The sequence below is a fragment of the Coregonus clupeaformis genome, chromosome 37 (genome assembly GCF_020615455.1).
Source record: "Coregonus clupeaformis isolate EN_2021a chromosome 37, ASM2061545v1, whole genome shotgun sequence".
NCBI classification, from domain to species: Eukaryota; Metazoa; Chordata; class Actinopteri; order Salmoniformes; family Salmonidae; genus Coregonus; species Coregonus clupeaformis.
The window spans coordinates 2,819,075-3,901,848 of record NC_059228.1 but is presented as its reverse complement, the minus strand read 5'-3'; the positions used below and the strand labels follow the sequence as shown (position 1 = coordinate 3,901,848).

The following is a 1,082,774-nucleotide window of genomic DNA, read 5'->3' as shown; positions in this document are numbered from 1 at the left end:
AGACTAAAGCCATTAGTGGGTAGGGTTAGGTAACCGTTAGGGGCATGGTTAATGGGTTAGTTATGGATGGGTGGAGTACTGTAATTTGATGGATGATGAGAAGGCTAGCAACATAATCTCAGGAAAGCAGCTCTATCAGAGCAATAAGAAGACTACACTTAGAAATGACAGAAGAAAAACAAGATTGATGTTTGATTGTGATGGAGGCTTTCATTGCCGGGAGAAGTGTGTTGCAGGCCAGTGTTGCTGTGAAGCCAAACGATTCCTTAACCTTAAAGCGCACAGTAAACGTGGTAAAGTTCTCTGTACACTTTGTAAAACGGTCAAAGCCTCTTGAGTCTGAAGTGATTTTTATGGCTGTTTTACAAAATATTCCTATTTAAATAATTGTAATTTTAACATGATGCAGGTGTAGCCTGTGATATTGGCTAATAAACAGCAATACTTTCAGTTGGTCTAAAACACAATGTTATAACAGGCTGTTTATAATTGTCTCATAACACTCTAGAAACCTTTGTGCAAATGTTTAGTTTGTAAAAGGGGAACCTTTGTAAATGGGGAACAGGTTGCAGGGGGTGTGAGGCTTAGGCAGAAGTAAGAAATTTCCTCTCATGTATGGTTGCTAAGAAATCATTGATTTGAACCTCCTGGAGTCTGTGTGTGTCATTTAGTGGAAGTGGTGATGCTGCTTCATTGCATCAATGTTTTCAGAGATTGGCTTCTACACACTGTCCAGTGACACACACAGTGTTAATTTCATATAAAATTATGTTATGATTCAGGAAAGGATCCTAGGATAAGAGCGCTAACCCAAATGCTGACCTCAAAATACAAAGGATATTTAATTAACAAATGTATTTTTGTCTTAATTTCACCACAGGTAAATTGAGAACACATTGTTATTGATAGGAGCCATCACCATTGCTTTCACCAGTCAGTCTATTAACATCAAGACAATATGGTTGATTTGTAATAGTGTATTTACTGTGCAATAACTTTAACATTATGGCAATACACACATTTAAAAAAAGAATGGGGTTGAAAATACAACCAGTGAGCATTCAGACAGAGTATATACTGTATTAGGTTTTCTACTTCCATTCATGTTGTTATAGTCCCATCTCCTGTTTGCTTCTCTACTGATGGATGGATGGATGGATGTGTGTAATGAGTATCTTAGTGTCCTCCTGTAGTTTTTATATCCAGGTCTCTCAGTTGTTTCAGGAAGCCTCGATTGACAAGAACTTAATGTTGTGTCATACATGCTCCCAATAGCGTGCAACCAGAGTACCCTCATGATCATGTACCCAGGACTAGCGTCACTGACCCATCACACAGTGCACCAAGAACTTGTCTGATACACACACAGAATCGGTAGTGCTCTCACAGGGGCACGCACCTCAGTGAGTCAGAACTTTGTGGACTGTACCGCTTCCCCTTAAAACAACCACCTCTCTCGTTACGTAGCCTCACTGATTCCATCTCTCTACTCCCCAACTGGTGATTTTGTTGGCCCCCCAAGTTTTCTGGACACATAAAAGTTCTGTAAAAACAATCAAAACAATCAGCTCCAAGTCATTTTAATTTCATAGAAATCTGTTCCAAAGTATTGGGACAAATTCACACGTGTATTAGTAGTAAAAAGGTAAGTATTTGTAGAATAAGAATCAAATGTTTCTAAACACTTCTACATTTGAATGTGGATGCTTACTATGTTTATAGATCATCCTGAATGAATTATGAATAATGATGACTGACAAAGTTACATTCGCACAAATGCTAACATCCCTATGTTGTAATGGTGAGAGGTTACATGTCTTGGGGGTATGATATTTGTGGCACTTGTAACTTTCTCACTCATTATCCACGATTCATTCTGGTTCATCCATAATCATGGTAACATCCATTAATGTAGAATTGTTTAGAAACATATATTCTTATTTACAATGAGACTCCAAAATGACAATAACATTATTTACCATTTCTATTGGGCACAAAATAATCTGAAAACAAACAAAACAAACGGCAAATGCATTCAACAAATGTGTAAAGTCACAAGGTTGATGTAGTCATTGCGTGCTATGAATATGGGACCAAATACTTAACCTTTTACTACTTTAATACACAGAAGTGAATTTGTCCCAATACTTTTGGTCCCTAAAATGAGTGGTCTATGTACAGAAAGTGCTGTAATCTCAGAACGGTGCAACCTATTCGCATCATCGGGGACTAGCATTCCTAGGCATTAGCCACTTTTTTTAGCATGGTGGTGGGAAATGGTGTTTCATAAAGAAAGTACAAATCTTCCCCGTTATTTTCCCGCTTTCTCGCCATTAAATCCAGTTAAGGAGGAAATCGAAGCCTTTGCAGCCTGAAGGGAGAAGGTTTTAGATACAAACCATTCCACGGGGGATTCGAGTATATTGCCAGCTGCATACAATGGGTTTGGACGGAAACAACTCAATATCGCCATCTGCCCCGGCCTTTGGGCTATGGGACAGAGTGCTTTGCCCTGCAAACAAAATCCAGATTGAATGAAATTATTTTGAGAACATTTCTCATTAGCTGGCTATACAGATCACCATTTCAGGATATTTAAACTGAGCGGTTCTTCATAATTGACCCATTCCTGAATTAACAAGTTAGTTTAACTTTGATTGTTCGTCTAAACTGACGAGATCGCCTGCTAGCTATATCGGTAGTGTCCAACGTTAGCTAGCTTGGCTAGTGGGTTGATGTCAAAAGCACACACTCGGCGTTGCATGCCCCAATGATCAAATTTGACATGTATATGAAAGTCATTTGTTGAACATTTTAACATAATTTGTTAAATAAACGTTATACTCACATTGCTAGAAAGTCTTCTACCAGGAAATGGCCAAATGAGAATGCCATGATGTCACGTGACAGGTTATCCCGATGAATGGAAATAGCTGACTCATCTTTGAAGCCACGTTTGTGGATTGTACAATCGACAGGCGGAAAAAATTCTAAACACAGAATAGATCCACAAGCACTTTTTGAATGCGCATTCCACAGTTGTAAATGTTAGGGATTTCTGAACATTTGTTCAAATTGTAGTTTTATTTGTGAGCAGTTTAATATATTTTCAGATCATGGTTTGTGATTTCTGATCAGATTTATGGTGAATATTTGTGAAATATTTTTTACATATTCACGGATTATGGTTTAATTTGCGAATTTTTTTTGTGGTTTTATTTACAAAATATTTTAATATAGTCAGATAGTTTTACTTGTGAGTTATGTTGAATATACGCACGGATAGTGGTAGACACATTTAAAGAATAATAGTAGCCGGCTGCGACCCGGAGACTCATGGGCGGCGCACAATTGTCCCAGCGTCGTCCAGGGTAGGGGAGGGAATGGCCGGCAGGGATGTAGCTCAGTTGGTAGAGCATGGCGTTTGCAACGCCAGGGTTGTGGGTTCGATACCCACGGGGGGCCAGTATGAAAAAAATAATGTATGCACTCACTAACTGTAAGTCGCTCTGAAAAAGAGCGTCTGCTAAATGACTAAAAATGTAAATAAAGAAACAAATCTCACTTCATATGCGGCTCCCCTTGCAGATCTCGAACCCAGGTCTCAGCTCGTAGACAAACTCCAGTAGGGTTCAATCATAACGAGCCTACCTAGGCAAGGGTGGTTACACTAGAACAAAAATAGGCTATGTTTTACACGTCCTGACTACTATTACTATTATTTCAGATGCTGACTACTAGAGACATGAACATAGTGTACTATAGAAGCTGACGATATTCCCACTTTCAACCTCTCTCCCTACTTCTACCCTGCTGCTCACGTCATCCACCAAGCACTCAGTGACACACACAGTACGTACAGTGCCTTCAGAAAATATTCACACACCTTTAATTTTTCCACATTTTGTTGTTTTACAGCCTGAATTAAAAATTGATTAAATTGAGATTGTGTCACTGGCCTACACACAATACCTCATAATGTCAAGGTGGAATTATGTTTACAAACTCATAAAAAATGAAAAGCTGAAATGTCTTGAGTCAATAAGTATTCAACCCCTTTGTTAGGCCAAGCCTAAATAAGTTCAGGAGTAAAAATGTGCTTAAGTCACATAAATTGCATGGAATCACTCAGTGTGCAATAATAGTGTTTAACAAGATTTTTTAATGACTACCTCATCTCTGTAAGGTCCCTCAGTCGAGCAGTGAATTTCAAACACAGATTCAACCAAAGACCAGGGAGGTTTTACAATGCCTCGCAAAGAAGGGCACCTATTGGTAGATTAAAAATATCCCTTTTAGCATGGTGAAGGTACTAATTACACGTTGGATGGTGTATCAATACACCCAGTTACTACAAAGATACAGGCGTCCTTCCTAACTCAGTTGCCGGAGAGGAAGGAAACCTGGATTTCACCAGGAGGCCAATGGTGACGTTAAAACAGTTACAGAGTTTAATGGCTGTGATGGGAAAAAGCTGAGGATGGATCAACATCATTGTAGTTACTCCACAATACTAACCTAATGGACAGAGTGAAAAGAAAGAAGCCTGTACAGAATAAAAATATTCCAAAACATGCATTCTATTCACAAGGCACTAAAGTAATATTGCAAAAAATGTGGCAAAGCAATTCACTTTTTGTCCTGAATAGAAAATGTGTTATGTTTGGGGCAAATCCAATACAACACATTACTGAGTACCACTCTTCATATTTTCAAGCATAGTGGGGCTGCATCATGTTATGGGTATGCTTGTAATCGTTAAGGACTTGGGAGTTTTCAGGATAAAAAACCCGGAATGGAGCTAAGTACAGGCAAAATCCTAGAGGAAACCCTGGTTCAGTCTGCTTTCCATCAGACACTGGAAGATTAATTCACCTTTCAGCAGGACAGTAACCTAAAACACAAGGCCAAAACTGCACTGGAGTTGCTTACCAAGAAGACAGTGAATGTTCCTGAGTGGCGAGTTACAGTTTTGACTTAAATCTGCTTGAATATCTATGGGCAAGACTTGAAAATGGTTGTCTAACAATGATCAACAACCAATTTGACAGAGTTTGAAAATAATAAATGGGCAAATATTGTCCAATCCAGGTATGCAAAGCTCTTAGAGACTTACCCAGAAAGACTCACTGCTGTAATCGCTGCCAACGATGATTCTAACATGTACAGTGGGAAAAGTATTTAGTCAGCCACCAATTGTGCAAGTTCTCCCACTTAAAAAGATGAGAGAAGCCTGTAATTTTCATCATAGGTACCACGTCAACTATGACAGACAAATTGAGAAAAAAATCCAGAAAATCACATTGTAGGATTTTTAATGAATTTATTTGCAAATTATGGTGGAAAATAAGTATTTGGTCACCTACAAACAAGCAAGATTTCTGGCTCTCACAGACCTGTAACTTCTTCTTTAAGAGGCTCCTCTGTCCTCCACTTGTTACCTGTATTAATGGCACCTGTTTGAACTTGTTATCAGTATAAAAGACACCTGTCCACAACCTCAAACAGTCACACTCCAAACTCCACTATGGCCAAGACCAAAGAGCTGTCAAAGGACACCAGAAACAAAATTGTAGACCTGCACCAGGCTGGGAAGACTGAATCTGCAATAGGTAAGCAGCTTGGTTTGAATAAATCAACTGTGGGAGCAATTATCAGGAAATGGAAGACATACAAGACCACTGATAATCTCCCTCGATCTGGGGCTCCACGCAAGATCTCACCCCGTGGGAATCAAAATGATCACAAGAACGGTGAGCAAAAATCCCAGAACCACACGGGGGGACCTAGTGAATGACCTGCGAGAGCTGGGACCAAAGTAACAAAGCCTACCATCAGTAACACACTACGCCGCCAGGGACTCAAATCCTGCAGTGCCCAGACGTGTCCCCCTGCTTAAGCCAGTACATGTCCAGGCCCGTCTGAAGTTTGCTAGAGTGCATTTGGATGATCCAGAAAAGGATTGGGAGAATGTCATATGGTCAGATGAAACCAAAATATAACTTTTTGGTAAAAACTCAACTCGTCGTGTTTGGAGGACAAAGAATGCTGAGTTGCATCCAAAGAACACCATACCTACTGTGAAGCATGGGAGTGGAAACATCATGCTTTGGGGCTGTTTTTCTGCAAAGGGACCAGGACGACTGATCCGTGTAAAGGAAATAATGAATGGGGCCATGTATCGTGAGATTTTGAGTGAAAACCTCCTTCCATCAGCAAGGGCATTGAAGATGAAACGTGGCTGGGTCTTTCAGCATGACAATGATCCCAAACACACCGCCCGGGCAACGAAGGAGTGGCTTCGTAGAAGCATTTCAAGGTCCTGGAGTGGCCTAGCCAGTCTCCAGATCTCAACCCCCATAGAAAATCTTTGGAGGGGAGTTGAAAGTCCGTGTTGCCCAGCGACAGCCCCAAAACATCACTGCTCTAGAGGAGATCTGCATGGAGGAATGGGCCAAAATACCAGCAACAGTGTGTGAAAACCTTGTGAAGACTTACAGAAAACGTTTGACCTGTGTCATTGCCAACAAAGGGTATATAACAAAGTATTGAGAAACTTTTGTTATTGACCAAATACTTATTTTCCACCATAATTTGCAAATAAATTCATTAAAAAATCCTACAATGTGATTTTCTGGATTTTTTTCCTCATTTTGTCTGTCATAGTTGACGTGTACCTATGATGAAAATTACAGGCCTCTCTCATCTTTTTAAGTGGGAGAACTTGCACAATTGGTGGCTGACTAAATACTTTTTTCCCCCACTGTATTGACTCAGGGGTGTAAATACTTATGTAAATGACATATTTCTGTATTCAAGGATTTCTAAAAACATGTTTTCACTTTGTCATTATGAGGTATTGTGTGTAGATGGGTGAGAAAAAAAATCTGTAGGGTCAGTACAAGGCAGAGTCAGTGCAGATAGTTTGGGTACCATTAATTGCCTATCTAGCAGTCTTTTTGCTTGGGGTAGAAGCTGTCTCGGATCCTGTTGGTCTGAGAGCCGATGCTTCGGTACTGTTTGCTGGACGGTAGCAGAGTGAACAGTTTATGCTTTGGGTGGCTGGAGTCTTTGGCAATTTTTTGGACGTTCGTCTGACACCGCCTGATATAGAGGTCCTGGTTGGCAGGGAGATCGGCCCCAGTGATGTACTGGGATGTCAGCACCACCCTCTGTAGCGCTTTGCGGTCAAGGGCGATGCATTTGCCATACCAAGCGGTGATGCAGCCAGTCAAGATGCTCTTGATGGTGCTGCTGTATAACTTTTTGAGGATCCGAGGGCCCATGCCAAATCTTTTCAGCCTCCTGAGGGGGAAGAGGCGCTGCCGTGCCCTCTTCACGACTGTGCGGGTGTGTGTGGACCATGTTAAGTCCTTAGTGATGTGGACGCCAAGGAACTTGAAGCTCTCGAACCGCTCCACAACAGCCATGTCGATGGTGGCGTGCCCTCCCCTCTTTCTCCTATAGTCCAGGATCAGCTCCTTGGTCTTACTGACGTTGAGGGAGAGTTTGTTGTCCTGGCACCACACTGCTAAGTCTCTGACCTCCTCCCTGTAGGCTATGTCATCGCTGTCGGTGATCAGGCCTACCACCGTCGTGTCGTCAGCAAACTTGATGATGGTGTTGGAGTCGTTCGTGGCCATGCAGTAGTGGGCGAACAGGGCCTTCTTAGTCAGATCTAATGCCTTCGACAATGGAGTATCAAGACAGACTGCAGTTCTGGTGACTTCTGGGGTCTAGAGAGAGGGAAACAACACAAACACGGTCACATGGAGTGAATATTTTAGTACAAGCATAGTGCCAACACTGGGGATAAGCTTGTTGTTGCGTATGAGGGGAGTCTGGGAGAGAGGACAGGATATAAATTAAGGATATAAATAACAAAAAGGGTCTTATAGCACATATCTTCCTACGTTGCAGATACTTTCTAAAGCACTGAAGAAGCATTTCCTTGTTGAGAAATGCAGAAACACGCTACTATAATTTAAACCAAAAAGGTCCCTAACCTGCTCTCCAGGAAGATTTTGCAGTGACATAGTCTCCCCATGAGTGACAGAACACTGAGCCAATCACAGCGCAACTAGAGAACATTACCAACCCCTATGCTCTGTATTTTCCACTGGCTGCACCACCACCACAGAAAGCACTGAGCTAGGAAACACCTCCGTTTTGGAGCTGCCTTACTGAAGAAATCAAAAAAGAGACCATGTTTGTATGCAGATTTATTAACTCAATTATTGTTTTGTTTTTTACAATTATTATTTTTTTTTTTACATTGTTTGCAAACTGATATATGACACGTATTATTGCCAAAAAAACATGCAAAAAATGTGACAACCTTTTAATAGTCTAACTTGACCTTGTATGCAGGGATGTGTGTCACATAACAAGGTGTGGTCTAGTAGATTTCCAGACACTTCAGAGGCCTCTTCAGCTCCTGGACAGGGTAGAAGCTGCTCTTGCAGGGCTCAACGTTAAAAAAGAGATCAAGAGAGCACATTAGTCAGTCATAAAAAAACACAACAAAGCGCCTACTGTATGCAAAGCCCTCACTCAGAAACGTATTCCAGTGTCTGCCTGGTAATAGTTCTGTTCAGAACAAAACGATTGGAAAATTATTTTGGTTCCAACCCCTTGTGCAACCGATTAAGACACCTTCAGCCAGAGTTGAAAGTTGAGTGTTTCAAGCCTCCAACAGACAGTCAATAGGTTGTTATCAATAAAACATCACAATATGGTGCAGAGCGTTCGACTTTCCTGCTGGGGGCAAGGAGACCACCAACTCTAAAACCAATGACAACTGCGTGCCATTTTCAAGGAATTGTTAAATAAATGCTAACTATTTGGTTGTAATATCATCACATCTTGAAGAGCATAGAATATACAAATGTACGATTATTCCATGTAAAAGAATTGTGCAAATTTAGCTCTATCATCAGACTTATACAGCAAGTAACTGCATTATTTTCATGATCAGTAAACAGCAATTGATCATGTAATTTCATATACGTGAGGGAAACCTCATGATATCTAAATATTGGCCACCATTAATTGGATATTTGAGTGATATAAAATAAAAGGGAACACTATACCTGACAAGTACACTATATATAGAAAAGTACGTGGACACCGCTTCAAATTAGTGCATTCGGCTATTTCAGCCACACCTGTTGCTGACAGGTGTATAAAATAGAGCACACAGCCATGCAATCTCCATAGTGAACATTAGCAGGAGAATCGCCTTACTGAAGAGCTCAGTGACTTTCAACGTGGCACCATCATAGGATGCCACCTTTCCAACAAGTCAGTATGCAAATGACTGCCCTGCTAGAGCTGCCCCGGTCAACTGTAAGTGCTGTAATTGTTTTGTACTAGTATTTTTATTGGAATTTCACAATTTTCTCCCATATTAAGCGATACAGTAACAAAGATCAAATAAGAATAACAAAGAAAACAATTGTTTAACGAACATACAGACAGAAATTAAACACAAAAGCTCAGTTTAAAAAAGGAATTAGGCCCAACACATGGAACATACAGTGTAATCCTGAGACTAGTAAACAACCCTCTTTCTATGAAAATCCTTGCAGCATAATAGCTGATAAATCAGGTTCTAGGTCATTTAAATAAGGTTCCCACACTTTGTAGAGCTGATCTGTTTTAGAATGTAATGTACATGTCAGACATTCCAATGGCACCCATTCAAATAGTATCTTATGCTAATCCTTAATAGAAGGGGCCTTGTCATTAATCCACTGTAAGAGGATGTTTTTCCTCTCTGTGAAGGTAAGGATGTTGCAAAGCCTCTTCTTAACCACAGAAGTAACATGCCTACTAGGGAGACTAACAGCAAAGAAACTAGATCCAATCCTAGGTCGACCCTTAGGATTATTTCAATTTCTTGAAGAACATTAGACCAGTATCTTTGTAATTTGGAACATGACCATAAACAATGTGTTAGGGTGTCTGTTTCAGTTTTACATTTAAGACACTGAGGAGAGGAGGGGCTATTTGGGGATATATGCAATCGGTGTATTATTCTTAATTGGATTGCTCTAGTACGATTACAGATAGATAATGTTTTTGCATATCTCCAAATGTCCTCCCACATCTCCTCGTCAATAGTAACAGACAATTCTTTCTCCCACACTCGCTTGACCCCCTGTGTGTCAACAGTAGAAAAGGACCTTAAAGCATCATAAAATAAACTTAGACATTTTCCTTTGTGAGAAAAAAAACATTATTTCAATGACAGACACATCAGGGTTGCCAATCAAGGTGGTGCTCTTCAAAATATGTCTTACTTGTAGAAAGCGGAAAATGTCCTGCTTTGGGAATCGATATTTCTCAACCATCTGCTAAAATGACAATAAAATCTTATCAGCGAATAAATCATTTAGTCTGCCTTTATTAAGCCAAATGTTAAAGCCAGCGTCCAGCAATGCTGAGAATCGGGGTAAGAGCAGAGGTTAGTTTGGACCTTCCCCAAAAAAGTTGAACTGACCTCCATGCTTTGAGTGTGTTAAGTGTAATGGGATTATTGCAGTAATCTTTTACAGACTTGAAGCTTCTGAAAAATAAACAATCCTGCAAGGGATATTTTGAAAAGGAAGTCTAACCAAATAGAGGAGTCATCATTTGTGATCTAGTCAGAAATATAACATAAGTGGACACACCACTGATAAAACCTAATATTGGGCAGATCCAAGCCCCCCATAGAACCTGGCAGCTGCAATATTGCCATCTTAAGTCTTGGCTTGCGTTTACTCCATATCAAGGAACTTAACCAGCCATTTAAATATTTTATTACCTCATTGGAAAGTAAGACTGGGATCATTTGGATTGGGTAAAGTAGTCTAGGTAAAATATTCATTTTCAAGAGGGATATTCTACCCAACCATGAAATCGGAAGAGAGTTCCAGCGCTCCAGATCCTGTCTTATTGTATCAAATAAGGTAACAAAATTGGCTTTGTACATTTGCTGGAATTTAGGAGTTATGAATATACCCAGATACGTAAAACCTGAGGGAGACCATTTAAAAGGAAAGGGGGCGCCGGAGGGGATGGCTGCCGTTTTATGGGCTCTTAACCAACCGTGCTATTCAGTTGTTGTTTTTTTCGCATTGTTTGTAACTTATTTTGTACGTAATGTTGCTGCTACCGTCTCTTATGACCGAAAAGAGCTTCTGGACATCAGAACAGCGATTACTCACCTTGAACTGGACTAATAATTTTTCTTTAATGAGTCGGACGAGAGGTATTCACCCGACAGGGCCCTCAACCCCGTCATTCGCAGGAGAAAGAGACAGAGATATCGCGGATTGAGATCAGGGTGCCTGATAAGGAGCCGGCGACGAGTGGCTAATCTGCCTTTGCCATTGGTACTATTGGCCAACGTACAATTGCTGGATAATAAAGTGGACGAACTAAAAGCGCGTATATCCTACCAACGGGACATTAAAAACTGTTTTGCTCGCCTGAGGTAGAGTGTCTCATGATAAGCTGTAGACCACACTATCTACCAAGAGAGTTTTCATCTATATTCTTCGTGGCTGTCTATTTACCACCACAAACCGATGCTGGCACTAAGACCGCACTCAATGAGCTGTATACGGCCATAATAATAATAATAATAATAATATGCCATTTAGCAGACGCTTTTATCCAAAGCGACTTACAGTCGTGCGTGCATACATTTTTGTGTATGGGTGGTCCCGGGGATCGAACCCACTACCTTGGCGTTACAAGCGCCGTGCTCTACCAGCTGAGCTACAGAGGACCACATAAGCAAACAGGAAAACGCTCATCCACAGGCGGCGCTCCTAGTGGCCGGGGACTTTGATGCAGGGAAACTTAAATCCGTTTGACCTAATTTCTACCAGCATGTTAAATGTGCAACCAGAGGGAAAAAAACTCTAAATCACCTTTACTCCACACACAGAAACGTGTACAAAGCTCTCCCTCGCCCTCCATTTGATAAATCTGACCATAATTATATCCTCCTGATTCCTGCTTACAAGCAAAAACTAAAGCAGGAAGCACCAGTGACTCGGTCAATAAAAAAGTGGTCAGATTACGTAGATGCTAAGCTACAGGACTGGAATAGCTACAGGACTGTTTTGCTAGCACAGACTGGAATATGCTCCGGGATTCTTCCGATGGCATTGAGGAGTACACCACATCAGTCACTGGCTTCATCAATAAGTGCATCGATGAAGTCGTCCCCCACACAGTGACTGTACGTACATACCCCAACCAGAAGCCATGGATTACAGGCAACATCCGCACTGAGCTAAAGGGTAGAGCTGCCGCTTTCAAGGAGCGGGACTCTAACCCAGACGCTTATAAGAAATCCCGCTATGCCCACAATCAAACAGGCAAAGAGTCAATACAGGACTAAGATTGAATCGTAATACACCATCTCTGACGCTTGTCGGATGTGGCAGGGCTTGAAAACTATTACAGACTACAAAGGGAAGCACACCCGCGCTGCCCAGTGATACGAACCTACCAAATGCCTTATGCTCGCTTCGAGGAAAGCAACACTGAAGCATGCATGAGAGCACCAGCTATTCCAGACGACTGTGTCGTAGCCGATGTGAGCAAGACCTTTAAACAGGTCAACATTCAAGTTGTGGAACTTTAGTTTGCAGCAGCTAGCGACTGGAACGAACTGCAAAAAACACTCAAACTGGACATTTTTATCTCCACCTCTTCATTCAAAGACTCAATCATGGACATTCTTACTGACACTTGTGGCTGCTTCACGTGATGTATTGTTGTCTCTACATTCTTGCCCTTTGTGCTGTTATCTGTGCCCAATAATGTTTGTACAATTTTTGTGCTGCTACCATGTTGTGCTGCTGCCATGTTGTGTTGCTACCGTGTTGTTGTCATGTGTTGCTACCATGCGGTGTTGTCATGTGTTGCTGCCATGATGCGTTGTCATCTTCGGTCTCTCTTTATGTAGTGTTGTGGTGTCTCGTCATGATGTGTGTTTTGTCCTATATATTTTTTTTTAATCCCAGCCCCCGTCCCCGCAGGAGGCCTTTTTCCTTTTGGTAGGCTGTCATTGTAAATAAGAATTTGTTCTTAACTGACTTGCCTAGTTAAATAAAGGTTAAATAAAAATAAAAAATACAGAGATAACCACTGGGGGGCCTCCCGAGAGGCATAGCGGTCTAAGGCACTGATCAGTGCTAGAGGCGTCACTACAGATCCGGGTTCGATCCCGGGCTGTGTCGCAGCCGGCCGCGACCGGGAGACCAATGAGGCGGCGCACAATTGGACCAGCGTCGTCCGGGTTAGGGGAGGGTTTGGCCGGGATGTCCTTGTCACATCGCGCTCTAGTGACTCCTTGTGGCGGGCCGGGCCCCTGCAAGCTGACTCCGGTCGCCAGTTGTACGGTGTTTCCTCCGACACATTGGTGCGGCTGGCTTCCGGGTTAAGCGAGCAGTGTGTCAAGAAGCAGTGCGGCTTGGCGGGGTCGTGTTTCGGAGGATGCATGGCTCTCGACCTTCGCCTCTTCCGAGTCCGCATGGAAGTTGCAGCGATGGGACAAGACTGTAACTACAAATTGGATATCACGAAATTGGGGACAAAAAGGGGTAAAATGTAAAACTCAAAAAAAGATATATATTTTTAACAAATGGTCGTGGGCGCTGGTTGGGACCGGGTATCGATGTTTGAGAGCGATGGGCTCTATCCAGCTTCACACGTCCAGCCTTTGTATCCATATGTAGGTAGCCAGGAATGCATTCCTTGAAGAATTTAACTGAACGTGTCCCTTCAGTATTTTCCGGGAGACCCACCACACGGATATTGCATCTGCGTCCTCAATTATCCGAGTCATTAATGTGCTCCACCATTTCGCGCACCGGTCTCCCAAGTGCCTTTATCTTAGTGTCCATTCATGTCGTTGACGTTTCCACAGTAGCATTTCTTCCTTCCGCCTCTTCAACACGCTTGACAACCTTCTGTAGTTCGGGTGAATGGCCTGTTATTGCTTCCGAGACCGTTCCTATCTTAATATCGAGTTCCCGACTTGCAATTCTGAGTTGCATGACCGTTTAAAACGTATTTTCCTAGTCAGAGCTAGTTTTTTTCAGAGTTCCCAGTTCTGATTTTCCAGTTGTTTTGAGCACGGCAGAAGTCATGCTGGATTGACACCATGGCCAATGTTGAATGTTTAACCTTTTAAGCTTGGAAAACAGAACGTTAAACCAATAATTGGGACCACACACACACTCCACTGAATAGCAGGCTAGTGATTGCTTTGCAATGCTTACAGTTAACCACTGATTCCTTCCAAACCACTCATTGCTGAATTTGTGATTTCCAACTTCTTGAGTAATGTTTATGTCCAATGGCCGATGAGCACCGATACGTTTTATCTATATTTTTACATTTACATTTTAGTCATTTAGCAGACGCTCTTATCCAGAGCGACTTACAGGAGCAATTAGGGTTAAGTGCCTTGCTCAAGGGCACATTTACGTCATTTAGCAGACGCTCTTATCCAGAGTGACTACAAATTGGTGCATTCACCCTATAGCCAGTGGGATAACCACTTTACAATTATAGTTTTTTTTTTAAAAAGGGGTAGAAGGATTACTTTATCCTATCCCAGGTGTTCCTTAAAGAGGTGGGGTTTCAAATGTCTCCGGAAGGTGGTGAGTGACTCCGCTGTCCTGGCGTCGTGAGGGAGCTTGTTCCACCATTGGGGTGCCAGAGCAGCGAACAGTTTTGACTGGGCTGAGCGGGAACTATGCTTCCGCAGAGGAAGGGGAGCCAGCAGGCCAATTTCTCTTCATTATTTCTCTTCATATTACAAGGATTAAAAAGGATTTGCCAGTAGATTGCCGACTTGATTCATGATGATGACTGCTAGCTAGGATTTTGAAAGTATGACGTTGACAGGATCAGTCCAATCAAAGCTGCTGTAGATATAACGTGATTCGACGTCATTTTATCTGTGGCCAATGACCTTGAGCCTTCTTGGATGGGCACTACTAATGTAACTCTTTTATTTTTATTTATTTAACAGTAACATGTAAAACACAAAAAACAGAACAGCCAGAGGGATTACACAAAGAAATAAGGAAGAGAGAATAAAAAATAATAATACAAATCCACATTATATCAAATCAAATACAGACATGTAACGAATACATTCTTTTGACATTTTGTTTTGTATACATTTTAATGATGCTAAATAGTTTTCCAAATCTGATTTAAAAAAATTAAAAAGGAGCTTTTTCTTCATACATTTTTATTTGTGTATGAAACATTTTCCTAATAAAATAAAGAGATTTATGACATACTGACGTTCAATTGTGGAATCAGTGTAGTAAAATAATATGTCAAACTTAGATATTTCAATGGTTGTATGCATTTTGTTGCCAAGATATAGTTGTACATCAGTCCAGAACACCTCACTATGTACACAATTACAAAATAAGTGTTCAATAGATTCAGCTTCTAGTTCACAAAAACTGCATTCACTAGTAACATCAGGTATATATTTAGAAATCAGGCTATTACAAGGGTAGAATCTATGGATAATCTTTACTTTATTGGTCACCATAAATGTGTGTGGAGTGAGCCAAGCACGGCGCCAGTTTACATCAAACGATGAAGCCCAATAAAATATAGCAGAAGGAATAGAATTCCTGTACAAAATGGCTTAAGGACAACAAAGTCAAGGTATTGGAGTGGCCATCACAAAGCCCTGACCTCAATCCTATAGAACATTTGTGGGCAGAACTGAAAAAGCGTGAGCAAGCAAGGAGGCCTACAAACCTGACTCAGTTACACCAGCTCTGTCAGGAGGAATGGGCCAAATTCACCCAACTTATTGTGGGAAGCTTGTGGAAGGCTACCCGAAATGTTTGACCCAAGTTAAACAATTTAAAGGCAATGCTACCAAATACTAATTGAGTGTATGTAAACTTCTGACCTACTGGGAATGTGATGAAATAAATAGAAGCTTAAATAAATCATTCTCTCTACTATTATACGACTCCTGAGTGGCGCAGTGGTCTAAGGCACTGCATCGCAGTGCTAGCTGTGCCACTAGAGATCCTGGTTCGAATCCAGGCTCTGTCGTAGCCGGCCGCGACCGGGAGACCCATGGGGCGGCGCACAATTGGCCCAGCGTCGTCCAGGGTAGGGGAGGGAATGGCCGGCAGGGATGTAGCTCAGTTGGTAGAGCATGGCATTTGCAACGCCAGGGTTGTGGGTTCGATTCCCACGGGGGGTATAAAAAAATAATGTATGCACTCACTAACTGTAAGTCGCTCTGGATAAGAGCGTCTGCTAAATGACGTAAAATGTAAAAAAAAATTATTCTGACATTTCACATTCTTAAAATAAAGTGGTTGTCACGCTCGTCTAGAACAGACGAGGACCAAGGCGCAGCGTTGCAGGCAAACATACTCTTTATTAAGAGACACGATCAAAACAACAAACGATACGTGACAGTTCACGGTCTACCATAAACAGACTAGAAACAAAATCCCACAACCACGAATGAAAATCATACAGTTTAAATATGGCTCCCAATCAGAGACAACCAACGACAGCTGACACTCGTTGCCTCTGATTGGGAGTCACTCAGGCAAACATAGAAACAGACGAACTAGAACCCCCAACATAGAAATATAACACATAGATCTACACACCCTGGCTCAACATAACAGTGTCCCCAGAGCCAGGGCGTGACAGTGGTGATCCTAACTGACATAAGACAGGGCATTTTTACTAGGATTAAATGTCAGGAATTGTGAAAAACTGAGTTTAAATGTATTTGGCTAAGGTGTATGTAAACTTCCGACTTCAACTTTATATACAAAATAGAAAGGAAAATCCTATGAAATCTCAACTCTACCCTCTCTATAAAAGGTGCTTCATATATGTATTAACATAAGTCTTAACTTGTAAACCATATCACCGGATTTCAAAACTAGAACGCTCAGTTTGCTGTGGGGAATGGGCTACCTTGTAAGCCTACTGGCGGAGCAAATCAACCCGGTCATATTTATTTTATGTCGGTGAAAAAGGCTCTGATTTCCCTGTAGTATGCACCCCTTCCTTGATTTCGGGCCTGTTGGACGAGAGGCCACAACTTTGCCTTTGCTGCCTTGTCTGCTGCAGTCAGGTCCTCACAGAATCTACATTTTCTCTCTTTCAGAAAGGCGCTTTCCTTTGCTTTCTTCCAAACTGCATCTCTCGCTGTGCGGAAAGCGAACTGGATGATGATCGAACGGCTGCCGATGGCATCTTGCTTCTTCCCAATACGATGAGCGACATCCACAGCCATGTCCATATATCCTTCGGGGAAGTCCGGAGCCACACGGTTACAGATGTCACTTACTATGCCCTTCCCATTCTCACCCTGGTCCTCCGGGACACCGTAAAGCCGTAGCCCCCACCTTCTCCGGTATCGCTTCCGACAAGCGCTCTTGCATGTCAGCGATGGTCTTCTCCTGTGCAGTGCATTTATCAGAGGTTGCAGTGTTTGCAGGTTTAAGCTCTTCTATACTCTCCTATCCATGATTCAGAGAGGTCTCGAGGTCAACGATTTTTTTATGTGTTTTCGCGTATCATTTTCTCCAGACTATCGGCTCTTTCGTTTATCTTTGCAGTGACAGCATTGATTATGTTGACCTGGAGTTCGCGCAAAGACAATTATTTCTGTGTCTTTTTGGGTGCAGGACTATTGGCTGGAGTTTCTGAATCAACCGAATGTCCAGATTCCTCAATTTCTTCTCCTGAGGAGTCAGGTGGCGGTTTCTCTCCAGTGTATGAGTGATCAGCTTTACTCCGACCAAAACATTTTCAGAACTAGGCTTGGATTTACTAGATTCCACTACCACTTTACTTCTCTTATTAACTTTTGCATTTGCCAATTCTTCTCAACTCGACACGCCATCTGATTAAAACATAACATCCACTTCTGCCATTTTCACGGGAGGAGTTCTCCCCCTCCTCGACCTCTCCATCTTTGGAGGATGCAGCTTTCAAAGATTTGGCCTTTATTGGTTGACCTTTCACCTGTCATGATATATTGCTTGTTTGTTTTTTGCTCTTGAAGCGCTTTCAGATACTATGAAACGCGCAATAGAAATGTAATAAATTATTATTATTATATTTACTGATCACGAAAAGCATGCAGTTACTCTCCTTGCCTCCCAGCCAAATCAAATGCTCCATCATATTGTGACTTTTTATTGATAACGACCACATGGCTTGAGCAGATGCTGTGCTCAAAACAACTGAGAACTTGGAAATCTCAGACTTGCGACTTCAGTGTATTGAAGACAAATGGGACCTGGAAAAAATATATACTTGACATTACTTAATGTACTGTAAAGCCAAACCCATTCCCCCGGAGAGATGGCGGAAGAGGATGCTGAGTTCGAATCAAGCAGCGCATTGAGCAAAGTTGGCGAAGATGAATGTCCTGAATGGACAACAGCAGTGTCAAAAACTGGAACAAAAAGGAAATGGTCTAAAATTGGAGTGGAGGATACGTGTATGAATGATAATGAATCGTTTCTTGTTGGGATGCGGTTGTTGAGTAAGGATGCATATGTGGGAGACCCGTTTGAGATGTTGAAAATGGTGAAGTGTGCGCTGGGAAAAGTGGAGTCTATCAGAGTGGTCTTATTTTGATGAATTGTATTGCTGAAGAACAGAGGAAGATTGCAATGGGCCTCAAAATAATCCGGACAACAGAAGTATTGTGCTTTGAACTTCGGTGCAGAGCACCCATGAAAGGAGTTATTTCAGGGGTGACGATGGATGTTCAGGTTGAATACCTGAAGAGAATTCCTGGTGTGGTTGGTGCCTGGCATCTGACCCGCTAGGTGAATGGAGAAAAATAAGAAAGTCTGTCGGTCCTGTTGTTTTTTGATAAATAGCATCTACCTACGCATGTGAAGATTGGTTATGTAAGATACGCCGTAAGAGTTTAGTCCCCAAACCACTGCAGTGTAAACATTTTAAAGGATTTGGCCATGTTTCAAGTGTTTGCAGACGGACAGAGTATACTGAAGAATGAGGTATAGAAGGTCGACAGTGTTGCAATTGTGGTAGGGATCATGATCCCGAGTTCCTGGAGTGCCCTATAAGGGTGAAGGATATTGAGGTGGCAAAAGTTAGAGCGGTCAATCGAATCTCCTATGCGGAGGCTATTAAAAGAGTTGAGAAAACAAGTGACGCTAGTGAAGATATGGTAGTGGACGCACCACAGCCTAAAGTAAACATTTGCTGCCAGTCAAAAGATACTGTGTGTTTAAAAGGTGTATTTTGCGGCGTTCATTTCCACAGTTAAAAACTGTACGACTCAAGTCTCAAATAAGTCAAATAAACTGGACATTATTGAGACTGTGGCAGAAAAGTTTTGGGGACTTAAGGATTTTACATCTGAAGACTTGCAAGGGGGACTGGTGCCGGAAGACGGCCTGCCCTCCCAGGCTCCCATTGAGCCTGTGTAGGGATCAGATCTGTTTTATTTTTAACAGAAAAGTTGTTTGATTTAGTTTATTTGATTTTTAGTAGTTTAGCAGTTTTTGGTAGTTTGTTCAATTTTGGGGGGAATCCTGTTTCCATCCCGCACAGTAGGTGGCGGGATGCACACTAAAATCAAAGATCTTTATAACTATCTGTGCGGTGTGAGCATGTGAGAGCCTCGTAAATGGCATCCCTTGAGAAAGCAAGAAACAGATGTATGTCAGGAGAAGTGCAGTATTATCATAAGGAGACGTATACTTGGATGACGGAGGAGGAATGGAGGGAAAAAGAGAGGCAGAGGAGGTCTAAGAGAGAGAGGGAGGAAGACTGGGAGCTTGAGTCAGTAAATAATGGTGGGAAAAAGGGAGAAGGTTTGTTAAAGAAGAATGGTAGACAATGTAAGCAAAGTAAGCTGAAGACAGGAGGAGAAATGGAAGTGAATGAGGGTGAAGTATCGGAGGTGGTAGGTGTGGTGAGGTACTCGGAGCCAGAGGCTTGCACAGAGGGTCAGGATAAAGATGAGTCTGTCACAGTAGGAGTGACGTTTTTGTAAAAAGTGGACCCTTGCCTTTTGGTTAATCCATTTGTGGTTTCAGGATGGGTGAAAAAAGCATTGGGTATAGTGGAATCGGTGAGGGTAACCAGAAGTGGTCTAGTGATAATTGTTTGTGTTTCTGTTGGTCAGAGGGAGAAGGCGCTCAGAGTTAAAACAAATGGTTTCGCTCTCAAGAAAAGGGCACCATTGAAAGGAGTGATTACTGGGGTAGCAGTAAATGTAAAAGTTGACCAACTGAAGGGGAAGATTCCCGGTGTTTGTGATGCTTGTCGTTTAGCGCGACGCAAACAGGGTGGCAAGAGTGGGGAAACAGAAGAGTCATTGTCTGTCCTTTTGAGTTTTGAAGTTGAGTCTTTGCCTGACAAAGTGAAGTTAGGATATACAAGTTATCCTGTACGAGCTTATGTGCCGAATACATTTCGATGTTACAGGTGTCAAACTTATGGGCACGTGGCAGCAGTGTGTAGGAGGGAGGTTCCAAGGTGTGAGAAGTGTGCAGAAGGGCATGAGACAAATTAATGTGTAGTATTGGGGAAAGTAGGGGTATGTGCTAATTGTAGGGGTGCCCATGGGGCTGGGGATCAGAAATGTCCCAAGCGAGAGAGACAGGTTGAGGTTTCCAGGGTAAGAGTAGTGAAGAAGTTGTCATATGCTGAGGTAGTGAAGAAAGTAGAGGAAGATGGATCAAGGGGGAGGAGTGGTGAGAGTAGTAGATATGTACCAGTACAGAGGGATAGGCCAACAAGTGATGTTTCAGTAAGATTGGATTTTTAGCATTTATAGCAATGGTTATTAATTGTAGTGCAGGGATGGAACGTAAGTCGAAGAAAATTGAGGTGGTGGTGGTGGCTGCAGAGAGGTATTTGGGTGTTCGAGACTTGACATCAGAAGAGTTACAGGGAGTGTTAAGTGGTGATGTCCCATCATTTCAGGTTGAGGGCATGAGGTAGGAATGAATATATTTAAATAGTGGAGTAGGGTGGTGTTAATTATTAATAATATTTTTGAATTTGTGAGTGTAGTGTTAAATGGTAGGGTATTTCTTTATTTTATTTTTCAAGCAAAATATAAGGGAGTTGTACTCCAGTCCTCTGTAGCTCAACTGGTAGAGCATGGCGCTTGTAACGCCATGGTAGTGGGTTCGATCCCCGGGACCACCCATACGTAAAAATGTATGCACACATGACTGTAAGTCAAAGCGTCTGCTAAATAGCATATTATTATTATTATTAGTGGGTGGCGGTAATGCAACAAATTGGAAGCCAACCGCCGTTAAACCTCATCGAAGAAGAATAACTATCTGCGGCTAAAGCGTGCAAACGCCAATATACCGAAGAAGAAGAAGCCTCCTGTAGCTCAGTTGGTAGAGCATGGCGCTTGCAACGCCAGGGTTGTGGGTTCGATTCCCACGGGGAGCCAGTATGAAAAATGTATGCACTCACAAAAAATTGTAAGTCGCTCTGGATAAGAGCGTCTGCTAAATGACTAAAATGTAAATGTAAAAGAAGAAGAAGAATCCATGCCCCGCCCAGCAAACTGGTGAATACAAAATATGACGTCATTTTAACTCCACGCAAAGCCTTCTGGGAGCATAGGCTTTCCAGAGGACATTTTGAATTTAAAGGGTCCAGCTGTTAGTCTCAGCTCTCGGTGAGTCCAAGTTCGATATTTATTTTATTTTACCTCAAGTCAACGTGTGACTGCCATAAACGTATATTACTAGAAGATGTCATGTAACTATTATTGTGTTTTGCTGATTTACAGTTTATTCTCAATAAATAGATGTGGGGGAGAAACCATTGGCTAGCTAGATAACAATGCTAGTGAAGCAGTTCGCAGTGTTTTTGTAGCAACCAATTTTCACTCATTCTTAGGTATGTAGATAGTTATCTTCATGGAAGAAAGTAGGCTGCTAAGGGGTATAACTACTACAGCTACGATTGGAAGTGACTTTTTCGGAGCAGGTAAGGAGAATTTACGCAGCAGGTTAAGATAATTAACGTAGCTAACTAGGTGAATTAGGTTAAGGTTAGCGAAAATTCTCTCCTAACCTGCTACGAAAAGTAACTCCCAGCCGTAGCTGTACTCCATCAATGCCGCGGGGGAACGAGCTCCTTCTGGGAAAAATCGATTTGAACGGTTATCGAACTCGGACCTCTTTCTAGAGCTCGACATGAAGATAACTGACGTCATGATTTGACCTTGTATTTTTCCGAGTTCACAGTTGTTTTGAACGCGGCACTAGTCAACCACTAAATAGCTATCTATAAATATTTTTCCTCGTTATGTCATCAGAGTTTCTAAACACCCAGAGACGCAACATCACACTACTTCCAGGAGTGCTTGTGATTCAGACTAAAGCCATGTTAACTTTGGCAGTTTGAAGTGACCCAAATCCTATGTATTTGCATATCCGATTCGAATCTCTTCATTTTCATGCAGTCTGAACATCCAAAAAGAACATGGAATCGTATATTTCAAGCCACATTTCAAACTACCTTCATAAGAAATCTAGCCTCAGATACAAATCTGATTCCTGGCCGTGTGACTTGTCTGGACGGTCAAATCTGATTTATTTGCCCTCAAGTGTTTTTTAGACTGTTATTTGGCATATTTTGTTGCTTGCTAGCTACTTAAATTAAATTGTATGTGTCACATGCGCCGATTACAACAGGTGTAGTTAGACCTTACCATGAAATGCTTACTTACAAGCCCTTAACCAACAATGCATTTTTAAGAAAATAGTTAAGAAAATATTTACTAAATAACCAAAAGTTAAAAAATAAAAAAGGTAACACAATAACAATAATGAGGCTATATACAGGGGGTACCGGTACTGAGTCAATGCCATTTGATTAATGGTTCAGCAGTCTTATGGCTTGGGGGTAGAAGCTGTTAAGGAGCCTTTTGGATCTAGACTTTGCGCTCCGGTAGCAGAGAGAAGTCTATGACTTGGGTGACTGGAGTCGGTGACACATTTTTTGGGCCTTCCTCTGACACCGCCTAGTATATAGGTCCTGGATGGCAGGAAGCTTGGCCCCAGTGATGTACTGGGCCGTACGCACTACCCTCTGTAGCCCCTTACGGTCGGATGCCGAGCAGTTGCCATACCAGGCGGTGATGCAACTGGTCAGGATGCTCTCGATTGTGCAGCTGTATAACTTTTTGAGGAACTGGGGACCCATGCCAAATCTTTTCAGTCTCCTGAGGGGGAAAAGGTGTTGTCGTGCCCTCTTCACGACTTTCTTGGTGTGTTTGGACCATTATAGTTTGTAGGAGTACGGAGGGGACAATGTTGAGGATCAGCGTGGCAGATGTGTTGTTGCTAAGGCTGAACGATTTTGGAAAATAATCTAATTGCGATTTTTTGCCCCCAATATTGCGATTGCGATTTAATATGCGATTTAATTTATTTATCCTTTTTCCCCTACAAAACATAATGAATGATTTAAATATGACCAACACAATAGTATATACATTTAGTGTGAAATGTTCTTTCCCAAGGCTGGGTCTATTTGTTAGAATTAAATTCAAACATGTATGACTTGAAATAAATGACATTTTTATTGAACTGCTCATTACAGAAACATCTGTGGCTTTGCCACTGTGCATTTAAATAATTTAAACAAAGGCATGAACTTTGTAAACACTGTGTGCAAAAGGTACAGTCTTAAGAAAAAAAATAATTTTAAATTGTATGTATCTTACTGCTCCCCAAGTCAGTAACATTTCACACAACTGAAACAAGGAATTTGCTTTGAAAATATTTTGTAAATCAAAGTAAATAAAGTTATAAATAAAAAAATGAAATGCACTTTTAATTTAGACAAACTATTTTTATAAGCGATTTGAATATTATAATATAAAATAGAGATGAGCCTCACTTATCTCAAGTACACAACAATAACACACCACACAGACTAAAGTTCACTACGAGTATGGCACTGGCAGCCATACTTATCCAACAGTTCTGTTCTCAGTGGCTCACAGGTTTTTTGCTAAGAAAACCAGAATATTGACTTTTTCTGGCTTCAAGGATGAGCGAGTGCAAGTCACAATATTCCCTCCTGTGCTAAAAAAGACGCTCTGAGGGGAGCGCTTGTAGCAGGTACACAAAGATACTTGCGTGCCATGGTGCACAACTGTGGGTAGCTGATCTTGTGCACCCTCCACCAAGCCAATGGATCATCTTCTCCATCAATGGTAGGAGTCATCAGGTAATTGTTTATCTCTGCCTCTGCGACATCTTCAAGATTTACAGGCAAAGAAGGAGAGGCTGAACTGGTCTTGAAAACTGCCAAGAGACCTCTTCGTCTTTTCCCCCAAGGACTGTGCACTTTGAGGCATCTGAACAGTTTCAGTACGAGACCTCTTCTCTATTAGATGAAAACAACAGCCATTAGTTTTCCAGTTAGATTTTACAGAAAATTTTTGTTTTTGTGAAATACATAATTATTTACCCAATGATATGTACGTTGTGCCAAGTCTACTATCTCTGTCTTCAGACGAGTCTTGATAGCAGGGATGTTGTCTGTACTGATGTACTGTATTTTGAACCTAGGGTCCAGGAAACAGGCAACATCCAAAAGCTCCTGGATGTTTGGGTCTCCATATTTGTTATTGAGGTATGCTAGGACTTTGGTTTTTATTGATTTAGTCAGGTCAGTGTCCTCAGCATCTTCAGCCAGGACTGATGTGGCAAAAGGTGGAGAACTGGCTTGAGGTAGGAGATGCTTACATACTCCTCTCCAGAAAGAGCATCAGTAAACTCCAGTAGAGGATGCAGTGCCTTGTGAATCGACTCCAACACGTCAATATCCCTGCCAGGTTGGGATAAGGGAGCGTGCATATCGATCTCCAGACAATACCTGAGAAATGGCTTTGGCCTGTTCAAGCACTCTGGCAATCATCATTTCTTTAGAACCCCATCTTGTTGGGCACTCCGTTATGAGGTTGTGCTCAGGGAGTTTGAGCTCTCTCTGTGCCTCCGTCAGGCTGCTTTCTTCTTCCAACTGTGGGAAAAGTGCCCCACCAGCTTCCTGCACAGTGCTGTTGCCCTTGACACTCTGTCATCTTTGAGTGCATTTTCTAAAAGAAATAAAAAGTAGTGTATTACACACAATTTGAGTTTTGATACAAGGCTCTCACTATTACACACTCAAATTAGCTGTAATTCTGAAATACACACATCCACAACACATCCTCTCTCTCTCTCTCAATTCAAAGGGTCTTTATTTGCATGTCAATTCTCTCTCTCTTTCTCTCTCTCTCTCTCTCATAAACACTAAAAAAACATGTAAAAAACAAAAACAAGAAAAGAAAAAAAATGCAGGTGGGCATTCCACCACAGACAGACATATGATATAAGCAAGTAAAATGAATTTACATATTAGAAAAAGAGTGGAAGTATGAATTTATTTAATCCCATCCGATTTATATAATATCATTTATATATATTTGTATATTCAGCTTTACTAATCGTAACGATCTCTCTCTCTCGCATTTCGCAGTACACACACACACACACACACACAAACACACACACACACACACACACACACACACACACACACACACACACACACGATAACTTACCAATGGCAAGATGTAATCTGTGGCCAAAACATTGGAGCCTCGTCCATTCATTAAGCCGCGCAGCAAGCACCATATTCGACGCGTTGTCCGTCGTGATGCAGACGTGATTCTCCTCGTGGAGATCCCAGCTGACAAGCCCTTCTCTCAGGCGGCTGCAATATTTTCCCCCTGTGTGATCGTCTGGGAAGTAGGTAGTTTGTAGGCAGCGAGCTCGGAGGTTGAAATCTTCATCAATAAAATGGACTGTAAGACTCTGGTACGGCTCAGCTGTGCGACTTGACCACATATCAGTAGTGCTAGCAAAAACTCCACCGTTTTAAGTTCGCGGCGACTTTCTCTTTGCACTTTTTGTACAGCTCCGGTATGGCAGTCTGACTGAAGTATGTGCGGGAGGGTATACTGTAACGTTTATCAAGCGTATGTATTAATGCCATGAACCCAGGCTTGGTCACCGTGCTGAGAGGCATCATATCTTTGGCTATGAACTCGGTTATTGTCCGAGTGATTTCTCCGTGCGTTTTGAATTACGTTCATACGGAGTGACACTTTCGAACATTTCTGTCAGTGATCCCTGTCTTGAGGTATTTGGCTTGTCTCGCGCACTGATGCTCGGCATTTTGGTCATACAACTGTCATGCATTGATTTGTGGTATTTTTTAAGTGCTGAAACAGGTTTGTAGTGTTACCCGTGAAGTAGCAATCGGAGCACGGCATGCTCTGCACAACACCTGATGCTGCTCAGCATCTTCTTTTTTAAAACCAAAATAGTTCCACACCACCGACGTGCTGTTCCTCTTCGATATTAAAGTATCAGCTGTGTCAGTTTCTGACTGTTCCGTCGAGCAAGAGGCCATTGCGCTGGACAGCATGAAAAGTCGCGTCACGTGACCACCTCAAATCGCGCACGTTGCGATTAGAAAATCGCGTTCAGTCAAATCGCGATATTATCGCGAATGCAATTAATCGTTCAGCCCTAGTTGTTGCCTACCCGTACCACCTGGGGGTGGCCCATCAGGAATTCCAGGATCCAGTTGCAGAGGGAGGTGTTTAGTCCCAGGGTCCTTAGCTTAGTGATGAGCTTTGTGGGCACTATGGTGTTGAACGCTGAGCTGTAGTCAATGAACAGCATTCTCACATAGGTGTTCCTTTTGTCATGGTGGGAAAGGGGCAGTGTGGAGTGCGATTGAGATTGCATCATCTGTGGATCTACAACATATGTGAATATGAAAAAAGTATACGCATTTTTAAATAATTGACGTTAAAAAATGACTTTGTATGAACTAGTTTGAAAACCCTGTTTAAGTTTTTTTTTAATGATATCGATCTCAACCATTTTATATTTTCCATTGAGGAAGACATGGATGTCTCATGGTATGGTGGGGTATGCAAAATGGGTCAACTTTGAGCACCTTTTATATTTTGAATGTTTCGGCATTCAGGTCCAAAATTCCCTTTCTGAGCCCTTCTACAATGGGCAAATATTTATGGAAGGTTTCACTCAAATCAAAAGGGGTGCTGTCAAAAAGTAATTTAATTCAACTGGATTTACCCATTACCAGTGGCGTGTGTTCATGGATGCCAAGTGAAGCCAGGCTTCCCCAAAAAATGGACCAAAAAAAAAGATGTAATAATTTATTTTGTCTCTGTGTTTCATAATTGTCCTTCAATTCACAAGAGGCTGAATGTATCTCACAGGAGAAAGCATGTGAGCGGAACAGTGCCTCTGTCTCTCTACTTATAGGCCATCTATCTGATGCTGTCTGGTCCAAACGAGTATGACGTTGTTGCTTCCCTTAGCATTGAAGGCAAGGGAAGCCAGCATCAGATAGATGTACACGTGTACAGAGAGCCACAGCATATTTGTTGGCTATCAAATTTGCTGCACCTCTGGCTCGCTTTAGCGATACACTAACCTCTTTTGATATTTTATCTGCGAGGCCACTGTGTACTACAGACTACAGTGAGAGCGCAATGACAACGGCAGCCTAGGCTATAATGATAGTCCTCTTGTCTCTAACCTCTACCAGCCTACCTCACCAAACAGACCCATTCAAACCTGCCATATGTGGAAAAAGCCTCCCTAAAGCGGGCTGGCAGGGGCTCATGATTTGATGAATTGGAACTGTGTCATGGGCACTTCCCTCTCAGCTGTCCCATGTCCTGCCACACCCTCCCAGTTGGCTGACGTTTCTTTGTGTCTGGTACCGCTGGGGAGGAGGGGAGGAGGGGATGTGCGTATGTGCGGTAAACAGGATGATTAAATTATCTAGTGGTGTTCAGCAGCCAGAGCAAGGGGACAGGAAATGCATCTCTGGGGAGATGGCACAGAGGTCTTGGTTTCAGTCAAACTGGCTTGTATTTGCAGTGCTAGTGATCTGTTTATTTATTTTTTCCTGTCCTCCCTATTTAAATGTTTTAAATAGTTTTTTTAGGGGGTAGATTAGCTTTAATATTGAAGATATATTGTAACTTCCATCAATGTAATTGTCTGCATCACTTCCAATCCCCCATATAAATAACATTCTATTGGTAGCAAGAATTTTGTATAATAATTCACATAGAAAAATTAAAAGTTTTGAATCCGGCGTCGTTTTGCGTATCAGTTCATAAACCATTTGCCATGGAATCAGTAAGTCAATCTCTTCCCAACTATTTTGCAATATAAATGGGACGGCTGTCAATCATTTGGTCCTTAAATAAAACTGATATACTTTTTTATTTATCACAATTTTCTTTAACCAATTATGGTCTTTAATGCAGGGCCGACAGACAAGTTCCTTACTTTTCCCCCTTCCACTTTCCTCTTCCGTTTTTGCGGTAATGCTGCAATTATTTGGTTGTAATCTTGGGTAGAGCAGCCATTTCCATATGTTTTTGTTAACTGCATGTGCGACATAACTCCACCAGTCCTACCTATGGTATAATTTACGAAGATTATACCTTTTTAAAAACATTTTTTCAAAAAACATTTTTTTAAATCGATTAGTATATTTGAGTTTAACCACAATATTTGTTGCATTATTTGTTCTGTTGTTTCTGGGGGATTAAATTGAAATTACAACCAACTTTCTATGGCTTGTTTTAGAAATAATGATATTTGGGAGATTTCCTTTTCAAATAACTGAAAGTGAGAGGTTGTAATCTGAATATAGGGGAAAAGGCCATTCTTGAACATGGGGTGAGACAATTTTACTAATTTGCTAGAGAACCTGTTTGGATTTAAGTATAACTTTTGTATGACTGAAGCTTTTAATGATAGGTTTAATGCTTTAATATTTCATTTCTGACCTCCGAATTAATATTCAGTATATAAATAGGCCCGTTAAATGTTGTCTGGCTTGCCGTTCCAAATAAAATGGAATATGTTTCTCATTGTCATGAGAATTTCTATCTCTAATTAAACTTAATGCTTTGAATAATTCCCAGAGGGTGTAAGGCTCTGGTTTTAATCATGAATTAAACAAAGGTTCACAACCAGCAAGAATGATCTGTATTATTTAATCATGGAGAGCTCTGCCGCCAAAACACATATACAGCTTTTATATATCACTTCACACAAAGGCACTTTGCTCCACAGCAGTGTTTTTTTAATACTTTTCCTCGTTAAATAAGATTTGGATCAGTGATCACCTAATCAGTACCTAATTCAGTAGAATGAGGTGTGCCTGTGTTGGAATTCCACAGACACTGGAATGGAATGGCTGTCATACATGTAGAGATGCTGATTTAAGACATTTGCAGTGGTCTCTTAATTTTTTCCACAGCTGTATATACCTTGCAATCTCCGCAGTGGAGCTTTGCAGCTCCTTCAGGGTTATCTTTGGTCTCATTGTTGCCTCTCTGATTAATGCCCTCCTTGCTTGGTCTGTGAGTTTTGGTGGCCGGCCCTCTCTTGGCAGGTTTGTTGTGGTGCCATATTCTTTCCATTTTTTTAAATAATGGATTAAATGGTGCTCCGTGGGATGTTCAAAGTTTCTGATATTTTGTTATAACCCAACCCTGATCTGTACTTATCCACAACTTTGTCCCTGATCTCCTTGGTCTTCATGGTGCCGCTTGCTTAGTGATGTTGCAGACTCTGGGGCCTTTCAGAACAGGTGTGACAGATCATGTGACACTTAGATTGCACACAGGTGGACTTTATTTAACAAATTATGTGACTTCTGAAAGTATTTGGTTGCACCAGATCTTATTTAGGGGCTTCATAGCAAAGGGGGTGAATACATATGCACGCACCACTTTTCCTTTTTTTTTTTTTTTTTTAAAACAAGTAATTTTTTTCACTTCACCAATTTGGGCTATTTTGTGTATGTCCATTTACATGAAATCCAAAATAACAATCCATTTAAATTACAGGTTGTAATGCAACAAAATAGGAAAAACGCCAAGGGGGATGACTACTTTTGCAAGGCACTCATATATATATATATATATATATATATATATATATATATATATATATATATATATATATATATGGTGTGAAAGTATGCTGCTTTAATCAGCACAACAGTTTTCAGCTGTGCTAACATAATTGCAAAAGGGTTTTCTGATGATCAATTAGCCCTTTAAAATGATCAACTTGGATTAGCAAACACAACGTGCCATTGGAACACAGGACTGATGGTTTCTGATAATGGGCCTCCGTACGCCTATGTAGATATTCCATTAAAAATCTGCCGTTTCCAGCTGCAATAGCCATTTACAACGTCTACACTGTATTTCTGATCAATTTGATGTTATTTTAATGGACTTTTTTTGTGTGTTTTTCTTTCGAAAACAAGGACATTTCTAAGTGACCCCAAACTTTTGACCGGGTATGTGTGTGTATGTCCTGAGTGGCGCAGTGGTCTAAGGCACTGCATCGCAGTGCTAACTGTGTCACTAGAGATCCTGGTTCGAATCCAGGCTCTGTCGCAGCCGGCCGCGACCGGGAGACTCATGGGCGGCGCACAATTGGCCCAGCGTCGTCCAGGGTAGGGGAGGGAATGGCCGGCCGGGATGTAGCTCAGTTGATAGAGCATGGCGTTTGCAATGCCAGGGTTGTGGGTTCGATTCCCACGGGGGGCCAGTATAAAAAAAATATGTACTAACTGTAAGTCGCTCTGGATAAGAGCGTCTGCTAAATGACTTAAATGTAAATGTAATGTAATGTAAATGTAATGTAATGTAATGTATGTATATATATATATATCATAAAAAATTTTTTTTATAAACCATTCAAAAAATAGATTTGGTTTTGGTGCCCATCCCTGCCCTGGGGCTTTGTATGAACAACAGAGCATAGCTTAGTACATTTTGTGTGGATGAGATCTTCACATGTGCTCTGTATTATTTAGAAGGGTGTCAGTGATGATCCATCCTTCCTGTCTTATCATTGAGCTTAGGCTCATGAATGCTAACCTGGAATTCTCACAGCATGTTGACCTGTTAGTTAGATTAAAACAGTGTTTTAGAGGCTATAGTCACTAAGTAGTTAGCAACTGTAGCCTAGGATATGTGTTTGTGTATTCTTTGTGGCCTAAATGTCTGTTTTTGGGAAATAGCCTGTGTTATGTCTGCATGACCTTACTCCACCTGGATAATGGTATGTGAACTGGCAAACGTGCCCAAACCTGTGTGCGTGCGGAGTCCCAATATTGCTAGTGTTTTGTGCATGGGGGTGGCTGCAGAGCAGAGGCAGTGTCTGCTCTCTTGATCAGGACAGCTCCCTCTCCCCTCCCCCTACCCAACCTGCTCCTCTGTGAGGGTGGGGCTCCACACCCTGATGCCTGCTCCGTCACCACCGTGCTGAGGCTGGCTGTTCTCAGAGCAGTGGGAAGGTCACAGTCCTGCAGGCACAGAGCTCTCCCATCCTCTCCACCACAGACACACACTCTGTCCTTTCTATCCCAACACTGCCCTGCCTAGCTGTTTCCATCCATTCAGAGATTCCCTTCCCTCATCCCAAGGAGCCTCACTCAGTCTCTTTCTGTTTGGATTAGCCTTCGTCTTTCTGTGATGCTGTTGCTACGGTGACTGTGCTCGGGGTGTATTGCTGGTGACGGAGTTATTATTTCATCAGCCTCTCCCTTTGCCAAGCGATGAGGATCTGATCTGATCAGCTGTTGCCAAAACTGAGGTTGGTTTTCTGGTCAACTGAGATGGCTTTATTTCAACATCGGTACAGGTTAACGGTGCAGGGACTTAATAGATTGTGTTTAGTGGCAGTGTTTAGGAATCACTCTCAGACCAGGACGTTTTGGTATGAGGTTTCTTATTCAACAAATGTTCTCCGCTTTTTAAATGATTTTTGTGCGTGTGGTTATTTTTCTGCTGGAATGTTGGTTTGTATAGATGTGGGTCTTTCTACATAGTCCATGTCAAGTTGACTTAAAACACTGGGGAGATAGGCTATTTGCAGCAAAAAATTTTTTAGATGTTTTGATACCTGTATGTCTGGTTAGTGTCATATGTCTATTAAAATACTGTCATTTAGCCTAGTATTTTGCCTGAAGAATGTTTTGATGGAAATTAGACTCAAAATGATTTTCTTCTCTGTGTGGTTAGATTAGACCTAGGTTATATATCGGTAAGGTTTGTTCCTAGGTTAGCGGTAAGCATCAGGATAATTACATAGGACTTGATTAATCTATCCCTTCCTCTAAAATGTCGCTACTTTGCTTGAACTGCTTGGATATTATCATCATTAGCACATGGGCCACCTCATCTCCCACTTTTCTTATAACCACCTCTGCTTATGAACAGAACTAGTAAATCTTTAGCCTACATATGGGCAGGAGTAGGCTATCATGCAGTGTCCTGCACACAATGTGATGTAACTAACGGGCATTGCTTTCGCATTAGGAATGGAGCGTGATAGCCTGTTTTTGCTTATAGGTGTTAGCATGTCTAAGCATATCCTCAGACTATTGTACTAGCTACTGTACTGTGCAAACCTCATTGCCTCAGATAAACCTACAATGGAAATCCTTGGCACACTGATAGGGAATTACTGATGGCCTCAGCAGACCTGCTCTGACTTGAGGCTGCTGGGACTTTTTGAGGCTGCTGTCATTTTACATATCGATGGCTAACTGTGCACATGGACTAACATCTTCCACAGTTAACACCTTACAAAGCAACTGTTTTGATTATGCAGAGGTTGTTGATTCTGCTCTTCAGAAGTATTTAGTGTCACCCTGGGTGATGGAGACAGTAGAACAGGGCTCTCCAACCCTGTTCCTGGAGAGCTATCCTCCTGTATGTGTTCGATCCAACCCTAATCTAGCGCATCCGATTCTAATAATTAGCTGGTTGATAGGCTGAATTAGGTTAATTACAATTGGGGTTGAAACAAAAACCTACAAGAGGGTAGATCTCCAGGAACAGGGTTGGAGAGCCCTGCACTAGAGCCTACTTTACCATAATCACTGGAGACCCTCTGGTGCTGGTATGGAAAAAGGCCATGAACACTACTTGCTTGCATCCATTACACCGCCTAGTACCTATAGTACCTGGTAATCAATGGTAATGGCTAGGTCACTTTGTAAACCCCTAGAAATTGATTCTGGTACTTCCTACTACACCATCCACTTACCCCCCTCCCAAACGCAGGTTGGCATTTACTGTACTGGGGGCAGCACTGCAGAGTGGTCAATAGTTGGTACAGCCACAAAGTCATAACATCTGATTTTAAACCTAACCTTAACCACAGTGCTAACACGAATGCCTAACCTTAACCTTAAATTAAGACCAAAAAGCTCATTTTTGTTTTCATGAATTTTTATAGTATAGCCAATTTTGACTTTGCAGCTGGCCCATCTAACAGAAACGGCTCAGTTTTGCCTCCAGGGAAATACTCATGACAAACTTCACTTGCCTCGTAATCTCAGGTCGCTCTACATTTTCCAATTTTTTTATTTTGGGTTATTTGGCATTTTAAATGGTTGGATTCTAGAGGAGTCCTAAAACACCAGTAAGAATTATGTTTGAACTTTCACTGCTCTTGATGATATGATACCCATTTACTGGATTAGCTAGAAGTCCTTGATACAGCAATCATACCTCAAGGGGTTTTGTTCTTGCACTGTTGCACAGTGATACCTTACCGCTTGAGGAGCTTGAAACAATAGCTCACACCTTTTTGTTGTTGTCTGAGACCCTGGTTAGCCTGTCACTGCTGTGAGCCTCTGAGACTTGTATCCTTTCATCCATAGCAGTGGCACTCCACTGAGTCTCACAGTGAGACAGTTAGGCCTAATAAACTGTCTGATTTGTGAATGTGTTTCATCGTTCAACGAGCTCAAATAGCATAGAAATATTAGCTTGGGCAAGTAGAAGCTTTGAGCACCACATCAACCAGAATCATAGCCTAAGCTTCTGTGGCACTGCTGTTTCGTGTTTGTGTGTGATTTCAGTGCAACCTTGGTGAGAGGCTTGTAATATTCTCCCACTTTATCCAGGGTTTCTCTAAATCCCCTTTCTTCTCCGTTCACTGGATTAAAGTGTGTGTTTGCACGTGTGTGTGTTAACAGTTGATTTCAAAATCCACCTTATTCGTTTGGCTCCTCCTGGCTTAGTTTGACTGTAATTTCCTGTTCAGTTAGAAATGGTCATATAGCCTAGGCCTAAGCAAGGGGAATTATACAGTCATTGTGTTTGTAAAGCAAGATAAGGCCTATAGACTACTAGCCTATGCAAATCCTTCTCTGCCACTGACGCTTTAACCTTGCATAAGAAGTTAAACTACTGGAGTCCAGCCCACCCACTGGGGAGTCAGGCCCACCCAATCACATTGTGCAAATTTAAAAAAAAAATGTTATGCTCTACTTGTCAGTGTTCCAAACGGGACATTATTTATTTTTACCTGAACATTCAAACACCATCGGATAGAATTCATAGCAAGCAGTGCACTGAAATTACATTCAGGATGAACTTGAATGACATTCACTCATGGGATGGGTGGCCAGAAATAACTAACTGAAAGCCACACCCCCCAATAAGTCACGAATATGACTGCTTTGAGGCATATGTTACTGTGCTTCTATGGCTATATGCACCATGCCACTGCCTACTTCATTTGTTCATTTAGCACACATGACAGCTACTAACCCAGTGCCTTTATCACAGTCAACATACCTATATTTGAACTTTAATTCGCTTTAAAACGGCAACATTTTCTCTGTTTCATGGCAAAGTGTGTAGAATAGCAGGAAGTCAGCATTTCTGGCTACGCTACTGCTGGAGTCACCTGGTATTTGAATAGCTACAAGATTAGCCTGTAGTTGCACAGAAGCAGGTTTTGCAGGTTTGTCATCTTAATTTGAAAAGTAAACACACCTTGATGTAAGCCACCATGCTTTTTCTGTACATTTTGTGGGCAATTCCAGCACTCCTAAAAACATGTTTCTTCTTGTCTGCTGACTGGCTTCATTGTGAGACTTTTTAATGTTTCCTGTTCATTCATTCAACAAGTGCTCAGCATATACATTTTTACATTTACATTTTCGTAATTTAGCAGACGCTCTTATCCAGAGCGACTTACAGGAGCAATTAGGGTTAAGTGCCTTGCTCAAGGGCACATCGACAGATTTTTCACCTAGTCGGCTCGGGGATTAGAACCAGCGACCTTTCGGTTACTGGCACAACGCTCTAAACCACTAAGCTACCTGCCGCCCCTGTGTGTGAACTGTTGGAAAAGCATTCCAGGTGAAGCTGGTTGAGAGAATGCCAAGAGTGTGCAAAGCTGTCATCATGGCAAAGGGTGGCTATTTGAAGAATCTCAAATATAAAATATTTTGATTTGTTTAACACTGTTTTTGGTTACTATATGATTCCATATGTGTTATTTCATAGTTTTGATGTCTTCACTATTATTCTATAATGTAGAAAATAGTAAAAAATAAAGAAAAACCCTTGAATGAGTAGGTGTTCTAAAACTTTTGACCGGTAGTGTAGATGGCAGAAATCAGGCTACAGCCGTCACAAAACAATGGCTTTGCTGTTAGTAGCCTATTTTCTCATATTAGATTATGACAGTTCTCCTTTGAAGGGTAAAGTGCATTAGACTCTTGAGGTTTTTCATGTAGCCTGTGGGAGAAAATCCCCTGTTCTGTATAATATTGGCCTATTACGAATCCCCTAATTTGTATAATATCATAATAGGCCTATGTTATATGTCACATGTGCCGAATACAACAGGTGTAGACCTTACAGTGAAATGCTTACTTACAAACCCTTAACCAACAATGCAGTTTTATGAAAAATAAGTGTTTAGTAAAAAAGCAGAACTGATCCTAAATCAGCACTCGTAGTTTGAGATGCTTGATAGAAATTGCCTGTGTTCTCATTCCTTTCTTTCCCCTCAGGCTTTCTCCATCTCCACTCAACAAACAACTTATCGTCCTCTGCTCCATATGTTACCTGACACTCCTATGGATCAATTTTACTCCCATTGCCTATTCCAGCGCTCCGTAATTTACAGAAAGTATAGGCTAGCCTAGGCTATACGACATTATATGTCCTCCTGAATCCTGATTTAGATTCAGCCCATTTACATACATTGAATGAGCTGTATGTTTTCATTAGTTTGACTGCTGTAGCTCTCTCCATGCGCATGCCCAGAGCCGTCCTTAAATCAGTCATCATCAATCACACTTCTCTTGCCTCCTGGAGCCTGTGATCACATGGTATCTACTGCACAATGGGAGACCGTGACACTGCGTTAGGGTTGAATGACGGGTACCATGATTTACCGCCCAAAACCACTCCCTTTTCCCGGGATAAATAACTGAGAAACTGGTAAATTATAATAAATTATTCATATGAACAGCATGGCGTGAAATGGAACTGTTTTAAATTATATGCGATGTTTAAATCTGGCTTCTCTACGGCCTCTGCATGATGAATCATCAACGCTCAGGGTGGGGACAGACAGCCCATCTCAGTGTGGAGTGCAGTTCACAATTACATTTACATTTTAGTCATTTAGCAGACGCTCTTATCCAGAGTGATTTACAGTTAGTGAGTGCATACATTTTCATACTGGCCCCCTGTGGGAAACGAACCCACAACCCTGGCGTTGCAAGCGCCATGCTCTACCAACTGAGCTACAGGGGACTACAATGCATGTAGACCGATCATCTCATCATGGTAACTTTTTTTCTTGTGACAGGTAGGCCTACATTTGCTGCAGCACAGGTAGGCCTACATTTGCTACAGTAATATAAAGACCGTCTGGCTTTCGGTGTCACCATATTTTTTTATTGTAAAGATTTATTTTTTAAATTGCCGTTGCAGAGTTTTAAAACAGCCTATCACTCGAATATCGTTGCTTTAAATCAGTGCACACGTGAACACTCGCAGTCTTTCTCTATCTCCATCAACTCAATTCAAATTCCATCAAATAGATAATCCTGTTCTAGATTGATATATATATCCCTATATATTTATAGCGATATATAGGTGTGTGTAGAGAGAGAGAGAGCCACCACCGTTCAAACGTTTGGGGTCATTTAGAAATGTCCAATAAAAGAACATCAAATTGATCAGAAATACATTGTTAATGTTGTAAATGGCTATTGCAGCTGGAAACGGCAGATTTTTTATGGAATATCTACATAGGCGTACGGCGGCCCACTATCAGCAACCCTCAGTCCTGTGTTCCAATGGCATGTTGTGTTTGCTAAGTTTATCATTTTAAAAGGCTAATTGATAATTAGAAAACCCTTTTGCAATTATGTTAGCACAGCTGAAAAGTGTTGTGCTGATTTTAAAGAAGCAATAAAACTGGCCTACTTGAGACTAGTTGAGTAACTGGAGCATCAGCAATTGTGGGTTCGATTACATGTACATTTTTTATTTTTTTTGTCATTTAGCAGACGCTCTTATCCAGAGCGACTTACAGGAGCAATTAGGGTTAAGTGCCTTGCTCAAGGGCACATCTACAGATTTTTCACCTAGTCGGCTCGGGGATTAGAACCAGTGACCTTTCGGTTACTGGCACAACGCTCTTAACCACTAAGCTACCTGCCGCCCCGAGCAGGCTCAAAATTGCCAGAAACAAAGAACTTTCTTCTGAAACTGGTCAGTCTATTCTTGTTCTGAGAAATGAAGGCTATTCCATGCGAGAAATTGCCAAGAAACTGAAGATCTCGTACAACGCTGTGTGCTACTCCCTTCACAGAACAGCGCACACTGGCTCTAACCAGAATAGAAAGAGGAGTGGGAGGCCCCGGTGCACAACTGAGCAAGAGGACAAATATATTAGAGTGTCTAGTTTGAGAAACAGACGCCTCACAGGTCCTCAACTGGCAGCTTCATTAAATAGTACCCGCAAAACACCAGTCTCAACGTCAACAGTGAAGAGGCGACACCGGAATGCTGACCTTCTAGGCAGAGTTGCAAAGAAAAAGCCATATTTCGGACTGGCCAATAAAAATAAAAAATTAAGATGGGCAAAAGAACACAGACACTAGATATAGGAAGATTGGAAAAAAGTGTTATGGACAGACTAATCGAAGTTTGAGGTGTTCGGATCACAAAGAAAAACATTTGTGAGACGCAGACCAAATGAAAATATGCTGGAGGAGTGCTTGATGCCATCTGTCAAGCATGGTGGAGGCAATGTGATGGTCTGGGGATGCTTTGGTGGTGGTAAAATGGGAGATTTGTACAGGGTCAAATGGATCTTGAAGAAGGAAGGCTATCACTCCATTTTGCCATGCCATCACTCCATTTTGCCATGCCATACCCTGTGGACGGTGGTTGATTGGAGCCAATTTCCTCCTACAACAGGACAATGACCCAAAGCACAGCTCCAAACTATGCAATAACTATTTAGGGAAGAAGCAGTCAGCTGGTATTCTTTCTATAATGGAGTGACCAGCACAGTCACCGGATCTCAACCCTATTGAGCTGTTGTGGGAGCAGCTTGACCGTATGGTACGTAAAAAGTGCCCATCAAGCCAATCCAACTTGTGGGAGGTGGTTCAGGAAGCATGGGGTGAAATCTCTTCAAATTACCTCAACAAATTGACAACTAGAATGCCAAAGGTCTGCAAGGCTGTAATTGCTGCAAATTGAGGATTCTTTGACGAAAGCAAAGTTTGAAGGACACAATTATTATTACTATAAAAAAAATCATTATTTCTAACCTTGTCAATGACTACATTTCCTATTTATTTTGCTATATTTCCTATTCAAACTCATTTCATGTATGTTTTCATGGAAAACAAGGACATTTCTAAGCGACTTAGAAATGTCCTTGTTTTCGAATGAAAAGCAATTTTTTGGTCCATTTAAAGTAACATCAAATTGATCAGAAATACAGTGTAGACATTGTTAATGTTGTAAATGGCTATTGTAGCTGGAAACAGCTGATTTCTTTTAATGGAATATCTACATAGGCGTACGGAGGCCCATTATCAGCAACCATCAGTCCTGTGTTCCAATGGCATGTTGTGTTTGCTAATCCAAGTTGATCATTTTAAAAGGCTAATTGATCATTAGAAAACCCTTTTGCAATTATGTTAGCACAGCTGGAAACTGTTGTGCTGATTTAAAGAAGCAATAAAACTGGCTTTCTTGAGTCTACTCACAGGCCCTCAACTGCCCTCCGGCCCTCCGGGATGCTTCTTTAATCAGCACAACAGTTTTCAGCTGTGCTAACATAATTGCAAAATAGTTTTCTAATGATCAATAAGCCTTTTAAAATGATAAACTTGGATTAGCAAACACAACGTGCCATTGGAACACAGGACTGATGGTTGCTGATAATGGGCCTATGTAGATATTCCATAAAAAACCAGCCGTTTCCAGCTACAATAGCCATTTACAACATTAACAATGTCTACACTGTATTTCTGATCAATTTGATGTTATTTTAATGGACAAGAAAATTGCTTTTCTTTTCGAAAACAAGGACATTTCTAAGTGACCCCAGACTTTTGAACGGTAGTGTCTATATGTGTGTGTGTGTATATATAGATAGATAGATATATCTCTATGGATGGATGTATAGGTGTGTGTGTCTGTGTGTATATATATATGTGTGTATATGTGTATATATATATATATGTATATAAATAAATATATCTCCTAGCCTACCTCTTTCAGGTAACACATTCAATGCAGTATTAGCCTTATATTTAGCTAATTAATGATGGGTTATGCATAATAAGATTCTAACTTATAGCCTCTGTCTCTTGCGCAATATGCACACACCTGTGTGCCGCTGGCCTCTCTCTCCTAAAAAAACGCTCCTTAGCTCTTGGAGTCCCATGCAGGAAAAGCTAGACTAGAATAGCTGGCTGGATATTCTTTTTTAAATTTGTAAATTTCTTATTTACATTTTAGTCATTTAGCAGACGCTATTCGAAAAGGGACGCAAGCTCTTGTTTGCTGAATGTTAAATACAGCAGCCAATAGAACTCACGGGTAGTTTGAAAGAAGAGCGAACGCGCAATGGTGGTTGGCTATAGCAGTTATTTATTCAGACCCTTAACCATTCAATCATCATAAAGGGAAGTGAAAGCCTTCTGCATCTAATTCTAGTCCTGTATTATTCAAGGATGTCATTAGAATGATGAAGAGAAGGACAACGAAGTGTATTTAATTTAACTGTTTAAAGCGAGGAAGGAATTAAGCAACAATCGAGAAAGAGGAGGTAGGCTAATAACATTAGGGGAAATGTTATGAAAGGTATATGCGTCAAATAGGCCCTATTATATTTCAAAATTTAAATAAAATTCGCTAGCCTATACTTGTAACTTTGTAGGCCACATGTGCTGCACCAGAATCGTATGTTCTCTCCATGCTTTATCATGGTTTGAATGATGTGCGTTATTCCAGTCCATATAATACAGTATAATACAATACAGTACAGTAATACAGTTCACACTCAAAAAGATTAGCTTACTGGAGCTTGTTTCATTTATTTACCCAAGAGAACATCTAGATAGCTACATCTATGGGCTTTTCTGTTTTTCTGTTGTGCGTAATGTGTAGTAGCCTATATCATATTTATGTATTGGATAACGGCACAATCATTTGGCCTTTTTTGGTCTTGGGCTCATTTAATGTATGGCTCATCAGGCTCAGGTAGCATCAGGCATGAATTTTTGATCAACGCTTTAATCAAATCCAGACATAGGCCTATTTATATGCTTTTGAATGACACTTCTGGTTTTGGCGGGAGAAAAGTGATTTATTCTCAGGATGGAACATTTGTAAAATACCAGGAAAACATTAAATCCTGCACTGCATACTCTAAACAGACAGCCTACACACAGGGTTGGGTAGGTTACTTTCTGAACGTAATCATTAGTTACTAGTCACCTGTCAAATTGTAATCAGTAAAGTAAATTTAGGATTACCCAAACACATTAACGTAATCTGATTACTTTTACTTTTGGACTAAGAGGCATTACAAGAAGACTAAAAGGATCCATCAAACGCATTTGGCGTGTCATCATAGTGGTCCCTGACTTATGGTCAGACTTCCTCAGGTGGAACAAATGTATCTTGCACCTTTTTTCAATGCTGAATTGAATGTCATTGAGAAAACAAAGGGGTAAAGGTCATCCAATAAGTAATCATCTAGTTTTTCAAAAGTATCTGTAATCTGATTATAATATCTTTGCTGGTAACGTAACTGATTAGTAAAAAAACATTTAATCAGATTACATGTAGGTCCTGGTGCTTATGGGTGAGCTCGCTTCCATGCCCACCTGGGCGTCAGGCTTGGTCCTTCACACTCTTGGGAAATCCCTTGGGGGCGGGGGCTTCGCCATGCCGGCGTGTGGGTGGGGCGAGCTTACCCACTGACCAGAGCATCCACTAATGGGAGCGGCCATTCCTATTATCTTTATTGGGTTTTTAATTTAAAGAAATAAACATGGCTTTTAAACCTACATTTCCTAGGCACTTTCTACATAGAATAGCTCTGAAGTGCTTTTCTCAAGGACACACACCACACAGCAGTATATTACTGTCATTTTAAGTGACCTCACCAGCCGTCCTTCCAACTGCTCATGATTTATGCCATCCACCCTGTGTCCGCTGTCCATGACCGAGCCTGACACAGTCAGCCAGTCATTCAGTCAAGCAGGCGCAAGAACGCCTGTCACTGAAGTCCACAGCCAGGCACTAGACCGACACCCTCCATAAGGATGCATCTGTGTGCCCTCAGTCCCACAGCTGCAGCCCTGACCTGCTCTGAACCTGGTGTTATTGGGATTGGCCCAAAGCGTTCCCGCCTGTCCACTAGAATTCTCCTATCCCATTCTCCCCTACAGCTGTTCATCATGCAAAGCAGGTCTATGGACAAATTCACCTTACACATACTGTAGTGTAAGTCTATACAAATTATAGGAATAAGAGCAGCTGAGAAGTAAACAAGGCCAGTGTTACAGCCTACAGGCCTATAGTTTAAACAAGGCCAGTGTTACAGCCTACAGGCCTATAGTTTAAACAAGGCCAGTGTTACAGCCTACAGGCCTATAGTTTAAACAAGGCCAGTGTTACAGCCTACAGGCCTATAGTTTAAACAAGGCCAGTGTTACAGCCTACAGGCCTATAGTTTAAACAAGGCCAGTGTTACAGCCTACAGGCCTATAGTTTAAACAAGGCCAGTGTAGTTATCTATGATAAGGTTGGGACTAACATTCTTCTATCAAGGCCACACAGAACAGTGAGTAATGTCTAGCGTAGGCTACTCGTTAAAAACTGCAGTGGTGACTCACTTTGGGCAGTTGATGTACTAGGATTAGGCTAGGCTACTATTAGTCATGGCATAATTCTGACAGCCCCATGCAAGTAATGACCCATCTCACTGATGAAGTCTCAATCCTTTTGTCTCTTCTTGCATGTCCAGAAAATCTCTATTAATATGTCCTACTTAAGGTTGTCAGTCTCAAGCTTACTGTGTCATCATGACTGGAGCAGAGAGATGACATCGTCATTGCCTGTCACTGTCAAGGGCGGGTTCACTGAACCACTGAGATGTGGACGGATGTAGTTTTTTTGTGTTAATATTTTTTGATCATGCATTGAACAAAAATATAAACCCCAACATACAACAATTTCAAAGATTTTACTGAGTTACAGTTCATATAAGGAAATCAGTCAATTGAAATAAATAAATTAGGCCTTAATCTATGGATTTCACATGACTGGGAATACAGATATGCATCTGTTGGTCACAGATACCTTAAAAAAAAGGTAGGGTGTGGATCAGAAAGCAGTCAGTATCTGGTGACCACCCTTTGCAGCGCGGCACATCTCCTTCGCATAGAGTTGATCAGGCTGTTGATTGTGGCCTGTGTAATGTTCTCCCACTCTTCAATGGCTGTGTGAAGTTGCTGGACATTGGCGGGAACTGGAACATGCTGTCGTACGCGTCAATCCAGAGTATCCCAAACATGCTCAATGGGTGACATGTCTGGTGAGTATGCAGGCCATGGAAGAACTGGGACATTTTCAGCTTCCAGGAATTATGTACAGATCCTTGCGACATGGGGCCATGCATTATCATGCTGAAACATGAGGTGATGGCGGCAGATGAATGGCACGACAATGGGCATCAGGATCTTGTCACGGTATCTCTAGTGCATTCAAATTGCCATCGATTTAAAATGCAGTTTTGTTCATTGTACATAGCTTATGCGTGCCCATACCATAACCCCACCGCCACCATGGGGCACTCTGTTCACAACGTTGACATCAGCAAACTGCTCGCCCCCACACAACGCCATACACGCCATCTGCCCGGTACAGTTGAAACCGGGATTCATCCATGAAGAGCACACTTCTCCAGCATGCCATTTGCCCATTGAAGACGGTTACAATGCCGAACTGCAGTCAGGTCAAGACCCTGGTGAGGACGACGAGCATGCAGATGAGCTTCTTTGAGACTGTTTCTGACAGTTTGTACAGAAATTATTTGGTTGCGCAAACCCACAGTTTCATCAGCTGTCCGGGTGGCTGGACGCGACTTATGGTACAACGTTGGACGCGGCTTATGGTAGAGAAATTAACATTCAATTTTCTGGCAACAGCTCTGGACAGTCCTGCAGTCAGCGCGCCAATTACATGCTCCCTCAACTTGAGACATCTGCACATTTTAGTGGCCTTTTATTGTCCCCAGTACAAGGTGCACCTGTGTAATCATCATGCTGTTTGATTCTTCATATGCCACACTTGTCAGGTAGAGCACGGCGCTTGTAACGCCAGAGTAGTGGGTTCGATCCCCGGGACCACCCATACACAAAAATGTATGCACGCATGACTGTAAGTCGCTTTGGATAAAAGCGTCTGCTAAATGGCATATTATTATTATTATTATTATTATTAGATGGATTCTCTTGGCAAAGGAGAAATGCTCACTAACAGGGATGCAAAGAAGTTGAGAGAAATAAGCTTTTTGTGCGTATGGAACATTTCTGGGATCTTTTATTTCAGCTCATGAAACATGGGAACAACACTTAATATGTTGCGTTTATATTTTTGTTCAGTATAGATTTGACAGTACCCAGCTCCACTCCTGTCACCCTGACTGACACTGACTGCTGAGACAGTAAGCACTGAGCCCTGCAATAATTGCCCCACTGGGATGCATAGAGTTGATTTAATTGACATTTCCTTTCACGTGACATTGAGTGGGCCCCTCTACCTAGGGTTACAAACTTCAGATTCCAGGGAATCTTCCAACCGGGTTTTCTTTACATCCTGGGAATTTGGGAAAAGTTATGGGAAGTTTGCAACCCTATATATTACCTCTATCTTCCAAGACATTAACCCACCCTTGTCCTCCTCTGTTTCCCCCCCTTCCTCTCCCCCCAGGTCCCCCTACGGTAGACTAGACGATGTCCACGATGGTGTACCCAAGGGAAGAGAAGCTGTCGAAGCTGTCCCAGGAGGAGATAATCTCCAACACCAAGCTGGTGATCCAGGGCCTGGAGGCACTGAAGAATGAGCACAACTCTATCCTGCACAGCCTGCTGGAGACCATCAAGTGCCTGAAGAAAGATGAGGAAGCCAACCTGGTGCACGAGAAGTCCAGCCTTCTGCGCAAGTCTGTGGAGATGATCGAGCTGGGCCTGGGAGAAGCACAGGTATGTAAGCCTGAGGGAGGAGCTGAGTAGTTTGGTCCCAGATCTGTTTAATGCTGTCTTGCTAAATTTGTTTGGTGTTAAAATGACCATTGGCTAGACGGTATAACAGATCTGGGACCAGATTCTCTGCAAATGACTCAAGTTGGTTGCTAATATGCTTCTTCAACTTCTGACGGTATTTGTATTTCACAGCAACTTAATCTACAGTATTTTAGACCAAGCTTAGGAAAACAATCATCATAATTCACCCTAACCACAGCTAGTTGTGTCTGTTAGGGTCTCTCTGTCTTCGACAAGGCTCTCGCTCTCTCTCCACCACCTACCTCTCTGCCATTGCCCTGTTCTCTTACTCTAATGCTGTTTCTCCATCTGAGGAACCAGGGAGAACTAAGATGAAATCGGACTGAAGAGAACCATGGACAGCTACTGATGTGCAGTGGTCTGATAAAATCTTCTCCTCAGGTGATGATGGCCCTGTCCAACCACCTGAACGCGGTGGAGTCTGAGAAGCAGAAGCTGCGAGCCCAGGTGCGTCGGCTGTGCCAGGAGAACCAGTGGCTGAGGGACGAGCTGGCCAACACCCAGCAGAAGCTGCAGAAGAGCGAGCAGAGCGTGGCCCAGCTGGAGGAGGAGAAGAAGCACCTGGAGTTCATGAACCAGCTCAAGAAGTACGACGAGGACGTCTCACCCACTGTGAGTTTCTAAGAAATGTGTGGATTCACGTACGCACTTATACACATGTATTCAGACCCACACCCACACGTTATGGTGTTAGCATTTCTGTTCTTTAATCCCAAAAATCTGTTTATTAATCTATTCTTCATGAAGATTGGGTATTTTATTTCAGCAAGCATGCACTGCATAGTGCATTATTTTGTGCTTCGATTGCAGATATCCTACAGTATCCTTTAAAGTATTTGTTGATCATTGTTCTCAATGCTTTAGGGTATAATGGGTCATTACACTTCATTGATTTGGGCTCTGAATTTTCTTTAGCTAGCTTTGGTGTTGAAAGAATAACTCGTGAAAGGTAAAATGCTCACAATGTAGTCAGATCAGATAATATAATGCAATTCCTAAGGGTATTAAAACATTCCATTTCAATGATAATGATGTATAGAACACACAACGTATTTATCTGATTTTGTATGTAATCTCTTCTCTCTGAAGAGAAGCAAACCAACGAGAGAGGAAATCTGAAATTGGAATGAGATTAATGCAGCTGTCACGTCTTTACCGGGAAGGGGAAATGACCTGCATGGTCTTCCTGGAAAGTGATTGGTCAGTGCCTCAATGATCCAGTGGTTGGAATGAATCCCCCTGGGTCATGTTCACTAGGGCATGCAACATTTTGTAAATGTTTTGCAATGAAAAATAGATGTTTCTTATTGGACAAGTGTAGGTTGTCGCTCCCTTTTTCAGTCCTTTTTTTCACTTCTGTTTAATGCATAGTGAAAATGACCCTGGCCGTATTTGTGGGTCTGTTTAGAAGGGTGCAATGTTACAAAACATTCAGATAGAAATGCATTTTGTAGAACAGATAGGATTTTCTGTCATATAGGATTGTCCATAATGTCAGGTTGATTCGTTAAATTGATATCTGCAACGTTCTGAACGTCATTGAATGCACCCAACTTTCTCCTCAATCATTCACTGAAGCTGTAATGACCCACGCAATGACTGCTGCTTAACTCGGCAGGACCCGTTCCAGATTAACAACCTCTGGGACCACAACCCTCACCCTGCTATCAGTTTATTTTATTTTAAGGTCTTTGAAGAGGTTGCCTGGCTAAGAAAATGTTTAAATGCATATGGATGTGCAATTTCCCCCAAGGGTTCTTGAAGGACGCTGACTAAATGTAGAATTTAAAATCTCTTCTGGGTCGTGTCATTAGTTCATAAAACGTAACTGAATTTTGAAAAGGAACCAAACTGTTCTGTTTTTTTTCCCCCCCCCACTGGTCTTGAGACGATTATGAATTAAAAAATATCTGGTTTTCAGAATATCTGCTGCATTCACTCTGTAATGTTATCAGTACATATTGAAGAGTTATTAATTCTCAAGCGTTTAATTTTCCAACATGGTTCTGTGTGGATTTTGGGGTGCTTCAAGGTTGTGCACCCTGGGAGGGGAGAGATGTCCCTGCTCTGGTCCACTAGTTCCCCCATCTCTTGCCGCTGTAGTTTTGTAAGCTGGGTGTTGATGGCAACCTCCTTTTCAAGCCGCTTCTGTGCGGACAGGGGACACATTTGCACTGGCGCCCTGGCTGCTGAACTTTGTAGTTCACTGGACACCTTCTCCAGGATCTCGTATGGCCCCTTCCAGGTGGCCAGGAACTTATTATCTGTTGTGGGCACCAGTACCAGAACTCTCTCCCCATTCTGGAATTCTCTGGGTTGAGCTCCCTGATTGTAGACCCTCCTCTGTGCTTCTTGGGCTTGGGCCATATGCTCTCTTACCATTGGCCACAACTTCTGCATCCGATCACCCATTTCAGCCACATGCTCGATGAGAATGATGCGGGCTTGGCGCAGTCTCCCAGGTCTCCTATGCAATGTCCAGGAGGCCCCGGGGTTGTCGTCCATAGAGGAGCTCGAAAGGGAAGAATCCTTTATGGAAAATAGCAAATATGGCAACAACGGATCCCAGTTCCTTCCATCCTGGTCTACTACCTTACGGAGCATGCTCTTTAAGGTTTTATTAAACCTTTCAACATGCCCATCTGTCTGAGGGTGGTACATAGAAGTGCGGATTTGTTTTACCTTCAGGAGCTTGCACAAGTCCCGCATGATCAGGGACATGAAGAGGGTCCCCTGGTCGGTGAGGATTTCCTTGTCTATTCCCACTCGGCTGAAGAACATCACCAGTTCCTTGGAAATCCCTTTCGAGGTCATAGTGCTTAGGGGAATGGCTTCTGGTTAGCGGGTGGCATAGTCTAGAATCACCAGGATGTATTGGTGTCCTTTGGAGGACTTCACTAGGGGCCCCACCAGGTCCATTGTGATTCTCTCAAAGGGGACATAGGATTAGAGGATTTTTAAAGTGAGGTTTAGGTGCACTGAGTTGGCATTCGGGACACGGCCGGCAATAATCCTCCATGGCTCTTACCACTCCCGGCCAGTAGAAGCGCCCGAGGATCCTGTCCTTTTGTCTTCTGGACCTCCAGGTGGCCTCCAAGGACATGTGAGTGGGCTAACTGCAATATGGTGGGGACATACCGCTTTAGGACCAATAACAGTTTCACTTTAGAATTGACTTCTTTAGCATAATACAACAGCTGCCTCTTAATCACAAATCAAGGATATCTTAATTCACTCACCCCAGGGATCCTCTTTCCATCTACTTCGGTGACCTGTCTCCTCGCTTGGGTGAGGTTGGGGTCCTCCAGCTGGGCCGTTCCAAACTGGCCTTTGCAGTTGAGACCGAGGGGCCCCTCCCCGAGATCTTCCTCTGACAGCTTCCAGTCTGGGAATGGATCGAAGGGTCCTGCTGACTCTTCCTCTGATCCCGGCTCCGTGTAGGCCCCATCCGGGTTCGACTGGGCCGCGCAAATAGGGATTTTCGTAGACTGTTGGAGGGTTTCTTGGGCTATGGCCTGGTTGGTTTTCCTCCTAGCCCCAGGTGGGGTTTTTTTTCTTGATGGTTGAACCAGGCCTTCTGCTTCCCAACAGTTTAGAAAGGAGGACAATCATGACCCACCAGAAGAGGTACTGGGAGGTTGGGCACTACGCCTACTTGAAGTTGATAGTTCCCTTGAGGTTGAGGGGTTGTAAGCTTCACCACTGCTGTGGGATACTCCTTGGTGTCCCCGTGAATGCAGGACACTGCCACGGGATTCTCTGGGGTACGATTGTGCTCACCTACTAGCTGTGGCTGCATCAACGACACCATACTGCCGGAGTCCAACAGGGCTTCCGCATCTCTTCCATCTACTTTGGTTGGAAATGTGGGGGCTGGTGACTCCTTATGGTCCCAACAGGAGGTCATTTAAGTGACAGGGCCTCCCCCCAACTGGGTCTTTGGAGTGTGCAGTGGGCATGGGTTCATTTCCACACTCATAACACCTTTGGTCTGGGCTTAGCTCGAACCTACGTCGTCGGGGCGGCTTCACAGACTGTGAATTGCCCTGGCTGGCCACCATCTTGGCATCATAGGGAATGGCCCGTAGGAAGTGGTCCATTGCACTTTCTCCACCACACTGAACCCTGAGGGGTCACTCTACAACCAGGCCTTCGTCAGACGGATAAGGTAGTGCATCTGGGCCCTAACTGACTGGGCGGGGACAAAGGTCCATTCATGGAACTTCAAGGCCCGGGTCATCAACGTGTAGCCATACCGGGCCAGAATCACTGCCTTAACCACCTTGTAGTCTTTAGCTTGATCATCTGATAGGTCATAGTAGGACCGTTGTGCATCTCCAGCCAGGAAGGGTCCACGCAGCCCAGCTCAGGTGCTCTCTGGCCAACCCTCCTGTGTTGCGGTTCTGAGGTTGAGGTAGGCTTCCGCGTCATCCACCTCTGTCATTTTCAACAGGAACCTTCCCGGGTTGGGTCCACTGGTTTGGGTCGCCTGTGAAGCACCAGCGGTGATGGTCTGTAGGTGGACCAGGAACCTAGAATTTTGCTCTGTAATGAACTCCCTGTGCATGTCATACTGGGCCTGGCTGTCATGAGCCAGCTGCTTGATGAGGTTCTCCATGATCTGGTATTACTTCAGTCTCTTGTCACTTAACCCTCCAAGCCCCGAGGTATAATGCCCGCATTCTCCACTAGTGTAGCAGTCAGTGGGGCTGGGCCGGCACACAAGTGACGAGAATGTGAAGTAACACAAGCTTAGACCAAGGTGGACCTTTTCTCCAGAGAAACTACTCAGGACTTTTATTCAGTAAAAGAAACCACAGAATGCGCCACAGTGCTGGGTAACAATAAAACCAAACCAAAAACCTAGCTCCTCTTTGAGCCTTTCTACATGGTTCTTCCGGTCCCTGTCTGCTACTGGACAGCTAAGCTGTTTACCGGCGTATCAAACAAAATAAACAGAAATCTAACAGGCTTGTCCTTACTGGGGTCAGGCCTACGGCCAAGTAACGTCCGGTAGGTTCTTGTCCCGTTGGGTCTGATATCCCTCTTAGCGGTGGAGGGCTCAGCATTTCAGCTCTTGCTGCTCCAGGAACACAAGCAGATCTGGCCAAAGCCAGGTTAAAAACAGCCACCACCCAACCTCCAAGCTAATTATATTCAGGTGTGTGTAATTAGGCTCTTACCATTCCCGGCCACCCTCTCTCCTGGCCAGTAGATGTAGCCAACGAGCAGGAATATACCGGCCATCACACACCCACCCTCTCACTCAATCATAATATAATATTCCGATTTTTCATTGCTCTCACTCATCACAATATAATATTCCGATTTTACATGGCTGTCTCATGCTGTGTATTGTTCATGGTAGGGAAGCGCTTGTGTTAATTGGGCTAATGACGGGTGACGTGTCTCTCAGCAGGAGGAGAAGGACGGCGAGCCCCCCAAGGACTCTCTGGATGATCTCTTCCCCAACGATGAAGAGGAGCAAGGCCAAGGCAGTAAGAACCACTGACATTATTACTAGCCATCCCTGACATCTCTGTACTTTTTAGGATGCATCCCAAATGTAATAAGAGATGTTAATCTCAATGTGACCTCTGTGGTTAAATAAAGGAGAACAATAATGTCAGCCTACCCTCTACCCTATCAAGTGCAGTACTCTTGACAAGGGCCCCATAGGGTGCCATTTGGGACATAGTCTTAGATATAATTGTAGAACCATGGCTTGTAATGTATTATTGGAGTTCTGCTACTCAAATGCAATTACAAAATTCACTGTTGTAGAAAAGGTTACTCCCTCACACATGAAATTACCTCTGCACATTGTTTGTTGTGGCAACATTTCAGTCTTTCACTGCACTGTTTGTTACCTATAACAAGGTCAACCAGTGTCCTTCGTCTTCCTGTTGACATGACCTTTGCTCTGTGTCCCCTCCCTCCTTCACCCCCACAGTGCAGCACCAGCACAACAGTGCTGCGGTGGCTGCAGCCCAACAGGGAGGCTATGAGATCCCAGCCCGCCTGAGGACCCTCCACAATCTGGTGATCCAGTATGCCTCCCAGGGGCGCTACGAGGTGGCCGTGCCCCTCTGCAAACAGGCCCTGGAGGACCTGGAGAAGACCTCTGGACACGACCACCCTGATGTGGCCACCATGCTCAATATACTGGCCCTGGTCTACAGGTGAGGCCTGGCACCCTCCTTAATCTATACCAGGGTCGTGTTCATTAGGGCACCCAGCAGACAACGTTTTAAAGGCCCAATACAGAAGTTCTTTTTTTTCTATATCAAATAATTTCTGGGTAACAACCTTACTGTAATAGATTTCCATTAAAATGGGCGAAAATAGCTTTTTAGGATAAAACTTTTCTCAAGTAAGAATTTAGCTAGGACTGTCTGTGAGTGGTCTGAGTTGGGAGGGGAAAACTAAAAACTAGATGTTATTGGCAGAGGTTTGGAACTCTTTGTTATTGGTCTATTAACCAATTTACCGCATGGTAATGTCACCATGGAAAGCCGAAACTCCAGCCCATGCAAACCTGCTGTGTAGATTGTATTTTCAACTGGCAACTATCAGGAAATAACACTGATCAAATGCTTTCACACTTTTAGTGTTAGTTTCATCAGCAGTTGTACAATATGATACAAAACACAGGAAATACTGAATTCTGACTGCACTGGGCCTTTTCAGTCAGTTGTCTTCAGTTTTGTTTGTGCATAGTGAACAAGACCCATAATCTTACACTACCTGGCTTACATAGGGACAATGCTGCATGGTTTGCCTGTTATTTTGTTCAGATTGCCTGGCTAGGTTTTCCTATTTGCCATCTTTGTAGGATTTGTAGTATTAATCCTTCAGTGCATATATACTATCCTTAATTTCTGCATTTCTATGCATGCAGTGAAGACAGCACATTATGACTTGGCAGTGTGCATGTATGCTGAGATCATATCGGATCTCTCTCTCTCTCTCCAGGGATCAGAACAAATACAAAGAGGCTGCACATCTGCTCAACGATGCTCTGTCCATCCGGGAGAAGACTCTCGGCAAAGACCACCCTGCTGTAAGCAGGGACCCTCGTCATGACAACCACACTATGTGGACAGACAAACAGACCCATATGTAGAATAAAAAGATTTGTCATCAGGTGTTAGTTCATAATAGTGTTAGTTCATAATAGCCAAAATGGCTTTGTGGGCTCTTGTCACTGGGGAGCCAATAATGTACATCCCACACTACATCTCTATATGGATTTCATGCTTTATCCAGATCAATTCCTTGTATGGATTTCTGTTGCTGTTCTCTTACCTGAAAGTCATCAATCACAACTGTTCAATACCCTTTCACCTAAACCCGAAGCAAATGCATTTCCAAAACAACTTCACACACAGGGAAAAGGTCCTTAGATGTTGATGACCACTTCATCAACATCCATGGGAATGGATCGATAACAAAAGCCTGTGTCCCAAATGGCACCCTATTCTCTATTTAGTGCACTACTTTTGACCAGGGCCATTAGAGTGCTTTATGTAGGGAATAGGGTGCTATTTTGGACATGGACTCGTACGCTGCTGGTGTAGTCAAGGGAAGTCAACTCCCCCTCCCTCTGTCTCTCCCTGGTCCTCTAGACAAACTAATGGAAAAAAAACACTGTCGGCTATAGGAATCTCACTTATACCAGACCCAAGTGACCGATGGCTAAAACATGTTAGATTGGGCAATATCCATGTTGTGGTCTTGATACATCACCTGATGACATAGATAGAAATACTGATATTATATAAAAATGGTTGCTGATTAGTGACAATAACTCCAAGTAGTCAATGTGTTGTGTGTTGGGTTTGTGCCTGTCATCCAGGTTGCCGCCACACTCAACAACCTGGCCGTGCTCTACGGAAAGAGGGGCAAGTACAAGGAGGCCGAGCCACTGTGCAAGAGAGCCCTGGAGATAAGAGAAAAGGTAGGCCATATCCCTGGACCTCTTATCTATTGCAACCCTGACATAATATTGCTCAGATCACCTGAAAACACACACTTATCTAGGCCTCAGTTCTGATAGAAACTCTCGCAGAATGAAATTCCTGTGAAGTGATGATTATAATTACCGGGGAGGGGGAGAGGGAGGGGGAGAGAGAGGTTTGGAGGAATAGAGAGAAAGAACAGTGCAGACAGAATATAGCAGATACGTTCTGTGCCTCAGAGCCCCGAACAGATCGCGCCGTATTGATCTGGATTTTATTAGATTTGCTTCGCTTGGAGTGGAGAAACCTTATACTGACACAGTGGGTGGATATATTGACTGCTGAAAGAGACTTGGGGAAATTAAGCAGATTAGAACACATAATCAAAGGTTGAGACGTACTAAAATGGTCATTCAATGGTAGACAACAAAACAGTTAAGCTCTCTTCCTGTAGCACTAAGATACTTGTATAATATGCTTAGAAAATGCTACTGATTGTGTTAACGTTGTGGCAGTTTTTATTTGACCGTTTTATTACGGTTTTGGTTGAATTTCTGTTATTTTGCCGTTTTAATGATGCGATTCGTTCATACAACCATATAGATAATTACACGGATACTGTATTGACCTTCATGTTTGCCAAACAACATACAAATACATGTACAACTTATGTTTTTGTCACTCAGGTACTGGGCAAGGACCACCCAGATGTGGCCAAGCAGCTGAACAACCTGGCCCTGCTGTGTCAGAACCAGGGCAAGTACGAGGAGGTGGAGTATTACTACTGCCGTGCCCTGGAGATATACGAGTGCAGACTGGGTCTGGACGATCCGAATGTGGCCAAAACCAAGAACAACCTGGTGAGTACTATAATAATAATATGCCATTTAGCAGACGCTTTTATCCAAAGCGACTTACAGTCATGCGTGCATACATTTTTGTGTATGGGTGGTCCCAGGGATCGAACCCACTACCTTGGCGTTACAAGCGCCGTGCTCTACCAGCTGAGCCACAGAGGACCACTACTACTTGGCAACACTTGGGTGGTGTTCATTAGGCACCAAACTGAAGAAAACTGACAAACAGGGAGGGACTACCTGGACTTGTCCAATTAGGAAAAACTAATGTTAATGTGCATAGTCATTCACCTATAGAAACACACCCAATATAAGCCATGTGTGGATTAGTTTGAACTTGTATGTTTGGTGAGAGTCAGGGTTTCTGTGTCCCTAGATTAGTTATGTTCCTGTGGGAGTGGTTTGTAATTACAGTTGAAGATGCTGAAGATGCGTGCCTAGGGTTTTGATTGATTTTAAAGAAAAACATCACTTCACATTCAGCTGTGGAGTTTCAAAGAATTAGATTCAGTCAGGATGAACCATCTATATTGGTATTCAGAGAAAAGAAACCAAGGTGATTTTCCACATTCACAGCATGATTGACAGACAGCGGCACCTTTGCTTTGTAGTTAATTGGACTCGTCTCTCTACAAACGGGAAAAACGGTCTCAATTAGTGTGTAAAAGCAAACTGCTGCACTGCACAAGGCCACTGGGGCTTTGTGTATTTCTCTTCTCTGTCTGCTTTCAGAGTCCTGTAGTTCGTCTCGTCCGCCCACTCATATCTTGTCTGCTTTATGATTCATTGAGGTGTTGTATTGAGACCCAGAGGCAGGCGCGGTAGTGCTATATAATTGTTCATGAGCCCCTGAACTACACTGGGGATATATATGGATGGATGGATTGGCCATGTTCTTTCAGGGAACACAGTGTGATTCAATACCCTTGTTTTGATACAACATTGATAAGCACTTTTTTTTTCTCTCCTCTCTTTTCTCTCCAGGCATCCTGCTTTCTCAAAGAGGGGAAATACAAGGAGGCTGAGATTCTGTACAAAGAGATTCTGACCCGTGCCCATGAGAAAGAGTTTGGATCTGTCGATGGTAAGAAGAACTGAGTTCTACAGTATGATCCAACGCATCAAATTGCATTTCCTTGACTGTACAGTGCAACATCAAAGCTCTTACCTCAGAAGGGGAATATACAACTGCCAAAATAAAGGAAACACCAACAAAGTGTCTTAATAGGGCGTTAGGCCACCATGAGCCAACTTAAATGCACCTTGGCATAGATTTATACAAGTGTCTGGAACTCTACTGGAGGGATGCAACACTATTTTTCCACGAGAAATTCTATCATTTGGTGTTTTGTTGATTGTGGTGGAAAGCACTTTCAATATACTTTGTATTCCTCATTTACTCAAGCGTTTCCATTATTTTGGCAGTTACAGTGGGGAAAAAAAGTATTTAGTCAGCCACCAATTGTGCAAGTTCTCCCACTTAAAAAGATGAGAGAGGCCTGTAATTTTCATCATAGGTACACGTCAACTATGACAGACAAAATGAGAAAAAATAATCCAGAAAATCACATTGCAGGATTTTTAATGAATTTATTGGCAAATGATGGTGGAAAATAAGTATTTGGTCAATAACAAAAGTTTCTCAATACTTTGTTATTTACCCTTTGTTGGCAATGACACAGGTCAAACGTTTTCTGTAAGTCTTCACAAGGTTTTCACACACTGTTTCTGGTATTTTGGCCCATTCCTCCATGCAGATCTCCTCTAGAGCAGTGATGTTTTGAGGCTGTCGCTGGGCAACACGGACTTTCAACTCCCTCCAAAGATTTTCTATGGGGTTGAGATCTGGAGACTGGCTAGGCCACTCCAGGACCTTGAAATGCTTCTTACGAAGCCACTCCTTCGTTGCCCGGGCGGTGTGTTTGGGATCATTGTCATGCTGAAAGACTCAGCCACGTTTCATCTTCAATGCCCTTGCTGATGGAAGGAGGTTTTCACTCAAAATCTCACGATACATGGCCCTATTCATTCTTTCCTTTACACGGATCAGTCGTCCTGGTCCCTTTGCAGAAAAACAGCCCCAAAGCATGATGTTTCCACCCCCATACTTCACAGTAGGTATGGTGTTCTTTGGATGCAACTCAGCATTCTTTGTCCTCCAAACATGACGAGTTTAGTTTTTACCAAAAAGTTATATTTTGGTTTCATCTGACCATATGACATTCTCCCAATCCTCTTCTGGATCATCCAAATGCACTTCAGACGGGCCTGGACATGTACTGGCTTAAGCAGGGGGACACGTCTTGCACTGCAGGATTTGAGTCCCTGGCGGCGTAGTGTGTTACTGATGGTAGGCTTTGTTACTTTGGTCCCAGCTCTCTGCAGGTCATTCACTAGGTCCCCCCGTGTGGTTCTGGGATTTTTGCTCACCGTTCTTGTGATCATTTTGACCCCACAGGGTGAGATCTTGCGTGGAGCCCCAGATCGAGGGAGATTATCAGTGGTCTTGTATGTCTTCCATTTCCTAATAATTGCTCCCACAGTTGATTTCTTCAAACCAAGCTGCTTACCTATTGCAGATTCAGTCTTCCCAGCCTGGTGCAGGTCTACAATTTTGTTTCTGGTGTCCTTTGACAGCTCTTTGGTCTTGGCCATAGTGGAGTTTGGAGTGTGACTGTTTGAGGTTGTGGACAGGTGTATTTTATACTGATAACAAGTTCAAACAGGTGCCATTAATACAGGTAACGAGTGGAGGACAGAGGAGCCTCTTAAAGAAGAAGTTACAGGTCTGTGAGAGCCAGAAATCTTGCTTGTTTGTAGGTGACCAAATACTTATTTTCCACCATAATTTGCAAATAAATTCATTAAAAATCCTACGATGTGATTTTCTGGATTTTTTTTCCTCAATTTGTCTGTCATAGTTGACGTGTACCTATGATGAAAATTACAGGCATCTCTCATCTTTTTAAGTGGGAGAACTTGCACAATTGGTGGCTGACTAAATACTTTTTTTCCCCACTGTACCTGTAGTTTTCTATAATGAAGATATGAGCAGAACTGGTGGAGGTGGTAGGCCAGGGCTCCCTTAGAAAGGAGATGTCATGTGTTTCCTCTTGTCTTACCGTTCATCTTACCCCAGCGAGCAGGGCCACTGACGGACACAGGGTTAAAAAAACGGACAGTGCTCTAAACAGAGTGCCGTTGGTTTGTCAAGGCGAGGCTTGATTACCAGTCAGAGGATGATAGGATTTTTCAAGAGACAATTCTGAAGAAAATAAAGAGGTTTTAACAGATGAACTTTCCTTGCTCTTATTCCTTTAGGATGAACTCGGTTAAACTCCGCTATTTAATGGTCTGCCTCAAGCGATTTGATATCCTACTTTAGAATGTCGCATTGGTACAAAAATAGAAAGAAAGCTTGCGACTTGGCACAAGGGAACATTAAAGCTGACAGAGCAAAACTAAAAGATTGCCTCAAAGCATGTTCATGAATTGGGGGACAAGGCAACTCTTTTTTTCTGTTGGTCTCCTGAAGTTTAGACCAAGTAGGTGCAGTATAACAATTTCACAATGTATAATATATTATCTTTGTCTTTTTGTTCTTAAAATGGAGTATATTTGTGACTTCTGTCTCAACACATGCAGTAAACAAAGATGTTGTCATGGGTTAATGAGTTTTATTTGTGATAACAAAAAAACTAGGTTTATTGATTTAAACCTTTTTGATTTTATAGATTAATTGATCTCGCCTCAGTTGATTTGGTATTAGGGAGTAGTTTTCATAGCGTTTTCAAAGCAATCTTTTGAAACACTGTTCTTGCTAAATATTTTTAAAGGAGCAGGTGAGCTTTTGTGTTGTATTATGCACAATTAACATACTGCGTGGGTTTAAGTCAAATGCATGCATGTTTAATGAATACATATTTATTAATGGATTTTTAATTACCATGTCTGTGTTCACTTGTCCCCAATACAAATTTATCCATCAGGATTCATTGTTTTTTATTTTTGGGGAATACTTTTTTTGTATTCAAATGTGCACAGTATCATTAACACAGTACCACTCAATTTAAGAGTACTGTCAATCACACAGTACATTGACTTTCTCCGACCAGTTTCAATACTCCAAAGCACATATTTGAAGTGTATTTTAATCCTTAGACTCTTGGCATATGGGTAAAACAATTTACTTGATTGGTCTAGTTTCAATGAGAGAAACTGTATTTAGCAAGTCACATTTCATCTCTAGGAGAAATGTTATTAATGGAACAGTCAATTTCTTGTGAAAAGTCCCAAGTCTTGATCATTAATAGTTCAGAATACCTATTGGTTTGAAACAATGACACTTTAAAATGACAACTTTTATCCCGTCTGAAGAATGCTACGTCACACACTTTTAAAGAATAGAAATGAGAGGTGCACTGCCCGGTCCTCAGATCATATACAGTGCATTCGGAATACTTTTTCCACATTTTGTTACGTTACAGCCTTATTCTAAAATTGATTAAATAGGTTTTTTTCCTCATCAATCTACACACACTACCCCATAATGACAAAGCAAAAACAGGTTAAAAAACCCAGGAAATATCACATTTACAGTATTCAGACCCTTTACTCAGTACTTTGTTGAAGCATCTTTGGCAGCGATTACAGCCTCGAGTCTTCTTGGGTATGATGCTGCAAGCTTGGCACACCTGTATTTGGGGAGTTTCTCACATTCTTCTCTGCAGATCCTCTCAAGCTCTGTCAGGTTGGATGGGGAGCGTCATTGAACAGCTATTTTCAGGTCTCTCCAGAGATGGTCAATCAGGTTCAAGTCCGTGCTCTGGCTAGGACACTCAAGGACATTCAGAGACTTGTCCTGAAGCCACTCCTGCGTTGTCTTGGCTGTGTGCTTAGGGTTGTTGTCCTGTTGGAAGGTGAACCTTCGCCCCAGTCTGAGGTCCTGAGCGCTCTGGAGCAGGTGTTTGTCAAGGAGTTCTCTGTACTTTGCTCCGTTCATCTTTGCCTCGATCCTGACTAGTCTCCCAGTCCCTGCCGCTGAAAAACATCCCCACAGCACGATGCTGCCACTACCATGCTCCACCGTAGGAGTGGTGCCAGGTTTCCTCCAGACGTGACGCTTGACATTCAGGCCAAAGAATTCAATCTTGGTTTCATCAGACCAGAGAATCTTGTTTCTCATAGTCAGAGTCATTAGGTGCCTTTTGGCAAAGTCCAAGTGGGCTGTCATGTGGCTTTTAGTGAGGAGTGGCTTCCGTCTGGCCTCTACCATAAAGGCCTGATTGGTGGAGTGCTGCAGAGATGGTTGTCCTTCTGGAAGGTTCTCCCATCTCCACAGAGGAACTCTAGAGCTCTGTCAGAGTGACCATCGGGTTCTTGGTCACCTCCCTGACCAAGGTCCTTCTCCCCCGATTGCTCAGTTTGGCCGGGCGGCCAGCTCTAGGAAGAGTCTTGGTGGTTCTAAACTTCTTCCATTTAAGAATGATGGAAGCCACTGTGTTCTTGGGGACCTGCAGAAATGTTTTGGTACCCTTCCCCAGATCTGTGCCTCGACACAATCCTGTCTCGGAGTTCTACGGACAATTTCTTCAACCTCATGGCTTGGTTTTTGCTCTGACATGGACTGTCAACTGTGAGATCTTTATATAGACAGGTGTGTGCCTTTCCAAATCATGTCCAATCAATTGAATTTACCAAAGGTGGACTCCAAGTTGTAGAAAGATCTCAAGGTTGATCAATAGAAACAGGATGAACCTGAGCTGAATTTTGAGTCTCATAGCAAAGGGTCTGAATATTTATGTAAATAAGGTATTTTTATTTATTTTTAATACATTTGCAAAAAATTCTAGACCTGTTTTTGCTTTGTCATTATGGGCTATTGTGTGTAGATTGAGGGAGAAGATTTATTTATTTATTTAATCCATTTTAGGGTAAGGCTGTAATGAAAGAAAATGTTGAAAAGGTCAAGTGGTCTGAATACTTTTCGAAGGCACTGTATGTATATGTCTGTTTGTGGTCAGCCTGACAGCTTTGTACAGAACACCTCTCCTGTCTCTTTATCTGCAGCTGAGAACAAACCCATCTGGATGCACGCGGAAGAGAGGGAGGAGATGAGTAAGGTGGGTTTTGTGTATTTACCCATGTTGATCTCACATGTGTGCTAAGGCCATACTAGGTGGAGCTCTATAACATTTACCTGTATAACAGCATGAATGTAATAGTTACTGTCTGAAGTTCCACTCTCATCTCTCAACACTCCCATTTCTCTCCTTCTCTCTTTAATGACTTCTCTCTTTAATTACTGCACTGTTGGAGCCAGAAACATAAGCATTTAGCTGCACCTGTGATACCATCTGAAAATCTGTGTATGCGACTAATAAACTTTCATTTGATTCCAGGGCAAGCACAGAGACAACATCCCGTACGGCGAGTATGGAGGATGGTACAAGGCCTGCAAAGTGAACAGGTGAGTCAAGAGCCAGGAATTGTGATGACCTTGCTGAGACAACACGTTAAGTCATTAGTCTCTGGCCCCTATTCAAACAGACATTGGGACATTGCAATTATGTTTTTCAAAGGCTTCAATATAACAGGGTAATGTAGTTTTGTCAATTGTGCATAGCGTTATTAAGAGATTAATCTCAAGTTCTTTCCCAAAATATTTAACCATGAAATTTCATAGAATTTAACTGGTTGTCTACAATATGACATGACCTCTGTTACGACCATTTGTGACTGCTGTGTAGTGTTCACTAGGATAATCAACTTTTTGAAACGATGAAAGTGCGAGGTAGAACCTGAACTTCCAATAGGAACACAGATTTTAGTTTTTGTTGCAAAACTTTGGCTACGGTGTACCCTACTGAACACAAACCTGTCGTCATTATATCACTCAGTGACCACTGATATATCTGTCGGCCCTCTAGCCCGACAGTGAACACCACCTTGAGAAACCTGGGAGCTCTTTACCGCCGACAGGGCAAGCTAGAGGCCGCTGAGACCCTGGAGGAGTGTGCCATGAGGTCCCGCAAGCAGGTCAGGATAATACTATAGATATACACTACCAGTCAAAAGTTTGGACACACCTACTCATTCAAGGGTTTTTCTTTATTTTTACTATTTTCTACATTGTAGTATAATAGTGAAGACATCAACACTATGAAATAACACATATGGAATCATGTAGTAGCCAAGAAAGTGTTAAACAAATCAAAATATATTTCATATTTTAGATTCTTCAAAGGTGCCACCCTTTGCCTTGATGACAGCTTTGCACACTCTTGGCATTCTCTCAACCAGCTTCATGAGGAATGCTTTTCCATCAGTCTTGAAGGAGTTCCCACATATGCTGAGCACTTGTTGGCTGCTTTTCCTTCACTCTGCGGTCCAACTCATCCCAAACTATCTCAATTGGGTTGAGGTTGGGTGATTGTGGAGGCCAGGTCATCTGATGCAGCACTCCATCACTCTCCTTCTTGGTCAAATATCCCTTACACAGCCTCAAGGTGTGTTTTGGGTCATTGTCCTGTTGAAAAACAAATGATAGTCCCACTAAGCGCAAACCAGATGGGATGGCGTATCGTTGCAGAATGCTGTGGTAGCCATGCTGGTTAAGTGTGCCTTGAATTCTAAATAAATCACTGACAGTGTCACCAGCAAAGCACCATCACAATCACCTCCTCCATGCTTCACGGTGGGAACCACACATGCGGACATCATCCGTTCACCTACTCTGCATCTCACAAAGACAAGGCGGTTGGAACCAAAAATCTCAAATTTGGACTCATCAGCCCAAAGGACAGATTTCCACCGGTCTAATGTCCATTGCTCATGTTTCTTGGCCCAAGCATTGGTCTCCTTTTAGTAGTGGTTTCTTTGCAGCAATTCGACCATGAAGGCCTGATTCACGTAGTCTCCTCTGAACAGTTGATGTTGAGATGTGTCTGTTACTTGAACTCTGTGTAGGATTTATTTGGGCTCCAATTTCTGAGGTGCAGTTAACTCTAATGAACTTATCCTCTGCAGCAGAGGTAAGTCTGGGTCTTCCTTTCCTGTGGCGTTCCTCATGAGAGCCAGTTTCATCATAGTGCTTGATGGTTTTTGCGACTGCGCTTGAAGAATCTTTCAAAGTTCTTGAAATGTTCCGTATTGACTGACCTTCATGTCTTAAAGTAATGATGGACTGTCATTTGTTTTTGCTTATTTGAGCTGTTCTTGCCATAATATGGACTTGGTATTTTACCAAATAGGGCTATCTTCTGTATACCCCCCCTACCTTGTCACAACACAACTGATTGGCTCAAACGCATTAAGAAGGAAAGAAATTCCACAAATTAATTTTTTTAAGAAGGCACACCTGTTAATTTAAATGCATTCCAGGTGACTACATGATTCCATATGTGTTATTTCATAGTTTTGATGTCCTCACTATTATTCTACAATATAGAAAATAGTCAAAATAAAGAAAAACCCTTGAATGAGTAGGTGTGTCCAAACTTTTGACTGGTACTGTAAATACTCAAACGGTGTATAATGTACCCTTGGACTTCTTCACATTTTATTGTATTACAAAGTGGGATTAAAATGTTTGTAATTGTATTTATTTTGTCAACGATCTACACAAAATACACTAATTTCAAAGTGGATGAAAATGTTTAATATTTCTTAAAGATTAATGAAAAATAAAACAATATGCCTTGATTAGATAAGTATTCACCCCCCTGAGTCAATGCATGTTAGGAACACCTTTGGCAGCGATTACAGCTGTAAGTCTTCTTGTGTATGTCTTATAAGAGCTTTGCACACCTGTATTGTGCAATATTTGCCCATTTTATTCTTTTCAAAATTCTTTAAGTTCTGTCAAGGTGTTGGGGATCATGGCTAGACTGCAATTTTCCATACAGTTTCAAGCAGATTTAAGTGAAAACTGTAACTTGGCCAATCAGGAATATTCACTGTCTTTTTGTAAAAAAAAACTCGTGTAGATTTGGCTTTGTTGTAGGTTATTGTCCTGCTGAAAGGTGAGTTCCTCTCCCAGTGTCTGGTGTAAAGCAGACTGAAGCAGGTTTTCCTCCAGGAGTTTGCCTGTGCTTGGCTCCATCCTGTTTCTTTTTATCCTGAAAAACTCCCCAGTCTTTGCTGATGTCAAACATACCCATACCATGATGAAGCCACCACCATGCTTGAAAATACTATAAATAGGCAGTTACTCAGTGATGTGTTGTGTTGGATTTACCCCAAACATAAGGCTTTGCATTTAGGCCCAAAAGTTTATTCCTTTGCTGTGTTTTTTTGAAGTATTACTTTAGTGCCTTGTTGAATACCTATGCATGTTTTGGGATATTTTTATTCTGTATATTTTTTATTATTATTTTCACTGTGTCATTTAGGTAATTATTGTGGAGTCACTACAATGTGTTGTTGATCCATCTTGAGTTTTCTCCCATCACAGCCATTGAACTCTGTAGCTGTTTTAAAATCACCAATGGTCTCATGGTGACATCCCTGATGTGTCTGGGTGGTTTAATACATCATCCACAGCATAATTATTAACTTGACCATGCTAAAAGAGATATTCAATGTCTGATTTATTGTTACCCATCTACCAATCACTGCCCTTCTGAGGTTTCGAAAAGCTCCCTGGTCTTTGTAGTTGAATATGTGCTTGAAATTCAAGGGACCTTACAGATGTTGTATGTATGGGGGACAGAGGAAGGGTTAGTCATTCAACAATTATATCAATCTCTATTTCACACAGTCAGTACATATAACTTGTGATTTGTTCAAGGGAAATTAAACAAAATATCAACTTCATTTTCATCTCCAGCACCACACCAACATCAACATATGTGAAACATTTTGTGAGCCACATTTGACTGCTGAACTAATTTAGGCTTGTCTAAACAAAGGAGGTGAATACTTATGCAACTAATTCCTTAGTTAAGAAAAAATAAATAGACTTTTCACTTTGACATTATGGAGTATTTTGTGTAGATCAATGACAAAAATGTACAATTAAATCGATCTCAATCCCAAAATGTGAAAAAAGTTCAAGGGGCAGTAGACTTTCTATAGTCACTGTATATGCCAATGCTTAAAGCTACAATGCTTTTGTGATACTTGAATACTTGTATGATTTGAATAAATAATTCCTCATAAACCAATAAACTTAGTGCACCCCTATTGCATAAGTGTGTACAGTATGCATTACCTGCTCATAGGACGGGTCAGGGCAATGAATCTCATGCTATGTTTTCCTCTCTCTACCATGCTTTGGATGCAGATCAACACAGTAAGTGGTTTAATTATAACTGGAACTCTCAATAGTCTCCATGTATCCCTCCTAACATCACTCTCATGTAACTGTCATGGTCGTGTCCATGTCTCTGTAGTGCCTCTGTTGCCTCCATGCACCAGCAGAATGTCTCGGCAGTGGAACAAATATCACATAACACCCCTGTAATTCCACAGCCCATCTGTACTAGAATGCACTAGCTAGCCATTTAATTGTTCAAGGTTAGGGATGTCTTTAAAGTGTGTGTCTGTGTGTGTGTGTCTCTGTGTGTGTGTGTCTGGGGCGCCTGTCTGTTTTGTCCCTCCCCCAGGGCATAGACCCTATCCACCAGACCCGTGTGGTGGAGATCTTAAAGGATGGCGAAGGGGACAGGGAGAAGCGGAGGAGCCGGGACAGCCTGTCCAGCGTCAAGTACGAGAGCGGCTCTGAGACCGGCGAGGAAGTGAGTATGGACGTGGAGTGGAACGGGGTGAGTACAAATCCACTGAAACGTATTCAGTCCCCAAAATTCCAGTGGCCTTAATGATGGACAGAGCAATTATAAACAGTACACTGCTGAGCTGACGGGCTGGTACAGGTAACACACCCGCAGGCCTAATCTCAGGCACTCCACACAGTGGTTGTGTACCAATTCTACACACTTTTCCCCGAAGTGTGTACTTGCACACTACCTATCATGGGATTTAAAAGCATTGGATTGGTGTGTAAGCATTTGCTGGAGGGAGTTGTCACCATTTCTTAAATCCATGAGAGGGAGTGTACCGCCATCTGAAGCGCACATTTGGGGTGAAGCATGAACAATCTGGGAGGCTGACAGTGTCATCAGTAGTAAAGTATGTGTGCATTCAAGGCTGTTCACTCCTGGTCCTGGAGATGCATCTGATTCCAGATATCTATACTGTATCAGTCAGCCAGCTCTCTGTGTTATTACCCTGTCCTCACTAAAGCGTCACCTGGAAATCCTTTTTGGAAAGGCACAAAGCTGATTGATTGTGCTGGCATAACCTGTTGTGTAACTCCTGTTCATTTAACTTCTGGCTTTGTATGTGTTAAATTTTTTGAGTGGTGCTTGTTGGAAGTATTTAATTTCTCGTTTTAATATCCAATAGTTTGTGTTAAATGTCACCGATGTTGCTTGTTAAACAGGAGAGAAGGAAATGGCACAGGTTCACTCTGGGGCTTCTTGGGAAGGCAGAATCCCTTTTTACAGAATTCACCAGGCTATACTGTTTGGCCTACCTTATTGACACGTAGCTAATGTGTCAATCTGATAGGTCACAGCTTCATTAGGATAGGGGCGGCAGGTAGCCTGGCGGGTAGGAGCGTTGGGCCAGTAACCGAAAATTGAATTTTATTGGTCACGTACACATATTTAGCAGATGTTATTGCAGGTGTAGCGAAATGCTTGTGTTCCTAGCTCCAACAGTGCAGTAGTATCTAACAATTCACAACAATACACAAATCTAAAAGTAAAAGAATGGAATTAAAAAATATATAAATATTAGGACAAGCAATGTCGGAGTGGCATTGACAAAAATACAGTAGAATAGAATACAGTGTATATACATATGAGATGAGTAAAGCGGTATGTAAACATTATTTAAGTAATAATGGAACACTAGTCAAAGTGGCCAGTCATTCCATGTACAGTGGGGGAAAAAAGTATTTAGTCAGCCACCAATTGTGCAAGTTCTCCCACTTAAAAAGATGAGAGGCCTGTAATTTTCATCATAGGTACACGTCAACTATGACAGACAAATTGAGAAAAAAATATCCAGAAAATCACATTGTAGGATTTTTAATGAATTTATTTGCAAATTATGGTGGAAAATAAGTATTTGGTCACCTACAAACAAGCAAGATTTCTGGCTCTCACAGACCTGTAACTTCTTCTTTAAGAGGCTCCTCTGTCCTCCACTCGTTACCTGTATTAATGGCACCTGTTTGAACTTGTTATCAGTATAAAAGACGCCTGTCCACAACCTCAAACAGTCACGCTACAAACTCCACTATGGCCATGACCAAAGAGCTGTCAAAGGACACCAGAAACAAAATTGTAGACCTGCACCAGGCTGGGAAGACTGAATCTGCAATAGGTAAGCAGCTTGGTTTGAATAAATCAACTGTGGGAGCAATTATTAGGAAATGGAAGACATACAAGACCACTGATAATCTCCCTCGATCTGGGATGCCACGCAAGATCTCACCCCGTGGGGTCAAAATGATCACAAGAACGGGTGAGCAAAAATCCCAGAACCACACGGGGGGACCTAGTGAATGACCTGCAGAGAGCTGGGACCAAAGTAACAAAGCCTACCATTAGTAACACACTACGCCGCCAGGGACTCAAATCCTGCAGTGCAGACGTGTCCCCCTGCTTAAGCCAGTACATGTCCAGGCCCGTCTGAAGTTTGCTAGAGTGCATTTGGATGATCCAGAAGAGGATTGGGAGAATGTCATATGGTCAGATGAAACCAAAATAGAACTTTTTGGTAAAAACTCAACTCTTCGTGTTTGGAGGACAAAGAATGCTGAGTTGCATCCAAAGAACACCATACCTACTGTGATGCATGGGGGTGGAAACATCATGCTTTGGGGCTGTTTTTCTGCAAAGGGACCAGGACGACTGATCCGTGTAAATGAAAGAATGAATGGGGCCATGTATCGTGAGATTTTGAGTGAAAACCTCCTTCCATCAGCAAGGGCATTGAAGATGAAACGTGGCTGGGTCTTTCAGCATGACAATGATCCCAAACACACCGCCCAGGCAACGAATGAGTGGCTTCGTAAGAAGCATTTCAAGGTCCTGGAGTGGCCTAGCCAGTCTCCAGATCTCAACCCCATAGAAAATATTTGGAGGGAGTTGAAAGTCTGTGTTGCCCAGCGACAGCCCCAAAACATCACTGCTCTAGAGGAGATCTGCATGGAGGAATGGGCCAAAATACCAGCAACAGTGTGTGAAAACCTTGTGAAGACTTACAGAAAACGTTTGACCTGTGTCATTGCCAACAAAGGGTATATAACAAAGTATTGAGAAACTTTTGTTATTGACCAAATACTTATTTTCCACCATAATTTGCAAATAAATTCATAAAAAATCCTACAATGTGATTTTCTGGATTTTTTTTTCTCATTTTGTCTGTCATAGTTGACGTGTACCTATGAGGAAAATTACAGGCCTCTCTCATCTTTTTAAGTGGGAGAACTTGCACAATTGGTGGCTGACTAAATACTTTTTTTCCCCCACTGTATATAGGGCAGCAGCCTCTAAGGTGCAGGGTTGAGGTGGTAGCTGGCTAGTGATGGCTATTTAACAGTCTGATGGCCTTGAGATAAAGGTTTTTCAGTCTCTCGGTCCCAGCTTTGATGCACCTGTACTGACCTCACATTCTGGATGATAGCGGGGTGAACAGGCTGTGGCTCGGGTGGTTGTTGTCCTTTGATCTTTTTGGCCTTCCTGTGACATCGGGTGCTGTAGGTGTCCTGGAGGGCAGGCAGTGTGCCCCCGGTGATGCGTTGGGGAGACCGCACCACCCTCTGGAGAGCCCTGCGGTTGCGGGCGGTGCAGTTGCCGTACCAGGCGGTGATACAGCCCGACAGGATGCTCTCAATTGTGCATCTGTAAAAGTTTCTTAGGGGCCAAGCTGAATTTCTTCCGCCTCCTGAGATAGAAGAGGCGATATTGTCAGTGATGTGTACGCTGAGGAACTTGAAGCTTTCCATGGAAGACCCAGAGTTACCTCTGCTGCAGAGGATACGTTCATTAGAGTTATCAGCCTCAGAAATTGCAGCTCAAATAAATGCTTCACAGAGTTCAAGTAACAGACACATCTCAACATCAACTGTTCAGAGGAGACTGTTGGAATCAGGCCTTCATGGTTGAATTGCTGCAAAGAAACCACTACTAAAGGACACCAATAATAAGAAGAGACTTGCTTGGGCCAAGAAACACGAGCAATGGACATTAGATCGGTGGAAATGTGCATTTGGTCTGGAGTCCAAATTTGAGATTTTTGGGATGAGATGGTTTGGGATGAGTTGGACCGAGTGAAGGAAAAGCAGCCAACAAGTGCTCAGCATATGTGGGAACTCCTTCAAGACTGTTAGAAAAGCATTCCAGGTGAAGCTGGTTGAGAGAATGCCAAGAGTGTGCAAAGCTGTCATCAAGGCAAAGGGTGGCTATTTGAAAAATCTCAAATCTCAAATATATTTTGATATGTTTAACACTTTCTTGGTTACTACATGATTCCATATGTGTTATTTCAGAGTTTTGATGTCTTCACTATTATTCTACAATGTAAAAAACCCTTGAATGAGTAGGTGTCCAAACGTTTGATTGGCAGTATGTATGTGTGTGTATATATGTATGTATGTATGATATATATATATATATATATATATATATATATATATATATATATATATATATATATATATATATACACATACATACATACTGCCAGTCAAAAGTATGATCTACTCTTGATTTAAATTAGAATCCATCTTTATTTGCATGGTATATACACTACCAGTCAAAAGTTTGGACACACCTACTCATTCAAGGGTTTTTCTTTATTTTTACTATTTTTTACATTGTAGAATAATAGTGAAGACATCAGAACTCTGAAATAACACATATGGAATCATGTAGTGACCAAGAAAGTGTTAAACATATCAAAATATATTTTGTATATACAGCTGCGGAAAAAATTAAGAGACCACTGCAAAATTATCCGTTTCTCTGGTTTTACTATTTATAGGTATGTGTTTGGGTAAAAATAACATTTTTGTTTTATTCTATAAACTACTGACAACATTTCTCCCAAATTAATTTAGAGCATTTATTTGCAGAAAATGACAACTGGTCAAAATAACAAAAAAATGCAGTGTTGTCAGACCTCGAATAATGCAAAGAAAATAAGTTAATGTTAATTTTTAAACAACACAATACTAATATTTTAACTTAGGAAGAGTTCAGAAATCAATATTTGGTGGAATAACCCTGATTTTCAATCACAGCTTTCATGCGTCTTGTCATGCTCTCCACCAGTCTTTCACATTGATGTTGGGTGACTTTATGCCACTCCTGGCACAAATATTCAAGCAGCTCGGCTTTGTTTAATGGCTTGTGACCATCCATCTTCCACTTGATCACATTCCAGAAGTTTTCAATGGGGTTCAGGTCTGGAGATTGGGCTGGCCATGACAGGGTCTTGATCTGGTGGTCCTCCATCCACATCTTGATTGACCTGGCTGTGTGGCATGGCGCATTGTCCTGCTGGAACAACCAATCCTCAGAGTTGGGGAACAATGTCAGAGCAAAAGGAAGCAAGTTTTCTTCCAGGACAACCTTGTACGTGGCTTGATTCATGCGTCCTTCACAAAGACAAATCTGCCCGATTCCAGCCTTGCTGAAGCACCCCCAGAGCACCATCACCGATCCTCCACCAAATTTCACAGTGGGTGCGAGCCACTGTGGCTTGTAGGCCTCTTCAGGTCTCCGTCTAACCATTAGACGACCAGGTGTTGTGCAAAGCTGAAAATTCAGTAGAATGAGGTGTGCCTGTGTTGGAATTCAACAGACAATGGAATAGAATGGCTGTCATACATGTAGAGATGCTGATTTAAGAAGAATTTGCAGTGGTCTCTTAATTTTTTCCACAGCTGTGTGTGTGTGTGTGTGTGTGTGTGTGTATGTATATATAGTGTGTGTGTGTGTGTGTGTGTGTGTGTGTGTGTGTGTGTGTATATATACAGTTGAAGTCGGAAGTTTACATACACTTAGGTTGGAGTCATTAAAACTCATTTTTCAACCACTCCACAAATGTCTTGTCAAACTATAGTTTTGGAAAGTCGGTTAGGACATCTACAAGTAATTTTTCCAACAATTGTTTACAGACAGATTATTTCACTTATAATTCGCAGTATCACAATTCCAGTGGGTCAGAGGTTTACATACACTAAGTTGACTGTGCCTTAAAACAGCTTGGAAAATTCCAGAAAATTATGTAATGGCTTTAGAAGCTTCTGATCGGCTAATTGACATAATTTGAGTCAATTGGAGGTGTACCTGTGGATGTATTTCAAGGCCTACCTTCAAACTCAGTGCCTCTTTGCTTGACATCATGGGAAAATCAAAAGAAATCAGCCAAGACCTCAGAAAAACAATTGTAGACCTCCACAAGTCTGGTTCATCCTTGGGAGCAATTTCCAAATGCCTGAAGGTACCACGTTCATCTGTACAAACAATAGTACGCAAGTATAAACACCATGGGACCATGCAGCCATCATACCGCTCAGGAAGGAGATGCGTTCTGTCTCCTAGAGATGAACATATTTTGGTGCGAAAAGTGCAAATCAATCCCAGAACAACAGCAAAGGACCTTGTGAAGATGCTGGAGGAAACAGGTACAAAAGTATCTATATCCACAGTAAAACAAGTCCTATATCGACATAACCTGAAAGGCCGCTCAGCAAGGAAGAAGCCACTGCTCCAAAACCGCCATAAAATAGCCAGACTACGGTTTGCAACTGCACATGGGGACAAAGATCATACTTTTTGGAGAAAGGTCTTCTGGTCTGATGAAACAAAAATACAACTGTTTGGCCATAATGACAATCGTTATGTTTGGAGGAAAAGGGGGATGCTTGCAAGCCGAAGAACACCATCCCAACCATGAAGCACGGAGGTGGCAGCATCATGCTGTGGGGGTGCTTTGCTGCAGGAGGGACAGGTGCACTTCACAAATTAGATGGCATCATGTAGAAGGAAAATTTGGATATATTGAAGCAACATCAAGACATCAGTCAGGAAGTTAAAGGTTGGTCGCAAATGGGTCTTCCAAATGGACAATGACCCCAAGCATACTTCCAAAGTTGTGGCAAAATGGCTTAAGGGCAACAAAGTCAAGGTATTGGAGTGGCCATCACAAAGCCCTGACCTCAATCCTATAGAAAATTTGTGGGCAGAACTGAAAAAGCGTGTGCGAGCAAGGAGGCCTACAAACCTGACTCCGTTACACCAGCTCTGTCAGTAGTAATGGGCCAAAATTCACCCAACTTATTGTGGGAAGCTTGTGAAAGGCTACCCGAAACGTTTGACCCAAGTTAAACAATTATAAGGCAATGCTACCAAATACTAATTGAGTGTATGTAAACTTCTGACCCACTGGGAATGTGATGAAATAAATCAAAGCTGAAATAAATCATTCTCAACTATTATTCTGACATTTCACATTCTTAAAATAAAGTGGTGATCCTAGCTGACCTAAGACAGGGAATTTTTACTAGGATTAAATGTCAGGAATTGTGAAAAACTGAGTTTAAATGCATTTGGCTAAGGTGTATTTAAACTTCCGACTTCAACTGTATATATATATGTGTGTATATTTTTTTGGGAGTGGCGGCAACGATTTAGCAGCGTTGGCCCGCCGCTGCTTAATTAATACAGGGGAAACACTGTAGGGTGCCATTTGGGACACCCTTTTCTGGTACTGCCCAGAGATCCCCAGTCTGAGTCTGTGCCTCCTTCTCTCACTAGCACTCCCAGCCACCCCTCACTGCACCCTTCCCACTCCAAACGCGCATGTTCCACAACTGCCAGCAATGTTTAACGTGTTGTGTTCCATTGGTTTGAACTGCACTACATTACCCATTAACCACCTGCTGTGCTATGGCTGATTCATGTGTCCTCATAATCCTTGCCGTTATTTTCTGCATGTTCATATAAATATTTTCTGATCTGGAGTTGATCTTTTAAAGAAGGGTAGAGTGTACATTTGTTGAATCGTGTATGATGGCTGAAGAAATATGATGCTTGCTATAAAGTCTGAACTCAATTATTCTGATATGCAGAGGGTTTAAAAATATATATTTCCATTAGCCAAAATTCAGTCTCCTACTAGTCTCCTATAGGAATTTTGCGGACCTAGTACCATATCATCAGACCTTTCACATAGGCGTAATTAATGATATTGTAAGCAGATAACAAAGATCACTCATCCACTTGAGTTCTGCCAATGAGATTACTACAAATTTGGTTTCGATAGATCACACTCTGTTAAATGGTCCAATGAGGTTCACAGCAGCCCATACAGTTACTGAGGTTTGTGCCTGTGTCTCCTCAAGGTACATCTTGTTTGGCGAATACTCGCTTTTATCATCCTAGTGATGGCTGTGGCAGTTGAAATAATATCATGGCAATCAAAGGAGGAAATCTGTTCAGATTGAAGAACATGTTTCTCTGTCTATCCATCCATTGCAATGAAAGAATGAATATAGAATCAATCAATATTTCATACATGTACCAACATGTCAAATTGTAGAATAAAAAGTTTCATCTAAGCATAATTATGCTGTTTTCATAACTAATTGTGAGTATGGGATGCTCATCAGTTCCCATGTATAATTCTGGTGTAGTATTACTACCAGTTCATCACCTACATTGATTTATAAGCTGATGTGTTTTTTCATTAGAAATACATTTCTAACTGGACTCCTCTTGGGTCAATAGATCAAAGATGTGTTTCACTTTGAATCGGTCGAGGTGCAATACAGTTGGTTTGTTGAAACTTGAACTTTTCTTCTGGATTTTGACTCCTTTGTGCAGTTTAAAGGCTAGTGTGTGTCTCACTGAGTATACAAAACATGAAGGACACCTTCTCGTTCCATGACGTAGACTGGCCAGGTGTAAACTATAATCCCTTATTGATGTTACTTGTTAAATCCACTTCAGTCAGTGTAGATGAAGGGGAGGAGACAGGTTAAAGAAGGACTTTTAAGCCTTGAGTCAATTGAGACATGGATTGTGTATGTATGCCATTCAGAGGATGAATGGGCAGGATAAAATGCCTTTTGAATGGGGTATGGTAGTAGGTGCCAGGCGCACCGGTTTGTGTCAAGAACTGCAACGCTGCTGGGTTTTTCACGCTCAACAGTTTCACTTGTATCGAGACTGGTCCACCACCCAAAGGACATCCAGCCAACTTGACACAACTGTGGGAAGCATTGTATTCAACATGGGCCAGCATCCCTGTGGAACGCTTTCGACACCTTGTAGAGTCCATGCCCCGACGAATTGAGGCTGTTCTGAGAGCATTAGAGGGGGGTGCAACTCGATATTAGGAAGGTGTTCCTAATGGTTGGTATACTCAGTGTATATCGAATAGCTTATTTACTGCATTATCAGTTCTGGAAATGTACAAGTCTAGTGAAAACAGCATTGTTGGCACAAGGTCCCTTCCCTCTTGCATCCTTACTCCTTTCTCACTGTGTTGAACAAGTGATGGAGAGCGGTACACGGAGGGTGGTGGTGATTTTCTGTGTAGCATGGAAGCAGGTGTTGTTGTGGTCGTATCCTGTGGTTATGTAGACCGTGTCTCAGTCTGTGTGCCTGTGAATGCGCGAATGTACTGTGCTTGTGATTTAGGTGCGTTTTTGCCTTGTCCAATGGAATGCATCGTTTATGCACGTCATCCTCTTTTCTTTCTGTTTGTGCAACTACTAACCTGCCCTTTTGATGGTTAACCTTGCCATGTCAACCAATCAGCCTGTCCATCAAATGTTCCTCCTTCATTCAGTGGATTGTACTCTTCCTCTTGATTGGACCAAAGCTGGGGGGTTGGGGCGGGGTTATTATGGTCAGAAAACAGACTAGAGAATCCGAGCTTGTATAACTCACCTATTATAATGTAGCCTAGTAGGGGGTGGGGGTTAGAATTTGGACTGTTATCACTTAATATAGACTACCATATGTTAATCTAAAATATCTATAACCAAAATGTTTATTCATTACAAGTTTTTAAGATATGTTCATAACAATTAGCTGTCCTGCATTGATATGATCTATACATATTCCTCTCTTGTGCCACTGACAGTTTCTTCACAGCGGTATAACATTTGTATAGAGAGATGGATAGATTTTCAGGTATTATATCCATCATCAGTCACTACAGACACCTCTCTCTGCCAAGCCTCCCGATTTGTTCGTTCGATGACTGTGGTGCTGCAGTGCTGACGTTTGCTTCAGTCTGCAGTGCACAGTCACTGGCTGGGCTCGGTGTGCCAAGTCCACCCTTGCCTGTCTGCCCAACAGCAGAGCCCACAGAGACAGTACAGCAAACAGCTGAGTCACAGTGACTGACTGCACCCAGACATAATAGTAACATCACTGACTAGCACTGGAGGTGGAGGGAGGCTGTAGCACCATCTGAAAAATGGCCGCCGTGGTGCTGCAGGCCATTTAGGTCAATGGATGAATTTCATGTGTTAGGAAAGGAAAGGCTGCTTGAATTTATTCAATCGCCAGTCATTAATTTGCTATTTTATGGTGAAGCTCAAATTGTAAATCGATAAACGCATAGGCCTACACATTATTTCTGAGCTTCGACTAGGAAGGCAGAGCCATGTCATAAGTCTCAACATAAGCATGCTTCCTTTCTATTTAAATATACAGTACCAGTCAAAAGTTTGGACACCTACTCATTCAAGGGTTTTTCTTTTCTTTTTACTATTTTCTACATTGTAGAATAATAGTGAAGACATCAAAACTATGAAATAACACCATATGGAATCATGTAGTAACCAAAAAAGTGTTAAACAAATCAAAATATATTTTATATTTGAGATTCTTCAAATAGCCACCCTTTGCCTTGATGACAGCTTTGCACACTCTTGGCATTGTCTCAACCAGCTTCACCTGGAATGCTTTTCCAACAGTCTTGAAGGAGTTCCCACATATGCTGAGCACTTGTTGGCAGTTGTGTAAAGTAACAAAATAGAAATACTTAATTAGTTTTTTGGGGTATCTGTACTTTACTATTGATATTTCTGTCGACTTTTACTTCACTACATATATATATTTTTTTTGAAGTATACTTTTACTCCAATACATTTCCCCTGACACCTTCGTTACTCGCTATCAAATCAATCTGAAGCTAGAAGAAAAAAACGAATCATGTTAGAAAAAAGATGCAAGCAACATCGGCGAGTCGGCACTCAAGGGTGAACTTGTTTTGCAATGCCGACTGACATGCAGAGTTGAGCCAATCCTCATCAGTTTGGGCAAATCCAAGGGTCCTAAAGTGCAAACCCCAACCACCGGGAGCCTGACACTTGCAAAACAGTCATCCACTCAGTAGCACTTTGAACCAATCATGTCCGACATCGCTCTACCACCACCTACTGATGAGGACGAACACACTTGGATGTATCTAAAAGAAATGTCTCTGGTTTGCGCTTAGTGGGACTATCATTTGTTTTTCAACAGGACAATGACCCAACACACCTCCAGGCTGTGTAAGGGATATTTGACCAAGAAGGAGAGTGATGGAGTGCTGCATCAGATGACCTGGCCTCCGCAATCATCCGACCTCAACCCAATTGAGATGGTTTGGGATGAGTTGGACCGCAGAGTGAAGGAAAATCAGCCAACAAGTGCTCAGCATATGTGGGAACTCCTTGAAGACTGTTGGAAAAGCATTCCTGGTGACTACCTCATGAAGCTGGTTGAGAGAATGCCAAACGTGTGCAAGCTGTCATCAAGGCGAAGTGTGGCTACTTTAAAGAATCTAAAATCTAAAATATTTTGATTTGTTCAACACTTTTTTGGTTACTACATGATTCCATATGTGTTATTTCATAGTTTTGATGTCTTCACTATTATTCTACAATGTAAAAAATAGTAAAAATAAAGAAAAACCCTTAAATGAGTAGGTGTGTCCAAACTTTTGACTGGTAGTGTATATACCATGCAAATAAAGATGGATTCTATTTTAAATCAAGAGTAGATCATACTGCAGTGCAGATTTGGCCAAGAGCACATCTCTTCTCGCTAGGATAACCTGAATAGGTTAAAGAATGGGTTTAGTTAGAAGATGCCTCACCCCAGAGCTTTAAATCAAATGTTTTTTGTTTGTGTGTTTTTCTCTCTCTCTTTCCATCAGGCCTAAGCCACATCAAGATTATTCCTCCATCCTTCTCTCCTCTTCCCCAACCAAAATAGCAAAGGATGTCTTTGTCGATTCCCTTTGGCCTTCTCTTCTCTCCTACCACCAAATGAAAAGCTCCTCCTCTACCATTCCTGGTGTCCTCGGCGAGACTGCTCCTTGTTGTCACCTCTGTCCCTCTACTGACAACCGTTGGGATGTTTGGTTTCCTCTTCCCTCTGATCCCTCTCTCTCTCTCTTTTTCACCCTTTTCATTCACTAACCCTGTCTTGCTCCTTTGTCAAAATGTTCAGAATTTTCCCATAACATGATGTCATGTCTATCACATTCTCCTCTGAAACTCACCTCTTTCTTCTTCTAACATGAATCTGTAATATTCAGCTGTATTCTACTGTATTTAATAATGACATGATAGAAGGGGTCAGTGTTTGGAAATACGGTGGCCCGTGGGGAACACACAGAGCAAAGCAGAAAAGACAGAATGATTTTGGACAATGGGGAATCTGACCTGTGACCTGCAACTGCTCCCACAGCCCTTAACATCTGCCCAAAACACCATGACAACACCTGTCCTTTTGCCTTCACAACATAGCTGTGGTTTGACTGTCTGCATCTCACATCTCCCTTCAGGACTTCAATGTTGCTTTGCATTGGCCTCGGTCTGTATTTGTGTTGGAGTGGCTTTGCCTTCTAGCGAGCGCGCGCACACACACACACACGCGCGCACATTCCCAGGACTGTAAGCAGCTGGCTGGTGAAAATAGTCTGTGATCAAATACAAAATGGCTTGGGGTCTGCAGTTGACAAACTTGGTGCCTGTATTTGTGCCATTGTAGTATCTTATTGAAAAAGTCATTTTAATTTGCTTAATTAAGTTAATTTCATCATTTTGAAATGTAGCCATATGCCTGAGCAGTTTTAAAGAGGTACTGTATTGTAATAAATGCTTATGACTTTGGTATATTACATTAGCTGGCTAACTCTGACAAAAGTGGGGATGTTGGGGTTTCAAACTTGTCCTCTTTTTATATATTTTTTACCTATTCATTTTTTTTCTTTCTTATTATTTACTAAACTTTTATTATGCTTGCTGTGTATTGACTGCTGAAGAAGGCAGTGGTATTTCAACCTACTATACTACTACCATACTACCAATATGTGGTGTTATAGTAACCGCTAGCTGTTTTGTCTTGATGGACGAAAACACACTGCAGCATTTTCAGCTTGTGAGTAATATAGCAGCTTTATAAGCAAAAGTCATTGTCACCTTCCCAATTCCCCTAGAGCTTGAGTTCTTCTTGGCTAGACTGCTCTCCCTTCTTCGATGCATAGCGTTTTACATACTGTAGGCCTGTTGTTTACCGTGCACAGATTACGTTTAAAAAGGGAATAGTGCCGCATTATCAATGGTTATAGGCTACTGCAACAAAACCAACATGGAACGTTACCAAAACATCCCTGTCGAAGCAACAGCACATCTGTTGTCTTCAAATTTGATTTTCTATCCTCTGAGACCAAGGGGGAGTTAGTGACCACATATGGGCTTTTCATTGCCTGCTTTATATTGCCTTTGAATGTGTTGAGATTATAGGACAAATTAGTGTTGCCATTGGAGAAAACGTATGAATCGTAGCATGTGTGTTTTAATGGCTCAAGGTCAATAGATTGGTTAGACTTCTTTTGAACACTTTAATGGAATATGTTGCCTTCCCTACCCCTTACATCACACAGTTCATTACAGGTGGACATTGTCCATTTTGACTAGATATCTTTTTGGACTACAAAACCCATAGTAAGTGCTTGCTCAAGATCATTAATTTAAGTGTTTAACTAACTGAATGTAATAGAATTTCCATATTGTACTAAAGTGTAGTAAGTGATATTTATGGATTTGATCAGGCACTCATCACATAGGCTTTTGAAATGTCCTTTGCCATTCCTAACCATAAAGCATACTTTTAAGAATGCAAGCAACACTGAAAAAGAGAGAAACGGCAATGTTTATCATGTAATTCTGACAATATTGTTGTGTTATAGTGGAATGCTGATTATTTATTAAACTTGTCTGTAATTGATATTAGATAGTGTGAACTTCTGTTTCGTAGGGCAGAAGTCAACTCAATGGCGAACTCTATAAGCACCATCTTAGAACGTAGGACTTCATAATATTTACAATTTCTTCTTGCATTGTGATGATTGTTGCTTTAACACTAGTTGGTATTCTCAAATAAAGTTTTTCATTTGTGAAGTGTCATTTCTCTCTGCACATCTTCCAGATAATCAAATCACATTTTATTTGTCACATACACGTGTTTAGAAGATGTTATTGCGGGTGTAGCGAAATGCTTGTGCTTCTAGCTCCGACAGTGCAGAAATATCTAACAAGTAATATCTAACAATTTCACAACATATACCCAATACACACACATCTAAGGAATGGAATGGAATTTAAGAATATATACATATATGGACAAGCAATGACAGAGCGGCATGGACTAAGATATTATAGAATACAGTATATACATATGAGATGAGTAGCGCAAGATATGTAAACATTATTAAAGTGACTAGTGTTCCATTTCTTAAAGTGGCCAGTGATTTCAATAGGCAGCAGCCCATCACTAGATGGCTATTTAACAGTCTGATGGCCTTGCGATAGAAGCTGTTTTTCATTCTCGGGCCCAGCATTGATGCATCTGATCATGAAAAGCTTCCTCAGCTGCACATTGTGAAAGTGTTCAAAAAAGGGAAACACTCTTTTCACGAAGTGACTTTTCGTAGCAGGCTAGAATTTATGCAGCAGGTTAGTAGAGTTAACGTAGCAGGTTAGGAGACTGAGGTTAAGGTTAGGAAAAGGGTTAGGGTTAGCAAAAATGCAACGAAAATCACTTTGTATCGAAGTGCCGTGAGGAGTGTCCAGTTCAAAAGATGCTATAAAGTCTTATTGTGCCCTCTGCTGACCAATTTGATATACTGCTGTCTCTGTGGAACATGGTCCTCTGTAGCTCAGCTGGTAGAGCACGGCGCTTGTAACGCCAAGGTAGTGGGTTCGATCCCCGGGACCACCCATACACAAAAAATGTATGCACGCATGACTGTAAGTCGCTTTGGATAAAAGCGTCTGCTAAATGGCATATTATATTATTATGCAGAAACATACGTTTTGAGTGTGGATGGCCACATTTGATTTCAAGACATGAGAAGATACATTTAATTTAACGTCATGTGTAACGGCATGACTTGTGTTCACATGAATGTCTGGTTTGGAGCCAGAGGGACCTATTATGTAGTACAGACTCGTCTGGATGAAAGTGATGCGTGGATTGACAGGTGGAGCCCCCTGTAGACCACTACTATAGTATAATTCCAAACACTCATACACCTCTTCCACTTGCGTACCTTTTACATTTTAGTCATTTAGCAGACGCTCTTATCCAGAGCGACTTACAGTTAGTGAGTGCATACATTTTTTCATTCTGGTCCCCCATGGGAAACGAACCCACAACCCTGGCGTTGCAAGCGCCATGCTCTACCAACTGAGCTACACAGGACTTTTACATCTATTCCATCAAGATGACCACATAAAAAAAAGGATCCCCTGGGTACAGGAAATACTAATTGGCATCTGCCTATGCCACAAGCATATTCATGTCAATCTGAATTTGAAATGAACACACAATAACTAATAACCCAGTAATGCCACATCTATTTAATCAATGTGGAGAGTGTGGATTGGTCTGCAGTCACTTTTATTATTAAAGTGCCTGCTAGCTTACTGAGCTGTGGTTTTCTGCAGGTCTACTGATTTGGTCTGATTGTGTGATTTCAATATGTGTGTAAGGTCCCTGATGTGTGGTTGTCTTCGTGCTTACTGTTTTGGTTTGATTGTATACGTGTACAGTATGTGTAGGGTCACTGATGTGTGGGTGTATCTGCAGGATGGTAGTGGGGTGCTACAGCGCAGTGGTTCCCTAGGGAAGCTAAGGGATGTCCTGCGTAGAAGCAGCGAGCTACTAGTGAAGAAACTACAGGGCAATGGACCTCCAGAACCAACCAGAACCAGCACCAAGTAAGATCAACACCATCACTGTCCAGATTAATCTAATCAAGAACTGAGTCATGTTCATTAGGGCACACATTTTGCAATGGACATAGTCCAACTTCATTCATTTGGTGCCTAATGAACAGAACTCTGAATGAAAGTCGTGGGAAAAAACAGTGTCAAGATGCTGCTTGGAAAAGCTGAAATTTACTTTTCACATTAACATGAAAGAATCAGCCAACGCTGGGTTAGATTGATCATAATGTTATGTCTAAAAGACCAGCAGGCACCTGCTTAGCTCACATACAACCTCATGTCCTTCAGATCTGTGTTCAAATACTATTTATTGTATTTAAATTACTTTCACATTTTGATATTCATACTTTTAAAAAATAGTTGAACATTTGAATGTATTTGGAAAAACACAAATATTCCATGCATTTGAACCCAGGTTTTTTTCGTCCTAGGGGTATTTGAAATAATGTATTTGGAAACTAGTATTTGAAAGTAATTTCAAATAGTAGGCTATTTATGGGAACTTATTAGAAAATACTTTCAAAAACTTCAAATATAAGTAGTTGATTCAGCCACATTATTTGAAAATACAAAAATACACAAGAGAATAAGTATTTAAAATACAAATACTTAAACATGCATATATTTGAACCCAGGTATGGTGTCCTTAAAGGCCCAGTGCAGTCAAAAACATGATTTTCCTGTGTTGGAATAATACTGTGACAATGATAATGCCCTTTTAGTGTAAGCGCTGTTTGAAAAGACCACCTGAATTTTCTGCCTGTTTTGGTGGCGAGGAGTTTTGGTCTGCCTGGCGACATCACCAGGCGGTATAAGTTAATAGACCAATAACAAAGAGTTTCAATCCTCTGCCAATAACCGCTAGTTTTCAGGTTACATATCCCTCCCATTAGGCTTGCCCATCACTCCCAGAGTCCTAGCAATAGTCTTGCTTGAGAAAATGCTCTTTGCAAAGAAGCCATTTTTGCTTATTTTTTACTATTTTAATTGAGAACAATCACAGTAAGGTACGTAATTGTTACCCAGAAATGATTTGATATTGTGATAAAAACGGCTGCATTGGACCTTGACATTTTTTGGGGGGGGGGTTCCAACAGCATGAAGAGAGCTGCCTCCCTGAACTACTTGAACAAGGCCAGCGACCTAGATGGCTTCCAGGTAAGAGACCCTGTCTAGTCTCTGTGGGTTGTAGAAATGAGGGAGCCATATGACTGCTACAGTAATATGCATATATTAAGGAATGAAGGCAGTGAGGCTGAGATGTTAGTAATAAAAGTGATTCTTTGTATACTTTGCCGTCCTGCAAACGGTACCGGAGCATCGGCTCTCGGACCAACAGGCTCCGAGACAGCTTCTACCCTCAAGCCATAAGACCGCTAAATAGCTAGACTGCTAAATAGTCAACCAATGGTACCCAAACTATCTGCACTGACTCTATGCACACTCACTAGACTTTATATTCACACACACACACACACACTACACTGTCACTCCCACACAAATACTCTTATTATTATCTATCCAGATGTCTAGTCACTTTACCCTGCTTTCATGTCCATACAGTATCTACCTCAATTACCTCGTAGCTCTGCACATTGATCTGGTGCTGGTACTCTCTGTATATAGCTCCATTCTTGTGTATTTTATTTTATTACTCTTATGTTAGTTACTATTTTATTTTTGTATCATTATTTTTTCAACTCTGCATTGTTGGGAAAGGTTCGTAAGCAAGCATTTCACTGTCAAATCTACACCAGTTGTATTCGGCGCATGTGATAAATAAAATTGTATTTTATTTGTGTGGTAGCTTCTTTCCTTTAATTATAATGCATATATTGATGCTCCCCCCCCTCTACCTCCTCTCTCTCTCTTTCTTTCTCTTTCTCAGGGTCCAGGGATCAGCAGGCTAAAGGAGAGCCGGGGCCTGAGCTCCAGCACTGTAGATCTGTACAGCGGAAACTGAGAAATGAGCAACATACTAACACATGTTACTCCAGTCTCAGCCCACCATAATAACCACTGCCCCAAAGAAACACCTACCTACTACACCGAGTCAGCTCCCAGAGCCAGAAGGCCAGAGATACAGCGACACCTCCATCTCGGCTGTTGCTCTAAAGTCTTCAGAGCCTTGAACCCAAAGATGCGGTTGCCTGTTTCTTTCAGAGATTCTGGTCCCAAAGACATGCCCACTTCTCCCTCTAAGTAATCAGGACCTCCTCCCAAAGATCCCCCTACCCCTGCCACACCCTCCACCAGTGAGATAATGTTTTCTGGGCTGGAGGTATCAATTTTGTCATTGATAACAGCTATAAGGCTTCTCTCCTGTGTGTGTTCTCTGGTGTGTTTTCAGGCTTCCAGATGTAACAAAACTATGGCTATGGGACACATTAAAAACAGGGCATTTCCTGAAACAGGCATGTGTCCCTATAGGCTATTGGGATCAGACTGGGAAACTACCCAGCAGGAAACACACCTCTTGTGAAACGTTTCCTGTATACCGTTAGTAAAATAACTCTAGGTTTGTGTGTGTGTATACAGTTTAGTTACATCTGGAATCTCTGTTGCCATTGCCGTGCTTTTCTGTAATTACGATCTGTTATACATCCATTTGTTTAATTGTGCTGAATCCTACCATTTTGATTTAGTCTTCCTGTGCCATCTATTCCTTGTTTTAACATTGCAATTTGTTTTGCATTTTTACCTTCTTGTAAAACAAAAAAAACTTTAAAATGTTTCCCCAGATAGAGCTCGCTACATGTTGGTAGGAAACTGGTTTGTTGTCATTTTGTCTTTCTTTTTTGCTGGATTTACATAACCTTAACATTTATTAACCCTTTGTAAAATAGTGTTGCCTCTTGAGATTGCTAGGGAGACAGGGTGTTGGTAGAAAGCTTTGGATAATAGGGCGAATAAAATGAAATACTGTGTGACTATTATAGGGTACATTCTAAATGGCACCCTATTCCCTACATAGTGCACTACTTTTGACCAGGGCCCTCCTATGGGCCTTGGTCAAAAGTAGTGCACTAAATAGAGAATAGGGTGCCATTTGGGACGCAACCATAGATAAAAGGGGTGATTGAGCACATTGCTGCTACCCGCTGGTGCCATGGGTGTCCTGCTGAAGTATGATGCTTGAAAGGTCATTGAGTTCACAGGATGGCTCCACCCAGAATGAGGTCATTGAATTTACTGTCTGAAGTTATGATCACCACCAGCAGGCACTCTCTTAATATTCTGGTTTAAAGTGGAGTTACTTTGTATGATACATTTCTAAATGTATTTATGGTTGTTTTTTGGAATGATCATTTTGCACAACTCTTGGATGGGTCTCTTTGATTTACATTTTAGTCATTTAGCAGACGCTCTTATCCAGAGCGACATATAGAGTAGTGAGTGCATACATATTCATATTTTGTTTGTACTGGTCCCCCATGGGAATCGAACCCACAACCCTGGTGTAGCAAGTGCCATGCTCTACCAACTGAGCCACATGGGACCAATTGATCAACTGTAATGTAAAGAAGATCAACATTGAGCATAAATGGCATGTTATGTGATTGTAAAGGACTTGCTTGTTGTGTGTTTGGTCATATTCACTAGGCACAAAATGAAAGAAAACAGTCAAAAACGGGGAGGTACTATCTGAAAATGTACAAAAGGAAACACTTTTTCGTTTGACGTTGCACAAAGTCTTGAAACGTTTTGAAACAGTGTGCCCTAATGAATAGGACCTTGTTCAACACTTGATGTTTTTGTTTAATGCTGGTACATATTGGGGATCTGCATAGTAGTTTGACAGATATCTGTCCACACTTTTCATAATCAGGGTTTGTGAGATGTAAAGTGATAAGGCTTCTATCTACTCTCCTTATTTAAACGATTCATCTTTTGTACTTAAAAGCCATTCAGGTCCAGCTAAACAATATGCTGCAATGCATCTGCTCTAGTAAGGTTCTGTCTGTCTGGTATCTATTTTGGTTCTTACAGGTTATACTGGATATGTCATCTGTACATCTTTTCCACTGTCAGCTCTGCTTTTCTGTTTACCAATAAAAATGTGTTCCCATGCCCATTGTGCCTAACTCTCTTGCTCTCTGTTGTATTCCATTTTAGAAAGTGACGTGTATTCGACTGGCAGACACCTGAGGGGTTGTACTATGAAGCTGGATAGAGGACTTAGTGAGCTAACTTTGGTTCATTCTATGTTCAACTGACACAATGGTGGCTCACCTGGTACCCTGTGTATCTACAATGTAATATAACAGCAAGAGCATGTCATTGTTACTCATTGTGTATTTATTCCTCAAGTTATTATTTTCTATTATTTCTCTATTTTCCTTCTCTCTGCATTGTTGGGAAGGGCCCGTAAGGAAGCATTTCACTGTTAGTCTACACCTGTTGTTTTACGAAGCATGTGACAAAGAACATTTGATTTGATCTGATGGGATTGAACTATATAATTTTTTTCACACCCAGCAGATCATATCTAAAATCATTAGATAATATCAAATCACTGTCTGTCTGCTACATACTTTTGTAATTGGCTAGGTTTACAATTCACCCTTGGAGTCAGTAGGTGTAGGCCTACTGGGTTACAAAGATGCCTAGAATATTAGTTTTTTTAATCACTTTGGTACATTTTCCAGATGCAAGTGGTACTGTATATTTTCAAAACTGTTAGTTCAAAACTGATAACACTTGCAATGTCTTATGTTCGGATCCTTTGATTGAAATAGACAAATATGCACATCCAACGTATCAGGTGCATGACAGAAGAACGTATCAAAGAAAAAATTAATGTTGGCAATTCTGATTTAATCAGACGCACAAAAAGACAACGTTTCGATCCAAATTGGATCTTTGCAGGTCAATCCTCGGGTCCTGAGCTTAGTGATGAGTTTGGAGGGCACTATGGTGTTGAACACTGAGCTGTAGTCAATGAACAGCATTCTCACGTAGGTGTCCCTTTTGTCCAGGTGGGAAAGAGCAGTGTGGAGTGCAATATAGATTGCATCATCTGTGGACCTGTTGGGGCGTGTGCGAATTGGAGTGGGTCCAGCTGGTGCTCTCATGCATAGTTCAGTGTTGCATAGAAGGCATTTAGCTCGTCTGGTAGGCTTGGGTTTCCCTTTGTAACCTGTGATGGTTTGCAAGCCCTGCCACATCCGACGAGCGTCAGAGCCGGTGTAGTAGGATTCGATCTTAGTCCTCTGTTGACGTTTTGCCTGTTTGATGGTTTGTTGGAGGGCATAGCAGGATTTCTTATAAGTGTTTGGATTAGTGTCCTGCTCCTTGAAAGCAGCAGCTTTAGCCTTTAGCTCAGTGCGGCTGTTGCCTGTAATCCATGGCTTCTGGTTGGGATATGTACATACGGTCACTGTGGGGACAATGTTGTCAATGCACTTATTAATGAAGCCGGTGATTGATGTGGTAAACTCCTCAATGCCATCGGATGAATCCCGGAACATATTCCAGTCTAGTGAAAAAGTATTGTAGTTTCGTATCTGTTTCATTGGACCACTTCCTTATTGAGCGCATCACTGGTACTTCCTGTTTGAGTTTTTGCTTGTAAGCAGGAATCAGGAGGATAGAGTTATGGTCAGATTTGCCAAATGGAGGGCGAGGGAGAGCTTTGTATGCGTCTCTGTGTGTGGAGTAAAGGTGGTCTAGAGTTTTCTTCGCCTCTAGTTGCACAGGTGACATGCTGGGAAAAAGTACATACGACGGATTTCAGTTTTCCTGCATTAAAACACCCGCCACTAGGAGCACCGCCTCTGGGTAAGCATTTTCTTGTTTGCTTATGGCCCCATACAGCTCATTGAGTGCGGTCTTAGTGCCAGCATCAGTTTGTGGCGGTAAATAGACAGATACGAAAAATATAGATGAAAACTATTTTTGTCAATAGTATGGTCTACAGCAGGGTTGTCAAACTCATTCCACGGAGGGCCGAGTGTCTGCAGGTTTTTGTTTTTTCCTTTCAATTAAGCTTAGACAACCAGGTGAGGGGAGTTCCTTACTAATTAGTGACCTTAATTCATCAAATACAAGGGTGTAGCGAAAACCCGCAGATACCCAGCCCTCCGTGGAATGAGTTTGACACGTGGTCTACAGCTTATCATGAGATATTCTAACTCAGGGAGCAGAACCTTGAGACTTCCTTAATATTAGAGATCGCGCACCAGCTGTTTTTAACAAAGAGACACACCACCCGCCTTGTTTACCCGACGCTGCTTATATATTCCATGTCCTTGTTCAGCCACGACTCTATGAAATATTGCAGTTATTGAGATCACATTGATAGGATAGTCTCGAACGGAGCTCCTCCAGTTTATTCTCCAGTGATTGAACATTGCCATTACCATGCCAGCCTCTATAACGGCACCTCTTCCTTTTTCGAGTGTCTGGGATTTGGGCCTGGTCCGGGATGAGCAGCATTTCCTTCACCGCCGACTCATTGTAGAAATCCTCATCCAAATCAAGGTTAGTGACCGCTGTTCTGATGTCCAGAAGCTCTTTTCGGTCGTAGGAAAAAGATGGCGGAAACATTATGTAAAAAAAAAGATCAGTGCTAAAAACACACACAAAATGGCACAATTGGTCAGGAGCCTGCTATTCCCTCCAGCACCATTCAAATATACCCTAGGCGCTATACAATTTTGGTTCAGTAGTTATCAGTTTTAAGCTGTTTCGTTAACCTCTTATTAACCTGTTTAGGGGACCTGCGTGGTTCTGGTACCGGGTCCGACCGACATTTTCGCTTATAAGTCGATCTGTGGACACCTTAGATCGAAATGGCTTTGATTGAGCGGTAGGCAAAGTTTCATTTCGTAGGATACCCTGAGGCAAAGTCATTAATATCCGTCGGGTGATTGGTTGAGGATTCTTGGGATCATGACTTCACTCTGAGCACTTACCAAAACACAAAACATGGCTAACAATTTGTCTCGCATCGGATCTGAAACCAGTAGTAACCACCAACTTCAGTGACAGTTAACATAACATTTAAATACAAATCTGACATTCCCGCATCCCAATAACATTGTCCCTGAGTAGGGCTTACAATCAGTTGGCAAGTTGGAAATTTCAGAGTTTCCTAGTTCCAACTAGCACGTGAATGCGGCAATAGCACATGCCTGTAATCCTTACATCGTAGCGAAGCAGGAGAGAGTGGTTTCGTCACGCTAGCACATTCAGAGATTGATTTATAGCCAACTTTATCAAAGTAATCTAAAATAATTAATATATTTAAACAAAAAACACTTTCTGTTTGTCATAGACAGACAGAAGCTAGAGCTCTGTATGACGTTCTCAGCGGTGGGGGCAGACGTTTTGATCGAAAGATACCTTTAGAGAATATGCACACTAAACATACAAATATGTATTTTACAGTTATAAGGAAGGTGAAATCTTATAGTTAGCCATTTCAAACCTTATTTATACAGTTTTGTTGAATGGAAAAACATCATATAAAATATTTCATATTTTCATATTTGTAATGTGTACTTGAGCTTGTGTCCTTAAAAATTTACTACACCTCAGCAATTTATAATACATTTTACCAGAAAGGTGAGATTTTAACCTTTCTTGGAGTATGCAGCATTACTATTTATTGTTTATGGCCCCCTCATGATAAATAATTAATTTGGGGGATTACGAAGATTACATTTTATATTACATTTAGTTACATTTAACAGGTTTTAAGTGATAGTTAAATGTATTGTTAACAAATGACAAGAAGATATTATCAAAAGTAAGGTGAATATTGCATTGTGAAAAGCAGATACTGTCCTTACAATGAGTGTACAAAACATTAGGAAAACACCTGCTCTTTCCATGACATAGACTGACTAGCTGAATCCAGGTGAAAGATATGATCCCTTATTCATGGCACTTGTTAAATCCACTTAAATCAGTGTAGATGAAGGGGAGGAGACAGGTTAAAGAAAGATGTTTAAGCCTTGAGTCAATTGAATGGGCAAGACAAAAAATGTAAGAGCCTTTGAACGGGGTATGGTATTATGTGCCAGGTGCACCGGTTTGAGTGTGTCAAGAACTGCAACGTTGCTGGGTTTTTCACGTTTAACAGTTTCCCGTGTGTATCAAGAATGGTCCACCACCCAAAGGACATCCAGCCAACTTGACACAACTGTGGGAAGCATTGGAGTCAACATGGGCCAGCATCCCTGTGGAACGCTTTCGACACCTTGTAGAGTCCATGCCCCGACGAATCGAGGCTGTTCTGAGGGCAAAAGGGTGTGCAGCGCAATATTAGTAAGGTGTTCCTAATGTTTTGTAAACTCAATGTATATTGAATATGTACAGTGACTTGCGAAAGTATTCACCACCCTTGGCATTTTTCCTATTTTGTTGCCTTACAACCTGGAATTAAAATGGATTTTTTGGGGGTTTGTATCATTTGATTTACACAACATGCCTACCACTTTGAAGATGCACTTTTTTTTGTGTGAAACAAACAAGAAATAAGACAAAAAACTGAAAACTTGAGCGTGCATAACTATTCACCCCCTCAAAGTCAATACTTTGTAGACACACCTTTTGCAGCAATTACAGCTGCAAGTCTCTTGGGGTTTGTCTCTATCAGCTTGGCACATCTAGCCACTGGGATTTTTTGCCCATTCTTCAAGGCAAAACTGCTCCAGCTCCTTCAAGTTGGATGGGTTCTGCTGGTGTACAGCCAGCAATCTTTAAGTCATACCACAGATACTCAATTGGATTGAGGTCTGGGCTTTGACTAGGCCATTCCAAGACATTTAAATGTTTCCCCTTAAACCACTCGAGGGTTGCTTTAGCAGTATGCTTAGGGTTATTGTCCTGCTTGAAGGTGAACCTCTCAAATCTCTGGAAGACTGAAACAGGTTTCCCTCAAGAATTTCCCTGTATTTAGCGGCATCCATCATTCCTTCAATTCTGACCAGTTTCCCAGTCCCTGCCGATGAAAAACATCCCCACAGCATGATGCTGGTGTTCTCGGGGTGATGAGAGGTGTTGGGTTTGCGCCAGACATAGTGTTTTCCTTGATGGCCAAAAAGCTCAATTTTAGTCTCATCTGACCAGAGTACCTTCTTCCATATGTTTGGGGAGTCTCCCACATGCCTTTTGGCGAACACCAAACATGTTTGCTTATTTTTTCTTTAGCAATGGCTTTTTTCTGTCCACTCTTCCGTAAAGCCCAGCACTGTGGAGTGTACGGCTTAAAGTGGTCCTATGGACAGATACTCCAATCTCCGCTGCGGAGCTTTGCAGCTCCTTCAGGGTTATCTTTGGTCTCTTTGTTGCCTCTCTGATTAATGCCCTCCTTGCCTGGTCCGTGAGTTTTGGTGGGCGGCCCTCTCTTGGCAGGTTTGTTGTGGTGCCATATTCTTTCCATTTTTTAAAATAATGGATTTAATGGTGCTCCGTGGGATGTTCAAAGTTTCTGATATATTTTTATAACCCAACCCTGTACTTCACAACTTTGTCCCTGACCTGTTTGGAGAGCTCCTTGGTCTTCATGGTGCCGCTTGCTAGGTGGTGCCCCTTGCTTAGTGGTGTTGCAGACTCTGGGGCCTTTCAGAACAGGGAACATATACTGAGATCATGTGACAGATCATGTGACAGATCATGTGACACTTAGATTGCACACAAGTGGGACTTAATTTAACTAATCATGTGACTTTTGAAGGTAATTGTTTGCACCAGATCTTATTTAGGGGCTTCATAGCAAAGGGGGTGAATTCATTTGCACGCACCACTTTTCCGTTATTTTTTTTATTTTTTCACTTCACAAATTTGGACTATTTTGTGTATGTCCATTACATTAAATCCAAATAAAAATTCATTTAAATTACAGGTTGTAATGCAACAAAATAGGAAAAACGCCAAGGGGGATGAATACTTTTGCAAGGCACTGTGAAAATGTACCACGTATAGAGCTGGGCGATATGGAGAAAAATACATATTGTAATAAATTGCATGAATTGATGCGATAACGATAAATAGAACAATAGGTTTATAACATTAATGTGCAGCACCGTTTTTTAAAAATGTTCGTTTAAACTACTACTACTAGTTTGATGGTTGTAGCCATCAATTGTCCCATTAACAATCACCCGTATTAACACATTTATTTCATTTAAAACTTCACATTTCTCTAGTATAGGCCTCTTATCGGAATTAACGATATAAGCAAAATGCCTGTGATAAGTGATCGGTATGGTTGGTGTCGATAATTTTCAGTTTATGGTCCTAGCTCTAACCACATACTTGTGAAATTTGCACCAAAGTGATTGGAAAAAAACTATGTCTAGAGATTGTATACATCTTTAGAGACCCCTGATATAGGGCAGTTTCCCAGCCCTGTGGAGGTAGAGGAGAGGCTGCTCACTGAGGGAGAGACAAACATTCGTGGCAAGATTTCACCTTAAGGTATAACAACTGCCCATGGGAGGTAGCTCACCATCATAGACACCTGATCATCTAAATGATCTTGAAGGCCCTCATCTTCGTGTTATTTGTCACCTCTCTGTCTCCCTCTCCCCTTCCCCCTACTCAGGCTGTTTCAGAGCCTTAAGAACTGAGAGGCAGAAGAACAATATAATTGAAAATATGACTTATAATGTGCCTTATAATCAGTGACAACAGCGGAGTGGTTAGAAGAGTTCACATATTCACTGGATTCAGTTTGGACAACTGAGCTTTAATGTCTGGGACTCTGGGCTTTTATGTGGGATAGAACCAGAGAGAGAGAGAGAAGCAATGCAAAAGGGTTAGAGTATGTTCAAGTAATTTGATATGTTCGGAGCCTCTACCTATAGATAGCATTAGTAATGATGTATTTTTGTAAGCACTAAGGGGCCGATTCAGACCCGAGTTCTGCGTGCGTAAATGGAACTGAATTCCCTTTTTATGCACTTTTGAGGTAACGCATGTTTCAGCCAGCTATTCTTTCGGGGTGGAGATCACAGAAATGGATGTGGCAGAGGTGTGTATACAGATAAGTTATATTCTGACCTTGACTTTATTCCCTCATAATTCCACCACCTTTATGCGCGTTGAAACGATGAATAAGGTCGAGCAACCTGTCGGTTCCAAGTGGAACAACTATTCTCAATGCACTGTAATTTACAAATTGATAAGAGCTATTGATAAGATCTAGGTAAATCAGTAAGCCGTTTGGATAAGGGGGTTGTAAATATAAATTACAACTGCTTTAGATCTATTTTACCTTATGATCGCTAGAGCCATTTTTTAAACTAGTCATATGGCAGCAAACTGAAGCATATCAACACATCAACTTTTCCACAGTGAAGTTGATGAAATGATGGCCTTATAACTTGCAGGGAGTAAATCTGGAGACCCAAGCTATAGGCTTCTGTAGCCATACGCAAATGACAGTATAGCGCCTAACCTACCGAGTTAATTTGGGACATGTAGCCTATTTGAATCATTATGGAACGCAGACCATATGTAGCAGTTTGGTTCACAACGACTAGACTGTTGTCATCACAGTTCCATGATTAGTGAGGATTATTAGGGTTTATAGGACTATTTTTCTCACCTTCTAATATTTAATGGATTGAACTATTGAATATGGCAAAAACTGGTTGAATCAACATTGTTTTCACATAATTTCAGGTGATGACATTGAATCAATATGGAAAACTGATTGGATTTGCAAAAGTTAATCAACATAAGGGCATTTTGTCTTTTTTTCACACAACTTTTAGACTACAGTAAATCCAATGACATGGGGAAAAGTTTAGTTGATTTCACGTTAGTTGACAACTCAACCAACTGTAAATCAAAACTAGACATTGAACTGACCTCTGTGCCCAGTGGGAAACCATTGAATTTTTGATTCATCAATATATTTAGAGCGTAAGGCTCTCCAAATCAGTTTTTTTGTTATTCATAACCCTAAATACAGAGTACGAATTACACCATGACATTCGGGGTGGTCTCAATTTTTTTATGGTCCTAATAATAAAGACATAATTTAAACAGTTAAAATGACTTACCTTTGTCAAACAAATCACTTCAAAAAGTACGCTACCTCTGCATGTTTGCCTACTCCAAAATACACTACATGACCAAAAGTATGTGGACACCTGTTTATCGAACATCTCAGTCCAAAATCATGGTCATTAATATGGAGTTGGTCCCTCCTTTGCTGCTATAACAGCCTCCACTCTTCTGGGAAGGCTTTCTACTAGATGTTGGAACATTGCTGCAGTGACTTGTTTCCATTCAGCCACAAAAGCATTAGTGAGGTCGGGATTGAGGTCAGGGCAATGTGCAGGCCAGTCAAGTTCTTCCACACCGAACTCGACAAACCATTTCTGTATGGACCTCATTTTGTGGACAGGGGCATTGTCATGCTAAAACAGGAAAAGTCCTTCCCCAAACTGTTGCCACAAAGTTGGAAGCACAGAATAGTCTAGAATGCCATTGAATGCTGTAGATTTCCCTTCACTGGAACTAAGTGCCCGAACCATGAAAAACAGCCCCAGACCATTATTGCTCAACCACCAAACTTTACAGTTGGCACTATACATTGGGGCAGGTAGCGTTCTCCTGGCATCCGACAAACCCAGATTCGTCCGTCGGACTGCCAGATGGTGAAACGTGATTCATCACTCAGAGAACGCGTTTCCACTGCTACAGAGCCCAATGGCGGCGAGCTTTACACCACTCCAGCCAACGCTTGCTAGATGGGCAAAATTGGCTATATTGTAAAAATTCATGAAAACAAAAGATGGTGCTCTTAATTTAAGGCTAGGTTTAGCATTGTGGTTAAGGTTAGGGTTAGGTTTCAAATCAGATTTTATGACTGTGGCTGTGCCAACTAGTGACCACTCTGCAGAGCTGCCTCCAGAAAAATATTCATGACGAAAAATGCTAACCTGCCATCGATCAGAAAAGGGTATCTGATATGCAAATGTTTAGGATGGTAATGACTGGACCCACATCCTTTCTTCAATATGACCAAAGAGGACATACCCCTTGTGAATTACCATGAATACAGTATACGGCAGTGGATCTGACAGCAAGAGTCAAATACATTCACAGTCAAGAAGGACATAGACATTGGTGAGGCACCCAGGTTGAGGTTAACAGTGCAGGAACCAATGTACCGCCGTCCACCGCCATTCATTTTCTGCTAGTTGAATATACACTGTCTTCATTTTAATACGTGAACTGCATACAGTAGGCTAGCCTGCAGAAGACTCAAGACCCTCATTGTCTCTGCAAAAGATGTTGAACTTTTTCATGATTTTCTGTCAATCATTGCAGGCAGTCAACTGATCCAAATACAGCATTGTTGGACTAGCCAAATGTGACACCTGACTGGAGAAGGAAGATATTGTATCTGCAATGGAGGACAGGCAGTTGTGGAAGTCCCATTTTTCATCCCATCGTCTCTACATGATGATGATATTTGTGCTCAGTTTCATATCTTCAACAGTCAGTCACATCTGTGTATCAGCAGATTACCCTATGCCTGTAGTTACAGTGAGCTCCAAAAGTATTTGGACAGTGACACGTTTTGTTGTTTGACTCTGTACTCCAGCACTTTGGATTTGAAATGATACATTGACTATGAGGTTAAAGTGCAGACTGTCAGCTTTAATTTGAGGGTATTTTCATCCATGTCGGGTCAACCGTTTAGAAATGTAGGGGACCAAAAGTACTGGGACAAATTAACTTATATGTGTATTAAAGTAGTCCAAAGTTTTGTATTTGGTCCCATATTTCTAGCACGCAATGATTACATCAAGCTCGTGACTCTACAAACTTGTTGGATGCATTTACTGTTTGTTTTGGTTGTGTTTCAGATAATTTTATGCCCAATAGAAATGAATGGTAAATAATGTATTGAGTCATTTTGGAGTCACTTTTATTGTAAATAAGAATGACATGCTAACCTCTCACCATTACAATAACAGGGGAGGTTAGCACTTTTTGGGGGGTATGATATTTGGGTGTCTGTAACTTTCTCACTCATCATTATTCACGATTCATTCAGGACTATCCGCAATCATGGTAGCATCCACATTAATGTAGTATTTAGAAACATATTATATTCTTATTTACAATAAAAGTGACACAATACATTATTTACCATTCATTTCTATTGGGCACAAAATAATCTGAAACACAACCAAAACAAACAGCAAATGCATCCAACAAGTTTGTAGAGTCACAAGCTTGATGTAAGCGTGCTAGGAATATGGGACCAAATAAAAAACTTTGGACTATTTTAATACACATACAAGTGAATTTGTCCCAATACTTTTGGCCCCCTAAAATGGGGGGGACTAAGTACAAAAAGGGCTGTAATAGATTATATGGATGAAAGTATCTTCAAAGTAAAGCTGACACTCTGCACTTTAACGTCATAGTAATTGTATCCAAAGTGCTGGAGTAAAGCCAAAACAACTAAATCATTGTCACTCTCCCAATACCTTTGGAGCTCACTGTATGTCATTATATCATCCGATTCTACCTTGAGAATTGGATAAGGGACCTGGTTTCTACAACCAACTTTAGTGTGTGACTTACATTTCCTCTGGCTATTAGTAAAAAAAAAAAAACAAGAGACAACTAGGGAAGAATCAAAAACCGTGATCCAAAACCGATCTGTGTGTTGGCGTGCCCCCTCTGTTCCTTCCTCCAGCGAGAAGTCAGAATGAAGAAGTTATCCTCCTCTCTGTGAGTCTCAAAGTCTGTCAGTACCATACGTTGTACTAGTAGCAGCCCTGGTTAAGACAGGCTACATAGAGCCTAGTTTCTTTGATTCTTTCTCACATGATGGCTCACTCACACAGAGAACTGTCAAAGTCATTTCCCAAGCTTCATTTGGACGTTGTGTCGGAATCAAGCGTCATTCTTGAGCAGATTAGTTCATTAGCATATAGGATGCGACAGCATGCTGTTAGAGACTTCAGAGGAATAAAATGTGAGATGTTTAGTTCATGACTCTCTAATGAAGTTTCTTTACTGTTTCTCAGTTTGCTTGCAGAAATATTGTTATTCACTCATTAACTTCTATGGAAATCCATGGAGTGATAGTATGATATTATTTGGGTCTCACAGGTTCGGCTTCAAATGCCTGACATGGGATCAATAAATAATATTTTGGTTACATATAATGTTACAAATCGTACTGATCTAAGTCCATGCAGTATTTTCTTATGTTTGAAAAGCAATTGGACAAATAATCATTTTATGAATCTGAGCATTATTGTCCCATTATCCAGCATTATAAAATAGGTGTGCTGTCTGCGCCTCTATCATAATTGGCATCTTTAGTCATTTGCATTTTTGATCCGTCTCAGATTGTCCTTACTAGATTGAAGCAGTAGCTTTTCTGATCCCCATCCCTTTCCCACAGAGCACAGTGGTGCTCCTACCACTGTGAGGGCACCTGGCTGTCAAAATTAACCTGTATAACAGATGTGTTGTCTCTCTGACCAGACAGCTAAGAATAAACACCAATACCCTTTGCACACTGTTGTGCCAACCTGAATTGTGCTGTGCCAGCTTGGATATTTTCTTTTCATGTCTTATTTTCTAGCATGGTTCCAGTAATTCCAGTGGATGCATAACCTGGCAAGTACAGTACAGCTCAGCTCGACCTCAGCTTGGGCTAGTAATGAAAAGGTTATGGGACCTGACTAGTCTCTTGTGACAGTCTAGCTGATTTAGTTATTGGTGCCGAGATCAGGACCTGACTGACAATGTACTGGAGCAGCTAGGCTGAGTGAATGGCCCAGAGCTGCTCCCAGTTCCAGCTGGACCAGGCAACGTGGCGCCAACACCATGCCGTTTCCTTTCAGTGATGCCAGCCTTGCCAGGCCACCCCTGCAGCAAACAAGGATGTGTTTGTCTGGTTAGGTCTAAGATCAACATCAATATCACTCCAGTATCAACTCAATTAGCAGGTTAATCATAGGAGAAAAGGACGTAAGTGATGGTGCAGTCCTGTCATTTGGCAGGTCTTAGATCAATTAGATAGGCCAGAAAAGAGCTGAGTGACATTTTATTTTATTTTATTTATTTCACCTTTATTTAACCAGGTAAACCAGTTGAGAACAAGTTCTCATTTACAACTGCGACCTGGCCAAGATAAAGCAAAGCAGTGCGATAAAAACAACAACACCGAGTTACATATGGGGTAAAACAAAAAGTCAAAAATACAACAGAAATATATATATATACAGTGTGTGCAAATGTAGCAAGTTATGGAGGTAAGGCAATAAATAGGCTATAGTGCAAAATAATTACAATTAGTATTAACAATGGAATGATAGATGTGCAAGAGATGATGTGCAAATAGAGATACTGGGGTACAAATGAGCAAAATAAATAACAATATAGGGATGAGGTAGTTGGGCGGGCTAATTTCAGATGGGCTGTGTACAGGTGCAGTGATCGGTAAGGTGCTCTGACAACTGATGCTTAAAGTTAGTGAGGGAGATAAGTGTCTCCAGCTTCAGAGATTTTTGCAATTTGTTCCAGTCATTGGCAGCAGAGAACTGGAAGGAATGGCGGCCAAAGGAGGTGTTGGCTTTGGGGATGACCAGTGAGATATACCTGCTGGAGCGCAGACTACGGGTGGGTGTTGCTATGGTGACCAATGAGCTAAGATAAGGCGGGGATTTGCCTAGCAGTGATTTATAGATGGCCTGGAGCCAGTGGGTTTGGCGACGAATATGTAGTGAGGACCAGCCAACAAGAGCGTACAGGTCACAGTGGTGGGTAGTATATGGGTCTTTGGAGACAAAACGGATGGCACTGTGATAGACTACATCCAATTTGCTGAGTAGAGTGTTGGAGGCTATTTTGTAAATGACATCGCCGAAGTCAAGGATCGGTAGGATAGTCAGTTTTACGAGGGCATGTTTGGCAGCATGAGTGAAGGAGGCTTTGTTGCGAAATAGGAAACCGATTCTAGATTTAACTTTGGATTGGAGATTCTTAATGTGAGTCTGGAAGGAGAGTTTACAGTCTAACCAGACACCTAGATATTTGTAGTTGTCCACATACTCTAGGTCAGACCCGTCGAGAGTAGTGATTCTAGTGGGGTGGGCGGGTGCAAGCAGCGTTCGGTTGAAGAGCATGCATTTAGTTTTACTAGTGTTTAAGAGCAGTTGGAGGCTACGGAAGGAGTGTTGTATGGCATTGAAGCTCGTTTGGAGGTTTGTTAACACAGTGTCCAATGAAGGGCCAGATGTATACAAAATGGTGTCGTCTGCATAGAGGTGGATCTGAGAGTCACCAGCAGCAAGAGCGACGTCATTGATATACACAGAGAAGAGAGTCGGCCCAAGAATTGAACCCTATGGCACCCCCATAGAGACTGCCATAGGTCCAGACAACAGGCCCTCCGATTTGACACATTGAACTCTATCTGAGAAGTAGTTGGTGAACCAGGCGAGGCAGTCATTTGAGAAACCAAGGCTATTTAGTCTGCCAATAAGAATGCGGTGGTTGACAGAGTCGAAAGCCTTGGCCAGGTCAATGTAAACGGCTGCACAGTACTGTCTATTATCGATCGCGGTTATAATATCGTTTAGGACCTTGAGCGTGGCTGAAGTGCACCCATGACCAGCTCGGAAACCGGATTGCATAGCGGAGAAGGTACGGTGGGATTCGAAATGGTCGGTGATCTGTTTGTTGACTTGGCTTTCAAAACTTTTTGAAAGGCGGGGCAGGATGGATATGGGTCTGTAACAGTTTGGATCTAGAGTGTCACCCCCCTTTGAAGAGGGGGATGACTGCGGCAGCTTTCAATCTCTGGGGATCTCAGACGTTACGAAAGAGAGGTTGATCAGGCTAGTAATAGGGGTTGCGACAATTTCGGCGGCTAGTTTTAGAAAGAAAGGGTCCAGATTGTCTAGCCCAGATGATTTGTAGGGGTCCAGATTTTGCAGCTCTTTCAGAACATCAGCTGTCTGGATTTGTGTGAAGGAGAAGCGGGGGGGGGCATGGGCAAGTTGCAGCGGAGGGTGCAGAGCTGGTGGCCGGGGTAGTGGTAGCCAGGTGGAAAGCATGGCCAGCCGTAGCAAAATGTTTGTTGACATTCTCGATTATTGTAGATTTATCGGTGGTGATAGTGTTTCCTAGCCTCAGTGCAGTGGGCAGCTGGGAGGAAGTGCTCTTATTGTCCATGGACTTTACAGTGTCCCAAAACTTTTTGGAGTTAGTGCTACAGGATGCAAATTTCTGTTTGAAAAAGTTAGCCTTTGCTTTCCTAACTGCTTGTGTATATTGGTTCCTAACTTCCCTGAAAAGTTGCATATCGCGGGGGCTATTTGATGCTAATGCAGTACGCCACAGGATGTTTTTGTGCTGGTCAAGGGCAGTCAAGTCTGAGGAGAACCAGGGGCTATATCTGTTCTTAGTTCTGTATTTTTTGAATGGGGCATGTTTATTTAAGATTGAGAGGAAATTACTTTTAAAGAACAACCAGGCATCCTCTACTGACGGAATGAGATCTATATCCATCCAGGATACCTGGGCCAGGTCAATTAGGAAGGCCTGCTCGCTGAAGTGTTTTTGGGAGCGTTTGACAGTGATGAGGGGTGGTCGTTTGACCGCGGACCCGTTATGGACGCAGGCAATAAGGCAGTGATCGCTGAGATCCTGGTTGAAGACAGCGGAGGTGTATTTAGAGGGTAAGTTAGTCAGGATGATATCTATGAGGGTACCCATGTTTACGGATTTAGGGTTGTACCTGGTAGGTTCGTTGATAATTTGTGTGAGATTGAGGGCATCTAGTTTAGATTGTAGGATGGCCGGGGTGTTAAGCATATCCCAATTTAGGTCACCAAGCAGTACGAACTCTGAGGATAGATGGGGGGCAATCAATTCACATATGGTGTCCAGAGCACAGCTGGGGGCTGAGGGGGGTCTGTTGCAAGCGGCAACAGTGAGATATTTATTTCTGGAAAGGTGGATTTTTAGAAGTAGAAGCTCAAACTGTTTGGGCACAGACCTGGATAGTGTGATAGAGCTCTGCAGGCTATCTCTACAGTAGATTGCAACTCCACCCCCTTTGGCAGTTCTATCTAGACGGAAAATGTTATAGTTGGGGATGGAAATTTCAGAATTTTTGGTGGCCTTCCTAAGCCAGGATTCAGACACTGCTAGAACATCAGGGTTGGCGGAGTGTGCTAACGCAGTGAATAACTCAAACTTAGGAAGGAGGCTTCTGATATTTACGTGCAGAAAACCAATACTTTTACGGTTACAGAAGTCAACAAATGATAGCTCCTGGGGAGTAGGAGTGATACTGGGGGCTGCAGGGCCTGGGTTAGCCTCTACATCACCAGAGGAACAGAGGAGGACTAGAATAAGGATACGACTAAAGGCTTTAAGAACTGGTCTTCTAGTGCGTTGGGTACATAGAATAAAGGGGGCAGTTCTCCGGGCGTTGTAGAAAAGATTCAGGGCATTATGTACAGAAAAGGATATGGAAGGATATGAGTACAGTTCAGGTAACCCTAAGCGTTGGGTAACAATGAAAGAGATAGCATCACTGGAGGCACCCGATTGAGCCGGTCTCGGCGTGTATGGGGGGGTGGAACAAAGGAACTATTTGAGGCAGTTTGAGAGGGACTAGGGGTTCTACAGTGAAATTGTATAATAAGAACTAACCCAAACAGCAATAGGCAAGGCATAATTGACATGGGAGAGAGGCATAAAGCAGTCACAGGTGTTATTAGAGAGAGCTAAGACAACAACTGGTAATAGCGATAACGTTTGGGCTAAGGCTAAACAGAATAAACAGGACAGGGTACCGTGTAAAGGAACAGTCCAGCAGGCATCAGCTGTGCAGCTGAGTGATCATAAGGTCCAGTGAACAGCAATATGTGAGTCCGAGAGCAGTTCAAATTGGTGCTTCAGCACAGCTAGCAGGGAGCACAGTTGTAGTTTGCGTGTGCTAGCGGGCCGGGGCTGGCAGATGGATCTTCGTGGTCGCCGCAACGGGAAGCCTGTTGAAACCACATCAGACGATTTCGTCGGCAAACCAGTCGTGTTGGATCGGGCGGGGCTCAGTGTCAACACTAGGAGGTCCCCGTCCGGTTGACAGAGAGGTAGATAGCCGGGAGATGGGCCTGAGGCTAGCTCAAGGCTAACTGGTGCTTGCTATAGGGCAATGGTAATTAGCCAACAACAGGTTGCAGCTAGCTAGCTGGTTGCGATGATCCGGCGCTAGGGTCCAGTGATTCCGGCAGAAAGTCCAATAAGCTCTGGGTCGATAGCACGCTGTGCAGACTGGCCGACGAATTGTCCAGGCTAGAGCTAGAGCTGGCTGGTGGATAGTGTAGGCCACGGACAATGGTGAAGACGCTAACGGTGACTAATAGCAAGTAGCCATTCAGTTGAAGCTACACTAGTTTCAGCTTAAGGTTCTTGATGAAAGTTATAAAGAAATAATAGAATCCTTTCCACGTTGGGTGAGGCGGGTTGCAGGAAAGTATATTTAGTTAAAGAATGAAAAGTAAAAATTGAGAAATATATACAAAATAGACAAAAAATACAAGAAACGGGATATTTACAAGGACAATGAATAAAAGCGACCGCACTGCTACGCCATCAGAATCTGTCATGGTTTAATTAGGCAAATTGACAATTTCTCATGGCTGCTGTACCATAATTAACTATTTATATAGAGAGGATTCTTTGTATTCATTGGACATGGTTGTCTTTAAAAGCAGGTTTTGTTGGCTGGGCAAGGTATCCCAAAGCGGTGGCTCCCTCTGCTGGACGTGCCAGGTCTCGACGGGTCCTCCGGCCAGGACTAATTGGGGCTGATTGAAGTTGGTGAGTAATCAAGGGTCTGATTGCTCACCATCCGTACAGGGCCCATAAAGCTGCCAGGAGGGCAGCACACGGGAGGGTTGGAGGTTGCTGCCGGACAGATGTCCTCACAATCTGATAGAACCGAGGGGCTCGTTGTTCTACCCCAGAGGAGACCGCATTCCCCGGAGCCCAGAAGGCGGTAACCTGGAAGAGGTCTCCTGGAGGAGACCTGTTTTCTTTCCTTTTTCCTTTATTGTTGTAAATAAACACCCTTGAAACTGAGGTATCACACTTGTCTCCGTGTCTGATCTGTGTAAATGTATTGATCAAACCCCCTGGTCTGCCACAACACACTACAGCTGTGGAAAAAAATTAAGAGACCACTGCAAAATTATCAGTTTCTCTGGTTTTACTATTTATAGGTATGTGTTTGGGTAAAAATAACATTTTTGTTTTATTCTATAAACTGACAACATTTCTCCCAAATTCCAAATAAAAATATTGTCATTTAGAGCATTTATTTGCAGAAAATGACAACTGGTCAAAATAACAAAAAAGATGCAGTGTTGTCAGACCTCGAATAATGCGAAGAAAATAAGTTCATGTTCATTTTTAAACAACATAATAGTAATGTTTTAACTTAGGAAGAGTTCAGAAATCAATATTTGGTGGAATAACCCTGATTTTTCAATCACAGCTTTCATGCGTCTTGGCATGCTCTCCACCAGTCTTTCACATTGATGTTGGGTGACTTTATGCCACTCCTGGCGCAAAAATTCAAGCAGCTCGGCTTTGTTTGATGGCTTGTGACCACCCATCTTCCTCTTGATCACAGTCCAGAAGTTTTTAATGGGGTTCAGGTCTGGAGATTGGGCTGGCCATGACAGGGTCTTGATCTGGTGGTCCTCCATCCACACCTTGATTGACCTGGCTGTGTGGCATGGTGTATTGTCCTGCTGGAAAAACCAATCCTCAGAGTTGGGGAACAATGTCAGAGCAAAAGGAAGCAAGTTTTCTTCCAGGACAACCTTGTTCGTGGCTTGATTCATGCGTCCTTCACAAAGACAAATCTGCCCGATTCCAGCCTTGCTGAAGCACCCCCAGATCATCACCGATCCTCCACCAAATTTCACAGTGGGTGCGAGACACTGTGGCTTGTAGGCCTCTCCAGGTCTCCGTCTAACCATTAGACGACCAGGTGTTGGGCAAAGCTGAAAATTGGACTCATCAGAGAAGATGACTTTACTCCAGTCCACTACGGTCCAATCCTTATGGACTTTTTCTAACCTCAGCCAGGGTCTTCTTTGCTTGTCATTGATGAAGGGCTTTTTTCTAGCTTTGTACAACTTCAGCCCTGTCCCTAGGAGCCTGTTTCGAACCGTCCTCGTCGTGCACTTCACCCCAGCTGCCGTTTGCCATTATTTTTGTAGGTCACTTGATGTCATCCTACGGTTGTTGAGTGACATTCGAATGAGTTGGCGGTCATCCCAGTCAGTAGAGAGTCGTTTTCGCCCTCTGCCGGTCGGTAGCTTTGTTGTCCCCAATGTCTGCTGCTTGACCTTGTTCTTATGAACCGCCGTCTTTGAAATTTTAAGGATGGAAGCAACCTGACGCACACTGTATCCCTCTGCCAGTAAAGCCAGAATTGAACCCTTCTTTTCCTCACTCAAAACTTTCCTTTTCAACTCTTTTGGCATGGTCAATAGTTATTTTTTGATTAATATTACTTTTGAGGTACTATTAGCACTGTTTTTGCCATCCAGCTGGTCCTATTGCAAGAGGATAGTGATGACCACCGCAGTGGTTTTTATACTTTTCCTCGTTAAATAAGATTTGGTTCAGGTGATCACCTAATCAGTACCTAATTCAGTAGAATGAGGTGTGCCTGTGTTGGAATTCAACAGACACTGGAATGGAATGGCTGTCATACATGTAGAGATGCTGATTTAAGATACATTTGCAGTACTCTCTTAATTTTTTCCACAGCTGTATATACATATATATATATATATATATATAGTTTCTTCAAATAGCCACCCACAAATGCTGAGTACTTGTTGGCTGCTTTTCCTTCACTCTGCCGTCCGACTCATCCCAAACCATCTCAATTTGGTTGAGGTCGGGGGATTGTGGAGGCCAGGTCATCTGATGCAGCACTCCATCACTCTCCTTCTTGGTAAAATAGCCCTTACACAGCCTGGAGGTGTGTTGGGTCATTGTCCTGTTGAAAACAAATGATAGTCCCACTAAGCCCAAACCAAATGGGATGGCGTTTTGCTGCAGAATGCTGTGGTAGCCATGCTGGTTAAGTGTGCCTTGAAATCTAAATAAATCTCAAACAGTGTCACCAGCAAAGCACCCCCACACCATAACACCTCCTAATCCATACGGTGGGAACTACACATTCGGAGATCATCCGTTCACCCACACCGCGTCTCACAAAGACACCAAAAATCTCATATTTGGACTCCAGACCAAAGGACAAATTTCCATCGGTCTAATGTCCATTGCTCGTGTTATTTGGCCCAAGCAGGTCTCTTCTTCTTATTTGTGTCCTTTAGTAGTGGTTTCTTTGCAGCAATTCGACCATGAAGGCCTGATTCACACAGTCTCCTCTGAACAGTTGATGTTGAGATGTGTCTGTGACTTGAACTCTGTGAAGCATTTATTTGGGCTGCAATTTCTGAGGCTGGTAACTCTAATGAACTTATCCTCTGCAGCAGAGGTAACTCTGGGTCTTCCATTCCTGTGGCGGTCCTCATGAGAGGCAGTTTCATCATAGCGCTTGATGGTTTTTGTGACTGCACTTGAAGAAACTTTCAAAGTTCTTGAAATGTTCCGTATTGACTGACCTTCATGTCTTAAAGTAATGATGAATTGTCGTTTCTCTTTGCTTATTTGAGCTGTTCTTGCCATAATATGGACTTGGTATTTTACCAAATAGGGCTATCTTCTGTATACCAACCCTACCTTGTCACAACACAACTGATTGGCTCAAACGCATTAAGAAGGAAATAAATTCAACAAATTAACTTTTAACAAGGCACACCTGTTAATTGAAATGCATTCCAGGTGACTACATCATGAAACAGGTTGAGAGAATGCCAAGAGTGTGCAAAGATGTCATCAAGGCAAAGGGTGGCTATTTGAAGAATCTCAAATCTAAAATATGTTTTGATTTGTTTAACACTTTTTTGGTTACTGTATGATTCCTTGTGTTATTTCATAGTTTTGATGTGTTCACTGTTATTCTACAATGTAGAAAATAGTAAAAATAAAGAAAACTCTTGAATAGGTAGGTGTGTCCAAACTTTTGACTGGCAGTGTATATATGTACAGTACCAGTCAAAAGTTTGGACACACCTACTCATCCAAGGGTTTTTCTTTATTTTTTACTATTTTCTACATTGTAGAATAATAGTGAAGACATCAAAACTATGAAATAACACATATGGAATCATGTAGTAACCAAAAAAGTGTTAAACAAATCAAAATATATTTTATATTTGAGATTCTTCAATGTAGCCACCCTTTGCCTTGATGACAGCTTTGCACACGCTTGGCATTCTCTCAACTAGCTTCATGAGGTAGTCACCTGGAATGCGTTTCAATTAACAGGTGTGCCTTGTTAAAAGTTAATTTGTGGAATTTCTTTCCTTCTTAATGCGTTTGAGCCAATCAGTTGTGTGTGACAAGGTAGGGTTGGTATACAGAAGATAGCCCTATTTGGTAAAATACCAAGTCCATATTATGGCAAGAACAGCTCAAATAAGCAAAGAGAAATGACAGTCCATCATTACTTTAAGACATGAAGGTCAGCCAATCCGGAAAATGTCAAGAACTTTGAAAGTTTCTTCAAGTGCAGTCGCAAAAACCATCAAGCGCTATGATGAAACTGGCTCTCATGAGGACCGCCACAGGAAAGGAAGACCCAGAGTTACCTCTGCTGCAGAGCATAAGTTCATTAGAGTTACCAGCCTCAAAAAATCAGCAATTAACTGCACCTCAGATTGCAGCCCAAATAAATGCTTCACAGAGTTCAAGTAACAGACACATCTCAACATCAACTGTTCAGAGGAGACCGCGTGAATCAGGCCTTTATGGTCAAATTGCTGCAAAGAAACCACTACTATAGGACACCAATAAGAAGAAGAGACTTGCTTGGGCCAAGAAAAATTAGCAATGGACATCAGACCGGTGGAAATCTGTCCTTTGGTCTGATGAGTCCAAAAGTTAGATTTTTGGTTCCAACCGCCGTGTCTTTGTGAGACGCAGAGTAGGTGAACGGATGATCTCTGCATGTGTGGTTCCCACCGTGAAGCATGTAGGAGGAGGTGTGATGGTGTGGGTTGCTTTGCTGGTGACACTCTCAGTGATTTATTTAGAATTTAAGGCACACTTAACCAGCATGGCTACCACGGCATTCTGCAGCGACACGCCATCCCATCTGGTTTGCGCTTAGTGGGACTATCATTTGTTTGTCAACTGGACAATGACCCAAAACACACCTACAGGCTGTGTAAAGTATATTTGACCATGAAGGAGAGTGATGGAGTTTTGCATCTGATGACCTGGCCTCCACAATCCCCTTACCTCAACCCAATTGAGATGGTTTGGGATGAGTTGGACGGCAGAATGAAGGAAAAGCAGCCAACAAGTGTTCAGCATATGTGGGATCTCCTTGAAGATTGTCGGAAAAGCATTCCAGGTGACTACCTCATGAAGCTGGTTGAGAGAATGCCAAAAGTGTGCAAAGCTGTCATCAAGGCTATTTGAAGAATCTAAAATCTAAAATATGTTTTTATTTGTTTATCACTTTTTTTGGTTACTACATGATTCTATATGTGTTATTTCATAGTTTTGATGTCTTCACTATTATTCTACAAGTAAAAAATAGTAAAAATAAAGAAAAACTATTGAATGAGTAGGTGTGTCCAAACTTTTGACTGGTAGTGTATATTAATATTCCCCGCGCTGACATTGCTTGTTCTGATATTTCTTAATTTCTATTTGGGGATTTGTGTGTATTGTTAGGTATACTTCACTGTTTGAGATAGAAACATAAGCATTTCGCTGCACCTGCGATTACATCCGCAAAATATGTGTACACGACCAATACAATTTGATTTGAGATGTTATAGCGGGTGCAGCGAAATGCTTATTTTATTAGCTCCTAACAATGCAGGAAAATGTTATGTACACAAAAAAGAAAAAGAAAAGAAAAGAAAGAACAACAAGAAATCGAGAAATGTCGGAACGAATCCAATAGCAACCCAAATAGCACTGTAACAGTAATCCGAATGCAATCCATACGTATCTACACCGGATGAATTTATATGTAAAGCAGTAGATATATTAGAGTGAGCTATGTCAAGAATCCAGTATATAAATAAATATGCAGTGAGTATAAACAGTGTAACTAAAATTCAAATGTACAGTAGTAGAAATATTAGAATGAGCTATGTCAAGAATACATTATATAAATACACAGTACAAAACCCATAGCAAAATGTATAGAATTGCAGGAAATTTGCTTCCAGGATATAAATAATATATATGTATGTGAATGGTGTGTATAGACAGTATGGCCAGTATTTGAATAGAAAAGGTGCGTATAGCAGTAGTTTTAGGATGAGCCATGACCAGAATACAGTATATACTGTACATACTGTATAAAGTGGGTAAATAGTGTGTAAACATTATGAAAGTGACCAATGTTGACTATATGTATATAGGACAGTGGTCTCTAAGGTGCAGGGTAGAGTACTGGGTGGTAGCCGGCTAGTGACAGTGTCTGAGGTTCAGGGCAGGGTACTGGGCGGAGACCGGCTAGTGGTGACTGTTTAACATTCTGATGGCCTGGGGATAGAAGCTGTTTATCAGTCTCTCAGTCCCAGCTTTGATGCACCTGTACTGTCTACGCCTCCTAGATGGTAGCGGGGTGAACAGGCCGTGGCTCAGGTGGCTGGGGTCCTTGATTATGTTATTGGCGTTCCTGTGACACCAGGTGCAGTCGATGTCCTGGAGGGCAGGCAGTGTACCCCCGATGATGCGATGGGCTGACCTCACCACCCTCTGGAGAGTCCTGCGGTTTCGTTGCAGTTGCCGTAGCAGACGGTGATACAGCCCGACAGGATGCTCTCAATGGTGCTTCTGTAGAAATTCGAGAGGGTCTTAGGGTCCAAGACACATTTCTTCAGCCTCCTGAGGTTGAAGAGGCGCTGTTGTGCTTTCTTCACCGCACTGTCTGTGTGAAGGGACCATTTCAAGTCGTCAGTGATGTACGCACAGAGAAACTTGAGACTTTTGACCCTCTCCACAGTGGCCATGTCTATGTGGATGGGTGTGTGCTGTCTCTTTTGTCTCCTGTAGTCCACGATCAGCTCTGTTTTGTTGACGTTGAGGGAGAGGTTATTTTCCTGGCACCACTCCGTCAAGGCATTCACCTCCTCCCTGTTAGGCTGTCTCGTTGTTGTTGGTAATCAGGCCTACCACTGTTGTGTCGTCAGCAAACGTGATGATTGAGTTGGAGACGTGCATGGCCACGCAGTCATGGGTGAACAGGGAGTACAGGAGGGGTCTGAGCACGCACCCCTGTGGGGCCCCTGTGTTGAGGATCAGTGTGGTGGAGGAGTTATTGCCTACCTTCACCACTTGGGGCCGGCCTGTCAGGAAGTCCAGGACCCAGTTGAACAGGGAGGGTTTAGACCTTAACTAGCCTCTCAGAGCACTTCATGATTACAGAAGTAAATGCTACGGGGGAATAGTCATTTAGTTCAGTTACCTTCGCTTTCTTGGGTACAGGAACGTGGACATCTTGAAGCAAGTGGGGACAACAGACTGGGATAGAGAGAGAAGTCTGTAAACATTCCAGCCAGCTGGTCTGCGCATGCTCTGCATGCTCTTAGGATGCCACTTGGGATGCTGGCTGGGCCGGCAGCCTTGCAAGGGTTAACCTGCATAAACGTCTTATTCACATTGGCCACAGAGGTCGGGAGCACACAGTCGTCGTGGGTGGCGGGGACCCACGTCGGCAGCTCATGTTGTTATCCTCAAAGCGGCTGAGAAACCTAAATAATTTATGCTAGGCTATACAAACTGTACATTTAGGAAATGACCCATTATCTTAGGTTATTTTGAATAATTTGTAGAGGAGTTATAGGGTTTCCATACAAATTCAGTTGTGAAATACACGTTGAACAAATCTCTCCTGACTACTTTCAACCAGAGGGAAGCAGCATTGTATTCTTTATCCCTAGCATGCGATTACCAGCCGAGATACCGGAAGCGACAGCAATGGGAGTGAGAAAGAGAGCGCGTTGTTGGAGAAAAAAACGAGTTCCAGGCACTGGTGATCGAGACTCATGTGGGTTCAGGACTGAACAGGTCTTTTGATCGGGTTTCTAGGGGGACGGCTCATAAGGGAGAGGAGGAGTAATAAGTCAACGGAAATATTGGGAATATTAGTCTAGTATTTGCACAATCTACATTTATATTACAGACTACAAGAAGAACATGGAATTTATGGAAAACTTGTTTTCCTAATTTTTCTAACTATTCAGTCATATCTAAACAGTGCCCTTTTACGTGGTTGTCTTCCCTCTTCGTATTCCTATAGAGGTGGTTGAAGTAGGTTGTCATACCTTCCATACCTTCTGCTCGACCTGCATAGTTTGTGCTCTTTTTGCGCAGACGTTGACGTGCGGAGTTCCCTATTTTCCTTTTGTCGCTAGTCACCCACTGCTGGCTCGACACCGGGGAGAGATACTACCAAGTAGCTTACAATCATGGAACTATCTACGAATAATGTCCGACAACGGCGAGAAGGCAATACAAACTCTACGGTTACCAACACCAGAAAGCCACCGGTGGCTACCTTCCTCTCAATTGGCATTATTTGCATGAAAGGTAAGCTATAAACTCGCATGGTATTCACTCTAGTTTGCACACGAGCAGCCTATTAGCTTAGAAAGTATTGTCCGAGCTAAGGAAATCAAGCGCTGGGTATCTATACACAATTTGCCACTCTAGATCAAGTTTGACATTAGCTTCTTCATGGGGTTTTCAGTAGTTAACTTTGCTCACGGTTGGCTGCCTGTGAACTACAATACCGACGCTGTGTTTTAAGGTTTAGAAATGTCAATAGTCATCGTTTACGAAACGGTTTTCGAAACATGCTGATATGCCCCTTATCTCTCAGCCAGAAATACAGCACCCCCTAATATATATATATATATATATATATATATATATATATATATATATATATTTGACAAAAATAGTGCACCGGTCCTTTACTAGTATTAGGGACAGATATAGACATCTGTAGGGCGGCAATTTTTTCCCCCAGCAGCTCTGCTTTGGCAAAAAAGGTAGTTGTATAATTATGTGATAATGCCGGAGAAGCCGGTATTTGGAGGATATATTGGCACTGGTGTTGTTCATCTCCGCCCGGCAAACCGTACCAATATATCCTCCAATCACCAGCTTCGAGGGCACCAACATATTCAAATAATGATTTACATATTTTCATTAAAAACGTTATTTTGATGAATTTATTCATACTATTTCAACCTTCCACAAGATATAGTGACAGAAATCTAGGGTTGCTACCCAAGCCGGCTGGTCATTGGTTCTGTTGGTTCGGTTGCCAGGGACGCGACCCAGTCATTCAGGCTTTTTGTTCTGTATCTATGGACTCGACCCAGTCGTTCGTTCTAAATGTACCATTACCATACTGTCTGGCAACGTTCTTATCCCTTGCTTGCTAGCTAGGCAACTACAGCTAACTTACAGTCATGTCAAACTGTTAAGCCAGAATAACAGCAAAGTAGCTGCATTTGCGTTTGTTTAAGCTGTTTTCTAGTTACATTTATTTTGATACATCCATAACAATGAGCTAATGATGCCCAATTTCGGTCAGGACACTGTTGTTCAGAGGAACTAGCCAACAACACAGCTAACACAATAACTTCAAACTGAAGCTGGAAAGACAGCAAACTAGCTGCATTTTGTTTCGTTTGACCTGTTTTCTATTCACATTTCTTTGTATATATCCATAAAAATGATGCCAGCTGATTCATGATTTTGACAGGCTGAGAAAAGCTTCCTGCCTGCCTGTCTGTCTCGTCCCGACTCCCGACACGTTTATTACTGTGGCACAGCTGGAGATCGAATTTTAATATTGAAACAATGTTGCAAATGTCGGAGAGACAGACAGCAAGGTTTATACAAATCTCCGCTGTTGAAAATCAAATGCTAGTCTAAAAGAAATGGAAAATAATGTCTAGATGCTTTTTATAGTGGAGATCAAGTTTATAAATTGCCTGGCTGGGCTGATGAGACAGTGGATGGCACAGTGAGATGGAACAGAGTAAATAGGCATTTCAACGTCATAGCTTTAGCCGGTGGTTAACTTATGGAATAGACGCCGGCTGGAATGCGGTTTTAACCAATCAATATCCAGGATTAGACTCACCCGTAGTATAATTAAGAACAGTGTCTTGCAGGATTCAATAGTTGGAATTGTAAGAGTTGTTGCCCTGTCCCTTTCTTTGCAATTTTCATTCTAATATAATCCAGAAAGAACAAAACCCTGTGCTCAGACATTTACATCAAAAAGTACAAAGTTATGGGCAAAAACATCCACATTAAATTAAATATTTTCTTGATCAAATAACATGGAAAACAACCACTGTTTCTGCAGTATTAATTTACCATCCTTACAAACCACTTAATGTAAATTACTGTATTGTACATAGGCTGGTCATCTAGGTTTGTACCTGTAGACTTCCCATCACCATGAAGAAAAACAATGCACAATACAGTAATTAAGTACATTAAAACATCAAGTGGTTTGTGATGATGTAGCTCAGTTGGTACCGCATGGCGCTTGCAATGCTAGGGTTGTGGGTTCGATTCCAACGGGGGACAAGTATGAAAATGTATGCACTCACTACTGTAAGTTGCTCTGGAAAGGAACGTCTACTAACATGGAAAAGGAATTAATAGATCATTTCAGCTTTCACATAGAAATAAGTTGCATTTGCAAAGTATTTCAAGAAACTGGAAAACATACACTACCGGTCAAAAGTTTCTCTCAACCAGCTTCACCTGGAATGCTTTTCCAACAGTCTTGAAGGAGTTCCCACAAATGCTGAGCACTTGTTGGCTGCTTTTCCTTCACTCTGCGGTCCGACTCATCCCAAACCATCTCAATTTGGTTGAGGTCGGGGGATTGTGGAGGCCAGGTCATCTGATGCAGCACTCCATCACTCTCCTTCTTGGTAAAATAGCCTTACACAGCCTGGAGGTGTGTTGGGTCATTGTCCTGTTGAAAAACAAATGATAGTTCCACTAAGCTCAAACCAGATGGGATGGCATATCGCTGCAGAATGCTGTGGTAGCCATGCTGGTTAAGTGAATTCTAAATAAATCACAGACAGTGTCACCAGCAAAGCACCCCCACACCATAACACCTCCTCCTCCATGCTTTACGGTGGGAAATACACATGCGGAGATCATCCGAAGCTGGTTGAGAGAATACCAAAAGTGTGCAAAGCTGTCATCAAGGCAAAGGGTGGGTACTTTGAAGAATCTCAAATATAAAATATATTTTTATTTGTTTAACACTTTTTTTGGTTACTACATGATTCCATATGTGTTATTTCATAGTTTTGATGTCTTCACTATTATTCTACAATGTAGAAAATAGTACAAATAAAGAAAAACCCTTGAATGAGTAGGTGTTCTAAAACTTTTGACCGGTAGTGTATATCAATCAAGTATTTTTATATTCTACAAGTATTATCAGATTAACTGTTTTGTAGACTCAAGTTACAAATGCTGGTAAACACTCAAATACATTTAGTTGAAATGTTTTCACAAAAGTAGTGCACTGGGTCTTTACTTGTTCTGTATTAGCAGACCAATATTGATGTCTTCAGTGTGGGCAATTTTCTTGCTTCTGCATCCCCCCACGTAAGCCAAGAAATCGCATCACCCCCACCCCCAAATTTCTTCCCGCGGTTATGGTAGCAGATTTGCACAGATCCATATGCTGTGTGTGCCTTCAGTTGACGAACTACACTTCCTCCCCAGTTACGCTTACACATAGGTGTTTGGAGCACGCTCAATAGATAATTAGCACAGGTGGTCACTTCTGTCTTCCATCTGTTTTCCGTAAACAAGGGCTGTAACATGGAGATATGACGGTGTGGGAACCCTATAAAAGTGTGTAGTAATTTAACATTTTGTTCAAAAAAAAAAAATTCTCACTGATATGAAAGATACATTTCTTATGTTTCCAAAACCGTACTGCAAGCGATGTGTTAACGTTTAGAGCAAATGTTTAGACCTAACTCAAACCCTTAACAAAAGTACCCCGGGAAGAAGATACCTTCAACAGTAGGCGCTAAAGGTAGTTAGCATCTATAAATGGGTTAGTTCGACATATGCATAATAATACACTTCTGGTTCCATACATTGTGCTCCATGATCAAGGCATGACAGTCAACCGATATTTGTTCTGAAATTTGTCATAATTTCGATGCGGAACGCTACACATTTCTTTACATTTACCTACATCTGCCTGTCATGTTGCAGTCTGTAAAAGTACGGTACCATTTCTATCTGAAGAAAATTAAGTTGAAATGTTGAGGTTCACACTGGGCATATGCAACATTGTAACACAGCCTACCTAAAGATTGAAAGTAGTTTACCTGGTGAGAAGACGGTCGCGCGCAACAATGTAGCATTGCTTTATTTGCAACACATATCTCATCTAATACTAATGTCATTGCACATAAACGCTTATTACTCTGTTATTTATCTACACCCTTTATGATATTTTTTTATATATTTTTTAACCTTTATTTAACTAGGCAAGTCAATTAAGAACAAATTCTTATTTACAATGACGGCCAACACCGGCCAAACCCGGACGACGCTGGGCCAATTGTGCGCTGCCCTATGGGACTCCCAATCACGGCCGGTTGTGATACAGCCTGGAATCGAACCAGGGGGTCTGTAGTAACGCCTCAAGCACTGAGATGCAGTGCCTTAGACCGCTGCGCCACTCGGGAGACCTAACAGCTAGACTTGTTTACAATGTACCACATCTCTGGTGAGCACAAGGGAGAGATGTAATATTGTTTAGAAAAGAGATGCGTGTCAGCTAAACTAACAGCAGCTAAATTCTTTATGATGGCAGCCATGTTTGTTTATGTTTGCCTAATCCCAGAATACCATTCACTATAAGACGCAAATAAACAAAGTCAAAGTCAAAGATGGCTGCGGCCATTGTCTGAAAAATATGAACTTAGCTTAGCCACTTTTCAGCATATTACAAATCTTCGATGTAATTGTTACAGTGTATACAAGAACCGCCCTATGGGACTCCCAATCACGGCCGGTTGTGATACAGCCTGGAATCGAACCAAGGGGTCTGTAGTAACGCCTCAAGCACTGAGATGCAGTGCATTAGACCACTGCGCCACTCGGGAGCCTAACCTTATTGTAAATGGAAAAGATGGGTTTACAAAATGATATTGTGTTTGTATCCCACACTGGAAAAGACAGTTGTTCTCCTCCATTTCATTATGCATGCACTGTGCATGATGCACATCTTTCTACTATATTCCTGAAATACACAGACAAGATAGGCTTTCGTTTTGGCTTATTAGCATATTCATTCAGACAATTGCTACCGTTGCATTTTTGCAGGTCTGTCTTCTTGGCCAACTTGCCATTCTTTTCTTAGCTCCAGCCATGTGTATGCATTTTTTTTTTACAATCAAAACAAGAGGGATAGAAAATGATCAGAATCCTTCCAACCAGTTGATAAAGACTTGAAAGTTCATAACCTCTGCAGGGTGTTACAAAGCCAAGAAAAAGCCATTGATCCTTCCTAGTTTTGTGAAAGGAATGTTCTTATCCTGCCCCTTAACTCTCATGTCATATCTAGGGTATGTTTTGATCTCTGCCTATCAAATGAGCTGACATGAAATGTAGTTGGCTGCGTCATGTGTATTCCTTCCAGGTGTATGTGTTGCTTTAGAAAAATTCTCTCTGCTGAAGTTGAGAGCACGAGCACCCCCCTCTCTCCACTCCCCTCTCTGCACTAGGCCTCTGAAGGGAATGACTGTCTGTTCTGTTAGGGAGACGAATAGACCAGAGCCAGGTACTCTCAAGACCAGATCACATTCTAACACGCTTCAGTAATGCCCCTCATGCACATCATCAAGGGATCAAGGAGGTCCCATGCCACACATGCGTGCGCACACACACACACTAGAAGAAGGGGAAAATAGTGCCCTATAAAATATGTTTTATTTTTTGCCTGATTCTCGTTTTTTTTTCTCCAAATTCCATTTTTTCTCTGTTTAGTTTTTCCAGGTTTCCATTTCCCCCTGTTTTTTTCAGGTTTTCACTCTCAAAATCACACATTTGTAATAGAAAAACAATTAAAGTGGATGTTCTAAGTCCACAACAATGCATAAACCACATCAGGAGACCACTTTTGAGGTCTGGGCAAATTGTGATTTTTGGATGTAGTTACCCTTTAATTCCAGTGCACACCTAGCAGGAGGCTGTTGTTTAGTGGTGTTTCTGTACATTTTACATTTTAGTCATTTAGCAGACGCTCTTATCCAGAGCGAATTACAGTTAGTGAGTGCATACATTTTTTCATACTGGCCCCCGTGAGAATCGAACCCACAACCCGGGCATTGCAAACGCCATGCTCTACCAACTGAGCTACACGGGCAACCTTAGAAAACAAATACCGACTGGATTGATGCAAATAGTCATGATATCATTCTGCCAGGTAAGCATAGGCTACTTTGTTGTTAACATTTAATTGAGAAGGTTTTTGGGAAAGCCTTTCCCTCTACCAGAAAATTTTTCATTAGGGACAGTTCGAAATTTACTGGGTGGGGGGGCTGGTCCAAAATAGGGGAGGGTTGTAAAAAAAATTTTTGTTGCTTTGCAGAGGGTTGTGTGATTTATTTTTATTTTTATTGGCATATGCGAGGGTAGTGCATTTTTTCCCTGGTTTACAGTCCCACATTTCCTCATCTGCTTGCATGCGCCTCTCCTATCATGGTGTTTTGGTACTTCCCTTATGCACTACACTTTTATTTTTCGCTTACTATACAGTCAACTCTATCCTGCCCTCTATCCATAGTGACAATAGTGGTAGGTAGATCATTTGTCTAGATCTTAACTAACAATCATGCCACACATAAAATCATTCAAATCTGCACATATTTTCTATATAAATCCACAAGAACATAGAGGAATAGCGGAAAGGCAGTGGAGAGGCCAGGTGCGTCATTGCACATGAAAGTCAAGACATGAGACACGCAGCTCAAAAAGCTCTCCTATTGATCTTGTTTAGGCCATGAAAATGTCATATACTGTATAACGGATTCCCTTCTTCACATTTCTCAAAATAGTAAAAAATGCAATAAAATAGTGATTCCCAGTGTTACCCCAGATCAAGTATGAAGACATTACACATCTCTAGTAAAAAATGGCCTTGGACAAAGTTTTTCCCCTGGGACATTTTCTGGATGGCGCCCGCATTGTCTTCATTGTTGTTTTCCTTACAAATTGGACTTTGGACATGTGTGCGTTCCTATCAAAGTAAGTGGCTTATTTTCTGTATATCGTGTTGTCGTATGTATGTATGGATCATAATGCATTTACTGTTTTATTCACATGTTTTCAAGTACTGGTGATAAATCATGCATTCCGATTCTTGCGTAGATTGTAATGGACACATATGATGTGTGTAAAATACTTTTTTGAAGGTTGTACTGATTATGATGAGCTAATGCTAAGCTATTTACCGGCTATGTGTGGCGCCATGTTTGTTGACATCATACAATGCATTCTGGTTGTCACGTAAGCGTCTGTCAGACCAAAGATGTTATAACAAGGGATAGTTCACGCGACTGACTTATGGTGCTTTCAAGACAACTGGGAACTCAGAAAAATACTAGGTCAAATCATGACGTCAGTGATCTTCAGGTTGGAAACTCTGAGCTCTAGAAAGAGGCCCAAGTTCCCGAGTTGGAATTCCGAGTTGGATGACCGTTCAAAACTATTTTCCCAGTCGGAGCTTGTTTTTTCCGAGTTCCCAGTTGTCTTGAACGCACTGAAGTCGGAAGTCAGAGATTTCCGAGTTCCCAGTTCTTTTGAACGCGGCATAAAATTGTAACTTTGGTACCTCAGGGTTGCCAGCGCTGACTGCCAGCTCAGACTGTCAGCGCAACCTGTTATTTAGACTGGTTTATGGAATGAGTTTAGCTGTGGATGTGTTCCGTGTGATGTTTGGATGATGAAGTTCGCATTTAACTTTTACAATAAAATATGAAATTGAGGAACAAAGTTGTGAAGACCTTTATTTCCCATCAGTACAAAACATTGTTTGTATGCTTTTTCAGACAACAATGCTGTTTAGACGCGTTTGTTGCATCATACGTTCAGTTGCTACTGTTCCAATCACGCATTTGTGATCGTACGCTGCAGGGACCACTAAAAAATGATCACAAATATGTGTTCGTACATGTCAAAGGGTTAAATTGCGGTGAATCGAATCATGGGAATCAAAATAATCATTTGTGAATCGCAAACAGTAAAAGGAAACATTTAGCTGTAGCCTTCCTTTTGAATTGTGTCGCTGCAAAACTCATTTTGTAGATACTTTAAGTTGATTTTGATATTCAGTTTATGGGACATTGCAACTCAATAGATGCTAGCAGTCAGCCTGAAGTAAACACTTCTAAAGGTAAGATATATAGCCTATCGGCTCTATAAAATCCGCAATGCATGCTAAACAGTCATTTTCAACGCTTTTCCCCAAAAACCTTCCCAGCTAAATGCTGACTGCAAAGTAGGCCTACCTGGCAGAATGATATCATGATGATTTGTATCAATCGGGTGCATACTCTGCCATCACGTGCAGTACAGAAACCTGACAGAAACACTGCTAGCCTAACACATGTACTGTGACTAAAACTCGGCTGGGACATGCTTTCAATGGTGCTCTCCAACACCTGACACCAATATAGTGGATTAGGGGGGTACCCTGACTGGGACTCAAACCCTGGTCCCTATGGTTGGGCGGTATCCAGAATTGAATACCATCATACTGTTTCTTTACCATACCGGGCTATACTTTATTAAGTGCACACAAGGGGCGCTATTTAACCTTTTCACACGTACCAACAAACGGGTGTGATCATTCTATGGTGGTTTCTGCAGCGTACGCTCAAACCGGTGTGATTAGAATGCTTATTTAGAACGTCCAGTTTCGATTGACAGCATTTGAGCTAGCCACACTTGTTTTTTCACAGAAACATTTTGCACAAACACAGTACTTATAAAGTTATGTCCTGAATGTGACCAGTTTCTTTTTGGATGCAATGTTCAGACATTCACAGAAGTAGCGACCAGCATACACAATCATCCAAATCTGAAAATGTAGGCTTCATTAGTCTTAATGCTAACTGAGGAAACATTTACGTAACACAAGCGGTCATATTTAGAGAAGTCGCGGCTGACAGAAACCACAATATGAATTAGCTAATAGCAATTACTATTTATAATTCATCACATCACGGGTGAACTCAACATTGATCTAAATAATTGAGTAAAACACATTATAGAAATCGATAGTAATTCGACGATGGGTAGTTTGTGCGCGCCACCATGTTTTTTTTTCGCGTCAACCAAAGATAATATGAGGAGACAAGATGAGTTTGGTCTGTTTGCAGTATGTATGTTGAAGGGGGTTTGTCGTCTACCATCATTCACTTCCCTTCATTCACTTCCGGAAGTTTACTCGAAAGATGAGTGAACCATCCCTTCACCTCATTATAACATCTTTGGTCTGACAGACGTTTATGTGACACCCAGAATGCATTGTATGATGTCAACAAACATGGCGCCACACATAGCTGGTAAATATTTTAGCATTAGCTCAGTATAATCAGTACAACCTCCAAAATATTTTACACACATAATAGGTGTCCATTACAATCCATGCAATAATCGGAATGCATTATTTGGCACCAGTATTTGAAAACCGTGGATAAATCTGTAAATACAGTTGAAGTCGGAAGTTTACATACACTTAGGTTGGAGTCATTAAAACTCGTTTACTACTACTTATCTACTTTGTGCATGACACAAGTAATTTTTCCAACAATTGTTTACAGACAGATTATTTCACTTATAATTCACTGTATCACAATTCCAGTGGGTCAGAAGTTTACATACACTAAGTTGACTGTGCCTTTAAACAGCTTGGAAAATTCCAGAAAATGATGTCATGGCTTTAGAAGCTTCTGATAGGCTAATTGACATAATTTGAGTAAATTGGAGGTGTACCTGTGGATGTATTTCAAAGTCTACCTTCAAACTCAGTGCCTCTTTGCTTGACATCATGGGAAGATCAAAAGACCCCAGAAAGCCAAGACCTCATTAAAAAAATTGAGACCTCCACAAGTCTGGTTCATCTTTGGGAGCAATTTCCAAACGCCTGAAGGTACCACGTTCATCTGTACAAACAATAGTATGCAAGTATAAACACCATGGGACCACGCAGCCGTCATACCGCTCAGGAAGGAGACGCGTTCTGTCTCCTAGAGATTAATGTACTTTGGTGCAAAAAGTGCAAATCAATCCCAGAACAACATCAAAGGACCTTGTGAAGGTGCTGGAGGAAACCGGTACAAAAGTATATATATCCACAGTAAAACGAGTCCTACATCGACATAACCTGAAAGGCCGCTCAGCAAGGAATAAGCCACTGCTCCAAAACCGCCATAAAAAAGCCAGAATACAGTTTGCAACTGCACATGGGGACAAAGATCGATACTTTTTGGAGAAATGTCCGCTGGTCTGATGAAACAAAAATATAACTGTTTGGCCATAATGACCATCGTTATGTTTGGAGGAAAAAGGGGGTCCCTTGCAAGTCGAAAAACACCATCCCAACCGTGAAGCACGGGGGTGGCAGCATCATGCTGTGGGGGGTGCATTGCTGCAGGAGGGACTGTTGCACTTCACAAAATAGATGGCATCATGACGAAAATAAATTATGTGGATATATTGAAGCAACATCTCAAGACATCAGTCAGGAAGTTAAAGCTTGGTCGCAAATGGGTCTTCCAAATGGACAATGACCCCAAGCATACTTCCAAAGTTGTGGCAAAATGGCTTAAGGACGACAAAGTCAAGGTATTGGAGTGGCCATCACAAAGCCCTGACCTCAATCCTATAGAACATTTGTGGGCAGAACTGAAAAAGCGTGTGCGAGCAAGGAGGCCTACAAACCTGACTCAGTTACACCAGCTCTGTCAGGAGGAATGGGCCAAAATTCACCCAACTTATTGTGGGAAGCTTGTGGAAGGCTACCCAAAACGTTTGACCCAAGTTAAACAATTTAAAGGCAATTCTACCAAATACTAATTGAGTGTATGTATACTTCTGACCCCACTGTGAATGTGATGAAAGAAATAAAAGCTTAAATAAATCATTCTCTCTACTATTATTCTGACATTTCACATTCTTAAAATAAAGTGGTGATCCTAACTGACCTAAAACAGGGAATATTTACTAGGATTAAATGTCAGGAATTGTGAAAAACTGAGTTTAAATGTATTTGGCTAAGGTGTATGTAAACTTCCGACTTCAACTGTACATTATGCTTCCCCAAACTTGAAACTCACACGCTGCCTATTTTGTCTTTATAAAATAATTGCCTCCACCTTTCTTTCAATCACATTAATCTCTCTGCTCAGCCTGTCTGCCTCACTTTCTATCTGTCTTGACTTGAGCTATTGCTAGTGAAGTGCAACATTGTATCAAATCAATCAAATGGATCCAGCATGAAGCTGTCTCTAGTGAACTTGCAACATTGTATCAACTAGCCTATTCAGGGCCCTCAGAGTTTCCAGTGCCAGTGAGCTCGGGACAGGATATATGTTATATTTAGCTCTTTCACACCAAGGCTTGGTGATTATCGTGGGGAGATTGTTGGAAAGATCTTTCAAATAGGCCTAATGTGAGGAACTATTAGGCTATCATTCACAATGGATGTAAAAAAAACAGACTTTGTTGACTTACTGTGTGAGGTGAATATAAAATGACTGAGAAGCTCAGTTTATTGGTCGTGGATGTGGTGACTAATACAATCAGAAATGGGCACTTTCCTACATTTGCGCACAGAAGGCCAGGTTGGACTTCTATGCGTGCTCAGGCATGTGCGCTCCCTCAACTTTAAGACAGACAGACAAACCAGACCCATGCTCATAGCTCACATGGAGCCCTCCAACCAAAAACAATGAAAAAATGGACAACTCGTAAATGATGTTTATTAAATAAACCAAAACGTGTTTCACACAAGTGTAGCTGGCTGTGAACTCTGCAAACAATGTTTCCACTCAAGGAATGAGAACGGTAAATGACTGTAGGCCTAATTAGTAATACAATGCATTATCAGAAATTAATGTAACCAAATGACAGGGATTAACGGTACATTTACTACTGGTGACATATGTAATGGGGAATTTATAAAATAAACAATCAAAGGGCAAACATTTCACATGGAACAATGAATGCGGAAGAATTGGCGAGAGACAGCTGAGTGGATTCTGGAGAACTGAGTGCATGCATTCTCGAGAGAGACGCGCCTATACTATATTCGCCACACACCCCTCCCCTTCTTCTTGTCTCAATATTTTTAATTATACTCAAGACACATTATCTTCACACATATTTTAGATGCTTTTCACTGATAGCCGCAACTCAGTATTCAGCTAGGCCTTTTGCCACGCAGGCTGCCTATGAAAGACTTCCTCGTGCCATTTTTCTGCTGTTCTATTGGCTTTCATATCAACTTTATTTCGTTGTCCAGAAGCCAAATGCACAATCCTAGTCATATTAGCAACCCGTCCTAGTTGTTGTATCTTTAGATTCACCCTCTTTCTAAGTTCTAAAGGAGATTTTCATCTCTGTCATACAGTGCATTCGGAAAGTATTCAGAACCCTTCTTCTTCCACATTTTGTTACGTTACAGCCTTATTCTAAAATTGATTAAATAGTTTTTTCCCTTCATCAATCTACACACAATGCCCCATAATGACAAAGCAAAAACAGGTTTTTAGACATTTCTGCAAATGTATTACAAATAAAAAACGGAAATATCACATTTACATAAGTATTCAGACCCTTTACTCAGTACTTTGTTGAAGCACCTTTGGCAGCGATTACAGCCTCGAGTCTTCTTGGGTATGATGCTACAAGCTTGGCACACCTGTATTTGGGGAGTTTCTCCCATTCTTCTCTGCAGATCCTCTCAAGCTCTGTCAGGTTGGATGAGGAGTGTCGCTGCACAGCTATTTTCAGGTCTCTCCAGAGATGTTCGATCGGGTTCAAGTCCGGGCTCTGGCTGGGCCACTCAAGGAGATTCAGAGACTTGTCCTGAAGTCACTCCTGCGTTGTCTTCGCTGTGTGCTTAGGGTCGTTGTCCTGTTAGAAGGTGAACCTTCACCCCAGTCTGAGGTTGTGAGCGCTCTGGAGCAGGTTTTCATCAAGGATCTCTCTGTACTTTGCTCCGTTCATCTTTCCCTCGATCCTGACTAGTCTCTCAGTCCCTGCCGCTGAAAAACATCCCTACAGCATGATGCTGACACCAACATGCTTCACCGTAGGGATGGTGCCAGGTTTCTTCCATACGTGACGTGACGCTTGGCATTCAGGCCAAAGAGTTCAATCTTGGTTTCATCAGACCAGAGAATCTTGTTTCTCATGGTCTGAGAGTCCTTTAGGTGCCTTTTGGCAAACTCCAAGCAGGCTGTCGTCCTTTTACTGAGGAGTGGCTTCCTTCTGGCCACTCTACCATAAAGGCCTGAATGGTGGAGTGCTGCAGAGATCGTTGTCCTTCTGGAAGGTTCTCCCATCTCCACAGAGGAACTCTGGAGCTCTGTTAGAGTCACCATCCGGTTCTTGGTCACCTCCCTGACCAAGGCCCTTCTCCCCCGATTGGTCCATCTGGCCCGGCGGCCAGCTCTAGGAAGAGTCTTGGTGGTTCCAAACATCTTCCATTTAAGAATGATGGAGGCCAATGTGTTCTTGGGAACCTTCAATGCTGCAGAAATGTTTTGGTACTGTTACCTAGATCTGTGCCTCGACACAATCCTGTCTCGGAGCTCTATGGACAATTCCTTTGACCTCCATGGCTTGGTTTTTGCTCTGACATGCACTGTCAACTGTGGGACCTTATATAGACAGGTGTGTGCCTTTCCAAATCATGTCCAATCAATTGAAATTACCACAGGTGGACTCAATCAAGTTCTAGAAACCTCTCAAGGATGATCAACGGAAACAGGATGCACCTGAGCTCAATTTCGAGTCTCATATCAAAGGGTCTGAATACTTATGTAAATAAGGTATTTCAGGTAACCCTAATGGGTTACACACCCAATGCATATGTGTCCGGTACATTTCTCAAATGGCCGGTAAATTAAAATCTTCCCGGTCACGTTGTCCGGCGACATGTTTTCCTGACTGAAACCGTGGTCTGGCTGTATTTCTACTTCTGATGCTGATGCCCTGTCTGTTGCCGATCTGTGGCTACATAGGCCTATGCTCCCAGCAGGCCCAGTTATTCAGGAAAGCTTAACGCTTGTTCTGCCTCCTTTCTGTTCCGAGTGGCTACTCCTCCACCTCGAACATAACGCTTCAATATAGCCTAAATATTTGTCATTTAATTTTAAAAATGTATGATATTTTTTGTGTGGCATGAACACAACCAGTCATAATGTTTTAATCTGATTTGGCTACTTCAAAAGTATCTTGTAGGCTACCTGTGCACGTTCATCAACTAAAATTCCAGCATCCAAGCGGCACACCGGCCATTTGATGAATGGAGAGAGACATCTGTTACAAAACACAAAAAAAGCTGAATGACAGATTGTCAAGCCAAGCCTTCGATACTGAGTAGGGAGAGAAGTATGTTCTGTTTGTCGAGATAACAAACCGTGATGAAGCGCTCAAAGTCGGTAATCGGTATGCAGTTATGCATTGCTTATTGGTTTTTCCATATGCACAAAAAGCTTATTTCTCTAAAATGTTAAGAAACACATTTGTTTACATCCCTGTTAGTGAACATTTCTCCTTTGCCAAGATAATCCAGCCACCTGACAGGTGTGGCATATCAAGGAGCTGACTAAACAGCATGATCATTACACAGGTGAACCTTGTGCTGGGAACAATAAAAGACAGCTCTAAAAGCTGCAGTTTTGTCACACAACACAATGCCAAAGATGTCTTACGTTTTGAGGGAGCATGCAATTGGCATGCTGACTGCAGGAATGTTAATTTCTCTACCATAAGCCACCTCTGTTCGTTTAGAGAATTTGGCAGTATGTCCAACCGGCCTCACAACCACAGACCATGTGTAACCACAATAAAGCCCTTTTGTGGGGAAAAACTCATTCTGATTGGCTGGGCCTGGCTCCCCAGTGGGTGGGCCTATGCCCTCCCAGGGCATTTCACTAGACTGGGCAGGAGCGCAGCCATGGGTGGGCCTGGGAGGTTATAGGCCCACCCACTTGGGAGCCAGGCCCACCCATGGCTGCGCTCCTGCCCAGTCATGTGAAATCCATAGATTAGGGCCTAATGAATGAATTTATTTAAATTAACTGATTTCCTTATATGAACTGTAACTCATTCAAATCATTGAAATTGTTGCATGTAATCTTATTTCCCCTAGCCCAGGGTTTCCCAAACTGGTTCAAACTTGTGTGCACAATTAGTTTTTTGCTCTAGCACTACACAGCTGATTCCAATAATCAAAGCTTGATGATGAGTTGGTTATTTCAATTAGCTGTGTAGTGCTAGGGCCCTGCGTGGCATTGACTGTGCCACGAAACCATGCTGAAGTGGTCAAGTCGATATCCATGTTTATAAACACAGGGTTGTTACAGTTATTGTAATTTGTGGTGGTAATCACTATTTCTGAGTACATTTTATGAGGGGGGAGGCTGTGCAATTGTTTGTACAGCAAAAGGGGAGAGTCGTGAAAAAATGTTTTACGTTGGGGATGGGAGTACATTTTTTGGGGGGACATCTCGAGTTGGACCAGGCCCAAGTTTATCATAAGACATGAACAGAATGCGTTAGTGATTCGTATTTCCTGCTACTTTCTGAAGAGGCAATGAGACACCCCGTGCAGTGCGCCGCTTCAGAAAGTTGCAGGAAATACATCACTGATGCATTCTGTTCATGTCTTATGATAAACTTTGTCAAATTAATAAATGTTCTATACATTTAGTTGATTCCCTACTAAGTTGATTCCATTTTATTATCTGTATTCCTTCATTCCGTCCGCATTCTGTCACACCCTGGCTCAGGGACTCATTATGTTGAGCCAGGGTGTGTTCATTTCTATGTGTGTATTTCTATGTTGGTGTTCATTCTAGTTTGTTGTATTCTATGTTTGCCTGAGTGACTCCCAATCAGAGGCAACGAGTGTCAGCTGTTGGCTGGTTGTCTCTGATTGGGAGCCATATTTAAACTGTATGTTTTCCCTTTGTGGTTGTGGGTTTTTGTTCTGTGTTCGGTCATTGATACCGTGGACGTCACGAGTCGTGTTTTGTTTTGTATTTTGACGCTTTAACTAATTAAAGTCATGTTTGTTCATCATGCTGCGCCTTGGTCTACTCCTTACCTCGACCTTGACACATTCTCCGTATCGTGGATTTTATAGGGCCTTAAGAAAACAACTCTACTCATCATGGATGTTGATAATGGATGCTACGCTAGCTCTGTTTCTCAGGGGTTCACCCGTGTTTATCGTAACGTTTTGTCTCTATGAAATGTAAGTTTTTGCCCTATAAACGCAGATGGCCTATTTGCAAAGCCTGTCCCTGGCTTTCATTTTGGATTCTTTATCTCTATCTTGTTTCCATTTGAAGCTGAAAAGTGAAGTGAATTCTCAGCTTAGATAAAAGCCACTTATAAAGTTAAACATCCATAATGTGAATGTAGCGTACTAGCGTGTATGGGGTGCCCCACAGCCCCATGTTATCCCCACTTGTTTTCGTCCCTGGGTTTTTACATTCCCAGAAAAAGATGACTACATCATCAAAGCATATTCTTTGCAAATCTGTAATATTAAAGGCCCAATGCAGCTGTTTTTATCTCAATATCACATCATTTCTGGGTAACAATTAAGTACCTTACTGTGATTGTTTCCAATTAAAATGGTCAAAAAGAAACAAAAATAGCTTCTTAGCAAAGAGCAATTTCTCAAGCAAGAGTTTTGCTAGGACTATCTGGGAGTGGTCTGAGTAGGGAAGGAAAAACTGAAAATTAGCTGTTGTTGGCAGAGAGGTTTGGAACTCTCTTTCTTATTGGTCTATTAACTAATTGACTGCCTGGTGTTGTCACCAGGCAGGCCAAAACTCCATCCCACCAAAACAGGCTGAAATTTCAGGCGGTCTTTTCAAACAGCTCTTACACTAAAAGGGCATTATCATCACAATTTCACAGTATTATTCCAACCTCCTAGTGTGGAAATATAAAACACAGGGAAATCATGTTTTTGACTGCACTGGGCCTTTCATTTCACAAGATGACTGGAGTAGGAGCTGGGTGGAGATAGAGAGAGATGGACTTGAAGTGTTTAGTTACCATCCTCATGCAGTGCAAGCTATTCCTCCCAGGCCTGTCTTTGATCTAATGCAAATGGTGTGACTGGAGAGGATCTGTGGTTCATACCAATCCTTATACAGTTTCTCCTCATTTTTGAAGAGGCTGCATAGCCTACTTACAGCAGTACCGGATGGTTTAACCCATGTGTGTACACTACCGGTCAAAAGTTTTAGAACACCTACTCATTCAAGGGTTTTTCTTTATTTTTACTATTTTCTACCTTGTAGAATAATAGTGAAGACATCAAAACTATGAAATAACACATATGGAATCATGTAGTGTTAAAGAAATCAAAATATATTTGAGATTCTTCAAATAGCCACCCTTTGCCTTGATGACAGCTTTGCACACTCTTGGCATTCTCTCAACCAGCTTCACCTGGAATACTTTTCCAACAGTCTTGAAGGAGTTCCTACATGTGCTGAGCACTTGTTGGCTGCTTTTCCATCACTCTCCTTCTTGGTAAAATAGCCCTTGCACAGCCTGGAGGTGTCAATGTCCTGTTGAAAAACAAATGATAGTCCCACTAAGCCCAAACCAAATGGGATGGCGTATCGCTTCAGAATGCTGTGGTAGACATGCAGGGTAAGTGTGCCTAAATAAATCACAGACAGTGTCACCAGCAAAGCACCCCCACACCATAACACACCCTCTTCTATGCTTTACGGTGGGAAATACACATGCGGAGATCATCCGTTCACCCACACCGCGTCTCACAAAGACGTCTCACGTCTCACGTCTCTCCAATTTGGACTCCAGACCAAAGGACAGATTTACACCGGTCTAATGTCCATTGCTCGTGTTTCTTGGCCCAAGCAAGTCTCGTCTTCTTATTGGTGTCCTTTAGTAGTGGTTTATTTGTGGCAATTTGACCATGAAGGCCTGATTCACACAGTCTCCTCTGAACAGTTGATGTTGAGATGTGTCTGTTACTTGAACTCTGTGAAGCATTTATTTGGGCTGCAATTTCTGAGGCCGGTAACTCTAATGAACTTATCCTCTGCCGCTGGGTCTTCCATTCCTGTGGCGGTCCTCATGAGAGCCAGTTTCATCATAGCGCTTGATGGTTTTTGTGACTGCACTTGAAGAAACTTTCAAAGTTCTTGACATTTTCCGTATTGACTGACCTTCATGTCTTAAAGTAATGATGGGCTGTCGTTTCTCTTTGCTTATTTGAGCTGTTCTTGCCATAATATGGACTTGGTCTTTTATCAAATCTTCTGTGTTCCCCCTACCTTGTCACAACCTTGTCACAACACAACTGATTGGCTCAAATGAAATTCCACAAATTAACTTTTAAGAAGGCACACGTGTTAATTTAAATGCATTCCAGGTGACTACCTCATGAAGCTGGTTGAGAGAATGCCAAGAGTGTGTAAAGCTGTCATCAAGGCAAAGGGTGGCTATTTGAAGAATCTCAAATATAAAATATATTTTGATTTGTTTAACGCTTTTTTGTTACTAAAATATTCCATATGTGTTATTTCGTAGTTTTGATGTCTTCACTATTATTCTACAATGTATATACAAATAAAGAAAAACCTTTGAATGAGTAGGTGTTCTAAAACATGTTGATAAACCCCCCCCCCAAAAATGTAGTGCACCAGTATAACAAGTAACAGTGGATTTCCACAGTATACTGTACAGTTGTTTAGATGTCCTATTCAACAAAGGGAGCTCTGCCTCAGGGTTGTATACAGGAACCAGACATGGTCTGTGCAGCAGAGAGGAGTCATGAGAACCATATTTGGTTTAGGGTTTCCACTGAGGTGGTTCCGCTGCCATGATTAGAGGATCTATGTGGTAACCTAGAGCATTTTTACTGGATCAGGTTCTAGGTCTGGAGGCTGGAGACTGGGTTGGAGCGGATGGTAGGAGAGAGGGTTAGGGGGGGATCTGGTGTCTCGACTACATAGTATTGCTTTATTGTATACAGCTTAAAGCTCTTAAATGCCTAGCGGTTAACAGCGTTGGGCCAGTAACTGAAAGGTTGCTGGTTGGAATCCCCGAGCTGGCAAGGTGGGAAAATCTTCTGTTCTGCCCTTGAGCAAGGCAGTTAACCCCACAACACAACATGAGGTTGACTAAGACAGCCCCCAGCACCTCTCTTATTCAGAGGGGTTGGGTTAAATGCGGAAGACACATTTTGGCTGAATGCATTGTTGTGCAACTGACTAGGTATCCCCTTTCCCTATAAACTATTTGTTTGTCCACAATCTACCCATGATCCTTTAAAAGGGGCTAAGCCGGGTGAGACAGTCTTTCAAGGGAGACAATGACATACACAGACACACACACACACACACACACACACACACACACACACAAGCACAAACGCACATATGCACACAGACACACACACATACGCACACACACGTTTTGTTCTTCTATCGTGGGGCCCTAAAATAAATTTCCATTCATAATCCTATTTACCCTAATCTTAACCCTAACCCAACCTTAACCCTAAACCTAACTCCTAACCCTAAACCTAACCACTAACCCCTTAACGTAATCCTAATTGTAACTATAACCCTAAACCTAACCCCTAAACTTAAAATAGCCTTTGTCTTCATGGGGATGTGGGAAATGGCCCCACGAGGGAGAATTCTCCTTGTTTTACTATCCTTGTGGGGATTTTAGGTCCCCACAAGGATATTAGAGCCAACCCCCCCATACACATACACCACTTCCGTAATCCTGGGGGCGTCATCAATTGTAATACAGAGAGAGTCTGGATTAGTATCTGTTTGGTAGTCTCGAAATGGATTACAGACCATGGGGCCGCATGGCAAAGAAACCCTTATCCAGAACTGGTGTAGGCACTAAAGGCTCATGCAATAAGGCACACTGCACACATACACGCACATTCACACAAACATTGACTGGCATTATTGGAGTGGGTATTATGATCCCACCATAAGCTATCTTTTCCAGTAGTAACAATTTTGTTTGATATTGTAGTGAGAGGTTAGCATGGCGGCAAACACAATCGTGTATGCTGCTTTTGACGGAGAAAATGGAACTAGGCTACATAATGCTCATGTTATTACACACTGAGGTCTGTGGCCTCAAGGGTTCCATTGTTTTGGCCTTATTGAATGATGTGTGGTGGTATAGACAGGGTATAAGGGGAATGTCATTGTTTACCTCTGAATATCAAAGGTTAGGCTCCTACCTGCTTTGTGTGTGTGTGCTTGTGCTTGTGCTTGAACATGTGCGTGTGTGGAGGTCAGGGGTCTCAAACACTGAGGTGGTCCTGCAGTCTCCAGTCAATAAACCGGCCAAAGACAGAGGCCCCTGCAAACACTCTTTACCCTTTTACCAACATGACACTTATGACCAGAGTGGCCTGTGTAGGAAGACCATTACATTCCCCATGTAGTGCCAGACCTGACCAAGCACATCCAACCAGTTCCAATGGCAAACGTTTCCTCTACATCATTTCAGTTTGCTTCAGCAATAAACTATATCCAACCTGGTCTCACAGTATTTCGTATTATTCTGTACGTAAATCCTAGATACACATTTAGTATGATATGTTACGTTTCGTATGGTATGTATTCATTTGTGGATATCCATCACCCATTTCGTATGATATGTTACGAAACACAATTCGTTTTATACGTTTTTTGCAAACGTACAATATGTTACGATTTTGCAAAAAGTACAATATGTTTTGATTTTGCTAAACGTATGATATGTTACTACTTCTAGCTAGGTGGCTAACGTTAGCTAACTTGCTAACGTTAGCTAGGCTATGGGTTAGGGTTAAGTTTAGGAGTTAGGTTAAAGGGGAAGGGTTAAGGTTAGGGTTAGGTAAAGGGTTAGCTAAAAGGGTTAAGGTTAGGGTTTGGGGAAGGGTTAGCTGACATGCTAAGTGTAGTAGCAAAGTATCTAAAAATTAGTGCGTAATTGAAAAGTTGATAATTAGCTAAAATGCTAATGTTGTCCACGATGAGATTCGAACTCACAACCTTTGATGAGATTCGAACTTGCAACCCATCGACCCTGACCCAACCACCCTCCTTTCGTTTTTGCCTTAAGTAACCATCTGTCTTATGTAACCATACCAAACGTAACATATCATACTAAATGGAGTGCTCGGATTTACGTAATGCTCTGAGACCAGGTTGCTATATCCTCGCCTAGAGCAAAAATTCTTCCTCAATACTTTTTCTTTATTGAAAATAACTTTCATAACTTTGATATGACATGAAAGGTTGATAAACTGCATCAAAGCATACACTTAGTATTCTTCCTGTTCCAACCTTTCATCAGTCCACAAGGAACTTCTCAACACACTCCAGTCTCCTCTGTCTGTTTGCCAAGTTTCAGCCTTTTCTGGTCATTCATCTGAAAATGTTTACGTAATTAATTTACAGCTTTTGGGACTGTAATCTGACTTGTTCACAGATGGTATGTGCAGATTTCACACTCTCTTCATCATAGGGCTGGGCAACATGGCCTAAAAATCATATCTTGTTTTTTTTCAAGCTTATGGGCGATTCATGATAAACAGTGCATTCATAATGACAAAGCAAAAACAGGTTTTTAGAAATGTTAGCAAATTTATAACTGTAATATCACATTTACATAAGAATTCAGACCCTTTGCTATGAGACTCGAAATTGAACTCAGGTGCATCCTGTTTCCATTGATCATCCTTGAGATGTTTCTACAACTTGATTGGAGTCCACCTATGGTACATTCAATTGATTGGACATGATTTGGAAAGGCACACACCTGTCTATATAAGGTCTCACAGTTGACAGTGCATGTCAGAGCAAAAACCAAGCCATGAGGTCAAAGGAATTGTCCATAGTGCTCCGAGACAGGATTGTGTCGAGGCACAGATCTGGGGAACGGTACAAAAAATGTCTGCAGCATTGAAGATCCCCAAGAACACAATGGCATCCATCATTCTTAAATGGAAGAAGTTTGGAACCACCAAGACTGCCTAAAGCTGGCCGCCCGGCCAAACTGAGCAATTGGGGGAGAAGGGCCTTGGTCAGGGAGTTGACGAAGAACCCGATGGTCACTCTGACAGAGCTCCAGAGTTTGTCTGTGGAGATGGGAGAACCTTCCAGAAGGACAACGATCTCTGCAGCACTCCCCCAATCAGGCCTTTATGGTAGAGTGGCCAGACGGAAGCCACTCCTCAGTAAAAGGCACATGACAGCACGCTTGAAAAAGGCACCTAAGGACTCTCAGACCATGAGAAACAAGATTCTCTGGTCTGATGAAACCAAGATTGAACTCTTTGGCCTGAATGCCAAGAGCCATGTCTGGAGGAAACCTGCCACCATCCCTACGGGGAAGCATGGTGGTGGCAGCATCATGCTGTGGGGATGTTTTTCAGCGGCAGGGACTGGGAGACTAGTCAGGATCAAGGGAAAGATGAACGGAGCAAAGTACAGAGAGATCCTTGATGAAAACCTACTCCAGAGCACTCAGGACCTCAGACTGTGGTGAAGGTTCAACTTCCAACAAGACAACAACCCTAAGCACACAGCCAAGACAACGCAGGAGTGGCATCGGGACAAGTTTCTGAATGTCCTTGAGTGGCCCAGCCAGAGCACGGACTTGAACCCGATCGAACATCTCTGGAGAGACCTGAAAATAGCTATGCAGCGACGCTCCCCATCCAACCTGACAGAGCTTGAGAGGATCTGCAGAGAAGAATGTGAGAAACTCCCCAAATACAGGTGTGCCAAAATTGTAGCATCATACCCAAGAAGACTCAAGGCTGTAATTGCTGCCAAAGGTGCTTCAACAAAGTACTGAGTAAAGGGTCTGAATACTTATGTAAATGTGGTATTTCAGTGTTTTATTTTTAATACATTTGCAAACATTTCTCAAAACCTGTTTTTGCTTTGTCATTATGGAGTATTGTGTGTAGTTTGATGAGGGGGAAAAAATGATTTATTCCATTTTAGAGTAAGGCTGTAACGTAACAAAGTGGAAAAAGCACTTTCCGAATGCACTGTATATCTACATTTTTTAAAATGTTTTTTTTCTCTAAATAAGCTTTGTTGTACAATTAAAGGTAAAATAAACTGCATTTCAAACAGTCAGCAATAATCTAATTTCAGGGCTTGTGAAATTATACCTAGGCTAAATATAAGCCTTCCACAATCATAAGACCCACTAATAATTACATTATTTTATCAAAATAGTTCAAGCTGATATGGCTTTCAAGTCTGTCTATGAAAATGCCCCTTTTGTTAAAAATTTAACCAGAACCATGCACATTCACTTATAATGACTTCTTGTAGCAGACATTGAAAATTAACACAGCTAGGTCTCATAAACAATCTCTCAAGCACAAGCCCACGTGCTAGTGAGTAGCCAGCTAATCTTTACATTTGAAGTCTAGCCAACTTTGGTGTATTTGATAGCTAACAAGGTATAACAGTTGAATTATGAACATACCCTTCTGTCTGTCTCCAACTGTTTGATCAGCATGCTAGCCTGTCCACTTTGTTCAGATGTTGAAATCAAGTGGCCTACCTTATTTCTCAGAATGAGAACGAGTTGCCAATTCCTTATATAATAGTTTTTATGCTCATTGCACATGTATAAAACACAGACTAGACAGCTAGTATATCTTTTTTTTTTACCTACACAAGTCTGGTTCAACCTTGGGAGCAATTTCTAAATGCCAAAAGGTACCACGTTCATCTGTACAAACAATAGTACGCAAGTATAAACACCATGGGACCACGCAGCCATCATGAACGTACTTTGGTGCGAAAAGTGCAAATCAATCCCAGAACAACAGCAAAGGACCTTTGTGAAGATGCTGGAGGAAACAGGTACAAAAGTATCTATATTCACAGTAAAAGGAGTCCTATATTGACATAACCTGAAAGGCCGCTCAGCAAGGAAGAAGCCACTGCTCCAAAACCGCCATAAAAAAGACTGACTACGGTTTGTAAATGCACATGGGGACAAAGATCGTACTTTTTGGAGAAATGTCCTCTGGTCTGATGAAACAAAAATAGAACTGTTTGGCCATAATGACCATCGTTATGTTTGGAGGAAAAAGGGGATAGCTTGCAAGCCGAAGAACACCATCCCAACCGTGAAGCCCGGGGGTGGCAGCATCATGCTGTGGGGGTGCTTTGCTGCAGGAGGGACTGGTGCACTTCACAAAATAGATGGCATCATGAGGAAGGAAAATTATATGGATATATTTACATTTACATTTACATTTTAGTCATTTAGCAGACACTCTTATCCAGAGCGACTTACATATTGAAGCAGCATCTCAAGACATCAGTCAGGAAGTTAAAGCTTGGTCACAAATGGGTCTCCAAATGGACAATGACCCCAAGCATACTTCCAAAGTTGTGGCAAAATGGCTTAAGGACAACAAAGTCAAGGTATTGGAGTGGCCATCACAAAGCCCTGACCTCAATCCTTTATAAAATGTGTGGGCATAACTGAGAAAGCGTGTGCGAGCAAGGAGGCCTACAAACCTGACTCAGTTACACCAGCTCTGTCAGGAGGAGTGGGCCAAAATTCACCCAACTTATTGTGGGAAGCTTGTGGAAGGCTACCAGACACTGGGATTGTGATGAAAGAAATAAAAGCTGAAATAAATCATTCTCTCTACTATTATTCTGACATTTCACATTCTTAAAATAAAGTGGTGATCCTAACTGACCTAAAACAGGGAATTTTTACTAGGATTAAATGTCAGGAATTGTGAAAAACTGAGTTTAAATGTATTTGGCTAAGGTGTATGTAAACCTCAGACTTCAACTGTAAACGAATATCGTGAATATCGTGCTAAAATATACATTCAATTAATTTAATTAATTTGATATATCGCCCAGCCCTACTTCATCAGTGAGAGAGTCCAGAAGACCAAATGTACCACTAGGATTGTTCTCTGGGGTGTTCTCACGCTCTGATGTCAGGGTAGTAGTACAGTAATGTACTGGCATAGCATTCTAGGACCAGAGATTTGGCTAGTCTCTACCTCCACCTCCTCCTTCACACTTGGATACAATGGAAACACCAAGTGGAGCAATCAAGAAAGGGAGAGTGAACTACAACCCTATCAAGTTCCACTTTGGCTGATGTATTTACGTATTTATAGGATCTGTTGATTGAAGTCATTTTGAAGTCGCAGATCAGAAGCTTGCCAAAAAGAACTTGGACTGTTTGTCAGCCTTAAGGAGTGAGATCAGAGAGAGAGAGTGAGATCAGAGAGCAAAGGAAATGGAGGGTGATTGTGGCATCATTAAACACATTAGCTGAAATTTCTCCTGGCTGCACATGGATGTGAGGACAGGGCAGTGCATAGCACAGTGTTGAGCTACTGCTGTTTGGATGCTACTAATGCACTGCTAACTAGCTAGCAATTCCACATTGCTAGCGATTACAGATTTTACATTAGCGTGTTGCTAGTAAGACAGGGGAATGTCTCTGCTTCTGTATGTGCTTAATGGCCATATTGATGTGTGCAGGAAGGCGAAATACAGCATGCATTCAGGGCTCCAGACTAACCTTTTCCCCTGGTGTCACTGGTGCCACTAACATTTTCAGTTGGTGGCACCAGCCCAGGATTTGGTCATACCTAAATGTTGTTGTGGCGTCACACAATAAAAAATAAAAATAAACATATTATTAAGTCATTCACAGTACTACTGAGATAGTATGATTCAAGAAATAAGTTTTTTCATCTAGCATGGCCAAGCAGGAATGCCTGATCAAGATATTTTGATGTGGAACCTAAACGAATGTCAAGAATTTTGGGTTGACAATTAGGCTATTGTTGCTATATATATTTTACGGTTAAATACTTCGGTTAAAAACGGTGCTAAAACAGTCAACATAGAGAGTTGAGAAAGCTGAGAGCCTCCTCTCTCCAACAGTCACATCAGTAGTTGCCCGCAATTTCATTTTGAAATGTTGCACTTGTCCAATCCGAACACATTTTTCTCTCCCTCCTTTTCTCTCCCTGTACTCGGAGCGCACAGGGAGAAACAGGCACAGGGGCAGGGCAGACACTTTCATGCAGGAATCAGGATATTAATGCACTTTAGGGTACTGTTTAACCAAATCATGGTTTTAGGCACCCCAAAAAGAGAACGTTTTGTTTTGAGTGAAGTGACCAGCTAAAATTTGCGACTCGCACTGATGTGACCAATAAACAATTGAACTCGCTCAGCCAAGTCAAAGGGTCGCAAAATGCTACCACATAGTAGCACTCTGGAACCCTGTGCATCCCTTTCCTCTTTTCCTGAAAAATAACCATGCGTAATGACCACACTGCATGTTCTGTGCGATCAATAAAGTCTGATCAGCAAGGGACTCTGCAAAGGCAATGCTGCTTGCTTTAAATGGTGATTGGTCTACCTAATGGCCATATACATTGGCTTACGAAAGTATTCACCCCCCTTGGCATTTTCCCTATTTTGTTGCCTTACAACCTGGAATTTAAATGGATTTTTGGGGGGTTTGTATCATTTGATTTACACAACACGTGTACCACTTTGAAGATGGAAAATATTTTTTTATGCGAATCAAACAAGAAATAAGACAAAAAAACAACTTGAGCGTGCATAACTATTCACCACCCCCAAAGTCAATACTTTGTAGAGCCACCTTTTGCAGCAATTACAGCTGCAAGTCTCTTGGGGTATGTCTCTATAAGCTTTGCACATCTAGCCACTGGGATTTTTGCCCATTCTTCAAGGCAAACTGCTCCAGCTCCTTCAAGTTGGATGGGTTCCGCTGGTGTACAGCAATCTTTAAGTCATACCACAGATTCTCAATTGGATTGAGGTCTGGGCTTTGACTAGGCCATTCCAAGACATTTAATGTTTCCCCTTAAACCACTCGAGTGTTGCTTTAGCAGTATGCTTAGGGTCATTGTCCTGCTGGAAAGTGAACCTCCGTCCCAGTGTCAAATCTCTGGAAGACTGAAACAGGTTTCCCTCAAGAATTTCCCTGTATTTAGTGCCATCCATCATTCCTTCAATTCTGACCAGTTTCCCAGTCCCTGCCAATGAAAAACATCCCCACAGCATGATGCTGCCACCACCATGCTTCACTGTGGGGATGGTGTTCTCGGGGTGATGAGAGGTGTTGGGTCTGCGCCAGACATAGCGTTTTCCTTGATGGCCAAAAAGCTCAATTTTAGTCTCATCTGACCAGAGTACCTTCTTCCATATGTTTGGGGAGTCTTCCACATGCCTTTTGGCGAACACCAAACATGTTTGCTTATTTTTTTCTTTAAGCAATGTCTTTTTTCTGGCCATTCTTCCGTAAAGCCCAGCTCTGTGGAGTGTACGGCTTAAAGTGGTCCTATGGACAGATACTCCAATCTCTGCTGTGGAGCTTTGCAGCTCCTTCAGGGTTATCTTTGGTCTCTTTGTTGCCTCTTTGATTAATGCCCTCCTTGCCTGGTCCGTGAGTTTTGGTGGGCGGCCCTCTCTTGGCAGGTTTGTTGTGGTGCCATATTCTTTCAATTTTTTAAATAATGGATTTAATGGTGCTCCGTGGGATGTTCAAAGTTTCTGATATTTTTTTATAACCCAACCCTGATCTGTATGGAGAGCTCCTTGGTCTTCAAGGTGCCGCGATTATTAGTGGTGTTGCAGACTCTGGGGCCTTTCAGAACAGGTGTATATATACTGAGATCATGTGACAGATCATGTGACACTTAGATTGCACACAGGTGGACTTTATTTAACTAATTATGTGACTTCTGAAGGTAATTGGTTGCACCAGATCTTATTTAGGGGCTTCATAGCAAAGGGGGTGAATATATATGCACGCACCACTTTTCTGTATTTATTCTTTTAGATATATTTTTTAACAAGTTATTTTTTAAATTCCACTTCACCAATTTGGACTATTTTGTGTATGTCCATTACATGAAATGCAAATAAAAATCAATTTCAATTACAGGTTGTAATGCAACAAAATAGGAAAAAAGGCACTGTACAGTACCTTGAAAATATTAGGTTGTCTGTGTGTGTGCATGCGTGTGTGCACACTCCTGTGTGTGTGCTGGAAGAGTTGGCTGTGGAGAGGGTTGATGTTGGAGTGGTTGGCTGATAACCCTGATTGTCTGGCAGGGGCTCAGGCCTGTCCCCCTGGCTTGGTGCAGACGCCTAACAGATTCATTCCCCAGGGCCCCTGCCTGGGTCGCTGCCAGCCCTATCTTACGTCTGGGCTGGGAGAGTAGATAATCAGACCCCCATCCCAACATCCACTCCCACCACCACCACCTCATAGCAGACACTCCATTGGGCTCTGTCTGTTTCAAGGGTAAAATGTTCTATCGTAAACCTCACTTGACTTTGAGAATTTATTTCATAATTTTTAACGTAGACTTCACACCTCAATACTTAATTTTAATAGTACAGACGCAGCCGTCTGAATTCCAGATGTCCCATTCAGGGCGGGTTTCAGTGACTTAAGTGCAGATGAGCGTTGAATGCCTTCCCTTGATCTCAAAGTGACGATGATGCAGAATCAAACAATGTGTGTTTTTATTCTCATATTCAGAGACATTATAAATCTATCTAGATTCACATTTTCCCTCTGTGTTCACTCTACACATCACATGGGATTCAGGATCCCTATCTACAAAATGTGGTTTGATCCAATATAGCTAGTATTGTTTTCATTTGGGCTTTTTGTAATGGAACAATTTTGTAAATTGTGTATTTCCTTTAATGCCACATAAACACATAAACCCCCTGTAAATCAATCACATTATATTTTTTTCCCTACAGCCCAGGTGTTAGGCCAGGAAGTGCACTGCAGAGAGAGTTTGGCTCGGCTCTGGAATTAAATAAAATCAAAATGTTGTTCCCACGTCTGTGCCAAAGCATGTATAGTGCCATTACTGCTGCATTCAAAAGCAGTTGATTAAAATGCGCGGAATGCCTAATTTTGGCCTCACCCCGTGTGAAGGGAGGAAAGGAGGAGGGTACAAATAAAAGTGTTGCATAATCTCAGCCATTAACCCCCTCCCTCCTTCATTTCCTCCCTCCCTCCTAGGGAGAATGAACTAATCGTAGCAACAGCTCAGTTGCCCCTCTGCTCCTCCACTCTAAACCTGTTGTATTTAATGCGGGCATTGGAGAATCCCACGCTATAGTATTCACTGTAGTGTTTTTGCAGACTTTACTGTTGTATACTGTAGTATTTAAAGTTAACTATAGTATAAATACTGTAATAAAATAACTTTAGTATATACTATAGTAATTCATGTAGTGTTTCTGCGTATTGTAGTATACTGTAGTATTTACTGTGGTGTTTTTGCAGACTGTACTATACTGTAGTATTTACTGTAGTGTTTTTACGAGCTGTAGTATAATGTAGTATTTACTGTAGTTTTTGCGGACATCCCTACAGCTCTGTGCGTTTGCACGAACTACAACTGTGTCTAAAGAATTCTGCCATAGCAGAACCCATAGTCCATGGAGGGCTTGAGTTGACCCTATGGCAGCCTGCAGTGCTGTGCCCTAACCCTCAACTAGGCTTGGGCGGTTTACCATATATACCGTATACCGGGGTATTTGGAAATAGCCACAGGATGATTTTTCAATACCAACAATACCGTTTAAACAATTTCTTTGAAGTTTTTAATAAATGTTTATATTTGTAGGTACAGTTGAAGTCGGAAGTTTACATACACCTTAGCCAAATACATTTAAACTCAGTTTTTCACAATTCCTGACATTTAATCCTAGTAAAAATTCCCTGTCTTAGGTCAGTTAGGATCACCACTTTATTTTAATGTCAGAATAATAGTAGAGAGAATGATTCATTTCAGCTTTTATTTCTTTCATCACATTCCCAGTGGGTCAGAAGTTTACATACACTTAATTAGTATTTGGTAACATTGCCTTTAAAGTGTTTAACTTGGGTCAAACGTTTTGGATAGCCTTCCACAAGCTTCCCACAATAAGTTGGGTGAATTTTGGCCCATTCCTCCTGACAGAGCTGGTGTAACTGAGTCAGGTTTGTAGGCCTCCTAGCTCGCACACGCTTTTTCAGTTCTGCCCACAAATGTTCTATAGGATTGAAGTCAGGGCTTTGTGATGGCCACTCCAATACCTTGACTTTGTTGTCCTTAAGCCATTTTGCCACAACTTTGGAAGTATGCTTGGGGTCATTGTCCATTTGGAAGACCCATTTGCGACCAAGCTTTAACTTCCTTACTGATGTCTTGAGATGTTGCTTCAATATATCCACATAATTTTCCTTCCACATGATGCCATCTATTTTGTGAAGTGCTCCAGTCCCTCCTGCAGCAAAGCACCCCCACAGCATGATGCTGTCCCCCTTCACGGTTGTGATGGGGTTCTTCGGCTTGCAAGCTTTCCCCTTTTTCCTCCAAACATAACGATGGTCATTATGGCCAAACAGTTATATTTATGTTTCATCAGACCAGAGGACATTTCTCCAAAAAGTACGATCTTTGTCCCCATGTGCAGTTGCAAACTGTAGTCTGTAGTTTTTACGGCGGTTTTGGAGCAGTGGCTTCTTCCTTGCTGAGCGGCCTTTCAGGTTATGTCGATATAGGACTTGTTTTACTGTGGATATAGATACTTTTGTACCTGTTTCCTCCAGCATCCTCACAAGGTCATTTGCTGTTGTTCTGGGATTGATTTGCAGTTTTCACACCAAAGTACATTAATCTCTAGGAGACAGAATGTGTCTCCTTCCTGAGCGGTATGACGGCTGCGTGGTCCCATGGTGTTTATACTTGCATACTATTGTTTGTACAGATGAACGTGGTACCTTCAGGCGTTTGGAAATTGCTCCCAAGGGTGAACCAGACTTGTGGAGGTCTACAATTGTTTTTCTGAGGTCTTGGCTGATTTATTTTGATTTTCCCATGATGTGAAGCAAAGAGGCACTGAGTTTGAAGGTAGGCCTTAAAATACATCCACAGGTACACCTCAAATAGCCTATCAGAAGCTTCTACATTTACATAAAGCCAAGACATCATTTTCTGGAATTTTCCAAGCTATTTAAAGTCACAGTCAACTTAGTGTATGTAAACCCACTGGAATTGTAGTGACGACGCTGGGCCAATTGTGTGCCGCCCTATGGGACTCCCAATCACGGCCGGTTGTGATACAGCCTGGAATCGAACCAGGGGGCCTGTAGTGACGCCTCAAGCACTGAGATGCAGTGCCTTAGACCACTGCGCCACTCGGGAGCCCAGGTGATCTAGTTACAGTATGGAATTCACAACTAACTGCCAGCTAGATGTCTTATAACTACACATGTAAAGTATTGGTCCCATGTTTCATGAGCTGAAATAAAAGATCCCACAAATGTTCCATAAGCACAAAAAGCTTATTTCTCTAAAATGTTGTGCACAAATGTGTTTACATCCTTGTTAGTGAGCATTTCTCATTTGCCAAGCTAATAATCCACCTGACAGATGTGGCATATCAAGAAGCTGATTAAACAACATTATCATTACACAGGTGCACCTTGTGCTGGGGACAATAAAAGGCCACTCTAAATGCCACAGATGTCTCAAGTTTTGAGGGAGCTTGCAATTGGCATGCTGACTGCAGGAATGTCCACTAGAGCTGTTGCCAGGGAATTTAATATTCATTTCTCTACCATAAGCCACCTCCAACGTCGTTTTAGAGAATTAGGCAGTACGTCCAACCAGTTCACAACCGCAGACCACGTGTAACCACGCCAGCCCAGGACCTCCACATTCGGCTTCTTCACCTGCGGGATCGTCTGAGACCAGCCACCCAGACAACTGATGAAACTGAGGAGTATTTCTTTCTGTAATAAATCCCCATTGTTGGGGAAAACTCATTCTGATTGGCTGGGCCTGGCTCCCCAGTGGTTGGGCCTGGCTCCTAAGTAGGAGGGCCTATGCCCTCCCAGGCCCACCCATGGCTGCACCCCTGCCCAGTCATGTGAAATCCATAGATTAGGGCCTAAATTTATTTAAATTGACTGATTTCCTTATATGAACTGTAACTCAGTAAAATAGTTGAAATTGTTGCGTTTATATTTTTGTTCAGTATAGTTATCTAGCTAACTGGTTAGCTTCTTGCAAAATCAAGCTTCTCTTAGTAACAGCAGTGAATCCTCTCTTGCATCAAGAGCCTTGCTGTCTAATATTTGTTTTGTGCGTGCAGCAAACTATGAGTAGCATTTTTGAATTACTTGTATAACTTTATGAGCTGGGATGTCTGTCCTGCAAAAAATTGTTTCGTTCTGAACAGAACCATTATATTTGAGTTCTGTTCCATTGTTCCGACCTGCAAAATAATGTTCTGAACTGGTTCAAACCCCCCAAAAAGTACCGGTTTATATCATTCCTTTCTGTTCCTTTTGAAACCTCTGAAATTAAAATGTTTTTGTACGTTTATCTCGACATTAAATTACTTCACCGATCAGTGTGGATAGAGCAGCTTGCTATGGAGCGGGCAAGCTATAGAGTATATTTGTTTACAAGCGCGATGGACAGACAAGTGTAGGGAGAGCAAGAGAGGGTGGAGGAGGATGCTTGGATTGAAGCGCTGGGCATCTTGTTATGATATGCATTATCTGAATTAGGCCCACAGAATTATACCTACATAGGAGCGGCTTCTATGGAGGAACTTCCGAGAGTTGGCTTAAAGTTGGACCAGAGCTAGCTAGCTAGCTAACAAGCTTGTGTGTGCAGAGCGGCACCAGAAATAAAAACACGTCTTACCTTTTTGTAGTTAATAAATCCAATGTGGAACATGATAAATATAGTATCCTAAACTAGCATTCAAAAAGTTAATCCATTCTACTGTAATTAAAATCTTTCCCTAATTTCTGAATCATGCTTGTAATGTCGGTAGGCTACAGTAGCCTATGCTTCGGCGGGGGAGAGGCAGGTAGCCTACACACGCACACACACTGGCAAAGATTTTTAGCTGGCAGGCAGACACTGGAATACGTTTCTGAGTGACAGAGTGAGGGCTTTGTTGCATTTTTTTGCGGGACAGAAAAAATTGCCCGGAATGTAAAAAAAACCGTTATTAACTTTCATTCCAGGTTGTGATTCTGTTCCTCGAAACATGTCTTTCTTTTTCGGTTTACGGTTCTGGTCCCTGAACCGGTTCCATCCCCTGCCTGCAAATAGTTTGTTTGCGATGCATTTGTTAGCATTTAGCTAGCATTCGCTATGGGATTTGACATGTGCTTGTTAGCATTGCTAACCTTCGGATTACAGAGGCTCAGTGAAAATAGCGCCCCTTGTGTTCAGTGCCGGAATGACCGAATATCCCAGGATGGCACAAGGTCGGTATGAAGGTATGACAATCTGGATACCGCCCAAGCCTACCCTCTACCCTCACAGGCTCGCCCCCAGCCCCCCACTGTAAAGCTGTGGAGCTGGGGATTACTATAGGATAGAGTGTAAAGGATGACTCCGTGCCAGGGGCTCTGCACTGTTGGCACAGAGTTCATGTGAATGTTTAGAGGTCCCTGATGTGTGTCCTAAAAGGTGCCCTATTCCCTATATAGTGCACTACTTTTGACCAGAGCCCTGGTCAAAAAGTAGTGCACTAAATGGGAAATAGGGTGCCATTTGGGACACACCCCGGGTGCTCTTGAAGCTACTCTCCTCATACATATTGGACCAGAACCAAAAGCCACAGTAACTCCAGTGTTCTTACAGACTGTGGAAAAGCACGGTTGCAGCTTTTGAGCAGCAACTCCTTGCAAAGAGGAATTTAAAAAAAATATATACATTTCTTCTAGAAGTTAAAAGTTTGCAGTTCCCAGAGTTTCAAAAGGGGGCTTTTGTGTGTGTGCATCTTTGGCACTGGGAAACCATGAGTCAGTGTACATAAAATTGTGGATTCTGGAGAAGCCCTACTGTAGTTTTTTTCTCCTGTTCTCACTGTTTTCGTTTCTTTATGTGAGAGAAGTTTGGGGAGTTAAACCATCTGACTGTATGTGTTTTTAGTATGTCAGGTGATCCTTTAACAATGTTGACTTTTCCTCTGAGTGACAAGCAGACGTGGGAAACAAAGCCAGTTGTTGGCAGAAATTGTCTGGCTAAATCTTATTGTTGTACTGTTCTTCTGAAGGTGGGATAAATGAAATGGAATGAAACATGCAGAGAGAGGAGTCAGTGCCTGGGGAATGTGAGGTTTATCAGCTAGCGAAAATACCAGCCGCTCCATCTCACTGTCAGCCTGCTGGCTTCAAACACACCTGGGCCTACCTTTGACACTTTTCTGTTTTTCACAACTCTCTCTTTCGATCTCTCTCTGTCTCTCTCTCTCTCTCTGCCTAAAGAAAGAGGTGTTAAAATGTCAGTCAGAAGTTGTCGAGCTGTTTCTGAAATGAACAACTGAATCCACCGTCAGTCTCGCTCTCTATCACCTTTTCTATTTTTGTCTCTCTCTTTCGCTCTCTCTCTCTCTGCACACATTTGAAATTTTTTACATTTTTTGTCATTTAGCAGACGCTCTTATCCAGAGCGACTTACAGTTAGTGAGTGCATACATTTTCACACACTGGAGAGGCTGCCTGCTTGCTACCCTGCTTTGTAATGGTCTTCTAACAGGCATCCTGATTGGTGTATGGATTTATTTATTAGCCTATGGGAAGAAAGTCCAATGCTACTGTAGCTCTGTTGACCTGTGGTCTGTGATTTCACTGTGGCCTCACAGGCCTGGTGCTGGCAGTGTTTAACGATTAGATGTCCCCATCCAGTGGTGTAGTGGAAGGTATACGCATGTATACGCATGTATACGCCGTATACCCACTTTTTTTTTCAGTGAGCATTACTTCTTAATCCCCACTGATGCATATCAAGGTAGTGTATTGGAGGTATACGGCTTATCAATTCTGTAGTTCAGTAGAGAAATCATGCACAAAGTAGCCTACACAATCGCAAAGCTAGTTTCAGATAAATATCAGGCAGCATTCGCAGCGAGAGCGTGCAGCTGGTTGTCGCATGGAGCCGGTAGGTAGGAAAGACCTTTCAACTAATGATATCTACCAGTAAATGTTAAGGCAACATTGGGTATGCAAACCAGTTATTGAAAAAGTTTGACCGGTCTTTGTTGGATCTTTTTGATGCGCAATTTAATCATCATCCGCTGTTTGAATGAACATTTCTAAAGGCTTTCCCAAAAAACCTTCCCAATTAATTGTTGACTGCAAAGGAGGCCTACCTGGCAAAATGTTTAATGATTATTTGTATCAATTGGGATGGCATTTGTTTAGCAAACTGCCATTACCTGTAGCCTGCATTGTAGTACAGTACAGAAACACAGCTAGCCAAACCGTCTCTTGCTAGGTGCACAATTGAATTAAAGGGCAACTACAGCCTCCCCCTATTTGTATTTTTTCCAGACCAAAAAAAATGTCTCCTGATGTGGGTATAACATTTTATTCAAAATGTGATTTTGAGAGTGAAAACTTGAAAAAACTATAGGAAAACAGACACTTTTTCACACAGTGCGCCTTTCCTTCACCAGACGGGCCGTTTGGGATTTTTTAAAGCAAAATTAGAGTATTGTCTAGTTCTACGCAATACTTCATTAGCCAGCAGCATTAGCGGCATTAGCCCATAATGTACAGCATTGTCCTGTTTCAGTGGGCAGTAATTACACAAGCAGAGCGAGGAGCTCGATAACAGGCAGCGAATCATTCTCCCCGCCGCTTCAACTATGTTAATTAAACAAACCAACCTTCTGGTCTGATCTCGGCCTTTTCCATCCCTGCGCTGCTACATACTCTCCCTCTCTCTTTTTTTATTTTTCCCTCATTTCTGATTTAACTTTCCCTTCCTTCCCATTATGACTTCCTTTGCTGGACCAATTTTGGCTTTGTGTTAACTGTATCTCTCTCTCCATCTATCCCTCCCTTTCTCATTCCCTCTCGCTCTCCTCTATTCCTTCCTCTTACGACTCCATTTGCTGGATCGTTTCTGGCTATGTCTACTGTATCTCCCTCTCTTTTACCCCTCTCTCTTTCTCTCTCCCTCTGTGCTTTGTCTTCATCCCTTTGGCGGTGTCCAACTTGATTTGTTCCCACAGAGGAATCGTGCAGCAGAGGTTGAATAATTCAAATGTTCTGCGTGAGGAGTTACTTCTTTTTTTTTTTTTACACGACACCATCAACTCATTGCTTAGTGTTTGGAGGTGGTTATTTTCTCCTTCTGATGTGATGTGTGCTGAAATGACCCTGTGTTCTGTTCTGTTATTAAAGTCAGCAGGATCCCATCTGGGCTGCTTTTGTAAAGTTGCCTCTCTCCAAAAACATCAACCGTCTCTCCCCAGTCTTTAATGACACTATGGAGCCTCTTGTTTTGCTCCGCTGTGCTCTGTGAGAGCTATGGTCTGGCTTCTCTGGCTAGCTCTGAAAGGGCCCGGTCCAACAACCACAGCTTCTGACTGCAGGCCCCACTGCAGGAGATGAAACCAGCCAGCCAAAGCCTGCTCTTACACAAACCCTCCTCTGTGATTGGCTCTCCACAGCATGGCTGAGAGGTCAAAGGCTGGCCCATGTAGTGACATCATGTTTTTTAGGCACCAAATGGATGAAAACTGACTGAAAACAGGAAGGGAACCTGGGCTTGTCCAATAAGAAATGCACATACATGTTTCTGTTGCAAAACATTTTTAAATGTTTTCCTAATTAACATGACCCTGCCATGTCAACCTGTTTCCTGTTTGTCCTATACGATACCTCCTCTCCTTACATCCCAGTTGTCACGTCTCCTCCCGTAGCTCCCCCCCTGCGCTCTGATTCGCCGGTCTACTGAGCCACCGGTCTGAATGCACCACCTCGGCAACACCGGAATGGAAACCCAAAGCACCCTAATCACCTCCAGCGCACCTGCACCTCATCATCTCATCACCACCCCTATATAGCCCTGGACTGTTCAGTGTTGTGTTGTGTGTGATTGTTCGTGTACTCGCTCTTTGTTGTTCTCTTGCTCAGTGTTAAGGAAACCTTTACATTGTTGATTCCTGCGTCTGCGTCCTGCCTCTTCGTATCCTCAGTACTCGTCACACCAGTGCTGCTGTTCATTGGTTGCGCCTGGGCCTGCATCCCAGAGGGCAGCAGACAAACAATGGTCCATTCCATGCAGGCTAACACAGCCTTGCTGATCAGGAAACACATCCAGGCCTTGTTTCCTCTCCTTATCTACCATGGTGATGACATATATAGAAAGGCCAATGTCAGTGTTGTGTCTGACAGACAATGGGCTCCGCTCCGCCTCATGTGCCAGGCCAGCAGAGGAAATTGATGTTTTTGTTGGTTTTCCTGTTGATGTTGCATCAGTGGGCACATAGCTGTGCGGCCTGCCAACCCTCCACGTGCTGACTTTCACCACTTTTCCCCCGACAGGAACAGAAAACGGAACCAAGGTCACGTTACATTATCTTCCAGTGATTCAGCGGTTCCTGACCTGTGGTTCCTGTGTGGTCGGGTGGTCAGGGACCCAGGCTAGGCTGTGTGTGTGTGGTCAGGAGGACCGCACGGCTGTGGTTGCTCCCCTAAGGCTATGGAAGGCAGCTGGTGGTAGTGGGACGCCTGCAGCTGTTTTGTCGTTGACTTCCTGTGTTGCAGATGGAGCGCCACACACTCTCCATACGCCATGACTTCCTTAGGGGTTTCACTGCAGGACACAAACAGATACAGACACACACATAGTCACACACACACACACAAATATATACACACACTGTGATGTCACAGGAAAGAATGTCTCTGCTTACGTTTGTGTTAACGCTTGTGTGTGTTTCTCTGCATTTGTATTCATGGATTTTTTTTATTTTATCTTTAACTCTGCATTGTTGGAAATGGACCTGTAAGTAAGTATTTCACTGTTGCCTACGAAGCATGTGACAAATAAGATTTGATTTGAAAAAAATAAAAAAAAAATAAAAAAAAATTGATGGGTATTGTCTGTCTCTTTGTCTCAGTGTGTGTGTTGTGTTTGTCCTGGAGTGCGTCTGCTCTGACATTGTTGGTGTTGGGGTAGACCGTAATGCAGCCATGGCTCCCTGTGTTTGCATTAGAAGTGAGTCAGGATGGTACCCTGGAGTATACACTAGTACATACAGTATGTACGATCTCCCTCTCACACACATTTACTCTCCTTTTTTTATTCATCCCCTCTTCCTTCCCTCCTATTTCCAGACCTCTTACCGTTCACGAATGGTTGGGGATGCCAACTTGTTGTATAACTCTGTGAGTGTATTCAGTGTTCAGAGCTCCATGGTCAAATGCAGAGCCTCAGACTCAGCCTTTGCTTAGAGGCACAGCAGTTGGCTAGGCAAGCCATCCGAGTGATTTTAACGGGCTTTCTCGATTCTGGTTTTATACTCAACCAAACTAGGACAAAACTGACAGTGAAGTAGTCCAATTTATATAACTTTTTATTTATTTTAGCACTGTATTAAAATATCGTTAAATACGCAATTGTAAAGATGGATGTGGATCCATACTGGTATACCGGTATTCACAATATATCTCCCAGCTCTAACACACACACACACACACCCTGTCTTTAGATGTCAAGCTGTGAGGAATACAACATGCCATTTTTCAGTAATGGAGGAGCTCTGTATTCCTGAATGTTGCGTTTTTGTCGAGTGACTTCACCACAATGCTTTCATCTCTGCGGATGGTTTCCAGGAAGACATCTCACTCTGATTTGTGTGGGCCCTTTTTTTTCTATCGTTTTGAGGAAGAAAAAAAAAAGGAGAACGAAAGAGTACACCCCTGCCTTCTCCACAACCCGGCGTGTCCGTCTTAAAATGAGGTCAGGTGACACATGAGCCCTGGGTGTATCTCTCTCTCTCTGTTCAGAGGACGAGCCGCTTCCTGTCATCTATCTGCTCGCTCTCTCTCTCGCTCCCTCTTTCGCTATCCCTCTCTCTCTGTCTCTCTCTCTCTCTTTGTCGTCTCCTCGTGCTCTTTGAACATGGAGAGGCAGGAACCAAAGGACACTCACTGACTCAGGAACTGCCTTTTCCTTTGATGTTCTACTGAGGAGATGGAAGGAGAGCCACTGCTACTATATCTCTGTTGGAGGATGTACTGTCGAGATTCGACGTGTCTTGAGTGACAATTACATCGTGTTTTATCCCGTAATTTCCTCCGTAAAAAAACATTTAGTGATAAGTTGAAGAAAACGGATGTAAAATAGCCATAATTATGCTTAATTGTATCATTTAAGCAATAAGGCCCAAGGAGGTGTGGTATATGGCTAATATACCATGGCTAAGAGCTGTTCTTACGCACGATGCAACGTGGAGTGCCTGGATACAGCCCTCAGCCATGGTACACTACATGACCAAAAGTATGTGGACACCTGCTCGTCGAACATCTCATTCCAAAATCATGGGCATTAATATGGAGTTGGTCCCCCCTTTGCTGCTATAACAGCCTCCACTCTTCTGGGAAGGCTTTCCACTAGATGTTGGAACATTGCTGCGGGGACTTGCTTCCATGCAGCCACGAGCATTAGTGAGGTTGGGCACTGATGTTGGGCGATTAGGCCGGGCTCGCAGTCGGCGTTCCAATTCATCCCAAAGGTGTTTAATGGGGTTGATGTCAGGGCTCTGTGCAGGCCAGTCAAGTTCTTCCACACCGACCTCGGTGGAAAGGGCCTTCCCCAAACGTTTCCCAAAAGTTGGAAGCACAGAATGGTCTAGAATGTCATTGTATGCTGTAGCGTTAAGATTTCCTTTCACTGGAACTAAGGGGCATAGCCCGAACCATGAAAAACAGCCCCAGACCATTATTCCTCTTCCACCAAACTTTATATTTGGCACTATGCATTCGGCAGTTAGCGTTCTCCTGGCATCCACCAAACCCAGATTTGTCCGTTGGACTGCCAGATGGTGAAACGTGATTCATCACTCCAGAGAACGCGTTTCTACTGCTCCAGAGTCCAATGGCTGCGAGCTTTATACCACTCCAGCCGATGCTTGGCATTGCGCATGGTGATCTTAGGCTTGTGGGTTGCTGCTCGGCCATGGAAACCCATTTCATGAAGCTCCAGACAAACAGTTATTGTGCTGACGTTGCTTCCAGAGGCAGTTTAGAACTCGTTAGTGAGTGTTGCAACCGAGGACAGATGATTTTTACTCGCTACGCGCTTCAGCACTCGGCGGTCCCATTCTGTGAGCTTGTGTGGCCTACCACTTCGCGGCTGAGCCGTTGTTGCTCCTAGACGTTTCCACTTCACAATAACAGCACTTACAGTTGACCGGGGCAGCTCTACCGGCGCAGAAATATGACAAACTGGCTTGTTGGAAAGGTGTCATCCTATGACGGTGCCATGTTTAAAGTCACCGAGCTCTTCAGTAAGGTCATTCTACTGCCAATGTTTGTCTATGGAGATTGTATGGCTGTGTGCTCGATTTTATACACCTGTCATCAACGGGTTTGGCTGAAATACCTTTTTATTTATAGTGTATATTGGCCATATACCACAAACCCCAGTGGGGGGTGTGATATATTTTACATTTACATTTTAGTCATTTAGCAGACGCTCTTATCCAGAGCGACTTACAGTTAGTGAGTGCATACATTTTTATTTTTGTTTAAAAAAATCATACTGGCCCCCCGTGGGAATCAAACTCACAACCCTGGCGTTGCAAACGCCATACTCTACCAACTGAGCTACATCCCTGCCGGCCATTCCCTATATGGCCAATATACCACGGCTAAGGGCTGTTCTTAAGCACGACGCAATGTGGAGTGCCTGGATACCACAAACCCCTGAGGTGCCTTATTGCTATTATAAACTGGGTACCAACGTAATTAGAGCAGTAAAAATAAATGTTTTGTCTTACCTGTGGTATACGGTCTGATATACCACGGCTGTCAGCCAATCAGCATTCAGGGTTTTAACCACCCAGTTTATAATGTCTGATATACCACGACTTTCAGCCAATCAGCATTCAGGGCTTGAACCACCTGGTTTATAATTACCGGACTACTGCTTTTGGTTCATTCTTGTGTCTTGTTTGAATTTGACATTTTCTGTGGAGTGCCTTCTCCTGGGCCATTAAGGACCGATTAAAAGAGTGGTTAACTTTTTAAGCAAATCTCAATTTTTTTATGTAAATGGAATGTTATAGAAGTGTCCAGACACTTTTTTTAGCAATTTCTCTTGGTTTTGAGAAACTTACTGCACCAGCAATAGACTTCCTCATTGCTCGTTCTGCAGTATGGGGGCCACGGCAGATGAGGCTGGTGGGAGGATCTATAGGAGGACAGGCTCATTGTAATGGCTGGAATGGATTCAATGGAGTGGTATCAAACAAAAGGAAAACACATGTTTGACTCCATTCTATAAATTCCATTCCAGCCATTACAATGAGCCCATCCTCCTATAGCCCCTCCCACCAGCCTCCACTGGGCCATGGATAAACATGAACAAAGGCTCCAAAAACACCCAAATACGTCCTTTTAGAAACGGCAAAGCTCTCAGTATAGTGATACAGGTCTTACGATGTTGTACTCATGAAATTGTGTAATTACGAACTTTAACATTTAGCGTTACAGTTCTGTGTGCAAGCATGCACGTGCTTTCTCGTTTCTCGTATTACCACAATGGAAATGAGAAAGCACGCGCATGCTCGCATACAGCGATACATTTCTATGTGCGAGCGTATGTGTGCTTTCTCGTTTCTCGTATAACCACAATGGGATGAGAAAGCACGTGCATGCTTGCACACGGAAAATTATTGCTTGAGTCCAAAAAATGGAATATAACGTTACGGATTAAGTTCGGAATTACATAATTTTATATGTACATCATCTAAGACCTGTATCACTATACTGAGAGTTTCTAAAAGGACGTATTTGGGTGTTTTTGGAGCCTTTGTTCATGTTTATCCATGGCCCCCATACTGCAGAACGAGCAATGAGGAAGTCTATGGCTGGTGTGGTAAATCGCAAAAAAAGATTTGGTTAAAAAAAGTGAACTACTCCTTTAAAGGTCTAATGCAGCCGTTTTTATCTCGATATCAAATAATTTCTGGGTAACAATTAAGTACCTTACTGTGATTGTTTTCAATTAAAATGTTCAAAAAGAACATAGCAAAGAAGCCTAATGGGAGGGATGTGTAACCTGAACTAATTTCAGGCGGTCTTTTCACTAACTCTTTCATTAGCTCTTTCACGAAAAGTGCATTATCATAATTTTCACAATTTCACAGTATTATTCCAACCTCAAAGTGTGGAAATATATATAAAACACAGGAAAATCACGTTTTTGACTGCACTGCCCCTTTAAGTGCAAAACAGCTTGAGTGGAAATTGCAGCATTTCTTCCATTTAAGTGGATTAATTTGCTAAGCTATTTTCATTTTGATTTAATTAAATTGAGCTTAATATTTTATTCATGAAAGCAGAGGTGCTCCTACATCTTGGTCACAGATAAGTACAGATATAACAGCTGGTTAGACTTTGATGACGCCTTGTCAGGAATTAAACAAATGGTGCTAGTCATAGACACTTTGAACAAATGTTTGTCGTTTTTTACATGAGAAATGGTCTCTGTCCTGTAAGTTTTTTCTACTTTCTTTGATCTTTTTTCGAGGTGTAACTCTTAGAACGTCTGCAGAGCGGTTCAAAAGGCATTAAACATGAGTGTTTTCCCTAATGGAAGGAAATGCTGAGAAATGTTCACTGAATATGCTGAACCCGGCAATACGCGTCAAGCCACAGAATGGTTTGTAGTTTTCCACAAGCTATTAGGCCATAGTTATAACTGTCTGCTTCCCTCTGTAAACACACAGCAATTTACTTCAATAAACCGAGTTCAAAGCAATGCCTTCATCGATTTAACATTTGGTGTTATTTTTCATCTCAAGAACAAAAATAAGTGTTTCAACTTATAACATTTATATAACTTATATAAGATTTTCTCAGACACCCTTATTACGCTTATATAAAGGGTAATACGATGGATGTGTAGGAGTTTACTTACCTGAATTAGGCTTACTTACCTTAACGGTACTTCAGCAATCAGCTATGACAGGAAGAATATCATGTCCCCTTTCCCAGACATGTTCTGTGGTACTAAACTCAGGGAGTCTTGTGTCATCTAATGTTACATGGAGCTCTTGGTTAGTTTGGTTAAGAGGAAGACATAGGCTCACAAAGCAAGCAGAACTCTTGGCAAGGCTCCACCATCAACTATCACTGCGGTCTGTAGTCATTCCTGATCAAACCATCACTCAACAAGCACCTCATGCTATCCTAGTGCTGTCATACACTCTTAAATGATGACAGGGGGAGACAACCATGTAAGCCCCTCTTTTGATCTGACCTCAGAAATGTTACTTAAAAAGTAAAGAAACCCAAACCACAACTTAGAGAAGGTTATGAGGCCCTCTGGAACCACCAAACAGCCCCCAAAATGAGGGTAGTCTCAAGTACGTCTTCTGTGAAACCCACAATTCACTAGTTACAGATTTGTTGGAATCTTGGATTTATGACTCGATGTCAAGACATTAACCTCTTCATCTTGTTCATGTTCCAGCTGGTTAATCAAGGAGGTTTGGGCCGGAGAGAGTATTTCAAAGTAACTTTTACTACCGCTGGCTTCCTGTTGCATAGTTTGTCCAACAAACTCAGGGTCTTTGGACTGGAGAGAGTTATTGCTTGCAGTTGAAAGGCTTAATATGACATGGATTGTGGTTTTGTGTATTCTGGTGAACACTTTGTGAGACTTGAGCCTAGAGTTGGGCTGCCCTTAGCCAGCACGAGATTTGGTTCTGGATAGCTAGCCAGCTATGAATGTCTGTCACGAGAGGCTGCCCTCTGTGGTAATCCATTCAATTGGTCAGCAGGAAATAAGACCATTAGGGAGGGAGGTGAGTAACAGAGGCCTTGGGTCAGCCCTGAAGGAGTCAGAGACACTCATGTTTCACACCAGATGGTCTGTTATAAGCATTGAGTCTTGATACATGGTGGGAAAGGGAGATGTTTGATGCCACTACAAGTGTGAGCTCCCAAGCGGAACTATGGCAAGGTTTAAAAGCTAGATGAAGAATTATGGGTAACAAAAGATCCATTTGGGCTTTTCACAACCTCTTTCTACCAGAAGTGGTAGCTGAAAAGGTTATCTGTTTAAGGAATTGGTACCTAGATGGATTTTTTAGGGAGATGCTTCATGGTGGTGGTACCACAACTACCTAATTGATCAATTTCATCACACAACTTTTGTATTGATGTGGACAATTCTTTAGAATATACTGTAAAGTCCCAGTCAGTATTAAATAGAATGTTGAGGCCCCACCCGCCTTGGGGGAAAACAACCCATGGTCAACTTAGTTACCCCATTGACTCACAGCAAAAACTTGACCTTTTTCAAACACTATTTTCTTGTTGTCTACTTGTTTAAGTCAATTACATAACTACATTTAAGAAAATTACAACATGTCTAAACATTACTTTTCAACATCGCCTGCTCCCAAGCATTCTCACTACTTAGAAAAACGTAATATTGTAGGGCTTCCCTCATGCCCCTTTTCATGACGGTGCTAGCAGCCACATGAGTGAGTGCTAGCTAGCTAGCTACCGACCAGAACATTAAGCTAGCCAAGACCAACAACACAAACAAACAGACTATACAGATGCAAATAGTGAGTGGAGTTACAAACAAACTATACTAAACAAGTTAAATGTCTTACCTGTGATTTAAATGTTTTCCACACACTTAGCTACGTGTAGCCTACTTAGACACCGGGTCTCCTCAATTTCCCACTCTCCCACGCCAAATAGCCTGAAGGCACAGGGCTCTTCTCGCAGGCTCTATTTCCCTAAGTGGGAGCACTGCGAACCGTAAGTCAGGATTTTTGACCTAGTTACATGTACATTGAACAACACAGCAGCTTTTTGGCATGTTTTGTTCTTTAAAATCGATGACGAAGTTGGTCCTTTTACACTGGGGGTCAATGGAAAGGATTTTTTTTCTCCCAATTTGTGGCCTTGGTCGAGGGAAATTCTTTATTATTACGTGAATATCGACTCGGAGGATTTGTGAAGTAGATTAATGTAGAGTAGAATCTTCATTCCATTCTTGCCTCAGATCTGTCATCTCTATCTGGCTTCAGCGTGCTGTGCAGAGATCCTCTGATCATAATCTGATTTTCTGTGTGGATCAGGTGATGTGAGAGACCCGGGGCCTGTGTCTGACAGAGCTCAGAGATGAGTGTGTTTGTACAGAGCTTTCCCACCACAGCTCTTTCCTACCATATGGCAGCACTTTGATCCTACTTCTGACACCAACAACTCACCTTATGGGAAGAGGTGCGTAATGGGTATTTTGATCAGGATTTCAACTTCCACAAAACTTTCAGGCAACTTGTTATATTGCCTTGCTCTGGTTTTTGGTTGAGCTGTCCTTTTTGCAGTCCACCTATTTTAAAGATGTATCATTCCTTCTTATTCTTACATTTATCTCACTGGTATGAAACTCCTGGAAACAAGTCCTGAGACGAAACTCACCTCTTTCAAAGAAATAGCCTAGCGTGCAGAGGTCTGTTAATGCACTTTGCCCTAAGAAGGGATTCCGCTAAGAATCTGTGATTTCTCTGCGGGAATTGTCAGTCCTCCAATGTAATGCGCGAAGAGGCTTTATAGATTGGATTAACGTAACAGTATATTTGGGGTAAAGCTAAATACATTTTTGCGTTAAGTCATCCTGTCATTCAAATGACCCAATGGGATTAGTTCTGCTTGATGATCTCTGTATTGCGGCTTTATACACATCTTGTTGTTCAAAGTATTTATTTGCCGGCATCTCATGTAATTTGTTTCGCATTTGTTGGTGTAGTTTAATATTGTGTTATGTGGATTCCAGCAGGTTACTCATCCCAAGGTGAATCCCTATTTCTAAAAAGCTTCTGCTTTATGACTTAGCTCATGGGCTTTCCATCCCTCTCAAGCGCTGCAAAGAGATACTCCTTAAAGCTTTTGTTGTGTGTCTGATGTTCTTTCGGGGTCTCTTTTATGAGCCCGGGCTGCTCTTTGGTGGCGAGTTCCTGAGGTCATTTAATTCTTAGCTGTGCGGTGAGATGATTCGTTGCTTTCCTGGAAGAATGTCAGCGGAGAACAAGTGGTTGTTGTTAGCAATGAATGTAGGAAAAGAGACTGTAATTAAATGATAGACCATATGCTTTTCATTTGGTGCAAATCTTTTTTTATCTTAGCTAATTTTGGCATTGCCAAAGCACTCTTTTAAGTCATAAAGAACAGGCTAGGTCCCAAAGTTTTTTTTTGAATATTAGGAAAATACGTAAAAGAAATCATAACTGACTCGAATGTAAATGTTCCAATAGCGTTTCAGTTTTCAAAGAAAAAGCTTAATTAGTGAAGTTTCCCTCAGACCTCAAACTGCAGAAACACCCATAAAACATTGCCCTACTGTATATATGATGATGGGGGCTTGATAAAGTGTCATCGTTGATAAAGTACCATCTTAATTATGTTCATATGGTGATCTACGATTCTACGTGGTCTGATCAGGACACTTTTGTATATCATTAACATCTAACCTCGTTATCCTCCTCCCAAAACACAAAACCATCATTCAGTGGTATCCCGAGTGCCCCTTAGTGCTCTAATGGCAGTCAATCAAGCAGTCGTAATGTTGTTTCCTAGAACTTTCTAAGTCAAGACGAGAGCAGGTGGTTTGGTTGAAATGGGATCTGTAGCGATTGGAAGTTATGTTGACAAAAGTTCAAGTGTGCTGTTACGCTTGGCCGCACACCAGCGAAACACTGAACGGTGCTAATCCAAATGAGGCAAGGCCCCTTCGGTCTGAAAACGTTTGTTTCTCTTCCACTTTAGGCCAGCCTGCAGATTTTTCCTCTCTGCTTGTTTGTCTTAACATGTAAGTTGTTGGTTGATTGAAACACTTCGATCTTTCAAGAGGTGTACCTTTCATACACCTCCGAAAGAGGTGGAGGGAGAGAGAGATCGAGTGAGAGAACTAGAGAGAAAGAGAAAGAAAGAAAGCAAGATAGAAATGCAGTCTGGGAACGACTGAGTCAGATGGAGAGAAAGCTGCTCAGAGACAGCAGGGAATATGGATTGTAGAAGAAGCTCAGGAAAGGCATGCTCCTTTGTTGAGCCTCAGTGGTCTACTCTGTAAGGGGTAGAACTGTGGATCATTGAAATGACAGCATGCACATTGACACAGGCACAACACATAAGACACTCCTAACTCCAATATCTCCGAAGACTCCTGCTGGCTGTCTCTAGCTACAGTTTGTGGACCCTCAGGTTCTGGGCTTGGATCAGATCAGTGTGTCTTTGTTGCCCTAGATTAGGGAAAGTGTTTCCTGGCCATGCTCAGAAAGGGCTACAAGTCAATGTCTGAGTAGCTAAATGGACCCCAAGTGCTAAAAATGTCAGTCAGAGTTAGAGGTCTAACATTTAGGGTCACCGACTCAGGGCATTTTGTTTCAACCTTTGACCCAGAAACACTGGGTTTTGCGTTTAATGGAATTTGTTCTCATCTCAGGACAAGCATAATCGTCTTGTTACAAAGTCATTATCTGCTTATCCCCACTATATCAATTCACACAGGAAACTCCATCCCAACAGCCTTCAACAATGTTGTATTTATGTTGTATATTCAACTGGAGATGAAACCCTAACAAAATGTAACTTTTTCCAAACAGTTGGCGTGGTTTTCTTCCTGCTATTGTCTTCACTGTTGCAATCCAGTGGTTTGTTTATATGCTTTGAGGTATAAATTCATGATTTTTTTTTATTTTTGGTGACAGACTTTCGAAAGGCTATCTCAGCTGTAAAATACATTTAGTTTCATAACCCAACTCTGTTGATATGATGGTCATCCTTGGCTTCTCTCTCTCTCTCTCACACACTCACTCACTCACTCACTCACTCACTCATGCACTCCCTCTGTCTGTTTGTTCAACCTCGTCATGCATACCTTCCCTTCAACCCGTCCATTGATTTTCCACAAAAAACCACAGCCGGGGCCTCCCACTCCTCTTTCTATTCTGGTTAGAGCCAGTTTGCGCTGTTCTGTGAAGGGAGTAGTACACAGCGTTGTACGAGATCTTCCGTTTCTTGGCAATTTCTCGCATGGAATAGCCTTCATTTCTCAGAACAAGAATAGACTGACGAGTTTCACAAGAAAGTTCTTTGTTTCTGGCCATTTTGATCCTGTAATCGAACCCACAATTGCTGATGCTCCAGATATTCAACTAGTCTCAAGAAAGCTAGTTTTATTGCTTCTTTAATCAGCACAACAGTTTTCAGCTGTGCTAGCAAACACAACATGCCATTGGAACACAGGACTGATGGTTGCTGATAATGGGCCTCTGTACGCCTGTGTAGATATTCCATAAAAAATCTGCCGTTTCCAGCTACAATAGCCATTTACCACATTAACAATGTCTACAATGTATTTCTGATCAATTTGATGTTATTTTACTGGACAAAACAATTGCTTTTCTTTCGAAAACAAGGACATTTCTAAGTGACCCCAAACTTTTGAATGGTAGTGTATGTATTTCTAATAGGGCTGACCCCATTTAGTCGATTGGTCGATAGGCTGTTGGGCGACCGAGATTTATTTTAGTCGAGCAGTAGCAAAAAAAATATATATATATCATGGTGTACAAGACACCTGTGTGATTGGCACCTGTCTGAGTGGACTGATACATTGTGGAGGCTGTGGGGATGGCACAGTCCATCTGGCTAAGATGTGCTACTGAAATTGTATTTGAATATATTACATAAGAACTGGTGCAACACTAATAAAAATAATATTATTTTATAGCAAATCCGCTTTTCCCCGTGTTGGATAGTGGTCACTGTCTGTGGTTCTGAAACACATCAGTGCGCTGTTGAATTGGCGCCTTTTCCTAGACCATGTTGCTATGTGCATAATAGCAAAGTTAACCAGCATATTGGTGTTGAGAACAATGCGGCTGAGGCAGCGGCATGAATGAGGAGATGAGATAACATTCCTTGCCTTATTGTTTAAGAAAAGTGAGGAGAGAGGAACCCAACTTAATTAGGACTATAATCAATAGCTTAACTGTTAAATGTGCCTGGCTTTATAACTCATCAATATATCAACAGAAATAAGACAGATCCTGCTTCTGTTGCCTGTTTGAATGTTTGTTTAATAGCCTACTGATTCCAAGCCTCACTCAACGACATGTCAAGTGAACAATTTCACAAATTCGGCTGTTTTTAATCTTTGCTTTGCTGTAATAAAGGCTTTACACTTTTTTTTCCCGTTCGAACAGCCTCTCTGGTATTAATTCTAATTTATTTAGTGTTGTTTACACTGTTCCAAATAGTCTGAAAAATTATATAGATAATAATAATAATAATAACACTCCATTTTCTTGATCTTATTTTTAGTATTACTATTTTTATTATGATCATCATTATAATAAGTAATGTCTTTATCATTAGTAGGTTTAGTATAGCAGCCTTGTATAACCACCATTAGAGCTATAGGCCTAAGCGCTTATATTTCAAAACTTATATGGGCTACTGTATCTATCACTCAATCATTCATTAGTTCATCTCATTACACAGCATACGAGTCATTCATGATTTCAAATGCAATCAAACATTTTAGTTTTAAAATAAAATAAAGTGAGCCTTGAATAATTAACTTAAACAGTAAATAAACCGTTCCATTTCGTAAATTGCATTCACGAATGAATGCGACTGTTTTTAGTCTTTGCTGTAATAAAGGCTTAACAAAAAACATTACAACAGACTCTCTGGTACGCTAATTATTTATTTAGTGTTGTTACATTGTTTCAAACGGTCAGAAAAATTATACTGTAATCTATACAGTACCTGTTTGCTCCTTACCTTATTTTTCTTGATCTCCAATATTTTTCACGACTAGTCATCGGTCTTCCCCTTTACCTCCTGAGCAACCAGTAAACATTCCCCCGTTTCGAGTTTATTTGTCACGTCCTCTGCATCTAATTTGCTGTCACACGTGTTACGGTGTTCAGAGTTTGTTAAAACCAATGTATTGATGTGATTATAATATACTATAGGTCAGGCCCTATTGTGCACTATTCGGATGGGATTAGTTTTACTGGGGGAGGTCGGGTAATGTAATTATGTGCACAAGCACAAAACACCACATCTGTAATTTTAGTCCCGTCCGAATCTGCCATGTCAGTAATTGTTACATGGCAGGAGAGTAACAATTCCAGACAAAATACCCTACTGTTTTTTGGCGAACTACAAGGTCCTCTGATAATACTAGTCCTGTGCGAATTGACATCCCTGTGTTTTGAGAGAAATGTCTGAGTTTGAGAGGTGTTGCTCGCGGTTTGCGCAAGAAAGCAATAACTGATTCGATAAATTGAACTAAGTGCTGCGCATAAGCTAAATATGAATGGCCTACATGTAGTCTATCAACTTTCACAGTGAATGCTTTTGTTTATATGTTTTGTGCATAAGAATTGAATATTGGCAAATGCATCAGTAAAAAATATTGAGCCTATTTAATGCAACCCTTGCTGTTAATAGATCGTAAAGCAGCATACAACTGACCTAAACGTTTGGAAATGATAAGTTTAACTTTCTCATCCATAAAAACGCATCTCAAGTGCAATTGCTCAAATCTGAAGGCTGGGGGCCATTTAGGACGTACTGCGGATCGCTAAAATATCCTAATGATTATGATCACACTTCCTCAATTCAAAAATGATGGCGACACAATACCAAAGATGGTTTGGTATGGTTTAGAAACTTTGGAACCAAGCTTGAGTTATCAGTGTGGCCCTATCACCGGAACATGTTGAAATACTGTATCTTCACACCTAGAAGAAAAACCTCCAAGCTTCCGTCATAACTGTCAATTTATTGAAGAAAAAAAAAGAATTAGAGGGGGCAGTTTAGAAAAAACGAATCCTGTCCGAATCGTCCTCTGGAATAACGGGCATTCTAGAGTGATAATTACATAACCAACATTCTTTAGTAATACTAGTCCCGTGAGAATGGGTCTTTGGTCACGTGCATGCAATGCATACGTGTCACGTAAAGAGAGCAAGGGTTGAGGGAATAGGGAATGTTTTTCCTAAACAAATGAGGGATTTCGGTAACAGAACTTTTCAGTCGGAAATGGCTGTAATTATATTTACATTTTAGTCATTTAGCAGACGCTCTTATCCAGAGCGACTTACAGGAGCAATTAGGGTTAAGTGCCTTGCTCAAGGGCACATCGACAGATTTTTCACCTAGTCGGCTCAGGGATTAGAACCAGCGACCTTTCGGTTACTTTCGGTTACTGCCACAACGCTCTTAACCACTAAGCTACCTGCCGCCCATGCAGCTTCAGCAACACAGACAGCATGATAAACACTGTTGATGTTCTGTGGTGGTCGCTGCAGCAGGGAGGAGAGAGAGACAACGGGTGCTTTTTAACACAGCGCAGCAAGTCTGAGCCGGGCCCGGCACAATCAAATCAATTGCTGGTCGGACTCCCTCTAGTCATTTCTGTGTCTTAATTATTTAATCAAAGAGTGTGCTTAAAGCATCAGACAAGCTCAGTGAATATAGTTGATTTGATTAAAACACATACGATGTGTCAATATATGGAAAAATTCACATTTTTAAATGTCGACCAATCGATTGGTCGAAAGAACCGACCACTCTTGGTCGACTAAGATTTTTTTTTTGTCGAGGACAGCCCTAATTTCTAATACCTTCTAATACTTTTTCTGCTAGATGTTTTTTAAGACCCCTTTTCCATTTGTTTCACCAGAAATCAAAGCCTTTGCTTAAAACATTTAATAAATGGTTGAAAAATATGCCTTCATTTCTCAAAAATATAGACTCCCATTTTGATCTACTCCTATGAACTTCAAATGTAGGTGCTCATGGGTCCTTTTACATGGAAATGACCATATTCCATACAGTCCAGGATGTGAACTCACAACCCACTGCACTGGGACACAATCTGAGATGTACCATCAATACCACAGACCCAGAAAAAACAAGGAATTTTCTAGGTCCAAGGAGACAGTACTTCTAGGGCTCAGGAAAGCAGTAACGATGCTTACACATACACACATACTGGACAAGCTCTCTATGTGCTGCTATGGTCTGTGAGTGTGCTTTTGTTTAGGCTTTTGTGTCTGAATCAATCTCATCAAGCCATGTTTCTGAAATGCACCCTGAATTGCTTTGTCTGGAACCGTCATGAATCAGAGGATATCTCGACCCCATTAGGACATTTCCAACCTCATTCTCCAAACTGTGACCCAGCTAAGACCCAACGAAGCATGCCTTAGTGATGTAGGTGTTCACCCCCTGCACAGTGGTTTAACACACACACACACACACACACCTACACAGCTATGTCTTACTATACTTGTGAGGACGTTTTGGGGACTAACAATTGATTCCCATTCAAAATCCGATATTCCCTAACCCCTTAACCTAAACCTAACCCTAACCTTAACCCTAAACCTAACCCTAAAACCTGACCCTAAATCCTAACCCTAAACCTAACCACTAACCCCTAATAGGCTTGGGCAGTATCCAGATTGTCATACCTTCATACTGACCTTGTGCCATACCAGGATATTCGGTAATACCGGCACTGAACACAAGGGGCACTGTTTTCAAACCCCAATGATACGCTGTAATCCGAAGGTTAGCAATGCTAACAAGTACATGTAAAATCCCATAGAGAATGCTAACTAAATGCTAACTAGCGCATTGCAAAAATGTTATACAGTGTCTGACCTAAACTATACAAGTATACAAGTAAACAAACACCATGTGACTGGTAAGCTTCATAATGAAAAATTATGTGATCGGTGAAATTAAGAACGTAATCTTCTTTATATCCTAACGTATTGCACAAGTTAACTGCATGTATTTACTTAAAAAGTAGCTACAAATATTCAAATGTATAAAAAAAACATAAGAAATAGTTTCGACGGTATTGACGGTATTGAAAAACCATCCCGTGCCTTTTTCCAAATACCACGGTATACAGTGCCTTGCAAAAGTATTCATCCCCCTTGCCGTTTTTCCTATTTTGTTGCATTACAACCTGTAATTTAAATTGATTTTTATTTGGATTTCATGTAATAGACATACACAAAATAGTCCAAACGCGACCCCAAGTTTTGCCTTGAAGAATGGGCAAAAATCCCAGTGGCTAGATTTGCCAAGCTTATAGAGACATACCCCAAGAGACTTGCAGCTGTAATTGCTGCAAAAGGCGGCTCTACAATGTATTGACTTTGGGGGGTGAATAGTTATGCAAGCTCAAGTTGTCTGTTTTTTTGTCTTATTTCTTGTTTGTTTCACACAAAAATATATTTTGCATCTTCAAAGTGGTAGGCATGTTGTGTAAATCAAATGATACAAATCCCCACAAAATCCATTTTAATTCCAGGTTATAAGGCAACAAAATAGGAAAAATGCCAAGGGGGGTTAATATTTTTGCAAGCCACTGTAAGGTATATGCCGTATACCGCCCAAGCCTAACCACTAACACACACACAAACACACACAAACATACACACACACACACACACACACACACACACACACACAAAGGGTCCAGCCATGGCCATTTGAAGGGTTCAGTTAAACAGCCGCACTAGACAGAGCTCTCAATGTTCTCTATACAGAGACCATTAGACTAGCAGAGATTAAAACTGTCCTTAGGACACTTACATCTAATGATGTGATCTAAATGAACCAAAAGCACTGATATGATATTACATGATTGATTGTGAGACTATGTGACTGTACATATAAAACGCTGGCTTAGTTAATTAAAAGGTTTAAAGGAACATTTCTGTAGAATATTTCTGTAGAGTAGACTAGCTTGAGTTACATGACTGGGGATTATGTGATTGGGGGATCCCATCTGAAGACATTGCCATTAGATTAATTCCCCTTATAGAGAGTACGACTAGTAATGATGACAGAGCAGGTGAGTCATGGACCAATGGGATCCGATCTCCAGGGGGATGGCTTTCCCACTGATGGTTTCAGTGGATGAAGAAGATGAAAACCACTTCATCCCTTAGAACTAGGGTTTGGCGGTATCCAGATTTTCATAACATCATACCGTCCTTCTGTCATCCCGGGATTTACGGTATTACCAGTTTAGTACACAAGGGGGCACCAAAAAAAACATTGGCCGTCTATTTCCAGAATGCTAACAAAATTAGCACAAGTAATAGTGAATTTCCATGGAGGCTGCTAACTAAATATGCTAACGAGCACAAACGAAAATAAACTAATTACAAAGACAGGCAATCCAGTTCATAAAGTTATACATATATAGGTAGGAGCTACCAAATGTCATTTTTGGTGAGTTTGGACATTTACAAGCAAATGTGAACGAGAGACATTGTGCAAATGAACAAAGTTTTGACCCATGCTTGACTGAAGGAAGAACAGTACTGGCTCTGGAGCAGCATGTGTACACACTGTCTGTGTGTAGTCTGGAGTCGCTAGGGCAACGGGCCTGCCTGCTCTGCTCAGAGAAGAGGGGGGAGGAGCAGACAGGCCGAGAACGTAGAAGAGAAAAAACGCAAGGAAATCAAGATAGCAGTGGCAGCTGTACAGATAACTCATCCAAAGGGCTTTGCCTTCTCAAACACGGCAGAAAGCTAACTACATGGTGCTCCGTCTCCTTATTAATTCAGCCACTTACTTAGATAACTAGCAAGTTAAACTTAGGGATCGTGTTAATGCAGAATTATGCGTTTTTCACGCAGAAAAAAAAGATAAAACGCATAAGAAATATCTTGCTGCGTTTTGTAAACGCAGATCTAAAATGCTTCCTATTGTAATTTCTGCTGGGCATCAGACTAATTTTGTGCTTCAGTTGCACTTCTCCGCTCGGATGAGAATTCACAAACAACCATTCTATCAGCAGACAGAGCTCTGACTGATGTGTAGCTACTTTCCTCAGGTACTTTTTTCGGTGTAGCCTACTTTTTCCAGTACTTTTCTCGGTGTAGCCTACTTTTCTCTGGTAAAATGCAAGATGAACTTTCAGCAAAACATTAGGAAATGTAGCTGGCTACATTCTTTCTATGATAAACATTAGAAATAGACCTTGCTTTTTCATTGTTAGCTCATTTACTTGTGTGGCTACCAGCCAAATAGCATTACACTTCTGTTGTCATCTGATGGAAATGAAGCAATTTTTGCCGAATGTGTTGCACTAATGTATATTCTGTGAAGGAAAACTATAGTTGTACGCCCCTGATCACTCTATTGATGAAAAAAAAAACACTGTTGACTTCCAATATAAAACGCGACCCCTGTCAATACACAGCTGGATTCACCTCCTCCTGCTTTGTCCCGTTGTGCTATTTATAAACAAACACAGTGACTGGCTCAACTGTTCTGGGGAACTACGGTAAGCTTGATAATGTAAAATTATGTGACGGGTGAAATGGAGAACGCTTTATCTCCTAACATATTGTACAAGTTGACTGCAGGGATTTACTTAAAAAGTAGCTACAAATATTCACATTTATTGAAAAACTTCAAATAAATGGTTTCAACGGTATTGACGGCATTGAAAAACCATCCCGTGGCTATTTCTAAAAGCATTGACTCTTCTTATCTCATGACTAATATTAGCAGGCCAGTGTCATGTTCATTAGGCACCAAACGGAATGAAACAGGGAGGGACTACCTGGATTTGTCCAGTTTCATTTTACGTTTCAAAACATTTCAAAACATTTTTCGTCGCACGACTCAGGAAACCACACTCCCACAGGTAGCAAGTCCTCTGACTCTCCTTGGGTCTGCCACAACATCAGCTGCAGCCGCAGAGTAACAGCGTCAGTGTGTATGTGTAACCCCCTCTACATGTGAGTGTGCGTGCATGTGTGCACATTGGTGTGTTTGTAGCCCACTTCTCTAAAGGGCCTTTTCTTGATGCTAATGCGAGCCGGGCTATTTGCAGAGCTGCATTGGATGGAGAGCTCATTGAATGACTAGTGGAGGGGGGCTGGGCTGTCACCCTCTCATTGAGCAGGCAGGGGAGCACGCCCCAACACATCTTATTTCAATACAAAGGGAGGCTGTGATGCACATACAAATGAGCCAATAATAGGTGGTTTTGTCACTCAATTCCCTCCAAGTTTAATCTCACGAACAAACTCCCTCTGTGTGCTTGGTGAGTGTGTGTGTGTGTTGGGGGGGAGGGGGTGTATTTCAATGTGTGTGTGTTTCAGTGTGTGTGTGTGAGTGGATTTGTGTGTGGGCAGAAACTCCTCCTTCACCCTTATCCCCTCCCCCCAAAGCTAATGCATGGGAATGTAACAGAAAGGCACTTATTCCCAGTGTGCATGAAATTATGTGTGCAACAGGAAACAATTAGAGCTAATAATTCCTCTCTAATCACAGAAACTCTGTGTGTGTGTTTCTGTGTGTGTATATGAAGGTTATTATAGTTTAGTGATTTTCTATTTGTTTCAGACTTGATTTACTCATTTTTATTCTGTTTCAGTTTCATAAAAACATTTATTTCATTTTTATATTATTTAGTTTTAGTGTTAGGGACAGAAAGTAGCCTTATGTGGGCTAGGAGCCATTTATGTGTTCTAGGCCTATAGCAGGGGTACTCAAGTAATATTTGAGATGGTCCAGTCACACACATTTCCTAGGTGGCAAAGGTTCGGATGGATATTGTAATTTATCAGCGTAGTAACATACACTCCACTCGTAACCCATGCGACCACAAACTCTTGCTCATTTTCGGCAATTCTACACATTATGCCATCGAGCAAAGAAAATGTTTTGCAGTTTTAACGCTCATTTCCTGTAATTGTGTGTGTGTGTGTGTGTGTACACACGCATGTGTAGACCTTTCTTTATTGCTTTAGATATTAAACACAGAAGGGGCTTTGTTAATTACACAGAGACTGACAGGTAAAGCATGGGGACGTGATGCCCTTGGTTAGTAACCAACCACTCAATGAATGCAATAATATTGGATTTGTGACACAGTTCAAGAGAAGTGGTTAGCATATTATGCTAACCACTTCTCTTGAACTGAGCACGGCGCTTGTAACGCCAAGGTAGTGGGTTCGATCCCCGGGACCACCCATACACAAAAAAAATGTATGCACGCATGACTGTAAGTCGCTTTGGATAAAAGCGTCTGCTAAATGGCATATTATTATTATTATAACTGCGTCACAAATCCAAAATAATTCCCCCACAGTATCAGAAATTCAACACTGTCAAACACACTCAACATTCATGAGAGTTTCTGTCCAATCACATGCAGGTATTTAGGTTAGCCAGAGCATGGTAGAAAGCTATAATGAAATTGCATACCCCTCCATGCAAAATGGCTGTTATAAGATTGGCAGTGTAGCTTTGACACAGTGTTCAGAAGCTTGAGTTTCACCAAAAAGCTTCACAACTAGAGGGTAAACACTTCTGTTGACCTTGGTGTGCTCTGGTTGCTCATCGGGGCCATATATTTGTGGGTGCTTTTTAACACAGTGTTTGGATTCTGTCGCAGTTTGTGGTGCTTTGCTCTCTGTGTACTCTTTGGTTCGTTTAATGGTAATGTGTCCTTTAGACATCGCCGACGTTCTGTTTCGCCTCAAAGGTTAGCAAATGTCCTCCAAGGATATGACCTCTTTGACCCCAGCTTTGTCTGTCTTTACCTTTTACATTCTCCTCCTACCTCCCTACCAGATGGAGCCAGGGCTGCATTATGGAGCTCCAGGAGTCTGTAGTAGTGGCCTCTCATCTTCATTAGCTCTGTTTTATAGCCTGATCAACAGATGGCCCGGCATCCCATCATTCCTATAGGGCCATCCCCATAGCAGCCAGCCAACCACCCCTCTAGCACCCAGCCCAGCAAGCCCCCCTAGCAGCAACCTCCACTGGGCTGTGATGAGAATGTAGAGAGGCTCTGATTGCTGGGCGTGGTCCTCACTGGGATGCCTGTAGCGCTCCCTAGGGAGCTCACTCACTAATCAATGCTACTTATATAAAGGAGTGGTGCAATGCTTTGAAAAAACACCGCTTTTCCCCCCTTTACTAACCAGTGGTAGAGCAGAGGAATATATCTGTATAGATTGTGATACACGGCATGCTGGTTTACTCTAAATGCATCTAACTTGTGACAAGGGAATGTGGTCCTCACGGTGTAGCTCGCTCGTACAATGCTAGGTATCTGGCCTCTAATTGCCAGGGGAAATAGGACAGCCGTGGTTGGTGGTTTCCTTTTCTTGTCAAGGCAATTAACGCTCCTTTTTTCATTGTGGCGTCGCCTTTGAAAAGAGACATTGTGTTTGGCAGCTTGGCGAACACAAGGATGGGGCTAGAGCTGTTAGCGACAACCAGCGCTCCACCAGAGGGGAGGAGGAAGGGCAAGGCGGGAAAGGGGTGTATAATGTTGTGGGGACGCCGTGACAGAGGCACTGTTACTGGTTGCCTAACCGTGTCGCATACCCAGCGCTGAAGGAGACCGGCAGGTCCCCAAAGCTGTCAGGACCAATAAGCTTTGTGTGGTCTTGTCTCTTGGCATGGAGGGGAAACGGTTCAGGCTATAGGAACGTACCAGTGGTGTTTGGCCTTGCTGCAACACTCAAACTGTTTCTGAACTAAATCCTCAGTCAGTCTCTCTCTCTCTCTCTCTCTCTCTCTCCCCCCTCTCTCTCTCTCTCTCTCTCTCTCTCAGGCCATACTCAACAGGTGTTATCGTTTAGCCTCAACTCAGTTTAATTGCCTCATTTGAGCAATGAGCTGCTTGATCCCATGCCTGACTTTTTATTTTTCTGTAAAAAGACTAGAGGCCCTATTAAAGCCTGCTGGAGTCAGGCCTACAGGACCTTGGGTAAGAAACACAGGACCAGGTCCTCAATCTCTCTGCTTCTCCTTCTCTCAGGAGGTAGAGTATAGAAAACCACAGCAGGCTAGATTGGTAATGGGGGGTCATGCCAAGGGCATAGTGTCTTGCCAGGGGCTTAGAAGCCTTCCTGGCTTCTGGGTTAGAACCAGCTTGGGGGAGCTGTGGGGGGTCAGGAGCTCTGAGTTGGTAGGGGTAACATTAGCGGGGGGTTGGAAGAGACGAAACTCCAGCCTGGGAAGTTCTACAGCGGAGCATGTGTGCAAGCCCACTACTCTGCATGTCTGGCTGCTAGTGGAGTGGAAAGGGGCCGGGCTAGGCCAGGCTGGGCTGTGCCAGGGTGGTGGAGAGGTGAGCAGGGGGATTCAGTTGGAAATGGAGGGTAGTAGGGGGATGTGGAGGGGTTAGTGGGGGGGCTCACATCCCCCCCAACCGGCACGCTGTGAAAGAGGAACTGACACAGACAAAATTACTTCAGCATGTGAATGAACCATCACTTCATTTGGCAGAACTAATCCCTGGACCCCCCTTCCCTCCATCGCTCCCTCTATTCCAACTCTGTCCATCCAGGCTCAGGCTCAGGCTCCTCACTGTCATCACACTCGTAGGCCCTGGGATTGTTGAAAAAGCTGAAAGGAATTCCTCATCCATGCTGTGGGCTCAGCCTTCTTCAGGCTTCCTCCCCTCCCATCTACATTTAATTAAAACATCAAAGAGGACAAACCGTAGTATCAAGGAGTATTAGGCAGTATGTTCAACAGATAAGTTGTTAGAGGAACATTTGGGGAGTGTTGGCATACTGTAGTACTCCTCCTGTAGTTTCCTGACCCAGTTATTCATACCCCAGTCTCCCCTTTGGGGAATCTACTTCATCTCCACTTTGGAAGGGAGCAGTTCACAGATTTTAAGCTGTTACTGCATTTAAAATTTTAATGGGGAAATGTTGGGTCTCATCATGGGAAAATAATTGTCTTTGTACTTGCAGTACTGGAATTTGAATGGGCAAAGAAGACGCCTGTACTGAAACTAGGAATTGTTGTAATATAATGCTTCATGCTACACTTTTATTTTAACAGACAATTTGCAATAAATCACCTGCCCACTGTCTTTTGCACAGCTGTCAAGAGTTATTCCCATTCACACACAGTTAACACACTTGACTGCATCGTGCATCCCTTCCGTGCTGGAGAAAAAATGGGGAAAGCACGCAATTTCATCATGAGAGAATGACAACGGTGTCTGTTGAGCTTTTCAGTGGTGAAATGCCAGGTTTGTGATTTCTGGGGAGGATGTATGTTAGCCCTGCATGTTGTTAGCTCTGGTCCATCCACCCCCCTGAAGGCAATTCACGACCTCTTTCCCCACCCACTCAGTTGAAGTAGGGTTGACGGTTCAGTAGCTCTCCCTGTGAATGCCTACCTTTGTCCCCCTGTCTGTCTGCCGGAACACTAGCTGGCCTGGGAATCCTGGCAGGGTGTCACGTTGTATAATGATTTAAAGACAGGCGCAGGAATGCTTATTAGGGGTTTTATTTACTCCTCCCAACACAAGGTACGTCATGGAAAACGACAGGGGCGAAGCCCAAAACCAACACATGTGTATATATATATAACAAAGGGACGTAACCCAAACAAAAGAGCGAGGTGTAACCTCTACACAATACACGGTACTCACGAGACCAACGGACATGGGACAATAATCAACAAGAACAATGGGGAACAGAGGGCACATATATACATATACTAATCAGGAGGAATGGGATCCATGTGTGCGTAATGAGACAAGACAGTCCGGGGTTGGTGGTAATGAACCAGGTCAGTGACGCCTAGAAGGCCGGTGACTTAGACCTCCGGAGCTGGTGAACGAAATGACGTGTCCTCTCGGGAGGACTGCGTCAGACAACAGGTCAATGGCACAGTCCCAGGGGCGATGAGGAGGCAGGCGTGTAGCCTGGGTCTTAGAGAAAACCCGTTCCAGATCCTGGTATTCCTCCGGTAAATCCACTTGAGTGGCGTGGTCCGGACTTTCCACCATAGTGGTGTTGACAGACACCGCGAGATACCTCCCCTGACACTCCTGCGACCAACCCAGATTCCTCCTACGCTCTGCCTCGGACAAACGTGCAGAGCCCACCTCCATCGGCTCTGGCCACGGAGCAGGTGTAGCCATGTGCTTCGGATTCCGCGCAGGTCTTCGTCGGGATAGCAGCAGGTTGTCCAACCGGATCGCCATGCTGATGAGCTGGTCGAGTGACAGGTTGTCATCACGACATGCTAACTCCATCTGTACCTCCTCCTGCAGTCCGCTGCAGAAAATGGTGACCAGAGCCGACTCGTTCCATCCGGTGGAGGCCGCGATGTTCCGGAACTCCATGGTGAACTCCGAGGCGGTCCTAGATCCCTGGCGTAGTCGGAGTAGACGATCACCCTCCTCTCAGCCCTCCACAGGATGATCAAACACCGAGCGGAAGAGGGTGAAGTGCTCGTAGGACTCGACCTCGGGTTGGCCCGTTTCCCTGACCGTGGCACCCCAGTCCAGGGCCCTTCCGGTCAGTGCCGAGATGACTGTGGCAACCCTGTCTCTCCCAGAGACAGCCTCGGCGTAGCGAGTGAGATACAGGTTGCATTGCAGAAGGAGTCCCTTGCATCTTGCTGGCGTGCCGTCAAAGCGCTCCGAGAGGGACAGGGGTATTCCGCAGACCAGCTCAGATGGGCTGGTGCCAGAACCGGTACTGGAGACTGGAGGGACTGCACTTTTCCCTCCAACCGCAGGATGGTTGCCAGCATGCTGTCAATGGCGCTGCCGAGTCTGGAGAGACAGTCCTCGTGATGCTGGACTGTCTCTACGATGGTCGTCAGCTCGGCCTTTTTTATGGGTAAATTATTCTGTCATGTTGTATAATAATTTGAAGACAGGCGCAGGAATACTTATTAGGGGTTTTATTTACTCCTCACAACACAAGGTACGTCATGGAAAACGATGGGGACGAAGCCCAAAACAAACACGTGTATATATATAACAAAGGGACATAACCTAAACAAAAGAGCGAGGTGTAACCTCTACACAATATACGGGACGAGACCCGTAAACAACAAGAGCACAATACACGGTACTCATGAGACCAACGGACATGGGACAATAATCGACAATGACAATGGGGAACAGAGGGCACATACAGTGGCTTGCAAAAGTACTCACCCCCCTTGGCATTTTTCCTATTTTGTTGCCTTACAACCTTGAATTAAAATGGAAACAAGAAATAAGACAAAAAAAACAGAAAACTTGAGCGTGCATAGCTATTCACTGGGATTTTTGCAAATTTTTCAAGGCAAAACTGCTCCAGCTCCTTCAAGTTGGATGGGTTCTGCTGGTGTACAGCAATCTTTAAGTCATACCACATATTCTCAATTGGATTGAGGTCTGGGCTTTGACTAGGCCATTCTAAGAATAAATAAATGTTTCCCCTTAAACCACTCAAGTGTTGCTTTAGCAGTATGCTTAGGGTCATTGTCCTGCTGGAAGGTGAACCTCCGTCCCAGTCTCAAATCTCTGGAAGACTAAAACAGGTTTCCCTCAAGAATTTCACTTTATTTAGCGCCATCCATCATTCCTTCAATTCTGACCAGTTTCCCAGTCCCTGCCGATGAAAAACATCCCCACAGCATGATGCTGCCACCACCATGCTTCACTGTGGGGATGGTGTTCTTGGGGTGATGAGAGGTGTTGGGTATGCGCCAGACATAGCGTTTTCCTTGATGGCCAAAAAGCTCTCATCTGACCAGAGTACCTTCTTCCATATGTTTGGGGAGTCTCCCATATGCCTTTTGGTGAACACCAAACGTGTTTGCTTATTTTTTTCTTTAAGCAATGGATGTTTTCTGGCCACTCTTCCGTAAAGCCCAGCTCTGTGGAGTGTACGACTGTGGTGGGCGGCCCTCTCTTGGCAGGTTTGTTGTGGTGCCATATTCTTTAAATTTTTTAATAATGGATGTAATGGTGCTCTGTGGGATGTTCAACGTTTCTGATATTTCTTTTATAACCAATCCCTGATTTGTACTTCTCCACAACTTTGTCCCTGACCTGTTTGGAGAGCTCCTTTTGTCTTCATGGTGCCGCTTGCTTAGTGGTGTTGCAGACTCTGGGTCCTTTCAGAACAGGTGTATATATACTGAGATCATGTGACAGATCATGTGACACTTAGATTGCACACAGGTGGACTTTATTTAACTAATTATGTGACTGAAGGTAATTGGTTGCCCCAGATCTTATTTAGGGGCTTCATAGCAAAGGGGGTGAATACATATGCACGCACCACTTTTCCGTTATTTATTTTGTATACTTTTTTTAAACAAGTTATGTTTTTCATTTCACTTCACCAATTTGGACTATTTTGTGTATGTCCATTACATGAAATCCAAATAAAAATCAATTTAAATTACAGGCTGTAATGCAACAAAATAGGAAAAACACCAAGGGGGATGAATACTTTTGCAAGGCGCTGTATATACACACACTAATCAGGGGGAATAGGAACCAGGTGTGCGTAATGAGACAAGACAGTCCGGGGTTGGTGGTAATGAACCAGGTCAGTGACGCCTAGATGGCCGGTGATGTAGACCTCCGGAGCTGGTGAACGGAATGAGCAGCAGTACGGGGGAGATCCGTGACACCGGGGTTCAGAAACTATTTAGGCCAGAGATTAGCAGAGCATGGCAGCCTCTGTGATAACTGACACCCCCATGCAGGGAGGCATCTGAGCCCATCTCGCCCTGGATGGGCTCACACACACACACACAGAATACTCCGATACCATCTAAATAACTCCCCCAGTAAATGTCACAGCCTGAATAAACCGTAAAGTATCTCCTGATGCGGGTGTATTGTACTCAATGCACTGTGTGTAGATAAATATTAAAGGTTGTTTTGCCGAAGGGAGGGAGGGGGCCTTGTAGCCGTCCAGGAAGGGAAATTAGCAATGGTCGAGCAGGCGATGTGTTGATAAAACTTTGGTAGCGTTTCCCTCAGATTTGCTTTATTAAAGTCCCCAGCTACAATAAATCCTGCCTCAGGATATGCGGTTTCCAGTTCCAGTGTAGTTCCTTTAGAGCCATCTTGATATCGGCTTGAGTGGGAATAAACACAGCTGTGACGATGACCAAAGATAATTCTCTCGGGAGGTAATGCGGTCGGCATTTGATTGTGAGGTATTCCATGTCGGGTGCACAAAAGGACTTGAGTTCATGTACATTACCACAATCATGCCATGAGTAGTTAATCATGAAACATACACCTCCGCCTTTCTTTTTCCCGGAGAGTTCTTTATTCCTGTCTGCGCGATGTACTGAGAACCCAGCTGGCAGCATGGATGGGGACAGTATATTCAGAGAGAGCCATGATTCCGTGAAACAGAGTATGTTACAGTCCCTGATGTCTCTCTGGAAGGAGATCCTCGCCCTGACCTCATCTACTTTATTTTCCAGGGAAATGCTGGTGAGTTATCACCGCTCTAATATCCAGAGGGATTGGCTGAATTGCCTGGAGGTTTAGGTCACTTTAGTGGCTTTTTTAAAGGCATCTTTAAGATTAATCTGACATGTTACTGTCTCACTTTTGGCCCCTCGCTGACTCCATAGCCTCAATCCCATAGCCTATTAGAACAGTGTTTTGGCTTTGGGGGGTTTACACTTTAAAGCCAAATGCCCGATATTGCTTTTGAGTTCCCACAAGTGAAAGTACTCTCAAGTCAAAAAGACCGCCTGCTTCCCAAATGGCACCCTTTTCCCTACTACTTTTGACCAGGGGTCATAAGGCTCTGGTCAAAAGTAGTGCACCATACAGGGAATAGGGTGCCATTTGGGATGTATCCTCTGTCCTGACTCTCCAGTCTTATCCAGGTCAGACAGACACCATTAGATCGACGTTACTGTTTTGTTGTCAAGGAAGAGTAATGGTTCAGTGATGGATTTGTGAAGATTGAGGGCAAACAGCATGGGGTTGACTGATCTTTTTCTAGGGATATAGGGCTCTGTGGTTGAAGATGTCTTTTGTGCCTATGTGCGTGCGTACATGCTTGCGTGCCTGCCTGTGCGCGTGTGTTTGAGAAAGAGCTGCTGAGTGTGAATTCGAAGAAATCGAAGCAGGTTCAGAAAGGATATAGCACCAATTGAATTCACACTGTACTTACATGCGGTCTATTTAAGTTGACCAGTTCTACACATGCTTCCTCAATGCCGGATGTCGCACGCATGCACTGGTGTCTCTTGCAGGTGTCTCTTTCTTCCATTGCCATTGCTCCTGTAACTAGCTGTTACTCGCTATGCTTGCTGTTTTCTGATATCCCACCACCACCCCAGCCTCCACCTGTCTGGGTTCTGTGTTTCTTCCTTCAGGGGATTTGGTATAGCATATTGTATGTACAGTCATGGCCAAAATTGTTGGCACCCCTGAAATTTTTCCAGAAAATGAAGTATTTCTCACAGAAAAGTATTGAAATTACACATGTTTTGCTATGCACATGTTTATTTCCTTTGTGTGTATTGGAATAACACAAAAAAAAACAGGAAAAAAGCAAATTTGACATAATTTCACACAAAACTAAAAAAATGGGCCGGACAAAGTTATTGGCACCCTTTCAAAATTGTGGATAAATAAGTTTGTTCCAAGCATGTGATGCTCCTTTAAACTCACCTGGGGCAAGTAACAGGTGTGGGCAATCTAAAAATCACACCTGAAAGCAGATAAAAAGGAGAGAAGTTGACTCAGTCTTTGCATTGTGTTTCTGTGTGTGCCACACTAAGCATGGAGAACAGAAAGAGGAAAAGAGAACTGTCTGAGGACTTGAGAACCAAAATTGTGGAAAAATATCAACAATCTCAAGGTTACAAGTCCATCTCCAGAGATCTAGATGTTCCTTTGTCCACAGTGCGCAACATGATCAAGAAGTTTGCAACCCATGGCACTGTAGCTAATCTCCCTGGACGTGGACGGAAGAGAAAAATTGATGAAAGGTTGCAACGCAGGATAGTCCGGATGGTGGATAAGCAGCCCCAAACAAGTTCCAAAGAAATTCAAGCTGTCCTGCAGGCTCAGGGTGCATCAGTGTCAGCGCGAACTATACGTCGAAATTTGAATGAAATGAAACGCTATGGCAGGAGACCCAGGAGGACCCCACTGCTGACACAGAGACATAAAAAAGCAAGACTACAGTTTGCCAAAATGTACATGAGTAAGCCAAATTCCTTCTGGGAGAACGTCTTATGGACAGATGAGACCAAGATAGAGCTTTTTGGTAAAGCACATCGTTCTACTGTTTACCGAAAATGTAATGAAGCCTTCAAAGAAAAGAACACAGTACCTACAGTCAAATATGGTGGAGGTTCAAAGATGTTTTGGGGTTGTTTTGCTGCCTCTGGCACTGGGTGCCTTGACTGTGTGCAAGGCATCATGAAATCTGAGGATTACCAAAGGATTTTGGGTCGCAATGTAGGGCCCAGTGTCAGAAAGCTGGGTTTGCGTCCGAGATCATGGGTCTTCCAGCAGGACAATGACCCCAAACATACTTCAAAAAGCACCCAGAAATGGATGGCAACAAAGCGCTGGAGAGTTCTGAAGTGGCCAGCAATGAGTCCAGATCTTAATCCCATTGAACACCTGTGGAGAGATCTTAAAATTGCTGTTGGGAAAAGGCACCCATCCAATATGAGAGACCTGGAGCAGTTTGCAAAAGAAGAGTGGTCCAAAATTCCGGGTGAGAGGTGTAAGAAGCTTATTGATGGTTATAGGAAGCGACTGATTTCAGTTATTTTTTCCAAAGGGTGTGCAACTAAATATTAAGTTAAGGGTGCCAATCATTTTGTCCGGCCCATTTTTTGAGTTTTGTGTGAAATTATGTCAAATTGGCTTTTTTCCTGTTTTTTTTGTGTTATTCCAATACACACAAAGGAAATAAACATGTGCATAGCAAAACATGTGTAATTTCAATACTTTTCTGTGAGAAATACTTCATTTTCTGGAAAAATTTCAGGGGTGCCAACAATTTTGGCCATGACTGTATGTATGCACACATGACTGTAAGTCGCTTTGGATAAAAGCGTCTGCTAAATGGCATATTATTATTATTATATTATTATTATATTGTAGTTATTTTCTCTTCTTTATATGATGCTTCGCTCTGGCAGTGAGCTACCCTGAAGGAGCCTAACACCAAGACTATGCATTGTAATATTTTCTAATAAATGGTTAAACATACACATAAGTGGTGTTTCCTTTCTGAAATGAGAATCAAGGGAGGACCTTTTTGCACATGTGAAATTAGATGATCTTAGCGCATAACTGTAAACGCTTGTAAAATGAATGAATGACAATCAGTAACCACTGACAATCAGTAACCACTGCCTGAACAGTAACCCTCTCCCTGTGAAGAGTATCATATTGGAGAAAGGTTGAAACCCATCCTCCCTGGTTGCTTTGGGAACCATTACATTTGAGTCATTTAGCAGACACTCTTATCCAGAGCGACTTACAGTTAGTGAGTGCATACATACATTTTTCATACTGTTTCAACCATGTTGCTACAAGATGTAGTCAGGACGAGAGCCAGATGGAGACAGAGAAGGGATGGATGAGCTGGGTATCTCCCTGTGCCCTACCCTCAATCCATCTCTCCTCCTCTTTCTCTCTGACTCTCAGACATCCACACATACATACTGCACATGCTGCTCTCCAAGGTAGGCTTGTGCAATTGCACACAATTTCTCTATTGTAAAATGTAGTCATTAGTACTTTCTGTATCTTTCGCTTTGCATATTTTCTTCTGATCCCAGAACCTATTCCCTTCATACCCAATTAAAAGATGGAAGAAGGCCCCTTCCCCCATAAACCCACATTTTATTTTGCCATTTCTGACCTGTAGGCCAGGTTTTTCTCGCGACTAGCTCTTAGGAAACTTTGCACAAGCATTTCTCTACACCCGCAATAACATCTGCTAAACACGTGTATGTGACAAATCAAATGTAATAAAGCTCCTGTGTGTTCTCTCTCTCCCTGCCTGCCTTTGTAAGGTTGTATCAGTCTGTTTAAGGGAGATTTCTGGGTATCCCTCATTTCAAGTGTAAAACAAGGCCCTAGGAGCTGCCTAGGAAAATGGATCAATACCCACTGATTAAAAAGATGATGGAAACAAACAGGGCAAAGCGTTCTGGACATGAAGCAGCCTCACTGCCTGTCTATACTTTCAGACCTAGATGAGGCAAATATACCCCCACATTACATTTTAATCATTTAGCAGACGCTGTTATCCAGAGCAACTTACAGTAGTGAATGCATACATTTTTGTCATACTTTTTTGTACTGGTCCCCCATGGGCATTGAACCCACAACCCTGGCATTGCAAGCGCCATGCTCTACTAACTGAGCCACACGGGACACACAATATTTGCATGCATGCACACACACACACAGCTGGCCCTAAGGGTCTGGGTTTGGCCAGATGGAGAGAGAGATGAGACTGCACTATAAACGAGAGAGGAGGGCCAGGGGGCTGCAAATTAGACATGTTGTGGATCAGGATGCTATCTTTTTTCTCAGCACTACAATCTGCCATATCTACTTTATCCTTTGCCAATATAACCTTGGAGGTGTGGTTTGGGAGAGGTATTTTTAGTTTAACTTGAACCTTTATTCTACCATAAGGTAAACCATCCCTGGCTTATAAGATTTAGGCAAAGACAACTGTTTTCCAACCTCCTGTCTACTCTAAAGCATGTGAAAATCATTAAATCATTGTCTATCTAAGGAAGCGGGCAGGTCTTTCCATTGATGTGGTAAAGGAGAGCTTATCTTTGTGCTACTGATACAGGGTGGGGGTTCTGGGGGAGAGGGGACTGGAGAAAATGCTACTGTGGGGTATTCCTTTACACTTAAAGTACCTCCAGCCATGCAAGATTTATTGGCCATCTTCATTTTTATGATCTTCAAAGATAAATGCAGGATGTGGGACCCAAATGTATTTTCTCTCCATCAATGTTAGGTTAGGAAGTCGGATTTAATCAACAAATACAATAGTCAGTTGAAAAAATGTTAAAGGTACAAGACTGTGTACATATATCTGGCTGTATTGGCAAAATCCCTACATATCCCATTGAGCCAAGCGGGGAGAGTCTGCCCATTGTCACTATTCCAAGACCAGTCAGAAACGTCCAGCTAACCCTACGCCAATGACGCCGGTGGATCTCAAAACTGAACTTGGATCCGCGTTAAGTAGCAATGATATCCTTCGCCACCGTCGTCTTACGACATATATCTCAAATAGTCATGACTATTCATGACTATTCAATAAAACAATACAGAATGTAAGTTTATGTCCAGCGAATTTCTTAGTTATATGATTGTATAACTAGCAAAGGAGTTTGAAGTTGAGGGTGCAGTATTTATTACGTTTGGCAATGAGGATGAAAACTAGCATACTTCAGCTAGCCACCTAGTTTAACCAGGGAAAACTAGCATACTTCAGCTAGCCAGCTAGTTTAACCAGGGAAAACTAGCATACTTCAGCTAGTTTAACCAGGGAAAACTAGCATACTTCAGCTAGCCAGCTAGTTTAACCAGGGAAAACTAGGGAAAATGAGCTCGGGCCTAGTGCGCATGTGCACTTAGCTTGGCCTACATGTGCACTAGGGTAATTCAGGAGAGCGATTGTAGTTTTTATGCCCTGATATCAGGAGCTGGCGGCGTAAAGTTTGATGAAACAATTCAGAGACTGAAACAAATAAATCAGATGACTTATATTTAAGGAGAGCAAATCGATATACAATCCCGAAATCAGCTGTAACTGTCAATAGTAAAACAAAGCTTCAAATGATGTTTGAGTGAACCCTCAATACAGAAAATGTATGGTGAATTCGCTTCCGGACACAGTAGACTCCTCTTCCTCAATAGTCTATTAGGCCAGATTCAGCTGTTTTCCTTTACCATTCCTGCTCAGTAGGAGTCTGAATAGGACGGTTGGTCTGGTTTTGTGTGTGTGTGTGTGTGTGTGTGTGGATGGATGGATGGGTGGGAGTGTGGGTGTCAGTTGTGTGTGTGTGTGTGTGAGTGTGTACCTTCCTTTGAAGTTGCCTACTTTAGCCATTTGATCCCTGATTCATTGAATGAGGAAATTATTTTATAAAGACATTTGTTGTTTGTAATTGTAATGTTGCAATCATTTATAGGCTATAAACGGTCAGGCAACCTTCCTCCAGGACCCCCTAGAGTCGATGTTTGCGCCCCCACGGAAATCTAATTAGCATAATAAAAGAATCCCCATAAAAATCTGTCAGTTTAAGCTAGAGATACTGTATGATGTTTTTTTTATTGGATGCGTCTCAATCCATCGCATCTGCCGATGTAGCACTTCCGCATCTGCAGTGAAAGGTGACAGAGCTAGAGGGGTGTTTGTCAGACTATGGGACATCCCGAAAATCGTTCTTCTCACAAAATCGTCTGTAGCGTCCGAACGGTTTGTCATACAAACTATTATGACCCCTCTGTGGAAAGATGAGACTCTCACAAACACGATGTGTGTGTGTGTACCTTGGTTTGAAGTTGCCTACTTTAGCCATTTGGTCCCTGATTCATTGAATGAGGAAATTATTTTATAAAGACATAAAGTTTTTGGTTAAAATTGTAATGTTGCAATCATTTATAGGCCATAAAGGGCAACCTTCCTCCAGGAGAGCCTTAAAGGGGCAGTGTTGTATTTTAAGACAGGCTTGAATATGCAAAGAAGCCAATAGGCAGAGGGTAGCCTACATTTTTGTCTGATTCTCTGTATGGTAGTAGGCCTAATAATGATAATAATGAATTTTATTTTGTAAAGTGGTTCCTTGCATCATACAACCCAATTTACCTTTTTAGCCAACTGTCTACAGACCAATTTTTGGGTGACTTTAGCTTTCAAAAAAAAATCTGTCCAATTTTTCCCGAAGGACAAGTGGCGGAAAAAGTTACTATTAAGCCCTGTTTGCGTGAGTTAATATTAAGCCCTGTTTGTCTGTCTGAGTGTGTACTGTATGTGTCTGTAGGTGGACTTATCTTCTCAATCCCACTTGAAAGAGGCTCCTCCTCCCTGCCCTGTCGCACCTGGCAGCCATATTGGACTTATCTTACTTGCTTTTCCATTTGCGCCATCAGAAAGTGCTCAGATGAGCAGAAACGCTGGCCCATGGCCCCAAAACACACACAGACAAGCTGGTTTAGGTTGGCTCTTCCTTATCATGGCAGGCTACATATACACTGAATGTACAAAACATTAGGAACACCTTCCTAATATTGAGTTGCACCCCTTTTCCCTCAGAACAGCCTCAATTAATCGGGGCATGGACTCTACAAGGTGTCGAAAGCATCCACATGGATGCTGGCCCATGTTGACTCCAATGCTTCCCACAGTTTTGGCAGGATGTCCTTTGGGTGGTGGACCGTTCTTGATACACACGGGAAACGGTTTAGCGTGAAAAACCCAGCAGCGTTGCAGTTCTTGACACACTCCTGGCACCTACTACCACTTAAATATTTTGTCTTGCCCATTCACCCTCTGAATAGCACACATACACAATGTTTCAATTGTCTCAAGCCTTAAAAATCCTTCTTTAACCCGTCTCCTCCCCTTCATCTACACTGATTGAAGTGGATTTAAGAAGTGACATAAATAAGGGATTATAGCTTTCACCTGGTCAGTCTATGTCATGCAAAGAGCAGGTATTCCTAATGTTTTGTACACTCATTGTATGTGTTGTATTGTACCACTAATGGTTCCTCCCCCTGAGGCTAAGAGTTCTGGCAGAGACGGAGCTCTCTCCCGCCATCTTTCTTTCTCCCCTTAATCCTTTTATAAATAGGCCACTGTGTCTATTTTACAGCCAATAGAGCAATGTGTTCTGAGCATGTGAGTGAGGTATGGGTGGCGGGCTCTTGCAATGGCAAAGGTCGGCTCTCTCGGTGGAGCAAGATGGATTCCTACCTCTTTCCATTTTCAATGTACCATTTGTTTATTTTTTTCCTCCTCATCTCTCCTGTGTCGTACACACTGAGCCAAGAAGGCCCAACACAGTGGGAAGATGGTTGGAGAGAGAGCAAGGGAGAAAAAAAAAAGATATATTGGTCTGCTCAGGGGCCTTTTAGAGAATGTGGTTCGTTCACCTTTTCATGGTTCTTTCCCTTGAGAGAGAGAGAGAGAGAGAGATGATGTCCGCATTGACCTTAGATGCTCTGTGCTGGATGAAAGCACTACCCAGAAACCTATTTTTTGACTTCATGCCCATGTGATTTTATGAGTGATGAAAAGAAAGAATCATGTTTACATCTGTATTGATTTATGTCTCCTTCTCAGATGTGTGGGGTTTCTGCACCAGTATATATATCTCACTGTTATCAATGTGATGTATTGTGTGTGAGATGTGAGACACAACATGAAATAAAAACATCTGAAATAGAAATGTCTCATGTTGCCCCAAGGTTACACTCAAGCTGATGTATTGCTGGCTGGAGTACCCCCCTCTCTGTTGTGTAGTCAATGTGTAAAATGAGTTTATGGTGAGCCTGTGGCTAATGTTCTCTTTTCTTTTCATTCTCCCTATGTCATCCCTACTGATGCTGCTGTCCCCATCAAAGGTGAGTTTACATACTGTATCTCCATGGTCTCCAAGCCTAACAGATTTACTTTCTGTATCCAAAATGGCACCCTATTCCCTATATAGTGCACTACTTTTGGGCTGAACCTTTGAAATGGCACCCTTTACCCTATTATCCCCCCATAAGGCTCTGGCCAAACAAAGTCCACTATATAGGGAATTTGGTGCCATTTAGGATACAGCAAAATAAATAAGGTGTCATTTTGGTGCCCTTAATTAAAGTCAATGTGCCGGGGATCATTATAGTAGTTGTTATTGGGGCTGGTGGTCCAATGACCTGGGGCTGGTGACCCAATGATGGTCTCCTAGGGAGACGAGGGTAGATGGGGTTCTCAGACAGCAAGCAATATTGTCCATTCCCGTTTTAAAGAGGTCATGGCTAGAAGGGATCGAGCTTTTGTCAAATTAACATCAGATTTGACTTTTCATAGCAGGTTAGGAGAACTTACGCAGCAGAATGGGAGAATTAACGTAGCAGGTTAGGAGAATTAGGTTAAGGTTAGGAAAATGGTTAGGGTTAGCTATTATATTTTTATCAAAATCAACTTTCGATGTTAATTTGACAAAGGCTGGATCCCTTCTAAAAGAGGAGAGGGGTTCTGGGAAATAGGCCCAGGTTCAGACACAGTTAATTGGTTGTCAGCATAGAGAAGGCACAGCATGAGACCTTTCTCTCTCTTCTTTCTCTCTTCTTCCTCTCTTTACCTTAGAGTGGATGCCCAACAGAACAGCTGCTGCCATGTCCTCCTCAGTATTCACCCCCAACCAACTGGTGGCAATTAGCGGCCTTAGCGCGTATAATAGGGACTCTGTGTGTGTGTCTGTCTTTCTGCGTCTGTGTTTCACTGTGGGTGTGACCCTGTGTGTGTCACTGTGTGGGAAGGTGTCATTACGTTAGCTCTTATGGGGTCCGGCGACCTCATGCTGTGAGGTGTCTCCCCCTGTGTCTGAGTGGCACTGGGCTTTCAGGGGGGACCTTTGTGTCCGTCAGGCCTCAGTGGTTAGCAATGCAATTTACATTGAGAGGAAAGGAAATCATTACTGGGGTTTTGTATGGTGACCAAGTCTGATTTAACGACTGAGGAAAACAGTCAATCCTAGTATATACTGTAGCTATAGGAAGGGATTAAGGAATTTGAAATTGAAATTACCCAGACGAGCACAGTGCAGAATATTGTAGTGATTTGAAATGTTTTCTTTTTTTATCGGCACTCTTGTCCTTTAAGGGCTAAATCAGGGTCACACAGAGTGCTTCTTGGTAGTCTTAAACAAATCTACTTTTAAACAAAAGTTTAACACCTCACACACATAAAAAAAAAGATGAGACATTTACCATCCATGTCAGATATGAAGTCAAATTTTAAATTGTATTTGTCACATGCGCCGAATACAACAGGTGTAGACCTTACAGTGAAATGCTTACTTACACGCCCTAAACCAACCATGCAGTTCAAGAAATATAGTTAAGAAAATATTTACTAAATAAACTAAAGTAAAACATTTAATAAAAGATAACACAATAAAATAACAATAACGAGGCTATATACAGGGGGTACCAGTACCGAGTCAATGTGCGGGGGTGCAGGTTAGTCAAGGTAATTTGTACATGTAGGTAGGAGTAAAGTGACTATGCATAGATAATAAACAGAGAGTAGCAGCAGTGTAAAAACAAAAGGGGGGGGGGGGGACCTATATACACCGCCTTGTATATAGGTCCTGGATGGCAGGAAGCTTGGCCCCGGTGATGTACTGGGCCGTACGCACTACCCTCTGTAGCGCCTTACGGTCGGATGCCGAGCAGTTGCCATACCAGGCAGTGATGCAACCGGTCAGGATGCTCTCGATGGTGCAGCTATATAACTTTTTGAGGATCTGGGGACCCATGCCAAAGGTGTTGTCGTGCACTCTTCACGATTGTCTTGGTGTGTTTGGACCATTATAGTTTGTTGCTGATGTGGACACCAAGGAACTTGAAACTCTCGACCCGCTCCACTACAGCCCCGTCGATGTGAATGGGGGCGTGTTCGGCCCTCCTTCAGTCCATGATCAGCTCCTTTGTCTTGCTCACGTTGAGGGAGAGGTTGCCACACTGCCAGGTCTCCGACCTCCTCCCTATAGGCTGTCTCAACATTGTCGGTGATCAGGCCTACACTGTTGTGTCGTCAGCAAACTTAATGATAGTGTTGGAGTCGTGCTTGGCCACGCAGTCGTGGGTGAAAAGGGAGTACAGGAGGGGACTAAGCACGCACCCCTGAGGGGCCCCCGTGTTGAGGATCAGCGTGGCAGATGTGTTGTTGCCTACCCTTACCACCTGGGGGCGGCCCGTCAGGAAGTCCAGGATCCAGTGGCAGAGGGAGGTGTTTAGTCCCAGGGTCCTTAGCTTAGTGATGAGCTTTGTGGGCACTATGGTGTTGAATGCTGAGCTGTAGTCAATGAACATTTCCCTTTGTAGTCCATAATAGTTTGCAAGCCCTGCCACATCTGACGAGCGTCAGAGCCGGTGTAGTAGGATTCAGTCTTAGTCCTGTATTGATGCTTTGCCTGTTTGATGGTTCGTCTGAGGGCATAGCGGGATTTCTTATAAGGGTCCGGATTAGTGTCCCACTCCTTGAAAGCAGAAGCTCTAGCCTTTAGCTCGGTGCGGATGTTGCCTGTAATCCATGGCTTCTGGTTGGGATATGTACGGTCACTGTGGGGACGACGTCGTCGATGCACTTATTGATGAAGCCGGTGAATGAGGTGGTATACTCCTCGATGCCATTGGATGAATCCCGGAACATATTCCAGTCTCTGCTAGCAAAACAGTCCTGTAGCGTAGCATCCGCGTCATCTGACCACTTCCGTATTGAGCGAGTCACTGGTACTTCCTGCTTTAGTTTTTGCTTGTAAGCAGGAATCAGGAGGATAGAATTATGGTCAGAGTTGCCAAATGGAGGGCGAGGGAGAGCTTTGTATGCGTCTCTGTGTGTGTAGTAAAGGTGGTCTATAGTTTTTTCCCGCTGGTTGCACATGTGACATGCTGGTACAAATTAGGTACAACGGATTTAAGTTTTCCTGCATTAAAGTATCCGGGCACCGGGTGCGCCGCTTCTGGATGAGCATTTTCTTGTTTACTTATGGCTCGTTGAGTGCAGTCTTCGTGCCAGCATCGGTTTGTGGTGGTAAATAGACGGCTACGAAAAATATAGATGAAAACTCTCTAGGTAGATAGTGTGGTCTACAGCTTATCATGAGGTACTCTACCTCAGGTGAGCAATACCTCGAGACACCAGCTGTTATTGACAAATAGACACACACCACCACCTTTCGTCTTACCGGACGTAGCTGAGTTGAAATGTATTCGATTTTGAGTTTGCATCCCAATATTACACTTTATATATATCACAGAAGACTGAAAAAAAACAAAACTGTTTGGAATAGAAACACCAGATTTTCATCTGTTTTTTTAAATGGTCTTTATTAATGATTCAATTATGAAAAATATTAATAACATTCCACTAATGATGCAAAGGGGCCGTTTTTGTTAATGACTACAGGAAAGGGCTACATGACTTGGCATCGTTTGCCACTCGAGCAATTGCACTCTTCTCCTCAGTCTACGGGAAGCAGGAAGTCATTGTCAGAGGGGTAGTTCCTTCCTTCCTGTCTCTAAGTGGGGAAGCATCGCTCTCTTTCATTATGTGCTCAGATGGAAGACTTGAGACTTCACTCTCTCCTGGAGAGGAGTCCTTGGCTTTTATGAACCATACTGGATACTTCTCCCTTGTGTCCTGCCCTCTGTGGCCCTCCAGGGGAGTGAGGTAGTGGGGGAGTCGGGGAGCTAACTTCAGTAAACTGGGCTGGCTGTCTCTCCACCACCACCACCACACTACCCCAGTCAGAATCTGAGAATCCCTCCAGAGCCTTCCTCATTATCCCAGACTGAGTCATCAGGAGACGCAGACCTCCAGATGGGTCCAGACTAGGGCTGTGGCGGTCATGAAATTTCGTCAGCCGGTGATTGTCAAGCAAATAACTGTCGGTCTCACGGTAATTGACCGTTCATTAACATAAACACATTTAGCATCTCCTGGCTTCCACACATAGCCTACAAGCCATTTAAAAAAGTATAATAAATCCATGTAATATGGCCTACACCTTCACAATAAATCCATTATTTATTTTAGACAGGTCTAAAGAAGCATGATATGAAGAAAATGTAGTCTATTTCAGAAGAAAATAATAGCATACTCTGAGTTGTCCTTATGTTAGGTCATGATGTGGCTATGCCAAATGGCTATGGGCTACACAAGTTAATTTAGCAGACAAGATTTGCTTCTAATTCCTTGGCATTATTTTATTTTATTTTATGAAGAATACAATTGAACAAAGCTGAATAAAATATACATATTTTCTCCAAATGATTTGAGGGTGTGTGCACATGCGGCTATTCTGTGTTGAGCGGTTAACAAAGAAATAGGTACTCCTACACTACCAGTCAAAAGTTTGGACACACCTACTCATTCAAGGGTTTTTCGTTATAAAAACAACAACATACATTGTAGAATAATAGTGAAGACATCAAAACTATTAAATAACACATACGGAATCATGTAGTAACCAAAAAAGTGTTAAACAAATCAAAATATATTTTATATTTGAGATTCTTCAAATAGCCACCCTTTGCCTTGATGACAGCTTCACACACGCTTGGCATTCTCTCAACCAGCTTCATGAGGTAGTCACCTGGAATGCATTTAAATTAACAGGTGTGCCTTGTTAAAAGTTAATTTGTGGAATGTCTTTCCTTCTTAATGCGTTTGAGCCAATTAGTTGTGTGGTGACAAGGTAGGGGTGGTATACAGAAGGAGAGCCCTATTTGGTAAATAAACGAAGTCCATATTATGTCAAGAACAGCTCAAATAAGCAAAGAGAAACGACAGTCCATCATTACTTTAAGACATGAAGGTCAGTCAATACGGAACATTTCAAGAACTTTGAAATGAGGACCACCACAGGAATGGAAGACCCAGAGTTACCTCTGCTGCAGAGGTTTAGTTCATTAGAGTTACCAGCCTCAGAAATTGCAGCCCAAATAAATGCTTCACAGAGTTCAAGTCACAGACACATCTCAACATCAACTGTTCAGAGGAGGCTGTGTGAATCAGGCCTTCATGGTCAAATTGCTGCAAAGAAACCACTACTAAAGGACACCAATAATAAGAAGAGACCTGCTTGGGCCAAGAAACACGAGCAATGGACGTTAGACATGTGGAAATTTGTCCTTTGGTCTGGAGTCCAAATTTGAGATTTTTGGTTCCAACCGCAGTGTCTTTGTGAGACGCGGTGTGGGTGAACGGATGATCTCCGCATGTTTATTTCCCACCGAAAAGCATGGAGGAGGAGGTGTTATGCTTCTGGGGTGCTTTGCTGGTGACACTGTCTGTGATTTATTTAGAATTCAAGGCACACTTAACCAGCATGGCTACCACAGCATTCTGCAACGATACACCATCCCATCTGGTTTGGGCTTAGTGGGACTATCATTTGTTTTTCAACAGGACAATGACCCAACACACCTCCAGGCTGTGTAAGGGCTATTTGACCAAGAAGGAGAGGGATGGAGTGCTGCATCAGATGACCTGGCCTCCACAATCCCCTGACCTCAACCCAGTTGACATGGTTTGGGATGAGTCGGACGGCAGAGTGAAGGAAAATCAGCCAACAAGTGCTCAGCATATGTGGGAACTCCTTCAAGACTGTTGGAAAAGCATTCCAGGTGAAGCTGGTTGAGAGAATGCCAAGAGTGTGCAAAGCTGTCATCAAGGCAAAGGGTGGCTATTTGAAGAATCTCAAATATAAAATATATTTTGATTTGTTAACACTTTTTTGGTTACTACGTGATTCCATATGTGTTATTTCATAGTTTTGATGTCTTCACTATTATTCTACCATGTAGAAAATAGTAGAACTAAAGAAAAACCCTTGAATGAGTATGTGTGTCCAAACTTTTGACTGGTACTGTATGTGCTTAAGTTATTAATATAACTTTAGTTGTTCTACAAACGTTGGGCTATATGTTTTGATTTTTAATACATTGTAAGGCTGCAAGATGAGACTCTAATGATGATTTGTAAAAAGTAACTTGAAAGGCATGAGCTCTGCTTAGTTTTTTGCTCAGGCTGTACACACTCCAATAGTCTCTCATTCACAATTTGACAAGCACTTGATAATGCCTCGAATTTCACGCCGGCATCCCCTTTGTGCCCGTAATGCACCCTTAAACAATCCATGCCTTTTGCGGCCCGGAGTGCTGAGTTGTGCCCTTCTCCCTGAGTGTGCTGCGCAATCCGAAGCCTCTCTCACTCACACGGCTCTCCGTCACGTGATTGGGTCTTTCTCACAGACTACAAGTTAAGACAGACACATCGGGGACGCAACCGCGCGTCCTTATCCAATTCCGAGGTGCATATTGACGATATTGGAAGAACTGTCCACATTTACTTTTCGTCAGCCAACAAGATGAGTAGGCCTAATGAACAGCAAAAGCACTAGCCTATGTCAATCTACTATCCCCCATAGTACAAAAGTTGACCTATTCTATTCTGTGTGAGAAATAAATATTCCAAACATAGTCTGGGACAGTTGTGGGATGCGATAGATCCCAAATTAATACAACCACTAGTATCATAAAACCGTTTTAATGTGTCTGATGCAACAGATGAGAATGTTTAGCTTAAAATGGTGATAAACTATTAGGCTATTTCTTCACATTATAAGTGCAGCAATGCGCACATGGTAGAAGGCTATAAGCGCAAATGTTCCATTAGCGGAAAACACCATTATCAAAAGTGACCGCAAATGCAATTATGCATGTAATGCTTTTATTATAAAGGTGCATTTTTATGGTGATAATTATCTTCCCCAACTTGAAACTCATGCTTATATTTGCCAGATAGGCTGTACACCCCTTGTAAAGTGGATTAATGTGCTTAATTTTAAGAATTATTTGGCCACTTTAGTTGTGATACAAACCTTATCAAAACATATAGGCCTACGGGCTAGGCTACATGAGGTGTGCGACTATGATTTGACAAGTCGCAAAAAAAATACATTGTTTCTTATGCTGGGCATAATTCACAAGTGATAGGCTAATATTGTCACCCATCAGACTATTGTTGATTTAATCTTGTCTTTACATATACTAAATAATATATGTGTGACATTTGTTTTGATTTAGAATGGACGTTTTCATGCACCTGTATTGAAACAGGGGCAGCGGGGAAAAAAACATGTAATCTATGGTTTATTTTCATGCCAGTTGTAATTGTAAGCAATGTGCTTAATATTAGGAAAGTTGAGAAATAAATATAGTAGGCCTAGCCTATAGAAAGCTGATGGGATCCTCCTCTTCTTATTAGCGCCCATCACTCTGTTTTCTCCCACAATTCCATAGTCTATAGAAATGTTTGCGCAACATGAGCTCATGGGCTCTCATTTCATTAGATTTTTGAACACATTTGCATTGTTGTCAGAGTGACTAGAGGGACAATAGAGTGCTGATTACCAGGCGGTTAACAAGTTTGGTAGGCTACTAATGACCAGCAGCAGCATCAGAGCTGGGAGAAGCCTAATTACCGTGACTAAACGGTAATGTGGAATTTGACTGCCTTCATGACTCGTGACCGCCGGTGTGGCGGTAATATGGTCACCGCAACAGCCCTAGTCCAGACTCACTATTTAATACCCACGAAACATCCCCAAACAGAACCATCCAATTGGCCCGTTGTCTCCAAACAATGGTGATGAAAAAGGGAGCGTGGAGGTGAAGGGCACACTAGTAGCCTTGTACGCACGCAAGCACATATACATGCAATCACACACACACAAAGAAAGAAAGAAAGAAAGAAAGAAAGAAAGAAAGAAAGAAAGAAAGAAAGAAAGAAAGAAAGAAAGAAAGAAAGAAAGAAAGGTGCTCATTATGGTGGGGTTTGGGGCCAGGCAGTGTGTTGACCAGATGTAGAGATGGATGATGAAGGATGATGAGTGGAATAACCACAGGGACCTATACATTCCTGCCAATACTCCATACAGTCAAGGATAACTGCTTGGAAAGACATTAGGGGAGAAAGTTCATCTTGGAGGCTAATCAACATGCTTTTCCACCAGTCTTCCTCATCATAATTCATCATAATTCTACAGGGAGATTTGTTTTATAGTGGTCCAACATTTATAAGAAACCTGCATTGTGTGTTACCTTATCTGAACCGGTAACTGTGATTAGGTTGGTTGACTTTGCAGACCTGGTATGTGAAAAGTTGTCAAAAACGTGTGTTCCTTCTGTTTTGAAGGTTGATGGTGACTACCTTTTGTTACTAGAATAGCTTCAGTACCGGAGAATTCACAGTGTGGGTTTTGAGAGTGGGTTTGTTTGGTCTTGCTACAGTCAAAAATGTAGCCCCTCACGATGAGCAGGATTTTTGTGGCCCCCAGTCCCATTAAAGTTGCCCATCCCTGGATTAGAACAAAGTTACAAGTGGATGAAAAGGAGAAGGTGAAAACCTGTTGAACATTGATAGAATGGAGCCTTTGTCTTGTTTGATGATAGAGGTCATGCATTGGTCTAATCACACTAACCACACACACCACACCACCCCATTGTGCTCTGTGATTCGTTATCCGTCCCACTTGGCCCACAGGAAGTCTGACATCTCTCATCCTGTCCTATCACTGATCTCCATGCTGTCTGTGTTAGCTTATAGATCAGTATCAGGCGCAATAATACCTGTACAAACACTCGGGCTGTCGACACTGTAGTGAGACCAAACATTTCATTTGAGACGTAATCTGGTCTCTGCTAAAACAACCAACACTGCTGCCGGGGCTGGTCTAGCCAGCAGACACAGACCAGGGACAAAGCTCTTTTCTTACACAGGCCAGATCCTAGACCTAGAGACTAGGGCTATGTGCCTTCTGGAGTGCTTATGATTAAGGCATCTTGACCATGTTCAGCTGCACCCATAGAAAGAGAATAACTGGAACATTCAAAGCCCCTCAGACCATGGGGCATTTCCATCGAAAAGGACCCATAAGCACCAACATGTAAAGTTAATAGGAGCATATCAAATTGGGCGTCAAATGAAGGCTAAGAGTCTATGTTTTGGGGTAATGAAGGCATAGATACATTTTTCAACCATTTTCCATCTTACAAATTAGGCATAAGTAAAGGCTTTGATTTCTGGATAAACAGATGGAAAATGGGTCTTAGAAAACATCTACAAGTCTTAAAAGGTATCAGAAATACATCAAAACACAGTAAAGACCCCTGCCAACTAATATCAACACTTATATTTTGTTTTGGAGAAATTGTTTACCTTCTGTAATTTTCAGAAATATTGCCTTGTGCCTTGTAATTCCGTTATCAAAAACCCACATATCTTTAAGATATTTTCTAATTTCTCTCCCTCATAAGGGGGTAGGATAATGAAAGTTCACAGAAGTAACAAGTAATGATAGACCTACCAATCAGTTATAGTGATTTTACAATATCAATTTTGTTTATGAATTATTACATGATTAAACTCGTAATTCCATTACCAAATTGGTAGCGGAATTACCAAAAGATCTTTAACGGAATTACTGCAACTGAATTGGCTACAATGGGAAATCATAATAGTCACAAACCACAGTTGGGTCACCTGCTACTGTCCTCCCTTCCACTGGCATACTGTTATATTCACCTCATAATTCTTTTCTTTCTCTGTCTGTCGTCTGGTGGTCAAACCAAGAGTGTTAAAACAGTCTGAATCTGGACAACCTCTCTCTCTCTCTATCTCTCTCTCATCTCTCTCTCTCTCTCTCTCTCTCTCTCTCTATCTCTCTCTCCATCTCTCTCTCCATCTCTCTCTCTCACTCTCCAGTTAACATCACCTCTCCCAGCTCTTATTGACACCTACCCATGAGCCCCCTCTCTTTCCATTTACTTTAACCAGCATCCTCACCCACTGAGCACCGGACATCAATGGACGTTGAAAAGTAGTTGAAATTTGGTCAGTCCACCACCCTGGCCTTGATGTCAATGTCCACAGACGGACCTGACTGGACCAAATCTGAACTTCTCATAGACATATGTTTCACATGTTTAAGTGCAGTACAGTACTGCAGGGGTTCCCAAACTGTTTCACTCAGGCCCCCCTTCCAGCATTGGGGAACATCCCGCGCCCCGCCTGCACGCACGTCTATTTCTCTGTTCACACCCCTCTTGTTGGTGCAGAGAACATTTTGCAGGTTTAATGCTAATTTTCTCTATACATTTTGCCATGTCTAATGTGTATTCATGAGATATTTGAGTGACTTAAACATTACAACAAAATCTATGGGCTAAAAAACCTAGCTAAAAAACATTAGCTGACATGGGCTAGTTGATCTGGACATTTCTGTTATACAGTTATAAATAGCTCTCTAAGGTATGCAATGACTGACATGACAAGAGGATAACTGATGATGCACTGAACCACTGAAGTACAGTACAGTGAGTAGAGCACAGTAGAGTACAATACAATACAGTACAGTACCAGGGCCAGCGCCAGAACAAATCAGTTGGAGAGGCATTTGATTTCTATAGGCGGGCCTGTTTTTTTCACGGGACCTCCTGTGTGCACGCGCTTGTTAATGGGTGTTATAATAGTAAAGACCACAGGCAGATCATGAGTTTGAAGTTTGGGGAAGCTTACAATTCATCCAACCATTTCTACCTACGGTATCTGTGTGCCAGTTATGATTATTTTTATATGCGCATTTTCGTGGAACAGTTTAGTTTCAATAATAACGTTTTCGTTTCTCAAAATTATTGTCACGTAGTTCATCATAAAAATCTGAATAAAAATTATAAAAATCTAAAAGGTAAAATTCAACTAACACGACAGCACCAGCCTCTGCCATATGGACACATTGATAAACCGTGATCCATTGGCGGCTAAAGAAATGAGCGCATGGAACTTAGAGATAGCCTATAGGCCAATGCAGCAGTAGGTCGATAACATCCATTTTTAACTAAGTAAAATACATAGGCCTAAAGCTGGCAAATAAAAACAGTAGAAATCCTGATATCCTGATGAAAATTAAAGTTATTTCATTCACATTCATCTCTCTACTCAGCCTGTCTGCCTCCCTTTCTATCTGTCTTGACTTGAGCTATTGCTAGTGAAGTGCAACATTGTATCAACTCAGGAGGTTGGCGGGCTCAGGTGCGCACGCTCCCTCAATGTTATCAGGACAGAGAAACCACACACATGCTCATTGCTCACACGGAGCACTCCAAACTAAAGACAATGAAAACATTTACCAAACTCCTAAATGTTGGTGATGAAATAAACCCAAAACTTGTTTTTCACAAGTGTAGCAGGTTGTGAACTCTGCAAACAATGTTTCCACTCTGAGAATGAGAACGGTAAAGGACTGTAATGCATGAATTAACATAAATTAATGTAACCAAATGACAGGGACTAACGGTACATTAACTAGACCCATTGGTTACAAATCTAATGGGGAATTGATCAAAAATAAACAAAGGGGAAATAATTCACACAATTTAACAATGAATGTGCAATGATTGGCGGGAGACAGCAGTGCACATTCTGGAGAGCTGAGAGCGTGCATTCTGTAGAGACGCCTATATCTTCGCTTCCCTTTCTGCTGTTCTTGTTCATTAATGTTCTGCATTATGTCATGTTTTATGTTTTGTGTGGACCCCAGGAAGTAGCTGCTGCTTTTGCAACAGCGAATGGGGATCCTAATAGAACACCAAATACCCTTCTTCTTGTCTCAACATTTAAAATGATACTCAAGACACATTATCTTCACACATTTTTAGATGCTTTTCATTAACAAGTATTTTGAATGATTTTATTTAGATAGGCGTAATCATATCATTTTGGCAAAACAACAATTTAATTCAGGAGAAGTCAGCATCCGAACAGTGCACTGTGCACCCGCCAACATTCTTTCTAATTCACAAGTGGCTGAAACCAGAGATCTGTATATAATGACGAGATGCTCATGTCTCCGCCCTAACAATGAGAGTCGTTGTCCCAAAGGCGTGAATTCAGGCAACAAGCTTAGGTCAGCATATTATGCCCATAGAAACGCATTGGGCTTATTTAAAGAGAGTGAGCCCTCTCGCTTCGCCTCTTCCTCTCTGCTGAAACTAGCGAGCGAAACAGCACTCCTCTGTCTTACTATATGTAGCCCATGTATCTTATGCCATACTCCTTTTGACCAGACAGCATCAGATACATGGACTACCCATACGGAGACAGAGGGGAGCTGTTTCGCTCGCTAGGGTGCTTTATCTTAGATTGTTGCGTCTTTGTGTCGGTGTGCGTCTTGGTCAAATAAATGATCACAATTTCAATATGTTATTTGGACGGGTAAGGAGGTACGGTAGGGCGGGCCAGGCCACCTAAGGCCCACCCATAACACTGGCCCTGTACAGTACAATACATACAGTACAGCACAATACATACAGTACAGTACAATACATACAGTAAAATACATACAGTACAGTACAATACATACAGTACAGTACAGTACATACAGTACAATACATACAGTACAGTACAATACATACAGTACAGTACAGTACATACAGTACAGTGAGTAGAGTACAAAAGAGTACAGTCCAATGCAATCAGGGGTTGGAACCGGTTCAGGGAACAGAATTGAAAACCGGAAAAGGGGGGGGGGGGAACATAACAAGTGATTAGACATGACATATGCCTTGAGTAATGGCACATTAATGATTTGACAGGTGGAACAGAAGGTGTACTTTTTTTTCAGATAAAGATGCAAGTGCTTGACTTTGAGTTAACCCTGTTGTTTATCAGTAGTCCTGATCTACAACTTTTTCCTACTATTTTCTTATCAGTATGAGTACACTCAGTGGGATACGTGCATCTCGGATTTAACCTCCCTCTGCTCTCTGTTCTAGGGAGCACCCACTTGCTTGGAGATGAATATTGAATGACGAATAAATGTCACAGCGATTATAAAAGGGAGAGTATATCAAATATTCATTAGAGATGCCTGGTAGGGATAAAGAGGGTCATTAGGGTCTGACTGATGTTTCTCTCTCTCTGTCTCTCTCTCTCTGTCTCTCTCTCTCTGTCTCTTTGTCTCTGTCTCTCGCTCTCTGTCTCTCTGTCTCTGTCTCTCTCTCTGTCTCTCTGTCTCTCTCTCTCTGTCTCTCTCTCTGTTTCTGTCTCTCTCTCTCTCTCGCTCTCTCTGTCTCTCTCTCTCTCTCTCTGTCTGTCTCTCTCTCTCTCTCTCTCTCTCTCTCTCTCTCTCTCTCTCTCTCTCTGTCCGTCATTCATCAAGTTTAAAAGCAAATTCTAGATCCTCTTTATACTAATCAAAGCAATGCCATCACACAGAGTGGTCCTCTGTAGCTCAACTGGTAGAGCACGGCGCTTGAAACGCCAAGGTAGTGGGTTCGAGCCCCGGGACCACCCATACACAAAAATGTATGCATGCATGACTGTAAGTCGCTTTGGATAAAAGCGTCTGCTAAATGGCATATTATATTATTATTATATTATTATTCAGTCTGCCTATGGCCATAGACCTGATTTTACCTCTGGTATTCAAATGATTTGATAACCTGGAAATGTCACATGCCTCTCATGGCCCTACTCTCATTTGTTTGTTGGTGAGAGTCGCACGCTGTATTGCCCTTTTGGAATAGTGTATGTGGAGTTGGAAAAATGAGATATGGAAAAGCCAAACGCAATTGAAAGCTGATAGTCGATGCATGATAAATCAGTACTTTAATTACCAAAATTATATGCATCTCATCTTAAAGTGCTGTTCCCAAGAATAAACCAGGATTTATTTCGTCTATTAGATGTCTTCAAATTAGTTGGAGAACAGCGAAGAAGCACAACTGTTGCTACCATGTATTCTGTTTTTGCAAAAGAGGGATTCCTCTCTTCTAGACTCTGACGATACTGTAGGAAAGAGATTGCCAGATGCTCTCAAACACACACACACAGCTTTCATTTAGATGATATGCTTTCTCTTAAATTGCGCAATTAGTTCCTTGTGTTTCCCATGCGTTAGTCCCTTTTGGATCTTTTCATGGGAGGTTGCTTGACAATGTGTATGCTGTGAATCAGGGAGTCTGTTACTGTCACACTCTGGCTCCAGGACTGTGTGTTAGAGCCAGGGTGTATTTCATTTGGTGGTGTTGGGGTTGGGTGAGTTTCATTTTGTTTGTGTTTAGTGGTGATTGGTCAATGACTCCCAATCGGAGGTAACGAGTGTCAGCTGTCGGCTCGTTATCTCTGATTGGGAGCCATATATATTCTGTGTGTTTTCTCCTTTGTTTTGTGGGTTATTGTTCCAGTGTTCCAAGTTCTGTCAGTGTTACAGAGGACTTCACTATCGTCATTTGTTGTTTTTTGTGGTTGCTTTATTTAATAAAGTCATCATGTTCACTCCACGCGCTGCGTATTGGTCCGCTTCCTCAGACGATCGTGACAGAATAACCCACCACAAAAGGACCAAGCAGCGCGTCCAGGAGCAAAGGGTCTGGACATGGGAGGAACTGTTGGACGGTAAAGGGTCCTGGACGTGGGAAGAAATCCTGGACGGCATGGATCGCCGTCCATGGAGCGAAACAGAGGAGAGGCGACGGAGAGAGGAGCAACGGCGTCGGCAGAGCCAACGTCGGAAGGACGAGAGGCAACCCCAAGAAATTTTTTGGGGGGCACATGGCTTAGGCGGCTGGGCAGCAGGAGGCTGCCACAGGGAGACGTGGAGAGAAGGCTATCGGATTACGGGAGCCATTGGCGAGTAGAGGAAGGGAAGTTGTTGCGGCACGGCGTGAGAGACTGATGTGTGTTACCAGTCCGGTCCGGCCCGTTCCTGATCCCCAGTTAAAGCCAGTGGTGTGTGTTCCCAGTACGGACCGGCCTGTTCCTACTCCACGCATCAAGCCCACGGTGTGCGTCGCCAGCCCAGCCCGGCCTGTTCCTGCTCCACGCACAGAACCTACGGTGTGCGTCGCCAGCCCAGCCCGGCCTGTTCCTGCTCCACGCACCAAGGATACGGTGTGCGTCGACAGCCCTGCCCGGCCTGTTCCTGCTCCACGCACCAAGGATACGGTGTGCGTCGACAGCCCTGCCCGGCCTGTTCCTGCTCCACGCACCAAGCCCACGGTGTGCGTCGCCAGCCCAGCCCGGCCTGTTCCTGCTCCACGCACCAAGGATACGGTGTGCGTCGACAGCCCTGCCCGGCCTGTTCCTGCTCCACGCACCAAGGATACGGTGTGCGTCGACAGCCCAGCCCGGCCTGTTCCTGCTCCACGCACCAAGGATACGGTGTGCGTCGACAGCCCTGCCCGGCCTGTTCCTGCTCCACGCACAGAACCTACGGGGTGCGTCGCCAGCCCAGTCCGGCCTGTTCCTTCTCCCCGCACTAGCCCTGAGATGCGTGTCCTCAGCCCGGTACCTCCAGTTCCGGCACTACGCGCCAGGCCTAAGGTGCGCCTCAGACGGCCAGAGTCTGCCGTCTGCCCAACGGGCGCTTGAACTGCCCGTCTGCCCTATGGCGTCTGAACTGCCCGTCTGCCCAACGGCGCCTGAACTGCCCGTCTGCCCAACGGCACCTGGACTGCCCGTCTGCCCAACGGGCGCCTGAACTGCCCGTCTGCCCAACGGCGCTTGAACTGCCCGTCTGCCCAACGGCGCTAAAGCCGCCCGTCTGTACTGAACCTGCAAAGCCGCCCGTCTGCCATGAGCCTTCAGAGCCGTCCGCCAGACCGGAGCCGCTAGAGCCGTCCGCCAGACAGGAGCCGCTAGAGCCTTCCGCCAGACAGGATCAGCCAGAGCCTTCCGCCAGACAGGATCAGCCAGAGCCTTCCGCCAGACAGGATCAGCCAGAGCCTTCCGCCAGACAGGATCAGGAGCCTTCCCCAGACAGGATCAGCCAGAGCCTTCCGCCAGACAGGATCAGCCAGATCCGTCAGCCAGCCATGAGCAGCCAGATCCGTCAGCCAGCCCTGAGCAGCCAGGTCCGTCAGCCAGCCCTGAGCAGCCAGATCCGTCAGCCAGCCATGAGCAGCCAGATCCGTCAGCCAGCCATGAGCCGTCCAGCCAGGATCCGCCAGGGCCGTCCAGCCAGGATCCGCCAGAGCCGTCCAGCAAGGATCCGCCAGAGCCGTCCAGCCAGGATCCGCCAGAGCCAGCCAGCCAGGATCCGCCATTTAGTCCGGTGCTGCCCCTGAGTCCGGTACTGCCCCTTAGTCCGGTACTGCCCCTTAGTCCGGTACTGCCCCTTAGTCCGGTACTGCCCCGTAGTCCGGTGCTGCCCCTTAGTCCGGTGCTGCCCCTTAGCCCGGTGCTGCCCCTTGTCCCGGTGCTGCCCCTTATCCCGGTGCTGCCCCTTAGGCCGATGCTGCCCCTTAGTCCGGTGTTGCCCCTTAGTCCAGGTGGGGTTAGTTGGAGGGTGGTCATTGGGAGGAGGCTACCGAAGCAGGTGGTGACTAAGGTGGGATGGGGACCACGACCAGGGGCAGAACCGCCACCGTGGACAGACGCCCACCCAGACCCTCCCCTAGACTGTATGCTGGTGCGCCCGGAGTTCGCACCTTTAGGGGGGGGTACTGTCACACTCTGGCTCCAGGACTGTGTGTTAGAGCCAGGGTGTATTTCATTTGGTGGTGTTGGGGTTGGGTGAGTTTCATTTTGTTTGTGTTTAGTGGTGATTGGTCAATGACTCCCAATCGGAGGTAACGAGTGTCAGCTGTCGGCTCGTTATCTCTGATTGGGAGCCATATATATTCTGTGTGTTTTCTCCTTTGTTTTGTGGGTTATTGTTCCAGTGTTCCAAGTTCTGTCAGTGTTACAGAGGACTTCACTATCGTCATTTGTTGTTTTTTGTGGTTGCTTTATTTAATAAAGTCATCATGTTCACTCCACGCGCTGCGTATTGGTCCGCTTCCTCAGACGATCGTGACAGTTACACTGGGACACCGGAGGCCTGGCCACATTCATTATGTCGCAGTCTGGCCCCGGCACCTATCTTTTTATTCTCCATAGGTTTCTCACAGATGTTATTATAGCACTTGCTGAAATGCGTTTACTGAGTTTACCTAATAATCTCTGAAGGGCCTCCATCACAATATTTGTAACCAATTAGCACTATCAAGTTACTTACAAAAAAAGCCTTTTACAGAATTGCTTAGTTCACCGCTTACACTACATGTATAAAGATGCATGCACACACTATCAAAGCGTGAAGTGCTATGTTGAGGAATCCTTAACTGTTCACTAGTTGATAGTTGATCATAAGAAGAAGAAGATGGATAGAAGATGTGTTTGTACACGGATGTCCAACGGAGAGGTTGGAGCAGAGGACATCTTGTGGACTTCTCAGTCCACTTAATATACTGTCACCTTAACAGCCCTACAGTACTATTGGCCCTGTTGCCAAAAAATTCATCCTCTCATTGGACAGGAAGTCATTATCATGCCTGTAGAGCCCCACTCAGGTTTAGAGAGCAGGGGGTTCTGGGTAATTAAGCTTTTATGACTGCACAGTGCTGCTTACTCACCGGATCCAGCCAGGCTCTTCTAGGAAGAGAGCCCGCATTGTATGACCGCAGAGCTGCCTGGAAAACATCTGACCTCTAGGTTTGTTTGATTTGGTCCAGCCTGAGGCAGCATCTATGTGTGTGTTTGTGTGTGTATTTGTGTGTGTGTGTGTGTGGGTGTAGGTGTGGGTGTGGGTGTGACAGAGACATCAGCCTTAAATCTCCACAGACCCACACTCATCAGAGGCTACCCATGTTTTCCTCCTGGGTTGTGTTCATTAGGGCATGCAACGTGAAAAAGTGCAAAATGAGCGTTTCATATTGGACAAGTCTGTCCCTGTTGTAGTCGGTTTTCTTCCGTTTGGTGGAATGAACACGGCCCTGGATTCCTCATAGAAAATGAGTGCCTTCCCTTTCTTTCCCACCCCCCCCGGGTCTGTATATTGAATGCCATGTCTTGTTTATTTATTGAACCCCACGAGGGCCATGCTCCCCTAACAGGCCCACTCAAATAAAATAACATTTTATTTGTCACATGCTTCGTAAACAACATGTGTGGACTTACTTACAGGCCCTTCCCAACAATGCAGATAAATAAAATAGAGAAATAATAGAAAAGTAAAATACGTAATAATAGATACACAATGAGTAATGATAAATTGGCTATATACAAAGGGCACCAGTACCGAGTGGAGGAGCAGGGGTAATAGGTAATTGAGGTAGATATGTACTGTACATATAACTAGGAATAAAGTGACAGATTGTAAACAGTAGCAACAGCGTATGTGATGAGTCAAAAAAAGGGTCAATACAGATAGTCCGGGTAGCTATTTGGTTAACTATTTAACTAGCTATTTAGCAGTCTTATGACTTGGGAGTAGAAGCTGTTCAGGGTTTTGTTGGTTCCAGACTTGGTGCGTCGGTAATGCTTGCCGTGCGGTAGCAGAGAGAACAGTCTATGACTTGGGTGGCTGGAGTCTTTGACAATTTTCAGGGCCTTCCTCTGACACCGCCTGGTATAGAGGTCCTGGGTGGCAGGAAGCTCGGCCCTAGTGGTGTACTGGGCGGTACGCAGGGATGCCTGGAGTGAGCGTTCATTCTTAGAAAAAAACGAATATTGCCTTCTGATCGCTTCAATAATTCCATTGGATGTTGAAGATTGCTTATGCCACAGGGGTTAGAGAGGGTTTTTAAGAAAACGCTCTAGCCTGATATCGAGGAGGAAGGGAGTGGGGCTGTTTTTCTGCCGGATTGTTACCATAGTGATGTGTAAGGCGTAGTTGAAAGGGGGAGGTGTGTTGGTGTCGTTTGTATGGGAGCAGTGTCTGTGCAGGTTACAGTATGAGGCTCTTATGCATTAGTGGAATGGAGGAACATATTTCACCATGGAGGCCCCTGCAGCTTGAGTGGAGGAATATCTGGCTCAGAGCCAAGTGTGAGTGTGCGCGTGCGCGCGTGTGTGTTTGCACGCCCTACAGTTCATCTCTCCAAAGAGCTCCATCTCCCTGACACTCCCCATGTCCATTCATCCATCATTTCACTCCCAACCTGTCTCTGGCACTAGATCAGTGAGCTAATATCGGTGCGCTCACAGGAATTTAAGTCATTATCCCACTGTTTTTTAATTATGCAACTGAAGACCGATTAGTTGTTTGATGTGTATGGCAGTAGTTTGACTTTGGATTGACTTAAAATATGGATGTGCTGGAATAAACAGGTAGGTCTCCCGCCTGTTTTTATCCTCCCAAGCGCCCCCCGACCTACCCAGCCTCCTCTATCCTTTAAGTAAGTGCTAGGGTAATGGGTAAAACAGACACCCCGCCCTCCCCCTCTTCCCAAAAAAGCCCAAATGACTCTCTGAGGCAAAATATTCGCTGTCAGCAGAATGAAGGAAATGAGGAATTCAGACTCCTCTCTTCCCCCGTTACATACCTCTAGTCCTCTCCTCTTCCTCCCCTTCCGACCTTCTGTCAATTTGCTTCGCTATTCTCTACATTTCTCCTCTTCTTTCTCCTTCTTTCTTTCTCTCCGCTTTGCTATTCTCTATATTCTTCCTCCTCTCTTCTTCCTTCCTATCTTTCTTTCCTTCCTTCCTTCTTTCTATCGGCTTCACACATCTCGCTGTTGGCACACGGATCTGTCTGGAGCCGAGGTGCACACATGAGCCATGTCAGCCTGCAGAGAGAGAGGGAGGGAGAGGGACAGACCGAGAGAGATGATAGAAAGAATGAATTTGAGGCCAGGACCAGGACAGGCAGCCAAGGATATTCATAGTCCATCTGCTGCCAACCAACAGCACTGAGGGAAGCATCAGTTATCACCACCACTGATGCGAATAGCATCTTCTGCCTTTCTGAAGACGTATTGTTCTAGTGCCTGATCTCCGCAGCCCGTAGGGTCTCTGACTGTCCCTAGCTGACGGTTTGTTTTGTAGAGCTGACCACAGGTCACGAACACTGTCTGTCTCTGCTTCTTGATGCTAACTGTGTCTTTTCTCTCATCTTCATTCACTCTCTGTTTCAACCATTGACAGTAACAGCACTACTCCTCGCAGATCATATTTCAGAGTAGAGCTTGTACGATAAACCGAAAATTATTGACACTGACAAAACCAAACCACTTACAGTATTGTGGACATTTTGCTGTTATCGTTCATTACGATAAATAACCTATAGGGCCTTACTAAAAATAATTGAAGTTTAAAATGAAATAGGTTTGCTAATATGTGCGATTGTTAATGTGACAATTGATAGCTACAACATTCAAATTAGTAGTCGTAGTTTCAATGGTAATATAAAACAAATAATGCACATTCATGTTATAAACTTCTCATTCAATTTATCGTTATTGTGATCATTCAATTTATCGTGATATGGATTTTTTTCCATATTGCCCAACTCTATTTCAGAGGCAGTAGATGTGAAGGCATCCTCCCCATACTATCTAACCCCTTCCTCCCTCTCCTTCCCTCTCCCTACCCCCTATCCTCTCTCTTACTCTGCTTCATCTCAGAGCTGTCATATTACTCATTAAAGTCTACAGTATCTCTGTAGGGGAAGATTTTAGCACCACACCAGGTTCTGGAGAAACTATCAGCGGTCATATTGATCATTCAAGGCTATCTCTGTATTGGAAGGATTTTTGCATTGCACTAGTTTGAGTTCTGGTCCTTTCCCCGTCCACTGGGACAATTCGGCCTGGATAATCTATCAGCAGTCATATTGATCTTATCTCCGTAGGCGAAGGATTTTAGCGTGGCACCAGTTTGGATTCTCTCCCTTAGCACTGAGCCACTTGGTCTGCAGAAATGATCAGTGCAATGGGCACTGTTTGCATGGTCACGGAATGCTGAGCTCTTCTGTTGTACAGTCTCCTAATCTTCCATCTCTGGCTCCCGATTCTGGAAAAATATTGGAATATTGGTTATTGTGCCTTTATTTTCAGTCCGATTATGAAATCTGTGAAGTTATGTAGCCTTCGCTTTAGTCTGAGCTGTTAACACCTTATCATGTAAACACCTTGTAGTAGATTTTGGCATTTAAAAAAATTAAACAGGTAGTCCCTCCCTGTTGTAGTCTGTTGTCTTCCATTTGGAGCCTAATGAACATGACCCAAATAGTAAAGTGAACGCAACAGTCCTGTAGGCCATGTTTTCCTCCATCAGTGAGGTTGTTATTGGGTTTGTGCCCAACAACAGAGACGGATGGCAACGACAAACCAGCTCTACTGTGCCTGAGTGAATCCTAATCCAGCCTAATCTGCTAATTGGCTCTATATTCACTATATATACAGGACCAGTGAAGACACACCTACTCATTCAAGGGTTTTTCTTTATTTTTTTTTACTATTTTCTACATTGTAGAATAATAGTGAAGACATCAAAACTATGAAATAACACATATGGAATCATGTAGTAACCAAAAAAGTGTTAAACAAATCAAAATATATGTTATATTTGAGATTCTTCAAAGTAGCCACCCTTTGCCTTGATGACAGCTTTGCACATTCTTGGCATTCTCTCAACCAGCTTCATGAGGTAGTCACCTGGAATGCTTTTCCAACAGTCTTGTAAGAGATCCCACATATGCTGAGCACTTGTTGGCTGCTTTTCCTTCACTCTGCGGTCCAACTCATCCCAAACCATCTCAATTGGGTTGAGGTCGGGTGATTGTGGAGGCCAGGTCATCTGATGCAGCACTCCATAACTCCTTCTTGGTCACATAGCCCTTACACAGCCTGGAGGTGTGTTTTGGGTCATTGTCCTGTTGAAAAACAAATGATAGTCCCACTAAGCGCAAACCAGATGGGATGGCGTATCGCTACAGAATGCTGTGGTAGCCATGCTGGTTAAGTGTGCCTTGAATTCTAAATAAATCACGACAGTGTCACCAGCAAAGCACCCCCACACCATCACACCTCCTCCTTCATGCTTCACGGTCGGAACCACACATGCGGAGATCATCCGTTCACCTAACCTGTGCCCCCGCACATTGACTCTGTACCAGTACCCCCTGTATATAGCCACCCTACTGTTATTTTATTTTACTGCTGCTCTATAATTATTTTTTACTTATCTAGTTTTTTACTTAACACTTATTTTTCTTAAAACTGCATTGTTGGTTAAGGGCTTGCAAGTAAGAATTTCACTGTAAGGTCTACACCTGTTGTATTCGGGGGAAGTGGCAAATACAATTTGATTTGATTTGATTACTCTGCGTCTCACAAAGACTTGGCTGTTGCAACCAAAAATCTCAAATTTGGATTCATCAGACCAAAGGACAGATTTTCACCGGTCCATTGCTCGTGTTTCTTGGCCCAAGCAAGTCTCTTCTTCTTATTGGTGTCATTTAGTAGTGGTTTCTTTGCAGCAATTCGACCATGAAGGCCTGATTCACGCAGTCTCCTCTGAACAGTTGATGTTGAGATGTGTCTGTTACTTGAACTCTGTGAAGCATTTATTTGGGCTGCAATCTGAGGAGCAGTTAATTGGCGATTTCTGAGGCTGGTAACTCTAATGAACTTATCCTCTGCAGCAGAGGTAACTCTGGGTCTTCCTTTCCTGTGGCGGTCCTCATGAGAGCCAGTTTCATCATAGCGCTTGATGGTTTTTGCGACTGCACTTGAAGAAACTTGTTCTTGAAATTTTCCGGATTGACTGACCTTCATGTCTTAAAGTAATGATGGACTGTCGTTTCTCTTTGCTTATTTGAGCTGTTCTTGCCATAATATGGACTTGGTCTTTTACCAAATATGGCTATCTTCTGTATACCACCCCTACCGTTTCACAACACAACATGATTGGCTCAAATGCATTAAGAAGGAAAGAAATTCCACAGATTAACATTTAAGAAGGCACACCAGTTAATTGAAATGCATTCCAGGTGACTACCTCATGAAGCTGGTTGAGAGAATGCCAAGAGTGTGCAAAGCTGTCATCAAGGCAAAGGGTGGCGACTTTGAAGAATCTCAAATATAAAATATATTTTGATTTGTTTAACACTTTTTTGGTTACTACATGATTCCATATGTGGTATTTCATCGTTTTTATGTCTTCACTATTATTCTACAATGTAGAAAATAGTGAAAATAAAGAAAAACCCTTGAATTAGTAGGTGTTTCCAAACTTTAGACTGGCACTGTATATACACACAGATAGACAGGAGGTAACGAGTTATTTAATAACACTGTGCAGACACACACACACACTCACACATACACTGACTGTCACGCACCATGTGTAATAACACCAAAGCCCTCTCATGGCCAGGATCAGATACTGTCTGTGAATGGAGCATGTTTTTCTCCTCTACCTCGGTTCCTGGCGCTCCATACTGGGTTGTATAACCTCCTGTCCCTGAATTTCCCTCCTGGACAGCTCGTGTTCTGTTTTCCAGGACTACTGACTGTGTTGCGTGGAACTCTAGTGGGATGCATTAGGGCTGCCGTTGTTCCAACACTCAGCCTTTATGAGTGGGTGTTGAAAACCGTTGAGAGCTCGCTTTGCACCGACATCCCTGTTTTGGATAGGCTGTGACAGTGTTATGAGGGGATGTGGAGAGGGATAGAGAGAGTGAGGGAGGACGATGAACGACGACGCCCCTCATGTCTCTCCTATATCTCTCATACTGCATGGTACCCTTGGCTGGTCAGTCACTTGCAACAGGAAAATCGCAAATGCCACTCAGTTCTCCAGAATAGCGCTCTCCATGGCTCTCCAGAGGGTGGTGTGGGCAGTGTCAAAGGAAGGCCAAGAAGATCATTAACCCTGAAAAGTCTAAGCCTTTGGGAGGTGGTTCTGCTAAACTAATATATGGAATTGTTTTAATATGTTCATACCATGGATCATTTAGCTAGGTTAGGACCTCTGTTCGTATAAAAATGAAAAAATCATAAAATATTGAATTTGTCCTTTACTACTATAGCCCATAGAAACACATTGAATAACACATTCTTAAATGGGAACTCATAATGAATAATGTTTTGAAGTGTCTGTCCTATATCTAAGCGATACAGTGCATTCGGAAAGTATTCAGACCCCTTGACTTTTTCCACATTTTGTTACGTTACAGCCTTATTCTAAAATGGATTACATTTTCCCTCATCAATTTACACACAATACTCGATAATGACAAAGCAAAAACAGGTTTTTATAAATGTTAGCTAATTTATTAAAAATAAAAAACGGATCACATTTACATAAGAATTCAGACCCTTTACTCAGTACCTTGTTGAAGCACCTTTGGCAGCGATTACAGCCTCGAGTCTTCTTGGGTGTGACGCTATAAGCTTGGCACACCTGTATTTGGGGAGTTTCTCCCATTCTTCTCTGCAGATCCTCTCAAGCTCTGTCAGGTTGGATGGGGAGCGTCGCTGCACAGCTATTTTCAGGTATCTCCAGAGATGTTTGATTGTGTTCAAGTCTGGGCTCTGGCTGGGCCACTCAAGGACATTGAGACTTGCCCCGAAGCCACTCCTGCGTTGTCTTGGCTGTGTGCTTAGGGTTGTTGTCCTGTTGGAAGGTGAACCTTCGCCCCAGTCTGAGGTCCTGAGCACTCTGGAACAGATTTTCATCAAGGATTTCTCAGTACTTTGCTCTTTTCATGTTTTCATCTTTCCCTCAATCCTGATTAGTCTCCCAGTCCCTGACGCTGAAAGACATCCCAACAACATGATTCTGCCACCACCATGCTTCACCGTAGGGATAATATTGGCCAGGTGAAGAGCCGTGCCTGGTTTCCTCCAGACGTGACGCTTGGCATTCAGGCCAAAGAGTTCAATCTTGGTTTCATCAAAACAAAGAATCTTGTTTCGCATGGTCTGAGAACCCTTTAGGTGCCTTTTAGCAAACTCCAAGCAGGCTTTCATGTGCCTTTTACTGAGGAGTGGCTCCCATCTGGCCACTCTGCAATGAAGGCCTGATTGGTGGAGTGCTGCAGAGATGGTTGTCCTTCTGGAAGGTTCTCCCATCTCCACAGAGGAACTCTGGAGCTCTGTCGGAGTGACCATTGGGTTCTTGTTCACCTCCCTGACCAAGGCCCTTCTCCCACGATTGCTCAGTTTGGCCGGGCGGCCAGATCTTGGTGGTTCCAAACTTCTCTCATTTAAGAATGATGGAAGCCACTGTGTTTTTTGGGACCTTCAGTGCTGCAGAAATGTTTTGGTACCTTCCCCAGAACAGTGCCTCAACACAATCCTGTCTCAGAGCTCTACGGACAAATCCTTTGACCTCATGGCTTGGTTTTTGCTCTGACATGCACTGTCAACTGTGGGACCTTATATAGACAGGTGTGTGCCTTCCCAAATTGTCACGATCGTCTTGACGAGAAGGAGTAGACCAAGGCGCAGCGTGTGAAACGAACATGACTTTAATTAGTAAAGCACAAGTACAAAACAAAACACGATCGTGAAGTCCACAGTAACACTGACTGAACACGGAACAAAAACCCACAACCCCAAGGTGAAAACAGAACAGTATAAATATGGCTCCCAATCAGAGACAACGAGCCAACAGCTGACACTCGTTACCTCTGATTGGGAGTCACTCATTCAAACAAAGAAATACAACCACATAGAACAACCCAACCAAACAGAACACCACGAAAGCGAACACACCCTGGCTCAACATACAAAGTCCCGGAGCCAGAGCGTGACAGTACCCCCCTAAAGGCGCGGACTGCGACGCGCCTCAAAACCCCAAACAGGGGAGGGCTGGGTGGGCATTTCTCCTCGGAGGCGGCTCCGGCTCGGGCTTGACCACCACCCTTCCACAATCCCCCGTGGCGCCCCGGTCCGGTCTGACCCGCTGGCTGGATCTGGACCGGACATAGACGGAGCGGATTGCTCAAACTCCGTAGTGGAGTAGCTGACCTGATCAGGCACCGGACTGACGATACGCACCCTTGGCTTGGTGCGTGGAGCCGGAACGGACCTCACCAGGCTGACGACTCGCATCCTTCGCTTGGTGCGAGTAGCAGGAACGAGCTGGACCAGGCTGACGACTCGCACCCCAGGCTTGGTGCGAGTGGCAGGAACAGGCCGGGTCGGGCTGGCGACGCGCACCGTAGGTTTGGTGCGAGTGGCAGGAACAGGCCGGATCGGGCTGGCAACGCACACCGTGGGCTTGGTGCGTGGAGCAGGGACAGGCCGGGCTGGGCTGGCGACGCACCCCGTAGGCTTGGTGCGTGGAGCAGGGACAGGCCGTGCTGGGCTGGCGACGCACCCCGTAGGCTTGGTGCGTAGAGCAGGGACAGGCCGGGCTGGCGACGCGCACCATTAACTTAGTGCGGGGAGCAGGAACGGGCCGGACCGGACTGGTGACGCACACCACTTGCTTGGTGTGAGGAGCGGGACTGGGTTTCTTCATAACCCTCCGCTCCCTCAGCTGCCTACACAGTTCCTCTCGCCGTGCCTCTACTCTCACCCTCTCCCTTATCGCCTCCAGTACCCACGTCGTCCATGCCCTGTGCCCCCCCCTAAAAATTTCTTGGGGTTGCCTCTCGACCGTCCGACTTTGACCCGTTTGCCGCCGCTGCTCTCTCTACGGGCGCGCCTCCCATGTCCAGGCTGCCTGCTCCTGGACACGCTGCTTGGTCCTTTTATGGTGGGTTTTTCTGTCACGATCGTCTTGACGAGAAGGAGTAGACCAAGGCGCAGCGTGTGAAACGAACATGACTTTAATTAGTAAAGCACAAGTACAAAACAAAACACGATCGTGAAGTCCACAGTAACACTGACTGAACACGGAACAAAAACCCACAACCCCAAGGTGAAAACAGACAGTATAAATATGGCTCCCAATCAGAGACAATGAGCCAACAGCTGACACTCGTTACCTCTGATTGGGAGTCACTCATTCAAACAAAGAAATACAACCACATAGAACAACCCAACCAAACAGAACACCACGAAACGAACACACCCTGGCTCAACATACAAAGTCCCGGAGCCAAAGCGTGACACAAATCTTGTCCAATCAATTGAATTTACCACAGGTGGACTCCAATCAAGTTGTAGAAACATCTCAAGGATGATCAATGGAAACAGGATGCACCTGAGCTCAATTTCGAGTCTCTTAGCAAATGGTCTGAATACTTATGTAAATAAGTTATTTCTGTTTTTATTTGTTTATACATTTACTAAAATGTCTAAAAACCTGTTTTCGCTTTGTCATTATGGGGTACTGTGTGTAGGCCGCTGAGGAAAATAATACATTTTAGAATAAGGCTGTAACGTAACAAAATATGTAAAAATTCAAGGGGTCTGAACACTTTCCGAATGCACTGTATCTACTGCTGTACATATTATTCTTAGTTGATCTTGTGTAAATTCTCCCAGGGTATATACGTATAGATTGCATTTGATTACTGCAATTTGAGATTCGTCCATTCTTGATTTCATGTATTTTTTTGTGTATTTTTTTTAGTTTTCCTTACATTTGAATTGTTTTACATTTTACTGCATTGTTAGGAGCTAGTAACATAAGCAGTTTGCTGCACCCCCTATAACACCTGCTATACTGTGAATGCGACCAATAAACTTTTCTTTGATTTGCTAGGTACAGTATGGAGGTTGAATGCATTCTATATTTGTATGGCTGCAGTGCAGGCTAACGTGTTTGGAACAGAATCTCATGTCTTCTCTTCTCATTTGTGTCAGCTTGCCTGAAGCAAAAGTCCTATTTTGTGCTGCATCAAACATCACATATACATACACAGCGATAATGTGTGAGGCACCTTCTGAGTGCTCAGTCTATGAATGATGCCATGCTTCCCTTCCTCTTGGCCCTGTTGATTAGTCCTGGGGCCCAGGCTGGGAGGGAGGTCCTGTCCCTGGAGTCCCCAGGTCAGAGCAGTCCCACGCTGGGAGGGAGCTCCTGAGTCCCGTCCCTGGTGTGGTTCTTGTAATGGGGCTAGTCTGGGTGGCCTATTAAAGCTCACTCAGAGGAGCACACATAAACACAGACACACACACACACTGTAGCATTAGTGTTATTGTTTTATTGTCATGAAGACCATGGCATGTCGGTGTGAGATGATCTATGGAATAGGGCTTTGATATTTTTAACAGACTGTAAAGGATCTGCTTAAGTTTTGGTTTGGTTTGAAAAGCAACATTTTCATTTTTTAATTATGCATCTGTTACTGTATGATTGAGTGGAATGGAACAGAATAGAATGCTCTGTGATCCACAGGTCTCATTGAGAACGGAAAAGAGAGGGGACGATGGTCCACGGATTAACAGAAAAAGAGAATGAAGGATGTGGTTGCCATGCCAATGTTGCCTAGCGATACCACCGGGGGTCTTGGTTAGTGTTTGTCTTAGTGCTTGCTCCCTGCTGTCAGTGGAACAATGAGAAATGGCAGCAAATTGATAGTGATCTCAATTGGTGGTACATTGTAATGAGCCTGGCCTAGCCTCAACACTGGAGCTGCGGCGATGCCTTTCAGAGTGCAGCCCCTCAATGTAGCAATTACTTGCTCAATAAGAGCAATGATTGAATTAGACTGGAGGGGTTTGCATAGCAGTATTTCAACCAGCGCTCATTTCAACCAGCAGACCAGGTTTGGTTCTCCTTCTTTGGAGCATAATTTTCAATTTGAGACATTTAAATGAACATGTCGGGGGAATATGTGGGCTTATAATGTGGTATGCCTTACAGAAATGAAAAATAAATGAAAGAACCTGGTGTTGGATTTTCAGGATCGGAAGAAAATGATTGGTTTTATCTTCTTGACTGAGGCCATTGAAACTTCTTCAAGTAGTGATATTTTTAAGTGTCTAAACATCCTATAGTGGCTGTAAGTCAACTCCTACAAGGTGTCAGGTACAATTCTAAGATGAATTGTGACCGGTGACTCAAGAGGCAGACGTGTGTGGCTCTGATAGCCTCTAAATCAGGGATGGACAACTGGTGGCCTTGTAGGCCCGCGGCTATTTTTTAAAAAGAACTCAGTCGTGGTCTCAGCTTACTGTTGAGAGTTAGAATAGTAGAATTTGCCCATCCCTGCTCTAAATGGATAGTCTCTCCTAAGCGAGAATATATTTTTTTTAATCCTCAGCGAGACTATCCATTTTGCACTGCGGCATCTCATGATGAGTTCAGATTTTGTGTGGCCACCACCCCCATCAAAGTTGCCCATCCCTGCTCTAAATGGATAGTTTCTCCTCAGTGAGGAGATACTGGGCTGTATCTGAAAACGTTACTAGCCGCCAAATCCTTGCTTCCTCTGTCCTTGTTTCCTCCAATTACTTACCTCCCTCTCCTATTGAAGGAGAGGATCCAAGGTCCCTCCTCCAGACCTCCTCCTCCAATTAGCTTTTAGAGGGAGTTAAGGAATTAGAGGAAACAAGGATAGAAGAGGCTTTGACGGCAAGTCACTTTTTCAGATACAGCCCTAGTCGGGAGGAAGCTTGCAAATCGAGGCAAGTGACTGTGAGCGCCAGTCCTCCGCTCTTATGCTCTAGCTTTTCTCCTGGGCTGGTTTGGTCTGGCTTGAGGTTGATAGCAGTCTGTGGTTGAACAGACCATACTGTGTAGACTGTGGTGGACTATACTCTGTCAAGATGACTGAGTAGAGAATGGAATCTGGAGTTGACTGTAGACCTTAATGACAACGTTGGTCTGTATCCACTCTGTTGAACTTTCATCCTCAACGCTCAAACGAGAGCTTATGCTGTGTAAGCTCTATATTTTGTTGATTTTGGAGGAGATGCAGAACAGGACAGCATGGAATTTCCCATGTGATATCACTCAAACACATACACTCTCTTGCTAAAAATACTCTGAAATGTTTGGTGAAGCATAAAATGCATGTGTTAAGCCAAATAACTTCCTTGTAGAGATGACGTAAGCATCTGTGATGACTTCTCAAACTTGGCTGACTTATACTTTTGATTGGTGAAGTTTCTCGTCTGGGTCATATCTCAACAATGCAAATTTGCATTTTAACTGGTGCTTTTAAGGGTTTGTCCAATGTTGTGACAAAGTCACTTACAGGGTTGTCAAAGTGTTGTTAGAAAGTAGTAATAGCGCGCTGAGGCCCACAACTTTGAGTCAACGTTGAGACAACGTTGCTTTTGCACTATAAATCATATTCACAACAGAGCTTGCGTCTGAGTTTTCGAGATCTCTGTTGGCCATGGAATATTTTCCAGGTTGTGACCGTGTTGTAATGCTTTACTAAACACTATAACTTTTGTAGAGGAATCCCTGCCAATCCCATTTGGAACGCTGGGATATCAGTTCTGCCAGTGGAAAAGTACAGCATTGCGATCCATATCTTCCCAAAGTCTGTTTGTTATGGCGTGAATGGATGGATAGGCCTTTAGCTTAGGAATTTGTGTCCTCTTTCTCTGTTATTCAGTTGTTACCACCTTGCTTGATAAAGGGAAGCCGCACACACTTACGCAAGCAGCACACACGAATGCAGACACGCACACACACACACACACACACACACACACACACACACACACACACACACACACACACACACACTCCCACCACTCACACACAGAAGGTGATGACAAACCACTAGAGAGCCTGTCAGTGGATGGACTGTGTTGCGTTTTCTTCTCTGGCGGAGGTTTTCTTTTCATTCTTGCCTCATTTCCATTTATTTCCTTGACATCTCAGTCTACAAACAGAACCAGTGATGAAGACGTCATGCTTGGAAACAGAGTGTGGGGGATTTTAGTTGTCTTTAGTTTGTAGTGTGTTCAATCTTTCTTATTGAGTACAAATTGGGATATTTCCAGCCATGCCATTAGTCAGAGACAAAAAGAGCTAGTCGTTGCGTATTGGCACACATTGCCAATACATTACAGTATATTACAGTTATCTTATCAATATTATTAGGTCAATATTTCATATCATTTCTTCTAACAAATCTAATTTTGTCATGTCAAAATCTTCTTGAGACTTGCTCTCAGAAAGCTAAAGGCATCTGACTGATGTTTACTCATTGGTGAAAGCTATTCCACAGTACCATTCGTTTTACCTTTCCACTATCATTCCCTCCACCCACAGCCACATAATGAACTCTTACCTCCCATTCCTTCCTCCACCTGCTTAGTTGGAATGCTAATCTCATTAGCCAGGCACTCCAGAGCACGCGGGCAGGAATTTGTGGTGATTGCTAAATTGCTCAGGACATAAAATGTTTAAATGCGTTGTGACTGCTGCTGCCGCCCTGTGCCACTGGGTTAATGGGCCACTTAGACTAGACTGGCTGGGGATGACATCACAGCATGCGTCATACACTCCCCTCTCAAGTGACTGCTAAATCAGGATTATATAGAGGTAAATCTACAGACATGCAAGGGGTTTGACTTATGGAATTCTATATGTCAGCTAGGTGCCTTGATAAGGTTTACTTGAAAATGGGTGCAGTATATGTTAGATTTACAGAAACAGATACAGATAAGTGGGTTTTCCATTAGGAAGCTGGTACAGGTACGCATATTTTTTCATTGGCCTCTGAGATCGGTTTGGTTCCCATTTAAAAGTGAACCTGTACAATACAGTACGGTTCAGTACCCATATGGAAAATAAATAGATGAATACATGCCATATGACCTTAACACAAATTGACGTTTACAAAATTGCTGTTTGATTATCACCCCCGCCCCCCAAAAAAATACCCATGCTCCCTTTCTGTTTTGAAGTGATGCCTGCCAATCAGGATAGAGCTTGTGATGAGTGTGATTAGAAGGAGTCAGGCGCAGGAGGGTAAATCACTGAATACAGAGTTTATTCCGTCGTACACAGTTGCGCTGGATAGCGTCCCACGTCTCCTCCGCGTGCCGAAATCAGTCATTCACCGCAGGAGCCTCGGTCTGGCTCTGGTGCCACGGTGCCAGAACCGGTTGGTAACCTAAAACACATTGGAATGGCGTTAGGTTAGTAGAGGAGTGGCGGAGAGAGTTCTGGGCATATTCTGCCCATGGCAAGAACACCGACCACTCCCCCGGCCGGTCCTGGCAGTAGGACCGCAGGAACCTACCCACATCCTGATTTACCCGTTCCACCTGCCCATTAGACTCGGGGTGGAACCCAGAGGTCAGGCTGACCGAGACCCCCAGAAGTTCCATGAACGCCTTCCAGACCTTGGATGTGAACTTGGGACCTCGGTCAGACACTATATCCTCTGGTACCCCGTAGTGCCGGAAGACGTCTGTAAACAGGGCCTCCGCAGTTTGCAGAGCCGCGGGGAGACCGGGCAGAGCCTTGGAAAAGCGGTCCACAACGACCAGGATGGTGGTGTTAGCTTGGGAGAGGGGAATATCAGTCAGGAAATCAACACTTAGGTGAGACCATGGTCGTTGTGGAACTGGTAAAGGTTGTAACTTACCCGCTGGGAGGTGCCTAGGTGCCTTACTCTGGGCGCACACCGAGCAGGAGGAGACATACACCCTCACGTCCTTAGCCAAGGTAAGCCACCAGTACTTTCCGGTCAGGCAGCGCACTGTACGACCGATACCTGGGTGACCAGAGGAGAGTGACATGTGTGCCCAGTAGATCAGACGATCACGGATAAGAGCAGGCACGTACCGTAGCCCAGCTGGACACTGAGGTGGAGATGGATCTGTGCGTAATTCCTGCTCTATATCCATCGCCCATACTACCGGCACCACAATGCAGGAGGCCGGGAGTATGGGGGTGTTGTCTCTGGGCCTCTCCTCTGTGTCATACAGTCGTGACAATGCGTCTGCCTTCATTTCTTCGTACCCGTGATGTATGACAGTGTAAAATCGAACCGGGTGAAGAATAGGGCCCACCTGGCCTGGCGAGGATTCAGCCTCCTCGCTGCCCGGATGTACTCCAGGTTACGGTGGTCCGTCCAGACGAGGAAAGGGTGTTTCGCCCCTTTGAGCCAATGCCTCCACACGGTCAAGGCTCGGACAACAGCCAACAGCTCCCGATCACCAACGTCGTAATTCTGCTCCGCCGGGCTGAGCTTCTTAGAGAAGAAGGCACAGGGGCGGAGCTTGGTTGGCGTGCCCGAGCGTTGAGGCAGGACAGCGCCTCGGACGCATCCACCTCCACTACGAACGGTAGTGATGGATCGGGGTGGGCCGGTACCGGGACGGAGGTGAACAGACCTCGCAGTTTGCTGAAGGTCAGCCTCAGCAGACCAGCGGAGCCGGGACGGCCCACCCTTCAACAGGAATGTAATGGGAGCTGCGACCTTGCCAAATCCCCGGATAAACCTCCGATAGTAGTTGGCGAAGCCAAGGAAGCGCTGCACCTCCTTAACCGTGGTTGGAGTCGGCCAATTACGCACGGCTGAAATGTGATCTTCCTCCATCTCCACACCTAAGGTGGTAATGCGGTATCCGAGGAAGGAGACAGAAAAATTGGCTGACTCCAATCACGGTTAAGGAGGTGCAGCGCATTGACTCGATCACTGACGGAATGAAGGGGAGAGGATAACTAAATGTGATCGTCTCCTTGTTCCGTGGTCAATAATCAATGAACGGGCGCAGACCGCCGTCTTTCTTCTTCACAAAGAAGAAACTCGAGGAGGCGGGTGAAGTGGAGGGACGTATATACCCCTGGCGCAGGGACTTGGTGACGTATGTTTCCATAGCCGCCGTTTCAGCCTGCGACAAGGGGGTACACATGACTCCTGGGAGGTACAGCGTCTACCCGGAGGTTTATCGCGCAATCCCCCGCCCGATGAGGTGGTAACTTAGTAGCCTGCGTTTTTGAAAACGCGTGCGCCAAATCGAGGTATTCGGGGGGAATGCGCATGGTTGAGGTACTGTCTGGACTTTCCACCACCCCGCGAGAACCCTCTGCGGCCATGAGAAGGTGGGGTTGTGGAGTGCTAACCAAGGGATACCTAATACCACAGGGAAAGCAGGGGACGGCGGCTCCACCCAGCTCTCTTGGACGGTGGCTCCACCCAGGTCCATCAGCTCGTGATCCGAGTCGGCCGAGGTGGGAACGGACAGAACCCTTCCAGGATGCCCTCTGGCTGCCAGCAGTTTGTCCTAACGGATGGCCATGTCAACCAGTTGTGTGAAGGACAACATTTTACATTACATTTTAGTTATTTAGCAGACACTCTTATCCAGAGCGACTTACAGGAGCAATTAGGGTTAAAGGCCTTGCTCAAGGGCACATCGACAGATTTTTCACCTAGTCGGCTCAGGGATTAGAACCAGCGACCTTTCGGTTACTGGCACAACGCTCTTAACCACTAAGCTACCTGCCGCCCCCGCAACATGTTGTCCCGTCAGGCTAGCTCCCGTCGGACTTCCTCCCGCAGATGGCACCGGAAATGGTCGATCAGTGCCCGCTCGTTCCACCCGGACCCCGCTGCAAGAGTCTGAAACTCCAAAGCGAAGTCCTGCGCTGTCCTCGTCCCCTGCTTCAGGTGGACCAGCCGCTCGCCCGCCTCTCGACCTTCGGGCGGGTGATCGAAGACACCCCGAAAGAGGCGAGCGAAGTCCCCGTAGTTCTCCAACGCGGCTCCTCCTTCGTTCCAAACCGCGTTGGCCCACTCCAGGGCTTTCCCCGAGAGGCAGGAAATGAGGACGGACACCTTCTCCCGCTCCGATGGGGCCGGCCTGATGCTGGAGAAGTAGAGCTCCAGTTGGAGGAGGAATCCTTGGCAGAGCGCCGCCGTCCCGTCGAACTCCTGTGGTCGGGATATCTGGATCCCTCCGGGTGCTGGGGTGTGGGTGGCTGGATCCGGTTGGCCAGCTGGTCTCGAGAGATCGGGTCCTCTCCTCTCCAGGCGTTGGACGACCTGAAGAACCCGATCCATCGCTTCCCCCAAGCTGGCCAGCATCGTGGAATGCTCCTGGACCCATGCCACGACTCCAGGCATGCACTCCTCTCCCGCTGACTCCATAGCGGGTGGGTGATTCAGTGATGAGTGTGATTAGAAGGAGTCAGGCGCAGGAGGGTAAATCACCAAATATAGAGTTTATTCCGTCGTACACAGTTGCGCTGGATAGCGACAACAAAATACAGGCACAGATTAATAATCTACCCCGGCAATACAAGGTACGAGTAGTTCCACCGAGCTACACTCAACTCACATAAAACAATCACCCAAGGACAAGGGGGCAGAGGGAACACTTATACACGGACTAATGAGGGGATATGAACCAGGTGTGTGTAATTAACACGACAAGACAAATGGAATGATGATATATGGAGCAGTAGTGGCTAGTAAGCCGGTGACGACGAACGCCGAAGCCTGCCCGAACAAGGAGGGGAGGCAGCCTCGGCAGAAGTCGTGACAGAACTATTAATAATTTGAAGTTGTACTCTGTTTGTAGTCTGTGATTCAGTGTAGTTTAGTGCCTTGATGTTATCTGGAGTCTTGCTGTTTCACTCTAATTGGGTTATGTGGAGTTGGAGGCTGGGCTGACAGATTGTATAGAAGAGATTGACTGAGAGTGAATGATAAGTCACACCTTCAGTCACAGTTGGATGTTTCAGATAGACTTGTGTCTGTTTCTCAGCTCTTGGACATGCATCATGTATGATGTCCCTCTGTCTAAACAAGTGCTTCATGTTTGGACACACCAGTGTGTCACTGTACAGTACAGTACTGGGTGGTGGTGTGTACAGTATGTGTGTGTACGTGTACTTGAGTGTGTTTGTGTATACGTGAGTGTGTGTGTGTGTGCATGCATGCGTGTGTGTTTGCGCCTGTCCGATGTTATTCCAAAACTCCTTATCTCCTGTCTATCTCTTTCACAGTAGCCGTCTTATTTAGATGTAGTTCATTGAGAGGGTGCTAAATCACAATCATACTGTTGCTAGGTGTGTGTGTGTATACATGTGTGTGTGTGTTTGTGTGTGCGCGCGCATGTGTGTGTGTGTGTGAAGTTCTATCAGCAGCCTCAGACGTGGTCCTGTTCTCTGACTGTCCTCACCCTTCCCTGAAATAACTATTTTGGGAAAAGTTTCAGATACCATCTCTCCTGTCTTTTACCTGGCTCTCTGAGTGAATGGCATGGAGGAGAGAGGAGGAGGTGGTGATGGGAGGGGAGGAGAAGATAAGAGAGGAGAGGAGGAGGAGGCAGGAGAAAGTGCCACAGAACAGTCTGTTGAGACTCATCCATATGGCTGTCATGCCTTTTCAGATTTCATGAAATTGAACATAGGACAGCACAGCCTTCACCTGTTACCTCCCCTCTATAGAATACATCAGACACTACACGTCTTTGACCTTTCACCTCTATTGAGAATGGTCAACCAAGACAAAATCCGACTAAGAGGGAGGCTGTCTAAAAGCTAGAACTCATGATTACAGACTGCCATTCCAGTCTGCCCTGTCCAGTCAGCCACTGGCTGCCAACCACAGCCCAAAACAACATGGCGGAACTAATGACTGGCTGCCCCAGTGCTGCTATGCATTGTGTGTATGCCAGGATCTCTGTGTGCATGATGTTTTCCTTTTAAAGATCAAACAGCCGCTCACTTATCTGATTATTTCTCCTTTTCCTGCCACTTTCAAGTAGATGGTTGGAGTACTCCAAGTAGGAGGACTGTGCACAGCTACTGTACATGTCACCTACGTTTGGGGTTCCCTTTCATCTCTGTACTCTTACAATATGGCAGTTTTGTGAATAGGGAATGTGATTAAATTCACCCGTTTCTCTGTGGAACAGTTGGGCTGAGAGAGGAAATAAGGCAGGTTGATGTCCACATATCTCTGGTTCTGCCTGTCATGATTCCGACACTCCAACACTAGACTCAGTATTACCTGACAGCTAGTTGGAAAGAGATGGGAACATAGTGGGGGCATGGCTGAGTTTAATAGGTCCCTACTGCAGGGATGTTCAGGAGGAGAATTCCCTCTGCAGGATCTATTTTTCAGCAGTTTTTTCTCTTTCTTTCTCTCTCTTTCTCTCTCTCTCTCTCTCGATCTCTGTCGCTCTCTCTCTCCCACTTTCTGCCTCTTCCTTATTTTTAGGGAGTAATTGAAATACATAGGGAATATGAGCGTATTTAAATGAAATCTGTTAATATTGCATGACTTTTCATTTCATTGTGTGCATTAGTGTATTCTCATATGCTTCTCCTAGCATTTCTAAGCTTCTTTGAATTGACTTGTATCAGAGATTTATCACCAGATCACCAGATTAGCCTCTGTCTGTCACATCTGTGAATAGGCTCCATTGCCTTATACCATAGGCATGATTTTTGCGTTTGTTGAGTCTGGTGAAGTTGTATTAATGGGCAAATTAATCTTAATTTTTTAATCAAAAGCACATCTTTGAATGAAGGGTATTTTGTCAACAGGAATGTATGGAAACGTACATACAGTGAAATGTTTCTAATATTTAGTTGAGGGCTACAATATGGTATTCATCAGATGGTTTAACATTCTCTATCCCCTCCGTCCCCCATCCTCCCTCTATCTCCTTTTATCTCTCTGTCGCTCTCACCAGCTCTCTCTCTCTTTCTCTTTGAAGGGCCCAGTCAAGGGGTGTAAATAGCTTTTTGTTATCTCAGGGAGAAGTCACATTGAGTGGAAACAGAGACATCTCCCTCCTCCATTCTTTAGATAATGACACATGGAAAATTCTGGGCTTAAACAAAGGGTATTTATTTGGTCTGTTGTGTGAAAATGATTGATCAAATCTACAGTGGGGTCTGAAATTATTGTCACCCTTGATAAAGATGAGCAAAAATTACTGTATAAAATAAATAATTCAAATACTTGTATGCAAAAATGTTTTGGGAAATTATATTATTTTATAATACTAATAATCTCGAAAGAGATTTTGTTTAACAAGTAATATATATTTTTCTCTCAAAAAGGTAGGGGTCAAAATTATTAACACCCCTGTTTTCAATACCTTTTAATACCTCACCTTGCAAGGATAACGGCACAGAGCCTGAGTTGGAGAACACACTGGGAGGGATCTTAGACCGTTCATCCATACAGAATCCTTCCAGATCCTTGATATCCTTCGTCTACGCTTATGGACTGCCTTCTTCAATTCAAACCACAGGTTTTCAATAGGTTTCACATCCGGAGACTGAGATGGCCATTGCAAAATGTTGATTTTGTGGCCAATTAGCAATTTCTTTGTAGATTTTGACGTGTGCTCTGGGTTATTGTCTTGCTGAAAGATCCACTTGCAGCCAAGTTTCATCCTCCTGGCAGAGGCAACCAGGTTTTGGCTAAAATGTCCTGGTACTGGGTAAAGTTCATGATGCCGTTGACCTTAACAAATCAAATCAAATCAAATTGTATTGGTCACATGCGCCGAATACAACAGGTGCAGACATTACAGTGAAATGCTTACTTACAGCCCTTAACCAACAGTGCATTTATTTTTAACAAAAAAAGTAAAAATAAAACAACAACAAAAAAAGTGTTGAGAAAAAAAAGAGCAGAAGTCAAATAAAATAACAGTAGGGAGGCTATATATACAGGGGGGTACAGGTGCAGAGTCAATGTGCGGGGGCACCGGCTAGTAGAGCCCCAGCACCAGTGGAAGCAAAATAGCCCATAACATCAAAGATCCACCACCATATTTTACAGTAGGTATGGGGTTCTTTTCTGCTCATGCATTCTCATTTCGACGCCAAACCCACCATTGGTGTGCATGGCCAAAGAACTCTATTTTCATGTCATCCAACAAATGTAAACGCCTGCTAAATGGCATTGGCACTTGGATTGGAACCCATGCTTTGGTCAGATGACATGAAAATGAAGCTCTTTGGCCACTCACACCAGTGTTGTACCCCTTTTCTTATCTAACACCATTGCTCAGCAGCTTGGAAATTACTTGTGTTATTTACATTTGTTGGACATTGTTTTTTTCACCCCTTTTCCAATAAACATTCAGAAAGTATTCACACCCCTTTACTTTTTCCACATTTTGGTATGTAACAGCCTGAATTTAAAATGGATTAAATTCATGTTATTGGTTTGCTGGATAGCCAGAGCCCAATGAGCCCTGGTCAAAAGTAGTGCACTATATAGGGAATAGGGTGCCATTTGGGACGCACCCCTGGTGTTGTGTGGTAAGGAGCAGGTACTGTAATTTATTTTACATTTACGTTTTAGTCATTTAGCAGATGCTCATAGTGGCAACAGTTGTTGAATGCAGCTGGAGCAGTGGCCTGCAGACGGTGCCAACCTCCCTCCCTCCATCCCATCCACCCCTCCATCCCTTATTTCTCGCTTTGTCCTATAGCTAAATTTAGTCTATCACATGTTGATATAGGTCAACTGTGGACAAGCCTGTATTTATTCCCATCCTTCTCACTGCTCCTCAAATCAAGGAGACATTAGTAAATAGGGCAGAAAATATGTCTCTATAGTGCTGACTGCCGAGCAGCACTCCAGTGCTGAGAGTTAAGTGTGTGTGTGCTTGTTAATGTGTGTGTGTGCGCGTGTGCGAGCCATCATGTCTCAGTTTGTGAGAGCTGCATGTCTGTGAGCTGATGGAGCATGACCGTGAGGAAGGAGAAGATGTGTGTGTGTCAGAAGTCTCTCTTTCCTTCTCCCTCTGTTCTAATGAAACACAGCTCATTCAGGAGACAAGCCTGTACTGCAGAAAGAAATGAATTCATTTCTCCAATACATTCAGAAGATAGAATGAGAAACAACTTTTCTTGGCTGTCATTATCCTTACAACATTTTGGCAATACATTTCAGTGTTCTATTCAGCTGTAGCCTACATGTCCGTTTCCTGACCTACTATTAAACAACGTTTAAATGTTGTTGTGGTACAATGGTGACTAATGGAAACTGCAATACAAATGTTAGTATTGTGGTCAGTGGTAACCTAATTTCAACATTCTCTCTCTCTCCCTCCCCACATTGTCCCTCCCCTCCCCCTCTCGCCTCTATCTCTCTCAGTTCTTTGCATCCAGGCAGCATCCATCCAGTTCACCAAGGAGCCCAAATCCCAGGATGCATTGCATGGCCGCAGTGCCATGCTCCGCTGTGAGGTCAGCGACCCGGCAGACATTCAGTATGGCTGGCTACACAACGGTCAACCCCTGAACAACACCGAGAGGCGCTTCCGTGAGGTCAGCAACCTCAAGTTCACGGCGGTGGACCGGAGAGTGGACGCTGGGAACTTTGAGTGCGTGGCCTCCAACACGGTCACGGGAGAGGAGGCCCACTCCACTAACGCCTCTTTCAACATCAAGTGTGAGTGTTAATACATGTCCCATACACTTGGGGTTGTGTTCCTTGAGGTGCAACGTTCAGAATAGATGTTAAATGCAGATCAAAATTGAATGAATAGAGTTGACATGATGCCCAGTTCATCATGACAGAAAATAATATCTGTTACATAAAAGGCATTTTTTAACCTTAACCATTTTGAATATGTGCAAGATTTTCCTCATGGTGCCGTACCAAGGCCCTACAACCCACAAGTTTCAGACATGCAACACAGGTGGATCGTTGTGTCTCAGAGCAATCTACCTAAATTAAAAAGCCACATAAAAGCCTCAGTATAGAATATCAGGTAAGGATGTACGAGATTAGATTTTTTTTCGATACCTTGTAGGCACCTTGTTCTTTGTTGCTACCCTCCCATTCAAAAGGAAACTTGATATGTGCGCCACCAAGCATGTGTTTCTTGTTTCTTTTCTCCGTTGTGTAACACTCACTTTTCCCACATCCCCTCAAAAGGCTTTTGCGTGTCGAAATGACTAAAGAGTTAAACTCCCCTTACAGCCATATCATTATTTACGTTCTAGATTAAGTGTCTTGTTTCGAGATCTTATTCATTCATGATGTTTTTCTCAACCGCCCCCAAAACCCAAATCCTTTGCCGTTGAAGGCCTCTTAGTACTCAGAGATCTCTTACTAAATCAAATCAAAGTTTATTGGTCGTGGACACAGATTTGCAGATATTATCACAGGTACAGCGGAATGCTTGTGTTTCTAGCTCCAACAGTGCAGTAATAATATCTAGCAATACAAAACAATACACACATAATCCAAAAAGTAAAGAGAAAGAAATGAAGAAATATCAGAACGAGCAATATACTGTGCATTTCCACATTTTGTTACATTTCAGCCTTATAAAAAAAAAAATACATTAATTATTTTCATCATCAATCTACACACAATACCCAATAATGACAAAGCAACAACAGGTTTTTAGAAATGTTTGCAAATGTATTAAAAATAAAAAACAGATACCTTATTTACATAAGTATTCAGACCCTTTTCTATGAGACTCAAAATTGAGCTCAGGTCCATCCTGTTTCCATTGATCATCCTTGAGATGTTTCTAAAATTTGATTGGAGTCCACCTGTGGTAAATTCAATTGATTGGATATGATTTGGAAAGGCACACACCTGTCTATATAAGGTCACAAGATTGACAGTGCATGTCAGAGCAAAAACCAAGCCATAAGGTCGAAGGAATTGTCTGTAGAGCTCCGAGACAGGATTGTGTCGAGGCACATATCTGGGGAAGGGTATGAGGGAAAGATGAATGGAGCACACAGGACCTCAGACTGGGGGCGAAGGTTCACCTTCCAACAGGACAAAGACCCTAAGCACACAACCCAGGAGTGGCTTCAGGACAAGTCTCGGAATGTCCTTGAGTGGCCCATTCTTCTCTGCAGATCCTCAAGCTCTGTCAGGTTGGATGGGGAGCGTCGTTGCACAGCTATTTCCAGGTCTCTCCGGAGATGTTCGATTGGGTTCAAGTCCGGGCTCTGGCTGGGCCACTCAAGGACATTCAGAGACGTGTCCTGAAGCTACTCCTGCGTTGTCTTGGCTGTGTGCTTAGGGTCAATGTCCTGTTGGAAGGTGAACCTTCGCCCCAGTCTGAGGTCCTGAGCGCTCTGGAGCAGGTTTTCATCAAGGATATCTCTGTACTTTGCTCCGTTCATCTTTCCCTCGATCCTGACTATTATCCCAGTCCCTGCCGCTGAAAAACATCCCCACAGCATGATGCTGCCACTACCATGATTCACCGTAGGGATGGTTCCAGGTTTCCTCCAGACGTGATGCTTGGCATTCAGGCCAAAGAGTTCAATCTTGATTTCATCAGACCAGATAATCTTGTTTCTCATGGTCTGAGAGTCCTTTAGGTGCCTTTTGGCAAACTCCAAGCGGGCTGTCATGTTCCTTTTACTGAGGAGTGGCTTCTGTCTGGCCACTGTACCATAAAGGCCTGATTGGTGGAGTGCTGCAGAGATGGTTGTCCTTCTGGAAGGTTCTCCCATCTCCACAGAGGAACTCTTGAGCTCTGTCAGAGTGACCATTGGGTTCTTGGTCACCTCCCTGACCAAGGCCCTTCTCCCCCGATTGCTCAGTTTAGCCTGGCGGCCAGCTCTAGGAAGAGTCTTGGTGATTCCAAACTTCTTCCATTTAAGAATGATGGAGGCCACTGTGTTCTTGGGGACCTTCAATGTCTGCAGACAATTTTTGGTACCCTTCCCCAGATCTGTGCCTCGACACAATCCTGTCTCGGAGCTCTACAGACAATTCCTTCGACCTCATGGCTTCGTTTTTGTTCTGACATGCACTGTCAACTGTGGGACCTTATGTAGATAGGTGTGTGCCTTTCCAAATCATGTCCAATCAATTGAATTTGCCACAGGTGGACTCCAATCAAGTTGTAAAAACATCTCAAGGATGATCAATGGAAACAGGATGCACCTGAGCTCAATTTCGAGTCTCATAGCAAAGGGTCTGAATACTTAAGTAAATGAGGTATTTCTATTTAATTATTTTAATAAATGTGCAAAAATTTATAAAAACCAGTTTTCACTTCGTCATTATGGAGTGTTGTGTGTAGATTGATGAGGAAATACATTAATTTAATCAATTTTAGAATAAGGCTGTAATGTAACAAAATGTGGAAAAAGTCAAGGGGTCTGAATACTTTCCGAATGCACTGATATATATATATATATATATATATATATATATACATATACACACACACACATACACTATCAGTCAAAAGTTTGGACACTCATTCCAGGGTTTTTCTTTATTTTTTTATTATTTTCTACATTGTAGAATAATAGTGAAGACATCAAAACTATGAAACGACATAGTGGTTAGTACTTGATTCCATATGTGTTATTTCATAGTTTTGATGTCTTCACTATTATTCTACAATGTAGAAAATAATAAAAAAATTAAGAAAAATCCTGGAATGAGTAGGTGTGTCCAAACTTTTGACTGGTACTGTACATATTACCTCAATTACCTGGACTAACCTGTGCCCCCGCACATTGACTCTGTACCGGTACCCCCTGTATATGTATGTGTGTGTGTGTATATATATATATATATATATAAAATGGCACCCCAATGGTGGAACAAGCTCCGCCAGGACAGCGGAGTCACTGACCACCTTCCAGAGACACTTGAAACCCTACCTCTTTAAAGAATACCTGGAATAGTATAAAGTAATCCTTCTACCCCCCTCCCCCACCCCCCCATAAAAATTAAATAAAAAAATAAAGAAGAAAAAAAGTGGTTGTCCCACTGGCTATCATAAATTGAATGCACAAATTTGTAAGTCGCTCTGGATAAGAGCGTCTGCTAAATGATGTAAATGTAAATATATATATATATATATATATATATATACATACAGTGAGGGAAAAAAGTATTTGATCCCCTGCTGATTTTGTACGTTTGCCCACTGACAAAGAAATTATCAGTCTATAATTTTAATGGTAGGTTTATTTGAACAGTGAGAGACAGAATAACAACAAAACAATCCAGAAAAACGCATGTCAAAAATGTTATAAATTGATTTGCATTTTAATGAGGGAAATAAGTATTTGACCCCCTCTCAATCAGAAAGATTTCTGCCTCCCAGGTGTCTTTTATACAGGTAACGAGCTGAGATTAGGAGCACACTCTTAAAGGGAGTGCTCCTAATCTCAGCTTGTTACCTGTATAAAAGACACCTGTCCACAGAAGCAATCAGTCAGATTCCAAACTCTCCACCATGGCCAAGACCAAAGAGCTCTCCAAGGATGTCAAGGACAAGATTGTAGACCTACACAAGGCTGGAATGGGCTACAAGACCATCGCCAAGCAGCTTGGTGAGAAGGTGACAACAGTTGGTGCGATTATTCGCAAATGGAAGAAACACAAAATAACTGTCAATCTCCCTCGGCCTGGGGCTCCATGCAAGATCTCACCTCGTGGAGTTGCAATGATCATGAGAATGGTGAGGAATCAGCCCAGAACTACACGGGAGGCTCTTGTCAATGATCTCAAGGCAGCTGGGACCATAGTCACCAAGAAAACAATTGGTAACACACTACGCCGTGAAGGACTGAAATCCTGCAGTGCCCGCAAGGTCCCCCTGCTCAAGAAAGCACATATACATGCCTGTCTGAAGTTTGCCAATGAACATCTGAATGATTCAGAGGAGAACTGGGTGAAAGTGTTGTGGTCAGATGAGACCAAAATGGAGCTCTTTGGCATCAACTCAACTCGCCGTGTTTGGAGGAGGAGGAATGCTGCCTATGACCCCAAGAACACCATCCCCACCGTCAAACATGGAGCTGGAAACATTATGCTTTGGGGGTGTTTTTCTGCTAAGGGGACAGGACAACTTCACCGCATCAAAGGGACGATGGACGGGGCCATGTACCGTCAAATCTTGGGTGAGAACCTCCTTCCCTCAGCCAGGGCATTGAAAATTAGTCGTGGATGGGTATTCCAGCATGACAATGACCCAAAACACACGGCCAAGGCAACAAAGGAGTGGCTCAAGAAGAAGCACATTAAGGTCCTGGAGTGGCCTAGCCAGTCTCCAGACCTTAATCCCATAGAAAATCTGTGGAGGGAGCTGAAGTTTCAAGTTGCCAAACGTCAGCCTCAAAACTTTAATGACTTGGAGAAGATCTGCATAGAGGTGTGGGACAAAATCCCTCCTGAGATGTGTGTAAACCTGGTGGCCAACTACAAGAAACGTCTGACCTCTGTGATTGCCAACAAGGGTTTTGCCACCAAGTACTAAGTCATGTTTTGCAGAGGGGTCAAATACTTATTACCCTCATTAAAATGTTAATCAATTTATAACATTTTTGACATGGGTTTTTCTGGATTTTTTTGTTGTTATTCTGTCTCTCACTGTTCAAATAAACCTACCATTAAAATTATAGACTAATCATTTCTTTGTCAGTGGGCAAACGTACAAAATCAGCAGCGGATCAAATACTTTTTTCCCTCACTGTATATATATATATATATATATATATGTATATGTATATGTATGTATATATATATATATATATATGTATATATATATATATATATATATCGCTACTGTTCTTTTACTGTTACTCTTTAATTGTTATTATTTAAAAAAAAATTACTTATCTATTTTTTACTCTACATTTATTTTTCTTAAAACTGCATTGTTGGTTAAGTGCTTGTAAGTAATTATTTCACTGTTGTATTCGGTGCATGTGACAAATCAAATTTGATTTGATTTGAACTATGTCCCTTTCCCCATATTATGGCCTATAAAAACAACTGTTGGCTTTTTAGAAAGCAGCTGGATAAGGCAATGCCCAGATGAATCCACTGTTTCCCTTCAACGTGTTATGAGTCTTCAGAAAGCCAGGCTGGGTGTTTTTGACTGTGTGGTGAGGGCTAGGTCTGTTCTCTAGATCCTGAGCACAGAAGCACAGAAGAAGCAGATGAGCATTAGAGTGCAGAGTAATGGAGCAAAACACACAACACATGGAGATGCACACACCCACCCACGCACACACACACACACACACACACACACACACACACACACACAAACACACACCTGAGGTTAAAACCACCAGGCCAATGAGGCTTTGGCGTTTGCTGCCTTGCCTCAACTCCTATTAATGAAGGACAGCCTGTTATCCCAAAGAAACATATTATTTTTGAGGCCCTCGTCTCACCTGAAGGAAAATATTTTAATGTCCTGTAATTAAAAATGATTTATCACTGCAATAAAAGCATAGACTGACTCACTGACAGCGATAAAAACAAGTTAAACATGAACTACCGGTTGTCACAACCCAGAATAAACTAGATGATCTTTCAGGTCACGATTGTCAATTCAAAGAACTCAAGAATGCTTTTATGTGTTAATCATTATGAAATATAGTGAAAGTTTTCTTTTAATTAAAAATGGTCTTCTATGTTTACCTGACCTGAAGTTCTATACTGGTGTATGTGCAAGTGAGAGAGACAGGAGAATTCAGAAGTGAGAGAGATTTGTATTTCTAAACTTTTATAAGAGCTCATGCATGTACAGTATGTGCATACACTCTGAGTGTTAGTTGTATATAGTGCATTTTTCCTTGACACAGGGGTGTGTGACAGGGTGTGAGAGGGTGCTTATAGGTCACACTATATCAAACAGGTTATTCGGTAGTTGAGGCCAAAAGTTGTACAAGACAGGATTGTGTCGAGGCACAATCTACACATAACACCCCATAATGATAAAGCGAAAACAGGTTTTTAGATTTTTTTCTCCAAATCTATAACAAATAAAAAACAGAAAAACCTTGTTTGCATAAGTATTCAGACTTGCTACGAGACTCGAAATAGAGCTCAGGTGCATCCTGTTTCCATTGATCATCCTTGAGATGTTTCTACAACTTGATTGGAATCCACCTGTGGTAAATTCAGTTGATTGGACATGATTTGGAAAGGCACACACCTGTCTATATAAGGTCCCACAGTTGACAGTGCATGTCAGGGCAATAACTAAGCCATGAGGTCGAAGGATTTGTCCGTAGAGCTCCAAGACAGGATTGTGTCGAGGCACAGATGTAGGGAAGGTTACCAAAAAATGTCTGCAGCATTGAAGGTCCCCAAAAACACAGTGGCCTCCATCATTCTTAAATGGAAGAAGTTTGGAACCACCAAGACTCTTACTAGAGCTGGCCGCCCGGCCAATCTGAGCAATCGGGGGTCAAGGGCCTTGGTCAGGGAGGTGACCAAGAACCTGATGGTCATTCTGACAGAGCTCTAGAGTTCCTCTGGGGAGATGGGAGAACCTTCCAGTAGGACAACTATCTCTGCAGCGCTCCACCAATCAGCCCTTTATGGTAGAGTGGACAGACGGAAGCCACTTCTCAGTAAAAGGCACATGACAGCCCGCTTGGAGTTTTCCAAAAGGCACCTAAAGACTCTCAGACCAGATCTGATGAAATCAAGATTGAAATCTTTGGCCTGAATGCCAAGCGTCACGTCTGGAGGAAACCTGGCACCATCCCTACGGTGAAGCATGGTGGTGGCAGCATCATGCTGTGGGGATGTTTTTGAGCGGCAGGGACTGGGAGACTAGTCAGGATCAAGGGAAAGATGAACGGAGCAAAGTACAGAGAGATCCTTGATGAAAACCTGCTCTAGAGCGCTCAGGACCTCAGACTGGGGTGAAGGTTCATCTTCCAACAGGACAACGACCCTAAGCACACAGCCAAGACAATGCAGGAATCTCTGAATGTCCTTGAGTGGCCCAGCCAGAGTCCGGACTTGAACCCGATCGAACATCTCTGGAAAGCCCTGGTCAAAAGTAGGGCACTATATAGCGAATAGGGTGCCATTTGGGATGCTGCCTAGCACTAATGTATTGACTCAATGGAGGCTCCTCTAATCCCTTCAGTTCAGAGCAGTCATTTAGAGTAATTAAGCCCTGGGTTTTCTAATGGAGGCTTAGCCTAGTCCTCTCTGCTAGCTCTTTGTTTCAAGTTTTAATGTCACGTGCACAAGTTCAGTGAAATGCCTTTCTTGCAAGCTCCAAACCCAACAATTAAGTAATCAATATCAATTTAGCACTAAAAATATCATAAGGTAGAACAAAAACAAACAATAAATAAAAAAAGATCAGGATATATGATAAACAGAGTAGCAGCAGCGTAAATTATTTGTATGTGAGTGTGTGTGCGTGTGTTTAGAGTCAGTACATCTAAAGCCTTTCCTTTTGGGGTGTTGCTATAGGCCACCAAGTGCTAACAGTCAGTATATAAATAATATGTGGGAAATGCTTGATCGTGTATGTGATGTAAACAGAGGTTTTCTTTCTTGGGAACCTGAATATTGACTGGTTTTCATCAAGCTGTCCACTCAAGAGGAAGCTTCTCACTGTAACCAGTGCTTGTAATCTGGTTCAGGTTATTAATCAACCTACCAGGGTGTTTACAAACACTACAGGAACAAGATCATCCACATGTATCGATCACATTTTTACTAATACTGTAGAACTTTGTTCTAAAGCTGTACCTGTACCCATTGGATGCAGAGATCACAACATAGTGGCTATATCCAGGAAAGCCAAAGTTCCAAAAGCTGGGCCTAAAATAGTCTATAAGAGATCATATAAAAGATTTAGCTGTGACTCTTATGTGGATGATGTTAAAAATATTTGTTGGTCTGATGTGATTAATAAGGAGCATCCAGATGCTGCACTTGATGCGTTTATGAAATTGCTTCTTCCAATTATTGATAAACATGCACCTGTTAAGAAACTGACTGTTAGAACTGTTAAGGCGCCATGGATTGATGAGGAATTGAAAAATTGTATGGTTGAAAGAGATGGGGCAAAAGGAGTGGCTAATAAGTCTGGCTGCACATCTGACTTACTGCAAATTGAGAAATTATGTGACTAAACTCAACAAAAAGAAGAAGAAACTGTATTATGAAGCCAAGATCAATGATATAATGAATGGAAAAAAAACTTTGGAGTACTTTAAATGAAATTATGGGCAGAAAGACAAATTCAACTCCATCTTTCATCTAACAGCAGACCTATAAGCTTGCTGCCAGCTCTTAGCAAACTGTTGGAAAAAATTGTGTTTGACCAAATACAATGCTATTTCTCTGTAAACAAATTAACAACAGACTTTCAGCATGCTTATAGAGAAGGGCACTCAACATGTACTACACTGACACAAATTACTGATGATTGGTTGAAAGAAATTGATAATAAGAAGATTGTGGGAGCTGTACTGTTAGGTTTCAGTGCAGCCTTCGATATTATTGACCATAACCTGTTGTTGAAAAAACGTATGTGTTATGGCTTTTGAACCTCTGCCATATCGTGGATTCAGAGCTATCTATCTTATAGAACTCAAACGGTTTTCGTTAATGGAAGCTTCTCTAATGTCAAACATTTAAAGTGTGGTGTACCGCAGGGCAGCTCTCTAGGCCCTCTTTTCTATTTTTACCAATGACCTGCCACTGGCATTAAACAAAGCATGTGTGTCCATGTATGCTGATGATTCAACCATATACGCATCAGCAACCACAGCTAATTAAGTCACTGAAACCCTTAACAAAGAGTTGCAGTCTGTTTTGGAATGGGTGGCCAGTAATAAACTGGTCCTGAACATCTCTAAAACTAAGAGCATTGTATTTGGTACAAATCATCCCTAAGTTCTAGACCTCAGCTGAATCTGGTAATGAATGGTGTGGCTGTTGAAGTTGAGGAGACTAAATTACTTGGCGTTACATTAGATTGTAAACTGTCATGGTCAAAACATATAGATTCAATGGTTGTAATGATGGGGAAAGGTCTGTCCGTAATAAAGAGATTATCACCACATTCCAAAAAGCAAGTTTTGCAGGCTCTAGTTTTGTCTTATCTTGATTATTGTCCAGCCGTGTGATCAAGTGCTGCAAGGAAAGACCTAGTTAAGCTGCAGCTGGCCCAGAACAGAGCGCCACGTCTTGCTCTTCATTGTAATCAGAGGGCTGATAGAAATACTTTGCATGCCAGTCTCTCTTGGCTAAGAGTTGAGGAGAGACTGACTGCATCACTTCTTCTTTTTATAAGAAACATTAGTGTGTTGAAAATCCCAAATTGTTTGCATAGTCAACTTACACACAGCTCTGACACACACACACACTTACCCCACCAGACATGCCACCAGGGGTCTTTTCACAGTCCCCAAATCCAGAACAAATTCAAGAAAGCATACATTATTATATAGAGCCATTATTGCATGGAACTCCGTTCCATCTCATATTGCTCAAATAAACAGCAAACCTGGTTTCAAAAAACAAATAAAGCAACACCTCACGGCACAACGTCTCTCCCCTATTTGACTTAGATAGTTTGTGTGTATGTATTGATATGTAGGCTATGTGTGCCCCCCCAAAAAATTATGTAGTTATGTCCTTGAGCTCTTCTTGTCTATTAATGTTTCATGTTTTGTGTGGACCCCAGGAAGTAGCTGCTGCTTTTGCAACAGCTAATGGGGATCCTAATAAAATATTTAAAAAATACCCAATACCATACCAAGCAGTGATGCAGCCAGTCAAGATGCTCTCAATAGTGCAGCTGTATAACTTTTTGAGGATTTGAAGGCCCATGCCAAACCTTTTCACTTCCTGAAGGGGAAGAGGCGCTATCGTGCCTTCTTCACGACTGTGCGCTTCTCAGTGGACCATTTAAAATCACGGTTGGGATGGTGTTCTTCGGCTTGCAAGCATCCCCCTTTTTCCTCCAAACATAACGATGGTCATTATGACCAAACAGTTCTATGTTTGTTTCGTCAGACCAGAGGACATTTCTCCAAAAAGTACAATCTTTGTCCCCATGTGCAGTTGCAAACCGTAGTCTGGGTTTTTTATGGCGGTTTTGGAGCAGTGGATTCTTCCTTGCTGAGCGGCCTTTCAGGTTATGTCGATATAGGACTTGTTTTACTGTGGATATAGATACTTTTGTACCTGTTTCCTCCAGAATCTTCACAAGGTCCTTTGCTGTTGTCCTGGGATTGATTTGCACTTTCCGCAACAAAGTACGTTCATCTCTAGGAGACAGAACGCGTCTCCTTCCTGAGCGGTATGACGGCTGCGTGGTCCCATGGTGTTTATACTTGCATACTATTGTTTGTACAGATGAACGTGGTACCTTCAGGCGTTTGGACATTTCTCCCAAGGATGAACCAGACTTGTGGAGGTCTACAATTGTTTTTCTGAGGTCTTGGCTGATTTATTTTTATTTTCCCATGATGTCAAGCAAAGAGGCACTGAGTTTGAAGGTAGGCCTTGAAATAAAGCCACAGGTACACCTGCAATTGACTCAAATTATGTCAATTAGCCTATCAGAAGCTTCTAAAGCCATGACATCACATTCTGGAATTTCCCAAGCTGTTTAAAGGCACAGTCAACTTAGTGTATGTAAACTTCTGACCCACTGGAATTGTGATACAGTGAATTATAAGTGAAATAATCTGTCTGTAAACAATTGTTGGAAAAATTACTTGTGTCATGCACAAAGTAGATGTCCTAACCGACTTGCCAAAACTATAGTTTGTTAACAAGAAATTTGTGGAGTGGTTGAAAAACGAGTTTTAATGACTCCAACCTAAGTGTATGTAAACTTCCGACTTCAACTGTACATATTACCTCATTTTTTTCTTATTTGCAAATGTATTTTATTTTTTATTTTTACTCTGCATTGTTAGGAAGGGCTCGTAAGTAAGCATTTCACGGTAAAGTCTACACCTGTTGTATTCAGCGCATGTGACAAATGCAATTTTATTTTATTTGTTTACTGAAGTCCACGATCAGCTCCTTGGTCTTACTGACATTGAGGGGGAGGTTGTTGTCCCGGCACCACCCTGCCAGGTCACTGACCTGTAGGCTGTCTAATCGTCGCCGGTGATCAGGCCTACCACCGTCATGTCATCAGTAAACTTGATGATGGTGTTGGAGTCGTGCATGGCCACGCAGTCGTGGGTGAACAGGGAGTACAGGAGGGGACTAAGCACACACCCCTGTCGGGTCCCCGTGTTGAGGGTCAGCGTGGCGGAGGGGATGTTACCTACACTCACCACCTAGGGTCCGCCCATCAGGAAGTCCAGGATCCAGTTGCAGAGGGAGGTGTTCAGTCCCAGGGTCCTAAGATTGGTGAGGAGCTTGGCGGTGACAATGGTGTTGAACGCTGAGCTGTAGTCAATGTACAGTGTTCTCACATTGGTATTCCTCTTATCTAGGTGGGTGAGGGCAGTGTGGAGTGCAATTGAGATTGCGTCGTCTATGGATCTGTTGGGGCGGTATGCAAATATGAGTGGGTCTAGGGTGTCTGGGATAATGGAGTTGATGTGTGCCATAACCAGCCTTTCAAAGCACTTCATGATTACAGATGTGAGTGCTACAGGGTGGAAATAATTGTTGCATGAAGCCTTAGAGTTCTTGGGAACAGGAATGATGGTAGTCATCTCAAGACGTGGGGTTTACAGACTGGGACAAAGAAAGGTTGAAAATTACAGTGAAAATGCCTGCCAGGTGCTCTGAAAACACGCCCTGGAACAGGCCTTTGTGTCCTAGCCGGCCAACACTTGATCTCACTGGTAAAGAGTGGAGGCGACAGGAAGCCTATTGTCAGCTTGCTTGTTGGTCCTACAGGCTGTAGGGTTTAACTCGCTTGATTACAGTACCGAGATGTGGAATGACAGTGGGATGTGGAACTAGTGGGAAAGATGGGTAATCTGCTAATTAAGATTTTAAACACTCATTCCACACAGCACCTTCGGTGTGTGTGCATGCATCCGTACACACACACACACACACACACACACACACACACACACACACACACCATCACATTCAGACTCTCTCCCTAATAGGACTCCATGTTTTCTCTCCCCCACAATGCACCACAGCATCTCAGAGCTACCTGAGAGAGCACCATCTGTGGTGTTTGATATCAGAATTACGGAGTCTCCCAGGACCCCCTACACCTCAAGCTTTATCATTTCCTGTGGTTGGCTGTCAAAATAAGTCCCCCCATGTGTATAGGTGTAATGATCCAGACAGCGCCTGCCTCTATGTGATATGGCCCAGGGACCTCATTTATAACCGTTGCGTGAATTTCACTCTAAATATCTGCTTGTGCCATTTCTGAAAAGACTGCGCACGTACAAAAATATTGAGATTTATAAACTTGGTGCACTCCATACATACGCATGTTTCCCGTTATAAATCACACCCGTCCTGAAACTGTGCGCGCGTGAACGAGCATTAAATCTCCACCTGAAAAACATCCATCATTCACCTTTTATGGTGACAATAGTGCCCCTATTCGCTGTATACTTTGGAAGTATTCGAATTAGGCAGAGGCAGTTTTCTAAAGGAAATGGTGAACTTGATCAAATGTCTTTGGAGGTGATGGCAGAATGGTAAACTTTTGCAGTGATATTAGCTGTAGGCTAAGCTGCCTAAATGTTGGCTGTTGTCTTCACGGTCGAGTGGTCTAGTAGCGGTTCCCCTTCATCCAGTCACTTCTCCATGATGTTTACAAGTGATCTTCTGTTCACCTTACTCAACAGAATTTGGACATACACTACATGACCAAGAGTATGTGGACACCTGCTAGTCGAACATCTCATTCCAAAATCATGGGCATTAATATGGAGTTGGTCCCCCCTTTGCTGCTATAACAGCTTCCATGTGGAACATTGCTGCGGGGACTTGCTTCCATTCAGCCACGAGCATTAGTGAGGTCGGGCACTGATGTTGGGCGATTAGGCCTGGTTCGGAGTCAGCGTTCCAATTCATCCCAAAGGTGTTCGATGGGGTTGAGGTCAGGGCTCTGTGCAGGCCAGTGAAGTTCTTCCACACCGATCTCGACAAACCATTTCTGTATGGACCTCGCTTTGTGCACAGGGGCATTGTCATGCTGAAACAGGAAAAGGCCTTCCCCAAACTGTTGCCACAAATTTGGAAGCACAGAATTGTCTAGAATGTAATTGTATGCTGTAGCGTTAAGACCTATTCCGAACCATGAAGAACAGCCCTAGACCATTATTCCTCCTCCACCAAACTTTACAGTTGGCACTATGCATTGGGGCAGATAGCGTTCTCCTGGCATCCCCTAAACCCAGATTCGTCCCTCGGACTGCCAGATGGTGAAGCGTGATTCTGTTACATGAAGGGGTCGCAGTTCCGGAGCGACCCACCAGGTGTCATCCTCCGACAACCTTAGGCACCTCCTCACTTACAGTCTGGACTAATCATCATCTTATTGGTGTCACCTGTGTCTACCTGTTCACCTGTGTATTTATGCCCTCACGTCCCTGTGTTCCCTTGCTCAGTTTTCTCTGCTAGTTTCTCTATGCTCAGCAGTACTAATCAGTGTCTGATCTGAGAAGTATGTACAGGTATTGGAACTCGGTAGTGATTGTTGCAACCGAAGACAGACGATTTTTACGTACTTTAGCACTCGTGGTCCCGTTCTGTGAGCTTGTGTGGCCTACCACGTTGCTCCTAGACATTTCTACTTCACAATAACAGCAGTTACAGTTGACCGAGGCAGCTCTAGCAGGGCAGAAATTTGACAAACTGACTTGTTGGAAAGGTGGCATCATATGACGGTGCCACGTTGAAAGTCACTGAGCTCTTCAGTAAGGCCATTCTACTGCCAATGTTTGTCTATGGAGATTGCATGGCTGTGTGCTCGATTTTATACACCTGTCAGCAACAGGTGTGGCTGAAATAGCCGAATCCACTAATTTGAAGGGGTGTCCACATACTTTTGTATATATAGTGTACATTCTGTTCCCCTTTTCTCTCACAGTAACTTTCCATACACAAAGTTCCTCTTCACCATTCATTGACACATAACATATACATTCATTATGCAGATAACATAATAAGGTCCAATATAGTAACAGGAGTAAGTATATTTCAAGTTAGAACCCAACAGTTGGCTACTTCGGGAATATGAACCCATCATGGCCAGAAAAGGTGAAGAATTTATTCTGCTGCAATGGTTCTGAAAATATGAATTATGTGTATGTGTATAAATGCTATATTGTCTACTCGAGAAATTTGAAGTTACAGTATTCAGACGTAATAAGCTACAGAAGTAGCCTACAACCCGTCAGTTCCACGTTAATAAACTACGCCTCGGATGACATAGAGCAAAATATTTCAACTATCTTATCTATTTACTACTGTGAAGTGCGTCCAATTAAACGAGAGATGGGACGAACGGTATCCTTGTTTTAGTTCTATAGGCTACCTCATGAGTATGAAACCATCACAGAAAAGGTGAGGAATTTATTATGCAAGGATCATGGAAATGAAATAAACGATAACCTAGGAAATACGTTAAATGTTTGAAATGCAAAGATAAACTAAATAGATTTTCTCTCTTCTCACTAATGGCAACTGATTGCATCTTGTTATTAACCTACTTATTGTTATGAATAAGTGTGTCCATCATATCATATCCCCCATTTGCACAAAATACTCATCTGATTGCCTGCTTGCAATGCAATACTTCAAGCACTAGAAACTGTGCGTATGCATGGTGTCTCCTGAGTGGCGCAGTGGTCTAAGGCACTGCATCGCAGTGCTAGCTGTGCCACTAGAGATCCTGGTTCGAATCCAGGCTCTGTCGTAGCCGGCCGTGACCGGGAGACCCATGGGGCGGCGCACAATTGGCCCAGCGTTGTCCAGGGTAGGGGAGGGAATGGCCGGCAGGGATGTAGCTCAGTTGATAGAGCATGGCGTTTGCAATGCCAGGGTTGTGGGTTCGATTCCCACAGGGGGTATGAAAAAAAATAATGTAAGTCGCTCTGGAGCGTCTGCTAAATGACGTAAATGTCTAATATTTGCGGGAAAGTGAGCACATTTTCACATCAAGTTCAGTTTTTTATAAATGGCAACTTTTGCGTGGAAACTGGCGCACGCATGTTTTGGGGTATATTTTGTACGTAAGCACGGTTTATAAATGAGGCCCCCATAGAGCAGCTCAGTCAGTGTGAGCCCTTCCATCTCCAGTCTCCAGTGTCTGTCAGCCCCACACTGCTGGACTGACACTGAGCAGACAGACAGCATTAATGGGTGGGTGTGTGCGTGCATGTGTGACAGACAGCTTCACTCTGGGTTGTTTTTATCTGGCCACTGATTCACTTCTCTGCCTTCTGTCACTCACATCAGATGAGTATGGACACCTCCCCCAACAGAGAGCACTGGCAACAATAGAAGATTAGAGATGGCTAAAGCACATAGTATAGTATGGATACATAGCCTACAGTACGTTTTAAGACATAAGATTTAGTGAATTTCACATCTCATGTTTAGAAAGCTGCATGTTCATCATTATTTTTTTAACCATTATTTTACCAGGTAAGTTGATTTAGAAGTACATATGAAGAGTTTATTTCCAAAACACCATATCCACACATTTTTCACATTTGTGTTTTTTGATTGCTTATGGGTACCTTCATGTGTGTGTGTAAAATATTACTGTTCTTAGATTTGTAATTGTTTAGCTGGAATGGAATGTTCGTATACTGTATATGTTACTGTGATATGTGGTTGTCTCACCTAGCTATCTTAAGATGAACACACTAACTTTAAGTCACACTGGATAAGAGCATCTGCTAAATGACTAAATGTCAAATGTAAATTTTTTACATACATATCTTATATTACTAGTTTGATTCATTTTTTAAAAACAAATCTTTTATGTTTATGTCACAAATGTATCGCTTATACAGTTCTTTATGTAGTTATTTGTTGCATTTGACTGTGTAAAACCTAACAGTACTACTTATTTATCTGAGAGTGAGGCGGATATATAGCGTTTAGCAATGATTATTTGTCTCTCTGAAATTAAACCATCAAGTGATAGATTTCAAACAAATACATGTCGGTCATTGAACAACCCCATGCGATGATTAGATGGTGAAAAAACACACCACCCACTGGGCACAGACGTCAGTTAAACGTCTATTCCACGTTGGTTCAACATAATTTCATTGAAATGACGTGGAAACAACGTTGATTCAACCAGTGTGAGCCCAGTGGGCAATCTCTTCCATAAGTTCTTTAAACAATAAAAGCTAATTTACCAACATTTCTGAAAAGGGATATATAGCATTTTGGAAATAAACTGTTCATATTATCTTTTGCAGCAACGATCTGGGGAATAGTTGCAGGAGAGTCTGTATTCATCATGTCCATACCCATCCAAAATGTTTTTCATTTTACAATAATACAGTAGCCACTCACGTCTGTTTTTCTCCTGGGTGACCAAATCCACCCGTAACTCTGGTTGCTGTGGTTTGACTGCATCAGGGAAACCGTTCACCATGGCAACAAATCAGCTTGTTGAGTGTAACACATACAGTTGAAGTTGGAAGTTTACATACACTTAGGTTGGAGTCATTAAAACTCGTTTTTCAACCACTCCACACATTTCTTTTTAACAAACTATAGTTTTGGCAAGTCGGTTAGGACATCTACTTTGTGCATGACACAAGTAATTTTTCCAACAATTGTTTACAGATTATTTCACTTATAATTCACTGTATCACAATTCCAGTGGGTCAGAAGTTTACATACACTAAGTTGACTGTGCCTTTAAACAGCTTGGAAAATTCCAGAAAATGATGTCATGGCTTTAGAAGCTTCTGAATTTCCAAACGCCTGAAGGTACCACGTTCATCTGTACACACAAAAGTTCGCAAGTATAAACACCATGGGACTACGCAGCCGTCATACCGCTCAGGAAGGAGACGCGTTCTGTCTCCTAGATATGAACGTACTTTGGTGCGAAAAGTGCAAATCAATCCCAGAACAACAGCAAAGGTATAAATGTATCAATATCCACAGTAAAACGAGTCCTATATTGACATAACCTGAAAGGCCACTCAGCAAGGAAGAAGCCACTGCTCCAAAACAACCATAAAAAAGCCAGACTACGGTTTGCAACTGCACATGGGGACAAAGATCGTACTTTTTGGAGAAATGTCATCTGGTCTGATGAAACAAAAATAGAACTGTTTGGCCATAATGACCATCGTTATGTTTGGAGGAAAAAGGGGGTTGCTTGCAAGCCGAAGAACACCATCCCAACCGTGAAGCACGGGGGTGGCAGCATCATGCTTTGGGGATGCTTTGCTGCAGGAGGGACTGGTGCACTTCAGGAAATAGATGGCATCATGAGGAAGGAATATTATGTGGATATATTGAAGCAACATCTCAAGACATCATTCAGGAAGTTAAAGCTTGGTCGCAAATGGGTCTTCCAAATGGACAATGACCCCAAGCATAGTTCCAAAGTTGTGGCAAAATTGCTTAAGGACAACAAAGTCAAGGTATTGGAGTGGCCATCACAAAGCCCTGACCTCAATCCTATAGAAAATGTGTGGACAGAACTGAAAAAGCGTGTTCGAGCAAGGAGGCCTACAAACCGGATTCAGTTACACCAGCTCTGTCAGAAGGAATGGGCCAAAATTCACCCACCTTATTGTGGGAAGCTTGTGGAAGGCTACTCGACACGTTTGACCCAAGTTAAACAATTTAAAGGCAATGCTACCAAATACTAATTGAGTGTATGTAAACTTCCGACCCACTGGGAATGTGATGAAAGAAATAAAAGCTGAAATAAATCATTCTCTCTACTATTATGGGAATACTGATAACCAGGTGGCGAATGTGGCGAATCGCATCTCTGCATGTCTGGCAGACATATCAGTATGGATGACGGATCACCACCTCAAGCTGAACCCTGGCAAGACGGAGCTGCTCTTCCTCCCGGGGAAGGACTGCCCGTTCCATGATCTCGCCATCACGGTTGACAACTCCGCTGTGTCCTCCTCCCAGAGTGCGAAGAGCCTAGGCGTGACCCTGGACAACACCCTGTCGTTCTCCGCCAACATCAAGGCGGTGACCCGCTCCTGCAGGTTCATGCTCTACAACATTCGGAGAGTACGACCCTGCCTTACACAGGAAGCGTCACAGGTCCTAATCCAGGCACTTGTCATCTCCCGTCTGGACTACTGCAACTCGCTGTTGGCTGGCCTCCCTGCCTGTGCCATTAAACCCCTACAACTCATCCAGAATGCCGCAGCCCGTCTGGTGTTCAACCTTCCCAAGTTCTCTCACGTCACCCCCTCCTCCGCACACTCCACTGGCTTCCAGTTGAAGCTCGCATCCGCTACAAGACCATGGTGCTTGCCTATGGAGCAGTGAGGGGAACGGCACCTCTGTACCTTCGGGCTCTGATCAGTCCCTACACCCAAACGAGGGCATTGCGTTCATCCACCTCTGGCCTGCTGGCTCCCCTTCCTCTGCGGAAGCATAGTTCCCGCTCAGCCCAGTCAAAACTGTTCGCTGCTCTGGCACCCCAATGGTGGAACAAGCTCCCTCACGACGCCAGGACAGCGGAGTCACTCACCACCTTCCGGAGGCATTTGAAACCCCACCTCTTTAAGGAATACCTGGGATAGGATAAATTAATCCTTCTACCCCCCCCCCCCCCCCCCAAAAAAATTGTAAAGTGGTTATCCCACTGGCTATAGGGTGAACGCACCAATTGGTGAGTCGCTCTGGATAAGAGCGTCTGCTAAATGACGTAAATGTGCCCTTGAGCAAGGCACCTAACCCTAATTGCTCCTGTAAGTCGCTCTGGATAAGAGCGTCTGCTAAATGACTAAAATGTAAATGTAAATGTAATTATTGTGACATTTCACATTCTTAAAATAAAGTGGTGATCCTAACTGACCTAAGACAGGGAATATTTACTAGGATTAAATGTCAGGAATTGTGAAAAACTGAGTTTAAATGTATTTGGCTAAGGTGTATGTAAACTTCTGACTTCAACTGTACATACACACACAAATTGGTCCCTTGGTGCACCGAGGCGTGAATAGCCCTAAGCCTCTGTCCTAACAATGTCCTAGCATTCATCTCTGTTATTAACACTAGCGATGCAGACCTGGCGCTCTGCCTGCCTCCTAGCTTTAATAAAGCCTTGTTGCTCCTAATGGGTTGTGGTTGCCAGGTTTCTCCTCTTTTCCCCCCTTTTCAATGCTCTGGTTCCTGTCTTGGTTGAGCATTATTTGTCAATAGAGGTTAAAAGTCAGATAATATCTGTCTGTAGTAACTGATGTATTTTATAGAGGGAAAGTGACAGGTGGAGGGTGTGCTGTCATATTACCATTCAAACTGACAAGGCATGACAGCCATATGGATAAGTCTTTATGGACTGTGTGGTGTTGTGTTACTTTGTCCTCTCTCCCTTTGTGACTCACTGTTTCCTCTTGGTTGGAAGGTTTTCCTCAGCCCTCCTTCTCAGCACCACTAATGACAGGTCTGTCTGTGTCCGGCCCCAGGTCATAGTGAGAGCGCCATCATCACCCACTCATAACAATAGAGGACTTGACTGAAAGCCGTAGCCAATCAGCATCCCTAAGTCCATCATCAGACATACTGCAAACACACACAGACACACTAGGGCATGCTCTGTCACGGTTAGCTAATTAAATCAAATGCAAAAACAACAGGTGTAGACTAACAGTGAAATGCTTACTTACGGTCCCTTCCCAACAATGCAGAGAGAAAGAAAATAGAGATATAATAGAAAAATAATGACACGTAATAATACAATTTATAATAAATACACATTGAGTAACGATAACTTGGCTATATACATGGGGTACCAGTTCCAAATCGATATGCAGAGGTACGAGGTAATTGAGGTAAACATGTACATATAACTAGGAATAAAGTGACTCGACAACAGGATAGATAATAAACAGTAGCAGCGTATGTGATGAGTCAAAAAAGTTAATGCAAAAAGGGTCAATGCTGATAGTGTCAAGGCGTCAGTGTAATGCGGTAGGGCGAAGTCAGGCGCAGGACACAGAGCTAATCAAAAAACGTACTTTACCCGTAGGTATCTTAATGAACATACCTCCACGCAGGGAGGAACAAACCCGCTCACAATACAACAACCAAAACATGAACAAACACGCACAACACACAGTGTGAGCCAGAGGGTTAAATAGGGAAGACATAATTACATGATGGGAAACAGGTGAGACCAATACAGACAAAACAAGTAGAACCTAGAAACATGGATCGGTAGCAGCTAGTACTCCGGTGACGACGAACGCCGAAGCATGCCCGAGCAAGGAGGAGGGGCAGCCTTGGCTGAATTCGTGACAGATAGTCCGGATAGCTTTTTGGTTAACTATTTAAATAACTATTTAGCAGTCTTATGGTTTGGGGGTGGATGCTGTTCATGGTCCTGTTGGTTCCAGACTTGGTGCATCGGCACCGCTTGCCGTGCGGTAGCAGAGAGAACAGTCTATGACTTGGGTGGCTGGAGTCTTTAACAATTTTTAGGGCCTTCCTCTGACACCGCCAGGTATAGAGGTCCTGGATGGCAGGGAGCTCAGCCCCAGTGATGTACTCGGCCGTACGCACTACCCTCTGTAGCGCCAAACAGTTGCCATACCAAGCAGTGATGCAGCCAGTCAAGATACTCTCAATGGTGCAGCTGTATAACTTTTTGAGGATCTGAGGGCCCATGCCAAATCTTTTCAGCCTCCTGAGGGGGAAGAAGCATTGTTGTTTCCCTCTTCACGAAAGTTTTAGTGTGTGTGGACCATGATAGATCCTTAGTGATGTGGACACAGAGGAACTTGAAGCTCTCGACCCGCTCCACTACAGAATCGTCAATGTGAATGGTGGCGTGCTCGGCCCTCCGTTTCCTGCCGTTCACGATCAGCTCTTTTGTCTTGCTGACGTTGAGGGAGAGGTTGTCCTGGCACCACATTGCCAGATCTCTGACCTCCTCCCTACAGGCTATCTCATCGTCACCTACCACCATCATGTTGTCAGCAATCTTAATGATAGTGTTGGAGTCGTGCGTAGCCACGCAGTGGTGGGTGAACTGGAAGTGCAGGCACGCACGCACCCCTGTGTTGAGGGGCAGCGTGGCGCATGTGTTGTTGCCTACCCTCACCACCTGGGGGCAGCCCGTCAGGAAGTCCAGCATCTAATTGCAGAGGGAGGTGTTCAGTCCCAGGGTCCTTAGCTTAGTGATGAACTTGGAGGGCACTATGGTGTTGAACGCTGCTGAGCTGCATTCTCACATAGGTGTTCCTCTTGCCCAGGTGGGAGAGGGCAGTGTGGAGTGCAATAGAGATTGTGTCATCTGTGGATCTGTTGGGATGGTATGCAAATTGGAATAGGTCCAGGGTGTCTGGGATGTTGGTGTTGATGTGAGCCATGACCAGCCTTTCAAAGCATTTCATGGCAACAGATGTGAGTGCTACGGGGCAATAGTCATTTAGACAGTTGGTATTACAGACTGGGTCAGGGAAAGGTTGAAAATGTCAGTAAAGACACTTGCGAGCTGGTCAGTGCATGCTCTGAGTACGTGTCCTGGTAATCCGTCTGGCCCTGTGGCCTTGTGAATGTTAACCTGTTTAAAGGTATTTTTCACATCGGCTACGGAGAGCGTGATCAGCTGGTGCTCTCATGCATGGTTCAGTGTTGCTTGCGTTGAAAACGAGCATAGAAGGCATTTAGCTCGTTTGGTATGCTCGCGTCACTGGACAGCTCGCAGCTGGGTTTTCCTTTGTAATCCATGATAGTTTGCAAGCCCTGCCACATCCAATGAGTGTCAGAGCCGGCATAGTAGAATTTACATCTTAGTCCTGTATTGACGCTTTGCCTGTTTGATGGCTCGTCGGAGGTCGTAGCGGGATTTCTTATAAGCGTCCGGATGAATGTCCTGCTCCTTGAAAGTGGCAGCTCTAGACTTTAGCGCAGTGTGGATGCCTGTAATCCATGGCTTCTGGTTGTGATATGTACGTACGGTCACTGTGGAGATGACGTCGTCAATGCACTTATAAATGAAGCTGGTGAATGATGTGGTAAACTCCTCAATGCCATTGGATGAATCCCGGAACATATTCCAGTCTGTGGTAACGAAACAGTCATGTAGTTTAGCATCCACTTCATCTGGCTACGTCTGTATTGAGCTGGTACTTCCAGTTTGAGTTTTTGCTTGTTAACAGGAATTAGGAGGATAAAGTTATGGTTAGATTTGCCAAATGGAGGGTGAGAGAGAGCTTTGTATGTTTTTCTGTGTGTGGAGTAAAGGTGATATAGAGTTTTGTCATCTCTAGTTTCACAGGTGAAATGCTGGTAGAAATTAAGTAAGATTGCATTAAAATCACCGGCCACTAGGAGCGCTGTCTCTGCGTGAGCATTTTCTTGGTTGCTTATGGCCCTGAACAGCTCTTTGAGTGCGGTCCTAGTGTCAGCATCAGTTTGTGGTGGTAAATAGACAGCTATTTTGGTAAATAGTTTGGTCTACAGCTTATCATGAGGTATTCTAACTCAGGCAAGCAGAACCTCAAGACTTCCTTAATATTAGAGATTGCGCACCAGCTGTTGTTAACAAAGAGACACACACTTCCCCCTTGAGCTTACCAGAGGCTGCAGTTTGGTCCTGCCGATGCATAGAAAAACCAGGTAGATCTATATTATCCATGTCCTTGTTCAGCCACAACTCAGAGAAACATAGGATATTACAGTTCTTCAGGTCCCATTGATAGGATAGTCTCGAACAGAGTTCGTCCAGTTTGTTCTCCAGTGATTGTACATTTGCCAATGGGTAGAGGCGGTTTATTTACTCACCGACGTAGTTTCGTCAGGGTGCCTGCACGTCGGCCTCTCTTACGCCGTTTCTTCCTTTTCTGAGTCTTGGGGATTAGGGCCTGGTCTGGGATGAGCAGTATGTCCTGCGCCACCGACTCGTTGAAGTAGAAATCTTCATCCAAATCGAGGTTAGTGATCGTTGTTCTGATGTCCAGAAGCTCTTTTCGGTCATAGGAAATGATGGCGGAAACATTATGTACAAAAACAGTTAAGATCAGCGCAAAAAAACCAAACACAAAATAGCAGAATTTGTCAGGAGCCCGTAAAACGGCAGCTACAGTGAGGGAAGAAAGTATTTGATCCCCTGCTAATTTTGTACGTTTGCCCACTGACAAAGAAATGATCAGTCTATAATTTTAATGGTAGGTTTATTTGAACAGTGAGAGACAGAATAACAACAAAACAATCCAGAAAAACACATGTCAAAAATGTTATAAATTGATTTGCATTTTAATGAGGGAAATAAGTATTTGACCCCCTCTCAATCAAAAAGATTTCTGGCTCCCAGGTGTCTTTTATACAGGTAACGAGCTGAGATTAGGAGCACACTCTTAAAGGGAGTCAGCTTGTTACCTGTATAAAAGACACCTGTCCACAGAAGCAATCAATCAATCAAATTCCAAACTCTCCACCATGGCCAAGTCCAAAGAGCTCTCCAAGGATGTCAGGGACAAGATTGTAGACCTACACAAGGCTGGAATGGGCTACAAGACCATCGCCAAGCAGCTTGGTGAGAAGGTGACAACAGTTGGTGCGATTATTCGCAAATGGAAGAAACACAAAATAACTGTCAATCTCCCTCGGCCTGGGGCTCCATGCAAGATCTCACCTCGTGGAGTTGCAATGATCATGAGAACGGTGAGGAATCAGCCCAGAACTACACGGGAGGATCTTGTCAATGATCTCAAGGCAGCTGGGACCATAGTCACCAAGAAAACAATTGGTAACACACTACGCCGTGAAAGACTGAAATCCTGCAGCGCCCGCAAGGTCCCCCTGCTCAAGAAAGCACATATACAGGGCCGTCTGAAGTTTGCCAATGAACATCTGAATGATTCAGAGGAGAACTGGGTGAAAGTGTTGTGGTCAGATGAGACCAAAATGGAGCTCTTTGGCATCAACTCAACTCACCGTGTTTGGAGGAGGAGGAATGCTGCCTATGACCCCAAGAACACCATCCCCACCGTCAAACATGGAGGTGGAAACATTATGCTTTGGGGGTGTTTTTCTGCTAAGGGGACAGGATAACTTCACCGCATAAAAGGGACGATGGACGGGGCCATGTACCGTCAAATCTTGGGTGAGAACCTCCTTCCCTCAGCCAGGGCATTGAAAATGGGTCGTGGTTGGGTATTCCAGCATGACAATGACCCAAAACACACGGCCAAGGCAACAAAGGAGTGGCTCAAGAAGAAGCACATTAAGGTCCTGGAGTGGCCTAGCCAGTCTCCAGACCTTAATCCCATAGAAAATCTGTGGAGGGAGCTGAAGGTTCGAGTTGCCAAACGTCAGCCTCGAAACCTTAATTACTTGGAGAAGATCTGCAAAGAGGAGTGGGACAAAATCCCTCCTGAGATGTGTGCAAACCTGGTGGCCAACTACAAGAAACATCTGACCTCTGTGATTGCCAACAAGGGTTTTGCCACCAAGTACTAAGTCATGTTTTGCAGAGGGGTCAAATACTTATTTCCCTAATTAAAATGCAAATCAATTTATAACATTTTTAACATGTGTTTTTTCTGAATTGTTTTGTTGTTATTCTGTCTCTCACTGTTCAAATAAACCTACCATTAAAATTATAGACTGATCATGTCTTTGTCAGTGGGAAAACTTACAAAATCAGCAGGGGATCAAATACTTTTTTCTCTCACTGTACATATTTGATAGACGATAAAAACATCAGCAGAGAAACAGATTTACTATTCAGCCATGGGCCATATAAGCGGATCCCCTCATGTAAGAATTACTGGCACACTAACACTAGCAACAATAGTCAAATGAATAAAAGGTCAAAAATACAGTTCTAATAAATGTAACAGCTGCATAATGGAATAAGATTCTCAACTGTTTTTTAATAGAAAAAAATGCATCAAATATTTTCTGTATCATAGCACATAAACAATTGTATAATGAGAGACAGAAAATCTAGGGAATCTAGACATTTTGGTGGGACTTCAGGAATTCAATTGAATGTCAAATATTAAAAAAAATCTTCTTTCAAATGATACATGCCAACGTTTTAAGCCACATATGGCCCTTTTATTTGTTTTGTTATTATATTGCTAGAATAATAACATTTGAAAATAACTAATTTGCATATACATATAGGCAAAATATTATAAATTAGCATGAAATTGATCTTTATCCATTCAGCTCTTTCTAAGCTACCGCCCCAATGAGAATGTTTTACTGTCTCCTCACAATCTCCCGTTAACTTTCACCATAGTTTCTCCCAAAGACGTGCAACATCACTTATTCATGATTGATGTCATCTCAAATATTAAACACAAGGCGGAAATGTTTTGTACCAAAATATTATCCACCTGTTGTCAACATCAACATATAACGTTCTTCTTTTTAAATTTGACAATTCATTTGACAATATGCTAAAGATAAGAAAATGCGCGATTGATTTACATGCATATTTTTCGTGTCGGCTTACTTTTCTGAGTGGTGACTTTGTTTACAATTTGGCCCGAAGGTGGGTTTTTTTGGCCCCCAAGTTTTCTGAGCAAAAAAATATAAATTATATATATATTTTGCATTTTCATTGTTGGACATAAAATACTTTAAAAACACCAGCTCCAGGTGATTTTAATTTTGGAAATCTGTTGATGATCCCTAGTTTACAATAACATCTAATCAAGGGAAGCAGACTGTCACACAACACAGCAGGGTAGAATCAAAGACTAATAAGCGCTATCATAATGAAAATCAATTGGTTACACTTCAGTGGGAATGGATCCGTGAGGGAGTTCCTCACTGCTTCATGCTGTCAATCTCTACTGACTCCCCTGGTTAGATGAAGGTTAAATAAAAAATAGCTGTGAGGGAAGTTTACTAGAATCTGCCGGTCTCATTTCATCATACATCATAGATACATGCTAGTATGGCGGATTCATCTGATATAATGACAGGTATGTGCTATTTTTGTAGAATTTTCCTTATACATTGGAATAGGGTCAAAACTGCGTAAGGACTTTGCTCCGTGTGGCTGCTACCATTGCGGCTCTTTTTAAGACAGTTTCTCCTCTGGACATTACATTCCCCTGACACACAGAGAAACTACTGGAGAGTCCAGATAGCCCTCATTTCCTTTTCCCTCTTTTATGGGCTCCTCTGACAGCCTGAGTAGCCCTTTTAACTCTGTCTCCATAAAGGACGCACACAAACACACACGCACATGCACATGCACACACAATGAATACAAGACGGTATAGCTCTGATGAAGGCAGGGCTCTAGCCAGATAGATGTTGATGTTGTGGTTGATTTCTGGGTTTCCCTCTGCCCGTGTCTCTGTGTTGTCACAGCGAAATTGCCTGGCCTTGTCTGATGCCTGATAGATCCATTTACATCACAGTTAACCTGGATACTGTGTTGCAGTGTGTTTCATGAGAAGAGACACAGCATAGGAATACCACTTAACTACATTTTCCTCCTGTCCCTCTCATCCTGTCTCCCTCTTCTCTCTCTGCTCTTTCCCCCTCATTATTGCTCCCTCTTTTCTGCTCTCTCCTCTCTCTCTCTCTTGCTCTCTCGCTCAATTCAATTCAGTTTAAGGGCCTTATTGGCATGGGAAACATATGTTTTTTTACGTTGCTAAAGCAAGTGAAAAAGTTAATAAACAAATGTGAAATTAACAATATGAAATTAACAGTAAACATATAGGTTGTATTTACAATGGTGTTTGTTCTTCACTGGTTGCCCTTTTCTTGTGGCATAAGGTCACAAATCTTGCTGCTGTGATTGCACACTGTGGTATTTCACCCAATAGATATCAGAGTTTATCCAAATTTGATTTGTTTTCGAATTATGTGGGTCTGTGTAATCTGAGGGAAGTATGTGTCTCTAATGTGGTTCATACATTTAGCAGGAAGTTAGGATGTGCAGCTCAGTTTCCATCTCATTTTGTGGGCAGTGTGCACATAACCTGTATTCTCTTGAAAGCCAGGTCTACCTACGGCGGCCTTTCTCAATAGCAAGGCTATGCTCACTGAGTCTGTACATAGTCAAAGATTTCCGTAATTTTGGATCAGTCACAGTGGTCAGGTATTCTGCCACTGTGTACTCTCTGTTTAGGGCCAAATTCCATTCTAGTTTGCACAGTTTTTTTGTAAATTTCCAATGTGTCTAGTAATTATCTTTTTGTTTTCTCATGATTTGGTTGGGTCTAATTGTGTTCCGGTCCTGGGGGTCTGTGGGGTCTGTTTGTGTTTGTGAACAGAGCCCCAGAACCAGCTTGCTTAGGGGACTCTTCTCCAGGTCCATCTCTCTGTAGGTGATGGCTTTGTTACGGAAGGTTTGGGAATCACTTCCTTTTTAGGTGGTTGTAGAATTTAACGGCTCTTTTCTGGATTTTGATAATTAGCGGGTATCTGTCTAATTCTGCTCTGCATGCATTATTTGGTGTTTTACGTTGTACACTGAGGATATATTTGCAGAATTCTGCATGCAGAGTCCAATTTTGTGTTTGTCCCATTTTGTGAATTATTGGTTGGTGAGCGGACCCCAGACCTCACAACCTTAAAGGGCAATGGGTTCTATAACTGATTCAAGTATTTTTTTGCCAGATCCTAATTGGTATGTCAAATTTTTTGTTCCTTTTGATGGCATTGAAGGCCCTTCTTGCCTTGTCTCTCAGATCGTTCACAGCCGGAGGGGATGGCTGCCGTTTTATGGACTCTTAACCAACCGTACTGTTTTGTGTTTTTTCGCATTGTTTGTAACTTATTAGGACATAATGTTGCTGCTGGACATCAGAACAGCGATTACTCACCTTGAACTGGACAAATCATTTTTCTTTAATGAGTCGGACGAGAGGAATTTCCTCCAGACACCCGATAGGGCCTTATCCCTGTCAAGCCTCCTGTAGCTCAGTTGGTAGAGCATGGCGCTTGCAACCCCAGGGTTGTGGGATTGATTCCCATGGGGGGCCAGTATGAAAAATTTATGCACTCACTAACTGTAAGTCGCTCTGGATAAGAGCGTCTGCGAAATCACTTAAATGTAAAATTCACAGTAGAAAGAAAAGGAGATATCGCAGAAGGAGATCGGGGTGCCTGGTAAGGAGCTGGCGACGAGTGGCTAATCTGCCTTTGCCATCGATACTACTGGCCAACTTACAATCGCTTGATAATAAAGTGGACGAACTACAAGCACGTATATCCTACCAACGGGACATTAAAAACTGTAATATCTTATGTTTCACTGAATCGTGGCTAAACGAAGGCATGAATAACATACAGCTGGCGGATTATACACTGTATCTGCAGGATAGAACAGCAGCCTCTGGTAATACAAGGGGTGGCGGTCTATGTATATTTGTAAACAACAGCTGGTGCACGATATCTAAAGAAGTCTCAAGGTTTTGCTCGCCTGGGGTAGACTACCTCATGATAAGCTGTAGACCACACTATCTACCAAGAGAGTTTTCATCTATATTCTTCGTAGCTGTCTATTTACCACCACAAACCGATGCTGGCACTAAGACCGCACTCAATGAACTGTATACGGCCATAAGCAAATAGGAAAACGCTCATCCAGAGGCGGCACTCCTAGTGGCCGGGTACTTTAATGCAGGGAAACTTAAATCCGTTTTACTTAATTTCTACCAGCATGTTAAATGTGCAACCAGAGGGAAAAAAACTCTAGACCACCTTTACTCCACACACAGAGACGCGTACAAAGCTCTCTCTCTCCCTCCATTTGGCAAATCTGACCATAATTCTATCCTCCTGATTCCTGATTACAAGCAAAAACTAAAGCAGGAAGCACCAGTTACTCAGTCAATAAAAAAGTGGTCAGATGAAACAGATGCTAAGCTACAGGACTGTTTTGCTAGCACAGACTGGAATATGTTCCGGGATTCTTCCGATGGCATTGAGGAGTACATATTCGTTGCCAAACCCACTGGCTCCAGGCCATCTATAAATAACTTCTAGGCAAATCCCCGCCTTATCTTAGCTCATTGGTCACTATAGCAACACCCACCCGTAGTATGCGCTCCAGCAGGTATATCTCACTGGTCATCCCCAAAGCCAACACCTCCTTTGGCCGCCATTCCTTCCAGTTCTCTGCTGCCAATGACTGGAACGAACTGCAAAAATCTCTGAAGCTGGAGACTCTTATCTCCCTCACTAACTTTAAGCATCAGTTGTCAGAGCAGCTTACCGATCACTGCACCTGTACACAGCCCATCTGAAATTAGCCCACCCAACTACATCATCCCCATATTGTTATTTATTTTGCTCATTTGCACCCCAGTATCTCTATTTGCACATCATCTCTTGCACATCTATCATTCCAGTGTTAATACTAATTGTAATTATTTTGCACTATGGCCTATTTATTGCCTTACCTCCATAACTTGCAACATTTGCACACACTGTATATATATTTTCTGTTGTATTTTTGACTTTATGTTTTGTTTACCCCATATGTAACTCTGTCTTGTTGTTTTTATCGCACTGCTTTGCTTTATCTTGGCCAGGTCGCAGTTGTAAATGAGAACTTGTTCTCAACTGGCTTACCTAGTTAAATAAAGGTAAAAAAAAAAATATATATATATATATATAGCCTCGCTATTGTTATTTTTACTTCTGCTCTTTAATTATTTTATTTCATATTATTTTATATTGTATTTTTTTGTGTGCTTTTCTTTGGTATTCTTTCTGAAAACTGCATTGTTGGTTAAGGGCTTGTAAGTAAGCATTTCACTGTAAGGTTTACACCTGTTGTATTCGGCACATGTGACAAATAAAATGTGATTTGATTTGAATTTACTTGTGGCGCTGATGTATAGGCTGAGGTATGTGTCGTTTTTTGTGTGCTCAAGGGCAACGTTGTCTAGATGGAATTTTTTTATTTTTGGAACACCATTATTTTTGTCTTACTGAGATATACTGTCAGGGCCCAGGTCTGACAGAATCTGTGCAGAAGATCTAGGTGCTGCTGTAGGCCGTCCTTGGTTGGGGACAGAAGCACCAGATCATCAGCAAACAGTAGACATTTTTTACTTCAGATAGTAGGGTGAGGCCAGGTGCTGCAGTCTGTTCTAGTGCCCTCGCCAATTCGTTGATATATATGTTGCATCACTGTCTAACCCCACGGCCCTGTGGAAAGAAATGTGTGTGTTTTTTGCCAATTTTAACCGCACACTTGTTGTTTGTGGACATGGATTTTATAATGTCATATGTTTTCCCCCAACACCACTTTCCATCAATTTGTATAGCAGACTCTCATGCCAAATTGAGTCAAAAGCTTTTTTGAAATCAACAAAGCATGAGAAGACTTTGCCTTTGTTTTAATTTGTTTGTTTGTCAATTAGGGTGTGCAGGGTGAATACGTGGTCTGTCGTATGGTAATTTGGTAAAAAGCCAATTTGACATTTGCTCAGTACATTGTTTTCACTGAGGAAATGTACGAGTCTGCTGTTAATTATAATGCAGAGGATTTTCCCAAGGTTGCTGTTGACGCATATCCCACAGTAGTTATTGGGGTCAAATTTGTCTCCACGTTTGTGGATTGGGGTGATCAGTCCTTGGTTCCAAATATTGGGGAAGATGCCAGAGCGAAGGATGATGTTAAAGAGTTTAAGTATAGCCAATTGGAATTTGTGGTCTGTATATTTTATCATTTCATTGAGGATACCATCAACACCACAGGCATTTTTGGGTTGGAGGGTTTGTATTTTGTCCTGTAGTTAATTCGATGTAATTGGAGAATCCAGTGGGTTCTGGTAGTCTTTAATAGTTGATTCTAATATTTTTTATTTGATCATGTATATGTTTTTGCTGTTTGTTCTTTGTTATAGGGCCAAAAAGATTGGAGAAGTGGTTTACCCATACATCTCCGTTTTGGATAGATAACTCTTCGTGTTGTTATTTGTTTAGTTCTTTCAAATTTTCCCAGAAGTGGTTAGAGTCTATGGATTCTTCAATTACATATCTCTCTCTCTCTCTCTGTCTCCTTTAACAGGGTTGGAAAGTGGGGGTGTGACCCTGAAGGAGCCAGCTACGGAGGCGGAGATCGAGAGCTCTGCACCAGTGACATTGCGATGCCACATTGACGGACACCCACGGTGAGCCCCCCCTCCTCTCTTCCTTTACCTTAAGTTCAGAGTTCAAGGGGTGCCTGTGCCTCATGTACAGTGCCTTCGGAAAGTATTCAGACCCCTTGACTTTTTCCACATTTTGTTACTTTACAGCCTTATTCAAAAAATGATTAAATATAAATGTTCCTCAGCCATCTACAAATAATACCCATTAATGACAAAGCGAAAACATGTTTTTAGAAATGTTATCTTATCTTTGCTATGAGACTCGAAATTGAGCTCATGTGCATCCTGTTTCCATTAAGCATCCTTGAGATGTTTCTACAACTTCATTGGAGTCTACCTTTGGTAAATTCAATTGGACATTATTTGTAAAGGCACACACCTGTCTATGTAAGGTCCCACAGGGGACCAAAACATTTCTGCAGCGTTGAAGGTCCCCAAGAACACAGTGGCCTCCATCATTCTTAAATGGAAGAAGTTTGGAACCACCAAGATTCTTCCTAGAGCTGGCCAAACTGAGCAATCGGGGGAGAAGGGCCTTGATCAGGGAGGTGACCAAGAACCCGATGGTCACTCTGACAGAGCTCTAGAGTTCCTCTGTGGAGATGGGAGAACCTTCCAGAAGGGCAATCATCTCTGCAGCACTCCACCAATCAGGCCTTTATGGTAGAGTGGCCAGACGGAAACCACTCCTCAGTAAAAGGCACATGACAGCCCGCTTGGAGTTTGCCAAAAGGCACCTAAAGACTCTCCGACCATGAGAAACAAGATTATCTGGTCTGAAGAAACCAAGATTGAACTCTTTGGCCTGAATGCCAAGTCTGGAGGAAACCTGTCACCATCCCTACGGTGAAACATGGTGGTGGCAGCATCATGCTGTGGGGATGTTTTTCAGCGGCAGGGACTGGGAGACTAGTCAGGATCAATGCAAAGATGAACTGAGCAAAGTATAGAGAGATCCTTGATGATTACCTGCTCCAGAGTGCTCAGGATCTCATACTGGGGTGAAGATTCACCTTCTAACAGGGCAACGACCCTAAGCACACAGCCAAGACAACGCAGGAGTGACTTCGGGACAAGCCTCTGAATATCCTTGAGTGGCCCAGCCAGAGCCCGGACTTGAACCCGATCAAACATCTCTGGAGAGACCTGAAAATAGCTGTGCAGCAACGCTCCCCATCCAACCTGACAGAGCTTGAGAGGATCTGCAGAGAAGAATGGGAGAAACTCCCCAAATACAGGTGTGCCAAGCTTGTAGTGTCATACCCAAGAAGACTCAAGGCTGTAATCGCTGCCAAAGGTGCTTCAACAAAGTACTGAGTAAAGGGTCTGAATACTTACGTAAATGTGTTTTTTCAATTATTTATTTTTAATAATTTTGCTAACATTTCTAAAAACCGCATGAACTGCCGACATTATTACGCATATTAAATGATAATGCTGGAAAATAATATATGCAAGATATTTGAATAGATATATATTTTTAAATAGCTATATATATATTGAGGTGAGAGCATTGGAAATGCTTTTGGCGGTTGACCTGCTTCTGGTTTGTGGGTGGCACTGTGTGCTGTTTTCGATGGATGGGTCCTGGCCTCTCGGGGCCCTAGGCATCCAGAGGGAAGGGGGTGGTATGCCGATCACTGGGATGACGGCCCAACTTGGGACGGGGAGGGGCTTTAGCGGGGGAATTAGTGGAGAACAGTTGGAGGGTTACTTAGTAGCAATGCAAATATCATGGTACAGCTATATGGACACTCAATCACTATGGTATTTTTTATGGGTACATTTACAAACATATATAATGAGAAATAGATTTGAAACTTGTATCTCATTATGGTATATGGTGAAATATGTATAGCCAGTTATAATTGTAATGGCTTAGCAGATAATAACAAAAGAAGAACAATATTTACATGGCTCAAAGAGAAGGAATATAATATATATTGTTTACAGGAAACTCATTCAACAATTCTAGATGAAGTTGCGAGATATACTTCTCCCATGGGCAAAGAAACTCAAAAGGGGTGATGATATTAATTAATCTGCAAATTGTCCAAACAGATACGCAAGATAGATGGATTATTTTAAATATGTTATTGGACCATAAACAGATATGGCTCATTAACCTTTACGGACCACATAATGATGATCCACACTTCTTTGACAATATATATAATAAATTATCAACCCTGCAAGCAATTCAAGACTCTATTATTATGGTGGGAGATTATAATACCGTTTTAAATAGCTCAATGGACCGTAAAGGAAATCACACTACAAAAAATCACCCTCATGCTCTTAAGGAAATCATGAATGTCATGAATACATTAGAACTAGTAGATATATGGAGGCTTAAATATCCTGAACTAGTGAGATATACATGGCGGTGACTCAATCAAGCTAGTCGTCTTGACTTCTTTCTTATGTCATTCTCGTTGGCACCAAAAGTTTAAAAAGTGTTGATAGGGGACAGAATGCGGCCAGACCATCATATAATTGGCATATACAGTGGGGAGAACAATTTGATACACTGCCGATTTTGCAGGTTTTCCTACTTACAAAGCATGTAGAGGTCTGTAATTTTTATCATAGGTACACTTCAACTGTGAGAGACGGAATCTAAAACAAAAATCCAGAAAATCACATTTTATGATTTTTAAGTAATTAATTTGCATTTTATTGCATGACATAAGTATTTGATACATCAGAAAAGCAGAACTTAATATTTGGTACAGAAACCTTTGTTTGCAATTACAGAGATCATACGTTTCCTGTAGGTCTTGACCAGGTTTGCACACACTGCAGCAGGGATTTTGGCCCACTCCTCCATATAGACCTTCTCCAGATCCTTCAGGTTTCGGGTCTGTCGCTGGGCAATACGGACTTTCAGCTCCCTCCAAAGATTTTCTATTGGGTTCAGGTCTGGAGACTGGCTAGGCCACTCCAGGACCTTGAGATGCCTCTTACGGAGCCACTCCTTAGTTGCCCTGGCTGTGTGTTTCGGGTCGTTGTCATGCTGGAAGACCCAGCCACGACCCATCTTCAATGCTCTTACTGAGGGAAGGAGGTTGTTGGCTAAGATCTCGCGATACATGGCCCCATCCATCCTCCCCTCAATACGGTGCAGTCGTCCTGTCCCCTTTGCAGAAAAGCATCCCCAAAGAATGATGTTTCCACCTCCATGCTTCACGGTTGGGATGGTGTTCTTGGGGTTGTACTCATCCTTCTTCTTCCTCCAAACACGGTGAGTGGAGTTTAGACCAAAAAGCTCTATTTTTGTCTCATCAGACCACATGACCTTCTCCCATTCGTCCTCTGGATCATCCAGATGGTCATTGGCAAACTTCAGACGGGCCTGGACATGCGCTGGCTTGAGCAGGGGGACCTTGCGTGCGCTGCAGGATTTTAATCCATGACGGCGTAGTGTGTTACTAATGGTTTTCTTTGAGACTGTGGTCCCAGCTCTCTTCAGGTCATTGACCAGGTCCTGCCATGTAGTTCTGGGCTGATCCCTCACCTTCCTCATGATCATTGATGCCCCACGAGGTGAGATCTTGCATGGAGCCCCAGACCGAGGGCGATTGACTGTCATCTTGAACTTCTTCCATTTTCTAATAATTGCGCCAACAGTTGTTGCCTTCTCACCAAGCTGCTTGCCTATTGTCCTGTAGCCCATCCCAGCCTTGTGCAGGTCTACAATTTTATCCCTGATGTCCTTACACAGCACTCTGGTCTTGGCCATTGTGGAGAGGTTGGAGTCTGTTTGATTGAGTGTGTGGACAGGTGTCTTTTATACAGGTAAAGAGTTCAAACAGGTGCAGTTAATACAGGTAATGAGTGGAGAACAGGAGGGCTTCTTAAAGAAAAACTAACAGGTCTGTGAGAGCCGGAATTCTTACTGGTTGGTAGGTGATCAAATACTTATGTCATGCAATAAAATACAAATTAATTACTTAAAAATCATACAATGTGATTTTCTGGATTTTTGTTTTAGATTCCGTCTCTCACAGTTGAAGTGTACCTATGATAAAAATTACAGACCTCTACATACTTTGTAAGTAAAATCGGCAGTGTATCAAATACTTGTTCTCCCCACTGTACATTACTCTTACTGAATTTCCATGTGGGCGAGGATATTGGAAATTTAATCAAAGCCTATTGGATGATAACTTGTTTTTTAACTAGGACAGAGGAATTCATAACTGTTTTTTTCCGACATAACATAGGTACAGCAAATCCCCTTATTGTATGGGACACCTTTAAATGTGCCTTTGGAGACCATGCAATTCAGTACTCATCTCGAAAACAAAAGCAATTTAGGTCAAAAGAGTCCATACTAACATAGGAAATAGAAGGTCTAACAGAACAGATAGATAGCAATAAAAACTGTAACATAGAGGCTCAGAATAAATTAGAGGAAAAACTAAAAGAAATGGAGAAACTTATTCAAGAAAGATCAAGGGTAATATATTATAAAAATAAAGCAAACTGGATGAAATATGGGGAAAAATGCACAACATTTTTTTTTAGTCTTCAGCATAGGAATGCTACCAAAAAGAATTTACTGAAACTGATTACAAATGACGGAGTCACCCATGATTCACCAAATGATATTTTGAAGGAGGAAACAAAGTACTTTAAGCATATGTTTTCGTTTCAGTCGCCTCCATCTCCTCTAACTAATTGTAGAGATTTTTTTTTTCATTGATAATGTAAATGTAACAGCCATACAGAAAGACTCATGTGAAGGTGAAATTACAGAGGAGGAACTTCTGGATGCAATTAAAGACTTTAAGTCCGGGAAAACTCCAGGGTTGGATGGCATACCAGTCGAGGTATACAAAACCTTTTTAGATATACTCAGAGGACCATTATTAGCATGTTTTAACCACTCCTATGTAAATGGTAGATTATCAGACACTCAAGAAGAAGGTCTGATTTCATTATTACTGAAACCGGATACAAGTGGAAAATACAAAGATCCAGTCCATTAAAAAAATTGGAGGCCCCTTACACTTCAGTGTTGTGATGCAAAAATTCTAGCTAAATGTATAGCTCATAGAATTAAAAAGGTATTGTCGGACATTATTCATTCTAATCAGACATATTTTTTACATGGAAGATACATTGGAGATAATATAAGGCAAGTACTGGAAACAATAGAACACTATGAAACATCTGGGAAACCAGGCCTGCTATTTATAGCAGACTTCAAAAAGGCATTTGATAAAGTACGACTGGGGTTTATATATAACTGCCTGGAGCATTTCAGTTTTGGAGAATCTCTTATAAAATGGGTTAAAATCATGTATAGTAACCCTAGGTGTAAAATAGTAAATAATGGCTATTTCTCAGAAAGTTTTAAACCGTCAAGAGGAGTGAAACAAGGTTGTCTACTATCGGCATATCTATTTATTATGCCCATCGAGATGTTAGCTATTAAAATCAGATCCAATAATAATATCAAAAGATTAGAAATCCAGGGCTTAAAAACAAAAGTGTCATTGTACGCTGATGATTCATGTTTTCTTTTAAATCCACAACTTGAATCCCTCCACAGCCTCATAGTGGATCTAGATACATTTTCTAACCTCTCTGGATTACAACCTAATTATGATAAATGTACTATATTACGTATTGGATCACTAAAAAAATAAAGATTTTACATTACCATGTAGTTTTCCAATAAAATGGGCTGATGGTGATGTGGATATACTCAGAATACATATCCCAAATGAAATAAATGATCTCACTCCAATACATTTTAATAGAAAGTTAGCAAAAATAGATAAGCTCTTGCTACCATGGAAAGGTAAATACCTGTCAATTTGTGGAAAAATCACCTTGATTAACTCTTTAGTATTATCCCAGTTTACAGTGAGGGAAAAAAGTATTTGATCCCCTGCTGATTTTGTATGTTTGCCCACTGACAAAGAAATTATCAGTCTATCATTTTAATGGTAGGTTTATTTGAACAGTGAGAGACAGAATAATTACAAAAAAATCCAGAAAAACGCATGTCACAAATGTTATAAATTGATTTGCATTTTAATGAGGGAAATAAGTATTTGGCCCCCTCTCAATCAGAAAGATTTCTGGCTCCCAGGTGTCTTTTATACAGGTAACGAGCTGAGATTAGGAGCACACTCTTAAAGGGAGTGCTCCTAATCTCAGTTTGTTACCTGTATAAAAGACACCTGTCCACAGAAGCAATCAATCAATCAGATTCAAAACTCTCCACCATGGCCAAGACCAAAGAGCTCTCCAAGGATGTCAGGAACAAGATTGTAGACCTACACAAGGCTGGAATGGGCTACAAGACCATCGCCAAACAGCTTGGTGAGAAGGTGACAACAGTTGGTGCGATTATTCGCAAATGGAAGAAACACAAATGAACTGTCAATCTCCCTCAGCCTGGGGCTCCATGCAAGATCTCACCTCGTGGAGTTGCAATGATCATGAAAACGGTGAGGAATCAGCCCAGAACTACACGGGAGGATCTTGTCAATGATCTCAAGGCAGCTGGGACCATAGTCACCAAGAAAACAATTGGTAACACACTACGCCGTGAAGGACTGAAATCCTGCAGTGCCCGCAAGGTCCCCCTGCTCAAGAAAGCACATATACAGGGCCGTCTGAAGTTTGCCAATGAACATCTGAATGATTCAGAGGAGAACTGGGTGAAAGTGTTGTGGTCAGATGAGACCAAAATGGAGCTCTTTGGCATCAACTCCACTCGCCGTGTTTGGAGGAGGAGGAATGCTGCCTATGACCCCAAGAACACCATCTCCACCATCAAACATGGAGGTGGAAACATTATGCTTTGGGGGTGTTTTTCTGCTAAGGGGACAGGACAACTTCACCGCATAAAAGGGACGATGGACGGGGCCATGTACCGTCAAATCTTGGGTGAGAACCTCCTTCCCTCAGCCAGGGCATTGAAAATGGGTCGTGGTTGGGTATTCCAGCATGACAATGACCCAAAACACACGGCCAAGGCAACAAAGGAGTGGCTCAAGAAGAAGCACATTAAGGTCCTGGAGTGGCCTAGCCAGTCTCCAGACCTTAATCCCATAGAAAATCTGTGGAGGGAGCTGAAGGTTCGAGTTGCCAAACGTCAGCCTCGAAACCTTAATTACTTGGAGAAGATCTGCAAAGAGGAGTGGGACAAAATCCCTGCTGAGATGTGTGCAAACCTGGTGGCCAACTACAAGAAATGTCTGACCTCTGTGATTGCCACAAGGGTTTTGCCACCAAGTACTAAGTCATGTTTTGCAGAGGGGTCAAATACTTATTTCCCTAATTAAAATGCAAATCAATTTATAACATTTTTGACATGCATTTTTTCTGGATTTTTTTGTTGTTATTCTGTCTCTCACTGTTCAAATAAACCTACCATTAAAATTATAGACTGATCATGTCTTTGTCAGTGGGCAAACGTACAAAATCAGGGGATCAAATACTTTTTTCCCTCTGTACCTATTTGCTTATGGTCTTGCCTACGCCTAGCGAACAGTTTTTGAAAATATATGAGAAAAAAATATTCACTTTTATATGGAACGGCAAGCCAGACAAAATTAAATGGGCCTATTTATATAATGAATATGAATTCGGAGGACAGAAATGATTGAATATTAAAGCATTAGACCTATCACTAAAAGCTTCAGTCATACAAAAGTTAAACTTAAATCCGAACTGGTTCTCTACCTTTATTCAGATTACAACCTCACACTTTCAGTTATTTGAAAAGGAAATAATCTCCCAAATATCACTATTTCTAAAACAAGCCATAGAAAGTTGGTTGCAATTTCAATTTAATCCTCCAGAAACGACAGAACAAATAATGCAACAAATATTGTGGTTAAACTCAAATATAATAATTGATAAAACAACTTTTTATTTTTACAAAATGTTGAAAAAAGGTATAATCTTCGTAAATTATATCATCGGTTGGACTGGTGGAGTTATGTCACACATGCAGCTAACAAAAACATATGGAAATGTCTGCTCTAGCCAAAATTACAACCAAAAAATTGCAGCATTACCACAAAAATGTAAGAGGAAAGTGGAAGGGGGAAAATGTAAGGAACTTGTCTGACGGCCTTGCATTAAAAAACATAATTGGTTAAAGAAAACTGTGATAAATAACAAAGTATACCAGTTTCATTTAAGGACCAAAGGATTGACAGCAATCCCATATAGATTGCAAAATAGTTGGGAAGAGATTTTTGACGTACCGATCCCATGGCATAGTGTTTATGAACTGATACACAAAACAACACCGGATTCAAAACTTAGAATTTTTCTATTTAAATTATTATATAAAATTCTTGCTATCAATAGAATGTTATTTATATGGGGGATACAATCTTCCCAGCTCTGCAGATTTTGCTGCGAAGAGACAGAATCATTAGATCATTTGTTTTGGTACTGTCCATTTGTAGGTTGTTTTTGGACACAGGTCCAGGAATGGCTAAAGGATTGCAATATTTACCTGGAGCTAACCCTGCAGATAGCACTACTGGGTGATCTGAAAAGTAATAGACAATCGATCAATAATATAATAATACTTTTAGCAAAAATGTTTATTTTCAATTTACAATCTGTAGAAACAATGAGAATAGAAAGGTTCAGAACTTTTGTAAAACATCACAGTACAGTTGAAAAATATATGTCAAATAGAAATCCAATATGGATGGTGTTAAGAGATAGATGGGTGGTGTTGAATAGAGTTGAAGGATGGGACTAATAACAACTAACAACAACTAATAACAACAAGATAACTAATAATGTAAGCATACTATGTCCATAATAAGTACAGTGGGGGAAAAAAAGTATTTAGTCAGCCACCAATTGTGCAAGTTCTCCCACTTAAAAAGATGAGAGAGGCCTGTAATTTTCATCATAGGTACATGTCAACTATGACAGACAAAATGAGACAAAAAAATCCAGAAAATCACATTGTAGGATTTTTTATGAATTTATTTGCAAATTATGGTGGAAAAGAAGTATTTGGTCAATAACAAAAGTTTCTCAATACTTTGTTATATACCCCTTGTTGGCAATGACACAGGTCAAACGTTTTCTGTAAGTCTTCACAAGGTTTTCACACACTGTTGCTGGTATTTTGGCCCATTCCTCCATGCAGATCTCCTCTAGAGCAGTGATGTTTTGGGGCTGTCGCTGGGCAACACGGACTTTCAACTCCCTCCAAAGATTTTCTATGGGGTTGAGTACTGGAGACTGGCTAGGCCACTCCAGGACCTTGAAATGCTTCTTACAAAGCCACTCCTTCGTTGCCCGGGAGGTGTGTTTGGGATCATTGTCATGCTAAAAGACCCAGCCACGTTTCATCTTCAATGCCCTTGCTGATGGAAGGAGGTTTTCACTCAAAATCTCACGATACATGGCCCCATTCATTCTTTCCTTTACACGGATCAGTCGTCCTGGTCCCTTTGCAGAAAAACAGCCCCAAAGCATGATGTTTCCACCCCCATGCTTCACAGTAGGTATGGTGTTCTTTGGATGCAACTCAGCATTCTTTGTCCTCCAAACACGATGAGTTGAGTTTTTACCAAAAAGTTATATTTTGGTTTCATCTGACCATATGACATTCTCCCAATCCTCTTCTGGATCATCCAAATGCACTCTAGCAAACTTCAGACGGGCCTGGACATGTACTGGCTTAAGCAGGGGGACACGTCTGGCAATGCAGGATTTGAGTCCCTGGCGGAGTAGTGTGTTACTGATGGTAGGCTTTGTTACTTTGGTCCCAGCTCTCTGCAGGTCATTCACTAGGTCCCCCCGTGTGGTTCTGGGATTTTTGCTCACCGTTCTTGTGATCATTTTGACCCCACGGGGTGAGATCTTGCGTGGAGCCCCAGATCGAGGGAGATTATCAGTGGTCTTGTATGTCTTCCATTTCCTAATAATTGCTCCCACAGTTGATTTCTTCAAACCAAGCTGCTTACCTATTGCAGATTAAGTCTTCCCAGCCTGGTGCAGGTCTACAATTTTGTTTCTGGTGTCCTTTGACAGCTCTTTGGTCTTGACCATAGTGGAGTTTGGAGTGTGACTGTTTGAGGTTGTGGACAGGTGTCTTTTATACTGATAACAAGTTCAAACAGGTGCCATTAATACAGGTAACGAGTGGAGGACAGAGGAGCCTCTTAAAGAAGAAGTTACAGGTCTGTGAGAGCCAGAAATCTTGCTTGTTTGTAGGTGACCAAATACTTATTTTCCACCATACTTTGCAAATAAATTCATGAATAATCCTACAATGTGATTTTCTGGATTTTTTTTTCTCAATTTGTCTGTCATAGTTGACGTGTACCTATGATGAAAATGACAGGCCTCTCTCATCTTTTTAAGTGGGAGAACTTGCACAATTGGTGGCTGACTAAATACTTTTTTCCCCCACTGTATATAGGTTATAGGTTGAGAGCTGTTGTGAAAGAGCACAGTTAGAAAGATATGGCAAACCGGATGGACATCATGAAAATGATCGGAGAGGTTGAGGGTAGAGGAAATTCAGGAGTAAAAACAAACAAAATAGAATCATTGTAAAATTGACTGTGTCCATAAAATGTATATAGTATGTATAAGCTGGAAGTAGAGGCCTAAGCATTGTTGTTCACTAGTTTACTCCAATTAGGGAAGGGGTGGTGGGGTTGGAAAGTAATAAAGTGAAATATATATTTTTTAAAGGAAATGTATATGTATGTGTATATATGTATGTATATGTGTATGTATGTGAGTATATGTGTATATATATATTTGCGAGAAAAATAAAAATAAACATATGGGGGATTGGAAGTGATGCAGACAATTTCATTGATGGAAGTTACAATCTATCTGCAATAAACTTATTTACCCCCTAAAAAAAATTTAAAAAATGAATAACATTTCTAAAAACAAGTTTTTGCTTTGTCATTATGGGGTATTGTGTGTAGATTGTTCAGGGAAAAAAACAATTGAATCAATTTTAGAATAAGGCTGTAACGTAACAAAATGTGGAAAAAGTCAATGGGTCTGTATAGTTCCAGAATGCGCTGTACATACAACAACTGTGCTGACAATCTGCTCTGGCCCCCATACTGAAAAGACAAAAGGTCAAAGGTCTCCCTCGTGACCTTTCTCATGCCCTCCTCTCCCATCTTTAGAAGTAAAGGATTAACACGCACATAACCATGCTTTTCTCGCTTGATGCAGGGAATTACAGACCCCAAATTTACATTGTAGAAAAATAAATAATTTATCGTAAAAGTTTTGGTCAGATACATTCTCATGCCCTCCTCAGCCTCTTTAACGGAAAACGGATAACTGAAAACTGTAATTTATACTGTAATTTGGGGAATTGTCAACAGTAAAATACTCTGAAACTTTTTACTGCAGCATACTGTAAATGATGGTGCATTGTGGGAAAATGTTGTGGGCGGGGAAAGAATTGCTGTATTTCGAATGGTACTGTAATTCCACCCCACAGAATACAGTGACGTACCGTATCTTTAGAGCACCAAAAACTTTTTGGACCGCTAGTGGGTTCATGGTATTGTTGTTTCTGGCTCATTAACATATGTTGAGGCGTGCCTTGTAACATTTAAGAGGCTATATTTGTTGCAGCTGTGAGTAAGAATGCTGTACCAATTTAACTCCTATGTGGAGTGGCAGTGAGTTTTAAACCTTAAATGATTGAGCATTTTTGCCATGTCCTTTTGGTCAGTTTTGCTCTGTAGTTGCTGCCAGTTTGGAAGTCTTTGTTAAGGCCTCTAGCAGTGCAAGTGATATAAAACACCAAATATTCATTCATATACTGTAATCTGTATGCATTTTACCAAGCAGCCAACCTGTTTGCACCAATCCCTTGTAATTACAGTAAAATACTGTGAAATACAAACCCCTCCCCTCAATAAATGTAATGCATTCATTCATTCATTCCTTCCAATTACGGTAGCATTAACTTTTTTTACAGTATAATACAGTACATTTTACGGTATTGTACTATGTGTCATTACACAGTACTTGCTTTAATACCGTATTTATATTACAGTAGGTGTATTGTAATATGAAATACGGAATTTTACTTGCCACTGAGCTGCCTGTCAAATTCACGGCAACCCCTTTACAGTGTTCTCTCTCGCCTCCTCTACTCTCCTCCCCCCTCAGGCCTACGTGCCAGTGGTTCCGGGACAGGGTGAGGCTGACAGAGAAGACCCATCAAATCAACAACAAAGAGCGAACTCTCACCTTCAAGAGCGCCAGCCCCGACGACAACGGCCTGTACTACTGCTGTGCCAAGAATGCAGCCGGCCATGTGTGCAGCAACGCCAACTTCACCCTCAACATCATAGGTGTGTGTGGGTGGGTGGGGGAGTGGAATGTGTGTGTGTGTGTGTGTGTGCGTGCGTCTTTTTTGTCTGTGCACGTTTATCCTGTGTGTGTGTGTGTGTGTGTGTGTGTGTGGGCTCCGCTTCTCAGTAAAGGCTGCTTCATAATCCTGTTCCCTTTGTTGACATCGCACACACTTTGGTCCCGCTGGCAATTTGGCCCCATTACTACTGAGTTGCATTTTATCATTCCTACCTTTGCAGCATGGTCTTCAAAAGAATCACACAAACACACACACACACACATAATGTGTCGCTGCTGCTCTGTTGAGCAAGGCAACAGTGTGAGTTAATAAAACAAAAGAAAGGTTATGGCTTGTTAGCATATTTTCCACTTTTCATAAATATTTTCACACCTGTCATGGTGTGTTTAGTCACCTGATAGGCCTGTTAGAGGCTAGGCCTGGCAGCACTATGAGATTTGTTCTGTAGTGAATGTGGACCATTAGTGTGGAGAGAAAGCCTATAATGTGATTACTGCAGGGCCTACCGGTATGTAAGTATCCACAGCCACAGCCACTCACTCACACGCACTCTAAATCACACAAATCCACTTATTGTAAAGGTACTGTTTATTCCCAGAAATTCCATTTAACTGTTTTGCTCCATTTGTGTCGATTCTGTATGTTGTATTTCAATAAGCGCAATTTCACAGTATAAGTCCATGTATTTTTGTCCTGGTTTCTGTATACATTTTTGCTTATTACACAGTATGTGTGTGTGGAAATGTCACCCCGTGTGCCCCTGAACACATCACCACACAAAATAGAGTACCAATTAGCCACCTGTGCTGCTTACACACACACACACACACACACACACACACACACACACACACACACACACACACACACACACACACACACACATAGACACACCACAAACACGCACACACACACACACACACACACACACACACACACACACACACACACACACACACACACACATAGACACACCACAAACACGCACACGCACACACACACACACACACACACACACACACACATAGACACACCACACACACACACACACACATAGACACACCACACACACACACACACACACACACGCACACACACACACACACACACCGGATTAGCACTTGGATGGAGAGACTAAATATCTACATAAAAATATAATTGTTGAGTTTCCACCCGCTTTACAGTGCACTCCCATAGTCCTTCAGTGTGAGTGAATAGTTGTGGGGTGGCACAGGTGTAAACCTGGGTTCAAATAATGTTTGAAATCATTTCAAATGCTTGATTGAGTTTGCTTGTTGCAATGGAACCAATAGAAAAGTCCCAAAAGCGCAAACCCCGTCCACCTGGCACTCTAGGCAGGCTTAAGCAAGCGTTCAAAGTATTTATAACATTTCAAATAGTATTTTAATCCAGGTCTGCCCAGGTGTGTGCTGCTCTGCCCAGTTAGCGTTCCGCTTTGCTCTGTTTAGAACATCCTAATGCGGTTTCTGGCACCTACATCTCTTACGGCTGTGAAATCTGAAGAGTCTTATCCATAGACCTGGATTAGAGGCATTAAACACGCATTACAATGTCCAAAATCATATTTTAAAGCGCTGTAGTCATATCTTTCTGACCTACGCTGTAGCTGGGTATTAAGGGGTATTTAGAGGTGTAAAAATGTCCTAACTCTCAGTGATAAACTTTGTGGTGATTACTCCTCTCCTCTGATCCCTGTGACTCTGACACCTCTCTGGGCACGCCAAGCCAGCTGCAGCCCAAAACAGGGCCTGGAGAGTGGGTGTGTTTGACTGGCAGACAGGTTCTGGTGGTGGAGGTTGGGAGAGAGGGGAGAGAGGATGCCCTGTTAGGCCCCATTGTCTTGCTACACGATCCGCAGTCCCTAAATGAATGTCGTGCTAACTGACGTAAGACCATTAGGGCCTGATGGTAAACGCAGGGTTTAGAATCTGGGCCTGCCTGTAATTACAATATGTCCATCAACTAATCAAAGAAGACCATCTGGAATCTTTCTAACAATTACAAGATTAATTTAATTCATCAAAGGGCGTATTGGTATAGGGGAGAGAGGATGCCCTGTCAGGGTTTTGATGGTCTGTGAGCCTGGTGATGGAAAGTGCTTACTGACCTCATTACGTCTCGCTGGGGCCGAGAGGTGTTGACATCCTGAACCTCCTGAAGGCCCCCTTTGCCTACCTTACACTGCTGTTAGCAACGTTTAATAAAACCTGGTATGAAATGTGTGTATGTGAGTGTGGGTGTTTTACATGTGTCTGTGATGCGTGTGCATCCGTGCACATGCCCGTGCGTGTGTTGTATGTGTTGTGTTTTAATGGCATAATGCCCACAGATGTAGTGATGTCTCTCTCTCTCTCTCTCTCTCTCTCTCTCTCTCTCTCTCTCTCTCTCTCTCTCTCTCTCTCTCTCTCTCTCTCTCTCGCTCTCGCTCTCGCTCTCGCTCTCGCTCTCTCTCAGATAAGAGTTTCCCCCGGCCAGTAGTGACCCCAAGGGACCAGGTTGTCCTGAAGAATGAGGAGGCTGTCTTCCACTGTCAGTTCACTGCTGTCCCAGAGCCCACTGTGGAGTGGTACTATGACAATGAACTTCTCACCAACAAGTCCCGGTAGGCACCAGTCCTCTACCCTCCTTTTCACCTTGTTTAAGCTTTCTCCCTCTCCTCTCCTCTACCTCCTCCTCCATATTTTCTTCCTCCTCCACCTCTCCCTCTCCCCTCCTCCACAACCTCCATCTTCCTCCACCTCCTCTTCAAATAGCCCGTTGTCCAAGGCTATCTCTCTTCCTCTGTCTGTCTGTCTGTGTGGCGTATGTGTAACTGGAGTTCTTTGAGGCCCAGTGAGGTGGAACCCCTGCGTTGGCGTCTATAGCTCTTTGTTTGTTATCACAGCTCAGGCCTTAATGAATTGGAAGGGTAATGTTGCGCGCTAAGTAATGTTATTTCTGGAGCAGTGCAGTGTAATGCGATTTTTACAGTGGCTGCGTCCCAAATAGCACCCTAATGCTTCTATGTCCTACTTTTGATCAGGGGGTGCTGTGAGAGTTATTTAAGATACTCTTCAAAGAGGTAAGGTTTCAGACGTTTTCGAAAGATGGGCAGGGACTCCGCTGTCCTGACTTTCGGGCGAAGCTTGTTCCACCATTGGGGTGCCAGGACAGAGAAGAGCGTTGAATGGAGGGCCAAGAGGTCCAAGATGTTGTAGAGCACGAACCTACAGGAGCGAGTCACTGCTTTGATGTTTGCAGAGAATGACAGGGTGTTGTCCAGGGTCATGCCAAGGTTCTGGGAGGGGGACACCGTGGAGTTGTCAACCGTGATGGAGAGGTCTTGGAGCGGGCAGGCCTTTTCCGGGAGGAAGAGCAGCTTCGTTCTGTCGAGGTTGAGCTTGAGGTGGGGGGCCGACATCCAAGCGGTGATGTCTTCCAGGCACACAGAGATGCGTGTCGCCACCTGGGTGTCAGCATGGGGGAAGTAGAAGAGTAGTTGAGTGTCATCCGCATAGCAATGATAGGAGAGACCATGTGAGGATATGACAGAACCGAGTGTCTTGGTGTAAAGAGAAAAGAGTAGAGGGCCTAGAACCGAGCCCTGGGGTACACCAGTAGTGAGCACACGTGGTGCAGACACATATCCTCTCCACGCCACCTGGTAGGAGTGACCTGCCAGGTAGGATGCAATCCAGGAGTGTGCAGAGCCTGATCCGCCCAACCCTGAGGGGGTGGAGAGGAGGATCTGATGGTTCACAGTGTCGAAGGCAGGGGATAGATCTAGGAGGATGAGAACAGAGGACAGAATCAGCTTATGCAGAGCGGAGAGCCTCTGTGACACAGTGGAGAGCGGTCTCAGTTGAGTGAGCCGCCTTGAAGCCTGACTGGTTAGAGTCAAGAAAATCCTGCTGAGAGCGATAACGGGTTAGTTGGTCAGAGACCAAGTGTTTGGGAAAGAAAAGAAAGAAGGGATACCAGTCCGTCGTTTTTTACATGTTAGGGATGTAATTTATTAGGGATGTAATGATTTATTAGGAATGATTCACCGATACACGTCAATACATCGTGTATTCCATGTTGGCTCAACCTAATTTCATTTAAATTACATGGAAACAATGTTGATTCAACCAGTGTGTGCCCAATGGGCTACCTCTCCTCATAGCTGTGGGAAGTAGGGGTGCTGAGGGTAATGCAGCTCCCCCTGAAAAAATAAATAATAATAATAATAATAATAATAATACAACTAAAAAATATAATCACAAAAGTAGTAGTGCACCCAACAATGGAAAGAAGTGGAGGGCGCTCAACCAACGTGAGTCAAGGTGCAATCAAAACATCTGATCATCATTGAAAAGGAAAACGCACAATGTGTGAATAGGCTACCATGGTGAGCGAGCGTTGCACCTTTTAATTTTCAATAAATATTGATTACCCATTTATTTGTCTCTGCCTGCAAATTGTCCTCCTAAAAGGTAGGCTATACACTGAGTGCACAAAACATTAGGAACACCTTCCTAATATTGGTTTGCACCCCCTTTTGCCCTCAGAACAGCCTCAATTCATCGGTGCGTGGACTCTACAAGGTGTCGAAAGTGTTCCACAGGGGTGTTGACTCCAATGCTTCCCACAGTTGTGTCAAGTTGTGTTACGAGAATTTCTATCTCTAATTCAACCTAAGCTTGAATCATTACCAGAGGTTGTAAGGCTCTGGTTTTAATCATAAATGATTCAAGGTCCACAACCAGCAAGAATGATCTGTATTTTTATTCATGGAGAGCTCTGGCGCCAAAACCCATACCCTCCTGTTTTATACCTCTTGACACACAAAGGCACTTTGCTCCGCCCACCTTTAGGAGGCTTTCTTAAACAGTTTCCACCTTTCTACTTACCCTGGAATGTTTAGTCCTGCCCCCCCCCTCTGTTAGTGGGTTGATAATTGTAACACAGTTTACACATTTATACTGTATTTGGGGTGAAATCCTTTAGTCATTATTCTTAAAATACAAATTAATCTAACAAGTTGGCTTGATATCCTTTGGGTGGTGGACCATTCTTGATACACACAGGAAACTGTTGAGCGTGAAAAGCCCAGCAGCGTTGCAGTTCTTGACACAAACCAGTGTGCCTGGCACCTACTACCATACCCAGTTCAAAGGCACTTAAATATTTTGTCTTACCCTTTTACCCTCTGAATGGCACACACAATCCATGTCTCAATTATTTCAAGGCTTAAAAATCCTTCTTTAACCTGTCTCCTCCCCTTCATCTACACTAAATGAAATGGATTTAACAAGAGACATCAATAAGGGATCATAGCTTTCACCTGGATTCACCTGGTCAGTCTATGTCATGGAATTCTCACGTGGCCCATTATATTATGTATTACTGGGCTATATCAGCCAATAGGGTAGAAGTAGTTTGGAGAGAGCAGAGTTGGAGAGACTTGCACTTTCTCTTGAGCTACGTTTAATAGCCTACCTTTAGGAGTGGGACGATTTCCATAACAACCAGATGTTATGGAACTTCTCCACTGTTTTGGTCCGGTAGCTACCACGTTGTAGCAGCGTGAAGTGCACCCGTTCACAGTGCACATGTGCAGATACTCTGTGTGTCTGTGAGAGAGAAAGGTAGTGTGATCAAAGGGCCATGAAGTTTTGACTGCAGTAGACTGCAAGTTTCTGCAGTTGCTCTTCACCAACTTCATCTTGCAGCCATCACCTGCATTGTGGGAGGTTCTATTGTCAACCAATCATTAGGGTGTTTTTGTTTGACCCACGCAAATGTGACCAAAGACATGACTAAAACAGGAACCAATTTACCACAATTTATGTGTATAGTGGATATATACAAATAAATGTGATATTTGAGGCTCTCTCTCACTTATTGATTGTACAATGTACACACATAATATTGTATTATGATTTCAGTTTGTGAGTGTGTGAAATCGGGGTTAGATACATGTTTATTTCTGCATTATAATGAAAACCTTTTTATAAACAATGGCAACACTGCCATGTTGATCTTGGTCTTGCTTTTGGAAAACCACATTCGTTTCCGACCTTCCGCTGTCGCAGATGCACCTCCCTCGATTTCACTCCTTGACTTTCGCCTACAGTCGGTTGCTTTAGCCTTACCATTCAAACACGCCCAATATCTGCGGTGCTGATTTGATTTTGAGTCTACCTTTAAATTATAAAGTCAATCTAAATGTGACCCGCCTGATTCAGAAGCTTGAAAACCCCATTAGGAAAAAAATCTTAAAAACCACATTCGATATTTGCTCCCCCCCTGAACTGAACATAATTCAGGATGGTTTTTATTTTATTTCAGCTCGTTTTGGAGTCAAAGATAATAGTTGCAGTATACATTTACATTTTAATCACATATCAGGCGCTCTTATCCAGAGCGACTTACAGTTAGTGCATTCATCTTAAGATAGCTAGGTGGGACAACCACATATTTCAGCCATAGTAAGTACATTATTCCTCAGTGAAGTAGCTATCAGCAGTCAGAGCTAGAAAGGGGGGAAAAAAAGTCAAGTGCGAGTGTTAGTTCACAAAAGGCTTTTTCTTTCGTGGGGGTGAGAAGGGGGTGCGAGGGGGGGTGCTGTGGGATTATTTAAAATACTCTTTGAAAAGGTGTGGTTTCAGATGTTTTCGGAAGATGGGGCAGGGACTCTGCTGTCCTAGTTTCAGGAGGAAGCTGGTTCCACCATTGGGGGTGCCAGGACAGAGAAGAGCTTTGACTGGTCTGAATGGGATCTGCCCTACAGTAGGGGTGGGAGGGCCAAGAGACCAGAGGTGGCAGAACGGTCTCTTGGTATAAATTATTTTATTTGAGTTTGCTAAATAGTTGTCTTTTTTATTTATACATTTTTTCTCCCCAATTTTCGTGATATACAATTGGTAGTTACAGTCTTGTCCCATTGCTGCAACTCCTGTACGGACTCGGGAGAGGCGAAGGTCGAGAGCCATGTGTCCTCCGAAACACGACCCTGCCAAGCCGCACTGCTTCTTGACACACTGCTCGCTTAACCCGTAACCTGACGTCCCCGTAGAATTTAGTACAGCCATGGGGTTATGGAGCTGTCTCAGAAGAGCTGTCTATCTATAAAGAGTTTGTCCACAATGCTTACCGCTCTCCCTCTGTTGCCTCTGTACAGGATACAGCCTCTTGCGACGTTTGTTTATCTCCGCAGGAAATTGGTCATTGAGACCGAATATGGTCCCTTTAAGCTCCTTTCCCCTGCTTGTGATCAACTCCTTTTGTTGGTAGTGTTCACATTTTGCGATGATAGGCCGGGGACCCTTGGTCTTGTCGCTCCGAGCTCCAAGTCTGTGCACTCGGTGGAAAGCCACCTTGTTTACAGTCTCTAGAGGAAGTTTCAAGGCAGATTGCATGAACTCTCTGATCGCCCCCTCTGGATTATTGGATGCGTCCTCAGGAATCCCAGAAAATGTGAGATTTTCCCGCATGCTACAGGTTTGTATGTCTAGTAGTGACTCCCTCATCACCCTGTTTTCCCTGAGTAGACAATCCATGTTGGAATCGAGGGTTTTTACCTTGGCTGTGAGTGCCTTGTTCTCTCCTTGGAGTGTGAGAATTTCACTGTGGCTAAACTCCAAACTCCCCCTCAGCCCTGCTACCTCCTCACACAACTTTTGAAGTGTTGCATGAATTCCGGCAAGAGCACTAGCCTCTACCTCAACGGTAAGTAAGTCGTGCGTGTCTGTAGATGAATCTGTGAGTGTTTTTGTGAGGTAGCCGGATCTTTCCACGATGCAGTATGATGCTCCTCCATAACATAAAACTGTTGGTACTCGTCGATTTCCCTCAGGATCTCCTTAGTATCCAGGTTGGCTCTGAACTGCAACCAGTTGTTTACAAGTGTTTTTAACAATGCGTCTTTCCCACGACGACCGAAGATGTAATCATGAGTTGGAAAATGCGCGATCCCACTTCAATACAAAGTTGCTTTCACTGTTTTGTTTGTAATTAACAGGCTGCTCCGTGAAGTCTTTGCTGCTTCCCCCAACCTTGTCACAACATGGCTGCTCCATACAGCATTTTGAATCTCAACACTGAGGAATGCAATGTTGCCTTTCTTGCAATATTCAATTAGTCGTGACAGCATTACCTTTCTTTTGAGGCGTACCTTTTCGGAGAAGTCTTCATTGATGAAGATTTTGGTTCCCTTCAGGCACTTGGCTCTCCTGAGAATCTCCTCCTTGTCTTTGAACCTGAGCAGTTTCACCACTATACATCTGGGCTGTCCTTCAGAGAAGAAATTGCCAATCCTATGTGCCCTCTCCATCTCAATGAGTAGGGTCCAGTTTTTGTTGATCTGCCAGGAGTTTCTTGGTCTTGACTTCTCTCATGCAAAGTTTCAGTCTTTACGTCCTCAGTTCCATCGATTAAAATGTTATTGCGCCTCGATTGGTTTTCGAGGTAGTTTCCTTTGGAAGAGTGCTTGTCAAGTGTTGTTTGGAAAATTGTGAAATCCTCCGACTAACATGACTCAGGATATGACCCAGATGCAGACACAGGAGACGGAAGGTTCAATATACAGAGTAATTGATTAAAACCACAGAAGGCAGGCAAAGGGCAGGTCGAGGACAGGCAGAGGTTCGTAACCAGATCAGAGTCTGATAGGTACAGGACGGCAGGCTCGGGGTCACGGCAGGCAGAATAGGTCGGAAACAGGAATACGGGAAAAAACACACTGGTAGGCATGACGAAACAAGGCGAACTGGCAACAGACAAACAGAAAACACAGGTATAAATGCACAGGGGATAATGGGGAAAATTGGCAACACCTGGTGGGGGGTGGAGACAAGCACAAGACAGGTGAAACAGATCAGGGTGTGACACAGACATATGTTCTGCAGAGTGACAATGATTCAGCAAAGCTCAGAGATAACAGGGCTTGGCGATATGGACAATATCATTCATATCGCAATATTTGTTTACATTTTTGATGGTATTTTACTTATGTTTTTGAATAATAGTTCTAAATATGCTTTACGAGTAGTTCATGACCCTAGAGTGGCAACACAAATTACAAGTCATTTCAATGGGGCGTTCTCTCAATTGGTAGAGCATGGCGCTTGTAACGCCAGGGTAGTGGGTTCGATCCCCGGGACCACCCATACGTAAAAATGTATGCGCACATGACTGTAAGTCGCTTTGGATAAAAGCGTCTGCTAAATGGCATATTATTATTATTATTATTATTATTATTTTGAATGCAGTCTGGCTGGTGACATTCGCGCCCATTCGCTCCTCCACCTCCGACTGCATAAATTCCAAGTGTTTAAATTCCATTACATCCTTAAACAGATCATCAACTCTTTTGTTTGTAGGATACATAAAGAGTTGCAGGAAGGACTTAAAGTTATTAGATTATTATAGAACTTGTTTTGTTGATCGAGTAGTGGAATGTAGTGCTTGATACATATTCCTCTTCCATATTGAGCTTTGCAGCATTTTTCTGTCTAGTGTTAGCCATGCTACAAGCTTGTGGTGAGCTAAAATGAGTTCGCAAACACAACCCATACCCCGCCTCCCGAAATCAAGCTCCGCCAGTGAAATGGCAAACACACACAAGCAACACACACTTGATCACACATGCACCAGTACGATAAACAGAGAGAAGGCGGAGAACTTGCTCTATGTATGGATCCTGGCTGCACTTTACTAAACGAGCGGGAGATTACCAACTCTAAAGTTAGTGCTGTGGATACAAGCAGTATGCGGGGCAGTAAGCCAAACACCGGTCAAAGATGCTTGGGAGAGACAGTGGTAGAAGCATTCGCTTACCCACGGAACAAGCAGCGTGAACGAGCAGCGTAAGCAATGTCAGAGTCCTTCCGGGTTGGAGTTAAGATCAGAATGAATGGTGGATTGCCATGAATGGTGAATAACCGTGCGTGCACATCCCTATCAGAGAGAACCTGGAGGGTCTGTGTCTCATTATGCTTGCCCATTCTTTAAGTTTTTGTCTCCTTGGAGCTACAGCGGCTCATTTCCCAAAGCTCATTTCCCAAAGCTCATTTCCCAAAGCTCATTTCCCAAAGCTCATTTCCCACCTACCAGTGAATAAAGCCTGAATATAATGTAGAAATATCACTGTTCCCCAGAGAAGCCACAAGGCAGTCATGCAGACAGGTAGATTGGGAGCTGGGTGATGACTTTTTTTAGGTGACAAACAGTGTTGAAAATAGTCCCCACTTTTGTATCATTGCTGATGCTTGTGGTGATAAATCATTTCCCCAAGTTTGTATCAATAAAGGAATACTCTAATGTACTCTAAACAAACAAAAACAGATATAATATAAAGGCTTAATATAGGCAATTCATAAAGCATGCATAAGCACAACATAAATGCTTCATAAAGCATTTATAAGCAAGTCATACTACATACATGTAGTATGTGGGAGCTAAAATTGCATCTATGTGTATTACATGGCACTAGCCTTGGCAATATAATTTTTCTGACTGCACATTTCACTTCTTTTAAAGCTACAGTCTGGTATTTAAAAAACATAATCTTCAAGAATCAATGGCTATATATCATTAATTTAAAAGTTCAAAAACAGATATACAAATCTTAGACTGTAGCTGTCCGTCTTGTAGCTAGCCAGTGAAACCATATTGCTATGAGGGAATAATAGATAATAATGTGACCTGCCAGTGGTGTGCCAGTCTGTCTTGCTCTCTGTGTTGTTATTGGATGTGAAGCTCCTTAGCTGTCAGACTTTGAGCTGACTAAAGGTCAGACAGTAATGAGTCTTTATCCTCTCCATCACACACACTGAAACTCCTCTTTCCCTACTAGGGGCCAGAAAAAGGGCATGGCATATACTGGGGCCAGAAAAAGGGCATGGCATATACTGGGCCAGATAGAATAGACACATACCCTTTTCACACTGAGCCGAGCCAAGCTGTTCTGAGCTGGCCTGGTTACGAATCCACCACAGCTGGAACCCTGCTGGAAAGGATAATTTGAAAAGAAAAGATCTGAGCCAGCAGAGTATGGTTCGGGTCGGCACGATAGTGTGAAAAGGGTGTTAAGTGCGTACTGTAAAATCACCTATTCAAAATGTAATGTCTTTGCATAGCTAAACCTACTCTATTAAAGGAAAACTCCACCCAAAAACGACATTAGTCCATTGTTGACATAGTCCCAAAATGTTTTGCTTGTCAGCACTCAAGTTTTCAAGGAATGTATCCTTGTATGATGCATTTTGGGACTGTTTTTGGGTGGAATTTTCCTTTAATGTAAGTGCCTTCTTCAGTTTCTGCATTCGTACTATGTTTTGGTTGACAGTATCAGCAAGTGAATGGCATTATTGATGTTCATCTGAGTACTACCTGTGTCCCCTCTCCTCTCCTCTCTCAATAGAGTGATCCTGTACACCAACGGTACCCTGCTAATCACCCAGGTGAAGCCCAGAAACATTGGCTCCTACAGGTGTGTGGGTAGAGGGCCCCGGGGCCCCGACATCACGCTGGAGGCCTCCCTCCTCATAGCAGGTACTACACTAACATACACACACACGCAGACACACACACACACACCTGATTGAATGGGTGGAATGGAGGATTTATGGCAGTGTCGAAGCAGCAGCTATTCTTTCTGGGATCCACACAAAAACATAAAACACAACAAGTATCAAAACACTGATAGAATCAAATCAAATGTTTTATTTGGCACATGCTTCGGAAACAACAGGTGTAGACTAACAGTGAAATGCTTACTTACGGGTCCTTTTCCAACAATGCAGATTTAAAGATAATTTTTTGTTTTGTTATAATGACACGAGGAAAAATATGCAGTTAATAATGAATAACAAAAAATGTGTAAAAATGACATGGCTACAGTGCCTTTTCAGAAAGTATTCATACCCCTTGACTTATTCCACATTTTGTTGTGTTACAGCCTGAATAAAAAAAATACAAAAAAATTAAACTGCTCACCCATCTACACACAATAACCCATAATGACAAAGTGAAAACATGTTTTTAGAAATGTTTGCAAATGTATTGAAAATGAAATACAGAAATATTTCATTTACATAAGTTTTCACACCCCTTTGTAGAAGCACCTTTGGCAGCGATTACAGCTGTGAGTCTTTCTGGGTAAGTCTCTAAGAGCTTTCCACACCTGGATTGTGCAACATTTGCCCATTTTACTTTTCAAAGTTCTTCAAGCTCTGTCAAATTTGTTGTTGATCATTGCTAGACAAACATTGTCAGGTCTTGCCATAGATTTTCAAGTATATTTAAGTCAAAACTGTAACTCGGCCACTCAGGAACATTCACTGTCGTCTTGGTAAGCAACTCCAGTATAGATTTGGCCTTGTGTTTTAGGTTATTGTCCTGCTGAAAGGTGAATTCATCTCCCAGTGTCTGGTGGAAAGCAGACTGAACCAGGTTTTCCTCTAGGATTTTGCCTGTGCTTAGCTCCATTCCGTTTCTTTTTTATCCTGAAAACCTCCCCAGTCCTTAATGATTACAAGCATACCCATAACATGATGCAGCAACCACTATACTTGAAAATATGGAGAGTGGGACTCAGTAATGTGTTGTATTGGATTTGCCCCAAACATAACACTTTGTATTCACGCCAAAAAAGGAATTGCTTTGCCACATTTTTTGCAGTATTACTTTAGTGCCTTGTTGCAAATAGGATGTATGTTTTGGGATATTTGTATTCTGTACAGGCTTCCTTCTTTTCACTCTGTCAATTAGGTAAGTGTTGTGGAGTAACTACAATGTTGTTGATCCATCCACAGTTTTCTCAAATCACAGCCATTAAACTCTGTAACTGTTTTGACTGTTTTCCTTCCTCTCCGGCAACAAAGTTAAGAAGAATGCCAGTATCTTTGTAGTGACCAGGGGTGTAGTGCTGCCGGAGCACAAAGGAGCAGTGCTCCCTCACCTTTTTCAATTTGAGAATACATGGTGCTGGTAAAACTATTTCAGGAAAATAAATTCGGATAAATTCTAAAATAATTATATTTAATTACCACGTTCATAAACTCCACGGACCCTCTCTTGCGCAGTGGAACTCAGAACGATATGTGACCACTTGGTTACGGCGACACCGTTCTGCCGAGGACACCCAAACCAGAGTGGCCACCACCTCTTTTACATAATTGCGTGATCTTGGTGCTGTCCATTCAGAACCACGAAGAGTGCTCCAATCGTTTAAAATAACACTCATCATGATCTGTTGCCTACGCCTAATAGTCCTACTCATCACTTATTATTAGTATTATTACAAATAGAAGATTATCACTTCTCACAATGGTGTTCGTTTAGTAAAGTTAGATCAAAGCAGAATCAATGTCTCGCAAGATCACATAACGATTCATTGATATTTTATATAACAGAACCAAATATAATAGCATAGCATAGGAGGCCTATAACATTACTTTTACACCAAAAACACCTCCTCTTTTCTAATGAGATTTTAGGATGGTTAGCTGAAGCTGAATAGTCCCCAGAAAATTATAATGCGCCAAAACTCAACAGAGCCCGCCACTATTCAGGATATATGCTTTGATTGAAACAAAATATAAGAAAGGCTAATCGTTTTTTAACATCTGCTCTAATACGTTCACGAAACAGTTATTCGATAAGATGGAAATGCATCGGCTATTCCCATGAAACTGGTTGAGATCAATCAAATGATTGGCATGCAGGTGCAGTTTCACCAGTAAAGCTTGAATCATTATCATTCACGAGTGACAGTGATGATGGCCTATTTTGAAATGAGGTATGCCTAACTTGGCGTTTGAGGGTATCATTGTTGAGTGGTCCCTGCAGCGTACCATTGCAAATATGTGATTGGAACAGTAGCAATTAAACGTATGATGCAACAAACGCGTTTAAACAGCATTGTTGTCTGAAAAGCATCTAAACAATGTGTTGTACTGATGGGAAATAAAGGTCTTCCAACTTTATTCCTCAATTTCACCTTTTATTGTAAAAGATAAATGCGAACTTCATCATTCAAGCATAACATGGAACACATCCACAGCCAAACTCATTCCATAAACCAGTCTAAATAACAGGTTGCGCTGACAAAAAACTAAACATAAGTTAGCGACCTAACAGCTACACTTGTTTACAATGTACCACATCTCTGGTGAGCACAAGGGAGAAATGTAATATTGTTTAGGAAAGAGATGCGTGTAAGCTAAGCTAATAGCAGCTAAATTCTTTATGATGGCAGCCATGTTTTGTTTGTTTGACAAGCGAAAACTCCCTAATCCCAGAATGCCATTCACTATGAGACGCAAATAAACAAAGTCAAAGTCAAAGATGGCTATGCCCACTGCCCGAAAAATATTAACTTAGTTTGGCCACTTTTCAACATATTACAAATCTTTGATGTACTTGTTACAGTGTATACAAGAACCGGAGCACATGACTTGACAAGTCGTTTACAGTTTTTGACAAATAAGATACAATTTGATCCCCTCACAGATCATCACCTCAAATACAAGCCTACTGCTTAGCCTAACTGTAGCGTGAAAGCTAAACAGGGTTGCCAGATTTGGGTGAAACCATTTTAGGGGGGTTTGTGGGTGGGTTCATTTCATTTGTGGGGGATTTCAAGTCCATGGGGGGTAGAAATGGGGGACGGTATCGTGGGGGGATATGATGCAGGAAATATTACTATGATGGGGGACGTATCAATAAATGGGGGGAAAACACAGAAGAAGTTTATACGCTAAACAATAGTTACAATCTAAGTCAGTCGAGTGAACCGTCCCTTCACCTCGTTTTGTTATAACATCTTTGGTCTCACAGACGTTTACATGAAAACCAGAATGCATTGGATGATGTCAACAAACATGGCGCCACACATACAGTAGCTGTCATTTCGCTTAGCATTAGCTCATCATAATCAGTACAACCTTCCAAAAAGTATTTTACACACATCATATGTGTCCATTTCAATCATGATTTGTCACCAGTACTTGAAAACATGTGAATAAAACAGTAAATACATTATGCTCCATACATGCATACTGTACATACATACACTACCGTTCAAATGTTTGGGGTCACTTAGAAATGTCCTTGTTTTCGAAAGAAAAGCAAATTTTTTGTTCATTAAAATAACATCAAATTGATCAGAAATAGTGTAGACATTGTTAATGTTGTAAATGGCTATTGTAGCTGGAAACGGCTGATTTTTAATGGAATGTCTACATAGGCGTACAGAGGCCTATTATCAGCAACCATCAGTCCTGTGTTCCATGAGGTAATTTACAGTTATTTTTTGCGCTCTCTTACCTAAAGAAATAGCACTACGCCACTGGTAGTGACTGGGTACAGTGGGGGAAAAAAGTATTTAGTCAGCCACCAATTGTGCAAGTTCTCCCACTTAAAAAGATGAGAGAGGCCTGTAATTTTCATCATAGGTACACGTCAACTATGACAGACAAAATGAGAAAAAATAATCCAGAAAATCACATTGTAGGATTTTCTATGAATTTTTTTGCAAATTATGGTGGAAAATAAGTATTTGGTCAATAACAAAAGTTACTCAATACTTTGTTATATACCCTTTGTTTGCAATGACACAGGTCAAACGTTTTCTGTAAGTCTTCACAAGGTTTTCACACACTGTTGCTGGTATTTTGGCCCATTCCTCCATGCAGATCTTCTCTAGAGCAGTGATGTTTTGGGGCTGTCGCTGGGCAACACGGACTTTCAACTCCCTCCAAAGATTTTCTATGGGGTTGAGATCTGGAGACTGGCTAGGCCACTCCAGGACCTTGAAATGCTTCTTACGAAGCCACTCCTTCGTTGCCCGGGCGGTGTGTTTGGGATCATTGTTATGCTGAAAGACCCAGCCACGTTTCATCTTCAATGCCCTTGCTGATGGAAGGAGGTTTTCACTCAAAATCTCACGATACATGGCCCCATTCATTCTTTCCTTTACACGGATCAGTCGTCCTGGTCCCTTTGCAGAAAAAACAGCCCCAAAGCATGATGTTTCCACCCCCATGCTTCACAGTAGGTATGGTGTTCTTTGGATGCAACTCAGCATTCTTTGTCCTCCAAACACGACGAGTTGAGTTTTTACCAAAAAGTTCTATTTTGGTTTCATCTGACCATATGACATTCTCCCAATCCTCTTCTGGATCATCCAAATGCACTCTAGCAAACTTCAGACGGGCCTGGACATGTACTGGCTTAAGCAGGGGGACACATCTGGCACTGCAGGATTTGAGTCCCTGGCGGCGTAGTGTGTTACTGATGGTAGGCTTTGTTACTTTGGTCCCAGCTCTCTGCAGGTCATTCACTAGGTCCCCCCGTGTGGTTCTGGGATTTTTGCTCACCGTTCTTGTGATCATTTTGACCCCACGGGGTGAGATCTTGCGTGGAGCCCCAGATCGAGGGAGAATATCAGTGGTCTTGTATGTCTTCCATTTCCTAATAATTGCTCCCACAGTTGATTTCTTCAAACCAAGCTGCTTACCTATTGCAGATTCAGTCTTCCCAGCCTGGTGCAGGTCTACAATTTTGTTTCTGGTGTCCTTTGACAGCTCTTTGGTCTTGGCCATAGTGGAGTTTGGAGTGTCACTGTTTGAGGTTGTGGACAGGTGTCTTTTATACTGATAACAAGTTCAAACAGGTGCCATTAATACAGGTAACGAGTGGAGGACAGAGGAGCCTCCTAAAGAAGAAGTTACAGGTCTGTGAGAGCCAGAAATCTTGCTTGTTTGTAGGTGACCAAATACTTATTTTCCACCATAATTTGCAAATAAATTCATAAAAAATCCTACAATGTGATTTTCTGGATTTTTTTTCCTCAATTTGTCTGTCATAGTTGCCGTGTACCTATGATGAAAATTACAGGCCTCTCTCATCTTTTTAAGTGGGAGAACTTGCACAATTGGTGGCTGACTAAATACTTTTTTCCCCCACTGTATATTGATACACCATCCAAAGTGTAATTAATGACTTCACCATGTTCAAAGGGATATTCAATGTCTACTTTTATTTTATGTCTTTTTACCAATAGGTGCCATTCTTTGCGAGGCATTGGAAAACCTCCCTGTTCTTTGTGGTTGAATCTATGTTTGAAATTCACTGCTCTACTGAGGGGCCTTACAGATAATTGTATGTGTGGGGTACAGAGATGAGGTAGTCATTAAAAAAAATCATGTTAAACACTATTATTGCACACAGAGTGAGTGCATGCAACTTATTATGTGACTTGTTAAGCACATTTGTACTCCTGAATTTATTTGGACTTGCCATATCAAAGGGGTTAAATACTTATTGACTCAAGACATCCCCCCTCCCCATTTGAATGAGTGAATGATTTTTTATATTTTTGTTTATTTTTTACCATAATTTTACCCGTCACTCAGCAACTTCACTCCCACTCATCTCCAGTTCCACATTCCAACACTCCCTCAGCCCATCCCACCTATCTCTGCTGGCCACCCTCTTCGGATTTCTACGCACCATATATCTTTCAACCATGATGTAATGTTTAATATACAATTTGAATCTATCTAATCGAATAGAATCCACCAACTGCGAGTTGAAGATAAATACTTTTGCTAAGAGTATTAATATATTATCGATTGACTGACCAGGTCTCTCCAAATCTCCCAACAATGCTATTTCTAGGGTTAATTTTAGATACATTTTATGCATTTTCAGCCATTCCTGAACCTGAGACCAGAAGCAGGCTACCTGAGGGTAATACCAAAACAAATGGTCTATTCTGTATCCTCGAATCAAAATCTCCAGAGCTGTGATTGTTGTATGCCCCAAATATTCAACATTTTGTTTGTGGCTGTACAATAATTTCTGCTGAAAAGCATGAAGTGTTGAATCTTGCATCATTTTATACATCAGCTCATACACCCTATGCCATGTAAAAAATCTCTTCCCAGCTATTTTGCAATCTGTATGGCGCAGCTGTCAACATCCTGGTCCTCAAATGAAACTGGTATACTTTCCTATTTATGCTACTTTTATTTCTCCACCAGGTTTTATCCTTTATATAGGGCAGACAGACCAGTTCCCTGCCTCCTCCTACTGCCACTTGCCACCTCCATTTTCGGGGTAGTGCTATAATCAATTAGTTGTAATCTTGGATTGAGCAGACCTTTCCATACATTTCCGATAGCTCCATGTAAGACATAACTGTACCATTCCAATTTACAATATCATTTAAAAACAAAATACCCTTCTCAAACATATTTTCCATAAATACAGGTATTTTATCAACCAGTACATTTAAGTTCAACCATCATATTTGTTCTGTCTTTTCCGGGGGATGAAATTGAAATTATAACCAGCTCTGTATCGCCTGTTTGAGAAAGAGCGATACTTTGAACAAGGTTTCATTTTCAATTAACAGTAATTGTCGTCTGATACTGACTTCAACTCCTCATTTAGAATTTCAGTTAGCTCACTGGCTTTCGGTGCTGACATGCAGAGTGTGGAATCATCTGCATACATTCTAGCTTTGTGTAAGACCAGTGGCAAATAATTTGTAAAAATAGAGAACATTTACGGCCAAAGGCAACTACCCTGAGGGACAGGGCATGTTAGAGAAGCTTCCATTGAGTTCTATGTACTTCCTCTCAGTACCTCCTCTGGGTTATATTGGATGAATAATTATCCAACCATGTGCTGGCAGGTGATATAAAGCCATATCAAGGGAGTTTTTTCATATAACAATTTATGATCAATAACATCAAAGGTTGCACTGAAATCTAACAATACGGCTCCAACTATCATCTTATGATCCATTTCTTTTAACCAATCATCCATCATCTGAGCCAGTGCAGTTGAGTCTTTATATGCATGCTGAAAGTCCGTTGTTAGCTTGTTCTCTGAAAAATAGCATTGTATTTTGTCAAACACAATTCTCTTAATCAGTTTACTAAGAACTGGCAGCAAACTGATTGGGCGGCTGTTAGAGCCAGCAAAGGGTGCTTTACTATTTTTAGGCAGTGGACTTACTTTAGCTTCCTTCCACGCCTGTGGACACACACTCCTTTAGACTTGGTTAAAATATACAGTATATCAAATAGGGGTGGCAATACAGTCTGCTACCGTTCTCAATAGTTTCCCATCAAGGTTGTCTATACCTGGTGGCTTATCATTGTTGATGGGTAACAATAGTTTTTCCATCTCTCTCACACTAACTTGACCAAATTCAAAACAGCAATCCGTCTCTTTCATTATTAGATGTTTTATACAAGAATATGATGGTTCACTGTTCAGTGTTGTCATTTCACATCGGAGTTTTTCCACTTTACTAGTGAAATAGTCATTGAAATTATTTGCAATATAGAAAGGTTTGGTTATAAATTACCCATCAACTTCAATGAACGATGGCTATGAATTGGGTTTTCTGACCATGATATCATTTAAGGTACTCCAAAGTCTTTTCCCATTGTGTTTTATGTCATTTATCTTGGTTTGGTACACATTTTTTTCTATTTTTATTTTATTTTAGTCACAACATTTCTCAACTCACAGTATGTCAACCAATCAGCTGAGCAGCCTGACTTGTTTGCCAACTCTGCATAATTTTTTTAACCATAAAATTGTTCAATTCATCATCAATCCAGGGGGGTCTAACAGTACCTCACAGTTAGTTTCTTAACAGGTGCATGTTGTCAACATTTGGCATTAATCATTTTACAAATACTTCCAGTGCTGCATCTGGATTCACGTCCTCATACACATCAGTCCAACATAAATGTTTTACATCTTCAACAAAAGAGTCCTGAGAAAACATTTTGTAGGATTTTTTTTATAAATTACTTTAGGGACAACCTTTCCTTGTTATTGCCACAATGTTATGGTCACTACAGCCAATGGGAACTGATATTGCTTTGGAGAAAAGCTCTGCAGCATTAGTGAAGGTATGATCAATACAAGTGGATGTCACAGATCCAACACTATTGGTATGCACTCTAGTTGGTTGAGTGATAACCTGGGTCATATTACAGGCATTAGTCACAGTTAGAAGCTTCCTCTTGAGAGGACAGCTTGTTCCTAACCAGTCAATGCTCAGGTCATCCAGAAAATAAACCTCTCTGTTAACATCACACACATTATGAAGCATTGCACACATATTATCAAAATACTGACTGCTAGCACTTGGTGGCCTATAGCAGCACCCCAAAAGAAGAGGCTTTAGATGATGCAGGTGACCTTGCAATCACAACACTTCAACAACATTTGACATGAGATCCTCTCTAAGCTTTACAGGAATATGGCTCTGAACATATACAGCAACACCTCCCCCATAGGCATTCCTGTCTTTTCTGTAGATTTGAGGGCCTTGTATTGCTACTGCTGTAACATCAAATTATCTTAGTGAGTTTCAGAGATGGCCAGTATATGAATGTTATTGGTTTCATGAACCTTATGTCTAAGGCTACATATATTCATATGGGCTACCTTTCCTGTGTAGCTTATCGTAGATAGACATAATATGGAGAAGAACATAAAAGAAAAATACAAACATTGTTTGGCTAATAGAGTCGGTCAATCAGGCACTTGTGAGTGTCAGTTGGTGTTTGTGTTTGTGTGTGCTTGTGATGTTGGGCTGAAGCTACTGACCCGAAAGCTTGGCTCTCTCACTCCTCCCAGGCTTTTGGGAGGGAGGGTAGACAATGAGCTTGTCATAGCGGATGTAAGCATGTCCCCACGCTCTTTGGCAGCTTTCATATGGATTTTAGTAATTGTGTGTAAACATACATTTCACTGGAGATACATCTATTAAGCAAGTAATGTGGGTTGTGTTCATTAGGGCACACAATGGAAAAAGGTTTTAAACACAACGGAAAATGAAAATTTCTGATTGGACAAGTCCAGGTAGTAGTACCTCCCTGTTTCAGGCCCTTTTCTTCCGTTTTGTGCCTAATGAACATGACCCAGGTAATGTTTGTTTTCTGACGATGGATCAAGTGTCACACCCCTCCCAATCCCTAGTGTACCTCGGTTACTGTAGCCCCCAGGACTTGGCCTGGGTCCTAATTGGGTCCCATACAGGGGCCTCTGCAGTCTTCACCCAGTGAACCACAGCTCCATTTACATACCTTAATCCACCTAATCTGGTGCTGATCCCTTAAGGCATTAAACTGGAATTGTGTCACACCGACCCGGGTTCAGCGTTTTTGGGACAAGTTTAAACAGTCACTCTGTTTAAACACACACACACACACAGGCATGGACAGACACACACAGGCACATGCACGCACACACACACACACACACACACACAAACACACACACACACACACACACTCCCTTTCATCTGCTGAAGAATGTGGTGCGTTTTTTCCATTTTATATAGTCCCCCCTTCCTTTCTTTCTTTCTTTCTTTCTTTCTTTCTTTCTTTCTTTCTTTCTTTCTTTCTTTCTTTCTTTCTTTCTTTCTTTCTTTCTTTCTTTCTTTCTTTCTTTCTTTCTTTCTTTCTTTCTTTCTTTCTTTCTTTCTTTCTTTCTTTCTTTCTTTCTTTCTCTCTGTGTCTCTCTCTTTCTCTGTGTGTCTCTATCTCTCTCTGTCTCTCTCTCTCTGTGTCTCTCTCTGTGTCTCTCTCTCTCTGTGTCTCTCTCTGTCTCTCTCTCTCTCTCTCTCTCTCTCTCTCTCTCTCTCTCTCTCTCTCTCTCCCTCTCTCTCCCCATCTCTCTCACTTCTTCACTTATTCACTTAGGGGCAGATATCTCCTGTGATAATCTCATTCCCTTATTGACATACGCCCCACAGAGACCAGGCGGTGTGCTGCTTCCTGCTCTCCTCTTCTCATCTCCTCTCCTCCCTCAAAAGCTTTTTCCTCCCCTGCTTCCTTCCTCCCTCCCGCCTTCCAGCTGTTTCAGACTCGGCCATACACACACACACATTTACATTTACATCATTTAGCAGACGCTCTTATCCAGAGCGACTTACACCCACACACATACATACACACTGACACTGTCATGTATGGCTTTGTTAGAAAAGAGAATGTGGGCTGATTTGAATAGAGTAGTTAGTGGGAGACATGGGGTGGCATGTGGCAAGTCGACAGCTGGTGAGGAATGACCTAAATTGCCTCAATGAATATCAAATGGATTTGAGTAATTGTGTGTAAAAATACATGTCACTGGAGATGAAACATTTAAAAAATGCAACGGAAAAACAAACATTTAAGGTTCTGATTGGAACAGTCCAGTTAGTAGTACCTCCCTGTTTCAGTCCATTTTCTGTACCTCTGTTACTGTAGCCCCCAGGACTTGGCCTGGGCCCTAACTGGGCCCCATACAGGGGTCTCTGCAGTCTTAACCCAGTGAACCACAGCCCCATTTAAATACCTTAATTCACCTAATCTGGTGCTGATCCCTTAAAGCAGTTGTTCCCAAACTGTGGGGCAGGCAGGGAGGGGCTCAGTCCGGCTTTCAATTTACTCTTGAAAAATGTAATAGTAGAATGCACAAGGTGCAATTTTGAAATTGGGTAGTGCATCATCAGTTTTCCTCTTGTCATGTCAGTCATTGCATACCTTAGAGAGCTATTTATAACTTGTCAGAAATGTCCAGATCAGCCCATGTCAGCTAGTTTTTTTTGCCCATAGATTTTGTTGTAATGTTTGATACACATTAGACATGGCAAAATGTATATAATTGCAAGAAAATGAGCTTTAAAACTGCATAGAAATAGATGTTCCCCAATGCCTGAGTGAAAAGGTTTGGGAACCCCTGCCTTAAGGCATTCAACTGGAATTGTGTCACACCGACCCGGGTTCAGCGTTTTTGGGACAAGTTTAACCCTTTACACTCGTACGCGTATACCGGTTGAAAATGGCCGATTTGGGCACTAATAAGCTCCTAAATTGGAACGCAGTGGCTGTACAGTAACATGCTATACATAAAGTCAGAGTTCAGGCTCTGTGCTTCACAGCCGTTCTGAACTTGAGCACCGCATGAAGTTGCCCCCATCCCTCCCGGTAACTGTGCATCTTTTGCAAATGTTTTGTTGTCTGAGTGAGGGAAATGCTGTAAATTAGGAGGACTTGATGTATTTTGAAATATGAGACGTTGAGGATTATAATAAATACCGCTTTGATGTCGTACAAGCAAGCCAAACACCCATGAGTCCAAATGTGCAGTTCACGTTTTTCAAATCATAAAACTCATGTCATATACAGTGTCAATGTTTATGTTTGATGTACAGTTACAAGATGACATGGTGTCTTACCCTGGGTTGTTCTGAACAGAATGAGCTTATGTTTGTTTGTTGTGAAGACAATTATCAGTTTCTCTGAATTGCCTTGTGAAAGCCTAACACTGTAAGATCGTATTTTATAACTTAGCTGGTCTTGTTGGCAAAAGAACAAGCTTTGAAGTCATGCCCACCTGACCCAGATTGTGATTTATAATGGACTGTTTTTGGATTGTGTAAAGAACAACAGTAATTGTGTGATGGTGGGGACGCAGGGTTGTGTTCCAAATAAAACAACTACAAGTGTGTTTGCTCTAGTTCCTCAACGGCACAGCTAGGAGAGCTAAAGAAAAGTTCCTTATAGTTGAAGACTCTTCTTTGAGTCATAAAAGTGCATTGAAATTACTTAGGAACTGTGGACACTCTGGAGAGGTGTGTGGCCACTTGGAGACACCAGTTAGTCCTCTCACTCAAACCCTTGTAATTTTGTTGTCTTATGTTGCACCTACCCCACATTTTCCAGGAATAGTCTTATCATGTTACTACTGAATGTATTTTCAGATTTTGTTATAAACAAATGTGGCGAAAAGTACAGTCAATGTAAAATGCACATAAAATCAACAGTGTAATGTTTGGACTAATAATTTCCCCAATTATCTCATAACTGTTCCCATCTCAATTGCTACCATGGTTATGCATATGCTTTTCATATTTCTTCTGTAAGAAACATTTCAATTGAGCCCTATCCATAGAGGCCAATTCCAACAAGTGTAAAAGGTTAAATAGTCACTCTGCGTCAGCCCCACACACACACACACACACACACACACACACACGGACAGACACACAGAGGCACGCACGCACACACACAGCTCCCTTTCATCTGCTGAAGAATGTGGTGTGTTTTTCCCTCTTAACTCTAATGACTTTATTTCAAATGGCACCCTATTACCTATATAGTGCACTACCTTTGACAAGGGCCCATAGGGCTCTGGTCAAAAGTAATGCACTAGGTAGGGAATAGTGTGTAATTTGGGACTCTACTTATGTTAACCTGGTAAGGATCAGGATCAAACTGTTGACCTGCTTTGAGAGGCATGTTGGGCAATACGCTGTAGTAGCTCACAGTAGTAGTGAAAGAAAGAAAGGCAGTCTTATGAGTCTTAACTGTAGAGCTCCTGATCAAATTCCACTTACTGTATACAGACCTGCCTGCCAGTTTCTATATAACTCACCCACCCCACAGAAGCCTGGGCTAAGATCCCATTCCCATGGCCTTAAAGTAAAAGAGCAAACTATACAGTCAGACATACACAGACCTGGGATCAAATACTATTCTAAATCATTTCAAATCCTTTAGCTGGGCTTGATTGAGCTTGCCTGGTGCAATGCAACCAATAGGATAGTAGGAAAAAATGCAGACCACACCCATCTGGCAGTCCAGGCAGTCTAAAGCAAACGCTCAAAGTATATGAACGATTTCAAGTAGTATTTGAATACAATTCAGGATTTGTCCTCTAATTGCTGTTCCCTTGCTATACAGTGCGCTCGGAAAATATTCAGACCATTTGACTTTTTCCACATTTTGTTACATTACAGCCTTATTCTAAAATGGATTAAATCTGTTTTTTTTTCTCGCAAATCTACACACACTACCCCATAATGACAAAGCAAAAACCGTTTTTTATGAATTTGTGCTAATTTATAAAAATAAAAAACAGAAATATAACATTTACGTAAATATTCAGACACTATACTCAGTACTTTGTTGAAGCACCTTTGGCAGCGATTACAGTCTTCTTGGGTATGACGCTACAAGCTTGGCACACCTGTATTTGGGGAGTTTCTCACATTCTTCTCTGCAGATCCTCTCAAGCTCTGTCAGGTTGGATGGGGAGCGTCGCTGCACAGCTATTTTCAGGTCTCTCCAGAGATGTTCGATCGGGTTCAAGTCCGGGCTCTGGCTGGGCCACTCAAGGACATTCAGAGACTTGTCCTGAAGCCACTCCTGCATTGTCTTGACTGTGTGCATAGGGTGGTTGTCCTGTTGGAAGGTGAACCTTCAACCCAGTCTGAGGTCCTGAGCGCTCTAGAGCAGGTTTTCATCAAGGATCTCTCTGTACTTTGCTCTGTTAATCTTTCCCTCGATCCTGACTAGTCACCCAGTCCCTGCCACTGAAAAACATCCCCACAGCATGATGCTGCCACCACCATGCTTCACCGTAGGGATGGTGCCAGGTTTCCTCCAGACGTGACGCTTGGCATTCAGGCCAAAGAGTTCAATCTTGGTTTCATCAGACCAGAGAATCTTGTTTCTCATGGTCTTAGAGTCATTTAGGTGCCTTTTGGCAAACTCAGAGCGGGCTGTCATGTGCCTTTTACTGAGGAGTGGCTTCCTTTTGGCCACTCTACCATAAAGGCCTGATTGGTGGAGTGCTGCAGAGATGGTTGTCCTTCTGGAACGTTCTCCCATCTCCACAGAGGAACTCTAGAGCTCTGTCAGAGTGACCATCGGGTTCTTGGTCACCTCCCTGACCAAGGCCTTTCTCCTCCGATTGTCAGGCGGCCAGCTCTAGGAAGAGTCGTGGTGGTTCCAAACTTCTTCCATTTAAGAATGATGGAGGCCACTGTATTCTTGGGGACCTTCAATGCTGCAGAAATGTTTGGGTACTCTTCCCAAGATCTGTGCCTCGACACAATCCTGTCTCAGATCTCTACGGACAATTCCTTCGACCTCATGGCTTGGTTTTTGCTTTGACATGCACTGTCAACTGTGGGACCTTATATAGACAGGTGTGTACCTTTCCAAATCATGTCCAATCAATTGAAATTACCACAGGTGGACTCCAATCAAGTTGTAGAAACATCTCAAGGATGATAAATGGAAACAGGATGCACCTGATCTCAATTTCGAGTCTCATAGCAAAGGGTCTCAATACTTATGTAAATAAGTTATTCAGTTTTTTATTTTTAATACATTTGCAAAAATTTCTAAAAACCTGTTTTCACTTTGTCATTATGGGTATTGTGTGTAGATTGATGAGGGAAAAAAATGATGTAATCCATTTTAGAATAATGCTGTAAAGTCATGGGGTCTGAATAGCATGCTAATGCCTTTGAAATTCAAATTAGAAAAATGCTTCATTGGCATGAAACAAATTTGGATTATTATCTCCTGAGACTAGTTTAAATGGAAATCAATTTGAGCATTAAAATAATGCCTCACACTCTCTCTCTCTCTCTCTCTCTCTCTCTCTCTCTCTCTCTCTCTCGCTGTCTCTCTCTCTCTGTCTCTCTCTCTCTCTCTCTCTCTCTCTCTCTCTCTCTCTCTCTCTCTCTGTCTCTCTCTCTCTCTCTCTCTCTCTCTCTCTCTCTCTTTCTCTCTCTCTCTCTCTCTCTCTCTCTCTCTCTCTCTCTCTCTCTCTCTCTCTCTCTCTCTCTCTCTCTCTCTCTCTCTCTCTCTCTCTCTCTCTCTCTCTCTCTCTCTCTCTCTCTCTCTCTCTCTCTCTCTCTCTCTCTCTCTCTCTCTCTCTCTCTCTCTCTCTTTCCCTCTCTCCCTATTACAGAGATTGAGGATATGTCCCCCAGTCAGTCCCGGGTCTTCACAGCAGACACCATGCAGCGTGTGTCCTGTCGGGCCCCGCATGGAAAGCCCCTGCCTGAGGTGTGGTGGGAGCGGGAAGGGGTGCGTGTCCCCACGGAGGGCCGGGTGTACCAGGAGGGCAGTGAGCTGGTTTTCAGCCCCACCGAGCAGGGCGACTCAGGCTCCTACACCTGCGTGGCCCAAAACAAGGCAGGCCGCAAGACCCAGGAGCTGACCTTCACAGTGGCCAGTGAGTCAGGCCACCGTCTTCTGACCTATTACATCATGGCTAGGGCAGGAGTGTGTCCTGACCATGCAAAACTCTGGTCCCTATTATAGGGTTGTACTTTAGTCATGACTGGTCCATTCTGTTCCAAAGCAAGGGGTCAATTTGGGATTCAGCATGATTGACACTGGCTTCTACTACACTAATCATTCTTCATTTGTGTATGTGATTCAGCTGCCCCAGTGTGGGTAACCAAGCCCCAGGACAGCTACCTGGAGGAGGGACGACCAGGCTACCTCCACTGCCACGCTCAGGCTACCCCTGAGCCTGAGGTCACCTGGCTCCGAAACAACATTATGGTCATGCCTGAGGTCAGTATCGCTCTGTCTCTCTCTCTCTTTCTCTTTCTATCACACACAGATGCACGCACATGCACACCCACGCATGCAGGCGTGCACACACACACATACAAACACTGTATCTAGGCCATTCCTCTCTATTCTCTTACCCTTCTCCCTCTCTTCTCTATCAGGACTCACGCTTTACAGTGTTCCCCAACGGTACTCTGCGCATCAATAATGTGGAGGTGTATGATGGTCAGATGTATGCCTGTGAGAGCAGGACAGAGGGAGGCAGGCTGTCTGGACACGCCAGAGTCTATGTACTGGGTGAGCTGAAACTACATGGTGTGTGTGTGAGTGTGTGTGTGTGTGTGTGTGTGTGTGTGTGCGTACGCGTGCGCACGCGTGCGCATGGGAGACAGCGTGTGTGTGATGTGATCAGCCAGTTTAAGTTTAACCTTAGATTTCCCTCTGGTGCTGCAGTTCTAGAGTTGTTAACATGGATTATCTAATTCCTGACTTGCTTTGTCTACCTTGTCTTTGTTTTGGTGATGTAAGATCCTGATACCCTTGTGATTCTTAATTCAGCCATGTGAATGTTTGTGCTTGCATCTGCATGTTCTTAAACGTGTCTGAACATGCTGTAAATAGCTTTGTATAGTGTACCATGGGGTGACCAGGCTACTCTCTCTTAGCTGTGTGTGTAATGGTGTGTTTGACCTTTGACCTGTGTTCCAGAGAAACTGAAGTTCACCCCTACGCCCCAGCCGACCCAGTGCCTGGAACTGGACAAGGAGGTCAACATCCAGTGCTCTGCCACAGGCAGAGAGACCCCCACCATCAAATGGACCAAAGCAGGTGAGTGCAGGGTGGTCCTACTCAGTGCTAGAGCACAATATCCTAGATGCCATTTCCTGCCTTTGTGCCCTTGAGCAAGGCACTTAACCCTTAAACTGCTCCAGGGGCGCAGCACTGAGACTGGCCCTGTGTTCCAACCTCTCTGTGGGTGTGTATAGGTGTGTTTAGAGGGGTTGGGATAAAGCCATTGTCACAGGTCACAGAAATAAAAAAGACAAGTCTCTGTCCTGTGACAATAGACAATAAAATCTTCTTATAACATCAGGTTATGGATTATGTTAGAAAACATAATCATTACAGAAGGAATGCATTGTAGATAGAATCTGATGAATGAAATGTGAAGACAAGATTACATATGATAATTTCCCCTCATTTGCAATTGCCTATGTTAGAGGAGATTACTTCATCCATTTAAGGTTGGGCAATGTCAACCTTTGTCCTATTGTGATTATGTACCCATAAAACATTGTGATATACGTACGATGCTATCGCCCCTATTGGTTATAGGCCTACATTATGGGCTGCATAGAAGCAGTCTACCGTCTTTAGAACCTGATAATAATTGCTTTATTTGCCTCATAAAATAATAGAAAAATAAATAATATTGTTTGTTCTATCTCTCGTAAAGCTGTGATTGAGAATAGCCTATGCCAAGGCTTAGGCTATAGACATTCATTCGTATTATTGTTGAAAGCCACAACAACTTCATAGGCTAGAATATTTGGGAAATAAGATACTGCCCTACAAAGGCAAAACGGAGTAACTACGAATTTGGTCAAAAATCTTTGATCTGTTGGAATGGCCAGGTATATTATCTGATGAATGTGGTATTTAGTTTCCTGACACAAGAACAAGCCAGTTGATCAGAATATATCATGGAGTATCAGAAATTGCTGTCTGTCTAGACAGAAAAATACTTTGAAAGTCAGATTTTGCAGTAAAACACGTTATGTAATTTGACTTTAACTTGTATGATAGGCCTAGAAGAAGCATAGGTTATAGGCCATTTGGTTTTCTACCTGTCATGTGAGGATTTTCCCTCTCTCTCATTAGTAGTCATCTGGCTACCTTTTTAGGCTTTCAAATCACTTTTTGAGATGGAACTCCGTTACATTCATTGTTTGATTGGGATGCGTAAAACGATGAAGCGTAGCCTTCAGTCATATTCATAGCCTATCGAATGGAGAGAGAAAGGAATATTGGCTATGTTTTTTAAAACAGATAGACAGAAGTGAAGGAGTGTCGATTATTTAAAAAATATATACGTTTATGCTATAGCCTAATGCCCATGAATCCGACAGAGAGAGAGAAATAATATTTTATGACTGGACATTTTTGCGCTGCTTTGGTGGAATTCTCCGCTCTGTCTGGCCTACATTACCCTCTGGCGTTCTGTAGGCTATGTAACATATCTATTGAAATAGGCTATAGCAAATAGGAATAGGGAAATTTGTTGGAATGTCACTTGTGTACTGCCTTGCTGTACGCTGCGAGTCTCCGTATTTTACTGTGCAGCTCCAGTATAGTTCAAATAGGCTAAACCATCGTCTTTCACATCAATTAGTCGTCACCATCGACGATGGCTGTCAATCATTGTCGATAGACGATGCTATCGTAATATCGCCCAACCCCTACATCCATTACACTCATAACCTTTTCACACTACTGAGCCGAGCTGTACTGCGCTGACCTGGTTACACATCCACCACAGTTGCACTGGAAAGGACCATGTGAAAGGAACATATCCGAGCCAGCCAAGTACGGTTTGGGACAGCACCATAGTGGGAAAAGGGTATCACAGTACTGTAGTTTCTCAGCCCCTGTTGAGCTCCTCTCTGACACTGTCGCCCCGTACAGACGGTGGAGAGCTGCTTCCTCATGTAGAGATAAGGAATAGCCAGCTCCACTTCACCAAAGTGACGCGCAGTGACGCAGGAAACTACACCTGTATCGCCTCCAACAGCCTACAGGGGGAGATCAGAGCCATGGTCAGCCTCACTGTGGCAGGTAGGTGTGTGTGTGTGTGGGGTTTTTTGTGCGTGTGTGTACTTTTGTGTGTGTGCGTTTGAGTATGTGTGCATTTGAGTGTGTGTGCGCATGCGTGTGTGTGTTTGATGAACTGTAGTTCACTTTGTATTTTCCTTTGCAAAAGCGAAAGAAACTGTGCACAGAAGTGTGTCTAGAGGAGATCCAGGTGCTGGTTTTGGCTGGAGCAACTAGTTGATGACTGACCTTGGCTTCAATCAATTTTATTTATTTATAAAAGTCATACACCTTGCAATGAAAAATGTAAAAAGTCACGGACATTCGTCTACTGGTGTGCGTTTTTTTACACTAGTTTTAGGTTTGTATAATCGTTACCGTCCTAATCATAATGGCAATCCTTTGAGAGTACTGTTTGTTTCTTGTCTTAGTTGATGCACTGTTTATAATCAGCTTTCCAATGACCAATTATCCATGTGGTTGTGTAGTCTATTTCATTAATTCATGCATTAGAAGGCCATCTGGCTGCCATGTAATGAACTCCATTAGGTGTTGAAGACACTTGTGGTTGACACAAAGAAAGCCCACCACAATGTAGAGCTAGCTGTATGATATGGACAAAAATCCATGTTGCGATAAATTGCCTGAATTGATGCGATAATGATAAATAGAACGATAAGTTTATAACATTAATGTGCACCACAGTTTTCTTTGAAATTATCCTTTAAACAACTACTACTACCAATTTGATGGTTGTAGACATCAATTGTCCCATTAATAATCACCCACATTAGCAAAAGTATTTCATTTTCAAACTTAACATTTCTCTAGAATAGGCTACTTATCGTAATGAACAATATCAGCAAAATGACTGTGATAAGTGATCGGTATGGTCGGTGTCGATCATTTTCGGTTTATCGTCCCAGCTCTACCACAATGTCACCACAGTGAATCTGTAGGAAATCAGTTTCCTGAACTATGTTTGGCGATGGAGTGTGGTATATTAACTGTGGTGTGTGTGTGTAGTGTATATCCGCTTTAAGCTGGAGCCAGAGTACACCACAGTCTACCAGGGCCACACAGCCGTCCTACACTGCCAGGCCACAGCAGACCCTGAGCCACACATCCAGTGGATGGTCAAGGATAAGGTGCTGGACACCAGCAGGAGAAGGTAAGGCTTTACACACAGAGACAATAATAACACACACACAACAACGTTGTCTTTGTTAGTGGTGCTGGGAATAAAAAAGCACTGGATTGTATTGACACCAGTTGTAACATAACGTATCTTTGTGTATGTTTTGGGAAATCAATAAAAAAGTGTAATGAAAAAAAATTAGATAGTCTTTAACTTGTTGACTGAAACATCAACAAATAAAGATGCAGAGCTGAAAATCAAATCAAATCAAATTGTATTTGCCACATGCGCCGAATACAACAGGTGTAGACCTTACAGTGAAATGCTTACTTACAAGCCCTTAACCAACAGTGCAGTTTTAAGAAAAAAAAGTGTAACAGTAGGGAGGCTATATATACAGGGTACCGGTACAGAGTCAATGTGCGGGGGCACCGGTTAGTCGAGGTAATTGAGGTAATATGTACATGTGGGTAGAGTTAAAGTGACTATGCATAGATAATAAACAGAGTAGCAGCAGCGTAAAAGAGGGGGTGGGGTGGGGTGGGGGGATACAATGCAAATAGTCCGGGTAGCCATGATTAGCTGTTCAGAAGTCTTATGGCTTGGGGGTAGAAGTTGTTAAGAAGCCTTTTGGACCGCTTTCCATGCAGTAGCAGAGAGAACAGTCTATGACTAGGGTGGCTGGAGTGTTTTACCATTTTTAGGGCCTTCCTCTGACACCGCCTGGTATAGAGGTCCTGGATGGCAGGAAGCTTGGTCGAGCAGTTGCCATACCAGGCGGTGATGCAACCAGTCAGGATGCGCTCAATGATGCAGCTGTATAACTTTTTGAGGTTCTGAGGACCCATGCCAAATCTTTTCAGTCTCCTGAGGGGGAATAGGCTTTGTCGTGCCCTCTGTTCACGACTGTCTTGGTGTGTTTGGACCATGATAGTTTGTTGGGGATGTGGACACCAAGGAACTTGAAGCTCTAAACCTGTTCCACTACAGCCCCGTCGATGAGAATGGGGGCGTGCTCAGTCCACAATCATCTCCTTTGTCTTGATCACGTTGAGGGAGAGGTTGTTATCCTGGCACCACACGGCCAGGTCTCTGACCTCCTCCCTATATGCTGTCTCATTGTTGTTGGTGATCAGGCCTACCACTGTTGTGTCGTCTGCAAACTTAATGATGGTGTTTGAGTCGTGCCTGGCCATGCAGTCATGGGTGAACAGGAGGGGACTGAGCACGCACCCCTGAGGGGCCCCCGTGTTGAGGATCAGCGTGGCAGATGTGTTGTTACCTATCCTTACCACCTGGGGGCAGCCCACCAGGAAGTCCAGGATCCAGTTGCAGATGGATGTGTTTAGTCCCAGGGTCCTTAGCTTAGTGATGAGCTTTGATGGCACTATGGTGTTGAACGCTGAGCTGTAGTCAATGAATATCATTCTCACGTAGGTGTTCCTCTTGTCCAGGTGGGAAAGGGCAGTGTGGAGTGCAATAGAGATTGCATAATCTGTGGATCTGTTGGGGCAGTATGCAAATTTGAGTGGGTCTAGGGTTTCTGGGATAATGGTGTTGATGTGAGCCATGACCAGCCTTTCAAAGCACTTCATGGCTACTGGGCCAGACTGATTACATCCTGGTAATCCGTCTGGCCCTGCAGCATTGTGAATGTTGACCTGCTTAAAAGTCTTACTCACATTGGCTACGGAGAGCGTGATCACATAGTCATCCGGAACAGCTGATGCTCTCATGCGTGCTTCAGTGTTGCTTGCCTCGAAGCAAGCATAGAAGTGATTTAGCTCGTCTGGTAGGCTCGTGTCACTGGGCAGCTTGCGGCTGTGCTTTCCTTTGTAGTCTGTAATAGTTTGCAAGCCCTGCCACAATGTGAAATGATAGACAGTGCACACAGAGGCGACTCTTGGATACTATTTACAGTACAGACAGTCTGCAGGGTGTCATGTAAAAATCTTCCCAGTGTGAAATAGTTCCCAATCGTTCTGATTGTGTTTTGATTGTGACGTCATGCTGTAAAATTTCTCCCAGCGTGAAAATGTACCCAGTTCAATAGTGCACGTGGATCTCTTTATGTGGATGGCTGAGCTTGTGCAGTTGTGTCTCTCACACCCTCCCTTGACCTCGAAAAACTGTTCTGTGGGCACGCGCATTTGCTTCACAGACCTGCCAATCAATGGTGGCCAGGAGTATTCACACTGACCAATCAGAAGCTTGTTGAGGCATGTTGAGGTCAGCAAATAAACACCCGGACTCACGCTGGGAAGATTTTTACATGACACAGGGAACTGGACAATCATTTTCCATGATAGCTTTCAGGAATCAATCAGTAACAGACATTGAAGGAGTCACTTGATGTCAAATAAATAATCAAATTAAATTGTATTAGTCACATGCTTCATAAACAACAGGTGTAGACTAACAGTGAAATGCTTACTTACGGGTCTTTTTCTAACAATGCAGAGTTACAGATAAAACTATAAATAAATACACAGTGAATAATGAATAACAATAACAAGTAAAAAATAACATGGCTATATACAGGGAGTACCAGTACCGAGTCGATGTGCAGGGGTACGAAGTAATTGAGGTAGCTATGTACATATAGGTAGGGGTAAAGTGACTAGGCAGGATAGATAATAGACAGTAGTAGCAGCGTATGTGATGAGTGTGAAAGTGTGTGTGAATGTGTGTGTGGCGTCAGTATGCACATGTTATGTGTGTGTGGGCGTATGTAGTGTGTGTGTGTGTGTGTGTGTGTGTGTGTGTGTGTGTTGGGGTGTGTGTGTGTGTGTGTTGGGGTGTCAGTGTAAGTACAGTTAAAGTCGGAAGTTTACATACACCTTAGCCAAATACATTTAAACTCAGTTTTTCACAATTCCTGACATTTAATCCTAGTAAAAAATCCATGTCTTAAGTCAGTTAGGATCACCACTTTATTTTAAGAATGTGAAATGTCAGAATAATAGTAGAAAGAATGATTTATTTCAGCTTTTATTTCTTTAATCACATTCCCAGTGGGTCAGAAGTTTACATACACTCAATTAGTATTTGGTAGCATTGCCTTTAAATTGTTTAACTTGGGTCAAACGTGTCGGTAGCCTTCCACAAGCTTCCCACAATAAGTTGGGTGAATTTTGGCCCATTCCTTCTGACAGAGTCAGGTTTGTAGGCCTCCTTGCTCGCACACGCTTCTTCAGTTCTGCCCACAAATGTTCTATAGGGTTGAGGTCAGGACTTTGTGATGGCCACTCCAATATCTTGACTTTATTGTCCTTAAGCCATTTTGCCACAACTTTGGAAGTATGCTTGGGGTCATTGTCCATTTGGAAGACCCATTTGCGACCAAGCTTTTAACTTCCTGACTGATGTCTTGAGATGTTGCTTCAATATATCCACATCATTTTCCTTCCTCGTGATGCCATCTATTTTGTGAAGTGCACCAGTCCCTCCTGCAGCAAAGCATCCCCACAGCATGATGCTGCCACCCCCGTGCTTCACGGTTGGGATGGTGTTCTTCGGCTTGCAAGCAACCCCCTTTTTCCTCCAAACATAACGATGGTCATTATGGCCAAACAGTTCGATTTTTGTTTCATCAGACCAGAGGACATTTCTCTAAAAAGTACGATCTTTGTCCCCATGTGCAGTGGCAAACCGTAGTCTGGCTTTTTTATGGCGGTTTTGGAGCAGTGGCTTCTTCCTTGCTGAGCGGCCTTTCAGGTTATGTCGATATAGGACTTGTTTTACTGTGGATATAGATACTTTTGTACCTGTTTCCTCCAGCATCTTCACAAGGTCCTTTGCTGTTGTTCTGGGATTGATTTTCACTTTTCGCACCAAAGTACGTTCATCTCTAGGAGACAGAACGCGTCTCCTTCCTGAGCGGTATGACGGCTGCGTGGTCCCATGGTGTTTATACTTGCGTACTATTGTTTGTACAGATGAACGTGGTACCTTCAGGCGTTTGGAAATTGCTCCCAAGGATGAACCAGACTTGTGGAGGTCTACAATTTTTGTTCTGAGGTCTTGGCTGATATATTTTGACTTTCCCATGATGTCAAGCAAAGAGCAAAGTGGAATTTTCCAATCTGTTTAAAGGCACAGTCAACTTAGTGTATGTAAACTTCTGATCCACTGGAATTGTGATACAGTGAATTATAAGTGAAATAATCTGTCTGCAAGCAATAGTTGGAAAAATTACTTGTGTCATGCACAAAGTAGCTGTCCTAACCGACTTGCCAAAACTATAGTTTGTTAACAAGAAATGTGTGGAGTGGTTGAAAAACGAGTTTTAATGACTCCAACCTAAGTGTATGTAAACTTCTGACTTCAACTGTATGTGTCAGTGTGTGGGTAGAGTCCAGTGTGTGTGCATAGAGTCAGTGGAAGAGAGTTAATGCAAAAAAGGGTAAATGCAGGTAGTCCGGGTAGCCATTTGATTAGCTATTTAGTAGTCTTGTTTAGCAGTCTTATGGCTTGGGGGTAGAAGCTGTTCAGGGTCCTGTTGGTTCAAGACTTGGTGCACTGCTACCGCTTGCCGTGCGGTAGCAGAGAGAACAGTCTATGGCTCGGGTGGCTGGGGTTTTAAATTTATTTGGGGATTTCATCTGACACTGCTTGGTATCAGAGTATGTGAGCGGAGTTGAGCGGTCGGAAATCCCGCTCACCGCTCCCGTGCTCCACGTCATTTCCAACCGCTCCACTAAAAAACGCTCCTCACTCACAGAAAAAAAAACTGCCGCTCCAAATTCGCTCCATTCATTAAAATCACAATTTAACCAACACCCATGTATTTTTGTGACTACCTGGACCTACCATTTGGTTTTGAAGTATTGAAACCAAACCATATGATTAGAATGAAAAGTAGATTAATAAACAACTGTGACGAGTCCTGAGGATACGAAGAGGCAGGACACAGACGCAGGAATCAACAATGTAAAGGTTTACTTAACACTGAGCAAGAGAACAACAAAGAGCGAGTACACGAACAATCACACACAACACAACACTGAACAGTCCAGGGCTATATAGGGGTGGTGATGAGATGATGAGGTGCAGGTGCGCTGGAGGTGATTAGGGTGCGTTGGGTTTCCATTCCGGTGATGCCGAGGTGGTGCGCTCAGACCGGTGGCTCAGTAGACCGGCGAATCAGAGCGCAGGGGGGGAGCTACGGGAGGAGACGTGACAACAACATGAAAAGGTGACTGTAAGAAGCGCTCCTCATTTCAAATAGGCTACATAAATATAATAATATAATATGCCATTTAGCAGACGCTTTTATCCAAAGCGACTTACAGTCATGCGTGCATACATTTTTGTGTATGGGTGGTCCCGGGGATCGAACCCACTACCTTGGCGTTACAAGCGCCGTGCTCTACCAGCTGAGCTACAGAGGACCACACTACATGTAGTATTAAACAGCATATAAACACTCTGAATAGGTCAGGAGCCAGACAAGAAGTAACGGAAATTAATTATTTAGGCTATATTATTTCAAGGCTATAGCCTACAAATAAATAAATTGTAAAGCATTTGCGAGTGCGACACACTAGGATGGACATTAAGTGCTCAGCATTTAAACAACATTTAAATTGTATTAAATCATTATAGTCTATACATTGCGCATATAGGCTGTGACTTAGAATTAAATACAAATTATACAACAAATGCCTTATTAGGCTCAGTGCCTTTTGAATTCATTAAAAAAAAACACGAATTTGGCCAGAGTCTGTAGCTTCAGGCTCATGCGATGGTGCATGGAAAGCAGGCCAGCAGCGGAGAATACCCTCTCCGTGCTTGCAGAGCGACTGAACACCCTTCGGGCCACTCTTGCAAGGCTGGGCAGGGATGCAGAGTTGTTTTAGTTTTGTTCTATATGTAGCCCTAAAGGTTTTTAGGCAAAATAACCTTATCAAAACGGAAAGCTCCTTGAAAGAGGTAATATTTCTGGCCTATTGGGCCAAAATCAATGATAGTCTATTGTATAGATAATAGAACGAAAATGATTTTCTGTTTATAAGTACTTTGCTACAATGACACACTTACTTAGCTACCCACCTCGTTCCTTTCTGTTAGCATGTGCACATAGTAAGTACACCATCATGCTTTCAGGATACGTGTCTTTTCAGATTCCACAATGATTCTTTACGACACTCCCTCTCTTGCTCTTGGTCCCCCTTATCTTTATAAGTCATCTTGATTTTGCACCTGTGTGTTTTATCAGTTTCTTTATAAAAAATATTTAGCAAACTCCATGACAGTAGCTAAAGCAAGGGGCTATAGCAGCACAAAAGTAGACTACCAATGCATGCTGGGCCGGGCATGCCCTGAGCTCCTGAAGTGAGAACTACATGGAGCGCTACTGGAGCGGGCGAGAAGGCCGATGCTCCAGCCTTTGGGAAACTCGCACTACGCTCCAGTCAAATTGGGCACGCTCCACTCCAGCTCCGCTCCGCTCACATACTCTGCTTGGTATAGAGGTCCTGGATGGCAGGGAGCTCGGCCCCAGGGATGTACTGGGCCGTACTCACCAACCTCTGTAGCGCCTTGCGGTCGGGTGCCTTGCAGTTGCCATACCAAGCGGTGATGCACCCAGTTAAGATGCTCTCAATGCTGCAGCTGTATAATGCTTTGGGGATCTGATAGCCCATGCCAAATCTTTTCAGCCTCCTGAGGGGGAAGAGGTGATGCCGTGCCCTCTTCACAACTGTGTGGGTGGGTGTGGACCATGTCAAGTCCATAGTGATGTGGACACTGAGGAACTTGAAGCTCTCGACCTGCTCCACTACAGCCCCATTGACGTGGAAGGGGGCGAGCTCGCCCCTCCATTTCCTGTAGTCCACGATCAGCTCCTTTGTCTTGCTGATGTTAAGGGAGTTTCCAGGTATCTGACCTCCTCCCTAAACTCGTAGAAAAAAAGATGCTATCTAGAACGAAAACGGGTTATTTGGCTGTCCCCATGGGAGAACCCTTTGAAGAACCCCTTTTAGTTTCAGATAGAACCATTTTGCTTCCAGGTAGAACCATTTTGGGTTCACAGAGGGTTCTAAATGGAACCCAAAATAGTTTTACCTGGAACGGAAAAGGGTTATCCTATGGGGACAGCCGCAGAACCCTTTTGGGACCCTTTTTCTAAGAGTGTTTAGGCTGCCTCATCGTCGTCGGTGATCAGTCCTACCACCGTTGCCAGCAAACTTGATGATGGTGTTGGAGTCATGTGCGGCCACACAGTCGTGGGTGAACAGGGGACTAAGCACACACCCTTGAGGGGCCCCCGTGTTGATAGTAAGTGTGGCGGATGTGTTGTTGCCTACTCTCAACGCCTGGGGGCGGCCCATCAGGATGTCCAGGATCCAGTTACAGAGGGAGGTGTTCAGTCCCAGGGTCCTTAGCTTGGTGATGAGCTTGGAGGGGACTACGGTGTTGAATGCTGAGCTGTAGTCAATGAACAGCATTGTGGACACCTGCTCGTCGAACATCTCATTCCAAAATCATGGGCATTGGTATGGAGTTGGTCCCCCCTTTTCTTCTATAACAGCATCCACTCTTCTGGGAAGGCTTTCCACTAGATGTTGGAAGATTGCTGCGGGGACTTGCTTCTGTTCAGCCACAAGAGCATTAGTGAGGTCGGGCACTGATGTTGGGCGATTAGGCCTGGCTCGCAGTCAGTGTTTCAATTCATCCCAAAGGTGTTCGATGGGGTTGAGGTCAGGGCTCTGTGCAGTCCAGTCAGGTTGTTCCACACCGATCTCGACAAATCATTTCTGTATGAACCTCGCTTTGAGCACGGGGGCATTGTCATGCTGAAACAGGAAAGGGCCTTCCCCAAACTGTTGCCACGAAGTTGAAAGCACAGAATCGTCTAGAATGTCATTGTATGCTGTAGCGTTAAGATTTCCCTTTACTGGAGCTAAGGGGCCTAGCCCAAACCATGAAAAACAGCCCCAGACCATTATTCCTCCTCCAAAAAACTTTACAGTTGGCACTATGCATTCGGGCAGGTAGCGTTCTCCTGGCGTCCACCAAACCCAGATTCGTCTGTCAGACTACCAGATGATGAAGCGTGACTCATCACTCCAGAGAATGCGTTTCCACTGCTCCAGTCAAATGGCGGTGAGCTTTACAACACTCCAGCCGGCGCTTGGCATTGTGCATGGTGTTCTTAGGCTTGTGTACGGCTGCTCGGCCATGGAAACGCATTTCATGAAGCTTCTGACGAACTGTTCTTGTGCTGATGTTGCTTCCAGAGGCAGTTTGGAACTCGGTAGTGTGTGTTGCAACCAAGGACAGACGATTTTTACGCACTTCAGCACTCAGCGCTCCGTTTCTGTGAGCTTGTGTGGCCTACCGATACGCGGCTGAGCTGTTGTTGCTCCTAGACGTTTCCACTTCATAATAATAGCACTTACAGTTGACCGGGGCAGCTCTAGCAGGGCAGGAATTTGACGAACTGACTTGTTGGAAAGGTGGCATCCTATGACGGTGCCACGTTGAAAGTCACTGAGCTCTTCAGTAAGGCCATTCTACTGCCAATGTTTGTCTATGGAGATTGCAAATATAGTTTATATTTTGAAGGCCATTCTTGTGTTTCGAAAGGAGGGAATCAATAGAACAAAGTTTATCTTTATTTCACGCTCTTTCTTTCTTTCTGTCTTTCATTCTCTCACTTTCCCTTTATTCTCTTTTGATTTCTCTCTCTTTCTCTCTCTCCTTCTCACTCTATCACTCTTTTTCTATTTCACTCTCTCTCTCTTTCTATCCCTCACCCCCACCCCTTCTCTCTCTTTCTCTCTCAGGTTCCAGTTAATGCTAAATGGCTCTCTGGTGATAACTGACGTCACCACGGACGACACGGGCAAATACACCTGCATTGCCGGAAACAGCTGCAGCATCAGTGACCGTGTGGCACAGCTCTACGTAGTGGGTGAGTCTCTCTCTCTCTCTCTCTCTCTCTCTCTCTCTCTCTCTCATACAGATGCACGCACATATACACACACGGCTGAAACAGGATGCCACCGTCACCATATTACTGTGTGTGTGTGTGTATGTTTGTGTGCGTGAGTAGCAATCACGAGGACTGGATGGGGACTGTAATTAACCACTCAGTCATCTGACCATTCTAATAACCTGTGATGCCAGGGTCATCAGTGAGGTGACAAGGACAGACCTTAGATTGAATCAACCCTCTTTCACGCACACTGTGGCTCCTTGTGCTTGGCTTGTAGTTTGAAATAGGATGATCAGGGTTTCGTATTATTCAAACCTCTCCCTGTGAGGGGTTAAGGGAGGCAGACGGTTTAGTTAGCAGAAGTAGTTAATTGTAGGACAGAGGAATTCATTCAGCGGTTTCAAATCAAAATCAAATCAAATGTTATTTGTCACATGCGCCGAATACAACCGGTGTAGACCTTACAGTGAAATGCTTACTTACAAGCCCTTAACCAACAATGCAGTTTTAAGAAAGAATACCCCCCCAAAAAAAAAAAAAAGTAACAAACAATTAAAGAGCAGCAGTAACATAACAATAGTACAATAATAATAGCGAGGCTATATACAGGGGGTACCGGCACAGAGTCAATGTGCGGGGGCACCGGTTAGTCGAGGTAATATGTACATGTACAGTGCCTTGCAAAAGTATTCATCCCCCTTGGCGTTTTTCCTATTTTGTTACATTACAACCTGTCATTTAAATGGATTTTTTTTGGATTTCATGTAATGGACATACACAAAATAGCCCAAATTGGTGAAGTGAAATGAAAAAAATAACTTGTTTCAAAAAATTCGACTAAATAAATAACGGAAAGGTGGTGCGTGCATATGTATTCACCCTCTTTGCTATGAGGCCCTTAAAAAAGATCTGGTGCAACCAATTACCTTCACATAATTAGTTAGATTGCACACAGGTGGACTTTATTTAAGTGTCACATGATCTATCGATCTCAGTATATATATACACCTGTTCTGAAAGGCCCCAGAGTCTGCAACACCACTAAGCAAGGGGCACCACCAAGCGGCACCATGAAGACCAAGGAGCTCTGCAAAAAGTTGTGGAGAAGTACAGATCAGGGTTGGGTTATAAAAAAATATCAGAAACTTTGAACATCCCACGGAGCACCATTTAAATCCATTATTAAAAAATTGAAAGAATATGTCACCACAACAAACCTGCCAAGAGAGGGCAACCCACCAAAACTCACGGACCAGGCAAGGAGGGCATTAATCAGAGCGGCAACAAAGAGACCAAAGATAACCCTGAAGGAGGTTCAAGTGTTCTGTTTTTTTTGTCTTATTTCTTGTTTGTTTCACAATAAAAAATATTTTGCATCTTCAAAGTGGTAGGTAAATCAAATGATACAAACCCCCCAAAAATCAATTTTAATTCCAGGCTACAAAATAGGAAAAATGCCAAGGGGTGTGAATACTTTCGCAAGCCACTGTAGGAAGAGTTATTAAGGGGGGGGGGGGTGCTCTTGATGGTGCAGCTTTAGAACCTTTTGAGGATCTGAGGACCCATGCCAAATCTTTTCAGTCTCCTGAGGGGGAATAGGTTTTGTCGTGCCGTCTTCACGACTGTCTTGGGGTGCTTGGACAATCTTAGTTTGTTGGTGATGTAGACACCAAGGAACTTGAAGCTCTCAACCTGCTCCACTACAGCCCGTGTGGGGGCGTGCTCGGTCCTCTTCTTTTTCATATAGTCCACAATCACCTCCTTTGTCTTGATCACGTTGAGGGAGTGGTTGTTGTCCTGGCACCACACGGCCAGGTCTCTGACCTCCTCCCTATAGGCTGTCTCGTCGTTGTCGGTGATCAGGCCTACCACTGTTGTGTCATCGGCAAACTTAATGATGGTGTTGGAGTCATGCCTGGCCATACAGTCATGAATGAACAGGGAGTAAAGGAGGGGACTGAGCACGCACCCCTGAGGGGCGGATGTGTTGTTACCTACCCTTACCACCGGGGGGCGGCCCGTCAGGAAGTCCAGGATTCAGTTTCAGAGGGAGGTGTTTAGTCCCAGGGTCCTTAGCTTGGTGATGAGCTTTGAGGGCACTATGGTGTTGAACGCTGAGCTGTAGTCAATGAATAGCATTCTCACATAGGTGTTCGTTTTGTCCAGGTGTGAAAGGGCAGTGTGGAGTGCAGTAGAGATTGCATAATCTGTGGCTCTGTTGGAGCGGTATGCAAATTGGAGTGGGTCTAGGGTTTCTGGGATAATGGTGTTGATGTGAGCCATGACCAGCCTTTCAAAGCATTTCATGGCTACAGACGTGATTGTTACGGGTCAGTAGTCATTTAGGCAGGTTACCTTAGTGTTCTTGGGCACAGGGACTATGGTGGTCTGCTTGAAACATGTTGGTATTACAGACTCAGACAGGGAGAGGTTGAAAATGTCAGTGAAAACACTTGCCAGTTGGTCAGCTCATGCTTGGAGTACACGTCCTGGTAATCCGTCTGGCCCTGCGGCCTTGTGAATGTTGACCTGTTTAAAGGTCTTACTCACATCAGCTACGGAGAGCGTGATCACACAGTCGTCCGGAACAGCTGATGCGCTCATGCATGTTTCAGTGTTACTTGCCTAGAAGCGCGCATAGAAGTAATTTAACTCGTCTGGTAGGCTCGTGTCACTGGGCAGCTCGTGGCTGTGCTTCCCTTTGTAGTCTGTAATAGTTTGCAAGCCCTGCCACATCCGACGAGCATCGGAGCCGGTGTAGTACGATTCAATCTTAGTCCTGTATTGACGCATTGCCTGTTTGATGGTTCGTCAGAGGGCATAGCAGGATTTCTTATAAGCTTCAGGGTTAATGTCCCGCTCCTTGAAAGTGGCAGCTCTACCCTTTAGCTCAGTGCGGATGTTGCCTGTAATCCATGGCTTCTGGTTGGGTATGTACGTACAGTCACTGTGGGGAGGACGTCATCGATGCATTTATTGATGAAGCCAGTGACTGATGTGGTGTACTCCTCAATGCCATCGGAAGAATCCCGGAACATATTCCAGTCTGTGCTAGCAAAACAGTCCTGTAGCTTAGCATCTGCTTCATCTGACCACTTTTTTATTGACCGAGTCACTGGTGCTTTCTGCTTTAGTTTTTGCTTGTAAGCAGGAATCAGGAGGATATAATTATGGTCAGATTTGCCAAATGGAGGGCGAGGGAGAGCGTTGTACGCATCTCTGTGTGTGGAGTAAAGGTGGTCTAGAGTTTTTTCCCTCTGGTTGCACATTTAACATGCTGGTAGAAATTAGGTAAAACTGATTTAAGTTTCCCTGCATTAAGTCCCCGGCCACTAGGAACGCCGCCTCTGGATTAGTGTTTTCCTGTTTGCTTACGGCCGAATACAGCTCATTGAGTGCGGTCTTAGTGCCAGCATCGGTTTGTGGTGGTAAATAGACAGCTACGAAGAATATAGATGAAAACTCTCTTGGTAGATAGTGTGGTCTACAGCTTATCATGAGATACTCTACCTCAGGCGAGCAAAACCTTGAGACTTCCTTAGATATCGTGCACCAGCTGTTGTTTACAAATATACATAAGCCACCACCCCTTGTCTTACCAGAGGCTGCTGTTCTATCCTGCAGATACAGTGTATAATCCGCCAGCTGTATGTTATTCATGCCTTCGTTCAGCCACGATTGGTGAAACATAAGATATTACAGTTTTTAATGTCCCGTTGGTAGGATATACGTGCTTTTAGTTCGTCCACTTTATTATCCAGCAATTGTACATTGGCCAATAGTACCGATGGCAAAGGCAGATTAGCCACTCCTCGCCGGCTCCTTATCAGGCACCCTGATCTCCTTCCGCGATATCTCCATCTCTTTCTCCTGCAAATGACATGGATGAGGGCTCTGTCGGGTGTCTGGAGCAAATCTCTCTCGTCCGACTCATTAATTATAAATTATTTGTCCAGTTCAAGGTGAGTAATCGCTGTTCTGATGTCCAGAAGCTATTTTCGGTCAGAAGAGACGGTAGCAGCAATATTATGTACAAAATAAGTTACAAACAATGCGAAAAAATTCACAAAATAGAACGGTTGGTTAAGAGTCCATAAACTGCAGCCATCCCCTCCTGCACCATTACTATGACTCAAGTTTGTAAGGCTCTGGTTAGAAATGGATGATGTGAGTGTGAAATCTTTTGATGTTTTTTTCTGGGCCAGTTTGCCCAACAAAGACATTAAAGAAAAGGACTTTCGGAACTGATTTGGGCACTGTTAAGCACCTAAATTGGAATGCAGTGGCTGTACAGTAACATGCTATACATAACGTCAGAGCTCAGGCTCTGCGCTTTACAGCGCTGTAGGGGTTTTGATTGACAGCCGTTCTGAACTTGAGCACCGCAAGCGACAAGAAGTTGCCTCCATCCCTCCCACAAACTGGGCAACTTTTAAATATATATTTTTGTCTGAATGAGGGAAATGCTGTAAATTATTATAATTGTTATTTATTCGCCTCAGAATGCACCGATCACTTCTTTCAATGCACACTAAAATTACGATATGTTTCTCTGAATTGCCTTGTGAAAGCCTAACACTGTAAGATCGTATTTTATAACTTAGCTGGTCTTGTTGGCAATAGAACAAGCTTTCAAATGATGCCCACCTGACCCAGAATGCGATTTATAATGATCCATTTTTGGATTGCGTAAACAACAACAGTAATTGTGTGATGGTGGGGACGCAGGGTTGTGTTCCAAAAAAAACAACTACAAGTGTGTTTGCTCTAGTTCCTCAACGGCACAGCTAGGAGAGCTAAAGAAAAGTTCCTTATAGTTGAAGACTCTTCTTTGAGTCATAAAAGTGCATTGAAATTACTTAGGAACTGTGCACACTTTGGAGAGGTGTGTGGCCACTTGGAGACACCAGTTAGTCCTCTCACTCAAACCCTTGTCATTTTGTTGTCTTATGTTGCACCTACCCCACATTTTCTAGGAATATTCTTATCATGTTACTGAATGTATCCACATTATTTTCAGATTTCGTTATCAACAAAAAAAAGTACAGTAAATGTAAAATGCTCATAAAATCAACAGTGTAATGTTTGGATTCAGTCTTGTGTCAGGTGAACTGTTGTGTCCTTAAATGTGGTCTAATACATTTCCCAGAATCTCCAAACTGTTCCCTTTCAGTTGCTACAATGCTTATGCATTTCATATTTCTTCTGTAAGAAACATTTTAATTGAACCCTGTTCAAATAGGCCAATTCCCACAAGTGCAAAGAGTTAATGAACCACATGATGTGTATTCAATATTACTTGGATGGACACACAACACTATTTTCTCAAGCAGTGGGTACCAGATTGAAGAACATACTAAGCTGAGATATGTCCACCCATGTCCCATACCATCTGTTGTGTATATGACGTCTCAATCCCAAATTAACTATCCCTTTAAATTGAACTACCACAACTCACTCCTCTGTTACAGTAAACCAGGCTGTTATTGTTAAAGGGAAATATATTCTCAATAACCTACATGGATAAATAAAAGTACCATCTGATGAACTATCACTTCAACTTTAACTAACACAGCTCATTCTGTTTAACAAAGAGAATGTGCTCTCATCAACCTACCTGGATAAAGAAAATAAATAACCATAATGTCCTTTCTCCTCTGTCTTTGGCAGAGAAACCGGTGCAGACATTGGTGGACCATGAGGAGAAGGCACCCTATAAGATGATCCAGACTATAGGTCTGTCTGTGGGGGCGGCAGTGGCCTACATCATCGTGGTGCTGGGCCTCATGTTCTACTGCAAGAAGAGACGCAACGCCAAGAGACTGCAGAAGGGCCAGGAGGGAGAGGAGCCTGAGATGGAGTGTCTTAACAGTGAGTTGGGGGGTTAGGGGTGTGTGTGGGGGGGGTGGTTTGGTGGGTGCGTGGGTGGGTGGGTTTCGCAAGTGACTAGTTTGCATCAACTACCTTAACTAAAACCACTGCAAAGGTTTTGCTTGCAAACTTTAGTTTTGAATCGTGACGTTCTGGCATGATTTGTTGCGATAGTCCCCAATTTCTTTCCCTTCCCTTATCAACGTAGGCAGTGACGTAGTTCCTCTATGCCAAAAGAGTCCATCATTAAACCAGACCCTATTCACTGTGTTGCCTAGGGTCTGGTTTTCGAGACTAAGTGTCAATTGCAGGTGGGTTTCTGAGTAAATTCACTGTTTACTATAATCTTGTGTAGGCTACGTGTCTGGCAAGTAATTGTGTCTTTGTGAGTCACAGAAGAAACATTTATTTATGAGTCTGTGTGTCTGAAGGCTCTTACCTACTCCATGCTCTGCCCGTACATGTTGAACATTTTGTGTTCACTCATATCCAGTTGACTTGCTACCACCTTGTGGCTGCCAAGAGCATTGCAAGGAAAGTGCAATAGTCACCATCTTCAAATACCTGGGTTTTGAGTGTTACCTTGTCTTATGTAAGATTAAATAAGCAAAACTGGGGTGCTCTCCTTACAAACTAAAGACTTATCTTTTTGAAGTTAATCCACATATAATGGCTCCACTTGTTCCCTCTCATCTGTACAACCGGACACTAATCTCAGTTTTGGCCATGAAGTGCTCAGCGCTCAAAGTATGGGGTTATAGGCCTATGGGGTTATAGGCCTACACACTCTACAAACTTTTCTTTCTGATTTCAAAATATTAGCATTATTATGAAATGGTTATGAAATATTTCTAATCATCAAACTGGAGTATGTTTGAATAGTGTTGGGCAATATCTGCCCACATTACTGTCTCCACATTTCCTGGTGGATTTCACATCACATGACACATTCGGTGTGTTTCAGGGGATTATTTTGACCAAGGCGAGGTGCAGAATCGCTTATCTTGACCACATAATGAGTAGTTATTTGGGATGCAAGGTGATTTGTACATCAGTGATTCTGTGCAGTCAATCTCAAACATGCACATTGTGTAATGTGGTTGCTGTCCACCAGGAGGGGCTGTACAGCAGAATGGCCACACCACAGCTGAAATCCAGGAAGAGGTGGTCTTGACCAGCGTGGGCACCACAGCAGCAGCAGAGAAACGCCATAGCAGTGCCAACGAAAAGCTTCATTTCCCCCGGGCAGACCTACACACCATCACTACACTGGGTAAGATGGTCACACCGGTTTGAGGAGTGAGTCTAATTGAGAACGTGCCATACAGCTGTGCACTGTACAGCAATAGCTGGAGTAAACGCTTGGAACACATTTTCATTCACTTACTTAATTTCACCTCTATTTACCAGGTTTGTCTTTAATCCTAACCCTGGAAGAGAATGTTGGCATATCAGAGTGACCCTCTAATCTCTGACCTTTGTGTGTGTGTGTGTGTGCCTGCGTGCGTGCGTGCCTACCTGTCTGTCCGTCTGTCTTCCTGCCTGCGCCTGTCTGGGTGTAGGGAAGGGGGAGTTTGGCGAGGTGCTGCTGGCCAAGGCGAAGGGCATCGAGGAGGGCGAGGAGGAGACGGTGGTGCTGGTGAAGAGCCTGCAGAGCAGAGACGAGCAGCTACAGCTGGATTTCCGCCGTGAGGCCGAAATGTTCTCCAAGCTGAGCCACGGCAACGTGGTGCGACTGCTGGGACTGTGTAGGGAGGCTGAGCCCCACTATATGATCCTGGAGTATTACGACCTGGTAAACACACACATACATGTGCGCACAAAGACGCACACACACATAGATGCACACATGAGCGAGCGCACACACATACATACAAGCGAATTAACACACACACACTACATGATAGATGCTGAACAATTACATACCCATATAGCATAGTGTAACATACTCTTATCCATGCTTTATATTCATATAGACTATAGCAATTGTCTATGCAAGGTTTATGAAGTTATGCAGTTTAAATTTGAGTACTCTAATAGATCACGCAACTAACCTTGGTACATGCCTCCATGTGTGTTCTTTTTATCGTTATACTTCCTACATTTACAAAGTGAACATGTTTTTGACCTTTGATTCTTTATTTATATCTCTTTCTGTTTCCTTGGAAATAGGGAGATCTGAAACAGTTCTTGAGAATCTCCAAAAGCAAAGATGAGAAAAGCAAGTCCCAACCTATCGCCACCAAGACCAAAGTAAGTAGCGTTCACTACATGTTGGATGTCATTTGCTCATTTCATTTGAAAAACAAGCACACGACACATGCCATTATGCCCCCTTTAATGGAAACGTTATGATCCTGCTAGATGGCACACAGGTGTCTGCATTTTGATGCAAACTAGTCCTTTTTTCACATTTTTTTTGACAACTTTATAAAACCCTACTATGTTAAACCTGCTTGATTCATGCTATCCCGTGTTAAGCAGCTTTGTATTACAGTTGAAGTCGGAAGTTTACATACACTTAGGTTAGAGTCATTAAAACTCGTTTTTCAACCACTCCACACATTTCTTGTTAACAAACTATAGTTTTGGCAACTCGGTTAGGACATCTACTTTGTGCATGACACAAGTAATTTTTCCAACAATTGTTTACAGACAGATTATTTAACTTATAATTCACTGTATCGCAATTCCAGTGGGTCAGAAGTTTACATACACTAAGTTGACTGTACCTTTAAACAGCTTGGAAAATTCCAGAAAATTATGTCTTGGCTTTAGAAGCTTCTGATAGGCTAATTGAAATCATTTGAGTCAATTGGAGGTGTACCTGAGGATGTATTTAAAGGCCTACCTACAACCTCAGTGCCTCTTTGCTTGACATCATGGGAAAATCAGCCAAGACCTCAGAAAATATTTTGTAGACCTCCACAAGTCTGGTTCATCATTGGGAGCAATTTCCAATCACCTGAAGGTACCACGTTCATCTGTACAAACAATAGTACGCAAGTATAAACACCATGGGACCACGCAGCCGTCATACCGCTCAGGAAGGAGACGCGTTCTGTCTCCTAGAGATGAACGTACTTTGGTGCGAAAAGTGCAAATCAATCCCAGAACAACAGCAAAGGACCTTGTGAAGATGCTGGAGGAAACAGGTACAAAAGTATCTATATCCACAGTAAAACAAGTCCTATATCGACATAACCTGAAAGGCCGCTCAGCAAGGAAGAAGCCACTGCTCCAAAACCGCCATAAAATGCCAGACTACGGTTTGCAACTGCACATTGGGACAAAGATCGTACTTTTTGGAGAAATGTCCTCTGGTCTGATGAAACAAAAATAGAACTGTTTGGCCATAATGACCATCGTTATGTTTGGAGGAAAAAGGGGGATGCTTGCAAGCCGAAGAACACCATCCCAACCGTGAAGCACGGGGGTGGGAGCATCATGCTGTGGGGGTGCTTTGCTGCAGAAGGGACTGGTGCACTTCACAAAATAGATGGCATCATGAGGAAGGAAAATTATGTGGATATATTGAAGCAAGACATCAGTCAGGAAGTTAAAGGTTGGTCGCAAATGGGTCTTCCAAATGGACAATGACCCCAAGCATACATCCAAAGTTGTGGCAAAATGGCTTAAGGACAACAAAGTCAAGGTATTGGAGTTGCCATCACAAAGCCCTGACCTCAATCCTATTGAAAAGTTGTGGGCAGAACTGAAAAAGCGTGTGCGAGCAAGGAGGCCTACAAACTTGACTCAGTTACACCAGGTCTGTCAGGAGGAATGGGCCAAAATTCACCCAACTTATTGTGGGAAGCTTGTGGAAGGCTACCCGACACGTTTGACCCAAGTTAAACAATTTAAAGGCTATGCTACCAAATACTATGCTACCAAACTTCTGACCTACTGGGATTGTGATGAAAGAAATAAAAGCTGAAATAAATCATTCTCTCTACTATTATTCTGACATGTCACATTCTTAAAATAAAGTGGTGATCCTAACTGACCTAAGACAGGGAATTTTTACTAGGATTAAATGTCAGGAATTGTGAAGAACTGAGTTTAAATGTATTTGGCTAAGGTGTATGTAAACTTCCGACTTCAACTGTATATGCTAATGTCCTCTCTCTCTCTCTCTCTCTCTCCCTCTTCATCTACCCAGATATCCATCTGTGCCCAGGTGGCTCATGGGATGGAGCACATGTCCAATCACCGCTTTGTCCACAAGGACCTGGCCGCCCGTAACTGCCTGATCAGTGGCCAACGCAGCGTCAAAATCTCAGCTCCCAGCCTCAGCAAGGATGTTTACAACAGGTAAGAGATGGGGCCTGCCATGTGTAGTTACGGTCTATCATGTGAGAAGAAAGTATAGCAAAAGTGTACTAGGATGATCTATGCAGCCATTGTTAAGTGTAAAGTCAAGACAAAAATAGTAACACGTTATCATGCACATAATTAAGCTATCTTGACATTTGTCTGTCTCTCTCTCTCTCTCTCTCTCTCTCTCTGTCTGTCTGCAGTGAGTACTACCACTACCGGCAGGTGTGGATCCCCCTGCGTTGGCTCCCGGCTGAGTCTGTGTTTGAGGATGACTTCTCCACCAAGTCAGATGTCTGGGCCTTCGGGGTGCTCATGTGGGAGGTGTTCAGCCACGGGGAACTGCCATACACCAAACTCAGTGATGACGAGGTGCTGGAAGGTCAGTATAAATCAATAGAAATGTAGAACAATAGAAATGTACTTGGTGCCCACCAATCTGTGTGCTCCAATGGTTGAGCAATCACTGTTCAGATATCAGTCCTGCAAAGAGTACTGGGCCTGTCCGAGTACCCATACTTGCGTTTTAAATAGTAGGCTGATTGGGTATGAGAAAATATAATGTTTTATAGTATGTGAAAATTTAAAAAATGTAGTATGCTTTAAATGCCAGGATGTCATACTCATTTGGGCTTTTCATCTATCATGAATCCGCTGCACACTATTGAGGAAGAGAATTGTCTTTCCAGACCCACATGTGTTTGACAACAGCCTATAATCAGATAAGGTGATGCGCTGTACCAAAATGGACAAATGGAGGGAAACAACACAATTGTGCATTAGATGATGCATTCTCAGTATGGACATGCCTAGTATGTTGATATTTTTTTATTACATACGTTTTTACTAAACAGTACATTCTAAATAGTATGCAGTTTTAGGTAGTAGCAGGCAAGATAGATTTCGGACACGGCCACTCTGTCCTATTCTTGGAGTAGCTTCAAGCTATTCTCAAGTGGCTATTCTCAGTCTCAGAACTGTGATGAATCATGGTTCTGTTAGGGGAACAACTTGTATTTGGTTGACATTGTATTGAGATACACTGTACTGTAGGTCACCTTGACAAAGAAAGTGGCACATACAGTATCATCATGTTATTATCAAGCTGAGGGCAGGCAATCTACCCAATCATTTTTATGAATCCCCTATCAGAAACAACTTCACACCATTCTTATGATGATTTCACTCATTGTTCCATAAGAATGGAGTGAATGAGTCAAATCACCTTGACCTGTATGTTCTCTCTCCCAAGTCTAACCTCCCCTGTTTCTCTGCTCCACTCTTCTCTCCCCAGGTCTGCAGGCAGGCAAGATGAAGCTGCCTGTGCCCGACGGCTGCCCCTCCAAAGTCTACAAGCTCATGTGCCGCTGCTGGGCCCCCAGTCTCAAAGAGCGTCCCTCCTTCAGCGAGGTTGTCAATGCCCTGGGGGATCTGTCCTCTGACAGCAATGTCTGAGAGGAGGACAACTGAACCCACCCCACCCCAAGGGGTGACATCTCCCCCCGCACCCCCCAAAAAATAAACACAGAAATTCTGGATTCTGAGTCGCACACATTTCAGGGACCAGGGAGGGACCAGGAGTTTGGACAAGAAGAAGAAGAGAACACTTTTGTTATACCAATGGATTGGATACATACCGTTGTGTAGATGGTTTCATGTGTGGAGGACACGAGTGCCAGGAGTTTACGTTTGCCTTAATCGCAGCATGGAAGGCATACCAGCTGACGCTGTCCCTCTTGGCCCATGTGGTTCCAGTGGGCCCATGCCTGGCATGGGTCTCTCAGGGCTGGTTTGTCCCAGAGACGCTCTCCCTCTCTTTTTTTACCCTGCAGCACAGGAACCATAAAAACTAAAATGCCTCTCCTTGCCTACCTGAACCTCAATCTACCAACTCTAAAGTCCCCCCCAACCAATCCAGGAGGAGAACCTAAGATATTTTTATCAATCAGGGGGAACTTTGTGTATGTGCTGGACTGGACTCACCACCTGAAAGCTGTATCTAGTGTGTTTCAGACTTGGAATTTGCAGCCTCTAATGTGTGCCACTGATGCTGTTGGCTGAGCTGTTGTTCTGATATCTATTGGAGGTAAGATCTGAGTATAAGCACCAATGGACAAGGTTTCGCATGAGGTTTTTACTATAAAGTTTAAACTTGAAAGTCTGTTACTCATTGTGTCTGGGGAACTCAGTGGATTGACTTGTCTGTGTGAATTATTAACTTTACAGGAACAAATGTACTATCAAATTTATAGCCATGGAATATCTCGAGTGAGTGAGTTTTTTTTTTTTTTGCACTTTTTAATCTCTTATGAGTGTGTTACGAGTATCATTTGAACTCTAAGGTGCTCGATGGTGACCATCATTGATGGGATTACCATATAATAGACCACATATTAGATGTATAACCATGTTATCACTTTTGCAGTCTGTCATTATTAAATGGCCTGCGATGCTGTCTTTTCAGAGGTCCAATCACAATTCCCCTTTCTTTCTAGCTGGTCCAATGATTTTGTGCAATGTTGTAATGTGGACCATCCCACAAGACAATGTGTACATAATGTAGAAACCATGCACTAACTTCACTTAAAAATATCCCTTTTTATTACTATTATATTGTAAAAGGATGTACCTACGGGAACCTGTTTATTTATTATGAAGGTCCCGTCTTTTTTACCTTTTTTTTTTTTCTTCATAAAAAGGTACTTTAATCACTTAATGCAGTTGCATATGTATTCAGTCTCTTATGATACATCTCAGTAATGCAGTCAGTTTGGTAATACATTTGTTATTACCAAGAGCAAAGATGGATGAGAGAGAGAGTCACCAATGCTCTTCAAGGGACTCTGAAGTGCCTGGTAAATGAAGGATTATTAGCTGTTTTTCCACTTTCCTTTTTCACAATATCTAATCAAAATGCAATGGCATTTTTTGTTTTTTATATATTGTTTTTAGTGCGAAACTGTTTTTTGTGTTATTGAATGCTAGGCGCTCACACCTAGGCCTCTTTTTTAATCAGCTTCAGCTAATGGTCACAGTAACCTCAATGTATACAAGCTGCTCTCAATAAAGGATCACATTTTTTAAAACTAAGGTGTCTCGTCTGTCTAATTGCTGTTAAAAAAATTTACATTTACGTCATTTAGCAGACGCTCTTATCTAGAGCGACTTACAAATTGGTGCATTCACCTTATAGACAGTGGGATAACCAATTTACAATATTTATTTTTGTTTGTTTGTTTTGTTTTTTGTTTGTTTTTCTTTCTTTGGGGTGGGGTAAGGGGGGGTAGAAGGATTACTTTATCCTATCCCAGGTATTCCTTAAAGAGGTGGGGTTTCAAGTGTCTCCGGAAGGTGGTGAGTGACTCCGCTGTCCTGGCGTCGTGAGGGAGCTTGTTCCACCATTGGGGTGCCAGAGCAGCGAACAGTTTTGACTGCTGTGTTACATAGAACTCACACTGATTGGCTCCGTACACACTCAAGTTGTACAACTGATGTACGACACATTTTGCATGTACGTGATACAACAGAGTTCTTCTGCACAAACACTATTACACAAGCGTTGTGGAGACGCCACACAATGGTTGTGTAAAACATTTTGTGCAGACAAACTCTTCACTGTGTCGCAAAAATATCAATTGTGCCACAACTGTTGTGGGTGTACATTTTTATAAAGTCTTTGATGTAGCTGAGTTTAATTTTCAGCTGAAGAGTAGACCATTTTCAAATGACATCTAGGCTTACCCACATCCACTCACAAAGTAATCTTAAAGCTTCCCCCCGTGAATCATCTCATCATTGTGCTGATAGAGACCATTGTGTGGATAGAGAGGAGAGGGTGTGGGCGTTTTCACATGCAAATGTGGCCTTTCCGTTACCGCTCTCTTCTACCTCTCTTGGTTCATTTTCTCTTTCACAGAGGGATCTTCACTATGTGACTCATCATCATGTAGCCCTGTGTGGCATGAGACTCTGGGACTGTTCACATAGACCTACTGCTTATCATAAATTATGATATTGACCCTTGATTGGCCTGATAACACAATCTCAATTGCACTTCACACTGCTCTCTCCCACCTGGACAAGAGGAATACCTATGTGAGAATGCTGTTCATTGACTACAGCTCAGCGTTTAACACCATAATCCCCTCCAAACTCGTCACCAAGCACAGGACTGTCCAAGCTCGGGACTGTTCTATCCACTACAGTCTGGCAAATGGTACCGGAGCATCAGGTTCCGGGCCAACAGGCTCAGAGACAGCTTCTATCTACAAGCAATAAGACTGTTGAACAGCTAACTGCTCACCCCCATCTATCCTCTATCCAAACACTCACACATACATTTTACATTTTAGTAGACGCTCTTATCCAGAGCGACTTACAGTTAGTGAGTGCATACATTATTTTTTTATTTTTCATACAACCCTGGCGTTGCAAACGCCATGCTCTACCAACTGAGCTACATCCCTGCCGGCCATTCCCTCCCCTACCCTGGGCCAATTTTGCGCCGCCCCATGGGTCTCCCGGTCACGGCCGGCTACGACAGAGCCTGGATTTGAACCAGGATCTCTAGTGGCACAGCTAGCACTGCGATGCATTGCCTTAGACCACTGCGCCACTCGGGAGACAACACATACTTACACTAACACTCTCTCTCACACACACACACACACACACACACACACACATACACACACATAATGCACACATACCGACTCAACACACAACTACACACACTATCACACACACTTTCACCATATATGATGCTGGTACTTTTTATTATTATTTATCCTGTTGCCTAGTCAATTCTAGTCATTTTTATCCCTACCTACATGTATATATTACCTCAACTTCCCTGCACAAATATCTCATTAACATAAGTATTCACACCCCTTAGTCAATACTTTGTAGAAGCACTTTTGGCAGCAATTACCGCTGTGAGTGTTTCTGGGTAAATTTCTAAGAGCTTTCCACATCTGGATTGTGCAACATTTTCCCATTTATATTTTCAAAATACTTCAAGCTCTGTCAAATTGATTGCTGATCATTGCTAGACAACCATTTTCAGGTCTTGCCATAGATTTTCAAGTAGATTTAAGTTAAAACTGTAGCTTGGCCACTCAGGAACATTCACTGTCGTCTTGGTAAGCAACTCCAGTGTAGATTTGGCCTTGTGTTTTAGGTTATCGTCCTGCTGAAAGGTGAATTCATCTCCCAGTGTCTGTTGGAAAACAGACTGAACCAGGTTTTCCTCTAGGATTTTGCCTGTGCTTAACTCCATTCCGTTTCTTTTTTATCCTGAAAACTCCCCAGTCCTTAACGATTACGAGCATATCCATAACATGATGCAGCAACCACTATACTTGAAAATATGGAGAGTAATGTGGTACTCAGTAATGTGTTCTATTGGATTTGCCCCAAACATAACACTTTGTATTCAGGACAAAAAGTGAATTGCTTTGCCACATTTTTTGCAGTATTACTTTAGTGCCTGTTTTGGAATATTTGTATTATGTACAGGCTTCATTCTTTTCACTCTGTCAATTAGGTATGTATTGTGGAGTAACTTCAATGTTGTTGATCCATCCTCAGTTTTCTCCAATACAGCCATTAAACTCTGTAACTGTTTTAAAGTCACAATTTGCCTCATGGTGAAATCTCTGAGTGGTTTCCTTCCTCTCTGGCAACTGAGTTCGGAAGGACGTCTGTATCTTTGTAGTGACTGGGTGTATTGAAAAGTGTCATTAATAACTTCACCCTGCTCAACTACCAATATGTGCCCTTCTTTGAGAGGCACTGGAAAACCTCCCTGGTCTTTGTGGTTGAATCTGTGTTTGAAATTCACTGCTCGACTGAGGGACCGTACAGATAATTGTACACTCTTAGAAAAAAGGGTTCTAAAAGGGTTCTTCGGCAGTTCCCATAGGATAACCTTTTTTGGTTCCAGGTAGAACTCTTTTGGATTCCATGTAGAACCCTCTTGGGAAAGGGTTCTACATGGAACCCAATAGGGTTCTAACTGGAACCAAAAGGGTTTTACCTGGAACCAAAAAGTGTTATTTAAAGGGTTATCCTATGGGAACAGCCGAAGAACCCTTTTAGGTTCTAGATAGCACCTTTTTTTCTAAGAGTGTATGTCTGGGGTACAGAGATGAGGCAGTCATTCAAAAATCATGTTAAACACTTTTACTGCACACAGAGTCCACGCAACTTATTATGTGACTTGTTAAGCAAATGTTTACTCCTGAACTTATTTAGGCTTGCCAAAACAAAGGGGTTGAATACTTATTGACTCAAGACATTTCAGCTTTTTATTTTTTGATATACAAAAAACATAATTCCACTTCGACATTATGGGGTATTGTGTCTAGGCCAGTGCCAAAAAAATCTCAATTTAATAAATTTTTTATTCAGGCTGTAACACACCAAATGTGGAAAAAGTCAAGGGGTGTGAATACTTTTTGAAGGCATAGCTTACATTTGGTGTGTTTTATTTCTCAAGTTTTTTTAAAATCTTTATCTGACCTAGTGTGGTCCTCTGTAGCTCAGCTGGTAGAGCACGGCGCTTGTAACGCCAAGGTAGTGGGTTCGATCCCCGGGACCACCCATACACAAAAATGTATGCACGCACGACTGTAAGTCGCTTTGGATAAAAGCGTCTGCTAAATGGCATATTATTATTATATTATAGTGTTGTTTCTGTGCCTTTTTAAAGATCCTTTTCTATTTCGTACTTCTGATATTGAACTCTGCATTGTTGAGAAAGAGCTTGTTAGCATTTCACTGTATGGTTTACACCCGTTGTATTCTGTCATGTGACAAAAAACGTTGATTTGATTTGGTATAGTCTACAATAAACAACTGAGGGCTTGTAGTCCATGGCCCTTGATGGAAAGTGATTTATGTAAGGAGATGTGTTAATTACCTCTGATATAACGTTATAACCTTTTATTACTAAGTGTTTAACATTGGACTGTCAAACGATTAAAAAAAGTATTGAGTTCATCGCATAGTTTTCTGTGCGATTAACTCGATTAATCTCATTTTTAGAAACTGTTCAAATTTGACCCTAATTAAAGCGGCAATCAGCAGTTGAAACAATAACAAAGCGTCCTACCCGCCCCTGTTTCGGTAAAAAGCTGAGGGATGGGGCAGAGAAACTGTAACCACTCTCAAATAAATAGACAGAGGTGCAATGACTGATGTTAACCATGTTTTGAGGCTCTACAGTGTTTGTTTACATTTACTTTGTTTACACACACTGGGATAAATCAAGCTTATATTTTGGGTTCTGATGGGGTACGACAGTTGAACTAAGTACTTGAACTAACAACAGATCAGCCAGGCCTGAGTTTATGTAAAATATCATACAGCTACAACAAAAACAGTAGCTAAATGTAATGGATTCCCTGTTCGGATTAAAATCATTGTGGGAAATTAGATTTGAATCAAGAGGTATTCAGCCATGGCATTGTAAACATTCTTGTTTGGTTAGCTAGCTAGCTAACATTAGCATAACCATAGATACTTCAAGTTTCAAGGTCATGTGCACAGGTACAGTGAAATGCCTTTCTTGCAAGCTCTACACCCAACAATGCCGTAATCAATATCAATGTACACTGAACAAAAATATAAATGCAACATTTTTACAGATTTGACTGAGTTACAGTTCATATAAGGAAATATGTCAATTGAAATGAATTCATTAGGCCCTAATCTATGGATTTCACATGACTGGGAATACAGATATGCATCTGTTGGTCACAGATACCTTTTTTTTAAAGATAGGGGCGTGGATCAGAAAACCAGTCAGTACCTGGTGTGACCACCATTTGCCTCATGCAGCATGACACATCTCCTTCGCATAGAGTTGTGGCCTGTGGAATGATGTCCCACTCCTCTTCAATGGCTGTGCAAATTTGCTGGATATATGCGGGAACTGGAACACGCTGTCGGACACGTCAATGCAGAGCATCCCAAACATGCTCAATGGGTGACATGTCTGGTGAGCAGGGGCGGTGTGTTCATTAGGGCGATATGGGCGACGCACTGCCAAACGGGAAAAGGAAGGGATTTTTTAAATAATCAATTATATCACGGCAACAGTAGTTATCAGTGTTCTAATCTAGACGTCTGATCTGCCACTAAATGTCCAATCAGGCTAAAGTCGTGCTTCAAATGGCCCCGCCCCGTTTGGGGCGATTTCAGTCAGGTTGAAAATCGCCCAGGAGTCTCTCATAGACTCTCATGTAAAATCTTTTTTTTTTCAAATATCAGAGCTTTCAATACAATCTCTATGGGAGGGCTTGCACTTACGCGCTTTCGTCATACGTAACATAAGTAACCATGAACATAACTAAGAAAAGAGCGGGTAGCAGCGTCAATCAATTCACGTACTACTGTCAAGATGGCTAGCTTTGCGAGGCAAAGATGAAACTGAGGGCTCCACCAACCCTGGTATTTTTCTTGGACTTGTCAACTTTGTGGCACAATTAGATGAGGTGTTTGATGACCATCTTAAAATGCTAAAGTTTTCAAGGGCACATCAAAGACCATTCAAAACGAGCTACTGGAGTGTATGCTAGCGGTCATGAGGGAACATATTGTGGAGGAGGTGAAGTCGGCGAACTTCGTAGCTATCCAAGCTGACGAGACCACGGACGTTTCTACACAGACACAGCTGGTGCTTGTGCTGAGGTACATAGATAGCAACCACAAAGTGCAGGAGCGCTTTTTTGAGTTCCTTCCCATCTCGGAATCAACCTCAGTCTCAATCGCCAGTGTGCTTTTGGAGAGACTGAACGGTCTTTTTGCCGACTGACGAGAAAGTCAAACTCATTGCGCAAGCTTACGATGGAGCCAGTGTGATGAGGGGAGAGAAGGCTGGTGTGCAGCAAAGGTGCGTGAGCATTTCAAGAATGCCCATTACGTGCATTGCTATGCGCATCAGCTGAATTTGATCATGCAGCAAGCTAGAACAGTTTCAGTACAAGTCATGTAGCCTCTCTCTCTCTTTGTCCCTCCCTGTCTGTCTCTTTAACACACACACGCCCAAATCAGTTCACAGTTGATGTTGTTTAAAATAGTTATTTTTCATTTTTTTTAAAGTAAAAAAAAAAAAAATCTGTTCATGTTCATTTTTACAAATCTATACAATTGGCCAGAATATGGTTGTTCATATTTACAAATCTATACAATTGGCCAGAATATGGTTGTTCATTTTTACAAAGCCAGATAGCTGTGTTTACCTTTTCTAGAAATTATTTTCAAATTCTGTTTTCAGGCAAAATGTCTATCACTGTTAATTTTCACAAATCTATACAAGAGGGCAGAATATGGAAGTCTATAAAAATTTCTTATTACCAATAACTTGCATCAATGTTTTCAGTAGCCTCTATCAAAAGCTCCTGCTTGCTTGTTGTGAATTATGCTCAGGTGCACATATTTCCAATTCAACCATGAGGCCTTTTTGAAGCAAGTAATGTGTATATCAGTATTGACTTATATGCTGCCCCTGTCTTCATGTTGTTGCTGGACATATCTTTTTTTAAATGTGTGTAGGTCACCTAAATCATCAGAAAAATTGCCCCCCCTGAGAATTTTTTCAGGAGCCGCCACTGCTGGTGAGTATGCAGGCCATGAAAAAACTTGGACATTTTCAGCTTCCAGGAATTGTGTACAGATCCTTGCGACATGGGACTGTGCATTAACATGCTGAAACACACTGGTGATGGCGGCGGATGAATGGCATGACAATGGGCCTCAGGATCTCGTCACGATATTTCTGTGCATTCAAATTGCCATCGATAAAATGCAATTATGTTCGTTGTCCTTAGCTTATGCCTGCCCATACCATAACCCCACCACCATGGGGCACTCTGTTCACAACGTTGACGTCAGCAAACCGCTCGCCCACACGACGTCTGCCATCTGCCCGGTACAGTTGACATCGGGATTCATCCGTGAAGAGCACACTTTTCCAGCGTGCCAGTGGCCATCGAAGGTGAGCATTTGCCCACTGAAGTCGGTTCCGACGCCAAACTGCAGTCAGGTCAAGACCCTGGTGAGGACAACGAGCACGCAAATGAGCTACCCTGAGACGGCTCTTGACAGTTTGTGCAGAGATTCTTCAGTTGTACAAACCCACAGTTTCATCAGCTGTCCAGATGGCTGGTCTCAAATGAGCCCACAGGTGAAGAAGCCAGATGTGGAGGTCCTGGGCTGGCATGGTTACACGTGGTCTGTGTTTGTGAGCCATTTTGTTTGCTATTTAGCAGTCTTATGGCTTGGGGATCTAAGCTATTCAAGAGCCTGTCAGTCTTGACTTCTGTGCAAATTAAGCTTTTGCTGTCATCTAAAGAAATGCCTAGGAATGTGTTTATGGTTGAATTTCCGGTAGGTATTTCTTCCAAATTGTTGCTCAAAGCTGCTCACACTGTGGATTTTTAAGCACCACAAGAGAGACAGACAGTTCTACAGCAGCTGCTAGCTGTTGAGACCCAGAGCACACAGCCAAAGATTATGAAGATAGGCAGAAACTGCTTCTCCAATATAAATCCCCTGTCGTCTCGCGCTGAACTGCGCATGTGTGCAGGCCATCAAATCTAAGGCAGTCCTTCAATATAAAGATTTTGATTTTATTTTTTATGTTGCTTTTCATAAAAATGAAAAAGGTATCAGTCGGTCACTTTGACGAGGTTGGCGTAACAACATGTTCAACTACTTAAGACATTGGCTCATATCTAGGTTGTGCCTTTAGATTTCGAGAAAATTTACAACTACGAATTTCATTTATCTCATTGCCTTCTCAAACCCCAAACCCAAGCCTGGCATGCTTCGCAAGCGTTCCCGGAAGTCTCGCGATGTTGCGCCTCTGGATTTAAAAACTGTGGAACAGCGGAGCGCGTTGTGTGTTGCAATCTAAAGGGTCCGTGCGGAAACACAGCTAAGGCGCGGCGACGCAACAACCAATGGTTGCGTGCAACGTCATCGACTGTGGCATCGACTGACAATAACATATAATGTGGTTTGCTGATACTTAAAATACATATCCAGGCATTGTAAGATCTGTCAGGCGTCAGCAACGTCTATTGGTGCTGTCAAGACAACTGGGAACTAGGAAAAACACCAGGTCAAATCATGACGTCAGTGATCTTCGGAGCTCTAGAAAGGTTCCCGAGTTTCTAACTGGGAATTTCGAGTTGGATGACAGTTGAAAACTATTTTTCCCAGTCGGAGATCGTTTTTTCCCCGAGTTCCCAGTTGTCTTGAATGCTCGGAAGTCGGAAATGTCTGTGTTCCGACTTGAACGCGGCATAGGAAGGAGCCCAAAATCTCCTTGCCTGTGTACAGCAACCATTTTGGTATTTATTCTAACGCCCATGCCATATTGACCAATGGTAGCTCTACCTAGATCCCAATCGGCCAATCCGTAGACGACGCTGTGACTCACCAAATAAGGAGAGACAACTCCATAAAAGGAAACATTGTATCTCTTTATAAGGAGGAAAGTAGATCTTGGTTTGTAATATTAGTCCGCTCTCGAATACATTATTTCAAAATACATCATATTTGTGTGCAAATGCACGACTGCAAGACTGATATTGCGTGATATTGGATGAAATATCTGCAGCGTTTGTGAATTGAAGGCGGTTACCGAATATATTTTAGGCGATTATAGTGTGAACTACATGACATGGCGGAGTAATAACGAATGCTCTCTTCGACACTTTTTTGAGAAAGTGCTCTGAGTTTTTGGAAATAGAAGAGGTTGAGCCAAACTGAACCGGGCTGAAGAGTCCCAGGGGCAGCATCACTGAAACTGAAAGTTTGCTTTAGTGGTTTCAAACAGATGCCAATTTTGCTATGTCCGAAATTTCGTTGTTTGTTTACCTTTTTGGTGGTTGGGTTGTATGAACTGTGCTGTAATCTCTACTAACACGCGCTCCAGAAGTCGGCTGACGATTTCAGGGACCGGGTCCTCTAACTAGAATGTTACCAAGCCAGGCTGGATCAGCACAATCTGGAAACGGGTCAGCGTCTGTCAGGGGTAACACAGGTCACGGTTCTGGGGTCATTGGGAGTGGGATTCGCCCCATGTTGGTCAGAGCAGGGCAATCGATAACTGGGGTCAGCGACAGCACCGGTGCGGTTGGGATGTTGGGGAGCAACAGTCCAGGAGTGGGTGCAAGAGGTGGGGCGAGACCAGGGAACGGGACGGGACTGACGACTACACAGACCGCCGGCCAGGGAGGCATCGGAGGTCTGATCATGGGAGTTGGGGTTCACGGAGGCAGCCGGTACGACCCGGACAAAGAGTGTGCGCCAATGGGGTGCAGTGGGTCGGACGCTGATTCGGACTCGGGGGATGATGAAGATCCGATGTGTTCAATCGGGGACAACAGAAGAGGAGTAAAGCGGGAGAGACTAGAGATGGAGGCTGCGGTGACAGGGCAGGAGGCGGGGGTACCACCGGGGGGTTATGGCGTGGTCCCTCGAGGTGTTGCTGGCGCAAAGCCAGGGAAGAAGACACGTGGACGCGTGAAGATAAAAATGGAATTTATCGACAACAAGTTGAGGCGATACACAACTTTTAGCAAGAGGAAGACTGGTATAATGAAGAAGGTGAGTGATCACAGTGACACTCAGGTGTGATGGGACACTCCGTAGTGTCCACTCCAAAGTGTGTCACTTGGTCATACATGATGTTGAATTGATTGATGTGTATGGGGCACCTATAGGCTACACCAACACTGACCGAGAATGTAATCATTAGGTAGAGGTCTCAACTTTCCTGTACAATAACCTTCCCTTGTGTCACGGACTTATTTTTTTTAACCCGTGGAAGGCCCATTCAACCCAAAATAACACATAGAATTTGTCATAACCTGATGTAATAAGACTCCCAGACATAATGTGTAAAGAACCAAGTGGGACATGTCATCTCTGCCCTGGCCCTGAGTGACTGGAGGCCACAGCAGTCATGACTGTCTCTGTCCTTTAAATAGACTAGAGCAGTGTTCCCAAACTTTTTATAGTCCCGTACATTTACATTTTAGTCATTTAGCGGACGCTCTTATCCAGCATACATTTTTTTCATACTCCATACCACTTCAAACATTCAACCTCCAGCTGCGTACCTCTACCTAGCACCAGGGTCAACGCACTCTCAAATGTTGTTTTTTTGCCATCATTGTAAGCCTGCCACACACACACTATACGATACATTTATTAAACATAAGAATGAGTGTGAGTTTTTGTCACAACCCGGCTTGTGGGAAGTGACAAATAGCTCTTTTAGGACCAGGGCCCAAATAATAATATAATCATAATAAATAATTTTGCTCTTTATTTAGCCATCTTACATATAAAACCTTATTTGTTCGTCAAAAATTGTGAATAACCCACCACAGGTTAATGAGAAGGGTGTGCTTGAAAGGATGCACATAACTCTGCAATGTTGGGTTGTATTGGAGAGAGTCTCAGTCTTAAATCATTTTCCACAGACAGTCTGTGCCTGTATTTAGTTTTCATGCTAGTGAGGGCCGAAAATCCACTCTCACATAGGTACGTGGTTGCAAAGGGCATCAGTGTCTTAACAGCGCGATTTGCCAAGGCAGGATACTCTGAGCGCAGCCCTATCCAGAAATCTGGCAGTGGCTTCTGATTTAAATTCAATTTTCACAGAACCGCTTGTTACAATTTCGATGAGGCTCTCTTGTTCAGATATCGGTAAGTGGACTGGAGGCAGGGCAGGAAAGGGATAACGAATCCAATTGTTTGTGTCATCCGTTTCGGGTAAGTACCTGCGTAATTGCGCACCCAGCTCACACAGGTGCTTCGAAATATCACATTTGACATTGTCTGTAAGCTTGAGTTCATTATCACACAAAAAATCATACAATGATGGAAAGACCTGTGTCGTGTCCTTGTTAATGCAGACAGAGAAGAGCTCCAACTTCTTAATCATAGCCTCAGTTTTGTCCCGCACATTGAATATAGTTGCGAAGAGTCCCTGTAATCCTAGATTCAGATCATTCAGGCGAGAAAAAACATCACCCAGATAGGCCAGTCGTGTGAGAAACTCGTCATCATGCAAGCGGTCAGACAAGTCCAAATTATGGTCAGTAAAGAAACATTTAAGCTTGTCTCTGAATTAAAACAAAACGTGTCAATACTTTGCCCCTTGATAACCATACGCACCAGTCGTTTGTTGTAAAAGCGTTACATGGTCGCTGCCCATATCATTGCATAATGCAGAAAATACACGAGACATCAGGGGCCTTGCTTTAACAAAGTTAACCATTTTCACTGTAGTGTCCAAAATGTATTTCAAGCTGTCAGGCATTCCCTTGGCAGCAAGAGCCTCTCGGTAGATGCTGCAGTGTGACCCAAGTGGCGTCGGGAGCAACTGCTTGCACGCGCGTTACCACTCCACTATGTCTCCCTGTCATGGCTTTTGCGCAATCAGTACAAATACCAACACATCTTGACCACCAAAGTCCATCTGATGTCACAAAGCTGTCCAGTACTTTAAAAATATCCTCTCATGTTGTCCTGGTTTCCAGTGGTTTGCAGAAGAGGATGTCTTCCTTAATTGACCCCCCATAAACGTAACGGACATATACCAGGAGCTGTGCCAGGCCCGCCACGTCTGTTGGCTCATCCAGCTGTAACGCATAGAATTCACTGGCTTGTATGCGAAGCAGTAATAGTTTCAAAACATCTCCTGCCATGTCACTGATGCGTCATGAAACAATGTTGTTTGATGAAGGCATTGTCTGTATAGTTTTTTTTGGCCTTTTCCCCCAGCGTTGTCCCAGCCATATCCGCGACAGCAGGAAGAATTAAGTCCTCCACAATAGTATGGGGCTTGCCTGTCCTGGCCAAGCATAACAACTTCTGTCGTCGACAGGTGCAGGTGTAGTACTGCTAGTAGTAGCAATACTACCATTAGAGCTGGTATGTGTCTCTATGGACACGGGCATTACTTTTTTTTAAACTATTTATCCATTTTCGAGCAAACGGAATGAGCAGCAGCTACGTTTGGCTACATACGGACCGTTAGTGGAATTCCCGCGAGAGAGGAACGGTTAATGTGATTGGATGTTAAGTATTTGACTAGGCTACCTGTATTTGACGTTGTGTTGTTATTTCGCTGAACACTAGATGGTTAAATTTTATTTTTGGCAGTGAAACGAGGCTACTCAGGCGAGAAAAAAACATCACCCAAATATATAGCCCCGTTGGAAAATCTAAATGGACTGTTTGAAAATGTGAATCACATTTTTATTTGGCGTACCCCTGGTGGGAGTACACGTACCCCAGTTTGGGAATAGCCGGACTAGAGCAACTGACATTCCGATTTCTGACCATGACCCCCTACACACACACCTCTGTGTCATGTAGGCCTAGTGCAGTAACACACTTGCAATCTAAATGGAGAAATATTATAATTTTTAGCAAACTATTTTAAATTTATATTAATTTAATCATATTTTCAAAGAGCAATTTGTGCTCAGTACATTGAACGTTTCTCATTCAGCTTTTAAAGTGACTGTAGTACCTAATCAAGTAAAATAAGGTAAGATGTGTTCGGTAGGAGTACTGCAAACTAAGGTTGGCAAATTAATAAACACTGACTCACTCACCGCAGCCTTTGGTCAGCAGCAGCAGTTCAGATCACAGACCCCCTGACCTAAAGTGTGTCAGGCAGAGCCAACAGCTGACCAAACCCCAGGGACAGAGATCAGAGGTCAGTCAAAGAGTGCTAGGCAGACCAAACAGGCCACTGTGCACCGCTGTAAGGAACACATGATGCCTTCATCATACCCTAGCTCTCTGTCATACGGTATGTCATCAGAGGGCTCAGATGAGGTCTGAAAGTGAAAACCCCATGGCTGCATCTGAAGTTGTATTTCGGACCAGGGTTAGGTGACTCTGATTCAGTTCAGCATTTACTGCAATAACAACCCAACGTTTATCTCCCAGGACAAATTAGCTTGCAACAGCTAGCTAGCTACGTTTCCATGAATGTTTCATGTGTGGTTCAACCTGACCCCAAATTAATAAAGTTGGTTCACAGTTGGTTCTGATATTTTAACCTGCGTATCATGATTGCGTCTGGTGTGGATGGACAAAATCAACATACGCACGTGCGGCCGGTGTAGTCAGCATGTGATGCTGTCTGGCCAGAAAAAGTATGATGTCTTTCTTTTTGGCCAGACAGCATCAGATACAGTGCAGTCGGAAAGTATTCAGACATATTCCCTTTTCCTACAGCCTTATTCTAAAATTGATTAAATATGAATCAGTCTACACACACTACCCCATAATGACATAGCGAAAACAGGTTTTATACATTTTTCCAATTGATTAAAAATAGAAAACAGATACCTTATTTACATAAGTATTCAGACCCTTTGCTATGAGACTCCTGTTTCCATTGATCATCCTTGAGATGTTTCTACAACTTGATTGGAGTCCACCTGTGGTAAATGCAATTGATTGGACATGATTTGGAAAGGCACACACCTGTCTATATAAAGTCCCACAGTTGACAGTGAGGTCCAAGCCATGAGGTCGAAGGATTTGTCCGGAGAGCTCCGAGACAGGATTGTGTCAAGGCATAGATCTGGGGAAGGGTACCAACAAATTTCTGCAGCATTGAAGGTCCCTAAGAACACAGTGGCCTTCATTCTTAAATGGAAGAAGTTTGGAACCACCAAGACTCTACCTAGAGCTGGCCGCCTGGCCAAACTGAGCATTCGGGGGAGAAGGGCCTTGGTCAGGGAGGTGACCAAGAACCCGATGGTCACTCTGATAGAGCTCCAGAGTTCCTCTGTGGAGATTGGAAACCTTCCAGAAGGACAACCATCTCTGCAGCACTCCACCAATCAGGCCTATATGGTAGAGTGGCCAGACGGAAGCCATTCCTCAGTAAAAGGCACATGACAGCCCACTTGGAGTTTGACAAAAGGCACCTAAAGGACTCTCAGAATGAGAAACAAGATTCTCTGGTCTGATGAAACCAAGATTGAACTCTTTGGCCTGAATGCCAAGCGTCACGTCTGAAGGAAACCTGACACCATCCCTACGGTGAAGCATGGTGGTGGCAGCGTCATGCTGTGGGGATGTTTTTCAGCAGCAGGGACTGGGAGACTAGTCAGGATTGAGGGAAAGATGAACGGAACAAAGTACAGAGAGATCCTTGATGAAAACCTGCTCCAGAGCGCTCAGGACCTCAGACTGGGGCGAAGGTTCACCTTCCAACAGGACAAGCACACAGCCAAGACAATGCAGGAGTGGCTTCAGGACAAGTCTCTAAATATCCTTGAGTGGCCCAGCCAGAGCCCGGACTTGAACCCAATTGAACATCTATGAAGAGACCTGAAAATAGCTGTGCAGCGACGCTCCCCATCCAACCTGACAGAGCTTTAAAGGATCTGCAGAGAAGAATGGGAGAAACTCCCAAAATACAGGTGTGCCACGCTTGTAGTGTCATACCCAAGAAGACACAAGGCTGTAATCGCTGCCAAAGGTGCTTCAACAAAGTACTGAGCAAAGGGTCTGAACACTAATGTAAATGTTATATTTCTGTTTTTTATTTTTAATATATTTGCAAACATTTCTAAAAACCTGTTTTTGCTTTGTCATTATGGCGTATTGTGTGTAGATTGATGAGGAAAATAAACAATTTAATCCATTTTATAATAGGGCTGTATCGTAACAGAATGTGGAAAAAGTCAAGGGGTCTGAATAATTTCAGAATGTGCTGTAGCTAGCTACATCTACGGGCTTTTATGTTTTTTCTGTCGTGCATAGTGTGCAGTAGCCTATATCATAAGCTATATGTATTGGATAACGGCACAATCATTTGGGCCTTTTTGGGCTTGGGATCATTAAATATCTTTAAAACAGTGCTCATAAAATGTATTTAATGTATGGCTCATCAGGCTCAGGTAGCATCAGGCATGAATGTTCAATCAAACCTCTAATCTAATCCAGACATAGGCCTATTTATATGCTTTATAATGCTTTTGAATGAAACTTCCGGTTTTGGCGGGAAATACCGGGTTAACCGGGAGAAAAGTGATTTATTCTCGGAATGAAACTTTTTGTAAAATACCGGGAAAATATTCAACCCTAGTCTGTGCCCCACCTTGGCAATCCCAATCAAAATGTTCTGGACAAGCCACTGATTCAGTGGATTCATAATGGGTCATCAGTTATACTACATACCATGAAGGCTCTAGTATCCAAGCGTGCACATGGAATATAGGCTACTCACTATTACATTTACATTTACATTTGAGTCATTTAGCAAACGCTCTTATCCAGAGCGACTTACCATTGTATCCAAGATCACTCATTATGTTTCAATGCAGACATTACCACACGTCTGAAGCAGATCAGCACTTTGTCGAGCAAAGAGGCATCTGCTATCTCTCTCACAAGATACATTGGAGAACTGCTGCAGTGCAGACAAACATAGTCTTTTTGGATTGTTTCACCAAAATAATTACAATGCCACTCTTTGCATTGTTTGATCATTGTAAAAAGGTTGAGTTCTGACTGATGAGCAAGTCCTTGCTTTACTTTCTTCCCTTTGGCATCCTCCACTGTTGTCGTGGAAACGGAGGTTTCTGTATTGTACAGTGGGCAGCATGATTGTTCTGTGCCTTGAGTTGGGCTATGACAAAGTATGACAGAATTTACAGTGCCTTCAGAAATTATTCATACTCCTTGACTTCTTCCACATTTTGTTGTTACAGCCTGATTTCAAAATTGATTAAAATAAATGTTCTCTCACCCATCTACACACAATACCCCGTAATGACAAAGTGAAAACATGTTTTTAGAAAATGTTGCACATTTATTGAAAATGAAATAAAAAAAATTCTCATTTACACCCTTGAGTCAATACTTTGTAGAAGCACCTTTGGTGGCCATTACAGCTTTGAGTGATCTTGGGTATGTCTGTATCAGCTTTGCACATCTGGATTTGGGGATTTTCTCCCATTCTATCTTGCAGATTTTCTCAAGCTCTGTTAAGTTAGATGGGGAGCGGCGGTGAACAGCAATCTTCAAGTCTTTCCACAGATTTAATGATATTGACATCTGGGCTTTCTCTGGGCCACTCAAGGACTTTCACATTCTTGTTCTGAAACCATTTAAGTGTTGCTTTGGCTGTATGCTTGGGGTCATTGTCCTGTTGGAACGTAAATCTTCGCTCCAGTCTAAGGTCTAAGGAGCAGGTTCTTGTCAAGGATTTGCCTGTATTTGGTTCCATTCATTGTTCCATCTATCCTTACCAGTCTCCCAGTCCCTGCCGCTGAAAGCATCCCCATAGCATGATGCTGCCACCACCATGATAGGGATGGTGTTAGACGGGTGATGAGCTGTGCCTGGTTTTCTCCAGACATAGCGTTTTGCATTTAGGCCAAATGGTTCAATTTGTGTCTCATCAGACCACAGAATATTTTGCCTTATGATCAGTCTTTATTAAAATAAAAAACAGAAATATCACATTTACATAAGTATTCAGACCCTTTACTTAGTACTTTGTTGAAGCACCTTTGGCAGCGATTACAGCCTCTGGTATGACGCTACAAGCTTGGCACACCTGTATTTGGCGAGTTTCTCCCATTCTTCTCTGCAGATCCTCTCAAGCTCTGTCAGGTTGGATGGGGAGCGTCACTGCACAGCTATTTTCAGGTCTCTCCAGAGATGTTCGATCGGGTTCAAGTCCGGGCTCTGGCTGGGCCACTCAAGGACATTCAGAGACTTGTCCCGAAGCCACTCCTGTGTTGACTTGGCTGTGTGCTTAGGGTCGTTGTCTTGTTGGAAGGTGAACCTTCGCCCCAGTCTGAGGTCCTGAGCACTCTGGAGCAGGTTTTCATCAAGGATCTCTCTGTACTTTGTTCCGTTCATCTTTCCCTCAATCCTGACTAGTCACCCAGTCCCTGCCGCTGAAAAACAACCCCACAGCATGATGCTGCCACCACCATGCTTCACCGTAGGGATGATGCCAGGTTTCCTCCAGACGTGATGCTTGGCGTTCAGGCCAAATAGTTCAATCTTAGTTTCATCAGACCAGATAATCTTGTTTCTCATGGTCTGTCCTTTAGGTGCCTTTTGGCAAATTCCAAGCGGGTTGTCATGTGCCTTTTACTGAGGAATGGCTTCCGTCTGACCACTCCACCATAAAGGCGTGATTGGTGGAGTGCTGCAGAGATGGTTGTCCTTCTGGAAGGTTCTCCCATCTCCACAGAGGAACTCTTGGAGCTCTGTCAGTGACCGTCGGGTTCTTGGTCATATCCCTGACCAAGGCCCTTCTCCCCCGATTGCTCAGTTTGGCTGGACAGCCAGCTCTAGGAAGAGTCTTGTTGGTTCCAAACTTGTTCCATTTAAGAATGATGGAGGCCACTGTGTTCTTGGGGACCTTCAATGCTGCAGACATTTTTTGGTACCCTTCCCCAGATCTGTGCCTCGACATAATCCTGTCCCAGAGCTCTACAGACAATTCCTTCGACCCCATGGCTTGGTTTTTGCTTTGACATACACTGTCAACTGTGGGACCTTGTATAGACAGGTATGTGCCTTTCCAAATCATGTCCAATCAATTGAATTTACCACAGGTGGACTCCAATGAAGTTGTAGAAACATCTCAAGGTTGTTAAATGGAAACAGGATGCACCTGAGCTACATTTCAAGTCTTATAGCAAAGGGTCTGAATACTTAAGAACTACTAGAAGGATGACTTTATCCTATCCCAGGTATTCCTTAAAGAGGTGGGGTTTCAAATGTCTCCGGAATACCACATCAGTCACCGGCTTCATCAATAAGTGCATCGATGACGTTGTCCCAACAGTGACCGTATGTACATACCCCAGCCAGAAGCCATGGATTACAGGCAACATCTGCACTGAGCTAAAGGGTAGAACTGCCGCTTTCAAGGAGCGGGACTCTAACCCGTACGCTTATAAGAAATCCTGCAGTGCCCTCAGAAGAAACATCAAACAGGCAAAAAGTAAATACAGGACTAAGATTGAATCCTACTACACCGGCTCCGACGCTCGTCGGATGTGGCAGGGCTTGCAAACTATTACGGACTACAAAAAGAAAGCCCAGCCGCGAGCTTCCCAGTGACACAAGCCTACCAGACGAGCTAAACAACATTTTTGCGCGCTCCGTAGCCAATGTGAGTAAGACCTTTTAAACAGGTCAACATTCACAAGGCCGCAGGGCCAGACGGATTACCAGGAAGTGTACTCCGAGCATGCGCTGACCAACTGGCAAGTGTCTTCACTGACATTTTCAACCTGTCCCTGGCCGAGTCTGTAATACCTACATGTTTCAAGCAGACCACCATAGTCCCTGTGCCCAAGCACACCAAGGTTACCTGCCTAAATGACTACCGACACCTAGCACACATGTCTGTAGCCATGAAGTGCTTTGAAAGGCTGGTCATGGCTCACATCAACACCAATCGCACTCCACACTGCCCCTTTCCCACCTGGACAAAAGGAACACCTATGTGAGAATGCTGTTCATTGACTACAGCTCAGCGTTCAACACTATAGTGCCCACAAAGCTCATCACTAAGCTATGGACCCTGAGACTAAACACCTCCCTCTGCAATTGGATCCTGGACTTCCTAACGGGGTAAGGGTAGCAACAACACATCTGCCTTGCTGATTCTAAACATGGGGGTGAGTGCTTAGGCCCCTCCTGTACTCCCTGTTCATCCATGACTGCGTGGCCAAGCACGACTCCAACACCATCATTAAGTTTGCTGATGACACAACGGTGGTAGGCCTGATCACCGACAATGATGAGACAGTCTATAGGGAGGAGGTCAGAGACCTGGCAGTGTGGTGCCAGGACAACAACCTCTCCCTCAACATGAGTAAGACAAAGGAGATGATCGTGGACTACAGGAAAAGGAGGGCCTAACACGCCCCCATTCACATCGACTGGGCTCTAGTGGAGCTGGTCGAGAGTTTCAGGTTCCTTGGTGTCCACATCACCAACAAACTATCATGGTCCAAACACACCAAGAAAGTTGTGAAGAGGGCACGACAACGCCTTTTCCCCCTCAGGAGACTGAAAAGATTTGGCATGGGTCCTCAGATCTTCAAAAAGTTATACAGCTGCACCATCGAAAGCGTCCTGACTGGTTGCATCACCGCCTGGTATGGCAACTGCTCGGCATCCGACAGTAAGGCGCTACAGAGGGTAATGCGTATGGCCCAGTACATCACTGGAGCCAAGCTTCCTGCCATCCAGGACCTATATACTAGGCAGTGTCAGAGGAAGGCCCAAAAAATTGTCAAAGACTCCAGTCACCCAAGTCATAGACTGTTCTCTCTGCTACCGCACGGCAAGCGGTACCGGAGCACGAAGTCTAGGTCCAAAAGGCTCCTTAACAGCTTCTACCCCCAAGCCATAAGACTGCTGAACAATTAATCAAATGGCTAACCAGACTATTTCCATTGAACCCCCCAGTTGTTTTTCCACTGCTGCTACTCGCTGATTATTATCTATGCATAGTCACTTTACCCTTACCTACATGTACAGATTACCTCGATTTACCTGTACCCCCGCACATTGACTCGGTATCGGTACCCCCTGTATATAGCCTCATTATTGTTATTTTGCGTTACTTTTTTTATTATTATTATTTGTTACTTTAGTTTATTTTGTAAATATTTTCTTAACTCTATTTTCTTTCAAACTGCATTGTTGGTTAAGGGCTTGTAAGTAAGTATTTCACGGTAAGGTCTACACCTGTCGTATTCGGCGCATGTGACAAATTTGATTTGCTGTAGAGACTGTTGTCCTTCTGGCAGGTTCTCCCATCTCAGCCAAGGAACTCTGTAGTTCTGTCAGAGTGGTCATTGGGTTCTTGGTCACCTCCCTGACCAAGGTCCTTCTTGCCGGGTTTCCCAGTGTGGTTAGACGGCCAGCTGTAGGCAGAGTCTGGTTCATTCCAAATGTTTTCCTTTTCCCAATGTTAGATACTACTGTGCTCTTGGAAACTTTCAACACTAGAAATTATTTTATACCCTTCCGCAGATATATGCCTCATCACAATTCTATCTCTGAGATCCACGGACAGTTTCTTGGACTTCATGGTATATTTACTGCTCTGACATGCAGTGTCAACTGTGGGACCTTATACAGACAGGTGTGTTTCTTCCTAAATCATGTCCGAACAGTTGAATTGGTCACTGGTGGACTCCAAGTTGTAGTGACATCTCAAGGATGATCAAAGGAAATTGGATGCACCTCAGCTCAATTTGGCGTGTCCTAGCAAAGGGTTGCGAGTACTTATGTAAATTAGGTATTTCATTTTCAATACATTTGCACACATTTATAAAAACCATGTTTTAACTTTGTAATTATGGGGTTGTAACACAACAAAATGTGGAATAAGTCAAGGGGTATGAATACTTTCTGAAGGCACTGTAGCAGGCAGGTTTCAGATCTCTTTGAGGGTGCAGGCCAGGGCTGTGTGATACGATTGCAATTGATGGCCTGCTAGATCAGTTATCTGGTTCTGTAAAGGATGTGCTCATTCAAATCGTTTGTCTGCGCACCCTCTAGCAAGTCGAGTTCTCCATGTCCTGGATATGACTACTGCCCCTGAGGTTTAATCTATAGATGCACACAGTTTTCATACAGTAGATAGATCTCTATGACTGTTAGGATCACCACAGTGATAATTTGTGTTAGCTATGAATTGCACTGTTTTTGAAGCCTAGACATGGGCTGCTTCAATGTGGACACATGCCCCATAGCTTTACATATAAGGCCAGAAACGGAGTTTACATGTGCATGAATACCATGGCTGTGTGGATTTCCTCTTCCATCTGGGGTCTGCTCTCTAGGCTGTCCTGGGGCATGCTGTTGGGTCTCAGACACAAATGGGGTACTGCATACATCTGTGTGTGCAACCTCGTTCCCACAGACACACAGCCAGAATAATCACACACTGACTACAAGGGTCAGGGATTGCAACAGCCAGGAGACCTAAAGCAAACCATCTAGTGATAGGATACAAATAGGAATGAACAAACTTCCCCTCTCCCATTTTCCAAATGACGAAGTTATCAAGCCGTGCACTTGAGTATTGACCAAGCCACCCTGACGCAGCCTGACACACACATACTGTAGACTTGGGATGGCTGAGACAAGCTCGCCACACAGTTCTTGGCACAGCAAGACATCTATGTCATTGAGATGATTTTACATGTTTAAATCAATTGGAAGTGTTACTGAGAGCTGCATGCTCGCTCCATTTCTAAGAATGCTTCTGCGGAGCCCACTGAAGCAACGTCAGGTCTTCGCTGCTCTTCAGAGCATGCATACATCTCCATAGGCTTGCTGTCTTTGCCTTTATTCATTCATTAGACACCGCAGCTCTAGAGGTGAAGCCTGCACCGCTGGACTGGCAAGTGTGATGGACACAGTGTTGGAAGTTGCTCATACCCATCTCTGCCCCTCTGCCTTTCTTTCAGGTGGGGTTGCATTTCACTACAGCCGAAAGATGATTAGATAAGTAGCTTCAGCATTGTACAATTGCTACATTAAATGATTACAGTACATTATATCTGCAAATGAGATGATTGAGGCCAATAATGAACAAAGTTACGCATTGCCACACTTCCAAACCTTGTGACGTCTGAAAGTTCCATGAAGGCTGGAAATCGGGAAGTTCCTTGAAAGAGAATTTAACTTAAAGAAGTTGTGTTGATACGATTAGTTCTGTTTTGATAGAGATTTCTCATGCAGTAACAGCACTATAGTTTAATAACAGTATAGACCCTATGATTTTGCATAGGCTATTTGATGTAGGCCTAAGCAAAGAAGCGATTGTTGGTTGTGTATGACAGCCATCCTCTAGTTCTCCTTCTTACTCTGCATGTCTGCCAGAATGATGCCCGGCGGCTAGCAATGAAATCATTCATCAGCCAATGTTTAAATTGTATTCACTAAGGTAAATTGTATTCACTCCCTCCCTCTCCACCAGAATCCATTAAGACCTACATGGTTATTACCTCTCCCCCTTCCTCTCCCTTACAACCAAGACCCCCTGTCGCAAGGAACGAAATCAGTATCACTATATCACAGACACTATTTTTGGAGCCTTATCTAATGTTATTTTAGCTACATTTGTGCTATACGTCAGAGTTCACCAGGGAGGTATTTTTAGACTTGAAGTGTGTTTCTTGGCTAGTTGGCTGCAGTTTTAACCCGTTATCTGTAGGTAACACCATCGGGAACTTTGTTTTTCCCTATTCCCATTTGAGTCTGTGCAATGCACATAATTGTTTATTGGCTTAAATCACTGAACACAACAGGTGCTTATTAGACTTTTGCTCATTTGCATAGTCTATTTTCTTATTCCAGCATTCACTTCCAGCATTTTAATTGATGCATTTCTTCATTATCTACTCTGTGTTATCATTTTCACACTGTCCCCCCCAAAATATCTTAGTAACCTCTATTTTGAAGAGGGAAAAAAAATATTCCTTGACAGAATAATGATTTGCTTTTTTGACTGTGCATTTTTGGCAGTTCTTGCTGAGGGCGATCAGCTCCCGAAGTTGTTGACTGTTTTTGTGCTTGTCAGTTAGCTAGCAGTTCTCAGATGTTTTTTTTTGGGGGGGTAGATCAGCTTAATATTGCAGATAGATTGTAACTTCTATCAATGTAATTGTCTGCATCACTTCCAATCCCCCATGTTTATATATATATATACAGTGGGGGAAAAAATAATTTAGTCAGCCACCAATTGTGTAAGTTCTCCCACTTAAAAAGATGAGAGAGGCCTGTAATTTTCATCATAGGTGCACGTCAACTATGACAGACAAATTGAGGAAAAAAAATCCAGAAAATCACATTGTAGGATTTTTAATGAATTTATTTGCAAATTATGGTGGAAAATAAGTATTTGGTCAATTACAAAAGTTTCTCAATACTTTGTTATATACCCTTTGTTGGCAATGACACAGGTCAAACGTTTTCTGCAAGTCTTCACAAGGTTTTCACACACTGTTGCTGGTATTTTGGCCCATTCCTCCATGCAGATCTCCTCTAGAGCAGTGATGTTTTGGGGCTGTCGCTGGGCAACACAGACTTTCAACACCCTCCAAAGATTTTCAATGGGGTTGAGATCTGGAGACTGGCTAGGCCACTCCAGGACCTTGAAATGCTTCTTACGAAGCCACTCATTCGTTGCACGGGGTGTGTTTGGGATCATTGTCATGCTGAAAGACCCAGCCATGTTTCATCTTCAATGCCCTTGCTGATGGAAGGAGGTTTTCACTCAAAATATCACGATACATGGCCCCATTCATTCTTTCCTTTACACGGATCAGTCGTCATGGTCCCTTTGCAGAAAAACAGCCCCAAAGCATGATGTTTCCACCCCCATGCTTCATAGTAGGTATGGTGTTCTTTGGATGCAACTCAGCATTCTTTGTCCTCCAAACACGACGAGTTGAGTTTTTACCAAAAAGTTCTATTTTGGTTTCATCTGACCATATGACATTCTCCCAATCCTCTTCTGGATCATCCAAATGCACTCTAGCAAACTTCAGACGGGCCTGGACATGTACTGGCTTAAGCAGGGGGACACGTCTGGCACTGCAGGATTTGAGTCCCTGGCGGCGTAGTGTGTTACTGATGGTAGGCTTTTTTACTTTGGTCCCAGCTCTCTGCAGGTCATTCACTAGGTCCCCCCGTGTGGTTCTGGGATTTTTGCTCACCGTTCTTGTGATCATTTTGACCCCACGGCGTGAGATCTTGCGTTGAGCCCCAGATCGAGGGAGATTATCAGTGGTCTTGTATGTCTTCCATTTCCTGATAATTGCTCCCACAGTTGATTTCTTCAAACCAAGCTGCTTACCTATTGCAGATTCAGTCTTCCCAGCCTGGTGCAGGTCTACAATTTTGTTTCTGGTGTCCTTTGACAGCTCTTTGGTCTTGGCCATAGTGGAGTTTGGAGTGTGACTGTTTGAGGTTGTGGACAGGTGTCTTTTATACTGATAACAAGTTCAAACAGGTGCCATTAATACAGGTAAAGAGTGGAGGACAGAGGAGCCTCCTAAAGAAGAAGTTACAGGTCTGTGAGAGCCAGAAATCTTGCTTGTTTGTAGGTGACCAAATACTTATTTTGCACCATAATTTGAAAATAAATTCATAAAAAATCCTACAATGTGATTTTCTGGATTTTTCTTTCTCAATTTGTCTGTCATAGTTGACGTGTACCTATGATGAAAATTACAGGCCTCTCTCATCTTTCTAAGTGGGAGAACTTGCACAATTGGTGGCTGACTAAATACTTTTTTCCCCCACTGTATATATATACTCCCCTTTTCAACCCTGCCATCCTTTCCCTACTTGGGGTAAATTAGTGAACAACAATGCCCAGTTCTCAGATGTTAGCAGACAATGGCTAGTAGTTTGTTACTTAAAATTGATGATATTCTGAGTCATTACTGAATTATTTAATGTAAGAAATCAAACATTAAACCTCATAAACAATTCATGGTAATTCATGGTAACCTCAAACAATTAATTTAGACCCGGCGTTTATTAGAAACAAGCGTTTTATTTGGTGAAATGTGTGCCGTTGCCCGGTTATTAAAAGGGAAAGGTGGCTATTTGAGACTTTGCGTTTAGTTAAAGTTTTACGGTACTCTTGTTTTGATGCTTTTTAAACAGTTTGTTTTATACTGAACAAAAATATAAACGCAACATGCAACAATTTCAAAGATTTTACTGAGTTACAGTTCATATAAGGAAATCGGTCAATTGAAATAAATTCTTTAGGCCCTAAGCTATGGATTTCACATGACTGGGCAGGGGTGCAGCCATGGGTGGGCCTGAGAGGGCATAGGCCCACCCACTTGGCAGCCAGGCCCACCCACTGGGGAGCCAGGCCCAGCCAATCAGAATGAGTTTTTCCCCACAAAAGGGCTGTATTACAGACGGAAATACTCCTCAGCACCCCCCCAAACCCACCTCAGACGATCCCGCAGGTGAAGAAGCCGGATGTGGAGGTCCTGGGCTGGTGTGGTTACATGTGGTCTGCGGTTTTGAGGCCGGATGGACATACTGGCAAATTCTCTGAAACCATGTTGGAGGCAGCTTATTGTAGAGAAATTAACATTTAATTATCTAGCAACAGCTCTGGTGGACATTCCTGCAGTCGGCATGACAATTGCACACTCCCTCAAAACTTGAGACATCTGTGGCATTGTGTTGTGTGACAAAAATAAGCTTCTTGATATTTTTTTACATTTTTAGTCATTTAGCAGACGCTCTTATCCAGAGCGACTTACAGTTAGTGAATACATATTTTTTTATACTGGCCCCCCGTGGGAATCGAACCCACAACCCTCGCGTTGCAAACGACATGCTCTATCAACTGAGCTACATCCCTGCCGGCCATTCCCTCCCCTACCCTGGACGACGCTGGGCCAATTGTGCGCCGCCCATGAGTCTCCCGGTCGCGGCCGGCTGCGACAGAGCCTGGATTCGAACCAGGATCTCTAGTGGCACAGTTAGCACTGCGATGCAGTGCCTTAGACCACTGCGCCACTCAGGAGTACATTTGATATGCCACACCTGTCAGGTGGATGGATTATCTTGGCAAAGGAGAAATGCTCACTAATAGGGATGTAAACAACTTTGTGCACAGAATTTGAGAGAAATAAGCTTTTTGTGTGTATGGAACATTTCTGGGATTTTTAATTTTTACACTTTACATGTTGCATTTATATTTTTGTTCAGTGTAGATATTAAGAACGCGGTGGAATGTCAGCCTACCCTGTTTATTTAGGCACATTCCTCCAAAACTGATGTTGATGCTCATGCTGATTATAAAGCTGATATGGATGTTGACATTGTCATCTCCCTCCCCCCATGGCAGGCCTATGAGCTCTCCACGTTGACAGGAACCCAGGTCCTGCTACTGGTGGCCAGTGAGACGGGCCATGTCTACACGTTTGCCACGCGGAAGCTCCAGCCCATGATCACCAGCGAGACGGGCAAGGCCCTCATCCAGACGTGCCTCAACTCTCCGGACTCGCCCCCCCGCAACGACCCCTCCACTGACCAGCGTATGAGCGCCACGGGCTTCGAGGAGACGGACCTCAGCTACCAGGTGTCTGAGTCGGAGAGCCTTGGGGAGACCAAGGTGAGTTCTGCTGCTGCTCTTCACACAAAGGACCAGGTTTGTATTCATTAGGTACCAAACTAGTCTCGTAAACCCGACCATAGGCAACAGCAGTGATTAGTAGGGGTGTAACGGTTCACCAAACCCACGGTTCGGTACGTTTTGGGGTCACGGTTCGGTTTCGGTACACCGGGAAAATGAAATGCTTACAGTCACTGTAGTTATTTTTTGTTTATTTAAGCTGCGAAGGGCTGCTTGAATGCGGAGGGTAGACAATGTGTGTGTATATATATATATATATATATATATATATATATATATATATATATATATATTTGTCTTGTTCTGGTGGTAGGAATACTGGGGTGACGTCGGCGTAAATATGTCAACATGTTTGAGGTGTTGGTAGCTGCACAGGCTATTCTCATTGAGTAGTGGCGACATACTCTCTCTGTCTATCGCTGTTGTAATCCACTGGGAAACCAAAATGTTCCCTAACTCGAGATTTTAAACGATGATGGAGAATCCTCCTGGTTTTTCGACCCCACTACTCGCCATCGTGCAGAACTAGTTCCCGGCTGCGGCTCACTGAAGGTCAGTTTGAGATGTGCCAATTTAAGATTTGAATTTTGATTACAACGTAAGCTTGAGTTGTTTAAACGGACTAGCCTAAAATGTTGTTTTATTTAGCTCAGATTTTCTCAAGAGGCATACAATGCAGTGTAGGCATAGTCTATAGGCCTAGTGTTTTATTTTTTTAAATATATTTTTTATGTATTCATTCGGGTTCACAGTGTGGACCAAACCTTTTCTACATTTTGTTGTGTTACAGCCTGAATTTAAAATGGATTACATTGAAATTGTTTGTCACTGGTCTGCACACAGTACCCCATAATGTCAAAGTGGATTTATGTTTTTAGAAATCTTTACAAATTAATTAAAAATGAAAAGTTGAAATGCCTTGAGTCAGTAAGTATTCAACGCCTTTGAGAAAATTAACTTTATGTCCTGAATACAAAGTGTTATGTTTGAGGAAAATCTAACACAACACATCACGGAGTACCAGTCTTGATATTTTCAAGCATGGTGGTGGCTGCATCATGTTATGGGAGTATTTTTTTGGATAAAAATAAATGTAATAGAGCTAAGCACAGGCAAAATCCTAGAGGAAAACCTGGTTCAGTCTGCTTTCTAACAGACACTGGGAGAAAAATTCACCTTTCAGCAGGACAATAACCTAAACACAAGGCCAAATATACACTGGAGTTGCTTACCAAGACGACATTTGAATGTTCCTAAGTGGCCTAATTACAGTTTGGATATAAATCGCCTTGAAAATCTATGGCAAGACTTGAAAGTGGCTGTCTAGCAATGATCAACAACCAACTTGACAGAGCTTGAAGAATTTTGTAATAATAATGTGCAAATATTGTACAATCCAGGTGTGCAAAGCTCTTAGACTTACCCAGAAAGACTCACAGCTGTAATCGCTGCCAAAGGTGATTCTAGCATGTATTGACTCAGGGGTGTGAATACTTATGTAAATTAGATATTTCTGTATTTAATTTTCCATAAATGTGCAAACATTTCTACAAACATGTTTTCACTTTGTCATTATGGGTTATTGTGTGTCGATCAGTGAGAATAGTTTTAAAAATATTTAATCCATTTTGAATTCCGGATGTAACACAACAAAATGTGGAATAGGTTAAGGGGTATGAATACTTTTGGAAGGCATTGTCCGTGTACCGTTACACCCCTAGTGACTAGGGTTTGGTTTCAATAATGGACTCTTTTGGCAACTTTGATAAGAAAAGGTGGGTCCTCTTCAGACCAACAACTCTCCCAACAAATCACAAGGCCAAAGTTTGCAAGCAAAACCTTTGCAGTGGTTTTAGGAAAGGTAGTTGATGCAAACTAAATTGTCAAAATAAATCGTAAGGAATAAGGTTTTGAAGTGTCTGTCCTATATCTAGGAGATATAAAAAAGCTCAGGAAATATATATATATTTTTGGACATATTTAACCCCTTATTTTTGTTGGCACAAAACTACCTCCATACTTCCATTCATTTGTATGGGTGACCTTCAGACGAGTCCTGTGACACTTGTGGGAGTCATAGAGCAAAACGGAGAACACCATCGTGAGAGTCTCCCCTTTCCATAGAGTGGTCATATTAGTTAGTAGGTCAAACCATTCGCACGCTGCAGACGTTTTCCCGGTCTGACAAACAGCGCTGTAGCTCTGTCACTTTCCACCACAGATGCGGAAGGGCGACATAGGTGGATGCGGTGTTTGAGACTCAGCCCATGCAAAAAAACATATCTCTAGCTTAAACTGATGGATTTTGATGGGGTGCGTCAATAGACTTTAAAGGATTTTAAAAAGATAAAGCACCAGAGCGCTACTATTAGATGCTCAGTCAAATCCCCCCAGAATATTCCAGCCAAGCACAGCAGAAATTCACATTAAGTTATGGAAACTCAGTTTACCGGTATGCGTAAACCTCAGAGTGTCTGTTAAACTCGAGGTGACCTCTTTTGGCTTGTTGCTCGCGGTTTGGTTTGATTGTCTACTAAATCATCTTTCATTGGCTCAAACAGCCTGGTTTATTATCTTGTGGCAGGAAGCAGAGGTGTAAAGACGAACCAAAGTAGTGGAACACGAAACCACTCGACAGGATGAGTTAGAAGTTATCTTCTCTCTACCTCGCTGAACCTTGTCACAGAAAAGTCTCCAAACCCCTGCCTATAAACCTGTAGATCAAGGCAGGTCTGGGTTGTATTAAGCCCGTTGTGGTTGTTTATGTTATATTTCAGGGGTGATTTCTCCAATAGACACAAGTCATATCCACTTTATCAGTGGAAGAAGGGTTTTTCATGAGAATCTCAATATCGTTATTCTACAGTGCAGTGTTTTGCCTGAAACCGTTCTAAAAAAGTAGTGGTCTTTGTGATGTGCAGTGGAGAGAGATTGCAATGTCCTAAAGCCATTTGGACAGCTTATTTATAGTTAGATGTGCTTCATTACCCCATGGAACACCTTGCTGCTGTTGCTCACACAGTCATGTGCTATCCGCCAGGATGTCCATGCTGTAGTCTTGATTTAAGTACACTCCTTTGAAGAGGGATACATACATCCCTATGTGATCATTTTAATTTAAGTTTTCACAAGCCAGTTATAGATACGCGCTGTCTACTTTGAGGATGGTGATCGACCTTTGGCTTGTAAAGTCACTCTATTGCCCGCTTCACTAATTGATACAAATGTTATTCTGCTTCAATGTCCATATATGGTACGGTTTCCCTGCCTGCTCTCTTGGCTGAGGCCCCTCACATTCCTTATATGCTGCTGCTGTCTTTGGATTCCTGCAATTATTGTTTTTTCCTCATTTAGGGATGTGGTGGGTTGTACATTTGAGTGTGTGTGTGTGTGGGGGGGGGGGGTGTTGTAGATAGGGATGTATTAAAGAAGACAGATGGAATGGAAACATTTGGCTGTTATCAATGATCTGACCTCTTGGATGCCATTTTCCTTGAGGTTGGTTGGTTGGTGATGACTGACTCTGGGAACTTGGTACTTGGAGGTAGGGAGGGAGAGAGAGAGACTTGAGTATGGTTTGTCATTGTAAAGTCCATGCAACTTTAATACATGTGGGGATCAACGCTCGTATAGTTAGACCCTGGTAGATGGTGACTGTAGCCATGATGAACTCTTTGTTTTCAAGGATGCTGCTTTATGCTTCCCTGAAGTCTCTGGATACCATTCGTCTTGAGAACAGTATGTCATACATACTGTAGAAGCTAGTCTAAACATTTCACCATTTGGTCTGGTTGGGGTAGGGAGAGGAGGGAGATGAGGGGAAGGGAGGGGAGGGTGCAAGGCTAGGTGAAGCAGAAGAGTTGGGTCAGCAGCAGCCATGTGACAAGATGCAGTCGAGCATCATGTGACATTTGGAAACCTGTAGCCTAATGAAGTGTGTACTACTGTACATCAGGATTCTTTCTGACCCCTCACATTCAATAGGTCTTCTCTGCATCTCTGTCACTTCTGGATCCTTTAGCTTTTTTTCTCTGTTCCCGTTTGTTAGTGGGATGAAGTAAGTTACCCAAGACACTGAGAAAACAAGATGCTGATCTAAGGCAAGTGTTGTGTTTTTCTCCATAACAGTTACAGTGCCTTCAGGAAGTATTCATACCCCTTGACTTATTCCACATTTTGTTGTTACAGCCAGAATTCAAAATGGATTAAAGACTATTTTTATCACCCATCTACACACAATACCCCATAATGACAGTGAAACATGTTTTTTAGAAATGCACATTTATTGAAAATGAAATAAAGAAATATCTAATTTACATATGTATTCATACCCCTGAGTTAATACTTTGTAGAAGCACCTTTGTTGGCGATTACAGCTTTGTCATCTTGGGTATGTCTATCAGCTTTGCACATCTGGATTTGGGGATTTTCTCCCATTCTACCTTGCAGATTTTCTCAAACTCTGTTAATCAGACCAAAGGACATATTTCCACCAGTCTAACGTCCATTGCTCGTGTTTCTTGGCCCAAGCAAGTCTCTTCTTATTATTGGTTTCCTTTAGTAGTGGTTTCTTTGCAGCAATTCGACCATGAAGGCCTGATTCACGCAGTCTCCTCTGAACAGTTGATGTTGATGTGTCTGTTACTTAAATTTTACATTTTAGTCATTTAGCAGACACTCTTATCCAGAGCGACTTACAGTTTAGTGAGTGCATACATTTTTCATACTTGAACTCTGAAGCATTAATTTGGGCTGCAATTTCTGAGACTGGTAACTTATCCTCGACAAATGCGACTGCACTTGAATAAACTTTCAAAGTTGTCTTAAAGTAATGATGGACTGTTGTTTCTCTTTGCTTATTTGAGCTGTTCTTGCCATATTATGGACTTGGTCTTTTACCAAATAGGGCTATCTTCTGTATGCACTCACTAACTGTAAATCGCTCTGGATAAGAGCGTCTGCTAAATTACTAAAATGTAAATGTGAGAAGGAAAGAAATTCCACAAATTAACTTTTAACAAGGCACACCTGTTAATTGGAATACATTCCAGGTGACTACCTCATGAAGCTGGTTGAGAGAATGCCAAGTGTGCAAAGCTGTCATAAAGGCAAAGGGTGGCTATTTGAAGAATCTCAAATATAAAATATATTTTGATTTGTTTAACACTTTTTTGGTTACTACTTGATTCATATGTGTTATTTCATAGTTTTGATATCTTCACTATTATTCTACAAAGTAGAAAATAGTAAAAATAAAGAAAAACCCTGGAATGAGTAGGTGTGTCCAAACTTTTGACTGGTACTGTATGCCTCATCACAATTCTATCTCGGAGATCTACGGACAGTTCCTTTGACTTTTCTGGTATAGTTTCTGATCTGACAAGCACTGTTAACTGTGGGACCTTGTATAGGCAGGTGTTTCTTTCTAAATCATGTCCAAACAATTGAATTGGCCACAGGTGGACTCCAATCAGGTTGTAGTGACATCTCAAGGATGATCAAAGGAAATTGGATGCACCTGAGCTCAATTTGGAGTGTCATAGCAAAGGGGTGTGAATATTTATGTAAATGAGATATTACTGTATTTCATTTTCAATACATTTGCAAAACATTCTAAACATGTTTTCACTTTGTCATTATGGGGTATTGTGTATACAGTGCATTCGGAAAGTATTCAGATCCCTTGACTTTTCCCACATTTTGTTACTTTACAGCCTTATTCGAAAATGGATTAAATAAATGTTTTTCCAATTGTTGCAAATGTATTATAAATAAGAAACAGATACCTTATTTATATAAGTATTCAGACCCTTTGCTATGAGACTCGAAATTGAGCTCAGGTGCATCCTGTTTCCACTGATCATCCTTGAGATGTTTCTACAACTTGATTGGAGTCCACCTGTGGTACATTCAATTGATTGGACATGATTTGGAAAGGCACACACCTGTCTATATAAGGTCCTACAGTTGACAGTGCATGTCAGATCAAAAACCAAGCCATGAGGTCGAAGGACTTGTCCGTAGAGCTCCGAGACAGGATTGTGTCGAGGCACAGAAGGTTACCAAAAACGTTCTGCAGCATTGAAGGTTTGGAACCACCAAGACTCTTCCTAGAGCTGGCTGCCTGGCCAAACTGAGCAATTGGGAGAGAAGGGCCCTGGGAGGTGACCAAGAACCCGATGGTCACTCTGACAGAGCTACAGAGTTCCTCTGGGGAGATGGGAGAACCTTCCAGAGGGACAACCATCTCTGCAGCACTCCACCAATCATGCATTTATGGTAGAGTGGCCAGACGGAAGCCAGTAAAAGGCACATGACAGCCGCTTGGAATTTGCCAAAAAGCACCTAAGGATTCTCAGACGATGAGAAACAAGATTCTCTGGTCTGATGAAACCAAGATTGAACTCTTTTTGGCCTGAATGCTAAGGGTTACATCTGGAAGAAACCTGTCACCATCCCTACGGTGAAGCATGGTGTTGGCAGCATCATGCTGTGGGGATGTTTTTCAGTGGCAGGGACTGGGAGACTAGTCAGGATCGAGGGATAGATGAACAGAGCAAAGTACAAAGAGATCCTTGATGATGCCTGCTCCAGAGTGCTCAGGACCTCAGACTGGGTTGAAGGTTCACCTTCCAACAGGACAACGACACTCGGCACACAGCCAAGACAATGCAGAAGTGGCTTCGAGACAAGTTTCTGAATGTCCTTGAGTGGCCCAGCCAGAGACCGTACTTGAACCCGATCGAACATCTCTGGGGAGATCTGAAAATAGCTGTGCAGCGACGCTCCCAATCTAACCTGACAGAGCTTGAGAGGATCTGCAGAGAAAAATGGGAGAAACTCCCCAAATACAGGTGTGCCAAGCTTGTAGCGTCATACCCAAGGAGACTTGAGGCTGTAATCGCTGCCAAAGGTTCTTCAACAAAGTATTGATTAAAGTGTCTGAATACTTATGTAAATATGATATTTCAGTTTTTTTATTTTTAATACATTTGCTAAACTTTCTAAAAACCTGTTTATGCTTTGTCATTATGGGGTATTGTGTGTAGATTGATGAGAAAAAAAAAAGTAATTAATTTTAGAATAAGGCTGTAACTTAACAAAATGTGGAAAAAGTCAAGGGGTCTGAATACTTTCCGAATGCACTGTAGATGGGTGAGAGAAACCATATATTTAATAAATTTTGTATTCAGGCCGTAACACAAAAAAATGTGGAATGCGCGAACCAAGGTGACCGATATGGCCGAATACATACAGTGTAGTTATTCACTCCGTAAGGCAATCAAAAGGCAAAATGTCAGTATAGAGACAAAGTGGAGTTGCAATTCAACGGCTCAGACACGAGACGTATATGGCAGGGTCTACAGACAATCACGGACTACAAAGGGACAACCAGCCACGTCGCGGGCACCGACGTCTTGCTTCCAGACAAGCTAAACATAATCTTCGCCCGCTTTGAGGATAACACCGTGGCCGACATGAGTAAGACGTTTAAGCGTGTTAACCCTCGCAAGGCTGCCGGCCCAGACGGCATCCCTAGCCGCGTCCTCAGAGCATGCTCAGACCAGCTGGCTGGAGCGTTTATGGACATATTCAATCTCTCCCAGTCTGCTGTTCCCACTTGCTTCAAGATGTCCACCATTGTTCCTGTACCCAAGAAAGCAAAGGTAACTTAACTAAATGACTATTGCCCCGTAGCCCTCACTTCTGTCATCATGAAGTGCTTTGAGTGGCTAGTTAAGGATCATATCACCTCTGCCTTACCTGACACCCTAGACCCACTTCAATTTGCTTACCACCCCAATAGATCCACAGACGATGCAATCGCCATCGCACTGCACACTGCCCTATCCCATCTGGACAAGAGGAATATCTATGTAAGAATGCTGTTCATTGACTATAGCTCAGCATTCAACACCATAGTACCCTCCAAGCTCATCATTAAGCTCGGGGCCCTGGGTCTGTGCAACTGGGTCCTGGACTTCCTGACGGGCCACCCCCAGGTGGTGAAGGTAGGAAACAACACCTCCACTTCGCTGATCCTCAACACAGGGGCCCCACAAGGGTGTGTGCTCAGCCCCCTCCTGTACTCTCTGTTCACCCATGACTGCGTGGCCACGCATGCCTCCAACTCATTCATTAAGTTTGCAGACGACACAACAGTAGAAGGCCTGATTACCAACAATGACGAGACAGCCTACAGAGAGGAGGTAAAGGCCCTGGAAGTGTGGTGCCAGGAAAATAACCTCTCCCTCAATGTCGACAAAAAAAAGGAGCTGATCGTGGACTTCAGGAAACAGCAGAGGGAGCACGCCCTCTATTCAAACCGACGGGACGGCTGTGGAGCAGGTGGAAAGCGGCGTACACATCACTGACGATCTGAAATGGTCCACCCACACAGATAGTGTGGTGAAGAAGGCACAACAGCTCCTCTTCAACCTCAGGAGGCTGAAGAAATGTGTCTTGGCACCTTCACAAACTTTTACAGATGCACAATTGAGAGCATCCTGTCGGGCTGTATCACCACCTGGTAAGGCAACTGCACCGCCTGCAACCGCAGGGCTCTCCAGAGGGTGGTGCGGTCTGTCCAACGCATCACCGGGGGCAAACTACCTATCCTCCAGGACACCTACAGCACCCGATGTCACAGGAATGCCTAAAAGATAATCAAGGACAACAACCACACGAGCCACAGCCTGTTCACCCCACTATCATCCAGAAGGTGAGGTCAATACAGGTGCATCAAAGCTGGGACTGAGAGACTGAAAAACTGCTTCTATCTCAAGGCCATCAGACTGTTAAATACCATCACTTGGCTGCTTCCAACCGGTTACGTACCCTGCACCTTAGAGGCTGCTACACCATATACATAGACTTGAAATCACTGGCCACTTTAATAATGGAACACTAGTCACTCTAATAATGTTTACATCTTTTTGCTTTGCTCATCTCATATGTATATATTGTATTCTATTCTACTGTATTTTAGTCTATATAAACGGTCATTCAACATTGCTCATCCTAATATTTCAAATATTTATATATTCCTTAATTATATTCTTTTACTTTTAGGTTGTGTGTGTTGTTGTGTATTGTTAGATATACTGCACTGTTGGAGCTAGAAACACAAGCATTTCGCTACACCCGCAATAACATCTGCTAAACATGTGTATGTGACAAATTAAATTTGATTTGTTTTGAATAAGTCAAGAGGTATGAATACTTTCTGAAGGCACTGTAAGGTTAGGATTTGGGGAGGGTACGCTGACCCTAGATCTGTGTGTAAGGGTAGCATCCTAGTAACACCATGCTCCCTCTCTCTCTGCCTGGCTGATAATACTGTTGTATTATGGTGGTTTTATTTCTTTCCAGCTTGTTAATGCAGATCACGTTTCCTCACCACCAATGTTGCATTCTTCTCCCCAGAGCTCCCGCACTAAGTCAACACAAGGCCAGAGAATTTTTATGGATTTATTTTTTGGATTTATCATGTTTGTTTTTATATACCGATCAATTAGTTCAGCTGTACATATTTCCCAAACTTCCCCAGAAATAATACCCCCTCGGGGATGACTGAAATGTATTGAATTGAATTATAATGTTGTCATTATTCCAATCATTCAAACCTTCATTTTCCCTTTTAGTCCCCCATATTTTCCCCCATTCCCCGTAGTAATGAATCATCTCTGTTCTAGTCGATGGAAAACTGCTGTAGGGCAATTCCATGGTATTAGTGACACTGAGACTCCAATTTTTCACTTTAAAATGTATGTCAAACAAAATCCAATGATTGCACAGTTAAACAAACCATACAACCCTATGAACAATTACTTCTTTTAACAATTTCCACAGAACATTTTACAAAAACATATTTACTTGAACTGTGCAGATGCAAAGTTTGGTAACAGAATGACTGCACCAGCAGCACAACCCGTCATTCTGTTACCAAACTTTGCACCTGCACTGTTCTTCAAGTAGATGTGTTTTTGTAAAAATTTCTGCAGAAATTGTTACAAGTAGTCCTTGGTTTGTTTAACTTTGCAATTTTTGGTTTTTGTTTGACATACATTTTAAAGTGAAAAATTGTCTCAGTATCACTCTGTAACCGTGGAATTGCCCTGTAGGCCATAGGCCAATGTAGTTTTTTCTATTTCTGCTCTCCTACCACTCTACCGTCTCTCTGGACACAATGTGAGCTTTGGCTTTGGAGGGCTGCAGCAGAGCAGGGGGCTGAATTACCCTGTGACAAGTGAGTGTCATTGAGATAATGGAAAGTTAATTTACTCAGATATGCAGTCTTATCACAAGGTTACTCCTAAATAGGGTGTCTGGTGAAAGGGAGAGGGGGAGACAGAAACAGAGAGAGGGAGAGAGAGTCTGTGACACATTTAGTGGAGGTGTGTGGAAGTGGGAGTGTTTGTGGGGGTGAGAGCAATGTGTCGCTCTGCCAGAGGGGGAGGGCTTCTACATTATGTCACCCCCCTTATTTTACAGCAAGCAAGTGGACAGGTCAGCTGCCATTGGCTGCACCTCCTCCACTTGGGCTGCCTTGCCTTTTTTAGCAGTTCCAAATGGAGCCATGAATTCCATGCGGCTGGCAGGGTGCCAGAGCGCGAGATTGGGAGCCAGCAAATGGGAGATTATGAGGGGGACAGACGGCCACCAGTGTGGTTGTAGCTAGCTACAATGGGCGCTCAAAGCAGAGCAGGGTCTGAACTAGGAGTGGGCTGCCAGTTGTCACCTTCATTTGAGATTTATTTAACGGAATCATCTCTCAAGCCCCCAATAGGGTGGGCTATTCTCCTTTCCCTTCACCTTATCCATCATCACAGCACCACCTTCAGTTGAATAGAAGAATAAGCACAAGGACGGGCCATCGTATTCGTGTGTACGTACGTGCGAGCGCGTGCATCTGTTAACTGGAAATCTGAACATGTATGTGTGTGTAAAAATTATTGGTAATCTCTTTCCTGGCTTGAGTAGTATCATAATGTTCCTCAGATGTCAGAGGGTATTTAAGTACATGCATTATGCATTCTCACTGGAGAGGTCAGACTGAAACATTATAGCCCAGAGAGGACCCATCCATCCTGTTTCTTTACCCTGAACAATACATTTGGATGTCATTTGTTAAATCCTTTTGCTGCTCCGTTATAATAAGTGGTGTGTTTCTCTGCATCAGTGTTTTCTTTTAAAGCCTTGGTTTCCTTAGCGATGGTTGCAGGGCTAGAGATGGAGTGAAAGGAAGAGGAGTGGGGGGGTGGGGGCTGATGTTCCATTAGTGACTAAGCTCCTCTCACTGTTGTCCCATTGAGAAATGACTGTGCAAGAAATGTGTTAACAAAACTGGAGGAGGGTTTCATGAAACGCTGCTCTTGTAGAGTAAGCTCCCGTAAGTGGAATCTATGTCAAGGACAGATGTTTTCTTCTGTATCACCGGACTGAAGGAGTAACTTGAATGCACTGTGGTTACCTACATTTTATACAATGCTAGCCTGGCTTGCAGCCTCAGAGCATGCTGCTTTGGGGAGAGACTAATCAAGGCTGCAGGTTTCCTCCGGGTAGAAATCTGACGTAATGTAAAATCAATGTCCGATTTTGATTTATATTTAGTTGAGAAACTTTGTTTAATGTATTTTTTTCCCCAGTTTGTCTGAACCAAAAGTCAATGCAGGTATTACGGTTCAATCAACCTGTGGTGAGGAATTCAGAGTAGAGGCAGAGGGAGACTGTCAAACAAATAGGTTTGAGGAACAGTGATAAGTGGGCCATAGAGATAGCGATAGAGATAGCGGGCTGGACTGACAGAGTATTACTGCCAGGTAACTGACTTTCTGTAGGCGCTCCCGCTCAGACAAAGTACAGTGGAAAAGGTGATTGCATCATGTTGATAAGCGTCTTACGTGGCTTACCATGTCTTACAACATGGTGGGCTGTCCTATAGTAAATCATGTGCCGTCTACTGAAGCAGACTTGGGTTCAAATACATCATTGTTGAAGTATTTGTATTTTAAATACTTATTTTCTTTGTATTTGAGTATTTTTAAATAATGTGGCGAATCAACTACTTCTATTTGAAGTATTTTCAAATAATTTACTATAAATACTAGGCTATTTGAAACTATTTTCAAATAGCCTACTTGTTTACAAATACATTTAAATTACCCCTAGGACCAAACAAACCTGGGTTCAAATGTATGGAGTTTTTAAATATTTGTATTTGAAAATACACGTGTGTATTTGAGTATTTTCAAATGAATACCAATACTTTCCAAATGTATTCCCAAATACATTTCAATATGCATCTACTTGTATTTTCAAAGAAATTGTCCAAATACTTACTTCGAAATGTATGTGAAAGTAATTGAAATACCTAATATAGTATTTCAATCCAAGGTCTGTACTGAAACAGTGTCCGGCCTGATATTGGAAGGTTGGGGGACTTTAAAATTGGGACCCAATGTCTCTGTTTGGCACTCAGAGATGGATTGGGGGTAAGGCCCTGCAACAGACTAGCGTCCTGTCCAGGGGGTGTACTTGTTCATTAAGCTGCCCCATGCTTCAGAAAAAGGAGGTGGACTCCTGCAAGATGGGCCATTCTGGTTCGGACAAGGCTTACTTACTACTACTACTACTACTACTACTACTACTACTACTACTACTACTACTACTACTACTACTGAATGCGTTTTGGGTTTCACAAGTCTTCTTCTCTTGCCGCCCCTGTCAGACCAAAGGGCTGTGACATGACATCTGTTCAGGCTGTGGCCTGTGGCTCCTCACGCCGGCCGGTCTCCTGTCCTGTTGTCCCAGCTGGTGTGGAAAGGGTTAACTCTCCTCTAGGGGTGCTCAGGTTTCCTGCCTTCACACCAGCTGTCTACTGTCCACTCAGCTGTTCATACACTCACCCTCCTCTTCTCCCTGTCTCCTGCCCCAACCGTGGCCCGCATGGCCCTCCCTCCAGAATACCTCAGACACTCCTCACGCCCTCACCCTCACTCTCACTCCCTGGTCTGGCTGGCTAACAACTGGTCCTCAGTGCTCACTGCTCATCACCCTGCCACTCTCTCTTTTTAACCCCAGGCTAAAGCAGTATACTTGTTATTCAAAGCTTTTGATTAGCTCTAGTAGAGAAGCTACGTAACACACCTCCCACACGCCCCTCCCCCTATGCTGTTTAACTAGAGAGGGGAGGATCTTGGACTAGTAGAGCTTGTGGTTTGGAGAGGATGGACACTGCTCTGCTTTGCATTTCATTGAGTTTATGTAGCTCCCTTCTGCTGGCAACCAGGAATACTAATTTGTCTTGTCTCTGATAAGGAGCTTGTTTACAAATTATGTCTGGTGGTGGCCACTACTCATACAGTGCATTCGGAAAGTATTCAGACCCCTTGACTTTTTCCACATTTTGTTACGTTACAGCCTTATTCTAAAATGGATTCAATAGTTTTTTCCCTCATCAATCTACACACAATACCCCATAATGACAAAGCAAAAACAGGGTTTTAGACATTTTTGCAAATGTATTAAAAATAAAAAACGGAAATATCAAATTTACACAAGTATTCAGATCCTTTACTCAGTACTTTGTTGAAGCACCTTTGGCAACGATTACAGCCTTGAGTCTTCTTGGGTATGACGCTACAAGCTTGGCACACCTGTATTTGGGGTGTTTCTCCCATTTATTTTCTGCAGATCCTCTCGAGCTCTGTCAGGTTGAATGGGGCGCATCGCTGCACAGCTATTTTCAGGTCTCTCCAGAGATGTTCGATGGGGTTTAAGTCCAGGCTCTGGCTGGGCCACTCAAGGACATTCAGAGACTTGTCCCCAAGCCTCTCCTGCGTTGTCTTGGCTGTGTGCTTAGGGTCATTGTCCTTTTGGAAGGTGTACCTTTACCCCAGTCTGAGGTCCTGAGCGCTCTGGAGCAGGTTTTCAGTATGGATCTCTCCGTACTTTGCTCAGTTAATCTTTCCCTCGATCCTGACTAGTCTCCGAGTCCCTGCCGCTGAAAAACATCCCCACAGCATGATGCTGCCACCACCATGCTTCACCGTACGGATGGTGCCAGTTTTCCTCCAGATGTGACGCTTGGCATTCAGGCCAAAGAGTTCAATCTTGGTTGCTCAGTTTGGCCGGGCAGCCAACTCTAGGAAGAGTCTTGGTGGTTCCAAACTTCTTCCATTTAAGAATGATGGAGGCCACTGTGTTCTGAATACTTATGTAAATAAGGTATTTTTGCAAAAATTCCTAAAAAACAGTTTTTTAAAACTTTGTCATTATGGGGTATTGTGTGTAGATTGATGAGGAAACAAAGACATTTAATACATTTTAGAATAAGGCTGTAACGTAACAAAATGTGGAAAACGGGAAGGGGTCTGAATACTTTCCGAATGCACTGTATACTATGTGTTTGGTAGACCTACTGATATTGTCAATGGCAATCTTTGAGAATATACAGTGCATTCAGAAGGTATTCAGCACAGACTGGAATATGTTCTGGGATTCATCCAATGACATTGAGGAGTATACCGCCTCAGTCACCGGCTTCATCAATAAGAGCATCGACGACGTCGTCCCCACAGTGACCGTACGTACCGAGCTAAAGGCTAGAGCTGCCGTTTTCAAGGAGCGGGACACTAATCCGGACGCTTATAAGAAATCCCGCTATGCCCTCAGACTAACCACCAAACAGGCAAAGCCTCAATACAGGACTAAGATTGAATCCTACTACACCGGTTTTGACGCTCGTCGGATGTGACAGGGCTTGCAAACGATTACAGACTACAAAGGGAAACCCTGCCATGAGCCTACCAGACCGGCAAAATGCCTTTTTTGCTCGCTTCGAGGAAAGCAACACTGAAGCATGCATGAGAGCACCAGCTGTTCCGGATGACTGTGTGATCATCTTCTCCGTAGACGATGTGAGCAAGACCTTTAAACAGGTCAACATTAACAAGGCTGCGGGGCCAGACGGATTACCAGGACGTGTACTTAGAGCATGCGCGGACCAACTGGCAAGTGTCTTCACTGACATTTTCAACCTCTCCCTGACTGAGTCTGTAATACCTACATGTTTCAAGCAGACCACCATAGTCCCTGTACCTAAGAAAGCGAAGGTAACCTGACTAAATGACTACCGCCCTGTAGCACTCACGTCGGTAGCCTTGAAGTGCTTTGAAAGGCTGGGCATGGCTCACATTAACACCATCATGCCGGAAACCCTAGACCCACTCCAATTCGCATACCGCCTCAACAGATCTACAGATGACGCAATCTCAATCACACTCCACACTGCCCTTTCCCACCTGGACAAAAGGAACACCTATGTGAGAATGCTGTTCATTGACTACAGCTCAGCATTCAACACCATAGTGCCCACAAAGCTCATCACTAAGCTAAGGACCCTGGGACTAAACACCTCCCTCTGCAATTGGATCCTGGACTTCCTGACGGGCTGCCTCCAGGTGGTAAGGGTAGGCAACAACACATCTGCCACACTGATCTTCAACACGGGGGCCCCTCAGGGGTGCGTGCTTAGTCCCCTCCTGTACTCCCTGTTCACCCAAGACTGCGTGGCCAAGCACGACTCCAACACCATCATTAAGTTTGCTGACGACACAACAGTGGTAGGCCTGATCACCGACAACGATGAGACAGCCTATAGGGAGGAGGTCAGAGACCTGGCAGTGTGGTGCCAGGACAACAACCTCTCCCTCAACGTGAGCAAGACAAAGGAGCTGATCGTGGACTACAGGAAAAGGAGGGCAGAACACGCCCCCATTCACATCGACAGGGCTGTAATGGAGCGGGTCGAGAGTTTCAAGTTCCTTGGTGTTCACATCCCGAACAAACTATCATGGTCCAAACAAACCAAGACAGTCGTGAAGAGGGCATGACAATGCCTTTTACCCCTCAGGAGACTGAAAAGATTTGTCATGGTTCCCCAGATCCTCAAAAAGTTATACAGCAGCACCATCGAGCGCATCCTGACCAGTTGCATCACCGCCTGGTATGGCAACTGCTCGGCATCCGACCGTAAGGCGCTACATAAGGTAGTGCGTACGGCCCAGTACATCACTGGGGCCAAGCTTCCTGTCATCCAGGACCTATATACTAGGCGGTGTCAGAGGAAGGCCCCAAAAATGGTCAATGACTCCAGTCACCCAAGTCGGCAAGCGGTACCGGAGGGCCAAGTCTAGGTCCTAAAGGCTCCTTAACAGCTTCTACCCCCAAGCCATAAGACTGCTGAACAATAGCCACCCGGACTATTTACAAATAGCCGCCTTGTTTTTCCACTGCTGCTACTCGCTGTTTATTATCTATGCATAGTCACTTTTCCCCTACCTACATGTACAAATTACCTCGACTAACCTGTACCCACTCACATTGACTCGGTACCCCCTGTATGTAGCCTCGTTATTGTATTTTATTGTGTTACTTTTATTTATATTTATTATATATATATATACATACATACATACATATACATACAGTACCAAGAGTTTTTCTTTATTTTGACTATTTTCTACATTGTAAAATAATAGTGAAGACCTCAAAACTATGAAATAACACATATGGAATCATGTAGTACCCAAAAAAGTGTTAAACTAATTCTTCCAAGTAGCCACCCTTTGCCTTGATGACCGCTTTGCACACTCTTGGCATTCTCTCAACCAGCTTCACCTGGAATGCTTTTCCAACAGTCTTGAAGGAGTTCCCACATATGCTGAGCACTTGTTGGCTGCTTTTCCTTCACTCTGCGGTCCAACTCATCCCAAACCATCTCAATTGGGTTGAGGTCGGGTGATTGTGGAGGCCAGGTCATCTGATGCAGCAATCCATCACGCTTCTTCTTGGTCAAATAGCCCTTACACACCCTGGAGGTGTGTTGGGTCATTGTCCTGTTGATAAACAAATGATAGTCCCACTAAGCGCAAAGCAGATGGAATGGCGTATCGCTGCAGAATGCTGTGGTAGCCATGCTGGTTATGTGTGCCTTGAATTCTAAATAAATCACTGACAGTGTCACCAGCAAAGCACACCGACACAATCACACCTCCTCCTCCATGCTTCACGGTGGGAACCACACATGCGGAGATCATCCGTTCACATACTCTGCTTCTCACAAAGACACGGCGGTTGGAACCAAAAATCTCAAAAATCTCAAACAAATCAAAATGTATATTTTATATTTGAGATTCTTCAAATAGCCACCCTTTGCCTTGATGACAGCTTTGCACACTCTGGCATTCTCTCAACCAACTTCATGAGGTAGTCACCTGGAATGCATTTCAATTAACAGGTGTGCCTTCTTAGAAGTTAATTTGTGGTAGGGGGGGGGTATACAGAAGATAGCCCTATTTGGTAAAAGACCAAGTCCATATTATGGCAAGAACAGCTCAAATAAGCAAAGAGAAACGACAGTCCATCATTACTTTAAGACATGAAGGTCAGTCAATCTATTGGACCTCTGCAACTGGAGTTTGTGATAGCCCCAAAATAACCCCTTTATTTTCCTGTCTGCAACTTGGGACTGTGTGTTTATGTTTGAGTGTGTGTGTGTGTGTGTATTTATTTATGTGTGTCTTTGTGTGCTTGTGTGTACACATGTGTGTCTCGCCCGCGTGCAGGTACGTGTGTGTGTGAGAGTGAAGGGCCTTATCAGTAAAGCCTCTGTAGTTCATGGTGCATCTAGTACCTCTCACCCACTCAATCAGTCACATATAAAAACCAACAGGGGTCTTACTCAAGTTTGCCTTTGGCTGCTTCTGCACTGGCCTACACTGTTCACTACTCACTCACTTTTAGGCCTACTCTATCATTAATAGATTGAGTTGGGACTCATATTTCTTCTGCATTCAGCATGCAGTTTGCTCTGCCTTCCCTCTGTTTTGGTAGCCTGAGTACCAGTCTCTTTAGCTAACATTCCACTCCTTGCCACTACCAAAGATTTGGCACATGACATGGATGGAGTACAGGGAGTGTTTTCTGTCTTATATGAATGGCAGTGGCAGCATGGTATCAAACTTTTAGGCCCGGTTTCCTGGACACAGATTAAACCTTATCCTGGACTAAAAAGCATGTTCAATGTACATTCTCCATTGAGTTTGTTATTCAGTCCAGGACTAGGCTTAATCTGTGTCCGGGAAACCGTCCCTCAGAGTTGAACAGAATAAAGAGCACAATGAGAGTCCAGCTATCCAGTGTGTGTTGTAATAATACTGATGTTACTGGTCATGACCAGCAAGGATCTCTGAAACAAAGCCATATCAACTGTGTGGGTGCGTGTGGATGTGTGATATGTAGCTATGGGTACATGCTGTTCTCGGCCTAATGCCTACCTCTCCTCGCAGCCCACTCAAAACAACGTTTACTGTTGTATACCCTCACATAATCACACTCATGTTTTGTTCTTATGGTATACACTACTACCATTTCTCGCCAACTCATTACACAGCTTAGTAAAATCATTTGCATTTGTTATGTCTGTCATTATATGTACACTGAGTGTACAAAACATTAGGAACACCTTCCTAAAATTGAGATGCACCTCCCCGTCCTTTGCCCTCAGAACAGCCTCAATTCGTTGGGGCATGGATTCTACAAGGTGTCGAGCATTCGACAGGGATGCTGGCCCATGTTGACTCCCAATGCTTCCCACAGTCAAGTTAGCTGGGGGGTAGAAAAAGGTTTTTGCCCACGCTGCAGACGGCTATATCGGTCCGCTAATACAGGACTATTAAAGGCCCAGTGCACTACTTTTGTGAAAAATATTTATTTCAAAAATAAAAACGTTTCTATTTATTTTTTACTCCGATTTTTCAGGGGGTGCTGCAGCACCCTAAGCACCCCTACCTCCCACGGCTATGTGGATTGGTACGGTTCTACTCCAATTATGTCTTTATGAGGACAGAAATATAATGGCAAAGCATTTAGGCTATGTTATCCTTTACGATGAGACAATGTCTGAGGCCAGTTGTCATGGTAACCCATCAAAATATGGAGACGGCGTGCTTAATTTATTAATGACAGTTTTGACATTCTGTAATGTCTATTCGTGTGACACTGCTTTCCCATCCACTGACATGCATTTACACCGGGGTTAATGCTGTGGCATTAACCCCTCCAATCCCCCCCCCTCCCAGCAGCCAGAGCCAGACACTCTACTCTGATGTTAATTGAAATGACCTCAGTCCCAGTGCTTATTAATCATCAATTATAGTTTTAACTAATTACTGTATTATAAGGGGCTTGGACTGTAGTATAAAAGCGTAGTACTAGAAAAGTGTTTTCTGGAACTATGCAGTAGTCTCCAACACACATTGCAGCGCGCTCTGAGACTTCAAGCAATACTTGCCTTCAGAAAGTATTCGCACCGCTTGACTTTTTCCACATTTTGTTGTGTTACAGCCTGAATTTCAAATAGATTAAATATAGATTTTTGTCACTGGCATAAAATCTATATTTAAAGTGGAATTATGTTTTTTAAAAACATTTTTACAAATTAATAAAAACTGAAAAGCTGAAATGTCTTGAGTCAATAAGTATTCAACCCCTTTATTATGGCAAGCCTAAATAAGTTCAGGAGTAAAGATTTGTTTAACATGATTTTTGAATGACTACCTCATCTCCGTACCCCACACATTATCTGTAAGTTCCCTCAGTCGAGCAGTGAATTTCAAACACAGATTCAACCACAAAGACCTGAGAGGTTTTCCAATGCCTCGCAAAGAAGGGCATCTATTGGTAGATGGATAAAAACAAAGAAAGAATACATTGAATATCCCTTTGAGCATGGTGAAGTTGTTAATTACACTTTGGATGGTGTATCAATACACCCAGTCACTACAAAGATACAGGCGTCCTTCCTAACTCAGTTGCCGGAGAGGAAGGAAACCACTCAGGGATTTCATCATGAGGCCAATGGTGACTTTGAAAACAGTTGCAGAGTTTAATGGCTATGATAGGAGAAAACTAAGGATGGATCAACAACATTGTAGTTATTCCACAATACTAACCTAACTGAAAGAGTGAAAAGAAGGAATCCTGTACATAATACAAATATTCCAAAACACAATCCTGTTTGCAAGAAGGCACTAAAGTAATACTACAAAAAATGTGTTATGTTTGGGGCAATTCCAATACAACACATTACTGAATACCTCTCTCCATATTTTCAAGCATACAGTGCATTCGGAAAGTATTCAGACCCCTTGACCGTTTCCACATTTTGTTACGTTACAGCCTTATTCTAAAATTGATTAAATGTAATGTTTTCCTCATCAATCTACACACAATACCCCATAATGACAAAGTGAAAACAAGCCATGAGGTCGAAGGATTTGTCCGTAGAGCTCTTAGACAGGATTGTGTCGAGGCACAGTACCAAAACATTTCTGCAGCATTTAAGTCCCCAAGAACAAGTTTGGAACCACTAAACTTGGCCGCCCGGCCAAACTGAGCAATCGGGGGAGAAGGGCTTTGGTCAGGGAGGTGACCAAGAACCCGGTGGTCACTCGGACAGAGCTCCAGAGTTCCTCTGTGGAGATGGGAGAACCTTCCAGAAGGACAACCATCTCCAGGCCGGAGGGTAGAACTGCCTAAGGAACTAATTACTAAGTTGACTTGTTTGGAAAAAATTACACTGAACAAAAATATAAACGCAACATGCCACAATTTCTAAGATTTTATTCAACAAAATACTGAGTAAAGGGTCTGAATACTTATGTAAATGTATTTTTTAATTTTTTTATTAACCCTTCTAGTGATTATGTTGCAGAATCTTAACTATTTTTGCAAACTTTCTATTGAAATGGATTGTGGTAAGGTCTTTGGAGGACAGCTTTTCTTCCACATTTACATATACATTTTACTGTGACGAGTACTGAGGATACGAAGAGGCAGGACGCAGACGCAGGAATCAACAATGTAAAGGTTTACTTAACACTGAGCAAGAGAACAACAAAGAGCGAGTACACGACATCACACTAACAATCACACACAACACAACACTGAACAGTCCAGAGCTATATAGGGGTGGAGATGAGATGATGAGGTGCAGGTGCGCTGGAGGTGATTAGGATGCGTTGGGTTTCCATTCCGGTGTTGCCGAAGTGGTGCGCTCAGACCGGTGGCTCAGTAAACCGGCGAATCAGAGCGCCGGAGGGGAGCAACGGGAGGAGACGTGATATTTACAAATACATTTTGCATATACATTGGGGGAAAAAAGTATTTAGTCAGCCACCAATTGTGCAAGTTCTCCCACTTAAAAAGATGAGAGGCCTGTAATTTTCATCATACGTACACGTCAACTATGACAGACAAAATTAGGAAAAAAAATCCAGAAAATCACATTGTAGGATTTTTAATGAATTTATTTGCAAATTATGGTGGAAAATAAGTATTTGGTCAATAACAAAAGTTTCTCAATACTTTGTTATATACCCTTTGTTGGCAATGACACAGGTCAAACGTTTTCTGTAAGTCTTCACAAGGTTTTCACACACTGTTGCTGGTATTTTGGCCCATTCCTCCATGCAGATCTCCTCTAGAGCAGTGATGTTTTGGGGCTGTCGCTGGGCAACACGGACTTTCAACTCCCTCCAAATATTTTCTATGGGGTTGAGATCTGGAGACTGGCTAGGCCACTCCAGGACCTTGAAATGCTTCTTACGAAGCCACTCCTTCGTTGCCCGGGCGGTGTGTTTGGGATCATTGTCATGCTGAAAGACCCAGCCACGTTTCATCTTCAATGCCCTTGCTGATGGAAGGAGGTTTTCACTCAAAATCTCACGATACATGGCCCCATTCATTCTTTCCTTTACACGGATCAGTCGTCCTGGTCCCTTTGCAGAAAAACAGCCCCAAAGCATGATGTTTCCACCCCCATGCTTCACAGTAGGTATGGTGTTCTTTGGATGCAACTCAGCATTCTTTGTCCTCCAAACACGACGAGTTGAGTTTTTACCAAAAAGTTATATTTTGGTTTCATATCTGACCATATGACATTCTCCCAATCCTCTTCTGGATCATCCAAATGCACTCTAGCAAACTTCAGAAGGGCCTGGACATGTACTGGCTTAAGCAGGGGGACACGTCTGGCACTGCAGGATTTGAGTCCCTGGCGGCGTAGTGTGTTACTGATGGTAGGCTTTGTTACTTTGGTCCCATCTCTCTGCAGGTCATTCACTAGGTCCCCCTGTGTGGTTCTGGGATTTTTGCTCACCGTTCTTGTGATCATTTTGACCCCACGGGGTGAGATCTTGCGTGGAGCCCCAGATCGAGGGAGATTATCAGTGGTCTTGTATGTCTTCCATTTCCTAATAATTGCTCCCACAGTTGATTTCTTCAAACCAAGCTGCTTACCTATTGCAGATTCAGTCTTCCCAGCCTGGTGCAGGTCTACAATTTTGTTTCTGGTGTCCTTTGACAGCTCTTTGGTCTTGGCCATAGTGGAGTTTGGAGTGTGACTGTTTGAGGTTGTGGACAGGTGTCTTTTATACTGATAACAAGTTCAAACAGGTGCCATTAATACAGGTAACGAGTGGAGGACAGAGGAGCCTCTTAAAGAAGAAGTTACAGATCTGTGAGAGCCAGAAATCTTGCTTGTTTGTAGGTGACCAAATACTTATTTTCCACCATAATTTGCAAATAAATTCATAAAAAATCCTACAATGTGATTTTCTGGATTTTTTTCTTCTCAATTTGTCTGTCATAGTTGACGTGTACCTATGATGAAAATTACAGGCCTCTCTCATCTTTTTAAGTGGGAGAACTTGCACAATTGGTGGCTGACATTTTGCATACACATTTTATATACACATTTTACATACACTTTTATATAAAGCAGTCACATAACAATAATACATTACCAAACATAAGCTCTTTAATCCCACCCCTCAGCCACTCTCAGCCCATCCCACCTATCACATTAGACCACCTTCATTTGGTTTCCATGTGCCATATATTTTTCAATTGTGCTGTGATGTTTTGCGTACATTTTTAACCTTTCTAATCATGTAGTATCCACAGATTGTGAGCTAAAGATGAAAACCTTTGCTACGAGTATTATTATATTATTTATTGACTGAGTATGGCTTGTAAGGTAAATTTTAAGTGAATGTTGTGATTTCTTTACCATTCCTGGACCTGTGACCAGAAACAAGCTTCATACGGGCAATACCAGAATAAATGATTTAGTGATTCTGTCTCTTCGCAGCAAAATCTACAGCGCTGAGATTGTTGTATGCCCCATATATATAGCATTCTGTTGGTGGCAAGATTTTTACATAATAATTTAAATTGAAAAACTAAAGTGTTGAATCAAGTGTTGTTTTTTTGTACCAGTTCATAAACCATGTGCCATGGAATCAGTACATCAAAAATCTCTTCCCATTTATTTTGTAACCTGTATGGTACAGCTGTCAACATTTTTGTCCTCAAATGAAACTGGTATATTGTTCTATTTATGCTAATTCCTTTCAGCCAATTTGTATCTTTAATACATGGCAGGCAAACAAGTTCCCTACCTTCTCCCTTTTCCATTTGCCTCCTCCATTTTTGTGGTAATGCTGCAATCAGTTGGTTGTAAGTTTGGATTGAGCAGAGATTCCCATATATTTTCGATAGCTGCATATGTGACATAACTCCACTGGTTTTATTCATAAACTCCACTGGTTTTATACACATTTTAAACATTTTTCCATATAAAATGTTTTTTTTTAATTAATCAGTATATTTGAGTTTAACCATAACATGTGTTGTAATATTTGTTCTATCTTTTCTGGAGGATAAAAATGAAATTGTAACCAGCTTTGTATGGCTTGTTTAAGAAAGGGCGATACTTTAAACAACATTTCATTTTCAATTAGTCGGAAATGAGAAGTTGTAATCTGTATAAAGACAAAAAGGCAAAGGATGAGCCTTTCTTAATAATCTACTGGATAACCATTTTGGGTTTAAGTTTAAGTTATATATGAGTGAAGCTTTTAGTGAGAGGTTTAAAGCTTTAATATTTAATAATTTTAGCCCCCCAAACTCATATTAATTATATCTATAGACACATTTAATTTTGTCTGGCTAAGCATTCCAAATAAAATGAAAAATATTTTGCTCATATGATTTAAAAAACGAGTCTTCTGGAGTAGGCAGTGCCATTAGTAAGTAAGTAAACTGTGATAGGACCAAAGAGTTAATCAATGTGATTTTTCCATAAATAGACAAGTATTTACCTCTCCGTGTTTGCAGAATCTTATCTATTTTTGCAGACTTTCTAATGAAATGGATTGTGGCAAGTTCATTTATATTTTGTGAGATGTGAATACCAAGTATGTCTACTTCACCATCTGCCCATTTTATTGGTAAACTACAAGGTAGTGTAAACACTGTGTCTTTTAGCGGTCCAATACGTAATATGGTACACTTGTCATAATTAGGTTTTAGTCCAGAGAGGCAGGAAAAGTGATCAAGATCTTCAATAAGACTGTGCAGGGATCCAGATTGGGGACTTTAAAAAAAACTTGAGTCATCAGCATACATTTACACTTTTGTTTTTATCCCCTGGATTTCTAACCCATTGATGTTCTTGTTGGATCTAATTTTAATAGCTAGCATTTCAATGGGCATAACAAATAGATATGGAGACAACGAACAGCCTTGTTTTACTCCTCTTAAAGCTCCATACTGATTTCATTACTACTAAAAAGTAACCAATATTTACTATTTTACATCTGGGGTTGCTGTACATAACTTAAACCCATTGTAAAAGAGATTCACCGAAATTAAAGTAATCCAGGCATTTATATATACATTCTAGTTGGACTTATCAAACGCCTTTTCAAAATCTGCTATGAAGACCAGGCCTGGTATCTTTGATGTTTCATAATGTTCAATTGTTTCAAGTAATTGTCGTATATTATCTCCAATACAGTGGGGAAAAAAAGTATTTAGTCAGCCACCAATTTAGCAAGTTCTCCCACTTAAAAAGATGAGAGAGGCCTGTAATTTTCATCATAGGTACATGTCAACTATGACAGACAAAATGAGAAAAAAAATTCCAGAAAATCACATTGTAGGATTTTTTATGAATTTATTTGCAAATTATGGTGGAAAATAAGTATTTGGTCAATAACAAAAGTTTCTCAATACTTTGTTATATACCCCTTGTTGGCAATGACACAGGTCAAACGTTTTCTGTAAGTCTTCACAAGGTTTTCACACACTGTTGCTGGTATTTTGGCCCATTCCTCCATGCAGATCTCCTCTAGAGCAGTGATGTTTTGGGGCTGTCGCTGGGCAACACGGACTTTCAACTCCCTCCAAAGATTTTCTATGGGGTTGAGATCTGGAGACTGGCTAGGCCACTCCAGGACCTTGAAATGCTTCTTACGAAGTCACTCCTTCGTTGCCCGGGAGGTGTGTTTGGGATCATTGTCATGCTAAAAGACCCAGCCACGTTTCATCTTCAATGCCCTTGCTGATGGAAGGAGGTTTTCACTCAAAATCTCACGATACATGGCCCCATTCATTCTTTCCTTTACACGGATCAGTCGTCCTGGTCCCTTTGCAGAAAAACAGCCCCAAAGCATGAAGTTTCCACCCCCATGCTTCACAGTAGGTATGGTGTTCTTTGGATGCAACTCAGCATTCTTTGTCCTCCAAACACGATGAGTTGAGTTTTTACCAAAAAGTTATATTTTGGTTTCATCTGACCATATGACATTCTCCCAATCCTCTTCTGGATCATCCAAATGCACTCTAGCAAACTTCAGACGGGCCTGGACTTAAGCAGGGGGACACGTCTGGCAATGCAGGATTTGAGTCCCTGGCGGAGTAGTGTGTTACTGATGGTAGGCTTTGTTACTTTGGTCCCAGCTCTCTGCAGGTCATTCACTAGGTCCCCCCGTGTGGTTCTGGGATTTTTGCACACCGTTCTTGTGATCATTTTGACCCCACGGGGTGAGATCTTGCGTGGAGCCCCCAGATCGAGGGAGATTATCAGTGGTCTTGTATGTCTTCCATTTCCTAATAATTGCTCCCACAGTTGATTTCTTCAAACCAAGCTGCTTACCTATTGCAGATTCAGTCTTCCCAGCCTGGTGCAGGTCTACAATTTTGTTTCTGGTGTCCTTTGACAGCTCTTTGGTCTTGACCATAGTGGAGTTTGGAGTGTGACTGTTTGAGGTTGTGGACAGGTGTCTTTTATACTGATAACAAGTTCAAACAGGTGCCATTAATACAGGTAACGAGTGGAGGACAGAGGAGCCTCTTAAAGAAGAAGTTACAGGTCTGTGAGAGCCAGAAATCTTGCTTGTTTGTAGGTGACCAAATACTTATTTTCCACCATAATTTGCAAATAAATTCATTAAAAATCCTACAATGTGATTTTCTGGATTTTTTTTTCTCAATTTGTCTGTCATAGTTGACGTGTACCTATGATGAAAATGACAGGCCTCTCTCATCTTTTTAAGTGGGAGAACATGCACAATTGGTGGCTGACTAAATACTTTTTTTCCCCACTGTATATCGTCCATGTAAAAAAACCTGTCTGATCAGGATGAATAATATCTGGTAAAAAAAAATGTATTCAATGTGCTATGTATTTCGCCAGGATTTTCGCATCACAACATTGAAGTGTAAGAGGCCTCCAGTTTTTTAAATGGACTGGATCTTTATACTTACCATCTGTGTCCTGTTTTAGTAGTAATGAAATCAGACCACCTTGTTGAGTACCTGAAAGTCAACCATTTTTATAGGAGTAATTAAAACATGCTAATAGTGGATCATTGAGTACATCAAAAAAGGTCTGATATACCTCTACTGGTATACCATCAAGCCCTGGTGTTTGTCCAGACTGAAAATATTTAATTTAATTTAATTGCCTCAAAGTTCCTCTTCTGTAAGTTGGCTTTCACACAGGTCTTTCTGTAAATGTGTTAATTTTACATTATTATTATTATTAGGAAATAAATCCTTACAGTTAACATCATTCAGTGGAAAGGGAGGAGACTGAAAATAAAACAAATGCTTAAAATATTTTGATTCCTCTTTCAAAATATCATTTGGTGAATCATGGATGACTCATGATCATTTGTAACGAGTTTCTGTAAATTATTTTTGGTAGCATTTCTATGTTGAAGATTGAAGAAAACATTTGTGAATTTTTCACCATTTTTTAAATCCGATTCGCTTTATTTTTGTAATACATTACACTTGATCATTCTTGAATAAGTACCTCCAATTATTTTTGTTTTTCCTCTAATCTATTTTGTGCCTCTATAGTACAGTTTCGATTACATCTACCTGTGCTGCTTTTTCCTCTATTTCCTTTACTAATCTAATCTCTTTTGACCTTAACTGCTTTTGTTTTAATGATGAGTATTGTATTGAATGGCCTCTAAAAGTACATTTAAAAGTGTCCCATACAATAAGGGGATCTGCTGTCAGTATGTTGTGCAGAAGAAAGTCAATTATGAATGATTTAGTCTTAGTTAAGAATAAATAGTCATCCAATAGGCTTTGATTAAATTTCCAATAACCCCGTCCACGTGGAAGTTATATGGAGGCCAAATTAGATGGTGGTCCGATTTCATTCGTTCTCCTTTTTAATACTTTTTTATTTTTGATGCCAGCAAGAATGAGACCAGGAAGTAATCAAGATGGCTAGCTTGATTAAGCCTCCTCCATGTATATCTCACTAGGTCAGGGTTCTTCAGCCTCCATATATCCACTAGTTCTAATGTATCCATGATATTCGTGATCTCCTTAAGTGCATGAGGGTGATAGTTTGTAGTATGATTTCCTTTACGATCCATTGAGGTACTTAAAACCATATTATAATCTCCCACCATAATAATAGATTCATTCGTTGCTTGTGAGCTCAATAGATTATTATATATATTTTCGATGAAGTGTCAATCATCATTATTTGGCCCATATAGATTAATTGGCCAGATCTGTTTTTGGTCCAATAGCATATTTAGAATAATCTATCTTCCTTGAGGATCTGTTTGCACAGTTTGCATAATCGGATCAAAATTTGTATTAATTAGTATAATCACCCCTTTTGAGTTTCTTTGCCCATGACAAAAATATATTTCTCCCTCCCAGTCCTTTTTCCACCCAACCTCATCTATATTTGTAGAGTGAGTTTCCTGTAAACAATATATATTATATTCTTTCTCTTTTAGCCAGGTCAAAATGTATCTTATTTTTGTTATGGTCTGCTAAGCCATTACAATTGTAACTGGCTATACTTATTTCCCCACTTACCATAATGACACCCAAGTTTCAATTATACTTACCATAACCAATGTTTGTAAACTTACCAGGGAAATATGGGCAGTCCCATGATAACATCATTCATTACTGCCACCCTTCACTAACACATTCAAACCCCCGTAGGTCTATTGCATATCTATGAGGGAGCTTTTTAAGAAAACGAACCAAATAACTGGAAAACAATCAGAAAAAATCATATTAATAGAAATAATAACAGCACAATCTTATAAATGCATGCTCATATTTAGAAAGTCCTAGCAAGGCTATAAGCATGTCAGCCCAGCCTGCTCATTTCATTGGATCCAATTATTCATACAGAAGAGAAAACAACCTATATATATATCGCAAGACCAGTTCTGTATGTCCATTACATGCCAGACATATTTCATATAGTCCTCATTATATCCTGTTTTTTTCCGACAAAAAAAGGAAGAAGGAAAAAGGAACATCACACTACCCATAAAGGACTACCTAAGTTTAACTTATAATCGGCTCTGACACAGCCATGGCACGATAGCCAAGAATACATGCAGTACAGGCAATCCAGAGGGAGTAAACCTGTAAAACCAACCCTCTCTCCACCCACACACATTTTGTTTTTCTTCCAGGGTCGTTGCTCTATCACCTCGGCTGTTTTACACCTAGGCTTATATCATTAGGATCAAGAATATGAAAGGTAGCGTAAATAACTTACATAGAAATATATAATATACCTCTCGCTTGGAGAAGTGCTTCCATAAGCCAGTTATTGTGTTGGTTCTACCGTTAATTTTAATCAGTTTATCCCAGTGTTAACCAGCCCGCCACACACTAATAGAGACAACAACCCTGTTGACAATACATAATCCAGTTTTTTTATGTTTAATACATTTGCAAAAAATTCTAAAAACCTGTTTTTGCTTTATCATTATGTGGTATTGTGTGTAGATCGATGAGGGAATATAAAAAAAAAAATCAATTTTAGAATAAGGTTGTAACGTAACAAAAAAAGTCAAGGGGTCTGAATACTTTCTGAATGCACTGTACATGCATACACCCAGAATCGTCCGTCGGACTGCCAGATGGTGAAGCGTGATTCATCACTTCAGAGAACGCGTTTCCACTGCTCCAGAGTCCAATGGCGGCGAGCTTTACACCACTCCAGCCGACGCTTGGCATTGCGCATGGTGATCTTAGGCTTGTTTGCGGCTGCTCTGCCATGGAAACCCATTACATAAAGCTCCCGACGAACAGTTCTTGTGCTGACGTTGCTTCTAGAGGCAGTTTGGAACTCGGTAGTGAGTGTTGCAACCGAGGACAGATTATTTTTACACGCTACACGCTTCAGCATTCGGCGGTCCCATTCTGTGAGCTTGTGTGGCCTACCACTTTGCGGCTGAGGCGTTGTTGCTCCTAGACGTTTCCACTTCACAATAACAGCACTTGCAGTTGACCGGGGCAGCTCTAGCAGGGTAGAAATTTGACAAACTGACTTGCTGGAAAGTTTGCATCCTATGACGGTGCCACGTTGAATGTCACTGAGCTCTTCAGTAAGGCCATTCTACTGCCAATGTTTTTCTACGGAGATTGCATGTTTGTGTGCTCGATTTGATACACAGGTATGGCTGAAATAGCCGAATCCACTAATATGAAGGGGTGTCCACATACTTTTGTATGTGTGTAAGATATATACTGTATACACTACCAGTCTAATGTTTGGACACACCTACTCAAGTGTTAAAACAAATCAAAATATATTTTATATTTGAGATTCTTCAAATAGCCACCCTTTGCCTTGATGACAGCTTTGCACACTCTTGGCATTCTCTCAACCAGCTTCATTAAAAATATATTTTATATTTGAGATTCTTCAAATAGCCACCCTTTGCCTTGATGACAGCTTTGCACACTCTTGGCATTCTCTCAACCAGCTTCATGAGGTAGTCACCTGGAATACATTTCAATTAACAGGTGTGCCTTGTTAAAAGTTAATGTGTGGAATTTATTTCCTTCTTAATGCGTTTGAGCCAATCAGTTGTGTTGTGACAAGGTAGGGGTGGTATACAGAAGATAGCCCTATTAGGTAAAATACCAAGTTCATATTATGGCAAGAACAGCTCAAATAAGCAAAGAGAAACAACAGTCCATCATTACTTTAAGACATGAAGGTCAGTCAATCTGGAACATTTCAAGGACTTTGAAAGTTTCTTCAAGTGCAGTAGCAAAAACCATCAAACGTTATGATGAAACTGGCTCTCATGAGGCCCGCCACAGGAATGGAAGACCCAGAGTTACCTCTGCTGCAGAGGATAAGTTCATTAGAGTTACCAGCCTCAGAAATTGCAGGCCAAATAAATGCTTCACAGAGTTCAAGTAACAGACACATCTCAATGTCAACTGTTCAGGGGGGACTGTGTGAATCAGGCCTTCATAGTCAAATTGCTGCAAAGAAACCACTACTACCACTGCAGCGATTCACCATCCCATCTGGTTTGGGCTTAGTGGGACTATCATTTGTTTTTCAACAGGACAATGACCCAACACACCTCCAGGCTGTGTAAGGGCTATTTTACCAAGAGGGAGAGTGATGGAGTGCTGCATCAGATAACCTGGCCTCCACAATCCCCCAACCTCAATCCAATTGAGATGGTTTGGGATGAGTCGGACGGCAGAGTGAAGGAAAAGCAGACAACAAGTGCTCAGCAAATGTGGGAACTCCTTCAAGACTGTTGGAAAAGCATTCCAGGTGAAGCTGGTTGAGAGAATGCCAAGATTGTGCAAATCTGTCATCAAGGCAAAGTTTGGACACACCTACTCATTCCAGGGTTTTTCTTCATTTTTACTATGTTCTACATTGTAGAATAATAGTGAAGACATCAAAACTATGAAATAACACATATGGAATCATGTAGTAACCAAAAAAGTGTTAAACAAATCAAAATATATTATATATGTGTGTTTGTGTGTGTGTGTGTGTGTGTGTGTGTGTATGTGTGTGTGTATGTGTGTGTGTATATGTGTATGTATATGGGGGAAACTAGCTACCTACTGAGAGTAAACCAATGGTAATTACTTGGTTATGAACTTCCTCTCTACCCCACTGGCTCTAGTGAATGGTGCTGCCTTGGGGTAAGGTTTGTGGAATCAAATATTTCTGTGACTCACTCAACATGCTATGATTTGTCAGTGAGTTAGTCAACAAGTTGTTTTTAGTCCAGCGGATAAGAGCCCAAAAATACATACTTTTTTTCACTTTCTGATGAATGCATGAAACTTGCTATTTCGACAGCCACACTCATAATGCATATTGTTCGTCCTTCCCCAGGACCAGCTAAAGCCTGTGTTTACAGTGGCCAGCCTCCCCGGCACCACCAGTACCCACACACCCACGGCCCCCACCACCTCCACCACCATGCAGGTGAGCAGCGGACCCTCCTTCCCCATCACCAACTACCTGGCACCCGTCTCTTCTAGCAGCAATGTCAACGGCACAGTCCTCAAGACCACCGGTGCCTCCGGAGGGCAGGTCATGCAGCTACCCAGCGGCTTTACCTTCATGTCAGGTACCTACAGCAGGAGAGACACTGGCCTTTATGCTATGCTATACTATACTTTACTATAATATAATTAAGCAATAAGGTCTGAGTGGGTGTGGCATATTGGCAAATATACCAGGGCTAAGGGCTGTTTTTATGCACGACGCAAAGCGGAGTACCTTATCAGCCCCACAATGGTATATGCATTGGTTGAATCTCAATGTTAAATTCAAATCTCCCTACCATCATATCTAAGCTAATATGACACCAATGTCGATGAAATTTCGCAAATCAACTTGATTGGAGGTACACAACAAACTTTCCACCTCTCGTCATGATCCGTCCAGCCATTACTGAGAATCACTATACCAGATTTTTGACAGGGTCGTTAGCATTAGGGTCATCAGACAATTTTTTTGCCCAAACCCGGTTCAAATTCTAGACGTTGGATTAAAACGAGGCTACAGCGTCCATAAGGTGACAATTAGACTTGGATTCATTTGGACTGAATACGTTTGTAGGTGCAACAGTTTTTATTAAGTTTATAATTTATCGCTCTCATGTGCACATTTCAGTCCATTAAGAACCAACAACCTTTCTGTAGCATTTCTAACAATGCTAACATATTTTCACCCGAATATCAGAGTTCTAAAACAGGGACCAACAACTCGGTTGCTGCGCAACAGCAGCAGCTAGCTAGTAGCAGGCTGGCAGCTGAAGCAAGCTACAAGCAAAGGAGACTAGCTAGCTAGGTACATTTGGCTATGGAAGGTTTTTCATATGGCTGAAGTCATCTGTGTAAACTAAATCAGAGCACAAACAAATAAGCTAGCGAACGTCCTTGGCTGCTATTATAGCCAGTTAGCTAGCAAACTAGCCAGTAGTTACAAGCCAACGAGACTGTACCATAGCTGTATAGATCATGCACCAACCACAACTCAATGTTGACAATATATCCTAGCTAGCTACATTCTTCCATAAAGCTTTGCTAGCTAGTTAGCTAGCTAAGTAAAGTTCATAGTCAACACCAAACACTGTTAACTTATAAAACATGCAATGGGCATTGCTCATCAAGCTACTCCGGCATGATACAGTCAAACTGGCTTGATAGCTACGTGTGCAGCCAGATGTCAGTTTCACCACAAACACTGCTAGCTAGCCTACATTTCCTCAACCAAGACCAGCCTCTCAGAACACAAACTGTAGATGATAAAATGAATTGTCTTGAAACCGTTAGCTATGTTGAATCTAAACCTGACAATGCACATGCAAGTAGTGCATCGGCTGTACACTTGCTAGCTAGCTAGCTAGGTAATTAGCTAGATCAACACCAGCGGACTAAACTCCGACTACATCATTTCACCCAAGGCCAATACTTAAAACATTTTTTTATTGTGAAACGCACACCTTGTACCTATGTTTGTCCTCTGTAGTTGCATGCCTTTGTTTGCTGAAATCCATACTTTTTCAATAAACGTTAATCAAATACCACCAATGACTGTTTGCTCATTGCTGTTGTGCTAAAATGGCAACTCAGTGCAAATCCGCATGTGCCAATTTAATCTCAACAAGGAATTAGTCGGTGGTATTTCATTAACGTTTATTGAAAAAGTATGGATTTCAGCAAACAAAGAAAGGCATGCAACTACTGAGGACAAACATAGGTACAAGGTGGGCGTTCCATAAAAAAAAAAATGTTTTACCTTGGGTGAATCGATTCAGACGGAGCTAGATTCCACAAAGCCTGGTCTCAGCTCCACGGTGTTGGTGAAGTTAATCAGAAACTTCCTTCACCGTGGAGTTTGGTACCGCTAGATCAACACACGAGACCGAAGACACGTCGCTGTTCGAGCGTCCAGAACAAATTCTAGCCCTTACCTTATGATGCATTAATTTAGTAACCCTCCTCTGTCAATGCAATGTTCTTCATGCCATTTTAATCCAAATTTGCGCTGACTGACCAACAGTGTCAAGTTACTTTTCAGTGTGTTCCACAAGATCTGAACCCAGTAAGCAAAATTATGTTTAAAAGACCTACACTACATTACCAAAGATATGTGGACACCTGCTCGTCAAACATCGAATTCCAAAATCATGGGCATTAATATGGAGTTGGTCCCCCCTTTGTTGCTATAACAGCATCCACTTTTCTGGGAAGGCTTTCCACTAGATGTTGGAACATTGCTGCAGGGACTTGCTTCCATTCAGCCCCGAGCATTAGTGAGGTCGGGCACTAATGTTGGGCGATTAGGTCTGGGTCACAGTCGGCATTCCAATTATTTCCAAAGGTGTTCGATGGGGTTGAGGTCAGGGTTCTGTGCAGGCCAGTCAAGTTCTTCCACACCAATCTCGACAAACCATTTCTGTATGGACCTCCCTTTGTGCACAGGGGCATTGTCATGCTGAAACAGGAAAGGGCCTTCCCCAAACTGTTGCCAAAAAGTTGGAAGCACAGATTCGTCTAGAATGTCATTGTATGCTGTAGTGTTAAGATTTCCCTTCACTGGAACTAAGGGGCCTAGCCCGAACCATGAAAAACAGCCCCAGACCATTATTCCTCTTCCACCAGACTTTACAGTTGGCACTATGCATTCGAGCAGGTAGCGTTCTCCTGGCATCCGCCAAACCGAGATTCGTCTGTTGGACTGCCACATGGTGAAGCGTGATTCATCACTCCAGAGAACGCGTTTCCACTGCTCCAGAGTCTAATGGCGGCGAGCTTTACACCACTCCAGCCGACGCTTGGCATTGCGCATGGTGATCGTAGGCTTGTGTGCGGCTGCTCGGCCATGGAAACCCATTTCATGAAGCTCCCGACGAACAGTTTTTGTGCTGACGTTGCTTCCAGAGGCATTTTGGAACTCGGTAGTGAGTGTTGCAACCAAGGACAGACAATTTTTATGCGCTTCAGCATTGGCAGTCCTGTTCTGTGAGCTTGTGTGGCCTACCACTTTGCGACTGAGCTGTTGTTGCTCCTAGACGTTTCCACTTCACAATAACAGCACTTATAGTTGACCGGGGCAGCTCTAGCAGGGCATACATTTTGCGAACTGACTTGTTGGAAAGGTGGCATCCTATGACAGTGCCACGTTGAAAGTCAGAGAACTCTTCAGTACGGGCCATTCTAATGCCAATGTTTGTCTATGGAGATTGCATGGCTGTGTGCTCGATTTTATACACCTGTCAGCAACGGGTGTGACTGAAATAGCCAAATCCACTACTTTGAAGGGGTGTCCATATACTTTTGGCTATGTGGTTTATTTTCCAGACGTAGAAGTTTAGGTCATTTTAGGTTCTGAATGAAAGTTTAAATTGTATTTTCCGGACGTTGAAAATACGTATTTTCTGAATATGGAAATCGGGTTAATTTTCAGTTCTGAATGAAAGTTGAAAATACTTTCTCTACATTTTTGTACTGTAATGTACTGCACTCTACTGTACTACAGTCGTGGTCAAAAGTTACACAAATACTAATTTCCACAAAGTCTGCTGCCTCAGTTTTGATGAAGGCAATTTGCATATACTCCAGAATGTCATGAAGAGTGATCAGATGAATTGCAATTAATTGCAAAGTCCCTCTTTGCCATGAAAATGAACTTAATCCCCCAAAAAACATTTTCCACTGCATTTCAGCCCTGCCACAAAAGGACCAGCTGCCATCATGTCAGTGATTCTCTCGTTAACACAGGTGAGAGTGTTGACGAGGACAAGGCTGGAGATCACTCTGTCATGCTGATTGAGTTAGAATAACAGACTGGAAGCTTTAAAAGGAGGGTGGTGCTTGAAATCATTGTTCTTCCTCTGTTAACCATGGTTACCTGCAAGGAAACACGTGTCGTCATCATTGCTTTGCACAAAAAGGGCTTCACAGGCAAGGATATTGCTGCTAGTAAGATTGCTCCTAAATCAACCATTTTACGGATCATCAAGAACTTCAAGGAGAGAGGTTCAATTGTTGTGAAGAAGGCGTCAGGGCGCCCAAGAAAGTCCAGCTAGCGCCAGGACCGTCTCCTAAAGTTGATTCAGCTGTGGGATCGGGGCACCACCAGTGCAGAGCTTGCTCAGGAATGGCAGCAGGCAGGTGTGAGTGCATCTGCACGCACAGTGAGGCGAATACTTTTGGAGGATGGCCTGTTGTCAAGAAGGGCAGTAAAGAAGCCACTTCTCTCCAGGAAAAACATCAGGGACAGACTGATATTCTGCAAAAGGTACAGGGATTGGACTGCTGAGGACTGGGGTAAAGTCATTTTCTCGGATGATTCCCCTTTCCGATTGTTTGGGGCATATGGAAAACACCTTGTCCGGAGAAGACAAGGTGAGCGCTACCATCAGTCCTGTGTCATGCCAACAGTAAAGCATCCTGAGACCATTCATGTGTGGGGTTGCTTCTCAGCCAAGGGAGTGGGCTCACTCACAATTTTGAGAACACAGCCATAAATAAAGAATAGTACCAACACATCCTCCGAGAGCAACTTCTCCCAACCATCCAAGAACAGTTTGGTGATGACCAATGCCTTTTCCAGCATGATGGAGCACCTTGCTATAAGGCAAGACCTTAATCCCATTGAGAACTTGTGGTCGATCCTCAAGAGGCGGGTGGACAAACAAAAACCCACAAATTCTGACAAACTCCAAGCATTGATTATGGAAGAAGGGGCTGCCATCAGTCAGGATGTGGCCCAGAAGTTAATTGACAGCATGCCAGGGTGGATTGCAGAGGTCTTGAAAAAGAAGGGTCAACACTGCAAATATTGACTCTTTGCACAAACTTAATGTAATTGTCAATAAAAGCCTTTGACACTTATGGAATGCTTATAATTATACTTCAGTATACCATAGTAACATCTGACAAAAATATCTCATAACACTGAAGCAGCGAACTTTGTGAAGACCAATACTTGTGTCAATCTCAAAACTTTTGACCACAACTGTAAACTGTGCTGTGCTGGCCAAACTTATGCTGTCCAAACATAGATGTCTATGATTGGTTCAGATTTGGTCCAGTCTGGACCAGACCAAGTCTGAACCAAACATTGTTTGGGCCAAATCAAGGCCAGTCCGAATCGGACCAAATCTGAACCAAACATAGACATCTATGATTGGTTCAGATTTGGTCCAGACCAGTACAAAATAAACGTCTGTAGACGAGATTCCCTAAAAACACGCCACTTCATTACAGCTACAACTTTTTCGTAACAGGTTAGGAGAACATACGCAGCAGGTTAGAGGTAACGCAGCAGGTTACGGGAATTAGGTTAAGGTTAGCGAAAATGCTCTCCTAACCTGCTACAAAAAATTACTAGTATTGAAGTGGCATGTTTTTAGGGAGTCCCGTCTGTGAACGTTGAAATCAAGGCTAGTCCGGACCGCACCAAACAAAGAAGAAAAAAAAAGACGTCCAAAAGACGTTGACATAGGTCCCCTTAGTGGGAAGTAGCCATCAACAAGTAAAACACTGGAGGGAGGCTGGGGACTCAGCCAACTTATTCAGTACTTTGAGTCACTGGAACTGGTTTGTGCTTAATTTAAAGCAGCTATTGATATCCATATGTTTTGCATAAATGCGTGTTTTAACGATGCATCGTTTCTATAAAGGCCGAAAAAATCACGTGTTTCCCAAAACATCACGTAGGGAGAACCTTAAAAACGTGCGTTGTTAGAGCATATGTCGATACTGATAGGATCGAAAGAAAGGTGGCGCTGCTCTTAGATCAGCGTTCTCCATTCAAATGTAACCTTAACATTAGATTCTGACAATGGATCAGCTCCTAGAAAGGAATTATCACCTACAGTGCCTTCAGAAAGTATTCATACCCCTTGACGTATTCCACATTTTGTGTTACAGCCTGAACCCATCTACACACAATACCACATAATGGGGCGGCAGGTAGCTTAGTGATTAAGAGCGTTGTGCCAGTAACCGAAAGGTCGCTGGTTCTAATCCCCGAGCCGACTAGGTGAAAAATCTGTCGATATGCCCTTGAGCAAGGCACTTAACCCTAATTGCTCATGTAAGTCGCTCTGGATAAGAGCGTCTGCTAAATGACTAAAATGTAATGACAAAGTGAAAACATGTTTTTTGAATTATTTTGCTAATTTATTGAAAATGAAATACAGAAATATCTAATTTCCATAAGTATTCACACCCCTGAGTCAATACGTTAGAATCACCTTTGGCAGCGATTACAGCTGTGAATCTTTCTGGGTAAGTCTCTAAGAGCTTTGTACAGCTGGGTTTGCACCATATTTGCACATTATTCTTAAAATAATTATTCAAGCTCTGTCAAGTTGGTTGTTGATCATTGCTAGACAGCCATTTTCAAGTATTGCCATAGATTTACAAGCTGATTTAAGTCAAAACTGTTACTAGGCCACTCAGGAACATTCAATGTCGTCTTGGTAAGCAACTTGTGTATATTTGGCCTTGTGTTTTAGGTTATTGTCCTGCTGAAAGGTGAATTTGTCTCCTAGTGTCTGTTGGAAAACAGACTAAACCAGGTTTTCCTCTAGGATTTTGCCTATGCTTAGCTCTATTCCATTTATTTTTATCCTGAAAAACTCTCTAGTCCTTGCCGATGACAAGCATACCCATAACATGATGCAGCCACCACCATGCTTGAAAATATGAAGTGTGGTACTCAGTGACGTGTTGTATTGGATTTGCCCCCAACATTACGCTTTGTATTCAGGACATAAAGTTAATCTCTTAGTCACATTTTTTACAGGTTTACTTTAGTGCCTTATTGCAAACAGGATGCATGTTTTGGAATATTTTTATTCTGTACAGGCTTCCTTCTTTTCACTCTGTCATTTAGGTTAGTATTGTGGAGTAACTACAGTGTTGTTGATCCATCCTCTGTTTTGTCACAGCCATTAAACTCTTAACTGTTTTAAAGGTGGAATATGCAGGAATCGCTCCGCCATTTCCTGGTTGCTAAAATTCTAATAGTCGCCTAATTTCAGTTTAGTTGCCAGAGAGGAAGGCAACTAAACTAAACGTCCTTCCTAACTCAGTTGCCTCTCTGGCAACTGAGTTAGGAAGGACGCCTGTATCTTTGTAGTGACTGGGTGTATTGATACACCATCCAAAGTGTAATTAATAACTTCACCATGCTCAAAGGGATATTCGATGTCTGCTTTTTGCGAGGCATTGGAAAACCTCCCTGGTGTTTGTGGTTGAATCTGTGTTTGAAATTCAATGCTCGACTGAGGGACCTTACAGATAATTGTATGTGTGGGGTAAACTATTGCACATAGATTGAGTCCATGCAAAGTATTATGTGACTTGTTAAGCACCTTTTTACTCCTGAACTTATTTAGGCTTGCCGTAACAAAGGGATTGAATACTTATTGACTCAAGACATTTCAGCTTGATTATTTGTAATTAATTTGTAAAAAATTCTAAAAACATACTTTGACATGATGGGGTATTGTGTGTAGGCCAGCAACACAAAATCTCAATTTAATCCATTTTAAATTCCGGCTGTAATACAACAACGTGGAAAAAGTCAAGGGGTGTGAATACTTTCTAAAGGCACTGTATGGCTGCAAATATTGAGGTGGCTTATTTTAATGCTTAGGCTATGCACTAAATTGAATACTTGGCACATCATTGTTAGGCCTACACATCATGAAATTGATGCAAAAAATTTGACAGTAGCCTACAATTAGCAAAATAGAACTCAATTGATTGAACATTTAAATTGATAATGCGGTACGACTCGAGTTTCCCCCATCAGCTGGAAGACTGTGTCCCTTTTTGGTCAGTGTTAGTAGAGGAAAGGGAGAGCGGAGGGATGTTGAGAGGCGGACCCTCAGTCTGCTGCTCTGTCCCTCCTCTGAGACTGACCATCAGATGCAGGCAACATCAGCCCAGTAAAATAAAAATTAAAAAGCAAATTATTTAAATGTGTGCTCAATCAGCTGTGCCTCACAATTGTTTTTATACGAACAACAATGCATTGGCAGGGCAATTCAAGCAATGCCAATATGCAGTGATAATGTATTGGGCCTATAGCCTACTGCAAAAATGTCATCGCTACAGTACTGTTTTTAATTGGTTAATGTTGCATAGGCTTACGTTAAAAAAATAAATATCTGAGCGGTAGATCTCGGCTTGCATTTTGACTCAGAAAGTGATCGGTCACCACTGTTCTAGAGTTTTCCCTGTTAACACTATCAAAGTTTCCCTTTACTGTGATCGAATCAATGCAATATTAGCCACTTTCAATGCAACATACCGAAACAAAACGAACTATGCAAGATATTTTGTTGTAGGCAGAACGCATTGGAGTAGGATTATATTGCACTGACACGCACTACTCAGCCTGTACACAGACCTGTGTGGCATAAACAATCACAGCTACAGTAGGCCTATATGCAAATAGACCATTGCCATATATGGATCTGTGCCATTTACTTTGAACTGGACTGTGTTTACAGCATGAGCGGTCGTGAGTAGATGCGCTTGTTTTGAGATCAAAGCGAGGGCTGCATGTAGCCACGTGTGCACATTTAGTTAATATTCTTTGCTAGTTAGTGAGTCATTAGCCCAGTTATAGATAATTTGTAGTCAGCAATAGGGGAGTGAGCACAAAACGTGTACATTTCTAGGCGTCTTTGAAAAGCGAGTATTTTGAGTAGCCAATATGCAGAGGGTAGCATAATTTGTCTGATTCTCTGTAATAATGGTATGGGAATAATAATGCATTTTATTTTGTGTGGTTTCTTGCAGCAAACAACACAACAACATTTTCGGACACCTCCTTGTCTGAAGGACAAGTGGATAAACAGGTTAATGTCAAGCCCTGCATGTTTTTTTCAAAAGTCTCATGGAATGTAGGCCTACATTGAACACCACACATTGGCTGCTACTGTAGGCTGAATGATAGAACAGCTATTTCCGTGTTAAAATGTTATGGGATGCATTTTCTCCATTGTTTTTTTATGGTAGGCCTCTCTGGTAGGCCTACATTATGATCAAATAGCCACAGTAGCCTACATGGCCACTGTTAAAACTGTAACTTAAAGCGGGTACAGCCTCAGTGTTCACACTAAATGCGAGCTGGAAGTTGCACAGAATTTTCACAACGTTCAAGTTTGCGATTAGCAGACCTCAAATTTGCTCAAGCCAAACTTTTTTGGAGGGAACATTACTCCCATGCATTTCTGTTAGGTTCTAGGGTATTTGAAAAGTATTTCAAAATAGTTTCAAATGGTATTTATAGGAAATAATTTGAAAATACTTTCAAATACTTCAAATAGAATTCGTTGATTTGGTCAAATTATTTAAAAAATAATCAAATACACAGAAAATAAGTATTTCAAATACAAATACTTGAATAAGCATGTATTTGAACCCAGATCTGGTCCGTCAACATGATTTCAATTTGAATCATCTTGCCATGACGTCGAGGTGGTTCGTGGCAGTAGCGTGACTTGCGTCTCCACTTCAACAGCTGTTTACATTTTGCCGCGTTTCACATCTCCAGGAAGCCCTTTCAGCTTGGTTATATTTTACATGTATTATAGTCCCCTGTAGCTCAGTTGGTAGAGCATGGCGCTTGCAATGCCAGGGTTGTGGGTTCGTTTCCCACGGGGGGCCAGTATGAAAATGTATGCACTCACTAACTGTAAGTCGGTCTGGATAAGAGCGTCTGCTAAATGACTAAAATGTAAATGTAAATTACAAAGCCCCAGTATCCAGGAAGGAAACATCTACATCCTATGGGCTCATGCCTTTGATTTTCATTTTAGGAGAGGAATAATTAGGAGATCCAGCACAATGGCTATCGCGGAGAGGGCTGCCGATCTCTGCCTATAATTGTTAAAGAATATTCAATGAAGATTAGGCAGCTCATTCTGAAATGATAATTTCTTACTAATTCATGGAGCCCCGGCTCAGACAGAGTGCTTTGGAGCCAGACGTGCCCCTTGTAATAGGATTTGCTATCTATCTGGATCTGTAGGTAGCCCACCAACCACAAGGAAGGCATTTGTACATGTTCTGGTTTTGCATTTTTGAAATCTGTGTAATATAAGCTGGCTATTGTGATTCCTCAATAATCATTTTTAGAAAGGCGTCTTAGATACTGTTTATTTGCATTGCCATAAATTCATTGTATTGCTCTGACTGAATATTGATATTAAAAAAGATCAAATTAGTACAGGAGGTCCAGGTCTACTGGTAAAAACTACCAGCAATTTAAGGCATGAAATGGTAGCTGCTATTACAGCCATGTAATACTGGGAAATAAAGCTTAGGGATACTTATGTCATGTAGTGTTGCAGTCACTGACATTTTAAATTATTACCCTTGTTGTTGCCGGGTGATGTCTGCATGTAGTGACAGTGTGGCTGACCGACTGAGTAGCGCAGAGATGTTGTTCTGGGTGCCGAGTAGCAGATCTTTCTCTCCCATTATGACAGCAGGCTGAAGGGCAGCTTGGGGGCCTCTCTCTCTCTTCTCTCTCTTCTCTCTCTCTCTCTGCAACACCCTCCCCCTGTTTAACTCCTCCTTTTTTCCCTCCTGCAGCAGGCACTCCTCTCCCCCCCGGCACCCCCACCATTCCGCTCAGCCAGCTGCACCAGCAGTCCCTGGCCATCTCGGGGCAGCGGGGCCAGACGCTCACCGCATCGCAACTGACACAGCAGGGCCAGCAGGCTGTCTTTCGATTCCCCGCTGCAGTCTCCCTAGGTCAGTCTGTCGGGAGAAAGAGATTAGTTTTGCCCACCACTAGAACCTGGCGCAGTCCTGTAAGTTCGGTGCTGGATGTAAGATGTGTGCTACAGAAACGCAGGGCCCTTATCCTCCCCTTCCTATATTAATGGATAAGCGGGCATCCCGAAGCTCTGTAAGAGAAGGCCCTGCCCCCAGTTGTGTTTTTTGAGATTCGTGGGATGATAAGGCCGGTGTCTTGTGGGCTTTATAAAACACATTTGATTTGAAATTGTATTGTAAGCGGGGGGAATTGGGTAGAGGCCTTGCTACATATTTCGATAAAGGACTGGTATTCATGTTTTATTGGTGTGGATGTAGTTAGTCATGGTCTGATTTGTGCTCTGGGAAGAAATAGGGAGACTTGTCTGTCTGTCTGTGGCTGCAGAGGGGTATGTACAAGGGATAACGGGCATGAGGCAGGCATTAACTTTAGTTGAGTGTATGAAACCATGTCCAAAACTGTATTGGGCAAACTAATATTCCTACCATTTATAAGAGTTCTGACAGTAAAATTAGAATAGTGTACAGGTGAGTGATCAGCTGTTTTGTGTTGCCTGTTCCCCTCCAGGGGGAGGGATGAACCAGCAGCTGCAGGCCATCCAGGTGCACCCCGCCACACACACCAACGACAGCAGCTCGGAGATCTCCCAGACCTCGACTGTCTCCACTGGTAACTCTCCTCTGTTTAACACAGGGCTGTACAAAACCTGGTTATGTGTGATGAGCTGTGTCCATAGTCTAACGTAAGTCTAACTTATCTCTCTGAGTGAGCTGAGTGGGTGGAAGGTTATAGTCTACAATACTGTTATGAGGGGTCAACTTTAGTTGAACAGAATTGACTTTATCCTCAGTGATACAGTGCCATCTGGTGGGCAATGTCTCTTCTCACTTTGTCTCACACACTAATATATTTTTTCCACCCACCACTCCCCCAGCGACCATCGTCACGTCGTCTGTGCCCACGTCCATGGCGGGTCATATGATGTACACCAGCCCCCACACAGTGATGTACGCGTCCAGTGATGTGCTCAACGCCTTTTCCCAGGGCCCCTCAGCCATGCAGGTGTCCCACGGACAGGGCCAGGACACAGGTGAGACAACGCTTGACTACAGTAGGCTACGCTGGGACGCAGGTGAGACTACACCGGCTGTGGGTTAATGGGGGAGGTTGATTGATGTATGATTCAGACCTCGGTTCAATTAGTATTTTTTTCTTTAAAATATTTTTTAGCTGGGTGGATTGAGCTTGGAACCTATGAAATGCTCCCAAAAGTGCAACCTATCCTATCTGGCATTCCTGGCAGGCTTAATCAAATGCTCAAAGGATGAAAACGCATACTGTTTGAACCCAGGTCTGGTATGAATATAGCTACATAGTCAGGAGGTTGACTACGACAGGCTTTGACCCCGACCCAAAGTCCGGAGGTATAGCCTACACAGCATGCACATAGTCTCTGTATATATTCAGTGGTAAAATGTTAGTTTAGATGAGAGGGCTGTGTTCTTCATGTTTGTTTGTGTCCGTCTCTCTCTGGCTAGGTGCTGTCCCTCAGGTATTCCTTACGGCACCCTCAGGCACCATGCAGATCCCGGTTTCTGCAGTGCAGCTACACCCAGTACGGCAAGACCTACATTTTACAAGTGAAACTCTCATATTCTCTCTGCAACCAGCATGCCACTGACCTCCACTAATGCATCCGGACAGAGCACTGTTTATCACTGTGGAGGGAGAGGGTTTGGCCTGCCTCCTGTACTGTTACGTGGATGATATTAGTCCTATGACATTTGGACAACACTTGACACAAGCAAAGCACAAACATCCCCCAACCCCAGTACAGCATGGAAAATTATTGAAAGCCACATATTATTTGGAATACTTTTTTTATTTTTATTGAGAAAGTCACGCAAGATTGAGATTTCAACAGATTGGCTTTTTATAGAGGTTTTTGTGTGAGTGAATGACTAAAGTTTAGGAACAGAATATAAACCATTGTGTTTCACAGAGTACAATAGGTACAGTACACAGTAACAACACAAATGACCAAACTCGCGCAAAGTGATACTTTTAGAAAAAGCTTTCTTATCTAATTATTAAATTAATCATAGTGGGCAGAACAAGCAAGGAGGTGGGCAGAGCCAAACACGAGCTAGTGAGATCCTATTGCTGCGTTCTAGCATGTATTAGCATATTTTCGTTGGGGAAACGCCTACTCTGTCAAGTGCGCGTGCAATAACTCAATTCGCCCTTGCACTCCTAAACAACGCAATTTTAAAAAACTTTGGCAAAGGGTAAAGTCTACAAAACTTAGTCCACTCTGTTCATAACAGATTCTAGTTTTGGGAACAGAAAACTGTATTGAGATCAACTGTTTCATCGATGAGAACATTCGCAGAATGTCGGGCAAAATCCATCTTCTTCCACTGCCGGCCACTGGGCTTCCTCTCATTACCATATTTGGTGCTGAGTGGAAATGCCAACCGAATGCTTCAGATTTATTTACATTTGTCATTTAGCAGACGCTCTTATCCAGAGTGACTTAGTTTTATTTTTCATACTGGCCCCCCCGTGGGAAGCGAACCCACAACCCTGGCGTTGCAAACACCATGCTCTACCAACTGAGCTACATCCCTGCCGGCCATTCCCTCCCCTACCCTGGACGGTCGCGGCCGGCTACGACAGAGCCTGGATTCGAACCAGGATCTCTAGTGGCACAGCCTTAGACCACTGCGCCACTCGGGAGTACATTTACACAGTACAGACTTATAAGTTACATCCGGTGAAACATCTGGCTCATTGTTCTATCTGTGGTGGACCCATGCTGAGCATAGAATTATGTTCTCTCTTCTCTCTCATGTCACTTTAATTTTATTTGACTTTGATTGGTCTTCAGTGGCGCATGCTGATGTTGATGTGCTGTGTTGCAGATGGTGATTGGTCAGCAGTCGAGCGGCAGCAGCAGTAACCTGACAGAGCTACAGGTGGTCAACCTGGACACCCCACAGAACACTAAGAACGACTGACGGACACACTGAGGCCCAGGGAAACCGGCCAGACAGACAGACAGACCTCTATTTATTGATGCCTTCCATCAGCATTTCATTTTACACCTCTGTGTGTTGCATTTACAGTCAAATACTGTAAGTGTGCACACGCACGGAAGGGTATGTGTGTCGCTAACCCTTGTATGTGAGTAGATGTTTGAAAATACGTATGTATTCATTCACTAAAGCATAGGAAGGAATTGAAATATTCACTACATCCTCCTTTTGGATCACCTTGTATGTATTTTTATTTTTTTTATCTGTAATTATTTGTCAAGTGCACACGATGCAGGTGCTGCGGCTCCACACGTCAGCCAAAGAGACCTTCATGTGTGTGAATGTTTGTGTGTGTGGGTGTGTTTGTGCACGAGAATGCATGCGTGTGTGTATATGTGCAAACGTGGGATTTATAAATGGGAAGGGTATGGGGGACTTTGAGGTTAGACATTTGTAAATGTACATAATTATTTTTTAAATTGAATCAAATTGTATTTTTAGCCTGTTTGTGCGATGGCATGTAGTTGTTTTATATGTAGTTTTGTATATGCAACTAATTTGCATATATAATTAATTATTTACACACCATGTACACTGAGTGTACAAAACATTATGAACACCTGCTCTTTCCATGACATACACTATCCAGGTGAACGCGATGGTCTCTTATTGATGTCACTTGTTAAATCCACTTCAATCAGTGTAGATGAAGGTGAGGAGAAAGGTTAAAGAAGGATTTGAAGCCTTGATACAATTGAGACATGGATTGTGTGTGTGCCATTCAGAGGGTGAATGGGCAAGACAATATATTTAAGTGCCTTTGAACGGGGTATGGGAGTATGTGCCAGGCGCTCCGGTTTGTGTCAAGAACTGCAACGCTGCTGAGTTTTTCACACTCAACAGTTTCACCTGTGTATCAAGAATGGTCCACCACCCAAAGGACATCCAGCCAACTTGACACAACTGTGGGAAGCATTGGAGTCAACATGGGCCAGCATCACTGTGGAACGCTTTCGACACCTTGTAGAGTCCATGCCCCGACGAATTGAGGCTGTTCTGAGGGGGGAGGGGGTGGGGGTTCAATTCAATATTAGAAAGGTGTTCTTAATGGTTTGTACACTGTGTAAATTAATGTAATATACGTACATATTATGTTGATTTATAAATGCGGATGGGAGTTCTTTACAAGTTTATTATTTACAAGTCAGAGAAAGACGCTGGATATTTGTTGACGTTTTCCTGAGGGCTATTTCTTAAAGCAGGATCAACGAGTTGGCCAACTGACCTTACTAGATCATATATTCTGAAGCGTATAATATATTCTGGTAAAAATGGATAAGGTAATGATCCTGCGTTGTGAAATACAAGCCAGCTTGTGCCAAACAACTGACAATGACGGGGGTGAAGAAATGCGTTTTCCTTAGTGATGTCTTTTTAGAGTGAACCACAATGACCTCCTTGCCAGTCACAGTGTTGTGGCCAAGGACTGTGTCTGCATGGCCATGTAGGCTACTGTTATTTTTGCTAGTCTGGGCAGTTGTGAGCAGGGCACTGGCAAGCTCCTGTGTCGGTTAAGAATTGGACATAATGCCAGGATAAAACACTGAACTTTAATGGTTTTCTGCTATTCTCATTTAGCTGAAATACAAAAGGGTCTATGCTCTGGGTGTCAGTACTGTATGAAGGGTTTGTTTCCTTATAACCATACCTGGATTCATGTATTATATAATACGCTTAATTATGTTAGGTGGGTGGGGTTTGTACTTTTGGGACTTTTATATTGGTTCCATCAGAACAGGCAGGCTCAATCAAGCACAACTTAAGTATTTGAACCCAGGTCTGCTTATAACATGGTTGATCGATCAATCAATCAATAAATCTATACAATGTCATTATATTGCCTCTGAACCATTTAAACATACTATACTGGGATTTTCTTAGGAATTAAAATGTTTGGTTTAACTGTGCTCATGAAGAATAGTGAGGTTTTAAAGGGTAATTCAAAAATGTACTGTTTACTGTTAACCCCCTACAAGTTTTAAAGGAAGCCCTTATATCCATCAAGTGTCACTTCATAGTATTTATTTGGAGAAATAATGGAATATTAAACCCAGTTAGGACCCACTTTACCAAGGTGGATTGGGGGTAGTGAGAGCACCATTTTCTTTCTTTCTACCACAGTGCCTCTCTTTTTCATAGTTGTGGGTTTACGTTCTCATGAAGGGAATTGAAACAACTGTTTATTCTGCAAACCATCAAGCAAGAGCCTTGGACCTTAGCTTATACTGTACATGAAAACTGTCATTGTTGTATTTCGCCCATCCCAGGAATTTGTTTCACCAGTCAGTGGAATCTTGATGAAAAGTCAGTTTTTTTGCGTATGGATGGATGGACTGGGCTGACAATGTATTGAGTAGGGTCATGCAATGCGTAGATTTTTTAGTTTTTTTGAATTTGCAATCAAAGGCCGGGATTCAAGCCGATGGTGTTTGTAGACATTGCGGCTTTTAAAGGCAATGTTACTGCGTTCGCGGAGATCGCATTCAAGATCAACGGTGCAGATTTCGACCGCTCAATTGGAAATGATCTTTAATGTCAAGCGCGCTATAGCGTGGTTTTGGATTGAATCCCGGCCAAAGTCTTGTGGGTTAGAAGTTGACACTTCTTGTTATATCAGATACTCAGATCCTTCTAATGGATCTCAACAACCTAATTTTTACTTTTTAAGGAGATTATGAATAAATGGAAGTGCAGTCATGGGAAAATATATAAATGGTTATTTTGTGCAGTTGTTTTCTTTTCGTACTTTTGAATCTAAATGTCACCATATGTACAAAACTTTTTTTAATAAAAACTAATTAAACCTTATGTATTTTGTCCATAATCCAACTTGATTCAGCAATAACAACCAAACAACTTGATGAATAAAGCTACTTTTTATTGGGGACGGAAAATGTTAAACAAAGCCATAATGTCCTGTATGATTTCTCATACACACCGAAAAGTAGCAGGCAAAAAGCAGAAATGGCAGATGAGAATGAAGACGTGATGCCCCTGAGTGTGTGAGAGGAACTGCAGAAAAGAACCCACCTGTCAGCGATAGTCACTTTCAAAACACTGATCATAAGCATCAAGAGGCATGATGAGGAATGAGCATGCAACTTATCTTACATTTAAATACCATTGCACTAAATCACAGAATAAATCATACTGGTCATGAAAAAGTCAAAAAACATAAACCATTTCACACCCAGTTTTAAGCAGCAATGGAGGTTAACAATTAAATGCAGCAAACATGTTTACCAAAGATATACAGTGATTGGTCTAAGCGGATACATAACAGGAAAATTAAGTTGGCGTCAGTTTTTTTTGAATAATACTAGACTCTTGCACCCAGACAAGGAAATACAAGCCCTGTACGCCTTTCACAAATAGAGCATCCTATGTGTAACAAACAAACCCAAGCCAAGCAGTGAAACCATTAACGTCATAGTGTGAAGTAAGGCATCATTGTATTTCCCTGTCAGTGTCTTCAGAAGAGGAGCAAAGTGCTGACAGCTAAGAAATCATCATGGATGGGAAGAGAGCCTGGTCCCTGATCTTTGTGCAGTCTTCCCAACTCCTATGGTCATTAGTGTGACAATGGCCATAGGAGTTGGCCAGACAGCACAAACAGATCTGGGACTAGGCTAGGAGAGAGCTGCTGCTTTCCTCATTACAATAAATGATATGCATGCATTTACACCCGGCAATATTACTATTGCCATTGTACACATATAGCCTATATACACAGGTACAGAAAGGTTGGAAACATTGATAACATTTTTGCATGATTAAGAATAAAAAACAAGTCTTTCTTCCATTAAAGTAGACTAGTCACTCCTGAAAGGTACATCCTAATAATTTTTTTGGTTCATGATACAAAAACAAATTGAAAACTAAAAAAGCTTTTTAGTATTGGTATATGTACAACATATGAACAAGAATGAAGACAATGTGCAAATCTGATTTCATGCAAACGTTTGCATAATTAGGTAAGAGGGGTATACTACAAAGCAGGCCAACCAAGTTAGAGAGCTAACTTTAATAAACATGAAATAACGCATTATCTGGTTCATTAATAAAGCTAAACTGCAAAATGGGTTGTTGGTTGAATCAATTCATATAAATATCAAGCATATCCTTCCTAGAAAGTTATCCAGAACATTCAAACAAGTTAGCTGGCTAACAAGTTGATCCTATTTTGTGACATACCCCCCAGGTGCTGAATAGGGTGGACAACCAGAACATCCAGAAGCCAACTTGCTATGGTAACTTAGCAGGAACACCAGATCAGTTCAGTGTCCCGGCAAATGTTGAGTATTTCAACTCCTGACCTCACTGAGACTCATCCAGCCTGCCTGCGTACTACAGCAAGCATTCACACACATTCATCCCCTATAACACAACCACACACACACTGCACACCATCCATGTACAAACCCAAAGCATTCAGACAGGCAACACATCCCCAGCACCGGTTATGTCAAGTAGTTCCCTAATTCAGACCAATTAAAGAATGAAGTGTAAGTGTCCAACCTCCACAAAATTACTCCAACAGGTACTTGCAAGTAACCCTGGTTACACGATCTTCTAATCTACACACCACACAATAGTGTCCTCCATCAATTTTTTTTTTTTTTACATTAAGGGCACATTAATTGGAGTCCTTTCCTCTGCATCCTCAAAGACCATGCTGGAAAACAATATTACTGGTAAATTAAATACCTCTACGGAACAAACTTTATGTATCCAATTGCATTTATAAAATGGTAGCTTATGAAGGAACATATCAAATTCTTGTAATGTGTTCACATACATTTACATGTAGGCCTACATGCCACTGTGTAAGCTAACCAAGACAGAATTAATGATGTAATATGATCACTTTGAGGACCTCCCAACCCCAAAATTAAGATGACCTCTTATAAATAAACACGTAATTAATAACACGTAGAAAATGTGTTCAATGTAAGATCGCTGAAAGACGGCCATGCCAGTAGTACAGATAAAGACAACATAAGTGTACAATGAAGCAGAACACATTTTGAAACAGCAATAATGATTACTGTATTAAACGATAACATTGTCACAGAGGCAAAATGAGAAAAAAGCTGTGTCACTTTCCTCAAAAGCCGACGAAGTTCCCAAAACAAAGCAAAGATTCAGATATACACTACCGTTCAAAAGTTTGGGGTCACTTAGAAACGTCCTTGTTTTCAAAAGAAAAGCAATTTATTGGTCCATTAAAATAACATCAAATTGATCAGAAATACAGTGTAGACATTGTTAATCTTGTAAATGGCTATTGTAGATGGAAACTGCTGATTTTGTATGGAATATCTACATAGGCGTACAGAGGCCCATTATCAGCAACCATCAGTCCTGTGTTCCAATGGCATGTTGTGTTTGCTAATCCAAGTTTATCATTTTAAAAGGCTAATTGATCATTAGAAAACCCTTTTGCAATTATGTTAGCACAGCTGAAAACTGTTGTGCTGATTAAAGAAGAGAAATTGCCAAGAAACTGAAGATCTCCTACAACGCTGTGTACTACTCCCTTCACAGGACAGCGCAAACTGGCTCTAACCAGAATAAAAAGAGGAGTGGGAGGCCCCGGTGCACAACTGAGCAAGAGGACATCAACGTCAACAGTGAAGAGGCGACTCCGGGATGCTGACCTTCTAGGCAGAGTTGCAAAGAAACAGCCATATCTCAGACCGGCCAATAAAAATAAAATATTAAGATAGGCAGTCTGAGATATGGCTTTTTCTTTGCAACTCTGCCTAGAAGGTCAGCATTCCGGAGTCGCCTCTTCACTGTTGAGACTGGTGTTTTGCCGGTACTATTTAATGAAGCTGCCAGTTGAGGACCTGTGAGATGCCTGTTTCTCAAACTAGACACTAATGTATTTGTCCTCTTGCTCAGTTGTGCACCGGGGCCTCCCACTCCTCTTTCTATTCTGGTTAGAGCCAGTTTGCGCTGTTCTGTGAAGGGAGTAGTACACAGCGCTGTTCGAGATCTTCAGTTTCTTGTCAATTTCTCGCATAGAATGGCCTTCATTTCTCAGAACAAGAATAGACTGACGAGTTTCAGAAGAAAAATCAGAGTAGTACACAGCGCTGTTCGAGATCTTCAGTTTCTTGTCAATTTCTCGCATAGAATGGCCTTCATTTCTCAGAACAAGAATAGACTGACGAGTTTCAGAAGAAAAATCAGCACAACAGTTTTCAGCTGTGCTAACATAACTGCAAAAGGGTTTTCTAATGATGAATTAGCCTTTTAAAATGATCAATTTGGATTAGCAAATACAACGTGCCATTGGAACACAGGACTGATGGTTGCTGATAATGGGCCTCGTACGCCTACCTAGATATTCCATAAACAAATCTGCCGTTTCCAGCTACAATAGCCATTTACAACATTAACAATGTCTACACTGTATTTCTGATCAAGTTGATTTTATTTTAATGGACAATTAAAACAAGGACATTTCTAAGTGACCCCAAACTTTTGAACGGTAGTGTATGTAACGAGTGCAAATGTACATTGACTTCTATGTCCAAATCCAGTTTGTTTTTCAGGATCCACATTCTACAAAATGAGATGTCACATTACTCTATAATGTTATCCCATTGCTAGTGAGGTTGAGGGTGCAAACAATAAGAAATACACACAACCATTGACATGGTTAGGTAGGTAGCCTAAGCAAAGTTAACACTAACATCTCCACAGTGAAGTTTACTAGTCAGGGACAATTCAAAACTTGACAGATTTGTTGCAAAGTAAGTTGCATTGAGAGTTCCTCCTTGTCTACCATTAGTCCATATAATGGGTAATCTATTAAAATTGGTTAAAAATGGTTTTCTTTCTTTACAAATGCATATGTGACTGTTAAAAAGGCAACCTGAAAGAAACAGTGAAAATAAATACAGGGGCCTTCCATTTCTGCCACAGCCGTGACTAGTATCGTATTATCTCAGATACTACAGTGAAACTTCTCCATAAAAAAAATTAAGTTAAATAATAACATTTTCCATTGTATTGCATGTCCTTTTTTTTTTTTTTTTTTTTTTTTACACGAATCGGGTCAATTACCTGATTTTGATAAGAAATTTGGGTGCTAATTAGAGGGGCTATCTTGTCCACATATTTTTTGCGATTTTACATTGATAATCTGACAGAAGAGGAATATATTAGACATGTGGGCTAAAGATAAAATATTTCAATAGGAAACAAACAATCTTTTGAAAATGTAACTGAAAAGGCGTAATAATCCAACACCAAGGCATTGACGCTTACAAACAGCAGAGTCTGAAAAAAACTGAAATAAAAACACACACACAGAAAACAAATTTCTCTCTATGACACACATAGTGAATCATATTTGTTTTGGTTGGTGAGAAAGACAGCGAGAGCGCGCAGGGACTCTGCAGGCCCTGCCCAGCTCAAACCATCCTGAGAATGTCCCCTCTCCTACCGCATCCATCCACACATCCTCTTCCTCACCCTGAAAGCCTCTAGCCCCCAATTGCCAGCCATACTGTTCTGTTCTGGTTAGGACATGGAGCAAAATACTTTCTCTGTAGTCCCAAGAAATTTGAGTCTCAAGACATTTGATGAAACATGTCCTGCTTACAGTATGTCTTTGGGGCACAATCTATTTTAGGGATGACCAGTGGTAAGTAACCCCCCCCCCAGTCCTGATCTGCCTTGCCTTGGAGGTTGGGTTAGGGGGAGGTGGAGGCAGACGCGTGAAATTTGACAAAGGCAATGGCAGCCAGCTCCTTGCAGAACTCCTCCAGTACAATCACCCCCTCCAGCAGGGTTATGTGGTCGATGCTACATAGGAAAGACCAGACAGACACTGTGTCAAACTTTAACACATCCCCTTCAAGTCAAATACTTCTGGCTACCCGAACTAGGCCTAAATGTGTTTATGTGGTCAACGCTACACAGGAAAGGGGAGGGGTTGGTTTTGGGTTGGGGAACGCTGTCAGCATTGCCGCTGCCCTTTAAATACGTAAATCATTGCTTCAAGCCACACCCCGCCACACACACCAAGTGGAGCAAAAGTAACTCGGTCTGTTCAAGAACGTATAATAAAGTTTTGGGGAAACATACAGTACAAACCATTCCGTATCATGATTACGGATAATCCTGGACGAATCGCGAATAACGATGAGTGATAAAGTTACAAAGGGTCAAAAATCATACCCCTCAACACATGCTAACCTCTCACCATTACCAATAACAAGGTTAGCATGTCTTGGGGGTATGATCTTTGACCCTCCGTAACTTTCTCACTCATTATTCGCGATTCGTTAAGGATTATCCATAATCATGGTAGCATCAACATGAATGTAGAAGTGTTAAGAAACATATTATATAATTATTTACAAATAAGAGTGACTCCAAAATTACAATACATGATTTACCATTCATTTCTATTGGGGGGGGAAATGCTGCTGAGGGGAGGACAGCTCATAATAATGGCTGGAATGGAAGGAATGGAATGCCATCAAACACATGGAAACCATGTATTTGATGTATTTGATACCATTCCTGCCATAACCACAAGCCCGTTCTCCCCAATTAAGGTTCCACCAACCTCCTGTGTCTGAAACACAACCAAACAAACTGCAAATACATCCAACAAGTTTGTAGAGTCACATGCTTAATGTAGTCATTGCGTGCTAGGAATATGGGACCAAATACTCAACTTCTGGCTACTTTCATTATAAGGATCTTTAGGAGTGTCAATAATTTTGACGCCTACCTTTGAGAGAACATTTTTTATCACTTGTTAAACATCACCTCTTTCTCTGAGCAACTGTATTAGTATAAAATAATATCATTTCCCCCAAACAATGTGCATACAATATAGCACCGTATTTGAATTATTTATTTTATAAATGCTCATCTTGATCAAGGGTGTCAATAATTTCAGACCTCACTGTATACTGAGTATACAAAACAATGCTGCTAGGTTTTTCACGCTCAACAGTTTTCCATGTGTATCAAGAACGGTCCACCACCCAAAGGACATCCAGCCAAAATGACACCACTGTGGGAAGCATTGGAGTTAACATGGGCAAGCATCCCTGTAGAACGCTTGACACATTTTAGTCCATGCCCTGACGAATTGAGGCTGTTCTGAGGGCAAAAGGGGGTGCAACTCGATATTAGGAAGGCATTCCTAATGTTTTGTACACTCAGTGTGTATATATATATATATATATATATATATATATATATATATACACATACAGTACCAGTCAAAAGTTTGGACACACCTACTAATTCCAGGGTTTTTCTTTATTTTTTAAAACTATTTTCTACATTGTAGAATAATAGTGAAGATATCAAAACTATGGAATCATGTAGTAACCAAAAAAGTGTTAAACAAATCAAAATATATTTCATATTTGAGATTCTTCAAATAGCCACCCTTTGCCTTGATGACAGCCTATATGTTTTATTTTTGTTCAACGTTTTTTTTTTTACACTGTTTGGACTTAGGCATCCCAAAAAACCGCTTAGGTGGCCCACCCAAAGATTTAAATGACAGAATAATCCCTGGTGACACTGTCAAACCTCAACACATACACTTTTTTTTTTTTTGTGGTCATTTAGCAGACGCTCTTATCCAGAGCGACTTACAGGAGCAATTAGGGTTAAGTGCCTTGCTCAAGGGCACATCGACAGATTTTTCACCTAGTCGGCTCGGGGATTAGAACCAGCGACCTTTCGGTTACTGGCACAACGCTCTTAACCACTAAGCTACCTGCCGCCACTTCAAGTCAAATACATCTGGCTACCTGAACTAAATGTGCCTACGTGGTCAATGCTACACAAGGAAGATTAGAGAGACATAGCGTCAAATCTTAACACATCCACTTCAAGTTAAATACATCTGGCTAGTAGCTACCTGACTTAAACATATCTTTGCTACCTGAATTCAACACATCTTACTATGTTTTGTGAACTACAGAAACCTTTCACAGAGTACTTACTTCAAACCCTCTGGTTCCAGGCCAAGCAGTCTCTTTCTTACCAGCAGGAGTTTGGGTGTGAAGTCTGGGATGCGCTGAATCCTCAACATGAGGTCCCCAACCACCTGACAGAGTGTAATGTACAGGGGCAAATCAGTGTTACATTATAAAGGCTCAGAGCAGGTTCAATACTGACAATAGCTGAGTTTCCATCCAATTGGCAAGAGATTTTCATGCAAATATTCTAAAAATCAGCATAAAAACAATATGCACATTTTCCCACCAGAGATGTTTCCATCAAATGCAGATAAAAGGCTGTGCGTGAGGACGTAGTGCACTTAAAAATACATTTTGCGGTTAAATTCCCACGTGCCAAATACAAAATACAAGTTAAATGGGTTTCCATTGCATTTTCAACTCTACTGATGGTTTTCTCACAAAGAAAAATGTGCGTTATCTAGTGTTCATTAACAGCTCACAGGTACAGTAATGGCTAGAGCGCACGGCTAGAGCGCACGTATAACCTACATGATGAGATTATTATGACGAGATCGTTTTTATTTGTCAAGTCACCAGAATAAGACCCTCAATATTGATTGGAAAGGAGCATCTTGCTCATCACCTTGCACTTTCACCACCCTGTAAAGTTCATCATAACTTATTTCATTTGTAGCATAATAAACTGCATGCTTTCCCAACTCGTAGTGGGAGGACCACACAACATGTCATCGCGTGACTCCAAGTTTACTTTGATATGATGGTTATTACATCAATATTTGCGCAAAAAAGCGGTTCAACCGACATTTCTCGCATTAATTCATTTTACCGACACAGAAAGATCCCACTTTGTCTAGCATATTTTGTTTTGTCGACATTTGGAAAGTTTACCGGAAAATGTTCTGTTTCCATCAGGCCTGTCAAGACATGTTTTATCCGACATGTACTTTACTCGCAATGAAATGCTTGGATGGAAACCTGGTTATTGTGGAAATTGTTATATTTACATAAACGTGACTAGAACATAATTGCACTAACTAAATTGATACTCAAGATTTACTCTACTCAACAAAAATACTTCCTCCCTTACTTCACTTCAATATCAATTCATGAAAGATCAATAGAGGGTATCTGAGTATCTGCTCATGTTGATTCCTCAACATACCCTGACGATGACGGAGAAGAGGGACCTGCAGCCGGGGCCCAGGTTGATGTAGGGATCCAGCAGGTACTCATGCATGTGTGGGTGGGGTAACAGGGACAGCTTGGACAGCACTGACGTCACCTGCAGGTTCACGTCGTAAGGCTGGAGGACAGAGAAGGGACAGTGCACCATGATGCGTCTGGATCTAGACACCACAATATCGCTAAACTCACAAAGCCGATTTAAGTGTTTAATCCAATTTGATCCAATTGATACCCAGTCTGAACATTCTGGGTCGGTTTTCCTGACAAAGATTAAGCCTAATCTTGGACTAAGAAGCACTTTCAATGGAGAGTCTTCTGGAAATCTGAGATCTTTCCTTGACTTCAAACTCACCTGATCCAAAATACGGCCCATCCTGTCGAAGAGGACTTTGAGGAAGTGGCCCTCGAAGAAGGGACTGTCCAGGTCACACTTCTCCATGGCCTTGGGGGTGCCGCGCCAGTCCCATCTCTGACAGATCCCACAGTAGTCCCTGAACTAAAAAAAGATGAGGACAATGATAATGTTGAGTTATGACATTGGGTAGACAACATGCCATCCATTCAGTGTTAGTTACAAATCAGAGATCCAGGGTGGTATTCAGTAGGCTTGAATCAGAAGCAAACAGTCCAAAACCGAGTGACACAGGGAGATACTATCTAAACTTATATAAGAACAATAAGAAACACGTGCAAAACGGTTTCCAATGGTGTACCCTAATGAACACAACCCATATTTCTATTGAGTTCAGTGAATTAGAAGCTAGGGAACATGAGAGAGACCTGGAGAACTCACCTGTTTGTGTGCATCTCTTAGGTAGGTGTCATAACCCGTTCCCTCCACATGAGACGAGGATTTGGCTTCATCAGGGACCAAACACAGGAAACTGAAATAAACATAATAAAAACAGAATAGGGTTATATGACGCATGTATCTTACTTGCTAAAAATAGTTTTCAATATGTAACAAGATAAGACACATGCTGCCTAGGAAAGACTGTGTACCTGTTTACAATCTTGTGGACCTCTGTCTTTCCATCAGGCTTAGCGTGGTAGGGATTATGTGTTGGGGAGTTGCTCAACCAATCAGGGCTGGACAACCTGTTCTCTGGAGAGATGACGTCGCCAAACAGAGGGTCCTCTTCAAGGTCTCTGAAAGACATAACAAAACATCAGTTGGCACATTCAATGTAAAATGCATTACATTTTACATCACTAAGGTAATTGGTTCCAATTAGCTTAGTGATTTTACATCAAAAGGAGGAGTCTCTGACACTATGCTTTCATATTGTTAGGGATTTCAACCTAATGTTTGGATACTAGGCGTGGTTAATGCATTTTCTAATTCAAAGAGACAGTGGTTCACACAGATATGAAATCTCTCTTATTATGGTTATGTGTTTGTCATAATGTGAACAGATAGAATAAATAATGGACAGAATTCACTAAGGAGTGATATTCCATGGAATTTGCATTAGTTGCCTCAACTAATCTCAGCACCCAGAACAAAATCTAACATCATGCGCGCTGGCCAGAGAATGCTTAAATCGGTCACGAGGGACTAGGCCCAAACATACTGAGGAACCATACAAATTAATTTCATATGTTCACATTCCATGATGGCTAAGCTCAAGTCATTTTTTGTGGTGGTTGTAGTGCATTGCCATTTCATTAATGGTTCCAAGTTATGGACACACCATCTGTGAAGTATTGTGTATTGTGGCACATAATGAGGGAATACACTTTTTATTCATTTAATTTCCACTAAATGTAAATTTCTGAATGCAGTTAGATAGTTAAAACCCCAGAGCCCATGCAGGACAGACTCGGCGGAGGGATCCCTTACATGAAGTCGTGGGGCTGGCCGTTCTCCAGGGGCTCCCTCTCCTCCTGGGGCTTGTTCTCCAGGTAGTTCCTCTCCTCCAGGCTACGTAGCACCAGACTGTGGAGGATGTGCTGGTTGGGCTTCTGGATCAGGTGCTCAAACAGACGCAGGGTCATGATGCTGATCTGTGGGAAACATGTTTGGAGACTATGAGCACAAAGGAAGGAACTGAGTTAACAGTGAGTTTGTGAGACACAAATTTAAAGCAGGACAAGTGGTCACTTCTGGGTGTCATTTTAGCGGTTTAAAGCAAGACTCAGTTATGTAATTTGTTTATATGTCGGGGCGACAGTTTTACTTTTTTGTAAACAAACCCAGGCAAGATGTCATAACGTGCTCTCCCTGAGAGCTCTCAAGCGGCCACTGGGCTACAAGCCCACTGGGCTACAAGCTTGGCACATCTGTATTTGGAGAGTTTCTCCCATTCTTCTCTGCAGATCCTCTCAAGCTCTGTCAGGTTGGATGGGGAGCTTCGCTGCACAGCTATTTTCAGGTCTTTTCAGATGTTAGATCGGGTTCAGGTCCGGGCTCTGGCTGGGCCACTCAAGGACATTCAAAGACTTGCCCCGAAGCCACTCCTGCGTTGTCTTGGCTGTGTGCTTAGGGTCGTTGTCCTGTTGGAAGGTGAACCTTCACCCCAGTCTGAGGTCCTGAGCGCTCTGGATCAGGTTTTCATCAAGGATCACTCTGTACTTTGCTCCGTTCATCTTTCCCACGATCCTGACTAGTCTCCCAGTCCCTGCCGCTGAAAAACATCCCCACAGCATGATGCTGCTTCCACCACCATGCTTCACCAGACGTGACGCTTGGCATTCAGGCCAAAGAGTTCAATCTTGGTTTCATCAGACCAGAGAATATTGTTTCTCATGGTCAGAGTCCTTTAGGTGCCTTTTGGCAAACTCCAAGCGGGCTGTCATGTGCCTTTTACTGAGGAGTGGCTCCCGTCTGGCCACTACCATAAAGGCCTGATTGGTGGAGTGCTGCAGAGATGGTTGTCCTTCTGGAAGGTTCTCCCACTTCCACAGAGGAACTCTGGAGCTCTGCCAGAGTGACCATCTGGTTTTTGGTCACCTCCCTCTACAAGGCCTTTCTCCCCCGATTGCTCAGTTTGGCCAGGCGGCCAGCTCTAGGAAGAGTCTTGGTGGTTCCAAACTTCTTCCATTTAAGAATGATGGAGGCCACTGTGTTCTTGGGGACCTTCAATGCTGCAGGAATTTTTTGTACCCTTCCCCAGATCTGTGCCTCGACAGAATCCTGTCTCGGCGCTCTACGGACAATTCCTTCGACCTCATGGCTTGGTTTTGCTGTGACATGCACTGTCAACTGTGGGACCTTATATAAATAGGTGTGTGCCTTTCCAAATCATGTCCAATCAATTGAATTTACCACAGGTGGACTCCAAGTTGTAGAAACATCTCAAGGATGATCAACGGAAACAGGATGCACCTGAGCTCAATTTCGAGTGTCATAGCAAAGGGTCTGAATACTTATGTAAATAAGGTATCTTTTTTTTAAATGATAAATTAGCAAAAATGTCAAAAAAACAATTTTCGCTTTGTCATTATGGGTATTGTGTGTAGATTGATGACGATTTTTAAAAATTCCTTTTAGAATAAGGCTGTAAAGTAACAAAATGTGGGAAAAGTGAAGGGGCCTGATTACTTTCCGAATGCACTGTATTATCACTTGTGAATGATGCCCAGCTTAAGGCAAGAAACAGTGCATGCTTCTTTTTTAAATTGACTTTTTCAAATCATAGTCGCACACCTCATGTAGTGTAGCCCATAGGCCTATATGTTTTGATAAGGTTTGTATCACAACTAAAGTGGCCAAATAACTTCTTAAAATGAAGCACATTAATCCGCTTTACAACGGGTGTAGAGCCTAACTGGCATACATAGTTTCATGTTTGGGGAAGATAATTTTCACCATAAAAACGCACCTTTATAATAAAAGCATTACATGCATAATCGCATTTGTGGTCACTTTTGAGAATGGTGTTTTCGTGCTAATGGAACACTCGCATAGTAGATAGTTAACATAGACTAGTGCTTTTGCTGTTGGTTAAGCCTACTCATCTTGTTGGCTGACGAAAAGTAAATATGGACCGTTCTTCCAATATCTTCAATATTCTCCTCGGAATTGGATAAGGACGCGCGCAGTTGCGTCCCAGATGTGTCTGTCTTCACTTGTAGCCTGTGAGAAAGACCCGATCACGTGACGGAGAGCCATGTGAGTAAGAGGTGCTTCGGCACGCAGCCGGGAGAAGGGAATTATAATTATTATATTCAGCCCAAGGTCACAACAGCCACTGGCCGCAAAAGGCATGGATTTTCTTAGGGGGCATTACGGCCACACAAAGGGGATGCAGCCGGGAAATTCAAGGCATTATCAAGTGCTTGTCAAATTGTGAATGAGAGACTGATGAAGTGTGTACAGCCTGCGCAAAAAAACAAAGCAGAGCTCATGCCTTTCATGCAACTTTTTTCAAATCATCATTAGTCGCATCATGCAGCCTTAGAATGTATTAAAAATCAAAACATATAGCCCAACATTTGTATCACGACTAAAGTTACATAAATAACTCTAAATTAAGCATATAGGAGTACCTGTTTCTTTGTTAACCACTCAACACATAATAGCCGCATGCGCGCACACTAAATATATTTTATATTTCATTAAGCTATGTTCAACTGTATTCTTCATACTATAAAATAATATAAAATAATTCCACAGAATTCTAAGCAAATCTTGTCTGCTAAATGAACTAGTGCAGCCCACAGCCATATGGCATAGCCAGATCAGGGCCTAACATCAGGACAACTCAGAGTATGCTATTCTGTTCTGAAATGTACTACATTTTCTTCATATCATGCTTCTTTAGACCTGTCTAAAAGAAAGAATGGATTTATTGTGATGGTGTAGGCTATATTACATGGATTTATTAGACTTTTTAAAATGTTCCAAATGTCTGCATCAGTGGCTTGTAGGCTTTGTGTGGAAGACAGGAGACGCTAAATGTGTTTATGTTCATTCGGTCAATTACCGTGAGACCGGCAGTTATTTGCTTGACAATCATCTTTATGCTAACCATCTTTATGAGGCTCTAGAGTCTGGCTTCAGGCCCATGCACAGTACTGAGACAGCCCTGGTGAAGGTTGTAAATGACCTGCTCATGGCTGCAGATACAGGATCCCACACCATCTTGATTCTTCTGGACCTCAGTGCTGCTTTTGACACAGTAGATCACACCATTCTACTGTAGCACCTCAGAGAGCACACTGCCATCTGTGGGACCGCCCTAAACTGGTTCACCTCCTACCTCTCTAAACGCAAGAAGTACGTCACCCTCGGAGAGGCAAGACCCTTGCGGTGTCCCACAAGGGTCAGTGTTAGGACCTATCCTCTTCCTACTCTACATGCTCCCACTTGGCCAGATCTTCAGACAACAGTGTCCAATTCCACTGCTACGCAGACGACACACAGGTGTACATTAAAACAAAGCCTGACAACATCTGCTCTGTTAACATTGTCCAACCGTCTGGAAGAGGTCAAATCTTGGATGCAGAACAACTTCCTACAACTCAACAGCAGCAAGACAGAAGCAATGCTGATAGGCACCCCCCAGCAGATCAACTCCTGCAGCATCTGCCCTGTCATAGATGGCCACATCATCCCCCTCTCCTCGGTCGTCATTAATTTGGGTGTGAAATTCGACCCTGCTCTCTCCTTCAATAGCCACATTAGTCACATCTGTAAAACGTAATTCTTTCATCTGAAGAACATCTCCCGCCTAAGACTCTCTCTCACCACATATGAAGCAGAAAAGCTAATCCATGCACTACTTTTCTCCAGAATTGATTATGGGAACGCAATACTTGGGGGCCTGCCTGCAAATTCAATTCCTAAACTACAGCTCATCCAAATCAGTGCTGCAAGGATTCTGACAAACTAAAAAAGTCAGCCCACATCACCCCATCCTTGCTGATCTCCATTGGCTACCTGTTTCTCAAATAATTGACTATAAAATTCTCTGCCTCATCTACAAAGCCGTAAATGGCATCGGACCCGCCTACCTGTCAGATCTACTCTTCCCCTATGAACCTCCACGCACCATACGATCAAGCCATGCCAAACAAGGTGTTGAAAGCATTTCCACAGGGATGCTGGCCCATGTTGACTCAAATGCTTTCCACAGTTGTGTCAAGTTGGCTGGGGGGTTGGAAGAAAGTTGTTGCCTGTGCTGCAGACGGCTATATCGGGCTGCTAACACAAGATTATTAAAAAAGGCCCAGTAGCCCATTCTTTTCAAATATAAAAGCTTGTTATTATTTTTTGGGTGCTACAGCACCTTAAGCACCCCTACCTCCCACGGCTAAGTGGATTGGTACGGTTCTACTCCAATGATGTCTTTATGAGAATAGAAATATAATGGCAAAGCATTTAGGCTATGTTATCATTTATGACGATACAATGTCTGAGGCCATTTGTCATGGTAACACATCAAAATACGGGGACAGCGCACTTAACTTATTCATGAAAATGTTTACATCCTGTAATGTCTATTCGTGTGACACTGCTTTCCCATCCACTGACATGCGTTTACACTGGGGTTAGTGCTGTGGCATTGATGTACAGTAGGCCTAAGTGCAGTACAGATGTAGGATCTTGTCAAGTTGGCTGGATGTCCTTTGGGTGGTGGACATACACCATAATATTGTGTCTGTTTGCTGCTTTTCATTAAATCATGTAGCTGTAGTTGGCCTAAAATACATTTGTTCATATGGGCAGAATATTATATTTTGTAACATAGACTACCGAATGTATGAAAAGAAACAGTTCATGGGAAAATATTCAGATCTGGTAAAAGGCAGATATTTGGACATTTCAAAAGAAAATCAAGACTGTCACATGACAATAAAAATGGAAACGTGATTTTAGAGACACAAAGTAAAAATAGCCTCTATGATTAAAGGGATCGCAGTCCATCTGTTAGTGGGCTTTCACCATCATCATTATTCACATCATTCAAATTCACCAAATCATGTCAATAAATATCCTGAATAACAGAAAGGAAAATACCGTTGGGTGTTCGCGCAACAGCCTAGGCTATCCTACACAATTCGCACAGTAGCCTAGACTCGGTTTCCAAGGTAATGCACAGAAACATATGAAAACATTAACTCATTAACTTGATGCTTTGTCTGAAATCTTCTAGACCCTACTGTAAATCAAGCTGAGAATAGCAGATAATCAACATAAATGTAGGGGTATTGGATTGGATCCAATGTGGATCACAATTGTCTTCACTAGCGCAACAAACGAGACACCAAAATAATCCGGAAATTCTTTCGAACACCGTTTTCCCGCACTGTGGCTGTTTTTGCAACGTGTGCTATATCACAACAGCTGTTTGTCACTTGACTGTCATTCAGAAAAATATTTCCTGGATCAGCTGATGGTCGACAACATCCCTATGCCTGACCAAACAGCTGGATACCCAATGTGCATCCAACAAGTAGGCCTATTAGCCAATGCATATTGAAGAACCATGCATGTTAGGTGACTCTTTCGGTTAAAAGCATTCCATTTTTCAATCACATACATCATTTCGGATTTGTGTGCCCATGGAAACTATTTTTCACGCCGTAGCCTAAAATATCAAGTTTAACATTTGATAAAGCGGTGCTGCCGTTAACAGCGCACCATTTCATAGACTCAGCAAGAGTTTTGTCCCGCTGATGGCCCATAAGGTGTTGATGGGTTTCAGATTTTATTCATGATTGATTAGAATTAAGCTTCAGAACATTCACACCTAGCCTACTGGTCAATCAGCACACAGTCGTCTGGGCACTTTCCTACCTGTGCAAATTGAAAGAATATGAATTATTACAAGATTGAAATGTATTTTTTCTTTCAGTTTCTCAAATTGACTATGTGCACGTTTGACATTTATTAATGAATGCATTAGCAGGCTTATGGATTACATTTTTCAAGTTATTCGCCCAACCCTGTTTTATTTATTCTGTCTAAAAGGAAGGCAAAGAATGCAGTGCATAGGAAAATATCACTATAATTAGGCTACTAGGCATAAGACTGTTTTTAGCCAGGTTTAAACGAGTTTCCCCGCCGAACCCCCAGCCTGTTGTTTCTCTGCCAATGTGGTGAGAGAGCGCGCACAGGCTGGCAGGCGCCCGGACGAAAGGCTTCGCTGACAGGGAGTTCCATGAAGGAGCAGCGTTCACGCTAACATATAACGCGTTGGGGCATTTCTTTGACTAGGAGACCAAACAGTCTTCTCTACTTCCGCAGCATCACATTGGAAAAATACAATATATTTGTCCCATGTCAAACCCAACCACCAGAGGCAGAGTGTGTATCAAGGTGTAGCCAACAGTGTATTATGCATGAATATGGGTGGTCACCTCATCTGACAGATGGTCACAGTGCTCTATGAGTCTGTGTCGGAGGGGGTTCTGGGCAGTGCTGGCTAGCGTCTCTGGTCCTTTCTCCTCCCCCAGGAGGAAGTAGACCATGTCCTGCAGCAGGGCCTCAGAGGTCACCTGGCGGATGATCCTGTTCAGCAAAGCCGTGGAGGTCAGGACGCCCACCTCTGACCTAAACAGGGGACAGAAGGGACACCGTCATCCGCTGACACAGCATTATCATCTTTCATTGTCAATGGATCTAGTCAGGGGGCAGACATACATACACATTCAAACGAAGAGAGGAACCTATGAGTGTTCCCCTGAGGATTCTGAATAGGGACTTACGTCTGCATCAGCTGGGGCTCCATGACCGCCACAAAGAACCTCTCTCTCACTGCTTTAGCCAACACTGCAGCAGCCGTCTTAGGGTAAAAGACCAAGAAATGTCTAATTACTCACAAAGTCACTTTGATATAAAAACTATAGATGTACGTAATATAAGTCTTTGTGAGACTTGAATATATAGCTAATTGTATTATCTTATGTTTTTGCTGAATTAAATTCTAACAAGTCACTGTGCCTTCTATTTAAAGCATTTCCCAGTCAATGGTGTGTCAGTGTTGTTACCTTCTGAGCCTCTTTGATGAGCTGGTCACAGTAATCGAGCCAAGACAGGAAGGAGATGAGCGCTCGCTTCCCAGTGAAGATGGCAGCATCATCCTTCATGTTATACACATCCAGTCTGCAACGGACACCAGAGACAATTGAGGTACTATACTTTTCTGATGCCGATTCTTAACTGATCAAGATGTATATTCATTCTATAGTTGTCTTAACTCGGATAGAGATATTTGTTGTGTTTTAACTGAGGAATCGTGTAATGTTTCTATTTTGAACTGAGGCCAGTGTTTGGCCATAGGTTTCTCTCAGGGGGGCTTTTAGCTTGATGGGGTCTAATGTAGCTTGTTAAATGTCCAGTGCAACTAAAACAGGGTTAGCATTGATAAATCATCACACTCAATTGATTAACCAATTTTCTAGGGATGTAACGATTCACCGATACGCATCAGTCCCAAATGATCATTCATCGGTCTGCGGACCCCAAACCGATCCAAATGTAGCATCCATTGGTCAGAAAACAGACTCGTAACGTTTGAATCGGCGGTTCACTAAATTGTTTTGCTCATATTACATTCTTTGTACCTTCCTAAAATACGTCATTTTGTGACAACTGTTGCGTCTGCTCTTTCAGTGTTGAACTGCATGTAACTGCGTTGACAGTCATTGATCTACAAATAATTGTGCATACGTGACAAACACCACCAGGCAATATCAGTAGCATTGTCAAACTGCACACTGTGCCCAGTTTTGCGCGCTGACCAAGGCGAGGTAGGAGGCCTGTTCCTGATCTTGCACATCTGGCTTACGTGATATTAGGCTTTATTAGTTGAGTGACAACCTATGTAATTTGCTAGGTTATTGTTATCTATGTGCTGTTGAAAATTGTGTTTTATCGGAATAAAAGTAAGCTACAGGAGCCAACTCTCATCTGGCTATACCTGCTGAATGGGGCTTAAAATATACTTTATTTGGATTGTCCAGGTTCACCATCAGCAATAGTTTAGGTAGTTTTGCTTTAAACAATCAGTGTAAACGGTCATTTTTATATACAGTATATAGGGTAAAGTTGATAATTTCGAGGCGCACTGCATGGCCGAAGCGAAAGGAGAAGATCGCTCTGAAAAAACTTCGAAACGGTCAAAACCATTCGATTTTGAGATAGGGGTGAAATCAAGTCAAAAGATTTAAGTGCCTTTGAACGGGGTAGGTGCCAGGCGCACTGGTTTGAGTGTGTCAAGAACTGCAACGCTGCTGGGTTTTTCCACGCTTAATCGTTTGTGTATCAAGAATGGTCCACCACCCAAAGGACATCCAGCCAACTTCACAACTGTGGGAAGCATTGCAATTCAACATGGGCCAGCATCCCTGTGGAACGCTTTCGACACCTTGTAGAGCATGCCCTGACGAATTGAGGATGTTCTGAGGGCAAAAGTGGGTGCAACTCAATATTAGGAAGGTGTTCCTAATGTTTTTTTACACAGACACACACAGGTCAGCTCAGAGAGGCCCAGCTCATGAGCTAAATCAGCAGCAGATTGTAATTTATACTGAACAAAAATATAAACGCAACATGCAACAATTTAAAAGATTTTACTGAGTTACAGTTCATATAAGGAAATCAGTCAATCGAAATGAATAAATTAGGCCCTATGGATTTCACATGACTGGGAATACAGATATGCATCTGTTGGTCAAAGATACCTTAAAAAAACGTAGGGGCGCGGATCAGAAAACCAGTCATTTGCCTCATGCAGCGTGACACGTCTCCTTCGCATAAAGTGGATCAGGCTGTTGATTGTGGCATGTGGAATGTTGTCCCACTCCTCTTCAATGGTTGTGTGAATTTGCTGGAAATTGGCGGGAACTGGAACACGCTGTCGTACACGTTGATCCAGAGCATCCCAAACATGCTCAATGGGTGATGTCTGGTGAGTACGTAGGCCAAGGAAGAGCTGGGACATTTTCAGCTTTCAGGAATTGTGTACAGATCCTTGGAACATGGGGCCGTGCATTATCATGCTGAAACATGAGGTGAATGGCATGACAATAGGCCTCAGGATTTCGTCATTGTGTCTCTGTGCATTAAAATTGCCACCAATAAAATGTAATTGTGTTCGTTTTCCGTAGCGTATGCCTGCCCATACCATAACTCCACCGCCACCATGGGGCACTCTTCACAACTTCACAACTTCAAAATCAGAAAACTGCTCGCCCACAAGACGCCATACATGTGGTCTGCGGTTGTGAGGCTGGTAGGACGTACTGCCAAAATCTCAAACGGCTTATGGTAGAGAAATTAATAATACATTCTCTGACAAGAGCTCTGGTGGACATTCTTGCAGTCAGCATGCCAATTGCACGCACCTTCAAAACTTGAGACATCTGTGGCATTGTGTTTTGTGACAAAACTGCACATTTTAGAGTGGCCATTCATTGTCTCCAGCACAAGGTACACCTATGTAATGAGCATGCTGTTCATTCAGCTTCTTGATATGCCACACCAGTCAGGTGGATGGATTATCTTGGCAAAGGAGAAATGCTCACTAACAGAGATGTAAACAAATTTGTACACAACATTTGAGAGAAATAACCTTTTTTGTGCGTGGAACATTTCGGAGATCTTTTATTTCAGCTCATGAAACATGGGACCAACACTTTACATATTGCGTTCATATTTTTGTTCAGTGTAGAATGGAAAATGAATGTTTATGCAACAAATGTTACTGCATAGAATCTTATCGCATCGATTCTTTCTCTAATCAAACCTAATAATTTCAAACTAAAACGTATCGTTCCTGTATTGCATCGGAGCCCATGTGTCTAGATACGTATCGAATAATCTTGAAAGGGAAAGATGCACATCCCTACAATTTTCCCTTGGCAGACCATTCACTGATACTAATTTAGAGAGGGGGTATGCCGCATACGTGTCCCAAACGTACCCATATAGCGCAATACTTTTGACCAGGGCCCATAAGTAGTCTATGTGCCCTAATCTCTCTTAGACAGACACACGTAACATAGGCTGGCATCGTAGCGCCCATCACCAGACTAACGAGACATTTTTGATTTATTCGTCACTGATCATTTGGACAAATCACGATTTCGCAGTTGTTCGCATGTTTCGAATTTCGGAAGGGGACATTTGGCCCATGCTTTGGTTGAGAGTTTCCGTTTAGGAGGTTGAGACTTCGCTAGTCTGGTTAGTATCTTTTCTCATACATCTCCCCCAGAACATGATGGAGCATCTGACGCAATCACACATGATTTTAGTTCTGGGTTTCCGAGATTAAAATGGGCCCTGGTCAAAAGTAGTGCACTATATAGGGAATAGGGTGCCATTTGTCAATATGCCATGCTTATTGCTGTTTCGGTTATTTCTTATTGTACTATTTCACTGTAGAGCGCCCAGCCCTGCCCAACCTGCCTTAGACAGCTCCTTTGTCCCACCCCCCATACACGCGGAGACCAACTCAATCGGTGCCGCCAGTGATGCTATCTCTTTCATCGTTACCCAACGCTTAGGTTTACCTCCACTGTACTCATATCCTTGTCTGTACATAATGCCCTGAATCTATTCTACAATGCCCGTAAATCTGCCCCTTTTTTTCTCTGTACCCAACGCACTAGAAGACCAGCTCTTAAAGCCTTTAGCCGTATCCTTATTCTACTCCTCCTCTGTTCCTCTGGTGATGTAGAGGTTAACCCAGGCCCTGTTGCCCCCAGTATCACTCCTACTCCCCAGGCGTTATCATTTGTTGACTTCTGTAACCGTAAAAGCCTGGGTTTCTTGCACGTTAACATCAGAAGCCTCCTCCCTAAGTTTGAGTTATTAACTGCGTTAGCACACTCCGCCAACCCTGATGTTCTAGCAGTGTCTGAATCCTGGCTTAGGAAGGCCACCAAAAATTCAGAAATGTCCATCCCCAACTACAACATTTTCCGTCTCGATAGAACTGCCAAAGGGGGTGGGGTTGCAATCTACTGTAGAGATAGCCTGCAGAGCTCTATCATACTATCCAGGTCTGTGCCCAAACAGTTTGAGCTTCTATTTCTAAAAATCCACCTTTCCAGAAATAAGTCTCTGACTGTTGCCGCTTGCTACAGACCCCCCTCAGCCCCGAGCTGTGCCCTGGACACCATATGGTGAACTGATTGCCCCCCATCTATCCTCAGAGTTCGTACTGCTTGGTGACCTAAACTGGGATATGCTTAACACCCCAGCCAACCTACAATCTAAAGTAGATGCCCTCAATCTCACACAAATTATCAACGAACCTACCAGGTACAACCCTAAATCTGTAAACATGGGCACCCTCATAGATACCATCCTGACAAATGTACCCTCTAAATACACCTCCGCTGTCTTCAACCAGGATCTCAGCGATCACTGCCTTGTTGCCTGCGTCCGTAATGGGTCCGCGGTCAAACGACCACCCCTCATCACTGTCAAACGCTCCCTAAAACACTTTAGCGAGCAAGCCTTTCTAATTGACCTGGCCCGGGTATCCTGGATGGATATTGACCTCATTCCTTCAGTAGAGGATGCCTGTTGTTCTTTAAAAGTGCTTTCCTCTCAATCTTAAATAAGCATGCCCCATTCAAAAAATTCAAAACTAAGAACAGATATAGCCCCTGGTTCTCCTCAGACTTGACTACCCTTGACCAGCACAAAAACATCCTGTGGCGTACTGCATTAGCATCGAACAGCCCCCGCGATATGCAACTTTTCAGGGAAGTCAGGAACCAATATACACAATCAGTTAGGAAAGCAAAGGCTAGCTTTTTCAAACAGAAATTTACATCCTGTAGCACTAACTCCAAAAAGTTTTGGGACACTAAAGTCCATGGAGAATAAGAGCACCTCCTCCCAACTGCCCACTGCACTGAGGCTAGGAAACACTGTCATCACCGATAAATCTACAATAAGAGAATTTCAACAAGCATTTTGCTACGGCTGGCCATGCTTTCCACCTGGCTTCCACTACCCCGGCCACCAGCTCTGCACCCTCCGCTGCAACTTGCCCCCCCACCCCTTGGGTGCACCTCAGCCACGCTCAAGACCCTAAACGATATTATAACCGCGATCGATAAAAGACAGTACTGCGCAGCCGTCTTCATCGACTTGGCCAAGGCTTTCGACTCTGTCAACCACCGCATTCTTCTTATTGGCAGACTAAATAGCCTTGGTTTCTCAAATGACTGCCTCGCCTGGTTCACCAACTACTTCTCAGATAGAGTTCAATGTGTCAAATCGGATGGCCTGTTGTCTGGACCTCTGGCAGTCTCTATGGGGGTGCCACAGGGTTCAATTCTCGGGCCGACTCTATTCTCTGTGTATATCAATGATGTCGCTCTTGCTGCTGGTGACGCTCGGATCCACCTCTATGCAGACGACACCATTTTGTATACATCTGGCCCTTCATTGGACACTGTGTTAACAAACCTCCAAACGAGCTTCAATGCCATACAACACTCCTTCCGTAGCCTCCAACTGCTCTTAAACACTAGTAAAACTAAATGCATGCTCTTCAACCGAACGCTGCTTGCACCCGCCCACCCGACTAGAATCACTACTCTCGGCGGGTCTGACCTAGAGTATGTGGACAACTACAAATACCTAGGTGTCTGGTTAGACTGTAAACTCTCCTTCTAGACTCACATTAAGCATCTCCAATCAAAAGTTAAATCTAGAATCGGCTTCCTATTTCGCAACAAAGCCTCCTTCACTCATACTGCCGAACATGCCCTCGTAAAACGGACTATCCTACCGATCCTTGACTTCGGCAAAATAGCCTCCAACACTCTACTCAGCAAATTGGATGTAGTCTATCACAGTGCCATCCGTTTTGTCACCAAAGCCCCATATACTACCCACCATTGTGACCTGTACGCTCTTGTTGGCTGGCCCTCACTACATATTCGTCGCCAAATCCACTGGTTCCAGGTCATCTATAAATCACTGCTAGGCAAATCCCTGTCTTATCTTTTTTTTTTTTTTTTTTTAGCAGACGCTCTTATCCAGAGCGACTTACAGTTAGTGAGTGCATACTGTGACGTCACGAGAGGCTACACAGCTTTCAGCGGGATTGCTCAAGTAGTGCAAGGAGACAAGGTTCAAACAAAACAAGGATTTTATTAAAGGTCTGGGGAAACTAACGAAAGTATAACACAATACTGTTCTCTGGTGGCTCTTAAGGGTTAACAGTTCAGGGATGTCTCTTCCACATCCAAAATCATAACTCTCCCTTGCTCAAATAACTTTTCCCCAGTCTTACTGTCTTCCACGTTGCAGCTAGTGGCCAACCCAGCAAAACGTCCTTCCAAATGTCCCACACGTATTTCCACAGGTGTATATATCCAAAGGTGAGTATTTCCCAAAGGTAAGTATCTCCAAATCCTTATATTCCTCATGGAAGTGGACGTGCAGCACTCTTGTCCTCCAGAGAGCCCCGGTTGGAGACTGTGTGTCTTCCCTTCCCAAACCTTCAGCTCATCAGCTCCTCATTTGTTTCAGCTGCGTGGGAAGATTGGCCATAGAGGGGTGGAGTTCCCGACCATACCAGCAGATGGAGCCATAGCTGTCTGGGTTTGCAGCCACCTCAGGGGGATGTAACGTCCCTCCAGGACACAGCCTCTCGTGACATCACAATACATTATTATTATTTTTATTTTATTTTTCATACTGGCCCCCCGTGGGAATCGAACCCACAACCCTGGCGTTGCAAACGCCATGCTCTACCAACTGAGCTACATCCCTGCCAGCCATTCCCTCCCCTACCCTGGACGACGCTGGGCCAATTGTGCGCTGCCCCATGGGTCTCCCGGTCGCGGCCGGCTACGACAGAGCCTTGATTCGAACCAGAATCTCTAGTGGTACAGCTAGCACTGCGATGCAGTGCCTTAGACTACTGCGCCACTCCATAGCAACACCCACTCGTAGTCTGCGCTCCAGCAGGTATATCTCACTGGTCATCCCCAAAGCCAACACCTCCTTTAGCCGCCATTCCTTCCAGTTCTCTGCTGCCAATGACTGGAACGAACTGCAAAAATCTCTGAAGCTGGAGACTCTTACAGTGGGGAGAACAAGTATTTGATACACTGCCGATTTTGCAGGTTTTCCTACTTACAAAGCATGTAGAGGTCTGTAATTTTTATCATAGGTACACTTCAACTGTGAGAGACGGAATCTAAAACAAAAATCCAGAAAATCACATTGTATGATTTTTAAGTAATTAATTTGCATTTTATTGCATGACATAAGTATTTGATCACCTACCAACCAGTAAGTGGGATGGGCTACAGGACAATAGGCAAGCAGCTTGGTGAGAAGGCAACAACTGTTGGCGCAATTATTAGAAAATGGAAGAAGTTCAAGATGACGGTCAATCAACCTCGGTCTGGGGCTCCATGCAAGATCTCACCTCGTGGGGCATCAATGATCATGAGGAAGGTGAGGGATCAAACCAGAACTACACGGCAGGACCCGGTCAATGACCTGAAGAGAGCTGGGACCACAGTCTCAAAGAAAACCATTAGTAACACACTACGCCGTCATGGATTAAAATCCTGCAGCGCACGCAAGGTCCCCCTGCTCAAGCCAGCGCATGTCCAGGCCCGTCTAAAGTTTGCCAATGACATTCTGGATGATCCAGAGGAGGAATGGGAGAAGGTAATGTGGTCTGATGAGACAAAAATTGAGCTTTTTGGTCTCAACTCCACTCGCCGTGTTTGGAGGAAGAAGAAGGATGAGTACAACCCCAAGAACACTATCCCAACCGTGAAGCATGGAGGTGGAAACATCATTCTTTGGGGATGCTTTTCTGCAAAGGGGACAGGACGACTGCACCATATTGAGGGGAGGATGGATGGGGCCATGTATCGCGAGATCTTGGCCAACAACCTCCTTCCCTCAGTAAGAGCATTGAAGATGGGTCGTGGCTGGTTCTTCCAGCATGACAACGACCCGAAACACACAGCCAGGGCAACTAAGGAGTGGCTCCGTAAGAAGCATCTCAAGGTCCTGGAGTGGCCTAGCCAGTCTCCAGACCTGAACCCAATAGAACATCTTTGGAGGGAGCTGAAAGTCCGTATTGCCCAGCGACAGCCCCGAAACCTGAAGGATCTGGAGAAGGTCTGTATGGAGGAGTGGGCCAAAATCCCTGCTGCAGTGTGTGCAAACCTGGTCAAGACCTACAGGAAACGTATGATCTCTGTAATTGCAAATAAAGGTTTCTGTACAAAATATTAAGTTCTGCTTTTCTGATGTATCAAATACTTATGTCATGCAATAAAATGCAAATTATTTACTTAAAAATCATACAAATGTGATTTTCAGGATTTTTGTTTTAGATTCCGTCTCTCACAGTTGAAGTGTACCTATGATAAAAATGACAGACCTCTACATGATTTGTAAGTAGGAAAACCTGCAAAATCGGCAGTGTATCAAATACTTGTTCTCCCCACTGTATCTCCCTCACTAACTTTAAGCGTCAGTTGTCAGAGCAGCTTACCGATCACTGCACCTGCACACAGCCATTCTGAAATTAGCCCATCCAACTACCTCATTCCCATATTGTTATTTATTTTGCTAATTTGCACCCCAGTATCTCTATTTGCACATCATCTTTTGCACATCTATCATTCCAGTGCTAATATGAAATTGTAACTATTTTGCACTATGGCCTATTTATTGCCTTACCTCCATAATTTACTACATTCGCACACACAGTATATATATTTTCTATTGTGTTATTGACTGTATGTTTTGTTTACCCCATATGTAACTCTGTTGTTGTTGTTGTTTTTATAGCACTGCTTTGCTTTATCTTAGCCAGGTCGCAGTTGTAAATGAGAACTTGTTCTCAACTGGCTTACCTGGTTAAATAAAGGTTAAAAAATATATATAAATCGGGACACAAAATATATGTAGCATTACAGTGCCTTCAAAAAAGTATTCATATTTTTTTATTGCCATTTTTAGCAGACGCTCTTATCCAGAGTGACTTACAGTTAGTGAGTGCATACATATCCCTTGACCTATTCTACATTTTGTTGTGTTACAGCCTGAATTCAAAATAGATTACATCGATTTTTCCCATCAACCATCTACACACAATGCCCCATAATGACAGAGAAAACCTGTTTTTAGACATTTTTGCTAATTTATTGAAAATTAAATACAGAAATATCTCATTAACATAAGTATTCACACCCCTGAGTCAATACATGTTAGAATCACCTTTGGCAGCGATTACACCTGTGAGTCTTTCTGAGTAAGTCTCTAAGAGCTTTGCACACTTGGATTGTACGATATTTGCACATTATTCTTAAAAAAATTCTTCAAGCTCTATCAAGTTGGTTGTTGATCATTGCTAGAAAGCCATTTTGAAGTCTTGCCATAGATTTTCAAACCGATTTAAGTTAAAACTGCAACTTGGCCACTCAGGAACATTAAATGTAATCTTGGTAAGCAACTCCAGTGTATATTTGGCCTTCTGTTTTAAGTTATTGTTCTGTTGAAAGGTAAATGTCTTCTAGTGTCTGTTGGAAAGCAGACAACCAGGTGGTACTCAGTGATGTGTTGTGTTTGCCCCAAACATAACACTTTGTATTCAGGACATTATTGGAAACAGGATGCTTGTTTTGGAATATTTGTATTCTGTACAGGCTTCCTTCTTTTCACTCTCATTTAGGTTAGTATTGTGGAGTAACTACAATATAGTTGATTCATCCTCAGTTCTATCACAGCCATTAAACTCTGTAACTGTTTTAAAGTCACCATTGGCCTCATGGTGAAATCCCTGAGCGGTTTCCTTCCTTTCCGGCAACTGAGTTAGGAAGGACGCCTGTATCTTTGTAGTGACTGGGTGTATTGATACACCATCCAAAGTGTAATTAAATGTCAGCTTTTTTTATTTGTACCCTTTTCCCAATAGGTGCCCTTCTTTGCAAGGCATTGAATAACCTCCCTGGTCTTTGTGGTTGAATCTGTGTTTGAAATTCACTGATCAACTGGGGACCTTACAGATAATTGCGTGTGTGGTACCTAAATGAGGTAGTCATTCAAAATGTATGTTAAACACTATTATTGCACACAGAGTAAGTCCATGCAACTTATTATGTGACTTGTTAAGCACATTTCTACTCCTAAACTTAATTATACATGCCATAACAAAGGGGGTGAATACTCTGACTCAATACTTTTCGGCTTTTAATTTTTAATTAATTTGTAAACCTTTCTAAAAACATAATTCCACATTGATATTATGGGGTATTGTGTAGGCCAGTGAAACAAAATCAAAATATAATCAATTTTAAATTCAGGCTGTAACACAACAAAAATTGGAAAAATTCAAGGAGTATGCATCCTTTCTGAAGGCACTGTCTCTCTGACAAAGCAGAGGAAGCTTGAGGAGCGGACAGCAAAGCCTCACCCCCAGTTGACTGACTCCACTGTCTCAATGTCCAGGGGATCCATGGACGTGGGGAGAGCCTTGTAGAAGGCTGACAGTCTGTCAGTCAGGAGCTCACAGAGCTCAGTGTTCTCCGTCAGACACTTGGCAGCGGCCGGCTCGGGCAGACTGACCAGCAGCATGAGGCCCTCGCACGCCTTCACCACTATCCTGCCATCCTGAGAGACAGAGACAGAGAGAGAGACAGAGAGAGAGAGAGAGAGAGAGAGAGAGGAAAGCATGAATATAGATGCTACTCAAACAACACAAAGACAGTTCAAGCTACATTAAAAACACCACTAAACCTATTCCCACTGCAACCTCAAATCAAAACAGACTACATCCAACATCAGTGTGGTATGAGTAACTTGGTCCCAGATTTGTGGTATGAGGAGGAACTGACCGGACTCTTGGTGAGGTTGAGGAGAGACGTGACTATGTTGTAGTTGTTGGACTGGGCAGCAGCAGCCTTGGGCTCCTCAGGTGGTTCAGCTGCCTGTCCCTCTGCCTGGGGCTGACCTGTGTCTGGTGAAGCCAAGTCCTCTCTAACCCCCTCTGCACCGGGACTCTTTGGGTCAGGTCTCTTCACTTTATTCTGTGAACCAGGAGATACAAGAAAATAAACATTGAAGGATTCAAACTGTGTGACATCAGTTGAGCTTTCTCTCTAGTCACCTTACTGAAACGCCCTGGGTCGTTTTCATTAGAGCATAAGCATAAAACGAAATTTGGCTTCTTTTTTTTTTATTGGATAAGTACAGATAGTACCTCTCTATTTTTATCAATTTCAGAGCGTTTGGTGCCTAATGAACACAACCCTGCTGTCTCTGTTATGGTAGCATCATATGGACATCATACTTACCTCCAGGAAGAAGTTAACGAGGTAGGGGTCCTGCTTTAGTTTGGCACAGACAATGCAGAGGAACTGGATCTCCTCGTTCTCCGTGGGAGCAGCCAGGATCTCTCCACACAGACGGATGAGTTTCTGAGGAGACAACAAGGGAGACACATTACGTCACACTGAAACAGTGTACAAATGACACATCTACATAGTAAAACACATCCATGTGTTAAAACCATCCATATCGTGTTAAAACCATCCATATCGAACAAAGTAAAACAGCTTGGATCTCACCTGTACAGGTCTATGGACATTGATGTGGGGCAGAAGAGGCTGGTGAATGCGTCCTAGCAGCTTGGTGTAGAAACTCAGGACCTGCTGCTTCATTCCCGGAGGACACTGATGGAAACAAAACACCACCAATAGATTAAGAAACATCATGGTACTTTTCATACTTGATCTGGTCTTTCTAACATGGTTTGGTATAGGCTAACTATCCAACAGAGTGCAGTTAGGTCTTTTACTTTTTTCACACTACTGAGCCAAGTCTTGCTGTACTGTGCTGGCCTGGGTATACATCCACTAAAGTTGCTGAAAAGGACAATGTGAAAAGAAACTTTCAGAGCCAGTCCAGTGTGGTTTGAGTCGGCATGATAGTGCGAAAAGGGCATTGTTCCCCTTACATCGGCCTTGCCCAGGGTGAAGAGGGTCTCTAGGATCTTGTGGTGCAGCAGGTACTCCATGCAGGGCCCAGTCTCGCCAGACTCTCTTTCTGACTCCTCCTGCGTCAGGATGTCCAGCATCTGCTCCAGATGGGACGGGATGTTGGTGTCTGTCACGGGGGCTTTGTCATCTGACACAGACGAAACAAACAAACATTGCTTTCGATGCACATTGTCATTACAGGTAATACATCATTGATAACATATCTATACTCCATGTCTGTTTACAGTGATTTGAAACTCATACTTGATGTCTATTAAGTGATGTTTATTTGGTCTTACCTGATGTCTCTATGTAATAATGTGTGATGGCTTTCCAGTGATACACAAAGTCCTCCTGCAAGGGCAGTGAAGGCGCAAGCTGAAACGGAAAGAGAGATTAAATCAAAACGATGTTTATCAAACAATATTGAGATATGAGGATGGGATTAGTCCAGTGTCTGATTAATTAGTTTAGCAATCTGTATTACAGGCCTTCAGCCAGTATGTGTGTAAAGCAACCAGACTCTCGTCCAGGCAAGATGCACAAACATGTAATCTGCTCAAGCAGATATTTTCACTCTCTCTGCACATAGGACATGTAGGCCTACTCCTTGTAGTCCCCAAATGTAGTGTCTTATAAACTGTATAAATAGCTTTTGTACAGTCACTCGTTTGCGCAATGTCGACAAGTCACATCTTATCAACAAGGGTGTTGAGAAATCCACCAGAGATGGAACCCTTGCTAACGTTTGACAGCAACAAACGTTGAGTAGCCGACTAACTAGCATGTACATCACAATTAATTTGTCTTTCTTGCTTGACAGGAAACCCATATGGTAACGTTAAAAGGTCAGAGGCAGACGGGTATACAAAGCAGTTTCAATGAGTTAACCAGCTTTGACAAACATACACAAATAATTGATCTGCCGGCCTTAGGGTTAACTTAGTTCGTTAGGAAAGCTAAACTTAGATTTGTTTTCTGGGTTGTTGACTCAATTAGACCATGCGCCCATTTCAAGCTCATCTTTAAATAAAATAAAAACAGATTTGCCGAGACGTAAACATTAGCTTGCTAGCTAGATAACGTTAGCTAGCCCAGCCACAATCAGGGCAATGTAGCTAACAGCTTTAGCTAATTATTTCAATCACATTGGTTTATATGAAGTGAAACAAGCCCTGAAACCAGAGCGAAAGTTGTGTTGTTGTACACCTCTGTTGTTAGCGTCAGCAGCACCTAGGCTCACATCTGGCAAAGCTAACTAGCATACGCTAACAGTTATGTGGTTAACTTCAATAGAACGTCCAGTTGGGCCCAATTGTCTCCGACCTCGATTGAACCTTTCTTCCAGCGGTTTGACATCTTCCACATCAATGAAAAACTCACCGCCTCGACTGCGTGCTGTAGAATCGATGTAAATTTGGAGAACATTTTGTTCTTCGACTGGAGCAGTTTGTCACGAGAAGACCTAGAGAATTCCTCTATCTTCTTCCTGTTGTTACCGCTGCGATCCAGATTGGAGTTTTCATATAATAACCCCTGAAGGAAAATAAATGCAAACAGTAAAATGCACAGTGGACTCTGGCTTGATATCTCACAACCACTATAACCACACAAACTACTGTAACGTTCGCCTCTGTTGGACACCGTGGCACTTCCCTAGCCAAGAAGTAATATAACAGATTAGAACAATGAGCCAGATATTTCACCGGATGTATAAATGTGAAGCATCTGGTTGGAGTTTCCACTCACTACCAAATATGGTGATGAGAGGAAGCCCAGTGGCCGGCAGTGGGAGAAGATGGAGCGAAATGGATTTTGGCCGACATTCCGCTGATTTTGATCTCAATACAGTTTTCTGTTTCCAAAACTACAATCTGTTACGAACAGAGTGGACTGAGTTTTGTAGACTTTGCCCTTTGCTAAAGTAACAAACATGTGCTTTCTTTAGAAGGAATGCAAGGGCGAATTGAGTTATTGCACACGCGCACTTCACATAGTAGGCTTTCCCTAATGAAAATATGCAAATACGTGCTAGAACGCGCCAATAGGATCTCGCTAGCCCCTGCTTGGCTCTGCCCACCTCCTTGTTTGTTTTAGACACGACAGGCTTTGGTCTATCTTGGGTTACTTATACAAATCTTTGGTAAAATATTTATTCTGCTTCTTCGTCTTCTTTTTCTTCTTTGGTATCATGGCGTTCGTACATTTTGTTTGTACATGCCGCCACCTACTGTGTGGTAGTGTGTAGTCAATCACGTTACATTTCGTGATACAAAAACTTAAATGGATGGGGGAAAGGAAAACAAAATGCACCACCAACTAACCCTACACCTATATACCACTATTTAATTAAAATAAAAATCACCACCCTATTCCACTAATTTGACCATAACTAATCCTACATCAGGCTGACAGCCTGGGAGGACGGGACACTATTGTTCAACACACCTTGTAACTCTTATGCAGTAAAACCTCTTACACCCTAGTACTTCTCTGCAGCTGCCACAACAACATCTATGTTCTGTGATTTATCTTCCATTTCTACGGTATAGTTCAAATCAAATCCAATCAAATTGTATTGGTCACATACACATATTTAGCAGATGTTATTGTGGGTTTAGCGAAATGCTTATGTTCCTAGCTCCAACAGTGCAGTAGTATCTAACAATTCACAACAATACACACAAATCTAAAGTAAAATAATGGAATATATGAAATGTATAAATATTAGGATGAGCAATATCAGAGTGGCATTGACTAAAATACAGTAGAACAGAATACAGTCTATACATATGAAATTAGTAAAGCAGTATGTAAACATTATTAAAGTGACTAGAGTTCCATTATTAAAGTTACCAGTTATTCCATGTCTATGTACAGTACCAGTCAAAAGTTTGGACACACCTACTCATTCAAGGGTTTTTCTTTATTTTTTACTATTTTCTACATTGTAGAATAATAGTGAAGACATCAAAACTATATACATACATACATACATACATACATACATACATGCACATATACACATACATACATACATATAAAACATATACATACACATATATACATATCCTTTAAAAAAATATATGACCCTTTAGTACTTTCCAACCCCACCACCCCTTCCCTAATTGGAGTAAACTAGTGAACAACAATACTTAGGCCTCTACTTCCAGCTTATACATACTATATACATTTTATGGACACAGTCAATTTTACAATAATTCTATTTTGTTTGTTTTTACTCCTGAACTTCCTCTACCCTCAACCTCTCCGATCATTTTCATGATGTCCATCCGGTTTGCTTCTATATGCCATATCTCTCCAACTGTGTTCCTTCACATTTTGGGTAGAGCAGAGATTTCCATATGTTTTTGTTAGCTGCATAACTCCACCAGTCCTACTGATGATATAATTTACGAAGATTATACTGGCTTTTTATCAAGTAGTATATTTGAGTTTAACCACAATATTTGTTGCATTATTTATTCTGTTGTTTCTGGAGGATTAAATTGAAATTGCAAACAACTTTTTGGGAGATGATGTCCTTTTCAAATAACTGAAAGTGAAAGGTTGTAATCTGAATAAAGGGAAAAATACCATTCTTGAACATGGGGTGAGACAATCTTACTAATTTGCTAGAGAACCAGTTCGGATTTAAGTATAACTTTTGTATGACTGAAGCTTTTAGTGATAGGTATAATGCTTTAATATTTAATCATTTCTATCCTCCAAATTCATATTCATTATATAAATAGGCCCGTTTAATTTTGTCTGGCTTGCCGTCCTTCTTCTTAGTTATCTGTTTACTTTCACTCGTTCTGGAAGTGGTCTTCTGAGGACGGCTAATCAGCCATGTCGATGATCCCCTGTGGGGTGATGAGAGCAGTGTAGTAGACGATGGTTTGAAGAGAGTAACAGGATGGTCCCACTTAAATTCACCTTCTTAGATACAGTACTTAGAACAGCTACTCAGCCATGACATTGATTGTTAGTGGAGGCAACTTTGCCGTATTCACCTCGTGTTGATTTTCAGGGTCGGGACCAAAATGGACAAAAGCTATAGCTTGAGGTCCGTCTAGTCTGATCTGATCATTCTTAACTCAATCTTTTATGCACTCTGGTAAAGAGGGGCATTTCTGTCATACTGACTCACTCTCTGAGCTCAATCAGGCGTGGCTAGTTACGAGGCAAAAGTATTATCATCACTATGATCTTGATAGAAAGCTAAAATCACATTCCTATCTTCACGAAAATATTGTCTTCCTCCTTGATATTTTCTACACAACGTATAGGATGTAAACCTGATATCCACAGTGTAAAAGCTCTTCAAGTCACAATGTTTTCGTTATAACACCTTTATACCATTTTTAATGACATCACAAAATGGACATTCATTTTGCATATTCCATTTCTCATCATTCCCAACATTTGAATGTTGAAATATATTGTCCCATTGTTCATTGTTGGATGTTGAAGTTTTTGGGCGGCGTTAAGTCTCTGAAACAAAGGCATTCCTTTCACCATACAAGAGGGCCAGAGATAGATTATCCTCCTCTCTAATTTATGGCAGTGTTAAGGTGTCAAGACCGGCACAGTCATGACACCTAAATCAATTACGGGCACACAGTTGACTGCCCCCTTCCCTCCCGGCACTCATCCTTTGGCGTTTCTTCATGTTTTTGTTCAGATAGTGTTTCAGTTCGTCCTCCCAATGGCACATGTTCAAAGTGGATGGCCCTTGATAATGTCTCTCACCTGAGCTGCCACTGTCCTTTACAGTCCATTAAGTCTTGTCCATTTTCCTACCAGTACACCAGCAGCATGAGAGAAGTTTGGATGGGATCTCTCTCCATGCCCACTCCACGTGGACTCATGTTGCACTCCTGAGAGAAAAGGCATGAGAGAAAAGGCAGTTGATAGCTTCGACTGGATGCTGTGTACAGGTTGCTGGCTCGGACTCAGGTCTCACGGTAGAAGTGGTGAAGGATAATACTTCAGCCGGTTAGGGGGGATTGAGGTTCACACTGTTCTTGGTCAAATTATCCATTCCATGCATCTCGACACCATCTGTGGTCACCTTCGCCATAACCTCATGAGAGGACAGACCAATATAAATTGGGTGAATTTTGGCCCATTCCTCCTGACAGAGCTGGTGTAACTGAGTCAGGTTTGTAGGCCTCCTTGCTCGCACACGCTTTTTCAGTTCCACACATTTCCTATAGGATTGAGGTCAGGGCTTTGTGATGGCCACTCCAATACCTTGACTTTGTTGTCCTTAAGCCATTTTGCCACAACTTTGGAAGTATGCTTGGGGTCATTGTCCATTTGGAAGACCCATTTGCGACCAAGCTTTAACTTCCTGACTGATGTCTTGAGATGTTGCTTCAATATATCCACATAATTTTCCTTCCTCAGGATGCCATCTATTTTGTGAAGTGCACCAGTCCCTCCTGCAGCAAAGCACCCCCACAGCATGATGCTGTCACACCCGTGCTTCACGGTTGGAATGGTGTTCTTCGGCTTGCAAGCGCCCCCCTTTTTCCTCCAAACATAACGATGGTCATTATGGCCATACAGTTCTATTTTTTTTAAATCAGACCAGAGGACATTTCTCCAAAAAGTAGGATCTTTATCCCCATGTGCAGTTGCAAACCGTAGTCTGGCTTTTTTATGGTGGTTTTGGAGCAGTGGCTTCTTCCTTGCTGAGCGGCCTTTCAGGTTATGTCGATATCGGACTTGTTTTACTGTGGATGTAGATACTTTTGTACTTGTTTCCTCCAGCATCTTCACAAGGTCCTTCGCGTTTATCGTCGAAGGAATGAGCGTTACACCGAGGCCTGTACTCTTGAGCGGGATCGATTTGGAGTTGGAGGGTCTGTCATGGTCTGGGGCGGTGTGTCACAGCATCATCAGACTGAGCTTGTTGTCATTGCAGGCAATCTCAATGCTGTGCGTTACAGGGAAGACATCCTCCTCCCTCATGTGGTAGCCTTCCTGCAGGCTCATCCTGACATGACCCTCCAGCATGACAATACCACCAGCAATACTGGTCATTCTGTGCATGATTTCCTGCAAGACAGGAATGTCAGTGTTCTGCCATGGCCAGCGAAGAGTCCGGATCTCAATCACATTGAGCACGTCTGGGACCTGTTGGATCGGAGGGTGAGGGATAGGGTCATTCCCCCCAGAAATGTCCGGGAACTTGCAGGTGCCTTGGTGGAAGAGTGGGGTAACATCTCACAGCAAGAACTGGCAAATCTGGTGCAGTCCATGAGGAGGAGACGCACTGCAGTACTTAATGCAGCTGGTGGCTACACCAGATACTGACTGTTTTGATTTTGACCCCCCCTTTGTTCAGGGACACATTATTCCATTTCTGTTAGTCACATGTCTGTGGAACTTGTTCAGTTTATTTCTCAGTTGTTGAATCTTGTTATGTTCATACAAATATTTACACATGTTAAGTTTGCTGAAAATAAACGCAGTTGACAGTGAGAGGACGTTTCTTTTTTTGCTGAGGTTATATGCTTAACATTGGTAAAGAGATTTTCATAACTTGCAATACTGTGCTTCTGAGAAAGGATGGTTCTCCCTTTCTGCTCCCTGCAGCTGGTCTGGGCGTATCGTCAAGGACATGGGGCGACGCAGAGATAACTTGCCACTCGAGATAGAGATAAACTTGAGGAACAGATAGACCTGTATTGTTTCAATTTCTCTTTGCTTCTGAGTAACCTTGTCACACGGCATAAGACAAAGAGCCTCTGAGAAGTGACCACAGTTTCTCAGCCCATCCTGTTTCTTCTCCTATCTTCCAAGGGCACAGCTGTGGGGAGATAGAAGAGAACAGAGGCTATTTTTGATACAAATTCATTTAAATTGACTTACTGAAATCAGTTGCTGTCCCTCAATTGTTTGCAGATGATGTGTCTCTTCCTGGGCAGCTCACAGTATAATTCGTGACGCCAAATTGTTGTGGAAATTCTTACACAGGGACACTCGAAGTCAATCTTAAATGAATAATTGTTTATTGTCAGCGTGCTGGAGAGGTTCCAACAAACGTAATGCACCATAGTGAACGTCTGTCAGAAGCTCTAACGGGGCAGTCCCGTTAGTTCTCTTATATACTGCAGACAAGTCATATTTGCATGATTTAGCTTATTCATAACTCATTAATCATTAATGTTTTATTCCTTCATGTGACCGACCAATACTGGGTCATACATGTGACAGACCAATACCTCACGAGGCTTCTTCTCTCTAAGCTGAGACCTTGACACTGAAATATCCCTTTCTCTAAACAAGGTTCTGGGCGTACTGACAAATTGCAGATTGCAGAGACTGATGGTGAGGATTCGTTCAATCAGTCATTTGCATGAAGACAGAAATTGGTTTATAGAAAAGCACAAACATAGAAGATAGAAATTGGTAAATAAAAAAGCTCCAACATAAAATCTTCCAGCACACCATGATCCCCAACATCTTGACAGAGCTTGAATAATTTTTTTAAGAATAATGGGCAATCCAGGTGTGCAAAGCTCTTATAGACTTAAACAAGAAGACTCACAGCTGTAATCAATGTCAAAGGTGTATCTAGCATGTATTGACTGCAGGAGCTCAATACTTATGCAACAACTATATTTTAATTTCTATTAATTAAAAAATATACAGTGGGGAGAACAAGTATTTGAAACACTGCCGATTTTGCAGGTTTTCCTACTTACAAAGCATGTAGAGGTCTGTAATTTTTATCATAGGTCCAGGTCCAGGTCCAGGTCCAGGTCCAAAAATCCAGAAAATCACATTGTATGATTTTTAAGTAATTCATTTGCATTTTATTGCATGACATAAGTATTTGATCACCTACCAACCAGTAAGAATTCCGGCTCTCGCAGACCTGTTAGTTTTTCTTTAAGAAGCCCTTCTGTTCTCCACTCATTACCTGTATTAACTGCACCTGTTTGAACTCGTTACCTGTATAAAAGACACCATTACACACACTCAATCAAACAGACTCCAATCTCTCCACAATGGCCAAGACCAGAGAGCTGTGTAAGGACATCAGGGAAAAAATGGTAGACCTGCACAAGGCTGGGATGGGCTACAGGACAATAGGCAAGCAGCTTGGTGAGAAGGCAACAACTGTTGGCACAATTATTACAAAATGGAAGAAGTTCAAGATGACGGTCAATCACCCTCGGTCTGGGGCTCCATGCAAGATCTCACCTCGTGGGGCATCAATGATCATGAGGAAGGTGAGGGATCAGCCCAGAACTACACGGCAGGACCTGGTCAATGACCTGAAGAGAGCTGGGACCACAGTCTCAAAGAAAACCATTAGTAACACACTACGCCGTCATGGATTAAAACCCTGCAGCGCACGCAAGGTCCCCCTGCTCAAGCCAGCGCATGTCCAGGCCCGTCTGAAGTTTGCCAATGACCATCTGGATGATCCAGAGGAGGAATGGGAGAAGGTCATGTGGTCTGATGAGACAAAAATTGAGCTTTTTGGTCTAAACGCCGTGTTTAGAGGAAGAAGAAGGTTGAGTACAACCCCAAGAACACCATCCCAACCGTGAAGCGTGGAGGTGGAAACCTCATTCTTTGGGGATGCTTTTCTGCAAAGGGGACAGGACGACTGCACCGTATTGAGGGGAGGATGGATGGGGCCATGTATCGCGAGATCTTGGCCAACAACCTCCTTCCCTCAGTAAGAGCATTGAAGATGGGTCGTGGCTGGTTCTTCCAGCATGACAACGACCCGAAACACACAGCCAGGGCAACTAAGGAGTGGCTCCGTAAGAAGCATCTCAAGGTCCTGGAGTGGCCTAGCCAGTCTCCAGACCTGAACCCAATAGAAAATCTTTGGAGGGAGCTGAAAGTCCGTATTGCCCAGCGACAGCCCCGAATCCTGAAGGATCTGGAGAAGGTCTGTATGGAGCAGTGGGCCAAAATCCCTGCTGCAGTGTGTGCAAACCTGGTCAAGACCTACATGAAATGTATGATCTCTGTAATTGCAAACAAATATTTCTGTACCAAATATTAAGTTCTGCTTTTCTGATGTATTAAATACTTATGTCATGCAATAAAATGCAAATTAATTACTTAAAAATCATACAATGTGATTTTCTGGATTTTTGTTTTAGATTCCATCTCTCACAGTTGAAGTGTACCTATGATAAAAAATTACAGACCTCTACATGCTTTGTAAGTAGGAAAACCTGCAAAATCGGCAGTGTATCAAATACTTGTTCTCCCCACTGTATCTGTCTGATATTATTGTGTTGTCTACGCATCATCTGGGTGCTCATTATATCCAAAAAACAGCCATACATCCACACTATAGCTAAACAACTTAGCAATATTTAATTACGTTTTGCCAGCAAGATTGATCTGCTAGAATATCTAATTTTAATTCAGGAAGATGGACAAGCAAGACTGATGAATTATACAATTAATTATACAAGAGGCAGGAAGGCTACAGGCAGAGGATGATGATGAAGCCCTACAGCAAGACGTCCAAAAAGTTAGCCCAACTGGTTAATCATTAATTATTTGCATTATCTCAATTATCATTCTGTCACTGCATGACAATGCACATTTGTTATAGCCTACAACTGCTATTGTCTTTGAAGCCAAAAACAAGACATGCTCTAAATAAAGTTGTTCAGTTGTTTATTTTAATACCAACAGGCCTACATGAAACCAAAATTGCACTAGCCTACTGGGCGAATACATGAAAATAACAATTAGGCTTAAAGCTATCACAACCTATATTTTAATAGCGATAAAACAGCTTATGGTTTTGAATGGTCACCCAAAAAAAAAAAAGAGGTCTCCCCACCTCCCAATTAAATTAACTCTTGGCTATCAGATTACAACAAGGCTTACAAGGCCAAGTTCAAATGCAAAGCAATCGGTGCACTGCCTAAACAGCTGATCGGTAAAGCAAATGGCACTGTCTCTGCCCTCTGCTTTTTAAAAGTGACAGAAAAGGCGTACAGACTGGCAGATTCTCTCCAAACAATGCTCCGCATGGTCCTAAAGCCAGCCTTTACGGTAAACCGCCATTGCATTTTCATCGGGATTGTAATGATTTGAATCTACTTTTTTTTGTTGTTGCCTACCCATATGACGCCCCTGTTGGGAGGGGATTAACACCAGATTATTTTTTTTGCCGCGCTACAGACGGCTATATTTGTGACGAGTACTGAGTATATGAAGAGGCAGGACGCAGACGCGGGAATTAACAAGGTCAAGATTTACTTAACAATGACAAAGAGAAGTAACAAAGATAGAGTAAACGACACGAAGCTAAACAAGCACACACAACATCATACAGAACAGTCCAGGGCTAAATAGGGGTGGTGATGAGATGATGAGGTGCAGGTGCGCTGGAGGTGATTAGGGTGCGTTGGGTTTCCATTCCGGTGTTGCCGAGGTGGTGCGCTCAGACCGGTGGCTCAGTAGACTGCCGAATCAGAGCGCCGGAGGGGAGCAACGGGAGCAGACGTGACAGTAACCCCCCCTCCCCCGGACGCGCGGTTCCAGCCGCTGGACGTCGCAGGCCAGGAGGACGACCCTGAGGACGAGGAGCGGGCCGGTCAGGGCGGCAGCAGTGGAAGTCCCGAATTAGGTTGGGGTCCAGAACGTCCCCAGCCGGAACCCAGCTCCTCTCCTCAGGACCATACCCCTCCCAGTCCACCAGGTAATGGAGCCGTCCCCCACGGAACCTGGAGTCCAGCAGGTCCCTCACCGCATACACCGGACTCCCGTCAATGTCCAGGGGCGCAGGAGGCGTACCCCGGGGGACGGCATCTGCCAGAGGACCAGGAACCACCAGCCTGAGGAGAGACACATGAAAAGTGGGTGAGACACGGTAGTGAGGAGGAAGGAGCAGCCGGTATGACACCTCATTTATCCACCCAAGGACCTTAAACGGCCCACAAACCGGGGGCTCAGTTTCTTGCAGGGCAGGTGGACACGATCCCCTGGCTGGAATACAGGGGCCTCACTGCAGTGGCGGTCGGCTTGGTCCTTCTGCCGACGAATGGCCCTCTGGAGATGGACATGGGCGGCATCCCAGACCTGTCCGGCCCTGTGGAACCACTCGTCGACAGCGGGCACATCAGTCTGGCTGGGTGTCCAAGGGGCCAGGTCCGGCTGGTACCCCAGGACGCACTGGAAGGGAGTGAGCCGCCAGGCAGATGTCTTCATCCACATCCCAAACGACAGGTGCAATGATGAGATGAGGGCAGGATAGGACCCCCCAGATCCTTCCTTTCTCCGGTATGGTGCATCCTGGAGAGTGCGTCTGCCTTCACATTCTGGGATCCTGTGCGGTAGGTCAGAATGAATTGGAAGCGAGTGAGATATTGGGCCCACCTGGCTTGATGAGAGTTCATCCGTTTCGCTGCCCGTATGTGCTCCAAATTCCGGTGGTCAGTAAGAATCTGGAATGGATGGACTGGGCCCTCCAGCCAGTGTCTCCATTCCTCCAGAGCGAGGACCACCGCCAAAAGCTCCCTGTCTCCAACTCCATAGTTCCTCTCTGCGGGGGTAAGCTTTTTAGAGAAAAAGGCACAGGGATAAATTTTCTCTGGCTTACCGTGCCGCTGGGAGAGGACCGCACCCATGCCATCCTCCGAAGCGTCCACCTCCAGGATGAAAGGACGAGATGGATCTGGGTGTTTTAGGATGGGCGCTGTGGTAAACTTCTCCTTCAGCCTCTTGAAGGCAGCGTCAGCCTCAGGGTTCCAGGCCAGCTTCTCAGGCCCACCCTTAAGAAGAGAGGTGAGCGGGCGGCTATGGAGCTGAAGGACCTGATGAAACGCCGGTAGAAATTAGCGAAGCCCAGGAAGCTCTGTAGGCCCTTGATGGTGGTGGGCACTGGCCATGACCTGACGGCGTCCGTCTTCACTCCTTCCATGAACACCCCCTGAGGACTGATCCGGTTTCCCAGGAAGGAGATGGCCTGTTGGTGGAATTCGCATTTCTCCCCCCTCACCAACAGGCTGTGTTCCCGGAAGCGGAGTAGGACAGCTCGGACGTCTCTGACGTGCTCCTCGAACGTAGCCGAGTAGATCAGGATATTGTCGATGTACACCACCTTCTGTCTACTCCGCATGTCCTGGAACACGTCATTGACAAAGGACTGGAACACAGAAGGTGCGTTGGCGAGGCCGTAGGGCATGACGTAGTATTCATAGTGGCCTGAGGTAGTGCTGAATGCCGTCTTCCACTCGTCTCCTTCCCGGATTCGGATCAGGTTGTAAGCACTCCTCAGGTCCAACTTGGTAAAGTACCGGGCCCCTCGTAGCTGCTCGATGGCCGACGGAACCAGAGGGAGGGGGTACCGGTACTTGGTGGTGACTGCGTTCAGTCCCCTGTAGTCAATGCATGGTCTCAGTCCTCTGTCTTTTTTGGCCACGAAGAAGAAGCTGGCGGAGGCAGGAGAGGTAGAGCGTCTGATGAACCCCTGTTTCAGGGTCTCCACCATATACTTCTCCATGGCCTCAGTCTCCGCCATGGAAAGGGGGTAAATGCGACTCGACTCTTCATGGGGGTGTTGTCCCTCCAGCAGGTCAATGGCGCAGTCCCAGGGCCTGTGAGGAGGGAGACACGTAGCCTTTAATGAAGAGAAGACATCGGAGAGATCTGCGTACTCACGTGGAATGTTGGGCTGGAGGGCGGACTCCGGACTCTCCACTGACGTGGAACAACAAAGTACCGGCAGGCAGGTCTTCCGGCATGAAGTAGACCAGGCTGTGATCCTCTTGGTGCTCCAATTGATGGTGGGGTTGTGTAGTCTGAGCCAGGGCAATCCCAAGACGATCCGGTGAAGGGGTGACGTGACGATATGGAATGACAGCTCCTCGTGGTGCTCCGATAGTGTGGGAATGGTGATGACGATGGGGAGAGTGATGTGCAAAATGGTGCCTGACCCAAGGGGTTTATTGTCCAGATAGGTGACGTGTAGCGGAGATGGCAGTGGCACGGTGGGCATCCCCCATTCAGAGACCAGCTCCCTATCTATAAGGTTCCTCGCTGTTCCGGAATCTATCATAGCAGTAGAAATGGAAGAGAAGGAATAAAGACACGGTTATGGGAACTAAAAACAATGGTTTTGTGATAGGAACTGACGTAACACTAATGGAGCAGCGACGGGAGTCAGACCGCCTAGATAGGGAGCCGCCAGGAGATCTGTGGTCCGTGGTGGTGTAGGGGGTGCTGCTAACCTCCATGGGTGATGACTCGGAAGCAGGGCGGTTTCCATAGCTCAGATGGGGTGAGCGTCGAGGCTCCGGGAGGTGTTGAGAACGCCGTCTCTCTCTCTCAGCATGTCGTCAAGACGGATGGACGTGGTGATGAGGGTATCAAGGTCCATCTCATCATCCCGACATGCGAGTTCCGTCTTGATGTCCTCCCGTAAGCCTCTCCTGAAGGCCGTGCGCAGAGCACGCTCATTCCAGCCGGAAGACGCCGCCACCGTGCGAAAGCTCAGAGAATACTCGGACGCGGGCCCCTATCTCTGTTGTAGATGGAGGAGACACTCACCCCCGTCCTTTCCCTCCATGGGATGATCAAACACCGCCCTGAACCGAGTGAGGAAGGTGGGGTAGGGTAGTGCCACTGCCTCCTCTCCTTCCCAGACTGCCATGGCCCTATCCAGCGCCTTTCCTTTAAGTAGTGAAATCACCAGCGCTATCCTGGCTTGGTCAGATGGATGTGCCCCAGGCTGACGCACCAGATAAAGTGAAACCTGTAGCAGGAAGTTGCTACATTTAGTAGTTTTACCGTCATAGCGCTCCGGTAGGGCGAGGGTTCCCGCAGAAGTGGGTGATAGCACGGAAACAGGTGGATTGGGGGCACTAGCTGCTCCCTGAGGTGGAACCGGAGCGCTGGGCAGATTATGCAGAGTTTGGAGCACTTCCTGCAAGGCGGCGTTCAACTGGGCAAGCTGCTGCTGGTGCTGGTCGAGGCACTGGGAAACTCCTGCTGCATCCATTTTTGTTTGGTGTGTGATGAGTACTGAGTATACAAAGAGGCAGACGCAGACGCAGGAATTAACAAGGTCTACTTAACGACAAAGAGAAGTAACAAAGATAGAGGACACAAAGCTAAACAATCACACACAACATCATACAGAACAGTCCAGGGCTAAATAGGGGTGGTGATGAGATGATGAGGTGCAGGTGCGCTGGAGGTGATTAGGGTGCGTTGGGTTTACATTCCGGTGTTGCCGAGGTGTGCGCTCAGACCGGTGGCTCAGTAGACCGGCAAATCAGAGCGCCGGAGGGGAGCAACGGGAGGAGACGTGACAACATTGAACCGCTAATACAGGACTGGTAAAGGCCCAGTGCACTACTTTAAAAAAAATATATATATAAATTATTATTTTGTATTACTATTTTGCAGGCCTATTGAGATGTTTCCCTGGTATGCAATAAAATAGTCAGGGATGCACACCTCTTCCTCCTGTCCAAAGCCCCACCCTTCCTCTGGGAAGGGCCAGCAAGCTCTCCCTACCTGTTGCACTGCAGCAGAATCTGTCTGACTCAGAGTCGGTGCTGAATGGGAAGGCATCGCACCACAGCAGTAACCCAATCCCCTGGCTTCTCCTTAGTCTGACAACAGGACAGGGCTGCCTGCTCACACTCAGCAGCATGAAGACCCTCCGCCTCAGCACTTTCCTGTCTGCATGTGTGTGTGTGAGCGTGTGTGCGTACATTTGGCCTTGTGTGTGACTCTCGTGTGTGTGTGCCTCTGTGTGTGTGTGTGTGTCCGTGCAAAAGACTGCATTATTGATGAGAAGGGGAAGGAAGAAGTGAAACAGTGCCGGGACAGGACCGTGAGTGTGTAGAAGAGATGGGAGAGAGGAGTACGGTGCAGCAGCAAAAGCAGCCTCCCTATGATGGTGGGCTCTGCAACTACGCCCAGAAAATCGGCTCCTGCTTCGGACTGGACGGTAAGAGAGAGGGGGGTTTATCCTGTACAGTGTGGAGGAGGGTTGGAAGGAACAGGCCAATGACTGAGGATACATGGGATTCATTTCTCTCAATGATCCAGATGTCTAGGATGACAACGGGATGCTGTCTTTTGTGTCTAATCATGGTGTGTTTGTGCGAGTGTGTCTTGAAGTGGGTATTTATTTGTGTTGGTGTGTACGGTGGGAGCAGGGGTGTTTATATGTAGTTAGCTACACCCAAAGATAGACCGTTGAATGGAGGAGCAGGGCTGTGCCCCACTGCAGCAGAACAAACCATCCTGTCCTCTAACACACCCAGCCTCTGTCATCAGTCCCTGTGTGTGTGTGTGTGCGCGTGTCCTCTGCCTCATTGTTTATCCTGCTATATGCTTTTGTATTCATTTTATTGGACTCTTTACTGTACAGTACATTGGATGGATGAGGAATTGATGTAGGCTAGATTTGTGGGTGAAAAATAGACAGATAAATAAAAGATTGATGTCAGGCTCAGCCTAGAGCTATGCCAATCCTCCTGTGTCCGTAGAACTGCTGTGACAAAGGAGCAATGCATTTCATTCGAAATAGAGGCCAAGCCCTAGTTCTCCTCTAGAGTCTGTTTCTGCTCTGTCATCATCATCCTCGCTTGTATCATGATTTTCAAAAGCTTTAGAGTGGGTAGTGTAAGGTACAGTATATGTTTGCAATGTGAACTGTACAGTATCTGTTTTGTGGACAGTATATTCCTGTAAGAGTGATAGTAAAAAAAAATATATTTTATTTTTATTTAATGGTTTATACAAAAGTGATGTGTGTGACCTTAAAGTCTTATTCACACTGCAGTCTGAACAGCCAAAAATGCACATGGAATCGGATATTACAAGCCACATTTCAAACCACCTTTGTAGGTGGTTTGGAATCAGATATAAATCTGATTGCTGGCCATGCGACTTGTGTCTAAACGATCAAATCAGATTTATTTGCCTTCAAGCGGTTTTTAGACTTTTATTTGGCATATCTTGTTGCAGGCATTGTTGTCACCTTAGCTTGCTACATAACTTATGAGTAATAGGAAGCACGATAACCAATCAGCCTACACCACTGCGTACACACCCATTGTTACTTTGACAACTAGCGTAGCCATGTCAGCAAATGACTGCTGTCTGAACACACACAAATCCGATTTGGTCATTTGTAAATTGCTGTTTGGACAGCCAGTATTCCAAAACGGATTTGAAAATCTAAACTGATTTGTGCATTAAGGCCTGCAGTGTCAACAAGGCTTAAGTGACAGTGTTCAGTTTGTGCAGGTAGAAGTAGCATGTCAATAAATGTGTTCACCTTACAGACCAGAAAGCGTATATTTGATCTTATATTTTATATTAAATAATTGTTTATCAACATTCCCTATCAGCATGTTTATTTCTCTGTAGGTTTTGCCAAATGCATACTAGTATGAAAACAGTTCACTTTCTCTGCCTGTTCATTCCACATATAACCTCTCATCAGAATAATTGGTTGACTCTCTAAATTTGGCATAGGATGGAAAATCCAGTCCTTAATCAAGGTATCATCCTTAATTCATGAAGTCTCACGCAAATCCTTTTATTATAAATCCTTTTTGTGAATCTTAGTCAAAAGAAATTTCCCTCCAAAATTAGATGGTTTCAAGATTACAAGACCAATCCAGGACTCTCTACATAGTTTATATCCCCTAATCCTGTGGCTCAGACTGTGTGTGTGTGTGTGTGTGTGTGTGTGTGAGTGTGTGTGTGTGTGTTGCTCATGGTCTTAAAGAAGTAGAGGCAACAAAGGTGTCCCGCGAAGTAATGGAATGGAAATAATGCTATTAATAACGTTTTATTTGGAATCAAGTTGTTGTTGCAATCAATGTAAATGTGACTTGGATCAATGTGGTCCTGTGTGCCTCAGTTGGTAAAAGCATTGCGCTAGCAACACCAAGGTTGTGCGTTCAATTCCCTCAGGGATCACATACATAATGAAAATGCATGCACTCAGTGTTTGGATAAAAGCATCTGCTAAGTTGCACATTTAGAGCATATTGTAACTTGAGTAGTTTCGATCGCAATAACCACTCAGCCTGTAGGAAGATCGGAAAGATATGGTCCACTAAAATCGGTCTTTATTGTGTATACGGTCCCGCTTTTAAAAAAGTGTAACTTATGATGGCTTCATAAACCACTCATAAAGGCTTCATAAGCACTACATAAATGGGTCACAAATAATCTCTAACCGTATGTCATGCTCTATAAAGGATTCATAAATGTAGCATAACCATGTGAAATAACTAGCAATGTCAAATGTGACATAACCCGGCAGGTAGCTTAGTGGTTAAGAGCGTTGTGCCAGTAACCGAAAGGTCGCTGGTTCTAATCCCCGAGCCGACTAGGTTAAAAATCTGCCGATGTGCCCTTGAGCAAGGCACTTACCCCTAATTGCTCCTGTAAGTCGTTCTGGATAAGAGCGTCTGCTAAATGACTAACATGTAAATGTGAATGTAAATGTTGACATAAACCAGTGCTTTTTAAAAGGTGACATAAGTACTGCTTAATAAAGGCTTTATAAATCATATAAAATTGAGGCTTCACAAAGCTACTTGAGGCGATCCATAGATCCATAACCTTGTCTATTCAACTCCCCCCCAAAATATAGGATGGCACAACAATGTTTAAGACATTAATTACATCTCAGCTGGTAGAGCACGGCGCTTGTAACGCCAAGGTAGTGGGTTCGATCCCCGGGACCACCCATACACAAAAATGTATGCACGCATGACTGTAAGTCGCTTTGGATAAAAGCATCTGCTAAATGGCATATTATATTATTATTATTATATTATACATTAAAGATGACAGGCAAAGGTTTCCCTGATTGTTTAAACCTTTGTTTATACATCAGCTAAATACATCATGGGCCCATTTCAACCAACAGACAGAATTAACCGCTGTGCTGCAGGTTAGCGCTGAATTTCTTAAAACGCTACTAACGGGAGATTACATGCACCTATGGGTTAAAACAAACTTGCTTGCAACCAAAAATCCACAAGAATAAACCAGCAGATCAGTTGATCTCTCGTTACCGTGGGAAGTGATTATGATACCAAACAGCTGCGTCTAGGTTCTCTACTCCAGCCCCCAATTAAATTTCGACATGGGAACATTGAAAATCGGAAGGCTGGTAATTGATTTAAAATAGCCTACTTATTGTAAGAATAGGATTATATTTCCTACAAACATTTAATATTGAATGTCAACATAATTAGAATATAATGTGTCATTTGAAATAACTTGATGAGACTCCAATTTAATTAACACATATTTAGTCATTCACAATTGGCTTGATTTAGTTACACATTTTACATATGGACAGTTCAGGGATATTTTATTTTCCCCTCTTGATTAGAAATTACCATAGACCTTCTGTATTAAGACAAGTTGTTCTTATTGGATTAAATAAATTATAAATTATAAAGTGAGTACACCAACATGAAAGGTAAATTGCCACAGTAGATTTGCCATGGTAAACGAGGAAATACTTTATTTCAGTTGTACAGAATTATTGTAAAGACAAATCCTTGGTCTGACAAAAAAAGGTTTAATTTACACCGATGATAATACCCACCAGAGGGCGCAAATGTCTTCAAAGATGTTCACAGCAACCAGGACAAAATAATAACACTGATATCAATTTGAGGGAGAAGCAATACAGCGGCCAATGATGGTTGCAATTTAGATCAACTGGGTGATTTTAGATTTTAGATTACCCAGTGTTAGTACGCTGGCCAATGCTGGTTGCAATTGACCCCATACAATGATCTGCAATAATATTTTGGTCAGAGTAGGCTATAGTATGTATTCTAGATATAACACTATGAGAAGCATGACCAGCTGTCAACATGCTCCTTTGGAAATTATGTCATTTGAGGGCATTGTGAAAATTCCATAATCTGAAAAAACTATTTTGCCCTCTGATGGGTATTATCATCGGAACAAATTAATCCTGCTTTTTTAGCAGACTAAGGGTGATCTTTTTTTTTTGTTGTCATTTAGCGGATGCTCTTATCCAGAGCGACTTACAGTTAGTGAGTGCTGATTTTTTTTTTTCATACTCTACAATTGATCTACAATTGATTTTTTCAATCATTCTGTACTACTGAAATAAAGTATTTCCTCATTGACAACGGCAAATCTACGGTGGCAATTTACCTGACAACTTGTATAAATGGAAAACAACTGTTGATGTAGCCCTTACAAAAAAAGATTGCACTCTAACTGCAGTTACACTGGGAAATTACTGCAGTAAAAAAATCAGTGTTATTTTGGATGCAGTATTTGCAGCATACTGCAGTTATACTGCAGTGTACTGCAGTTATACTGCACTCTGACTGCATTCTTTTTTCGTAAAGGAGCCTAGTCTTATGTTTTTTTTGTTTACAATTTATGTAATCCATTAACTACAACTTGTTTTTAAAAAGAAACCTGTCTTTAAAAAGTATGGCCATTTCTTATCAAGATCGGCAGGAAAATATCCCTGGACTGTCCATATTTCAAATGATGTATTGTAACTAAATCAAGTCAATCGTAATCTATCTTCTTTTAATCAAATGGAGTCTTATAAAGTTATTCAAATAGCACATATTATATTATTTTGCCATTGAAGGTGAAACGTTTGAATAAAATATAGGCCTACTACTTCTATATTCTAGGCCTACTGCTTCTAGTATTTTTGCATTCATCAGCCTTACAGTTTCCGATACACCTGATAGGTCAATCTCATTTTGCCCCGGGGGCTGCATTCGGTCTTCAACGAGGTCCGGAGGGCCACACTGAAAATAGGTTATACAATATTTAATCGCTGTCAAAATTGGAAAACAAATAGTCCTCTATCCATCGTTTTGGAAATGTTTGATGATCCCTGACTGCCTAGGTTTCATTTAGGTGATCATTAGCAAGCTGGACACAGTCAAGATTTGGTTTTAGTTATTTTAAAGTATATTGAGTTTGTTTAAATGTATATATAAAACATTTTTTTAACGTTATGATTTTTTAAAACTCAAACCTCCCGCGGGCTGGATTGGACCCCTTCGGCCAGCAGGCCATATATTTGACACCCCTGACCTAGACGCAGCTGTCTAGAAGTATAATCACTTGACATGGTAACAATGAGAGATCAACTGATCTTCTGGTTTATTCTTGTGGGTCTTTGGTTGCAAGCAAGTTTGTTTTAACATGCAGGTGCATGTAATCTCCCTTTAGTAACGTTTTAAGAAATCCAACGTTAACCTACAGGTGCGTGTTAATTTCTGCCTATTCGTTGCAATCGACCAATCAGAACGTTTTAGATTTGATCCAGCTATTCCAGACAGGAAATAACCTGGTGCTGGGATTTCAAAGTAGGTTTTACTTTTTACTTGTGCTGCACTGTGCGACTGCTACCATCAGCAGTCTGTCAGATTTATGCTGCAGAATTAGAAGAAAAGACTGTGTTCTCCATCTAGCTAACAATAATTAATCTCCTGAAACAACACTACTGTTTACAGTGATCTTTATTTATGGACAGTGCTAAAGCAGTGAGAGTATTTCCAACGCAATTTCGCCAGGAGAGATCGGCCTTGTCCGAATACACCTGTTCTAAATAGTATACTTTTTGGGTATGCGAAAATATAACTTTTTATAGTATGTGAAATGTCAAAAATGTTGTATGCTTTAAATGTCAGGATGTCATACTCATTTTGGCTTTTCAGCCAGTAGAATTTTCTGCACACTATTGAGGAAGAGAATAGTCTATTCACACTTACGTGTGTTTGACAACAGCTGATAATCAGAATAGGGCTCTATACAAATTAACGAGTTCAATTGAACATTAGTTGACGCCTTTGCTTACCGCATACGTTTGTACTAAACAGTACGTTCTAAATAGTATGTAGTACTATTAGTGCACAGTATGTCGTTTTAGTAAGTAGTAGGCAAGACACATTTTGGACAAAAAACACTTGAGCTAGCTAACTTTTGCTAGCTAGCTAATGTTATAGCTACCCATCTAGCCATTAACCTTGTGTTCACAGTACATTTGGCAGAAAGGGTCTAGCTATATGGTAAGATTCAATCAGAAATACCATAGCCGAATTGTGTTCATGGATAGTGTTAGTTAGCCAGAGCCAGCTCTGGTAGTTTGTTGTCACTTATTAAACATCCTAAGTATTTTATATTTTTTGCGGTCAACTTAAAGGATTGCTGTAGATCATGAGTTATTATTTACATTTTTCCTATTGCCATTATTAAATTTTTTCCACTTACATTTTCCCACAAGTATTCTGATTTTTTTTTTTAGCAAGGGGGCATTGAGTTTTCAGTATTGGTCAGGTATATCAGGAGATAATCTGCAAATAAGTTTAGTTTATATTCATGTTTATTAATACTGATACCTGTTACGTTTGGGTCCTGCCTAATTCTTTCTGCAAGCAGTTTAATTGCCAGTGTAAACAGGAAGGGGGAGAGAGGACATGTCTTGTGACCCTTTCTAAAGCAATTTAATCAGATAATGTATTATTTGTGTATATTTTTGCTTTAGGACATTTATATAATATTTGTATTACATTTATTATTTCAGCTGAAAAGTTAAAAGCTTCCAAAGTTTTTAATAGAAAAGGCCATTCAAGACGGTCGAAAGCCTTTATAAATCTATATCTTGTTTTTTAGCGTTTTGTATTCAACTGAAACATATTCTTGTATTTGTTTGTAAGTATCTATTTTTATAAACGCTGTTTGATTGTTATGTATCAAGTCTGGTAAGACTTTTGCCATTCTATTGCTTATGACCTTTGTTATTATTTTATTGTCACTATTTATTAAACTTATGGGTCTGTAATCAGCAGGGGACTCTCCAGATTTTACAAAAAAAACTACCAAATGTTCTCATCCATCTACACACAATACACCATAATGACAGAGTGAAAACATGTTTTTAGAAATCTTTGCAAATGTATTGAAAATGAAATACAGAAGTATCTCATTTACTTAAATATTCACACCCATGAGCCAATACACGTTTTACTCACCTTTGGCAGTGATTACAGCTGTGAGACTTTCTTGGTAAGTCTCTAAGAGCTTTGCACACCTGGATTGTACAATATTTGCACATTATTCTTTAAAAAGATATTTGCTAGACAGCCATTTTCAAGTCTTGCCATAGATTTTCAAGCCTATTTAAGTTAAAACTGTAACTAGGCTACTCAGGAACATTCAATGTAATCTTGGTAAGCAACTCCTTGTGTTTTAGGTTATTGTCCTGATGAAAGGTGAATTTGTCTCACAGTGTCTGTTGGAAAGCACACTAAACCAGGTTTCCTCTAGGATTTTTCCTATGCTTAGCTTTATTCTGTTTCTTTTTATCCTAAAAAAACATAGTCCTTGCCAATGACAAGCATACACATAACATGATGCAGCCACCACCATGCTTGAAAATATGAAGAGTGGCACTCAGTGATGTTTTGTGTTGGATTTTCCCCAAACATAACACTTTGAATTCAGGACAAAAAGTGAATTGCTTTGCCACATTATTAGCAGTTTTACTTTAGTGCCTTATTGCAAACAGGATGCATGTTTTGGAATATTTATATTCTGTAAAGGCTTCCTTCTTTTCACTCTGTCATTTAGGTTAGTATTGTGGAGTAACTACAATGTTGTTGATCCATCCTCAGTTTTCTCCTATCACAGCCATTCAACTCAGTAACAGTTTTAAAGTCACCATTGGCCTCATGGTGAAATCCATGAGTGATTTTCTTAATCTCTGGTTACTGAGTTAAAAAGGACGCCTGAATCTTTGTAGTGACTGGGTGTATTGATACACCGTCCAAAGTGTAATTAATAACTTCACCATGGTCAAAGGGATATTCAATGTCAATATATTTTTTTTTACCCATCTACACTATAGGTGCTCTTACAAGGCATTGGAAAACCTCCCTGGTCTTTGTGGTTGAATCTGTGTTTGAAATTCACTGCTCGACTGAGGGACCTTACAGATAATTGTATAGTTGAAGTCAGAAGTTTACATACACCTTAGCCAAATACATTTTAAACTCAGTTTTTCACAATTCCTGACATTTAATCATAGTAAAAATTCCCTGTCTCAGGTCAGTTAGGATCACCACTTTATTTTAAGACTGTGAAATGTCAGAATAATAGTAGAGAGAATGATTTATTTCAGCTTTTATTTATTTCATCACATTCCCAGTGGGTCAGAAGTTTACATACACTCAATTAGTATTTGGTAGCATTGCCTTTAAATTGTTTAACTTGGGTCAAACGTTTTGGGTAGCCTTCCACAAGATTCCCACAATAAATTGGGTGAATTTTGGCCCATTCCTTTTGACAGAGCTGGTGTAACTGAGTCAGGTTTGTAGGCCTCCTTGCTCGCACATGCTTTTTCAGTTCTGCCCACACATTTTCTATAGGATTGAGGTCAGGGCTTTGTGATGGCCACTCCAATACCTTGACTTTGTTGTCCTTAAGCCATTTTGCCACAACTTTGGAAGTATGCTTGGGGTCATTGTCCATTTGGAAGACCCATTTGTGACCAAGCTTTAACTTCCTGAGTGATGTCTTGAGATGTTGCTTCAATATATCCACATAATTTTCCTTCCTCATGATGCCATGTATTTTGTGAAGTGCACCAGTCCCTCCTGCAGCAAAGCACCCCCACAGCATGATGCTGCCACCCCCATGCTTCACGGTTGGGATGGTGTTCTTCGGCTTGCAAGCCACCCCCTTTTTCCTCCAAACATAACGATGGTCATTATGGCCAAACAGTTCTATTTTTGTTTCATCAGACCAGAGGACATTTCTCCAAAAAGTACGATCTTTATCCCTATGTGCAGTTGCAAACCGTAGTCTGGCTTTTTTATGGCGGTTTTGGAGCAGTGGCTTCTTCCTTGCTGAGCGGCCTTTCAGGTTATGTCGATATGGGACTCATTTTACTGTGGATATAGATACTTTTGTACCTGTTTCCTCCAGCATCTTTACAAGGACCTTTGTTGTTGTTCTGGGATTGATTTGCACTTTTCGCACCAAAGTACGTTCATCTCTAGGAGACAGAATGCGTCTCCTTCCTGAGCGGTATGACGGCTGCGTGGTCCCATGGTGTTTATACTTGCGTACTATTGTTTGTACAGATGAACGTGGTACCTTCAGGCGTTTGGAAATTGCTCCCAAGGATGAACCACACTTGTGGAGGTCTACAATCTATTTAGTGTCAACTTAGTGTATGTAAACTTCTGACCCACTGGAATTGTGATACAGTGAATTATAAGTGAAATAATCTGTCTGTAAACAATTGTTGGAAAATGTACTTGTGTCATGCACAAAGTAGATGTCCTAACCGACTTGCCAAAACTATAGTTTGTTAATAAGACATTTGTGGAGTGGTTGAAAAACAAGTTTTAATGACTCCAACCTAAGACTCCAAACTTCCGACTTCAACTGTATGTGTGGGGTACAGGGATGTAGCTCAGTTGGTAGAGCATGGCGTTTGCAACGCCAGGGTTGTGGGTTCGATTCCCACGGGGGGCCAGTATGAAAAATAAAAAAAGTATATATGCACTCACTAACTGTAAGTCGCTCTGGATAAGAGCGTCTGCTAAATGACTAAAATGTAAATGTACAGAGATGAGGTAGTCATTCAAAATCATGGTAAACACTATTATTCCACAGAGTGTGTCCATGTGACTTGTTAAGCAGATTTTTACTCCTGAACTTATTTAGGCTTGCCATAACAAAGGGGTTGAACGCTTATAGACTCAAGATATTTCAGCTTTTAATTTCTAATGAATTAGTAAAAATGTCTAAAAACATAATTCCACTGTCACGTCTACTCCCTCTCCCCTTCTCCGGCGCTCGACATCGCCGGTCTACTAACCACCGGTCCTGGCCACCCACCTTTACGCACACATTGCAACCATCATTACGCACACCTGCGTCTCATCATCAGTCACAGCTGGACTTCATTACTCCTTTGATTACTTACCCTTTATATAGCACTCTTTTGTTATCAGTCATCAGGTAGTATTGTTTATGTTTCCATGTCAGACGCGGCGTTTGTTTTGTATCGCGCCATGTTTATTATTATGAAACTCACTAACCTGCTTCCTGACTTCCTGTGTCTACGTTATATCCACTTTGACATGGGGTATTGTGTGTAGGCCTGGACTTCATTCACAATCTCAATTCAATCCATTTTAAAGTTCAGGCTGTAACACAAGAAAATGTGGAAAAGGTCAAAGGGTGTGAATTATTTCTGAAGGCACTGTGTGTTGTCATTTGTGTAAATAGGGGCGCTACTTTGTCCCAAAATGATAAATATAATTATATGGGAAAGCTGTTCATTCCTGGTGCTTTTCTCTGCACTAATGTTTTAACAGTCTCTAGTATACATGTTTTGGTGATCTCTGTTTTTCGTGAATATTTTTTGGTCTGCTGATAATTGCTTCAGGGTTGTTGAGTCTAAGAAGGCTGTAGGATCAGTCCAACTGTTTAATTCTGATTTATGTTGATTTTCATAGCTGTTAAAATTGTAATTAATTGCGTTGTTTCTGATTTAATACATTTGTCTTTATCTTTTAAAATTTTAACTGGTTTGGAGTGTATTTGTTTTGTGAGAGCTGTGAGATATTTACCAGGTTTATTTAATGAAGTCTAAAGGAGCATTATTATGAGCATGCTAGCTGTTCTGGTAGACTTCCAGTCATTGGGCTAAAGCTAGTTAGCAATGGCTCACAAAACTACCTCCAACTCCCTTTACACTGCACACAGAGACAAACATGGTTTCCAAGATGTCATCTGACTCTGGGTAGGTAGAACATTGCTTAATTGCCAAAACCTCACACTATCCCTTTAAAGACATGCTCTGGGACTTTGAATTGTGCTAAACTACGTCAGTATTTTTTCAACCTCCCGCTTTGGGCTGGATGTGTCCATCCATTCAACCTGGTATTCTGTTTTAGAATGCTCCTGCAGCTGGCTCGCCATACCTGGCTCGCCATTTTGCCTACTGAGGGAATCTCCACATAATTTGGTAATGTACTGCAAGCTTGGCCCATGTGGGCCAGCCCCCTAGCTATTCAAATTCCAGCCAATGAGCTTCAGCCCCTCGCCATTTGAGTGCCTGCTATCAAGATGCACCTGAATCTTCAATTGATGAGAGACAGACAGTAGCTAACGGAGTCGACCGAGTCAAAGCATGGATTGTGTAAACAATTGCCATTCTTTTTAACATGTGAGGGGGGTCTCAGATGGTTGGGGGGCAGCTCTCAGGAACTGTTGGGGGATCTTGGATGGTTGGTGGCCTGGTGGTTTGGAGCTTGATCCGGTGGCCGATAGGTCGCTGGTCCGGCTCCCCGATTTGACTTGGTGGGAGATCTGTTTGACGTGACCCTGGGCGGGGTGCTTGACCCTGGTTGCTCCTATGAGTCTCTGGATGGGAGTGTCTGCTAGATGACTGAATGTAATGTAAATGTTGAGCGTCTTCACTGCAGGGATATTGTATTTTTTATATTCAATAAAAATATGTATATACACTGCTCCAAAAAATTAATGGAACACTTAAACAACACAATGTAACTCCAAGTCAATCACACTTCTGTGAAATCAAACTGTCCACTTAGGAAGCAACACTGATTGACAATACATTTCACATGTTGTTGTGCAAATGGAATAGACAACAGGTGGAAATTATAGGCAATTAGCAAGACACCCCCAATAAAGGAGTGGTTCTGCAGGTGGTGACCACAGACCACTTCTCAGTTCCTATGCTTCCTGGATGATGTTTTGGTCACTTTTGAATGCTGGCGGTGCTTTCACTCTAGTGGTAGCATGAGACGGAGTCTACAACCCACACAAGTGGCTCAGGTAGTGCAGCTCATCCAGGATGGCACATCAATGCGAGCTGTGGCAAGAAGGTTTGCTGTGTCTGTCAGCGTAGTGTCCAGAGCATGGAGGCGCTACCAGGACACAGGCCAGTACATCAGGAGACGTGGAGGAGGCCGTAGGAGGGCAACAGCCCAGCAGCAGGACTGCTACCTCCGCCTTTGTGCAAGGAGGAGCAGGAGGAGCACTGCCAGAGCCCTGCAAAATGACCTCCAGCAGGCCACAAATGTGCATGTGTCTGCTCAAACGGTCAGAAACAGACTCCATGAGGGTGGTATGAGGGCCCTACATCCACAGGTGGGGGTTGTGCTTACAGCCCAACACCGTGCAGGACGTTTGGCATTTGCCAGAGAACACCAAGATTGGAAAATTCGCCACTGGCGCCCTGTGTTCTTCACAGATGAAAGCAGGTTCACACTGAGCACATGTGACAGACGTGACAGAGTCTGGAGACGCCGTGGAGAACGTTCTACTGCCTGCAACATCCTCCAGCATGACCGGTTTGGTGGTGGGTCAGTCATGGTGTGGGGTGGCATTTCTTTGGGGGGCCGCACAGCCCTCCATGTGCTCGCCAGAGGTAGCCTGACTGCCATTAGGTACCGAGATGAGATCCTCAGACCCCTTGTGAGACCATATGCTGGTGCGGTTGGCCCTGGGTTCCTCCTAATGAAAGATGAAATGCTAGACCTCATGTGGCTGGAGTGTGTCAGCAGTTCCTGCAAGAGGAAGGCATTGATGCTATGGACCGCCCGTTCCCCAGACCTGAATCCAATTGAGCACATCTGGGACATCATATCTCGCTCCATCCACCAACGCCACGTTGCACCACAGACTGTCCAGGAGTTGGCGGATGCTTTAGTCCAGGTCTGGGAGGAGATCCATCAGGAGACCATCCGCCACCTCATCAGGAGCATGCCCAGGCTTTGTAGGGAAGTCATACAGGCACGTGGAGGCCATACACACTACTGAGCCTCATTTTGACTTGTTTTAAGGACATTACATCAAAGTTGGATCAGCCTTTAGTGTGGTTTTCCACTTTAATTTTGAGGGTGACTCCATATCCAGACCTCCATGGGTTGATACATTTGATTTCCATTGATAATTTTTGTGTGATTTTGTTGTCAGCACATTCAACTATGTAAAGAAAAAAGTATTTAATAAGATTCTTTCATTCATTCAGATCTAGGATGTGTTATTTTAGTGTTCCCTTAATTTTTTTGAGCAGTGTATATATATATATATATATATATATGTGTGTATAAAATGTCAGTGGAAATTACAAACTTTAGAATGCTTTTTCAAACTCAAATACACTACAAGTTTACATTTTTACTGTGCAGGAATATTATCAGCAACAAAAGTGATCAAATTAAGATCCTACATCTGTAGTGTTATTAATGAACACTGATTTACGAACTGATGAAATCTAACAACATCGCTGTTTGTTAGTTGAGCTAGCTAGTTAGCTATAGCCAGAGCCAAGTATTTAGAAACACGAAAAAGCTAGCTTATCATATTTGATTAATCTGATTTAAAAAAAAAAAGTAAAATACTCCACATAGTAGATATGTAGATAATGCAAATATTCTACTGATAAAGTTACAGGATTAGCAGTACCCATTCATAACTTCTGTAATACTTTGTATTTCTTATCATTTACTATTAGTAGCTTCCCATATTGACAATCAACTTATACATGGGTTGCACCTAATTATTTATATACTGTACACACCATTGGTTGTTGCCATTGTTATCATTGATCTACAGATGCTGCAGCAAATTGATTTCCGACTGATGGTTAATGCTCAGTCTTTCTGAATGGGGCTAATTACTTTTTTTAATTTTTTATTATTACTATAATTTTTTTGTACTTTTTACCCCTTTTCCCGCCCAATTGGTAGTTACAGTGTTGTCCAATCGCAGCATCACCTGTATGGGCTCAGGAGAGGTGAAGGTCGAGAGCCATGCATACTCCGAAACACGACCATGCCAAGCCGCACTGCTTCTTGACACACTGCTCGTTTAACCCGGAAGCCAGCCGCACCAATGTGTCGGAGGAAACACCGTACAACTGACAACCTGTCACCCTAGACCCACTTCAATTTGCTTACTGCCCCAATAGATCCACAGACAATGCAATCGCCATCACATTGTACACTGCCCTATCCCATCTGGACAAGAGGAATACCTATGTAAGAATGCTGTTCATTGACTATAGGTCAGCATTCAACACCATAGTACCCTCCAAGCTCATCATTCAGCTCGAGGCCTTGGGTCTGAACCCCGCCCTGTGCAACTGGGTCCTGGACTTCCTGACTGGCCGCCCCCAGGTGGTGAAGGTAGGAAACAACACCTCCACTTCGCTGATCCTCAGCACTGGTGCCCCACAAGGGTGCGGTCTCCCCAACGCATTACCGGGGGCAAACTACCCCCCCTCCAGGACACCTAAAGCACCCAATATCACAGGAAGGCCAAAAAGATAATCAAGTACATCAACCACCCGAGCCACTGCCTGTTCACCCCACTATCATCCAGAAGGCGAGGTCAGTACAGGTGCATCAAAGCTGGGACCGAGAGAATGAAAAACAGCTTCTATCTCAAGGCCATCAGACTGTTAAATAGCCATCACTAGCAAATTAGAGGCTGCTGCCTATAGACATAGACTAGAAATCACTGGCCACTTTAAGAAATGGAACACTAGTCACTTTAATAATGTTTACATATCTTGCATTACTCATCTCATATGTATATACTGTATTCTATACTCTTCTACTGTATCTTAGTCCATGCCGCTCTGTCATTACTCGTCCATATATGTATATATTCTTAATTCCATTCCTTACTTAGATTTGTGTGTATTGAGTATACAGTATGTTGTGAAATTGTTAGATATTACTGCACTGTCGGAGCTAGAAGCACTTCGCTACACATGTGTATGTGACCAATACAATTTGATTTGACCAAAGTCAGTGTGCATGTGCCTGGCCTACCACAAGGAGTCGCTAGAGCGTGATGGGACAAGGACATCCCGGCCAGCCAAACCCTTCACTAACCCAGACGACGCTGAGCCAATTATGCGCCGCCTCATGGGTCTCCCAGTCGCGCGATAGCCTGGGATCAAACCCAGGTTTTTAGTGGCGCCTCTAGCACTGTGATGTAGTGCCTTAGACTGCTGCGCCACTCGGGAGGCCTAATGACTGTTTCATCAAAATTACACTATAGTGGCCTGGAAATACAATGACATTGCTAAAGTAGACAAATAATTGGTAGAAAACGACTTTGCTATCATTATGATGTCGTCAAGCTTACTTTAGAGAGATGGCAGTTGCCATGAGCTAGCAGTTAGTCAGAAATAGCTAGCAATGCTAACGTTAGATAGCTAATATTTCAGTGCTCTTCCCTCAATCTTAGCTAGCTAGCTAAAGTTATACTGCATCTAAAGTCAATCTGGCGTCATCACAATGATGACCAAAGCATGTCCTACTAATAATTTGCCTCCTTTTCAAATGTCACTGTGTTTCCGAGCCACAGTAATTCACTTTAGAATAAATCTTCATCAGCACCTATTGAGACTGCATTGAGTAGAATGCTCAGCTGAGCATCAGTCCTAAAATTAACGTTCAAAACAATATTGTGACGAAACGTGCAACCCATGAATGCAACGTGCAACCCATGAACCGAGAATGCGGGAGCAGATGATGACACAGTACAAGGTGCATTTGTGCTCAGCATAGCAAAATGTCAATGGATATTTCATAGGCCTAATTTCTTATAAAATGCAGAACTTGTAAACAGAACTCCCTTTCCCACTGTAATACATGTATATTCAACAGCATGTATAAACAATATTCAATATCATTCCAGTAGCCTATGAAACCTTTTGTTTTGTTTTTGCACGGTAGCCAATCCTGTTACACCTGTATAACTGTGCCACTTATGGATTCTTAAATGGGTCCTCCTGAAACATGTAACTAACATATTGACATTTGTGTTTGTGCGAATTTGTTATTTATGAAGTTACTTCCAAGAAAATAACATTGTCTGTGTGAATAGTATTTACATTTATACATATTTTACATAATGTCCTTTTTGCTCGAAGATGGCAACTCCTATACAGGTACCTCCTAGCCGAGGCCACAGGAAGGAAGGCCACAGGAAGGTCAGGGTGTGGTGATATGGGACTGGAGGGTCATGACTGCTGATGTCCTTCTCCTGGGGATAAAAAAGCATATACAAAATGTATTTAGCACACAGTTCACTAGGTACAGACCACACCTTCAACATAGTAAGAATAAGATTTTATTGGAAGGGAATGGGGGTGGAGGTACAGTAGCTTGGTGATGGGGAGCGTGATTCACGGTAGGTAGGGGTGTGGTTGTTCGTAGCACCCTGGAGAGCGAGTGCCCTTGGTGTAGGGGTGAGGTTGTCCGTAGGCAGGGCTGGCTCCAGGCATAAGCGACATAAGCGGTCGCCAAATAAAATTTAATACACAAGGTGCAAGTTCGAAATTTGGCGTCAGCAATTTTGTCTTGTTATGTCATCACTGACAGTCACTCAATTAGCCATGTCAGCTAACAATTTTTAGATTGGTAAGTTAGTCTAGCCAGCTATCTAAACTTGTGTTAATCATGGCCGAATACCGACCGGGTGCATAGGGGCCATGACTCCAGGGGGCCCATTGATTTTGTTAGTCATTCTCACTTAACATGGCATAAGTCATTGCAAAATGTGTAGAATAGCAGGAAATTAGCTTTAAAACTCCAAAATATCTCTCCAACCCATGACAAAATGGGTAAAATTGCATGATATTTGTTGTAAAATTGCAAAATGTTGTGTAGAACTGCAGAAAACTTGTTTTAAAACTGCAACATTTTCTATATATACCCCATGGCAATTGCAGGAAATTAACTTTAGAACAAAAAATGTTCTCTTCGCCGTCAAGAGGGGGGCCACAAAAATGTTTTGCCTGCGAGGTGGGGGGGCTCTTGGTGTAGGGACGAGGTTGTCTTTAGGGCGCTGAAGAGCGGGTACTCTTGGTGTAGGGACAAGGTTGTCTTTAGGACGCTGAAGAGCGGGTACTCTTGGTGGAGGGGCGTGGTTGTCTTTAGGACGCTGAAGAGCGGGTACTCTTGGTGGAGGGGCGTGGTTGTCTTTAGGACGCTGAAGAGCGGGTACTCTTGGTAGAGGGGCGTGGTTGTCTTTAGGACGCTGAAGAGCGGGTACTCTTGGTGTAGGGACGAGGTTGTCTTTAGGACGCTGAAGAGCGGGTACTCTTGGTGGAGGGGCGTGGTTGTCTTTAGGACGCTGAAGAGCGGGTACTCTTGGTGTAGGGACGAGGTTGTCTTTAGGACGCTGAAGAGCGGGTACTCTTGGTGGAGGGACGGTGTTGACTGTGGGTGCAGAAGGAGCGGGTTGCTCTTGAAGTTGGAGGCTTGGTGATTCAGTCATGGAGTGGTCATGGAGGAGTGATGGGATCAGGTGGGGATTGGGACTTTAGGTGTTTGGGGAAGGAGTCCTGTTTGAGGCAGCTGGCTTGTGCAGTGCAGACCCCCATCGGAACCTGCAATAAGGATAGAGAGCAGTAGAACAAAAGGGAGGAGACGGGAGGTGGTGGGATCGCAGGAAGCAAACACACAGGTCAGGGGTGGAACAGGTGAGTATAAATGCAGCTAATGATTAGGTAGAGGGGAAAAACTGATTTGGAGATGAGGTGGCGGAGATGGAGCCAATGGCGGGAGGTGATATGGACGGTTTCTGTGATGAAGAGGGGGTTGTGAGGCACTGCATTTTGTGATAGCCGGAGGTTGAAGAGGTTGGTCAGAGGTTAGTAGGGGCTGAGGAAAGATGGAAGGCGAAACAGGAAGACGGAAGTTTTGCCGAGCTGATCTGTCTTGCTTCTTTTGAGGGTGCAGATGAGGGAGTCTTGAGATTAATAGGTGATGTCGGAGATGCAGGGGTGACGGGCAGGATTGAAGGAGTTGGAAGCAGAGGCAAATTCAGGAATCCGAAGACGCGAGGAGGAACATGGTGAGGATATCTGCGATGAGAGTAAGGGGGTGTGGAGGAAGGACCGGTATTATTTTTTACCTTTTGAGGAGATTGTGGACTAGAGATGGCAGGGCAAGGGGCACCAGTGAGGAGTTTCACAAAGAAATCGATGCCGTCGGGGTAAACTTAGAAGGTGGACGTGCGCATGGAGAGAGAGGAATGGGTATGGGTGATGAAGCTGGTGATGGTGACAGAGGGGAAGGGGCTGTTGTAGTTGTTGTGGAAAGAGTGGAAGCATCTCCAGGATTTCCAGTAGGAAGAGAGGGTCTGGGGAGTGAGACTAAGGAGGATGGTTCGTTTGGATTGGGCGATCAGGAGGAGGAGGGAAGGGTTCAGGTGAAAATCATTTCCGAAAATGCAGGACCTAGAGTCAGGTGCAGGTTGGAGTCTGGAGCCAAGGTCCTGAATTTCTGGAAAATAAAACGAAAAAGGGTGTCAGCGATTGAGTTGTGGTGTCTGGGTTTGTGAGCGGTGGTGATGATGAACTGTTGGGTGACAGAAATCCAGGTAAGTCTGCGAAGGAACGACATGATGGAGAGGGAGTTGGATCGGCTATTGTTGATGATATGGACTACGACAAGATTGTCTGAGTGGATAAGGACACTTTTCTGGGACCATTCGTGTCTCCACAGGGAGGCGGCGATGATGATGGGGTATAGTTCATGAAGTGCTGAGGAGGGTTCAAGGGAGTCAAGAAAGGAGTCAAGAAAGGCGGACTCCGGAGGCTACTTAGAGGAGAACCATCTCCCTCCGAAGCCGAGGGAAGGGGCAGCGCTGGTGAAGAGCTGAAGGTCTTTGGGTGAGGAGATGTGGTTGTCATAGAAGAATGTGATACTGTTCCAGTTGGTGAGGAGGAGATGCCAGGGGCGTAGTTCCATTCGACAGGGGTCATTCAAGGTGATGTTGTGGTGGAGGGAAGGAATGGAAGATGATAGGCCAGTAGGTTGGAGATGAAGGAGCAACCCTGGGGGATGTTATGCATGGCGTAGTTGAGGTGGCTGAGGAGGGAGAGAAGCTGTTGTTTGTTGCAGTGGGGGCTTTTGGAGGTGGTTGGAGGTGGTTGGAGATGATGACGTGGTGCGGTTGAGTATGTCCGGAGGTAGTGAGGTTTGGAAGGAGACTGTGTTGAGGGTGATGCCTAGAAATTCTAGGGAGGTGGATGGACCTTCTGTTTTCTCCAGAGACAGGGGGATGCCGATGGAGTTGAAAGCTGATGTGACGGTGTTGAAACCTTGTGCATGAGGGGATGATGGGTAGTCGACGGCCAGGAAGTCGTACAGGAGGTGGAGGACGTTTGGCAGTTTGTAATTGTTGGTCAGGATCCAGCAGAGTGCTTCCAAAAGGGAGTCAAGGAGCCTGGATAGTAAAGTAGAACTGGCCCTTCCAGCAGACCCCAAAAAGATGCCCAAATTCCAGGGCCAGAGGAAGGACCTTGAAGGCACTGATGATATTAGCTTTGGTGAGCTAAGCACCACATCTCGCAAGCTTGATCATAGAAATGGCGTGGTTGACTGTGTGGAACTCTAAAGAGAAGGCTTGGCTTGGGATGATGCTGTTGATACAAGGGATGTGGCTGTTGCGGGGGCAGAGAGGTCGATAATGAGTAATTTCTTTCAGTAGTACTTACGTGTTGCTATCCCTATGGGGCTGATCCTGTAGATGGGGAAGGGTGGTGATGAGAAGGGGCCGATCATTAAGCTTTCTTTGATCTTCTTAGCAAGAAGGGTTTCCACTGATGCGTGATCTGTGCTTGCGGTATGGATGTTGTGGCATGTGAAGGATGATGATGGCAGAGTGATGAGACTGGGGGAGAAACCATGAGTGAGGCATTTGAGGAGGAACTGAATGAAGGGGGTATTGAGGTAAGATGAGAGTTTGGCTGGATGTTGATGGGGTTAGAGAGGTGGTTTGTCGGTCATAATTGCTTGGATTTGAAGGGGTTGTGGGTATCAAGGTTGCGGGGGCAGGTATGACCGGTGTAGGCCATGGCACAGATGGAGAAGACATGGAGCAACTTGCAGGAGGAAGCATTGCAGCGGAGTGCATTAAAGTTATTGCACACTATGCGGCCCCCAGAGAACTTGATGGGACGCCCTTGTTGGTTGATGTCAGTCCATAGGAGCGGATTGGGGACCTGATTGATCAGGGGGCTGGAAGGGCCAGACGGGGGTTCTGGTGTGGTGTGGAGAGGAAGTCTTTGGAGCGTGGCTGGAACAGCGAGTGCCGGGGTGGGAGGAGAAGTTGCAGAGGGGGCACAGAACACCTGGGAGCTTGGCGGTGTTCCTGCAATATAGCTTGTTATCGATAGTACCCAAGTAGGTGCCTTCATTGAGCTGTTGCACCCGGCTGGCGGCCGCGACGGAGAACAGGTGGTAGGAATGGAAGGCGGAGCCGCCGAACTGGGCAGCCAGGTTGAGGATGATTGTGAAGTAGTCGTCCAGGGAAAGGCTGTACAGGGAAAAAGCATGGGCAAACTCTAAGGAAGTGAGGATCCTTGGTTGCTGAGAGCTTGGAGAGGAGGGGTGACCTATGGCAGAGCTGGACCTAGAGCCATGGGAGGGTAGGAGCAGGCCAGCTAGATTGATGTTGTTATCATTAATGATCTGCTGGTGGAGGGCAGGTGAGACTGGAGATGGTCTGGATAGGGAGTGGTTGCGGCGTTGGACGGAGACGAGGGAGTAGGCTGTCGATGGAGCGGACGCTGGGGTGGGGTTAACGTCTACGGGGCCAGCCGACATGGATGGTGCCTGTGGAAGGAAGGGGGCGGAAATAGGGAGGTTGGGGGCCGAGAGATAATCCATCCCCCATACAGAGCTTGGATTAGGCAGGGGATGGAGAGAGGGGGGGAAGGGTGAAGCATCTGGTTGCATCTGCCATGCCCATTAGTTAGAAAAGAGGATTGGTAGATGGGAAGATCGGGTTAGGGGGGACGCTGGGGTTACATTGGGGAAAGAGAAAAAGCATCCATCCCCAAGCCATGGCTGTGATTAGGCAGGGGATAGAGAGGGAGGGAAGGCTGCATCCATACCCGTTAAGGCTTCCGCATGCTTCGGTTCGGCTGGCGCCTAGGCGAACTTGGATAGGTAAGCCGAACAAGTGTGTTCGCACACTCCCTTAAAAGACCATTGCTTGAAAAAATAGTACTGTTTGCCCATCTTGAGACACCGTAGCCAGTATACACTTCCTCATAACTCAAGAAATCTGTCATTCATTTTGAAGTTTTTGCAGAGGAGATCTTAGTGGCGCAATATTACATCTAACTAAGATGTTTGGTGCAGTGCTGCTCAAGATGAGCATGAAAACAAGTCATCTATTGTTGAATGACAACAAACACTTCATTGAAGAATCCCTACTGTTGACCAGTGACCGACCAAGGGCTGTAGACTTCGGCTACCAGAATTCGTCTTGCCTCGAGAATGTTTTTTGTTTTCATGAACAGCAGAAAAAAAACCTTGCTGAAGACCAATATGAACAAAAACATCACAACATGTCGTCGTAATATATGCACAAACTGTTCCAAACTGTTTCAAATGGAAAGCGTGAGGACGCTCTTATAAAACCATTTACATACATCTACGTATGGGTGTGCAAGTTGTATATTATTATTATTATTTATTTTTTCTCCATTGTTACTTTATCATCTCTAGTAACCCAGTATACTTTTCCTCACCAATTCCTCCTTTAGACTAGTGTTCTATTCATACAGGGGTTTAGATATTTACACAAGCTGTTCTATTTAACAGAATATTCGGGAATAATACTATTTTCTTTCATATCTCCATACAGAATCCCTATATAACGTTATAAATCTTTAGTTATTCACATCCACATCACAGCAACGACCACAGCGCAGCAGCCTGAGAGGTACACATATCTTTAATATCGAGGAAATCAGTGTCTGGGGGCTGTTATCCTCTCAAATCTTTCAATGGCTTCTCCTGTCAGTGCTCACTACCTGTAGATCGATGGGCGGTGTTGGACAGAACCCCTAGATAACGTTATAGATCTAAAAACTCAGCTTACAGAACTGGTTGGGGTATTTATTATTTTCCCTATATAACTATACCCACACCACTCCATGTGCATCTATGCACCATATGTATCTTCAACGGTTCTAGCCTCCCAGAGACAGTGGTCCCAGACCACATAGACAATTCAGAAATGCCTATAGACTGCCACTTCCTATAAAACTAAATAACACCCCGTATTCAAAAACACCTTGTGTTATTTGTAGTGGCTGCAGACCACGTAGACATATTCTTATAAATGCCTACAGACAGCTGTCAGCAGGGCTTTCCATGGTACCATTACACCCTCGCTCTAGTCTTCTCATTAGACTAGTAAATAACCTTCTCTCTATAAGACTATGGGTACCTTTTTATGCGTTACTCGCATTGATTTTATTTTTTATCATTTATTTGTATTTTTATGCTGATTCATTTAAATTGACTTACTGAAGTCAGTTGCCGTCCCTCAATTGTTCGCGGATTATGTGTCTCCTCCTGGGAAGCTAACAGTAAGGTTCTGGTCTGGGTGGGTCTCGTCGTCTTTTGGTCAGATGGGTATTTCCCTCACGCTTCATAACATGCGCCACCGGTTTTCCTCAAAGACCCCCACTGGAAAGCTCTGCAGGCAGAATAAATAATCCATTGCCATGGACATTTTTACACAGGTACACTCTAAATCAATCTTAAATGAATAATTGTTTATTAACAGTTAACTGGAGAGGTTCCAACAAACTTGATGCACCATAGTGAACGTCTGTCTCGAGCGCTAACGGGGCAGTCCCATTTAGTTCCATTATATACTGGTTACAGAGACGTAACATAGGCATAGTTCATAGGGTCTCCTAACTTAACTTAAAGAACATATTCTGGGCGTTCTGCCAAATAGTCTAAAGGAGGAGGTCATGACGCCCCCTAGAACATTTCTAGAGTATGACCAGTGGTGATCCGTCATTTATGTGTTCTGAGCCCCACATAAAAAACAAAAATAAAACATTATATATATATTTTTTCGGGGGGTGTTACCTGTTTTGCATGTTATTTTGCATTAATACGTGTCACATATCAGTTTGCAAACGATGTGAATACAGCCTCCATAGAAACATGGTGTCTTTTTTGCTTTCTTGAGTAAGGCAGCTCCAAAATGCAGGTATTTCAGCCTAGCTCAGTGCTTTCTGTGGTGGTAGGGCAGCCAGCGGAAAATACGGAGCATAGGGGTTGGTAATGTTATCTAATTGCGCCGTGATTGGCTCAGTTTTCTGTCACTCATGGGGACACTACGTCACTGCCAAATCTAAGGGTAGAGCTCGAAAATTCAAGCCCCTTGGGTGCTGCCATGGAGTTACATTAGAAGTGCCCATCCAAGAAGGCTCAAGGTCATTGGCCACAGGTAAAATGACGTCAAATCACATTATATCTACAGTAGCTTTGATTGGACTGATCATGTCAAAATCATACTTTCAAAATCTTAGCTAGCAGCCATCATCATGAATCAAGTCGACAATATACTGGCAAATCATTTTTAATCCTTGTCATACTGTATGAAGAGAAATAATGAAGAGAAATTATGCATAAAACGTATCAGTTCTATTCGGCCATTGGACAGAAACATTACACAACAAGTTGGAAATCGCAAATTCAACAATGAGTGGTATGGAAGGAATCAGTGGCTAACTGCAAGCATTGCAAAGTAATCACTAGCCTGCTATTCAGTGGAGTGGGTGTGTGGTCCCAATTCTTGGTTTAAGGTTCTCTTTTCCAAGCTTAAAATGATAAACATTCAACATTGGCCATGCTGTCAATCCATCATGATTTCTGCCACGCTCAAAACAACTGTTAACTCAGAACTGGAAAATCTGACTTCAGTGAGTTCAAGACAACTGCGAACTCAGGAAAAAACTAGCTCCGACTGGGAAAATACGTTTTGAACGGCCATCCAACTCGGAATTGTAAGTCAGGAACTCGGGCCTCTTTCTAGAGCTATGACCTGAAGATCACTGACATCATCATGATTCGACCTTGTTTTTTTCCGAGTTCCCAGTTGTCTTGAAAGCACCATAAATCCAGAGAATGCCAGACTTTGATGGCAAAGTTTGATGACAAAATTTGCACACGAAGGACCGCCGCGCCACCTTCCAGTTCAATGAGCACAGCACAACAAGGTCAGTCCAAAAATGTATTGTATGCTGCTGCATGAATGATGTAATATGCCAGGCAGATACAGTGGGGAAAAAAGTATTTAGTCAGCCACCAATTGTGCAAGTTTTCCCACTTAAAAAGATGAGAGAGGCCTGTAATTTTCATCATAGGTACACGTCAACTATGACAGACAAATTGAGAAAAAAAAATCCAGAAAATCACATTGTAGGATTTTTAATGAATTTATTTGCAAATTATGGTGGAAAATAAGTATTTGGTCACCTACAAACAAGCAAGATTTCTGGCTCTCACAGACCTGTAACTTCTTCTTTAAGAGGCTCCTCTGTCCTCCACTGTTACCGGTATTAATGGCACCTGTTTGAGCTTGTTATCAGTATAAAAGACACCTGTCCACAACCTCAAACAGTCACACTCCAAACTCCACTATGGCCAAGACCAAAGAGCTGTCAAAGGGGCACCAGAAACAAAATTGTAGACCTGCACCAGGCTGGGAAGACTGAATCTACAATAGGTAAGCAGCTTGGTTTGAAGAAATCAACTGTGGGAGCAATTATTAGGAAATGGAAGACATACAAGACCACTGATAATCTCCCTCGATCTGGGGCTCCACGCAAGATATCACCCCGTGGGGTCAAAATGATCACAAGAATGGTGAGAAAATATCCCAGAACCACACGGGGGACGTAGTGAATGACCTGCAGAGAGCTGGGACCAAAGTAACAAAGCCTACAATCAGTAACACACTACGCCGCTAGGGACTCAAGTCCTGCAGTGCAAGCCATTTCCCCCTGCTTAAGCCAGTACATGTCCAGGCCCGTCTGAAGTTTGCTAGAGTGCATTTGGATGATCCAGAAGATCATTGGGAGAATGTCATATGGTCAGATGAAACCAAAATAGAACTTTTTGGTAAAAACTCAACTCATCGTGTTTGGAGGACAAAGAATGCTGAGTTGCATCCAAAGAACACCATACCTACTGTGAAGCATGGGGGGTGGAAACATCATGCTTTGGGGCTGTTTTTCTGCAAAGGGACCAGGACGACTGATCCGTGTAAAGGAAAGAATGAATGGGGCCATGTATCGTGAGATTTTGAGTGAAAATCTCCTTCCATCAGCAAGGGCATTGAAGATGAAACGTGGCTGGGTCTTTCAGCATGACAATGATCCCAAACACACTGCCCGGGCAACGAAGGAGTGGCTTCGTAAGAAGCATTTCAAGGTCCTGGAGTGGCCTAGCTAGTCTCCAGATCTCAACCCCATAGAAAATCTTTGGAGGGAGTTGAAAGTCCGTGTTGCCCAGCGACAGCCCCAAAACATCACTACTCTAGAGGAGATCTGCATGGAGGAATGGGCCAAAATACCAGCAACAGTGTGTGAAAACCTTGTGAAGACTTACAGAAAACGTTTGACCTGTGTCATTGCCAACAAGGGGTATATAACAAAGTATTGAGAAACTTTTGTTATTGACCAAATACTTATTTTCCACCATAATTTGCAATAAATTCATAAAAAATCCTACAATGTGATTTTCTGGATTTTTTTTCCTCATTTTGTCTGTCATAGTTGACGTGTACCTATGATGACAATTACAGGCCTCTCTCATCTTTTTAAGTGGGAGAACATGCACAATTGGTGGCTGACTAAATACTTTTTTTCCCCACTGTATGTATACTGTAGCTAAGAAAGTAATACTAAGTGTATGTTGTGTAGTAAACTGTTAGTAGCCCATGTGCCTCACCCTAATCATTTGGTCTATTTTCCCCTCTTAATTTCACATACTGTTCTGACTTGGTGGTGCACATGTAGCCTATAACCTGTTTTAGAGGAATGTAATAATCAAATATAATAAGAGCTTTCATTGTCTGCTTATATGCCCCCTTTATTTATCCTACGGTTCTGACTTGACGTACAGGGAGAACACTGTAAGAACGGCCCATGTTCTGAATTCTGTCGATGTACATTTCAAAAGTGCTAAACAAATAGTTATGTTGACTACGTCCGTCCTAGCTCGCTCATTAATGTCTTAATCAAAATTACGGATTGCCTCTTATCCGCTTGTTGTCCCCTTATGCCATAGTTTGTACATCTCAATTGTTAGTAGAAACCACGTTTGTTTAAGCAAGTCAGCCATATCAGCTATGTTTTTTTTAAAGGCAGTAAATGAGGCTAAATGAACTGTTTTGCTGCCAGACAAGGCTCCGCTGATAGCCAGGTGTAGCAGTGGTAAGGTTTTGGGACTGCTGTTGGGACTCTGCTGTTGGGACAGCTTTACGTAGGCACTAACAGTTTGTGGGCACCATTTGTCACCGTTATAGTGCAATTAATGTATTGTTTAGTGTTGTGTTGTGTAGCGGCTTTGCTGGAATGCGTCCCCAAATTTTTGTTTTGTTTGCCCCACCAAGATTTACATGCTAAAATCGCCACTGAGTATGACATGACAAGGTTATAGAGGCTTTGTGAAGCGTCAATGTAATAGGATTTATAAAGCCTTTATTAAGCGGTGCATATGTCACTGGTTCATGTCTAATTTGACATAGTGGGTTATGTCACATTTGACATTGGTGGTTGTCACCTGGTAGAGTTGGTATACAGAAGCTAGCCCTATTTGGTAAAAGACCAATCCATATTATGGCAAGAAAAGCTCAAATAAGCAAAGAGAAACAACAGTCCATCATTACTTTAAGACATGAAGGTCAGTCAATACAGAACATTTCAAGAACTTTGAAAGTTTCTTCAAGTGTAGTTGCAAAAACCATCAAGCGCTATGATGAAACTGGCTCTCATGAGGACTGCCACAGGAAAGGAAGACCCAGAGTTACCTCTGCTGCAGAGGATAAGATCGTTAGATTTACCAGCCTCAGAAATTGCAGCCCAAATAAAAAGTAACAGACACGTCTCAGCATCAACTGTTCAGAGGAGACTGCGTGAATCAGGCCTTCAAAGTCGAATTGCTGCAAAGAAACCACTACTAAAGGACACCAATAATAAGAAGAGACTTGCTTGGGCCATGAAACACGAGCAATGGACATTAGATAGGTGGGAATCTGATTTGGTCTGATTAGTCCAAATTTGAGAATTTGGGTTCCAACCGCTGTGTCAGACACAGAGTAGGTGAACGGATGATCTCCACATGTGTGGTTCCCACCGTGAAGCATGGAGGAGGAGGTGTTATGGTGTGGGGGTGCTTTGCTGGTGACACTGTCTGTGATTTATTTAGAATTCAAGGCACACTTAACCAGCATGGCTACCACAGCATTCTGCAGCGATACGCCATCCCATCTGGTTTGCGCTTAGCGGGACTATCATTTGTTTTTCAACAGGACAATGACCCAACACACCTCCAGGCTGTGTAAGGGCTATTTGACCAAGAAGAAGAGGTGATGGAGTGCTGCATCAGATGACCTGGCCTCCACAATCACACGACCTCAACCCAACTGAGATGGTTTGGGATGAGTTGGACGGCAGAGTGACGGAAAAGCAGCCAACAAGTGCTCAGCATATGTATGAACACCTTCAAGACTGTTGGAAAATAATTCCAGGTGAAGCTGGTTGAGAGAATGCCAAGAGTGTGCAAAGCTGTCATCAAGGCAAAGGGTGGATACTTTGAAGAATCTAAAATGTTAAATATATTTTGTATTTGTTTAAAACGTTTTTGGTTACTACATGATTACGTATGTGTTATTTAATAGTTTTGATGTCTTCACTATTATTCTACAATGTAGAAAATAGTAAAAACAAAGAAAAACCCTTGAATTAGTAGGTATGTAGGTGTTGCTCATCATTAAGCTCGAGGCCCTGGGTCTGAACCCCGCCCTGTGCAACTGGGTCCTGGACTTCCTGACTGGTCACCCCCAGGTGGTGAAGGTAGGAAACAACATCTCCACTTCGCTGATCCTCAACACTGGGGCCCCACAAGGGTACGTGCTCAGCCCCCTCCTGTACTCCCTGTTCACCCATGACTGCGTGGCAAAGCACGCCTCCAACTCAATCATCAAGTTTGCAGAAGACACAACAGTAGTAGGCTTGATTACCATCAATGACGAGACCGCCTACAGGGAGGAGGTGAGGGCTCTGGGAGTGTGGTGCCAGGAAAATAAACTCTCACTCAACATCAACAAACAAAGGAGATGATCGTGGACTTCAGGAAACCCCCCCTATCCACATCGACGGGACCGCAGTGGAGAAGGTGGAAAGCTTCAAGTTCCTTGGCGTACACATCACTGACAAACTGAAATGGTCCACGCACGCAGACAGTGTGGTGAAGAAGGCGCAACAGAGCCTCTTCAACCTCAGGAGGCTGAAGAAATTTGGCTTGGCACCTAAAACCCTCACAAACTTTTACAGATGCACAACTGAGAGCATCCTGTCGGGCTGTATCACCGCCTGGTACGGCAAGTGCACTGCCCGCAACCGCAGGGCTCTCCAGAGGGTGGTGCGGTCTGCCGAACGCATTACCGGGGGCAAACTACCCGACCTCCAAGACACCTACAGCACCCGATGTCACAGGAAGGCCAAAAACATAATCAAGGACATCAACCACCCGAGCCACTGCCTGTTCACCCCGCTATCATCCAGAAGGCGAGGTCAGTACAGGTGCATCAAAGCTGGGACCGAGAGAATGAAAAACAGCTTCTATCTCAAGGCCATCTAACTGTTAAATAGCCATCACTAGCACATTAGAGGCTGCTGCTGCCTGTTGGAATCACTGGCCACTTTAAGAAATGGAACACTAGTCACTTTAACAATGTTTACATATCTTGCACTACTCATCTCATATGTATATACTGTATTCTATTCTAGAATATTCTACTGTATCTTAGTCCATGCCACTCTGTCATTGCTTGTCCATATATGTATATATTCTTAAATTCCATTCCTTACTAGATTTGTGTGTTTTGGGTATATGTTGTGAAATTGTTAGATATTACTTGTTAGATATTACTGCACTGTCGGAGCTAGAAGCACAAGCATTTCGCTACACCTGCAATAACATCTGCTAAACACGTGTATGTGACAAACAAAATTTGATTTGATTTGATTTATGTCCAAACTATTGACTGGTACTGTACATTGTAAAGGAAAACAGTAATTTATATGGTACATTTGTGTATTATCAACAGTAAAATGGTGTGAAACCTTTTACTGCAGCCAGGGGCGGTGTGTTCAATAGGGCGATATGGGCGACGCACTGCCAAACGGGAAAAGGAAGGGATTTTTTTTCTAATCAATTATATCACGGCAACAGTATTATCAGTGTTCTAATCTGATCTGACTGCCACTAAATGTCAAATCAGGCTAAAGTCGTGCTTCAAATGGCCCCGCCCGTTTTTGGGGCGATTTCAGTCAAGTTGAAAATCGCCCAGAAGTCTGTCATAGACTCTGATGTAAAATCTATTTTTTCAAATTTCAAAGCTTTCAATACAATCTCTATGTGTTTCTGAGGGCTTGCACTTACGCGCTTTCGTCATACGTGACGTAATCATGAACGTAACTAAGAAAATAGCGGCTAGCAGCGTCTCTGTTGCGACCTGCAGTGTGGCGTTATCTTATGTTTTTAATTTGTACACTTAGTGGCGTTATTTTATGTTTTTAATTTGTACACTTAGTTTACAAACATTCTGCCAACCATGGATTTCCAGTGGTGGGTTTTGGACTGATCTTGTTGATCGTGTACATACCCGCTACGAACGGACTAAATAATGAAAACGCTGCTGGCAGCGGAATCCAATACAGCTGGGAGACTTGGCTGGATGACAGAGTCCCGGACAGAGAAGTGGAGCCGGCCGGCTTCACCCTGGTCAGAGCGGACAGCGATCTGACAGTCACAGGGAAAATCGATCCTGGTAAGAGAGCGACTCTGTACCCCCCGACATTGAACTGCTTTCTGTGTCACTGCGACCTTACTATCTGCCCCGTGAGTTCCCCCAATTGTTTGTTACCGTTGTGTACTGTTGATAATCACAAGTTTACTGGAGAACTGAGACCAAGTAGAGACTTTGGACAGGGTGGATATGGTATAATAAAGGCAGTTTATTCAGAGGTAAAGATATCTGGAATCGGGTGCACGGACTCGTTCGTCAAACTCTTAGGGAGCTATCTGAAGAGAGCCCCGAAAACATTGTGTGCAGACATTTTATACAATAAATGATGTAGGTTGAATCTAGTAGTTCTGATCTTCTGATTGGTCCTGATGAGTTGGGCGAGGTCCCCTCCACTGTTGCATTGGCTCTGAGTCGGGTTCTCTGTCTTCAAATGTTCAGCCTAAAGAGAGGGGATTTTTGTGTGTGTGTGTGTGTGTGTGTTTAACAGTGATGATGTGTGTGTGTGTGTGTGTCCTCAGAGCAAGAACTCGTGAGTTGGAAGAACTGAGAGACCTATGGCGTGGGTGTTGTCCTTGGCCACCTGCTGACAAGGCTGACAAGATAGGACTCTTTTGTCCATTGTTATAGGATAGGAACAGCATTGATTGAAAACAAACGCCCAACACAAAATGGGTCATGCACAAGATTTGAGTCAGACCAAGCTATAACATTATATATTTACTACGACAGTACATTCAACCAAAAGCTAATATAACAAAGGCATCAGAGATTATTTATAATCTGTCACAGAAACTGGAATCCATCTCCCCAGATCAGTCAATAAATGCTTCTGGTATTGACTTATATGCTGCCCCTGTCTTCATGTTGTTGCTGGACATATATTTTTTAAAATGTGTGTAGGTCACCTAAATCATCAGAAAAATTGCCCCTCCTGAGAATTTTTTCAGGAGCCGCCACTGACTGCAGCTTACTGTAAATTATGGTGCATTGTGGGAAAATGTTTTGGGCAGTGAAAAGATTGCTGTATTTTTAATTGTACTGTAAAAAAAATATATAATTTTTCCTTGAGTTTTGGGCTTAGAGTGACAAAAAGTAGCTAACAGCTAACTGCTCTCTCATGTCTCTTCTTTGAGCATAGCAGCCCAAACGGAACCATTGCTATGGATACTCACATACTCAGAGACACCATGAGCAGAGCGCATGCAGAGCAAGCTGCACGCAGGGTGCGAGTGACAGACAGAGAGGAGCAGCTAATGGATTTACTAATGGATAAAGTTATTTCTGATTTCGGGTTTCAGGCAAGGCCGGGCCTTGAATTTGGTAGAAGGAATCGGGCCTAGGTAGGGTAGGGGCCTGAACGTTGCGGGCATGGGTAGGGCTTAAATGTTATGAACAGTCAAAATCATGTTTCCATGAAATTGGATGATACTGTATTTGGATGAAACCAGATGAAAGTATGATGACCAAAGTATGAAAAATGACTGTTGCTTGTACATTGATAAAGTTACTGGTCCCCTCCCCATGTCAAACACTTAGATTCAGAAAGCGGGATTATTAAGTGTATAGGGTGACATCACCCTAACTCTCATTTTAATACACCAATGGTAACATGATATTCTCTTACCTAATTTAAATAAGTACCGCCTTATAACTAATATCGGAGAAGGCGTGTTTTTGGAAGGGCGTGGTTTACAGAATTTAGCTAGATAGCTAATCTACTAGTGCCAGAATCTGACTGCAGGGTGTCAGCAAATACACTACATGACCAAAAGTATGTGGACACATGCTCGTTGAACATCTCATTCCAAAATCATAGGCATTCATATGGAGTTGGTCCCCCCTTTACTACTATAACAGCCTCCACTCTTCTGGGAAGGCTTTCCACTAGATGTTGGAACATTGCTGTGGGGACTTGCTTCCATTCAGCCACAAGAGCATTAGTGAGGTCGCGCACTGATGTTGGGCGATTAGGCCTGGCTCGAAGTCGGCCTTCCAATTCATCCCAAAGGTGTTCGATGGGGTTGAGGTCAGGGCTCTGTACAGGCCAGTCAAGTTCTTCCACACTGATATTGACAAACCATTTCTGTATGGACCTCGCTTTGTGCATGGGGGCATTGTCATGCTGAAACAGGAAAGGGCCTTCCCCAAACTGTTGCCACAAAGTTGGAAGCACAAAATCGTCTGGAATGTCATTGTATGCTGCAGCATTAAGATTTCACTTCACTGGAACTAAGGGGCCTAGTGCGAACCATGAAAAACTGCCCCAGACCATTATTCCTCCAAACTTTACAGTTGGCACTATGCATTGGGGCAGGTAGCGTTCTTCTGGCATCTGCCAAACCCAGATTTGTCCGTTGGACTGTCAGATGGTGAAGCGTGATTCATCACACCAGAGAATGTGTTTCCACTGCTCCAGAGTCCAATGGCAGCGAGCTTTACACCACTCCAGCCGATGCTTGGCATTGCGCATTGTGATCTTAGGCTTGTATGTAGCTTCTCGGCCATGGAAACCCATTTCATGAAGCTCCCGACGAACAGTTATTGTGCTGACGTTGCTTCCAGAAGCAGTTTGGAACTCGGTAATGAGTGTAGCAACCGAAGACAGACGATTTTTATGAGCTACGCGCTTCAGCACCCGGCAGTCCCGTTCTGTGATCTTGTGTGGCCTACCACTTCGCGGCTGAGCCGTTGTTGTTCCTAGACGTTTTCACTTCACAATAACAGCACTTACAGTTGATCAGGGTAGCTCTAGCAGGGCGGAAATTTGACGAACTGACTTGTTGGAAAGGTGGCATCCTAGGTTACACATTGAAAGTCACTGAGCTCTTCAGTAAGAGGACGACACAACAGTGGTAGGCCTGATCACCGACAACGATGAGACAGCCTATAGGGAGGAGGTCAGAGACCTGGCCGTGTGGTGCCAGGATAACAACCTCTCCCTCAACGTGACCAAGACAAAGGAGATGATTGTGGACTACAGGAAAAAAAGAGGACTGAGCACGCCCCCATTCTCATCGACGGGGCTGTAGTGGAACAGGTTGAGATCTTCAAGTTCCTTGGTGTCCACATCACCAACTAACTATCATGGTCCAAACACACCAAGACAGTCGTGAAGAGGGCACGACAAAGCCTATTCCCCCTCAGGAGACTGAAAAGATTTGGCATGGGTCCTCAGATCCTCAAAAAATTATACAGCTGCACCATCGAGAGCATCCTGACTGGTTGCATCACCGCCTGGTATGGCAACTGCTTGGCCTCTGACCGCAAGGCACTACAGAGGGTAGGGCGTACGGCCCAGTACATCACTGGGGCCAAGCTTCCTGCCATCCAGGACCTCTATACCAGGCGGTGTCAGAGGAAGGCCCTCAAAATTGTCAAAGACTCCAGCCACCCTAGTCATAGACTGTTCTCTCTGCTACCGCACGGCAAGCGGTACCGGAGTGCCAAGTCTAGGTCCAAAAGACTTCTCAACAGCTTCTACCCCCAAGCCATAAGACTCCTGAACAGCTAATCATGGCTACCCGGACTATTTGCACTGCCCCCCCACCCTCACCCCCCACCCCATCCTTTTTACGCTGCTGCTACTCTGTTAATTATTTATGCATAGCCACTTTAACTCTACCCACATGTACATATTACTTCAACTACCTCAACTAGCCGGTGCCCCCGCACATTGACTCTGCACCGGTACCCCCCTGTATATATAGCCTCCCTACTGTTATTTTATTTTACTTCTGCTTTTTTTTTTCTCAACACTTTTTTGTTGTTGTTTTATTTTACTTTTTTATTAAAAATAAATGCACTGTTGGTTAAGGGCTGTAAATAAGCATTTCACTGTAATGTCTGCACCTATTGTATTCGGCGCATGTGGCCAATAACATTTGATTAGATTTTATTTGATTCTACTGCCAATGTTTGTCTATGGAGATTGCATGGCTGTGTGCTCGATTTTATACACCTGTCAGCAACGGGTGTGGCTGAAATAGCCGAATCCACTAATTTGAAGGTGTGTCCACATACATTTTGTATATATAATTTACACAATAAGTTTACATTATTCATCTATGGCATAGATACTTATATGTCTCCCCTTTCATCTGTGTCTGGTGTTAGCTAGTTACTGGCTAGCTAGTTCTTCAGCTAGCATGGAACAAAAGGGGGGGAAGGGTCGTTCAAAACGCTGACACAGTTGTCATGTCAATACGTCATTCAGTGCTGCTGTGAATTGCATTCCAAGAGACATGCCAAATGGGAGATGTATACAAACATTTGACATCATTGATGCAATTTCAATGTTGCTTTGTGGATCACCAAATTTGCTTGACAGGAGATTACAGCAACACTGCTCACTGCATTCAAGTTTCTTGACGTAGGCGTTTCAAAGAACTGTCAGTCAAGGCGAGCTCATGAATATAAACTCCCAGCCCACTCAACCTGTCTTTTCAAACTTCCTGGTAGTTAGTCATGAGAGAAGTACAAAAAAACAAAAAAAACAAAGTGTTTCCATCCCCTAAAAATATTATGGGTCATATTTTAGTTTTTCATAATGCTATTTTACATGGGAATCAGAATGGCTGTTCGGGACCTTTAAAATTAATGCTGGTGAAGGGCTCTACAAGAAGTTGCAAGTTCAATTCCCCAGAGCATTCATGAACACTTCCCGTCGAGTGTCCTTGATAGTCGTACAGTTATTGACTTGATATTGGGCAACTTTTAGCAAAGTGCAGAAATGTATTCTTGCAAATAAATCTGTGGCCAATCTCTATCACGCCCACAGATATGGTGGTGTAGCTAGGAAATGTCACATTGCTGGCAACCAAGAGTGTACTGTAATCAGAATACAGCAACATACTGTCATGAAACAGCAATAACACCTTCAAGTTGTCGTATATGTACTTTATTTTTCTATTGTATTCTCACTGACCTGGTGGCGTTGCAGGAAATTCAAGTAGTTACCAACCAATAGGTTGTGAGTTCAAATCCTAAGTGATGTATAGTCCCAATTTATTAGCATTCAGTAGCAAAAACATCTTAATTTAATAGTAAAAACACACTAACTTATTGTATATTTACCGTATTTTCACGGCAACCAGTAGCCAGTAGTGTACCGTAAAATTAAATAAATGTTTTAATAGTGCAGTTAACTGTAAGTTACCGCAAAAAAACGGTACCAAAGATTACAGTAAGAGTATTTGTTACCATAAAGTGACTACAGTAGCATTATTGGTACCATAAATCTATTACAGTAACAGTATTGGATACCGTGAAATACAGCACGGTAACATACTGTACCTTTTTTTTATGGTACCTTTTTTTCTTACAGCTGCCAGTAAGTTACTGTAAAAACAACATTATTTTTTTACAGTGTAGCAGCCAACCTGCTTGCACCAATCCAATATTATTACAGTAAAATACTGTGAATCACAAACCCCATCTCCCGTCAATGAATTTAATCAATGAATTTGTTCATTCACTATGAGTACCGTAGCATTTACTTTTGTACAGTATAATAGAGTCAATTTTACCGTATTGTACTGTGTTGTCATTACACAGTACATGCTTTGATACTGTATTTAGATTACAGTAGGTGTAAGTTACTGTCAAATTCACGGCAACCCCTTTACAGTATACCCAGGCCACCTAACCCCACCCTGAAGATAATCATGGAGTCTACGTCAGCCCTAAGCTGCTTAAGGAAGAGGGGGAAGAAGCTGGCTGATCTGGTTGGGTGGAAGACACAGTTTAAGCCTCTTTATCCCTACACTGTTCTGCTGTATACCTTTAGGCTATGCTATGTGGTAAATGCTCTGTGCTCTCTGCCTGCTGTTTGCTGTCTTGACCTCGACCCTGAAGACTGAAATGAACACCTGTGATACAGGTTCTATTCTTGAAGCGTCACCTCTGCTCTGGAGGTCTGGGATGTCCACTTGAAGGAGATCTACAGGAGGAGATTCCTTTGGAGATCTACATCACGCTCTGTCTTTGGATCTTTACATGACACGTGATGGTGGATGTCTGACATGTTCACAGCTCTGAGATTTTCGAGGCCTGTACCCACGTTTCCGTCGATGTCTTCTGCGCTGGAGGTTTGAAGTGTCCTGGTAGACGTGAAAGCCATCCTAGGATTCTGGCTGAGTTGTATTTAGAGTGTTGTACCCTGCTCTGTGGGAAGGCTGAGGAGGAACCGGGCAACATGCCCACCCTCAACAGACTGGGCAAGCTGTGTAGCTCCAACCGTAGCCACACAGTGGACCGCCTCACCCACATCAAACATAGAAACTCAGTCAAGCGCATGTCCATCATTGAGGATGGGCAAGTGGCTGAGGTGCTCTACCTCATTCCCAAAGTGTACATGCAGCAGCTGCCGTACCTCAACCCTAACGACTATTACCTGAGTGAGAGACTTATCGATCTGGCACCAGGTAGGGCTATGGTATGGGGTAGGAGGAGCCGGCAGGGAAAATCTTTTTTTTCTGTCTGCCTGTCTGTCTGTCTGTCTGTCGGTCTGTCTGTCTGTCTGTCTACTGGTCTGTCTGTCTTTGTGTCTGCCTGCCAGCCTGCTTGCCTGCCTGTATCTATTAATCTCTTCACTCTTCACTTCATTAGTCACTTTGAACTGGGTATTGTTTTTCAGAGTTATACAACTAGCTCTACATACTTTTTGAGTACTGTTTGATATTAGCATTAAGTGCTGTGGTCCAAGTGCAGCATCAGTCAAAGCTCAGCGTGCTGTTTGTGAGTAGGCGGAATAAAGCAGATTATGAAAGTGAATTGATAAGGTGTTGTAAAGAGATTACTTCATTTTAATTGTGTTGAAAGTCAATAATTATACTACTTCAGGCAGTCCAGCACTGGCCTGTGTGTGTGTGTGTCTGTGTGCGTGCGCGCATGTGTGTGTCTGTGTGCACGTCCACGTGTGTGTGGTGTGTTACGCAATCATATTTTATTGACTCCAAAAAACTGTTATTGCAGAGAAGTCAAAAATGTATTGCTGTCTTCTCGTAATTTACGTAATATAAAACTTATGTGGGGAAAAGGGCCACAGTCTGCCAAGTAAGGAACCAACATGGTGGTTTACATCAGGATTACAGTGTGGATGAGGACTATCCAGACCTTATTCATCCATTGCCTGCACGCCAGGCTGTGAGATATGGTCTATCCAGACCTTATTCATCCATTGCCTGCACGCCAGGCTGTGAGATATGGTCTGTGTCCCAAATGGCACCCTATTCCCTATATAGTGCACTACTTGAAGTTGATCAGTTGAAAATAATCGATCGTTGGTCCATCCTCAGTGGTGGACAGCGTTTTCTTATACTAGATATGTACATCTAGCCACAGCAGGGGGGGAAAGTTGCAATGACTTCATTATGACATGGTCAGGTTGTAAACTTGTTGTATAAAGACGTTTTTCAACATCTTTTAGATGGTTGTTAGGTCGTGACACACACTTTAACGTACAGCGTCAGCGGAGTCCGTTTTTTCAACTCTTCTCATTTTTACATTTTAGTCATTTAGCAGACACACTTATCCAGAGCGACTTACATGAGCAATTAGGGTTAAGTGCCTTGCTCAAGGGCACATCGACAGATTTTTCAACTAGTCGGCTCGGGGAGTAGAACCAGCGACCTTTCGGTTACTGGCACAACGCTCTTAACCACTAAGCTACCTGCCGCCCCAATACTATTGGTCCATTACCATGTCAATCAATGCTGAATCGAAACCTAGTTCACACCCCGGATTTTGATGCCAACACAGTCGCTACAGTCCCATTAGTTTTCATTGCAGCCTCGTTTGAATGCCTCGGTTGCCCACATATGTACGGAACGGAGTTAGCTACCGTTACCTAGCTAGCTGGCTACATGTCTTAAGCTAAAGTGTACAACACCCGTTGAATATGGCCGGTGTCAGTAAACATCGTCAAAAAAGCATAATGAAATTGTTGCCAGCAAAGCTGGTTAGGGTGTTTTCATGTTATCCAGAGGTGAACAAATCATTGGCCAGAACGTCAAGTATGCGCTCTGAACGCTCCGAGAGCGAAACGAGATGAGTGGGGCTAAAGCTTAAGAGGGTGTGAATGATGCTGAATGGGTATAGACAAAGAGGTTGTCTATATAATATATAACATTCTTGCTACCAATAGAATGTTATTTATATGGGGGATACAATCTTCCCAGCTCTGCAGATTTTGCTGCGAAGAGACAGAATCATTAGATCATTTGTTTTGGTACTGTCCATTTGTAGCTTGTTTTTGGACACTGGTCCAGGAATGGCTAAAGGATTGCAATATTTACCTGGAGCTAACCCTGCAGATAGCACTACTGGGTGATCTGAAAAGTCATATTCAATCAATCAATAACATAATAATACTATTAGCAAAAATGTTTATTTTCAATTCACAATCTGTAGAAACAATGAGAATAGAAAGGTTCAGAACTGTTGTAAGACATCACAGTACAGTTGAAATATATATATGGCAAATAGAATTCCTATATGGATGGTGTTAAAAGATAGATGGGAGGTGTTGAATGGAATTGAAGGATGGGAGTAATAACAACTAACAACAAACAATAACAAGATAACTAATAATGTAGGCACGCTGTGTCCATAATAACTATATGGGTTGTAGGTTGGGAGCTTTTGTGAAGGAGCACAGTTGGAAAGATATGGCATATAGAAGCAAACCGGATGGACATCATGAAAATGATCGGAGAGGTTGAGAGTAGAAGAAGTTCAGGAGAAAGAACAAACAAAATGTAATTATTGTAAAATTGACTGTGTCCATAAAATGTAGATAGTGGGTATGGGCTGAAAGTAGAGGCCTAGGCGTTGTTGTTCACTAGTTTACTCCAAGTGGGGAAAGGGTGTCGGGGTTGGAAAGTAATAAAGGGAAATATATATATTTTTAAAAAGGATATGTATGTATGTATGTAGGTATGTATGTGGGTGTGTATGTGTGTGTGTATGTGTGTATATGTATATGTATATGTGTATGTATGTGTGTATGTGTGTGTATATATATATATATATGTATGTGTATATATATATATACATGTTTATATATATATATATATATATAAACATGGGGGATTGGAAGTGATGCAGACAATTACATTGATGGAAGTTACAATCTAATATTAAGCTGATCAACCCCCCCCAAAAAAAAAGAAAAAAAGAAAAGAAAAAGAAGAGCTCTTCGCTAGATACCAAAACATTCAAATTCCATTTTCTCAAAAGTGAGTTTACAAGTTTATCAACTTTCAAAGCAGAATTACTTACCCATTGTTCCTCAAATGCAGTGTATGATATAACATTTAGTAGCTCTTATCCAATGTAAAAAATACGATTTCAAATTTTGCTACATAAGACCAAATCCAGGTGGTGAGTCACATATAGTGCACTAAATAGGAAAAAGGATACCATTTGAGACGTACCTCAGATTGAAAGATGTGCATGATAACTAACTCGCTCTTATCACATGGCCATTATCTCTGTTTTGTAATACATTATACTATCAGAAGCCAACCCCCCATCAATGTCCAAAGATAGATAGAGAGCCAATGGCTGCACTTTAATTAAGAGCAGGATTAGAATTAATCCCAGTTTGTGTTGGGTTATTGTAATAATCAGTGGTGGATTTACCATTAGGCAGAAGAGGCAATTACCTCAGGCCTCACATCATCAAGGGACCTCATGAGCTGGGCATAATAAAAATAAATAATACTAGTAATAATAATTTCTCCGCTCGAGGACCCCCAACCAGTGGCGTGTCCAGAACATTTTGAATGAGGTGGCCAAGGTGGGGCACAGAACCAGTTTAGGGGGCCCATAACATTTTGAACCTTAATCGATGCAAAGTGGATTTATTCAATATGATTATGATGGTTCAACGCATGAAATGCTCCAGTTTAGGTGTGGTACATTTCCCTGTTCAAATAAATCATAAATCAATTCCAAAAGTCTTGTTAGTGTTTGCATTCAAGGTCAGGATTTTATATAAGGATAAAGATATGTTGTTGTTTTTTAACGCAGAAAATCTGGTGTTTATACAGTGGGGAAAAAAGTATTTAGTCAAATCAAATCAAATCAAATCAAATCAAATTGTATTGGTCACATGCGCCGAATACAACAGGTGCAGACATTACAGTGAAATGCTTACTTACAGCCCTTAACCAACAGTGCATTTATTTTTAACAAAAAAAGTAAAAATAAAACAACAACAAAAAAAGTGTTGAGAAAAAATAAGAGCAGAAGTAAAATAAAATAACAGTAGGGAGGCTATATATACAGGGGGGTACCGGTGCAGAGTCAATGTGCGGGGGCACCGGCTAGTTGAGGTAGTTGAAGTAATATGTACATGTGGGTAGAGTTAAAGTGACTATGCATAAATAATTAACAGAGTAGCAGCAGCGTAAAAAGGATGGGGTGGGGGGGCAGTGCAAATAGTCCGGGTAGCCATGATTAGCTGTTCAGGAGTCTTATGGCTTGGGGGTAGAAGCTGTTGAGAAGTCTTTTGGACCTAGACTTGGCACTCCGGTACCGCTTGCCGTGCGGTAGCAGAGAGAACAGTCTATGACTAGGGTGGCTGGAGTCTTTGACAATTTTGAGGGCCTTCCTCTGACACCGCCTGGTATAGAGGTCCTGGATGGCAGGAAGCTTGGCCCCAGTGATGTACTGGGCCGTACGCACTACCCTCTGTAGTGCCTTGCGGTCGGAGGCCAAGCAGTTGCCATACCAGGCGGTGATGCAACCAGTCAGGATGCTCTCGATGGTGCAGCTGTATAATTTTTTGAGGATCTGAGGACCCATGCCAAATCTTTTCAGTCTCCTGAGGGGGAATAGGCTTTGTCGTGCCCTCTTCATTGGTGATGTGGACACCAAGGAACTTGAGGCTCTCAACCTGTTCCACTACAGACCCGTCGATGAGAATGGGGGCGTGCTCAGTCCTCTTTTTTTTTCACCAATTTCACCAATTCACCAGCCACCAATTGTGCAAGTTCTCCCACTTAAAAAGATGAGAGAGGCCTGTAATTTTCATCATAGGTACACGTAAACTATGACAGACAAAATGAGAAAAATATATCCAGAAAATCACATTGTAGGATTTGTAATGAATTTATTTGCAAATTATGGTGGAAAATAAGTATTTGGTCAATAACAAAAGTTTCTCAATACTTTGTTATATACCCTTTGTTGGCAATGACACAGGTCAAACGTTTTCTGTAAGTCTTCACAAGGTTTTCACACACTGTTGCTGGTATTTTGGCCCATTCCTCCATGCAGATCTCCTCTAGAGCAGTGATGTTTTGGGGCTGTCGCTGGGCAACACGGACTTTCAACTCCCTCCAAATAATTTCTATGGGGTTGAGATCTGGAGACTGGCTAGGCCACTCCAGGACCTTGAAATGCTTCTTACGAAGCCACTCCTTCGTTGCCCGGGCGGTGTGTTTGGGATCATTGTCATGCTGAAAGACCCAGCCACGTTTCATCTTCAATGCCCTTGCTGATGGAAGGAGGTTTTCACTCAAAATCTCATGATACATGGCCCCATTCATTCTTTCCTTTACACGGATCAGTCGTCCTGGTCCCTTTGCAGAAAAACAGCCCCAAAGCATGATGTTTCCACCCCCATGCTTCACAGTAGGTATGGTGTTCTTTGGATGCAACTCAGCATTCTTTGTCCTCCAAACACGACGAGTTGAGTTTTTACCAAAAAGTTCTATTTTGGTTTCATCTGACCATATGACATTCTCCCAATCCTCTTCTGGATCATCCAAATGCACTCTAGCAAACTTCAGACGGGCCTGGACATGTACTGGCTTAAGCAGGGGGACACGTCTGGCACTGCATGATTTGAGTCCCTGGCGGTGTAGTGTGTTACTGATGGTAAGCTTTGTTACTTTGGTCCCAGCTCTCTGCAGGTCATTCACTAGGTCCCCCTGTGTGGTTCTGGGATTTTTGCTCACCGTTCTTGTGGTCATTTTGACCCCACGGGGTGAGATCTTGCGTGGAGCCCCAGATCGAGGGAGATTATCAGTGGTCTTGTATGTCTTCCATTTCCTAATAATTGCTCCCACTGTTGATTTCTTCAAACCAAGCTGCTTACCTATTGCAGATTCAGTCTTCCCAGCCTGGTGCAGGTCTACAATTTTGTTTCTGGTGTCCTTTGACAGCTCTTTGGTCTTGGCCATAGTGGAGTTTGGAGTGTGACTGTTTGAGGTTGTGGACAGGTGTCTTTTATACTGATAACAAGTTCAAACAGGTGCCATTAATACAGGTAACGAGTGGAGGACAGAGGAGCCTCTTAAAGAAGAAGTTACAGGTCTGTGAGAGCCAGAAATCTTGCTTGTTTGTAGGTGACCAAATACTTATTTTCCACCATAATTTGCAAATAAATTCATAAAAAATCCTACAATGTGATTTTCTGCAAAAAAAAATCTCAATTTGTCTGTCATAGTTGACGTGTACCTATGATGAAAATTACAGGCCTCTCTCATCTTATTAAGTGGGAGAACTTGCACAATTGGTGGCTGACTAAAAAAAAATGTCCCCACTGTATGTCAAATGGTTTTGTTATGTTTCAGTCTTCTGTGATGTATAAAACTTAAAATTGAATGCATTTCAACTCTATATCTGACATGGTACAGGTGTCGTCTTTTTTTTAAGCCCACACAGTGCATTTGGAAAGTATTCAGACCACTTGACTTTTTCCAAATCTTGTAACAGTAAGGGAAAAAGTATTTGATCCCCTGCTGATTTTGTACGTTTGCCCATTGACAAAGAAATGATCAGTCTATAATTTTGGATGGCGGGGTTGAAAAGTAATATAGGGTATATATATAAAAAACATGGGGGATTGGGAGTGATGCAGACAATTACATTGATAGAAGATACAATCTATCTGCAATATTAAGCTGATCCATCCCCCCAAAAAAAAATTATAATAAAATAAATAAAAATAAAACACTAAAAAAATATATATATATAAAAAATAAAATAAAAATAAAAAGGAATGATCAGTCTATAATTTTAATGGTAGGTTTATTTGAACAGTGAGAGACAGAATAACAACAAAAAAATCCAGAAAAACACATGTCAAAAATGTTATAAATTGATTTGCATTTTAATGAGGGAAATAAGTATATCTATATATATATATATATATATATATATATATATATATATATATATATATATATATATATATATATACCCTCTCAATCAGAAAGATTTCTGGCTCCCAGGTGTCTTTTATACAGGTAACGAGCTGAGATTAGGAGCACACTCTTAAAGGGAGTGCTCCTAATCTCAGCTTGTTACCTGTATAAAAGACACCTGTCCACAGAAGCAATCAATCAATCAGATCCCAAACTCTCCACCATGGCCAAGACCAAAGAGCTCTCCAAGGATGTCAGGGACAAGATTGTAGACCTACACAAGGCTGGAATGGGGTACAAGACCATCGCCAAGCAGCTTGGTGAGAAGGTGACAACAGTTAGTGTGATTATTCGCAAATGGAAGAAACACAAAATAACAGTCAATCTCCCTTGGCCTGGGGCTCCATGCAAGATATCACATTGTGGAGTTGCAATGATCATGAGAACGGTGAGGAATCAGCCCAGAACTACACAGGAGGATCTTGTCAATGATCTCAAGGCAGCTGGGACCATAGTCACCAAGAAAACAATTGGTAACACACTACGCCGTGAAGGACTGAAATCCTGCAGCACCCGCAAGATCCCCCTGCTCAAGAAAGCACATATACAGGCCCGTCTTAAGTTTGCCAATGAACATCTGAATGATTCAGAGGAGAACTGGGTGAAAGTGTTGTGGTCAGATGAGACCAAAATGGAGCTCTTTGGCATCAACTCAACTCACCGTGTTTGGAGGAGGAGGAATGCTGCCTATGACCCCAAGAACACCATCCCCACCGTCAAACATGGAGGTGGAAACATTATGCTTTGGGGGGGGGGGGGGGGGTTTCTGCTAAGGGGACAGGACAACTTTACCGCATCAAAGGGATGATGGACAGGGCCATGTACCGTCAAATCTTGGGTGAGAACCTCCTTCCCTCAGCCAAGGCATTGAAAATGGGTCGTGGATGGGTATTCCAGCATGACAATGACACAAAACACACGGCCAAGGCAACAAAGGAGTGGCTCAAGAAGTAGAAGTGGCCTTGCCAGTCTCCAGACCTTAATCCCATAGAAAATCTGTGGAGGGAGCTGAAGGTTCGAGTTGCCAAACATCAGCCTCGAAACCTTAATGACTTAGAGAAGATCTGCAAAGAGGAGTGGGACAAAATCCCTCCTGAGATGTGTGCAAACCTGGTGGCCAACTACAAGAAACGTCTGACCTCTGTGATTGCCAACAAGGGTTTTGCCACCAAGTACTAAGTCATGTTTTTCAGAGGGGTCAAATGCTTATTTCCCTCATTAAAATGCAAATAAATGTATAACATTTTTGACGTGCGTTTTTCTGGATTTTTTGTTGTTATTCTGTCTCTCACTGTTCAAATTAACCTACCATTAAAATTATAGACTGATCATGTCTTTGTCAGTGGGCAAACGTACAAAATCAGCAGGGGATCAAATACTTTTTTCCCTCACTGTACGTTACAGCCTTATTCTAAAATGGATTAAATAAATACAAATCCTCATCAATCTACACATGATACCCCATAATAACAAAGGGAAAACAGGTTTTTAGACATTTTTGCAAATTCATTACTGACAAAAAACAAAAATACCTTATTTACATAAGTAATATTTACATTCAGACCCTTTGCTCTGAGACTCGAAATTGAGCTCAGGTGCATCCTGTTCCCATTGATCATCCTTGAGATGTTTCTACAAATTGATTGGAGTCCACCTGTGGTAAATTCAATTGATTGGACATGATTTGGAAAGGCACACACCTGTCTACATAAGGTCCCACAGTTGACAGTGCATGTCAGAGCTAAAACCAAGCCGTGAGGTCGAAGGAATTGTCCATAGCGCTCCGAGACAGGATTGTGTTGAGGCACAGATCTGGGGAAGGGTACCAAAAAAGTTCTGCAGCATTGAAGGTCCCCAAGAACACAGTGGCCTCCATCATTCTTAAATGGAAGAAGTTTGGAACCATCAAGACCCTTCCTAGAGCTGGCCACCCGGCCAAACTGAGCAATCGGGGGAGAAGGGCCTTGGTCAGGGAAGTGACCAAGAACCCGATGGTCACTCTGACAGCGCTCCTGAGTTCCTCTGTGGAGATAGGAGAACCTTCCAGAAGGACAACCATCTCTGCAGCACTCCACCAATCAGGCCTTTATGGTAGAGTGGCCAGAAGAAAACCACTCCTCAGTAAAAGGCACATGACAGCCACTTGGAGTTTGCCAAAAGGCACCTAAAGGACTCTCAGACCATGAGAAATAAGATTCTCTGGTCTGATGAAACCAAGATTGAACGCTTTGGCCTGAATGCCAAGCGTCACGTCTGGAGGATACCTGGCACCATTCCTATGGTGAAGTATGGTGGTGTCAGCATAATTCTGTGGGGATGTTTTTCAGAGGCAGGTACTGAGATACTAGTCATGATCGAGGCAAAGATGAACGGAGCGAAGTACAGAGAGATCTTTGATGTAAACCTGCTCCAGAGCGCTCAGGACCTCAGACTGGGGCGAAGGTTCACCTTCCAACAGGACAACGACCCTAAGCACACAGCCAAGACAACCCAGGAGTGGCTTCGGGACAAGTCTCTGAATGTCCTTGAGTGTCCCAGCCAGAGCCTGGACTTGAACTTGATCGAACATCTCTGGAGAGACCTTAAAATAGCTGTGCAGCGATGCTCCCCATCCAACCTGACAGAGCTTGAGAGGATCTGCAGAGAAGAATGGGAGAAACTCCCCAAATACAGGTGTGTCAAGCTTGTAGCATCATACCCAAGAAGACTCGAGGCTGTAATCACTGCCAAATGTGCTTCAACAAAGCATTCTTAACACATTTGCAAAAATTTATAAAAAACAGTTTTTGCTTTGTCATTATGGGGTATTGTGAGTAGACTGATGAGGGAATAAAAATAAATAAATTTTATAATAAGGCTGTAATGTAACAAAATGTAGAAAAAGTCAAGGGGTCTGAATACTTTCCGAATGCATTGTAAACATGTGTGAGGTGTATATTTTTGTTTCATAGTAGATTTATTTGTTTAAGGCTACCAAGAATCACTCTGTGTGACCCTGATTCAGCCCACTGCGGTAAAATTAAGGAAGTCTTGAGTTTTTGCTCGCCTGAGTTAGAATACCTCATGATAAGCTGCAGACCATACTATTTACCGAGAGTTTTCATCTATATTTTTCTTAACTGTCTATTTACCACCACAAACCATAGCTGACACTAAGAACGCACTCAACGAACTGTATAGGGCCATATCAAACAAGAAACTGCACATTCAGAAGAATAGTTTTTTGTGGCCGGTGATTTTAATGCAGGGAAACTGAAATCCATTTAACCTAATTTTTTACCAGGATTTCACCTGTGCAACTAGAAGCAACAAAACTCTAGATCACCTTCACTCCACACATGGAAACACTTACAAAGCTCTCCCTCACCCTCTCTTCGGCAAAACAGACCATAACTCTATCCTCCGGTTTTCTGCTTACAAGCAAAAACTCTAACAGGAAGTACCAATGACACGCTCAATATGGAAGTAGTCCGATGAAGCAGATGCTAAACTACAGGACTGTTTCGCTAGCACAGACTGGAATATGTTTCGGGATTCATCCGATAACATTGAAGAGTATACCAAATCACTCACCGGCTTCATTAATAAGTGCATCGATGACATTGTTCCCACTGTGACTGTATGTATGTATCCAACTAGAAGCCATGGATTAAAGGCAACACCTGCACTGAGATAAAGAGCTGCCTCTTTCAAAGAGTGGGACACTAATCCGAACGCTCATAAGAAATCACCCTACGACCTCAGGCAAGCCATCAAACATGTAAATCGTCAATACAGGACTAAGATCGAATCCTACTACGCTGGCTCCGACGCTCGACGGATGTGGCAGGGCTTGCAAACTATCACATATTACAAAGGGAAACTCAGCTGCGAGCTTCCCACCGATGCAAGCCTACCAGACTAGCTAAATGCCTTCTATGCTCGCTTCGAGGCAAGCAACACTGAACCATGCATGAGTGCACCATCTGTTCCGGATGACTGTGTGATCTTTAAACAGGTTAACATTCGCAAGGCCGTGGGTCCAGACGGAATACCAGGATGCGTCCTCAGAGCATGTGCTAACCAGCTGGCGAGTGTCTTCACTGACATTTTCAACCTAACCCTGACCCGGTCTGTAATACCAGCTTGTTTCAAGCAGACCACCATAGTTCCCGTGCCCAAGAATGGCAAGGTAACCTGCCTAAATGACCATCGCTCCTTAGCACTCACATCTATAGCCATGAAGTGCTTTGAAAGGCTGGTCATGGCTCACATCAACACCATCATCCCAGACACCCCGAACCCACTCCAATTCCCATACTGCCCCAACAGATTCAAGATGACGCAATCTCCAATGCACTCCACACTACTCTCACCCACCTGGATAAAATTAATACCTATAAAACAATGCTGTTCATTGACTACAGCTCAGCATTCAACACCATAGTCCCCTCCAAGCTCAGGACCCTGGGACTGAATACCTCCCTCTGTAACTGGATCCTGTACTTCCTGACAGGCCGCCCCCAGGTGGTGAGGGTAGGCAAAAACACATCCGCCACGCTGACCATCAACACGGGGGCCCCTCTGGGGTATGTGCTTAGTCCCCTCCCGTACTCCCTGTTCACCCACAACTGCGTGGCTGCACACGACTCCAACACCATCATCAAGTTTGCTGACGACACGGCGGGGGTAGGACTGATCACCGACGGCGATGACACAGTCTATAGGGAAGAGGTCAGAGACCTGGCAGTGCGGTGGCAGGACAACAACCTCTCCCTCAATGACAGCAAGACAAAGTAGCTGATCATGGACTACAGGAAACAGAGGGCCGTACATGCCCCCATCCACGTCGATGGGGCTGTAGTGGAACGGGTCGAGTTCCTCATTATCCACATCACTAAGGAATTAACATTACCGACACACACCCACACAGTTGTGAAAAGGGCTCTCTTCCTCCTCAGGAGGCTGAAAAGTTTTGGCACGGGCCCTCAGATCCTCAAAAAGTTCTACAGCTGCACCATTGAGAGAATTTTGACTGGCTGCTTCACTGCTTGGCACGGCAACTGCAAGGCACCCGACCGCAAGGCGCTACAGAGGGTGGTGAGTACGGCCCAGTACATCACTGGGGCTGAGCTACATTATCTGCCATCCAGGACCTCTTTACCAGGCGGTGTCAGATCCGACTAAGCCCAAAGCAGATGGGATGGTGTACCGCTGCAGAATGCTGTGGTAGCCATGCTGGTAAGTGTGCCTTGAATTCTAAAGAAATCACAGACAGTGTCACCAGCAAAGCACCCCCACAACATAACACCTCCTCCTCCATGCTTTACGGTCGGAAATACACATGTCGAGATCATCCGTTCACCCACAGCGTGTCTCACAAAGACACAGCGGTGTGTCTATTACTTGAACTCCGTGAAGCATTTATTTGGGCTGCAATTTCTGAGGCTGGTAATTCTAATGAACTTATCCTGTTCAGCAGAGGGGTCTTCCATTCCTGTGGCGGTCCTTCCATTCCTGTGGCGGTCCTCATGAGAGCCAGTTTCATCTTAACGCTTGATGGTTTTTGCAACTGCACTTGAAGAAACTTTAAAAGTTCTTGAAATGTTCCGTATTGACTGACCTTCATGTCTTAAAGTAATAATGGAATGTTGTTTTTCTTTGCTTATTTGAGCTGTTCTTGCCATGATATGGACTTGGTCTTTTACCAAATAGGGCTATCTTCTTTATACCCCCCTACCTTGTCACAACACAACTGATTGGCTCAAACGCATTAAGAAGGAAATAAATTCCACAAATTAACTTTTAACAAGGCACACCTGTTAATTGAAATACATTCCAGGTGACTACCTCATGAAGCTGGTTGAGAGAATGCCAAGAGTGTGCAAAGCTGTCATAAAGGCAAAGGGTGGCTACTTGAAGAATCTCAAATATAAAATATATTTTGATTTGTTTAACACTTTTTTGGTTACTACATGATTCCATATGTGTTATTTCATAGTTTTGATGTCTTCACTATTATTCTACAATGTAGAAAATAGTAAAAATAAAGGAAACCCTTGAATGAGTAGGCGTTCTAAAACTTTTGACCGGTAGTGTACATGTGAAAATATATGTACTCACTGCTCAGAAACGTTAATCATTACTTTCCATACATCATGTTTATGTACAATATACTGTACATTGACTATAACCTATTTTGTATTACTCCTCGCTGCTGGTCTCTGTCCCCCTTCAGGCAAACTGCTGACATCAGTCCTTTTGTGTGCCCTAGTAGAAATACAGATGTAGGATCTTAATTTCAGCTAGTTTGCTACAGTAGTAAAATAATCCGGCAGCAACAGGAACTGTGAATTTTTATGTGGATTATAATTCATGGACATTTATGGATGGGATGATACGTTTTTCATTAGGGCAAATCAAATCTGAAAAACCAAAGTGGAAATGACAAACTTTAGAAGCCTTTTAAAAACTCAAACTACAAGTTTGCATTTCCTGCATATCAGGAACATGTTCAGCAACAAAAGAGTGATCAAATTAAGATCCTAGATCTGTACATGGGTGTCTGGATGGAAGTAACGCACCACTGCATGGGGAATTGTGTGTTTTGTCAACTGGTTAGGGTGTTGGCTGTCGTTCATAGGCTGACAACCTAACAAGACTCATGTCTCCCCCAGGAGTCCTTAGTCCTATGTTGTCTAGTTTGAGACTGGAATCAATAGCTGTGGTTTTACTGTAGTTGTCTGTGTAAAGCTTAGAACACAACAAGAGAGATAAAAAGAGACAGACCAAGAGATTATTTGAGAGACAGGATGGCAACATGATAGTGGTACTGGGACTTGAACACAGACACAATAGAGTGTGTGTCTGTATTTGTGTATTTATGTACACGTGGGGTTTCTGTATGTGTATAACAGCTGTGTGTGTGTGTGTGTGTGTGTGTGTGTGTCTGTGTTTAATGTAACGTATAGGGGGATGTTTCGGGGGTCCAGAGTATGTTTGTAACACGGCAGCAGCTGCCATCTCCTAGACGCTGCAATGAGGTGAGGGCTGGCAGCAGGGGGATTACCAAGGGGAGGTGGGGAAAATGGAGTGTGAGGGGGAGGAGAGGTGGAGAGGAGAGGAGAGGGAGTGGAAAAAAATAGCCTGGCAGGAGGCATACCCCATGCTGCCGGATTGTTTTGTGGAGAAGAGCTTTTCTCCTGCATCTTTCACCTCTCTCTAGCTTGCATAGTTAATTCTTCACTCTAAGGATACACCATCTGCCTGGACATCTTTTATACATATCAACCCTCATTTTCTGGTCAGTTTTACCTCAATACCAATGGTCATGGTCAAGGAAAAAGGTAATTGAATTGTATGTGTGTGTGTGTGTCTGTGAGATTTGTTTTGATTGTCAGCTTTTCTGCCCACAGTCTGATGTGCAGTGTGTGTTTATGTGGCTCTGTCCTGGTTTTAGTGTTACATTGTAGATGTATTGCTGATGTAAGTTGCGGACCAGTATTAGTGATGCAAACACATTTTTGTAAGGATTGTTCTTTGAGGGAGCGTACTAAAGCATAACCAATTCACACAGGATAGAAGATCCCTTTTAGTTATCAAGGCGTTATCTGCAGTGTAGCGCAGACACACATGCAAACATACAGTTCCTTATGCTGAAATATTACATTGATATTTGGGTCTGACTGCGTTTTTGGCAGTATTTCACTACATGTAAATATGAAAATATGGCTTGATGGCCAGTTTCAGTGGTGAGTTTGAGATGAGGTAATGTACATTTGTGTACAGAGGGAAAGTGGAGCACTAGTGTAGGGATCCACACGGCGCAGAGCAGCCCTTGTCAGACACGCACTCAGTCTGCAGCCGTAACCATGGTAACCAACTAAAAGGTACACTCCATTATTGTCTGCCGTGGCCTCATTCATAGTGAGGTTTTTCTTACTAAAATCAGTCCATGTCCAACCATAATATGTATCGAGTGTGAAATATCTGTGTGTGTGTCTGTGTCTGTGCATCCGTGCGTGCGTGTGCCTGCTTGTATATAAATGAAGAGGGTGACTGTGTATGTGTGTGCGCGCAAGCGTGTGTGTGTCAGTGGCAGACAGACAGACAGACAGACAGACAGGCAGACATATCACATGATATGGCCTATCTGAGACCCACTGAGCTTTGGTGTCTGAGCTGGATGTGTGACACATGGAATACGGAGCTAAACAATGACTACACTCTCAGAGAGATTGTGCTTGTGGGTGGATTTCCCTCCCTATTAAGCTAATAATACTCTAGAAGTACTTGGCAAATTACAAGGTCTGTGACGTACACCCGAGGAGACAGATCTACTTACCTTGAGTTACATGTGCTCTTTACGCCATCACATCTTCAGTGTTTGCTTCAGTTGTGTTTGTCTCAATACAGTGTGTGTGTGTGTGTCCATGTCTGCATGCGCGTGAGTGTGTGTGTATTGGGTGTGTATTGTACAGTCTCTGTGTCTAATCCTGTGCTGACTCCAGCTCGCCTGTAAACACAGATAATCATCAAGAGCATTTCTACCTCATGCCACGGAAACAATGATACACAGAATCCCCTAGTTTAGTTTATATTTTTGTGACTCACCCAGGTTTTGCAGAGTACTGCAGACACTGCAGTAGTGCCTCCTCTTTGAAGCGTACCTCCCTCTATCCCTCGGTCTCTCTCTCTCTCTCTCTCTCTCTCTCTCTCTCTCTCTCTCTCTCTCTCTCTCTCTCTCTCTCTCTGTCTCTGTCTCTGTCTCTGTCTCTGTCTCTGTCTCTGTCTCTCTGTCTTCTCTCTCTCTCTCTCTCTCTCTCTCTCTCTCTCTCTCTCTCTCTCTCTCTCTCTCTCTCTCTCTCTCTCTCTATCTCTCCTCCCTCTACCCCTCGGTCTCTCTCTCTCCTTTCTGTCCCTCTCCTTTCTCTCTCTCTGTCTCCCCCACCCTCCCCCTCCCTGAAAGAGTAGCAGAACATCCTCACTATTTATACAACTGTAGCACAGGATCAGCATTTACAGAGGAACAGAGGTAAAGCAGAGTGGGTACACCCCAAATGGCACCCTATTCCCTACATAGTGCACTACTTTTGACCAGGGCCCATAGGGTCCCATTTGGGACACAGGCCGTGAGTTAGACACAGCAAGCACCAATGTAGCAGCCTAAAATCAATACACAAAGCTCTGAAGCCTGCATTCCCATTGAGATAGAATTAGGTTAGAGAAGGAAATAGAGGGGACATCCAGGCTGTGTATGACAACCCATAGAAATATTCATTATATGTGACAAACATCCCTCCTTTGCCATTTGCTCTGTGCTAAAGCTGAACCACTCATCTGATTATCATAAGAAATGTGACACATGATGTTAAACAGAGAAGATAGAGTCTAGATTTGAGTCTGATTTTGGATCTTGTAATGGATTTAAATGGATTGTCTTTCAGAGGGAGAGAACCATGCCTTTGATAAGGTCATTTTAATGCATTTATGACAGAAGGGTTTTTATTGTTTAGGATATGATAAGAGGGGGCAAATAGTCTTAGACACACAGTAATCCTGTATACAAATAAACACTATACGCTACCAGTCAAAAGTTTTAGAACATCTACTCATTCAAGGGTTTTTCTTTATTTTTACTATTTTCTACATTGTAGAACAATAGTAAATACATCAAAACTATTAAATAACACATATGGAATCATGTAGTAATTAAAAAAGTGTTTAAAAAATCAAAATATATTTTATATTTGAGATTCTTCAAATAGCCACCCTTTGCCTTGATGACAGCTTTGCACACTCTTGGCATTCTCTCAACCAGCTTCACCTGGAATGCTTTTCAAAAAGTCTTGAAGTAGTTTCCACATATGTGTGAAACTTTCCACAACGTTTGTCCTACCGAACATGGCCCTAATCATCACCCAGGCCTCCTCTCACACATACAGCCCATAGCATGCATTGCTTTAGGACAGATATAAGACAACAGATAGCTTAGCCCCCAAATCCATGGTCGTAGGCAAACAATAACCAAAAGAGCATCCCCAGGCTCAGCACACTTCGATGGGGGCTGCCTTCTGCCATACAACCCACCTACTACAACCCCAACCCCCACCTCCACCCCTTTAAAGGAAGCCTCTGCGTAAGCAATAATAAAGGTTGCCGATGATGCACTGGAGGGAACTGGAGAAGGCCAGATTGAATCCCCCAGGGACATATTTTCCTGTTATGCATGCACAGGCCTTGCTGGTAAATAACAATCGAGTGTGTGTTATTGATGGATGGAGAGGGGAAATAACTGATGAAGCCTCCACTCTCATCTCCACTCTCAGCCTTGAGCTTTAACTTCCTATTTTAAAGACTACCTAGAACCATAAAGGGTTATTCAGCTGTCCTTCAGAGAACCCTTTTTCTGGGTCTCCCATTTTTTTTGTTGCCATGTGTGTTTTGGTGTGGGCGTGCGGTACTCTTTATCACACAGACATATCAAGGCATCCTATAACCTCCCTCTTATGAATATGTATGATCTGATTCACAACCCCTACCCCCGTCCACCCACCAGCCCCTGCACCAGTGTCCCAGACAAAGCACTTCAAACATGGGCACAAATTGGGGGGAACGTATCTCCCTCTACCATCCCCCCCCTGAATAACTAATCCCTGGGGACCAAACACAGAATAATAATTGTTTCTAAATGGCTGGATGTCATAGACCAGAGGGTTGTTGTTGTTGGGATGTTCTAACTAACACAGGGACTTGCCATGTATGAACGGAGAAGGACTTTCAATTCACCCACCCAGCTGTTGGTACATACTGTGTGTGTAGAGACGTGTGTGTACTTTTGTGTATGTGTCAAGTGTGTAATATACACTACCGGTCAAAAGTTTTAGAATACCTACTCATTCAAGGGTTTTTCTTTATTTTTACTATTTTCTACATTGTAGAATAATAGTAAAGACATCACAACTATGAAATATCACATATGGAATCATGTAGTAACCCAAAAAGGGTTAAACATATATTTTATATTTGTCACGTCTACTCCCGCTCCCTCTCTCCAGCGCTCAAGGTTCATTACGCACACCTGCCACCATCGTTACGCGCACCTGCGCGGTATTATGAGACCTACCTGGACTCAATCACCTTCCTGATTACCTCCCCTATATATGTCACTCCCTTTGGTTCCTTCCCTAGGCGTTATTGATTCTGTTCCTTTGTTTCATGTCTGTACGCTACTCGTGCTTCTTGTTTTGTTCCATGTTTAATTTATTATTAAATTCACTCCCTGTACTTGCTTGCTGACTCCCAGCATATATGTAGTCCCGTGTAGCTCAGTTGGTAGAGCATTTTGTTTGCAACGCCAGGGTTGTAGGTTCGATTCCCATGGGGGGCCAGTATGAAAAAAAAAAAAATTATGCACTCACTAACTGTAAGTCGCTCTGGATAAGAGCGTCTGCTAAATTACTAAAATATAATTTTACAATATTTGAGATTGAATAGCCACCCTTTGCCTTGATGACAGCTTTGCACATTCTCTCAACCAGCTTCACCTGGAATGCTTTCCCAACAGTCTTGAAGGCGTTCCCACATATGCTGAGCACTTGTTGGCTGCTTTTCCTTCACTCTGCAGTCCGGCTCATCCCAAACCATCTCAATTTGGTTGAGGTCGGGGGATTGTGGAGGCCAGGTCATTTGATGCAGCACTCCATCACTCTCATTTTTGATAAAATAGCACTTACACAGCCTGGAGGTGTGTTGGGTCATTGTCCTGTTGAAAAACAAATGATAGTCCCACTAAGCCAAAAGCAGATGGAATGGCGTATCGCTGCAGAATGCTGTGGTAGCCATGCTGGTTAAGTGTGCCTTGAATTCTAAATATCTCACAGACAGTGTCACCAGCAAAGCACCCCCACACCATAACATATCCTACTCCCTGCTTCACGGTGGGAAATATACATGTGGAGATTATCCGTTCACCCACACCGTGTCTCACAAAGACACGGCGGTTGGAACCAAAAATCTCAAATTTGGACTCCAGACCATAGGACAAATTTCAAATAAAATAAAATAAAATTGTATTTGCCACATACGCCGAATACAACAGGTGTAGACATTACAGTGAAATGCTTACTTAAAAGCCCTTAACCAACAATGCAATATTTAAGGAAAAAATAGATAAGGAAAAAATTAAAAATAATTAATGAGCAGCAGTATTGAGGTAATATGTACATGTGGGTAGAGTTAAAGTGACTATGCATATATAATAAAAATATTAGCAGCAGCGTACAAGAGGGGGATAGGATGGGGTAGGAGGGGGATAGGAATGCAAATAGTCCGGGTATCCATGATTAGCTGTTCAGGAGTCTTATGGCTTGGGGGTAGAAGCTGTTCAGAAGCCTTTGGACCTAGAGTTGGCGCTCCGGTACCGCTTGCCGTGCAGTAGCAGAGAGAACAGTCTATGACTAGGGTGGCTGAAGTCTTCGATAATTTTTAGGGCCTTCCTCTGACACCGCCTGGTATAAAGGTCCTGAATGGCAGGAAGCTTGGCCCCACTGATGTACTAGTCCGTACACACTACCCTCTGTAGTGCCTTGCAGTCGGAGGCCAAGCAGTTGCCATACCAGGCGGTGATGCAACCAATCAGAATGCTCTCGATGGTGCAGCTGTATAACTTTTTGAGGATCTGAGGACCCATGACAAATCTTTTCAGTCTCCTGAGGGGGAATAGGCTTTGTCGTGCCCTCTTCACGACTGTCTTGGTGTGTTTGGACCATGATAGTTAGTTGGTGATGTGGACACCAAGGAACTTGAAGCTCTCAACCTGTTCCACTACAGCCCCGTCGATGAGAATGGGGGCGTGCTCAGTCCTCTTTTTTTTCCTGTAGTCCACAATCATCTCCTTTGTCTTGGTCACGTTGAGGGAGAGGTTGTTATCCTGGCACCACACGGCCAGGTCTCTGACCTCCTCCCTATAGGCTGTCTCATCGTTGTCGGTGATCAGGCCTACCACTGTTGTGTCGTCCTCTTACTGAAGAGCTCAGTGACTTTCAATGTGTAACCTAAGATGCCACCTTTCCAACAAGTCAGTTCGTCAAACTTCCGCCCTGCTAGAGCTACCCTGATCAACTGTAAGTGCTGTTATTGTGAAGTGAAAACGTCTAGGAACAACAACGGCTCAGCCGCGAAGTGGTAGGCCACACAAGATCACAGAACGGGACTGCCGGGTGCTGAAGCGCGTAGCTCGTAAAAATCGTCTGTCTTCGGTTGCTACACTCATTACCGAGTTCGAAACTGCTTCTGGAAGCAACGTCAGCACAATAACTCCAAACCTGTTCCACTACAGCCCCGTCGATGACAATGGGGGCGTGCTCAGTCCTCTTTTTTTTCCTGTAGTCCACAATAATCTCTTTTGTCTTGATCACGTTCAGGGAGAGGTTGTTATCCTGGCACCACACGGCCAGGTCTCTGAGTGGCGCAGTGGTCTAAGGCAGTGCTAGCTGTGCCACTAGAGATCCTGGTTCGAATCCAGGCTCTGTCGTAGCTGGCCGTGACCGGGAGACCCATGGGGCGGCGCACAATTGGCCCAGCATCGTCCAGGGTAGGGGAGGGAATGACCGGCAGGGATGTAGCTCAGTTGGTAGAGCATGGCGTTTGCAACGCCAGGGTTGTGGGTTCGATTCCCATGGGGGGCCAGTATGAAAAATAAAAAAAGAATGTATGCACTCACTAACTGTAAGTCATTCTGGACAAGAGTGTCTGCTAAATGACAAAAAAATAAATAAAAATAAATTTGTTGTCGGTGATCAGGCCTACCACTGTTGTGTCATCGGCAAACTTAATGATGGTGTTGGAGTCTTTCCTGGCATGGGTGAACAGGGAGTACAGGAGGGGACTAAGCACGCACCCCTGAGGGGCCCCTGTGTTGAGGATCAGCGTGGCAGATGTGTTGTTACCTACCCTTACCACCTGGGGGCGGCCCGTCAGGAAGTCCAGGATCCAGTTGCAGAGGGAGGTGTTTAGTCCCAGGGTCCTTAGCTTAGTGATGAGCTTTGAGGGCGCTATGGTGTTGAACGCTGAGCTGTAGTCAATGTATAGCATTCTCACGTAGGTGTTCCTCTTGTCCAGGTGGGAAAGGGCAGTGTGGAGTGCAATAGAGATTGCATCATCTGTGGATCTGTTGGGGCGGTATGCAAATTGGAGTGGGTCTAGGGTTTCTGGGATAATGGTGTTGATGTGAGCCATGACCAGCCTTTCAAAGCACTTCATGGCTACAGACGTGAGTGCTACGGGTCGGTAGTCATTTAGGCAGGTTATCTTAGTGTTCTTGGGCACAGGGACAATGGTGGTCTGCTTGAAACATGTTGGTATTACAGACTCAGTCAGGGACATGTTGAAAATGTCAGTGAAGACACTTGCCAGTTGGTCAGCTCATGCTCCGAGTACACGTCCTGGTAATCAGTCTGGCCCTGCGGCCTTGTTGAATGTTGACCTGCTTAAAAGTCTTACTCACATGGGCTACGGAGAGCGTGATCACATAGCCATCCAGGAACATGCTCTCATGTATCCTTCAGTGTTGCTTGCCTCGAAGCGAGCATAGAAGTGATTTAGCTCGTCTGGTAGGCATGTGTCACTGGGCAGCTTGCGGCTGTGCTTCCCTTTGTAGTCTGTAATAGTTTTCAACCCCTGTCACATCCGACGAGCGTCAGAGCCGGTGTAGTACGATTCAATCTTAGTCCTGTATTGACTCTTTGCCTGTTTGATGGTTCGTTGGAGGGCATAGCGGGATTTCTTATAAGCGTCCGGGTTAGAGTTCCGCTCCTTGAAAGCGGCAGGTCTACCCTTTAGCTCAGTGCGGATGTTGCCTGTAATCCATGGCTTCTGGTTGGGGTATGTACGTACGGTCACTGTGGGGACGACGTCATCGATGCACTTATTGATGAAGCCAGTGACTGATGTGGGGTACTCCTCAATGCTATCAGAAGAATCCCGAACATATTCCAGTCTGTGCTAGCAAAACAGTCCTGTAGCTTAGCATCTGTGTCATCTGACCACTTCCTTATTAACCGAGTCACTGGTGCTTCCTGCTTTAGTTTTTGCTTATAAGCAGGAATCAGGAGGATAGAGTTATGGTCAGATTTGCCAAATGGAGGGCGAGGGAGAGCTTTGTGGTCTAGAGATTTTCCTCTGGTTGCACATTTAACATGCTGGTAGAAATTAGGTAGAACGGATTTAAGTTTCTCTGCATTAAAGTCCCTGGCCACTAGGAGCGCTGCATCTGGAAGAGCATTTTCCTGTTTACTTATGGCCTTATACAGCTCATTGAGTGCAATCTTAGTGCCACCATCGGTTTGTGGTGGTAAATAGACAGATACGAAAAATTTAGATTAAAACTCTCTTTGTAAATAGTGTGGTCTACAGCTTATCATGAGATACTGTACCTCAGGAGAGCAAAACCTCGAGACTTCATTAGTTTTAGATTTTATGCACCAGCTGTTGTTTACAAATATACACAGACCGCCACCCCTTGTCTTACCGGAGTCAGCCGTTCTATACTGCCGATGTAGCGTATATCCCGCCAGCTGTATGTTATCCATGTCGTCGTTCAGCCACGACTCGTTGAAACATAAGGTATTACAGTTTTTAATGTCCTGTTGGTAGAATTACCTTAATCTTAGGTCGTCCAATTTATTTTCAAATGATTGAACATTGGCTAATAGGATTGATGGAAGAGGCAGTTTACTCGCTCGCCGCCGGATCATTACAAGGCACCCCGACCTACGTCCACGATATCTCAGTCTCTTTCTCATGCGAATGAAAGGGATTTGGGCCTTGTCGGGTGTCTGTAGGATATCCTTCGCTTCTGACTCATTGAATAAAAAATCTCCGTCCAATAAGAGGTGAGTAATTGCTGTCCTGATATCCAGAAGCTATTTTTAGTCATAAGAGACAATGGCAGAAACATTATGTACAAAATAAATTACAAATAACGCGAAAAAACACAGATAATAGTACAATTGGTTAGAGGGCTGTAAAACGGCAGCCATCTTCTCCGGCGCCATTATCATGTGATGTCCATTGCTCGTGTTTCTTGGCCCAAGCAAGTCTCTTCTTCTTATTGGTGTCCTTTAGTAGAGGTTTCTTTGCAGCAATTTTACCATGAAGGCCTGATTCACACAGTCTCCTCTGAACAGTTGATGTTGAGATGTGTCTGTTACTTGAACTCCGTGAAGCATTTATTTGGGCTGCAATTTTTGAGGCTGGTAACTCTAATTAACTTATCCTCTGCAGCAGAGGTAACTCTGGGTCTTCCATTCCTGTGGCGGTCCTCATGAGAGCCAGTTTCATCATAGCGCTTGATGATTTTTGTGACTACACTTGAAGAAACTTTCAAAGTTCTTGACATTTTCCGTATTGACTAACCTTCATGCTTTAAAGTAATGATGGACTGTCGTTTCTCTTTGCTTATTTGAGCTATTCTTGTTATAATATGGACTTCTATCTTCTGTATAACCCCCCCCACTCCACGGTGTCCCCCTCCCAGAGTGCAAAGAACCTTGGTGTGACCCTATACAACACCCTGTCGTTCTCTGCAAACATCAAAGCAGTGATTCGCCCCTGCTGGTTCATGCTCTACAACATCCATTGAGTACTACGACCCTATCTCATACACGAAGCAGCAGGTCCTAATCCAGGCACTTGTCATCTCCCGTCTGGATTACTGCAACTCGCTGTTGGCTGGGCTCCCATCAAACCCCTTCATCTTATTCAGAACGCCCCATTCCGCCTGGTGTTCAACCTTCCCAAGTTCTCCCATGTCACCCCACTCCTCCGCACTTGCACTTGACACCCCCCCCAATTACAAATGTGGGGTTCTGATGTGTTACGACAGCTGAACTAAGCTCATGAGGCATTTATAAGTTAAATCCATCAAGAGTAAATGGGTATAAATTATATGCCAAACATGGCGGTACCAATCCCATATTGCCCCTTTAAGCCTAGTCCAGGGCTTGTATCATAAAGCCTCTCAGAGTAGGACTGCTGATCTAGGATTAGTTTTGCATTTTAGATCATAGAACTTTTAGCACTCCTACATTTTGACACTTCATGCATGTAGGCCCTGGAATAATAAGCAGTATACATGGAGAATCTCCATTAGACATGCTTTTAAGTCTAAGTCTAGGACTAGCCTTAACCTGTGAACCGGAAACCAGACCTATACACTGTTAAAATTAAGTGTTTTGTAACACTAAAACTAGTGGCAACTGAGCTGCCACCAACGTTAAGGTGACTACTTGAGAAAAAGTCTAAAAGTATTTGGTTTAAAATATACTTAAGTATCAAAAGTAAAAGTAAAAGTATAAATCATTTCAAATTCCTTATATTAAGCAAACCAGACGGTCTTGTTTTTTCAATTTATGGATAGCCAGGGGCACATTCCAACCCTCAGACATAATTTACAAATGAAGCATTTGTGTTTAGTGGGTCCGCCAGATCAGAAGCAGTAGAGATGACCAAGGATGTTCCCTTGATAAGTGTGTGAATTTGACCATTTTCTTGTCTGCTAAGCATTCAAAATGTAACGAGTACTTTTGGGTATCAGGGAAAATGTATGGAGTAAAAAGTACATTATCTTTTTTAGGAATGTAGGGAAGTAAAAGTAGTCAAAAATATAAACAGTAAAGTAAAGTAAATATACACCAAAAAACTTAAGTAGTTTTTTGGTGTATCTTTACTTTACTTTACTATTTATATTTTTTACTACTTTTATTTTATTTTTGACTACTTAAGTAGTACTTTAAAGTATTTTTACTTAAGTACTTTACACAACTGCATGGTGTTTCGAATCCTGTCTAGTGCAGAATTAAATCCCTTCTTCTGAAGTTTCCAAATACTGTAATATTGTATGCTCTTATAAGGTGTGATGATTAAGTCCTCATTAGTAATTCCAAAAGCTCAAATGTATAGTATTACTCTCAAACAAAGGATATGAGAAAATATAGTTTTGTGAAAATACAAACTAATACGTTTATCCATGATATAATTAATAAGTACAAAATTACTTTTCAAGACATGATTTTGAAGCTTCAAATGCTTTATTTTTTTGTGCAAATTATCAAATGACAACATAACATTAACCTTTTACTGCAGTGGCTAAATCAGGGTCACACAGGGTGTTTCTTGGTAGTCTTAAACAAATCTACTTTGAAACAAAAGTATACACCTCACACACAGGTTTATGGGCTATAAAAAATAAGACACCTGTTCCATGTCAGATATAGAGTTTAAATGTATTACATTTTGAGTTTGCATCCCATTAATACATTTTATATACATCACAGAAGACTGAAATATAACAAAACCGTTTGACTTAGAAACACCAGATTTTCGGTGTTTTTTAAAATGTTTATTAATTATGAAATTATGAAAAATATTAATAACACTCCACCCATGTGGCCACTAGGTCATTTGACTGCAGGAAATGGCTACCAGGTCTTTTACATTTTTATATTGATAAAGTAAGACAGGTCAAAGATATGTAATGTATTGATCATGTTCATATTCTTTAAAATCAAGGGAAATATGGCATTATATTTCCTATTCATGGAAAAAATTACAGGCAATGGACTGCTAATGTTAGCAGTAGCATTTATACAAAACGTGTACAAAACTTCAGCCCAGGGCTCAATGTGATCCACCAGTTTTTCTGCAGTGAGACAGAGAAATAGCAAATAATAACAAACAAAAATGATAGCATATGAATGCATAATTAAGTTATTAACTGCTATAATATTAATACATTGCAATATGAATATGCAATTATTAAACATATCAATAGCAATATGCAAAATGTACATACATGAATGAAGCTATGCAAATATAGCAACAAGAAAACAAGATGAATGTCAAAAGTGGGATGCAATAACATGTGCCGTGGAAGGCCAAAGCTAGAGCAGGCTAAATTGGAAGTGGCTATTTAGTGTAGCATATAGCATGTGGGGCAAGAATCAAACAATATATAAAGCTCATAAATCTAATAGGCAAACAAACCAGCAGTATTAACTAAAACATTTCCGTAAAAACAAGTGCATAAAAGGTGCAAACAATGACGGATCAATTAACAACTACAACAACTAGCATTAAAAATTAAGAATTAAATGTGGAGTGGAGCTTTATAGTTACATGATGACATTATCTGGCCCACATACTTTCAAAATTATTCGGCAATCATAATTTATTCCAAAAAACTATTCCATCATCATTTGTCACAATAAAGAAAGTTTGACAAAATAAAAATCCACCCCAGCATATACTCTCTGATTACAACCTCATTGAATACTGAAGAGCAAAAGAGAACACTTTCTACTCAAACAGGCATAAAACATTATCACGTTTCGATTTCATACTATTATCTACACCTCTATTTTCTTTAAACAAGAAAATAGAAATTCGACATTTGAGCTTGTCTGACCACCACGCTTATTACTGCCAACTTCAAATCTTAGAATCTACTAAAAGAGCTACAAGATGGTATTTCAAAGTTTCATTACTACACAATTCTACATTCCGTGATTAATTTCAAATTGATCTAAATTAATTCATACTGATCAATAAAAAGGCAGTTGATGACCGCAGGATTCTATGGAATGCCACCAAAGTTTTTCTTTGTTAGTTTTTTACTGCATTTGCATCTGGGTTGAATATATCACAATTAAAGATATCAGAATTAGAAATTAACTGCGTTAGAGCGTTCTCAACAAACACTATTTTCAGACCAGGTAGCTATTACTGTTTCCAAGGTCAAGACAGAACTTCATTTATTGATAAGACAGAGAGCAGAATTTGCCATCCATCGAGTTAGACTCAACCATTACTTCCATGGTAATCGTCCTAGTCGTTTACTGGCCAACAAGCTAAGCAGTAATGATCAATTCGCTGTTATAGCAACTATTGAATCTGAAACAGGGGAATTACTATCAGAACCCACATTAATCAATCAAAGATTCTCCCACATCTATAAAGAACTATATACCTCAGATTGTAAATCCACACACCAAGTCTAAAAGAATTAAGAACTCCTCTTCCCTCAACAGAGGAAGACACCCCGGCTGGGAGCCGGAATTGTTAGGTATGCTGCACTGTTGGAGCTAGAAACATAAGCATTTCGTTACACCTGCGATAACATCTGCAAAATATGTGTTCGCGACCAATAAAATTTGATTTGATTTGAAATCTTTCTCAATGAACTCAAAGGGGCATTGGATAGCATAAATAAAGGCATATCACCTGGATGGGACGGTATTTCTCCTGAGGTCTTTAAAATGTGGTAATCAATTAGGTCCACTATTGCTCAAAATGATTAACACAGCCGTTCACAACGGGTCAATTTGGGAGAGATGTGAATACAGCCCTATTTATGCTTTTATTAAAAAAAGGCAAGGATGCCACCCAGTGTTCTCACTATTGACCCCTATCTTTGATAAACACAGATTTTAAAATGTATTTCAAAATGTTGTCTTCCCATCTCGAGACTTACTTACCCAAATTGGTCCTACTGGACTAAAGCGGGTTTGTTAAAAAAAAAAAATCCTTGGATAACCTATTACACACACTATATATACAAAAGTATGTGGACACCCCTTCAAATGAGTGGATTCGGCAATTTCATCCACACCTGTTGCTGAAAGGTGTATAAAATCGAGCACACAGCCATGCAATCTCAATAGACAAACACTGGCAGTAGAATGGCCTTACTGAACAGCTCTGTGACTTTCAACGTGGCATCGTCATAGGATGCCACCTTTCCAACAAGTCAGTTCATCAAATTTCTGCCCTGCTAGAGCTGTCCCAGTTAACTGTTAATCTTGTTATTGTGAAGGAAAAATGTCTGGGAGCAACAACAGTTCAGCCGCGAAATGGTAGGCCACACAAGCTCACAGAACGGGACAGCCAAGTGCTGAAGCGCGTAGCACGTAAAAATCGTCTGTCCTCGGTTGCAACACTCACTACCGAGTTCCAAACTGCCTCTGGAAGCAACGTCAGCACCAGAACTGTTCTTCGGGAGCTTCATGAAATGTGTTTCCATGGCGAGCACAAGCCTAAGATCACAATATGCAATGCCAAGCGTCGGCTAGAGTTGTGTAAAGCTTGCTGCCATTGGACTCTGGAGCATTGGAAACGCGTTCTCTGGAGTGATGAATCACGCTTCACCATCTGGCAGTCCGATGGACGAATCTGGGTTTGGCGGATGCCAGGAGAACGCTGCCTGCCCGAATGAATAGTGCCAACTGTAAAGTTTGCTGGAGGAGGAATAATGGTCTGGGGCTGTTTTTCATGGTTCGGGCTAGGCCCCTTAGTTCCAGTGAAGAGAAATCTTAACGCTACAGCCTACAATGACATTCCAGACGATTCTGTGCTTCCAACTTTGTGGCAACAGTTTGGGGAAGGCCCTTTCCTGTTACAGCATGACAATGCCCCTGTGTACAATGTGAGGTCCATACAAAAATGGTTTGTCGAGATCGGTGTGGAAGAACTTGCCTGGCCGTCTGAATACTTTCAAGGTGTCTGTATACTTTCGGAATGCACCTATTATTTCTATTTATTTTTACTTTCTTTGCTTTCAGGCCCATGGGTGTAGGTCTGGAAGGTGACTGACGAGCAACCCTAGATGCTAAGGGGGAAGGGGTGGGAAACATGGTTTCCTGGAGGTGGGGGAGACATGTTGGCTGGTTGGGGGAATGGTATGGGAGGTTGGGGTTGGAGGCAGACTTCTTTTTTGTTTTCTTTTCCTCTTTATATATGAATTTATTATTACTTATATGTATTTTTTTCTGTTGTTTTTATTTTGAGTGGCAGCCTACGGGTACATGTTTTATAAACGTATACATTGAAATGTATAATGACCTGTACCTGTAAATCCCCCCAACAAAAAATTACAAAACAAATAAAAACGTGGTAAAAAAGAAAAAGCCGAAAAAAAAGAATCCACCCCTGTCAAACTGATAAAAATGTTGGCGATCCTTAGAAAATGTCTCCTATATCTTCCGTTTCCATTACATGTCACAATTACTTTCTTGGATTGTTTTGGAGAGTTTCACCTGAGCGTTTGGTGTGCTCTTTCCTGTCTGAGTTTGTGAAGGGCCTGAATACACGGGAGGCGCATGCAAACATGCCTGTTTTCATACAAAACCATAGAGTTTGCTAGAGGGCACACCAAACACGAATGCCCTCTTTCCACCTCCATGCCCCAGAAACCTGGGGAATTCTGAACAGTACGGCAGTACAATGTTTGAAATTCACAATTTGTCTTTAATCTAACATTTTTATTCTGATATGGGGGCCCAAGTTCTTCACATGGTATGTGTCTGTGTGGTTTAGTGGGTAAAATTCAAATTAAATGTACCATTTTACTGCCCCAACAGTCAGGGGTTCTATTCCCACATCCGCCTATCCCACTTTCACTCCTTCTCTATCTCCTTCTGTTTCTAATCTGTCTAAACAAAGCAGACAAAAAAAGGTATAGTTCCTATTCAGATTTGAGATAAGTTGATTTAACATAGACTTTCAAAAATGTTGACTTGAGTCCATGGTAAGTCTACTTGTCTGAATCGGGTCCCATGTGCTCAGTGTAACAAGGGTGGTTCAGCACAACAGTTTATTCCTGAAGACTGGCTGAGTGGACTAAGGCAGTGTTATGACAAACAGACCAGTAATGAAGGCCCACTTTATACATGTTACCTGCGCTATAACTTACATACCCCTAAATATTTTGATTGTAACATCATTTATAATCTCACGATGGGCCTGGCAACTGTAACCTATAATTAGTGCCATTGTCTACCCTAGGAAAAGTATTCAATTCCCAGTGTCTTCTTTAAAATGTTAATTAAAATATGGTCTGAAAATCATCATCAATCAATATTTACATTATAAACCATTGGCATTTCAAAACCATTTGATTGTATGAGAGACACAGTCTCTTGATTCTGCACTTTACATTCACTGAAACACAAAAAATTGTTTTCACAAGACTCTCTTAAAAACACACCAATATTCAGATTGAAGAACCACTTTCGGTGTTTCAGAGTACTTCCATTCAGTTTAGAAATATATTCAGTGTATTATAAAACTTACATTGGGTTTACATTCAAACACCCTCCAAACACCAGATCTCAGCTTAGGTGTACTACTTTTCATGGTTTCACTACACAATGATGGTGTATTGAGTCTTTCTATTTTAACAGTGTAGTGTGTGTGATTACAGTGGTTCATACTCATGTCTATTTGTGTTCTGTTCTATTCTAGTGCCACACGCTCAGGACACACACAATTCCAATGAGAAGCCTCTGATCCAGTGCTACAAGTGTGGGGAGCCATGTAAGGGTGAGGTGCTGCGGGTACATTCCAAGCACTTCCACCTGAAGTGCTTCACCTGTAAAGGTAAGTACAGTACCAAACCCTGGAGATCATTTGTTGATGATGGTATGACCTATGCTCCTCATGGAGTAAAAGGGTTTAAAGTAACTGTCCAGTGTTTCCAGATTTCTATAAAATATGTCCTATAATATGACAATATGATTAAAATAGTTTTCCTTCCTTAAAATGGGAATCGGTATGTTGAAAAGCAGTTTTTCTGTGTTTGAATGGAGTGGGCGAACCCCAACAACGGAATGGTGTGGGAATATATCGCCCATTCAAAATATTCATGACAAGTAAACAGCTGATTGGTCAGTGACGTCATGTTTTATGAGGAAATAGCAAGCATTTTAGAAACAGTCTGTTTGAGATACAAGTTTGAGGTGGGTTTTTTAAAGTGTTTTTTCTCTAATTTATGCTTTGGCCACAAATCCGAGTATAGGACGAGTCAACGACATTATTTGGGTATATGTTAACATAATTTGTAGTTTTAAAAGTGAAATGTTGTACTTTAACGGGGGATTCAGACTAATAATCAGCAATCAAATCGTTGAACTCTTCCATGGTGGGGGTAGCCTTCAAGCAGCACGCTTTACGGCGGTTTTGTTGTTAACCAATGTCAAAACTAGCTAGCTCAAGCATCCTTCTCCTTATTGGCTGTCGCGTGGCGCGTCGCTGAAATTTGCATAATATGAGAACATTTTCAATTCTGATTGCTAGCGCTCTTGTCACCGACTGTTAAGTTGCTGTGTGTCCTCATGTCTCCTCCTTCCATTGAAAATGGCTTGTCGCTGGTAGCTAGGTCACTGATTATAGCCCCAAGTGCAAGTCAAGTCACTAAAGCCTGGTCCCAATGAATCACAGTCTGTGCTTGTTCGTTCACCGAAGGCCCAGAGGACTACAGTGTGTGGCCTGTTTATCTCTTGTTGTGTCAAAGTGACAAGTGCCTTGATGTGAATATGATAATAAACAGATTGAACAGCCAATTAGTTAGTCTTTTCCCACAGCTGCTGTATCATCTCAGACTGGAGGTGGAGCATACTGAGTCCGGCAAGCGAGAATAACAATTAGTCAGTTAGCTAGTTAGCTAGCCAGGTCATCAGATCCTACTCTAAGGCAATTACTGTGGCATTCAGAGTCACATAGCTATATTATCATTTCAACATTCTAAACAGGCAGTGGTTACAGTAAAAGTCAGTTCATTTGGAGTTACACTACATGACCAAAACTATGTGGACACCTGCTATGAACATCTCATTCCAAAATCATGGGCATTAATATGGAGTTGGTCCCCCAACTATAACAGCCTCCACTCTTCTGGGAAGGCTTTCCACTAGATGTTGGAACATTGCTGCGGGGACTTGCTTCCATTCAGCCACCAGAGCATTAGTGAGGTCGGGTACTGATGTTGGGCGATTAGGCCTGGCTGGCAGTTGGCGTTCCAATTCATCCCAAAAGTGTTCGATGGGGTTGAGGTCAGGGCTCTGTGCAGGCCAGTCAAGTTTGCATGGCTGTGTGGTCGATTTGATATACCTGTCAGCAACAGGTGTGGCTGAAATAGCCGAGTCGACTAATTTGAAGGGGTGTCCACATACTTTTGTATGTATAGTGTATCTTCTTTCAGATATACTGTGTTGGCTGAACCTCTACTGTTGAGGTTGTTAAAGCTAATCTCTGACGGGGCGACTGTTTTAGATCTGACGTCGCTCACCACCTGCTCAGATGCCTCCCACGTTTAGATAAAGCCCTAAATCTGTCTCTGTCAAGAGTTGTTGTTGCTGCTGGCCTCACAGGCACTGTGTGGTGGGGGTGTGTGTGTGCATGCATGTGTGTGGGCTGGCAGTTGTCAAAGCATACATTAGAGCTTTCGTCTTAAAAAGTGTAAGAGCAACTGTCAAATTGTTGATTCTGTTTTCTTTGGCTATGTCCCAAATGGTACCGTATTCCCTATACAGTGCACTACCTTTGATCAGAGCCCTATGCACCCTGGTCAAAAGTAGTGCACTATATAGGGAATAGGTTACCATTTGGGATACCGCCTTTAACTTCATTTGCATTGTTGTTGCAACATGCTTGCTCCTACACGTACATTAGTCAGAAAATAATTATGCTAAAAATGTGTGCGTGGTTCTATTTTAACCTCTGTGTTGTCTTTAGTCAGTTTGTTTGAAACATACTCCCACAGTCCCTATCCTCCACATACACAAATACTGTACACATGCACGTGTACAAACACACACACACACACACAGACACAGAACACAAACCCCAGATGGTATTTGTGCGTGTCTATAGAGGAACCCATTGCATGCTACGCTCAGAGAAAAACTCACCTTAGCACTGTCCATGCATTTCACTTTCAATTACGAATTGCTTTGTTATAGCTTGCAGCCTCTCACACAGGGAGACAAACACATGGCTTACAACAGAGAACACCGTTACCTGGCATGCAAACCAGCCTGGCTTGTGTGGCCTAAACCTGCATTAGACGAGGTGGGCTGAGGACCAATCAAATAGACTGTGTCCCAAATGGCACCATATCCAATACATACTGTAGTGCACTACATTTGACCAGAGACCTATGGGTCCTGGGCAAAAGTAGTGCACTAGAGAATAGGGTGCCATTTGGGACACAGTAGACTGTACCTCTGACTGATGTTTCTCGCTCAAATCGATTAGGTAAGAACTAATCTCGTCCACAACTCTGTGCATTAATTCAAATAAACGTTATTCTCTCTCTCTCTCTCTCTGTCCCATTCATCCTTGGGATTGAATGTGGCTCGTTGCATAAGGACAATTAGAGGTAGCTATCTCAAGCATCGAACCGTCCCAGGCGCCGATAACTCAGCTCTCTGGCATTTTCCAATAATGTAGGACTTTTTTGAGGCTCTCTTTTTTATTCGCACAATGTATCGTACATGACTCATATGGTAATTGTATGGCTATGATTAAGTTGTCACCGACCTGTCAAAACACTGCCTTTTTACACTGAAAGAGCGTTATCAAACACAGAAGTGTGTTTCTGTCACACATTTGTTTATATAACTGAACCTCTCTGCATACTAATGCAAAATGCAAAATAAAGTGTAATATAAAGTGTACTCTAATAGGTGAGACAAAGGCCACATATTGTGACATAATAACAGATCAGTGATCTTAAAGTTGAGGATAATGGGGTGTTGACCCATGATGGGATATAGGTCAGATCCTACAACAGATAGAAATATAACAGTGTCCTCTCAGACCACTGTGGTTGGGTTAAAGGGTCGTTCAGGATTTTACAACTTGATGTTCTAAACTTGAAGTTAGATGGGCCAAGAAAAATAGTAATCCATGCTTTGGTTTGCTTTAAACAGCCATTACACACTTCAGCTAACTTTAGCCACCGCTAGCTACAAATCAATGGGAGTGATAGGGGCAATCGGATTTCCTCTTTGAAATCCTAATCCATCCAAACCCCACTGACTAATGCCATTTAAGGATACAGTTGAAGTCGGAAGTTTACATACACTTAGGTTAGAGTCATTAAAACTAGTTTTTCAACCACTTCACAAAATTCTTGTTAACAAACTATAGTTTTGGCAAGTCGGTTAGGACATCTACTTTGCATCACACAAGTAATTTTCCAACAATTGTTTACAGATTATTTCACTTATAATTCACTGTATCACAATTCCAGTGGGTCAGAAGTTTACGTACACTAAGTTGACTGTGCCTTTAAACAGCTTGGGAAATTCCCGAAAATGATGTCATGGCTTTAGAAGCTTCTGATAGGCTGATTGACATCATTTGAGTCAATTGGAGGTGTACCTGTGGATGTATTTCAAGGCCTACCTTCAAACGCAGTGCCTCTTTGCTTGACATCATGGGAAAATCAAAAGAAATCAGCCAAGACCTCAGAAAAACAATTGTAGACCTCCACAAGTCTGGTTCATCCTTGGGAGCAATTTCCAAACGCCGGAAAGTACCACGTTCATCTGTAGAAACAATAGTACGCAAGTATAAACACCATGGGACCACGCAGCCGTCATACCGCTCAGGAAGGAGACGCGTTCTGTCTCCTAGAGATGAACATACTTTGGTGCAAATCAATCCCAGAACAACAGCAAAGGACCTTGTGAAGATGCTGGAGGAAACGGGTACAAAAGTATCTATATCCATAGTAAAACAAGTCCTAAATCGACATAACCTGAAAGGCCGCTCAGCAAGGAAGAAGCCACTGCTCCAAAACCGCCATAAAAAAGCCAGACTACAGTTTGCAACTGCACATGGGGACAAAGATCGTACTTTTTGGAGAAATGTCCTCTGGTCTGATGAAACAAAAATAGAACTGTTTGGCCATAATGATCATCGTTATGTTTGGAGGAAAAAGGGGGTTGTTTGCAAGCCGAAGAACACCATCCCAACCGTGAAGCACGGGGGTGGCAGCATCATGCTGTGGGGGTGCTTTGCTGCAGGAGGAACTGGTGCACTTCACAAAATAGATGGCATCATGAGGAAGGAAAATTATGTGGATATATTGAAGTAACATCTCAAGACATCAGTCTGGAAGTTAAAGCTTGGTTGCAAATGGGTCTTCCAAATGGACAATGACCCCAAGCATACTTCCAAAGTTGTGACAAAATGGCTTAAGGACAACGAAGTCAAGGTATTGGAGTGGCCATCACAAAGCCCTGACCTCAATCCTATAGAACATTTGTGGGCAGAACTGAAAAAGCATGTGCGAGCAATGGGGCCTACAAACCTGACTCAGTTACACCAGCTCTGTCAGGAGGAATGGGCCAAAATTCACCCAACTTATTGTGGGAAGCTTGTGGAAGGCTACCCGAAACGTTTGACCAAAGTTAAACAATTTAAAGGCAATGCTACCAAATACTAATTGAGTGTATGTAAACTTCTGACCCACTAGGAATGTGATGAAAGAAATACAAGCTGAAATAAATCATTCTCTCTACTATTATTCTGACATTTCACATTCTTAAAATAAAGTGGTGATCCCAACTGACCTAAAACAGGGAATTTATACTAGGATTAAATGTCAGGAATTGTGAAAAACTGAGTTTAAAGTGTATGTAAACTTCCGTCTTCAACTGTACCTGGGTAAAGGCGCTGGGTATAGAGAAGCCTTGCATGCAGTCTCAGAGCGTGCACTTTTAGACGTCTGTTGGAAAGAGACTTGTTGGAGAGCTAGGGATGATCTAGGCCCCGTACACACTCAGTTTGTACCACTGATTTACAAAGTCCACTGTACTAAGTGTGGTACAACTCAGTGATATCTCAGATGTATTCTAAGGTTATCCCCGTCGAGGAGCTTGTCCGCTCCTCTCTTTTCTCCTGGGGAAGTTTACAAGTAGATTTGTTTCCTGATCGGGCGGCCTCGTACCGTGTTGCACATAGTGTCGACCCCGTCACCGGCCTTGATGAGGCTCATCATGGGTCTGGGCTAGTATTCCCCCCCTTTGTGTCTCGGGACCCCCCCACCAGCGGTTGGTGTCCGAGGCACAAATGGAATGGTCGGACCCTTTGTACGAGTTGTCGGCAGCCGCATTGTTAGTAGATTGGCTGTTACCTTTCAACCAAATCTCCTGGTGTTTGTGCTTCAAAACGCTCAGTGGCTGCCATGCCCTACCAGTCACCACAGCGTCCGCGTGTGGAAACCATTCTAGTACCTGCGAACTGAGACAAGGATATCTTTCTGCAATATCGCTCAGTGTTTCTCCAGTGGGAGTCATCGGGTCAGTTGCGGGACTGATGCCGGGAGTTTCATTGTAAGGGGTTTCAGTCCCCCTCAAAGCGGAAAATGTATCATCGGAAGCAGAGTTCACTCTGCACATTGATGCTTTTATTCCTCAGACGGCCGCGGTGCTTGTGGAATTGTCCGAAGGACAAGATAAGTTAATCTTAGCTACAGTATCACGTTTCCAGAGACTGCAGGCTCGAAATCATGAAAGGAATAGGTTTGCTGATTGAATGTGACGAGATATCGTAATATCTCATTGGGTCAGATTTTGAACCAAGAGTTGTCCAAACGTCTGTTTCCCATGGGGTCCTGTCGACAGAAACTCCTCATGGATGACTGTGTTACAGCCAGCGTCAGGAGAAGACAGTGTGGTCAGTGGAGACGGCACGGTTACATGTTGTGTGGTTGGTTTTCCAATCCATCAGTGGGATGATCCATCAAGTCTGCTCCGAGTAGCAGGTGTTCAGTTTCGAGGCTGGTAACGGACACAGGGTGAACAAGCAATACGTCTTGGAAGTGTAGTTTCAGCATGAGTCTCAAAGTGAGAGACGAGGTAGTCTGAGTGAAACCTCAAAGTGTAGTGTCGCATCGTTCCGTTTTTAACCAACGTTAAGCTGGGTTCAAAGCCCTTTTGTTATCATTGAACAACGTTTGAGAGATGAGCGATATTGTCGAGCCCGAATCAATTAGCGCATTACGGGTTAAACAGTCCTCCAGGACTGTTTTTAGGTATGGCAACGTTGAGTTGCATTTTGTGGTCATATTCCCCACAAAGTGGAGTGGTTGTTCGCAACAACGTGATGTGTCATTTGTGTTCATGGTTAAAACAGATCGACTCATCGGGTTTTGAGTGGAATTGGCTATTGTGATGTTTTTTACCTTTTTCTTCGCAACATTTGTATCGGAGTCTATAGTCAAAGCCTGTGGGCTTGTTTCTTGATAGAGCGGGCCCTGGATAGAGTCTCGATTGAGAGTGGGAGTAAGTTGATCATTTACGTCCTCGCTAAGGGTGTTAATTCTGGCTGACCTGTTGTCCGGCAATTCCACGTCTAGTCATAGTGACTTATCTTTTTCCCCTTTCTCTCAAATTGTTCTCACTTTAATATTTCTCTTAGCAGAGCTTCTAGAGAGCATCGGTCTACGTTTTGATCGTCATTGAACCCTCTGTTACCCTTGTGCTCTGAAAGGTTGGGTGCAGGAACGTAATGATCAGGTTGATTGTAGCGGTAGTCGTTTCGCTTGCGACGTACTTTACAGTTATTTTGACCGTTGTGGGTATTGGTATCGTGGCTTCGTGGGTAGAAACCGTTGTGGTGCGTCATCTCAATGCTCCAATACCTGATGGTGCATCCTCTAACTGGAGTGAGTACTCCTGTTCAATCTTCAAACCCGAGATGTCAGGGCTCTTAGTGCTGCGCACCTTTGATGCCTCAAGAACTGTGCTCGCAAGCTCTATGAGTTCTGAGATTGGCAAACCAATGTGGGCAGTAGGTCCCAAGTAGTTAATGAAGTGGGGATACATGTTCGACAGAAACATTTGTTTGAATGGTAATAGCTCTTCCATTCCTGTTTCAGTGAGTAGGCCAAAGTAAGCTGAACGAAGCCTATGATAGTATGCTTGTGGGTGTTCATTCCAAGCTTGTCTGACAGTGTTAGGCAGCGAGTTGTCGTGTTTGCGAGTTGCAGAACCACTGCGTTCTATTTTTAAAGCTGTGATAAGGTTTTGCGTAGTCGTTTTGCACGTGCTGTAGACGGATGAACCTTGTCACATGTCTATTTGACATTCGCTTCAACAGGTAAAGCCTGTCATATCCTGTAGTGTTTGGGTAGCCATCCAAGCCGCCCTCTATGTCTGCTAAGAACGTCTCAGTGTCGTTTGGCTTCCCTGGAACTGGGTCAAAGGTGCAGAGGTTTTTGACGATTTTGTCAAGGCGTTCCGTGCCAAGTGCTCTGAGAGTGTTGCTTTATCCTGAATTTGGGCCGACAGGCCAAGAGGAGAAGCCAAGCTTTGGCTTTGTTGGCGAGGAGGCGCCATATTCCCCTGTGCCAAATGGCCAAGAGGAGAAGACTGAGGGACACCTGAGAGAGGCAAAGTCTGAAACCGTCTTTCGTCCTCACTCCTTTGTGTACCGAGCTTCGGTTGCGAGCTAGGTTGCTTGGTTGGGTAGTCACGCTGTAGCGCGTGACTGTTCTGGAATGCCTCCAGATGGTACCTAAGGGTGGTATTCTGCTGCATAGCTGTCATGAATCCCGCTTCCTGAGTCTGTTTCTGCCTGTGTTGCCTGTTTTCTGTTCTGGAGTCTGTTTCCTGAGGTTCCTGAACGCACCCTGTCTGGTTGCCAGCGACGAAGCTAGGCGGGAGATCTCTTTATTACCCGCACCTGCATCTCATCAGCTATCTGCACACCTGGTCCTGATCATCACCTCTCCACTTCATAAGCTCTGACCTGACATCCATTCCCTGCCGGATCGTTAGCAATGAACAGTATGTTGTGTCAGCGTATCAGCCTCAAGTTTACTTGAGTTAGTTTTGTTGTTCTGTACTTTTTGCTTGCCGTGTACTCACCTCCGTTTACTCTGTCTACAGTCATTCTCCCGGAACATTCACCCCACCCCTGCCAGGTCGTCGGTGGCTTCTGTGACACCATTGGATCTGCCTAGTCACTCCCACCAACTCACCTCCGCTGCCCACTCCATCTCCTGGATTATTCTGCTTCCACATTTGAGTCTGTAAATAAATACTCACCTTCGTTCTACTCACCTTGTCCTGGTCTGCTTCTGGGTTCTGCTTTAGAGAATCATGACAATAGCAGAGTCCACTTGGGTGCTTAGAGTACTTATTTTAGACACGTGAGTGTCGCACTTGCTCCGTTCGGCCTCATACTTATCTGTCATGGTTTGCAGGTAGAGGTCTTGAGTGCGGAGCGAGAGATTCAGTGATTAGATTTCCTCTGCTTGCTTAGCGATCACTTTTTTCATCTTCATCAGCTGGGTTCTCTCATCATTAGTTTGGTCAGCGACTTCAATGAGTTCCGCTGTTTTGCCATCCAACTTGATCATTGTGTTCATTAACTGATTGTCTTTGGTCTGCAGCATTTGGACTAGAACATTATTGTTTTAAGTAATGTTCATCAAAACCGCATGAATGTTATCAAGTTGCATGCCCTGTTTGAAGATAACTAGTCAGATTTATCTAGTTTGGCGTGGACTTCGTCTTATTTAGTTTAGGATAAATCAAGTTGTTCCTGTAGAAGACGATTTTGTTGAAGAGTTTGTGCTCGTTCGTCGTCATAAGTTTTTGCCATTACTTTAAATTGTTCCGTTTTCAAACGCAGTTCCTCGGCTAGCAGAATATTTGCTTTTGCCATTAGTTTCCTGGTTCTCTCCACCTGTCCCTTCATGTCAACCATTTCTTTCTCGTGCTTCTGCTGTGCACTGCGGTACTGGACCGATGTCAATCTCTGCTGGTGGCCATACATCATGGTTAAGCTGCAGAGAACCTTTATAAGGCCTACGCCTGATGGTTTATTTTGGAGGGCGTTTGTCGCAATTACAGCAGTTTTTTTCCGCTAATGGCATTGTTAGGGTTTATATCGCTGCTGAGCGATCAATCCTTCTATGGGTGAGGGTTCACTAATTAGCGGGAGATTGGGTACCTCTCCTTCTGATAGCTTGCACATTATAAAATGTATTTGGGTTTTGAGTCATTGGTAGCTGCAAAAACGATTTAAATCTATTTATAGACGTTAATGAATCATCAATACTGGATCAGTAATGTGGGAGCTGGACCTGATTGAATTTTACAAAAGCAAATTTAATTGATTAAGCAATGTTAATGATTAATCATACCTGTATAGGCTATCTGGGAATTCAACTTTAATTAACCTGAAGGCGTCGCTGTATCTAGGTTCATGTGGGAAAGTTAAAAACGTCTCATTGGTTGGAACAAATTAATTTGGTCCTCATTCAAATGATGAACCTGGTAAAAGGTTTGTTTGGCAATTTAACTTCGTTGTTAAATTGAATGAGACAATGATATCCAATTAGTTGAGATTGAGAAGACGTTGGCCCTCACATGGGATTATTTCTTTTTTGACAAAATAAGTACTGGCGATTTTCACCACCAGGGGTCACTGATCCCAGAAAGCTGAAATCAAACGGGAGTCCCAAGGAGGCGGAACTTCCGTCGCCCAAGGTGCAGGATTTTACTGTGAACAAAGGGAAATAGCTGCTCTCCCTTTGTTAGCTTAGCATCTAATGCAAAGCTAGCCTCTGTCTTGTACCGGAATGTTCACTTTCCAGCACACAGGGTCCCCTTCTGATAGGGAACGGGTTTACTAAGGACGTCTCACTTTCAACCCAATCGGCGTTCCTTGATAGCAATGTTTTACCGGAACACGCGGTAACATAAAGAAATATTCGCTGTGGTCTACTCACGCTACTGAAGCGCGATAGACAGAGAGATAATACTTTGCTTCGGCCAACAACTATAGCTTCTCAAATTTATTTCATTGGCTGGCCCATATGTCCTCGCTCAAGAAATTAATAATGACAGAGTCTACTCGCTCCTGAATCGCGAGAGACAGATATAATACTTTGCTTCGCCAAACAAATGTTGTTTCTCAAATTTCCAAAATTAATGATTCAGCACTATGCAAATTGGTTGAATTATTTATTTACTAGCTAACTAAATAATAACACAGAATACATACTTAATACATGAGAAAAAGTCCCTAGCGGACTAACAATAGCATGACTGCTTGGTTATCAAAAGAGGGAGGGGTAAAGGAAGAGGGAGAGACGAGAAAGTCAACTTATCGTTGATACATTTGGAAACTACCCTCAAAGTAATCATAATACTTTGCTCACGAACCACCGCCCGTTTGGTGTAAGAAATGCAATGTATTTACGTGTAGATGTCTTTGTTCATCATCTCTCGGTTGAAACCAACCAATCCTTCAATGGGGAAGGGGTCGGCTGGTGTCCCGTTTCGGTGTAAGGCTCTGCTTGTCCACCAGAGGTCACAATGTCCTTCTTCTTAGTTGTCTTGGTCTTGTAGTGAGTGTTCAAATAGAACAGATACTCAGATGTACCAGTGATTGTCTTGAGAGGGGATTTTCTCCTTCCCACCTCGTGTGGTTAGTCAGAGTTTGAGCCACTTTACCTGGACAGCTGCAGACTGGCAATGTTCAGGTATGGTCTGGTGAGTTTATCTTCTTCACTGAGGCTGAGGTTCAAAGTTCAAACTATTTCAAATGTGTAGCCACAGCTCCACACTTTCTGGTCTGATGTGAATTTGTCTTTCAAGCCTTTATTTGCACTCTGGGTAAAAAGGTGCGTTCCATCATGCTGACACGATCTCTGATCTCACTCGGGGCGTGGCTAGTCACTGTGCATAGTTTATATGAAAAACAATTATCTCATTAGAAAACTAAAATCACATTCCTATCTTAACAAAAATGCTCTCATCCTTAATCATATATTTTATACAACATTTGGATGTAAACTTGACAGGTAGAATGTGTACATTTTCCGAGTTACAGTATTTTCTTTATACCGTCCTTAATGACATCACAAAATAATAAACAATGTGACATGATAATTCTTTAGATCCCCACTGACCATTCCAAACATTCAGATGTTAGAAATATTGTTCCAGTGTTTACTTTTTGGACGTTATAGTTTTGGCAGCAAAAGTATTCTGGAGACAAAGGGAAATTCCTTTACCAATACTGAAGAGCAAGGGGGGATTCCCCTCCTGCCTAATTTACGACAGAGTGTTAAGGTGTCAAAACTGGCCCTGTGGGTGAGAGGGGGTCTGGTTGTCGCAACCACTGCCAAGCTGATCTGAGGCCTTGGATCCTCACGTGTAGTCGTGACACATTATATACCATTAATTTCTATTGGGCACAAAATAATCTGAAACACAACCAAAACAAACAGCAAAAGCATCCAACAAGTTTGTAGCTTGTTGATGTAATCATTGCGTGCTAGGAATATGGAACCAAATACTAAACTTTTGACTACTTTAATACACATATATGTGAATTTGTCCCAATACTTTTGGTTCCCTAAAATGGGGGGACTATGAACAAAAGGTGCTGTAATTTCTAAACGGTTCACCCTATATGGATAAAATACCCATATATTAAAGCTGACAGTCTGCACTCTAACTTCATAGTCATTGTATATTTAAAAATCCAAAGTGTTGTAGTACAGAGCCAATACAACAACAAATGTGTCACTGTCCCAACACCTTTGGAGCTTGCTGCATTTTTACAAGTGCAAAATACTGCAGTGGTAGCAATCCCATATGAGAAGACCCAAGGAGGGGCCTTCTTAATAATGTATTTATATTCCATATCTCTATAATTGAAGGTGGAAGATATTGTTCTTGTCTCTGGAAACACAATCAATACTTCACATTACATATCCACAGAGGCATTGGCATTTCACTTTTTGATTATTCTATTTTATCGTACCCTTTGTCAGAGTGACATTCAGTAGCCTAATTTTTTTAATTTAATTGACACACAAACACACATTTCTACACATACACATGTAAAACCCACAAATGGATGGATGGATGGGTCGATGGATGGATGGATGGTTGGATGGATGCATGGAAGGAGGATAGAAAATAACATGACTTTCTCCCTGCAGTGTGTGGCTGTGACCTGGCTCAGGGAGGCTTCTTCATGAAGAATGGAGACTACCTGTGTACCCTGGACTACCAGCGAATGCACGGGACGCGCTGCAACGGCTGTGGGGACTTTGTGGAGGGAGAGGTGGTCACTGCCCTGGGCAAGACCTATCACCCTGCCTGCTTCGTCTGCACCATCTGCAAGTAAGAACCCCCACCCGACACATACAGACTCTTATTTTGAAGTGCATACTCTAATTTTGAAATTGTATGTACAGTGCCTTGCAAAAGTATTCATCCCCCTTGGCGTTTTTCCTGTTTTATTGCATTACAACCTGTAATTTAAATGGATTTTCATTTGGATTTCATGTAATGGACATACACAAAATAGTTCAAATTGGTGAAGTGAAATGAAAAAAATTACTTGTTTCAAAAAATTCTAAAAAATCAATAATGGAAAAGTGGTGCGTGCATATGTATTCACCCCCTTTGCTATGAAACCCCTAAATAAGATCTAGTGCAACCAATTACCTTCAGAAGTCACAGAATTAGTTAAATAAAGTCCACCTGTGTGCAATCTAAGTGTCACATGATCTCAGTACATATACACCTGTTCTGAAAAGCAAGGGGCACCACCAAGCAAGCAGCACCATGAAGACCAAAGAGCTCTCCAAACAGGTCAGGAACAAAGTTGTGGAGAAGTACAGATCAGGGTTGGGTTATAAAAAAACATCAGAAACTTTGAACATCCCACGGAGCACCATTAAATCCATTATTAAAAAACTGAAAGAATATGGCACCACAACAAACCTGCCAAGAGAGGGCCGCCCAACAAAACTCACGGACCAGACAAGGAGGGCATTAATCAGAGAGGCAACAAAGAGACCAAAGATATCCCTGAAGGAGCTGCAAAGCTCCACAGCGGAGATTGGAGTATCTGTCCATAGGACCACTTTAAGCCGTACACTCCACAGAGCTGGGCTTTACAGAAGAGTGGCCAGAAAAAAGCCATTGCTTAAAGAAAAAAATAAGCAAACACGTTTGGTGTTCGCCAAAAGGCATGTGGGAGACTCCCCAAACATATGGAAGAAGGTACTCTGGTCAGATGAGACTAAAATGTAGCTGTTTGGCCATCAAGGAAAACGCTATGTCTGGCGCAAACCCAACACCTCTCATCACCCCGAGAACATCATCCCCACAGTGAAGCATGGTGGTGGCAGCATCATGCTGTGGGGATGTTTTTAATCGGCAGAGACTGGGAAACTGGTCAGAATTGAAGGAATGATGGATGGCGCTAAATACAGGGAAATTCTTGAGGGAAACCTGTTTCAGACTTCCAGAGATTTGAGACTGGGACGGAGGTTCACTTTCCAGCAGGACAATGACCCTAATTATACTGCTAAAGCAACACTTGAGTGGTTTAAGGGGAAATATTTAAATGTCTTGGAATGGCCTAGTCAAAGCCCAGACCTCAATCCAATTGAGAATATGTGATATGACTTACAGATTGCTGTTCACCAGCGGAACCCATCCAACTTGAAGGAGCTGGAGAAGTTTTGCCTTGAAGAATGGGCAAAAATCCCAGTAACTAGATGTGCCAAGCTTATAGAGACATACCCCAAGAGACATGCAGCTGTAATTGTTGCAAAAGGTGGCTCTACAAAGTATTGACTACATAGACATCGATTTTAGCATTGGCAAATTGGTTTTGTCTCGTAGTGAGGAGATTATAAAACGTAGCTAGATTCATAAACATATTTTTTGGAATTCTGAAATGTATTGGAATAAATGACCAAACTATAAAACTAGCTCGCTAGCTATGGGTAATTGTAGCTAGCTACCTGACAGGAGTGCTAGCTAGATACCGTAGCTTACTAGCTACATAAAAAGCTTTAGGTTGTTTGTTTTTAAGCTCAAGTTCAAGATTTCCACCAAGGATGTTGCCTCTTCGATCCTCACTCTCCCTCGCTTGGGCAAGGGACATTTAAGGTACACTTGGATGTGACGATGTAAAACTTCATTCAAGGGCTGAGGGTTTAGGGCCGAGGGCTGTCTACTTTGAGTTTGAAACACAGCCAATCATTTAATCCAAACTGCTCAAGTGCGTCAACGAGCATCTGCGTAGCCAGGCGCTAAAATAGAACTTGGTTCCATTTTTGACGCTTGAAGCGCTGCAAGTCCCGCCTCTCCCATCTCCTCATTGGTTTTTAGGAGCATATACCCACGTGGGGGACTGAAAGATGAACTGAGGTCCACACTCCAGTCCAGTTGGAAGTGGTAATGCACCTTAAAGTTGGTTGCCAACCGCCATATAAAGCCAGAAGAAGAAGAAGAAGAAGAAGACGGAAGGAGGAGAGATTACTAGAAACAAACTAGGTTTACCCGTGTAGCTCAGTTGGTAGAGCATGGCGGTTGCAACGCCAGGGTTGTGGGTTTGATTCCCACGGTGGACTAGTATGAAAATGTATGCACTCACTACTGTAAGTCGCTCTGGATAAGAGCGTCTGCTAAATGACGTAAATGTCAAATGTTTACCCTTTTTTAAATCTGTGGATTAATTGTCGGAGTAGAGGACCTTGTGCATTTCAGGTAAAATAACAACCCAATGTTTATATCCCAGGACAAACTAGCTAGCAACAGCAAACTAGCTAGCTAAATGGCCATGAATGTTTTATGCGTTTCGACCTGTCCCCAAATTAATAAAGGTGGTTCAGAGTTCGTGTTGAAATTTCAACCTGCACCTCCTGATCGCATCTGGTGTGGATGGACAAAATCAACATGCGCGCGATGGCGCACGCGGACTCACGCGCATGCCCGGTCTAGTCAGCATGTTAGTTATTCAGGAGAGAGCTATAGGAATCTCTTTTTCAAAGGAGCCCTGGTCAAGAGCTAGCAGCATTACTCATTATCTATCTCATTACTCTTATTGTTCACCTTAATTGTACTCTTCTTAGCATCCTGACTGCATCCTCTTATCTACATTGATTGCTTTGGTCTTGAAAGGGGTCATTAGGCTCACTCCAACAATGCTGACACACATTCACTTCATCGTACACTGTTATTCAATACACTGAATATTCTCAGCCAGACATACCCTAATGTGACCTGTGCTACACTATCCGTCTGTATCCGTCTGGTGTCTGACCATTAGTCTATGTATCTCTCTGTCTCTCCCACAGACGACCGTTTCCTGCTGGGGATAGGGTCACCTTCAATGGCAAAGACTGTCTGTGTCAGTACTGTGTCCAGCCCACATCCCCAGGACCCGGCAAGGACATTATCGACTCCAACTGTGAGTAGCCTCTGTCTCCACTATCCTTACAGTACTGTGTATGGCTTAGTTACATTGAACTAATACTCAAACAAAAATACAAAAAATTGTCCAACCAATTTATTTGAGTTCATATGATGTGTGTAACCCATTGTCAGTGATAAACACCAGAACTCTGTAAACTACTAGTAACCAATATACAGTATTCAGTAATAAGCGCAGCAATATTTCAACTGCAGCTTAGCCATAGCCTGGTCCTAGATCTGTTTGTGCTGTATAGCCAAACCTGGGACCAGCCTAGCTCAGCAATACTTTGGCAATCATTTCACAAATTATGTTGTGCCCCAGCAAAATTCTATTTGCTTCCATTTCTTTCATTTGTGTTTTTTTGGCATGTTGTCGGTATTATAATGTGTCTTTGTTTATATAAAAAAAATCCTAAGTACATCTGTGCTCCCCTTTGCCCATGTTATAACATCTGGTATGTAGACTTATGTAGCATGTAGTAACATATGGCATACGTTGTCATGCAGACTATGTAATAGCAGTTGTTATTAACAGTTGACATAAGAGCATATGACAACAGGATGAACAATCATTTGTAACACTCTTTATAACCGGTTTTTATAACATCTAACTCATAACTATTTAAAACGACTTATGACAGCTTATGACAAATGTAATAATTTATTATATAGCTGGTATAAAGGCTTTATGATTGCATGCATTAGGACACCTACAGTAAAGTGTTACCAATGTAATATACCTTAATGGAAGATTGAAGCAGCCATGGCTATTGTGTGTGTGTGTGTGTGTGTGTGTGTGTGTGTGTGTGTGTGTGTTTTACAGGCTGTACGGGCTGTGGTAGAGACATTAAACATGGTCAGGCTCTCTTAGCTCTGGAGAGACAGTGGCACCTGGGCTGCTTCAAGTGTAAGGCCTGTCAAAAGGTCCTCACTGGGGAGTACATCAGCAAGTAAGTCTAACAAAACTATTATACACACGACATGCTTATACACAGCGAAATACACACACAGTATACTTGCAGGCAAAGTAAAACACACTATTCTATTGTACTCTATTTTATTTTATTATAATGTATTCTATTCTAATGCACATAACATACACGCGGTATACTTGCAGAAACAGTGAAAGACACAATTCTATTTTATCCTATCCTATTCTAATGCAGTCTGTGTTATGCTCTCTCTCTGCACAGGGATGGCACACCCTATTGTGAGAAGGACTACCAGATCCATTTTGGAGTCCAGTGTGAGGCGTGCCAGCAGTTTATTACAGGCAAAGTGCTGGAGGTAAGCCAATCACCAATCACCTAACATTCATTCCTCCCCCTGCATGCCATTACAGTCTTCTGATTGGCTTAATGCAGTTAAGGACCAATTGGCTGATTGGTTTAATGCATAGGGAGAGCCGAACTCAGTCCGGCTTTCAACTTACTTTTGAAAGTTGTAAAGAGTAAAATGCACAGGGTGCAATTTCGAAATTGGGTAGTGCATCATCAGTTTTCCTCTTGTCATGTCAGTCATTGCATACCTTAGAGAGCTATTTATAACTTGTCAGAAATGTCCAGATCAACTAGCCCATGTCAGCTAATGTTTTTTAGCTAGGTTTTTTAGCCTATACATTTCGTTGTAATATTTAAGTCACTCAAATATCACATGAATACACATTAGACATGGCAAAATGTATAGAATTGTAAGAAAATTAGCTTTAAAACTGCAAAATTTTCTCTGCACCCAGAATGAGTAGAATTCCAGGAAATAAACTTTAAACCTGCAAAATGTTCTCTCCACCAACAAGAGGGGTGTGAACAGTTTGTGTCATGAACAGTGCTTTTGCCCATAGAAATAGGCGTGGCGCGCTCACACATCGGGATGTTTCCCAATGCTGGAAGGGGGGCCTGAGTGAAAAAGTTTGGGAACCCCTGCCATAACTCATAGTTGGATTGCATCTCTGTCTGCAAACAGGCTGGCTACTACTATAGCGGAAGAGAGAAAGGACAGATAGCGGAAGAGAGAGAAAGCCAGAGAGATGCAGGGTGGAATGACAGAAGCAGATAGGAGAGGGGGAAACAGAATGAGTTGTGTCACTTACAATGAGGCAGACAGATATGCTGCTTTGTTGTGCTCTGTGTGCACTGACAGCAATGGAGCCATCGCTACTCTGTTTTATTTCCAATGGATTTGGCCATTGCATGTGGCTAATGTCTGTGAGTGTGTGCTCACAAAAACAAATCATCTTTAGCAGAACTCAATCGTGTTAGTGACTATTTGGCGTAGTCCCTGTATTCAGAAGATTAATCAGTAGATTACATAAGAGCATTTCATAATTCTGCAAAAAATTTATCGTTTTTGTGTAGACACACATCGACACTAGAGTTTCTATTAGTGCGGTTTGTGTGTCTGGACTGGAGGGTGGTCCTGATCCAACAGGGATGGTTGAAGAATAGACCCATATCTGTGAATTGGCACTTCTCTGTTAGAGTACTGGTGAGTGGGGAGGGTGGTTGGTCAGGGATGTTTGCTTCTCCATTTGGGTATTTGTCTCTTCTGTTCAGTGTCCTGTTCCTAAAAGATTTTGTGTGACATGTCGCTGTGTATGCAAAGCACTTCATTATACAGTTTTCAAAGTACTGTAGCCCACATGTAATATCAGGGGAGGATACTGTTGACTTTACTTTAGCACAAAGGGAGGATAGCTCCTATATTTGAAGGCATGTTGACTGACAGTGAACCCTTTGTGGTGTGCCTGGATGAATGGGTAAATCACAGGTTGATTTAATCAGTTAACTGTATATGTATGTCATCTTAACCTCGCCTCCAGGCTCGAATTGCTGGGGCATAGAGCCTGGTAACAGTGTGGGAATGTTTGGAACTTAGGGGGGGGTGGATTTACTGAGTGACATGCTAGTCAATTCAAATTCTGAGCGAATCATACGACTACGAGGCGTGGCTCTAAATCAAGGCGGGAGAGGGTCGTCACTAGTTAACACAGCCACAAAGTCATAAACCCTGCCTATTTCTACAATGTATCTTATTCAAATCTGTTTTAAACCTAACCCTAACCTTAACCCTAACCTTAATCACACTGCTAACCTTATGCCTAACCGTAACCTTAAATTAAGACCAAAAAGCTAATTTTAGTAGCCAATTATGACTTTGAATCTTACTTTGTGGCTATGGAAGCTAGTGGAAACCGAGGGTGAGCTAGCCTGTGACAGTTGTATTAGATGGGACATTTAAAAATGGCGAAAATCGCCAATCAAAATAAATGTTATATCACATTAACCATATTATTTTGGGGAAGTCCAAATGATTCTGAGTTTGGGCATATAAAGTTTATTTGTGAAAACTATTTCTAAGATGAGTACTTTTAAATCACTTGTGCTGCTTGTGCTTTGAAGTCCACAATCTAGGGGGGAGGGTGGCGCTAGACGGTGATGGACTGAGAGATCATCCAATTAAAACCGGCGGCTGTTTTTGCCGCTCCTCCCATAGACTCCCATTCAAGTTCCATTCTGAGGTGCTGTGAAACCAGACGGTTCTACAGAGTGAGAGCTGTCTGGTGGACGAGATTCATTTCATGTAAATGCCTCTTAATGAACTGCTCCTGTGAAGAAATGCACATACGCTGGACATTACACTAAACCATGCCCTGGATGGACTAGTGAGTCAGCATGTTCCAGTCCTTAAGAAAACAGCATGTGGGTTGATTACACATACTTTGTCATGTTATTTGCACAATGTCATCATTTGATGTGCACTATGTTCCTTCTCTCTGCTGGGCTGTTGTTGCTGACGGTGATGAACAAGCAAAGATGGCCGTCAGTGGAGCAGTGTCGGTGTGAAGGAATGACATGGCAATGAGAGAGACACGAGAGAGCTACACACACACACACACACACACACACACACACACACACACACACACACACCACTCCACACCACACCACACCACACACTGAGTGCTCTGAAACAGGGTCCTAGCCGTGGCATGCTACTCATTATGTAAGAAAGCATGCTGTGTTAAACTCAACTGGATTCTCCTGAGGGCAGAGGGTAGCCTAGCGGTTAAGAGAGTTGGGCCAGTAACTGAAAGGTCACTGGTTTGAATCCCCGAGCCGACTAGGTGAAACATCTTTCGATGTGCCCTTGAGTAAGGCACTTAACTGTAATTGCTCCTGTAAGTAGCTCTGGATAAGAGCGTCTGCTAAATGACTAAAATCTAAATGATATCTGTGTTTGTTTCCAGGCAGGGGACAAGCACTATCACCCCAGCTGTGCACGATGCAGCAGGTGCAACCAGATGTTCACAGAAGGAGAAGAGATGTTCCTACAAGGTGAGTAGCTGGATGGGCTGAAGTTATGTCTGGAGCATTTTAAGGGTTATTACGGTATAGCTGGGTTGGTTTAGCCTGGTCCCAGATCTGCTGTATTGCCAACTATTAGGTTTGTCCATAAATGTTGGCAAGATAGCACAAACAGATCAGGGAGCAGGTTAGGTTTGGTTGTCTTTGTTCTCTAATACCATCTGTCTCTGTTCTCTTCCACAGGATCAACAGTGTGGCACCCTGGCTGTAAGAACACAACCAGAACAGAGGAGAGACAGAGGGAACGGGTAGGACAGTAGCTACCTCTTGTACCCTGACCTTGTTTGCACTGTGCAAGTGTCTCTTCTGTGTCAGCCAGTCCCAATTTGCCCCCCTGTACCCCTTCCCCTTGGCCCTAAACCTTGTGTTTGCAGATTTGTAAGGTGTAAGTAATATGGTGGAAACTCCACCACTACACTGCTTATACCTAGCCAGACACCACAGATCTGCAAACATCAAAGGGTTAGGACCAAAGGGAAGAGGTAGGGAGCAAAATTAAGACTGGCTGTGTCTGTTTGTTCTGTGACAGACACCTACAGTATGCCTCTCCCCCTTTAATCCTATGTCTACCGGTGTATGTAGTGTGTGTGTCCCTCGCTGTGTGGTGGTTGTGTGCGTGTGAGCTGCAGGTTTTGGGTCAATTCCATTTCAATTCAGTCAATTCAGAAAGTAAACAGACATTTTCTCATTGGAAAGGGTTGATAAAAAAACGTTAATTTTCTAAATGGAAAGCATTGAGAAAAAATGGAATTGGAATTAAAATGACAGTTTACTTCCAGAATGGACAGAATTGAAATGGAATTGACCCCAACCTTGGTGAACTGTGATCTGGCCAGCTGAATGGGCTCCATCTAAGTCAGGTTGGAGAGCCCCTGTGTGTGTGACTTCCTGTGAACCCCCCCTCTCCCTTCCCTTCCTCCACAGCTGTTGCCTCCGTCACTATTACTCCTCCACAAAACAGAAAGGCAGGTACTGTATTCGCTATTGACTATGCGATGGCATCATCCTGTGTTACTTTCTCCATGATGTTGCATAGGTCATAGGACATGATGCGCTGTGTGCTGCCCCCTGCTGGAGCCAGCCTGCAGTGCTATTATCTCTGTGTCTTTCATTCAGACCCATATCTGACCCATTCACCAACAGCACTTAGACTTGGGCCCATGGATACACACATTTGCACATTATATCTCATACACCCGTATCGCCCTCATGTGGAAGCATGGGCTAAAGACAAGGACATATTTGAGGAGTAGACATAAACAAATTATACATTGACTCTTTGGGATGCCCAATGGCTCTTGGGGGCGCCCGATTTGTTATGGGGGGGCACAGCCCCACTTGTAATTCGAACCATGGTGATTAATATCAAACAATAAATTCATGGTTGTTTTCACCCAAACAACTCTCTTTAAAAAGACCACATTTATTGTAACCATGTGGTTGTGAAAACATGATTAATGTCAATGGCTGCATTCAATCAATACATTAATTCAGGACTGTTGTTTCCATCTGAAGTCTGCATTTCTCATTAGTAGGCATGTGGTATTTACAGTATTAAGGGCATTACTAAGTCACAATGCAAATGCTCTCATTCATTTTGCAAGAGGCAAATTATTGACATAATTGTGAGATTATGTGTTTGTATTTTATTTAAAGATTTAATCTACTTGTCATATGAGATGTGACAATGTGGGGCAGTTAGAGTGTTGGGCCAGTACCTGAAAGGTTGCTGGTTCGAATTCCCGAGCCGACAAGGTAAAACATCTGTCGATGTACACTTGAGCAAGGGACTTAACCCTCATTTTCTACAGGGGTGCCATACTACTATAGTTGACCCTGTAAAACAAAACATTTCACTGCACCTATCCAGTGTAAAGTACCAGTCAAAAGTTTGGACACACCTACTCATTCAAGTGTTTTTCTTTATTTTAACTATTTTCTACATTGTAGAATAATAATGAAGACATCAAAACTATGAATTAACACATATGGAATCATGTAGTAATAAAATATTTGAGATTTGAGATTATTCAAATAGCCACCCTTTGCCTTGATGACAGCTGTTCACACTCTTGGCATTCTCTCAACGAGCTTCATGAGGAAGGCTTTTCCAACAGTCTTGAAGGAGTTCCCACATATGCTGAGCACTTGTTGGCTGCTTTTCCTTCACTCTGCCGTCCAACTCATCCCAAACCGTCTCAATTGGGTGGAGGTCGGGTTATTGTGGAGGCTAGGTCATCTGAAGCAGCGCTCCATCACTCTCCTTCTTGGTCAAATAGCCCTTACACAGCCTGGAGGTGTGTTTTGGGTCATTGTCCTGTTGAAAAACAAATGATAGTCCCACTAAGCGCAAACCAGATGGGATGGTGTATCGCTGCAGAATGCTGTGGTAGCCATGCTGGTTAAGTGTGCCTTGAATTCTAAATAAATCACTGACAGTATCACCAGCAAAGCACCATCACACCTCCTCCTCCATGCTTCACGGTGGGAACCACACATGCAGAGATTATCCGTTCACCTACTCTGCGTCTCACAAAGACACTCCGGTTTGAACCAAAAATCTCACATTTGGACTCATCAGACGAAAGGACAGATTTCCACCGGTCTAATGTCCATTGCTTGTGTTTCTTGGCCCAAGCAAGTCTCTTCTTCTTATTGGTGTCCTTTAGTAGTGGTTTCTTTGCAGCAATTTTACCATGAAGGCCTGATTCACGCAGTCTCCTCTGAACAGTTGATGTTGAGATGTGTCTGTGACTTGAACTCTGTGAAGCATTTATTTGGGCTGCAATCTGAGGTGCAGTTAACTCTGATGAACTTATCCTCTGCAGCAGAGGTAACTCTGGGTCTTCCTTTCCTGTGGCGGTCCTCATGAGAGCCAGTTTCATCATAGCGCTTGATGGTTTTTGCGATTGCACTTGAAGAAACTTTCAAAGTTCTTGAAATGTTCCGTATTGACCGACCTTCATGTCTTAAAGTAATGATGGACCATAATTTCTCTTTGCTTACTTGAGCTGTTCTTGCCATAATATGGACTTGGTCTTTTACCAAATAGGGCTATCTTCTGTATAACACCCCTACCTTGTCACAACACAACTGATTGTCTCAAATTCATTAAGAAGGAAAGAAATTCCACAAATTAACTTTTAACAAGGCATACCTGTTAATTGAAATGCATTCCAGGTGACTACCTCATGAAGCTGGTTGAGAGAATGCCAAGAGTGTGAACAGCTGTCATCAAGGCAAAGGGTGGCGACTTTGAAGAATTTAAATATAACATATATTTTGATTTGTTTAACACTTTTTTGGTTACCACATGATTCCATATGTGTTATTTCATAGTTTTGATGTCTTCACTATTATTCTACAATGTATAAAATAGTAAAAACTAAAGAATAACCCTGGAATGAGTAGGTGTGTCCAAACTTTTGACTGGTACTGTATGTGACAATAAAACATCTTCTGGTGGAATTTCAAAAACAAAGTTAGGTGTTGAACTAGGTGTCTTTTCCCCTCCTGTTGATTACGCAGTGATTGAGTTGTCATACATTATATATACAAAAGTATGTGGACACCCCTTCATATTACTGGATTCAACTATTTCAGCCACACCCGTTGTTGACAGGTGTACAAAATCAAGCACACAGCCCTGCAATCTCCATAGACAAACATTGGCAGTAGAATGGCCTTACTGACAAGCTCAGTGACTTTCACCGTCATATGATGCCACCTTTCCAACAATTCAGTTCATAAAATGTCTGCCCTGCTAGAGCTGCCCCGGTCAACTGTAAGTGCTGTTATTGTGAAGTGGAAACGTCTAAGAGCAACAACGGCTCAGCCGCGAAGTGGTAGGCCACACAAGCTCACAGAACGGGACCGCCGAGTGCTGAAGCGTGTAGCGCGTAACAATCGTCTGTCCTCCGTTGCAACACTCACTACCAAGTTCCAAACTGCCTCTGGAAGCAACGTCAGCACAATAACTGTTTGTCGGGAGCTTCATGAAATGGGTTTCCATGGCCGACCAGCCACACACAAGAGTAAGATCACAATGCCAAGCGTCGGCTGGAGTGGTGTAAAGCTCGCCACCATTGGACTTTGGAGCAGTGGAAATGCGTTCTCTGGAGTGATGAATCACGCTTCACCATCTGGCAGTCCGACGGATGAATCTGGGTTTGGCGGATGCCAGGAGAACGCTACTTGCCCGAATGCGTAGTGCCAACTGTAAGGTTTGGTGGAGGAGGAATGGTCTGGGCTGTTTTTCATGGTTCGGGCTAGGCCCCTTAGTTCCAGTGAAGGGAAATCTTAACTCTACAGCATACAATGACATTCTAGACGGTTCTGTGCTTCCAACTTTGTGGCAACAGTTTGGGGAAGGCCCTTTCCTGTTTCAGCATGACAATGCCCCCGTGCACAAAGCGAGATCCATACAGAAATGGTTTGTCGAGATCGGTGTGGAAGACCTTGACTGGCCTGCACAGAGCCCTGACCTCAACCCCATCTAACACCTTTGGGATGAATTGGAACACCGACTGTGAGCCAGGCCTAATCGCCCAACATCAGTGACCGACCTCACTATTGCTCTTATGGCTGAATGGAAGCAAGTCCCCGCCTCAATGTTCCAACATCTAGTGGAAAGCCTTCTCAGAAGAATGGATGCTGTTATAGCAGCAAAGGGGGGACCAACTCCATATTAATTCCCATGATTTTGGAATGAGATGTTCGACGAGCAGGTGTCCACATACTTTTGGTCATGCAGTGTATTTCACTCATCATTTGCAATGGTGGCAAACATAATGTGGTAGCAACTTTAAACTAACACCTAGCAACCTCGTCAAGAGGTTCGGATCTCTTGGTGTAACAGTTAATAGGTGTCACTGGACCCGTGTTTTTGAGTCCTGGTCGGGGCTGCCCCTCGGATTTGCTGCAATACGGATTGAAAGAGGATGAGAGGACATGAGCCAACTGAAAGAGAACTAAAAACTAGTCCAGGGATGCCCTTGAACGTGTTCCGAGAGATGTTGTCTTGACTTGTCCCTATTCTGTTCAATAGTGTAACCAACAGTTCTCCTCTTGCAGCCTTCGAGGTCGTCGTCCGAGAGTATCTGTTCCAGACCTGGTTCAAGCATACCTGGCTCACCGGGTCATACCATATATGTGAGTTCTATCTACCGTACATCTAGTCTGACGACTCACAGTAAATTCTTCCACTACTCTGCTACATACTTTCGTCTGAGACTGCCATCATTGAATTAGTTTGTGGTGAGGAGGGGCACGAGGGGTGTTGTACAAAACAAAGTTATCAGCGATTGGATGGTCTCTAACCAATCAGCGTATCAAAGCCAATGACGGATTTTCAAACCGGACGCTGTACCCACGTGTGTTCTGGCTCTAGCCCAACCCATCGGTTTCTGGACCAATCAGACGGCCCCGAATGTGCTTGGCATTTGGTGAAGGGTCGGGGATGTACTCAAATCCATACTCATTGCGGAGAATAAACTAACGTCTATAGGCGTGGCGTAGCGTTTGGCCGGAGAAGGGAATCTGGGTAGCCAGACAACCGTACATCTATCATCACACACGTACTGGACTGGATGTACTGCTCTTATATTTGGAATTTAGGCCACTTCTCCCCTAGGAAAGCTTAAAATAAATTGTGATTCCCTCTGCAAAATTTGTCTTAGTCTTAGACCTTTTTCTTACCGGTACATATATTTTCTGTTCCACCTTACTTTGTTCATGTTGCTGGACCCTTACTGCCAGTCACTTCATGTAAAGCACAAGGGGCCCTAGGCTTACCAGACTCCCTAATAGTTCCTCTATAGACAGTTACAAATTGATTGTAACTTTCCCAAAATTCCCAGGTATTCCAGAAATCCTGGTTGGAAGATTCAATCTGGAGGGAATAAGCAGGAAATGTGTGAATCCTCCAAACGTTATTTCTGGAAAACCTGGAATTTACAGGAATTGTGCAACCCTACTGACCACTAATACTTGCTAGTGTTAACCTGTCGCAGTAGATGTGTGCTTTTAGTTGTGTATAACCTCTCTCGCTCTGTCTCTATGTATGTGTCGATCTGTCTGTCTATCTGTCTGTGTCCCTAGGCAAAAGTAGACAATGAGATCCTTGATTACAGGGACCTAGCCGCCATTCCCAAAGTCAAAGCAATTTATGACATAGAGCACCCTGATCTGATTACCTATGAGCCTTTGTACACCACGTCCCTGGATGAGAGGGAGGAGAGGAGGGAGAGTGTGGGAGAGGTAATTAGCATGCAACCATGCATGAACGTGTGTGTGTGCTTGCATGTGTGTGTGTGTGACGCATCATGTCAAAATGAATGAGCCCGCATTCTGAAGTTGCGATCTGTGCTGGGTAAGTATTTGTTTGCGAGGAAATGTCTGTGATGCATAAATCATATAATCATCTTCCTTCCATCTCTCCACCTGGGAAAGTATGTCTGTTGTTGCAGGGTGGAAGGCTGACACTTTTAGTGCACATTCCATTTTTAGTCCAGTGTAAATCCATTCACATTCAGTTTGCTGAGTCATCTTCTGTGTCCACAGCTCCATACTGCGAGAAGGGAGCGTTCCCCCATGCCAGACGACAAGGTAAGCCACGCAATTATTATCATTGGTGGTACATGGTTTTGGTGTGTCAGTTCTTACAGTATGGTAATGTTGGATGTTGGTATTAATTGATTTTTTCTTATTCAGTCCTCAAGAAACATGTCACCTACACCATCCACTGAGGTGAGTGCCTGTGTCAAGACAGTCAGTGGTTTGATTTATATTCATATTTACTTGGGAGTGGGACAGTGGCTACGATGTAATTCCACCTGCTTCAAAAACAAACTTTGAAAGTAAAAAAGAAAACATTGTATCTCAGTACCGCATTACACCGTAATACTCTTGTTTAGCGTTCAGGAGGAATATAATATAATGAAATAGAATAGAATAGCTCTTGGATTGACAGTGATTGGCAGGTGAGGTCACTGTGTTGTCCACTGTAGGGCTGCTATGACATGAGGGAACGCATCCTCCAGAGGTCCACCAGTCAGGGCTCCATGGGATCACCCGTCTTCAATCGCAACAGCTATACCCCGATGTCACGCTCACCGCAGCATTTTCACAGACCAGGTGAGTGTGTGTGTGTTTGTCTGTGTATTTGTGTGTATGTATGTGTGCGTGGTGCGAGCATGTGTGATTTGTATTGTTACTCTTTACAGGTTGCACAGGAGAAAGAATTGAAAATAGTCTGAGAAATACAGTAGGCACTGCCTCTCTCCACTCTTCCCTTACTATTTTGACAAGTAATACCACTTGTTCACAACTCACAGGAGTAACATTCATGCCTGTCACTCTTTCTTAACCACACCTGAATCTTAACTCCCCACTGCAGCTGTCCTCTTTTATCTTTACTCTTCACATCTTCACTGACCACCCTGGTAACACTAATAACTTTAATGAATAAGCCTTATAAATACTAGTTTATAGTTTATTAATGCTATTCATATAATCAGTTTTTTTTCATTTTGAAGGTATATCTCGTAATACTCTTTTTCCTTATTCCTTATCCCCATTTCCCTCAAATAGTTCTTCCTCCTTGTCTCAAGTTTGTTGTTTTCTAGTTTTTACATGATTCCGATTTTCTCCCCCTCCCCCTTATTTTCCTTCACCCTCTCTCACCTCCACTCCTCATCACTCCCTTCCTAACTGTGGTGGTGTGTCCACTCGGTCTGTCTCCTCTCTCACCTTTCTTCCACCTCTTCCCTCCCTTCCTCCCTCCCTGCCTCCCTCCCTGTCTTTATCTCTGACGGTGTGTCTACCGACTGTCTCACTTCCTCCTCGGCTCCACACTTCCCTCCTCCTTTTCCACCTCCCCTCCACATCTCTCTCACATCTCCCCCTCCACATCTCCCACCCCTCCCTACCTGTGGTGGTGTCTCCCCACCGGCTCTGTCCCACCTCCCCTCCCCTCTCCCCCCCCTCCCCTCCCCTGCAGAGACTCTGACAGGCATGCAGAAGCTCTGCTCTGACCTGTGCAGTAACAGCCATAGTGACTCCCGTCCCACCTCCCCATTCAGACACCACTTCCTACCCCATAGCCAAGGTAAGACAGGGCCCTAGTCCCCCATTGTCCCCATTCCCAAGGCAAGCTGTGTCACCTCCTTCAAGTCTTCCTGCCTCAGACTCTATGGCTAAACTACTCCCTACCATCATCTTCAGCCCCTATATAGTGCCTAGTGAAAGTCTGCACACCCCTTGCACAGTTTTCACATTTTGCTGCCTTAAAATGTTATCTAAAAGGGATTACGTTCAAAGTGAAAGAAACATTATAGAACATTTTCTAAATGAATTTAAAATATAAAACAAAGATGTCTTGATTGCGTTTGTCTTCACACCCCAGCGTTAAAACTTGGTGGAAGCACCTTTGGCAGCAATTACAGATGTGATTAATTTTGAATTAGATTCTACCAACTCTGCACAACTCTTATGGCAACATACTGTATATCCATTGCTTTTGTCAAGATTGTAATGCCAAAGACACGCCAGAATGGATTTCCAAGAGGTGTTGAGTTTTCCTGAGTTTTCCTTTTCCTGACTTAAATCTGCTTGAAATTCAGAGACTAAGTTTTTATATTGCTGTCCATCAATGATTTCCAACCAAATTTACTGAGCCTGAGCCAATTTTGACAAAAACAATGGATATATTTTGCCATAAGAGTTAAAAATGATTCACTGCTGACAAAGGTGCTTCCACCAAGTATTAACTCCGGGGTGTGACGACATATGCAATCAAGACATCTTTGTGTTTTATTTTTTATTATTTAATAAACATTTATATATATTTTTATTTTACTTGGGGTATGTAGACTTTCACTAGGTGTATACTGTTGCCATGCACATTTGATATGAAGTGAATGTCAGAAGCTAGCCTGGTCCCAAATCTGTTTATGCCTTTCTTGCCAACTGACTGGCAAACAGATCTGGGACCAGGCTAGAGACGTCTCATCTGCTGTCATGATATAGACATGCAGCCTAGCTCACTTAGACCAGGGGTTCCCAAACGTTTTCACTCTGGCTCCCCATCCAGCATTGGGAACCCCCCTCCCCCCATGTCTAATTTGAATTCATTCATGTGATATTTGAGTGACTCAAACATTTCAACAAGATCTATGGGCTAAAAAACCTAGCTAAAGAAACGTGCCCCCCCTGCCGATCCCTCGCATCTCCCCTAGGGGGCGGCGCACCCCACAGTTTGGGAACCACTGACTTAGACCAACCATCATGCCCCTTAACATATGTTCTCTTTGACCTCTGACCTTTACTGGACCTCTGGACATTTCGACACATGTTTGTATTTGGTAGTGGTGATGGCCATGTACGCACTTTGAAATGTTTTTTTTTCTCCACTCAAGTCACATTACTGGCATTCTGCCTGTTCAATGATAAATCCTGGACATTCAAATTAGTATGAGATGTTACATTTGGTATGGTTACATAAGACAGATGGTTACTTAAGGCAAAAATAAAAGTAGGGTGGATGGGTGGGCGTATATCGCAAACGTCTAGCAACCCGAAGGTTGCGAATTCAAATCTCATCATGGACAACTTTAGCATTTTAGCTAATTAGCAACTTTTCAACTACTTACTACTTTTTAGCTACTTTGCAACTAAGCATGTTAGCTAACCCTTCACCTAACCCTTTTAATTAACCCTTCCCCTAACCTTAACCCTATTAGCTAACCCTAACCCTTTAACCTAACTCTTAAACTTAACCCTAACATTAACCCCTAACCCTAACCCCTAGCCTAGCTAATGTTAGCCAGCAAGCTAACGTTAGCAACCTAGCTAGAATTCGTAACATATCATACATTTAGCAAATTCCTAACATATTTTACGTTTAGTAAATTCGTAACATATAATACGTATTGTAATTCATAACATATCATACGAAAGGGGCGATGGACATCCACATTCCATACGAAACGTAACATATCATATTAAAAAAGTGTTCCGGATTTACTTACAGAATAATACGAAATGCTTTGAGACAAGGTTGGCCTGCATGCTTTGGATAGGTCTAGTTTTACGTCATGGCTACAGTATGTTACTAACCTCCGGCAATGAGATTAGTAGGATTAGGGACGGGTTAGGGTTTGATGAGTAACATTTTTCAGCATACATCTAGCTTGAATTAATTTAGCTATCTGCTCAGACACCAATTGTTTGGGATAAAACATGTTTTTTTAAAATGATAAACTGGATATTAGATATGATATCAGTCTTTTGGCCTTTTGTGTTTTGATGTTGTTTGGTTGCATGCTAAGGTGTGTCCTCATCCTCATCTATTGTGTTATGATAGGGACAAACAGAGTGAATCTGTAGCTGTACCAAACTCAGAGTTGCATATGGTTCATATTGTATGCTCTGGTATGCTTATTGTCTGCTGTATGCTTTAACTACAACAACTACATGATTTTCCCATCCATTGATTTGATAACACAGGATCCTTCAATAATTCTCAAAACTCGATCACTCTTTCAGAGTAAAGTAACATCCCCTTGCGTCCATTTTTATGCTTGACCCTAATCTCACATGCCAGACTTTACAGCTATATCCAATACTCAGGGACACTCTTGTCTGGCTCTGCGAGATTAGCTTTCTCCAAATTTATGATTTCCGTATGGTTGCCCTGCTTACATTTTGTTCTTGGTTCTTCTCATCGGAGGTACTGATCCACCCAGCGGGCGGAGCTCCCCTATACCCCAACGGCCAGAGAGCCGCCCGGTCACTCCGCCTCTCTCTCTGACCCCTAAACATTTCCACCTCCCAGGTAGGAGATACACGGAGCGCACCCTGTCACTGTCACTGCTACCTGAGACTTTCTATCTCTCGCTCTCTTTTATCACTCTCACTCAACTTCTCTCTACCACTTTTTCCATTTCAATAATGCTTTTGGCTCATGTGTCACTGGAAAAGTGTTTGCTACGTATACATGAAATACAAAACACTGGGCACAAACTGGTTGAATTAACGTTGTTTCAACGTAATTCGTCGACGTATTGTGACGCCGATTCTACGTGTAAAATACATTCAAAAATGTCAACATAAACAAACCTTGTATAAAATATGTTGAATTTGTACCTTTAAACCAACGTCAGATCTTCAACGTTATATCCACTATCAGAAAAACAAACAATAAGCTGGGCAGCACCTCCTACTGGAGAATTGATCTATCTACACATACCTTTGGTCTCCCATCCAAAGTTTTAACCAAGCCCAGCTATGGTATTTGTCACTGACTATTATCAATGTGCTATCGTGAGAGTGATTGTTGATAGATCCCCATTTTAAAATGAAATAGATCGACCGCTGCACCACTCGGGAGGCCCTAAGGTACTGCATCGCAGTACTTGAGGCGTCACTACAGCCCCAGGTTTGATCTCAGGCTTTGTCACAGCCAGCCATGACCGGGAGACCCGTGAGGTGGCGCACAATTGGCCCAGCGTCATCCGGGTTAGGGGAGGGTTTGGCCGGCCGGGATTTCCTTGTCCCATCACGCTCTAGCAACTCCTTGTGTGCGGGCCGGGTGCCTGCAAGCTGACTTTGGTCGCCAGCTGGACGGTGTTTCCTCTGACACATTGATGCGGCTGGCTTCCGGGTTAAGCGAGCAGTGTGTCAAGAAGCAGTGCGGCTTGGCAGGGTCGTGTTTCGGAGGACGCATCGATCTCGACCTTCGCCTCTCCCGAGTCCGTAGGGACAAGACTGCAACTATTGGATATCACGAAAAAGGGGTAAAAGTACAAAAACATATATAATAATTTAAAAAATCATAAAAACAAATAAAATAGATTCACTGTTGCTATCAAAGTCATTCCAAAAGGTAGGTTTAACAGAGCAAAATGACATTTAACCATACTTTATCACTCATTTTTCATCAATGATGATATTTAGGCCTATATATAATCTGCAAAGTCATCAACAGCTATTGTTTCAATTCAACCCAGAATTCAACAAAAAATTAGACAATACAATAGGCCTAGGGTTTTAAGCTCTGGCTGATTTCAAATGGAATGATATTTAGTGATTGAAATCTGTTTGGTTGCCAACGCAACCAAATATCAACATTTGAAGGAGATGTAGCCTCTATCTTCTGATTGGATAGTTCCATCTGTGCCACTATATTAGTCTGGCTTTAATTTCAGTGTGTCTACAAAATAATCATTGATATGTTGGATTCAACTCCATCTCAACTAAAAATCTAAGTTAAAGAATAGGACTAAATAAAATCAAATTATTTAAAGTGCATTTAAAGTTGGATTTGTTTTGATTTAGTCCTATTCTTTAACTTTGATGTTTGATTGAGATGGAGACGTGAATCCAACGTACCAATGATTAATTTGTAGACAAACTGGAATTAAAGCCAGACTTATGGCCTGAACTCACCAAAAGCGAGCATGTGATTTATTTTTAAATGCACTGCTTTGAATTATAATGACCAAACCGAAGCCGGGCGGGCAGGTTGTCCGCTTTGACGCCTCGCTCATTTAGAACGTGTCTCGTTTTTTTGTGTTTTATTGTTGCCGCTGTAGTCACACACATTTTTTTGTGGTTGTCATTATTCACTTTTTTTTAAAGCTCATTTGAATTGGAAGAGGTAGCTAAAGATTGAGGCTTTACCATACATGCTAAATTAGGCCAATTCATCCACTTATGGAAACACAACATTGCTATCAGCAAAGATGATTGGAGATATGGACTATCCTGCTAGCATACAGTCACTGTTCTGCCTGTCCGGTCCTTTCCACCCGCCTCGCTCTGTTTGCTCCACCCACCCGTTTCTGGTGAGTTAAGTTTTTCGCTTAAGTCAGTGGCACAGATGGAACTATTGAAGCAAAAGATAAATCTCCTTCAAATGTAGATATTTGGTTGCGTTGACAACCCAAAACAATTCAATATCACTTTTGTAATACAGTTAATAGCCTAAAGTTAAAGGAGCAACATGCAGAAATTTCCTGGTTGCTAAAATTCTAATAGTTCGCCTAATTTCAGTTTATGTGACAAAACAAGCACTATAAAGTATGTAGAGAATCATTGTCCCATTTAAACCGCTGTGAAATATATTTTCAATAACCGAAAATATTGTATTTTCAGCTGGTTGAAGCTGATGTACAAAACCGAAAGTAAAAGAAATAGAAATAGCGCACATAGAACAGATCTACAGCTTCTTAGACTTGCTTTCAATGAGTGACAGATCTATAACTATGTGAATTTGGTCGGGTCGCCCAAAAAGTTACATATTGCAGCTTTAATAACTAATGTAAAATTCTACTTTAAAATGGTTAACACATCCATGGCCACATTCCGAGGTGATGGTAACTATACATTTCTTCTTATGTAATCACATAAAGTGTTCTAATTCAAGATATCTTGCGTAGGTCATCGCACAATGCTGTAATAATCTGGCAGAATCTCGAACAACATTGATCAATTGCGCCATTTACTTTTAATGTAATCTCAACTGCAATCTTTTGGTTCAGCCATTAGATGAAGTACAGTGATAACACATTCATCTGTTGTATAGATAAACAAAATATCTGACATTGTATTCCCGTTTGAACTTTGCTGTGCTTTTAAATGATTGAAAGCGTGGAGATGGCCATTTGGGTGACAATTACACCAAAAATCAGACATTGTTTTTCCATTGGAATCATTGAAAGCATAGTGATAACACATTGGAAATTCAACTAACTTTTGTCTGTCTTTTTGGGTGATTATATCTTGTAATCCCATTGATCAACATCTCAACCAAATATTCCCCGATTATCCACGTTGAAATGACGTGGTGTGCCCAGTGGATTTTGACTATGTCTTTCTCCCGTTGCCCTTTCAGATCAGGGGATCAACATTTACAGGAAACCACCCATCTACAAACAACACGGTACATTCACTCTCTGTGACCTGGTTTCACCAGCATTAACAGCATGAATAATTATACTGATTGCAAATAGAGGCAGAGCCTTCCAAGAGCATGACTTCTCTTAGCAGGGACATGATATGAGGAGTTGGTTTACTGTAAAACAAGCGTGATTATAGAAAGAAAATAGTGTCACGAACCTCATTGGCTAATAAAGAAGATCGATAAGCTTCACAATACAAAGCAGCACCTTTTAGTAATGGTATAGAGTTGGTAGACTAGATGTCAATGAGTAATATCTGGGTCCTTTCAATTATGTTTTTCTTTCAGTTTGGATTGAAATTGTGTAATCACCACATTGACCTCCAATTGTACACCATTTACTGTAACCACATCCAATGTCAATGTGTCAATACTGTTTGAAGTCTCTCTCGCTGACCAAATACTTTCTGAACACTTTCTGAGAATCTAGAAACCTAAGCAAAAGATCAAGGCATGTGAGCCTACAGTACCCCATAATCTACAAAGAAGGTTTGGGATGGCAACTTAATTCCCTTAAATATTATTTATTGCTGACACGTTTCGGAGCGTGGTCCTTCTCCACAGTGGTTCTGTAGCCCTTTCCTGCTGTCAAATGATCTAGTGGCCTCATGGGTGTAAAGTTAGTAATATTTTTCATAATTAATAAACATTCAAAAAATTACGTTGAAAATCTGGTGTTTCTATGTCAAACTGTTTTGTTATATTTCAGTCTTCTGTGATGTATATAAAGTGTAATATTGTGATGCAAAGTCAAAATGTATTGCATTTCACCTCTATATCTGACATGGTACAGGTGTCTTCTTTTTTTGAGCCCATAATGTGTGTGTGGTGTATACTTTTGTTTCAAAGTAGATTTGTTTAAGACTTCCAAGAAACACTCTGTGTGACCCTGATTTAGCCCACAGCAGTAAAATATTTTAAAGAAGATGCATGCTCCGAAACACGTCAGCAATAAATACTATTGAAGGCAAATACTGTAAGTCGCTCTGGATAAGAGCGTCTGCTAAATGACTAAAATGTAAAAATGTAAATGTAAAGAAGTTGCCATCTTGAACAGTCTTTTAAGATTACATTTTTACATTCCTAGGACTGAGCACCCCTTCAGCGGTTCAGACAGTATTATAAATCTTGGTTAGAGCGCCAGCACACTACAACTATTTACATAATCTATGAACAATTTTGAATAATAGGTGTAAGTGTAAGGTTGGGGGATTATCTTTACCATGTACACAGCAAATTTGAGATCACAATTTTTACATCCACCGTGTTAAACGTAACACTTTCTTAGTGTGTATACTGAATGTGACCCACTGAAAAAGTGTTAAACTGTTGCAAATTCCAACTTAAATTAACATTTATTAGAGATGATGCTTTTACAATTTATTTTTGTTAGGGAATCACATGTAGTGTGTTTCAGAATCTTTGTATTTTTTTGGGTGTGGGGTGTAAAGCCTTATTTACATATTTCCCAGCATGCCTTTCAAGTGAACGTGAGAGATACCCACCCATGTTTGTTAGTGACAGAGACATGATTGTTGCATTCATTACATTCCAGCCTTGAAGCTTTCAGGAAGTGACTGCTTAAGTGATAGTGTTTCAATTGAAATAAACCGTTTATCGCCATATTATGCAGTGGGGGGAAAAAGTATTTAGTCAGCCACCAATTGTGCAAGTTCTCCCACTTAAAAAGATGAGAAAGGCCTGTAATTTTCATCATAGGTACTCGTCAACTATGACAGACAAATTGAGATTTTTTTTTCTCCAGAAAATCACATTGTAGGATTTTTAATGAATTTATTTGCAAATTATGGTGGAAAATAAGTATTTGGTCACCTACAAACAAGCAAGATTTCTGGCTCTCACAGACCTGTAACTTCTTCTTTAAGAGGCTCCTCTGTCCTCCACTCGTTACCTGTATTAATGGCACCTGTTTGAACTTGTTATCAGTATAAAAGACACCTGTCCACAACCTCAAACAGTCACACTCCAAACTCCACTATGGCCAAGACCAAAGAGCTGTCAAAGGACACCAGAAACAAAATTGTAGACCTGCACCAGGCTGGGAAGACTGAATCTGCAATAGGTAAGCAGCTTGGTTTGAAGAAATCAACTGTGGGAGCAATTATTAGGAAATGGAAGACATACAAGACCACTGATAATCTCCCTCGATCTGGGGCTCCACGCAAGATCTCACCCCGTGGGGTCAAAATGATCACAAGAACAGTGAGCAAAATCCCAGAACCACACAGGGGGACCTAGTGAATGACCTGCAGAGAGCTGGGACCAAAGTAACAAAGCCTACCATCAGTAACACACTACGCCGCCAGGGACTCAAATCCTGCAGTGCCAGACGTGTCCCCCTGCTTAAGCCAGTACATGTCCAGGCCCGTCTGAAGTTTGCTAGAGTGCATTTGGATGATCCAGAAGAGGATTGGGAGAATGTCATATGGTCAGATGAAACCAAAATATAACTTTTTGGTAAAAACTCAACTCGTCGTGTTTGGAGGACAAAGAATGCTGAGTTGCATCCAAAGAACACCATACCTACTGTGAAGCATGGGGTGGAAACATCATGCTTTGGGGCTGTTTTTCTGCAAAGGGACCAGGACGACTGATCCGTGTAAAGGAAATAATTAATGGGGCCATGTATCGTGAGATTTTGAGTGAAAACCTCCTTCCATCAGCAAGGGCATTGAAGATGAAACGTGGCTGGGTCTTTCAGCATGACAATGATCCCAAACACACTGCCCGGGCAACGAAGGAGTGGCTTCGTAAGAAGCATTTCAAGGTCCTGGAGTGGCCTAGCCAGTCTACAGATCTCAACCCCATAGAAAATCTTTGGAGGGAGTTGAAAGTCCGTGTTGCCCAGCGACAGCCCCAAAACATCACTGCTCTAGAGGAGATCTGCATGGAGGAATGGGCCAAAATACCAGCAACAGTTTGTGAAAACCTTGTGAAGACTTACAGAAAACGTTTGACCTGTGTCATTGCCAACAAAGGGTATATAACAAAGTATTGAGAAACTTTTGTTATTGACCAAATACTTATTTTCCACCATAATTTGCAAATAAATTCATTAAAAATCCTACAATGTGATTTTCTGGATTTTTTTTCTCATTTTGTTTGTCATAGTTGACATGTACCTATGATGAAAATTACAGGCCTCTCTCATCTTTTTAAGTGGGAGAACTTGCACAATTGGTGATGGCCTAGTTGTCCTTGACATTTTGGTCTGAAAATGATGGCTCATGGGCCACATCAGACCTGCAAGTCACAATATGCTGGTTTGTGAAATTATTAGTAATTCCTATCAGATTCCAGCCATTCAAAACAACTGCTATTGAGAAGGACTAAAGCAAGACTACCTAAATCATTTAAAGGTGAACAACCATCTCAGTAACGGGTGCAATAAGTCCAACTCCTTACAGATTGGATTAGTTTAGAAAAGGTTATTTATATTTGTATAGCATAAGATCAATGAATCAATCAATGTGCATGCAGAAACATAGATATTAAAACAAACGATTCTAAAAATCAAACTGCAACAAATCATGCTGGGAAATATGATAATGAGGCCCCTCCCACGTCTTTTCTACTCTGAGAGAGTTAACGGAAATGAACTCAACACAGTAAAGTACGCGGTGTTGATTCCACTGTGTTTCAAATAACACTTCATCTATTCACTGCAGGTGGTGTCAGTTTCAATCCCACTGGTGTTAACCCCACTCGAATCAACACTCAGATATAACACTCACAACACCTTTTTACCTCAAATTTGCTGTGTAGAGATTATCACACAACATTTCAGACAGATGATGATGAAATGTTCCGCTGTGGTTAAGGGGATTAAGGGGACTCACTCAGACACTGATAGTCCAGTTCCTCTGGTTACCAACTTAGATTCACCCGCACCAAAAAGAAAGTCTGCTGATGACATCATCAGATCCGCTACGTTTCCTGCCGCCCATGTCCCCCGTCCGGATGACACATCACCAAGCGAGAACGACCACTGGCCCCCCTGCTCTCCCTCCCTGGCCCTGGCTGCCTTAGGTACAGTAGGCTCCCTATGAGCATGCTTGCCCTGCCCCACCGCCCTCCCCTTAGAGGCTCACTACCCCTAACCAAACCCTGAACGTGTCCCTGTCCAGAAACAATCACTAGTCCCTACCCTCTAGACATTTGTGGAGATCTGAGAGAATTTGATAGGTTTGAGCAATATATCAATAGCTCCACCTTGAACTCTGATAGGCTAGGTGGAATTTCTGCCATATTGCTTTTCCAAACCTCTCAGATTTCCACAAGTGTCTAGGATGTAGGAGTTTGGGTTCTTTATGGATAGGGCATAATCTCACTCTTATGCACTTGTATCTTAAACCCACCACTAAGCTTTATTGCATCCCTGCTCTCACTACAATTTGACTCTCTGGAACACAGACTTTTACAATTATTTTGCTGAATTTTGTGCAATGCTGATGAATAATGGATCCTTGAAAGACTATTGTTATTGGCGTCATGTCACGTTTTGCTTGCTACAGCTTTAGTTGCACCTTCCTTTACAGCTACCTATACAATCAATCAATTGATTGGTTGATGTACTGTACCTAGACCATTAACAAATGACTTGGACAGAGCTAACTGAGACTGGCTTCAAACTGACCTGTCTTCCTACACTGTGTTGTTCTGTGTATCAAACTCATAGTAAAAAGCTCATCTTGTGAAGACTGTTGTATTGTCGGTGTTAACATTCTGTGTAGCTGAGTAGTTGCATTGTCTTTGTGTTGTCTGTGTATATGTCTAGTCAACTCTGTCTCACATTTGTGTTCTCCCACACCCCTGTTGCTGGAAAGATAAATCCTACAGTACTTTTGTAAATCCTTTAAAAAATCCTGTAGAGTACTTTTGTGAATGTGATGTCCACAGATGGAAGCATTCTATTATGCCTTCTGTTATAGTTTTGGACAGTCTTGTTTTACTGTATTTAACACTAGTTCTCGGTCAAGATGCCTGTAATTCACACACAGTTATAAGGGTGTGTGCGTGCCTGCCTGTGTGTGTGTGTGTGTGTGCGTCTGTGTTTGTGTGTGTGTGTGTGCGCATGTGTGTGTTGGCTTATTCGTGGGTTGTGTATGCCACTCAAAGGTTCAGAAGGAGGAAGGAGACGGTCTAGGGAAGAGGAGGAAGAGGAGGCTCTGAAGAGAAAGCAGATCCAGGAGGAGCATATCAACAAGGTTAGAGAAGCCACATTCATACACTTACTCCCACAATCACAATCACACCCACAAACACACACAGGTAGGCAGCTCTGCTCTACTATTGTATGTTCATAAAAAGGTATTCCTGCAGGTACAGTATACTGCTTTATAGTATATAGTATATAGCATGTACAAGCCTTTATACTGTATTATAATAAGGTTTATACTATGTTTTGTTTCTGTATGTATCAACTTTTTAACTGACTCAAAATAGCTGGTATTTAGTCAGTATCATTATAAGATAAAATATATTATAAGATATTATTATACATGCTCATGACAAGTCTTACAATGCATTATACCTGCAGGCTTTAAGTTACGTTTTACCATATGTTCTGTGTGTCCCCAGATCCAGTCTGGTTTGGGGAAGCTGATAATGAAGGAGGAGAATGAGAAGGAGCAGATCAGGGAAAGTCACGCACGCAGCCAATCAGCTCAGCGCTATGAACCCCATCAGACCAACTGTGATGGAGGTATGTTCTGACCAACCTCACCGTATAGTAACTAGCACATTGTTTTGGAAGAACCACATCAAATGAACTGTAAATAAGGGTCATATTCATTAGGTACCAAACTGAAGAAAGCGATCTAAAACGGATTGAAACACAGAGTTACTATCTGTACTTGTCCAATGTAACAAACACAATTTTTTTTCTTTTTTTCTGCAAAACATTTAGAAATCTTTGGGTATGATGTGCACCAATTAACAATATCCTGGTCAGGTCCAACCTCAAACGCAACCCTATCAAATAAACAGCACATAACACATTTGAGATCAGAATTTTAACACCAAAAGTGTTAAAAGTCACACTTTCTTAGTGCGTACAGTGCCTTCAGAAAGTATTCACACTCCTTAACTTTTTCCAAATTTTGTTGTGTTACAGCCTGAATTTAAATTGAGATTTTGTGTCACTGGCCTACACACAATACCCCATAATGTCAAAGTGGAATTATGTTTTTTTACTTTTTACAAATTATTTAAAAATGAAAAGCTGAAATGTCTTGAGTCAATAAGTATTCAACCCCTTTGTTATGGCAAGCCCAAATAAGTTCAGGAGTAAAATGGAGTAAAAATGTGCTTAACAAGTCACACAATAAGTAGCATGGACTCTGTGTGCAATAATAGTGTTTAACATGATTTTTGAACGACTACCTCATCTCTATACCCCACACATACAGATAATTGTAAGGTACATCAGTCGAGCAGTGAATTTCAAACACAGATTAAACCACAAAGACCTATTGGTAGATGGGTAAAAAATAAAAAAGCAGACATTGAATATCCCTTTGAGCATGGTGAAGTTATTAATTACACTTTGGATGGTGTATCAATACACCCAGTCACTACAAAAATACAGGCTTACTTCCTAACTCAGTTGCCGGAGAGGAAGGAAACCGTTCGGGGATTTCACCATGAGGCCAATGGCAACTTTAAAACAGTTACAGATTAATGGCTGTGATAGGAGAAAACTGAGGATGGATCAACAGCATTGTACAGTAGTTACTCCACAATACTAAGATAAATGACAGAGTGAAAAGAAGGAAGCTTGACTAGAAAAAAAATATTCCAAAACATGCATCCTGTTTGCAATAAGGCGTAATAAAGTAAAATTGCAAAATAAATGAACTTTATGTTCTGAATACTAAGCGTTGCAAATCCAACACATCACTGAGTACCATTCTTCATATTTTCAAACATAGTGGTGGCTGCCTTATGTTATGGGTATGCTTGTTATCATTAAGGACTGGGGAGTTTTTCAGTGTAAAAAAGAAACAGAATAGAGCTAAGCACAGGCAAAATCCTAGAGGAAAACCTGGTTCAGTCTGCTGTATATTTGACCTTGTGTTTTAGGTTATTGTCCTGCTGAAAGGTGAATTTGTCTCCCAAGCAGACAAAAAAACATCACCCATAATGTTTTTTCCTGATAAAAATGCTCAGAATTTTATAAAATGTACTTTTTCTCTCATAACAAACTACCAGGAAGTCTGAAAAGACAGACCTTACCTTGGCGGGCGGTTTCTTGAAAATACATATGTCAAGCAAAATGGACCCAGTGAGCAGTGTTGCAGTGAGATTATCTCAAGCAAATTTGCTGATACACAAAGCAACTCAAACAACATTGAAATTGCATGCAACATCCAATCCTGTCATATATCACATCTTGGTTTCAGAAATGATTTGTATATCCAACTGTTTGGTTCTTGGAAAAGCATCAATATAGACAAAATGTTTGCTGTATAATTTAGCTAGCTAGCCCAAATGGAATTGTCATCACTGTTTTTCAAGCTAGCTTGCTAGTTCATCTTGTACAACTTCAGTTGAAACTTTACACGGTGAGGTCTGGGTATATACTGTATGTATATACAGTGCATTCGGAGAGTATTCAGACCCATTGACTTTTTCCACATTTTGTTACGTTACAGCCTTAATCTAAAATGTATTAAATTCATTTTCTACACACAATACCCCATAATGACAAAGCGGCACACACCTGTCTATATAAGGTCCCACAGTTGACAGTGCATGTCAGAGCAAAAACCAAGCCATGAGGTCGAAGGAATTGTCCGTAGAGCTCAGAGACAGGATTGTGTCGAGGCACAGGTCTGGGGAAGGGTATCAAACAATTTCTGCAGCATTGAAGGTCCCCAAGAACACAGTGGTCACCAAGGATCTTCCTAGAGGAGAACCTTCCAGAAGGACAACCATCTCTGCAGCACTCCACCAATCAGGCCTTTATGGTAGAGTGGCCAGATGGAAGCCACTCCTCAGTAAAAGACACATGACAGCCCTCTTGGAGTTTCCAAAAGGTTCCTAAAGGACATTCAGACCATGAGAAACAAGATTCTCTGGTCTGATGAAACCAAGTTTGAACTTTGGCCTGAATGCCAAGTATCATGTCTGGAGGCAACATTGACATTACATTTACATTTACATTTACGTCATTTAGCAGACGCTCTTATCCAGAGCGACTTACAAATAGGTGCATTCACCCTATAGCCAGTGGGATTACCACTTTACAATATCTTTTTTTTTTTTTTTTTTAGGAGGGGGGGTAGAAGGATTACTTTATCCTATCCCAGGTATTCCTTAAAGAGGTGGGGTTTCAAATGTCTCCGGAAGGTGGTGAGTGACTCTGCTGTCCTGGCGTCGTGAGGGAGCTTGTTCCACCATTGGGGTGCCAGAGCAGCGAACAGTTTTGACTGGGCTGAGCGGGAACAATGCTTCCGCAGAGGAAGGGGAGCCAGCAGGCCAGAGGTGGATGAACGCAATGCCCTCGTTTGGATGTAGGGACTGATCAGAGCCTGAAGGTACAGAGGTGCCGATCCCCTCACAGCTCCATAGGCAAGCACCATGGTCTTGTAACAGATGCGAGCTTCAACTGGAAGCCAGTGGAGTGTGCGGAGGAGCGGGGTGACGTGAGAGAACTTGGGAAGGTTGAACACCAGACGGGCTGCGGCATTCTGGATGAGTTGTAGGGGTTTAATGGCACAGGCAGGGAGCCCAGCCAACAGCGAGTTGCAGTAATCCAGACGGGAGATGACAAGTGCCTGGATTAGGACCTGTGCCGCTTCCTGTGTAAGGCAGGGTCGTACTCTCCGAATGTTGTAGAGCATGAACCTGCAGGATCGGGTCACCGCCTTGATGTTAGCGGAGAACGACAGGGTGTTGTCCAGGGTCACGCCAAGGCTCTTCGCACTCTGGGAGGAGGACACAACGGAGTTGTCAACCGTGATGGCGAGATCATGGAACGGGCAGTCCTTCCCCGGGAGGAAGAGCAGCTCCGTCTTGCCAAGGTTCAGCTTGAGGTGGTGATCCGTCATCCATACTGATATGTCTGCCAGACATGCAGAGATGCGATTCGCCACCTGGTTATCAGACGGGGGAAAGGAGAAGATGAGTTGTGTATCGTCAGCGTAGCAATGATAGGAGAGGCCATGTGAGGATATGACAGAGCCAAGTGACTTGGTGTATAGGGAGAATAGGAGAGGGCCTAGAACTGAGCCCTGGGGGACGCCAGTGGTGAGAGCACGTGGTGCGGAGACAGCTTCTCGCCACGCCACTTGGTAGGAGCGACCGGTCAGGTAGGACGCGATCCAGGAGTGAGCCGCGCCGGAGATGCCCAGCTCGGAGAGGGTGGAGAGGAGGATCTGATGGTTCACAGTATCAAAGGCAGCAGACAGGTCTAGAAGGACAAGAGCAGAGGAGAGAGAGTTGGCTCTCCGCACTGCTAAAGCTTCCGTGACACAGAGAAGAGCAGTCTCCGTTGAATGACCAGTCCTGAAACCTGACTGGTTTGGATCAAGAAGGTCATTCTGAGAGAGATAGCAAGAGAGTTGGCTAAAGACGGCACGCTCAATAGTTTTGGAAAGAAAAGAAAGAAGGGATACTGGTCTGTAGTTGTTGACATCAGTGGGATCGAGTGTTGGTTTTTTGAGAAGGGGTGCAACTCTCGCTCTCTTGAAGATGGAAGGGACATAGCCAGCGGTCAAGGATGAGTTGATCAGCGAGGTGAGGTAGGGGAGAAGGTCACCGGAGATGGTCTGGAGAAGAGAGGAGGGGATGGGGTCAAGCGGGCAGGTTGTTGGGCGGCCTGCAGTCACAAGTCGCAAGATTTTATCTGGAGAGAGAGGGGAGAAAGAAGTCAAAGCATAGGGTAGGGCAGTGTGAGCAGGACCAGCAGTGTCATTAGACTTAACAAACGAGGATCGGATGTCGTCAACCTTCTTTTCAAAGTGGTTGACGAAGTCATCCACAGAGAGAGAGGAGGAGGGGGGGATTCAGCAGGGAGGAGAATGTGGCAAAGAGCTTCCTAGGGTTAGAGGCAGATGCTTGGAATTTAGAGTGGTAGAAAGTGGCCTTAGCAGCAGAAACAGATGAAGAAAATGTAGAGAGGAGGGAGTGAAAAGATGCCAGGTCGGCAGGGAGTTTAGTTTTCTTCCATTTCCGCTCCGCTGCCCGGAGAAACCTGGCACCATCCATACGGTGAAGTATGGTGGTGGCAGCATCATGCTGTGGGGATGTTTTTCAGTGGCAGGGACTGGAAGACTAGTCTGGATCAAGGGAAATATGAACGGAGCAAAGTACAGAGATCCTTGATGAAAACCTGCTCCAGCGCGCCCAGGACCTCAGACTGGGGTGAAGGTTCTCCTTCCAACAGGACAACGACCCTAAGCACACAGCCAAGACAACATAGGAGTGCGTTCGGGACAAGTCTCTGAATGTCCTTGAGTGGCCCAGCCAGAACCCTGACTTGAACCCAAACGAACATCTCTGGAGAGACCTGAAAATAGCTGTGCATTGACGCTCCCCATCCAACCTGACAGAGCTTGAGAGGATCTGCAGAGAAGAATGGGAGAAACACCCAAATACAGGTGTGCCAAGCTTGTAGCGTCGTCATACCCAAGAAGAATCGAGGCTGTAATCGCTGCCAAAGGTGCTTCAACAAAGTACTGAGTAAAGGGTCTGAATAATTACAGTGGGGAGAACAAGTATTTGATACACTGCCGATTTTGCAGGTTTTCCTACTTACAAAGCATGTAGAGGTCTGTAATTTTTATCATAGGTACACTTCAACTGTGAGAGACGGAATCTAAAACAAAAATCCAGAAAATCACGTTGTATGATTTTTAAGTAATTAATTTGCATTTTATTGCATGACATAAGTATTTGATCACCTACCAACCAGTAAGAATTCCGGCTCTCACAGACCTGTTAGTTTTTCTTTAAGAAGCCCTCCTTTTCTCCACTCATTACCGGTATTAACTGCACCTGTTTGAACTCGTTACCTGTATAAAAGACACCTGTCCACACACTCAATCAAACAGACTCCAACCTCTCCACAATGGCCAAGACCAGAGAGCTGTGTAAGGACATCAGGGATAAAATTGTAGACCTGCACAAGGCTGGGATGGGCTACAAGACAATAGGCAAGCAGCTTGGTGAGAAGGCAACAACTGTTGCCGCAATTATTAGAAAATGGAAGAAGTTCAAGATGACGGTCAATCAACCTCGGTCTGGGGTTCCATGCAAGATCTCACCTCGTGGGGCATCAATGATCATGAGGAAGGTGAGGGATCAGCCCAGAACTACACGGCAGGACCTGGTCAATGACCTGAAGAGAGCTGGGACCACAGTCTCAAAGAAAACCATTAGTAACACACTACGCCGTCATGGATTAAAATCCTGCAGCGCACGCAAGGTCCCCCTGCTCAAGCCAGCGCATGTCCAGGCCCGTCTGAAGTTTGCCAATGACCATCTGGATGATCCAGAGGAGGAATGGGAGAAGGTCATGTGGTCTGATGAGACAAAAATATAGCTTTTTGGTCCAAACTCCACTCGCCGTGTTTGGAGGAAGTAGAAAGATGAGTACAACCCCAAGAACACCATCCCAACTGTGAAGCATGGAGGTGGAAACATCATTCTTTGGGGATGCTTTTCTGCAAAGGGGACAGGACGACTGCACCGTATTGAGGGGAGGATGGATGGGGCCATGTATCGCGAGATCTTGGCCAACAACCTCCTTCCCTCAGTAAGAGCATTGAAGATGGGTCGTGGCTGGGTCTTCCAACATGACAACGACCCGAAACACACAGCCAGGGCAACTAAGGAGTGGCTCCGTAAGAAGCATCTCAAGTTCCTGGAGTGGCCTAGCCTGTCTCCAGACCTGAACCCAATAGAAAATCTTTGGAGGGAGCTGAAAGTCTGTATTTCCCAGCGACAGCCCCAAAACCTGAAGGATCTGGAGAAGGTCTGTATGGAGGAGTGGGCCAAAATCCCTGCTGCAGTGTGTGCAAACCTGGTCAAGACCTACAGGAAATGTATGATCCCTGTAATTGCAAACAAAGGTTTCTGTACCAAATATTAAGTTCTGCTTTTCTGATGTATCAAATACTTATGTCATGCAATAAAATGCAAACTAATTGCTTAAAAATCATACAATGTGATTTTCTGGATTTTAGATTCCGTCTCTCACAGTTGTAGTGTACCTATGATAAAAAATTACAGACCTCTACATGCTTTGTAAGTAGGAAAACCTGCAAAATCGGCAGTGTATCAAATACTTGTTCTCCCCACTGTATATACATTTTTTATCTACAGTACCAGTCAAAAATGTGGACACACCTACTCATTCAAGGGCTTTTCATTATTTTAACTATTTTCTACATTATAGAATAATATATTCAAAACAATGAAATAACACATATGAAATCAAGATTTGAGATTCTTCAAAGTAGCCACCCTTTGACTTGATTACAGCTTTGGACACTCTCGGCATTCTCTCAGCCAGCTTCACCTGGAATGATTTTCCAACAGTCTTGAAGTAGTACCCACATATGCTGAGCAATTTGTGAGGCCAGTTCGTCTGATAGCCCTTACACAGACTGGAGGTGTGTTGGGTCATTGTGCTGTTGAAAAACCAAATGATTGTCCCACTAAGCCCAAACCAGATGGGATGGCGTATCGCTGCAGAATGCTGTGGTAGCCATGCTGGTTAAGTGTGCCTTGAATTCTAAATAAATCACAGACAGTGTTACCAGCAAAGCACCCCCACACAATCACACCTCCTCCTCCATGCTTCACGGTGGGAAATACACTTGCAGAGATCATCTGTTCACCTACACTGCGTCTCACAAAGAAACAGCGGTTGGAACCAAAAATCTCCAATTTGGACTCCAGACCAAAGGACAGATTTCCACCGGTTTAATGTCCATTGCTCGTGTTTCCTGGCCCAAGCAAGTCTCTCCTTATTATTGGTGTCCTTTAGTAGTGGTTTCCTTGCAGCATTTCAATCATGAAGGCCTGATTCATGCAGTCTCCGCTGAACAGTTGATGTTGAGAAGTGTCTGTTACTTGAACTCTGTGAAGCACTTATTTGGAATGCAATTTCTGAGGCTGGTAACTCTAATGAACTTATCCTCTGCAGCAGAGGTACTTCTGGGTATTTTTTTCCTGTGGCGGTCATCATGAGAGCCAGTTTCATCATAGTGCTTGATGGTTTTTGCGGCTGCACAAAGTTCTTCACATTTTCCGGATTGACTGTCTTATAGTAATGATGGACTGTTGTTTCTCTTTGATTATTTGAGCTGTTCTTGCCATAATATGGACTTGGTCTTTTACCAAATAGGGCTATCTTCTGTATACCACCCCTACCTTGTCACAACACAACGGATTGTTTCAAACGCATTAAGAAGGAAATAAATCCCACAAATTAACTTTTAAGAAGGCACACCTGTTAATTGAAATGCTTTCCAGGTGACTACCTCATGAATCTGGTTGAGAGAATGCCAATAGTGTGTAAAGCTGTCATCAATGCAAAGGGTGGCTACTTTGAAGAATCTCAAATATAAAATATATTTTGATTTGTTTAAAACTGTTTTGGTTACTACATGATTCCATATGTGTTATTTCATAGTTTTGATGTCTTCACTATTATTCTACAATGTAAAAAATGTAAAAATAAAGACAAACCCTGGAATGAGTAGGTGTATCCAATCCTTTGACTGGTACTGTATATAAATTAGCTAAAATGTCTAAAAAACAGTTTTGCTTTGTCATTATTGGGTGTTGTGTGTAGATTGATGAGGGAAAAAATAAATGTAATACATTTTAGAATAAGGCTGTAACGAAACAAAATATGGAAAAAGTAAAGGGGTCTGAATACTTTCTCATTCCAAAATCATGGGCATTAATATGGAGTTGGTCCCCCCCTTTGCTGCTATAACAACCTCCACTCTTCTGGAAGGTGTTCCACTAGATGATGGAACATTGCTGCGGAGACTTGCTTCCATTCAGCCACAAGAGCATTAGTGAGGTCGGGCTCGCAGTCTGAGTTCCAATTCATCCCAAAGATGTTCGATGGGGTTGAGGTCAGGGCTCAGGGGCATTGTCATGCTGAAACAGGAAAGGGCCTTCCCCAAACTGTTACCACAAAGTTGGAAGCACAGAATCATCTAGAATGTCATTGTATGTTCTAGCATTGCTGATCTTATGCTTGTGTTCGGCTTCTCCGCCATGGAAACCCATTTCATGAAGCTCCCGATGAACAGTTATTGTGCTGACATTGCTTCCAGAGGCAGTTTAGAACTCGGTAGTAAGTGTTGCAACCGAGGACAGATTATTTTTACACCCTACGCGCTTCAGCACTCAGCGGTCCCGTTCTTTGAGCTTGTGTGGCCTACCACTTTGCGGCTGAGCCTTTGTTGCTCCTAGATGTTTCCACTTCACAATAATAGCACTTACAGTTGACAGTGTTAGCTCTAGCAGGGCAGAAATTTGACAAACTGACTTGCTGGAAAGGTGGCATTCTATGACTGTGCCACATTGAAAGTCACTGAGCTCTTCAGTAAGGCCATTCTACTGCCAATGTTTGGCTATGGAGATTGCATGGCTGTGTGCTCAATTTAATACACCTGTCAGCAACGGGTATGCTGAAATAGCCGAATCCACTAATTTGAAGGTGTGTCCACATACTTCTGTATATATACATTTAGGGAAAAAAGTATTTGATCCCCTGCTGATTTTGTACGTTTGCCCACTGACAAAGAAATTATCAGTCTATACTTTTAATGGTAGGTTTATTTGAACAGTGAGAGACAGAATAACAACAAAAAAATCAATGTAAAAAATGTTATAAATTGATTTGCATTTTATTGAGGGAAATAAGTATTTGACCCCCTCTCAATAAGAAAAATTTCTGGCTCCCAGGTGTCTTTTATACAGGTAACGAGCTGAGATTAGGAGCACACTCTTAAAGGGAGTGCTCCTAATCTCAGTTTGTTACCTGTATAAAAGACACCTGTCCACAGAAGCAATCAATCAATCAGATTCCAAACTCTCCACCATGGCCAAGACCAAAGAGCTCTCCAAGGATGTCAGGGACAAGATTGTAGACCTACACAAGGCTGGAATGGGCTACAAGACCATCGCCAAGCAGCTTGGTGAGAAGGTGACAACAGTTGGTGCGATTATTCGCAAATGGAAGAAACACAAAAGTACTGTCAATCTCCCTCGGCCTGGGGCTCCATGCAAGATCTCACCTCGTGGAGTTGCAATGATCATGAGAACGGTGAGGAATCAGCCCAGAACTACACGGGAGGATCTTGTCAATGATCTCAAGGCAGCTGGGACCATAGTCACCAAGAAAACAATTGGTAACACACTACGCCGTGAAGGACTGAAATCCTGCAGCATTAAGGTCCTGGAGTGGCCTAGCCAGTCTCCAGACCTTAATCCCATAGAAAATCTGTGGAGGGAGCTCAAGGTTCGAGTTGCCAAACGTCAGCCTCGAAACCTTAATGACTTGGAGAAGATCTGCAAAGAGGAGTGGGACAAAATCCCTCCTGAGATGTGTGCAAACCTGGTGGCCAACTACAAGAAACGTCTGACCTCTGTGATTGCCAACAAGGGTTTTGCTACCAAGTACTAAGTAATGTTTTGCAGAGGGGTCAAATACTTATTTCCCTCATTAAAATGCAAATCTTTATAACATTTTTGACATGCGTTTTTCTTGATTGTTTTGTTGTTATTCTGTCTCTCACTGTTCAAATAAACCTACCATAAAAAATATAGACTGATCATGTCTTTGTCAGTGGGCAAACGTACAAAATCAGCAGGGAATCAAATACTTTTTTCCCTCACTGTATTGTATATACTGCCAGACAATGTTTGTATATCATGACTATCAATGATGTCAATAAGTTTGTATGAATCTTCCGTTTGGCATGTCTCTTCATGTAATGACAGGACAACTGGGTCAGAGTTTTGGGAAACCTTTCCCCGCTTTTGTTCCATGCTGGCTGAAGACCTAGCTAGCCAGTTAATAGTTAACACCAGACATAGATGAAAGCAGAAACCTATTAGTATATTTTCCTTAGATTACTAGGGAAAACCTCTAATTATATTTGTTGAAACGCTGAATTAAAAGTTTGGCACCAGTGGTCTAGCTAACTAGCTATGTAAACCACACCCCTCTGAGAACACGCCTTCTGCGATGTTGGATACAAGGTGGTACTTATTCAAATTAGGTAAGAGAATAAGAAGTGACCATTGGTGTATGAAAATTAGGCTTTTTGTGATGTCACAAAAAGTTCTTAATAATCCTGCCTCCTGAATCCAAGTGTTTGATGTGGGGGAGGGGACCAGTAACTTTATGATCAAACTTGATCAATGTGGAAGCAACAGTCATTTTTCATACTTTGGTAGTTCTACTTTGATCTGGTTTCATCCAAATATCATCCAAATTCATGAAAAACATACACTTTTCAAAGTGTTGACAAACTAATTCCCTAACACCATGGGTGTTGCAAATTCCGACATAAATTAAAACTGTATGAGAGTAGATGCTGTTACCCTTTTTTAGTGTTAGGGAATAACACATGTAGTGTTACAGTATTTTTTGGCGTGTTGTTTTAACACTGTAGGGTGTAATGTCTTATTTGCATTTTTCCCAGCATGCCTTTTGAGTGAGTGTGAGAGATACCCACCCATGACTGTGTTTGTTTGTTACAGACACATGGTTGTTTTATTCATTAACTTCTAGTCTTGAAGCGTTCACCAAGTGACTGCCTAAGTGTTTGAATTAAAACAAAATCCTTTATGACCATGTGTAATTGCATAAGGCCTTTAGTTACCTTGACATTGTGGTCTGAAAGTCCAGGGTCATGGGCCACATCGGACCTGAAAGTCACAAAATGCTGGTTTGTGAAGTCATTATGAATTCCAGCCAGAGGTAGGATAGCCAACAATTGGAATATTTTATGACCCACAATCTGCCTTAAGAATGACTGATATGGTGAAAGACAAGACTACCTAAACCATCTAAGCTGGAACAACCATCTCATTAACAGGTGCAATAAATCCAACCCCTTACAGATTGGATGAACTTAGAAAAATGTAAATTACTTATCTTTGTATAGTATAAAATCAACTAATCAATCAATGTGCATGCAGAAACATAGATATTAAAACAAACTATAAACTTTTTACTTCAACACCGAGATTTTAACACTTGCAAATTTGCTGTGCATGAACAATTCAAACTAAAGGGCAGCCAAATTGTGCTTAGATGTTTCAGCGAAATGATGCTTACCATAGTTTCAACTTTTCAGATGATTCCAAAACTTCATCGCTGCCTGGTTATGGACGGAATGGATTACACCGGGTAAGATCAGACACTTCACTTGTCAGATGTCACAACTTGATTAAATCCAACAAAATCGATCGAATTAATATATGATTAATGTGGATGGTTTCCACTTATAGGCTATGACGGCAGCAGGTAGTCTAGCGGTTAAGAGTGTTGAGTCAGTAACCAAAAGGTCACTGGTTCGAATCCCTGAGCCGACTAGGTGAAGAATCTGTTGACGTGCCCTTGAGCAAGGCACTTAACCCTAATTTCTGCTATAAAACATTCTGGATGAGATTGTCTGCTAAAATGTGAATGACTGATAAAGTGTTGTTGATCATATTGTTCATATAAATATGTCGTTGTTATTACAATACTGTTTCTGCCTCTGCAGCCTCAGTCCACAGATTTCACTCAGTACAACAGCCATGGGGACATGTGTGGGGGAGGAAGAGGTGAGTGTTGTTCACCAAATAAAGCTGTGGTTATATTCACAGCTACTTCTACGATTTCAATATTCTTAAAGCTACAATCTGGGATTAGCTTTTCACCAAAATGACAGCCCCGCCCCTTGTTTTGGTATACAGCTGAGAAATGGGGCTTGGGAAAATGTAACCCCTCCCAGATCCCAGATTGTACCTTTAACCGATTATTCACATAAATAATTCATAACTATTTTTTATAATAAGCCACCCAATTATTGAGAAGTCAGATTTGGAAATAATGTAGTACTTCTTTCAGATATAAATGATAAATGGTACAGGAAAAACATTAACTGTGAGTCTCATTTTCTGTCCCATTTTGTCTTGCAGAGTTTCAGGTATGTCTCTCATTTGCTTATTCACAAATGCCTTTCATTATCCCTTTAATTTTGCATGTGTTTGCTCACTCATTATTCCCAGGATCGCAAACCTTATGTTGTTCTGAATGTCAACCCACACCTGCTAAATGCCTGCATCACTGTTGGCTATCCCAAACTGTAGTGATTGCATTGCTGTGATCCTGCATGCTCCTACCTTGGAACACATACAACACTGCTTTAGTTACATATTCAATTGCAAACCGTAACAGTCCTCTAGACTGTGAGAGGTGGAGGTGTCACAAGTGTAGAAGCCATTGAGATTAATTGTATTAAAATAATGCCAATCTTTGAAAGCCAAAACCCATTACCCAAAGAGACAGACAAATGTACTGCAGTGACCATATGTTACAAGTATATTGCTCTATATAATAATACGATACAGTAGCTGGGCTCGTGGTAGCTATAGTAGATAGCTATGCTAGATATATCTCAGTTCCATACCACTATATTACATGTGTGTATATGTTCTATCCTGTAGCACATAAGGGATGGCTGTGCCGCAGTCACAAGAATGGACAGGGGAGTATCTATGCCTAATATGTTGGAACCAAAAGCAAGTATCTTATTTCTTTATATAAAAAAAAAGATTTACCTGATGATCTCTGAGCTGTATGTAGAGCTAGAGCTGTACAGGCGTGGTCAAAAGTTTTGAGATTGACACAAGCATTGGTCTTCACAAAGTTTGCTGCTTCAGTGTTTTTTTTTTTTTTTTTGTCAGATGTTACTATGGTATACTGAAGTATAATTACAAGCATTCCATAAGTGTCAAAGGCTTTTATTGACAATTACATTAACTTTATGCAAAGTGTCAATATTTGCAGTGTTGACCCTTCTTTTTCATGACCTCTGCAATCCGCCCTGCCATGCTGTCAATTAACTTCTGGGCCACATCCTGACTGATGGCAGCCCATTCTTGCATAATCAATGCTTGGAGTTTGTCAGAATTTGTGGGGTTTTCTTTGTCCACCCGCCACTTGAGGATTGACCACAAGTTCTCAATGGGATTAAGGTCTGGGGAGTTTCCTGGCCATGGACCCAACATTTTGATGTTTTGTTCCCCGAGACACTTAGTTATCACTTTTGCCTCATGGCAAGGTGCTCCATCATGCTGGAAAAGGCATTGTTCGTCACCAAACTGTTCTTGGATGGTTGGGAGAAGTTGCTCTCGGAGGATGTGTTGGTACCATTCTTTATTCATGGCTGTGTTCTTAGGCAAAATTTTGAGTGAGCCCACTCCCTTGGCTGAGAAGCAACCCCACACATGAATGGTCTCAGGATGCTTTACTGTTGGCATGACACAGGACCGATGGTAGCGCTCACCTTGTCTTCCCCGGACAAGCTTTTTTCCGGATGCCCCAAACAATCGGAAAGGGGATTAATCAGAGAAAATGACTTTACCCCAGTCCTCAGCAGTCCAATCCCTGTACCTTTTGCAGAATATCAGTCTGTCCCTGATGTATTTCCTGGAGATTAGTGGCTTCCTCGCTGCCCTTCTTGACACCAGGCCATCCTCCAAAAGTCTTCGCTTCACTGTGCGCGCAGATGCACTCACACCTGCCTGCTGCCATTCCTGAGCAAGCTCTGCACTGGTGGTGCCCCAATCCCGCAGCTGAATCAACTTTAGGAGACGGTCCTGGCGCTTGCTGGACTTTCTTGGGCGCCCTGAAGCCTTCTTCACAACAATTGAACCTCTCTCCTTGAAGTTCTTGATGATCCGATAACTGGTTGATTTAGGTGCAATCTTACTAGCAGCAATATCCTTGCCTGTGAAGCCCTTTTTGTGCAAAGCAATGATGATGGCACGTGTTTCCTTGCAGGTAACCATGGTTAACAGAGGAAGAACAATGATTTCAAGCACCACCCTCCTTTTAAAGCTTCCAGTCTGTTATTCTAACTCAATCAGCATGACAGAGTGATATCCAGCCTTGTCCTCGTCAACACTCTCACCTGTGTTAACGAGAGAATCACTGACATGATGTCAGCTGGTCCTTTTGTGGCAGGGCTGAAATGCAGTGGAAATGTTTTTTGGGGATTAAGTTCATTTTCATGGCAAAGAGGGACTTTGCAATTAATTGCAATTCATCTGATCACTCTTCATGACATTCTGGAGTATATGCAAATTGCCATCATAAAACCTGAGGCAGCAGACTTTGTGAAAATTAATATTTGTGTCATTCTCAAAACTTTTGACCATGACTGTATGTGCCCTATCCTTATTAGTATATTTCACTGACATGCCAAGTTTTTAATATAGACTTCACTACAAAAATGAATATGCTGTATGCAACAAAAACGAATATGCTGAGTCAGTGGATAGTGAGCTCCAAGGTATATGACTGGTGGTGTGTCTCATAATATCACCACTAACTTACTTACAGTATGCAGCTGGTAGTCAGTTCCATCATAGGGTTCCTGTAACCAAAGTCAGCCCCTCTACAGTACTACATCTCCCATGAGGCTGTGGCTGTGCTGAAGTCCAGACAGGAGCTAGTGAAATGAGTCACCTCTTGCTTAGCATGCCATCTTCTCCATGCTCATTCGCACATCGCTTCAATACAGACTGTATGTAACATACAGTGGAAAATCCAACACCAAATGTATCTTTGAAATGACTCAGATCACTGTATACTTTTTGAAGGAGAGATACCTTCATTGTTGGATTTTCATGATTGGTGTGGCTATTATGAGTTGGCCAGACAGTGGAAAAAAGCAAAAAAATCACTCCTCTTGTTGCTTATTAGAGTATTGCAGTAAGAGCTTGCAAAACTCTCACTCTAAATTCATATGGATCTAGGTCTGTTTGTGTACTAGGCCTTAGCATAAGTTAGCTGTAAAGCCCACAGTATGGCAGCTTTCCAGGACTCGATAACTATGTCTTGAATTTTATTGAACAAAATAGTTTAACACTTAAAGTACTATATCTATTTTGTTACTTACTTACAAAATGTTAGGGTTACAGTTAGTTCTCTGGAAATGTGCATTTGTAGCCTAATCTTGTCCATTTATGTAGTCAGATATTCCAACATATTCACATTTTAACTGATATACATGTTTTGTTAATAATGAGAGCACAAATGCATGTACCTACACAACGATACTGGCATCATGCACCCCCCTATCAACTGATACCCTTATAGTTGAGCTCCCAGGCTCTTCAGCCCCATCCGCCCTCTTACAGCCCTCACTCACAATCTTCTGTCACAGTTGTTGTCCCTACACAGTGCTGTCTCAGACAAGACTATCAGTGTTGAACATGCTATAACTGTAAAAATGATGCCCTATCTAATCAAACGTGGATACCTGGTTTCTGTGGTATCTCTAAAATATGTCTGCATATGTCTGTCTGCAGCAATGAATGTGTGGATTCACAATAATTACAGCATAAACATGCTTTCTTTTCCATTTTGGATTTATTTCAAAAAGCTAGTATCCAGGTTCAATTGAATGGGGTCCTCAGTCAGTTTTTATAGCCCCTTGGTCTATCTTTCAACAGTTTCCTTTTGAAGCTTGATTCAGCATTGTCTTCCTTTACGATCCTTGCTATCCGGGATCCTTGGGATGTCCCTACCCCATTGATGTTGACATTTTAAATGGTTAAGGTAAGGGTTAGGGTTAAGGGTAGGTAAGGGTTATGGTTAAGGGTAGAGGTTAGGGTTTAGGGTAGGGACGTTCCAAGGAGCCTTGATAGCAATAACCCTTTCCATTACTGATGGGTGTCTCCCTTTGAAGGTCGTACCATATGAAATGCTCACGATAACCAGTAGAGGGCGAGCTAAACTGCCCAGGGAGGTGGACAGAACAAGACTGGAGGTATCATTTGATTTCTGCATGTGATGATAGATACTGGATTGTCTACTTTGTGTGCATGAATGCTACACAAATACCTAGCGAGGAAAGTACAGAATCCATAGCTCCATATAGCTTCTTGAGAGTTTTTCAATGACCTTATAGGAGCGTAAATGCTAACCACAACATACCCCTTCCCCCTTCCTTCTTTTCTCAACCTCTTTTCTCACTCTAGCGCCACTTAGCCCCAGAAACGTTCTTTGACATCTTTGGGATGGAGATCCAGGAGTTTGACAGGCTTCCACTGTGGAAACGCAACAACATGAAAAAGAAGGCCAAGCTCTTCTAGCAGTCAGAGCAGCATGCACTCATCCCATCCCTTAAGATAGCACTCTACTCTACCACTGTAACATAGATGTAGGATTTGTTTTGATTTCCCCCTCCTTTTTTCAGACATGTTCAAGGAAGCAATGAAATTGACTCTTTTTACTCTATGCTTCCTCTATGGACTGAATACATAATTTAGTAACCTATAGATGCTACAAGGAAAGAGAATAAAACCATTTCTTCATTGTGCAAAAATGAAAAAGAATGAGAGAATTATAAGTTAGGTCATGTTTTTTTTTACTGCTGCGCTTGTTTTTTTATTTTGTTTTTCGCTTTGCTTTGAATGGAGCTGCTTTTATTTTCTATCCTTTTTCTTTAATCTCATGGCACCAATTGGAACATGTTCTTCACATGCGAAACTGGTCTGTCAGCTTCATAAGTCAATGGTCAGCTTGCCCTCATTTTGGCTGAAATATTTTTGCCCACCATTGGCGTCAAATCAAATGGCTCACAGTCTTCATCATGGAAATTATTGGGCCTTGCCATTTCTTTATGACTCTAGTACATAATAAGAGTCCAAATCTTCAAACACTGCTCATGCCAGCTAGCCTTAGCACCTAACCATGTTACTCTCACTGGCATCAGAGTCTGGAAAAGCCATCAATCAAAACGATATAATGTGGTTTCCATATAGATCTGGCTTATATTCATTAGGACATGCAACGTTTTAAAACGTTTTGCAACGGAAAACGGAAATGAGTCCAAGTAGTTCCTCCCTATTTCAGTCTGTTTTCTTCCGTTTGATGCCTAATAAATACGACCCAGGTAGCCTACCCAGGCATCTTGACCCTTCAACAAACAGTTTATCCTATCAGGCTCCTATGAAAACGACCCAATTTAGTTTTCCTTTGGTTAAATTGGAGAAGCAATTCCTATTTTACTCATAAATATTCAACAAACACCCCCAAAAAACACAAAAAAAACATTAAATGTACTTAAAAATAACAACTGTATTTGAAATGACTGTTTTATAAATGAAACCCACACTGCCATTTGTTGTATTGAAATATAAGCAAAAATAAAGTTTTAAATCCCTGTGTATGATGATCCTCGGCTACACCAAAGGTATCACGTGTAGTTCATCTCCTCTCAGCTATTAAACTATAATAAACACAGTGTGAGGTAGTATGAGGACTCTCCTGTCAAGTTTTATGGGACCAATCAGGCATAGTGTACTCCGTTGACTTCCTGGACTTCAGCCAATAAAGAGGCAGACACCCATGGAACTGACTGACTGACTGACTGACTGACTGACTGACTGACTGTCTGTCTGTCTGTCTGTCTGTCTGTCTGTCTGTCTGTCTGTCTGTCTGTCTGTCTGTCTGTCTGTCTGTCTGTCTGTCTGTCTGTCTGTCTGTCGCTCTCTCGCTCTCGCTCTCGCTCTCGCTCTCTCTCACTCTCTCGCTCTCTCTCTCAAACACGCACATACAGATACACACACACCCAGGCTCATAGAAGACCTATAGATTTAAAGTATGCTATGAATCAAAGTATAAATGGAGGAAATACAGTATTGCTAAAGATTATCTGTGTGTCAAACTGGATAGAAACCCTCTGTTAGCTTATAGCCTGCTTACAGCACCTCATACCATCAATGTAAAAATATTACTTACAGTAATTTGCCAGGGATCAGTTTACACAAGTATATTAAATGTTATACAATACATATAGGGTTGGTGTCCCGGACACAGATTAACCCTAGTCCTGGACTAAATAGCATGGTCAATGGAGAGCTGTGACATCATGATGGATGTCACATTGTCTTCTAGTGATTTCTATTGCAAAGGTCAGTGGTGGAAAAAGTACTAAATTGTCATACTTGAGGTAGAGTAAAGATACCTTAACAGAAAATGACTCAAGTAAAAGTGAAAGTTACCCAGTAAAATACTACTTGAGTAAAAGTCTAAAAGTATCTGGTTTTAAATGTACTTAAGTACAGTGGTAGAAAAAGTACTCAATTGTCATACTTGAGTAAAAGTACAAAGTAAAAGTAAATGCTATACATCAAATTCCTTATATTAAGCAAACCAGACGGCACGATTTTCATATTATTTTTAATTACGGACAGACACTCCTACACTCAGACATAATTTACAAACACAGTATTTGTGTTTCGTGAGTCCGCCAGATCAGAGGCAGTAGGGATGAAAAGCATTATATTGATAGGTGCCAGAATTCTGTCCTGCTTGAGCATTCTAAATGTAACGAGTACTTTTAGGTGTCAGGGAAAATGTATGGAGTAAAAAGTACATTATTTTCTTTAGGAATGTAGTAGAGTAAAAGTAAAAGTAGTCAAAAATATAAATAGTAAAGTAAAGTACAGATACCCCCAAAAAACTACTTAAGTAGTACTTAAAAGTATTTTTACTTAAGTACTTTACACCACTGGCAAAGATTGACCAATCCAAAGCTAGAATCATGAAAAAGGGTTAACAACAATGACACTGGAACTTGGAAGACCTGCATGGTCTATCTGGAGTCATTTAAATGATAGTGTGTTTGAGTGAGTTGGACAGACAGCTCAAGGTGAATACTTTCCAAGGCAGAGAAAAAGGGGCCCACTGACATAGAAATAGAATGACTAGAACGGATAATCCCCTCAGACCACAGCAATTTGACTGCACCCTCATGGGTACACCCAATATGGCTCATTGAATGGGTCATGTCTGTTCTAGTGATTCTATTTCTATGGACACAACACTATCCACTATGCTCTGGCACCTGACCTTGTGACACTAGAGAGGCATATGATTGTTAAAGAGGGCCAGGTGCCTGTGTCTTAAATCACACTGCTGCTACAGAGGTATGGTATGTATGAGACAGGCCATTCTATAAACAGAGGAAGAGAGACACAAGCAGAAAGACACAAGAGAATGAGAGTAGCCTATACTGATTTAAGATTCACTGACACAGGACTGAAAGTCTTTGGTTTATTACAACTTCCCTTGGCTGCATCGTTAGCCAAGCTCTTCGTCATTGGTATAACTGATAATCTCGCTTAGAATAAGACCTTGGAGATGAAGACCCAGGATCAGGTGTGTGCTACTGTGCTTCAAAAGAGAGAATTTGGTGGAATCCATCTTGGCTCTTTTTTTTGTATTTCTGAAACTTTCTCTCCCCAGGAGATGCTGTTGAAGCACCAGGAATGTCTGAAGAGGCAAAGAGAAGCGGTGAAGTTCAGAATTAAGAAACTAAGCGCAAAGCAAACTGAAATCACTGTAAGTAAACTAACAGCATGGGGATTCATCTGTGTGAACAGAGGTCACATGCATCACAATATCATGTCAGTCATATTGAATGCACACATGAGTGTTCCAGTCAAATTGCTGTGGTCTGAGGGGCTTTGGCCCTTCTAGTAATTATGTTTGGTAACACTTCATTTTAAGGTGTCCTTGTAACAAGTATGTAACAAGTATTGTAATTACTTGTAATAATACATAGTTACACTGTAATAACAACATGAAACTGCTGGTAATTGCAGTCTGTAATTACAGAGGTGGAACAACGAATGCTTGTTACCATGCTTGTTACAAATCTTAACGTTTCCGATAGCATCCCAACCAAATATCCCAAAGCACTATATTTCAGCCTGCACATTTCAGCCTGCACAAACCATGTAATAATTTAGCCATTTTAAAACCGACCACCTCATTGACTGACACAACTCTGCAACAAAGGGCTCTGTCGTCTGATGCCCAGGCCCAATGGCAAAAACAAGTTCACAAACAGTTCACATAAAAAAAATACTTTCAATTGTTAAATCAACGGTGCATTTGACAATCGGTCAATTACTTTAACCATCAATTAAAAATGTTTAGACACATGAATAAACAGTTATGGTTAAAATTGTGAGATAGTCATTCATGCTTGACAAATTGAAAGCCTATTAAGGTTGGTTGAATAATGGTTTATAAATGCACTTAAAATGTTCATAAGACAAACTTTTATTCCATCATGTAACCTTGCAAGGGTTTCACTGTTGAGGAACAATCTCACTTTTGGATGGGATGTATTGGTGCAATTATTTATTTATACCAGGAACTAAGGCATCATGTCAACATCTACCCATCTGCGCAGCATGCTCAAAATAACGACGACCTTGAACGGGCCCACAATTGTTGACACTAACGTCATGTGACAGTGCGCAAAGAACAGGTCGAGAAGAAGGTCACGCCGCGTTCAAAACCACCAGGAACTTGGAACTCGGAAATCTCCGACTTCAGTGCTTTCAAGGAAACTCAGAACTCTGAAATAAATGAGCTCCGACTGGGAATAATCAGTTTGAACGGTTATACAACTTGGAATTCGAAGTTGGAAATTCTGGCATCTTTCAAGAGCTCCGACTTTCCGACCTGAAGATCACTGACATCATGATTTTACCTCGTTTTTTCTCAGTTCCCAGTTCTCTTGAAAGTATCACCAGTGTGCAAAGTCAACAGCAGTTTTGGCTACGCTAGCTAGTTAACTGTAGCTAGCTAACATGAGCTTCTCTAGGCTAGTTAGCTAACTAGTTACCATCTACAGAATAGACTTTCAATGCAATCTGTTGAGTTTTTTGGGATATCTAGTTTTCTAAATTTGACTAGCTAGCTACCTAATCTGGGAAATAGCTTTGCTATGGTCGCTACTCACCAGCTAACTAGCTAGCTAATGTTAGTTGGGCTCGATGGTCTAATCTTCCCTGATCCTTGTTCTCAGGGTATCGGTACCCCAAGTGTATTACGTGAGACACACCCAGCATGTTAACGTTAGTTTGCTAGCTTGCTACTTGTGTCACCTCACTATGAGTAACAAAAGTTCCTTTTCCCTTTTCAATGCAGCTAAACACTAGCTAATTTATTAGTGTTAGTAAACACTATTATTGCTAGCTGGATAACACAACTACTAGCTAGGTAGCAGGCCTAAACTATAGAAATCATGATGATGATAATTAGTATAGTGTAATGTAAATTGTCATAGATACATTCTTCTTACAGTGAGGGAAAAAAGTATTTGATTTTGTACGTTTGCCCACTGACAAAGAAATGATCAGTCTATAATTTTAATGGTAGGTTTGTTTGAACAGTGAGAGACAGAATAACAACAAAAAAATCCAGAAAAATGCATGTCAAAAATGTTATAAATTGACTTGCATTTTAATGAGGGAAATAAGTATTTGACCCCCTCTCAATCAGTAAGATTTCTGGCTCCCAGGTGTCTTTTATACAGGTAACGAGCTGAGTGTCACGATCGTTAGAGTGAGTAGACCAAGGCGCAGCGTGATGAACGAACATACTTATTTTATTTAATGAATGCACGAACAACAAAACAACAAACGATAACGTGACGTCCTATGTTAAACACAACAAACACGGAACACACCAAAAGGAACAAGATCCCACAAACACTAAGGGAAAACAGACTGTTTAAATATGGCTCCCAATCAGAGACAACCAGCAACAGCTGACACTCGTTGCCTCTATTGGGAACCACTCTGGCCAACATAGAAATACAAGAACTAGACTGTGAACATAGAACAAAACACATAGAAACTACACACCCTGGCTCAACATATAGAGTCCCCAGAGCCAGGGTGTGACAGTACCCCCCCCCCCCAAAGGCGCGGACTGCGACCGCGCCTCCACATAAACCAAACAGGGGAGGGCTGGGTGGGCATTCCTCCTCGGAGGCGGTTCCGGCTCCGGGCTTGCCCACCACCTTCCAATAATTCCCCCGTAGCGCCCCTGGTCCGGTCTGGCCCCGCTGGCTGGAGCTGGACTGGACATCGTAGGAGCGGATTGCTTCAGCTCCGGTGTGGAGCAACTGACCGGTACCTGACCAGGCACCGGTGACCCAGGCACGGGTTGTGCCGGACTGACGATGCACACCCCTGGCTTGGTGCGTGGAGCAGAAACGGGCCGGACCGGGCTGACGATGCGCACCCCTGGCTTGGTGCGTGGAGCAGCAACGGGCCGGACCGGGCTGACGATGCGCACCCCTGGCTTGGTGCGTGGAGCAGGAACGGGCCGGAACGGGCTGACGATGCGCACCCCTGGCTTGGTGCGTGGAGCAGCTACGGGCCGGACCGGCTGACGAGCGCGCACCCTGGCTTGGTGCGTGGAGCCGGAACGGGCAGTACCGGCTGACGATGCACACCCCTGGCTTGGTGCGTGGAGCAGGAACGGGCCGGACCGGACTGACGACTCGCACCCCTGGCTTGGTGCGTGGAGCAGGAACGGGCCGGACCGGGCTGACGACTCGCACCCCTGGCTTGGTGCGTGGAGCAGGAACGGGCCGGACCGGGCTGACGACGCACACCCCTGGCTTGGTGCGTGGAGCAGAAATGGGCCGGACCGGGCTGACGATGCGCACCCCTGGCTTGGTGCGTGGAGCAGCAACGGGCCGGACCGGGCTGACGATGCGCACCCCTGGCTTGGTGCGTGGAGCAGGAACGGGCCGGACCGGGCTGACGACGCGCACCCCCTGGCTTGGTGCGTGGAGCAGCTACGGGCCGGACCGGGCTGACGATGCGCACCCCTGGCTTGGTGCGTGAGCCGGGAACGGGCCGTACCGGGCTGACGATGCGCACCCCTGGCTGGTGCGTGGAGCAGGAACGGGCCGGACCGGACTGACGACTTCGCACCCCTGGCTTGGTGCGTGGAGCAGGAACGGGCCGGACCGGGCTGACGACTCGCACCCCTGGCTTGGTGCGTGGAGCAGGAACGGGCCGGACTGGGCTGACGATGCGCACCCTGGCTCGGTGCGTGGAGCAGGAACGGCCGGACCGGGCTGACGACTCGCACCCCTGGCTTGGTGCGTGGAGCAGAAACGGGCCGGACCAGGCTGACGACTCGCACCCCTGGTTTGGTGCGGGGAGCAGGAACAGGCCGGGCCGGGCTGGCGCCGCGCACCATTAGCTTGGTGCGGGGAGCAGGAACAGGCCAGGCTGGGCTGGCGACGCGCACCGTAGGCTTGGTGCGGGGAGCAGGAACAGGCCGGGCTGGGCTGGCGACGCGCACTGTAGGCTTGGTGCGAGGAGCAGGAACAGACCGAGCCGGGCTGGCGACGCGCACCGTAGGCTTGGTGCGAGGAGCAGGAACAGGCCGAGCCGGGCTGGCGACGCACACTGTAGGCTTGGTGCGAGGAGCAGGAACAGGCCGGGCCGGGCTGGCGACGCGCACCATTACCTTGGTGCGGGGAGCAGGAACAGACCGGACCGTACTGGGGACACACACCACTGGCCCTACGCAGGGATCTGGAACAGGCCGGACCGGACTGGTAACACACCCCAGTACCTCTCGCCGTGCCTCTACACCTTCCTTCCCCTCTTTGACCAGTGGCCCCCGTAACCTGGCGGCCTCCTCTGCCAACCTCCCAATTTGCCCTGTGGCAGCCTCCTGCTGCCCAGTCGCCCATGCCGTGTGCCCCCCCCTAAACATTTTTTGGGGTTGCCTCTCGTCCATCCGACGACGACACTGTTGACGCCGTTGCTCCTCTCTCGCCAGGGCCTTAATCTTAGCCCATGGCCCTTTTCCCCCGAGCATGTCCTCCCAGGACCACACTTTGCCCACCTGGGCCATCGCCAACCTCTCCAGCTCCTTTCCCGGCGCTTCCTCCCATGTCCAGGCTGCCTGCTCCTGGACACGCTGCTTGGTCCTGGTATGGTGGGATCTTCTGTCACGATCGTTAGAGTAAGTAGACCAAGGCGCAGCGTGATGAACGAACATACTTATTTTATTTAATGAATGCACGAACAACAAAACAACAAACGATAACGTGACGTCCTATGTTAAACACAACAAACACGGAACACACCAAAAGGAACAAGATCCCACAAACACTAAGGGAAAACAGACTGTTTAAATATGGCTCCCAATCAGAGACAACCAGCAACAGCTGACACTCGTTGCCTCTGATTGGGAACCACTCTGGCCAACATAGAAATACAAGAACTAGACTGTGAACATAGAACAAAACACATAGAAACTACACACCCTGGCTCAACATATAGAGTCCCCAGAGCCAGGGTGTGACACTGAGATTAGGAGCACACTCTTAAAGGGAGTGCTCCTAATCTCAGCTTGTTACCTGCATAAAAGACACCTGTCCACAGAAGCAATCAATCAGATTCCAAACTCTCCACCATGGCCAAGACCAAAGAGCTCTCCAAGGATGTCAGGGACAAGATTGTAGACCTACACAAGGCTGGAATGGGCTACAAGACCATCGCCAAGCAGCTTGGTGAGAAGGTGACAACAGTTGGTGCGATTATTCGCAAATGGAAGAAACACGAAAGACTTGTCAATCTCCCTTGGCCTGGGGCTCCATGCAAGATCTCACCTCGTGAAGTTGCAATGATCACGAGAACGGTGAGAAATAAGCCCAGAACTACACGGGAGGATCTTGTCAATGATCTCAAGGCAGCTGGGACCAGAGTCACCAAGAAAACAATTGGTAACACACTACGCGTTACAGGACTGAAATCCTGCAGCGCCCGCAAGGTCCCCCTGCTCAAGAAAGCACATATACAGGCCCGTCTGAAGTTTGCCAATGAACATCTGAATGATTCAGAGGAGAACTGGGTGGAAGTGTTGTGGTCAGATGATACCAAAATCGAGCTCTTTGGCATCAACTCAAATCGCCGTGTTTGGAGGAGGAGGAATGCTGCCTATGACCCCAAGAACACCATCCCCACCATCAAACATGGAGGTGGAAACATTATGCTTTGGGGGTGTTTTTCTGCTAAGGGGACAGGACAACTTCACCACATCAAAGGGACGATGGACGGGGCGATGTACCGTCAAATCTTGGTTGAGAACCTCCTTCCCTCAGCCAGGGCATTGAAAATGGATCGTGGATGGGTATTCCAGCATGACAATGACCTAAAACACACAGTGAAGGCAACAAAGGAGTGGCTCAAGAAGAGCACATTAAGGTCCTGGAGTGGCCTAGCCAGTCTCCAGACATTTATCCCATAGAAAATCTGTGGAGGGAGCTGAAGGTTTGAGTTGTCAAACGTCAGCCTCGAAACCTTAATGACTTGGAGAAGATCTGCAAAGAGGAGTGGGACAAAATCCCTCCTGAGATGTGTGCAAACCTGGTGGCCAACTACAATAAATGTCTGACCTCTGTGATTGCCAACAAGGGTTTTGCCACCAAGTACTAAGTCATGTATTGCAGAGGGGTCAAATAATTATTTCCCTCATTAAAATGCAAATCAATTTATAACATTTTTGACATGCGTTTTCTGGATTTTTTGGTTGTTATTCTGTCTCTCACTGTTCAAATAAACCTACCATTAAAATTATAGACTGATCATGTCTTTGTCTGTGGGCAAATGTACAATATCAGCAGGGATCAAATACTTTTTTCCCTCACTGTATCTACCGTAGATTCCCACAAGGTCTCAGTCTCCAGGATGCGAAAATGCTTACAAGAAAGAAACAGATGAAGACAGAGACAGAGAAATTTGATTTCCATTTTTACTTGCAATTTTAAAAAGGGATAAAAATACAATTCTGTTTTTCTAAATTAACTATCTAGGCTACTACTCACCACCACTAGAATGTTTTATGTTATTGCGTAGGCCTATATCTTTGTTTAATCTAATTAATCAAATTATTAATCTAACAATAAAAATCCTCGTAATTTTGTAAGAAATGTGAGGTCTTTTTACATTGCAATAAAGTTGAGGAGCTCATCTTTTGTTTGTCGGTTTTTTCACTTGGTAATGAGTAGTCAGTAATTATATACAGTGGGGAGAACAAGTATTTGATACACTGCCGATTTTGCAGGTTTTCCTACTTACAAAGCATGTAGAGGTCTGTAATTTTTATCATAGGTACACTTCAACTGTGAGAGACGGAATCTAAAACAAAAATCCAGAAAATCACATTGTATGATTTTTAAGTAATTAATTTGCATTTTATTGCATGACATAAGCATTTGATACATCAGAAAAGCAGAACTTAATATTTGGTACAGAAACCTTTGTTTGCAATTACAGAGATCATACATTTCCTGTAGGTCTTGACCAGGTTTGCACACACTGCAGCAGGGATTTTGGTATACTCCTCCATACAGACCTTCTCCAGATCCTTCAGGATTCGGGGCTGTCGCTGGGCAATACGGACTTTCAGCTCCCTCCAAAGATTTTCTATTGGGTTCAGGTCTGGAGACTGGCTAGGCCACTCCAGGACCTTGAGATGCTTCTTACGGAGCCACTCCTTAGTTGCCCTGGCTGTGTGTTTCGGGTCGTTGTCATGCTGGAAGACCCAGCCACGACCCATCTTCAATGCTCTTACTGAGGGAAGGAGGTTGTTGGCCAAGATCTCGCGATACATGGCCCCATCCATCCTCCCCTCAATACGGTGCAGTCGTCCTGTCCCCTTTGCAGAAAAGCATCCCCAAAGAATGATGTTTCCACCTCCATGCTTCACGGTTGGGATGGTGTTCTTGGGGTTGTACTCATCCTTCTTCTTCCTCCAAACACGGCGAGTGGAGTTTAGACCAAAAAGCTATATTTTTGTCTCATCAGACCACATGACCTTCTCCCATTCCTCCTCTGGATCATCCAGATGGTCATTGGCAAACTTCAGACGGGCCTGGACATGCGCTGGCTTGAGCAGGGGGACCTTGCGTGCGCTGCAGGATTTTAATCCATGACGGCGTAGTGTGTTACTAATGGTTTTCATTGAGACTGTGGTCCCAGCTCTCTTCAGGTCATTGACCAGGTCCTGCCGTGTAGTTCTGGGCTGATCCCTCACCTTCCTCATGATCATTGATGCCCCACGAGGTGAGATCTTGCATGGAGCCCCAGACTGAGGGTGATTGACCGTCATCTTAAACTTCTTCCATTTTCTAATAATTGCGCCAACAGTTGTTGCCTTCTCACCAAGCTGCTTGCCTATTGTCCTGTAGCCCATCCCGGCCTTGTGCAGGTCTACAATTTTATCCCTTACACAGCTCTCTGGTCTTGGCCATTGTGGAGAGGTTAAGTCTGTTTGATTGAGTGTGTGTACTGGTGTCTTTTATACAGGTAACGAGTTCAAACAGGTGCAGTTAATACAGGTAATGAGTGGAGAACAGGAGGGCTTCTTAAAGACAAACTAACAGGTGTGTGAGAGTCGGAATTCTTACTGGTTGGTAGGTGATCAAATACTTATGTCATGCAATAAAATGCAAATTAATTACTTAAAAATCATACAATGTGATTTTCTGGATTTTTGTTTTAGATTCCGTCTCTCAAAGTTGAAGTGTACCTATGATAAAAAATTACAGACCTCTACATGCTTTGTAAGTAGGAAAACCTGCAAAATCGGCAGTGTATCAAATACTTGTTCTCCCCACTGTATATAGAAATTGCTCATAGGTAACTGTAAAGTTACACTTATCTTTAAAAAGCTAAATCCTTTGTTACAACTAGTGACAACCTTGTACCTATGCAGATATTAGATATATGTGCTCTGTGATTTATTAGTGTGTTTATTTTCTCACTTGGATGGTGCTTTCAGAAGCTAACGATAAGATTGTCAGGATGGGTAACATACTTTGTGTACCCCTCAAGATGCACTTCATTTTAACTAGCTAAATCCTGTGTAACACCTAGTAATTACAAAGTACGTATGCAGCAGTGGAGGCTCCTCAGAGAAGGAAGGGGAGAACCATCCTCCTCAGTGAATTTCATAAAAAATAAAAATGGTAAAACATTGAAAAAGTTATAATTTTTTAGATAAAACTATACTTAATATATTCACATCACCAAATAATTGATTAAAACACACTGTTTTGCAATGAAGGTCTACAGTAGCCTCAACAGCACTCTGTTGGGTAGCACCATGGTGTAGCCGGAGGACAGCTAGCTTCCGTCCTCTTCTTTGTACATTGACTTCAATACAAAACCTAGGAAGCTCTTGGTTCTCTCCCCCTTCCATAGACTTACACAGTAATTATGACAACTTCCGGAGGACGTCTTCCAACCTAACAGAGCTCTTGCAGCATGAACTGACATGTTGTCCACCCAATCAAAGTATCAGTGAATGAATCTAGTACTGAAAGCATAAGCTACAGCTAGCTAGCACTGCAGTGCATAAAATGTGGTGAGTAGTTGACTCAAAGAGAGAGGAAAACAATAGTTGAACAGTTTTCAACAAATTAATTTCTTCAAAAAGGAAGGATAAGTAAGAGAACGAGAGAGAGTGATTTTTTCACTTTCAGTTTCACTTACTTAGCTAGCAAATGCAGCTGGCTAGTTTAGTTACTCAAACACCAGGCTCAAATAGAGAGATACTATGTTAGCTAGCTAGCTAGCAAATGCAGCTGGCTAGTTTAGTTACTCAAACACCCGGCTATGTTAGCTAACACAGGAACCCTTCCAAGTCAAGGTAAGCTTTTGGTTGTATTAATTTATTGCCACCGGGGGAACTGCTTACTGAGTATACACTGTAATGACAACGATGTAGGCTGTGTGTAGTGGTTATGACATGGTTTGGCTTGGAAAGGTTTTTTCGCCTGGTCACATACAGCTGATGTGTTGTTCATTGAAGTCCACAAACGAAGGGAAAAGGTGAGAGGAGGAGAATGCATAGAGGCTAGAATGAATTCAACGTGGCTGCTATGAAAGTGAACTGTGTTTATGCATGATCAGGGGTGTTGAAAAACGTTTCTTAAACGGAAGCAAACAAAACAGGGATAAAAATACCTGAATTTGTCTAGAAACTCTCATTTGCAACTGCTGGACTAATGATTACACCCTAGATCATCTAGATGCAGGCAAGAGTGTGCATGGCGGTATTGAATGTGTCACTGTCTGTCATCTCAAATTTTTCTCTCGACCTGTGTGCACCTACGTTGTAAACTTTCATTCATAGGCTAGGTTGTAACAACCTCATGATGAGTATAGGGAAAATTAGAGTATCACGTAGTAGCCTAAACCTATCGATGTTACATTGAACTGGGTGAATGGAATATGAATGACAGTCATCCAACATGCTGTAATAGACAGACATGCTCATGAAAAATAAATGTGTCCTCCCTCATCATAAACGACACTGACCGCCACTGGTATGAAGATATTACATGTGCTCTGTGGTGTACTAGTGTGTTTATTTTCTCACTTGGATGGTGCTTCCAGAAGCTTTAAAATTAAGGCAAGATTGTCAGGATGGGTATTGTAATATAAGTACACATAAAAAAAAGTAAGTACTCCTCAAGATACACTTCATTTTAACTAGCTAAATCCTGTGTAACACCTAGTAATAACATTGTACTTCTGCAGATATTACATGTACTCTGTGTTGTACTAGTGTGTTTATTCTCCCACTTGAGGATGACACCCACTTGAGGATGACACCCGTATGGTAGACTCCAGTCAGTGATGTTGACCAACATCTTATCTGTTTTTGTAAACTCAACCAAGTTAACCCAGATGGTACACTTTTTGGGGGCAAGTGCTCGCAACAATATTGAGTGGACATTTTTGAGAGTGTGCGTTCAAGGGTAAGAAAATAGAGTTTATGTAATGTCTGGGCACCCAGCGCATGTGTCCACAAGAGATTACAGCCTTGTGATAGTTATTACTGAATCAGATTAAGCTGAGAACAAACAAAACACAAAATTGGTGAAGTTAGTGAAAACTTGCCCATTTGTAACAAGCATTCATTGTTATACCTCTGTAATTACAGACTGCAATTACCACCTGTTGTTATTACAGTGTAACTATGAGTTATTACAGTTAACTTCAATGCTTGTTACAGTGTAATTACACATGTAATTACACTGTAATAAGGATCATTAAAATGAAGTGTTACTTTATATTTCTATGGTCACATCTCACATCTATATTTCCATGGTATCTATTTGTGGTGAAAAACTCTCAAAACATGGTAGCATATGAAGCTCTAAGATGGGATGTGTTGCAATGACTTTCACACCGATTGATTCTGTGTCACCCAACCAGAAAAAGTCATCAGCGATGAGGGAGAGTATAAGGAAGAAGTATGAGGACATCCAGAGGGTTCTGGATGAGGACCTGAGGATGACTCTAACCCAGCTAGAGATGGAGGAGAGAGCTGCAGTCACAGCCCTGGAGGACCTGATGGAGAAGAACTGTACCATCATTCAGGAGATAGAGCAGGATCTGGCCAGGCTCACTTCTGAGCTGGCCCAGAAGGACATTCTACTGCCTTATTCAATGGTGATTTGGCTCTTCAGTTCAATGGATATTGTTGATGGATGTAACTGTGATAAGTACATACTGTTGTATTCATTATCACTATCTTCATTTCCTCTCCATCTTCTCTAGGACACTGAGATAGTAGGCAGGTATGTCATTTGATCCAGATAAATGTTTTGTTTCTAATACCACATGCGAAACAGAGATGTTTTCAATTATCATTATTGATCATAAACTGTCACTGTTCATGTGAGGGCCCCTGCAGTAAATATTGGTGTCTGTCCTCTCTCACCCAGAGTGATGGATCTGCTGAGCAGGACAGACCCCAGCAAAGTGAACTTGGATGAGCCTAAAGCTGACCAGATCCTCAGCCTCACCAACAACATGCTGCTACTCATCCGCTCCCAGACCCCCATCACCAAGAGACTCATCAGGAGCTGTGAGTTCCCTTAGTATTCCATGATGTCTTCTACATTTTAATGATTTCATTCTCAAGATGTTGTGATGTTAATTACAACTGGAGAGTTACGCAGGTACTTAAAAAAAAAAACATGGATCATCTAGTCTACACCATGTGGTTTGTCAGAGTTCTTTCATTATAGATACATTTGTTACATCTATAATTTATGTGTGGATAAGCCATTATAATATGCAGCATGTTTCTGTACCTAGAAACGCAATCTGAATTGTACTTCACACTGCCCTCTCCCACCTGGACAAGAGGGGAAATAACTACAGTGAGGGAAAAAAGTATTTGATCCCCTGCTGATTTTGTACGTTTGCCCACTGACAAAGAAATGATCAGTCTAAAAACACCCCCAAAGCATATATTGACGGTGGAGATGGTGTTCTTGGGGTCATAGGCAGCATTCCTCCTCCTCCAAACACGGCGAGTTGAGTTGATGCCAAAGAGCTCAATTTTGGTCTCATCTGACCACAACACTTTCACCCAGTTCTCCTCTGAATCATTCAGATGTTCATTGGCAAACTTCAGACGGGCATGTATATGTGCTTTCTTGAGCAGGGGGACCTTGCGGGCGCTGCAGAATTTCAGTCCTTCACGGCGTAGTGTGTTACCAATTGTTTTCTTGGTGACTATGGTCCCAGCTGCATTGAGATAGTTGACAAGATCCTCCCTTGTAGTTCTGGGCTGATTCCTCACTGTTCTCATGATCATTGCAACTCCACGAGGCGAGATCTTGCATGGAGCCCCAGGCCGAGAGAGATTGACAAGTCTTTTGTGTTTCTTCCATTTGCGAATAATCACACCAACTGTTGTCACCTTCTCACCAAGCTGCTTGGCGATGGTCTTGTAGCCCATTCCAGCCTTGTGTAGGTCTACAATCTTGTCCCTGACATCCTTGGAGAGCTCTTTGGTCTTGGCCATGGTGGAGAGTTTGGAATCTGATTGATTGATTGTTCTGTGGACAGGTGTCTTTTATACAGGTAACAAACTGAGATCCCTTTAAGAGTGTGCTCCTAATCTCAGCTCGTTACCTGTATAAAAGACACCTGGGAGCCAGAAATCTTTCTGATTGAGAGGGGGTCAAATACTTATTTCCCTCATTATAATGCAAATCAATTTATAACATTTTTGACATGCGTTTTTCTGGATGTTTTTTGTTGTTATTTTGTCTCTCACTGTTCAAATAAACCTACCATTAAAATTATAGACTGATCATTTCTTTGTCAGTGGGCAAATGTACAAAATCAGCAGGGGATCAAATACTTTTTTCCCTCACTGTATGTGAGAATGCTGTCATTCAGCTCAGCGTTCACACCATAGTTCCCCCCAAGCTCATCACCAAGCTGGGGACCCTGGGACTGAACACCTCCCTCTGCAACTGGATCCTGGATGTCTTGAAGGGCCGCCCTCAGGTGGTGAGGGTAGGCACCAACACCTCCGCCACGCTGACCCTCAACAGGGGGTCCCCTCAGGGTTGTGTGCTTAGTCCCCTCCTGTACTCCCTATTCACTCCAAAACCATCATCAAGTTTGCTGACGACACAACAGTGGTAGGCCTGATCACCGAAGGCGATGAGACAGCCTACAGGGAGGAGGTAAGAGACTTGGCAGTGTGGTGCTAGGACAACAACCTCTCCCTCAACGTCAGTAAGACCAAGGAGCTTATCATGGACTATAGGAGAAAGAGGGGAGAGCACATCCCCATCCACATTGACTGGGCTGGTCAAGAGCTTCATGTTCCTTGGTGTCCACATCACTAAGGACTTAGCATGGTCCACACACACTTGCACAGTCAAGAAGAGGGCACGACAAGCTGAAAAGATTTGGCATGGGCCCTCAGATCCTCAAAAAGTTATACAGCTGCACCATCGAGAGCGTCTTGACTGGCTGCATCACAGCTTGGTATGGCAAATACACCACCCTCGACCGCAAAGTGCTACAGAGGGTGGTGCGGACAGCCCAGTACATCACTGGGGCTGAGCTCCCACTAGGTGCCCTTCTTTTCGAGGCATTGGAAAGCCTCCCTGGTCTTTGTGGTTGAATCTGTGTTTGAAATACACTGCTCGACTGAGGGACCTTACAGATAATTGTATGTGTGGGGTACAGAGATGAGGTAGTCATTCAAAAATCATGTTAAATGCTATTATTGCACACAGAGTGAATCCATGCAACTTATTACGTGACTTGTTGAGCAAATTGTTAATTATTTAGGTTGCCATAACAACGGGGTTGAATACTTATTGACTCAAGACATTTCAGCTTTTCATTTTCAAAAATTTCTAAAAACACAATTCCACTTTGACATTATGGGGTATTGTGTGTAGGCCAGTGACACAAAATCTCATTTTAATCAATTTTAAATTCAGGCTGTAACACATTTTTTTTTTTTTAGGTAAAGGGGTCTGAATGCATTCTGAAGGCACTGTACATATCTACCTCAAATACCTTGTAACTCTGCACATTGATCTGGTACTGGTACTCCCTATATATACAGCGGCTTCCGAAAGTATTCAGAACCCTTGACTTTTTCAACATTTTGTTACGTTACAGCCTTATTCTAAAATGGATTCAATAAAAAAAATTCCTCAGGAATCTACACACAATACACCATAATGACAAAGCAAAAACAGGTGTTTTTTAATTTTTGCAAGTGTATTAAAAATTAAAAACAGAAATACCTTATTTATGTAAGTATTCAGACCCTTTGCTATGAAACTCGAAATTGAGCTCAGGTGCATCCTGTTTCATCCTTGAGATGTTTCTACAACTTGATTGGAGTCCACCTGTGGTAAATTTAATTGATTGGACATGATTTGGAGAGGCACACACCTGTCTATATAAGGTCCCACAGTTGACCGTGCATGTCAGAGCAAAAACCAAGCCATGAGGTCGAAGGAATTGTCCGTAGAGCTCCGAGACAGGATTGTGTCGAGGTACAGATCTGGGGAAGTGTACCAAAAAATGTCAGCAGCATTGAAGGTCCCCAAGAACACAGTGGTCTCCATCATTCTTAAATGGAAGAAATGTGGAACCACCAAGACTATTCCTAGAGCTGGCCGCCCGGCCAAACTGAGCAGTCGGGGGAGAAGGGCATTGGTCAGGGAGGTGACCAAGAACTTGATGGTCACTCTGACAGAGCTCTAGAGTTCCTCTGTGGAGATGGGAGAACCTTCCAGAAGGACAACCATCTCTGCAGCACTCCACCAATCAGGCATTTATGGTATAGTGGCCAGACGGAAGCCACTCCTCAGTAAAGGGCACATGACAGCCCGCTTGGAGTTTGCTAAAAGGCACCTAAAGACTCTCACAGCATGAGAAACAAGATTCTCTGGTCTGATGAAACCAAGATTGAAATCTTTGGCCTGAATACCAAGTGTCACATCTGGAGGAAACCTGGCACCATCCCTACAGTGAATCATGGTGGTGGCAGCACAACGCTGTGGGGATGTTTTTCAGCATCAGGGACTGGGAGACTAGTCAGGATCAAGGCAAAGATGAACGGAGCAAAGTACAGAGAAATCCTTGATGAAAACCTGCTCCAGAGCGCTCAGGACCTCAGACTGGGGGCGAAGGTTCACCTTCCAACAGGACAATGACCCTAAGCACACAGTCAAGACAACGCAGGAGTGGCTTCGGGACAAGAGTTGAGTGGCCCAGCCAGAGCCCGGACTTGAACCCAATCGAACATCTCTGAAGAGACCTGAAAATAGCTGTGCAGCAACGCTCCCCATCCAACCTGACAGAGCTTGAGAGGATCTGCAGAGAAGAATGGGAGAAACTCCCCAAATACAGGTATGCCAAGCTTGTAGCGTCATACCCAAGAAGACTTGAGGCTGTAATCGCTGCCAAAGGTGCTTCAAGAAAGTACTGTGTAAAGGATCTGAATACTTCTGTAAATGTGATTTTTCAGTGTTTTATTTTTTATAAATTAGCAACAATTTCTAAAAACCTGTTTTTGTCATTATTGGGTATTGTGTGTAGATTGATGAGGGGGGACCATTTTATACATTTTAGAATAAGGCTGTAACCTAACAAAATGTGTAAAAAGTCAAGGGATCTGAATAGTTTCCAAAGGCACTGTAGATCCATTCTTGTGTATTTTATTTCTCTTGTGTTACTATTTTTTAGAACTCTGCAGTGGTGGGAAGGGCTCGTAAGCAAGCATTTCACTATAAAGTCTACACCCGTTGAATTCGGCGCATGTGACAAATAAAATCTGATTTGATTTTAAAACCTAAAACTCTGTGATTTCAAAGCGGTTATTGCTTGCCATACCCAGCCAGTGATAATATTTTCTTTTAAATACAGTCATTTCTCACTGTAAAAATACACATCTGTCCCCAGATTCCACAGAGGTTTCCCTGGACCCAGAGACAGCGCACCCCAAGCTGATCATCTCCCCGCGCGGTGACAGTGTCACCTACACAGACACCTGGCAGGAACTACCAGAGCTCCCGGGCCGCTTTGACACCACCCTCAACGTGATCAGCCTGCAGGGCTTCAGCTCCGGGCGTCACTACTGGGAGATAGATGTGGCTGGGAAGACTTACTGGGAGCTGGGCCTCACCTACCCCACCATCTCCCGCAAGGGCCGCGCCGAGGACTGCTGGCTGGGCCGTGGCTCTGACTCCTGGGCTGTGGAGTTCTTTGATGGGGAGTACACAGCCTGGCACGGTGGGGTGCCCCACCAGCTGCCTGTCACAAAGCACTTCAGCCATATTGGGGTCCTATGTAGTTTCCCAGCGGGCCTGGTGTCTTTCCTGGGGGCGGACAACATGACCCCTCTGTTCTCGTTCTGCGCAGGGGCGTTCAGGGACTGTCTCCACCTGGCGTTGTGCTCAGGTCACGACCACAATGGTACAAACGCCAAACCCATTGTGATCTGTAACGCACCTCCACCTCCTAGTGTTTTCCAGAATGCCCAGAAATGCTGACTCTGCTCCTTATGATGCTCCTACTGACTCTATTCTTAAAGATTTTGTCAAATTTCTCATGTTGCTGCTCTTTTATCTATTCAAGTACTTAAATATGCATTCTGTAATCTATTAATGACTGTATTTAAGGTGCTGTTTTGAAATATAACGGGAGGATCAAGATCGTTTTAAATGTATTGTGGTTCCAGTTTTAGAGACATCCTTAACTTTCTAACAAAAGTATTAGTGGTTTTAGCTATATATTTTTTTGCTGCTCTGTAAACCACACAGGGCCACAGAAGGAAGATGTTTGGCCTAAAATGCACTTCATGCCCCTGGAGAGTAGCCTACACAGCTAACATGTGATGTGAATCCAAAGTCTACACTCAAACAAACAACAATCTCTCTTTGTAAATAGGATCTCTGAGCCCCAATGGTAATATCCAATAGTAGATGACTAGTCCTATGTGCTAATTATATTTTAACAAACAATCTAGTTCAGTCGCGCCTGTATTGATGAATCACTTACCATTAGAGTTGCAGATAATGTGTATGTTTATTTATTATATGTGTTTCATAATTTAAGGTGAGCTCTCTTGACATGAGAAAAACTCTGACTGACACCCCCCTTGGTCAATAGAACAGTAGTGTGCGGTGAGAGACCTAGATGCCAAAGCACTCTGTACATACAAAGGTTAGTCTTCCCACACAAATGGTTGGGAAATTATGTGGTGATCTGACAGAATCACTCTTCTAGCCGCACACAATCACTGCCATCATGAACTCCAAGCTGCTTTTCTTCTGCATCTTCCTTGTATTGCTCATCCTACCTGTTCAAGTATGTATTCTACTCATTTGACTTTCTTTTTAAGGAAATATCAGGAATAAAAGGGTGATAGACTCAGTTGCAAGTTTAGAGTAAATGCCTGTCAAACATGTTTCCAGTTGTTTAATTGTTTATTTTGCTGTGTTCAATAAAATCTAAAAGATGTGCTGTCAATATAATTCCTAGATAAAATTGTTATTTACAAGTTTTGCAGTTTGTTAAATATCGCATGATTGCTTGCATTTGGCCCACTGTTGCCCATAGCACTGGTAAAATATAAATGAACTACTACTACTACTGTCCATAGTGTTACTTGGTTGAAAGAAGAATGATTACATCTTTTATTCAGTTACATAAACATGAGAAGCATGAAAAACATATGAAACAAGAAAAACACAACAAAAAACCTGAACGAAAATACAGAAGATTTGAGGATATTCTGAAGGGTAAGCACATTACCCCATTTATTCATAATGGACAATAGTGTAGGCTTTCACAATAGCCTTTCACGCACATACACACACAGAGACATAGAGAGAGAGAGAGAGAGAGAGAGAGAGAGAGAGAGAGAGAGAGAGAGAGAGAGAGAGAGAGAGAGAGAGAGAGAGAGAGAGAGAGAGAGAGAGAGAGAGAGATAGACCATGTAACACTGCAATATTTGACAGTGTATCTCTGCTCTAGACCCATTCTTTGAGATCGTAGATGAACCAGGTGAGGATGATAGTGATGATCCTGACTGGCTTTATGAACTCCAAGAACCACATGGTAAGATATGAAGAAGAAATTGTCTTCTATTTACGCTACACTGTAAAACCTTTTCTGTTGTTTTTACCGTAACTTAAAGGCAGCCAGTTGACTGAAAGTTACCATAGAAAAAGGTACAATATGTTGCTGTACTGTATTTTACAGTATCCAATACTGATACTGTGATATGTTATACTGTTGTTTTTATGGTAACTTGCAGGCAACTGGCTGCCTTTTTACGGTAATTGTAACGAATGAATGAATAAACAAATTAAATTCATTGAGAGGAGATGGGGTTTGTATTTTACAGTATTTTACCATCATTGTATTGGATTAGTAATGTGTTTACATATTACAGCATATCAATGAATGCCAGTTTGGAAGTCTTTGTTTGGTCTTTTATATCAATTGCACTTCTAGAAGCCTAAACAAAGGCTTCCAAACTAGTAGTGAATACAGGGCAAAACAGACCAAAGGACATGGCAAATACTCAACCATTACATGTTTGAGACTTACTGCCACTCCGATCTTTCCCCTATACACATTTAATTGTTGGAGCACTACTACCACATATCAGTGAAATTGGTACAGCAGTCTCACTAACGGGTGGCACAAATGTAACCTCTTAAAAGGCACGCCTCAAAATATGTTCATGAGCCAGAAAAACTATACCATGTAACCACTAGTGGTCAAAAGATTTTTGGCACTCCAAAAATACGTTACGGTACTGTATTATGTGGGGTGGAATTACAGTACCATTCGAAATACCGCAATTCTTTCCCCGCCCACAACATTTTCCCACAATGCACAATCATTTACAGTATGCTGCAGTATAATGCTTCACAGTATTTTACTGTTGATAAATGTACAAATGTACTGTACTGTATAAATGCAATGTTTTCATTACACTGTAATATTCGGTGTAATTATATTTGTAAATCATATAAATGTTGTACACACCTTGTTTGGTTGGTTCACTTCAGACCTTGATGTCTCTCAATCCTATTACTCAGAATTGCTTGAAAAAGTTGCAAGTTGCCAATCCCACAATGCTGTGCAGTTACAGTAATGTACTGTTATAATTGACTGTTTACGCCTAGAATCCCCCAGAGTGCATTGCCATTTACAGCAATTTATTGTAAATAATTAATGTTACTTTACTGTTCGTTTGATTGTATAATACTGTCAAAACATCAAGAAAGTTTTACACTGTAGATATTTCATAAGACATCTAAAGTCGATGCTGAGTTTAAATCAGTCACTGTTTGAAACTTCTCATGTAAAATTCTTCCTCCTCCCCTTGTCTTGTTCATACTGCAGGTCAATGCAACCCAAACCCTTGCCTCAACAACGGTGTGTGTGAGCAGAAGGGAAAGAAGTTCAAATGTGACTGTGCCAAGCCATTCAAGGGCAAGAAGTGCCAGAAAGGTAGGAAAGGGAAAAGAGACTACATAAATTGAAAAAGATTTGTACTTTAGTGCTTGGCTTGTATAGTAGATTTTAAATAGTTTTTGTGTTTTAACACCAAAACATATTTACAACATTTTTACATTTACATTTTAGTCATTTAGCAGACGCTCTTAACCAGAGCGACTTACAGGAGCAATTAGGGTTAAGTGCCTTGCTCAGGGGCACATTAACGTCATTTAGCAGACGCTCTTAGCCAGAGCGACTCACAAATTGGTGCGTTCACCCTATAGCCAGTGGGATAACCACTTTACAATTTGGGGGGGGTTAGAAGGAATACTTTATCCTATCCCAGGTATTCCTTAAAGAGGTGGGGTTTCAAATGTCTCCGGAAGGTGGTGAGTGACTCCGCTGTCCTGGCGTCGTGAGGGAGCTTGTTCCACCATTGGGGTGCCAGAGCAGCGAACAGTTTTGACTGGGCTGAGCGGGAGCTATGCTTCCGCAGAGGAAGGGAGCCAGCAGGCCAGAGGTGGATGAACGCAATGTCCTCGTTTGGGTGTAGGGACTGATCAGAGCCTGAAGGTACAGAGGTGCCGTTCCCCTCACTGCTCCATAGGCAAGCACCATGGTCTTGTAGCGGATGCGAGCTTCAACTGGAAGCCAGTGGAGTGTGCGGAGGAGGGGGGTGACGTGAGAGAACTTGGGAAGGTTGAACACCAGACGGGCTGCGGCATTCTGGATGAGTTGTAGGGGTTTAATGGCACAGGCAGGGAGCCCAGCCAACAGCGAGTTGCAGTAGTCCAGACGGGAGATGACAAGTGCCTGGACCAGGACCTGCGCCGCTTCCTGTGTAAGGCAGGGTCGCACTCTCCGAATGTTGTAGAGCATGAACCTGCAGGAGGCGGGTCACCGCCTTGATGTTGGCGGAGAACGACAGGGTGTTGTCCAGGGTCACGCCTAGGCTCTTCGCACTCTGGGAGGAGGACACAGCGGAGTTGTCAACCGTGATGGCGAGATCATGGAACGGGCAGTCCTTCCCCGGGAGGAAGAGCAGCTCCGTCTTGCCAGGGTTCAGCTTGAGGTGGTGATCCGTCATCCATACTGATATGTCTGCCAGACATGCAGAGATGCGATTCGCCACCTGGTTATCAGAAGGGGGAAAGGAGAAGATTAGTTGTGTATCGTCAGCGTAGCAATGATAGGAGAGACCATGTGAGGATATGACAGAGCCAAGTGACTTGGTGTATAGGGAGAAAAGGAGAGGGCCCAGAACCGATCCCTGGGGGACACCAGTGGTGAGAGCACGTGGTGCGGAGACAGCTTCCCGCCACGCCACTTGGTAGGAGCGACCGGTCAGGTAGGGACGCAATCCAGGAGTGAGCCGCGCCGGAGATGCCCATCTCGGAGAGGGTGGAGAGGAGGATCTGATGGTTCACAGTATCAAAGGCAGCAGACAGGTCTAGAAGGACAAGAGCAGAGGAGAGAGAGTTAGCTTTAGCAGTGCGGAGAGTCTCCGTGACACAGAGAAGAGCAGTCTCAGTTGAATGACCAGTCCTGAAACCTGATTGGTTTGGATCAAGAAGGTCATTCTGAGAGAGATAGCAAGAGAGTTGGCTAAAGACGGCACGCTCAATAGTTTTGGAAAGAAAAGAAAGAAGGGATACTGGTCTGTAGTTGTTGACATCAGTGGGGTCGAGTGTTGGTTTTTTGAGAAGGGGAGCAACTCTCGCTCTCTTGAAGACGGAAGGGACATGGCCAGCGGTCAAGGATGAGTTGATCAGCGAGGTGAGGTAGGGGAGAAGGTCACCGGAGATGGTCTGGAGAAGGGAGGAGGGGGATGGGGTCAAGCGGGCAGGTTGTTGGGCGGCCTGCAGTCACAAGTCGCAGGATTTTATCTGGAGAGAGAGGGAGAAAGAAGTCAAAGCATAGGGTAGGGCAGTGTGAGCAGGACCAGCAGTGTTATTAGACTTAACAAACGAGGATCGGATGTCGTCAACCTTCTTTTCAAAGTGGTTGACGAAGTCATCCACAGAGAGAGAGGAGGGGGGGAGGATTCAGGAGGGAGGAAAATGTGGCAAAGAGCTTCCTAGGGTTAGAGGCAGATGCTTGGAATTTAGAGTGGTAGAAGGTGGCCTTAGCAGCAGAAACAGATGAAGAAAATGTAGAGAGGAGGGAGGAAAAGATGCCAGGTCGGCAGGGAGTTTAGTTTTCTTCCATTTCCGCTCCGCTGCCCGGAGCTCTGTTCTGTGAGCTCGCAATGAGTCATCAAGCCACGGAGCTGGAGGGGGAGGACCGAGCCGGCCGGGAGGATAGGGGACACAGAGAGTCAAAGGATGCAGAAAGGGAGGAGAGGAGGGTTGAGGAGGCAGAATCAGGAGATTGGAGGGAGAAGGATTGAGCAGAGGGGAGAGATGATAGGATGGAAGAGGAGAGAGTAGTGGGAGAGAGAGAGCGAAGGTTGCGGCGGCGCATTACCATCTGTGTAGGGGCAGAGTGAGTAGTGTGGGAGGAGAGCGAGAGAGAAAAGGAAACAAAGTAGTGGTCGGAGAAATGGAGGGGAGTTGCAGTGAGATTAGTAGAGGAGCAGCATCTAGTGAAGATGAGGTCAGGCGTATTGCCTGCCTTGTGAGTAGGGGGGGACGGTGAGAGGGTGAGGTCAAAAGAGGAGAGGAGTGGAAAGAAGGAGGCAGAGAGAAATGAGTCAAATGTGGACATAGGGAGGTTGAAATCCCCCAAAACTGTGAGGGGTGAGCCATCCTCAGGGAAGGAACTTATCAAGGCGTCGAGCTCATTGATGAACTCTCCAAGGGATTATTATTACAACAAAGATTATGCCACATTTGCCTTGACACCACATTATGGAATGAACTGATTTGAATCTGATTTGTTCTTACAGGGCCCAAAAGGTGTAAGACGGGCACATGTGGGCGTGGCGAATGTGTGTTGACCTCTAAACCACCTTTCTACGAGTGCAAGTGCAAGCAGCCCTTCCTGCCCCCAGACTGCAAATCATGTGAGAGCCCTTCTAACCTCTGGCCTCTGAAGTGAATGATGAGTGTCCTCATAAATTCATCCAATTATTATCCTCTTTCATTTTTTGGGTAATTGAAGAAAATAGCAATGTATACTATGGAATATTTTGGTCATTTCTAGCTAAGCATGGTTTCTGTAATCACGTTTCTCTTCCAGTTGCGGTGTGTCAGCCTAACCCTTGTAAGAATGGAGGCTTGTGCGTCAGGGACGGCATGGACTTTGACTGCCTCTGCCCAGAAGGCTTCAAGGGAAGTTTCTGTCATGTTGGTAAATAAATACAGTACATTCCAGCTCTTCAGTCAGCCAATAGAGTTGGGTTCATATCCATTTCAGGAACTAAACCGAAATTTGTTGAAGAAAATGGAATTGGAATTTCAGTTTACTAAATTGCTAGAATTTAAATGGAATGGTTGAGCCGTTCCTGATATACTGACTGGATGTAAATGTCATCATCTTGACTAGGCCCAAATGACTGTTACAAGCTCAAGGATGAAGGGGAGTCGTATCGCGGCAACGTGAGTGAGACAGATGATGGAGATGAATGTCTCTACTGGAACTCCCATTTCATCCTGAAGAAAGGCGTTGATCCCTTCAATGACTTTGAGGATGACGATGGACTGGGCCCTCATAACTTCTGCAGGTCTGGGCCCATATTCACATAGAGTCTCAGAGTATGAGTGATGATGTAGGATCAGTTTAGCCTTTTAGATAATGATGAATACAATTATATGGACAGGGGGACCTGATCCTAGAACAGCAGTCCTACTCTGAGATGCTTTTTAATAAAAGGCCCAGGTTTAATAAATTATCTTTAATAATGATTGACATTTGCTATACAATACATCGGTAGAGTATAAATATTAAAAGACACCTTATATACTTATCTCTCTCACTCAAACCTATTGCTGTATACACTTAACTCTGCTGTTTACTGTTGTGTATTGCCTGGTCCAGAAACCCAGATGGTGACACTAAGCCATGGTGTTTCATAAGAAGAGGGCGGGCGCTGCTGTGGGATCACTGTGATGTCAGGAAGTGTGCTACTGGTCCCAAGCCCACTACTACAACTACTACAACTACCAAGCCCACTACTACAACTACCAAGCCTACTGCTGGTCCCAAGCCCACTACTATAACTACCAAGCCTACTGCTGGTCCCAAGCCCACTACTATAACTACCAAGCCTACTGCTGGTCCCAAGCCCACTACTATAACTACCAAGCCTACTGCTGGTCCCAAGCCCCCTACTATAACTACCAAGCCCACTACTACAACTACAAAGCCTACTGCTGGTCCCAACACCACTACTACAACTACCAAGCCTACTGCTGGTCCCAATCCCACTACTACACCACCCAAGCCAAAACCAACACCGGCCAAACCCTCAGCAGGTCCAGAGAAGCCTACAGCGCCAAAGCCCAGTGGAGCCCCAGGACTGACCACAGCCAGCCTCACCTCTGATAAGCAGTTCACCACATGTGGAAAGCCCCAGCCGAAGAAGGCCATCACCAGGATCTACGGAGGCTTGAAAGCCATCCCTGGAGCCCAGCCCTGGCAGCTGTCCCTACAGGTCCGACCCAAGAGCTCCAGCCAGTCATACAGGCACATCTGTGGAGCGGTGCTCATCGATAGCTGCTGGGCTCTGACCGCCGGCCACTGCATGTGAGCATAACTATAATACAGTGCCTTCAGAAAGTATTCATACCCCTTGACTTATTCCACATTTTGTTGTGTTACAGCCTGAATTTAAAATGCATTAAATACTTACACACAATACCCCATAATGACAAAGTGGAAACATGTTTTTTGAAATGTTTGTAAATGTATAGAAAATTAAATACAGAAAAACCTTATTTACAGAAGTATTCACACCCCTGAGTGAATAAATGTTAGAATCACCTTTGGCAGCGATTACAGCTGTGAGTCTTAATGGGGAAGTCTGTAAGAGTTTTGCACACCTGGATTGTACAATATTTGCACATTATTATTTTTAAATTCTTCAAGCTCTGTCAAGTTGGTTGTTGATCATTGCTAGACAGCCATTTTCAAGTCTTGGCATATATTTTCAAGCCGATTTAAATCAAAACTGTAACTAGGCCACTCAGGAACGTTCAATGTCTTCTTGGTAACCAACTCCAGTGTATATTTGGCCTTGTGTTTTAGATTATTGTCCTGCTGAAAGGTGAATTTGTCTCCAAGTGTCTGTTGGAAAGCAGACTAAACCAGGTTTTCCTCTAGGATTTTGCTCTATTCCATTTATTTTTATCCTAAAAAAATATTTTACGCTTGGCTGTCAGGCCAAATAGTTCAACCTTGGTTTCATCAGACCAGAGAATCTTGTTTCTCATGGTCTGAGAGTCCTTTAGGTGCATTTTGGCAAACTCCAAGTGGGCTGTCATGTGCCTTTTACTGAGGAGTGGCTTCCGTCTGGCCACTCTACCATAAAGGCCTGATTGGTGGAGTGCTGCAGAGATGGTTGTCCTTCTGGAAGGTTCTCCCATCTCCACTGAGGAACTCTGGAGCTCTGTCAGAGTGACCATCGGGTTCTTGGTCACCTCCATGACCAAGGTCCTTCTACCCCGATTGCTCAGTTTGGCCGGGCAGCCAGCTCTCGGAAGAGTCTTGAGGGTTCCAAACTTCTTCCATTTAAGAATGATGGAGGCCACTGTGTTCTTGGGAACCTTCAATGCTGAAGAAATGTTTTGGTACCCTTCCCCTGATCTGTTCCTCGACACAATCCTGTCTCAGAGCACTACGGACAATCCCTTCGACCTCATGGCTTGGTTTTTGCTCTGACATGCACTGTCAACCTTATATAGGCAGGTGTGTGCCTTTCCAAATCATGTCCAATCAATTGAATTTACCAATCAAGTTGTAGAAACTTCTCAAGGATGATCAATGGAAAAAGGATGCACCTGAGCTCAATTTTGAGTCTCATAGCAAAGAGTCTGAATACTTATGTAAATAAGGTATTTTTTTTATTTATTTTTTATACATTTGCAAACATTTCAAAAAACCTGTTTTCGCTTTGTCATTGTGGGGTATTGTTTGTAGATTGATGAGGAAATAAATAAATGTAATCCTTTTTAGAATAAGGCTGTAACGTAACAACATTTGGAAAAAGTGAAAGGGTCTGAATACTTTCCGAATGCACTGTATATCAATCCCACGGTTCACTGCAAGTTATTTGTGTAACCCTACATTGTGTTTGTGTTGGACCAGTGATCCAAAGGACCAGATGCAGGTGGTGGCTGGGAGTCTGACTCTAGGTACGGATGTGCCCATTGGGCAGACGATCCAGGTGGAGAAAGCCACAAGGCATGAGAACTACAAGGAGACATCCGCAGCTGTATACAATGACATAGGTGATTTTTGCTCTTTCTCAAAGCTCTATTTACTGTAGTTTGCATGTCAGGATTCCCTTAAGGATGGTCTATTGTTATTAGGGGTTGGGGTCAATTCCATTTCAATTTAGTCAATTGAGGAAGCAAACTGAAATTCCAATCTCCAATTCCAATTTTTCGCAATGCTTTTCAATAAGGAACAATTGGAATTAGAATTTCAGTTCACTTTTTGAATATAATTGACTGAAATTAAATTAAATTGATCCTATTTCTACTTTATATTTTATATGGGTCTATACATTTCTACCTCTTTAAAAAAAAACATGTTCCCATATTATATTTGAATGTATAACATCACGTGCAATACGATTCAATCATTGCTTACATTGTAACTGTGAAGAAATCCCAATAAAACTAGTTTTGAAATTGAAATTAAATCCCATCCCTGATTGTTATATTTTAGTGACTGCAAAGTCAATGTACCATAATATATATTTCCTTTCTGACCCAAAGCTCTGCTGAAGCTGAAAACCACAGATGGTCGCTGTGCCAGAGAGAGCCAGTTTGTGAAGGCAGCCTGCTTGCCTGATAGCTCATTCCCTGATGGGACTGAGTGCACCATCTCTGGATGGGGCGCTACTAAGGACTGTAAGAGCAGGCTCTACTGCATTTCCTTATGTTCATGTACAGTGTGCATGTACCAGTGGTGGTCAGTGCCGTTTATTATGAGGGAGGACACATTTCTTTTTCCATGAGCATGGCCTTATGTCTATTACAGCATGTTGGATGACTGTCATTCATATTCCATTCACCCAGTTTGTCACGATCGTCTTCAAAAGGAGCAGACCAATACGCAGCGCGTTGAGCGAACATGACTTTATTAAATAAACGTACTCACTACAAAAACAACAAACAATGACGGAACGTGAAGTCCTCCGTTACAATGACTGACAAGGAACAAAAACCCACAACACTAAGGTGAACACTGACAGTTTAAATATGGCTCCCAATCAGAGATAACGAGCCGACAGCTGACACTCGTTACCACTGATTGGGAGTCACACGACCAAACAATGAAACACAACCAAATACAACACAACCAAATGAACACACCCTGGCTCAAAATACACAGTCCCGGAGCCAGAGCGTGACAGTACTCCCCTAAAGGCGCGGACTCCGACCGCGCCTACACCCAAATAGGGAAGGGCTGGGTGGGTATTGCTCCTCGGAGGCGGCTCCAGCTCCGGGCTTGACCACCACCCTACTACAATCCCCCGCAGTGTCCCCAGTCCGATCTGACCCAGTTAGCTGGATCAGGACTGCCGACGCGCACCCCTGGCTTGGCGCGTGAGGCAGGAATGGACCGGACCTGGCAGACGATACGCACCCTTTGCATGGTGCGTGGGCCGAACAGGCCTCACCAGGCTGAAGACTCGCATCCCTGGCTTGGTGCGAGTAGCAGGAATGGGCTGAATCCGGCTGACGACTCGCACCCTTGGCTTGGTGCGAGTAGCAGGAATGGGCTGAATCGGCTGACGACTCGCACCCTTGGCTTGGTGCGAGTAGCAGGAATGGGCTGAATCCGGCTGACGACTCGCACCCTTGGCTTGGTGCGAGTAGCAGGAATGGGCTGAATCCGGCTGACGACTCGCACCCTTGGCTTGTTGCGAGTAGCAGGAATGGGCCGGACTGGGCTGGCGACGTGCACCACAGACCTGGTGCGGAGAGCAGGAACGGGCAGAGCCGGGCTGACGAGACGCACCACAGGCTTGATGCGGAGAGCAGGCACGGGCCGTGCCGGACTGGACGACGCACACCACTGGCTTGGTGCGGGAAGCTTGGATGGGCCGGACTGTACTGGGGACACACACCACTGGTCCTACACCGGGATCTGGAACGGGCCGGACCGGACTGGCAACACACGCCAGTACCTCTCGCCGTGCCTCTACTTCCTCCATCCCCTCTTCGACCAGTGGCCCCCGTGAACCCGGCGGCCTTCTCCGGCAACCCACTGGGCCGCTCTATCGCGGCCTCCTGCTGGTCCGACGTCGTGAGCCCCCCTAAAAAAATTTCGGGGCGTCTCTCCTACCCGTGGACCAGGTCTCCATATCCCTCGCCAGCCTCTCGCCCTTCTGCCATAGTGTCAAGCCCTTCTCCTCCTCACTCGGCTTGACCCAGTCCAGGAGGCGAAGGAGATCTGTGAGGGATCTCCCTGGCGACGGCTCCTGGACACGCTGCTTGGTCCCATCTTGGTGGGTTTTTCTGTCACGATCGTCTTCAAAAGGAGCAGACCAATACGCAGCGCGTTGAGCGAACATGACTTTATTAAATAAACGTACTCACTACAAAAACAACAAACAATGACGGAACGTGAAGTCCTCCGTTACAATGACTGACAAGGAACAAAAACCCACAACACTAAGGTGAACACTGACAGTTTAAATATGGCTCCCAATCAGAGATAACGAGCCGACAGCTGACACTCGTTACCACTGATTGGGAGTCACACGACCAAACAATGAAACACAACCAAATACAACACAACCAAATGAACACACCCTGGCTCAAAATACACAGTCCCGGAGCCAGAGCGTGACACAGTTCAATGTAACATCGATAGGTGTAGGCTACTACATGATACTCAAATTTTCCCTGTACCCATCATGAGGTTGTTACAACCTAGCCTATGAACGTTTACAATGTAGGTACACACAGGTCGAGAGATACATTTTAGATGACAGACAGTGACACATTCAATACCGCCATGCACACTCTTGCCTGCATCTAGCTTATCTAGGGTGTAATCATTAGTCCAACAGTTGCAAACAAGAGTTTCTATTGGACAGATTCAGGTATTTTTATCCCCGTTTCGTTTGGTTCCGTTTAAGAAACGTTTTTCAACAGAATCGGCGGAATGAATACACCTCTGATCGCGCATAAACACAGTTCACTTTCATAGCAGCTACATTGTATAACATTCTAGCCTCTATGCACTCTCCTCCTCTCACCTTTTCCCTTTGTTTGTGGACTTCAATGAACAACACATCAGCTGTATGTGGCAAGGCGAAAAAACCTTTCCAAACAATGTCATAACCGCTACACACAGCCTACATCGTTGTCCCCATATTAGCTAAAGTAACGTCCTAGTCAACATAGCTAATAGAACTAATGCGTTAGTAAACCCGCTACAATCACGCAGTAACGTTACAGTGTGTAGTCAGTAAGCAGTTACATCGGCGGGCCCCGGTGGCAATAAATTAAAAAAACAAAAGCTTACCTTGACTTGGAAGAGTTCCAATGTTGTGTTGGATAGTCATAGCCAGCTAGCTAACATAGCATCCGTCTGTTTGAGCCGGGTGTTTGAGTAACTAAACTAGCCAGCTGCTTTTGTTAGCTAAGTAAGTGAAACTGAAAGTGAAAAAAAAAAATGACGAGATCAATCTCTCTCTCTCTTGCTTCTCCTTCATTTTTGAAGAAATAATTTGTTGAAAACTGTTCAACTATTGTATTTCTCTCTCTTTGCGTCAACTACTCACCACATTTTATGCACTGCAGTGTTAGCTAGCTGTATCTTATGCTTTCAGTACTAGATTCATTTGCTGATCCTTTGATTGGGTGGACAACATGTCAGTTTATGCTGCAAGAGCTCTGATAGGTTGGAGGACGTCCTAATAATTGTCATAATTACTGTGTAAGTCTATGGAAGGGGGTGAGAACAAAGAGCCTCTTAGGTTTTGTATTGAAGTCTATGTACCAAGAGGAGGACAGAAAATAGCTATCCTCCATCTACACCATGGTGCTACCCTACAGAGTGCTGTTGAGGCTACTGTAGACCTTCATTGCAAAACAGTGTGTTTTAATCAATTATTTGGTGATGTGAATATATTTAGTATAGTTTTATCTAAAAATGATAACTTTTCCAATGTTTTACCATTTTTATTTTTTATGAAATTCAATGAGGAGGATGGTCCTCCCCTTCCTCCTGTGATGAGCCTCCACTGGCATGTACTTATGTTGCCATCATGCACACAGCATATTTATTTAATTATATTACTTGCGTCATGTGCATGTACACTAGTCATGTGTTATTTCAAAATTGAACTGAATTCAATCGAATGGAATCTGATCATATTACATGGGTCTTTTGTGTAAGCTTGTAATCATCTGTTATACATGTATATATATATATATATATATATATATATATATATATATATATATATATATATATATTATATATATTTATATATGTCATTCTCTTTCTCTACTTTCTAGAAGTGTGTAAACTATTATTTTCCTTTCACTATCGCTCTTCTGCTCTTCTCCCCCCCCGTAGCTGTCTATGGCTCCAACCACCTACAGGATGCCCAGGTGCTGCTGATCAGTCAGAAGAGCTGTTCAAGCAGTAAAGTCTATGGGAGCACCATAGACAACACCATGTTTTGTGCCGGTTACCTGCAGGGAGGAGCGGACTCCTGCCAGGTCAGTGAGGTGGTTGGGTTGGATGGGGACTCGAGGCTGTGTTTGGGAGGTGCTTTGAGACTAACTCTGGCTGAGTACAGTATGATACAGTTGAAGTTGGAAGTTTACATACACTTAGGTTGGAGTCATTAAAACTAGTTTTTCAACCACTCCACAAATGTCTTGTTAACAAACTATCGTTTTGGCAAGTCGGTTAGGACATCTACCTTGTGCATGACACAAGCAAATGTTCCAACAATTGTTTACAGACAGATTATTTCACTTATAATTCATTGAATCACAATTCCAGTGGGTCAGAAGTTTACATACACTAAGTTGACTGTGCCTTTAAACAGCTTGGAAAATTCCAGAAGATGATGTCATGGCTTTAGAATCTTCTGATAGGCTAATTGACATCATTTGAGTCAATTGGAGGTGTACCTGTGGATGTATTTCAAGGCCTACCTTCAAACTCAGTGCCTCTTTGCTTGACATCACAAAATAGATGGCATCATGAGGAATGAAAATTATGTGGATATATTGAAGTAACATCTCAAGTTAAAGCTGGGTCGCAAATGGCTCTTACAAATGGACAATGACCCCAAGCATACTTCCAAAGTTGTGGCAAAATGGCTTAAGGACAACAAAGTCAAGGTGTTTAGTGGCCATTACAAAGCCCTGACCTCAATCCTATAGAAAATGTGTGGGCAGAACTGAAAAAGCGTGTGCGAGCAAGGAGGCCTACAAACCTGACTCAGTTACACCAGCTCTGTCAGGAGGAATGGGCCAAAATTCACCCAACTTATTGTGGGAAGCTTGTGGAAGGCTACCCGAAACGTTTGACCCAAGTTAAACAATTTAAAGGCAATGCTACCAAATACTAATTGAGTGTATGTAACTTATGACCCACTGGGAACGTGATTAAAGAAATAAAAGCTGGAATAAATCATTGTCTCTACTATTATTCTGACATTTCACATTCTTTTTTTACTACGATTAAATGTCAGGAATTGTGAAAAACTAAGTTTAAATGTATTTGGCTAAGGTGTATGTAAACTTCCAACTTCAACTGTATCACATAAAGCATAGTTTGGGGGTATTGAATTATGATTGGATTGAGATTACTTTGTGTTTGGTATTGAATGGTTTGAAAATGTTTAATGAACACTCCGTGTGACTGACAGGGTGACTCTGGAGGGCCGCTGACTTGTAACAAGGAGGGCACCCATTTCATCTACGGTATAGTGAGCTGGGGAGACCAGTGTGGGTTGAAGAACAAGCCTGGGGTCTACACACGGGTCTCCCACTACCTTGACTGGATAAAGTCAAAGACACAAGCAGCATAGCTGGGCTATGCCAGTCCATACAGTTGCAGGCACTAAAAAGTTAGATCACAGCACGGTATTGGCAGAACAATTCCGCAATGCATATGCAACATTGTGATTTAGCATCTTCTAGCGGTAGTTTATCACAAAAACCTTGCAGTAGTGCTAAAATAGCTGTCTCTTAAGTGGTCCGCTACTGAGTAATCATTGATTTATGTTTTGAATATAGCTGTTATTCCAGGATATAAAATGACTGACTTGACTGTAGGAGAACAAAACCATTAAACTTCTCTATATGCACCTTCCTCCAAAGATGGGGATTCTGAATTCTGTTTATATTCTTTTTTACAATGGTATTCTTGGTAGAATACATTTGTGGTGATAATGAGAGAAAACTACGTAGTAAGTATAGGTCTATAAAATGAAAGCACAGAACCTTTCATGGTGAATAATATGTAGTTTAATGGTCAATAGCATACTTGTTTGTTGCAAGTACAAGCGAAGTACACCAAAGTCTTAAAATAAAAACAGATGACCAAAGGACAGAGGGACATACAGTCCAATGAGAGTCAGAACTTAGGACTGTGTGTGTTTAGCCTGGTCAAGCAGACTGACTGCGGCACACACTTTTCATTTCATTTGACACATGAAGTGAAGCAAAATATGAGCTATCGCTGGTTTCACAAGGCATCTCTTAGACAGAACAGGGTGAGCGGCTGTCTGTTCACGTCAATACAGGGGTTAAACATAGGGTATAGAGGCCCCACACACTGCTGCACAAAAAATCAGTGGAGCAGGCTCAGTGTGTCCGCATTATAAAACAACAGCTCTCCCTTATGGATGTCAGCCAGCAGGCCCAGCTTTCGGACTCTCCTTCCCCCTCCTGACAGTAACGTCTCTTGGGAATCATTACATTTACGTCATTTAGCAGACGCTCTTATCCAGAGCGACTTACAGTTAGTGAATACATATTTTTTTTATACTGGCCCCCCGTGGGAATCAAACCCACAACCCTGGCGTTGCAAACACCATGCTCTATCAACTGAGCTACATCCCTGCCGGCCATTCCCTCCCCTACCCTGGACGACACTGGGCCAATTGTGCGCCGCCCATGAGTCTCCCGGTCGCGGCCGGCTGCGACAGAGCCTGGATTCGAACCAGGATCTCTAGTGGCACAGTTAGCACTGCGATGCAGTGCCTTAGACCACTGCGCCACTCAGGAGAACAAATTCATGACATGCCAGGTACTGTCCATCCCCATGGTAGATGCAGAAGGATCTCTTGTTCATCTTGCTAAACCCAGGTTGGTCAAGTCCTGAGTCTGGTCCATTCTCCAATCTCTACTGGGGATGGACCCATTGGCTGCAACAATCAGCCAATAGGGTTTCTCATGGACAATGACTTCCTAGTAAAGCAGGCCAGTGGAGAAGGACTCCTGTGCGAGGACACTGCACTGTGAGTCACAATGCTCATAACGGTCCTTTCCAATGGGCTGCGTGTTCCAGCGCTCTTGTAGCCTGTCCCCTGACACCTCCAGCTTCGGATGGGCTGTTTTGAGGTCCAACCTAAGTGTTCTTAGATCTACAGATAGACAGTCATTGTCAATGCACCATGGATATGCAATGCATTGAAAACATATCGACTATTTATTGATGGTGATGAATGAACAGCATTCAGTATACTACTATAAGTTATACATTTACGGCCATGAAAAGTCTACGTGTACATGACCACATACCATTCCATTCATTCCTAATGCAGATTTTCTTACCAATGCAACAAAAAAGCAGCAAGAGAAACACTTGCTATGTGAAGGTAGGTTTTAATGATTTGAGTAAAGTTTTGTACTAACATGACCACATCCGTGGAAAGGTCAAAGCCTGAGACAACTCATCCACCATTCTCTCCACTGTTCTCATCCTCTCAGGGGCACAGAGCTCCCTCTCCACTTCCTGTATGGGCGGCAGGTCCAGAGGATTCCTATAGTGGGGACACAATGACAATATCCATATCTGGTCTATCAATCACTTGAGGTTTTTCTATAAAAACTATGGGATAAAAGGCTAAATTGTATATATACAGTGCATTCTGAAAGTATTCAGACCCCTCAACATTTTGTTACGTTACAGCCTTTTTCTGAAATGGATTAAATAGCTTTTTTCCCTCATCAATCTAGACACAATACCCCATAATGTCAAAGCAAAAACAGGTTTTTAGAAATGTTAGCAAATGTACACTACCGGTCAAAGGTTTTAGAAAACCTACTCATTCAAGTGTTTTTCTTCAATTCTACTATGTTCTACATTGTAGAATAATAGTGAAGACATCAAAACTATGAAATAACACATATGGAATCATGTCGTAACCAAAAAAGTGTTAAACAAATCAAAATATATTTTATATTTGAGATTTGTCAAATAGCCACCCTTTGCCTTGATGACAGCTTTGCACACTCTTGGCATTCTCTCAACCAGCTTCACCTGGAATGTTCCAACAGTCTTGAAGGAGTTCCCACATATGCTGAGCACTTGTTGGCTGCTTTTCCTTCACTCTGCGGTCCGACTCAAACCATCTCAATTTGTTTGAGGTCGGGGGATTGTGGAGGCCAGGTCATCTGATGCAGTACTCCATCGCTCTCCTTCTTGGTAAAATAGCCCTTACACAGCCTGGAGGCGTGTTGGGTCATTGTCCTGTTGAAAATCAAATGATAGTCCCACTAAGCCCAAACCAGATGGGATGGTGTATCGCTGCAGAATGCTGTGGTAACCATGCTGGTTAAGTGTGCCTTTAATTCTAAATAAATCACAGACAATGTCACTAGCAAAGCACCCTCACACCATAACACCTCCTCCTCCATGCTTTACAGTGGGAAAAACACATGCAGAGATCATCCATTCACCCACACTGCGTCTCACAAAGACACGCCGGTTGGAACCAGAAATCTCCAATTTGGACTCCAGACCAAAGGACACATTTCTCGTGTTTCTTGGCCCAAGCAAGTCTCTTCTTCCTTTAGTAGTGGTTTCTTTGCAGCAATTCGACCATGAAGGCCTGATTCACACAGTCCCCTCTTAACAGTAGATGTTGAGATGTGTATGTTACTTGAACTCTGTGATGCATTTATTTGGGCTGCAATTTCTGAGGCTGGTAACTCTAATGAACTTATTCTCTGCAGCAGAGGTAACTCTGGGTCTTCCATTCCTGTGGTGGTCCTCATGAGATCCAGTTTCATCATAGCGCTTGATGGTTTTTGTGACTGCACTTTAAGAAACTTTCAAGTTCTTGAAATGTTTCCGTATTGACTGACCTTCATGTCTTAAAGTAATGATGGGACTGTCATTTCTCTTTGCTTATTTGAACTGTTCTTGACATAATATGGACATGATCTTTTACCAAATATGGCTATCCTCTGTATACCCCCCTACCTTGTCACAACAACACTGATTGGCTCAAACGCATTAAGAAGGAAAAAAAATCCACAAATCAAAAAACTTTCGCCCCAGTCTGAGGTCCTGAGAGCTCTGGAGCAGGTTTTCATCAAGGATCTCTCTATACTTTGCTCCGTTCATCTTTCCCTTGATTCTGACTAGTCCCCCAGTCCCTGCTGCTGAAAAACACCCTGACAGCATGATGCTGCCACCACCACCATGCTTCACCGTGGGGATGGTGCTAGGTTTCCTCCAGACGTGATTCAGGCCAAATAGTTCAACCTTGGTTTCATCAGACCAGAGAATCTTGTGTCTCATGGTCTGAGAGTCCTTTAGGTGCATTTTGGCAAACACCAAGTGGGCTGTCATGTGCCTTTTACTGAGGAGTTGCTTCTGTCTGGCCACTCTACCATAAAGGCCTGATTGGTGGCGTGCTGCAGAGATGGTTGTCCTTCTGGAAGGTTCTCCCATCTCTACATAGGAACTCTGGAGCTCTGTCAGAGTGACCATCGGGTTCTTAGTCACCTTCCTGATCAAGGCCCTTCTCCCCTGATTGCTCAGTTTGGCCGGATGGCCAGCTCAAGGAGGAGTCTTGGTGGTTCCAATCTTCTTCCATTTAAGAATGATGGAGGCCACTGTCTTCTTGGGGACCTTCAATGCTGCAGAAATGTTTTAGTACCCTTCCCCAGATCTGTGCCTCAACACTATCAGGCGTCAGTGTGTAGCGGCAGGACGGAGTCAGGCGCAGGACACAGAGCTAGTAGACAACGTACTTTACTCGTAAATATAAATTAACATAATCTCTACGCAGGGAGGACAATCCCTCTCACCAGTCGATGACACCAAACACAGAACAAACCCGCACACAACACAGTGGGAGCCAGAGGGTTAAATAGGGAACAAATCATGGACATAATGGGAACCAGGTGTGTACAATAAAGACAAAACAAGTAGAACACAGAAACATAGATCGGTAGCAGCTAGTACTCCGGTGACGACGAACATCGAAGCCTGCCCGAGCAAGGAGGAGGGGCAGCCTCAGCTGAATCCGTGACAGTACCCCCCTTGACGCGCGGCTCCAGCCGTGTGCCGACACCGGCCTCGGGGACGGCCAGTAGGACGCGGCGCAGGGCGAGTCGGATGACAACGGTGGAAATCCCTCAACATGGAGGGATCGAGGATGTCCCTCCAAGGGACACAGCACCGTTCCTCCAGACCGTACCCCTCCCACACCACGAGATACTGCAGGCCCCCCACCCGACCGCCTCTAATCCAGGATGGAACGGATCGAGTACGCCGGTGCCCGCTCGATGTCCAGTGGGGGGAGGAACCTCCCGTACCTCAGACTCCTGGAGCGGACCAGCTACCACCGGCCTGAGGAGAAACACATGGAACGAGGGGTTAATACGGTAATCAGGAGGAAGCTGTAACCTATAACAAACCTTGTTCAATCTCCTCAGGACTTTAAATGGCCCCACAAACCGCTGACCCAGCTTCTGGCAGGGCAGGCGAAGGGGCAGGCTTCGGGTCGAGAGCTAGACCCGGTACCCCGGTGCATACACCGGGGCCTAACTGCGGTGGCGGTCGGCGCTCGCCTTCTGTCGCCTGATGGCCCGTTGCAGGCGTACATGGGCAGCGTTTCAGGTCTCCTCTGAGCGCCGAAACCATTCATCCACCGCAGGTGCCTCGATCTGACTCTGATGCCATGGTGCCAGGACCGGCTGATAACCTAATACACACTGAAATGGAGAAAGGTTAGTGGAGGAGTGGCGGAGGGAGTTTTGGGCCATTTCTGCCCAGGGGATGAAAACCGACCACTCCCCCAGCCAGGCTTGGCAATAGGACCACAGAAACCTACCCACATCCTGGTTTACTCTTTCCACCTGCCCATTACTCTCGGGGTGAAACCCTGAGGTCAGGCTGACCGAGACCCCCAGACGTTCCATGAACGCCCTCCAGACCCTTGAGGTGAACTGGGAACCCCAATCAGACACTATATCCTCAGGTACCCCGTAGTGCCGGAAGACGTTGGTAAATAGGGCCTCCGCAGTCTGTAGGGCCGTAGGGAGACCGGGCAAAGGAATGAGACGGCAGGACTTGGAAAACCGATCCACAACGACCAGGATCGTGGTGTTCCCTTGTGACGGGGGAAGGTCCATAACGAAATCCACCGATAGGTGGGACCACGCCCGTTGTGGAACGGGTAGGGGTTGTAATTTCCCTCTGGGCAGGTGTCTAGGTACCTTAAACTGGACGCACACCGAGCAGGAGGAAACATAAACCCTCACATCCTTAGCTAAAGTGGGCCACCAGTACTTTCCACTAAGACACTAAGTACTTCCCACTAAGACACTAAGTTTACTGTCCGACCGATGCCAGGATGACCAGAGGAGGGTGACGTGTGAGCCCAATACATCAATCGATTGCGGACATCTAACGGAACGTACATACGACCCTCTGGACACTGGGGGGAGTGGGCTCCGTACATAACGCCCGCTCAATGTCCACGTCAACCTCCCACACCACCGGTGCCACCAGACACGAAGCCGGAAGTATGGGAGTGGGCTCCATGGACCTCTCCTCTGTGTCATACAGCCGGGACAGAGCGTCTGCCTTAGCGTTCTGGGAACCTGGTCTGTAAGAAAGGGTGAACACAAAACGGGTGAAAAACATGGCCCACCTTGCCTGTTGAGTTTTCAGTCTCTTCACCGCCTGGATGTACTCCAGATTGCGGTGGTCAGTCAAAATGAGAAAAGGGTGTTTAGCCCCCTCAAGCCAATGCCTCCACGCTTTCAGAGCCTTAAAAACAGCTAACAGCTCCCGGTCCCCCACATCATAGTTGCGCTCCGCCGGGCTGAGCTTCTTCGAAAAGAAAGCACAGGGGCGGAGCTTTGGTGGCGTACCCGAGCGCTGAGACAGTACAGCTCTTATCCCAGCCTCAGACGCGTCCACCTCTACTGTGAATGCCAAGGAGGGATCTGGATGAGCCAGCACAGGAGCCGAGGTAAACAGGTCCTTTAGGTGACCAAAAGCCGCTCAGCTGACCACTGCAGTCGCACTGGTCCCCCCTTCAGCAAGGAGGTAATGGGAGCCGCTACCTGACCAAAGCCCCGGATAAACCTCCGGTAATAGTTGGCAAACCCTAAGAATCGCTGCACGTCCTTAACCGTGGTTGGAGTCGGCCAATTATGCACGGCCAAAATGCGGTCAATCTCCATCTCCACCCCTTACACGGACAGGTGGTGCCCTAGGAAGGAGACAGACTGTTGAAAGAACAGATATTTCTCAGCCTTGACGTACAGGTCATGTTCCAACAGTCGACCAAGCACCCTGTGCACCAGGGACACATGCTCGGCCCGTGTAGCGGAGTAGATGAGAATATCATCTATATACACCACTACACTCTGTCCGTGCATGTCCCTGAAAATCTCATCAACAAAGGATTGGAAGACTGAGGGAGCATTCATCAACCCGTACGGCATGACGAGGTACTCATAGTGCCCAGAGGTGGTACTAAATGCCGTCTTCCACTTATCCCCCTCCCGGATACGCACCAGATTGTACGCGCTCCTGAGATCCAATTTGGTGAAGAAGCGTGCCCCGTGCAATGACTCCGTCATACTCACAATAAGCGGTAGTGGACAACTGTACTTAACAGTTATCTGATTGAGACCTCGATAGTCAATGCATGGGCGCAACCCTCCATCCTTCTTCTTCACAAAAAATAAACTTGAGGAAGCAGGGGAAGTGGAAGGCCGAATGTATCCCTGTCCCAGAGATTCTGAGACATGTGATACCATAGCCGCCGTTTCCTCCTGTGACAGAGGATACACGTGACTCCAAGGAAGTGCAGCGCCCTCCCGGAGATTTATCGCACAATCCCCCTGCCGATGGGGTGGTAATTGAGTCACCTTCCTTTTACAGAAGGCGAGAACCAAATCGGCATATTCGGGGGAATGTGCATAGTGGAGACCTGGTTTGGACTCTCCACCGTCGTTGCACCTACGGAAACACCTACACACCTCCCCGAGCACTGACGTGACCATCCCTTGAAAGCCCTCTGTTGCCACGAAATATTGGGGTCATGAGAGGCTAACCAGGGAAGCCCCAACACCACTGGAAATACAGGAGAATCGATCAGGAAGAGACTAATTCTCTCCTCATGACCCTCCTGCATTTTCATCCAGAGTGGAGCTGTGACCTCCCTAATCAGGCCTGACCCTAAAGGGTGACTATCTAAGGCATGGATAGGGAAGGGCACATCAACAGGCACAATAGGGATCCCTTATCTATGTGCAAATAAACAGTCCATAAAATTCCCAGCTGCGCCTGAATCTTAAAGCGTCTTATGCTGGGAATGCGGGGAAAACTCATTAACACACATGTGCGCAACAGGGAGCTCTGGGTGAGTCGGGTGCCTACTCACCTGGGGTGGTCCACCAGTGCCCTGCCTGCTGCCTCAACTCGTCCTATGCGGCCACAGTTGGTGCAGGATTCAGCCCCCCTTCCGGTAACCCTTAAATCAGCACCTCCGAGCTCCATCGGTGTAGGGTCGGAAGTGCTGGGAGATGGACTGGACGTACCCTGATCTGGACGTCCGCGGGTGGCCAACAGGTTATCCAGCAGTGTAGATAGCTGGTCCAGGTTGAGGGAGGTGTCCCTGCAGGCCAGCTCTCGATGAACGTCCTCCCGCTCTGGCTGCCAAGGTCCTGAAGTCCAGTGCGAAGTCCTGTGCGCTCCTCCTCCCCTGTCTGAGGTGAAACAACCGTTCCCCCGCTGCTCTCCCCTCCGGTGGATGATCAAATACCGCCCGGAAGCGGCGGGTAAAATCCTCATAGCTCACCGATGCTGCGTCTATTCCTCCCCACTCAGCGTTGGCCCACTCAAGCGCTTTCCCTGACAGACAGGAGATGAGGGCGGACACGCTCTCGTATCCCGAGGGAACCGGGTGGATGGTTGCAAGGTAAAGCTCCACCTGGAGCAGAAACCCCTGGCACCCGGCATCTGTACCGTCATATGCCCTCGGGAGCGAGAGCCGAATCCCACTGGACCAGGTGGTGAAGGAGTAGACAGCGATGTGGGGGTATTTGTAGTAGGAAAACCCCCTCTCTCCCATCGCTCCATCGACTGTAGTACTCGATCCATGGCTGTGCAGAGAGTCTGTAGCATGGTCGAGTGCTGCTGGATGTGTTCCTCCACTGATCCTGGAGGAATGGATGTGCCTGCTGACTCCATTATGGGTGCGTGATTCTGTCATGCGTCAGTGTGTAGCGGTAGGACGGAGTCAGGCGCAGGACACAGAACTTAGTAAACAACGTACAGTGGGGAAAAAAAGTATTTAGTCAGCCATCAATTGTGCAAGTTCTCCCACTTAAAAAGATGAGAGAGGCCTGTAATTTTCATCATAGGTACACGTCAACTATGACTTTCCCAGAAAATCACATTGTAGGATTTTTAATGAATTTATTTGCAAATTATGGTGGAAAATAAGTATTTGGTCAATAACAAAAGTTTCTCAATACTTTGTTATATACCCTTTGTTGGCAATGACACAGGTCTAACGTTTTCTGTAAGTCTTCACAAGGTTTTCACATACTGTTGCTGGTATTTTGGCCCATTCCTCCATGCAGATCTCCTCTAGAGCAGTGATGGTTTGGGGCTGTCGCTGGGCAACACGGACTTTCAACTCCCTCCAAAGATTTTCTATGGGGTTGAGATCTGGAGACTGGCTAGGCCACTCCAAGACCTTGAAATGCTTCTTACGAAGCCACTCCTTCGTTGCCCGGGCGGTGTGTTTGGGATCATTGTCATGCTGAAAGACCCAGCCACGTTTCATCTTCAATGCCGTTGCTGATGGAAGGAGGTTTTCACTCAAAATCTCACGATACATGGCCCCATTCATTCTTTCCTTTACACGGATCAGTCGTCCTGGTCCCTTTGCAGAAAAACAGCCCCAAAGCATGATGTTTCCACCCCCATGCTTCACAGTAGGTATGGTGTTCTTTGGATGCAACTCAGCATTCTTTGTCCTCCAAATACGACGAGTTGAGTTTTTACCAAAAAGTTTTATTTTGGTTTCATCTGACCATATGACATTCTCCCAATCCTCTTCTGGATCATCCAAATGCACTCTAGCAAACTTCAGACGGGCCTGGACATATACTGGCTTAAGCAGGGGGACACGTCTGGCGTTCCTGACGGCGTAGTGTGTTACTGATGGTAGGCTTTGTTACTTTGGTCCCAGCTCTCTGCAGGTCATTCACTAGGTCCCCCTGTGTGGTTCTGGGATTTTTGCTCACCGTTCTTGTGATCATTTTGACCCCACGGGGTGAGATCTTGCGTGGAGCCCCAGATCAAGGGAGATTATCAGTGGTCTTGTATGTCTTCCATTTCCTAATAATTGCTCCCACAGTTGATTTCTTCAAACCAAGCTGCTTACCTATTGCAGATTCAGTCTTCCCAGCCTGGTGCAGGTCTACAATTTTGTTTCTGGTGTCCTTTGACAGCTCTTTGGTCTTGGCCTTAGTGGAGTTTGGAGTGTGACTGTTTGAGGTTGTGGACAGGTGTCTTTTATACTGATAACAAGTTCAAACAGGTGCCATTAATACAGGTAACGAGTGGAGGACAGAGGAGCCTCTTAACGAAGAAGTTACAGGTCTGTGAGAGCCAGAAATCTTGCTTGTTTGTAGGTGACCAAATACTTATTTTCCACCATAATTTGCAAATAAATTCATAAAAAATCCTACAATGTGATTTTCTGGATTTTGTTTTCTCAATTTGTCTGTCATAGTTGACGTGTACCTATGATGAAAATTACAGGCCTCTCTCATCTTTTTAAGTGGGAGAACTTGCACAATTGGTGGCTGACTAAATACTTCCACGCAGGGAAGAAAAATACCAGCTCACAAGAAAGACAGCAAAACAACGAAACAATCACGCACAACACCATGAGGAAACCAGAGGGTAAAATAGGGAAACAAATCAACGTGATGGAAATCAGGTGTGTGCAATCAAGACAAAACAAGTGGAACACAGAAACATAGATCGGTGGCAGATAGTACTCCGGTGACGACGAACACCGAAGCCTGCCCGAGCAAGGAGGAGGGGCAGCCTCGGCTGAATTCGTGACAATGTCACGTTATGCTGGCTTGCAAAGTGATGTGTAATTCCTATTGGAATTCAGCCAGAGTTAGGATATCCAACAAGTGGAATTGTTAACTCTTAAATGTAAACTCCCCATATTTGGGGACCCTATTTTTTATTTTTTGCAATTCAGTCTGGTATCAGAACAGTAGCCCTTATCTGCAAAAGTAGGGTGTCTGCGGAAAGCTGAGTATCTTGGCTATTGATCGGTGCCATATATGGGCATACAAATGTATAAGCGCACGCCGAGCCGATGACGTGTTCACCAAATCTTACAAGGTAAGCTTTGATTTGGTCTGTGTTTGAGCTGTAGCTACATGTGGGGTATCAAATTAATCCTTAGGTTGATAGGAACAAATCTAGCCTATTGCTAATGTTATCTGATGATGTACGACTTAATGGCAACATCGAATGTCCACCGAGTGACTAGATCTTTGCGCATCAAAAATGTGATGTTGCCTGCTTATGCGCTGTAGGCATCCATATCCCCTGTATGTCCCCCGACACCACCACAATGTTTGAGAGAGGTTGGTGTTGTAGAAATGTAGTTGTTATAGTGAACAATAACTTTTAGGCACATCCAGTGTGCATAAACAGTGCAGTTACCACCTTTGGACACTTTGGAGAGGTTGAAAGGACACTTGAATGTACCCTGGATACCCCATAACACCACCACAATGTTTGAGTGAGGTTGATATGGTAGAAATTCTGTTTTTATACTGAACAAATAGCATTTAGGGATTGCAAATATATAATAGCACTGGAATTATCTAATTTACAGACATATGCCACTTTGGAGAGGTTTAGGGACATTTGGAAACGTCCTGTGACCACACCTGACACCACTTACTAAAACATCTGCCCATTTCCAGTTGTTAGGTCTATCAATCCCATTTTTTTTCTCCAAATATTGTTCACATGTTGTGGAAGCTGATGTGTTTCCAGCTCTAGTCATCAATAATTTACTTATAGCTTGTCAATGAAAGATGACTTTCGAAATAAAAAAACAAAAAAACGGTTATTTTGTGTGTGCTTGAACCCTATCCCTCCCCAAAGAACCATTTTGGAACCCTTTTTTCTAATAGTGTACACCTGTAGGAATTTCAAGTTATTTATTTATTGGATGAGAGATTTGCTGGTGCCTCTGAGGAAGTCGATCTCTTGGATAAGGCTCTCCATGCGCTCCCTCTTGGACTCCAGCCACTATGTGATACATCTCCTCTGTGTCCAGTATCTTCATCATCAGCCGCTCATCTTCCTCAATCAGAGCCCGAGCCCGATTTTATCTCTGTAGGCTTTAGCAGAGTGCTACAAGAGTGTGACAACAATATGAGAGACTGTGAGAACTTACTGTATTGTATAATATCAAGCTGTGATATTGACAATGATAAGGGGTGTGATTATGTATTTATGTCACAGTAACTACAATTGGAGATAGCTATCTTAAGAGGATATTAATTGAAATGGATGCATTGCTTTGCCATAAAAACTTCATCATGAAGAGGTTAGTCCACAGTATTTACCGTAGTATTTGTGTACAGTCACTCCAAGTCCTTAATTGCATGTTCTGCCACACTCCTCCTCTTCAGCAGCTGGCTCATATTGGCCTCCAACATGTTGCTAAGCCTGGTCCCAGGTCTGTTGGTGCAGTCTTGCCAACTCCTATGATCATTGTCATGTTTGGCTATAGGCTACTACAGCATGAACAGATCTGAGACCGGGCTAGTCTTTACACTACAGTGTGTTTTCACCTTGAGGTCTGGACAGGCTTCCTGCAGCTGAACAGCCTGGTGGTTATTTTGCAGGCCGACCAGCACACAGAGGGAACACGCAAGCACCCTCGTGGTCAGGGATGAGCAAAAATGACAAAATACAATTACAAAATACCGTAAAAATCAATGTATCAAAATAAAAATACATGTATTCAGTACTTTAAAATACAGAAATACATTTGCAGGTAGCCGGGCTGAACAGCAACAACATTCTCAGTAACGATTACAGAAACGTTTTAATTGCTATGACTGTGATATGTTGTTGTTTATCTACCTTAGTTGAATGCACTGACTGTAAGTCACTCTGGATAAGTGTTTGCTAAATGACCAAAATGTAAATGTAGATGTGAAAATGAACATACAAAAATAAACTGCAAAACACACTGGGTATTATTATTGGCCTTGTTCTGCGGTGGAGCTTATTAGAATACAGTCGTGGTCAAAAGTTTTGAGAATGACACAAATATTAATTTTCACAAAGTCTGCTGCCTCAGTTTTTATGATGGCAATTTGCATATACTCCAGAATGTTATGAAGAGTGATCAGATGAATTGCAATTAATTGCAAAGTCCCTCTCTGCCATGAAAATGAACTTAATCCCAAAAAAACATTTCCACTGCATTTCAGCCCTACCACAAAAGGACCAGCTGACATCATGTCAGTGATTCTCTCGTTAACACAGGTGAGAGTGTTGACGAGGACAAGGCTGGAGATCACTCTGTCATACTGACTGAGTTAGAATAACAGACTGGAAGCTTTAAATGGAGGGTGGTGCTTGAAATCATTGTTCTTCCTCTGTTAACCATGGTTACCTGCAAGGAAACACGTGCCGTCATCATTGCTTTGCACAAAAAGGGCTTCACAGGCAATGATATTGCTGCTAGTAAGATTGCACCTAAATCAACCATTTATTGGATCATCAAGAACTTCAAGGAGAGAGGTTCAATTGTTGTGAAGAAGGCTTCAGGGCACCCAAGAAAGTCCAGCAATCGCCAGGACCGTCTCCTAAAGTTGATTCAGCTGGGGGATCGGGGCACCACCAGTGCAGAGCTTGCTCAGGAATGGCAGCAGGCAGGTGTGAGTGCATCTGCACGCACAGTGAGGCAAATACTTTTGGAGGATGGCCTGGTGTCAAGAAGGGCAGCGAGGAAGCCACTTCTCTCCAGGAAAAACATCAGGGACAGAATGATATTCTGCAAAAGGTACAGGGATTGGACTGCTGAGGACTGGGGTAAAGTCATTTTCTCTGATGAATCCCCTTTCCGATTGTTTGGGGCATCCAGAAAAAAGCTTGTCCGGAGAAGACAAGGTGAGCGCTACCATCAGTCCTGTGTCATGCCAACAGTAAAGCATCCTGAGACCATTCATGTGTGGGGTTGCTTCTCAGCCAAGGGAGTGGGCTCACTCATAATTTTGCCTAAGAACACAGCCATGAATAAAGAATGGAACCAAGACATCCTCCAAGAGCAACTTCTCCCAACCATCCAAGAATAGTTTGGTGACGACCAATGTCTTTTCCAGCATGATGGTGTCATGATTTAACTGGATTTGAACCCAAATGCAGACAACTACACCAAGCCAGAGAAGGTTTAACAGGTTTATTTACAATGTTCAATTAGTCCAGGTTTCCAATAATAGGGGAAGAGCAAGTCCAGGTTACAGGGAGGGTAACAGATCCAGGTCAGGGCAGGTGTGGTACCGTAATGTCCTAGTGTCCGTGGTGAGTCCAAAAGGGAGGTCCGGTAGTGGAAAGCAAGATGGTGGTGGCAGGAGTGAAGCGGAGGCAGGAGTCAGGTTCCAATAATATGGTCGTCTTGACTATGATCTGACGATGAGTGGCAAGTTTGACCGGGTCTTAAAGGCTGAGGTGATTATGGTGAATGAGCTGCAGCTGGAACCCTGACTCCCGCACACCAGACTTCACTCCTGCAATCAAGGACAGACAGAGGGGAGGGGGAGAGCAGAGAGAGAGCTACCTAGCAGCAGTAGGCCTAACAGTACCCCCCCCTCTACGGACGCCACCTGGCGGCCGACAGGGTTTATCAGGATGTAACCTATGAAACTCACGGACCAGAGCAGGATCCACAATGAAGCTCCTGGGCACCCAGGAACGTTCCTCAGGACCATAACCCTCCCAATCCACCAGGTACTGGAAACCACGACCCCGGCGGCGAACATCCAGAAGTCGCCGGACAGTGAGACCGGACCCCCACCCACGATCCTGGGCGGAGGAGGGGGACGAGAGGGCGGGCACAGAGGGCTAACCGACACAGGCTTAATCTGGGAAACATGAAAGGTGGAATGAACCCGTAGGGAGGCAGGAAGCTGTAGCTTAACCGCGCAGGGGTTAACAATAGACAGTATCTTGAACGGTCCTATAAAACGAGGCGCCATCTTCTTAGACTCCACTTTCAATGGAAGGTCACGTGACTTAAGCCATACCTCTTGACCAGGAGAGTAACCGGGGAGCCTGGGACCGGTGACGGTTGGCTTGCCTCTGCATGTACGCCGAAGCTCGGGACAGAGCTACCCTGGCCTTCCTCCAGACCTTGAAGCAGCGGCGCATGTGGGACTGCACCGAGGGTACCGCCAGTTCCCTCTCTTGAGAAGGGAACAGGGGAGGTTGATAACCCAGAGCACACAGAAAGGGAGACAAACCAGAGGAAGCGTTAGTCAAGGTGTTATGAGCATATTCCACCCAGGGGAGCATGGAGCTCCATGACCCAGGGTTAGACCCTGTGACACAGCGGAGAGCGGTCTCCATCTCCTGGTTCGCTCTCTCGGCTTGCCCGTTGGTCTGGGGGTGATATCCAGAGGACAGGCTGGATGTGATGCCTAAAGCTTTACAGAAAGCTTTCCATACCTGGGGAGACAAACTGGGGACCCCTGTCAGAGACAATATCCGTGGGTAGACCATGAGAGCGGAACACATGTTCAACCAAAATATCAGCCGTCTCTCTGGCAGTGGGCAGTTTAGGTAGGGCCAAAAAATGAGCGAACTTAGAAAAACGATCAATCACAGTAAGAATGACAGTCTTTCCAGACGAGGGGGAAGTCCAGTGACAAAATCCATAGCAATGTGCGACCAGGGCCGGCTGGGTATAGGTAGAGGTCATAGATGACCAGCGCTGGCCTGGGTGGAGTTCTTACTTCGTGCACATACCGTACAAGCAGCAATGAAGGCTCGAGTGTCCGCCTCCATCGTGGGCCACCAGAACTTCCGTCGCACAAAGTCAAGGGTCCGCGAAACTCCAGGGTGACAGGTAAGGGGAGACGAGTGAGCCCACTGAAGTACCTGGGAGCGAGCAGACTCAGGGACAAACAACCGGTTAGGAGGACCCCTCCCAGGGTCAGCTTGATGATGTTGAGCCTGTCTAACAATCCCTTCGATGTCACATGTGATGGCCGCAATACTGCAGGTAGGAGGCAAGATGGGTTCAGGGTTACTACCAGTATCAACAGCCGAATGAACACGAGACAGGGCGTCAGGCTTGACGTTGCGTGACCCAGGACGGTAAGACAGAGAAAAATTGAATCTCCCAAAAAATAGTGCCCACCTGGCTTGACGGGGGTTGAGCTGCTTCGCTGACTGGATGTAAGCCAGATTCTTATGATCCGTCCAAATGATGAAGGGTTGTTCCGCCCCCTCCAACCAATGTCGCCACTCCTCGAGAGCCAGCTTAACGGCGAGCAGTTCACGATTGCCAACATCATAATTCCTCTCTGCCTGAGAAAGTTTCCTTGAAAGAAAAGCACAGGGATGCAGTTTGTTATCTTCAGGAGAACGTTGTGACAACACCGCACCTACCCCAGTGTCGGATGCATCCACCTCCACGACAAACTGGCGGTCGGGGTCCGGCTGCATCAGAATGGGAGCCGAGGCGAAGCGATGTTTCAGTTCTTCGAACGCTGATTCGGCCCCTTCATTCCAAGCGAACGGTCGTGAGATGGAGGTGAGAGCGGTGAGTGGCGCCGCAATGCGGCTGTAGTCCTTGATGAACCTCCTGTAGAAGTTCGCAAACCCCAGGAATCGTTGAAGTTGTTTGCGGGTGGAGGGGGCTGGCCAGTCCGTGACAGCAGAGATCTTAGCTGGGTCCATCCGCAACTCCCCCTGAGCTATGATGTAACCCAAAAAGAGGTCTCAGACACATGAAATTCACATTTCTCCATCTTCACAAACAGTTTGTTCTCCAACAACCTTTGCAACACCTGGCGCACATGCAGTTCATGTTCCTGGGAGGACTCTGAGAAAATCAAGATATCATCCAGATAGACAAAAACAAACCGATTCAACATGTCCCGAAGGACATCATTGACTAGTGCCTGAAAAACAGCAGGGGCATTGGACAACCCAAAAGGCATAACTAGATACTCAAAATGTCCCAAGGGTGTGTTGAAGGCAGTCTTCCATTCATCACCTTTACGAATGCGCACCAGGTGATACGCATTTCGTAGATCCAGTTTGGTAAAGATAGTTGCACCATGAAGGAGGGGAAAAGCAGAATTAATTAATGGCAGAGAATATTTGTTCTTAATGGTGATGTTGTTAAGTCCACGGAAATCAATACAGGGTCTGAGGGTCTTATCCTTCTTAGCAACAAAAAAGAATCCCGCTCCTACAGGTGACGAGGAAGGACGAATAATACCTGCCGCCAAGGAGTCCCGAATGTAGTTCTCCATAGCCTCCGTCTCCGGGCGGGAGAGATTGTACAGGCGACTGCTGGGGGAGCGGGGCTCCTGGCTGGAGGTCAATGGCGCAGTCGTAAGGCCGGTGAGGAGGAAGAGAAGTAGCTCTGTGTTTGCAGAAAACGGATGCCAGGTCATGATACACGTCAGGGACAGCAGAAAGATCCATGGACTCCAGTGGAGGTTGAGGCACAGTGCTGGCAGGGGTCTGAGCAGAACACAAGCAATTCACATGACAAAATGTGCTCCATGAAACAATTCTACCTGTCACCCAATCAATGTGTGCATTGTGTCTTATGAGCCAGGGGATACCAAGGACCAGGGGGGTCTGTGGGCAGTCGATTATATGGAATTGAATGTTCTCCTGATGATTACCCGACACTCTGAGACAAACAGGAACAGTCTGATGAGTAATACGGGTCAACAATTGTCCATTTAGACCCTTAGCCTGCAGCGGACAGTCCATAGGAACAGTCTCCAAATCCATTTGTTGAGCCCACTCTCTATCCAAAAAGCTTTCATCGGCACCAGAGTCAACCAGCGCACTAACAGATAAATTCTGGGACTGCCATTGGTGTCACGGTTAACTAAGCCAGAACCCAGAAGCAGACCAGGACACGGTACGTGAGACAAAGGTGAGTGTTTATTAATAGAGTCCGAGTGAAGCTGAATAATCCAGGGAACAGAGCGGGTGGCGTGGATGGGTTGTTGAGGGTGCAGTGGTTGGTCCGGTACTGGCTCGGCAGCCGCCGACCATCAGGCAGAGGTTGGGTGAAGGTTCCGGGTGAGAGACTGCAGACAGAACAAAACGGAGGTCAGTACACAGCAAGTCAAAAAGGTGCAAAACAACAAAACTAACACTACTGGCTCAGAGACTGATACGCTGACAACATACTGTTCATGGCTAACGATCCGGCAGGAACTGGATGTTGGGCCAGAGCCTAAGAAGGGTGATGATCAGGACCAGGTGTGCAGATTGCTGATGGGATGCAGGTGCGGAAAACCAGAGCGCTCCCGGAGCGTTCCCGAACCCTCGGGAAACTGGAGAATACGAGCAGGAACACTAGTCACCAGACAGGACCCGACTCAGACAGCCGGGATCGTCACAGTACCCCCCTCCGACGAACGCCACCGGGCGGACTTCCCGGAGCGCCAGGATGGAGGCGGTAGAAGTCACTGATGAGGTCTGCGTCTAGGACCTGTCGCCGCGGAATCCAACTCCTCTCTTCAGGGCCATACCCCTCCCAGTCCACGAGATACTGGAAACCCCGGCCCCGCCGTCTGGAATCCATGATGCGACGCACCGTGTAGGCAGGACCACCTCCGATCATCCGAGGAGGAGGAGGAGGAGGCGGAGGAGGCAACAGAGGACTGAGGAAGACAGGCTTGAGGCAGGAGACATGAAAGGTGGGATGGACTCTGAGCGTCCTCGGTAGTTTGAGTCGAACTGCCACTGGATTGATCACCTTCTCCACCACAAACGGACCAATGAACTTCGGTAACAACTTCCTAGACTCAGTCCGTAACGGAAGATCCCGTGTGGCCAACCAAACCCTATCTCCGATGGTATAGGTGGGAGCGGGAATCCGCGACGATTCGCCTGGAGCTGATACCGGTCCGAAACTCTAAGGAGTGCCTTTCTGGCCCGATGCCAGGTCCGGTGGCAACGCCGAATATGGGCCTGAACAGAAGGCACTGAGAGCTCCTTCTCCTGAGAAGGAAACAGGGGAGGTTGGTAGCCATACAGGCACTGGAAGGGAGACATCCCAGTGGCAGATGTAGGAAGAGTATTGTGGGCATACTCAACCCAAGGCAACTGAGAGACCCAGGAGGTGGGGTTGGAAGAGACCAGACAGCGTAGCGTTGATTCCATCTTCTGGTTGGCTCTCTCCGCCTGACCATTGGATTGGGGGTGAAAACCAGATGTGAGACTGACCGTAGCTCCAATGGCCAAACAGAAGGACTTCCAGACAGCAGAGGTAAACTGAGGGCCACGGTCGGAAACGATATCACTGGGCAAACCGTGGACCCTGAAAACCTCCCTAACCAGGATCTCGGACGTCTCCGAGGCAGAGGGAAGCTTGGCAATTGGCACAAAGTGGGCGAACTTGCTGAATCTGTCCACGATAGTCAGAACGACCGTGTTCCCCTCAGAAGCGGGCAACCCCGTGACGAAGTCCAGGGCCAGATGCGACCATGGTCGCCGGGGAATAGGAAGGGGGGTGAAGTAGTCCAGAGCTGGGCCGATTGGTACTCTTATTCTGCGCACACACTGGACAGGCAGCAACAAAACCCCGAGTATCCTCGGCCATGGCAGGCCACCAAAAACGTCTGCGAAGAAACGCCATAGTCCGAGCCACGCCAGGGTGACAAGCCATCTTGCTGGCGTGGGACCATTTGAGGACAGCAGGACGAACCGACTCAGGCACAAACAACCGACCGGGTGGACCGTTACCGGGACCGGGCTGAGTCCGAAGGGCCGCCAGCACCTCCTCCTCAATCTTCCACATAACTGCTCCCACGACGCAGTTCCGGGGGAGGATTGTCTCGGTCTTGGACCCACTCTCCTCCGTCTTGGAGAACATCCGGGACAAGGCGTCCGCCTTGCCGTTCTTAGATCCAGGTCGGAACGTCAGGGCAAACTTGAATCGTCCGAAAAACAACGCCCACCTGGCCTGGACGGGAGTTGAGACGTTTAGCCGATTGCACGTAAGCAAGATTCTTGTGGTCCGTCCAGACAATAAACGGTTGCTCCGCCCCCTCCAACCAGTGGCGCCACTCCTCCAAGGCAAGTTTCACCGCGAGAAGCTCCCGGTTACCCACATCGTAATTCCTCTCCGCAGGCGAAAGGCGACGAGAGTAGTAGGCGCAGGGATGGAGTTTACTGTCCGTGGAGCATCGCTGCGACAGGATGGCGCCAACTCCCACATCAGACGCGCCCACTTCAACGACGAACTGACGGGCCGTGTCCGGTTGAGAGAGAATCGGTGCGTTGGTGAATCGCCTCTTCAAATCCAGAAACGCTCGATCCGCCTCCGGATTCCACTTGAAGGTCCTGATGCTGGAAGTCAAGGCAGTTAACGGAGCGGCCACACGGCTGTAATCCCGGATGAATCTGCGGTAGAAATTCGCAAACCCCAAAAATCTCTGGAGCTGCAATCTCGTACCGGGCTGGGCCCATTCCAGAACCGCTCTAACCTTCTCCTGGTCCATCCTAATCTCTCCCCTGGAGATGATGTACCCGAGAAAGGATGTCGTGTGGGCGTGAAACTCGCACTTCTCGGCCTTCACAAACAGGCGATTCTCCAACAATCGCTGCAGAACCTGCCGGACATGCTGGACGTGGTCGGAAGGTTCCTTCGAGAAGATCAGAATGTCATCCAGGTAAACAAACACAAAGAGACCGATCATATCTCTCAGGACGTCGTTCACCATACTCTGGAATACCGCTGGAGCATTGGTCAGTCCAAACGGCATCACCTGATACTCGAAGTGACCCATCGGTGTATTGAAACCCGTCAACCACTCGTCCCCCTCTCTGATCCGGACCAGGTGATACGCATTGCGTAGGTCTAGCTTGGTGAACACCGTAGCACCCTGTAAGGAGTCGAAGGCAGAACTCATCAAGGGCAGGGGATACTTGTTCTTGACCGTGATGTCATTCAACCCCCGATAATCAATACACGGTCGAAGAGAGCCATCCTTCTTACCCACAAAGAAGAATCCTGCCCCCAGGGGGTGATGACGAGGGACGAACGAGACCAGCAGCTAGGGACTCCTTGATGTAGGTCTCCAACGCCTCACGTTCAGGTCGGGAGATACTGTATAACCTTCCCTTGGGGTAGACAGCTCCAGGGACCAGGTTGATGGCACAATCATATGGTCGGTGGGGAGGGAGTGACAGAGCCTTCTGCTTACTGAAAACTTCCCCCAAATCGTGATATGTCTCGGGAACCAGGGACAAATCTGGGGGTTTAGCCTCAATCACCTGACTGGGAACCGAATGGGGGCAGGCAGTCTTGAGACAGTTAGCATGACAATCAAGGCTCCAACTCGTTACCTTGCCCGTCACCCAATCGAACGTGGGATTGTGTTCCTTCAGCCAGGGGTATCCAAGGACCAGAGGAACATGGGAAGACGGCAGAATGAAGAATGAAATCATCTCAGAATGATTCCCCGACAACCGCATCTTAACCGGTTCAGTCCTCATCGTGATACGTGCCAGACTACTGCCGTTCAGAGTGGTAGCTTCAATGGCTTCCGGCAATTGCTCCTTGGAAAGCCCCAGCTGTTCCACCAACTCGGCATCTAGAAAGCTTCCATCGGCACCTGAATCGATAAAAGCGTTAATCGCTAAGCTCTGATTCCTGTTCATAAGGGTAGCCGGGAAACGGGGTCTGACAGAGGTATTGAGAGGTCGAAACTGGCTCGCTAAAAGTCCTCCCAACTTTAGCGAGCCGCGCAGTTTGACGACCCGACTGGATCCTGAGAAGCTGATCGGTTGGACGGAACCCATTGCTTCTCCCTCCTTCGCTCTCGGACTCGATTATCCACCCGAATAGACAAAGCTACCAAGCTGTCCAGGTCACTAGGCTCCGGATAGGAGATCAACTCATCCTTGAGCTGCTCCGACAGACCCTGGTAAAAGGCCGCTTGCAGAGACTCCTCGTTCCACCCACTCTCCACAGCCAACGTCTTGAACTCGATCACGAAGTCGGCCACGCTGCGAGTTCCTTGGCGAAGCGAAAACAGGCGCCTAGCTGCGTCCCTCCCTCGGACGGAATGGTCGAAGAGCTTCCTCATCTCGGCCGTGAACCCCTGGTATGAAGCCATGCAGGGATCCTGTCGTTCCCAAACGGCTGAAGCCCACTCCAGCGCTCGACCACGCAGCAACTCAATCACAAAGGCTATCCTAGCCTTGTCTGTGGCATAAGAGTAGGGCTGTAGATCGAACACTAGTCCACACTGCATAAGGAAGGAACGGCATCTTCCCAGCTCTCCCTCATACTTATCCGGCGTCGGAACCTTGGGCTCACGGATGGACACAGCTTCAGAAGCGGCAGGCGAGATGGGTGAAACCGGTAGTGGATCCTCCACCGGACACTTGCGTTGGTTCTGGACCTCCGTCAGACCGGTAGAAAGGTTCCGAACTGACAACGCGATCTCCTGTAGTACCGTGCTATGATGGCCCAACATCTTCTCCTGCTGGGTAATAGCATGGCGAACAGAGTCCAGGTCCGCTGGGTTCATTACTGGCCGGATCGTTCTGTCACGGTTAACTAAGCCAGAACCCAGAAGCAGACCAGGACACGGTACGTGAGACAAAGGTGAGTGTTTATTAATAGAGTCCGAGTGAAGCTGAATAATCCAGGGAACAGAGCGGGTGGCGTGGATGGGTTGTTGAGGGTGCAGTGGTTGGTCCGGTACTGGCTCGGCAGCCGCCGACCATCAGGCAGAGGTTGGGTGAAGGTTCCGGGTGAGAGACTGCAGACAGAACAAAACGGAGGTCAGTACACAGCAAGTCAAAAAGGTGCAAAACAACAAAACTAACACTACTGGCTCAGAGACTGATACGCTGACAACATACTGTTCATGGCTAACGATCCGGCAGGAACTGGATGTTGGGCCAGAGCCTAAGAAGGGTGATGATCAGGACCAGGTGTGCAGATTGCTGATGGGATGCAGGTGCGGAAAACCAGAGCGCTCCCCGGAGCGTTCCCGAACCCTCGGGAAACTGGAGAATACGAGCAGGAACACTAGTCACCAGACAGGACCCGACTCAGACAGCCGGGATCGTCACAATTGGAGGGATGCCTGGAGAAGAATGCGGGGAGAAGAGGAAGAATCCGCTGCTCGGCTCACCAAAACTTCTCCCAATAATGATGAGCCGGCCCTTTTCCCGGACGAACTGGGCAGGAAGGAACGAAATGACCAGCTTCTCCACAATACAGGCAGACCCGAGCCTGAATACGACGTGCACGCTCCTCTGAGGACAACCGTACACGACCCACCTCCATGGCTTCGGGTTCAGTGCTCCTCGTATCGACTCGGGAAAACACGGCTTTCTCCGTAGGGAAGATGCGGGGAGGAGTTTGTTGACAACAGACAGGTTGCTTGGAACTAACACTCCTCTCCCGGCGGCGCTCCCGAATCCGATTATCCAACCTGATGGTGAGTGAAATAAGATTATCCAGCGTAGGCGATTCATCATGACACCAATTCATCTTTTAAAGTCTCAGACAAAGCATTGATGAACACTCCTTGTAATGCCTCGTCATTCCAACCACTCACTGCCGCTAAAGTCCGAAACTCCACTGCCATCTCCGCCACACTGCGAGCCCCCTGCCGAAGAGAAAACAACCGTTTCGCAGCCTCCTTGCCCCGTACGGGGTGGTCAAAAACCTTCCTCATCTCAGTGGTGAAGGCAACGTAAGCGTTGCAAATGTCCGTCTGACTCTCCCAGACCGCGGATCCCCAGGCACGAGCGGAACCGCTAGTAGACTTGATAAGGTAGGCAATACGGGCTCTTTCTGAGGCGTAGGTGAGGGGCTGTTGTTCAAACACTAACGAGCATTGAGTCAAAAAATCGCCACAGGTTCCCATGTTCCCGTCATAGCGCTCTGGAGCAGGAACAAAAGGCTCTCTGATCTGGACTGAAGGGGTAGGAAAAACAGGTGGAGCAGGAGAAGGAGCAGTTTGTATGCCATGCCCGAGGGGTGCATTATTAACTTGGGTAGTAAGGGCAGACACTTGATTGGTGAGTAATTGAACCTGATTAAGCAGCACCTGACTGTTCTCAGCAATAGTCTTAAACAGGGTATCATGTTGGCCAAGTAAAATGCCCTGATTGGCTATGGCAGTCCAAATTTGAGTGCCCTCTGGGGTGGTATCCGAGCTACTGTCTGCTGGGTTCATGTTGGAGTCAGATCATACTGTCATGATTTAACTGGATTTGAACCCAAATGCAGACAACTACACCAAGCCAGAGAAGGTTTAACAGGTTTATTTACAATGTTCAATTAGTCCAGGTTTCCAATAATAGGGGAAGAGCAAGTCCAGGTTACAGGGAGGGTAACAGATCCAGGTCAGGGCAGGTGTGGTACCGTAATGTCCTAGTGTCCGTGGTGAGTCCAAAAGGGAGGTCCGGTAGTGGAAAGCAAGATGGTGGTGGCAGGAGTGAAGCGGAGGCAGGAGTCAGGTTCCAATAATATGGTCATCTTGACTATGATCTGACGATGAGTGGCAAGTTTGACCGGGTCTTAAAGGCTGAGGTGATTATGGTGAATGAGCTGCAGCTGGAACCCTGACTCCCGCACACCAGACTTCACTCCTGCAATCAAGGACAGACAGAGGGGAGGGGGAGAGCAGAGAGAGAGCTACCTAGCAGCAGTAGGCCTAACAGATGGAGCACCTTGCCATAAGACAAAAGTGATAACTAGGTGGCTCGGGGAACAAAACATCGACATTTTGGGTCCATGGCCAGAAAACTCCCCAGACCTTAATCCCATTGAGAACATGTGGTCGATCCTCAAGAGGCGGGTGGACAAACAAAAACCCACAAATTCTGACAAACTCCAATCATTGATTATGCAAGAATGGGCTGCCATCAGTCAGGATGTGGCCCATAAGTTAATTGACAGCATGCCAGGTCGGATTGCAGAGGTCTTGTATCAAATATTGACACTTTGCATAAACTTTAATGTAATTGTCAAAAAAAGCCTTTGACACTTATGGAATGCTTGTAATTATACTTCAGTATACCATAGTAACATCTGACAAAAATATTTAAAAACACTGAAGCAGCAAACTTTGTGAAGACCAATACTTGTGTCTTTCTCAAAACTTTTGACCACGACTGTACTACTCAGCATGTTTTGCAATTTTTCATTTTTACATTTATATTTAGTTAATTTATCAGACACTTGTATCACACCATATTGCCATCATACTTCTAACACCAATGCAGGGTGAAAGGGGGCCACAAAATTGTGAACCGCCAAAAAATTTACAAAAGTATAGAAAAGTATTTTGTAATTTGAAAATACAAATTACAGCTCTTGAAAGTATCTTGTTACAAAATACATTGGAGTGTAGTTCAGCCCAGTTTAATACAAATTACAAAATAGTCAGAAGTAATTGAAATTCATATCTGAAATACTGCCCATCTCTGCTCGCAGTGCTCCCTGCACTTCAGGGAGAGGTGGTGATCGGTCACCTCCACCAGGGTGTGCGCCCTCAGTGCTGCCCTCTGCTGGTGGATCAGGGCATGGGCCTCGCACAGGGAAGCATCACAGGTAAGACATGGCCTCACTGCCACAGCGGCTGATTCTATGCAGTGGTGAAAGGTGTACACAGAAGCTGATGATGGAGATTGTGATGTCCCAGCTGGAGGTGACGTCCTGCAGTCAAAAAAATGCTGGGTTAAAAACAACTCAATTTGGGTAAATATTGGACAGAACCCCTGTTGGGTTATTTTGACTCAGCTGGGTCACAAAAAAAAACGTAGTTAAAAAATAAAAATGGGTTGTTGATGCTGGGCTATTGAGCTATGATCCACCGGGTCAGATCAGAAGACTTGAGGCATGGCTTAGTAAGGGCGAGGCTTTCAGATAGTTAATTTTTGCCACCTGTGAGAATAAATTTAATTCCGGTTGAGCGCTGAGACTTTTGTAGCTTAATCCCAATGTTGGGATAGGTACCACTTTGTTATAATATGTAAATAACATTTGTAATTTTATATTAAAATATGCAATGTGCAAAAACATAGAAGAAAAATCCAAACATACAGTGTACAAACTTAACATGATGAACATTAATTATATTTACTCTCACGGGTGGCCAGAAATAACGCTCTGAAAGCCACACCCCCAATAGGCCACGCATTTGGATTAACCAAACATGGGTTAAATTAACCATCAGTTGGGTTTTTATTCACTTCCATGCTGGGTTGACCCAGCAGATGGGTCTTTTTTAAAGGTTCCAAGCAGTCATTCTGATTCCCATGTAAAATAGCCTTTTGAGTGACTAAAATATCACCCATACAATTTTTGGAGGATAGAAATGCAAAAAATCTGAGAAAAATTACTTTTTCTCTCATGGCTAACTACCAGGAAGTTTGAAAAGACAGGCTGAGTGGGCGGGGAACTTATATTAATGCGCTCGCCTTGACTGACAGCTCTTTGATACCCCTATGTTAAGAAATTTGGATGCAGTGAGCAGTGTCGCAGTAAAATCCTTTCTAGCAAATTTGGTGATACAGAAAGCAACTCAAACAACATTAAAATTGCATCAATGTCAATTTTTGTTATATGTCTCCCGCGATGCAATTCACAGCAGCACTGATGGATGTGTTGACATGACAACTGCATCAGAGTTTTGAATGACCCCCCTTTGACTTATTCCACATTTTGTTGTGTTACAACTTCAAATTCAAAATGGATTTTAAAAAAATCTCACCCCATAATGACATAGTGAAAACATGTTTTTAGAAATGTTTGAACATGTATTGAAATTGAAATACAGAAATATTAACGTAAGTATTCACACCCCTGAGTCAATACATGTTAGAATCACCTAAACAGATATTACAGCAGTGAGTCTTTCTGGGTGTCTCTAAGAGCTTTGCACACCTGGATTGTACAATATTTGCACATTATTATTATTATTGGATCAGCCTGTAGTGTGGTTTTCCACTTTAATTTTGAGGGTGACTCCAATTCCAGACCTCCGTGGGTTGATAAATTTGATTTCCATTGATAATTTTTGTGTGATTTTGTTCAGCACATTCAACTATGTAAAGAAAAAAGTATTTAATAAGATTATTTCATTCATTCAGATCTAGGGTGTGTTATTTTAGTGTTCCCTTTATTTTTTTGAGCAGTGTATATTATAGAGATCAGTCCTTTCGGGATCATTGGATGGTTTGGTAGTTGAGTTTCCCAAGTGACTCCATAGGCCAGCATAGCTGACCTAAATTGTAAATATAGAAAATAGGATTTACCTGGTAATGTGTGTCTTTCAAATATTGGAATGTTCTCAAGCCATTACTGTCCATATCGGCAATATTATGGATCCACATTTGGACCATTGGGGGGATGCAAAAGGCTGCCCTCCAGATCATAAGGTGTTATTGTGAAATATTGGAGTATGGCCATGCCATTTTATTATTTATAAGAATTTTGCACCAAATAGAAATAGTGTAGTTTACATTGTTTAAGGGATATATCAGTGAAGACCACCTCTTCCAGGGAAATAGGAGACACCATATTTCTCTATACTCAGCCAAGGGGCGGAAGAGTCATGTACAGTGCATTCGGAAAGTATTCAGACCCCTTGACTTTTTCCAGATTTTGTTACGTTACAGCCTTATTCTAAAATTGATTAAATAAATAAAAATCCTCATCAATCTACACACAATACCCCATTATGACAAAGTGAAAACAGGTTTTTAGAAATTTTAGCAAATATATTAAAAATAGAAAACAGAAATACCTTATTTACTTAAGTATTCAGACTATTTGCTATGAGACTCGACATTGAGCTCAGGTGCATCCTGTTTCCACTGATAATTCTTGAGATGTTTCTACAACTTCATTGGAGTCCACCCGTGGTAAATTCAATTGATTGGAAATGATTTGGAAAGACACACACCTGTCTACATAAGATCCCACAGTTGACAGTGCATGTCAGAGCAAAAACCAAGCCATGAAGTCGAAGGAATTGTCCGAAGAGCTCCGAGACAGGATTATGTTCAGGCACAGATCTGGGGAAGGATACCAAAACATTGCTGCAGCATTGAAGGTCCCCAAGAACACAGTGACCTCCATCATTCTTAAATAGAAGAAGATTGGAACCACGAAGACTCTTCCTAGAGCTGGCCGCCCGGCAAAACTGAGCAATCGGTGAAGAAGGGCCTTGGTCAGGGAGGTGACCAAGAACCCGATGGTCACTCTGACAGAGCTCCAGAGTTCCTCTGTGGAGATGGGAGAACCTTCCTGAAGGACAACCATCTCTGCAGCACTCCACCAATCAGGCCTTTATTGTGGCCAGACGGAAGCCACTCCTCAGTAAAAGGCATATGACAGCACACTTGGAGTTTGCCAAAAGGCACCTAAAGGACTCTCAGACCATGAGAAACAAGATTCTCTGGTCTGATGAAACCAAGGTTGAACTCTTTGGCCTGACAGCCAAGCGTTAAAAAATTGTGGCAAAGAAATTAACTTAATGTCCTGAATACAAAGTGTTATGTTTGGGCAAATCCAACACAACACATCACAAGAGTACCACTCTTCATATTTTCAAGCATGGTGGTGGCTGCATCATGTTATGGCTATGCTTGTCATCGGCAAGGACTACGGTAAAAGGACTAGGATAAAAATTAATGGAATAGAGCTAACCACAGGCAAAATCCTAGAGGAAAACGTGGTTCAGTCTGCTTTCCAACAGACACTTGGAGACAAATTCACCTTTCAGCAGGACAATCATCTAAAACACAAGGCCAAATATACACTGGAGTTGCTTACCAAGAAGACATTGAATGTTCCTGAGTGGCCTAGTTACAGTTTTGACTTAAATCGGCTTGAAAATATATGCCAAGACTTGAAAATGGCTGTCTAGCAATGATCAACAACCAACTTGACAAACTCTTAAAGACTTCCCCATTAAGACTCACAGCTGTAATCGCTACCAAAGGTGATTCTAACATTTATTCACTCAGGGGTGTGAATACTTCTGTAAATTAGGTTTTTCTGTATTTAATTTTCAATACATTTGCAAACGTTTCAAAAAATATGTTTTCACTTTGTCATTATGGGGTATTGTGTGTAGATGGTTGAAAAAAATAAATATTTAATCCATTTTCAATTCAGGCCGTAACACAACAAAATGTGGAATAAGTCAAGGGGTATGAATACTTTCTGAAGGCACTGTATTACAGTTCTGCTCACATGTAGTGGCCGGCGGTCAGAGCCCAGCAGCTATCGATGTCTCACAAAGACATGGCAGTTGGAACCAAAAATCTCCAACTTGGATTTCAGACCAAAGGACAAATTTACACCGGTCTTGGCCCAAGCAGGTGTCTTCTTCTTTTTGGTGTCCTTAAGTAGTGGTTTCCTTGCAGCAATTCGACCACGAAGGCCTGATTCTCTGAACAGTTGATGTTGAGATGTGTCTGTGACTTGAAGCATTTATTTGGGCTGCAATATCTGAGGCTGGTAACTCTAATGACCTTATCCTCTGCAGTATAGGTAACGTTGGGTCTTCCATTCCTGCGGCGGTCCTCATGAGAGCCAGTTTCATCATAGCGATTGATGGTTTTTGCGACTGCACTTGAAGAATCTTTGTCCGTATTGACTGACCTTCATGTCTTAAAGTAATGATGGACTGTTCTTTCTCTTTGCTTATTTGAGCTGTTCTTGCCATGATATGGACTTGGTCTTTTACCAAATAGGGATATCTTCTGTATACCCCCTTACCTTGTCACAACACATCTGATTGGCTCAAACGCATTAAGAAGGAAAGAAATTCCACAAATTAACTTTTAACAAGGCACACCTGTTAATTGAAATGCATTCCAGGTGACTACCTCATGAAGCTGGTTGAGAGAATGTCAAGAGTGTGCAAAGCTGTCATCAAGGCAAATGGTGGCTATTTGAAGAACCTCAAATATAAAATATATTTTGATTTGTTTAACACTTTTTTGGTTACAACATGATTCCATATGTGTTATTTCATAGTTGTGATGTCTTCACTATTATTCTACAATGTAGAAAATAGTAAAAATAAAGACAAACCCTTGAATGAGTAGGTGTGTCCAATCTTTTGACTGGTAGTGTACGTTTTTAAACTGTACTATGGATTTTATCCCAATAGCAAGAAGTGGGATACAAGGGAAGCATTGAACTACAGAAATTCAGCCTTGGCAATATATTCATTTTCACAATAGATATTGTGCCGGTTAAAGCAACTGGGATATTAGTCCATCTATTGAGGTCTGATTGAATTCATTTGAGTGTTCTGTTTAAGTTTCTGGCAATGGTTTTATCTAAGGAAGGAAATATATCTATCCCAAATATTTAAGATGAGAAACAATTGGGATTCCATGAGTAGAGATGGGTATAGGGTCTTCAGAGGCCGTAGGGCAGAGTTGGTTAGATTTATGTTTTAACTTGAGATGGAGCTGAATTTGTCTATGATCTTCAAAGCTTTTGGGAGAGATTGAGATACATTGTCTAGATAAAGTAAGATATCGTTGGCGTATAATGAGATGACGTGGTCCGTAGAATTGAGAGATATTGTTAATTTCTTTAGATTGTTGAATTGCATTGGCCAGCGGCTCCATAGACAGTAAAAATATCAGAGGTGAGATGGGATCACCTTGCCTGCTACTTCTAGTTATTCTGAATGGAACACAGCAGGTATTGCCTGTTATTACTATGGCTGAGGGATTGGCATATAGTATTTTTAATCCTATTAATGAAATTGGAGCCAAGTCCCATATGTTCCAAAACTATCAAAAGCTTTTTCTGCATCGAGAGATAGAACTGCCCAAGGAGCTTCGTTTTCTGACGAAGCATGTAATAAGATATGTAATAGATGACAGAGGTTATCTGAGGATAATCGTTTTTTAACAAACCCGCTTTGGTCCAGATGTACCAATTTGGGTAAGTTTCGAGACGGGAAAACAGAATTTTAGAAAATAGTTTAATATCTGTGTTTATCAAAATAGTGAGAGCACTGGGTGGCATCCTTACCTTTTTTAAATAAAAGCTAAATTAGTGCTGTATTTACATCACTTCCAAATGAACTTTCTGAACGGCTGTGTTAATCATTTCAAGTAAAAGTGGGACTTCAACATTTTTAAATAGACCTCAGGAGGAATACCGTCACAACCAAGTGATTTGCCTTTATTCATGTTATCCAATGCCCTTTTGAGTACATGGAGAGAGATTTGGGCTTCCAGCAAACTGGCTTCCTCAGTTGAGAGAAGTTCTTATATCTTTTAAAAAGGACTCGATCTGGCTTAGTGTGGATTTACAATCAGCGGTGTACAATTCTTTATGGAAACGGGATAATCTTTTGTTGATTAATTTGGGTTCTGATAGTAATTCACCTGATTCAGATTTAATTGTTGCAATATCCGCTAATTGTTCATTACTGCAAAGCTTGTTAGCCAGTTGTCACGGATTCAGCCGAGGATGCTCCTCCTCCTTGCTCGGGCAGGCTTCGGCGTTCGTCGTCCCCGGAGTACTAGCTGCTGCCGATCGATGTTTCACTTGTTTGTCTTGTTTAGTCTTTATTGTTTACACCTGTTCCCCATTATGTTTGATTGTATTCCCTATATTTACCCCTGTCTCTCATTTGGTATTTTGTGTGTTATTGTTTGTTGTCATTCCGGCAGTTCGTGTATGTACGGGTCTTTGTACTTTCCTCCCTGTTTTGGAGGTTTGTTGTTGTGTACGTAGATTTTACTGTGTTCAGTAAATAACGTTGCCAGCCGCTCTGTGTCCTGCTTTTGACTTCGCTACCGCATACACGTCGCATGACAGAATAACACACCTTCCATGGAGTCAGCAGGAGCGGCGGTGCCAGCGGGATCACTGGAGGAGCGTGTTATCCAACAAGCGGCCATGATCCAGGATCTTGGCACCGCCATGGAAGGGGTGATGAACACCTTGAGGCAATGGGAAAGAGGAGGTTTGCCCACACCTCCTCCAACGATACCACCACCATCAGCTATACCCATCGCTTCACCTCCGAAGTCCAGTGGGATTCGGCTCTCGCTCCCGAAGGCTTATGATGGCACCGCGGCCGGGTGTCAGGGTTTCCTGCTCCAAGTGGAACTCTACCTGGCAACCATCCACCCGGTGCCCTCGGGATATGAGAGCGTGTCCGCCCTCATCTCCTGTCTGTCCGGCAAGGCACTGGAGTGAGCCAACGCCGAGTGGGGGGGAATAGACGCCGCTACAATCAACTATGCTGAGTTCACCCGCCGCTTCAGGGCGGTGTTCGATCATCCCCCAGAGGGGAAGGCGGCGGGTGAGCGTCTGTTCCACCTCAGACAGTGGAAGAGGAGCGCGCAGGAGTTCGCACTGGACTTCCGGACTCTGGCTGCCAATGCGGGATGGAATGAGAGGGCCCTCATCGACCACTGCAGGTGCAGCCTAAGGGAGGACGTTCGTCGGGAGTTGGCCTGCAGGGACACCAACCTAAGTTTCGATCAGCTGGTGGACATGTCGATTCGCCTAGATACCCTGTTGGCTACCCGCGGACGTCCGGAGTTGGGGCCGTCCATTCCATCCCCCAGCACTTCCGAGCTGAGCCCTATGGAGCTCGGGGGTGCTGGTGCTAGGGAGACGAGGAGAGAGACCAGGAGAGAGGCCGTCCCCTGCACCAACTGTGGCCGCAGAGGACACACTGCGGATCAGTGCTGGGGAGGGTCTCCTAGGAATCGAGGCAGTAGGCAACGCACTGATGAGTCATTCCAGGTGAGTAAGCACCCAACTCACCCAGAGCTCTCTGTTGTACATATGTGTATTAAAGTTGTGTTTCCCGAGGTTTCTTCTCACTCCCAGCATAAGGTGCTAGTAGATTCAGGCGCAGCTGGGAATTTTATCGATCGCCGGTTCACGTATAAGTTAGGGATTCCTATTGTACCAGTTGATGTGCCCTTCCCCATCCATGCCCTAGATAGCCGCCCTTTGGGGTCGGGATTGATTAGGGAGGTCACAGCGCCACTTAAGATGAAGACGCAGGAGGGCCATGAGGAGATTATACAGTTTTATTTGATTGACTCTCCTGCGTTTCCCGTGGTGTTGGGGCTTCCCTGGTTAACATCTCATGACCCCAACATTTCATGGCAACAGAGGGCTCTCAAGGGATGGTCTGATCAGTGTGTCGGGCGGTGTGTAGGTGTTTCCGTAGGGGCAACGACGGTGGAAAGTCCGAACCAAATTCCCACAATGCACATTCCTCCTGAGTATGTTGATTTGGCACTCACCTTCTGTAAAAAGAAGGCGACTCAATTACCACCTCATCGACAGGGGGATTGTGCGATAGACCTCCAGGTAGGCGCTGCGCTTCCTCGTAGTCATGTGTATCCTCTGTCTCAGGAGGAGACGGCAGCTATGGAGACATACGTCACCGAATCTCTGAGACAGGGATACATAAGGCCGTCCACTTCCCCTGCGTCCTCGAGTTTCTTTTTTGTGAAGAAGAAGGATGGGGGTTTACGCCCGTGTATTGATTACCGTGGTCTCAATTAGATTACAATCAAATACAGCTATCCTCTCCCTCTAATTGCTAGTATGACAGAGTCATTACACGGGGCGCGATTCTTCACAAAATTGGATCTCAGGAGCGCTTACAACCTGGTGCGCATTAGGGAAGGAGATGAGTGGAAGACAGCATTCAGTACCACCTCGGGTCACTATGAGTACCTCGTCATGCCATACGGTTTAATGAATGCTCCTTCAGTCTTCCAATCATTTGTGGACGAGATTTTCCGGGATTTGCATGGACAGGGTGTAGTGGTGTATATTGATGACATTCTAATATACTCCGCTACACGAGCCGAGCATGTGTCCCTGGTGCGTCGGGTGCTGGGTAGACTGTTGGAGCATGACCTGTATGTGAAGGCGGAGAAATGTCTGTTTTTCCAGGAGTCCATCTCCTTCCTGGGACATCGGTTGTCCGCGTCAGGGGTGGAGATGGAGATTGACCGCATTTCAGCCGTGCGTAATTGGCAGACTCCCACTACGGTGAAGGAGGTGCAGCGGTTTTTGGGTTTTTCCAATTACTACCGGAGGTTTATCCGGGGCTTTGGACAGGTAGCAGCTCCCATCACCTCCCTGCTAAAGGGGGGCCCGGTGCGTTTGCAGTGGTCGGCTGAGGCGGACAGGGCGTTTAGACATCTGAAGGACCTGTTCACCTCGGTTCCGGTGCTGGCACATCCGTATCCCTCTTTGGCGTTCCAAGTTGAGGTGGATGCGTCCGAGGTGGGGATCGGTGCTATACTGTCTCAGCGCTCGGGCACGCCTCCAAAACTCAGTCCCTGTGCTTTCTATTCCAAGAAGCTCAGTCCGGCGGAACGCAATTATGACGTGGGGGACAGGGAGCTGCTAGCGGTGGTTCAAGACCTGAAGGTGTGGAGGCATTGGCTTGAGGGGGCTAAACACCTTTTCTCATTCTGACTGACCATCGTAACCTGGAGTACATCCGGGCAGTGAGGAGACTGAACCTTCGTCAGGCTAGGTGGGCCATGTTTCTTGCCCGCTTTGTATTTAAGCTCACTTATATACCAGGGTCACAGAACGCTAAGGCAGACGCCCTGTCCCGACGATATGACACAGAGGAGAGGTCCATTGAGCCCACTCCCATACTTCCGGAGTTGTCTAGTGGCACCGGTGGTGTGGGAGGTCGATGCGGATATCGAGCGGGCGTTACGTGCCGACCCTACTCCCCCAGAGTGTCCAGAGGGGCGGAGGTACATGCCGCTCGAGGTCCGTGATCGACTGATATATTGGGCTCACACGTCACCCTCCTCTGGTCATCCTGGTAGTGGTCGGACGGTGCACTGCCTTAGTGGGAAGTACTGGTGGCCCACTTTAGCTAGGGACGTGAGGGTTTACGTTTCTTCCTGCTCGGTGTGCGCCCAGTGTAAGGCGCCTAGACACCTGCCCAGAGGGAAGTTACAACCTCTACCCGTTCCACAACGGCCGTGGTCTCCCCTATCGGTGGATTTTGTCACGGACCTTCCCCCCTCCCAGGGGAATAACACGATCTTGGTCGTTGTGGATCGGTTTTCTAAGGCCTGCCGTCTCATTCCTATGCCAGGTCTTCCTACAGCCCTACAAACGGCCGACGCCCTGTTTACTCACGTCTTCCGGCACTACGGGGTGCCTGAGGATATAGTGTCTGATCGGGGTCCCCAGTTCACCTCTAGAGTCTGGAGGGCGTTTATGGAACGTTTGGGGGTCTCGATTAGCCTTACCTCGGGTTTTCACCCTGAGAGTAATGGGCAGGTGGAGAGAGTAAACCAGGATGTGGGTAGGTTTCTGAGGTCCTATTGCCAGGACCGGCAGGAGGAGTGGTCAGGGTATATCCCCTGGGCAGAGATAGCCCAAAACTCACTCCGCCACTCCACTAATCTTACGCCTTTTCAGTGTGTGTTGGGGTATCAGCCGGTCCTGGCACCCTGGCATCAGAGCCAGATTGAAGCTCCTGTGGTGGAAGAGTTGTTTCGGCGCTCTGAGGAAACATGGAACGCTGCACATGTCCATCTGCAGCGGGCTATCAGACGGCAAAAGGCGAGCGCCGATCGCCACCGCAGTGAGGGTCTGGTTTATGCACCGGGAGATCGGGTCTGGCTCTCGACCCAAAACCTGCCCATTCGCCTGCCCTGCCGGAAGCTGGGTCGGCGGTTTGTGGGGCCATTTAAAGTCCTGAGGAGATTGAACGAGGTATGTTATAGGTTACAACTGCCCATTAATTACCGCATTAACCCCTCGTTCCATGTGTCTCTCCTCAGGCTGGTGGTAGCTGGTCCACTCCAGGAGAATGAGATACGAGAGGCTCCTCCGCCCCCACTAGACATTGAGGGGGCTCCGGCGTACTCAGTCCGGTCCATCGTGGATTCGAGGCGTCGGATGGGGGGTCTGCAGTATCTCGTGGAGTGGGAGGGGTACGGTCCGGAGGAACGGTGCTGGGTCCTTAGGAGGGACATTCTAGATCCCTCCCTGTTGAGGGATTTCCACCGGAGTCATCCGACTCGCCCTGCTCCGCGTCCTCCTGGCCGTCCCCGAGGCCGGGGTCGGCGCACGGCTGGAGCCGCGCGTCAAGGGGGGGGGTACTGTCATGGATTCAGCCGAGGCTGCTCCTCCTCCTTGCTCGGGCAGGCTTCGGCGTTCGTCGTCCCCGGAGTACTAGCTGCTGCCGATCGATGTTTCGGTGTTTGTCTTGTTTAGTCTTTATTGTTTACACCTGTTCCCCATTATATGTTTGATTGTATTCCCTATATTTACCCCTGTCTCTCATTTGGTATTTTGTGTGTTATTGTTTGTTGTCATTCCGGCAGTTCGTGTATGTACGGGTCTTTGTACTTTCCTCCCTGTTTTGGAGGTTTGTTGTTGTGTACGTTGATTTTACTGTGTTCAGTAAATAACGTTGCCAGCCGCTCTGTGTCCTGCTTTTGACTTCGCTACCGCATACACGTCGCATGACACCAGTAGACGACTGGGTTGATTATCTCTGTCTTATCAATAGATTTAGTTCTGTCTTGACTTTGAAGAGAGTAGTCGCTACCTGGTCTGAAAAAAGTGTTTGTTGAGAACTCTCTAACGTCGTTAACAACTTTTCAAATTCTGTTATCTTCTTCACTTGTGATTTATTCAGCCAAGATGGAAATGCAGTTGCATTGTTTTTAATAAAACCTTTAATGGCATCTCATAAAATCCGAGGATCATCGACTGAATTTTTGTTAATCATTATGAATTCATTTAATTCCGTTTCAAATTGTTCACAGAAAGAAGGATTTTGTAGTAAGGAAACATTAAAGAGCCATCTTGTCGCTATTTTAGGAGTTTCTGAAATGCGTATCTGTCAGTAATAAGCATGATGATCAGGGTTATGAGCTCGCCAGGCATCAATGAGGTTGTAATCAGAGAGTATATGTTGGAGCGCCTTGGTCACCTGTAGATTGTTCCTGGTCTTACTAGATTTGTCCCGCATGTCCAGAATGGCATTCATGTCTGTCCCAATAACCCGTTGGAATTCAGTTCATTTTAACAATATGCTGTTCAGAGAATCAAAAATCTCTACAATCATAAAGCGAGAGCCGTTCCAGAGAGGATCATATGAATTTGGAGCACACACGTTAATAAAGGCAATTGTCTTTCAATTATGGATACATTTAAGGAAAGTGATTCTGCCTTCTTGGTCTTCGCCTTTACCAAGGATGGTGATTTTTAGTTTCTTATGTATCATATTCTATGTGTGTCCTTTTGGAGCAGGTGTGTCTTTTGGAGCATTGCTATATCAATATGGTTTCTAGCTAGAATACCAAGACAGCTGGAACGCGTGATAGGAATATTAAGGCTTTTCAAATTCCAGAAGAGAATAGCTAGTGTTGCTTTTCTAAAATGTAATTGTTATCTTTAGTATTAATAAGCCAATGGATGTCAAATAAAAGCAGGACCCACAGGGAAACCCACCCATTGGTCGCTCCCCACCCAGAAGACCCTCTCCATAAAATCATTCCCCCTTCTCTGTTCCCCCTTCCCTTCCCTGCTCCCCCCATCTTGCCCCCCCCTTCCTCCCTAGCTCCCTACCCTCCCTCCCAGGTTCCCCCCACCCGACACTATAATTACAGGGTTGTAGCATAATGGTGAGTGGCAGCCTTACATATGAAATCTCTTCAGCAGCATATTGTTGGTCTTAAGGTATTAACATTTTTTAAAAATATTAATAAAGTAAAACTAAATAAGTAACCAATTCAGACCTTTAGAATTAAGTTAGCAGATTTGACGAGTAACGGTGGACATTGAAGAAAAAAGAACGAGAGTGAAAACAAAAAAAGATATGACAGATATGCCTTAATGTCTAAACAGTCACAAATAGGATCCATATATTGTCCATTGTTCATTAATTGTCATGGTGTCATCACTATGTAAATGTGCTGGACCATAGGCAATATAATTATGACAAGTTCAATGCTCAGCAATAATACACTGAACAAAAATATAAACGCAACAATCAACAATTTACAGTTCATATAAGGAAATCAGTCAATTGAAATACATTTATTAGGCCCTAATCTATGGATTTGACATGAATGGGAATACAGATATTTATCTGTTGGTCACAGATACCTTAAACAAAGGTGGGGGTGTGGATCTGAAAACCAGTCAGTATCTGGTGTAACCACCATTTTCCTCATGCAGCGCGACACATCTCTGTCGCATAGAGTTGATCAGGCTGTTGATTGTGGCCTGTGGAATGTTGTCCCACTCCATTTCAATGGCTGTGTGAAGTTGCTGGATATTGGCATTAACTGGAACACGCCATCGTACATGTCGATACAGAGCATCCCAAACATGCTCAATGGGTGACATGTCTGGTGAGTATGCAGTTTCCAGGAATTGTGTACAGATCCTTGCGACTTGGGGCTGTGCATTATCATGTTGAAACATGAGTTGATGGCGGCAGATGAATGGCACGACAATGGGCCTCAGGATTTCGTCACAGTATCTCTGTGCATTCAAATGCCATCGATTAAATGCAATTTTGTTCATTGTCCATAGCTTATGCCTGTCCATACCATAACCCCACCGCCACCATGGGGCACTCTGTTCACAATGTTGACATCAGCAAACCGCTCGCCCACACGACGCCATACACGCCATCTGCCCGGTACAGTTGAAACCGGGATTCATCCATGAAGAATGCACTTCTCCAGTGTGCCAGTGGCCATCGAAGGTGAGCATTTTTCCACTGAAGTCAGTTATGACGCCGAACTGCAGTCAGGTCAAGACCCTGGTGAAGATGACGAGCATGCAGATGAACTTCCCTGAGACGGTTTCTGACAGTTTGTGCAGAAATTCTTTGGTTGTGCAAACCCAGTTTCATAAGCTGTCCGGCTGGCTGGTCTCAGACAATCCCACAGGTGAAGAAGCCGGATGTGGAGGTCCTGGGCTGGCATGGTTACATGTGGTCTGCGATTTTGAGGCCGGTTGGACCTACTGCCAAATTCTCTACAATTATGTTGGAGGCGGCTTATGGTAGAGAAATTAACATTAAATTGTCTGGCAACAGCTCTGGTGGACATTCCTGCAGTCAGCATGCCAATTGCACGCTGCCTCAAAACTTGAGACATCTGTGGCATTGTGTTGTGTGACTAAACTTCACATTTTAGAGTGGCCTCTTCTTGTCCCCAGCACAAGGTGCACCTGTGTAATTATCATGCTGTTTAAGAAGCTTATTGATATGCCACACCTGTCAGAAGGATGGATTATCTTGGCAAAGGAGAAATACTCACTAACAGGAATGTTAACAAATTTGTTCACAAAATGAGAGAAATAAGATTTTTGTGCGTATGGAACATTTCAGGGATCTTTTAGTTCAGCTCATGAAACATCGGACCAACACATTAGATGTTGCGTTTATATGTTTGTTCAGTATAGTAATATTGTTCCTTGTACCCAAACATGTGGGGTATCCTCATCATTGTCTTATGCTGAGGGCAGCATCATAGCCATAAGCTAGGCTGCATGATTGTGCATGGATAGCATACCTCTGTTTTAGCAGTTCGGCACTCAGGTCTGGGCATAGGTCAGACCTCCGGATTTCGCTGCAAGGTGAACAATTTGCAGCTTGACTTCAAATATGTGCTATCAAAGCAAGAGCCGTTCGAGAGAGGACCCGTGCGGTGCACAATGTTAATCAGTGGCATGGGACCCAACTTCTCCTGCCCAAACAGTTCATAGAAAAGATTGCTCATGTTGGGTTGTCCGATTCCACACCAGTTTCAAGTCATGTTGATGTGGCAGATTCGTCCTTATACTGATCAAAGAACCAAAGTATTTCAGAGTTTTTGTAGAATTAAGATAGACTTTATTACAAATAGACAAAGCCGAGGTGGTTTGCAAAACATCCCCCTCTTACCGCTCAGCTCTCCGTTTATATAGTCATATTCACATACATCTCAGCTTAAAGCCACTCCCTCTTGGGTTCCCCCACCACTATCCTCAATTTCCCCCTCTCGACCGCTCCGCCCACTTCCTTAGTCTATGATAGCGGCTAAATTTGACTTATTTTCAGTTTAGAAACAATAGTAGTACAATCAATCAAGCCCTTGTCATGCAAAAATAATCATGTTCAGTTTAAACTCTGTTCAACCCCGGCTCACCCTGGCTTGACCTGGAGATTGATTGTTGGACATGGCAGGTTCACACTAAATCTCTCAAACATACCCAAACCCAACTCCTCTCTTCCCTCCCATCATGCTGTAATTACTCATGTTTAGTCTGAACTCTGTTCAACTCTGGCTCTGCTCTCAGGACTTTGTCTGAGGAGAGAGGCAAAAGGCAACAGTCTGGTTTCAGTCTCTGACAAGGTAGGACAGCTGTGGATTAGGTAAGAGCAAGGAATTCGACCCGAGGTCAGATCCCCATTTCACACACAAACCCAGTAAAAGGAACCAATTAAGTCCTTGCTCAGCAACAGAGAGTACCCATGTTTAATCCTGGCTCCATGTTCATCATGTTTGTGATTAACTTTGTTTATCTCATAGTTTACTGAAAAATCCTCATCATATCCCCCCCTCTGGGACTTAATTGGTCCCACATCCTTACAAAAGTATATAATTATTAATATAGTAACTAACAAAATAATAACGATGTTTATGATATCAGGCACAATCCTTGCATTTAAGATTATATATTTCAAACAGTAAGATTCTAAAGTTTCTACTCAAATAAACCATATACGTGTATCCTAACACATTAAAACTAACGTAGCGTTGTTTTAACCATAATATCTAGGGCATGTTGAGAATAGTGTCAACATCTTTAGCTCACATACCCATATCACAAGTAGTATAACAATCAATATAATCAATATTTAAACCATTAATTGCAGTGTCAACATCTTTAGTTATTAACATATTATTAACTTATTCAAATCGATCAGTCAGCTTACAACTCATAATCATAATCAAATTAATTATCCAAAACAAATTTAGATTGACAATTCTGTCACGATCGTCTAGAACAGATGAAGACCAAGGCGCAGCGTTGCAGACGAACATACTGAACTTTATTATCTTCAGTGATAATAAGCACAACAAAACAACAAAACGATAACGTGACAGTTCACGGTCTAACACAACAGACTAGAAACAAGATCCCACAAACACTAAGGGAAAACCGACAGTTTAAATATGGCTCCCAATCAGAGACAACCAGCCACAGCTGACACTCGTTGCCTCTGATTGGGAGTCACTCAGGCCAACAAAGAAATAAACAAACTAGAACTCCCAACAAAGAAATAAAACACATAGAATGAACACACCCTGGCTCAACATATAGAGTCCCAGAGCCAGGGTGTGACAGTACCCCCCCCTAAAGGCGCGGACTGCGACCGCGCCTCAACTAGAACAAAACAGGGGAGGGCTGGGTGGGCATTCCTCCTCTGCGGCGGTTCTGGCTCCGGGCTTGCCCACCACCCTCCAATAAACCCCCCATAGCGCCCCTGGTCCGGTCTGGCCCCGCTGGCTGGGGCTGAACTGGACGTAGCAGGAGCGGTTAGCTTCAGCTCCGTTGTGGAGCAGTTGACCGGTACCTGATTAGGCACCGGTGACCCAGGCACGGGTTGTGCTGGACTGACGACGCGCACCCCTGGCTTGGTGCGTGGAGCCGGAACGGGCCGGACCGGGCTGACGACTCGCACCCCTGGCTTGGTGCGTGGAGTAGGAACGGGCCGGACCGGGCTGACGACTCGCACCCCTGGCTTGGTGCGTGGAGTAGGAACGGGCCGGACCGGGCTGACGATGCGCACCCCTGGCTTGGTGCGTGGAGCAGGGACAGGCCGGACTGGGCTGGCGACGCACACCGTAGGCTTGGTGCGTGGAGCAGGGACAGGCCGGACCGGGCTGGCGACGCACACCGTAGGCTTGGTGCGTGGAGCAGGGACAGGCCGGACTGGGCTGGCGACGCACACCGTAGGCTTGGTGCGTGGAGCAGGGACAGGCCGGACTGGGCTGGCGACGCACACCGTAGGCTTGGTGCGTGGAGCAGGGACAGGCCGGACAGGGCTGGTGACGCACACCGTAGGCTTGGTGCGTGGAGCAGGGACAGGCCGGACCGGGCTGGCGACGCACACCGTAGGCTTGGTGCGTGGAGCAGGGACAGGCCGGACTGGGCTGGCGACGCACACCGTAGGCTTGGTGCGTGGAGCAGGGACAGGCCGGACTGGGCTGGCGACGCACACCGTAGGCTTGGTGCGTGGAGCAGGGACAGGCCGAACCGGGCTGTGGAGACGGATAGGAGACCTGGAGTGAAGAGCGGCCACAACCCGTCCTGGCTGAATGCCTACCCTCACACACTCTGTGTGAGGCATCCGCACAGGACGTACAGGGCTGTGTACCCGTACTGGCATAACAGCACGTGACACTGGAGCAGGATATCCGGGACCGCGGAGAGGCATTGGAGACCACGAGCGTTGAGCCGGCACACTCCGTCCTGGCTGCATACCCACCTTCGCACGACACGTGCGGGGTGCTCGCACAGGACGTACAGGACTATGCCGGACCACTCGTGGCACAGTACGCCGCTCCGCATACCGCGGAACCTGCCCCGTCCCATGCTGCCATGCCTGAGTACGGGAAGTTGGTTCCGCTCTCCATCCAGGCTCCGCCAACCTGCCTTCTGGCCCCCTAACCCGGTGGCCTCCTCTCCAAATCGCCCTGTGGCAGCCTCCTGCTGCCCAGCCGCCCATGCCGTGTGCCCCCCCCTAAAAAATTTTTGGGGTTGCCTCTCGTCCGTCCGACGATGACACTGCTGACGCCGCTGCTCCTCTCTCGCCAGGGCCTTAATCCTAGCCCATGGCCCTTTGCCCCCGAGCATGTCCTCCCAGGACCACGATTTGCCCACCTGGGCCATCGCCAACCTCTCCATCTCCTTTCCCGGCGCTTCCTCCCATGTCCAGTCTGCCTGCTCCTGGACACGCTGCTTGGTCCTTGTATGGTGGGATCTTCTGTCACGATCGTCTAGAACAGATAAAGACCAAGGCGCAGCGTTGCAGACGAACATACTGAACTTTATTATCTTCAGTGATAATAAGCACAACAAAACAACAAAACGATAACGTGACAGTTCACGGTCTAACACAAACCAACTCGAAACAAGATCCCACAAACACTAAGGGAAAACCGACAGTTTAAATATGGCTCCCAATCAGAGACAACCAGCCACAGCTGACACTCGTTGCCTCTGATTGGGAGTCACTCAGGCCAACAAAGAAATAAACAAACTAGAACTCCCAACAAAGAAATACAACACATAGAATGAACACACCCTGGCTCAACATATAGAGTCCCAGAGCCAGGGTGTGACAAATTCTTAGTGATTCACCTTGGTCCCATCCCCACCTTAGCACCCATTGATACTGGCAGAATGTACATTTATATTAACATACAGTATAATTATCCATAATTCTAGCATTAGCTTCCTCATAAGGAGAATAACTACAAATCAGTATCTCAATGCATTCTTAGTCTAAATTACTATACATTTTGCAGTATGTATACCTCCTTAATCAACCTAATAGCCGAAATAACAATCCCTTCCTTCCCCGGCACTCAATCTTCTGGTGTGTCTTCATTATGTTCTTCAGATAGCTTCATAGTTCAACTTGGATTGCCCATGACAATGTCCCAATTTCAATGTCTCACCTGAGCCGCCCCACATCTACCCCCATTCTGTTTTGTCCATTTGCCAACCAGTATACCAGCACCATGAGAGATGTTGTATTTGAACAGATCTCTTTTCATGCCCACTCCACCTGGACTCCTGTCACACTCTTGAGAGAAAAGGCATAAGAGAAAAGGCAGTTGATTGCTTCGATTGGATAATGGTTCTGATTCAGGTCTCTTGGTAGAAGTGGTGCTGGACAGGAATGTCTTCAACGCATGTGTTGCTCCTCTTCAGCTGGTTAGGTTTATTTTTTATTTTTTATTGAGGTTCACACCGTTCTTGACCGAATTATCCCTGCTCAGCATCAAGACACCATCTGTAGTAACCTCGAGAAAGGACAGATCATAACAGTTTAGTTGAGTTTGTTTCCAATCCAAGAAATCCATATAAGCATTGACTATATGACAAATTATGATGTTTTACCAATTATCTTTAATACCAATTTCTAATATACTCCCCTTATCACCCTGTCGACTTCACCGCAGAGTCACAGGATCAGAAATTCTTGGAGGTCTTGTATGATCTTGGATGTCTTGGATGTTCTTGGAGGTCTGTCCCTCCGCCGAGGGAATCAGCCAGAGCACTTTGCTCATCAGTAGCATTCCCATTGCTATCCTCCCCCATCTCCTGATTCTGGCCAGCTCCAGCATCCTCAGCTCCCTCATCTCTAGGTCGTCGGCTTCCTCGTGGTACTCTGGTGCAGTGGTTTAGATGATACCAGGTCGAGCTCCCCTCTATCCGTACAGCCGTCGGCGCAGCCTGGGTGACAATGTATGGTCTCTTTGGCTCAGGACCTTCTTCCGTCACTAGGGTCTCCGGATCATGCAGAGTCCCTCTCAATCCATTGACATCGGTCTGCGGAGAGTGTCCTTCTGGCAGCGTACAAATAGGAAAGCTCGGAGTCACTACTGCAAAAGACACACAGACAGACACAAAAGAAAAACAATGCTACCCAATGGCTACTCTTCCTCTTCTGGGGTTTGAACTCTCCTACAGTGGGACACATGGATCCAGGTATCTGTCTCTGCCACGGTTACTGTCATCGAGGTAGTCAGCAACACCTGATATGGGCCACTCCACCTAGGGTCTTTCCAGCTCTTTCTTCTGTAGTCTTTTACTGACACATAGTCTCCAGGGTGCAGACAATGCTCAGATTCTCCTGCTCAGTTGGGCAGAGTTGCCTTCACCCATGAGAAGAAAGTATTAAGAACATTGTTAGGTGAGACACAGTATGCTACTGTACCATGTCTTCTTATCAGTCAGGAGAAGCCTTGAGATTAGGAAGTGCACATTCTTGCAACTCGTTGCAGTCCACTAGTTTCATAGACAGGCCCTCTTGCACAAATACATTTGCACATAAAACATTCCATCTAACCCATAACACATTAACTACTACTGCTCATATTCTTAATACAATTAGCATATTTACCAAAAGGCCCCATGGGACCAGTAATTCCCCCTTTGGACACATGACTCACATCGTGATCCATGCGTTCAAAAAAAGAAAACAACATTGCCTGTTAAACCAAAATAATAAATGAAATTAGAATGACAACCTTTGATAATATCTTAACTTAATTGTATCCCATAAGGTAATTCAGGGAAATAGTAAAATTGTCAAATTTCCCTCATTCAAGGCTAGCGCTCTTTCTCTGTCCTTGTCATGGTCCGAATCACAAATATGGCTATGAACTATAACCTCCTTCATAATTATCAGTGTTTAGATATTACATTTAAATCTCACTCAATGTTTTAGAGTCTCTAGTGAGGGTGATCAGGCCTCACCAGAAAGTCAGAACTGTCACATTCGTTGATAGAAGGACTGGACCAAGGTGCAGCGTGGTATGTGTACATGTTAATAATAATAATAAACACAAATAACAAAGCAACTGAACGTGAAATTCTAAAGGCTATACATCAAACAAGCCAAACAAACAGAAACAAGATCCCACAACTAAAGGTAGGCAAAATGGCTACCTAAGTATGATCCCCAATCAGAGACAACAATCGACAGCTGCCCCCCCCCCAAAGGTGCGTACTCCGGCCGCACCAACCTGACTCATTAGGGGAGGGTCCGGGTGGGCATCCAGCCTCGGTGGCGGCTCCGGCCTCAGGCGCAACGTAGGTATTAACCTCTTCTCCTATCCTGCCTCCCCGTTACACACCCGGTCCGGTCTGGACCCCGGCGCGATGCTCCCCCTCTCAGTCCTCCCACGATGCACCAAGCCCTGTCTGGACCCTGGTGTGGGAGCCCTCGACCCTGGAGAGGCGTTGACGTCTGGTTCCGGCTCGGACGCCGGTGGAATAGATGGCTCCGGCATGGGGGAAGAGTAGACGACCGGACCCGGACTAGGCACCGGTGGAGTGGACTGCTCTGGCACTGGAGTGAAGCAGCTGACCGGAGCTGGACTAGGCACCGGTGGAGCAGACTGCTCTGGCACTGGAGTGAAGCAGCTGACTGGAGCTGGACTAGGCACCGGTGGAGTGGACTGCTCTGGCAATGGAGTGAAGCAGCTGACCGGAGCTGGACTGGGCACCGATGGAGCGGACTGCTCTGGCACCGGAGTGGAGCAGAGGACCCTCGCTGGAGGTCTGGTGCGTGGCGCTGGAACAGGCCGTACCGGACTGGAGACACGCACCACTGGTCTGGTGCGGGGAACAGGTACGGGGTGCACCGGGCTGGCGACACGCACCACTGGTTTAGTGCGAGGAGCAGGAACACCCCGTCCTGGCTGAACGCTCATTCTAGCCCGGCAAGAGCGGGGCGCAGGCATCAAGCGCACCGGGCTGTGAATGCGCACTGGAGATACAGTGCGTATCACAGCATAACAGGGTGCCTGTATGGTCCCACGCTCCTTAACACGAGTGCGGGGTGTTGGCTCTACTCTGAAACCTGGCTCCGCCAGCCTCTGCTCTAAGGACTGCATTCTCCTTCTCTCTAGGGTTAATTCCTCTCTCAGCTCCTGTTGCCTAGCCAGCTCCTCTCTCCGTGCATCCACTGACTCCTTCTCCCTGCGGGCCTCCTGCAGCGCCTCCCTCTGAAGGGAGCTCTCCTGCTCTCTCTTCGCTAACAGCCCCCTTAATGTAGTTATCTCTTCTCTCAGAGTGCTGAGCTGCATGTCTTGGAGGGCCTCTCTAATATCGACCTCCTCCTCCACAGGGCCTCCTTCTGCTCCATGTGCCCCCCCCCCAATTTTTTTTATTGGGGCTTCCTCTCGTGCTTCCTTCGCGGTCGGCACCTTCGGCGTCGCCGTTGATTCTAACAAGCCTGGGCTTCTTCCTTCGCCCAGGGTCCTTTACCAGCTAATATCTCCTCCCATGTCCAAAATGTTTTCCCCACCTGAGTCCAGGGTGTCTGCTCCTCCTGGCCACGCTGCTTGGTCCATTGGTGGACAAAATAAGAAAGCAACTGAACGTGAAATTCTAAAGGCTATACATCAAACAAGCCAAACAAACAGAAACAAGATCCCACAACTAAAGGTAGGCAAAATGGCTACCTAAGTATGATCCCCAATCAGAGACAACAATCGACAGCTGCCTCTGATTGGGAACCACACCCGGCCAACATAGAAATGCATAAGATAGAATTCACACCTTGACCAAACCAACTAGAGAAAACCGGGCTCTCAAGGTCAGGGCGTGACAAGAACAGAGGTCAGAGGTCATTCAAATCCTTCAAAGAAGTGTTTCATTCTATAGTAGACTAATCATTAACAACTGTCAAAACATTTCATACATTTCGTATCCCAAGTGTACAGTAAATCCTTAGTACAGTTATTTTCAAAATAAATCACGTGTTTACTTAAAACACACTCAGAAAATAAAACCTCAGAAAATACCATGTGTGTGCCCCTTTAAGATATATCATTTCTAACCTGTGAAAACCCCCTAAAATAAATATAAAACCCCTATATAACTAACCTTTCATAATAGGTGGGTTGTTTGTGGTTATTTGAAAAACATATTGTAAAAACCAAATAAAAATGGCCTCTTATGACCTTATCCGGATATCTTCATACTTATCAAACTGCCGAATGTAACTAACATCTCTTCCAAAGACAATAGTCTCGGGAAACATTTCAAAGAAAGAGAAAATCACGATCCCCATTCTCCTGGAAGAAAAAGTGCACATTTCGTTAGTTTCCATTTTGCTAACTCTTAACCTGTCCAAACAATTCAAATTCGAAATTCATACTTTCCATTGAATTTACCAGTCTACATCTGTTTCTTTTAACTCAGAAAACCCTCAAGAACATTACTCGTGACTCCTCATCTCTTTTGTCAATTCCATAATCTAGTGTAGAATAAAACAAAATACAGTCTCATGAGATTAAAACCCCTAGGTTTTTCCTGAGTCGCATTGTTCCTACTCGATCACGTTTAATATGCTTTGTGACTTTCTAAAAATTAAACCCCCAAATAAGTTATCTCTTGTTTCGCTTGTTGTACTTTCCCACATGCCTTGTGGTCCCGCACTACCGAAATAGTTTACTAATGTGATGATGGTCTGGCCTATCAGTATTCTCATCTTCCCACGCCCATAACAATTCACTACAACACAAAAACCCTCAAATTCACACCTTTCAGCGATTGTTTAAATGCAGTGTGATACAATGTTTGACTTTTTGTAACCATCATTCGTGCTGTCGCCCATACATACTGCCAATTTACATGTCACCTTTCAGAATCCATTATCTTTGACTCTCGGAAGGATTCTCTAACCCCACTAAATGTAATACTTTTCCCTGTCGCAAATACAGTCAATTTCTCAGCGTAAGGAATCAGGGATATTTGATCCCAAGCATCTATTCAAATGTTGTTTGAGACGTGGTCTCCCACATCTCCCTTAACATTCATACTGTAGGGGACTTTCATCAGTCCTGGAAGAAAAAGTATAAATGTTGTTAACATTCACTCTTAACTTGCAAGAAAACATGTAATTACAAACAAAACCTGATGAAGATAATTCCACTGTACTCTCTCAAATCATTAATCGTTTGTTTCAATCTAATTCCTCATGACTACTCCAGAATAAGATGACATAAAATCTCTCACAAAATGAAAACCACCCAAGGTTCTCTGAGTTTGCAAGGCATATTTTTTATTGATTACCCTTTAGACTTCATTGTCTGCAATTGTAACTTATTGCATTCATTTAGCCTAAATATAAATGTGTTGTTTAATAAATCCAGAACCTACAAAAACGTTGGTGCTGTCCTATCAGCGTAATAGTCAAAAGTGAATGCTTCTCTATTTCCCCTAATAATATTCACGTTACTATTTTCTCAAATATTCCTACATTTCCATTTTCGTACTCTAGGTATCCCTAATATATCTTCCTATACCTTCCTTTCCTGTCTTTCAGTATGTCTATATCATACGTTATTATTTTTTATGTTTCCTGTCACTGTGTAATCCACTAATTTCAATGTTACCTAATATATTTTCTCCTTGATTCTCACAAAGGCAATCCAACTCCCATGCTAACTGGCTAAAGGTGGCTAGCTTGCTAGCTATTTCCTCACCATACCATACTCCAGTCACCCTAGCGTATCTGGCTATGCTTTGAAATTCATGCTATCACATATGATCATGGCAACAATTCTATCGCAATTGTCAATCCGCTGTTAGAAGTCCTTACATTTAGGTAACTGTCCCCACTAATTATGCTACAGGTAATACAACAACCACTTGCTGTTTTTGGATGATCATACATTCAATTCGATTTTCCTATGCCATTGCCCCAATGCTTTTGAAATGACAAAGAAATCCCACAAATAGCCCAATTACAATGGTTTGTCGTCTTAACATCTGGCACATAATGAAATTCCTTCACTTCCTCACCATAGCGCCTCAATGGAAACCTAAATTCCAGTCCTTATGGTCCTATCACATGATCCATAAACGGCATCAACTCCGAAAACATTTATTTATTGTTTCTCACACCCAACATACGTCTACGTTTTGGTGTTAACATATTGTATACAAATAATATTCCAATTATTGCTTCACCAAATCTCTAGTAATCGCTTACACACACATAAAATTCATCATATTTTCATATATTCACATAATCCACATAGAAGTTAGAACTCCTAGGTACTCACATCAAACAATCTCTTCTTTTTTTTTTTTACGATTCTCAATCGACACAAATCAACTTCTACAAACATACTCCCAGCGGAACCAAAAAAACAGACTGTAGTTTCCAGGACACTGCCCTGCCTGTCATGGGATCCACCCAGAAAATACAGACTTTCCACTACTTTGTAAAACATCATTCCGCTCTCATTATCACTCCTTGATCTTCTATGACCTAAGTCTGTTATATATCGAAACTCATTATCCAAACTTACATTAAAACTCATTCCCATATTCACAAAACTCTCATATCACGTTCACACAATACTATTTCCCAACACACTTAATCAATATTCGTATAACCTGCAGGAATATTTCTTTAATAAAAGGGCCCAAACTTGGAATGTCCAATCTATCACATTAGCATACTATAACCAATTTTAGCATACCCCTGAATCTCCTCTAAGGTTTCCAAATTTGGGAAACGTGCAGGGATCGGTCTCACCGAGCTGTAATAGCCAGACCCCACACTGAATGACTGGCCGAAATACAATGTCTAGACCTCACACAAACACACCGGGACCTGCGACCTGTTCCTCTAACAGGATTTCTCATACCCCTCCTGGTAAGGACACACACACCTTCTGATCCCCTTCTGATCAGGACACATACACACCTTCTGATCCCCTTCAAATCAGGACACATACACACCTTCTGAACCCCTTCTAATCAGGACACACACACACCTTCTGATCCCCTTCTGATCAGGACACACACACACCGGTAAAGATGAGCAGCCGCACGTGCCGACATGAATTGAACAGAATGGCCAGCAAGACGAACAAATGAATCAGACGAATTGAACAAAAGCATTAGACGAACAATCAAGTGACCTCGATGAATTGAATGTCCGAATTGAGCAGACCAGTTGACCAAGATGAACAGATTGCTTTCACAAACTCGATCGGTCCAATAAAACCAGTCTTGTACAAAACGAGTCAGACAAAGCAAACGAATCAACCAGATTGATCAAACTGACCAAATGAGCAACCTGAATTAGACTAATTAACAACCCAACTTAATCAAACTGAATGAATCACAGCTGCCCAAGCAAACTATCCATCTGCACGGGCTAAGCAGAACTACCACTCCACCTCGCGCTCTCTCCATGTAGCGCACCCCTGGGCTGTATCCGCAGGATTCTTTTTTCGTTACTGCCCACCTACTCTGGATGAGCAAAACTACTTTTTACCTAACTTTTCCCTATGTATTGCATCCCCTGGGCTTTATCCGCAGGACTTTTTATTTCGTTACTGCCCACCTACTCTGGATGAGCAAAACTACTTTTTAAACTTCTTGTGTACGAGCCTGCGTGTCTGCTAGCCTGCTTGTCTACTAGCCTGCGTCTCTGATAGCCTGCTCATCTACTAGCCTGCATCTTTGCTAGCCTGCTTGTCTACTAGCCTGCGTGTCTGCTAGCCTGCTTGTCTACTAGCCTGCGTCTCTGATAGCCTGCTCATCTACTAGCCTGCATCTCTGCTAGCCTGCTTGTCTACTAGCCTGCGTGTCTGCTAGCCTGCTTAAACATCAATTATCAACAACATTGCATGCATGCTTATTTCTCATTCCAACAAAAACTCTGTACTTCTCCTAAATTTAGCCCTTAATACTGGAGACCCGGTACCTGTGATTCAAAATCAGCCTAGCAAATCACACAATTTCTATGTCTAAAGTAAGAACGTTGCTTACCTCTTGTTACAGCGGCCACTGTTATGTGTAATTCGTTCAGACTTCTTCAGATGCACAGTACACCTTATGGTCTCTTTTTCCAGTCCCTGTTCGGGCGTCAATATGATGTGGCAAATTCGTCCTTACACTGATCAAAGAACCAAAGTATTTCAGAGTTTTTGTAGAATTAAGATAGACTTTATTACAAATAGACAAAGCCAAGGTGGTTTGCAAAACATCCCCCTCTTACCTCTCAGCTCTCCGTTTATATAGTTATATTTACATACATCTCAGCTTAAAGCCACTCCCTCTTGGGGTCCCCCACCACTATCCTCAGTTTCCCCCTCTCGACCGCTCCGCCCACTTCCTTAGTCTATGATAGCGGCTAAATTGGACTTTTTTTCAGTTTAGAAACAATAGTAGTACAATCAATCAAGCCCTTGTCATGCAAAAATAATCATGTTCAGTTTAAACTCTGTTCAACCCCGGCTCACCCTGGCTTGACCTGGAGATTGATTGTTGGACATGGCAGGTCCACACTCAATCTCTCAAACATACCCAAACCCAACTCCTCTCTTCCCTCCCGTCATGCTGTAATTACTCATGTTTAGTCTGAACTCTGTTCAACTCTGGCACAGCTTTCAGGACTTTGTCTGAGGAGAGAGGCAAAAGGCAACAGTCTGGTTTCAGTCTCTGATAAGGTAGGACAGCTGTGGATTAGGTAAGGGAGGAATTCGACCCGAGGTCAGATCCCCATTTCACACACACACACAAACCCAGTGAAAGGAACCAATTAAGTTCTTGCCCAGCAACAGAGAGTACCCATGTTTAATCCTTGCTCCATGTTCGTCATGTTTGTGATTAACTTTGTTTATCTCATAGTTTACTGAAAAATCCTCATCAATGAGGGATTTCGTTTTCCCTTTTAAAGGTTTGATTATCCCTTCCAACTTAGCTTGCGCTGTTTCCAGGTCATGGAGTCGCACCTCTGTCGCATTGGCTGTGTTCTCCAGACTTTCCACTTTGGTTGAATAGGTGTCCACTTTATCAGTGAGAACTGCCAATGATTAATTTACTGGTTTTAATTATAAGTTCAGGGCAGTGGTAATCTCCTTACAAACAATCTCTCGTATAGCAGCGGCCAGCTCTTTCTGTTGTCTGGTCTTGAGAGCCGCCATGTTCCCACAGTTGGATTGTGGCAGGCTTGGGTGGTATACTGTATATCGGGGTATTTGGAAACAGCGACCAGATGGTTTTTCAGTACCATCAATACTGTTGAAACTATTTCTTTGAAGTTTTTCAATACATTTTAAGATTTGTAGCTACTTTTTCAGTAAATACCTGCAGTAACTTGTGCAATACCTTAGGAGATAAAGCAGATCACGTTCTTCATTTCACCTGTCACATTATTTTACATTATGAAGCATACCATAGTTCCCCAGAACAGTTGAGCTAGTCATGTGTTTGTTTGTAAATTGCGTTTTATATTGAAAATCAACAGTGTTTTTTGGTTCAATAGAGTGATCAGGAATGTGCAACTATAGCTTTCCTTCACAGAAAATATATTAGTGCAGCACATTCGGGAGAAAATACACTACATGACCAAAAGTATGTGAACACCTGCTCATCGAACATCTCATTCCAAAATCATGGGAATTAATATGGAGTTGGTCCCCCCTTTGCTGCTATAACAGCCTCCACTCTTCTGGGAAGGCTTTCCACTAGATGTTGGAACATTGCTGTGGAGCCTTGCTTCCATTCAGCCATAAGAGCATTAGTGAGATCAGTCACTGATGTTGGGCGATTAGGCCTGGCTCGCAGTCGGCATTCCAATTCATCCCGAAGGTGTTCAGTGGGGTTGAGGTCAGGGCTCTCTCTGTACAGGCCAGTCAAGTTCTTCCACACCAATCTCGACAAACCATTTCTGTATGGACCTTGCTTTGTGCATGGGGGCATCGTCATGCTGAAACAGGAAAGGGCCTTCCCCAAACTGTTGCCACAAAGTTGGAAGCACAGAATCGTCTAGAATGTCATTGTATGCTGTAGAGTTAAGATTTCCCTTCACTGGAACTAAGGGGCCTAGCCCGAACCATGAAAAACAGCCCCAGACCATTATTCCTCCTCTACTAAACTTTACAGTTGGCACTATGCATTCGGGCAGGTAGCGTTTTCCTGGCATCCGCCAAACCCAGATTCGTCAATTGGACTGCCAGATGATGAAGCGTGATTCATCACTTCAGAGAACGCGTTTCCACTGCTCCAGAGTCCATTGGCGGTGAGCTTTACACCACTCTAGCCAACGCTTGGCAATGCACATGGTGATCTTAAGCTTGTGTGCGGCTGCTCTGACATGGAAACCCATTTCATGAAGCTCCCGACGAACAGTTCTTGTGCTAATGTTGCTTCCAGAGGCAGTTTGGAACTCGGTAGTGAGTGTTGCAATTGAGGACAGATGATTTTTAAGCGCTACGCGCTTCAGCACTCGATGGTCTCGTTCTGTGAGCTTGTGGGGCCTACCACTTCACGGCTAAACCATTGTTGCTCCTAGATGTTTCCACTTCACAATAACAGCACTTATAGTTGACCGGGGCAGCTCTAGCAGGGCAGAAATTCGACAAACTGACTTGTTGGAAAGGTGGCATCCTGTGACGGTGACACATTGAAAGTCACTGAGCTCTTCAGTAAGGCCATTCTACTGCCAACGTTTGTCTATGGAGATTCCATGGCTGTGTGCTCGTTTTTATACACCTGTCAGCAAAATGTGTGGCTGGAATAGCCGAATCCACTTATTTGAAGAGTTGTCCACATACTTTTGTATATTTAATGTAGCTTCATTTTCATATGGAATTGGTTACTACAGGATTCCATGTGTTCTTTTATAGTTTTGATGTCTTCACAATTTTTCTACAATGTATAAAATAGTTTAAAAAAGAAAAAACCTTGAATGAGTAGGTGTGTCCAAACTTTTGACTGGTACATTTACATTACATTTACGTCATTTAGCAGACGCTCTTATCCAGAGCGACTTACAAATAGGTGCATTCATCTTATAGCCAGTGGGATAACCACTTTACAATGTTTTTTTTTTCAAAACTGTTCGCTGTCCTGGCGTCGTGAGGGAGCTTGTTCCACCATTGGGGTGCCAGAGCAGCGAACAGTTTTGACTGGGCTGAGCGGGAACTATGCTTCCGCAGAGGTAGGGGAGCCAGCAGGCCAGAGGTGGATGAACGCAATGCCCTTGTTTGGGTGTAGGGACTGATCAGAGCCTGAAGGTACGGAGGTGCCGTTCCCCTCACAGCTCCGTAGGCAAGCACCATGGTCTTGTAGCAGATGCGAGCTTCAACTGGAAGCCAGTGGAGTGTGCGGAGGAGCGGGGTGACGTGAGAGAACTTGGGAAGGTTGAACACCAGACGGGCTGCGGCATTCTGGATGAGTTGTAGGGGTTTAATGGCACAGGCAGGGAGCCCAGCCAACAGCGAGTTGCAGTAATCCAGACGGGGAGATGACAAGTGCCTGGATTAGGACCTGTGCCGCTTCCTGTGTAAGGCAGGGTCGTACTCTCCGAATGTTGTAGAGCATGAACCTACAGGATCGGGTCACCGCCTTGATGTTAGCGGAGAACGACAGGGTGTTGTCCAGGGTCACGCCAAGGCTCTTCACACTCTGGGAGGAGGACACAACGGAGTTGTCAACCGTGATGGCGAGATCATGGAACAGGCAGTCCTTCCCCGGGAGGAAGAGCAGCTCCGTCTTGCCAAGGTTCAGCTTGAGGTGGTGATCCGTCATCCATACTGATATGTCTGTCAGACATGCAGAGATGCGATTCGCCACCTGGTTATCAGAAGGGGGAAAGGTACTGTATGTAATCAGTCTTTTTCCTCACATGTTGGTGATGATGAATCTTTGCGATTTGATTCCATTGGTCCTCAACTTATCACATTTCAGGAGAAGACCCAGATGCAGACAGTGTTGAACTATTAAAAGTTTATTACAAAAAGAGGGGGCAGGGAAACGACTGGTCAATGGCAGGCAGAGGTCAGTAATCCAGATCGGAGTCCAAAAGGTACAGAACGGCAGGCAATCTCAGGATCAGGGCAGGCAGAATGGTCAAAACCGGGAAAACTAGAAAACAGGATCTTGAAAAAGACAGGAGCAAGGGAAAAACCGCTGCTAGGCTTGACGAAACAAAACAGGAAACAGGAGACAAAGGGCTGTGAGAGACACATGAAAAGTGGGATGTATACGGAGGGTACGGGGCAACAGAAGATGAACAGCAGAGGGGCTAATGATCTTGGAGATGGGGAAAGGGCCGATAAACCGGGGGGAAAGTTTGCGGGAATCCACCTGGAGGGTTAGATCTCGGGTGGACAGCCACACCTTCTACCCGAGACGATACTGGGGAGCCAGGGTCCGGTGGCGGTCTGCTTGTCGTCGATACCTGGAGGTGGTCTTGTGAAGAGCCCACCGGGCTCTCCTCCAGGTACGACGACAGCGGCGGACAAACATCTGGGATGAGGGTATACTGACCTCTTCCTCTTGATCCGGGAAGAGCCGGGACTGATAACCCAAGACCCGTGACAAAGTCCAGGGATATGTGAGACCAGGGATGGTGAGGAACAGGCAGAGGTTGGAGGAGACCAGCTGGAGCTTGCCGAGGAGTTTTGTACTGCGCACAGATCATGCAGGTGGCGATGAACGCGGAGACGTCAGGAACCATGGTAGGCCACCAAAAGCGGTGTCGCACAAAGGCCATGGTCTGACGGGAGCCCAGGTGGCAGGCAAGCATGGAGGAGAGGAACCACTCCAGGACCGAGGAGCGAACAGCGTCGGGAACAAACATCTGGTTATCTGGGCCCCCGGGGTTTGTCTAGGAACGCTGCGCGTCCAGGACCTGCTTCCCTATTCATCAACTGAGTGCCGTCGCCAAGCACAAGGTGGGAAGGATAGACTAGGATTGCGGGGGTGTAGCCGTGGGGCTATAGCATTGTGACAGCGCATCTGGCTTGACATTCTTGGATCCCGGTCGGTATGAGAGGGAGAAGTTGAACCGGGTGAAAAGCAGGGCCCACCTAGCTTGCCTGGAATTGAGACGCTTGGCGGTGTGGAGATATTCCAAGTTCTTGTGGGCTGTCCACACAATGAACGGCTGGGACAGGACCGCCCCCACTCCGACATCCAAAGCATCAGCCTCCACCATGAACTGGCAGGACGGGTCAGAATGAACCAAGATGGGAGCTGTGGTGAAACTATGTTTGAGGTCCCGGAATGCCCGGTCAGCAGTTGGGGACAATGTGAACGGAACCTTGGGAGAGGTGAGTGTAGACAGGGGGGAAGCCAGGGTGCTGTAACCCCAGACAAAGTGGAGATAAAAGTTGGCGAATCCCATGAAACGTTGCAGCTGCACTCTGGATGTAGGCTGGGCCAAATCCACCACTGCTCTCACCTTTCCGGGATCCATCTGTACACTCCCTGCAGCGATGATGTAGCCCAGGAAGGGGATGGTGGAGCGATGGAATTTGCATTTCTCCAATTTCACAAAAAGCTGGTTCTCAAGAAGGCGTTGGATGACCTTTCGGACGTGGAGCACATGTTCTTGGGCGGAGTGGGAGAAGATGAGGATGTCTTCGATGTAGACGAAGACGAACCAGTTCAACATGTCGCGGAGAACATCATTAACCAGGGCCTGGAACACAGCTGGAGCATTGGTAAGGCCAAATGGCATGACCAGATACTCGTGGTAACCGCTGGCCGTATTGAAGGTAGTCTTCCACTCGTCCCCCTCCCATATCCGCACCAGGTGGTAGGCGTTCCGTAGGTCCAGCTTGGAGAACATGTTGGCCCCCTGGTCTTCCTTTCCTGTGGCGGTCCTCATCAGAGCCAGTTTCATCATAGCGCTTGAAGGTTTTTGCGAATGCACTTGAAGAAACGTTAAAAGTTCTTGAAATGTTCCGGATTGACTGACTATCATGTCTTAAAGTAATGATGGGACTGTTGTTTCTCTTTGCATATTTGAGCTGTTCTTGCCATAATATGGACTTGGTCTTTTATCAAATAGGGCTATCTTCTGTATACCTCCCCTACCTTGTCACAACACAACTGATTGGCTTAAACACATTAAGAAGGAAAGAAATTCCACAAATTAACTTTTAACAAGGCACACCTGTTAATTGAAATGCATTCCAGGTGACCACTTCATGAATCTGGTTCAGAGAATGCCAAGAGTGTGCAAAGCTGTCATCAAGGCAAATGGTGGCTACTTTGAAGAATCTCAAATATTAAATATATTTACATTTGATTAACACTTTTTTTTTTTGTGTTATTTCATAGTTTTGATATCTTCGCTATTATTCTACGATGTAGAAAATAGTAAAAATAAAGAAAAACCCTTAAATGAGTAGGTGTGTCCAAACTTTTGTCTGGTACTGTCTGGGACATTATAAAGGGATTTTTTTTCTTCAAATAAAACAATTGCCAGTTTCAAATCAAAGCAAACTTTATTTGTCACATGCGCCGAAAACCACAGGTGTAGACCTTACCGTGAAATGCTTACTTCCAAGACCTTAACCAACAATGCAGTTCAAGAAAGAGTTAAGAAAACATTTACCAAATAAACTAAAGTAAAAAATAATAAAAAGTAACACAATAAAATAACAATAACGAGGCTATATGCAGGGGGTACCGGCACTGAGTCAATGTGCGGGGTTACAGGTTAGTCGAGGTAATTTGTTCATGTAGGTAGGGGTAAAGTGACTATTCATAGATAATAGACAGTGGGTAGCATTAGTGTAAAAACAAATGGGGGGGGTGTCAATGTAAATAGTCCGGGTGGCCATCTGATTAATTGTTCAGCAGTCTTATGCATTGGGGGTAGAAGCTGTTAAGGAGCCTTTTGGTCCTAGAATTGGCGCTCCGGTACCACTTGCCGTGCGGTAGCAGAGAGAGCAGTCTATGACTTGGGTGACTGGAGTCTTTGATAATTTTTTTGGGCATCCTCTGACACCACCTAGTATATAGGTTGTGGATGGCAAGAAGCTTGGCCCCAGTCGTCAGCAAACATAATGATGGTGTTGGAGTCGTGTTTGGCCCAGCAGTCGTGGGTGAACAGGGAGTACAGGAGGTGACTAAGCACGTACCCCTGAGGATCAGCGTGGCAGACGTGTAGTTGCCTAACCTTACGACCTGGGGCGGGCCGTCAGGAAGTCCAGGATCCAGTTGCATAGGGAGGTGTTTAGTCCCAGGGTCATTAGCTTAGTGATGAGCTTTGTGGGCACTATGGTGTTGAACGCTGAGCTGTAGTCAATTAACAGCATTCTCACATAGGTGTTCCTTTTGTCCAGGTGGGAAAGGGCAGTGTGGAGTGCGATTGAGATTGCGTCATCTGTGGATCTGTTGGGGCGATATGCGAATTGGAGTGGGTCTAGGCTATCCGGGATGATGCTGTTGATGTGAGACAAATTTGGGTCGCAGTTGCATTTTTTAAATAAAAACAAATAGGCTATGACTGGGCCGCAAATTCGTTGTGTTTTTTCAATATGGCCTGTGCGCTGATTGAGTTTGACCCCCCTGGGCTAGCCTATCTGTTTATCTAGCTAGCTGCTGGGAGGATGTCATGATGGTGGGAGAGTGACCGACTTTTCCCCCTTATACAGTTTTTCGGTGGCTACAGCTAGAGATACAGGTGTCATTTGGTTAGCTAGCAAGAAATGTTAATCGCTTTGCTAGCTAGCTAGATATGCTGAACATGAATGACTGTTATCCACAGTTAGCATATCTCTTAGTTGTCAATCAAATGTATTTGGCATTGATCAAATGGGTGGGCAGGCAGGCAAGTTCCCATTCAGTTGTCAAAACGTGGGTTGGGACAAGCATGCATTGCTGCAGAAGGACGAGCAGGCTACTTTTATCAGTGGAATTTTGACACCAACTAGCTGAAAACATTTGAGAGGGTTTATCTAATGTTCCCTCGTTAGATTTTTGCTCAACTCGCTCTTGCTAGCATTAGTTGTTGTTGATGTGCATAGGCAACTGAGAGAGAAAGAGGCTACCTTTTTGAGGATGTTTGATCACTAGGACTCTGAACTTCCCAAATGTAAGAAGACTCCCGTGGTATTTACATTTTAGTCATTCAGCAGCCGCTCTTATCCAGAGTGACTTACAGTTAGTGAGTGCATACATTTTTTCATACTGGTCCCCCGTGGGAATCGAACCCACAACCCTGGCGTTGCAAGTGCCATGCTCTACCAACTGAGCTACACGGGACTACATATTTGCAGAAATCCATTCAGGTGTATTTTGGGGCTTTTGGCGAATGCGTTCTAATGATCTAAAGGTGCGCTGTTGATACTGCTTGTAAACACATAGTCCAGTTCAAAGTGAATGATGGCAGGCCCGTGTGGCAAATGGCTTATTTGCATATAGGCCTACTGTAGCTCTGATTGGCTATGGCACATCGGTCTGCATAGAATCCGGTCCTGGACAAGACAGATGTTTTTATTAGGTTTTATTTGCTGCAGTGTCTATCAATTGTCCAAATGCACGGCCACTTTCCCACAAATGCCTTACTATACGTCATTCCCAAACATTCTATGAATTTATGAAAACGTGGAAATTACCATATCTAAGGGCCCGCTTGTAAGAAAATGTAAAAAAAAAAACATATATTATACGATTTTATGTTGCGAAAACATTGTCAGTTCCACTATAGATTAGTGGAATGGGATGATGTCTTACGTCTGAAAAAACATGTTTACATTACCAAGTTCATTAATTGGGTAAACTTACTCTAAGAGTATGTATTAGGCTGTTTGAGAGAAGGTTTGAATCCTAATAAACCCATCTAATGTGAGTACATCTGTTGTTGAAGCACAGTAGATCAATAAAGCTACAGTACTCTTGCAGTAGTCAACACAGCCACCTTTCCCAAGGGATTGCCATTGCAGCAAGAATGCTTGATTATTCATAATTGTTTGTGTTTATTTTATAAAGTGTATTATACTTTTATAAGTTTTAATAGCCGTTTTTGATATGGAACTTTGCTTTGTACTGTGAAACTGCTTGAGGTGTTAAAATCCCATTTGTCAACCAAGCATTTTAGCTTGGCCTTTAATCAATTATGCCTTTGTGTTTTATGCTATTTGATAACATTTGATCTCTTTTATCGCCGTATTTGTTTTGTAATTTGATTGTTTTAAGTGTGTTGCTATTTCAAAGCACTTCAAAAAAAGTTTGAATTCAAGTTTGATTTGATAATTGATGACATGATAAGAGTATATGAATATAGCTACAGATTGTAACACTAGATAATGTGATTTAACCCCCCAAAATTGGTATCCATTGTACTGGGAGTTACAGGCCTGCCTATACAAAACGTTGCTAGAGATCTTTCAACTAACTTGGTAGTGGCGATACTATCTTAATTTCAGGAGTCTCATAAAATGTCTGTGTCCAGTTGCAGCGGTCCGTTTTAAATTTAGAAAATGCTCAGTTATTAAAGGTGTCTGTCACCATTAAATGCGGCACTTTGGGGTGGACACCCACCTGTCTCGATCAATGAGAGATTACTTGAAATAGACAAGATGGTGGCGTACACATTGTTGGAATACTTCATGGAGCAAAAAATATATTTTTTAATTCAAACGGAACCCTGCAACTGGAAACTGACATTATAAGAGACTCATATTGCCACAAATTGATAACGAAGATGGTACCGCTAATACCAGGTTAGTTTAATAATCTCTGGCAACGTTTGGTATAGGCAAACCTACTTATTTCCCTCATTAAAATGCAAATCAATTAATAACATTTTTGACATGCGTTTTTCTGGATTTTTTTGTTGTTATTCTGTCTCTCACTGTTCCAATAAACCTACCATTGAAATTATAGACTGATCATGTCTTTGTCAGTGGGCAAATGTACAAAATCAGCAGGGGATCAAATACTTTTTTCCCTCACTGTACCTGCGATCTCTCCAGACCACAGAGAAGCAGCAGTGGAAAAAGTACACAATTGTCAAACTTGAGTGAAATTAAAGATACATTAACAGATAATGGCTCAAGTGTAAGTCACCCAGCAAAATAATATTTGAGTAAAAGGCTAAAAGTATTTGGTTTATAATATACTTAAGTATCAAAAGTATAAATAATTTCAAATTACTTATATTAAACAAGTCAGACATAAACTTTTATTCTTTTATGGGGGTTTTTATCGATAACCAGGTGGACACTCCACACATTATTTACAAATTAAGCATTTGTGTTTAGTGAGTCCGTCTTATCAGCGGCAGTAGAGATGACCAGGGTTGTTCTCTTGATAAGTGCATGAATTTGACCATTTTCCTGTCCTGCCAAGCATTCAAAATATATCAAGTACTTTTGGTGTCAGGGAAAATGTATGGAGTAAAAAGTACATTATTTTGTCAAAAATAGAAATAGTGAAGTACAGATACCACAAACTAGTTAAGTAGCACTTGAAATTAATTTTACTTTAGTACTTTACACCACTGCAGAGAAGTAAGATCAACTGGTGGTAATGTACTTTATGCACTATGTAAACCTCCTTCACTATGGCTGTCTGTCTGTGTGGTGAAATATAGCATATTATACAGGGCCACTGGTTGGATTGGATTTACTGAACTCACTCCAAAACTCAATAGATCTCCTCCCTGTAAAAGTTTTGGGACACTGTAAAGTCCATGAAGAATAAGAGCACTTCATCCCAGCTACCCACTGCACTGAGGCTAGGAAACACTGTCACCACCGATAAATCTACGATAATCGAGAATTTCAATAAGCATTTTGCTACGGCAAAATCTGGACCCCTACAAATCAGCTGGCCTAGACAATCTGGACCCTTTCTTTCTAAAATTAGCAGCTGAAATTGTCTCAACCCCTATTACTAGCCTGTTCAACCTCTCTTTCGTATCATCTGAGATCCCCAGAGATTGGAAAGCTGCCGCGGTCATCCCCCTCTTCAAAGGGGGTGACACTCTAGATCCAAACTGTTACAGACCTATATCCATCCTGCCCTGCCTTTCGAAAGTATTTGAAAGCCAAGTTAACAAACAGATCACCGACCATTTCGAATCCCACCGTACCTTCTCTGCTATGCAATCTGTTTTCCGAGCTGGTCATGGGTGCCCGTCAGCCACGCTCAAGGTCCTAAATGATATAATAACCGCGATCGATAAAAGACATTACTGTGCAGCCGTCTTCATCGACCTGGCCGAGGCTTTTGACTCGGTCAATCACCGCATTCTTATTGGCAGACTAAATAACCTTGGTTTCTCAAATGACTGCTTCGCCTGGTTCACCAACTACTTCTCAGATAGAGTTCAATGTGTCAATTCGGAGGGCCTGTTGTCTGGATCTCTGGCAGTCTCTATGGGGGTGCCACAGGGTTCAATTCTTGGGCCGACTCTATTCTCTGTGTATATCAATGATGTCGCTCTTGCTGCTGGTGACTCTCAGATCCACCTCTACGCAGACGACACCATTTTGTATACATCTGGCCCTTCATTGGACACTGTGTTAACAAACCTCCAAACGAGCTTCAATGCCATACACTCCTTCCGTGACCTCCAACTGCTCTTAAACGCTAGTAAAACTAAATGCATGCTATTCAATCGAACGCTGCTTGCACCCGCCCGCCCGACTAGAATCACTACGCTCGGCGGGTCTGACTTAGAATATGTGGACAACTACAAATACCTAGGTGTCTGGTTAGACCGTAAACTCTCCTTCCAGACTCACATTAAGCATCTCCAATCCAAAGTTAAATCTAGAATCGGCTTCCTATTTCGCAACAAAGCCTCCTTCACTCATGCTGCTAAACATGCCCTCGTAAAACTGAATATCCTACCGATCCTTGACTTCGGCGATGTAATTTACAAAATAGCTTCCAACACTCTACTCAGCAAATTGCATTCAGTCTATCACAGTGCCGTCCATTTTGTCACCAAAGCCCCATATACTACCCACCATTGTGACTTGTACGCTCTCATTGGCTGGCCCTCACTACATATTCGTCGCCAAACCCACTGGCTCCAGGTCATCTATAAATCACTTCTAGGCAAATCCCCGCCTTATCTTAGCTCATTGGTCACCATAGCAACACCCACCCGTAGTATGCGTTCCAGCAGGTTTATCTCACTGGTCATCCCCAAAGCCAACACCTTTGGCCGCCATTCCTTCCAGTTCTCTGCTGCAAATGAATGGAATGAACTGCAAAAATCTCTGAAGCTGGAGACACTTATCTCCCTCACTAACTTTAAGCATCAGTTGTCAGAGCAGCTTACCGATCACTGCACCTGTACACAGCCCATCTGTAATTAGCCCACCCAACTACCTCATCCCCATATTGGTATTTACATTGTTATTTATTTTGCTCATTTGCACCCCAGTATCTCTATTTGCACATCATCTTCTGCACATCTATCACTCCAGTGTTAATACTCAATTGTAATTATTTTGCACTATGGCCTATTTATTGCCTTACCTCCATAACTTACTACTTTTGCACACACTGTATATAGCTTTTCTATTGTGTTATTGACTGTATATTTTGTTTTATCCCATGTGTAACTCTGTGTTGTTGTTGTTTTTCTAGCACTGCTTTGCTTTATCTTGGCCAGGTTGCAGTTGTAAATGAGAACTTATTTCTCAACTGGCTTACCTGGTTAAATAAAGGTGAAATAAAATAAATACAAAATGTTAAGTGGAATTATGTTTTTAGAATATTTTACAAATTAATAAAAAATGAATAGCTGAAATGTCTTGAGAATTAGTATTCAACCCCTTTGTTGTGGCAGGCCTAAATAAGTTCAGGAGTAAAAGTCACATAATAAGTTGCATGGACTCTGAGTGCAATAATAGTGTTTAACATGATTTTTGAGTGACTACCTCACCTCTGTATGCCACACATACAATTATCTTTAAGGTCCCTCAGTTGAGCAGTGAATTTCAAACACAGATTTAACCACAAAGACCAGGGAGGTTTTCCAATGCCTCGCAAAGAAGGGCACCTATTGGCAGATGGGTAAATAAAAAAGCAGATATTGAATATCCCTTTGAGCATGGTGAAGTTATTAATTACAGTTTTGATAGTGTATCAATACACTCAGTCACTAAAAAGATACAGGCGTCCTTATTAACTCAGTTGCCGGAGAGGAAGGAAACCGCTCAGGGATTTCACCATGAGGTCAATGGTGACTTTAAAACAGTTACAGAGTTTAATGGCTGTGATAGGAGAAAACTGAGGATGGATCAACAACATTGTAGTTACTCCACAATACTAAATGACAGAGTGTACAGAATAACAAATATTCCAAAACATGCATCCTGTTTCCAACAAGGCACTAAAGTAAAACTGCAATAATACAAAGCATTATGTTCAGGACAAATCCAACACAACACATCACAAGAGTACCACTTTTCATATTTTCAAGCATGGTAGTGACTGCATCATGTTATGGGTATGCTAGTCATCGGCAAGGACTAGGGAGTTTTTAGGATAAAAAGAAATAGAGCTAAGCACAGGCAAGATCCTAGAGGAAAACCTGGTTTAGTCTGCTTTCCATCAGACACTGGAAGACAAATTCACCTTTCAGCAGGACAATAACTTAAAACACAAGGCAAAATATACACCTGAGTTGCTTACCAAGAAAACATTGAATGTTCCTGAGTGGCCTTGTTACTGTTTTGACTTAAATTGTCTTGAAAATCTATGGCAAAACTTGGCTGTCTAGCAATGATCAACAACCAACTTGAGAGAGCTTGAAGAATTAAAAAAATAATAATATTCAAATATTGTACAATCCAGGTGTGCAAAGTTCTTAGAGACTTACCCAGAAATACTCAAAGCTGTAATCGCTGCCAAAGGTGATTCTAACATGTATTGACTTTCTCCATCTACAGTATCAGAGCGTACAAAGCATAAAAACCTCCTGGGCATGAATGTGAAGCGGTGATGAACGGTTGCACAGAAAAGAGAATGGTCAAAAGTATACCGGTACAGGGGAGAACCGGGATGAAAGTAACACTTTTTGGTTTTTTCCTAATTACCCACAGATCGATAGAGCTAGATAGACCATATTTTATGACAAACAACTTATGTACAGTGCATTCGGAAAGTATTAAGACCCCTATATTTTTTCAAATATATGTATTTCCTCATCAATCTACACACAATACCCCATAATGACAAAGCGAAAACAGTTTTTTTTTTTTCTTGCAAATGTATTAAACATTAGAGACTGAAATACCTTAGTTACATAAGCATTCACACCCTTTGCTATGAGATTCAAAATTGAGCTCAGGTGCATCCTGTTTCCATTGATGGGTTGGAGTCCACCTGTGTTAAATTCAATTGATTGGACATGATTTGGAAAGGCACACATCTGTCTATATAAGGTCCCACAGTGCATGTCAGAGCAAAAACCAAGCCATGAGATCGAAGGAATTGTCCATAGAGCTCAGAGACAGGAGTGTGTCGAGGCACAGGTCTGGGGAAGGGTACAAAAACATTTCTACATCATTGAAGGTCCCCAAGAACACAGTGGCCTCCATCATTCTTAAATGGAAGAAGTTTGGAACCACCAAGACTCTTCCTAGAGCTGGCTCAATGCGCTCTAGCGAGTCGTGGCGGGCCGGGCACCTGCAGGCTGACCTCGGTCGTCCGGTGAACAGTGTTTCCTCCGACACATTGGTGCGGCTGGCTTCCGAGTTAAGCGGGCGGGTGTTAAGAAGAGCGGTTTGGCAGGTCATGTTTAGGAGGACTCGACTTTCGCCTCCCGAGCCTGTTGGGGAGTTGCAGCGATGCAACAAGAGGGTAAAATACACAAAAAATAGGAGTGGAAGGCCCCGGTGCACAACTGAGCAAGAGGACAAATACATTTGCGTGTCTAGTTTGAAAAACAGGCGCCTCACAGGTCCTCAACTGGCAGCTTCATTAAATAGTACCCGCAAAACACCAGTCTCAACGTCAACAGTGAAGAGGCAACTCCGGGATGCTGACCTTCTAGGCAGAGTTGCAAAGAAAAAGCCATATCTCAGACTGCCCATCTTAATCTTTTCTTTTTATTGGCCAGTCTGAGATATGGCTATTTCTTTGCAACTATTATTATTTTAATGGACAAAATATATATATATATTTCGAAAACAAGGATATTTCTAAGTGACCCCAAACTTTTGAACGGTAGTGTACATGTTACGTCACCTACTTTCCTTAATTAATGCTTCATCTATGTATGCTCATTACCCAATTTCTGACATTAGTCTAGAGTCATTATCATCATTAAAGTAAAATGGAATATGATATAAGTCTTGGAGATGAATATCTCCAATTCCAGATTTCTCCATCTTTTGCTTGTCCTTGTAGTCATGACAAGCCCATCCTCCTCATGCCACTACCCCATACAGACATTCTGGGTTTCCATAAGGGCAGTCAAGTGGTCCTCCTTTGACGTTGCAGGGCTTCCCATTAGAATTCATATAATGTGCTGGTTTCCCTGGAACTGGGATCGGCTCTGTCAATTTCATGTCCCATCCGGTTTTGGTCCTTATGGTTGTTCTCCTCATAGTCATTTGTTTTACCGTGGTTTTGATCAACAGGGATTTCAGCAATGGCAGCACATAGCAAAATACTATTCCCATTACTACCAGTGCTATGCCTATTATCATTGCCATTTTTGTGAACATTGCTCCCCATTTTCCAAAAGTTAAGTCCAGCCAATCCCAGGCACGTGCGTCCTGCCCAGCATTGTTCTTGACTTCCTGTCTCAATCCTTTAAGCTTGATCATTGCCTCAGAGAATGTTCCTCCTGTGGCATTATTATTAGGAATAAAGGTGCAGCACTCGCTTCCAAACATTTTAACATTTAACATTTTAGTCATTTAGCAGACGCTCTTATCCAGAGCGACTTACAGTTAGAACATAACACAGACTCCGCCTTTTTCTGCTAGGAGCCAATCTAGAGCCTGTCTATTCTGCCAGGTCATCCTACTTGTTACTTGTACTTGTTCTCCCAGCGATGACAATGATGAGTCAGTATAATTTATGAACCTCTGCTGATTGTAATATATGTAATCCATTCCAATTTTTTATTATGAGTTATCCAAAGAAGTATTTATTCAAATCCTGATTTAATCTAACTCCTAGCTTTAAATTCATTGGGAATTCCTCTAGGTTGGCCTATAGCATCCATCTGTATGTTCGGATTGGCTTCATATGCCCTTTTTGATCTTTGTATTGTAGTATCTCATGTATCGACCTTTAAAGTCTTCCAGTCAACTATTACAACTTTTTGTATTAGCTGTACTCTGGCACAGATCTCTTTCCATCCTTTTGGTAATAATGTCCTTAGTTGCCCCTGACAGACCCAGAAAAAATCTGCAATGGCCACTGACTGATCCTCATACGGAGCGATCAGCGGTAATGCCAGTGTCTGATTTTCGCATACTTCCGGGGTAACTATTACCCCAGTACCTGACCCTGCTGCCTGATACATTTTTATTTAAGGGGTGTCTGCATTCCAAAATATATCTGTATCTAGGTACCATGTAGTTTCTAATTCTCCCTTGAATTCTCCCAAATTATATAACCTGATTGTTTTGTTGTAACACTCATATTTCTGCTCATAGTCTATTTGCTATTTCTCTGGTGCTTCCCTTTTCTTGGTTTCTATTCTAATGTCTAATTGCTTACACTTCTCTCCCCATCCTGGTTGGTTATAAAAAAAAAAATATTTTTAGGATTTCCTAAATATGACAAACATTCTGCTGGGCAATATGATCTTTCCGAGTTCCTTAAATAACAGAAGTTGTGGTTGAATCATAGCACAGTCCTGGTAACTGTGGGGATTTGGAACTACTGTTAATTATTTTAAAGGAGATAAAGTGCATACTAGAATATTCTCTTTCTTTAGTTTTAATGTAGTATATTGTGCCCATCTATACCAGTCATTGTTCAGCGCCTCCTTCCATTCCCTTTCTTCTGCTTCTGGTGGGGCTCTAACATGTAAGGGGTTTAGTGCACTTTCCCAAGGAATAACTACTTCAGCAACACTGCCTTCTGGAAATGTACAGTGGCTTGCGAAAGTATTCACCCCCCTTGGCATTTTTCCTATTTTGTTGCCTTACAACCTGGAATTAAAATGGATTTTTGGTGGATTTGTATCATTTGATTTACACAACATGCCTACCATTTTGAAGATGCAAAATATTTTTTATTGTGAAACAAACAAGAAATAAGCCAAAAAAACAGAAAACGTGAGCGTGCATAACTATTCACCCCCCCAAAGGCAATACTTTGTAGAGCCACCTTTTGCAGCAATTACAGCTGCAAGTCTCTTGGGGTATGTCTCTATAAGCTTGGCACATCTAGCCACTGGGATTTTTGCCCATTCTTCAAGGCAAAACTGCTCCAGCTCCTTCAAGTTGGATGGGTTCCGCTGGTGTACAGCAATCTTTAAGTCATACCACAGATTCTCAATTGGATTGAGGTCTGGGCTTTGACTAGGCCATTCCAATACATTTAAATGTTTCCCCTTAAACCACTCAAGTGTTGCTTTAGCAGTATGCTTAGGGTCATTGTCCTGCTGGAAGGTGAACCTCCGTCCCAGTCTCAAATCTCTGGAAGACTGAAACAGGTTTCCCTCAAGAATTTCCCTGTATTTAGCGCCATCCATCATTCCTTCAATTCTGACCAGTTTCCCAGTCCCTGCCAATGAAAAACAAGGGATGGTGTTCTGTGATGAGAGGTGTTGGGTTTGCGCCAGACACAGCATTCTCCTTGATGGCCAAAAAGCTCAATTTTAGTCTCATCTGACCAGAGTACCTTCTTCCATATGTTTGGGGAGTCTCCCACATGCCTTTTGGCGAACACCAAATGTGTTTGCTTATTTTTTTCTTTAAGCAATGGCTTTTTTCTGGCTACTCTTCCGTAAAGCCCAGCTCTGTGGAGTGTATGGCTTAAAGTGGTCCTATGGACAGATACTCCAATCTCCGCTGTGGAGCTTTGCAGCTCCTTCAGGGTTATCTTTTGTCTCTTTGTTGCCTCTCTGATTAATGCCCTCCTTGCCTGGTCCGTGAGTTTTGGTGGGCGGCCCTCTCTTGGCAGGTTTGTTGTGGTGCCATATTCTTTCCATTTTTTAATAATGGATTTAATGGTGCTCCGTGGGATGTTCAAAGTTTCAGATATTTTTTTATAACCCAACCCTGATCTGTACTTCTCCACAACTTTGTCACTGACCTGTTTGGAGAGCTCCTTGGTCTTCATGGTGCCACTTGCTTGGTGGTGCCCCTTGCTTAGTGGTGTTGCAGACTCTGGGGCCTTTCAGAACAGGTGTATATATACTGAGATCATGTGACAGATCATGTGACACTTAGATTGCACACAGGTGGAATTTATTTAACTAATTATGTGACTTCTGAAGTTAATTGGTTGAACCAGATCTTATTTAGGGGCTTCATAGCAAAGGGGGTGAATACATATGCACGCACCACTTTTCCAAGTTATTTTTTTCATTTCACTTCACCAATTTGGACTATTTTGTGTATGTCCATTACATTATATCCCCCCAAAAATCCATTTAAATTACAAGTTGTAAAGCAACTGTCGTATCGAGTAAATGCTGGCAATTATTGCTGATGAACAAAGGAGTCCGCTCATACTGAACCTGGATCATAAGATTTATTCATATCACAAGCTTTCAGCATGAGTTACAGACTTGCAGGGTCTGGAGAGCAGAGTCCTCGAATTCTAATGGCTGCTCTGACTTCTACTTCGTCCTGCATATACTTATAAACAATGAAAACAGATGGGTTGCTCCCTCTTCTGGCCAATCACCAGTCTCCCCTGGGGCGTCACCCTACAACTGCTCCTTTTGACCTAACATAAACAACATTCCATTTCTTCATGAAAAACATTTAACCAAGGCATAATCCTAATACACTACATTCCCCCCTTCGAGACTAACTAAAAGTCTCGAAAACAAACAGAATAGGATTATGACCAGTAACAATTTATCTTATTGAGTATCTTTAACATTAAACCAAAAACATTCTCCTCTAGAGTGTAAATACCTTTCTATGAAATTTGAATAACTGTTTATGAAGTGTGAATACATTACTATGAAATATGAACAAATGGAGTGTGAGAGCGAAAAACTGTCCGGCAACCTTCGTTCCAAATCCATCCATCAATCAAGACAGTAAAATTCTCTCACGGTCCCTCTGCCCCAGGCAACCACCTAGATACTCCAGATAAACTCATAAACAATGTAAATGCATTTGAAACTATGATGCAATTAAATACACATGTAAGCCCCTGCAAACAAAATCCTATCCAAAAAATGTCCACTCTAAGGCTGGTCAACCCATTGGACCCTACAGTGGACCTCTCCCTGCCTAGACTCCCTGTCCCTAAGCATCAACGAAATAAACAAAAACATCTAAGATCCCCACATGTATTCAATAACATCAAATATCATTCTACAAAAATTAATACCTAAGAATATGACACAAATTATGTATTACACATGCAAATATGTCTATATTTCATTGCAGACACTGGAATGTAGTCCACTACACTTCATCTCCCCGTAGTCTCGACTTCCAATGGATTGTTGATGATGGAATGGGAATCTTTCCACACCTTCTTTGTTCCATCTCCTCCAGTCATTGTCCTTTCATATTGTCCCTTCACATTGTCCTTGTTTGAGTATTTCAATCTCCACATATTCCCCCAAATGCTTCTGGAAGAAAAGAAAAGACCAAACAGTATCTTTTGCAAAACAACACTTTCAAATTAAACATCAATATCAACTAATAATATAAAAATTATATATAAATGATGTATGAATCAATATAAATGATAGAATAATGAACTAGGATAATTATTCATTCATACACTTCCCCCCTTTGATTCATAAAATCATACTAAAATCACCCTAATATTGAGAAGAAATATTTTTTTTTTAAATGATCAAATAATCAAAAATGATATTTATCCATTAATACTCCATCCAGACCCCCTTGTCCATCTTCATCCAGATCAGGAACAGTCAACCACGGCATCTGAGTGTTGTCTCCAGGCATCACAACTCCCACACATCAGATCTACCAAACGCATCCCTTATATTCTTCAACGCATCTATAACACTCGTGATAATATCTGAACTATCTGGACTCAAAGTATAACTAATATTATCAATATGATCTTCCCAAATGTTACACCATACCATGGAAAAAGTCCCCCCTTCTCTCTTGGACTCATCCTTCAATGATAGGCTTGAAGACCATGACATGTAGCCATGTCTCTTTTCATCCTATTTCCAAACCTAGCTTCAGATTTATCTGTGTCCGTTGCAACCCCTCTTTTAATGGTAGAAACCTCATATGGAAGCTTCAACGTTGACATGTAACAACATCCTGTCCATCAATAGGGTAAGAATATATAAGCTTTATCACCACAAACCCTCCAAATATCTCTAAAATTCCCAATAGTCACATTGTCAGGCAAAAGCTAATCTTTTAACCATCAAAGTCCTGCTCTTCTTACTAACTGGAACATAAAAAGTAACATATTTCTCATTACTACCCTTAAGGTCATGCTTACCTAAAGTTATCCTATAATCATCACAATCTGATATTCCCATAAACATACCCCTTACATCATATGTTTTATTAGAACAAAAACTTTTAGCCCTCAATGGTTTCACCTTCAATGCTTCAGGGTTCGCTGTTACCTGATTTTACTTCCCATCTAACAAATTCCCATAGGGTAATTCATTTAACCAAGAACATCTAAACCTAGGCTTAAACAAATGTTTTGACAACGACATTATTTTATCTGTTACTGATTGTTGTTGCTGATACAACAGTCATGACAAAGCATAAGATTGACACATACTTGATAGAGGTCGAGCGACCGTCTCTAAAATGTTTGGCTGGAATTCTCAGACATGGACCCTCAAGATTCCTCACTGATCTTACAGAATGAGCTGCTGGAACCAAAGATTCCTACCTGCCCATCTATCTCTAATTTTCACAACAGAAGAATCAAACTACATGCATTTAGTTTTTCTCTTCCCTAACGAGCGGTACTGATCAGATACCTCTCCTTGTCTGTCATTAAAATCAAAGACCTCATCCTGTACCTCCATGATAGTATCCTTCACTATTTCAGATGAATCTATATTGACAGCACTCTCTATCCATAACATAAACCCCTGAGTCCTTCTTGCTACCCCCTTTAATTTCAGAAAAGTTGTTGTCGGTGTCATACTTCCTACATTTGCTATTGCCATCGTATCATTAATCCCTTTCCAAAGTTACCATTAAAGTAGTTGACTTAGTTGATGAATTAACACCCTTAATTACTTCTAGTGGGAAAGCTACCGATATCCTTTGTGTATTATTTACTGTTGGAGCGGCTACTGTAACATATTCTTCCTGAACTCCTTTGGTGACTGTGGAAACTTCAACAGACTTCAAATCTTCCATTATAAGCGTCACTTTACGAATTACATAGCCCTTTAACCAATAATTCTTAACCGGAACAAATTTTAATGCTTGCACTAGATAAGTACACATATATTCTCCCTGATCTTTCTCTGTAACATTACGCAAAATAAGTGAACAATCACTCATAACCCTCTTCCACTTCATATTGTTGTACAAACTATACCTCCTTTGACTAGGTGCAACAGCTTCTACATCTGGTCCTGATAACAATACTTCTTCTCCATAATTATCTCTCCATGTGGGAGGAACGTCCCCATCCTAACCCTAATAACAGTATTTTCCTCTAAAATTGGTGCTGGGGCTATTGGTTCCCTTATAATCAAATGCGATATATTTATGGCTTTAATAACTATCAATGTTGAAAGAGTTAAATTGCTTCTCACTGTTGTTATAATAGACTGAAGTGTTGATGTCATTGTTGTTACTTCATCCATTTTCCCCAAAGCTTTTACTTGTACTTCCATCTATTACCACTAGTGTCAACTGACGTAAATGTAACTTATATTCACTCTCTCTTCCTACTCTAAACCCTAACTTTCAAACTTTTGATTATAAAAAATACACCTACAATTACCTTGATCTTCCTACTCTAAAATGTCCTTCACCATTGTTCTCTCTCTTACTACTAACTTTGAAACTTAGCTTACTGTCTTAGAGTTCCTTCAACCTAGTTCTCCTAACTTTTTTGTAATCTAATCTTTTCTCCTAACCTTTAAAAACCTTTTCCACTGATTTATTCACAAAATCCCTTTACCACCAAATTTTTTGGATATGTGATTGGGAGGTCCCCACATGCTTCTGACTTCTTTACACACAGACTTGGTAAACGACTAAACACCTTTTAGCCTAGCCTGAAATCCCTTGGTGTAAGAATGTAACCCAGAATAACAGTCACCTCTTTTAACTTTATTTTTCAGACAGATTGTCTAATAGGCAGTCTAATAGATTATCATCCTTCCTAGATATTATCTTTTTAAGCCAATATGATTACCAAAAACCCTACTTTTTAAAATCTTCTACCAGACAGCCGTTTAGTGTACATCTTATTGTACAATTCAATTTAAACAATGCATCTCTTCCCAACAATGCAATAGGTATATGTTCTACTATTAGTATGTCTATTTTAATTTCTCTTTGAGTTCTATAGCAGAGCTCAATTGGTTCCTTAAGAGTAATTAACTGTTTTACTACCTCAAATCCCTATCCTAATTAGTTAATTTTACATAGTGAGATGTTTAACCTCTTTAGGCTGAACACAGATACGTTTTTCCACTATTCACCATTATTTCTCATAGTCCTCTGCTTTTACTTCAATTGTTAGATATTTTCTCTTCTTCTCTAATCGGTGCTACCAGCTGACACCCCCCTTCGTATCTTCTAGGCACCTCTAGAATCCTTGCTCCGGACCCCTGTAGTGGTTCACCTGGAGAACAGGTGATTTTCACTTGCTCCTTTATCTTCCTTAGAAATGTCCTCTGTTGTTTCCTCCTGGCCCATTGCAATCACAGGTAAAGTAACCAACCTGTCCATAATTATAGCACTCTTCTGAAAGTTGCTGGAAGTGTAGCTGAAATCTTCCTCCTCCTTCTAAGCCTTCTCGTCCTCTTCCTCTCCAATTCTGTGTCTGTCCAGAAACTGGCTGTGGATATGCAACACCTGGTACCCCCCTTGGTGGCTGGTACAATTGCATTTGATATTGTTCAGTTGAAGCTGTAACAGTGATTGTTGATTTGGTGCACTCTGATTCTTCCTAACCAAAGCTTGTCTTCTCCACCAGTTGTATGATTGAGTTTTTTGAGAGTTTCTTCATCCTGTTCTTTGTTGTTGACATATCAGGATTCTTCAAAAGCTTATATTCTAAGTTCTGTCCTCAAAATATCATCTTCCATCATCTTCTTACTATTGGCCTTTCCTTGACCTCAATCTATTATTCTCCTCCAATGCTTGGGATTCTTTTCTCAGCAGTTTCTCCTTCTGTATCTTCTCTTCTTGAGCTGTTCATCCAGTTGTGCTACTTCTTCTAAACTATTCGCTTTATCCAGGCATGATAAGCATCGGTCTATATCTCCTTCTATTTCTTCTGTGCCAATCATTGTTGAATAAAATTCTCTTGAACATAAAGCACCTTTAATCTCTAAGTCTTCTTCCCGAACCTCATTCTTCTCTTAGTTTCCAGACCTCTGGGTTTTTTCTTACTTCTGGAGTTTTGGATTCATCTTTCTGGTCGTTTCTGCTTGTCCTCTATCTATTATTCGTTCATCTTCATCTCTGATGCAATAATCACCCTGCTGGAGGATCACTGGAAGCTGAGGATAAACATCCCTAAGCTCTACTTCCTTCTCATAAGGTGGGGGTGTTTTGCTGAATCCGTATGTGAGAAAGGTGTACTAACTTCTGCCATTAGTTTCTCTGTCGCCTTTTCTTTAGCATTTTCCTCTATACCTTTGTTTATCTTATCGCTGGAATCTTTTATCAGTTTTTGTTTGAGAATGAAGGGCAACTTTTGTTTCATTTGCCGGATAACCTAGCAATACTTTAGTTAAAGGATTACTATTTTGTACTATATCAAGGTGTAATCACCTTCATAGCCTTGATGTCGTTTTTCCCCATTGTAACAACCCTTTTATATTCCTTTATCGTGAATTATTTTATTTTAGACTATATAGCCTATGGCTTCCCCCCTTAATTATTAATATAAACCTAAACACCCCCCAAAAAAAAAAAATGTTTTTTTTTTTTTTTATCACCCAATAAAAATATGAATATGAAAAAATTCAATTAAATGTTTTATTCAAAAACCATTTCTAATTAAAATAAAAAATCAATTAAAAAATCAATTAAAAATTATGAATAATTAAAACCAATTTTTATTTCTATATCCTATCTTACCCATTTATCAATTCTAATATTAGTGGTGGTTATCTTACCACAACCCATCAGGAAAGTAAATGTAAGTTAGTCAACTTCAAAACAATCCCAAAAACAAAGCCTTCTAACCTTACAACACTACAATTCCCATAAACCCCCTTGCTCTATAAGCACCTAATTATCTTAATTTTACAGAATAATGTCAGTCCTTGATTCCCAACACAATTCCAATCAACCCAAGTGATGAACATAGCCTCTAAAATGCAATTTTTAATGAATCAGTATTTGTCAAGCCTATGTGAAATTGTCATAACATCAAATATCCTGTAGGGGAAAATTTTGTAACCAGACCAGTACCAAAACCTTTTTTGACTTGATCCTCTGTCGCGTCACGTGACGTGTACGTCAGCACCCCCTGTCTTTCTCTCTCTCTCTCCATTGTTCCTCTCATATGACAAAAAAGAACAGAGACACAGAAAAAGATTTTAGTAGTTACTGCAATCACTGAGTTATTTCAACCATATTCAATATTCCTTCGTTCACATTCGCTCTAAGACTAAAGTCAGGACTAAATAGATCGCTCAAAAACATTTTTATTTTATTTTAATTCGTCATTTAATTTAATTCATTATAATCCGTCACCATATATCTAATTTATAAATTCACTACATCTCAACAAATAGTTTCATTTTCAAACAGTCACTTTAACGATTAGAAGATTCGTGTCCAAATCTCTCGTCTGTGGCTATTTTCCTGTCTCCTCCTGCAGCGCAGCCCCACAGAAATATGACACTTTACCCACAATCCCCTTTGTTGTAGTTTTAGTACCGTAACCCAACGTCTCCTAATCTCGTGCCATAAACTCCAACTCCCACGTTTTGTAGTGTAGTGTCATAAAATTAAACGCATGCGCAAATGCATTCAATGATACGATTCCCAGACAATAGAACGCTAGCCTTCCGCTACAACCTCACTATTTTATACCTTATAATCGAACAATTACACATAACAGAGCTCACATTTGCGTAGAACTCTGAATTCCACACACACAAACAAGTTTAAGAGGCTTATCCCATCGCAATGAGACCTCTAAGGACACGTTAGCATGTAGCACGCAACACAATTAGCATTTAGCCTTAGCATTTAGCATTAGCCGCTATGTACAATGTGGCATGAACCACACTCCAGCATTTAGCATTAACATTAGCCTTAGCCTTTAGCTAACTGTGGCCTACCACGCCCTAAGTAACCTTGCATTGTGCCTAAATCATTGTCCATTTATCCCCTTCTAACTTTATGCTGCCGTGAGTTCTGGATATTATATGAGCGGCTACCCCATGCAAATACCCCGTCGACTACAAGATGAGAATAACTTACAATATAACCGTCCACCTCATAGTTCCTAGAACTAACCTGACAACACCTAGCGCATTGCAAGGATTTATGGCCCACTCCTAAGGAGTCGCCCCATTTCGAGGTCTTCCACAGATCCACAATGCCCTAATGTATACGTATTCCTGCCTTTATTCACTACCAATTCATTGTTCTAGACTTCCTATTATTTACCGTTTACCAATGCAACCACATTTTAGAATAATTATTACAGACTCCTAGTCAACAGCAATAACGCCACACGAGGCACATTTCGGTCGTAATGGTACATCCCTCCAGTGTACACAAGCAGTATCCAAACTAACAACCTCCAAAGCGGTAAGCAAAACTCACCCTTGTCTGGCCATAACTTCAGAGCGAGTTAGCTTGGCGGCTGAATGGAGCAAAGGAGAGATGCAGACCAGCCCCACGTTGGGCGCCATTTGTCGTATTGAGTAAATGCTGGCAATTATTGCTGATGAACAAAGGAGTCCGCTCATACTGAACCTGGATCATAAGATTTATTCATATCACAAGCTTTCAGCATGAGTTACAGACTTGCAGGGTCTGGAGAGCAGAGTCCTCGAATTCTAATGGCTGCTCTGACTTCTACTTCGTCCTGCATATACTTATAAACAATGCAAACAGATGGGTTGCTCCCTCTTCTGGCCAATCACCAGTCTCCCCTGGGGCGTCACCCTACAACTGCTCCTTTTGACCTAACATAAACAACATTCCATTTCTTCATGAAAAACATTTAACCAAGGCATAATCCTAATACACTACACAACAAAATAGGAAACACGCCAAGGGGGATGAATACTTTTTCTAGGTACTGTAGTACTTGTAAGTACTACATCAAATTGTTTATCTAAGTCTTGGGATGTTATTCTCATGTCTATGATCCACCTGTCTTTTTCTTTTTTTTATCTTGAGATCAAAGTTACCCCATGCGATTTCCCCATAATCCTTGTGCTGGTTCCTCCCACACCAATAATCATTTGACCATCGTACTTTAATAGCGATCCCTTTCTTTATTTCAGGTGTGGTTTTTGCTTGTGCAGGAATATACATTCTAATGCTGTCTGTTTCTCTTCTCTGTCTTGTTCTTGTGCTCTTTACTATTGTCAGTATGCCATTTCCCTTACTCAACTGTTCTTTTTTCAATTTCTGTTAGGGGGACTAGTCAAGGGTAGAGAAATCAATGGTGGGGAAATCTGGTGAGTCTTGCAGGTCTGGAATATCTTGGAGGTCTGGGATCTCTTGGAGGTCTTGTAGGATCTTGGAGGTCTGGGATGTTCTTGGAGGTCTTGTAGGATCTTGGAGGCCTGGGATGTTCTTGGAGGTCTTGTAGGATCATGGAGGTCTGGGATGTTCTTGGAGGTCTTGGATGTCTTGGAGGTCTGTCCCTCCGCCAAGGGAATCAGCCAGAGCACGTAGCTCATCAGTAGTATTCCCATTGCCATCCTCCCCCATCTCCTGATTCTGGCCAGCTCCAGCATCCTCAGCTCCCTCATCTCTAGGTCGTCAGTTTCCTCGTGGTACTCTGGTGCAGTGGTTTAGATTATACCAGGTCGAGCTCCCCTCTATCCATACAGCCGTTGGTGTAGCCTCGGTGATGATGTATGGTCCCTCATGTCCCGGTTCGTTCCACATCCTTCTGAAGACCCTGGGACTACTGGTCGTGGTGGATTCGCTTCTGGTTCTGGAACTCTGTTTTTCTCCTGTTGGTAGATAACTTTATGTATCGCAGTTAGTTGCCTAATATACTCTTCTAATTGTCTTTCCAATTGTTCTAGAGGTGGACCATTATATGCCCCCTTATTACTGACACTGGCATGGGTCGACCCATAAGCATTTCATGTGGTGTTAGATGCGTTATTCTGTTAGCTTGCATGCGATAGCTCATTAGTGCCAGAGGTAAGGCATCTACCCAATTAAATCTCGTGCTCCTACAGATCTTTGCAATTTTTGCTTTCAGAGTCCCGTTAACTTTTTCCACCATGCCCTGAGATTGGGGGTAGTAAACACATCCCAATCTTTTCTTTATGCGCAATTGCTGCAGCACTAGTTTTACCGTTTTCTGTGTAAATGCTGAACCATTGTCTGTACTGATTTCTGTCGGGATTCCGAATCGTGGCATCACTTATTTTGTTAATAATTTCACTACTGTTGCTGCCCCTAGAGTTTTAGATGGAACTGCTTCTACCCACCTGCTAAATCTGTCAATTACTACTAGCATATACCTTTTCCCATAAACTGGCTTTTTTAATATCCACATAATCTATTACCAGGTGTTTGAAAGGTCCCTCTAGTACCGGTATGTCCAATTAGTGCAATTATTCCTTACTGTTGCTTGCATATATGGAGACCAAAAACCTTGTTTCCTATTTTTTCTTATTACCTCCCCTCTAGCATAATGGTCAAATCCATGTGCACTAGTAATAAGCTTAGAGTTTAGAAGTGGTGTAGGAGCCACTATTAGTCCATCATGTGTTCTCCATAACTTATTCCCATCTTTTGTTGCACCTCTTTCTTCCCACATAGTATGCTCATTTATGTTGGCTCTCTCTTGCATTCTTATTACAGTGAAGGAAAAAAGTATTTGATCCCCTGCTGATTTTGTATGTTTGCCTACTGACAAAGAAATGATCAGTCTATAATTTTAATGGTAGGTTTATTTGAACAGTGAGAGACAGAATAACAACAAAATAATCCTGAAAAACGCATGTCAAAAATGTTATAAATTGATTTGCATTTTAATGAGGGGAAATAAGTATTTGACCCCCTCTCAATCAGAAAGATTTCTGGCTCCCAGGTGTCTTTTATACAGGTAACGAGCTGGGATTAGGAGCACACTCTTAAAGGGAGTGCTCCTAATCTCAGCTTGTTACCTGTATAAAACACACCTGTCCACAGAAGCAATCAATCAATCAGATTCCAAACTCTCCACCATGGCCAAGACCAAAGAGCTCTCCAAGGATGTCAGGGACAAGATTGTAGACCTACACAAGGCTGGAATGGGCTACAAGACCATCGCCAAGCAGCTTGGTGAGAAGGTGACAACGGTTGGTGCGATTATTTGCAAATGGAAGAAACACAAAATAACTGTCAATCTCCCTCGGCCTGGGGCTCCATGCAAGATCTCACCTCGTGGAGTTGCAATGATCATGAGAACGGTGAGGAATCAGCCCAGAACTACACGGGAGGATCTTGTCAATTATCTCAAGGCAGCTGGGACCATAGTCACCAAGAAAACAATTGGTAACACACTATACCGTGAAGGACTGAAATCCTGCAGCGCCCGCAAGGTCCCCCTGCTCAAGAAAGCACATATACATGCCCGTCTGAAGTTTGCCAATGAACATCTGAATGATTCAGAGGAGAACTGGGTGAAAGTGTTGTGATCAGATGAGACCAAAATCGAGCTCTTTGGCATCAACTCAACTCACCGTGTTTGGAGGATGAGGAATGCTGCCTATGACCCCAAGAACACCATCCCCACCGTCAAACATGGAGGTGGAAACATTATGCTTTGGGGGTGTTTTTCTGCTAATGGGACAGGACAACTTCACCACATCAAAGGGACGATGGACGGGGCCATGTACCGTCAAATCTTGGGTGAGAACCTCCTTCCCTCAGCCAGGGCATTGAAAATGGGTCGTGGATGGGTATTCCAGCATGACAATGACCCAAAACACACGGCCAAGGCAACAAAGAAGGCACACCTGTTAATTGAAATGCATTCTAGGTGACTACCTCATGAAGCTGGTTGAGAGAATGCCAACAGTGTGCAAAGTTGTCATCAAGGCAAAGGGTGGCTATTTGAAGATTCTCAAATATAAAATATACTTTGATTTGTTTAACACTTTTTTGTTTACTACATGATTCCATATGTGTTATTTCATAGTTTTGATGTCTTCGCTATTATTCTACAATGTAAATTTTTTTAAAAATAAAGAAAAACCCTTGAATGAGTAGGTGTGTCCAAAGTTTTGACTGGTAGTGTATATATATGATCCTGGAGGCCAAACGTCATTGTGAGTGTCTGATGATCACAATCCCTTGCACTTTAGTGGGTGATGCACAAGGTCTCAACAGAATGTTTTATATAGTGACAGCACAGAGATTGGAACGTGTGGCCCTCCTACACAAATAATTGTTTGTATGGTAAAATGTTTTGTAATCATGATTGGTAACTGGCCCTAATAGATTTTTGTGACTTCCAATTTTTTTAAATATAAACTTTTATCCCCTTCTGTTTTTTATGTTCATGGTCACGTTTGGTGTCCACACAGATCCTCAGAACATCTTCCTGTTTGTGTTATTATCTTTGTCTCCTCATGCAACAGATGCTTTGAAAAATAAATATGATGTACAGTTCAGTAATTGATGTTCTGTATCATGTTTGTTTCACAATCATGGTACACATGTTTTATTTTGGACGCCTTGATTTACAGATTTATTTGGTTTATTTGTTGATCTGTAATGTGATTGCTCTAACTTACTTGTAGTGAACATCAACAACACCAACATTTAATTGTCACACACTTCAAACATCAACTGCTGGAGGAATAATGTATAGTCTGGAGCCCATCAGTACAGATCATATGTCAATGCTACAGGTCAAAATGATAAGATTACAAGAAAGTTTACTTTAGAAGGTGCCTAAATTGTTTACTTTAGTGCCTATTCTGCTTAACGGGACACTATCATCTGATGTGTGATTCTGTATACTCATGGTTTTATCAAGACTTCCTGCCTAAAATGCAGTAAGATCGATTAAGATTAAGAATTCTTAGGACTGACTAAGCTGTAGCATATTGAAAACGAAGTTAATTTTTTTTCTTCCAGGACTGATGAATGTCCAGTACCAAGTTTACCAATGACTCTGTATCTCTCCCTTTGAAAGGCTTCCTGAGGCAGGTGCCTTAGGAGAGCAGTTATTGAGACAGTATACTATACAGTATAAAGGTACCCGGATCCAGCTGTTAAGGGAGTTCCCAAATTAAGTAAGGCCATTTTGGGTTTTTTCACCCTACGTTTTACCACACACACCAGCACCCACACAGAAGTAATGGGAAGGGTAAATTCGACCGATAACAGTGTGAGCCTCACCCCCTCTAACCGGCGTTCACTATGGTCCTTCACCACTTCTACCATGAGACCTGAGTCCGAGCCAGCAACCTGTGAACAGCATCCAGTCAAAGCTATCAACTGCCTTTTCTCTCATGCCTTTTCTCTCAGGAGTGTGACATGAGTCCAAGTGGAGTGAGTATGGAGAGAGATCCTGTCCAAACTTCTCTCATGCTGCTGGTGTACTGGTAGGAAAATGGACAAGACATAATTGGCCGTGAGAGATTCGTCTGCTTGGGAAAATCAGATTATTCCCCAGATATTGGAATCGGGACATTATCAAGTGCCATCCACTTTGAACATGTGTGCCATTGGGAGGACGAACTATAAAGCCATCTGAAGAAGAAAATGAAGAAATGCCAGAAGAATGAGTGCCGTGAAGGAGGGGGAGGTCAACTGTGCCCGTAATTGATTTAGGCTTGTCCAAAATTGTTTATTTGGGGTATCAGGTTGATTGTGGAGATCTGCACACTGCGAAATGTTTAGTAATTTAGATTAAGAATGCATGACGAAAAAAGTTAATGAAAAAAGTTAATGCTAGAAATATAAGATGAATATACTGTATGTCAATGTAAATGTACGTTCTGCCAGTGTCGGTGTGTGCTAAATTGAGGGTCTTAAATTAGAGTGATAGAACCAACGTGAATCACTAAGGACTGTCATTCTAAATTTGGGTTGGATAATTTATCAATAGTTCTAATTATGATTTGGAAAGGCGAGGCTTCTAGAGACAGAGCGATGACCCTAAAATGTGAGGAGAGCCACTAGATTGTAGCTTGGGCTAACCTTGCCCCAATCTCATTCTTATCAAGGTTGGTATGAAACGGTTATAACATGTTCTCTCTCTTCCCTGTGAAAGTCAAAATAGTTTCTAGGTCGTGTGGATCATGTGAGTGATCATTGTTCCAGATAAGGCATTGTTGGAAACTGACCATTTTTTTTTGTAACTTAATTGACTTGAGCAAGTTTTTAGTATGTTTATAACTAAGTGGAGCGATTAATGTGTTATGGGTTAGATGGAATGATTTATGTGTAAATGTATTTGGGGGCCTGTCTCTGAGACAGAATGTTTCTATAAGGGTGAGATAAGTCCCGAGCCAAAGAGACCAACGCAGGCCCGGAGTAGTGACCCAAAAGATGGTAATCGTAGAAGGAGTCCTGAGCCAAAGGGACCAACGCAGGCCTGGAATGGCCCAGAAGTTATCGTGGAAGGAGAGCCCTGCTGGGCCCTTACAACCATGAGGACAATTTGTTCTTATCTAGAGCAGAAATGATTGCTGACCTGATATCCAAGGAAAAGGACTGTTGGGTGTGTGGGTTGGGTCCGGTTAAGGTGGTGAACTTTACTATAGCATTGGCAGGAAAAATGCCTTTTAAGACAATGTACTATGAATCTTAATGGATCAAATGCTTGCACTGTTGGGTTTGTGGTGACAGCTATAAGAACCGTTCCAAACAATGAGAAGATCCAAAGGCTCTGTTTGAGAGACTACAAACCTCCTGGAATGAGGAGAGATAAGAGGTCTCTAGCTGACATCACTCACACTCAGGCACCTGCCTCCAGGTTCTTTGGTGTGTTTTTCCCTGGGTATGGAGTTTCATGTGCCCTAGACCAAATTCGTGACATTTCTAGACACGTAGAGAAAATTGGCAATGCTACTCGAAATACCCTGGAACAATTGAATGGGGAACTAAAATAATTGTGTAAATTGGCTCTGCAAAACAGAGATCTTCATCCTGACTAAATTTTGGCAGGTCAAGGGGGCACTCGTGCAATCATTGGCGATGAATGTTGTACTTTTGTCCCAGATCACTCTTCTAATATGACTGATCTCGCCAAATACATTGCCACAGTTGTTAAGAATAATTTTTGGCAGAACGCCGTGAATATGTTCTATAAATTAAGATAGGATTTGGTGCCAGACACATGCAGGAACCAACACTATGAACCATGCCTACTTAGCTTGTCTGTGTAAGCAGTATATAAGACAACTAACGGGACTGCCCCGAAGAGAGCTCACTTCAGACCGGTATTTTATGCATCTAAGTTTGACTGTGACCTCTCCAGCTTGTTGATAATAAAGAATAATTCATTAAAGTTTGACTTTGAGTCCCTGGTGGTAATTTCCATGACAAGTGTTACATTGACAAGCTAACAAAGTGACTTTGCTTTAGACACAAATTCATGCGTTTCGATTTAGGAGGTCAGAATAATGTTTAAACACCACAACAATTTAAGCAGGCTCCTCAGTTGGAAGAAGTTGCAACTGTCTTTGCCGCTGAATTAGGGACACAATTGATTATATTGTTCTATCCTACCGTCCACTGGTTTATTATTCAATGTGAGTGGAGGGTGTGCATAAATGCACTTCTGTCTGCATAAAGCCTTCTAAATGCTCTTTGTACAACTACACCAGAATTCCAAGCCACTGCTTTCTTACTTCAGCCCAGCCATATTCTCATCAATTGGTCTAATTATTAAAGGACAATCTCCTTATTCCCTGATACCAACCATATGTTGAGATTGACTCATGTTGTCAACCCCTGTACAGTATGTATAGACTTCTGCAGGCTGTCAGAGGGATCTAGAAAGAGCTAGAGAGATCTAGCCTGGCTAGAGAGAGATCTAGAGACTTGGCTTTATTGGTTGGTTTGCTTCAGCTCTGTCACGCGCCGCACTGAGCCGATGGTGGAGTTCATGCTGCCCCAGTCGCTGTGCTTGTTGTACTCGCCAGGGCGCAGGAAGTACTGACGGCCCCGGTAGTTGGGGTGCTCATGAAGGATCCAGTAGCCCTCCATGACGTTGCAGGATGAGATGTCTCTCAGGTGGAAGCGGTCCTGCAGGTTGGGACAGTCATCGCTCAGCTCCATCATCTTGCCCCCAAAGTCTGATCTCTCAAAGATCTTCATCCTGTAGTTTCCATTATACTGCGCATAGAGAAAATGGATTCACTTTACAGAACTTAAATAATGGTTTTCTATATCAGACTTTTAGGTCTGAACACTCAGCATGAAGGCCGTCTAGCTACACATAACATTGTCATAACAATTATGTAAGGTGTTCTAATCAGTCATGACAGCTGATGTAAATTTATGGGAATCTTGAATCTGAATCTGACAACAATCTGACAGCTGAATTAAGCCTGTATTGATTCAAACAAAACTGTTGTTTTGGTCCATTTCAATTGTATATACCTCATACAAACATTTCCAAATAATAATTTGCGTCAAGTCAATTGCCTATACACCCATGTCTAACTTGTGCCAGCTGTCAAGAGCATTTGTTTGTGCTATGTTGTGTCATGTCGGTCAAGATAAAGTCATTCTCACAGCAGGGATGATGCGACAGGAGCGGATGCAGTCGTTGAAGCCGGACCAGCGGTGGTGGTCGGGGTACTTCCCCCTTGTCAGCATGTACTGGTACCCAGAATACTTAGGCTTCTCATAGGCCACCCAGCACCCACTGTCCACCCGGATGGAGTTACACCGGGAGAAGTGGGAGTGCATGTCAGCGCAGTCACCACTGCACTCATAGTGGCGTCCCTCAAAATTCCTGCCCTCGTAGAAGATGATCTGAACAAAGAGCCACTAAAGTTAAAGGGAATACAGGCAGAAGCACATCTCTACATTTTAATCAAACTAGCTTAGAACCTTCTTTCTGGGTGAAAAACACCTCTTTATTTGGATTTACACATGAAATTGACTTTGCAAGTATATTTGTGAATGGCACAAAGGATAGGAGAACCCCTCAAGTACTATTTTCCTAGCCTGGTCCCAGATCTGTATGTGCTGTCTCACTAACACCTATTGTCATGGTCATTGTCAATGTCATGCCAAACAACCGCTAGTTGGCTATACAGGGCAATCAGATCTGGAACCAGGCTACAATTGTCCTGGGATCATACTACAATTATGATTTCAAACAAAACCCTTATGACTAAATCTGAAATGGAATTGCAATAGACTGGAAAAGAAGGTCTGTAATGTTTTCTTTTAGGACAATGATATGTTCTGCTTACCTTAACCATCATGACTGTGAAGGTCAACAGGACAGGCCTGTCCTCATCCCAGAGCCTTTTATGTGTCAGAAAAAAAGGACAGAGCATTGTTATTAAAATCAGGTGAGTTATCATGTCAGCACAAACTGTTTTATATATCTGCCCCCATGACACTAAGCACATGTCAACCTCATGCTCCCTTTAAATTGAATCCCATTGTCATGCAAATCCAGTTAGACTCTTTTCTAGGCCCGGACAATAGAGTTGCACACTGGTTTGGTCCTGAGAAAAACATGGCTCGGAACAGGTTTGAAAAAGGTTAGTTGCAAAACTGAATTTCACTCACTCTCACAAACATCTGCCCCCCACTCTCACAGCCATATTTAAATAATTCTGAATGATGGCTTTGGTGTATAATCATCTTAGTTCAAATAAGCAGTTTTCAGGTTCCATTTTAGAATATTCTCATACATACTGTAGTGTATTTACATGTTTCTATGTTACTGTACATATCCAAATGGAAGAATTGAACTTCAACTTCATTAATCACTTGATTTAGAACCTCAAACAAAAGTAGAGTCATTCTCACAGCAGGGATGATGCGACAGGAGCGTATGCAGTCGTTGAAGCCGGACCAGCGGTGGTGGTCGGGGTACTTCCCTCTTGTCAGCATGTACTGGTACCCAGAATACTTAGGCTTCTCATAGGCCACCCAGCACCCACTGTCCACCCGGATGGAGTTACACCGGGAGAAGTGGGAGTGCATGTCAGCGCAGTCACCACTACACTTATAGTGGCGTCCCTCAAAATTCCTGCCCTCGTAGAAGATGATCTGAACAAAGAGCCTCTAAAGTTAATGGGAATACAGGCAGAAGCACATCTCTAGATTTTAATCAAACTAGCTTAGAACCTTCTATCTCCACATTGTACATTACAATTTTAGTCATTTAGCAGACGCTCTTATCCAGAGCGATTTACAGTTAGTGCATACATATTTTCTTCTTTCATACTGGCCCCGCGTGGGAATCGAACCCACAACCCTGCCGTTGCAAGCGCCATGCTCTACCAACTGAACTACATGGGGCAATATGTTTATTGTAGTCCTCACATGCATCAGATAGATTACAGATGTGGTGCATTCCCACTTTAGGAGACAGGGGGAGCCATAGGCCTTTTCCATCTTTGTATTCATATTTCGGTCTTCTTCTATGGTGTTCACTCTCTGCTCGCTCACAACCTAATGTAGCAGACATAAAAGAAACACCTGAAACTAGATCCCCTACATACTGGTCTTGACGAGAAGAAAGAAAAACTGTCGGGGGAGGTAATCTTCTGCACTGTTCAACCAATCCAGTAAATGTGGAGGAGGAGTTAAGATGGACTGTTGCCTTGTTAAAAATTGGCTATATCATAAAAGAAAAGTGTATTAATTGAATGTTAGGGTTAGGCATGAGGTTAGCAGTGTGGTTAAGGTTAGGGTTACGTTTAAAATCTCTTGTTAAAGTCCAAAAGCGGAAGCCGCGTCACATGCTCTCTTTCTATTTCCCCTGAAAACTGGAACATCTGGTTGTTGGGGACTCAGCAGAGGCTAGCTGACGTGATGTCAAGATGGTGATAAGTGTAGTCGCAACATTTACAGTTTCCGCCTAATTTCAACTTTATCCCTCTCAAACTTTGTGAAAAACGGTTAAAAACTAAGACTGTAAAACAATTTCTCCTTTAGTCGAAAGATAACTTGCTAACATGTCACAAGAGGGAAAAGGTAAAAAAGGCAAAGCTAGCCACAAGGATGCTGTCAAGAAAAGAAAAGGTAGCCTATCTACTGAACATGATTTCTCAAGAGCAAGACAGCTAGCCCTTGGCCCTGATTCATCTGAGGACGAAATGCTTACTGATGGAAATTGGGTTTTGAATGACTCAGATACCCCAGTGAACAGCTCCTAATACAGTCCTGCCCAGAAGATGAAGCAAAATGATCTCTCACTTTATGATCTGCAGTCGAACATCATCCAAGCAGTTACGGCTAAAATATACGAGAGAGCTGACAACCTGGAGAAGATGTTGAAGGAGAATGCATCATGCATCAAAGAGCTCAAGGCGTCTGTGAATTGTGCATTCAGCGAGACTCAAGACATTAATAAAGAAAACAAAGTATTCACCGAAAAGTGTGCTGTACTGGAGAAAACCGTTGCTTCTATGGAGGTGTGTCTGGTTGACTCTGAAACATACAGACGGAGGTGATAGAGATCTGCCTGAATGTGTCACCTGAGCATGGAAAGAATTACATGGAGAATGCTGTGGATGTTGAAAAAAATAAAACACTGAATGGTCCCGCGCAGTGATAATCGGTTTGCATTCCGCACAGCGAGAGACGCGGTCTGGAGCAATGCAAAAGGAAATTACTATCTGAAGGATAAGAAACTTCAGTAACACTTTACTTGACACCCAGTGTCATAACGATTTATTATACGGTCATAACCATGTCATAATATGTCATAACAGCTGACATAACGTGTCATAACCTGTCATAATATGGTCATAACACAGTCATGACCCACATATTTACACCTGTTGTGACATATTTTGCGTTATTTAAAAAAAGGGTTAATGCAGGTAGTCTGAGTAGCCATTTGATTAGCTATTTAGCAGTCTTGTTTAGCAGTCTTATAGCTTGGGGGCAGAAGCTGTTCAGGGTCCTGTTGGTTCTAGACTTGGTGCACTGGTACCGCTTGCAGTGCGGTAGCAGAGAGAACAGTCTATGGCTTGGGTGGCTGGAGTCGTTGACCATTTTTTGGGCCTTCCTCTGACACCGCCTGGTATAGAGGTTCTGGATGGCAGGGAGCTTGGCCCCAGTGAAGTACTGGGCCATACTCACCACCCTCTGTAGCGCCTTGCAGTCGGGTGACTTGCAGTTGCCGTACCAAATGGTGATGCAGCCAGTCAATGACAAATCACTCCAAATCTTTTCAACCTCCTGATGGGGAAGAGGCGCTGTTGTGCCCCCTTCACAATTGTGTAGACACAACTTAGTTATGTGGACAACGTGAAGCTCTCGACCCGCTCCACTACAGCAACCATCGATGTGGATGGGGGCATGCTCGCCCCTCCGTTTCCTATAATCCACAATCAGCTCCTTTGTCTTGCTGAAATTGAGGGAGAGATTGTGGTACTAAGGAAGTCTGGAGGTTTTGCCTGTCTGAGGTAGAGTATCTCATGATAAGCTGTAGACCACACTATTTACCAAGAGAGTTTTCTTCTATATTTTTCGTAGCTGTCTATTTACCACCACAAACCGATGCTGGCACTAAGATTGAACTGTAAAAGGCCATAAGCAAACAGGAAAACGCTCATCCAGAGGCAGCGCTCCTAGTGGCCGGGGACTTTAAGGCAGGGAAACTTAAATCCGTTCTATCTAATTTCTACCAGCATGTTAAATGTGCAACCAGAGGAAAAAAACTATAGACCATCTTTACTCCACACCCTCCATTTGGATGATGCAAATCTGACCATAATTGTATCCTCCTGATTCCTGCTTATAAGCAAAAACTGAAGCAGGAAGCACCAGTGACTCAGTTAATAAGGAAGTGGTCAGAGGACGCAGATGCTAAGCTACAGGACTGTTTTGCGAGCACAGACTGGAATATGTTCCGGGATTCTTCCGATGGCATTGAGGAGTACACCACATCAGTCACTGGCTTCATCAATAAGTGTATTGATGACGTCATCCCCACAGTGACCGCACGTACATATCCCAACCAGAAGCAATATCCTCACTGAGCTAAAGGGTAGAGCTGCCGCTTTCAAGGAGCGGGACTCTAACCCCGCTAAATGTGATACGTTTTCCTGTTGCAAATGTAGCCAATTTCTCATCGTAAGGAATCAGTGATATTTGCGCACCGGTATCTATTAGAAAGTTGTGTGAGACGTGGCCTCCTACGTCTCCCTTCATATAGAAACCGTAATCTCTATGAACCACTATTGATCGAACCAAGGCCATACACCGCTATGTGAAAGTTTCCTGCCCCGCTGCCTTCAAGAGTGTTTGCTGCTGTTCTTTTGACAAAGATGCAAGCGCTTGCATCGCAGCATTCCGTTCCGAATGCAGTGGGTGCAGTAGGCTCCATTACCACCTTACACTCCCTTTTCCAATGACCAACAGCCCCACACCTAATACAGGGCTCTGATGATATGCCCTTTCCTCCCTGTTTCTTTGTCTTACTTGGGCCATTGAAACCACTGTTAGTGACTTTGACTGTGGAGGCATTAACCACTCGTACGGCTGCGGAGTGAGCGGAATTAGATTCCCCTCTCAATGCCGCCTGTACTATTTCATGCCAGTGAGAATGTTGGTCCACTACCCCCGCAATAGCCGTTTTGATAACAGGTTTCAATCCTACCATCAAAGCAGACACACAAATTCCTGTATTTTGATCGTATCCCCCAATGTCAGATCAGTACGTAACGCATCATCCATCCGATCCACATAATCGCATATTCCTTCTTTCGGACCTTGAGTATAGTTACTAATAATAGTTACTACTACAACTGTAGTTAAGAATCCCTCAATTTCATATTTTGCTGTCACTAGGTCACACGCTTTGCGTCCATAGGACCAAGCTGACATTCGATATCCCTGTGCGAGTGCTGGCAACATGGCCATTGGCAAAAGCGAGCATTCAATATGATCGTAATCACCAGCATGGAACCCGAACAATCTACTATGTTTCCTAAGGAAACTGATATATTCCTGTCCCTACCTTACTGGATCCGATGCCTCTTTCATAGTACTATGCATTTCGCTCACGCTCAGTGGTTGATGGTGTTGCTGAATTTGGATCCGTATAGGGTTGTCCTCCCCTGGTACTATTTGTCCTGGATAATATGTAACCGGGGTCGCGTGTGTTCGCATTGGGCGCATATCTCTATGATTACCTGGATCATGCTGATCCACTATCCAGTCCGGTACTACTATATCCGGACTCGTAATGTGCCTGTCCTCTGCCTCTCGCAACCCATATCGCTATTTTTCCTCTTTAAGAGAGGGGTATAATGGTGGCCCACCAGATGTGACCTGTTTCTCCTTATAATATGATACTGTTGAAGTGCAACCCTGAGTTGTTTATTTTGCTCTTGTCTATCCTCAAGGGCTCCCTCTAATTCCTGGTTTAGGTTTTGACTCTTTTCTAGCGCAATAGCCAATTCCTGCTTCTGTTCATCTAATCTATGCGCATGCCCTTCAGATATGCCTAGTTTTCTATTTGTCGCCTCATTCTTGTCTACTGTCTGCTCCATTTTACCTTTCAGGTCTCCGCTGCTGATAAAATGCTGTGGTTAGGATGCCTGCTATTGTGGTCTGGACTGTTGTCTGATTTCAGTGTTCCAAACTACGATTGCATCCATATACTCTTGGCTGGTTTTAAACTTTCCATCTAAGGGAAAATGTGTACCAATTTTGTCCAATTTGGCTAATTTTCCCCACCATTTATTTGGTTCTTGGTGCTGGTCATATGCTTTTTTTAGTGCCTCTAAGGCTTTGGTAAAATTTTCCCCTTCTACCCCTCCCTCTCCGGGAGTATCCTGGCCTCTAGAAGCCATCTCAGTTATTATTGACCCCCCCCCCTCTCAATCACCATCACCCAGTACATTTCTCTTCCCCTCAAATACTTGTTTCCCTCTACAATCTCTACTATACTCTACCTCTGTCTTTCCGTCTAACGTTACTTCACCAGGTGAACAAAAAGTTGAATGTGCCAACTTAGCAAGCTAGGGAAAACAAGAACGTCTCAGAATTGGGAGCCCAGCCGGGCCCAACCACAGTTTCTGCACATTGTCATATGTACACAGCCTCTTCCACTTCCTCAACTCGACAGGACCTACAGAGGATTGCAAGTCAGTGATGTCAGTAGGGGAGAAGAGATTCATAATAGGAACCAAAATCATCTGCAACACAGGGGAATCAGCAGACACAGTTGCTGCTTTTGCTTCCAGATCAGCCATTGTGTTGCCCTTGGAGACAGGATCAAAAGAGTTAGTATGAGCCAAACATGTACATGGTGTACAGCAGTATATTAACAGCCTGGTTATACAGTGGACAGTCATGGTCAGTCTATTAACATACAGCTCTTTCAGAAGGGAGAAGAATAGCTTTCAATAGGTTATCAACATGTTTCGAGTGAGAAATAGTTTCCCCAGAGGATGTGAGGAACCCACGCTGTTTCCACAATGATACAAGCTCCACCAGAGCTGCACAGTCATGGGTTTCTCCGTCCTTTTTTGTTGGCAACAATGTAGCCTGATTGAGCACAGCGCACCTTTTCAGGGTCACATGAGACATGGTTAGAAGCACATTCTGATAGTGTAGCAACCTCGCTGGAGTCAGATGAGCAGTCTTAGCCTTTGAGATGAGAGCATGAGTATCCACAGCCACCACCCTCAAACAACATACCAGACACTCTCGCCACACTGTCCAATTGTTTAGAATAGTTCCTCCATGTTCCTGTGTCAAAACAGAGGACATAAAACCATTATTTTCACACACAAACAGATGAACTGGTTTAGAGTGGTTAGGGAGCCCCAATCATGGGGAAGTAGTCATGAGTTGTTTCAGTTTCGTCAGGGCCATCAAACCCTCCAGGGGTCAGCTTTAATATGGGGGACGTGCACATTGTCAGAGAGGCTCCCTAGGATAGTTGCACTATTGGTAAGTGTTATAAAAAATATGCCTTGTTCCTTGTTAGTTTTATCACGTCTCATAAAGTGGAGATATCCACAGGTCACATCGTCCTCTGATAGAGGCTTACCCATAGTAACAAACAGCTCACCCGCTGAAGAAGGTTTCGGGAACATCACTATTCCAGAACCATTAGGTGTTGCCCTCCTACCCAGGCCCTGCAGCATATTTACCCAGGAATTGGTTGACTTCAATTGGTTGTTCTGTATTTCCACCCCCGAGACTGAGGAAGCAAGCAGAGCACAGAGTATTGCACATAACACAGCACATTCATGGCCCAGTGGATGTGGCTCACGGCCTCCCCTCCTTCTGTCTCCATGGTCCATGCAGAACTGTTGAGTCTTCATCAGGTGGCAGGTTCTGGTCATCCTTCATTCTTTTGGTGGGTGCTTCTCCATCTTCTGGCAGTGTGACAAGTGGTGCCATCCCTGTCTCTCAGTCACTCTGACAGCCGTCGGGGTAGCCTGGATCAGTTGGTATGGTCCCATTCATCTTGGCTGGTTCCATTTTCGCTTGTGAACCTTCAGTTTCACCCAGTCTCCGATTTGGACAGGGATGTCGTCTTTATCCTCTCCAGCTGGCACTTCCTGGGCTTTCCTAGAATGAGAATACAGACACCTAACAGTAGAAGTTAGTTCCTTCATATATCCTTACAGGTCATCTTCCAGTCTAGTCAGGTCAGTCTGTTTGTCAGTCATGGGCCTATGAGATGGGACATTTATGGGACGGCCTGTTAACATCCCATAAGGGCTATACCCAGTGCATAAGGGCAATTTGGGCTATGACATCTTCAGTGAAATGGGTGCATTGTCTACAGATAAGGTTTCTGGGATTCCGAATCTAGGGAATATTTCCCTTACCAGAAATGTAGCTACTGTTTTAGCATCACAGTGGGTAGTAGGAAATGCCTCTACCCATCTTGTGAATCGGTCAATTATTACTAAACAATAGCGCTTTCTCTCCTTTCTTTCAGTCATATCAATACAATCCATTGCAATGTGTGTAAATGGGCCACTAGGTGAGGGGAAATGACCAGGTTTAAGTGGTGTCCCCTTGGCAATGTTGTATTGTATGCACGTGACAGATTTAAAAATGTGTTATTTCACATGTTCTGTTAAATTTGGGCAAAACCAATCTTGTGAAATCTTGGTTACCATATCCCCTCTTGACAAATGACACATCCCATCTCAAGCGGTACCGGAGTGCCAAGTCTAGGTCCAAAAGACTTCTCAACAGCTTCTACCCCCAAGCCATAAGACTCCTAAACAGCTAATCATGGCTACCCGGACTATTTGCACAGCCCCCCACCCCATCTTTTTACGCTGCTGCTACTCTGTTAATTATTTATGCATAGTCACTTTAACTCTACCCACATGTACATATTACTTCAACTACCTCAACTAGCCGGTGCCCCCGCACATTGACTCTGCACCAGTACCCCCCTGTATATATAGCCTCCCTACTGTTATTTTATTTGACTTCTGCTCTTTTTTTCTCAACACTTTTTTGTTTTATTAAAAATAAATGCACTGTTGGTTAAGGGCTGTAAGTAAGCATTTCACTGTAATGTCTGCACCTGTTGTATTCGGCGCATGTGGCCAATAACATTTGATTTGATTTGATTTGATTTGATGTGCAATTCGGCAAACCGACGGGATAAGATGTGTTGGCAACACAGGTTTACCTGAAAGGCGTTGTCTCCAGAGGCCATCAGGGCCCCTGGAGCAACCTCTGGCCACCGAAAGGGAATGAGACATGTGGTCAGTCGCCTGTTGTTGTTGCAAATCAACAACAGGAGAGGCCACAGCAGAAGCCAGATACACAGAAATGTCAGCAAGGTCATTTCCCTTACTTGCCTCATGTTGATGACCCGTATGGGCCTGGACATTAAGAATGGCCAATTTAGCAGGAAGTTTCATAGCCAAAATAAGAGCCAAAACGCATGATTTGTTCTTAATAGGAGTCCCTGATGCATTGGTGAAACCTCTAGCCTTCCAAACGCCTGCCCATGATAAACATACAACAATTGCGTATGCAGAGTCAGAGTAAATGTTAACTGTTTTTCCTTCAGCAGCCTCACAGGCTATGGTGAGAGCTAGCAACTCTGCTTGTTGTGCAGAGAAATGATCAGAGAGGGACTGCTCTATGTGTAGTGATTTATCTATAGTTGTTACAGTAAAACCTGCATGTTTCCTTCCTGTCGTCTGATCAATGTAAGCCGACCCATCTAAGAAAAGTGACATGTCAGCCAACTCAAGAGGTTCATCAAATAGGTCAGGTCTTGCTTTTGCATCAAGTTCGATTAGTCCGCACCTTTGGGGGGGGGAGTACTGTCACGCCCTCTCTGCAAGTTTGGTCAGGGTGTGAATATTCTAGATTTGTATTTCTATGTTGGCCGGTGTGGTTCCCAGTCAGAGGCAGCTGTCGCTCGTTGTCTCTGATTGGGAATCATACTTAGGCAGCCTTTTGGCACTGTTTAGTTGTGGGTTCTTGTTCCGTGTAAGGTTTGTTGTGTTGTACCTTTGGACTTCACGTTTCGTTTCTTTTGTTGTGTGTTTATCGTTAATAAACATGTACGCATATCACGCTGCGCCTTGGTCCGACCCTTCTTTAAACGAACGTGACACTCTGGCTCTTTCTTCTCTTCTTCTTCCCTTTTTTCCACTGTCTGCAGATGGGTTATCCTTGAACGTGCCCAAAACACGGTCCCCTCTGACCGGAGTAGTTGTAAAACAGTTACAGATACCAGTGTTGCTTTTTCCCCTTTATTTTTCTTGTCTTGTTTTCTCATCTCCACTATATCATGGACGATTCTTGTCAAAAGACCCATCTTTGGGAAACCGAAATTCCCCGTGATTAATTGTCCATTCATGCCATTTCTTAAATATCCATATGAGATCTCTCTGGAGGGCTGGATGTTGTTGGGTTAAATACTCAACAGGGGTAACAGGCTTCATTGGTGTGGGTCACGAGGGCATGTGAGAGGGAACTGTTGAGTTGTCTGCCATGATTGCTCGTTTTTATTGGGGTCGTTCTACATGTAATGTGGGCTAAAATGCAAATACATTTCCTATATCTGTGGGTGCCTAACACTATCTACCTACTACTACCTCTATTCATAGTTTGGGGTAAGAAAACAGTGATGTAGAAATACAGTGTATACACCAGTATAATGCTATATGTTTTTTTTTATGTCTCACCATCCTCATACAAACAGGGTGGTAAATTGCTTTAAACTGAATGCAGTCTAAGCGAACAGATAATTTAACAGTATTACAGCAGTTAGCCAGCCACGCTAAGGTAAAAGGCTCAACAAACACAGGGACGAGTGAAGTAATAGGTTTAGTCTGAATTATTATTCTAACTTCTTCAGGCAAATTCTCATTTGGAAATGGCCCTAAAACAGTTTCAAAAGAGGTTCCACTCAATACAGACAAGGACAACCTATATCTAAAATCGTTAGTTTCTAGAACAGTTTTAGCATAATCAAGGTTTAATGCGGCACAGCTAGCCTGGTGTCCGTTGTTACTAAAAGTCAATTCAACCAAGGCAAATGCCCTTCGTTCAAACACGTATTGAGATACACCAGAATTATAACTCCACCAACTAGCCATTAATGATTAATCAACAAACAAATACATTTTTTTATTTTATTTTTTTATTTCACCTTTATTTAACCAGGTAAGCCAGTTGAGAACAAGTTCTCATTTTCAACTGCGACCTGGCCAAGATAAAGCAAAGCAGTGCGATAAAAACAACAACAGAGTTACATATGGAGTAAAACAAAACAAAGTCAAAAATACAACAGAAATAAATATATATACAGTGTGTGCAAATGTAGCAAGTTATGGAGGTAAGGCAATAAATAGGCTATAGTGCAAAATAACTGGAATGATAGATGTGCAAGAAATGATGTGCAAATAGAGATACTGGGGTACAAATGAGCAAAATAAATAACAATATAGGGATGAGGTAGTTGGGCGGGCAAATTTCAGATGGGCTGTGTACAGGTGCAGTGATCGGTAAGGTGCTCTGACAACTGATGCTTAAAGTTAGTGAGGGAGATAAGTGTCTCCAGCTTCAGAGATTTTTGCAATTTGTTCCAGTCATTGGAAGCAGAGAACTGGAAGGAATGGCGGCCAAACGAGGTGTTGGCTTTGGGGATGACCAGTGAGATATACCTGCTGGAGCGCATACTACGGGTGGGTGTTGCTATGGTGACCAATGAGCTAAGATAAGGCGGGGATTTGCCTAGCAGTGATTCATAGATGGCCTGGAGCCAGTGGGTTTGGCGACGAATATGTAGTGAGGACCAGCCAACAAGAGCGTACAGGTCACAGTGGTGGGTAGTATATGGGGCTTTGGAGACAAAACGGATGGCACTGTGATAGACTACATCCAATTTGCTGGCAATGTAACAGTTTGGATCTAGAGTGTCACCCCTTTTGAAGAGGGGGATGACCGCGGCAGCTTTCCAATCTCTGGGGATCTCAGATGTTACGAAAGAGATGTTGAACAGGCTAGTAATAGGGATTGCGACAATTTCGGCGGCTAGTTTTAGAAAGAAAGGGTCCAGATTGTCTAGCCCAGATGATTTGTAGGGGTCCAGATTTTGCCTAACCATCACCGATAGTCAGTCACTCATAAACATAAACTCAGCAAAAAAAGAAACTTCCCTTTTTCAGGCCCCTGTCTTTCAAAGATAATTCGTAAAGATCCAAATAACTTCACAGATCTTCATTGTAAAGGGTTTAAACACTGTTTCCCATGCTTGTTCAATGAACCATAAACAATTAATGAACATGTAGCTGTGGAACGGTCGTTAAGACACAACAGTTTACAAACGGTAGGCAATTAAGGTCACAGCTATTAAAACTTAGGACACTAAGGAGGCCTTTCTACTGACTCTGAAAAACACCAAAAGAAAGATGCCCAGGGTCCCTGCTCATCTGCGTGAATGTGCCTTAGGCATGCTGCAAGGAGGCATGAGGACTGCAGATGTGGCCAGGGCAATAAATTGCAATGTCCACGCTGTGAGACGCCTAAGACAGCGCTACAGGGAGACAGGACGGACAGCTGATCGTCCTTGCAGTGGCAGACCACGTGTAACAACACCATCGGTACATCCGAACATCACACCTGCGGGACAGGTACAGGATGGCAAAAACAACTGCCCCAGTTACACCAGGAACGCACAATCCCTCCATCAGTGCTCAGACTGTCCGCAATAGGCTGAGAGAGGCTGGACTGAGGGCTTGTAGGCCTGTTGTGAGGCAGGTCCTCACCAGACATCACCGGCAAAAATGTTGCCTATGGGCACAAACCCACCGTCGCTGGACCAGACAGGACTGGCAAAAAGTGCTCTTCACTGACGAGTCGCGGTTTTGTCTCACCAGGGGTGATGGTCGGATTCATGTTTATCGTCGAAGGAATGAGCGTTACGCCGAGGCCTGTACTCTGGAGCGGGTTCGATTTGGAGGTGGACGGTCTGTCATGGTCTGGGGCGGTGTGTCACAGCATCATCGGACTGAGCTTGTTGTCATTGCAGGCAAACTCAATGCTGTGCGTTACAGGGAAGACATCCTCCTCCCTCATGTGGTACCCTTCCTGCAGTCTCATCCTGACATGACCCTCCAGCATGACAATGCCACCAGCCATACTGCTCGTTCTGTGCGTGATTTCCTGCAAGACAGGAATGTCAGTGTTCTGCCATGGCCAGCGAAGAGCCCGGAACTCAATCCCACTGAGCACGTCTGGGACCTGTTGGATCGGAGGGTGAGGGCTAGGGCCATTCCCCTCAGAAATGTCAGGGAACTTGCAGGTGCCTTGGTGGAAGAGTGGGGTAACATCTCACAGCAAGAACTGGCAAATCTGGTGCAGTCCATGAGGAGGAGATGCACTGCAGTACTTAATGCAGCTGGTGGCCACACCAGATACGGACTGTTACTTGACTCCCCCCTTTGTTCATGGACACATTATTCACGTTAGTGACATGTCTGTGGAACTTGTTCAGTTTATGTCTCAGTTGTTGAATCTTGTTATGTTCATACAAATATTTACACATGTTAAGTTTGCTGAAAATAAACGCAGTTGACAGTAGGAGGATGTTTCTTTTTTTGCTGAGTTTATATACAATTTATACAACATACAACAATCAATAATCAGGATCAAACCTCTCATTTACCATCCATCACACAACTAGGACAAAACTCTTGTTTACCGTCCTATCACTCCGGAGTACACAATTACAGGCCTTCAACACCTTTGGCTTTATACTTGGATTTGCCCTAAATCCTATCACCAAATCAACATATACATATTCACACCTAGGAATTTCTAACTATCACCTAGGTGGTCTGTTTCAGTTTCCAACAGGTTTATCCATTAAGAGTTTAGTAATTACATTTTTTAAATTTTTAGTCATTTAGCAGACACTCTTATCCAGAGCGACTTACAGTTAGTGAAATGCATAACACACACCATATCACTAGATCGATTACTCACTAGCAATATGTTAATTCTTATTTTCCATATATCCCATCATTTTTTATTTCTTCATCACTCTACTCTACTAGATGTAAACTGTACATTGTTTTTCCATCTTTAAATTGTTAATTACATTGTTTCTTATTCAGGAGTTGCGTTTCAATTTGTTTTTAAATAAAAATGGAAAACCCTTCACTTAGCACATGAAAATCATGAAATCACAAAATATTAACACTGTTCACATCATACATTGTTGTGTGTGTTTGTGTCTGCTTGCGAGAGAGCTAAAGAGAGGGTGAGGGCCAGAGAAAGACGGAAGGAAACGTGTGATTTATAGGTTACTGAAGAGTTTGTTCCTCTTGCTCCAGTCCATGGCAGGAGCCTTCTTGGATGAGCGTTTCTGGTGAGCTCTCTCCTTGGCCTGGGCTAGAGACATGCTGAGGGCTAGGCTTGCATTAGGTTCCTTAGCCGGAGCCACCTGTACCTCTGGTGGAGGGGTGCTGGCAGCGGATGTCGGTAGAGAGGCAGTGGAGGAGGTGCTGGATGTAGACAAACTGACGGACACCTTAGGCTTTACCTCGACTGCTACCTTACCATCCAGCTCCTCTTCTGCTCCTCCATTGGACACAGGTTCAGGAAGAGGTCTTTATTGTCCGTTTGTTTGTATTGTTGGTCTTGTCTACCTTAATGTTCCGGTCAGTAGCTAGCTAGTGCTCACTCACTCATGTGGCTGCTAGCACCGTCATGAAAAGGGGCATGAGGGAAGCCCTACAACAGTGGTCACCAACCGGCCGATCAAGGCATTTCTAGTCGATCACCAAACATTTCTGTAGAAAAGCCAACGATAAAGGCTTGCGCTCCTTTTTTACTTGTATTTGTGTTGCGCTGTTGGCGGTAGATTCACTTGACTCAGAAGCCCTGCGCACCGGGTAGGCAAAGTGTTCCCATAATCAATATATACCACAATGTAGGTTTCATCTCTTAAATGAACAGCATACTGTGAGTGAGGCACCACTTACGTGTCAGAATGAGTCATCAACCACACAGTGCTTTGTTCAATTTACAGACTTTAGATATAACAGGTGTCTGCTTACCTTTAAGTAACAGTGGGTCGACGCTCACTCCAACGGCGGGTGGCCACTCACTCCTGGCAAGCTCGCCAAAATATAGAGGGTTCTTTGCACAGTGCTAATAGTCTCTTATTCTTAAACAAACTTTAAACTTTAGGAAATGACACAGACAACGGCTTCTGAGTATATGTAAAATATATGTAGTTATGCAATTGCAGGCAGAAGTTAATACAGAGTCAACAGGATTTGTATAGCTCTTCATAAGTTCTGTAAAGTGTCTAGAACAATCTCTGCTTTTTAAACTAGCACTCCCTTCCCATAGCGTGATGTTTTCCCCTGACCCTGAACTTGCCCTAGCAATCAACAAAGTATCCTTCCTAATCCTGTCTTCCGATGAACTCAGTTTCAGGGGGTGAGGTGTCAGACAATAAAACCAGACATGTCTAAAGACAATGTGGCAATTGTGGTTGCAGGTTTCTGAGAACTTTCTGCTGTCAAGGCCTCTATAGTTTTTAATAATGTAAGCAAATGCGCATAATAGATAATATATTCCCCATCACCAGCATGTTTCCTACCTGGAGGTGGTGAGCGAGTAGAGCTGAAGAAGCAATGGTAGTAGAGCCTACACCAGTGAATGTTTCTTGGCAACTGAGGGATCCTGATACAGTATATTGCATGTTAAAAAAGGTGGACTTTTTAGCATTTATTGCAATGGTCGTAAACTGCACAGCACAAACAGAGAAGAAATCAGACAAAATTGGAATCATTGTGAGTGCAGCAGAACGCTTTTTGTGACTCAGTGAGTTTACAGCCGAGGCATTGCAAGAAATTCTGTCAAATAATATTTCGCCCTCACAGGCCCCTGAACCTATGTAGGGATGTAAGTCGCTCTGGATAAGAGCGTCTGCTAAATGACGTAAATGTAAATGTAAATGTGACTTGAATTGGAATGCGAGTGAAGTGGTGGGATGTTTTTTGTAAGTGAATAAAAAAAATATATATATATTTCCCCCCTTTCCTATAATGGATTAAAAAATATATATAGTTTACCACCCGTACAGTAGGTGGCGGCATGCACCTCTAACGATTGTTTGCAGACCGCCATAATACCATAGAAGAAGAGGAAGATTCTGTCTGTGATGCCATCCGTTTGGTGTGAAGCAGACCCGGTAGAGAGCGTGGTGAAAAATATACACTTTCTGTCCAGTTGAGTTTTGATGCAGAGTCTTTACCCAACAAAGTGAAGTAAGGATGTGTCAGTTATGCCTTGAGAGCTTTTGTCCTGAACCCATTACGGTGTTTTAAGTGCCTAGATTATGGTCATGTTGCCATGGTGGGAGATTCCTTGATGTGAGAAGTGTGCAGGAGGGCATGAGACAAAGGAATGTGTAGTATCAGTGGGAAAAGTTGTGTGTGTTAACTGTAGGGTTAGCCATGGTGCTGGAGATCAGAAGTGTCCGGTGAGAGAAAGGCAGGTTGAGGTTGCCAGGATCAGAATAGTACAGAAGGTGACGTATGCTGAGGCAGTGAAGAGAGTATTTCGCTACACCTGCAATAACATCTGCTAAATATGTGTATGCAACCAATACAATTTGATTTGATTTTCTGATTTGATTCGAATAGTAGAGGAAGATGGGTCCAGGGAGAGAGATCCTAAGAGGCTCCCTGTGTGTAGGCCGAGGCCAATAGAGAGTGATAGGAATAACGTGCTTCAGTAAGGTTGGTTTCATAGTGTTCATAGTCATGCTTATCAACTGTACTCCGTCCTCCCATGCTGCCGGTCTTGTGTAGGAGCAGATAGGGCCAAGTAGTGGAATAGTGGTGAGGTTTTAATGGGTGTAGGGTCAGTTGGTAGGGCAATTTTTCTTCCCTTTTCCCTGTCTTTTTCTCTTCCCTTTTGGTGTCAAAAAGTGTAATGAATTCACACTCCAGAACAGTAGGCGGAAACAAAGGGCTTAGATGAGAGAAATAGATGAATAGGGACAGTAGGTGGGGGTGTATGCACCTTTCAGTTGGTTGCGATCCGCCAATATAAATTAGTAGCGATGGCATTCCGAGTAATTTTGGTGAGGCGGCCCATTTGGCTCTGTTCACGTAAAAGAGCTGGCTCATTTGGCTCCCAAATGGCTCTTTGTTGAAAATACTTAAAGATCGACCTAGAACCAGTGGTGGAAAAAGTACCCAATTGTCATACTCGAGTAAAAGTAAAGACACCTTAAAAGAAAATGACTTAAGTAAAAGTGAAAGTCACATAGTAAAATACTACTTGAGTAAAAGTCTAAAAGTATTTGGTTTTAAATGTACCAAAAGTAAAAGTAATCGCTAAAATATACTTAAGTATCAAAAGTAAAAGTATAAATAATTTCAAATTCCTTATATTAAACAAACCAGATGGCACGATTTTCTTGTTTTTTAAATTTATGGATAGCCAGGGGCACACTTCAACACTCAGACATCATTTACAAACAAAGCATTTGTGTTTAGTAAGTCTGCCAGATCAGAGGCAGTAGGGATGACCAGGGATGTTCTCTTCATAAGTGTGTGAATTAGACAATTGTCCTGTCCTGTTAAGCATTCAAAAAGTAACTAGTACTTTTGGGTGTCAGGGAAAAGGTAAGGAGTAAAAAGTACATTATTTTCTTTAGGAATGTAGTGAAGTAAAAGTAAAAGTAGTCAAAAATATAAATAGTAAAGTAAAGTACATATACCCCAAAGAACTACTTAAATAGTACTTTAAAGTATTTTTAATTAAGTACTGTACACCACTGCCTAGAACCATAAAAAAATGCAAATCTTCAATGTAAAGCCCAAAAGGTAGGCTACCTTTTTGTCAGATGGTGAAATTCACTTAAAATACATTTGCACCTGGCCAAATTATTAGATGGCCTGCAAATTTGTTTTTTTTACAACAACAACAACAAACTGCGTGGACCAGATTGACGCGCTCTTCCAACTATTTATTGTTCACCCTCTTTATATATTTATTTTGCAACCTATCTGCAGAAAAACGTTGTTTTGAGCTCAAAAAGCAGCAGTATGCAAATCAGGGAGCCAAATGACGTTCACCATAAAGATCCGTTCAAAAGGAGCCGTTCGTTCGCGAATGACCCATCACTAAGAAGAAGAAGAAGAAGAAGAAGAAGAAGAAGAAGAAAATGAATATGGCAGCAGGTAGCTCCTGTACGATAGTGGAATATTTCGGGGGTGATGATGGCTACCGCTGTGGTTATTGTAAAAATGAGAAGGGGAACTTCTCTCATGGTAAGTGTTGATTTGTAAAATCGCAGGGTGAACTTTATTGTACTATCCTTCGCTTCGTAAAGGCCTCGTCGTTGACAGCTGGCTAACTTTAGCCAGCCAGCCAGCCAGCTAGCTAACGTTAGCCAGCCATTTTCCAACAGCAAAGAGTCCGTTTGCTAGTTAGTTAGCTAGCTAGCCGTCAAATAATTGTTTGCTAGCCAAACACAGCTAACGTTACCGAGTTGAAATATTTTGGCATGTTATTTGACATCATAGTTAATAAACAAGTTGGTAACGTTAACTAGCTAGTCAAGCACACCAAGCTAACCTTGCTAGCTAACGGTAGCACTGTGATGACTTGGCTGCTTGGACAGCTGACCACACTTCAAAATGATAGCCTATTCGTTAGTTAGGCCTAACTATGTGAAGTAAATGTATGTATCCAAAAAGGATACAAAATACATAAGGAGTGGAACTGCCCCATTCCTTAAACGTTATAAAAGTTATCACTGCAGCTAGTTAGCTAATTGTATTTATCCTAACGAGCTTGAACAACTTTTCATACAGGTTGCTAGCTAGTTAGGAAAAGGCTAGGGAGCCTGTGTTTTTAATTCATATTCTATCATCTGAATTTTCCAAACAAGATTGAGGAGTTGCTGCTGCTGCCCTTCATGTTCATGTGTAACTTACAGTACAACATGCAGTTGTCCCCCTCACATGGCGTGTCAACACTGTCAGGAAGGAGAGGCTTAGCTAGGTGTCAAGTCAGTGAGTGGGCTCTGAGCTGGGAGTGTTTTCAGGTCAGGAGGGGTAAACAACAGTTTTCCACAGACAGGAATGATGTGTTACATTTACATTTTAGTCATTTAGCAGACACTCTTATCCAGAACGACTTACAGTTAGTGAGTGCATACATTTTCATACTGAGAAATGTGAGTTCCAGACCTTTCTAGAATGATGCAGCATTACTAGTTATTGTTTATGGCCATCTCATGAAGAATTATTACTTTTGGGTATGTCTGTTTTAAATCTACATTTTGCCCCAACGTTCAAGAGACATGATATTACTCATGGCCTCTTTGTTGACTTCATTTAACTGTAGGATAAACAACTAAAATACTGTACTGTAAACATTCAGAGGCACTATAGTGGTGGCCCACGGGTTTTATTTTATTTGGCCCCCCAAATTTAGAATTTTCATTGCTTGACATAAGACTAAAAACATATTTTGAAAATCTGTTGACACCGTAAGGGGGGGTCTAATGTAACTGTCTCTGTTTGTGTAATCAAATCAGCCGTTTTGCCCTTGAGCAAGGCAGTTAACCCCCAACAACAACTGCTCCCTGGGCGCAGTTGACGTGACATGGACGTCGATCTGCCGTTTTGCCCTTGAGCAAGGCAGTTAACCCCCAACAACATCTAGATTAAGGGCAATCGGTGACCAGAGTGATTTATGGTCTGGAATCTGCAAGTACCTCCTTGCATCTTTCCAAGCTAAGAGTGTATTATGTACTGTAAAATAGTCAGATAAGGCCCAGATCTTTTCAAAGCTATTAATAAATGGTAAGGAAGCTAATGCTCTTGGATGACATGCAATTGATTCCATCCCAACCCAAAGTGAGTGGCATCTGTCTAGGCACCAACTAATCATGTGCTTGATCTGAGCAGACCAGTAATATAGTTGCAGATTTGGCAAAGAGACCCCTCCTTAGACTTAATTAGTTTGGTAAATTTGGTTCTAGGTTTCTTATTGTTCCAGATATATTTAGAGATATTGGCATTCATTTTATGAAAAATGGACTGAGATGGATGGCAGGGGATGTTTTAGAATAGCTAATTTAGCCGAGGAAGGATATTCATCCTGACGACATTCATCCTTCCAAAAAGAGAGTTTGGTAGGGTAGACCAGTTAACCAGGTCCTGTTTCATCTTTGTGAGCAAAGACATATAATTTGAAGTGAACAGGTCTTTTAAGATTTGGAGTAACATACAGTGCATTCGGAAAGTATTCAGACCCCTTTACTTTTTTCACATTGTTACGTTACAGCCTTATTCTAAAATGGATGAAATTATTTTTCCCCCTCAGCAATCTACACACAATACCCTATAACGACAAAGTGAAAAAAGGTTTTTAGAAATGTTTGCAAATGTATACTTTTTTTTTTTTTTAAAGGATACCTTTTATTAACATAAGTATTCAGACCCTTTGCTATGAGACTTGAAATTGAGCTCAGGTGCATCCTGTTTCCATTGATCATCCTTGAGATGTTTCTACAACTTGATTGGAGTCCACCTGTGGTAAATTCAATTGATTGGACATGATTTGGAAAGGGGCACACCTGTCTATATAAGGTCCCACAGTTGACAGTGCATGTCAGAGCAAAAACCAAGCCATGAGGTCAAAGGAAATGTCCGTAGAGCTCTGAGACAGGATTGTGTTGAGGCACAGATCTGGGGAAGGTTACCAAAAAAAATTCTGCAGCATTGAAGAGCCCCAAAAACACAGTGGCCTCCATCATTCTGAACTGGAAGAAGTTTGGAACAACCAAGACTTACTAGAGCTGGCTGCCCATCCAAACTGAGCAATCAGGGGAGAAGGGCCTTGGTCAGGGAGGTGACCAAGAACCCTATGCTCACTGACAGAGCTCTAGAGTTCCTCTGTGGAGATAGGAGAACCTTCCAGAAGGACAACAATCTCTGCAGCACTCCACCAATCAGGCCTTTATGGTAGAGTGGCCAGAAGAAAACCACTCCTCAGTAAAAGGCACATGACAGCCAACTTGGAGTTTGCCAAAAGGCACCTAAAGACTCTCAGACCATGAGAAACAAGATTATCTTGTCTGATGAAACTAATATTGAACTCTTTGGCCTGAATGCCAAGTGTCACGTCTGGAGGAAACCTGGCACCATCCCTACGGTGAAGCATGGTGGTGGCAGCATCATGCTGTGGGGATATTTTTCAGTGGCAGGGACTGGGAGACTAGTCAGGATCAAGGCAAAGATAAACGGAGCAAAGTACAGAGAGATCCTTGATAAAAACCTGCTCCAGAGAGCTCAGGACTGGGGCGACAGTTCAACTTCCAACAGGACAACGAGCCTAAGCACACAGGCAAGAAAACACAGGAGTGGCTTTGGGATAAGTCTCTGAATGTCCTTAAGTGGCCCAGCCAGAGCCCGGACTTGAACCCGATCGAACATCTCTGGCGAGACCTGAAAATAGTTGTGCAGCAACACTCCCCATGCAACATGACAGAGCTTTAGAGGATCTGCAGAGAAGAATGGGAGAAACTCTCCAAATACAGGTGTGCCAAGCTTGTAGCGTGATACCCAAGAAGACTCGAGGCTGTAATCACTGCCAAAGATGCTTCAACAAAGTACTGAGTAAAGGGTCTGAATACTTATGTAAATGTGGTATTTCAGTAAATTTTTGTATTTCAATTAGCTAAATGTTCTAAGCCTGTTTTTGCTTTGTCATTATGGGGTATTGTGTGTAGATTGAGGGGGGGAAAAAAACAATTTTAATACATTTTAGAATAAGGCTGTAACGTAACAAAATGTGGAAAAATTGAAGAGGTCTGAATACCTTCCAAATGCAGTGTGTGTATATACACAGGGGCATGGTCAGTAATTACTATAGAACCAATAGCACGACTGGACAACATGCATGTAAGTAGAGGGCATGGAAAAATTGTCCAATCTAGAATATTAATTTTGGGGTCTAGAGTAGAAAGTATTGTCTCTGACATTAGGATTTAGGTCTCTCCATATGAGACCAGATGAATCACAAAAGTTTCTAAGTGTATTTGAGGCTCTATTATTCGAGACTGGAGCAGTTGATGATTTATCCAGTTCATCCAAAGTACAGTTAATCTCCTGAAATAAACCCAAGTCCCTTGCAGTGCTGATTTAAATAATAAAATCATGTCAGACATAAATTTGGGTGAGTGTGTTCGGGCCATATACATTTACTATAGGAATATGTTGACCAAGTATATTACCTGTAGTCAAAATCGTCCTTCAGGGTCTGTATCTTGGTGCTCAAATATAAATGTGACATTTTTATTTAAAAGGATGGCAAAGCCTCTTTTGTTTAAACTAAAATAAGTACAGCTGGCCCACCCAGTCCCTATTCAGCTTAGCATGTTCTGTTGAAGATAAATGGGTCTCCTGTAGCATAGCAATTGAAACCCTTTCCTTTTTTAAGAATGTTCGAATTTTCTTCCTATTGACCACATGCCCACTGCCCCGAACATTCCAGTAGACTGCTTTAAATGAACTGTTTGTTACAGTAGTATTAAAGAATAACTTAACCCAGACTGAGTAGTGCATCACATAAACAAATCAATTAATAAGACTCAAATAAAACATCAAAATACAATTTTGAAAACCCCCACTGCTGAGTCCCCAAATGAAATGACAGACCCAAAAAACAGTACCTACACCAGGGGTGTCAAACTCATTTTAGCTCAGGGGCCACATGGAGGAAAATCTATTCCCAAGTGGGCCGGACCGGAAAAATCATGGTATATATAACTTAAAAACAAGAACTTCAGATTGTTTTCTTTGTTATAATACAATCAACATACAACATAAAGCTGGAGCCTGAGGACAGTGTGTCCAAAATAGTACAAGCACAACATCACTATTAATCATAAAACACGTCAAGTTTATTTGAAAATTCTAAAGAAAAAGAACACACAAACACACAATGCCTCAGTGATTAACAGAACTGTTTCACAGATCACAGAACTATATCAGGGTGTCATTTCTCAGGCAGAAATGTAGATAAAAATAATGAAATCCTGTTCCCCAAACAAGTGCAAGAACCACAGTCAAGAATAGGTTAAATATACAAATAAAATAAAATCAATTAAAAACAATAGCACATCAACATAAAAACATATAAACATAAATCTGAAAGCGTTGCTCAAACTCCCGTAACAGTCCCGTTATTTTATCTTTGAACCGCTTCATGTCTGCTTCATGTCTGCCACATTTTTCAGACAGGGGAAGTGAGCTGCATCACCACCGGCAAGTTGCGTCTCCCACAATGACAGCTTCAACTTGAAAGAATGTATGCTGTCATAATACTGCGTGACAACTTTGTTGCGCCCTTGCAGCTGTTTGTTCAAGTTATTCAGGTGCTCTGTAACATCCACCATAAATGCAAGGTCCGGCATCCATTCTGCGGAATGAAATTCTAACACTGGTTTGCCCTTTTCTTCCATGAACTGTTCAATTTCTTCTCGTAAATCAAAGAAACGCCTCAGCACAGCACCTCGGCTAAACCATCTTACCTCAGTGTGGTATGGCAGGCCATAGATGTGGTCTTTCTCTCTGAGAAGGCTGTCAAACTGACGGTGATTCAGGCTTCTGGATCGGATGAAATTAACAGTTTGGATGACCACCTTCATGACGTTATCCATCTTTAATGACTTGCAACACAAAGCCTCCTGGTGCAAAATATAGTGAAAAGTAAAAAAATCACGTCCTCCATTTGCAGATTGCACTTTCTCTCTGAACTTTGTCACAACGCCTGCTTTTTTCCCGATCATTGAGGGCGCACCATCTGTAGCCAGGCTGACAGCGGGGACCAGTCCACTCCGACCCTGTCCAGCGCGCCGACGAGTGCGGTAAAAATATCAGCTGCTGTCGTTGTATCTGTCATCGGCACCAACTCCACGAACTCCTCGGTGATGGTCAATGTGTCATCAACTCCGCGGATGAAAATGGCCAGTTGTGCAACATCTGTAATGTCCGTGCTTTCATCAATTGCAACCGAAAACGCAATAAATGACTTTACTTTTTGCTTCAACTGGCTGTCCAAATCCACTGAAAGATCGGAAATCCTGTCTGCAACAGTGTTTCTTGTCAGGCTGATATTTGCAAAAGCCTGCCGCTTTTCAGGGCACACAATCTCCGCTGCCTTCATCATGCATGTTTTTACAAATTCACCCTCACTAAATGGTTTTGAAGCCACTGCGATTTCATTAGCAATGAGGTAGCTAGCTTTCACTGCAGCGTCACTGATGTCTCGGCTGTGAGTAAACACAGACTGCTGTTTCTTCAGACCCACCAACAGTTCATTCACCTTCTCTCTTCTCCGCTGTCCTTGAAAGTTGTCATATTTGTCGGCATGAAGACTCGCATAGTGGCGGCGGAAGGTTATATTCTTTCAGCACTGCAACATGCTCTGAACACACCAAACATACAGCTTTCCCATTCAATTCCGTGAATAAATAGGATGACCATTTTTCTTGGAACACTCTGCACTCTGCGTCCACTTTTCTCTTTTTTGACAGAGACATATTGGGGCAATGAGGGTGCCAAAGCACATAATGTTAAAAGTAGAAGCCGTAATAAATATCGCGGGCAAAACAAAGTAGCTCATTGGCTGCACGTGCTTGACCTACTTGCTCTGCCCCGGTATAAACAGTTTGCTTGCTTAACACAATTGCTATTGCGCCATCCAGTGGACGCAATTGGAACAGCAGTTTATTTTATTGAAAAATTGCAGCGCATTTTTATACTTTACAAAAAAATAAATATATATATATATATTTTTTTTCTTTTTATCATCTCGCGGGCTGGATTAAACCCGTTTGCGGGCCTGATCCGGCCCGCGGGCCGGACGTTTGACACCCCTGGTCTAGATTAACAGGAAAACCGTTCCCGGAGACAGAACATACGCGTGGTCGGAATCCCAGAAGGGACGGAAGGGCATAATCCTACAGAGTTCATGGCCTCTTTCCTGCAAGACTTCCTCGGCGGAGAGACATTTGACAGGCCCCCAGTCATCGACAGGGCGCATCCCTACCGGCAAAACCAACCACAGCCCGGTAGCCGTCCCAGAGCAATGCTGGCCCGCCTACATTACTTCCAGACCAACAAGAAAATTATTCGGACCTCCCGCGAAAGAGGACAGCTGAACCACAATGGCAAGTGGATCCATATCTTCCCAGATTACTCGGCAGACCTGGCAAGACGCAGAGCTGCATACAAAGATGTGAAACCCCACCTTCACAAGGCAGGAGTCAGATTTGGCCTGATACACCTGGCTAAACTGAGGATTAATTTCCAGGGGGCTAGCCACACATTTGACAACACCCAGTCTGCGCTCACCTTCTACCGGGACAATATCTACTCCACAGCGGCACAGAACCCAGATCCGTGAAGGCTGCTAGTTATGTTATTAGGGTGCACACATGGTCAGCTTATGGACGTGAACGTGAGTAACTTATTTTCCCTATTTGGGCAGTCCATGCACCGCATATAGATGGCTGACTACCTCGGGATAGAACCGTCTACCATACCATGGTATACAAAGTAATCGTTATGGTGTACTGTTACTAAGCTTTTCATTTACAGAACTGAGGTTCTTGCATTTTTTCTTGAATGAATAAGCCAAAGCTCAATGAAGTTCCTGTTAATTTGCTCCTTTAGTTGGGCCTCAAGGTAGGCAAAGGTCCGCAATTACTAGGCTATATTCATTTTTATTTTTTCATTTTTAAAATTATATGCTGACTGTATGGTGTGTGTGTGTTCGGGTACGTGCATATGAGTGCAATAGGGATAATGCTTAGGACAATTTAAAAGGTTATTCATTTTTCATCCACATGTCAATAGATCTATGTTAATTCCCCTTTATTCAACATCGGACACATTGAAACTTTATTTTCTTCTTAAAAACCCTTAGTGGGCTTCCTGTTAGTAACGGGACAGAAAACAGTGTAGGTCAGGGGTGTCAAACGTACGGCCCGCGGGCCGAATCAGGCCCGCAAACGGGTTTAATCCGGCCCGCGAGATGATTAAAAAGTTTTTAATATTTTTGTAAAGTATAAAAATGCGCTGCAATTTTTAAATAAACTGCTGTTCCAATTGCGTCCACTGGTTGGCGCAATAGCAGTTGTGTTAAGCAAGCAAACTGTTTATACCGGGGCAGAGCAAGTAGGTCAAGCACGTGCAGCCAATGAGCTACTTTGTTTTGCCCGCAATATTTATTACGGCTTCTACTTTTAACATTATGTGCTTTGGCACCCTCATTGCCCCAATATGTCTCTGTCAAAAAAGAGAAGTGGACGCAGAGTGCAGAGTGTTCCAAGAAAAATGGTCATCCTATTTATTCACGGAATTGAATGGGAAAGCTGTATGTTTGGTGTGTTCAGAGCATGTTGCAGTGCTGAAAGAATATAACCTTCGTCGCCACTATGTGAGTCTTCATGCCGACAAATATGACAACTTTCAAGGACAGCGGAGATGAGAGAAGGTGAATGAACTGTTGGCGGGTCTGAAGAAACAGCAGTCTGTGTTTACTCACAGCCGAGACATCAGTCGGCTAGCTACCTCATTGCTAATGAAATCGCAGTGGCTTCAAAACCATTTAGTGAGGGTGAATTTGTAAAAACATGCATGATGAAGGCAGCGGAGATTGTGTGCCCTGAAAAGCGGCAGGCTTTTGCAAATATCAGCCTGACAAGAAACACAGTTGCAGACAGGATTTCCGATCTTTCAGTGGATTTGGACAGCCAGTTGAAGCAAAAAGTAAAGTCATTTATTGCGTTTTCAGTTGCAATTGATGAAAGCACGGACATTACAGATGTTGCACAATTGGCCATTTTCATCCGCGGAGTTGATGACACATTGACCGTCACCGAGGAGTTCGTGGAGTTGGTGCCGATGACAGATACAACGACAGCAGCTGATATTTATACCGCACTCGTCGGCGCGCTGGACAGGGTCGAAGTGAACTGGTCCCGCGCTGTCAGCCTGGCTACAGATGGTGCGCCCTCAATGATCGGGAAAAAGCAGGCATTGTGACAAAGTTCAGAGAGAAAGTGCAATCTGCAAATGGAGGACGTGATTTTTTGACTTTTCACTGTATTTTGCACCAGGAGGCTTTGTGTTGCAAGTCATTAAAGATGGATAACGTCATGAAGGTGGTCATCCAAACTGTTCATTTCATCCGATCCAGAAGCCTGAATCACCGTCAGTTTGACAGCCTTCTCAGAGAGAAAGACCACATCTATGGCCTGCCATACCACACTGAGGTAAGATGGTTAAGCCGAGGTGCTGTGCTGAGGCGTTTCTTTGATTTACGAGAAGAAATTGAACAGTTCATGGAAGAAAAGGGCAAACCAGTGTTAGAATTTCATTCCGCAGAATGGATGCCGGACCTTGCATTTATGGTGGATGTTACAGAGCACCTGAATAACTTGAACAAACAGCTGCAAGGGCGCAACAAAGTTGTCACGCAGTATTATGACAGCATACATTCTTTCAAGTTGAAGCTGTCATTGTGGGAGACGCAACTTGCCGGTGGTGATGCAGCTCACTTCCCCTGTCTGAAAAATGTGTGCGCGACCCAACATGTGGCAGACATGAAGCGGTTCAAAGATAAAATAACGGGACTGTTACGGGAGTTTGAGCAACGCTTTCAGATTTATGTTTATGTTTTTATGTTGATGTGCTATTGTTTTTAATTGATTTTATTTTATTTGAATATTTAACCTATTCTTGACTCTGTGGTTCTTGCACTTGTTTGGGGAACAGGATTTCATTATTTTTATCTACATTTCTGCCTGAGAAATGACACCCTGATATAGTTCTGTGATCTGTGAAACAGTTCTGTTAATCACTGAGGCATTGTGTGTTTGTGTGTTCTTTTTCTTTAGAATTTTCAAATAAACTTGACGTGTTTTATGATTAATAGTGATGTTGTGCTTGTACTATTTTGGACACACTGTCCTCAGGCTCCAGCTTTATGTTGTATGTTGATCGTATTAAAACAATGAAAACAATCTGAAGTTGTTGTTTTTAAGTTGTATATACCATGATTTTTCCGGTCCGGCCCACTTGGGAATAGATTTTCCTCCATGTGGCCCCTGAGCTAAAATGAGTTTGACACCCCTGATCTAGACTAACCATTAGCTTCACGGTCTCGGATGTGAGCTCGCTGTTTTTGGTCTCTAATTCGGTAAGCCGCTTATCGATGACGGTCAACAACGTTTCCATATCCTTTATTTTTTTGGGGGGTTGTTACTTTAGTTGTTTGTAGTGTCGCCATAGTTGACTGGACTTCTGTCATAATTTAATCTTGTAGACTTGACACAGAGGAACAAAGTTCGGTCATGAAATCAGAGCGTAGTGTAGCCACTTCTGCGCTGATGGTGACTAGCATCTCTTAACGTTAGCATCCGCCATCTTGTTGCTAGTCTTTGTCGTGTCTTGTTTACCGTTTCGTTTTCCCAGTTCCAGACATATCCAAGAATGCCACCCAAATGTTGCTAGAGCCAGTAGGTGTGCAAAGTGTGTTCTCGTTTTGATAAAAGGTTAAAACATAAAAGTATCAGCCCTTAGTGGAGAGGCCTCGGAACACATCTTTACGTAGCCATGTTGAAACCGCACCCCCATCCTATGTGTTTGTTTTAATCAAATCAACACTATTCACTGAGCTTGTCTGATGCTTTAAGCACACTGTTTGATTAAATAATTAAGACACACAAATGACTACAGGGAGTCCGACCAGCAATTCATTTGATTGTGCCGGGCTCAGACTTTATGCGCTGTGAAAAAAATAAAGACTGCGAGTGACTGTGACTAGCACCTGTTGTCTCTCTCTCCTCCCTGCTGCAGTGACCACCACAGTGTTTATTGCGCTGTCCGTGTTGCTGAAGCTGCAACATACTTTTCAGTCAGAAATGGCTGTAATGAATGTTACCGAAAACCCTCATTTGTTTAGGAAAAACATTCCCTATTCCTTCAACCCTTGCTCTCTTTACGTGACACATGTATGCATCGAATGCACGTGACCAATAGGGCCTGACCTATAGCATATCATAATCACATCAATAAATTGGTTATAACAAATGCCAAACACCATAATAGTAAAGTGGATGCAGAGAATGTGACCAATAAATTACAAAGGGGGGAATGTTTAGGTTACTGGTTCCTCATGAGGTAAAGGGGAAGTCAGATGTGTGGAATACATTTGACTAGTTGTGGAAAATACTGGAGATCAAGAAAAATAAGGTAAGGAGCAAGTGCTGTGTGCATAATATGTGTGCCAAACCGGTGCTGTTAGATTACAATATAATTTTTCTGACTGTTAGGAACAATGTAAACGACACTAAATAAATTGAGGGTACCAGAGAGTCTAACGTTTTATTTTTTTGTTAAGCCTTTTTTACAGCAAGACAACGGTCGCATTCATTCGGGAATGCAATTTCCAAATTGTAATGGTTTATGAATTGTTTAAGCTAATTACTCAAGGCTCGCTTTATTTTAAAACTAAAATGCTTAATTGCATTTCAAATCATGAATGATGTGTGTGAAGACATGAACGAAGGAATGATTGACTGATACAGTAGCCTATATAAGTATTGAAATATAGGCCTAAGTAAGTTGTTATTAAGGCTGAACAGGATACGCGCTTAGGCCTTTAGCTCAATGGTGGTTATACAAGGCTGCTATACTAAGCCTACTAATGACAATGATGATCATCATTAATAATAATGAAGAGATCAAGAAAAATGAGCTTTATTATTATACATATTATAAGAAGTTATTTGTTTCTGACCATTTTGAGCCTGTAATCAAATCCACAATTGCTGATGCTCCAGATGCTCAACTAGTCTCAAGAAGGCCCGTTTTATTGCTTCTTCAATCAGCACAAGTGTTCAGCTGTGCTAACTTAATTGCAAAAGGGTTTTCTAATGATCAATTAGCTTTCTAAAATGATAAACTTGGATTAGCAAACACAACGTGCCATTGGAACACAGGACTGATTGTTGCTGATAATGGGCCTCTGTACGCCTATGTAGGCTACAATAGCCATTTACAACATTAAACATGTCTACACTGTATTTCTGATCAATTTGTTATTTTAATGGACAAAAAATGTGCTTTTCTTTCGAAAACAAGGACATTTCTAAGTGACCCAAAACTTTTGAACGGTAGTGTACATACAGTGTATTCAGACCCCTTGACTTTTTCCACATTTTGTTACGTTACAGCCTTATTCTAAAATTGATGGCTTTCTTTATTTAATCAATCTACACACAATACCCCATAATGACAAAGCTAAAACAGGTTTTTAGAAATTTTTGCACATGTATTAAAAAGTAAAAAACGGATCTTATTTACATAGGTATTCAGACCCGTTTGCTATGAGACTCGAAATTGAGCTCAGATGCATCCTGTTTCCATTGATCATCCTTGAGATGTTTCTACAAATTGATTGGAGTCCACCTGTGGTAACTTCAATTGATTGGACATGATTTGGAAAGGCACCCACCTGTCTATATAAGGTCCCACAGTTGACAGTGCATGTCAGAGTAAAAACCAAGCCATGAGGTCGAAGGAATTTTCCGTAGAGCTCCGAGACGGGATTTTTTTGAGGCACAGATCTGGGAAAGGGTACCAAAACAACATTTCTGCAGCATTGAAGGTCCTCAAGAACACATTGGCCTCCATCATTCTTAAATGGAAGAAGTTTGAAACCACCAAGACTCGAACTGGGGCGAAGGTTCACCTTCCAACAGAAAAGCGACCCTAAGCACACAGCCAAGACAATGCAGAAGTGGCACGTGACAAGTCTCTGAATGTCCTTGAGTGGCCCGGACTTGAACCCCATCTCTGGAGAGACCTGAAAATTGCTGTGCAGCGACGCTCCCCATCCAACTTGACAGAGCTTGAGAGGATCTGCAGAATACAAACAGTGTAGCTACTCACTCCACAAGGCAATTAAACTGGCAAAACATCAGTATAGAGACAAAGTGGAGTCGCAATTCAATAGCTCAGACACGAGACTTATGTGGCAGGGTCTACAGACAATCACGGACTACAAAAGGAAAACCAGCCACATCGCCGACGTCTCGCTTCCAGACAAGCGAAACACCTTCTTCGCCTGCTTTGAGGATAACACAGTGCCACCGACGAGGCCCACTACCAAGGACTGTGGCCTCTCCTTCTCCGTGGCCGACATGAGTAAGACATTTTAAGCATGTTAACCCCCGCAAGGCTGCCGGCCCAGATGGCATCCCTAGCCGCGTCCTCAGAGCATGTGCAGACCAGCTGGCTGGTGTGTTTATTGACATTCAATCTCTCCCTTTCTCAGTCTGCTGTTCCCACGTGCTTCAAGATGGCTACCATTGTTTCTGTACCCAAGAAAGCAAAGGTAACTGAACTGACTATCGCCCTGTAGCACTCACCTCTGTCATCATGAAGTGCTTTGAGAGACTAGTCAAGGATCATATCACCTCTACCTTACCTGTCACCCTAGACCCACTTCAATTTGTTTACCGCCCCCATTGATCAACAGACGATGCAATCGCCATCACACTGCACACTGCCCTATCCCATCTGGACAAGAGGAATACCTATGTAAGAATGCTGTTCATTGACTATAGCTCAGCATTCAACACCATAGTACCCTCCAATCTCATCATTAAGCTCGAGGCCCTGGGTCTGAACCCCGCCCTGTGCATCTGGGTCCTGGACTTCCTGACGGGCCGCCCCCAGGTGGTGAAGGTAGGAAACAACACCTCCACTTCGCTGATCCTCAACACTGGGGCCCCACAAGGGTGCGTGCTCAGCCCCCTCCTGTACTCCCTGTTCACCCATGACTGCATGGCCAAGCACGCCTCCAACTCATTCATTAAGTTTGCAGACGACACAACAGTAGTAGGCTTGATTACCAACAATGACGAGACCGCCTACAGGGAGGAGGTGAGGGCTCTGAGAGTGTGGTGCCAGGAAAATAACCTCTCACTCAACGTCAACAAAACAAAGGAGGTGATCGTGGACTTCAGGAAACAGCAGAGGGTGCACCCCCCCTATCCACATTGACGGGACTGCAGTGGAGAAGGTGGAAAGCTTCAAGTTCCTTGGCGTACACCTCACTGACAAACTGAAATGGTCCACCCACGCAGACAGTGTGGTGAAGAAGGCGCAACAGAGCCTCTTCAACCTCAGGAGGCTGAAGAAATTTGGCTTGGCACCTAAAACCCTCACAAACTTTTACAGATGCACAACTGAGAGCATCCTGTCAGGCTGTATCACCGCCTGGTACGGCAACTGCACCGCCCGCAACCGCAGGGCTCTCCAGAGGGTGGTGCGGTCTGCTGAACGCATTACTGGGGGCAAACTACCCGCCCTCCAAGACACCAACGGCACCCGATGTCACAGGAAAGCCAAAAAGATCATCAAGGACATCAACCACCCGAGCCACTGCATGTTCACCCCACTATCATCCAGAAGGCGAGGTCAGTACAGGTGCATCAAAGCTGGGACCGAGAGAATGAAAAACAGCTTCTATCTCAAGGCCATCTAACTGTTAAATAGCCATCACTAGCACATTAGAGGCAGCTTCTGCCTATTGAAATCACTGGACACTTTAAAAAATGGAACACTAGTCACTTTAATAATGTTTACATATCTTGCACTACTCATCTCATATGTGTATATACTGTATACTATTCTATAATATTCTACTGTATTTTAGTCCGTGCCGCTCTGTCATTGCTTGTCCATATATGTAAATATTCTTATATTCCATTCCTTACTAGATTTGTGTGTATTGGGTATATATTGTGAAATTGTTAGATATTTCTTGTTAGATATTACTGCACTGTCGGAGCTAGAAGCACAAGCATTTCGCTACACCCTCAATATCATCTGCTAAACACGTGTATGTGACAAATTAAAATTTGATTTGAATGGGAGAAATTCCCCAAATACAGGTGTGCCAAGCTTGTAGCATCTTACCCAAGAAGACTCGAGGCTGTAATCGCTGCCTAAGGTGCTTCAAGAAAGTACTAAGTAAAGGATCTGAATACTTACGTAAATGTGATATTTCAGTTTATTTTTAATACGTTTGTAAAAAATCTATAAACGTGTTTTTACTTTGTCATTATGGGGTGTTGTGTGTAGATTGAGGAAAAACAATTTAGAATAAGGCTATAACGTAACAAAATTTTAAGGGGTCTGAATACTTTCCGAATGCACTGTGTACAGTACCAGTCAAAAGTTTGAACACACCTATTCATTCAAGGGTTTTTATTTTTACTATTTTCTACATTGTAGAATAATAGTGAAGACATCAAAACGATGAAATAACACACATGGAATCATGTAGTAACCAAAAAAGTGTTAAACAAATCAAAATATAGGTTATATTTGAGGTTTTTCAGTGTAGCCACCCTTAACCTTGACATCTTTGTACACACTTGGCATTCTCTCAACCAGCTTCATGAGGAATGCTTTTCCAACAGTCTTGAAGTAGTTCCCATATATGCAGAGCACTTGTTGGCTGCTTTTCCTTCACTCGGGTGATGGTGAAGGCCAGGTCATCTGATGCAGCATTCCATCACTCTCCTCATTGGTCAAATAGCCCTTACACAGCCTGGAGGTGTGTATTGAGTCATTGTCCTGTTGAAAAACAAAGGATATTCCCAGATGGGATGGTGTATCGATGCAGAATGCTGTGGTAGCCATGCTGGTTAAGTGTGCCTTGAATTCTAAATAAATCAGTGTCACCAGCAAAGCACACCACCTCCTCCATCCTTCACGGTGAGAACCACACGTGGAGATCATCCGTTCACCTACTCTGTGTCTCACAAAGACACAATTTGCACACCTCAGACCAAAGGACAGATTTCCACCGGTCTAATGTCCATTGCTTGTGTTTCTTGGGCCAAGCAAGTCTCTTCTTCTTATTGGTGTCCTTTTAGTAGTGGTCCATATGGTAGCTAGTCCTACTATATCGTCGCTTTCTGATGAAAACCCCGTAACTCCAATTTTTCTCATTTTCATTTATTGAAAGAAGTAACTCCCATCAATGTACTCTGAACATTTCAAGACTCTAGGACCAAGAAAATGTATTTTAATTTTTTTAGTCATTTTTAGCAGACACTCTCGAAATAGCTTCTGAACTTTCATAATTGTATATTCATTAATGGGGAAAATATGGTCTTATTTTTCAGCGACGATATGCAACAGTGGTCTCAAACTGTTGTTGCACAGAATGGTTTTAACCACCCCTTTTCTTCTTGAATAGGCCTAAACTTCACAAAGGAGATGTTTAAATAGATATGATTGATATCTGATTGTGACACACTACATAGCCTATGTACAAAAACACTCACGTCCACCGCCTCTGTCGCACATCTCTCTAATAGAAAGCCTTTTGTCACTGTCACACCCGAATAGTGTTGTAGATCATGGTTGACTGACACAGCCAGGTGTGCCTGTTGTGTAGGTGATGCTTTCCATGACGACAGTAGCGTTATGACTACTCAGGATAATCTATCCTAGTCTTTCCAGCTATCAGTTGCAGTGTTCCCCTAAGATCTCTTTCAGCAGCGTTTTTTTTATTTGGTTTGGGATTAGTTGGACCGCAGAGTGAAGAAAAAAACAGCCAACAAGTGCTTAGCATATGTGGAAACTCCAAGACTGTTGGAAATGAATTCCAGGTGAAGCTGGTTGAGTGCCAAGAGTGTGCAAAGCTGTCATCAAGGGAAAGGGTGGCTACTTTGAAAAATCTAAAATATATATATTTTGATTTGTTTAACACTTTTTGGGTTTACTACATATTTCCAAATGTGCTATTTCATAGTTTTGATGTCTTCACTATTATTCTACAATGTGGAAAAAATAAAGAAACCATTGAATGAGTATGTCCAAACTTTTGACTGGTACTGTACATATCTAAAAAATATATATTTCCCTTTATTTTCCGCTAACCCCCAAATTGGAGTAAACTAATAAACAACAACACTTAGACTTCTACTTCCATCTTATACACACTATATACATTTTACGAACACAATCTATTTTACAGTAGTTATATTTTGTTTGTTTTTAGTCCTGTCCTTCCTCTCCCATCTATCTCTGATGTCCATCCAGTTTGATTTCTATTTGCCATATATTTTTAACTGTGCTGTTTCACAAAAGTTCTGAGCCTGTATACATTTTACAGACAGTATATTTTACATTTGTTATTAGTCCCACCCTTCAGCTCCATTCAACTCCTCCCATCTACAGTGATTGAAAAAAGTATTTGATCCCCTGCTGATTTTGTAAGTTTGCCCACTGACAAAGACATGACCAGTCTATAATTTTAATGGTAGGTTTATTTGAACAGTGAGAGACAGAATAACAACAAAAATCCAGAAAACCACATGTCAAAATGAGGGAAATAAGTATTTGACCCGTCTGCAAAACATGACTTAGTACTTGGTGGCAAAACCCTTGTTGGCAATCACAGAGGTCAGACGTTTCTTGTAGTTGGCCACCAGGTTTGCACACATCTCAGGAGGGATTTTGTTCCACTCCTCTTTGCAGATCTTCTCCAAGTCATTAAGGTTTCGAGGCTGACGTTTGCCAACTCGAACCTTCAGCTCCCTCCACAGATTTTCTATGGGATTAAGGTCTGGAGACTGACTAGGCCACTCCAGGACCTTAATGTGCTTCTTCTTGAGCCACTCCTTTGTTGCCTTGGCCGTGTGTTTTGGGTCATTGTCATGCTGGAATACCCATCCATGACCCATTTTCAATGACTTGGCTGAGGGAAGGAGGTTCTCACCCAAGATTTGACGGTACATGGCCCCGTCCATCGTCCCTTTGATGCAGTGAAGTTGTCCTGTCCCCTTAGCAGAAAAACACCCCCAAAGCATAATGTTTCCACCTCTTGGGGTCATAGGCAGCATTCCTCATCCTCCAAACACGGTGAGTTGAGTTGATGCCAAAGAGCTCGATTTTGGTCTCATCTGATCACAACACTTTCACCCAGTTCTCCTCTGAATCATTCAGATGTTCATTGGCAAACTTCAGACGGGCATGTATATGAGCTTTCTTGAGCAGGGGGACCTTGCGGGCGCTGCAGGATTTCAGTCCTTCACGGTATAGTGTGTTACCAATTGTTTTCTTGGTGACTATGGTCCCAGCTGCCTTGAGATCATTGACAAGATCCTCCTGTGTAGTTCTGGGCTGATTCCTCATCGTTCTCATGATCATTGCAACTCCACGAGGTGAGATTTGCATGGAGCCCCAGGCCGAGGGAGATTGACAGTTATTTTGTGTTGTCTTCCATTTGCAAATAATCGCACCAACCGTTGTCACCTTCTCACCAAGCTGCTTGGCGATGGTCTTGTAGCCCATTCCAGCCTTGTGTAGGTCTACAATCTTGTCCCTGACATCCTTGGAGAGCTCTTTGGTCTTGGCCATGGTGGAGAATTTGGAATCTGATTGCTTCTCTGGACAGGTGTCTTTTATACAGGTAACAAGCTGAGATTAGGAGCACTCCCTTTAAGAGTGTGTTCCTAATCTTAGCTCGTTTCCTGTATAAAAGACGCCTGGGAGCCAGAAATCTTTCTGATTGAGAGGGGGTCAAATACTTATTTCCCTCATTAAAATGCAAATCAATTTAACATTTTTTACATGCATTTTTCTGGATTTTTTTGTTGTTATTCTGTCTCTCACTGTTCAAATAAACCTACCATTTAAAATTATAGACTGATAATTTCTTTGTCAGTGGGCAAACGTACAAAATCAGCAGGGGATCAAATACTTTTTTCCCTCACTGTATCTCTTAACACATACATTTTGGATTTCTATTTGCCATATATTTTTCAACTGTGCTGTGATGCTTCACAAAAGTTCTGAACCTTTCTCATAGTTTCTACATATTAATGATCGATTGACTATTACTTTTCAAATCACCCAATATTGCTATCTGCAGCATTAGCTCCAGGTAAATGTTGCAATTCTTTAGCCATTCCTTGACCTGTGACCAAAAACAAGCTACTTATAGACAGTACCAAAATAAATGATCTAATGACTGTCTCTTTGCAGCAAAATCTGCGGAGCTGGGAAGGTTGTATCCATTTACATTTTAGTCATTTAGCAGACGCTCTTATCCAGAGCGACTTACAGTTAGTGAGTGCATACATTTTAATTTTTTATACTGGCCCCCCCGTGTGAATCGAACCCACTACCATGGCGTTGCAAGCGCCATGCTCTACCAACTGAGCTACACGGGGCCCGTGTGTGTGTGTGTGTGTGTGTGTGTGTGTGTGTGTGTGTGTCATTCTATTGGTTGCAAGGATTTTGTATAATATAAATTGAAAAAGTTTATAGTAGCCTCCATCATCATCATCAAGTTTTGAGGGAGCGTACAATTGGCATGCTGACTGCAGGAATGTCCACCAGAGCTTTTGCCAGAGAATTGAATGTTCATTTCTCTACCATAAGCTGCCTCCAACGTCGTTTTAGAGAATTTGGCAGTACGTCCAATCGGCCTCACAACCGCAGACCACGGGTATGGCATCGTGTGGGCGAGCGGTTTGCTGTTGTCAACGTTGTGAACAGAGTGCCCCATGATGTCGGTGGGGTTATGCTATGGGCAGGCATAAGCTACAGACAACAAACACAATTGCATTTTATCGACAGCAATTTGAATGCACAGAGTTACCGTGATGAGATCCTGAGGCCCATTGTCGTGCCATTAATCCGCCACCATCACCTCATGTTTCAGTATGATAATGCACAACCCCATGTCGCAAGGATCTGTACACAATTCCTGGAAGCTGAAAAATGTCCTGCATACTCACCAGACATGTCACCCATTTGAGCATGTTTGGGATGCTCTGGATCGCCGCGTACAATGGCGTGTTCTAGTTCCCTCCAATATCCAGCAACTTCGCACAGCCATTGAGGAGCGGGAAAACATTCCACAGGCCACAATCAACAGCCTGGTCAACTCTATGCAAAGGAGATGTCATGCTGCATGAGGTAAATGGTAGTTACAACAGATACTGTTTTCTGATGCACGCCCCTACCTTTTTTTTAAGGTATCTGTGACTAACTGATGCATATCTGTATTCCCAGTCATGTGAAATCCATAGATTAGGGCGTAATTATTTAATTTCAATTGACTGATTTATTTTGTATGAACTTTAACTCAGTAAAGGCTCATGAAATCGTTGCGTTTATTTTTGTTCAGTATACTTAGGGAAAGATTAGGATTGATGAATAAATGTAATTGAAATGTACCACTAATGTATACCAATAAGTGTGTAGTTTAATACCAATGTTTGAATAATTGTACTTATATTTCCTTCCATGGTTTTTAGTATAATTATTTGTTTAGTTTTTGCTTGGTTTCTTGTGTTTCTGACTTGTTTTGATTTGTCTGCTCTTTCCCCATCCGTATGGAAGAGATGGGTGGGTGGGGGAGAGGGTTGATGGGAAATTGGGGGAGCGGTGGCATTAAATGTGGGTGGGAAAGAAAATAACAATTCCTTTAGGATGTGTTACTGTTCAATTGTATATGTCATTGTGCAGGAATAATTGTGAATACTTAATAAAGATTATTCCAAGTAATTCCGTGACCGTAATTCCATTACCGGATGTAAATCCACTTCACCAACTGTAGTTCAATAACCAAAATATTTTTTTTCTAACTCAAGGTGTCATGTCATAGTTGACATCTTTGAATCTTTTTTTTTGGGGGGGACATGGTGGTACTAAAAGGTTTTACAGTAATTCTGTTACTAAACTTTGCATCTGCACAGTTCTTCCAGTAAATGTGTTTTTGTGAAATTTGTGTAAATTGTTCAAAATATTATTTGTGCATAGAGTTGTATGGTTTGTTAAACTTTTGAAATCAATGGTTTTTGTTTGGCATATATTTTAAAGTGAAAAATCTAAGTCAAAGCGTAATTCCGTTACCAAGGAATTGCTCCCATATTTTGTCCACTCCTTTGCCTGTGTTTTATGCAGGAATGTGGTCCCACGCCATGACAGTACAAGACTACCAGGATCTCATAGACCGAGGATGGAGACGGTAAGTCAGACTCAGAGCCTTATAATCCCACACAGACACTGTTGTCCTCAGGCCCCCAGGCCAGTAGTCTCTACATGTTGTGACACAGCAGGTTAGCCCTCCATGCTTAACATATTTATGGCTGTACAACATTGTCATGTTGCTTATCTGTAGTAGTCTATATGCCCACTGCATGTGCTCATGTGTTATACTTCCTTGTCTTTTACTTCTACAGAAGCGGGAAGTATGTTTACAAGCCCATCATGAACAAGACATGCTGTCCACAGTACACCATCAGGTAAAGACTAGCCTATTATCAAAAAGACTCACATCAACCTAGCTAAAACTGGGGTCGTATTCATTAGTGCACGCTGTAGAAAAATGCAACAAAACGTTTTGCAACGGAAACGCCAGCAAGTGTTTCTTATTGGACACGTTCGGGTGTAGTCCCTCCCTATTTCAATCTGTTTTCTTCTGTTTGATGCCTAATGAACGTGACCCAGATGAGCCTTTACTCAGTTATAAGCCATATACTAATGGTTCACTAACACACTAATACATGGTTTGTTCTCTCTGTGAAGGTGTCAAGCCTTGAACTTTCAGCCATCTAAAACCCACAAGAAGATCCTGAAGAAGATGAGCAAGTTTCTGTCCAAAGGGGAGATACCAACGGAAGAGGGAAATGGTGAGCGGAGATTTGCTTTTGTAAAAGACTGTCTTTAATAAATGACACATCAATTACACGTGGTAGGCTGCTCTGTACTAGAGATGGGCATGAGTACTCAAACCAAGTACACCTCGCTGCAGAACATGGGCAGGGGTCAATGTGGGAAAAGTTAAACGTTTAGCTCCTCCCATTGATGTCAGTATTCATTCACTTGTGACTAATAGTTTCTTTTCAAGGTTAATTCATACATTTTGTCTACATTTTTTGTAAGAAAAGTGGCGATTAAAATTAAAGATTAATCTCGTGAATTTTTATGACTTTAGAAGATATTAAAATATTTGATAAAATATGTGAAAAGTCTGGACTAGTCTTAATGGTTACCGAAGGTACCCTTTTAAGCCCATGGGTCTTCCAAATAAGCCCACCTCTTAAATAATCAATTTGAATAAATTTCCAAATGTTCAAAACTTACAAACTGACGTTTTATATAAAATTAGGTTATATCGATCTCCCCTAAAGTTAAAATAAACTGATCATTACTATTCATCATGAAAGTAGCACTCATAACAGGGGGGTGTCCAACCGTATCCACAGAGATCAATGTGGACTTAGGCTTTTGTTCTTGCCGACTAGTACACACCTGATTCAACTAATAAACTTATCATAGACTTAATTCAAGACATGATTAGTTGAATTAGGTGTGTTATTGCTTGGTTAGAACAAAAACCTCCACCCACATCGGCCCTCTGTGTATAAGATGCCATGCACAAAGACCATAACACAACTTTCAATGAATTATCTGAAAGCTGAATCACATTTGCTGTACTGCTATTCTTGTTAATTAGTTCAACTTGTCTTCCTAAAGCATATCTGAAGACTGTTTCAAAGTCTGTTTTATTACAAAAGTACAGGTGGTGGACAAAAAATGGAATCGCCTGGATGAAAGAAGGACAACAATTAGGGCTGGGCGGTATATCGAATTAATTCAAATGTATGTTTTTGCGCAATATTCCAAATGCCTGTATCGCAAGAATCTAGGTTTTGCTGAGCTTTTATGTCAGTTTATTCTCTTGTTGTATTTTTGGTCTCGTCTCTTTCTCTCCTTCTGTGCACCTTCCCATTTACACCAGAGATCTGTATATAATGAAAAGATGCACGTCTCCGCCCTAACGGTGGAAGTCGTTGTCCCAAAGGCGGGAAGGCAGGCGACAAGCTTGGGTCCAAAATAAGCCTGTAGAAACGCATTGGGCTTATTTTTGACATATTTTAGCTTCGCCTCTTCCTTTATTGTTTACACACACCAAGTCTCTCCCGCTACCTCTCACGCCAGCAAAGTTGATCACATCTTCCTCTCTGACAAGTGGTTTCAATTCTCTATTTGAGGTTTGGTCCAACAGAATCGATCACATGGACACAAACACATTGAGACATTATTTTACTGTAATAGAGGAGAAGTTAACTTTTCTGAAGATACCCTTTTTATGACTCACCTACTCAAATTGCGCGCAGAGCAGACACTACTCAAATGAGAGCATCAATGAACATTGATTCTGGAAAATGAATGCTCAGTTTGTGGCACGCGGCATTGGGGTACCATGTACCACTAGCAGCATTTTAGCCAAAGACTGTTATACTAGCTGTCTAGTCTGTATTTTATACATGTGCAATAAGTATAAAACACAATTATATGGAATTGGCAACTAGTTCTCATTCTGAGAAATAAAGTAGGGCCACTTGTTTTCAACATCTGAACAAAGTGGACAGGCTAACATGCTTTTCAAATAGTTGGCGACAGACAGAAGGGTGTGTTCATAACAATTCAACTGTTCAACCTTTGTTAGCTAGCAAATAGATCCATGTTGGCTAAACTAGAAATCTAAAGAGTAGCTGGCTAATCACTAGCACGTGGGCTAGAGGTTGTCTATGAGACCTGTGTTCATTTTCTATAGCCTAATGCCTTCTACAAGAAGTTAGTCATTATTTGTGAATGTGCATTATGCATGGTTCTAGTTCAATTGGTAACAAAAAAGGGCATTTTATAGACTTGAAAGCCAGATCAATGATTATTGCAAAAAAAAGCAGGTTAAAATATTTTGCAAAAAAAATAAAATTATTAATGGGTCTTATGGTTGTGGAAGGCTTATATTTAGCCTAGATATAACATCACAAACCCTGAATTCATTAGATTATTGCTGACTGTTTGAAATGCAGTGTATTTTACCTTTTTAATTGTACAACAACGCTTATTTAGAGAACATAAATCTTTTTTAGACATATCGTGAATCGCCCATAAATTAGAAAATAATTGAGATTATTTTTAGGCCATATAGCCCAGTCCTAACAACAATATGACAATGCCCACACCCAAAAGGGCATGAGTAGGCACCCAATACTAATCTTCTTGTCCCTCATTTGTTTGCATTTCTGACCACCACTTGTAGGTCCTCAACCCTGATCTGTTCTTCTCTCTCTGCATCAAATGACTACATCTCCACTCAAAAGCGTCTTGGAGAGAGTACAGAGGTTTCTAATTGTTTCTAATCTTGGTAAAGGCACCATGGCTAGATGCATAATATGCATAGCTGTAATTTGTTTTAATCAACTTAAATCTGAACAAACATTTATGCTCATGTTCATTGAATATTAGGGATATCAACACTATCCCCATGTGTTTCCATGCAAACCAGGCTTACTAGGAGCATACCGGGCTTAATTGAAACAACAGTGATTTATGGTGAAAAAGACAGAATAGCAAATCTACTCATTTAAATATTTGCGGTATAAATATACACTATAGACTGCAATATTATGCAAAGTTAGTATTGATCATATTGAACAATATTTATTCCCGTTCTGTATAGAGGGAGTGATTTTTGTGCTGCTGTACCCTTTAAGCCTACCTGAGAGAAATGTCAAATTTATAAAAATAGCATTATGTATAACAATGTTCATTTAACAGTAAAATAAGACAAAATGCATTTAAAAATGTTACACAACTGTCTAACTTAATAATACAACACCTGATTAGCTTAGAGTAAAAACTTATGTAGATAATAACCAGATGAATTGGTTGAAACATTAAACAGCAGAAAATGTTTATTTTTTATTTGAATCCAAAGATGGAAGTGGGCTTAATGGGTATGCTTATCCTATCCAATCAAGGTGTGTGTGTGTGTGTGTGTGTGTGTGTGTGTGTGTGTGTGTGTGTGTGTGTGTGTGTGTGTGTGTGTGTGTGTGTGTGTGTGTGTGTGTGTGTGTGTGTGTGTGTGTGTGTGTGTGTGTGTTAGACATTTTCTTCCACTTTGACATTAGAGTATTTTGTGTAGATCGTTGAGAAATCCATTTAAATCCCACTTTCTAACACAACAAAATGTGGAAAAAGTCTAGGGATGTTAATGTTTTCTGAAAGCACTGTATATCTAAAAAGTTGAAATTATTTCAAATGCCCATCCCTATTCTGTATTAGCCTGGCTAAACCAGACTGAACCTCACTATTTTTTCACTTGTTCTGGTTTAACCAGCCTGACCGTTTACAGTCAGACCTCACTGTAGTACCTACTGATTTATGTATCAGTACTAACTGATTGTGGCTTTGTGCTGTTCAGGGGAGCCCATGGTCTCGCTGTGTGAGGAGGGAGGACTGCACGGCCCTGCTAAAGTCTGTCACTCTGAGGTGGAGAGTCCTGTGGTCACAGCCATTCAGACTGAGGGAGACTCCACACCAGCCGAGTTTGAAACAGCCAGAAAAGACCCAGTGTCTGTCCCAGACGGGAGAGGACCAGAAACAACCCCCAAACCAGGTGAGTCTAAAAGCAGGAAGTTAAGAGTTAATTGCGTTAACCTGCAGTGGAGAATGGTCTTCTTTGATTGGTTAAATAAGCTGGACTCTCATGTTGGCTGGGTCATTTGCTTGCTTACAATGTGCAAGAATAGTGTATATTAGGCTACATCTTCACCCCTCAGGATCTAGCTCTCATCTAGGTTGCATAGGTGTAAGGATGCACAACCTCTGCTCCCAGTCCTTTTCATGAAATATGATTTCTCTAGAAAGAATGAATAAATGAAGTTCACCATATGGACTGCAGGTGGCAGCAGTCACCTATGAATATAGTCTGTTTCTTTATTGCTTCTGAGTCGTATGAATGGAGCCGATGTTTCTGCTGTAATTTTCATGAATGAGGCTTAATGGATCACAAGCTCTCCCTTCAGTTCCCCTCAGTTCAATTGCAGGATATTCTGAGACACACCACAGTGACAAATTGTAATGAATGAACAAAATTCAGAGTAAATTAATACATAATAAACTCTGATCAGGTGAGGGAAGCGCTACATATAACTGCTCATATTTCAGCTTATGACGGCCCTCTCTCTCTGGGTATGTCCAAAATATCTAACCCCTACGTTTATGTACAGTGCCTTCAGAAAGTATTCATACCCCTTGACTTAATCCACATTTTGCTGTTACAGCCTGAATTCAAAATTGATTAAATAGATTTCTCACCCATCTACACACAATACCCCATAATGACAGTGAAAACATGTTTTTAGAAATGTTTGCAAATTTATTGAAAATGAAATAGTCATCTCATTTACACAAGTATTCACACCCCTGAGTCAGTTTCTTTGAAGCAACTTTGGCAGCGATTACAGCTGTGAGTATTTCTGGGTAAGCCTCTAAGAGCTTTCGACACCTGGATTGTGCAACATTTGCCCAGTTTTATTATTTCCAAATTCTTCAAGCTGTCAAATTGGTGGTTGATCATTGCTAGACTACCATTTTCAGGTCTTGCCATATTTTCAGGTAGATTTAAGTCAAAACAGTAACTCGGCCACTCAGGAACATTCACTGTCTTCTTGGTAAGCAACTCCAGTGTAGATTTGGCCTTGGGTTTTAGGTTATTGTCCTGCTGAAAGGTGAATTTGTCACCCAGTGTCTGTTAGAAAGCAGACTGAATCAGGTTTTCCTCTAGGATTTTGCCTGTGCTTAGCTCTATTTTATTTCTTTTTTGTCCTGAAAAACTCCCCAGTCCTTAACGATTACAAGCATGCATACCCATAACATGATGAAGCCACCACTATGCTTGAAAATATGGAGAGGGGTACTTAGTAATGTTTGGGGCAAATGCAAAACACACCACTTTATATTCAGGACAAAAAGTTAATTGCTTTGCCACATTTTTGCAGTATTACTGAAGTGCCTTGTTGCAAACAGGATGCATGTTTTGGAATATTTGTATTCTGTACAGGCTTCCTTCTTTTCCCTCTGTCAATTCGGTTACTATTGTGGAGTAACTACAATGTTGTTGATCCATCCTCAGTTTTCTCCTATCACAGCCATCCAAAGTGTAATTCATAACTTCACCATGCTCAAAGGGATATTCGATGTCTGCTATTTATTTTTACCATCTACCAATAGGTGCCCTTTGCAAGGCATTGGAAAACCTCCCTGGTCTTTGTGGTTGAATCTGTTTTGAAATTCACTGCTCGACTGAGGGACCTTACAGATAATTAATTGTGTGTGTGGGCTGCAAAGCTGAGGTAGTCGTTAGAAAATCATGTTAAACAGTATTATTGCACACCAAGTCCAAGCAACGTATTATTTGACTTGTTAAGCATTACTCCTGAACTTATTTAGGCTTGCCATAAAAAAGGGGTTGAATTCTTTAATTAATTTGTAACATTTTCTCAAAACATATGTGACCAAAAATATCAACCTAATCCTTTTTAAATTTAGGCTGTAACACAAAAAGTCAAGGGATGTGAATACTTTCTGAAGGCACTGTACATATCTACCTTAATGGTACCTTGTGTATATAGCCAATTTATCGTTACTTATTGTGTATTTATTCCTCATGTTATTATTTTTCTATTATTTCCTCTCTGCATTGTTGGGAAGGGCCCATAAGTAAGAATTTCACTCTAGTCTACACCTGTTGTTTACGAAACGTGACAAATAACATTTTATTTGAAATGGCACCCTATTCCCTATGTACTGCGCTACTTTTGACCAGGGCCCATAGCTCTGGTCAAAATAATTACACTATATATGGAATAGGGTGCCATTTGGAACATACCACAGTCACTCTCACACTCAGTAAAAATAGGCCCACATTCTCGTTCATATACAGTGGGGAAAAAAAGTATTTAGTCAGCCACCAATTGTGCAAGTTCTCCTACTTAAAAAGATGAGAGAGGCCTGTAATTTTCATCATAGGTACACGTCAACTATGACAGACAAATTGAGAAAACAAATTCCAGAAAATCACATTGTAGGATTTTTAATGAATTTATTTGCAAATTATGGTGGAAAATAAGTATTTGGTCACCTACAAACAAGCAAGATTTCTGGCTCTCACAGACCTGTAACTTCTTCTTTAAGAGGCTCTTCTGTCCTCCACTTGTTACCTGTATTAATGGCACCTGTTTGAACTTGTTATCAGTATAAAAGACACCTGTCCACAACCTCAAACAGTCACACTCCAAACTCCACTATGGCCAAGACCAAAGAGCTGTCAAAGGACACCAGAAACAAAATTGTAGACCTGCACCAGGCTGGGAATACTGCATCTGCAATAGGTAAGCAGCTTGGTTTGAAGAAATCAACTGTGGGAGCAAATATTAGGAAATGGAAGACATACAAGACCACTGATAATCTCCCTCGATCTGGGGCTCCACGCAAGATCTCACCTCGTGGGGTCAAAATGATCACAAGAACGGTGAGCAAAAATCCCAGAACCACACGGGGGGACCTAGTGAATGACCTGCAGAGAGCTGGGACCAAAGTAACAAAGCCTACCATCAGTAACACACTACGCCGCCAGGGACTCAAATCATGCAGTGCCAGACGTGTCCCCCTGCTTAAGCCAGTACATGTCCAGGCCCGTCTGAAGTTTGCTAGAGTGTATTTGGATGATCCAGAAGAGGATTGGGAGAATGTCATATGAAACCAAAATAGAACTTTTTGGTAAAAACTCAACTCGTCGTGTTTGGAGGACAAAGAATGCTGAGTTGCATCCAAAGAACACCATACCTACTGTGAAGCATGGGGGTGGAAACATCATGCTTTGGGGCTGTTTTTCTGCAAAGGGACCAGGACGACTGATTCGTGTAAAGGAAAGAATGAATGGGGCCATGTATCGTGAGATTTTGAGTGAAAACCTCCTTCCATCAGCAAGGGCATTGAAGATGAAACGTGGCTGGGTCTTTCAGCATGACAATGATCCCAAACACACCGCCCGGGCAACGAAGGAGTGGCTTCGTAAGAAGCATTTCAAGGTCCTGGAGTGGCCTAGCCAGTCTCCAGATCTCAACCCCATAGAAAATCTTTGGAGGGAGTTGAAAGTCCGTGTTGCCCAGCGACAGCCCCAAAACATCACTGCTCTAGAGGAGATCTGCATGGAGGAATGGGCCAAAATACCAGCAACAGTGTATGAAAACCTTGTGAAGACATACAGAAAACATTTGACCTGTGTCATTGCCAACAAAGGGTATATAACAAAGTATTGAGAAACTTTTGTTATTGACCAAATACTTATTTTCCACCATAATTTGCAAATAAATTCATAAAAAATCCTACAATGTGATTTTCTGGATTTTTTTTACTCATTTTGTCTGTCATAGCTGACGTGTATCTATGATGAAATTTACAGGCCTCTCTCATCTTTTTAAGTGGGAGAACTTGCACAATTGGTGGCTGACTAAATACTTTTTTGCCCCACTGTAAGCCCTTGCATACACAGTGAACCAGGAAAGCCTGGTAGTGTACTGTAAGCCTAGACACAGATATAAGCACAGACAAGGCCAAGGGGGGGCAGGTATGTTCACGACACCTCTGTGTAACGGATACAGTAGAGATGAGGAAGACTTATGCCATGTTCCCCTCCCCCTCTCAGAAAAAGCCCCTACTGGAAGTCCAGCCAGAGCGGAAGCAGGGAGGATTTTGTATGGAGCTCCCCAAAGGAAGTGCCAGGGCTGCTTGTAAAATGGCACCCTATTCCTTTCTTAGTGCACTACTTTTGACCAGGGCCTATAGGGTTCTGATCAAAAAGTAGTGCACTATATAAGGAATAGGGTGCCATTTGGGATGCACCCCAGGTCTTCTCCACCTCCACTCCCTCGTCCCACTGGCCCACCTCTCTGAAACATTTTCCAACATTGGAGAGGACTCACTTCCTCCTCTGTATGATAGGTGCAGTTTGAGGTAGTTCAGATGGAGAGAGGTGCAAAAGTATGTGGGAGGGATGGTGAAGCTGTAATTATTTCGTAACATGGCTCCCTAAAGTTAGGGGTTGCCACTGCTCACTGTAACTTTGTGTGTGTTAGAGAGTGAGCCAGTTCATTCCAGTCTTGATGAGATGTGAAATGGTTAAATGCTACAATGTAATGCTACATTTATTTATATATACAGTGGGGAGAACAAGTATTTGATACACTGACAATTTTGCAGGTTTTCCTACTTACAAAGCATGTAGAGGTCTGTCATTTTTATCATAGGTACACTTCAACTGTGAGAGACGGAATGTAAAACAAAAATCCAGAAAATCACATTGTATGATTTTTAAGTAATGAATTTGCATTTTATTGCATGACATAAGTATTTGATACATCAGAAAAGCAGAACTTAATATTTGGTACAGAAACCTTTGTTTGCAATTACAGAGATCATACGTTTCCTGTAGGTTTTGACCAGGTTTGCACACACTGCAGCAGGGATTTTGGGACACTCCTCCATACAGACTTTCTCCAGATCATTCAGGTTTCGGGGCTGTCGCTGGGCAATACGGACTTTCAGCTCCCTCCAAAGATTTTCTATTGGGTTCAGGTCTGTAGACTGGCTAGGCCACTCCAGGACCTTGAGATGCTTCTTACGGAGCCACTCCTTAGTTGCCCTGGCTGTGTGTTTCGGGTCATTGTCATGCTGGAAGACCCAGCCACGACCCATCTGCAATGCTCTTACTGAAGGAAGGAGGTTGTTGGCCAAGATCTCGCGATACATGGCCCCATCCATCCTCCCCTCAATACGGTGCAGTTGTCCTGTCCCCTTTGCAGAAAAGCATCCCCAAAGAATGATGTTTCCACCTCAATGCATATCGGTTGGGATGGTGTTCTTGGGGTTGTACTCATCCTTCTTCTTCCTCCAAACACGGCGAGTGGAGTTCGGACCAAAAAGCTATATTTTTGTCTCATCAGACCACATGACCTTCTCCCATTCCTCCTCTGGATCATCCAGATGGTCATTGGCAAACTTCAGATGGGCCTGGACATGCGCTGGCTTGAGCAGGGGGACCTTGCGTGCGCTGCAGGATTTTAATCCATGACGGTGTAGTGTGTTACTAATGGTTTTCTTTGAGACTGTGGTCCCAGCTCACTTCAGGTCATTGACCAGGTCCTGCCGTGTAGTTCTGGGCTGATCCCTCACCTTCCTCATGATCATTGATGCCCCACGAGGTGAGATCTTGCATGGAGCCCCAGACTGAGGGTGATTGACCGTCATCTTGAACTTCTTCCATTTTCTAATAATTGCGCCAACAGTTGTTGCCTTCTCACCACGCTGCTTGCCTATTGTCCTGTAGCCCATCCCAGCCTTGTGCAGGTCTACAATTTTATCCCTGATGTCCTTACACAGCTCTCTGGTCTTGGCCATTGTGGAGAGGTTGGAGTCTGTTTGATTGAGCGTGTGGACAGGTGTCTTTTATACAGGTAACAAGTTCAAACAGGTGCAGTTAATACAGGTAATGAGTGGAGAACAGGAGGGCTTCTTAAAGAAAAACTAACAGGTCTGTAAGAGCCGGAATTCTTACTGGTTGGTAGGTGATCAAATACTTATGTCATGTAATAAAATGCAAATGAATTACTTAAAAATCATACAATGTGATTTTCTGGATTTTTGTTTTAGATTCCGTCTCTCACAGTTGAAGTGTACCTATGATAACAATTAGACATCTACATGCTTTGTACGTAGGAAAACCTGCAAAATCGGCAGTGTATCAAATACTTGTTCTCCCCACTGTATATATACAGTTGAAGTCAGAAGTTTACATACACCTTAGCCAAATACATTTAAACTCAGTTTTTCACAATTCCTGACTTTTAATCCTAGTAAAAATTCCCTGTCTTAGGTAAGTTGGGATCACCACTAATTTTAAGAATGTGAAATGTCAGAATAATAGTAGAGAGAATGATTTATTACAGCTTTTATTTCTTTCATCACATTCCCAGTGGATCAGAAGTTTACATGCACTCAATTAGTATTTGGTAGCATTGTCTTTAAACATTTCGGGTAGCGTTCCACAAGATTCCCACAGTAAGTTGGGTGACTTTTGGCCCATTCCTCCTGACAGAGCTGGTGTAACTGAGTCAGGTTTGTAGGCCTCCTTGCTCGCTCACGCTTTTTCAATTCTGCCCACACATTTTCTATAGGATTGAGGTCAGGGCTTTGTGATGGCCACTCCAATACCTTGACTTTGTTGTCCTTAAGCCATTTTGCCACAACTTTGGAAGTATGCTTGGGGTCATTGTCCATTTGGAAGAACCATTTGCGACCAAGCTTTAACTTCCTGACTGATGTCTTGAGATGTTGCTTTAATATATCCACATAAATTTCCTTCCTCATGATGCCATCTATTTTGTGAGGTGCACCAGTCCCTACTGCAGCAAAGCACCCCACAGAATGATGCTGCCACCCCGTGCTTCACGGTTGGGATGGTGTTATTCGGCTTGCAAGCAACCCCCTTTTTTCTCCAAACATAACGATGGTCATTATGGCCAAACAGCTCTATTTTTGTTTCATCAGACCAGACGACATTTCTCCCAAAAGTATGAACTTTGTTCCCATGTGCAGCTGCAAACCGTAGTCTGGCTTTTTTATGGCGGTTTTAGAGCAGTGGCTTCTTCCTTGCTGAGCGACCATTCAGGTTATGTCGATATAGGACTTGTTTTACTATGGCTATAGATACTTTTGTACCTGTTTCCTCCAGCATCTTCACAAGGTCCTTTGCTGTTGTTCTGGGATTGATTTGCACTTTTCGCACCAAAGTACGTTCATCTCTAGGAGACAGAACGCATCTCGTTCCTGAGCGGTATGACGGCTACGTGGTCCCATGGTGTTTATACTTGCGTACTATTGTTTGTACAGATGAACGTGGTACCTTCAGGCGTTTGGAAATTGCTCCCAAGGATGAACCAGACTTGTGGAGGTCTACAATTTTTTTCTGAGGTCTTGGCTGATTTCTTTTGATTTTCCCATGATGTCAAGCAAAGAGGCACTGAGTTTGAAGGTAGGCCTTGAAATACATCCACAGGTACACCTCCAATTGACTCAAATGATGTCAGAAGCTTCTAAAGCCATGACATCATTTTCTGGAATTTTCCAAGCTGTTTAAAGGCACAGTCAACTCAGTGTATGTAAACTTCTGACCCACTGGAATTGTGATACAGTGAATTTATAAGTGAAATAATCTGTCTGTAAACAATTGTTGGTAAAATTACTTGTCATGCACAAAGTAGATGTCCTAACCGACTTGCCAAAACTGTAGGTTGTTAACAAGAAATGTGTGGAGTGGTTGAAAAACGAGTTTTAATGACTCCAACCGAAGTGCATGTAAACTTCCGACTTCAACTGTGTGTATGTATATATATATATATAGTGGTGTGAAAAAGTGTTTGCCCCCTTCCTGATTTCTTATTTGTTTGCATGTTTGTCACACTTAAATGTTTCAGATTATCAAACACATTTTAATATTAGTCAAAGATAACACAAGTAAACACAAAATGCAGTTTTGAAATGAAGGTTGTTATTATTAAGGGAAAACAAAATCCAAATCTACATGGCCCTGTGTGAAAAAGTGTTTGCCCCCCCGTTATAACACAACTCAACTGTGGTTTATCACACCTGAGTTCAATTCCTCTAGCCCCACCGAGGCCTGATTACTGCCACACCTGTTCTCAATCAAGGAATCACTTAAATAGGACCTGCCTGACAAAGTGAAGTAGACCAAAAGATCCTCAAAAGCTAGACATCATGCAGAGATCCAAAGAAATTCAGGAACAAATGAGAAAGAAAGTAATTGAGATCCATCAGTCTGGAAAAGGTTATAAAGCCATTTCTAAAGCTTTGGGACTCCAGCGTACCACAGGGAGAGCCATTATCCACAAATGGCGAAAACATGGAACACTTTTTCACACCACTGTGATATATATATATATATATGTATGTATGTATGTATGTGTGTATATACAGTGGGGGGAAAAAAGTATTTAGTCAGCCACCAATTGTGCAAGTTCTCCCACTTAAAAAGATGAGAGAGGCCTGTAATTTTCATCATAGGTACACGTCAACTATGACAGACAAAATGAGGGGAAAAAAATCCAGAAAATCACATTGTAGGATTTTTAATGAATTTATTTGCAAATTATGGTGGAAAATAAGTATTTGGTCAATAACAAAAGTTTCTCAATACTTTTATATTCCCTTTGTTGGCAATGACACAGGTCAAACATTTTCTGTAAGTCTTCACAAGGTTTTCACACACTGTTGCTGGTATTTTGGGCCATTCCTCCATGCAGATCTCCTCTAGAGCAGTGATGTTTTGGGGCTGTCGCTGGGCAACACGGACTTTCAACTCCCTCCAAAGATTTTCTATGGGGTTGAGATCTGGAGACTGGCTAGGCCACTCCAGGACCTTAATGCTTCTTACGAAGCCACTCCTTCGTTGCCCGGGCGGTGTGTTTGGGATAATTTGTCATGCTGAAAGACCCAGCCACGTTTCATCTTCAATGCCCTTGCTGATGGAAGGAGGTTTTCACTCAAAATCTCACAATACATGGCCCCATTCATTCTTTCTTTTACACGGATCAGTCGTCCTGGTCCCTTTGCAGAAAAACAGCCCCACTGCGCCTCCTGAGTGGCGCAGTGGTCTAAGGCACTGCATCGCAGTGCTAACTGTGCCACTAGAGATCCTGGTTTGAATCCAGGCTCTGTCGCAGCCGGCCGTGACCGGGAGACTCATGGGCGGCGCACAATTGGCCCAGCGTCGTCCAGGGTAGGGTAGGGGAGGGAATGGCCGGCAGGGATGTAGCTCAGTTGATAGAGCATGGCGTTTGCAATGCCAGGGTTGTGGGTTTGATTCCCACGGGGGGCCAGTATAAAACAATTAAATAAAAATATATGTATTCACTAACTGTAAGTCGCTCTAGATAAGAGCGTCTGCTAAATGACTAAAATGTAAATGTTTCCACCCCCATGCTTCACAGTAGGTATGGTGTTCTTTGGATGCAACTCAGCATTCTTTGTCCTCCAAACACGACGAGTTGAGTTTTTACCAAAAAATTCTATTTTGGTTTCATCTGACCATATGACATTCTCCCAATCCTCTTCTGGATCATCCAAATGCACTCTAGCAACATTCAGACGGGCCTGGACATGTACTGGCTTAAGCATGGGGACACGTCTGGCACTGCAGGATTTGAGTCCCTGGCAGCATAGTGTGTTACTGATGGTGGGCTTTATTTCTTTGGTCCCAGCTCTCTGCAGGTCATTCACTAGGTCCCCCCCGTGTGGTTCTGGGATTTTTGCTCACCGTTCTTGTGATCATTTTGACCCCACGGGGTGAGATCTTGCGTGGAGCCCCAGATCGAGGGAGATTATCAGTGGTCTTGTATGTCTTCCATTTCCTAATAATTGCTCCCACAGTTGATTTCTTCAAACCAAGCTGCTTACCTATTGCAGATTCAGATTTCACATTTACATAAGTATTCAGACCCTTTACTGAGTACTTTGTTGAAGCACCTTTGGCAGAGATTACAGCCTTGAGTCTTGGGTATGATGCTACAAGCTTGGTACACCTGTATTTGGGGAGTTTCTCCCATTCTTCTCTCCAGATCCTCTCAAGTTCTGTCAGGTTGGATGGGGAGCGTCACTGCACAGCTATTTTCAGGTCTCTCCAGAGATGTTCGATCGGGTTGAAGTCCAGGCTCTGGCTGGGCCACTCAAGGACATTCAGAGAATTGTCCACGAAGCGTTGTCTTGGTTGTGTGCTTAGGGTCGTTGACCTGTTGGAAGGTTAACTTACGCCCCAGTCTGAGGTCCTGAGCGCTCCGGAGCAGGATTTCATCAAGGATATCTTTGTACTTTGCTCCGTTCATCTTTCCCTCGATCCTGACTAGTTTTCCAGTCCCTGCCACTGAAAAACATCCCCACAGCATGATACTGCCTTCACCATGCTTCACCGTAGGGATGGTGCCAGGTTTCCTCCAGACGTGACGCTTGGCACTCAGGCCAAAAAGTTCAATCTTGGTTTCATCAGACCAGAGAATCTTGTTTCTCATGGTCTGAGAGTCCTTTAGGTGCCTTTTGGCATACCCCAAGCGGGCTGCCGTCCCTTTTACTGAGGATTGGCATTCGTCTGGCCACTCTACCTTAAAGGCCTGATTGGTGGAGTGCTGCAGAGATGGTTGTCCTTCTGGAAAGTTCTCCCATCTCCACAGAGGAACTCTGGAGCTCTGTCAGAGTGACCATCGGGTTCTTGGTCACCTCCCTGACCAAGGCCCTTCTCCCCCGATTGCTCATTTTGGCCAGGCGGCCAGCTCTAGGAAGGGTCTTGGTGGTTCCAAACTTCTTCCATTTAAGAATGATGGCGGCCACTGTGTTCTTGGGGACCTTCAATGCTGCAGAAATGTTTTGGTACCCTTCCCCAGATCTGTGCCTCGACACAATCCTGTCTCGGAGCTCAATTCTTTGACCTCATGGCTTTGTTTTTGCTCTGACATGCACTGTCAACTGTGCGACCTTATACAGACAGGTGTGTGTGCCTTTCCAAATCATGTCCAAATCAAATGAATTTACCACAAGTGGACTCCAAGTTGTAGAAACATCTCAAGGATGATCAATGGAAACAGGATGCACCTGAGCTCAATTTCGAGTCTCATAGCAAAGTGTCTGAATACTTACGTAAATGTGATATTTCAGTTGATTTATTTTCATACATTTGCAAAATTTTCTAAAAAACTGTTTTTGCTTTGTCGTTATGTGGTATTGTGTGTAGATTTGAGATAAAAAAAAAATATTAAAAAAAGATTCATTTTAGAATAAGGGGTAAGTGGGAAAAAGTCAGGGGGTCTGAATACTTTCCGAATGCAGTGTGTGTGTACAAGGGGGTGGAGGTGACAGAGGTTTATTCGGATTCCCATTAGCCTTTGCAGAAGTTGCAGCTACTCTTCCTGGGGTCCACAAAAAAACAAATATGACAAGTCACAAAACACTGGTGTACAAGTACAGTCACCGAAATGTAAAATACAACAGTATACAAACAATAATAAAAACATATTTTTTCTTAGTGTGTTTGTCCTCTCACAGTCGTTCCACGAGTTGTTGAATCTGTTTTGTAAAGGTCATTTTGCTGATTGCATGAGTAATTGTAGATGGGAGTTCCATGCGATCATGGCTCTTTATAAAACTGTGCGTTGCCATGTTTTGGACTTGTACTGTGAAGAGACCCCTGGTTGCATGTCTTGTAGTAGGGTATGTATGGCTGTCTGAGATTAATGTTATTTGATTATACAGACAATCTGGAATGTCACAGTTAATATTTTTCAAAAACTAGAAGAGAAGTAGTTAATCTCTCATCAACCCTAACCAGGAAAGACTGGCATAGGTGTTGTTAGTTCTGTATGTGCAGATAAGGGCAAGGCATGCTGCTCTGTTTTGCTGCACTTGACCATATTACTGGGCAGTAATCAAGATGGGACAAGACCAGAGCCTATTAAAGTACAGTTAATTATTGTATTTATTTTTGTCAAAGGCGGAACATCTTTTTATGACAGACATTCCCCTCCCCATCTTCACAACAACTTTGTCAATATGACTTGACCATAATAATTGACCATCCAATGTTATACCTAAGAGTTTAGCTTCCTCAACTTGCTCAATGGTCACACCCTTTATGTACAACTCCAGTTGAAGTTGAGGCCTTAGAGTGTTTTGAACCAAATACAATGCTTTTAGTTTTAGATGCACAGGTATTTAAGACCAGTTTGTTATTAATCACCCATTTTGATACTGACTGCAACGCCTTATTCAGTGAGCTCATTGGCTTTGGGTGCTGACATGTAGAGTGTGGAACATGCCCTGAGGGACACCGCACTGTACATATCTGATGTTAGAGAAGCTTCCATTGAAGAACACTCTGGGTTCTATTAGATAAATAACTCTCCAACCATGGGATGGCAGGTGATGTAAAGCCATAGCAAGTAATTTTTTTCAATAGCAATTTATGATCAGGTTGTGATGTTAAGGACAGGTTGTTAAACCCCAGTGCTCTCTGCCGCCTACGCCCCTGACATAAATATACATGCCAACACCGCTGCTAGGCTAGAGGCTAGCACAGAGGGATGACGCAGCAACAAAACAACTTATTCTCCTGGGAAACATCAAACTGTGTGTGGATGGTGCGAGAGAGAAAATCAGTCTGTATATCAGTTTTCTAGTGCTTGTATGCTACTTAATGAAAAGTGTGTTTGGATGATGAGGCAGGGCAGGGAGAGTGCTATAGATTTGATGAAGTGTTAACTGCTGGAGTGGGAGAATATGTCCTCCACAGGAACAGATCTGTCAGTTTCTTTACCAAGGCTGCACGCTCTGTCCTCGAGTACCTATTTTGTGTGACTGTGGGAGAGAGTGCCTATCTGTGTGTGTTTTTTGTCTGCTAAAGAGGGGGTAAATGGTCTAGAGACGTGTGCGCACGCATATGCTTGTGCACGCGCAGTGTTTGCGTGGTCAAAGTTTTCTATCAAATGTTCTGCCCACAAATTTTCTATAGAATTGAGGTCAGGGCTTTGTGATGGCCACTCCAATACCTTGACTTTGTTGTCCTTAAGCCATTTTGCCACAACTTTGGAAGTATGCTTGGGGTCATTGTCCATTTGGAAGACCCATTTGCGACCAAGCTTGAACTTCCTGACTGATGTATTGAGATGTTGCTTCAATATATCCACATAGTTTTTCTTCCTCATGATGCCATCTATTTTGTGAAGAGCACCATTCCCTCCTGCAGCAAAGCACCCCCACAGCATGATGCTGCCACCCCCGTGCTTCACGGTTGGGATGGTGTTCTTCGGCTTGCAAGCATCCCCCTTTTTTCCTCCAAACATAACGATGGTCATTATTTTTGTTTAATCAGACCAGAGGACATTTCTCCAAAAAGTACGATCTTTGTCCCCATGTGCAGTTGCAAACCGTAGTCTGGCTTTTATGGTGGTTTTGGAGCAGTGGCTTCTTCCTTGCTGAGCGGCCTTTCAGGTTATGTCGATATAGGACTAGTTTTACTGTGGATATAGATACTTTTGTACCTGTTTCCTCCAGCATCTTCACAAGGTCCTTTGCTGTTGTTCTGGGATTGATTTGCACTTTTCGCACCAAAGTACGTTCAACTCTAGGAGACAGAACGCGTCTCCTTCCTGAGCGGTACGACGGCTGCGTGGTTCCATGGTGTTTATACTTGTGGACTTTTATTTGTACAGATGAACGTGGTACCTTCAGGCGTTTTGAAATTGCTCCCAAGGATGTGGATGTCTACTATCTTTTTTCTGAGGTCTTGGCTGATTTCTTTAGATTTTCCCAAGATGTCAAGCAAAGAGGCACTGAGTTTGAAGGTAGGCCTTGAAAAACATCCACAGGTACACCTCCAATTGACTCAAATGATGTCAATTAGCCTATCAGAAGCTTCTAAAGCCATGACATCATTTTCTGGAATTTTCCAAGCTGTTTAAAGGCACAGTCAACTTAGTGTATGTAAACTTCTTACCCACTGGAATAGTGATACTGTGAATTATAAGTGAAATAATCTGTCTGTAAACAATTGTTGGAAATATTACTTGTCATGCACAAAGTAGATGTCCTAACCGACTTGCCAAAGCTGTAGTTTGTTAACAATACATTTGTGAAGTGGTTGAAAGACGAGTTTTAATGACTCCAACCTAAGTGTATGTAAACTTCCGACTTCAACTGTATTTAGGAAAAGTCAAGGACAGCTTTACTGGTTCTCGTTTTATGTCTTAATACTAGAACCGTCATAGGCCAATGGCCACTGTTTTTTGATTTTGTAAATTTCCCTGACTTTTCTTAAATGTTTGTATTTTACACTGCTCATTTGTCAGAATTTTGAAATCACAAACAGAAAAGTATTTAGAGCATTTTTACCTGTCTTTTCACACCTATTCTTAACTTAACCCACCAAGACAATGTGCTGTAGGACGTTGGTACCCAGCCAGGCGCTAATGCATCACTCTCTCCTCACTGAATGAATGACAAATGGATGATTGGGCGATAATTATGCACCTTACTTAAATTGAATTTGGAACCACCAAAACTCTTCCTAGAGCTGGCTGCCCAGCCAAACTGAGCAATCGGGGGAGAAGGGCCTTAATCAGGGAACCCGATGGTCACTCTGACAGAGCTCCAGAGTTCCTCTGTGGAGATGGAAAAACCTTCTGGAAGGACAACCATCTCTGCAGCACTCCACCAATCGGGCCTTTATGGTAGAGTGGCCAGACGGAAGCCACTCCTCAGTAAAAGGCACATGACAGCCCGCTTGGAGTTTGCCAAAAGGCACCTAAAGGACTCTCAGACCATGAGAAACAAGATTATCTTGTCTGAGGAAACCAAGATTGAACTCTTTGGCCTGACAGCCAATCATCACGTCTGGAGGAAACCTGGCACCATTCCTATGGTGAAGCATGGTGGTGGAAGCATCACGCTGATGTTTTTCAGCGGCAGGGACTGGGAGACTAGTCAGGATCGAAGGAAAAATGAACGGAGCAAAGTACAGAGAGATCCTTGATGAAAACCTGCTCCAGTGCGCTCAGGACCTCATACTGGGGAGAAGGTTCACCTTCCAACAGGAAGATGACCCTAAGCACACAGCCAAGACAATGCAGCAGTGACTTCGGGACAAGTCTCTGAATGTCCTTGAGTGGCCCAGCCAGAGCCCGGACTTGAAACCGATCTAACATCTCTGGAGAGACCTGAAAATAGCTGTTCAGCGACGCTCCCCATCCAACCTGACAGAGCTTGAGAGGATCTGCATAGAAGAATGGAAGAAACTCCCCAGATACAGGTGTGCCAAGCTTGTAGCGTCATACCCAAGAAGACTGGAGGCTGTAATCGATGCCAAAGGTGCTTCAACAAAGTTGAGTACATTTACATTTTCGTCATTTACCAGACGCTCTTATCCAGAGCGACTTACAAATTGGTGCATTCACCTTATAGACAGTGGGACAACCACTTTACTATATATATATATATATATATACAGTGAGGGAAAAAAGTATTTGATCCCCTGCTGATTTTGTACGTTTGCCCACTGACAAAGACATGATCAGTCTATAATTTTAGTGGTAGGTTTATTTGAACAGTGAGTGACAGAATAACAACAACAAAAATCCAGAAAAACGCATGTCGAAAATGTTATGACTTGATTTGTATTTTAATGAGGGAAATAAGTATTTGACCCCCTCTCAATCAGAAAGATTTCTGGCTCCCAGGTGTCTTTTATACAGGTAACGAGCTGAGATTAGGAGCACACTCTTAAAGGGAGTACTCCTAATCTCAGCTTGTTACCTGTATAAAAGACACCTGTCCACAGAAGCAATCAATCAATCAGATTCCAAACTCTCCACCATGGCCAAGACCAAAGAGCTCTCCAAGGATGTCAGGGACAAGATTGTAGACCTACACAAGGCTGGAATGGGCTACAAGACAATCGCCAAGCAGCTTGATGAGAAGGTGACAACAGTTGGTGCGATTATTCGCAAATTGAAGAAACACAAAAGACCTGTCAATCTCCCTCGGGCCTGGGGCTCCTTGCAAGATCTCACCTCGTGGAGTTGCAATGATCATGAGAACGGTGAGGAATCAGCCCAGAACTACACGGGTGGATCTTGTCAATGATCTCAAGGCAGTTGGGACCATAGTCACCAAGAAAACAATTGGTAACACACTACGCCGTGAAGGACTGAAATCCTGCAGCGCCCGCAAGGACCCCCTGCTCAAAAAAGCACATATACAGGCCCGTCTGAAGTTTGCCAATGAACATCTGAATGATTCAGAGGAGAACTGGGTGGAAGTGTTGTGGTCAGATGAGACCAAAATCGAGCTCTTTGCCATCAACTCAACTCGCCGTGTTTTGGAGGAGGAGGAATGCTGCCTATGACCCCAAGAACACCATCCCCACCGTCAAACATGGAGGTGGAAACATTATGCTTTGGGGGTGTTTTTCTGCTAAGGGGACAGGACAACTTAACCCCATCAAAGGGACGATGGACGGGGCCATGTACCGTCAAATCTTGGGTGAGAACCTCCTTCCCTCAGCCAGGGCATTGAAAATGGGTCGTGGATGGGTATTCCAGCATGACAATGACCCAAAACACACGGCCAAGACAACAAAGGAGTGGCTCAAGACGAAGCACATTAAGGTCCTGGAGTGGCCTAGCCAGTCTCCAGACCTTAATCCCATAGAAAATCTGTGGAGGGAGCTGAAGGTTCGAGTTGCCAACCGTCAGCCTCGAAACCTTAATGACTTGGAGAAGATCTGCAAAGAGCAGTGGAACAAAATCCCTCCTGAGATGTGTGCAAACCTGGTGGCCAACTACAAGAAACGTCTGACCTCTGTGATTGGCCACAAGGGTTTTGCCACCAAGTACTAAGTCATGTTTTGCAGAGGGGTCAAATACTTATTTCCCTCATTAAAATGCAAATCAATTTATAACATTTTTTACATGCATTTTTCTGGATTTTTTTGTTGTTATTCTGTCTCTCACTGTTACATTTACATTTTACATTTTAGTCATTTAGCAGACACTCTTATCCAGAGCGACTTACAGGAGCAATTAGGGTTAAGTGCCTTGCTCAAGGGCACATTTACGTCATTTAGCAGACGCTCTTATCCAGAGCGACTTACAAATTGGTGCATTCACCCTATAGCCAGTGGGATAACCACTTTCCATTTGTATTTTTTGGGGGGGTAGAAGGATTACTTTATCCTATCCCAGGTATTCCTTAAAGAGGTGGGGTTTCAAATGTCTCCGGAAGGTGGTGAGTGACTCCGCTGTCCTGGCGTCGTGAGGGAGCTTGTTCCACCATTGGGGTGCCAGAGCAGCGAACAGTTTTGACTGGGCTGAGCGTGAACTATGCTTCCGCAGAGGAAGGGGAGCCAGCAGGCCAGAGGTGGATGAACGCAATGCCCTCGTTTGGGTGTAGGGACTGATCAGAGCCTGAAGGTACAGAGGTGCCGTTCCCCTCACTGCTCCATAGGCAAGCACCATGTTCTTGTAACGGATGCGAGCTTCAACTGGAAGCCAGTGGAGTGTGCGGAGGAGGGGGGTGACGTGAGAGAACTTGGGAAGGTTGAACACCAGACGGGCTGCGGCATTCTGGATGAGTTGTAGGGGTTTAATGGCACAGGCAGGGAGCCCAGCCAACAGCGAGTTGCAGTAATCCAGACGGGAGATGACAAGTGCCTGGATTAGGACGTGTGCCGCTTCCTGTGTAAGGCAGGGTCGTACTCTCCGAATGTTGTAGAGCATGAACCTGCAGGATCGGGTCACCGCCTTGATGTTAGCGAAGAACGACAGGGTGTTGTCCAGGGTCACGCCAAGGCTCTTCGCACTCTGGGAGGAGGACACAACGGAGTTGTCAACCGTGATGGCGAGATCATGGAACGGGCAGTCCTTCCCGGGAGGAAGAGCAGCTCCGTCTTGCCAGGGGTTCAGCTTGAGGTGGTGATCCGTCATCCATACTGATATGTCCGCCAGACATGCAGAGATGCGATTCGCCACCTGGTTATCAGAAGGGGGAAAGGAGAAGATTAGTTGTGTATCGTCAGCGTAGCAATGATAGGAGAGGCCATGTGAGGATATGACAGAGCCAAGTGACTTGGTGTATAGGGGAGAAAAGGAGAGGGCCTAGAACTGAGCCCTGGGGGACACCAGTGGTGAGAGCACGTGGTGCGGAGACCGCTTCTCGCCACGCCACTTGGTAGGAGCGACCGGTCAGGTAGGACGCAATCCAGGAGTGAGCCGCGCCGGAGATGCCCAGCTCGGAGAGGGTGGAGAGGAGGATCTGATGGTTCACAGTATCAAAGGCAGCAGACAGGTCTAGAAGGACAAGAGCAGAGGAGAGAGAGTTAGCTTTAGCAGTGCGGAGAGCCTCCGTGACACAGAGAAGAGCAGTCTCAGTTGAATGACCAGTCCTGAAACCTGACTGGTTTGGATCAAGAAGGTCATTCTGAGAGAGATAGCAAGAGAGTTGGCTAAAGACGGCACGCTCAATAGTTTTGGAAAGAAAAGAAAGAAGGGATACTGGTCTGTAGTTGTTGACATCAGTGGGATCGAGTGTTGGTTTTTTGAGAAGGGGTGCAACTCTCGCTCTCTTGAAGACGGAAGGGACATAGCCAGCGGTCAAGGATGAGTTGATCAGCGAGGTGAGGTAGGGGAGAAGGTCACCGGAGATGGTCTGGAGAAGAGAGGAGGGATGGGGTCAAGCGGGCAGGTTGTTGGGCGGCCTGCAGTCACTAGTCGCAAGATTTTATCTGGAGAGAGAGGGGAGAAAGAAGTCAAAGCATAGGGTAGGGCAGTGTGAGCAGGACCAGCAGTGTCATTAGACTTAACAAACGAGGATCGGATGTCGTCAACCTTCTTTTCAAAGTGGTTGACGAAGTCATCCACAGAGAGGGAGGGGGGGGAGGATTCAGCAGTGAGGAGAATGTGGCAAAGAGCTTCCTAGGGTTAGAGGCAGATGCTTGGAATTTAGAGTGGTAGAAAGTGGCCTTACCAGCAGAAACAGATGAAGAAAATGTAGAGAGGAGGGAGTGAAAAGATGCCAGGTCGGCAGGGAGTTTAGTTTTCTTCCATTTCCGCTCAGCTGCCCGGAGCTCTGTTCTGTGAGCTCGCAATGAGTCGTCAAGCCACGGAGCTGGAGGGGAGGACTGAGCCGGCCGGGAGGATAGGGGACACAGGGAGTCAAAGGATGCAGAAAGGGAGGAGAGGAGGGTTGAGGAGGCAGAATCAGTCTACCATTAAAATTATAGACTGATCATGTCTTTGTCAGTGGGCAAACGTACAAAATCAGCAGAGGATCAAATACTTTTTTCCCTCACTGTATATACAGTGGGGAAAAAAAGTATTTAGTCAGCCACCAATTGTGCAAGTTCTCCCACTTAAAAAGATGAGAGGCCTGTAATTTTCATCATAGGTACACGTCAACTATGACCGACAAATTGAGAAAAACAAATCCAGAAAATCACATTGTAGGATTTTTTATGAATTTATTTGCAAATTATGGTGGAAAATGAGTATTTGGTCACCTACAAACAAGCAAGATTTCTGGCTCTCACAGACCTGTAACTTCTTCTTTAAGAGGCTCCTCTGTCCTCCACTCGTTACCTGTATTAATGGCACCTGTTTGAACTTGTTATCAGTATAAAAGACACCTGTCCACAACCTCAAACAGTCACACTCCAAACACCACTATGGCCAAGACCAAAGAGCTGTCAAAGGACACCAGAAACAAAATTGTAGACCTGCACCAGGCTGGGAAGACTGAATCTGCAATAGGTAAGCAGCTTGGTTTTAAGAAATCAACTGTGGGAGCAATTATTAGGAAATGGAAGACATACAAGACCACTGATAATCTCCCTCGATCTGGGGCTCCACGCAAGATCTCACCCCGTGGGGGTCAAAATGATCACAAGAACGGTGAGCAAAAATCCCAGAACCACACGGGGGGGACCTAGTGAATGAACTGCAGAGAGCTGGGACCAAAGTAACAAAGCCTACCATCAGTAACACACCACGCCGCCAGGGACTCAAATCCTGCAGTGCCAGACGTGTCCCCCTGCTTAAGCCAGTACATGTCCAGGCCCGTCTGAAGTTTGCTAGAGTGCATTTGGATGATCCAGAAGAGGATTGGGAGAATGTCATATGGTCAGATGAAACCAAAATAGAACTTTTTTGGTAAAAACTCAACTCGTCGTGTTTGGAGGACAAAGAATGCTGAGTTGCATCCAAAGAACACCATACCTACTGTGAAGGATGGGGGTGGAAACATCATGCTTTGGGGCTGTTTTTCTGCAAAGGGACCAGGACGACTGATCCGTGTAAAGGAAAGAATGAATGGGGCCATGTATCGTGAGATTTTGAGTGAAAACCTCCTTCCATCAGCAAGGGCATTGAAGATGAAACGTGGCTGGGTCTTTCAGCATGACAATGATCCCAAACACACCGCAACAGGGCAACAAACACAGGGCAACGAAGGAGTGGCTTCGTAAGAAGCATTTCAAGGTCCTGGAGTGGCCTAGCCAGTTTCCAGATCTCAACCCCATAGAAAATCTTTGGAGGGAGTTGAAAGTCTGTGTTCCCAGCGACAGCCCCAAAACATCACTGCTCTAGAGGAGATCTGCATGGAGGAATGGGCCAAAATACCAGCAAGTGTGTGAAAACCTTGTGAAGACTTAAAGAAAACGTTTGACCTGTGTCATTGCCAACAAAGGGTATATAACAAATTATTGAGAAACTTTTTTGTTATTGACCAAATACTTATTTTCCACCATAATTTGCAAATACATTCATTAAAAATCCTACAATGTGATTTTCTGGATTTTTTTTCTGTCATAGTTGACGTGTACCTATGATGAAAATTACAGGCCTCTCATCTTTTTAAGTGGGAGAACTTGCACAATTGGTGGCTGACTAAATACTTTCCCCCCCCCACTGTGTATGTATATGTGTGTGTATATATATATATATGTGTATATATATATATATATATATATATATATATAATTTTTATTTTATTTTTTTGTTGCGGGAGGGGAGGGTAGAAGGATTACTTTTATCCTATCCTAGGTATTTCTTATAGAGGTGGGGTTTCAAATGTCACCGGAAGGTGGTGAGTTACTCCGCTGTCCTGGCGTCGTGAGGGAGCTTGTTCCACCATTGGGGTGCTAGAGCAGTGAACAGTTTTGACTGGGCTGAGCGGGAACTGTGCTTCCGCGGAGGTAGGGGGGCCAGCAGGCCAAAGGTGGATGAACGCAATGCCCTCGTTTGGGTTTAGGGACTGATCAGAGCCTGAAGGTACGGAGGTGCCGTTCCCCGCACAGCTCTCTAGGCAAGCACCATAGTCTTGTAGCAGATGCGGGTTTCAACTGGAAGCCAGTGGAGTGTGCGGAGGAGCGGGGTGACGTGAGAGAACTTGGGAAGGTTGAACACCAGACGGGCTGCAGCGTTCTGGATGAGTTGTAGGGGTTTAATGGCACAGGCAGGGAGCCCAGCCAACAGCGAGTTGCAGTAATCCAGACGGGAGATGACAAGTGCCTGGATAAGGACCTGTGCCGCTTCCTGTGTAAGGTAGGGTCGTACTCTGCGAATGTTGTAGAGCATGAACCTACAGGATCGTGTCACCGCTTTGATGTTAGCGACAGGGTGTTGTCCAGGGTCACGCCAAGGTTCTTTGCACTCTGGGAGGAGGACACAATGGAGTTGTCAACCGTAATCTGTGCAGGGTCTGAATACTTACGTAAATAAGGTATTCGTTTTGTAATTTTTAATACGTTTGCAAAAATATATAATCTGTTTTCGCTTGGTCATAACTCTGGAGCTCTGTCAGAGTGACCATCGGGTTCTTGGTGTAGATTTGATGAGGAGAAAAAAAAGTAATAATCAATTTTAGAGTAAGGCTGTAACGTAACAAAATGTGGAAAAAGTCAAGGTGTCTGAATACTTTCCGAATGCGCTGTAGTATCAGAAAGCGCATATTCTGCTGTTTCTATTACAATTACTGTTATGATGAGTTTCTCCTGTATCAAGTAATTCAGGATGCAAGAGAATAGTTAAACACTTAGATGGAGAGTTGATACATGTATTTAATATTACGGTTCCGGGTTCAACATGACAAGCTGCACGTGAGTGGCCTATTGTCATTTAGACTCCCCAACGGATTCAACATAGCAAGATACACTTGGGTTGCATCTCACTATTCGAATGAATTACATAGAAAACCTCTCAGTTTATATACTGCTTTGCAAGCTAATTCCATCCAACAGTTGCCAACCATTATTGAGTGTCACTCCTAACCACACTAGTATCACCCTATATGGTATCGTTTTGCAACCTAGTCAGGATATTCCATCACGTAATCCTAAGATTAGCACCAGTGGCCCCCCATTCTTCTTTGCACGCATACCTTCTGGCACCCACCAGTGACAGAAATAAATACATGGAATGTCCTCCTCCTCAAAATCCTATGCAACACAATATCAAAGACATTAACAAATCCTGTGTAAAGATGTCATATCAATTACCTTTGTCAAATAACACTCATAATTCTAGAGGTGCAGCTCTATGTCAAATTTTCACTTTTTCCAAGAATATCCATGCTGTCCATGCATTCAGCACATGACCATTCCCACGGCAGCCCTGCTCTGGCTACTAAGCAAAAACTTTGAATGTAAACGTAACATTTTTAAATATGCTATTTATTTATGCAATTCATCCTTTGCAATTGTTCATACACTGGTGCTTTTGTTTAAGAATACAGCAAATAATGTCATCTGTGCACCTGGCTGATTATATTAAATTTTTTGTTTCTACTTTGTCAAAAGAAGCTGTAACTGGACTTTATTCATTACTATAACTCCATTACTAATCGATTCTACAAATAAAGGTGATCAAATTAATTACACTGTTTTTATTGTAAGGGAAAGAAAATAGGCAAATAGGCCTACATTTTTTTTCTAGGAATTTGTAGAATTAAACAAAAAACATGCTTTGTCTATCTAAACAAATAACACTTTTTTTGTGATATATTTCCACAAATATTTCTTCATGGAATGAATCCTTTAAAATTGTTAATGCACTATTTATCAAGCGTTGGTGCTTATGTTTGCTGCACCTTGAGGGGTTGATATGCATCTGATGCATATGCTAATTGTGACGCCCGGCAACGTTCTCTAGCGGGTACTTATAGGCTAAAAGGCCAGGCGGTTCTAGTGCTAAGTGCCATTTTTCCCTTAACTTTATACTTAAGAAACGTACAAAAAGTTGCTATTCCTCAATGAAGTTCTTGAAAATCTTCTGAAGTTTCTTCCTAAGAAAATAGGTAAGAATTTAGATTCTTCAAAAATTAAGTTTCTCGGAAATGTTCTAAATTCCAAGATGGCTAAATCCTTGTCTTAAACTGACAGAAGTGAGACAATAAGCTAATGAAAGCAATTGAACATGTTTAGTTGACTCACAAACTTCATCTGAAAGTTTCAGTATTGATTGTTTTAAATCCAAGTATATTTGTTAGATCAGTGATCTCAGTAAGAAATATGCTAACGTGATTGCCCTTGCTAGCTAGATGGCTAGCTAGCTCATAGCTTAGCAGCAATCATTATCTTAAAAAGATAGTTAAGAAGTTCATAAGAAAATCTTAAATTCTTAAATGTTTGAGGAATTGCACTTACAAATGATCTTTTAATTTAACATTTTTAATATTTTATTCTAAGCGTAGGTTTTTGCATGAAGTGTTTTGTGAATCTGGGCCCATGTCGTGATCAATTATATATTATTTTTATTAAAACATTGGTACGACAAAATCATGTGATGGTGCCACCAACTGAAAAAATTGGAAGCTGTGAAAAGTGTCGAACTCTGCTGTGTGTTTGGATCAGTCAAACAGTGTTCAGTCTGAACAGAGGCCAGAACTGACATGTGACCGCTCCATCTTGCCCTGACTGTGTTTTAGTTTATACTTATTTGGAGGGAAACCATTTGACCGCGCTGTCACTCCTGCTCTCTGTTTGTCTCCTGCTCGGAAACGTTCTCTCTTTAGTCACATTTTAAAGACTAACAGGAAATGGAGAGAATGTGAGGATATACAAGGGAAGGAGGTAATACTCTCTCCTCAGTCCTCTGACTGAGATGCATCACTCTACCCACATATACATATTACCTCAACTAGCCGGTGCCCCCGCACATTGACTCTGCAATGGTACCCCCCTGTATATATAGCCTCCCTACTGTTATTTTATTTTACTTCTGCTCTTTTTTTTCTCAACACTTTTTTTGTTGTTTTATTTTTACTTTTTTTGTTAAAAATAAATGCACTGTTGGTTAAGGGCTGTAAGTAAGCATTTCACTGTAATGTCTGCACCTGTTGTATTCGGCGCATGTGACCAATAAAATTTGATTTGATTTGATATCCTCTTCTGTCTCTGTGGGAGAATCTCAATTGCATACTCCTCGCGTCAGTGGCAGTCGGTGCCGTTTAAGATGAGGGAGGAAATTTTTTTTTTAATGAGCATGGCCTTAATTCTATTATAGCATATTGGATGACTGTCATTCATATTCCATTCACCCAGTTCAATGAAACATCGATAGGTTTAGGCTACTACATGATACTCTATTTTTCCCTATACCCATCATAAGGTTGCTACAACCTTTTTATTTTTATTTATTTTTATTTATTTATTTATTTTTATTTCACCTTTATTTAACCAGGTAAACCAGTTGAGAACAGGTTCTCATTTACAACTGCGACCTGGCCAAGATAAAGCAAAGCAGTGCAATAAAAACAACACAGAGTTACATATGGGGTAAAAACAAAGTCAAAAATACAACAAAATATATATACAGTGTGTGCAAATGTAGCAAGTTATGGAGGTAAGGCAATAAATAGGCTATAGTGCAGAATAATTACAATAGTATTAACACTGGAATGCTAGATGTGCAAGAGATTATGTGCAAATAGAGATACTGGGGTGCAAAAGAGCAAAATAAATAACAATATAGGGATGAGGTAGTTGGGTGGGCTAATTTCAGATGGGCTGTGTACAGGTGCAGTGATCGGTAAGGTGCTCTGACAACTGATGCTTAAAGTTATTGAGGGAGATAAGAGTCTCCAGCTTCAGAGATTTTTGCAATTCGTTCCAGTCATTGGCAGCAGAGAACTGGAAGGAATGGCGGCCAAAGGAGGTGTTGGCTTTGGGAATGACCAGTGAGATATACCTGCTGGAGCGCAGACTACGGGTGGGTGCTGCTATGGTGACCAATGAGCTAAGATAAGGCGGGGATTTGCCTAGCAGTGATTTATAGATGGCCTGGAGCCAGTGGGTTTGACGACGAACATGTAGTGAGGACCAGCCAACAAGAGCGTACAGGTCACAGTGGTGGGTAGTGTATGGGGCTTTGGAGACAAAACGGATGGCACTGTGATAGACTACATCCAATTTGCCGAGTAGAGTGTTGGAGGCTATTTTGTAAATGACATCGCCGAAGTCAAGGATCGGTAGGATAGTCAGTTTTACGAGGGCATGTTTGGCAGCATGAGTGAAGGAGGCTTTGTTGCGAAATAGGAAGCCGATTCTAGATTTAACTTTGGATTGGAGATTCTTTATGTGAGTCTGGAAGTTGAGTTTACAGTCTAACCAGACACCTAGGTATTTGTAGTTGTCCACATACTCTAGGTCAGACCCGTCGAGAGTGGTGATTCTAGTCGGGTGGGCGGGTGCCAGCAGCGTTCGATTGAAAAGCATGCATTTAGTTTTACTAGTGTTTAAGAGCAGTTGGAGGCTACTGAAGGATTGTTGTATGGCATTGAAGCTCGTTTGGAGGTTTGTTAACACAGTGTCCAATGAAGGGCCAGATGTATACAAAATGGTGTCGTCTGCGTAGAGGTGGATCTGAGAGTCACCAGCAGCAAGAGCGACATTATTGATATACACGGAGAAAAGTGTCGGCCCAAGAATTGAACCCTGTGGCACCCCCATAGAGACTGCCATAGGTCCAGACAACAGGCCCTCCGATTTGACACACTGAACTCTATCTGAGAAGTAGTTGGTGAACCAGGCGAGGCAGTCATTTGAGAAACCAAGGCTATTTAGTCTGCCAATAAGAATGCGGTGGTTGACAGAGTCGAAAGCCTTGGCCAGGTCGATGAAGACGGCTGCACAGTACTGTCTATTATCAATCGCGGTTATAATATCGTTTATGACCTTGAGCGTGGCTGAAGTGCACCCGTGACCAGCTCGGAAACCGGATTGCATAGCGGAGAAGGTACGGTGGTATTCGAAATGGTCGGTGATCTGTTTGTTAACTTGGCTTTCAAATACTTTCGAAAGGCAGGGCAGGATGGATATAGGTCTGTAGCAGTTTGGATCTAGAGTGTCACCCCCTTTGAAGAGGGGGATGACCGCGGCAGCTTTCCAATCTCTGGGGATCTCAGACGTTATGAAAGAGAGGTTGAACAGACTAGTAATAGGGGTTGCGACAATTTCGGCGGCTAGTTTTAGAAAGAAAGGGTCCAGATTGTCTAGCCCAGCTGATTTGTAGGGGTCCAGATTTTGCAGCGCTTTCAAAACATCAGCTGTCTGAATTTGTGTGAAGGAGAAGCGGGGGGCATGGGCAAGTTGCAGCAGAGGGTGCAGAGTTGGTGGCCGGGTTAGTGGTAGCCAGATGGAAAGCATGGCCAGCTGTAGCAAAATGCTTGTTGAAATTCTTGATTGTTGTAGATTTATCGGTGGTGATAGTGTTTCCTAGCCTCAGTGCAGTGGGCAGCTGGGAGGAAGTGCTCTTATTCTCCATGGACTTTACAGTGTCCCAAAACTTTTTGGAGTTAGTGCTACAGGATGCAAATTTCTGTTTGAAAAAGTTAGCCTTTGCTTTCCTGACTGCTTGTGTATATTGGTTCCTAACTTCCCTGAAAAGTTGCATATCACGGGGGCTATTTGATGCTAATGCTGTACGCCACAGGATGTTTTTGTGCTGGTCAAGGGCAGTCAAGTCTGAGGAGAACCAGGGGCTATATCGGTTCTTAGTTCTGTATTTTTTGAATGGGGCATGTTTATTTAAGATTGAGAGGAAATTACATTTAAGGAACAACCAGGCATCCTCTACTGACGGAATGAGATCTATATCCATCCAGGATACCTGGGCCAGGTCAATTAGGAAGGCATGCTCGCTAAAGTGTTTTAGGGAGCGTTTGACAGTGAACCTTGCCTATGGATGAAAGTTTTCAACATAGGTGCACACAGGTCGAGAGAAATTTTGAGGTGACAGTGACGTATAGACACAGTGACACATTCAACACCACCTTGCACATTCTTGCCTGCATCTAGCTGATCTAGGGTGTAATCATTCGTCCATCAGTTGCAAACGAGAGTTTCTATTTGACACATTTCAGGAATGTTTATCCCGGTTCTGTTTTGCTTCTGTTTTTAAGAAAGGTTTTTCAACAGAATCAGAGGAATGCATAAACACAGTTCACTTTCATAGCAGCCACGTTGTATTCCTTCTCGCATCCATGCTCTCTCCCCCTCTCACCTTTTCCTTCCGTTTGTGGACTTCAATGCACAACACATCAGCTGTATGTGACCAGCCAAACCATATCATAACTGCTACACACAGTCTATGTCGTTGTCACCGTATTAGCTGAAGTAATTTATAGTCAACATAGCTAATAGAACTAACGCATCATTAAACCCGCTACAATCATGCAGTAACGTTAGTGTATAGTCAGAAAGCAGTTTAGCAGGTACACCGGCTGGACTGGTGGCAATAAATTAGTAAAACCAAAAGCTTACCTTGGTTTGGAAGATTTCCAGTGTTGGATAGTCATAGCCAGCTAGCTAACATAGCATCCCTCTGTTTGAGTAGGCTAAACTAGCTAGGTTGGTGTACGTCCTCCGGAGGTTGTCATAATTACAGTCTAAGTCTATGGAAGGGGGTGAGAACCATGAGCCTCCTATGTTTTGTATTGATGTCAATGTACCCAGAGGAGGACGGAAGTTAGCTGTCCTCCGGCTACACCATGGTGCTACCCTACAGAGTTCTGTTGAGGCTTCTGTAGACGTTCATTGCAAAACATTGTTTTAATCAATTATTTGGTGACGCGAATATATTTAGTATAGTTTTATCTAAAAAGTATAACTTGTTTACGGCGGCAGGTAGCTTAGTGGTTAAGAGCGTTGTGCCAGTAACCGAAAGGTCGCTGGTTCTAATCCCCGAGCCAACTAGGTGAAAAGTCTTTGCCCTTGAGCAAGGCACTTAACCCTAATTGCTCCTGTAAGTCGCTCTGGATAAGAGCGTCTGCTAAATGACGTAAATGTTTAAATGTTTGACAATTAAAATTTTTATGAAATTCACTGAGGAGGATAGTCCTTCCCTTCCTCCTCTGAGGAGCCTCCACTGCCTCGCGTCCTCTCTCCACTCTCCTCGCCTCCTTCTCAAAACCCATTAGAAGAGAAGTTCGGAGGGGAGGGACCTCTGGCTTTCTCATCCAATGGGATTTGAGAAGAAGACGAGGAGAGAGGATGCGAGGAGTATGCAATTGATCTTCCCTCCCTCTTTTTCTTGCTTGCTCGCTTTCTTTCTCGCTCTCTCTCTCCATCATCTCGCTTAGACAATCTCGTAACTTGGTGTCTACTGTCTAGAGTATAGACACAAAATCACTCAACCTGCCCCATAGCATTAGCACCCAAACAACTGCAAAATCAACCGTGACTATGAGGGATTTATCTATAGTCTCTTGGGGCCCTGATTCAGAGTTCAGTTAAGTTCACATAACTCTGACTTTTCCATAACTCATTCATTGAGGTAAGTGTGTGGCCCTCAAGTCAAAATACCACCCATATAGGTACTGACAGGAGTGTACTGTTCATAGTATTTAGAGACATTAGTTAGTAGGTGTAGGTCTATGCTATAAGCTGAGGATCGTTCCACCCAGTTTCTGTACAGGGCCATATCAAATCAAATCAAATTTTATTGGTCACATGCGCCGAATACAACAAGTGCAGACATTACAGTGAAATGCTTACTTACAGCCCTTAACCAACAGTGCGTTTATTTTAAACAAAAAAAAGTAAGAATAAAACAACAACAAAAAAAGTGTTGAGAAAAACAAAGAGCAGAAGTAAAATAAAGTGACAGTAGGGAGGCTATATATACAGGGGGGTAACGGTGCAGAGTCAATGTGCGGGGGCACCGGCTAGTTGAGGTAGTTGAGGTAATATGTACATGTGGGTAGAGTTAAAGTGACTATGCATAAATACTTAACAGAGTAGCAGCAGCGTAAAAAGGATGGGGTGGGGGGGCAGTGCAAATAGTCCGGGTAGCCATGATTAGCTGTTCAGGAGTCTTATGGCTTGTGGGTAGAAGCTGTTGAGAAGTCTTTCGGACCTAGACTTGGCACTCCGGAACCGCTTGCCGTGCGGTAGCAGAGAGAACAGTCTATGACTAGGGTGGCTGGAGTCTTTGACAATTTTGAGGGCCTTCCTCTGACACACATATTAATTAGTGCAAACTGTAGAAAAACGCTTTGCAACAGAAAACTAAAACTAGCTTTCTGATTGGACAAGTTTAAGTAGTCCTTCCTTGTTTCAGTTCCTTTTCTTCCATTTGATGCCTAGTGAATATGAACCTGGTTCTGGTTCCTGACACTACTACTTGCCCTCTCCTCCTGCGGGGTCTCCGATATGACGTTCACCGAGCAAGAGAGGGTGCTTTTGGTGGCGGCTGGCAGAAGGCCAGGAGGGGAAAGGGGAGGGATGGAGTTACTGGAGCTGCATTGCGCAATATACACGTGTGCGTGCGTCAATCAACAGAGTAGTCTGTCTGTCTGGCCTCTGTCATGTAGATGCAAACTGATCTGTAATGTTCTGTAAAGAATGAGGTTTGTGAATGTATCAACGGAGTAGTAGGTCTAAAAGAAGATCAATTTTCCTTACAGTACTCTGTTCTCCTATCCTGTCTCTAAGCTGTACAGATGCATCAACCTGCTCTGTATGTTTGTCTCTATAAAAGCTGCTTTTGTGATTGTAGTGTGCTCTCTCTGATGTCAGCAACACGCGCATACACACACACACACACCCCTCTGCCTAAGGTCCAGTACTCTGATGTGTGGAGCAGCTACTGACATTCAGGAAGCTGAACGCTGCTGTTTCCCATCTGAACCTGCAGCTCCGTCCAAACCATCCAGCACATACACACAGACCAATACGGTCATGATCGTCGTAATTCGATTGGAAACTCCCCTGAGGCAGTGGAGCTTCCATCTCCTAAGTTGATACGCCTTCATTTGAAACAAAAAGCCCGGAGATCACTTGCAGTTAACAAACACAACCCATCCTGTTTTATAGGTTCTCGAGCGGTGATGTCATGTAAAGAGTATGGAGGAGAAAAAAAAGAAAATGACTTCCATGTAGCTCTTTTTAGTATGCGTGTGGAGGCTACGCTAAAGCAAACAAGGCAATCCGACTTCCCCTGAGGGGAGCAAAGCCATTGGAAACGTGGCATCACACCCACAAAATATCCCCAAATGTGGGACTCATCATCAATGGCAACAGCGGTTAAAAGTTACCACCTCTTTCTCACTCCCGTGTTAAAACACCTCATGCAGAAGTTTTGCATGAAGGGGGAACTTGTTCTCCTGTTCCATAAGGCAGTAATTTAGTTTATTTTATATATTTTTTTTAGCTCTTTTTCGCAATTATTTTACATTGAAACGTTTTGGAAATGCTATACCCCAAGGTTGTTTTTGGAGTGAAAAAGGATTTAAGATGTGGTGTTCTAACATCCTGAAGTTCTCGCACTCTTGGAAAGGAAACTTGTGCTCCTATCATACCATTCCAATTTCTAACAATTGTACTTTTTCTCTCCCTCCCTCCCACCCTCTCGTTCTCTTCCTATTTTTCTCCCTTACTCCATCCCCCTCTTCTCCATCTCTCCCTTCTCTCCTTCAGGGGTAGGAGCGGACCCCGGTAGGCCGTTGTGTAGGAAAGCCAAGGACCTGAGGAAGGCGCGTCGGCTGCAGAAGGAGCAGAAGAGACAGGTGGGGGGTGGAGTCCCGGTCTCTGCGACCTCTAACCCTGCCTCGCCTGTCCAGCTCAGCCAACCCAAAGCCCTGGAGGAGTTCATCAACGAATCTCTGCCCGATAGTCCTCTGCACCGCCTCGAGGTAAGCACGAGAGAGAGGGAGTGGTTCAGTTCGACAACTACCCCTAGCTACTTTTCCTAGCCCCTACTCATTCAATGTCTACAGATCTGAAGGAACTGGATGGGTGTAAGTAATATGGTGATTGCTCCACCTAGCCTTCCAATGGCTTTAGGTGAGTTTCCTATCCTCTTCCAAATGATCTACCTTCAGAACTGGCCAGAGAGGCCTCTATCTGCTTCCCTAACCCAGTGACTTCACCATGCATGCCTGTGAGGAGGATGGTACGGCTAGAGCCCAAGTGGAAAATCCAGCACTTCACAACACAAACTCAATCAAATGGTAGCATGACCGCACACACTGGGTCAGGTTACCCCAAGTAATCACATTCAAACGACCGTGCAGAGCTCTGCATTGTTTATAAGAGATGGAAATGTACTTTTGGCTCTGGGATGTACTGCAGGCAGGGCTGCGTCCCAAATGGCACCCTATTCCCCATAACCTATAGTGTACTACTTTTGACCAAAGCTCTATGGGCCCTGGTCAAAAGTAGTACACTATAAAGGGAATATAGTGCCATTTGGAACACAGGCCCAGAGAAAGAAAAAAAATGTCCCTTTCTAGTATTAAGCAAAGTATTGGGCCATCCTCTTGACTTTCGCTGAGGTTGGTAGAGTCTAGAGTGATGTCAGCTTTTGATTCACTGACCGTCTCATTGAGGTACGAGCCAGACCCATCGCCCAATCAGCTCATTTTAGCTGATTAGATTACTTCGATTGGCTGTGATGTTTACTCATTCAATTTCCTTAAGTAGATTTACACACAAGGTCGAGCCGCCCAATTGAAGGTTAATTGGTTGTTTGGCAAGTTAAGTTGATTGAAGGCGCATGTTTGAAACACAAGTTTGCTGGCCTAAAGCATGCGGATGGGCTGCAGTCAATGCTAGGAGTTGGGATGTTAGGATTCTGATGATATGGAGATAATTGAATCTGGTCTTTGCCCTTCACACAACTCTTTATGACTTTGAGAGTCTTGGGACTTCAGCAGGAGCCTGTTCAGGATGATCTAACATCACAGAACGTTCAGAATTAGATAGTAGGGAATTGTTTCAAATATATATGACTGCCTGTCATGTAGAATAGGGAATCGGGCCAGTCTGCTCTATTTAATCTATTTCTATCGACAACTTTCTATCAGAACCTTTCATATCACTGAATACACCCCACTTCAGATCTGTTGCGTAAGCTGTGGAGCTACAGGGGGAAAACTGAAGGTCTTCGACCACAAGGATGTTTTGGGTGTTTACACGAACGCAATTAACAACACTCCAGCTCCACTTCATCACCAGCACAACTGTTAAACATGTCAGACCGCCTGAGTGATGGAGCCAGACGGTCATTAGGAGAGGACCGGGAGGAGGAGAGAACAATGTACATATGGCCCCAATGAAAGAGACGTTAAAGGGAGAGAGAAGAGGAGATCGAGGGTAAGGGGCCCCTGACTGTAGGTAAGGCCCCTTCTATTGACAGATACATTGAGACTGTGGGAATCGTAATAAAGCCTTTTCCTGTAACCACAACCCTGTTCTCATCCACAACCCTTAAAGTATTTTACAGTAAAGTAGTGGCTTGCAGTGTGTGACATAGATGAGATGTCTGGAGGGTCAGGTTGGGACACATACTTGTGCCCTGACCCCGCTTGCATTAATGGCCACCACCAGGGGTCAGTGTGGCCACACGATTCGCAGCCCCCCGAAAACTTCAGGGAAGAGTATAACACCAACCTCTCGCTCTATATGCCGTCCTAATATTTATTCTCTTTAGTTAAAACCCACTCTCTTCTCACACATTCACATGCTCTCGTTTGGCCATTGGCCTTCTCTGTTTATCAGACACATTCTATAGTCAGTGGAGTGTATCTCTTCTGTACGTTTTTATCAAAGAGAACAGGATTTGGGCTCACAGAGTTCCACATGTGGAGCAGCACAGCGTCTTACAGGGGCTTTTGAAGGTCAATATCTCTCCATTTTAATTAACTTTACACCCAAGCTGCTGGTATTAAGTGGCATTACAGAAACATTATTGAAACGGTTCAGTGTTAGACTGTCGGTGCCGTCTCATTCGATTGTTATGAGAGCGTTGTGTTTTCACCAAACTCTCCGTTGCGGTATTTCAGAGTATCAAAAGATATCTGGAGTTTTAAAAGTAAATTAAAGAGGTCTTACTTACTATTATCTTTTACGTAAGAGGCCCAACATCTTTGTTTGAATATACAATGCATGTGTGCCAGGCAGTCATATGAGAGAACTGTGCATGTCCAACTGAAATAAACCTTGGGTTAAATTCCCTCGCAGGCTACTATTCAAATGGCAGGGGCATGTTGGCCAACAAAAGCTTAAAAACGAAGATGTTTAATTAAAATGAAGCCGGGGGGATTCCAAAAGTTGAATTCTCACATTCTCAACACTAGTGGTTATGCTTTATCCAAAGCTCTAAGGCCTGGCTGCCTGACATAAGCCTCCTGTAGCTCAGTTGGTAGAGCATGGCGCTTGCAACGCCAGGGTTGTGGGTTCGATTCCCATGGGGGGCCAGTATGAAAAATGTATGCACTCACTAACTGTAAGTCGCTCTGGATAAGAGCGTCTGCTAAATGACTCAAATGTAAAAAATGTGGGCCTGTTTAAAACTGGTTCTAATCCTCCCCTACTGTAGCTTGACATGACATGGTGAAGCACTGGAAATGGGGTTTATAAGAGGTGGAACACCTATATACACGTACACACACACACACACACACACAATTGCGCAGGCACGCATACACACACACGGGTCATGTTTGAGTGATCACGTTTGTTTTTCAGCAGAGCAACCCAGGTAAGGTCTTTTTAAATGCTGTTTCTATTATTCACAATGACTAACACTTGTGGTATTTACCTTATTTGCTCTCTTTTGTCATGCTCTCACCTGTCACTCAGCTTGTCTCCGTGGAGATGGACACACACGCCCTCCTCCTTTATCAACCTCACTGCTTAGGTGTAGCACCAACACCTGTGGTTGCGGTAATAGAAAACTGCATTGTAAATAACTTGGATAACTCCCACCCAGTATAACTTCTGAACGCTGTTTACTGTGTTAATCATACAGTCACAGCCCTTTTTTCAAGATATGTAATAAAGGCATAGTGTATCCTGTCCCCACAGACGTGGAATATAGAATGCTTACTTAATACTAAACATATTCTTAAAAATATTCTCAAGGGCCTATTTTAAAGGAGGAAAAGTGCTTAGTTGGTTAAAGCTTTTCCTGTGTAGCATGCTTGAAAATGAGAAATGTAACAGTCAGCCAGATTTGCATTAGTGTGCCAGTACCCATAAGTGGCGGACAGAGTTGATAGTGGAAGAGACATTCAGTTTACCCTCCATTTCATACTGTGGGGATTTGTCTCCCCTTATCGTTCTGTGTCATTTAAATGCCTATCTTTTAATTTTTGCCTTAACCATTCTCTGCCCGTCCCTCTTTTGAAGGTGAGGCTAGTGCGCTCCAACCCCCCCAGTTCACAGTTCAAAGCCTCTTTCGACGCCTCCTACCAGGTGTACAAACTCTACCAGATGTCCATTCACCACGACCCTCCAGACAAGCCCACCGAGAGCCAGGTCAGGGGTCAGCAGGTCAACCTGCTCAAGGGGCACAGGGGGAAGGGAGGGAGGGAGAGCGAGGGTTTAGAGGTGCTTTTGATATCAAAACACAGTGAACAGTGTTGAGTACATTTTAATTGTCTTTATTATAAAACACGATGTGGAAATTTGTTTTTGGCTTCATAACATGATTTATATAAAAACAAACAACATTAAAACATCATCAGGAGCATCTCGTCAGCATTGGGTGAACATCTTGAACCGACAGTTGTAATTGTTGTCTGGAGCTTGTCAAATAGTATAGTCAGTCTCTCTCCAATGTGAACAAAGTATCTCTGACCGATGTTTGTGTGCAACCTGTCATCAGGCAACTAAGATGATACAGATGAAAGTGAATGGGATTCTAAGTGAAAGGGGAAAGGACGAGAACGTGGAATTACGTGACATGAAATAAGAGCAAGTTACCCTAATCACTCTATGGCTATGGGAGTGGTTAGGATGGAGAGAAGGAGAGAAGAAAAAATGGAATTGTGAACGTGTGTGGGTCAGTGGAGGCTGCTGAAGGGAGGTTGGCTCATAATAATGGCTGGAAAGGAGCTAACGGAATGGCATCAAACACATGGAACACATGTATTTGATACCATTCCACCTATTCCACTCCAGCCATTACCACGAGCCTGTCCTCCCCAATTAAGGTGTCACCAACCTCCTGTGGTGTGGGTATGAAGGAAAGGGAGAAAGTGAATGAAGGAGTCAGGATTAGGTGTGTGTGTGTGCGCACACTCACGTGTGTGTGTGGATGTCTGAATGTGTGTGCATGTGCTCTCTTGTTCGCACGCAGAAGGAAATGAGGGGGAAAATGTTCCCATACACGGAGGATGGTGAAGGCAGTGTTTCTACAGGTGCCTCAGTCTAATTGGGTCTTTAGTCTCTGCTGCGTCCTAAATGGCACCCTATTCCCTACATAGTGCACTACTTTTGACCAGAACCAAGTAGTGCACTATGTAGGGAATAGGGTGCCATTTTGGATGCAGCCTCTGGCTGTTTGAATACGGTGGCAGTCAGGTATTCATTACCACCCTCTTCCTCCTTCCTTCGTCAGTCTTCCACTCCCTCTGTGCCCATCACTCCTGCTAGTTTGTTTTTATTCCATTCCCAACCGGTCACAGTTGTTAAACTGAAGTATCCACTTCTATTTCGTCCCAACCGGTCGCAGTTGTTAAACTGAAGTATCCGCTTAAAATTCAGTGTTAGCATTAGTTTGTCGTTTTTGCCATGCTGGCACTTGACACACTTGGAGGTGACACACTCTGCTTTGCAGTTCTCACCAGACATTCTGTCTCTTGAAGGCTGGAGCTATACTGTACCTCAGCATGATATTTATGTGTAAATCTCACACCACTTGAGACATTGCTATCGTCTCATATCTGGATGTATACAAGAGTGAATTCAAGTGTGTAGATCCCTATCTGAATGTGAGTGTATGTGGAATGTGGATGCCTCATATCTTACATCTCTATTCAACCTCTAGTCCCCTGTCTTTCTGTTGGAGGGTTCGTCGTCAACTGTGACGCGGGGGTGGTACACTAGCTTCATCTTCAGGGTCACTGGATCCCTCATCTCCAGGCAGGTACCACCACTGGACTCACTCTCCCAGAATTCATAGTTTTGGTTTGTTGTTAAGTCTATGATTGGAATCTCGATTGGCCTGACTCGTCTCAACTCAGAACCGAGAAGCTAAAAAAAGAAAACTAAATCAACAGAACTTTGGACTGGGAGTCTGAACTGCTTCAGTATAACCTGTTTATAGTGCTAAACTGCTTGTGCGGCGTTGTCTAAAACCTCTCCACTTATTGTTTGGTTCCCCCATTGTCCTTCCGTCCCCCCTGCAAACCACTACCACCAAAATGTTGACTTTATCAATCCCTCCGCTTCTTCTTTCACCATCCTCTCCACCCCCTCGAAGGTGAGGCTAGTGCCCGTCAATGATGATGATCCTCAGTTCATGGCGACCTATGAGCAGTCGGCAGCGCTGTACGCACGCTACCAGATGGCCGTTCACGGCGACACCCCTTCCGAGTGTAACGAGAGTGAGGTACGGTAACGTTTCTGACATCGCACCTACTGTAATGCACAGTGACTGCCATAATGCTCCCATGCACTGTGCTGTATACCTCCACCCTGACACATTTTGCTACTCCATCACAAACACAGTACAATCCATAGAAGGGTTGAAGCTATCTTTTGTTAGCAATTCATTTGAATTAATGTCAGCAGGTAATGTGCCTAAATATGAATATTCATGAATTTACATTCATTTTTAAATCGGTCAGCAATTTGTCCTGTTGAGAATTTTCTGCTGGTTTGCTTTTCCATTTTTGAGTACAATGTCAATGTCGTTAACATCACATGATTGCTCTGACCGCGTAGCATGTTGACACAGCAAATCTCCTGCATGCTTGTTTGCAGATAACCACATACCCTGAGTGATAACTCCTGAGTGGCGCAGTGGTCTAAGGCACTGCATCGCAGTGCTAACTGTGGCACTAGAGATCCTGGTTCGAATCCAGGCTCTGTCGCAGCCGGCCGCGACCGGGAGACTCATGGGCGGCGCACAATTGGCCCAGCGTCGTCTAGGGTAGGGGAGGGAATGGCCGGCAGGGATGTAGCTCAGTTGATAGAGCATGGCGTTTGCAACGCCAGGGTTGTGGGTTCGATTCCCACGGGGGGCCAGTATAAAAAAAATATGTAATCACTAACTGTAAGTCGCTCTGGATAAGAGCGTCTGCTAAATGACTAAAATGTAAATGTAAATGTACCCATTGTGGTGTGTTAGTTTAACAGTTAGATTACCCTGCATGCCATTGTGTTTGGTGATTTTATGACTGAGTGAACTCAATGCATGTCATTGCCTGGCGTGTCTCATGGGCTGTGTCTCAAATGGCATCCTATTCCCTATATAGTGCACTACTTTTGAGCAGAGCCCAGAGCAATTACAGGGAGTACGGTGCCATTTATGATTCAACCAGGGTTAGACAAGTCACACACATTGTCACGGAACCCCAACGTTATTAATGCCGCTGAAGTGTGGACCAACGTCGAAGGCAATGTTATAGATTCAAGTTGAATGACCGCAGTGCGATCAGGGAGTAGCTAGTTTCACTCTAATGTACAGGAAGTGGCTGGCCTAAATACTGGATACTCCTCTCCATCAACAACAATTAATCACAACACTTGACTCTAATGAGCCAGTGTGGATCAAATGGGTCATTCCACAAATAGTGCATTTTGGGTAGTGGAAATTTTAACATTCTGTCATAAAGAGCACATGTTTGACTTCACAAAAAACATTTTTTTTCCATCTCAAGGGGAAAACAAGACTATAGTAAGTGCCATCAAAGTAAGAGTTTGACCGTAACAGGGTTGAGGTTAGATCTTAAATCAGACATAAATCCCCTTGTGATGGGGAATGGAAACTTGTGTGCAACAGGGAGCTGCAATTGAATACAAGTGTCACAAAAATGTTTACATTGTTCAAACATTTCTACCATATCTATCTATGGGTAACAGGGTTGATGTGTTATGCTCGACGCGCTCAGTTTTCCACCACAAAACACCAGAAAATGTCCAGAAAGAGTAGAACCAGCTCACCAGCTATTACACTATGATTTGACTATTATACTGTATATTCAATGTTTATTTTGAAAAAATAATTTAAAAAAGGAATCGTTTCACCATATCAAAACGAGAGTTCAGTTCACGTAACAGGGTTGACTTTAAAATGAAGGACATACTTAAATTAATAATTAATCACATAAAACAAATAATCTTCAGAAATGACTTTGTCAATGCAAGGACATAACTAGGGCTTTACAATGATGGTGAAATGTTGGTAAGTGGGATTAAATCTTCCTAGAAGTCAGAAACTGATTTCTGGCACTTTAGCAAGTGTCTAGTCATCTAAAATCTGATATTTAATATTCATTGAGGTCTCTATTAAAGGGCACTTCATTTAATATACTGTGCCTTCAGAAAGCATTCACGCACCTTGAAAGTGGAATTATGTTTTTATAAAGCAAATTTTTTTTTTTTTTTTTACAAATGAATAAAAAATGGCCAACAACCAATTTGACAGAGCTTGAAGAATTTTTAAATGGGTAATAGGTGTGGAAAGCTCTTAGAGACTTACCCAGAAAGACTCTTCTGTGATCGCTGCCAAAGATGCTTCTTCAAAGTTTTGGGGTGTGAATACTTATGTAAATGATATTTCTGTATTTCATTTTCAATAAACATTTTCACTTTGTCATTAAGGGGTATTGTGTGTAGATGGTTGAGGTATTATTATTTATTTATTTTTAAATCAATTTAGAATTCAGGCTGTAACACAACAAAATGTGGTCGAGAGGAATGGATACTTTGAAGGCACTGTAACAGGATTTTGAAATACAATATTGGTGCACAATTTCTACTTAAAATATCGAAGGGCTTCAAAATATACTCTATTCGCCTCCCGAGTGGCGCAGCAGTCTAAGGCACTGCATCGCAGTGCTTGAGGCATCCCCGGGTTCGATCCCAGGCTTTGTCACAGCCGGCCGTGACTGGGAGACCCATGAGGTGGCACACAATTGGCCCAGCGTCGGCCGGGTTATGGGAGGCTTTGGCCGGCCGGAATTTCCTTGTCCCATCGCGCTCTAGTGACTCCTTGTGGCGGGCCGGGCCCCTGCAAGCTGACTCCGGTCGCCAGTTGTACGGTGTTTCCTCCGACACATTGGTGTGGCTGGCTTCCGTGTTAAGCGAGCAGTGTGTCAAGAAGCAGTGCGGCTTTGCAGGGTCGTGTTTCGGAGGACGCATGGCTCTCGACCTTCGCCTCTCACGAGTCCATACGGGAGTTGCAGCGATGGGACAAGACTGTAACTACCAATTAGATATCACGAAATTGGGGAGAAAAAGGGGTGTAAGTAAATAAATAAATGATGTACTTGGAACTACCGATATACACTATATATCCAAAAGTATGTGGATACCCCTTCAAATTAGTGGATTCGGCTATTTCAGCCACACCCGTTGCTGACAGGTGTATAAAATCAAGCACACAGCCATGCAATCTCCATAGACTAACATTGGCAGTAGAATGGCCTTACTGAAGAGCTCAGTGACTTTCACCGTCATAGTTTGCCACCTTTTCCAACAAGTCAGTTCTAAAAAAAATTCTGACCTGCTAGAGCTGACCCAGTCAACTGTAAGTGCTGTTATTGTGAAGTCGAAACGTCTAGGAGCAGCAACGGTTCAGCCGCTAACTGGTAGGCCACACAAGCTTACAGAACGGGACCACTGAGTGCTGAAGCGCGTAGCGCTTAAAAATCGTCTGTCCTCGGTTGCAACACTCACTACCGAGTTCCAAACTGCCTCTGAAAGCAACGTCAGCACAATAACTGTTTCGTCGGGAGCTTCATGAAATGGGTTTCCATGGCCGAGCAGCCGTAAACAAGCCAAAGATCACCATGTGCAATGCCAAGCGTCGGCTGGAGTGGTGTAAAGCTTGCAGCTATTGGACTCTAGAGCAGTGGAAATGCATTCTGGAGTGATGAATCGCACTTCACCATCTGGCAGTCCGACGGGATCCGCCAAGAGAACGCTATCTGCCCCAATGCATAGTGGCAACTGTAAAGTTTGGTGGAGGAGGAATAATGGTTTGGGGCTGTTTTTCATGGTTCAGGCTAGGTCCCTTACTTCAATTGAAGGGAAATCTTAACGCTACAGCATACAATGACATTCTAGACGATTATGTGCTTCCAACTTTGTGGCAACAGTTCAGGGAAGGCCCTTTCCTGTTTCAGCATGACAATGCCCCATGCACAAAGCAAGGTCCATACAGAAATGGTCTGTCGATTGGTGTGGAAGAACTTGACTGGCCTGCACAGAGCCCTGACCTCAACCCCATTGTACACCTTTGGGATGAATTGGAACGCCGACTGTGAGCCAGGCCTAATCACCCAACATCAGTGCCCGACCTCACTAAAGCTCTTGGGGCTGAATGGAAGCAAGTCCCCACAGCAATGTTCCAAAATTTAGTGGAAAGCCTTCCCAGAAGGGTGGAGGCTTTTATCACAGCAAAGGGGACCAACGCCATATTAATGCCCATGATTTTGGAATGAGATGTGCGACGAGCAGGTGTCCACATACTTTTGGTCATGTAGTGTCTCTTACCCCTAATAAAGCAACCACTATCTATGTTATGAGCATGTTTCATTGTGTGTGTGTGCACGCGTTTACATGTGATAATGTGGTTGTGGCGCATTTGTACAAACATTCTTGATACAAGTGATTAGTGATGTTACTTATTCTCTTATTGAACGTTTTTGAAACCCTTTTCTGTGGTAACTATGGTAAAGCCAACTAGAAGAGGTCCATTCACAGCTGAAACTGAGACAGAGGCTAGTGAATGAATACCGTTACACAGGAAATAAAGAAGTGCACTCATGGAGTCTCGCGCAAAGGACGAGCTGTGTTTTTACCACCTCGCCATAGCAGGTGATTGGGGTGGAGGAGGGAGAGAGGCTGTCTAGTCAGGATGTGGCTCCTGGACATTCTGACTGAGTCCCAATTTGCACCCAATTCTCTCTGTAGTGCACTATGTAGGGAAATGGGTGCCATTTGGGACGCAGCGTCTCAAATTGAATTGTATTTGTCACATGCTTCGTAAACAACAGGTGTAGACTAACAGTGAAATGCTTACTTACGGGCCCTTCCCAACAATGCAGAGAGAAAATAGAATAATAATTTGAAGAATAAATACAATGAGGAATAGTCTCACTCTCTTACACACACACACACACACACACACACACACACACACACACACACACACACACCTGTGAGGACCCTTTGTCCCAGAGGGCTGGAAAAACCTCCCTCTGCCTAGCTACCTGCCAACAGCGCACAGCAAATTACCTAATTCTCCAGCTTGTAAAAATGAGCGAATTAATTAATAATAAAAGCTGTCAGGTTCGCCAGTCTGGTGACAGATTTTTTCCTGGTGCCATAATAACACCAGGACTGTTTATAGTGAAGATGTGTCTGCGTGTGTGTGAGTGCATGTATATTTGCGTTCTTAGGACCAGAGAGGTGTGGACCACAACACTGACATCTGTCTGTTGCGTTGCCAGATTTTAGGATAAAAAAAATGTGTGGATAGGGTTGCCAGGTTGGGTTATTGATGGTGGTATTTGCAGGTGAATGCAAGGTTGTGGATTGTGCCAGTTAACCTGTTTTACCTCCATACCAATGGGAAATAAAGGTTTGTAGGACTATAAACCCTCGATTCATTTAGACACTGTGCTAACAGTAGTATTTTTGATACACAGAAATTGGACATTCGTTTTTTAATGTTTATTTTAGTTTTTTTTGTGTTTCATGACAGGGAAAGTATCAGTTTTTAGTTTGTGCTGTATAGATGGGTAGATTGAGTCAATTGTTATAGGTGGTGTAGTTGGCCGGGGGAAGGGGCTTGGAATTTTGGAGTAAATGTTTTGGTTGAACTCCAGCCTGCTTGGGGGTATGGTCTTAAAGCCTGCTCTGACAGACAAACACCACACCTGTCCCTCTGACACAAATTGCAAACACCCCTATTCTACTGGACCTAACCCACCCACCTCGAATTGATAAATTCTACCCACCCTTCATGTTTGACCTTCTGTACACATGCTGCTACTGGGTTACTGTTCTTTACTCTTACAGTCAGTCCCAATTCGCTGCGTACAATATGGTGGGCTGTGCAAGTTCCTATACTACACTACTTATAGGCCCTTCAGATCTGCAAACATGGAAGGTTTAGTACTAAAGGAAAGGGGAAGGAGCAAAACGTGACCCTCTCAATCAATTTGACCCAACAGTATATCGTGTCTCTATGGCTAATTATCTAGCCCTATTTCCCTCTCCTCTCCCATTCTCCATCCATTCCCTACTCATTTATCTACCCATCCCCCCCCTTCTCAGAAGCTCTCCTCCCCTATTCCTCCTCCTTTCCCCTCCAGGTGAAGTTATTGAGTGATGGAAAGTGAAGTGCATCGTAAAAGTGGTGATGGCTCGTTAGGGTTGTTGGTGACATGCCATGCCCGGTGCTGCGTAGGAGAAGTTGGGTTATATGGTGTTTTGGAGGTATTTATTAATCCATTAAGGTATTACCTAAGGACACGCACTGGTAGATTATAGACCTGTGCTGCTTTCTGAGCCAGCAGGTAGGAGGTGTCTGTGTTCGGGTGATGCATGTTCCCTGTTGCCTCAACTCAGGTGCAGATTTGCTATCCTTGGGGGGCCCTTTTCCTCAGGAGTGGAGACTACACCCCTGGGTGGTTGCCCAGATATGGGAAAGGTTCGGCAGGGCGATGTAGATTTACTAGGGCTGACCCGACAAAACAAAACAAAAAATCTTGGTCGACCGAGAGTCGTCTGTTCTTTAGACCAATCGATTTAAGTGTATTTTTCCATATATTGACACATCTTAAGTTTTTTAATCAAATCAACTATATGCACTGAGCTTGTCTGATGCTTTAAGCGCACTGTTTGAAATAATCAAGACACACAAATTACTAGAGGGAGTTCGACCTGCAATTGATTTGATTGTGCTGGGCCGGGTTCAAAGTTGATGCGCTGTGTTAAAAAAAAAAGACAGCAAGTGACTGTGTGACTAGCACCTGTTGTCTCTCTCTCCTCCCTGCTGCAGCGAGCACCACAGAACATCAAGTGTTTATTGCGCTGTCCGTGCTGCTGAAGCTGTAACATCATTACAGCCATTTCTGACTGAAAAGTTCTGTTACCGAAATCCCTCATTTGTTTAGGAAAAACATTCCCTATTCGCTCAACCCTTGCTCTCTTTCGTGACACATGTATGCATCGCATGCACATGACCAATAGGGCCTGACCTACAGCATATCATAATCGAATCAATAAATTGGTTATAACAAACTCCAAACACAGTAACACGTGACGGCAAAATGGATGCAGAGGACGTGACAAACTTTTGACGGGAATGTTTACTGGTTGCTCAGGAGGTAAAGGGGAAGTCAATACATTTGACTAGTTGTGGGAAATACTGGAGTTAAAGAAGGTAAGGAGCAAGTGCTGTGTGCATATTATGTGTGTCAAACAAGTGCTGTTAGATTACACTAATTTTTTGGATAGTTTGAAAGAATGTAAACTACACTAAATAAATGATAAGCGTACCAGAGAGTCTAAAGTTTTTTTTGTTTTTGTAAAGCCAAAGACAAACAGTCACATGCATTCGTGACTGCAATCGCCGAAATGGAACGGTTTATTTGCTTACGCTAATTATTCAAGGGTTGCTTTATTTTATTTTAAAACTAAAATGCTTGATTGCATTTAAAATCATGAATGACTTGTATGCTCTTTGATGACATGAAATAATGAATAATTTATTGATACAGTAGCCTATACAGTATAAGTATTGAAATATAGGCCTAAGTACAGTGCATTTCGTAAGTATTCAGACCGCTTGTTTTTTTCCACATTTTGTTACGTTACAGCCTTATTCTAAAATTGATTAAATTGTTTCCCCCCTCTCATCAATATGCACACAATACCCCATAATGACAAAGCAAAAACAGGTTTCTAGAAATGGTTACAAATGTATAAAAATAACCCAGGAAATATCACATTTACATAAGTATTCAGACCCTTTACCCAGTACTTTGTTGAAGCACCTTCGGCAGCGATTTCGGCCTCGAGTCTTCTTGGGTATGAAGCTACAAGCTTGGCACACTTGTATTTGGGGAGTTTATCCCATTCTTCTCTGCAGAACCGCTCATGCTCTGTCAGGTAGGATGGGGAGTGTCGCTGCACAGCTATTTTCAGGTCTCTCCTGAGATGTTCGATCAAGTTCAAGTCCGGGCATTGGCTTGGCCACTCAAGGACATTCAGAGACTTGTCCTGAAGCCACTCCTGAGTTGGCCTGGCTGTGTGCTTAGTGTCGTTGTCCTGTTGGAAGGTGAACCTGTGCCCCAGTCTAAGGTCCTGAGCGCTCTGGAGCAGGTTTTCATCAAGGATCTCTCTGTACTTTGCTCCGTTCATCTTTCCCTCGATCCTGACTAGTCTCCCAGTCCCTGCCTCTGAAAAACATCCCCACAGCATGATGCTGCCACCACCATGCTTCACCGTAGAGATGGTACCAGGTTTCCTCCAGATGTGACGGTTGGCATTCAGGCCAAAGAGTTCAAGCTTGGTTTCATCAGACCAGAGAATCTTGTTTCTCATGGTCTGAGAGTCCATTAGGTGCCTTTTGGCAAAATCCAAGCGGGCTGTCGTGTCTTTTACTGAGAAGTCGCTTCCGTCTGGCCACTCTACTATAAAGGCCTGATTGGTGGAGTGCTGCAGAGATGGTTGTCCTTTTGGAAGTTTCTCCCATCTCCATGTGGGTTCGTTCATTCTATGTGGGTTTGTTTCCCACGGGGGGGCCAGTATGAAAAATGTATGCACTCACTAACTGTAAGTCGCTCTGGATAAGAGCGTCTGCTAAATGACTAAAATGTAAATGTAATAGAGGAGCTCTGTCAGAGTGACCATCAGGTTCTTGGTCACCTCCCTGACCAAGGCCCTTCTCCCCCGATTGCTCAGTTTGGCCGGGCGGCCAGCTCTAGGAAGAGTCTTGGTGGTTCCAAACGTCTTCCGTTTAAGAATGATGGAGGCCACTCTATGGACAATTCCTTCGACCTCACTGCTTGGTTTTTGCTCTGCCATGCACTGTCAACTGTGGGAACTTATATAGACAGGTGTGTGCCTTTCCAAATCATGTCCAATCAATTGAATTTAACACAGGTGGACTCCAATCAAGTTGTAGAAACATCTCAAGGGTGATCAATGGAAACAGAATGAAGCTGAGCTCAATTTCGAGTCTCATAGCAAAGGGTCTGAATACTTATGTAAATAAGGTATTTCAGTATTTTGTTTTGGAACATTTCCAAAAATTTCTAAAAACCTGTTTTTCGCTTTGTCATTATGGGGTATTGTGGCGATTTTGATTAGGAAAAATATATATTTAATACATTTTATAATAAGGCTGTTACGTAACAAAATACGATTGACTGACCTTCATGTCTTAAAGTAATGATTGACTGTCGTTTCTCTTTGCTTATTTGAGCTGTTTTTGCCATAATATGGACTTGGTCTTTTACTAAATAGGGCTATCTTCTGTATACCACCCCTACCTTGTCACAACACGACTGATTGGCTCAAACGCGATAAGAAGGAAATAAATTCCACAAATTAACTTAACAAGGCACACCTGTTAATTGAAATGCATTCCAGATGACTACCTCATGTAGCTGGTTGAGAGAATGCCAAGAGTATGAAAATCTGTCAAGGCAAAGAGTGACTGCTTTTAAAATCTAAAATATATTTTGATTTGTTTAACACCTTTTTGGTTACTACATGAGTCCATATGTGTTTTTTCGTAGTTTTGATGCCTTCAGTATTATTCTACAATGTAGAAAATTTTCAAAACAAAGAAAAAACCCTTGAATGAGTGTGTCCAAACTTTTGACTTGTACTGTATATATGGATGATTAATAAAACCATGCGCATTTTAACAGTTAGGCTATTGATTATAGACTTATGGGCTATTTTCTCCTCTCCTAACTCCGATGGTTCCTCTGCCACATTGTTCTCAACACCAATATGCTGGTTAACTTTGCTATTATGCACATAGCAACATGGTCTAGGAAAAGCCTCCAATTCAACAACACACTGTTTCAGAGCTGCGGACAGCGACCGCTATCAAACGTGGCAGAAAGCGCGTTATATAACTTGTATTAGTGTTGCACCATTGTCCATAACCATTTACCATATCAGTATCACATGTTTTAGAATGATGGACTGTGCGATCCCCATGGCCTCCACAATGGATTAGTCCACTCGGACCCATGTGGGCATTTAGAATTCAGACTGTAACACAAATTGTGGAATAAGTCAAGGGGTATGAATGCTTTCTGAAGGCACTGTATTTCTTGGATCGGTCCATGCACAGAGTAGGGGATGGCAGGCACTGTTCCCCTAATTGTCCGCTGTGCAGGTTCACTTGACAATTGTTTAGCATTCTTTAGGGAGTTTGGTGTTTCTGATAGTAAATTCCTCTCCCGGGTGCTTGTACCTTGGCTGGATCTGAGTTGCAGGACGCGGAGATGGATTGTGTTGCTGGTCGGGTTGAATGTCTTCCGGCTCCTGTGCACTCTGTTGCCGGTTACGGTGATCCGGTTCCTTCGTGGACTTTCGAGACCAAGCTAGCTAAAAAGTGCTGCATAGCATGCTAGCCACGTTAGCTAACTTGCCAAGGCAAGCTAGCTACTGCTAGTTATTCCAGCTTCCTAATGGTGGAATTTCTTGGGTAGCTCTCTTGTTTAGTATACGTAGCTACCATTAAGTCACTTGGTTATTCTAAACGAACGTGCTGCAGTCAGAGGCTAGCTAGCTTAGACTAGAAGCCTCATGTCTAACATCGGCTAGCATGCATTACTTCTGGCGAATGAAGCTTACTAGCTTTCCCCCGGCCTTATGGCCATCACATTCCTGTATCCTGTTCATGGAGCTTGAGGGCACCTCCGATGAGGAAGCAGCCTCCGGGCACTTGGCTCGGGTAACCCCTGGAGCGAAGGGCCTTAGCACGGGTCTGAGCGACCTGTGAGCCCCTCCCAAAAAACATTACTTTGACGTCAGGTGGCTCATAGGTGGCTCATTAATCTGATTCATTGCTGATTCCTGCCTGTAGCTCACTAGTCCCTATGAATCGCTTAGTGATACAGGTTATGGGTTCTATAGGTGATTGGTTTCATTCCTGTAAATTAGATTACATTATGAATAGTCCCTGTCTCTTACCACAGAAGGTGTCCGTTTTTTCAGAGCTGTCTGTCCCTATTTCAGCTGTGTTACAAGATGCTGTGGCACTGGTACCTATGACTGGTTGGTATGACAACCTTCATGATAGCGTTTTTCCCCTGGGTCTATTTTTAATGTATGCGGTCCAGCGCTGGGTGCGAGGCTTGTTGTGACAGAATAACCTTCAAGGGGCACTGCCAATTGAGGTGCGTTACTGATTGCCGGAGCCGCCAAACCCAAAGTGGACCGGGCTTCAGGCAAACCTTGGTGCATAAACACAGTTGTGTCAACCCAAAGTTCCACAGGGTTCACAGTTTGGATCCCGCAACGCGGTTGGCATCAGTTGCTGGGACCGGTACTATCTGTCCAGTGATATTGCCGACCAAGGCCGTGTCTGAGGAGCTGTTTGGCGTTGCAGCTAGCCTAGCTGCTAGCTAGCTGCCTATCAAGCTAGCTGGGTTTCCTTGAGAGATTGAACACAGCCCATGACGCTGTTAGCCATTGTGACTGGGACAACGCGTTGTCCCGAGCTTTTGGCTGTCTGGATCCCTGCTGTTTGTTGTTTTCAATCTTCCCTGTGACCTGCCCTGTCTGGAACTGCGAGGAGTAATAGCATACCCTATGTTTCTACCATTACAAAGACCAAAGCCAGCGGGAGTGCTGTTGAGGACAGTGGTTTATCTCTCTATCATAGGTGGATCTTTTTAAACAAACAAAAATAGTTCTACAAGCAGTTTTTACAACAAGAAAATAGTTTCAAGTGTTTTGTCCAAATACTGGTGGAGTCAACTAATAAAAGAATGGACAACCTGACCAGAGAGGTCCAGGACCTGAAGAACAGTTTGTAGTTCTCCCAGGGTCAGCTCGATGAGTTTAAACAGGAGAACGGCAAGATGACAGCAATCTGTACGTCTATTGAGAGAGGGCATCAGTTCTGTATGTGAATCCATGATAACAATGACGGAGAAATCAGATTATCTCGAGAAACAGTCAAGGTGGAACAACATGGTTGTGGACGGAATTGCAGAATCTTCACGAGACCTGGATGGAGTCTGAGGACAAAGTGAGGGAAATGATTGAGGTGGAGCACGCCCACAGGACTGGAAAACCCACCACCGGCCCAGGTGACAGGCCCAGGCCGATAGTGGTCAAGTTCCTGAGGTTCAAGGACAAGGTAGTTGTTCTGGAAAGAGCCAGAAACTACAGAGGAATGTATATCTTTCTCAACAAGGACTATCCTGAAGCTGTGTGCCAGAAGTGGAAAGAACTTATCCCAGCCATGAAAACGGCCAGAGCGCGTGGGGACATTGCTTACATCCGCTATGACAGGCTCATTGTCCACCCTCCCTCCCAAAAGCCTGGAAGGGATGAGAGCCAAGCCTATTGGTTCGTAGCTTCAACCCCGCAGCACACACACACACACCAACTGATTTAATGGACTGCTGAAGGTATATTTATTTCGCTTGCTTTGTTTGCTCTTTTCCATATGTTTATCTCTGATAAGCTACCCAAAAAAGGGCTGAAAATAGCCCACATTAACATATGTAGCCTTAGAAATAAGGTTCATGAAATCAATAACTTGCTAACATCAGATAACATTCATATATTAGCCATTTCTGAGACTCCCTTAGATAATTCATTTGATGATACAGCAGTAGCAATACAATGATATAACATGTATAGAAGAGACGGGAATGCTTATGGGGGAGGTGTTGCTGTATACACTACCAGTCAAATGTTTGGACACACCTACTCATTCAAGGGTTTTTCTTTATTTTTACTGTTTTCTACATTGTAGAATAATAGTGAAGACATCAAAACTATAAAGTAACACATATGGAATCATATAGTAACCAAAAAAGTGTTAAATAAATCAAAATATATTTTATATTTGAGATTCTTCCAATAGCCACCCTTTGCCTTGATGACAGCTTTGCACACTCTTGACAATGACCCAACACACCTCCAGGCTGTGTAATGGCTATTTGACCAAGAAGGAGAGTGATTGAGTGCTGCATCAGATGACCTGGCCTCCACAATCCCCCGACCTCAACCCAATTGAGATGGTTTGGGATGAGTTGGACGGCAGAGTGAAGGAAAAGCAGCCAACAAGTGCTCAGCATATGTGGGAACTCCGTCAAGACTGTTGGAAAATAATTCCAGGTGAAGCTGGTTGAGAGAATGCCAAGAGTGTGCAAAGCTGTCATAAAGGCAAAGGGTGGCTATTTGAAGAATATAAATATAAAATATATTTTGATTTGTTTAACAATGATTGTTACTACATGATTCCATATCTGTTATTTCATAATGTTGATGTCTTCACTATTATTCTACAATGTAGAATAATTTGGGATCTATCCCATCCCACAACTGATGGATAGATGAAAGGGTTGCTAACGACATTTGAGCACAAGGATCTCACTCTTGAGAAAGCTGCATTCCTTGCAGATGAGTTTGTGTTGGCACATAAAACGACCTTCACAAGCAAAGCACCCAGTAGTTATCCCTATGCAAAAAGCAATCCCGAGAAGTCATCTCCTACTGCAAGGTTTCAGTCTTTTTCTACAAAGATAAGGATCGGCAGAAAACTGTTTTTTTTGTATCCGCCAGTTTGTCATTACTGCCGTGAGAAAGGACACATTGTCTCTGTGTCCTAAGTTGAAACAGAAAAAGGAGAGTGGGCCCAGCCCAGCCCATCAAGTCTCTGGTTGAGACTGGTGTATATTCTAAACAAGATTTTTGATCATATGTGTATGAAACCTTTGTTTCAGACGGGTTTGCGTCTCTGCAGAGTGCTCTTAAGCAGCCGGTAGAGATACTGCGAAACACTGGGGCAGCCCAATTCTTCATTTTGGAGTTTGTTTTTTCTTTGTCTGACACTTCAGCAATTGTTTACAGTGTGTTAGTACAAGACGTGGAAATGGGTTGCATGGAAGTTCCTTTGTATAATGTGGAACTCGAGTCTGATCTTGTTTCTGCTTCTGTTGGAGTGAGTCCTAGCCTACCGATGAAGGGGGTCTCATTTAATTTTTGAAAACGATTTGGCTGGAGGGAAGGTCGTGCCAGGGACCTGATGGGTTATCAGAAAAGTACCCTAGAGTGTTTCCAACGTGTCGTTACACGTGTTGTGTGTTAGAAAGTCGCCGGGAGCAAGTCTAGTCTTGAGGAGGATGTCAGCGATCCCACCATGGTCGAGCTGTCTGAGACGTTTGTGTAATCCTGATTTCGGTAAACCTCCTGAGTTGACCGCTCCTTTGAAAACCCCAAAAGTGAGTGAGTTTGTAGGACCACTGAAGGAAGAGAGGTTCCCTACAGTTGACACTTTGATATCTAGGAAGCAGCTGATTGCTAAACAGAGTAAAGATTTTTCCCTCTCCCCTGTTTTTGATGAGATACGTCCAGAGGAGGAGTTTGATGAATTTCGTGTTGGTTACTTTGACAGCGATGGTGTTCTGATGAGGAAATGCCCAGAAGTTGCAAGAGAACTACAAGACGATTTGTATTTATTAAGGATCCCCATTAGCTGCTGCCAGGGCAGCAGCTATTCTTCTTGGGGTCCAGCTACATTAAGGCAGTTATATACAATTAAAAATATTACATTACATTTCATAACACTCTTCACAATACATTGTGTACCCTCAGGCCACCACTCTACTACCACATATCTACAATACAAAATCCATGTGTATGTGTGTGTAGAGTGCATGTGTTAGCAAGTGTATGTGTCTGTGCATGTGTCTCTCTTCACAGTCCCCGCTGTTCCATAAGGTGTATTTTTATCTGTTTTTTTAAATATAATTCTACTGCTTGCATCAGTTACCTGATGTGGAGTAGAGTTCCATGAAGCTATGGCTCTGTACTGTAGTACTCTGCGCCTCCCATAGTTTGTTCTGGACTTGGATTGTGAAGGGACCTCTGGTGGCATGTCTTGTGGGGTATGCACGGGTGTCCGAGCTGTGTGGTAGTAATTTAAACAGACAGCTCGGTGCATTCCGCATGTCAATACTTCTTACAAAAACAAGTAGTCATGAAGTCAATATCTCCTCTACTATGAGAGATTGACATGCAATTATTCATGTTAGCTCTCCGTGTACATTTAAGGGCCAGCCGTGCTGCCCTGTTCTGAGCCAATTGTAATTTTCATAAGTCCTTCTTTGTGACACTTGACCACGTGACTGGAAAGTAGTCCAGGTGCGACAACTAGGGCCTGTAGGACCTGCCTTGTTGATAGTGTTGTTAAGAAGGCCGAGCAGCGCTTTATTATGGACAGACTTCTCCCCATCTTAGCTACTGTTGCATCAACATGTTTTGACCATGACAGTTTACAATCCAGGGTTACTCCAAGCAGTTTGCTCAATTTCCACATTATTCATTACAAGATTTAGTTGAGGTTTAGGGTTTAGGGGATGATTTGTCCCAAATACAATGCTTTTAGTTTTTGAAATATTTAAGACTAACTTATTTCTTGCCACTCATTCCGATTGGCCCAGTCTATCTCAAATTGCCATTCCAGTTACACTTCGACAAGAGATATGGAGGTTGGCTCATGATGGCAGTATGGCAGGCCATCTTGGGGTCAACAAGACATATGACCGTATCTTGCATAACTTCTTCTGGCCTGGTCTGAAACGGGATGTTGTGGCTTATTGTAAATCCTGTTGCATTTGCGGGTAAACTGAATCAAGCTCTACCGGTTGCACCTTTGCAGCCAATTCCTGCTCTTGATGAACCTTTCAGCAGGGTTTTGGTGGATTGTGTTGGTCCTTTGCCCAAAGCTAAGGATGGTAACCAGTTTCTCTTAACCATTATGTGTGCTGCCACTTGTTTCCCTGAGGCTGTTTCGCTGAGGAAATCATGTCTCCTAGTAAGTGTTAAGGCACTGGTGAAATAATTTTCAACGTTTGGACTCCCGCAGGTAGTGCAATCAAAGGTTTGAATGTCAAGTGCTACAGCAGTTGGGTGTTACCCATTGCCCTTCTAGTGCCTACCACCCAGGGTCTCAAGGTGCTGTGGAGAGATTTCATCAGACTTTGAAGTCTATGTTGAGAGCATACTGCTTTGAGTTTGAGAAAGACTGGGATGAAGGGATCCCTCCTGCACTGTGGGAGGTTGTTCAAGAATTTCTTGTGTTAGTCCGAATGAGCTCGTGTTTGGACTTCATGTCAGAGATACTTTGAGCTTGCTGAGAGAGAGGTTGTTGCAGGGTGACACGTTAAATACAAATCGTTACAGATTGTACTGCGACTGAGTTTTCCAGTGAGAATCTGCAGAAGGCGCAAACGAAAATGAAAGTTTGGTACGATCGAAAGGCCCAAAACCACACTTTAAACGTGGGTGACCAAGTCCTGGTTTTGTTGCTTGTTCTGGGGTCACCGTTTTAAGCTCGCTTTTCAGGCCCTTACCCCATAGTGGAAACATTTTGTAAAATGGATTACATCATCGCCACACAGGAGCGGAGGAAAACGTTGTTTTCTGTTGGTTTTAAGAACTTGTTCAACAAAATATATTTGTTGTCTTAAGGGGGAAGGTGTTACAGGCTTTGGTTGTATATTTCGAGGTTGGACGTTAGCACGTTGGGCGCACCGATTGGTTTCACCTCGTTAGCCAGTATGTTTTACACCGGTGCTGGCTTGTCATCTTGTTAGTCAGAAGGTGTTTCACCTATGCTGGCACAGGTGATATTTAAGAGCGTCTGGCCCAGTGCTCCAGTTGCCTTGAGCAATGTGGAGGGTTAACACCTTTTAGTTGGCTCTCCCTATTTTGATTTCTAATAATCAATCCTTTGTCTGATCTTCCCTGTTGTTGTTTTGGGTGCTCATGTTGGGTGTCTTTTAGGGCCCAGTTGTTGTTGCTAGTCAACTTTCAAAACCCCTCCTACAACCCCATCTGTTTCATTTTAGTTGTTGTTAGACTCCCTGTTAGTTCCCCCTTCTGTTTGGGTAGAATTTTTGGTTTCTTGTTGGGGAACATAACAAGGGGCAAGGGTTACCTAGCAGTGTACGCGCCCAATCCACTAAGGGTCAGGCAGGGTCTTTGGCGTTGTTTAAATGGTTGACTGTAGGAGATATTTGTGCTGCAGCTAGTTGGGCATCGCCACACACGAGTTGGGCGTCGCCACACATTCGGCTTGGGGCGTGATTATATTTCCCCATAGTATGTTGTACTGAAGCTTATCACCTGGGAAGGCGGGGCTTCCAGCTAGGCGTGGATTTCATTGGACTTGTCAGGTGTGATTGTAGATCCTTCAACCGAAGTCGTGAGAGTGCGACTCCACATAGTATGTTGTACCTCGTTTCCCTCCTTCAGGGAACAGTAGTTATAGTCATACATTTACGATTTGCAACTGAACAAATCGTGTTCAAATAGTATTTACTCTTACTGATGGCAGACCAAGTGGTTCACAGTGGAACAGGCAAAACAGAGTAAAAAAGGACATACAGAAAGTATTCACACCCCTTGACCTTTTCCACATTTTGAGTTACTGCCTGAATTTAAAGTGTCACTGGCCTACACACAATACCACATATCAAAGTGGAATTATGTTTTTAGATTTTTTTTTATACAAATTTGCTTAACAAGTCACATAAGTTACATGGATTCCCTCTGTGTGCAATAATAGTGTTTTAACATGAGTTTGAATGACTACCTTATCTCTGTACCCCACACATACAATTATCTGTAAGGTCCCTCGCTCAAGCAGTGAATTTGAAACACAGATTAAACCACAAAAACCAGGGAGGTTTTCCAATGCCTCACAAAGAAGGGCACCTATTGGTAAAAAAAAATATCCCCTTTGAGCATGGTGAAGTTATTAATTACACTTTGGATGGTGTATCTATACATCCAGTCGCTATAAAGATACAGTCGTCCTTCCTAACTCAGTTGCATGAGAGGAAGAAAACCGTTCAGTGATTTCACCATGAGGCCAATGGTGACTTTAACACTGTTAGTTTAATGGCTGTTATAGAAGAAAACGGAGCATGACTCAACATTGTAATTACCCCACAATAGTAAACTAAATGACAGAGTGAAAAGAAGGAAGCCTGTCTAGAATAAAAATGTTACAAAACATGCATCCTGTTTGCAATAAGGCACTAAAGTAAAACTGCAAAAAATGAAATGGACTTCATGTCCTGAATACAAAGTGTTATGTTTGGGGCAAATCCAACACATCACTGAGTACTGCTCTTCATATTTTCAAGCATGGTGGTGGCTGCATCATGTAATGGGTATGCTTGTCATCGGCAAAGACTAGGGTGTTAAAATTAAACGGAATTGAGCTAAGCACAGGCAGAATCCTAGAGGGAAACCTGATTCAGTCTGCTTTCAAACTGACACTGGGAAAGAAATTCACCTTTCAGCAGGACATTAACTGAAAACACAAGGCCAAATATACGCTGGGGTTCCTTACCAAGACGACATTGAATGTTCCTGAGTGGCCTAGTTAGTTTTGACATAAATCGGCTTGAAAATGTATGGAATAATGTGCAAATATTATACAATCCAGTTGTGCAAAGCTCTTAGACTTACCCAGAAAGACTCACAGCTGTAATCGCTGCCAAAGGTGGTTATAACATGCATTGACTCAGGGGTGTGAATACTTATGTAAGTTAGATGTTTCTGTCTTTCATTTTTAATAAATTTGCTAACATTTCTAAAAACATTGTTTTGTCTTTTGTCATTATGGGGAATTGTGTGTGGGCTGTAACACAACACAATGTCAAGGGGTATGAATACTTTCTGAAGGCACTGTACATGAATCAAAAGAAAGGGAAAGACTTGCTCCAAATTGCTTACGTTGCTCCGTTTTACACATTTTCTGAAATGTTTTTCAAAGAGGGATTAGTTGCATCTGAGATGCAATCAATTCCGTAAGGTTAATTAAATGCTGCGTCACGTTGCATAACTTTCTATTAGCAGAACTCCATTGAAGTTCTAGGTCCATACAGAGCCCCTATAACTTCCTCTAAGGTCAGAGATCACCTCACTTTGTTTGTTTTCACCCAGGCGTAAATTTTCACCAGCCTTCAATAACCAGAAAAATTCAAGTTTTCCCCAGTTTTTGCCCCCCTCCTTAAAGTAGAATGAAGTGGTCTTTAATTTAAAATCACCAAATGATAGGAGGATGAGGATCCATGAAAAATAGTATTGTGGTGAGGGAGGAAAGGGAAGTCTGGGATTCTTTACACGAAAGCGCATGCCATGTCGTGCCATGCAACAGTGCTGACAAATGAGGAGGCCAACACACTGTGATTGATTGAGCTCGCTAATGAGGAGAAGAGCGCTTAGTGGCCATTAGACTTAATCGAGACCGGTGACTTTGGTTTGTTTGTGTGAGGGAGAACGTGTGTCTGTGAGATAAATATTGTGTGTGTCTGAGACTGCTTCTTGCCTTCCTAATGGTACACAGATGAGTGTTTGTTATAGGAGAGGGAGAGCTGTGGAGGAATTGATGGTCTCAATGTGTGAGGAGGACGAGGAAGTGACAGAAGGTGTACTCATGACTGCTCCATTTAGTATCTGTATCACACGCCTGCACGCTGTAGACGTGTGTGTCTGTCTCTGTTCCTATGTCATTGGTTTGTGTCTGCAAGCATTACATGCTAAAATATGGTGTGTGCGTGTCTTTTGAGATCTGTGTGTGGTGTTTGTTTGTGTGTTGTCTGTTGTGTGTATGCCTGCTGTCAGGGCTGCCAGACTCCATGAGCACAGGCTGGTGAGTGACTGAGTGGAGACATAAGTGGAAGAACGCTCAGCCCTCTGGTTAAGATTACCCAGCAGCCCCCTGCTTATGAGTGCCTGGCATGGTAGCAGGAGAGAGAGAGGGAGGGATGGAGGGTCGTAGTGCCAGCTCTTCCAAACCAGACCTCATAGCCACAGTTCCTACTACATCTCTCTCTCGCGCTCTCTCTCGCTCGCTCTCTCATGCTTTCCCCCACATTTAAATGTCAAATTATGTAATTCGATATCCTACATGTTCCAGTCTAAGATGTTTTTATAGTCATGAACCATGTTTGAGTTAGCTCTGCCACAAAGCAAATAAATTAAGTCCTCTATTAATGGGTGATGTTGTCATGTTCATAAACTCATTAATTTGTTTTTTTGGACAGTTTAGGAAAGTGTTTCATTTGCCACCCCTTCTGCAATAATGCACTTTCTCAAACTCTTCTGTGTAGTAATGTTTAAACTCTAAAACCCTTTTACTGGAATGGCAAGATTGGGGTCAATTCAGTGCTGGGGTTGAATGGCACGTGGAGTGACCACACTGGACCTGTGTCTATACAGTGTGTTGCCATGTGCGGTTTTGGCAAGTGTGTGTGTGTGTTCCCATAAACGTGTGTATGGCAGTATGTATAAGCAAATTTGTAATGTAGTAGTACACCACAGCAGGAGAGATTAGGAGCAGCTTGATAACATGTGCCATTTTGCTGCTGCTCTTTAACTTTCTAATTCTTAACAGACTCCCCTCCTCTGTCCTGATGCAGGGTTGGGGTTTTTTAGCGCCACAGGGAGCACTGTTTGTGATACTTTTATACATCACAACCAGACCACAAAGTGTGTGTAACAGTAATAACACAAAGATGGGCTATGTGTTCATTGATTGGTTCTTATGCTACAATAGAGGAGTGTACGAAATTGCTTTACCACTCATCTTTATTGATTTTGTGTAACCACCTCTGATGGAGTGTGACTTGTCTCAAGTTTGTGCAGAGTTACTCACCCTCTCTCTCTCTGCATATACACTAAGTGTACAAAACATTGAGTTGCACCCCCTTTTGCCCTCAGAACAGCCTCAATTCGTCGGGGCATGGACTCTACAAGGTTTCGAGCCCTTGTTGACTCCAATGCTTCCCGCAGTTGTGTCAAGTTGGCTGGATGTCTTTTGGGTAGTGGACCATTCTTGATACACACAGGAAACTATTGAGCGTGAAAAACCCAGCAGCGTTGTAGTTCTTGAAACTCAAACTGGTGCGCCTGGCACCTACTACCATACCTCAAAAGGCACTTCAATCTTTTCTTGCCCATTCACAGTATGAATGGCAAACATACAGTGCATTCGGGAAAGTATTCAGACCCCTTGACTTTTCCACATTTTATGTTACAGCCTTATTCTAAAATTGATAAAATTAATTTCCTCATCAATCTACACACTACCCCATAATGACAAAGCGAAAAACAGGTTTTTAGAAATGTTTTGCAAATGTATAAAAATTAAATATTTTTTACTTATTTACATAAGTATTCAGACACTTTGCTTTGAGACTCAAAATTGAGCTCAGGTGCATCCTGTTTCCATTGATCATCCTATGTTAGCTAGCTGGCTTAGGCTATTCAACACTGTAACTATTCCAAGACAAGGCAAGCTTACGGTTTTATAAATTTATTGCCACCGGGGCCTGCCGGTGTGCCTGCTAAACTGCTTGCTGTACACTGTACTGCGTGATTGTACACATGGATTGGATTGTGGGCTTACTAACGTGTTAGTTCTAGTAGCTATGTTGACTATGACTTTAGCTAAGATGTTGACAATGATGTAGGCCGTGTGTAGTGGTTATGGTAGGAAGGTTTGGCTTGGAGAGGTTTTTTCACTTGGTCAAAGACAGCTGTTGTGTTGTGCACTGAAGTCCACAAGCCAAGAGAAAAGGTGAGAGGAGGAGACTGCGTAGATGCGAGATGGAGTTATATAACGAGCAAAGTGATGCTGTTTAAATGTTGCTGCTATGAAAGTGAACTGTGTGTGCGGGTGATCAGAGGTGGCGGCAGGTAGCTTAGTGGGTAAGAGCGTTGTGCCAGTAACCGAAAGGTCGCTGGTTCTAATCCCCGAGCCGATTAGGTGAAAAATCTGTCGGTGCCCTTGAGCAAGGCACTTAACCCTAATTGCTCCTGTAAGTCGCTCTGGATAAGAGCGTCTGCTAAATGACTAATTATTATTTAATTATTATTATTATTATTATTATTATTATTATTATTAATTATTATAGGTGTATTCATTCCGTCAATTATGTTGCAAAATGTTTCTTAAACGGAAGCAAACAGAACGAAACGGGGATGGACCTTCCTGAATTTGTCCAATAGAAATTCTTGTTTTGGACTAATGATTACACTTTAGATCAGCTAGATGCAGGCAAGTGTGCAAGGCTGTATTGAATGTGTCACCTTGATTACTCCAATTTGTCTCTTGACCTACATTATAAACGTTCACTTGTAGGCTAGGTTGTAGCAACCTCATGATGGGTATAAGGCATATTTGAGTATCATGTAGTATCCTAAACCTATTGATGTTACATTGAGCTGGGTGAATGGAATTTGAATGACAGCCATCCAAAATGCTGTAATATAGAAATATGACCAATGGTTAAAAATATATATATATATCGTCCTCCCTAATCTTAAACGGCACCGACCGCCACTGGTATGATCCTCATGACAAATGTTTCCTCTTGTGAAAACATTCTGAATATACTCTCCATTTGATATATTACATCTTAACAAGCACAAGAGACAGTTACTGGGGGAATGTATGGTTTTCATTTAAAACTCATGGCCTTTATAAGTGACCCTCATAACTAACTGTTTCCTTTTCTCCCTTTCTCTTGGCGCTGGCTGCTACAGTTCAGGAGATTTCTCTGTGACTCGCCACTTGAGGTACGTACCCCTGCCCTTCTGTTGACTCTACATACTTCTACATGTCCAAAGTGTATCAATTACTCGAATGCCTGATTCACACTAATGAGCCAAACTGAGCTGTACTGGACTGGCCTGGTAACGCATCCACTATAGTTGCTGGAACCGTGCTAGAATGGGCAATGTGAAAAGAAAATATCTGAGTTAGCAATGTACGGTTTGGGCCTTCAGAAAGTATTCACACCCTTTGACTTTTTCCACATTTTGTTGTGTTACAGCCTGAATTTAAAATGGGTTAAATTGAGATTGTGTGTCACTGGCCTACACACAATACCCCATAATGTTTTTTAAAATCACAAATTAATAGAAAATGAAAAGCTGTATGTATTCAACCCCAAGCCTAAATAGGTTTAGGAGTACAAATGTGCTTAAGAAGTCACATAATAAGTTGCATGGACTCACTCAGTGTGTAATAATAGTATTTAACATGATTTTTGAATGACTACCTCATCTCTGTACCCACACATACAGTACAATTATCTGTAAGTTCCCTCCATTGAGCAGTGAATTTCAACCACAGATTCAACCACAAAGACCAGGGATGTTTTCCAATGCCTCGCAAAGATGGGCACCTATTGGTACATGGTAAAAATAAAATACAGACATTGAATATCCCCTTTGAGCATGGTGAAGTTATTAATTACACTTTGGATGGTGTATCAATACACAAAGTCACTACAAAGATACAGGCGTCCTTTCTAACTCAGTTGCCGGAGAGGAAGAAAACCGCGCAGGGATTTCACCATGAGGCCAATGGTGACTTTAAAACAGTCAAAAGTTTAATGGCTGTGATAGGAGAAAAATAAAGGATGGATCAGCATTGTAGTTACTCCAAAATACTAACCTAAATGACAGGGTGAAAAGAAGGAAGCCTGTACAGTAAAACTGAAAAACATTTGGCAAAGAAATTAACTTTATGTCCTTATTATAAAGCGTTATGTTTGGGGCAAATCCAACACATCACTGAGTATCACACTTCATATTTTCAAGCATGGTGGTTGCTGCATCATGTTATGGGTATGCTTGTCATGATAAAAATAAACCAAATAAAGCTAAGCACAGTCAAAATTCCAGAAAACCTGGTTGTGTGCTTTCCAACAGGTCAATAACCTAAATCCCAAGGCCAAATTATACACTGGAGTTGCTTACCAAGACGACATTGAATGTTCCTGAGTGGCCTAGTTCCAGTTTTGTCTGAAATCAGCTTGAAAATATATGTCAAGACTTGAAAATGGCTGTCTATAAATGATCAACAGCCAACTTGACAGGGCTCGAAGAATTTGAAAAAGAATGTGCAAATATTGTACAATCCAGGTGTGCAAAGCTCTTAGATTTACCCAGAAAGACTCACAGCTGTAATCTCTGCCAAAGGGGATTCTAACATGTATTGACTCAAAGGGTTAAATACTTGTAACAAGATATATTATTTTTCATGTTTATTATTATTTTATTTTTTACCAATGTTAGAATTTCTCCACTTTAACAGAGTATTTGGTGTAGATCGTTGACAAAAAATGACCATTAAATCAATTTTAATCCCACCTTTAACACAACAAAATGTGGAAAGGGGTGTGAATACTTTCTGAAGGCAATGTTGTGCGAGTCAGGCACATTATTATTATTATTATTATTATTATTATTATTATTCCAAGGTCTCCATGGCGAAAGTGATTATCTCAGGTAAAATGAAGGTTAAATACTGCACACAACTTGGAGAACATAAAACCCTTTCTCCGTCTTTGCTGGAATGGGTAGCTAGAATAATGTTAATCTCTATGTACAGTAGTAGCTAACCTTGAATACAATTGAATGCGTGAACTCTCCTGTTTTATTATATACTGAACAAAAATATAAATGCAACATGCAACAATTTCAAGCCAATCAGAATGAGTTTTTCTCCACAAAAGGGCTTGATAGACAGAAATACTCCTCAACCCTGACCTAGTTATTATTAGAAACATCATACATGAATACAGATTCAAACAGGGTTAAATGTAGTAACACACATGTGGTCCGTCACGCACACACTCCTACACACTCTTAGTCCCTTGTACTTTCTCTACAATAGCCTTCCAGCTGGACTGGGGGATGGACTCAGGCAGCGGGTATTGTTTCTTTTTGGAGGGGTTTTATTTAGCTGCTCATGGAGGGATGAGGGGAGAGTTGATGAGCGTAATGTGGTGTGACTGTGCTGAACACCAGGCCATGATCCACTCCTGTGTTCCGGATGGACCAAGGGACAGCCAGGCTGCTACTCTACCGTATGTGTGTGCGTGTGTTGAGGCTGATACTGGTACAGATGTAATGTGTTGAGCATTCTTGAGAGAAACAGCTGGTTCTAGTGCCCACTGCCCAAGTCAGGAGAAGGATAGTCTCACATCAGGCCTCGAGGGCATCTGAGGCTCCACCCTCCCCCCTGCTCAGAGGGCTTCTATTGATGATGTTGGTCCTCCGTCCCCAATCTCCCATCGGTCCTCAAGGAGGCACAGAAGTGCCTGACATCCACGGCCACTCACCTTCCTCCAGCCATCATCATTGGTAGCTCCATGGTGAGGCACACCTCAGTTCCTGGAGCAAAAGCCCTGTGCTACCCAGGGGCTAAGGTGAAGGGTATCACAGGATTTATTCAGTCTGTCCTACTTTAGCAGCCAAGGGCTGCTGCTGTCGTAGTGCATGTGGGATCAAATTATATAAAATGGGTAAGTCAGGGCTAATGAAACAGGATTTTATTGAACTGATCAACACCCTGAAAGGCTCTGAAAAGCAGCCGATTATCTCTGTCCCCTGCCGTCGCAGCTGTGAAAGGTTCAGCAGGCTCTTAGCACTTCATATCTGGCTTAAAGACTACTGCCACTCTGTTGGCATAACTTGTATTGACAATTTCGATACTTTTTGGAAACAAACGATTCTCTACAGAGATGATGGACTCCACCCAAACGAGCTAGGAGCCTGGACCCTCCCTTCACATTTCAAGGCCGCGTTAAGATATTGACTCAGAGACCGACCAAGATTTGCTCAGATAATACCTCCCATCCTTTCTAAGCGTTATCGACGCACTGTTGTCTATTCTTCCAGGGGTGTTGTCAGTTGTAATCTTGTACCCATTTGTTTGAACTCCACTCTTAGATCTGCTATTGTTAGCTCAAAAGAGAAGCCCACTGTTGTCTGCTCACCCAGTGCTTTTAGTTCGAATATGAATTCCATAAACTTGAATACCCCCTCGGTTTTCAAGTAACTTGGGGGGCTTGGGCTGGTGCAAAATAATAAACCAAATCCCATGTAAGTCCGTTTATAACATTCCATCATTGGTTACTCAGAGTTCCTCATATTGATATTGGCTGCAGCCTCAGGCCCAATGGTGCAAACCTTGGAAAAGTAATTCCAATTTCTACTCTTTCCTATATTACTAACAGGGATAGACCTAATGGTGCAGCAATATGCGATCTTATAGCCATACCAACTATATCAATATCAACCATCAGACAGGGCCTGCAACCGCCTATTAAACGTAGCTTGTTTGAGTTAAAGACGCCATGTGACTTTAAAAATCGTAAAGGACCTGGTTTGCTGCATCTGAACATTAGGAGCTTACTTCCTAAACTGGATTACATCAAGATCTGAGCTATGCAGACGAATCCGGACATTCTGCTATTGACTGAAACTTGGATCTCTTGGGACATTTTGGACTCTGATATTAATATTGAGGTTTATAATGTGTTCAGAACTTAGACCGGGTAGAGGTGGTGGAGTGGCCAATATTTTTTATTTTATTTTACAAAAATTGTATTTTTTCCTTTTTTCAACTAACAAAAACAAACAAATAAATAATACATTGTACAACATAAAAACATTGAGCATGATGACATCCAGACATATCCTCCAACATAGCACACATACACAGTCAAATAGTATCTCATAAGCTACAATACAGAACTAAATGGGTTCACAAGTCATCACCTCCCAGTCTTAAAAACAACATGACAAATAAAATGAGCCCATATTCTAGAATTGTCATTTCTACCAGTGATCCTAGCAAACATTTGTTCATAAGATGCTACCTCCAACATTGATTCTATCCACTGTTTCAGAGTAGGAGTGGGATGACCCTTCCAAATTCTAAGGATTACTCTAGCTGTTGTAACGATACCAACAGTGATCAGTGCAAATTCCTCATTTGTTACATTAGGTAATTGTGTTCTATCGCCCAGGAGACATAATCTCGGTGAAACTGGAATTGTTAACCACTGGAATTGTTAACCCCAACCATTCCTCCAGATATTTAAAAACATCCTTCCAGAAAGGTAACTGTAATGTACATTCTCATATTGCGTGTAAAAATGTCTCTCTTTTTGGCATTTCAAACACTTAGAATTGTTGGTCAGCCCCATCTTATGAAGCCTTGATGGGGTCCAATAAAACCTATGTAATATCTTATATTGACTAAGTTTCCCCCTGGCTTCCCTTATGTTCCTCCCTGAGTTGGACAAAATCTTCAACCAGGTATCATCCTCAATTTCACACTTAAGGTCAGTTTGCCATATTGTTTTTACGGTCTCTACTCTGCGGACTAAATATTGAGTAAAAAATGGCTGCTTTATGTTTGGGTAATTCCAAATACTCCACTATTGGGTTCTCTCCTAGATTTTGTTGATAGCCGGTTAACAAACATTCCCTCAATTGTAAATATTTCCAGAAATGACCCTTGTCTCCCACATCGTATTTTTGTACCAAATCTGAATATGACATTAAAACATCTTCATTGTACAGATCACCTATAGTAGGAATTCCTTTCATTAGCCATTGTTTCCAGTACACAGACTTCTTTCCTGTCCGTAGCCTAGGATTGTGCCACAATGACGAGTATCCTTGTTTTAGATGTGGAATTCTACATATCTTGTGTACTGTTCTCCACAATTCTTTTGAGTGTAACAAAATTGGGTTTGGAGTTTCAACAGACCTCATTTTTTACATTTTAGTCATTTAGCAGACGCTCTTATCCAGAGTGAGTACATACATTATTTTATTTTTCATACTGGCCCCCCGTGGGAAACGAACCCACAACCCTGGCGTTGCAAACGCCATGCTCTACCAACTGAGCTACATCCCTGCCGGCCATTCCCTCCCCTACCCTGAAGCTTTTAGCGTCATACCCAAGAATACTCGAGGCTGTGATCAACAAAGTACTGAGTAAAGGGTCTGAATACTTATGTAAATGTGTTATTTCAGTTAATTTTTTATTCGAGCATTTGCAAACATTTCTAATAACCTGTTTTTGCTTTGTCATTATGGGGTATAGTGTGTAGATTGATGAGGGGGGAAAAAACGATTTAATCAATTTTAGAATAAAGCTGTAACCTAAGGAAAAAGTCAAGGGGTCTGAATACGCGCTGTATATACATTACCAGTCAAAAGTTTAGACACACCTACTCATTCAAGGATCTTTCTTTATTTTTACTATTTTTTACATTGTAGAATAATAGTGAAGACATCAAACTATGAAATAACACATATGGAATCATGTAGTAACCAAAAAAGTGTTATTTTTTGGTTTAATATATACAAAATATATTATTTGAGATTCTTCAAATATCCACCCTTTGCCTTGATGACAGCTTTGCACACTCTTGGCATTCTCTCAACCAGCTTCATGAGGTAGTCACCTGGAATGTATTTCAATTGTTAAAAGTTAATTTGTGGAATTTCTTTCCTTCTTAATGTGTTTGAGCCAATCAGTTGTGTTGTGACAAGGTAGGGGTTTATACAGAAGATGGCCCTATTTGGTAAAAGACCAAGTCCATATTATGGCAAGAACAGCTCAAATAAGCAAAGAGAAACAACAGTCCATCGTTACTTTAAGACATAAAGTTCTGTCAATACGGAAAATGTCAAGAACTTTGAAAGTTTATTCAAGTGCAGTCGCAAAAACCATCAAGCACAATGATGAAACTGGCTCTCATGAGGACCGCCACAGGAATGGAAGACCCAGAGTTACCTCTGCTGCAGAGGATAAGTTCAGTTACCAGCCTCAGAAATTGCAGCCCAAATAAATGATTCACAGAGATCAAGTCACAGACACATCTCAACATCAACTGTTCAGAGAGCTGTGTGAATCAGGCCTTCATGGCCGACTTGCTGCAAACAAACCACTACTAAAGGACACCAATAATAAGAAGAGACTTGCTTGGGCCAAGAAACACGAGCAATGGACGTTAGACCGGTGGAAATATGTCCTTTGGTCTGGAGTCCAAATTGGAAATTTTTGTTTTCAACCGCTGTGTCTTTGTGAGACGCGGTTTGTGTGAACGGATGATCTCCGCATGTGTAGTTCCCAGTGTAAAGCATGGAGGAGAAGGTGTTATGGTGTGGGGGTGCTTTGCTGGTGACACGGTCTGTGATTTCTTTTGAATTCAAGGCACACTTAACCAGCATTGCTACCACAGCATTCTGCAGTGATATACCATCCCATCTGGTTTGGGCATAGTGGGACTATCATTAGTTTTTCAACAGGACAATGACCCAACACACCTCCAGGCTGTGTAAGGGCTATTTTACCAATAAGGAGAGTGATGGAGTGCTACATCAGATGACCTGGCCTCCACAATCCCCCAACCTCAACCCAATTGAGGTGGTTTGGGAAGAGTCGGACCGCAGAGTGAAGGAAAAGCAGCCACAAGTGTTCAGCATATGTGGGAACTTCTTCAAATCTGTTGGAAAAGCATTCCAGGTGAAGCTGGTTGAGAGATTGCCAAGAGTGTGCAAAGCTTCATCAAGGCAAATGGTGGCTATTTGAAGAATCTCAAATATATTTTGATATGTTTAACACTTATTTGGTTACTACATGATTCCATATGTGTTATTTCATAGTTTTGATGTCTTCACTATTATTCTACAATGTATAAAATAGTAAAAATAAATACAAAACCCTTGAATGAGTAGGTGTCCAAACTTTTGACTGTACTGTATATACTTGTCTTGTTTTCGTTTTTTTACGACGGTCTTCATCCATAATCGCCAGTTACACGATGATATTATTACCGTGCCAGGCCTAATAGCTAAACAACAACTCTGAGGACTGGTACTGTGTGTTTGCCCAGATTGCTTTTCTCTTCCCATGACCAGACCATGAGCAGCACCCTAATGAATGTCAATGCCACTCACTGACCCGCTCCACTTTGGCCACAGAGCCTCTAAAAACTCACAGAGCACTCAGGCAGGAATTCAATCAAACCTGACTTAGCAATGTTTATGCAGTGTCTTTGTTTATAAAGACCACCCCCCTCGCGCACACAGACTTCTTATTCTGAAAAGTGAAAGCATACCTGTGAGGGGTCTACCTGGTAGTAGTTGTAGGTAAGTGTTTTATACAGTACACAAGACCAGTCTTTTTTTTTTTTTTTTTTTTGGACCATAGGGAAAAATAGCTCCTACTGCAATGCGTGTTTGAATTAAGCAATTCCACTTTTACTCCCCTGCACTAGACCCATAGAGGGGAGGGGGAGAGCTAGGCGGAGAAGGGGGTAGTAAAGGGGGAGTTTTGGGCCCATCCGAGTGATTTTGGGCCCCTTTTTGAGGCCTCAGAGGCAGTTTACTGTTTAGTGGTGGAGAATGTTTAGGTTGTTGTCACAGTGGCAAGGACACAGCCGTTAGGCTGACTTGGGAGGTGAGTCGCAGGTTAGAGTGAGACAAGCTCTACCTCTAATAGGTCTTTACTGCATAAACACACACACACACACGAGTGCGCACATACACACCCGCACACATGTATGAGTGTGCGCTCACACGTACACGTATGCGCACGCACACACTCACCGAGAGTAAATACACAGACTCACTGACAGACTTACACTCACAGCCACACTCAGAAGGGGTAAGAAAAATCACTCTCGCACACATGGAGACCCACGCCCTCACTTCTTACTAAATTCTAAGTGAAACAAGGCTCTGACAAAGACTCCAGTGTTTGCGGCCAGAGCCTGTACCAAGAAATATACAGGCTGCATGCCTTCCACTGACGGGCATTTTCCCCAGCCCCAGACATACTGCCACAGCTCAGGGGCCCCACCCAGCCTCCAGATGTGGTGCCAGCTAGGGGCCCCAGAGGTAACTAATACAGCCACCAACCAGACCCCCCAATTCCTCCCCCCACTCTCCCAGCTAAACACTTTCCATTTCACCCCTAGCCTCCCTCTCACTCACTCCCACCTGCCAATCATTCAAGGGCTTAAAGCTAACGTCTGCCCCATGCTAGTCCTCTACCTCCTCTAGTCTTCTCTCTGCTCACCACACACACACACACACACACACACACACACACACACACACACACACACACACACACACACCAGTCACCCCCTAGCCCACACAGTGAATGGATACCCCTGTCCCCGTCTCCAATGCTCTGTTGTGTCGCCCAGGTAATCACCTAGTGTTTGGTAACACAGCAGCCCAGAGCTGGAGTGAATTAGCCTTTGTTTTTACTGCAATCTTCACTTAAAATAGCTCCGCCAAGGGGGCACAGGAGGAATGTGGAGCCCAGGACCGTTGGAGGTCCTCTGGGTTAACGTAGCTGCGGGTTTGCAGGGGTCCTGGAGGTCCACACATAGCTATTGGGTGGGGGGGGGGGTTAGTATTTAGACAGGTTTAATTGTGTCAGGGTGGTTGGTGCTGGTCAGTGGCCAAGCAGCATTCTGGGGGTTTTCACACTGTTGGATGGTTGAATTAGCAACGGCAGCTCTCCCTGTGTTGTGATAAAAAAGCGGCGTCTGCGCCGGGCCCAGATGGGCCGTCGGGAAGGAGAGGAATCCCGTTTCAACCATTCCTACACACACACACACACACACACATACACCAGTCCACCTCAGGCTTAATATGCCCCCTAGCCCCACTAGCTGTCTAAAGTCTGTGTGATATAAAGCAGTTAAGCCAGTTGATTGAAAAACCCAGCATGCAATCTGTCGGGTACTAAACGGGAGTTGTATTGCACACGTGCGCGCACACACATCCAGGAGAAAGCTTGGCCTCATTCCATACCCTGCCTGGCGAGATGGATTTCATACAGGGTCTTTTATTAAAAGGTGTCTCCCCTGTGTTTCTGTGGCTAGCACACACAGCTCCCCCCCTCTACCTACGCCCCCAGCTTGATCCCTTTCCACATTTGGGAGCTATTAGCGGGCTGGGCGCAGGCTACTGTACACCCCTGTGCATTTATTTATTTAATTTAACCTTTATTTTGACATGGAGTCAAACCTGAGACCGATATCTATTTTTCAGATGAGCCCTGTATAAACCAATACACATCAAAATACAATACACCCATCAAACTTCACATACATATAGACATTAATATACACGTTAATGTACAAAAATACACAAATCAATCATAAAAAGCAAACACATTCTCCTTCAGTGAAAAGGTCCCCTAATTGCCGTCTGAAATGCCCTAGAGGCACCAATTGCTCTAATTTTTGCTTTGGAGATCATTCCACACGTAAGGTGCAAAAAAACTAAAAGCAGATCTCCCCAACTTAGTGGAGATTGAAGGGATCTCCAGAGTTCACCATCCCTGTGATCGGGTCTGGTGACTCATATGTCTGTAATTTAACAATTAAGTAAGGTATGTTGGAAGTTTGCACAAGAAGGCCTTATAAACAAAAAGAGAGCAGTGTATTGATCTACGAAACTTGAGAGGGCCAGCCTACTTTCTGATACAGAATGCATTGATGTGTAATGAACCTATCGTCCAATGGCTTCAATACAGTGGCAGCTGCATTCAAATAGACTATCGCCGTAGTCTAAAGCCGGAATGAATGTTGACTGAATTATTTGTTTTCTGCTATTTAACGAAAGGCTTTCCTATTTATTAGGAAGCCCATTTTTATTCTTACCCTCTTAACTAACTCATCAGTATGCTTTTTGAAAGAGCATTTTTCGTAAATTCAGATATTTATAAGCATGGGCACCATCATTTCGGAAAGTATTCAGACCCCTTGACTTTTTCCACATTTTGTTACGTTACAGCCTTATTCTGAAATGGTTTAAATTGATTTCCCCCCCTCATCAATCTACATACATTACCCAATAATGGCAAAGCAAAAACAGGTTTTTAGATCTTTCTTTTATATATGTATTAAAAATAAGTATTCAGGCCCTTTACTCAGTACTTTGTTGAAGCAACTTTGGCAGCGATTACCGCCTCGAGTCTTCTTGGGAATGACGCTAGAAGCTTGGCACACCTGGGGAGTTTCTCCCATTCTTCTCTGCAGATCCTCTCAAGCACTGTCAGGTTGGATGGGGAGCGTCGCTGCACAGCTATTTTCAGGTCTCTCCAGAGATTTCCGATCAGGTTCAAGTCCGGCCTCTGGCTGGGCCACTTAAGGACATTCAGAGACTTGTCACTAAGCCACTCCTGCATTGTCTTGGCTGAGTGCTTAGGTTCGTTGTCCTGTTGGAAGGTGAACCTTCGCCCCAGTCTGAGGTCCTGAGCGCTCTGGAGCAGATTTTCATCAAGGAGCTCTCTGTACTTTGCAACGTTCATCTTTCCCTCGATCCTGACTAGTCTCCCAGTCCCTGCCGCTGAAAAACATCCCCACAGCATGATGCTGCTACCACCATGCTTCACCATAGGGACGGTGCCAGGTTTCCTCCAGACGTGACGCTTGGCATTCAGGCCAAAGTGTTCAATCTTGGCTTCATCAGACCAGAGAATCTTGTTTCTCATGGTCTGAGAGTCTTTAGGTGCATTTTGGCAAACTCGAAGTTGGCTGTCATGTGCCTTTTTACTGACGAGTGGCTTCCATCTGGCCATTACCTGATTGGTGGAGTGCTGCAGAAATGGTTGTCCTTCTGGAAGGTTCTCCCATCTCGACAGAGGAGCTCTGTAAGAGTGACCATCAGGTTCTTGGTCTCCTCCCTGACCAAGGCCCTTCTCCCCCAATTTCTCAGTTTGGCTGGGCGGCCAGCTCTAGGAAGAGTCTTGGTGGTTACAAACTTCTTCCATTTAAGAATGATGGAGGCCACTGTGTTCTTGGGGCCCTTCAATGCTGCTGACATTTTTTGGTACCCTTCCCCAGATATGTGCCTTGACACAATCCTGTCTCGGAGCTCTTCGGACAATTCCTTCGACCTCATGGCTTGGTTTTTGCTCTGACATGCACTGTCAACTGTGGGACCTGATATAGACAGGTGTGTGCCTTTCCAAATCATGTCCAATCAATTGAATTTACCACATGTGGACTCCAATCAAGTTGTAGAAACATCTCAAGGATGATCAATAGAAACAGGATGCACATGAGCTAAATTTCGAGTCTTATAGCAAAGGGTCTTAATACTTATGTAAATAAGGCATTTCTGTTTAAAAAAATTTAATGTGCAAATATTTCTAAAAACCTATTTTTGCTTTGTCATTATGGGGTATTGTGTGTAGATTGAGGGAAAAAAATAATTACATCCATTTTAGAATAATCCTGTAACGTAACAAAATGTGGAAAAAGTGAAGGGGTCTGAATACTTTCCGAATGCACAAAGTGTTTTGGAAAATAACATGTACTTTAGTTTTACCTGCATTAAGTACCAATTTCAGTTCAACAAATGCTTTCTGTAAACTACACGTGTGGGGCCTGGGTAACAGCCTGGGCTTCTAATGAAAAGAGAAACGTGTGTGTGAGAGAGAAAGAAAGAAAGAGAAGCGGCCTGCTAATGCCAAAGCACTAACAAACAGGGGATTCATACGATTCAGTCACTTGATCAGACATTTTTCCAGTTTGTACATATGCTACTGTTATGATCAATAAGATCTCTCGCTATCCCCCCCCCCTCTCCACACACACTAGGCGGAGACGTCTCCGGATGGTCCAGCGGTGGGCTACGGTTCCTTCCACCAACAGTACTGGCTGGACGGCCGCATCGTGGCAGTGGGAGTGGTGGACATCCTGCCCACCTGTGTGTCCTCCGTCTACCTGTACTACCACCCCGACTTCGCCTCTCTGTCGCTGGGCTCCTACTCTGCGCTCAGGTCAGTGAGGACTGGAGAGGCTGTGGATTTAGCTCCTCATTTGTTTCCATTGCTCTTTTTTTTTTTTTCTCTCCTCTCCTTGTCTCTGTTTCTTTGTTTATATAATTGCACTCTCTCTCGGCTCTCTCTCTCCCTCTTTCCAGTGTTTTCGATAACATTTTCCACTTCATAAATTAACAAGGCTTCTTTTCATTTAAAAGTTTCAATTCGCTAGTTAGAAAACTCTCTATAGACTTGTCCCGCTAGAATGAACGATATGCATATTCTAGTGATCTATTGATAGGACAGGTGCCTGTCAGTCACAAAGCGAGGGGCGACACTGCTGGTTTGTCAGTCTGCTGTCTGCACCGCCTCTCGGTAGCTGTGTTATTTTTGTGCGCTGTGGTTGGCTGCAGTAAATGTATTTTCACGGAGGAGGGTGAATATGATGCTTCTTCATCATTTTCTGTGAGTGAATTAACAGGTCCCATGTAATGTAAGTGAGACATGGATTGTGTATGTGTTCCATTCAGAGAGTGAATGGGCAAGACAAAAGATGTAAGTGCCTTTGAACGGGGTATGTTAGTAGGTGCCAGCCGCACCGGTTTGAGTGTGTCAAGAACTGCAACGCTGCTGGGTTTTTCACACTCAACAGTGTCCTGTGTGTATCAAGAATGGTCCACCACCCAAAGGACATCCAGCCAACTTGACATAACTGTGGGAAGCATTGGAGTCAACATGGGCCAGCATCCCTGAGGAATGCTTTCGACACCTTGTAGTCCATGCCTCGAATAATTGAGGCTGTTCTGAGGCCAAAAAGGGGTGCAACTCAATATTAGTAAGGTGTTCCTAATGTTATGTACACTCAGCGTATGTCCATGGTATTGCATCGGGACCAAGTAAACCAAAGATCTTGCTTGTATTTTCCTAGTATTCGAAGCCAATGTCGAAACTTGCCAGTGACCACTAAAGTCACTAGTCAGTGTAGCCTGAAAATGTTTGCATTTTTTAAACCATGTTCTCGCAATTCTATATTGTTTCTCAACAGGAAATCTTTTTCTTAGGTTTTTGCCAGAATAAATTCAATTGTAAGAGTAGACTAGTTTTTCTGACTAGATTACTAGTCTACTGCCTTCCCTCAAAGTCCCACCCACAGTGAATGATTGACAAGTCTGAAACCCTACCAACTGCCCCCTCTCCTGACAATCCCACCCACAGTTATTGATTGACAGGCCAAACTGTTAGATGGATAGTTCACCCAAATTACAAAATGACTCATTGGTTTCCTTACCCTCAGTGTCCACAGTAGCAGAGCCAATAAAATACATAATTTGAAGAACACACATCATTCTGAAATTAGTCCAGATTATATAGGACTAGACCAGGGTTCATCAACTAGATTCAGCTGCGGGCCGATTTTTTGTTTTTGTTTTTTGTAGCGTATGGTCAGGGGGGCGGAACATAATTACAAATAATTTGTAGACTGCAAAAATCCCTAACAGATACACTACCAGTCAAACGTTTGGACACACCTACTCATTCAAGGGTTTTTCTTTATTTTTTTACTATTTTCTACATTGTAGAATAATAGTGAAGACATCAGAACTATGAAATAACACATACGGAATCATGTAGTAACCAAAAAAGTGTTAAACAAATCAAAATATATTTTATATTTGAAATTCTTCCAATAGCCACCCTTTGCCTTGATGACAGCTTTGCACACTCTTGGCATTCTCTCAACCAGCTTCATGAGGTAGTCACCTGGCATGCATTTCAATTAACAGGTGTGCCTTCTTAAAAGTTAATTTGTGGAATTTATTTCCTCCTTAATGCGTTTGAGCATTAGGGGGGTATACAGAAGATAGCCCTATTTGGTAAAAGACCAAGTACATATTATGGCAAGAACAGCTCAAATAAGCAAAGAGAAACAACAGTCCATCATTACTTTAAGACATGAAGGTCAGTCAATATGGAACATTTCAAGAACTTTGAACGTTTCTTCAAGTGCAGTCGCAAAGACCATCAAGCGCTATGATGAAACTGGCTCTCATGAATGGAAGACCCAGAGTTACCTCTGCTGCAGAGGATAAGTTCATTGGAGTAACCAGCCTCAGAAATTGCAGGCCAAATAAATGCTTCAAAGAGTTCAAGTAACAGACACATCTCAACATCAACTGTTCAGAGGAGACTGTGTGAATCAGGCCTTCATGGTCGAATTGCTGCAAAGAAACCTCTACTAAAGGACACCGATAATAAGAAGAGACTTGCTTGGGCCAAGAAACACAAGCAATGGACATTAGACCGGTGGAAATTTGTCCTTTGGTCTGGAGTCCAAATTGGAGATTTTTGGTTCCAGCCGGCATGGCTTTGTGAGACGCGGTGTGGGTGAATGGATGATCTCTGCATGTGTATTTTCCACCGTAAAGCATGGAGAAGGAGGTGTTATGGTGTGGGGCTGTTTTGCTGGTGACGTTGTCTGTGATTAATTTAGAATTCAAGGCACACTTAACCATCATGGCTACCACAGCATTCTGCAGCGATATACGCCATCCCATCTGGTTTGGGCTTAGTGGGACTATCATTTTGTTTTTCAACAGGACAACACAACTCCAGGCTGTGTAAGGACTATTTTACCAATAAGGAGAGTGATGGAGTGCTGCATCAGATGACCTGGCCTCCACAATCCCCTGACCTCAACCCAATTGACATGGTTTGGGATTAGTCGGACTGCGGAGTGAAGGAAAAGCAGCCAACAAGTGCTCAGCATATTTGGGAACTCCTTCAAGACTGTTGGAAAAGCATTCCAGGTGAAGCTGGTTGAGAGAATGCCAAGAGTGTGCAAAGCTGTCATCAAGGCAATGGGTGGCTATTCTAAAATCTACACTTTTTTGGTTAGTACATGATTCCCTATGTGTTATTCCATAGTTTTGATGTCTTCACTATTATTCTACAATGTAGAAAATAGTAAAAATAAAGAAAAACCCTTGAATGAGTAGGTGTGTCCACACTTAACCTGTATGATCATGTGTCTCTCTATTATGCGTGTGAATAGTTGGGAACAGATTTCTTAAACTAAAATCGCTATGGTGTTTTTACAGTCTAATGTCAAACAATGAATATTATTATTTTATTTTTCTTTGCTCAGAACACTTGGGGGCCTAAATAAATCCGCCCGCCAGTTGGGGAACCCTGGCCTAGACGATATCTAAAACAACTAACAACACACTCAATTCATACATTTTAGGTTATTTTAATTGTGTCATGTCTTTCTACTCAATACTGCAACTCATTTGACCAATCGGACAAAGTCATATAAAATAAAGTATTCAATAATTTAGCTGTGCATTTCAGATGGAATCAAGGTCTTTAGAATGTACCAGAGGCCACCAAAATAGAGCTTGTTCTGATTTTTTTATTTTTTTTTATTCCTCCCCAGCCTGGAACTCCTTGGCTGGTTACTTTTTCTATTTGGCTGACTATTCCATGTACTTGCGGAAAACAGTCTTTTCACTTTTTGTTCTCTCTTTCTCTCCTATGATTTTTCTTTTCCTTCCTCATCCCCATCTCTCTCTCTTCTCTCTCTCTTTATTTCTCTCTCTCCTTTCTGGTTCATCGTCCCTATTTAACCTTTACACTCTCTCTCTGTTTCTCTTGATCTCTCTCTTGATCTTCCCACCGCTCTCCCTATCTCCCTCCCTCTCTGTGGGCAGTAGAGGTACAGTATAGGTAATACCTAAGGCAGGTAGGTAAATACACCTCGTCTGTCAGTATTGGATGAGGCAGTGAGGTGTTTGTGGTGCGGCTGACGACAGCACTCTGTCTGCTTGTATGAAATAAGAGATCTCTCACACGTAGTGCGCACACACACATCTCATGCTTCCTGTAAAGTGTAACCCAATAATGTGAGAAAAAGCTTTTTTAAGTGTTTCTGCACAGATGTCGAAGGACTGGTTGATTTACAGAGTTGGCCGTGTGTGTGTGTGCATGCGAGAGACTACAGATTGTGTGTGTGACTCCTAGAGAATGTGCAGTTTGTACATTTGTGTTTGTACACATGCACCAGCCTGAACAGAGACTCTAGACTCTCTTATATTATTATTGCAAGAGTCTGACTCCAAGAGTAACAGTACTCTCTGTGTACCTATAGCCTAGACGAGGTTGTTTGATAAGACTTCCTGTGTGTGTGAGAGAGAGAGAGAGAGAGAGAGAGAGAGAGAGAGAGAGAGAGAGAGAGAGAGAGAGAGAAGAGAGAGAGAGAGAGAGAGAGAGAGAGAGAGAGAGAGAGAGAGAGAGAGAGAGACATTTCAAATAAAACAAGAAGAATAAAAATTAACTACAAGATACAATTTAAATACTACAACTGCAATTCTCAATGAATTAATTTAATACCAGAGTCCTAAACTAAAATAGGATTTACCCTGCAAGTGGGTTTGGAAGCTTATTATTTTATACTTTAGCAATGAAGTTAGGGAAGTTGGAAGCTTGTGTAGTAGAGCTTTGTAAACAAAAAGGGAGTAATGAAAGGATCTACGGGACTTCAATGAGGTGAGTATTTAAACTGTCACCTGTGATAAAGCGAAGGGCACTGTGGTAGACTGCATCCAAAAGTTTAAGAGTAGTGGCTGCTGCAATTTGGTAAATGGTGTCACCATAGTCGAGAACTGGCAGGAAAATGTACTGTACGATCTGCTTCCTGCTATTTACGGAGAGGCAGGATCTATTTCAAAAAAATAAGCCCACTTTTTAAATCTGAGCTTTTTAACTAGCTCATTTGTATGTTTTTTAAACATTAAATCTTTGTCAGTCCATATGCCCAGATGTTTATAGGCGGGAAACCGATCGATGGGAGAACCATAGAACCATCCAATGAATAAATATGTAGTCCATCAGAGTTTTTGGGGGAAGAGTTGGAAAACAACATGTATTTAGTCTTGCCCGCATTAAGTTTTAAACCAACAAGGGCTTTCTGTAAGGCAACAAGGTCAGATTGCAGCTCTAACATAGCCTGGTCAACAGTTGGGGAAATGGCATACATGCCACAATCACTACCGCCCTGTAGCACTCACTTCTGTATTCATGAAGTCATTTGAGAGGCTGGTTATGGCACACATTAACTCCACCATCCCAGACACACTAGACCCACTCCAGTTTGCATACAGCCCCAACAGATCCATAGACGACGCAATCTCAATTTCTCTCCACACTGCACTGCACCCACCTAGATAAGAGGAATACCTATGTAAGAATGCTGTTCATTGGCTACAGCTCAGCGTCAAACACCATTGTCCCCTCCAAGCTTGTCACCAAGGTTCTGGGTTCTAAACACCTCCCTCTGCAACTGGATCCTGGACTTCCTGATGGGCCAACCCAAGGTGGTGAGTGTAGGCAACATCACATTTGCCACGCTGACCCTTAACACAGGGGCCCCACAGGGGTGTGTGCTTAGTCCCCTCCTGTACTCCCTGTTCACGCACAACTCTAAAACCATTATCAAGTTCGCTGATGACACAACGGTGGTAGGCCTGATCACCGGCGACGATGAGTCAGCCAACAGGGAGGAGGTCAGTGACCTGGCAGTGTGATGCCGGAGCAACAACCTCTCCCTCAACGTCAGCAAGACCAAGGAGCTGATCGTGGACTACAGGAAAGGAGGGGGGAGGCAGCAGCAGCAGCACGTCCACATCGATGGGGCAGCAGTGGAGCAGATGGACAGCTTCAAGTTCCTCAGTGTCCAAATCACTAAAGACTTAAAATGGTCCAAACACACACTCACAGTCGTGAAGAAGGCGCGACGGTACCTCTTCCACCTCAGGAGGTTGAAAATGTTTGGCATGGGCCTTCAAATCGTGAAAAGGTTCTACAGCTGTACCATTGAGAGCATATTGACTGGCTGCATCTCTGCTTGGTATGGCAATAGCACCGCCTTCGATCGCATGGTGCTACAGAGGGTTGTGCGGACAGGCCAGTACATCGCTGGGGCCGAACTCCCTGCCATCCAGGATGTCTATATCAGGCAGTGTGAAAAGAAGGCCCAGAAAATCGTCATACTCCATCCACCCAAGCCATAGACTATTTTCTCTGCTGCCGCACGGCAAGAGGTACCGGTGCATCAGGTCTGATAACAACAGGCTCTTGAACAGCTTCAATCCCCAAGCAATAAGGCTGATAAATAGCTAACAAAATAGCTATACGGACGAACAAAGTTTACCTTGTATCTTTATTGACCTTTTATTTCAATATTTGCACTGTCTCTATGCACACTCACAGGGCCACACACACTGTCACTTCAACACACACACAAACACTCATTCCATCATTTTCTCACTCACACATAATTTGCACATATATTTATACTGACTCTACACACCCGCACACCCACTCATATACAAGCTGCTGCTACTCTGTTTTATCTTATATCCTGTTGCTTAGTCCCCTTACCCCTATTCATATCTACCTCCACTCCAGTATCCCTGCAGATATGGTATTGGATCTGACTTTTTCAATATTTCCTGTATATAGTAAGCTTACTTACTTACTTTAATGTGTATTTCATATTTCCTATTCTTATTTTTAATTTTTTTCTAGTAATACATTGTTATTGATTATTGCATTGAGTTTGCAAGAAAGGCATTTCGCTTTACTTGTGCATGTGACATTAAAACTTGAAATAGTGTCATCTGCATACAGATGAATATTAAACGTTTTAACAGATAGACCAATACTATTTATATAAATGGTAAAGAGAACAGGTCCCAATACCAATGCCTCCGGCATCTTTTGTAATATCCAGGAAACTAGACTTAACGCCATCAGAAATCACACATTGTTTCCTGTTTGACAGATAATTCTCAAACCACTTGCAGGAAGTCTGATCCAGGCCTATATCAGTCAACCTTTGAATGTGATGGGCAACAGTGTCGAAGGCCTTGGAAAGGTCTATAAGCAGCACACATTTTTTTAATGATCTAAGCAATTTAACACCATCTAAAACATGCGTAGCAGCTGAAACGGTGCTATGTCCAGGTCTAAAACCAGATTGGTGCACATTTAATAATAGAGTGAGAAGTTAAAGTTGTTAGCTGAGAGCCAGGGATTGTAAAACTTTGGGAAGGCAAGATAATTTAGAAATTGGACGGTAGTTCTAGTTAAGTCAGAAGGATCTCCTCTTTTATGTAGGGGGAGGATGTGCCCCTTTCCAGATCTTAGTGATAACACCAGAAACAATTGAGGCGCGGTTGAAAACCAAAATGACCGATAACCTATCCTCATTCCTCCTACTGGCCTATCATAAAAGCATTAAGACAAGTTAAAGTTAGAAACAGTAGCTTATTTCCGAAATATTCTAGCCTACAAAGGTGCTGTCCAATGTAAGTCTGTAGCCTAGGAATAGGCTATTCTCATTCACAGCTTTATGATAGATAGAAAAACAATTGTTTATTTTTCTATTGTCTGAGGCAAATAAAGCTATTATTATCCAGTTCTGAAGACTGCTTCGGTCCAGCCCATGCTGTCACTACAATAAGACAGCCGGTTCCTCACCAGTCACTGCTCCATCACAGCGCGCCACACAGACACGTGTGTGTGTGTATATGTGTTGTTTTTGGTTCGCCAATAGGGGGCGATAGCATCAATCACACATAATCACGATAGGACCAAGGTTGACGTCTCCCAACTAGTGTGCGTGCGTGCGTATACGAGTGTGTGTGTGCACGTGTGTGACTGTATTAGCGGAAATGTGCGAGTTTAGTGTGGTTGCACCTCATAGTGTTAGACTAATGTGAATGGGCCCCTTACCTCTCGTGATCTCGGCCCTTTGTGGAGAGGGGATGGGAACCCAGAAACCTGGCAGCTTACCGACTGACCTTCTAGCACCTCTCCCCTAGCCCCCTTTCTCTCTTTGCCCCCCACCTTCTTTTCTCATTCTCTTCCCACTTCATCTTTTACATTCTTCTTTCTCTCTGTCTGGGCCTTTGTGCACCCCCCCTTTTTATTTTCCAGTGCATCTATTTTATTAGGGGTTCAAACAGCAAAGCTGGTGCAACCCTATTGTATTTGTTGGCTATTATTTTATTTATTATTATTATTATTATTATTATTATTATTATTATTATTAGGGGTTCAGCAGCGAAGCACATTCAGATCGACCACACGGTGGCACTACTCCTCTGGCACCGAATGACCGATCTTTGCAATGCCATGCCAATTGGACACATGGGGGTGCTATAACAAACAATTGAAAATGCCAACTTTTAAAGCTCACGCCATGCACGCAGTGTGACCTAGTCATGAAATGTGGTACATAGGACACTCACCTCACAAGGAACAAATTTGCCTCAAGGACCATGAGGTCCGCCGTGATGGATTTTCCACCGTTTTGAATTTTGTGAAACCACTTTGCCGATCTAGATTAAACTTGATCTATGGCATCTATGGACCAAGGTCTCTCAACGAAATATTTTTCAGGCTAGTATATTAAACAACATGGCCGCTACTGACCAATAAACATTAATGTGGGTGCGGTCTGGCAAATAAATGCATATAAATCAGGCAGATATTCGTGTTGTAACAAAACTTTGTACAAATGTTGGTACAACGTCAAGACTCAACATACAGTACCAGTCAAAAGTTTGGACACACCTACTCATTCAAGGGTTTTTCTTTATTGTTAATATTTTCTACATTGTAGAATAATCGTGAAGACATCAAAACAAAAAAATATATAAACGTATGGAAAAAGTCCTGGCCCTAGGGAGGATGAAAACATTAAAACCCTTTACACAGACAGAGACCACTGCAATTGGACAATAAAACTAACAGGGCTGAGCTCGCTGAATGCAGGGTTGCATTGTGTAGGCCTTTTGCATCTGTAATTTAAAAAAATACTCATACAGTGTCAGTTATGTCATCACTATTGTGTTGATAGATTAATTCCAGTCTATATAATTTTGGATTAAAAAGGCCTAGGTAGCCTACCCACCCGAAGTTTGAATATAAACCAAATATACAGTATATAACATTGATGTGCACCATTTATTTATTTATTATCAGTTAAACTACTACTACTAATTTGATGGTTGTAGCCATCAGTTGTCCCATTAGCAAACGTATTTCATTTCAAACTTGACATATTTCTAGTATAGGCTACTTATCGTAATGAACGATATCTGCGATAAGTCATCGGTATGGTCGGTGTCGATAATTTTCGGTTTATCGTCCCAGCTCTATTTGGTTGCATTATTCAATAGTGTAATATGTTTTAGAAGAAAAGTTTGTCATTGTTGTATAGTGTGTGCTTACTGGCTAGTGGCTACTGTGATATTTACGGTCAATTTGAGCTGCGGACCAAGATTGTCGCGTTGCCAGCCACAACCAAAGGTAAGGCGCAAGGATGTAATGTGTATTGAAAAGTTGAAGTCTCTTTCGCCACTCGGCTCATATCTCGTAGTGGGAATAGGGCCTTAAATTCCATATCAGTTTGACATGTAACAATCACATTTCCTTCACTCAGTCATTACCAGTGGAAGTATTGTAGCTATAACAATTTAAACCGCTGTTCTGAACTAATATTTATACCAAACGTTTTAGGGTGTATACACAGATCGGCTACATAGCTACACATCCATAGCATAGTTTTTTTTGATCCTCCACTACACAATAAGCAAGAAAAGTTAGCTACCTGCATTGGCAAATATCTCGAACATTAACATTACATTACTACAATAAAGAACAATGATAAGTGATTGACTTTGAAATATCTTTTAATGAATAGCAAGACAAGCTTACAAAAATGTCCATTCAATTTGCAGTAAATGCTTTTAGCTAGCTACCTAGAGTCTTTACATCCACTGGGTTTCACAAGATTACAGCCTGGTTTGCTCAGGAGTCCCTAAAACGTTCAACGATATGAATTACAATTCATACAAATGTCAAATGCACATATAGCAAGTGAAATGTATAGCTAGTTGGCTAATGTTAGCTAGTCAGCTAGCTTGTTAAATAGCGATTTTCATAAATGTACACTCTGACCCCAAAATCTGCATAATCGTTTGACTCTACATTAACTAACGTATTCCTCTTAACTGTAATTTTTTTTTGCATGATTCGGTGTGAAGTTATAATTACTTATATTTGCTTCCATCCTAGTATTTTTGTCAACCATCTTCCCGAAGCAACTTTAGAGCCTTGGGTCGCAGAGCTTCATGGGAGTTTGGATTACCACGCGATAAAGTCTACATTTCAATTCGCTTCATTTGAAGGGCCAACTAGAGGGCTGAAAAGGCACTACCCCTCTGTCAAAGTTGAATTGGAACACTACTCTGACTCGATGCGGCTCGCGGGATCGGACAACACAAAGGGGGAGGGCTAACTGCTCGTGTGGTAACACACAGCTTCCCATTCATTTTCAAAAGGAATGAAAGTGGTGAGAAGCAGAGTGGGCGGGGGACTGTTGGGAAGCACGGACGTGGCGTGGGAGGCGGTGAAAAAGTGCAGCATTTTCCCAACTTTATGCAAATCACCAGCGGCGATCACTGGGCGATGACCAATCATATCGAGTGGTTCCCATGACAAATTTGACGTTGTACGACCCAACACTGGAGATTTTCTTCAGCAAAGATGGCTGACAAAAATACTAGGATGGCCGCAAATGTAAGTAATTATAACGTCATAATGAATCATGCAAAAAAATTACAGTTGAGAAGAATACAGTGCATTCAGAAGGTATTCAGACCCGTTGACCTTTTCCACATTTTGTTACAGTACAGCCTTATTCCAAAATGGATTACATTTAGTATTTTTCTCATCAATCTATACACAATACCCCATAATGACAAAGTGAAAACATTGCATGTCTCATTGCAAATTTATAAAACATAAAAACAAACTTTATTTACATAAGTATTCAGACCCTTTGCAATGAGACATATAATTGAGCTCAGGTGCATCCTGTTTCCATTGATCATCCTTGATGTTTCTACAACTTGATTGGCGTCCACCTGTGATAATTTCAATTGATTGGACATGATTTGGAAAGGCACACACCTGTCAATATAAGGTCCCACAGTTGACAGTGCATGTCAGAGCAAAAGCCAAGAGGTCCAAGGAATTGTCCGTAGAGCTCCGAGACAGGATTGTGTCGGCACAGATCTGGGGAAGGGTACCAAAACATTTCTGCAGCATTGAAGGTCCCCAAGAACATTGGCCTCCATCATTCTTAAATGGAAGAAGTTTGGAACCACCAAGACTTTTTCTAGAGCTGGCCGCCCGGCTAAACTGAGCAATCGGGGGAGAAGGGCCTTGGTCAGGGAGGTGACCAAGAACCCGATGGTCACTCTGACAGAGCTCCAGAGTTTCTCTGTGGAGATGGGGGATCTTTCCAGAAGGACAATCATCTCTGCAGCACTCAACCAATCAGGCCTTTGGTAGAGTGGCCAGACGGAAGCCACTCCTCAGTAAAAGGCACATGACAGCCCGCTTGGAGTTTTCCAAAAAACACCTAAAAGACTGACCATGAGAAACAAGATTATCTGGTCTGATGAAACCAAGATTGAACTCTTTGGCCTGAATGCCAAGCGTCACGCACGTCTGGAGGAAACCTGGCACCATCCCTACTGTGAAGCATGGTGGTGGCAGCATCATGCTGTGAGGATGTTTTTCAGTGGCAGGGACTGGGAGACTAGTCAGGATCGAGGGAAAGATGAACGGAGCAAAGTACAGAGATATCAGCGCCACTCCCCATCTAACCTGACAAAGCTTGAGAGAAGAATGGGAGAAACTCCCCAAATACAGGTATGCCAAGCTTGTGGCGTCATACCAAAGAAGACTTGAGGCTGTAATCGCTGCTAAAGGTGCTTCAACAAAGTACTGAGTAAAGGGTCTGAATACTTATGTAACTGTGATATATCAATTTTTTTAAATAAATACATTTAAAAACCTGTTTTTGCTTTGTAATTATGGGGTATTGTGTGTAGATTGATGAGGGGGAAAAAAACTATTTAATCAATTTTAGAATAAGGCTGTAACGTAACAATCTGGAAAAAGTCAAGGGGTCTGGATACTTTCCAAATGCACTCTATGTTAATGTAAGGGAGAAACGATTCTGCATATTTTTTTGTCATAAAGTTAATTTACAAAATTGACTATTTAACAAGCTAGCTAACATTAGCCAGCTAGCTAGCTAGTTTTATGGGCGTTGTGACATGAGTTTGAAATTGTAATTCGTGTTGAATGTTTTCTTGACTCCTGAGAACCAGCAAACCAGGCTGTCGTCTTGTGAAACAGTGGATGTAAAGAATCTAGCTAGCTAAAGCATTTGGTGCAAATTGAATGTACAATTTTGTAAGCTTGCCTTGCTGATATTTTCCATGCAATGCAGCTGAAGTAATGTAGCTAGCTAACTACCTTCTTGCTTATTGTGTAGTAGAGGATAAAAATACCTGTGTGCCTATGGATGTGGAGCTAGCTATGTAGCCAATCTGGTATAAATATTAGTTCAGAAACTAGCTATGAACCTCAGCTATCATAGCCGGTTGTATCGACTTCAAAACAATCTGAATGACATCAATGAAGCCTATGGATTGAGTAGAATATAATATGTCTTTATTGTGCCAAGGATGCCAGTCGAATGTGCATGTAGTTATTAGTAAGCATCAGATCCCCACATTGTAGCCTGTACATTGAATATATTCACTGATCTTTTACTCTACCTTGGCAAATAAAGGTGTGGTTCAGGTATGAATGTCTGTGAGACATTCTTATTCAGTCATATCCAATACCAGGAGTATCAAACTAAAGTCTTTGAATGGTGCTGTGTCTGCATGTATGTATTACAATTATACACTTCAACAGGGTTTACCAATCCTGGTCCTGGGACATCAATGGTTACACATTGTAACTATGCAATAGACTAGAAACATGATTTAACTAGTTAAAGGCTGATTTGTAATTCATATATACAGGAACAGAATTTGAAAAACAGTACACTACACTTCCTATGCATCATTTAAATACTCTAAAACCAGTTCATCTGAATATCTAATTTCCTTAATCTGCACTGATCTGAGGATAGGTATAGTATTTCATAGAATGTTAAACTCTTTATTGAAAGTTAATTATCCAAGTGTTATAAATACATAATACATGCATTATAAATATTGTAATATTATAAATAAAAGTTAAATCTGTACTTCAATGCACATCTGGTGTGCATTATAAAACCGAGGAAGAAAGAGGAGGTGGCGAGAGGTGTAAAAGACAAAGGGAAAGAGGTAAGAACAGAGGATCATTTGAAGACAGTACATGATTAATGAATTACAGTGCTACTAAACTTAAAATTCTCTCAGTTCATCACAATTACATAATAGTGTCTCTAGCGGGGTGTCTCCTAACCAGCCTTGGGCCCCCAGTTGGCCGGAAGGTTGTGTGTGTGTGTGTGTGTGTGTATATATATATATATATAATTTAACTAGGAAAGTCAGTTAAGAAGAAATTCTTATTTACAATGACTGCTTACACCGGCCAAACCCAGACGATGCTGGGCCAATTGTGCGCCGCCGTATGGGACTCCCAATCATGGCCGGTTGTGATACAGCCTGGAATCGAACCAGGGGGTCTGTAGTGATATATATATATATATATATATATATATACTACCGTTCAAAATTTTGGGGTCACTTAGAAATGTCCTTGTTTTCGAAAGAAAAGCAATATTTTCAAATTGACCAGAAATACAGTGTAGACATTGTTAATGTTGTAAATGGCTATTGTAGCTGGAAACGCAGATTTTTTATGGAATATCTACATAGGCGTAAAGAAGCCCATTTATCAGCAACCATCAGTCCTGTGTTCCAATGGCACGTTGTGTTTGCTAATCCAAGTTTATCATTTTGAAAGGCTAATTGATCATTAGAAAATCCTTTTGCAATTATGTTAGCACAGCTGAAAACTGTTGTGCTGATTTTAAAGAAGCAATAAAACTGGCCTTCTTGAGACTAGTTGAATATCTGGAGCATCAGCAATTGTAGGTTCGATTACAAGCTCAAAATGGCCAGAAACAACTTTCTTCTGAAACTCGTCAGTCTATTCTTGTTCTGAGAAATGAAGGCTATTCTTTGCGAGAAATTGCCAAGAAACTGAAGATCTCGTACAATGCTGTATACTGCTCCCTTCACAGAACAGCGCAAACTGGTTCTAACCAGAATAGAAAGAGGAGTGGGAGGCCCCGGTACACAACTGAGCAAGAGGACAAATACATTAGTGTCTAGTTTGAGAAACAGACGCCTCACAGGTCCTCAACTGGCAGCTTCACTAAATAGTACCCGCAAAACACCAGTCTCAACATCAACAGTGAAGAGGCGACTCCGGAATGCTGACCTTCTAGGCAGAGTTGCAAAGAAAAAGCCATATCTCAGACTGCCCATCTTAATCTTTTCTTTTTATTGGCCAGTCTGAGATATGGCTTTTTCTTTGCCACTCTGCCTAGAAGGCCTCCCACGCTTTCTATTCTGGTTAGAGCCCGTTTGCGCTGTTCTGTGAAGGGAGTAGTACACAGCGTTGTATGAGATCTTCAATTTCTTGGCGATTTGATATACCCTATCTGAAAGATAATAAGTTAATGAATTTTGTTGACATGATGCAACCATAGCCTCAGCTACTATAGCACAGAGAAATACATCTTAAAACATGCTATGCTGTTCTTTTGAAATAGTCATAGTATCATGTTTTTTTATGACCTTCCTAAACAAAATATGAATGGATTTCTTTGTGATTGTGTATATTAAATTGATTTATTAGACTGGCAGCTATTGGTAAGCTACTCGTTGAGTCTCGCATATTCTACTGTTAATATGCATACCACGCAGCAGACCTTCATGGCACTTTGAGGATTAAAATGCTCAGTAAGTCTTTGTCTTTTATGATATTTATCTTAATGTAGGCCTATTGCTAGAGTGTAAAATACACATATTTTGATAAATTCAGAGACCGGTAGGTTCAAGGTTTTTATTGAAATGACATGGAGCTGTAGGACTAAGAGTACTGTTTACTTTAGCTGTCTTAACATAACTTACTTATTGGACTAAAGGCCTACTTCAATATAAACTCAGCAAGAAAAATAAACCCTGTCTTTCAAAGATAATTCGTAAAAATCCAAATAACTTCACAGATCTTCATTGTAAAGGGTTTAAACACTGTTTCCCATGCTTGTTCAATTAACCATAAACAATTAATGAACATGCACCTGTGGAATGGTCGTTAAGACACTAACAGCTTACAGGCGGTAGGCAATTAATGTCACAGTTGGGAAAACTAAGGACACTAAAGAGGCCTTTCTACTGACTCTGAAAAACACCAAAAGAAAGATGCCCAGGGTCCCTGCTCATCTGCGTGAACGTGCCTTAGGCATGCTGCAAGGAGGCATGAGGACTGCAGATGTGGCCAGGGCAATAAATTGCCGTCCGTACTGTGAGACGCCTAAGACAGCGCTACAGGGAAACAGGACGGACAGCTGATCGTCCTTGCAGTGGCAGACCACGTGTAACAACACCTGCATAGGATCGGTACATCCGAACATCACACCTGCGGGTCAGGTACAGGATGGCAACAACAACTGCCCGAGTTACACCAGAAACGCACAATCCCTCCATCAGTGCTCAGACTATCCGCAATAGGCTGAGAGAGGCTGGACTGAGGGCTTGTAGGCCTGTTGGAAGGCAGGTCCTCACCAGACATCACCGGCAACAATGTCGCCTGTGGGCACAAACCCACCGTCACTGGACCAGACAGACTGGCAAAACGTGCTCTTCAGTGACGAGCCGCGGTTTTGTCTCACCAGGGGTGATGGTCGGATTCGCGTTTATCGTCAAAGGAATGAGCGTTACACCGAGGCCTGTACTCTGGAGCGGGATCGAGGTGGAGGGTCCGTCATGGTCTGGGGCGATGTGTCACAGCATCATCTGACTGAGCTCCAGCATGACAATGCCACCAGCCATACTGCTCGTTCTGTGTGTGATTTCCTGCAAGACAGGAATATCAGTGTTCTGCCATGGCCAGCGAAGAGCCCGGATCTCAATCCCATTGAGCACGTCTGGGACCTGTTGGATCGGAGGGTGAGGGCTAGGGCCATTCCCCTCAGAAATGTCCGGGAACTTGCAGGTGCCTTGGTGGAAGAGTGGGGTAACATCTCACAGCAAGAACTGGCAAATCTGGTGCAGTCCATGAGGAGGAGATGCACTGCAGTACTTAATGCAGCTGGTGGCCACACCAGATACTGACTGTTACTTTTGTCTGTGGAACCTGTTCAGTTTTTGTCTGGTGTTGAATCTTATGTTCATACAAATATTTACACATGTTAAGTTTGCTGAAAATAAACGCAGTTGACAGTGAGAGGATGTTTATGTCAATCAATCATTCATGCATTTGTGCATGTCATCACCCCAGACAGCACATATAAATCTCCCCGACGTCTGCCCGATGTATACAGAGCATTTGCACATTGGCAAGATGTCGCAGAGAAGCCGGCATTAGATCACATTTGCCCTTCAGCAGCTGTTTGGATGATGCATGTCAAAGCTTCTAAATTATACTGGCAATAATAAATAAATACATTATTTAAACAAAACTCATTTAGCAGACGCGACTTACAGTAGTGAGTGCATACATTTCCGTACTTTCTTTTAATTCATACTTGTCCCCCATGGGAATCGAACCCACAACCCTGGCGTTGCAAGCGCCTTGCTCTACCAATTGAGCTACAATGGACTATACTAGACTGTTAGTGATTTTGTTTGTGCGCAAAATGAAGATTCAAGTGAATGTCAAGTTTATTAGGCTATTGCTATAATTAAACAATAAATAAACCACAACATGTCTGCTAAAGCAATTCAATTCAGGAGTTAATTCAACTGTTTTTAATCTTGGCTGTACTAAAGACTTTAAAACCTTTTTTGTTAGAACAGACTATATGGGATTGATTATAATTTGTTTGTAAATTATTATTGTATTTGTTGTTGTTTACGCAGTTCGAAATGGTCAGAAAAAATCTAATTATGAATCACACATACTGTAATAGGCACTCAGAGCTTGTCGCAGTCGGCGTTCCAATTCATCCCAAAGGTGTTCGATGGGGTTGAGGTCAGGGCTTTGTGCAGGCCAGTCAGGTTTTTCCATGCCGATCTCGACAAACCATTTCTGTATGGACTTCGCTTTGTGCACAGGGGCATTGTCATGCTGAAACAGGAAAGGGCCTTCTCCAAACGGTTGCCACAAAGTTGGAAGCACAGAATTGTCTAGAATGTCATTGTATGCTTTGGCGTTAAGATTTCCCTTCACTGGAACTAAGGGGCCTAGTCCGAACCATGAAAACAGCCCCAGACCATTATTCCTCCTCCACCAAACTTTACAGTTGGCAATATGCATTCGAGCAGGTAGCGTTCTCCTGCCATCCGCCAAACTCAGATTTGTCCGTCAGACTGCCAGATGGTGAAGCGTGATTCATCACTCCAAAGAACGCGTTTCCACTGCTCCAGAGTCCAATGGCAGCGAGCTTTACACCACTCCAGCCGACACTTGACATTGCACATGTTGATCTTAGGTTTGTTTGCGGCTGCTCGGCCATGGAAACCCATTTCATGAAGCTCCCGACGAACAGTTATTGTGCTGACGTTGCTTCCAGAGGCAGTTTGGAACTCGGTAGTGAGTGTAGCAACCGAGGACAGACAATTTTTACGCGCTTCAGCACTCGGCAGTCCCGTTCTGTGAGCTTGTGTGGCCTATCACTTTGCGGCTGAGCCATTGTTGCTCCTAGACGTTTCCACTTCACAATAACAGCTCTTACAGTTGACCGGGGCAGCTCTAGCAGGGCAGAAATTTGACGAACTGACTTGTTGGAAAGGTGGCATCCTATGACGGTGCCACGTTGAAAATCACTGAGCTCTTCAGTAAGGCCATTCTACTGCCAATGTTTGTCTATGGAGATTGCATGGCTGTGTGCTCGATTTTATACACCTGTCAGCAACGGGTGTGGCTGAAATTGCCAAATGCACTAATTTGAAGGGGTGTCCACTTACTTTTGTAGAAATAGTGTACTTTAATAAGTTGTCACTCTAACTAAATACTCTATCTATTTTCTCCAGGGAGGTTGCCTTCACCAGGCAGCTACAGAAACAATCCCCCAAGCTGTGCTACTACTATCTGGGCTTCTACATCCACTCCTGCAACAAGATGCGGTACAAGGTACGACAATGACATGTTCACTTTGTTCTGTTATACTCTGCTCTACTTGACTACTCTACTATACTCTGCTCTATTGTATTGTACTGTACTCTACCCTACTGTATTTACCCTAGTAAGATGCCAATAACTTCTCCAAGAGAATATTTCACTACAGTATTTCTATTATTCTGTATGATATCAAACAGAGAATGGGAGTTTTGCCCAGCTCCCTGACATGTCAGTGTGATTAATGGCTGAGGCTTTGATGTGAGCACAGTGTTTCCCCTATTCTATCTGTTTATTTTCATCTCCGCGCCTCTCCTCACCTCCATACAGACATTTATATGTGTGCAGTGCACTTGACGGAGGGACAGAGGATTAGAATGGATGTCTCCTCATCTATGTTCCAAATTGCACCCTATTCCCTATATAATGCACTACTTTTGACCAGGGCTCTGGGCTTCGGTCAAAAGTGGTGCACTATGTACGAAATAGGGTGTAATTTGCGTTACAGACCTTTTCTCTTACAGAAAATAGGGCGAGAAATTATTTGAGAAAATATATATATACAGTGAGGGAAAAAAGTATTTGATCCCCTGCTGATTTTGTACGTTTGCCCACTGACAAAGAAATGATCAGTCTATAATTTTAATGGTAGGTTTATTTGAACAGTGAGAGACAGAATAACAACAAAAAAATCCAGAAAAACGCATTTCAAAAATGTTATAAATTAATTTGCATTTTAATGAGGGAAATAAGTATTTGACCCCCTCTCAATCAGAAAGATTTCTGGCTCCCAGGTGTCTTTTATACAGGTAACGAGCTGAGATTAGGAGCACACTATTAAAGGGAGTGCTCCTAATCTCAGCTTGTTACCTGTATAAAAGACACCTGTCAACAGAAGCAATCAATCAATCAGATTCCAAACTCTCCACCATGGCCAAGACCAAAGAGCTCTCCAAGGATGTCAGGGACAAGATTGTAGACCTACACAAGGCTGGAATGGGCTACAAGACCATCGCCAAGCAGCTTGGTGAGAAGGTGACAACAGTTGGTGCGATTATTCGCAAATGGAAGAAACACAAAAGACTGTATATCTCCCTCGGCCTGGGGCTCCATGCAAGATCTCACCTCGTGGAGTTGCAATGATCATGAGAACGGTGAGGAATCAGCCCAGAACTACACGGGAGGATCTTGTCAATGATCTCAAGGCAGCTGGGACCATAGTCACCAAGAAAACAATTGGTAACACACTACGCTGGGAAGGACTGAAATCATGCAGCGCCCACAAGGTCCCCCTGCTCAAGAAAGCACATATACAGGCCCGTCTGAAGTTTGCCAATGAACATCTGAATGATTCAGAGGAGAACTGGGTGAAGGTGTTGTGGTCAGATGAGACCAAAATCGAGCTCTTTGGCATCAACTCAACTCGCCGTGTTTGGAGGAGGAGGAATGCTGCCTATGACCCCAAGAACACCATCCCCACTGTCAAACATGGAGTTGGAAACATTATGCTTTGGGGGTGTTTTTCTGCTAAGGGGACAGGACAACTTCACTGCATCAAAGGGACGATGGACAGGGCCATGTACCGTCAAATCTTGGGTGAGAACCTCCTTCCCTCAGCCAGGGCATTGAATATGGGTCATGGATGGGTATTCCAGCATGACAATGACCCAAAACACACGGCCAAGGCAACAAAGGAGTGGCTCAAGAAGAAGCACATTAAGGTCCTGGAGTGGCCTAGCCAGTCTCCAGACCTTAATCCCATAGAAAATCTGTGGAGGGAGCTGAAGGTTTGAGTTGCCAAACGTCAGGCTCGAAACCTTAATGACTTGGAGAAGATCTGCAAAGAGGAGTGGGACAAAATCCCTCCTGAGATGTGTGCAAACCTGGTGGCCAACTACAAGAAACGTCTGACCTCTGTGATTGCCAACAAGGGTTTTGCCACCAAGTACTAAGTCATGTTTTGCAGAGGGGTCAAATACTTATTTCCCTCATTAAAATGCTGATCAATTTATACCACTTTTGACATTTACTTTTCTGGATTTTTTTGTTGTTATTCTCTCTCTCACTGTTCAAATAAACGTACCATTAAAATTATAGACTGATCATGTCTCTGTCAGTGGGCAAACGTACAAAATCAGCAGGGGATCAAATACTTTTTTCCCTCACTGTATATATACACTGCTCAAAATATTAAATTAACACTTAAACAACACAATGTAACTCCAAGTCAATCACGCTTCTGTGAAATCAAACTGTCCACTATTGTCAATCAACACTGATTGACAATAAATTGCACATGCTGTTGTGCAAATGGTATAGACAAAAGGTGGAAATTATAGGCAATTAGCAAGACACCCCCAATAAAGGAGTGGTTTTGCAGGTGGTGACCACAGACCACTTCTCAGTTCCTATGCTTCCTGGCTGATGTTTTGGTCACTTTTGAATGCTGGCGGTGCTTTCACTCTAGTGGTAGCATGAGACGGAGTCTGCAACCCACACAAGCGGCTCAGGTAGTGCAGCTCATCCAGGATGGCACATCAATGCGAGCTGTGGCAAGAAGGTTTGCTGTGTCTGTAAGCGTAGTGTCCAGAGCATGGAGGCGCTACCAGGAGACAGGCCAGTACATCAGGAGACTTGGAGGAGGCCGTAGGAGGGCAACAACCCAGCAGCAGGACCGCTACCTCCGCCTTTGTGCAAGGAGGAGCAGGAGGAGCACTGCCAGAGCCCTGCAAAATGACCTCCAGCAGGCCACAAATGTGCATGTGTCTGCTCAAATGGTCAGAAACAGACTCCATGAGCGTGGTATGAGGGCCCGACGTCCACAGGTGGGGGCTGTGCTTACAGCCCAACACCGTGCAGGACGTTTGGCATTTGCCAGAGAACACCAAGATTGGCAAATTCGCCACTGGCGCCCTGTGCTCTTCACAGATGAAAGCAGGTTCACACTGAGCATGTGACAGACGTGACAGAGTGTGGAGACACCGTGTAGAACGTTCTGCTGCCTGCAACATCCTCCAGCATGACCGGTTTGGCGGTGGGTCAGCCATGGTGTGGGGTGGCATTTCTTTGGGGGGCCATGTGCTCGCTAGAGGTAGCCTGACTGCCATTAGGTACCGAGATGAGATCCTCAGACCCCTTGTGAGACCATATGCTGGTGCGGTTGGCCCTGGGTTCCTCCTAATGCAAGACAATGCTAGACCTCATGTGGCTGGAGTGTGTCAGCAGTTCCTGCAAGAGGAAGGCATTGATGCTATGGACTGGACCGCCCGTTCACCAGACCTGAATCCAATTGAGCACATCTGGGACATCATGTCTCGCTCCATCCACCAACGCCACGTTGCACCACAGACTGTCCAGGAGTTGGCGGATGCTTTAGTCCAGGTCTGGGAGGTCCTTTAGTCCCTCAGGAGACCATCCGCCACCTCATCAGGAGCATGCCCAGGCGTTGTAGGGAGGTCATACAGGCACGTGGAGGCCACACACACTACTGAGCCTCATTTTGACTTGTTTTAAGGACATTACATCAACGTTGGATCAGCCTGTAGTGTGGTTTTCCACTATAATTTTGAGGGTGACTCCAAATCCAGACCTCCATTGGTTGATACATTTGATTTCTATTGATAATTTTTGTGATTTTGTTGTCAGCACATTCAACTCTGTAAAGAAAAAAGTATTTAAGAAGATTCTTTCATTCATTCAGATCTAGGATGTGTTGTTTAAGTGTTCCCTTTCTTTTTTTTAGCAGTGTATATATTATAGCTCACATTATCATTTGGAACCGGTGTCAGAAAAAGTTGAGGGTGAACGGAGACACCTGTGGACGGTGTTGATGCCTAACCTCTCCGGCTGGTGGCTACGGCGATCTGTTTCTTTCATTGTAACCCCAGTACATTCAGAGTACCACGTTGCTGAACGCCCTATCTGGCCCTCATGGAGAGCTCTCCCTCCTCTCCTTTCTCTCCCTTTGTCTTATTCTAGGTGCAAGGGTCTCAACATGGACAGCACAGTCTGAACTAGTGCTCTGGCTCTCTCTCTTCTCATTTTCACTCATTAGCCCCTACTCCTAAATGATGTCTCTCAGTGGGCCCCTCTACTGAGGAGCAAGACTCTGGTCCAGAGCCATAGCTTTGCTCTAGTCTATACATTGAGTAACAACAGCCCACTGAGATCTGTGTTCTCTTACTCAATGTGCTGTTACTGTTCTCACTAAGTGTGCAGAGTTGCTACTGCACTCAAACCCATAATCAGTCTGTATTTTGAACTGGGCACAGGAGAGATCAGAGGGTTGTGGGTTCGAGGCCGGGGCCAGGACATCTCGGGAACATAAACAGCCAGGGGGATTCTGAAAGGTAAATTCTTACATTCTCAATACTAGTGGTTTTGCTTTATCCAAAGCTCTAAGGCCTGGCTGCCTGACATTTGGGCCTGTTTAAAACTGGTTCAAATCCTCCCCTACTGTAGCCTGCTATGACATGGTGAAGCATTCGAAATGGGGTTTATATAAGAGGTGGAGCACACACACACAATACAAACACACACACACACTGGTAATCTATTAGAGCAGAATAGCTGATTTCATATACAGTAAAACCGCAGGGAGGGGAAGAAATTAAATAAAGGTGATGTACTCGCCCACTGCAGATAGGAGGAATGAATAGACTGATAGAGAGAAAGAGTAAGGGAGAGCAGAGTGGGCTGCTAGAACCATTAGCGGTTGAGGGATAGGTCTCAGTGGAGACGGCTACTGTAACTCAGCAACACGAGGAGGAGTGTGTGCGACACACACACACACACACACACACACACACACACACGGGATATCCACATAACATTGACTGAGATGGGATGGTTTTGAGGAGGTTGGGTGAAAGTAAGCACCCTTTCCAAGTCTGTTAGATTGGGCCAGAAATGTCTCATTAATCCCCCCTTTCTCTCATTCATTTATCCATTGCCTCCCTGTTTCATTCTCTAATTCCTCTATTCCCTCATTGATTCGTTCATTCGCGTGTTATTTCATTCAGGTATTCCTCCCAACTTTTCCCTTTCTGTGGAAGGCATAGTGATGTCTTGTTGAGGATTATGGCAACGTGCCATTTTCACACTCTTTCCTCCCCCCAGCATTTATTATGTGTCTGCTTGATGGATCTCCCATTTTCTGTGTTTGGGTGTCTGTAAAAAAATGTGTGTGTGTGTGCGTCCGTGTGTGTGTGTGTGTTTGGGTGCCTCTGCGAGGTTGTATACGTAGAATCCTAAACACACTGGTGTCAGTCGCGTCTCTGTTGCCACAGTTTCCTGCCCCTTCACCATTGGTATTTATCCCCCCACCCCCTTGCCCCCCTCCTATATCTGATGGGGTGCATGGGGGGACACCCATTCACTACCTTATTTACCTCGCCCTATTTTATCCCAGGGAGAGACGGAGCTGGGGTGAGAAGGTTGCCCAGTTCCCACCTTCTCTCACACACACGCACACTCTCAGACCCATGCTCTCACACACACATGCCCACAGTGTCCCATTACGAGCTTATTTGCATATGTTCCCAAACTAGCTAATTAATGCGTAGACGCGCTGTGCGATTGTTTTGGTCACAAGATGTCCCCGTTTTGAAGTCCCAGCAGGACAATGATGTTGTGTTGGAGGTCCCCTGGGTTCGGGGACTTAGTGAGGGCCTCTCAGTCCTAACCCTGGGCCTTCAATGGGCCACAACATGACCACTTGAACTCTGCTGGACACCTCTCAGCAGTGAGCGGTCTCAAACATATCTCTTTCAAACGCTCTCTCTCTCTCAGCACTCAAACATCTCTCTGACTGTCGGTCTCCCCCCAGTGGAAAGAAACCTAGAATACCTTGTTCCATTCCACAGTCTCTCTGGAACACTAGAACACTTTAGAACACCGTTGAAGTCCCTCGTGGAATTAAACTTTTTCAGCACAGTTAATGTAATTCTTGCAGTAGTCCCTGTGAACTTTTTGAAGCATTTTGTTTATTTGGACTTCTGGAAATGGATTCTCGGTGGAGTCTAGAACATAGCCTCATAAAATTGTATTTCTCACATGCGGCAAATACAACAGGTGTAGACTTTACCGTGTAGACTTTACAGTGAAATGCTTACTTACAAGCCCTTTCCCAACAATGCAGAGTTAAAATGTAAGAAAATGTGCTAATAGAAATTGTAAATGTTAACACAATAAATAACAATAATAAGACTATATACAAGGAGTACCGGTACCCAGTCAATGTGCTGGATTACGAGGTAGTATGTACTGTAGGTAGGGGTAAAAGTAACTAGGCAATCAGGATAGCAAGTAAACAGAGTAGCGGCAGCGTATGTGAAATTGTGTTTGTTTGTGTTGCGTCAATATGCATGTGTGTGTTAGCGTTTGAGTGTGTGGGTAGTCCAGTAAGTGTGCATAGAGTCAGTGCAGAAAAGGGTCATGGTAATAGTCTGGGTAGCCATTTTATTAACTATTCAGCAGTCTTATGGCTTGGGGGTAGAAGCTGTTCAGGTGCCTTTTGGTCCCAGACTTGGCACTCCGGTACCACTTGCTGTGCGGTAGCAGAGTGAACAGTCTAAGGCTTGGGTGGCTGGGGTCTTTGACATTAGTCTACAAACCCTGCCAAATCCGACGCGCGTTGGAGCCGGTGTAGTAGGATTCTATCTTAGTCCTATATTGACCTTTTCCATGTAGGAGGTCGTAGCGGGCTTTCATGTAAGCGTCCTTGTCCCATTCCTTGAAATTACTGCCTGTAATTCATGGCTTTTGGTTAGGGTACGTACGGTCATTGTGGGGTCGACGTCGTCGATGCACTTATTAATGAAGCCCGTGGCTGATGTGGTAAACTCCTCAATGTTATCGGATGAATCCCGGTAAATATTCCAGTCTGTGCTAGCGAAGCAGTCTTGTAGTTTAGCGTCCGCTACATCTGAGCGCATCACTGGTACTTCCTATTGGAGTTTTTGCTTGTAAACAGGAAGCAGGAGGATGGAGTCATGGTCTGATTTGACGAAGGGAGGGCGAAGGAGGGCCTTGTATGCATTTTTGTGGGTAGAGTAAAAGTGGTCCAGAGTGTTAGCGCCTCTTGTGGCTTATGAGACGTGTTGGTAAAACGCATTTCAGTCTCCCCACATTAAAGTTTCCACCCACTATAAACCCTTCCTCTGGGTGTGTGTTTTCTTGTTTGTTTATGGCCATGTACAGCACATTGAGTGCTTGCTTAGTGCAATTCTGTTTTTTTGGGGTGGGTGTAGACAGCAGTGATGATTATGAATTATCTTGGCAGATAAAAGGGTCTGCAATTTACCATGAAGTATTCTAGTTCAGGTGAGCAAAAAAGCTTGAGATATCCTTCACACAGTTGTTGTTTACAAAGACGCACACCCCTCCCCCTTTGGTTTTGCCCGAGTCAGCTGTCCAGTTGCGACGAAGCATGGAGAAACCCCTCGAGTTTTATGTCCATATCGACCGCCAGCAAAGTTTCTGAAAAGCATAGAATATTACAGCTTTTCACGCCCCCTTGGTAGTAAACTCTTGTACGGAGGTCATCCATCTTGTTCTCAAGTGACTGGACATTTGCCAATAAAACGTAAGGGGAGTGCCGGACGATTTTCTCTGCATCTGAGTCTAACAAAGACTCCAGCCCTCCTCCCGCGTCTTCGCTTGCGGCGCTTCCCCCGAACAATGGAGTAGGGTACGGTGTAAGCAAGGGAACAGCTGGGTTGAAGTTGAAGTAGAAGCCGTAATTGAGGTCAAATATTAGGTTAGTAGCTGTCGATTCGTAGTTCAAAAATACTTGGCGGTCATAGGTGATAATGGTGTGAGCTTTCTGTATAAAAAAGTAAGGATAAACACGAAACAAGTCACTAAATAGCAAAGTCGGGTTGGAGCACGTAAGATGTCAAACATCTCCGTCTGCAACATCTTCTCTCCAGCCTGGTCCCAGGTCTGTTTGTTGTAATGGTCATTGTGGCTGTAAATTGATACTTTAACTCTAACATAGTATCAATCCAGAAAAGAAATATTTCAGTTTCCATTTTTATGTTTCATACCACTGTCTATTTGAAGACTGTTTGATAGTACTGATTTACAAAGATAAAACCGTTTGGTGATGAACTGCATACAGTGCATTCGGAAAGTATTCAGACCCCTTCCCTTTATCCATGTTTTGTTACATTACAGCCTTATTCTAAAATGGATTAAATAAAATAAACATTCTCATTGATCTACACACAATACCACATAATGACGAAGCGAAAACCGGTTTTTAGAAATTTTAGCAAATGTATACAAATAAAAACAATTCCTTATCTAAATAAGTATTCAGACCCTTTGCTATGAGACTCGAAACGGAGCTCAGGTGCATCCTGTTTCCATTGATAATCTTTGATGTTTTTGCAACTTGATTGGAGTCCACCTGTGGTAAATTCAATGATTGTACATGATTTGGAAAGGCACACACCTGTCTATATAAGGTCCCACAGCAAAAACCAAGCCATGAGGTCGAAGGAATTGTCCGTAGAGTGCTGAGACAGGATTGTGTCGAGGCACAGATCTGGGAAAGGGTACCAAAAAATGTCTGCAGCATTGAAGGTCCCCAAGAACACAGTGGCCTCCATCATTCTTAAATGGAAGAAGTTTGGAACCACTAAGACTCTTCCTAGAGCTGGCCGCCTGGCCAAACTGAGCAATCGAAGAAAAAGGGCCTTGGTCAGGGAGGTGACCAAGAACCTGATGGTCACTCTGACAGAGCTCCAGAGTTCCTCTGTGGAGATGGGAGAACCTTCCAGAAGGACAACAATCTATGCAGCACTCCACCAATTAGGCCTTTATGTTAGAAAGGCCAGACGGAAGCCAATCCTCAGTAAAAGGCACATGACAGCCCGTTGGAGTTTGCCAAAAGGCACCTAAAGGACTCTCAGACTATGAGAAACAAGATTCTCTGGTCTGATGAAGCCAAGATCAAACTCTTTGGCCTGAATGCCAAGCGTCACGTCTGGAGGAAACCTGGCACCATCCCTACTGTGAAGCATGGTGGTGGCAGCATCATGCTGTGGGGATGTTTTTCAGCGGCAGGGACTGGGATAATAGTCAGGATCGAGGGAAAGATGAACGGAGCAAGTACACAGAGATCCTTGATGAAAACCTGCTCCAGAGCACTCAGGACCTCATACTGGAGTGAAGGTTCACCTTCCAACAGGACAACAACCCTAAGCACACTGCCAAGACAACGCAGGAGTGGCTTCGGGGAATGTCTCTGTACGTCTTTTGAGTGGCCCAGCCAGAGCCCGGACTTGAACCCGATCGAACATCTCTGGAGAGACCTGAAAATAGCTGTGCAGCGATGCTCCCCATCCAACCAGACAGAGCTTGAGAGGATCTGCAGCGAAGAATGGGGGAAACTCCCCAAATACAGGTGTGCCAAGCTTGTAGCGTCATACCCAAGAAGACTCTAGGCTGTAATTGCTGCCAAAGGTGCTTCAACAAAGTACTCAATAAAGGGTCTGAATATCAATCAATCAATCAATCAATTTTATTTTATATAGCCCTTCTTACATCAGCTAATATCTCGAAGTGCTGTACAGAAACCCAGCCTAAAACCCCAAACAGCTAGTAATGCAGGTGTAGAAGCACGGTGGCTAGGAAAAACTCCCTAGAAAGGCAAAACCTAGGAAGAAACCTAGAGAGGAACCAGGCTATGAGGGGTGGCCAGTCCTCTTCTGGCTGTGCCGGGTGGAGATTATAACAGAACCATGCCAAGATGTTCAAAAATGTTCATAAGTGACAAGCATGGTCAAATAATAATCAGGAATAAATCTCAGTTGGCTTTTCATAGCCGATCATTAGAGTTTAAAACAGCAGGTCTGGGACAGGTAGGGGTTCCATAACCGCAGGCAGAACAGTTTAAACTGGAATAGCAGCAAGGCCAGGCGGACTGGGGACAGCAAGGAGTCACCACGGCCGGTAGTCCCGACGTATGGTCCTAGGGGCTCAGGTCTCTCAGTTGGCTTTTCATAGCCGATCATTTAGAGTTGAAAACAGCAGGTCTGGGACAGGTAGGGGGTTTCGTAGCCGCAGGCAGAACAGTTGAAACTGGAATAGCAGCAAGGCCAGGCGGACTGGGGACAGCAAGGTGTCATCATGCCCGGTAGTCCTGACGTATGGTCCTAGGGGCTCAGGTTCTCAGAGAGAAAGAGAGAACGAGAGAATTAGAGAGAGCATACTTAAATTCACACAGGACACTGGATAAGACAGGAGAAGTACTCCAGGTATAACCAACTAACCCCAGCCCCCGACACATAAACTACTGCAGCATAAATACTGGAGGCTGAGACAGGAGCGGTCCCGGAGACACTGTGGCCCCATCCGAAGAAACCCCGGACAGGGCCAAACAGGAAGGATATAACCCCACCCACTCCGCCAAAGCACAGCCCCCGCACCACTAGAGGGATATCCCCAACCACCAACTTACAATCCTGAGACAAGGCCGAGTATAGCCCACAGAGGTCTCCACCACAGCACAAACCAAGGGGGGGCGCCAACCCAGACAGGAAGATCACGTCAGTAACTCAACCCACTCAAGTGACGCACCCCTCCCAGGGACGGCATGAAAGAGCACCAGCAAGCCAGTGACTCAGCCCCTGCAACAGGGTTAGAGGCAGAGAACCCCAGTGGAGAGGGGAACCGGCCCGGCAGAGACAGCAAGGGCTGTTCGTTGCTCCAGCCTTTCCGTTCACCTTCACACTCCTGGGCCAGACTACACTCAATCATATGACCTACTGAAGAGATAAGTCTTCAGTAAAGACTTAAAGGTTGAGACCGAGTCTGCGTCTCTCACATGGGTAGGCAGACTGTTCCATAAAAATGGAGATCTATAGGAGAAAGCCCTGCCTCCCGCTGTTTGCTTAGAAATTCTAGGGACAATTAGGAGGCCTGCGTCTTGTGACCGTAGCGTACGTATTGGTATGTACGGCAGGACCAACTCGGAAAGATAGGTAGGAGCAAGCCCATGTAACGCTTTATAGGTTAACAGTAAAACCTTGAAATCAGCCCTTGCCTTAACAGGAAGCCAGTGTAGGGAAGCTAGCACTGGAGTAATATGATCAAATTTCTTGGTTCTAGTCAGGATTCTAGCAGCCGTATTTAGCACTAACTGAAGTTTATTTAGTGCTTTATCCGGTAGCCGGAAAATAGAGCATTGCAGTAGTCTAATCTAGAAGTAACAAATGCATGGATTAATTTTTCTGCATCATTTTTGGACAGAAAATTTCTGATTTTTGCAATGTTACGTAGATGGAAAAAAGCTGTCCTTGAAACAGTCTTGATATGTTCGTCAAAAGAGAGATCAGGGTCAAGAGTAACGCCTAGGTCCTTCACAGTTTTATTTGAGACGACTTTACAACCATCAAGATGAATTGTCAGATTTAACAGAAGATCTCTTTGTTTCTTGGGACCTAGAACAAGCATCTCTGTTTTGTCCGAGTTTAAAAGTAAAAAGTTTTCAGCCATCCACTTCCTTATGTCTGAAACACAGGCTTCTAGCGAGGGCAATTTTGAATACTTATGTAAATGTGATATTTCAGTTTTTTGTCTTCCATAAATTTGCAAACATTTCTAAAAACCTGTTTTTGCTTTGTCATAATGGGGTATTGTGTGTAGATGTGAGGTGGGGGGGACATTTAATCATAGCCCATGAGGAGACAGACAGGAGCTAGAACCCTTGTCCACTGATGAGGAGCGAAAGGACCGATTAGGCAATAAATAAAAAAAGTGAAGGGAACAAGGGAGTGAGGAAAAGGTGTGCGGTCAAGTGGTGAGAGCATAGCTGAGATGGCTGAACAGAGCAAGGGCACATATCCTCTAGCCTCCCCCAAGCTTTTGCTCCTTCCACTCCATTAGAGCGGTTTCCAAGGCTGTGGGCCACATGGCCAGTCAGTGGGGCTGGCAAAGGATGAACCCTACCCGACAAGGGCCAGGCTCTGGCAGGATGTCACGTCCAGGCCAGACTAGCCAAGCAACCAGCCTCTGTGGGACCCTCAGTCCCAGTTCCAAGCCCAGCTCTGCACAATTGAGTGGGCTGACACTCAACAGCGAGCTCCCTGGACCAGCTCCAGTCTATAGCTTCTAGCAGGACTATTGCAAATGTCCATTGAAGGGACTCCGGGTCTGGTGTGAGGGTGTGAGGGTGTGGAAGCTACGGCACATGGAGAGGCCTTTTGGAAACACTGAGGTGTGACTTGGCATGGACTGTCTCACACAAAGGGGACAGGACCTTCAGGCTGCCACCTCACGACTGCATCTGTATCCTTTCACCTTCCACCACCTGCAGAATGAGGTGAGAAGACACTCCAGACAGAGAGGAGTATTGTAGATATTGGTGGTTGATGGTGGTGGATGAGGTGAATTTCCCTTTTACTATGTAAAGCACTTTGAGTTCTGGAAAGCACTATATGAATTCAATCAATTATTATTATAAGGCTAGATGTTGAAGAGCCAGCTCTCCTCTCACCATCTCTCTTTCCAAGAGCAACACTTTAAGCAATAACCAGAGACTGTAAGGAATTCCATAGACACACTTCATTCCAGATAGCCTGGTCCCAGATCTGTCCATTAGTGCTGTATAGCCAAACACCTACTCAATACTGAGAAGTCTGTGCAAGGGTACCTCAGGTGGTACTGGAGGGGAATTGCACCCTGTCTGTTTTTTAAAGTGGTTGGATTCAACAAGTTGCCTCCAGTACTCTAAGAGCCTCAACCGTACTGACTGACTGCTCTTAGAAGTCTGGCATCGTCAATACTCTTACCACAGATCTCAATGTGGCAATAATAAAGATTCACAACTTAATGTATTTACATAAATCAGGTTTTAATTACAGTTTGAACTGATTTATGTAAACAAGTTTTATCTCTTTAGTTGTAAAACAAACAAGTTTTTCTCCCGGTTTCTCTGCGTACTGCTCTATTTCTCCCTCTTTTCTCCCTCACTCTCCCCCTCCATCTGGCTCCAACAATCTTGCACAACCAACCTATGTACAATTTCATTTACTGCTATTGCTTTTAGAATTGTACCCTTTTTTTTATTTTGTACAGACAGGAGAGCTAAAAATACAGGTCCGTGTTTTTGTATCTTTCCATTTCTTTTGAAGAGGTGTGGAGGTTATTTTTAAAGATTGACTAAGCAAGCAGACATTTGAAGGTGGTGATGTTAAAGTACATAAATGAGGCAGTTAATTTCCACAAGACCTGGGCTTGTAGGACCTAACAGAGAGCGCTTGTTTTCAAGGCCCCTTAATGTAGCAAACTAACACATAAATGTATGCACGCGCGCATAGATGGGGAAAGACACACATACACACACCGGTTCCCAGTGGGGAGGGAGGTAGTGAGAGTTGCTTAAAGTGGCTCTTACTTTTGTTGTTATTGTTCCCTCTGAAATAATGTCTCGAACTGAGCCCAGGAAACCATTAAGGTTCCACAGAAAGGAAGAAAGAGCGAGTGAGTGAAATGAGTGAAATAGGGAGGAAGAGACAGATGGAGAGCAAAGCGGATGGTGACAAAGCGGTTGCCAAATGAGAAAAGAAGGGAAGACGATGAAAGGAAGTAATGAATATTAGTTGACAGCCTTTTTAAGGAGTTTTTAGCAGCAGCTGTAGATACCTACCTCCCCTCAGTCCCATTCAGCTCAATTCTTAGTCTTGAAATACAAACGCACACAGTCCGAGAGCAAGCCATCATCCATCACTAGTCAATAACGATCAATCTTCCACGTTGCCTTGGTGTGTGTGCATGTTAAGTAGGCATTTAAGTAGAAAGCTGAACAGGTTTGAATTAAGTATGGGAAGTTGCTATATCTCTGACTTGCTGAAATTGAGAAGGGGAAAAAAAAGATCCAATCTTTATTTTATTTTTTTATGCATAACTCACACATTTAACCAAACATGGGTTATAATACAGGACATATGGCGAAAGTACAGGATACAGTACGTCTTTGTGAGTAAGTAGAGTAGAATCTGTAAAACAGATGCGTTCCTGTGCACTGCGCAATAACTGTAGAAGTCTTGGATTAGCTAATGTTTTATTCACGAACACACAAAGACAAATAGACATACCACTGTCAAATCCTCTAACCCAGGGCTTTCCAACCCTGTTCCTGAAGAGCTACCCTCTTGTTGGTTTTCGCTACAACCCAAGTTGTAAATAAGCTGTTTCAGCTCATCAACCAGCTAATTATTAAAATCAGGTGCGTTAAATTAGGGTTGGCGCGAAAACAGAGCCCTGCTCCAACCCCTCTGACTACGTCTGAGGCTTCGGTAATATGTCATTCTTCTTATTTTTATTATTTGACCCCCTTTTTCTCCCCAATTTCGATCTTGTCTCATCGCTGCAACTCCCCAACGGGCTTGGGAGGCGAAGGTCGAGTCATGCGTCCTCCGATGCATGACCCGCCAAACCGCGCTTCTTAACACCCGCCCGCTTAACCCGGAAGCCAGCCCCACCGATGTGTCGGAGGAAACACTGTTCAACTGACGACCGAGGTCAGCCTGCAGGCGCCCGGCCCGCCACAAGGAGTCGCTAGAGCGCGATGAGCCAAATAAAGTCCCCCCCGGTCAAACCCTCCCCTAACCGGGACGACGCTGAGATTCTTAATAGGTCAACAGAACAGAGGGTGAGATAGCAGCACAATACCCTCTCTCCGAGGAGACTAGCAAGCACACATACAGTGCAGCCATAGTATATAACTCACCCCACTACCATCTCCACCTCATCAGTACCAGCCAGGGGGGAGGGAATGGAGGTGCCGGGTGGTGGGTGACAGTTGTTTTCATAGGGCTGACAGGGTCCATAATGGAGTGATTAAGGTACAGGAGGTGCCTGGACATGGCAAAGCCTCTCATTGTGCTTTCACCCACTGATAGAGAGGTTGAGGGAGGTGGGGGGGCTACAAGCTCAGCACCATTAGATGGTACAGAGTGTTCCATTATGAATTGAAACTATCTAGGAATGTTTTTCTCCATGCAATTTATTAATTTGCTGTACATTAAAATGTTTTGTTACATTTTCGATGGAAGACAATTGAAGTATTTAATTGGCTTCGTTTGCAGGCCTTTAATTTTTACTGTCCCTTATTTAAACATATTTTTTTATCTCCCATCTCTAGACGGAGCAAGTCCAGTCTTTTTTCAGTCCTTGCCTGTCCTCCACTGTGTGTGTGTGTGTGTGTGTACGTGTTTTCCTCCCCTTCCATCTCTCTCTGTGTAAATCTCAAGGTATGCAGTGGCAGGTAGCAACATGCTCAGCTTAGCAGTGCAACTCTCAGGACTCAGCTTGTCCTACTCCTTCGTTGTTTTTCACTCTCTCTAGCCACGTGTGTGTACATGTGACTTCACACTCTGTGTCACTTAGATGTGCATCTCGCTGCTCAGATTAAGAGTGACAGTGTGTGAGTTTCAGGTATTTGTAGCCAGTCAAAGGCTTTTTTATGATGTGTGTGATGGTGTAGTGTCTGAGCATTGGAAATGGTCCAAATGGCTTGTAGCCTGTGTTGCTTTTCAGGACTAAGTTTCTTGCTAGCATTAACTTGCCCTACTATGTAGCCATCTACATTACCATCCATGTTGTATTCTAGCGCTCAGGAACTTGTCTGATTCCAGACCTGCTGTATAAAGAGGATGTATTCAACTCTATAGCATCTATTTACCATAAACAGAAGGTTACCTGATCCCAGACCTGCTGTATAAAGTGTACGTGTCCCACTCTGTAGCTATATATGCCTTTTAGCAGACACTTTTATCCGAAGTGACCTACAGTCATGCGTGCATACATTTTGCATGTATAAGTGGCCCCAGGGATCAAACCCACTATCCTGGCGTTGCAAGAGCCTTGCTCTATCAACTGAGCTCTATGCTAGCTCTATGCTATTTACCATAAACAACTGTAGATATTATATAGCAGCACTATGTGCTTATGCCTCATCAGCTCAACAGGTCTGGGAACAGTAACAAGTCCTTTCTTTTTCTCCCTCCTTTCGTTCTTTCTACTCTGACCAACTGTGCAAAGAAAGCAGCCACCATGCAGGTTTGGATTAAAGAAGGATGGAGGGGGGGAGGAAGGGAAAGAGGGGGGGAAAGAAGCTATTAAATGAATTTTATTATTTTAGGGAGAGATAAACTATAGCCCTATAAAATCTCGATATGGACGGAATCACGGAATCCAGACATTAAAACGGAATTCAATTCAACCATCTAAAACATTTGATTGAACTTAGTAGGGAATTATCTAAATGTATTTGAAAATCGATTAATTTGCCCAAGTTTATCATAAGATATGAACAGAATGCATCAGTGGTTCGTATTTCCTGCAACTTTCTGAAGAGGCAACGAGAATTCCCCGTCTGTGTTTGTGTGGTGCGCGCGTCTACCACTTTGTGTAGCTGTTAGCGATGATGCTAATGAAAAGTCTTCTGGTAGATAATTGTTTTTGTATTCATTTTTATTACATGTTAACTACAAAGTAGCCTATGCTTACCTGGCAGAATGATATCATGATTATTTGCATCAATCCAGTGGGTATTTGTTTTGCAAACTCTACCGTCACATGTGCTCTACAAAAACACAGCTAAACAACAGCCTCTTGCTTTGTGAACACTGGAATTAAAGGATAACTACACTAAATCTAAATAAAAAAATGAAATTCCAAACTGGAATCAGGCAAAAAAATTAAACAGATTTTATAGGGCCCTAATAACCCTTTACCACACTGTTGTGTTTGGTGCGTCATGTTATTCTTTCTCTATTGCGCAGCGGAGTGATATATTTTTATAGTGCGTACTATTTGCCTAGGATCTGTTTTCTTTAGTGTGTGTGTCATGGCAGGTCAAATGCATGTGGTGTCAAATGAATGCAGTGACATCTGTGCTACATGTTGAGACTGGAGGGCTATTTGTCTTTTCTTTCTCTCTTTTTTAAACATTGAAATGCCAACTCCCTCACTCCCCTCTATTTCTCTCTCTTTCTGTCTTTATCTTTGCTTTTATTTCACAACTCCGTGTCTCTCCTCTCTCTCTCACTGTTCTTGTCTTGTTGGGTCTGTGCTTGGCTATATTGTTCTGTTGTGTGTTGACGACTGGGCTACCTATTGAGAGGGATAACTGTTCTTTCTTACTCAGATATTTAATTCTCTCCCTAATGCCCTCTCTCCCCACTCTCTCTACTCTGCCTTAGTTGGCTTATTTCTGGCCTGGTTAGACTGATTGTTATGCTGTGCGGTATACTGTGCTACTGGCCCAGTGGCATACCCCCCTAACCCCCTCCTCTCTTTCAGACGCCCCTGTCAGAGAACCTGTGCCCATCAAAACGAGATCAAACCAGCCCCAGACCCATTTTCACCCTCTCTGTGAAGTTTATAAGCTAAACACTACCCCCTTCACCCCTCTCCCTTCCCTCTCTCCCCTAAATTGGAGCCTTTCTTTCTGGCAGTTAAGTGTTGTTTGATTTAAGCTCGATGGGAGACCACCAACAGTGTGCCTCACAGTAGAAACATTTGTATAACGTTTTTCTATTATTTCTTTCTCGCTTTTATACCATCATCCCCTGTTTTGTTAATTATATTATTTTGCCCTGCTTGCGTTTTTAACAAATCATTAACAGCCATGGTGTGGTGCCGCGGTCTGGGGCTAATTCATTCTCCCAGCCGCTGACAGGGTTGACGGGTCAGGTGTTAGGGTTCACGTGGTCGGGTCAGACAATTGGCTCTTGAGTCTTACTGGGCGTGGATGAGGGGGGATGGAGGGAGGCGAGATAGAGAGAGACAGAAGGGGTGTGTGGGTCGCTGGGTTAAAAGGAAGAGAGAGTTCAATTTGTATTAGTTGTATGTATGGGATACGCATGGTATACAGTGCCTTCAGAAAGTATTCAGACCCCTTGACTTTTTCCACATTTTGTTAAGGTACAGCCTTATTCTAAAATGGATTAAATAAATAAAAATCCTCAGCAATATACACACAACCCCCCATAATGACAAAGAGAAAACAGTTTTTTTTAAATGTTTGCAACAGAAATACCTTATTTACATAAGTATTCAGACCCTTTGCTATGAGACTTGAAATTGAGCTCAGGTGAATCCTGTTTCCATTGATCATCCTTGTGATGTTTCTACAACATGATTTGGAAAGGCACACATCTGTCTATATAAGGTCCCAAAGTTCACAGTGCATGTCAGAGCAAAAACCAAGCCATGAGGTCGAAGGAATTGTCCATAGAGCGCCAAGACAGGATTGTGTCGAGGCACAGATCTGGGGAAGGGTACCAAAACATTTCTGCAGCATTGAAGGTTCCCAAGAACACAGTGGCCTCCATCATTCTTAAATGGAAGAAGTTTGGAACCACCAAGACTCTTCCTAGAGCTGGCCGCTGGCCAAACTGAGCAATCGGGGGAGAAGGGCCTTGGTCAGGGAGGTGACCAAGAATCCGAGGGTCACTCTGACAGGGCCCCAGAGTTCCTCTGTGGAGATGGGAGAACCTTCCAGAAGGACAACCATCTCTGCAGCATTCCATCAATCAGGCCTTTATTGTAGAGTGGCCAGACGGAAGCCATTCCTCAGTAAAAGGCACATGACAGCCCGCTTGGAGTTTGCCAAAAGGCACCTAAAGACTCTGACAGTGAGATTCTCTAGTCTGATGAAGCCAAGATTGAACTCTTTGGCCTGAATGCCAAGCGTCACGTCTGGAGGAAACCTGGCACCCTCCCTACAGTGAAGCATGCTGGCGTTCCAATTAATCCCAAAGGTGTTCGATGGGGTTGAGGTCAGGGCTCTGTGCAGGCCAGTCAAGTTCTTCCACACTGATCTCGACAAACCATTTCTGTATGGACCTCGCTTTGTGCATGGGGACATTGTCATGCTGAAACAGGAAAGGGCCTTCTCCAAACTGTTGCCACAAAGTTGCAAGTACAGAATTGTCTAGAATGTCATTGTATGCTGTAGCGTTAAGATTTCCCTTCACTGGAACTAAGGGGCCTAGCCCGAATCATGAAAAACAGCCCCAGACCATTATACTTCCTCTACCAAACTTTACAGTTGGAACTATGCATTCGGTCAGGTAGCGTTCTCCTGGCATCCGCCAAACCCAGATTTGTCCGTCGGACTGCCAGATGGTGAAGCGTGATTCATCACTCCAGAGAACGTGTTTCCAGAGTCCAATGGTGGCGATCTTTACGCCACTCCAGCCGACACTTGGCATTGCGCATGGTGATCTTAGGCTTGTGTGCGGCTGCTTGGCCATGGAAACCCATTTCATTAAGCTCCTGACGACCAGTTCTTGTGCTGACGTTGCTTCCAGAGGCAGTTTGGAACTCTGTAATGAGTTTTGCAACCGAGGACAGACAATTTTTGCGTTTCAGCACTCGGCGGTCCCGTTCTGTGAACTTGTGTTGCCTACCACTTTGCGGCTGAGCCGTTGTTGCTCCTAGACATTTCCAGTTCACAATAACGGCACTTATAGTTGACCGGGAAAAGCTCTAGCAGGGCTTGAAAGTCACAGTTGAAAGTCACTGAGCTCTTCAGTAAGGCCATTCTACTGCCAATGTTTGTCTATGGAGATTGCATGGCTGTGTGCTTGATTTTATACACCTGTCATCGTCGCTGAAATAGCCGAATGCACTAATTTGAAGGGGTGTCCACATACTTTTGTATATATTGTATGTGTGTGTTTTTGTGTACGCTCTAAGGTGCGGAGAATCAGAGCAGGTGGTCAGTCCAGTCCAAGTGTTCAGCAGTCTTATGGCTTGTAGATACTAACCAGCTCAGAGACAGTTTCTATCAGACCTCATGCTCCGATACTGACGGTAAGGGATAGAACAGCTCGTGTGTGGGGTCCTTTGATTATGCTGCGTGCCTTCCTCAAGTTGTCCTGGATGGGTGGGAGCACAGGCTCAGTGGATGTACAGGGCTGTCTTCTCCCACCTGCTGGAGGGCCTTGCGGTCATGGACGGAGCAATTCCCGTACCAGGCCGTGATGCAACCGGATCAGGACGCTCTCGATGGTGCAGCGGTAGTATTTGGAGAGGATCTGAGGCGGCATGCCAAATTTCTTCAGCCGCCTTAGGAAGTAAAGACGCTGTTGCGCCCTCTTGACAAAAGGGTGGTGTTCTCGGTCCATGACAAGTCCTCGGTGATGTGGACGCTGAGGAACGTAAAACTTTTGACTTTCTACTGCAGTCCCGTTGATGTGGATTGGGGCATGTTTCCTCCTCTGCTTCCTGAAGTCAACAATCAACTCCTTTGTTTTGCTGGCATTTGAGGGAGAAGTTATTGTCATGACACCATAATGCCAGTTCACTTACCTCCTCCCTGTAGGCTAACTCGTCGTTGTTGGTTATCAGGCCTACAACAGAGGTGTCGTCAGAAAACTTGATGGAGTTTGTGTCGTGGGTGAACAGGGAGTTCAGCAGAGAACTTAGGACACACCCCTGGGGGACCCCTGTGTTGAGTCAGTGTGGGGAGGGTTTGTTGCCTATCCTCACAGCCTGTGGTTTGCCTGTCAGGAAGTCAAGGATTGTTGCAGAGGGTGGTGTCCAGACCCAGGGCTCTGAGCGTTGTGTTGAGCTTGAAGGGAACAATAGTATTGAATGCTGAACTGTAGTCAATGAACAGCATTCTCACATAGGTGTTCCTCTTGTCCAGATGTGTTACGGTCATGTGAATAGCGATGGAAATGGCATCTTCCGTGGATCTGTTGGAGCAGTAGGCAAATTGGAGTGGGTCCAGTGTGCCTGACATGAGTTTGGACGTGGTGTCAGGATGAGGAGCTGCCAGCCAGAGGTGTTTGCCTTGCCATTAACGCAGACTGGTTTATTTTTAAAAAAACACTTGGTCTGAATTCTCTGAGACAAGCAAGGCTTTTTTAGGGAGAGAAGGGGGATTCCAGAAAACCAATCAGCACTACTGGCAGAAAGAGTTGGGGCCATAACATAAAGGCTAGTCATACTCACTCACGTAGAGCAGGCTGGGGGCTCAGGTGTGTCAGTGGCTGGGACTGGGGCAGTATACGTTTGTGTCTGTACTGTTTTCCTGCCCATTAAAGACCTTGGCCAATATAGAGAAGGCTGGGACTGTATGTCGGTGGCTGGGGTTGGCGCCGTATATCTGTGGCTTTACGGATAACATAGTCTTACTCCCACAGATGGGCTGGGGCTGTGGCTGGGGCTGGTCCTGTATGTCTGTGCCACCTCCCTGCCCATAAAGACCTGGAGATGTGATGGGGAGATAAAAGGGTCCTGTGAGTCTTGATGCCTGTAAAGCTGCTCGCTGCCTTAGGTCTGTCGGGCTCTATCGAAATAAGATCCTGGAAAAATATTTTCTCGCCATTAACCTGTCATCCATGGAGCACTGACACAGAGCCGGGCAGCGGCGGGAGGGGTGGGGCGAACCCTGGGAGGTGGGTGAGGGTCTGTGTGTGTGTGTGTGTGTTTCTGTGTTTGTGCGTACCATGTGAGAGACAAAACGACTTGGCGTTTAGTTTGTTTACATGCGTCTTTCATTGGTGCCTTACCCCTCTTTAAGTCTCCAACAGCCTTCACCATTCTCAGCCTGAACACTGTTTGTGTAGGTGTGTGTGTTAGTGTGACCCAGTCTGTTTACATGTGTCATTCAGCAATGCCTGGCAGGGACCCCCCAGTCCTGTCTGTCTGTGGAGAATGTGAATGTGTGTATGTTTAAGACAGAGTGGAGATCATTGTGAACTGTGTGTGTGTGTGTGTGTGATAATTGGGAGGGACACACACACACACACACACACACACACACACACATCAAATTGGCTAGGTGAATGTGACCCTGGGTCAGAGCTGGCCTGGGTTTGGGTCACACTAAACCCTCTTTGTGTCCAGTGTCAGTTCAGACAGACCTAGGTTGTGTTCATTTGGGCACAATGTAGCAACACACTTCGCAATGGAAAACTAGTGTTTCTTATTGGGTAAGTTCCGGTAGTCCCTCCTTGATTCAAAACAAATGAAGTTGTATTTTATTTTTAATTGGTCACATACACATATTTAGCAGATGTTATTGCAGGTGTTGCGAGATGCTTGTGTTCCTCGCTCCAACTGTGCACCAACAGTGCAGTAATATCTAACAATACACAACAAAACACACACATCTAAAAAGTAAAAATATGGAATTAAGAAATATATAAATATTAGGAAGCGCAATGTTGGAGTCCAGAGAGAGAGAGAGACAGAGACAGAGACAAAAGAAAAAAGAAAAAACTGAAATATGAAAGTATTCAGATCCTTTACTTAGTACTTTGTTGAAGCACCTTTGGCAGTGATTACAGCCTTGAGTCTTCTTGGGTATGACGCTACAAGCTTGGCACACCCGTATTTGGGGAGTTTCTCCCATTCTTCTCTGCATATCTTCTCAAGCTCTGTCAAGAGTGTGCAAAGCTGTCATCAAGGCAAAGGGTGGCTATTTGAATTTAAAATATTTTTGTTAAACAATTATTCCATATGTGTTATTTCATAGTTTTGATGTCTTCACTATTATTCTACAATGTAGAAAATAGTAAAAATAAAGAAAAACCCTGGAATGAGTAGGTATTTCCAAACTTTTGACTGTGTGTGTGGATGGGATGTATAGACAATATGGATATGGATAGAATATGTAGTATAGTCTAAAGAATAGTATGTGTACAGCAATACTTAATTAGGATAGGCCTTGACTAGAATACAGTATATACATATGAAGTGGGTAAAACAGTATGTAAATATTATTTAAAGTGACCAGTGTTACATGTCTATGTACATAGGGCAGCAGCCTCTAAGGTGCATGGTAGAGTAGCCGGCTAGTGACAGTGACTAAAGTTCAGGGCAGGGTACTGGGCAGGGTCTGGTTAGTGGTGACTATTTAACAGTCCGATGGCCTTGAGATAGAAGCTGTTTTTCAGTCTCTCGGTCCCAGCTTTGATGCACCTGTACTGACCTCGCCTTCTGGATGGTAGCGGGGTGAACAGGCCGTGGCTCAGGTAGCTGAGGTCCTTGATGATCTTCTTGGCCTTCCTGTGACACCGGGTGCTGTAGATGTCCTGGAGGGCAGGCAAGTGTGCCCCCGGTGATGCGTTGGGCAGACCGCACCACCCTCTGGAGAGCCTTGCGCTTGTGGACGGTCCAGTTGCCGTACCAGGCGATGATACAGCCTGACAGGATGCTCGCAATGGTGCATCTGTAAATGTTTGTGAGGGTCTTATGGGCCAATCTGAATTTCTTCAGCCTCCTGAAGTTGAAGAGGCGCTGTTGCCTTCTTCACCACACTGTCTGTGTGGGTGGACCATTTCAGATTGTCAGTGATGTGTACACCGAGGAACTTGAAGCTTTTCACCTTCTCCACTGCAGCCCCTTCGATGAGGATGGGGCCGTGCTCCCTCTGCTGTCTCCTGAAATCCATGATCAGCGCCTTTGTTTTGTTGACGTTGAGGTTATTTTCCTGGCGCCACTCCGCCAGGGCACTCACCTCACATCCTCCCTGTAGGCGGTCATTGTTGGTAATCAGGCCTACAACTGTTGTGTAATCTGAAAACTAAATGATTGAGTTGGAGACATGCATGGCCACGCTGTCATGGGTGAACAGGGAGTACAGGAGAGGGCTGAGTACGCACCCTTGTGGGGCCCCAGTGTAGTGGAGCTGTTGTTGCCTACTTTCACCACCTGGGGGCGGCCCGTCAGGAAGTCCAGGACCCAGTTGCCCAGGGCGGGGTTCAGACCCAATGCGCAAGCTTAATGATGAGCTTGGAGGGTACTATGGTGTTGAAGGCTGAGCTGTAGTCAATGAAAAGCATTCTTACATAGGTATTCCTCTTGTCCAGATGGGATCGGGCAGTGTGCAGTGCGATGGTGATTGTGTCATTCGTGGGTCTATTGGGGTGAAACGCAAATTGCAGTGGGTCTAGGGTGTCGGGTAAGGTGGAGTTGATATGATCCTTAACACTTCATGATGACAGAAGTGAGTGCTGCGGGGCGTTAGTGATTTACAGTGCCTTGTAAAAGTATTCATCCCCCTTGGCGTTTTTCCTATTTTGTTGCATTACAACCTGTAATTTAAGTGGATTTTTATTTGGATTCATGTAATGGACATACACAAAGTAATAAATAGAGTGGGAACAACATCCCCTATACACTTCTGCGTGATCAAAACAATCTTGAAGATTCCGATTGGTCAGACCAGCGTTGACCAGTCCTTACCACAGGTACTTCCTGTTTTGAGTTTCTGCCTATAGGAAGGGAGGAGCAGGATGGAGGCGTGGTCTGATTTCGCCAAAGGGAGGAGGGCCTTGTAGCTATCCCGGAAGGTAGAGTAGCAATGGTCGAGAGTTTTTGAAGCACGAGTGGCACAGGCGATGTTGATAGAACTTCGGTAGCATTTTCCTCAGATTTAGTCCCCAGCTACAATAAATGCAGCCTCAGGATATGCAGTTTCCAGTTTCCACAACGTCCAGTGTAGTCGTGGTATTGGCTTGAGGGGGAATATGCACGGCTGTGACAATGACCAAATTCTCTCGGGAGGTAATGCGGTCGGCATTTGAGTGTGAGGTATTCTAGGTCGGATGAACAAAAGGACTTGAGTTCCTGTACATTACCACAATCACACCATGAGTAGTTAATCATGAAACATACACCTCCGCCATTCTTTTTCACGGAGAGTTCTTTATTCCTGTATGCGCAATGTACTGAGAATCCAGCTGGCAGTATGGACAGTGACAGTATATCCGGAGAGAGCCATGATTCTGTGAAATAGAGGATGTTACAGACCCTGGTGTCTCTCTGGAAGGAGATCCTCGCCCTGAGCTCGTCTACTTTATTGTCCAGGGACTGCTCATTAGCAAGTAATATATACTCTGAAGCGGTGGGTGGTATGCACGCCTCCTGAGTTGGACTAAGAGTCCACTCCGAATACCTCTTCTTGGCCGGCGGCGTCTTGCAGCAGTCTCTGGGGTAAGTGGAATTGCCTTGGGGGGTACGAACAAAGGATCCAATGCAGGAAAGTCATATTTCTGGTCGAAATGCCGGTGCATTACCGCCGCTCTAACATACAAAAGTTATTTCCGGCTGTATGTAATAATGCGAAGGACGTTCTGAGCTAATAAGGTGAGAAATAAAACAATACTGCAAAGTTGCTTAGAAACCATGAACAGGGCGACCATGTCTATCGGTGCCATATTCCTTCAGTCTGTTGTCTTCCGTTTGGTGCCTAATGAACACCACCCTGTACTAGGGTCAGTCTTACTTTGAGTGCTCAAGAGCAGACATAGCTGGCGGCTGCCAGGTTTGTCTGTTTATACGAGTGTAACCTAAGTCCATGTCTGTGTTTGTAAGAGCGATAGTGTGTAATTGTAGTTTTCAATTGTTTACATGCCCAAACTCATTTTGCTTACGTTCCTTGACTGTCTATTTGAATGTTTTTGCAATACACTCCAATATACTCATTAGTAAAGACCTATTCATAGCGCCAGAATGACATTAGTGATCCAGACAGTTTTGTACTCATTGGTGGAGCCAGTCAGTCCAGCATTGTAAGGGAATAGATTACTAACAAATGTCTTTGCTCTTCGGAGCAATACTTAGTACTGTATGTTTTAGCTCCACAGATAGGGCTACGATGGTAATTGAATAACGGTGTAACTGACGGTTATGGATGAAGACCGTCATGGAAATAAAATTACTGTCAAAACCGTTGAAATAGGCCTACATTCATTTTGGATAAAAAAAACAAAAAACGTTATTTTCATGTAGATAAAGTTGACCTAATAGCGGGAGTGTTTACTAATGATTATAAGCAATTGTTTTGCTAACTTAGTATGTGTATTCAACTTTCTATATCTCCTCCTCTTTCTAACTGTCCTTTGATGGTCGAGCAGCTGATCTGCTAGATGCGTGGGGGTGTAGAGCAGTATAGGCTATGGCACTTCAGTTAAATAAATAGTTTGTGTTGACTTTCTTTTATACAATGCACATTTTCATTGCTTGCTAGTAAATAAATAAATGGGTTTCTTTTAAAAAAGGTTGGATGTGTCTGACCATTCATTATTCAACAGCAGTCAACAAGGTTGTTCTGGCTCTGAGGCCTACAATGCGCTAATGTTTGTCAAATGGACAATGCACCAATCCTGTCCAACCTGGCATGATATAATTTGATACAGAATATTTTCTTAATTTATAGACTAATCGACGCTGATCAGGCTCGGTCGTGGCCGATATGCCGCCTTAGGCGAGACAAAACATTTTGCCGCCCTCCTATCCCCGCAAAGTAGAATAGTAGTGCACTTCTATGAATGCCCATGTGGTAGCCTACCGCTTGTAAAAAAGGCAATTTACTGTTAATGCATGTATTAATTAGTCATTTACCATTCTCGTTCCCTGAGTGGAAACGTTGTTTGCAGAGTTCACAACCTGCTACATTTGGGGATGTCAGATTTCTGATTGTCTTAACTCACCACCACTAATAAGCTGGGCTTCTCAGTCATTGTTTCTTCACCTCACACAGTAAGTCAGTGTTTCCCAACTCTGATCCTCGTACCCACAACAGTACACATTTTAGTTGTAGCCCTGGACAAAAACACCTCATTCAACTCATTGAGGGCTTGATGATTAGTTGACTAGTTGAATCAGGTGTGCCTGTCCAGGGTTACAATACAAATGTGTACTGTTCGGGGTACTCGAGGACCAGGGTTGGGAAACACTGCAGTAAGTCAACAACGTTTTTTTTTTTACATCCATTCAAATTATAATGCACAGAACAAAAATATAACCGCAACCGCACCAGCCCAAGACCTCCACATCTGGATTCTTCACCTGTCAATACGAAAATGCGATAGATCCTCTCCAACCTGGCATTTCTTAATTTGTTGGTTAATGTTTATAAGTAATAACTTGAATAATAATAATGAAGTGCCATGATAATAATGAAGTGTAATGGCTTGTTTCAAATAGGTTTTATTAAGAAGCATATCCATGTAAACAAGTGTACAAACAGAATTGTGACCTTTTTTGATCTCCCGCTGAACGGTTAATTCCAAGACCGTCACAAACCTATGCACAGACTAATACGATTATCTACAACAAACCCAAAGAGCCTGGAGTTGGAAGTGGTCCCATAGTGTTTCACTTCACACACACACTTTCTCGCTCGCTCTCTCTCTCCTTGTTAGGGTAGGGGTAGGGCCCCTTCATGCTGGCACTGTGAGATCTTCATCACTTCCATCAGCTCACTTCGGCTCATGTCTGTGACGTTAAATACTGTCCCTGTACTCATCTGCATCGAATTCTCACCCCTCTCTCTTTCCCTCTCTCCTCTCTCCCTCCCTCTCTCCTCACACTCCTGACAGCAGCCAGCGCTGCTCGAGTGCTGTGAAGTTTGTCCACGTCTCCTCTGCTATATCTTTCTCTCTCTCTCTCTCTCTCTCAACACACACACATTCTTTCCATCTCTCTCTCTTCTTTGTTTCTCTGTGGTGAAGTTAATGGGCCATGCAGAAGCAGTCAGTCGTCAGCATCACCCCCATATCTGTCTGAAGGAGTGAGCGTGGCAGGCCAGGGAGGGAGGGATGGGGATGGATGGAACCGTGTGGGAAGAAGCCTTGTGCATTCTGAGAGGGAGGACAGGGGAGCAACTGAGGAGGGGGGTAGAAAAAACAAAACAATTATAGGGCGTTTCTCTCGCAATCAGTGGTAAGTGAGCGGTAGACCTGAAAACGGGCGTTTGACCGGACACAACCTTTATCAGTAACGGGGCAGACCCTTTTACACCTTCTCTCCGCTCCACCACAGACCAGGGTCGTGTTCATTTGGGCAGGCAACAGAAAACTTTTTGCTTATTTTCCAGGCAGTCCCTCCCTGTTTCGGTCTGTATTTTTCAGTTTGGTACAGAATTAACACAAGCTAGCTAGCCCCTTATCACCTGGCCTCCCATCCAGAACTATCACTTCCTGTGCTCTGATTATAACCTGCTGAGCTAGCAGCATTGCTAGACAGCATTGATTTATAGGAATAGATACATTTTCTCTCGTTTCTCTCCATGATGTGCAATTATGCTCTTTGTTCTACCTTCCCAAGGCTCCTTCAATACACTATTATTGGTGTCAGTGTGGATATGAGCAGTTGTTAGTTAGATAAATAAGGAGACAGATAAGGAGCGTGGGCAACTGAGGACAACAGAAAACATGATGAATGCCTCCCAAAGGGCACCCTTTTCCTGTTATAATGAGGAGAGAGAAGAGAAAGACCTTGTGGTGGTGAGCTCAGTCCATCACTCCAGTCCAATAAGGAAAGGGAACAGACTCACAGATAGTGGCCAGACTCCTCTCTCACACTCTCTCTCTCTCTCTCTCTCTCTCTCGCTTGCTCGCTCGCTCGCTCGCTCTCTCTTTTGCTCTCTCGCTCTCTCTTTTGCTCTCTCGCTCTCTCTCTGGCTCTCTCGCTCTCTCTCTGGCTCTCTCGCTCTCTCTCTGGTCTCTCTCTCTCTCTCTCTCTCTCTCTCTCTCTCTCTCTCTGTCTCTCATGGCCACTGTTTGCCTGCCACTGCTCTTACTACCTCTCTGTCCCTCCTTTTACTCTTTTATTCTCCCCGTCTCTCTCGCTCCAGACCACTAATAGCTGTGTCCTCATATTTTGGGTTCTATTCCTCCTTTTCTCCCGCTCCCTTCTTCCTTTTTGGATAAGTGCTGAGTTCTCTGACTGGGCCATGACCCTCCTGTCTTATTTCTGGTTATATAGGCCCTCTGTCTTTCAACTTATTTTTTCACTGCACAAATCTTTAAAGGCACAGATATGCTATTCTGGGCTAAGGTTTAGACCGGGACATAGAAATAGGCCTATAATAATCTAGTATGGGGTGCTTTCCTATTCCCTATATAGTCCACTATATAGGAAACATATGGTGCCATTTGGGACACAGACATGGACTTTTATATTGCCCTACATAAATTCGAAGTCATCCTGTGCCTGTTTCTTGTCACGGTATAGGAGAGTACAGAGAGGCCTGTCCTTACAAGTTGCTTCACTCTCTCTCTGCTTAGGAAGTATGCTGGTGCTACAGAGTGTAACCGTGGCTTACTCACTCCATCTACACCTCCCTCCTTGTGTCCCTTCACTCATCCGTACCCACGGTTGTTTTCAAGAGGTCCAGTGTTGGGGTGAAGGTGTGTGTGGGTGTGTGCGCACCTGTGTGTGTACATGTGAGAGAAACATGTGGAGGTGTGCTTTTGCTCATCGATGATGAGGGAACCCATAGAGTAGTTGTGGTGAAGTGTATGAATGTCTGTGACTGTTGACAGTCAGAGGGTGTGTAGCGGGTGTCCAGTGCAACTCCACTACCCCTCTATGCATCTGTTGGCACCAGGCTAAGTCATCTCACTAACACATCCCCTGCAGCTGGCCATGGCGATCCTGTTTGTCCCCATCGTGTGTGCGTGTGTGTTACGTGTCCAGGGTTGTATTCATTAGCCACCAAATGGAGACTGTGACCTCACGTGTGTGTGTGAACGTGTGTGCGTCCGTGTTTTGAGATGGTGCTGAAGGCATCATGGAGGCGCCTGCTTTTTTATTGCATAATCTCTTGTTTGTGTGTTTATCAGTATATGCGTGTGTTTTTGGTTTGAGCATGTGTGTGTATAATGTGACCGTGTGTGACAGTGCCTGTTGGAGGCGCCTGCTTGTTCAGTGTAATCTGTGTGTTTGTTTTGGAGCCATGTGATCGACTAGAGGCCTCTGATAACAGGCCAAAAGACCAAGGATCTGCTGCACTCTCCTCTTTCCCCCTTTTCTCTATTTCTTTCTCTGCAGCCTTTTCCTCTACATTGGTCTTTCCCCATGATCTCTGTCTAGCTCAGTTTATAAAGTATGTCTAACACTCAAAATAGTGTGGCAACCTCGTCAAGATGTTCAGATCTCTTGTAGTAACATATTAAGTAAGGTGTTGGGTAGATATTTGCTGCACCCGGGTTCCAGTCCCGGTTGGGACCACCCCCCGAATTTGCCACAATATTATGTTTGTTTGGATCTCTTGGCGTAACGGCTAAGGCTGACATTTTCTGGACCAGGGTTTGAGTCCCGGTCGGGACCACCCCCTAAATTTGCCGCAATATTATGTTATGTATGGTAAAATAACAACCTCTCCCTCTGTTGCTCTCTCTAGGGGCAGTACCAGCCTTCAGAACTCCTGTGCCCAGAGACATATGTCTTTGTGCCCATAGAACGCTGCATCCCCAGCCTGGAGCAGACTCGCTACGCACGCTTCAACCAGGACCCAGACGCAGGTACTGAAAACAACACGACACCCTACAGTACACTATGAACACTACCCTACGGCACCCAGCACACTGACCTATATCAGTCATTCATGTGGTCGACAGTAGCCTCAAGGTTACAGAATTGGGCCAGTAGGAGGGTTGCTGCTTCCAATCCTCGGGGAAAATGTGGCTGCAGTGAGCCGGCAACTGGAGGGTTTCTGTCATCAAAATCTCAGCTATCATTTACTGCCGTTGTGCCTGTGTGCAAGGCACTTAACCGCTACAACTGGTTGGGTTTGGGTATAACAAAAAAGGCACATTTCCAATTGACATTGGACAATAACGTTTTGATTGTATTTACAAGCTGTTTTGGAATGCGTGTCTGCTCAGATGAACCTGTGTGTGAGTCGAAACGAACTCATCCGAGTCTGATTGTGCATTATGTTGAAAACTCTGGGTTGGCTCCAGACACAGTGCGTTCCCTGACCCCAGGTCAGTTTGTGTGCTGGCTCCACTGTGGTCACAGACACTGTCATTATGGAGGACTCAGGGTTGCATCCCAAATGGCACCCTGTTCCCTACATAATGCACTACTTTTGACCAGAGCCCTACGTAGGGAAAAGGGTGCCATTTGGGATGCAGACTCTGTTAATATTACCAGAAAAATGATATCAGTGATAATAGCTGGGCCGACCAGCAGACGCCACGGCTGGGAGGGAGAGAGTGGAGAGGAGGACAAGGGGGAGAGGGAGAGAAAGAGAGGGTTCACTGCGGATAACTGCCGAGTGGGGTACTTGAAAGTACTCTCTCTCGCTCTCACTCACACACACACTCCCCTCTCTCTCTCTCTGTCCTATCTATGTCCCGTTCTGCTGACTGTTCAGTTCTCTGCTCTCCTCTGAGTTGTTAGACTTCTTTAAACTGTGTCTACCTCACCCCACTGCCTTGTCTATAGTAATCCTCTCCTAAGCTATTTAGCTCTTCCAAGATGAGCCTGGCTCCGTTTAGGCGAGCCTCACCTCTACTTACTGATCTGGCTAAGTAAACAACAGGCTAATATGTACAACTAGCAGATCTTGAGATGGAGAGAAACTCCTCTAGAAACCATTCAGGAGAGTTGAAGTATTTGTCTCCAGTGTGTATGGTAGCCTGCAAGCGGAGAGAAAGAGAATCACAAGGCTGCATTTTCTCAAACACACACAGACAGTTGCTTAGGCTGTTTCCAGTGTCTAACATACTAATAGAGTGTGGCGCAAGTAGTCACGTTGGTCTTGGCAGGCAGAGGAGTGTGCGTGCATTCCTTTGTGTGTGAGCGCATGCATTCCCATGGGTGTGTGAGCGTATGCGTTCCCATGTTCCCATTGATCGGTCGATAGGTTAATTTGCATAATTTAGTGGAATTAAATTGGCTCGTGTGTATTTTTGTTAGTCGTCATTTATATTATTTATCACAAGCGCAGAGCATATGCTACAGAGTCTAGTAGGCTATAAGCGGAATAATATCACCTGTTGGACAGCGAGAGCTGCAGCTACTCGAACAGCTGGATGCTGCTGGAGTGAAAGATGTGTTTTCATAAGCCCAGTCATTGTGCAAATGCAATCACAACTTTAAAAACAGTTAGGATGGCCACGAGTAACAAGAGGAGGATCCCAGCTTTAAATTGCTACAAATTGTATTTCTTAACTCCTAATTGAAGTAGGTCAACCATTCGCCATTCCAGTGCATAGGCAATACGGTAGGCAGGCTTTCAACGAGTCACCCACCACCTTGCAATTGGAGGCAGTAAGCATTTTGAAAACATACTTAATTGTTTGAAACCTGGACGTTTTACTTCGTATTATGAGGTAGGGCTGGGCGGTAAACCGTATTTTACTACAGTACCAGTCAAAAGTTTGGACACACCTACTCATTCCAGGGTTTTTCTTTATTTTTACTATTTTCTACACTGTAGAATAATAGTGATGACATCAACTATGAAATAACACATGGAATCATGTAGTAACCAAAAAAGTTTTCATCCCAGATAATTTAATGTTCATTTCTCTACCATAAGCCGCATCCAACGTCGTTTTAGAGAATTTGGCAGTAAGTCTAACCGGCTTCACAACCACAGACCACGTGTAACCACGCCTGCCCAGGACCCCCACCTCCGGCTTCTTCACTTGCGGGATCATCTGAGAGCAGCCACCTGGACAGCTGATGAAACTGTGGGTTTCCACAACCTAAGAATTTCTGCACAAACTGTCAGAAACCGTCTCAGGGAAGTTCATCTGCGTGCTCGTTGTCCTCACCAGGGTCTTGACCTGACTGCAGTTCAGCATCGTAACCGACTTCAGCGGGCAAACGCTCACATTTTTACATTACATTTACGTCATTTAGCAGACGCTCTTATCCAGAGCGACTTACAGGAGCAATTAGGGTTAAGTGCCTTGCTCAAGGGCACATCGACAGATTTTTCACCTAGTCGGCTCGGGGATTAGAACCAGCGACCTTTCGGTTACTGGCACAACGCTCTTAACCACTAAGCTACCTGCCGCTCACCTTCGATGACCACTGGCACGCTGGAGAACCATGCTCTTCGTGGATGAATCCCAGTTTCAACTGTGCCAGGCAGATGGCGGACAACGTGTATGGCGTTGCTGATGTCAACATTGTGAACAGAGTGCCCCATGGTGGCGGTGGGGTTATGGTATGAGCAGGCATAAGCTACGAACAACGAACACAATTTCAGTTTATTGATGGCAATTTGAATGCACAGAGCTACCGTGACGAGATCCTGAGGCCCATTTGTCGTGCCATTCATCCGCTGCCATCACCTCATGTTTCAGCATGATAGTGCACAGCCCCATGTTGCATGGATCTGTATACAATTCCAGGAAGCTGAAAATATCCCAATTCTTACATGGCCTGCATACTCACCAGACATCTCACCCATTGAGCATGTTTGGAATGCTCTGGATCAACGTGTAGGACAGCGTGTTCCAGTTCCCACCAATATCCAGCAACTTCGCACAGCCAGTGAAGAGGAGTGGGATAACATTCCATAGACCACAATCAACAGCCTGATCAACTCTATGCGAAGGAGATGTCGCGCTGCATGAGGCAAATGGTGGTCACACCAGATACTGATAGGTTTTCTGATCCACGCCCCTACCTTTTCTTAAAGGTATCTGTGACCAACAGACGCATACAGTGCATTCGGAAAGTATTCAGACTCCTTCACTTTTGACACATTTTGTCATGTTACAGCCTTATTCTAAAATTGATTAAATAATTTTTTTCCATCAATCTACGCACAATACCCCATAATGACAAAATGAAAACAGGTTTTTAGAAATGTTTGCAAATGTATTAAAAATAAAAAACATACCTTATTTACATAAGTATTCAGACCCTTTGCTATGAGACTCGAAATTGAGCTCAGGTGCGTCCTGTTTCCATTGATCATCCTTGAGATGTTTCTACAACTTGATTTGGAGTCCACATGTGGTAAATTCAAATGATTGGACATGATTTGGAAAGGCACACACCTGTCTATATAAGGTCCCACAGTTGACAGTGCATGGCAGAGCAAAAACCAAGCCATGAGGTCGAAGGAATTGTCCGCAGAGCTCTGAGAAAGGATTGTGTTGAGGCAAAGATCTGGGGAAGGGTTAAAAAAAAAGGTCCCTAAGAACACAGTGACCTCCATCATTCTTAAATGGAAGAGGTTTGGAACCACCAAGACTCTTTTTGGAGCTGGCTGCCTGGCCAAACTGAGCAATCGGGGGAGAAGGGCCTTGGTCAGGGAGGTGACAAAGAACCCGATGGTCACTCTGACAGAGCTCCAGAGTTCCTTTGTGGAGATGGGAGAACCTTCACGAAAGACAACCATCTTTGCAGCACTCCACCAATCAGGCCTTTATGGTAGAGTGGCCAGACGGAAGCCACTCCTCAGTAAAAGGCACATGACAGCCTGCTTGGAGTTTGCCAAAAGGCACCTAAAAACTCTCAGACCATGAGAAACAAGATTCTCTGGTATGATGAAACCAAGATTGAACTCTTTGGCCTGAATGCCAAGCGTCACGTCTGGAGGAAACCAGGCACCACTCATCACCTGGCCAATTCCATCCCTACGGTGAAGCATGGTGGTGGCAGCATCATGCTGTGGGGATGTTTTTCAGCGGCAGGGACTGGGAGACTAGTCAGGATCGAGGGAAAAATGAACGGAGAAAAGTATAGAGATCCTTGATGAAAACCTGCTCCAGAGCGCTCAGGACCTCAGACTGGGGCAAAGGTTCACCTTCCAACAGGACAACGAACCTAAGCACTCAGCCAAGACGATGCAGGAGTGGCTTCTGGACAAATCTCTGAATGTCCTTTAGTGGCCCAGCCAGAGGCCGGACTTGAACCCGATCGAACAGCTCTAGAGAGACCTGACAATAGCTGTGCAGCGATGTTCCCCATCCAACCTGACAGAGCTTGAGAGGATCTGTAGAGAAGAATTGGAGAAACTCTCCAAATACAGGTGTGCCAAGCTTGTAGCGTCATACCCAAGAAGACTTGAGGCTGTAATCGCTGCTGAAGGTGCTTCAACAAAGTACTGAGTAAAGGGTCTGAATACTTATGTAAAGGTCATATTTCTAAAAACCTGTTTTTGGTTTGTCATTATGGGGTATTGTGTGTAGATTGACGAGGGGCATTTTTTAAATTCCATTTTTGAATAAGGATGTAACGTAATAAAATGTGGAAAAAGTGAAGGTCTAAATACTACCCGATTGCACTTTATCTGTATTCCCAGTCATGTGAAATCCATAGATTAGGGCCTAATGAATTTACAGTATTTCAATTGACTGATTTCCTTATGTGAAACAAACAAGAAATAAGACAAAAAAACAGAACTTGAGCGTGCATAACTATTCACCCCCCAAAGTCAATACTTTGTAGAGCCACCTTTTGCAGCAATTGCAGCTGCAAGTCTCCACTGGGATTTTTGCCCGTTCTTCAAGGCAAAACTGCTCCAGCTCCTTCAAGTTGGATGGTTTCCGCTGGTGTACAGCAATCTTTAAGTCATACCACAGATTCTCAATTGGATTGATGTCTGGGCTTTGGCCATTCCAAGTCATTTAAATGTTTCCCCTTAAACCACTCGAGTGTTGCTTTAGCAGTATGCTTAGGGTCATTGTCCTGCTGGAAGGTGAACCTCCGTCCCAGTCTCAAATCTCTGGAATCATGGCTAATAGGAAGGTTCCTCTCTTTTTCCATGGCTAAACCAATTAGGCTCATAATTTAACCATTTTATTCGTATTTATGGATGGAATACAACTTTGTTATTAAGGCAAATGAAAGTTGTTCCAGAAGGCATTTCTGCCCCAAAACGCATTTTGATAAAACATAAATGCTTACGTTCAAATGGCTCTCCTGTGAAGTAGTGACGTGCGACATACGCCTAGTTTCCTGAAACGAGTCACTTATGTTGTATATCTATGGTAAAGCATGGAGTGGGTAGCACAGTGACAGACCAGAGCTGAGATGCTCAACCAGAGACAGTGGTATTTTAACAAGGGTTGTCGTGTGTGTGAGTGTGTGTGTGTGTACATGCATGCGAGAACCATAGTATTTTACCCTCAGACCATGGTTGTCATGGTTGTGTGGATGTGTGTGTATCTCTCTAGCAGCTGTGCCTCCACTCCTGCACGGCCTGTTGTTCTTGGACGTGTCCTGACGTTATTTCAGGCACTGGGGCTTTCTGTTGACAACGTGGTGCCAGCACATTTAGACGTTAGTGCTCAAGCTAGTTCTCAAGGCCATGGTGACTAATGCTTTGGGATGGGGTTGGTATTTCAGCCCTGCCAGACTAGTTAGCGGTGTTTCTGTAACTGTTGTCTTTACAGAAATACATCGGACGGTTATGTGGTCAGCCTGCCCCGTGTCACCATAGTGACCAGCCTAGGAGCACAGCATGCTGGGAAGGGTTTGTAGCTAAGGCGATGAAGCCTAATTGGCGGCCTGGCAACGTGTAAGTTATCCCAACAGAATTAAATAGAATGTTTAAGTAGACATCTCTATGGTCTCCTCTCGTCTTAAATACAAACCAGGAGGATATCTCATCCCATGTTACTCTCTGTTCTGAAATAAAATGGGGTTAGCTTTAAAGTAAAGTGGAACGTAAGTGAGTTTATGCAGTTCCAACGGTCCTCGCACCATAGAAATAGAATTACTAGAACAGGATAAATCCTCACAGACCACCGTCTTGAAGGGTGATGTCCATTCTATAGATACTATTTCTATACCTTACACCCTCCTCTCTTACTGCCAGTTAAGCCTTGGAGGAGCACTGCTCTCACTACCTTGTAGCAGGACATGGGGCCAGTTTCCCAGACCCAGATGAAACCTTAACCTGGACTAAAAAAGCACTTTTTAATGGATTTTCTCAACATCAAACACAACCCATGGGGTTGTGATGTGTCTGCTGCACTGTCAAGTGTCAATCTTCCAAATGCCAGTATGTAACTATCCCTTGGCATTTTTAGTAGCCTACAGTATAACTCTTATAGACAGACATATGGCTTGTTTCACCCGTCCACATGACCATTAACCCCTTCATTATAGTGGTGACGAAATGGTCATCAACCGAAAATAGGATAAAACATTTGCAAAGTTGTCAACCGTGACACTCGAATCACTGCGAGATTCATTATGACCTTCAACTTCCATTTGAATACTCAAGAAAGGTGTTGTTGATATAATTAAAACCAGTAGCAGGTAATAAGCTGAGTTTGCTCTAAAACTTTTTGGTCTATTGCCAACACTAAACATGTCACTTAAAATGTCGTTTTTGTATTTAAAATACAGTAGCTATCAATACGTCCTCCCTTGTAGAGCTATTTAGGGGCCCTGGCCTCACCCTGGGGGGGGTAGAGGATAGCTGCTGGGGGCTCTCTCTGGTTGTCAGGATGAGGAGGCTGGAGGCCCTGTCTTAATGAGGTGTGTGTGGTGTTCTAATCTATAAATGTATTATGATGTGTCGGAAAAACCGGGCACATACGGGTTACATGCCTCCCGCTGAAAGCCAAGGCCTCTCTCTCTCTGACCTCAGGCACGTTTTTAAACACGGGCTCACACACACTTATAAGCGTGCACACACACATGAATATTCACTAGCATGCACACAGACACACAGACATGAGCTTATTCACGCGCCTGCACACACATACACTTTGTCATAATCTCTGTTTGATTGACAGAGACATAGGAGAATTGCCCTCTCCACCGGGTAAACACTTATAATAATATAATATTCCCACTTATGTGGGAAAAGTGTCACCCCCTGACACTTTAGTGCTGCAGCCCGGCGCCGACACACTCCTCTCTACCTACACACACGCACACACTTCTCCCTCTCCCCACCCAGCCAAGTGTCTGTGGTCTTGCTGTGCTTTAACTGGTGCTGTTTATTGAAAGTGTGTGTTTGGGTAGTAAAGCCAGGCGATATGGTGTGGACCCCAGGAAGAGTAGCTGCTGCTTTTGCAACAGCTAATGGGGATCCTAATAAAATACCACTATCAAGTCGCTGGGAGAGAAGGAGAGACTGAGGCCTTCTATTCTCCTCCATCTTTCCCTGTATTTACACGGTTATCAAAACGTCACGCCAGGGTAAGCCAACACGAAACACAGACCTTATTTTAAGTGTTTCTAAAATCCCCTATGGGAAAAATGAATGGTGGGAAAAAGATTGGAACCATTTCCCTGTTTGACAGCTAGGTTTTATAGGTATTATGACTCATACTGTGGTACTGTATTGTGGTATGATAAACAACGGAAATACTTAATAAAACCATTAGAAATAATGTGACTTACCTGAAATCAGTGGAGTCTACTGTAGATCGGAAGAGAGACTTTCTGTGGAATACTATTCGCGTTCTTCAGAGCTAAAAGTGGAGAGACACTGCTGTGGCATGGACGATTATCTAGCTTGCTAATGTAATGGCACCTGGACTGGAGAGGATTCGGCTACTGAGAGGAGAGTTAGCAGCAGCAGGGGATCGGGACCAGCAAAGCTAAGGATCGGGACTTTGAATAGCGGGAAGTTGCAGCTCGAGGAAAGCAGACAGTGAACTACAGCAAAGGGAAGTATTGAACGGGATACTGACAGTGTGACTGGACAGTGACAGCTATAGCTAGAGGACTCCTGATATCTCCAGGAGTGATAAGTATTTAAAAACTGTCTTTATCTGTTGTGGTCTAGTACTGTCTTTTTGCTAGCTAGGGCCATCTACCTTAAGTGCTGCCTGTTTTCCCAGTGGCCTACTTGGTGTGTGAACTGCTAACTGCTCATAATTTGCAGATAGTTGTTGACACATCAACCATGATCAAGGGGCAGAACAATTTGTGACTTGTTTTGGTAATCAGTGGCTGTATTTGGGGCAGGGAGTGGTTTCACCTCTCCTAGGCAATCAGCGGTTTCACCTCTCCTAGGCAATCAGCAATTAGTACAGGAAGGGGTGCTTTCCACCTCTGCTAGGCAATTAGCAATTATTGTAGTTCTTCAGTCTTCCCTGGTTTCTCAGCGGCAGCTGTAAGCGGCGGTCGTGTCAGTGCCGGTTTTGCTGCAAAACTAAGACCGTCACTGAAACAAAGACGGTTTTGTCGAGTTGTTCGAGGAAGGAAAGAGAGGAGGGCTTCACGCCACTCTCTCACTTGAATATCTTACCTAGTTATTTACAGATTATCTAATTTTGCTCTTTTGTAACTTTGTCAACTATGTGTGTGTTTTCTATACCGGTTCGCTCCTCTCCCTGTAGGCTATACAGACGCTCCCCACCCCTTGGCTGCAACCCTTCTAATTTAGTGCACCCTGCATGCTCAACCCATGTGGAATTCCGGGTCTCTGGCAGCATTTGGAACTGCCGATCTGCGGTCAAGAACGCTGAGTTCATCTCAGCCTTTGCTACCTTTCAGTGCCTTGACTTTTTGGCCCTGACGGAGACATGGATCACCCCAGAGAATACTGCTACTTCAGCTGCTCTTTCTTCATCTGACTATGTTTTCTCTCATAGTGCGAGAGCATCTGGTCGTCGTGTGGTGGCACAGGTCTACTAATTTCTCCTAAGTGGAGATTTTCTATTTTCTCCCTCTCTCACCTGTCCATCTCCTCATTTGAATTCCATGCTGTCACTGTCACTTGTCCACTCAAGCTTAACGTTGTTGTCATCAATCGCCCACCAGGTGCCCTTGGAGAGTTCCTCAATGAGCTTGACACCATTATAAGCTCATTTCCTGATGATGGCTCACCCCCTTTCGTGCTTGGCGACTTCAACCTCCCGATGTCTGCCTTCGATTCATTTCTTTCCAACTCTGTCTTTCCCCTTCTTGCCTCTTGTCCTCACACTTTCCCAATCCCCTCCAACTCACAAGGCAGGCAATACACTTGACCTCATCTTTACTAGAGGCTGCTTGCCTACTAATCTCACTGCAACCCCCCTCCAGGTCTCTGATCACTACTTTGTTCCTTTTCTGTCTCCCTTTCCTCCAACCCTAGCCACTCAGCCCTACCCAGATGGTCATGCGCCGTCGCAATCTTTGCTCTCTCTCTCTCCCACTACTCTCTCCACTTCTATCCTATCATCTCTCCCTTCTGCTAAATCCTTCTCCCTTCTGTCTCCTGATGCTGCCTCTTCGACCCTGCTCTCCTCCCTTTCCGCATCCTATGACTCGCACTGTCCCCTTTCCTCCCGGCCGGCTCGGCCCTCCCCTCCTGCTCTGTGGCGGAGTGACTCATTGCGAGCTTACAGAACAGGGCTGCGGGCAGCTGAGCGAAAATGGAGGAAAACTAAACTTTTGGAGGACATCATCCTTTCATTCCCTCCTCTCTACCTTCTCTTCCTCTGTATCCGCTGCTAAAGCCACTTTCTACCACTCTAGATTTCAAGCCTCTAACCCTAGGAAACTATTTTCCACCTTCTCCTCCATCCTTAATTCTCCCCCTCATCTGTCTCTGTAGACAACTTTGTCACCCACTTTGGAAAAAAAGGTTGACAACATCTGCTACTCATTCACTCAGCCTATTGAGTCCACTGGTCTCACTCACACAGAACTACCCTACGCCTTGACCTCTTTTTCCCTTCTCTCTCCAGATGAAATCCTGCAACTAGTGAGGTCTGGCCGCCTGACAACCTGCCCGCTCAATCCCATCCCCTCCTCCCTTCTCCAGACCATCTCTGGAGACCTTCTCCCATTCCTCACTTCCCTCATAAACTCATCCCTGACCACTGGCTGTGTCCCCTCTGACTTCAAAATGGCCTGAGATGCTCCCCTCCTCAAGAAACCAACACTCAACTCATCTGACGTCAAAAACTATAGACCTGTATCCCTTCTTTCTTTTCTTTCCAAAACTCTTGAGCGTGCTCTCTCTGATCAACTTTCTCGTTATCTCTCACAGAAAAATCTTCTTGACCCTAACCAGTCAGGCTTCAAGACGGGTCACTCAACCGAGACTGCTCTTCTCTGTGTCACAGAGGCTCTCCGCACTGACAAAGCTGACTCTCCTCTGTTCTAATCCTCCTAGATCTATCCATTGCCTAATACACTATGAACCATCAGATCCTCCTCTCCACCCTCTCTGGGCTGGGCGTCTCATGCTATGCACACTCTTGGATTGCATCCTACCTGGCAGGCCGCTCCTACCAGGTGACATAGAGAGGATCTGTGTCTGTACTCTCACTACTTATTTATTTTATTTAACTAAGCAAGTCAGTTAAGAAGATATTCTTATTTACAATGACACCACTGGTGTCCCCCAGGGCTCGGTTCTAGGCCCTCTCCTCTTCTCTCTATAGACCAAGTCACTCGGCTCCGTCATATCCTCACATGGTCTCTCCTATCATTGCTATGCAGATGACACTCAACTACTTTTCTCCTTCCCCCCTTCTGACACCCAGGTGGCGACAAGCATCTCTGCGTACCTGGCAGATATCTCAACTTGGATGTCGGCCCACCACCTCAAGCTCAACCTCGACAAGATGGAACTGCTCTTCCTCCCGGGGAAGGCCTGCCCACTCAAAGACCTCTCCATCACGGTTGACAACTCCACAGTTTCACCCTCCCAGAGTGCAAAGAACCTTGGTGTGACCCTGGACAACACCCTGTCGTTCTCTACCAACATCAAAGCAGTGACCCACTCCTGTAGGTTCGTGCTCTACAACATCCGTAGAGTACGACCCTACCTCAAACACGAAGCGGCGCAGGTCCTAATCCAGGCACTTGTCCTCTCCCGTCTGGACTACTGCAACTCGCTGTTGGCTGGGCTCCCTGCTTGTGCCATCAAACCACTGCAACTTATCCAGAACGCAGCAACCCGCCTTGTTTTCAACCTTCCCAAGTTCTCCCATGTCGCCCTGCTCCTCCGCACACTCCACTGGCTTCTAGTTGAAAGCTCGCATCCACTACAAGACCATGGTGCTTACCTATGGAACAGCAAGAGGAACTGCCCCTCCCTACCTTCAGGCTATACTCAAACCCTACACTCCAACCCGAGCACTCCGTTCTGCCACCTCAGGTCTCTTGGCCCTCCCACCCCTACGGGAGGGCAGCTCGCGCTCAGCCCAGTCCAAGCTCTTCTCTGTCCTGGCACCCCAATGGTGGAACCAGCTTCCCCCTGAAGCTAGGACAGCAGAGTCCCTGCCCATCTTCCGAAAACATCTGAAACCCTACCTCTTCAAACAGTATCTTAAATAATTATCCTCACCTAGACCCCCCTTAACCAGCACTTAACCAGCACTTGCACTTGACCCCCCCACCCCCTTCTAGCGCTGACTCTACTGACCGCTACATTATTGAGGGAAAATGTACTTTCTATGCCTGTGATATGTGGTTGTCCCACCTAAATATCTGAAGACTAATGCACTAACTGTAAGTCGCTCTGGATAAGAGCATCTGCTAAATTACTAAAATGTAAAAATGCAAAAATAACAAGTTGCCACCGTAGCAGACAGCGTAGTTTACACACATACAGCTATTCTGGGAATTCATCAGCTGGAGCATATCGCTAGCTCTGACTATAGAAACAGCTATTCTGGAAATTCATGAGCTGGAGCATATCGTTAGCTCTGACTTTAGAAGCAGATTACTAACTCATTTTAGTTTAAGATCACAGATATGAGAGAAGTGGACTTGTGATTGTTTCCCAGTGCCTCTAAAAGAAAGAACATTATTCTCTCTCTCATGGGATAAAGGAGTTCCATGAAGAGAGCTGAAAGGACATTGTCATTGAAGACAGTTTAGCGCTCGAGTCGCAGGTTTCTTTAGTTTAACAGGACTGAATAAAAAATTTAAATAATAACTTTTCTTTTGACAATTGTATTTGTGACATAATTCCAGGTTATCTGATAATCAAAGGTTGATTATCTACAAGGTCATGGTTGGATGACTATTTGAATATTTCACCAACTTGTGTTGAATTATTCTGGTATTGGTTATTGAAGGTCAGTGTGAGAAATACAGTATTTAGCAAGGTGTATGTGGTTTTGAGAAGGCTACTGTTGTGTTTGAGTGTTTAATGCTGATGGTTTGGGAAACCAGTCCACTGCTCTTTATTATTTTCATTGAGTGTTATCAGTCTGAACCTATATCACAGTGTGTGATTTGTATAGATTGACTATTGAGACACCATACTGTTGCTCTTTTGTTTTGATTTGTTAACTGTCAAGACTCTCGACCATACCACATTGTTCATGTGAAACATTCTATAATTATAAAAGAAGAATTAAAGAGACTGGTACACTTCATGTGAACGAACAATTCTAAATGTTTATCTGGACTCACCGTGTGGATTATTTAATAGAGACCATACCATTGCACTCTTATACACACACACACACACACACACACACACACACACACACACACACACACACACTGACATAATTATCCCCCTCCTCTCTTTCTCCATGTCTGACTTCCTATGTGTCATCTTATCAGTCTCTCTGTCTCTAAGACTGGTTGTCAGAGGCACTTTAGTTGTACTCATCACAAGTGCCACTAACTAGGTCTGGCTCTAATACTAATGCTCTCATCCTGAGTGGATCATTATTTCCTTCTATTCTGAGAGAGATCACACCACATCTTCTTTCCTCTTCTCTCCAAATCCCCTGTTAGAGCTGAGATGGGAGGGATGGAGAGGAAAGATGGAAGTAGTTAGTGAATTAGGCTTAGCACTGTTTTAATGATTGAGACATTTGGTTTTAATCTGGATCTGTGGCACCTCTACCTTATTAACGTCCCTATAGATAGATCATCTTGTATTGATAAATGTTGATGAAATCACATGAAACGGACCACTCTGGATCCATAAATCAATTCTGTATGCTGCTTTCTTGGCCAGGGCTCACTCGAAAGAGATGTCAATCTCAATGTGACTTCCATGGTTAAATAAAGGCACATAAATAAAATGGGTGTCAAAGCCCCAGAGCCCCTTGTCTCGGTCCTGACCCTCTCACTCCAGAGACACTATCCACTTTACCCCTGAACTCTGACCTGGAAGAAGTTTGCCCTCTCCGCGGCTCCATGTCAGTGGACGTCTGGTGGTCCTGACGGACCGAGTGGGTCTGGAGCCGCTCACCAGGCAGGAGCCCTGGAGGAGAGCGGAATGGATGGGGGGAACGAGTGAGCGAACGAGGGAAGGAGGACGGGGGAAAGAGTCTTATTTATAAGCGGAGCGGATGTTTGGATTGTAAGACTGAGGGAGGGAGAGAAGGAGTTATCTGGTCTCCTCTCTTGTGACAGCTCTGCTCAGTGTTATTGGCAAGGTTAATTGGGCAGCTAAAAGCCTCAGCCTCTCTATCCTCCAGCACTGTTTATGACTGGCTGGTTGCATCCCAAATGGCACCCTATTCCATGTAGTGCATTACTTTTGATAGGGCTCTGGACAAAATTAGTGCACTATATAGGGAATAGGGTGCCTTTTGGGATGCAGCCGATGTTTAATAGTCCCTCTGTTTTTGCTGTCCTCTGGGTGAAATAGCCTGCAGGCTACATTCTGCTGTCAGCTCTGTTATGGACAGGCTCAGGAATGTCAGTGTCCCTGCTAACAGAGCTCCAATCTGCTTTTCAGTGCCAGATAGCATGATGCTAACAGAGCTCCAACCTGTCCTTAAGGCCAAAAAAGAGTGCTCATTTAGGATCTCCATATAATAATGTACGTTTATCTAAAAAGGCTAAACTGATTGCAATAAGACACTAAAGTAAAACTGCAAAAAATGTGGCAAAAATATTAACTTTATGTCCTGAATAGAAAGCGTTATGTTTGGGGCAAATCCAACACAACGCATCACTGAGTAGGACTCTTCATTTTTTCAAGCATGGTGGTGGCTGTATCCTGTTATGGGTATGCTTGTCATCAGCAAGGACATGGGAGTTTTTTAGGATAAAAATAAACGAAATAGAGCTAAGCACAGGCAGCATCCTAGAGGAACACCTGCTTCAGTCTGCTTTCCAACAGACACTGGGAGACAATAACCGAAAACACAAGGCCAAATATACACTGGAGTTGCTTACCAAGACAACATTGAATTTTCCTGAGTGGCCTAGTTACAGTTTTGACTCAAAGTACCAGTCAAAAGTTTGGACACACCTACTCATTCCAGGGTTTTTCTTTATTTTGACTATTTTCTACATTATAGAATAATAGTGAAGACATCAAATCTATTAAATAACACATGGAATCATGTAATAACCAAAAAAGTGTTAAACAAATCAAAATATACTTTATATTTGAGATTCTACAAAGTAGCCACCCTTTGCCTTGACGACAGCTTTGCACACTCTTGGCATTCTCTAAACCAGCTTCATGAGGTAGTCACCTGGAATGCATTTCAATTAACATGTGTGCCTTCTTAAAAGTTTGCCCTATTTGGTAAAAGACCAAGTCCATATTATGGCAAGAACACCTCAAATAAGCAAAGAGAAATGACAGTCCATCATTACTTTAAGACATGAAGGTCAGTCAATCCGGAAAATGTCAAGAACTTTGAAAGTTTCTTCAAGTGCAGTCGCAAAAACCATCAAGCGCTATGATGAAACTGGCTCTCATGAGGACCACCACAGGAAAGCAAGACCCAGAGTTACCTCTGCTGCAGAGGATAAGTTCATTAGCATTACCAGCCTCAGAAATTGCAGCCCAAATAAATGCTTCACAGGGTTCAAGTAACAGACACATCTCAACATCAACTGTTCAGAGGTGACTGCATGAATCAGGCCTTCATGGTCAAATTGCTGCAAACAAACCACTAATAAAGGACACCAATAAGAAGAAGAGACTTGCTTGGGCAAAGAAACACAAGCAATGGACATTAGACCGGTGGAAATCTGTCCTTTGGTCTGATGAGTCCAAATGTGAAATTTGTCCAGGCTGTGTAAGGGCTATTTGACCAAGGAGAGTGATAGTGCTGCATCAGATGACCTGGCCTCCACAATCACCCAACCTCAACCCAATTGAGATGGTTTGGGATGAGAATTGTTTTAAGAATAGTGTGCAAATATTGTACAATCCAGGTGTGCAAAGCTCTTAGAGACTTACCCAGAAAGACTCACAGCTGTAATCGCTGCCAAAGGTGATTGTCATGTATTGACTCAGGGGTGTGAATACTTAAGTAAATTAGATATTTCTATATTTCATTTTCAATCAATTTGCAAACATTTCTAAAAACATGTTTTCACTTTGTCATTATGGGGAATTGTGTGTAGATGGGTGAAGAAAATAAGTCCACTTAATCCATTTTGAATTCAGGCTGTAACACAACAAAATGTGGAAGTGTTATGAATACTTTCTGAAGGCACTGTAACTTGTTTACTCTTGTGAAGCCACAGGCGTAAATATTGAAGTTGTGCGATATTGCTGATTTTTTAGTTTCAAAAGTTGAAGCTGATATGAAATAGATTTCACAAATCAGCATTTTTAGAAGAGATGAAAACAACTGAGTGTTTAAATAAAACATGATGCGAAACTGGATTCAATAATATCTAACTCAACATATAAATATCCCCCTGTAGTACAGTCATGGTCGAATGTTTGAGAATGACACAAGTATTGGTCTTCACAAAGTTTGCTGCTTCAGTGTTATGAGATATTTTTGTCAGATGTTACTATGGTATACTGAAGTATAATTACAAGCATTCCATAAGTGTCAAAGGCTTTTATTGACAATTACATTAAGTTTATGCAAAGAGTCAATACATTTACATTTACATTTTAGTCATTTAGCAGACGCTCTTATCCAGAGCGACTTACAGTTAGTGAGTGCATACATACATTTTTATTTTTCATACTGGCCCCCCGTGGGAAACGAACCCACAACCCTGGCGTTGCAAACGCCATGCTCTACCAACTGAGCTACATCCCTGCCGGCCATTCCCTCCCCTACCCTGGGCCAATTGTGCGCCGCCCCATGGGTCTCCCGGTCGCGGCCGGCTACGACAGAGCCTGGATTCGAACCAGGATCTCTAGTGGCCTTAGACCACTGCGCCACTCGGGAGGCGCAATATTTGCAGTGTTGACCCTTCTTTTTCAAGACCTCTGCAATCCGCCCTGGCATGCTGTCAATTAACTTCTGGGCCACACCCTGACTGATGGCAGCCCATTCTTGCATAATCAATGATTGGAGTTTGTCAGAATTTGTGGGTTTTTGTTTGTCCACCCGCCTCTTGAGGATCGACCACAAGTTCTCAATGGGATTAAGGTCAGGGGAGTTTCCTGGCCATGGACCCAAAATTTCGATGTTTTGTTCCCCGAGCCACCTAGTTATCACTTTTGCCTTATAGCAAGGTGCTCCATCATGCTGGAAAAGGCATTGGTAGTCACCAAACTGTTCTTGGATGGTTGGGAGAAGTTGCTCTCGGAGGATGTGTTGGTACCATTCTTTATTAATTGCTGTGTTCTTAGGCAAAATTGTGAGTGAGCCCACTCCCTTGGCTGAGAAGCAACCACACACATGAATGGTCTCAGGATGCTTTACTGTTGGCATGACACAGGACTGATGGTAGCGCTCACCTTGTCTTCTCCGGACAAGGTGTTTTCCAGATGCCCCAAACAATCGGAAAGGGGATTCATCAGAGAAAATGACTTTACCCCAGTCCTCAGCAGACTAATCACTGTACCCTTTGCAGAATATTAGTCTGTCCCTGATGTTTTTCCTGGAGAGAAGTGGCTTCTTTGCTGCCCTTCTTGACACCAGGCCATCCTCCAAAAGTCTTCGCCTCACTGTGCGTACAGATGCACTCACACCTGCCTGCTTTGCAATTCATCTGATCACTCTTCATGACATTCTGGAGTATATGCAAATTGCCATCATCAAAACTGAGGCAGCAGACATTGTGAAAATTAGTATTTGTGTCATTCTCAAAACTTTTGACCACGACTGTAGAGGAAGAGAAGTTGGGAGCCCAAGGGTGTTTTCCAATGCCTCCCTTTTTCACAGTAAACACACGTGGAAATATTATTAAATAAAATGTTGTGCTGAGCTGTGGGAGAAACAAATCTTGACTAAAGTGAGAAAGCATCCAGAGTGGGTCATTATTGGCCATACTGTATTCGTGCATTCGGGTTCCCTCTCTACTCCTCATCCCCCTCTTCCTCTTCTCTTTGAAGACTGGATTTGAAGCATAAACTATATCACATTGGTTGACTAATGTGGTCCTCTCTCTTCCTCATCCTCCTTATCTCCATTTCTTTATCATTTTCATCATGGAGTGTGAATGGATTTGAAGCATTGTTAGGGCGCTCTGTGTCTGAATCACTTTGGTACACTAATGACCTACAAGTGGAGAAGTAAGTGGCAGTTTATTAAAAGCCAACTCCAGTCGTCATTGTGGAACAGAGCAACATGATGTAGAAAGTAAAATTCGAGAGGCAGAAGTGCCATAATGCATGGTCTTGTCAACAATATATCTAATAGTAGTATTGTCTGTCTGTCTGTCTCCCTCTCTGTCTCATAACTCTTCAGCTGGAGAGCAGAGATGGGCTTTAGTGGTGCTTAGTTGGGTGAATATTTTTAGGAATTAATTTAAAACACACACACAGTCCAGTACATACAACACCCTCAGCTGGGTACCACATGTGCCTAGCTTTAGCTTGGAGAGTAAAGAAATGAAGAGTGGGCGGGGGCCTTTTTTCGTCTATTAATAACAGTCATAACTCTCCTTCTGTTTCGCTCATTTGTCGCCATGGGGCTGCACTGCCTGTGTGGAATCACTGTGTTTATTTTCTCCCTCCTTCTGGCTGACGCTACAGTGCATGTGGCTGGACGGTCAGTCTACACATCTTGATAGGGAAACGGCCATTGGTGGTTTACTGATTGATAGACTGATTTGGGCCCTCAAAGTGTATGGGTTGTACAATATCAGCCTGATTCCTAGTAGAGACACGGTAAGCGTGCACAATTCAGACATTTGCGTTCATTGACGTCAATGGGAAACTTACACAGGGGTAAAAACAAGTTGGGCCTTTAAGTCAGAGTATGGCCCTTAATGTGTATGTAGAAAGGTATGTTCACAGATACTGTACCTAAAAGAAAAAAGAAAAGTAGGGGCGTGGATCAGAAAACCAGTCAGTATCTGGTGTGACCACCATTTGCCTCATGCAGCGTGTGATACCTCCTTCGCATGGAGTTGATCAGGCTGTTGATTGGCCTGTGGAATGTTGTCCCACTCCTCTTCAATGGCTGTACGAAGATGCTGGATATTGGCGGGAACTGGAACAAACTGTTGTACACGTCGATCCAGAGCATCCCGAACATGCTCAATGGGTGACATGTCTGGTGAGTATGAAGGCCATGATAGAACTGGGACATTTTCAGCTTCCAGGAATTGTGTACAGATCCTTGCGACATGGGGCCCTGCATTATCATGCTGAAACATGAGGTGATGGCGGCAGATGAATGGCACGACAATAGGCCTCAGGATCTCGTCACGGTATCTCTGTTCATTCAAATTGCCATTGATAAAATGCAATTGTGTTCGTTGTCCATAGCTTATTCCTGCCTATACCATAACCCCACCGCCACAATGGGGCAATCTGTTCGCAACGTTGACATCAGCAAACCGCTCGCCCACATGACGCCATACACGTTGTCCGGCATCTGCCCGGCACAGTTGAAACTGGGATTCATCCACGAAGAGCACGGTTCTCCAGCGTGCCAGTGGTCATCGAAGGTGAGCGTTTGCCCACTGAAGTCGGTTACGATGCCGAACTGCAGTCAGGTCAAGACCCTGGTGAGGACAACGAGCACGCAGATTAACTTCCCTGAGACGGTTTCTGACAGTTTGTGCAGAAAGTATTTTGGTTGTGGAAACCCACAGTTTCATCAGCTTTCCGGGTGGCTGGTCTCAGACAATCCCGCAGGTGAAGAAGCCGGATGTGCCGGTCCTGGGCTGGCGTGGTTGCATGTGGTCTGAGGTTGTGAGGCTGGCACAAGGGACACCTGTATAATGATCATGCTGTTTAATCAGCTTCTTCATATGCCACACCTGTCAGGTGGATGGATTATCTTGGCAAAAGAGAAATGCTCACTAACCGGGATGTAAACAAATTTGTGCACAAAATATAAGATAAATAAGCTTTTTATGCTTATTGACAATTTCTGTGATCTTTTGTTTCAGGTCATGAAACATAGGACCAACACTTTACATGTTGCGTTTTATAAATTTTTGTTCAGTGTAGATAATTCTGTTCACTGTGTTCTTACACATTTATGCACCTGCTCTCCGCTGGCCCCTCTCCTCCTTAGCTCCTGCTAGACTAGAATAGCTTGTTGGAAATTTGAGCATTTCTTAAACTAATAGACTATTCGAGGAGGGATGCAAGCTTGCTCTTGTTCGTTGAATGTTAAATGAAGCAGCCAAAAGAGTGAAAGAAGAGCAAGAATGTGCAATGGCGATAGGTTAAAGCATGTAAGCTATTTATTCAGACCCATGAACATTCAATCCTCGTCTGTATCTTATTCTAGTCCTATATTATTCAAGCATGTCATTACAATAATGAAGATAAGGACAACGAAACATATTTCATTTAACGGTTGAAAGTGAGGAAGGAATAAAGGAACAATAGATGGAAGAGTGGGAAATATTATAAAGTTAGCCTAATACATCATGTAAAATAGGCCATACTGTTATTCAAAATTCAAATCATTATTCGCTAGCCTATAATTGTACGTTTGTAGGCAGCATGTCCTGCACCAGCATCACGTGTTTTCTCCCAGCTTCATGGGTTGAAAGAGGTGCGTTATTCCAGTCCATATAATACAATACAGTAGTCCTAAAGTAATAGTCTACTCTCAAAAAGATTACTGGAGCTTATTTACCGAAGAGAGCATAGGCTACATCTATGGGCTTTTATGTTTTGCTGTTGTGCGGTAAAGCCTGTTATATGTAGCCTATTGGATAATGGCACAATCATTTGGGATTAAAATGTCCCTAATGTAGGGCTCGTCTCGCTCAGGTAGCATCAGGCTTGAATTTTCATGCCTATCAAAGCTCTTATCGAGACATATTTAAAATGTTCTGCCACCCGGACCCTGCTCCTTTCCCCCGGCACTATCAGGACCGCATCAGACTGATATGATTTGCTTGTTGGGCCATGGGGTGGGGACTTTCGATGGGTTGGTTCTGGGGGTGTTGGAACCGAATCTGATGGTTGTCTGACTCTGTATATAATTTCAGCTTTAAATGGCACATGATTCTGTCCAACGGTTTTATATGCTTTAGAATGACACTTGCGGTTTTGGCTGGAAATACCCGGGAGGAAAGGGATTTATTCTTGGGGTGAAACATTTTATAAAATACCGGGAAAATATGAAACCCTTAGTCAGGTAGAATATGGAATCAATCATCTCGGCTCAATTCAGTATTTTTCTATCCGCAATGTTCAGAACGTTTCACATCACTGAATTCACCACTGGTCTGTCTTTCTGTCCAGGTGATACACATGTACTGAAGGACCTGGGTCGTGCTCTGGTGCTGTACAGACGGAAGGTCATGCCCTACGCCGCCTACGCCCGCAAACGCAAGGGCTCCAACGACGAGATGGAGGTGGCACAGTACGCCGGCCTGGTGGGCCAGGTCTGCGCTGAGAGGATCCTGCTATACCGGGCGTAACCCACTGGGGGCACCACCGCCACCCTGCACCTTGATCCACTACACCAAAATACACCTCCCAGCAAATGTGTCTGTCTTTCTGCCTGTCTGTCTTTTTGTCGATCTGTTTAGGGTTGTATTCATTAGGCATCAAATGAAAGAAAACTGAGTGAAACAGGAATGGACTGACTACCTGAACTTGTCAAATAGGAAACGCTCGTGTTCATTTTCCTTTGCAAAATGTTTTGCGATGGTGTGCCCTTACGAATACAACCCATGTGTCTCTGTCTGTCCCGCTGTCTTTGTAAGTGCTTTCCGCTGCTTTACTCTACAATAGCCTCACCAAGTTTAGCTCTACTACACATAGGCCGAACCAACACATTCAAGTATGTACGTGCCTTCAGAAAGTATTCACACCCCTTCACTTTTTCCACATTTTGTTGTTACAGCCTGAATTTTAAATGGATTAAATTGAGATTGTGTCACTGGCATACACACAATACCCCATAATGGAATTATGTTTTTAGAAATCAAATAACACAATAAAAAAAATCAAATAACACAATAGCATTTTGATTAGTTTGTTACTGTAGGCTAGTCAAGATCACTTTCGCAGTCAAAAAGCAAATGGAGATCTACCGCTCAGAATTTTCTTAAAACATGACTTAAAACATTAACCTAATAAAAATAGTTTTGTAGGAATGAAGTTTGTGCGGTAGGCCTAATACATTATCACAGCATATTGGCTATATGCCTGGCCTGCCAATATTGTTATTCTCAGACCATATTATATTTCAAAACTCGAGCTTTGATAACAAAATTCATCAGTTGGTGTAGCACTTGCGAGGCACAGCTGAGCATAAATTGAAATATTGTTTTCAAATAATTTGCTTTTTTATTTTACTGGACTAATGGTACACTACATGACCAAAAGTATGTGGACATCTGCTCGTCGAACATCTCATTCCAAAATCATGGGCGTTAATATGTAGTTGGTCCCCACTTTGCTGCAATAACAGCCTCCACTATTCTGGGAAGGCTTTCCACTAGATGTTGGAACATTGCTGCGGGGACTTGCTTCCATTCAGCCACAAGAGCAGTAGAGAGGTCGGGCAATGATGTTGGGCGATTAGGACTGGCTCACGGTCGGCGTTCCAATTCATCCCAAAGGTGTTCGTTGGGGATGAGGTCAGGGCTCTGTGCAGGCCAGTCAAGTTCTTCCACACCGATCTCGACAAACCATTTCTGTATGGACCTCGCTTTGTGCATGGGGGCATTGTCATGCTGAAACGGAAAAGGGCCTTCCCCAAACTGTTGCCACAAAGTTGGCAGCACAGAATCATCTAGAATGTAATTCTATGGTGTAGAGTTAAGATTTCTCTTCACTGGAACTAAGGGGCCTAGCCTGAACCATGAAAAACAGCCCCAGACCATTATTCCTCCGACACCAAACTTTACAGTTGGCACTATGCATTTGGGCAGGTAGTGTTCTCCTGGCATCCGCCAAACCCAGATTTGTCCGTCGGACTGCCAGATGGTGAAGCGTGATTCATCACTCCAGAGAACGCATTCCACACTGCTCCAGAGTCCAATGGCGGCAAGTTTTACACCACTCTAGCCGACGCTTGGCATTGCGCATGGTGATCTTAGGCTTGTGTGCGAATGCTCGGCCATGGGAACCCATTTCATGAAACTCCCAACAAACAGTTATTGTGCTGACGTTGCTTCCCGAGGCAGTTTGGAACTCTGTAGTGGGTGTTGCAACCGAGGACAGACAATTTTTACGCGCTTCAGCACTAGGCGGTCCCATTCTGTGAGCTTGTGTGGCCTACCACTTGGCGGCTGAGCCGTTGTTGCTCCTAGACGTTTCCACTTCACAATAACAGCACTTACAGTTGACCAAAATTTGACGAACTGACTTGTTGGAAAGGTGGCATCCTATGACAGTGCCACATTGAATGTCACTGAGCTCTTCAGTAAGGCCATTCTGTCAATGTTTGTCTATGGAGATTGCATGGCTGTGTGCTCGATTTTATACACCTGTCAGCAACGGGTGTGGCTGAAATAGCCGAATCCACTAATTTGAAGGGGTGTCCACATACTTTTGTATATATAGTGTACCTGCATCTGATGGTAATAGGGCTTTCAAGACACCTGGAACTCTGAATAAACGAGGCAAATCATGACGTCTGTGAACTTCAGGTCGGAAAGTCGGAGCGCTAGAAAGATGCCAGAGTTTCCGAGTTCGATGACCATTCAAACCGATTTTTCCCAGTCTGATCTCGTTAATTTTTTCAAGTTCCCAGTTGTCTTGTACATGGTATTCATCTCAGCGGAGGGAGAGAGCAGCAGAGGGTCCGCCTCTCACGGTCCCTGCTCTCTCTTTCCTTTCCTCCGATGAGACTGACCAGAGAGAGGGAACACAGATTTCCACCTGATGGCCAAACTCGAGTCGCACCGCATCTGCCTCAGGCACAAATTCATGTTGTTCCTATGACCGGAGAAAGTGAAATACTCTGCAATATTAAAATAGACACACAGCTAATAATAATGAAACACAGGGCTATCGATACACTTGTCTACTCATTCATTGCAGCTGCAGTGCGAGTGGAAGTAGAGGGAAACGTGTTTTATGTTTTGTAATAGTGTTGAATAAAAACAGTGTTGACAGTGCTGAATAAAACTTAGACATGAACTCATAAAAACAGCAGCTCTTTGCTGTATTCTTTGACAGTCTCTCTAATGGTAATGATTTTAAATCTCACCTAAGCTAGTATCAAACTTTGCTGTGGCCGGGGTCGTGGAAGCTGTAGATATGCACAGTGATTTGAGCTATCTGATTGGCCAGCGCAGTATGCACACTCAATTTAGCCACAGATCTCCAGGAGTTAGTATTTTCAGACAAATGAAATTATTCAAAATGGGAACACTTTGCCTACCCGGTGCTTCTGAAAAAAAGGTGCATCTACCGCCAACAGCGCAAAAAAAGAAACGCTATGCCTTTATTGTGAATTATTGTCAGCTCCTGCTTACATTGTCTTCACTCAATGGCATCAGTTGGATTTCATTTAGCTGTTATCCCTTGTCCTAACAGTTGACCTACATCTTAGTAACTTTCACTTTCTTGACACACTTTGACATACCTTTGTTTGGTTGTAGTGCATACTAGTTTTTTTTCTTTGTGTCCCCGTCGTCTTGTCATTCAAGCATGGTGGTGGCTGCATCATGTTATGGGTATTCTTGTCATCGGCGAGGAATAGGGAGTTTTTTTAGGATAAAAATAAACTGAATAGAGCTAAGCACAGGCAAAATCCTAGAGGGAAACCTGGTTCAGTCTGCTTTCCAACACTGGGAGACAAATTCACCTTTCAGCAGGACAATAACCTAAAACACAAGGCCAAACATACACTGGAGGTGCTTACCAAGACTACATTGAATGTTCCTGAGGGGCCTAGTTCGAGTTTTGACTTAAATAGTCTTGAAAAGCTATGGCAACCAACTTGACATACCTTGAAGAATTTGAAAAATAATGTGTAAAATATGTACAATCCAGTGTGCAAAGCTCTTAGAGACTTACCCAGAAAGACTCACAGCTGTAATCGCTGCCAAGGGTGATTCTAAACATGTATTGAATTGGGTGTGAATACTTATGTAAATGAGATATTTCTGTATTTCATTTTCAATGCATTTGCAAAAATGTCTAAAAACATGTTTTTACTTTGTCATTATGGGGAATTGTGTGTAGATGAGTGAGAGAAAAAACATATACACTGCTCAAAAAAATTAAGGGAACACTAAAATAACACATCCTAGATCTGAATGAATGAAATAATCTTAAATACTTTTTTTCTTTACATAGTTGAATGTGCTGACAACAAAATCACACAAAAATTATCAGTGGAAATCAAATTTATCAACCCATGGAGGTCTGGATTTGGAGTCACCCTCAAAATTTAAGTGGAAAACCACACTACAGGCTGATCCAACTTTGATGTAATGTCCTTAAAACAAGTTAAAATGAGGCTCAGTAGTGTGTGTGGCCTCCACGTGCCTGTATGACCTCCCTACAACGCCTGGGCATGCTCCTGATGAGGTGGCGGGTGGTCTCCTGAGGGATCTCCTCCCAGACCTGGACTAAAGCATCCACCAACTCCTGGACAGTCTGTGGTGCAATGTGGCGTTGGTGGATGGAGCGAGACATGATGTCCCAGATGTGCTCAATTGGATTCAGGTCTGGGGAACGGGCGGGCCAGTCCATAGCATCAATGCCTTCCTCTTGCAGGACCTGCTGACACACTCCAGCCACATGAGGTCTAGCATTGTCTTGCATTAGGAGGAACCCAGGGCCAACCGCACCAGCATATGGTCTCACAAGGGGTCTGAGGATCTCATCTCGGTATCTAATGGCAGTCAGGCTACCTCTGGGCTGTGCGGCCCCCCAAAGAAATGCCACCCCACACCATGACTGACCCACCGCCAAACCGGTCATGCTGGAGGATGTTGCAGGCAGCAGAACGTTCTCCACGGCGTCTCCAGACTCTGTCACGTCTGTCACATGTGCTCAGTGTGAACCTGCTTTCATCTGTGAAGAGCACAGGGCGCCAGTGGCGAATTTGCCAATCTTGGTGTTCTCTGGCAAATGCCAAACGTCCTGCACGGTGTTGGGCTGTAAGCACAACCCCCACCTGTGGACGTCGGGCCCTCATACCACCCTCATGGAGTCTGTTTCTGACCGTTTGAGCAGACACATGCACATTTGTGGCCTGCTGGAGGTCATTTTGCAGGGCTCTGGCAGTGCTCCTCCTGCTCCTCCTTGCACAAAGTCGGAGGTAGCAGTCCTGCTGCTGGGTTGTTGTCCTCCTACGGCCTCCACGTCTCCTGATGTACTGGCCTGTCTCCTGGTAGTGCCTCCATGCTCTGGACACTACGCTGACAGACACAGCAAACCTTCTTGCCACAGCTCGCATTGATGTGCCATCCTGGATGAGCTGCACTACCTGAGCCACTTGTGTGGGTTGTAGGCTCCATCTCATGCTAGCACTAGAGTGAAAGCACCGCCAGCATTCAAAAGTGACCAAAACATCAGCCAGGAAGCATAGGAACTGAGAAGTGGTCTGTGGTCACCACCTGCAAAAGCAGTCCTTTATTGGGGGTGTCTTGCTAATTGCCTATAATTTCCACCTGTTGTCTATTCCATTTGCACAACAGCATGTGACATTTATTGTCAATCAGTGTTGCTTCCTAAGTGGACAGTTTGATTTCACAGAAGTGTGATTGACTTGGAGTTACATTGTGTTGTTTAAGTGTTCCCTTTATTTTTTTGAGCTGTGTATTTAATCCATTTTGAATTCACGTTGTAAAAAAAATTAATACTTTCTGAAGGCACTGTATTGCATCACCTGACGGCCTCGTCGATGCTATTATATCTGAATCACGTTTGATAGATGTCCGTTTTATCCATAATACGCAAGGTTTCAGATTAACAATGTATGTGAACTATTTAGTTGTGAACTATCAATCCAGTTGATTAAGACTCAAATCTTGGTTACAGGGAACATTCATTTCAGTGTAATTTTGATTTCATGATGCGTTTCACTTTCACCCCACGGAAAGCAGCAGTAACCATCACCTTATTTTATGGCAGGGCTTCCTAACCCAGCACAGGGCATGGTTCTCCTCGGTACTGATTTGGGATCAGACTATGTACTGATCTACAATCAGTGAAGTTGAGGAGAATCTGAAAGTTGCTGCTTCACTCTGAGGATTAGGCTCATACACGCCACACCCACAAACCACACTGAAATGAACATGATCTGGTTGTATTCCTGTGAAGTAAACATTTCTGTGTGTACTGTATGCTTGTTTGTCATTGATATTTATAGCTTTATTTGCTCTTTTATTATTGATACTGTTATTTTGTTTCAAATAAAGGGATGAAATATCCTATTTCTTATTTGCGTTTGTGGTTTTCACTCTATGCAAATCATGTACAGGCCAGCCTGCAAGGAACCTGGAGAATGGAGAATGGGGTTTTAGGGGTATTTCCTTGAATGGATGGACAGGCACACGCACACAGACAGGTGCGCGCGCACGCACACGATCCAGTCCAATGCACACAAAAGCACAAATAGAAGTGTCAATTTGCACAGGCAGACACTGTATAAAACTAACACATACTGATGTGGTTGGGGCTTGTTTGAGTTGGGCCAGATGACAGGTGTCATATGTGAGCTGGCAGAACATGAATGCAAATGGCCTCTGTGCTTCCAAAAGAGTGTCAACGGCAGGCAGCTCCAGGCCAGAGGCAGAGCAGAGCCAGGCCAGACCCACGTCAGCAGGCTAGCCTCCAGCTCTGAGCTAGGCGCTATGCTAACACTGGGCCAGGCTTGTGTTCATTAAGGCACATCAAAATAATAATTGCAACGGAACATTTCAAATAAGGCACTTCTTACTGGTGCCTAATGAACACTACTCAGGTCTGAGCTATCCTACGATACACAGGCAGGGCCAACACACTCAGCCTAATCGAAGTGAACATTCAATTAGAAGCCAGATGTGTTAAAGCCATTCCTGATGCTGGGACAGTTGGTAATTTCTGTTGTGCCTTTAACCCAGAGCAACGGCTGGGTGGCCCTCTTATTCACAGAGGAGCTTCAGCTAGCCTTGAGTTAAAGTAATACACACTCAGTACAGTTGTGTTTTAACCACAGACAGAGCCTCAGCCAGCCTCGGGTTCGAGCAACACACACACACGCACAAAGAACAGTTGTGTTTTAACCACAGACTCTGGGAGTGAGTCAGTGAGTTTGACCCTGGACAGTATCTATCTGTCTAGCAGGCCTGCTTAGCTCTTTGCTGTTTTCCAGAGGCTGTTTCAGCCACCCTGTCTGCAGCCAAGCTTGAAAAGCAACCAGCTCACTGAAAGTAAAAAGAACAAACCTATCCTGGTTCCAGGTCTATTTGTGTTGTCTTGCCAACTATGGCCATTGCAATGAAATTACTAAGGAGTTGGCAAGACAGCACAAACAGATCTAGAACTAGGCTAGAACAAACCCATCACTCTTGGGGAAAAAAACACTTTCTTTAAGACCTGTCTGTTTGCGTCCCAAATGACATCCTATCCCTATAATGCACTAATCTTGACCAGAGCCCTTTGGGCCCTGGTCAAAAGTAGTGCACTATAAAGGGAATAGGGTGCCATTTTGGACGCAGCCACATCTGTCCTTGGGAAATAGGTTAGAGTGACAGGCGAATTATCCAGGAAGGGAACACCGGCGCTGACTGGAGCCATATTGGACCCAGTGTTCCTCTCCCACATTAGCCACGCTTTCCCCCGGACCTCCCTCCCACAATCATCTATCCCCCGTGTGTGTGTGTGTTTTGTTTGTGTGTCCCAGACACAGACACTCTCTTGGGCCTGTCATGAACGGTAAGTCCTGGTGGACCACTGGACAACACACACGAGGGCTCATGCCAACACAACGATGTGGGGGCCTCCCCCTCCTGTCTAAATACTTGGCTTGGCTCACCCGACAATTTTCTGTTAAATCCATATAAGACAAAGACAACCTCTTCTATAACTTCTCTAATGAGGGTTCAGTCTTTTTAAAAGAAAGTAAACCTGGAAATTCCATAGAACATCTGAATAACCTGCTAAATAAAGGCTTTCTTTTCACTGTTTACGTCGCAAATGACACCCTTTTCTCTACATAGTGTGTTACTTTTGTCCAAAACCCTATGGGAGCTTGTCAAAAGTAGTGCACTATATTGGGAATGCATTTGGGATGCAAACACTGTCTTCCTGTTTGTAAACGGTATGTCTCTGTCACAATACTATTTGATCTCTCTCTGTCTTTTTCTGTCCTCTTGAGTTTATTTTTACTCAGGCTTTCAGTCACTAACTGCGGGGACAGTGTGTGTGTTGTGTTTACTCTCTCTGGCCCTTGTGTACATGGGCAGCTTGTAGCTTGTTTTGATTGGCCACATTAGTACAGTATGAATGCACAAGTGTTTGTGTGTCTGTCTGTGCGTATATGCATGTGTTTGTGTGTGTGCCTGTGTATGCCTGCCTGTGCATATGCACGTACAGACATATGTGCACGAGTGTGTGTGTGTATGTATACAGTGTTTGTTCAATCTCGGCCTCTGTGGACGTGTTGTGTTCGTGGTTGTAGCATGTTTGTACTGGCAACCCTCGCCAGCCCCCAGCCACACAGCGGAAGTTCCCAGGCCAAAGGAAGTGCTGGGCTCCTTTGTGAACAAGGCCCCCGGATTAAGCTTATCGCAGCCTAAATGCAGGCCCTTTCTGCTGAGGATTAACAGAGGGACAGAGGGGCGCCCACTCCCACTGGGTCCCTGTCACACAGATTCAACACACCACTACCAGCAGCCCCGGAGCCCGCGGACTATGGAGCTCGATGCCTCTATCTCTCACTCCAGGGCACAGGACATGATGAGTGGCCGTATTGTACAGAGAGAGACAACGTTTAAGTGATTAGTCAAAGTGATTATGGAAGCACGACGAATGCGCTTTGACATGGTTGACACTATATATACAAAAGTATGTGGACACCCCTTCAAATTAGTGCATTCGGCTATTTTAGCCACATCCGTTGCTGACAGGTGTATAAAATCGAGCACTGCGCCATGCAATCTCCATAGACAAACATTGGCAGTAGAATGGCCTTACTGGAGAGCTCAGTGACTTACAACGTGGCACCGTCATAGGATGCCACCTTTCCAACAAGTCAGTTTGTGAAATTTCTGCCCTGCTAGAGCTGCCCCGGTCAACTGTAAGTGGTGTTATTGTGAAGTGAAACGTCTAGGAGCAACAACGGCTCAGCTGCAAAGTGGTAGGCCACACAAGCTCACAGAATGGGACCGTCGAGTGCTGAAGCGCGTAGCGCGTCAAAATCGTCTACCGAGTTCCAAACTGCCTCTGGAAGCAACGTCAGCACAATAATTGTTCTTCGGGAGCTTCATGAAATGGGTTTCCATGGCCGAGCAGCCACACACAAGCCTAAGATTACCATGAGCAATGCCAAGCGTCGGCTAGAGTGGTGTAAAGCTCGCCGCCATTGGCCTGCACAGAGCCCTGACCTCAACCCCATCGAATGCCTTTGGGATTAATTGGAACGCTGACTGCGAGCCAGGCCTAATCGCCCAACATCATTGCCCGACCTCACTAATGCTCTTGTGGCTGAATGGAAGCAAGTCCCCGCAGCAATGTTCCAACATCTAGTGGAAAGCCTTCCCAGAAGAGTGGAGGCTGTTATAGTAGTAAAAGGGGGGGACCAACTCCATATTAATGCCCATGATTTTGGAATGAGATGTTCGACAAGCAGGTGTCCACATACTTTTGGTCATGTAGTGTACCTAGCTATCACAGTTATCAATATCAGTATTAGACCTATCCAGAATATTCAGAAAAGGAAAAGATTTGGCCTCTCCCTGATTTGACCAGTTTACATAAACCAAAGGGCTGGTTTCCCGAACTCAGATTAAGCCTACTGCTGGACTAAAAAGCATGCTCAATAGTGAATGTCTAATGAAGTCATGTTTTAGTCCAAGCACTACGCTTAGTGTCAGAGAAACTGTCCCTAAGTGTTTTTTGGCTATTGTTGTAAAAAGTAGCAGCTTGCTAAGGCAATAGTTGCAACAGGGCCCGATTCAATCAGATCCACTTTAGCCAACATCCGCATAGCTTTTGACGTTGTCCGAGGTGGAACTGTTTTCCAATGTCTCGCAAAAAATGGCACCTATTGGTAGATTGTTTTACTTTTTTTTTAAGCAGTCACATAATAAGTTGCATGGACTCACTCTGTGTGCAATAAGTGTTTTTAACATAATTTTTTAATGACTACCTCATCTCTGTACCCCACACATACAATTATCTGTAAGGTTCCTCTGTCAAGCAGTGAATTTCAAACGCATATTCAACCACAAAGACCAGGGAGGTTTTCCAATGCCTCTCAAAGAAGGGCACCTATTGGTAGATGGGTAAAAATAAAAAAGAGCAGACATTGAATATCCCTTTGAGCATGGTGAAGTTATTAATTACACTTTGGATGGTGTATCAATACACCCAGTCACTACAAATATACAGGTGACCTTCCAAACTCAGGGATTTCACCATGAGGCCAATGGTGACTTTTAAACAGTTACAGAGTTTAATGGCTGTGATAAGAGGGAACTGAGGATGGATAAACAACATTGTAGTTACTCCACAATACTAACCTAAATGATTGCGTGAAAAGAAGGAAGCCTGTACAGAATACAATATTCCAAAACATTACTCCTGTTTGCAATAAAGCACTAAAGTAAAACTGCAAAGAATGTGGCAAAGAAATTAACTTTTGTCCTGAATACAAAGCCTTATGTTTAGGGCAAATCCCACACAACACATCACTGAGTACCATTCTTCATGGCTGCATCATGTTATCGGCAAGGACTAGGGAGTTTTTCAGGATAAAAGCAAACGGAATAGAGCTAAACACAGGCAAAATCCTAGAGGAAAACGTGGTTCAGTCTTCTTTCCAACAGACACTGGGAGACAAATTCACATTTCACATAACCTAAAACACAAGGCCAAATATACACTGGAGTTGCTTACCAAGACGACGTAGAATGTTCCTGAGTGGCCTAGTTACAGTTTTGACTTATATCGGCTTGAAAATCTATGGCAAGACTGGAAAATGGCTGTCTAGCAATGATCAACATCCAACTTGACAGAGCTTGAAGAATTTTTTAAAGAATAATGCTATAATATTACACAATCCAGGTGTGCAAAGCTCTTAGAGACACCCAGAAAGACACACAGCTGTAATCGCTGCCAAAGGTGATTCTAACATGTATTGACTCAGTGGTGTGCATCTCAGTGCTAGAGGCGTCACTACAGACCCTGGTTTGATTCCAGGCTGTATCACAATCCGGCCGTGATTGGGAGTCCAATAGGCTAGCGTCGTCCGGGTTTGGCCGGGGTAGGTCGTCATTGTAAATAAGAATTTGTTCTTACCTGACTTGCCTAGTTAAATAAAAATAATAATACTTATGTAAATTATATATTTCTATATTTCGTTTTCAATAAATGTTCAACAATTTCTAAAAACATGTTTTCACTTTGTGATTATGTGGAATTGTGTGTAGGTGGGTGAGAAAAAATATATATATATATTTAATCCATTTTGAATTCCGGCTGTAACACAACAAAATGTGGAATAAGTCAAGGGGTATGAATACTTTCTGAAGGCACTGTATGTATTTCGGAGCCCCCTATTTAGAAGTCCCTCTCCACGTACCCCTTGTTAACCCTCTCTCTCTCCCTGTCCTCTGCCTTTCTCTCCCCTTCTTATAGCTCTCGACTACATTGTCTCTCTACTCTCTTCTACGCTCTACTTACCCCTCCCTCTCCTCTCTCACTCTGCTTGAATGTTCTCCTTCCCTCTGACACAGGGCAGCACACCTCTTTCTCCCAGCAGGCCATACATATTCCCAGTGGCATTAGAATACTAATGGACAGAGTGAATGGGATGAGTGTTAGGGTGGGGGAGACGGGGTCACCAACTACTCGCCTTTCAAATATGTGTGCTGTCTCCTCTAAAGAATATAAATCTTTGCCCTTTCTTTTTGTCAGGCCAAACCACATCCTCAACTCTCGACCCAAAACTACCAAACATGCTCCACCTTCAATTCCTACTGGAATTTCTCTTTTTCTCTTTTTCTTTCTCACCTTTTCTCCCTCCATACCTTTGCAGAGAAACTATATTTCCTTGATTGCCTTTAAAGAACCTCAGGTAGAGGTGATGCTACCCTCCTAGCCTCCCTCTCTCCTTCTCACCCCCTCATCCCCCCTGAACCCATGAAACGTAGCTGCTAAATCTTGGCCTAGTGAATGATGCTGTTGTTGTAAAGGGAGTGCTTGGCATTTCAACGGTAACCTGCTGGGTCTGAGGGGGAGCTGGCCCAGGGAAGAGAACACTATAATGTCTATATTTACAGCTTGCCCAGGCTTACACGGGCCCGGCAGGGCGGGTTAACTTTTAGCAACACACTGAGTGATTCAGATGACTGTTTTTCTATTAATGTTTTTTCCGACCCGGTACCGCGTCCATCGAGTTTGCGGCGAGTTTTATCCGAAAATAGAAAGTGACATATAATTTGAAAGCTACAGTCCTTGTCTTTTCGGAAATCAAACTCAAATCTTAGTGCTGGCAATGTCATATATATATATTTTTTTTTAATCTTTAGGAACAGCAATATTTACTTCTTTTTTTTTTTACCTAGACTTTTAAATCTCTTATTCCCCAACATGAAAAAACAACAACAGTCACATTGTTTCTGACACCTTTATCAGAATTCCACAGTTCCTACCTTTTTTAACAATACTAAGCATGTGTTTGTATGACTTATAATTTTGAAATGTACTCTATGAGGGTAGTATACAATATTTTGCGTTGTTTGGTGCCATGTTGCCACCAAAGGGCGTCAGAGTTTAAGAAGTTATTGGTGTTTATCTTTGTCTCAGAAAAAACATCCAACACAATCGTACTGTGTAGTGTCCTTTTTAAGGCAGCAAGCATTTCAGTCTCAATGACTGTTTGTAATGGAATTTTGTGTTGTTTAGCAAGGGTCCTGTGGATGTTTACATTTATATAATTGCCTTCATTGTAAAAAGCAACAAGCGTACAACTGTTCACTCCTATAAATTTCCTTTGTCTACTAAAGACTTACCTCAGTCCTCACTCTCTCAATTTTCTCCTTTATTCACACTTCATTTAATGTTGTAAATTCAGCTGGCTCTCATATCTATCCAATAAAGTGTAAATTTTCCCCACTAATAGCCCATAATAACTTAATAACCAGTTTTTCCTAAAGGCAGCTATTGTTCTACGGATTAGGTTTCACTTAAGTAGTTTTACAGTATGTACCTTTGTAAATGTAATCCCAAAAAAAGAATCTGGAAAGGCACAATGCGTTTAGTCAACTCTGGAAATCACCAGAAAATGAATTGTTTTATATATATATATATATATATATTTTTTTATCATTATCATTGTATCATTATAACATCTGTCTTCATCATAGAGGAACTATAATAATTTGTACAGTATGCATTTCCGGCCAAGAAAGGGAGTGAGAATAAAACGCATCTAGAGTGGCCAAATGACACTCATGTCCTTGGTGCTTATGGTTTTTGGAATATTGTGTTCAACAATTTACTAACAACTAATATACCCATCAAAAGACGTTGGCCTATTTAATGATATAATAATATTTATTCTGTAGTAAACCTATAAGATACCCCCCCCCCCCCCCCTCTCTCTCTCTCGCTCTATCTCTTCCCCTCTTTCTTTCCCACTTAGAGAATCCCACAGATGTGAATTGCCATTCCTGATTAGCCACACATTTGAGAAATGTCAGAAATGTTTCATGCACTGTGTCTCGGCTCTAGCCCTCTAGAAAAAGGCCAGTGATCATTGGCTTAGAGTTCACAGCGGAGTGTGTGCATGACATGGGCATTGTTTGTTTAGCATGTGGATCTAAGCTTGGACCCATGGAGATAAATGTATCTATGCTTGTGCCCACCTTTTCACTTACTTTGCTCTGTATTGTTTGGGGTTGTGTTGTCAGTTAAAATAATTAAATATATATATATATTTTTTTTTAAATATACACTGCTCAAAAAAATAAAGGGAACACTTAAACAACACAATGTAACTCCAAGTCAATCACACTTCTGTGAAATCAAACTGTCCACTTAGGAAGCAACACTGATTGACAATAAATGTCACATGCTGTTGTGCAAATGGAATAGACAACAGGTGGAAATTATAGGCAATTAGCAAGACACCCCCAATAAAGGACTGGTTTTGCAGGTGGTGACCACAGACCACTTCTCAGTTCCTATGCTTCCTGGCTGATGTTTTGGTCACTTTTGAATGCTGGCGGTGCTTTCACTCTAGTGGTAGCATGAGACGGAGTCTACATCCCACAAAAGTGGCTCAGGTAGTGCAGCTCATCTAGGATGGCACATCAATGCGAGCTGTGGCAAGAAGGTTTGCTGTGTCTGTCAGCGTAGTGTCCAGAGCATGGAGGCGCTACCAGGAGACAGGCCAGTACATCAGGAGACGTGGAGGAGGCCGTAGGAGGGCAACAACCCAGCAGCAGGACTGCTACCTCTGCCTTTGTGCAAGGAGGAGCAGGAGGAGCACTGCCAGAGCCCTGCAAAATGACCTCCAGCAGGCCACAAATGTGCATGTGTCTGCTCAAACGGTCAGAAACAGACTCCATGAGGGTGGTATGAGGGCCCAATGTCCACAGGTGGGGGTTGTGCTTACAGCCCAACACCGTGCAGGACGTTTGGCATTTGCCAGAGAACACCAAGATTGGCAAATTCGCCACTGGCGCCCTGTGCTCTTCACAGATGAAAGCAGGTTCACACTGAGCACATGTGACAGACGTGACAGAGTCTGGAGACACCGTGGAGAACGTTCTGCTGCCTGCAACATCCTCTAGCATGACCGGTTTGGCGGTGGGTCAGTCATGGTGTGGGGTGGCATTTCTTTGGGGGGCCGCACAGCCCTCCATGTGCTCGCCAGAGGTAGCCTGACTGCCATTAGGTACCGAGATGAGATCCTCAGACCCCTTGTGAGACCATATGCTGGTGTGGTTGGCCCTGGGTTCCTCCTAATGCAAGACAATGCTAGACCTCATGTGGCTGGAGTGTGTCAGCAGTTCCTGCAAGAGGAAGGCATTGATGCTATGGACTGGCCCGCCCGTTCCCCAGACCTGAATCCAATTGAGCACATCTGGGACATCATGTCTCGCTCCATCCACCAACGCCACGTTGCACCACAGACTGTCCAGGAGTTGGCGGATGCTTTAGTCCAGGTCTGGGAGGAGATCCCTCAGGAGACCATCCGTCACCTCATCAGGAGCATGCCCAGGCGTTGTAGGGAGGTCATACAGGCACGTGGAGGCCACACACACTACTGAGCCTTATTTTGACTTGTTTTAAGGACATTACATCAAAGTTGGATCAGCCTGTAGTGTTGTTTTCCACTTTAATTCTGAGGGTGACTCCAAATCCAGACCTCCATGGGTTGATACATTTGATTTCCATTGATAATTTCTGTGTGATTTTGTTGTCAGCACATTCAACTATGTAAAGAAAAAAGTATTTAATAAGATTATTTCATTCATTCAGATCTAGGATGTGTTATTTTAGTGTTCCCTTTATTTCTTTGAGCAGTGTATTAATTATTTTAGATTTTTGACATTTGTCGCCCCCTCAGGCTCGTGCAGTGGAGGAGATCTTCGTGGGCTATACTCAGCCTTGTCTCAGGGTGGTAGGTTGGTGGTTTGTTGATATCCCTCTGGTGGTGTGGGGGCTGCGCTTTGGCAAAGTGGGTGGGGTTATATCCTGCCTGGTTGGCCCTGTCCGGGGGTATCGTCGGATGGGGTCACAGTGTCTCCCGACCACCCCTGCCTCAGCCTCCAGTATCTATGCTGCAATAGTCTATGTGCAGGGGGGCTAGGGTCAGTCTGTTATATCTGGTGTTATTCTCCTGTCTTATCTGGTGTCCTGTGTGAATTTAAGTATGCTCCCTCTAATTCTCTCTCCCTCCCCTCCCGGAGGACCTGAGCCCTAGGACCATGCCTCAGGACTACCTGGCCTGATGACTCCTTGCTGTCCCCAGTCCACCTGGTCGTGCTGCTGCTCCATTTCCACTCTTCTGCCAGCGGCTATGGAACCCTGACCTGTTCAATGGACGTGGTACCTTGTCCCAGACCTGCTGTTTTCAACTTTCTCTCTCTACCGCACATGCTATTTCAACCTCTAAATGCCCGGCTATGAAAAGCCAAGTGACATTTACTCCTGATGTACTGACCTGTTGCAACCTCTACAACCACTGTAATTATTATTTGACCCTGCTGGACACCTATGAACGTCTGCTGATGTATAAAGGGCTTTATAAATACATTTGATGAAATTTGATGAAGGGCCTAGTGAGAAGAATATTTTATACTTCCTACTTCCAATTATTCTCTCTCTCTCTCTCTCTCTCTCTCTCTCTCTCTCTCTCTCTCTCTCTCTCTCTCTCTCTCTCTCTCTCTCTCTCTCTCTCTCTCTCTCTCTCTCTCTCTCTCTCTCTCTCTCTCTCTCTCACTCACTCACTCTGTTTCTCTCTGTGTCCTCTCCTTCTCACCCCCTCTCTCTGGTCAGACCACCTGTAACCTTGTCCCTAGGCTATTGCTGGGGAGGAAGTCTGGTGCACAAGACTAGACCACCTGCACCACAGTTGATTAACACCCAGCGATGGGCCTACGGGCAATTTGCAGAAATGCTTAGCAATATAAATATTTTCGTTTCTGGCTAACGCCCGCTAGGCACCCCAATACCCCGGCTCTCAGCAACAGGAGAAGGCGTGGTTATGGCCTGTCTGCCTGGCATGTGCAAGTGGAGAGGGGGGCAGCTGGGATGGCACCACACCCTCATCCAGGGGCCTCATCCAAGACCACCACAAAATGGACACCAATGGAAGTCAGTTCACTTTGGGCAGTGAATAGTACCATCATCACTACTTGTTTGTATAATAATAGTAGTTACCATGAATTCAGTTCATTACTGACTGAGCAGGGAGGGAAACATGGTCCGTGGGGCCTGGCCACCTCAAGTGTTTAGGAATTAGTGGGCTGTGTTACGAGTGCTGGTATAGTAACGCCCAATAAGCACACTGATTACACCTCAAATGGGTTCCTAGGTGTGGTTCATTTGGAGACCTTGAGGAGGGAGAGAGTTCACATCTGTGTAATGAGTTCTGTGGTTACCACTCTGCACCCTTAATTCCAACCAAATAAGGAGCACCAAACTACATTTCAGATATAAGGGGAGATTCAGTGAACCAAGAAACCCCGTTGGCATGCAGCTTAGCCTGCCCTGCTTTCCCCTCTCTCTCCTCCGGCTTCCAGCCAGTGTGGCTCTTGGACCAAGGCCCATCAGTGGTTCTGAGACCCGATTAGGAGGAGACGAGACTACTTTCTCTCCCCCGTTCGTTCTGGGTTCGCAGTGTGTGCGTGAGCTGACAGATTCTTCCAGAAGCTTATTACTGTGTATTCCAAAGCAAAGCCCATGACTCACATACCTAACCCAGCCCAGGTGGCCTCATACCAACCACTCACTGCCCTACCTGCTTTGATTCCACCTCCTTTGTTGTATTTTTCTAATCGCTTGCACATAGATGAGTTCCAATGACGTTGCAAAAACAAATGTAGGATTGACAGCTACTTTAGTTCAATAGTGTGGGTGGTAGCCAGTTGCGAAATAATCAATATTTGCTTTCACTGAGTTTGCCGTCTATCTAGTACAGAGGTCCTTCACTACAGTGACTGCATTCCTAAACGCTTTCAGGCGGCCATATTGTTACGAGGGGTCACTGCAAAACGAAGACGGCAGCAAGCGAGTGTGTAGGTTCAGCAACCGATTGCTTAGGTCAGTATATGAGGCCACAGCAATAGCTGTTGGCAAGAGCGGTTTCTCAGAAAATATTCCCATCCGCTGGTGAGCAAGCAACACCAGCCAAAAATCCCTGCCTTGAACAGAGGATGTGCTGAATGTGCAAAAATAAAAAAGGGGGGAGCAGACAAAAAAAGAGAGAAAATATATAGTGGGCTACCATGCAAATTAAATGCAGATTCTGTATATATTACTTTTTTTCATGTCACAAGTGGAAAAAAAGGAAAATATTAAAAATGGAGAGAAATAAAGTGGGGCTGGCAGGGGCCCTTGTTTAGTTTGGCGGAAATCAGCCCAGTACGGTTACAGCCCGATCATTATCCAGGAATCCAGAGAAACGCAGAAACAACCCCAACGCCTTTATCTCCTTCTCCTCCTTCACTCTTATTTATTTATCTCATTCTCTTCCTCATTATTTTTTCTCTCTTCTCCTTCTCGCTCTCTTTGTCGTTCTCTCTGTCTTTATCCTCCTCTCCCCCTCTCTCTGTCTCTCTCCCCTCTCTCACTCTCTCCCCCTCTCTCTGTCTCTCTCCCCCTCTCTCACTCTCTCCCTTGCTCTGTCTCTTTCCCCCTCTCTCACTCAAATCAAATCACATTGTATTTGTCACATGTGCCGAATACAACAGGCGTAGACTTACTGTGAAATGCTTGCTTACGAGCCCTTCCCAACGATGCAGAGTACAACAAATATTGTAACACAAGAGGAATAAAATACTCAAGAATGAAGCTATATACAAGGAGTACCAGTGCCAGATCTATCTGCAGGGGTATGAGGTATTTGAGGTAGATACTGTGCCTTCAGAAAGTATTCATACTCCTTGACTTTTTCAAAATGTTGTTGTGTTACAGTCTAGATTTTTTTTGCCACTGGCCTATACACAATGCCCCATAATGTCAAAGTAGAATTATGTTTTTCAAAATTTCTACAAATTAATTAAAAATGAAAAGCTCAAATGTCTTGAGTCAATAAGTATTCAACCCCTTTGTTATGGCAAGCCTAAATAAGTTCAGGAGTAAACATTTGCTTAACAAGTCACATAATAAGTACTGTGTGCAATATTTTTTTTTATTTTTTTTATTTAGTACGTTATTTATAGATTTTCAGATATGAGAACAGAAAAACAGTACAACCCCAACCCCTCATTCCCCCATCCACCCAACCACCCAACCACCCATTCCTCCCTCCCTCTACCCACCCACCAAGGCATCATACAAGGATATCACAGAAAAGTAAATTAAATAGGACAAAACATAAACAGTACAGAGGTCCTTCACTACCGTGGCTGCATTCCTAAAAGCTTTCAGGCGGCCATATTGTTACGAGGGGTCACTGCAACACGAAGACGGCAGCAAGCGAGTGTGTAGGTTCAGCAACCGATTGCTTAAGTCCGTAGACGAGGCCGCAGCAACACAGAAAGCTGTTGGCAAGAGCGGTTTCTCCGAAAATATTCCCATCCGCTGGTGAGCAAGCAACACCAGCCAAAAATCCCTGCCTTGGACAGAGGACGTGCTGAATGTGCAAAAATAAAAAAGGGGGGAGCAGACAAAAAAAGAGAGAAAAAATATAGTGGGCTGCCATGCAAATTAAATGCAGATTCTGTATATATTACTTTTTTTCATGTAACAAGTGGAAAAAAAGGGAAAGATTAAAAATGGAGAGAAATAAAGTGGGGCTGGCAGGGGCCCTTGTTTAGTTTGGCGGAAATCAGCCCAGTTCAGTTACAGCCCGATCATTATCCAGGAATCCAGAGAAACGCAGAAACAACCCCAACGCCTTTATCTCCTTCTCCTCCTTCACTCTTATTGTCAAAAATGGTGGGCTTAGGTCTCTCTAGATATACCTTTCTCATTTGTGGGTTTGACTTATTCCAAATGAAGTTGGAAATGCAGCTGTCCAGTTGTTTGAACATCGACTTTGGTACAAAAACCTAGGTAGTACAGTCATCTTAACAGAATGAATGTGACCTGCTAATGAAATGGGAAGAGACGACCACCTTATGAAATCCTGCTTAGTGCGCTCCAGGAGTGTTTTGAAGTCATATTTAAAGAGAGCCTTAAATGAGGGTGTGACCTTTATCCCCCAATAAGTAAAGACCTGATGCTCCACCTTAAACGGGAAATTGGCATACCCAATACCTTCTGCTAACTGATTAATGGGGAGTAGCACACTTTTTGTTAGGTTTAACTTAGAACCAGAGAATGTTCCAAAACCTTGTACAGTGGCTTGCGAAAGTATTCACCCCCCTTGGCATTTTTCCTATTTTGTTGCCTTACAACCTGGAATTAAAATAGTTTTTTTGATTTACACAACATGCCTACCACTTTGAAGATGCAAAATATTTGTTATTGTGAAACAAACAAGAAATAAGACAAAAAAACTGAACTTGAGCGTGCATAACTATTCACCCCCCCCCCAAATTCAATACTTTGTAGAGCCACCTTTTGCAGCAATTACAGCTGCAAGTCTCTTGGGGTATGTCTCTATAAGCTTGGCACATCTAGCCACTGGGATTTTTGCCCATCCTTCAAGTTGGATGGGTTCCGCTGGTGTACAGCAATCTTTAAGTCATACCACAGATTCTCAATTGGATTGAAGTCTGGACTTTGACTAGGCCATTCCAAGACATTTAAATGTTTCCCCTTTAACCACTCGAGTGTTGCTTTAGCAGCATGCTTAGGGTTATTGTCCTGCTGGAAGGTGAACCTCCGTCCCAGTCTCAAATCTCTGGAAGACTGAAACAGGTTTCCCTCAAGAATTTCCCTGTATTTAGTGCCATCCATCATTCCTTTAATTCTGACCAGTTTCCCAGTCCCTGCCGATGGAAAAACATGGTGTTCTCGGGGTGATGAGAGGTGTTGGGTTTGCGCCAGATATAGCGTTTTCCTTGATGGCCAAAAAGCTCAATTTTACTCTCATCTGACTCTCATATTTTTTTTTAGAACCCAACCCTGATCTGTACTTCTCCACAACTTTGTCCCTGACCTGTTTGGAGAGCTCCTTGGTCTTCATGGTGCCGCTTGCTTGGTGATGCCCCTTGCTTAGTGGTGTTGCAGACTCTGGGGCCTTTCAGAACAGGTGTATATATACTGAGATCATGTGACAGATCATGTGACCCTTAGATTGCACACAGGTGGACTTTATTTAACTAATTATGTGACTTCTGAAGGTAATTGGTTGCACCAGATCTCATTTAGGGGCTTCATAGCAAAGGAGGTGAATACATATGCACTCACCACTTTTCCATTATTTATTTTTTAGAAACACAATATTTTTTTCATTTCACTTCACCAATTTGGACTATTTTGTGTATGTCCATTACATGAAATCCAAATAAAAATCAATTTGAATTACAGGTTGTAATGCAACAAAATAGGAAAAACGCCAAGGGGGATGAATACTTTTGCAAGGCACTGTAGCATGTCCAAGAGATAGGGTATAGACTCCACAGGGTTAGAGATGTATAAAATAAGATTGTCTGCATATAAGGACACCTTGTGAGCTTTGTCACCCCTTAGTATTCCCTTAATCCTCTCCTCCACCCGCAGGGCAATAGCAAGAGGCTCAATACCCATATCAAATAAGAAAAGGGGATAAACAGCAACCCTGCATGGCCCCTCTGTGGAGAGGGAAGTAACTGGAGGTAACATTGTTGGTGCGAACAGAGGCCATTGGGGACGAGTACAAAATCTTAATCCAGGAAAGGAATGACGGGCCAAACCCAAATCTCTCTAGTACTGTAAATAGATATTCCCACTCAACCCATTCGAAAGCCTTCTCAGCATCAAGAGAGATGATGACCTCTGGCTGTCGAGTTGAGTGGGTAGAATAAAGGACATTAAATAGCCGGCACATATTATAGAAAAATTGCCTACCTGAGATAAAGCCAGTTTGGTCAGAGTTACTTATATTAGGCATCACTGTCTCTAAACGGCGCGAGAGGGAAGCCATCAGAGCTTTACCGCCCTCATGAACTGAATTGCCCGAGTAGCTTCTTCATCACTTATTGAGGGATCCATGTTAGTTTGTTAATCAGAATTGAGACAGGGGATGTCTAGATTGTCTAGAAATGCATGCATACGAGATGTGTCAGGAAGAGCCTCTGACGAGTAAAGAGCAGAGTAGAATTGCTTAAATTGATTGTTGATTTCTTTGGGATTGGTAGAAGTTAAATTAGCTGCAACACAGATTGCAGGTATGGTGCTGCTAGCAGCGGATTGTCGAAGCTGGTGAGATAACAACTTGCCAGCTTTCTCTCCGTGTTCATAAAATGTCTGCCTCGACTTAAACAGAAGCTGCTCAATTTGTTAAGTTGAAAGCTTGTCAAATTCCAATTGGTGTAGCAGTCTCTCTTCGTAGAGTTCAGGAGTCGGAGAAGAGGCATATCTGTTGTCCACATCTAGAATGACTTAATATAGCTCCAATAAGCGTTTAGTGTGCTGTTTGTTGTCATACACTGTGTATGAAATAATATGCTTTTAATGACTCCCACACAGTAGAATGAAACATGTCAGTTGATCTGTAAAAAGACATCAATGTGAGTTTATAAGTCTTTTTTAAAGGCACTACAGAATAGTAGTAGTGGGTCAAGTTGTGACGCAGTACTGTCCGGAAAGCGGATATTTAGCTGGACAGAGCTATGGTCTGAGATAACGACACTGTGATATTGGCTATTAGTTACAAAAGGAAGAATTCTATTGTCCAGCAGGAAAAAGTAAATCCTAGTGTCACACCCTGATCTGTTTCACCTGCCTTTGTGCTTGTCTCCACCCCCCTCCAGGTGTCACCCATCTTCCCCATTATCCCCAGTGCATTTATACCGGTGTTCTCTGTTTGTCTGTTGCCAGTTCGTCTTGTCAGGTCTTACCAGCGTGCATTCCTGGTTTCCTGTTTCTCAAGCATTTATTTCTTAGTTTTCCCGGTTCTGACCATTCTGGTTCTGACACGAGCCAGCCTGCCGTCCTGTACCTGCCTGACTCTGACCTGATTACGTACCTCTGCCTGCCCTGACCCCGAGCCTGCCTGCCGTCCTGTACCTGCCTGACTCTGACCTGATTACGAACCTCTGCCTGCCCTGACCCCGAGCCTGCCTGCCGTCCTGTACCTGCCTGACTCTGACCTGATTACGAATCTCTGCCTGCCCTGACCCCGAGCCAGCCTGCCGTCCTGTACCTGCCTGACTCTGACCTGATTACGAACCTCTGCCTGCCCTGACCCCGAGCCTGCCTGCCGTCCTGTACCTGCCTGACTCTGACCTGATTACGAACCTCTGCCTGCCCTGACCCCGAGCCTGCCTGCCGTCCTGTACCTGCCTGACTCTGACCTGATTACGAACCTCTGCCTGCCCTGACCCCGAGCCTGCCTGCCGTCCTGTACCTGCCTGACTCTGACCTGATTACGAACCTCTGCCTGTCCTCGACCTGCCCTTTGCCTGCCCCGTGTTGTAATAAATTGTCATTGAGAACTGTACTATCCGCCTCCTGTGTCTGCATCTGGGTCATATCCTGAGCCGTGATACCTAGAGTATGAGCGGTGGACTGGAGAAAAAAAGGAGTACTGTTTGTTTAGCAGTGGGATTGCTCCTCCTCCATGGATCAGACAAATTATAGGATACTAGAAATGAGTTGATTACTGCGCCTGATTTTAAAATTATATTGTTGGGCTTCGGTCTGGATCTGTCTAGACTTGGATGTAATACACAATTGAAATCTCCGCCCAATATCAATTGATGAGAGTTGAGGTCGGGAAGTGTTGCAATGAGGTCAGAGACACATTTTGCTTCATCCCAATTAGGACCATAGAGGTTAGCCAGAACAACCTGTGTGCTAAACAATTTCCCCATTACTATAACATATCTGCCATTAGTATCTGAAATTACTTTGGAGGAGACAAACAGGGTGCCTTTTCTGATAAGGATGGCTGCCCCTCAGGCCTTGGCACCAAAGTTGGAGTGAAATATTTGGTCGACCCATCCTCTCTTTAGTTTATCATGGTCGCTGGACCGGAGATGGGTCTCTTGGAGAAAAACAATGTCCAGACTTAGACTTAAGATGAGCATACACTCGGCTACGCTTGACCACATGGGTAATTCCTTTTAAGTTCCAGCTGATAAAGCAAGTGGAGCCTAGAGTATGTGAATTAGGCATAGTCATAGTAATTAGAAATGAATGTTAGTACAATCACATGGCCAGTGTGCTGAAAGGTCAGAATAATAAAATATAAAGCAAGAAAATACAAAACCCAGAAGAAAACATTAGACCCCTATGTTGGCAATTCCCCTGTTGGAAGGCTGCATCTACCTCTCCTAGACTAGAGCAAGATACTACCATGTTAAACTGAACTTCAGTAGAGCTCTATCCAGGGCGAACATAATCAAGTTTACACATAGGGAAGGGATTCTGTAGGGAACCACCTCAGTTCTCCAATGTATCTTATGCAATATGCATATTTGAAGGATAATAAAAAAATATGTATATTTAAAAATAGGAGGTATAGGTTCCGCTCCTGTAGGAGCCCCCTCACCTCATTGAAGGCCGACCTCTTCTTCATGACTGCCACCGTGTAGTCCGGGTAAATGCAAATCTTCTGGCCTTCGTGGGTGATGGGAGCCGCTCGTGATGCCTTACGGAGGACATCCTCTTTCTCCTGAAAGTAGTGGAATTTGACTACAATGGGTCTGGGCGGCTCCCCATTCTTCGGTGCAGACTGTAAGCTTCTGTGCGCACGGTCAAGGGTGGGGGAGTAATCGAGGCCTAGGATTTCCAGTAGCAGTTTAGCTATGAACAGGGTAGGCCGCAATCCGCCTACGGTCTCGAGTCCCTCTCTCACGCCGAAATGTGACCGTTCCCCAGCACTGTCTGTTCTCGAGGTCCTTGACCTTGGAAGTAAGTTTGACTACATCTGATGATAGCCAGGTGACTTGCTCTTCCAGTGTCACCACTTTGTCGGAGTAAGTATTTGCGCCGCCTTCCAGGCTATTCAGACGGGTGTCCTGTTTCGCCAAGTCTTCTTTAACGGAGTCGATCTTTGTGTTGACCTCGGTGGCGAGAGTGGCTATTTGTGCGGATAGGTCAGTGGATAGTGACTCCACCTTAGCCAGCACAGTCTGTTCAGACTTAGTGATAGCCGCCATTACCTTGGCTAGGTCGGGGGGGTCAGAGTCTGTGTCAGTATACGGTGAGCCCGAGGATTTAGTAGAGGCCTGCTCTTTTGTGACTCTTGGCCATTGTTGTTTCGACATTTTACGAGGAAAAGGCCAAACATTTCAGAAAGAATTGGCACATTTGTGAACTGGGTTTGATTCCTAATAAAATTTTACAAAATTAACGCGGTAGGGGAGGTGTTGGTGAAATATTAATAGTAAATTGTTTGCCCTGGACAGGAGCCCTGAGAAAACGAATCTTCACATATTGCTGCTCACCAGCGCTCCCGCAATAAGTGTTTTTAACATGATTTGTGAATGACTACCTCATCTCTGTACCCCACACATACAATTATCTGTAAGGTCCCTCAGTCGAGCAGTGAATTTCAAACACAGATTCAACCACAAAGACCAGGTAGGTTTTCCAATGCCTCTCAAAGAAGGCACCTATTTGTAGATGGGTAAAAATATTTAAAAAATCCCTTTGAGCATGGTGAAGTTTAATAACACTTTGGATGGTGTACTGTATCAATACACCCAGTCACTACAAAGATATACAGACGTCCTTCCTTACTCAGTTGCCAGAGAGGAAGGAAACCACTCAGGGATTTTTTCCAGGAGGCCAATGGTGACTTTAAAACAGTTACAGAGTTTAATGGCTGTGATAGGAGAACACTGAGGATGGATCAACAACATTGTAGTTACTCCACAATACTAACCTAATTGAAAAGATGGAAGCCTGTACATAATACAAATATTCCAAACAATGCATCCTGTTTGCAATAAGTCACTAAAGTAATACTGCAAAAAAAACGTGTCAAAGCAATTCACTTCTAGTCCTGAATACAATGTGTTATGTTTGGGGCAAATCCAATACAACACATTACCGAGTACCACTCTCCATATTTTCAAGCACAGTGGTGGCTGCATCATGTTATGGCTATGCTTGTAAGTGTTAAGGACTGGGGAGATACAAAAAAACTAAACAGAATGGAGCTAAGCACAGGCAAAATCCTAGAGGAAAACCTGGTTCAGTATGCTTTTCACCAGACACTGGGATATTGTGGTCCTCTGTAGCTCAGCTGGTAGAGCACGGCGCTTGTAACGCCAAGGTAGTGGGTTCGATCCCCGGGACCACCCATACACAAAAAAAAATGTATGCACGCACGACTGTAAGTCGCTTTGGATAAAAGCGTCTGCTAAATGGCATATTATTATTATTATATTAAATCACCTTTCAACAGGACAATAACCTAACACACAAGGTCAAGTCTACATTGGAGTTGCTTACCAAGAAGACAGTGAATGTTCCTGAGTGGCTGAGTTACAGTTTTCACTTAAATCTACTTGAAAATATATGGCAAGACCTGAAAATGGTTGTCTAGCAATGATCAACAAACAATTTGACAGAAATTGAAGAATTTTTGAAGAATAATGGGTAAAGGTTGCACAATCCAGGTGTGGAAAGCTCTTAGAGACTTACCCAGAAATACTCACAGCTGTAATCGCTGCCAAAGATGGTTCAACAAAGTATTGACTCAGGGGTGTGAATACTTATATAATTAGACATTTCTGTATTTCATTTTCAATAAATTTGCAAACATTTCTAAAAACATGTTTTCCCTGTCATTATGGGTATTGTGTGTAGATGGATGAGAAAAAAAGTAATTTAATCCATTTTGAATTCAGACTGTAACACTACAAAATGTGGAATGAGTCAAGGGGTATGAATACTTTGTGAAGGCACTGTATGTACATAAAGGCAGGGTAACGTGACTAGGCATCAAGTGTGTTTGCGTGAGTGCGTGTGTGTGAGTGTGTGTGTCTGTCTGTCTGTGTGTGTTTGCGTGTGTGTTGTGTCGGTATGCGTGTGTGTGTGCATATGTAGTATATGTGAATGTGTGTGGTTTGTGTGTGAGTGTCAGTGTAGTGTGTGTGAATGAGTGTGTATATAGTGTGTACAGTGCATTCGGAAAATATTCAGACCCCTTCAATTTTTCCACATTTTGTTATGTTGCAGACTTATTCTAAAATTGATTAAATAAATGTTTGTCCTCAACAATCTACACACAATACCCCATAATGACAAAGCGAAAACAGGTTTTTAGAAATGTTTGCCAAAAATAATACAGAAAAAACGTATTTACATAAGTATTCAGACCCTTTGCTATAAAACTCGAAATTGAGCTCAGGTGCATCCTGTTTCCATTGACCATCCTTGGGATGCTTCTACAACTTGATTGGAGTCCACCTGTGCTAAATTAAATTGATTGGACATGATTTGGAAAGGCACACACCTGTCTATATAAGGTCCCACAGTTGACAGCGCATGTCAGAGCAAAAACCAAGCCATGAGGTCGAAGGAATTGTCCGTAGAGATCCGACACAGGATTGTGTCGAAGGCACAGATCTGGGGAAGGGTACCAGAAAATGTCTGCAGCATTGAAGGTCCCCAAGAACACAGTGGCCTCCATCATTCTTAAATGGAAGAAGTTTGGAACCACCAAGACTCTTCCTAGAGCTGGCCGCCCTGCCAAACTGAGCAAATGGGGGAGAAGGGCATTGGTCAGGGAGGTCACCAAGAACCTGATGGTCACTCTGACCGAGCTCTAGAGTTCCTCTGAGGAGATGGGAGAACCTTCCAGAAGGACAACCATCTCTGCAGCACTCCACCAATCAGGCCTTCATGGTAGAGTGGCCAGATGGAAGCCACTCCTCATTAAAAGGCACATGACAGCCCACTTGGAGTTTGCCCAAAGGCACCTAAAGGACTCTCAGACCATGAGAAACAAGATTATCTGGTCTGATGAAACCAAGATTGAACTCGTTGGCCTGAATGCCAAGCGTCACTTCTGGAGGAAACCAGGCACCGCTCATCACCTGGCCAATATCATCCCTACGGTGAAGCATGGTGGTGGCATCATCATGCTGTTGGGCTGTTTTTCAGTGGCAGGGACTGGGAGACTACTCAAATCAAATCAAATTTTATTTGTCACGTACCGAATACAACCTTACCGTGAAATGCTTACCAACAATGTAGTTCAAGAAATAGAGTTAAGAAAATATTTACTAAATAAACTAAAGTTTAATAAAGAATAAAAAGCAACACTATAAAATAACAATAACGAGGCTATATACAGGGGGTACCGGTACCGAGTCAATGTGCGGGGGTACAGGTTAGTCGAGGTAATTTGTACATGTAGGTAGGGGTAAAGTGACTATGCATAGATAATAAACAGTGAGTAAACATTTTTGGGCCTTCCTCTGACACCGCCTAGTATATAGGTCCTGGATGGCAGGAAGCTTGGCCCCAATGATATACTGGGCCGTACGCATTACCCTCTGTAGCGCCTTACGGTCGGATGCCGAGCAGTTGCCATACCAGGCGGTGATGCAACCGGTCAGGATGCTCTCGATGGTGCAGTTGTAAAACTTTTTGAGGATCTGGGGACCCATGCCAAATCTTTTCAGTCTCCTGAGGGGGAAAAGGTGTTGTCATGCCCTTTTCACAACTGTCTTGGTGTGTTTGGACCATGATAGTTGGTTGGTGATGTGGACACCAAGGAAATTGAAACTCTCGACTCGCTGCACTACAGCCCCGTCGATGTGAATGAGGGCGTGTTCGGCCCTCCTTTTCTTGTAGTCCACGATCAGCTCCTTTGTCTTGCTCACGTTGAGGGAGAAGTTGTTGTCCTAGCACCACACTGCCAGGTCTCTGACCTCCTCCCTATAGGCTGTCTCATCGTTGTTGGTGATCAGGCCTACCACTGTTGTGTCGTCAGCAAACTTAATGATGGTGTTGGAGTCGTGCTTGGCCATGCAGTTGTGGGTGAACAGGGAGTACAGGAGGGGACTAAGCACGCACCCCTGAGGGGCCCCCGTGTTGAGGATCAGCGTGGCAGATGTGTTGTTGCCTACCTTTACCACCTGGGGGCTGGCCCATCAGGAAGTCCAGGATCCAGTTGCAGAGGGAGGTGTTTAGTCCCAGGGTCCTTAGCTTAGTGATGAGTTTCGTGGGCACTATGGTGTTGAACACTGAGCTGTAGTCAATGAACAGCATTCTCACATAGGTTTTCCTTTTGTCTAGGTGGGAAAGGGCAGTGTGGGGTGCGATTGAGATTGAGTCATCTGTGGATCTGTTGGGGCGGTACGCGAATTGGAGTGGATCTAGGGTTTCCGGGATGATGGTGTTGATGTGAGCCATGTCCAGCCTGTCATGATCGAGGGAAAGATGAACAGAGCAAAGTACTGAGAGATCCTTGATGAAAACCTGCTCCAGAGCACTCACTCGGTTATACATTTGCAAAAAAATCTAAAAACCTGTTTTTGCTTTGTCATTATTGGGTATTGTGTGTAAATTGATGAGGGAAACATTTTTTAATCAATTTTAGAATAAGGCTGTGCATAGAGTCAGTGCAACATCGGGTCAATGCAGATAGCCCGGGTAACCATTTAATAAACTATTTAGCAGTCTTATGGCTATTTAGCAGTCTTATGTCTTAGGGGTAGAAGATTGTTGGTCCAAGAGCCGATGCTCCGGTACTGTTTGCCGGACGGTAGCAGAGTGACCAGTCTATGGCTTGGGTGGCTGGAGTCTTTGGCAATTTTTCGGGCCTTCCTCTGACACCGCCTGAAACTCTCGCTCTCCCCCTCTCTTTTTCTGGGGTAGTTTAAAGGCAATTCTAATTAACTTACAAGCCCTTAAAAGATCCGCGGCGTGGTGCAGAGGGGGACTATTTGGCAGTTTGAGTAAAGCTGCTGGTGTGAGGTCGGACGCTAAGAGTTTTTAAATGCGCCACTCCGAAAAATAAATCAAGAGCAAATGTTGGGCTAACATCTATGAGGCACTCTGTTGTCTAAAAGCTGAGCTGCATTATTGTGGGAAAGGAAGCTCTTTCAGTTCAGGTCGCTTATTATTATGATTTCTAGATGAACAGGGGGAATTCTGAGGGAATGTGGTGCTTTAGTATGGCGGTCTGGGGCTTTACAGTAAACAGGAGAGGGGAGATGAGCTGTTACAGCACAAACCACACATGAATGGAACCAAAACCCAAGTGGTTGAATTAAAACAGGAAAACTCCCCAAGTACAGTACTCGCTTCACCACTTTATTTAATCTAGACTGTAGTAGCTGTGTAGACTGTAGAGTAGTCAAAACTGTAGGGTAGTCTTAGAATGTAAAATCAATGGGGTGTCTAGAGAAAGACTGGTCGTTCTGTGCCACCAAGTCCACACTGCGAGCGTTTGGGTGTGTCTGTAAAAATAGCAAGTGGATCTGGTCCCTTTTTTACTGTGTGGCATAATATGGACACACCCCCAGTAGTGTGTGAGGTAATGTCTTCACTGCCTGCCTGGCCCAGTGCTGCCTGAAGGGCACTGGGTGAGTCCCAAATGGCACCCTATTCCCTATATAGTGCACTACTTTTAAACTGAGCCCATATAAGGCTCTGGTCAAAAGTAGTGCACTATGTAGGGAATATGGTGACATTTAGGAGGCATTCACTTAGACATTTGATTCCTTTTTCCAACACATGTTTCCTGCGTTAGAACTGCATCTATTATCTTTAATTCATAACACTGGAATCCATCTGTCATCACTGACGAGGGCAAACTAGTTCTAACTACTGATTAATATTAATATTAGCCTGTCATGGCAAACAAACATAAATTATAAGATCATAAAAACCTAAGCGGCTTATATCCAAATTAACCACAACATTGCTTTACGATTTCCCAAGGAAATAAAAAATGTTCACCCAGTGAACCTGAGTTTGTGTTTTTAAAGCTGTCCCCCTCCTTTATATTATCTCATCTCCTGTCAAAGAGCCTTCTCTCTTGTCCTAAGTCTCCTCGTCAGTCTACTCTTAATTCTTCTCAGCTCTTTAATTAATCTGGGCTTAGAAAGAGAGCTGAGGTTCTGGCCTCTGCTATAGCGTCAGTCCATCACCCTGATGGCTGTCTGGAGCAGGGCCCTGCCTCAGCTCGCTGGGAGGCCCAGAACTAGTCTTCATCTTTGGGCTGGGAGATGGAGCGAGATAGGGCTGAGATGCCATTGGCCTGGAGGTGGGGATGGGTGTCTGGAGCCAGACCCTGCCTCTTCCAGCTGTGAGGCCCAGGACCAGGCCTCATCTTGGGGATGAGAGCCGCGGTTGTGGTGCCATGGGCCTGGAGGTGAGGATTGGAAGTGGGGAGGAGTTGGAAATGGCCTTGACGAGTAGTGTTACTCTTATGGAAAAACCACAGGATTTCACATGTGTCAAATCACATGTTTTGCACATGTAAAATTGTGTTTCACATGTGAAATTTCACACGTGAAATCATATAAAACCATGTGGTTTTGGAACACTTCCATCTGATGATATTTCACATGACGTTTTACATGTGGATTTTCACGTGATCACATAACCTTTCACATGTGAAACCATGTGGTTTTGGAAAACTTCATGTGATGATATTTCACATGTTTTTCACATGAGATTTCACAGGTGATGCCCTGCAAACATAAGAATCACGTGAAAAACGTTATCAAATGTGAAATTCATGTGGTTTTTCCATAAGGGTATAATGACCTTCAACCTCGAGGAGGAAGGGGATGTGAAGCTCGAATAATGTCTGTTTCTCAATTAATCTTTACTCAATTCCTGGAGAATCCTCAGAGGAGGAAGGGGAGGACCATCCTCCTCAGTGAATTTCATAAAAATAAAATAAAAATGTCACCAAATAATTGATTAAAACACACTGTTCTGCAATGAAAGTCTACAGTAGCCTCAACAGAACAGTAGGGTAGCACCATGGTGTAGTCGGAGGACAGCTAGCTTCCGTCCTCCTCTGGGTACATTGACTTCAATACAAAACCTAGGAGGCTCATGGTTCTCACCCCCTTCCATAGACTTACACAGTAATTATGACATAGATGCGAGAAGTAATACAACATGGCTGCTATGAAAGTGAACTGTGTTTACGCGTGATCAGGGGTGTATTCATTCCGCCGATTCTGTTGAAAAACATTTCTTAAACGGAAGCAAAACATAACGAAACGGGGTAACATACCTGAATTTGTCCAATAGAAACTCTTGTTTGCAACCGTTGGACTAATGATTACACCCTAGATCAGCTAGATGCAGGCAAGAGTGTGCAAGGCTGTACTGAATGTGTCACTGTCTGTCACCTCAAATGTTTCTCTTGACCTGTGTGCACCTATGTTGTAAACTTTCATTCATAGGCTAGGTTGTAGCAAACTGATAATGGGTATAGGGAAAATTAGAGTATCATGTAGTAGCCTAAACCTATCAATGTTACATTGAACTGGGTGAATGGAATATGAATGACAGTCATCTAATATGCTATAATAGAAATAAGGCCTTGCTCACAAGAAAAAAAAATTGTCCTCCCTCATCTTAAATGGCACTGAATTACTCGTATCCTCTGTCCTCGCCTCCTTGGACCTTCTCCTCCTGATAAGGAGGCGAGGAGATAGGATGTGAAGAATTGCAGAAAGACAAATTGAGAAACAGCCCCTGACCAAGTGTGACTAAATAAGTTTCCCTTCTGCTGTGAAGTGAGTGACACACAGAGGGTTGACAGACAGTTTGAGAGAGATACATTAATCGTTTTTCTATACCCAGGATGTCACCCAAACAGAGTTTTCTATGGTCCACAATACTGGGCGGACCTTGCCAGGCTTGCCAGGAGCATCTGTGTCATTGTGCCAGGGGGAGGGTGACATCCGGGTGGCATTAGTGTTGCCCCTTTCAGACTGTCTGCCAGCCTCTATGGGCAGATTTTGCATGGTGCATTCTTCTGTTTCAAAGAGTGTCTGCACAGAGAGAGAGAGAGTGAGTGGGAGAGACCCTGGTTCTGATGGGACAGACAGGGTGGGATCACTGGGCTCCACGCCCATCCCCTCTCACTCCACTGACAGCCTGTCAACTTTGCAGGGTGGGGGGCAGGGATGGGGATGAGGATGGGGGAACTATAGGGTTTGGGGTTGGAGGTTTTGTCAGTCAAGAAGAGAATGGCAGGGCAGTGTGGGGGTGGGCTGATTTGTGTGTGTGTGTGTGTGCGCACTTTCTTGCTTGCGGCCGTTTTTGCCTGCCTGCGTGCGTGCATGAGAGGGGTGTTTAGAGGGGTCAGGGAAAGGGTGACTCTGTTGTCAGTCAGTAAGAGTGACAGACAGGCGGGCTGTGGGAACCAGTGACAGGGGCCATCAGGGGCCTTCATGGTCTAACATGGCTGCTTTATGTGTTTATCAAACTGCTGACCCCATCCGCCCCACAGACAGGAAGCACACTGGCAGATGCATAGAGAGATCATGGCACTGAGAGGGAGGAGGGGGAAGGAGGGGTGGGGAGTCTGGAGTCTAGCCAGTGGAGGGGGAGGCCAGGGGCCCGTCTGGGTTAGGCGTCCTCCCCTATCTGGGCCCAGGCTTATTTATGACCTGAACAGGCCCAGTCCAAGAGGAGGGAGAGATGGAGGAGAGAGGGAGAGTACATACCCGTCTAGTGTATTCCTACACACTCACACAAACACACACACATGCTGCTGATAAGGCAGAGATGGAAAGATCTCTCATGATCTCATATCACAAGCCCATGCTGAGCGTAGGCTGCGTCATTTTCCCCCTGACTGCTACTCGCTCCTCATCCTGCTCACTCTACCTCCTCTCTCCCTCCCTCTCGCTCTCTCTCCAGCACTGTAACCCAAGCCCTCTGTAACAGGCTTATTTCAGCTCTCTGTTATATAAGACCCTTCTTTTATGACTGAAAATCCCTCTTTTATTTCTATAATAACTCTGCCTCTAAACCTCTATGACCGACCTCTGCTATAGAACTGAGGAATCATAAGCTGTCAATCATATAGAAAGTTAAATAGAATTATAGAGAATATCATATAATGTCAGCGATCCTTATCTGAAATATGTGAAGCTGGCGCTTGCTTCCGACATAGCGTAGGTTAAAAAGGGATGCTGTTTGTTGAGTGTGTGTGTGTGTGTGTGTGTCCTCACATGCTGTCTTTTCAACTTTCTTCACATATGGAGATGGAAAGTCCTATCTATCTTCTTACATCACTGTTCAGTTATGTCTGTATTGCTAGGGAATAGGTTAGGTAGTTTAGACAGCACACTACGAATTCCACACTCCATTCCCCCAGGGGGCAGCATCAATCTTGTCCAGGTGCTGAGCCTGCTTGATAAGCAAATCAGGAGCTGCCAATTGGGACCGTCAGTCTGTGTCCCAGCTTGCAAGCCGTGAGGTGGCTGGGTTTGTTTGGTGGCCATGAGGCCTTTTGATTGTTTTTTAGTCTTTAGTTTGTGCATGCCTTTGGTATTTTTCCTTTTTGTACATATTTATTTTTCATCACAGTCTGAACAAATACTAGTCCGCTTGGACTATCCGACCAAGAGGTCAAGATAGACATAGCTGGCCCTGGACCAAGGTAAGGTTGCTGTCTCCCAGGGCACATGTACATTCAATACATAGGCGCATACGCTGATTTCTCACATAAGGTAAATGTCTTAAATCAGGTTACAGACCAGTTAACTAGGCCTAAGACCCCTAGACTTAGTGAGTGCAACAATATTAGTACCCTAGTTAATCCGTTTCGTAAAAGTATGTATGTGAAATCTCAAATACCACTGTGGCTCTATGGTAGTGACAAAAAGGCCCATATGCCTGCCTCAGTACCTCCACTGTGTCAGCCAGGCCAAAACATCACAACAACAGTTGGAGAGCAAGAAAGTGAGTGCAATCGTTTTACCTTTTAAACATTGGCCTTTCGGACATGTTAAAGAGAAGGGGATGAGTAAGAGGGATGGGAGGCCGCTGTTGCACCTCGCTTTTCATTCAGTCATTCGGCCCCCTTTTTTGTGGTTAAATGCCGTGGAAAATTGGATGGCCAGGCATAACCGAGGTGGATGTTTTCCCCGGAACGGAGCGGAGTGCAGATGAAGCACATTCCTGGGGAAAGCTGTGTAAATCCCTCCATTGATTTGGGGAGAAAACCTCCTGACCTCTGGAATACATTATCAGATTAGCAGGGGAGCCCATGAACAAACACACACGGGGGCGCGCACATAGACGCATGCAGGAGCGCATACAAGCACAAATGCACACACACACACACCAATGCCTCTTAGCTCAGCCACTTGCTATTCACACACCACACCAGGAGCACTCGCATCACAGGCCACAAATCCAGCGCCCAACTATCAGGGGCAGATGGACTGGTACTCACAGACTCGCCTTACAGACTCAATTATCAGTGTATGAGTGTGTGTGAGGGAGAGAAAGTGTGTGTGTGTGTGTGTGTGTGTGTGTGTGTGAAAGGGATTGGGTGTATTTTTGGGTGTACCCTCATTCAACCCAGTCATTCATTGATAGCTGTACGGTTTCCTATTTCTGTATGCTGTTGTACATTTTCAGAGATGAATTCTGACACTCTTGTACTCACAAAACCTTCTTAAGAAGAAACGTCTTCTTAACTGCCAGTTTTTACTTAACTATAGACTTATGAAGATAGTTACGCAAAGTTGCTATTCCTCAAAAAGGTTATTGGAAATGTTATTGCGCAATTTCTTATGTTTCTCCTTAAGCAAAAAGTTAAGAAGATAGCTAAACCGTTGTCTTAAACTCAGGGCAGTGAGAGAATAAGCTTAATTAAAGAATAATGTTTAATTCACTCACAAACTTCATCTGAAAGTTTTAGTATTGATTATTTTAAACCCAAGAACATGTTTTAGAACAGTAATCTCAGTAGGAAATATGCTAACATGATTGCCATTGCTAGCTAGATAGCTATATAAATTGGTTACCTAGCAACAAATGTCTTAAGAAGATTCGTAAGAAGATATTTTAGGATTTCGTAAGAAAATCATAAAATCTTAAGATATTGTTGAGGAATTGCACTTATGAACTTTGTTTTGTTTTTGCAGCTTCTTAAGTTTTTGTGTAATAAGTGTTTTGTGAATCTGGGCCCTGAACTGTGGTACACAAGAGGGTAGCTTGTTGACTGAGAAATCCTGTCCTTTAACATCAAAGAGGTTTAGATAAAAGTTGAGTTGTTGCCTCACTGGGAATTTATCAGGAACCCTGACTGCTTATTGATATTCTTATATAAGACTTCCCTTTGGATTTATATTTATTTGTTACGATGTCACTTGCTTACTTTACTTCACTTGCTTAGTGGGATTGGACTTTATATCATGGTGCCCGTCAATAGCAAAGTTAACAGAAACAGAGTTCAAGAAAGTAAGCAAGTAATATCAATAATGCCTCATCTATATCAGCCTTATGAAAGTTTCACATTGCTCGTTCCACTACAGCAGGGGTGTCAAACTCATTCCATGGAGGGCCCCCTGGTTTTTCCTTTCAATTAAGACCTAGACAACAAGGTGAAAGGATTTACTAATTAGTTACCTTAATTAATCAATCAAGTAAAAGGGAGGAGTGAAAACCCTCAGTGGAATGAGTTTGACAAGTGCACTACAGCGTGGATACTTCAAGCATTCTCCACAGTAATGAAGGGAGATTGATCATGTTGTGTTTGATGTAAAGTTAGAGTGTGGTGCTTTATAATAAAGTGCCAATTAGGTTAGGTTACCTTAGTTACCATAGACATGGTTTAGTAGCTTTGTTTTGGAGAAAGTCACAGTACAGCCAAACCCCAAAATGACACCTCTGGATGCAAGACACCCAAACTTTTTTTAATCTCCCCATGATGTCCAGAATGCCGGGGAAGATGGTTGGGGGAATTTGCTGGGAAAGACTAATCAGACCTTTTCAAAAGTAGTCGCCTGTGCCATTCTCATTTTACCAAAGAGAGCTTTGCAAATGCAGGAATGGTGGAGCGGAACATGCATAAAACGTATAGGCTAACTGAAGAAGCTGTACCATTGATTTATCCTGACCAACATGTAAATATAACGTTACCCAGCTAGACCTACTATTTTTGGGAGTGGGGTCGTCATTCATTCAACACTAGCCAAATGACCGCTAATCACAGCCTGTTAGCATGTCCTAATCTACAGTAGTCGTATTCTTTATATATGATGTGGAAGTGTTCTATATATTTCAAGACCACAAGAGAGATCTGACGTCAAATTGTCAAACTGTCAAAATGTCAAACTGTGCCTGTGGTTCGAAAGCAAAACCAATGTATTCAAGTCGCACCGAGCTGTCGAACAGCAGGTGAAATTTGACTTCAATTACTCTACCTATATGTTACACTATAGTTTTAGTCATTTCAGAAAATGCAGCTATAATGACATTGTTATTCCTATACCTGGTAATTTAACACTAATAATGTCTGTATTGAATTAACAGAATGCCAAGCTGTGCAAGAGACTGTCTATGTTCCTTGCGAGACTGATGCTGCATTCACCTGCCCCCTAGCCTGCCCCACAACAACAACTGCATTAACGTCACTAAAAATGCCACGCGTAGACGACTCCTTCTACTCTAAAGTTAGTGAAGGATCGTATAGTACTTTCCATCTGGATGAAACCATCACAGACGCTGAGGACGGACAGGAAAGGTAGGCTAGCTCACCCTTGCTGTTATATGTTCGCCTTGGTGTAAATACATCATCAGTCTGTTATATCTGGTGTTATTCTCCTGTCTTATCTGGTGTCTTGTGTGAATTTAAGTATGCTCCCTCTAATTATCTCTCTCTCCCTCCCCTCGGACCATGCCTCAGGACTACCTGGCCTGATGACTCCTTGCTGTCTCCAGTCCACCTGGTCGTGCTGCTGCTCCAGTTTCAACTCTTCTGCCTGCGGCTGTGGAACCCTGACCTGTTCACCGGACGTGCTACCTTGTCCCAGACCTGCTGTTTTCAACTCTCTCTCTCTACCGCACCTGCTATTTCAACCTCTAAATGCCCAGCTATGAAAAGCCAAGTGACGTTTACTCCTGATGTACTGACCTGTTACAACCTCTACAACCACTGTGATTATTATTTGACCCTGCTGGTCATCTATGAACGTTTGAACAACTTGGAGAAAAATCTGGCCTTAATGGCCATGTACTGTTATAATCTCCACCCGGCACAGCCAGAAGGGGACTGGCCACCACTCATAGCATGGTTCCTCTCTAGGTTTCTTCCTAGGTTTCTGCCTTTCTAGGGAGTTTTTCCTAGCCACCATGCTTCTACATCTGCATTGCTTGCTGTTTGGGGTTTTAGGCTGGGTTTCTGTTAGCACTTTGTGACATCTGCTGATGATTTGATTGATTGATTGATCTAAAAACTGTTTTGGATATTTGGCTTGCTAGCTAGCTAGCTTCCTTTTAGTCGGTTATACCAGAGGCATAGGCAGAAATGTCTGTGTGGCTGGACGTGAGTAAACGTGACTGAGCCAACATGTTCCAACAAAAAATATAGCAAAAATACCCAGACATCAGTGGTGCATGGAGAAGTGTGTATACTCTGCCTGGCGAATGAAATGCGTCCTGTGTGAACAATTCTATGAGAAACAGATGTAGGCTACTCTAAATGAGCTAAAATCATGGCAATGTGAAATACATCCACCATGATATCCAGAATTAAATAATAGGCTGATACATGATTGCTAAGCTAAGGGCCCAGATAAGCACGGAGGTAAGAAATGGAACAGATTTTTGTGGTGACGGGATCCTCGAGGAGTTCCTACACTTCACAGCAGCTGAAGGCTTGGATGCTAGTCGCTGCTGATTCATCTCTGTATTGTGCGTTTTGCTAGCAAAGTTTATGGGTTACAAAAAAGGCCTATGCTACATTCAATTCCATACACCATGGTTTCCACATATTTCTACCCTAATATTACTATTCTTGTATAACTTTTCTAGGCTGTAGTCTTTGCCACATGATTTCTGTAGGCTATTTCGTCAATAGGGATCGAGTCAGGGCCCTGGCCTAAACCTCATAGTCTGTCCTTAAAGTTCTTCCATGGAGAAGCAAATAAAGGGGCTAAACTGTAGAACTCATGAGACATGGGAATAAATGCACAATTCTCGTTGTGAATGTGAATATCAGGAGTCAGAGAGGAGTGTGGAGCTGTCCGGTGCTGAAATATTTGATCCGACTTTGGCGGGCTCAGCCAGCACCAGCGCTGAATAATATAGGCCTATGCTATGGTTTCACACTCGCACTTTTTAATCCCATATTGCCAAATATTTCACGGGATTTGTGCTTGTGTAGACTACTTTGTACATGATTTCTCTATTGTACTACATAATTGATATTGCGTATACCTCCACTACACTACTTTGATATACATCAGTGGGGATTAAGAAGTGACCATACGCACTGAAAAAAAGTGGGTATAACCTCCACTTCACCACTACCCGACATATTTAAGTGAAAATGTGTGCAATTTCCCCTTGACAAACAAGCCCGTTATTATTGCCAAGTAGGCAGCGCAACTGCGCAACTACACAACCGCTCACAACAACACTGCTGACAAAACAGGCCGACTGTCCGAGTCCAACAGTAAACAAACATAATACAATTCAGAGAAAGAGATTCTACAGCAGCAGACAAGTGCAGTGATAAAATGGGAAAAATTATACTGTCAAAAAATACAGAAAATGGATGAAGTGTTCAGTCCGACAGTCCAACCTCATGAAATAATCAGCATATTATCAGATCAGATCAACCACTCCCACTCAAAAGAACGATCTACAGTACAGGCACAACGGGTGGATTGAAGACCATGGTCAGCGCATCTGCCGGACACCAGGGCTGGAAACCAGCTCGGCATGGATTGGAATATGCGCAAACAGCTTATTGCACAAAGAAGCAAGGAAGAATAGAAAGCCCTGAAAGAGTTTTCATTAAGCCCAAAAGTGCACACTTTTTGCCATACAGTGGGGAAAAAAGTATTTAGTCAGCCACCAATTGTGCAAGTTCTCCCACTTAAAAAGATGAGAGAGGCCTGTAATTTTCATCATAGGTACACATCAACTATGACAGACAAAATGAGAAAAAATAATCCAGAAAATCACATTGTAGGATTTTTAATGAATTTATTTGCAAATTATGGTGGAAAATAAGTATTTGGTCAATAACAAAAGTTTCTCAATACTTTGTTATATACCCTTTGTTGGCAATGACACAGGTCAAACGTTTTCTATAAGTCTTCACAAGGTTTTCACACACTGTTGCTGGTATTTTGGCCCATTCCTCCATGCAGATCTCCTCTAGAGCAGTGATGTTTTGGGGCTGTCGCTGGGCAACACGGACTTTCAACTCCCTCCAAAGATTTTCTATGGGGTTGAGATCTGGAGACTGGCTAGGCCACTCCAGGACCTTGAAATGCTTCTTACGAAGCCACTCCTTCGTAGCCCGGTCGGTGTGTTTGGGATCATTGTCATGCTGAAAGACCCAGCCACGTTTCATCTTCAATGGCCTTGCTGATGGAAGGAGGTTTTCACTCGAAATCTCACGATACATGGCCCCATTCATTCTTTCCTTTACATGGATCAGTCGTCCTGGTCCCTTTGCAGAAAAACAGCCCCAAAGCATGATGTTTCCACCCCCATGCTTCACAGTAGGTATGGTGTTCTTTGGATGCAACTCAGCATTCTTTGTCATCCAAACACGACGAGTTGAGTTTTTACCAAAAAGTTCAATTTTGGTTTCATCTGACCATATGACATTCTCCCAATCCTCTTCTGGATCATCCAAATGCACTCTAGCAAACTTCAGACGGGCCTGGACATGTACTGGCTTAAGCAGGGGGACACGTCTGGCACTGCAGGATTTGAGTCCCTGGCGGCGTAGTGTGTTACTGATGGTCCCAGCTCTCTGCAGGTCATTCACTAGGTCCCCACGTGTGGTTCTGGAATTTTTGCTCACCGTTCTTGTGATCATTTGACCCCACGGGGTGAGATCTTGCGTGGAGCCCCAGATCGAGGGAGATTATCAGTGGTCTTGTATGTCTTCCATTTCCTAATAATTGCTCCCACAGTTGATTTCTTCAAACCAAGCTGCTTACCTATTGCAGATTCAGTCTTCCCAGCCTGGTGCAGGTCTACAATTTTGGAGTGTGACTGTTTGAGGTTGTGGACAGGTGTCTTTTATACTGATAACAAGTTTAAACAGGTGCCATTAATACAGGTAACGAGTGGAGGACAGAGGAGCCTCTTAAAGAAGAAGTTACAGGTCTGTGAGAGCCAGAAATCTTGCTTGTTTGTAGGTGACCAAATACTTATTTTCCACCATAATTTGCAAATAAATTCATTAAAAATCCTACAATGTGATTTTCTGGGGAAAAAATGCTCAATTTGTCTGTCATAGTTGACGTGTACCTATGATGAAAATTACAGGCCTCTCTCATCTTTTTAAGTGGGAGAACTTGCACAATTGGTGGCTGACTAAATACTTTTTTTCCCCACTGTATGAAAACCGCCACACACAATGCAATACAAACACTTTAGGCCTATATCTTGAAATGTACGGCAGGTATGAAATGAATAGCTCACTTTGAATAAGCAAACGCTACTGTATAATCATACATAGCCTAATATCACGGTGGGTAGCTCAATTTTAATCAAACACATAGACCTGGCCTACCAAGGCAGGCATGAAAACATTAGGCTAAATCATAAATAAACAGTATTCAGGCTTACCTTTCTTGTGTGTTTCACATTTTACAGCACAAGGCATACACGCCTAGGCTTGGTGTTGAAGATGGAGATTATTTCATCATAGTCCAAAGAGTAACTGAGATCCCTTTCAAACGGGGCTAAATTGTTGAGATGTGCAGTCAGCATGCAATATCTGATCAATGTTTTGATAAGGCCTGTAGTGGAGAAGAGTCTCTCAACAGTACATGGAGTCATAGGAAGGGTGATGATGGCCCTTAGTAGTCTATTTGTGATGTGTTGTTGTCTCACCTAGCTCTCTTAGGATGAATGCACTAATTGTAAGTCGGTCTGGATAAGAGCGTCTCCTTAAATGACTAAAATTGTAAAACATTTTATTGGCTCGCATGTATATGTTACACAATGTAAAACATATTTTTAAAAAGTTTATAAAAGCTGTACAACATTTGTGCAATAATCACATGTAATCTTTCTTTCAAAAGGCTACATTGACACATTGCAGAGACTCCTGTTTGAGGAGGTGGTCCAAAACCCCAGGCACTTCCAGGCTCTACTGACACAGTGGAGGTGCCGGACAGTCTCTGCTCCAACTACGACAGGCCAGAGAAAAGTGTTGCGGTCCAGGTTCAGCGGTGGTGAGGGGTAATGAAGCCAGTGTAGTTTCCTGTCACATCAGGGAACTCTTCACGGATCCTTAGAACAACACAGGACGGCAGGACGACGCGAATCCGCCTTCCCAAATAATACAAACACCAGCCAACAAAACTGTGATATGCAGTATGTCTGTAAATAGAGCACATGAAGCAATTACTTTTTTTGTATTGTTGTGCTTGCTGCTGTCATGTGGCATTCAATTCTTGGAAACTCATCTGTACTCACTTATTTGTTTAGGTCTGCTGCTCCTCTTCCCCATTCCTCTGTCTGTCCATGTAGTAGGCATGCTGCAGCGCCCATCTGGCCAAACACACTTCAGCAAATCCAGTGTGCATTGGACAGGGTCTTGTAACTCGGGGTCCTCTAATTTCTCCATGACCTTTATAACAATACAATTTTGCGTTAGTGTATTAGGACTAAATAAGGATTATAGCTTGGTAACCCATAGGGAACACTTAACACATGGTCACTGGAACTAATCAGTTCTGGTCAAGCTACTGAACCCTACCTGAGGCACATTTCTACAGCACATTTCTTAACCCTCCCCTAACCCGGACGACGCTGGGCCAATTGTGTGCCGCCCTATGGGACTCCCGGTCACGGCCGGTTGTGACACAGCCTGGGATCGAATCCCAGGCTGTAGTGATGCCGCCACACTGCGATGCAGTGCCTTAGAAAGCTGCGCCACTCGGGAGGCCAACTCACATCTTCTTTGTCGCTAGAAGCCAACGACTCGAACATACAGTGCATTTAGAAAGTATTCAAACCCCTTGGCTTTTTCCACATTTTGTTATGCTATAGCCTTATTCTAAAATGTATTAAATAAATACAAATTCTCATCAATTTACACACAATACCCCATAGTGACAAAGCGAAAACAGTTTGTAAAAAAAAGTATTCAGACCCTTTGCTATGAGAAATTGAGCTGAGTGCATCCTGTTTCCATTGATCATCCTTGAAAGGTTTTTACAACTTGATTGGAGTCCACCTGTGGTAAAGTCAATTGATTGGAAATTATTTGGAAAGGCACACACCTGCTTATATAAGTGACTAGTTTCAGGAAACTAGGCGTATGTCGCACGTCACTACTTCACAGGAGAGCCATTTGAACGTAAACTTTTTTTAAAAATCAAAATGCGTTTTTTGGCAGAAATGCCTTCTGTTACATGTGAACTTTCATGTTCCTTAATAACAAACTTGTATGCTATCTGTAAATACGAATAAAATGGTTAAATTACGAGCCTAGTTGGTTTAGCCACAGAAAAAGACAGCAACCTTCCCGCTAGCCATGATTGGCTGAGATAATGAGTGGCCTGGAAATGCAGAGAGGTCGAGCTAAAGAGATGGAGAAAACACCTGTCTCCGGATTACATCTTCAAACTAAGGGCAACCATGGCATCCGTGACAGAGAGGGGGAAGAGTCCATCCATGTATACGGGTAAGATAGTCTAGCTAGCTACATTTTCAGATATTACACGATTCTAATTTTGTCAGAGAGTCGCTTTCATTTCAAGTTAAAGTGTACTGTTAGCTAGCTAGCTAACGTGAGCTGGCTGGCTCGCTAGCTATCGTTATGTGTATGATCTCTGTAGTAATATTATTTGTATCTCAGAGCCATTTGCTTTGCTAGTTATAGCCTAATGTTAGCTAGCAAACATTTAACCTAGTTGGTTAGCTACCTGCAGATTTATGCAGGGTAGTAATGAAATGAGTTGGGATTATGGTTCATTGTTTAGCTAGCTAGCTAGCTAGCTACGTCTTAGTAAAGGACTCCACTATGCAAGTAACCATTTCAAAAGAATGTTCATGATGTCAATGCGACAACTGTTGGTATAAGTAGCTGGTAAATTCGCTCTGGCTATCTACTCCAATTTCAGAGCATTCTCGTCTGAGTGTGCCAGAGTGCAGAATAACTGACAAATGTATGAACGCTCAACACCAGTTGAATATGGCCAGTGTCAGTAAATGTTGGCAAAAAAGCTAAATTAAATTGTTTCCAGGATAACATTAAAAAAAGCCTAACCAGCTCTGCTAGGGCGAGTAAAATGGTCAGTGAGCTGTTCTCTGATTTGTGTCTGGAAGTAGCTAGCCAAAGTTAGCCAGTTAGCTTGGGTGCTTGACAGTTGTTGTTAGGACAGAACGCTCGGATCTACCCTACTCCTAGGCCAGAGCATCCAGTGTGTGCGCAGAGAGTGAAACTGACAATCTGACAACGTTCTGAGTTTACGGGCGGGGCTATAGCTTAAGAGGGTGTGAACGATGCTGAATGGGTGTAGACAAAGAAGAGCTCTCCAGTGGGTGTACCAAAACATTCAAATGCCATTTTCTCAAAAGTGAGGTTACAAGTTTATCAACTTGCAAAGCAGAATTACTTTCCCATTGTTTGTCAACTGTAGTGAATGATATACAATTTTCTAGCTCTACTTTTATCCAATGTAAAAAAAACACAATTTCAAATTTTGCGACATAAGACCGAATCGAGCCGGTCGGTCACATAATGTCCCACAGTTGACAATGCATGTCAGAGCAAAAACCAAGCCATGAGGTTGAAGGAATTGTCCGTAGAGCTCCAAGACCGGATTGTGTCAAGGCACAGATCTGAAGAAGGGTACCAAAAAATTTCTGCAGCATTGAAGGTCCCAAGAACACAGTGGCCTCCATCATTCTTAAATGGAAGAAGTTTGGAACCGCCAAGACTCCTCCTAGAGCTGGCCGCCCGGCCAAACTGCGCAATCGGGGGAGAACGGCCTCGGTCAGGGATGTGACCAAGAACCCGATGGTCAATCTGACAGAGCTCCAAAGTTCCTCTGTGGAGATGGGAGAACCTTCCAGAAGGACAACCATCTCTGCAGCACTCCACCAATAAGGTCTTTATGGTAGTGGACAGACGGAAGCCACTCCTCAGTAAGGCACATGACAGCCCACTTAGAGTTTGCCAAAAGGCACCTAAAGACTCTCAGACCATGAGAAACAAGATTCTCTGGTCTAATGAAACCAAGATTGAACTCTTTGGCCTGAATGCCAAGCATAATGTCTGGAGGAAACCTGGCACCATTCCTACGGTCAAGCATGGTGGTGGCAGCATCATGCTGCGGGAATGGTTTTCGGCGGCAGGGACTGGGAGACTTGTCAGGATCGAGGAAAAGATGAACGGAGCAAAGTACAGAGAGATCCTTGATGAAAACCTGCTCCAGAGCGCTCAGGACCTCAGACTGGGGCAAAGGTTCACCTTCCAACAGGACAACAACCCTAAGCACACAGCCAAGACAATGCAGGAGTGGCTTCGGAACAAGTCTCTGTTTGTCCTTGAGTGGCCCAGCCAGAGCCCGGACTTATACCCGATTGAATATCTCTGGAGAGACCTGAAAATAGCTGTGCAGCGACACTCCAACCTGACAGAGCTTGAGAGGATCTGCAGAGAATAATGGGAGAAACTCCCTAAATACAGGTTTGCCAAGCTTGTAGCGTCATACCCAAGAAGACTCTAGGCTGTAATCATTGCCAAAGGTGCTTCAACAAAGTACTGAGTAAAGGGTCTGTATACTTATGTAAATGTGATATTGATCAGGATATATGATAAAAAGAGTAGCAGCAGCAGCGTAAATTATGACTCTACGTGAGTGTGTGCGTGTAGAGTCAGTATAATTGTGTGCATGTTATGTGTGTGTTGGAGTGTCAGTCTGCATGAGTGTGCAAGGGTCAACTCAAATAGTCTGTGTAGCCATTCTGTTAACTATTTAGTAGTCTTATAGCTTGGGGATAGAAGCTGTTCAGGAGCCCGTTGGTGTCAGACTAAGCACACACCCCTGTGGGGCCCCTGTGTTGAGGGTCAGCGTGGCGGAGGTGATGTTGCCTACCCTCACCCCTTGGGGTGGGCCCGTCAGGAAGTCCTGGATCCAGGTGCAGAGGGAGATGTTCAGTCCCAGATGACCTTGGGCAGCCTCTCCAAGGAAACTCTAAAGAGAGTTACATGTAACTGTGCATTAAGAAAGAAAGAAAGAAAGAAAGAAAGAAAGAAAGAAAGAAAGAAAGAAAGAAAGAAAGAAAGAAAGAAAGAAAGAAAGAAAGAAAGAGAGAAGGTGGAGGGACATTTTGTAGCCTGAGTAGGAAAAACATTACCTCCCTAATATTGAGTTGCACCCCCTTTTAACCTCAGAACAGCCTCAATTTGTTGAGGCATGGACTCTATAAGGTGTCGAAAGCATTCCACAGAGAGGCTGGCCCATGTTGACTCTAATGCTATCTACAGTTGTGGGGTTAAGTCTGAAGTTATTCAAGTACATAAAGGTGTACCACAGGGGTCAATTTTGGGACCTGTTCAATTCACTATTTACAGTTGAAGTCGTAAGTTTACATACACTTAGGTTGGAGTCATTAAAACTTGTTTTTCAACCACTCCACAAATGCCTTGTTAACAAACTATAGTTTTGGCAAGTCGGTTAGGACATCTACTTTGTGCATGACACTGTCATTTTTCCAACAATTGTTTACAGACAGATTATTTCACTTATAATTCACTGTATCACAATTCCAGTGGGTCAGAAGTTTACATACACTAAGTTGACTGTGCCTTTAAACAGCTTGGAAAATTCATGGCTTTAGAAGCTTCTGATAGGCTAATAGACATCATTTGAGTCAATTGGAGGTGTACCTGTGGATGTATTTCAAGGCCTACCTTCAAATTTAGTGCCTCTTTGCTTGACATCATGGGAAAATGAAAAGAAATCAGCCAAGACCTCAGAAAAAAATTGTAGAAGTCTGGTTCATCCTTGGGACAATTTCCAAACGCAGGAAGTTACCACGTTCATCTGTACAAACAATAGTACACAAGTAAAAACACTGTGGGACCACGCAGCCGTCATACCGCTCAGGAAGGAGATGCGTTCTGCCTCCTAGAGTTTAATGTACTTTGGTGCGAAAAGTGCAAATCAATCCCAGAACAACAGCAAAGGACCTTGTGAAGGTAAATCTGCTTTTACTTTAAATGCACGGTAATGCTGGAACAAAATTCTAAACACATTTCATATTGATGTTCCGGTGCCGTTCAGGCAATTTAAAGTATTGATTGGGGACTTACAGTATTTGTGGAGCAAATGATATATATATTACCTGTATATAGTTTGGATATAATGTGTATATATATGTATGTTGCATAAAGAGGGTGCATTTGTAAAAGAGACCTAGGTCTCTATGTCTTCCCTGTTCAAATAAAGGTGAAATAAAAAATGTAATAACTAAAATGTTGGCTGGATGTCCTTTGGGTGGTGGACCATTCTTGATACACACGGGAAACTGTTGAGAGTGAAAACCCAGCAGTGTTGCAGTTCTAGACATACTTCAACCGATGTGCCTGACACCTACTGCCATACCCTGTTCGAAGGCACTTCAATCATTTGTCTTGCCCATTCACCCTCTGAATGGCACACATACACAATCCATGTCTCAATTGTCTCAACGCTTAAAAATCCTTCTTTAACCTGTCTCCTCCCCTTCATCTACACTGATTGAAGTGGATTTAACAAGTGACATTAATAAGGGATCATAGCTTTCACATGGATTCACCTGATCAGTCTATGTCATGGAAAGAGCAGGTGTTCCTAATGTTTTGTATACTTAATGTATTTGTTAGCATCATGGGTAATTGAGTCAGTATGTAACTCAGTAGTCTAAAGGCTCATGGTTAAAAATCTTTTTCTGCACCATAGTCATGTATGATCATAACATGAGTATCAATCAATAACACATGAGGAGTGTGTGTGTGTGTGTATACGTATGTCTGTCTGTATGCAAGTGTCTGGAATGGGAGGTTGAGGGTAACAGTCCTCATGGTCATGGACTGCAGAGCCCACCAGGACCCCCCTGCCCCCCCTCGGTAGAGACACATGGCCCCACACCTCCCGACAGATCTCCACACCACAGGGTTATCTTACCCATCAGCCAGCCTGCCTAACACCCAGATGGAAGCTACTCACACACACGCATGCACTCACACATCACACACACACACACACACAATGTCCACTAATGCAAAGCCATACATAAGCAATTTTGCAAAAACCCTCCAATAAGCCAAAAACGTATCCATCCTATTACTAAATAAATTTACCACCATAAAACAACATTTCCCATGGGGATAATATAGTCGGTAGTACTTATCGGTAATCAATGGGGGCAGCCACAATGAACACATTGCAAAACATTGTAGTCAAAATATCATGACGCCTAGTTGATTCTATTGACGTTCATTCTATTGACCATGGTCACTGAGGAATTAGCTGACATGCAGAATGCAGTATCATTAATCTGTCCTAGCACAACCATATTTTCGTTAACTCCAGAGGTGTTGTATAGGATTTCTGTTGACAGTGAAAACACACATTCTATTTCACCACCACAATGACAATAAGTGCAATCAGAAGATGACTATGTGTCCTGTGATCACCACCTCCACATTTGGTAAATGTTTGGTCCAGTGGCGGTCGGTGCTGTTTAAGATGAGGGAGGATGATAATTTGTCCACTTCAATTTGAAAACACAATAGTGAACCCGAAGGTGCCATGTTTTTGCGCCATCTTTGATTTACAGTATGTCGCCTCTCTCCGGTTAAACCTGATGTCACGCGCCTCCAGCTTTCTCTCCTTCTCCCTCTCGTTTCCCTTCCTTTCTCATTAAAATTATTCTCCTTTTAGTAACTTTCTTGGCATCTCTTTCTTTCCCTTTTCCCTCCTGAACTTTTTTGGGGTCTACTTTCAGTAATTTATTTCCGAGGGATGGAAAATGCGCCTCACACTTTTACAAAAACAAGCAGGGAGAATTCCACTTGAGAAGGGGTGTGAAACCTAAACTGCAACCACTCTATGCTCTACTTCACCAGGAGGTCAAAGAGTTACCGCTCCTCAACCTATTATCTCTCTGACAGGACCAGGGTGATTCTCAGCCCCTTTATAACCATACACCTATTAACCGGCGAGAGGTTACGACAACTTTACCCAAGAATTTACAAGACAGAGCACGACCAAGCAGAGCAGTGCAACTGGGAACAATAAACGGAAAGAAAAAAAGAGTGAGGAAGTTACACCTCAGAGGAAGTTACTGCACCTATTTTGAGTAATTCCCAGTGGGGTAATACTTAAGTAAAAATATTTTAAAGTACTACTTAAGTAGGTTTTTTTGCGTATCTGTACTTTACTTTACTATTTATATTTTGGACTACTTTTACTTCACTCCACTATGTTCCGAAAGAAAATATGTATTTTTTACTCCCATACATTTTCACTAAAACAAAAAGTACTCGTTACATTTGGAATGCTCAGACAAGACAGCAATACAGTGAGGGAAAAAAGTATTTGATCCCCTGCTGATTTTGTATGTTTGCCCACTGACAAAGAAATTCAGTCTATAATTTTAATGGTAGGTTTATTTGAACAGTGAGAGACAGAATAACAACAAAAAAATCCAGAAAAAAATGCATGTCAAAAATGTTATAAATTGATTTTACATTTTAAAGAGGGAAATAAGTATTTGACCCCCTCTCAATCAGAAAGATTTCTGGCTCCCAGGTGTCTTTTACACAGGTAACGAGCTGAGATTAGGAGCACACTCTTAAAGGGAGTGCTCCTAATTACATTTACATTTACGTCATTTAGCAGACGCTCTTATCCAGAGCGACTTACAAATTGGTACATTCACCTTATAGCCAGTGGGATAACCACTTTACAATATGTATTTATTTTTTATAAATTTTTGGGGGGGTGGGGTAAGGGGGGGTAGAATAAAAGGCACCTGTCCACAGAAGCAATCAATCAATCAGATTCCAAACTCTCCACCATGGCCAAGACCAAAGAGCTCTCCAAGGATGTCAGGGACAAGATTGTAGACCTACACAAGGCTGGAATGGGCTACAAGACCATCGCTAAGCAGCTTGGTGAGAAGGTGACAACAGTTGGTGCGATTATTCGCAAATGGAAGAAACACAAAAAAACCTTGTGGATCTCACCTCGTGGAGTTGCAATGATCATGAGAACGGTGAGGTATCAGCCCAGAACTACACGGGAGGATCTTGTCAATGATCTCAAGGCAGCTGGGACCATAGTCACCAAGAAAACAATTGGTAACAGACTACGCCGTGAAGGACTGAAATCCTGCAGCGCCCGCAAGGTCCCCCTGCTCAAGAAAGCACATATACATGCCCGTCTGAAGTTTGCCAATGAACATCTGAATGATTCAGAGGAGAACTGGGTGAAAGTGTTGTGGTCAGATGAGACCAAAATCGAGCTCTTTGGCATCAACTCAACTCGCCGTGTTTGGAGGAGGAGGAATGCTGCCTATGACCCCAAGAACACCATCCCCACCGTCAAACATGGAGGTGGAAACATTATGCTTTGTGGGTGTTTTTCTGCTAAGGGGACAGGACAACTTCACCGCATCAAAGGGACGATGGACGGGGCCATGTACCATCAAATATTGGGTGAGAACGTCCTTCCCTCAGCCAGGGCATTGAAAAAGGGTAGTGGATGGGTATTCCAGCATGACAATGACCCAAAACACACGGCCAAGGCAACAAAGGAGTGGCTCAAGAAGAAGCACATTTAAGGTCCTGGAGTGGCCTAGCCAGTCGCCAGACATTAATCCCATAGAAAATCTGTGGAGGGAGCTGAAGGTTTGAGTTCCAAACGTCAGCCTCGAAACCTTAATGACTTGGAGAAGATCTGCAAAGAGGAGTGGGACAAAATCCCTCCTGAGATGTGTGCAAACCTGGTGACTAACTACAAGAAACGTCTGACCTCTGTGATTGCCAACAAGGGTTTTGCCACCAAGTACTAAGTCATGTTTTGCAGAGGGGTCAAATACTTATTACCTTCATTAAAATGCAAATCAATTTATAACATTTTTGACATGCATTTTTCTGGATTTCTTTGTTGTTAACTGTGATGGGTGAGTTGAAGGAGTCAGGCGCAGGAGGGTAAATCACAGAATAAAATAATTTATTCCAGAGTTACGCATTAATGCGTCAAAACAGTCCAGTGCGCAAAACATACACCCTCACATCCTTAGCCGAGGTAGGCCAACACCTCCCGATCACCAACGTCGTAGTTCTGCTCCGCCGGGCTGAGCTTCCTGGAGAAGAAGCCACAGGGGCAGAGCTTGGGTGGCGTGCCTGAGCGTTGAGATAGGACTGCGCCTAGGACAGTGCCTATCCCTACCTCGGACGCATCCACCTCCACTACGAACGGTAGTGATGAATCGGGATGGGCCAGTACCGGGGCTGAGGTGAATAGAACCCTCAGGTTACTGAAGGCCCTGTCAGCCTCAGCAGACCAGCGGAGCCGGGACGGCCCACCCTTCAACAGAGAGGTGATGGGAGCTGCGACCTTGCCAAAGCCCCGGATAAACCTCCAATAGTAGTTGGCAAAGCCAATAAAGCGCTTCACCTCCTTAACCGTGGTTGGAGTCGGCCAATTACGCACGGCTGAAATGCGATCTCCATCTCCACACTTGAGGTGGTAATGTGGTATCCGAGGAAGGAGACGGACTGTTGGAAAAACAGACACTTTTCTGCCTTCGCATAAAGGTCATGTTCCAGCTTTTACTCAAGTATTTACTGGGTTACTTTCACTTTTACTTTAGTAATTTTCTGTTAAGGTATCTTTACTTTTACTCAAGTATGACAATTGAGTACTTTTTCCACCACTGGTAATTCCTGTCCTAGAGTGGAAATTCACATTTAGGTTACACCTTGAAGACTGACGCAGGCTGCTAATGCATATTCAGAAATGTCTCTGCTACACGTGATTTCCACATGTAGCAGAGAAATAACTACAAATAAGTCACTGACTGACAGCTGTCAGTGTAACTAGCTAGAAAGCTAAGTAAAGTTATGTGCGCACCATTTCAGTTAAGAAGGGTATACTGTAAATCAGGTGGAAAAATAATCATTTCAGAAAAAGACTACCAGCCTACCTGTCAAAAGACAGCTAAACCGTGCCTACACGAGCTGTTGACATGTTTTTGGGTTGACGTTTGTCTGACTTGACGTTTGATAATTACAGTGAAACTGTGTCGGATTGCAGACGTCATTAATATTTGGACATGCACACGGACATGATCAAATAGATATATTCTTTGTTCTCTCTGTTATAATTTCAGTGAGTGAGAACACCTTCCTAATATTGAGTTGCACCCCCTTTTTCCCTCAGAACAGCCTCAATATGTTGGGGCCTGGACTCTACAAGGTGTCAAAAGCATTCCACAGGGATGCTGGCCCATGTTGACACCAATGCTTCCCACAGTTGTGTCAAGTTGGCTGGATATCCTTTGGGTGGTGGACCACTCTTGATACACACGGGAAAGTGTTGAGTGTGTAAAACCCAGCAGCTTTGCAATTCTTGACATACTCAAACCAGTGCACCTGGCACCTACTACCATACCCCGTTCAAAGGCACTTAAACATTTTGTCTTGCCCATTCACCTTCTGAATGGCACACATACACAATCCTTCTTTAACCTGTCTCCTCCCCTTCATCTACACTGATTGAAGTGGATTTAATGCGTGACATCAATAAGGGATCATAGCTTTCACCTGGATTCACCTGGTCAGTCTATGTGATGGAAAGAGTAAGCGTTCCTAATGTTTTGTACACTAAGTGTATATCAAAGCATTATCTACATTTCGGCCGTGAATCCAGCATAGAAATAGAAAGAATATAAGATCCGGTAATATGGATAGTCTAACTACTGAAGCAATGGGCAAGTTCGTTTTGCATGGCCGGGTGCCCCGGGTAGGTGGAGATTTCTCTTTAGGATCAATGGAATGGTCGAAAAATGAGCAAACCCTGCATGCAAAACGAATTTGCCTAAAACGTTTGTGGTCAAAACCATTCATTTTGGGGCGACAGGGGGAGCGGGGTTCTAAAATGCAATCATATCATGCAAGTTTACTATTTATAAAAAGGTCATAGATTTTTTTTATGCACACTAGCTCAAAAATAAGTGAAATGTAGAAATTATCAGAAGGATTAAGATTATTTGCTCGTTAAAAAAAGGGAGGTGCAAAAACATAAGTGTAGGCTACTGCGAAAAGCTGTAGCCAGAGACGGAAGAGGAAGCGAGACACTCCACTCACTGTTTTTTTCTGGTTCAATGGAAGTCAATTAACTAAGTAGACCCTGCTGCTTTTGCATTGGTGTCTATGGGAGACCCACCCCGTTAAGTATGCCGAAATTGTCGCAACCCCTATTACTAGCCTGTTCAACCTCTCTTTCGTAACGTCTGAGATCCCCAGAGATTGGAAAGCTGCCGCGATCATCCCCCTCTTCAAAGGGGGTGACACTCTAGATCCAAACTGTTACAGACCCATATCCATCCTGCCCTGCCTTTCAAAAGTTTTTGAAAGCCAAGTTAACAAACAGATCACCGACCATTTCGAATCCCACCGTACCTTCTCCGCTATGCAATCCGGTTTCCGAGCTGGTCATGGGTGCACTTCAGCCACGCTCAAGGTCCTAAACGATATTATAACCGCGATCGATAATAGACAGTACTGTGCAGCCGTTTTCATTGACCTGGCCAAGGCTTTCGACTCTGTCAACCACCGCATTCTTATTGGCAGACTAAATAGCCTTGGTTTCTCAAATGACTGCCTCGCCTGGTTCACCAACTACTTCTCAGATAGAGTTCAATGTGTCAAATCGGAGGGCCTGTTGTCTGGACCTGTGGCAGTCTCTATGGGGGTGCCACAGGGTTCAATTCTTGGGCCGACTCTTTTCTATGTGTATATCAATGACGTCGCTCTTGCTGCTGGTGACTCTCAGATCCACCTCTACGCAGACGACACCATTTTGTATACATCTGGCCCTTCATTGGACACTGTGTTAACAAACCTCCAAACGAGCTTCAATGCCATACAACACTCCTTCAACAGCCTCCAACTGCTCCTTCCAGACTCACATTAAGAATCTCCAATCCAAAGTTAAATCTAGAATCGGTTTCCTATTTCGCAACAAAGCCTCCTTCACTCATGCTGCCAAACATGCCCTCGTAAAACTGACTATCCTACCGATCCTTGACTTCGGCGATGTCATTTACAAAATAGCCTCCAACACTCTACTCAGCAAATTGGATGTAGTCTATCACAGTGCCATCCGTTTTGTCTCCAAAGCCCCATATACTACACACCACTGTGACCTGTACGCTCTTGTTGGCTGGTCCTCACTACATATTCGTCGCCAAACCCACTGGCTCCAGGCCATCTATAAATCACTGCTAGGCAAATCCCCGCCTTATCTTAGCTCATTGGTCACCATAGCAACACCCACCCGTAGTATGCGCTCCAGCAGGTATATCTCACTGGTCATCCCCAAAGCCAACACCTCTTTTGGCCGCCATTCCTTCCAGTTCTCTGCTGCCAATGACTGGAACAAATTGCAAAAATCTCTGAAGCTGGAGACACTTATCTCCCTCACTAACTTTAAGCATCAGTTGTCAGAGCACCTTACCGATCACTGCACCTGTACACAGCCCATCTGTAATTAGCCCGCCCAACTACCTCATCCCTATATTGTTATTTATTTTGCTAATTTGTACCCCAGTATCTCTATTTGCACATCATCTCTTGCACATCTATCATTCCAGTGTTAATACTAATTGTAATTATTTTGCACTGTAGCCTATTTATTGCCTTACCTCCATAACTTGCTACATTTGCACACACTGTATATATATTTATTTATGTTGTATTTTTGACTTTGTTTTGTTTTACCCCATATGTAACTCTGTGTTGTTGTTTTTATCGCACTGCTTTGCTTTATCTTGGCCAGGTCGCAGTTGTAAATGAGAACTTGTTCTCAACTGGTTTACCTGGTTAAATAAAGGTGAAATAAAAAAAATAAAAAAGTAAATGAACTAAGTAGACCCTGCTGCTTTTGCATTGGTGTCTATGGGAGACCCACCCCGTTAAGTAGACCAAAACTGAAATGTTTTTTCAATGGTAAACGGCCTGAGTGAACTATCTTCATTTATCCACCATCTTTGCTGCCAAAGATGATCTATACTGAACAAAAGTATAAATGCAACATGTAAAGTGTTGGTCCCATGTTTCATGAGCTGAAATAAAAGTTCCCAGAAATTGTCCATATGCACAAAAAGCTTATTTCTCTCCAATGTTGTGCAAAAATTTGTTTACATCCCGGTTAGTGAGCATTTCTCCTTTGCCAAGATAATCCATCCACCTGACAGGTGTGACATATCAGGAAACTGATTAAACAGCATGATCATTATACAGGTGTACCTTGTGCTGCAGACAAAAAGAGGTCACTCTAAAATAAAATGTGCAGATTTGTCACACAACACAATGCCACAGATGTCTTAAGTTTTGAGGGAGCGCGCAATTGGTATGCTGACTGCAGGAATGTCCACCAGAGCTGTTGCCAGAGAGTTGAATGTTAATTTCTCTACCATAAGCCGCCTCCAACATCATTTTAGTATGTCTAACCGGCCTCACAACCGCAGACCACGTGTAACCACGCCAGCCAAGGACCTCCACATCCGGCTTCTTCACCTGCGGGACTGTCTGAGACAAGCCACCCTGACAGCTGATGAAACTGAGGAGTATAAAGCCATTTTGTCGGGAAAAACTCATTCTGATTGGCTGGGCCTGGCTCCCCAGTGGGTGGGCCTGACTCCCAAGTGGGTGGGCCCGACCATGGCCCGACCATGGCTGCGCCCCTGCCCAGTCATGTGAAATACATAGATTAGGGCCTAATGAATTTATTTCAATTGACTGATTTTTTTCTTTCTTCAGTATATTATATTGCTCAGCTCAGTCGTGACTCACAACCTTTGCAGGTGTTTCTAATTAATAAATAATGCCATGCTGGTGGATGGTACCATTCAAATAATACCCAGTCCTGAAATGAAACGTAGGCGAAAAATAATTTACACGTCATTTCAAAGGAAAAGACACGTCATTGGCACGAATTTGAACGTTCGGTTTTGTTACTTCAAGCCCAAATATATCATACTGACTAAAACGATGACTTATTGACTTACATCAGTGTGCAACATCATGGGTAAGCTCTGGTCATCGTCTTTCAGCTCAAAGAAGTGGATTTCTACTGGCGTGGGCAGTTGTTTGTTGTCACAGTAAATTACTCTGACACACTAGAGGAGTGACAGCTCTCACTGGGTGGGTCCTGGCCAGGGGGAGGAAGAGGGTTTGGATGAGCGAGGGGGAGTGGTGCTTTCGAGGCCTTAACTGCAGGGAGGCCAGAGGGGAGGGGGAGGGGAAGGGAGAGAGAGTCTGTCAATGTGAACATCACTGTTCTCAGGGACTCAATTACAAGGTGTGTCTCCTTGACTTTCACTGTCTACCGTAATTACTAGTGTAAACCCTGTACCTTTCCCACATTGGTAGAATGTATGTTTATTCATTACAGTAAGGGATTAGGTGACATCATATGAATGAAAGTTATAGATATACAGTGTGATTATGGTACAGTATATCAGCTGTAAGATGTATGTTATCCATAGAAATGGGTATTCCAGATGTATGACACAATGTAACGCTTTATTTTTCATGGCTTTCTTTCATTCTGTTTTCAGTAACAATAATAATATAATGTATATGCCACTTAGCAGGTGCTGTTATCCAAAGTGACAATGAGTGCGTTCATTTTAATAAGTGATCCCTGCAGGAATTGAACACACAATCTTGGTGTTGCTCGTGGCACACTCTTACTTTAGTATTGGTTTGAGTGAGTGAATGTGGGTCCAAATCCTTGTCTTTCCTCTAGTGAGGATATTTTGCAGATGTTATTGCGGGTGTAGCGAAATGCTTGTAAAGGGCACAACTGCAGGCAATGGCATCTAGGATTTGATACCAGCAACCTTCCGGTTGCCAGCTCACTTCCTGACAGATTTTTTCCCATTTGGTCCCGGGATTCGAACTGGCAACCCTCCAGATGCTACCTCGCCTCTCTAACCACTAGGCTACCTACCACACCTACAGATTATAGTTACCAGTGAGTCTCGTGCAATCTCATGACCCATTTTGGGAAGAGAACTGTTGAATAGCACAACAGCAAACTCACCCATCTACCATACACCTCTGACTCAAGAGCTTCAGCTTCCCTATTTATAATCAGTGGTGTAGTGGAGGGTAAATGCACCGCGGGAAAATTAAAATATAGTGTTATGGAATAGGTGAGGTATAGGGAGCGTTACTTTATTCCCTGGGAACGGTGATCACCGTTTACCTACCACTACATCACTGTTTATAACGTAGTCAAGGACAAAAATACTGTGAAGTCTGGAAACAATGTTTTTGCAGCAGGAAAGATCAAATTCAGTGTATTCGCCTGGTCCTGTGTTTCCAACGTGATTCCTCCATGATTGATGGAATATCCCCTAATAGCTAATAGCGCGGATCACTAACTAAAATGGCAGCTTGCAGTGCTTGTCTTGCTTAATTTATTTATCCAGCACAGCTTGTCAACAGGGGATGACTGAAATGTACCTTCACACGTAAAGCCTTTCATCTGTGTTTACATGAAGAAAGTAGTGCCAGAGGAGTGATTTCCCTGGGGAGACTCCAGGCCTCTTTACCAGTGGAGGGATATTCCTTTGTATATCCAATCAGTCAATATGTATTTAGTCTACAAGTTTGTTTGGTATTGCAGCACCCAATGTTTCCCCAACCCGTGTGATAAATGCCTTACTAAGTACTTGACTCCAGTTGCTCCATACCACGGTGACTTAGTAGTCTGAGTTTTATTCAGCCATTCTCAGCTTGTGTGCCATGGGCATGACTGGAGACAGAGGGGATGGTACACACACACTGCTGCGAGATTGGCTTTTCATGAGCTGCCATTGTGCAACAGCAGGGTAATTAAGACAAGCAAGTGCAGAACGCCGGGGCAGACAACAATGTAAATCTGTCAGTCTCTGGAGGTGTGCATGCCGCAACGTGAAGCCCAGCACCAACCCGACCTGCCTCACACACAGACACCCTTTTGTTACTGAGCGGCGTTAAGAGCTGGAGACCGTATAAACAGAGGTACAAAAGAACACACACACACAAACTCACACACTCTGTCTCTCAATACTGGTGCAACAAACAACAAGCCCGATACATAGAGTAGGCACATTAATTCAGACTCTCATGAAGTTAGAGAGAAACACACAGACATACACAGTCTTGTTTAACTAACCTTGTGGGGACATACAATTGGTTCCCATTCAAAATCCTATTTTCCCTAAGCCCTAACCCTAACCCTAACCCAAACCACCCATTGAACAACAGCACTATAGACAACTCCCACATTCAAAATCCACATGCACATACCTCCAGTCCTATCCTACAACTTATGACCATTTAGAGAACCAACATTGTGTATGCCATAACATGAATACTATGTCACAACATGTATATAGGAAAAACCAGCCACACCGTCTTGACACACCTCAAACAACACCCCTTGAGAGAGAAAAAAACACTACAGATACACGCCACAACCTCCCTCCGCATCACCGGTCTGGAGATGAAAGCCTCCTGGACCATATCCCAGAGAAGAGCGGCTGAATCCAGGTGGATAGCCAAACTTAAGACCTTGGCTCCACTTGGCTTGAATGGTAAAGAATAGTATATAGCTTTGACCTGTAGGGATGGTGGGGGCCCAATTGGGAGAGCCAGGGGGGCCACCAACACGAGGAGGAAGTTCAGACATTTTTATTTATTTATTTGCTCTGTCTTGTTATGTCTTTTATATTTTAGAAATGTTTTCTTTTATTAAGTACTTTAACATAGCACTTATTTTTGCAGCTCTTAATCCCTTTATCCGTTGGTGTGATTTTCATTATTTACTATATTATTTACTTATTCAATTATTTATCTATTAATTTATTGATCCAGCTTGTCTTCCTCTCATTGTTGTCTTCCTGACCCCTCTGAGCTCTTGTCCTCCATTGATCCCTCAGGCAAATAACCGCCCAATGTTCTCCCACCCCCTCCAGACCAGACTGACTTGCAATATGCAGACATGAGTTGCAATAGGCCCATGCAACACAAGGTTTGATGCCTGCACAAACAGAAACCCTCTTAAGCCTAACCTTAATCCTAACCTTAACCCCAAAACCTAACCTTAACTCTAACCTAAACCTAAACCTAACCCTAACTCCAAACCCTAACCCTAACCTTTAACCAAAAACCCTAAATTCTAACCCTAAAACGAATTATAATTCTAACCTTAACCCTAAACCCCCTAGAAATAGCTTTTTTCCTTGTGGGGACTGACAAAATGTCCCCAGTTGGTGAAATGTTTGTTGGTTTGCTATTCTTGTGGTCCCCACAAGTATAGTTAAACATTTCCACCACACACACACACACACACACACACACGTTTGTTTTACTATCCTTGTGGGGACAAAACATTTGATTCCCATTCAAAATCCTATTTTCCCTAACCCCTAAACCTAAACATTACCCTTAACCTAACCTTAACCTTAAACCCAAACCCCTAACCATAACTCCCAACCCTAACCCCTAACCCTAATTGTAAGAAGAGTGGCTGAATTCAGATAGATAGCCAAACTTAAGACCTTGGCTCCACTTGGCTTGAATGGTAAAGCATGGTATATAGCCTTGACCTGTAGGGATGGTGGGGGCCCAATTGGGAGAGCCAGAGGGGCCACCAACACAAGGAGGAAGTTCAGAAAAAAAATGTATTTATTTGCCCCTGTCTTGTTTTGTCTTTTATATAGATTTTATCTTATATTAAGCACTTTAACATAGCACTTATTGTTGCTACTCTTAATCCCTAAATCCCTTTATCTCTTGGTGTGAGTTTTCATTAGTTACTTTATTATTTAATTATTATTTATTTATCTATCAATTCTATTACTATTATTGTATTTTCTAATTGTTTACCCTCAGAACTTAATCAGTTCATTGTCCTCCTCTCATTGTTGTCTTGATCTCATTGAACCATTGCAGGTGACCCCTCTGAACTCTCGGCCTCAATTGATCTCTCAGGCAAATAACCGGCCAATGTTCTCCCACCCACTCCAAACCAGACTGACTTGCAATATGCAGACAGAGCAGGAAGTTGCAATAGGCCCATGCAACCCAAGGTTTGATACCAGCACAAACAGAAACCCTCTTAAACCTAAACCTAACCCCTAAGCCTAAAACAGTATTTTTCCTTGTGGGGACCAGCGGAATGTCCCCACTTGTCCGAATTGTCCTTGTTGTACTATCCTTGTGAGGACTTCTGGTCCCCACAAGGACAGTAAAACGAGACACACACACACACACAGACACACACACACAGACACACACATACACACACACACACACACACACACACACACACACACACACACACACAGTGTTTCACTTTCACCCACCCGCCATCTCTAGATGTAGTGCAGAGGCGGGCAGAGAGGTTAAGGGTCAGGGCTATGGTGAAGAGGTTACTCTTCAGCAGACAGCTCAGCAGACAACTCAGCTCAAATTAGGCTTTCAATTTGCTGTCCATGGTCAAAATATTTAACCCCCGCTCACCTCACGGTCTCCTAAGAAAACATATGCTTTGCCTCAACGCCCCTGCCCCAGTCGCGTTTAACACACACAGACACAGAAGTACAAACACACACCTTCATAGAGGTCCACTCAGACATATCTAAGCAAATAGAACATACTTAAACAATTATTACACAAGAACAGTGGTGGAAAATGTACTCAATTGTCATACTTGAGTAAATGTAAAGATACCTTAATAGAAAGGAACAGTGAAAGTCATCCAGTAAAATAATACTTTAGTAAAAGTCTAAAAGTATCTGGTTTTAAATGTACGTAAGTACAATGGTGGAAAAAGTATTCAATTGTCATACTTGAGTAGAAGTTAAAAGTAAATGCAAATGGGTTTCAGGGAAAATGTATGGGAGTAAAAAGTATATACTTTCTTTAGGAATGTAGTGTAAAAAGTAAAAAAGTAAAAGTAGTCATACATATACATAGTAAAGTAAATTACAGATACCCCAAAAAAGTATACTTTAAAGTATTTTTTACTTAAGTACTTTACACCAATGTACAAGAATGTATGGACACACACTAAGCAGCATATCGGACATTCACAAAAGTAACAAACTTCCAGAGATACACCCACATTTTGATTTCTGTAATATACTACTAGAGAGTTTCATGGCTGTGAGGTGTATTTGAGTCTTTCTGCAGTGATTATATCTATCTGCCAGGTTAAAGCAGCCCTCTGAAGGCGAAACAGAGGATAGGCCAGTCACTGATGAGACACAAAGAGCCAAGCAGAGGAGAAGAGGGGAAAACTGGTGCTTGTGGGGACATGGGAAGATATGGAGGTTCAATAAATAGGGTAGACTGTGGGAGCAGGGATTGTCAAACAAAAGTAAAGCAAGACTATGCCCTCGGTCAAGGCTTTAACTGCTGGTCCATTGGGTGATTTAGATGCTGTCGAGGGGGATCGTTAAACGTGGGTGGGGTGTTGAGGGAGGAGGTTGGGGTAGAGGTGTTGATGGCTTGGGCGTTAATGAGTTGCTGTTGACATCAGGACACAGAGCAGAGTCTTTCCTTGCCCTGTGGGGGACAAAGGTCAGGCAACCCATTTACAGACCCTGTGATTTATATCACCGGGCCTCCATCTCACTATAAACAGAATGAAAGCAGTGTAGGCTGGGAATGTAGTATGGCTCTATTAGGAGTATCCTTGGAAGTAACGTACACCTTAAGGCGTCCGCATGCTTCCCAGCCGAAACAGTTCGGAGGAGTTTGTACCTATATTCGAGGCAAACCGAGGTCTGCGCCCCTTCGTCGGTGATTGGTCAACAGTAGGGATTCTTCAATAAAGTCTTTGTTGTCATTCAACAAGAGATGACTCGTTTTCTTTGACAAATACTGCACCAAACATCTTAGTTAGATGTAAAATTGAGCGACTAAGATCTCCTCAGCAAAAACTGCAAAATTAATGACAGATTTGTTGAGTTATCCTAGATTAATTCTAACTATTTTGAGGAAGCTAAGGCTTCCCAAAATGGACAAACAGTTCTAAAATGGACAAACAGGATGTCAAACCTTCAGTCTGCTGCACAGACCCTATGGACGCTCTAGTCCAGAGCGCATGGTTAAATTGTGGTTAGGAGCATTTTTAAAATCTTTAAATGGTTGAACTAGTGAGAAATGTATGTGATTATTGGAAAAAAATATAGTTTGCTTCATTACTGTCATCGTAAATTAAGATATTGAAGTATTGTGCATTCTCTAATTAATGTATATTACGCTACTTTCCATGATGTGGACAGTCTGTGTTACTACATTACACAAGCTGACATTTTGACCACATCGAATTGGGGGGGAATTATGCATCCTTTTTACCTCAGATTGGTACCAAAGGAGTTCTCATCTAAATTATTCGTAGCCGTCTATTTACCACCACAAACCGATGCTGACATTAAGACCGCACTCAATGAGCTGTACAGAGAGGGGAAAAAGTATTTGATCCCCTGCTGATTTTGTACGTTTGCCCACTGACAAAGACATGATCAGTCTATAATTGTAATGGTAGGTTTATTTGAACAGTGAGAGACAGAATAACAACAACAAAAATCCAGAAAAATGCATGTCAAAAACGTTAGGAATTGATTTGCATTTTAATGAGGGAAATAAGTATTTGACCCCTCTGCAAAACATGACTTAGTACTTGGTGGCAAAACCCTTGTTGGCAATCACAGAGGTCAGACGTTTCTTGTAGTTGGCCACCAGGTTTGCACACATCTCAGGAGGGATTTTGTTCCACTCCTCTTTGCAGATCTTCTCCAAGTCATTAAGGTTTCGAGGCTGACGTTTGGCAACTCAAACCTTCAGCTCCCTCCACAGATTTTCTATGGGATTAAGATCTGGAGACTGGCTAGGCCACTCCAGGACCTTAATGTGCTTCTTCTTGAGCCACTCCTTTGTTGCCTTGGCCATGTGTTTTGGGTCATTGTCATGCTGGAATACCCATCCACTACCCATTTTCAATGCCCTGGCTAAGGGAAGGAGGTTCTCACCCAAGATTTGATGGTACATGGCCCCGTCCATCGTCCCTTTGATGCGGTGAAGTTGTCCTGTCCCCTTAGCAGAAAAACACCCCCAAAGCCTAACGTTTCCACCTCCATGTTTGACAGTGGGGATGGTGTTCTTGGGGTCATAGGCAGCATTCCTCCTCCTCCAAACACGGCGAGTTGAGTTGATGCCAAAGAGCTCGATTTTGGTCTAATCTGCCCACAACACTTCCACCCAGTTCTCCTCTGAATCATTCAGATGTTCATTGGCAAACTTCAGACGGGCCTGTATATGTGCTTTCTTGAGCAGGGGGACCTTGCGGGCGCTGCAGGATTTCAGTCCTTCACGGCGTAGTGTGTTACCAATTGTTTTCTTGGTGACTATGGTCCCAGCTGCCTTGAGATCATTGACAAGATCCTCCTGTGTAGTTCTGGGCTGATTCCTCACCGTTAAGAGTGTGCTCCTAATCTCAGCTCATTACCTGTATAAAAGACACCTGGGAGCCAGAAATCTTTCTGATTGAGAGGGGGTCAAATACTTATTTCCCTCATTAAAATGCAAATCAATTTATAACATTTTTGACATGCGTTTTTCTGGATTTTGTTGTTGTTATTCTGTCTCTCACTGTTCAAATAAACCTACCATTAAAATTATAGACTGATCATGTCTTTGTCAGTGGGCAAACGTACAAAATCAGCAGGGGATCAAATACTTTTTTCCCCTCACTGTATAAGGCCATAAGCAAACAAGAAAATGCTCATCCAGAAGTGGCGCGCCTAGTGGCCGGGGACTTTAATGCAGGCAAACTTAAATCCGTTTTACCTAATTTCTACCAGCATGTCACATGTGCAACCAGAAGAAAAAAAACTCTAGACCACCTTTACTCCACACACAGAGATGCATACAAAGCTCTCCCTCACCTTCCATTTGGCAAATCTGACCATAATTCTATCCTCCTGATTCCTGCTTACAAGCAAAAACTAAAGCAGGAAGTCCCAGTGACTCTCTCAATACGGAAGTGATCAGATGATGCGGATGCTACGCTACAGGACTGTTTTGCTAGCACAGACTGGAATATGTTCCGTAACTCATCCAATGGCATTGAGGAGTATACTACCTCAGTCACCGGCTTCATCAGTGCATTGACGACGTCGTCCCCACAGTGACTTTACGTACATATCCCAACCAGAAGCCATGGATTACAGGAAACTTCCACACCGAGCTAAAGGCTAGAGCTGCCGCTTTCAAGGAGCGGGACACTAATCTGGACGCTTATAAGAAATCCCGCTATGCCCTCAGACGAACCATCAAACAGGCAAAGCGTCAATACAGGACTAAGATTGAATCCTACTACACCGGCTCTGACACTCGTCAGATGTGGCAGGGCTTGCAAACTATTACGGAATACAAAGGGAAACCCAGCCGCGAGCTGCCCAGTGACGCGAGCCTACCAGACGAGCTAAATGCCTTTTATGCTTGCTTCGAGGCAAGCAACACTGAAGCATGCATGAGAGCACCAGCTGTTCTGGACGACTGTGTGATCATGATCTCCGTAGCCAATGTGAGCAAGACCTTTAACAGGTCAACATTCACAAGGCCGCGGGGCCAGACGGATTACCAGGGTGTGTACTCAGAGCATGCGCTGACCAACTGGCAAGTGTCTTCACTGACATTTTCAACCTGACCGAGTCTGTAATACCCACATGTTTTAAGCAGTCCACCATAGTCCTTGTGCTTAAGAATGTGAAGGTAACCTGCCAAAATGACTACCGCCCCGTAGCACTAACGTTGGTAGCCATGAAGTGCTTTGAAAGGATGGTCATGGCTCACATCAACACCATAATCCCGGAAACTCTAGACCCACTACAATTCGCATACCGCCCCAACAGATCCACAGATGGCGCAATCTCAATCGCACTCCACACTGCCCTTTCCCACCTGGACAAAAGGAACACCTATGTGAGAATGCTGTTCAATGACTACAGCTCAGCGTTCAACACAAAGCTCATCTCTAAGCTAAGGACCCTGGGACTAAACACCTCCCTCTGCAACTAGATCCTCGACTTCCTGACGGGCCGCCCCCAGGTGGTAAGGATAGACAACAACACATCTGCCACGCTGATCCTCAACACTGGGGCCCCTCAGGGGTGCATGCTTAGTCCCCTCCTGCACTCCCTGTTCTCCCACGACTGCGTGGCCAAGAACGACTCCAACACCATCATTAAGTTTGCTGACGACACAACAGTGGTAGGCCTGATCACCGACAACAATGAGACAGCCTATAGAGAGGAGGTCAGAGACCTGGCAGTGTGGTGCCAGGACAACAACCTCTCCCTCAATGTGAGCAAGGAGATGATCGTGGACTACAGGAAAAGGAGGGCCGAACAGGCCCCCATTCACATCGACGAGGCTGTAGTGGAGCCTTGTTGAGAGTTTCAAGTTCCTTGGTGTCCACATCACCAACAAACTATCAAGGTCCAAAAACACCAAGACAGTCGTGAAGAGGGCACAACAACACCTTTTCCCCCTCAGGAGACTGAAAATATTTGGCATGGGTCCCCAGATCCTCAAAAAGTTATACTGCTGCACCATCGAGAGCATCCTGACTGGTTGCATCACTGCCTGGTATGGCAACTGCTCGGCATCCGACCGTAAGGCGCTACAGAGGGTAGTGAGTACGGCTCAATACATCACTGGGGCCAAGCTTCCTGCCATCTAGGACCTACAGTGGGGGAAAAAAGTATTTAGTCAGCCACCAATTGTACAAGTTCTCCCACTTAAAAAGAAGAGAGAGGCCTGTAATTTTCATCATAGGTACACGTCAACTATGACAGACAAATTGAGATTTTTTTTTCTCCAGAAAATCACATTGTAGGATTTTTTATGAATTTATTTGCAAATTATGGTGGAAAATAAGTATTTGGTCACTACAAACAAGCAAGATTTCTGGCTCTCACAGACCTGTAACTTCTTCTTTAAGAGGCTCCTCTGTCCTCCACTCGTTACCTGTATTAATGGCACCTGTTTGAACTTGTTATCAGTATAAAAGACACCTGTCCACAACCTCAAACAGTCACACTCCAAACTCCACTATGGACAAGACCAAAGAGCTGCCAAAGGACACCAGAAACAAAATTGTAGACCTGCACCAGGCTGGGAAGACTGAATCTGCAATAGGTAAGCAGCTTGGTTTGAAGAAATCAACTGTGGGAGCAATTATTAGGAAATGGAAGACATACAAGACCACTGATAATCTCCCTCGATCTGGGGCTCCACGCAAGATCTCACCCCGTGGGGTCAAAATGATCACAAGAACGGTGAGCAAAAATCCCAGAACCACACGTGGGGACCTAGTGAATGACCTGCAGAGAGCTGGGATCAATGTAACAAAGCCTACCATCAGTAACACACTACGCCGCCAGGGACTCAAATCCTGCAGTGCCAGACGTGTCCCCCTGCTTAAGCCAGTACATGTCCAGGCCCGTCTGAAGTTTGCTAGAGTGCATTTGGATGATCCAGAAGAGGATTGGGAGAATGTCATATGGTCACATGAAACCAAAATTGAACTTTTTGGTAAAAACTCAACTCGTCGTGTTTGGAGGACAAATAATGCTGAGTTGCATCCAAAGAACACCATACCTACTGTGAAGCATGGGGGTGGAAACATCATGCTTTGGGGCTGTTTTTCTGCAAAGGGACCAGGATGACTGATCCGTGTAAAGGAAAGAATGAATGGGGCCATGTATCGTGAGATTTTGAGTGAAAACCTCCTTCCATCAGCAAGGGCATTGAAGATGAAACGTGGCTGGGTCTTTCAGCATGACAATGATCCCAAACACACCGCCCGGGCAACGAGGGAGTGGCTTCGTAAGAAGCATTTCAAGGTCCTGGAGTGGCCTAGCCAGTCTCCAGATCTCAACCCCATAGAAAATCTTTGGAGGGAGTTGAAAGTTTGTGTTGCCCAACGACAGCCCCAAAACATCACTGCTCTAGACGAGATCTGCATGGAGGAATGGGCCAAAATACCAGCAACAGTGTGTGAAAACCTTGTGAAGACTTACAGAAAACGTTTGACCTGTGTCATTGCCAACAAAGGGTATATAACAAAGTATTGAGAAACTTTTGTTATTGACCAAATACTTATTTTCCACCATAATTTGCAAATAAATTCATTAAAAATCCTACAATGTGATTTTCTGGAGAACAAAAATCTCATTTTGTCTGTCATAGTTGATGTGTACCTATGATGAAAATTACAGGCCTCTCTCATCTTTTTAAGTGGGAGAACTTGCACAATTGGTGGCTGACTAAATACTTTTTTCCCCCACTGTATATATTAGGCAGAGGAAGGCCCAAAAAATTGTCAAAGACTCATCATTCAAACTCTATTTCTTGAACTGCATTGTTGGTTAAGGTAAGTAGCCGTGCTGGGTTTCGGGAACTGTTAGGAGCCTATACGTACATAATATTGGTCGTAAATGGCACACTAATCCCTATATAGTGCACTACTTTTGACCAGAGCCCTATGGACCCTGGTCAAAAGTAGTAGACTATAAAGGGAATTGGGTGCCATTTGGGACGCATTCAGACAGTAATGTTTAACTCTTCTTCCTGTTGATCCAGACAGAGCGAGTGTGTGGATCACCAGCATCAGCACTAATGTGTGAGAGAGAGAGTGTTTGTGTGTTTATGTGTGTCTGTTCTACAGAAGGTAAGAATGTCAGGTGTGGGTGTGTGTGTGTTTGCAGTCTGGCCAAGCATGTTTGATGTAAACCCAATATCTCAAAATTGGTTGAGTCATATCCTGTATTGAATCTGAAACGTGTGTGTGTGTGTGTGTGTGTGTGTGTGTGTGTGTGTGTGTGTGTGTGTGTGTGTGTGTGTGTGTTTGCAGGCTGGCCTAGTATGTTTGATGTAAACCCAATAGCTCAAAATTGAGCCATACTGTCAGTTGAAAAAGTGTGTGTGTGTGTGAAAAAAAAAACATACGTGTGTGTTTGGGTGTATGTGTGTGTGTAATGATTGCCTTTTGACGGTACATACAGTTTGTTGAATTGAAAGTCCAAAATAGAATAACCCTAATTTGCCATTACTGAAGCGAATCCTAAATCCAACATTTAAATCGCAAACCATCCAACCTGAACTAACTCATGATATCCTCAGGTATTTCTGTACGTTTGAGTTAATTAGCAACAAGACAAATGAATGTCCATCTGCTTTACCTTAAAATAGAAAAACATTGATATATTGGTTCTTCTCAAAAGGCCTGGACTCCTAGTCTCACGTTGTAAAACCAACTTTGGAGACTCTCTCCCTTTCAGCTGCGCCCCACTGTAAGCCAAGCATCCAGGCATCCCAGCTGTTCCAAACACTCCCAAGAACTGTGGCGGAAACATGTGAGGAATATGGATGACTGACCCACCACCCACTCACTGAATCCCTGCTCTGTCTCTTACCTGACTGACGGTTAGGGGAGTGAGGAGGGTTTGGGCAGTAGAGGGTCTTAAGTGTCTTAATTGGGCTATTAAGAGATACTGGGGATGGGGATGCTGAGAGGGGGTAGCTACCTGTACTTCAGTATCCTATCCAGGATCATGTACAGTAGGCATGAAACGGATTGCATTTATTATAAATGGAGTGAAACAACGATGTACTATCTGAATGTGTCCAATAAGAAACAGTAGTTATCAAAAAAACAACGAGGACCAAGGCACTCATCATATGATTAAAATGTGTTTCGGCAGCACGGCATTCGTCAGGGAGTAACTTCCATGTTCAATTGAACCTGCCGTAAAAATAAAGGCATTTTAATTATATGAAGAGTGCCTTGGTCCTCTTAGTTTTTTTATGGTTACTCCCTGACAAAGGCCATGCTGCCGAAACGCGTCAGACTTTTTAAGTAAGAATAAAGGCATTTTAATTACACTATATGAAGACTGCCTTGGTCCTCATTTGTTTGATGACTAATTAACCCCTTTGCCAAAGAGCAACTTCTATCTACAAAGATCTACTATTTTGTACCCTAGCAGCGCTTCCCTTCCTTTTTTCCCTACAATAAACACTAGCTATCGTTTTAAATTGCACAATATTTTTAAATGTTTTGTTTTACGGTGTGCCCTAATGAACACAACCCAGTTGTAGTTATGTGGCTGTGTTCTGGAGTCTACAGTACTGAAAGCAGAGAAACACTGCTAATCCACATTCTTTGGGATATCAGGGAAGGGAAGAGCGCTGAACGTTCTCTTGGCTGACCCTATCTGGAGGGCTGTGATATTGGTCATGGGTGCGGTATGGTATCAATGCTTTCTAATACACCTCCCTCCCTCCCTCCCTCACTCCACCCCAATACGATAACATTCATCTCTCACACCTCGTACAGAATGTCCAATAGACTGGTCTCCTTAAGTTTAACATGCAACTATATCAGCTCTTGATTTGTATAGCCTACTCACTGTTTCTCTTACACCAACACTATCCTCCCACCTCCTGCAGTGACTCCTCCCCCTTCCATCCCACATGGCTGCAAAGTAAAAGTTATATGGTTCAAATTAAACCCTGAGGCATGCTTTTCCTTCTCTCTCTGTCACACACACACACACACACACACACACACACACACACACACGTACACACACTTGGCCACACATTTGTTTCAGATTCTATACAGGATATGACTCACCCACTTTTGATGTTTTAATTATAACATGACAAAAATATCAAGAGAAAAATCCGGAGCATAAGAAGAGAGGAGGGGCCCTAGGGCAGGAAGTAGTAATGTTACACATACCTTTCATATCACTAGGGAAGGGAAACAAGGTTTTAATTTTGGTGAGACATGGAATCCAAACCTAAATCACAGTCCAAATAATGTGTCACCCTATGGGTTTACCGCAAAAAATTCAACTAATTCTAAAACGTTTTTTTACATTGCAAAGAAAAAACTTCGGACTAAATACCAACCATTTTTTGTCAATTGAAATGTTGCTACATAGAGAGACAGGTAGCATAGTGGTTAAGAGCATTGTGCCAGTAACTGAAAGGTCGCTGGTTCTAATCCCTGAGCCGACTAGGTGAAAAATCTGTCGATGTGCCCTTGAGCAAGGCATTTAACCCTAATTGCTCCTGTAAGTCGCTCTGGATAAGAGCGTCTGCTAAATGACTAAAATGTAAAATATAAGCCTTATTGTAAGACATTATAAAGGCCCATACATGCTTATGATAAAGTAATATAACAGCAGGCTTTTAAAGTAAAGTGTTACCAACACGTTTAACTGTATTTTTGTCACCATCCATTATCTGTGTGTGAATATCTTATTGGGTACTCAATTGCATTCAGTTTAGCTGTGCCTGCCAAGTTTCAACTTCACGGCAAGGAAGTGGATGGTCTATGTGCCATCCCAGTAAAAAAAAAAAAAAAAGCAATATACTGTATAATGGCTGATTGAAACTAGAGAAACTCCGCTACCACAACCACTGCTAACACTATCACTTAATGAACCCCCTGTGCGCGAGCACAGCGGAAATCGAATTAGCATAATACAAAATATATCCACCGCATCCGCCGATGTCGGCCTTCCTCATCTGTGGTGAAAGGTGGCAGAGCTACAGCGGTGTTTGTCAGACCAGCAGACATCCCGACAATCGGTCTTGTCATGAAAATGTCTGTAGCGTCCGAACGGTTTGGCCTACAAAACTATTATGACACCTCTATGGAAAGCTGAGACTGTCACGAACACGATGTCTGTAGCGTCCGAACAGTTTGGGCTACATACTCTCACGAACACGTACATGTCGGTTGTTTTACTCTAGGATGCCCACAAGACTCGTCTGAAGGTAGCCCAGTACAAGTTTACAAAATGTATGGAAGTATATATGGAAGTTGTTTAGTGCCTAAAAATGGGGTTAAATATGTGTATAAATATATAATAATTTCCTGATCTTTCTTATATCTCTCAGATATAGGACAGACACTTCAAAACAAACTTCCTTTTGATAAATTTTTGGATTATCTGTTTTTCCATGTATGAATCTGTTATTCAATGAGTTTCTATGGGCTAATAGCAGTAAGGCCAATTTCAATGTTTCATCAAATCATTTTTGTATATATATTTTTAACCTAAATTCAAATCAAATGGCTAAATGATCCTTGGCATGACCATCTTAAAACAATTCCTTATGTTAGCTTAGTTGAACGTAGTTAAATACCTTACCTGGTTAAATAAAGGTAAAAAATAAAATAAAATAAAAACCTTTAACGACTACTCCTCAAAGAAAGTTAGACGAAGTTAACGACTGTGATAAAAGTCCCTTGTCCATTACTTTGATCTTAACATGACTTATCTTAACTTAAGAATGATGCTATCAGTTTGTAGCTAACATCAGATAAAAAATATAATCAAACCACTATCCCATGATGAGGACCAGCAAATTATGGCTGGCCTAATGTGAATCAATTAGTCGGCCCCTATAAAGAAAGAAGAGTAACACCCAGTTGTTGATTAGCATTACCACACTTCAACAACATTACATTAGCATATCAGCAGGGGTGTCCCTCTAATGACGCTAGAGTGGGTTAGAAAGAGGACTATTAACTAGCTCATGTTGGTCAGGGGTTAAACAAGGGCTTTTTCAAGATACAGTATTTCCGAGGTGGTAAAAATTGCATTGCTGTTTCAAATTACTAGGATGCGTCCTTTTCTTGTTGTTGATGAAAATCGCTTAGAGCAGTGGTTCTCAACTGGTTTTGCCTCGGGACCCAAATTGAACCAGGTTGTCTTTGTCGCGACCCAATATTCACATCACTTTTTTTGTTGTTGCCAAAATCCAATCTGGAAAACTATTTTTAATGCTATATTGACAGTAATGTAGCAATTATATTAGACAAGGGAACAACACTCCCACCTTTTTCATTGTCAGTAATTCCATATTGCTCATATTCTTGATGTAAAATGTTGGCAGGCTCACTTGTTAGAGAACACAAAATAAACCAAAGCTGCTAAATAGTGCTGCTAATAGCTCTAAATTGAAAATACTGTGATTGAAGAAAAATAGTTTTCAGAGAATATATATATATATATATATTTTTTTATGTAGGTTTATTATAATTTATATACACTTTCTACCTGGTATTAGTTGCGGAGAACCACTGGCTTAGAGGATAGTGCTTATACGGTGTGTTTGTGTGTGTCTATGTCCCACCAGTTTATTCTCCTACATTGCTTTGAGTGTTGGGGCAGAAGAAATGGGGGAGGAAATGGGAGAGGAGAGGGATGAGGGAGAGTGGGACATTAGAGAGAAGAGGACAAGTAGCACAGCTCTCGGGAAATGGGTCCATCCAAGTCAATAGCTTAAAGAAACCAAACTTGATAAGGTTTTTTTTCGAAAATAAATTATGTTCAATAGGTGGAGAAAATGGAAAGCTGTAAATAGCGTTAGGTGAAGGAACGGGGGAGTTTGCTTGAATGACTGCCTTGTCGCTCTTGTATTAGGAGAAAACTGCAGCAGAACTCTCCCTCTCCCCTCTCCCCCTCTGTGTTTCAAACCAAGCTGTCACCTTCACCTCTCTGATTGCTTTACTGCAAGAGCGAGAGATGGGGGAGAGAGCGAGAACGCCCCATTCACAGTACAGCCCCTCGCTTTTGGTAACAGCCTTATTAGCTGCTCTATTCATCCTGAATAGGAGGTTTTTCCCTCTATAAACAGAGCTAGTCATCTGCCTCCCTCCCTCGTTCCTCCCTCCATCCCTCCCTCTGTTCCACTCCACTCTCTCTTTCAGGGCCATTGAAAAGGCCTGAAGCAATGAGGGAGACCGCTTGAGGCAGAGTGAGAGGGGAGCTACAGGGTGGGCCTATCCTGTGTCTCAGAGGTAGTTGATGAGGTGAGCCTATGGTGTGTGTGAGGGGCTTCTGGGAAGATCTACACTGAACAAAAATATAAACGCAACATGTAAAGTGTTGGTCCCAAGTTTCATGAGCTGAAATAAAAGATCCTAGACATTTTCCATATGCACAAAAAGCTTATTGTCACGCGACAATAAGGACACAGAGCGGCTGGCAACGTACTTTAATGAACACAGTAATAAACGTTCAAAACAACAAACCTCCAAACAGGGAGGAAACACACAAATACCTGTAATACAAACTGCTGAAATGACAAAGAACAATCACACACAAAATAACCAATGAGAGACAGGGGGTAATATAGGGAATATAATCCAACATAATGGGAAACAGGTGTAAACAATAAAGACCAAACAAGACAAACACCGAAACATCGATCGGCAGTAGCTAGTACTCCGGGGACGACGAACGCCGAAGCCTGCCCGAGCAAGGAGGAGGAGCAGCCTCGGCTGAATCCGTGACAGTACCCCCCCCTTGACGCGCGGCCCCAGCTGTGCGCCGACCCCGGCCTCGGGGACGGCCAGGAGGACGCGGAGCAGGGCGAGTCGGATGACTCCGGTGGAAATCCCTCAACAGGGAGGGATTTAGGATGTCCCTCCTAGGGACCCAGCACCGTTCCTCCGGACCGTACCCCTCCCACTCCACGAGATACTGCAGACCCCCCATCCGACGCCTCGAATCCACGATTGAACGGACTGAGTACGCCGGAGCCCCCTCGATGTCTAGTGGGGGCGGAGGAGCCTCTCGTACCTCATTCTCCTGGAGTGGACCAGCTACCACCGGCCTGAGGAGAGACACATGGAACGAGGGGTTAATGCGGTAATTAATGGGCAGTTGTAACCTATAACATACCTCGTTCAATCTCCTCAGGACTTTAAATGGCCCCACAAACCGCCGACCCAGCTTCCGGCAGGGCAGGCGAAGGGGCAGGTTTCGGGTCGAGAGCCAGACCCGATCTCCCGGTGCATACACCGGAGCCTCACTGCGGTGGTGATCGGCGCTCGCCTTTTTCCGCCTGATAGCCCGCTGCAGATGGACATGCGCAGCGTTCCATGTTTCCTCCGAGCGCCGAAACCACTCATCCACCGCAGGGGCTTCGATCTGGCTCTGATGCCAGGGTGCCAGGACCGGTTGATAACCCAGCACACACTGAAAAGGCGTAAGATTAGTGGAGGAGTGGCGGAGTGAGTTTTGGGCTATCTCTGCCCAGGGGATATACCCCGACCACTCCTCCTGCCGATCCTGGCAATAGGACCTCAGAAACCTACCTCCACCTGCCCATTACTCTCAGGGTGATAACCCGAGGTAAGGCTAATCGAGACCCCCAGACGTTCCATAAACGCCCTCCAGACTCTAGAGGTGAACTGGGGACCCCGATCAGACACTATATCCTCAGGCACCCCGTAGTGCCGGAAGACGTGAGTAAACAGGGCGTCGGCCGTTTGTAGGGCTGTAGGGAGACCTGGCATAGGAATGAGACGGCAGGCCTTAGAAAACCGATCCACAACGACCAAGATCGTGGTGTTCCCCTGGGAGGGGGGAAGGTCCGTGACAAAATCCACCGATAGGTGAGACCACGGCCGTTGTGGAACGGGTAGGGGTTGTAACTTCCCTCTGGGCAGGTGTCTAGGCGCCTTACACTGGGTGCACACCGAGCAGGAAGAAACGTAAACAATCACGTCCCTAACTAAGGTGGGCCACCAGTACTTCCCACTAAGGCAGTGCACTGTCCGACCAATACCAGGATGACCAGAGGAGGGTGACGTGTGAGCCCAATATATCAGTCGATCACGGACCTCGAGCGGCACGTACTTCCGTCCCTCTGGACACTGTGGGGGAGTAGGGTCGGCACGTAACGCCCGCTCGATGTCCGCATCGACCTCCCACACCACCGGTGCCACCAGACAAGACTCCGGAAGTATGGGAGTGGGCTCAATGGACCTCTCCTCTGTGTCATATCGTCGGGACAGGGCGTCTGCCTTAGCGTTCTGTGACCCTGGTCTATAAGTGAGCTTAAATACAAATCGGGTAAGAAACATGGCCCACCTAGCCTGACGAGGGTTCAGTCTCCTCGCTGCCCGGATGTACTCCAGGTTACGATGGTCAGTCAGAATGAGAAAAGGGTGTTTAGCCCCCTCAAGCCAATGCCTCCACACCTTCAGGGCTTGAACCACCGCTAGCAGCTCCCTGTCCCCCACGTCATAATTGCGCTCCGCCGGACTGAGCTTCTTAGAATAGAAAGCACAGGGGCGGAATTTTGGAGGCTTGCCCGAGTGCTCAGGCAGTATAGCACCGATCCCCGCCTCGGACGCATCCACCTCAACTTGGAACGGCAAAGAGGGATCCGGAAGTGCCAGCACCGGAGCCGAGGTGAACAGGTCCTTCAGATGTCTAAACGCCCTGTCCGCCTCAGCCGACCACTGCAAACGCACCGGGCCCCCCTGTAGCAGGGAGGTGATGGGAGCTGCTACCTGTCCAAAGCCCCGGATAAACCTCCGGTAGTAATTGGCAAAACCCAAAAACCGCTGTACCTCCTTCACCGTGGTGGAAGTCTGCCAATTACGCACGGCTGAAATGCGGTCAATCTCCATCTCCACCCCCGACGCGGACAACCGATGTCCCAGGAAGGAGATGGACTCCTGGAAGAACAGACATTTCTCCGCCTTCGCATACAGGCCATGCTCCAACAGTCTACCAAGCACCCGACGCACCAGGGACACATGCTCGGCTCGTGTAGCGGAGTATATTAGAATGTCATCAATATATACCACTACACCCTGTCCATGCAAATCCCGGAAATTCTCGTCCACAAACGATTGGAAGACTGAAGGAGCATTCATTAAACCGTTTGGCATGACGAGGTACTCATAGTGACCCGAGGTGGTACTGAATGCTGTCTTCCACTCATCTCCCTCCCTAATGCGCACCAGGTTGTACGCGCTCCTGAGATCCAATTTTGTGAAGAATCGCGCCCCGTGTAATGACTCCGTCATACTAGCAATCAGAGGGAGAGGATAGCTGTATTTGATTGTAATCTGATTGAGACCACGGTAATCAATACACGGGCGTAAACCCCCATCCTTCTTCTTCACAAAAAAGAAACTCGAGGACACAGGGGAAGTGGACGATCGTATGTATCCCTGTCTCAGAGCTTCGGTGACGTATGTCTCCATAGCCGCCGTCTCCTCCTGAGACAGAGGATACACATGACTACGAGGAAGCGCAGCGCCTACCTGGAGGTCTATCGCACATTTGGTTCAGACTTTCCACCGTCGTTGCCCCTACGGAAACACCTACACACCGCCCGACACACTGAGCAGACCATCCCTTGAGAGCCCTCTGTTGCCATGAAATGTTGGGGTCATGAGATGTTAACCAGGGAAGCCCCAACACCAAGGGAAATGCAGGAGAGTCAATCAAATATAACCGTATAATCTCCTCATGGCCCTCCTGCGTCTTCATCTTAAGTGGCGCTGTGACCTCCCTAATCAATCCCGACCCCAAAGGGTGGCTATCTAGGGCATGGATGGGGAAGGGCACATCAACTGGTACAATAGGAATCCCTAACTTATACGTGAACCGGTGATCTATAAAATCCCCAGCTGTGCCTGAATCAAATCAAATCAAATCAAATTTTATTGGTCACATGCGCCGAATACAACAGGTGCAGACATTACAGTGAAATGCTTACTTACAGCCCTTAACCAACAGTGCATTTATTTTAAACAAAAAAAGTAAGAATAAAACAACAACAAAAAAAGTGTTGAGAAAAAAAGAGCAGAAGTAAAATAAAGTGACAGTAGGGAGGCTATATATCCAGAGGGGTACCGTTGCAGAGTCAATGTGCGGGGGCACCGGCTAGTTGAGGTAGTTGAGGTAATATGTACATGTGGGTAGAGTTAAAGTGACTATGCATAAATACTTAACAGAGTAGCAGCAGCGTAAAAAGGATGGGTTGGGGGGGCAGTGCAAATAGTCCGGGTAGCCATGATTAGCTGTTCAGGAGTCTTATGGCTTGGGGGTAGAAGCTGTTGAGAAGTCTTTTGGACCTAGACTTGGCACTCCGGTACCGCTTGCCGTGCGGTAGCAGAGAGAACAGTCTATGACTAGGGTGGCTGGAGTCTTTGACAATTTTGAGGGCCTTCCTCTACTAGCGCCTTATGCTGGGAGTGAGGAGAAACCTCGGGAAACACAACTTTAATACACATATGTACAACAGAGAGCTCTGGGTGAGTTGGGTGCTTACTCACCTGGAATGACTCATCAGTGCGCTGCCTACTGCCTCGATTCCTAGGAGACCCTCCCCAGCACCGACCCGCAGTGTGTCCTCTGCAGCCACAGTTGGTGCAGGGGACGGCCTCTCTCCTGGTCTCTCTCCTAGTCTCCCTAGCACCAGCACCCCCGAGCTCCATAGGGCTCGGCTCGGAAGTGCTGGGGGATGGAATGGACGGCCCGACTCCGGACGTCCGCGGGTAGCCAACAGGGTATCTAGGCGAATCGACATGTCCACCAGCTGATCGAAGCTTAGGTTGGTGTCCCTGCAGGCCAATTCCCGATGCACGTCCTCCCTCAGGCTGCACCTGTAGTGGTCGATGAGGGCCCTCTCATTCCATCCCGCATTGGCAGCCAGAGTCCGGAAGTCCAGTGCGAACTCCTGCGCGCTCCTCTTCCCCTGTCTAAGGTGGAACAGACGCTCACCCGCCGCCTTCCCCTCTGGGGGATGATCGAACACCGCCCTGAAGCGGCGGGTGAACTCCGCATAGTTGACTGTAGCGGCGTCTATTCCCCCCCACTCGGCGTTGGCTCACTCCAGTGCCTTGCCGGACAGACAGGAGATGAGGGCGGACATGCTCTCGTATCCCGAGGGCACCGGGTGGATGGTTGCCAGGTAGAGTTCCACTTGGAGCAGGAAACCCTGACACCCGGCCGCGGTGCCATCATAAGCCCTCGGGAGCAAGAGCCGAATCCCACTGGACCCCGGAGGTGAAGCGATGAGTATAGCTGATGGTGGTGGTATCGTCGGAGGAGGTGTGGGCAAACCTCCTCTTTCCCATCGCTCCAAGGTGTTCATCACCCGTTCCATGGCGGTGCCGAGAGCCTGGATCATGGCCGCTTGTTGTGTTACGCGCTCCTCCATTGATCCAGCTGGCACCGCCGCTCCTGCTGACTCCATGTCTTGGTGTGTGATTCTGTCACGCGACGTGTATGCGGTCAGCGAAGTCAAACGCAGGACACAGAGCGGCTGGCAACGTACTTTACTGAACACAGTAATAAACGTTCAAAACAACAAACCTCCAAACAGGGAGGAAAACACAAATACCCGTAATACAAAGCAACTGCCAAAATGACAAAAAACAATCACACACAAAATAACCAATGAGAGACAGGGGGTAATATAGGGAATAAAATCCAACATAATGGGAAACAGGTGTAAACAATAAAGACCAAACAAGACAAACACCGAAACATTGATCGGCAGTAGCTAGTACTCCGGGGACGACGAACGCCGAAGCCTGCCCGAGCAAGGAGGAGGAGCAGCCTCGGCTGAATCCGTGACACTTATTTCTCTCAAATGTTGTGCACAAAGTTGTTTACATCCCTGTTAGTGAGCTTTTCTCCTTTGCCAAGATAATCCATCCACCTGACAGGTGTGGCATATCAAGAAGCTGATTAAACAGCATGATCATTACACAGATGCTGGGGACAACAAAAGGCCACTTTAAAATGTGCAGTTTTGTCACACAACACAATGCCACAGATGTCTCAAGTTTTGAAGGAGCGTGCAATTGGCATGCTGACTGAAGGAATGTCCACCAGAGCTGTTGCCAGAGAATCTAATGTTCATTTCTCTACCATAAGCTGCCTCCAACGTCGTTTTAGAGAATTTGGCAGTGCGTCCAACTGGCCTCACAACCGCAGACCACGTGTAACCACGCCAGCCCAGGACCTCCACAGCCGGCTTCTTCACCTGCGGATCGTGCTGAAGAGTAATAAAGCACTTTTGTGGGGAAAAACTCATTCTGATTGGCTGGGCCTGGCTCCCCAGTGGGTGGGCCTGGCTGCCAAGTGGGTGGGCCTATGCCCTCCAAGGCCCACCCATTGCTGCACCCCTGCCCAGTCATGTGACATCCATAGATTAGGGCCTAATGAATTTATTTCAATTGACTGATTTCATTATATGAACTGTAACTCAGTAAAATCGTTGAAATTGTTGCATGTTGCGTTTATATTTTTGTTCAGTATATAATAGGAATCATCAACTAGATTCAGCCGTGGGCTGATTTTTTATTGAGCGGATGATCAGGGGGCCGGAACCTAATTGCAAAAAATGTGTAGACTGCAAATTGACCACAAGAAACTCAAATAGATATAATATTTGTCTAAAACATAATCATTTCAAACCTTGCTTACATTTGTATACGATCACATCAGTGGCGGTCGATCCCATTTAAGATGAGGGAGGATGATTTTTTTCTTCATGAGCATGGCCTTATTTCTATTATAGCATATTGGATGACTGTCATTCATATTCCATTCACCCAGTTCAATGCAACATCGATAGGTTTAGGCTACTACATGATACTCTAATTTTCCCTATACCCATCATGAGGTTGCTACAACCTTGCCTATGAATTAAAGTTTACAACATAGGTGCACACAGGTCGAGAGAAGAATTTGAGATGACAGACAGTGACACATTCAATACACCCTTGCACACTCTTGCCTGCAACTAGCTGATCAAGGGTGCAATCATTAGTCCAACAGTTTTGGTTCTGTTTAAGAAACGTTTTTCAACAGAATCGGCGGAATGAATACACCCCTGATCACGCGTAAACACAGTTCACTTTCATAGCAGCCACATTGTATTCCTTCTCGCATCTAAGCGCTCTCTCCCCCTCTCACCTTTTCCCTTCGTTTGTGGACAATGCACAACATGTCAGCTGTATGTGACCAGGCGAAAAAACCTTTCCAAGACAAACCATATTATAACCGCTACACACAGCCTACATCGTTGTCACCATATCAGCTAAAGTAATGTCATAGTCAACATAGCTAATAGAACTAACGCATTAGTAAACCCTCTACAATCATGCAGTAATGTTACAGCAGTAACACCGGCGGGCCCCGGTGGCAATACATTTGTATAACGAAAAGCTTACCTTGACTTGAAAGAGTTCCAGTGTTGTATTGGATAGTCATAGCCAGCTAGCTAACATAGCATCCCTCTGTTTGAGCAGGCTAAACTAGCTAGCTGCATTTGCTAGCTAAGTAAGTGAAACTGAAAGTGAAAAAAAATTATGACATCTCTCTCTCTCTCTCTCTTGCTTCTCTTTCATTTCTGAATAAATTAATTTGTTCAAAACTGTTCAACTATTGTCTTTCTCTCTCTTTGAGACAACTACTCACCACATTTTATACAACACAGTGCTAGCTAGCTGTAGCTCATGCTTTCAGTACTAGATTAATTATCTGATTGAATGGACAACATATCAGTTCATGCTACAAGAGCTCTGATAGGCTGGAGGACGTCCTCCAGAAGTTGTCATAATTGCTGTGTAAGCCTATGGAAGGGGGTGAGAACCATGAGCCTCCTAGATTTTGTATTGAAGTCAATGTACACAGAGGAGGATGAACGCTAGCTGTCCTCCGGCTACACCATGGTTAGGCTGGACAATAGAACGAGTCAAAATTCACCCAAGGCTGAAAAACAGCAATAGAACAATGGCTAAGCTAGAACACTAGTGTGAGCCCATAGCAAATTAATTGAATCTAACGTTCGCAGAGCCTCTTCTGACTGGAGTGATGCATTAGGATGGAGCCCAGACTTACATAATTAGAAAGAGGAAATTCTCATGATTAAAATGGTGTCCGACTTGAGAAAATCTAATATTCACATTGTGAGATATTTGGTGAAATAGACAGACCTATATTTCCCCTATAGGAAAAAATGGGATGATCTCAGAGTATTTTTTTTTTGCTGTTGACGTTTTAACTACCAGCAATTGGTTCAACGTGGGCAGGTCTCATTGCCAACAATAGCGAAGCAGGCATTGAGACGTTGAACAATAGGCTGGGAATAGAACGTTCGGAAGGCAATTTGATGCCACAGTGCTCAATAGAACTAATAGGAGCTGGCAGGGTGAAAAATGCCCTAAAATAAGGCCCGTTTTTTCGTGATTACTTCAAAACTACGGCAAGCAGCTGGGAAGTATGGTAATATTATGAAACTGGGCTCCACGGCGGATGCAATTAACTAGTTTTTATCAGAAAAAAGCATTGTTAAAAATGTCATGTGTCCAGCCTACCATGGTGCTACCGTACAGAGTTCTGTTGAGGCTACTGTAGACTTTCATTGCAAATTTGTATCAATTATTTGGTGACGTGAATATATTTAGTATAGTTTTATCTAAAAAGGATAACCTTTGTAATGTTTTACTTTTTTTTTTTATGAAATTCACTGAGGAGGATGGTCCTCCCCTTTCTCCTCTGAGGTGCCTCCACTGGATCACATATATCTCTCTCTTATGCGTGGGAATACTTTGGAACAGATTTCCAAAAGTTTTTGCCTGGGCTGGGGTGAAAATACAGGTTGGGGAACCCTGATCTATAGGGAGGCATACTGCTGGCAATTCTTATCATCAACTTGTGCTCCTTGTAAAAAGAAAAAAAGTCAGCATAGAGCCCTGATAAATGTACAATTTACACACCCAACGGAGGGTTACTCACATCATGCTTTTGGCCCCTCAGTGTATGTGCTTTGATATGCAAGAGACCAGTTTGATGTAGAAATACAGTATGAACCCTGCGAGAATGATAGGCAATAGCTCAGACTCCTACTGCTCTCTTATGTAAACATTATTCATTATACACATCATGGTAATAACACATTAAATATATTCCCTATTGCTATATGGCAATTCCATGGTAACGGAATTATGCTTTGACAAAGTTTTTTTCACTTTAAAATGTATGCCAAACAAACCATTGATTTCAACGTTTAACAAACCATACAACTCTATGCACAAGGACTACTTTTAACAATTTCCACAGAAAAATGTACAAAAACTACATAATTTCATGGAAGAACTTCGCAGATGCAAACTTTGGTAACGGAATTACCAAAAACTCTTAAATATTTGCTCAGAATTAAGATTCAAAGATGTTTGCAGAAAGAATGAGGTGTCAGCTATGACATGGCACCTTGAGTTTGAAAAAATATATTTTGGTTATTGAACTACAGTAAGTGAAGTGGATTTACACCCGGTAACATAATTACATCATGGGCCCCTGATCTGTACTACACAGAAATGCAAAAAAAAAGGTTGTTCACTTTTACAGAAAGCTACAGCTAGCTTCGTAAAATTTTGGTAGTGGTGCACTGAATAATTATAGCTAGTTGGCTAAGCTTTGATCAGCATGGGGATATCCGAAAATGGCTGAGCACTGCCAAGAGCAAAGAAACTGAGGACCACCATGTCGAGACCGATGCCGAGCTCACCGAGCAGCCTGCTAGCCCGACCACCGAAGTTGAGGAGCCTAGCAGTAAATGCAATACCCGCCCATCCCCCACACCGCCTACTGACCAACAAGACCGAGAACAGCCATGGCCTAGCACCAGCAGCACAAGGGTAACATCACAACAAGCACCTGCACCTCTGTTACCCCAGCCACTAGCACCCGACGACCTCGGTGATGAGGAGCCAACGCAGGTTTGTCTTGGGACTTACCCGAGCTGCATTTCCAGTGGAAGAAAGCGGGCCTTTTGTAGTGCCTGGTTCAAGGTCTGCATTTGGTTGTGGTGCACGCTATGTCGGAGGCGATAGAGGACTTTTTCAATGTGTGTAGCACCCTGTACAATTTCTTTAGGAAACCCACAGTAGATGCACAATACACTGGGGAAAAACTGAAAATACTTCTTGATCAGAGATGGATTGGCCACCTCGCCACGGTGTCAGTCATTTTGAAATCAAGTGACATCACAGAGATGCTCAATGAAATCGAATCTACTTGCGCATATGGCACAGATGTGAGACTTGAGGCCATAGGCTTATTGAAAGCAGTGTCAGAGCCAAGCTTTACGTTTATTGCCAACATGTGTCACATAATGTGGTCCTCTGTAGCTCAATTGGTAGAGCATGGCGCTTGTAACACCAGGGTAGTGGGTTCGATCGCCGGGACCACCCTACGTAAAAATGTATGCACACATGACTGTAAGTCGCTTTGGATAAAAGCGTCTGCTAAATGGCATTTTATTATTATTATTATAATCCTGTGGCTCCTTGACCCTCCTAACACGTTACTGAAGTATGAAGCTACAGATCTGCACACCGGTGTCAAACTTGTCCGCAGTACGTATGGGTGTGTTGAAAAACTGCGATGTGATGCTGAATTCGAAAAGCTTTGGGAGGCATGCCAGGACGGAGGGCAAGTGCCCACCAGGTCCAATCAACCGACGGAGACTAATGAGTAAAACTCTGCAAGAGTATGTAGTTGAAGGCACAGTGGGTCAGCATTATGATGGAAACGAGAGCGAGTGTAAACAACTTTTTCAGCACTTTGGATGCCGTGCTGGGGGAAATGTCATCACAATTTAGCAAAGGAAATAGTAAACTGGTAAACTCTACCATGGATCCCGAGTCTTCTAAATGGTAAGCCACAACCTTTATGGCCCTGGCCTGCCGTGCCAGAATTATTAATTCATTGGTTTTCCCTCATGTAAGCCTGGTTGTTTGACTGATTTTTTAAATGTAATGTATAGTTGCTTTAGGCCTTTGCTTTTTACTTCAGTGCATGTTAGATTTATCTGTCATTCTTAATGTCATTGCTTGCTTTTGCGGGTCTAATTGCTATTGCTAGATATACAGCTTTGTGTTATTTTATGAGTATAGGGACAATGACCAATGTAGCCTATTGGTTGTGCTCTGAGCTGAGCCCTGGTGCGGTGCTGATATTATCCTGGCTGTCCACTTCGGTGTTGCTGGAAATGGCAGCGCTGCTGAATGGCGGTAGCCTTCTGTCCATGGTCCTGAATCGATGGTTACGGTGTGTGCTGCTTTAATGAGCGCATCTTGGGCTACCTGTCTTCGTGGGGCTTCTCTTCAACATCGTGTGCTTTCTTGCGAGCAAAATAGTGTATGTCATTAGTGGGGCGCATATCTTTCTTGTCTTATTATATAAAACAACGGTTGTTGACGTGTACGTCTATATTTCAGATACATTTTTGTACATTTGAACAACAGTAGGAACCAATCTTGTTTTATCAAGGCTCTAATACCATACAAAACATTAAGAATACCTGCTCTTTCCATGACAAAGACTGACCAGGTGAATCCAGTTGAAGGCTATGATCCCATATTGATGTCACTTGTTAAATCCACTTAAATCAGTGTAGATGAAGGGGAGGAGACAGATTAAAGAAGGATTTTTAAGCCTTGAGACAATTGAGACATGGATTTTGTATGAGTGCCATTCAGAGGGTGAATGGGTAAGACAAAATATGTAAGTGCCTTTGAACGGGGCATGGTAGTAGGTGCACCAGTTTTGAAAAGATCGCTTGAAATTTCAGCCTGTTTTGGTGGGATGGAGTTTTGGCCTGCCTGGCGACATCACCAGACGGTATAAGTAAATAGACCAATAACAAAGAGAGTTTTAAACCTTTCTGCCAATAACAGCTCCCATTAGGCTCATCCATTCAGGCCCCTCACACAGACCACTCCCAGACAGTCCTACCAAAATTCTAGCATGAGAACTTGCTCTTTGCTAAGAGGCTATTTTTTATTTATTTTTTACATTTTAATTAAAAGCAATCACAGTAAGGTACTTAACTGTTATCCATAAATGATTTGATATTGAGATTAAAACGGCTGCATTGGACCTTCAACATCAAGGCCAGGGTGGGCTGATCAAATTTCAACTACTTTTCAACTTCCATGGATGTCAGGTGTAGGTCGGTGCTCAGTGGGGGAGGATGCTGGTTAAAGTAAATGGAAAGAGAGGGGCATTGTGGGTAGGTGTCAATAAGAGCTGGGAGAGGTGACATTAACTGGAGAGTGAGAGAGAGAGAGGGAGAAAGAGAGATGGGTTGTCCAGACTGGTTTGACCACCAGACGACAGACAGTGAAAGAAAAGAGTTATGAGGTGAATATAACAGTATGCCAGTGGAAGGGAGGACAGTAGCAGGTGACCCAACTGTGGTTTGTGACTATTATGATTTCCCATTGTAGCCAATTCAATTGCAGTAAATCCGTTACAGTTTTTTTTGGATTACAAGGCACAAGGCAATTCAATTTATAGAAGGTAAACAATTCCAAAACTAAATATAAGTGTTGATATTAGTTGGCAGGGGTCTTTTCATCAACATTATTGTGTTTTGATGTATTTTTTATGCCTTTTACAACTTTTTCTGGTAGATGTTTTCTAAGATCCCTTTTCCATCTGTTTATCCAGAAAGCCTTTACTTATGCCACATTTCTTAGATGGAAAATGGCTTTAATTTCCCAAAGATATAGACTCTTAGCTTTCATTTGACACTCAATTTGATATGCTCCTATGAACTTCATATGTTGGTGCTCATGGGTCCTTTTCGATGGAAATGCCTTATTGCTATTATGTACAGTGCATTTGGAAAGTATTCAGACCCCTTGACTTTTTTTTACATTTTGTTAAGTTACAGCCTTATTCTAAAACGGATTAAATTGTATTTTTTCCTCATCAATCTATACACAATACCCCATAATGACAAATCAAAAACCGGTTTTTAGAAATGTTTGCAAATGTATTCAAAATAAAAAACTTAAATATCACATTTATATAAGTATTCAGACCCTTTACTCAGTTCTTTGTTGAAGCACCTTTGGCAGAGATTACAGCCTTGAGTCTTCTTGAGTATGACGCTACATGGTTTGCACACCTGTATTTGGCGACTTTCTCCCATTCTTCTCTGCAGATCCTCTCAAGCTCTGTCATGTTGGATGGGGAGCGTTGCTGCACAGCTATTTTCAGGTCTCTCCAGGTCCAGGCTCTGGCTGGGCCACTCAAGGTCATTCAGAGACTTGTCCCAAAGCCACTCCTGCGTTGTCTTGGCTGTGTGATTAGGGTTGTTGTCCTGTTGGAAGGTGAATCTTCACCCCAGTCTGAGGTCCTGAGCGCTCTGGAGCAGGTTTCCATCAAGGATCTCTCTGTACTTTGCTCTGTTCATCTTTCCCGCGATTCTGACTAGTCTCGCAGTCCCTGCCGTTGAAAACTATCCCCACAACATGAGGCTGCCACCACCATGCTTCACTGTAGGGATGGTGCCAGGTTTTCTCCAGACGTGACGCTTGGCATTCAGGCCAAAGAGTTCAATCTTGGTTTCACCAGACCAGAGAATCTTGTTTCTCATGGTCTGAGAGTCTTTAGGTGTCTTTTGGCAAACTCCAAGCGGGCTGTCATGTGCCTTTTACTGAGGAGTGGCTTCCGTCTGGCCACTCTACCATAAAGGCCTGATTGGTGGAATGCTGCAGAGACGGTTGTCTTTCTGGAAGGTTCTCCCATCTCCACAAAGGAACTCTGGAGCTCTGTCAGAGTGACCAACGGGTTCTTGGTCACCTCCCTGACCAAGGCCCTTCTCCCCCGATTGGCCCCCCGGCAGCCAGCTCTAGGAAGAATCATGGTGGTTCCAAACTTCTTCCATTTAAGAATGAAGGAGGCCACTGTGTTCTTGGGGATCTTCAATGCTGCGGACATTTTTAGGTACCCTTCCCCAGATCTGTGCCTCGACACAATCCTGTCTCGGAGCTCTACGGACAATTCCTTCGACCTCATGACTTGGTTTTTGCTCTGACATGCACTGTGAACTGGTGGACCTTAGATAGACAGGTGTGTGCCTTTCCAAATCATGTCCAATCAATTGAATTTACCACAGGTGGACTTCAATGAAGTTGTAGAAACATCTCAAGGTTGATCAATGGAAACAGGATGTCATTATGGGGTATTGTATGTAGATTGATGAGGAAATATTTATATTTAATATAGTTTAGAATAAGGCTGTAACGTAACAGAATGTGGATAAAGTTAAGGGGTCTGAATACTTTCCGAATGCACTGTATATGACTTGTGCGCATCATGTGTTTTGTCCGCACGGGGGCGTAGTTATTGCGAGTTGAGCCAAGCCAACGAAGGGCGGAAGACCCCTGTATGGGAGGAAGTTTGTAGTGAGCTCCGTAAATTGAGCACTCTCTCCTCGGGCGCACAGAGCAAGAAAGACTTGTCGTTTCTTTCGAGGCAAAAGCTTAGAAAGAGAGGGGGCCACTGAGATTTGATTGGCGGAGGAAGGCAGAGCCAGAAACACTGTGGGCAGGAAACGGGTCGAATTTCAGGGGGGGGGGAGAGATTGTGTGTGGAACGTAAGGAGGAGAAAAAATGTAGTCAACCTGACAAAGCGTCTGAGAACAGTACTAGGATTGTTTGGGAAGAAGACGCTCTGCCGCGAGGGATCATATATTGATGGATTCTATGTTTTTGGAGAGTTGATGTTCTTTTTTTTTACCCATTAGTTCATCATAAATTGCAAGCCTTTCGTTTGGATGAAGAGTGCGCTCGCTCTGGAACACTTGAGTTGACTAGCAACTTGGTGAAGAAGTTTCAGGGAGCTATGTTTTTCTAGTTATTTTTCAAGGATATGGATTTCAATTCTGATTTTTTTTTAAGTGCAATGGAACACCAATGATTTCGTGATTTAATAATATATTTTCAGTGATTGTATTTGTTGCTCGTCCAATTTGGGGATAGTAAAAAAATCGCTGCTTGGCATTTTTGGTGCAGTGGGGTGAATTCGCTCCATCGGGACTAGGCTACACATTCCTCTCGATTCGGCCCATGCACTCGCCTCCTGCCCCGTCCGTGCATGCGAATCGGAGGTCTTCCAGACTTTAGGTAGTTATTCGTGGTAAGTGTTTTGGCCGTATTGTGTGCGGCCATAGATCTCAAATAGTTATTGTTCTATTCGTCCTCGAACATCGGAGAATAGAATTGAATAGAATCGATTCCTGATGTGGGCTTTACGCATCTGAACTAGCATAGCTCATTTTTAATGTTGGTAAGACCTGTTGTTTTAGCCTAATTTGTTATTCTAAGGAGTTGCGAAATGACTAATCTTATCCATAGGCTAATTGAAATGCTAAATTGATCTGACAGTCAAATCATAATAAATTGCCAATATAATGTAGCCTACCCCGTTTCTACTACGAAGCAAGAGCTCGTGTTTTGTTATTTGTGAAATATATTGTTTTCCATTCAACAACAACAGCCTATAAGGCGATGTTTACCATGTTTTCACCTCAATTAGGAAATCAAATCTAAGCAGTGGTTGCAGCACCCATGCATGTTCATTAACAACAATGTTCTGGTTATTTATTACTTTGCTTAATTTTCTACATCGCATTGATGGTGCCAACTACCCCGTGACCGCACTTTGTGTTTTTACTGCGTGCACTCACTGAGCACTGAGTGCAAAAGCCAACTGATTTGAATGTCAATAGGATTTCAATCAGCGCTAAGAAATTTAATTCGGAAGATTTGGTTTAAATGGGGGTCAGGGAAACCTGTGGATATGCATATGAGGAAAAGCCCTGGTGTCCAAACTTATTGGATGTCATGTTGTTGACGGCAGCAACTCATAAAGGTTTTTCCAAAGCTGTAGGCTATACATAGGGTAGTTAGATTTACCACAGCAAAATCACCATAAGAAGGCTAGACCTAGGCGAATTGTCGAACCTAAAACATTGTCCATGAATTCTCGGTTACCTTGCTGTGCCGGTTTAAAGTGTACATTTTGCTTAACAAACGTGTTCCCATCAGGGAATAGACTATTGAGAAAGAAAATAGACGAATTTTGATTTGTAAATAAACCATAATCCTAAACCAAGGTAGCCTGCCCACTCTAGTCTAGTCCCATTACGTTGCACGTGCGGGATGCATCCAGGCAGCATCCCATGATGTAATGCGCGTGGTGCGCATAGACGTTTGCTTGCGGTCCGCGCGTGCTCTCCCCTCTCCAGTCATTAGATATGAAGCAGAATCTCTCGACACCTTTCAAAGTTGCTGTTTAGGCCTACATGCCAAATTACATGCATCTTCCTGGGTAAACCAATCAATACATCGCAGCTGGAGCAGAAGGCGCATGAGGAAGCGTGACTAGGGGCTCTTTGCAGCCGCTCCAAACCTCCATAGACTGTTAAAACAGATTGCACCGCAGATGTCTGGCAATGGCCTTTAGATTGATGTGTCCTAGTGTATTCCATTTAAATTATAAATCGCATTATCATAGGGCTACAATGAATTAAGTGCATTTATTTTGCAACAGAAAAGTATGCATATTCACTAATAAACCAACCACAAATGGAAAGAAACAGGTTTGGAGCATCTAGGATACAACTCATATAGGCTATTCAGTATTGGATGATTTACTTATTCATTGTAACCTACTCTCTGATCAGAAGAGGGTGATATTTGGTGGAATTTGATATTCCACAATTTCAGTAATAATAGCAATTATAATAATATCAATAGGCTAATCATTTCATTAGTGAAATGGTATAATACAGTACATATAGATAGCCTAGTAATAAAGTTATGTTTTTCATATCTAACAATGCCTATTCAATGCAGTTTCTGTTTTATAAATGTACATCTTTTATAAAGATGATTCTAGCCTAGAAATGCAACCGTCAAGTCCACTTAATATAAATGCTACATACTTAGAAGGTAGTATTGTAAAAGGGAACGTGAGGATTTGTGACAATGGGTCGGACTTAAAGGTAGCTGAGCTGAGGGGCATCAGAGCTTCGGTATATCTGGCAAGGCTTGTTTGACAGCATTTTGTGACACACTCTCGCTCTCACTCGCTCTTTCAATAGGTGCTATTGTAACTGAAATAAATAAGTCAGTGAACAAATTAGAATAGGTGAGAATATGACTATAGTATATTATAAATGTAGCTCAATTGGTAGAGCATGGCGCTTGTAAAGCCAGGGTAGTGGGTTCGATCCCCGCGACCACCCATATGTAAAAATGTATGCACACATGACTGTAAGTCGCTTTGGATAAAAGCGTCTGCTAAATGGCATATTATTATAAATGCAGAATTGGCTTAATTTTTATCTTTTGGTTTTCTACGTCTTATTTTCTCCCTCGCATCCTTTCTCCCCACATTATTTTAAATGTTTATCCCTACCTACCTTTTTCCCTCCATCCTCACCTATTTACCACCCTTTTTCCAACTTTCTTGCTCCTCCCACAGCCTTTCCTCAGCCCAGGATATTGGGGGAATTCACAGTGAGTGACAGGCCGGACAGCCTGCAGTTGATGGTTGGGTGGAGCCCCTCAGATGGGATCAGTGTCCAGGGGGAGGCAGAGCCTGAGGAGGAGGGGATGGGGGGGAGACTCACCCTCCACTAACGGGATGGCCTCGTGGGCCTGGTTGCTCACCGCCGTCCTGCTGTCCCTAGCAACGGCTACTTTGGCAAGGCCGCCGTACACTGCCGCCGAGGAAGAGGAGGCTACGCTAGAACCTGAAGGTAAGATACTGGCTCCTCATTGGCTTTATTATATACTTTGTTGCCCCTAGATACTGATCTAAGGTCAGTTTAGAGGTTTCCCCCTTCAATGGTGAAGGTTAGGATTTGGGAAAGGTAAGCTGATCCTAGATCTGTGCCTAAGGGCAATGGGCACCTGGAGCGTGTTATATAATGGTGTGATAGAGAGAAGGAGGTAATGTTGTTGTAAGACTCTACTTGGCCCCTTAGTTCTTGTCTTGTACCCCTCATTGTACAACTGTAAGGGGGGTAATTGTGGTTCGGGTTGGGGAGGAGGAGGGCTGGCACTTTTGAGTTGTACTCCCCTATTTATTTTCCCTAAAACATGCCCTCACCCTAACAATACCAAATATCCACAGTATTATGGATTAATTAGAAATAAAACATGTGGCATTGAGAAATTGGGGCACGTAATAAGGAAAACTATAAAAGGTGGAAACCAACTAACCTTGGCATGTGTGATGTTTGCCACACCATGAGATATTTACTACATGGCACATAACTTTGGTTCTTACTTCTTTCCCATAGTCACTTTTTCATTGCCTGTTGTTGGGAATTTTCAGTCTCAAGACACTATTTGTGTCACCTAAAGAGAAATACTGTCAAGAAAAGCGTATCAGGCGGTGGTGCTTTAAATTGCCATGGACAAAGCCTAGCGTGTGTGAAATACTGGTCCGTGACCTAGTATGAGAGGATGAGTGTGAAGATGGGTGGGACAGTGTTTTTACTGACACCTCTCGGGTGCCCCGCTGCCCCAGAGTGAGAGAGAGAGAAGGAAAGAGAGAGAACTCTCTATTCATCCTCTACTCGCACTGCTGTAGGCTGCTTCCCACCATACACAACACTTTTCAAGGTGTTGCTGAGTGAAGCACACTTTTTTGCTCCTTTTCTACTGTGTTTTTTTTGCTCTTTCTTGCTCTTTTTTTCCCTCTCTGTCAGTCTCTCTCTGCCTCTTCTGAGGGGAGGAGTGAGGATCACACACTTTAGCCCGTTAGTCTATGTGTAGCCTATTTTCCACCAAGCAGCCTTGTTTGTTTGGGAAGAAAATACTTGTTTTTGGTTAACAGTGTGAATGTGAAAGGATATACTTTCCTTAAATTTACACAGTTTTTTGGTTCCTTAGACCAGAGGATGTGGTTTGTCTTTTAAAAACAACCCCATGTCTAAAGTCGCTCTAGCTTGTCTCTAGCTAAAGTACCTTCCATGGCCATTTTTAAAACATATTTTTGGGCTACTGAAATGGTGCCTGACATTTTAGCATTTTCTTTTAGAAACTGTCACTTCTTGAAAGACATTTTGAAAGATGGTTTGTAGTACAGGCAGTGTTTGTGTTTGAGGGTACTATGTATTTTGTCTCTAGCCTCCAAGGAGCCTGGACATTCAGAGAAGTAGGCCTAGCCTAATTAGAGTTGTTGTGTTGGCTAGTCAGTCAGTAAGTCTTTCCAAGGCTCTAATCAACTTGATAAGTTGGGCCAACGCTGCATGACTTTATAATCCCCCTTCGCAGTTTACACACACACTCAGCCCCTGCTCTCTTGCCCTTTGGCCTAGAGGTCGGGAGTTGCCTACACTTGCCCAGACAAGGGTTACCTCACTACCTCAGGTTTTCACTCTTGTTTTTGTTGTTTACAGAAAGAGACTCCTCTTAGCTCCTATCAGCTCCATTTGAAAAACAGATTTATTGGACATGCTAAATGCGCATGTTGTAAGAGACTGGAATTTTTTCCCTTGTAATCCAATATGTGCAGATAGCAACATTTTTTAAGAGGATTTGTGCATAGTTGACTTTTCCTGACTTATCCTTCAGATAGGAGAGATTACGGAGAAGGAGGAAAAGTCGGGAAGTCATATGACGGGGCTGAACCTGGGGCTCACATGATGACAGATCAACAGGGCAGGTTTCTGAAGCTTGTTTAGAAAGCCCCAATATCTGATTCCCGTTCAGTTTTTATTAGCTGACCCTGGTCAAGCACATAGGGGTTGTATTCCACGACAGTGAAGTTTATGTGTGTGTGTTTTGTGTGAACCAGTGAGTTTAAAATATATTTGTGTGTTTTTCATAGGATTTATTTGGTTATTTAAAAACACAATCCAATCCAGCCACACACAAGTGGATACACTACATTTTAAACCACCAAAGATGCACCAAACAGTTTTACAACCTATTTCCATTGGGCTCATATGAGAGTGAATCTTTAATCTCTCTCGCTCTGATTGGTTGTGGTTGCGGCGGTGTCCCATCTGTACTGACTGAAAGAGAGGAATGTGAAAAGAGGTGAAAAGAGACAGACTAGACTGTCCCTCTCTCCCTCTCTTAATTACCCCCCAGAGGTTGTCTTGACAGTAATGGCCCCTGGCCCCACCCCCTCTGAACACTAGAGCGCCCGGGGCCACAAGTGCATGCACCACTGTCTTTCTATGCCTCTCTGGAAGGGGAGGGGTATTGTCATAGATTGCATATCAGTGTTACTGCTTGCTTTGAACAAGGAATGAACCCATGATAGCTCTGTTGCTAGTTTGTTTTCCTACCCACTGAAGAAGGCTGTTAAACTGAAATGTATGTGTATGCTCTCCCTTGGCTTAGTTTTACTTAAGCATGGACTGTTGAGGAATGTTCTCCATCTCACTCTTTATGCGTCATCTTTTTGTGTGTGGACCCATTACCTTTTTCCTTATCAAGTTTGTTTACCTCTGTATGAGGGAACTGAAGACGTAGAGCGAGCTTGGTTGTGAAAAGGCTATACAGTACTGGCATTGTTGTTGTCGTCAGTCACCCCGGTCGTTCGGTATCTATGGAACTGTTTGCCTTGTCCAGAAGCTAGGCTAGATTTGTGGACCGGAATAACAATGATATGGAAACGGGTTACAAACGCTGGTGTGTGTCCCTTTACAATGGCATTTATGCTGCTTGGCTCTGGGGCCTGTTTAGACACTTGTGTTGAATGAATGAATGTGGCACTGTGTGTGCGTGTGTGTAGTCTATACGTTGATGGAACTGACAAAAGTACAGGTGTTCTAGAAGGTAAACCTAGCTATCCTCGCCATAAAAATACAATCTATTCAGTCAATTTATATGGTCCTCACTCTTACTATGCTTGTGGTAGTAGGTTAAGTGGACTGAAGGATAGTCAGGCGAAATCAATGTAAATATGCATGGGCGTGACAACCCGTTGTCATGGAAGTCACGTCATTGTGATTCGTTTTGATTGATTGCTCCTCATTATGTTAGCAAAACGACTTGTCAGCTAGTGATATACAGTAGAACTCCAACCTGTAAGGCTAGTATAGCAAGGAGGAACATGCTGATACATACTGTGCTACACTTCTGTCCCTCATCTTGTATGGAGCAGGAAGAGGCTGCTACTGCCATTAAAATACAATTTAGTAGGGCTGGGACGATACCAGTATCGCGATACTTGTTAGTATCATGACAAGGAAACAAAACACGAAGCGGAATTAACTTCTTTAGGAAACAGCCCAAATATTGGAAACAAACATCATTATGTTGTCATCCATAGTCACATTTATTTATTTTCCAAGCTATAGCACACAATATTTTCCATACAGCAGGTTTTTAAAGTACCAAAGAGTTAGGTCTGCTGCATGTTTTCTTTTTTGCCATGGAAAACATGCTGTGATACTGGTATCGTTCCTCCCAGCCCTACAATCTAGTAATTATATGTCTATCTATATGGCCACTGCTCTTTAAAATCTCTGTTCAGGTTTTCCTAACATGATACATGCATAGTTATAGCCAGTTCAATTTGAATAAGAAGAACCCAATTTGATTGCATGTTTGTTTGCATGTGGGTGGTCGAGAACAGATAGAGGTCATATGACTTACCGCAAACATAGTGATATCTAAATAACAGTAGGATCCAGGTTGTAAAAGTGTAAAAGTGTCAGCCTGTCTGCCTGCACCTGGCCTGTTAATGACGTGTGTGTGCTTGCGTGAGCATGCTTACTGTGTGTGTGTTTGGTGTGTGTGCACTTGTGTGGGTGAGCGTGCTTATTGTATGTGTGTATATCCCAGTGGCAGTGGAGCTGAACTCTCTTACTAAACTGTCAGTGTGGCCAGGCAGTTAGCCTGATAGCTTCTTCTATACAATTGACTTTTATAGGCCCCTACTTGTCTGCCGTTAGGCATAGTTAGTGTGGAGGTGTATTGGCGTTATATGGACTGTTGTTTGCCTTGGCCGATACAGCAGAAAACGCCTTGTTGTCACTCCTCCACTACCTCACACCTGTCTGATAAGAGGGTGATAGAACTGAGCGAGTGCCTGTGCCAGGCTGTGACCAAGGGATGCCACAAGTTGACCACAACACAGTCTCCCTTCCTTGTGTGTTTGCCATGGGCAATGATCAGCTCAAACAGATCTGGGCCCAGTCTAGGCATGACTGGGACAGGAATGAACTCCAGAGCAGAGTGGGTTGTTAGTGGCTGGAAATTGCAGCCTGAGCCTCCATGAAAGAGCGGGGGCAGGGTTCGATACTGTGACCAAAACAGTCGCATTTGCGACCGTTTGACTTGGCAGATTTTTTTTTTCGCCTGGTTACGTTAGTTTTTGCTTCACAATTTGCTTTTTTCCCCTCCATTATGATTTATTCAAACAGTAATGTGCAAATGACCAAAAATAAACCAACTTTCTGAACAGGCAACAAAGGCACGGGAATGCCCCTGTCTGTGTGTGTCAGGACTTGACATAGAGGTGAGGTTTTTGAAACCCTCCGGGCCAGTCGATCATCCCCGTCAGTGGCCCACTTGGACCAGTGAAAAAAATATTTCAATAATGCAATTTTTAATCTAGGCTATATCATTTATTTAAAAAAAACAGATAGATTACCGAAGCTGTTCGTTTGCTATGTTGATTATTTATCACACGCGCGCTACACACATATAGCCTATAGATAATCTGTCGGGCAGAGAGAGCACGCAGCTCTCAAACAGCTGGTTGTTGCATGGAGAGAAGACCGACAGCGGTAGCGGTAGGAAAGATGTTCCAAGTTATGATATCTACCTGTAAATGCTAAGGCAAGAATGGGTATGCAAACCAGGTATTTAAAAAGTTCAAAGTCTTGGTTGAATATTTGCGATGCACAATTCAGTCATCATAGAATAGCCTACCTTTAAAATAATTTTGTCTAGGCTCTTAGGTCCTTGAAAAGTAATTGAAGTTATGGTAGCCGATTTAGAAGTTCTACAAGCATTTCGCTGCACCTGCGATAATATCTGCAAATCTGTGTACGCAACCAATAAACTTTGATTTGATTTGCAATATAATTATTCAACTTGTCACTTTCTCATTGTAAAACAAGATACAGTAACCCCTCAATAACTCTTCAACATCTCAAATGGCGAGAATGACTAGCTACCACATGGACAGACTTCATTCATGTGTTTGTGTCGAGAGCATGCTGTCTATTTAGTCAGGCAATGCCCACATTATTCAGACATATTTTTAAATGTAAAAAATAATGTCAATGTATAATGCCATTGCCATCTTGACCCGGGCCAGTATTCTTTTCATTCATGCCAATAGTTTAAGCATTGTTGTGGACTAAGAACATCCAATTTTGTTGTTTTTCTATTAAAAAAGTGTGAGAGTTTTGAGAGTGTGAATGTTTTGAGAGCGAAAACCTGAAAAACTGGGGGAAATCTCAGTCCTCTACCCACTTTCTTTTTTTTTGTCATGGTATCGTTTTGGTATCAACTGGTCTGGTGCAGCCATCTAAGGTTACAGTGACTTTATATTCACACAGCTTCTAAGGACATATACAGTGCATTCGGAAAGTATTTATACCCCTTGACTTTTTCCACATTTTGTTGCATTACAGCCTTATTCTAAAATTGATTAAATCATTCCCCCCCCCCTCATCAATCTACACACAATACCACGTAATGACAAAGCAAAAACAGGATTTTAGATTTTTTTTTTAAAGGGTCTGAATACTTATGTAAATGTCATATTTCAGGGGGGGAAAAATCATACATTTGAAGAAATGTCTAAAACCTGTTTTCGCTTTGTCATTATGGGGTATATTGTGTAGATGGATGAGGGGAAAACACAATTTAATCCATTTTAGAATAAGGCTGTAACATAACACAATGTGGAAAAAGTCAAGGGGTCTGAATACTTTCTGAATGCACTATACATAATGTTTACATACCAAATTTCATGGCCCCATGTCCATCGGTTCAGTTCTTATAGCCCTGGTGTGAAAGTGTGCCATCTAGTGGTGTAGCATGGCTGACATTTAGTTGTTAAAAGTTTCCTTGTTTTTTAAGATATCAATACCAAATTCAATGTGGCTCATCTTAGGGATATCCATGATAGCGATGACAAGTTTAATTTTGATAGGCCACTGTGGAGTGGATTTACAGCAGTTTAAATGGACACGTAAAATCAGATTTTTCATTTGTCAATAACTCAGCCAAATTTTCATCAGTCCCTTAGCTAGGGCTGCACAATTAATCAAATTGTAATCGAAATTGTGATTTTGATATGCGCAATATCCATATCTCGAGGCTGTGATATTTTAAACTCCACTTAGCCGTCTGTAATGGCCATTTTTTGTAAACTTTTGATTTATTGCTTGAGTTCTCTCTACGTTTCTCCTCTTTTGGCCACTTCCCAGTCCCACACACACCAAGCCCCTTTTCACTCAAGCAGGCAGTTCCTCGTCCTGGAGATTCACTCTGCATGCATTGACCAAACAACAGCATGCAGTCAACAGATTTTGCCAAACAATTACGCAGCTTTCCACTTTGCTTCTTAATATAAAGCCACGTGTTTTCTACATTACACTATTTGTTTGTGTAACTTGCTCTCTGCAAAACGCTAGTTAGTTGGTGTTAGCATGCTGCAAATGTGCCAAAATAAATTGTGTTAGCCCCTAATGTCTATCGCTAGCTAGCTAGCTAGCTGGCAAGCTAAATCCACTGAGATAGGGCAAATATTGCTAGTAAACTTTTGCTCTAATACATGCCGGTACCAGTGGTGGAGTATATCAGCATTGTTTGTGCAACAGCTTGTTCTTAATCAGAGATGAAAATGCGAAGAATATTCTAAAATCTTTGTCTGAATGTATCTATCTATTTAAATCTAATTCGGGTCCCATGGGAAACACTGACCAACACTTTGGTCCCTACTCTGTCACAACCATCTCCAACCTTACTTTTTCTTTCATTGTCATGCCAAACAAAACTGCATTCCAAGTGCCCTCTGTATTCCAACCAAACAATTTGAATGATCATTCTATTTCTATGATTCCAACATTTTACCCACATGATTTTATCTATAATTGCAAGTAAAATTGCAATCGCAATATTTTGTAAATGTTTTGCCGATATCGTGCAGCCCTACCCTTAGCTTTTCCCAAACTAAGTTAAGACATGTACCATGGGCCTACATTCAATTTGGTGTCATTTGGTCCTATGGTTCATGAGAAGAAGATTTTTGAAGTAGTTTTAGCATATTTGATTATATTAGCGTGTGCTAATATGCATTAACTGGTATAGTGTGGCAATCAGCGAGTGCATGAACGTTATTTTCTCAAACTCTTTAGGGACTATTGTAGGGCTGTAACGATTCACTGAAACGCATCAGTCTCTGATTCAAATGCTTAAGATACAAGTGCATTGGTCCACGGACCCCAAACCGCATTCATCGGTCAGAAAATCGATTCAAACGTTACGAATCACAATATTCTTTTGCTTTTTTGCTTTTACCTTCCGAAAATACCGCACTGACCAACGGGAGTTAGGCGACCTGTTCCTGATCTTGCACATCTGCGCGGCACCTTCATCATTCAAATGCTAAAATGGCATGCTTGATATTAGGCTTTAATAGTTGAGTGACAACCTATGTAATTTGCTAGATTATTGTTATCTATGCGTGGTTGAAAATTGTGTTTTACCGGAATAAAAATAAGCTACTGGCTACACCTGCTGAACAGGGCTTACAATAGATATTATTTCGATTTTTCAGGTTCTCCATGAGCAATAGTTTTGGTAGTTTTGCTTTAAACAAGCAGTGTAATTTTTTTATATACAGGGTAAAGTTGATAATTTCATAACAAGGACAGCAATCACTTTTGAGAGGCGCACTGCATGTCCGAAGCGAGAGGAGAAAATAAGATAATATATTAATTGGCTATGTCATAGCTAATATATAAATGATAAATATTAATACATTACTAGCTCAAACACTTAATCTGGAAAAATGACAGGCTAATTAGTGGGTGATGGTGATGTTAGAACCAAAAACATAGGCTAATCTGATAGTGGTAGTGGGGTGGTGGATGGCTAGTCTCCCTTATGGCTCAGTTCACGTGCCTACATAGTACATACTAGCGTTAAAACGTTGAAACGAAGTTGGGATCCTTAACGCTGAAAAATTATGTTTTTTTGTTTTTTCCACCACTTAATTAAAATCATAGTTCAGCTATCACAAAACATATTATTTTCCGTGTTATAGCCGATAGGCTATAAAGGCCTGGGGAAGTTGTGTAATTAAAATAAAACCAGAGAGGAAGAGGCAAACTTTAGGCTATTGGTGAATTTGCATGCAAGACATTGCGAGATGCAGATTACCAAACCATATGAGCACACTTGCCTGCTCGGTCTCTTCGCTAATGATGCAAGTGTGTGTTCAATCTTCGGTCTGTTGCGTGAAGAATATCCTAGCCTATTCATGACACCGATGTCTTCGGGCCAGTCTTGCAAGCAAAGGGTAGCCTACTCTTCATTTTTGCCTCATATTAAATTACAATAGGCTACAGGTAGCCTGTATCAATTATGCTTTTCAGACGTAATGGAATGTGGCCCCTTGAAAGCACCTCGGCTACAGCCTGTTTGTTTGTCTGTTAGGGTAGGCCACACTACGTTTAAAAAAAAAATGCTGACACGAAACCTTCTCTGGTGATATGAACGGACGTTTAAAAAAAGGAATGCCTCTTCTGAAGGGACTATCACTAGGCAACCAGAACTGTCAATCAAATAATCTTGAGCTGCTGCACCCAGCCTGCTGCCTGCGCACAAACCACTCTCTCCTAAAAAGTACCTCAAAGTTTGTTAAAAACCGTGATTTACCAAGACATTTAGTAGAAATAAAAGCTACCATACCATAAATAAATGCATAAAAAACAACACAGCAACACATCAGTCAGCGACATTTATTGTGGTCAGTGAAAAAATACAGAACATTTTACGCTGGAGCAGAATTCTACTGTCTGAAAAGCTATAGACCTGATGCAGCACTTTTTTAAATTGTCTTATCAATTGTCACTATTTACATGTTACTGTAGCTGCATTCTATGTCTGTAAAGTGTTGCGGTAGATATAACTTCATTGCCCGGCCCTTGCGGTCATACATATGTAATAGGACCATTATTCTGCATTGTAAATTGATGTGGAGTTTTCTGATTTATTTTCTGATTTAGCAATAACTCGGCTGAGTTAACCGATTTCTCAAACTAAGTTAAGAGATGTACCATGGTTCATCAACGGTTTTTCCAACATTTCCAAGATGGAGGAAAATCTATCCTGCCGGACCTTATGGGTCCTTGTGGCAAATCTGTTCAGCATGAGGAAATACACCTACATACCACGTTTCTAGGTCAAACGGGGCAATGGATATAAGGGTTTACGTGAGACTGCTTAAAACAGCGCACCCCATAGACAGTGCCATTATTTTTGACCAATTTACTCATGGCCTCTAGTTTCTGTGCCAAATTAGAAAAAAAGTTACCAATCTATGCTTCAGTTATTTGACCAAGTCCCCCCCAAAAAATTATGCCGAAAATAACAATAGTTATTCACAGCATATCCCTGAGCCCCTAATTAGAGTGAAGAGAGGGAAAAAATAAGAGTCCTGGGATTTAACTGTGTGTAAAGGAAAGAGTGAAGTCAAAGGACAGAGAGAGGACACAGGAAAAAGGGGAGAGTATGCAGGCTATAGCATAGTTTATGAGGTGTGTGTGTCAAAGTGTGTGTGTGTGCATGCTTATGCATGTGTTTGTGTACACTTTGTTATGACTTTCAGTCCTACCATCCCGTTATCCACTAAACTACAGGCGAGAGAGTTGGGCAAGAAGAGCTAGCTAGTTTACAGCGGTGTCTGTTTTATGATCACACACCTCTTAGAAAATCACACTGCTCTCTATATACAGTGAGGGAAAAAAGTATTTGATCCCCTGCTGATATTGTATGTTTGCCCACTGACAAAGAAATTATCAGTCTATAATTTTAATGGTAGGTTTATTTGAACAGTGATAGACAGAATAACAACAAAAAAATCCAGAAAAACGCATGTCAAAATTTTTATAAATTGATTTGCATTTTAATGAGGGAAATAAGTATTTGACCCCCTCTCAATCAGAAAGATTTCTGGCTCCCAGGTGTCTTTTATACAGGTAACGAGCTGAGATTAGGAGCACACTCTTAAAGGGAGTGCTCCTAATCTCAGATTGTTACCTGTATAAAAGACACCTGTCCACAGAAGCAATCAATCAATCAGATTCCAAACTCTCCACCATGGCCAAGACCAAAGAGCTCTCCAAGGATGTCAGGGACAAGATTGTAGACCTACACAAGGCTGGAATGGGCTACAAGACCATCGCCAAGCAGCTTGGTGAGAAGGTGACAACAGTTGGTGTGATTATCCGCAAATGGAAGAAACACAAAGTAACTGTCAATCTCCCTCGGCCTGGGGCTCCATGCAAGATCTCACCTCGTGGAGTTGCAATGATCATGAGAACGGTGAGGAATCAGCCCAGAACTACACGGGAGGATCTTGTCAATGATCTCAAGGCAGCTGGGACCATAGTCACCAAGAAAAAATTTGGTAACACACTACGCCGTGAAGGACTGAAATCCTGCAGCTCCCGCAAGGTCACCCTGCTCTAGAAAGCACATATACAGGCCCGTCTGAAGTTTGCCAATGAACATCTGAATGATTCAGAGGAGAACTGGGTGAAAGTGTTGTGGTCAGATGAGACCAAAATCGAGCTCTTTGGCATCAACTCAACTCGCCGTGTTTGGAGGAGGAGGAATGCTGCCTATGACCCCAAGAACACCATCCCCACCGTCAAACATGGAGGTGGAAACATTATGCTTTGGGGGTGTTTTTCTGCTAAGGGGACAGGACAACTTCACCGCATCAAAGGGACGATGGACGGGGCCATGTACCGTCAAATCTTGGGTGAGAACCTCCTTCCCTCAGCCAGGGCATTGAAAATGGGTCGTGGATGGGTATTCCAGCATGACAATGACCCAAAACACACGGCCAAGGCAACAAAGTAGTGGCTCAAGAAGAAGCACATTAAGGTCCTGGAGTAGCCTAGCCAGTCTCCAGACCTTAATCCCATAGAAAATCTGTGGAGGGAGCTGAAGGTTCGAGTTGCCAAACGTCAGACTCGAAACCTTAATGACTTGGAGAAGATCTGCAAAGAAGAGTGGGACAAAATCCCTCCTGAGATGTGTGCAAACCTAGTGGCCAACTACAAGAAACGTCTGACCTCTGTGATTGCCAACAAAGGTTTTGCCACCAAGTACTAAGTCATGTTTTGCAGAGGGGTCAAATACTTATTTCCCTCATTAAAATGCAAATCAATTTATAACATTTTTGACATGCGTTTTTCTGGATTTTTGTTGTTGTTATTCTGTCTCTCACTGTTCAAATAAACCTACCATTAAAATTATAGACTGATCATGTCTTTGTCATTGGGCAAACGTACAAAATCAGCAGGGGATCAAATACTTTTTTCCCTCACTGTACGTAACACATGCTCCTTGGATACTGGTACTGTTGGTGCTTAGTCTGCTCACAGATATGACAGACAGTTGGACAGATGGAGTGAGAAAGACAGATAGATAGTGTATTCTGGTGTGCGAATTGGTTGCAGCCCTTCTGCCGTAGTCACTCAGGGAGCATGATTACTTCTTGTCAGGATAGTGTGAATGAAGAGAGGAGTGAGACAGTTCCAGTCTGTCACACTTGATAGTCATGCTGATAATAACTGTCACACAGAGAGAGAGAGAGAGAGAGAGAGAGAGAGAGAGAGAGAGAGAGAGAGAGAGAGAGAGAGAGAGAGAGAGAGAGAGAGAGAGAGAGAGAGAGAGAGAGAGAGAGAGAGAGAGAGAGAGAGAGAGAGAGAGAGAGAGAGAGAGAGAGAGAGAGAGAGAGAGAGAGAGAGAGAGAGAGAGAGAGAGAGAGAGAGAGAGAACTGCAGCAAGTAGGGAGGTGGAGATATAAAGTAACAGAAATAAAGAGAGATAGGAGGGAGGGAGAGCTGTCTGATAGAAATGGAGAGAGCTGTCTAGGAGTGAGATGAGTTCATATCATAACACATCCCCCCTGTGGTACAGGAGGAAGAGGATGAGCTGAAAAGTCTGCAGTGGTGGGTTTTAAGCCCTAACTCAGCCCTCGACTGGGATGCTGCATTATAAAACAAAGTCTGTGGCCACTTCTCCACTAGAGTCAGTGTGTTTCTATGTGGATGAAGTTAGGGTATATAGGCTGCTGTGATAAGGGATGGAATTTGGAGTGTGGGTTAGGGAATTTGTGTGTGTGTCAGGGTTTCCGTTAGCCAGCTTTTGGCCGATAAAGTAAATATTGTAATATTGTACTATAATATTGGGTAATATCCTGCTCGTATTTTCCCTATAAACAATGGCTTGACTTACTATTGATATTACCCTAATAAAGTTTAGAAACGTTTGTGAAGGTTTGGTATGGTGTGGCTATTATCCTATTATACTGCAGGCCTATGATATGAAGGCAGTGCGCACCGGTACTCCAACTGACTCTGACAGTTGAACTTGAGGTGAGGAAGAATGTTTTAGGCCTACCAGAGTTACTCCTATAATCTAACAATAGAATGTTTTCTTTATCAAAAATATTCGGACAGAAAATGTACAAATTAGCCTCCTCCTGTACGCCTATATCTGTATAGCAGATGCAGTAGCCTATCTGACAAGGATAAAGAAATGCATGTCGGTGTCGTAGCATGCAGCCGGCATATCTCTATCTCTCGCTCTCTGGGGCTAGACCTAAGCTTCTCTTCCTTTATACATATTATATCACCTAAGCCCATAGGCCTATGCATGCAATGCCCTGATGCATTTAGGGCTCAAATCTCCGACAGCTGAACCGTGAGGTGGACAATTATTGTTTTAGGAAAGTAAAAACCAATAAAACAATAGGCTTTAATGTTTTGCATTTGCTACACGGTTTTTGTAATATGTTATAGGCTGTTTTTTTAAGGACACGTACTGTAAATGTGGCTCATTTGGCCAATATCCCTAGTTTGTTAATGGTGCTGGCTGCTTGGGTTACGCACCCAATGCATATGGATGAACGGTACATTTCTCAAATGTCCGATAAATGAAAATCTTCCCAGTCATTTGTGGGGCGGCACATTTTCCTCACGGAAACCCTGGTGTGTGTGTTTCGAGGTGTGATGTGGAGGTCCCCATGGTTCCCACGAATGATTGGGAATCCTGAAGGTGTCATCAGGTTTAGGGATGGGATCAGGGTCAGGTCAACAGTGTCATGGGGGGAGGAAAAGGAGAGGAGGAGGGGAAGATGAGGTGAAAGAGAGGAATGAGGGAGAGGGATTCATGGAGAGGGACAGATGCACACACAGTGGAGAAGAGATATAGAACACCTCAAAGTAACACTTAAGCATGCCTTTCGAAGTGCCACCATTTGGAGTGAGGGAGCCCATCCCAGTTCCTCTTAGTTTACCCTCCATCTCTCCTTTCGTTTTCCCAACATGTCTTTTTTTACCACGTCTTTCCCCACCCCCCATTCTGGGTGTGTGTGATGCATGGTCCCTGTCATAGTATATGACCATCCCCTCTCAGTTCTGTGCATATCGGCTTTCTGTACACCCCTTCTCTCTCTTCTGTGTTAACAGACAGACAGAGAGGCCTAGCTCCCTAACTGAGGCCGAATCAGGCAACAGGCTAACACAACAGCTCTTTCCAAAGGCTTTGATCACACAATAGAGGGAAACACAGATTCAATAACTATGAAATGAAAGTACAGCCCCCGGTACTATGGAATACTAAGGTGGGGAATATAGCCCCCATCAATCAACACACACTCCTCCCCAGACCACACACACTGTGTGGTGGTGGTGGTGGGTGGAGAGGGAAAGGTACATTATTTCCGGAGTGAAGGAAAGAGAAAAATATGACAGTACCGAAACTATACCTGTGTGGGACAATGTGCCCCGGGGGGAGCGTTTAGAGCCTTGCGCACACGTTCTGGCCCGGCCGGTTGCCTGCGAGTGGAATTCACTTTCTCTTCCTGCCTAGGATGGGGGTGGCGGGGGAGGGGGATAATGTAGCACACACAATGAGGGTGGAATGTATTTAGGGAGGTGTGCTGAGGTACAGGAACGGTTGGGAAGGCCTCTGTACCTGGGGCGGCAGGTAGCCTAGCGGTTAGAGAGGAAAGCCAGCAACCAGAGGGTTGCTGCATTGAATCCTGGGTCCGGCTGGAAAAATCTGTCGGGAAATTAGCTGGCAACCGTAGGGTATCAAATCCTAGATGCTATTGCCTGCCGTTGTACCCTTGAGCAAGGCACTTAACCTCCCACAACAACAGCTCCTTGGGCGCCCAGTGTGGCAGCCCCTGAACCTCTCCAAAAATCGGTATACTGTATGTACAGTTGAAGTCGGAAGTTTACATACACTTAGATTGGAGTCATTAAAACTCGTTTTTCAACCACCACAAATTTCTTGTTAACAAACTATAGTTTTGGCAAGTCGGTTAGGACATCTATTTTGTGCATGACACAATTAATTTTTCCAACAATTGTTTACAGACAGATTATTTCACTTATAATTCACTGTATCACAATTCCAGTGGGTCAGAAGTTTACATACACTAAGTTGACTGTGCCTTTAAACAGCTTGGAAAATTCAGGAAAATTATGTCATGCTGTTAGAAGCTTCTGATAGGCTAATTGACATCATTTGAGTCAATTGGAGGTGTATCTGTGGATGTATTTCAAGGCCTACCTTCAAACTTAGTGCCTTTGCTTGACATCATGGGAAAATCAAAAGAAATCAGCCAAGACCTCAGAAAAGAAATTGTAGACCTTCTGGTTCATCCTTGGGAGCAATTTTTAAACGCCTGAAAGTACCACATTCATCTGTACAAACAATAGTACGCAAGTATAAACACCATGGGACCACACAGCCGTCATACCGCTCAGGAAGGAGACGCGTTCTGTCTCCTAGAGATTAACGTACTTTGGTGCGAAAAGTGCAAATCAATCCCAGAACAACAGTAAAGGACCTTGTGAAGATGCTGGAGGAATCAGGTACAAAAGTATCTATATCCACAGTAAAACGAGTCCTATATCGACATAACCTGAAAGGCTGCTCAGCAAGGAAGAAGCCACTGCTCCAAAACCGCCATAAAAAAGCCAGAATATGGTTTGCAACTGCACATGGGGACAAAGATCGTACTTTTTGGAGAAATGTCCTCTGGTCTGATGAAACAAAAATATAACTGTTTGGCCATAATGACCATCGTTATGTTTGGAGGAAAAAGGGGGAACTTGCAAGCCGAAGAACACCATCCCAATCGTGAAGCACGGGGTGGCAGCATCATGCAGTGGGGACTGGTGCACATCACAAAATAGATGGCATCATGAGGAAGGAAAATTATGTGGATATATTGAAGCAACATCTCAAGACATTAGTCAGGAAGTTAAAGCTTGGTCGCAAATTGGTCTTCCAAATGGACAATGACCCCAAGCATACTTCCAAAGTTGTGGCAAAATGGCTTAAGGACAACAAAGTCAAGGTATTGGAGTGGCCATCACAAAGACCTGACCTCAATCCTATAGAAAATTTGTGGGCAGAACTGAAAGAGCGTGTGCGAGCAAGGAGGCCTACAATCCTGACTCAGTTTCACCAGCTCTGTCAGGAGGAATGGGCCAAAATTCACCCAACTTATTGTGGGAAGCTTGTGGAAGGCTACCCTAAACATTTGACCCAAGTTAAACAATTTAAAGGCAATGCTACCAAATACTAATTGAGTGTATGTAAACTTCTGACCCACTGGGAATGTGATGAAAGAAATAAAAGCTGAAATAAATCATTCTGTCTACAATTATTCTGACATGTCACATTCTTAAAATAAAGTGGTGATCCTAACTGACCTAAGACAGGGAATTGTTACTAGGATTAAATGTCAGGATTTATGAAAAACTGAGTTTAAATGTATTTGGCTAAGGTGTATGTAAACTTCCGACTTCAACTGTAAGTGTGTCTTTCGGAGGGGTTGGGTTAAACGCAGAACTAAAATGTCCTTGTGTACAACTGACCAATAAAGTAATTTTAATAAACTATGCCTCTAATTATTAGTGTACAATTAGCCAAATGTAGACAGTCAGCCAAAAGACACGTCAGACAGACACAGAACAGGAGTTTTTAATAAATGTTTTCATTGTTGTTGGGAGTTTATTTTCCCCTCAAAACCTTTTAATCTTTCCCAGCTCAGCCCCTTTCCTGAGAAAGAACACACATGCACAGACGTGCACATGCACGCACGCACACACACACGTTTTGCTCATCAATAAACAATCCAAAAATCTTGCACCTCTTCCAAGTTTTTTTTTTTAAATAATGAAGGGTTTTACTGAGTGTTGAGGTCTGTAAACTCTGTGTCGATCCAGAGAATCCTCTCTCTCTCTCTGTGTGTGTGGGGGGTCTAGCAGAGGGGTAAAGCACCGTCGCTGCTAAATCGTGGCCGCCACTGCAATTTTTTGGGGGGGATATATAGATGTATCCCCCCGCAGGAAGACCCCCGCATTCACCCACTCCCCCCAGCTAACTCTTTCCTAGGGGAAACACTTGTGTGTGTGCTTGTGTAGGCATTATGTCAGAATGTGTGGGAGAGCCTGAGGGTGACTGGGCCTGGATTCAATATACATTGCAATAATCAATTTACATTGGCATCATATTAGTGTCCATGCTCACTCATAATGCGTCCAGAGAGGTGGATTGAATCCATGCAGCAGTGGCATCGCAGAGAGGCTGCATTAGAGGTTGACACAGGAACAGGAAGTGAAGTTCTAGAGTCAAGTTTGGGACAGGATCAACAGTCCACAGGAACGGGCAGTACAGGAGGGGGGGGGGGTTAAGAATATGTAATGTATGGAGCATTTCATTTAAAAAACTGTGTGTAGGCATAATATAGTTTACTTAATAAAAATCTATAAAAAAATAAATGGTCATTTCCCCCTCCCCTTCCGTCGGCTCACTCTCGCGCCTCTCTCCAGTTGTAGCCACTGCCAGTCACTACTTTACCTCAGATGCCAACGTATGTCAGTGAACGATGAATTGCAACGTCTCTTTGCAGCCAAGGACCCATCACTAACATTAGAGCCATTAAAAGGAAAAGGAACATTTGATAGTGGTATTTGACAACGAGGGAACAGAGTACACGGCTTGTAAAAAAGTGGCAAAGCTGCTTTACTACCAACAACGTTACCAGTCGTTTACGTATTTAACTAAACCCGAGCCATCTGAGGTAAACAGTAGGATGACCGGTAGGTTGTCAGATATGTGCGCCATTTAATCTTGTTGAGGCCAAAGGTTTCGAAATTGTGACCCAAAGTTCCATATCCATGAGTTCATCCGACTCTGGGTAAGTAGAAGGGCTGCCTTCATTGCCAAAATCACGTAATGTGGTTGTTATCAGCTGTGAGTGCAGGCAATTGCCTCGTGAGCGCCGTGCAGCAGCCAAACGGAGCAGTTACTATGGCTACACACATGCAGAGCAGGGGACAGACAGACGAGCATCTAAAGCAGGAAGTCATTCATTTGTTCTGCGTGTAAAAATTAGCACGGGACGGGATAGGAGTGATTTTTATCGGGATAGGACAGGAAAGTTCTGGGTTTATAGAACAGTTGCAGGATCAGGACAGTACTGGAAAAAAATTGACAGGACAAGACGGGACAGGAATTAATTTTCACTCCTGTGTCAACGTCTAGGAAGCATCTCAAATGGCGCCCTACTTACTATATAGTGCACTATTTTTGACCAGGGCACATAGGTCAAAAGTAGGGCTCTGGTCCCATATGGCTCTAGTCAAAAGTAATACACTATATAGGGAATACGGTGCCGCAGCCTCAGTGTGGGCTTTAGAGTTGGTTTATTTAAAATGTATTCACCTCTAGTGGACCTAGACATGCTTCTCCACAGTAACTTACAAGGCAGAGAACACAGAACCACTTACTGTGGGATTTGGAGCTTTTCCCAGAAACAGTTTTATATTATGCTCTTTGGGGTTTAAATGTTTTTGCCTTCCTTGGCCTGTAGATTTTGTGCAGGCAGAGGTTTGAGACTAGATTTACCATGGTTGTAGAGAGAGAAAGAGAAAGAGAGAGGGCAGAAAAACATAGTAGTTAAAGGTTTTCTCCTCTGTCGAAGACTCACTGTCCTAAAACAAGGAAAGGAAGAAAAAACGTAACGAGAGCTCCCCTCTAAAACAGCTTTCACCCTTAGACCCTTTCCTGTCAGGCTTTACTCTCTGATGGATGTAGGAGATTAAAAAATATATATATATTTTCATTTTGGAGGTATCCGGTTTTCCCTGCTGTTTCACATTGGCTGCCTGGTATTTCTGCTAAAAGGGAGGGGGTCTGTCTATCTGTGTATCTGTCTGGGCACAGTGATTGGTTGTTATTCTTACAGACTCCACCTCCACACCACTGTCCACTCTCCACCCTCTGCTTTGGGACATAACTGCATGCTTTACACATGAAAATACAACCCAACACAAGATAATGTTTAGAGTGTGGCTGACTGAGGGATCCACAAGGGGTTATGGGGTTGTCATCCTAATGTATGGTTTTAAGATTAAACAATTTGGGCTTCTTCTCTCTCACTGTATCGCTCCTCTTGGCATAACATTGATTTAAGTGCATCCATGGGGTTATGTGTGTTTTTTTTTTACACTTGCTTATTTCTTCTTCCACCTTTTTCCCTGACTTTCCTCCCTCCTTTCTGTGCACAACCCTCCTCACCTTCCTCCTCCCCTTCCTTCGCTCTGCAGAGCCTCCGACCAAATACCAAATCTCTAAGCCCACCGTGTGCTCGGTGCACCCGGGGGAACTGCTGAAGCTCAGTTGCCTTCTGGCCGGGGAGGCTGGGGCCATCACCTGGACTAAGGATGGTTCCTCTCTGGGGGCCAACAACCGCACCCTGATAGAGCAGGAGGTTCTGCAGATCCGCGACGCCACTCCCAAGGACTCGGGGCTGTACGCTTGCAGCACTGTGGGTCCTCAGGGCAGCGACACGCTCTGCTTTATAGTGAATGTCACAGGTGAGTCAGGGTGCCATGAAGGAGGCAGGACAGAGAGCAACCAGATAGTCAGCCGGCCAGCCTGTCTGGGCAGGACAGGGGCCGACACAGGCAGAGTTGGCAATGGTGTAGGTTTAATAGTATGCTTTTATATGGCTCTGGTATACACATATGCCGTGTTGTGGAGAGGACAGTCAGTGTAGGCAGAGTGGATAGTCGCTGGACTGCAATGTGGCTTCAGCTACTTTACCTGTGAGGGTCCGAGTTGCACCTACATCCCTGTTCTTGAGAGGTGGTGCTGCCTTTGTAATGGTGTAGTTGGGAAATGGCCATGGAAGGGCTGTGGACTGGGTGTTTTGTTTTTATGGCTCATTTAGTTAATTTATAGTTATTGAGCTTTTCTTACATAGGTTAGTGACTCATGTAAACGTCAATATTACATCACCTGATCCTCAACACATCAGTGCACGTATGAGCATGTGCTGCAGTGAGCGTGTGTGTGTTGTAGTGGTGTGCGTGAAAGTGCGTGTGTGTGCCTAGCAGTGTGAGTGTATGTGTATGGCTGCAGCTGTCCTGAGAGGTGGCAGAGATGGCAGTAAGTAACAGTGGTCATCTCTACAGATGCCATCTCGTCTGGGGACGATGAGGACGACACAGAGCGATCGGAGGACGTGGGGGCGGACGGAGAGCAGATAAGTGAGTATGGGCATAGTATTGTGGGGACAGTGTGGGCAGCAGAGGCCATGACTATTGTCTTCTGTAGTGGGGGCCTGTGGGCAATATGTGAACTCAGCAAAAAGGTTGTAGTTTTTTTGGTTGTTTTTACCCTCATTGTTAAATGATAACACTGATGTAGAACTGAGGGCAATTGATTGGACTATCGGCCATGAGGTCAAATGTCATCATGACCAAAGCTCTTGACTTTTATGGCTACCTCATCTCTGTACCGCACACATACAATTATCTGTAAGATCCCTCAGTCAAGCAGTGAATTTCAAACACAGATTCAACCACAAAGACTATGGAGGTTTTCCAATACCTCACAAAGGGCACCTATTGGTAGATTGGTAAAAATAAAAGAATCACACTTTGGATGGTGTATCAATATACTCAGACACCAGTAGAGGATGCTGAGGGGAGGATGGTTTATACTGATGGCTGGAAAGGTGCCAATGGAATGGCATCAAACCATGTGTTTTATGTATTTGATACCATTCCACTAATTCTGCTCCAGTCATTACCACTAGCCCGTCCTCCCCAATTAAGGTACCACCAACCTCCTGTGTCAGACACTACAAAGATAAAGGCGCCCTTCCTAACTCATTTGCCGGAGAGGAAGGAAACCACTCAGGGATTTCACCATGAGGCCAATGGTGACTTTAAAATAGTTTAATGGCTGTGATAGGAGAAAACTGAGGATGGATCAACAACATTGTAGTTACTCCACAATACTAACCTAATTGACAGAGTGAAAAGAAGGAAGTCTGTACAGAATAACAATATTCCAAAACATGCATCCTGTTTGCAACAAGGCACTAAAGTAATGCAAAAGCAATTAACTTTTTAATGAATACAAAGTGCTATGTATAGAGCAAATCCAATACAACTCATTACTGAGTACCACTCTCCATATTTTCAAGCATAGTGGTGGCTGCATTATGTTATGGGTATGCTTGTAATCGTTAAGGACAGGGTCGTTTTTCAGGATAAAAAATAAACGGAATGGAGCTAAGCACAGGCAAAATCCTAGAGGAAAACCTGGTTCAGTCATCTTTCCACCAGACACTGGGAGATTAATTCACCTTTCAGCAGGACAATAACCTAAAACACAAGGCCAAATATACACTGGAGTTGCTTACCAAGAAGACAGAGAATATTCCTGAGTGGCTGAGTTACAGTTTTGACTTAAATACTACTTGAAATGCAATGGCAAGACCTGAAAATGGTTGTCTAGCAATGATCAACAACCAATTTGACAGAGCTTGAAAAAGTTTGAAGAATAATGGGCAAATGTTGCGCAATCCAGGTGTGGAATTCTCTTAGAGACTTACCCAGAAATACTCACAGCTGTAATCGCTGCCTAAGGTGCTTCTATAAAGTATTGACTCAGGGGTGTGAATACTTATGTAAATTAAATGTTAATATGTTTCATTTTCAATAAATAGCAAACATTTCTAAAAACATGTTTTCACTTGGTATTGTGTGTAGATGGGTGAAAAAAACTCAACGTAATCCATTCCACAAACTGTTGAATAAGTCAAGGGGTATGAATGCTTTCTGAAGGCACTGTACCTACAGGTTATGGAAAATTTGCTCTTTTAGTATTTCTCCAGTAGGTTTCCTGAAGGAAACCTCTTCTATTTTAAAGATAATAAAACAAAGACAGTATAGTAAATACTACATTAATGTTCGCAAAAACACTACACTAAATACTACAGTGTACTACACTCCGCAAAAGCACTACAGTAAATACTACAGTATAGTACAGTCCGCAAAAACACCAGTAAGTACTACAGTATACTACAATCTACAAAAACACTACCTGAATTACTATAGTATATACTAGAGTTTTCTTTTACTACAGTATTTATGTTATAGTTAACTGTAAATACTACAGTCTGCAAAAACGCTACAATGAATACTACAGTAAAGTCAGCAAAACACTACAGTGAATACTATAGTATTTATACCACAGTATACTATAGTATGCTTTTATGTGGGGAGCACCTGGGGTAGCCAGGCCGGCCGTATCTCTACCAGACCTTCTAGGCGCTCTAGGGAAGAAGAATTCCTAACATTCCTTCTGTAGCCGGAGTTTCTCAGGTTGTCAGGCCCCAAGGAGCCAGTCAGCTGGACTAATCTATTATGGAAGCTCCCATCTGGACTAGGTTAGGGACCTGATGGGGGATGGGCTTTGTGTAAGTGTGTGTGTGAGTATGTGTGTGAGTGTGTACAGTGCATTCGGAAAAGTATTCAGACCCCTTCAGTTTTTCCACATTTTGTTACGTTAGTCTTATTCTAAAATTGATTAAATAAAATAAAAATCTCATCAATCTACACACAATACCCTATAATGACAAAGTGAAAACAGGATTTTTATACATTTTTGCAAATGTATACAAAATAAAAAACTGAAATACCTAATTTATATAAGTATTCAGACCCTTTGCTATGAGGCTCGATATTGAGCTCAGGTGCATCCTGTTTCCATTGATCATCCTTGAGATGTTTCTACAACTTGATTGGAGTCCACCTGTGGTAAATTCAATTGATTGGACATGATTTGGAAAGGCACACACCTGTCTATATAAGGTCCCACAGTTGACAGTGCATGTCAGAGCAAAAACCAAGCCGTGAGGTCGAAGGAATTGTCCGTAGCGCTCCGAGACAGGATTGTGTCGAGGCACAGATCTGGAGAAGGGTACCAAAAAATGTCTGCAAGATTGAAGGTCCCCAAGAACTCAGTGGCCTCCATCATTCTTAAATGGAAGAAGTTTGGAACCACCAAAACTCTTCCTAGAGCTGGCCGCTGGGCCAAACTGAGCAATCGGGGGAGAAGGGCCTTAGTCAGGGAGGTGACCAAGAACCCAATGGTCAATCTGACAGAGCTCTAGAGTTCCTCTGTGGAGATGGGAGAACCTTCCAGAAGGACAACAATCTCTGTGGCACTCCACCAATCAGGCCTTTATGGTAGAGTTGCCAGATGGAAGCCACTCCTCAGTAAAAGGCACATGACAGCCTGCTTGGAGTTTGACAAAAGGCACCTAAAGGACTCTCAGACCAAGGGAAACAAGATTCTCTGGTCTGATGAAACCAAGATTGAACTCTTTGGCCTGAATGCCAAGCGTCACGTCTGGAGGAAACCAGGCACCATCCCTACAGTGAAGCATGGTGGTGGCAGCATAATGCTGAGGGGATGTTTTTCAGCGGCAGGGACTGGGAGACTAGTTAGGATTGAGGGAAAGATGAACGGAGCAAAGTACAGAGAGATCCATGATGAAAACCTGCTCCAGAGCACTCAGGACTTCAGACTGGGGTGAAGGTTCACCTTCCAACAGGACAATGACCCTAAGCACATTTCTAAAAACCTGTTTTTGCTTTGTCATTATGGGGTATTGTGTGTAGATTAATGAGGGGGGAAAAAACAATGTAATTCATTTTAGAATAAGGCTGTAACGTAACAAAATGTGGAAAAGGTGAAGGGGTCTGAATACTTTCAGAGTACAATGTATGTGTGTGTGTGTGTGTGTGTGTGTGTCACAGGGCTGAAGTGAAGATGAGGCCTTCCACATCTTGTAAAAAATTTCCATAGGCACCCTGCCTCACTGTGGGCTCAACTCCCCCCCTTTGGGCAGACTGTAATTACCTGAAATCCATTAAATACGGCGGATAGGAACTCTGCAAGGAGAGGGAAATGGAGAGGGAAAACAATAAATTATGGTGGTAATAAGCTGTTTGAAAACAAAGTAACAGCTGTTCTGGCAGCTCGGTTACATTTTCTCCTGGTGTCTTTTCTATGAATTCAAAACCCGGAATATAAAAAAAGAGTGGGGGGAGAGAAAAGGGAAAAAAAGGGAAGGTTCAGACCTTTTAACTACAGCGTTCTGGTTTGGATCAGCACCAGCACTTCTCTGTGTACACTGTGGAGCTCTGTCCCCCTGGCCCACTTCTGGAGGGGGGATGTGGAGGTATGGGGGGGGGAAAGGAAGGAGCTGGGTTTCAGTTTCTGCCTCAGCTTCTACTCTGAACACTTTGATTCCACTTTCTAAAAAAGAGATAGAACAACAACACAATCACAACCCGGCCCCCCCAAAAAACACAGGGAGAAAGTTACGAGCTACCCACTGCCCAGCATCAGGAGGTTGACTGTGATTGGAGGAGACAAGCAAGGCCCTGCGGAAGGATCATGGTAAAAGGTTTGTTTTTCGGGGGAAGGTCAGAGTGGCTGTGGGGTTCCAGTCTACTTGGTTCTGTTGTTCTAACTCATTCTCTGGCCTGTTAAAGAGATCAACCTTAATTGCTCCCGTTTGTCTTCGTTTGACACATCTGTAGGGTACCTAGACCTTACAGTTGGTATAGAATTTGCTGCTTTGTTATGTTTGTTCTACGTATATATGTAGCTCTAGTACTGTACTTTTAAATGAAAGTGTACAGTATTGGGCAAATTTGTGGATTTGATGCCCTCAAGTTACAACTTTAAGCAAGTAGTACTATAATTTGCCACTTATGTTTGTGCCTCACTTCTCATATTGAACATACAGTACATTCTTGTTCTGGAGTTACCTGAGCTAACCCCAGACTGCCACAGAGTAAACAGTGAGAGGAGCTGTCCGGATCCATAGGGCTAGAGGGTCATAGTTCACCTGAGAGAGACGAGCTCCCAACGGGGGCATACGCCACCTTAATCTGTCTGACTGTTTGTACGGCGAAGTGTTGAAAAAGAGAAGAAGATGGAGAGAGGAAGAGAGGTGAAGATGATGAGAGTGAAGGAAGACTGGCTGTACAGAAAATAAATGTTGAAAGAGAGAGAATATGGGGAGGAATAGAAGGAGGAGGTAGAGGAAGAGAGGTAGAGATCATGAGAGTGAAGGAAAGCGGCTTAAGAGAGCCTAACTAGCCTAATTATAGTGCGTTAGTTCATCCCAGAAGGAAGAGCATGGTTTACTCCTCCTATATCAAAGTATGTGTGTAATGTTCAGTTTGCATGCCAGAGACAATGATGGGAGGTGATTGACTCCGATAGTGTTCCGATTGCACTCTGGTGGACGGGAAAGGGAGAGAGGAGTGGGAAGAGAGAGCGAGGGGTGGAAAGGGAAGCCCAAGAACAAGAAGGATAAACTCCTGTCCATTCCCTCAGTGGTCAAACTGATTGAATCAAGGACAGTAGTGTCTCAAAGCCAGAGTAACCCTGGAGTGTTCCCCATGTTCCCCCTGCTCCTGTCCTAGAGATATAGGAAGTGATGGTGGGGAGGACGTTGGTTGTCTTGTTGTTTTTTGCTCCACGTTTCTCTTCCTCACTGAGTCCATCTGCTTATGCAATCACTCTCCCAGGTGCAGAGAGAGAGAGAGAGAAACTGTGTGTGTGTTTGAGAGAGGGAGAGGGAGATAAAGAGAAGAGAAGAGGGCTGCAGGGAACTACAGCTGACTGAGAGACAGGGAGGGGAAGTGGGGGAAAGAAAGGGAGGGAGGGGTGGAGAGAGCTGCAGTTACAGAAGAGGGGTGTTCCTAACTTCCTATATGTGACCGACTGGCTGGATTCAGTCTTATGTAGCAACATTTGAAATTGTGTTTTTTACATTGGATAAAAGTAGAGACTCAGAGCTAGAAAATGGTATATCATACACTACAGTTGAGGAACAATGGGATAGTAATTCTGCTTTGAAAGTTGATCAAATGGCCCTTGAATGTTTTGGTACACATACTGGAGAGCTCTTCTTTGTCTACACCCATTCAGCATCGTTCACACCCTCTTAAGCTTTAGTCCCACCCATCTCTTTAACATTTACATTTTTGTCATTTAGCAGACACTCTTATTCAGAGCGACTTACAGTTAGTGAGTGCATACATTATTTTTATTAAATTTTTCATACTGGCCCCCCGTGGAAATCGAACCCACAACCCTGGCGTTGCAAACGCCATGCTCTACCAACTGAGCTACGTCCCTGCCGGCCATTCCCTCCCCTACCCTGGAGGACGCTGGGCCAATTGTGCGCCGGCCCATGGGTCTCCCGGTCGCGGCCGGCTATGACAGAGCCTGGATTAAGGATTCACATGTGAGGCCATGTACTAAACAACCAAAGATTTGAAGACTAAAGGCTGGTTTATACTACGGGAGTGTTCGAAAATAAAATCTGGAGTGCCAGAGTGTTTTCTGGGCGTTCGTAAACTCAGAGCGTTGTCAGATTGTCCATTCGTAAATTCAGAGTGTTTCGCCCTCGGAGCGTTCAGAGCGCACACTGGACGCTCTGGCCTAGGAGTAGGGTTGATTCGAGTGTTCTGACCTAACAACAGCAGTCAAGCACCCAAGCTAACTGGCTAACTTTGGCTAGCTTGCTAGCTACTTCCTGAAACAAATGAGAGAACAGCTGTTTGGAGTTTTAGGCTGGGTTTCTGTATAGCACTTTGTGACATCTGCTGATATAAAAACAGCCTAACCAGCTCTGCTAGGGCGAGTTAAATGGTCAGAGTCAATCAATCAATCAATCAATCAAATGTATTTATAAAGCCTTTTTTACGTTATCCAGAGCATTGGTGACTGCAAATGTGCTGCTGGCAACAATTTAATAATGCTTTTTTGCCAACGTTTACTGACACCAGCCATATTCAATGGGTGTTGAGCATTTGTAAATTTGTCAGTTATTCTGTGCTCTGGCACACTCAGACGAGAGTGCTCTGAAATCAGAGTAGATAGCCAGAGCGAATTTTCCAGCTACACTACCGGTCAAAAGTTTTAGAACACCTACTCATTCCAGGGTTTTTCTTTATTTTTACTATTTTCTACACTGTAGAATAATAGTGAAGACATCAAAACTATGAAATAACACATATGGGATCATGTAGTAACCAAAAAAGTGTTAAAGAAATCAAAATATATTTTATATTTGAGATTCTTCAAATAGCCACTCTTTGCCTTGATGACAGCATTGCACACTCTTGGCAAACAAACAAGAAATAAGACAAAAAAACAGAAAACTTGAGTGTGCATAACTATTCACCCCCCCCCAAAGTCAATACTTTGTAGAGCCACCTTTTGCAGCAATTACAGGGTATGTCTCTATAAGCTTGGCACATCTAGCCACTGGGATTTTTGCCCATTCTTCAAGGCAAAACTGATCCAGCTCCTTCAAGTTGGATGGGTTTCGCTGGTGTACAGAAATCTTTAAGTCAGACCACAGATTCTCAATTGAATTGAGGTCTGGGCTTTGACTAGGCCATTCCAGGACATTTAAATGTTTCCCCTTAAACCACTCGAGTGTTGCTTTAGCAGTTTGCTTAGGGTCATTGTCCTGCTGGAAGGTGAACATCTGTCCCAGTCTCAAATCTCTGGAAGAAATGTCCTTGTATTTAGCGCCATCCATCATTCCTTCAATTCTGACCAGTTTCCCAGTCCCTGCCAATGAAAAACATGGTGTTCTCGGGGTGATGAGAGGTGTTGGGTTAGCGCCAGACATAGCGTTTTCCTTGATGCCCAAAAAGCTCAATTTTAGTCTCTTCTGACCAGAGTACCTTCTTCAAACGTGTTTGCTTATTTTTTTCTTTAAGCAATGGTTTTTTTTCTGGCTACTCTTCCGTAAAGCCCAGCTCTGTGGAGTGTACGGCTTAAAGTGGTCCTATGGACAGATATTCCAATCTCCGCTGTGGAGCTTTGCAGCTCCTTCAGGGTTATCTTTGGTCTCTTTGTTGCCTCTCTGATTAATGCCCTCCTTGCCTGGTCCGTGAGTTTTGCTGGGCGGCCTTCTCTTGGCAGGTTTGTTGTGGTGCCAAATTCTTTCTATCTTTTAATAATGTATTTTGTGGTGCTCCGTAGGATGTTCAAAGTGTCAGATATTTTTTTATAACCCAACCCTGATCTCTACTTCTCCACAACTTTGTCCCAGAGCTGTTTGGAGAGCTCCTTGGTCTTCATGGTGCAGCTTGCTTGGTGGTGCCCCTTGTTTAGTGGTGTTGCAGACTCTGGGGCCTTTCAGGACAGGTGTATATATACTGAGATCATGTGAGCGATCATGTGACACTTAGCTTGCATACAAGTGGACTTTATTTAACTAATTATGTGACTTCTGAAGGTAATTGGTGTCACCAGATCTTATTTAGGGGCTTCATAGCAAAGGGAGTGAATACATATGCACGCACCACTTTTCCGTTATTTATTTTTTTGACTTTTTTTAAACAAGTTATTTTTTTCATTTCACTTCACCAATTTGGACTAGTTTGTGTATGTCCATTACATGAAATCCAAATAAAAATAAATTTAAATATATATGCTAAGACAAGGCTACAGTGAGGGAAAAAAGTATTTGATCCCCTGCTGATTTTGTACATTTGCCCACTGACAAAGACATGATCAGTCTATAATTTTAATGGTAGGTTTATTTGAACAGTGAGAGACAGAATAACAACAAAAAAATCCAGAAAAACGCATGTCAAAAATGTTATAAATTGATTTGCATTTTAATGAGGGAAATAAGTATTTGACCCCTCTGCAAAACATGACTTAGTACTTGGTGGCAAAACCCTTGTTGGCAATCACAGAGGTCAGACGTTTCTTGTAGTTGGCCACCAGGTTTGCACACATCTCAGGAGGGATTTTGTCCCACTCCTCTTTGCAGATCTTCTCCAAGTCCTTAAGGTTTCGAGGCTGACGTTTGGCAACTCGAACCTTCAGCTCCCTCCACAGATTTTCTATGGGATTAAGGTCCGGAGACTGGCTAGGCCACTCCAGGACCTTAATGTGCTCTTCTTGAGCCACTAATTTGGCTGGAATACCCATCCACGACCCATTTTCAATGCCCTGGCTGAGGGAAGGAGGTTCTCACCCAAGATTTGACGGTACATGGCCCCGTCCATCGTCCCTTTGATGTGGTGAAGTTGTCCTGTCCCCTTAGCAGAAAAACACCCCCAAAACATAATGTTTCCACCTCCATGTTTGACGGTGGGGATGGTGTTCTTGGGTTCATAGGCAGCATTCCTCCTCCTCCAAACACAGCGAGTTGAGTTGATGCCAAAGAGCTCGATTTTGGTATCATCTGACCACAACACTTTCACCCAGTTCTCCTCTGAATCATTCAGATGTTCATTGGCAAACTTCAGACGGGCCTGTATATGTGCTTTCTTGAGCAGGGGGACCTTGGGGCACTGCAGGATTTCAGTCCTTCAACGCGTAGTGTGTTACCAATTGTTTTCTTGGTGACTATGATCCCAGCTGCCTTGAGATCATTGACAAGATCCTCCTGTGTAGTTCTGGGCTGATTCCTCACCGTTCTCATGATCATTGCAACTCCACGAGGTGAGATCTTGCATGGAGCCCCAGGCTGAGGGAGATTGACAAGTCTTTTGTGTTTCTTCCATTTGCGAATAATCGCACCAACTGTTGTCACCTTCTCACCAAGCTGCTTGGCGATGGTCTTGTAGCCTATTCCATCCTTGTGTAGGTCTACAATCTTGTCCCTGACATCCTTGGAGAGCTCTTTGGTCTTGGCCATGGTGGAGAGTTTGGAATCTGATTGATTGATTGCTTATGTGGACAGGTGTCTTTTATTCAGGTAACAAGCTGAGATTAGGAGCACTCCCTTTAAGAGTGTGCTCCTAATCTCAGCTCGTTACCTGTATAAAAGACACCTGGGAGCCAGAAATCTTACTGATTGAGAGGGGGTCAAATACTTATTTCCCTCATTAAAATGCAAATCAATTTATAACATTTTTGACATGCGTTTTTCTGGATTTTTTTGTTGTTATTCTGTCTCTCACTGTTCAAATAAACCTACCATTAAAATTATAGACTGATCATTTCTTTGTCAGTGGGCAAACGTACAAAATCAGCAGGGGATCAAATACTTTTTCCCCTCACTGTATGTATGTTTGTGCATATGGAAGTCAGTGATTTATGTTTACTATAGGTTAATGAGGCAATGCAAATGTGATGTGACTAAAATGTGACTAAACGAAAGGGCATTTAGTTTACTAAATTGACTAAGACTCGACTAAATCTAAAAAAGAGAGCCAAAAGTAACACTGCCTCAGGGTCAACTTGAGGGTTAAACTAATGCATTCTGGGAAATTTAACCAAATGTAAGTGATTCATTAAATATAATATCTTAGAATATTCACATACAGGTTTTGTTTTCCTTGAACATTCATTTTAAGAGTTTGTCCTAAAAATCTATTGTTTCAACAATATTTTATATGCATGTACAGTGCATTCGGAAAGTATTCAGACCCCTTGACTTTTCTACATTTTGCTACGTTACAGCCTTATTCTAATATTGATTTTAAAAAATGTTTCCCTCATCAATCTGCACACAATACCCCATAATGACAAAGCATTAGAATTTTGTGCAAATTTATTTGTAAAAAAATCCTCAAATAATACATTTACATAAGTATTCAGACCCTTTACTCAGTACTTTGTTGAAACGCCTTTGGCAGCGATTACAGCCTTGAGTCTTCTTGGGTAAGACGCTACAAGCTTTGCACACCTGTATTTGGGGAGTTTCTCCCATTCTTCTCTGCAGATTGTCTCAAGCTCTGTCAGGTCGGATGGGGAGCGTAGTTGCACAGCTATTTTCAGGTCTATCCAGAGATGTTAGATCGGGTTCAAGTCCGGGCTCTGGCTGGGCCACTCAAGGACATTCAGAGACTTGTCCCGAAGCCACTTCTGCATTGTCTTGGCTGTGTGCTTAGGGTTGTTGTCCTGTTGGAAGGTGAACCTTCACCCCAGTCTGAGGTCCTGAGCGCTCTAGAGCAGGTTTTCATCAAGGATCTCTCTGTACTTTGCTCCGTTCATCTTTCACTCGATCCTGACTAGTCTCCCAGTCCCTGCCACTGAAAAACATCCCCACAGGATGATACTGCCACCACCATGCTTCACCGTAGGGACGGTGCCAGGTTTCCTCTAGATGTAACTCTTGACATTCAGGCTAAAGAGTTCAATCTTGGTTTCATCAGACCAGAGAATCTTGTTTCTCATGGTGTGAGAGTCTTTAGGTGCCTTTTGGCAAACTCCAAGCAGGCTTTTACTGAGGAGTGGCTTCCGTCTGGCCACTCTACCATAAAGGCCTGATTGGTTGAGTGCTGCAGAGATGATTGTCCTTCTGGAAGGTTCTCCCATATCCACAGAGGAACTCTGTAGCTCTGTCATAGTGACCATGGGTGCTTGGTCATCACCCTGACTAAGGCTCTTCTCCCCAATTGCTCAGTTTGGCCGGGTGGCCAGCTCAAGGAAGAGTCTTGGTGATTCCAAACTTCTTCCATTTAAGAATGATGGAGGCCACTGTGTTCTTGGGGACCTTCAATGCTGCAGAAATTTTTTGGTACCCTTCCCCAGATCTGTGCCTCGACACAATCCTGTCTTGGAGCTCTACGGACAATTCCTTCGACTTCATGGCTTGGTTTTTGCTCTGACATGCACTGTCAACTGTGGGACCTTATATAGACAGTTGTGTGCTTTTCCAATATTTCAGTATTTTATTTTTAATACATTTGCAAAAAAATTCTAAAAACCTGTTTTTGCTTTGTCATTATGAGGTACTGTGTGTAGATTGATGAGGAAATAAAACTATTTAATCAATTTTGGATAAGGCTGTAACGTAACAAAATGTGGAAAAAGTGAATGGGTCTGAATACTTTCCGAATGTACTGTATTTACAAAACAATATATAGGGGATTGGAAATGATGCAGACAATTACATTGATGGAGCCACAATACATTTACATTACTGCAATATTATAGCTGATCCTGTAACGCACTAAAGAGACCAGATTTGTTTGTTTTAAGTGTTTGTCCAGTGTGAACTGTAGGCACGTCCCTATTCCCTATTTAGTGCACTTTATAGGGAATAGGGTTCCATTTGGGCCGTAGCCTGTGAATCAATGGCTGAGTTGTATTATCCAGACAGCCCTGTGTTGTGAAGGGTGCCAGGGGAGAGTGAATAACAGTTAAGGGCTTGCCCCCTCGGTCACACCTTCTTGTCCCCCCTCCACTAGCCGGGGCCCCACTCTTTCTCACTACCTCACTACTAGTCTAATGCTAATGCTAGCTGTAGTAGTGCATGTTGTTCAGGCTTTGGACTGAAAATTTTACTCAAGGGAGCTCTGCTGCTTCGCCATATTTCTCATACAGTTTTTCTGTTGAGAGTAGAGATAAAATGAGCAGAGTAACTCTCACAAATATCAGTAAAGCTTTATTTTACAATCCGGTTTAAGCTGATATTTACATGGTAATAACTAATTCACTATGTGGTAACAATGGATCCTTTCTGGTACTTACCAAATATAATATGTTACATGTTCATTTATTGCTATAATTCTGTTATTGGGTTTAGAATGGACAGAATCTGACCTGATTGGTTGTGTCTTTTCTTTAGGGGCGCCCTATTGGACGATGTTGGAGAAGATGGAGAAGAGGCTGCACGCGGTGCCTGCTGCCAACACAGTCAAGTTCCGCTGTGCTGCCGGGGGCAACCCACGTCCTAAGATGCGCTGGCTGAAGAACAGCCGACCATTCCGACAGGAGGACCGCATGGGCGGGTATAAGGTACGCGAGAACCCTGCGCTGCAGCATGCAATGATTTTCTCACGACTAGTGCCTTGGAATGAGTCTATGAAGTTAAATGTTTCATTTGAGTTTACATTTGTGACTGTTGTTTAGAAAGGATTTACTCTTCCAATGCTATTTTTGGCGGCTTGATCTTGATGCAGACTGTTGCCCTTCCATTTTGGCTCTTAAAATCCGCTAATCACATTTGTCTGTCACCCACCCCCTCTACGCCATCACTGGAGACAGAGGAGAGGAGGGCAGGGTTGCTGGTTTGAAATTGGACTCAGACATCCGTGTTTGTGCTCTCGATGGGACATTATACTCACTCTCTCTCCCCCAGCTTTAAATGTCTCTCAACTCCCCCAATTAGAAAACCCAAACATACAGTAAAACTTTAGGTCACATAGACAGTAAGCAAGTAGAAAGTGACACAAATTAAGAGAACAACAAGTGGTACAATCAGGGTTCTTTCTACTGCGAATGACGGGGATGAGGGCCCTGTCGGGTGTCTGGAGCAAATCCCTCTCGTCCGACTCATTAAAGAAAAATTGTTAGTCTAGTTCAAGGTGAGTAATCGCTGTTCTGATGTCCAGAAGCTCTTTTCGGTTATAAGAGACAGTAGCAGCAACATTATGTACAAAATAAGTTACAAACAATGCGATAAAACACACAAAATAGCACGGTTGGTTAAGAGTCCATAAACTGCATCCATCCCCTCCTGCGCCAGGAAATAAGCTTTCGACCTGCAAAATGTTCTCTCTGCCAACAAGAGAGGTGTGAACAGTTTGTGTCATGGACAGTGCTTGTGCCGTGCCCATAGAAATAGATGTGGCGCGCGCAGGTTCACGAGTGAAAATGATGGGAGGGGGGCCCGAGTAAAACATTTTGGAACCACTGTTCCAAGGAGTAGAAGGGTAAGCGGTAGCTTTAGAAACGCTCCACTCCACAGTCCCAGCAAAACAGTGAACTTCCTTGGGTAGGGCTAGCAGCTCACCTTGGACCAGTCTGTCACCACCTGTAATATTGTTTTTCACCATGGTGCACTAGTGAGAACAGACCTGACCGTCGTCACTCACCGAGCCTCCTCACTCACTCTCTCAATCTTATATAGTACTCTACAATTGTCCATTTTGGTCTGCGGCCTTCCATCCATCTACAGTATGCATTGTTTTCCCTCTCAGGTGCGTCACCAGCACTGGACCCTGATCATGGAGAGTGTGGTGCCGTCAGACAAGGGCAACTACACTTGCCTGGTGGAGAACTCATATGGCGCCATCAACCACACCTACACCCTGGATGTAGTGGGTGAGTACTGCACTGGGCCTGCCTGGGATGGAGGGAGGGATGAGGGGATGGAGGGATTGGGTGTTAATTATAATATCTGCAAGACACCTGTGGGGAGTTGGGGTCAGAGTCAGGGTCAGCTATTTACCAGTGTCCCTGGAGCATTTGGGGTACACTGACAAATTGGTCATGCTGTTGGCTCCGGGATTCAAACCTTTTGGTTATTGGCCTAATGTGCTAACCTCGAGGCTACCTGCCACCCACACCTAAATGTTACCAGTTTGGGCCAGCATTAGGGGTTCTGATGGAGGGGGTTGGGGGGTTAATGCTGGCTGTTTGATCCCCCAGGTGCATGCTACTATACTTTATGCAGGTGCGGAGAAGGAATGCTGCCTAGGTGTGCCAGGTCTGTTTCTATGGGCAGTTTTGATTCATGTACTGTATTTAGGCAGCGCCCTGGCCATTGCTCCTTGGTCACAATAGCCTGATTCACACCAAACCAAGCCAAACTATACTGGGCTTTCCTGGTTATGTATCAACCACATTTGCTGGAACTTTGCCGGAAAGGACAATGTGAAAATAAAATATCCAAGCCAGGACAGTACGGTTCGGGTTGGCCCTACAGTGTGAATCAGGCAACTGTCAAGTGGACATAAGGACCAGGGATGTGACTGTCAGAGGAGCTGGAGAGGGACAGTGGGAGTGGCATGCTGCTGAGCTTCTCTCTGGGAGCAAACAGAACCAATGGCTTAGCAGTATTACAAGGGGACACAGCAAGTTCAAACCCAACTCACTCAACCCCTTTGCGCTGACCTTTGGTGTGTGTCATAGTCACCATGCTATCCATGCATTTATGGAGAGACCTACACCTGACACATACTATACATGCAAACAAGCGTATATTTCACAGAAACACTCAAGTCACGAACATACTAGGGCAGGGCTGCCCAACCCTCTTCCTGGAGATCCGGAGTAAGAATAGAGGGGAGTTCCTTAGGGTTGGACTGAAAACCCACAGGACGGTAGATCTCCAGGAAGAGGGTTGGGCAGCCCTGGTCTAGAGCCACAGTGTGGCTATAAGTCAAAAGTAGCAGCGCTAAGCAGCCATCACGACTACATGATGAACCCGGTCTGGTTCCACAGGACTTGACCAAAGCATGCTCCCCTAGGTCCTAGCCATGCGTGCCTTGTTTTAGCCTCTACCAAACACCTTTCATTTAACAACGTTTTGTCTGTAATACACTAAAAGAGGATCTAAGAATTCTCCGAAAAGTTTTGTGTTCATTAGCTGTGGCACAACTAGATGCATTGTAGATTTGTGTGTGTTTGTGTATTTGAATGTGTGAAGATTTACTTATTTTAATTATTAATAGTAATAATAATAATCATTATTATTATTATTTACTAACTGATGTTTGACGGTTTTTAACCTTTTGCTGCAGTGGGCTAAATCAGGGTCACACAGAGGGTTTCTTGATAGTCTTAAACAAATCTACTTTGAAACAAAAGTATACACCTCACACACATGGTTATGGTCTTAAAAAAAGAAGACACCTGTACCATGTCAGATATTGAGTTGAATTTTATTCCATTTTGAGTTTGCATCCCAATATTACACTTGATATACATCACAGAACACTGAAATATAACAAAACCGTTTGACATAGAAACACGGTGGTTTAAAAAAAAAGAATGTTTATGAATTATGAAATTATGAAAAATGCTAATAACATTCCACCCATGAGGCCACTAGAGGGTGATTTGGTCATTTGACTGCAAGAAAGGGCTACTAAATATTATCTGTGCTACGTTGACTAGCTGTAAACAAATATATTGTATTGGATAGCTTGCTAGTTATCATGCTCCTGAGTTGTTTGCTAAATGGCTAAATGGCATATTATTGTTTGTGTGTAAAGACAAGTGAGGGAGAAGTGGGCACAGAGAGGGAGTAATGTGTTTGCATCTGTTTGTGGTGTAGGGTACTTCATTCTCTCCATGTTAATATGTGTGTGTGTGTTTGTGTGTGTGAGAGACAGAGAGAGAGTGATTGAGAGACAGAGAGAGGCATGCATGTGAGCGAGATGGATGGAGGGAGGGAGGGGAGGGAGGGAGGGAGGGAGACAATAAGCACGCTGAGCCAAAGGAATGCATAGGGAGGAGGGGAAAAGACAGAGAGAGAGACGAGGGAGGGGTGGGAATCATCTGATCTGACGGAGAGAGAGAGAGAGAGAGTAGCACTTTGGCCTACTGACTGACAGACAGAGAGCGCAGAGGTGTATTGGCAAACCTCTGACATACAAACAAACAGACAGACAGACTAACACAGACACACAGGGTTGTGCAGGGTAGTGAAGGGTAGGCAGTGGTAGGGTAGTGTGTGAAAGGGGGTATTGTTCGGCAGGTCTTGCTCTGTTTGGATTTGCAGGCCAAATGTTTGCTTGCAAAAGAACGCAGATCGTTTTTAGTGAGGGAAAATGAAGGTGTTTCTCTGCGGAGCGTGGCTGTATAATGTAACCCTTACTAGGCCACAGTGTCAGCTAATGTTTAGTTACTTCATATAGTTGCCAAAGTTTTGCAATAAAAGGCATTTTGAAATAGCATCGGCTCAGAATGTGATTGAAGTGAGTTTTTAGATTAAACTCTTACTACAGGTGTGTTTAGTCCTTATCAGTAGAGATAACTCCTCTTTGTTTTGTGTGAATAATCTACGCAGTGTGGTGATAAGAGATAGGCAGTTTTCTTGTCGTGACTCTGCTTGTCTCCCGGTTGTGGAATATTCACCCGTGTCCACTGTTCCCCTAAACATCCAGACCCCCTTCACAGCCTCAAAACTTCAAAAACACAAGCATAAAGTAAAAACAGTTTTTTACCATACTGTCCCAAGCCTGTGCATCAGGCTTTTGGGTAGTATTCTGTGCTCGTTGTCAGTTCCTTACACATAAAGTGTCTGTGTCCTAATGCTTAGTCTCAAGGTACTGAGTGGTGATCTAGCTTAGTTGATCAATTGTCTGTCATTGACATTAGTAATACAAACCTGTCTATTGCCTTAGGGTGTACAGTGCAAGGTTGGGGTTTGGAATGGCCATGGTGATGTCTCAATGCACAAACTAACATAACACCCCTTTTCCCTTTTCATCTTAGAACGGTCCCCTCATCCGCCCATTCTCCAAGCAGGGCTGCCGGCCAACACCAGTGTGCAAGTGGGGGAGGACGCACGCTTCGTGTGTAAGGTGTACAGCGATGCTCAGCCCCACATCCAGTGGCTGCAGCACATCCAGAAGAATGGTAGTCGCACTGGCCCAGACGGACACCCCTACGTCCGCGTCCTAAAGGTACATTCCAGCCCTCCCTGGCCCCTCATTGGCTGTTCTGACCTGAGCGGTGAAAATTGACACCTGATTACCTATCGTAGCTTTTCATATATTTTTTTTCTTCAAAGTGTAGGCTAATAATGATTTTGTTTTCAGGTGACCTTTTTGCCATTTGTAAAAGCTTTTTGTTAGTGTCCAGTTTGTCTTCTTAGAAGAGAGTGAAACTTAAAATGTTCCCCCTTTGCGAAGAATAATAAATACTACTGGAATACTCAAGCTGTGCTCCTGTCTGTGTGGCGGCTCCTTGACTCTCCTCTCCCTGCATTTAGGTTGCAGATGTGACAGTTAACAGGCTTTCCTGTGTTTTGTCCCCTTGCTGCCGTGTGTGTGCGTGCACGTGCGTGTTTTTGTATGTGTGTGTGGCTCACACACTCCAGCGCTCAGGCATCAATAGCTCGGACGTGGAGGTGCTCACGCTCACCAACGTGACCGAAGAGGATGCCGGAGAGTATACCTGTAAAGTCTCCAATTATATAGGTGCGGTCAACCAGTCGGGCTGGCTGACCGTCATCCCAGGTAACCACTGACACCTGACCTCTGTTGACCCCCTCCCGTATGGTCTCTTTGGGACTGTTACTGACCCGGTTCGGTGTGGTTTGGTGGTGTGCTGGTCTTGGTTCCTACTGGGTTGTGGACTGACTGACCCTCTCTCAGTGTTCTACTGTTTTACTCCCAGCTACTCTACTGTACTGTGTCTGACTGTACAGCTATGGAAATGCCCACTGGACCTGCACACCCATGCACTAACCTGCCATATCCATCACATGCTCTCTCTCTCTCTCTCTCTCTCTCTCTCTCTCTCTCTCTCTCTCTCTCTCTCTCTCTCTCTCTCTCTCTCTCTCTCTCTCTCTCTCTCTCTCTCTCTCTCTCTCTCTCTCTCTCTCTCTCTCTCTCTCTCTCTCTCTCTCTCTCTCTCTCTCTCTCTCTCTCTCTCTCTCTCTCTCTCTCTCTCTCGAAAGGTGTGATGTGTCAGGGTACAGGCTAGTGTTGGGTGCTGCAGTGGGGTGATCTCCATATCTTCTCCTTCTGTGGTTGTGTGTACTATGCATGCCCAGGCCTGGTGTGGACTTACTATTGGGCTCTGGTGTTGTGGGTGAAGGGACTTTTTTGACAGTGTTTTTGTGTATTGTGTTTCCTATTTTTTCCTGTGGTACAAGGTGCTCTCTCCCCCCCCGGGAAGATCCTTCCATTCCCTGAAAGCTCCTCCCATCTACTCTATCTCTATATATGGGACAACAGTTCTCCTCCCAGTGATGGACGCCATCCAGCTGCTCCTCTCTCTTGGTGTTGTGGATTTAATTATTACCTCTGCTTCCTCCTGCTCTCTTCTTTCCTCCCCTCTATTCTTACTCCGACTCCTTTCCCTTTATCTTACTTTCTTCCATTTCAACCCCCTCTATCCTCAAATATCCATCCTCCATCTTCCCTCCTTTCCTCTTTTTCCTGCATCCTCCCTCCCTTTGTCTTCCTCCTCTTCTTCTTCCACCCCTCCTGTCCCATCCTCCATCCCCCTTCCCTTGCTCTTCCTTTCCTCTTCTTCATCGTCCTCCACCCCTCCTCCTCTCCCTCTCCCAGACCGCAGGTGTTAACACCACGGACAAGGAGATTGAAGTCCTCTACCTCCCCAATGTCACTTACGAGGATGCTGGGGAGTATACGTGCTTGGCGGGCAATTCTATTGGGATCTCCTATCACACTGCTTGGTTGACGGTGCTTCCAGGTATATACACTCATATACTGTGCTCCCTTTCCCCCCTTTCTCTGTCAATGTTGTCCACTAACAGTTCAATGTTCAGTCAATAAAGTTATTTCGATAATTTCTATGGGAGGAAGAACGGAGAAGTGAAAAGTCCCTCTGGAGTGAAAGACAACCTAACCCTAACTCAACGAAATAACAAAATATCAGATTACTATGATGAATTTACACAGTCAACAACTCAACGTCTAACTCAGTGTAATAGACCCCTTTCTGTGTTTAACATGGCCGCACAGAGGGTGATGTGCGTAAGTTGGTGGCAGAACAAGGGGGAGTTCTTATTTACATGTTGCTTATGAGTACATTTCACACTACTTTTGGATTATAATAGGATTTTATGGCTCGTGTGAATGTCCTGGTTAATATAATGTTTGTGTCATCATCACAAATCAACTGTATTATACTCGTTGGCTAGCTTTTGCTACAGCCTATATCAATGAGCATTAGCATTCTAGCTAACAACTGCTCTATCCAAATTAGTTATTTGGCAAAGATCACAACCAAATATAATCTTAGCGACTGTTCAAGCAAGAATCAAAACATCAATGTAAGCGTATGAGAACCACAAAAAGTTATTTTGTTTAGAAGTAAATAAAACGTAAATCTAGGCTATGTTTAATGGGCGCAGATGGCGATGGCTTTCTTACTGCCGCTAAGAGTCATCTGTGCGTGACGTCAGTGTGTTGTGTACTCGAAAAGGGTCTAGAGCAGGAATATGTATTCCATATATTCTGTTATCTTGATTGGTGACGTGTTGAAAGCCTAATAAAGGGGCATTTGCTCAAGGCTTATAACTCTAGAGCGGAAGTCGACTTCCCCGAATGGCTCAAGTACAGTGCATTCGGAAAGTATTCAGACCCCTTGACTTTTTCCAGATACTTTTTCTAACCTCTCTGGATTACAACCAAATTATGAGAAGTATACTATATTACGTATTGGATCACAGAAAAATACCACTTTTACATTACTGTGTAGTTTACCAATAAAATGGTCTGACGGTAAAGTGGACATACTCTGTATTCATATCCTAAACGAAATAAATGATCTCACTACAATACATTTTAATAGAAAGTTGGCAAAAATAGATAAGATCTTGCTACAGTGGAAAGGAAAATACCTGTCTATTTGTGGAAAAATCACCCTGATTAACTCTTTAGTCATATCCCAGTTTACTTATTTGCTTATGGTATTGCCTACACCTATCGACTTGTTTTTAAAATTATATGAGCAGAAAATATTCCATTTTATTTGGAACGGCAAGCTAGACAAAATTAAACGGGCCTATTTATATAATGAATATGAATTCGGAGGGCAGAAATTATTAAATATTAAAGCATTAGACCTCTCACTAAAGGCTTCAGTCATACAAAAGTAATACTTAAATCCAAACTAATTCTCTAGAAGATTAGTAAGAATGTCTCACCCCATGTTCAATAATGGCCTTTTCCCCTTTATTCAGATTACAACCTCTCACTTTTGGTTATTTGAAAATGAAATAATGTCCAAAATATTGCTATTTTTAAAACAAGCCATAGAAAGTTGCTTGCAATTTCAGTTTAATCCACCAGAAAAGACAGAACAAATATTAAAACAAATATTATGGTTAAACTCAAATATACTAATTGATAAAAAATGAATATAAATAGGACTGGTAGAGTTATGTCACACATGCAGCTAACAAAAATATATGGAAATGTCTACTCTACTCAAAATTACAACCAGAAAATTGCAGCATTACCGCAAAAATGGAAGAGGCAAGTGGAAGTGGGAGAAAGTAAGGAAATTGTCTGTCGGCCCTGCATTAAAGACCACAATTTGCTAAAGAATATTGTGATAAATAAAACAGTATACCAGTTTAATTTAAGGACCAAAACATTTACAGCTGTGCCATATAGATTGCAAAATAGTTGGGAATATATTTTTGATGTAATGATTCCATGGCAAATGGTTTATGAACTGATACACAAAACAACTATCTTCAAAATTGTTCCATTTAAATTATTTTACAAAATTCTTGCAACCAATAGAATGTTATATGTAGGGGGGATACAACCATCCCAGCTCCGCAGATTTTGCTGTGAAGAGTCAGAATCATTTGATAATTTGTTTTGGTACTGTCCATATGTAGCTTGTTTTTGGTCTAGGGTTCAGGAATGGCTGAAGAATTGCAACATTTACCTGGAGCTAACTCTGCAAACAGGACTGCTGGGTGATTTAAAAAGTCATAAGCTGTGTTCAAATAGTCATACTAACGGCACTAACCGTACTATTTGTGACGTAAATTGAGTATGTAATATGCTACCTAACGTTAGTTGGCTACTAATACATCGAACTTGCCAGTATATTATCTAAATGCTATCTAACTAACTACCCAATGTTTATTGACTTAATTATTCACGTCATTCTTTGCAAAGTGGTATAGTCATGTGTGCAGAATAACTGATGAATTTACTAATGCTCAACATCCGTTGAATATGGCCGGTGTCAGTAAGCGTCTGCAAAAAAAGCAAAGTTAAATTGTTGCCAGCAGCACAGTTACAGTCACCAACGGCCTAACCAGCTATGCTAGGGCAAGTAAAATGGTAAGAGTGAGGTGTTCTCTCATTTGTGTCTGGAAGTAGCTAGCCAACGTTAGCCAGTTAGCTTGGGTGCTTGACTGCCGTTGTCAGGTCAGAACGCTCGGATTAACTCTACTTCTTGGCCAGAGCGTCCAGTGCGCGCTCTGAACGCTCCGAGAGCGAAATGCTCTGAATATACGAACAGACAATCTGAGAACGCTCTGAATTTACGAACGCCCAGAGGGCACTCTGAGCACACTCTGGCACTCCAGATTGAATTTACGAACACACCCGAAGTCGTAACATGTCTAGCTAGTAATCTGTTATGCTAACAAGCTAGCAAGAGGTTGCATAGCAACAGCATCAACTTCCGGTAGACAGGCGTAGTGCTAGTACACTCAACTGAAAGGATACCGTTCGTTTACAGTATACTAAAATGAACTAGGAGTATATAGTATGTAGTACAGTATATACTCATTAAGTATGTAGTATACAGTATGTTAGTATGGGTATTCAAACACAGCTATAGTCAGTCGAGCAATAATATAATAATACTCTTAGCAACATTTTTTATCTTTAATCAGTAGAATCTATGAGAATAGAAAGATTCAGAACTTTTGTGAAACATCACAGCACAGTTTAAAAATATATGGCAAATAGAAATCAAAACTGGATGGTGTTCAGAGATAGATGGGAGGGGTTGAGGGGAGCTGAAGGATGGGACTAAAAACAAACAAAAGATAACTATTGTAAAATGTATATAGTATGTATAAGGTGGAAGTAGAAGCCTAAGTGTTGTTGTCCATTAGTTTACTCAAATTAGGGGAGGGATGGTAGGGTTAGGGGAAAATAATAAAGGAAAATATATAAAATATTTTACAGTGCATTCGGAAAGTATTCAGATCCCTTCACTTTTTCCACATTTTGTTACGTTACAGCCTTATTCTAAAATGGATGAAATATTTTTTTGCCCTCATCAATCTACACACAATACCCCATAAATACCTTATTTACATAAGTATTCAGACCCTTTGCTATTAGACTCGAAATTGAGCTCAGGTGCATCCTGTTTCCATTGATCGTCCTTGAGATGTTTCTAAAACTTAATTGGAGTCCACCTGTGGTAAATTCAATTGATTGGACATGATTTGGAAAGGCACACACCTGTCTATATAAGGTCCCACAGTTGACAGTACATGTCAGAGCAAAAACCAAGCCATGAGGTCGAAGGAATTGTCCATAGAGCTCCAAGACAGGATTGTGTCGAGGCACAGATCTGGGGAAGGGTAACAAAAATGTTTTGCAGCATTGAAGGTCCCCAAGAACACAGTGGCCTCCATCATTCTTAAATGGAAGAAGTTTGGAACCGCCAAGACTCTTCCTTGAGCTGGCCGCCGGGCCAAGCTGAGCAATCGGGGGAGAAGGGTCTTGGTCAGGGAGGTGACCAAGAACCCGATGGTCACTCTGACAGAGCTCCAGAGTTCCTCTGTGGAGATGGGAGAACCTTCCAGAAAGACAATCATCACTGCAGCACATCACCAATCAGGCCTTTATGGTAGAGTGGCCAGACGGAAGCCACTCCTCAGTAAAAGGCACATGACAGCCTGCTTGGAGTTTGCCAAAAGGCACCGAAATGACTCTCAGACCATGAGAAACAAGATTCTCTGGTCTGATGAAACCAAGATTGAACTCTTTGGCCTGAATGCCAAGCGTAACATCTGGAGGAGACCTGGCACTATCCCTACAGTGAAACATGGTGGTGGCAGCATCATGCTGTGGGAATGTTTTTCAGCGGCACGGACTGGTAGACTAGTCGGGATCGAGGGGAAAGATGAACGGAGCAAAGTACAGAGAGATCCTTGATGAAAACTTGCTCCAGAGTGTTCAGGACCTCAGACTGGGGTAAAGGTTCACCTTCCAACAGGACAGCGATCCTAAGCACTCAGCCAAGACAACGCAGGAGTGGCTTCGGGACAAGTCTCTGAATGTCCTTGAGTGGCCCAGCCAGAGAAGACGCGAGGCTGTAATCGCTGCCAAAGGTGCTTCAACAAAGTACTGAGATATTTAATTTTTTTATTTATATTTTATAAATTTGCTAAAAAATCTAAAAACCTGTTTTTGCTTGTCTTTATGGGGTATTGTGTGTGTATATTGATGAGGGAAAAAAACTATTTAATCCATTTTAGAATAACGCTGTAACGTAACAAAATTTGAAAAAGTCAAGGGGTCTTAATACTTTCCGAATGCACTGTATCTCCTTACTCAAGAGGGGTTTTGCCTCTCTCCCCTCCCCTTCCTCCCTCCCTCGTTCTTTCTCTTTTTCACATCGTATCTCTTTCTCTCTTCTGGTTCTCGGGGAAAGTGGGGACATTTTGGCTCGTACTGCATGTTTTTACAAAAGCAGGGTGTCTGTCTGTGTTGATGATATTGTCTGTCTGTCGGTGTTAGTGGGTGCCTTGCGATTGGATGCCAACTCCCTCATGGCTCCACTTCTTTCCTGGGTCTGATCATTTATTGCCTTTTTATTATTTCTCCTTGAGATAATACAAAAGAAAAAAGAAAAGAACAGCCTCAATACTTACGACTTGACTTTCTCGAATATCAATTTTTTCAATGTATTTGGTATTGTGTGTGTGTTTAAATGTATGTGTGTCTCCCTGTGTCTGCGCGAGTGGGTGTGTGTGTTTAAATGTGTGTGTGTTTCTCTTTGTGTCTGCGCAAGTGCTTGTGTGTCTGTGTCCCTTATGTCTACACTGAAAAACATCAGATAGACTCCATGTCAACACTTATGTTCATTCCTTGGTTAGAGATTCACTTATGGCAACAGAGTCAGCCAACATTAATACATCTACATTCATGTAGGGTGGATGAGATGTCTGGACTCTGGACATTAAATGAGATGGATGACAGCACGTAATCACCTGTAATCCACAACTTAAACAGACAGCGGGTACAAAAAAACCCTCAATGCAGTTTTTTTCCGTAAGTACATGGAGTAGCTAGCCAAATAGAAAAAGTAGCCATCCAGGAAGTTCTGGGCTGGTGGGTTCCGGGGGGGCATGCCACCGTGATTTGTTTTTGCAGAACAAGCTTTATTTTGGGGGCCTATAGTACATTCTAATGCCTTGATTCCATCTGAAATACACAGCTAAATTATTGAATGCTTAAACGACTTTACCTCCCAGATTGGTAAAATGAATTGTGGTATTGAGTAGAAAGACATGACTTTACGATAAATATTACTGAAAATGTATGGATTCAGTGTGGTGTTAGTTGTTTTGGATATCGTCTAGGCCTAGGCCTAAATGATCAGGACTATTTTCTAAGTAAGATAACCTTTTTTAACATTAAACCTTCTCTTGAGATTAAAGTCATATTTACAGTTTTACTGCAAGATATTAATTGCCACAATGAGGTTTGTCCTTCGAATTATGTGTTTAATTGGCTCTTCTACTGTGGACACTGAGGGTAAGGAAACCAATGTGTCATTGTAATTTGGGTGAACTATCCCTTTAACAGTTAGGCCTGTCAATCAATCACTGTTGATGGGATTGTCAAGAGAGGGGGGCAGAATGTTTGTGAGTCACAGAGTTGGTAGGGTTTAAGACCTGTCAATCACTGTGGGTGGGACTTTAAGGGAAGGCTGTAGATTAGTAATGTAGTCAGAAAAACTAGTCTAGTCTACTCTTTCAATTGAATTTATTGTGGCAAAAACCTAAGAAAAAAGTTGTATTCTGTCAAGTAAACATGGATTCCCTGTTGAGAAACAATATAGAATTGCACAACTTTTCAGGGGGAGGAACCCCAGACCACCCGCCAGATTGTGCAGCCCCACTTTTATACAAAGTCAGGCGCCCATTAATAAACGTATAGGTATTATTGAAGAATGAAGCAGGTGTTAAACATGGGCTTTGCTACACAGTAAGCAGCAGTTGACTACTCCATTGTCGACACTTTAATCAAATCAGTAGTCCAATATCAATATCTTTAATAATGCCAAGTATCATGACATTAGTTTTTATAACCTTCAATCCGTTTTCTTTTATCATATTTTGGACCAGAATGAGATGAGGCTCTCTCTTCACTACCTATTGTTCCTGCAGTGAGGATTCAACATCTTCATCAAATGTTTTCTGAATTTATCTGCAGATAATCGCCAATAAGCAGTAGTAGCCTACCAGTATGCAAATTAGGGAGCCAAATGAACGGATCTCTCACAAATGCGACTTGGTTCTGTTCACCTAAAAGATCAGTTCAAAAAGAGCCATTTGTTCGCGAACAAACCATCGCGTTGTTAAACCAAAACTAGTGGCAACTGAGCTGCCACCAACTCAAAGGAGATAAAATCTTAACTATACTGGAATATTGAAACACATCATCCTGAGATATTTTGAATCATTACATGTCTGTTGTAACACTTCTTAACCCCCTAAGGTCAATGTCCAAATCTAATTTGCATAATAAAATAAATCCCCCAGAAATCTGACAGTTTAAGCTAGAGATATCCGTTTTTTTTGCATTGGATGCGTATCAATCCACCGCGTCCGCCTATGTCGCACTTCCACATCTGCGGTGAAAGGAGACAGAGCTAGAACGGAGTTTGTCAGACCATGAGACATCCAGAAAATTGGTGTTCTCACAAAATCATATGTAGTGTCCAAACGGTTTGGCCCACAAACTGTTATGACCCCTCTATGGAAAGATGAGACTCTCATGAACACGATGGTGTTCTCCGTCTTGGGACTCGTCTGAAGTCAGTACAGCCGATCTGCCAACTTCTGTATGTAGCGTCCGAACAGTTTGGGCTACACACTAATATGTTTTGCTCTAGGACGCCCACAGGCCTCACAAGACTCGTCTGAAAGTCCCCTGGTACCAGTTGAAAAAATTAATGGAAGTACAGTATATCTGGAGACTGTTTAGTGCCAAAAATAAGGGGTTAAATACAGTGAGGGAAAAAAGTATTTGATCCCCTGCTGATTTTGTACGTTTGCCCACTGACAAAGACATGATCAGTCTATAATTTTAATGGTAGGTTTAGTTGAACAGTGAGAGACAGAATAACAACAAAAAATTCCAGAAAAACGCATGTCAAAAATGTTATAAATTGATTTGCATTTTAATGAGGGAAATAAGTATTTGACCCCTCTGAAAAACATGACTTAGTACTTGGTGGCAAAACCCTTGTTGGCAATCACAGAGGTCAGACGTTTCTTGTAGTTGGCCACCAGGTTTGCACACATCTCAGGAGGGATTTTGTCCCACTCCTCTTTGCAGATCTTCTTCAAGTCATTAAGGTTTCGAGGCTGACGTTTGGCAACTCGAACTTTCAGCTCCCTCCACAGATTTTCTATGGGATTAAGGTCTGGAGACTGGCTAGGCCACTCCAGGACCTTAATGTGCTTCTTCTTGAGCCACTCCTTTGTTGCCTTGGCCGTGTGTTTTGGGTCATTGTCATGCTGGAATACCCATCTACGACCCATTTTCAATGCCCTGGCTGAGGGAAGGAGGTTCTCACCCAAGATTTGACGGTACATGGCCCCGTCCATCGTCCGTTTGATGCGGTGAAGTTGTCCTGTCCCCTTAGCAGAAAAACACCCCCAAAGCATAATGTTTCCACCTTCATGTTTGACGGTGGGGATGGTGTTCTTGGGGTCATAGGCAGCATTCCTCCTCCTCCAAACACGGCGAGTTGAGTTGATGCCAAAGAGCTCGATTTTGGTCTCATCTGACCACAACACTTTCACCCAGTTCTCCTCTGAATCATTCAGATGTTCATTGGCAAACTTCAGACGGGCCTGTATATGTGCTTTCTTGAGCAGGGGGACCTTGCGGGCGCTGCAGGATTTCAGTCCTTCACGCCGTAGTGTGTTACCAATTGTTTTCTTGGTGACTATGGTCCCAGCTGCCTTGAGATCATTGACAAGATCCTCCCGTGTAGTTCTGGGCTGATTCCTCACCGTTCTCATGATCATTGCAACTCCACGAGGTGAGATCTTGCATGGAGCCCCAGGCCGAGGGAGATTGACAGTCTTTTTTGTTTCTTCCATTTGCGAATAATCGCACCAACTGTTGTCACCTTCTCACCAAGCTGCTTGGCGATGGTCTTGTAGCCCATTCCAGCCTTGTGTAGGTCTACAATCTTGTCCCTGACATCCTTGGAGAGCTCTTTGGTCTTGGCCATGGTGGAGAGTTTGGAATCTGATTGATTGATTGCTTCTGTGGACAGGTGTCTTTTATACAGGTAACAATCTGAGATTAGGAGCACTCCCCTTAAGAGTGTGCTCCTAATCTCAGCTCGTTACCTGTATAAAAGACACCTGGGAGCCAGAAATCTTTCTGATTGAGAGGGGATCAAATAGTTTTTTCCCTCACTGTACATGTAAAAAAAGAAAAAGAAAAGAAAAGAGGGGATAAAGATAGGTGGGAGAAACAGATTAAATGGTTGGAGCGGGGAATTTAGCCCCGGTCTTCGGTGGGGAGAGGTGTGACGTGTCTAAACCGGAAGTGTTACCGCTAGACAACAGGTTTTGCATTTATTTTTATGAAGTATATAATTAATTTTTTGTGTCAATTTCAATTAACCCTAGAATAATTTATTACAGTGTGGCTGTGTGGTTGAGTGGGTAAAATTCAGATTAAATATACCATCATAATGCCCCTCCTGTTTCTAATCCGTCTAAATAAAGCATTGAAAAAATAAAGGTGTAAAAAAATATTATCATCAATCAATTATTAGGCTATAAAACATTTGCATTTCTAAACCATTGATTGTTTGAGAAACCCAGTTTTTGTGTTTTGATGCCTTTTACATTCACTGAAACATCCCAAAGTGTTTTCACAACACTTTCTTAAAATTAACAATTTTCAGGTTGATGAACCACTTTGGGTGTTTCAGAGTACTTAATTATGTGTATTAAACCTTCTGTGTGTTAAAACACTTAAATTGGGTTTACATTCATTACACAGTCATGGTGTTTTGAGACTTTCTATTTTTACATTGTAGGATACACTGATGAGTCACTTTAGAGGTCACTGGCAAGTCTCGACATGGGCTTTGAATCCTAGGAAAATACAAACAAGATATTTGGTTTACTTGTCCCGATGCGATACCATAGACATAGAACAGGGTTTCCGTTAGCCGGCAATAGCCAACTTTTGGCCAAATAAATAAATAAAACCCGATAAATAAAATTGCCGCTGGCCAATTGTCTGGGAGATAAGAATACATCCCATTGTGAAATAATGCTTTTTAGCCTATTCATTGATGGAAATACCAGTCGATGGAAATACATTTGACTGGTCATGCTTATCGGTCTGTAGGTTAATTTGCATAATTTAGTGGAATTCAATTGGCGCGTGTTAACAGTGTATTCGTTATGTATCTTATTTATCAAATGCGTACAGCATACAGATACAGACTCTTTGAGCAGAAAATCTGTCAGACTAATAGCTGCTGCTACAGCATCTCAAACAGCAAATGCAACGGAAAGCAGGCTTCATCAGCGCGTCACACACCACTTTGCCATGAGCTGGAGGCAGCATGCATTTTGAAAACGTATTCGTTTTACTACATATTATGAGGCATGTCTTCCCTTGCTTCAAATTAGCTTAGCCAAAATCAGACCATATCCATGGAGGCAATTATTTTATATCAACTTTCTTTCATTGTCCAGTAGCCAAAGGCACAATCATAATCGTATTAGCAACCCATGCTAGTTGTTGCATATTAGATCTCCCCTATTTTAACATTTCTAACGGATATTTTCATCTCTGTGCGGTGCGCTTTTGACAACAGTGTTTTCCTGCTAATTGCATTATGGAACGAACATTCACATGTAGTCTACAGCCTTGTGCACATTGCTGTGCTTATAATGTGACGAAATAATAGTTTATCAACGTTTTAAACTAAACGTTCTGATCCCTGCATCAGACTCATTGCTTTAAAAAAAAGTAATAATTATGGAGCCTAGGCCTACTGGTTGTATGAATTTGGGGATCTTTCGTCCCACAACTGTCCCAGAGTCTGTTTGGAATAGGCAATAGAATAGCTAAACTTTTCTACTATGGGGGATAGTAGATTGACATAGGCTAGTGATTTTGCTGTTCGTTACTCGTCTTGTTGGCTGAGGAAAAGTACATATGGACAGTTATTCAAACATCAGAATTCGGTAAGAAGGTCCGCACATCGTTGCACCCTCGACTTGCATGTTCTGTTAATATGAATGACCATAATCTAAATGTAATTTCTATCATTCTGGAGCACCGTGGATGGACGCCTTAGTCAGGTAACCACCCAATGCATATGGGTCCGGTAAATTTCTCAAATGTCCGGTAAATTAAAATGCTGCCGGTCAAATGTCCGGCGCCACACTTTCCTAACGGAAACCCTGACATTTAACTACATTGTATGATCTATGAATAGGAAAGGGATATAGGAAATTGACTTTATTCCTTATATTCGACACATTACATTTACATTTTAGTCATTTAGCAGACGCTCTTATCCAGAGCGACTTACAGTTAGAGAGTGCATACATTTTCATACTGGCCCCCCATGGGGAACGAACTTTTTATAAACTAGTCAACACAAGATGTTCGGTCATCGATCAAAGAACAGTATATCGCCTATGTGCCCCAACTCCATGGCTGGCTATAGGCCTATGAAACACGCAATCACAAAACAATAAATAAGTGGATTTCAACTCATCGTTACCACTTACAGTGCATTCGGAAAGTATTCAGACCCCTTGACCTTTTCCACATTTTGTTACGTTACAGCCTTATTCTAAAATGGATTAAATAAATACAAACCCTCATCAATCTACACACAATACCCCATAATGACAAAGGAAAAACAGGTTTTTAGAAAAACAGAAATACCTTATTTACATAAGTATTCAGACCGTTTGCTATGAGACTCGAAATTGAGCTCAGGTGCATCCTGTTTCCATTGATCATCCTTGAGATGTTTCTACAACTTGATTGGAATCCACCTGTGGTAAATTCAATTGATTGGACATGATTTAGAAAGGCACACACCTGTCTATATAAGGTCCCACAGTTGACAGTGCATGTCAGACCAGAAACCAAGCCATGAGGTCGAAGGAATTGTCCATAGAGCTCCAAGACAGGATTGTGTCGAGGCACAGATCTAAGGAAGGGTACCAAAAAATTTCTGCAGCATTGAAGGTCCCCCAGAACACAGTGGCCTCCATCATTCTTAAATGGAAGAAGTTTGGAATCACCAAGACTCTTCCTAGAGCTGGCCGCCCGGCCAAACTGAGCAATTGGGGAGAAGAGCCTTAGTCAGGGTGATGACCAAGCACCCATGGTCACTCTGACAGAGCTCCAGAGTTCCTCTGTGGATATGGGAGAACCTTCCAGAAGGACAATCATCTCTGCAGCACTCAATCAATCAGGCCTTTATGGAAGCCACTCCTCAGTAAAAGCCTGCTTGGAGTTTGCCAAAAGGCACCTAAAGACTCTCAGACTATGAGAAACAAGATTCTCTGGTCTGATGAAACCAAGATTGAACTCTTTGGCCTGAATGCCAAGCGTCACGTCTGGAGGAAACCTGGCACCATCCCTACGGTGAAGCATGGTGGTGGCAGCATCATGCTGTGGGGATGTTTTTCAGTGGCAGGGACTGGGAGACTAGACAGGATCGCGGGAAGAGCAAAGTACAGAGAGATCATTGATGAAAACCTGCTCCAGAGTGCTCAGGACCTCAGACTGGAGCGAAGGTTCACCTTCCAACAGGACAACGACCCTAAGCACACAGCCAAGACAACGCAGGAGTGGCTTCAGGACAAGTCTCTGAATGTCCTTGGGTGGCCCAGTCAGAGCCCAGACTTGAACCCAATCAAACATCTCTAGAGAGACCTGAAAATAGTTGTGCAGCGACGCTCCCCATCCAACCTGACAGAGCTTGAGAGGATCTGCAGAGAAGAATGGGAGAAACTCCCCAAATACAGGTGTGCAAAGCTTGTAGCGTCATAACCAAGAAGACTTGAGGCTGTAATCGCTGCCAAAGGTGCTTCAACAAAGTACTGAGTAAAGGGTCTGAATACTTATGTAGATATGATATTTCAGTTTTTATTTTTTAATAATTTTGCTAAAAATATATATTTGTCATTATGGGGTATTGTGTGTAGGGAAAAAAACAATTTAATCCATTTTAGAATAAGGCTGTAACGTACTCTAACAAAATGTGGAAAAAGTCAAGGGGTCTGAATACTTTCTGAATACACTGTATATTACATGGGAAGTGTACATTCACTCACAGGAGACGATGAAGAAGCCTCAGGCTCTCCCTCCTCCGTGAATTGAAATTAGACTGAAGCCAACCACAGCCACAATAATAACACAGGTACCGAGAGGTGTGACAGACAGCAGACTGACAAACCAACAGTGTTTCCCTGTCATCGCTCGCTTTGTGACTGACGGTAGATCACTAGAAGATGCATATCGTTCATTCTAGCGGGAGAAAGCTATACGGACTTTACTGACTAGCGAATTTAAACTTTTAAATGAAAAAAAGCCTAGTTCATTTATGAAGTGGAAAAAGTATCTGTTATCGGCTGTTTAGCCGACAGCCAACGGCGCTTGTGGAAAACACTGCCTCAATGTCCTCGCAGATAATAGCCTTGTTTTGTCTCTAACAAAACAAAATTATCACAGGGAGCCAAATAGTAATTCCTTGAGGAATAATATCTATAACTTATTGCCCTAGTTCCACGTATCTGCTCTGGTGGCGCCTGCATGGCTCTGCCTGCTGTCTATGTTGTGGTTTTTGGACCAGGGGATACAATGCTGACAGGAGAAAGTTTCCTACATGTTATTATTTCCCCCTGACTGCACATTACAAGGGCCTTGTTTGTAGCTGTGGGTGGATGGCATGCATTATGGAACGGCCTATGGTCCTATAGCCACTCAGAGAAAGACCCAGACCCGTTTCTTTCAGACAGGAAGCTCAGGCCATATACGACCACAAAGGGCACCACTCACTTGTTTGCCGTCTGAAGTGTGTGTCTGTGTGGCGAGAGAGAGAGTGAGAGAGAGTGAGAGAGAGAGAGAGAGAGAGAGAGAGAGAGAGAGAGAGAGAGAGAGAGAGAGAGAGAGAGAGAGAGAGAGAGAGAGAGAGAGAGAGAGAGAGAGAGAGAGAGAGAGAGAGAGAGAGAGTGTGCGTGCGTGCGTGTGTGGTGTGTCAAGTAGCCCCGAATGTAGGAGCGTAGTACAGCCTCCTGCTTGAGCTCATTCAAGATGTACTCTCCAACAGACTGTGTTTGCCCCGTAAAAGTAGAATCAGAATAGAGTAGAATGATTTCTATGATTTACCCCCTCTTCTCAGATCAATTCCATTTCCTGTCTGTCCTAGATGGGTTGTTTGATGAAGTGGGAAGGAGGGGGAAGGGAGCTAAAAACAACATTGTGTGTGTGTCTTTCTCATTATTTATGTTTTGTTTGTCTATCTAGCGATGACGTGTGTGTGTGTCGTTTCCATGGCGTGTGTTCTGTTTATACATGTGTGTCTATCAGATGTAGCGTGCCCATGTCTGTTTGTTTAAGTGTCCGTGTGTCTGTCCGCGTGTGTGTGTCAAGAGTCAGTATGTGCCTCTACGTTCCACTTTCTATTCCCCCCTGACCCTCTCCCCTCCCCCTGCTCCCCAATCAGCCAGTAACGAAGAGACGGTGACGGGTCTGATGTCACCTGACTACGTGGAGATAGCCATCTACTGCATCGGGGTGTTCTTGATCGCCTGTATGGTGGTCATCGTGGTGGTGTGCCGGATGAGGAATACGGCTAAGAAGCCTGACTTAGGGAATCAGCCGGCGGTCCACAAACTCAGCAAGCAGATACCTCTGCGCCGCCAGGTAACAGAAAGTAGATAAGGGGTTTCCAAGGCCTTTAACACCCGTAGAAACACAAACTCCACACACACATGCATTCATACATAATTCTTTTTTCACGCTATCGTGCCGACCCGAACCAAACTGTACTGACTAGGATGTTTTATTTTCATGGTTTCAGCTACTATGGTGGATATGTAACCAGGTTTGGCTCGGCTCGGTTCAGGTTCAGCAGTGTGAAAAGCCCTAATAAAATAGTCCAAAGTTTACCTACCAAGAGCGGAAAACACAAAGCAAAGTTAGATCTTACGCATTTGGGTTACTGGTACTCTAATTTGAGAGCCCACAAAATGTAGCTGTTCATGGGAAGTGGATTTTCATAAATTCTTTACATTTTTAGTCATTTAGCAGACTCTCTTATCCAGAGCGATTTACAGGAGCAATTAGGGTTAAGTGCCTTGCTCAAGGGCACACCGACAGATTTTTCACCTAGTTGGCTCGGGGATTAGAACCAGCGACCTTTCGGTTACTGGCACAACGCTCTTAACCACTAAGCTACCTGCCGCCCCCAACAGTATAACAATACTGTAACTAATACATCGCACTGCTTGAGGTGCTAAGCCCCAGTTAACTCCACTGAAAGACAGCTAGCTACAGTGCATGGCATCTGAGCATGTTAGCACTGTTATCCATCACCTCTAGCTCCTGCTCTAGCTTCTCTACTTCTATGTGAGTGATGCTTTCCCCTCAAGGGGAAAAACACAAACTCCAAGAGGTACAAAAAGTGTTGGATTACATTCCTGCGAGAGATGGGTGGTTCCAGTGTCAAGGTGAGGTTGGAGCGGAAAGGAGATAGGAGCCCTGAGGACAATGACAACAGCATGATAAATGGACACATTAATCAGACTGAACGTTACTCTCTAGCGCTGAGTTGGTGCTCAGCTCTAATGATTACTGACATGCATTCACTCGTTTTTAAAAAGGGAAGGAAAATATGTTGATTTGCACAATATCAATCAATATCAGTATCATTTGATCTTTAGTTATGGAGATGTCTTTCCATCATACACACACACACACACACACACACACACACACACACACACACACACCTACACTCCTTGGTCCTCACTAGTATAGTAATATACCTCACCCTTTTTTATCTGACCTGTGTATCTAGACCGGTGATCAGCCAATCCGTCTCCTCCTACAGGTGTCAAATGACTCCAGCTCCTCGATGAACTCCAGCACCCCATTGGTCCGCATCACCACGCGACGCAGCTCGGCAGGCCACGACGACCCCATCCCAGAGTATGACCTCCCCGAAGACCCACGCTGGGAGTTCTCCAGAGACAGGTGAGGTACAGGGATGGGAACCGGGGTAGGAATAGGGAGGGGGGAGGTACAGGGTGTGGCAGGGACGGGACAGGGTACATGGGTGTCATATGCCTCCTCATCAGTATGGCCGCATTTCAGGCTGCCTACATAGCAGTGGCTCAGCAAACCCCACAATGCCTGGATAAGTGTTTACCATGTCAGTAACTACATCACTACCTGACTCAATGCCAGACTGCAACATAGGAAATGTGTCTTTCAATCATTGGTTAATTTGTGTTGCTTAACTGCTTCACAGACCCCCTGGAATGTGGCCTACAGTGGCTTTATCCTCAGGTATTTCTCTGAGAATCGGTGAGGCCCAAGGCTGGCTGCAGTCAGTGAGGTTTTTGCTCAGTTGGAATGTACAGTATTTCTACCTAACTTTTTTTATTTTTACAGAAATGAATCCAGTGCAGGGTCCCATTTGTAAGAGTTTGAGGCAGTGATTTCACACTTTAAAGTGAAAGTTGCTGATTACTTTATTGTCTCCTAACTATATGCATTATAGTAGCAGATTACTCCCTCATCATGGTAGAATAACGGCAATTTAAGCTGACAATTACCTAACTGATTGTATCAGCAGGATGTTACATGAGGCACTAGTGTTGTCTGGTGTAATATACCATTAAGCACCATTGAACATGGTTTGTTATCTGTAATGATTAACCAGTGAGTAATGGCTGTGACTGTGATAAAGAACAATGAGTAATTTCTGAGTACTACACTGTACCAGGGTAGTGTTCATTAGGCACAAAACAGAAGAAAAAGGGACTGAAAGAGGAAGGGACAACATGGACTTGTCCAATAAGAAACCCTCATTTTAGTTTTACATTGCAAAATGTTATAAAATGTTCAGCCTAATGATCAGGACCCTGTGTTTAAAATGTTTTAAACGAAATTGGGATCGTCATTTTTTTTTTCTCCCAGAAAAACAATGTTAGTTGTTGCAGTTATCACAAAACTACCACTAACAGGTCCCAATCCTCATCATAAAGGGAAAAATACAAATTAAACAAATACCTAAAACAACAATGCTGTAACGGTAGTAGGAGGATATTTTTTTGTTTAGCTAGTTTATTAACCAGCGATGTAATGCAGGAGGGAGAGAGAAGCTCAAGCAGGGAGTGAGGGAGGGGCCGTGCGGTGTGCGTCAGTGAGTGGCGAGGGGAGCAGGGAGTTAGATAGCAACCAAGTCGACTCGCGCTGGTAGACTTACTTATTGGCTTGGTATTTATCATCTCATCTGAAAACATAGTACCTGTCTTGACTGCATCAAACCGAGAGATGCTAGCTGAAAAGCAAGCGCAGCAGCAGCATAAATTATACAATTTTCTCTCTCTCTCCTCAAGAAGCGCAATGTAGACCATCTGCATTGTGAATTCACATGGAATTTTATGAATTGTTCTCATTGTTTTAACGGAAAACCGATAAAAAATAGCTGTTTAAACGTTAAGAAAAACTGTCCATGTGTCACATTCTAGTGTGTGTGTGTGACATGGCTATAATCTGTGTGCTGTGAATGTTTGCTTTGCCTCATACCAGAACAGTTAGTCCCTACGAGTTGAACTAATGGCCTCAGCCAGCTTCAGTGGAAAGTTTCACACAGTGCATTCGGGAAGTATTTAGACCCCTTGACTTTTTCCACATTTTGTTACGTTACAGCCTTATTCTAAAATGGATTAAATTGTTTTTCACCCCCCTCATCAATCTACACACAATACCCCATAATGACAAAGCAAAAACAGGTTTTTATAAATGTAAAAAAACTTTACTCAGTACTTTGTTGAAGCACCTTTGGCAGCGATTACAGCCTTGAGTCTTCTTGGGTATGATGCTACAAGCTTGGCACACCTGTATTTAGGGAGTTTCTCCCATTCTTCTCTGCAGATCCTCTCAAGCTCTGTCAGGTTGGATGGGGAGCGTTGCTGCACAGCTATTTTCAGGTCTCTCCAGAGATGTTTGATTGGGTTCAAGTCCAAACTCTGGCTGGGCCACTCAAGGACATTCAGAGACTTGTCCTGAAGCCACTCCTGCGTTGTCTTGGCTGTGTGTTTAGGGTCGCTGTCCTGTTGGAAGGTGAACCTTCGCCCCAGTCTGAGGTCCTGAGCGCTCTGGAGCAGGTTTTCATCAAGGATCTCTCTGTACTATGTTCCGTTCATCTTTCCCTCGATCCTGACTAGTCTCCCAGTCCCTGCTGCTGAAAACATCCCCACAGCATGATGCTGCCACCACCATGGTGCCAGGTTTCTTCCAGACGTGACGCTTGGCATTCAGGCCAAAGAGTTCAATCTTGGTTTCATCAGACCAGATAATCTTGTTTATCATGGTCTGAGCATACTCCAAGTGGGCTGTCATGTGCCTTTTACTGAGGAGTGGCTTCCGTCTGGCCACTCCACCATAAAGGCCTGATTGGTGGAGTGCTGCAGAGATGGTTGTCCTTCTGGAAGGTTCTCCCATCTCCACAGAGGAACTCTGGAGCTCTGTCAGAGTAACCATTGGGTTCTTGGTCACATCCCTGACCAAGGCCCTCCTCCCCTGATTGCTCAGTTTGGCTGGGCGGCCAGCTCTAGGAATAGTCTTGGTGGTTACAAACTTCTTCCACTTAAAAATGATGGAGGCCACTGTGTTCTGGGGGACCTTCAAGGTTGCAGAAATGTTTTGGTACCTTTCCCCAGAGCTGTGCCTCGACACAATCCTGTCTCGGAGCTCTACGGACAATTCCTTCAACCTCATGGCTTGGTTTCTGCTCTGACGTGCACTGTCAACTGTGGGACCTTATATAGACAGGTGTGTGCCTTTCCAAATCATGTCCAATCAATGGAATTTACCACAGGTGGACTCTAATCAAGTTGTAGAAACATCTCAAGGATGATCAATGGAAACAGGATGCACCTGAGCTCAATTTCGAGTCTCATAGCAAAGGGTCTGAATACTTATGTAAATAAGGTTTTTCTGTTTTTTATTTTATAATAAATATGCGAGAAATTATAAAAACCTGTTTTCGCTTTGTCATTATGGGGTATTGTGTGTAGATTGATAAAAAAATGAATAGTGAATCTATTTTAGAATAAGGCTATAACGTAATAAAATGTGGAAAAAGGAATTGGTCTGAATACTTTCCGAATGCACTGTAGTGATTTAGCTGCGTTGAGGTCTTTTGTTGTTAAGCAATGGGGAAACCCCAGGCAGTAAAGCACACACTGGCTCTTGGGTTATTAACATGCCTTCGCCTGTGGTGTAAGGCCATGCCATGTATGTGTGAAGATTTAACAGTAGGGGATCAAAAGCATTCCAAAAAAATATCGGGAAAAGCATTCCCAGAAGAATTCCCTTATCTCTGAAAATCATTTCTGATGTGTTCTTTTCTGTACTCAGGATTGTCTGTTTGCGCAAGAGTAGAATTTAAGTAGCATGGCAATAAAAAGTGACCAAGTCAGTTATAGCTAATTTAGTTGATGTGCCAATGAGAGGAACTGTTTGTGTTGTGTGAGTTATGGGTGGAATACAAACGTTTTGAGAAAATTCTAAATGTTCTCCTTATCATGCTTGATTGAGCCCTCTCTCTCGCTCTCTGTCTGTGTGTCTCTCCTCCCTCTCTTTCTCTCTCTCTCTCTCTCTCTCTCTCTCTCTCTCTCTCTCTCTCTCTCTCTCTCTCTCTCTCTCTCTCTCTCTCTCTCTCTCTCTCTCTCTCTCTCTCTCTCTCTCTCTCTCTCTCTCTCTCTCTCTCTCTCTCTCTCTCTCTCTCTCTCTCTCTCTCTCTTTTGTTCATCTCTGTCCCCCTCTGCTCCTCCTCTGTGGCCTCAGGGGCCGTGGTGGAAATGCGTAACATTCTGGAATGCTAACGTTTGTGGTGGCGTGGAAGGAAAAATAACATTGATTATGTGTGGTGGGCCGGGGCAGAATGGGTGCCATTGAGCTAGGGGTGGGGTAGTTGGGAAGTATGTATGTGGACAGACTAGGGATTGTGTTTCTGTGATGGGATGCTGGCCTCAGGCCCCTGAGCCAGTGTGAATGTTTAGACAGCCGCAAGACTGGGCTGCAGGGGCGGGGACCAAAGAGTCAGAGGTCAGGGAGGTGTTGTGACCATGAGTAATAGTGGTGTGGAGTGTTTGGGGCTTAGTCTAGGTGTGTGTGTGTGTGTGTGTGTGTGTGTGTGTGTGTGTGTGTGTGTGTGTGTGTGTGTGTGTGTGTGTGTGTGTGTGTGTGTGTGTTCCTGCGTGCGTACCTGCACATGCCTGTGTGAGTGTGTATAAAAGAGAGCTATTAGAAATTCTATGTGTAGCTATACAGACCTTTCCATTACAAAGCGTGCCAGAATTTTATGCAAACTGAGTGACAGTGAGAGTGACTTATTTAGATTTATATTGCTGCACATTACCAAAAATAGGTTTGTAGATTACATTTCCATTCAGGTAATGTTGTCACACCTTTAAGGTAACCTCACAGTGTTAGCCTACGTTAAACCACAGTTTTCTGCTCTCTCTCTCTTAGGGGTTAAAGCGTCAAGTGTTAAGCGGTGTAATGAGTTGTAAATTGAGCAGGTTCAGGGCAAGGTAAACAGTGGAGAGAAATAAGTGTTTTTTTCAGCGGCCCAAATGGCACCCTATTCCCTACTAAGTGCACTGGTCAGAAGTAGTAAGATCAAATTTGATTTGTCACGTTTCGTAAAACAACAGGTGTAGACTAACAGTGAAATGCTTACTTAAGTGTACTTTTCCAACAATGCAGAGGTAAGATAAAGATAAAAAATGTAATAAAATAGAGAAATAGAGACACAAGGAATAAATACACAGTGAATAACAAATAACAAGTAAAAATAACATGGCAATATACTGGGAGTACCAGTACCGAGTCGATGTGCATTGGTACAAACTAATTGAGGTAGCTATGTAGAGTGGCTTGCGAAAGTATTCACCCCCCATTTTTCCTATTTTGTTGCCTTACTACCTGGAATTAAAATGCATTTTTGGGGGGTTTGTATCATTTGATTTACACAACATGCCTACCACTTTGAAGATGCAACATATTTTTTATTGTGAAACAAACAAGAAATAAGACAAAAAAACAGAAAACTTGAGCGTGCATAACTATTCACCCCCCCAAAGTCAATACTTTGTAGAGCCACCTTTTGCAGCAATTACAGCTGCAAGTCTCCTGGGGTATGTCTCTATAAACTTGACACTGGGATTTTTGCCCATTCTTCAAGGCAAAACTGCTCCAGCTCTTTCAAGTCGGATGGGTTCCGCTGGTGTACAGCAATCTTTTAGTCATATCACAGATTCTCAATTGGATTGAGGTCTGGGCTTTGACTAGGCCATCCCAAGACATTTAAATGTTTCCCCTTAAACCACTCAAGTGTTGCTTTAGCAGTATGCTTAGGGTCATTGTCCTGCTGGAAAGTGAACCTCCGTCCCAGTCTCAAATCTCTGGAAGACTGAAACAGGTTTCCCTCAAGAATTTCCCTGTATTTAGCGCCATCCATCATTCCTTCAATTCTGACCAGTTTCCCATTCCCTGCCGATGAAAAACATGGTGTTCTCAGGTTGATGAGAGGTGTTGGGTTTGCGCCAGACATTGTGTTTTCCTTGATGGCCAAAAAGCTCAATTTTAGTCTCATCTGACCAGAGTGCCTTCCATATGTTTGAGGAGTCTCCCACATGCCTTTTGGTGAACACCAAACGTGTTTGCTTATTTTTTTATTTAAGCAATGGCTTTTTTCTAGCCACTCTTCCGTAAAGCCCAGCTCTGTGGAGTGTATGGCTTAAAGTGGTCCTATGGACAGATACTCAAATCTCCGCTGTGGAGCTTTGCAGCTCTTTCCGGGTTATCTTTGGTCTCTTTGTCGCCGCTCTGATTAATGCCCTCCTTGCCTGGTCTGTGAGTTTTGGTGGGCAGCCCTCTCTTGGCAGGTTTGCTGTGGTGCCATATTCTTTCAATTTTTTTATAATGGATTTAATGGTGCTCCGTGGGATGTTCAATGTTTTGGATATTTTTCAAAAACCCAACCCTGATCTGTACTTCTCCACAACTTTGTCCCTGACCTGTTTGGACACTTGCTTGGTGGTGCCCCTTGCTTAGTGGTGTTGCAGACTCTGGGGCCTTTCAGAACAGGTGTATATATACTGAGATCATGTGACACTTAGATTGCACACAGGTGAACTTTATTTAACTAATTATGAGACTTCTGGCGGTAATTGGTGTCACCAGATCTTATTTAGGGGCTTCATAGCAAAGGGGGTGAATATATATGCACGCACCACTTTTCCGTTATTTATTTTGTATAATTTTTTCAAACAGGTTATTTTTTTCATTTCACTTCACTAATTTGGACTATTATTACATTAAATCCAAAATAAAAATCAATTTAAATTACAGGTAGTAATGCAACAAAATAGGAAAAACGCCAAGGGGGATGAATACTTTTGCAAGGCACTGTACATATAGGTAGGGGTACAGTGACTAGGCGTCGGGATAGATAATAGACAGTAGCAGCAGCGTATGTGTTTAGTGTGAATGTGTGTGTGAGTTTGTGGCGTCCGTATGCATGTGTGCGCGTGTAGTGTGTGTATTGAGAGGGCAGTGTAAGTATGTGTGAGTGTGTGGGTAGAGTACAGTGTGAGTCAGTGCAAGAGAGTTAGTGCAAGAAATGGTCAATGCAGGTAGTCCAGGTAGCCATTTCATTAGCTATTTAGCAGTCTAATGGCTTGGGGGTAGAAGCTGTTCAGGGTCCTGTTGGTTCCAGACTTGGTGCACTTGTACCTCTTGCCGTGCGGTAGCAGAGAGAACAGACTATGGCTTGGATGTCTGGAGTCTTTGACAATTTTGGATGGCAGGGAGATCAGCCCCAGTGATGTACGGGGCCGTACTCACCACCCTTTGTAGCGCCTTGCGGTCGTGTGCCTTGCAATTGCCGTACCAAGCGGTGATGCAGCCAGTCAAGATTCTCTCAATGTTGCAGCAATGTAACTTTTTGAGGATCTGAAGGCCAATGCCAAATCTTTTCAGCCTCCTGAGGGGGAAGAGGCGCTGACGTGCCCTCTTCACACCTGTGTGGGTGTATGTGGACTAGGGCTGTGATGGTAATTGGATAACTGGGACATTGACGGTTTTGGATGAAGACCATCATGAAAATAAAAAACCGTCAAAACCATTACATTTTTGTTTTATATATTTTTTAATACAATGTTTTATCAACTTTATTTTAATGTAGATATACTTTACCCATAGTGGGAGTTTTAACTATTGATTATATGGCTTTGTTTTGCTAACTTAGTCCATCCATTTATTAAACTGTATACATATCCTCTTTCTAACTATCTTCTGATGCACTGCAATCAGCAAATCCGACATATGCGCCGGGGAGGGGTGCGGCTAGGAGTGAATCTTTTGAAGGTCAATTCAGTTCACTGAAGAGGGGAGGGGTGGGGTGAAAAGTGGGGACCGGGGGTACATATAGTACCTATTGATCCTATAGCCTATCAGGTTGGGGTGGATGGGTAGCTTCTGCCCTTCACCTCTGGCCGTTTTCATAGTTACGGTAGATCGGAGGAGTGAGGTGAAAAAGAAGGCTCTCGTAGTGCCTATTTGGGCACATTTTGGTTTCAAACCTAATGACAATGTAGAACCAGATGACTTGGACCAGCCTGTTTTCAGAATATGCGCAAAAACCATACCTACTAAGAATTCCATCAACACAAATCTTCGGAACCACCTGAGGATTAACCACCCTATGGCCTATGCCCAACTTGGGTTAGCCACCACGGCTGCTAATGCTGCCTCGCCATCCACATCTAGCCAGCGGCAGCTCAGTGTGGCGCAAGCCTTTGCCCGAGGCACAAAATACAAATGGTGAGCACTGACAGACAGTGTAACTTGTTATTTAGCTATAGGAATGTGCCCTTCAAAATGGTGGAGAAACCCACCTTCAAAGAAATGCTCTGTAAATTTGACAAACTATACGCGTTACCGTGGAGAAAGTATTTATTTCAAACAGCGGTCCCTACCTTGTTCAACAAGGTGAAGGGGGAGGTTCAGACAGAGCTAAAGGATGTCCATTTTTTGGCACTGACCACGGACATGTGGTCAAGTGTAAATATGACTCCTAACATGAGCCTGACCGTGCACTATCTCACAAAAGACTGGACACTGAAATCCCACTGTTTGGAAACAACCTACATGTCGGAATCCCACACAGCCGACAACATGGCCAAAGCCCTGTGTTTGGGATTGCTTGACTGGGCCCTTGCCGAAAATAAACTAACCTGTATCACCACAGACAACAGGGCCAACATTGTGGCTGCAGTGAGGCAACTGAACTGGCCTTGGCTAAATTGTTTTGGCCACAATCTCCATCTCGCCGTCACCAACGGCGTGAACAGCGAGAGCACATGCACAGGCCGGGCTCTAGGCCTTTGTAGAACTCTGGTGGGCACTTTTTTGCAGAGCTGGTGAAAACAGAGGGAGCTAGTGAAGGCCCAGACGGAGCTGAACCTCCCAAATCACAGCCTCATTCTGGTGAGAAATTAAGTTTGATCAGCTATAATCATAGCCATTTATTTATAGCCTATTCAATGTTAAAAGAATAAGCTATGCTATGTGAACTAATTGTTCATGTATAATTATGTTATTCAGATGCCCTAGCAAATAAACAAACAGAATAGACTAATTTCTTTGAATCATTCAATGTTGCATTACCATAGGCCTATATTTTTTTCACACTGAAATTAGCCTGTTTTGTTTGTTTTATTTTGCCAATCATACTCTAATTAAACCACTGATTATAATTGAATAATAATAATATTGAAAATATTCCAGGATATCTACATGTTACATTTTATGATATATGGATGAGGAATTGATGTATGAACTATGTTTTATTCCACAGGATTGCGTAACACGGTGGGGAACCAAACAGAAAATGTTAGAGAGGGTTTTGGAGCAAGCACCAGCCATCGAACAAATCCTGGTCTCGGATCGTAAACATAATCACCTCATCCTCAAATGGCAGGACAAAGACATCTTGTCATCACTCCAAGCAGCACTGAAACCTGTGGCTGACTTAACTGATGTTTTCTCGGATGAGAGTTACATCACCGTCTCGTCAGTGAAGTCTGTGCTCCAGTTACTGATGGGAGATCTAAAGCCCGACCTCACCAACGACACCGACCTAACAGAAAGCCTCAAAAGGAACATGTCCAGTGTGTTCGAGGACAAGTACAGCCTACCGACAACAGAATACCTTTTGTCCAAGTCTTCCCTCCTGTATGATTTGAATGAGATGAGAGAAGCACTCCTGAAAGAAATGGTGAGGGGGGGTCGGAGGCGGGGTTGGAGGTGCTACTGCGACTTGGGGAGATGATGACTCGAACGATGGAGCGAGTGCACCGCCTGCCAAGAAAAGGAATTTATGGGATCTTCTCCAGAAGTGAAGGGCACAAACCCCTGCCCCTGTACCCCTCAGAGTCCATGCAGACACCGAACTGACTCGCTACCTGCAGGAACAGCTTGACCATGAACACCTGATACATTGATGTCGAAGCTGGCACGCAGATACATGTGTATTTGTGCCATGAGCACCGCATCAGAGCACCCCTGTCCGCTCGTGCCTCAAGCCAGACAAAGTCAATATGCTCATGTTCCTGGCACGGAACCTGGAGCTGGAGATAGAAGATGATGCGTAGTTTGCATTTGACTAGCCGTCGCCGTTTGCTATAAAATAGTTAATTATTTTTGTTTTATTATAGGCCTTATAGATCCACTGTTAATATTTGCTCTGACCTATTTATGTTTCTGCTGTTAGTGGTAATTTATTGTAGAAGCACTAGCCTTCAAAATCATTTTCTGTGTGGACTTTTTTTATTGCTTTATGTTAAATAAATAAATGTCTCTTCTTAAAAAAGATTGTGTCAGACAATTCATTAATTATTCAACAGAAAGAGTCACATAGGCTTCGTGTCCATAAAGCTAGTAAGTTTAATTAAATTGCAACAATTATTACGCCTAATTAGCCTACTCCTGTCTGTACAGAAATATATAAAATCATTTAAAATAGGGTACTCCACCAGAAAGCATTATTTGGAGGATCCTTAGCTTCTTAAAAAAGCTGTGTATTGTTTTAAATCAACTTGAAGCTCTTGATCCGCTCCATCTGTGGATGGGGGCGTGGTCGCCCCTCCGTTTCCTGTAGTCCACGATCAGCTCCTTTGTCTTGCTGACGTTGAGGGATAAATTGTTGTCCTGGCACACCGTCAGGTCTCTGACCTCCTACCTATAGGCTGCCTCATTGTCATCGGTGATCAGTCCTACCACCGTTGTGTCGTCAGCAAACTTGATGATGGTGTTGGAGTCGTGCGCGGCCACAAAGTCGTGGGTGAACAGGGAGTAGAGGAGGGGGCTAAGCACACACCCCTGAGGGGCCCCCGTGTTGATGGTCAGCGTGTCGAGGATTCAGTTGCAGAGGGAGGTGTTCAGTCCCAGGGATCTGAGCTTGGTGATGAGTTTGGAGGGGACTATGGTGTTGAATGCTGAGCTGTAGTCAATGAACAGCATTATTATATAGGTATTCCTTTTGTCCAGGTGTGAGAGGGCAGCGTGGAGTGAAATAGAGATTGCATCATCTGTGGATCTGTTGGGGCGGTATGCGAATTGGAGTGGGTCCAGGGTGTCTGGGATTATGGTGTTGATGTGAGCCATGACCAGCCTTTCAAAGCATTTCTTGGCTATAGATGTGAGTGCTACGGGTCGATAGTCATTAAGGCAGGTTACCTTGGCGTTCTTGGGCACAGGGACTATGGTGGTATGCTTGAAACAAGTTGGTATTACTGACCGGGTCAGAGATAGGTTGAAAATGTCAGTGAAGACACTTGCCAGCAGGTCAGCGCATGCTGATATTCTGTCTGGTTCCGTGGCCTTGTGATTGTGAAGCGTGGAAAACGATGGCCTACTGCCTGTTCGCTCTCTGTTTACCTCTCTTTCTCGCTCTCTTGTTCTCTCTCTGTCGCTCTCATTCTCTTGCTCCTTACAAATCTGTTCATGTATGTGTCCTACAGAGAGCAAGGTGATGAGAGAGATAAGAGAGTTAAGTGGGTTCTCAATAGGTGTTTGTGTTCCAGTTGCTAACTGTTGCATATAAAGGCACTAAATTGTTTTAGTCTGTGCGTGTGTATCCATTTTGATTTGGCTAGGGATGTATTTAATAGGCACCAAACAGAAGAAAACAGACTTAAACAGCGAGTGTGCCCTAATGAATATGACTCAGGTGTTTGAACATGAACTGTTTCTCTAACGTTTCCCTTTTTCTCCTCTACAGGTTGACTCTGGGCAAGCCGCTGGGCGAGGGCTGCTTTGGCCAGGTGGTGATGGCTGAAGCGCTAGGCATCGATAAGGACAAGCCCAAGGAGGCCATCACAGTGGCCGTGAAGATGCTGAAAGGTACATGTGAGTGTGTCCCTCAGTTTGTATGTGTGTGATTGTCCCTCCCACAGTAGCCTGCGGGATCTCACTATCTCAGGATTGCCACAGTGTAACCCTAGCCCTGAGACATACTGCCCTGCTAGCTGTAAGCCCCGGGCTGGGCCACCGCCACCAGCTCTGGGTTGGGGTGTATGTTGTGGCTGGGGTGTGTACGTGGGTGTGTTTACTTATGTATGTCTTATATACACTACATACACTGGCTATATGTGCATACGTGTGTGTACCTGTATGTAGGGGTTGTCGAGGTCCTTATTCCTTGTTGCTGATTGACAGCTGTAGGGGCGGGGTCATGGGGCGGGGTCACATACCTGACCCCCACAGCACCAGCTGCCCAGGCCTTACTTGGCACCCACACAAAGAACGCGTAGTCACAAGGAGGGAAGGATAGAAGGACCACTCTATTAAAAAAGGAGGAGAGAATAGCCCTGACAATGGAGGTAATGGTGCTGACAATGGAATGAATCCTATGCCATTGTGTCTGACTGACTGGTCGTCTCAATCAGACCCATGAAAACAGAGACTCGTGCTGCTGGAGATAATAACATCAGATTGACCGAATGTCTTTTAATTCCCTGGCTGCTGAAAGAATAGAGGCCTGTGTTTGGTCTGTTTGGTGGTCATACTGCTATAATGTAATCTAGACCACCACTGTCAGTGAAGCATGCTTAATAACAGCACAGATTAAGCTTGTCTGCTTGGACTGTAGGACAGACGGGTTAGGGGGTCCTGGGTTATGGGGAAAGAGGAGCGGGTAGTGTGTAGGCACTTGTCTGTTATACATGAATACGTTTGTGTGTGTGTGTGATTTTTTTATGTGTGTCTGTTTTGTCCTCTACTGTATATTGACGCCTTGTTCCTCCCTCCTCCTGGCCCCCTCCAGACGATGCTACAGAGAAAGACCTGTCTGACCTGGTGTCAGAGATGGAGATGATGAAGATGATTGGGAAACACAAGAACATCATCAACCTACTAGGGGCCTGTACACAACAAGGTGAGTACGAAGGGCTGTACCTTAAAGAGACAATCCACCCAAAACCACAAATTCCTATCATTAACAGTGTGAAAACAATATTTTTTGTGAACAAATCTTTCATTTTGTCGTTATAACAAGGTTGTTAGCAAAATGTGAAAATCATTGTGGAAATCTGTTCCAGCTCAAGTCGACTACAAAACCCACAATGCAATGCTCTCTCTGGGCCGGCTGGCTAGCTAGCTAGGTAGCTAGCTAGCTATCAAATGTAGCTACACACAATAATACCAAAGTAAATGTCAGCATTTGAAGCTAGCTAGCTAGCTAGCTGTAAAATCGCCTAAACAAACTGCGCTATCAATTTACCCTTACAAAAATGTACCATGGTACTACTATGGTACTTTCATTCATACCATGGTACTACTATGATACTTCCACTTATACCATGGTATAGTCTGAATCATGGAAATGTACCATGGTTTTAGCTTTGAAGTATGATGGTACTACCATGGTACTGCCATTGTAGCTAAATATTACGATGGTATGAATCTGAATCATGGAAATGTACCATGGTTTTAGATTTGAAGTATGATGGTACTGCCATGCACATAAATAATACCATGGTATTGCATCATTTATACCATGGTAGATGTGGATCATCGAAATACCATGGTTTTAACCTGCATTATAAATTCAACCATGGTAACGCACAATTCTGATAAATGGTACCAATAATTATCATATGGTACCATATTTATTAATTGTGCGTTACCATAGCACAATGGCGGTATAATGCATTAAATAAATAAACCCCCCAAGGTCAAAAGAGGTTGGTTGGTATTATATTGATTTATTTATATACCAGTATGGGCAAGTTTCTGATAAAGTCAGAGGCAGGCTACTATTGTTGGTCCTAGTTTGTCTATAACATAAACGTGAAATAGTTACTGTGAAAAGGGGTAGTACTTTCTGTATTAATAGTACTGTTTTTTGCTCATGTTTGGGTTCCCTGTGTTACCAACCTGAAATGTGGAATAATGTAAGATATATGGTAGCCTAATGTTTGGCATTTTGTAATCATTTACAGTATTTATAGTCAAGAGGTGTTGCGCTTGTTTCGGCCCGCAGAGGGAGCCGCTCGCTCTAGTGGTTGCTTCACACGCTCTCACTCTCGCACTAACCTGCCTAGTCAGTGAGTCAATTGAATGAGAGAGCCAACTGAAGAGAGAAGCACCATATAAACTAAATATTGTAAACGTTATCATTACGGTTAGCGTGTTATAAAGCATAGGATATGAAACACCAAGTTAAGTGTGTGTAATTAAGCGAGTGTAATGACATAATAATTGTTATTTATTTATGATGTTTTGATAGTTTAATTAATTTATAAAAGACCATTAGCATAGAAGGTAACGTCGACTAAAGTTAGCTCCAGTCAAGCTAGCCTGTCGTAGTCATGGCGACAGCATCAACAAACGTGTAAACAAAGGGAAACATTGTAACTTACTGTTTTTAGGGATATGTTGAGAATTACATGATGAAAATGTATCTGTGCGATAAGATGATAATTAATACATTTTTAAAATATGTTGGCTATTTAGAATTGTATAAGAATAGTCAAGTCAGTTGAATGGAGAGCCAACTTAAAACTGTATTGAAAAGAGAAGCACCAGATAAACTAACTATTAAAAAAATGTAAGGTTTCAGACTCCCTTCATTCTTCTCACCATACCTTATCCAGGTCCCAATGTTTAAGAGGGTACACTACACTACCAGCGGCAGGTAGCTTAGTGGTTAAGAGTGTTGTGCCAGTAAACGAAAGGTCGCTGGTTCTAATCCCCGAGCCGACTAGGTGAGAAATCTGGCAATGTGCCCTTGAGCAAGGCACTTAACCCTAATTGCTCCTGTAAGTCGCTCTGGATAAGAGCGTCTGCTACATAAATAAAGAAGTGTGTTGTGGTTTTTCACTATGAGCTAAAGGGGTTTAAGAGGGTACTAGGCCTACTCTGTGAGTAGTCAATGTTGCATTATGTGAGTACCATAAATTACTATGTTTCTGATCACTTAACCCGAAAAACAGTGGGACACAGACCATCATAATACATTGTAAACAACTACCATGTTTTCATGTTTCACTACATGCTGCTATTACAAAACCATGGTATTATTTTCATTGTACTACCATGGGTCATTTTTGTACTATGGTAGTACAATGAAAAGTATATAATGTTTTTGTGGTCACTAACATGGCAGGAAAATACAATGGTATTGGTGCAAATACCATGATCTTTTTTTTCTTCATTGTACTACCATGGTACATTTTTGTAAGGGTAGGAGTCTATCTAACCGAGTTCAACTTACAGTTTGTCTCTGCCCCAGAGTGAGTGCAGAGTATGTTGCTATGTCAACAACGGCCCTTTCCCGCATTTCCCACAATCACACAGGGTCGTTGCAAGATGGAACTTGAAGGAGAAACTGACTTGAATAATTTGGTACACTGTTTAGATTGAGCACATCTAAGCAAAATATATACTTTGTCATGACAATATAAACAGATGGATGTGTTCTAGACAAGTATGCCCATACCATCTATTGGCTGATTTGGCTATCTGGAATGCAGATAATTGTTTTAAAAGTGTTATGAAATGTGATAGTGTGTTATCCCTATCTCCACAGATGAGAACCATGTAGCTATGACGCGTTCCTACACGATTTCCTGATTTCACAGACGGACCACTTAGAAGTTAAATCATGGGGGAAATTTTTATTTTACCCACTGATAGAACATAGGCTTTCACCAAATCATGATTGTCCCTTTAAAGGACTGGTTAACTTTTTGTATGTATAGTTGAAGTCGGAAGTTTACATACACCTTAGCCAAATACATTTAAACTCAGTTCTTCACAATTCCTGACATTTAATCCTAGTAAAAATTCCCTGTCTTAGGTCAGTTAGGATCACCACTTTATTTTAAGAATGTGAAATGTCAGAATAATAGTAGAGAGAATGATTTATTTCAGCTTTTATTTCTTTCATCACATTCCCAGTGTGTCAGAAGTTTACATACACTCAATTAGTATTTGGTAGCATTTAAATTGTTTAACTTGGGTCAAACGTTTCGGGTAGCCTTCCACAAGCTTCCCACAATAAATTGGGTGAATTTTGGCCCATTCCTCCTGACAGAGCTGGTGTAACTGAAGTCTTGGCTGATTTATTTTCATTTTCCCATGATGTCAAGCAAAGAGGCACTGAGTTTGAAGGTAGGCCTTGAAATACATCCACAGGTACACCTCCAATTGACTCAAATGATGTCAATTAGCCTATCAGAAGCTTCTAAAGCCATTACATCATTTTCTGGAATTTTCCAAGCTGTTTAAAGGCACAGTCAACTTAGTGTATGTAAACTTCTGACCCACTGGAATTGCGATACAGTGAATTATAAGTGAAATAATCTGTCTGTAAACAATTGTTGGAAAAATTACTTGTGTCATGCACAAAGTAGATGACCTAACCAACTTGCCAAAACTATAGTTTGTTAACAAGAAATGTGTGGAGTGGTTGAAAAACAAGTTTTAATGACTCCAACCTAAGTGTATGTAAACTTCCGACTTCAACTGTAAATGGCATGTTATAGGAAGTTCCAGACTTTTTTGGGGCCGATTTCACTTGGTTTTGAAAAACTTACCCCACCCGCAATAGACTTCCTAATTTCTCGTTCTGCGGTTTCTCGTTAATTGTATCCCCACAATTGGAACGAGAAAGCACGTGCATGCATAACATTTGGAATTACACAGTTTCATGTGTACAACATCGTAAGACCTGCATCACTATACTGAGAGCTTTGCCGTTTCTAAAAGGACGTATTTGGGTGTTTTTGGAGTCTTTGTTCATGTTTATCAATGGACCCCATACTGCAGAACGAACAATGAGGAAGTGAACTACTCCTTTAACGGTCCAATGCAGCTGTTTTTATCTCAATATCAAATCATTTGGTGGCCATGAATAAACATGAACAAGGCCCAAAACACCCATATATGTCCTTTGGTTCCATTGTGGTGAAACGATTAACGAGAAAGCACGCACATACTCGCACACAAAAATTTATTGCTAGAGTAGAGTTCCTAAGCTCTCTCACACACATCTACTATGAATATGGTGTTGAACAACAGAACTGAATTTAAAGGAGTATTTTATCCACACAAAAAAAACGTTTCCCCTCCCCATATATTTGTCATTAGTCCATGTTTGCCACTGTCACCCACAAATGGTTTAAGTCAACATTCAATCCTGATGCACAAAATCCCTGCTAGACTCAGTTCCTTCTCTCTTCCCCAATTTGGAAAGCAGTAATCAGTCAGTGTGGTTGAGTCCTAAATATCTCTCTCTCTCACTCTCTCTCTGTGTGTGTGTGACAGGCCCTCTGTATGTGATAGTGGAGTATGCCTCTAAAGGGAACCTGAGGGAGTACCTACGCACTCGCAGGCCCCCTGGCATGGAGTACTCCTACGATATTAACCGCTGCTCAGACGAACAGCTCGCCTTCAAGGACCTGGTCTCCTGTACCTACCAGGTGGCACGGGGCATGGAATATCTGGCCTCACAGAAGGTACACACACACACACACACACACAACCATGTTCATTCTCACCATTCTGCTAGGTAGACATACTTCCGTGACATTGCACTGGGCCTTTGTGATAGGGTTTTTAACCAGGGTGGTTGTGTAAAAAAGTGTGTGTTTATCATTGTGGGAATATTGTCTCCTAAAAACACATCTCTAGCCCACTGTCCAAATCCCAGCATTGTCTCTCTCGATCACACAAAGCCTCTCTGTGCAGACAACTGAAGAATATAATTTTCACAACGGGGAATGGGCACGTTAGCCAAACACTCCATCACGCTCCCTCTCACCAGAGGAATCTGACAGAGGCGAAAGCATACAATCACACAGTACGCTAAGAGACACACACACGCATACACACACACACACACACTCTGGCACGCAGTCATGCACAGAGACACACATGCACAGACACACATGCACACCTAGGCACACAAACAACTTCTACCATGTATAACAAAGGGTCAGAAATCCTTTTCAGATTCAGGCTTGTTTCTCATGCATGTGCAATGTCGTCATGGTATATTAGGTAGCGTGTGTTACTTTAGTTAAATGTGTGTTTTTGGGTCATTACACTTATCAGTATAAAAGTATTTATTAGCATAGCTTGTATCTATTTTTGTATTTTGAATTTGTCTTTATTTGCACAGTATGTATCATGTTCTCTTCTCCTTTTCCCAATCTTTCTAATGGTTTTCTTCTATTTTTCCCCTCTTTTCTGTTTTTCTATCCTTCTTCCATATCTTTTTCTCTCCTTCTCTCCATTACCACTGTTTTCTTCATCACATTTTTTCTATTTTTCTCCCCTTCTTCTCCTATTGTATCTCCTTCTCTCCATCCAGTGTATACATAGAGATCTAGCAGCGAGGAACGTCCTGGTCACAGAGAGCAACTTCATGAAGATTGCAGACTTTGGCCTGGCCAGGGATGTCCACAACATTGATTACTATAAAAAGACAACTAACGTGAGTACTTGGGGGGCACATGTTATGCTGTGTGTTAGTTAGTGTTCTGTGGTGTTGTGAGGGGGTGTATGTGACAGAGTTTCGGGTCAATTCCAGTTAAATTCAGGTAGCAGATAATGGACACTAACAGAAATGTATGTAGTTGGTGCTGTATATGAACTCATATACTGGGTTCTAATGTGAAAGATTATTTCTTAGTTGACAATTGTACAATGTATGCTCTCTGCATATGAAATCCACGAAGACTGCCGGAAAGGCCCGAACGCAAGATTGTAATTTCTATGACTCACACGGTGGAGGAACATACATGTATTGCCTGTAGCCTACTGTACAGGGTAAGCTGCAAGTGGCACTTCACCTTTTACTATGAACAACGACTGTGAGGATTTTTCTACAATATACCATATTGACAAAATTACAATCTTTATAGAATAAAAATCTAATTACATGTGGAAATACAAATTTGAGTGAACATTTGCAAGCCAGCAGCAGATGAAACAGAAAGTGAATTCTCTTTCCCCACTCCCCGGTTTTAGCTTGCCATCTAGCTGGCTAGGATTCTACTAGCCCATACCAGTGACAACCATAGCTATGTTATCGACATATGGCAGTACACAAACAAAATCTAGCTCACTTATTTTGCTACAGTGCCTTCAGGAAATATTCACACCCCTTGACTTTTTCCAAATTTTGTTATAAAGTGGGATTATTATAATTTTTTTTAAATTATGTAATGCAAATGTATATAATTATAGTTCATAAAAGTTTTAAGATTTTGAAGTTAGGATAGCCTGAACATGTGAACGTTGATTTGGTGTCTGACACTTGGAGCGGCACACAATTGGCCCAGTGTCGTCCAGGGTAGGGGAGGGAATGGCCGGCAGGGATGTAGCTCAGTTGGTAGAGCATGGGGTTGTGGGTTCGATTCCCACGGGGGGTATGAAAAATAAAATAAAAATATGTATGCACTCACTTAACTGTAAGTCGCTCTGGATAAGAGCGTCTGCTAAATGACTAAAATGTAAAATGTGTCTCTAGCTTGAACGGTTCAAGAGTTACTGTTGGTGGGTTATTTATGCAAATGTGTGTACATTTGTATCGTTATAGTTGATCAAAGTTTAAGAATTTGAAGTTAGGATAGCCTGAGAATGAAAGTTGGTTTGTTGCCTCTAGCTTGAACGGTTAAATTGTTACTGTTGGTGAGTTATTCTGTGCAAATGTATGCAAATATCTATCATTATAGTTGCTAAAAGTTTTAAATATTTTTTTATTTAGGATAGCCTGAACATGAGAAAGTTGGTTTGGGGATGTTATGCTAATGTATTCTTTTGGGCTGACCCCAATTAGTCGACTGGTCTATTGTTTGGTCCTTAGGCTGTTGGTTGACTGAGATTGTTTTAGTCGAGCAGTAACAAATATATATATATTTGCGCCCATCTCAGTAAACTAATCCATTGCGGAGGCCTAGACTAAAAGCCAATTTATGCTTGATCCGAAAATGTGGTCGGAGGCTCCATATGGAGGGTGCAGAGGCCAAATCGAGCTCTGTACCGCATCGCCATGCGCCTCCCAAATGTTGTAACATTATGGAAGGCTCTGTATAGCTCCGCATTGGCATGATTGGTTGATGGTAGGTGGGGGCAGTACATCCTGTAGAAACACAAACTCACTTCCTTGACAACAGCTCTGCACTGCTCCGCGAAGCGCAAGACTTATGAATGCCCTGACTTTTGCTGAGGCTATATCACCGTAAATGCTGCATGGCCAATGCAGTTGTTGGAGTGACCATGTGCCCATATGCCCAATGCACATTCATTGTTTCTAAACTTCATTGTGCGAATAGTTTGCGTATATCAATTCTCCATTATATCCAGTATATCACTAGTAGTACATTTACTGTTAATTCTTATGCTACACTTGTGAGAAACAAGTTTTGGTTTATTTCAATCCATTTTAGTCATTATCTTTTGTTTGAGTAAGGACGCACACTCATAGAAGTAGGCCTATAGGCTACCTGGCCTGCACATGTACAATGTAGGCCTATAAATGTGCTCATTTGGGGATCTGATAGAATTTCTGATTGGCTTAACGCACCACCACTAATGACCTGTGGAGCTTCTCAAAGTAATGTTTTCTTCAACACAAACAGCAAGCAAACAAAGTCTGTTTTTACATCCATTGAAATATACAATAGTTCCTCAATGTATTAGAAAAATCTTACCAGCTCTCTCCCTTTCGATAACCACTCGGCGTGAAAGTGAAAAATGTCATGCTCTGATCTAGTGGAAAACGTCATAAAATAGGCCTACTTACTTCTTATCAGTGCTTGACTTGGACTGAAATAGGTTCCGATACTCATTTTGGGTGCTGGTACTGTTTATATTTAGGTGCAGGAGCTAATATTCTATAAGAGGAACAGGAGCTCAAGCAGTAGAAAATGTGAGGTGCCGGTACTCAGCCCACGGTGAGCTCCTGCCCAAATCAAGCACTGCTTCTTATCCCTTGTGCAAATAGCCTACAGCTGTGTCTTTCCTGAGCTCACTGGCGCAGGAAACTCTGAGGGCCCAGAATATTTTATACAATGTTGCAAGTAAGCTAGCGCAAGCGTCAGGCCGGACCCAAGTTAATAGTTGACACAATGTTTCAAGTTCATTGCAGACAGGCCATGTGTAGCCAATGTGATTTATAGGATACTTCTTTTTATCAGGATATTTTTATTCATTGGCTTTATGTAGGCAATTTTTATGTAGTTGGCATTGGCAATAGAAGTTACTTTTTAGGTTTGTATTATTTTCATTTAGATTTGCATAGAATTAACCACATGACAATGATTTTGGCGTGGGGAGACAAAGGGGGTTAAAAAAAAGAAAATACAGTATCTTGCTTTTAAAATCAATTTGAAGAAAGAAGTTCAACAACAGGTTGAAACTGAGTGGAAAACATGGTCTTTGTGGATGTTGTTTCAAAGCTTAACACAACGAAATGGACAGCGCTTTCTAGGGTGATGATTAAGTCAAAACACCCATACGCATAGTAGAGCTTAAGCATACCCATAGGCCTATATATGAGCCCAAGCCCGAAAAATACCCTGAATTAAAATAATGGTTGTGCGGTTATACAATACATAGCCTACCGCATGTTACGCACAGCAGAAAAATAAACTGATTTAAGAGGTCTTTGGTTCATAATTGGTTCTATTAATTCTAGTAATCGCATTTGAGTGTGGACTGTATTATTATGCATACTGGATGGACTGGTTACCTTATGCTACGCTCCAAACGTTCTATCAATGAGTCTGGGAGACAATGTATAGGCCTAGGAGATGCTGTTGGTTCATTGAGTGTGCAGGGCGGTTTACAGAGTTAGCCTACAATTTGTATTTGACACATTACCTTTCACTACAGAATATCTCACCACTGTGCGTTTCCATCTCCTCCTCCTCTTTCCTTCATTCCTTTCCTGTGTGCACAGAGATAGGGGCTGTCAACGGTTTAATTAAATATGTTTTATTGTGAAAACATGATACTATTGATGTTCCCGAACAGATTTCACTTGGTTTCCCAGATTAAGAACTGGGTAGCAGCAGGGACAGGGTTGGAGAGCCCATAGCATACAGAGTTTGGGCAAGAGGCTGCATGCTCCTCAGTGGTTGATGCATGGAGTGAAATAACCAGAGTAGCCTACCCGCATGATTGAAATACGAACCGGCGGAAAAGCGGCCTCCATTCGCTATTCGAGTGCATACGGATGACATGTCTTTTTCCCCCTGCCCATTTGATAATGGGCCATTCTAAATCAAAACTATTTTTACATATTAATAAAGAAAGGATTCGATTGAGAATAGTCTGATGGGGGAAAATATGATCACTTGATGAGAGAACAGCGTGTGTAGCCGGAGGCAAGGAACAGGGCGCACGTTTTTTGCGACTTTCTCAAATCATCAACAGCCTATAGTCGCATCATGCAGCCCATATATGTTTTGATTTCTACGACATTCTAAGGTTTGTATCATTCACAACTAAAGTTGGCAAATAACTCTAAATTCAGCGTATAGGACCTGTTTCAAATGATCACTTTTACACTCAACATAGCCACTTCATATGCCCACTCGCTCCGGAATGTGAAAAATATCCTTTCTATATAATGTAAAATAATGGCATCGGACTTGAACAAGCCTACAGCCAATGGCATGGCGCATAGCCAGATAACATACAGTAGGCCAACTCATATTCTGTTCTTCTGAAATACATTTTCTTCATATCATAATGTTTCTTTAGACCTGCCTAAAATATAATGGATTTATTGTGATGGTGTATATTAAATTGATTTATTATACTTTTTTTAATGTAGATGTTCCAAAGGCGTGCATCAGCAGCTTGTTTGCGTGGAGGCCTGGAGATGCTAAACGTGTTTATGTTAATTAACGGTCAATTACCGTGAGACCGCATTCTTTTGCATGACAATAACCGGCTGACACGGCTCTAAATCTGACCCACAAAACGTATTTGCTAGATTCATTATAGTGTTGTTAGACAAAGCAAGGAAAGTGAACTTCAAAACGTAATGTCGTTTTATTGGAATTAACAGCTGTTGTTGGTAAATAATGAATCTGCTAGCTTCTGACATGACTTACTGCATCTAGAAAGAGAGCAGTTGATGGGTTACTAAAACAGCACTATCTATTGATTGGTAGAAGCTATTCCTACTATTTTTTCAGTTTTGAAAAGCGGAGAAGTAGAGAGATTTCATACGCTCTGTTTTTGTCTGCGGGAGTGGTCAAAACAGCAGTTGTTTGGAAACAGGGGGAAATGTGGTAATGCAGGTACTGAAACAGCTGTGTCATTAGATCCGTAGCGGATATTTTTGTTCTGCGAACAGATTTGAATAGCAGAGAAGGAGGCGAAGATGTCATACTCTCTAACTTTTTGTCTAACTTGTTGAAGAAGTGTTCAACATTTCAGTTGTTTATAAAAAAAGTTACAGAAAATGTTGTTGCGGTTAATTTAACAGCTGTCACTTTTTATCAGAATTAGATATTTTGTTTAAAAAATAAGGGGTTAAATACATGTAAAAAATATATGTTTCCTGATCTTTCTTATATCTCTCAGTGAATCTGTTATTCAATGCGTTTGTATGGGCTAATAGCAGTAAGGCCACTTTTTTTTTCATCAAATTATTTTTTTATACTTCAAGGGGTCTTCCAATTCAAAATCAAATAGCAAAATTATCCTTGATATGAACTTCTTAAAACAATTCCATGTAGCTTAGTAGAACCCCCCCACCCTGGAAGTATGATGAAGATTTAAACTCGGGACTTTTGCATCGCAAGTCCCACCTAATAGGAAGTATGACGAAGATTTAGAATGGGACCACTGTTTTGGTAAAAAGCTGATGAGTTGGGGATGGTGAAATGTAACCACTCAAATTAAATCGGTAGAGCTATGAAAGAAAAAAATATGTTTAACCATATTCAGAAGTTAAACAGTATTTGTTTAAAATTACATTGTTTAGAAACAATTGAGTAGAACAAGCATATATTTGGGGTTCTGATGGGGTATGACAATTGGACTAAGCTCACGATGGCATTTATTATATACAGTGCATTCGTAAAGTATTCAGACCCCTTGACTTTTTCCACATTTTGTTACATTACAGCCTTATTCTAAAATAGATTAAATCGTTTTTTTCCCTCATCAATCTACACACAATACCCCATAATGACAAATGGTGTCATGTTTTTATTTTAATTTTATTTAATCCATTTTAGAATGAGGCTTTAACGTACAAAATGTGGAAAGGGGAAGGGGTCTGAATAATTTCGGAATGCACTGTAAGTTATATTCTTTAAGAATCAATGGGTGTGTGTAAATAATTTAATCGTCAAAAAATGAATGAAGCAATCACAGATTGCAAATTAGATTGAGAATTTCCTGTATTTTTCGGCTTCAGACAAAAGCTAATGGTTCACTTAAAACAGTTTTGTATTAATATGTTCATGTCATTGACACTTACAAATAATTCAAATTTAGTTGCTAGTAGAATGTTACAATGCTACATTGTTTTGGAACTAAACCTCCCTTGCACTGCTTTGTAACACCTTTGCTTAGTTGTTTCAGTGGGCTGGCCCTCATTTGCTCTGTAAGCAAATTATTCCTATAGTTCGCTTCTGGAGCCAGTTTTGTCAACAAGCTGCGGGCATGGATGTACAGTATGATATTTTCTTTAGAAGTAGCCATGGCATTTTCTCTCTCCTCTCGCTTGCTTCTCAAAAGTGGCTCGCACTGTGTCAGCTGCAAGCGCAAACATGGCTAGCTTACTACTGCCCCCTTGAGAAGATTCAGACAAATTACTAGACAGACTCAATCCATCAATGACGTGAGACACATTTGACCAAAGTACCAAAAGTACCAAAACTTCTAGTACCGAACCATTATTTGTGTTCTAGTATTTAATAAGTACCGAAGTTTCGGTATACCGTGCAACACCAAAGTAAACGTTGTTAAACTGGAACCTAGTTGTGTCATTTGGAGTTAACACCACCCTCCCTCCTTCCTTCTCAATCTTGGCAGAGACTGGAGGTTCCCAGGCCATCAGTAAATGCAGTGCTTATAGAGTGGCTCTGTGCCTCCTCTCTTGTTCCTTCACTTCCATAGCCACTTGTCCAAACAGCCCAAGAGAGAAAGATACTGAAAGAGACGGAGAGCAACAGAGTGCTTGTCATCTCCATAGTAGATCCCCAGTAGCATTCATCCCATTCCCACTGTAGTGCACAGCACAGCCTGCCCATCCTCGTTTAGTACGCATGGCTGCTTTTTCATTACACGTACTATAATTCTGAGAATCTAACCTAGTTGAAAACAACCACCCACAACAGCATGGGCCATAGACAATGGGGGTGATGGTGGTGATAATGAGGATGTAGTCTAGGAGAAAGGAGTCTTTTATTTCAGAAGGCATATTAAAAAGGTAGGGGCAGATCTAATGTTAATCATCATCATGACGGTTCTGCTATGAAGACGGATATCAGCACCGTCTGTGAGAGCCTCCCACCTGGGAAAGCTGATTACCTGGCGGGTCAATCAAGGCGAAATAATCTTGTAATAGATGGTATCCAGGAAAGTCAAGGCAAAACATGGGCCGAATCAGAGACAAAGTTCGTAAGTTGCTTTCGGAAAATCTACAACTGGACCACAGAAAGGTTGAGCTGGAACGTGCATTCATCATAAGAAAGCTGTTGCTGTTCTGTAGGTAAGCGCCATGGCCTTGAAGTGGATGCGAGCTTCGACTGGAAGCCAGTGGAGTGTGCGGAGGAGCGGGGTGACATGAGAGAACTTGGGAAGGTTGAAAACCAGGCGAGGCTGCAGCATTCTGGATAAGTTGCAGGGGTTTGATGGCACAAGCAGGGAGCCCAGCCAACAGCGAGTTGCAGTAGTCCAGACGGGAGAGGACAAGTGCCTGGATTAGGACCAGCGCCACTTCCTGTGTGAGGGTCGTACTCTACGGATGTTGTAGAGCATGAACCTGCAGGAGCGGGTTACTGCTTTGATGTTTGCAGAGAACGACAAGGTGTTGTCCAGGGTCATGCCAAGGTTCTTTGCACTCTGGAAAGGCGACACTGTGGAGTTGTCAACCGTGATGGAGAGGTCTTTGAGCGGGCAGGCCTTCCCCGGGAGGAAGAGCAGTTCCATCTTGTCGAGGTTGAGGTTGAGGTGGTGGGCCGTCATCCAGGGTTGAGATATCTGCCAGACACGCAGAGATGTGTGTCGCCACCTGGGTGTCAGAAGGGGGAAGGAGAAAAGTAGTGTCATCCACATAGCAATGATAGGAGAGACCATGTGAGGATATGATGGAGCTGAATGACTTGGTGTGTAGAGAGGGAGGGGGAGGAGGTTGGAGGAGGGAGGAGAAAGTGGAAAAGAGTTTCCTAAGGTTAGGCAGAAGCTTGAAATTTAGAGTGATAGAAAGTGGCTTTAGCAATGGATACAGTGGAAGAGAAGGTAGAAAGGAGGGAGTGAAAGGATGATAGGTCCTCCGGAAGTTTAGTTTTCCTCTATTTTCACTCAGCTTCCCGCAGCCCTGTTCTGTAAGCTCGCAATGTGTCACTCAGCCACGGAGCAGGAGGGTAGGGCAAAGCCGGCCGGGAGGAAAGGGGACAGTGTGAGTCATAGGATGTGGAAAGGGAGGAGAGTAGGGTCGAAGAGGCAGACTCAGGAGACAGGAGGGAGAAGGATTTAGCAGAAGGGAGAGATGATAGGATAGAAGAAGAGAGAGTAGTGGGAGAGAGAGAGCAAAGATTGTGACGGTGCATGACCATCTGGGTAGGGGCTGAGTGATTAGAGTTGGAAGACAGAAAAGGAAACAAAGTGGTGATCAGAGACCTGGAGGGGGGGGTTGCAGTGAGATTAGTCGGCGAGCAGCCTCTAGTAAAGATGAGGTCAAGCGTATTGCCTGCCTTGTGAGTTGGAGGGGATTGGGAAAGGGTGAGGTCAAAAGAGGCAAGGAGGGGAAAGAGAGAGTTGGAAAGAAGGCGTCGGGAGGTTGAAGTCGCCAAGTACGAAGAGCGGTGAGCCATTGTCAGGAAATTAGTTTATCAAGGTGTCATTCTCATTGAGGAACTCTCCAAGGGCACCTGGTGGGCGATAGATTACAATAATGTTAAGCTTGAGTGGACAAGTGACAGCATGGAATTCAAATGAGGAGATGGACAGGTGAGAGAGGGAGAAAAGAGAAAATCTCCACTTAGGAGAAATGAGTAGACCTGTGCCACCACCACGACGACCAGATGCTCTCGGACTATGAGGGAAAACATAGTCAGATGAAGAAAAAGCAGCTGGAGTAGCAGTGTTCTCTGGGGTGATCCATGTCTCCGTCAGGGCCAAAAAGTCGAGGGACTGAAGGGCAGCATAGGCTGAGATGAACTCGGCGTTCTTGACCGCAGATTGGCAGTTCCAAACGCTGCCAGAGACCCGGAATTTCACATGGGTTGAGCGTGCAGGGTACACTAAATTAGAAGGGTTGCAGCCAAGGGGTGGGGAGCGTCTGTAAAGCCTACAGGGAGAGACGCAATGACTTAACGCTGAGTGAAATAGAGGCTCTGTGGTTACAGGTATAGCTTGATGTAATTTGTGAAATGCTGGATAAAGTATCTGATGAAAACAGGAAAATATATGTTTTAGGTGATTTGAAGATTGACTGGTTTACTACCACCTGTCCTCTGAGGAAAAAGCTTCTTATTTTGTGGCAACTTGACCCAAGTTATGACACTACCAACCACAACGTTCACAAATAGGTCTGGTACCACATCATCGACCTGAATTGATCATATGTTTACTGCTGAGCATTGCTCAAAAGCTATATCAGTGGCACTGGGTTATAGTGATCATAACTTGGTTGCACTTACAAGAAAAAACAAAATACCCAAGGCTTGCCCTAAGGTAGTCTACCGAAGGACCTACAAGGGGTTCAATCAGGATTAATTTGTGGATGAGATTAAGGATGTTCAATGGCTAAAAGTGTATACTGAAGATGATCCTGAAATGGAATTAAGTGTGTTTATGAAATTATTTATGCATATTGTTGATGAGCATGCCCCATTAAGAAAACCCACTGTAAAGTCAAACAGTGCCCCATGGATTGATGATGAGCTGAGAAATCTGATGGTTCAGCGTAATGACGCCAAAAAGGCAGCAGACAGATCTAGCCTACATTATCACTTTCTCTTGCTCACTCGAGGAAGGCAATTTGACCTTGCAAATGAAATCCCCTGCATACTTTTGTAAATTATTGTCATTATTCTACCGATTTGAAAATGTAAATGTAGGCTAATAATAAATGTAATAATAGCATATTTGATCTACCCCAATGAAAACTTGGACAATGAGCATAAATCACATTTCAATAGATGCATGCATCAGTACCTAGGCTGATGATATCAGCAACAGAAATTAATTTACATGGATATGTTCGCTGTCAGCTGGCTACTGTAGGAAAGTTACAATTTAATTAAACATTTGTTATATAAATGTGCCTTTTAGCCCATATGTGTCATCCTATGAAGTGGACGTTATGTTGCACACTCACTAGTCTTTCCCTCTCATTTTAGTAGATATATTTTGCCGTAATGATCTGACAACATGCAACGAGGGATGTAGCCTACAGTCAGAGAGGGAAGATGGACAATGTTGATTGGCAGGTGAAATTATGTCCAATGGGGTTGCAAGGTAAAAATGGGACTGGGAGGTGGGATTAGGTTGGCTCCTTTCCTCCTTGCTTGGCAGAGATCTCAGAAAAGGTACAATTGTGAACCTCACAATAGATTGGACTTCCCGAATTTAGTATTTTTTCTGTGACAGAACGTTTATATTTTTCGTAGATTTGTGTTATTCCACAAAGTTCTAGCTAACGCTGCAGTGAGTGGGGGGGGGCTATGACAGATGACAGGATGACAGGAAGTTAGTGGGTGCAGTGTTGTTAGACTTTAGTGCTGCTTTTTATGTAATTCATCATGAACTGTTGCTAGGTAAACTCAAATGTTATGGTTTTATGTCTGCTGCTCTATCCAAGAGATCTATCCAAGAGATCTATCCAAGAGAAGTCAAAAAGTGTTATTTAATGGTAGCTTTTCGGTAACAGTAACAGTAAATGGTAACAGTAAATATTTACACTGTGGTGTTCCTCAAAAAAATAAAAAATAAAAAAAAAATGTATTCACTAACTGTAAGTCGCTCTGGATAAGAGCGTCTGCTAAATGACGTAAATGTAAATGTAAAGTTAGCTGCCTAGGCCCACTTCTTTACTAATGATTTACTGTACCCTCAGTAATGAATAAAGCAAGAGTGGTTATGTATGCTGATGACTCTACACTGTATAGCGCTGCATCAGCATATAATGAGTTAACAAATGTACTGAACAAAGAACTAAGAAAAGTGTCTGAGAGGGTTAACATAAACAAATTGGTGTTGACTATTTCTAAAACAAAATGCATTGTATTTGGTCCAAGATATATGCTTGCTGGTGACCCTCAGTTAAACTTGTCGATGGATGGGTTGCCTGTGGAACAAGTTAATAAGACCAAACTACTTGATGTCACATTGGACGCAGTTCTCTCCTGGTCTGAACATATAGATAACATTTGTAATTCAAATGGGAAGGGGCATTGCTATAACAAGAAAATGTTCTGAGTATGTAACATCCAGTACTCTTAATCAGGGAATTCAAGCTTTGATTCTATCACACCTAGAGTACTGTCCAGTCATATGGTCATCTGCTGCAAAAAAAACTTGCTCAAAACAGTGCTGCCAGATTAGCTCTTCATTGCTCTAACCGTATGAATGTCAACCGAATGCATCTTAATCTCTCATGGCTTCCCGTTGAAAGATTTATTTGGGGGAATGTAGTAATTTTCAAGAAACCAAAGTATTTTTTTGTCTGACTAGTGTATACAAGTAACGAACATAACCACCAAACCAGACAGGCAAATTAATCTTATACCCCCCAGACCAAGGACAAATTTCCTCAAATCTAGAGTAATATACAGAGCCATCGCTGAATGGAATTCTTTACCAAATCACATTTCTCAGGCAAAAAGTAAATCCAACTTCAAGAAAACAATCAAATAACATCTAATGTGATCGACCATATGACTGGACAGATACTAATCCCACTGAATGTTAAATGTATTACCTGTAAGGTATTTTCATTGTCTGTAATATCTACTTGTTAAATGTTTGTAATGTCTTAATGTAAAATGTAATTGTTTGTAATGACTTTTTAGTTCTGTGTTGAACCCCAGGAAGATTAGCTGACATTATGGCATCAGCAAATGGGTATCCTAATAAAAATTATAATCCAATTCCCAGATCTAATGAGATTCCTGGGAATACCAGGAACCTGGAAGAGTGCACGATTGGCGAAGAAATATTGGTCATGAAATACCCCAGAGGATGTCTGTTTGTGCATAGATATCTAACTGTAACTTTTTCAACCCTGTGACCTATTGACCTCTGACCTGTGTGGGTTTGTCCTCAGGGTCGTCTCCCGGTGAAGTGGATGGCTCCTGAGGCGCTCTTCGACCGTGTGTACACTCACCAGAGCGATGTGTAAGTACTGTACCTTGTTTTTACTCTCTCTCACACACATACAGCCCACTGGGCACAGTTGTCAAGTCAACGTCTATTCCACATTGGGTTAACGTAATTTCATTAAAAGCAGGAACTCAGCCTAGACTGTGTTCATTAGGCACCAAACGCAAGAAAACCGATTAAAACAGGGAGGGACTAGCTAGACTTGTACAATAAAAAACTTTTATTACATTTATATTTATATTCGTTTTCAGTTGCAAAACACTTGCCATTGTGTGCCCTAATTAACACGACCCTGGCCTACAAATTGTCTGTAGCTCTGTGATGCAAATTGTTTTGCAGCGAGACCGAGGGGGTAAGAGGGTGGGATGGTGGTGGGGGAACGGGTACAGGAGGTCAGTGAGGTGTTTTGATTGTGGTAGAGTTAGGGGGTGCGGGGGTATTTTTTGGCGGGTGGGTTGTGTACCGGCCGGTCTGTGGCGAAAATGAAAGTTTCACGCTAGACTTGCAGCCAATGCTGTGTTACTAATCTGCCTGTCTTCAAAGCCTCTGGAAAGGGGCCAGAGCCCACCTCCCCCTGCCCTGCACGGAAGTCTCCCCTAGGCCTCCTTCAAGTCCTTCACACATATCTGAACGCAACAATACCACCGCGCCCCCAACCTCCAAATTAGGCCTCCTTTTTCTCCTCTCTCACCTTCCCCCCATTCTGCACACACTCGTCTCTCAGTCTTGAGTCTTCATTCTTTGAACATGTGGGTCATCTTTTTCGGGGGCCTTTTCCGTTAACAAAATAATCCCCATTTTCCCCCTCTCCGTTTTTATTCATCTCGTATGTGAATGGCAGCAGACCCATCTTTCCTCCTTTCCTCATCTCTTTCAAGTAGTACTTGCTCTAAAAAAGGAAACAGAAGAACAAAAAGAGTAGCCCGATTCCCCGATTCGGAATCACACCTTGGGCAAAAACCGATCCATAACATGACATCAGATTAAATGAATATATATATATATATGTTGTTTTGACAAATGGACCCAGGGGACTGTAGGTAGTGTAGGTTTAGGAGGCAGGCTGAGATAGGGGAAAGGTAACCTGTTTATCTGCCAGTTGGCCACAGAGTTGGTCCACTAACCTAGGAAAAGGGCACCATGGGTAGGCTATGCTACGGCAGTGTGGGTGGTGGGGCTGGGTGGTGTGCGTGTGTGCGTGCGTGTGTGTGTGGAGGGGGTGGGGATGTCTCATTTGGAGTAAGTAATACCCCCCCGAGTGTACAACCTTTTAGCTCCAGACTCCAGCCCTTTTAGACTGACTGGTTTATGGTGATATTTTGATTCATGGTCTGATGTATGATCTCCTTTTTACAATTCATAAACAAATTGTTGTTTGTCAATACTATAAATACAGTATGTATGCGCTGTATGTAAGTGCTTAAAATATAAGTGTAATATGAGTCAGATTGACGCTCAGACAAGAATGTTACAGAGGAAAACGCCCAACCATCTAATAGTGAGCACTGATTTGAGCCATTTAGGCTAGTTAGCAGATCAGCCTCACCCCCCCATTCCCCTGTTGTAAACTACCTTTGTGTGTTTTGGTTGGGTTTGGCCTTTCACTACGATGCAGCCTTTGTATAAACACTAGCTATGGCATGGTTGGATATCAGGTCACTTGCTGTGTGTGTGTGTTTGTTTGTGTGTGTGTTTGTTTGTGTGTGTGTGTGTGTGTGTGTGTGTGTGTGTGTGTGTGTGTGTGTGTGTGTGTGTGTGTGTGTGTGAGAGAGAGATAATCTGTTAGTTTGTGTATATCTACATGGGCCAATGGATGCGAGGTGAGCGATGGATACAAAGTGCCATTGAATGGAGCAGAGGCGTATGTAAACAAACGGAGAGATGTGGAGAGAGATAGGAGAGAACTAATTCAGGGCCGGTTATGTCAACACATGGATGGAGAGATACCCACAGTCTTTGTGTCATGCCGTGGCCTCTTTGGGTCACTAACATAGGCGTGTAGCTCTGTGTGTGTGTGTGTGTTTGTGTACCGCCTTTCCCTGCGTGTGCTATAATACACTCTTTGTTGCTCCCAACACACACACTGCCATGATGATTCATTGATTTTTTTGTTGAGATATGCCATTCAATGGAAGTGTTGACTGTTTTCAGTGTATCCTTCCCCTAGGATTTATTCTGCTGCTAAATTCATTTAGGGGAAACATTGATCTTGTGTATCTTGTGTCGATACAACATGCTATTGATGAATGTCAATATCAGGGTATTATTGATGCTTTAAATGAGCGATGTAATAATGACCGGACACTGTACAGTACAGTGACAATGTACAGTAGAAGTGAACTAGCTATTAACACAGTCATCCGTTACATAATAGTAATATATACTGTTAGCCTTGTTATCTCTGAGTGGGTGGTCCAGTTCACTGTTTGTTTTGGTGTGTCACTCTGACTGGTGACTGGACAATGGGGGCCAGTGTGACACTGTGACTGTCCAGTATCAGGACAAATGGCGTCTTTGATGCCAGCAGGGCCAGCTTGGCACTGCCCACCAGCTGTAGGAGTGGGTCGGTGCCGCGGGGTTGTGCGGGCTACCAGAGGGAGGGCAGAACGAGGGCATTGATAGTTACACCCTGCTACAGCTCATCCAAGCTCATCACCAAAACCTCTCTGCAACTGGATCCTGGACTTCCTGACGGGCCGCCCCAGTTGGTGAGGGTAGGCAACAACACCTCCGCCACGCTGACCCTCAACACCGGGGCCCCTCAGGGGTGTGTGCTTAAGGCGTCCGCATGCTTCCCAGCCGAAACAGTTCGGAAGAGTTTGTGCATATATTATGACGACATTTTAGGACGTTTTTGTTAGTCTTGGACTTCGTTGAGGTTTTTTTCCAGCTGTTCGGGCAAACACATTTTTTTCTGGAGGCAAGCCAAAGTTCGGAGTCGAAGTCTAAGCCCCTTCAGCTTTTTTCTCGTTGTTCAAGCGAAGGTCTTTTGAGGGGTATACGAACATGCTGACACCTTTAGTCCCCCCCGTACTCCCTGTTCAACCATGACTGCGAGCCCACGCACGACTCCCAACACCACCAAGTTAGCTGACTACACGAAAGTGGTAGGCCTGATCACCGACGGCAATGGTCCACACACACCCGCATAGTCGTGAAGAGGGCACAACAGCGCCTCTTTACATCACTAAGGACTTAAAATGGTCCACACACACCCGCACAGTCGTGAAGAGGGCACAACAGCGCCTCTTCCCCCTCAGGAGGCTGAAAAGATTGTAAATGGGCCCTTCGATCCTTAAAAAGTTCTACATCTACGCCATTGCTTGGTATGGCAAATGCACCGCTCTCGACCGCAAAGCTCTACAGAGAGTGGTGCCGACGGCCCAGTACATCACTGTGGCCGAGCTCCCTGCCATCCAGGACATTTTGAGGCGATGTCAGAGGAATGCCCGAAAAATTGCCTAAGACTTCAGCCACCCAAGCCATAGACTGTTCATTCTGCTACCGTCCGGCAAGTGGTACCGGAGCATCGGTTCTCGGATCAACAGGCTCCGAGACAGCTTCTACCCCCAAGCCATAACACTGTTAAATAGTTAATTCAATGGTTACCCGGACTATCTGCATTGACCCTATCTTGCACTGACTCTATACACACTCACATACATACAGTGCATTCGGAAAGTATTCAGACCCCTTCCGTTTTTCCAAATTCTGTTACTTTACAGCCTTATTCTAAAATGGATACAATTATTTTAATCAATACCCCATAATGACAAAGTGAAAACAGTTTTTTAGAAATGTTTGCAAATGCATAAATATAAAACTTAAATATCACATTTACATAAGTATTCAGACCCTTTTGTCAGTACTCTGTTGAAGCAAATACAAAAATGAAATATATATATATTTAAACCTTATTTACATAAGTATTCAGACGTTTTGCTATGAGACTCGAAATTGAGCTCAGGTGCATCCTGTTTCCATTGATCATCCTTGAGATGTTTCTACAACTTGATTGGAGTCCACCTGTGGTAAATTCAATTGATTGGACATGATTTGGAAAGGCACACACCTGTCTATATAAGGTCCCACAGTTGACAGTGCAAAAACCAAGCCATGAGGTCGAAGGAATTGTCCGTAGAGCTCCGAGACAGGATTGTGTCGAGGCACAGCTCTTGGGAAGGGTACCAAAACAATTCTGCAGCCTTGAAGGTCCCCAGGAACACAGTGGCCTCCATCATTTTGAAATGGAAGAAGTTTGGAACCACCATGATTCTTCCTAGAGCTGGCCGCCCGGGGGCCAGTCGGGGGAGAAGGGCCTTGGTTAGGGAGATGACCAAGAACCCGATGGTCACTCTGACAGAGCTCTAGAGTTCCTCTGTGGAGATGGGAGAACCTTCCAGAAGGACAACCATCTCTGCAGCACTCCACCAATCAGGCCTTTATGGTAGAGTGGCCAGACGGAAGCCACTCCTCAGTAAAAGGCACATGACAAGTTGCTTGGCCGCGTCATCACACAGTGACATCATCAGAGTGCGCAGCTGAACACTGTATGCTGGAAAAACATAACCAATATTTGTTAAATATAAATACCAAATTTGTTTTTGCATGGATTTCGTGACGTGGTTAGCTTTTAACAGCTAGGACCGCTATTTCTTGTCCCGGAATCCATCTTAACAGCCTGCTTGACAGAGCCGCTAAGCTGCTAGCCATCAAGCTAACAAAGTTAGTCCCAGATTAGTTATGCAATGGAGCCCTCTTTGTCTGGAGAAATAAAGGAACGGTTCCAGCGCTGTAGGAGCTGTATCTACTATGCTTTCTTTCGGGACAAACCGGATCACTCAGAGTTCCAATGCTGCAATTGTTTGCTTGCTGAGGATTAAGGCTTGAGGTGGCAGCCTTGATTACGCAGGTCGCCAGCCTACGTAAGAAACTGGGGAAAATGCAGAGTGAAATGTTTACATTTTCTACGCCGGTGGCTGGACGGCATTCGAGCTTGTTGGATACATCTCCGCCTTGTCGTTTGTCATTATCCGAATGGCCGGTGTTGCCTGGAGCTCCCCCATATGATAGCGGAGTCGAAGGAGCACAGCAAGAGGAGCATGGCAATCAACGATGGTCGCTTGTCACGAGCGGTGGAAGCCAAAGACAGCGGCCTCCCGCAAAGCAGTTAACACTCCCAACGAGAGGCCCGGAGCGGATACAAACAACGAATAGTTTCGCCATCCTGGAGCCTGATCTTCCTGCACCTTCATCGCTGGGGGTACCTGTGTTTGCAGCCGCAGTGCCTACTCCTACGATTTCGAAGTCGACGTCGGCAACCTTCCGTCCCTGCTCTGGATCGAGCAGGGCTTCTCCATCTGTTGGAGGCCTGTGCCGGGAGCAACAGGCTCAAGTTATCCTGCCTCTCGCCCATCCATAAAGGGTTCTCTGAATCCTGTGAAGCGTGGGAGTGGGCGGATTTCCTCAACTGTGATTTTGGGCAGCTCCATGGTAAGAAATGTGACCGTTCCTGGTGCAAAAACAATGTCCTATCCCGGAGCTCGAGTTAATGACATTACTAAGCTGCTCCTGAATGTAGTACATCAGGACATGGAGATCGATTCTATCATAGTCCATGTGGGTTATAATGACATTATGAAGAGCAGCTCTGAACAGTTGAAACTGGATTTCAAAGAGCTGATTGACTCTCTACTAGACACTAATAAAAGACCCATCATATCTGGCCCTGTGCCCTCTCTGAATCGTGGCATTGAACGCTTTAGCAGGATTCTCTCTCTTCACAACTGGCTACGTGATTATTGCAGCTCAATGGGTGTAACTTTTGTTGACAATTTCGCTACTTTTTGGAAATAAAACACTTCTTATAAGTAGGATGGGATCCACCCAAATCATTTGGGTTCCTGGATCCTTTCACAGTATAATAAGGCTGCATTGAGACAATGACTTATCAATGACCCAAGCCCAGCTCAGTTAATCCCTACCATTGTGACGCTAAATTGTCATAATGCTTCAGCAAATGTACATTATACCAGGGGCGTTGGTAGACACAATGTAAGTAACCTAATTTATGTCCCTCTAACTGTCCTGAATGCCTCTGCTGCTCCTACAGCTATTGTATGCAGTAATCATGTGCCTATGAACCAGATTTATACTGTTAGCACCGAGGCGGTGTGCCCTAGTAGGAAGTCCACTGTGTGCAGCTCAACCTGCACTAACATAAATAACATGAGAAAATTTACTTCTGCTAAGCTTCCCAGTAAAGCAAGGAAAACAAGTAAGCATCCCAGAAGAAAAGTGTTAAAAATAGCCCACGTTAACATATGTAGCTTAAGAAACAAGGTTCATGAAATCAATAATTTTCTAGTAACAGACGACATTCATATTCTGACTATCTCTGAAACTCACTTAGATAATCCCTTTGATGATACAGTGGTAGCAATACAAGGTTATAACATTTACAGAAAAGACAGAAATGCCTAAGGTGGAGGTGTTGCTGTTTATATTCAGAACCACATTCCTGTAAAGCTTAGAGAGGATGTCATGTTAAATACTGTTGAAGTAATATGGCTACAGGTTCATCTGCCTCACCTAAAGCCCATTCTGGTGGGAAGCTGCTATAGACCACCGAGTGCTAACAGTCAGTATCTGGATAACGTGTGAAATGCTTGATAATGTATGTGATATCAACAGAGAGGTATATTTTCTGGTTGATTTAAATATTGACTGGCTTTCATCAAGCTGCCCACTCAAGAAAAAGCTTCAAACTGTCACCAGTGCCTGCAACCTGGTTCAGGGTATCAGTCAACCTTCCAGGGTAGTTACAAACAGCACAGGAATGAAATCATCAACATGTATTGATCACATCTTTGCTAATGCTGCAGAAATTAGCTTGAAAGCAGTATCCAGATCCATCGGAAGTAGTGATCACAATATAGTAGCCATATCTAGGAAAACCAAAGTTCCAAAGGCTGGGCTTAATATAGTTTATAAGAGATACAATAAGTTTTGTAGTGATTCCTATGTTGTTGATGTAAAGAATATTTGTTTGTCCGTGGTGTGTAATGAGGAGCAAACAGACACTGCACTTGACACATTTATGAAATTGCTTATTCCAGTTACTAATAAGCATGCACCCATTAAGAAAATGACTGTAAAAACTGTTAAATCCCAGTGGATTGATTAGGAATTTTAAAATGGTATGGTTTAGAGGGATGAGGCAAAAGGAATGGCAAATAAGTCTAGCTGCACAACCGATTGGCAAACGTATTGCAAATTGAGAAATGATGTGACTAAACTGAATAAAAAGAAGAAGAAACTACACTATGAAACAAAGATAAATGACATAAAGAGGAAAAAGGCAAACTCAGCTCCATCATTCATTGAATCAGATCATTCATCACAAAACTGACTTCAATGATTTTTTTCATTGGCAAGATTAGCAAATTTAGGCATGACATGCCAGCAACAAATGCTGACATTACACATCCAAGTATATCTGACCAAATTCTGAAAGACAAGCATTGTAATTTTGAATTCCGTAAAGTGAGTGTGGAAGAGGTGAACAAATGATTGTTGTCTATCAACAATGACAAGCCACCGGGGTCTGACAACTTGTATGGAAAATTACTGAGGATAATAGCGGACGATATTGCCACTCCTATTTGCCATATTTTCAATTTAAGCCTAATAGAAAGTGTGTGCCTCAGGCCTGGAGGGAAGCAAAAGTACAGTCAGGTCCATAAATATTTGGACATTGACCAAGTTATTATTATTTTAGTTGTCTACCACAGCATATTGGAGTTGAAATTAAATAATGAACGGTGTAGGAATTACAGCACTTTTTATATGTGGTCCCCCCTGTTTTAAGGGACCAAAAGTAATTGGACAATTGGCTGCTCAGCTGTTCCATGGCCAGGTGTGTGTTATTCCCTCATTAGTTCATTTACAAGGAAGCAGATAAAAGGTCTAGAGTTGATTTCAAGTGTGGCATTTGCATTTGGAATCTGTTGCTGTTAACCCTCAATATGAAGTCTAAAGAGCTGTCCCTGCCAGTGAAGCAGGCTGAAAATCAAAACAAACCCATCAGAGAGATAGCAAAAACATTAGGTGTGGCCTAATGAACTATTTGGTACATTCTTAAAAAGTTACCTGTCTAACAGAACACAGAGGGTGTTCTTTAATGGAAGCCTCTACAACATAATCCAGGTAGAATCAGAATTTCCCCAGGGCAGCTGTCTAGGCCCCTTACTTTTTTCAATCTTTACTAATGACATGCCACTGGCCAGTGTGTCTATGTATGCGGATGACTCAACACTATACACGTCAGCTACTACAGCGACTGAAATGACTGCAACGCTTAACAAAGAGCTGAAGTTAGTTTCAGAGTGGGTGGTAAGGAATAAGTTAGTCCTAAATATTGATAAAAACGAAAAGCATTGTATTTGGGGCAAATCATTCACTGAACCCTAAACCTCAACTAAATTTTGTAAAAAATAATGTGGAAATTGAGCAAGTTTAGGTGACTAAATTGCTTGGAGTAACCCTGGATTGTAAACTGTCATGGTCAAAACATATTGATACAACAGTAGCTAAGATGGGGAGAAGTCTGTCCATAATAAAGCGCTGCTCTACCTTCTTAACAGCACTATCAACAAGGCAGGTCCTACAGGCTCTAGTTTTGTCGCACCTGGACTACTGTTCAGTCGTGTGGTCAGGTGCCACAAAAAGGGACATAGGAAAATTGCAAATGGCTCAGAATAGGGCAGCATGGCTGGCCCCTGGAGAGCTAACATTAATAATATGCATGTCAATCTCTCCTGGCTCAAAGAGGAATTGACATGTTGAATGCAATGAGCTGTCTGTTTGAACTACTGGCGCACAGCTCGGACACCCATGCATACCCCACAAGACATGCCACCAGAGGTCTCTTCACAGTCCCCAAGTACAGAACAGACTATGGGAGCCGCACAGTACTACATAGAGCCATGACTACATGGAACTCTATTCCACATCAAGTAAATGATGCAAGCAGTAAAAATAGATTTAAAAAACAGATAAAAATACACCTTATGGAACAGCAGGGACTGTGAAGCAACACAAACATAGGCACAGACACATGCATACACACACACGATAACATACGCACTATACACACACGTACACATGGATTTTGTATTGTAGATATGTGCTAATGGTGGAGTAGGGGCCTGAGGGCACACAGTGTGTTGTGAAATCTGTGAATGTATTGTAATGTTTTTTAAATTGTATAACTGCTTTAATTTTGCTGGACCCCAGGAAGAGTAGCTGATGCAGATAATTAAACAGATAAACCACAACATGACAGCAATTGTAGGAATGCGACTGTGTTTAATCTTTGTAGGCTAATACATTTTTTTTTTCATTAGAACAATCTCTGGGATTTCTTATAATTTGTTAGGTGTTGTTTACACTGTTTAATCTAACACCTGTTTGGCAGTAGCACACACACAGCGCTCAGTTTACCCACTTTCTCCTTCTTCTTCTTCTTAAGATTATTTGTATCGTTATTATTATTAAGTACAAGCTTTTTATTTTGAAAATGAACTAACAAATTAAATGTTCTGGCTAATTTGGCTATGGCCTGAGTATTAATACAACAGAACAGAACACAACAGAAGAACACGTCAATAAAATAACAAATGGAGTCTTGAATAATTATATAAATGTTCTGGATATTATTAGCTATAGGCCGGCCAATGGCCTAACAAGTGCATGCATGTGTCACGTGAACAGAGCATAGCACATTTAGCGAATAGGGAATGTTTTTGCAGTCTCAAGAAATGAGGGATTTCGGTAACTTTTCAGTCAGAGAAACAAGTAAGAAACAAATGAATAACTAATTAGATAGCAGCTTCAGCACCCCGGATAGCGCAATGCACACGACAGCCTGTGCCTGCAGCTGACAGGGAGGAGAGAGAGATAAAGTGTGCCATTCACACAGGCACTGTAAAAAATATATATATATACATGGCACGGCATGTCCCGGCCATTAAACAATTCTTGAAAACACAGGCCCCGAACCCGAAATTGAGAACTCTAGTGTGTATGTTTTTTTTCCCAGCTGGTCATTTGGGGTGCTAATGTGGGAGATCTTCACCCTGGGGGGTTCTCCGTACCCCGGCATCCCCGTAGAGGAGCTCTTCAAGCTGCTGAAAGAGGGCCATCGCATGGACAAGCCTGGCAACTGCACCAACGAGCTGTATGATTGTATTTTTATCTCACACACATACGCATGCACGCAGGCAGGCACACACACACACGCACACAAATGTGCACACACACACACATAAACATAAACATCAGATCCATGACCCTACACAGCTGGCCTGGGTCTGTATCAATGTCCTCATTCACAATGGGCCCTCTCCAGTCACACAGAAAACAGTGTCATGGCCTGCACCGTGAATGTAGGGCCTAATATTCTCACACTGTAATGGAAACAGTGAAGCCCACAGTGGAGACAGACAGACAGACCTAGGATAGGATTGGCATTGGCGTCCATCAGCCTTGAACGTTAGAGAGTACAGAGAAATAGAACCTGCATAGCTCGGTGTTTGGATTGTCTGGTTCATACCTGGACACCTAGGCTCAGAGAAATTAGTCTTAATCATCTCACCCACTTTGACAGTGTTTTAGAGAAGAGCAGCAGTCTGTTTAATGGGTGACAAGGCATGTACTTTGGAAATATATAATATAATACTTTTGTTAACCTCTCTCTCTCTCTCAGGTACATGATGATGAAAGACTGTTGGCATGCCATTTCCTCCCATCGGCCCACCTTCAAGCAGCTGGTGGAGGATCTAGACCGCATCCTCACCCTGGTCACCAATGAGGTGAGGGCACAAACCAGAGTCACACCTGTTCACACTAGGGCTGTGGCGGTCATGAAATTCTGTCAGCCGGTGATTGACATACAAATAACTGCCGGTCTGACGGTAATTGACCGTTAATTAACATATACACGTTTAGCATCTCCGGTTTCCACGCATAGCCTACAAGCCACTGATGTGGACCTTTGGAACATCTACATTTTTTAAAAGTCTAATAAATCCATTTAATATAGCCTACACTATCACACACACACTTCATCAGTCTCTCATTCAGTCTGACAAGCATTTGATTTAGAATGGTCCATTATCATGCAGCTGTCGGAACAGGGGCAGGGTAAAAAAAATACCTGTCATCCTATGCACTTGAATAGCGAATGGAGGACGCTTTTCCCGCGGTTAATTTTCCTACCTGCCAGGTAGGCTACTCCAGTTGTAAAGCGAAGCAATGTGCTTAATATTAGAAAAGTTGAGAAATAAATATAGTAGGCCTAGCCTATAGAAACCTGATGGGATCATCCTCTTTTTAATAGAGGCCATCAAAACTATTTTCTCACGCAATTGCTTAGCATAGCATATAGAAATGTTGCGCAACATGGGCTTATAGGAACACTTATTTCATTCCATGCATCAACCAGCTATGAGGAGCTGGCTCTCACTGCGCAACATGTGATCCTATTTTGCTCAAACTCTGAATGCCAGAGCTCTCATGTGTTTGATTTGAGTTTGCATTGATGTCAGAGTGATTAGTGGGACAATAGAGTGCTGAGTACCGACCATTAGCGACTGGCCGTTAGCAAGTTTGGTAGGCTACTAATGACCATCGGCGGCATCAGAGAGCAGTTTTGGAGAAGTCTAGTTACCGTGACCGTCAAGTGGAATTTGACTGCTGTCATGACTCGTGACTGCCGGTGTGGCGGTAATGCGGTCACCGTAACAGCCCTAGTTCACACTCACCTACAATCTGAAGACAGAGCAAGTGACTTACAGTGCCTTCGGAAAGTATTCAGACCCCTTGACCTTTTCCATATTTTGTTACGTTACAGCCTTATTCTAAAATGGATTAAATAAAAACAAATCCTCAGCAATCTACACACAATACCCCATAATGATTAAGCAAAAACAGGTTTTTAGAAATGTTTGCACATTTATAAAAAATCAAAACCAGAAATACCTTATTTACATAAGTATTCAGACCCTTTGCTATGAGACTCAAACTTGCATGTCAGAGAAAAAAACAAGCCATGAGGTCAAAGGAATTCAAATCAAATTTTCTTTGTCACATGTGCCGAATACAACAGGTGGAGACCTTACAGTGAAATGCTTACTTACAAGCCCTTAACCAACAATGCAGTTTTAAGAAAGAATACCAAAAAAAATCACAAAAAATACAATATAAAATAATAAGAAATAAAAGTAACAAATAATTAAAGAGCAGCAGTAAAAATAACAATAGCGAGGCTATATACAAGTTGTACCGGTACCGAGTCAATGTGCGGGGGCACCAGTTAGTCGAGGTAATTGAGGTAATATGTACATGTAGGTAGAGTTATTAAAGTGACTATGCATAGATAATAAACAGAGAGTAGCAGCAGCATAAAATAGGGGGTGGGGGCAATGCAAATAGTCTGGGTAGCCATTTGATTAGATGTTCAGGAGTCTTATGGCTTGGGGGTAGAAGCTGTTTAGAAGCCACTTGGACCTAGACTTGGCGCTCCGGTACCGCTTGCCATGCGGTAACAGAGAGAACAGTCTATGACTAGAGTGGCTGGAGTCTTTGGCAATTTTTAGGGCCTTCCTCTGACACCGCCTGGTATAGAGGTCCTGGATGGCAGGAAGCTTGGCCCCAGTCATGTACTGGGCCATACGCACTACCCTCTGTAGTGCCTTGCGGTCGGAGGCCGAGCAGTTGCCATACCAGGCAGTGATGCAACCAGTCAGGATGCTCTCGATGGTGCAGCTGTAGAACCTTTTGAGGATCTGAGGACCTATGCCAAATCTTTTCAGTCTTCTTAGGTGGAATAGGTTTTGTCGTTCCCTCTTCACGACTGTCTTGGTGTGCTTGGACCATGTTAGTTTGTTGGTGATGTGGACACCAAAGAACTTGAAGCTCTCAACCTGCTGCACTACAGCCCCGTCGATGAAAATGGGGACGTGCTCGGTCCTCTACTTTTTCCTGTAGTCTACAATCATCTCCTTTATCTTGATCACGTTGAGGGAGAGGTTGTGTCCTGGCACCACACGGCCAGGTCTCTGACCTCCTCCCTATAGGCTGTCTCGTCGTTGTCGGTGATCAGGCCTACCACTGTTGTGTCATCGGCAAACTTAATGATGGTGTTGGAGTCGTGCCTGGCCATGCAGTCATGAGTGAACAGGGAGTACAGGAGGGGACTGAGCACGCACCCCTGAGGGGCCCCTGTGTTGAGGATCAGCGTGGCGGATGTGTTGTTACCTACCGTTACCACTTGGGGGCGGCCCGTCAGGAAGTCCAGGATCCAGTTTCAGAGGGAGGTGTTTAGTTCCAGGGTCCTTAGCTTAGTGATGAGCTTTGAGGGCACTATGGTGTTGAACGCTGAGCTGTAGTCAATGAACATCATTCTCACATAGGTGTTCCCTTTGTCCAGGTGTGAAAGGGCAGTGTGGAGCGCAATAGAGATTGCATCATCTGTGGATCTGTTGGGGCGGTATGCAAATTGGAGTGGGTCTAGGGTTTCTGGGATAATGTGAGCCATGACCAGCCTTTCAAAACACTTCATGGCTACAGACGTTAGTGCTACAGGGCAGTAGTCATTTAGGCAGGTTACCTTAGTGTTATTGGGCACAGGCACTATGGTGGTCTGATTGAAACATGTTGGTATTACAGACTCAGACAGGGAGAGGTTGAAAATTGTCTTTAGAGCTCTGAGACAGGATTGTGTCGAGGCACAGATCTGGGGAAGGGTACCAAAGAATTTCTGCAGCATTGTAGGTCCCCAAGAACACAGTGGCTTCCATCATGGAAGAAGTTAGGAACCACCAAGACTCTTCCTAGAGCTGGCCACCCGGCCAAACTGAGCAATCGGGGGAGAAGGGCCTTGGTCAGGGAGGTGACCAAGAACCCGATGGTCACTCTGACAGAGCTCTAGAGTTCCTCTGTGGTGATGGGAAACCTTCCAGAAGGACAACCATCTCTGCAGCACTCCACCAATCAGGCCTTTATGGTAGAGTGGCCAGACGGAAGCCACTCCTCAGTAAAGGCACATGACAGCCCGCTTGGAGTTTGCCAAAAGGCACCTAAAGACTCTCAGACCATGATAAACAAGATTCTCTGGTCTGATGAAACTAAGAATGAACTCTTTGACCTGAATGCCAAGCGTCACGTCTGGAGGAAACCTGGCACCATCCCTAAACTCCCCAAATACAGGTGTGCCAAGCTTGTAGTGTCATACCCAAGAAGACTCGATGATGTAATCACTGCCAAAGGTTTTTCAACAAAGTACTGAGTAAAGGGTCTGAATACTTATGTAAATGTGTTATTTCAGTTTTTTATTTTTAATAAATTAGCAAAAATTCTAAAAACCAGTTTTTGCTTTGTCATTATGGGCTATTATGTGGAGATTGATGAGGGGGGGAACAATTTAATCAATTTTAGAATAAGGCTGTAATGTAACAAAATGTGGAAAAAGTCAAGGGGTCTGAATACTTTCCAATTTTGGGGTCAATTCCCTTTAGTAGTAAACTGAAATTCCAACCAAAAATAATTCCCAGTTGATTAGCATTGAGGAAAAAATAGAATTGGAATTTCAGTTTACCTCCTGAATTGACTGAATTTAAATGGCGACCCCAAGTCTGCTGACCTCGTATCCGTGGAAGTGCTCGGTCACTGAGAAGTATGACATAAAAGCATGTCTCGCTTCTCCAAAAGCTTGGAAAAAGGTAAACATGATACAGGCTCACGGACACTCCAATTGGGGGCAAGCAAAGTTGAACAACACCTTTTTTTAACAATAATGTTCAAAAAGCATTAGAAGGAACCTGCATTGGCTGACACATGACCTTTACAGTGACCAGAAAATGGCAGGCCCCAGAGCTGTGGCCATGGCCCACTGATGTTGCCCAATCATAGAGAGCTACTCCAAGCTATTCCTCGCCTCGGAATAATGGCTTGTGTTTCTTTCCGTTCTGCTCCTGTCATGTGTGATATCCGTGCACAGGCCTGAGGAGAGGCTGTGGATGGAAATCTGTCAGGGCTCATCTGGCCTCAGACTGGGACTCCATAGATAATGCCAAAAGCCCCTACTTCAAGGTTTCAGAGTTTGAACTTTTGAAATGTAATAAAGCGCCCCTTTTTCCCTTCTCCAAACCACTGGCATATGTGGAGCTCTTTAGTAATGTGAGCTGCCTTGTGTTGAGCTGAGAAAATGGAAGCCAGCACTCTTTTTAAGAAGAACGCTCAAACCCCAAGAACGCTTCTAAGGAGAGAGGAGGGTGCAGGGATAAATAAAAAAGGAGTTTAAAAAAACGCTAAACACTGGTTCAAGTTGAAAAAGCCCCAATATTAATGCAAAATATATTTGGGTGAGCACTGAAGGTTGCCAGACTATGTTCAGCCACGTTCCAATTTCAGATGTCAGGTTTGTTTGGACTGTGCTGGGTAGTGACATTAAGCGGAGCGGTATGGATGTAGCCCAGGGTTGGGTGCCCCTCTCTTTTAGTTTGAACAGTCTCTCTCTCTCTCCCTCTGGGTCCCCCCCTCGTTTGAACGCTCTCTCTCTGGTCTCTTTCTCTCTCTCCCTCTCTCTGGTCTCTCTCTCTCTCTGGTTTCTCTTTCTCTCTGGGCTCGCCACCCTCTACCTCTTTCTCTCCCCCCTTTCTCTCTGGTATCTCTTTTTCTCTCTCTCACTGGTCCCCCCACCCTCGCTCTCTCTCTCTCTCCCTCCCTCCCTCTCTCTCTTGTTCTCTCTTGCTCTCTTGTTCTTTCTCTCTCTCTGTGTGCTCTCCCTTGCCCGCCCAGACACATTGAACCACTTTATACTGAGACTAACAGCAACCAGGTCAGCATTGGTCTATGTGAACCGTGCTGGAAAGTTCCCCTCGCTCCAGCACGCACCATTTATTAAGTATTATTCGTGCAAATATTTTTATACGGATCCGATTTAAGATTATTTTCTCTCTTGGCGCCGCCAACATTTTTCATAAATCTGTCAAGCGTGATTTAGGAATAGTTTATAGTTTACATAAATAAATTAATGAAGATGATACTCCATATGTCCATCACTGTCCTCCTGAAATGCCTGTCTCTATTTTGGTATTTTCCATCTCTCTTGCTCTTTTCTCTTACTCTCTATCTCTCCTCTCTAAACCTGTGAGTGTTATAGTTGTCTCACCCCCTTCTTCCCTCTTACCCTGTCTATGTTTAGGAGTATCTGGACCTGTGTGCCCCAGCGGAGCAGTATTCTCCCAGCTTCCAGGACACACGCAGTTCCTGTTCCTCCGGTGATGACTCCGTGTTCTCCCATGACCCCTTACCAGAGGAGCCCTGCCTCCCAAAGTACCAGCACATCAATGGGGGCGTCAAAACATGAGGCCTCCCCTCCCCTCCTCAATCCCCCCATCCAGCCTGACCTGCCCCTCACCCTTACAACCCCCCACAAAGAGACACTTCCATAAAGAGAAACTGAGATATACCACCACAACCAACCCCCTCAAACCACAAACCTCCTGCCCCCCCAACCCCCCTCTGGCTCCCAATGGACTAATGGACCGGATGGGACTGGGCTGGTGGCAGCGCTGCTGTTAGAACACATACACCCACACTCACCCACGTTCATACACATGTTCAAGGTCTTAAGGAGACCTTGCGGTTATTTTTTTTTTGTTTGGTTGTTTTCCACAAGAGTTTGGAATTTACAATTTGTGCATTCCATGATTCCATTCCGTTGGCTGGCATTCTAAGACTTTAGTTTGTTCCCAGAGGGAAAATATGGACCATAATGAACTGAAAAAACAAGGGACTCAAAAAGAGGACAGCAAAATAGGAAGGGACTGAAAGGAAGCATCAACTAACAAAAACAGATGAATAGGAGAAGAGCGCATACAGACATTGCCTCTTGTTTATATTTTGTAATATTGTCTTGTTTCTTTTTACCTTCTCTTGATAATCCCACACACATATTATTATTATGGCGAAATATAATGCATAAATATAGTGCTGAGTAAATTTGTAAATATATCCAAATATGTATAAATATATAAATAGTATATATTTACAGTGAATTATTTTTTGTATGGACTCCAGAATAATTCCCCCCTCTCCTCTCCCGTCCTCCCTCTTTGGGTTTGAGACAGGTGTGTCAGCACCCAGGTTATGTTTCTGTTCTCTTGTGTTCTTTTAAACACACAAATACAAGCATGCACACGCACCCACACACACAAACACCTGTTTCGCTCTCACTCAATGACACGGTGGAGTATTGGCTTTCAGGGAAAGAGATAGCATGTTAATTTATTTACTTTTTTTATGAAATCAAAAAGTTGAAAAAAGAACAAAAATAGTAAGAAAGAATTAATGCTATTAATGATGCTGATAACAAAGAATAAATAATCCATTATTTTGATTATCGTCATTTTAAATGATCTTTCAGAGGTAACAGAAATGTAGTGGGTGTTTAAAAGATCCTGGTTTCGTACATTTTAGATATAAATGTGAATATTAAGTTACAATTTAAATACTGTACATTTTATAGTCTGCTAATCCCTTTCTTATGTAGATGATGCAGTTTCTATCCCGTCATTTTACTCTTTCTTAGGTTTGCATTTGAAATGAGATTTCTGGATATTTACAGTGCATTCAGAAAGTATTCAGACCTCTTCACTTTTTCCACATTTTGTTACGTTACAGCCTTATTCTAAATGGATTAAATAAAACATTTTCCTCATCAGTCTACACACAATACCCCATAATGACGAAGTGAAAACAGGTTTTTGGACATTTTTGCAAATGTATTAAAAATAAAAAACAGAAATACCTTATTGACATAAGTATTCAGACCCTTTGCTATGAGACTTGAAATTGAGCTCAGGTGCATCCTGTTTCCATTGATCATCCTTGAGATGTTTCTACAACTTGATTGGAGTCCACCTGTGGTAAATGTAATTGATTGGACATGATTTGGAAAGGCACACACCTGTCTATATAAGGTCCCACAGTTGACAGTGCATGTCAGAGCAAAAACCAAGCCATGAGTTGAAGGAATTGTCCGTAGAGCTCCGAGATAGCATTTTGTCGAGATCTGGGGAAGGGTACCAAAACATTTGTGCAGCATTGAAGGTCCCCAAGAACACAGTGGCCTCCTTTATTCTTAAATGGAAGAAGTTTGGAACCACCAAGACTCTTCCTAGAGCTGGCCACCCGGCCAAACTGAGCAATCGGGGGAGAAGGGCCTTGGTCAGGGAGGTGACCAAGAACCCGATTGTCACTCTAACAGAGCTCCAGAGTTCCTCTGTGGAGAACGTATGATCAGAAGGACAACCATCTCTGCAGCACTCCACCAATCAGGCCTTTATGGTAGAGTGGCCAGACAGAAGCCACTCCTCAGTAAAAGGCACATAACAGCCCGCTTGGAGTTTGCCAAAAGGCACCTAAAGGACTCTCAGACCATGAGAAACAAGATTATCTGGTCTGATGAAACCAAGATTGAACTCTTTGGCCTGAATGCTAAGCATCACGTCTGGAGGAAACCTGCCACATTGTATGATTTTTAAGTAATTAATTTGCATTTTATTGCATGACATAAATATTTGATACATCAGAAAAGCAGAACTTAATATTTGGTACAGAAACCTTTGTTTGCAATTACAGAGATCATACGTTTCCTGTAGGTCTTGACCAGGTTTGCACACACTGCAGCAGTGATTTTGGCCCACTCCTCCATACAGACCTTCTCCAGATCCTTCAGGTTTCGGGACTGTCGCTGGGCAATACGGACTTTCAGCTCCCTCCAAAGATTTTATATTGGGTTCAGGTCTGGAGACTGGCTAGGCCACTCCAGGACCTTGAGATGCTTCTTACGGAGCCACTCCTTAGTTGCCCTGGCTGTGTGTTTCGGGTCGTTGTTATGCTGGAAGACCCAGCCACGACCCATCTTCAATGCTCTTACTGAGGGAAGGAGGTTGTTGACCAAAATCTTGCGATACATGGCCCCATCCATCCTCCCCTCAATACGGTGCAGTCATCCTGTCCCATTTGCAGAAAAGCATCCCCAAAGAATGATGTTTCCACCTCCATGCTTCACGGTTGGGATGGTGTTTTTGGGGTTGTACTCATCCTTCTTCTTCCTCCAAACACGGCGAGTGGAGTTTACACCAAAAAGCTATATTTTTGTCTCATCAGACCACATGACCTTCTCCCATTCCTCCTCTGGATCATCCAGATGGTCATTGGCAAACTTCAGACGGGCCTGGACATGCGCTGGCTTGAGCAGGGGGACCTTGCGTGCGCTGCAGGATTTTAATCCATGATGGCGTAGTGTGTTACTAATGGTTTTCTTTGAGACTGTGGTCCCAGCTCTCTTCAGGTAATTGACCAGGTCCTGCCGTGTAGTTCTGGGCTGATCCCTCACCTTCCTCATGATCATTGATGCCCCACGAGGTGAGATCTTGCATGGAGCCCCAGACCGAGGGTGATTGACCTTCATCTTGAACTTCTTCCATTTTCTAATAATTGCGCCAACAGTTGTTGCCTTCTCACCAAGCTGCTTGCCTATTGTCCTGTATCCCATCCCAGCCTTGTGCAGGTCTACAATTTTATCCCTGATGTCCTTACACAGCTCTCTGGTCTTGGCCATTGTGGAGAGGTTGGAGTCTGTTTGATTGAGTGTGTGGACAGGTGTCTTTTTACAGGTAACGAGTTCAAACAGGTGCCGTTAATACAGGTAATGAGTGGAGAACAGGAGGGCTTCTTAAAGAAAAACTAACAGTTCTGTGAGAGCCGGAATTCTTACTGGTTGGTAGGTGATCAAATACTTATGTCATGCAATAAAATGCAAATTAATAACTTAAAAATCATACAATGTTATTTTCTGGATTTTTGTTTTAGATTCCGTCTCTCACAGTTGAAGTGTACCTATGATAAAAATTACAGACCTCTACATGCTTTGCAAGTAGGAAAACCTGCAAAATCGGCAGTGTATCAAATACTTGTTCTCCCCACTGTACACCCACACCCACACTGGGGTTGTTTTTCAGCGGCAGGGACTGGGAGACTAGTCAGGATCGGGGGAAAGATGAACGGAGCAAAGTACAGAGAGATCCTTGATGAAAACCTGCTCCAGAGTGCTCAGGACCTCAGACTAGGGCGAAGGTTTTCAATGACCCTAAGTACACAGCCAATACAATGCAGGAGTGACTTCGGGACAAGTCTCTGAATGTCCTTGAGTGGCCCAGTCAGAGCCCGGACTTGAACCCGATCTAACATCTCTGGAGAGACCTGAAAATAGCTGTGCAGCGACGCTCCCCAACCAACCTGACAGAGCTTGAGAGGATCTGCAGAGAACAATGGGAGAAACTCCCAAAATACAGGTGTGCCAAGCTTGTGGCGTCATACCAAAGAAGAAAAGGCTGTAATCGCTGCTAAAGATGCTTCAACAAAGTACTGAGTAAAGGGTCTGAATACTTATGTAAATGTCATATTTCCGTTTTTTTTTATTTTATACATTTGCAAAAATTTCTAAAAACTTGTTTTTGCTTTGTCATTATGGGGTATTGTGTGTACATTGCTGAGGGGGAAAAAACGATTGAATCAATTTTAAAATAAGGCTGTAACGTAATAAAATGTGGAAAGTGAAGGGGTCTAAATACTTTCTGAATGCCCTGTATATGATTGAAAACTACCCACTAGCAATGTGTTACTTCATTTAGACTTAAAGATAGACTCCAAATTCACACCAGAGGATTCAAAGCTGAAAAACAAAAGTATTAAATCATTCGTGTTTTCTTCTTCTTTAAGATGTTTTTTGCAAGTGTTCTTGTCACATTTGAAAAATAAAAGATGGAAAAACAAGTGTCTGTGTTGACTATTCACTCAAAAATGACTGGTTTCTGGTTTCTGGTATCTTTTCATGTCCTTGAGAGAGGTCTGAGACTGGCTATATTAGAATATCAGTCAATTATCCGTTTTCTGTTGGTGTTGGCTGATTAGTGGTGTTGGCTGATTAGGTAATCAGTGTTCATTTATCATCAATTGTGATTGATAAAGGCTGTGTTCATAGTAGTTAATGGTGCTTTATTCATATAAGCAAAGCAATAACATTAATAGCAACATACAGCAAGACAATGGCATTTCATAAAGAATACATTAGAGTTGATGAAAGTATAGCCACATTAATTGTACCAGATGATAGCATGGCTTAGAGCTTGAATTAAAATGGATGTTGTATTTGCCAGTCAGTCTATAGGAGGGGTGGCGGAATGATGTGTCTACTGGTAGGGCCTGGAATAAAGTTAGGAAAACTGCCCAGAACATGGTTCGCTGGAGATGCACTTTTGAGGCCCTTTGCTCCACTAGGAGCTAAAAATAATAAGGACTATATTCAATTTAAAGGCAATTTTCCCACGTTAGCGGAGACTGCATTCACGGTAAATGCTGCATATGTCGGCTCAATCGGAAATGACCTTTACATTTCTATTGCACAACCTGTAACGCTTCAGCAATACAGATTGAATAGAGCCCCAAGTCAAATAAGTCACGTTTAAGGCCGGAGATGATAAGAGTAGACATTTCCATTCTTTCGAGTAAATCTTGATTCCCTCATCCTCAATTATCAGGCGTTGACCTGTCTTGCTCGGAGAATCCCTGAGTGCAGTGCACCCCCACCCCTGTGACTTGATGGCGCTCAACGTGTTCTGTCATGCCCCCGGAGCCTGAGAGGGCTTGCAGGGAAAAGTGGGGGGAAACATTGATATATTTCCACTGAAAAGAGGGAAGAAAAGAAAAGGCCAAGAAGAGCCCTGGAGGATTGGAGAACAGAAAGAGTGGCAGAGTTTAAGCACATACACCCGTCATTATAGGGAGGAGAGAGAAAGAAAGTTGGTTGTGGCGGCCGGATATCCACACTGGCTATAGCTCACTGTAATCAGCACCTGTGGGTTGGCTATACACACTCCTGGAGAGGCCAGGGTGGGGTGAACACACTCCAAGGAGGTTGCATATGGAGACTGGAGAGGGTAAAAGGTGCTCCATCTTGACCTATATGCTCTGTTTTCCTCCGATGCTGAGGCAAGTTTAGGCAAAAAGTCACTGATTATGACAAGTTCGCAGCAACCACTATTGCAATGAAAAAAACATTTCCAGAAAAGAGTGACAGATTAAAGGAAGTTGTTATTTTAGGCCACAAACACTGATACAGCACAGACAGTCATAGACATGCCCGATATATTCTGCTTAATTCCCCTGAGATTCCTTTCAACATATAAACTACGAAGTTACTGTACCTTTAGTCTCTTCCCACAGCCTCTGTATAGAGCGCCATGAGTCTGGCAAACGAGACCAGATGTACCTTTCGAAAAACACAATTCTGAAACTGTAGCTACTTTATCATATTATTGTGGAAAAAACATCGCTCATCTGATGTCAAACTTTTTAGTAGTCTAGTTTCGTATTTCTAAAATAATTTCAGCTAATCACTCTCACCGAATTCTGACATTCATTCAGTGAATTTATTGATATCATATATTTATTATCTTCCTGAGGTATTCATATATTGTTTTATTAAACTGCACCCCAGGGATGATTGCAAGATAGGACTTAGAGATGTTGTAAACCCTTTTAAACCCTGACCACCACACACAGACAAAGTGTTGGCTTTCCCATAGAGGGGGCTTACTTTTAGGTTTCACAAACATTCTCAGGCTTAACCCCTAAGACCTGAAATCAGGGCCTTGGCTAATTTCTACGGAGACAGGGCGGCAGACGTTGGCAACCTATAGGCTATAAGGGGCCGTTTCAGACTTAGGAAATGTACACCTTTCCTACGCACACCTTTCCTACACAAGCCTTTCCAACGCACTTCTCAGTATTTGGTATTCAGATGTAACTTATTGTTGCACTGCAGGTGTGGCTACCTTGCGCTCTCTGAATAAATGTCATTAAACCACTGAAAACCCTCCCACTTGCTGACCAACAGATTTTCTCGTGGAGTTTTCATTCAATAGGTTTTTCAGTACATTGATCATAACCCTCTACATGACCGGTGTCCCTATACCGGGACAGTTGCTGCTCAATATGCGATATGTGACTAGAATGGCGAGACATAGACATATCTTATATGGGCAGAAAGCTTAAATTCTTGTTAATCTAACTGCAGTGTCTAATTTACAGTAGCTATTACAGCTAAAAAATACCTTGCTATTGTTTGAGGATAGTGCACAACAACAAAACACTTTTGTCACGGCAACTGGTTTGATACATTCATCTCTGAAGGTAAATAATGTACTTACATTCAGTAATCTTGCTCTGATTTGTCATCCTGAGGCTCCCAGAGATACAAGGTAACATAGTTTTGTTTGATAAAATCAATTTTTATATTCAAATGTAAGAACTGGGTTCTACAGTTTGACCCCCTGCCGTCTCTGGCTCCACCCTTTGTGTTATATTCTCCTACATTAATATCACATTCCCACAAACTTCAAAGTTGTTTCCTTTCAAATGGTATCAAGAATATACATATCCTTGCTTCAGGTCCGGAGCTACAGGCAGTTAGATTTGGGTATGTCATTTTAGGCAAAAAATTTTAAAAAAGAGTCTGATCCTTATTAAAGCTGCAATATGAAACTTTTTGGGTGACCCTACCAAATTCACATAGAAATGTGTTATAGATCTGTCATTCTCATTGAAAGCAAGTCCAAGAAGCGGTGGATCTGTTATATGTGCGCTATTGCTATGCTTCCAGTTCTTAAGTTTAGTTTTTGTATCTTTTACCTTCGGTTTTGTACACCAGCTTCAAACTGCTGAAAGTACTATATTTTTGGTTATAGAACTATTAGAATTTTAGCAACCAGGAAATGGTGGAGTGATTTCTGCATAGTGCATCTTTAAGCCATCCCTTTAAATACTGTGTACCTTTAAATCAGAATTTTGTTTACAGAATATATCAAGAGGAGAATATTAGGGATCAATGAAAGAAAGCCATCTAAATATATGCATATTCATAGCCATTTCAGCACCAATTGGTAGATTAAAAAAATACTCTGATCTGGTAGATTATTTAGGGTTAGGAAAGTGTTTATGAATCATAAAAATCCATTTTGGAGAGCCTTTACGCACAAAATATATTGATGAATACAAAATAAATTGGTTTGATTCATCCTGAAAGTTGCCATATTCAGTTCTTCAACCCATGGTAATGTTGGAAGATTAGTGTACATCGAATTATAATAGAAAGAATAGTGTACAATAGTAGGCGATACCCTTGTCTATTGACTGCACTTGCCTGCAATAACCATCGGTTCAAACTGTTACGGCTTGGTCTGCGCACCGCTCCATAATGATTTAATTAGCCTACATGTAATAATAAATAAAAAAACATTATCAACTGTTACTAATCATCCTCAGTAATAACCATACTGACGTGACAGCATTTACAGAGCAAGCAAATGAAGGTAAACGAAACAATGTAATTAAATGGAATAATAATGTAGTCTATACCAACTGAACGGAACTAACAGTAAATTGGCAGTTTAATATTTGTGGTTATTTGGCCTACTAAAGGTCGATACTGATAGTGTCTAATATTTAACATGATAGAAATAGGAAACATAAAAAGTCGGGGTAGGTTATAATTAAGATATTCGAATGTGCCCATCCCTGCAAGTTAAAAGGCCGTACAATTTAAATGGCACAGCATTTCATAAACTTTACTGTGGAAAAACGGAAATGTTGATATGCTTCAGTTTGCTGCCATTTAACTGGTTTCACATTTGTCTCCAGCGTTTATAAGGTAAAATAGATTTAAAACAAATGTCATTTATATTTACAATTCCCTTATCCAAACGGATTACTCATTTACCTAACTCTTATCAATATCTCTTATCAAGATGTAAATTACAGTGCATGGAGAATGGTGTTATTTCTATCGGAATAAATTAAGTAGATACTTTTTCCACTTCGAACTGGTAGTTTCGCTAGACCTCGTGGTTTCCTCGGGCGTAAGGGGTGGTGGAATTGAATAAGGGTTTGCAAGGCACTGTGTCTGGTTCTTCCTGGAAGGATAAACAAAACGAATGTGTGTGTGAGAGAGCGTGTGTTTGTGTGTGTGTGGGTGGGTGAGTGCATGTCAAGGTTATTATAGTAAACTAATACGAAAACGAATCATAATTTTTTTTTGTAAACTGAAATAAAATAATTAACAGACCAGTTTGAAAAACTACAACTATAGTGAAACTATTATCTTTGACTCCAAAACTAGCAAAAATAAATTCCCCTGCACAGACGTTGCATGCATCAACCAATGGTTGCATGCTGCGTCATCGACTGTGCTGTCAGGCACCAGATTGCTATAACATAGATGTGGTATACTGATACGTAAAGGGACTACCTGGATTTGTCCAATAAGAAACACTCATTTGCATTTTCTGTTGCAAAATGTTGTCCTAATGAACACGATCCTGGACTATTGCTCCATTCCATCCATGTTCTGTTCTGCGCTCAGCCCCCTGGAGACCCCTGACATCACCACCACCACCCAGCCTAGCCATCTGCCAGGGGGCTGCCTGGTCCTGGTGTGTTTGCACAAGGCTTGGTCCTTTGGAATGTCAACATAGGCTTTGTGTGAAGCCTGAGGAGCCCACATTCACTGGGCCCTGGGGACACAAGATAAGACCCTACCAACCAAGCACTGGGCAGGGGGCCATGGGGGAGACCAACTTAGGGGACTTTAATTGATATATTTTTACCCTCCCTACACGTAATCTCCCCCCCCCCCCGCTGGTTCATCGCTGGGTCAATGGCTATAGGAGGGAGGGCTCTACTTGTATTTGAATAAGGGTTTGCGAGGCACCGTGTCTGGTTCTTCATGGAAGGATAAACAAAACGAATGTGTGTGAGAGTGTGTGTTTGTGGGTGGGTGAGTGAGTGAGTGAGTGCATGTCAAGGTTATTATAGTAAACTAAAATTGAAACTAATACGAAAACTAATCATAACATTTTGTTTTTGTAAACTGAAATAAAATAATTAACAGACCTGTTTGAAAAGCTACAACTATAGTGAAACTATTATCTTTGACTCCAAAAATAGCACAAATAAAATAAAAACCATCTTGAATTAAGCTTTGGGCAAAAATCTAATGGGGTTTGTAATGGTGTTTTCAAAGTTTTGGTGCAGCATCATCGACTGTGCCGTCGGGCACCAGATTACTATAACATAGATGTTGTAAACTGATACATAAAATACCTAACATAGATGTGGTAAACTGATACATAAAATACCTAACATAGATGTGGTAAACTGATACGTAAAATACCTAACATAGATGTGGTAAACTGATACATAAAATACCTAACATAGATGTGGTAAACTGATACATAAAGTACATTTACATTTACATTTACATTTACGTCCTTTAGCAGACGCTCTTATCCAGAGCGACTTACAAATTGGTGCATTCACCTTATAGCCAGTGGGATAACCACTTTACAATGTTTTTTTTGGGGGGGGGGGGGTGGGGTAAGGGGGTGTAGAAGGATTACTTTATCCTATCCCAGGTATTCCTTAAAGAGGTGGGGTTTCAAATAATATGTCTCCGGAAGGTGGTGAGTGACTCTGCTGTCCTGGCGTCGTGAGGGAGATTGTTCCACCATTGGGGTGCCAGAGCAGCGAACAGTTTTGACTGGGCTGAGCGGGAACTGTGCTTCCGCAGAGGTAGGGGAGCCAGCAGGCCAGAGGTGGATGAATGCAATGCCCTCGTTTGGGTGTAGGGACTGATCAGAGCCTGAAGGTACGGAGGTGCCGTTCCCCTCACAGCTCCGTAGGCAAGCACCATGGTCTTGTAGCAGATGCAAGCTTCAACTGGAAGCCAGTGGAGTGTGCGGAGGAGCGGGGTGACGTGAGAGAACTTGGGAAGGTTGAACACCAGACGGGCTGCGGCATTCTGGATGAGTTGTAGGGGTTTAATGGCACAGGCAGGGAGCCCAGCCAACAGCGAGTTGCAGTAATCCAGACGGGAGATGACAAGTGCCTGGATTAGGACCTGTGCCGCTTCCTGTGTAAGGCAGGGTCGTACTCTCCGAATGTTGTAGAGCATGAACCTACAGGATCGGGTCACCGCCTTGATGTTAGCGGAGAACGACAGGGTGTTGTCCAGGGTCACGCCAAGGCTCTTCGCACTCTGGGAGGAGGACACAACGGAGTTGTCAACCGTGATGGCGAGATCATGGAACAGGCAGTCCTTCCCCGGGAGGAAGAGCAGCTCTGTCTTGCCAAGGTTCAGCTTGAGGTGGTGATCCGTCATCCATACTGATATGTCTGCCAGACATGCAGAGATGCGATTCACCACCTGGTTATCAGAAGGGGGAAAGGAGAAGATTAGTTGTGTGTCGTCTGCGTAGCAATGATAGGAGAGGCCATGTGAGGATATGACAGAGCCAAGTGACTTGGTGTATAGCGAGAATAGGAGAGGGCCTAGAACTGAGCCCTGGGGGACACCAGTGGTGAGAGCACGTGGTGCGGAGACAGCTTCTCGCCACGCCACTTGGTAGGAGCGACCGGTCAGGTAGGACGCAATCCAAGAGTGAGCCGCGCCGGAGATGCCCAGCTCAGAGAGGGTGGAGAGGAGGATCTGATGGTTCACAGTATCAAAGGCAGCAGACAGGTCTAGAAGGACAGGAGCAGAGGAGAGAGAGTTAGATTTAGCAGTGCTGAGAGCCTCCGTGACACAGAGAAGAGCAGTCTCAGTTGATGACCAGTCTTGAAACCTGACTGGTTTGGATCAAGAAGGTCATTCTGAGAGAGATAGCAAGAGAGTTGGCTAAAGACGGCAGGCTCAATAGTTTTGGAGAGAAAAGAAAGAAGGGATACTGGTCTGTAGTTGTTGACATCAGAGGGATCGAGTGTTGTTTTTTTGAGAAGGGGTGCAACTCTCGCTCTCTTGAAGATGGAAGGGACATAGCCAGCGGTCAAGGATGAGTTGATCAGCGTGGTGAGGTAAGGGAGAAGGTCACCGGAGATGGTCTGGAGAAGAGAGGAGGGGATAGGGTCAAGCGGGCAGGTTGTTGGGCGGCCGGCCGTCACAAGTCGCAAGATTTTATCTGGAGAGAGAGGGAAGAAAGAAGTCAAAGCATAGGGTAGGGCAGTGTGAGCAGGACCAGCAGTGTCATTTGACTTAACAAACGAGGATCGGATGTCGTCAACCTTCTTTTCAAAATGGTTGACGAAGTCATCAACAGAGAGGGAGGGGGGGGAGGATTCAGCAGGGAGGAGAAGGTGGCAAAGAGCTTCCTAGGGTTAGAGGCAGATGCTTGGAATTTAGAGTGGTAGAAAGTGGCCTTAGCAGCAGAAACAGATGAAGAAAATGTAGAGAGGAGGGAGTGAAAAGATGCCAGGTCCACAGGGAGTCTAGTTTTCCTCCATTTCCGCTCGGCTGCCCGGAGCCCTGTTCTGTGAGATCGCAATGAGTCATCAAGCCACGGAGCTGGAGGGGAGGACCGAGCCGGCCGGGAGGATAGGGAACATAGAGAGTCAAAGGATGCAGAAAGGGAGGAGAGGAGGGTTGAGGAGGCAGAATCAGGAGATTGGAGGGAGAAGGATTGAACAGAGGGAAGAGATGTTAGGATGGAAGAGGAGAGAGTAGCGGGAGAGAGAGAGCGAAGGTTGCGACGGCGCATTACCATCTGAGTAGGGGCAGAGTGAGTAGTGTTGGAGGAGAGCGAGAGAGAATAGGATACAAAGTAGTGGTCGGAGACATGGAGGGGAGTTGCAGTGAGATTAGTAGAAGAACAGCATCTAGTAAAGATGAGGTCAAGCGTATGAGTGCCTTGTGAGTAGGGGGGGACGGTGAGAGGGTGAGGTCAAAAGAGGAGAGGAGTGGAAAGAAGGAGGCAGAGAGAAATGAGTCAAAGGTAGACGTAGGGAGGTTGAAGTCCCCCAGAACTGTGAGGGGTGAGCCATCCTCAGGAAAGGAACTTATCAAGGCGTCAAGCTCATTGATGAACTCTCCAAGGGAACCTGGAGGGCGATAAATGACAAGGATGTTAAGCTTAAATGGGCTAGTGACTGTGACAGCATGGGATTCAAATGAGGAGATAGACAGATGGGTCAGGGGAAAAATAAAGAATGTCCACTTGGGAGAGATGAGGATTCCTGTGGCACCACCCCGCTGACCAGATGCTCTCGGGGTATGCGAGAACACATGGTCAGACGAGGAGAGAGCAGTAGGAGTAGCAGTGTTTTCAGTGTTAATCCATGTTTCCGTCAGCGCCAAGAAGTCGAGGGACTGGAGGGTAGCATAGGCTGAGATGAACTCTGCCTTGTTGGCAGCAGAACAGCAGTTCCAGAGGCTGCCTGAGACCTGGAACTCCACGTGGGTGGTGCGTGCAGGGACCGCCAGGTTAGAGAGGCAGCAGCCACGCAGTGTGAGGCGTTTGTATAGCCTGTGCGGAGAGGAGAGAACAGGGATAGACAGAGGCATAGTTGACAGGCTACAGAAAATGGCTACAATAATGCAAAGGAGATCGGAATGAAATGAACTAAACATCTGGGAATGGAGAGAGCGGGGCCTCCCTCACCACAACACCCAAATATAACTCTCCCAACTTCCACCTCAGAAACTATAATTGTTGTAAACTACAGCGGTTCAATGTTTTCTAGGAATAGACTAACTTAGTTTATTCAGCTAGCTAACTTGGTGCAGTATTCTTCCGTGAAAATCGTCCAGGGCACCTAGTCATAAGACGCCACAGCCAGCTAGCATGCCGGACTCCAACAACACGGTTTAGCACCAATTCTACCTAACATAGATGTGATAAACTGATACATAAAATACCTAACATAGATGTGGTAAACTGATACATAAAATACCTAACATAGATGTGGTAAACTGATACGTAAAATACCTAACATAGATGTGGTAAACTGATACATAAAATACCTAACTTAGATGTGGTAAACTGATACATAAAATACCTAACATAGATGTGGTAAACTGATACGTAAAATACCTAACATAGATGTGGTAAACTGATACATAAAATACCTAACATAGATGTGGTAAACTGATACGTAAAATACCTAACATAGATGTGGTAAACTGATACATAAAATACCTAACATAGATGTGGTAAACTGATATTAGAAAAAAACTAATAGAAATAGAAATATATAACTATAGTAACCTGGGTGCATGTGTGTGGTTGTTGCCCTATGGGGTCCTCCAAACATTTGCTAATGGCGCAATTGTGACGGTGCGGTTGTAATTCAGATGATTTGACTAAAAGGTCTACCATTTTCATCAGTTGCAGACTTTACATGTGGTTTTTTGTATCACTTGTGACCACTTAGAAAACTCAAACGGAAACACAAGATGTAAGCGTAGAATAAAACATTTTGAAGTGAAATAATAAATGTATTGACATTATCATCTGACAGCTATTGAAATATATTGCAATCCCTTTATTAAAAATAATATAAAACATGTCACTTCTCACTGATGCCAATCACTTCAACCACAGCTTATGGTGCTTTCAAGACAACTCAGAAACTTGGAGCCTGAGAGTTATAATTTCCATATGTTTCTTGCGTAGTGCTTCCTATTGGTCGATTTTTATATTTTCCAAGTGGAAAACTCTGAGTTCATTTTTCTACAATGAGTTTCCAAGTCGGAAATTTCAGTGTTTCCGAGTTCCGAGATGTCTTGAAAGTGGCATTGTTCCTCTGTCTCTTGTTACTCACTGATGATGTCAGCAGTGACATCAGAGGTGGTAGACCTATGACTCATGACGCGTTCACGTGGTAGTCAGAACTAATTTCCGACTTGTAGTTAAACACGTGCCGCGTTCAACCAGTTAGCAAGTAGGACATTTCAGAGTTCTGACCTGCAATGAACGTGGCATCATTCCCTCATACTCGAGAAGCCCAGTTACACCAAGGCTGTGTTCAGTATGTTTTTACGTTCTGGAACTTTAATTTGAACGGAAACGGTGCTGTACTAAACGACCAGTTGAAAAACTGGAAGGGGTTGGGTTGTGGGTTGTGGGTTGGGGAACGCTGTCAGCATGGCCACTGCCCTTTAAATACGCCACACCTCGCCACACCCACCAAACGGGAGCAAACATACCTCAAAGTCTGTTCAAGAACATTTTGGGGAAATGTGTCTTTCAGTAAAAACCGTTCCGTAACGTAGCAAATGTTCAAGCAAACCCAACACACCTCAGTTAAGAAAACACCAGCATTTTATGGTAAGAAAAATATAATGAAATTTAATTCGCCCAGCACCTAAGTGATATGAGATGTCTGTATGACAGCTACCATTTTTCTAGAGGAAAAATAGCATCATGAAGACTTGAAAACAAAATGTGTCAGTAAATCGGTTGCTTTTCCATGCCCATTTTCAGAGAAACGTATTCAATAATAACTGCATGGAATCTCCTAATTCAAAGGTAATCAAACTCTGTTCCACTGCCAATTGAACCCATCTATATCCTCCCTTTTTTCCTAACATATGACGAAAACATACATTGTTTTGTGACAGGGGAAGAAAGGAATGGCAGTGAATGTAAAGAAAGTCAAAGTTTCTCCTTCTTCTCTCACTGTAACTATGACATGAATATGTGAATGAACACGTATCAAGTAGTTATGCAGACATAATTCATAGCAAGACAAATTAATATCATGAGCCAGCGGCCATCCTTTGGCAACACCACAAGCCCAGTGTAGGCTACCTATGTATGGTTTTGTTTACACTTGGGTTGAACAACCAATGTACAATGGATTTGTCACAACAGTGTGACACCCAGGAATGCAGTGGAGGGTAAATGTAATACTCAAACACTGATAATACACCTTTCTAATTTCGGGATAGCGTTTACGTTTGTGTTGAATCTTTACATTAGTGTTGAGCTATGTCATGTCAACAAACTGTAAACACTGTTAAACTGAGTGTAGACTATGACCAATTATTTGAAATGAAGTGAACAGTGAAATTATGTAAACACATGACTATAGGAAGACAAAGGAATGATGTAAGGCAAGTTTAAAATAGAACAGAATGAAACAGAGATATTCTATAGAAACAAGCAAGAGTGGATCAGCAGTGAGGTGTTTGCACATGCTCACATGCTTCATTTTGCGTATGGTTTACCCCGACCTTTGTCAGGTTGACGGTGTATATAATCCAAATGATTGATGATTGCCATGACCATGGCATGGTGACAGACAGGGATATAGATCACAGTGTATAACCCTCCTCCTCCAACCTACATCACTCTTTCCAAGCTAAGAAGGAGCCCAGTGTTTCTCTGAATACTATGGCTGCTCATTTAACACAGGCATACATACAGGGCACGTCAGCCGTCACACCAAACAGGTCACCTAGCTCTTTCTCCCAGTCAATTTGTCAATTTCAAATATGCTTTTTAAGTTTTGTCTGCCTTCTTTCTCCCTCTGTTTGTCTCTCACTCTCCTGCTCCTTCTCTCCCTCACTCTCTCTTTGACCCTCTTTTTCCCCCTCTCAACCCCCTCCCTCTCTCCATTTAACCTGAAAGCCTGGGTACTTTTTTTTCCCCCCGGGGTAATTGTGTGTTGCTGATTCTTTGAGGGCAGGCAAGCAGGTAAAGAAAGAATGCCTCTTTGAGTGCTGTGGAATGTCTTAGATTGAGTTCCAAATCACACCCTATTCCCTGTATAGTGCACTACTTTTGACCAGAGCCCTATGGCTTTGCCTATGGGCCCTGGTCAAAAGTAGTGCACTATATAGGGAATAGGGTGCCATTTGGGATGTAGCCTGCTCTCTACAGTAGGGAGGGAGGTAATTAAAGAAAATTGTTCTCTCAGCGCGCCTTTCTGCACCTGCCCGCCTGCCCACCTGCCTGCCCTGCTCCAACAGGAACCTGCTCTGTTCTGCCCAGGAAAGGCAGTGCAATTACAGTTCCTGACTTAATCGCTCACCTTCAAGCTCTTTACCTCCATTTAATTTTATTTTTCTTTCTTTCTTTCTTTCGCTCTTCATTCTCTCTCTCTCACTCCACTTCAATCGCTCTCACTCTCACTCCACTTGAACTCCTCTCCTCTCCCCTCTCCCTCTCTCTCCTCTCCTCTCTCTCTCCTTTCTCTCTCTTGCCAAGAGCCAAGATGTGTAACTTTGTGGATTGATACTTTTTAAAAATCATAGACAATAAAGGGTGGTGAGAGATCATGTTAAAGAGCAAACAGTGCAAGCGGCGCTGGAAGCTACTGTATGCCTAGAGAGCCTGAAAGTTAATTTACAGGTTATTAATAAGAACCATCTTCTCATGACTACATATTGACATATTTGTCTCAAAGGTGTGTGTGTGTGTGTCAAGGTTATTATAGTAAACTAAAACTGAAACTAAAACAAAATCTTGAAAAAAGCATTTAGTAAACTGAAATAAAATTATTAACAATCCCATTTGAAAAACTGTAACTATACTGAAACTATTATCTTTGACTCAAAAACGAACTAAAATGAAATAAAAACCATCATGAAGTACTGTATGTTCAGTTTTAGTTTATTTTGTTTCTAGCATAAAGTATTGCGGACCAAAGCACTGTTATAGATCACTTTATATAATCAGATCCATTTTATTTTCTTGAAAAGGTGCTTTGTGTTGGGCTAGAGTGGACAGAGGCTGGACCAGCTCAGCTCCGTCAGAGGTTGTAGTTCTAGGGCAGCAGCCAGATGCTCAGACCCTCTTCGCTGGCACTGGCGGAGCCACCATCTGTGCAGAGGAGGTGACGGGTTGGCCCTCCCTGAGTTACTCCGTGCTGGTCCGGCCTGGGCTAAGCTGGGCCATCCACACCGCGGAAAAACACCCTCCAATCCTCCATTCCCGTGGGAGAGTTCCAGACTTCCAGAATGTCCCACGCAGAATTTGAATGTGGCTGAGCTTCTGCAGCAGCACACCAGAACCTGACCCATACACACATAATTATAATGAATTCATTTTATTTCTGTAACCATACATAGGCTATGTTCCATGGAATATATTGGTCATACATTCTAAGTAAATGTGACAATGGTCATAGGCTACTAGTTCACTACTTAGAATGTAGCAATGTATTGGACCTGCATTCTAAATAGTATGCTAGTGTGGATATTGTAACGGTAAGATACGTAAGAAAAAAAAAACTCACAATATGACATGGCAATGATTACGTTCGGTGCAAAACAGCCGGAAAACGTGTGGGGAGACAGCATTTGCTCCAGTACTTTTCAATCTGGTGTGGTGCAATCACACCACTTTCAAAGCAGCAGCACCGACTAGACCAATAACTTCTTAGTGCATTTTTGCATTCCAGTTCAACAAAAACCTGCTGTGTCGCTGTCTACCATTGAAAACCATTGAAGACTACACGCAGAAAAGTTGTGCTATTTGTATTTGAGTAGTATGATTGGCCGTTCATTCAAGCACCACTATGCGCCTGTGAGTCACAACTTCACGAGCAGTACAGAAGTTGATAGTTAAGTTCACACAGCACACGCAAGCTGTCCTGAGCAAAAAATAAGCGCCCATCAATCTACTCGCTGAGCTTATTTATCTTAAGTGATTTACAAAAGTCATCCTTCAATAGTGAACATACTAGCGATATGCTGGCTGCTGTTTATAGTCTGCAAAAAGAAAGCTGCAAAGCTACACTTTAGCATTAGTCTTGGCTAGCCTACTGTAGCCAGGTTGATATCTCTTTTGGAACTCAAATGTCTTAAAGGGGCAGTGTCCTATTTTGAGATGTAAAAAAAGAAATCTTCTCAAAATGACATACTTTAAAAACAAAAATTACGCAATTGTAAAGAATAGAGTAGTGACTTACATTGCTAAATTATATTAAACAGCTTTTTAATACATATCATAATAACCAAATATAGCCTATTAATAGTTGCATCCAAACTACAGGCCCTGCATGACCCCAATGCATTTAAAAACTACACATCTGGGCCAGTAGAAATTCTGTTCGGACCAGTAGATTTTTGCCCAGTTGGGCCAGTGAGAAAAATAAGTTTACGTTGGACCCTGTCATAGCCTATGAATAGGACCCAGAGTTTTACCTGACAAGGTCATGAGATCAGGAAAAACTCCAGGCCCCAGAAAATACACTTTGCCACACCACATTTGAACCTGTGGTGCCACCTCTGGTTCGGTGACTCATTCCAACTTAGGTTGCATTTGGCTGCCTGCCGCTAGAAACGTACAAAAGAAAATAGCAAGTTGGAAGAGTCAATATCATCAAATGTGATTTATGATGTTTATCTTGGCTGTCAACAGTGGAGGCGAGCTGAGGAGCTCAATGATCTGTGCACCACTTGGTCGAGAAAAAAGCTACAATCACAATTAGGGTGCATCCCAAATGGCACCCTATTCCTTATATAGTGCACTACTTTTGACCAGGGCCCATATGGCTCTGGTCAAAAGTAGTGTACTATATAGGGAATAGGGTGCAATTTGGGATGCACAACAGGACTATTAAGTAAAACAACAGAGACAGGGAGACGCCATCTCCCCTCTCCTCTCACTCTGCCACAGACCTTGTTCCAATACCATTCAAAATCGTTCAAATACATTTAGCGTTTGCTTTAGTCTACCTGAAGTGCCAAATGGGCGGGTTAGCAGATGTGAAACTATTCTAAAGTTATACTTTTTAGATAAAACTATACTAAATATATTCACGTCACCAAATAATTGATTAAAACACATTGTTTTGCAATGAAGGTCTACAGTAACCTCAACAGCGCTCTGTGGGGTAGCACCATGGTGTAGCTGGAGGACAGCTAACTTCCGTCCTCCTCTGGGTACATTGACTCCAATACAAAACCTAGGAGGCTCATGGTTCTCACCCCCTTCCATAGGCTTACACAGTAACTATGACAACTTCTGGAGGACGTCCTCCAACCTATCAGAGCTCTTGGAGCATGAACTGACATGTTGTCTACCCAATCAAAGGATCAGAGAATGAATCAATTACTGAAAGCATAAGCTACAGCTAGCTAGCACTGCAGTGCATAACATGTGGTGAGTAGTTGATTTAAAGGGAGAGAAAGACAATAGTTGAACAGTTTTGAACAAATTATTATTAAGGAGAAGCAAGAGAGAGATAGAGAGAGAAATTCGGTCATTTTTTAAAACTTTCAATTTCACTTACTTAGCTAGCAAATGCAGCTAGCTAGTTTATCCTACTCAAACACCCTGCTCAAACAGAGGGATGCTATGTTAGCTAGCTGGCTATGACTATCCAACACAACGCTGGAACTCTTCCAAGTCAAGGTAAGCTTTTGGTTTTACAAATTTATTGCCACCAGGGCCCGCTGGTGTAACTGCTAAACTGCTTACTGACTATACACTGTAAAGTTACTGCATGATTGTAGCGGGTTTACTAACGCGTTAGTTCTATTAGCTATGTTGACTATGACATTACTTTAGCTAATATGGTGACAACGATGTAGGCTGTGTATAGCAGTTATGATATGGTTTGGCTTGGAAAGGTTTTTTCGCCTGGTCACATACAGCTGATGTGTTGTGCATTGAAGTCCACAAGCAAAGGGAAAAGGTGAGAGAGGGAGAGCGCATTGATGCGAGAAGGAATACAACGTGGCTGCTATGAATGTGAACTGTGGTTACGTGTGACCAGGGGTGTGTACATTCCGCCGATTCTGTTGAAAAATGTTTCTTAAACGGAAGCAAATGGAACTAAAACGGGTATAAACATACCTGAATTTGTCCAATAGAAACTCTCGTTTGCAACTCGTTTGGACTAATGATTACACCCTAGATTAGCTAGATGCAGGTAAGAGTGTGCAAGGCGGTATTGAATGTGTCACTGTCTGTCACCTCAACATTTTCTCTCGACCTGTGTGCACCTAGGTTGTGATGTTTCATTCATAGGCTAGGTTGTAGCAACCTAATGATGGGTATAGGGAAAATTCGATTATCATGTAGTAGCCTAAACCTATCGATGTCACATTGAACTGGGTGAATGGAATATGAATGACAGTCATCTAATATGCTGTAATAGAAATAAGGCCATGCTCCTGAAAAAAATGTTTTGTCCTCCCTCATCTTAAACGGCACTGACCTTCAATGGTGCGTACAATAACTACGAACGGTGTCTCTTTATAAAGGCATTATTGCTAACAACTTAATGTGGCTTCACATTACAAGCAAAATGCGAGAGAGAGAGAGATGCTTTCCTCGTGAACCCCAAGTTCCCACAGGCCCTCATTAGCATATGGCCAATCAGGATGAAATATGCAAATAACACCACGTCTCCCCTTTTCACGGAACAAAGGGTAGACTGACTTTTTCTCGACAGACCTCAAGGGATTATTCTGCCCTTATGTTGGAAGGTCTGTTCCTGACTAGTTCTTCTGGAACATTTCAACATAGTCATGAACATAAAGTATTTTCTGTCAACTTTAACCAAAATGCATTTCTCATTTCTTTTAACACAAATCTACCACACAGGTAAATTAGAACTGTGACAACTTCACAACTGTTTTCAATTTTTTTCACATAAAATGTACATAGAGCTCAGTCTTTTGTTCTTGTTTCAAGTTTCTTGTTTCAAAGTATATTCGCCATGTGCACAGGACACAACAGGTGTAAAACAGTACAGATAAATTCTTACCGTGAGAGCTCTTTCCCAACAATGCAGTTATAATAATAATAATAATACAGATAATAATAGAAAATATAAGATAATATGAAGGTTGTTAGCTTAACTGACTCCTCAGCTAGCGGGATCTGCCAGAAGCCCTGACCTCAATCCTATAGAAAATGTGTGGGCAGAACTGAAAAAGCGTGTGCGAGCAAGGAGGCCTACAAACCTGACTCAGTTACACCAGCTCTGTCAGGAGGAATGGGCCAAAATTCACCCAACTTATTGTGGGAAGCTTGTGCAAGGCTACCCGTAACGTTTGACCCAAGTTAAACAATTTAAAGGCAATGCTACCAAATACTAATTTAGTGTATGTAAACTTCTGACCCTCTGGGAATGTGATGAAATAAATACAAGCTGAAATAAATCATTCTCTCTACTATTATTCTAACATTTCACATTCTTAAAATAAAGTGGTGATCCTAACTGACCTAAGGCAGGGAATTTTTACTAGGATTAAATGTCAGGAATTGTTGAAATGTATTTGGCTAAGGTGTATGTAAACTTCCGACTTCAACTGTATATATTTTTTTGGGGGGGCTTGCCTGTTTTGCATGTTATTTTGGCATTAATACGTGTCATATATCAGTTTGCAAACAATGTAAACATTTTTAAAAATAATTGAGTTAATAAGGCCGCATACAAACATGGTCTCTTTTTTGCTTTCTTGAGTAAGGCAACTCCAAATTGCAGGTGTTTCAGCCTAGCTCAGTGCTTTCTGTGGTGGTGGGGCAGCCAGCGGAAAATACGGAGCGTAGGAGTTGGTAATGTTCTCTAGATGCGCCATGATTAGCTCAGTGTTCTGTCACTCGTAGGGACAGTACGTCACCGCCAAGTCTAAGGGTAGAGCTCGAAAATTCAAGCCCCTTGGATGCTGCCCTAGAGTTACATTAGAAGTGCCCATCCAAGAAGGCTCAAGGTCATTGGCCACAGATAAAATTACGTCAAATCACATTATATCTACAGTTGTTTTGATTGGACTGATCATGTCATACTTTCAAAATCTTAGCTAGCAGTCATCATCATGTATCAACTCGACAATCTACTGGCAAATCCTTTTAAATCCTTGTCATGTGAAGAGAAATAATGAAGAGAAATTATAGATAAAACGTATCGGTGCTCATCGGTCATTGGACATCAACATTACACAACAAGTTGGAAATCGCAAATTCAACAATGAGGGGTTTGGAAGGAATTAGTGACAGTGGCTAACTGCTAGCATTGCAAAGCAATCACTAGCCTGCTATTCAGTGGAGTGGCTGTGTGGTCCCTAATCTGGGATTAAGGGTCTATTTTCCAAGTTTAAAATGATAAACATTCAACATTGGTTATGCTGTCAATGAAGCATGATTTGTGGCGTGCTCAAAACAACTGTTAACTCGGAACTGCGAAAACTTGACTTCAGTGAGTTCAAGACAACTGGGAAGTCGGGGAAAAAACGAGCTCCGACTGTGAAAATACGTTTTGAACGGTCATCCAACTCGGAATTGGAAATCCGGAACTCGGGCCTCTTTCTAGAGCTACGACTTGAAGATCAATGACGTCATCATGATTCGACCTTGTATTATTCCAAGTTCCCAGTTGTCTTGAAACCACCATAAATCCAGAGAATGCCAGACTTTGATGACAAAATTTGCCCACGAAGGACTGCCGCGCCACCTTCCTGTTCAAGTGAGCACAGCACAACAAGGTGAGTCCAAAAATGTATTGTATGCTGCTGCATAAATGATGTAATATGACAGGGATACAGCTGAAGTCTAAAGTTTACATACACCTTAGCCAAATACATTTAAACTCAGTTTTTCACAATTGCTGACATTTAATTCAAGTAAAAATTCGCTGTCATAGGTCAGTTAGGATCACCACTTTATTTTAAGAATGTGAAATGTCAGAATAATAGTAGAGAGAAAGATTTATTTCAGATTTTATTTATTTCATCACATTCCCAGAGGGTCAGAGGTTTACATAAACTCAATTAGTATTTGGTAGCATTGCCTTTAAATTGTTTAACTTGGGTCAAACATTTTGGGTAGCCTTCCACAAGCTTCTCACAATAAGTTGGGTGAATTTTGGCCCATTCCTCCTGACAGAGCTGGTGTAACTGAGTCAGGTTTGTAGGCCTTCTTGCTCGCACATGCTTTTTCAGTTCTGCCCACACATTTTCTACAGGATTGAGGTCAGGGCTTTGTGATGGCCACTCCAATTCCTTGACTTTGTTGTCCTTAAGCAATTTTGCCACATCTTTGGAAGTATGCTTGGGGTTATTGTCCATTTGGAAGACCCATTTGCGACCAAGCTTTAACTTCTTGACTGATGTCTTGAGATGTTGCTTCAATATATCCACATAATTTTCCTTCCTCATGATGCCATCTATTTTGTGAATTGCACCAGTCCCTGCAGTAAAGCACCCCCACAGCATGATGCTGCCACCCCCGTGCTTCACGGTTGGGATGGTGTTCTTCGGCTTGCAAGTACCACCTTTTTCCTCCAAACATAACGATGGTCATTATGGCCAAACAGTTTCTCCAAAAGATACGATCTTTGTCCCCATGTACAGTTGCAAACTGTAGTCTGTCTTTTTTATGGCGGTTTTGGAGCAGTGGCTTCTTCCTTGCTGAGCGGCCTTTCAGTTTAAGTCGATATAGGACTTGTTTTACTGTGGCTATAGATACGTTTTTACCTGTTTCCTCCAGCATCTTCACAAGGTCCTTTGCTGTTGTTCTGGGATTGATTTGCACTTTTCGCACCAAAGTACGTTCATCTCTAGGAGACAGAAAGCGTCTCCTTCCTGAGCGGTATAACGGCTGCGTGGTCCCATGGTGTTTATACTTGCGTACTATTGTTTGTACAGATGAACGTGGTACCTTCAGGCATTTGGAAATTGCTCCCAAGGATGAACCAGACATGTGGAGGTCTACAATCTTTTTTTCTGTGGTCTTGGTTGATTTATTTTGATTTTCCCATGATGTCAAGCAAACAGGCATTGAGTTTGAAGGTAGGCCTTGAAATACATCCATAGGTACACCTCCAATTGACTCAAATGATGTCAATTAGCCTATCAGAAGCTTCTAAAGCAATGACATCATTTTCTGGAATTTTCCAAGCTGTTTAAAGGCACAGTCAACTTAGTGTATGTAAACTTCTGACACACTGGAATTGTGATACAGTGAATTATAAGTGAAATAATCTGTCTGTAAACAATTGTTGGAAAAATTACTTGTGTCATGCACAAAGTAGATGTCCTAACCAACTTGCCAAAACTATAGTTTGTTAACAAGAAATGTGTGGAGTGGTTGAAAAACAAGTTTTAATGACTCCAACCTAAGTGTATGTAAACTTCCGACTTCAACTGTAGCTAGCTAGCTAAACAATGAACCGGCATAACCCCAACTCATACTACTACCAATACAAACATTGTCACTGCTGTAGTATGAATTTGCAGGAAGCTAAAGCTAACAAACTAGGTTCAATGTTAACTAGCTAACATTAGGCTATAACTAGCAACGCAAATGGATTTCTGATTCGAATAATATTACTACACAGATCAAACACATAACGTTAGCCTGCGAGCCAGCAAGCTAATGTTTGCTAGCTAATTACCAGTATGCTTTAGCTTGCAAGAACAATGACTTTCTGACAAAGTTAGAAACGTGTATCTGGAAAATGTAGCTAGACTATTACCCGTATACATGGATGAACGATTCATGGCAGACTGGAACCATTTAACTGTGTTTTGTTTGTAGCAACATCTTGTTTGGCCAGCTTCGTGTCAAGTCACTCCGGTTCACACTGACCGTGGCGTGTGCAGAAAGTAGCCCATCACTTTTTCCTACTGATCTGTCGATAATGCCTGCTAAATTCAGGGCATCAATGTTGTTGAGAAAAGTAGCAAAACTTTTGTAGTTCTCGATGGCTAAAGTTATATCTTTCAAAATGGCGTGGTAGAAAGGACTGTCAACACATACTGAACAGCTCACGTTATGGAAAGAAGCGTGCTACGTGGCAGACCAATCCAAACTCATCTCTCGGCATGTCCAGCCCATACATTATCTCAGCCAATCATGGCTAGTGTGAAGGTTCCTCTCTTTTTCCATGGCTAAATCAACTAGGCTCATAATTTAACAATTTTTTTCGTATTTATGGATGGAATACAAGTTTGTTATTAAGGCACATGAAAGTTCACATGTTCCAGAAGGCATTTCTGCCAAAAAAATGTGTTTTGATAAAAAATAAATGTTTACGTTCAAATGCTGCTCCTGTGAAGTAGTGACATAAAACATACGCCTAGTTTCCTATGTGACTTGTTTCAGGAATCTAGGCATATGTCGCACGTCACAACTTCACAGAGAGGCATTTGAACATTAATTTTTTATGAAAATGCGTTTTCTGACAGAAATGCCTTCTGGAGCATGTTAGCTTTCATGTGCCTTAATAAAAAAACGTGTATGCCATCTGTAAATACGAATAAAATTGTTAAATTACGAGCATACTGTAGTTGGTTTAGCCACGGAAAAAGACAGTAACCTTCCCGCTAGCCATGAATGGCTGATATAATAGATGGGCTGGACATGCCGAGAGATG

At 43.2% G+C, this 1,082,774-nt stretch overlaps 10 protein-coding genes and 1 pseudogene across 53 annotated transcripts; 9 read left to right on the top strand and 2 right to left on the bottom strand.

Moving 5' to 3' along the window:
• Positions 1 to 21,647: 21,647 nt before the first annotated feature.
• Positions 21,648 to 83,389, top strand: LOC121553352 (kinesin light chain 1). Of its 7 annotated transcripts, none has more exons than XM_041866394.2 (17): positions 21,648 to 21,721; positions 44,489 to 44,760; positions 45,223 to 45,453; positions 50,261 to 50,339; positions 50,795 to 51,023; positions 51,817 to 51,904; positions 52,700 to 52,801; positions 53,489 to 53,662; positions 54,644 to 54,743; positions 59,729 to 59,781; positions 60,061 to 60,128; positions 60,589 to 60,697; positions 63,945 to 63,953; positions 64,267 to 64,425; positions 79,840 to 79,970; positions 81,077 to 81,137; positions 81,868 to 83,389. In XM_041866394.2, exons 2-17 carry the CDS (start codon positions 44,512 to 44,514, stop codon positions 81,940 to 81,942), a joined length of 1,917 nt encoding a protein of 638 aa, XP_041722328.1. In that variant the 5' UTR covers positions 21,648 to 21,721; positions 44,489 to 44,511; the 3' UTR covers positions 81,943 to 83,389. The 7 variants fall into 7 exon arrangements, with proteins under 7 accessions (XP_041722328.1, XP_041722326.1, XP_041722330.1 ...); XM_041866392.2 differs by having other exon boundaries at positions 50,258 to 50,339; XM_041866393.2 differs by lacking the exon at positions 21,648 to 21,721 and adding an exon at positions 31,467 to 31,787 and having other exon boundaries at positions 50,258 to 50,339.
• Positions 83,390 to 107,956: 24,567 nt separating this feature from the next.
• On the top strand, positions 107,957 to 318,749 carry LOC121553327 (inactive tyrosine-protein kinase 7-like). Its single transcript, XM_041866356.2, has 20 exons — positions 107,957 to 108,701; positions 220,977 to 221,273; positions 252,739 to 252,841; positions 264,986 to 265,170; positions 267,666 to 267,813; positions 276,598 to 276,728; positions 291,969 to 292,235; positions 292,446 to 292,582; positions 292,744 to 292,879; positions 293,291 to 293,410; positions 295,268 to 295,417; positions 296,420 to 296,564; positions 305,324 to 305,451; positions 311,146 to 311,346; positions 312,461 to 312,619; positions 312,909 to 313,141; positions 313,519 to 313,599; positions 315,509 to 315,660; positions 315,867 to 316,045; positions 316,958 to 318,749. The coding sequence occupies exons 1-20, from the start codon at positions 108,581 to 108,583 to the stop codon at positions 317,116 to 317,118; spliced, it is 3,234 nt and encodes a 1,077-aa protein (XP_041722290.1). The 5' UTR covers positions 107,957 to 108,580; the 3' UTR covers positions 317,119 to 318,749.
• An 8,437-nt stretch (positions 318,750 to 327,186) lies between these two features.
• Positions 327,187 to 391,182, top strand: LOC121553595 (serum response factor). 4 transcript variants are annotated; one of them, XM_041866842.2, is made up of 8 exons: positions 327,187 to 328,284; positions 344,606 to 344,872; positions 376,476 to 376,713; positions 387,221 to 387,382; positions 387,975 to 388,076; positions 388,342 to 388,497; positions 388,946 to 389,047; positions 390,332 to 391,182. In XM_041866842.2, exons 1-8 carry the CDS (start codon positions 327,652 to 327,654, stop codon positions 390,367 to 390,369), a joined length of 1,698 nt encoding a protein of 565 aa, XP_041722776.1. In that variant the 5' UTR covers positions 327,187 to 327,651; the 3' UTR covers positions 390,370 to 391,182. The 4 variants fall into 4 exon arrangements, with proteins under 4 accessions (XP_041722776.1, XP_041722773.1, XP_041722774.1 ...); XM_041866839.2 differs by having other exon boundaries at positions 388,342 to 388,539; XM_041866840.2 differs by having other exon boundaries at positions 327,188 to 328,284; positions 388,946 to 389,022.
• A 5,762-nt stretch (positions 391,183 to 396,944) lies between these two features.
• On the bottom strand, positions 396,945 to 424,247 carry LOC121553462 (FHF complex subunit HOOK interacting protein 2A-like). Its single transcript, XM_041866585.2, has 17 exons — positions 423,979 to 424,247; positions 422,895 to 422,973; positions 422,574 to 422,743; positions 422,185 to 422,289; positions 421,912 to 422,034; positions 421,453 to 421,644; positions 421,032 to 421,228; positions 410,602 to 410,716; positions 410,320 to 410,396; positions 409,972 to 410,164; positions 403,508 to 403,671; positions 402,667 to 402,813; positions 402,458 to 402,548; positions 402,017 to 402,160; positions 401,642 to 401,782; positions 400,501 to 400,604; positions 396,945 to 398,326 (listed from the first exon to the last, which is right to left on the bottom strand). The coding sequence occupies exons 1-17, from the start codon at positions 424,021 to 424,023 to the stop codon at positions 398,215 to 398,217; spliced, it is 2,199 nt and encodes a 732-aa protein (XP_041722519.1). The 5' UTR covers positions 424,024 to 424,247; the 3' UTR covers positions 396,945 to 398,214.
• A 12,919-nt stretch (positions 424,248 to 437,166) lies between these two features.
• LOC121553184 (actin-binding LIM protein 1) lies at positions 437,167 to 561,618 on the top strand. Of its 25 annotated transcripts, none has more exons than XM_041866153.2 (26): positions 437,167 to 437,560; positions 504,024 to 504,158; positions 516,538 to 516,721; positions 519,697 to 519,809; positions 520,638 to 520,764; positions 521,008 to 521,101; positions 524,061 to 524,148; positions 524,362 to 524,426; positions 525,103 to 525,147; positions 529,252 to 529,329; positions 530,278 to 530,436; positions 530,740 to 530,784; positions 530,890 to 530,925; positions 531,186 to 531,312; positions 532,178 to 532,285; positions 534,908 to 535,012; positions 538,073 to 538,120; positions 542,039 to 542,188; positions 543,278 to 543,366; positions 543,740 to 543,863; positions 555,499 to 555,551; positions 555,910 to 555,970; positions 556,328 to 556,335; positions 556,856 to 556,930; positions 560,107 to 560,187; positions 560,399 to 561,618. In XM_041866153.2, exons 1-26 carry the CDS (start codon positions 437,461 to 437,463, stop codon positions 560,510 to 560,512), a joined length of 2,412 nt encoding a protein of 803 aa, XP_041722087.1. In that variant the 5' UTR covers positions 437,167 to 437,460; the 3' UTR covers positions 560,513 to 561,618. The 25 variants fall into 25 exon arrangements, with proteins under 25 accessions (XP_041722087.1, XP_041722099.1, XP_041722083.1 ...); XM_041866146.2 differs by lacking the exon at positions 437,167 to 437,560 and adding an exon at positions 473,325 to 473,951; XM_041866158.2 differs by lacking the exon at positions 437,167 to 437,560 and adding an exon at positions 487,844 to 488,071.
• A 1,251-nt stretch (positions 561,619 to 562,869) lies between these two features.
• LOC121553743 (E3 ubiquitin-protein ligase TRIM21) lies at positions 562,870 to 580,615 on the top strand. Of its 2 annotated transcripts, XM_041867101.2 has the most exons (6): positions 562,870 to 563,585; positions 563,673 to 563,768; positions 574,487 to 574,723; positions 574,832 to 574,851; positions 574,999 to 575,141; positions 579,512 to 580,615. In XM_041867101.2, exons 1-6 carry the CDS (start codon positions 563,568 to 563,570, stop codon positions 580,099 to 580,101), a joined length of 1,104 nt encoding a protein of 367 aa, XP_041723035.1. In that variant the 5' UTR covers positions 562,870 to 563,567; the 3' UTR covers positions 580,102 to 580,615. The 2 variants fall into 2 exon arrangements, with proteins under 2 accessions (XP_041723035.1, XP_041723034.1); XM_041867100.2 differs by having other exon boundaries at positions 562,870 to 563,768.
• Positions 580,616 to 580,760: 145 nt separating this feature from the next.
• habp2 (hyaluronan binding protein 2) lies at positions 580,761 to 595,525 on the top strand. 2 transcript variants are annotated; one of them, XM_041867099.2, is made up of 13 exons: positions 580,761 to 580,918; positions 581,256 to 581,352; positions 581,588 to 581,671; positions 582,971 to 583,078; positions 585,954 to 586,070; positions 586,247 to 586,357; positions 586,553 to 586,730; positions 587,045 to 587,205; positions 587,245 to 587,752; positions 589,313 to 589,455; positions 589,948 to 590,082; positions 593,771 to 593,916; positions 595,080 to 595,525. In XM_041867099.2, exons 1-13 carry the CDS (start codon positions 580,859 to 580,861, stop codon positions 595,239 to 595,241), a joined length of 2,010 nt encoding a protein of 669 aa, XP_041723033.1. In that variant the 5' UTR covers positions 580,761 to 580,858; the 3' UTR covers positions 595,242 to 595,525. The 2 variants fall into 2 exon arrangements, with proteins under 2 accessions (XP_041723033.1, XP_041723032.1); XM_041867098.2 differs by having other exon boundaries at positions 587,045 to 587,752.
• An 80,712-nt stretch (positions 595,526 to 676,237) lies between these two features.
• LOC121553472 (gamma-crystallin S-1-like) lies at positions 676,238 to 682,076 on the bottom strand. Its single transcript, XM_041866599.1, has 4 exons — positions 682,004 to 682,076; positions 681,436 to 681,490; positions 680,747 to 680,989; positions 676,238 to 680,344 (listed from the first exon to the last, which is right to left on the bottom strand). Exons 2-4 carry the CDS (start codon positions 681,445 to 681,447, stop codon positions 680,057 to 680,059), a joined length of 543 nt encoding a protein of 180 aa, XP_041722533.1. The 5' UTR covers positions 681,448 to 681,490; positions 682,004 to 682,076; the 3' UTR covers positions 676,238 to 680,056.
• Positions 682,077 to 698,813: 16,737 nt separating this feature from the next.
• On the top strand, positions 698,814 to 865,627 carry LOC121553342 (arginyl-tRNA--protein transferase 1-like). Its single transcript, XM_041866380.2, has 12 exons — positions 698,814 to 698,961; positions 719,719 to 719,782; positions 719,997 to 720,059; positions 720,343 to 720,446; positions 724,034 to 724,228; positions 755,195 to 755,409; positions 760,986 to 761,114; positions 783,515 to 783,547; positions 795,415 to 795,596; positions 813,707 to 813,806; positions 843,961 to 844,081; positions 865,000 to 865,627. The coding sequence occupies exons 1-12, from the start codon at positions 698,856 to 698,858 to the stop codon at positions 865,176 to 865,178; spliced, it is 1,491 nt and encodes a 496-aa protein (XP_041722314.1). The 5' UTR covers positions 698,814 to 698,855; the 3' UTR covers positions 865,179 to 865,627.
• An 86,601-nt stretch (positions 865,628 to 952,228) lies between these two features.
• LOC121553451 (fibroblast growth factor receptor 2) lies at positions 952,229 to 1,056,969 on the top strand. 9 transcript variants are annotated; one of them, XM_041866556.2, is made up of 18 exons: positions 952,229 to 952,936; positions 955,289 to 955,565; positions 974,667 to 974,936; positions 975,537 to 975,611; positions 987,995 to 988,164; positions 989,349 to 989,472; positions 992,593 to 992,783; positions 993,200 to 993,338; positions 1,008,814 to 1,009,019; positions 1,010,203 to 1,010,345; positions 1,021,675 to 1,021,802; positions 1,022,719 to 1,022,829; positions 1,027,224 to 1,027,414; positions 1,028,272 to 1,028,394; positions 1,040,422 to 1,040,492; positions 1,050,580 to 1,050,717; positions 1,051,246 to 1,051,351; positions 1,056,745 to 1,056,969. In XM_041866556.2, exons 2-18 carry the CDS (start codon positions 955,376 to 955,378, stop codon positions 1,056,907 to 1,056,909), a joined length of 2,541 nt encoding a protein of 846 aa, XP_041722490.2. In that variant the 5' UTR covers positions 952,229 to 952,936; positions 955,289 to 955,375; the 3' UTR covers positions 1,056,910 to 1,056,969. The 9 variants fall into 9 exon arrangements, with proteins under 9 accessions (XP_041722490.2, XP_041722492.2, XP_041722488.2 ...); XM_041866558.2 differs by lacking the exon at positions 993,200 to 993,338 and adding an exon at positions 994,398 to 994,542 and having other exon boundaries at positions 952,230 to 952,936; positions 1,008,814 to 1,009,013; XM_041866554.2 differs by lacking the exon at positions 993,200 to 993,338 and adding an exon at positions 994,398 to 994,542 and having other exon boundaries at positions 952,230 to 952,936.
• Positions 977,220 to 977,271, top strand: LOC121553797 (annotated as a pseudogene).
• Positions 1,056,970 to 1,082,774: the final 25,805 nt, after the last annotated feature.

What these genes read in the sequence shown, in the direction of transcription:
- LOC121553352 (XM_041866392.2), top strand. Translation starts at nt 44,512, where the DNA reads ATGTCCACGATGGTGTACCCAAGGGAAGAGAAGCTGTCGAAGCTGTCC. An exon ending in CCAAAACCAAGAACAACCTG is followed by an intron (nt 53,663 to 54,643) that starts GTGAGTACTATA and finishes TTTTCTCTCCAG; the next exon opens with GCATCCTGCTTTCTCAAAGA. An exon ending in TGGACGTGGAGTGGAACGGG is followed by an intron (nt 64,426 to 79,839) that starts GTGAGTACAAAT and finishes GTGTATCTGCAG; the next exon opens with GATGGTAGTGGGGTGCTACA.
- LOC121553327 (XM_041866356.2), top strand. Translation starts at nt 108,581, where the DNA reads ATGGAACTATCTACGAATAATGTCCGACAACGGCGAGAAGGCAATACA. An exon ending in GGTCAGCCTCACTGTGGCAG is followed by an intron (nt 295,418 to 296,419) that starts GTAGGTGTGTGT and finishes GTGTGTGTGTAG; the next exon opens with TGTATATCCGCTTTAAGCTG. An exon ending in CTGGACACCAGCAGGAGAAG is followed by an intron (nt 296,565 to 305,323) that starts GTAAGGCTTTAC and finishes TTTCTCTCTCAG; the next exon opens with GTTCCAGTTAATGCTAAATG.
- LOC121553595 (XM_041866838.2), top strand. Translation starts at nt 327,652, where the DNA reads ATGTTACCAAGCCAGGCTGGATCAGCACAATCTGGAAACGGGTCAGCG. An exon ending in CCCCGCTGCAGTCTCCCTAG is followed by an intron (nt 387,383 to 387,974) that starts GTCAGTCTGTCG and finishes GTTCCCCTCCAG; the next exon opens with GGGGAGGGATGAACCAGCAG. An exon ending in TAGGCTACGCTGGGACGCAG is followed by an intron (nt 388,540 to 388,945) that starts GTGAGACTACAC and finishes CTCTCTGGCTAG; the next exon opens with GTGCTGTCCCTCAGGTATTC.
- LOC121553462 (XM_041866585.2), bottom strand. Translation starts at nt 424,023, where the DNA reads ATGTTCTCCAAATTTACATCGATTCTACAGCACGCAGTCGAGGCG. An exon ending in TCACCCTGGGCAAGGCCGAT is followed by an intron (nt 422,290 to 422,573) that starts GTAAGGGGAACA and finishes TGTTTCCATCAG; the next exon opens with TGTCCTCCGGGAATGAAGCA. An exon ending in CTGGAACCAGAGGGTTTGAA is followed by an intron (nt 398,327 to 400,500) that starts GTAAGTACTCTG and finishes TTTCCTATGTAG; the next exon opens with CATCGACCACATAACCCTGC.
- LOC121553184 (XM_041866146.2), top strand. Translation starts at nt 473,723, where the DNA reads ATGCCCACCCTCAACAGACTGGGCAAGCTGTGTAGCTCCAACCGTAGC. An exon ending in TCCACAAAACAGAAAGGCAG is followed by an intron (nt 525,148 to 529,251) that starts GTACTGTATTCG and finishes CTCCTCTTGCAG; the next exon opens with CCTTCGAGGTCGTCGTCCGA. An exon ending in ACCCATCTACAAACAACACG is followed by an intron (nt 538,121 to 542,038) that starts GTACATTCACTC and finishes TTACCAACTTAG; the next exon opens with ATTCACCCGCACCAAAAAGA.
- LOC121553743 (XM_041867100.2), top strand. Translation starts at nt 563,568, where the DNA reads ATGAAGACCCAGGATCAGGTGTGTGCTACTGTGCTTCAAAAGAGAGAA. An exon ending in CAAAGCAAACTGAAATCACT is followed by an intron (nt 563,769 to 574,486) that starts GTAAGTAAACTA and finishes TCACCCAACCAG; the next exon opens with AAAAAGTCATCAGCGATGAG. An exon ending in TTCTACTGCCTTATTCAATG is followed by an intron (nt 574,724 to 574,831) that starts GTGATTTGGCTC and finishes CATCTTCTCTAG; the next exon opens with GACACTGAGATAGTAGGCAG.
- habp2 (XM_041867098.2), top strand. Translation starts at nt 580,859, where the DNA reads ATGAACTCCAAGCTGCTTTTCTTCTGCATCTTCCTTGTATTGCTCATC. An exon ending in GGGCAAGAAGTGCCAGAAAG is followed by an intron (nt 583,079 to 585,953) that starts GTAGGAAAGGGA and finishes TTGTTCTTACAG; the next exon opens with GGCCCAAAAGGTGTAAGACG. An exon ending in CTGACCGCCGGCCACTGCAT is followed by an intron (nt 587,753 to 589,312) that starts GTGAGCATAACT and finishes GTGTTGGACCAG; the next exon opens with TGATCCAAAGGACCAGATGC.
- LOC121553472 (XM_041866599.1), bottom strand. An exon ending in CCTGTCGCATCATCCCTGCT is followed by an intron (nt 680,345 to 680,746) that starts GTGAGAATGACT and finishes CTCTATGCGCAG; the next exon opens with TATAATGGAAACTACAGGAT.
- LOC121553342 (XM_041866380.2), top strand. Translation starts at nt 698,856, where the DNA reads ATGAATATGGCAGCAGGTAGCTCCTGTACGATAGTGGAATATTTCGGG. An exon ending in ATAGACCGAGGATGGAGACG is followed by an intron (nt 719,783 to 719,996) that starts GTAAGTCAGACT and finishes TTACTTCTACAG; the next exon opens with AAGCGGGAAGTATGTTTACA. An exon ending in GGCTCCTACTCTGCGCTCAG is followed by an intron (nt 795,597 to 813,706) that starts GTCAGTGAGGAC and finishes TATTTTCTCCAG; the next exon opens with GGAGGTTGCCTTCACCAGGC.
- LOC121553451 (XM_041866554.2), top strand. Translation starts at nt 955,376, where the DNA reads ATGGGATCAGTGTCCAGGGGGAGGCAGAGCCTGAGGAGGAGGGGATGG. An exon ending in ACCGCATGGGCGGGTATAAG is followed by an intron (nt 988,165 to 989,348) that starts GTACGCGAGAAC and finishes TTTCCCTCTCAG; the next exon opens with GTGCGTCACCAGCACTGGAC. An exon ending in ACTATAAAAAGACAACTAAC is followed by an intron (nt 1,028,395 to 1,040,421) that starts GTGAGTACTTGG and finishes GTTTGTCCTCAG; the next exon opens with GGTCGTCTCCCGGTGAAGTG.